The sequence below is a fragment of the Taudactylus pleione genome, unplaced genomic scaffold (assembly GCF_031769625.1).
Source record: "Taudactylus pleione unplaced genomic scaffold, aTauple2 ptg000485l, whole genome shotgun sequence".
In the NCBI taxonomy this organism is placed as follows: domain Eukaryota; kingdom Metazoa; phylum Chordata; class Amphibia; order Anura; family Myobatrachidae; genus Taudactylus; species Taudactylus pleione.
Genome location: NW_028284887.1, coordinates 2,776,377 through 3,929,809, shown reverse-complemented (window position 1 = coordinate 3,929,809; position 1,153,433 = coordinate 2,776,377). Strand labels below are relative to the sequence as shown.

Genomic DNA, 1,153,433 nt, shown 5'->3' with positions numbered 1-1,153,433 from the left:
ACTACAAATAGCCTCTACAGACAATGCACGCTGCGTTGAAAGGCCAATCATATTTGATGGAAAAGCTGACGAAGCAAAAAGGAACAACATGGAAAATCAGTGTTAATTTACAGAAACAACGGTTGTATAAATTACAGACTATTAGATGCGACTAAACTTAAAAGAAAAGTCTGAAGCAATTAGCATTAGTGAGGTAGTAAATAAGTCACTGTGGACAAGCTGCTAACCATTGTTAATACATCTGATGTGACAGTCCAATTTACAAGTTGCAGAACTCGGAAGCTTTTCTAGTTCATAATTATTTTTTGCCATTAAGACAATATTCAAATTCTCTGTAATGTCTTTTATGTTGGAGGCATGATTATAGCACATGGCATACAGCTCTTCTTATAGCAAGGTAGTCATTTTTATTACTGTCTATTCTGCAATATATCAAAGTCACATACTCATATTCAGGGGCGGATTGGGAATTTAAAGTGGGCCTGGAAAAAAGTCCAAAAGTGGCCCTATGTGCGCACCCGAAAAAGTGAGTGTGGCCACATGGCAAGGGGTGTGGCCTCATGTGAAATGCCCACAGGCCATTCCCCCCATTTTTGTCATGCTGGGGGCATGCCCACCGCTACATGAGCTGATGGATATGCCCCCAATTCCTCTCTGCTGTGACTGAGCACAACGAGCAAGTGAATGATGAGTTTTTCTTATCTATATGATTTCTCTGCAACGGGGATCCTCTGAAGAAATTGATCCTCCCTGGGCAGGCAGTAGTCACTATTCATGCAGGTGATTACATGGTCTGGAAGCCGCCTGTTTGTGTAGCAATTAACCCAATGTCATCATCATGCAACAGAGGTTCAACCAGAGTATACATAGTAACATAAGTTTTGGGTCAGGACAAAATGTGAGTTTCCCTTATCAAACAATTTTATTATAAATAATAAAATAAATTTGCTCATTTGGTACCATTTGCATCAATAATATGGTTTTATTAGAATTGTTGGTTTACTGAGGTTTACTGTCCCCCAGTCTTTTCTTCTAATAGTACCAGGAGGCCTACTCTCCTATTTGTGTGTCTCCTGCACCATCGCCTTGGTGTGCCTCGAGCCCATCCCCACTATGGACCTCATTCAGAGTCGGTCATTGCGGCCGCACGGTCGTACGCCACCGATGTTCGCTAATCTGCGCATGCGTAAAATTCGCAATGCGCGTCCGCAAACTAGCTATTACGATCAGAAATTTCTCTCTCCTTCAACTTGGCCAGATCGTTAGCTTGAGTGACAGGATGAGGCGTTTGTGGGTGGTAACAGGAGAAGGTGCTTGTGAACGAGGGAGTGAAGATCCGAACGCAGGCGTGCCTGACTATGCAAACGGCGTTTTATGGGAGTGCATAATTAACTAAGTAGTGTCATGGCACATGTGACATGGGAGGTTTTTACACTGACTTGATCGTAGTGCTTAAGAGAGGGTATGGTCAACCTTAAGCTCTACGACCAGCTCCGATGGTTCCCGATGGTCTGGATTAACCCTTATATGCCCGGAGCTGACATGTAATGGGAATGAGAAGGGGGCATATTTTTAGTCTTACGGCCGCATCCTCCCCTCGCTCGTCCAGCTAACGATCACATCTTAACGACGCAACTTGCGAATGCTTCATTTGCATATCCAGCCCCTTTTACCTTACGACCGTGCAGCCGCAACGACCGACTCTGAATGAGGTCCTATGTGCTTCTCCAGTGCTGTCCCCTTTGCCTCTCCACCGCCAAACCCATGCGCCTCTCCAGCGCCATGATCCTGCATCTCCCCAGTGCCATCCTCCTGCCCTAGCACATAATAGACCCCTCCCTAGATAGATCATCAACTCCCCTTAGCACTAAATAACCCCCTCTCCCCCAGACAGTAATCCATCTCCCCCTACCAGCCAGTGCAGCTCTGCATGCTGCAGGACATTTTTTTTTAAAGACTGACAGACCAGATGCAGCAGGTAGTGACAGAGCCGAAGCAAGACCCCACAGGGCCAAAGGTAAGATACAGATCCGCGGCCCCCTATTAATGTGAAGAGAGGAAATACATAGGGCAGTGTCGACACTGCATACATGGAAACTAGGTTCCCAGCACCAGTATGCTGGCAATATTAAAATGCAACTTTAACAATTTTAACGGTATCAGTCACTACTAAACACTGCTGCAAGCCTGCACCACCAGGATTGATACATATGAAAAGGGGGAATAAATAATAAAAAAATGAAATAAAAAACATAACAAACATCCTGCATTCCTAATGGGAGCTGCACTGCTGCATCCCGGCACAGACTGAATGGGAGACTCTGGGCGGAGGCAGAGCTGGATTAAGGCTTTGGGGGGGCCTGGGGCACTTAAGACTGGGGGGGCCCTAGAGGGCAACATTTGAGAAATGGGGATCAAGTCGCACTATTGTACACATAGCCACACTTATACACATACATATACACACTTACATACGCACTGTTGTACACGTAGCCACACTTATACACATACATATAGTCACACACATATACACTTACATACGTACTGTTGTACACATAGCCACACTTATACACATACATGTAGTCACGCACATATACACTTACATATGCACTGTTGTACACATAGCCATACTTATACACATACATATAGTCACACACATATACACTTACATATGCACTGTTGTACACATAGACACCCTTATACACATACATATAGTCACACACATATACACTTACATACGCACTGTTGTACACATAGCCACACTTATACACATACATATAGTCACACAGATATACACTTACATACGTACTGTTGTACACATAGCCACACTTATACATATAGTCACACACATATACTTACATATGCACTGTTGTACACATAGCCACACATAGCCACACTTATACACATACATATAGTCACACAGATATACACTTATATACGTACTGTTGTACACATAGCCACACTTATACACATACATATAGTCACACAAATATACACTTATATACGTACTGTTGTACACATAGCCACACTTATACACATACAAGTGTATGTGGGGGGCAGCTGGGGCTGTTTGGCAGCTGGGGTTAAAAGCACCGTGTTAAAGGCACAAAGTGTGATAACATAACAGTTAATCAAACAGTTGAACATTGACCAACATCTAAGGTAATTTCAGATTTAGATACATTTTAAGGAAATCAGTTTTTTAAAGTAACAAACCTAATACTCACCATGTACTACACATTTTTTTTCATCAAAACTATTCTTTATATTTTCTCTAAGGACATATCCTTAACTCTCCCTGCATCTCACTTCTCTGTTCTCATTGCAGCTTTATTGTTTCACTCCCCTCCTCTTAAAACTCATGAGCTTTCTTTTCATCATACATTGACTATTACAACCTCATTGTGTCACTATAAAAAAACTTTTTCACACCTCCTACAACTATATCTATTTCTCTATCCTTCTGCTCTTATTATCACCAAATCCAAGCCCAACACAAACAATGACCACCTCTGTTTACCCAGCAATGCCCACCACCTGTTTGCCCAGCAATGCCCATCTATTCCCCAGCAATGTCCACTGTCTAGCTATAGTTTACCCAGCAATGCCCACCCCTGTTTGCCCAGCAATGCCCATCTATTCCTCAGCACATTGTGATACTGAATTGGATTTATCCCCCACCCCATAGACAATTATATGCATCTCAAAGAAATTACACTCCAACTTTATTAATAACAAAACAACAATTTCAACAAAAGTGTTCAATACACCATTTTGGGGGCTCCACTTACACATTTTAATGGCCACCCCCACTGTTGGGGGTGGCCAGAATATAAGTCCACTTGGGGGCCCCATTTACTCAGTTCAATGGCCACCCCCACTGTTGAGGGTGGCCAGAATATGTCCACTTGGGGGCCCTATTTACACAGTTCAATGCCCATCTATTCCTCAGCACATTGTGATACTGAATTGGATTTATCCCCCACCCCATAGACAATTATATGCATCTCAAAGAAATTACACTCCAACTTTATTAATAACAAAACAACAATTTCAACAAAAGTGTTCAATACACCATTTTGGGGGCTCCACTTACACATTTTAATGGCCACCCCCACTGTTGGGGGTGGCCAGAATATAAGTCCACTTGGGGGCCCCATTTACTCAGTTCAATGGCCACCCCCACTGTTGAGGGTGGCCAGAATATGTCCACTTGGGGGCCCTATTTACACAGTTCAATGGCCACCCCCACTGTTGGGGGTGGCCAGAATATAAGTCCACTTGGGGGCCCCATTTACACAGGTCAATGGCCACCCCCACTGTTGGGGTGGCCATTGAGTTTTTTTTCCCCATAGGAATGTCTTTGGATCGTGAACCAGAATTCATAACTGGCTTTCTCGAGCTATACAGGCACCATGACTGTCTTTGGCGTACCAGGTCCAAAATGTACAGCAACATACAGAAGCGTGACCAGGCCTTAAATAAGTTGCCAGAGTATAGTATGCCATATCACGAAGATGCAAAGTCCCTAGTGTGGGTGCGCATAAGATACTGAATCTGCATACTACCTTCATCAAACAGCAGAAGAAGGTGGAGGATTCTAAATGTTCTGGAGCCGGGGCCGATAGCATATTCAAACCCAAACTATGGTATTAGGACCTGATGTTGTTCCTGGTGCAGCAGGATCCCGTGAGATCTTCTGTACAGAGGATGGCTGAGTCAGAGAAGTACAGCCTGCTGGAAGAGGATTTCCTGGAATCTGCAGAGACATCAGCGGTAAGTTCCAAATTTTTCAGATCATATCCTCTTGACACGGCACTGCACCATCTCCATTAAAATAGGTCATATATTCCTCTCTGACCTTTTTGGCCAGAGAAGTCCCTGGTTCCCTAACTGCGGGTGGTGCCACTGAGGGAAATGGAGCAACTTTCTTCAGGATTTTCGGGGGTCTTCAACTGCAGGTGTTCCCAATAACCTTTGCTGGGTGGCTTTCTTGCACAGGAAGTTGTGCAGGATACAGCAAGCCATGACCACCCAGTCAATCTTCTCAACCTTTAAATTTATAGGGGTATACAAAATCCGGAATCGGTTGCTCAAAATCCCAAAGGCGTTCTCCACAATACGCCTTGCACGAGATAGGCGGTAATTGAACACTCACTTTTCATGAGTCAAGGCCCTCTGAGGGAATGACATTTTCTTGAAGGGTGAAAGCCTCGTCAGCCACGAAAACAAAATTCAGCCCATGTTTCATTGACTCTCTGGACGGCAAATGAAGGGTGTTAGTGGTGAGCCTCTCGTAGAATGCCGTCTTCTGAAAGAAGCCACCATCGGAAGAACGGCCGTTCTTCCCCACATCTACAAACAATGCCATCAGCTCTCAAACTCATCCCCAATGCCTATCCCACTCTTCCGTGCTAGTAGGGAACTGTGAAAGAAATTGAAAACAATTAAAAAATTAAATTTTAAAAAATGTTCTCTATTTACAGACTTCAGATATCCCCAGCAACCTGGACCTACACAGTGGAGAAGAGAGTGTTGCGACTCCAAACCCCACTCCACCAATTTCTAAAAAGCAAAGGTGGAAAAACAAAAATAAAGAAAATGAAGAAGTCCCACTACTTCGCCAGGCCAAAGAGGCCTTATTGAAACCACCGAATGAATATGACAACTTTGCAGCCTATGTCAGTGCAGCGGTGCGAGGAATGGTCCAGGACCAAAGAATACAATTTGAAAGACTGATGTCTTACATCATATTTAAAGCAAAGCAATGTCTACTGACATCAGACACTACTATTATTATCCCACCAGTAGTTCCAACCCCCCCTACACTCAACACGGCAAGACCCACCTACTATTCATCCCAAACATACCATCTACCAACTTCAAACTACCCACACTACCCTCCTGATACCCCACCCACCTCCACCTTCCAAACTCAGCCCCCACCCACCTCCTCTTATCAACCTCATCCCCCACCCACCTCCTCCTACCAACCTCATCCCCCACCCACCTCCACCTACCATCCTGCTCCAATAGCCACATCCTCCAGCCAAACAACTCACCCAACCACGTCCTCCTACCAACCTCTCCCCCCACCCACCTCCACCTACCATCAGACTCCCCCAACCACCTCCTCCATCCAAACAACTGCCCCCCACCTCCTCCTACAAACCTCTTCCCCCACCCACCTCCACCTACTATCAGACTCCCCCAACCACCTCCTCCCTCCAAACAACTGCCCCCCCTCCTCCTCCTACCAACCTCTTCCCACATCCACCTCCACCTACTATCAGACTCCCCCAACCACCTCTTCCTTCCAAACAACTGGCCCCCCCACCTCCTCCTACCAACCTCTTCCCCCACCCACTTCCACCTACCATCCTGCCCCCCCAGCCACCTCCTCCTATGAAAATATAACTCCATCCGCCGCGTCCTACCAAAACTACTTCTACACCTTCACCAACCAATTTTTTCACACTATTATGCGAAGTAAATGAGGAAAATGAGGATTTCTCTTAATTGTTATGTGTTTCCCAAATAATTTTACACACTTTTTTGGGATTAAAGAAGATTCATACTCCCTGGTAAGTATGGTGCTGAATGCAGCATGGTGTTTGTGTTCCAGACTGTCAGGCGGCTAGGAACACATGCTGGAACTGCATGTCAGTGGGGCCGGGCCCACTGAATTTGCACTTTCTGCATGTGTTTGCGCCCCTGAAATCTGGGCCGCAAACACCAAAGCTCATGCCGCACCATATGTAACAGGGATTGGGTAACTTGGTGATACTTTTAACATTTTATGGACATGTGTTTTGGAGCCAAAAAGAGCCATGTTGGCCTATTTTTGCACTGTGATAAGGAAGTTTCATACTCCCTTTTAAGTATGGTGCTGAATGCAGCATGGTGTTTGTGTTCCAGACTCTCAGGCGGCTAGGAACACATGCTGGAAGTGCATATCAGTGGGGCCGGGCCCACTGAATTTGCACTTTCTGCATGTGTTTGCGCCCCTGAAATCTGGGCCACAAACACCAAAGCTTATACCGCACCATACTTAACAGGGATTGGGTAACTTGGTGATACTTTTAACATTTTTGCCATCTTTATATCTAAATATATATAATTTTCACATAAGTATTTAAGTTTCACATAAGTATTATTTTTTAATCTAATTTTTCACATAACTAGCAAACTACAGAAACTTGAAGTAAAAAATTTCTCTGGTTTGACAATAAATAAAGTGTGGTGTATATTTTATCTTACCTTAAAATAACGGAACTGCAGCACCTTCACGATAGCCTTGCATGTCTCCGGGATAATGTGTCCCAAAGCTTGAGGCAAGATGCGGGTCCCAAACTTTAGATCCTCAAAGGAGCGTCCCATAGCCAGGTACCTCAGCATAGCCACGAGCCTCTCCTCGGCGGTGATGGCCATCCGAAATTTGGTGTCCTGCTTCCGGATATAGGGTGTCACCAGACGCAGCAATTCCTGAAAGGTGGTGTCATCCATCCGCAGAAAGTTGCAGTAGTCATCAAGATTGTTCTCCCTCATCTCCGTCAGCATGGGCATATAAGATTGACTCTCCCTCTCCAGCAGCCAATCCTTGGTCCAGCAGGACCTCATCCTCCTCCTATACTGGGCCCACTCCAGCTTGAGCACAGCATAGGACAGCAGTGCCCTATAACAGCAGGGATCCATCACCACAAAAAAGCAGAAAATAGACCACAGGAAATAGAGCAAGAAGCACTTTGCAAAGCCAGGCAATACAAAGCAATGCACAGTAGCTAGCAATGTGGAGCGTTCAGCAGGGTAAAAACCAAGCCTAACTAATCACAGAGCAAACAGGAGTGCACAGAGCTGAAGAGGCAGGGTTTTTTTATACCCCCAGGGAAGGCCAGCCCTCAATTTAAATTTGGGGCCAATCTACCGCATGATCGCATGTTTTTGGTGAGGCACACGATCAACCGTTTACACGATCCATCGTATAGTGACGCGCGTTCGTACGACTGATCTAATGGAAATTGTGTGAGATAAAAAACACAAAATCATGTGGTCAGGACTGTCGGGGAGCTCCGGGGAATTGAAGAGAAATCGTATGATGAATCGGATCTTATGCTGGTCGTGCAGGTGTATGGCCAGCACTAGAGTTCTCATTAGATCCAACTCTTGCATTCCCATTGTAATCAATTAAACGGCTTGGAAAAGCAATACTTGTATCAAAGTATACATTTATACTGCACCTCTGTCAGCTTAGAGAGAGCACAGGCCTGTATGATTACAAAAGTGAATTAACGAATTGTCAACAGAAAGAAAAATCACAAACCTCGAGATTCATCAATTAAATATAATAACTTAAAGTCCATTAACTAAAGATTTCCTGATGAGCAAAATATTGGACTGTACTAGTGAATAAATAATTCATATTATTAAGACCAGTCTGACACATTACTACCAAAAATCTAACTCAGAAATTAAATTTATTTAGGAAATAAATAATTTATTCACAGAGTATAATGTTAATATTCATGCATATCATCTACAACAGAACAGAATCTGCAGGGACACAGAAATGTAACAATGTGAATCTTCTAGCAGCCCAAGGCACTAAAATCTATCAGAGCATATTTTTAAAATGGGTGTAAAGTTATACAGATAATGTTTTGTTTTTTATAGTGTAGTTTTAGAAAAGACAATGAGGTTGGCATCACCACCTCACAATTTTTTTAAGAGGGAAGGACTCTCTAAGTTGCCTCTTCCTCTGTCTGTCACAGGGTCCGAGACTCCGATTCTCTGTGACTGAGTAGTGCTGATGTCAGTCTGGTGCACTTAAATGGCCCTCAGGCCTCCCCCATGCCCCTTTTATGTTATTGGTCCCCACCAGATGCCCCTTACGTGCCATCAGACCCATACACATGCCCCTTATGTGCTATCAGACCCCTCCACATGCTTTTTTTTGTGCCATTACACCTAGCCACATGCCCTTACATGCCATAAAACCCTTCACTTGTTCCTTACATGTCTTCATACCACTCAACATTGCCTTTATATACCATCATACCTCTTGACATGCACCTTATATGCCATTAGACTCCTCCACATGTCCTTAATGTGCCACCAGACCACTTCAGATGTTCCTTATATACCTTTGGTCCCATCCACATGCCCCTTTAGAAATAGTTTCCCTTCAATGATATCCCCTGTAATAATGTCCTAGTATTTGTGACAGTCTGAGCATTAGTACAGAATGTTGAAAAAAAAATGATTTCACCATACATTGAGTATTCTCTCAACCTGGGTGCTTATTTTTTTTATTATTATTATTATTAGCCTTAATATATAAGTGTCACAACCAGGGCTATGAGGGGTCAGGGTCAGCGGCACTTACTTGTCCGGACGCTCTGGCGGGGTCCTTCTGGCAGGGGTGCAGACACATGGAGGTCCGCGCTGCATGTAATAGGGGCATGGAGGCATAGTGCCCTGGCTACTAGTGTGAGTATTGCACACCTTGGCAGTGCTGCAGCATGACATGGGTGCCGCCATCTTGGATGTGGTCAGGTGACTCTTTTCGGCCAATCCAGTCAGAGCATTCCTAGAAGTCCCTAGCAACCAATCCTGCACTTCCTCCGGGTATTTAAGGGCTGATCAGCAGTGTTTTCATTGCCGGTGCAACGTTGTTCCCAGCCTAGCTGAGTGTTAGTTCTCTGAGCTCCCTACTATTCCTTGTTCCTGCTGAGTCTCACATATAAGTATACTGCTACAGGTTCCAGCCTCCCAGACACTCTGCATACCAGCAGTGCTACTCCCTACTACCACCCCCAGAGGGAGCCCTGCTTAAGCTATCCTGACAGCCTGTGATCCTCCTGGACATCCCAGTTACCTGTTGGGTGTATCCGCAGTCCGCTCTGGGTGTATCTCTTCTCCAGCATCTATTCTTCAACAGTGGGCCATTCATGAGCAACACACATCTCAAACCAGCGTCCTTTCAATATCAGATGTCTGCTCCTATAAACTCCCCTGAATCCACCCCGGGTTCATCTCCACAAGTACTTAACCCTCTTGTGATAATAAGGCACTGCAAATGTATGCTGTGCCATACAGAGCAAGATACAAAACTGGGACTGGGCAAACAGAGTAAAATATATATATATATATTATACACACATAATAGAAGTTGTCATATAACCAACATATACCAGTTGGCTGAGATAGTGGATCTAGGGAGAGGAAAGAAACACCAGGAGGGAGAGTCCTGCTCCCAAGAGCTTGCATTCTATTTGTGAAGAGATAGAGTGGGGGTTTTGGGTGGTTGACCTTAACACGATGGTGGAGTGTGTACAAAAGGCTGACCTCAAAGGAGGAGAATGAAAGGGTGGGTTCAGGTACTAATGTATGGAAGATGCAGCTGGAGTAAAGAAGGAAGCCCACACAACCACCTGGTTAATCACTTTGCCTAGTACAGTGGGTGAAAAAGAGGGCCCCATAGGGGAGATTAGAGGGAGAGGTGGTGTCAGAGGAAGAGGGTCAGGAGGTTAAAAGAGTAACAGATAAAAGTGTTGGGATGGGCGCTAATTTATTACAAACAGATATGGCGTTCCAGAGGGCACAGGAGAAAGGGAGGGAGGGAGGGGAGTGGGGAGATGTGGATTAGGTTGGTAGGGATGGTGGTACATGGAGAAGGGCATGAACTTGGGCAAGGAGTTGGGGGTGGTTAATGGTTACTGCTCTGTGTCTATCTATAGTGTTTCTATGTTGGATTGTCTGACTCATGACTCTGAGCCAATATAGATAAATGACAATGGCAGCTTTGTTTGTGATACCATTAACGCACTGAGGCTCTCAGCAAAAGCTAAATGATCAGTTTGTTTCAGTTCCTCCACGCAATGATCAATGGCAGGGCTGTATTGCAAATACAGAAGTACTGGAACATTTCCAGATTTAATGCAGGTAAGTTGCTAGGAACCTCAATGGCATCACTATGACATCACTGGGATCCTCCACATGTGGATGGTCCTCTAGAGATGAAGGGATGCTCCAAATCGGATCTTACCTGATGCTAACACAATTAGATTTAGTGGTATCTATATCCACCTGCAGCTTACATTAAATCTTGCCATTATATCTTCTTAACACTAGATCTACAGTAATGATGTTAGTGTTCATATGAGATCCACCAAACTGTCCTATAACTGTAAAGGTTAATCCATAGTATGGAATAAAATCTAAAACAATAAATTAAAAATGAATACAAAAAAAGTAAAAAAAAATGGATTGTCATTCAAAAGCAATTATTTGTGACACGCACACATTCTGCATGCAAAAATGCTTGAGTGTCACACAGAGTGATGGTCATTTGAAAACTTCTCAGATGGTGCGCACAACAGTTCTCAAATAACTGTCCTCGCAGCCCCAACTGTATTGATACATACTTTTACTCCAACACATTTGTTTATAGGTATATATATATTGTGATAGGAACACTGGTAAAGTGATCAGTGGTAGATACATTTGTCCTAGGTTTTTGACCAATGTGTTCTAAAAACCCCAGGAGAAAGTCTGCAGTGAAGCAGATTTGAGTGTCGGCTTTTTGAAAAGCCGGTTTGGGACCTGGGGGTGTAGATGTGAGGAGAGAGAGGGTTCCATCCACAGGCCACTCCAGGTTTTGGCCTTTTTGGCCTGTTAGAAGGCTCATTAGGGGCTGCACCTGTAACTGGCTGATATAGGCTGTGTGTGATTGTAAGCTAGGTGTCTCATACCTGGGAGAGCAAGCTGACTGGCTGGCTCAGAGACACTTGGTGAAAACTACCTATAAGTTTTGTGCATACGCTTGTGTAGATGGTGGAGGCAGTAGGCCCCACTATTGCTTTGGAGAGGCAGTAGGCCCCACTATTGCTCTTGTATAGTTAGAGTCCAGATGGACTAGCGTTTACTTTTCTGTTTAATTTTCCTTTTATGTTGTACAATAAAGACTGGTACCGACCAGCTAGTACGAGACCCCAGACTGGTGTACTATTTTCCCGGCTGCTGTGTGTGTGAAGAGGGAGTCCATCTACCCAGGAGTGGGACCCCTAATCTGGTTGTGTTACAATTGGTGGAGAATGCGGGAAGACACACACTGAAAAGTGCAGCAAGGAAAAATTTGTCCTTTAAAATTTAAAAGGGACAGACATGTGATTATTGAATCTCTGAAGGTGGCGTCAGCCAATGCTCAGAGAGGCAAGGTTCAGCTTCCAACCAACACCTGGAGGTAAAATGGAGGATGTTGTAAAAGCCCTGCTTCAGGCTACGGCAGCTCAGCAGAAGACTAATAAAATACAGCAGGAACTATCCGGGCTCAGCAGGAAGCTACCAATGTGCAACTGATGGCCTTGGAGGCAGCCCAGAGGCAGCAACAAGTCATCCTCGAGGTAACCTGCCATGCTATTAAGGAGGTGGTACAGCACCTGGTTGCCAGGCCTGGAGATGCTACTACTGGTCCTCCCACCACCACTCACTCCATACGAGCCAGTCACTTCCTACAAAAGATGACTTTGGGCGATGATGTGGAGGCATATCTCATAGCATTTGAGAGAACAGCCGAAAGGTAGAGTTGGCACAAGGAGCAATGGGCAAGTCTGGTGGCACCTTTCCTGTCTGGGGATCCACAAAAGGCCTATTACAATTTATGCCTGGCCGATGCTAAGGACTATGTGAATTGAAATGGGAGATCCTAACTCACTTGGGAGTCACCACCTTTGTTCGTGCCCAATGAGTTCACCGCTGGGAGTTCCAAATAGACAGACCTCCATGCTCATAGATGCACGACCTCGTCCATCTATCCACCAAGTGGCTACAGCCCGAGATGCTGACAGGACCACATATCATTGAACGAGTCGTAATGGACCGGTATCTGCGATCCCTACCTGCATCCTTGCGCAAGTGGGTGAGCATTGCCGACCCTAAGTCCGCAGACCAGTTAGTCGGCGGCTGAGGAGCTGATGAGTCTGCCCCACTGAGCCCTGATGGTGCACCGGCGAACTCCCATCAACAATGGTAAGACTGTTCCTGGGGAGAAGGGTGCTGGGTGGTGTAATGTGCCTAAGATTGCGGGTGGGGGAACCTGAAAACAGGCCTGCCAGGCCAGGAAGGTTCCTACCCCACAAAAGACTAGACATTAATGTTTCCATTGTGGTGGCTTCCGCCATATAGCAACTAATTGTTCACTTACCTCTGAGCCCATGCAATGTGATACTGCTTCTGTCAACCGCAGGGGTCTTTCTTTGCACAGCCAGCCTGTACTGCTGACCAGCAGGCTGAGACAGATAAACACGTGTGTACTCACTGTGGACGGCAACTGAGTAGAGGCTCTGTTAAACTCAGGTAGCCTGGTTACACTTTTGAGAACTGAGCTGGTGAACCCTTTGAAGCATAAAGGATAAACTGTTGATGTGACATGCATACATGGGGATATTCGTTATTATATTACTGCCGAAGTGAACATCGAGACACCATGTGGTTCCGCGGTAGTCTCTGTGGGTTTGGTTCAGGGCTTAATGTATGATGTGATTTAGAGAAGAGACTTTGCTCACTTCTGGATGCTGTGGGAAAGCCGGTTTTGCACAGAGGTAAATCACCCTGCCTCGTCTGAAAGGGTTACTGATGTAGTGACAGTCAGAGATGTTCCCATTTTCTAGTATGATTGGCGAACTAGAGAATGTGGAGCGTGATGGTGGCTCGCCAAGTGTTGTAGAGCCCGTTGATCATCTGCCTGATTTAGAGGTCAGAAGAGAGGTCTTTGCCGTAGAGCAGTTAAATGACCCTACTCTGGTGAAAGCCAGGGAGAATGTCAAGGTGGTTAATGGTAAACCCGTAGATCCTGATAGTCCCTTGACGTATCTTCACATGGTAATAAGTCAGGATCTATTGTATCAGATGACTAAGAAAGGCGAGGAGATTGTGGAATAATTAATAGTCCCCAAAGCTTACAGGAGAACGATGTTAGATCTGGCCCATGGTCATATAACAGCAGGCCACCTAGGGGTAGAGAAAACCACTGAGCAAATCATGCAGAGGTTTTTTTGGCCCGGTGTTCATAAAGAGGTATCTGACTTTTGCGCCTCCTGCCCAGAATGCCAGTATCATGCTCCCAGACCACATTTCAAAAGTCCTCCAGTCCCACTACCAATTATAGAGGTACCATTTGAAAGTATAGCTATGGACTTGGTTGGACCCTTGTTGAAGTCTGCCCGGGGGACATCAATATATTCTGGTAATTCTGGGCTACGCTACCCGATACCCAGAAGCGATACCGCTACGCAATACGTCAACCGTCCATTGCTAGAGAGCTGGTCCATGTTTTTAGCAGGTTGGGATTACCTAAAGAGAACCTAACTGACCAGGGTACCCCATTCATGTCAAAAGTTATGAAGGAGTTGTGCCGCCTGTTTAAGATTAACCAGTTAAGGACCTCGGTTTATCACCCCCAAACCGATTGTTTGGTCGAGAGGTTTAACAAGACCTTAAAACATATGTTAAGGAAAGTAGTCGACAAAGATGGTAAAGATTGGGATTATTTGTTGCCTTATCTGCTGTTGGCCATAAGAGAGGTTCCCCAATCCTCCACCGGGTTTTCACCTTTCAACTTGTTATATGGGAGACATCCAAGAGGGTTGCTAGACATTGCCAAGGAGACGTGGGAAGGGTCCAATCCTTATAAAACAGTAATTGAACATGTTTCCCAGATGCAAAAAAGAATTGCGGCTGTAGGCCCGATAGATAAGGAGCACTTAGAACAGGCCCAACTACCACAGCAGAGGGTATATAACCGCAATGAACGGTTAAGAAACTTTGCTCCTGGGGACAGAGTGTTGGTGTTGGTTCCCACAGTAGAAAGTAAACTGTTGGCTAAGTGGCAAGGGCCCTTTGAATCTTAGAAAAATCTTAGAAAAAGTGGGACAGGTCAACTATAAAGTTTACCAGCCGGGGAAAAGAAAACCAGAACAGATATATCATGTGAACCTGATAAAACCCTGGAAGGATAGAGCAGCAGTGTCAACCGTCCAAGCCCCTCCAGTAAACCCAGGTCCCGTGGTACCCGAAGTGACACTGGCAAAAACCCTGTCAACCAGTCAACAGCAGGAGGTGAAAGAATTTTTGATCAGAAATAAAGTACTGTTTTCTGACCTATCAGGAAAAACCACGGTCAACAAACATGACATAGTCACTGTCCGGGGGGTTAAAGTTAACCTAAAGCCCATTAGGTTACTCGAAGCCCAAAGAGAGTCTGGACCTTATTCAGAGTCGGTCACGAGTGCTGAGCGCTCACAACTGACTCGATGTTGGTCCACAGGTCTCCGTCGTGCGCATGCATGAACCCCCGCTAATGACGGATCACCCGTCGTTAACGGGCTCGAAGCAGATGGAGCGAGCTGTCGATGTTGATTGACAGCTTGCTCCGTTTGCTGGGCGGGCAGGGGGCGTGCCCGGCCAAACAGAGCAGGAAGCTCCCTGGGGCTTATGGTTGACGAGACCCTACCCTAGGGTCTCGTCGTAAGCCCCGATGGTCACGACCATCGCAACCATCTCCCTTAGCGGTCGTTAGAGCTGTGGATGTTAATGACCGACATGGAGGCGACCTATCAGGATGCAAGCATCCGCCCTGTTTCTGAGCGACCGCTTGCATCCTACGACCGCCTCTGAATGAGGCCCTCTGTGTCAAAGGAAATTAATAAAATGTTAGAATTGGGGGTAATTGAAGAATCACATAGTGAATGGTCAAGTCCCATTGTGCTGATTCCAAAGCCCGATGGGAGTGTGCTTTTTATGTAATGACTTCCGAAATCTGAACAGTGTTTCAAAATTCGATGCCTACCCAATGCCAAGGGTGGATGAACTAATTGAAAGGCTGGGGACAGCAAGATATTTAACCACTCTGGACCTAACCAAAGGGTTTTGGCAAGTGCCATTAATCGAAAATGCCAAAGAAAAAACAGTCTTTCTGCACCAGAAGCTTGTGTTATTATAAGATGTTACCCTTTGGGCTACATGGGGTGCCTGCTACCTTTCAAAGAATGATGGATAGGATTCTAAGACCCCATAAACGATATGCTGTGGCTTATCTGGATGATGTGGTCATACATAGTCCTGATTGGCAGTCTCACTTACCCAGGGTACAAGCAGTGTTACACTCCATCTTTAAGGCAAGTTTGACAGCCAACCCAAAAAGTGTTGTCTCGGGATGGAGAAAGTAAAATATCTGGGATACACCATTGGCAGAGGTTTGGTAAAACCACAGCTCAATAAGATTGAGGCAGTACAGAACTGGCCAAGACCCCTCAATAAGAAGCAGGTGAGAGCCTTCTTAGGGATCACTGGATATAGGAGGTTCATACCCAGTTTTGCCACCATTGCGGTCCCACTTACTGACCCTACCAAGGGCAAAAACAAAATTATGGTGGAATGGGGTCCTGAAGCGGAGAAAGCTTTCCAAGAATTAAAAATAGCCTTATGTACCCAACGTATTCTGGTGACCCCTGATTTTGACAGAGTTTGTGGTACAAACCGATACATCCGGCGTAGGCATCGGAGCAGTCCTGTCCCAAAGCAAAGAGGGTTAGGAACACCCTATTTTTTACCTAAGCAGGAAATTGAATATACATGATAGAAACTATGCCAAACTATGGAGAAGGAAGCTTTGGCCATAAAATGGGCATTAGAGACTCTCAGGTAGTATTTGGTGGGAAGAAAGTACAAACTAATTACTGACCATGCCCCTCCGAAGTGGATGTCAGAAAACAAGGACAGTAACGCAAGAATAACGAGATGGTTCTTGGCGCCACAAACCTTTAAATTTTCAGTAGAACACAGGCCAGGAAGCCAGCTGGCCAATACAGATGTGTTGTCACGCGTTCATTGCTTGGGGACTTCAGTTGTTCCGCCCCACAGGTCGAAACAAAGGGGGGATATGTGATAGGAACACTGGTAAAGTTGTCAGTGGTAGATACATTTGTCCTAGGTTTTTGACCTATGTGTTCTAAAAAACCCCAGGAGAAAGTCTGCAGTAAAGCAGATTTGAGTATCAGCTTTTTGAAAAGCTGGTTTGGGACCTGGGGGTGTGGATGTGAGGAGACGGAGGGCTCCATCCATGGGTCACTCCAGGTTTTGGCCTTTTTGGCCTGTTAGCAGGCTCATTAGGGGCTGCTCCTGGAACTGGCTGATATAGGCTGTGTGTGATTGTAAGCTAGGTGTCTCATACCTGGGAGAGCAAGCTGACTGGCTGGCTCAGAGACACTTGGTGAAAACTACCTGTAAGTCTTGTGCATATGCTTGTCTTGATGGTGGAGGCAGTAGCCCCCACTATTGCTTTAGAGAGGGAACCTCTTGTCTAGTTTGCACCCAGACGGGCTAGCGTTTACTTTGATGTTTTATTATCCTATTATATTGCACAATGAAGACTGGTACCAACCAGCTAGTACGAGACCCCAGACTGGTGTACTATTTTCCCGGCTGCTGTGTGTGTGAAGAGGGAGTCCATCTACCCAGGAGAGGGACCCTAATCCGGTCATGTTACAATATATATATATATATATATATATATAAGTCCACAGAACAAATGCGCACACTCCTATCATCCAAAAAATCAGGTGCATGGTTCAATAAATATAGGAAACTTCTCTGCATCCACAGAACAAAACAGGCACACCAAATATTCCCAAAAAATTTTTCTTTAGTATAGTAATTCTCAGCAGCATAAAGAGGTATAATCACATGTTGAAGCAATGGTGATGTACATAGCAGCAGTATACAATCAATAGGCTCCTTTAAGCTATTCAAGCAATTGAGACAAACAGCGAGGTTCCAACATCAAAATAAGGACAGCTGCAGTATAAGCATGCATAGTCACCGCCGTGGAACAAGCGTGCTGTTGTCCTTTAGGAGCCAGCGTGTCACAGCCCGACAGCTGTTTCAGTGCTTCCTCGCACCTTCATCACGGGGCACAGAATGATAACACTGCAGCAAACTTGACAATAAATGTGCACCACAATAATAATTACACCTGTGTAGAGAGTCCACACCATTACTCACCTGGCGCATATCAACCCCCGGCTCATAGAATGGTAATCCGGTTTCCATCTAAATGGCAACCTGAGGTGCCGGAAATGACGTATGCGGTTCATTTACACAACCCAGAACTCATACTTGCGTTCCACTTAAGGTTAAATCAGCATGTAATGCTTACCCAATACCAACACTATAGAGCTTGTTGCTATGGTAACCAGGACGCTCATCTAGCGTCTAGGTGAAAAAATAGCCAGGTGTAGAGCAATTAATGTGTGGACTCACTTACAGGAGTTGCATATACAATCATAAATACCCATCACACACAAAAAAAAACAATTACAAAATATCATAAATGAGATAAAGCAGAAAAATACTTGAAGAGAGAGATACCATTAATCTAAAGAAAACAGGACAGATTAAATTCTTCATTCAAACCATTTGGTGACATGGATTTGAATTCATATATCCATTTGGATTCCCGTTGCAGAAGTAATTTCTTCCTATTTCCCCCTCTTTTTAAGGGCGGAATATGATCAATGGGTATGACTCGAAAGTCCATAATGCTATGTTTCATTTGGACAAAATGTCTCGCCACTGGAGGAATGTTTGTATCAAGACTCTCAAAAGCCTCTTTAATCGATGATCTGTGAAGTGCTATGCATTCCTTAAGCATTCTTATGGTTTTTCCAATATATAAATGTTTGCAAGGACACACAATTATGTAAATAACATATCTGCTTTCACAGTTCAAACAATGTCGAATTTTGACTACTCTACCAGAGTTGTCATCTTTAAATTCTGTACCAGTGAGCATAAATCGACAGTTAATACAACCAGAACATCGGAATGCCCCATGTTTTAAGGATAGCCAACCAGCTTGTTTCCTCAATCCAATGTCTGAAGCAGTTATAGCATCTTTAATGTTGTTACTGCGTCTATAACAGAACAAAGGTGGTTCTTGGCACACTCTACCCAATATAGGATCTGACTGAATAATATGCCAGTGTTTCATGACCGCTCTTTTGACTATATGTGATCCGATGGAAAAAGTAGTCAAAAAAATTATACGCTCAGATTGTACTATATTTTTCGGTTTAGCAAGCAACTCTTTTCAGTCCAGTTTCATACACTTCTCAGTGGCTTCTCTAATCTCTCTATCATCATAACCCCTTTGTAAAAAAATTTCACCCGTATGTTTCAATGCTAACGGAAGCTTATCTCTGTCTGAGGTAATTCTCACTGTTCTCATCATTTGGGAGAAAGGTAATCCCCTCTTGAGTGGCATAGGATGAAAACTATCGGCAGATAACAGTGTGTCATTTTTGTAAATACAGTGGTCTCATACTGACCAATAGATATATCAATATTGACATCCAGGTAACTTATAACCTTATCGCTAAAATTTAATGTGAATTTGATATCATCACTGATAGTATTGAGACCCTCAAAAAATGTGAACAACTCCATCTGACTACCTGTCCAAACTATGAAAATATCGTCAATAAACCGAACATAAAATTGGATATAATTAGCCAAATGATGTTGTAAAATTGATTTCTTCTCAAATTCATACATGAAGAGATTGGCATATGATGGGGCCATGTTTGACCCCATCGCAGTCCCTCGTACTTGTAAATAAAAAGTATTATCAAACATAAAATAATTTTTATGTAATATAATATTGATAAGCAAAAGCAAATAATCAATAGGCGGCCCAAAATAATGTGGATTATCCGTAGTGATGTTTCTGATAGCCTCCATACCTAAATTATGAGGGATATTAGTATATAAATTGACTATATCTAGCGTAACTAGAATAGTACCATCACTAGGTGTCGGTAAGTTTGTTAATTTATTTAAAAAAATGGGTTGTGTCTCTCAAATAGAATTCAGTATTTTGAACTAACGGCTGTAAAATGAAATCAACATACTGGGACAGAGTCTGACATAATGACCCACGTGAGGAGATTATAGGTCTCCCAGGTGGGTCATGTAGGGTTTTGTGGACTTTTAGTAGAATGTACAGAAGAGGTACAACAGGATACTCTTGTGTCAAAAAGGCTGCTGTTTATTCATTTAACCTTAAGTTAACTAGACCCATATTTATCACATTATCTAACTCTTCTTGAACCGCATACGTCATTTCCGGCACCTCGGGTTGCCATTTAGACGGAAGCCGGATTACCATTCTATGAGCCGGGGTTGATATGCGCCAGGTGAGTAATGGTGTGGACTCTCTACACAGGTGTAATTATTATTGTGGTGCACATTTATTGCCGGGTTTGCTGCAGTGTTATCATTCTGTGCCCCGTGATGAAGGTGCGAGGAAGCACCGAAACAGCTGTCGGGCTGTGACACGCTGGCTCCTGAAGGACAACAGCACGCTTGTTCCACGGTGGTGACTATGCATGCTTATACTGCAGCTGCCCTTATTTTGATGTTGGAACCTCGCTGTTTGTCTCAATTGCTTGAATAGCTTAAAGGAGCCTATTGATTGTATACTGCTGCTATGTACATCATCATTGCTTCAACATGTGATTGTACCTCTTTATGCTGCTGAGAATTACTATACTAAAGAAAACATTTTTTGGAATATTTGGTGTGCTGCTTTTGTTCTGTGGATGCAGAGAAGTTTTCCTATATTTATTGAACCATGCACCCGATTTTTTCGATGATAGGAGTGTGTGCATTTGTTCTGTGGACTTTATGACATTATTTATGAAGTGACTGCACCTCAAGGATTTTAATATCTTTATATTGATTTTTTTTTATATTATTGGATATACTATTTTACCACTGGCAATTTATCTACTTGAGTTATCATGGAAGCGCAATTTTCTGAAATTGGAGATATCACTGGAACCTAAATATTTTGTGAGAAAGACATTACTCAGATTCTTTTTGCCAACACAGAATCTCTTTAATTTGATGTGGACAGTCTGAGTGAGATATTTAATGATTTATTGAAACTTAAGAAGAGACATGTGGAGTTAACACTACATGGTTTAACTTTATCACAGTACCATAAGGAGAACTTTATCCCACAAGGTTTCAGAATCAAAAATCAACCCACATTAGGAAGGAACAACAAAGATTTTTGTTGCGAGTGGTGCATGAGTTTAAACCAGTTCGTTTGATCTGATGATTCTGGTGATACAACAAGTTAATACAGAAATTGTGTCTTTGGAGAGAGAGATTAAGTTATGGGAAGATACTGGTTTAAATGTATTATCTTTAGATACAGAAGCTGAGTGGTTAAAAAAATTAGATACAGCTGTGAACAACTTTAAATCAGATTTACTAATGTTCAAGAAGAATAAATACAAGCGTGTCCGTGAGGACTATAAAGATCATAAGGTCTATCAATGGTTAACTGGTAATGAAGTCAGATGTCCCTGGAGGATGACTGCTGGGTTTAAGAAAAATCATAATCAGAGATCCTTTACGGATCTAGATTCACAGACATCTCAGAGTGACTCTGATAATTCACATTCTAAAAAATCTTTTTTAAGGGAAGCTGTTGGGACTCGGAGCAAACTACAAAAAAACGTAGGTGTAGAAGGGGAGGGACACGATCCAAGTCCCAAAGAAGGGCTAAACAGGAACAAAAACCGAAACAAGAAGAATTAGTTATTTTTAATCTCTCTAAATATATTCCAACATATGTTGAAATATCAGTGCTATCTAAAGGTTTAACGTATGTTAAAACATTTAAGCAAAAACCATTTGATTTAGAGATAGATTTATATAAATTTCAGAGACAGTTGAGATTAAGACACTTCTTTGATTCTAAAGCAACTAGTAAAGTGCAACATGATTTCAAACCAAAAAGCACATTTGACCCCATAGTCAACAATCCACATATAGATACTTTCATCAATCTAGTTAAGAGAGATACCATACCCATTATTAAGCAACAGAAGACCTCATTTTCAAATTTGTCAAAATCACAAGTTGATGCGATTAAAGACCTTAAGGATAATAATGACATAGTAATTTGCCCTGCCAATAAAGGCAGGGGCATAGTAATCCTTGACAGAGAGAAGTATATACATGAGGTCTATATACAACTAGCAGATGTGGGATGTTACAAAAAATTATTAAGTGATCCCACTATTAATTATAAAAAATAGATAGATAATGTGATCAATATGGGTCTAGTTAACTCATGGTTAAATGAACAAACAGCAGCCTTTTTGACACAAGAGTATCCTGTTGTACCTCTTCTGTACATTCTACTAAAAGTCCACAAAACCCTACATGACCCACCTGGGAGACCTATAATCTCCTCATGTGGGTCATTATGTCAGACTCTGTCCCAGTATGTTGATTTCATTTTACAGCGGTTAGTTCAAAATACTGAATTCTATTTGAGAGATACAACCCATTTTTTGAATAAATTAACAAACTTACCAACACCTAGTGATGGTACTATTCTAGTTACACTAGATATAGTAAATGTATATACTAATATCCCTCATAATTTAGGTATGGAGGCTATCAGAAACATCACTACGGATAATCCACATTATTTTGGGCCGCCTATTGATTATTTGCTTATCAATATTATATTACATAAAAATTATTTTATGTTTGATAATAGTTTTTATTTACAAGTACGAGGTACTGCGATGGGGTCAAACATGGCCCAATCATATGCCAATCTCTTCATGTATGAATTTGAGAAGAAATCAATTTTACATCATTTGGCTAATTATATCCAATTTTATGTTCAGTTTATTGACAATATTTTCATAGTTTGGACAGGTAGTCAGATGGAGTTGTTCACATTTTTTGAGGGTCTCAATACTATCAGTGATATCAAATTCACAAATTTTAGCGATAAGGTTATAAGTTACCTGGATGTCAATATTGATATATCTACTGCTCAGTATGAGACCACTGTATTTACAAAATGACGGATAGGAACACTGTTATCTGCCGATAGTTTTCATCCTATGCCACTCAAGAGGGGATTACCTTTCTCCCAAATGGTGAGAACAGTGAGAATTACCTCGGACAGAGATAAGCTTCCATTAGCATTGAAACATATGGGTGAAAATTTTTTACAAATGGGTTATGATGATAGAAAGATTAGAGAAGCCACTGAGAAGTGTATGAAACTGGACTGAAAAGAGTTACATGCTAAACTGAAAAATATAGTACAATCTGAGCGTATAGTTTTTTCGACTACTTTTTCCATCGGATCACATATAGTCAAAAGAGCGGTCATGAAACACTGGCATATTATTCAGTCAGATCCTATATTGGGTAGAGTGTGCCAAGAATCGCCTTTGTTCTGTTATAGATGCAGTAACAACATTAAAGATGCTATAACTGCTTCAGACATTGGATTGAGGAAACAAGCTGGTTGGCTATCCTTAAAACATGGGGCATTCCGATGTTCTGGTTGTATTCACTGTCGATTTATGCTCACTGGTACAGAATTTAAAGATGACAACTCTGGTAGAGTAGTCAAAATTCGACATTGTTTGAACTGTGAAAGCAGGTATGTTATTTACATCATTGTGTGTCCTTGCAAACATTTATATATTGGAAAAACCATAACAATGCTTAAGGAACGCATAGCACTTCAAAGATCATCGATTAAAAAGGCTTTTGAGTGTCTTGATACAAACACTCCTCCAGTGGCGAGACATTTTGTCCAAATGAAACACAGCATTATGAACTTTCGCGTCATACCCATTGATCATATTCAGCCCTTAAAAAGAGGGGGAAATAGGAAGAAATTACTTCTGCAACGGGAATCCAAATGGATATATGAATTCAAATCCATGTCACCAAATGGTTTGAATGAAGAATTTAATCTGTCCTGTTTTCTTTAGATTAATGGTATCTCTCTCTTCAAGTATTTTTCTGCTTTATCTCATTTATGATATTTTGTAATTGTTTTTTTGTTTTTTTTTGTGATGGGCATGTATGATTGTATATGCAACACTTGTAAGTGAGTCCACACATTAATTGCTCTACACCTGGCTATTTTTTCACCTAGACGCTAGATGAGCGTCCTGGTTACCATAGCAACAAGTTCTATAGTGTTGGTATTGGGTAAGCATTACACCCTGATTTAATCTTAAGTGGAACGCAAGTATGAGTTCCGGGTTGCGTAAATGAACTGCATACGTCATTTCCGGCACCTCGGGTTGCCATTTAGATGGAAGCCGGATTACCATTCTATGAGCCGGGGGTTGATATGCGCCAGGTGAGTAATGGTGTGGACTCTCTACACAGGTGTAATTATTATTGTGGTGCACATTTATTGTTGGGTTTTCTGCAGTGTTATCATTCTGTGCCCCGTGATGAAGGTGCGAGGAAGCACCGAAACAGCTGTCGGGCTGTGACACGCTGGCTCCTAAAGGACAACAGCACGCTTGTTCCACGGCGGTGACTATGCATGCTTATACTGCAGCTGCCCTTATTTTGATGTTGGAACCTCGCTGTTTGTCTCAATTGCTTGAATAGCTTAAAGGAGCCCATTGATTGTATACTGCTGCTATGTACATCACCATTGCTTCAACATGTGATTGTACCTCTTTATGCTGCTGAGAATTACTATACTAAAGGAAATTTTTTGGGGAATATTTGGTGTGCTGTTTTTTTTCTGTGGATGTAGAGAAGTTTTCCTATATATATATATAAAATATATAAAGTCCAATTTTATTCCATCATCAACGCTTCGGGACCTCTCGTCCCTTCCTCAGGATGCGACATATAACATAGACACCATACAAAGTTATCAAACAGCTTTATATAGCTTACCATATAGGACGCCCGCTGCTCCACATGTGTGACGCGCCCGGGATCAGACCGCGACATGGGCCACCAGATCCGCCGGAAACACGGTGCGTGTCAAGCACTGGAAATGCACAGCGTTCCAGAGGCTCATGTGATCCCCTCAGGCATAGCGTCTACCGGAAGCAGCCCGGAGCCAAAAGGTTGCCATAACAACATATTAAATAACAACAAATACATAATGCATAAAAACAGACACATTAAAAAAATTTATATGTACAATGATCAAGGGAAAAATGTACCATTACCAAAGTAACTACTCCAATAAACTGTACATAAATTATGGCCCCATACAGACTTAAACCGCTAAATCACCAAAAAAAAATTTTTATATACTAATGAACGTGTGTATAGTGAAGGTATCTATTGTACTTAAATTAAATTGTGTAGTGAAAAAATATTGAAAAAATTACACATGTGGTCAGAATATAACAATTAAAAGTGAAGTTCCGTCCAACAGAAAACCGGAAAAGTGAAAAAATTGTGAGAGTGAAAAAAATCCATGTAAGAATATATGAACAAAAATATATATATACCTGTGTACAAAATATACTAAAATATGTGTGTAAATGGAGTGTCAAAGCGACTGTAAATAACAAGCACCCTGCTTCAGTCCAATCCCTTCCGATATTCTTAATCAAATAATCAAAAATGTGAAAAGATGGTGATCTAGCTATTATATCAGCAAAAAACAAAATACATATATAAACATGTAACAAATACAAGTTAAAAACTAATGTGTTTTCATGTGACCGATGAAAAAAGTAACAGCGCTTACAACATTACTTAAACAATCAAAAAGATATCGCAATCTGCAAGTATATTGTATCTACAGTTAAACCGACAATCACTTAAGTATACATCATATGTAAGACCTGCGTATTTTTATCTATATATTGTAAAAAGTGTACCACCATCTGGTCATTACTGAACAAACTGTTATTTTATTATTAACCCATGATTTAAAGAAAGCAATTTAACCCCAAGGTCTCGTTGAGTCCTCGCGGTGAAAGGGTATCCAATCTGTGAATCCATGCTGATTCCAACTGGAGCAGTTTTTTGGCTCGATTACCTCCTCGTAACGACTCTGGTACATGGTCAATAACCTTGTATCGAACTGTGGCCAAGCTATGTCTCAAAAGGGCGAAGTGCCTCGCCACAGGTTGTTCGCTCTGTCCAGAGACTATAGCGGCACGAATGGCTGCCCGGTGTTGCGCCATTCGCTCTTTGAATTGGTGCTCTGTCTTGCCCACGTAGTATAAACCGCATGGGCAAGACAGAGTATACACCACAAACCGGGAGCTGCAAGTTAACGGCCAGTTGATGTTAAATTTTCTACCCAAATATGGGTGTGACACAAAGGTGCCAACCTGCATATAACTGCACGTGGTGCACCCTAAGCATCTAAAGCATCCTCTTTTACGACTAAGAAAATTAGAAGTACCAGACTTAAATGATGAAATATCAGATTTTACAACCACATCCTTAATGTTGGCGCTACGTGTGTAGCTAGGCATTATGACAGAATTCTGTAACAGTTTAATATCAGGATCGTTAGCTACAATGGGCCACAATTTCTTAACCTTTGGTATTAATCTTTGACTTTTTACATTAAATTCATTAACCCAAATTACTCTCCCATTAAGCCCTTTCTTTTCAGTCTGCTGTAATAACTGAGTCCTGTCATGTGCCAAAGCTTTGGCTTTGGCTTTTTTAAGGATTTTCCATGGATAACCTCGATCTAAAAATGTATCAGTCATTTTCTCCAATTGCTTACAAGTCTTACATAACTGGTGATCCTGCAAACTCTTAAATATTGTGAGTATGGAAGACCATATACCGTATTTCGGGGGTGAAAACTATCATACCTCAACAGGTTGTTCCTGTCAGTTGGTTTGACATATAAAGAAGTAGAGATCCGTGAATTTTCAATTTTAATAGAAATATCCAACAAGTTGATTTCCTTATCACTGTGTTGAATAGTTAGCTTAATCTGACAAATTGATGCATTCTGTGTCTCAATGATATTCAACAATCTGCCGATGTCACCCCGCCAAAAAATCAACAGATCGTCGATATATAACGATAGTACAAATAAATGCACTCAGACACACTAGCATCAGCAAAAAACAAGTCATGTTCAACCTCTCCCATGTAGGCATTGGCAAAGGACGGAGCTGCCGCCGACCCCATGGCGCATCCCGTCCTTTGCCTGTAAAATGCCCCATCAAAGAGAAAATAGTTGAAATTCAACGTACACTCTAGAAGACTAAGGAAAAAACTCAAATCAGGACCCTCATAATTAGGATTGTTAATCAGAAGCCTCTCTACCGCACGAATACCTGACTCGTGGGGGATACACATGTATAGACTGGTCACATCACAGGTGACCAGCACAATATCAGGTGGAAGAGTGTCAATCAACGAAAACCGTCTCAATAACGCTGTGGAATCCTTCAAGTATGAAGGCATATTTTGGATACACGGCTGTAGAAATGCATCAATATAAATTGCCAAAGACTCACACAGAGACCCCCTGGCTGAGATAATTGGTCTGCCCGGGGGCCTCTGTGGGTTCTTATGTACCTTTGGGATAATATAAAAAAGTGGTACCACAGGATGATCCGTTACCAACTTATTATGTATTGACTTTAAGATGATACAGTTTCCAAAGCTTGATCTAACAAACAGTCGATATACCTTTTAAATTCAACAGTAGGATCACCAGAAAGAAGACAATACGTGTCACTGTCTCCTAATAATCTCAAACACTCTTCCCTATAGAAAGCTACATCCATCACCACGATGGAGCCCCCCTTATCAGCCCCTCTTATGACTATGTCCTGTCTGTTCCTGTGGTACCACTTTTTTATATTATCCCAAAGGTACATAATAACCCACAGAGGCCCCCAGGCAGACCAATTATGTCAGCCAGGGGGTCTCTGTGTAAGTCTTTGGCAATTTATATTGATGCATCTCTGTTGGAGAAATTGACTGATAAATTTTTAGATCGAGGTTATCCATGGAAAATCCTTAAAAAAGCCAAAGCCAAAGCTTTGGCACATGACAGGACTCAGTTATTACAGCAGACTGAAAAGAAAGGGCTTAATGGGAGAGTACCTTGGGTTAATGAATTTAATGTAAAAAGCCAAAGATTAATACCAAAGGTTAAGAAATTGTGGCCCATTGTAGCTAACGATCCTGATATTAAACTGTTACAGAATTCTGTCATAATGCCTAGCTACACACGTAGCGCCAACATTAAGGATATGGTTGTAAAATCTGATATTTCATCATTTAAGTCTGGTACTTCTAATTTTCTTAGTCGTAAAAGAGGATGCTTTAGATGCTTAGGGTGCACCACGTGCAGTTATATGCAGGTTGGCACCTTTGTGTCACAACCATATTCGGGTAGAAAATTTAACATCAACTGGCCGTTAACTTGCAGCTCCCGGTTTGTGGTGTATACTCTGTCTTGCCCATGCGGTTTATACTATGTGGGCAAGACAGAGCGCCAATTCAAAGAGCGAATGGCGTAACACCGGGCAGCCATTCGTGCCGCTATAGTCTCTGGACAGAGCGAACAACCTGTGGCGAGGCACTTCACCCTTTTGAGACATAGCTTGGCCACAGTTCGATACAAGGTTATTGACCATGTACCAGAGACGTTACGAGGAGGTAATCGAGCCAAAAAACTGCTCCAGTTGGAATCAGCATGGATTCACAGATTGGATACCCTTTCACCGCGAGGGCTCAACGAGTCCTTGGGGTTAAATTGCTTTCTTTAAATCATGGGTTAATAATAAAATAACAGTTTGTTCAGTAATGACCAGATGGTGGTACACTTTTTACAATATATAGATAAAAATACGCAGGTCTTACATATGATGTATACTTAAGTGATTGTCGGTTTAACTGTAGATACAATATACTTGCAGATTGCGATATCTTTTTGATTGTTTAAGTAATGTTGTAAGCGCTGTTACTTTTTTCATCGGTCACATGAACACATTCGTTTTTAACTTGTATTTGTTACATGTTTATATATGTATTTTGTTTTTTGCTGATATAATAGCTTGATCACCATCTTTTCACATTTTTGATTATTTGATTAAGAATATCGGAAGGGATTGGACTGAAGCAGGGTGCTTGTTATTTACAGTCGCTTTGTCACTCCTTTTACACACATATTTTAGTATATTTTGTACACAGGTATATATATATTTTTGTTCATATATTCTTACATGGATTTTTTTCGCTCTCACAATTTTTTTCACTTTCCCGGTTTTCTGTTGGACGGAACTTCACTTTTAATTGTTATATTCCGACCACATGTGTAATTTTTTCAATATTTTTTTCACTACACAATTTAATTTAAGTACAATAGATACCTTCACTATACACACGTTCATTAGTATATAAAAAAAATTTTTGGGTGATTTAGCGGTTTAAGTCTGTATGGGGCCATAATGTATGTACAGTTTATTGGAGTAGTTACTTTGGTCATGGTACATTTTTCCCTTGATCATTGTACATATAAATTTTTTTAATGTGTCTGTTTTTATGCATTATGTATTTGTTGTTATTTAATATGTTGTTATGGCAACCATTTGGCTCCGGGCTGCTTCCGGTAGACGCTATGACTGAGGGGATCACATGAGCCTCTGGAACGCTGTGCATTTCCGGTGCTTGACACGCACCGTGCTTCCGGCGGATCTGGTGGCCCATGTCACTGTCTGATCCCGGGCGCGTCACACGTATGGAGCAGCGGGCGTCCTATATGGTAAGCTATATAAAGCTGTTTGATAACTTTGTATGGTGTCTATGTTATATGTCGCATCCTGAGGAAGGGACGAGAGGTCCCGAAGCGTTGATGATGGAATAAAATTGGACTTTATATATTTGATGTTCCGAGTTCTCTGAGTGCCGCCTCTGTGGTCCATATATTGCGGGGATAGTATCCCTGGTAAGGAGGGCACCGGAGCAAGCAAATCGATATATTATTATTATTATTATTTATCCTTTATTTATATGGCGCCACAAGGGTTCCGCAGCGCCTTACAATGTACATAAACAAATGAGCACACAAGAAAACAGTTATTAACAGTACAAACAATGCAGGACAGATACAGGATTAATACATTGCTGCATAACACTTAGATAAGCAGCATGGTGTCAGCAACCAAGGGTGTGGTACGGTTGTATATTAAAGTATAATCAAGTGAAGGAGAAGCACATGAGGGAAGAGGGCCCTGCTCGTGAGAGCTTACATTCTAAGGGGAGGTGGCAGACAGACTGGGGTGACACAGATGGGCTGGATACAAGGGTGACAGTATTATAACATTTATGTAAAGGTTAGTTTAAACTTAAGAGGAAAGGACAATGAGTTGATCCAAATTTCACCAAGCCTCAAGATTTAGGGCCACAACCAAGGTCCATTAGAGGGGTCAATTTGGTGCGTCGTTCGGTATGGCATAGTTGGGGTGGATAAGCAGATTTCATGAGGAGGTCAGGGTGGATGTGAGCAGCATTGGGAATCCAGGTACAGGCACAATCCATATGCATGGTGGTAGTGTGGTGGTTTTTAAAAACCAGTCCTAGCAATTTTAAAGGCTGTGTAAAAGGAACACCAGGCAGGAAGATATGCTGGGAGCAGTAGTTAGATTACCTAGCAATTTTAAAGGCTGTGTAAAAGAAACACCAAGCAGGAAGATATGCTGGGAGCAGTAGTAAGATTACCTAGCAATTTTAAAGGCTGTGTAAAAGAAACACCAAGCAGGAAGATATGCTGGGAGCAGTAGTTAGATTACCTAGCAATTTTAAAGGCTGTGTAAAAGAAACACCAAGCAGGAAGATATGCTGGGAGCAGTAGTTAGATTACCTAGCAATTTTAAAGGCTGTGTAAAAGAAACACCAAGTAGGAAGATATGCTGGGAGCAGTAGTTAGATTACCTAGCAATTTTAAAGGCTGTGTAAAAGAAACACCAAGCAGGAAGATATGCTGGGAGCAGTAGTTAGATTACCTAGCAATTTTAAAGGCTGTGTAAAAGAAACACCAAGCAGGAAGATATGCTGGGAGCAGTAGTTAGATTACCTAGCAATTTTAAAGGCTGTGTAAAAGAAACACCAAACAGGAAGATATGCTGGGAGCAGTAGTTAGATTACCTAGCAATTTTAAAGGCTGTGTAAAAGGAACACCAAGCAGGAAGATATGCTGGGAGCAGTAGTTAGATTACCTAGCAATTTTAAAGGCTGTGTAAAAGAAACACCAAGCAGGAAGATATGCTGGGAGCAGTAGTTAGATTACCTAGCAATTTTAAAGGCTGTGTAAAAGAAACACCAAGCAGGAAGATATGCTGGGAGCAGTAGTTAGATTACCTAGCAATTTTAAAGGCTGTGTAAAAGAAACACCAAGCAGGAAGATATGCTGGGAGCAGTAGTTAGATTACCTGTGGATGATAAGAAATGAAAAATCACATCAGTCTTTCCCAGGTCGAAGTATAGTTAGTAATAACTCCTGAATAACTCCGGCTTCAATTTAAAAATTCTAGTTTACACTTTAAATGAAGCACTTAAAATATAAGCACTCTTTCAAACGCAGCCCTGGCTTAGCAGCCCAAAATGAGAGTGCCGGATCATCTGTGTGTTCTATATATATATATATACATATATATATATATATATATATATACACACAGTATATATATATATATATATATATGTGTATACACACAGTATATATGTATATGTATATATTGTGATAGGATCATTGGTAAAGTGGTCTGTGGCAGGTACATTTGTCCCAGATTCCTGTCTTATGTGTTTTAAACCCCCAGGAGAAAGTCTGCAGTGTAGCAGGCTTGAGTTTCGGCTTTTTGAAATGCCGGTTTGGGACCTGGGGGTTGTGGGTGAGAGGAGAGGGAGGGCTCCACCCACGGCCACTCCAGGTTTTGGTACTCGCAGCCTGGTAACAGGTTGTTAGGGTTTCCACCTGAGAGTGGCCAATATAAGCCTAGTGTGTTGAGGGCTGATTGTCTCACCTGGGAGAGCAGGCAGGGAGTTTGCTCAGAGACACTTGAAAAACCTATTTGTGAGTACTGTGCTGTGCTTTGTTGCTGGCGAGGGCATTAGGCCCTGCCAGGTTCTGGTAGTGAGGGAACTACCTGTGAAGTTAGTGCCACGACAGGGCTAGGATTTATATTTATGTTTTCTTTATATTTCTGTCATTGTACAATAAAGACTGGCGCCGACCAGCTTGTACTTGCATCCAGACTGGTGTGCTGCTTCCCTGCTGCTGTGTGTGTGTGTAAGGAAGGAGTCCTCTACCCAGGAGAGGGACCCCCTAACCTAACTGTGTCACAATATGGTGCAGAATGCGGGCAACCACACACACTGAAGGTGCAGCAAGAGGAAAACTTTCCAATTAAAAATTAAAGGGACAGACACCCAATTTGTGAGTGTGGAAATAACACTGTGTCCTTGGAGTCCCATAGAGGAGGCGTCAGCCAATGCTCAGAGAGTCAAGGTTCAGCTTTCAACCTACACCCCAGGACAAAATGGAGGACATTATTAAGGCCTTGCTCCAAGCTACCAGGGCTCAGCAGGAAGCTACAGCAGCTCAGCAAGAGACTAACAGACTTCAACAGGTCTCCATTGAGGAAAACAGCCAGGCCATAAGAGAGGTTGTACAGCACCTGGTCGCCCGGCCCAGAGAGGTTACTACTGGTCCTCCCACCCCCACTCACTCCGTACAAGCCAGTCACTTCCTCCAAAAGATGACTTCAGGCGATGATGTGGAGGCCTATCTCACCGCATTTGAAAGAACGGCCGAAAGGGAGAGTTGGCCCAAGCAGCAGTGGGCAAGTCTGGTGGCACCTTTTTTGTCTGGGGAGCCACAAAAACCATATTTCGACTTATGCCTGGCTGATGCCAAGGACTATAAAAAACTAAAACAGGAGATCCTAACTCGCTTGGGAGTCACCACCTTTGTTCGTGCCCAACGGGTCCACCGCTGGGAGTTCCATAAGGACAAGCCTCCACGTTCACAGATTCATGACCTCGTCCATCTGTCCTCAAAATGGCTACAGCCCGAGACGCTGACGGGACCACAGATCGTGGAAAGGGTCGTGATGGACCGGTACCTGCGATCATTACCTGTGACTCTGCGCAAGTGGGTGAGCCATGCAGGCCCTAAGTCCACGGACCAGTTGGTCGAGCTGGTGGAGAGGTACGTGGCGGCTGAGGAGCTGATGAGTATGCCCCACCGAGCCCCGATGGCGCATCGGCGAACTCCCACAGACACTGGTAAGACTGTTCCAAGGGAGAGGGGTGCTGGGCGGTGGAATGTACCTAAGACTGAGGGTGTAGAACCTGGAGACAGGCCTGCCAGGCCGGGAAGGTTCTTGCCCCGTAAACGACTAGACATTAATATGACTCAGTGTTTCCGATGTGATGGCTTCGGCCATATTGCCGCTAATTGTGCACTTACAACTGAACCTATGCAATGTGATACTGCTCATGTCTACCACAGGGGGTCTTTCTTTGCACAGATAACCTGTACGGCTGACCGGCAGGCTGTGACTGATAAGCACATGTGTGTACTCACTGTAGATGGCAACCGAGTAGAGGCACTGTTAGACTCTGGTAGCTTGGTGACACTTATAAAAGCTGAGCTGGTGAACCCCTTGCGGCGTGAGGGTAAAACTGTTGGTTTGACCTGCATACATGGGGAAACTCGATATTATGTTACTGCCGAGGGGAACATCGAGACACCATGTGTTTCTGCTATAGTTTCTGTAGGTTTGGTACATGGTCTGATGTACGATGCAATATTGGGGAGAGACTTTGCTCACTTCTGGAAGTTGTGGGAAAGCCGTTTTGTTCCAGAGGTGAACAACCCCGATCCATTTGAGAAGGTTGTCGATGTAGTGGAGGAGGGAGTTTCTTCTGAGTCAGAGTTATTCCCCTTTTCTACTATGATTGGCGAACTAGAGAATGCGGAGCGTGACGGTGGCCCGCCAACTTGTGTGCCTCCCATTGAGATGGGAAGTGTTGTTGGGCCAGGTGATCGTCTGCCTGATTTAGAGGTCAGAAGAGAGGTCTTTGCCGTGGAGCAGTTGAATGACCCTACTTTGGTAAAAGCCAGGGAGAATGTGAAAGTAGTTGATGGTAAAGCCGTAGACCCTGATAGTCCTTTGTCCTATCCCCACATGGCAATGTGGCAGGATTTGTTATATCAGGTGACTAAGAAGGGGGAAGATGTTGTGGAACAACTAATAGTTCCCAAAGCCTACAGAAGAACAGTGTTGGATCTGGCCCATGGTCATATAACGGCAGGCCATCTAGGGGTAGAGAAAACCACTGAGCGAATAATGCAGAGGTTTTTCTGGCCCGGGCTTCATAAAGAGGTATCTGACTTTTGCGCATCCTGCCCTGAGTGTCAGTATCATGCTCCCAGGAGACATTTTAAGGGTCCATTAGTTCCATTGCCTATCATAGAGGTGCCGTTTGAAAGAATAGCGATGGATTTGGTGGGACCCTTAATGAAGTCTGCCAGGGGACACCAGTATATTCTGGTCATAATGGATTACGCTACCAGGTACCCAGAAGCGATCCCGTTGCGCAATACGTCAACCAAGACCATTGCCAGAGAGCTAATTCATGTCTTTAGCAGGCTGGGTATACCTAAGGAGATACTAACTGACCAGGGTACACCGTTTATGTCCAAAGTCATGAAAGAGTTATGCCGCCTGTTCAAAATCGAACAGTAAAGAACTTTGGTTTATCACCCCCAAACCGATGGGCTGGTCGAGAGGTTTAACAAGACGTTAAAACACATGCTTAGGAAAGTGGTCGACAAGGATGGTAGGGATTGGGATTACTTATTGCCGTATTTATTGTTGGCCATAAGAGAAGTTCCCCAGTCCTCCACCGGGTTTTCACCCTTCGACTTGTTGTATGGGAGACACCCAAGGGGGTTACTAGACATTGCCAAAGAGACATGGGAGGGGCAGTCTAGTCGTTACAAAACGGTGATTGAGTATGTTTCTCAAATGCAGGAGAGAATTGCTGCGGTAGTGCCGATAGTGAGAGAGCACCTGGAACAGGCTCAACAGGCACAGCAGAGGGTATACAACCGCAATGCTCGGTTACGCAGCTTTGCTCCTGGGGACAGAGTGTTAGTATTGGTTCCCACTGTGGAAAATAAACTTTTGGCTAAATGGCAAGGGCCCTTTGAAATCTTAGAAAGAGTGGGGCAGGTCAATTACAAAGTTTACCAGCCGGGGAAAAGAAAGCCGGAACAGATATACCATTTAAATCTGTTAAAGCCCTGGAAAGATAGAACGGTACTGTCGGCCGTCCGAGACCCTCCAGTAAGTCCAGGGCCCTTAGTTCCCGAAGTGACAGTGGCAAAAACCCTGTTGGCAATTCAACAACAAGAGGTCAAGGAGTTTCTGATTAGAAATAGGGTGCTGTTCTCTGACGTCCCTGGGAAAACCTCGGTCATTAAACATGACATCATCACTGACCCAGGGGTTAAAGTTAATCTAAAGCCCTATAGGTTACCAGAAGCACAAAGAGAATCAGTGTCGAAAGAAATTAAAAATATGCTAGAGTTAGGGGTTATTGAAGAATCACATAGTGAATGGTCAAGTCCCATTGTGTTGATTCCAAAGCCCGACGGGAGTGTGCGTTTCTGCAATGACTTCCGAAAGTTGAACAGTGTTTCAAAATTCGATGCCTACCCGATGCCAAGAGTGGATGAACTGATTGAGAGACTAGGGACGGCAAGGTATTTAACCACTCTTGACCTAACCAAAGGGTATTGGCAAGTACCGTTAACCGAGAGCGCCAAACAAAAGACAGCTTTTTCAGCGCCAGAGGGCTTGTTTCAGTACAAGATGTTGCCCTTCGGGCTACATGGGGCACCTGCTACCTTCCAAAGAATGATGGACAGGATTCTAAGGCCCCATAGATGGTATGCGGCTGCTTATCTGGATGACGTGGTCGTTCATAGTCCTGATTGGCAGTCTCACTTACCCAGGGTACAAGCAGTGTTGGACTCCATCTATAAGGCAGGTTTGACAGCCAACCCAAAAAAGTGTTGTCTAGGCATGGAGGAAGTAAAATATCTGGGATACACCATTGGCAGAGGCCTGATAAAGCCTCAGCTCAATAAAGTTGATGCCATACAAAACTGGCCACGGCCTCTGAATAAGAAGCAGGTGAGAGCCTTCTTGGGAATTACGGGGTACTACAGGAGGTTTATACCCAACTTTGCCACCATGGCAGTCCCACTGACTGACCTGACCAAAGGCAAACAAAAAGTCATGGTAGAATGGAGTCCTGAGGCAGAGAAAGCTTTTCAGGAGTTGAAAGTAGCGTTGTGTTCCCAACCAGTCCTGATGACTTCTATTTTTGAAAGGGAATTCATAGTACAAACCGATGCATCAGAAGTAGGTATAGGAGCGGTCCTGTCACAGAACAAGGAGGGTGAGGAACACCCTATTTTCTATCTAATTAGAAAGTTGAATGTACATGAGAGAAACTATGCCACAGTGGAGAAGGAGGCGTTGGCCATAAAGTGGGCATTAGAGGCTCTCAGGTACTACTTGGTTGGAAGAAAGTTCAAATTGATCACTGACCATGCCCCTTTGAAGTGGATGTCCGAAAATAAGGACAGTAATGCGAGAATGACGAGATGGTTCTTGGCGTTACAAACTTTTAAATTTTCAGTGGAACACAGGCCAGGAAGCCAGCTGGCCAATGCTGACGCGTTGTCATGCGTTCATTGTTTGGGGGCTTCAGTTGTTCCACCCCACAGGTCGAAACAAAGGGGGGGGATATGTGATAGGATCATTGGTAAAGTGGTCTGTGGCAGGTACATTTGTCCCAGATTCCTGTCTTATGTGTTTTAAACCCCCAGGAGAAAGTCTGCAGTGTAGCAGGCTTGAGTTTCGGCTTTTTGAAAAGCCGGTTTGGGACCTGAGGGTTGTGGGTGAGAGGAGAGGGAGGGCTCCACCCACGGCCACTCCAGGTTTTGGTTCTCGCAGCCTGGTTACAGGTTGTTAGGGTTTCCACCTGAGAGTGGCCAATATAAGCCTAGTGTGTTGAGGGCTGATTGTCTCACCTGGGAGAGCAGGCAGGGAGTTTGCTCAGAGACACTTGAAAAACCTATTTGTGAGTACTGTGCTGTGCTTTGTTGCTGGCGAGGGCATTAGGCCCTGCCAGGTTCTGGTAGTGAGGGAACTACCTGTGAAGTTAGTGCCCCGACAGGGCTAGGATTTATATTTATGTTTTCTTTATATTTCTGTCATTGTACAATAAAGACTGGCGTCGACCAGCTTGTACTTGCATCCAGACTGGTGTGCTGCTTCCCTGCTGCTGTGTGTGTGTGTAAGGAAGGAGTCCTCTACCCAGGAGAGGGACCCCCTAACCTATCTGTGTCACAATATATATAATATTATTAAAGGCATACATTTCTCCCTGAATCTATAACAATGTCAGACCTTATCATTGTTTAGTTGTAGAGTGTTACAAACCTCTGCAGCCAAGACAGTTATTATTACAAAACATATAGTTTCCATAAAAACAGAACAAGTACAAACTATTGTGAAGAGCTGGGTTTGAGAGCTTGAAAGATTGATTATTGGTCAAGTGGGGTATGAAGTTCCATAAGAGGGGAGCAGCAGTGGTGGCACAAACCGGGTGCAAGCTTCTGGGTGACACCATCCAAGGGGGTGACACCAACTTTTTTTCTTATTAATATTTATATTTTGGAATCATTCCCTTGAATGGTGCCACGGTACCACCAAGCAGCGGTGATAGACGATGCGTGCACTGTACCTGGAGAGGCTGGGGGCTGCCTAGGAGGTCCTGGAGCGCTGGGCAAGGCCCCAGCAAGACAATATTGGGGGGAAGTTGCACGTTTGTGTCCCCAAAATGTCATCATACAACTGGGATCGTGACCTTGCATGCATGAGGCCATGCCCCCTTCAGCAGGTGCATGTGCAGAGGGGTACATAGACAGGGGTATCAGGGTGACTAGGCCCACTGGGTGACACTAACCCCAGTGATGCCACTGAGGAGTAGCATGAGAAGTAGAAACATGTGGTTGCAAGAGAGGATGTGATCCATGGGTCAGAGACAAATCTGAGAGACTGAATATCTCATGACAAGGTCAGAGATGTAAGAAAGGGAGGTGGTGGTTAGGACATTGACTTGCATTGGATTCTGAAGGTTATGGAGAGCCAGTGTAGAAATATGGAGATGTAAAACACAAAACAGGTGAACAAAAGTAATAAGAACTCAAAGAAGGGTTGGTTGTACTTTGGGGTAGGGGGGGCACGCTGTTTTTTTTACATTTGACACATTCAGTTTTTAACATGGATGCAAGGAAGGATCTCTCTGGCATAGTTAGGGGGGACAGAGCCATGTGGATGGGGAGTGCAGTTTGGCATGGACACGGGAAGACAGAGCAGCGCAAATGAGTAAAGACAGATTGATGCGAATGAGGGAATACAGACTAGCACTAATGAGAGAATACACAACAGTAGGGATTGGGGAAGACAGAGTGGTGCGGGTGGGGGAGGAAAACAGAGTGGCATGGTTGTGCAGGACAGAGTGGTGCAGATTGAGGAAGAAAGAGTGGCACAGATGAGGGGAAGACAGAGGTGTGGCTGGAAGGAAGGCAGTGGTGCAGATGGAAGGAAACAGAGTGGGAGGGATGAGGGAATACAGACTAGCACAGTTGGGAGACCACACAGCAGTAGGCATTGGGGAAAATTGAGCAGCATGGAGGCCAGGGACATTTTAAGAGAGGAGGGGGCCCATGTGAAGTCTCCGTTTGGGCCCCTTCCTCTCTGTCAGCACACTGAACGCTGTAGTTTCTGGGTTCATGACAGAATCAACTGCGCATGCATGGGTCACCAGGAAAATGGCACTCGCACCTATGTTCCTGGGGGCATCTTTTCTGCACATGTGCAGGTCACCGGGAAAATGTCCACCGTCATATTCCCAGTGATGTTTTTGCTGCGCTGCAGTGTTGGTTTTGCGCTGCAGAACCAGGGGCGTATCTATAATGGGTGCAGGATGTGTGGGGAACACGGACCCCTGGGTCCAGGGGGGCCCTGCACCGCACACCCTGCACCCATAATATTACTTACCTCTCCAGAGTCTCACGTTGGCACGGGCATCCGCGCTGTAAAACGACTGGGGAATGGCCGCGGCGGCCATTTTCCAGTCATTTGCGCATGCGCAGTACAGGGAAAATGGCTGCTGCGGCCATTTTCCCGGTGACCTGTGCATACACTATAGACTCTGGGCACATTCTAGTGCCCAGAGTCTATAACTCCGGCGCTGGCTGCGCACAGCTCAGTGCGCTGCCAGCCGCCGGGTGGAGAGAAGGGGGCCCGTGTTGGAGACTGCACACGGGTCCTCTCCTCTCCAGAAACGCCCTTGTGCAGAACAGCACATCGGAATCTGTGGAGAGGTAAGTATTTATTAATTATGGGTGCAGGATGTGCGATGTGGGCCCCCTTGGACCCAGGGGCCCTTGTGCACTGCACACTCTGCACCCATTATAAAGACGCCTATGATGGAGGCATATAGGGGAAGAAAGTGTACATGCACAGACAGAGTATGATAGTTTTAACAATTAGAATACACATTAGCAGGAGCTGAATGTGTATTCTGAATGAGAAGGATGTGTGGAGTGAGACGGATGTTGGAACCCAGTAGGAATGTTGTGGGCCCTGAGTGGGATGTGTGTGCCACATAACTGCTCAGAGCTCAGTTGCATAGACTGCATGTGCGTATTCCAATGAGCACACAATTCTGTGAATTAGCAGTTCCACCATTTTGTGAGTGACAATAATCGCACTCTGTGAGAATGCTGGATCTGCAGTTAACCACAGGATGTGATGGCATACCCAAGGCCAGTAACAGAAATCTCAGGGCCCGGTACACTGATGTCTCTGAGGGCCCCACCTTCTCACCACCACCCCTGATCCCGCACATCCCTCCCCTGCATGTGTGATATGTGAAGCATGAGAATGATAACTAAAAGATATGCAAGCCTTTAAATAAAGTAAAAATACACTATGACTTACCACACTGTCTCTCTGTCACTGATAATGCAGGCTGTAGTTCTTGTCTGCCGTCTCTTGCAAGGTCTTCTTGATGACAGTGCTGAGGATGCCTCAGGAATAGGAGGGGTGGTGTCTGCAGCCAGCCATCCACAGTACTCATCACCTTTAAATTCAGCCTCTCATCACCAACCTCAGCCCAGAAGCTCCCATCATTTTTCTGTCCCCAAACTCCATCACCTATTGTCCCAGCCCCATCAACCTTCCTCTGCACCCTTCACCTTCCTCCATCCCTAGCCCCATCACCTTTCTCTTCCCCCATAATCTTCCTCTGCCCCTTCACCTTTCTCTGTCCAAAGCTCCATCACATTCCTCTGCCCCCAGCCCGTGTCACCTTCTACCCCAAGCGCCTTCCTCTTCCCCTTCATCTTCCTCTATCCCCACCCCCATCACCTTCCTCTGCCCCCAGCCCATGTCACCTTCTGCCCCCAGCCCCATCACCTTCCTCTTCCCCAGCCCATCTCGCCTTCCTCTGCTCCCAGCCCATGTCACCTTCTGTCCCAGCACCTTCCTATGCCCCTTCATCTTTCTCTATCCCCAGCTCCCATCATCTTCAGCTGCCCCCAGCCCCTATCAGCTTCCTGTGCCCCCTTTACCTTCTTCCGTCTCCAGCACCTATTCCTCTACCATCCGGGGATCTATCCACTTCCACTTCTATCGGTAATGTCTAAATCCCCTTCACGGAGAGGCCCCTCAATACCACAGCGGCGCTGCCTGCCTGACACACGGCGACATGAATAATGATGTCATGCTGCCACGTTGCTCACCAAAAGGTCAGGGTGGCCCGGGCCTGAGCTGAGCCACCCGGAAGAGCCGAGCACTGCCCGAGCCAGGCTACAGGGGACTCGGAGCTGGGCAGCTGCTATGGGTCCCGGCGGCTGTGGCCAGCCAGCTGGAACCTCGGGGCCCAGTACGGGTGTCCCCTTAGTCCCCCCCTGTCGCCGGGCCTTGGCATACCATATCTGTATTGCGCAAGGAACACGTGTATACATCTCATATAGGAAAATTAGCTATAGGACCAACAGTATGAAAAAATGTTGACCAATAGGAAAACATGGAGCATAAGAAGTATGAGCCATACATGTAAAAAAAGAAATGTATACAAAAGTGAACAAAAAATATATGTATATATACCAAATGATATGTATGCCACATGGGCAATCTGAACCAAAAAATAAGTGAATTAAATTTTTTTTAAAAAATTTAAAAAAATAAAACTGAAAAAAGGGAAAAAAAAGGATTGAAAATACAAAAATGTCAAAGAACAACAAAACAATAGAATAGATAAGGCGCCAATGTTGGATTTCTTCGTGAGCTCACAAAAAACAGGAAAAAGATAGAGGACCTCATTCAGAGCCGGTCGCACAGAGCGTGCGGTCGGTCTGAATGAGGGGAGGACCTCTTGAATTTTCAAGACGTCCTCCTTTGCGGTGGTAAGGCTGTGGGTTAACACCCACAGCCTTACGACCGCCTAAGGTGATGGACCATCGGGGCTTACGACGAGACCCTAGGGTAGGGTCTCCCTTGTCGTAAGACCCGGAGAGCTTTCGGCTGTCTGAGCCGGAAGCTCTCCACTGACATCACTAGTGATGTCAGTGGGGCCGCCCCCAAACGGTAGGCATTCCCATGGGAACGCCCCCGTTTGGGCTGCCACCCCCCCGGCCCGCCTTCCAAACGGGGCGAGCTGTCAATCAACATCGACAGCTCGCCCCCTTTGGATCGAGACCCGCTATGACCAGTGCTGTCGGTCGTAGCGGGTCTCACGCATGCGCACGATGGCGACGGCACCGTCGTGCGCATGCTCTGTGGGGGGCCATCGACCCGGTCCGAGTGCATCGGCGCTAACGACCGGGTCTGAATGACCCCCAGAGTCTCATTTAGTCCAAAAGGAATGACTGTATTCAATTTGTGAATCCATTGAGTTTCTAATTGTAATAAACGCTTCTCACGGTCTCCTCCTCTCTTGTTCAATGGCACAAAGTCAATGATTTTGTAAGATAAGGTTGCCAAAGAATGCCTGTTCTGCTTGAAATGACGAGCAACCGGCTGGTCAACTTTTTTTCCAGATAAAGCTTGTTGTATAGCTGTACGGTGTTGAGCCATTCTTTCCTTGAATAGCCTGGTGGTTTTCCCAATATACACCAGACTGCATGGGCATTTGATCATGTATACCATGTATTAACTCGTGCAAGTCAAAATGTGTCTGATAGGGAACCGTTTGCCGGAATGAGGATCTGTGAGTGCCGCCTTTCTTTTTCTGCGATTTCCTTCGATTGTATGTGTATATATAATATATATAAAAAACGGAGAATCAGGCGGCACGCAAGCAGGCTTGTATAATAAATCCTTTATTCAGACGTTTCGGGGACTGCCCCCGTCTTCAGGGATACATATGACAAACAATACATCAATACAAAATATATATAACATTAAAACATCTTACCTAATCACACTATGATTCCCAGCGGCTGCTGATCCCCGCCATCTGCCGCACTGCACACCACACTGACCTCCGCGTTGCCCACAGTGACGTCATCCGGCGGAGACCACAGCACCAAACTTGCCGGGAGTCATAACACGGTTGCTAAGCAACCCGTGTAACAACAGCCTAATGATAAACAGACAGATAAAAAATCATAACGGACACTGGAGATTAATACTCTTAATGCATTACTATATGCAAAATAAATCGTGTCAAAAAAAGACAGATATAAATATAAACCTGCAGTCATCCATATGATCATAATAAAAATACACCACTGCAAACAAGATTACACATAGCAACAACTTAAGAATTCAATTATGTAGCAATTGTAGATACCCATGATCAATATAACATCCTCTATAGGAAACATTGCAGCCCCAATGACTCATTTAACCCCTTAGGGGACAGAGTGTTACGCCTATAGATCCATCTACTTTCTTTTTGTAGTAGAATTCTCTTTATTTTCCTGCCTCTTTTATTGAGCGGTACATGATCTATAATAATGGCACGGATAGTGGCCACCTCTTGTTTAGCCAAAACACAGTGCCTGGCCACTGGCTGGTCACTGTGGCCAGTTTCCAAAGCAGATCTGATGGCACTGCGATGCAGAGCCATGTGTTCCCTAAATTGGCGCTGTCTTTCCTACATAGGCCATACCACACGGACATGTCAACATGTATATGACATATGTAGTTGTACATGTAACTGCAATAGGAATAACAAATCTCTTACCCGTATGGGGATGGCCAAATGTACTACCCACAATCAGAGAGCGACACGTGATGCACCCTAAGCATCTATAACATCCTGTTTTTTGTGACAAAAAATGTCGGTGCTCCAACCTCTTTATATGTATATATATATTGTAGTGGTGCATCCCAAATCACATAGCTATCCAGTTATATGTGTGAACTTCATAAAATCCAAAAGAAGGAGCACACACCAAGTTCACCATTCCAATAAAAACAATTTAATAGCCAACGATTAGGACACTTTACAATATCCGCATTCAGACAATCATATCACAGTGGTATCTTAGTACAGGCATTTACAGCAATAATAACTTTCAAATAGCCATACTTAGCAATTCCATCAATTATGTCCATGCTTTAGATCCATGCTGATTAATGTGTAGATGTATGTGTTTTGATTATAAGTAAAGTTGAACTTACTATTATATTTCTCATGAGTGTGCACTCCTTGCTTTTGTGTCAATCATACAGTCTAGCCTTCTGGGGAAGGTAAACTTGGATGGTGCTGCACTACAACGTTCTGCAATCTGCATTCAACTCTATACTAAAAAGGAATACATGAACTGTTATGTGCACTTTCTTATGAATATATCTATATATAAATACACTTAATTTTAGCACATGGGGCCCACAGAGCCTTAATCTGGCCCTGCTCTGTGCTGTCCTAAATATACACCTGCTGCCTTGCAGAAATAACCAGCTCCTGCAGACTCCAGTACCACCTATACTCTGATGACCCACTTCTCTTCCAGTGATCTCTCCACTTCTCTCCAATCTCAAATATCCAGCTGACTCTCTTCCTCTGCTCATGGTTGTCCCATTGGTGCCAAAGCTCAACTTATCAATAACTGAGCTCATGATCCTGCTGAAGTCTGTACCCATATTTCCCTACACCATTGGAAACCAAAGCAGCCAGTTTTGTGTGTGCTTGAGCACCCCAATATTTCTGACACTAGTCATGCCTATGCATGGCATATTTAAGTAATATGTGGGAAAGGGGTAGGGGTAACTTCAGCAGCCCCATCATTTAAAAAACATGGTTTATATGTTGTCTCTCTCTCAGGGGCATTTCTAGAGAGAGTTTCCGTCACGGGCCCCCTGATCTCCATCCAGGAGCCGACTGAGTGGTGTGTGGCCAGTGGTGCACTTATAGACTCTGGGCACTAGAGTGTGCCCAGAGTCTATATCGCATGTGCAGGTCACCAGGCAAATGGCCATGGTTGCCATTTTCCCTGTACTGCGCATGTGCAAATGACCGGAAAATGGGCGCGTGGCCATTTTCCAGCAATTTTTTACAGCGTGGACACCGGCACCGATGTGGGACTCCGGAGAGGTAAGTATAATACGGGTGCAGGGTGTGCGGTGCAGGCCAGTGGCGGGCTGGGCCGGGGGGCAGGGTGCCATGTGACCCCCAGGCTGCAGCGTCATGCACCGTGTCACTGCACCGCGTGTGTAGCGCTGACCGGACAGAGTCCGGTCAGCGCTACACAGCACAAACACACAGCCGCCGGAGCCGGCAGCTGTGTGTTTGCTGTAATCAGCAGCCGCTGAGTCTGTCAGCGGCTGCTGCTCCCACTGCGGGAGCCATCTTCCGGCTCCCGCAGTGGGTAATGGGAGAGCCGTCGTCATGACGACGTCTCTCCCATAATGCAAAGCGGCCAGAGGAGCCGGTGGAAGCGTCGGGACCAGGAGCCAGAGTTTCAGGTAAGTGTTTTTTTTTTATTTTTTTATTAAGTCTCTCTCTACTAGGGGGGGATTACTATGGGGGCACTACCAAGGGGGGGGATTACTATGGGGGCACTACCAAGGGGGGGGATTACTATGGGGCACTACCAGGGGGGGATTACTATGGGGGCACTACCAAGGGGGGGGGATTACTATGGGGGCACTACCAAGGGGGAGGATTACTATGGGGGCACTACCAGGGGGGGATTACTATGGGGGTACTACCAGGGGGGATTTCTATGGTGGCACTACCAGGGGGGGATTACTACTGGGGGCACTACCAGGGGGGTGGATTACTATGGGGGCACTACAAGGGGGGGGACTACTACTACTGGGGGCACTACAAGGGGGTCACTACTACTACTGGGGGAACTACAAGGGGGGACTACTACTACTACTGGGGGCACTACAAGGGGAGGGGACTACTACTAGGGGCACTGCATAGGGGGGAGGGGACTACTACTAGGGGCACTACATAGGGGGAGGGGACTACCACTGGGGGCATTGCGAGGGACCACTGCTGGGGGCTCTATATAAAGGGCAATACTGGGGGTACTGCATAGGGGGGAGACTACACCTGGGGCCACTATTTAAGGGACATTGCATAAGGGTTACCACTATTGGGGGCACTGCATGGGGGGGTGGACTGCTACTGGGGGCACTGCATAGGGGGTACCACTATTGGGGGCACTATATAAGGGGCCTACTACTGGGGGCACAAGGGGCACTGAACAGGGGGGACCACTACTGGGGGCACAAGGGGCACTGCATAGGGGGGATCACTACTGGGGGCACTACTGGAGGCCTGCATAAGGGTGTTATCTCCTGTGGCACACGGGGGCACTGCATATGGGCACTACGACAGGGGGCTGCCCCATATCTTTATTTTTACCTTACATTAATCCCATATGGACCCGCCTCCTCCCTGAATCACTTGAGGGGGGGCGGCGCCGTAGCACGCACGTTCTTCGGGCACCGTGGCTACACGCTACTCCTCTGCCTGGGCCGCCTGCATGCATTTGCCCCCCAGGCAAAAAGTTGCCAGCCAGCCCCTGGTGCAGGCCCCCCTGGACCCAGGGGCCCGTGTGCCCCACACACCCTGCACCCATTATAATTATGCTGCTGTCTCCTCTCCTCCTTTACTCAGTATGCTGCCTCTTTGTAACCCTAAATTCTGCCCTCACAGTCACTCATTAAATCCAATTCATTTACAGTAAGTTGCTTTCATCTCCACAATCCAGGATATGACCCTAGAGACAAGCAAAATGCTTATCCATCCTCTCTTTCTCATCTGTTTCAACTACAGTAACCTACTCCTGACTGGGGTTCCGCTCATACACATTTCCCCACTTCAATCCATTCTCAATATCTTAGCAGGAATTTTTCTCTTACAGATCTCCTTTCGCTTCCTACTCTGCTAATACCTACACTGACTCCCTAAACTTTATAGCAGTGTTTCCCAAACTCATTCCTCAAGCACTAACAGCACATGTTTTTCAGGTCCCCTCACAGAATCACAGGTGAAAAACGAGGATATAAGGAACCGTGCCCTGTTAGTGCTCCCTGAGGTTTGGGAAACACTGCTCTATAGAATCAATTTATGATGGGGCACTGTATAGAAGGCACTACATTGCTCCACAACTCCCCCGCACCCTGCATTGACACACCCATACAGTTATGGGGTGCAGGGGCTCGAGTGTTGGGTTTAAGATGCACTTTCAGCATCAGGGGTTCAGACGCATGCACAGTGTGTCTGGGTTCAGGGGCTCAAAGAGGTCTCAGATGCACCTATAGCATTTTGGGATAGAGGGGCTCAGACAGCGATCAGATGCATGCACAGCTTTCAGTGAGATGAATTATCCCTAAACCATAACCCAAGCCCTATAGAAAATAATTTAAAAAAAAAATATATATATATATATACTGGGTCGACCATTTTTATGTCGACCATTTTTGTGGCGGCATTTTGACCAAACCTTAACCATAATTTTTTTTTATATCAACCTGGAAAAAAATAACGTGTCAACCATTTTTGTGTCGACATTCTGGCCAAACACTAACTGTAAAAAATACTAATAAAATAATCATGTGTTGACCAATTATGTGTCGACCCTTTGTCCAAAATAATTAAAGAAAAAATGTTGACCATTTTTGTCGGCATTTTGACCAATCCCTAACCGAATAAAAAGAATTTTTAAAAATGTATAATGTGTTGGCCATTTTTTGTGTCGACCATATTGATGACAACTATTTTTGTGTTTACATTTTTAACAACCCCTAATCAAATAAAAATATATAAAAAAAATAAAACTAAAGTGGCGACCATTTTAGTGTTGACCATTTGACCAAACCCTAACACTTAAAAAAAAAATCATAATTACAAAAAAATTATTAAAAATCATGTGTCGACCAAGAGAGTACTCCTGCACCAAGTTATTGAATAGATAATAACATTAGAATGAGGATACCACATATCATATTTACAATAATTTAGGTATTGATTATATTTAAATATTATTGGTGCTACCTACTTATTCGAATATACAGACCAAAATTTACAAAGAAAAGGAGAATTAGTTTAGTTAGGTGCACTCAGATCCTCAAATGATACTATATATAAAAACTCTTTTTATTGGGTATAACTTAAAAAGACCAGTATCTTCTGGTCTAAATATAGTAATAAGAGTACTAATGTTCTACTCTATTATATATGAAAAGGAATATTTTTATACAAATTGTATGTCCTTAAATAAGGTCATAAAGTGAAATATAATATTCAAAATTATATAGAAGTATAGAGTGATAAAGAAAAATAAAATTTATAAATGAATAAAGAGATATTTAAAACCAAGGCTGTGTGCTATCTTCATTTATAGGTCTATTACAATCTTGTCATTGTGTGTTTCAAAGATGTAACTATTATTTAAATTTGATACATTTACTACAGGGATGTTTAGAGATACAAATGTGTCAAAAAAAAAAAAATTCATTCTGTCAGCCAGAAATGTAATCATCCAGTCCTGGCTGTTCTTATTCAATCCAGGCTACACGCTTGCATATTATGCTATATAAAAAAAACATATGTTCAAGGGCTTATAGTAATTATGATATGTTGTTATATATATATGATATGGTTATGTTGCTAAACACTTTTATTTCATATTCAATCATAAAAATAAATAATCCTTTATCGACATAATATATGGTCACAAGCTGCGGCTTTGCATGAGAGCTGTTTTCATAAGTTTACTTGACGTTTGTTCTGTCAATTATTCACATGTGTTTAACATAGACAGTTGAGGGTTGAACTCAAGGGGCCTATCCATTACACGACTTTTAGAATGATCCGACCAAAACCAGGAGGTTTTGGTCGCATTGTTCAAAAAGTCGTGTAATGGCTAGCCGGCAAGGACCAGCGATGGGCGTGCACGCTGGGTCCTTGCCAACCCCGACTATCTACGGAATATGCCTGTCAACCTGACGACAATCGTCAAGTTTGGCATGTTCAGAGATAGGAGGTCGGACTCCTGCACTGAATGACGTTCAGTGAACGCCGTTCAGTGTGGGCACCGCACCTCGGTGACCTGAAGGTCTGAATAGTAGTCGTTCAGTCTTTTCAGGTCGCCTAGTGGATAGGCTTCTTAATTCTGAGTTACTTGGTCATTTATTTAGCACACAAACGTTAGGGCTATAAAGATAGCAATTCTCCGTAGCAGACGCTAAACGTCTAATTTTATGTGTGCATACAACCTCTTATCCCGTTATCAGGAAAGTGATATTGATATAGCTCCGTCTAAATAAGTTGAAATCACTTTGTTATTTTAACTTAGCCTGGAATGGCTATGAGTCAGTAGAAATCTGCCACATACACACTAATGAATTTAGTATTAAAAGGCATAAAGATCACGCTAGTATCTCAATCTCTTTTTCCTAATATATTATTCTTTCACTGTCCCCCAGTTCTGCGTGCACACATTTCTTGGGGCTATTCTATTCTGGCTAGCACATTGTTATGCTTGTACAAATATCCTCCAGCTATCCCCATGATCTCTGTGCTGGCTGTTACTGAGTCACAGCGTGTGAGTGTACTGTATCCTGCACGATCTCCCTGCATAGGTTGTATTTTCTATTTGAGATTCAGTCTATATCATGGATGGAATTTCCACAGAGAAATGCTATTCCACACACACACACATATATAGACTTTTTTGTATCAACCATTTTTCTGTTGACCTTTTGACCATGTCGGACATTTGTACCCGTCAATCCATACTGTAGAAGCGGATGGATATCCCTGACAAGCTGCCCAATCATGTTCGCACAACCAATATTTTTAATAATAGTGCAGAAGCTCATTGAATGGGATGCAAATCTGCACACATACAGCACTGGACAGTAGTGTAATTGCCATGGTGTTATGACGATATAACAGATACATTAGCAGCTGAGTTCACAATAGTGCGTCACAACTGCAAAATGCCGATTCATTTACAGGCGTGTACGTACAGTGTACTATAGTACTGTAACTTGCTGTAAAAGGGATGCAAATAGTTTTTTTTAAATAAAAGTAGGTACGTTTTTTTACCTTCCCCCACCCTCCCCCAAGGCGCTTCTCATATCCATGTACAATAGGCTACGTAACTTGTAACTTCAGGGCTGGTATGCACCTCCCCCACCACACAAATAAAATGCATGATTACAGTGTACGTCACTGTATTTACCTTGTCCCATCATCTGTAGGTATCTTGGAACCCAGCGCCGCCCCGTGCTCCCCCTCCAGCCCTTCCCTCACTGCACCCTTCCCCTAAGCTTAAAAGAATAACAGCAGACAAAAATATAAGAAAATATTTTTTAAAGAAAAGTGCAGGACTCACACACATACTGTACTGTAATGACTTAAAACTTTATTACACATTTTTCTACAGCTCTGATTCCATGACAAAAACACTGTACCAGTCACAGGTTCTGTCAGCCAATCATCGGGCGGTGATACAGAAAATGCATTGGATATCTGACGCATGCGCAGCGCAGTTTAGAAAAAGCGACACCTGGTGGACAAAAGTGCTATTACATGTTATGACTTTTTCCAGTGCAACGGTACATTCCGTTGCGATCAATACTGAAAAGCGCAACTCAAGGCGTACCGCATGGCACGAGATGCAGGGAGCACTACATGGCGTATGGATCAACAAACTAACTGGGCCCATCTGTATAACGTCACAAAACTATTTGTTCTGTGGGTCAATATTTTTCAGTTTTATAAATGTCTTTAGCGATCCTTGCCTAAATCTCACTTATAAGAACCTGAGGGCCCCATTTATTAACAAAGGTAAACACCAGCGGCATTTAGTATCACTGTGATACAAAGGAAAAAGCCACTGGCTTTTACCAATACTTACCTGTTCGGCGAGATCCAGCTATGTCCTCCTCATTGGGGAGGTACTCCGCTGGGCTGCTGACAGCCTAACGCTACCAGTAAAGGCGGTCTTCCGTAACGGTCCGTCTGCGCATGTGCATGACACGGGGACCCGGCAGTGCCTGGAAGGCTTCGCTGAAGCCGGAAAGGCAGCGCCGGGTCCCCATTGCCATTAATGGGGACCCCATTGCTCTCGCCATCTAATGATGGAGAGAATGATGCAGTGACAAACAGAGGTAAGCTTAGATTACCGCTGTTTGTTAAATCCAGAAAGGATGACATAACCCCTTCAGCAAGCCCTAAAGGGGTTATGCTTTGTTAATAAATGGGACCCTGAGTGTAAAACAAGCTCACGTATATAACAGGCTGAAGCTCATAAACTGCTCAGTAAAACAACGTTGATATGTTAACTTTAATCTTATAATGCTCAGTACTGTAAATTAAGTCTAAACAATCCTTTACTTGTTTACTTAATTACTTGTCTATTAATGTATTAATAATAATATATTATTATGGAATCGGTATGTTTGACCGCCGGACATGAGCCCGGCAGTTGAAATCCCAACGCTGGCAGCCTGATGCAGAAGATCCCAACAGCGGAGGTAAGTTAACTATTCCCAACCCTCCCCCTCCCTAACCCTCCTTTATGGATGCCTAACCCTAACCCACCCTTCCCGCACCCTAACCCTCCTGGGGGGTGCCTAACCCTAACCGCCCCCAGTTAGTGCCTAACCCTAACCCACCCTTCCCGCACCCTAACCCTCTTGGGGGGTGCCTAACCCTAACCTCTCTAGTGCTTAAACTTAACCCCCCCCTTCCCCTAGCCTAACCCTCCCTAGGGGGGTGTCTAACCCTAAGTCCCCCCGGGGGGTCCCTAACCCTCCCATCCCTGGCTACATGTATACTTACCCCGGCGTTGGACGATTGGTACGGCGTCCTGTCGGGGTCCCGGTGTTGGGATTAACATAGGCATCAGCATTTGGACGCCTATGTTAGATCCCTTTCTGGGATTATACTGTCGTATTGAGACCGGCGGCCATGCGGCCGTCGGTCTCTTAACTACATATCATTATTGTTATTATTATTATTATTATTATTATTATAATAAAGAGTTCCACTTTAATTTATAGTACTTAGTGACATTGATCGCTTGAGATATTTCTGTTATATTATGACATGCTAATGTTTTCTTCAAGCCGGCCATACACAGTGCGATTTTCTGTTGTTAAGATGTGTTGTACGATTGCCCTTGAAATTCTACATACGATGTGGTCAAAATGGTGTACGATTGATCGTTACGATCATACGATCCCCATATTCATATGTATCACATTGTACATGATAGATCACAATCTTACGGTTTTCCGTAAGATCTACGATCCAGCGCTATGACAGCATCGTAAACCTACATAGACACATGATGTGCATGATTGATTGTTAAGATCGATCGAAATCATACACATCCTGCAAAACAACGTACCGTGTATGGGCACCTTTACTTGAAAAAAGCAACTGGATGTAAAATAAAAAGTAAATGTGTGAAACACTTCTGGCTGCACAGGCAAATATACGCTATTTTTACTTTTTAAGACAATAATAAAATTTTACACAGTATGTCTACTGTATGAATTATCCATCAGTAACACCTTACACAGGAGGCAAACGTTTAGCATATGTCATATAAGCTTTTATTTTAACCTTTTAAGCATTAATTGAATTTATTATTTTCCTTTAATGTAAACTCTTTAGAAAATTCGCCATTCACAAGAATTAAACCAGTCCAGTACTACTGTACACAAGCAGTACTACATAGGATACTACTGGAGTATGTTTATATTATTGTGGGCTCAATGAATGTATGGTTCGTCTCATGTGACTCGGGTAACACCCACATTACGTCACATCAGAGCAAAAGACTAACCCGTCCCATCTAGGAGATAACATCCCCGTGCCGGTGATACACAGGAACAATAAAGAGAAAAACTATGTTTAGTGGCGCCGCCGCCGCCGCCGCCAGCTCAGAGAGCGATGCTGCAGCACTGGGAGACATGGACGGCGCCTCTGTCGCTGGGCTGGATGAGCGGCCGGCATGTCAGGAGAATAATAACAGTGGGGGAGACGGGTTCTCCGACATCAGTGACTCTGAGCTGCTGCAGCTCCATGACGGAACTGCCCGTGGTGAGTGACGCAGCGACAGGGCGCGATTACTGCTTCAGCAATTATATTGATGATGATACACATTGCAACACGCAGAGCACATTGGATTGGAGGCCGTTTTTTTCATACTGTATGTGTAATATTGTGCTTCTGTATTGCACTTATATATTCTGTAGTCCTATTATTAAGGTCTGGTTAGACCCAGACCCTCCAACATGACCCATTCAGTGGCAGATTAAGGTCCACATGGCCTGGAGCATACATACCTACTTTCTGGCAGCCCCTTCCGGGACCCTCCAGCAGGTAGGGTGAGGGCGGCTGTAATGGGTAGAGCGGGGGCGTGTCCGCACGTTTGCATCATCGTGGCCCCGCCCCCTGCTTTATAATGCAGATATTACCGGCATTACAAAGCAGGGGGCGGAGTTACGACTATGCGATTTAGCACGAAACGCGTCATCGTCACCTGAACAGCCGACTTTTACATGCGGTCGCAGGGGGCGGCGGACGATGCGGGAGACTTGCCTCCTCTTGCGGGGTGTTAGGAGTGGCACCCGATTTTCGGGAGAGTAGGTAAGTATGGCCTGGAGCTCAAATTTACAAAGCGCCTATTGTGTGTGCTGCCTCAGGGGGTGTGACTAGTGATGTGGTGGGGCGTGACCAGTGCTGTGGGGGTGTGGTCTGCATCACAGGATGTGGCTAGCACTTTCCTTTAATCACCTCAATTGCACTCCCCACTGCTTATATCAACAGTGTAATGTGAAAGTATACAAATTAAAGGAGATACCCCTTGTTAAAGTGACAAAAAAGAATAATGGCACTTAATGATCACATAAACCTGAAACTTCCCTACTAAAGAGCATGTGGGTCACTTTGTGATCACATGAATATGAAACCTTCCTACTAAAGCTCCTGTTGGAACTGTGACTGTGCAGACCAATCATGTCTCTGCAGTTTCCTATCTCTGTCTGGCAGACATCTTACGCTTATTGACATAAAGGTCTCGCATATCGCCACAAAAGGGCTGTTTATGATAAATTGGCCCCATACTTTTAAAGTGAAAATGAAGCCTAGTAGGTTACTGGTAACTTTTTCTGTAATACATAGCAGGAAGCATCACAAAGATCAGTCTGTGGTATTTCTGACTGGAACCCACTGTCTAAAATTTAAATAAAATGCTGTTTTAAATGCTTCTCTATTCTGATAAATACTGTCAGCAATACAGTCTAATCTCCAAAATGTATTCTCTCTTATAAATTATTAATTTTAACCACTTGCCTGGCATAGTCGTATCAGATACGACCAGTCAGAAATGCCCACTGGGCAGCTGCGGGAAGCTAATCTTCCCGCAGTCGCCTATATAAGAGGGACCTCTTGGTCCCTCTACACCATCGGCTCCCCCTCCTTTGTGTCCCGACCACTACTGGCCACAGTGATCGGGCGCCCGGCATCATCCCCTTCCCAGCTTCGCTGCAAAGACAGCTGTGTCTGAAGCAGCAGCAGCAGCCGCATGTCCTGATCAGTGTGGCCAGCAGTGATCGGGAAGCTGGCTTCACCCCTCCCGGCCCATTCAAAGGCAGTAGCCGTGACTCCTTGTAGTCGCCACCGCTGCTGCACTATGTCCAGCTGGTGGGACACGCTCCTCCCAGCGTGGCTGCCTTCCGCAGCCCAGCTCCTAACATCCGCCGCGTCTGCTGAAGTTCCTGCCGCCGGGACCTCCCTCCCCTTCCGCCGGTACACACTTCCGAATGTCAGCACACGGTTGGAGCATTAGCGCCACCTCTGCTGTCTGTCCCCATGGCATGTGCCTGATCAATGCTGGCAACAGTGATCTGGCAGTGTCTACAGTGTGTGTGTGTGTGTGTGTATATATATATATATATAAAAAAAAAAAATTGTTTTAAAAAATAACCCCAAAATTGTACATTTTATTATCACATTCTGTAATAAATAGCTATTTTTACAGTTTTTGGTAAAAAATATATATTGAATCAAGTTTAAATAGCTATTATTTACATAATTTGCTGATAAAAACAAAACAACAATTTTGGGGGCATTGTGTGAAAAAAAAATTCAGTTAAGTGGTTAATGTCTTAATATGAGCACAAGTACATTTTAGATATATCTTTTACTGTTTACAGTTTGGCCAGGATTAAACTTACATATACATCAACTGCCATAATGTATGTGCTTTAGGACTAAGCTCCACTGCACACTGCAGTTGCTTGTGACATCACTGTGCGGTTCTGAATTTGTTGTGGACCCGGGGTGGTGATAGGAGCAGACACAGAAGCAGACTTAAATGAAAAAGTGGTGTTTTTAATAAGTGACTTGGAAGACATGGGAATGGCAAATGAAAAAGTCCAGGTTTATCACTAAAGTGCACTTGATAACTGTAGTGAGGGTTAATGAAGAAATGTCCAGATAGTGACGGGCAGGAACACTCCAGTATACAATTATGGTGAGCTGAAACTGAATGCAAGTATGATGAGCTGTACCTGAATACAGGTATGATGAGCTGTACCTGAATACAGGTATGATGAGCTGTACCTGAATACAGGTATGATGAGCTGTACCTGAATACAGGTATGATGAGCTGTACCTGAATACAGGTATGATGAGCTGTAACTGAATACAGGTATGATGAGCTGTAACTGATGCAGGCAGAGGTAGTGAAGTCCAGCTGGAAGTGAAATGAAGCAAGGTGCAGGGAAACAGCAGGTTCAGGTACTCAGGCAGGTGAAAAGGTATATGGAGGGTGCAGGGAAAATCCAGCAGGTTGGAGCAGGCAAGGTTCAGGCTAGTAGCGTAACAGACAGGGAGGCAGGTAAGGCACAGGTACTCTCTCTCAGCTGCAGCTGAGGAACACGTTGCACTGGCAAAGAAGGAAGGCTCTGGACTTTCCTAAATACTCAGTGCTGCGCTGTGACTGGCTGGAATGAGCACATGACCTACCGGGATTGGACAGCTGGAATCACATGGCCGCAGGCAAGATGGCGGCGCCCATGCCAACGGAACGGAAACACTGCCAGACCTCACCAGGCCTGGCAGTGTTGACAATGTGCCCGCACAGAACCACACGCAGCCAATGCCCCTCACCAAACACCAGCACCGCTGCCAGAGACCCTACGGCATAACTACCTCACAGGTAATACCTGGTGAATACCATGCCGAGAAACCCTGGCCGTGACAATTACAATTATTGATGACATCACAGAACTACTTGTACAGCTGTTGAAACATTTGAAGCTCTGTGTTCAGAAACTCCAAACTGCGCAGTCACATCTTGTGATATTGCAAGTTTGCTTCATTCTCTAAGAGCCCTATTGTTGTCTTCTGCCATAACATGGGAACAATTAAGAGAAAAAAACCTCCAGACAAAGCAGGGAGACGGAAAAATCGAGGAAAACAGTCCAAAAAAGCAGAGAGACACAGAGGAAAGCAGGCAGGCCAGGCAAAAGCAGCTAAGAGAGAGGTGAGAATAAACAATGCATTTGTAGCAGGTGTACAAAGAGGCTGGGACAGGTTTGCTGGATTTCTAAAAAAAGGCAAGAGATCAGTTCAAGAGCATGCAGCAGATGTCCCAGATTTTGGCGAGTGAGACACAGAAGAAACTTTGACATTGCTAAAGATCCAGGGGAGGGATGCAGCCATTGGGTAGGCCAGACAAACCTTTCCATAAAAGAGATGACCAAAAAGAAACCAGGCAATACAGCTATACAGAGACACTGGGACATGTTTGCTGGATTTGTAAAAAAGAAGAAAAATCAATTCATAACAGCAATTAGCAGAGGCCAACCAGGCATCCCAATGGTTCAGAAAACTGCAGAAGAGAGCTGCACTCTGCCCACCAGCCACCAAAACACAGAAACTGTACCTTTTACAGTGGAACAATTTACTTTCCACTCCTGAAGGAATGCCTGCCGTTTGTAGGCGGCCCTACTGACATCACCAGTGATGTCAATAGGGAGCTTCCTGATCTGTTGGAGCAGGTAGCTGCCTGGGGCTTGTCGACGAGACCCTACTGCAAGGGTCTCGTCGCAAGCCCCGATGGTTGCGATGGTCTCGACAATCGCGACCATCACCTAGTCGCTCGCTAAAGCTGTGGGTGGTAACCCACAGCTTAGCGAGCGGCCAGGAGGCACCTTTCAAAAGAAAAGTGCCCACCCTCATTCAGAGCGAGCGCTCGCATTTTGCGAGCAGCTCTGAATGAGGTCCAATATCCCTACTCACACGGGTGGGGGTCACTCACACACTCAGACTTGCTCTGGATGTGCAGGAGTCCCCCTAATTGGGAATGGGTTTGAAGTCCCGCCTGTTCATATCCCGACGCCAGCAGCCTGAAGTGAGAAGATCCTGACAGTGTAGATAAGTACCCTACCCCTCTTTCCCCCTAACCCCCTCTTAGTGGTGCCTAACCCTAACCTGCCGCCCTAGGGCCTAACCCTATCCTTACCAGACCCTAATCCTCCTGGGGGGGTGACTATCCATACCCCCCCCCCGGGGGGTGCCTAACCCTTCCCCTAGGGGTGGCTAAAACCCCCAACCCTCCGGACTTACCTCGTTCCGGCTGGCGTCCTTCAGGCCGACGTTCACAGACATTGGCCCTGATTCAGAGCCGCTCGTAAGCGGCCGCTCGTTCATTCTGACCGATGTTCGCAATTCTGCGCATGCGTACGGATTTTAATACGCATGCGCGAACCAGTCAGTGCGGACGAAAATCGTTTGTTCGCTATATAGCGAATGCCTGCTATTTTGAGTGACAGAGGAAGGCGTATGTGGGTGGTAACAGGGGAAGGTGCTTGAAAACGGGGGTGTGGAATTAGATCGCAGGCGTGCTTAAAGGTCAAAACGGGCGTTTTAAGGGAGTGCATAATTAATACAGCAGTGTCATTGACCATGTCACGTTTTTTTTTTACTGTGAACTGCTCGCAAAATAGCGGTTGAAAAAACCAGCCACAAGAATAGCGAGCAGTTCATACGTTGTTCGATGTACTCGATTAATAAATAGCGTACATGACGTAGGATGCGAGCGGCCAGGGGGCGTATTTTTCAAAATTACAACTGCAAGTTTTGCTCGCTCGTTCAGACTTAGAGGCGTGAACAGACCGCAGTTAGCGAACGGTTCATTTGAATAGCCACCCCTTGTTTTAGAACGAACGACCGCAAATAGCGAGCGGCTCTGAATGAGGGCCATAGTGCGTTGTCTGTGCTGCACAGCGGTACACACTGACTGACATACACACGATATATTGGGTGATTAATTGATCGGCCAATATTATCTGTCAGTGTGTACCCAGCACTAAGGTGCATACACCCTAGACGTTTTTTTAAACGATATTGCCGATAACAACACATCATTACGATAATTTTGTTTTATCTTCTAGTGTGTACGCACTAGATCATTAATGATGCGCGCTCCTGTGGGTCGTTAACGATATTCCCAGTCATCTGTATTTGCAGTACAATCTGGGGATATCATTAGCGATGCCATGCTGTAACTGACTGACTGAGTGACACAGTGGGTGTCTGTGCTTGCTGGCAAATTTGCGTTGTTGACATTATAATTATCACTGTTGACATGGTCACCATCATCCTTATATACTAAACCTATTTGAGCATGCATTTGGCTTCAGTGTGTTTGCGCTGCATGCTCCAAAGAACAATAGTGTACATCTTGGGCTACCCAGACCTGTCTCCAGTAGCGCTAATAGGGGTACAACAGGCACAAAGTACCAGAGCTTGTCAGAGAAGCACAGCATGCATGGGTTGGGCCCCAAATTCCCAACATTATATGCCTACCTTCCCCTTCATGCCAGGGCCCAACATTTATCTAATTATCCATGAAAATGATGCAGAAACACCATGTAGTGTTCCAATGCATGGCCCAGGTCATTGAGCATTGATGGTGTATGGATCACTACTTCAAACCGGTCAAGAGTTCACTATTGGACAAAATTATCGGGACGTCTCCGCATGCAACTTAAAGCCAGTATCAGGCGCTACACTACATCCTCCTCTCCCTTATACACATTCCAAACACTCCACATTCTGCCACAGCTGATGGCTAATATGAAATTTAAACCGACACCTCCTTTGATTGCTCACAATAAACTTTATGTATTTATTAACATTTATATAATGCACACATATTTCACAGAGCTTTACAGAGAATATTAGTCATTCACACTAGTTCATTCCCCAGTAGAACTTAGTCTATATTCCTTGCCACATGTACACTATAGTATTTTTATTTTATTTTTTTCTAAGAATCCAATTAACCTACCTTGGAGTGTGGGAAGAAACCGAAGAGAACATACACATAAACAGGGGGAGAACATAAAAACTTCACACACATAGGGCCTTGATGTGAATCCATCCCAATACCTTAGTATTCTGAGGGAGTAGTGCTAACCATTACACCAACCATGCTTCCACACTTGCAGTTTCAAGGTTTAGAGTATATTACAAACTTGCCAATAAAAATTATTCTAAACCTTAGGAGGAAATTCAATTGTACACAAATGTGCTGTTCTGGAACCGCATGTCTTGCCCGCCAGCATCGTAAGATTTCCCTCGCACTCCACATTGGTGCGAGGAGAAAACTGCTAAGTTGGCACTACTCACAGAAAAAAGAAAATTGCCCCCCAGCACACTGCAGATAAATCAAAAATACTTGAATCCTACATGATAATAGAAATTCAGAGGTATTGGTTTACATACATTTGCAAATATATGAATAAGTGCTGGGCCGACGTCAAGGCTCCTCTATACCAGCGTCCCTAACATTAAGGGGTTCACGTCCGAGAAGCATTGCACCCCAAAAAATTCCAGCCAAGGACCATCCCCAGGGCATCACACGAAAAGGGGAAAAAAGGTGATAGTGAAGTGTAAAAGGACGTCGGCCCAGCGCTTATTCATATATTTGCAAATGTATGTAAACCAATACCTCTGAATTTCTATTATCATGTAGGATTCAAGTATTTTTTATTTATCTGCAGTGTGCTGGGGGGCAATTTTCTTTTTTCTGTGTTCAGTGTAAACCCCGCCCTTTACAAGCACCTGTAGTATATCATTAAGCTAATTGAGCAACTACCATATTTTTTGCTTGCAAGTTGGCACTACTGCTACTGGCTGATATTTCCCACCCGGCGGCACATCATGGTTGTTATTATTGCAAATATATGTATCTTTATTTCAATTTCCTTCCGTGACCAGTTTCTTCACTCACAATTGTGATTTCCTTAGGTATTAAACACGTGTGTACACTATTTAGGGTGCTGAGAGACTGCTGCAGTCCCTCTCCTCTGCCCCCTGGACTTGTTTTTATTTTTTCTAAGGGGGCGTGGGCAGGACTCCCGCAATTAGGTCATGCCTCCGATAGTAATGGGGCCCGGGCCAGCTCTACGGCCCTGTATACAGCCACAGTAGGCAGTAGCATTGGTTTTCAACTGTTTGCAGTTACTCCAAAATGCCCTTACTGTACTCTAGACCATACCTTCTTTTCTTTGTCCCTTCTTCCCAGGCAGGCCCGCTGAGAGCTGCGGCGGGCCCGGGTAATAGGGGGTGCGGCCTAATCGCGGGAGGCGTGGCCACGCCCCCTTCCCGGGAAAAAAAAAAGATATGCAGCGCCGCGAAGCGGCGCTGGGGAGAGGGGGCGCTTTGAGCCCCCTTAGCCCGGCGCAAAGCCAGGGGGGGTGCGATCAGTGTGATCGCTCCCCCCACAGGCTTAGGAGACTGCTGTGGCTGCTGCTCAGCAGCCACGAGCAGTCTCCACTGCAGCTCAGCACACGCTGTGTGCTGGGCTGCTGTGAGGGAGGGGGAGCGGCGCCGGTCCCGGGCCCCCGCCGGGCCCCTCAGGAAGCCCGGGCCCGGGGATTTTTGTACCCGCTCCCCCCCCTCTCGGCACCCCTGTTCCAAGGTGTGACACAATTATAAGATACTAGTAAAGGTACTTAATGGATAATTTTCTTTTTTCTTTGTGGTGGGGGGCAGGGGTGCATGCACAGCACAAATGTGGATTTTATACTACGCAAACAGGCATATGCCCAACTCAGCATCCAGCGATAATGTTTCTTCTTTTTCCTTACTAGTGCTAACATGGTTCTTCACCCACATTGATTTCCTCAAAGGAATTTTTATCTTTCATATCCCAAAAATTATTACTGCTGACAGGTATGGTAATAAAGAAGTGTTATTGGTTCTGAGATTACAGAAATTTGTGACCACTTCTGTAATAGTTAGTTTTATATCCCTACGTTTATAGAACGGGAAGTAGTTATAATCTTCCCCTGTCGGGATGCCGGCGATCAGAATGCCAGTGCCGGAATCCCAATGCCAGACCGAATCCTGGCGCTGGCATCTCGATGGTAAGTAGTGGGGTTAGGGGGAGGGTTAGGGTTAGACACTAGTGGGGGAGGGTTAGGGTTGGGCACTAGGGGGGAAGGGTTAGGGATAGGCATTTGTGGGGAAGGGTTAGGTTTAGGGTGCGGGGAGGGTTAGAGTTAGAGACTAGTGGGGGAGGGTTAGGGTTAGGCACTAGGGGAGAAGGGTTAGGTTTAGGGTGCGGGGATGGAGGGGTAGGGTTAGGGTACTTACCAATAGGTTTCGGTATCCTAACCCTGTCTGGATTCTAACCGACAGGATCCCAAGAACCGGCTTCCCAACCCTTATAGAACATATAATATATTTGAAAATCTGTATAGAAGAAAGAATAAAATGTTTCTAATCCAATCAGAATGTTCCTTCTTTTAGTCTGATTCATGGTTTAAAACAAAGTGTTTTTATTTTTAGGGGACGAAGAGAAAAGAGACAAACAAATGGAACATGAAATGACAAGCCCTGGAAAAATGTGTGTGTAATGGCAATTTAATTTATTATACTTGCCAGCTGTCTTCATATTCACATTTTATCACTGCAAGTCACTCAAACTTATATGATGTTAATTATCCTTTATAGCTATTGTTATGTGGACATTGTTGCATACAACAATCATGGAATCATTGAGAGGTTTTCTTTATGAATGTTCACTATGTTGATAAGTTATATGGCTGTAGGGATTTTATTGTTACATCAATTCTACCTGACACAGATCCTGGGTTTGATTCAATTTAATACATTTTTATTGTTTTATGTATGAAATGAATATTACATGTCACAGCCCTGATCTTTCTTTTTGTTGGTACATTATATATTATGGGGCAGAATTAATTTAGAGAAGTCATATAGGAGCCTCACACAATGCCTTTGCTACTTGGACAAAAATAAGCAGTGTAACCCTAATACCCGCAGGGGCACATTGGAGACTAGCGCTTCATTGAATGTGCCTCTAAATTGAACCTATATGATGTGTTTATATTTAATGGATGCTTATTTGGACCTTTTTGTCATGCATTGAGAATATGGAGTGAGTGTGTCTGGGGGATTGTTGACTAGAGATATCCCAGATCTAATTTTGGGTACCCCTACTCTTCCTCCCCATTGTAGCACACAGTTGTATTTGCTATTCCACCAAAGCTAAAACGTAAAGGAATTGATAGCATATACATCTCTCTTTACAAAGGTCTCTACTGTACAAGAGCAGACTATTTTCTTACGCTGTGCACAGTAACTATATTGCTGGGTTTGCCATCCATGTTGGAGATCCAATGGTTCTCTTGTTTTTTTGGAGGGGATTTTGCTCCTACCTCAGCATCAGGGACACGGAGCTTAGCGCTGCCCCTCTAAGCCCTGTCTCTTCCCTGATTGGCTCACTGCCAAAGATGTGTATGTGATTGCTGTGAAGCACCTGTGGCACCATTGATGGTGACCATCACTGGTTAACTTACCGATGGATATCCCTAACTTTGGGAGTAGTTGTGTGATTTTGTTTTTACTGCATACGTGTCCCGATTTTGTTCATACAGATTCACAGTTGCAAATTTAGACGCACGCATTGAGAATAACTTTGAATATGCATTGGGCGCTCCTGGATGGTGACTGGGAGGTGGCTGCTCAGACACATGGGGGTGGTCTGTCTTATGGGTTTGTTATGTCATTGTCATCGGTGTGTCCTTGCACATTTGGATGCACGGCTGTACAACAGCGAAGGGCCTTATAGTCACATTTGCATAAAGTCGCAGACAGGCGACCAGCAAAAGAGGCAACACAGACCCGTGAAGTCTCCTGGGCTATGAAAGGTCTCTACATTTTAGCTACCGTATGTTCCCGGTCTTGCAATTCAGGATTACTCAGAGTCAACCCCTATATGTGGTAATGAAGACAAATCTGTTAAGGGAGGTAATTGACACTTTCAGTTTTGGTTTGTTTTGCCCTCTCCTCTGCATTCAACACAGGAGATTAGAACCTTTTTATTTGGTCCAATGAGAGCACTTGAAACAGAATGATCTAGTTACCATTAAAAATGCTCTTTTCGAACATTTAGTAAATTACCTGCTCTTAACCCCTGAATGGGCGCTCTCTGGTATTTCTCCAAGAGGTCAAAATATCTCCAGAGGTGGTAAAAAATTGCTGCTTGCAATTAGTGCAGCAGCCCGTAAGTCTATTTTACAAATTTAGATAAACCCTGAATCACTATCTTTGTCGTTGTTCAAGGCTAAACTCTTTTATCTTTTCCGGATGGAATGTGTGGGTGTGATGTAGGAGAGCGACAGGAAAGTGGAACAATTTTTTGGTGTATGGGAGAGCTATATTACAATGTTATCTAGTGCTGTTAGAGCTCAACTTCACGGTTCATTATCCAATACTGTTGGTATATGACACGTATGGTAGAGGGTGATCCACCCATTGTCCTCTAATCTTTCAGCCATGGATATGGGGTTGGGGGAGAGAGGACGAGCACAATTCTTTTTCTTTTTATTTGTTTTGATGATTACTTGTTACACTTTTTATCTTAATTCATATGTCATTTGATATTATGATTGTTATATTTTCTTGTACCATTCATTGCTTCAAAAATAAAGATAATAAAAAAAATGCTCTTTTCCAAATGATGTAATACAGCCAATTTGATTTTGTTTCTCATGCTCTCTCTTGAAGTGATGTGAGTGCAGAGACTGCAGATAATCTGCTTCAGTATGGGATGGGAGAAAACAGTCTGTTAGACAATGTGCAAAGAAAAAGGAAGCAAGAGCCTGAAGTACCACTGGAGAAATATCACCTGAAGTATGTGACTGTGACTGACGTGTGTTCCCAAATCTGGTGTGAGCAGCAAATGGTGTACACCATGGAACAGCCGAAACCTGTACGGCCAGAGAAAACAGCAGCAATGAATGAAGGATCTAGTATACATTTGGCCAGAGGTTAGCCGCATCCTGTATTTGGATAAATAACCATTTGTCTTCTAACCCTTAATATACTGTGCAAATCTACTCATTTCTCTCATGGATTACTTTCCAGAGCTGGAGGTACATGATCTTGTATCAGTGGCAGCACAGACCCGTGAAGACTCCTGGGCTATAAAATGTCTCAACATTTTAGCTATGATCCCGGTTTTGCAGTCAGGTATGTAAAATAGTATATTTGCAATTCAGGATTACTTCAGTTATTCAGTATTTCGCACATCTATCTATTGCATGAATATCATTGAATATAAATAAGGATTCTGATGAACTAGGAATACATGGCATTAAAAAATGATTGTCCATTGCTGTCTATGTTGGCCAATTTAGGGACCCAGAGTTTAAATTATTAAGCTTAAATTTATATATAAGTGAATTATTATTATAAATATTTAGATTCATTATTTTATTTCTAGATTCAATTTTAAACCTGTAGTAAATCTGCTGGCTGTCATTTGGAAGCCATATACATGTGTTTCTGGTGAGTTTGGCTAAATGCTGTCATTTTGGATGTCCACATCTTAGTATAATGCAACCTGACCAACAGACCCTTAGGAAGAAAATAATGGAGAAGAACTGGAGTCTGTATTCAAGATTTAGGGCTGGATCCAATTAGACGCAAAAACTTTAATGTGCAAACATTTCACACTCTTCGCCCACTTGTCACTGTTGGCACATAAGTGTGTGTCCACTATACGCCCAATCCTATTGTAAAAGACGCGCAGCGGCATTCGCCCTATAATTATTCATTGTGTAATGTGCGAAAAATACAACTGAAAGTGGGGAAATCAGCCTGTACCCCCAAAAAAGTAAAACTAACACTGAGTAACAGTATAGAAGTCTGTTAGGGGTTTCTTAATTTGTGTGAAAAGGATATCCCACTACTTTAAACCCATTTCCCAACACTTTTTACTTTTTCATCCCAAAAATAAGATGTCATTATTAAGAGAATGAAGCTAATTAAAAATTATTTTTGCCCAATTAGTCATTGGGGAGGCGGGTTTGGCTGCCGAGGGGTTCTGAACGAAGTCCCGACATTTTGGGGCAAAAATAGGGGTTTTCACAACATTTCACATGCTCTGAGATGGTGAAGTCTTTTTGGTGCTTTTGTCTATGAAGAATTCGCACGTGCAAAAAGGCGTGCCTAATGGTATAGCGTAATACGCATTTGGGGCAAAAAGTTGACACAGTGTAAACTTTTCGCACAATTGCGGTTTATTCGTGGCTAAATGAATCTGGCCCTATGTAGTTTGGGAGATTCTGGAATTGTGCTGTTACCCGTTACAGATGCTACGTAGAATGGCTGCCATTGTCTCCAAAACAAATGTAGATACAGCTATTTTCTTAGTGAATTTGCTTGATAAGAAAATTGTGTTGTCCTCTTGAGCTACAAGATTTGTACTACTAGCACCAGGGCCGATTCTAAACCTTGTAGAGCTTTCAATGAAAATAAAAAATAATAAATCAAAGAGGGTGTTCTCCAGAAAAGGGTGTGTGGCTTCGTGACACGCCCCTTGTTCATCACTCTGGGGGGCATGCCCAGCAGAATGTGGATGCATTGCTGCTCTATCCTCTTCCGTGGCCGCTTCCAGAATGCCATGCATGACGACGTGACACCCAGCACCACCGACTTACTGGGAGGGATTGGGAACAGCAGCACAGTTTGTGAATATGGCACTGCGGGAGTTTGTACGTTATGCCACACAGAGCCCAATCACGTTATGCCACACAGAGCCCATTCATGTTATGCCACACATGACGTGACACCCAGCACCACCGACTTACTGGGAGGGATTGGGAACAGCAGCACAGTTTGTGAATATGGCACTGCGGGAGTTTGTACGTTATGCCACACAGAGCCCAATCACGTTATGCCACACAGAGCCCATTCATGTTATGCCACACAGTAGTACTCCTTATAAACATTATGCCACACTGTAGTAGTGTCCCTTATAATATATTGTAATGCCCATTACACATTACGCCACACACAGTAATGCCCTTTATAACACATTATGCCACACACAGTAATGCCACTTACACATTATGCCACACACAGTAATGCCCTTTATAACACATTATGCCACACACAGTAATGCCACTTACACATTATGCCACACTCTAATGCCCCCTCCTCCCTCAGTGACACACCTCCTTCTGCCTTCTCAGAGTTAGGCAGGCCGAGGATGCACACTGCTCCTCCGTGACACACTCCTCTCTTCCCTGCGGCTTCTCCCAGTCTTAGAATGCCATGAGCAACTGCGTCACATGGCACAGGCATTCTGGGAGACGAAGGGACTGAACCTCATGGCAGCGCCATCACATTTCTGCCTGTAATGGTGGCGCAGCGGCGGACAAGAGCGGGCGCCATCAGATTGGACTACGCCGGCGGGATGACTGCAGCCGCAGCACCCCGGGCAAAAGCCCTGCTTGCCCGCCTCCTAGAACCGCCACTGACCAGCACTTATACACATCTGGTGGGAGCAGGCTATTATGTGGCTGAACCTCAAACCACTCTATACTGTTATGAAAGCACACTAAAGATGGCTGATGGTGAGTTGGACCTATGTCTGTTTAGCTTAAAGTATGAGTTCCCATTCTGCACATACATATTAAAAAAAATGCGTACACACATGTCCATACAAAGATTTGGATGTATCTTTACACTTATGACTTGTTTTACATAGAAAAGTAGAATCGGGGAGGGAAGAGGTGGTTAAGCGCAGGACAAGTACAGTAAGGCATGTAAATGTGTCTGAACTGGACATAAATGCATACATATACCTGTCGGTAGCCGTGTCTCCTTTTTTTTTTTTTTTTCTGAAAAATATTTTATTGTTAGGAAAAACAACATAATATGATACAAATATATCATTGAATTATCCTCAGCATAATAAACACATTGCAGAGAAATATCCAACAGAATAATTAAAATATTTGCAGTATATAAATCTAGATATAAATTATAATTGCACACACAAAAAACAACTACATATATTGTTACATATATAGTTACAGTTACATTTACTATTGTCAATACCATTAACGGGCCAGCTACATTTATGGTATGAATCAAAATCATAATCAAAGTCAAAAGGGAGGGCCATTATCAAGTACTTCCAAGTTATACCAAGACGTTAGTTGGAAGCATCTCCGTAAAGAATCTTTAAGTGATGGGGATAAATTATGAATATAAGGTAACCATGTGCCAAAAAAACTTTTCAGTAAGATTTTCTTTATCGGTGGACATCTCTGTCCAGTCCATGGTAAACAGAAATATCATTCTCGGATGTAACAATGTAAGAGTAGGTGGGTTAGGTTCAATCCATTGTGAAAGAATGGTCTTTTTTGCAGCTGCTGTCAGTTTGGTCATAAGTAGTTTATTTCCTATTGTCAAACCCTGTGAATGTGTGTTTGTGGATATATTCCAGAAAACCCAATCTTTAGAGATCATAAAATCGATTTTTAGGACCTCTTTAATTTAACTATTAAGTTTACCCCAGAAAACCTGTATATGTGGACAGTCCCACAGGCAGTGTACTATATCGGCGTCAGGAGCTGAACATTTATAACAATTGGCGTTAGGTGCATCGCCTATAATATATTTCAGTTTGGGATTGTAATATGCTCTTTGCAAAATTTTAAGATGCATTTCATTATAAGTGACTGATCCCAATTGTTTGTTCATTTTAAGACATGAAAGAGCAATGGTCTCTATGGGGATTTGCGGGAAAACTTCCTTCCATTTTGCAAGACCTGTGGTACTTAATTCTAAATTAATCAGAGGTCGGGCACTAGAATATATAAAGTAAGTAGAGAACGGTCCCTGTGGTTTGCGACGTAACGCACCATCTAGACCCCAATTTAGATCAGCTGCTAAAAGTCCACGCAACATGGTCTGAATATAACTCATTGCCTGTAAATAAGGAAATAGATTGATAATAATGGAGGGAAATTTCTCCTGCATTTGAGAGCGAGTGAGAGGTTGGAGTGTTTGGTCGTGTAAGAATTGATAAGTATATCGAAGACCACTGGCATGCCAGCATTGAAATTGAGCTAAATTGCCAGGTGAAAAAGATGGGTTACCCCATAATGGCAAAAATAATGAGGACAATTTGGATAAGTGGGATTGTGATCTAATAACTCGCCATGCTATGCATGTCGTATTTATTAACATAGTTTCTTTAGCTGCAGGAGGTAAACTAAGAGGATGGGTGTGTAAAAGGGACACCAAGTTATGGTGTGGAGTAAATGCCTGCTCCATAGAGTACGTGGTATAAATGTTATGCCTTCCAATCCAATCCATTGCTATACGATAATTAGCAGCTAGGGCATATTGTCTGAGACATGGTAGGTTTATCCCTCCTAAATGTGTCTGTTGTTGCAACTTAAACAGTGAAATTCTGGGGCGTTTTCCTGCCCATATGAATTTTTGTGAAGCCTGATTAAAAAGTCTAAGGTCTCTCTTATCTGGGATAATTGGTAACATTTGGAGAATGTAAAGAAACCTGGGGAAACTGATCATTTTATAAAGATGGCATCTGCCTATATAGGACAATGGAAGATGGGCCCATTTATTAAAATCTGTGTATGTTTTTAACAATAGTGGGGTGTAATTAACAGCATATAATTGAGAAGGGCGTGAAGAAACATTGACACCTAAATAAGTCATGTATTTATCTGCCCATTTAAAGAGAAAGGAGTTTCCCCATCCCGCCCTAGCCTCCCCAAAAAAGGCCAATGCCTCAGTTTTAGCATAATTAATTTTAAAACCCGCTATTTCCTCGAACACTTGTAAAATTTGCAGAAGGAGCAGTATAGCCTCCTTGGGGTGAGCGAAATATAATAAAAGGTCATCAGCAAAGACCGAAAATTTTATCTCATGCTTTGCCAAAAAAATGCCCCGCCAGCCCCCTTCCTTTTCAAAATGACGTAATAGGGGATCTAGGGCCAAATTAAAAAGTAGTGGTGAGAGCGGACAACCCTGTCTCGTACCTTGAGACAAACAGAATGGTCGGGTGTTTAATGAATTTATTGTCAAAAAGGCTTTCGGATCTTGATATAGTGTTTTAAATATGTGAATGAAATCAGGGCCAAATCTTTGGTAATTAAATATACGTATTAAGTGACACCAAGATAGTCTATTGAATGCTTTGTCCGCGTCACAACTCACCACAATATTTTTTCTCCCTTTCTCCGCATGTGACTGGTACATTGTCGCTATGACAGTGCGGATATTGTGAGTAGAGTGACGTCCTTTAATAAAACCTGTTTGAGCCGGATGTAATAATTTAGGGAGCAGTAACTGTAGACGTTGGGCCATAATCTTGGAAAACAATTTCAGGTCCTGATTGAGCAGAGAAATTGGGCGATATGAGGAGACCAGGGCAGGATCTTTATTAGGTTTTGGAAGAACTATGATGCGTGCCGTATTAAATGTAGGTGGTGCCGGGTTCCCTTTAAGTATTGAATTATATAACACTGAAAGATGAGGAGTGACCTGTGGTGTGAACATTTTATAATATTCCGCTGACAGCCCATCAGGGCCCGGAGTTTTGCCAGTGGGTAACGATTTTATAGTAGAGGTAATCTCTTGTTCTGATATAGGCAAAAAGAGACTCTCCCTATCTAATGATGTGAGTTTAGTTAATCCTGCCTGATTTAAGAACTCCACTCCCCTTTCTGGGTCGTCTATAGGTGTCTGGTATAACGTTTCGTAGTACTGTAAGAATGCGTCTGCTATTTTATCGGGCATCCTAATGGGTTCAGAAGGGGTTAAATTAAGTAAAGAAATAGGTTTAGATGATTTATGGGATTTTACCATTCTTGCTAAGCGCTTTCCAGAACGGTTCCCCCAACAAAAATATTTGTTCCTTTGAAAATTAAGATTAGTTTGGGCTTGTTCCAAACATAACAGGTCGTATAATGCCTTAGCATCCCTATATATTTTGGAGTGAGAATCAGGAGGATCCTGCAACAGTTTAGTATAAGCTGTGGCTACCGAAGCACTAGCCTGCTGGAACCTTTGCTTAAGAGATTTTCTTTTATATGAGACATAGGCTATCACATGGCCCCTCATGACTGGTTTAGAGGCTTGCCAGTAAAGATGTAGCCGTGTCTCCTGCGTCTGCTAGGGGGCTAGTGCAACGTTCTGTGATGATGATCAACATACAAACTAGTTCACAGATACATTGTATCAATGTACATTGCAGCCTGCTGCTAACCAATCAGAGTGACTCTCTCATGCTCTAATCACAGCAAAGCTGCTCTGTATTGGTTAGTTAGTGACGGGCTGGGGAGCTTGTGATTTGTGATGGGGTTCGTGGAGGAGCAGCATATGTGAGCTGCAGTTGTTTTCTTATATTCATTTTCCCATTGAATTACAGTCTGTAAGAAAGGATATTGTTTCACTGTTTTTATTTAACAGTATTTATTTCCTGTGGCACTAGAAGTCTCATTGGGCACTGGATATGATGCTTGTTACAAGTGGCAGCCATGGATATGCTGGCACTTGTAGTTCATGATTTTTGTATCTAATTCTAAAGTAACTTTTTCTTCACAATAAATTTTAAATGGTTATTAACATTGGCAGAAAACTCTATAAAGTATTCATGGAACTTGGAATGATATGACTTATTGGGTACATTGGTAAATGTATTTGACTTTTACACAACCTAATTGTTACCCTGTTTCTGATGTTAGGTGGCTGTGTTCGAGAGTTTCCAGTTTTTAGGGAGCTTGATGGTATATATGTGGTGGGGGTGATTGATGAATTGGGTTACTCCTCCAAAGGCGATCTGGAACTGAGAGAGCTGAAAACACGAGTGAGCCCATCACTACCACGACCTGCTCAGAAGAAAGGTCACGCGTTCCAGGTAAACTTAGCACTGAAATGTTATTAAGTTTGCAACACCCTCCAGTTCTCATCTTGAATTCTTTTTGTTTTCTAGACATTTCTAGAGTTATGGCTGGAGGAAAAAGGGACAAGGCTATCAAAACAATATATAAAACTATAGCAAAAATGAACTATGTATTGGTGAAGTAGGTAACAGTAAGGACCTGTTCACCATTTGGCATGTGTGTGCAGTGTGGTGTAGTTTGAAGTCACTCGCATACACGACACAGAATATAGAGCACAGCACACATATCAGGAGTTCTGCAGTTTTGCCAGAGCCGTAACTAGACATTCTGGTACCTTGTGCCAGAAAGAGAATTGGTGCCCCCCCCCCCTCTTTATGCTAATGCCGATACAGAGCCGTTCCCTGATGTACATCCATGTGCAAAGCCTGAGACGCCCTCTCGCAGCGTATGTAGATGCTGCATTACCATCTGGTTCATCCTTAGACACCATCATTGGTCGCACCGTTGAAACTTGCACATGCCCTATGGCAGGTGCAGCTCCTCCGTCTGTGTGTGGCTTCCTACTGTATGTGACCAGTTCAGCGTAATTGTATGTTACCGATTGCAGCGACACACCTGTGACACTCCCAAGACACAAATTCTCTGCATCTTTTTAGCGAACCCTGTTACCTCCTAGTCACCGTCCAGAAATGCCCCTTACACTTCTGTTACCTTGTGTTCAAACCTGTACTGCTACTTTGTACATACAAAATCTGGAAGCATGCATGGTAAAACTCGGACGCAGGCATATATACGAAAACCATCGCTCCGCTGCATCCAAATCAGAATCCGTCCCTGTGGCTCTTATCACCAGGGGTGCCGAGAGGGGGGGGAGCAGGTACAGATTACCCGGGCCCGGGCTTCCTGAGGGGCCCGGGTCCGGCGCCGCTCCCCCTCCCTCACAGCAGCCCAGCACACAGCGTGTGCTGAGCTGCAGTGGAGACTGCTCGTGGCTGCTGAGCAGCAGCCACAGCAGTCTCCTACTGATCGCGCCCCCTCTGGCTTTGCGCCGGGCTGAGGGGGCTCAGAGCGCCGCCTCTCCCCAGCGCGCAGCACCGCTTCGCGGCGCTGCATATATATTTTTTTTCCGGGAAGGGGGCATGGCCACGCCTCCCGCGATTAGGCCATGCCCCCTATTACCCGGGCCCGCCGCAGCTCTCAGCGTGCCTGCTTATCACTGCTGCATGTGCACAGTGATAATGACTAGTAGCAAACCAAGTGTAAAGATAGGGGCACACCACATGTACATCTCCTGCATATGGGCTAATATAGGCATGTTTTTTTCTTTGCATGAAATGTGGGAGCACTTATGGCTGATTTATGTTAAAATCTGCATCAGGCCCAGGTTGTGCACAGAAAATTGCTTCTGTTTATCACTATTGGGCTTACCCAGGCATTCCAGCGCACTTAAAGGTGTATGCTGCTCACACAGTGCAGTTAGTGTTGCGATATGACCATCCTGAACACAGGGCTGATCATGGGAATTAGCCCTAAAAAGTAAAGCTCAACAAATTTTGTAGGGGGATATTCATTGATCGCAGCAATGATATTTCTCTATTAAACAGATAAGTTATGTGAGTATATTTAAGTCTTAATTGAAATGATATAGAATAGTCTTTTTCTATTAATCATAGATCTTGTTGTAAATGTAGGCTTATTTTTTATATAATGGGGATGTTAATGATAGCTTGATATCAATCTGTCATGGGGAAGGGAAGAAACCAGTTGTTTATTCATTTATACATGATAATGTGTCTCTCAGATGTCTCTCTACAAGCTGCTATTCGATGGTATGGTAACGGGAGCTCTGCAGCCCGACATTTTCATTCAGCACTTGAAGCTGAGGCCAGAGCAGGAGCTGGGATCTCAAGTGAAGGAGCATGCTACTAAATCCGGCCTGATGGTGTCTACCTTCAAGGATGTCTTGGAGTTGACTTGTCTGAACCTCACATTTTCTGATTTGCCCATGATTGATAGCTTGAAACTCGAATATTGCTATCAAAGGGATGGCTCCTTGTTAGGATATGATGTGGTGAGCTTTGAAAAGGAGAATGTTGTGGAGCAATTAAAGTTCTACTTATCCTTTTGGAAGGGACTAAGAGAAGTCCAGGGAGTGGACATAGAAGATGCTTGGAAGTGCAGAATGTGTGACTATGCTAGTACCTGTGAGTGGAGGACAAAGAAATCTAGAAACTTGCTTTCCAGGACCCAAAACAAGAAATGTAAATGATGATTGTGACATTTTTCCGTTCACAAGAAAATAACGTAACACTATGGGCACGATTCTATTCAACGCGATGTAAATAGCGCCGGGAGATAGCTCCCGGAGCTATTCAATTCATCGCGATGTTAGGTCGGGGAAGGCTTGTTCTCGCGTATTAAACAGGGCATTCACCGACCTAACGTCCCGGCGCGAGGCTGTTTTCCAGGCGCGAAGGGCAGAAAACAGCCTCACGCCGGGACTTTTGTCGGATTTCTTGTCTCATCCGCGGAGGGATGAGAGAAGAAATCATTAGTTGGACTTGGCAGCGCGGTGTATTGAATAGCTGCGGGAGCTCACTCCCGGCGCTATTTACATCGCGTTGAATAGAATCGTGCCCAATGCTTTTATCTTATTCCACAAAGCATCTCCGATTTATTGGCATGCTAATTTCATGGGCCTGAGGTGCTATGTATATATAGTACATATTTTGTATTCATTAACCAATGTTCTCATAAGTACCCGAATCTTACATATCTACTGTCTCTAGTGTATCCATTTGATATTTGTGTTTTTAACTAAAATATATATATATTTATATGTCTCCAATAATATCAATATATTTTTTTTAAATAATAAATATAATCTCTGATGTATTATTTGTCATTTGTGATGAAGGAATGATATTTCCAGTGTCCTCTGCATTGTACAGATGTGTCCTCATACAACTATCCTTCTTGCGGCACAATGCACGACTCCGACACTCCACCATGGATAGCGATTCCTGGACTTTCATACTACTTTCTGAATGTTTCATCTTATTCACGTTGTAGCTGCAATGTCACTTATAGTGACCTAGGGCTCCATTTACTAACGCATTTGTCCTGCTGTGTTATTTTACGTTACCACTCTCCTCGTTTTTGTTTTTTTTAACTTGTATTTATTAATAGTTTTCTCACCAGTGAGCGATAATGATAAAATATCTCGTCAGCACTGTTTCTTCTCCCCAAACAGCGCTGACGAATGGAAGTTTTTTTTTCTTACTGTAGTGGGTGCATGTGCCGTATGTTAGCACTCCCGGCACATGCACCGTGAGACGGAGCTCTGCTCCCCGCCAGCACCAGCAACAACCTCCCTTCGTGTTGTTTGCTGGGTGGAAAGAGAGGTTGTTTCTGCTGTCTCGCAAGTAAGGGGAGGTCATCTGTGCTGGGGTTCTGCGGGCGAGTGGAAGGGTTGGCCACCGGCTGCTGTGGGAGGGAGGGAGGGAGGAAGGGGTCCGCTGTCTGCTACGGGGGAGAGGGTGGAAGGGAGGAAGAGGGGCTTCCCGCTGCTGAGGGATGGAGGAAGGGGTCCGCTGTCTGCTACGGGGGAGAGGGAGGAAGAGGGGCTTCCGACTGCTGTGAGAGGGAGGGAGGAAGGGAAATGTCAGCTGCTGAGACCTGGATACTATCCGACAAGGGGTGTGATATGTATTACCGCTGGCTGCATGGTTCAATTCCCGACAGCGGCTGCCCGACAAAGGAGGAAATCCCAATCGTCGTAAAGGTAAGTATTTATTAACCTAACCTAACTCCCCTAACCCTCCTTAGGGGTGCCTAACCCTAATCTTCCCCTCTGTGCCTATCCCTAACCCCCCCTCTGAGTGCCTAAACCTAACCCCCCCCTTTCCCACTGCCTAAACCTAAGTCCCCCTGGGGGGTGCCTAACCCTCCCTCCCCCTAGCCTAACCCTAACCTCCCGGGGGATGCCTGACCCTAAGTCCCCCCCAGGAGCCCTAAACCTAACCACCCGCCCCCGCGGCTGTCCGCTGCGGCGCCCAGCATCCGCTCGATCAGGATGCCGGGCGCCGGTCTCCCGACATCGGGCTAATGACAGGCGTCTAGATTTAGACTTCCGTCATTCGTCCCTAGTTGGGATAAAGCAGTCTGGAAGCCGGCAGTCGGCATTTAGAACGTGGGCTTCCACATTACATTCCCCGACAAGACCATAGCACTTGTGAACACAGTTTAACAGAAGCATGGGGCTGGAGAGTTCAAAATAAAGCAACAAACGGTAAGTTATAAATACCTTTATTTGCATGTTAAAACATAAAGAAAATAGTGCTGCATTACATTGCCACTAACAGGCTTTAATAAATATCAGAAACAGTAGAATTCACACGCAACGCGTTTTGAACTCCTAAAGCTCGTTAGAAAATGGAGCCCCTAGTATTTTTGTTTGACTTTTTTTAACCAAGTTAGCATACAAGTCAGTCGCAGCACCTGCATGCAATGTCAGCGCCAATGTACATATGCATTGTACATTATACTTGTGCAAAGGGAGGATGCATGGCGCAGGGTAGTCATATAGGGTTCTATGTATTAAGCCTTGGAGAGAGAAAAACTGGATGGAAATAAAGTACCAACCAATCTGCTCCTAACTGCCATTTTTTTAAACACAGCCTGTAAAGTAAGTTAGGAGCTGATTGGTTGGTACTTAATCTCTTATTCTCTATACGTTGTTATTTTATACGTTTTTTGCAGACACTCAAACATGGATGTAATGTATGTCCAAATCCAGAACAGGGCTGCTGTTGAACTTGGTTTGGATATGAAATCCCGGCTGTCGGGATGCCACTGGTCAGAATACCGACAGCGGCATCCTGACAGCCAGAATCCTGACACCCATAGAGAACAGTGGTGAGTGTTTTTTTAAAACCCTATCCTAACCCTAACCTCCCCTCCTGGTGCCTAACCCTAACCTGCCCCTCCCCGCATCCTAAACCTATATATATATATATATATATATATATTAGGGGTGAGCGGGTTCGGATTTCTGAAATCCGAACCCCCCCGATCCGAGTCAGGCTCGACTTTTCCCGCCTGACTCGGATCTGAAATCGAGGCAAATCGTCATCATCCCGCCTTCCGGGTCTCGCGGATTTTGGATTTTATATAAGGTACCCGCGTTGTCGTCATTTTCTCACTCGGCTGTGGACAGTGAAGAGGGAGGGTGGGAGTTAGGGCTGGCTGGGCTGTGTAGTGTAGTGTTGTGCTGCTGTTGTCCATAGGGGCTGTGTCCACTCCTCCAAAGTCCATAGGGGCTGGCTGGACTGTGTTGTGCAGTCAATTGTCCATAGGGGCTGTATCCAATCCAAAGTCCTGTTCAGTGTCCCAGTCCTAAAGGGGTGCTGTAGTGTTGTCCAGGGGGTGCTCTGTATCAGGCAATTTGGAGGCCCCTGAACAAACTGGCTATATTTTACCTGAGTTGCCCCCCCTCCAGTGTGTACTCCGAAAGAGTGTTTAGTGCAGCCGGGAACCTTGTCAGCGAAAGGCGTAGGAGGTTGCTTCCACAAAATGTGGAGAAGATGATGTTCATAAAAATGAATTATCAACTCTTCCAGGGAGACCAGCCTCCATAACGTACAGAGGGACCTGTGGTGGTGGATTCCAGCGGGGATGAATTAATACTCTGTGAGGATGAGGATGTACACAACACTGAAGAGGGTGAGGAATCGGTAAATGAGGAGGATGAGGACGACATCTTGCCTCCGTAGAGCCAGTTTGTGCAGGGACAGATTAATTGCCATCTTGTTTTGTGAGGGCCCAAACGAACCAATCATTTCAGCCACAGTCGTGTGGCAGACCCTGGCGCTGAAATGATTGGTTTGTTAAAGTGTGCATGTCCTGTTTATACAACATAAGGGTGGCTGGGAGGGCCCAAGGACAATTCCATCTTGAACCTCTTTTTTTTTCTTTGCATTATGTACTGTTTGCGGCCTAGTTTTTCAAACTGCCATCCTGTCTGCCACTGCAGTGTCACTCCTAGATGGGCCACGTGTTTGCGCCGCCCACTCATGTCGCTTAACATAGTCATCCAGCTACCTCGGTGCAACCTTTTGGACATAAAAACACTATTGTGAGGTGTGAGGTGTTCAGAATAGACTGGAAATGAGTGGAAATTAAGGTTATTGAGGTTAATAATAGCATAGGAGCAGAAAAACCCACAAATTCTGTGATTTTAGCTGTTTTTATGCTTTTTTTTTCAAAAAAATACAGATCCAAAAACAAAACCCAGAACCCAAAACACGGAAGGGTGGTTTTGGCAAAACCAATCCAGATCCAAATCACGAAGAAAGATCCAGATCCAAAACACAAAACACGAAAAGTGGCCGGTGCACACTCCTAAAATATATATATACATATATATATATATATGATATTGTATGTGTAATGCAATGGAAGTTCATATATGTTCATGTTGATATGGTAATGTAAGAGGGGATGTAGCAATGTAATAGCACCTATAGCCCAGTGCCCTTTTGTCCTGCTGGCCTCCCCCATCAGTGAGTGATGGACTTTTCTAAAACAGTCCCAGCACGGACTTCACCATTAACTGCAGGGGGGACTTGTGCTGTACACTGCAGTGAGGGCTAGGAGAGGTTATAGAGACCTGACAGTTGGGAGGAGTGTGCCTGAGGCAGTTAAGTGGAAAAGGAGCTCCTACATTAAGTGTCCCTTACCTCAGGAACATCTGAGGTGGTGTCCAGGGAGCGACATCCGATCCATGTTGGCTGGAGGGCAGGACGGGTCCTGAGTGAGCTGCCTGAGGGGACAAGAGAGCAGGCCTCATCGATGCTGTGTGAGAGGGTCCGCAGCCGTGAGGGAAGCGCAGGAACTGGAGCCGACAGGAATCTGCCAGGTACATAGAGGGAAGTAGCATCCACAGGACTGCCCTAAATCCTTCCCCCTCCAGAGTGACTGACAGCCAGGAGCCAGAGAGGAGGGGAGATTGCTGTTCCAGGTGCTGAAGCTGTACTACAGGGAGCAGGTCTTTCAGCTAAATACATATCACACCTCAGTACGGCTCGCTGCAGACATAATAGACAGTTATACAGCTATAATATGGTCCTGATCAGCATTAGTATCTTCTGTTATTAGAAGACTCTACTGAACTGATAAATCTAGCTAAACGGCTCAAGTTAAACATTTCACCAGTAGTAGCTACATTAAGGCCAACTCCTCTCCTTACCCTATCTGCTAAGAAGGAACAGAGGGCCTGATTCAGAGCCGGACGCTCTGACAGAGCGCTCGCTCTGAATCAGGGCTGGCCTTCTGTTTTTTTAGAGCGGCCTGGCCGCTCGCATAGCTGTGGGTGACCACCCACAGCTATAGCGAGTGGCCAGGAAGATGGTCGCGATGGTCAAGACCATCGCGACCATCGGGCTTGCAACGAGACCCTTGTGGTAGGGTCTCGCTGCCGCAAACCCTAGAGTGCTTTCGGCTCTAACAGCTGAAAGCACTCCCACTGACATCACTTGTGATGTCAGTGGGGCCGGCTCCAGACGGTAGGCATTCCCATGGGAACGCCTCCGTCTGGACAGTCACGCCCCCGGCCCGCCCACCAAATGGGGCATGCTGTCACTCAACATCGACAGCACGCCCCCTTTGGTACGAGACATGGAGCGACGGAGTGCCCGTCGCTAGCCGGCTCCGTCGTGCGCATGCGCACTGGTCTGAATCAGGCCCAGAGGTTGAACAGATCCACTGATAAATGAGCTTGACCTGAGGTAAATCGAACTGTCAGGAGAGTATAACAGGATCCCTCAGTGGGTAAAACCTAACAGCTTACTGCTGATGTAATACACCTTTGTTTTATATATATATATATATATATAACCTGAGAGACTGTGACAGGATAGGGAGACTCAGATTCTAAATAATTAAAAAACTGCATCTACAATATGGAGGATCTGACAAGATTCAGCATGAAATAAAAAGAACCATGAGTGAGGTCAGGATTTTACGCCGATGATGGGCAGAGTCAACTACTGTATGTACATTCAGTGACAATTAAAAGAGAATATCCATCCTAGGGAGTGACAGTCATCTTCAGGGACAGCATCAGTCCACCTAAAGTAATCTACAGGCCCGAGCTTGCAACATACAAGAGCCAGAGTCAGAGTCAGTACAAATGTCAGAGCAGCGTTACCAACCATCATTAGTTATCAGGGAACTATAGTAATAAAGTAACCTTGTATTCAAAAATGCACCAACGAAAGGGGTATTGGCCAGACTTTGAGGGACTTGTGAGCTCACTAAATCTTGAAACCTGTTTGTCCATAATCTGCTAATCTGAGTTATTCCGTTATATGCATGTACAGCAGTTTGTAAGCATAAGACTAATCCATTTTCCCACAGTACATGATCAGAAGCGTTCCTTATTAATAAACTTCAAATCCAAAGTATGTGAACCATTGTTAAAGGTGTTATTAGTGTACTTAATGCTATTATTAGTGTAAGTTTTTACTATTGGCTGTAGACTTGAAAGATTATTGTTAATTGTAAATATGTATTACAAATTGCTGTATTATTAAATTAAACTGCAGAAAATTCATTCATTTCACTATCCAAGTCTGCGTGAGTGTAAATCCTACAACTATCTGACTGAAGAACTCCGGGAAAGCCTCTCTTGATACCACTTAATCCGGTGGGGGTGTTACACCCCCACCCCCTAGTGCCTAAACCTAACCTCCCCATCTCCGCACCCTAATCCTAACACTCCCTCCCCGGTGCCTAACCCTCCCCCCTAATGCCTAACCCCACTACCTAACCTCCCCCTAACACCACGATACTTACCTTCGGGATGCCGACGGTCAGGATACTGGTGCCAGAATCTGTCAGGATTTTGATGCCGGTATTCAGACCGTCGGCATCCTGCATGCTGACAAGAAGACTACAACCCGTTGAACTCATATTGGATATGACAGAGATGACATTTTGGTGTTGGGTGGTATCCCATAATATGGATTCTCTACTCCCCCACCCCTTATAGGAATGCTCCTATTGCTGGCCACTTTTTGTGCAATCATTTGCAGTGCTGTAGACCATGATAGGACGGCACATGTCAGGAAAAGTAAAAACTTCATGGTAAAGTGTTACTATTACTTTTGGGACACCCCATTAACTAAAATATTTCTTCTAAAATGCTGCTCATATCAACTTGCTTTGTGGCCCAAATGTAATAGCCCACGATTTGTGTGCACCAGCATGATTCCAACGAAGAAACCATTGGATTTAAAGCAGCAGTTAGTTTGGATTTTGCCTTAAAACTGATCAACATTCTAAATATAGCAGCTATCTGTAATTGCGCCAGTGTCTGCAAATCGCGGGTTTTTACATTGGACATGTCTTAAATAACATGTTTGTTTAAGATGTATCTGGAGCTAACAAAGTCATCCCAATTAAAGTAAAGGTTGATGTTAATCTGGCATCTCAGAAGATGTGCTGATACCTTCAGCTGCCCACAAAACCGGAAACACACGTATATGTGTGTAGTTCCTCCCTTAAAGTCTGGCCTCTTCCTACAACACAATATTATTTTTTGCTTTTGTTCACGGTATCTACTAAAGTACTTCAGCCATCCTGCATTCAGAAAATAACAACCGATACTGGCTTCTCCAATTTGATGGAACATTTGGCACCTCTTCACCTGTCGCCATCTTGACACCCAATTTGTGGTTCCCAGTCCACATTTAGTTATGAACTTCCTAATACTGTACAGATGTATCCTCATATATCTAGCCTAAATACGCCTCGCAGCTCGACTTGCTAGCGTGAGTGAGCCGCCAGGTCCCGTGCCGCTCTGCTAGCTTCGGGCATCTTCTGCTGATTAATATGCAACACTTGTATATCTGTGTGCATCCGAGTCAGTATATGAACGGAACTTGGAATGAAAAATACTGCGGCCGCTACATTGTAGTATTTTGCATACAGATTCAGAGACTCCGTCACTCACAGATATACAAGTGTCATATATCAAACTAATCAGCACAATCTGCTGCGTCCTAGTCGCACCACAATGTGACTTCACATTTTCGGCAAAAAAGACACCTGGCGCTAGCAGAGTCTCACGGGACCTGGCGCACCAAGAGGGTCTTTTTAGCGTGACTGCAGCAATAATGTATAAGGACACATCTGTACATCCAGCTCCTCATCGGTGGATGCTAGCTGCCATGTTGATCTGCAGATCCATGCGCTTCCTTTCTAAATGAGTGCAATTGCGCAAACCTGATAGCTTGACTTTACAAGTATAGGTGCGTACATACATAACGATTTTTTGAGCGATTTAACGACGTCGTTATCGTTAAATAGTTTAAAAAATCGTTAATTTTTTTGGGGTGAACGATGAACGAAAATCATCCACGCGCGCTCCCGATTGTAGTTTGTAGTTCATCGTCTATTCTGATTGTCCAACATGACTATTTTTGTTCAGAAAATCATTCATGTTGTACAGAATGAACGATGAACGATGTCCATTCACTGTATGCATGATTAAAAAATTGTTCATCGTTCATGAAAATCGTTGACAAAATCGTTCATTAATTTAGTGACCAACGATTTTCGTTCACTTTTTCAAGGGAAAATCTAAACGAAAATCATTGGTTACTAAAATCTGTATGTGTGTACGCACCTTAATGCACATTCACAAATGACTATTAGAATCTGTCCATGTAGAACTGCTTTTTGCGCTCGCCTCCTCCCGAATCCTGTCAGCAGAGCCTTCCATCTCAGAGTATGTTCCTGCTGTACTTGTCCATAATACATTGTACTGTACTTTATTGGACAGCACTTTAGTATATGTTGAAGTTTAAAGAAAAGATGACAATCAAAATGAGACACTGTCCATTTACCTGTCCATATTCCAGCCAGTAATAAATACACCTGTGCACCAAGTAGGAGATCTGGAAAACATGCACTGTTGGGGGAGCCCTGCTATAGAACATCAATTGGGTTAATTATTAATACTCCATAATAATATACTAGTCAGTGCATAAGGAAACCAATATGTACATATATGTCCAGGGCAGTGCTAAGTCCTTCTGCTGCTTCCCCAAATTCACAAACTTGCTCAAATGATCTGGAATGGAGCCCACATCTGAAATAAAAACATTAATCTCAGGCAGGATGGCCCTACTGCCACATTTAATGGCTTACTGTGATCGCTGGTCCTGTATATGCTGCAACTATGACACACAATACACTTTGTATGATGCATATTAAAGCTGGATAAATGCTAATTATGCCCTTTTCATAGACTGGCCACACTCACTCTAAACATTTGGAAACCCCTCTCTAGAAATCCTGCGTTTGCATTGTATGAGTATACTCAGCAGCCTCCTGCAGAATATATCAGCGCTGCACTTCAGAACAGCAGTGAATGAGTTAATCTTCTACAGCCCAGGCAACGCCCATCTTTGCTTAACATGTTCTCTAAAACGAAAGTAAAAGCAACATACAGTAATGAGAGGAAGACAGAAACTGCAATGGACTCCTCCAGCCTTATTGTATCCATTATCCTATGTACACTACTACTAATATCTGGTAAATATTGTCAGTCTGTTCACATGGATGGAGGTAGACTGTATAAAATCACTGTATTCGTCTTCATGTTCTTCTATAGTATCCATTAACTTGTTTTACTTTATGCACCTACATATACATTGCAGAATGGCTTTTTCGTAACTTCTGTAAAGACCTGCAGGCTGCAGAACATTGTCCTAGTTGCCAACTATCCCTAAATTGATAGGATATGCCGAGGTTTTATTAAAGATTTGTCCCTGGAAACCTCCCCTGTTTTTTATTCTGACCAAGTGCTTGGTACAGCTTCTCTTATTTTGTTTATTTAGTGCAATATATTTTTATTATTATTTGAGCAATATAAGATAATATTTTTGAACATTTAATAATCAGTATCTGTAAATAATGTACATCTTGCACACCTAGTTGTACAGTAGAAGTTAGACTTAATGGCTGCTATTTAGTTACTTGGTCTTTGAATAATAGATTGCAAGAACAAAATACCAGTAGATAAATACTAGCCTTTTTTGTATTTTCAGTAAAAATATGTAAATATTCTAACATAAGTCCCTTTTTCTTTTGCAGGAAACAGGTCCATCAAAGAGGGGGTATTAAAACTTCCATGTTTGTATGAAAAATCTGGTGATCAATGGCTTGTGGATGCTACTCTTCCCTCAAACCAAGCTTTACTTGTACTAAGTAGTCAAGAAGACGATGTGGAGTCTCTTGATTTTGAAGGTGTTAAATTTATTTTTAAAGGTGAGACCACAAGATTCTTATGTAGTTATATTATAATTTAAAAAGAAAAAGTGATGGGAACTTGGAAAAAAAAAATGATGTTACCCCAACGTTTGCAGAGGAGAAAAACACTTTATAGATTGCTAGCATTTTCCTGCAGCTTCACTTGCGTGGATGTCTGTTATTGCTTAGCGGAACTCATTTTACAAAGAGTGTAGTGGCATCTAATATTGTGATATATATTTTATATTGTAGACATTGATCACAAAATGTATTTATAAACAATATTTGCTGTTTTTCCTTCAGGGATTAACACAAAAAGATGCTTGGGGCTACTAACTCTGGAGTAAGCCACTTAACCTACAGCAACACTGAAAGGTTGCAAGTAACGTGTGAAGCAACTCTGATATGTAGTATTTGTCTTGTTGCGCCATCTACTGGATTGACATACAGTATACTGCAACTTATATATAACATGTAATCGGTAAGATGCAGCACTCGTAGGACTTGTGAGAAGTATTTATTCCAAAAGTTAGACAATCATTTATATATATGATATATATTATATAAAATCCATAGTTATTTTGAACTTGAGGAGCTTGTGCAAATTCCAATAAAAAATATTTTTGTCTCCATAGTTCATAAACAGTTACTAAAAGTATATTTGTCCCAAAAATATTTTAATATACATCTAGTCAATTTTGGCTTGATGAGCCTGCACACTGCACACGCCGAGTGTCAATCATCTGTTTTTTCCTTTACTGCTCCTCTCCCTTATGTGACATTGAGATAATACATACCTCAGTTTCTTTCTAGGTGACTAAGCTATACAATATTGAAAATGGAATCCAAATTCATCCCGTAGTTTTAGCGTGATTGCCACGACCTGCCGGCCGATTCTCCAGATACCTCAATCTGAGAATCGCCAACTGTGACTTATGGTTACCTCAGCACATGCGGTTACTATAACACGGTTCTGCCACCACCAACGAAGTTAACGGGAGTCGTTAGGTTCTCCGCTCAAATCTCAATATGCACACTCACTTACATATAGATACGTAGCTTTGACCTCACAGGCTCGTGAATTCGACAAGAACACGGAGAATACACTGGATTAAGAATGTTTAATCCGAAAAATATTTCCAAGGTTATTGATTACAGAAAAAGGTAGTACTCAACAAATATGGACAATACAAATATATCACAAATAGGTTTCAGAAAATAAAAGGAATTAAAAATGAAAAAGAACCCAGAGTCTTTACATCTAGACTCCGTCGTGAAGGAGACACAGGAGCATTGGATTCTGGCCAGTCGTCAGGACTCTACTTGGGCACAAGAACACTTATCACTGAGGGAGATGCATAGTTATACTCTCACAGCTGCACTAGCCCCCACCTTTGGGTTTTTCACTCTTTCATTGCTGTACACTGGGCATTAAGAAATCGGCCACACCCTTCCATATTGTCTATAGGAAGTGGGGGTCTTGAAACAGTGTGAAGGGGTCTTTAGAAACCAATAAGCAGGTAACATACCCTACATCTCTGTCATCTCCCTCCTAAAGGATTTTATATCCCATGACCTGGCTTGACTAGGGGCCTGATTCAGACCCACTCGCGAGCGGCTGTCCGCTCGCAAGTGGGTCGATGTTATGGACTGAGCATGCGCACGACGGAGGGAGCTCCGTCGTGCGCATGCGCCAGACGCGACGAGCGAAGGAAAGTCCTTCGCTCGTGTCCGATCAAAGGGGGCGTGCTGTCAATGTTGATTGACAGCACGCCCCCTTTGGTGGGCGTGCCGGGGGCGTGCCTCCCTGACGGGGGCGTTCCCACGGGAACGCCTCCCATCAGAAGCCGGCCCACTGACATCACTAGTGATGTCAGTGGGAGTGATTTTGGCTCTGATAGAGCCAAAATCACTCCGGAGCTTGCAGTTGAAAACCTCAACCGCAGGCTCCGGCTCGCAAATTCGATGGTCGCGATGGTCTCGACCATCGCGACCATCACAATGCACGCTCGTATAGCCTGTGGGTGGTGACCCACAGCTATACGAGCGTCCAGGAGGACACTCCATGAAAATGGAGCCCGGCCCTCATTCAGAGCGTGCGCTCTGCTCAGAGCGTACGGCTCTGAATGAGGGCCTAGGTCTGACCATCTGCATTAAGGATGTATCTCTCCCCAAACTTTATGGCCTGCAGAGATAAGAGATGGTTATCTAGATGCCTGGTTCCAGGAAGACAAATCTCCTCCAAGCTTTGTATTCCTACAGGTTAAATACAGGACACTGCCTAGAATCCATGTTGATACACACATTTATATATATATATATTTACATGACATCATTCCTGGCGATTATTCTCGGGAATAAACGCCACAATGATGCTGGAATGAACAGACAGACAGACAAACAAATATTTTGAAAAAAAAATAAAAAATTGTCTCCATAGTACATACACAGTCCCAAGAAGTACATTTCTCCCAAAAAAATTCTATGTACAGACACAACCATTACAACTTTATTATAAGTATATATTCTTAAGTGGCTATGAACTAACAACAATGTGTGGGGTTCTCAGTTCAAATATTTAAGAGCAAAGCATAACTACTGTGGGTGCGGGGGGTGCATTTGTTACACGGCTTGCATTGCCTCCTGGACCAACCTTCCCCCTGCACTAAGTCAATTTGCTGGACAGAACACAGCTTCCATTCCTGACTGTGATGTCCAACTCCCAGTGTTCCTTTTGTGCAGCCCAGGGGGGCAGAGAGGCATGCGCCCCCAGTTGAATGTTATGAGCCACCTTTTTGTACTTCGAGGCAACTCGGACAGCAACTAATAGGGCATTTAGTCTAGGCTGTGGCCTCTTTCAGAACCAGGTTAATGCTCTAATCTGAAGACAGTGCAGCCTTCCTCCCCAGCAGTGCCTGATGGCCTCACAGATAACACGCAGTCCCCTTCTCTGTGCTGCTGGCAGCTGGCTAGTACCCATCAGCCACATTTCTTCTCCACTGCTCTTGTGAGGCCTGCCTCCAAAGTCCAGACCTCCACAGGTGGTCAAGCATTCTCGAGGACTATCCCACCGACTCACTGACCAGCTCTCCAGTAGCCTATAATCTCAGGCACTGTCCCTACCTTCTAAAGTCCACGGGCAGCCCAGTGTTCATGGGGCCTATCAGGTTAAGCATAAATAAACTGACAAATAGGAAAACCAGGAGAAACAAATAATAAAAGAAACAGAAGAAAAAGTTATTACAATTTTGTCTTGGAAAGTACTTTAATATATTTTATTTATGTATTATATGTAATTACTAACTGTTGTCCCCTGCTGCCTGGTTTTCTCTCTCTTTCCTCCTGTCTTTCAGTCCTCTTCAACTCTTTCATCTTTACATACGCCTGGTTTTATCTTCTTATCCTTTTGTCTTAGCACTCATATAATAGCATGCCTTACCAATTTTATACTTTCCTCATTAATCCCAGTAACTTTTACCTCCCTTATTTGCCTCTTAAAAACTTCTTCGATACCCTCTCTTAGTGTTCCTGCTAGGCTGTTTCAGCGTGGCGCCGGGCTCTGCCAGATTTTAAAGTGCACCCTGCCCTAATGGAAGCTCCCTGCCAATCACAGACTGACGCTGGCGGGCCCACGGCGCCTGCCTCCTGCTGTGCTGCTGCGCCCGCCATCTCCGCAGCTGGCAGGGTCCCACAACGGGAAAAGTTGGGGGGAGCACTGAGCAGAGGGTAAATAGATGTGGGGAGAGCTTGGGGGCAACCCAGCATCTCAGTGAGTGCAGGGCACTCCACATAGAGTGATGGAAAGGGGGGCACGCCCCTCCCCTTTTTGGCCGCGCACAGATATGCCCTCTTTTATGATCGTCACCCTGCCCGATCAAGAAGCTAACACTATAGGTGCGCACACACTTGGCGATTCTACTGAGCAACTGCACGATTACGACATCGTAATCGTGCAATAGCTCAGTAATCGTGCACAAATCGTACACTTTTATGTCAGAAACGACCAGCGATGCGCACTCCCGCTGGTCGTTTCCGACATTGTCCACGTCTGAACATGCAGCACAATCTGACAGATTGGCATGTTCAGGAATGATGGACAGTGCCTGCACTGAACGACTGATCGTTCAGTGCAGACACTACAGGGGATCAGGAACGACGGTATGATTACAATGTCGTAATCGTACTGTCTTTCCTGATTGCCTAGTGTGTACGCACCTTATCCCTCATATCCTTATCTTTCCTCCCTCACTGCTCCATTGATTCACTGTCCTCCTTGGTCACTCTCTTTCTTGTGTTCCGGACTTTTGAATGTCTACGTTCAGCTTTGTCCAGGTAATATCAGCTTTCCAGCCATTAGCGTGAAGTCAGCTTTGTTAACTATAAGCAGGTCAAAACAGTTTAGCTACTTTTTGATTAGCTGTTGTGGTGATGCTGACACTGGCCAAATAGTGTTCTATTGCCTGTTTATTTACTAACGCTCAGCAACAGGTGCGCACCAATGTCTCAGTTTTTATCACTGCTTCATTTTATTATATAAACTATGTTCAGTATTTTAACATATTCTATTTATTTTTTACTATTGAAACCTTATAATTTCAGCTCCAAAATATTCAACTTAAATTAAATTCATTAAATAAAGTTTTTTTCCTTTGGCACTTAGTAAGCCTAGGCACTAGGCATGCCCACGCTGGTGTAATGCTGCAAAGAGAGATTCCACCTTAAAATGTATACATTCTGCACTGCAACTAGCTCAGATGGATGCTGCTTGTCTGCAGTTGTTACTGTGCATGTACTATAAATTAAAGTAGTATCATGAGTCCATTTTAAAATATCTGAACTGGAAGACCTTGGTGCTCTACTTGGAGGTTATCATATTAAGTGCACATGCTTTCACTATAGTGTAATATCTGCATCATATCAATTACAATCTTGGTTATTGACATACTGCTGCTATCCACTTTTTATACCATCAGCAAAAAGAACGTTAGCAGACTTTCTGTGTTATTTCAATATGCCATTCCCAAAGCAATGAGTTACTAGTTCATCTGTCTTCAATAAAACCGCTTTAAAAAATAGGAGAGAGCTATTGTCTAGTTTACAGTTGTATACATAAGGATTGCTTTAGTTGTACATCCAGCAGATGGCAGAATAACACCATGCATCAATTTAATTACTGTCATTTTATTGTACATTGCAACTTGTTTTTTTTTGTTTGTTTGTTTTTTTTTGGGGGGGGGGTTGGTCGTTTAAGTTAGTTCAGAGCATCTCACTGCATTTGATAAAGGCCATTGCTTTCTATTGAATGAATTGGCCATATTAATGAGTATGGGCCATTAAAATGGATGGAGTTGCACAGTAATGGTAGTAGTTTTTTCCCCATATTAAATATCACTAGCATGGGAAACAGAAAGAACAGGGGGAGACAGAAGTAAAGGGGGAAGAATATGGGATGGACAGGAGGGACAAGAAAGAACGGGGGGTGGGGGATGGAAAGGACAGGGGCAGATGGGATGGACAGTTGGGAAACTAGAGGAACCAGAAAAGATAGGAGGAAACTAGGAAGAAGAAGGGGAGTCAGAATGAAATTGGGGTGAACAGAGAGAGAGAGGAAAGGGGGAAGAACATGGGGATACGTTAGGGATGGGAAACACAGGGAGACTGGAGTAATGAGGGAAGAACATGCAGGAAGGACAGCGAGACATAGGACTAACGGGGAGATAGTAGAGAAGAGAGAGAAAGATCTCTGTACAATAGTTAGCGACCTGGAGAATGACGGGTTCAAAATACTAGTTAACAATAATAGTTTATTGAACAGTCTAACCAGTTTTATTTACATTGTATTTTTTATTCTAATGCACGGACCCCTTACCATTATACTAGGATCCCTTAGGTGCCAAATTGCTAACCCAAGTGTGATTCTTTGAATAGTTGGTAACAGTCAGACAAAAATACAGATATTGGGATCTAGTAATAGAAATATATATTAAAAGTATTGATCAAAAACTTGCTGGCAGTGTGAGATGAAACGTGAATGGCTAGAAATATGCAAAGATCTCAGCGCATGCCTTGTTAGACTTAAGAAAAATGACCACATTTTTAAAAAATCTTATGTTTGTAGTTTTTCTTAAATATAACCAGGCATGCGCTGAGATTGTTGCACAATTCTAGCCATTCACATAAATGGAGTTCTGTAGTACATCTACCTTCTTGGCAGCAACTTGTTACCCTTAATTGCGTATTAGCGCAGTCCCAACTTTTTTATTTTTGAGATGAAACATGGACTGGTCATTTTAGTAATTGTAGAAATCTTAAACTGTTGCCTGAAACCATGGCTGTCCTTCACCATTCATCTTAACTCCTGTCCAGGAGATCCGGCGGTACATATTACCTGGCCCTCTGTGCGATGTCGTGACCACAACTCCACATTGCACGCTCCATAGGATTCTGTGCCACTACCGCGTGTAGCTGTGCCACCTCCAGTGGCCACACCGCCAGCTCCCGAGCCCACCCTATGTTTTGGAGCTTCTGCTCCTGCCTCTTCTGGTTCTAGAGAAGGACGTTGCTTTTGTACTGCATGAGCACAGTTGTGGTTATCTGCCAGCTTGTAGTAGCTGTGTTCTGTTCGAGGGGAAGATGTAACCTTTGAGAGAGATAAAGTGTAGAAGTTGAACATAGCAGCCAATCGGCTTCTAACTTTCATTTCCTAGACTGTGCTAGATAAATGTATAGACTGCTAGATAAATGTATAGACTGTGCTAGATAAATATATAGACTGCTAGATAAATGTATAGACTGCTAGATAAATGTATAGACTGTGCTAGATAAATGATAGCTAGAAGCTGATTTGTTGTTATTGGCAACTTCTCCACGGTTTGATACATCTCCTAGTCTGACTGAAAGTCACGCTATCATCATCATATGGTAAATGCTGTCAGAGGATTACTGTACTGTGTGGTCTTTATCTGATTACCCTGACATGCCTCAGTCATGCTGTAAGTGATCCAGCCTTGTGGTCTGATAGGACTTGACTTGGCAAAACCATGTATAGCTTGTGTGTTGCCAGTTTTAGTGTAGATGATTAGTGGGCACATTCAGAGCTGGACGGAAACGCAAGAGGTGGCTTTTTAGGCAGCAATGTGCTTTTGTTTTAGTGCGCATGCACGTCTTGATATTGTGAATCTCCTTTTCCAGGTAACTTGCACTTGCAACTGCCTACAACAGCAATGACTGATGGGGGAATGTGGATGCAGCTAAAGAGTAGTAAGGATGTGTGATTACACAAATTGCAGCACGAATGGCTGCTGATAAATCGTGACCATTTGAAGGGACTAGACTTCAAGGAACTTAAATCCTGGTGCAAGCTGATGATGATGATGACTGCTGCAGGCGATGTCTGATAGGTCTAATGCCTCTTAGCAGCTCCCAACTGTTATTTAAAAGATTACATTCTGGGGAATACTCATTACAACATGAATTATGTTTGCTACTCTGCTTTATAACAGGGAAGCTGCCCGTTTATTTATTAGTGAAGACTTAAAACTTAATGGGGTCTCTTTACTAAGCAGTGTTAGGAGACAGAGTAAAAAGTAATAAGGTGCCAGCCAATCCGCTCCCAACTGCCATCTCACAGGCTGTGTTTGAAAAATGACATTTGGTAGCTGATTGGCTGGCACCTTATCACTTTTCACTCTGTCTCCTAACACTGCTTAGTAAATAGACCCCTATGTCTGTGTCTTCTTCAACTAGAAGCTCGCAGTTTTGGGGGATGTAGAATTGAATTGGCACTTTCCTTTTCCTTTTCAGATTTCTATTTGTGAATAAGATAAGTCTTATTTCCCAACATATCCTATTAAAAACAGCAATTTGTATGCTAACTTCAAAATAGTGTAAGGGCTAAATCATTCACTATACTGGATATATAAGTGAAGATATATGAATGGTGCTCTGAATTAAGGAATTGTCTAATAAATGCGGTTGTTTATGTGTTATTATGCGTAATAATTACAATCAGCAAATGGTAATATATAGTATATGCATTATATAGCATAGCCATGATCAACACCTCATTCTTACATTTGCAGAACAGAGGCAGAATAAAGCATTGGCTTCCCTCATAAGACCTGCCTACACTCATACATGCATTTGTATCCTCACTCTTTGTAGTAGAGATGGGCAACATTTTGCGCAAATTGAGTTACACAGTGGAGCCGGCCTTTTCGCAGAAGGCGCTGTTCAGAAATACAGACTTCAGTTTATCTGCTGTTTGATGAGCAGGTCATACCTACCAACATTGGCAGTGGGCTAGGAGAAATACACTAACTGTTCTCTTAAAATCAGGGATGTCCCTCCTAAGTCAGAAAAGTGGGGAGCAATGAGATAGATAACACAATATGTGGTACAATTATTAAACAAGAGGCAGCATTCCACCTCTGCCCAGGCATATGTACTGTAGCATTTACAAATGTAAGCTTTAATCACTTAACTGACGTGGTCCCATGGGATGCGGCATCAGCCAGCTGTGCTTCAGCTGACAAGGTCGCATTCCATGCAACCGAGCCGCCTCTCTGGTGTCCATTGCCTTTTTAAAAAGGAGATCCGTTCTGCACATGTGGACACCAGGCAGTGATGCAGTAGTCCATGACCACCGATATCACTGCCAGAATCGCGCCCCAGAATGCCGTGCATCCTTGAGCACAGGTGCCAGGGACAAAAGTACGAGGAGAACTTAGTTTCTCTCCAAGCACTATTTGGCTGCAGCAGGGAGGACTGATCATTAGTTTCCCATGACACACACTCACGCTCGCTCCGCTCTGCATGTGGGGGTGGAGTAAGACCCCATGGGGGTGGGGAGTAACCCCTGGGAAGGAGTCTACTTGCACTGGGGATGTGGGGTGGGTGGTAATGCCCCAATAAAGTCATTTGGGGAGGGGAGGTAAAAGAGGGTGGATAGGATAGGAATAGTGAAAAAAAAATACACGGGTCACAGGGGAGGAAGGAGGGGGTAAAACAAGGGATGTATTACACAGAGGGTGGGGAGGTTAAACAACAGGGTCTCTTTAACCAGTAAGGGGGTGGGGGTAATGCTAATGGAATCTATTGTCACTGCAGGGTCTATTGTCAATGAAGGGTGGGAGGTAAGTTTACAATTGGGGCCTATGGACATGAGGGGTTGCGAGATACCCCATAGCTAATTTTTTCCTTTTTCAATAAAATATTTAAATACATATTGTGATTACTTGGGGTAATTTAGCTCTGTAGAGGGGTCAGTGATGCAGTGCCTAGGTGCATAATAAAGGTCCTGCAGGTATGGACACTGGCCCCCTGCCTGGCTTGGCTGCCACAACTTCACACAGTCTTAGATATTTGTGGTCCTCCCTGCTTCTTGCAAGTCTAGACACTGGCATCCTGGCCTCACTGTACTCCAGGCACACTGGTCTTTGTAGCTGCCACAGTCCCACTTGGACTGTCTCTTTAGGCAACCTGACTGGTCTGCCTTGTTAGCCTCACTCTGTACATGCGGCAGCCTCCTATTTTTACCCTGTGTGGGAAGATCCCTGCAGCTCCACACAGAAACCATGGCTCACTATCACCATCTAGCTTGGTCTTGCCACAATATTTAAAATACTTTTTAAACTTTAATAAACAAAAAAAGCAACAACAATTTCTGAGCGGTTTTGGAGGAAAATATCAGTGGTTAAGGCAGCCGTTTAAAGGCCTATATATCAAAATATTTTTAACATAAAATTATGCAGAAAGTGCAGTTTATCCATAATTTTATGTATTGTTCCTATGTACTAAAAGCACAATGCAGGCGATTTCACAGAAATCTCCGGCATAGTGCTAATTAGCACTGCAGATCGCAGTCCCCATTATTATTAATGGGGACTACAATCTGACCACTATGTACTGAACTCCAATAAGCAAAGCTTTTCAGAGTTTAGCCCTGGTAGTTTACACTTCAGTTGGTGTAAACTAGTATAAACCTATGAAAGCTCTCCCCTGCAGCCCCCCGGCCAGCTCTGGAATCTGATACAGTGTCAGCTTGCCCCGGAGAAGTCTTTCACTTCTGTGAAGACTTCTCCTGAATGATCGGAATATAACTTGCAGGGACAGCGGTTACCGCAACCGCTGTCCCTGCGAGTTCCCCTTTGTACATAGCTGGGATGTTTTCATTAAAAATTAAAATATCCCTTACGAGGTTGGATACATAATAGTCATGGCAGTAACATGATTATTAGTACAAATACCCTTTAATCTGCTGAACAACTCATGAGACTGCAGATTATCAAATTACTAGGAACCAGTGACATCACTGTGATCCTTTTCCTTTTCAAAATATCAGGAAAATTCTATATTCCACAGTGAATAAAGAATGTTACAGTAATTAGTAAGGTGATCCATCAAGTTCAGCCTAGTATACTGTATATACAAATTTTGTGGATCCACAAATCAATCAACCATGACTCAAAATACGACTTATTTTATAAAAGGAACATAATTAATTTACATTTCTGTTCTGAATTTGCAATTGCCACCTCCTGTGTTGAGTAATTAATTACACAATTTATCACCTTGCCGCAAAGAAGCTTTCCTATACTGATGGGGAGATCCTTTCCTATACTGATGGGGAGAACCTTTCCTATACTGATGGGGAGAACCTTTCCTATACTTATGGGAAGAACCTTTCCTATACTGATGGGAAGAACCTTTCCTATACTGATGAACCTTTCCTATACTGATGGGGAGGATGGGAAGAACCTTTCCTATACTGATGGGGAGAACCTTTCCTATACTGATGGGAAGAACTTTTCCTATACTGATGGGAAGAACCTTTCCTATTCTGATGGAGAGAACCTTTCCTATACTGATGGGGTGAACCTTTCCTATACTGGTGGGAAGAACCTTTCCTATACTGATGGGAAGAACCTTTCCTATACTGATGGGGAGACCCTTTCCTATACTGATGGGAGAACCTTCATTATATGGATCTTAGACACAAATCATTTAAGTCATATAACTGCTTTTTTTTGCAATTAAGAAATATATATTTTAAAACATCACATTATGGGGCTGAATCAGAGGTGGGATGCAGACAGCCGCGGGTTCATCATTTGGCGGCCGTGAGCTCTGCAACGTTATGCAAATGCAGCAACAAATCTCTTCCCTGGTGTACATCCAGGTGTGTGAATATGCAAGGACTGAGACACCCACTTTCAGCATACGGACACAATGTAATGCCGCCTGGTGCGTCTCCAACATCGGTTGCAGCATCGAAACTTGTACCAGCCCTATGGCAGGTGCAGATTTACTGTCTGACTATGGCTTCCAAAGTGAGTGATTTAATATCTCTCTATGTAACCATTTCAGTGACACGACTGTGACACTCCCATAACACGCCATAAGACAGAGTGCGTCTGTTTAGTCACCGGCAAGGAGGAATCAGTATGATTTACCACCGGCCGCATGGCCAGTGGTTCAAATCTTGACAGCGGAAGCCCGGCAGGGATGAACATCCCGAAGCTACAAAATGTAAGTATTAACTAACCTTTTTTTACCCCCTAACCCTCCCTTAGGGGTGCCTAACCCTAACCTCCCTCCCAAGTGTCTAACCCTAATCCCCTTCTAAGTACCTAAACCTAACCCACCCTTCCCGGCAGCCTAAACCTAAGTCTCCCGGGGGGGTGCCTAACCCTAACCTTCCCCCGGGGGTGCCTAACCATAAGCCCCCCTTCCCCTAGCCTAACCCTAACCTCCCGGGGGGGTGCCTAACTCTAAGTCCCCCCTGGGAGCCCTTAACCTAAGCCTGTCCACCCCCCCGCGCGGCTGTCCGCCCCTTCAAACGGTAAGCCGGGTGTCGGGCTCCCGGCATAGGTCTAATGACTGGCGTCAGGATTTTGATGCCCGCCATTAGTACCTTGCCGGGATTAGACAGTCTAATAGAAACAAAAAAGGTTTTCACATTCCAAATGTAATGCAATAGGTTTTGTTACAGTATGCAAAATATAAGATATTGACTATTAAATTAATATTTTGTACAAAGGGAAGTGTCGGAGATAGTACAGGTATATTTGTGTTCTGTACATAACGACATTTTTCTCAAATTTAAAACTATCCCAAATGACATGGTTATACGTTTGTGAGAACACTGGTAATCAGAAGCTGAAGCACGCTGTGAACCCTTGCACCAAAGAGTGATAAAGGTTTCTTTCAAATAACTGGATGAATGAATCCATTATACAATAGAAAGGTATCTACTGCCACCATGTGACTGATACTGGAATTGCTTATTGAAAAGATTGAAAGCATAACTCCAGCTGAGACAGCATCTGTCAGAAGACCCTACCCAGACCAGCACTCCAGAGTTTCTTACCTCTTTGTTGATAACCAGAAGAAGAGTAGGGTTGAAGCAGCACCATGTTAGTTTCTAACATAAAAATAAAAAGCAAACTGCAGAAATAAAACAGCCCAGCTTCAGTGTAAACTGTTCCCAGTTATCAAAAATCGAACACTATAGCCTATACTCTTCTAGTGGGGATAGGTTATTCCAAACTGCGAGGGTCTCTGACTTTGGTTACCCCTGTACGAATTAATGAGTTATTAAGAACAATATATTTTTTAGTTGGGATTTACTTTAGGAAAACAATACAAAACTAGTCATTTATTGCACCAAAGTAAAAAGCAGTTAATCTCAATTCTGAATATTAATTAATGACAAGATGGTGTTTGAATAAAATAAATAAAATATATCAGTATGTACTTAGCTAAACCTGTAAAGCATGCTATCAGCTGCAAATGCATAGGACATGACTACACTAGTGAAAGTGGCAACAATTCCTTAAGCTGCATACACATGTAACGATTTTGTTACCAACGATTTTATGAACGATTTTCTGTCAGATTATCTGTCAGATTTTTTAAAGTGTAATGAACTAATTTTTTAACTACAAACGATTTTTGTAACTTCCCTTACAGAATATTGTTCAGTTGGTCAGTCAGAATGAACTACAAACTACAAACGGGAACGTGCATGAACGATAATCGTCCAACGTTATAACTCAGAAACTGAACGATTTTTTCAACGATTGAACAATAACGACGTCGTTATAGTTAAATCGTTCAAAAAATCGGTATATGTGTATGCACCTTTAAGGTGCATACACACACAACGATTTAGTAAATGAACAAATTTAGTAAACAATTTTCGTTCATTTTTTCAAGGGAAAAATGAACGAAAATCGTTTACTAAAATCCTTCATTTACTAAATGTAATGAATGATTTTTTTTGAACTACAAACGATTTTTGCACATTCCCTTACTGAAAATCGTTGAGTTGGTCAGTCTGACTGAACTACAAACTACAAACGTGAATGCGTATGAACGATAATCGTTCATTGTTTTAACTGAGAAAGTGAACGATGTTTTCAACAATTGAAAGATAAACGATATCGTTAACGATAATCTTTCAAAAAATTGCTGTGTATGTATGCACCTTTAGAATTAGACACATAGGGTCCAATGCAGAATTAAAGCTAAGATGGACACAATTGCTCCCCCATTGCGTTCATGGATGACGTGTATATTTGCCCTTATGTAGAGATGTACACATCTCTGCAACCGATTCACTGTTAACTGGATGCTTAGGGAGAGATGTATCAAGTCTTCTACAGAAGGAGAAATTGCCCATAGCAACCAATAAGCTCATATCTTTCATTTTATAGAATGTAATAAATGCTAGTTGGAAGTTGATTGGTTGCTATGGGTACATTTTCCAGTTGTCCACTCTTTAGAACACCTGATACATCACCCTTAGTTTGATAGCCATCATCAGTGCACACAGGCACCAATTCTACTCTTGGTTCAATATATGCATCTGAAAACAGTTGCAGAACTCTGTAGAACCCGCACCTGTAGAATTACACTCAACTCTGTAGAACCCGCAATTCCGCAGACACTCACTCACTGAACTTATCCCTCACTCACTGAAATTCCCAAACACAGCATTGTTTTGCCTACTCGTGCAAATGGAGCTGCAACTGAAATGCAAATAACTTTGTATTACTTGGGCCGTAATTGTGTACACTTGGTTTCAAAGCAAGCAATGTACAAAAACAAGCAAGACACGCTCTGCAAAAGGACTTTGCATCAGCCCGATATTGTGCAACAAATTTAACTCGACATATAACAAATCATCAGGCGAAATGTTCCTGGAGACTTCTCTACTGCGCATGCGCAAATCATAGGGAATATGCCCACTGCATCATTTTCTGTTTGCGCCACCGGCTGATGCGGGACTCCAGATGGGTAAGTATAATTAAATATAGGTGCAGGGTGCACCCATTATAGATTGGCCCTAGTGTCAGCCATACAATAGATAGAGGACCTCATTCAGAGGCGGTCGCTAAGGCACGGTCGATCGCAACGAGCAATTTTTTGTCATGTGCACATGCATGTAGTTGGCACTGCGCGTGTGCAAGCCAGTTCTTGCGAGCTAAATGGAGTCTGTCATCAGTCACTACTTGGTCGTAGCTCTGATTGACAGATAGTTCCGTTGTGGGTAGTAACAGGGGAAGGTGCATGTGAACGGGGGCGTGGCGCAGCGAACGCAAGCATGTCTGTCGTAAAAAGAGAGATTTCAGGGCGTGCATAAATTACTGAGCGGGTCATCGCACACGTCATACCGCAGCCTTTAAGATGCTACTTCTTGTAGTGCTTGAGTGAGCCCAGGGTCTACCTCAAGCACTGCGACTGCAGGCGATGGTTTCTGCATCTGCCAATGTCTGGAGTCAATTAGCAAAGTAACAGGTGTTTGTCGTTGCAATGTATATTAGCAAAGTGGTTGCGTTAATTGGCTTTTTTTTCTTTTTAAAAGGACATTACATTTGGTTGGTCTCGGTATGTGATATTTGGCCCTCATTCAGAGCCGGATTCTCTGAGCAGAGCGCTCGATCTGAATGAGCGCCGTCCTCCATAAAAATGGAGCGTCCTCCTGGACGCTCGTATAGCTGTGGGCCACCACCCACAGCACATACGAGCGTGCAGGATGATGGTCGCGATGGTCTTGACCATCGCGACCATCGCCAGTGCGACCAGAAGCCTGTGGTCGGGTTTTTCGACCACAAGCCCTGGAGTGATTTTGGCTCTATCAGAGCCAAAATCACTCCCACTGACATCACTAGTGATGTCAGTGGGGCCGGCTTCTGACGGTAGGCGTTCCCTTGGGAACGCCTCCGTCTGGCAGGCACGCCCCCGGCACGCCCACCAAAGGGGGCGTGCTGTCAATCAACATCGACAGCACGCCCCCTTTGATCAGACACAATGAGCGAAGGAAAGTCCTTCGCTCGTCGCGTCTGGCGCATGCGCATGACGGAGCTCCCTCCGTCGTGCGCATGCGCAGTGCACACCATCGACCCACTTGCGAGCGGACAGCCGCTTGCGAGTGGGTCTGAATGAGGCCCTTTATATTACATTTGTTTGCAAAACCATTTAAAATACATTTAATAATCATAGGCCCTCATTCAGAGCCGTACGCTATTTGCGGTCGTTCGTTTAAAAACAAGGGGTGGCTATTCAAATGATCCGTACGCACATTGCAGTCTGTTCACACCTCTAAGTCTGAACGAACGAGCAAAACATACGCTCGTTTATTTGTTAAAAACGCCCCCTGGCCGCACGCATCCTACGTCATGTCCGCTATTTATTAGATTAATCGAGTACATCGACCAGCGTATGAACTGCTCGCTATTCTTGTGGTTGGTGTTTGCTACCACAAATTTGCGTGCAGTTCTGGCTATAAAATAACCCAGTGACGTGGTCAATGACGCTGCTGTTTTAAATATACACACCCATAAAACGCCCGCTTTGACCTTTAAGCACGCCTGCGTTCGGATCTCCACTCCCCATTTTCAAGCACCTTCCCCTGTTACCACCCACATACGCCTCATTCTGTCACTCAAAGTAGCAGGCACTCGCTATATAGCGAACAAACGATTTTCGGCCTCACTGACTGGTTCGCGCATGCGTACTAAAAAGCGTACGCATGCGCAGATGTGCAAACATCGCTCGGAACGAGCGTACTGCCGCTAACGAGCGGCTCTGAATGAGGGCCATAATTCCCATTTTTTGGTTCAAATGCTAAATACATGTTTTTGTAGATGGTTTTTTTATATTTTTTTAGGTTTGTGGTACTGCACATCCCAGCATGCTTTGTTTTTTTTGTTTTTTTTTAATAATAAAGCCCATAGCCAGATTTCTTAAACCAAACATCAAAAAACACATGCTAAGTTTACATTAGAAGAATAGACAAAAAAAACAAAGCAATTGCATGCCGCTTGCATCCGCATCGAAATAGGCAAAAGAACCATCGAAAGTGCAGATGTGGAAACTTGACTCTGCCAAAAAACCACGATAGCTTGGCGCCAGCGACCGAAAAAAATTCTGTGACTGTAGTCCTCGCTCGCCCCTTTACGAGACTCAGGAGGAGTGTTTTCATTGTGATGGGAGTTTCCTCGCCCACGATGTGCGCTGCGATTTTGCGCATGATTTGCATTTTCTCGCTCTTTCATGATACGATCGATCGCGCCCTAGCGACCGCCTCTGAATGAAGGCCAGAGTGTGCTTGTGATGCAATACAATACAGTGCGTAATGTTCCCATTCCACATTATATGCCACATCATTGTGCCCTTATTTCACATTATATGCCACATAACCGTGCCCAGATTCACATTACATGCCACATCATTGTGCCCCTATTTCACATTACATGCCACATAACCGTGCCCAAATTCACATTTTATGCCATATAACCATGTCCAAATTCACATTATATGCCACATAACCATGTCCAAATTCATTATATGCCACATAACCATGTCCAAATTCGCAATATATGCCACATAACCATGTCCAAATTCATTATATGACACATAACCATGTCCAAATTCATTATATGCCACATAACTATGTCCAAATTCATTTAATGCCACATAACCATGTCCAAATTCATTATATGCCACATAACCATGTCCAAATTCATTATATGCCACATAACTATGTCCAAATTCACATTATATGCCACATCATTATGCCCCTATTTCACATTATATGCCACATAACCGTGCCCAAATTCACATTTTATGCCACATAACCATGTCCAAATTCACATTATATGCCGCATAACTGTTTCAAAATCTTTTTTATTTGCCCCATCACTGTGCCCAAATTCACATTATATGCCACTTTAATCATAAATAATTTTTAAGTGTATGCCCTCCCCAGGCTATGCTATGCAGAATTATGAGCCATTACATACATACATAAATATACATTCCCACTCTGTTTAATACATCCCTATTGCCACAGTCACTGAATATTTCTGACTAGAAGGGTTTCATTATATAATGCACATTCTTTTTGTTCTGTTTGTGTGAGTCTGTATACTCACCTTGCAGCAGCACAGCAGCATGGTGATGGCATCAATGAATCTGATAGGGCTTGCTCCTTGATGGTGACCTGGGCGGGACCCAGGGAAGAAGCGCCAATGCATCATCCCGTATTCTGCGTCGCTGTGTCATGGAGGTTAAGATTTGCGCAGTGTAGTTTCCCCTGGTACAGTAAACTAGTTTACTTTGTTTCTGACTGCAGCCGCAATGCCTATACACCTTCTATAGACACCTGGTCTATAACAGCTGCTGGTGGCTCCTGAGTGGCCAGGGCTCCTCGGAACACGAGTCCTATACGTGTCCCTGTTGTATGTCCTTATAGCCAAGCCTGTGTTTCAGCTGTCGAAGCCGGATAATTGGCTGAGAGAGGATCAGTTTAAAATTAAATCTGCGCGACACCATTTTGCGAATGGCAATAAGACTCCATTTTGCGACTGGTCATCCAGCATCATTTTAGTGAATCTCGCCCATTATAAGTACATACGGCGATGCTATTATTTAGTGTCATGCGATTCCCACGCAATAGAAAGAAGTTAAAAGTCCTCACCATATAAATATAGACAGTCACTAAAACATATAAAATGATTAAACCTACAAAACGCGTGCCATGGTGTACTCCACAAACACGTAGTCGCACACCGCTAACTAGTGTCTTTTCCCAAAACCCCAATACTTACAAACTGCACACTTACATAAAAGGTTCCCTAGTATTAAAGTTGAATATTCAAGTTTTATTCAGTATTATTAATGTTGTGAAATAAATGTAATTTGATATCTAAGGTTTAGTACATGGCATGCAGACCATGTTTGGTGTTGTACTGATCCATTGTGTCTTTGCAGATTTCTGGTACCATCGGTGAGAAAATCACAACATGTGTCTGCAAACTATGGACTATAGAGAGTTACACATTAAAATGTACTCTGTAATGTAACCAGCTTAGATTTAGTATGCAGCAGGAAAAAGGACACAAAGGGCTGTTGGAGGCTGGTTTGTGTCCATTCGAATTGACCTATGACCGATACTGTAACAGAAGAACCAGGAAGAAGAACCAATGGAATCATGCTAAACTGTTCTATTGTATTGCCTATCCCTGTAAGAGTATATATGTGGGCTTTCTAAACTTAGATGCCAGTCTTCTTGCCTTGCTGTTGACGGAGGTTTCTATATTGATGCCGGTATCTGGGTCCAGAGCGCGTGCGTATATAACAACTGTACCTTGGGTCTGTATGATTTATTTGCGCTAATTGTATTTAGATCACAGTGTGTAACCATCTGTTTTTATATTGAATAATAACTTTTTGTGCTTTGGAACCACACTCTAAGTCTGAAAGCATTTATTTCTTGTGCTACTCATTACGCTAAATAGCAACAATTTTAGAAGGTATAGGTAGGTAGGAATCAATAGGTAGGAATCCATACAGCAAGTTTGCACAAATGAATACCTAGTAGGAGTGCACATGTCTAGGATTATGTGTGAACACATCAAGTGATTTTCATGTTCACAAATGTGTAATGAAAGTGAACCAGTGAAAGAGAAAGAAAAGTGCATCAGCACATGTGCATAAGTTAAAATTAAGATGTTATCACAGAGTACTCAAAATTCCTAATCAAAATCAGCTTTGTTGCTAGAAACTACTTGGGTTTAGATGTATCAACTTACATTGACTGGTTGACCTAGCCTTCCAGATCCAGATCATAGGCACCACTGCACCATTTAACTTTCAAGGTATCTTTGCTAAGTCAGTTCCAACTCTAAAGCAATTAAAGTAACCAATGCATTGGAGTGATCTCTTCTACAGTCTATAAAAATTGTACCTCGGTGGGTCTGGGCACAGTGGAGCCAAGAGGTGGCTAGTTTTCCAGACCCAGACTTGTCTGGGGGACCCGAGCCAATATTAGAAGCAGTGGAACATGCCCTCACCATGGAGTGTGCCCCCGCTTCACGGTTTGGCAAACAATCTTCGCAGGAAATAATTTTCAAGTGGGAATGACAACACCCCTGTGCTTGGTGCCTCCTCTTCTATAGAATCAGGGCCCATGAGATGATTCTTGTCTGGGGGCCCGAGCAAGTAACAATGGCAGAGGAACACCCTCTCAACTCAATTGGCACAAAATAATTTTTCAAGCGGCAAGGCCACGCTCCCATGCTTTGCAACACCACTCTATAGTATTGGGGCTAAGAGATGTCACGGTATCTTTATCTGTCTGTATGATTGATGGAGAGCATACTTTATAGAGGTAATTCCTAGGCTGCCAAAATACTATACAAAAAAAAGTTCCAACACTAAACTACCAGAGAGAAAATAGACCTTCAAAACCTAACCTCATGTACTCAGAGACGCAGTGTAAGAAATAGCAATCTTATGTATACAGTAAACAATGCAATTGAGGTATCTTATTAGCTCAAATGTTATATTATACTTTGGGCCGTCTCAGCCTTTCCAAAACATGGGCTATTATCAGCTTCAGCCATTAGGTTGTCAATTACCTATTGTTAGAATCCTTGTTGTGGTACTGAGGCCTTGATTCAAAGTTGTACGCTATTGCCACCGGAGCTGCGATCCTATACGCAGCTGCTGTCTGCAAATATTCAAATGTCGCAGCTGCCGGGATATGTATTGAGATGCCCACCATGGTTCTTGTAAATCCAAGCTTCTGCGTACAAAGATGCAGCATCACTTGCAGGTCAGTTCTGAGCAACTCTACGGTCGCGTAGAAGGTCCGCAGGAACTGAGATGCTGGAGCCATACATTTTGCATATGGAATCATAGGCGCAGGATCTAACACTCCCCCAAAATGGTGGCGACATGCCTGCCTTTTAAGCTGGTACTCCACGTTGCCTCCCCCAAACGCTCCCTGACTGTCAATCACACTACAAATAAAAAGTCACTGTGAGCGACTACGGTAATTTACCTTGACACATGCGCAGAGCAAATTAGATGTATGTGCAGATGGCCGATAATCGTTCAACTGCGAAAACATTGGCACAGTGTACATCTCTGAATCAGGCCCATAGTGTGGTAAGTAAAATCCCAAAACTTGGCAAATACAAGGTAAGTATTGTGTACTTCAATAAAGAACCAATAGGCTTATCTGAACCAGTGAAACTTGTGAAGTAAATCTTTTTCAGAAATTCTGATCCACTACATTTGATGATTACAGATTGACAGATACAGATAGCATATCACAATGGAATGGATAGATCACCCAAGTTCTTTGGAAGAATGTCCGCTACTGGCTGTGTTCAGAAAGACAGGAACTGACAATGTTGCAGGTTCTTACTAAGTGAGCGTGTACAGGATCACCCAATGTGTTTCGTTTGAAGACAAACTTCCCTAGGGATAAATTACTGAGTATTAACCCTAACCCACCCCTCCCGCAGACTACCCCTAACCCACCCCTCCCGCAGACTTCAAAACATACTTCAAAAAAGAGATATCGGGGAAATGTATGAAACCTTCTAGAGCAGAGGTTCTCAAACTCGGTCCTACGGGGATGCAGTCGGCATCCCGACTGTCTAATCCTGGCAAGTGTCTAATAACCAGCGTCGAAATCCCAACACCTGTCATTAGACCTACACCAGGAGCCCGACACCCTGCTTACCGATCGAACGTAAGCTGGGGCGCCGACAGCCGCAGGGGGGAGGAGGGTTAGGTTAGGGGCTCCGGGGGGGACATAGGGTTAGGCACCCCCCCGGGAGGTTAGGGTTAGGTTATTGAAAGGGGGGGTTAGGGTTAGGGTTAGGCACCTTCCAGGGGGGGTTAGAGCTAGGCACCCCCCGGGAGACTTAGGGTTAGGCAACAGGGAAGGGGGGGTTAGGTTTAGGCACTTAGAGGGAGGTTAGGGTTAGGCACCTGGGAGGGAGGTTAGGGTTAGGCACCCCTAAGGGAGGGCTAGGGTTAGGGGGTGGAGGTTAGGTTAGTAAATAGAAAAAATACTTACCTGTAGGGATCTTCACTGTCGGGCTTCCGCTGTCGGGATTTGAACCGCCGGCCATGCGGCCGTCGGTAAATCATACTGGTTCCGTCCTCAGGACCCCACACAGGTCACATTTTCCAGGTCACCCAGCAGATGCACAGTTGTATTCATTACTCACTGACACATTCTAAATGATCCACAGGTGGAGCTAATTATTTCACTTGTGGTTCTGTGAGGAGACCTGGAAAACATGCACTGTTTGAGGACCGAGTTTGCGAAGTTGCCCATTACAACCAATCAGCTTCTACCTGTCATTTTGTACTTAATAAATTATAGCTAGAGGTTGATTAGTTGCTATAACCAACTTTTCCTCTTGTCTACTTTTTCCACTCTTAAGAAGGTCTGATAGATTTCCCCCATGGTGTTTTATTAGGAAAGTCCCAGAGAAGACATCACAGAGTTTTCAAGGATAGGTAGAAGGGGGGATATAGTTTGTGTGTACAGTGTATTATATGATTCATTACATAGAGACCAGTTTCAATCAGCGACAAGCAAGGCCAGACTGCCCATCTGGTAGTTCTGGCAAATACCAGAAAGGGCAGCAGTGTGAATTTGGTGCCGGCCGCCAGCTGATTACAGCTGGTGCTCCAGTATGAAGCCGCAGCAGCGGCAGTCGTTAAGAGGCAGCACTGCCGTAATTCTTAATCTGGCACTGGTCTCGAGCTTGCGGACAGGCAGCCAATCAGCAACAGCTACCGGTCTGCAAGCTCAAAATTCATCTGCTGCAGGCAGCTGATGGCAAACAGGGGGAGCGAAGGTAAGAAGTTACTGGTGGGGGGTGTCATAATGTGTAAGCAGTGTTACTGCGTGTGGCATAATGTGTTTTAAGGGGCATTACTGTGTGGCATAATGTGTTTTAAGGGGAATTACTGTGTGGCATACTGTTTTTTTAAGGGGCATTACTGCATGGCATAATGTGTTTTAAGGGGCATTACTGTGTGGCATAATGTGTTTTAAGGGGCATTACTGCATGGCATAATGTGTTTTAAGGGACATTAGTGCGTGGCATAATGTGTTTTAAGGGGCATTTTAAGGGAGATTACTGCATTAATGCATGGCATTATGTATAAGCGGCATTACTACCATGTGCCATATTATGAATGGGCTCTTTGTGGCATAAAATGAATGGGCTCTGTGTTGCGTAACGTGAATGGGCTCTGTGTGGTGTAACATGAATAAGGGACATTACTGTGTGGCGTAATGTGAATAAGGGACACTACTGTGTGACATAATGTATAAGGGGAATTACTGTGTGGCATTATGTATAAGGGGCACTACTACTGTGTGGCATAATGTTTATAAGGAGTACTACTGTGTGCCATAATGTGAATGGGCTCTCTGAGGCATAACGTGAATAGGCTATGTGTGGCATAATGTGAATGGGCTCTGTGTGGTGTAACGTGACTAAGGGACACTACTGTGTGATGTAATGTGAATAAGGGACACTACAGTGCAGTGTAATGTGACTAAGGTGCAATACTGTGTAGCATAATTTGAATTGGGCATACTGTTGTGTGTTCACGCCCCTTCCCAACGAGACCACACCTGTTTTTTCAGCGCTTGATCTCCCTGCTTCAATTGTGAATGGCGGCACCAATGCTCTTTATGTACACAGGGCACCAAAATATGTACTTACGGTTCTGCTTTGGTGTGCACAGATGTGTCCTCCTCTGTGTTCAGCACCCCTGCCCTAAAAAAATCCTACAGTGACACTATCTTATGCTAAACAAGTGCTAAGATAGGGCTTGGTGAATTGGAAAACTGCCTTCCCTTTTCTTTGTGTGTGACCTACACCAATGTAGTGCCAGCATTACCTAACAGCATCAACCAAATGCCAAATATCTGACTATGGCACATGTTTAAATCCCCTGTAGGATGAGCTCTTTGTGTGTATTTTAATACAGAGAATTATGTATAACTTGAATGTTTTTCTAATATTTATTATGGGCCTGATTGAGATCCGCTTGCGAGTACATAGCTCTTGCAAGCGGGGTGATGGTGGGCCAGTGCGCACGCATGGCGTGCGCAATGCGCATGCACAAGCCCCGTAGCGAGTGAGAAATCACTTGCTCCGGGGCTCGCAACAAAACGGGGCGGCTGTCGATGTTGATCGACAGATCGCCCCGTTTTGTAGGCGGAGAGGGGGAGTGGCTGAACAAATGGAGGCGTTCCCAAAGGAACGCCTGCTGTTTGTGGACGGGCCTACTGACATCATGAGTGATGTCAGTAGTGGACTTCCTGCTCTATTAGAGCAGGAAGTCCACTTGGGCTTGCGAGACCTGAGACCCTACCACAGGGTCTACTCGCAAGCCCGATGGTCACGATAATCGCGACCAGCTCCTGCCTGCTCACACTAGCTGTGGGTGGGCACCCACAGCTTTGCGAGTGGACAGGAAAAAAAAAAAATTCCTCCCCGTCCTGATTCAGAGCGTGTGCTCGCAAATAGCGAGCGCCTCTGAATCAGGCCCTATATTTGTAAGAACATAGACTAAGAAGTGGAAAGTGAGGTGGGCCTGTGCGGTTTAAATGCCAGGGAATATTTTTAGTCCCAGTCCGGCCCTGGTGACAAGACATACTGTACCTATTCTGCTTGGTGCACCAAAGCAATTCACAGTGGAACAATTACAGTACTTCCTGCTGCATGAAGGGTTTTTTTAAGCAAGAAAAAATGTGTTTTACTTTGCTGCAAATTCGGAAGCCAAATGCACAGTCTACAGTGTTAGCTGCAATGTATTCTGCCTTAATGCAACTTTGCATGCAATGTATTTTTCTCCATAACATTCAAAAGATGTCAGGTCCATTATATGAAACAACATTGTAAACAGTGTCGGACTGGGGGATTAAGAGCCCACCAGGGAAATGCAGAGGCAGGGGCCCGCTGAAGGGGTGTGACCAACCATTGGGTAAGTATGGTCTTTAACGGGAGGTGCGTGACCATCCCACAAAAGAGACAACATAATATTATGCATTCTCAGACAGCGTAGTGACCAATTTGATCTAATACATTTTACTGTATCTGTACCGACTTTAGTCTAATAATAAAAACATGATTGTGTATGCGTTCATCCACACCACTTTTCTGATTGTCAGCCTTTTGCTATGTGGAGAAGGCGAGGATGTGATGGGACAGAGGCACAGATGGAAAATAGGGCAGAGGCACAAATGCCAGTGGGGCAGAGGCACAGGAGTGGAAGGTTTAGAGGGACAGCAGGGTAAAATGCAGAAGGACAGCTGGGGAAAATGCAGAGGGACAGTTGGGGAAGGTACAGAGGGACAGTTGGGGAAGGTACAGAGGGACAGTTGGGGAAGGTACAGAGGGACAGTTGGGTAAGGTGTAGAGGGATAGCTGGGTAAGGTGTAGAGGGATAGCTGGGTAAGGTGTAGAGGGATAGCTGGGTAAGATGTAGAGGGACAGCTGGGTAAGGTGTAGAGGGACAGCTGGGTAAGGTGCAGATGGACAAAGTGGCAGAGAGACAGATGGGGAAAGTGCCAGAAGGACAGGTGGGGAAAGTGACAGAGGGACAACTGTGGAATCTTTGCAGAGGGACAGCCGAGGAAGGTGGCAAAATGACAGCCATCGAAGGCTGGTAGAGAGACAACCATGGAAGGGTGGTAGAAGGACAGCTGTGGAAGGTGGAAAAAGGGACAGCTGTGGATGGTTGCAGGACAGCCATGGAAGGTGGAGGGGGACAGCCGTAAAAGGTGGCAGAGGGACAGCTGTGGAAGGTGGCAGAGGGACAGCCATGGAGGGTACAGCCATGGAAGGTGGCAAAAGGACAGCCATGGAAGGTAACAGAGGTACAGCTGAGGAAGCTGACAGAGTGACAGATGTGGAAGGTGGCAGAGGGAAATCCATGGAGGGTGGCAGAGGGACAGCTGTGGGGGGGACAGCCATGGAAAGTGGCAGTGGGATAGCCGTGGAAGGTGGCAGAGAGACAGCCATGGAAGGTGGCATCGGGATAGCCATGGAAGGTGGCAGACGGACAGCCATGGAAGGTGACAGAGGGACAGCCATGGGAGATGACCATCTTCATGTTTTAGTTTTGGTTTTGCAAAACCACCCTCAAATATTTTGGTTTGGTTTCAATGGCGTTGCAGGTGTGTGCATAAATTATCCAATGCGATACCATATGCAGCCTGAAGCATGCGCCGAAGTAAGCAATTCCTGAGTAAGGTCTGATCTGCCTTAACTGTGCGTGAGGCTTCGATGGTACCCGATTGTACCAATGTTTTGCAGTCTTGCTATACATTACGGATGTGTGTATAGGTGAAGTGGGCGTCCTTATGTAGTGCTGGGGCAGCATTGTGATCGCCTTTGATTAGCATAAATTCGTAGTAAAACTGCGTGCGTACGCTATAATGCGATCCGTAGTGAATCAGGACCTAAAATCTGAATTCCAAACCACGTGAAGTTCAGAACCATGACTCAGATCTGTCCGGCTCTCCTTGGGAGATTAGAACTGCGACTTGGATCTGTCCGGATTCACGAAATTGGAGTGGATTCAGATTTCTGGGGAACCGATCCGCACATCTCTACAGCATTGTGTTTTGGGAAATAAAATAGGTGCATTTTGCATTGTTAATATCATATTTTACTGAATCCTAACTTAACAGTTTTTTACTAAACAAAATGGTCCCTGTCCTGATTCTTTATGTCATTCAATATTCTTTTGTCATCTAAAACTTAAAAGCAGCACCAGAGGCCAAAAAAAAATGAAAATCCAATGCTCATAGTTTTCCATATGCTGAACAATCAGCTATTGGGCCAAATTCAATAAACCGACTGAGTAGCATCTGACAGTTTTAATGCTGTTCAAAGCAGTAATTAAGGCTAAAGCATGGTCCATACATCAGCAAACTACAAATAGCCTCTACAGACAATGCACGCTGCGTTGAAAGGCCAATCATATTTGATGGAAAAGCTGACGAAGCAAAAAGGAACAACATGGAAAATCAGTGTTAATTTACAGAAACAACGGTTGTATAAATTACAGACTATTAGATGCGACTAAACTTAAAAGAAAAGTCTGAAGCAATTAGCATTAGTGAGGTAGTAAATAAGTCACTGTGGACAAGCTGCTAACCATTGTTAATACATCTGATGTGACAGTCCAATTTACAAGTTGCAGAACTCGGAAGCTTTTCTAGTTCATAATTATTTTTTGCCATTAAGACAATATTCAAATTCTCTGTAATGTCTTTTATGTTGGAGGCATGATTATAGCACATGGCATACAGCTCTTCTTATAGCAAGGTAGTCATTTTTATTACTGTCTATTCTGCAATATATCAAAGTCACATACTCATATTCAGGGGCGGATTGGGAATTTAAAGTGGGCCTGGAAAAAAGTCCAAAAGTGGCCCTATGTGCGCACCCGAAAAAGTGAGTGTGGCCACATGGCAAGGGGTGTGGCCTCATGTGAAATGCCCACAGGCCATTCCCCCCATTTTTGTCATGCTGGGGGCATGCCCACCGCTACATTAGCTGATGGATATGCCCCCAATTCCTCTCTGCTGTGACTGAGCACAACGAGCAAGTGAATGATGAGTTTTTCTTATCTATATGATTTCTCTGCAACGGGGATCCTCTGAAGAAATTGATCCTCCCTGGGCAGGCAGTAGTCACTATTCATGCAGGTGATTACATGGTCTGGAAGCCGCCTGTTTGTGTAGCAATAAAGCCAATGTCATCATCATGCAACAGAGGTTCAACCAGAGTATACATAGTAACATAAGTTTTGGGTCAGGACAAAATGTGAGTTTCCCTTATCAAACAATTTTATTATAAATAATAAAATAAATTTGCTCATTTGGTACCATTTGCATCAATAATATGGTTTTATTAGAATTGTTGGTTTACTGAGGTTTACTGTCCCCCAGTCTTTTCTTCTAATAGTACCAGGAGGCCTACTCTCCTATTTGTGTGTCTCCTGCACCATCGCCTTGGTGTGCCTCGAGCCCATCCCCACTATGGACCTCATTCAGAGTCGGTCGTTGCGGCCGCACGGTCGTACGCCACCGATGTTCGCTAATCTGCGCATGCGTAAAATTCGCAATGCGCGTCCGCAAACTAGCTATTACGATCAGAAATTTCTCTCTCCTTCAACTTGGCCAGATCGTTAGCTTGAGTGACAGGATGAGGCGTTTGTGGGTGGTAACAGGAGAAGGTGCTTGTGAACGAGGGAGTGAAGATCCGAACGCAGGCGTGCCTGACTATGCAAACGGCGTTTTATGGGAGTGCATAATTAACTAAGTAGTGTCATGGCACATGTGACATGGGAGGTTTTTACACTGACTTGATCGTAGTGCTTAAGAGAGGGTATGGTCAACCTTAAGCTCTACGACCAGCTCCGATGGTTCCCGATGGTCTGGATTAACCCTTATATGCCCGGAGCTGACATGTAATGGGAATGAGAAGGGGGCATATTTTTAGTCTTACGGCCGCATCCTCCCCTCGCTCGTCCAGCTAACGATCACATCTTAACGACGCAACTTGCGAATGCTTCATTTGCATATCCAGCCCCTTTTACCTTACGACCGTGCAGCCGCAACGACCGACTCTGAATGAGGTCCTATGTGCTTCTCCAGTGCTGTCCCCTTTGCCTCTCCACCGCCAAACCCCTGCGCCTCTCCAGCGCCATCATCCTGCATCTCCCCAGTGCCATCCTCCTGCCCTAGCACATAATAGACCCCTCCCTAGATAGATCATCAACTCCCCTTAGCACTAAATAACCCCCTCTCCCCCAGACAGTAATCCATCTCCCCCTACCAGCCAGTGCAGCTCTGCATGCTGCAGGACATTTTTTTTTAAAGACTGACAGACCAGATGCAGCAGGTAGTGACAGAGCCGAAGCAAGACCCCACAGGGCCAAAGGTAAGATACAGATCCGCGGCCCCCTATTAATGTGAAGAGAGGAAATACATAGGGCAGTGTCGACACTGCATACATGGAAACTAGGTTCCCAGCACCAGTATGCTGGCAATATTAAAATGCAACTTTAACAATTTTAACGGTATCAGTCACTACTAAACACTGCTGCAAGCCTGCACCACCAGGATTGATACATATGAAAAGGGGGAATAAATAATAAAAAAATGAAATAAAAAACATAACAAACATCCTGCATTCCTAATGGGAGCTGCACTGCTGCATCCCGGCACAGACTGAATGGGAGACTCTGGGCGGAGGCAGAGCTGGATTAAGGCTTTGGGGGGGCCTGGGGCACTTAAGACTGGGGGGGCCCTAGAGGGCAACATTTGAGAAATGGGGATCAAGTCGCACTATTGTACACATAGCCACACTTATACACATACATATACACACTTACATACGCACTGTTGTACACGTAGTCACACTTATACACATACATATAGTCACACACATATACACTTACATACGTACTGTTGTACACATAGCCACACTTATACACATACATGTAGTCACGCACATATACACTTACATATGCACTGTTGTACACATAGCCACACTTATACACATACATATAGTCACACACATATACACTTACATATGCACTGTTGTACACATAGACACCCTTATACACATACATATAGTCACACACATATACACTTACATACGCACTGTTGTACACATAGCCACACTTATACACATACATATAGTCACACAGATATACACTTACATACGTACTGTTGTACACATAGCCACACTTATACATATAGTCACACACATATACTTACATATGCACTGTTGTACACATAGCCACACATAGCCACACTTATACACATACATATAGTCACACAGATATACACTTATATACGTACTGTTGTACACATAGCCACACTTATACACATACATATAGTCACACAAATATACACTTATATACGTACTGTTGTACACATAGCCACACTTATACACATACAAGTGTATGTGGGGGGCAGCTGGGGCTGTTTGGCAGCTGGGGTTAAAAGCACCGTGTTAAAGGCACAAAGTGTGATAACATAACAGTTAATCAAACAGTTGAACATTGACCAACATCTAAGGTAATTTCAGATTTAGATACATTTTAAGGAAATCAGTTTTTTAAAGTAACAAACCTAATACTCACCATGTACTACACATTTTTTTTCATCAAAACTATTCTTTATATTTTCTCTAAGGACATATCCTTAACTCTCCCTGCATCTCACTTCTCTGTTCTCATTGCAGCTTTATTGTTTCACTCCCCTCCTCTTAAAACTCATGAGCTTTCTTTTCATCATACATTGACTATTACAACCTCATTGTGTCACTATAAAAAAACTTTTTCACACCTCCTACAACTATATCTATTTCTCTATCCTTCTGCTCTTATTATCACCAAATCCAAGCCCAACACAAACAATGACCACCTCTGTTTACCCAGCAATGCCCACCACCTGTTTGCCCAGCAATGCCCATCTATTCCCCAGCAATGTCCACTGTCTAGCTATAGTTTACCCAGCAATGCCCACCCCTGTTTGCCCAGCAATGCCCATCTATTCCTCAGCACATTGTGATACTGAATTGGATTTATCCCCCACCCCATAGACAATTATATGCATCTCAAAGAAATTACACTCCAACTTTATTAATAACAAAACAACAATTTCAACAAAAGTGTTCAATACACCATTTTGGGGGCTCCACTTACACATTTTAATGGCCACCCCCACTGTTGGGGGTGGCCAGAATATAAGTCCACTTGGGGGCCCCATTTACTCAGTTCAATGGCCACCCCCACTGTTGAGGGTGGCCAGAATATGTCCACTTGGGGGCCCTATTTACACAGTTCAATGGCCACCCCCACTGTTGGGGGTGGCCAGAATATAAGTCCACTTGGGGGCCCCATTTACACAGGTCAATGGCCACCCCCACTGTTGGGGTGGCCATTGAGTTTTTTTTCCCCATAGGAATGTCTTTGGATCGTGAACCAGAATTCATAACTGGCTTTCTCGAGCTATACAGGCACCATGACTGTCTTTGGCGTACCAGGTCCAAAATGTACAGCAACATACAGAAGCGTGACCAGGCCTTAAATAAGTTGCCAGAGTATAGTATGCCATATCACGAAGATGCAAAGTCCCTAGTGTGGGTGCGCATAAGATACTGAATCTGCATACTACCTTCATCAAACAGCAGAAGAAGGTGGAGGATTCTAAATGTTCTGGAGCCGGGGCCGATAGCATATTCAAACCCAAACTATGGTATTAGGACCTGATGTTGTTCCTGGTGCAGCAGGATCCCGTGAGATCTTCTGTACAGAGGATGGCTGAGTCAGAGAAGTACAGCCTGCTTGAAGAGGATTTCCTGGAATCTGCAGAGACATCAGCGGTAAGTTCCAAATTTTTCAGATCATATCCTCTTGACACGGCACTGCACCATCTCCATTAAAATAGGTCATATATTCCTCTCTGACCTTTTTGGCCAGAGAAGTCCCTGGTTCCCTAACTGCGGGTGGTGCCACTGAGGGAAATGGAGCAACTTTCTTCAGGATTTTCGGGGGTCTTCAACTGCAGGTGTTCCCAATAACCTTTGCTGGGTGGCTTTCTTACACAGGAAGTTGTGCAGGATACAGCAAGCCATGACCACCCAGTCAATCTTCTCAACCTTTAAATTTATAGGGGTATACAAAATCCGGAATCGGTTGCTCAAAATCCCAAAGGCGTTCTCCACAATACGCCTTGCACGAGATAGGCGGTAATTGAACACTCACTTTTCATGAGTCAAGGCCCTCTGAGGGAATGACATTTTCATGAAGGGTGAAAGCCTCGTCAGCCACGAAAACAAAATTCAGCCCATGTTTCATTGACTCTCTGGACGGCAAATGAAGGGTGTTAGTGGTGAGCCTCTCGTAGAATGCCGTCTTCTGAAAGGAGCCACCATCGGAAGAACGGCCGTTCTTCCCCACATCTACAAACAATGCCATCAGCTCTCAAACTCATCCCCAATGCCTATCCCACTCTTCCGTGCTAGTAGGGAACTGTGAAAGAAATTGAAAACAATTAAAAAATTAAATTTTAAAAAATGTTCTCTATTTACAGACTTCAGATATCCCCAGCAACCTGGACCTACACAGTGGAGAAGAGAGTGTTGCGACTCCAAACCCCACTCCACCAATTTCTAAAAAGCAAAGGTGGAAAAACAAAAATAAAGAAAATGAAGAAGTCCCACTACTTCGCCAGGCCAAAGAGGCCTTATTGAAACCACCGAATGAATATGACAACTTTGCAGCCTATGTCAGTGCAGCGGTGCGAGGAATGGTCCAGGACCAAAGAATACAATTTGAAAGACTGATGTCTTACATCATATTTAAAGCAAAGCAATGTCTACTGACATCAGACACTACTATTATTATCCCACCAGTAGTTCCAACCCCCCCTACACTCAACACGGCAAGACCCACCTACTATTCATCCCAAACATACCATCTACCAACTTCAAACTACCCACACTACCCTCCTGATACCCCACCCACCTCCACCTTCCAAACTCAGCCCCCACCCACCTCCTCTTATCAACCTCATCCCCCACCCACCTCCTCCTACCAACCTCATCCCCCACCCACCTCCACCTACCATCCTGCTCCAATAGCCACATCCTCCAGCCAAACAACTCACCCAACCACGTCCTCCTACCAACCTCTCCCCCCACCCACCTCCACCTACCATCAGACTCCCCCAACCACCTCCTCCATCCAAACAACTGCCCCCCACCTCCTCCTACAAACCTCTTCCCCCACCCACCTCCACCTACTATCAGACTCCCCCAACCACCTCCTCCCTCCAAACAACTGCCCCCCCTCCTCCTCCTACCAACCTCTTCCCACATCCACCTCCACCTACTATCAGACTCCCCCAACCACCTCTTCCTTCCAAACAACTGGCCCCCCCACCTCCTCCTACCAACCTCTTCCCCCACCCACTTCCACCTACCATCCTGCCCCCCCAGCCACCTCCTCCTATGAAAATATAACTCCATCCGCCGCGTCCTACCAAAACTACTTCTACACCTTCACCAACCAATTTTTTCACACTATTATGCGAAGTAAATGAGGAAAATGAGGATTTCTCTTAATTGTTATGTGTTTCCCAAATAATTTTACACACTTTTTTGGGATTAAAGAAGATTCATACTCCCTGGTAAGTATGGTGCTGAATGCAGCATGGTGTTTTGTGTTCCAGACTGTCAGGTGGCTAGGAACACATGCTGGAACTGCATGTCAGTGGGGCCGGGCCCACTGAATTTGCACTTTCTGCATGTGTTTGCGCCCCTGAAATCTGGGCCGCAAACACCAAAGCTCATGCCGCACCATATGTAACAGGGATTGGGTAACTTGGTGATACTTTTAACATTTTATGGACATGTGTTTTGGAGCCAAAAAGAGCCATGTTGGCCTATTTTTGCACTGTGATAAGGAAGTTTCATACTCCCTTTTAAGTATGGTGCTGAATGCAGCATGGTGTTTGTGTTCCAGACTCTCAGGCGGCTAGGAACACATGCTGGAAGTGCATATCAGTGGGGCCGGGCCCACTGAATTTGCACTTTCTGCATGTGTTTGCGCCCCTGAAATCTGGGCCACAAACACCAAAGCTTATACCGCACCATACTTAACAGGGATTGGGTAACTTGGTGATACTTTTAACATTTTTGCCATCTTTATATCTAAATATATATAATTTTCACATAAGTATTTAAGTTTCACATAAGTATTATTTTTTAATCTAATTTTTCACATAACTAGCAAACTACAGAAACTTGAAGTAAAACATTTCTCTGGTTTGACAATAAATAAAGTGTGGTGTATATTTTATCTTACCTTAAAATAACGGAACTGCAGCACCTTCACGATAGCCTTGCATGTCTCCGGGATAATGTGTCCCAAAGCTTGAGGCAAGATGCGGGTCCCAAACTTTAGATCCTCAAAGGAGCGTCCCATAGCCAGGTACCTCAGCATAGCCACGAGCCTCTCCTCGGCGGTGATGGCCATCCGAAATTTGGTGTCCTGCTTCCGGATATAGGGTGTCACCAGACGCAGCAATTCCTGAAAGGTGGTGTCATCCATCCGCAGAAAGTTGCAGTAGTCATCAAGATTGTTCTCCCTCATCTCCGTCAGCATGGGCATATAAGATTGACTCTCCCTCTCCAGCAGCCAATCCTTGGTCCAGCAGGACCTCATCCTCCTCCTATACTGGGCCCACTCCAGCTTGAGCACAGCATAGGACAGCAGTGCCCTATAACAGCAGGGATCCATCACCACAAAAAAGCAGAAAATAGACCACAGGAAATAGAGCAAGAAGCACTTTGCAAAGCCAGGCAATACAAAGCAATGCACAGTAGCTAGCAATGTGGAGCGTTCAGCAGGGTAAAAACCAAGCCTAACTAATCACAGAGCAAACAGGAGTGCACAGAGCTGAAGAGGCAGGGTTTTTTTATACCCCCAGGGAAGGCCAGCCCTCAATTTAAATTTGGGGCCAATCTACCGCATGATCGCATGTTTTTGGTGAGGCACACGATCAACCGTTTACACGATCCATCGTATAGTGACGCGCGTTCGTACGACTGATCTAATGGAAATTGTGTGAGATAAAAAACACAAAATCATGTGGTCAGGACTGTCGGGGAGCTCCGGGGAATTGAAGAGAAATCGTATGATGAATCGGATCTTATGCTGGTCGTGCAGGTGTATGGCCAGCACTAGAGTTCTCATTAGATCCAACTCTTGCATTCCCATTGTAATCAATTAAACGGCTTGGAAAAGCAATACTTGTATCAAAGTATACATTTATACTGCACCTCTGTCAGCTTAGAGAGAGCACAGGCCTGTATGATTACAAAAGTGAATTAACGAATTGTCAACAGAAAGAAAAATCACAAACCTCGAGATTCATCAATTAAATATAATAACTTAAAGTCCATTAACTAAAGATTTCCTGATGAGCAAAATATTGGACTGTACTAGTGAATAAATAATTCATATTATTAAGACCAGTCTGACACATTACTACCAAAAATCTAACTCAGAAATTAAATTTATTTAGGAAATAAATAATTTATTCACAGAGTATAATGTTAATATTCATGCATATCATCTACAACAGAACAGAATCTGCAGGGACACAGAAATGTAACAATGTGAATCTTCTAGCAGCCCAAGGCACTAAAATCTATCAGAGCATATTTTTAAAATGGGTGTAAAGTTATACAGATAATGTTTTGTTTTTTATAGTGTAGTTTTAGAAAAGACAATGAGGTTGGCATCACCACCTCACAATTTTTTTAAGAGGGAAGGACTCTCTAAGTTGCCTCTTCCTCTGTCTGTCACAGGGTCCGAGACTCCGATTCTCTGTGACTGAGTAGTGCTGATGTCAGTCTGGTGCACTTAAATGGCCCTCAGGCCTCCCCCATGCCCCTTTTATGTTATTGGTCCCCACCAGATGCCCCTTACGTGCCATCAGACCCATACACATGCCCCTTATGTGCTATCAGACCCCTCCACATGCTTTTTTTTGTGCCATTACACCTAGCCACATGCCCTTACATGCCATAAAACCCTTCACTTGTTCCTTACATGTCTTCATACCACTCAACATTGCCTTTATATACCATCATACCTCTTGACATGCACCTTATATGCCATTAGACTCCTCCACATGTCCTTAATGTGCCACCAGACCACTTCAGATGTTCCTTATATACCTTTGGTCCCATCCACATGCCCCTTTAGAAATAGTTTCCCTTCAATGATATCCCCTGTAATAATGTCCTAGTATTTGTGACAGTCTGAGCATTAGTACAGAATGTTGAAAAAAAAATGATTTCACCATACATTGAGTATTCTCTCAACCTGGGTGCTTATTTTTTTTATTATTATTATTATTAGCCTTAATATATAAGTGTCACAACCAGGGCTATGAGGGGTCAGGGTCAGCGGCACTTACTTGTCCGGACGCTCTGGCGGGGTCCTTCTGGCAGGGGTGCAGACACATGGAGGTCCGCGCTGCATGTAATAGGGGCATGGAGGCATAGTGCCCTGGCTACTAGTGTGAGTATTGCACACCTTGGCAGTGCTGCAGCATGACATGGGTGCCGCCATCTTGGATGTGGTCAGGTGACTCCTTTCGGCCAATCCAGTCAGAGCATTCCTAGAAGTCCCTAGCAACCAATCCTGCACTTCCTCCGGGTATTTAAGGGCTGATCAGCAGTGTTTTCATTGCCGGTGCAACGTTGTTCCCAGCCTAGCTGAGTGTTAGTTCTCTGAGCTCCCTACTATTCCTTGTTCCTGCTGAGTCTCACATATAAGTATACTGCTACAGGTTCCAGCCTCCCAGACACTCTGCATACCAGCAGTGCTACTCCCTACTACCACCCCCAGAGGGAGCCCTGCTTAAGCTATCCTGACAGCCTGTGATCCTCCTGGACGTCCCAGTTACCTGTTGGGTGTATCCGCAGTCCGCTCTGGGTGTATCTCTTCTCCAGCATCTATTCTTCAACAGTGGGCCATTCATGAGCAACACACATCTCAAACCAGCGTCCTTTCAATATCAGATGTCTGCTCCTATAAACTCCCCTGAATCCACCCCGGGTTCATCTCCACAAGTACTTAACCCTCTTGTGATAATAAGGCACTGCAAATGTATGCTGTGCCATACAGAGCAAGATACAAAACTGGGACTGGGCAAACAGAGTAAAATATATATATATATATTATACACACATAATAGAAGTTGTCATATAACCAACATATACCAGTTGGCTGAGATAGTGGATCTAGGGAGAGGAAAGAAACACCAGGAGGGAGAGTCCTGCTCCCAAGAGCTTGCATTCTATTTGTGAAGAGATAGAGTGGGGGTTTTGGGTGGTTGACCTTAACACGATGGTGGAGTGTGTACAAAAGGCTGACCTCAAAGGAGGAGAATGAAAGGGTGGGTTCAGGTACTAATGTATGGAAGATGCAGCTGGAGTAAAGAAGGAAGCCCACACAACCACCTGGTTAATCACTTTGCCTAGTACAGTGGGTGAAAAAGAGGGCCCCATAGGGGAGATTAGAGGGAGAGGTGGTGTCAGAGGAAGAGGGTCAGGAGGTTAAAAGAGTAACAGATAAAAGTGTTGGGATGGGCGCTAATTTATTACAAACAGATATGGCGTTCCAGAGGGCACAGGAGAAAGGGAGGGAGGGGAGTGGGGAGATGTGGATTAGGTTGGTAGGGATGGTGGTACATGGAGAAGGGCATGAACTTGGGCAAGGAGTTGGGGGTGGTTAATGGTTACTGCTCTGTGTCTATCTATAGTGTTTCTATGTTGGATTGTCTGACTCATGACTCTGAGCCAATATAGATAAATGACAATGGCAGCTTTGTTTGTGATACCATTAACGCACTGAGGCTCTCAGCAAAAGCTAAATGATCAGTTTGTTTCAGTTCCTCCACGCAATGATCAATGGCAGGGCTGTATTGCAAATACAGAAGTACTGGAACATTTCCAGATTTAATGCAGGTAAGTTGCTAGGAACCTCAATGGCATCACTATGACATCACTGGGATCCTCCACATGTGGATGGTCCTCTAGAGATGAAGGGATGCTCCAAATCGGATCTTACCTGATGCTAACACAATTAGATTTAGTGGTATCTATATCCACCTGCAGCTTACATTAAATCTTGCCATTATATCTTCTTAACACTAGATCTACAGTAATGATGTTAGTGTTCATATGAGATCCACCAAACTGTCCTATAACTGTAAAGGTTAATCCATAGTATGGAATAAAATCTAAAACAATAAATTAAAAATGAATACAAAAAAAGTAAAAAAAAATGGATTGTCATTCAAAAGCAATTATTTGTGACACGCACACATTCTGCATGCAAAAATGCTTGAGTGTCACACAGAGTGATGGTCATTTGAAAACTTCTCAGATGGTGCGCACAACAGTTCTCAAATAACTGTCCTCGCAGCCCCAACTGTATTGATACATACTTTTACTCCAACACATTTGTTTATAGGTATATATATATTGTGATAGGAACACTGGTAAAGTGATCAGTGGTAGATACATTTGTCCTAGGTTTTTGACCAATGTGTTCTAAAAACCCCAGGAGAAAGTCTGCAGTGAAGCAGATTTGAGTGTCGGCTTTTTGAAAAGCCGGTTTGGGACCTGGGGGTGTAGATGTGAGGAGAGAGAGGGCTCCATCCACAGGCCACTCCAGGTTTTGGCCTTTTTGGCCTGTTAGAAGGCTCATTAGGGGCTGCACCTGTAACTGGCTGATATAGGCTGTGTGTGATTGTAAGCTAGGTGTCTCATACCTGGGAGAGCAAGCTGACTGGCTGGCTCAGAGACACTTGGTGAAAACTACCTATAAGTTTTGTGCATACGCTTGTGTAGATGGTGGAGGCAGTAGGCCCCACTATTGCTTTGGAGAGGCAGTAGGCCCCACTATTGCTCTTGTATAGTTAGAGTCCAGACGGACTAGCGTTTACTTTTCTGTTTAATTTTCCTTTTATGTTGTACAATAAAGACTGGTACCGACCAGCTAGTACGAGACCCCAGACTGGTGTACTATTTTCCCGGCTGCTGTGTGTGTGAAGAGGGAGTCCATCTACCCAGGAGTGGGACCCCTAATCTGGTTGTGTTACAATTGGTGGAGAATGCGGGAAGACACACACTGAAAAGTGCAGCAAGGAAAAATTTGTCCTTTAAAATTTAAAAGGGACAGACATGTGATTATTGAATCTCTGAAGGTGGCGTCAGCCAATGCTCAGAGAGGCAAGGTTCAGCTTCCAACCAACACCTGGAGGTAAAATGGAGGATGTTGTAAAAGCCCTGCTTCAGGCTACGGCAGCTCAGCAGAAGACTAATAAAATACAGCAGGAACTATCCGGGCTCAGCAGGAAGCTACCAATGTGCAACTGATGGCCTTGGAGGCAGCCCAGAGGCAGCAACAAGTCATCCTCGAGGTAACCTGCCATGCTATTAAGGAGGTGGTACAGCACCTGGTCGCCAGGCCTGGAGATGCTACTACTGGTCCTCCCACCACCACTCACTCCATACGAGCCAGTCACTTCCTACAAAAGATGACTTTGGGCAATGATGTGGAGGCATATCTCATAGCATTTGAGAGAACAGCCAAAAGGTAGAGTTGGCACAAGGAGCAATGGGCAAGTCTGGTGGCACCTTTCCTGTCTGGGGATCCACAAAAGGCCTATTACAATTTATGCCTGGCCGATGCTAAGGACTATGTGAATTGAAATGGGAGATCCTAACTCACTTGGGAGTCACCACCTTTGTTCGTGCCCAATGAGTTCACCGCTGGGAGTTCCAAATAGACAGACCTCCATGCTCATAGATGCACGACCTCGTCCATCTATCCACCAAGTGGCTACAGCCCGAGATGCTGACAGGACCACATATCATTGAACGAGTCGTAATGGACCGGTATCTGCGATCCCTACCTGCATCCTTGCGCAAGTGGGTGAGCATTGCCGACCCTAAGTCCGCAGACCAGTTAGTCGGCGGCTGAGGAGCTGATGAGTCTGCCCCACTGAGCCCTGATGGTGCACCGGCGAACTCCCATCAACAATGGTAAGACTGTTCCTGGGGAGAAGGGTGCTGGGTGGTGTAATGTGCCTAAGATTGCGGGTGGGGGAACCTGAAAACAGGCCTGCCAGGCCAGGAAGGTTCCTACCCCACAAAAGACTAGACATTAATGTTTCCATTGTGGTGGCTTCCGCCATATAGCAACTAATTGTTCACTTACCTCTGAGCCCATGCAATGTGATACTGCTTCTGTCAACCGCAGGGGTCTTTCTTTGCACAGCCAGCCTGTACTGCTGACCAGCAGGCTGAGACAGATAAACACGTGTGTACTCACTGTGGACGGCAACTGAGTAGAGGCTCTGTTAAACTCAGGTAGCCTGGTTACACTTTTGAGAACTGAGCTGGTGAACCCTTTGAAGCATAAAGGATAAACTGTTGATGTGACATGCATACATGGGGATATTCGTTATTATATTACTGCCGAAGTGAACATCGAGACACCATGTGGTTCCGCGGTAGTCTCTGTGGGTTTGGTTCAGGGCTTAATGTATGATGTGATTTAGAGAAGAGACTTTGCTCACTTCTGGATGCTGTGGGAAAGCCGGTTTTGCACAGAGGTAAATCACCCTGCCTCGTCTGAAAGGGTTACTGATGTAGTGACAGTCAGAGATGTTCCCATTTTCTAGTATGATTGGCGAACTAGAGAATGTGGAGCGTGATGGTGGCTCGCCAAGTGTTGTAGAGCCCGTTGATCATCTGCCTGATTTAGAGGTCAGAAGAGAGGTCTTTGCCGTAGAGAAGTTAAATGACCCTACTCTGGTGAAAGCCAGGGAGAATGTCAAGGTGGTTAATGGTAAACCCGTAGATCCTGATAGTCCCTTGACGTATCTTCACATGGTAATAAGTCAGGATCTATTGTATCAGATGACTAAGAAAGGCGAGGAGATTGTGGAATAATTAATAGTCCCCAAAGCTTACAGGAGAACGATGTTAGATCTGGCCCATGGTCATATAACAGCAGGCCACCTAGGGGTAGAGAAAACCACTGAGCAAATCATGCAGAGGTTTTTTTGGCCCGGTGTTCATAAAGAGGTATCTGACTTTTGCGCCTCCTGCCCTGAATGCCAGTATCATGCTCCCAGACCACATTTCAAAAGTCCTCCAGTCCCACTACCAATTATAGAGGTACCATTTGAAAGTATAGCTATGGACTTGGTTGGACCCTTGTTGAAGTCTGCCCGGGGGACATCAATATATTCTGGTAATTCTGGGCTACGCTACCCGATACCCAGAAGCGATACCGCTATGCAATACGTCAACCGTCCATTGCTAGAGAGCTGGTCCATGTTTTTAGCAGGTTGGGATTACCTAAAGAGAACCTAACTGACCAGGGTACCCCATTCATGTCAAAAGTTATGAAGGAGTTGTGCCGCCTGTTTAAGATTAACCAGTTAAGGACCTCGGTTTATCACCCCCAAACCGATTGTTTGGTCGAGAGGTTTAACAAGACCTTAAAACATATGTTAAGGAAAGTAGTCGACAAAGATGGTAAAGATTGGGATTATTTGTTGCCTTATCTGCTGTTGGCCATAAGAGAGGTTCCCCAATCCTCCACCGGGTTTTCACCTTTCAACTTGTTATATGGGAGACATCCAAGAGGGTTGCTAGACATTGCCAAGGAGACGTGGGAAGGGTCCAATCCTTATAAAACAGTAATTGAACATGTTTCCCAGATGCAAAAAAGAATTGCGGCTGTAGGCCCGATAGATAAGGAGCACTTAGAACAGGCCCAACTACCACAGCAGAGGGTATATAACCGCAATGAACGGTTAAGAAACTTTGCTCCTGGGGACAGAGTGTTGGTGTTGGTTCCCACAGTAGAAAGTAAACTGTTGGCTAAGTGGCAAGGGCCCTTTGAATCTTAGAAAAATCTTAGAAAAAGTGGGACAGGTCAACTATAAAGTTTACCAGCCGGGGAAAAGAAAACCAGAACAGATATATCATGTGAACCTGATAAAACCCTGGAAGGATAGAGCAGCAGTGTCAACCGTCCAAGCCCCTCCAGTAAACCCAGGTCCCGTGGTACCCGAAGTGACACTGGCAAAAACCCTGTCAACCAGTCAACAGCAGGAGGTGAAAGAATTTTTGATCAGAAATAAAGTACTGTTTTCTGACCTATCAGGAAAAACCACGGTCAACAAACATGACATAGTCACTGTCCGGGGGGTTAAAGTTAACCTAAAGCCCATTAGGTTACTCGAAGCCCAAAGAGAGTCTGGACCTTATTCAGAGTCGGTCACGAGTGCTGAGCGCTCACAACTGACTCGATGTTGGTCCACAGGTCTCCGTCGTGCGCATGCATGAACCCCCGCTAACGACGGATCACCCGTCGTTAACGGGCTCGAAGCAGATGGAGCGAGCTGTCGATGTTGATTGACAGCTTGCTCCGTTTGCTGGGCGGGCAGGGGGCGTGCCCGGCCAAACAGAGCAGGAAGCTCCCTGGGGCTTATGGTTGACGAGACCCTACCCTAGGGTCTCGTCGTAAGCCCCGATGGTCACGACCATCGCAACCATCTCCCTTAGCGGTCGTTAGAGCTGTGGATGTTAATGACCGACATGGAGGCGACCTATCAGGATGCAAGCATCCGCCCTGTTTCTGAGCGACCGCTTGCATCCTACGACCGCCTCTGAATGAGGCCCTCTGTGTCAAAGGAAATTAATAAAATGTTAGAATTGGGGGTAATTGAAGAATCACATAGTGAATGGTCAAGTCCCATTGTGCTGATTCCAAAGCCCGATGGGAGTGTGCTTTTTATGTAATGACTTCCGAAATCTGAACAGTGTTTCAAAATTCGATGCCTACCCAATGCCAAGGGTGGATGAACTAATTGAAAGGCTGGGGACAGCAAGATATTTAACCACTCTGGACCTAACCAAAGGGTTTTGGCAAGTGCCATTAATCGAAAATGCCAAAGAAAAAACAGTCTTTCTGCACCAGAAGCTTGTGTTATTATAAGATGTTACCCTTTGGGCTACATGGGGTGCCTGCTACCTTTCAAAGAATGATGGATAGGATTCTAAGACCCCATAAACGATATGCTGTGGCTTATCTGGATGATGTGGTCATACATAGTCCTGATTGGCAGTCTCACTTACCCAGGGTACAAGCAGTGTTACACTCCATCTTTAAGGCAAGTTTGACAGCCAACCCAAAAAGTGTTGTCTCGGGATGGAGAAAGTAAAATATCTGGGATACACCATTGGCAGAGGTTTGGTAAAACCACAGCTCAATAAGATTGAGGCAGTACAGAACTGGCCAAGACCCCTCAATAAGAAGCAGGTGAGAGCCTTCTTAGGGATCACTGGATATAGGAGGTTCATACCCAGTTTTGCCACCATTGCGGTCCCACTTACTGACCCTACCAAGGGCAAAAAAAAAATTATGGTGGAATGGGGTCCTGAAGCGGAGAAAGCTTTCCAAGAATTAAAAATAGCCTTATGTACCCAACATATTCTGGTGACCCCTGATTTTGACAGAGTTTGTGGTACAAACCGATACATCCGGCGTAGGCATCGGAGCAGTCCTGTCCCAAAGCAAAGAGGGTTAGGAACACCCTATTTTTTACCTAAGCAGGAAATTGAATATACATGATAGAAACTATGCCAAACTATGGAGAAGGAAGCTTTGGCCATAAAATGGGCATTAGAGACTCTCAGGTAGTATTTGGTGGGAAGAAAGTACAAACTAATTACTGACCATGCCCCTCCGAAGTGGATGTCAGAAAACAAGGACAGTAACGCAAGAATAACGAGATGGTTCTTGGCGCCACAAACCTTTAAATTTTCAGTAGAACACAGGCCAGGAAGCCAGCTGGCCAATACAGATGTGTTGTCACGCGTTCATTGCTTGGGGACTTCAGTTGTTCCGCCCCACAGGTCGAAACAAAGGGGGGATATGTGATAGGAACACTGGTAAAGTTGTCAGTGGTAGATACATTTGTCCTAGGTTTTTGACCTATGTGTTCTAAAAAACCCCAGGAGAAAGTCTGCAGTAAAGCAGATTTGAGTATCAGCTTTTTGAAAAGCTGGTTTGGGACCTGGGGGTGTGGATGTGAGGAGACGGAGGGCTCCATCCATGGGTCACTCCAGGTTTTGGCCTTTTTGGCCTGTTAGTAGGCTCATTAGGGGCTGCTCCTGGAACTGGCTGATATAGGCTGTGTGTGATTGTAAGCTAGGTGTCTCATACCTGGGAGAGCAAGCTGACTGGCTGGCTCAGAGACACTTGGTGAAAACTACCTGTAAGTCTTGTGCATATGCTTGTCTTGATGGTGGAGGCAGTAGCCCCCACTATTGCTTTAGAGAGGGAACCTCTTGTCTAGTTTGCACCCAGACGGGCTAGCGTTTACTTTGATGTTTTATTATCCTATTATATTGCACAATGAAGACTGGTACCAACCAGCTAGTACGAGACCCCAGACTGGTGTACTATTTTCCCGGCTGCTGTGTGTGTGAAGAGGGAGTCCATCTACCCAGGAGAGGGACCCTAATCCGGTCATGTTACAATATATATATATATATAAGTCCACAGAACAAATGCGCACACTCCTATCATCCAAAAAATCAGGTGCATGGTTCAATAAATATAGGAAACTTCTCTGCATCCACAGAACAAAACAGGCACACCAAATATTCCCAAAAAATTTTTCTTTAGTATAGTAATTCTCAGCAGCATAAAGAGGTATAATCACATGTTGAAGCAATGGTGATGTACATAGCAGCAGTATACAATCAATAGGCTCCTTTAAGCTATTCAAGCAATTGAGACAAACAGCGAGGTTCCAACATCAAAATAAGGACAGCTGCAGTATAAGCATGCATAGTCACCGCCGTGGAACAAGCGTGCTGTTGTCCTTTAGGAGCCAGCGTGTCACAGCCCGACAGCTGTTTCAGTGCTTCCTCGCACCTTCATCACGGGGCACAGAATGATAACACTGCAGCAAACTCGACAATAAATGTGCACCACAATAATAATTACACCTGTGTAGAGAGTCCACACCATTACTCACCTGGCGCATATCAACCCCCGGCTCATAGAATGGTAATCCGGTTTCCATCTAAATGGCAACCTGAGGTGCCGGAAATGACGTATGCGGTTCATTTACACAACCCAGAACTCATACTTGCGTTCCACTTAAGGTTAAATCAGCATGTAATGCTTACCCAATACCAACACTATAGAGCTTGTTGCTATGGTAACCAGGACGCTCATCTAGCATCTAGGTGAAAAAATAGCCAGGTGTAGAGCAATTAATGTGTGGACTCACTTACAGGAGTTGCATATACAATCATAAATACCCATCACACACAAAAAAAAACAATTACAAAATATCATAAATGAGATAAAGCAGAAAAATACTTGAAGAGAGAGATACCATTAATCTAAAGAAAACAGGACAGATTAAATTCTTCATTCAAACCATTTGGTGACATGGATTTGAATTCATATATCCATTTGGATTCCCGTTGCAGAAGTAATTTCTTCCTATTTCCCCCTCTTTTTAAGGGCGGAATATGATCAATGGGTATGACTCGAAAGTCCATAATGCTATGTTTCATTTGGACAAAATGTCTCGCCACTGGAGGAATGTTTGTATCAAGACTCTCAAAAGCCTCTTTAATCGATGATCTGTGAAGTGCTATGCATTCCTTAAGCATTCTTATGGTTTTTCCAATATATAAATGTTTGCAAGGACACACAATGATGTAAATAACATATCTGCTTTCACAGTTCAAACAATGTCGAATTTTGACTACTCTACCAGAGTTGTCATCTTTAAATTCTGTACCAGTGAGCATAAATCGACAGTTAATACAACCAGAACATCGGAATGCCCCATGTTTTAAGGATAGCCAACCAGCTTGTTTCCTCAATCCAATGTCTGAAGCAGTTATAGCATCTTTAATGTTGTTACTGCGTCTATAACAGAACAAAGGTGGTTCTTGGCACACTCTACCCAATATAGGATCTGACTGAATAATATGCCAGTGTTTCATGACCGCTCTTTTGACTATATGTGATCCGATGGAAAAAGTAGTCAAAAAAATTATACGCTCAGATTGTACTATATTTTTCGGTTTAGCAAGCAACTCTTTTCAGTCCAGTTTCATACACTTCTCAGTGGCTTCTCTAATCTCTCTATCATCATAACCCGTTTGTAAAAAATTTTCACCCGTATGTTTCAATGCTAACGGAAGCTTATCTCTGTCTGAGGTAATTCTCACTGTTCTCATCATTTGGGAGAAAGGTAATCCCCTCTTGAGTGGCATAGGATGAAAACTATCGGCAGATAACAGTGTGTCATTTTTGTAAATACAGTGGTCTCATACTGACCAATAGATATATCAATATTGACATCCAGGTAACTTATAACCTTATCGCTAAAATTCAATGTGAATTCGATATCATCACTGATAGTATTGAGACCCTCAAAAAATGTGAACAACTCCATCTGACTACCTGTCCAAACTATGAAAATATCGTCAATAAACCGAACATAAAATTGGATATAATTAGCCAAATGATGTTGTAAAATTGATTTCTTCTCAAATTCATACATGAAGAGATTGGCATATGATGGGGCCATGTTTGACCCCATCGCAGTCCCTCGTACTTGTAAATAAAAAGTATTATCAAACATAAAATAATTTTTATGTAATATAATATTGATAAGCAAAAGCAAATAATCAATAGGCGGCCCAAAATAATGTGGATTATCCGTAGTGATGTTTCTGATAGCCTCCATACCTAAATTATGAGTGATATTAGTATATAAATTGACTATATCTAGCGTAACTAGAATAGTACCATCACTAGGTGTCGGTAAGTTTGTTAATTTATTTAAAAAAATGGGTTGTGTCTCTCAAATAGAATTCAGTATTTTGAACTAACGGCTGTAAAATGAAATCAACATACTGGGACAGAGTCTGACATAATGACCCACGTGAGGAGATTATAGGTCTCCCAGGTGGGTCATGTAGGGTTTTGTGGACTTTTAGTAGAATGTACAGAAGAGGTACAACAGGATACTCTTGTGTCAAAAAGGCTGCTGTTTATTCATTTAACCTTAAGTTAACTAGACCCATATTTATCACATTATCTAACTCTTCTTGAACCGCATACGTCATTTCCGGCACCTCGGGTTGCCATTTAGACGGAAGCCGGATTACCGTTCTATGAGCCGGGGTTGATATGCGCCAGGTGAGTAATGGTGTGGACTCTCTACACAGGTGTAATTATTATTGTGGTGCACATTTATTGCCGGGTTTGCTGCAGTGTTATCATTCTGTGCCCCGTGATGAAGGTGCGAGGAAGCACCGAAACAGCTGTCGGGCTGTGACACGCTGGCTCCTGAAGGACAACAGCACGCTTGTTCCACGGTGGTGACTATGCATGCTTATACTGCAGCTGCCCTTATTTTGATGTTGGAACCTCGCTGTTTGTCTCAATTGCTTGAATAGCTTAAAGGAGCCTATTGATTGTATACTGCTGCTATGTACATCATCATTGCTTCAACATGTGATTGTACCTCTTTATGCTGCTGAGAATTACTATACTAAAGAAAACATTTTTTGGAATATTTGGTGTGCTGCTTTTGTTCTGTGGATGCAGAGAAGTTTTCCTATATTTATTGAACCATGCACCCGATTTTTTCGATGATAGGAGTGTGTGCATTTGTTCTGTGGACTTTATGACATTATTTATGAAGTGACTGCACCTCAAGGATTTTAATATCTTTATATTGATTTTTTTTTATATTATTGGATATACTATTTTACCACTGGCAATTTATCTACTTGAGTTATCATGGAAGCGCAATTTTCTGAAATTGGAGATATCACTGGAACCTAAATATTTTGTGAGAAAGACATTACTCAGATTCTTTTTGCCAACACAGAATCTCTTTAATTTGATATGGACAGTCTGAGTGAGATATTTAATGATTTATTGAAACTTAAGAAGAGACATGTGGAGTTAACACTACATGGTTTAACTTTATCACAGTACCATAAGGAGAACTTTATCCCACAAGGTTTCAGAATCAAAAATCAACCCACATTAGGAAGGAACAACAAAGATTTTTGTTGCGAGTGGTGCATGAGTTTAAACCAATGTTCGTTTGATCTGATGATTCTGGTGATCCAACAAGTTAATACAGAAATTGTGTCTTTGGAGAGAGAGATTAAGTTATGGGAAGATACTGGTTTAAATGTATTATCTTTAGATACAGAAGCTGAGTGGTTAAAAAAATTAGATACAGCTGTGAACAACTTTAAATCAGATTTACTAATGTTCAAGAAGAATAAATACAAGCGTGTCCGTGAGGACTATAAAGATCATAAGGTCTATCAATGGTTAACTGGTAATGAAGTCAGATGTCCCTGGAGGATGACTGCTGGGTTTAAGAAAAATCATAATCAGAGATCCTTTACGGATCTAGATTCACAGACATCTCAGAGTGACTCTGATAATTCACATTCTAAAAAATCTTTTTTAAGGGAAGCTGTTGGGACTCGGAGCAAACTACAAAAAAACGTAGGTGTAGAAGGGGAGGGACACGATCCAAGTCCCAAAGAAGGGCTAAACAGGAACAAAAACCGAAACAAGAAGAATTAGTTATTTTTAATCTCTCTAAATATATTCCAACATATGTTGAAATATCAGTGCTATCTAAAGGTTTAACGTATGTTAAAACATTTAAGCAAAAACCATTTGATTTAGAGATAGATTTATATAAATTTCAGAGACAGTTGAGATTAAGACACTTCTTTGATTCTAAAGCAACTAGTAAAGTGCAACATGATTTCAAACCAAAAAGCACATTTGACCCCATAGTCAACAATCCACATATAGATACTTTCATCAATCTAGTTAAGAGAGATACCATACCCATTATTAAGCAACAGAAGACCTCATTTTCAAATTTGTCAAAATCACAAGTTGATGCGATTAAAGACCTTAAGGATAATAATGACATAGTAATTTGCCCTGCCAATAAAGGCAGGGGCATAGTAATCCTTGACAGAGAGAAGTATATACATGAGGTCTATATACAACTAGCAGATGTGGGATGTTACAAAAAATTATTAAGTGATCCCACTATTAATTATAAAAAATAGATAGATAATGTGATCAATATGGGTCTAGTTAACTCATGGTTAAATGAACAAACAGCAGCCTTTTTGACACAAGAGTATCCTGTTGTACCTCTTCTGTACATTCTACTAAAAGTCCACAAAACCCTACATGACCCACCTGGGAGACCTATAATCTCCTCATGTGGGTCATTATGTCAGACTCTGTCCCAGTATGTTGATTTCATTTTACAGCGGTTAGTTCAAAATACTGAATTCTATTTGAGAGATACAACCCATTTTTTGAATAAATTAACAAACTTACCAACACCTAGTGATGGTACTATTCTAGTTACACTAGATATAGTAAATGTATATACTAATATCCCTCATAATTTAGGTATGGAGGCTATCAGAAACATCACTACGGATAATCCACATTATTTTGGGCCGCCTATTGATTATTTGCTTATCAATATTATATTACATAAAAATTATTTTATGTTTGATTATAGTTTTTATTTACAAGTACGAGGTACTGCGATGGGGTCAAACATGGCCCAATCGTATGCCAATCTCTTCATGTATGAATTTGAGAAGAAATCAATTTTACATCATTTGGCTAATTATATCCAATTTTATGTTCAGTTTATTGACGATATTTTCATAGTTTGGACAGGTAGTCAGATGGAGTTGTTCACATTTTTTGAGGGTCTCAATACTATCAGTGATATCAAATTCACAAATTTTAGCGATAAGGTTATAAGTTACCTGGATGTCAATATTGATATATCTACTGCTCAGTATGAGACCACTGTATTTACAAAATGACGGATAGGAACACTGTTATCTGCCGATAGTTTTCATCCCATGCCACTCAAGAGGGGATTACCTTTCTCCCAAATGGTGAGAACAGTGAGAATTACCTCGGACAGAGATAAGCTTCCATTAGCATTGAAACATATGGGTGAAAATTTTTTACAAACGGGTTATGATGATAGAAAGATTAGAGAAGCCACTGAGAAGTGTATGAAACTGGACTGAAAAGAGTTACATGCTAAACTGAAAAATATAGTACAATCTGAGCGTATAGTTTTTTCGACTACTTTTTCCATCGGATCACATATAGTCAAAAGAGCGGTCATGAAACACTGGCATATTATTCAGTCAGATCCTATATTGGGTAGAGTGTGCCAAGAACCGCCTTTGTTCTGTTATAGATGCAGTAACAACATTAAAGATGCTATAACTGCTTCAGACATTGGATTGAGGAAACAAGCTGGTTGGCTATCCTTAAAACATGGGGCATTCCGATGTTCTGGTTGTATTCACTGTCGATTTATGCTCACTGGTACAGAATTTAAAGATGACAACTCTGGTAGAGTAGTCAAAATTCGACATTGTTTGAACTGTGAAAGCAGGTATGTTATTTACATCATTGTGTGTCCTTGCAAACATTTATATATTGGAAAAACCATAACAATGCTTAAGGAACGCATAGCACTTCAAAGATCATCGATTAAAAAGGCTTTTGAGTGTCTTGATACAAACACTCCTCCAGTGGCGAGACATTTTGTCCAAATGAAACACAGCATTATGAACTTTCGCGTCATACCCATTGATCATATTCAGCCCTTAAAAAGAGGGGGAAATAGGAAGAAATTACTTCTGCAACGGGAATCCAAATGGATATATGAATTCAAATCCATGTCACCAAATGGTTTGAATGAAGAATTTAATCTGTCCTGTTTTCTTTAGATTAATGGTATCTCTCTCTTCAAGTATTTTTCTGCTTTATCTCATTTATGATATTTTGTAATTGTTTTTTTGTTTTTTTTTGTGAAGGGCATGTATGATTGTATATGCAACACTTGTAAGTGAGTCCACACATTAATTGCTCTACACCTGGCTATTTTTTCACCTAGACGCTAGATGAGCGTCCTGGTTACCATAGCAACAAGTTCTATAGTGTTGGTATTGGGTAAGCATTACACCCTGATTTAATCTTAAGTGGAACGCAAGTATGAGTTCCGGGTTGCGTAAATGAACTGCATACGTCATTTCCGGCACCTCGGGTTGCCATTTAGATGGAAGCCGGATTACCATTCTATGAGCCGGGGGTTGATATGCGCCAGGTGAGTAATGGTGTGGACTCTCTACACAGGTGTAATTATTATTGTGGTGCACATTTATTGTTGGGTTTTCTGCAGTGTTATCATTCTGTGCCCCGTGATGAAGGTGCGAGGAAGCACCGAAACAGCTGTCGGGCTGTGACACACTGGCTCCTAAAGGACAACAGCACGCTTGTTCCACGGCAGTGACTATGCATGCTTATACTGCAGCTGCCCTTATTTTGATGTTGGAACCTCGCTGTTTGTCTCAATTGCTTGAATAGCTTAAAGGAGCCCATTGATTGTATACTGCTGCTATGTACATCACCATTGCTTCAACATGTGATTGTACCTCTTTATGCTGCTGAGAATTACTATACTAAAGGAAATTTTTTGGGGAATATTTGGTGTGCTGTTTTTTTTCTGTGGATGCAGAGAAGTTTTCCTATATATATATATAAAATATATAAAGTCCAATTTTATTCCATCATCAACGCTTCGGGACCTCTCGTCCCTTCCTCAGGATGCGACATATAACATAGACACCATACAAAGTTATCAAACAGCTTTATATAGCTTACCATATAGGACGCCCGCTGCTCCACATGTGTGACGCGCCCGGGATCAGACCGCGACATGGGCCACCAGATCCGCCGGAAACACGGTGCGTGTCAAGCACTGGAAATGCACAGCGTTCCAGAGGCTCATGTGATCCCCTCAGGCATAGCGTCTACTGGAAGCAGCCCGGAGCCAAAAGGTTGCCATAACAACATATTAAATAACAACAAATACATAATGCATAAAAACAGACACATTAAAAAAATGTATATGTACAATGATCAAGGGAAAAATGTACCATTACCAAAGTAACTACTCCAATAAACTGTACATAAATTATGGCCCCATACAGACTTAAACCGCTAAATCACCCAAAAAATTTTTTTATATACTAATGAACGTGTGTATAGTGAAGGTATCTATTGTACTTAAATTAAATTGTGTAGTGAAAAAATATTGAAAAAATTACACATGTGGTCAGAATATAACAATTAAAAGTGAAGTTCCGTCCAACAGAAAACCGGAAAAGTGAAAAAATTGTGAGAGTGAAAAAAATCCATGTAAGAATATATGAACAAAAATATATATATACCTGTGTACAAAATATACTAAAATATGTGTGTAAATGGAGTGTCAAAGCGACTGTAAATAACAAGCACCCTGCTTCAGTCCAATCCCTTCCGATATTCTTAATCAAATAATCAAAAATGTGAAAAGATGGTGATCTAGCTATTATATCAGCAAAAAACAAAATACATATATAAACATGTAACAAATACAAGTTAAAAACTAATGTGTTTTCATGTGACCGATGAAAAAAGTAACAGCGCTTACAACATTACTTAAACAATCAAAAAGATATCGCAATCTGCAAGTATATTGTATCTACAGTTAAACCGACAATCACTTAAGTATACATCATATGTAAGACCTGCGTATTTTTATCTATATATTGTAAAAAGTGTACCACCATCTGGTCATTACTGAACAAACTGTTATTTTATTATTAACCCATGATTTAAAGAAAGCAATTTAACCCCAAGGTCTCGTTGAGTCCTCGCAGTGAAAGGGTATCCAATCTGTGAATCCATGCTGATTCCAACTGGAGCAGTTTTTTGGCTCGATTACCTCCTCGTAACGACTCTGGTACATGGTCAATAACCTTGTATCGAACTGTGGCCAAGCTATGTCTCAAAAGGGCGAAGTGCCTCGCCACAGGTTGTTCGCTCTGTCCAGAGACTATAGCGGCACGAATGGCTGCCCGGTGTTGCGCCATTCGCTCTTTGAATTGGTGCTCTGTCTTGCCCACGTAGTATAAACCGCATGGGCAAGACAGAGTATACACCACAAACCGGGAGCTGCAAGTTAACGGCCAGTTGATGTTAAATTTTCTACCCAAATATGGGTGTGACACAAAGGTGCCAACCTGCATATAACTGCACGTGGTGCACCCTAAGCATCTAAAGCATCCTCTTTTATGACTAAGAAAATTAGAAGTACCAGACTTAAATGATGAAATATCAGATTTTACAACCACATCCTTAATGTTGGCGCTACGTGTGTAGCTAGGCATTATGACAGAATTCTGTAACAGTTTAATATCAGGATCGTTAGCTACAATGGGCCACAATTTCTTAACCTTTGGTATTAATCTTTGACTTTTTACATTAAATTCATTAACCCAAATTACTCTCCCATTAAGCCCTTTCTTTTCAGTCTGCTGTAATAACTGAGTCCTGTCATGTGCCAAAGCTTTGGCTTTGGCTTTTTTAAGGATTTTCCATGGATAACCTCGATCTAAAAATGTATCAGTCATTTTCTCCAATTGCTTACAAGTCTCAGCACGATAACTGGTGATCCTGCAAACTCTTAAATATTGTGAGTATGGAAGACCATATACCGTATTTCGGGGGTGAAAACTATCATACCTCAACAGGTTGTTCCTGTCAGTTGGTTTGACATATAAAGAAGTAGAGATCCGTGAATTTTCAATTTTAATAGAAATATCCAACAAGTTGATTTCCTTATCACTGTGTTGAATAGTTAGCTTAATCTGACAAATTGATGCATTCTGTGTCTCAATGATATTCAACAATCTGCCGATGTCACCCCGCCAAAAAATCAACAGATCGTCGATATATAACGATAGTACAAATAAATGCACTCAGACACACTAGCATCAGCAAAAAACAAGTCATGTTCAACCTCTCCCATGTAGGCATTGGCAAAGGACGGAGCTGCCGCCGACCCCATGGCGCATCCCATCCTTTGCCTGTAAAATGCCCCATCAAAGAGAAAATAGTTGAAATTCAACGTACACTCTAGAAGACTAAGGAAAAAACTCAAATCAGGACCCTCATAATTAGGATTGTTAATCAGAAGCCTCTCTACCGCACGAATACCTGACTCGTGGGGGATACACATGTATAGACTGGTCACATCACAGGTGACCAGCACAATATCAGGTGGAAGAGTGTCAATCAACGAAAACCGTCTCAATAACGCTGTGGAATCCTTCAAGTATGAAGGCATATTTTGGATACACGGCTGTAGAAATGCATCAATATAAATTGCCAAAGACTCACACAGAGACCCCCTGGCTGAGATAATTGGTCTGCCCGGGGGCCTCTGTGGGTTCTTATGTACCTTTGGGATAATATAAAAAAGTGGTACCACAGGATGATCCGTTACCAACTTATTATGTATTGACTTTAAGATGATACAGTTTCCAAAGCTTGATCTAACAAACAGTCGATATACCTTTTAAATTCAACAGTAGGATCACCAGAAAGAAGACAATACGTGTCACTGTCTCCTAATAATCTCAAACACTCTTCCCTATAGAAAGCTACATCCATCACCACGATGGAGCCCCCCTTATCAGCCCCTCTTATGACTATGTCCTGTCTGTTCCTGTGGTACCACTTTTTTATATTATCCCAAAGGTACATAATAACCCACAGAGGCCCCCAGGCAGACCAATTATGTCAGCCAGGGGGTCTCTGTGTAAGTCTTTGGCAATTTATATTGATGCATTTCTGTTGGAGAAATTGACTGATAAATTTTTAGATCGAGGTTATCCATGGAAAATCCTTAAAAAAGCCAAAGCCAAAGCTTTGGCACATGACAGGACTCAGTTATTACAGCAGACTGAAAAGAAAGGGCTTAATGGGAGAGTACCTTGGGTTAATGAATTTAATGTAAAAAGCCAAAGATTAATACCAAAGGTTAAGAAATTGTGGCCCATTGTAGCTAACGATCCTGATATTAAACTGTTACAGAATTCTGTCATAATGCCTAGCTACACACGTAGCGCCAACATTAAGGATATGGTTGTAAAATCTGATATTTCATCATTTAAGTCTGGTACTTCTAATTTTCTTAGTCGTAAAAGAGGATGCTTTAGATGCTTAGGGTGCACCACGTGCAGTTATATGCAGGTTGGCACCTTTGTGTCACAACCATATTCGGGTAGAAAATTTAACATCAACTGGCCGTTAACTTGCAGCTCCCGGTTTGTGGTGTATACTCTGTCTTGCCCATGCGGTTTATACTATGTGGGCAAGACAGAGCGCCAATTCAAAGAGCGAATGGCGTAACACCGGGCAGCCATTCGTGCCGCTATAGTCTCTGGACAGAGCGAACAACCTGTGGCGAGGCACTTCGCCCTTTTGAGACATAGCTTGGCCACAGTTCGATACAAGGTTATTGACCATGTACCAGAGACGTTACGAGGAGGTAATCGAGCCAAAAAACTGCTCCAGTTGGAATCAGCATGGATTCACAGATTGGATACCCTTTCACCGCGAGGGCTCAACGAGTCCTTGGGGTTAAATTGCTTTCTTTAAATCATGGGTTAATAATAAAATAACAGTTTGTTCAGTAATGACCAGATGGTGGTACACTTTTTACAATATATAGATAAAAATACGCAGGTCTTACATATGATGTATACTTAAGTGATTGTCGGTTTAACTGTAGATACAATATACTTGCAGATTGCGATATCTTTTTGATTGTTTAAGTAATGTTGTAAGCGCTGTTACTTTTTTCATCGGTCACATGAACACATTCGTTTTTAACTTGTATTTGTTACATGTTTATATATGTATTTTGTTTTTTGCTGATATAATAGCTTGATCACCATCTTTTCACATTTTTGATTATTTGATTAAGAATATCGGAAGGGATTGGACTGAAGCAGGGTGCTTGTTATTTACAGTCGCTTTGTCACTCCTTTTACACACATATTTTAGTATATTTTGTACACAGGTATATATATATTTTTGTTCATATATTCTTACATGGATTTTTTTCGCTCTCACAATTTTTTTCACTTTCCCGGTTTTCTGTTGGACGGAACTTCACTTTTAATTGTTATATTCCGACCACATGTGTAATTTTTTCAATATTTTTTTCACTACACAATTTAATTTAAGTACAATAGATACCTTCACTATACACACGTTCATTAGTATATAAAAAAAATTTTTGGGTGATTTAGCGGTTTAAGTCTGTATGGGGCCATAATGTATGTACAGTTTATTGGAGTAGTTACTTTGGTCATGGTACATTTTTCCCTTGATCATTGTACATATAAATTTTTTTAATGTGTCTGTTTTTATGCATTACGTATTTGTTGTTATTTAATATGTTGTTATGGCAACCATTTGGCTCCGGGCTGCTTCCGGTAGACGCTATGACTGAGGGGATCACATGAGCCTCTGGAACGCTGTGCATTTCCGGTGCTTGACACGCACCGTGCTTCCGGCGGATCTGGTGGCCCATGTCACTGTCTGATCCCGGGCGCGTCACACGTATGGAGCAGCGGGCGTCCTATATGGTAAGCTATATAAAGCTGTTTGATAACTTTGTATGGTGTCTATGTTATATGTCGCATCCTGAGGAAGGGACGAGAGGTCCCGAAGCGTTGATGATGGAATAAAATTGGACTTTATATATTTGATGTTCCGAGTTCTCTGAGTGCCGCCTCTGTGGTCCATATATTGCGGGGATAGTATCCCTGGTAAGGAGGGCACCGGAGCAAGCAAATCGATATATTATTATTATTATTATTTATCCTTTATTTATATGGCGCCACAAGGGTTCCGCAGCGCCTTACAATGTACATAAACAAATGAGCACACAAGAAAACAGTTATTAACAGTACAAACAATGCAGGACAGATACAGGATTAATACATTGCTGCATAACACTTAGATAAGCAGCATGGTGTCAGCAACCAAGGGTGTGGTACGGTTGTATATTAAAGTATAATCAAGTGAAGGAGAAGCACATGAGGGAAGAGGGCCCTGCTCGTGAGAGCTTACATTCTAAGGGGAGGTGGCAGACAGACTGGGGTGACACAGATGGGCTGGATACAAGGGTGACAGTATTATAACATTTATGTAAAGGTTAGTTTAAACTTAAGAGGAAAGGACAATGAGTTGATCCAAATTTCACCAAGCCTCAAGATTTAGGGCCACAACCAAGGTCCATTAGAGGGGTCAATTTGGTGCGTCGTTCGGTATGGCATAGTTGGGGTGGATAAGCAGATTTCATGAGGAGGTCAGGGTGGATGTGAGCAGCATTGGGAATCCAGGTACAGGCACAATCCATATGCATGGTGGTAGTGTGGTGGTTTTTAAAAACCAGTCCTAGCAATTTTAAAGGCTGTGTAAAAGGAACACCAGGCAGGAAGATATGCTGGGAGCAGTAGTTAGATTACCTAGCAATTTTAAAGGCTGTGTAAAAGAAACACCAAGCAGGAAGATATGCTGGGAGCAGTAGTAAGATTACCTAGCAATTTTAAAGGCTGTGTAAAAGAAACACCAAGCAGGAAGATATGCTGGGAGCAGTAGTTAGATTACCTAGCAATTTTAAAGGCTGTGTAAAAGAAACACCAAGCAGGAAGATATGCTGGGAGCAGTAGTTAGATTACCTAGCAATTTTAAAGGCTGTGTAAAAGAAACACCAAGTAGGAAGATATGCTGGGAGCAGTAGTTAGATTACCTAGCAATTTTAAAGGCTGTGTAAAAGAAACACCAAGCAGGAAGATATGCTGGGAGCAGTAGTTAGATTACCTAGCAATTTTAAAGGCTGTGTAAAAGAAACACCAAGCAGGAAGATATGCTGGGAGCAGTAGTTAGATTACCTAGCAATTTTAAAGGCTGTGTAAAAGAAACACCAAACAGGAAGATATGCTGGGAGCAGTAGTTAGATTACCTAGCAATTTTAAAGGCTGTGTAAAAGGAACACCAAGCAGGAAGATATGCTGGGAGCAGTAGTTAGATTACCTAGCAATTTTAAAGGCTGTGTAAAAGAAACACCAAGCAGGAAGATATGCTGGGAGCAGTAGTTAGATTACCTAGCAATTTTAAAGGCTGTGTAAAAGAAACACCAAGCAGGAAGATATGCTGGGAGCAGTAGTTAGATTACCTAGCAATTTTAAAGGCTGTGTAAAAGAAACACCAAGCAGGAAGATATGCTGGGAGCAGTAGTTAGATTACCTGTGGATGATAAGAAATGAAAAATCACATCAGTCTTTCCCAGGTCGAAGTATAGTTAGTAATAACTCCTGAATAACTCCGGCTTCAATTTAAAAATTCTAGTTTACACTTTAAATGAAGCACTTAAAATATAAGCACTCTTTCAAACGCAGCCCTGGCTTAGCAGCCCAAAATGAGAGTGCCGGATCATCTGTGTGTTCTATATATATATATATACATATATATATATATATATATATATACACACAGTATATATATATATATATATATATATGTGTATACACACAGTATATATGTATATGTATATATTGTGATAGGATCATTGGTAAAGTGGTCTGTGGCAGGTACATTTGTCCCAGATTCCTGTCTTATGTGTTTTAAACCCCCAGGAGAAAGTCTGCAGTGTAGCAGGCTTGAGTTTCGGCTTTTTGAAATGCCGGTTTGGGACCTGGGGGTTGTGGGTGAGAGGAGAGGGAGGGCTCCACCCACGGCCACTCCAGGTTTTGGTACTCGCAGCCTGGTAACAGGTTGTTAGGGTTTCCACCTGAGAGTGGCCAATATAAGCCTAGTGTGTTGAGGGCTGATTGTCTCACCTGGGAGAGCAGGCAGGGAGTTTGCTCAGAGACACTTGAAAAACCTATTTGTGAGTACTGTGCTGTGCTTTGTTGCTGGCGAGGGCATTAGGCCCTGCCAGGTTCTGGTAGTGAGGGAACTACCTGTGAAGTTAGTGCCACGACAGGGCTAGGATTTATATTTATGTTTTCTTTATATTTCTGTCATTGTACAATAAAGACTGGCGCCGACCAGCTTGTACTTGCATCCAGACTGGTGTGCTGCTTCCCTGCTGCTGTGTGTGTGTGTAAGGAAGGAGTCCTCTACCCAGGAGAGGGACCCCCTAACCTAACTGTGTCACAATATGGTGCAGAATGCGGGCAACCACACACACTGAAGGTGCAGCAAGAGGAAAACTTTCCAATTAAAAATTAAAGGGACAGACACCCAATTTGTGAGTGTGGAAATAACACTGTGTCCTTGGAGTCCCATAGAGGAGGCGTCAGCCAATGCTCAGAGAGTCAAGGTTCAGCTTTCAACCTACACCCCAGGACAAAATGGAGGACATTATTAAGGCCTTGCTCCAAGCTACCAGGGCTCAGCAGGAAGCTACAGCAGCTCAGCAAGAGACTAACAGACTTCAACAGGTCTCCATTGAGGAAAACAGCCAGGCCATAAGAGAGGTTGTACAGCACCTGGTCGCCCGGCCCAGAGAGGTTACTACTGGTCCTCCCACCCCCACTCACTCCGTACAAGCCAGTCACTTCCTCCAAAAGATGACTTCAGGCGATGATGTGGAGGCCTATCTCACCGCATTTGAAAGAACGGCCGAAAGGGAGAGTTGGCCCAAGCAGCAGTGGGCAAGTCTGGTGGCACCTTTTTTGTCTGGGGAGCCACAAAAACCATATTTCGACTTATGCCTGGCTGATGCCAAGGACTATAAAAAACTAAAACAGGAGATCCTAACTCGCTTGGGAGTCACCACCTTTGTTCGTGCCCAACGGGTCCACCGCTGGGAGTTCCATAAGGACAAGCCTCCACGTTCACAGATTCATGACCTCGTCCATCTGTCCTCAAAATGGCTACAGCCCGAGACGCTGACGGGACCACAGATCGTGGAAAGGGTCGTGATGGACCGGTACCTGCGATCATTACCTGTGACTCTGCGCAAGTGGGTGAGCCATGCAGGCCCTAAGTCCACGGACCAGTTGGTCGAGCTGGTGGAGAGGTACGTGGCGGCTGAGGAGCTGATGAGTATGCCCCACCGAGCCCCGATGGCGCATCGGCGAACTCCCACAGACACTGGTAAGACTGTTCCAAGGGAGAGGGGTGCTGGGCGGTGGAATGTACCTAAGACTGAGGGTGTAGAACCTGGAGACAGGCCTGCCAGGCCGGGAAGGTTCTTGCCCCGTAAACGACTAGACATTAATATGACTCAGTGTTTCCGATGTGATGGCTTCGGCCATATTGCCGCTAATTGTGCACTTACAACTGAACCTATGCAATGTGATACTGCTCATGTCTACCACAGGGGGTCTTTCTTTGCACAGATAACCTGTACGGCTGACCGGCAGGCTGTGACTGATAAGCACATGTGTGTACTCACTGTAGATGGCAACCGAGTAGAGGCACTGTTAGACTCTGGTAGCTTGGTGACACTTATAAAAGCTGAGCTGGTGAACCCCTTGCGGCGTGAGGGTAAAACTGTTGGTTTGACCTGCATACATGGGGAAACTCGATATTATGTTACTGCCGAGGGGAACATCGAGACACCATGTGTTTCTGCTATAGTTTCTGTAGGTTTGGTACATGGTCTGATGTACGATGCAATATTGGGGAGAGACTTTGCTCACTTCTGGAAGTTGTGGGAAAGCCGTTTTGTTCCAGAGGTGAACAACCCCGATCCATTTGAGAAGGTTGTCGATGTAGTGGAGGAGGGAGTTTCTTCTGAGTCAGAGTTATTCCCCTTTTCTACTATGATTGGCGAACTAGAGAATGCGGAGCGTGACGGTGGCCCGCCAACTTGTGTGCCTCCCATTGAGATGGGAAGTGTTGTTGGGCCAGGTGATCGTCTGCCTGATTTAGAGGTCAGAAGAGAGGTCTTTGCCGTGGAGCAGTTGAATGACCCTACTTTGGTAAAAGCCAGGGAGAATGTGAAAGTAGTTGATGGTAAAGCCGTAGACCCTGATAGTCCTTTGTCCTATCCCCACATGGCAATGTGGCAGGATTTGTTATATCAGGTGACTAAGAAGGGGGAAGATGTTGTGGAACAACTAATAGTTCCCAAAGCCTACAGAAGAACAGTGTTGGATCTGGCCCATGGTCATATAACGGCAGGCCATCTAGGGGTAGAGAAAACCACTGAGCGAATAATGCAGAGGTTTTTCTGGCCCGGGCTTCATAAAGAGGTATCTGACTTTTGCGCATCCTGCCCTGAGTGTCAGTATCATGCTCCCAGGAGACATTTTAAGGGTCCATTAGTTCCATTGCCTATCATAGAGGTGCCGTTTGAAAGAATAGCGATGGATTTGGTGGGACCCTTAATGAAGTCTGCCAGGGGACACCAGTATATTCTGGTCATAATGGATTACGCTACCAGGTACCCAGAAGCGATCCCGTTGCGCAATACGTCAACCAAGACCATTGCCAGAGAGCTAATTCATGTCTTTAGCAGGCTGGGTATACCTAAGGAGATACTAACTGACCAGGGTACACCGTTTATGTCCAAAGTCATGAAAGAGTTATGCCGCCTGTTCAAAATCGAACAGTAAAGAACTTTGGTTTATCACCCCCAAACCGATGGGCTGGTCGAGAGGTTTAACAAGACGTTAAAACACATGCTTAGGAAAGTGGTCGACAAGGATGGTAGGGATTGGGATTACTTATTGCCGTATTTATTGTTGGCCATAAGAGAAGTTCCCCAGTCCTCCACCGGGTTTTCACCCTTCGACTTGTTGTATGGGAGACACCCAAGGGGGTTACTAGACATTGCCAAAGAGACATGGGAGGGGCAGTCTAGTCGTTACAAAACGGTGATTGAGTATGTTTCTCAAATGCAGGAGAGAATTGCTGCGGTAGTGCCGATAGTGAGAGAGCACCTGGAACAGGCTCAACAGGCACAGCAGAGGGTATACAACCGCAATGCTCGGTTACGCAGCTTTGCTCCTGGGGACAGAGTGTTAGTATTGGTTCCCACTGTGGAAAATAAACTTTTGGCTAAATGGCAAGGGCCCTTTGAAATCTTAGAAAGAGTGGGGCAGGTCAATTACAAAGTTTACCAGCCGGGGAAAAGAAAGCCGGAACAGATATACCATTTAAATCTGTTAAAGCCCTGGAAAGATAGAACGGTACTGTCGGCCGTCCGAGACCCTCCAGTAAGTCCAGGGCCCTTAGTTCCCGAAGTGACAGTGGCAAAAACCCTGTTGGCAATTCAACAACAAGAGGTCAAGGAGTTTCTGATTAGAAATAGGGTGCTGTTCTCTGACGTCCCTGGGAAAACCTCGGTCATTAAACATGACATCATCACTGACCCAGGGGTTAAAGTTAATCTAAAGCCCTATAGGTTACCAGAAGCACAAAGAGAATCAGTGTCGAAAGAAATTAAAAATATGCTAGAGTTAGGGGTTATTGAAGAATCACATAGTGAATGGTCAAGTCCCATTGTGTTGATTCCAAAGCCCGACGGGAGTGTGCGTTTCTGCAATGACTTCCGAAAGTTGAACAGTGTTTCAAAATTCGATGCCTACCCGATGCCAAGAGTGGATGAACTGATTGAGAGACTAGGGACGGCAAGGTATTTAACCACTCTTGACCTAACCAAAGGGTATTGGCAAGTACCGTTAACCGAGAGCGCCAAACAAAAGACAGCTTTTTCAGCGCCAGAGGGCTTGTTTCAGTACAAGATGTTGCCCTTCGGGCTACATGGGGCACCTGCTACCTTCCAAAGAATGATGGACAGGATTCTAAGGCCCCATAGATGGTATGCGGCTGCTTATCTGGATGACGTGGTCGTTCATAGTCCTGATTGGCAGTCTCACTTACCCAGGGTACAAGCAGTGTTGGACTCCATCTATAAGGCAGGTTTGACAGCCAACCCAAAAAAGTGTTGTCTAGGCATGGAGGAAGTAAAATATCTGGGATACACCATTGGCAGAGGCCTGATAAAGCCTCAGCTCAATAAAGTTGATGCCATACAAAACTGGCCACGGCCTCTGAATAAGAAGCAGGTGAGAGCCTTCTTGGGAATTACGGGGTACTACAGGAGGTTTATACCCAACTTTGCCACCATGGCAGTCCCACTGACTGACCTGACCAAAGGCAAACAAAAAGTCATGGTAGAATGGAGTCCTGAGGCAGAGAAAGCTTTTCAGGAGTTGAAAGTAGCGTTGTGTTCCCAACCAGTCCTGATGACTTCTATTTTTGAAAGGGAATTCATAGTACAAACCGATGCATCAGAAGTAGGTATAGGAGCGGTCCTGTCACAGAACAAGGAGGGTGAGGAACACCCTATTTTCTATCTAATTAGAAAGTTGAATGTACATGAGAGAAACTATGCCACAGTGGAGAAGGAGGCGTTGGCCATAAAGTGGGCATTAGAGGCTCTCAGGTACTACTTGGTTGGAAGAAAGTTCAAATTGATCACTGACCATGCCCCTTTGAAGTGGATGTCCGAAAATAAGGACAGTAATGCGAGAATGACGAGATGGTTCTTGGCGTTACAAACTTTTAAATTTTCAGTGGAACACAGGCCAGGAAGCCAGCTGGCCAATGCTGACGCGTTGTCATGCGTTCATTGTTTGGGGGCTTCAGTTGTTCCACCCCACAGGTCGAAACAAAGGGGGGGGATATGTGATAGGATCATTGGTAAAGTGGTCTGTGGCAGGTACATTTGTCCCAGATTCCTGTCTTATGTGTTTTAAACCCCCAGGAGAAAGTCTGCAGTGTAGCAGGCTTGAGTTTCGGCTTTTTGAAAAGCCGGTTTGGGACCTGAGGGTTGTGGGTGAGAGGAGAGGGAGGGCTCCACCCACGGCCACTCCAGGTTTTGGTTCTCGCAGCCTGGTTACAGGTTGTTAGGGTTTCCACCTGAGAGTGGCCAATATAAGCCTAGTGTGTTGAGGGCTGATTGTCTCACCTGGGAGAGCAGGCAGGGAGTTTGCTCAGAGACACTTGAAAAACCTATTTGTGAGTACTGTGCTGTGCTTTGTTGCTGGCGAGGGCATTAGGCCCTGCCAGGTTCTGGTAGTGAGGGAACTACCTGTGAAGTTAGTGCCCCGACAGGGCTAGGATTTATATTTATGTTTTCTTTATATTTCTGTCATTGTACAATAAAGACTGGCGTCGACCAGCTTGTACTTGCATCCAGACTGGTGTGCTGCTTCCCTGCTGCTGTGTGTGTGTGTAAGGAAGGAGTCCTCTACCCAGGAGAGGGACCCCCTAACCTATCTGTGTCACAATATATATAATATTATTAAAGGCATACATTTCTCCCTGAATCTATAACAATGTCAGACCTTATCATTGTTTAGTTGTAGAGTGTTACAAACCTCTGCAGCCAAGACAGTTATTATTACAAAACATATAGTTTCCATAAAAACAGAACAAGTACAAACTATTGTGAAGAGCTGGGTTTGAGAGCTTGAAAGATTGATTATTGGTCAAGTGGGGTATGAAGTTCCATAAGAGGGGAGCAGCAGTGGTGGCACAAACCGGGTGCAAGCTTCTGGGTGACACCATCCAAGGGGGTGACACCAACTTTTTTTCTTATTAATATTTATATTTTGGAATCATTCCCTTGAATGGTGCCACGGTACCACCAAGCAGCGGTGATAGACGATGCGTGCACTGTACCTGGAGAGGCTGGGGGCTGCCTAGGAGGTCCTGGAGCGCTGGGCAAGGCCCCAGCAAGACAATATTGGGGGGAAGTTGCACGTTTGTGTCCCCAAAATGTCATCATACAACTGGGATCGTGACCTTGCATGCATGAGGCCATGCCCCCTTCAGCAGGTGCATGTGCAGAGGGGTACATAGACAGGGGTATCAGGGTGACTAGGCCCACTGGGTGACACTAACCCCAGTGATGCCACTGAGGAGTAGCATGAGAAGTAGAAACATGTGGTTGCAAGAGAGGATGTGATCCATGGGTCAGAGACAAATCTGAGAGACTGAATATCTCATGACAAGGTCAGAGATGTAAGAAAGGGAGGTGGTGGTTAGGACATTGACTTGCATTGGATTCTGAAGGTTATGGAGAGCCAGTGTAGAAATATGGAGATGTAAAACACAAAACAGGTGAACAAAAGTAATAAGAACTCAAAGAAGGGTTGGTTGTACTTTGGGGTAGGGGGGGCACGCTGTTTTTTTTACATTTGACACATTCAGTTTTTAACATGGATGCAAGGAAGGATCTCTCTGGCATAGTTAGGGGGGACAGAGCCATGTGGATGGGGAGTGCAGTTTGGCATGGACACGGGAAGACAGAGCAGCGCAAATGAGTAAAGACAGATTGATGCGAATGAGGGAATACAGACTAGCACTAATGAGAGAATACACAACAGTAGGGATTGGGGAAGACAGAGTGGTGCGGGTGGGGGAGGAAAACAGAGTGGCATGGTTGTGCAGGACAGAGTGGTGCAGATTGAGGAAGAAAGAGTGGCACAGATGAGGGGAAGACAGAGGTGTGGCTGGAAGGAAGGCAGTGGTGCAGATGGAAGGAAACAGAGTGGGAGGGATGAGGGAATACAGACTAGCACAGTTGGGAGACCACACAGCAGTAGGCATTGGGGAAAATTGAGCAGCATGGAGGCCAGGGACATTTTAAGAGAGGAGGGGGCCCATGTGAAGTCTCCGTTTGGGCCCCTTCCTCTCTGTCAGCACACTGAACGCTGTAGTTTCTGGGTTCATGACAGAATCAACTGCGCATGCATGGGTCACCAGGAAAATGGCACTCGCACCTATGTTCCTGGGGGCATCTTTTCTGCACATGTGCAGGTCACCGGGAAAATGTCCACCGTCATATTCCCAGTGATGTTTTTGCTGCGCTGCAGTGTTGGTTTTGCGCTGCAGAACCAGGGGCGTATCTATAATGGGTGCAGGATGTGTGGGGAACACGGACCCCTGGGTCCAGGGGGGCCCTGCACCGCACACCCTGCACCCATAATATTACTTACCTCTCCAGAGTCTCACGTTGGCACGGGCATCCGCGCTGTAAAACGACTGGGGAATGGCCGCGGCGGCCATTTTCCAGTCATTTGCGCATGCGCAGTACAGGGAAAATGGCTGCTGCGGCCATTTTCCCGGTGACCTGTGCATACACTATAGACTCTGGGCACATTCTAGTGCCCAGAGTCTATAACTCCGGCGCTGGCTGCGCACAGCTCAGTGCGCTGCCAGCCGCCGGGTGGAGAGAAGGGGGCCCGTGTTGGAGACTGCACACGGGTCCTCTCCTCTCCAGAAACGCCCTTGTGCAGAACAGCACATCGGAATCTGTGGAGAGGTAAGTATTTATTAATTATGGGTGCAGGATGTGCGATGTGGGCCCCCTTGGACCCAGGGGCCCTTGTGCACTGCACACTCTGCACCCATTATAAAGACGCCTATGATGGAGGCATATAGGGGAAGAAAGTGTACATGCACAGACAGAGTATGATAGTTTTAACAATTAGAATACACATTAGCAGGAGCTGAATGTGTATTCTGAATGAGAAGGATGTGTGGAGTGAGACGGATGTTGGAACCCAGTAGGAATGTTGTGGGCCCTGAGTGGGATGTGTGTGCCACATAACTGCTCAGAGCTCAGTTGCATAGACTGCATGTGCGTATTCCAATGAGCACACAATTCTGTGAATTAGCAGTTCCACCATTTTGTGAGTGACAATAATCGCACTCTGTGAGAATGCTGGATCTGCAGTTAACCACAGGATGTGATGGCATACCCAAGGCCAGTAACAGAAATCTCAGGGCCCGGTACACTGATGTCTCTGAGGGCCCCACCTTCTCACCACCACCCCTGATCCCGCACATCCCTCCCCTGCATGTGTGATATGTGAAGCATGAGAATGATAACTAAAAGATATGCAAGCCTTTAAATAAAGTAAAAATACACTATGACTTACCACACTGTCTCTCTGTCACTGATAATGCAGGCTGTAGTTCTTGTCTGCCGTCTCTTGCAAGGTCTTCTTGATGACAGTGCTGAGGATGCCTCAGGAATAGGAGGGGTGGTGTCTGCAGCCAGCCATCCACAGTACTCATCACCTTTAAATTCAGCCTCTCATCACCAACCTCAGCCCAGAAGCTCCCATCATTTTTCTGTCCCCAAACTCCATCACCTATTATCCCAGCCCCATCAACCTTCCTCTGCACCCTTCACCTTCCTCCATCCCTAGCCCCATCACCTTTCTCTTCCCCCATAATCTTCCTCTGCCCCTTCACCTTTCTCTGTCCAAAGCTCCATCACATTCCTCTGCCCCCAGCCCGTGTCACCTTCTACCCCAAGCGCCTTCCTCTTCCCCTTCATCTTCCTCTATCCCCACCCCCATCACCTTCCTCTGCCCCCAGCCCATGTCACCTTCTGCCCCCAGCCCCATCACCTTCCTCTTCCCCAGCCCATCTCGCCTTCCTCTGCTCCCAGCCCATGTCACCTTCTGTCCCAGCACCTTCCTATGCCCCTTCATCTTTCTCTATCCCCAGCTCCCATCATCTTCAGCTGCCCCCAGCCCCTATCAGCTTCCTGTGCCCCCTTTACCTTCTTCCGTCTCCAGCACCTATTCCTCTACCATCCGGGGATCTATCCACTTCCACTTCTATCGGTAATGTCTAAATCCCCTTCACGGAGAGGCCCCTCAATACCACAGCGGCGCTGCCTGCCTGACACACGGCGACATGAATAATGATGTCATGCTGCCACGTTGCTCACCAAAAGGTCAGGGTGGCCCGGGCCTGAGCTGAGCCACCCGGAAGAGCCGAGCACTGCCCGAGCCAGGCTACAGGGGACTCGGAGCTGGGCAGCTGCTATGGGTCCCGGCGGCTGTGGCCAGCCAGCTGGAACCTCGGGGCCCAGTACGGGTGTCCCCTTAGTCCCCCCCTGTCGCCGGGCCTTGGCATACCATATCTGTATTGCGCAAGGAACACGTGTATACATCTCATATAGGAAAATTAGCTATAGGACCAACAGTATGAAAAAATGTTGACCAATAGGAAAACATGGAGCATAAGAAGTATGAGCCATACATGTAAAAAAAGAAATGTATACAAAAGTGAACAAAAAATATATGTATATATACCAAATGATATGTATGCCACATGGGCAATCTGAACCAAAAAATAAGTGAATTAAATTTTTTTTAAAAAATTAAAAAAAATAAAACTGAAAAAAGGGAAAAAAAAGGATTGAAAATACAAAAATGTCAAAGAACAACAAAACAATAGAATAGATAAGGCGCCAATGTTGGATTTCTTCGTGAGCTCACAAAAAACAGGAAAAAGATAGAGGACCTCATTCAGAGCCGGTCGCACAGAGCGTGCGGTCGGTCTGAATGAGGGGAGGACCTCTTGAATTTTCAAGACGTCCTCCTTTGCGGTGGTAAGGCTGTGGGTTAACACCCACAGCCTTACGACCGCCTAAGGTGATGGACCATCGGGGCTTACGACGAGACCCTAGGGTAGGGTCTCCCTTGTCGTAAGACCCGGAGAGCTTTCGGCTCTGTCTGAGCCGGAAGCTCTCCACTGACATCACTAGTGATGTCAGTGGGGCCGCCCCCAAACGGTAGGCATTCCCATGGGAACGCCCCCGTTTGGGCTGCCACCCCCCCGGCCCGCCTTCCAAACGGGGCGAGCTGTCAATCAACATCGACAGCTCGCCCCCTTTGGATCGAGACCCGCTATGACCAGTGCTGTCGGTCGTAGCGGGTCTCACGCATGCGCACGATGGCGACGGCACCGTCGTGCGCATGCTCTGTGGGGGGCCATCGACCCGGTCCGAGTGCATCGGCGCTAACGACCGGGTCTGAATGACCCCCAGAGTCTCATTTAGTCCAAAAGGAATGACTGTATTCAATTTGTGAATCCATTGAGTTTCTAATTGTAATAAACGCTTCTCACGGTCTCCTCCTCTCTTGTTCAATGGCACAAAGTCAATGATTTTGTAAGATAAGGTTGCCAAAGAATGCCTGTTCTGCTTGAAATGACGAGCAACCGGCTGGTCAACTTTTTTTCCAGATAAAGCTTGTTGTATAGCTGTACGGTGTTGAGCCATTCTTTCCTTGAATAGCCTGGTGGTTTTCCCAATATACACCAGACTGCATGGGCATTTGATCATGTATACCATGTATTAACTCGTGCAAGTCAAAATGTGTCTGATAGGGAACCGTTTGCCGGAATGAGGATCTGTGAGTGCCGCCTTTCTTTTTCTGCGATTTCCTTCGATTGTATGTGTATATATAATATATATAAAAAACGGAGAATCAGGCGGCACGCAAGCAGGCTTGTATAATAAATCCTTTATTCAGACGTTTCGGGGACTGCCCCCGTCTTCAGGGATACATATGACAAACAATACATCAATACAAAATATATATAACATTAAAACATCTTACCTAATCACACTATGATTCCCAGCGGCTGCTGATCCCCGCCATCTGCCGCACTGCACACCACACTGACCTCCGCGTTGCCCACAGTGACGTCATCCGGCGGAGACCACAGCACCAAACTTGCCGGGAGTCATAACACGGTTGCTAAGCAACCCGTGTAACAACAGCCTAATGATAAACAGACAGATAAAAAATCATAACGGACACTGGAGATTAATACTCTTAATGCATTACTATATGCAAAATAAATCGTGTCAAAAAAAGACAGATATAAATATAAACCTGCAGTCATCCATATGATCATAATAAAAATACACCACTGCAAACAAGATTACACATAGCAACAACTTAAGAATTCAATTATGTAGCAATTGTAGATACCCATGATCAATATAACATCCTCTATAGGAAACATTGCAGCCCCAATGACTCATTTAACCCCTTAGGGGACAGAGTGTTACGCCTATAGATCCATCTACTTTCTTTTTGTAGTAGAATTCTCTTTATTTTCCTGCCTCTTTTATTGAGCGGTACATGATCTATAATAATGGCACGGATAGTGGCCACCTCTTGTTTAGCCAAAACACAGTGCCTGGCCACTGGCTGGTCACTGTGGCCAGTTTCCAAAGCAGATCTGATGGCACTGCGATGCAGAGCCATGTGTTCCCTAAATTGGCGCTGTCTTTCCTACATAGGCCATACCACACGGACATGTCAACATGTATATGACATATGTAGTTGTACATGTAACTGCAATAGGAATAACAAATCTCTTACCCGTATGGGGATGGCCAAATGTACTACCCACAATCAGAGAGCGACACGTGATGCACCCTAAGCATCTATAACATCCTGTTTTTTGTGACAAAAAATGTCGGTGCTCCAACCTCTTTATATGTATATATATATTGTAGTGGTGCATCCCAAATCACATAGCTATCCAGTTATATGTGTGAACTTCATAAAATCCAAAAGAAGGAGCACACACCAAGTTCACCATTCCAATAAAAACAATTTAATAGCCAACGATTAGGACACTTTACAATATCCGCATTCAGACAATCATATCACAGTGGTATCTTAGTACAGGCATTTACAGCAATAATAACTTTCAAATAGCCATACTTAGCAATTCCATCAATTATGTCCATGCTTTAGATCCATGCTGATTAATGTGTAGATGTATGTGTTTTGATTATAAGTAAAGTTGAACTTACTATTATATTTCTCATGAGTGTGCACTCCTTGCTTTTGTGTCAATCATACAGTCTAGCCTTCTGGGGAAGGTAAACTTGGATGGTGCTGCACTACAACGTTCTGCAATCTGCAGTCAACTCTATACTAAAAAGGAATACATGAACTGTTATGTGCACTTTCTTATGAATATATCTATATATAAATACACTTAATTTTAGCACATGGGGCCCACAGAGCCTTAATCTGGCCCTGCTCTGTGCTGTCCTAAATATACACCTGCTGCCTTGCAGAAATAACCAGCTCCTGCAGACTCCAGTACCACCTATACTCTGATGACCCACTTCTCTTCCAGTGATCTCTCCACTTCTCTCCAATCTCAAATATCCAGCTGACTCTCTTCCTCTGCTCATGGTTGTCCCATTGGTGCCAAAGCTCAACTTATCAATAACTGAGCTCATGATCCTGCTGAAGTCTGTACCCATATTTCCCTACACCATTGGAAACCAAAGCAGCCAGTTTTGTGTGTGCTTGAGCACCCCAATATTTCTGACACTAGTCATGCCTATGCATGGCATATTTAAGTAATATGTGGGAAAGGGGTAGGGGTAACTTCAGCAGCCCCATCATTTAAAAAACATGGTTTATATGTTGTCTCTCTCTCAGGGGCATTTCTAGAGAGAGTTTCCGTCACGGGCCCCCTGATCTCCATCCAGGAGCCGACTGAGTGGTGTGTGGCCAGTGGTGCACTTATAGACTCTGGGCACTAGAGTGTGCCCAGAGTCTATATCGCATGTGCAGGTCACCAGGCAAATGGCCATGGTTGCCATTTTCCCTGTACTGCGCATGTGCAAATGACCGGAAAATGGGCGCGTGGCCATTTTCCAGCAATTTTTTACAGCGTGGACACCGGCACCGATGTGGGACTCCGGAGAGGTAAGTATAATACGGGTGCAGGGTGTGCGGTGCAGGCCAGTGGCGGGCTGGGCCGGGGGGCAGGGTGCCATGTGACCCCCAGGCTGCAGCGTCATGCACCGTGTCACTGCACCGCGTGTGTAGCGCTGACCGGACGGAGTCCGGTCAGCGCTACACAGCACAAACACACAGCCGCCGGAGCCGGCAGCTGTGTGTTTGCTGTAATCAGCAGCCGCTGAGTCTGTCAGCGGCTGCTGCTCCCACTGCGGGAGCCATCTTCCGTCTCCCGCAGTGGGTAATGGGAGAGCCGTCGTCATGACGACGTCTCTCCCATAATGCAAAGCGGCCAGAGGAGCCGGTGGAAGCGTCGGGACCAGGAGCCAGAGTTTCAGGTAAGTGTTTTTTTTTTATTTTTTTATTAAGTCTCTCTCTACTAGGGGGGGATTACTATGGGGGCACTACCAAGGGGGGGGATTACTATGGGGGCACTACCAAGGGGGGGGATTACTATGGGGCACTACCAGGGGGGGATTACTATGGGGGCACTACCAAGGGGGGGGGATTACTATGGGGGCACTACCAAGGGGGAGGATTACTATGGGGGCACTACCAGGGGGGGATTACTATGGGGGTACTACCAGGGGGGATTTCTATGGTGGCACTACCAGGGGGGGATTACTACTGGGGGCACTACCAGGGGGGTGGATTACTATGGGGGCACTACAAGGGGGGGGACTACTACTACTGGGGGCACTACAAGGGGGTCACTACTACTACTGGGGGAACTACAAGGGGGGACTACTACTACTACTGGGGGCACTACAAGGGGAGGGGACTACTACTAGGGGCACTGCATAGGGGGGAGGGGACTACTACTAGGGGCACTACATAGGGGGAGGGGACTACCACTGGGGGCATTGCGAGGGACCACTGCTGGGGGCTCTATATAAAGGGCAATACTGGGGGTACTGCATAGGGGGGAGACTACACCTGGGGCCACTATTTAAGGGACATTGCATAAGGGTTACCACTATTGGGGGCACTGCATGGGGGGGTGGACTGCTACTGGGGGCACTGCATAGGGGGTACCACTATTGGGGGCACTATATAAGGGGCCTACTACTGGGGGCACAAGGGGCACTGAACAGGGGGGACCACTACTGGGGGCACAAGGGGCACTGCATAGGGGGGATCACTACTGGGGGCACTACTGGAGGCCTGCATAAGGGTGTTATCTCCTGTGGCACACGGGGGCACTGCATATGGGCACTACGACAGGGGGCTGCCCCATATCTTTATTTTTACCTTACATTAATCCCATATGGACCCGCCTCCTCCCTGAATCACTTGAGGGGGGGCGGCGCCGTAGCACGCACGTTCTTCGGGCACCGTGGCTACACGCTACTCCTCTGCCTGGGCCGCCTGCATGCATTTGCCCCCCAGGCAAAAAGTTGCCAGCCAGCCCCTGGTGCAGGCCCCCCTGGACCCAGGGGCCCGTGTGCCCCACACACCCTGCACCCATTATAATTATGCTGCTGTCTCCTCTCCTCCTTTACTCAGTATGCTGCCTCTTTGTAACCCTAAATTCTGCCCTCACAGTCACTCATTAAATCCAATTCATTTACAGTAAGTTGCTTTCATCTCCACAATCCAGGATATGACCCTAGAGACAAGCAAAATGCTTATCCATCCTCTCTTTCTCATCTGTTTCAACTACAGTAACCTACTCCTGACTGGGGTTCCGCTCATACACATTTCCCCACTTCAATCCATTCTCAATATCTTAGCAGGAATTTTTCTCTTACAGATCTCCTTTCGCTTCCTACTCTGCTAATACCTACACTGACTCCCTAAACTTTATAGCAGTGTTTCCCAAACTCATTCCTCAAGCACTAACAGCACATGTTTTTCAGGTCCCCTCACAGAATCACAGGTGAAAAACGAGGATATAAGGAACCGTGCCCTGTTAGTGCTCCCTGAGGTTTGGGAAACACTGCTCTATAGAATCAATTTATGATGGGGCACTGTATAGAAGGCACTACATTGCTCCACAACTCCCCCGCACCCTGCATTGACACACCCATACAGTTATGGGGTGCAGGGGCTCGAGTGTTGGGTTTAAGATGCACTTTCAGCATCAGGGGTTCAGACGCATGCACAGTGTGTCTGGGTTCAGGGGCTCAAAGAGGTCTCAGATGCACCTATAGCATTTTGGGATAGAGGGGCTCAGACAGCGATCAGATGCATGCACAGCTTTCAGTGAGATGAATTATCCCTAAACCATAACCCAAGCCCTATAGAAAATAATTTAAAAAATATATATATATATATATATACTGGGTCGACCATTTTTATGTCGACCATTTTTGTGGCGGCATTTTGACCAAACCTTAACCATAATTTTTTTTTATATCAACCTGGAAAAAAATAACGTGTCAACCATTTTTGTGTCGACATTCTGGCCAAACACTAACTGTAAAAAATACTAATAAAATAATCATGTGTTGACCAATTATGTGTCGACCCTTTGTCCAAAATAATTAAAGAAAAAATGTTGACCATTTTTGTCGGCATTTTGACCAATCCCTAACCGAATAAAAAGAATTTTTAAAAATGTATAATGTGTTGGCCATTTTTTGTGTCGACCATATTGATGACAACTATTTTTGTGTTTACATTTTTAACAACCCCTAATCAAATAAAAATATATAAAAAAAATAAAACTAAAGTGGCGACCATTTTAGTGTTGACCATTTGACCAAACCCTAACACTTAAAAAAAAAATCATAATTACAAAAAAATTATTAAAAATCATGTGTCGACCAAGAGAGTACTCCTGCACCAAGTTATTGAATAGATAATAACATTAGAATGAGGATACCACATATCATATTTACAATAATTTAGGTATTGATTATATTTAAATATTATTGGTGCTACCTACTTATTCGAATATACAGACCAAAATTTACAAAGAAAAGGAGAATTAGTTTAGTTAGGTGCACTCAGATCCTCAAATGATACTATATATAAAAACTCTTTTTATTGGGTATAACTTAAAAAGACCAGTATCTTCTGGTCTAAATATAGTAATAAGAGTACTAATGTTCTACTCTATTATATATGAAAAGGAATATTTTTATACAAATTGTATGTCCTTAAATAAGGTCATAAAGTGAAATATAATATTCAAAATTATATAGAAGTATAGAGTGATAAAGAAAAATAAAATTTATAAATGAATAAAGAGATATTTAAAACCAAGGCTGTGTGCTATCTTCATTTATAGGTCTATTACAATCTTGTCATTGTGTGTTTCAAAGATGTAACTATTATTTAAATTTGATACATTTACTACAGGGATGTTTAGAGATACAAATGTGTCAAAAAAAAAAAAATTCATTCTGTCAGCCAGAAATGTAATCATCCAGTCCTGGCTGTTCTTATTCAATCCAGGCTACACGCTTGCATATTATGCTATATAAAAAAAACATATGTTCAAGGGCTTATAGTAATTATGATATGTTGTTATATATATATGATATGGTTATGTTGCTAAACACTTTTATTTCATATTCAATCATAAAAATAAATAATCCTTTATCGACATAATATATGGTCACAAGCTGCGGCTTTGCATGAGAGCTGTTTTCATAAGTTTACTTGACGTTTGTTCTGTCAATTATTCACATGTGTTTAACATAGACAGTTGAGGGTTGAACTCAAGGGGCCTATCCATTACACGACTTTTAGAATGATCCGACCAAAACCAGGAGGTTTTGGTCGCATTGTTCAAAAAGTCGTGTAATGGCTAGCCGGCAAGGACCAGCGATGGGCGTGCACGCTGGGTCCTTGCCAACCCCGACTATCTACGGAATATGCCTGTCAACCTGACGACAATCGTCAAGTTTGGCATGTTCAGAGATAGGAGGTCGGACTCCTGCACTGAATGACGTTCAGTGAACGCCGTTCAGTGTGGGCACCGCACCTCGGTGACCTGAAGGTCTGAATAGTAGTCGTTCAGTCTTTTCAGGTCGCCTAGTGGATAGGCTTCTTAATTCTGAGTTACTTGGTCATTTATTTAGCACACAAACGTTAGGGCTATAAAGATAGCAATTCTCCGTAGCAGACGCTAAACGTCTAATTTTATGTGTGCATACAACCTCTTATCCCGTTATCAGGAAAGTGATATTGATATAGCTCCGTCTAAATAAGTTGAAATCACTTTGTTATTTTAACTTAGCCTGGAATGGCTATGAGTCAGTAGAAATCTGCCACATACACACTAATGAATTTAGTATTAAAAGGCATAAAGATCACGCTAGTATCTCAATCTCTTTTTCCTAATATATTATTCTTTCACTGTCCCCCAGTTCTGCGTGCACACATTTCTTGGGGCTATTCTATTCTGGCTAGCACATTGTTATGCTTGTACAAATATCCTCCAGCTATCCCCATGATCTCTGTGCTGGCTGTTACTGAGTCACAGCGTGTGAGTGTACTGTATCCTGCACGATCTCCCTGCATAGGTTGTATTTTCTATTTGAGATTCAGTCTATATCATGGATGGAATTTCCACAGAGAAATGCTATTCCACACACACACACATATATAGACTTTTTTGTATCAACCATTTTTCTGTTGACCTTTTGACCATGTCGGACATTTGTACCCGTCAATCCATACTGTAGAAGCGGATGGATATCCCTGACAAGCTGCCCAATCATGTTCGCACAACCAATATTTTTAATAATAGTGCAGAAGCTCATTGAATGGGATGCAAATCTGCACACATACAGCACTGGACAGTAGTGTAATTGCCATGGTGTTATGACGATATAACAGATACATTAGCAGCTAATGAGTTCACAATAGTGCGTCACAACTGCAAAATGCCGATTCATTTACAGGCGTGTACGTACAGTGTACTATAGTACTGTAACTTGCTGTAAAAGGGATGCAAATAGTTTTTTTTAAATAAAAGTAGGTACGTTTTTTTACCTTCCCCCACCCTCCCCCAAGGCGCTTCTCATATCCATGTACAATAGGCTACGTAACTTGTAACTTCAGGGCTGGTATGCACCTCCCCCACCACACAAATAAAATGCATGATTACAGTGTACGTCACTGTATTTACCTTGTCCCATCATCTGTAGGTATCTTGGAACCCAGCGCCGCCCCGTGCTCCCCCTCCAGCCCTTCCCTCACTGCACCCTTCCCCTAAGCTTAAAAGAATAACAGCAGACAAAAATATAAAAAAATATTTTTTAAAGAAAAGTGCAGGACTCACACACATACTGTACTGTAATGACTTAAAACTTTATTACACATTTTTCTACAGCTCTGATTCCATGACAAAAACACTGTACCAGTCACAGGTTCTGTCAGCCAATCATCGGGCGGTGATACAGAAAATGCATTGGATATCTGACGCATGCGCAGCGCAGTTTAGAAAAAGCGACACCTGGTGGACAAAAGTGCTATTACATGTTATGACTTTTTCCAGTGCAACGGTACATTCCGTTGCGATCAATACTGAAAAGCGCAACTCAAGGCGTACCGCATGGCACGAGATGCAGGGAGCACTACATGGCGTATGGATCAACAAACTAACTGGGCCCATCTGTATAACGTCACAAAACTATTTGTTCTGTGGGTCAATATTTTGCAGTTTTATAAATGTCTTTAGCGATCCTTGCCTAAATCTCACTTATAAGAACCTGAGGGCCCCATTTATTAACAAAGGTAAACACCAGCGGCATTTAGTATCACTGTGATACAAAGGAAAAAGCCACTGGCTTTTACCAATACTTACCTGTTCGGCGAGATCCAGCTATGTCCTCCTCATTGGGGAGGTACTCCGCTGGGCTGCTGACAGCCTAACGCTACCAGTAAAGGCGGTCTTCCGTAACGGTCCGTCTGCGCATGTGCATGACACGGGGACCCGGCAGTGCCTGGAAGGCTTCGCTGAAGCCGGAAAGGCAGCGCCGGGTCCCCATTGCCATTAATGGGGACCCCATTGCTCTCGCCATCTAATGATGGAGAGAATGATGCAGTGACAAACAGAGGTAAGCTTAGATTACCGCTGTTTGTTAAATCCAGAAAGGATGACATAACCCCTTCAGCAAGCCCTAAAGGGGTTATGCTTTGTTAATAAATGGGACCCTGAGTGTAAAACAAGCTCACGTATATAACAGGCTGAAGCTCATAAACTGCTCAGTAAAACAACGTTGATATGTTAACTTTAATCTTATAATGCTCAGTACTGTAAATTAAGTCTAAACAATCCTTTACTTGTTTACTTAATTACTTGTCTATTAATGTATTAATAATAATATATTATTATGGAATCGGTATGTTTGACCGCCGGACATGAGCCCGGCAGTTGAAATCCCAACGCTGGCAGCCTGATGCAGAAGATCCCAACAGCGGAGGTAAGTTAACTATTCCCAACCCTCCCCCTCCCTAACCCTCCTTTATGGATGCCTAACCCTAACCCACCCTTCCCGCACCCTAACCCTCCTGGGGGGTGCCTAACCCTAACCGCCCCCAGTTAGTGCCTAACCCTAACCCACCCTTCCCGCACCCTAACCCTCTTGGGGGGTGCCTAACCCTAACCTCTCTAGTGCTTAAACTTAACCCCCCCCTTCCCCTAGCCTAACCCTCCCTAGGGGGGTGTCTAACCCTAAGTCCCCCCGGGGGGTCCCTAACCCTCCCATCCCTGGCTACATGTATACTTACCCCGGCGTTGGACGATTGGTACGGCGTCCTGTCGGGGTCCCGGTGTTGGGATTAACATAGGCATCAGCATTTGGACGCCTATGTTAGATCCCTTTCTGGGATTATACTGTCGTATTGAGACCGGCGGCCATGCGGCCGTCGGTCTCTTAACTACATATCATTATTGTTATTATTATTATTATTATTATTATTATAATAAAGAGTTCCACTTTAATTTATAGTACTTAGTGACATTGATCGCTTGAGATATTTCTGTTATATTATGACATGCTAATGTTTTCTTCAAGCCGGCCATACACAGTGCGATTTTCTGTTGTTAAGATGTGTTGTACGATTGCCCTTGAAATTCTACATACGATGTGGTCAAAATGGTGTACGATTGATCGTTACGATCATACGATCCCCATATTCATATGTATCACATTGTACATGATAGATCACAATCTTACGGTTTTCCGTAAGATCTACGATCCAGCGCTATGACAGCATCGTAAACCTACATAGACACATGATGTGCATGATTGATTGTTAAGATCGATCGAAATCATACACATCCTGCAAAACAACGTACCGTGTATGGGCACCTTTACTTGAAAAAAGCAACTGGATGTAAAATAAAAAGTAAATGTGTGAAACACTTCTGGCTGCACAGGCAAATATACGCTATTTTTACTTTTTAAGACAATAATAAAATTTTACACAGTATGTCTACTGTATGAATTATCCATCAGTAACACCTTACACAGGAGGCAAACGTTTAGCATATGTCATATAAGCTTTTATTTTAACCTTTTAAGCATTAATTGAATTTATTATTTTCCTTTAATGTAAACTCTTTAGAAAATTCGCCATTCACAAGAATTAAACCAGTCCAGTACTACTGTACACAAGCAGTACTACATAGGATACTACTGGAGTATGTTTATATTATTGTGGGCTCAATGAATGTATGGTTCGTCTCATGTGACTCGGGTAACACCCACATTACGTCACATCAGAGCAAAAGACTAACCCGTCCCATCTAGGAGATAACATCCCCGTGCCGGTGATACACAGGAACAATAAAGAGAAAAACTATGTTTAGTGGCGCCGCCGCCGCCGCCGCCAGCTCAGAGAGCGATGCTGCAGCACTGGGAGACATGGACGGCGCCTCTGTCGCTGGGCTGGATGAGCGGCCGGCATGTCAGGAGAATAATAACAGTGGGGGAGACGGGTTCTCCGACATCAGTGACTCTGAGCTGCTGCAGCTCCATGACGGAACTGCCCGTGGTGAGTGACGCAGCGACAGGGCGCGATTACTGCTTCAGCAATTATATTGATGATGATACACATTGCAACACGCAGAGCACATTGGATTGGAGGCCGTTTTTTTCATACTGTATGTGTAATATTGTGCTTCTGTATTGCACTTATATATTCTGTAGTCCTATTATTAAGGTCTGGTTAGACCCAGACCCTCCAACATGACCCATTCAGTGGCAGATTAAGGTCCACATGGCCTGGAGCATACATACCTACTTTCTGGCAGCCCCTTCCGGGACCCTCCAGCAGGTAGGGTGAGGGCGGCTGTAATGGGTAGAGCGGGGGCGTGTCCGCACGTTTGCATCATCGTGGCCCCGCCCCCTGCTTTATAATGCAGATATTACCGGCATTACAAAGCAGGGGGCGGAGTTACGACTATGCGATTTAGCACGAAACGCGTCATCGTCACCTGAACAGCCGACTTTTACATGCGGTCGCAGGGGGCGGCGGACGATGCGGGAGACTTGCCTCCTCTTGCGGGGTGTTAGGAGTGGCACCCGATTTTCGGGAGAGTAGGTAAGTATGGCCTGGAGCTCAAATTTACAAAGCGCCTATTGTGTGTGCTGCCTCAGGGGGTGTGACTAGTGATGTGGTGGGGCGTGACCAGTGCTGTGGGGGTGTGGTCTGCATCACGGGATGTGGCTAGCACTTTCCTTTAATCACCTCAATTGCACCCCCCACTGCTTATATCAACAGTGTAATGTGAAAGTATACAAATTAAAGGAGATACCCCTTGTTAAAGTGACAAAAAAGAATAATGGCACTTAATGATCACATAAACCTGAAACTTCCCTACTAAAGAGCATGTGGGTCACTTTGTGATCACATGAATATGAAACCTTCCTACTAAAGCTCCTGTTGGAACTGTGACTGTGCAGACCAATCATGTCTCTGCAGTTTCCTATCTCTGTCTGGCAGACATCTTACGCTTATTGACATAAAGGTCTCGCATATCGCCACAAAAGGGCTGTTTATGATAAATTGGCCCCATACTTTTAAAGTGAAAATGAAGCCTAGTAGGTTACTGGTAACTTTTTCTGTAATACATAGCAGGAAGCATCACAAAGATCAGTCTGTGGTATTTCTGACTGGAACCCACTGTCTAAAATTTAAATAAAATGCTGTTTTAAATGCTTCTCTATTCTGATAAATACTGTCAGCAATACAGTCTAATCTCCAAAATGTATTCTCTCTTATAAATTATTAATTTTAACCACTTGCCTGGCATAGTCGTATCAGATACGACCAGTCAGAAATGCCCACTGGGCAGCTGCGGGAAGCTAATCTTCCCGCAGTCGCCTATATAAGAGGGACCTCTTGGTCCCTCTACACCATCGGCTCCCCCTCCTTTGTGTCCCGACCACTACTGGCCACAGTGATCGGGCGCCCGGCATCATCCCCTTCCCAGCTTCGCTGCAAAGACAGCTGTGTCTGAAGCAGCAGCAGCAGCCGCATGTCCTGATCAGTGTGGCCAGCAGTGATCGGGAAGCTGGCTTCACCCCTCCCGGCCCATTCAAAGGCAGTAGCCGTGACTCCTTGTAGTCGCCACCGCTGCTGCACTATGTCCAGCTGGTGGGACACGCTCCTCCCAGCGTGGCTGCCTTCCGCAGCCCAGCTCCTAACATCCGCCGCGTCTGCTGAAGTTCCTGCCGCCGGGACCTCCCTCCCCTTCCGCCGGTACACACTTCCGAATGTCAGCACACGGTTGGAGCATTAGCGCCACCTCTGCTGTCTGTCCCCATGGCATGTGCCTGATCAATGCTGGCAACAGTGATCTGGCAGTGTCTACAGTGTGTGTATATATATATATATATATATATATATATATAAAATTGTTTTAAAAAATAACCCCAAAATTGTACATTTTATTATCACATTCTGTAATAAATAGCTATTTTTACAGTTTTTGGTAAAAAATATATATTGAATCAAGTTTAAATAGCTATTATTTACATAATTTGCTGATAAAAACAAAACAACAATTTTGGGGGCATTGTGTGAAAAAAAAATTCAGTTAAGTGGTTAATGTCTTAATATGAGCACAAGTACATTTTAGATATATCTTTTACTGTTTACAGTTTGGCCAGGATTAAACTTACATATACATCAACTGCCATAATGTATGTGCTTTAGGACTAAGCTCCACTGCACACTGCAGTTGCTTGTGACATCACTGTGCGGTTCTGAATTTGTTGTGGACCCGGGGTGGTGATAGGAGCAGACACAGAAGCAGACTTAAATGAAAAAGTGGTGTTTTTAATAAGTGACTTGGAAGACATGGGAATGGCAAATGAAAAAGTCCAGGTTTATCACTAAAGTGCACTTGATAACTGTAGTGAGGGTTAATGAAGAAATGTCCAGATAGTGACGGGCAGGAACACTCCAGTATACAATTATGGTGAGCTGAAACTGAATGCAAGTATGATGAGCTGTACCTGAATACAGGTATGATGAGCTGTACCTGAATACAGGTATGATGAGCTGTACCTGAATACAGGTATGATGAGCTGTAACTGAATACAGGTATGATGAGCTGTAACTGATGCAGGCAGAGGTAGTGAAGTCCAGCTGGAAGTGAAATGAAGCAAGGTGCAGGGAAACAGCAGGTTCAGGTACTCAGGCAGGTGAAAAGGTATATGGAGGGTGCAGGGAAAATCCAGCAGGTTGGAGCAGGCAAGGTTCAGGCTAGTAGCGTAACAGACAGGGAGGCAGGTAAGGCACAGGTACTCTCTCTCAGCTGCAGCTGAGGAACACGTTGCACTGGCAAAGAAGGAAGGCTCTGGACTTTCCTAAATACTCAGTGCTGCGCTGTGACTGGCTGGAATGAGCACATGACCTACCGGGATTGGACAGCTGGAATCACATGGCCGCAGGCAAGATGGCGGCGCCCATGCCAACGGAACGGAAACACTGCCAGACCTCACCAGGCCTGGCAGTGTTGACAATGTGCCCGCACAGAACCACACGCAGCCAATGCCCCTCACCAAACACCAGCACCGCTGCCAGAGACCCTACGGCATAACTACCTCACAGGTAATACCTGGTGAATACCATGCCGAGAAACCCTGGCCGTGACAATTACAATTATTGATGACATCACAGAACTACTTGTACAGCTGTTGAAACATTTGAAGCTCTGTTTTCAGAAACTCCAAACTGCGCAGTCACATCTTGTGATATTGCAAGTTTGCTTCATTCTCTAAGAGCCCTATTGTTGTCTTCTGCCATAACATGGGAACAATTAAGAGAAAAAAACCTCCAGACAAAGCAGGGAGACGGAAAAATCGAGGAAAACAGTCCAAAAAAGCAGAGAGACACAGAGGAAAGCAGGCAGGCCAGGCAAAAGCAGCTAAGAGAGAGGTGAGAATAAACAATGCATTTGTAGCAGGTGTACAAAGAGGCTGGGACAGGTTTGCTGGATTTCTAAAAAAAGGCAAGAGATCAGTTCAAGAGCATGCAGCAGACGTCCCAGATTTTGGCGAGTGAGACACAGAAGAAACTTTGACGTTGCTAAAGATCCAGGGGAGGGATGCAGCCATTGGGTAGGCCAGACAAACCTTTCCATAAAAGAGATGACCAAAAAGAAACCAGGCAATACAGCTATACAGAGACACTGGGACATGTTTGCTGGATTTGTAAAAAAGAAGAAAAATCAATTCATAACAGCAATTAGCAGAGGCCAACCAGGCATCCCAATGGTTCAGAAAACTGCAGAAGAGAGCTGTCCTCTGCCCACCAGCCACCAAAACACAGAAACTGTACCTTTTACAGTGGAACAATTTACTTTCCACTCCTGAAGGAATGCCTGCCGTTTGTAGGCGGCCCTACTGACATCACCAGTGATGTCAATAGGGAGCTTCCTGATCTGTTGGAGCAGGTAGCTGCCTGGGGCTTGTCGACGAGACCCTACTGCAAGGGTCTCGTCGCAAGCCCCGATGGTTGCGATGGTCTCGACAATCGCGACCATCACCTAGTCGCTCGCTAAAGCTGTGGGTGGTAACCCACAGCTTAGCGAGCGGCCAGGAGGCACCTTTCAAAAGAAAAGTGCCCACCCTCATTCAGAGCGAGCGCTCGCATTTTGCGAGCAGCTCTGAATGAGGTCCAATATCCCTACTCACACGGGTGGGGGTCACTCACACACTCAGACTTGCTCTGGATGTGCAGGAGTCCCCCTAATTGGGAATGGGTTTGAAGTCCCGCCTGTTCATATCCCGACGCCAGCAGCCTGAAGTGAGAAGATCCTGACAGTGTAGATAAGTACCCTACCCCTCTTTCCCCCTAACCCCCTCTTAGTGGTGCCTAACCCTAACCTGCCGCCCTAGGGCCTAACCCTATCCTTACCAGACCCTAATCCTCCTGGGGGGGTGACTATCCATACCCCCCCCCCGGGGGGTGCCTAACCCTTCCCCTAGGGGTGGCTAAAACCCCCAACCCTCCGGACTTACCTCGTTCCGGCTGGCGTCCTTCAGGCCGACGTTCACAGACATTGGCCCTGATTCAGAGCCGCTCGTAAGCGGCCGCTCGTTCATTCTGACCGATGTTCGCAATTCTGCGCATGCGTACGGATTTTAATACGCATGCGCGAACCAGTCAGTGCGGACAAAAATCGTTTGTTCGCTATATAGCGAATGCCTGCTATTTTGAGTGACAGAGGAAGGCGTATGTGGGTGGTAACAGGGGAAGGTGCTTGAAAACGGGGGTGTGGAATTAGATCGCAGGCGTGCTTAAAGGTCAAAACGGGCGTTTTAAGGGAGTGCATAATTAATACAGCAGTGTCATTGACCATGTCACTTTTTTTTACTGTGAACTGCTCGCAAAATAGCGGTTGAAAAAACCAGCCACAAGAATAGCGAGCAGTTCATACGTTGTTCGATGTACTCGATTAATAAATAGCGTACATGACGTAGGATGCGAGCGGCCAGGGGGCGTATTTTTCAAAATTACAACTGCAAGTTTTGCTCGCTCGTTCAGACTTAGAGGCGTGAACAGACCGCAGTTAGCGAACGGTTCATTTGAATAGCCACCCCTTGTTTTAGAACGAACGACCGCAAATAGCGAGTGGCTCTGAATGAGGGCCATAGTGCGTTGTCTGTGCTGCACAGCGGTACACACTGACTGACATACACACGATATATTGGGTGATTAATTGATCGGCCAATATTATCTGCCAGTGTGTACCCAGCACTAAGGTGCATACACCCTAGATGTTTTTTTAAACGATATTGCCGATAACAACACATCATTACGATAATTTTGTTTTATCTTCTAGTGTGTACGCACTAGATCATTAATGATGCGCGCTCCTGTGGGTCGTTAACGATATTCCCAGTCATCTGTATTTGCAGTACAATCTGGGGATATCATTAGCGATGCCATGCTGTAACTGACTGACTGAGTGACACAGTGGGTGTCTGTGCTTGCTGGCAAATTTGCGTTGTTGACATTATAATTATCACTGTTGACATGGTCACCATCATCCTTATATACTAAACCTATTTGAGCATGCATTTGGCTTCAGTGTGTTTGCGCTGCATGCTCCAAAGAACAATAGTGTACATCTTGGGCTACCCAGACCTGTCTCCAGTAGCGCTAATAGGGGTACAACAGGCACAAAGTACCAGAGCTTGTCAGAGAAGCACAGCATGCATGGGTTGGGCCCCAAATTCCCAACATTATATGCCTACCTTCCCCTTCATGCCAGGGCCCAACATTTATCTAATTATCCATGAAAATGATGCAGAAACACCATGTAGTGTTCCAATGCATGGCCCAGGTCATTGAGCATTGATGGTGTATGGATCACTACTTCAAACCGGTCAAGAGTTCACTATTGGACAAAATTATCGGGACGTCTCCGCATGCAACTTAAAGCCAGTATCAGGCGCTACACTACATCCTCCTCTCCCTTATACACATTCCAAACACTCCACATTCTGCCACAGCTGATGGCTAATATGAAATTTAAACCGACACCTCCTTTGATTGCTCACAATAAACTTTATGTATTTATTAACATTTATATAATGCACACATATTTCACAGAGCTTTACAGAGAATATTAGTCATTCACACTAGTTCATTCCCCAGTAGAACTTAGTCTATATTCCTTGCCACATGTACACTATAGTATTTTTATTTTATTTTTTTCTAAGAATCCAATTAACCTACCTTGGAGTGTGGGAAGAAACCGAAGAGAACATACACATAAACAGGGGGAGAACATAAAAACTTCACACACATAGGGCCTTGATGTGAATCCATCCCAATACCTTAGTATTCTGAGGGAGTAGTGCTAACCATTACACCAACCATGCTTCCACACTTGCAGTTTCAAGGTTTAGAGTATATTACAAACTTGCCAATAAAAATTATTCTAAACCTTAGGAGGAAATTCAATTGTACACAAATGTGCTGTTCTGGAACCGCATGTCTTGCCCGCCAGCATCGTAAGATTTCCCTCGCACTCCACATTGGTGCGAGGAGAAAACTGCTAAGTTGGCACTACTCACAGAAAAAAGAAAATTGCCCCCCAGCACACTGCAGATAAATCAAAAATACTTGAATCCTACATGATAATAGAAATTCAGAGGTATTGGTTTACATACATTTGCAAATATATGAATAAGTGCTGGGCCGACGTCAAGGCTCCTCTATACCAGCGTCCCTAACATTAAGGGGTTCACGTCCGAGAAGCATTGCACCCCAAAAAATTCCAGCCAAGGACCATCCCCAGGGCATCACACGAAAAGGGGAAAAAAGGTGATAGTGAAGTGTAAAAGGACGTCGGCCCAGCGCTTATTCATATATTTGCAAATGTATGTAAACCAATACCTCTGAATTTCTATTATCATGTAGGATTCAAGTATTTTTGATTTATCTGCAGTGTGCTGGGGGGCAATTTTCTTTTTTCTGTGTTCAGTGTAAACCCCGCCCTTTACAAGCACCTGTAGTATATCATTAAGCTAATTGAGCAACTACCATATTTTTTGCTTGCAAGTTGGCACTACTGCTACTGGCTGATATTTCCCACCCGGCGGCACATCATGGTTGTTATTATTGCAAATATATGTATCTTTATTTCAATTTCCTTCCGTGACCAGTTTCTTCACTCACAATTGTGATTTCCTTAGGTATTAAACACGTGTGTACACTATTTAGGGTGCTGAGAGACTGCTGCAGTCCCTCTCCTCTGCCCCCTGGACTTGTTTTTATTTTTTCTAAGGGGGCGTGGGCAGGACTCCCGCAATTAGGTCATGCCTCCGATAGTAATGGGGCCCGGGCCAGCTCTACGGCCCTGTATACAGCCACAGTAGGCAGTAGCATTGGTTTTCAACTGTTTGCAGTTACTCCAAAATGCCCTTACTGTACTCTAGACCATACCTTCTTTTCTTTGTCCCTTCTTCCCAGGCAGGCCCGCTGAGAGCTGCGGCGGGCCCGGGTAATAGGGGGCGTGGCCTAATCGCGGGAGGCGTGGCCACGCCCCCTTCCCGGGAAAAAAAAAAGATATGCAGCGCCGCGAAGCGGCGCTGGGGAGAGGGGGCGCTTTGAGCCCCCTTAGCCCGGCGCAAAGCCAGGGGGGGTGCGATCAGTGTGATCGCTCCCCCCACAGGCTTAGGAGACTGCTGTGGCTGCTGCTCAGCAGCCACGAGCAGTCTCCACTGCAGCTCAGCACACGCTGTGTGCTGGGCTGCTGTGAGGGAGGGGGAGCGGCGCCGGTCCCGGGCCCCCGCCGGGCCCCTCAGGAAGCCCGGGCCCGGGGATTTTTGTACCCGCTCCCCCCCCTCTCGGCACCCCTGTTCCAAGGTGTGACACAATTATAAGATACTAGTAAAGGTACTTAATGGATAATTTTCTTTTTTCTTTGTGGTGGGGGGCAGGGGTGCATGCACAGCACAAATGTGGATTTTATACTACGCAAACAGGCATATGCCCAACTCAGCATCCAGCGATAATGTTTCTTCTTTTTCCTTACTAGTGCTAACATGGTTCTTCACCCACATTGATTTCCTCAAAGGAATTTTTATCTTTCATATCCCAAAAATCATTACTGCTGACAGGTATGGTAATAAAGAAGTGTTATTGGTTCTGAGATTACAGAAATTTGTGACCACTTCTGTAATAGTTAGTTTTATATCCCTACGTTTATAGAACGGGAAGTAGTTATAATCTTCCCCTGTCGGGATGCCGGCGATCAGAATGCCAGTGCCGGAATCCCAATGCCAGACCGAATCCTGGCGCTGGCATCTCGATGGTAAGTAGTGGGGTTAGGGGGAGGGTTAGGGTTAGACACTAGTGGGGGAGGGTTAGGGTTGGGCACTAGGGGGGAAGGGTTAGGGATAGGCATTTGTGGGGAAGGGTTAGGTTTAGGGTGCGGGGAGGGTTAGAGTTAGAGACTAGTGGGGGAGGGTTAGGGTTAGGCACTAGGGGAGAAGGGTTAGGTTTAGGGTGCGGGGATGGAGGGGTAGGGTTAGGGTACTTACCAATAGGTTTCGGTATCCTAACCCTGTCTGGATTCTAACCGACAGGATCCCAAGAACCGGCTTCCCAACCCTTATAGAACATATAATATATTTGAAAATCTGTATAGAAGAAAGAATAAAATGTTTCTAATCCAATCAGAATGTTCCTTCTTTTAGTCTGATTCATGGTTTAAAACAAAGTGTTTTTATTTTTAGGGGACGAAGAGAAAAGAGACAAACAAATGGAACATGAAATGACAAGCCCTGGAAAAATGTGTGTGTAATGGCAATTTAATTTATTATACTTGCCAGCTGTCTTCATATTCACATTTTATCACTGCAAGTCACTCAAACTTATATGATGTTAATTATCCTTTATAGCTATTGTTATGTGGACATTGTTGCATACAACAATCATGGAATCATTGAGAGGTTTTCTTTATGAATGTTCAATATGTTGATAAGTTATATGGCTGTAGGGATTTTATTGTTACATCAATTCTACCTGACACAGATCCTGGGTTTGATTCAATTTAATACATTTTTATTGTTTTATGTATGAAATGAATATTACATGTCACAGCCCTGATCTTTCTTTTTGTTGGTACATTATATATTATGGGGCAGAATTAATTTAGAGAAGTCATATAGGAGCCTCACACAATGCCTTTGCTACTTGGACAAAAATAAGCAGTGTAACCCTAATACCCGCAGGGGCACATTGGAGACTAGCGCTTCATTGAATGTGCCTCTAAATTGAACCTATATGATGTGTTTATATTTACTGGATGCTTATTTGGACCTTTTTGTCATGCATTGAGAATATGGAGTGAGTGTGTCTGGGGGATTGTTGACTAGAGATATCCCAGATCTAATTTTGGGTACCCCTACTCTTCCTCCCCATTGTAGCACACAGTTGTATTTGCTATTCCACCAAAGCTAAAACGTAAAGGAATTGATAGCATATACATCTCTCTTTACAAAGGTCTCTACTGTACAAGAGCAGACTATTTTCTTACGCTGTGCACAGTAACTATATTGCTGGGTTTGCCATCCATGTTGGAGATCCAATGGTTCTCTTGTTTTTTGGAGGGGATTTTGCTCCTACCTCAGCATCAGGGACACGGAGCTTAGCGCTGCCCCTCTAAGCCCTGTCTCTTCCCTGATTGGCTCACTGCCAAAGATGTGTATGTGATTGCTGTGAAGCACCTGTGGCACCATTGATGGTGACCATCACTGGTTAACTTACCGATGGATATCCCTAACTTTGGGAGTAGTTGTGTGATTTTGTTTTTACTGCATACGTGTCCCGATTTTGTTCATACAGATTCACAGTTGCAAATTTAGACGCACGCATTGAGAATAACTTTGAAAATGCATTGGGCGCTCCTGGATGGTGACTGGGAGGTGGCTGCTCAGACACATGGGGGTGGTCTGTCTTATGGGTTTGTTATGTCATTGTCATCGGTGTGTCCTTGCACATTTGGATGCACGGCTGTACAACAGCGAAGGGCCTTATAGTCACATTTGCATAAAGTCGCAGACAGGCGACCAGCAAAAGAGGCAACACAGACCCGTGAAGTCTCCTGGGCTATGAAAGGTCTCTACATTTTAGCTACCGTATGTTCCCGGTCTTGCAATTCAGGATTACTCAGAGTCAACCCCTATATGTGGTAATGAAGACAAATCTGTTAAGGGAGGTGATTGACACTTTCAGTTTTGGTTTGTTTTGCCCTCTCCTCTGCATTCAACACAGGAGATTAGAACCTTTTTATTTGGTCCAATGAGAGCACTTGAAACAGAATGATCTAGTTACCATTAAAAATGCTCTTTTCGAACATTTAGTAAATTACCTGCTCTTAACCCCTGAATGGGCGCTCTCTGGTATTTCTCCAAGAGGTCAAAATATCTCCAGAGGTGGTAAAAAATTGCTGCTTGCAATTAGTGCAGCAGCCCGTAAGTCTATTTTACAAATTTAGATAAACCCTGAATCACTATCTTTGTCGTTGTTCAAGGCTAAACTCTTTTATCTTTTCCGGATGGAATGTGTGGGTGTGATGTAGGAGAGCGACAGGAAAGTGGAACAATTTTTTGGTGTATGGGAGAGCTATATTACAATGTTATCTAGTGCTGTTAGAGCTCAACTTCACGGTTCATTATCCAATACTGTTGGTATATGACACGTATGGTAGAGGGTGATCCACCCATTGTCCTCTAATCTTTCAGCCATGGATATGGGGTTGGGGGAGAGAGGACGAGCACAATTCTTTTTCTTTTTATTTGTTTTGATGATTACTTGTTACACTTTTTATCTTAATTCATATGTCATTTGATATTATGATTGTTATATTTTCTTGTACCATTCATTGCTTCAAAAATAAAGATAATAAAAAAAATGCTCTTTTCCAAATGATGTAATACAGCCAATTTGATTTTGTTTCTCATGCTCTCTCTTGAAGTGATGTGAGTGCAGAGACTGCAGATAATCTGCTTCAGTATGGGATGGGAGAAAACAGTCTGTTAGACAATGTGCAAAGAAAAAGGAAGCAAGAGCCTGAAGTACCACTGGAGAAATATCACCTGAAGTATGTGACTGTGACTGACGTGTGTTCCCAAATCTGGTGTGAGCAGCAAATGGTGTACACCATGGAACAGCCGAAACCTGTACGGCCAGAGAAAACGGCAGCAATGAATGAAGGATCTAGTATACATTTGGCCAGAGGTTAGCCGCATCCTGTATTTGGATAAATAACCATTTGTCTTCTAACCCTTAATATACTGTGCAAATCTACTCATTTCTCTCATGGATTACTTTCCAGAGCTGGAGGTACATGATCTTGTATCAGTGGCAGCACAGACCCGTGAAGACTCCTGGGCTATAAAATGTCTCAACATTTTAGCTATGATCCCGGTTTTGCAGTCAGGTATGTAAAATAGTATATTTGCAATTCAGGATTACTTCAGTTATTCAGTATTTCGCACATCTATCTATTGCATGAATATCATTGAATATAAATAAGGATTCTGATGAACTAGGAATACATGGCATTAAAAAATGATTGTCCATTGCTGTCTATGTTGGCCAATTTAGGGACCCAGAGTTTAAATTATTAAGCTTAAATTTATATATAAGTGAATTATTATTATAAATATTTAGATTCATTATTTTATTTCTAGATTCAATTTTAAACCTGTAGTAAATCTGCTGGCTGTCATTTGGAAGCCATATACATGTGTTTCTGGTGAGTTTGGCTAAATGCTGTCATTTTGGATGTCCACATCTTAGTATAATGCAACCTGACCAACAGACCCTTAGGAAGAAAATAATGGAGAAGAACTGGAGTCTGTATTCAAGATTTAGGGCTGGATCCAATTAGACGCAAAAACTTTAATGTGCAAACATTTCACACTCTTCGCCCACTTGTCACTGTTGGCACATAAGTGTGTGTCCACTATACGCCCAATCCTATTGTAAAAGACGCGCAGCGGCATTCGCCCTATAATTATTCATTGTGTAATGTGCGAAAAATACAACTGAAAGTGGGGAAATCAGCCTGTACCCCCAAAAAAGTAAAACTAACACTGAGTAACAGTATAGAAGTCTGTTAGGGGTTTCTTAATTTGTGTGAAAAGGATATCCCACTACTTTAAACCCATTTCCCAACACTTTTTACTTTTTCATCCCAAAAATAAGATGTCATTATTAAGAGAATGAAGCTAATTAAAAATTATTTTTGCCCAATTAGTCATTGGGGAGGCGGGTTTGGCTGCCGAGGGGTTCTGAACGAAGTCCCGACATTTTGGGGCAAAAATAGGGGTTTTCACAACATTTCACATGCTCTGAGATGGTGAAGTCTTTTTGGTGCTTTTGTCTATGAAGAATTCGCACGTGCAAAAAGGCGTGCCTAATGGTATAGCGTAATACGCATTTGGGGCAAAAAGTTGACACAGTGTAAACTTTTCGCACAATTGCGGTTTATTCGTGGCTAAATGAATCTGGCCCTATGTAGTTTGGGAGATTCTGGAATTGTGCTGTTACCCGTTACAGATGCTACGTAGAATGGCTGCCATTGTCTCCAAAACAAATGTAGATACAGCTATTTTCTTAGTGAATTTGCTTGATAAGAAAATTGTGTTGTCCTCTTGAGCTACAAGATTTGTACTACTAGCACCAGGGCCGATTCTAAACCTTGTAGAGCTTTCAATGAAAATAAAAAATAATAAATCAAAGAGGGTGTTCTCCAGAAAAGGGTGTGTGGCTTCGTGACACGCCCCTTGTTCATCACTCTGGGGGGCATGCCCAGCAGAATGTGGATGCATTGCTGCTCTATCCTCTTCCGTGGCCGCTTCCAGAATGCCATGCATGACGACGTGACACCCAGCACCACCGACTTACTGGGAGGGATTGGGAACAGCAGCACAGTTTGTGAATATGGCACTGCGGGAGTTTGTACGTTATGCCACACAGAGCCCAATCACGTTATGCCACACAGAGCCCATTCATGTTATGCCACACATGACGTGACACCCAGCACCACCGACTTACTGGGAGGGATTGGGAACAGCAGCACAGTTTGTGAATATGGCACTGCGGGAGTTTGTACGTTATGCCACACAGAGCCCAATCACGTTATGCCACACAGAGCCCATTCATGTTATGCCACACAGTAGTACTCCTTATAAACATTATGCCACACTGTAGTAGTGTCCCTTATAATATATTGTAATGCCCATTACACATTACGCCACACACAGTAATGCCCTTTATAACACATTATGCCACACACAGTAATGCCACTTACACATTATGCCACACACAGTAATGCCCTTTATAACACATTATGCCACACACAGTAATGCCACTTACACATTATGCCACACTCTAATGCCCCCTCCTCCCTCAGTGACACACCTCCTTCTGCCTTCTCAGAGTTAGGCAGGCCGAGGATGCACACTGCTCCTCCGTGACACACTCCTCTCTTCCCTGCGGCTTCTCCCAGTCTTAGAATGCCATGAGCAACTGCGTCACATGGCACAGGCATTCTGGGAGACGAAGGGACTGAACCTCATGGCAGCGCCATCACATTTCTGCCTGTAATGGTGGCGCAGCGGCGGACAAGAGCGGGCGCCATCAGATTGGACTACGCCGGCGGGATGACTGCAGCCGCAGCACCCCGGGCAAAAGCCCTGCTTGCCCGCCTCCTAGAACCGCCACTGACCAGCACTTATACACATCTGGTGGGAGCAGGCTATTATGTGGCTGAACCTCAAACCACTCTATACTGTTATGAAAGCACACTAAAGATGGCTGATGGTGAGTTGGACCTATGTCTGTTTAGCTTAAAGTATGAGTTCCCATTCTGCACATACATATTAAAAAAAATGCGTACACACATGTCCATACAAAGATTTGGATGTATCTTTACACTTATGACTTGTTTTACATAGAAAAGTAGAATCGGGGAGGGAAGAGGTGGTTAAGCGCAGGACAAGTACAGTAAGGCATGTAAATGTGTCTGAACTGGACATAAATGCATACATATACCTGTCGGTAGCCGTGTCTCCTTTTTTTTTTTTTTTTTCTGAAAAATATTTTATTGTTAGGAAAAACAACATAATATGATACAAATATATCATTGAATTATCCTCAGCATAATAAACACATTGCAGAGAAATATCCAACAGAATAATTAAAATATTTGCAGTATATAAATCTAGATATAAATTATAATTGCACACACAAAAAACAACTACATATATTGTTACATATATAGTTACAGTTACATTTACTATTGTCAATACCATTAACGGGCCAGCTACATTTATGGTATGAATCAAAATCATAATCAAAGTCAAAAGGGAGGGCCATTATCAAGTACTTCCAAGTTATACCAAGACGTTAGTTGGAAGCATCTCCGTAAAGAATCTTTAAGTGATGGGGATAAATTATGAATATAAGGTAACCATGTGCCAAAAAAACTTTTCAGTAAGATTTTCTTTATCGGTGGACATCTCTGTCCAGTCCATGGTAAACAGAAATATCATTCTCGGATGTAACAATGTAAGAGTAGGTGGGTTAGGTTCAATCCATTGTGAAAGAATGGTCTTTTTTGCAGCTGCTGTCAGTTTGGTCATAAGTAGTTTATTTCCTATTGTCAAACCCTGTGAATGTGTGTTTGTGGATATATTCCAGAAAACCCAATCTTTAGAGATCATAAAATCGATTTTTAGGACCTCTTTAATTTAACTATTAAGTTTACCCCAGAAAACCTGTATATGTGGACAGTCCCACAGGCAGTGTACTATATCGGCGTCAGGAGCTGAACATTTATAACAATTGGCGTTAGGTGCATCGCCTATAATATATTTCAGTTTGGGATTGTAATATGCTCTTTGCAAAATTTTAAGATGCATTTCATTATAAGTGACTGATCCCAATTGTTTGTTCATTTTAAGACATGAAAGAGCAATGGTCTCTATGGGGATTTGCGGGAAAACTTCCTTCCATTTTGCAAGACCTGTGGTACTTAATTCTAAATTAATCAGAGGTCGGGCACTAGAATATATAAAGTAAGTAGAGAACGGTCCCTGTGGTTTGCGACGTAACGCACCATCTAGACCCCAATTTAGATCAGCTGCTAAAAGTCCACGCAACATGGTCTGAATATAACTCATTGCCTGTAAATAAGGAAATAGATTGATAATAATGGAGGGAAATTTCTCCTGCATTTGAGAGCGAGTGAGAGGTTGGAGTGTTTGGTCGTGTAAGAATTGATAAGTATATCGAAGACCACTGGCATGCCAGCATTGAAATTGAGCTAAATTGCCAGGTGAAAAAGATGGGTTACCCCATAATGGCAAAAATAATGAGGACAATTTGGATAAGTGGGATTGTGATCTAATAACTCGCCATGCTATGCATGTCGTATTTATTAACATAGTTTCTTTAGCTGCAGGAGGTAAACTAAGAGGATGGGTGTGTAAAAGGGACACCAAGTTATGGTGTGGAGTAAATGCCTGCTCCATAGAGTACGTGGTATAAATGTTATGCCTTCCAATCCAATCCATTGCTGTACGATAATTAGCAGCTAGGGCATATTGTCTGAGACATGGTAGGTTTATCCCTCCTAAATGTGTCTGTTGTTGCAACTTAAACAGTGAAATTCTGGGGCGTTTTCCTGCCCATATGAATTTTTGTGAAGCCTGATTAAAAAGTCTAAGGTCTCTCTTATCTGGGATAATTGGTAACATTTGGAGAATGTAAAGAAACCTGGGGAAACTGATCATTTTATAAAGATGGCATCTGCCTATATAGGACAATGGAAGATGGGCCCATTTATTAAAATCTGTGTATGTTTTTAACAATAGTGGGGTGTAATTAACAGCATATAATTGAGAAGGGCGTGAAGAAACATTGACACCTAAATAAGTCATGTATTTATCTGCCCATTTAAAGAGAAAGGAGTTTCCCCATCCCGCCCTAGCCTCCCCAAAAAAGGCCAATGCCTCAGTTTTAGCATAATTAATTTTAAAACCCGCTATTTCCTCGAACACTTGTAAAATTTGCAGAAGGAGCAGTATAGCCTCCTTGGGGTGAGCGAAATATAATAAAAGGTCATCAGCAAAGACCGAAAATTTTATCTCATGCTTTGCCAAAAAAATGCCCCGCCAGCCCCCTTCCTTTTCAAAATGACGTAATAGGGGATCTAGGGCCAAATTAAAAAGTAGTGGTGAGAGCGGACAACCCTGTCTCGTACCTTGAGACAAACAGAATGGTCGGGTGTTTAATGAATTTATTGTCAAAAAGGCTTTCGGATCTTGATATAGTGTTTTAAATATGTGAATGAAATCAGGGCCAAATCTTTGGTAATTAAATATACGTATTAAGTGACACCAAGATAGTCTATTGAATGCTTTGTCCGCGTCACAACTCACCACAATATTTTTTCTCCCTTTCTCCGCATGTGACTGGTACATTGTCGCTATGACAGTGCGGATATTGTGAGTAGAGTGACGTCCTTTAATAAAACCTGTTTGAGCCGGATGTAATAATTTAGGGAGCAGTAACTGTAGACGTTGGGCCATAATCTTGGAAAACAATTTCAGGTCCTGATTGAGCAGAGAAATTGGGCGATATGAGGAGACCAGGGCAGGATCTTTATTAGGTTTTGGAAGAACTATGATGCGTGCCGTATTAAATGTAGGTGGTGCCGGGTTCCCTTTAAGTATTGAATTATATAACACTGAAAGATGAGGAGTGACCTGTGGTGTGAACATTTTATAATATTCCGCTGACAGCCCATCAGGGCCCGGAGTTTTGCCAGTGGGTAACGATTTTATAGTAGAGGTAATCTCTTGTTCTGATATAGGCAAAAAGAGACTCTCCCTATCTAATGATGTGAGTTTAGTTAATCCTGCCTGATTTAAGAACTCCACTCCCCTTTCTGGGTCGTCTATAGGTGTCTGGTATAACGTTTCGTAGTACTGTAAGAATGCGTCTGCTATTTTATCGGGCATCCTAATGGGTTCAGAAGGGGTTAAATTAAGTAAAGAAATAGGTTTAGATGATTTATGGGATTTTACCATTCTTGCTAAGCGCTTTCCAGAACGGTTCCCCCAACAAAAATATTTGTTCCTTTGAAAATTAAGATTAGTTTGGGCTTGTTCCAAACATAACAGGTCGTATAATGCCTTAGCATCCCTATATATTTTGGAGTGAGAATCAGGAGGATCCTGCAACAGTTTAGTATAAGCTGTGGCTACCGAAGCACTAGCCTGCTGGAACCTTTGCTTAAGAGATTTTCTTTTATATGAGACATAGGCTATCACATGGCCCCTCATGACTGGTTTAGAGGCTTGCCAGTAAAGATGTAGCCGTGTCTCCTGCGTCTGCTAGGGGGCTAGTGCAACGTTCTGTGATGATGATCAACATACAAACTAGTTCACAGATACATTGTATCAATGTACATTGCAGCCTGCTGCTAACCAATCAGAGTGACTCTCTCATGCTCTAATCACAGCAAAGCTGCTCTGTATTGGTTAGTTAGTGACGGGCTGGGGAGCTTGTGATTTGTGATGGGGTTCGTGGAGGAGCAGCATATGTGAGCTGCAGTTGTTTTCTTATATTCATTTTCCCATTGAATTACAGTCTGTAAGAAAGGATATTGTTTCACTGTTTTTATTTAACAGTATTTATTTCCTGTGGCACTAGAAGTCTCATTGGGCACTGGATATGATGCTTGTTACAAGTGGCAGCCATGGATATGCTGGCACTTGTAGTTCATGATTTTTGTATCTAATTCTAAAGTAACTTTTTCTTCACAATAAATTTTAAATGGTTATTAACATTGGCAGAAAACTCTATAAAGTATTCATGGAACTTGGAATGATATGACTTATTGGGTACATTGGTAAATGTATTTGACTTTTACACAACCTAATTGTTACCCTGTTTCTGATGTTAGGTGGCTGTGTTCGAGAGTTTCCAGTTTTTAGGGAGCTTGATGGTATATATGTGGTGGGGGTGATTGATGAATTGGGTTACTCCTCCAAAGGCGATCTGGAACTGAGAGAGCTGAAAACACGAGTGAGCCCATCACTACCACGACCTGCTCAGAAGAAAGGTCACGCGTTCCAGGTAAACTTAGCACTGAAATGTTATTAAGTTTGCAACACCCTCCAGTTCTCATCTTGAATTCTTTTTGTTTTCTAGACATTTCTAGAGTTATGGCTGGAGGAAAAAGGGACAAGGCTATCAAAACAATATATAAAACTATAGCAAAAATGAACTATGTATTGGTGAAGTAGGTAACAGTAAGGACCTGTTCACCATTTGGCATGTGTGTGCAGTGTGGTGTAGTTTGAAGTCACTCGCATACACGACACAGAATATAGAGCACAGCACACATATCAGGAGTTCTGCAGTTTTGCCAGAGCCGTAACTAGACATTCTGGTACCTTGTGCCAGAAAGAGAATTGGTGCCCCCCCCCCCTCTTTATGCTAATGCCGATACAGAGCCGTTCCCTGATGTACATCCATGTGCAAAGCCTGAGACGCCCTCTCGCAGCGTATGTAGATGCTGCATTACCATCTGGTTCATCCTTAGACACCATCATTGGTCGCACCGTTGAAACTTGCACATGCCCTATGGCAGGTGCAGCTCCTCCGTCTGTGTGTGGCTTCCTACTGTATGTGACCAGTTCAGCGTAATTGTATGTTACCGATTGCAGCGACACACCTGTGACACTCCCAAGACACAAATTCTCTGCATCTTTTTAGCGAACCCTGTTACCTCCTAGTCACCGTCCAGAAATGCCCCTTACACTTCTGTTACCTTGTGTTCAAACCTGTACTGCTACTTTGTACATACAAAATCTGGAAGCATGCATGGTAAAACTCGGACGCAGGCATATATACGAAAACCATCGCTCCGCTGCATCCAAATCAGAATCCGTCCCTGTGGCTCTTATCACCAGGGGTGCCGAGAGGGGGGGGAGCAGGTACAGATTACCCGGGCCCGGGCTTCCTGAGGGGCCCGGGTCCGGCGCCGCTCCCCCTCCCTCACAGCAGCCCAGCACACAGCGTGTGCTGAGCTGCAGTGGAGACTGCTCGTGGCTGCTGAGCAGCAGCCACAGCAGTCTCCTACTGATCGCGCCCCCTCTGGCTTTGCGCCGGGCTGAGGGGGCTCAGAGCGCCGCCTCTCCCCAGCGCGCAGCACCGCTTCGCGGCGCTGCATATATATTTTTTTTCCGGGAAGGGGGCATGGCCACGCCTCCCGCGATTAGGCCATGCCCCCTATTACCCGGGCCCGCCGCAGCTCTCAGCGTGCCTGCTTATCACTGCTGCATGTGCACAGTGATAATGACTAGTAGCAAACCAAGTGTAAAGATAGGGGCACACCACATGTACATCTCCTGCATATGGGCTAATATAGGCATGTTTTTTTCTTTGCATGAAATGTGGGAGCACTTATGGCTGATTTATGTTAAAATCTGCATCAGGCCCAGGTTGTGCACAGAAAATTGCTTCTGTTTATCACTATTGGGCTTACCCAGGCATTCCAGCGCACTTAAAGGTGTATGCTGCTCACACAGTGCAGTTAGTGTTGCGATATGACCATCCTGAACACAGGGCTGATCATGGGAATTAGCCCTAAAAAGTAAAGCTCAACAAATTTTGTAGGGGGATATTCATTGATCGCAGCAATGATATTTCTCTATTAAACAGATAAGTTATGTGAGTATATTTAAGTCTTAATTGAAATGATATAGAATAGTCTTTTTCTATTAATCATAGATCTTGTTGTAAATGTAGGCTTATTTTTTATATAATGGGGATGTTAATGATAGCTTGATATCAATCTGTCATGGGGAAGGGAAGAAACCAGTTGTTTATTCATTTATACATGATAATGTGTCTCTCAGATGTCTCTCTACAAGCTGCTATTCGATGGTATGGTAACGGGAGCTCTGCAGCCCGACATTTTCATTCAGCACTTGAAGCTGAGGCCAGAGCAGGAGCTGGGATCTCAAGTGAAGGAGCATGCTACTAAATCCGGCCTGATGGTGTCTACCTTCAAGGATGTCTTGGAGTTGACTTGTCTGAACCTCACATTTTCTGATTTGCCCATGATTGATAGCTTGAAACTCGAATATTGCTATCAAAGGGATGGCTCCTTGTTAGGATATGATGTGGTGAGCTTTGAAAAGGAGAATGTTGTGGAGCAATTAAAGTTCTACTTATCCTTTTGGAAGGGACTAAGAGAAGTCCAGGGAGTGGACATAGAAGATGCTTGGAAGTGCAGAATGTGTGACTATGCTAGTACCTGTGAGTGGAGGACAAAGAAATCTAGAAACTTGCTTTCCAGGACCCAAAACAAGAAATGTAAATGATGATTGTGACATTTTTCCGTTCACAAGAAAATAACGTAACACTATGGGCACGATTCTATTCAACGCGATGTAAATAGCGCCGGGAGATAGCTCCCGGAGCTATTCAATTCATCGCGATGTTAGGTCGGGGAAGGCTTGTTCTCGCGTATTAAACAGGGCATTCACCGACCTAACGTCCCGGCGCGAGGCTGTTTTCCAGGCGCGAAGGGCAGAAAACAGCCTCACGCCGGGACTTTTGTCGGATTTCTTGTCTCATCCGCGGAGGGATGAGAGAAGAAATCATTAGTTGGACTTGGCAGCGCGGTGTATTGAATAGCTGCGGGAGCTCACTCCCGGCGCTATTTACATCGCGTTGAATAGAATCGTGCCCAATGCTTTTATCTTATTCCACAAAGCATCTCCGATTTATTGGCATGCTAATTTCATGGGCCTGAGGTGCTATGTATATATAGTACATATTTTGTATTCATTAACCAATGTTCTCATAAGTACCCGAATCTTACATATCTACTGTCTCTAGTGTATCCATTTGATATTTGTGTTTTTAACTAAAATATATATATATTTATATGTCTCCAATAATATCAATATATTTTTTTTAAATAATAAATATAATCTCTGATGTATTATTTGTCATTTGTGATGAAGGAATGATATTTCCAGTGTCCTCTGCATTGTACAGATGTGTCCTCATACAACTATCCTTCTTGCGGCACAATGCACGACTCCGACACTCCACCATGGATAGCGATTCCTGGACTTTCATACTACTTTCTGAATGTTTCATCTTATTCACGTTGTAGCTGCAATGTCACTTATAGTGACCTAGGGCTCCATTTACTAACGCATTTGTCCTGCTGTGTTATTTTACGTTACCACTCTCCTCGTTTTTGTTTTTTTTAACTTGTATTTATTAATAGTTTTCTCACCAGTGAGCGATAATGATAAAATATCTCGTCAGCACTGTTTCTTCTCCCCAAACAGCGCTGACGAATGGAAGTTTTTTTTTCTTACTGTAGTGGGTGCATGTGCCGTATGTTAGCACTCCCGGCACATGCACCGTGAGACGGAGCTCTGCTCCCCGCCAGCACCAGCAACAACCTCCCTTCGTGTTGTTTGCTGGGTGGAAAGAGAGGTTGTTTCTGCTGTCTCGCAAGTAAGGGGAGGTCATCTGTGCTGGGGTTCTGCGGGCGAGTGGAAGGGTTGGCCACCGGCTGCTGTGGGAGGGAGGGAGGAAGGGGTCCGCTGTCTGCTACGGGGGAGAGGGTGGAAGGGAGGAAGAGGGGCTTCCCGCTGCTGAGGGATGGAGGAAGGGGTCCGCTGTCTGCTACGGGGGAGAGGGAGGAAGAGGGGCTTCCGACTGCTGTGAGAGGGAGGGAGGAAGGGAAATGTCAGCTGCTGAGACCTGGATACTATCCGACAAGGGGTGTGATATGTATTACCGCTGGCTGCATGGTTCAATTCCCGACAGCGGCTGCCCGACAAAGGAGGAAATCCCAATCGTCGTAAAGGTAAGTATTTATTAACCTAACCTAACTCCCCTAACCCTCCTTAGGGGTGCCTAACCCTAATCTTCCCCTCTGTGCCTATCCCTAACCCCCCCTCTGAGTGCCTAAACCTAACCCCCCCTTTCCCACTGCCTAAACCTAAGTCCCCCTGGGGGGTGCCTAACCCTCCCTCCCCCTAGCCTAACCCTAACCTCCCGGGGGATGCCTGACCCTAAGTCCCCCCCAGGAGCCCTAAACCTAACCACCCGCCCCCGCGGCTGTCCGCTGCGGCGCCCAGCATCCGCTCGATCAGGATGCCGGGCGCCGGTCTCCCGACATCGGGCTAATGACAGGCGTCTAGATTTAGACTTCCGTCATTCGTCCCTAGTTGGGATAAAGCAGTCTGGAAGCCGGCAGTCGGCATTTAGAACGTCGGCTTCCACATTACATTCCCCGACAAGACCATAGCACTTGTGAACACAGTTTAACAGAAGCATGGGGCTGGAGAGTTCAAAATAAAGCAACAAACGGTAAGTTATAAATACCTTTATTTGCATGTTAAAACATAAAGAAAATAGTGCTGCATTACATTGCCACTAACAGGCTTTAATAAATATCAGAAACAGTAGAATTCACACGCAACGCGTTTTGAACTCCTAAAACTCGTTAGAAAATGGAGCCCCTAGTATTTTTGTTTGACTTTTTTTAACCAAGTTAGCATACAAGTCAGTCGCAGCACCTGCATGCAATGTCAGCGCCAATGTACATATGCATTGTACATTATACTTGTGCAAAGGGAGGATGCATGGCGCAGGGTAGTCATATAGGGTTCTATGTATTAAGCCTTGGAGAGAGAAAAACTGGATGGAAATAAAGTACCAACCAATCTGCTCCTAACTGCCATTTTTTTAAACACAGCCTGTAAAGTAAGTTAGGAGCTGATTGGTTGGTACTTAATCTCTTATTCTCTATACGTTGTTATTTTATACGTTTTTTGCAGACACTCAAACATGGATGTAATGTATGTCCAAATCCAGAACAGGGCTGCTGTTGAACTTGGTTTGGATATGAAATCCCGGCTGTCGGGATGCCACTGGTCAGAATACCGACAGCGGCATCCTGACAGCCAGAATCCTGACACCCATAGAGAACAGTGGTGAGTGTTTTTTTAAAACCCTATCCTAACCCTAACCTCCCCTCCTGGTGCCTAACCCTAACCTGCCCCTCCCCGCATCCTAAACCTATATATATATATATATATATTAGGGGTGAGCGGGTTCGGATTTCTGAAATCCGAACCCCCCCGATCCGAGTCAGGCTCGACTTTTCCCGCCTGACTCGGATCTGAAATCGAGGCAAATCGTCATCATCCCGCCTTCCGGGTCTCGCGGATTTTGGATTCTATATAAGGTACCCGCGTTGTCGTCATTTTCTCACTCGGCTGTGGACAGTGAAGAGGGAGGGTGGGAGTTAGGGCTGGCTGGGCTGTGTAGTGTAGTGTTGTGCTGCTGTTGTCCATAGGGGCTGTGTCCACTCCTCCAAAGTCCATAGGGGCTGGCTGGACTGTGTTGTGCAGTCAATTGTCCATAGGGGCTGTATCCAATCCAAAGTCCTGTGCAGTGTCCCAGTCCTAAAGGGGTGCTGTAGTGTTGTCCAGGGGGTGCTCTGTATCAGGCAATTTGGAGGCCCCTGAACAAACTGGCTATATTTTACCTGAGTTGCCCCCCCTCCAGTGTGTACTCCGAAAGAGTGTTTAGTGCAGCCGGGAACCTTGTCAGCGAAAGGCGTAGGAGGTTGCTTCCACAAAATGTGGAGAAGATGATGTTCATAAAAATGAATTATCAACTCTTCCAGGGAGACCAGCCTCCATAACGTACAGAGGGACCTGTGGTGGTGGATTCCAGCGGGGATGAATTAATACTCTGTGAGGATGAGGATGTACACAACACTGAAGAGGGTGAGGAATCGGTAAATGAGGAGGATGAGGACGACATCTTGCCTCCGTAGAGCCAGTTTGTGCAGGGACAGATTAATTGCCATCTTGTTTTGTGAGGGCCCAAACGAACCAATCATTTCAGCCACAGTCGTGTGGCAGACCCTGGCGCTGAAATGATTGGTTTGTTAAAGTGTGCATGTCCTGTTTATACAACATAAGGGTGGCTGGGAGGGCCCAAGGACAATTCCATCTTGAACCTCTTTTTTTTTCTTTGCATTATGTACTGTTTGCGGCCTAGTTTTTCAAACTGCCATCCTGTCTGCCACTGCAGTGTCACTCCTAGATGGGCCACGTGTTTGCGCCGCCCACTCATGTCGCTTAACATAGTCATCCAGCTACCTCGGTGCAACCTTTTGGACATAAAAACACTATTGTGAGGTGTGAGGTGTTCAGAATAGACTGGAAATGAGTGGAAATTAAGGTTATTGAGGTTAATAATAGCATAGGAGCAGAAAAACCCACAAATTCTGTGATTTTAGCTGTTTTTATGCTTTTTTTTTCAAAAAAATACAGATCCAAAAACAAAACCCAGAACCCAAAACACGGAAGGGTGGTTTTGGCAAAACCAATCCAGATCCAAATCACGAAGAAAGATCCAGATCCAAAACACGAAAAGTGGCCGGTGCACACTCCTAAAATATATATATACATATATATATATATATATGATATTGTATGTGTAATGCAATGGAAGTTCATATATGTTCATGTTGATATGGTAATGTAAGAGGGGATGTAGCAATGTAATAGCACCTATAGCCCAGTGCCCTTTTGTCCTGCTGGCCTCCCCCATCAGTGAGTGATGGACTTTTCTAAAACAGTCCCAGCACGGACTTCACCATTAACTGCAGGGGGGACTTGTGCTGTACACTGCAGTGAGGGCTAGGAGAGGTTATAGAGACCTGACAGTTGGGAGGAGTGTGCCTGAGGCAGTTAAGTGGAAAAGGAGCTCCTACATTAAGTGTCCCTTACCTCAGGAACATCTGAGGTGGTGTCCAGGGAGCGACATCCGATCCATGTTGGCTGGAGGGCAGGACGGGTCCTGAGTGAGCTGCCTGAGGGGACAAGAGAGCAGGCCTCATCGATGCTGTGTGAGAGGGTCCGCAGCCGTGAGGGAAGCGCAGGAACTGGAGCCGACAGGAAGCTGCCAGGTACATAGAGGGAAGTAGCATCCACAGGACTGCCCTAAATCCTTCCCCCTCCAGAGTGACTGACAGCCAGGAGCCAGAGAGGAGGGGAGATTGCTGTTCCAGGTGCTGAAGCTGTACTACAGGGAGCAGGTCTTTCAGCTAAATACATATCACACCTCAGTACGGCTCGCTGCAGACATAATAGACAGTTATACAGCTATAATATGGTCCTGATCAGCATTAGTATCTTCTGTTATTAGAAGACTCTACTGAACTGATAAATCTAGCTAAACGGCTCAAGTTAAACATTTCACCAGTAGTAGCTACATTAAGGCCAACTCCTCTCCTTACCCTATCTGCTAAGAAGGAACAGAGGGCCTGAGTCAGAGCCGGACGCTCTGACAGAGCGCTCGCTCTGAATCAGGGCCGGCCTTCTGTTTTTTTAGAGCGGCCTGGCCGCTCGCATAGCTGTGGGTGACCACCCACAGCTATAGCGAGTGGCCAGGAAGATGGTCGCGATGGTCAAGACCATCGCGACCATCGGGCTTGCAACGAGACCCTTGTGGTAGGGTCTCGCTGCCGCAAACCCTAGAGTGCTTTCGGCTCTAACAGCTGAAAGCACTCCCACTGACATCACTTGTGATGTCAGTGGGGCCGGCTCCAGACGGTAGGCATTCCCATGGGAACGCCTCCGTCTGGACAGTCACGCCCCCGGCCCGCCCACCCAATGGGGCATGCTGTCACTCAACATCGACAGCACGCCCCCTTTGGTACGAGACATGGAGCGACGGAGTGCCCGTCGCTAGCCGGCTCCGTCGTGCGCATGCGCACTGGTCTGAATCAGGCCCAGAGGTTGAACAGATCCACTGATAAATGAGCTTGACCTGAGGTAAATCGAACTGTCAGGAGAGTATAACAGGATCCCTCAGTGGGTAAAACCTAACAGCTTACTGCTGATGTAATACACCTTTGTTTTATATATATATATATATATATATATATATATATATATATATAACCTGAGAGACTGTGACAGGATAGGGAGACTCAGATTCTAAATAATTAAAAAACTGCATCTACAATATGGAGGATCTGACAAGATTCAGCATGAAATAAAAAGAACCATGAGTGAGGTCAGGATTTTACGCCGATGATGGGCAGAGTCAGCTACTGTATGTACATTCAGTGACAATTACAAGAGAATATCCATCCTAGGGAGTGACAGTCATCTTCAGGGACAGCATCAGTCCACCTAAAGTAATCTACAGGCCCGAGCTTGCAACATACAAGAGCCAGAGTCAGAGTCAGTACAAGTGTCAGAGCAGCGTTACCAACCATCATTAGTTATCAGGGAACTATAGTAATAAAGTAACCTTGTATTCAAAAATGCACCAACGAAAGGGGTATTGGCCAGACTTTGAGGGACTTGTGAGCTCACTAAATCTTGAAACCTGTTTGTCCATAATCTGCTAATCTGAGTTATTCCGTTATATGCATGTACAGCAGTTTGTAAGCATAAGACTAATCCATTTTCCCACAGTACATGATCAGAAGCGTTCCTTATTAATAAACTTCAAATCCAAAGTATGTGAACCATTGTTAAAGGTGTTATTAGTGTACTTAATGCTATTATTAGTGTAAGTTTTTACTATTGGCTGTAGACTTGAAAGATTATTGTTAATTGTAAATATGTGTTACAAATTGCTGTATTATTAAATTAAACTGCAGAAAATTCATTCATTTCACTATCCAAGTCTGCGTGAGTGTAAATCCTACAACTATCTGACTGAAGAACTCCGGGAAAGCCTCTCTTGATACCACTTAATCCGGTGGGGGTGTTACACCCCCACCCCCTAGTGCCTAAACCTAACCTCCCCATCTCCGCACCCTAATCCTAACACTCCCTCCCCGGTGCCTAACCCTCCCCCCTAATGCCTAACCCCACTACCTAACCTCCCCCTAACACCACGATACTTACCTTCGGGATGCCGACGGTCAGGATACTGGTGCCAGAATCTGTCAGGATTTTGATGCCGGTATTCAGACCGTCGGCATCCTGCATGCTGACAAGAAGACTACAACCCGTTGAACTCATATTGGATATGACAGAGATGACATTTTGGTGTTGGGTGGTATCCCATAATATGGATTCTCTACTCCCCCACCCCTTATAGGAATGCTCCTATTGCTGGCCACTTTTTGTGCAATCATTTGCAGTGCTGTAGACCATGATAGGACGGCACATGTCAGGAAAAGTAAAAACTTCATGGTAAAGTGTTACTATTACTTTTGGGACACCCCATTAACTAAAATATTTCTTCTAAAATGCTGCTCATATCAACTTGCTTTGTGGCCCAAATGTAATAGCCCACGATTTGTGTGCACCAGCATGATTCCAACGAAGAAACCATTGGATTTAAAGCAGCAGTTAGTTTGGATTTTGCCTTAAAACTGATCAACATTCTAAATATAGCAGCTATCTGTAATTGCGCCAGTGTCTGCAAATCGCGGGTTTTTACATTGGACATGTCTTAAATAACATGTTTGTTTAAGATGTATCTGGAGCTAACAAAGTCATCCCAATTAAAGTAAAGGTTGATGTTAATCTGGCATCTCAGAAGATGTGCTGATACCTTCAGCTGCCCACAAAACCGGAAACACACGTATATGTGTGTAGTTCCTCCCTTAAAGTCTGGCCTCTTCCTACAACACAATATTATTTTTTGCTTTTGTTCACGGTATCTACTAAAGTACTTCAGCCATCCTGCATTCAGAAAATAACAACCGATACTGGCTTCTCCAATTTGATGGAACATTTGGCACCTCTTCACCTGTCGCCATCTTGACACCCAATTTGTGGTTCCCAGTCCACATTTAGTTATGAACTTCCTAATACTGTACAGATGTATCCTCATATATCTAGCCTAAATACGCCTCGCAGCTCGACTTGCTAGCGTGAGTGAGCCGCCAGGTCCCGTGCCGCTCTGCTAGCTTCGGGCATCTTCTGCTGATTAATATGCAACACTTGTATATCTGTGTGCATCCGAGTCAGTATATGAACGGAACTTGGAATGAAAAATACTGCGGCCGCTACATTGTAGTATTTTGCATACAGATTCAGAGACTCCGTCACTCACAGATATACAAGTGTCATATATCAAACTAATCAGCACAATCTGCTGCGTCCTAGTCGCACCACAATGTGACTTCACATTTTCGGCAAAAAAGACACCTGGCGCTAGCAGAGTCTCACGGGACCTGGCGCACCAAGAGGGTCTTTTTAGCGTGACTGCAGCAATAATGTATAAGGACACATCTGTACATCCAGCTCCTCATCGGTGGATGCTAGCTGCCATGTTGATCTGCAGATCCATGCGCTTCCTTTCTAAATGAGTGCAATTGCGCAAACCTGATAGCTTGACTTTACAAGTATAGGTGCGTACATACATAACGATTTTTTGAGCGATTTAACGACGTCGTTATCGTTAAATAGTTTAAAAAATCGTTAATTTTTTTGGGGTGAACGATGAACGAAAATCATCCACGCGCGCTCCCGATTGTAGTTTGTAGTTCATCGTCTATTCTGATTGTCCAACATGACTATTTTTGTTCAGAAAATCATTCATGTTGTACAGAATGAACGATGAACGATGTCCATTCACTGTATGCATGATTAAAAAATTGTTCATCGTTCATGAAAATCGTTGACAAAATCGTTCATTAATTTAGTGACCAACGATTTTCGTTCACTTTTTCAAGGGAAAATCTAAACGAAAATCATTGGTTACTAAAATCTGTACGTGTGTACGCACCTTAATGCACATTCACAAATGACTATTAGAATCTGTCCATGTAGAACTGCTTTTTGCGCTCGCCTCCTCCCGAATCCTGTCAGCAGAGCCTTCCATCTCAGAGTATGTTCCTGCTGTACTTGTCCATAATACATTGTACTGTACTTTATTGGACAGCACTTTAGTATATGTTGAAGTTTAAAGAAAAGATGACAATCAAAATGAGACACTGTCCATTTACCTGTCCATATTCCAGCCAGTAATAAATACACCTGTGCACCAAGTAGGAGATCTGGAAAACATGCACTGTTGGGGGAGCCCTGCTATAGAACATCAATTGGGTTAATTATTAATACTCCATAATAATATACTAGTCAGTGCATAAGGAAACCAATATGTACATATATGTCCAGGGCAGTGCTAAGTCCTTCTGCTGCTTCCCCAAATTCACAAACTTGCTCAAATGATCTGGAATGGAGCCCACATCTGAAATAAAAACATTAATCTCAGGCAGGATGGCCCTACTGCCACATTTAATGGCTTACTGTGATCGCTGGTCCTGTATATGCTGCAACTATGACACACAATACACTTTGTATGATGCATATTAAAGCTGGATAAATGCTAATTATGCCCTTTTCATAGACTGGCCACACTCACTCTAAACATTTGGAAACCCCTCTCTAGAAATCCTGCGTTTGCATTGTATGAGTATACTCAGCAGCCTCCTGCAGAATATATCAGCGCTGCACTTCAGAACAGCAGTGAATGAGTTAATCTTCTACAGCCCAGGCAACGCCCATCTTTGCTTAACATGTTCTCTAAAACGAAAGTAAAAGCAACATACAGTAATGAGAGGAAGACAGAAACTGCAATGGACTCCTCCAGCCTTATTGTATCCATTATCCTATGTACACTACTACTAATATCTGGTAAATATTGTCAGTCTGTTCACATGGATGGAGGTAGACTGTATAAAATCACTGTATTCGTCTTCATGTTCTTCTATAGTATCCATTAACTTGTTTTACTTTATGCACCTACATATACATTGCAGAATGGCTTTTTCGTAACTTCTGTAAAGACCTGCAGGCTGCAGAACATTGTCCTAGTTGCCAACTATCCCTAAATTGATAGGATATGCCGAGGTTTTATTAAAGATTTGTCCCTGGAAACCTCCCCTGTTTTTTATTCTGACCAAGTGCTTGGTACAGCTTCTCTTATTTTGTTTATTTAGTGCAATATATTTTTATTATTATTTGAGCAATATAAGATAATATTTTTGAACATTTAATAATCAGTATCTGTAAATAATGTACATCTTGCACACCTAGTTGTACAGTAGAAGTTAGACTTAATGGCTGCTATTTAGTTACTTGGTCTTTGAATAATAGATTGCAAGAACAAAATACCAGTAGATAAATACTAGCCTTTTTTGTATTTTCAGTAAAAATATGTAAATATTCTAACATAAGTCCCTTTTTCTTTTGCAGGAAACAGGTCCATCAAAGAGGGGGTATTAAAACTTCCATGTTTGTATGAAAAATCTGGTGATCAATGGCTTGTGGATGCTACTCTTCCCTCAAACCAAGCTTTACTTGTACTAAGTAGTCAAGAAGACGATGTGGAGTCTCTTGATTTTGAAGGTGTTAAATTTATTTTTAAAGGTGAGACCACAAGATTCTTATGTAGTTATATTATAATTTAAAAAGAAAAAGTGATGGGAACTTGGAAAAAAAAAATGATGTTACCCCAACGTTTGCAGAGGAGAAAAACACTTTATAGATTGCTAGCATTTTCCTGCAGCTTCACTTGCGTGGATGTCTGTTATTGCTTAGCGGAACTCATTTTACAAAGAGTGTAGTGGCATCTAATATTGTGATATATATTTTATATTGTAGACATTGATCACAAAATGTATTTATAAACAATATTTGCTGTTTTTCCTTCAGGGATTAACACAAAAAGATGCTTGGGGCTACTAACTCTGGAGTAAGCCACTTAACCTACAGCAACACTGAAAGGTTGCAAGTAACGTGTGAAGCAACTCTGATATGTAGTATTTGTCTTGATGCGCCATCTACTGGATTGACATACAGTATACTGCAACTTATATATAACATGTAATCGGTAAGATGCAGCACTCGTAGGACTTGTGAGAAGTATTTATTCCAAAAGTTAGACAATCATTTATATATATGATATATATTATATAAAATCCATAGTTATTTTGAACTTGAGGAGCTTGTGCAAATTCCAATAAAAAATATTTTTGTCTCCATAGTTCATAAACAGTTACTAAAAGTATATTTGTCCCAAAAATATTTTAATATACATCTAGTCAATTTTGGCTTGATGAGCCTGCACACTGCACACGCCGAGTGTCAATCATCTGTTTTTTCCTTTACTGCTCCTCTCCCTTATGTGACATTGAGATAATACATACCTCAGTTTCTTTCTAGGTGACTAAGCTATACAATATTGAAAATGGAATCCAAATTCATCCCGTAGTTTTAGCGTGATTGCCACGACCTGCCGGCCGATTCTCCAGATACCTCAATCTGAGAATCGCCAACTGTGACTTATGGTTACCTCAGCACATGCGGTTACTATAACACGGTTCTGCCACCACCAACGAAGTTAACGGGAGTCGTTAGGTTCTCCGCTCAAATCTCAATATGCACACTCACTTACATATAGATACGTAGCTTTGACCTCACAGGCTCGTGAATTCGACAAGAACACGGAGAATACACTGGATTAAGAATGTTTAATCCGAAAAATATTTCCAAGGTTATTGATTACAGAAAAAGGTAGTACTCAACAAATATGGACAATACAAATATATCACAAATAGGTTTCAGAAAATAAAAGGAATTAAAAATGAAAAAGAACCCAGAGTCTTTACATCTAGACTCCGTCGTGAAGGAGACACAGGAGCATTGGATTCTGGCCAGTCGTCAGGACTCTACTTGGGCACAAGAACACTTATCACTGAGGGAGATGCATAGTTATACTCTCACAGCTGCACTAGCCCCCACCTTTGGGTTTTTCACTCTTTCATTGCTGTACACTGGGCATTAAGAAATCGGCCACACCCTTCCATATTGTCTATAGGAAGTGGGGGTCTTGAAACAGTGTGAAGGGGTCTTTAGAAACCAATAAGCAGGTAACATACCCTACATCTCTGTCATCTCCCTCCTAAAGGATTTTATATCCCATGACCTGGCTTGACTAGGGGCCTGATTCAGACCCACTCGCGAGCGGCTGTCCGCTCGCAAGTGGGTCGATGTTATGGACTGAGCATGCGCACGACGGAGGGAGCTCCGTCGTGCGCATGCGCCAGACGCGACGAGCGAAGGAAAGTCCTTCGCTCGTGTCCGATCAAAGGGGGCGTGCTGTCAATGTTGATTGACAGCACGCCCCCTTTGGTGGGCGTGCCGGGGGCGTGCCTCCCTGACGGGGGCGTTCCCACGGGAACGCCTCCCATCAGAAGCCGGCCCACTGACATCACTAGTGATGTCAGTGGGAGTGATTTTGGCTCTGATAGAGCCAAAATCACTCCGGAGCTTGCAGTTGAAAACCTCAACCGCAGGCTCCGGCTCGCAAATTCGATGGTCGCGATGGTCTCGACCATCGCGACCATCACAATGCACGCTCGTATAGCCTGTGGGTGGTGACCCACAGCTATACGAGCGTCCAGGAGGACACTCCATGAAAATGGAGCCCGGCCCTCATTCAGAGCGTGCGCTCTGCTCAGAGCGTACGGCTCTGAATGAGGGCCTAGGTCTGACCATCTGCATTAAGGATGTATCTCTCCCCAAACTTTATGGCCTGCAGAGATAAGAGATGGTTATCTAGATGCCTGGTTCCAGGAAGACAAATCTCCTCCAAGCTTTGTATTCCTACAGGTTAAATACAGGACACTGCCTAGAATCCATGTTGATACACACATTTATATATATATATATTTACATGACATCATTCCTGGCGATTATTCTCGGGAATAAACGCCACAATGATGCTGGAATGAACAGACAGACAGACAAACAAATATTTTGAAAAAAAAATAAAAAATTGTCTCCATAGTACATACACAGTCCCAAGAAGTACATTTCTCCCAAAAAAATTCTATGTACAGACACAACCATTACAACTTTATTATAAGTATATATTCTTAAGTGGCTATGAACTAACAACAATGTGTGGGGTTCTCAGTTCAAATATTTAAGAGCAAAGCATAACTACTGTGGGTGCGGGGGGTGCATTTGTTACACGGCTTGCATTGCCTCCTGGACCAACCTTCCCCCTGCACTAAGTCAATTTGCTGGACAGAACACAGCTTCCATTCCTGACTGTGATGTCCAACTCCCAGTGTTCCTTTTGTGCAGCCCAGGGGGGCAGAGAGGCATGCGCCCCCAGTTGAATGTTATGAGCCACCTTTTTGTACTTCGAGGCAACTCGGACAGCAACTAATAGGGCATTTAGTCTAGGCTGTGGCCTCTTTCAGAACCAGGTTAATGCTCTAATCTGAAGACAGTGCAGCCTTCCTCCCCAGCAGTGCCTGATGGCCTCACAGATAACACGCAGTCCCCTTCTCTGTGCTGCTGGCAGCTGGCTAGTACCCATCAGCCACATTTCTTCTCCACTGCTCTTGTGAGGCCTGCCTCCAAAGTCCAGACCTCCACAGGTGGTCAAGCATTCTCGAGGACTATCCCACCGACTCACTGACCAGCTCTCCAGTAGCCTATAATCTCAGGCACTGTCCCTACCTTCTAAAGTCCACGGGCAGCCCAGTGTTCATGGGGCCTATCAGGTTAAGCATAAATAAACTGACAAATAGGAAAACCAGGAGAAACAAATAATAAAAGAAACAGAAGAAAAAGTTATTACAATTTTGTCTTGGAAAGTACTTTAATATATTTTATTTATGTATTATATGTAATTACTAACTGTTGTCCCCTGCTGCCTGGTTTTCTCTCTCTTTCCTCCTGTCTTTCAGTCCTCTTCAACTCTTTCATCTTTACATACGCCTGGTTTTATCTTCTTATCCTTTTGTCTTAGCACTCATATAATAGCATGCCTTACCAATTTTATACTTTCCTCATTAATCCCAGTAACTTTTACCTCCCTTATTTTCCTCTTAAAAACTTCTTCGATACCCTCTCTTAGTGTTCCTGCTAGGCTGTTTCAGCGTGGCGCCGGGCTCTGCCAGATTTTAAAGTGCACCCTGCCCTAATGGAAGCTCCCTGCCAATCACAGACTGACGCTGGCGGGCCCACGGCGCCTGCCTCCTGCTGTGCTGCTGCGCCCGCCATCTCCGCAGCTGGCAGGGTCCCACAACGGGAAAAGTTGGGGGGAGCACTGAGCAGAGGGTAAATAGATGTGGGGAGAGCTTGGGGGCAACCCAGCATCTCAGTGAGTGCAGGGCACTCCACATAGAGTGATGGAAAGGGGGGCACGCCCCTCCCCTTTTTGGCCGCGCACAGATATGCCCTCTTTTATGATCGTCACCCTGCCCGATCAAGAAGCTAACACTATAGGTGCGCACACACTTGGCGATTCTACTGAGCAACTGCACGATTACGACATCGTAATCGTGCAATAGCTCAGTAATCGTGCACAAATCGTACACTTTTATGTCAGAAACGACCAGCGATGCGCACTCCCGCTGGTCGTTTCCGACATTGTCCACGTCTGAACATGCAGCACAATCTGACAGATTGGCATGTTCAGGAATGATGGACAGTGCCTGCACTGAACGACTGATCGTTCAGTGCAGACACTACAGGGGATCAGGAACGACGGTATGATTACAATGTCGTAATCGTACTGTCTTTCCTGATTGCCTAGTGTGTACGCACCTTATCCCTCATATCCTTATCTTTCCTCCCTCACTGCTCCATTGATTCACTGTCCTCCTTGGTCACTCTCTTTCTTGTGTTCCGGACTTTTGAATGTCTACGTTCAGCTTTGTCCAGGTAATATCAGCTTTCCAGCCATTAGCGTGAAGTCAGCTTTGTTAACTATAAGCAGGTCAAAACAGTTTAGCTACTTTTTGATTAGCTGTTGTGGTGATGCTGACACTGGCCAAATAGTGTTCTATTGCCTGTTTATTTACTAACGCTCAGCAACAGGTGCGCACCAATGTCTCAGTTTTTATCACTGCTTCATTTTATTATATAAACTATGTTCAGTATTTTAACATATTCTATTTATTTTTTACTATTGAAACCTTATAATTTCAGCTCCAAAATATTCAACTTAAATTAAATTCATTAAATAAAGTTTTTTTCCTTTGGCACTTAGTAAGCCTAGGCACTAGGCATGCCCACGCTGGTGTAATGCTGCAAAGAGAGATTCCACCTTAAAATGTATACATTCTGCACTGCAACTAGCTCAGATGGATGCTGCTTGTCTGCAGTTGTTACTGTGCATGTACTATAAATTAAAGTAGTATCATGAGTCCATTTTAAAATATCTGAACTGGAAGACCTTGGTGCTCTACTTGGAGGTTATCATATTAAGTGCACATGCTTTCACTATAGTGTAATATCTGCATCATATCAATTACAATCTTGGTTATTGACATACTGCTGCTATCCACTTTTTATACCATCAGCAAAAAGAACGTTAGCAGACTTTCTGTGTTATTTCAATATGCCATTCCCAAAGCAATGAGTTACTAGTTCATCTGTCTTCAATAAAACCGCTTTAAAAAATAGGAGAGAGCTATTGTCTAGTTTACAGTTGTATACATAAGGATTGCTTTAGTTGTACATCCAGCAGATGGCAGAATAACACCATGCATCAATTTAATTACTGTCATTTTATTGTACATTGCAACTTGTTTTTTTTTGTTTGTTTGTTTGTTTTTGGGGGGGGGGTTGGTCGTTTAAGTTAGTTCAGAGCATCTCACTGCATTTGATAAAGGCCATTGCTTTCTATTGAATGAATTGGCCATATTAATGAGTATGGGCCATTAAAATGGATGGAGTTGCACAGTAATGGTAGTAGTTTTTTCCCCATATTAAATATCACTAGCATGGGAAACAGAAAGAACAGGGGGAGACAGAAGTAAAGGGGGAAGAATATGGGATGGACAGGAGGGACAAGAAAGAACGGGGGGTGGGGGATGGAAAGGACAGGGGCAGATGGGATGGACAGTTGGGAAACTAGAGGAACCAGAAAAGATAGGAGGAAACTAGGAAGAAGAAGGGGAGTCAGAATGAAATTGGGGTGAACAGAGAGAGAGAGGAAAGGGGGAAGAACATGGGGATACGTTAGGGATGGGAAACACAGGGAGACTGGAGTAATGAGGGAAGAACATGCAGGAAGGACAGCGAGACATAGGACTAACGGGGAGATAGTAGAGAAGAGAGAGAAAGATCTCTGTACAATAGTTAGCGACCTGGAGAATGACGGGTTCAAAATACTAGTTAACAATAATAGTTTATTGAACAGTCTAACCAGTTTTATTTACATTGTATTTTTTATTCTAATGCACGGACCCCTTACCATTATACTAGGATCCCTTAGGTGCCAAATTGCTAACCCAAGTGTGATTCTTTGAATAGTTGGTAACAGTCAGACAAAAATACAGATATTGGGATCTAGTAATAGAAATATATATTAAAAGTATTGATCAAAAACTTGCTGGCAGTGTGAGATGAAACGTGAATGGCTAGAAATATGCAAAGATCTCAGCGCATGCCTTGTTAGACTTAAGAAAAATGACCACATTTTTAAAAAATCTTATGTTTGTAGTTTTTCTTAAATATAACCAGGCATGCGCTGAGATTGTTGCACAATTCTAGCCATTCACATAAATGGAGTTCTGTAGTACATCTACCTTCTTGGCAGCAACTTGTTACCCTTAATTGCGTATTAGCGCAGTCCCAACTTTTTTATTTTTGAGATGAAACATGGACTGGTCATTTTAGTAATTGTAGAAATCTTAAACTGTTGCCTGAAACCATGGCTGTCCTTCACCATTCATCTTAACTCCTGTCCAGGAGATCCGGCGGTACATATTACCTGGCCCTCTGTGCGATGTCGTGACCACAACTCCACATTGCACGCTCCATAGGATTCTGTGCCACTACCGCGTGTAGCTGTGCCACCTCCAGTGGCCACACCGCCAGCTCCCGAGCCCACCCTATGTTTTGGAGCTTCTGCTCCTGCCTCTTCTGGTTCTAGAGAAGGACGTTGCTTTTGTACTGCATGAGCACAGTTGTGGTTATCTGCCAGCTTGTAGTAGCTGTGTTCTGTTCGAGGGGAAGATGTAACCTTTGAGAGAGATAAAGTGTAGAAGTTGAACATAGCAGCCAATCGGCTTCTAACTTTCATTTCCTAGACTGTGCTAGATAAATGACAGTTCTTGCGGTCCCTGCAGCAAGTGTACTGGTGGTCGGCAGGTCGCCCATACACACAGCAAGATATGCCGATATACAGTATCTGCAGATATATCGGGCATTGGCTATACTGCAGGGCCATTGCGATATGTCTGTGAACGACGTCGTTTACAGACATATCATCTGTACACATCCGCCGATCCGCAAATATATTATCTATATTATCCGTTCGATAGAGCGGATAATATATCATCCAGTGTATACACAGCATTAGAAGCTGATTGGTCGCTATTGTATGTTCAACTTTAAATCTCTGGAAGGTTTGATTTATCTCCCCCTAGTGTTTTTCTTTAGCATCATGCTCAGACCACTGTGCTATTAAAGTAAGATTATGTGATAAAACATTGCTCATAAAAGAAATGTATCTTTCTATTTATATATCTGTTTAAAGATTTTTGAGGATATATTTACTAGGAAGCTGCCGCTTGTTTGCAGTTCTGTTCTCTGTATTAAAAATGTCAATAATATTAAATGCACTACGCTTCTGGTTTTAAATCCCATGTCTGAGACCATGGACAAGGGGCTGCTTTGAAAAACCATCGATTATTATTATCATTTATTTATATGGCGCCACGAGTGTTCCGCAGCGCCTTATAAAGTACATAAACAAATAGGTGACCAGTGAGTTACAGAACAATACAATACAGGACAAGGACATGGATAATATACATAGCTACATTAGCAACCATAACACCCACATAAGCAGCCGAGCATAAGCAAACAAGTGTTAGGTCTTCGTAAATATACCCCCAGATGTTGTTTAACATCAATTCAGAAGTGGTCTGTGAGTTACAAGGTTATAAAAAAGACTTACACTTGTGTGATCTTTCTGACAACCTCTCCTGCCTATACTGTATGTAGTGGGGTCCCTCCCCGCGGTGTCACCCAGTGCGAGGAGGGACATTTTCGCCCGAAAAGGGGGCATGGCCTGTTAAGAAGGGGTGTGGCCTCGAGGGATGGGCGTGGCCTCGCGGCCAGATCCCCCGTGGTCCCATTATTAATATTACTGGGGAGGGGAGGTGCTCACTGCTTGAGATGCAGTGCTGTCTCCCTCACAGTGTCAGGAGCCGGGTGCTGCACTTAATACTACAGTGCAGCACCCGGCTCCTGTCACTGTGGGAGAGTGTCAGTCTGCACCTTGGTGTCACCCCTCGGCGGGTGACACCCGGGTGCGTCTCGCACTCCCCTTCTAATGCCACTGACTGTATGCCTCTAATTATAACTAATTGTTGGTCAAGCAGATATGAAGGTGCACACCCCCTTCCTGCGTGCTGGGCCGGCGGGCCCCATAGCAAGTGCACCCCTTGCACCCTTTATAGTTACGCCACTGAGTGCACCCCTTTATTTTATGCGGGGGGATTTAGGAGCGTGACATCACTAAAGTGCCTTTGTCAAGCAAATTTTCAAGTCCATAAGAAGCCTCCATCAATGTACCCATCAGTTTATGGAAACTGTGTTAATTCCTGTCTCAATATTCTGTATGTTATGCAGCATTGCTTAAAGCCATATTTATATTTGCTAAATTTTTACTATTGATGTAACATGTTGTTTTTTTTGTTTGTTTTTGTTTTTTTAAGACTCGCCAGTGAATTTGATGCCATTTTTAAAGGAGGATTCTGATGATCTACATTGTGAAATCAAATCCTATTTCACAGACAACACACAGATTCTTTGGCCTGGGGTTCCAAACACGGGCAACACCCTGGACTCTTGGTACATAGGAAGAGTGCAGCACAGTGGTGGCAAGTTTCACATCACATTTTTCACAAGACTTTCTGAGTCACCACCAGCAGAAAAGAGAGAAGATGACAAACGCCCTGTGCTAGGTAATAAGTAAAAACATTTTTAAAAAGTATGATGAAGGTCAAATAACTAAAAGGTGTTTAAACTTTGTGGGAAAGGGGTATTTTTGAAACTCTTTACAGGCTGTTATGTCAGTGAGGCCTATGCATACATGCCAATGAGTGGATGGTTGTGGTATAGTCACAAGCCATTTCTGATTTCTAGCAATGTGTCAGATCTTGACACGGTCTCCAGCAGTGCCGCCTACAGCTCTTTCTACCTCATATAGTGCAAAAAGGCACCGAATTCCAGAAGAGTTGGGGATCTCGCTAGTGGAAGAGACTGTAAACTCCCCCTCCATCTACATGAGAAAATTATCTGTGTTACTGATTAGCATCATGCTCAACTTGAAACAACAATTGTAGCCCTTTCAGCTGCAATACCAGTCATGTCTGATTCCAAATAAGTATCTGCTCTACTGTATCAATGTGGCTTTTGATCATAATTGTTCTACAGTCCGCAAGTATTGGCACAGATTATGTTTTACTTGGGCCACTAATTTTCTTTCATCTTAATGAGCCATTCCATTCTCTAGTGTTTTATAATCTGAGCTTCTTATGATTATTGTCTGAACACCAAATGTTTTTGGCAAAGAGAAACAAAAGATGTTCATTGGGTATTTGACTGTACCATGCTCTCTCACCATATTCAATTAGCCGCGTTAATCAGTTTTACAAGTTAACACAGGTAGGCGCTCGTTTTTTGCTATCTAATTAGCCGCGCAAGTTAACTTTTTCCTCGCAGCCCCTGAGCAAGTGAAAACTTTGGGAAAATTGCTATTTTACGGTAATAACATCCGGGCTACCTTCAGAACCCTTGGGACACTGGAAATCACATGTATATAAGTATTCACAGCCTTTGTCATGAAGCTCAAAATTTTGCTCAGGTGCATCCTGTTTCCACTGATCATCCTTGAGATGTTCCTACAGCTTCATTGGAGTCTACCTGTGGTAAATTCAGTTGTTTGGACATGATTTTAAAAGGCTTACACCTGTCTATATAAGGTCCCACACTTGACAGTGCATGTCAGAGCACAAACCAAGCATGAAGTCCAAGGAATTGTCTGTAGACCTCCGAGACAGGATTGTCTCGAGGAACAAATCTGGGGAAGGAGACAGAAAAATATCTGCTGCTTTGAAGGTCCCAATGAGCACAGTGGCCTCCATCATCCGTAAATGGAAGAAGTTCAGGACCACCAGGACTCTTTCAAGAGTTGGCCGGCCGTCTAAACTGAGCGATCGTGGGAGAAGGGCACTAGTCAGGGAGGTGACCAATACCCCGGTGGACACTCTGTCAGAGCTATAGTATTCCTCTGTGGAGAGAGGAGAACCTTCCAGAAGGACTACCATTTCTGCAGCAATCCACCAATCAGGCCTGTATGGTAGAGTGGGCACAGAAACATACAGATCACAGGTGCACAACTCGAAATTACTAATTATATATAAATACATTTGCAATCAAATTTTGCAATCAATAGAGGTTTTTAGCATAATCATGGCCAGGGGCGGATTGGGAATTTAAAGTGGCCCTGGAAAATATTTTGAAAGTGGCCCCATGTGCGCGCCGAAGGTGCGTGCCCGAAAAAGTAGGTGTGGCCAAGTGGCAAGGGGTGTGGCCTTATGTGAAATTCCTGAAGGCTGCTCCCCCCCATTTTTGTTATGCTGGGGGCATGCCCACCGCTACATGAGCTGATGGATATTCCCCCTATATGCAGGCACACATACATAATGTCACACACATATGTGGTCACACGCATAAACATACATACTGTCACACACATACATACTGTCACACACATATGCACACATAAACATACATACTGTCACACACATAAACATACATACTGTCACACACATATGCAGTCACACACAAAAATATACATACTGTCACACACATAGATACTGTCACACACATATGCAGTCACACACATAAACATACATACTGTCACACACAAAAACATACATACTGTCACACACATAGATACTGTCACACCCAAACATACATACTGTCACACACATAGATACTGTCACACACATAAACATACATACTGTCACACATATACTATCACACACATAGATACTGTAACACAAATATGCAGTCACACGCATAAACATACATACTGTCACACACATATGAGGTCACACACATATGCAGTCGCACACATAAACATACATACTGTCACACACAAAAACATACCTACTGTCACACACAAAAACATACATACTGTCACACACATAAATATACATAATACATACTGTCACACACAGATACTGTCACACACATATGCAGTCACACACAAACATTCATACTGTCACAGAAAAAAACATACATACTGTCACACACAGATACTGTCACACACATATGCAGTCACACACAAACATACATACTGTCACACACAAAAACATGCATACTGTCACACACATAAACATACATACTGTCATACACTTAAACATACATACTGTCACACACATAAACATACATACTGTCACACACATACTATCACACACATATGCAGTCACACATATACTCATACATATAAACAGACACATAGTCACACTTATACACATCTATATAGTCACACACATACATACATACTGTCACACACAAAAACATGCATACTGTCACACACATAAACATACATACTGTCACACACAAAAACATACATACTGTCACACACATACTGTCACCCACATATGCAGTCACACATACATACTGTCACACACATACACATACTGTCACCCACATACATGCTGTCACCCACATATACATACTGTCACCCACATATGCAGTCTCACACATACTGTCACCCACAAATGCAGTCACACATACATACTGTCACCCACATACACATACTGTCATACACATACTGTCACCCACATACATACTGTCACACACATACACATACTGTCACCCACATATGCAGTTACACATACATACTGTCACACACATACACATACTGTCACCCACATATGCAGTCACACATACATACTGTCACACACATACTGTCACACACATACTATCACCCACATACACATACTGTCACACACATACACACAAACATACATACTGTCACACACATATGCAATCACACACATAAACATAGATACTGTCACACACATAAACATACATACTGTCACACATAGATACTGTCACACACATAGACATACATACTGTCACACACATAGATACTGTCACACACATAATATGACACACATAAACATACATTCTGTCACACACATAAACATACATACTATCACAAACATAGATACTGTCACACAAATATGCAGTCACACACATAAACATACATACTGTCACACACAAAAACATACATACTGTCACACACATAGATACTGTCACACACATATGCAGTCACACACATAAACATACATATTGTCACACACATAGATACTGTCACACACATATGCAGTCACACACAAAAATATACATACTGTCACAAATAGATACTGTCACACACATATGCAGTCACACACATAAACATACATACTGTCACACACAAACATACTGTCACACACAAAAACATACATACTGTCACACACATAAACATACATAATACATACTGTCACACACATAGATACTGTCACACACATATGCAGTCACACACAAACATTCATACTGTCACAGAAAAAAACATACATACTGTCACACACAGATACTGTCACACACATATGCAGTCACAGACAAACATACATACTGTCACACACATAAACATACATACTGTCACACACATACACATACATACTGTCACACACATATGCAGTTACACATACAGACTGTCACACACATACACATACTGACACCCACATATGCAGTCACACATACATACTATCACCCACATACACATACTGTCACCCACATACATACTGTCACACACATACTGTCACCCACATATGCAGTTATACATACATACTGTCACACACATACACATACTGTCACCCACATATGCAGTCACACATACATACTGTCACACACATACTGTCACCCACATACATACTGTCACACACATACACATACTGTCACACACATACTGTCACACACATACATACTGTCATACACATACTGTCACACACATATGCAGTCACACATACATACTGTCACACACATATGCAGTCACACATACATACAGTCACACACATACACATACTGTCACCCACATATGCAGTCACACATACATACTGTCACACACATATACTCATACATACATATATACAGACACACAGTCACATACACATACATACTGTCACACACATACACATACTGTCACCCACATATGCAGTCACACATACATACTGTCACACACATACACATACTGTCACCCACATACATACTGTCACACACATACTGTCACACACATACATACTGTCACACACATATGCAGTCACACATACATACTGTCACACACATATGCAGTCACACATACATACTGTCACACACATACACATACTGTCACCCACATATGCAGTCACACATACATACTGTCACACACATATACTGTACATACTGTCACACACATACACATACTGTCACCCACATATGCAGTCACACATACATACTGTCACACACATATACTCATACATACATATATACAGACACACAGTCACATACACATACATACTGTCTGTCACACACATGTCACAAATACACTTAGACAATACTATAGTGTCCCAGTTACCTTACACTCTGCAGCTGCTCCTCCTCCTCTCAGTGCTCCCAATCATGCTGCTCCTGGCCCTGACTTCAGGCAGTGCTGTGTAGCTCCGCCCCCTACTCTGACTCCGCCTCCACCATTCTTCTCAATTAATTTCAGATCGCAGCTGCTGTAGCTGCGATCAAAGACTGGGGGGCCCTTCAGAGAGAGGAGGGGGGGGGACACACAGGGGCACTTGAGCAGCCTCCCGATGTCTTGCTGCTCCTGCTGGCCTTATGTTTGCACAATGCACGAGGAGGGAAGGAGGGCGGGGCAATGTACCGAACCTGTGCTGCTGCTGCTGCTTAACTTACCTTTCCTGTCGGTCCTGGGGCCTCTCCACTTCTTACACTTTCAGCAGCCCGGGCCTCAGCACTGCTAGTTGTGACAGGCAGCCGGCGGGCTGCCTGTCAAGAAAGAGACTGCTAAGCTTTGGGCGGGTGATGTGTATAGGGGGCGGGGCCACAGGTGACAAGCGGCCACACAACCCAATCGGCCCACCGGGAATCTTCCCGCTGTAGGTAACGGCCAATCCGCCCCTGATCATGGCCAAGGTTATGGGCCTACCCACCATATCCAGGTAACCTCTGTCGGGTAGGTCCCTAACATACTAGGGTTCAAATCCAGAGCGCAGGACACCCCCAAACTAGCCCAGCTGAGGCACCCCAGGGCACCGCAATAATAGGAAAAGTGAAGTGTTAAAGAGATAGTTAAGAGCAGCAACTGCTGCATATAAAGCAATGAAAATAAAAAGGTGAAGTACATGTATAATAAACAGTGAAGTGTTAAAATGTGTTATAAAAGAAAAATGTGTTATAATGCGGTGCCCTGAAACAGATCATCCAAAGCAATCCAGGGGGACCCATGCCCCAAAAATGAGCCAAAGTTGCACTACAGTATACAGGCCCGCCAAGAGCCGTGGCGGGCCAGGGTAATGGGGCGTGGCCTAATTGTGGGAGGTGTGACCACGCCCCCTTCGGGGTAAAAACGATTTTTGCGCACTGGCAAGGGGGGCGCTCTGAGCCCCCTCAGCCTGGCGCGAACAGTGTGATCGCTCCCCCCCACAGGCATAGGAGACTGCTGTGGCTGCTGCTCAGCAGCCATGAGCAGTCTCCCACTGCAGCTCAGCACACGCTGTGTGCTGGGCCGCTGTGAGGGATGGGGGGGGGGCGGCGTTGGACCCGGGACCCTGCCGGGACCCTCAGGATGCCCAGGTAATTTGTACCCGCTCCCCCCCCTCTCGGCGCCCCTGACAGTATATAACTCGTAGGACTTACCTAGAATTGTGCCTAATAGTAGTGTGCATATACATTACCAGACTCCATGCTTTTAAACCAATAAGGGAGGGATGCTAGTCCAGACTGAAGACGTCTCCTTTCCTTCAGGTGTGCAATAAAGCACATTAAATGGAGTATATAGGAAAGATTCCTGGACTGCACACCCTGAATATATATAACCTTCCATTATATATATTCAGGGTCTGCAGTCCAGGAATCTTTCCTATATATTGTATGGTAGAGTAGCCAGACGGAAGCCACTCCTTAGTAAAAAGCACATGGCAGCCTGCCCGGAGTTTGCCAAAATGCACCTGAAGGACTCTGACCATGAGAAACAATATTCTTTGGTCTGATGAGACAAAGATTGAACTCTTTGGCGTCAATGCCAGGCGTTATGTTTGGAGGAAACCGGGTGTCTACACTACGGCGGAGCAAGTGACTCCCGCCCTGCCAGAAAATCACACAGCAGCCCTGCCTATATCATTTGCTCCTCTACTGCACGTACCTTGGAGCCGGTAATTGTGAAATGTGCCTGTACATAAAATTTTATTTACAAACTACAACAATATCGCTGTAATAATTAAATGCATTTTTATTTTCTATGAAACAATTTTTTTTCATTAAATTATCTTCAATTGTTCGGTTATTAGCCAGATTTTTTTTTTCTACAATTTTAGTAGCTCTTCAGGAGGTTTCATTTTTCTAAAGTAGCTCACACCTCAATTAACGTTGGAGACCACTGTCTTAAACCATGTTGTCTTTTATACAGCATCTCTTTAAAGTAATATGCATCAGCTTACAACAATAACAATCTTCCACCTGGGTGTGACATTGTTACTGTTATTCCAATTAGGGCACTGTACTATTTTTAAGTAACAATTTACAAATAAGTGACAAGTTGAAAATATATGGATACAGAATAGATAACCACAGGCACCTTAAAATCCCATTTATATTGTAAATTAAAACAGTATGACAATATCCAATACATATCACTGTATATATTTATTTAATGGTTGCGTTGTGCTCTTATTTTTGCTGTGATCATTATAAAAGCATGTGTGAGAAAAAAAACTTAAATACAGTAAGGTGCATAAATATTGGGACATTGACAGAATTTTCATATTTTGGCCTCTATTCACCACCACAATGGCTTTGAAATTAAACAAACAAGATGTGCTTTAACTGCAGACTTTCAGATTCCATTTGAGGGTAATTACATCCAAATCAGGTGAACGGTGTAGGAATTACAACGGTTTCTATATGTGCCTCCCACTTTTTAAGGGGCCAAAAGTAATGGGACAAACTAAACAATCCTAAATCTAACTTTCACTTTTTAATACTTTGTTGCAAATCCTTTGCAGGCAATTACAGCCTGAAGTCTGGAATGCATAGACATCACCAGACGCTGGGTTTCATCCCTGGTGATGGTCTGCCAGGCCTCTACTGGAAATGTCTTCAGTTCCTATTTGTTCTTGGGGCATTTTCCCTTCAGTTTTGTCTTCATCAAGTGAAATGCATGCTCAATCGACCAGGTTAGCCTGTTTACTATAGAGACCCGCGATTGTTAATCGCGGGTTGTTATAATTGAAAGGGGCTTGCAGCATGTATTGGATGTTCGATAACGATCATCCAACACATGCAGGACGATCAGATAATGATTGCTATCGTTATCTGATCATCCCTCCATCGTACCGTGTGTACGCACCATAAGGAGTCTTTAAAACTCTATTGGATGTGTAGTGCAAAATATCGTACAGTGTATTACTCTTAGGAAATAAAATAGAACCTAGTTGGCCATAGAAAATACTGTAATAATTTTCAAGAATTTGTTGAATAAATAAACATCTAAAATGAATAACCTTAATTTTCTCTTCAGCTACTTTTATGGTCAGTACCAAGACTCCTACAGTCTATGGAAGGTTGATGCAGAATGTGTTGCTGGACTGTACATTCACTGTGGACCATCAGGCGGATGTGTCCGTCACTTGGAGTTACCAGGGTAAAGGAAGGAGAGATGTAAAACTAGTGTCTTACAATACGTCCACAAAAAAGCTACAATACAACAGTAAACAAGTTCTGCTGCAGATGGACGAACTACACAATGGAAATGCAGCTCTTCTTGTTAACAATTTAGCTATGGAAAATGAAGGACTGTTCACCTGCACTATATCTGTGGCCTCTCTCTTTGCCGACCAACAGATTCGTCTAAAAATCAGAGGTATTTACATTGCTGTAATCAGTGTTTGTATTGGTCTTTAATAAGTTAAAAGTTGATATGATTTTATAGCAAATTAAATTCTGAGGGGTCCCGTGTGCAGTGGCGTATCTATAATGGGTGCGCGGGGCACACGGGCTCCTGGGTCCAGGGGGGCCCCGCACCAGAAACACCCTGCACCCATATTATTTTAAACTATCCTGTCCGTGGTCCCGCGGCGGGTATCAGCGCTGCTCAGAACACCGGAAAATGGCTGCCGCTGACAGTTTTCTGGTGTTCTGCGCATGCGCAGTAGACTCCTGGCACACACTAGTGCCCAGAGTCTACTAATGCTCCGGTGGCTGTCCAGCTGCGTCAGTCGGCTGCCGGCCACCGGGGAGAGAGGAAGGGGCCTAGCACGGGCAGTGCACACGGGCCCCCTCCTCTCCTAAGACGCACCTGGGCCCACTCCTCAATGCTGTGTCCCCCACCGTCTGCAGCTGGTGCCATATTTGCAGTGATATTTGTGAAGTTGGTGAATGTGCACAGTGCCAGAGTGTTTGCTGTCTCTGAGAGGCTCCATCTTTCTGAAGATATCACTTGAAAGATGGTGCTGCCGTCACACTACATACAGGGGCCCATGTATACCACACGGGATGCGGTCAATATCCCAGCACATGGGATGCCGGCGCTTAGAATACTGGCACCGGGATTTCGACACCTGTCAGAATCCCGGCGCCGGCATCCAGACGGTAAGTAACAGGGTTGGGAGGAGGTTAGATTTAGGCACCGGGGAGGGGGAGGGTTAGGATACCTACCGACAGGTATCGGTATCCTAACCCTGTCAGGATGCTGGCATTGGAATTTTGACTGTTGGGATTCTAAGCACCGGTATCCCATACCCAGCCCGTACCACACACCCTACACCTATTATAGAAATGCCTTTGTCTGGTAGCTTCTATACCCTGGAAAATAATTAAGGTGCTTATTTTATTCATTTCTGAGATGATCTCACAGTTTTTTTTTTTCTGTTTCCTATTTATAGGAATAAAAACTATACCCAAAACAAAATAGTGCCAGTACTATGTACCGCTGAGCACCATCCAAAATAAAGCACTGGCTGTAATGTATATTTGTGAAAATGAGTCTCATAACTTTCAGAAATGTCATCTATTGCATTGCCATAATCTGAATTTAGACCAATTGTCCACAATATTGCATGAGTCCAAGCCCCATCATTCTATGAATATCGGAATTCAGTGCCGCACAGTGGAAACTAGGCCTATGGTGTGAAGTCTTGCTTTGTGTAGAGTTGTGAAGGGGTAAATTAACTAAAGTGAGAGTTTTTAGAAGTGAGTTTTAAAAGTGATGTTGCCCATCGCAACCAATCAGATTCTAGCTATTATCTTCTAGAAGGTGCTAGTGAAATGTTAAGTAGAATCTGATTGGTTGCCATGGGCAACAACACTTTTAGAACTCACTTCTAAAAACTCTCACTTTAGTAAATTTACCCCTAAGTGTCACATTGTTTTCAAAGGATGTTTCTGCACAGACATTCATGGCATAAACTGCTTATTGATGCCTAAATAAAGTTCTAATTGATTCCTATACTGTACACAGGGCCACTGGACTTAAGGGGGTGATGAGGAGAGGCTGCCAAGGTGGGGCGGCCCCAGGTAGTTGCACGTGTGGGTTTGGGCCGCACGCCGGGACCTGCAGGCAGCAGCCTGGCCTTGAGAGACACAGCGCAGCCATCAGTCTAATGTGACGCCAGTCGCAAGCCAATCAGAGCTTGCAGACTGGCAGCCAATCAGCAGTGGCTGCCTATCCACGAGCTCCAATCGGTTTGCGGCTTTGGCCACATTAGAATGACAGTGGCACTGATCGATCCCCGGCATGTGGCATCTCCGTCCCGTCCCACGCCACCCGAGCTCACCCACCACGCAGCCCCAACAGGTAAAAGGAGGGAGCTGGCTTACTGGGAGATCCCATTTTAATGTGAAAGTCCAATTTGAATAGTGTTTCATCTGTCAGTTCTGGGGGCATTACTGTGGCATAATGTGCAAGTGGCCTTATTGTGACATAATGTGTAGTAAGGGGACTTACTGTGACATAATGTGTACCCTTTAGGGGCATTACTGTGCCATAATGTGTTATAAAGAGCATTACTGTGGCATATTGTGTTGTAAGGGGAATTACTGTGTCAGAAAACCACACACCTTTTTTGTGCTGTTTTGTTTTTTTTTTCTTTATGTGGGGGGGGGGGGCGCGCCAAATTACTGTCTTGCCCCGGGTGACAGAAGTCCTGGTTTCGGACCTGCTGTACATGAGCTAAAAGTTCCTCTGCGTGACAAATGTCACAAAACTTTAAAGGTTTACCCACATGTGCACAGTGTTATATTAGCGAGACCCAAACAAGATTACAAAGGTACAGTACTGTAAGTCATAGTCACTCTATGTAGTGTATAGCAGCCTTATCTCTTCTTAAGATAGAATTCACAATACAAATTTAAATACTCTCCTCTTAGCTGACAGAACATCTTTTGTGTCAAGAGTAGGAAAATAATCAGCTCTCGGTCATATTTTTAGCTGTTTTTAAGATGTTTGACACAAACAAGTGTTACTTTGCACTCTAGGAAGAGTAGAATGGACTGGCTTTGTATGTCTGTATTCTGTATACATATATCAGAGACTGAGTAACAAAGCAGAACTGACTCATATCTTTCCCTACAGAAAGTCCCAGGGTCACTATAAATGTGGATTCAGTGACACTAGAAGAAGGGCAAGAACATAAGTTTGTATGTGATGCCTCCATTTACTATCCATTGGATGTCAACATTGAATGGCTGCGAGAGGACCAGTATAGCAGACTTTTGCCAACCTTAGTGACGCATGTCATCTACACCACCCACAAGAGCTACCGTGACGGCACCTACAGCCTGTCTGGTTTCTTCCTGTACAGAGCCTCTCTCCAGGACAATGGTATAACTTTCACCTGTCGTGTGGAACATGAAAGTCTCAGGCAACCACTAAAGAAGAGTGTGAGAGTTACCGTTTTAGGTAATACTGACATATTAATGTTATTTATTCAAACAGAATACTGTACAGTACACACATATTATTAAATGATGTTATCAAACAATATGGAGTAGAAGTTGGCCAAGGTATGAAAATGATATCTATACTGAATATGCTGGACTCTTCCTATTGTTTTATTTCACAAAATCGGTTAATTATAGGTTAATCATCCCAAATATATAAATCCAATTGTGCTGTGAATTGTCCAGCAGGTACTAAGAGCCGTAATACTGAAATATGTAGGTGCTAACTCCTTTACATAACGCATTTCTTCACGATCGTATTATCATCAGAGGTACAGTATGCTAGTGTCAACCTGGTGCAGATATAACTGTCCTCTCCTGGCATAAACCTAGCACATGTAGTCCTGTTTTTTTCCTGGCAATGAACGTGGTGCATATACTAACATTGGAAAGCTATGCGCATGACCATATTACGCAAATGCTTCCTTTATTAACGTAAAATGTGCCCAACTCTTCATTAAGCCTATAGTCCCTACTTTATAAAACTGAGATCAAATGCAGCAATCATGTCCGATCACAAGCTCCTTAAGAACATTCACCGTTGCTGATTTATAGCCTAATTGATAAATTTGCCCTGTGTAAAATCATCACCTCTTCCATATGAAATAAACTCACTAAATAAATATTGCACCACTTCAGATATTACCCATGTTAATGTGTACAGAGCAAAGGAAAATTCTTTTTTTTTTTTCTATTCTTGATTTAAGTGAATGAAGCAGTTATTTAACATTGTAAATTGCTCCTGATAACTCTCATTTTACCCAGCAACTGACTCACAGAAATCTGTTTACAGAGTTTACAAATCACTGATAACATTAAAGCGATGTTTCTTAACAGAATCCACAGCATGGAACTTGGATGTAACTGATTGTCTGACCAAATTCCTGATCCTGATCCTTCCCATTATCTTTGCTGGGATACTGCTATACCTGGTGAAAATATATTGCACAGGTAATTCATCTACTCGAGCTTCACAAAAGGTGAAAGGTTTACATTGTGAGCACTTCATGGTGACTAGCACAGACTGATCTTCTATCAATCCTACATTAATTTAGTAAACATTTTAAAATTTGGATATCATTTTCAGATGTTTTTAATAGGATTAATCTATTTATATGAATCCTAAACTATAGATTTTGGTGTATCCCTTATACATACCATTACCTGATCCATCATGGTCACACACAGTTTTACATCTGATGGCGGAACGAAGGCAGATGCCAAGGGTTTTATGTGTAGAAACCATGCACGCAGGTGTCCTAGGAGGTATTCCCCCAGCTTAAGCACTGTCTCACCCCTCTTCTACTCTGTGTGGAGCAATGGGAGACTGTATTTTTTGTGACATCATAGCCCAATGCCAAACTCACTGCCTTTAACCAAAGCGGGGGAACAGTAGCCAGCTACTTTATTGGTAAGAGGCAGGGGTGGATTAAGAGAGGAGGAGTCCGGTGTGCAATCTGCTCCCCCCTTCTCTAATCAGCACATGTCCCATGTAGGCTCTTGGCACTGGGCATAAGTAGATCTCTGGTTACATGGTGCAGGTGTAGTTTTCCTTGTGATCTGTGGCTGCACCCATTATAGATACACCCACGGTAAGAAGCTGCCAACTGAGGCCCTTCCATGCCAGGGAGCCATTTAGTAATTTAGATGCTACCAACTGTGGCACCCTTGGTAGTGCCTTCTATACATTGATATTGCTGAAAAAGAACAGAGTATTTGTGGAAAAATAGTCCCAAACATGTGCACTGCAAGTTCTGCTCTCGTTATTCACTTACATTAAGGGCACTAAACTAGGTGCAAAGAAATACAGTAAGGGTAATGTATACATTTAGAAAAATGCACTCCCACAGTACAGTCATACAGTATATGTGTAATTTATATGGGAAATAGATGGTCTAGTAGGAGAAGCTAGATCCATCAGAGTGTTCCTAGTTGATGCATAGTAAATGCAATTAATGTGCAGTGAATTTGTACCCACACAAGAACACTTTCTGTGGGAAAAAATTTTTTAAATTGTATTCAGGGTGGAAAAGTCACATTTAAGGGGAATTATCTGGTTAGTGAGTGGGCACAAGGCCTGTTTCTCTCCACAAATGGGTTGGCATTTGATTGGTGCTCAGGAGGTACCAGTAAGGTACCAGTACATCAGCAGTCACAAAAGAACGACTTACAGATTGCAAAATTTTTTTTTTGCCCAATGGACAGTTTCCCCCTATCCACCAATCTGCGCCCATACAGTACAGTACAGATATTTTTAAATGATTTGTAGATCATTTTCAGGAATGACAGATCTGACAATAGTGAAGGTTCATAATTTCACTAGTAATGGTCGTCAAATCAGCTGATCATCACCATACACCAGCAATCTACAGCCCTGATTAGTCTGAAATCCAGTATGTTGGGCTACCTGATTTAACAATTCGGATCACTTATTGGTAGGATTCGGCAATTGGTGTACCCCATACATTGGTGATTTTTTTTTCCACCACTTATCTGCAAAACGGTGAATTGCCCCAATCCATCGCAGATGTATGTATGGGGGCCTGTATTCTGGGGTTGCAACATTCTTTCAATGAGGTGGGATTTTTTTTTTACCATTCAGGCAAATTTGATGTACATGTGTATATTACTAAGGACGCAAATACACTTGTAGTAAAAATATTAAAACACACAAAGTAACACGTAATGAATATGGTCTCCATCCATAAATGAGGCTGGAACATGCAGTATTTTAAGAGGTTAGATTCAAAGAAGTGAAGAGGGTGGGAGTGGGGGGGGTAAACTAATTAAACCGTGTCATGCTTGTATGGATTGAAAATCTGTCTCTCTTGTGCATATATATATAGTGTATTTGTAAATATATTATCAGCCTAAGTTCAGGCATCATATTTCTGCATGTTAAATATAAAGCATTTTAAATTTTAAAATTTCATTGCTATTTTTTTTTCGTTTGTTTTTTTTTTTAAACAGCGAGAAGCTACAACAAGGTGAGTTTCCACATTTCTCTAAGGGGTATATTTATTAAAGGTTGATTTGAATCTAATTAAAATTGATGAGAAATTGATCAACATCGATGTTTTGTTTGTGGAGCTAAATCACACATTTACAAACAGACAAATTTTTAGTTTTTTTATTAGTAAATGTGTTGATTGATTTTCATTGATTTTAAATTGATTAAAATCGACATTTATTAAATATACTCCTGTGGTCTCCTTTTATATAGATCAGATTATTTAAGACTGGAGCCCTGTGTGCATTCTATGTATGTATATCGTGTGCAACACCTGGATTGGCCCCTGAACTTTGGGAAATGAAAAAACAGAAACCCATTTACAATTGGTTCATGCTATATAATACAACCCATGCTGTACTTACCTATAGGTTTCAAATAAGATAAAATGGATAACTCCCAATAATCCTGATTTTGGAGGCATGGTCACGATTTTGTAGCCCCAAAGTAGTTTGGCTAATAAGGATGTGGGCGTGCCTACATGACAGTGTGGGTGTGGCTGGGCAGGCCTTATCGGGTTATGGATAGTGCGCCTACTGGATTCTCCCCCAAGTTTTATTATTAGCTGGTAAGTCCCTTAAACAGTTCCCACTTTGTACATAATGAGCCATTATTATATATATAGATCTACATAGAGATTTATATAGTATTTGAATAAAGTCATAACTTGTAAAAGTTGGCAAAAGGGTTATATGATAAAATAAATAGTTAAGCTGAAAAGTATTTCCTTTGTGTTTCTGTTTAGACAAAGCCATACTAAGAAGTGCCCAAAATAAAATATTTAAGGTAAGTGGCTTTGTATCATTTGTGGAGGAATTCAGACTTGTTGCTCTTTATGATTATAAAACAGAAGTCAAAGTGCAGTTTAAGTGTCACAGCTGTGTGTGCCTGTATCACGTGTATAGCCAGCACACAGAATAGGTATTTCATCCTCATGTGGCCCAGATGCTTTGCACAAACCTTTCCATATTTGTTTGCATGTTAAAAGAAGTGTAAAGGTCTGTTCAAAACGGGATGTAGTTGGCCTCCCGGCGTGCAGGATTCCGACGGTCTGATTACCGGCGCCGAAATCCCGACAGGTCGGGATCCCGGCACCAGTATCCTGAAGGTAAGTATCGGGGTGTTAGGTACTAGGGGCAGGGTTAGGCACTGGGTAGGGAGTGTTAGGATTAGGGTGCAGGGAGGGGGAGGTTAGGCTTAAGCAGTGGGGGGGGTTAGGGTAGGGGTTAGAAAAATACTTGCGTTACTTCCTATGGCTGTCGGGATGCCACTGTCGGTAGTCTGACCAGCGGCATCCCGACAGCCGGGATTTCATACCCAACCCGTTCAAAACATTTCCTAGCATCACATTTGGAACAATCCTGCACTATTTTCACATTGTTTCCCAATAAACTGCTTGTTAGACTCTTATTTAGCCTTCATTTAACTAGAAAGTATACATATATCCTGACTGTCTTAGTGTTTCATTTATTTATTATTATATTTAATTACGTTGGTTTACATGTGACTACCAAATAAAATGAGAGTATACTTCTGCTGTGACTCAGTTGCTTCATACCATATTTCAGGCCAGGGACTCTAAACTGCAATCCTTGAGTACCCCCAACAGGTCATGTTTTCAGGATTTCATGCACAGGTGAAGTTATCTATTTTACTTTGTCAGAAATAATCGCACCTGTTTCTGCAGACAGAAATCCTGAAAACAAGACCCGTTGTGGGTATTTCAATATTGAACCACTGTTTTAGACAAATAAATAATATCCCATTGAGAGTACTGGATAACTCGGCTTCAAGTTTGGTGGTTAAGGCACTCCCCACCCTCTATAAACACAGGGAAGCTATTAAGCTGACAGGATGTCCGCCTCTTTGTAGCTCATATACACTTCATGGCTCATTTAGCTTTGTGCTTTATCTGTCACAATTCCAGCGTTAAATGAGCAGCCTTCAGTGGACGCCTTTTTCCACACAAAAACATTCACCGCAGCAGGAAAAACACATGCAGGGTCCAGGAATAGTAGTGACGCGATGCCCCAATTGCTCCATTGGTTTGGAACATGATCGCCTGTATTTTTTATGTTCTCCTAAAGTACAACTGCTCCAGCAAAGTACAGCACAACTGAAAATTTTAGACACAGCAATGCTAAACCTTAACTGACAGTCTAAGGCCTTCCTGTCACCTACACATTGCACAGAAATCCGAACTCACCACAATAACCATACCTCTCTGTAGTGACCTTATAGATATACGCATAGCAAGTCCTAACGGGATGTAGTCAGTGAGTCGACTACATCATTCATAATGCCAACCATTATGATGTTGACATATGTTAAAATATGAAATGTTGACATTGTCGGAATGTTGACAATTAGTGTGTTAGGCACTAGGGGGAGGTTAATGTTAGGCGACAGAGGGAGAAGGGGGGTTGGATTTAGCCACTAGAGGAAGGAGTAGGTATAGGGGAGTAACACTTACCGAAATACTGGAGCATCAGAGATCTGACCCGGAAGTAAGTCACATGATCGCCAGGACCCAGAAGCCGCAATAGGAGCCACTGCAGCCGTCAGGAACAGGTAAGTCACCGCTGGGCCACTAGAGACGATATGACGACATTCTAACATGTCTACAGCTCATCAGTGTCTACATGGCCAATGTTGTCATTATGACCATATTGACAGTCTCATGTGGACATTATGATTGTCAACATATATCATACCACACCTGAACATAATATATGAGTTATGACAGCAGTTCAGTATAGTCTACATGTGTAACACTAGATACCCTTTAATAAGACACTTAGCTGAATATACTCCTGGGTTTTGTTGTATTTGTAACAGGTAAATCATAAAGAAATAGCAAATACAATTGTTTAACACAGAGCTTCCAAAATGTTGCCATTACAGTCAAGGTTTATAGCCATGCTTGATTTCAGGTGACTTAAAATCTCAGTCAATTTGATTGAACTAACTATCTGGACTCAAGCATGGATAACCTTAAAACTTGGACTGTAATGGCAGTTTAGGGAACTCTAACTTAAGCAAAGCAATGACACTGTTTACGGTTAGTTTACTCTGACTGTAGAACGTTTAGAACACAATTTAAACTATGCAGATCAAAAGCAGCTCATTGACGCACATTAATGGACAAAGTACAGTGCTGCGGAGACTTTGTGGCACGGTATAAATAAAAGATAACTATTTAATATGGTAGGCAGAGCATTGGGAAATGGAATATACCTCCCCCACTGCCGGGCATCCTCCAGATCATAAAGGTCGGACACGGCCTTTAAATCGGGACGGTCTTGCCAAAAATTGATACAATTGAAAGATTTGCCTCACCCCCCCAAAGCATGACATGGCCAAGGGGGAGTGCGCAATTCTATTGTGATGCTGTGCCCATTCATGTGAGTAGGTGCATCTAAATTTCCCCCAATGTGCGTCCATTTGCTGATTATGGTGGCAGTCTGTGCAAAGGAGCACTCTGTTACATCATGGCAACGGGAGGAGTCCCAGCATACCTTACAGACTATATGCGGAGCAGTGTAAAACCAGATTTCCCTTAAGCAAAGTGTGATTATTGATTCAGTTAAAGGGTTGGAAATGGCACATTTTTTGGGGGTGCTCCTCGCTGTGTGTGCCATTTCTAATGCACAAAAGTACTTTAATTTCTCTTCATCGCTGCACTAAAAAGATCATATCTTGTCCTATACTATTAACAAGACATATGTTAAGCGTTGCGGAATTACATTTTTAATGCACTTTTCCAGACATAAAAAAAAATAAAAAATAAATCTGCAGTCTTCATGTCCCTTTTCTCATGAATAATGTAAGCCACACATGAAGCTAGTGTGAGAGGTTAGGTTAGGAGTAAAACTGACCAGTTTAATTTGATGAAGGGTTTGGCTGTAACATGGTGGGAAGGACTCTGGTCATGATATTTATACATTTGCACAGATTTTTCTGCCTCTCTGCATACGTTTAGGTTGTGGAGGCGTTTCCCATGAGTGGAGCAATATTCGAGGGTCCCTATTGGTTCATATCTAAGTTTTTTGTGCTGTGCATCCAATGCTCTTCAGAAATACTGTAAATTTTAAAACCTTCCGCTTAATGTTAGAGTACATACATCAAAAAGACAAATCAATATATTTTGTGGACATAAAATAGTTCATTTATTGTGAATTTTGCAAAGACACATTTAAGCAACAAAATATACATTTGTGAACTTTAGATTTAATTCTATGTATTACTGGACCAGAGCAATAAATTAAATGTACACTATTTACAGACAGAGGTCACCGGCGACTTACAACAATTTACATCTATCTAAAAAGAATGCAATAGATGTATAGTTTCCTCTTCAATCAACCCACAAAATTATTTATACTCTAAAATTAGAAATCAATTCTGCTTATTTGTTTGCATTTTGTCTAGTGCTACATTTAGGTAGAAATTATGTATATATATATATATATTTATCAGCATGCTCTTTATGTACACAATTCTCTTTTTAGATTTGTATATGCACGTGACATGAAACAGATCTGATAATAAGTTTTAAATAAATTAACCATTAAACAGAATCCTACGGAACTGATACACATCAATATCTTGTTTACAGACAACTTTTTTGGAGAACATCAATTGCAGGATTATAAAATGGCCACGGACAATCAGATTGGATGTATAAAATGACTGCTGACATTAGAATGGAATGGAACATATAACCTGATTCACAAGCTGTTGAAAAGCCATTTCAGGTGATGTCCCTAAGAAGAAGAAGAATCCTATGTATCAATACACAATTGTCCTAAATCCATTGACAAAAAAAAAAGAATTCCTCCATGGAGCTTACGTAACAACACAGTGTAATGTGTACATATGTGCTGTAATCCGCAGCAACCATCCAATGTCACACTCTACCCTACTAGTAAAAAAAAATACCTAGAATTTGATTGGTTGCTATTAGTTACAGAACATTACTAAACGTTACACCATGTTATTAAACGGTTGATATGTTTAACACAAATTAAAATCAATTGGTTTCCATTCAGTTTTATTTCTTTAGTACTTACAAAACAAAGTTTCCCTTTCCTACATAACCCTGTTGATTTCATCCTTTGGCAAATGAATATGACTTTATGAGTATGAGTATGACTTTATCAGAAATATAGCTGCAGAAGAGAAACTGCTTTTAAAATAAATGTTCAGTTCTCTGTAACCTTTGGTTAGAGCATCTTGATAATCAAATTACTGTTTGAAATGCTGAATAACATATTGTAAGTAATTGGGGTTATCTGCATAATCCACATACGTGCAGTATCCAATGTCCGCTGCCCACGGTACAGAGGATTTTGGTTTATTTTTTGACCCTGGAAACTTTGCTGCTTATGCTGTAAATACTTTGGAAACAGTGATAATTAAGGCATTTTAAATAAACAGTTTGATGACTTTTCTAGTTTTACATGTAATTGTTTTACCATTGTAGTATAAAGTACTAATTAGCAAATTATTGAAGAAAAGCATCATATACAGTGCCTACATTCTGGCCCATATGGAATAGCACTGCAGGTTACAGGCACGGGAGTTATCCCAGTGATTTAACCTTTCGATTTTTAGGGGTTATCTCGATGAGAACACGTCAGTGACGGCAACTCGCAGGTTACTACATTTGGGCCTCTGTATCAAACTTGGTACAATTTTACATAAAGGAAATGCCCTATATATGCAACTTCATCTTAAGCTGGCCACACATCTAAAGATTATCTGTCCAACCAGCCAACTAGTAGATTGGTTGGAATGAAAATCTGGTAAGGAATACAATCAGCAACTTTCTCCCAGACGCTGAAAAATGGACCAAAACTGTTGTATGAACAAATAGTTTAAACATTTAACAAACTTGTCTGAACGACCATTTTCATCTGTTTTCTGGCATTTAGGAGTAAATTGCTGATCATCATTTACTCCCATTCCTTACCAGATTTTCATTCCAACCAATCAACAAGTTGGCTGGTTGGATGTAAGTTGTTCTAGTGTGTGGCCAGCTTAAGATAAGAGACACTAATGGTAACAACTATATTTTTCTAAGAGATTTTTAAAAAATGTACAAAACAAATAAACTCACAAGTGAATGAGTCCACTCCGTACCAATACATATATGTACCGTCCAAAGACATGGAGAATAAGTGTATCCAACATAATATAACTCATTTGTTAGTGGATTAAATTATATATTTATAACTTTGTGCAATTTAATAAAATCTTAAGTGATATTTGTCTGTTTGCTATACCGGTGTGTGTTGAATACAGAAAGGGTAATATACAGTAAGGGCAATAATGATGTTGTTTTCCCCTCACCCTGGGCCACAATAAGATAACTATGGGGGTGCGGAATTTGATGAATTTATTTGTTACTCACATATTGGGCTTTATGTAATAGCCTACAAGGTGCAGCCACAACCATGGCTCTGGTGAGTTAGCCCATACTTTTTAGTTAACATTAGGGATGTGCAGGCTCGGATAGGTTCGAGTTTGCACGTGGAGTTCGGATTTTTCCCTCCAAAAAAACGGAACTCAGAACGAGGCAAAACGTCATCTTACATGGACGAACATCATCATTCCTGGTCTTTTGTCCAGGAATGATGATGTTCGTCCATGTAAGATGACGTTTTGCCTCGTTCTGAGTTCCGTTTTTTTGGAGGGAAAAATCCGAACTCCACGTGCAAACTCGAACCTATCCGAGCCTGCACATCCCTAGTTAACATTAAAGGATTAAATAACTGCTGATTAACATATTGTAAGTATTAGAAATTAAAAAATATATAATGTTTTCATTTTTTTTAAGTGTCTCCCTAATTGTAATGGTATATGATTTATACTAACACTAATGTTTATTTAGTTATTCATTGATTCATATTACCTCTTCCCACATGTTGGATAGCTACTTGTGTCTGCTATCTGACACGTTTGGGAAGCTCTGATGCTCTGGGGATTGTGGCTTTGCCCTATCTCACAGGTTCTCAAACTCGGTCCTCAGGACCCCAAACAGTGCATGTTTTCAATGTCTCCTCACAGAATCACAAGTGAGATAATTAGATCCACCTGTGGATCTTTTAAAATGTGTCAGTGAGTAATGAATACACCTGTGCACCTGCTGGGTGACCTGGAAAAAGTGAACTGTGTGGGGTCCTGAGGACCGAGTTTGAGAACCACTGCCCTACATCACTGGCTTGAGCTATGGCTTCTATAGTGGTTGTAGGAGATTTTTCCACATAACCAAGTTGTGCATCTTCAGGCCTGGAGTGATACAGTTTTGGCCTGGAATTACACAGAGGGAGCCTAGAGTGACCAATATAATTTTCTTTACTATATGCATTTAGTAATATCAGTAGATGCTTGCTGCATGTTCTGCCATAGAAAAATAAATTGAACAGTGAAAAGTGCAAAGCCAACCAGTGGTCCTAATGCATGCAAATTCTGGTAAATTGCTTTCTAAAAAAATATTTTGAATTAAACAAAGTATCTGACGTATCAGTTTTCCTTCCCAATGACTGTTGTGCAATGTATCTGATTTCTGGGACAGCTAATATTCCAGATCATGAAATAAAGAACAGACTATAGGGTGATAGTAAAGACTTGTCATGTAATGTATTTAATGATTCTCTGTTACATTTTTCACATATGACAACACTGTATAAGTAACATGGTGTAGTGCAATTCAATGGAGAGGGTCTATTTGTTACCCCTTCTATGGCAAAGGAATAAAGGATGATGAAACTTTGGGGTAAATTTACTAAAGTGAGAGATTTTAGAAGTGGAGATGTTGCCCATAGCAACCAGATTCTAGATATTATCTTCTAGAAGGTGCTAGATAAATGTAAAGTATAATCTGAGTGGTTGCTATGGGCAACACCACCACTTCTAAAATCTCTCACTTTAGTAAATATACACCTTAGATTCTAGGACTACTCTAGATCAGCAATAAATGTTGTATCTGCAGGTTCTAGTCCAGCCGGTGAAACCAGAGCGGACAAGTGCAGCTTTTATGTTTTAGTTTCAGAGCTCACCTACATTTCAGAAGCACTTTACACAGAGCTCTCGAGTCAAGCAAAAAGGCTGCACCATGGTCTCTTGTTCTCAAGGTGTCAATGATATACAGTATGACATGCTTTCTTATAAGCAGTTTGCTTCATAAGTTTTATATATTTTCTGTAAAGAAGAAGACCTGATGACTGTTGCTATTATTATTATTTCTACTACATACCACACTATGGGGCCTATTCATCATACCTTAAAATTCGATGGAGGTAATTAGGTTTAGAACTTGCATGGAGTTCTACCTAATTACAGGAGGAATTCATCATTCCTCCTCTCCATAACTATTTTGTGATGACAGCTTTCCGGGAAATAGATAGTTTTCCCTCTCTACACTAACTTACCGCAGCTGGAATTCTTGCTGCGCATGCGCTGTTACATTGGGAAACCCAGCGCATGCGCAGCACTACTTACAGCTGCGGTAATTTTGTGTGCCCCCAACCCCCTCTCCGCTCACCCCCTCCCCCGCCCGCACTTACCTGCATGCGCAGTAGCCTCCGGCTCCGTCCTGCTGGTCTGACACGTGGTCTCCCAGCAGACCACCGTACAGTATAAAAAAAAAAAAAAAGTTTTTTTTTTTTCTAAACTTTATTGTGTTCTGCTTGGAAAACACAGTTGTCCGATGAACCACCGGAGCCAGAGGAGGGAACAGAGCGCCAAAGGGCCTATCCACCTGGAAGCAGGTAAGTGTCACCTGCTATTCACCACCTCACAATGGTGAATAGTAACACCATCAAATTCCGAAAATACATAATTTTCGGAATTTGATGAATACCATAATTTCAACATCACCGTACTAATGTATGGGAAGTGTGGAAATTAGCGCAGGGGGACTTAACCAGGAGATATCAGTGATATCTCCTGTCCTAAGGGGGTCATTCAGACCCGCTCGCGAGGGAAGTTCGCTCGCAAGCGGGTCGATGTGCGAATGCGCACGACGGAGGGAGCTCCGTCGCGCGCATGCACGAGACCCTGCGAGCGACGAGAAATACGTTGCTCGGGGTCTCGCACCAAAGGGGGCGTGCTGTCGATGGTGGGCGTGCCAGGGGCGTGGCTGCCAGACGGAGGCGTTCCCATGGGAACGCCTACCGTCTGAGTCCGGCCCCACTGACATCAGTAATGATGTCAGTGGGAGTGACTTTGGCTCTGATAGAGCCAAAATCACTCCTGGGCTTGCGGCAGCGAGACCCTACCGCAGGGTCTCGTCGCAAGCCCGATGGTCTTTGACCATCGCGACCATCATCATGGACGCTCGCATAAGCTGTGGGTGGTAACCCACAGCTATGCGAGCGTCCAAGTGGCCGCTCCACATTTAAATAGGACGTCCCTGATTCAGAGCGAGCGTTCTGCTCAGAGCGTTCAGCTCTGAATCAGGCCCTAAGTCTCTTCATGAATATTAAAATAACGTTAATTAAGGAAAATGTCCTTAAAAACGTTATTTTAGTATTGATGAATAGGCCCCTATATTACACCCATCCACTTGGTAAAAACTTGTCTGCCTCTGATCTCGCAACTTATGTGTTCAGGAATTTAGGATGAATCAATTAATGTTACAAAAATATTCTTATGATAATCCCTCTGTGGAGCCTACAATCTCCCTATCACAGGCAGACAAATGTACACGCACAAACACACGCATCGCCATGTGTGTATATCGCAATAGACACATACTAGTGCCAGTCTAGTCAGAAGTATGAGTTTTTAGTATGTGGAAGGAAACCAGGGTACCTGGATAAGATACAGGGAGAACATACATTAAAAGTAAAGGGTAATCAAATATTAACATTTATTCTCCTGTATGCAATATATGTATGTAACTTACATCCAGGACAGCATTGCCCTTGCATAGCTTTCAGTGTTTCTCTATTCCTTTTTTCAGACTGAGCATATACCCTTTATAAAAAAAGAAATCCCTGTATCTTCAAATCTGACAAGCTCCTGTAACTTTTTGAAAAATATTTTTAGAACTTTGATACAGATGTGTCCTCATACATCTAGCCTCAATACGCCATGCAGCGCGATATCTCTGGCGTGAGTGAGCCATCAGGTCCCGTGCAACTCTGTTAGTCTTGGGCACATTTTTTATTCCAAAATGTGTCCAAGTTGCAATGTGATACGTTAGGACGCGCCAGGACACTGTGCTGATTAGTTTTATATGTGATATGTACTGTGTGCAACTGAGGGCCTGATTCAGAGCCGGACGCTATTTGCGCTCGCTCGTTCAGAAAAAGCTGCCGGCTATTTAAATTGAGCGCTCGCTCTTTGCGGTTTGGTGACGCCTCTATGTCTGAGCGAGCGAACGAAACATGCGCTCGCTATTTTGTAAAGACGCCTCCTCGCCGCTCGCATCATACATCATCTCCGCTATTTATTTGATTAATCGAGTACATCGAAAAGGCGTCTGAACTGCTCGCAGTGCTTGTGGTTGGATTTTCCTCCCACAATCATGCGAACAGTTCAGGCTAAGAGACAACCAAGTGACGTGGTCGATGACTCTGCTTTGTTAATTATGCACACCCTTAAAACGCCCATTTTGACCGTTTGGCACGCCTGCGTTCGGATCTCCACTCCCCGTTTTCAAGCACCTTCCCCTGTTACCACCCACAAACGCCTCATCCTGTCACTCAAATTAGCAGGCACTCGCTATTTTGCGAGCGCTCGATTTCCGACCGCAATGACTGGTTGGCGCATGTGCATTACGACCCATACGCATGCGCAGTTGTGCGAACATCACTCGGAGCGAACGAGCGGCTGCTTACGAGCGGCTCTGAATCAGGCCCTGAGTCTGTAAAGAGAACTTGGTATAGAAAAAAGCTGTGGCCGCTGCATTGTAATCAGCACTGCATGCTCACTGAGATACATGCCTATATTCTGTGTGCAACTGCGGGTGTATCTGCATGGGAAATGCTATGTTAGAGCATCACAGCCACCACTGTAACGTTGAATTTTGCATGCAGATACACCCGCAGTCACGCACAGAATATAGGTATCACTTTGCGAATAAGATGCATTTTAAGGGAAAAAGTTGCACGAAAAGACGCTCGCCGCTACTGAGTCGCATGGTGCTCAGACGTTGTGTAACGTGACGTGTAGCGCACGGACAATAGATGTATGTGGACACATCTGTAGTTTTATACATGTCAAATTACTGTATATGAACAAACTGATTATGCAAACTAAACTAGGTCCAATTAGCTTGAATAATCGTCGATCTACTGTAGTTAATTACCTTAATGTTTTGGGTTATTAGAATACGAAAACAACGATACATCAAACAGGCTATGCTTGCTTCCATTTAATGATGTTATTGTACATATATACATAGGACATACAAGTCTTTGGTACTGGATTTTTAAGCCAAATAAAAAGGGTGAGAAAACAGTATATTCTGATAGCCTAATAATCTGATGACAGATATAAGGATTTATTTGCCAGATGAAAATACAGTGTAGCCACTTCTGTAATATAAATATTAATAACATATCACACAGATAAATAGAGTAATTGCACAGACTCATACCATACATGACAACTGAGACACAGACACTGCACCATTCAACTCTATAAGACGTATATGAAATGTAAATGTAAAAACAGGTAGAATCAGATTGTCACATTAGCTGGCAGTAGACGCATGGAATTAATGCCATATTTTCAGTAGAAGAATAAACAATCATTATGAAATTACGCACTTGCTACTATAAATTTTCTGGGTATTAGACACTAGTTCTCTGACCATATGAAAGTGTGATAGTTGTAACTGGATGCAACATCAGAGGTGACTTCTTATATCCCATAAAATGTACAATAAGAGGTGCATTATCCATTATAAATATACAGGTTTTCTAATGTACACTGAAGTGATGACATCAAAACTCGCTGTTTATACATATATTATTTACAGGAGTTTATACATATATTAACATCACTTGTGCATTTTTAAAGTATAAAAAAAAATCAAATATGTATTACAGCGTTCCACTTCTTCCCACCACCAGAAGAGGGCGCCCAACTACAACAAAATATATCCCTTTCCTGCTTAAGTATTTGCAAGTGAGTAACTTGGCTTTATAAAGAGATTGCATTGTTAATGCGAACTATCAGAGCAGCAAGATGTATGTTCATTAGAATCCAGCAGTGACAGTTATCGTTTAATACTAATGGGTTATATTATCCATGTACAGAGATTAATTTTAAATAATTTAGTACCAGAAAAGGAACAGTGCGTCACTGTCTAGGAGAACAGGGTAGCTCCTTATTTCTTCAGAAGAGCTGTAAATCAGAATAACTGTCAGCTTAGGTACATGCTGTATCGTTCATCCCATATTACTGCAGTGCTAAAAGTACATAAACTATTTCAGAACTGATAGAAGAAACCATTTGGGTCACGTTACAAACACACTGTATTCTGTGGGAGGGGGAAATAACACCACATCACTTGCCCAAACTGAGCATCTTTAAAGGTTATCTCTAGCAGTTAGGCAGAGTCCTGGGTCAATTTGAGCTTGGAATTACCCCCTATCATTGCTGAAGCCGGGCAGAGTAGACCATACTTGCCACCTTCACCTGCATTGGTAAAACTACCAAACCAAAGAGCCTATTCACCAATGCCATGTGTTGTATAGTGGCTGCTTTGCAGAGCACTTACTAAGTTTTATTTACCAAGTGAAGAAAAAAAAGGTGAAGGGAAATGAATAATATAGAGGAAAGTGTATAAGGAGGGTACAGACCTGCAAAGAGATAAAACGCTTATATTAAGCATGTACAGTATTTATAGTAGTCAAGTTACTTATGTTAACTGGCAGAAACATCACTGTTACAATGGGTTTTTTTTGCATTGCATTAATGTGACATTGGGTGGAGTTCACTACATTAGGATGAAATAAGATTCTACTCACCTGGAATGTACCATTCACCTGATCTGCTGGGGACAATTAATGTAAATCTGAAGTTTAAAGCAAAAGTATTGACAATGAAACCGGCTAGTATAAAGTAGAGATGCACTGGACAATCAATGACTTAGGGAACATCCAGTGATCAGAGAAGTGGAACTGTCCAGGTAAGTAGAACTCAGCATTTCATCTTGGCATAGTAAACACCACCCAAAACTAGACTCTAACTTTTCTGTAAAATGCAAAACTCATTAAGAAGTCTATACTTATAATAGATGTTACAGTAAAATCTTTGAGAAGTCACAATGACTTAAATTATACTATAGTTTCACTCTTTACCAAAAGGTGATTCCAGTTTGTAGTAAACAGACCGCCTACCTGAACAGTGTGGCAACCAGGCTATAAGTCAGAGCTGCTTATAGTAAGTCTGGTAGAGGTAGAAAAAGTGCTGTACCATATGTTTGCTCTCATGCCTTTATATCTGCTCACTATGTATTCACCACCTAATGGGCTTTCCCTATTCTATCTGTCTGGCCCTAATCTTCATAAACAGGATCTTCTCACTGTTATAACATCTTAAGGCCCCCACACACGGAGCGATATAGCAGCCGATCCGAGCAGCTATATTGTTCCAAGTGTGGGCATGATATTGTCCGCTGCACGCTCCCGTGGGGTCGTCCGTCGCTCCTCCAGATCTTCCTGCAAGCACAAGAAAGCTGGAGAATTGACATACAAATCCATGCTGGTCTATGCAGGGGTGGAGGGCATATTGGGCGGTCGGCATTGTGTGTTGGAACACAAATGGAGACAGTAAAGCAGATTTAATTCTCCATATATATGATATTAGCAGCATGTTGTACAAAAGTGAAGTGTAACTGGTAGACTCAACTATATTGATAAGTATTAACGTACGCAAATAATTTATACACATTCAAGGAGATTGTTCAACAGAGCATGTACAGGGCATTATGTATTGATAGCTGATAACTTCTTATGTCAGATTACAAAGAACAAAGGATATTGGTGTATGGTATTATTTCACAAAGCTGTGTTGACTTTTCAAACTAATACAACATTCAGTTACATTGAGTGTATACATTGCATAAAATGACATACATGCAGCCATGTTGTGAGTGGAACCCATGACTTTCACATGTCTATCAGCATGATGGTACGGCAGACATGAGAGGGATGTTTTGTGCAACGGGAAGATGTCCAGATACAATCTGGGGGGATGGAACAGCAGCATTTGGTCATATCACTGTATGAAACGGTAAGCACCACCTAGGTAGAATGCCCAGAATTGTGGTAAGATTTCCATTGAAGTTCAATCATAATTACAACAAACTTGGCACTCGGTGATCAGGTGCTGTAGAAAGACCGTGCAGGCAAGATGTCTCAGGTAAAAAAAAAAATCTCTTTGCTTTTGACAAACTAAAGAGATGGTGGGGGAAAGTTAATTCCACTATCAGACAAGACCAGCATAAGATGAACTCAGTTCACGAGACAAGTGTCACAGGACACAGGGAGTGCACTAAGATCGCAATTCTTTTGTTGATTCGTGGGGAACAGCTTGAGAATTAAACATTTCCATGAATGCATTGTGGCAACTATTTGTGGAGTGAATAAACCCTCACAGGCCAGTTTTTCAGTTGGTTCCACTTCAATGGGACATCAGCTCACTGCAAAACAAATCAAAAAGCCATCAGTTTAGAAATGATGAAAGTGATGGCAGGTTCTGTCTGCAAAATCATGCTGCAGCATAGCATTGAGGGAAAAGCCCAGTATGTTGTCAATCATAATAAGAACATGCTCCAAGGCACATACAGAATTCCTACATGAGAAAAAGTCATTTACAACCTGCAAAAGGGGACTACTGCCACACACAAGCTTTTCTGTGATGCCATGTGTGCTAGTTTTGTGCAAGTGCTCCTAATTGTCCACAGAAGCGCAGAGATCTGTGAGCCAATATGGTGGCGTACGATAGGAAGCATATGTGGTATTGACTGCTTGGCGAGGAATGTCATCAATGAATCTTATTCCTCCCATCAGAGAGAGTTTTGACTTTTGCACCGGAGTGCTGAAACAAGATGTTATTTTGCAGGACAGTATTATTTATATGAGATAAAGCAGTGGAGGAGGCACATTCACAGAGTTATAAAATGTAATTTTCCACCACCTCAGAGATAGGGTCTCATTCCCAGACTTATAAGGGATGCACTTTCTGCAGAACACATTTCTATACTGTATGTAATGTAATAACAATCATCAATCACGTACAAGTGTCACATATAATTCAGACAGTGCTGATGTCCCCTCGTTCTTATCATTCATTTGAGAGATAAGTAAGTTTGCACAGAGCAGTACTTTATTTTAAGGTAGGTTTATATACCAACACAGGTAAACAGGTGCAAACATGAAGTGAGCGTGAAACTTGAAATACGCTTTTTGGATAAGAAAACGTACTTGACACCTAAAGAAACATTGCAGAGTATGCAGTTTGTAAATGACTTTTAGAAACATGAATAGGCAGTAACAATCTGGTGCACACAGCAAGCAGCTGGGAACAAATGCAGCATAATAGTAATTCTGTATTATTTTACAAGCAGTTTACCTGTATTGTTTGCAAGCCCATTAGAACACATCATTTCCTGATACAGAAATGCATTCAACCCTTCTTACTAAGTGCAATAAGACAGTAAGTACGCTTTGGTTATGATTTCACTCTTGAAAGCAGTGATAGACAGCCTGATACACATCATAAGCCAATTGGTCCTCTTAATTATCAGGGCTGTATATTATTCATAATTTCAATAGGAAGTTAAATTAATACATTTAGGAGCCTCATTATTATTTATCTTGGTTTTCCCCAATAAATAACAATTACATTTGCATAATTTAGCTCAACTCAGAAACAAAAGACTTTGCCTCTTCATTACGTATTCACACATGGTAAATCTCAGTATTGCCGAGGCAATACCAATGGAGCACTGTAGCTAACACCAAATGAATATGGCATTTACTACTTGGGACAAGCTCTGACAATCTAAGCTTCAGAAATCGGACAATTTTGCCATTCACAGGGGCCTATTTATTAATGATTGAAATTCAATCTGGGCAAGATATTAGCTCCCTTGATCGCATTGCAGGATGCGATCATATTGGCCAAATGTAATACAGAGCACTCGCAGGGACAGGGCACTAAAAGGAGCCCGTCCCTACAATGTTCTGGGGGTGAAGTGACCGCATCTGAGTTCTCTTCACTTATGTGCCAGGACTCCAGCACATGCGCGGTCTTCAGATCACACATGCGTGTCGGCCATCCCTATAGTACCATCTCCCAGCTAGTTATGAGATTTGTAGCCCATAGGTGATGGTGGTAGCAGCGGAGGACAATCTCTAAAATGCATCGCATTCTGGAAGTTGGTAAATATGGCAGCATCGCATCTCCTATGGAAACCTATGGGGGCTGCGTCGGCCGATGGGAATGGAGGGATCACAGCAGGTATGGGAGATATCTGCTGTAGTCCCTCTGTCATTCAATTGGGGGATACTAAATATTTGCGGTTACCACCAATATTGATCAATAGGCCACCTATAGAGATACTGTATATGGGGACAAAGGTTTCCACTGTTAACTATTTAAATGTTGGAGAAATCTGTGATTTCTACAGTGTTAAGTGGTAAATAAATAGCCCTGATCTTAAAATGATCTTTTTAATGAGCTATGGTTTGACAAATAGGTTACTAAATCATCAATAGAGACACTGATCTGTAATAACACATCGACAGGCGCTACAGTGTGCTAGAACTAGCAAACATGACAATAAAGCAGGAAGGAGCTGCAAGCGAAGGCTCAGCTGCCTATCTGTTGCCCATCACAGCCATAAAGTAACACAATACCATACCCAAAGCCCAATCCATATATCACTATTTATCCCATGAATTGTTACTGAAGGCAGCAGTGATCTTCCATTATTATGTCACAACAGCCCCTCTACTCTTTAGATTGTAAGTTCTTGTGAACAGAACAATGCAAACTGTTCATTTTTCAACTTAATAAATTGCTAATTTCACTTTTTTTAAGTCCATAATTTCCTATTTCCAAATTATGAAGCCAAACAACTCCATGCATATTTACATCCTCACTCTCCAAAAGCATTTGCTGTTGATGCTGATACCCCAGAACACAGTCAGCTAGCCATGCCCATTATTACAAGAACAAGGAGGTTTATTACCGTTATAACACTACTTACTGAACACTAGCTCAGCTTTGTCTGGCTGCAGATATGAAAGTGAGTTTGTGTCAACACAACAAATCAGAAAGCTGGAATTCATGACCTCTAAACCCTTTAATGTGTTGAAAAGCTCTCAGGCACTGGATCAATGGCTCATATTTCCATTTCCATGCACAAGAAAGATGGCACCATATGACACAATGAGTAAAGTGTAAGGTTAATATTATTTTTGCTAAAGAGCTCAGTAGCTTCTAGTCATATGGTGGAAATGTTTTGGTATTCACTGCTTCAAATACAAAGTACTAAAATGATAATGATAGTAGCAAAACCACATTGTAAAAATTTTTAACAAGTTAACCTTAGTATTGACATAGCACAGAAATGTAGTTATTTATAAAAAGTTTATGATGTTTATCCTTTTCAGTATATTTAATTCAGCATTTAATTATTGTGTATATAGAGGTGTTTGTCCAACTGCCAAATACATTCCAGAGATAACTAAGCAGATAACACTCCAACATTTGTTGATTATGTTATTACCTCTGTAAAATTGCAACTCATTTTTACATTTTATTTACTTAAAAAGAAAAAACACTTTGGAAAACCCATTCTCTTTCTTCAGTGACTCCCATTACAGCATTAATGAGCCCCAGTTTGGACCTACACTCTAACGCAATGATTCCCAACCTCGGTCCTCAAGGCACACTAACAGTCCTGGTTTTACTTATAGCCATGATTGTGCACAGATGGTTAAATCAAAATAACTGAGGTACTAATTAAGTCACTTGTGCTCAAGTATGGCTATACTGTACCTACAACCTGGACTGTTCTGTGTGCCTCGAGGACCGTGGTTGGGAACCCCTGCTCTAACGTGTTTGCAGTCACATCCACGGGATAAGGCGCTGACCACACTTCTAGTGCTGAAGTACCATAGAAGTCCATAGCCATAGCACTGTTGTCCAAATGTGGTATGTAACTAATGTTTTTCCTGTTTGGGTAGGCTGTAGACCCTGTCCATTAAGGTGCTGCATTAGTTATACACGTTTAGTCTGAGTAGATTTTAAATACCAGCCACACTTGGCTGCCATTAGTAATTGTTCCATGCAATAGTTAATAAGAAGGGATTATCCAGAAGTTTGAATTACTTTAAAATAAAGCAATTTAGCCAAAAATTTTAGGTGGTACAGAATATACCATACAAAATTGTGAAAATTTTCTTAATTTCAGTCTCATAAATGATAGATATATATATATATATATATAATATATATATATATATTAATGAATTGATTGGTGAAGTATTTTACTTATATTCTAGCTTTTGTATATTCCCAATTTAGTTAAAAAAAAATAGAAAATGAAAACTAAATAATTAAATATCAATCTTTCAAAAAATGCATGCTTCTTTACAAAACAAATCAAACTGCCATGAATTAAAAAAAAATATTGTCTGATAGATGGGAGAAGTCAAATAAATTAATGTGATTGTAATGCATTAATCACACTTAACACATAATAATCATAAATATATGTCCAAACTGTACTAATACCACAATATTTTGCTGCACAAAACTCCTAAAATGAGGGGATGTAGCAACAATATCGGCATTTACAATGTGCATGTGCAGAATATTGACATGTGAAACGCTGACATTCTGAATGTACTTGCAACGGATTGATAGGGATATTTGCAGGAGGGGAAATTAGGATTAGGCACTAGGGAGAGGTTTAGGGGTTAGGCATAATCACCACAGGAAGCAATGTAGAATGCGCCTGAGGTCACCGTCCACTGACCGGTGTACCAGGTAAGTCTCTGCTAGACCACCAAGGTCTGATCATGTTGACATTTCATCAGTGTTGACTTGATGCATGTTGACGTGGCCAGTATCGACATTGTGACCATGTCGATATTATGTCAATATGAATATTGACATTATGAATGTTGACAAAATATACCACATCCCTACCTAGGACTGACTTGGACACCTGCAGACAAAGCTACTTACTGTACTTGAGCCGGAACTTGACTGGCTGAGTTTATCAAAACGAAATTTGAGGTTGGATCTTGGGGAATTTCTACTCTTTATATCTGCGAGAAGGAAAAATGATCAGATGTGCACTTGATTGGGTACTTTAATCATTGAGCTTCTTAAAAATAGCATAAGGCAGATGAAAGGGCCACTAAGCCATCTTATTTTACTCAAAATTATATGTTTAATTATTTCTACACTATAAATGGTTCTGATTATATATCAAATCTACTAGTCTTTAGTAAAAAATACATGTATGGCTCTGGGTGACTTCCTGCTATAACCCAAAAGGGTATGCAAAATACAGAGCCAGAGGTATGTTGTACTAGGAGCACCCACCTGTATTTCTATTTTGTTACCTTAAGCATGATGATCTTCTGGTATATAAGTAAAAACAATAATTTCATTACTAAATCATGATAATGATGCACTAAACAGACACACAGAAGGCAGCTTCCCCAAAAAACAAAATAGTACCACTAAGCCAGGGGTTCCCAACCACGGTCCTCAAGGCACACTAACAGTCCAGGTTTTGAGGATAGCCATACTGGAGCACAGGTGACTTAATTAGTACCTCAGTTATTTTGGTTTAACCATCTGTGCACAAGCCTGGATATCACCAAAACCAGGACTGTTAGTGTGCCTTGAAGACCGAGGTTGGGAATCACTGCACTAAGCAGTGGCCCTGAGACAGTGCCCACTGCCAACCTGAGAGGTGCATTTTTATCAAGATGCACAAATAAAAGAATTCTTTTAGATTACTGGCAGATCGTCATGTCTCCTCTACCAAAAGCTGAGCTGCCAAAAAAGATTTATTTGACAAATATGGGTGAATTCTAGAGTTTAAGGCCTTTAATGGTGGTAGGCCTGCATATGGCAGCCTTGGTAGTGATATATTCATGAAGCCAGGTATTATGGGAAGGTATAAACTATTTATATCCATGTATCATTATGCTGGGTATATAACAGGACTGTACACTCCCACTGATGTACTCATGATATATATCGTTCGTTGATCAAACTATCGATATATTGACAATTGTATACTCAGCATTCGGCTTCAAGAACAAATTATAATAATTTTAGGGGTCGTGCAAAGAAGTACTGTAACTTGACAATGGTTCTTATTTGTGCTGAAATTTCATATCATACCATATTCTTTGGTGTCAATCCTGCCCAAAGTTTTGAAATACTGTCCTGTTTCCATAAATGTGAAAGAATGTAGGAAACAGTGCACTAGATACATTCTGTTCTCTAGTACTCAGTGTCATAGACATAGTTTAATAAGGGAAGCACCTGTGGGACTCCTGCTCATGATTACAGGGGTAGTGGAAGTATGGTTCTCGATCGTAGGCGACGGACTGTAGACAAAAACTTCCTGTTTGTAGGGTGATGCGGTCAGTGGTTGGCTGCCCTGTGGAAAATGTTCGTAAAAATACATTTAGAGCCTTGTTAAATACTACTACACTTAGCTTGTGCAGACATAAACAAGTGGCCGTAGTTAAATACATGAGGTTGGGGGAACCCTCCCAATTTCAGGGGACTGGCGTGCGGTGAAGACATTCATACCGAGTATTTGTAGTTTGGGACATATTTCCCTAAAAAAACAATATAAAACTTATTTTCATGTGAAAAAACATAGACTAAGGGCATGACTATAACCAGTCACACCCCACCATGTGGTAGCCACACCCTCACCCCCCGTCGAAGATGAAAAAATCTTTTGTGATGTCCTGATGCTTATATCGGTTATATACACTTAGAGGGGTATTCAATATGAAGCGTTAACTTTACTGTCGAAGTTAACGTTTCATATCGGAGTTTTTACCTGCGTTAAAGTATCGGGCGCGCGCCCGCTTATCCCCATATTCAATATAAAATTAACGAAAACGGGAGCATCCGAAGTTGGATTTGCGTAAAGTTACGAATTTTTCCTTAAAAAAATTGTAAGACCCCCCTAAAGTTGTAAAAACATGGGGGATCACTATGGGTACCCCCGTTTTAGCCTTTAAATAAAAGTCGGGGATTTAAATAGCCGCAGCAGGTGTTTTTTCCCGACATTGAAGAAGTGATGCAGAGGAGCACTTAGGTTATTTTTTTAGTTTTTTTAAGTGGTCCCATCAAATTTGGGGTACATGAAGATGGGTACTAGCATATTTTTAAGTCCCTAAATTAAGTTTTTATAAATTCTGCAATTTTGCACCTGCCGCTATAAATCTATTCTAGAAAACATCTGCCGCATACTTGCAGAATAGCCCTGAACCTATTTCCCTATTTTTAAACAATTTTTTCCCATTTTTTTTTTAGACCCCAATTTTTAAATAAATTTTTTGGGGTGTCCCTATTTTTTTTTAAACTTTTTTTGACACAGTTATTTTTTTAAATGTCATTCCCAGGGGTGCAGGCTATTTTTTTTAAGCCTGCACCCCTAAACCCCAATTCTGCGCTTTTTTTCGACACCTTTTCAATGGTGAAAAGTTATCCCCGTTTTTTATCAAAGACTTTTCGAACCTGCGATAAGTCTTTGAAATTGAATACGGTGTAAAAGTAAAACCTGCTCCAATATTGAATACCCCTAAAAATTATTCTTAAAAGACAGGCTTTGTCCAGGTAAACTATTTTGGCAGTGTTTGTAAAAAAGCACCTGACAGATTTTTGTTGATGCATTACACACCTACAGTACATGTGAGGATGTCAGCAGATGTTTTAATTAGAACAGCTCATTTGTCATATGGTACCATAGAACAGAACCATAACTTGCCACGAGACTATTGCCACTTGAGTTCCATATAAACAATATTTTATATATGCATCATAAAAATCCCAGTGCCGTGGGAGTTTCCAACACATTTAAACATCTCTTTAAATAATACATTTTATTGCAATTAGTCTGACTTAAATACAATGCTTTTCATCCTATATAGCTCTACTGTGTTTATTGTAATAGATTAGTTACAGTAGGTAGATTGTTACTATGGAAACAGATGCAGCTATCCTGACTGGACTTTCACCCACTATATATTGAAGAAATAAGACAAGGTATGTGATTCTCTAACATAAAGCACTTATGTTACTGATCTATGAAATGATTTAGCTTCATAAAGGTCAAAAACTGAATACCATGTTTCACATTCTCTGGCCAGATTATAGTTACCGGCGATGTGATGAGCATGACCAACTAAAGAGGAAATTTATACTATTACCAGCAATAGGGACAGTGTTTTTTTCAGTTAAACTTCTTTTACTCAACCCAGTTACACTTCTGCCTTTGAGAAAAAGATACCTAAGATGTAACAAGAATGTACAGTATATGGAGTATATAAAGGCCCAGTCAAAAGCATGGAGGACATAAATCGGGAATGCCGTACAAATCATTATTTCAAAGTGAATCAAACTGTGCTGTATTATTTACTACTGATTACACATGCCATTGGTTCTATCAGTGCTGAAAATAGTGGAGACCTACTGTAGTATCAAGTGACTCCAATATCTTCCATGTTTAAAAAAAATTTAAAATATGTCAAGGGAATAGTGCAATAAACACAATTGTTCATGGAACTATAAAATTATACATACTGTGTGTGTATATATATATATATATATATATATATATATATATATATATATATATATATACATACATACATACATACATATACACTACTATTCGAAAGTTTGGGGCCACTTAGAAATTTCCTTATTTTTGGGAGCAAAGCACTGTTATTTTCAATGAAGATAACATTAAATTAATCAGAAATACACTCTATGCATTGTTAATGTGGTAAATGACTATACTAGCTGCAAACATCTGGTTTTTAAAGGAATATCTACATAGGTGTACAGAGGCCCATTTCCAGCAACCATCACTCCAGTGTTCTAATGGTACATTGTGTTTGCTAAGCGCATTAGAAGACTAATCGATGATTAGAAAACCCTTCAAAACCCTTGTGCAATTATGTTAGCACAGCTGAAAATGGGTTTGCTCGATAGAGAAGCTATAAAACTGGCCTTCCTTTGAGCTAGTTGAGTATCTGGAGCATCACATTTGTGTGTTCGAGTATAGTCTCCAAATGGCCAGAAAAAGAAAACTTTCATGTGAAACTCGACAGTCTATTCTTGTTCTTAGAAATGAAGGCTATTCCATGCGAGAAACTGCCAAGAAACTGAACATTTCCTACAACGTTGTGTACTACTCCCTTCAGAGAACAGCACAAACAGGTTCTAACCAGAGTGCAAGAAGACAAGTACATTAGAGTCTCTAGTTTGAGAAATAGACGCCTCACAAGTCCTCAACTGGTAGCTTCATTAAATAGTACCCGCAAAACGCTAGTGTCAATGTCTACAGTGAGGAGGCGACTCCGGGATGCTGGCCTTCTAGGCAGAGTGGCAAAGAAAAAGCTATATCTGAGACTGGCAAATAAAAGGAAAAGATTAATATGGGCAAAAGAATACAGATACTGGACAGAGGAATATTGGAAAAAAGTGTTATGGACAGACGAATCGAAGTTTGAGGTGTTTGGATCACACAGAAGAACATTTGTGAGATGCAGAACAAGTGAAAAGATGCTGGAAGAGTGGCTGCCACCATCTGTCAACCATGGTGGAGGTAATGTGGTGGTTTGGGGCTGCTTTGGTTCTGGTAAAGTGGGAGATTTGTACAAGGTAAAAGAGATTTTGAATAAGGAAAGCTATCACTCCATTTTGCAACGCCATGCCATACCCTGTGGACAGCGCTTGATTGGAGCCAAATTCCTCCTCCAACAGGACAATGACCCAAAGCACACCTCCAAATTATGCAAGAACAATTTAGGGAAGAAGCAGGCAGCTGCTATTCTGTCTGAATGGAGTGGCGAGCGCAGTCACCAGACCTCAATCCCTTTGAGCTGTTGTGGGAGCAGCTTGACTGTATGGTACGCCAGCAGTGCCCATCAAGCCAATCCAAATTGTGGGAGGTGCTTCAGGAAGCATGGGGTGAAATTTCTTCAGATTACCTCAACAAATTAACAGCTAGAATGCCACAGGTCTGCAATGCTGTAGTTGCTGCAAAAGGAGCATTCTTTGACGAAAGCAAAGTTTGAAGGACAAAATTATTATTTAAAATAAAAATCATTATTTCTAACCTTGCCAATGTCTTGACTATATGTTCTATTCATTTTGCAACTCATTTGATAAATAAAAGTCAGTTTTCATGTAAAACACAAAATTGTCTGGGTGACCCCAAACTTTTGAATGGCAGTGTATATATAATATATATACAAATATTTTGGACCATAGATGAAAGTAATAGGTTGACCCAGCTTTAACCCCTTGGGCTGCCTAGAAATCTTGCAGGTCTTTTTGCTATTGAGTGGGAGTGATAAAGCACAGTAGTGTGGAGTGGCTGCATAGTGGCGGTGTGCACTGAGAGGGGGTGGGGGTTGTGTCCTATTCTCAATTGTTGGTCCAAGGCAACCCAAAGAGTAGTTCTCACAATTCACATTAATAATGTGAATTGTGGGAACTGCTCGCCAAATTCACAACTTCCCTCCACAAGCAAGAGAGTCCCGAGCCGGCACAACACCCACAACCGCTGGGGTGTTAATGTCACACAGCTGTCAGCACGGTACATACAAAATTCCTCCCATTCACCACAACAGTCACGCTCTTGCTCCACCTACACACATGGCTGCTGACACAGCAGGATAGGAGTTTCTGATTTCCAGCCACTCACTTTAATTAGAGACATAAAAGAACCCTATACACAAGATGCTAGAGTGGCGTCTCTGAGCACAGGTTCTAATTCCCCATCGTCTAACCTCCATGCAGCAAGTTCCCACCCCCTGCCTGGCAGCCTCATCTGTGGGGTGTTGTAACCGAAGTTACCTCCGTGCATTTACTACACTCCTGCTCTGCTTGTGTGACAGACTAAGAGGGGCCTGAGATACATGGACTTAGCAGAGAGCGAGCCACCTTGTGACTGGAGGAGGATCATGGCGCTGTCGCCATGATTGCTATGGTGAAGGCGGGGGTGAAGACAGGAAGAGAGAGAATAGGGAGAGAGAGACATTTGGGGGAGAGACATGGAGGAAAGAGATGTGGTGAGAGAGTGATGTGGGAGAGAGCTATATGGGGGTGAGAAAGACATGGGTGTAAGAGATTCGCGGAAGTGCGAGAGAAGGGGAGAGAGTGAGACGTGAGGGGACAGCAAGACGTGGGGGGTGGGAGCAAGAGCGAGACGTGGGAGAGAGTGAAACGTGGGAGGAGAGATTACATATATATTTAAACATATCTACATACACACATATATAGATTTAGATTTCTGCAGCATCACATCTTGACTGTCATTATGATGTCACTGATATTAGCAGTAAGCAGTGCTTCTTCCTCTTCTCCTGGCACAGGCAGCTGTCGCATTGGGTCTCTCCACTGACTGTGTAACTCACTCAGTCTATTCTGCGTCCTGATGATTTAAATGAGCGCTGCTCCTCAGCTGTTCTTCGGAGGCACATACACACCTAATCCGTGTAATTACTGAAAAGCAGCTGATTTAGGCAGACTGGGGCTGGGCCGGCAGTGGCACTGACTGGGGGAGATGGCCTCTCTGGGCTGCCACTTTGTTCCTCTCTGACCTGCCACCTTGTCCCCTCTCTCTCGGGACCCTTCCTCTCTGACCTGCCACCTTGTCCCCTCTCTCTCTCGGGACCCTTCCTCTCTGACCTGCAACCTTGTCCCCTCTCTCTCTCGGGACCCTTCCTCTCTGACCTGCCACCTTGTCCCCTCTCTCTCTCGGGACCCTACCTCTCTGACCTGCCACCTTGTCCCCTCTCTCTCTCGGGACCCTTCCTCTCTGACCTGCCACCTTGTCCCCTCTCTCTCTCTATCCTGGGACCCCTCCTCTCTGATCTGCCACCTTGTCCCCTCTCCTCTCTCTCCAGGGACCCCTCTTCTCTTTGTCCCCTCTCCTCTGTCTCCTGGGACCCCACCTCTCTGACCTGCCACCTTGTCTCTTTTCTCTATCTCCTGGGACCCCTCCTCTCTGACCTGCAACCTTGTCCCCTCTCTCTCTCTCCTGGGACCCCTCCTCTCTGACCTGCCACCTTGTCCCCTCTCTCTCTCTCTCCTGGGACCCCTCCTCTCTGACCTGCCACCTTGTCCCCTCTCTCTCTCATGGGACCCCTCCTCTCTGACCTGCCACCTTGTCCCCTCTCTCTCTCCTGGGACCCCTCCTCTCTGTCCTGCCACCTTGTCCCCCCTCTCTCTCTCTCTCTCCTGGGACCACTCCTCTCTGTCCTGCCACCTTGTCCCCTCTCTCTCTCTAGGGACCCCTCCTCTCTGTCCTGCCACCTTGTGTGTCCCCCCCCTCTCTCTCTCTCTCTCTCTCTCTCTCTCCTGGGATCCCTTCTCTCTGACCTGCCACATTGTGCCCCCTCTCTCTCTCCTGGGACCCCTCCTCTCTGACCTGCCACCTTTTTCCCTCTCTCTCTCGGGACCCTTCCTCTCTAACCTGCCACCTTGTCCCCTCTCTCTCTCGGGACCCTTCCTCTCTGACCTGCCACCTTGTCCCCTCTCTCTCTCCTGGGACCCCTCCTCTCTGATCGGCCACCTTGTCCCCTCTCCTCTCTCTCCAGGGACCTCTCCTCTCTTTGTCCCCTCTCCTCTGTCTCCTGGATTCCCTCCTCTCTGACCTGCCACCTTGACCCCTCTCTATCTCTCTCCTGGGACCCCCTCCTCTCTGACCTGCCACCTTGTCCCCTCTGTCTCTCTCCTGGGACCCCTCCTCTCTGACCTGCCACCTTGTCCCCTCTCTCTCTCTCCTGGGACCCCTCCTCTCTGACCTGCCACCTTGTCCCCTCTCTTTCTCTCTCCTGGGACCCCTCCTCTCTGACAAGCCACCTTGTCCCCTCTCTCTCTCCTGGGACCCCTCCTCTCTGACCGGCCACATTGTCCCCTCTCTCTCTCCTGGGACCCCTCCTCTCTGTCCTGCCACCTTGTCCCCTCTCTCTCTCTCTCTCTCTCTCTCTCCTGGGACCCCTCCTCTCTGTCCTGCCACCTTGTCCCCTCTCTCTCCTGGGACCCCTCCTCTCTGACCTGCCACCTTGTCCCCTCTCTCTCTCCTGGGACCCCTCCTCTCTGGCCTGCCACCTTATCCCCTCTCTCTCCTGGGACCCCCTCCTCTATGACCTGTCACCTTGTTCCCTCACCTCTCCTGGGACCGCTCCTCTCTGACCTGCCACCTTGTCCCCTCTCTCTCTCCTGGGACCCCTCCTCTCTGACCTGCCACCTTGTCCCCTCTCTCTCTCCTGGGACCCCTCCTCTCTGTCCTGCCACCTTGTCCCCTCTCTCTCTCTCTCTCTCTCTCTCCTAGGACCCCTCCTCTCTGTCCTGCCACCTTGTCCCCTCTCTTTCTCTCCTGGGACCCCTCCTCTCTGTCCTGCCACCTTGTCCCCTCTCTCTCTCATGGGACCCCTCCTCTCTGTCCTGCCACCTTGTCCCCTCTCTCTCTCCTGGGACCCCTCCTCTGTTCTGCCACCTTGTCCTCTCTCTCTCTCTCTCCTGGGACCCCTCCTTTCTGTCCTGCCACCTTGTCCCCACTCTCTCTCTCTCTCTCTCTCCTGGGAACCCTCCTCTCTGACCTGTCACCTTTTTCCCTCTCTCACTCCTGGGACCCCTCCTCTCTGTTCTGCCACCTTGTCCCCTCTCTCTCTCCTGGGACCCCTCCTCTCTGTCGTGCCACCTTGTCCCCTCTCTCTCTCTCTCTCTCTCTCTCTCCTGGGACCCCTCTGTCCTGCCACCTTGTCCCCTCTCTCTATCTCTCCTGGGACCCCTCCTCTCTGTCCTGCCACTTTGTCCCCCCTCTCTCTCTCTCCTAGGATCCCTTCTCTCTGACCTGCCACATTGTCCCCTCTCTCTCTCTCCTGGGATCCCTCCTCTCTGACCTGCCACATTGTCCCCTCTCTCTCCTGGGATCCCTCCTCTCTGACCTGCCAACATGTTCCCTCTCATCTCTCTCTCTCCTAGGACCTTTGACCTCTGCCATGGCATGTTGTCCCCTGTCCTCTCTCTATCCTGGAACCCCTCCTCTCTGACCTGCCAATTTGTCCCCTCTCCTCTCTTTCTCCTGGGACCCCTCCTCTCTGATCTGCCACCATTTTCCCTCTCATCTCTCTCTCTCCTAGGACCTTTACTCTCTTCCATGGCACCTTGTCCCCTGTCCTCTCTCTCTCCAGGGACCCCTCCTCTCTGCCCTCCTTTTGTCCCTAGCAGCCCCTGAGCGCTGTAAGGGTGGGCAGGGTGGCGGGTGGTTCCTCCCCTCAGCTAGTATGCAGCTGCTAGAGACATTAAAGAATTGAAGGGGGAAATGTAATTGAAAGTGATGTGCCACCGCTGCGTACATATCAGACAGTTACAGTAGTGCTGACTTCACAAGTGTTCCCTTGCATGAGATAAATGTATGAGACGAGTAAGATTGCTGAGCACTGTAGGAATGAAGCCATCCAGTCCTATTCACCAGCACCAAAGAATGTTTTTGTAGATTAAAGTGAACAATTGTTCACCTCTCTTCTTCTACCTCCACATACAGAAGGATTTGGTGCAGTGTGAAAGTTTATCCGGTTTGTGTATATTGATGTTCACATCATTGGTTATGCTCATTCATAGAATAATACAGTGAACACCAATGCTTTATAATAATAGCAAGCATTCTGTTATCATGGAAACAGCTCCAATCTTTGCAAAGTTACTCTACAGCAACAGGACTGATCACTCTTTTCCGGATTCTCATGGACATTCATATCCACATATAACTGTGTGAGTGTTTTATCCTTTAACACATGGATGTAATTATCAAGCTGTACTTTATAACAATTTATTTTGCCATTTAATTTATTTTTTCTTTTAAGGAACTTTTATTCCATACTCCACTACAGGAAATCATTAAATTCCATTCAACTTTTTTCATAATAATAGAATCATTTCCACACAACATAAATACTATAATGACAAAGAGAGCAAGATGTTAAACAATATGCTCAGATACATAGAGGTATATTTACTAAAGTGAGAGTTTTTAGAAGTGGAGATGTTGCTCATAGCAACCAATTAGATTCTACTTAACATTTATCTAGCACCTTCTAGAAGACAATAACTAGAATGTGATTGTTTCTATGGGCAACATCTCCACTGCTAAAAACCCGCACTGTAGTAAATATACCCCACACAGTTTTAAATCGGAAAAAAAAACGATAGTATCCATATATTAAATTAGGGGACAACACAACTATTACAATTAAAGATATACAGATGTATCCTTTCTTACAGTTTCAGTCATGCCAAGTAGCCCCTCTCGGCGCCCTCCAGGTCACGTGCGTCTCGACCACTACTTAAATTGCGGGTCTTATTTTCATAATTAAAACACATAGTGATAAAACTACGTTGCTAGCTTACACTGATCTGCTGTGTGACATTTGTACATCTGTGTGCGGCGGAGTCTGAATCTGTGTAAAAAAGGCTCTTATGTGAGTGCCTTCGGCTTTTCCTCACGCAAAGTTCCAATACTCAAGACAATGGCGAGGTAAACATATAACACTACATCAAACTGAATAATGTATGGATGCAGAAAAGGACAAGCCATCTAAAGATACATACACAGTATGGTAAAACATATTTACGACAATGACACCACATCCCTCACTATCTTCTTTACACTACCCCAGTGATTTGACCTTCCCAGCCAAGATGTCAAATGTCTTCAGATGAGGCTCTGTTCTTATTTCCCTTTGATCAGCAATACATCACCTATTGTCCAAAGTTCAACCTATACCCAGCTGATTGTGAAAATCTACTAAATATGCATTAATACACTTTGTTTTCACCCAAACCACCAACTACATGGACCTAAGAAATAGAGATCTGCTACTTCTTAGTAGAATAAGTCTAAACATGCAATACTTGTATGAGATGGAAAGCATCACTTAATTACTTTATCACTACAATCTCGCACACGTAAGTCTTGGGAACTATGGATTTAACTTCAGGGTACTTTCTGAGACTTAAACTGGGTACACACTGGGCCTGATTCAGAGATGTACGTAAACCTGATGGTTAGCGCACACCTCTGCTGTTTAGGAGTGTGCACTTGCGCTGGACCTGTTCTGCACATGTGCAGAACGGGTCCTGCGATCTCGCACACAGTTCCCTCAAGCCTCTGCCTTATTGACAAGCAGAGGCTTGAGGCTGATTGACAGGCAGAAGCAATTGTGGAGCAGAGACGGCCTGCGTTCCGTGTCTCCCCTGTTTTCTGGGAGTGATGCGTCCATGGGACTTTCGGGCCTCGCAAGCGGCCAGAAGCTGGCCAGCCTGCGTAAGCTTACTCAGCTGGCCGAGACTTCCTCAGCTGCTGATGCCGGGGAACATCACGACTATCGGTTGCAATGATGATTCCAGGATGCGACCCCTGTGCAGTGCTGGGATCGTAGATGTTGCCTCCTGCAGCATTAGCATTTTAGATGGACAGTATGTATCTAGGAGAGTTTTCTTTGGTAGCTTTCAAATTGGCGCACATCACTGCTAATTAGCACCTCCAAACCCTAAAGCTCATGCACTTGGTTTTATTTCCTTGGTACTCACCAGTGTGCAAAACAACTGCATGATTCAACTCCAACTCTGTACGGCTAAAAGTCAGGGTGGCAACTTTGAAAACATTGGATTTTACCAAAAAGTTTTGATCATCTCAAAATATATTAACAGTGACACTGTTTAATGTTCATGATGTTTAGCATACGCACCACACTCTCATATTCCTCTATGGCTTCACTCTCTCCGGCTGTGCTGCTGAAACTGCTCGTACTGGATGAAGAGCGAGAAATATTGGATCGCCCATTTTCTTTTAGTTTGATGTACGGCCTGGAAGACACAGCGGTGAAACGACAGTTTTTTAGAAAGTAGAAATCCCGACATAACAATTAACGTTCGAATTGTTCAGGTCTCCGTCAGCCAAACTGCACATTGTAAAAATGTATCTCAAAATTACATCACAATTAAAATGAACTCCTGCTATTGTTATGATTTTGGCAAACCTATAAATAAATATAAAATAACAGATATGCAGTGATAGGATCTATTATTTTTTTTAAAAATGCGTTGTTTTACTTTTGGCTTTTTGGCATTTTCTGTGTTTATCCGAGTGCAAAGGTATTACCGTTATCAGCCAGTATGTTAATGGCCAGGAGGTGTGGTTTCACAGTGGTAGTAGTAAGTGCTACAATTACATTACAGTGCACAATTCATACTGTACTTACTGTACTTTGGCCACACATGCATGCCCTGCCGACCTAGGTACTGCGCCTCTAAGCGTGAGAGATAAGGGCGGAATGCATCATTATCAGAATGGCTCAGCGTCAATGAAAACTTTCTGTGCACATGGGCAGTTGGAAAAAAAAGAGCAATTTCTGGGAGAAATGGGGCAAATTTAGTTTTTGTTTAACTCTATACGAGCCCCAGTATGGCCACTTTTGGTAAGGTCATATAGCTTGTAAGCTGCATACACACACAACGATTTTGTTAATGAACGATTTTAGTAAATGATTTTCATTCATTTTTTCAAGGGAAAAATGAACGAAAATCGTTTACTAAAATCGTTAATTTACTAAATGTAATGAACGATTTTTTTTAACTAAACACGATTTTTGCATATTCCCTTACTGAAAAACGTTGTGTTGGTCAGTCTGACTGAACTACAAACGTGAACGCGCATGAACGATAATCGTTCATCGTTTTAACTCAGAAAGTGAACGATAAACGATATCGTTATCGATAATCGTTCAAAGAATCGTTGTGTGTGTATGCACCTTTACATATATAGGAGTGAATTGTATTAGTAGTTCTATTACAAAACCCCAAATGCATTTTAGGTTTAGCAGTCCTTAAATAAGGAGAGGATACCCAGTTGCAGAGTATATTTTAGTAGTTCATTATTACAGCTCGGTAAGTATGGGTAAAGAACATATAGATGGAGGACAAATCACTCTAAAAATAGCAGAATCCAGGACCCCTACAGTAGGTGTGGAAGGTTCTCTGGTTCGCACTGCTAGAACCCCAACTCTCGTTGTTATATAATTATTAGAAGGTCACAGCTGGCAAGAATGTGAGACTTGCACTTGATCTTCCCATTTATTCCAGCGGATTGTCCTCCACCAGTAAATAAATATAAGTTGGATAATGAACTCCCTAATATTAAATATAAAGATATTATAAACTTCTGGGGAGTCCCGTGACCACATAGATGGAAGTGATTTCACTTTTTGTTTTGCCATAATGAGGATCATTACTTATTATAATATACAAGCTTCAAAATAAAACAAACAAAACTGCTTGAGGTCATTGTTTTCTGATGTGATTTACAGTAACTGATTGTATGTGTTCCATTATGGAATGCTTTCAAAATCTAATGATACATAAATTATATCATTTAGGGGATTGATAAATGCTGACATTTCAGTCACATATTTGAGTCATATCTGTACAGTATTTGATCTCTATATTTTATTTTCTTTTAGAGTATATTGTATTTGATTTTTAATGACAGAAAATCACTTATCAGTATGACCTTCAGGGGCATATTTACTAATTTATCGGGTTCTAAACCCAATCATTTTAAGAAGGAGACAGGGGCCCTTTAGGACCCCAGCACGCTACTGTGCATGCACGGGGAGCCATTGCTGGGGTGGGATCCTGCGGATCCCTCTCGTGATAAATGGTTCGGGAAGTAGCCCATACGCTACGATGGCCGCCGCCATCTAAAAATGGCATTAACGAACGGAACTAAGCTCCAGAATGGGGGTTTTGGTTGAAAACGGTCCCTTGTACATACATTTGGGGGATAACCCGTAAATATTAACAATTAACAAATAGGCTCCTTAGTCGTGATTCCAGGCAATCCTATACGTGATACATGTACATGATTCTCTGACTATGTTTGCGTTTTTATATGCGGTTCTAGAAATCAATATTTTTTTAAGATAAAAATTATATGCAACAAAACCTCCTGTAAATCACAGGAAATATCAAGCAATATTTATTGTTGGTGTCAAATAACTAGAACTTGATGGATAATTCTGAACACCTAATCAATATTTATATATGCAAACGATGAAAGCCAAATTTGTCATATTATAGCTGTTAAAACCAAAGACTTTGAACTATATATTCTGCTTGCTCTATTCAATTTATCTATTTTATTTACATTTTTAAGTATATTCAATCTGTATATTCTGTAACTGAATAAATCGTAAAACATATTAATTACAATCACACCTGACAATGTAAATGTTTCAAGTATTAAACGCGACATGCAGGTCACTATGGCATTCAATTTCTGCGATTACAAAGCAGATACTATGGGGGGTATCCAATTAGCCCCGAACATTATTTGGGCGTTAATGGATTCCCCGGGGCTATCCAATTAGCCCTGAAGTCAGCCCGACTCCGGCACTTATCTTGGCTTTTGTTTTGGGACCTGATGTGTCCCGAAAAATAATCCACAATAAATGCCGTTTTATCACCCTAAAAAAGGCGATAACACATAGGTCTGCGAGCTTATCGCAGACGCTATGTGTTTTCGAGAGATATACCCTATTATTTAGTTCGAAATAATAGGATAGGGTGAAAAAAAAACATTGGCGAAAAAAGGGGATAATCGGCAAAAAATCCCTGTTTTTCGCGGATCGCAAGGATCAATTAGCGTCCGAACAATGTTCGGGGCTAATTGGATACCACTCTATGGGCCTGATTCAGAGCCGGACGCAATTAGCGCTCGCTCGTCCAGAAAATAGGGGTGGCTATTCATATCAACCGTTCGCTCTTTGCGGTCTGTTCACGCCTCTAGGTCTGAACGAGCGAACCAAACTTGCAGTCGTTTTTTGAAAAAATACGCCCCCTGGCCGCTCGCATCCTACGTCATGTCCGCTATTTATTAGATTAATCGAGTACATCGACCAGGGTATGAACTGCTCGCTATTCTTGGGGTTGGTTTTTCCTACCACAATTTCGCGAGCAGTTCTGACTATAAAATAACCCAGTGACGTGGTCAATGACGCTGCTGTTTTAATTATGCACACCCATAAAACGCCCGTTTTGACCTTTAAGCACGCCTGCGTTCGGATCTCCACTCCCCGTTTTCAAGCACCTTCCCCTGTTACCACCCACATACGCCTCTTTCTGTCACTCAAATTATCAGGCATTCGCTATTTTGCGAGCACATGAATTTCGACCGCACTGACTGGTTCGCGCATGCGTATAACGATCCGTACGCATGCGCAGTTGGGCAAACATCGCTCTGAGCGAACGAGCGGCCGCTTACGAGCGGCTCTGAATCAGGCCCTATGTCTCAGAGCTTTTAAGAGGGTCTCAATATCTGCAATAACTTGTAGCTTAACCTTATTATGTTATGTGACACAATGTAATTTACTGTAAAGCATTGTAATTGCTGAATACTGATGTAATTACATCACTACAAAGTATATTGCTTACCGTAGATAATAACAGTATTAACATTACTCATGTATTATAATGAAATACTGTGCAGAAATTATCATTTGTACGTTTGTTTGTGAATCTTAGTCTGTGCAGTCAGTGTAATCCATGAACCACCCAGAAGGACAATAAGACAACATTGGCAGGTATGAAACATAAATCCGATTTTCTTCTGCTACATGAGGTGCAGAATTCATCATTACCTCTCTTTGTTAGGACAGATCTCTGGGGAACTGGGATTTGATGAGGTTTCAGATTTTACATCCTGTGACGAATGTCCACAATCTGGGATTTTCTGCATGGAGGACATGCTATCACTTCAAATCAGAAAACAATTGTTAATATTATTAGAGAGAGTTGATAAACAAATTAATAACCAAGTCATATAACTTTTTAGCTAGCAGAATGGTTGCAGAGTATTTATCAATGTTTGTGGCTGGAGCCGCCATTTCGGGTTTGGAACTCCTGCACTTCGCCAGCAGATTGAAGCACCAATCCAATGACTTTACTATTCATCTATTTTATGGAGTTTTGCAAACAGCCGTCGTTGTTCATCTGTTTTACAGCTGCTTTATGGTGCTTTTTTCTGAAATTTTGACCAAACCACAAAACTGCTGTAAAACCATGGCACCAATCTGACCAATCAGAAAGAGAGGAATCATAATACACTTATAATAAGGACAATCATTTTACACTGAATAAGGTGGCAAATAATATTGATAATTGTCTTATGGGGGCAATATTATTTTATAATAATTGTTGTTTACTTTTATTAAAAGAGCAATATTTATTAATTTTATTAAAGGGGTAATACTAACTACAGATGTGTCCTCGCACACCTTTGCTGCAGTCGCACCAAATAGCCACCCTGGGGGTGCCGGGTCCCTGGAGACTCTGCCAGCACCAGGCATATTTTTTGCATTTCTTTTTTTTTCTGAAAATACATCTAAAGGCCCCCATACATCAGCAATCTGATAACCACAATTGAACATTTGGAAGATTTATTACCCAATTTTAGGATTTCCCAATCTAGCAATCTGCGCACATACATTACAGATCTTTTTCAGTGATTTGCAGATCGATTGCAGCAAACACAGATCTGCCAATCTTGAAAGGCCCTTCCTAGAACTAGTAACGGTCTGCAAATCTGCTGATCATGTCCATACACTAGCAATCTACAGCCCCAATCCATCTGTGAAATCTAACGTGTTGGACAATCTGATTTAACAATTCCAATCCCTTTTTAGCTGCAATCTGCGATCTGTGAAGCCCATACATTGCAGATTTTTATACACAATCATCTGCAAATTGCAGAATTGCCACAATCGATTGCTGATGTATGGGGGCCTTTAGGCTCGGAATCAGCATGGGAAACACTATGATGCAATGACTGCAGCTTTTTCCACACCAAGTTCCTTGCCAATGTCGTCAGTTATGTGGACAGCATAATTCTGATGGCATAATGTCGCAGTGTACTAATGTGTACTAATGCCAATTAAAGCAATTCAAACTTGTCGGCATTATAGCTTTAAACAGGATGGTAGTGCTGACATGCACCCATATATGTGCGTTCTCCACACCTTAAAGATCACTAAGCACAGTATCTATGTATTTTATTGTCATTTGAGTGCAATTTGAAGTACATGGTTGTATCCAATCTGTATTAAAGGCCAGAGTCAGAGACGTGTGGCTAATGCTGTCATAGCTGCAAATTTGTATGCAACCGCCGGGATTTGTATTGAGGCGTCCACTGGCGGCTTCGCAGATCCAAGCGACTGCATGCAAAGATGCAGCTCAGTCACAGATCAGTTGATTATCAGTCTTCTGAATAATCCTATGGTCGTGCAGAATGGCTGCGGAAACTAGATGTCGGAGTCACTTTAACTGTGTACGGAATCGCAGCTGCAGGCAGAGACATGGGTCGAAAAATAGTTGCAACACATCTGCATTTGAACAGCAACCCCCCCATTGCCATCTGCAAATGGTCCCTGTCTCTCAATCATTTTGCAAATAAATACTCAGTGTAAGTAACGGAACTTAGCGCATGCACAAGACAACTCTAAATGCATGAGCAGACCACCGATAATCGCTCAACAGCGTAAGCATTGCGTCCATCTCTAAATCAGGCCCTAAGTTGGAAATTGCCCAACCCACTCAGCTCCTCTGAAACCAGCATGTGAAATATTTCATCTCTCACAATCATGACATACAGACCCATGCATATCAGATACAACAAAACTCATTACACCAATATGACATATTCACTGAGGGGGGGGATGCACATTTATGAATGTCTGTAAATGACCCTTAATGAATTATAGCTGTACTTCTAACAAGGTAATACTTTCCCTTTAATACACTATTATGCCATGTACAACTTTCAGCCTCTGCCCTGGGATGCTCCCCGTTGGGGTGACGTTTTTGTCGTAACAGGCGTTATGGAGTTTTGTGACAGAACAATAAGCTTTTAAAGTTTGAAAAATGTATCTTTTTGAAAAATTTAACATTTGAAAATGTCAATGAAAAGAGCAGCATTGAGTACACACCAGTAGACAATGATACAAAGTGTACTGGCATTCTCTTGTCTTTTTATTCAACGTGATCAATTTAAAAACATGCAGGTTAGTGCAGTGTGTCAGATCAAATAGTATTTCTTTCTTTTGCACACAGAGGAGCTGACACAGAGTAGAAACAAGTCAGTCGTAATTGCTCCCACGTTGAGTGCACGGATCTAAATGTATATATTCACCCATATGCAGAGCGCACTATCCATACGATTGGTCTGATGCCCGTCATCAGTGCGCACCGGACCTATCCTTGTTATATAAGATACATCTGAAAACAGATGTATTAATGACTTCGGCCTACCGTGCATAGCATGCAATTCCGTCAACACATCGTCAATGAGCACTATCTACATGAGTACACCCACTTACAGCCCAGTTATGCTCTCTTCAGTTACAAGTAGAGATGTAACTGAAATCCGTGCAATTCTGCACCACCCATAGTTGCAAATGCTTGGTCCAGGAGCATGTACAGTAGAAAACACTCATAACGCGCCCCGCAATTCCATTCAACTGTGCAACAGCCCCAGATTATATAACACGAAAAAGCCCATGTTTTGCCAAAGGAGGGAAGACCTTATTCGCTGAGTGTATGCATCTGTAATTTGTATGTACTCAAAAAAACAGGCCAATCTGCTTTTAAAATAGCTCCACTAAAATATGCATATAACCAAATATTAGAATGAACTCATATCCACATTTAATGGATTCATGCAGAGTTGTCAGTAAAGCTGGTGCAGACTGAGAGACTTTAGTGTTTTCTGCAAGTGTTATGCAATTTCTTACAATACAGGCATTGTAATAGGATTCCTAATGAATACCAAAGGGATGACATTGCATCTTCCCCGCTATACTATGTTGATGGTAATGTAGTTTATATGGATATTAGAAGTCACTGAGAAGTTCATATTTTGTTTATACAGTGTAATGTCCTTATAAACTACATTAAGGATATATATTTTTTAATACATTACTAATACTGAATTGTTATACATTTTCCTTTATTTTTTACCCCAGCCTTTGTTGTTAATGTGCAAAATAAATGTATGAAAAATAAATTTAGGCTGCAACTATGCATTAATTTGCATCGAAAATGATATAGAGGAAAATGTACTATAATTTATATATGGACATTAAAAGTCCTGCAGATATTACCTGATTATATGCAGGTACAAGGCTACAGACCTCCTACTTTTATAAAGGTCAGGGAACTTTGTGGTGATTTTTAATATCCTAATATTGATGTACTTTATTTTTGTTAATATGCACATTTCAATATGGAACATGATGACATGCAATGTATATACTGTAAGATGCCTATATCCAGGTAAGTCTTTCTTACACGGAGTTACTGTATTTATTGCATCATGGAAACTTGCAGCAGACGTCTTGTGACATCACTAAGCACCAATTACAATTGAAGAAACCACTGCTCACTAAATATAAATAAAAATATAAACTACAATACAAATTATATAGATTACCAAAACCCCTACATTAATTCTGTATATACACTGAGATACAGTAATGGAGAGGTCGCCCTGCCGAGGAAAATGATTACGTTTCTGATCTTGCAGACATGAGTTTCCCCTTCTCGTATGCTCATTTCTGCGCACTCTTTTTGGCACAGCCACAATACGTAAAGCTGGTTCCAGCCTTGGCCTCAATGGCCATTTGGTGAAATTAATGAAACAAAAGACATGCAATGTAATAATACATTTCTATAGAAATATATGATTTTTACCAGCGCGTCCGCCCGTCCGGCTGGGTTTCGGTTCCTGTGTGCAGTCGAGGGAAGAGACCAGATCTCCGCTTTATAGGGCTCTTAGACTGTGTCTTGGTTACTACTGCAGGAGGCTGTGATGTACAGTTAAAATAATAAGGCATATTAGCTTAAGACAATGAGAATTATATTAAAATCTTTACATTTCTAGGAGCATTTTGACCACTGTAAAAGAAACATTCAAACAGAAATGTGACACATGTAATAAGGGCAGTCCTGATATCCCCTCGCTCTCATGATTAACCTAAGTCATAAATAAAGCTAAACCTAAACTAGCATTTTTGAAGAAAAACTGAAAATTGTATGTTAATAAGAGTAGTGGAGCTAAAGTGCTAAGTGGTTGGACTTCAACGTGATGTTTACAGTCTGGGCATCTCCTGCTCCAGCTCTTTACATGTCCAGCTGCTCTTCTAGATTGCAAAGGTTACTACCGAGAGTAGAGGGTAAGCGTGAACTTTGATTTTGAAATACTGTAAGGCTCACGTCTATCAGGTTCAGTCTTTCTAAGGTTTTTGTGGATCTAACAAAATGGAAAACCAAACTCCAAGGATGCATTTACAAAAATAAGGTCATAGAGGTGGAAGGAGGGATTCTTCCTGAGCTTAACACATGGCAGATTACCAGGGTCAGTGACACTAATAATATTATTAATTTACTGGCTACAACTAACAATACAATAGTGCGATAGGCAACCCATCCATTCTTAAAGCCATCAATAATTAATCTGCCATCACCACCTGCTTCAGTAAGGAATCCACATACTGACAATCCTTAGGAATAGTCCTTTACATTCATTTGAACCATTCTTTCCTTCAGTCACAGTCATGTCCACATATAATCCAAATATAAAATGAGTGTGATATGGCAGAGGTGCAGGTGTAATTATTCACCACCAAAGCATCCGTCATGTGCACCAGCCGTGCAATGAGCAGCACATGGGAACATCAACAGTTCTTACAGAGAACGTGGTCTTTGTGATCTCCGCACTTGTATGCACAATTCCCCCACTCAGGCTCCCAGATATCCCTCCTGGTTGATGCTTTTTCTGGCTTCCCACCATGGTTTCCATTGAATGGCTGCGCACTCGGATTGCTCTCTTAGGAAAAAGAGACAGAGGAGAACAAATACATTTTATTGGCGGATATCTTTGTTTTGTGTCACCTGAAAATATCTGCAGATAAAGGACATTCTTTCCCACCATTATGTCTATATCTATTACATAAAAGCCCACCTATTTGATTCCAGACCAGTATGTATTAGAATAATAAAATAAGAACTACAAAATAAAGAAACCAATAATTGCATGCAGTATATTTTATATCTGTTGTATATCTATTGTAAATCGGTTTTAAAATACAATCCCCGTGATATCTTCTTGAATATGACACCTGCGCAGACTTGCTATCTGAGCCGGTGCCATATTTCGGAAGTCATAGCAACAGCAGCAGCCCAATGACATGGAAGTGTCTGTTTTTGGTGCAGGGCTCCTCTTCGCTCATAGGCACATGTGGTTCCGATCACTGAAGCTGTAAGGTTCTCTCAGGCAGGCATAAAGCAGATTATTGAGAAACGCACCATGCATACTTTGTTTTCTTAATTGTCTCATTAGATATGAAGCAATCACGGATGTCTAAAACCATTGTTTTATGATTTTCACAGCACTTCACTATGACCATACTTTTTGAGAAATGCAAAAGTTTGGTATTCCTGCGCACTGGAGTTTAGTGGCCGGGGTACGCAGCACTTAGATAAGAGGGTGCCAGTCCTCTTGGGGGATAATAGTAATAGTGTAGTATCTATTGCGCTTCCCCTTGTGGTGTAGTAATGGTGTCTACTGGTTAATGGATACTCAACCCCTGGTGGTGTATGGATATATTCTTACCATAAATTGAATGAGGTGCTATATAAATTGAGCTGCACTGAGCGATATGACAAATGTTTAATAGGGTATAAACATAAATGTAAATCAGCTTCACAATACACACAATGGTATGCTGTGATGTGGTTTTAACAGCACAAACACTATGGATGGTTACACACAGTGGGATACAGTACAATCTAAAAAATAGTTGTATGAAAGAGTTCAGACACTGATAAGAAGTGACAGGTGGCGTCCCAACCTGTGTTAGTCCTTCTTGGTGGCTTCCTGTTCAAAAAACAAGTCTTGTACAGTGGATGCTGGCACTTGGTGATGTGGGTCACAAGTGCAGAGTACCGGGTATGTGGGGACTTCTGTTTGCTGGCCGTTTGGAGTAGTTCGGGCTTCTCACCAGGGATGTAGCAAATAGCTCACCTGGTCCTGGTGGTCAGTTGGGCGTCTACCTGAAACGTGGGTCTGTGGTCGGTGCAGCAGGGTTGGCGGTGTTCCCGGCAGGGGTATGCCGCGTGGTGGCTGCACCTTCCATTTGCTACGTCCCTGGCGAGAAGTGTCTGAACTCTTTCATACAACTATTTTTTAGATTGTACTGTATCCCACTGTGTGTAACCATCCATAGTGTTTGTACTGTTAAAACCACATCGCAGCATACCATTGTGTGTATTGTGAAGCTGATTTACATTTATACTAGGGATGTGCAGGCTCGGATAGGTTCGAGTTTGCACGTGGAGTTCGGATTTTTCCCTCCAAAAAAACGGAACTCAGAACGAGGCAAAACGTCATCTTACATGGACGAACATCATCATTCCTGGACAAAAGACCAGGAATGATGATGTTCGTCCATGTAAGATGACGTTTTGCCTCGTTCTGAGTTCCGTTTTTTTGGAGGGAAAAATCCGAACTCCACGTGCAAACTCGAACCTATCCGAGCCTGCACATCCCTAATTTATACCCTATTAAACATTTGTCATATCGCTCAGTGCAGCTCAATCTATATAGTACCTCATTCAACTTATGGTAAGAATATATCCATACACCACCAGGGGTTGAATATCCAATAACCACTAGACAACAGTACTACACCACAAGGGGAAGCGCAATAGATACTACACTATTATTATTGAGAAATTCTGTAGGTGATAGCTTTGATTTTGCAATGTCTCATGATTTTACCGTATTGGAGAGTCTGCAAAATTGGCGATCTACCATATAGGACTGTTTCTCTATTTGGTGACTAGTAAAACAGCATGTAATTCATTGCCATATTATGATTTTTACCACTGATTATGCAAATTAATCGTATAGTAAATACAACCTCACACCACCCTCTAAACTCATGACATCATGAAGTCATGGCTAGGGCGGGGCCACCAGTTCTGGGAAGAAAAGCACTGCCCGCAGTGTCGTAGCTGTACAGGCTGCCTGCACGTACAGTAGCTCCGCACAGCTTTGTAGTAACGCTACTGGCTGCAGGGTGCCATTCTAGGCACTCTGCAGGCCACATGCAGGTGCAGTGTGGAAGTTACAGTGCCGCCCCCAAGGCCGTACACCCTGTGCAACGGCACAGGTCGCACACCCCTAGTTATGGCACTGCAGCCTCACCACCTCCACTATTATACACACACTTTGGACCCGATTCAGAGTTACACGTTATGCCGATATTCATGCAAGCGGGCAATGTTTTGTGCCCCGATTTTGTAGGTAAAGAGTTGAAGTACATATTTAGACACACAGTATTAGAAATTTAAGGGGCATTCCAGGAGGCGGACTCTGAGGTAACAGGGGTGTGGCAAAAAAGATGCACAGAGATAATGCGTACAAGGATGATGAACCACTCACACAGGCGGACAGACTCATATGGAAAAACTGCACCTACCATGGGCCTGGGGCAAGTTTCAATGGTGCCTTTTTGTAAAGAGTGCATTACTGTAACACTGGCACAACAATAGTGGTGGACTAGGCAGGGGAGGGGGACATGTTCCCCCCCACCCCTATAGTTGTATCTCAGTAATAAGATTGGTCCAACAGGGAGTCCTGCCATAGGATATACCCACATGTATCATTAAATTTTTTTAGGTCTTACTCATCAGAAAAGAGTGGGCTAACAAGTAGCGTTTGAGAAGGTGCATGCCTGCCAACCAGAACTGACCAGAAGCTGGGCAAATTGCTACACTTTCCCTGTATACATACGGTAGCTCAGGAGACATCAAGGGGTAGGGGAAACCTACTGTTAGACATAAATCATGTATAGTAACACATTTGTATTGCTAAACTAAAGCTGTATATTACATAACTACGTATTATTGTGTTGCCCTGAAATGAGGAGATTGTTGTAGCGAAGGCATTAAGGAATGAAATCATGCATGAAGATTTTAGTGATTTGTACAAAAAATGTTGGGAATTTTTACAAAAACAAATATTAAAGGTGTTGACCATAGAACCTCTAGATAACTTACTAAGGGGTCAAATTGCAAAATGAAGCTCTTCTTTACAGTAATTTAATAGAAAAAAAGTCTCTGGGGCAGCTGAGTGGAGCTCAGGTCCCTGGCAACACGGGCAGGCAACGGGAATATTAGTCTTAAGGCTTATCTGACCAGTTTGGTGAGGTCTTCCATTTCCATATGCAGAATGTAAAAAAGCAAAAACAAAATAGAAAAGAACTACTTAAAAAAATTATAAAAAAAAGGAAAGGAAAAAAATGCATCATTTTAATAAGAAGCATTTTTTCCTGAAGGGACCACCAACTAACGGAGGATGGATAGCTGAGGCAGTGCCTGCAGCATGATATTATACAAATCTGGGCCACTTGCTTGTGTTTGTTTGACCCACAGAATAAAAGTTGTCAGTTAGTCCCTGCATAACAGGTAAGGAGGAACAGAACACAAAAAAAAATCTATTTTATTTTTTCTTACTTGGGAATTTTGTAATGCTGGTAATTGTACTGTAGCGTATTTCTTGCTACACCTCTACATAGTATATCATTTAATAATTTGCTGAATATTAATTTACTTAAATGCAAATGTCAATGCTATTTGTTCCTAATGGAAGTCATGCATTGGTTAACTGGTCTGTATCACTTAGTGTGCAGAGGTAACAGTACTTCACTGATAACATATTGCTTCTTAAGACCCTATTTGTCCCAAATTAGAAAATAATTGAAAGTGCCCTTGTAATACGGACTGCAATCCTAAGCAATTAAAAACATCTACTATATTATTACAAGTCAAATGCCATACCAGACGGCAATGCCAGCCATAATCTGCCAAAGTGACTCAGCTACCAGGGGTTTAAATGCTGATCAAACTGAGAGATTGAGTTTTGAAATCCAAATACTGCTAAAATCAGAGCAATACTCTTTAATTAACTATTCTACAGCTGTTTGTAGCCAAAGTGAATATCAGTACTGGCAGTAATCCCAGTATCTGAACATACCATCTGGTCATAACATGGCATGTTCAATTAGAGAGAGCACTCATATATATATATATATATATATATATATATATATATATATATATATATATATGTATATACACACACACATACATACACACACATATAGAGAGAGGGGGCACGTCTTCATAAACATTTTTTACTGAATACAAATGCACATCTACATAAAGAACTCTAAATCTGCCATATAGTAAGTCTGATGTTTACAGCGCGGGTGTTTCGGTTGGATGGCAGCGTCGGAATGCCGTTCCGAATGTGGAAAAGAGCTTCAGGACCAGTTTTGGTCAGAATGATGTCATCATATACATTACTTTGTAAGCTCCACCCAGCCTATGTTCCCCAACAAGCACTTTTAGCTTAGGCAAATGTGCCCCAGAGTGCCGTTCGCACGGCATTCTGGGGCGCGATTTTGGGAGTGATGTCGGCGGTTATAGACCACAGCATTACTCCCAAGGATCCGGAGCAGGAGATCCTTCTGCACATGTGCAGAATGAACTTCCTACATACAAACAGGGGAAGCAGAGGGGCGGCACTAACGCATGGGATGTGTCGTGGTCAGGAAAAGCACTCCTGGCTGCGTTCGAGCCAAGCAAGTAGTTAAAGGTTATTAAGACAACAGTTAATATTAAAACATATTGACAATGGCCATTTTTATGGTTATTACATCGGCATTAACTAAATACAAAACTATAAATATACTGTAGTAGCAGCAGGCATTTTTATAGGCAATCTGTTTGTAATACCGACAGTCGGGCTCCAGGCGGTCAGAATCCCGATGCCTGGATCCCGACAGGGTTGACATACCGACACTTGGTGGTCGGCATGCTAACCCTCCCCCTCTCCCTACCCTAACCCTCCCTCCTTGGTGCCTGAACCTAACCTCCCCCCTAGTGCCTAAACCTAACCTCCCTCTCCCCACACCCTAAACCTAACCCTACCCCCTTAGTGCCTAATCCTAACCCTTCCCATAGTGTAGGGGTGGGCAATAAGTGGCCCTCCAGCTGTGGTAGAACTATAGAACTACACATCCCAGCATGCCCTACTACAGTTTTGCTATTTGGCCATGCTAAAACTGTTGCAAGGCAAGCATGGATCAGTATTCTGGCGCCGGTAAAGTAAGGATCAGCATCCAGACCGCCGGGATGCAGAACGCATACCTTTTATAGTTATCAGGCTGCTGGCGATATACTCCTAAAGATGCTGATAATCATTTTCATTCCACATAAATAATATAATATATATAATCATTTCTAAAAGTGCATTACACAAAGTAACATATAGATAGATATAAAAATACCAAAAAGTTATTAGTGTATTGAAAGCATATATCCAAAATGTTTCATGCTTCGCTAACTTATCCAAAAGGTAATTTCTCCTTTCATCTAATGTGATGTGCTCAATGGCTTTAAATGTCAAATCAGTTAGCAAAGAGTTCTGACATTCAACAAAGTGTCTTGGAACACTATGGTTAGTGACTTTCTTCAAAATATTTCTAGTGTGCTCTCGTTATGCTGAAATATGTCTTTCCGCAGTGGCACTCAATCATATAAATAACACAAACAGTCTGACAATTAACGAGGCTCTCAATTCTCCTAAATTACGAATGATCATATCTTGCTAAATTATTTATAATCGTATAACAATATTTGCAAATTAAGCGATGTCCACAAGGAAAATACCCTTTAGAATTTTGCATTTACCCATATACTTCTTTCCCTACAGATAAATGACTAGGAGCTAGTCTTTTTTTCAGTGTTGGTGCCTTCTTTTGAAGGTACAGGTTGAGTCTCCCATATCAAAAATGCTTGGGACCAGGGGTATTTTGGATATCGGAATATTCCGTATCTTGGAATATTTGCATAAAATGATGAAATATCTTTGGAATGGGACACTAATCTAAACACAGAATGAATTTATGTTTTATATACACCTTATATACACAGCCTAAAGGTAATTTTATACTATATTTTTAATAATTTTGTGCATCAGAAAAAGTTTGTGTACATACATGAAATTAATTTATGTTTCATAATCATATACACCTTATACACACAGCTTGAAGGTTATTTTATACAATAGTTTTAATAATTCGTGCCTTAAACAAAGTTTGTGTACATTGGACCATCAGAAAGCAAAGGTTTCACTTTCTCAGTCATGCTAAAAATATTCCGTATTTTGGAATATTTGGATATGGGAGACTCAACCTGTAATACCATCTTCAACATGGGATCTAAGAAAAGAACATCCCAGTTTTGAGTGAGGATTGACCTTATCAGTTTCTCTCTAGTATTGTAAGTAGTCACAAAAGTGGCAAAAAAAACCTTTCCTTATTACCTGCTTTGTTTTCAAAATGAATAAGTTTGCTGTGTTGGTAATTTTTGGCTCTCAATTAAATTTAAGGGATACATTTTTCTAATAACCTCAATCTATATATATATATATATATATATATATATATATATATATATATATATATATATATATATATATATATATATATATATATATATATATATATATAAAAATAGCAGAAAGCTTGGCACTCCTCCGACAATAATCCCGGGTGCCCTCCGCAAGTCACAAAAATGCAAGGCAGGAAGTATGGCAGCGGCACTCCACAAAAATAAGTATATAGACAAATGAAGTCCTTTACTTCAACGTTTCAATCTGTGCAATTTTCGTCTTGCTGACGAAAATCGCACAGATTGAACCGTTGAAGTAAAGGACTTCATTTGTCTATATACTTATTTTTGTGGAATGCCGCTGCCATACTTCCTGCCTTATATATATATATATATATATACACGAGTATATCAGCCCATTCATCATATTATTGAGGCAATTTTCATCTAACCCTGATAAATTGTGAGTAAGGGATATTTGACTTCCATTTACTGTACGTAGGTGACAGCTGTCAAAATCGACATTTTTGACATGGGTATAGGTATCAGCCTTCTTCCTGTCTTCCAACATGAAATGTCCAAAGCTAAATCTAGGAACTCTATTTTCTGTTCTTGAAAGCTATAAGTAAATTTTGAGGTGAGATCATATTACCTCTTTACTTCAGAGTTCATTGTATCATTACTTACATGAGCCATAAATTCCCAAAAAATCATTATAAGATATCTCCTACACAATTATAACTTCTTCTATATAACGCTTATACAGGTTAATATTATTAAAAAATGGTTTGGTGGTTTTGCTCTCTATGTATCTACTCTCCCATTCAACAAGATACAAGTTAGCAACACTTGGTGCAAATAGGGTTCCCATTGCCATCCTGCAATTAATAATAAATAATGTTTTTTTTTCTAACTTCTGGACCATTTTCAAAATATCATTCTGTTGTCTCTAATCTCTTCTTGTGCAAAATGCAAGTATAAAGTGCCTCAATATCAAGAGTACACCATTTATAATGGGGAGACTATTTGACATTACATAAAACTTTTGTATGATCTTTTATATAAGAATTGAGTTCAAATACATATTTTTTTATATAAATATCTATAAAAAAATCAGATATACGCAAGGCTGCCGGATTATGCCCAGACACAATCAGCCAAGATTGTCTAATCTTTTGTGAATCTTCATCAAAAAGTAGAATATAGGTATCCTGGGATTCTTAAAATACAGATACCTATATTATTCTGTTGATAAACAGTTTTCAAAGTGTAAAGACATAGACAAAAGTGAATATAAAATAAATTGGTGAGTCTCCCTTGGTCTCTGATTAAAATTCCTTTATTTATGTTGCAGATTGTTACACATTGTTGCAGATTGACTCCAGCAACTTCCTATTCATGGGCTAATACGATTGTATTCAGGCTGTTTAGGGCACATTATATGGGTACATTTTAACCTCAGCCCTTAACTAGCAGATTTTGTATTGCTCCAATTTACCATCTTTTACATGTTCTATTACAACACAATAAAGGTATACATCATTTATTATTCAGGATATACTGTAGGTCACACCAAAATCAACCATAAATAAATAAATTTTGATCAGAGACCAAGGGAGACTCGCCGATTTATTTTATATTCACTTTTGTCTGTCATTACACTTTTAATGTATTGTCTGATTATATAATTGTAAGGAATTATTTTTAACTATTTTGCTCCCTATTAATTACCTAATTATCAATAAAAGTTAAGTTTTATATTTATGTCTACCTTCTTTTAGTGCACTGCATTGAGATCAACATGTTTCCTTCTTTGTGTGCTTCTAGATCAGATATTGCTGTCAGTAGTAGCACCCTCGTGAGGATTTAATTACAATACAACAGTATATATATATATATATATATATATATATATATATATATATATATATATAGAGAGAGAGAGAGAGAGAGAGAGAGAGAGAGAGGTTTTCAGAAATATTATTATTAATATTTTTTCCAAATACCTGTGCAGTTTATCACTATGGTCATCTTTTATTTTTTTCTTTCAATATCCTCCATGTCAGTTCAATATTACTACCCTTCCTCACTTTTTATCACTACATCTTGATATTTTTAAAAATATTAGGAATAGCATCCTGTTCATTTTTAAATATAATGAAAAATAATCAATGCTTGCGATCCACGCTACAACTGGCAGCTGACACCTTGAAAAAGACCATATACTGGTTGAAACGCATTGGTGTTGTATACTGGGTTGTTGCCAACCAGAGCCTAAACTGTGGGAAGGTATTGCTTAATAGGGGGAGCAGAAAACCACTATATGTCTAAAACTGTGCCTTTCATGAAAAGGTCCCTGATGGTACGCAACCATTTTTACTTATATTTTGTTTGAAATAAATGTTAATGGTTTTACACTATATGTTTTCCCCACTTTTGTCTTTTATGGCTTACTTACACTGAGGGGTGATTGTGTGAGAACCAAGTGGAGAGACCAGGTTTTAAACTTTGCAGAAGAATCAGGATTGGAATATATGTGACAATTGAACTGCAGAAAAGTGACTATTGGAATATAAGACTGTTGAATCTTCGTTGCCCACTTATTGGACAAATAGGACACATTGCACCTGCACCTTAACCAGAGCGCTTTTAACCACTTTTTATTTTATGCATTTTTAAATATATTTTATATCCTTTTTTTATAATTTTTACAAGTATCCTCAAAGTCTTTTTTAATTAGATTATAAAAAAATGTTTTTACATGGTAGCCTCTCAATTCGATAGGGTAAAAAGTAGATTTTTGTTTTAGTTCGGTGTAATTAGATGATTCATTCACATTTTTTAATATGGCTACTGTTTTTCATTTATTGTTAAAAAATTTTTTTTTTTACAATAAGATTTAGAATGATTCACAGCATCTAAAAATAATATGAAACAGTTAAGTGCCCTACTGGGAGCAAAAAATAGTCCCATTTTAAGCAAATGTATTTCCTTCGTTTTAAGTTGATATTTGGATAAATTTGTTAGTGGTAATTAGTCATTCCGTATTTGTTGTCTTTTTCCCTCTCTCTGACCTTTTTTTAGTTCATTTTGTTTTCTCTTCCTGCTCAGATTTAGACTCTCTCATAGGAAAATGCAGGGGGGGTTCCACCTGTGGATCTTTTAACATGTGTCAGCCAGTAATAAATACACCTGTGCACCAACTAGGAGATCTGGAAAACATGCACTGTTAGGGGTGCACTGCTATAGACCATCAATAGGGTTGCTTATTAGGGTGTGGTAAGTATTACCGCTGGACGCATGGCCGGTAGTTCAAATCCCGGCAACGGCTGCCCGGCAAGGGTGAAAATCCTGATCGTCCTAAGGTAAGTATCGCTAACCTAATTCCCTACCCTAAACCTAACCCTCCCTTAGGGGTGCCTAACCCTAACCTCCACCCCAAGTGCCTAACCCTAATCCCCCCTCTAAGTGCCTATACCTAACCCCCCTTCCCCGCTGCCTAAACCTAAGTCTCCCGGTGGGGTGCCTAACCCTAACCTCCCCCCGGGGGTGCCTAACCCTAACCCTCCCTTCCCCTAGCCTAACCCTAGTCCCCCCGGGAGCCCTAAACCTAAAAGCAGCTGCCCGCGCCTGGCGCCCGGCTTACCTTCGTTTGGTATGCCGGGCGTCGGTCTTCCGGCGTCTGGTTAATGACAGGGGTTGAGTTATCGACGCCTGTCATTAGTATCACGCTGGGATTACAGTGTCTGGAAGCCAGCAGTCGGGATTTAGACCGTCGGCTTCCGGACTACATCCCACTTATTAATATCATATAATAATACACTATCCAGTGCATGATGAGATCAATATGTACATATATGTCCAGGGGAGTGCTAGGTTCTTCTGCTGCTCCCCCAGAATTGCTCCAGTGCTCTAGAATGGTGCCCAGATCTAAAATAAAAACATTCAGCTCAGGCAGGATGGCTCTACTGCCGTATTTAATGGCTTACTGCGATCACTGGTCCTGTATATGCTGGAATTATGACACACAATACACTTTGTATGACACATATTAAAGCTGGTTAAGTGATATCTGTGCCCTCTTCATGAACTGGCCACACTCGCTCTAAAATCAAGCATTTGGAAACCCCCTTCTAGAAATCCTGCATTTGCCACGGTCTCTGATAATGAATTGACTCCTCTGGCCTGGCTATTCTGTACTCTAAAATAAGGTTTTGATTACCCTTCACAATGGGACAATTCTAGAGGTTGGAATCTATTGGAAAAAGGTAAATGGTCTTTACAAGATGTATACTTAGGCCGGTGCCAATTGTTTCTATAAAGTACTCTGGTCCATACCCGGTCACTATCCTTATCTCTCCGCTATGGTCGTTTTTATGAGACCAATTTCTGACCTTATCAAATTTATAGTCTATTAGGTCTCTTTTAAATGTTTTTTTTAGTATCTATGATTCCTTCCTCTAATTTCTTTACTCTTAGTTTGACATTATTTTTTATTTCATTAAACTCTTCCATTCCTTTGATAGGTTCTATCTGACCAGTAATAATAATCAATCTATCTTTCTTTCTTTCTTTCATTTAAAATCTTCATCAACTCAAAAGATAAGGAGACTAAAATTTTGTGGGATATATATATCAAGATGACGGTAGAGGAGATCGGAAAGGGAAACAATGGAGGTGATACCCTATTAGTGAATCAAGCTACCACTGACTGCGTCATTCACACAGCATTTGGCCTAGAGGACTCCCTTTGTCTATGGGATTTCTGTATGAACAATACTTTTTTAATGAATGATGGCCACATCAAGGACTACAAGTGGCCTGTAAGGTTATTTTTTAAAACAGGTAAAACAGATAATTGAAAAGTACTTTTCTTACGACATTAGAAAAAATGCTTTATTCTCCAAATAAAGCAAGTTTTAAATACATCAGTTCAGTTAACACAATCTGAGAATAGCACTAGACTACCAGTGTGAATTAGGTCAATGGAATCTCCTTTAACTTATATAGTGATGTGAAAAACAAGCCCTTTTGTCAGTGGAAACACGTGTTTTCTCCAGAAAAAGGGATTTTCACTCTTTGATAAATCCACCCGTTTGTTCTATAACTGAACTAAAACACTTCTAAAGGATGGGTCACTGCTTAAGGGGCCAGTGTTATGTTCTTTTCCCCAGGGTAAAATTTGCCTCCCAGCCCTTGGTCTTGATCCACTTCTCTGAGCAAAAGGGATCGCAAGTGGAAAATACATGCAACTTTATATATGGTTTAAAGTTTTTGCCATGTCCAATATGTAAATTTAGGAGCAAGATACTTTATGTTGAGAAAATGCACTCACGCATACATCCTTCAGTGCGTTATGTATCACATGGAGCATAGTAAAAGAGGAAACACTTGGGACATGGGAAAAACGATACAGTGCTTAACGTCTGTAGTTAAGTATTTACTTAGTGCAACTGCCTGCCAAAACAATACTTATCATGCATAGTAATAACATGTCAATGTTCACTTTACTAGTTCTTACCATGTTACTGATTGCAGTTTTGCCATCTCTAGAACAGAAAATGTCTAAATGTTTTTATATGTTACTCTACTCAAGTAAATGTAATATTGTTCCTGTCTCGTATCTAGGACCATTAGGGCTGTCCTACTGTAAAACAGTGAAGTAAATATATTAATCCTATATTTTATTTACTTACATTATGCAGAATATTTAATAAAGTGTTCTTGCAGAAAATTCTCCCAAAAATGATTTATTTATTTATTTATTTATTATTTTGACAGCCGTTTATTGGAGGAGGTAATGATAAATCATGCTTGTCTACTCTCAAGGAATGCCCGGGAGACTCACAAATATTGGAAGAGTTCTCCAGACACTGGAAGAGTAGGTGGTCTCCTTCCCACTTCATAGTGAAATGGACTGGGAAAAGTAAAAAGTCAGCAAGTATGTAAGAAATAGTCCCAAAACCTATGCCGAAATTTCAGAGAATAGTGACAACAAGGAACATTAGGTTTTGGGGCATTTATCTCATTGTTGATAAAAAGGTCACTTATTACACTGTTGGTATTCACAGTTAAACTAGAAAAGTATCTCCAAAAATATAATAAACACCAAATCATTTAGGTTAATAATATTTTTAAACATTCCAAATGTTTCTTTTTCTATATACAGTATTATACAGTGGTCGAAGTGCGAAATTTGAAGTAGGGGTATGGAGGCACTCACAAAAAAATGGGCGTGGCCACATGTCACAAGGGGTGTGGCCTCACATCATAAGGGGAGTGGCCACTCAAAATGGGGGTGTTAGCCTCCATCTATAACCATTTTCAACCTATCACTCCCTCCCCTCTCCTTGTAACCTTGTGCATCAACTTCTTCTCTCATGCTGAAACCATGACTTTTTGACGGGTTTAGCTGCGCATCCAGTGCTTATGGGCGCTTCAAAAGTAATGGGTGCCCGAACAATTGAATTGCTCAGACAGGTGCCTGTTACTTTAAACGCCACCCAGAAAAATTTAATTTCCCCCAATAGGCTTTGCATGAAAAAAAAATGCACACATTGGCACCGATAGGATAATTTAGAAATACATAGGTCCCCACAGGAAAAAAAATAAAACACATGGGGGCATATTCAATTACAGTCAGGTGCATAAATATTGGGACATTGACAGAATTCTCATATTTTGGCCTCTATTCACCACCACAATGGCTATGAAATGAAACAAACAAGATGTGGTTTAACTGCAGACTTTCAGATTTAATCTGAGGGTAATTACATCCAAATCAGGTGAACGGTGTAGGAATTACAACGGTTTCTATATGTGCCTCCCACTTTTTAAGGGGCCAAAAGTAATGGGACTATCAACTTAAAAGGTATTTCATGGACAGGTGTGGGCTATTCCCTCGTTATTTCATTATCAATTAAGCAGGTAAAAGGTCTGGAGTTGATTCTAGGTGTGACATTTGCATTTGGAATCAGTTACTGTCAACTCTCAATATGAGATCCAAAGAGCTGTCACTATCAGTGAAGCAAGCCATCATTAGTCTGAAAAATCAAAACAAACCCATCAGAGAGATAGCAAAAACATTATGTGTGGCCAAATCAACTGTTTGGAACATTCTTAAAAAGAAAGAATGCACCGGAGAGCTCAGCAACACCAAAAGACCCGGAAGACCACGGAAAACAACTGTGGTGGATGACAGAAGAATTATTTCCCTGGTGAAAAAAAATCCCATCACAACAGTTGGCCAAATCAAGAACACTCTCCAGGAGGTAGGTGTATATGTGTCAAAGTCAACAATCAAGAGAATACTTCACAAGAGTGAATATAGAGGGTCCACCACAAGATGTAAACCATTGGTGAGCCACAAAAACAGGAAGACCAGATTAGAGTTTGCCAAACAACATCTAAAAAAGCCATTACAGTTCTGGAACAACATCCTATGGACAGATGAGACAAAGATCAACTTGTACTAGAGTGATGGGAAGAGAAGAGTATGGAGAAGGAAAGGAACTGCTCATGATCCAAAACATACCACCTCATCAGTGAAGCATAGTGGTGGTAGTGTCATGGCATGGGCATGTATGGCTGCCAATGGAACTGGTTCCCTTGTATTGATTGATGATGTGACTGCTGACAAAAGCAGCAGAATGAATTCTGAAGTGTTTCGGGCAATATTATATGCCCTTATTCAGTCAAATGCTTCAGAACTCATCACAGTACACATGGACAATGACCCGAAGCATACTGCAAAAGCAACCAAAGAGTTTTTTAAGGCTAAAAAGTGGAATGTTATGCAATGGCCAAGTCAATCCCTTGACCTGAATCCAATTGAGTATGCATTTTACTTGATGAAGACAAAACTGAAGGGAAAATGCCCCAAGAACAAGCAGGAACTGAAGACATTTGCAGTAGAGGCCTGGCAGAGCATCACCAGGGATGAAACCCAGCGTCTGGTGATGTCTATGCGTTCCAGACTTCAGGCTGTAATTGCCTGCAAAAGATTTGCAACAAAGTATTAAAAAGTGAAAGTTAGATTTAGAATTGTTTAGTTTGTCCCATTACTTTTGGCCCCTTAAAAAGTGGGAGGCACATATAGAAACCGTTGTAATTCCTACACCGTTCACCTGATTTGGATGTAATTACCCTCAAATTAAATCTGAAAGTCTGCAGTTAAAGCACATCTTGTTTGTTTCATTTCAAAGCCATTGTGGTGGTGAATAGAGGCCAAAATATGAAAATTCTGTCAATGTCCCAATATTTCTGCACCTGACTGTATTATAATACTTTCTGTTTGCTTTATAACCATGGCAACCTCACAGCTCTGTAAACCAAACTTTCTGTTACAATATTTTCGGAGCTTGACTGTAGGAACATTCGCCATCTTAAGACGGGTTTGCTCCCGCTCCTTCCCTATCGGTAGGAGTCCCGGGTTGCGAAGAGGGATCCTTTCGGATTCCTCCGCCCGGACGGGACGCCTGTGTAGCCCCGACAAATAACATAATGAATATGCCACTATATGAGGATGCATAGGAAAACATTTAACAATTATCCACAACAGGGAAACCAATGACTTAACTAAAAATATATTAATGATTAACCATATAAATCCCCCTGACAATAGCTGTGTTTCTGCAGTATGCAAAGGATAAAAACAGTGCAGCAGGAAGCGGTTTGTGCCTTGCATACACTGTTTATACACAATACATAAAAGTGCAATTGAACTGAATGCTTTTCAGGTTGTTTTGTCTCTGAGCAGGATTATAAATGCAGCTGACAGCACTTACATTTATAGGATGCCTGGAATATTGCTCCTTTCACACAATGGTCTACTATATTTTAAAGGGTTCAGTATATTAGGTCGACAGCCATGATCTAGACATTATTAATGTCCACATGAGAATGCCGACGCAGTGATGACGACATTGAACACGTCAGCATGTCAATGTCGATATGGGCAGAATGCGGACACTGTGTTTTTTAAGTAAATGTATCTCTAACCCTAATGCTAACCCTAACAATAACACTTACGCTTACCCTAATGGTAATGTCGACATTTTGACAAAGTCAGCATTTAATTTCAGGGTCGTAACAGGGCTCAACAGCGCCCTGTGCTGTCCCCTGTGCGCAAGACGTCATGACATCGCGCATTAGAGAACATGGCCACCAGCACCCAGAAGTGCAGCAGTGAACAGAGCGTCTTCAAGAGGCTCCTGATAGCTGTACACATGGCAGGCTGCCTGTCTGTAGCGTCCACTGCCGCAGCTATACTGGCTAGCAGGGTGCTGTTCCAGGCACCCTGCTAGCCAGAAGCAAGGGCCGTGTGGCAGTGACGGTGGCACCCACATAGCCCTGCACTCTGTGCGGTGGCACCAGTCGCACCTCCCTAGTTACGGCCCTGTTTCATAAGTCTACATTCTATTCATGTCAACATTTTCAGGGGTCGACTGATGTCAGCATCGTAACTGTCAACATTTTGAATCATGACATTGTCAATTTCGACATTTTGACTTCCTGCCGAACAGCCTAGAAAGTATACCCTACTACAGGAAGGCAAGACTGTGTAGTCTTCAGTAGCCATATGATGAGATTATTGCAATATATGGAATGAAAATACATGTCGATGTATGTCAGGGGAACAGGAACTCTGAGACAATGGATAAACCACCTGCAGTTAAGCTGGAAAGCTGACCACTTCCAAAGAGCTGGGTTCAGTTCTAAGGTAACTCCCCTAAACTTACTTTAAAGGACTCTAGGAATCCTCCATGAGCTCCATTCTCAAGCCTGTCTTCATCTGGGCCCAGGCCAAGCATAGCTTGCGTGTGCACATGAAGGTCATCATGAAGATTGTCCAAGAGAGCAGCCCTTGTCCGGTCCTCAAGCTTTGCAAACTTGTCAGACTTGCAGCAAGCATGTTCAGCATTGATGAGTTTGGTCAGTAAAAATTCACAGAACTCTGCATTCTAGAAAGAAAATAGCAAAGTGACATGAACAGCCTATTAAGCTTAATGCAGAAATGTCTGCAAATAGCACACTTATCGATGATATAGATTAACAAGCTGGCTTTCTATAAGAAAAATACAAATTGGTATTCCAAAATCATGGGATGTCATTGAGATTTGGCCACATAATTACATAGTACACAACATTATAGATTATAAGCTATAATTTGCACCAAAATTTCAATGGTCATTACTATTTTCTAATTATATTCAGCTGCACATGAATAAACAAAAAGTAATATACAACAGTTTAATGTTCTACTATAGATAAAATCCCTTCAACCGTAAGTAAAGTCACATTTGACATACAGTATATCAAAGGTTGTGTATTACTGAGCAGAATAATATCCATTAACTACCGTAAATAACATAATTGTTTATGCTCTCTCTATCTCTTGTCTGCAGCAGGTTGCAACGTGCTTCTCTAGCAGAGCATATATATAATCATAAGCATTCTTGCTGTAGACTGGTTCTGCAGAAGTGCGCTCTGTGGGATGGTGGATTCATACACATGGGCAGGGCTAATGGTGGCAGGGCCGTAACTAGGAGTGTGGGAGAGGTGCCGCCGGAAATAGAGCAGGACCCTGTGGGAGACACCATCGCATTTGGCTTGCAGGGTGCCTGGAATAGCACCCTGCAGCCACTAGTGCTACTGCAGAGCCACCTGGAGAGTCTAAGGAACGCTTTGAGCATGCACCCTGCAGCCAGCGGCGAAGCTGATGGCCCTGCCTCTAGGCATGACATCATGATATCACATGTTTAGGGGTTGGGGCCGGCACAGGGCGGCATAAAGCCCTATTAAGCAGATTAATATACCATCTTCAAGTTCCGCTTTCTTTTTGGCATTTTGAGCAGTTGCTATGTCACACTGTATCTGTAAACTCCTATATTATGGAATAAATTGTAAAGTACATAAACAGAGTTGTAACTACAATGGTCAATCCATTCTGCTGTGTTATGTGATTGGATAAGTACTGTGATTACCGCCGTGCGTAACGAAAATCACAGAGGGAATTCCACCTAGGACAAATTCTGCTCCCAAAATGTGTGTCATTTTGCGGCCTAATGTGGCTGAGGGCAAATGCTCTGCAGGACAGTTTTGGAAATTAGGCCATTCTTATTATCATGTTTTAAGTTAACTGTTTTCAACAGACACAGAATACAACAGTGCAATTTTGCACTGTGCAAATCAACATGGGATAAGCACTTTTTTCAACATTGCAGTAGTGTGCATGCATCTATCATAGGGAAAAAGATTGCAGCATTTTGATTGATAGTAATTATATCAATATACATTTATGATGAATAATCAAAGCAAATTTCAATTGAAAGGGGGAAACGGAAGAAAATGGATTTAAAGTGGATATAATGAAACGAGGTAAGGGTATTGTTGTGATTTTAGAAACCCCAACACATTAATTTTGAGATTCTGAGATTGAGGTCGAAGGTACCAGTTTAACGATATGCATTATAAGGAGGTGGAGAGCCAGTTCTGTTCTTCACTATACTGTAGGTCTAAGGGGTTTAGGGCCTGATTCAGAGCTGAACGCTCTGACCAGAGCGCTCGCTCTGAATCAGGGCCCTCCTACCTTTTTTTGGAGCGTCCTCATGGACGCTCGCATAGCTGTGGGTTACCACCCACAGCTATAGCGAGCGTCCATGATGATGGTCGCGATGGTCTTGACCATCGTGACCATCGGGCTTGCGACGGAGACCCTGCGGTACGGTCTCACTGCCGCAAGCCCTGGAGTGATTTTGGCTCTATCAGAGCCAAAATCACTCCCACTGACATCACTAGTGATGTCAGTGGGGCCGGCTTGAGACGGTAGGCGTTCCCATGGGAATGCCTCCGTCTGGCAGGCACGCCCCCGGTACGCCCACCAAAGGGGGCGTGCTGTCAATCAACATTGACAGCACGCCCCCTTTGGTGCGAGACCCAGAGCGATGGAGAGCCCGTCGCTCGCCGGGTATCGCGCATGCGCACGACGGAGCTCCCTCCGTCGTGCGCATGCGCAGTGGGGGAACATCGACCCGCTTGCGAGCGTACTGCCGCTCACGAGCGGGTCTGAATGACCCCCTTAGATCTGAATGAAAAGATTGGAACAGCCAATGAGTCACTTTTTGCATATGCTTGCGCAACTTTGAACACAATTTTTAAGTGATGAAACTAGGGGAGGGTCTACTTGTTTCCAGTGGGCAGCTTTAGCTGATTTGGTCTTTCCTTTAAGCTTAGTTTGTGCAACTTACACATACTGTATGTACAATAGACAATTTTGCATAACGTGGTCTCATAGGTGCCTACAGTACTCTCCCAGAACTTCCTGAATTTTGGGGAAGTTCTCTCAGATCCAGGAGCGTATTCAACCCTCCTGGATCCCACCCATTACTTGCGTGAACATGGGCGGAGGCATGATGACATGATTTGCCATCATCATGGCCCAGCAACATAGTGCAGCAAAATGTGGCATTATATCATGGGGCGGGGCCGAAGATGACCCCTCTTAGATCACCGGGAGGAGAAGTAGGCAAGTGGTTCTCATCTATGTTTTACTTTCACCCACTCACACTGCAAGCTTAAAGCAGAGGTAATGCAGATGTTGTTGTCTGCGGTGAAAAAAAGAGGTTCCATAACAAGTCATATCAGTATTAAGGCCTACTACATGTTATGAAACTTTTAAGTGTCTCAGATACAGTTTTGGACTTAATAAAACAATGTGAGAAAGGAATACTGCAATACAGAGAACATCAGACGGGCACAGCGTTATGAAGTAATAAAGTGTGAATAATAAAGGACACATTTGGTATTCAGATTTCCAAGCATCTCTTTCATCTCACCAAGGCCAGCAGGGACTCAGAGGGATTGTAGCTGACATGCTGACTCATTTATGACAGCTAAGGGAAAATCATGACTAATATTTTGACTGCAAAAAGCTGCCACTCATTTTCTTTCCAACTTATGGTCTGCTCCCTGCTGAGTACCCAGAAATGGGCTGAGAGGATAAATTTGTTAATTTTACTGAGTCATGCCCTGCTGGGCTTTCTGAGTCACTCGGTACCTGCAGGGAGCCTATGACAGGTGTCGCCGCTGGAAAGCATTACACAAATTGATGTACTTCTAGTTAGGAAACGAACACAGCACACCTCACTTGCAGCACAAGGTTCAAATGTATGGTAAGAGCTGATCAGTTTACTCCCTGGGCTGTCTCACACACATTTGTTTTATGTTTTATTGCAGGAAACCTTATCCTTTAAGCAAGAGTTGTTAACATGTATTTATTAATCTCAAATTTATGTTCTGATCAAGAACAAAATATATAATAGAAAACAAACAGATGTAAAACATATACATGTACATTTTTACGAGTATGGTTAGAATGGATGTAATGATGGACATCTAGACCACCCAGAGATGCAGTTGCTACAGGCAGAGAGGTGGTACTTGGTTAGAAGGAAGCCAATCATATGACCTGGCTCAGATTGGGAACTTAAAGTTGACCTGAAAAATAACTTATGAAAGTGGCCTCATATAGTCAGGAACAAATCAACTGTAGGCAAAGCCAACGCAAAAGTAGGTGGGGCAAAAATACATTTTTCTTAGCAGTGCAATAGATAAATCATGTTGCCTTTGCCTACCTGTACCAATACATTACAGAGAGGCTCCTAGTGATCTATATACAATACAGCAAGCATCCTTGTGACCAATATACAATACAGAGAGCATCCCTGTACCCACATTACAATACAGAGAGCATTTTAGGGACTAGTGGTCACCGATATAAAATTCAGAACATCCTAGTTATTGCATTACAATGCAGAAAGTATTATAGGTACCGTCATTCAATAAACAGAGAATTCTAATGATCATCATACAATATAGAAAGCATCATAGTGACCGCCATACAGTACAGAAATCATCCTAATGATGATAATACAATACCGTCAGCAACTCGTGTATTCAAGTTATCACCATATAATACAAAGAGCATCCAAGAGACAGCCATGCAATACAGGGGACATGCCAGTGATGACCACACAATACAGAGAGAATCTTTTGATCGCTGTACAATCCAAATGCTCTTTGTTTCTGCTTCAATTGCATGTCATCTCCTCCTTTATCCTTCACATACAATGTATCTGTCTGCAGGTTCACCATTCATGCCATGGAAGCAGAGAGCCATCTTCCTCCTACTTACACCTCTTATTCCTTCCTTTCATTCTTCACAAGCATCCTCCTCCATCTTCTTTTCCCTTTTTCATCCTTCTCTATTCCACAGACCTGCCCAGCAGTGACAGCTATCAGCAGGCTGCGCTGCCTCTGCTTGTCACAATATCACGATTGCATCACTGCCTGCTCAGGCTACACCCCCTTCCAAAAGAGGGCAGGGCTGGCCGGTACAAATCAGATACCTCCAGAGTCCGGACAGGCGAAAATAAATGGGGTTGATGCCAGCCCCTACCTCAGCCCCATCTCCCACACCACAACTCTCCACTCATGACCCTAGCTTAGCGTTAGGGGTTAGATACTAAGGGGTGAGGGCTGGTTTAGGCACTAGGGGGGGGAGGGTTAGGGTAGGGATAGGGGAAGGGTTAGAATACTGACTGACAAGTGTCAGTATTCTAACCATGTTTGGCGGTGTCAGGATTCTGACTGCCGGGATCCCGAGCGCTGGCATCCCGTACCCATCCCTGTTAGGTAAGCACTGCATGTAGGAGCAACAAACTCTTACAGACCCACTACTTGCAAAATATGTCTTTCAGGAGTATACATTGCAAATATGTTTGGATGAGGAAAAAGGACAAAGACTATTTATTGTAACCAGCACTGTAAACAACCAGTTTTAAACCTTCAATTACCCTTTTTTAAATCAATTGGGCTTTTCATCCATTTATTCGCTTATAGGATGTATTTTATCACAATGTTTTATGCATACCAATCTGAATAGTTGACTTTGATGGAATCCACTGTTATATGCAACGTTATTTCTCAAGCAACTGTTTTATTTAATTTATTTGACAGAATATGCATCTGATCAATGTCTGTTTAGGAAACTTACAATGTTAAGGGAATATAACAACTGTTCCAGTCTTTTAGTAGCATTTTGTGTTCAGCTGTTTGTCTGCCTTTACCATATGTGCTCTAAGGGCCTTACTCGAGTGCACGCGAGTGCGCTGCTGATGGCAGAATCCAGATTACCGCAGATTCCTGACCTTGCATGCCAGCCAGCTTGCATGATCTGTGGCTTACTCAGCTGCAGTCGCTGTGCAGGGATTGCAGATGCAGCAGGAGGTGTTAGACACCTCCTGTTGCATTTGCATTTTAGCAAATATGGAGTTGCAAAGCTGCTTGTGTGCAGCTTTGCAATTCCGATGCTCTCTGTATGTTGACTTGACTACAATTGCATACAGTACTTTTAACCTGCCTCACACCTATTGCCATAAAACCCTCCCCAGCACAGAATTTGCACCCTTAGGGATATCTCAGTAGCATATCTTTGCACTGGGCATGTCTACAAATACTTGCTATCCCATTCGCAAATGATGGCAAGTTTTTAAAAAAGCTTTGTTCAGATGCATACTGTAGGGTGAATGTACTGTAGAACCTTACTGTGTTATCTTTGTTTGCTGCGGCATGGATAAACTTCACTATACTGAGAAACATACAGCAACAAGGCATTGAACCTGGACTGAGAATGCCGTGATGGGACATCCTAGAATGCTGTGCAGATCCCCCTGACTCCTCAGTGGCTGGATTATTCAACTGAAATCTTGCAAAAATGTATAATTCAAAAAGAAATCTAGCAAAACCTGTAACCCCAAAGTAAGTATGACAATCTTCATAGTCCAAATGAAAATCTTGTAAATTTTGTAGTCCAAAGGGAAATTTTGCAAACGTTGTGATCACAAAAGGAATATTTTGCACATTTTGTAACCTAAAAGGAAATCTTGCAACATTTGTAATCCAAAGGGAAGCACTGCAGATTTTGTAAAACAGAGGTCAATCTTCAAAGGTTTGTAATCCGAAGAGAAATTTTACAAACCAAGCAATCCAGAGGGAATTCTCTAATTCAAATAATCCAGAGGGAATTCTCATATATACAGTAATCCAAAGAGAGATCTTGAAAACTTTGCAAACCAAAAAGGAAAATCTTGGAAGTTTTACAATCTCAGGAGGAAAGTAGCGGTAGGCTCCTGCTCCTGGATAGATTTATCAAAAATCTACAATAGCCACTAATCAAGAAAATGTCCTGTATAATTGTCAAAGTGTATTAACATGTTGTGCACTGGTGGGGAGTGGGGAGAATCTAGTATTGGTGGGAGAAGGGGGGCACTATTAGTATCATTAAAACAACTTTTAATTATCATAGCACAAATCATAGACCAACAAATATATATACAGTGGCAGTTTTTACCCAGGGGCTACTGGGCTGCAGCCCCCCCCAGTAAAATTTGCCACCCACAGGGACTGCCTAGCAGTGACTTCCTATTGGAAGCGCCAATCACAGCTGGACAGGTGTTTTCTCCCCCTGGGACTGCCATTCCTGACTACAATTAGCGGAGAGAGTACCTCCCATGGGTAGCCACTCCCCTGCTATTATGGCAGCCCTGAAGGGCTTCTTGGGGATGCTGCAGATGCAGTGCCTAGAGGCAGAGTTCTGTGCACTTGTGTTTTTTTTTCTCTTTTTCCCTGCTAGACTTTTTTGCACATGTGCAATGCATACCAGGTCCCTGGCCGAAGCTGACCGCAAATGCCTCCCAATTACCTGAACTGCCGCACAGACAGACAGCCCCCCTCCTGGTAGGAGCAGCCACTGTATTATATATATATTATATATATATATATATACACACACATATACAAAGCACACCACCATCTACCTGAATGTTAACATTATGTCCATTAAGTGGTAATTTTGGTGATAACGAACGAAGGGGTAAACTTGCAAATGTACCATTTTTAGACCCACTGCTTCATACAATCTCTTTTTAAAACTGCATCCAACACCTGTTGTCGGACTTTACCTCCAGTCAGTCTTCTGAAACAAAGGACTCCATTTATCAAATAGTCTGGAAAAATTGTATTTTCTATCACCACTCATCACAACAATTTTAAAACAAATATTTTTCGGCATTAGTGATAAACAAAAAAATAGCATGGGCAGCATAGTGACTCTCAGCCCTCCAATCATAATAGCCAGCAGCAGTAAGCAGAAAGGTTTTGCACCATCAGTCTGTAGGGATCTAAGGCTGGAGCCTGGTTTTAGGCTTCTAGGTGCAGATTCATGCATAATCTATATAATAAGCGAGAGAGCGTTTCTGTCTGTCCTGTATGCACAGCCGGAGTTTTGGACCTACTGTAGCTCCACAAAATTTGTAGTTTGACCAGAATTAAGTTTTTGTCTAGGTGTAGTTTGACCAGAATTAGGTTTTTGCCTAGGTTTGAACTTCGTCAGGGCCACACACTGTCACACAATCCCTAAAAATGGGGACACCCTTAAATTACACATGTTCCACGGCTGGCTCAAGTGGAAATTGGCAGTCTGCCAGAATAATGTGTGAAAACTACAAAAGTATAATTTTAACCTCAATTAACATGAACTTACATTTGACTCATGCAAGTTCATGTTAAATCCAGAGTTAAGGCCCCCATACACGGTGCAATTGCACCGTGCAAGGCAATAGGGGATCCTTCGTCCGACATATTGGGCAGTCCGCACACATGGTGCGATTGGGTGACCGACCACCTGATATGCCGGCTCCCCCGTCTAACCCGCATAGCAATCCATGGGATCGCACATCGCATCCCCTAATCTCATGGTCCTGCAGACATATCAGGGGGTGCGATGTACGACCCTGCGGGAGTGCGCTCGGCCCGATATCAGGGCCATACATGGTGCGATATAGCATGCAAATCACACCAATCAGTCGGATCGCCTGCTAAATCGCCCCGTGTATGGGGGCCTTTAGTCATTTTTAAAGTGACCACATATATTAGTCAGCCCTGGTTGTTTGCATGCAAGGGCGTAACTAGAACTTTGGGGGCCACATAGCAAGATCTTAAAAGGGCCCCACCCAGAGTTAAAAAACACATACATTTGCCCCCACACTGAGCCCATTCAGGTTATGCCACACAGTAGAATCCCTTATACACATTATGCTACACAGTATTAGTGCCGCTTATACATTATGCCACACAGTAATGCCTCTTACACTACACAGTAATGCCCCTTACACATTATACCACACAGTAATGCTCTTTACAGATTAATGCATATAGTAGTGTGCCATATGACACTTTGGGCCTGATTCAGAGATGAACGCAACTGCAAATCGCACGCAGATTGAGCGATTGTTTGCCATTGCCCATGCATATGCAGTGCGCGTGTGCGAAGACAGCAGTGCAATCGCCATGCGTTCATGCAGACCACGGAGGCCCATTGCAGATTGATTGACAGGAAGTGACCGTTTGGGGGCGTTGATAGGGAGTGGTTAGCGAAATGCAGGCGTGCCTGGCCGTTTGAACGCGGTTACGTGGGCGTGCATAAATTAGCCACTACAACTGCATACGCAGCTCTGCGTGGCAGAAGAGGTCCCTGGCCTGTGGCAGGTCAGACCTGCCACAAGGGTAAAATGGCCGCCGATGAACTTCGATGTTACCGATGTTTACGCAGGTATGCGTAGTCGCACACAGGTGAGAAGGCTGTAGTAGACATCTTTATGCTCGGGTGATCTTTGCTAACATTAGCATATTTTTGCAACTGCATTGTGTACGGAAACGCAGTTGCGATCGCATTAGCGTCCATCTCTGAATCAGGCCCTTTATTCCACACAATACTAGTGCCCCTTACACATTATGCCACACAGTAATGCCCCTTATAACACTAAGCCACACAGAATTGCCCATTACACATTATGCCCCCACCCAGAAACTCATCTTCCCGTGTCCCTCCTGCAGCCTCTCCCCCTGTTGTCATCAGCAGCCAGCAGGTGTGAATTTGTGGCCGGGCTGCCAGCTAATTACAGTAACGGAAGGCAGCAGCAGACATGGACAGACAGCGCCAGCGCAATTTGAATCTGGCGCCGGGCATGAGCCAATCAGAGCTTGCAGACCACCAGCCAATCAGGAGCTGCCACTGCTGATTGGCTGCCCGTCTGCAAGCTCTGATTTCCACGCGACCATTGGCGCTGTCTCTCCATGTCAGCCTGCCGGCGCACCAGCTGTAATCAGACTGGACCGGCCCACCTTATGTGCGTGATTGGGTGCAGGGGGAGCGGCAGGCCACAGAGGCAGCTCGGGCACCATAGCAGCCACATCCCCTGCACCCACGGTAGTTACACCACTGTTTGCATGCATCTTAGCAATCAGTGGGGTTCTTTTCAGGATCAATGGAATGGGGTTATAGATGAGGACAATGTAAACAAATAAATGCTGCAGAGCTGTACTTCAGGATCCAGTCTTCAACCTGGGCAACGCCGGGTATCTCAGCTAGTATGGAATATATAGGGTAATCCCTAAAAAGTGGTGTGGCATACCCAAGCTAAAAAAAAAAAATAACCAATAGTCACAATTGCAACACTTAAATACTGTTTATTGTCAGTGCATCCGGAAAGTATTCACAATGCTTTATTTTTTCCACATTTTGTTATGTTAAAGCCTTATTCTAAAATGGAATAAATTAATTTTTGTCCCCAAAATTCTACACACAATACCCCATAATGACAAATTGTAAAAAAAATTTTTGCGTTTTTTGCAAATTTTATAAAAAAAAAAACCTAAGAAGTCACACGTACATAAGTTTTCACAGCCTTTGCTCAATACTTTGTTGATGCACCTTTGACAGCAATTACAGCCTCAAGTCTTTTTGAATATGATGCCACAAGCTTGGCACACCTATCTTTAGGCAGTTTCGCCCATTCCTCTTTGCAGCACCTCTCAAGCTCCATCAGGTTGGATGGGAAGAGTCAGTGCACAGCCATTTTCAGATCTCTCCAGAGATGTTCAATTGGATTCAAGTCTGGGCTCTGGCTGGGCCACTCAAGGACATTCACAGAGTTGTCCGGAAGCCACTCCTTTGATATCTTAGCTGTGTGTTTAGGGTCGTTGTCCTGCTGAAAGATGAACCGTCGCCCCAGTCTGAGGTCAAGAGCGCTCTTCAGCAAGTTTTCATCCAGGATGTCTCTGTTCATTGCTGCATTCATCTTTCCCTCTATCCTGACTAGTCTCCCAGTTCCTGCCGCTGAAAAACATCCCCACAGCATGATGCTGCCACCACCACCATCACTGTAGGGATGGTATTGGCCTGGTGATGAGTGTTGCCTGGTTTCCTCCAAACATAACGCCTGGCATTCACGCCAAAGAGTTCAATCTTTGTCCCTCATGGTCTGAGAGTCCTTCAGGTGCATTTTGGCAAACTCCAGGTGGGCTGCCATGTGCTTTTTACTAAGGAGTGGCTTCCGTCTGGACACTCTACCATACAAGCCTGATTGGTGGATTGCTGCAGAGATGGTTGTCCTTCTGAAAGGTTCTCCTCTCTCCACAGAAGAATGCTGTAGCTCTGACATAGTGACCATCGGGTTCTTGGTCACCACCCTGACTAGGGCCCTTCTCCCTCCGATTGCTCAGTTTAGACGGCCGGCCAACTCTAGGAAGGGTCGTGCTGTTTCCGAACTTCTTCCTTTTACGGATGATGGAGGCCACTGTGCTCATTGGGACCTTCAAACCAGCAGATATTTTTCTGTACCCTTCCCCAGATTTGTGCCTCGAAACGATCCTGTCTTGGAGGTCTACAGACAATTCCTTGGACTTCATGCTTGGTTTTTTGCTCTGACATGCACTGTCAAGTGTGGGACCTTATATGGACAGGTGTAAGCCTTTCAAAATCATGTCCAAACAACTGAATTTACCACAGATGGCCTCCAATTAAGCTGTAGGAACATCTCAAGGATGATCAGTGGAAACAGGATGCACCTGAGCTCAATTTTGAGCTTCATGGCAAAGGCTGTGAATACTTATGTACATGTGATTTCTTAGTGTTTGTTTTTAAATTAAATTTGCAAAAATCTCAAAAAAACTTTTTACACGTTGACATTATGGGCTATTGTGTGTAAAATTTTGAGGACAAAAATGAATTTATTCTATTTTGGAATAAGGCTGTAACATAACAAAATGTGGAAAAAGTGAAGCGTTGTGAATACTTTCCGGATGCACTGTATAAGGAGATTTTGGATTACGTAGCTTGCATATCTGGTCTTGAATGTTTTTGTACACAAAGGAAATTGTTAATCACAATAAAAATAACGTAGACCTTGAATGTTGAATGCCGTCTTCTGTATGTCTGATTGCGCAGCACCTATAATTTTACATTTGGAACCTACTTACTTTTTGAAACACTGGAGGATTTGGAAGAGGAGGCCCAAAGGATGGCACATCTTCTCGTGCAGTCACAGAGACCTTAATAAAAACAGGAATAAAAAATCAGATGCTGTGAAATAAAATACCACATTAGTGTCCTAGGTCCTTCGCAGATATGAGACAATACTGAAAACAGAACACCATGGCTGTAGTTTATCTGTACAGCATGCAGGAGGCTACAACTAGGCCTAACTAAGGACCACAAATATCTTAGTGCTGAGAACCAGGCTCACACCCCTTTCACAGGATTTTGTGACACATCTCCCGCTCAGACACAAGGCAGACATGACTGGAGGATCAGAGGTAAGTATACTGATCTTATTTTATATCTCTTATATGATTAATCCTACATAGCTCCCACTGAAACCACAAAAAAACATAGGTTGGGCTTAGTTATTATTTAAATCTTGAGCTCTAGAAATGCTACAAAGATTACAAAAAATCAATTGCGGTCTCTGCTACAGCATGTAAGGCAATTCTCTCTCCTATCTTAACATTGTTTAGAAAAACGAGTATACTTATTTATCATGGACTGTATGGAGGTAAGACTACAAAAAGAGACACAAATTGAATTTGTGATTATGGTATGGGGAAGTTTCATAACTATTCTCCTCAAACATGTTACAATTAAGAGTTGTTTTTTAGAGATGTTTTCATAGGGTGGAAGAAGAACTGGAATTATAAACAGAATATACATAAAATATGAGATATGGTAAGAACTTACCTTTGTTATCTCTATTTCTACGAAGTCCATAGGGTTCCACAGGATTCCTTGGGGTATAGGTGATGACATCAGGCATCGGGCACCATAGAGTTAAGTTTTCAGCCTCCCAGGATGCACTAGGGTCCCCCTCCTATACCCCGCCCTCGAGCCAAGGCATCTCAGTTACGTACCAAGCCATAGGCCGGAGGAGGAGAAGGAAGAGAGAGAAAAAAGATCTGGACACACACAAAAATCACATTCTCACCAGAGGGAGACGGAAAAGCCGGTGACCAGAGCAAAGCCCATCTGCAGCACAGGTGCGACAGGGCGGGAGTCCTGTGGAACCCTATGGACTTCGTAGAAATAGATATAACAAAGGTAAGTTCTTACCATCTCTCATATTTTCTACATCAGGGTCCATAGGGTATCCACAGGATACCTTGGGGATGTCCCAAAGCAGTATCCTTCAAGGGTGGGGACGCTCCTGTGCTGAAAGGAGAATCCGCCGCCCGAAGGAAGCATCCTGAGAGGCAAAGGTGTCAAACGCGTAATACCTCACAGAGGTATGGACAGAGGACCACGTGGCAGCCTTGCAGATCTGGATGGCAGAGGCACCACGTCGAGCTGCCCACGAAGGACCCACAGAACTAGTGGAATGAGCCCTCACAGAGGATGGAACCAGAAGGCCCTCATGAAGATAAGCTTCTGAAATTGCCATCCGAATCCAACCTGCCAAAGTTTGCTTTGAAGCAGGCCAACCCTTTTTACGGAAGCCATAGAGGACAAACAAGGCGTCCGACTTCCGAAACGAGGAAGTGCTGTCAACATAAATTCTTAAGGCCCGCACAACTTCCAAAGTGTCCTCACCCACTGACAGGTCGGGTGAGTTAAAAGCCGGCACAACGATTTCCTCGTTGATATGGAAACGTGAAACAACTTTGGGAAGAAAATCAGGACGAGTGCGCAGCACTGCCCTGTTCCCATGAAAAATCAGATACAGGATAGAGCCCTAAGTTAGAAACACGTCTGGCCGAAGCGATGGCCAGAAGGAAAATTGTTTTAGCTGTCAGCCATTTAAGGTCCACTGAGCCCAGTGGTTCAAACGGCGGTCCCTGGAGAGCCCTCAGGACCACAGCTAAATCCCAAGGCGCCACCGGTGGAACAAATGACGGCTGAATTCGAAGAAGTCCTTGCATAAAGGTGCGCACATCAGGGATTGTAGCAATCCTACGATGGAACCAGACGGACAGGGCAGACACCTGCACCTTCAGAGAAGCAAGATGCCCATGGTCTAGTCACGCCTGTAGGAAAGCCAACACTCTAGACAGACGGAACTACCGAGGTGCATAACCTCTCGGCCGACACCACTGGAAGAACGTATGCCACACACGATGGTATATTCTTGCAGAAGAAGGCTTCCGAGTTCTTAGCATAGTTCGTACTACAGAGCTGGAAAACCCCCTGGACCTTAACATGGCCGTCTCAACAGCCACGCCATCAAAGACAGCCGAGTCAGGTCCGGGTGAAGACAAGGACCCTGAGACAGTAGGTCCGGTCGCAGCGGCAACCGCAGAGGACTGTCCACGGACAGACCCTGAAGGTCTGAGAACCAGTGCCTCCTGGGCCAAGTGGGAGCTATCAACAGGAGCATTCCTCCTTCCTGTTTGAATTTCTGGATTACCCGAGGAAGAAGGGAAAACGGAGGAAATAGATAAGCAAACCGAAACGTCCACTGGACGGACAGAGCATCCACCAGAGACGCCTTTTTGTCTCTTGAGCGAGACCCGTACACCGGCAACTTGTTGTTGTGCCGAGACGCCATGAGGTCGATCTCTGGAAGACACCACCTGTCCACCAGAAGTTGAAAGATGTCCTGGTGCAGGGACCACTCCCCCGGATGAACGTCCTGGCGACTGAGAAAGTCCGCCTCCCAGTTGAGAACTCCCGGGATGAATACTGCTGATATGGCCGGGAGATTGCGCTCCGCCCAGACTAGAATGCGGGACACCTCTACGAGTGCCGCCCGACTTCGGGTTCCTCCTTGATGATTTATGTAGGCCACGGTGGTGGCGTTGTCCAACTGGACCTGCACGGGGTGACCTTGGAGAACCTGCTGTGCCTGTTGGAGAGCATTGAAAACGGCACGGAGTTCCAAGATGTTTATTGGAAGCTCCGTTTCCGTCTGAGTCCATCTGCCCTGGAACAAGTGTGGACCCGTGACCACTCCCCAGCCCCGAAGGCTGGCGTCCGTTGTCAATAGGACCCAGTTCTCCACCCAAAACGGACGACCCTTGTTGAGATGGGTCATCTACAACCACCAGGCAAGGGACAGGCGAACCTCCGGAGTGAGCAGCATCGTCTGGGATTTTAGACTCTGAGGCAGTCCATTCCATTTGGACAGGATCAATTGCTGCAGAGGTCTGGAGTGAAACTGTGCATATTCCACCATGTCGAATACTGACACCATGGAGCCCAGTAACCTCATCGAGACACACGGTGACTCTGCTGCAAGGCAGAGATCTTTTCCCCCGTCACAAAGATCCTCTGCTGACTGGAGTCCAATAAGGCTCCGAGGTGCAGAATTCTCTGAGACGGGATCAGGATGGACTTTTGCCAGTTTATCAACCAGCCGTGGCGTTGCAGTACTGCAATCGTCAGATCCAAGCGGCGTAGAAGGAGCTCTGGAGACCCTGCTACCAACAAAAGGTCGTCTAGGTACGGCAACAAGCGGACTCCCTGCAGCCGCAGGGACGCCACCATGACCGCCATAACCTTGGTGAATACACATGGTGCTGTCGCCAGGCCAAAAGGTAACGCCCGGAACTGAAAGTGATCGTTGCAGATTGCAAACCTGAGGAACTGTTGGTGACACAAAGTAATAGGGACATGCAGGTAAGCGTCCTGTATGTCCAACGCCACCATGTAATCCCCAGGTTCCAGCGCCAGAATAATGGACCGTAGGGTCTCCATCCGAAATCGCGGCACCCGCAAGGACTTGTTGAGGGCCTTGAGGTTGAGAATCGGATGGTACGACCCATTGGGTTTCTGCACCAAAAATAGATTGGATTATAAACCCTGGCCCCTCTGGGAGAATGGAACAGGCACTATAACTCCAGCCTGGAGCATAGTGTGCAAAACCTTCTGCAGTTCCATGGCTTTGGTCTGGTCTAAGGATACTGGGCAAACTGCAGCAGGCGGCCTCCCACTTTGGGATCCCCCAAAGGGAGGCCCAGACTGTCAGGCCGCAGGCTTGTCATCAGACTTAGGGGCCGGACGTCTGGTACTCCAGGCCTGTTTCCTGGGCTTGGCCAATTTCTTGGGCCCAGCCTGTCTGGGAAAGGACTGTGCCTTAGGCCTACCCTGGGCCCTATGAGGCCGAAAGGACGACGTACCCGAACTGGAAGGGACCGCAGCAGACGGGAGACATGCAGACTTGGCTGCCGCCAGCGTGGCCACAATTTTGTCCAGATCCGGACCAAAGAGGACTTCTCCATTAAATGGCAAAGCTTCCAATCCCTTTTTGGAATCAGCGTCCGCCTTCCAGGATCGTAACCATAAGGTGCGACGAGTAGCCAAAGCTGCCGAGGAAATGCGAGAAGTGAGGGTACTAATATCCAAGGCCGCTTCATTGATGTAAGTGGCCAAATCCCGGAGATTGCCTATCAACTCGGACTGTTCAGCCAAACAGTCGGAATCCAAAGACACCTCCAAACTATCGGCCCAGCGCTCCATAGCTCTGGCTTCCCAACATATGGCCATAGCCGGTCTGGATGCCCCCCCCGCAAGGGAATAAATGGACTTCAGGCAGATCTCCACCTTACGGTCCGTAGCATCCTTCAAGGAGGACATGGAGGGCATGGGCAATGTGGCACTTCGGACTAGGCGTGTCACATGAGAATCCACCTGAGGAGGGGATTCCCACTTAGAGAAATAATTGTCCGCAAACTGATAAGCCACCGCTAAACGTCTTTGAGGCTGATACCGTTTGCCAGGATGTTTCCATGCCTCCTCTAAATGGTCTAGTAACTGACCCGAAAGAGGAAACACTGTGGCGTCACCCTTAATATCCTTGAAAAAGGCATATTTGGACTTTGACACGGAGGATCATCATCCTCAATAACTAAAGCTGTGCGGACTGCACGAATAAGGCCAGGAATATAAACCTTAGACTTAGCGTCCGACTCTTTAGTACGGGGAGGTTCTTGGTCAGAAAGATCCAGAATCTCCCCATCATCGGACGTCCCGTCGTCATCCTCATAAAGAGCAGACAGAGACGCCACCGGCAGCTTGTGAGGCCGCAACACAGACTCCCCTTGTAACACGTCCGACAAATGCTATACAGAGCTTGTCAGCAAATTAACCCATGCAGGCTCCTGAGAGACCTGAGGAGGGGAAATATGGAGACTGTGGGGTACCATCAGTTGTCTTGGGAACCCCTGCATGGGTGACGACACCACTGACTACTGGGACAATCCCATCTGAGAGAACGCAGGTTGCGGAGCTAACTGACCCACTAGGGTTGTAAGCGCTTTGGTGAAACAAGCCCAGGGCGGCTCCTGTACCGGAGCCGTGACAGTAATTCGTCGCGCCAATAAAAAAACACTGCCGACATAGTCCCTCCGCGCTACCCTCCCCCTCCGCTATAGGTACCTTGCACGTAGTACACAGAAGCTGGAGAGGAAAATCACTCTCAGACATGATGGCAAGTATGTGACCCCTCTCACTGATACTCGTTAGTATAGTGGGAGAACCGCCCTGCAATCACCGCGCCGCAAGGGCTTTAGCAGAAGAAGAGCAGGGACAGTGAAAAGGCTGACAGTAGAAAGTGAAAGTACAGGCAGCAGACACTAGCAGCAGTCACATACAATGCAAAGAAATTAATCCCTGCACTATCAGCGCTGATCCTCAACTACGCAGACACAGAGCCTGGTAGGACACAGCGCTGCATACACAGACCTGTTCCAACGGAGGAGAGGTATGCCAGGGGACCCAGACCACGATGCCACCGATCAGCAGCTTCCAGCAGCGTTCACCATGCTTCTGTAAAGATGGCCACCGAGGAGCAGAGAGGAGGCCAGCCTGGGGAGGAGCGCTGCTACAGGGCCAATCGGCAGGTGCAGAGAGGGCTGTGTGAAGCGGGGGAGGCGCCGGCTGTGTACAGGGAAGGCACGCTCCCCTGGCATACAATTAACCCCTGGGACGCCGCAGCGCTACCGCTCAGCTGCGGTCCACTGTCCCAGGGGGTAGTGGAAGCGCAAGTTTGTTACCTGGCTCCACGCTGCAGCCAGTCCCCAGGGAACCCCCTGCCTGGGGACTCAGGACCATGTTTCAGCGGGGACCCACCGCGGGACCCCGCTGCTTACCTGCTGCCCCCCTTGAATCCGGCCATGGTCCAAAACATCTGGGGTCACCGCTAGCTGTGACCCCAGATGCTTACCAGCATCCCCGGATCAGTACCGGCGTTCTGGTACCGGCGGGGGTGTAGGGAAGACAGCATGGACGTCAGTAGTGACTGTCCATGCTGTACTTCCAGATGGGCAGCCACAGCTGCCTTGAAGAAAACTTCAGGGGCTAATCCTTAGCCCCCCTCTAAACAGGTGCTCAGACTCCGAGCCGGGCACCAACGAAACTAGGATGCCTTGGCTCGGGAGCGGGGTATAGGAGGGGGACCCTAGTGCATCCTGGGAGGCTGAAAACTTAACTCTATGGTGCCCGATGCCTGACGTCATCACCTATACCCCAAGGTATCCTGTGATACCCTATGGACCCTGATGTAGAAAAGGAAATTAGTTTCATACCACCAAAGAAATGGGGGCTTTGTTTGTTTTTTATTTGTTTGTTTGTTCTGATTGTTTCTGTTTTTATAGTTTTATTTTTCTACAAAGAAATAAAACGTAATAAAATATTAAAAGAATACAGAATTAACATACAACGCATTATCTCACGGGCACTACTAAGAGAGTATCATTGCTTTTATTAGTACTTTCTGATAGTCAGTTCTGATTTTCATGGGGGAAAACCGAAGGATGGCACAGTCAGTGTCACATGTACAATGCAAGGAAAAAACAAAATTGCTATGCACTACCTACAATATAAATATTCATTGAGATTAACAAAAATATATATTATCTGCAGTTGCGGAATATGCTATCCATGGTACTTTAGAGTTTTAGCGTAGTTCTTGACTGTTATGCCATTTTTAGATCCACCTCACTTGTGAATGAGGGTTTACAGGCACAAGAATTACATTATGAGCGGCATCCAATTAGCCCCAAACATTGGTCGAGCGCTAATTGTCCCCACAATCAGCAATAAACTGGGATTTTTCAACAATTATCCCCGATTTTCGCTGATGTTTATTTGCACCCTATCTTATTATTTCAGTCGAAATAATAGCATAGTTCTCCCCAAAACACATAGGTGTCGCGATAAGCTCGTGGACCTATGTGTTTTTGCCTTTTTTTCAGGTGAAAAAATGGCAGTTATCGTGGATTATTTTTCGGGACACATTAGGTGCCAATAAGTGCCGGTGTCTGGCCGACTTCGGGGTTAATTGGATAGCCCTGGGTGAGGTAATTAGCAGCGGTAAATTACCACGGCTAATTGGATACCACTCTATGTCTGAAAGGTTGTTGATATCCCGTCTGTTGGAATGCCGGCGCTCAGAATGCCGGCGTCAGTATCCTGACACCAGTCAGAATCCTGGCGCCGGCATCCAGATGGTAAGTAGTGGGTTAGGGGGAGGGTCAGGGTTAGGCAATAAGGGGAGGGTTAGGGTTAGGCACTGGGGGAGGGTTAAGCATTAGGGGGAGGTTAGGTTTAGGGTGCGGGGAGGGAGGGTTAGGGGTAGGGTTAGGATACTTACCAACAGGCGTCAGAATTCTGAATGCCGGGAACCCAATTGCAAAAACCTTGTGGGTTTTTAATTGCTTTAAGCTTTTGCACATTAAGGCCCTAAATGAGAGGTGCACGCTAAATCGATGCTGCCGGCTACTGGCCAATGTCCTCAGTCTGTGTATGCGTCCAAGCCACACTGAGCATCACGATGATTACCGCCGAAAGCCAGAGAACTAATTAGGACACAGAAAGAGGTAATTTCAGTGGGTGTTTCTGGGTAGTGACAGGTGGATGGCTAGTCATTTGTGGGCGTGTCACAATCAGTGACTGCGTCTTTTGCTGCAGTTGCCCGGATTTCGGCAGCTATGTTCAGACAGATTATCTCCGCCTCCATAGGGCTAGTGCAATGTTCGATGGTTTGACTGATGTGCGGATGATGGTGCATCTTAATATGCACAGCAGCGGATTACCGCCACCACCAGTGGGCCTCTCTGTACAAATCCTATCGGCTGCGGACAGCATAAAGGTGCAGTCTCGCTGTGGCAAAGACGCAGTCAGGCTGCATTAGCGCGCACCTCTGAATCAGGTCCTAAATGTCAAAGCTTTTAGTTATCCATGACATATTGCTTTTAAGGATTATACTATGGAAGCAGATATAATGATAAAGTATTTAACGATTCATATATTCATGTAGGTACAGATTATATTTCAGTATTTTTTGTGATCCTCTAAATCATTACAGTAAGTCAGTAAAAGTAAGGCTGGCATATGGTTTTCCAATTCACAAGTCACTCTGCTCTGGCTGGGTACACCACATCCTTATAAAGCAATGATTCTTACTAATCTCTGTAATAAGTATATGTGAGTTTCTGCCTAGTAACCATCCTAATGGGGGAAGTTCCTGTCCTCAGATAATATTTGCACTAGAATATTGTCTGGATAAAGCCAGCTGCTTCTTGGAAACAATTAACAGCTCTACACAAGCCAATCTGTTCAATTAAAGGACAACTCACCAAATAGCACATTCTGTAACGCTCCATATAAACTGACTATTTACTGAAACAACTCTGTCCCAGATACGTGTTTCTGGAGTTCTCAGCAGAGTTCCCTCTAGTAAGTTGGACTTCATTGTTTTATAGCTGTAAAGTCTATGTACCAAACACAAACTCCGGCTGTCAGTGCTTAGCTGTGTCCCCTCTCAAATGACATTTGCAAGAACCAAATATGTACTCTAATAATACTGCCATATTACCAGGTTTTATATAATATGCCATTGTGAGCAGTCTATGACCTCAAAGAGCCCACTAAAGTTTACCTATGCCTTGCTAATTCCAGAAATAAATTTATCTAATGTAATGAGTTAACGGTTTTCAAAATGGCAAATTAATTTAGTCCAAATAAATGTCACTGCCACCTTACTCCTTTACTGAAAGACTTTACAGTATCAAGCTGGGTACACACTTGAGTGATGGACATTCGATCCGACATTGGAACAAATGCCCTTGAACTGGGATTGCCCATACAGACTGGAACAAGTTAATTAACGACTGAGTGATCATCCTTCATTAATTTGCTACAGGTCGCTAGCGATATCGCTAAGTTTCATGTGCAGCACATCAAACCCTGAGACAATTGCTAGCAACCGCGGGAGCATGCAAACACTGGTACGAACTGAGCAATGTAGACGATTTGTCATTACAAAACTGCAAATCGGCCCAACATCGCTCCAGTGTGTACCCAGCTTTAGACCATTCAAAGTGCTGAATCCTTGCTGTGGGTTACTTGGACTATATAGACTTTTACGTTAGTAAATAACCCCCACTGTTGACATTTCAAGACATAGGGGCCCTTTTTTAATAATTATAATTGCAATGCAATCTGGGCGGGATATTAGTGCCCATGATCGCATTTGCAGGGTGCAATCATAACACTTGACTGTACCAAAATGCGCTCGCAGAGACAGAGGCTCCGAAAGGAGCTCGTACCCTGTGATGTGTTGGGAGTAAAGTGACAGCGTGCCAGGACTCCTGCACATGTGTGGTACACAGACCACACATGGCAGCGGCTCTTGCTGGGCGAGGTCCCTATGAAATGCACTCCCGGTATTTTTTGCGATGTGTAGCCCATAGGCTACAGCGGCTTATGCCATCTCCAGATGGCGTAAGCTGCGGGCACCAAGTTCCAGATATGGAAGTTGGTAAAGCTGACAGCATCGCATGGGGGTTGTGGATGCTGGTGGAAATGAAGGGCAGAAATCAGAGATATCTACTGCAATCCCTCCATAATGTGCATAATATCAGCATGCCGCATATCATTGTAATCAGCATAAGTTGCTTGTGCATCCCATTCATATTACTTTGCGAATAAGATGCATTTTAAGGGAAAAGGTTGCACGAAAATACACTCTGCACTACCGAGTCGCACGGCACTCACGTGTTATGTGTAACGCGACTTGTAGCACACAAAGAATAGATGTATGTGGACACATCTGTATGCTGAAAACAAACAATATGAGCTTTTACATGTGGTAATGTACTATTACATTTTTACAAAAATTACTACACTATATCAAGTTTCTTTTATACTTCTGGGAGTTATATCAACGCCATCCATGTTTTAAGAAGCAAGGAAAAGAAACCTTTATATGTGTCAGCTCACTCATCTCAAAGTATGCCTTTGTGTGAGCATCCCATATTTTGCTGTTGTTGTTGTGGGTAAAGAAACCTTGATGTGTTCCACCCCCACTGTTTACAAGTAGCATCAATGTGAGCATTTGTTGCTATATTCTGACACGTTGTGGGGTGATTAAAATGTCTGCTTGATACATCAGAACCATTGTTGGAGGGTTTCCCTAATGGTTTCCTTTCTTGGTCTATTCTGTACGTCAATCGGTTTATACCACATCCTAATACAGTATTTTATATATTTTCACTTTCATGTTTCTGTGGAGCTTCATTGACATTCTTGAGAGGATTTCACCATCCAAAAGTATTCCAGCTCAACTGACTATAGTTTACTTTATTGGAGAACTGCAGATGCGAGGATTGTTTGTCATATTGTTTGTTTCAGCATACAGATGTGTCCACATACGTCTATTCTTTGTGTGCTACAAGTCGCGTTATACATAACACGTGAGTGCCGTGCGTCTCAGTAGTGCAGAGTGTATTTTCGTGCAACTTTTTCCTTAAAATGCATCTTATTCGCAAAGTAATATGAATGGGATGCACAAGCAACTTATGCTGATTACAATGATATGCGGCATGCTGATATTATGCACATTATGGAGGGATTGCAGTAGATATCTCTAATTTCTGCCCTCCATTTCCACCAGCATCCACAACCCCCATGCGATGCTGTCAGCTTTACCAACATCCATATCTGGAACTTGGTCCCCGCAGCTTACGCCATCTGGAGATGGCATAAGCCGCTGTAGCCTATGGGCTACACATCGCAAAAAATACAGGGAGTGCATTTAATAGGGACCTCCCCCAGCAAGAGCCGTCGCGCATGTGTGGTCTGTGTACCACACATGTGCAGGAGTCCTGGCACGCTGCCACTTCACTCCCAACACATGACAGGGTGCGAGCTCCTTTCACCATCCAAAAGTATTCCATCTCAACTGAATATAGTTTACTTTATTGGTTATAACGCAGGTTAAAGATCACCTGTGTATCACAGTCCACATGCATCTGACTGAGGAAGTGACATTTTCTTTATTCTAATCACTTTATACACACTTATTTATATCTACTATTTATATATCTGTATGTTTGGTATTAGCATTTTTGCATAACTATTTTCGCTGCAAGACAGACACTTCAGCTACTAGTCAGGTTTTCCACCTTAGCCTGTTAGCCTGATCGTTATGAGCTTCATCTAACCCAAACACTCCCCCCTCCTATGACTCACTCCCTCCTGTTGCTGTGGACCAATAGAGGGAGTTAACACTTGGACCTATTGACAAGGGTATTGCATCTGCAACACACAGCAGCTGCTCTCCCATTGGTCATAACGCAGGTTAAAGATCACCTGTGTATCACAGTCCACATGCATCTGACTGAGGAGGTGACATTTTCTTTATTCTAATCACTTTATACACACTTATTTATATCTACTATTTATATATCTGTATGTTTGGTATTAGCATTTTTGCATAACTATTTTTGCTGCAAGACAGACACTTTAGCTACTAGTCAGATTTTCCACCTTAGCCTGTTAGCCTGATCGTTATGAGCTTCATCTAACCCAAACACTCCCCCCTCCTATGACTCACTCCCTCCTGTTGCTGTGGACCAATAGAGGGAGTTAACACTTGGACCTATTGACAAGGGTATTGCATCTGCAACACACAGCACCTGCTCTCCCATTGGTCACAATGCAGGTTAAAGATCACCTGTGTATCACAGTCGACATGCATCTGACTGAGGAAGCGACAGTGAAACGCGCGTCTCAGACCCGTGAATCCGGCTGTGTACAGGCGGGATTCGTCATGGCAGCATACTGACAGGCTCTTCTAGTGGCAGATTTTCTATACTACACACCGGCTCCCTGGAGGTGAGCGCTCAGGTACTTTTCATACTACACTTTCTTTAGCGCACTGAGTGGCTTTATTTAACAGAGACAAGTTTGTGACCCTGCAATACCTTTAGGGCAACAGAGCTCCACTTGTCCTGTACTAGCCATAGTGCAGCTACCCTCATACTCTTTCTTCCTATCACTGCATATGCGATCTGGGTTTCCCACCACTCACCACTACCTTTGGTATATGACTGGCAGCAGCACAGATCGCAAACCTATGCTGTGTTATTTCATTACGATAACTATTGTCTCTATGAGTACTCTCATTGGGGTGTGCCTATTAGAGGTTCCTGCAATGTTTACACCAGGACCTTCTTTTTAACGCAGTCCAACAGCAGATACTCATTGTACTTATTCCCTACCCTGGGAGTACCTTTATAGTACGCTCACATGCCATTCAATGGTTATACAATGGCATGCAGCAGCTGCTATTTTGTAAACTCCACATAAAGGAGTAGCTTTACTTTTTCCTATAACCTTACTGTCTACAAGTACCTGGGTGGCATCACAGGCGACCTACGTGTGATCTGCCTCTCATTACAACCTGTGATTTACTTATATTCATTTTGATATTTGCAGGGTCAGCTATTATTTCATCTGACCCCCTTATCATTGTATTTCTCTGATTACTGTTCAGTGTTATTGTGCTGTGATATCTCACGTAACCTATATTGAATATTGTATGGTTATTATCACATTCTTTTCTAGAAGATTTCCTTGTATGCTTCTGCCGTAATTCTGATTAGCCATTGTGCTATGACGACATTATGAGGTCATTGAACTAGTATATGTTTTATATAGGTCTCAATATTGTATGAGACAGAGAATTATAGACCTATTTGTAATATTTCACTTAGCTTCACATAATTGTGATAAGTATTGTATTATATGTTGTCTTATGTGCTATGTATGTTCGTGTTCTGCTTGTGATAATTTATAGCTGTTATTCCAACAGTAATGCCAATAAGTAACAGGCTCAGACTTGTTTTTGGTATTTTAAAATATATCTAATAAAAGTTATTTTTTATATATTATTCTTATTATAACCTTTACATTCGAGTGCCCCCAACAAGAGAGTTTTCTTCTTCTCCCCCATACTACGTTTATTGGAGAACTGCAGGCGCAAGGATTGTTTGTCATATTGTTTGTTTTCATATATATCCTACAAGTTAGGGTGACTTGTTTTTTGTGATATTTCCATGCTGCCAGGCAAAGTTGCGCTTTGGTAGAATCGTTTGATTATTTTGTCATTAACATCTGTATGCTATTGTAAAGTACGGTATACAAGCTTTATTATAATGATGATATAATCAAAAGTGTCTTCTTGTCTTATCTAGTGGTCATCATTGGTACTGCAGTATTTTTTATAGATTAGTTTTAATCCTCGAAACCTTGGGGCTATATAAGCAGCCCAGTGCCCAACCCCAACCTGTGTACGTACTTGAGTCATCTACAGTATATAATGGTTCGGCTACATGCCGAATTGAACAAGACTACATGAATTTATATAAATGTAAGAAGTTCTTCCCTTACCTTGTAAGTGGTATAGTCTGTCTCTGGATTCTCCACTTGCACCACGATATATGCATGCAGAAAGTTTGACGCGATCATATCAGGGACAAACGGAGTATTCTCTTCTTGAAAGACAATAGCCACTATGTCATTACCAATGTGTCTTTTCCTCTGCAGCTGAAATGAGAGGAGTGACTCTGTAATACCGTTATATGGCACTCATAAGGCCTGATTCTCTGAGTCGCACGCAATGCCAATATCTGCACAAATGGCCCACGCTTTGCAACTATTCATGGCTCTAAGGTCATGATTCAGACCCGCCTGCTAGGATACGTTCGCACGTAGCCAGCTGATGTTTGCAATATGCGCATGCGTACGCATCGCAGTGCGCGTGAGCGAACCAGTCCATGCGATCGTGAGGTGATCGCCCCTTGTGCATAGACGCCTCGCTAGCTTGAGTGACGGGGTGCTGTTTGTGGGTGGTGACGGGTTGGTCGATGGAATTGGGGGAGTGGTGGTGTGAACGCAGGCATGTCTGAGCATCTTAACACTGTTTCAGAGGCATGCATAATTAAGACGCAGCATCATAATACACTTCACATGGTTGAATCGCACAGTGAAGCACTCGCAGTGCTTGCGGTAGGGTATGGTCAGCCACAAGTGCTGCGTACGCTTCCGATGGTACTCGATGTTACCGATTGTTGCATACACTTCCTGGAGGTGACGTGTATAAGTGGGCATCTTAAGACAGGCTGGTGGGCATCTAAATACACACCGCGATCGCACGGCAAGACATAGTGGGCATGCTAATGCCTTGCCGTGCGATCACGGGATTTGCATAATTTGGCTGCGTGCAAACGCATCTAGCGAGCGGATCTGAATCGGGCCCTAAGTCGCTAAAAAGTAATACGCTGCATGTGTCCCGCGGTGTTTACGTAAAGAAGCGCAGTTGCAATAGAGACACACAGTATCCAAAGTATCTTGGTGGTGACAAAGATGTAGGGAGATGGTCCATCTTATGGGCATGTTATGGGAGTGTCGCAGATATGTCACTGAACTGGTAGAGATGGTTAGCGCACATCTAAGATTGTTGAAGGACTGCACATGTGCAGGATGTGTATGTGCAGCCCTCCATCTGAGAGTCCGTCTCCCCGCCGCAGTCTGATCGACAGGCTGCAATCAAGCAGGGGCGTTCCTGGCCACAATTTCTGGAAAAGAGGGTGTGTCATTTTCTGTGAGGGACGAGGCCAAGATCTGCATCAGTGGATGCAGATTTCCTGGCCTTGTTAGTGCCAGGTACCAACCAGGCTGTGGTAAGCCTCACCTTCCCAAGCCTGGCCAAAGGGGCAAGAATTGCAACGGTGCACTCGGATCTCAGAGATGCAGCAAGAGGATCAGCTACATAAAATCAACAGTTGAATACAATGTAGATGGTGCAGGTATATGAAAACAAACAACATACTGTACACATCAGGCACGGCACTCTCTCATACTCATCAGACACGCCAATGTCACATACTGTACACATCAGGCACGCCGTCCTTCTACACGCACGCTATGTAACTGGAAGGAGCCAAAATAGTGTAGTGTGGTACATTCCATTTACTCAATCATGCTCATGGTCATCCCATTTGTATCAGTTTAGTTCCATTTGCCACACATATTGCCTTATTGCCAAGTTAAGAGTTGGCCATACACACACAAAGAAAACACATTGAATTACTTGGTAAAAGTTCTATTCCTATTGGATGATGGCCCCACAATTATGCATTGATAGCGAATGCTCTTACAGTAAAGCTCCGAAAATATTGTATTTTCGGAGCTTGATGAATACTGTCCGCCATTCCGGGAGAGAAAGGTAAGCAGGAGACATCTGTGATACTAGTGTATGGGGACAGCGACCATTCTGGGAGAGGAAGGTAAGCAGGAGACATCTGTGATATTAGTGTATGGGGACAGCGGCTATTCCGGGAGAGAAAGGTAAGCAGGAGATATCTGTGATACTAGTGTATGGGGACAGTGGCCATTCCGGGAGAGGAAGGTAAGCAGGAGACATCTGTGATACTAGTGTATGGGGACAGCGGCCATTCCGGGAGAGGAAGGTAAGCAGGAGACATCTGTGAAACTAGTGTATGGGGACAGCGGCCATTCCGGGAGAGGAAGGTAAGCAGGAGATATCTGTGATACTAGTGTATGGGGACAGCGGCCATTCCGAGAGAGGAAGGTAAGCAGGAGACATCTGTGATACTAGTGTATGGGGACAGTGGCCATTCCCGGAGAGGAAGGTAAGCAGGAGACATCTGTGATACTAGTGTATGGGGACAGCGGCCATTCCGGGAGAGAAAGGTAAGCAGGAGACATCTGTGATACTAGTGTTTGGGGACAGTGGCCATTCCGGGAGAGGAAGGTAAGCAGGAGACATCTGTGATACTAGTGTATGGGGACAGCGGCCATTCCAGGAGAGGAAGGTAAGCAGGAGACATCTGTGATACTAGTGTATGGGGACAGCGGCCATTCCAGGAGAGGAAGATAAGCAGGAGACATCTGTGATATCTCCTGCTTTACGTTTTTGAAGAATGGCCCGAAAACTTAAGTTCTACAATTGCAGGTGAAATGTTACTTTTCACCTGCTTTTGTAGAAATTAAGTGATGATGAATAGAGCCCTTTTTGTCAGTATGATATCGTTGAGTGTTAGTGCCACTATTTAACTATTATGTAACTTACTGACATTTAAAGTGATCTAAATAAGCTGCCTATTTGCATAATATTCTCAGCAGACACATTTAATTTTGTAATGAATGAAATGCTGCTCCTGTTTTTGGTTACAAATATGATAACAATGATAACACTGCAAGTATTACAGCGGAAGAAGAGAGCAAATATTTAATGTAATGCATTACTTTCAATTATTATTTTGCTGAAAGGAATATGCAAATGTGAATTAATGTTCTCTTGTGTATAAATAATTATCCGTTCACACAGTTATTTCAGAGACATGTTGATCACAGCAGATTATTGTACAGAATGTTAATGATCATGTTCAGGGATTTCGTTTTGTGAGAAAAACAGAATTGTTGCAATGACAATATTTTTTTTGTTTGCAGCAATATTTATGATTTGAATATTATCATATACATTTCTTTATATATCAAAAGCCCCAAATGCTAATGTAAAGTTGGTGATGTGTGCCATAAAATAACACAGGATGATGATCACCATCAGTATAAATCCTTGTTCCAGGGATTGAGCCCCTGCAACTAATTAGTGTCCACGGCTGTGGCCACCTCTAACTATATAGCAATTTCATTATCATGCCTTTGCTGTTCTTGGCCTACATGTGCAAAAACATTAATTCATGCACTCATTAGGCTCAATCCAATTAATTCACCCCCGCAAGCAAAGGGGGGCGAGGAGCTGTTGCAATGGCGTGTAAGAGCCGGCAACGGCATTGGAATCCACCCCATTCGTGGCCCTATCTTGCCCCAGATTCATGAAACAAAAACCCACAAATCTGGTGGTATCGAAAGTGTGGTATATGGTAAATCTTGGGTAATTGGTTTGAGCCCATGATCTCCCACATTGATTATTACAACAGTCTCTTTACTTCACTCCTACAATTTAATTTGAATGCAGTAGCTAGACTGATCTTCCTCGCAAAATGCTCTTCTTCTAATGCCCCGCTCTTTAAGTCACTATGTTAGTTGCCTGTATTTTACTGATTTGAATATAAACTACTTCTGCTTACATACAGTATAAGGCTACCAACTCTACCAACGTACATCTCTTCACTAATCTCAAAATATCTCCCATCTTAATCCCTCTGCTCTGCGCATGAACACCATTTCTCTTCCACTCCCATTCATGCTTACAATACTTTTTTCTGGCCACACCCACTCTGTGGAATGCCCTCCCTCCCACAACAAGACTTTCATCTGGTCTCCAAACATTCAGGTGTTCCCTGAATACTCTTCAGGCATCTTATCATATTCCAGAACCACTCACATAACCTCCATAAGATATCCTACCCAATTACATCCACTCTATACAGTCCACACATAACTTTACATATGATCTCTTTCCACACTCACATAACCAGTGACACCAAGCCAACACTGTATGGCTGGATCATACAGCCCGCCAAGAATCTTTGCAATGTAGATGGACTAATCTGCAATATGTATCACTTATCCTCATGTATCAAATTCCTATTTACCTATAAATTGAAAGTTTGGCAGGGCCCTCTTATCACTTTGTCTGTCTGTTAATACAATTTAGTTTTATTACCGTTTTGTTCCAAATTGTAAAGAGCAACTATATATGCTGCCACTATAAAATAAATGTTGATAATAATAATAATAATAATAATAATACAGGTTGAGTCTCCCATATCCAAATATTCCGAAATACGGAATATTCCGAAATACGGAATATTTTTGGCTTGACTGAGAAAATGAAACCTTTGATTTTTGATGGTTCAATGTACACAAACTTTGTCTAAGGCACAAATTATTACAAATATTGTATAAAATTACCTTCAGGTTGTGTGTATAGGGTGTATATGAAACATACCTGAATTTTATGAATGTACACAACCAAGTTTGAGCCACAAAATTATTGAAAATATTGTATAAAATTACCTGCAGGCTGTGTGTATAAGGTGTATATAACACATAAATGCATTCTGTGTGTATATTGGGGTCCCATTCCCAATATATTTCATTATGATATGCAAATATTCCAAAATACGGAATATTCCGTTATCCAAAATGCCCCTTGTCCCAAGCATTTTGGATATCGGAGACTCAACCTGTAATAGTAATAGTGCCCCTTTTGAAATAAACATACAAATAGTGCCCTCCTTTAAAAAAAAAAAAAATCATATAGTACCGCCTTATTCATGAAATAAGAAAAATTGTGAACCTATGGTAACAATGTAAAAAAAATATGCCCCCGGGGAAAAAAAATAATTCCCTAACTTAATACCTGTTCCCAGCTTGATCCTACATAGTTCAATATGAATTGAAATAGAAAAAACCCACATGTCCGGTATGCTACTTGCTGCAAAAATTTCCGGCTGTGCAATGATTTAAAATTATGCTGTCTGGCTATTTATCAAAAAGCACCGAAAAGTTCTGTTTTCTTTTTACTACTCTGTGCGGTGATAGTAAATATTTTTCCAGGTTTTAAAAAACATAAACTCGCAGGGGCACCAGGGCAATGCCCAGCTCTCCGATGCTAATGGCTGGCAGTAATGAGCACTAAATTACCGCATTGGCGACTAATTGAGGTCCATACTACATGCGTGACCTGGCATGACCTGGAAAAGAACTACTGTTTTTCTGCATGCCAATGAGTAAATTGTTCAGAATACCTTCTACTGTTTTCCAAAGTCACTTTTTAAATTCATCTGTATTGTGTATTATAATTAGGGATGAGCGGGTTCGGTTTTACTCGGATTTACTCGGATCTTTAAACGGCATTTTATTGGCTATCGCCTATCGTGTTTTGGATAGCCAATATAATAAATCCGAATTTGCGGTAAAGTGGCGATAAGAACCGAGTAAATCCGAGTAAAACCGAACCCGCTCACCCCTAATTATAATTGAGAGTTGGGATTGATATCTCTAGCTAGACATTATTTGATATATAGAGCACAATGATTAAATGACCTATTATCTATAGCAAACCAATGAATTTGTTGTTTCTATCTAAGCCACAAATGATCATGCAGTGCACGGATGTAGCCGCCAGTGGTTTCTACGGCCTGGGTTGGTGTAATGGTTCAATTTTCTCCATAGATTTAAGTTATTTGGGCTGCTTACAGTATAAAGCAACGAATTTACAGCAAATGATAGATATGAAATGTATACATCAAACTGTAGGCTCCTTCTGATCTATTCATTGGTGATGTGCTAGTAAAGGGAGTTATAACAGTAGGGGTAGCATTATCTTTTATCTTTTGTTTAGTCATGAACACAAACTGTACTTGTAAGAGACTTTTAAACTATATAGTATTATTCTTGCATTAAGTTTATAACCCAACGCTTATCTGTTCTTCATTTTGATGTTGGTGGCATATGGAGCTTTATTGCAGACATGTGATAAAGAAATAACAGAGTAAACCAAACTGCCATTTGCAAACATACAAACAATGACTCATTTGTCAAGATAAACTCAAAGCACCAAAATGAACTAATTTATTATCAAAGAGCATGGTTAGTGAGCAGGTTGAGCAGCATTACAGGGTAATCAGGCATGTCACGGTTTTATCTAATCACATTCATGCTTTATGATTTTATCCCACGTTACCATAATGTAACTCCCAAAATCAGTAATTATTTTTACTTGCAATACCAGTACTGGCCCCTTGGGGGAGTCTTACTGCAACATCCATAAGTCATTCAAGGATCAGATAAAACATATAGACAGAGCCGGCCCAAGGCATAGACAAACTAAGCAAATGCCTAGGGCACCCAAGTCCGCCTAGGGCTGACGGAGGTTTGGGGCAGGCATAGCCAGGGCACCTGCTGCTGGCTCTGCAGGGACTATGGCAGCTGCTACTGTCACTGTGCAGCATCCATGAACAGAGCTCAGCTGACAGCTCCGATCAGGCCTGGCAGCAGCAAACAGTGAGTGGACACCGGCAGTTTGCAGAGATGGGGCACCTGGACGATGGCTAGTGGTTAGCGCAGGTGCTGTGCTGGGAGTGGGGTGCTGTGCTGGGTGAGGGGTGCTGTGCTGGGACAGGGGTGTTGGGTGAGAGCTACTGTGCTGTGATCTGTGCTGGGAGAAGGGTGCTATGTTGTGATCTGTGCGGGTGATGGTGCTGGGAGTGCAGCACAATGGGGGAAGGGGTCACAGCACACTGACACTGCCTTCTGTGAGGCCACACGCTTTTTCGGGATCCCATGGGGGTAGCACCACCCAAAATCTTTCCTGGGCACTAATTTGGCTTGGCTCTGCATATAGACACATCATCCAGTGCAATAGAACGAGCACCGTTACCAGCTTCCACGGTACAACTGTTTGAATATATGTTGGTTTATAGTGGTTATGAAAAGAGAGTATTATGCCAGTATCTCACGTGAATTCACACTGTGCTGGCACAATATCAGTGGGCACGCCCATGCAGATTTGTAGGATAAAAGTGAAGTGAGCAAGAGCTGATAATAAGTTCTCACCTGCTGGGTATCCCCTTCTGTAAACGGTAACTTAGTGGATACATGAAACATGATCTCCTTGTCCCTGAATACAGTGTATATGGACTCTGTCCCCGTCTGACCGTGTGCTACATCCAATCCTCCTCGGAACCTGTATAACAGTGAAGGAAAACTGTATGAGGAGTCTTATATCATTAAACACGTACATTTCAATGGATTTACAGTCTTCTTCACCTGTTTTATTATGTTTTTCTGAACTTTTCTTCAATTCCTAGGAAACGTATGTCTCCATTGTTGTGGACGTGTATATATTTATATAGTATCTTAATTGTACCGTGTAGATTACACAACTATAATTTTCAAGTGTGAATCATTAGGTGTAAATACCTCATGTTGTACAGCCCAATGGCACTCACTTTACCTGTACGAAAGAGTGATTCCTCCTCAGAGGAGGCTTATATAAGGAGCTGCTGCAAAGCAGTCACAAATCTCTCTTTACTGGGGAGGGAGACAAAACCGTAAATGTGGCATGTGAAATAGTTTGGGCACCTAGTCAGTCAGTACTTGGGCACCCTGTCAGTCAGTGCTTGGGCACCTAGTCAGTCAGTACTTGGGCACCCAGTCAGTCAGTACTTGGTAACACCTCCTTTGGCAGAAATCACATCTTCTATTACTTGTTGCTTCCTGGGAGTCTTTCTGGTATTACTGTAGGAATTCTCTTCCAATCTTCCTTACAGGACTCTTCTGGATCAGAAGTTAGTTTGTATGCACTGCAGGTCTGACATCTCACAGATTTTCCATTCAATTCTTATTGTTCATTGTGATGTCTGTAAATGTGACACTTGACGCTTCAATAATAATTTGTTTAAAAAAATAATAATTCTAGACTGGGTACTATGACCATTTCAAAACTATTAACTAATCTTTCATTTGTGTAATTAGCTTATACTTGATTTTGAAGGTAGGATTTTGCTGTATGTTTTAGATCGCTGTCTTGCTGAAATACAACACTGTTATGATTATTTATATAACAATAATAATTATTATTATTATTAACTCTATTATTTATATAATTAATGTTATATTACATGATTATACTGGCTGTCCATTTCTTCAGATGCATCATCTGTTGTTTTCATTTTTCAAATGTATCTTTTTTCTAGTTATGGCCAATTTAAATATTTAGTTTAGTCAGTCCTTGGACATTTTATTCCAGAAATGTTCTAGTACAGGCCAGGCCACCCTGTGGCTCTCCGGCTGTTGTGAAACTACAAGTCCCAGCATGCTTTACCAGCTGATCGATGGGAGGGTATGCTGGGACTTGTAGTTTCACATCAGATGGAGAGCCACAGGTTGGCCAGGTCTGTACTAGTGTATCTCAGGATTGTTTTGCATAATTTAGTCATTCATTATTGTAGGTTTCCTTATGTTAACTCTACCATGCAGATCATTTTTCTGTAAGCAACATCTGGTACTGTACCCTGGTGTTGGCTAAACCTGCAGTGATATTTTGGTTTTGCTTTGCATATCTGACTAGCTTACAAGTTAGAGATTCGTCTGAGTCTTCTAGATTGTGCCTTTAACTCAACAGATTCTTTTAATTCTGAAACAGTCATTTATCTTTATTTTTAAGTCTTTAGTCAGCTGCATAGAAGAGCTTATGGTTGTTGAGAGTAGACACCAAGGTCCTGAGAGTGTCAGAGAAATTTCTCAATTCCAGAATGGTCCCCACCAGTCTTAATTTATGGCCTAACATGTCAATTATATGTCACAGCTTTAAGGGGAAAAAAAAGTACATGATTGTCCAAGATATATGCACATGCCACGTTCAGTGTTTTATTTACAATCTGTCAAATTCAGCACATAAATAGTATCTGTACACTGAATTGAATATCATAAATATTATATACATTATTGTATGTTCAGAATTGGTTACTGTGCTGTATTTGCTTCTAGACAACAGTAGCGGTATTCATATAACGCCTTCTGTGTCTCTTCCTGTAAGAAGATTTAGGTTAGTCCAGTGGTTCCCAAACTGGGAGCGCCATGGCACTCTGCGGTGCCGTGGGGTATTACAGGGGTGCCATGGGTTGTGGTCCAGGACCAAACCAAATTATTTATGGTACATTTGATAGGCGAAAACAGTGGTGATGGTGGTGGACAATATGTAGACAAACAGAAGCACAGCCCTGTCCACCCCCACATAACTGAACATAAGGATACTATTTTCTTAATTTAATATTTTTTTGCTGAATTTCTGAATTAGAAATTTTTTAGCCAACGAGTACCATGAAAAAAAGCTAAAACTCTAGGACATCGTGATTTAAGTAAGTTTGGTAAGTCTCTTCCTTGTCTATGCCAATGGACTTTTAGCTTTGTAGTGCAGGAAGTATGGGATGCATATTTGGTAAAGTCATTAAGAGTTTGTAAATAAGTAAAACATCATAGATTTAGGGTGGTTACACACTACAGCGGTGTTGGCACGATATGTCGTTTTGCAGCAAATTGAAATGACATATTGTGTCCGGATCGCAGTGTGTACGCACAATTGCACGTGGTGGCATCAGGGTCGTTCCATCTGACGTGCTGCACATCAGATGTAACCACCCGGGTGACAACACCATGCATGTGAGTGTAGCTGGGGAACAATATATCAGGCGATACCACATCATGCAGTGTGTACGGCCAACTGTTACATCGTTACATTGGGCAGTGGGTCACTTACGACACACATCGTTTTGATGTGTACCCACCCTATGATTTAGTGTTATTGTAAAATAAAACCCCAAAATGTCAGAGCTATGGAAAAGTTTAGAACATGGTGTTGCTGGTTGATGTCATAGACTCTTGAGTATGAATCATGCCTATTGTTTCTCTATCATCAAACTGACAAACATTAAATGGGCAATCACATCAAAGGCCAAAAAACCATGAGAATGTCAAGATACATAATATTGATTTTCAACACATTATAAATGACTTTGGATAAAAAATTCACTGAAAACAATCAGTAGCATTGCTTTAATCAAGGTGATGGTTTTTGTTTTTAAATATCGAAATCATTACTTTCCACTCCATCCCTTGTATTTGTCATAAATATAGCTTCCTAACCAACCCTTTAAAATCCTGGAGTAAGACGGTGTCTCCAAGTAAACTCAGGAACTCTTTAAATGCCGCACTTTCTTCATTATTTCCAAATAATTCTTCCTCTAATGTCTGCAAAGAAGAATTGTAATGATACATGTATTAGTTTATTGAAAGAAGTAGGAATAAATGTTAGCCTATAAAACAAATGTAAAACAGTGTTGCAGAAAAGAGCAGATTATTGCTTCGACCAAAAAAATGGATCCATTCAATATTGATAGATGATAAGAACACCTTAGTCTTGCACCCTAATGCAGTGGGCATGTTGAAAAGTAATTTTGGATAAAATTAACTCATAACTCATAGCTGACTTAATCTACCCTACTATACGGTTTTGATCAGAAGTTATATTTTAAACTTATTACACAATTTAAAGCTCAAGGACATTTCTGAAAAAATTTTCATGATAGATTAAATTTCTATTTTTGTGTTGAAACTCAGATATCAATGGAGAGAAACAATTAATTATATTATTTGCGCCTGCAATTAGTTAATATATTATATCAAAATGTATTGATCCTTTCAACAGCCCCACACTCACTCGGCTACAGTGGCATAGATATAATGTACACTTTGTAAAACAAAAATTGCAAAGTATGTTAATTCTAAAATCCCTGTCACTACTGATGACATTGACAGTGAAGACGTTAATGGATCTTTGAACATACACAACACACATGGACTCTCTAGTGTGAGTGATAACATCTGTCTTTATCACATCAGCTGTCGGACGTCCCAAACAATTAATTGGGACTCGTGACATGGAAACAAGTAACCAATTAAATTGCTGGACAAGGATATCCTGCTTTAATAATTCCAAGTCCCAAATAGAGTAAACAAGAGTTAGGCCGGCCATATACTTGGGCATATTTATAATTATTAATTGCGGGCAGCCACCGATACTGCATATGCAATACTTCTTGCTTCGACCCGGACCCCCGCTGTACTACTACGCATGTGTAGACATCTGTTGGTGCACATGCAAGCAGACATCACCAAGGAGGGATCCTCAGGATCCCTCTACCAAATAAATTTGCTGTAAGTAGCATATAGGCTGCATTGGTTACCGGCACCAGATTCCGGAATGCTTGCGAAGATCAACAACCTAAGGGGGCTGTTTTTATGAATGAAAATGGGGGAGCGCAGCAAATATCTCTGATGTCTGCCACAGTCCCCCATAGATACATTTAGAGAATACATAATATTTTCCATTTGATAAATAGGCCCCACTATGAAATGAAACTCACAATCAGGCAGACCAATGATCTGACATAGACAGACCATATATCTGATAGTGTATGGCAATCTGTCAGATGGTGGGTATATCCACTGTCAGATCAGAACACAAACTATTGCCTCTGTCAGGGATGCTGGGCGATTTCTCATTCCTGAATCCTGAGAGTATTGCTGCCTTTAGGAAGAGGCTCACTAGGGGTTAAGGAACACTTGGGAATGTGCCCAATGACAGTATATATTGCATACTAACAGCCCAAAGTTTGATCTGCCAAACATCAGTAAATTTACTGGCAGCCTATAAAAATTTGCCACTACTTCTACATACTATGGGGGTTTATTTACTAAGCCTTGGATGGAGATAAAGTCGGCGGAGATAAGGTACCAACCAATCAGCTCCTAATTGTCATTTTTCAAAAAGCCTGTGACATGGCATTCAGGAGCTGGTTGGCTGGTACTTTATCGTGTTCATTTTATCTCCATCCAAGTCTTAGTAAATAGACCCCATATCACAAGCACCTCTGAATCAGGCCTATTGTTAATAAGGAAAACTAAAACAGGAATCAGACAGGAATTAAACTGTCTCACACACACGTACACACACGCACACGCGCACACACACACAAATGAATCTGCAGATAAAAATGTAAATTGAGCGCTTATTCACAAATTTATATTCTAATCCCTTCTGCCATTCTGAATCGTCAGATCATAATATTCCAACACCATAACAATTTGCAGTTACACAGCGTTGGCACCACAGAGATGTACACAATATGAGAAGTTAATTAGGATGCCTGCCAGAATTTTCTGTGACAAATTAGTGGATTCAATTCTTTCTGCTTTTCATGTTCTGAGCCCCTTCCCTGATTACAGCATTTCCATTACACACATGGTTTCATAATCGAATGTTTCAATAGAGGAAATCATTTCATTGTTAGTGACTTGGTGATTGCCAGGAAACACTGCTTTCTAAACGTCAGCTTCTAACAATGGAGGACACTGTAAATGGAGAATCTAGTTTAATCATCAAAATCTACAGAATTTGTTTCTGTTTTTGTTTAAAAGGTACTGAATAAATAATGCTTATCTGACAGTAATAGGACGTTCAAGTTTTCAGTATTAAGTTTTCTGCTGACTTCTGGCTGACTTAAATCTAAACAAACAAAAAATCCATTTAACTTATTTCTAAGCTGCGAGCTGTAAAATTGAACTAACCTGTAATAAGTTAGTTTGAAGAGTTAGTACTCTAAGCTCTAACATCCCCCTTACTTTCCTAGCCTTATTTAGAGTGTTACAGTTGAATGCACATGGAAATATGACCATGGAAAAGTTTGTCTTAGATAATGTTGCTCTTTATAATTAACTAGCAACCCGCCCTGGCTTCGCATGGGAACCAATTAATTCGCCAAAGGCCCCTTTATCTCATAACAACCTATGCCATGTTACCACAGTCCCCTGCATCTCCCCATAACCCCATGATTCTCACTCCTGCCCCCTGCATCTCACTACAACCCCCACTGCTGCTGTCCTGCCCAGCCACTGGGATGTACTGGGAAGGGCAGGAGGAGCCTGGATGAATGGATGAGAGATTTGTATTGCAGCTACCATAAGCATTATCAGCAGCATGTCCCCGGGGATGGGGCACCTGTAAGGATTTCCACAGCCTCCATGCGCACCCCTCCCCAGCTACCGAACATGGTGATGAGCAATGTCCTCTTTGCACAATGTTCCCTGTATTTCCTGAGCGTCCCTGCCCTGGTGCCCCTGTTCGAGAACAGCGCTGACTTCCATGAGAGGTGCCTCCTGTTCACCAAGGATGTGTGGATGAGCAGGAACATCACGCTGGAGAGGGAGCACTTCACGGTGGAGGAGTGGTGGCCAGAGTCTGCCTGCAGATTCAGCATAGGGCTGGACATCAAAATCCGCTGGTTACTAATCATCAATGTTTTTGTTCCGATGGTAGTTTTTTACCATATGATGGTGGCTGTGCCACTGTTGAATATAAATAATTTGATGGTGTTCCAATGTTTGTTTTTTATTAAATTCCTGATAGCTATGCCACCCCTGGCTACTGTGTCCTCATCTTCAAGTGTTTGTTGGAGGCTGTCTCTCACTCTGGGCGGTATTCAATTGTTGTGACCCTGAACATGCCCAACAGGAGCTATTCAATTGTTTCTCCTGTCGGGCGCGATCAGCTGCCGGCGCACTAATTCAACTCGCAGCCCCAGCGGGGTGCGAGCTGAAATGGGCAAAAAGTGGCATTTTTGGGTGCCCAAACATCACTTTTCGCGGTCGCGCCCAGCACTTTGGTTGGCGGTAGCTGCTTTATGTGGCTAAACCCGACCACTTTGGGTGCGATCAGCGTAAAAAACTGCAACAATTGAATAGCACCCCGCGATCTCCCGTCACTTTAGACGGGAGATCGGGCGCTCTATAACAATCGAATACCGCCCTCTCTGTCTGACTCAGACATGATCCTGCTCAGTCCCTGACTCTCTCCCTTCTCTAGACTGTTGCTAAGCAGCAGAGCACATTGCTATTTCAGATTGGCTCAGTTTCAGATGCTCTCTTGCCGCTTCAGCACCATGGCCTGCTCCTATACAGCAGCTTGATGCAAAAAACAATTTCCATGACTTACTTCACTAAAATTGTCACTTCTCTGCTCCCTTTTGTCACAGACAAATGGTTCATACATCTAAACCTTCCTCCGCCAATGCTGCATAGAATAGTGAAAACCCCATCAAAATCCGTCTGGTGGTTCAAAAGATTAGCCTGAATGAATATATATATATAGTCCAGTATTAAAAGTATAAAAACCCAAATGAGGGCACTCCCCCACTATCAGAAGTAAAAAGCCAAACATCATCAAAGTCGACGTTTCGGCCCCGGAGGGTCTGTGTCAAGACAGGTCACGCAGTAACATCAATCCAGCTTGGTAACACAGATCATATAAATAAATGTCACTCAAGTCAGAGTATTAACAGCAACATTTCAGCGATATTTATTAGGCGTTTTCATCAGGCACAGCAGTACATGTTTTGGAGTGCTGCCTTGTTGCAAATTCTATTGTTATCCAGCATACCACTGGTAATTTATGGAGGGCACCCAGCCAAGTATATCTTATTTGCAAAACACTTGAGTCAGATTTTTTTCTCTTTATACATATATATATATATATACATATATAGGCAAACATAGATGGGCACTCACCAATCAGTAGAAAGTATTTTAAGTACTCACAGATTACATAGCATAAGATTTCTGCTATGTAATCTGTGAGTAGTTAAAATACTCTCTACTGATTGGTGAGTGCCCATCTATGTTTGCCTGTACTCTGGACTTTACTGACTCTAATGGTGCACCCTGGATTGTACATTCTGACATGTGAGTGCAGCCTATTGGATTGAATATATATATATATATATATATTGATATATTGATATATTTGTATATATATATTGACATACTATAATTGTTTATTACTATAATTGTATCTCATTACATAGACTTGAAATTGCAAACATTTGTCAGTAAACAAAAATCTTATTTAAAAGATTCAACAAGCCTTGTACAAGAGTTAGAATTGTTTAATTGGTCCCCCACATTTCATTGGATTACTATTGATGTACAGTCCTTGTACACCTCAACTCCCCACAATAAGGGTATAGAGGCAGTAGAAGATATTTAAAAAACAGATTGTAATATCAAAGAAGACGAGAGTTTTTTGCTAAATAGCATTTGTTTTATTTTAGAACATAATTATTTTGAATTTAACGATGTATTTTACCTTCAAAAAAATGGGACGGCGATGGGGACAAAATTTGCCCCATCGTACGCAAACATTTTTATGGCGAGGTGGGAGGAGGAATACATATATGGTAATGAAAATTTTAGAGAGAAAATTATATTTTATCGTAGGTACATTGACAATCTTATTTTAGTGTGGGAAGGTGATTATACTAGTATAGAAACCTTTATAGCACAAATACACATCAATTCTTACAATTTGAAGTTTACGTTTAAATCAGACCCTGTATCTATTGACTATTTAGATCTTTGTTTAGAAGCTAAGATGGAAAACATAGTTAATAAAACTTTTTTTAAAGAAACAGATGCCAATAGTTTTATCCCTTCTAATAGTTGTCATCTAACATCTTGGAAGAATAATGTTCCCTATACACAGTTTCTCAGATTAAGAAAAAATTGCAGTAGTTTAGATATATATTGGTCACAATAACAAATTTTTAAAGATATGTTTATTGATAGAGGCTATGGAGAAGATTTAATTAATAAGGCTATGTATGAAGCTTCAGTCAAAGATAGAGGAGAAATTATTAGGAGAAAAGAGGTTAAGACTAATAAGAGTTTTTTTTTGTAGACCATTCATTACTCAAGAAGTAAATGCCAGCGACGATCCAGGATCTTCTTTATTTTAACATTCTCATTGTTATTTATTAAGGATCCTATATTGGGTCCACATCTTCCTAATAGGCCTAATGTAGTGTTCAGGAGAGCTACGAATATGAAGAACATATTAGCCCCTAGTAGAATGAAACCCCCCAAAAATGCATCCGATTATGATAACAAGAAAATGTCCCCCATTCCTATTTTTAAGAAACCTGGATGTTATCCCTATAATAAATGTATATGTTGCAAGTTTATGGAAAAAAATCAACTTTACGCATCGAAGTGAGAATGGGGGGGAAGTATACATTGCAAGAAGTTGTCACCTGTTTAACTAATTTTGTAGTCTATAGAATTACCCGTGAATGCGGGTTAGTGTATATAGGGAAGACTAAGAGGAGTTTGAAACTACGCAAACAGGAACATCTACGTAACATCAAAAACAATGTCAAGAATCACAGTCTGCCTAGACAAATTTCTGAAGTACATAAATCAGAAACAAAAGGGTTAACGGTTCTAGAACATATAGTGGAGGATTCAAGAGGGGGTAATAGAGAATTAACGTTGTCCAAGAGAGAAACTTATTGGATATATACACTGAATACTCTTTTTCCGAAGGGTTTGAATGAAGGGATTGATATAGTTTCTTTTTTATAAATTTATTGGTATCTATAAAGTTTATATAATAATCCTGTAATTAAGCTATGAAATGTATAATATATGTTATGGAGATCATTTAATGTGAAACTGGAAAAATGTTTTGGGTAATTAATTAAGCATATAGTTATGTGGGTATAAGTGCTCCCTCCACAAGGGTTTAATTAATGGGTTTCATTGGGATATTAACACGATTATAATTAAATAAATAAAATAGTATATTATTAATAATTATTAAAGTATTATTAAAATAATAACACAAAAGGGGTATAATATTAATATTAGGGGTATTGTATACATAGGGTATGCATCTTAATATAGATTAGATAGGTAAACATAGACACATTATTAATTAGAAGTCGGTTTCACTTATTCTTTAATGAGGTGTATAATCACTTAATATTCTGTAATTTGTTCACTTTTTATATAAGATCATCCAAAGGAATAATGTTTCAACTTATAATAGATATAGGGGTGTTAAAAAGTAGTTATGGTGAGCGGGAGTAAAGATTATGGTATGTATATCAATAAAGATAGCAGTCATCAATATAGTAATTGTAATTGAATAAAAACAAAAAACCAGGATTAAATACATTTTAATATTGTTGCCTACCTTTATTTAAGCAGTTAAAATATCCAAAAATATGTATTAGTGTGGACGATTATATCTTCCCATAAGGCTAGTAATCATTACCCTATGATAAAATGTTTAGTTTAAATAGCATTAATATTATTGCTTCTGTTGCTAAGGTTACTATAAACAAAACTAACATATGATAGACATTTAAAATGCCGCCGGTTTCCAAGGAAATGGACGCTACATTTTCTGTTACCACTGAAGCGGCACAAACATGCTCAGTGTAAGGAGCATGTGTTCGCCCCATTACAATCCAGCAGAGATGTTGCGCACGGGGTGATAGCCCTAAGACAGGTAGGGACACCGATCACTACAAGCCGGGTAGTGATTTATGGATAAACCGCGTGATCATATGACAATTAGTAAAATCTTGTTTATGTCTGTCACTATGGAGATGTAAGCCGGACATAGAGCACTGATGGATCACATGGGCTGCGTTAAGCCAATTAGAAGAGAACTACAAAAACGAGGGGAAAGCTGGGATTGATTTTTTAAATTACTTTATTATATCAATTTGATTACAATAAGGCTTTAAATAGATAAGCGCTTTATTAGTAGAACGGTTTAGCTATTTAGTTTGGGTAATTGGATTCATTAGAACCTTATTTAAAGGATGGTATTTAATGTTTGTTCTACATTCCAATAGGATATGAGAGGAAGTGATGTCACAGTCTTAAGGGTTTATAAGGTAGAATAATTAAATTAATTAATTGTGGCAGTGGAACTGAGTTTAAGAAGGACCTAAAAAGTGAGTAGTGGATTGATTAACTAAAGGAATGTTCCAGTTATGTTCTGGGTTGGAATTTTATTTTATTTTTGTAATATGATGTTATATGCAGTCTCGTTGTGTTGATAAATCTAAGAGGAATACTATAAATGAGGTTATGGCATTGAACTGTGCATATTTGGACAAGATATTAATTATTTGAATTATGGAAGTTGTAATATTGTATTAAGTATATTAATTATTTAAACAACAGAGGTCATGTGTGTAAAGTTTATAAATGAAGGTAATTATTGAAGGTTTATTATTAATGTAGTGAAAACATTGAGAAATTATAGGGTTAATTGAGACATACAATTTAGAACCTATATCTTTTAATATTTACAGGTGTTGTATAGTCTAATGTTGATGATCTAAAGATCTGATTTATCCCAATATATATAACAAGTGTGAGGTATGTAATTTAAGTTAAATATTGATTAAAGCCGAACAAGTATGTTGATATGTTACAATTGTGACCAGGTGGAATTTTTATTTTATATTTTAAATAGGTTAGTTATTGATTGATTCTGAGAGCCGTCTAGATCACTGTCATGCCATATCTTTAAGCATATTTACTTTGAGGTATGTTTCCTGTGATATAAGCACTGAGTTATAATTATTATTTTGTGTTTATCTAATTTTTGTACCAGAAACACCTAGTATATATGTATAAATATGTATTTTATAGATCTGCCCCTGATGAAGTCTTGATGTAAGACGAAACGCGTAGGGTTTATACAAATGGTGGACATTGTGCTGTAAACCTTCACTCATTTGTAAGGTGTGGAGAAATCTATTTTTATCTGTATAAAGGATGTTGACATATTAACATATTCATGTAAAAACATTTGTCCATCTGAATTTTCAAATTTTTTAATAAAAAGTGTATTAATATTGGCCTTTGGGCTTATCTTGGGTGTTTTTCTGGTGTGAGGGTATATTTTAGAACCTCAAGGATGACGACAAAACAAGTTCTATCATATGAACTTTTCAATCAGCTCTGAAAAGCGAGCACGAAAATTGATATCTACATCCATAAAAAAGGAAAGAATTGGAACCTATAAGCCCTGACGGGATTGTTATATACAAAGAATATAAGGATTGTCCGTTTTATTGAGTGTGTTGAAGTGTCCTTGAAGTGATTGTATTGTGTGTGTGTGTATATATATATATATATATATATATATTGACATACTATAATTGTTTATTACTATAATTGTATCTATTTGCAAAGATATACTATGAGTTGTCAAAATTGCATACTCCTATATATATATATAAATAATATAGGAGTATGCAATTTTGATAACTCTTAGTACACTTTTGCAAATAGATACAATTGTAGTAATAAACAATTGTAGTATGTCAATTGCATTTACATTTTTACAATATAATTAATTGTGAATTAATACCTATCACAGTAGAATTGATATAAATCCTCAATGTTTATTTTTATACTATCCAATAGAGAACTGTTTTGCAATTTCGTTTTTAGAGGAAAGTATTTCATACAAATATATTTCATCACAGAGCAATGCAGATGAAATATAATTACAAAATAATACAATGCAATGTGTTAAAAAGTATTAGCATTATTAAAAGGTGAAACCTACAATCCATCTTTTGATGACAAAGTGTTACAAGCACTCGTGACTATATTTGTCCTACTTTAACAATAATATGTATCTGTGTCAGTAGATTGAGCAGATTGTTACTAGGACTGAGAATAAAGAGGGGGAGGGTACTGATACCATATGTCACCTATTAAGTAGCGACAAGCACCCTCTTGCCGTCTTGTTTGTAGATTAGTTTATAGCACTTGCTGCTTCTGTTAGCAGTAATTTGTTGCAAATACTTGTTCTGTAGGCAGAGTCCCACTGCATATTGATCTTTGGGTTATATATCTTGCATGACCAACCTTTGTCAAATGTACTTACCATAACCGGATCTGAAAAACATTTATAAAGCAATAATGTTTATATATTACGCTGTATTTAGTGGTGTGAATATTTACTATTGATCTTATTGCTGTAATGATGAGTAGGTTTGTACAGCCAAATATAAAGCATTTACCTACAGGTAATATGTGATACATTAGAAGCAAAAACAGAACTAATAATTACACAGTTATAAATATTAGTATCAATAAGCACATAATTTCTAATAAAAGATAAGTCTAATGCAGAGTATATCCCAGAATTCAGAGATCTCTTTACTCACTTGCTTATATTTTTGATATATGACGCCAAACTTGAAAGTATTATTGATTTCATGTTCATCATAGGTAACAATCATTTGTGAAGCCTGAAATACATAGAAATACACCAGAGTTCAACTATTTGTGAGAATGTACAAATATATGGAGAGAAAAATCAGCTGTGGATGTGAAAGATTAAGGGCCTCATTCTGAGTCCCACGGAGCCACAGCGCTGCAGCCACATCCGCGTCTTATGCTAATGCCATGGACAATGTCTTTTAAACTAAGATACCCACTTGCAACGCCTTACGCTCAGGTGAGCCGAGAGGGAGAAAGTGGGTACTCTTTACCTGGGCCCGGGCCTTTTGGAGGGATGCGGTACTTAATGCAGTGAGAGAGTGGACCCCCTGCTGCACCAGTCTCTCTCCCCAGCCCAGCACACAAGCTGTCAATCCTATCTCTCCCTGCGTGATGTGTGAGGGGAGCGATCACACTTACCTTCTGTCCCTCCTACCCCGGGATACCGGTGCCAAAGGATCTGGCCACACCACCTCCAAGTACAGGGCCCGGCAGAGCTGACAGCAGCACTGCTTGCGCCCGTGGGTGCAGATATAGTGAGTGCAGGGAGTGTCATTGCTATGGGGCCCAGAGGCTTAGAGGGCACACCTCTGTGGCCTGACTCGACTGTACCAGGTCATAAAGTTGTCTACCAGGTTTCCGGAATTGCCAGCTAAGCACTGTGTGGCATAATGTGAATTTTAGGGAACTGTGTGGCATGTGTACTGGAGGCAGTACAATGTGGCATATTGTTGACTTGGGCACTACAATGGGCACTACAATGTGAAATAATATGAACTGGGGGCACTGTGTAGTTTAATGCAAACTAAGGGCATAACATTAACTAGGGCACCACTATACTCTAGGTTCATAAATGAGTAGGGCACTACTTGGCACATAAAATGAACAACTACAGCTGAGAGAGGGATCTCTCAATAAGGGGGAAGGGGCCCCTTCAAAATGTTGCCATGGAGCCCAATATGTTCTGGCTATGCCCCTGCTTTCACCTACTGAAATCCATCTCAGTGCGTCTTTAGATGGTTGCACCATCGAAACTTGCACCAGCCTTATGGCAGGTGCAGTTTCTCCACCTGAACATGGACTCCAGCGTGAGCGGATTTGAGTCTTTGGGCACAGCCCGTATTTGCAGCATCTTTGGACCCAGCCCGCGCCACGTCCCCGTTACCTCCCAGGTACACTCACTAAAATCCACACTTCCTGCACCCAAATTCGTTCTGCATCTCTGTGCGGTAACAATAGGGATAAAGTGTGACTCAGATGCATGTGTAGTACTTACAACACTGGCCAACTACATGAACATCGGCATTGCGTGTGACTCAGAACCAGGCCCGTAATGTTCTCTGTTAAGCAATGTGTGGCCTACCTTGGGATACAGAACAGGATTGAATTTGAGTCCAGTGGCATCATCACATAAGGCCTGAAATAATATGATAAAACAATATTCATGAGTTCTCAGATATATTTTTTTTCAGAATGTGTCTAAAATATAATCAATTGCACTTAAAAGTTTCCCTGTCTTCTCCCACTCTACTCTTGGCATTCCTGGCATTCCCCTTGTCCGAGGCATCACGGGCTACAGATCAAAAAAAAGAGTCCAGGAGGCAGCAATGTAACAGGGCTTTATTGCTCCCTGTGCCGACCACGCCCCCGGAGCACATGACATAATGATGCCATGCAGAGGGGGACAGGCCACCAGCGCCGGTAGTTACAACACTGCCCAGTGCATCTTTTGAGGGGCTGCAGTGTGCATGTTTGGAGCGTCCAAAGGATGCTCCGTGCGGTACTACAGCAGCGATTCTGTCTGCAGGGTGTCATTTCAGGCATTTCAGGGGCCGTGGGGCAGCAACGGTGCCGTCTCACAGGGCCCTGCGGTCTGTGTGGTGGCACCGCTTGCACACTTCTAGTTGTGGCCCTGTTTTCAATAATATGACAAAATTACATTAACTTACATTTGCTCATTCTAGATGCACTGAAATGTACATATGAAGAATGCTAAATGTTGTGATAGTCATCAGGGGCGTAGAGAGCCACGCGGGGCCCCGGTAAAGAGGGGACGTGGCCCAATCGCTGGAGGTGTGGCCACACTCCCTTGAAAAAAAAAATATTGTTTTGCAGCGCCGCGAAGCTGCGCGCCAGGGAGGGGGCGCTGTGAGCCCCTCAGCCCGGCGCAAAGCCAGAGGGGGGTGCGATCAGTGTGATCGCTCCCCCCTTCATGCATAGGAGATTGCTGTGGCTGCTGCTTAGCAGCCGCAACCAATCTCCCACTGCAGCCCAGCACACGCTGTGTGCTGGGCTGCTGTAGAGCGAGGGAGGAAGTAAGGGAGGGGCGGCGCCGGACCCGGGCCCCCGCCGGGCCCCTCTGGAAGCCCGGGCCCGGGTAAAATGTACCCGCTCCACCCCCCTCTCGGGGCCCCTGATAGTCATCAACTAAAGTATGACAATACAGAAGGGGGGTGCACACTTGTATATGCACTCTGCACTAACATAAGCTGCACGGGACCTAATAAAACTCTCCCCAACTCATTGTTATATTGCATAAATGATCCCCCAAGTCTTATTAGAAGGGATAGGGGTGTATTTACTAAAGTGCAGGTTTACAAAAGTGGAGATGTCGCCCATAGCAACCAATCAGATTCTAGCTATTATCTTCTAGAAGGTGCTAGATAAATGATAAGTAGCATCTGATTGGTTGCTATGAGCACCTTAGTAAATATACCACAGATTATAGAAACATAGCAAATAAAACAGAGAAGAGACATTTACATGTAGAGGGGGAAACTGCACAGTATTTAATAAGTGAAAATAAACAGTAACAAGAGTAAGGATCGAAAGAGAGATTATGAAATTTAGTAGAGAATAGTGTCATAGTGATGACATCAGTGCTTACCTTTGCAATCTGAGGAATGCTGGGAAGTTTATTAAACCCAGCCAATGGTATTCGCTCGTGTAGAGTTTTTGCTTTTGACCTAAAAAAGCCCAGGCATTAAAAGAAAATGAATATACAAAAATATTAAACAAGAAGATGGTAAAGGCAAATTTTTTCTACAAAATTTAGGGCTCACACACGCACTGGCGTTCTCCTAGTGCTGTCTAAGGGCCTAATTCAGACCCGCTCTCTAAGCCGCGGATGCACGCATTGGGTGATAGTCGCCGGTTTGCGCAGGAGTATGCGTCAATATGCGCATGCTTGCGCCACTCAGTGCGATCGGGAATCGTGCGTTCGCAGAACACAGACTGGATGCTATTTTGAGTGACAGATAGCGCCGTTTGTGGGTGGTAACAGGCAGGGTCGGCTCTAGGGGTGTTCGACCAGTGCGGTCGCACAAGGGCGCCACCCCTAGACGGCGGCACCCTTCCCCAGCATCCCGCAGATGGTCTAATTGGGAGGGTGGGGACCCCCACAGCCACAGCTGTGCGGCGGTGCCGGACCCCCGGAGTGTGAATGGATGCCGCGCGCATGCACGCGCCATCCACTGACGGAAGAGGGCTGGGGGAAGCCCAGCCAGTGGCGGATTGCTGGGCTTTACCCCCAGCCTGACGTTATTTGGAGAATAACGTCACATAGGGGGTGTGGCCTATGGTAATTAGGACACGTCCCCCAAATTCTTCGCCGCGCTCGATAAGAGGGCGCCATATGATGGGCTGGCACAGGGTGCTCTGACCCCTGGAGCCGGCCCTGGTAACGGGAAGGTGCTTGTGAACGGGGGAGTGGTGCTGTGAACGCAGGCGTGTCTGGGCGACAAAATGGCGTTTTATGGGTGTGCATAATTAGCATGGAAGCGTCATTGTACATGTCACTTGGTTGTATTTCAGACTGCAGTGATCGCAGCGCTTGCAGCGGGGTAAGATCTACCTCAAGCGCTGCGTGCAGCTCCGATGGCTCTCGATGGTTCCGATTGTTCCTACACTTCCTGGAGATGACGTGTGTTAAGAGAGATAAGTGGGCGTCTTTATACCGCAGTGCGTTCACTCTGCCGTCGCTCTCTAAGACATAGAGGGCGTCCTTATACCAAAAAGTGTGATCGCGGCATTTGCATACCCGGCCCCTTTTAGCTACATGAGAGCGCAGCTTAGCGTCCGGGTCTGAATGAGCTCCTAAGTGCGAACTGTGTGGCAAGTGCAACTGTGTTTATCTTTTGGTGTTTAAGCAGAAGCTGTTTATTGCGTACATATGACATAACAGAATTGTCTCTCATGTTGGATCTGCGTTAAGCAAGAGATAATTAATAATTGGTAGATTAGTTAGAAATTATGCATATATTTTGAATACCTGAGTATAATTCTTAAATATTCTATGCTGTCGGCCTCTTCACATTTTATTGAAAGGATCAAGTTCCCCAGGCTGCTTCCAGTGCAGTAAAAATTTAAATGGTCCTGAAAAAGCAAAGACGCAATTTATGTTAGTAGTGTACAACCAACTTATATACCTACAAGCATTGCACACGGTTTATCTTACTGTATATACCTACAAGCATTGCACACGGTCTCTCTTACTGTATATACCTACAAGCATTGCACACGGTCTCTGTTACTGTATATACCTACAAGCATTGCACACGGCCTCTCTTACTGTATATACCTACAAGCATTGCACACGGTCTCTCTTACTGTATATACCTACAAGCATTGCACACGGTCTCTCTTACTGTATATACCTACAAGCATTGCACACGGTTTCTCTTACTGTATATTTTGCTGTTGCTTTTTTGCCAGATTAGGAAAATTGATTAACTGAAGAAAATAATAGACTTTTTTATTTTAATAAAGTTATGAATATCTGTAAGCATTTGCAATTATAGTGTTTACTGCCTTCAGAAAACTTTTATTTCTAGATTTTCAAATGCCCACTTGCAACTTAAGCCGGGTACACTCTGGGCCTGATTCAGAGCCGGATGCTCTTTCAGAGCGCTCGCTCTGAATCAGGGCGGCTTTTTTTTTTTTTTGGAGCCGGCATCCTGGCCGCTCACTAAGCTGTGGGTGACCACCCACAGCTTTCCAACAGATTTTGCGAGCGGCCAGGTGATGGTCGCGATGGTCACGACCATTGCGACCATCGGGCTTGCAACAAGACCTTTGTGGTAGGGTCTCGTCCGTCGCAAGCCCCAGTGAGCTTCCGGCTCTAATAGAGCCGGAAGCTCACTACTGACACCACTCGTGATGTCAGTAGGGCCGCCCCCAAACGACAGGAGTTCCTTACGGGAACGCTTCCGTTTGGCCAGCCACCCCCCCCCCCCGTCCCAATCCGCCTACCAAACAGGGCGAGCTGTCAACATCGACAGCCGCCCCTTTTGGATGCGAGCGCCGGAGCGAGTGATTTCTCGCCCGCTCCGGGGCGAGTGCGCACTGCCCAGCAATCGACCCGCTTGTGAGCACTAAGCGCTCACGAGCAGGTCTGAATCAGGCCCACTGGACTATGGGCCTGATTCAGAGCCGGACGCTATTTGCGGTTGTTCGTCCAGAAAATAGGGGTGGCTATTAAAATGAACCGTTCGCTCTTTGCGGTCTGTTCACGCCTCTATGTCTGAACGAGCGAACAAAACTTGCGGTCGTTTTTTGAAAAAATACGCCCCCTGGCCGCTCGCATCCTACGTCATGTCCGCTATTTATTAGATTAATCGAGTACATCGACCAGCGTATGAACTGCTCGCTATTCTTGTGGTTGGTTTTTGCTACCACAATCTTGCGAGCAGTTCTGGCTATAAAATAACCCAGTGACGTTTTTCAATGACGCTGCTGTATTAATTATGCACACCCTTAGAACGCCCGTTTTGACCTTTAAGCACGCCTGCGTTCTGATCTCCACTCCCCGTTTTCAAGCACCTTCCCCTGTTACCACCCACATACGCCTCATTCTGTCACTCAGAATAGCAGGTATTCGCTATTTAGCGAACAAACGATTTTCGGCCGCACTGACTGGTTCGCGCATGCATATTACGATCCGTACGCATGCGCAGTTGGGTAAACATCGCTCGGAGCGAACGAGCGGCCGCTTACGAGCGGCTCTGAATCAGGCCCTATGTGTACTGGGACTATATGTCTGAGCATTGTTATGAACTACGGAACAATCACTTGTTCCACCCTTCATTAACAAGAATGGGGCCGCTTGCGATATCGTCAGGTTTGATGTGCAGCACATCAAACCTGACTAAGTTGCATGCGACCGCGGGAGCGCACATATCGTGTATACACACTGCACGATAGGTCGTTACGATTTGGACAAATTATAATGACATCGGCCAAGTGTGTATCCGGCTGTATACTAAACCATTCCTTTATTTTCCTCCAATGGTATTCACCCCGAGATTGTATACTATTTTGGGATGCTTACTGTTTTACTTGGCTACAAGACAAAACTGCAGTAATCCCAATATATAGATGATCCATTGTCATACTTGCCTACTTTTTGTCCCTTCCCTACAAGAGGCCCAAGGGCCAAGTGTTGGGGGAAGCCCTTTTACATTGTCAGGCCCCTCCCACTGCTGCATGATAACTGCGTCATTGTCCAGCAAAGGCGGTGCTAGATGACACAAATTACAGGGTATTAAAGAGTGTTGACCAAAAGTAGTCGATCCCTATAAGTGTGCTGTGATGCAAAATGGTGCAAAGCACACTTAACCACTTGCCTGGCATGGTCGTATCAGATACGATCATACCAGACTGGGCTATCCCTGACATGGTCGTATCTGATACGACATGTCAGGAAAGCTCTGTGGGCGGCTGCTGGAAAATAAGTTTCTAGCAGCCACCAATCACAGAGGGACCTCCTGGTCCCTCTGCACACTGTCCCTCCCCGTGGGCCGGCCGATCACTTCTAGCAGTGATCGGATAGCCCAGCGCCGGCACACCCACCCCCGACAGCAGCCCGGCGGCTGCTGACAGGGCAGAGAAGGCAGCGCTGAGAGCGCTGTCCTTCTCTCCCTCATCCGGAGCTAGCAGCAGCATGGCGGCTGATGGCGGAGCAGAGCAGGCGCCGGGCAGAGAAGGACAGCGCCATCAGCGCTGTCCTTCTCTCTCTCTCCACCCCCGCTAGCAGCAGCCCGGCGGCTGCAAACTAGACAGAGCAGCCGCCGGGCAAATAGAAGGTAGCGCTTTCAGCACTGACCTTTTCTTTGCCCCTTCCCTGTCCCAACGCCCTGTTAACAGCGGCACCCCAGCGGCTGCAAACAATAGAGGGAGCAGCCGCTGGCCAAAGAGCCAACCCCTCCTCTCCCCCCCATTTTTGCAAGCCCCACCCCATGTATAAACAGCAAACCCCTATATATATATATATATATATATATATATATATATATAGTGTGTGTGTGTGTGGAGCCCCCCTACCGATGTCAAACAATCGATTGTTTCTATCGATGGCTGAACCAATCGTCCGTCGATGGTACAGCTGTCAATGACCAGAACTACAGTATACCATAAAATTTAAATTTTTATGGTATATGGTGTTTAAAAAAAAAATGAGTTGAAATAGTTTTAAAAAGATGTTCTTGACCTAATTCAATCATAAAAAAAACGACAATTTCGGAGCGGTTTTTGGAAAAAAATTTTGCCAGTTAAGTGGTTAAACAACCCTCGTCACCGGACAAGTATATAATTATAATATAAATGTACACTTAATATATATATTGCAACACATTTTTTAGGTATTGACTTTTCCCTTCTGTTGTATGATTCTCAAGTAAAAAGGGTTATAATATGAGTACATAAATAATAATATATAAACCGCATATAGAAAACAGTTCATAGCGATGTAATCACCTACTGTAAAGTCAGTGAAGTGTCACATTAGTATTTAGTAGAACAGCGATACAGTAAGTAAAATTCATAAAAGTCTCACTAATGTAGACTAAGCAATAAGTAGATATGATAAACCCAAGTGTTCTGTATAGCGGCACTTGACAGGCTTTCTTACTTCATAAAATCATTCTTGGAACTCTACAGTGGCTTCTAACATCATTATAATGATCTCTGTAAAAGGAAGTGCTGTTGTTGAAGAGCACTAATGGCGAGGCAAATACGTTAATGACCCCTTAATTACCAATTTTATTAATTAACAACTCACAAAGGTAGTTTCCAGTTTACCCATGTAATATTATTTATTTCCTGCTTTCTAAATTAAACTGTTTGCTTTAGACTTACAGGTTGAATCGCTCAGGGGCAAATTCAGGTTTTCTAGAGGGGGGGTCAAAATGCTTGATTTTAGAGCTGGTGTGGCTATCCCATGAAACATTAAGTAGCACATAACATGCTATAGTCTGCCCCATGCAAAGTGCAGTGTAATATTTCAAACATATATAGAGGCCTGTGATCTTTGTAAGCAGTTAGATGGGGCAGTACGGCTAGCCCGCCAGAGCTGTATTTGGGTTTTTTTTGTATGTGGGCACCATTCCACAATCTAAGTCTCTTACTCTGCAGAGTATTGGTTCAAGTCCATGAGTCTTGGGGAGTGACAGAAGAACCTAGCACCGGCGCTGGACATACTTGTACACATTAATCTACTTACATACTGGATAGTGTATGTCATACAGTATTAATATTTAATACCATAGATGGTCTATATCAGTGTTTCCCACATTCAGTCCTCAGAGAACCCAAATAGTGCATGTTTTCCAGGTCTCCCAGAAGGTGCTCCAGTGTATTAATTACTGGCTGACACATTTTAAAAGCTCCACAGGTGATGCTAATTATTTAAGTTTTGATATTGAGGAGATCTGTAGAACATGCACTGTTATGGGTCCCAGAAGACCAAGTTTGGGAATCACAAGCCTATAGGCTGAATGATAGAATGTAAAAAAATACCTATCTTTATCAAACATATTTAACTCATTTAAATAACAGAAGTGGTCAGGAAAAGGTTAAACATCTCATAATAAATATACATATCAACTATAACCAGTTGGAGCCAGAACCAAGTATCTGAGCACACATTCTCCCACCTCATGTTAAGATGCCTGTCTCTTCTTGCTGGCATCTGCTCTCTGGTCCGGTGCGCTGATTGAGCGCTCAGATCAGCACACACTGCAGACTTGGGGGTTGATGTATCAAGCGAAGACAGTGGAGAAGTGGACCAGTGGAGAAGTTGCCCATAGCAACCAGTCAGCTTCTACCTATCATTTTATAGAATGTGCTTGATAAATGCTACCTTGATTCTGATTCACTTCTCCGCTCTTTTCACTGCTTGATGCATCAATCTTTTGGTAGGAGAAGATGCTGCAACTGGGCATGTTCAGCAGCTCTGTCCCTTCACTTACATTGTATGGTGTGGCTGCTGGCTTGGCTATATGCCACTATATATTATTCAGTCATTCTTTAACATGTATCCTAGACATCTGACTTACAATAATACTCACAATGTTTACACTTTCCTTCCAGCCACTTACACAAGTGCTATATAGTCACAGTGTAAATAAACGCCAGTACACATAACACATTACAGTTACAATTATGCTTATATAAGGAAGCAATGTATGCAGATGTATATCTGTCCCATACTTGGAGAAGCCCAGGGAGAAGTAGGTGGGAGGTGTTGGGGGCGTGGCCGAATGGGTCACATCATTAAGCCCCACCCCTCTCTGCAATTTGCCTCGAACGGCGCATATTTAAATAAGGGGCAGGGGCAAAATGATGGGATTCTTATAGAATCGCATCATTAGGTCCACAAGAACATTCTCCTTATTCTGCCCACTTCATTAGGAAGTGGGCAGAATGTGGGAGAAATGTCTACCCTTCCGGGGGTGCGGGTGGTTACCCGAAAACTCGGGAACCTCCTTTAAATATTATATTTTCCCACTAACAAAACAATCTTCACATGTCCCCCTTTGCCGTGTGCATTGCCTTGTATCCCCCCTCCCCCGTAAGGGGCATGGCCATGCCTCCTGATTTGACCATGCCCTCCAGTACCCAGGCCCAGCTAATTATCAGCATCAGTGCAGACTTATACCAGCCTATACTTGGTGCAAATAATACGCATGGAAACAGGCGCATTTAAGCTTACATCCAATTATGCATAGCACTCAATTCCATCGACACACCACCACTAGACTTTTGGGCCTGATTCAGCATGGATCACAACTGTGATCGCAGCTGCTTAATCACACGCAATGAAGCTGCGCAAATATGCTAATGTCTGCTACTGCTCAGCCAGCACGGAAACGCCCACTACTACTTTCTCACATCCGTAATACCTCGCAGTCCTGACTATAAATCGGTAACATCGGAGACCATTGGCCCCTCACGCACAATTACAGCAGGTCTGACCTGTCTCAGAATTTGCAAGTACAGTCACACGCAGTAAGTACTCAGGCTGTGTAGGCAATCGTAGTGGCTAATTTATGCACACCCATGCAACGACGTTCAAACAGACAGGCACAGCTTTGTTTCTCCAACCACTCCCCCATCACCACCCCCAAACACTCACGGCCTGTCACTCACTCTGTGATGGATTCCACAGTGACTCCATAATCGCAGTGCGATCACCGCACATGCACAGTACGCAATATGGGTTGTCATCTTTGTGATGGAATGAACATGAGCAATAACAACTAAGTTGTAATCATTGTACAACATTGTGATCACCTGTGCCATTCTGAAGCGTCACGCCTTAGATCACACAGGTAGCGAGATCAGACACGCGCTGCGGGGCCTCATTCAGCAACTAGCAGCCTCACGGTTCAGTGTCTGTTGCTTTCCACTGACAGGACCATTCCCGCACGCTCCCACCGCTCATCATGCCCCCTTCATCACCCCAACCACTCCACCACCATGCACAAAAAAAAAAATATTTAAATTGAAGAAAATTACACTGGGCGGCCTTATTGGGCCACCTGCTGCTGAGGCACCTTGGAGAGAGCACTGCGGCACCCCAAAAGAGCCGTGGCGCACAATTTGGGAACCACTGGAATAGTCTGTTGTTGCTATAGCTAATATGGTGCTGTGATCTTATGCATATGAATTTATGAGATTAAACTTGCATTTATATGTGATTTATGTTTATGACCATCATTATAGAGTGCTGTGTTTTGTTCTATTTTTTCTTGTTGTAGCTAAAGGGTCTATGTACTAAGCCTTGGAAAGAGATAAAGTGGACAGAGATAAAGTACCAACCAATCAGCTCCTAACTTTTACAGACTGGTGGCCTGATTCACTACGGATCGCAATACTGCGTATGCACGCAGTTCAACTGTTATAGCAATCTAATCCACTGCAATCGCAATGCAAACTCAGCACAACATAAGGATGCCCACTTTACCTTACACACATCCATAATGTTTAGTAGAATAGTGAAACCATCGGTACAATCGAGTACCATCACATCCTCGCGCACCCTTGCACAAGCCCTGACCTTAGAAATTGCTAACTTCCACACACGCTATGAGACCTCACACTGCGTATGGCATCGCAGTGGATAATTTCTGCACGCCCCAGCAATGGCATGTGAACGCGCTGGTACGCCTACGTCTCCCCGGCCAACCCCCCGTCACCACCCACAAACGTTGCTTCCTGTCAATCACTCTGCGAGGGATCTGCGTAGCCTTTGTGATAGCAGTCCCGATCGCAATAGCTAGTTCGCACATGCGCACTGCGATGCATACGCATGTGCAGAAAGCAACAATCGGCCGATTGTGTGCATATTAGCAACTGCGATCCATGCTAAATTAGGCCCTGTGTTTGAAAAATGACGGGAGCTAATTGGTTGGTTCTTTATCTCCGTCCACATAAACTCTCCAAAAAAAAAAAAAATTACAAGTCAAGTGTATAGGTCTCAGTGCATCTGTCATTGTATCATTTTATCCCAATGTGTAATAATAAATCAACAAACCTTTCCCAAAAAATGCTTTCTGTAGGCCCGGGCTGAGCTTTTATATTCTAGTTTATATCCGTACGTGCTGGGACTCATCGGCTCTTCCTCCTCATCACAAATACTGCTGTCTGAAGATGTTGGGGTGCTTATATTTTCTGGATCTTCTATCCAGTAACCCCCAAACTGAGGCAGGATAATCAGTGGAAAGATGGTCTCCTTCTCCAAAATCTACAACATGGAACGACAGTTAGGTCAAGTTACTAGCATGGCAAAAGCTGAGCAACCATATTACATTCTAGTGGCACACACTTCACCAGTATAGTGACGCTGCATGAAAGCGCATTAAATGTTTATTTAGTAACAGGAGAATTAGATAAACAGATTGTACCTTGTAGAAATTAGTCAAAAAAAAGTTGTCAGGTTAATCAGTTAAAAGCAGAATGTATTCATATTAAGACTTAGGGGGTGATACTGAGTCAGTGGCAGGGAAGGCATCGAGCACTTTGCTCTGCGCATGCATCCGAGATGCATTGCACCTACGTCCTGATAGTTACCACCTAGGGGACGCAGAAGGGAATTGCATTGAGAACCTTTCAATATTGATGAGCATTTCTGGTTGGTAACTGGGGGGTGCCTCACAGGCGGGGGCGTGTCACAGGGATGTCAGCATCTAAACACGCAGTTCCACTGACATCAGTAGCCATGGTCCCTTGGATATTCTGCGCCTGCCATAGGCAGGTGCAATGTCTGATGATCGGCCGATAGTTCACCTTTGTACACACATCAGCAAATTTTTGCAGCTGCTGGTGGGCATCTCAATAGGATGCCAATCGGCCATGGCATTAAAATAAAGCAGCTACTGCAACTGCGTCCACCTCTGAATCACCCCCTTGGTTTATATTGAATTATATACCTATGCCTATTATACTTGCCGACATTCAGCTCCCTCATTCCGGGAGGGAGCTGAATGCTGAGGGTCTGTTTTGTGAGCGGGACCAGTGGCGGGGCCGCATGGTCGCATCATCGTGGCCCTGCCCCTTCCTCACAATGACGAAAATAAAGGCATTGTGAAGCAGTCATCGGGCCCCCCGCAGTGGGGGTTTCTAGTAGGTAGTCGGGAGGGCAGGTGGCAGCCGGGAGGCTTGCCTGCCTTTACGGGGGGTCGGGAGCGGCACCAGATATTCGGGAGGCTCCCGACCAAATCGGGAGAGTAGGCAAGCCTGTTGCATCTGTCTTATTCTATCATTAACCCTTGTTTTCTAATTGATGTTTTCGGCCTCACATTAATATAGATTTCATTATACTCAGTTTCCCTAACAAACATCTGTTTGCCTTTTAGGCTCACTATCCTACCTATGGAGACATCTCAGGTCAGCCCTCTGCTGTTTATCTCTTACCTCTTCTGTTTTTTTTGTTTTTTTCCGCACATTTTTTTAAATCGTTTATTAGTTTTATAGGACTAGATATATAAAGCAGTATTACATCTCAATGGACATAGAATCTAGAGATAAACAGTAAATCTCTAATACATAACAATTGTACATATCAACAAATATAATAAACAAAAAAAAGAAAAGTTCTTCTATGTTATAGTAATTGAAAAAAAACAACCTAAAATATTGCAATAAAACTATAGTAGAATAACTATTATATAGTAAAAGAAAAAGGTAAAGAGATAAAGCAGAAAAATAGTGTGACTAAAAAAAAGGAAAAAGGTGGGGAAGGGAGAAAAATATAAGTATAAATATAAGCGAGCCAGGGGGACAGAATAATAACGGAAAAAAAGTAAATGAATCAAATAAAAAATAATGAATAAATAAAGAGAAAATAATGAAACCGGGTCGGAAATATGAATCATAGTTCACATGAGGCCAGGAAGGGTAACCGCCTGAGAGGAGTACCAGAAGGACCAAACACAGTGAAACTTCTCCACTGAGTTATTCAAAAGACTGGTAGTGTACTCCATTTTTGATATAAAACAAATTCTGTTCAAGAGTTGTTGACGTGTTGGAGTATCAGGTTTTTTCCAGTTACATGCTATTTGGTATTTAGCTGTGAAGAATCAATTTGTTCGTATTTTTATAAACCTGGTCTACTGGAGCACACAGTAACAGGTTGGCAGGTGATAGAGAGAAAGGTATATTTACAACTGATGATATAAGGGTACGGACCATGTTCCAGAATGGAATAATTTTTGGACATGTCTACCAAGTATGATAAAATGTGCCAATTTGGCCGCATTGTCTCCAACACAGGTCAGAAGTGTTAGGAAACATTTGATGAAGGCGCTCCGGGACTAGATACCATCTGGTAAAAACTTTATATGAGTTTTCTTTGATAGCTACACTAAGAGAACATTTGGAGAGAGTGAGACGTATTATTTCCCAGGTATCGTCTCCCAGTGGTTGTCACAGGTCTGCTTCCCATGTGAGTTCGTGTATAGAGAGTGAGGGGGACTCCAATGTCAAAACAGAATGGTAGAGAAAGGATATAGTGCCCCTATCAGTAGGTCGGTATATGCACAGTTTTTCTATTGGGGACGGTGTATGAAGCTGGAGGGTAGAAAGTGTTGACGTAGCAAAGTGTCGGAGTTGTAGATATTGGTAGTGAGAGGAGTCAGGGATGTTATATGTCTGCTGAAAATCACCAAAGTTTTGTGGAGCAAATTGTCCCACAATATGACAGATACGTGTGATATCTGCTGCAGACCAGATAGATGCTACAGCAGACAAGAGCCCTGGTGTAAAGGAAGGATTGTGCCACAGGGGGGTCTGAGGAGAAGGGTACTTGGAAAGAGCAAATTTTTTGTTAAGAGTGTCCCATGTAGAGAGTGTTAAAGCTACTGCCGGGGCTGAAAGTACGGACCTAGGTCAGTGTTTACGTGGTAGCCAGGGTAAGTATGAAATTAAGTCCACCCCCACCAGAGCTCCCTCTAGGTCTACCCATCGTTTAGTGAAAATAGGGGCATGCCAAGCCACCATTTGGCTCAAATGAGAGGTGTTATAGTACCGTAGGAGCATTGGTAATCCTAGTCCCCCGTTCGATGATCGTCTAGCTATGATTTCCCTTCTCATTAGAGGTTTTTTATAATTCCAGACGAAATTACAGTACAAAGATAAAGAACTCTGGTCGGTACTGCGACCGGGAGCGTCTGAAACAAATACAACAACTTAGGTAAAACGTTCATTTTAATAGCGTTTATACGGCCAATCCATGATATAAAGTGGGACTTCCACTGTAGTAAGTCATGTTCAATAGACTTAAACAGTGGAGGATAATTAGCTTGATACAGACAGTCATATGTTTTTAGTAATATTAACCCCAAGATATGACAAGGAGTCTTTTCTCCAATTGAATTCAAAATTCAGCCGTAGCAGTTGTCTCAGATCTCTCGAGAGATGAAGAGGAAGAGCTTCCGATTTGCTATTATTAATTTTGTAGCCTGATAAATCTCCATAGATAGATAGTTCACAAAACAAATTTGGTAATGAGATAAGCGGTTTAGTCATGGTAAGAAGGACATCGTCCGCAAATAATGAGAGTGTATATTGAGAGGTCCCAACAGACACACCAGTAATATCGGGATTTATACGTATACTTCTAGCAAGTGGCTCTATGATCAGCGCAAAAATAAGAGGTGACAATGGGCACCCTTGTCGTGTTCCATTGGTTATATTGAATTGGTCTGAAAGCAGTCCCCCAGCAAGAATAGAAGCCGTAGGATTATAATATAGGGCTTTAATAGCTTGTAAGAATTTACCTCTAAAACCAAAGGCGGAGAGCGTGTGCATCATAAATGGCCAGGCGACCTTATCAAAGGCTTTCTCCACGTCCAGAGCAAGCACAAGAGAGTGAAGTTGATGTGTATTAATATAGTGAATAATATCCACTGTTCGTCTGGTGTTGTCAAGTGCTTGCCTAGACGGGACAAAGCCCACCTGATCAGGGTGAATAAGGTCGGGTAATATGGGATTAAGCCTAGTTGCAAGTATTTTCGCAAACATTTTTAAGTCGGCATTAAGTAGTGATATGGGTCGGTAATTAGAAGCGATGAGAGGATCCTTATTTGGTTTGGGAATAACTGTGATGGAAGCTTTAGTAGTAGATGGGTGCAAGGTTTCACCATCTAAAATTTGATTAAACATCTTAGTTAGGTGTGGGACTAAGGAGTCTTGGAATTTTTTATAGTAGGATATGGGATAGCCATCAGGGCCAGGTGCCTTTTGAAGGTTTTTGGGTTTTAAGAGCAAGGCGTGTTTCTTCCTCGGTAATATGAAGTCCCAGCGTTTCTGCCCTTTGCGCGTCAATACCAGGAAGACCACAGGAGGAAAGGTAGTCAATGGTTCGTGAATGAATGTTAGGATCCGCATTGGTTGCATCTGCAAGATTATATAATTGGTCATAGTATGTCCGAAAGATGCCATTTATTGTAGCTGGATTATATTGAGGGATGCCATTCCTATCTTGTATGGCCTGTATGGCTGTTCTAGCCTTCCGGGATTTTAATCTATTGGCCAATAACGTGTCTGCTTTATTACTTTTTTCATAAAAGCGTTGATTGAGCCAGCGGAGGGATTTTTTGGTCATTTCAGATAAAATGGCATTAAGGTCATTTCTGGCAGATATGAGTTTTTTATAAATAAGGGGGGACGGATTTTGTTTGTTTATGGAAGGTTTCTAATTGTTTGACTTCGTCAGTCAGAAGAGTCAGTTTAATTTTATGCTCCTTATTCCTAAAAGAGGCATAGCTAATAATGTGTCCGCAGATTACAGATTTGTGGGCCTCCCAAACCAAGGGTGAGCAAGGAGATTCCACCGAGTTAGTAGAGAAATAGTCAGCTAATGCGGATCTAATGGATCTAATCTTAGTCTGAAATTGTGGGATCTTCAGGAGGTTTTCATTTAATCGCCAAGATGGCCTAGATGCAGGCGTATCAAGAAGATCGTAAGAGGTTGTGAGGATAGAATGGTCCGACCATGAATTAGGTGTGATAGTTGAGTCTAGGAGATGTTTGGATGCTTGAGTACAACAGAGAAACAAATCAATCCTAGAATATGTATGATGGGGGGGAGGAGAAAAAGCTGTTGTCTCAAGAAGATGGATTGAGTGCACACCAGGCGTCAAAGAGTCCCAAGTCCCGAATATGCTTATTAAGGGATTTAGCAAGCCGATTTATATGGGTACTATTCGAAGAATGTGACTTATCTAGGTCTGGATTAAGAACAGCGTTGAAGTTTCCACCCACTATGATATATCCCGCTCTCCGTTTATTTAAAACCGAAAAAAAGGAGTTAAAAAACTAAATCTGACCTGTGTTGGGAGCATAAACATTAGCTATTGTCACCTCTAAGTGCCAGAGTTTTCCAGTTAAAATAATGAATCTACCGTCTGAGTCTGTAAAACAGAGTGTTGAGTGAAAGGAAGTTTATTATTAATTAGAATTGCTACACCATTATGTTTGCTTGGGCTTGAAGAATATAACACAGTGGAGAAGTTCTTAGATCGGAGAGCCGGGTGGCAGGGAGCGTGGAAATGGGTTTCTTGTAGCAATATTATTCCGGCTTTAAGGCCACGAACAGTACGGAAAAACAATGAACGTGTTTGAGGGGTATTAAGACCCTTAACATTCATGGAGACAACAGTGAAGGGCATCTTGAAAATTTCAATGGACCAAATGAAAAGGGAATGAAATAAAATTAAACAGTAACCGAAAAGGAAAAAGAAAAAAAAAAAACTAAGATCCCGACTCGCTCAGGAGGAGAGGAGAAGGAGAGATAAACAAGAAAAAGAGAAAGGAGGAGGAGGGGGGGAAGAGACCAGAAAAAATAAAAAGGAAAAATAAGAATGGAGTCTGAATGCGGAATCCACGAATCCAGTGTAGGTTAACCCATTCAGATAATAGGACTAAGAGTCCAAAGAGGTAAACAGGACTTGGTCTACCTAACCTCTAGTAAAATAGAAAATAGTATCTATAATTAAACAAAAAAAGTAAAAAAAAAAAGAAAAATATATAGCTAAGTTATTGTGTATTAAATAAATCTGAGATAGAGCATAAAAAAAGACAAAAAAGAGACCAATCAGAACTAGGTAAAGCAAAATAGGTGTGTACCAACATTTTAAACATTGCAAGGCCTATAATAGTAGAAAAATACACATATCAAGAATAAAAAATAATGCTAGTAAAAATGGTGATATCAACATAAGATATAACGCAATAGTTACAATTAGTGATATTGGATAAACCTAATAAATGAAACATGAAATAAAGGTAAGCAAGTGGTGTATTACCTATGAATAAATAATAATTTGTATTCCTAGTCTACATCCCACTTGTCTGATTATAAACAAGAAACAGTTAAATATATAAATTCCACAAGTGATGTCAACAATCAACATATATAGGAAAAATATTACAAATATAAAATTTCCGTAGTAGTACAATACTATCAGTAAAACCTGCAAGAAATAATCAATAATAACAGGTGGTATTGTATTTATGCCAATGAAAGTAACAAGGCCCTTAGGGTAGGTATAAGGTCTCCATCAATAAAGAGTAGGGAGATTCAAGGATTATCTCTAGAGGAATGGGCAGGGGGACCTGATTCTTCTAAATGTGTCAAAAGGTCCTTCCTCTCTCTAGGGTCCCGTATAATGATATTTTTGCCATGAAGATCAACTATAAGCTTGAATGGAAACCCCCAACAGTAACGTATTCCGAGGTCACGTAAGGCCTCTGTCAAATCCCGAAGTTCTCTTCATTTAATAATTGTCGTGGGTGCTAGATCTTGATAAAATTGAAGCTTAGTGTTTTCGTAGAGAATATGAGGCTTGCCACGGGTCGTAGCTAGGACAGCTTCTCTATCTTTGAAGCTAAGGAATCTCATGATGACATCTTTGGGGGGATCACCTTCCCGAGGTTTGGGCCGAAAAGCCCGATGTGCCCGCTCCAATGGCAGTTGACGAGACCCCAGGTCAGGGAGAAGAAAGGAAAACAATCTGTGTAAATAGGGTTCTAGAGAGTCCGGTGTAATGGATTCAGGAACATTGCGAATTCGAAGGTTATTTCTTCTCTCTCAATTTTCAAGATCTTCATTTTTCGTGCGGAGATCAGAGAGTTCCTGAGCAATATGATCTAGATCCCTATGGGTATCTGAGCTTTGTGGAGAATGTCCTGACGGGATTCCAGTTTAGTTGTCCTAGAGGCTAGGGAGGAGACATCGGACCTAATAGATGTGACGACCTTATCAAGTTTAGTCTCCAGGGATTCCTTAAAGTCAGTAATTAGTGATTGCAGGGCTAGTATGTCTTCCTTAGTGTAAGGGGCAGGAGAGGAAGGGCCGTCCTCATCTGAGGCTGGTAGTGACGGAGAGGGGGGATTTAGCGATTGAGACATTTTGTCATTTCTTGAGAAATGTTGAATGATGTCACCACCCACCGATTTTGTGGCTCTTGCGTTAGTTTTACTCATGGTTGATAGAAAAAAATCACCAATAGTATAAGATAAACAAGAAGGTAGGATAAAATAAAGGGCCCAGTTAATTGACTCCCAGAGGGTAAAAGGCCAAATAACTAGGGAGCCATATAAAAGGCGGTAAAGTATCAAAAATATACAATTAAATGAGGATTGGTTGTGGCATCGGAGGGACAGCCAATATTAGCTTATCAGTAAGCTATGTGATTACGGCTTCACAAGGACATATATACTATATTATAGAGAACTATGTCAAGCAACCACTAGAGGGAGCCAGAGCCTAGAAAATAAAAGTAATTACTTTCAACACTATGAACCACCTGATACAAAATATTTTAATAAGATGATCAGGCTTATCAGGGAGGAGTGTTAGGTAATAGGGCTCAAATGGAGTAGTAAGCAGTATTGGTGCTGGTATCATACACTGAGAGTGTGAGGCAGGCAATGGAAAACAATGCTAAATGAAGCAGAGACAATAGTGTCCCCAAGTGCTCACCACTGCCAGCCAGGCAGAGTAGGAGGAACCCAGCAGGTAGCAGAAAATATATTCCAAGCAGAGGCCCCTGGGAGTGGACCAGCCGACCACCCAGGTGCCACTGGTAACAGGGAAGCTGCTGGAGCAATGGCCACCTCGGTAACAACAGCCGGAGATCTCTCCTCACCAAGGGAGATGATCGTCAGGCAGCAGGAGCAGGCGACCAGGTAACTCCGGTGGGGGAGAGCAGCTGCACAAGTACCCGCAGGGCGGAAGTGCGTCCCGAGTCAAAGACGCCTCCGTCAGCTTGCGGGTCTAAATTGAGTCCCCGGCTTGGATGGGGCGGGAAGGCTGCAATCCGCAGGGATACCTAGTACTCCCCGATTCCGCAGCGCAAACCCCCAGATGTGATGCAGGCAAGCTGGGGTAAGGAAACTGCACAGGCGGGCTGTATTAGAGGCAGGTTTCCGCTAAAACAGGGGGTTTTTAGCGGGAGCTCCGGCCAAGCACGTCTGCTTCTCTTGTGCGCCAAGCCATGCCCCCTCTTCTGTTTTTTTTAACTTGTATTTTATATTGATGTCATGTATCAACTAAGAGGGTCATATGCTGTAGTTATAACACAACAAGCAGATACATTGCTTGACCTCAAAAAGTATTCTTACTGGAGTACAAGTTTTCCACTAGTAGCACCCAGTTAACTTGATAGTGAGAGGGGTAAAGTTAAACACATACAGGCTGTGTCTCCCATATCCAAAATGCTTGGGATCAGCTGTATTTTGGATATCGGAATATTCTGTATTTTGGAATATTTGTATACTATAACGAGATATCTTGGGAGTGCAGTGGTGTCCAAATTTGTGTCTGTTGCGTATCATTGTGCATATTTTGTCATTTCCTGCGTCCCATTCACTGTTTTTTTGCGGTCGCGCTTCAGTCTTCACCATTAGCATCAGCACAGATGGTGTAATGGTTAGTATTACTGCATCACAGCACTAAAGTTGTGGGTTAAATTCCCACTACCGCTCTAACTGTTTGGAGTTTACATATTCTCCCTGTGCCTGCGTGGGTACTCCGGTTTCCCACAATATAGAAATATACTGGTAGGTTAATTGACTCCCAACAAAAAAATATACTTTAGTCTGTATATACATTATTTCCCAGCCAAACACAGGATCCCAGTTTATTCCCAGGAGACAAGTTATCTTTACCTTTGCATTGAATATCCACTTCTAAAGGAGTCTCACACTGGGATTTTCACACCTATACAATAGAAATGGCTGCTAACCCCTTTCCTCTAGCCTGCTTTGTTCTGGAATAATATGCGTGATTCTAAATCAGCAACTGAAAAGAAAAGTTAGCTTATTTAGATACTCCTTGCTTACAATATACCGTTGTATAAGAGAGAAGCAACTGGACATAGCAATAACCAAATTAAATTAGACTCTGTTCATGAATCCCATTATAACTTCTGGATCACACACAGAATTGAGAAAAAAAAAAAGTTTCATCTTCTCTCATCATCAAATCCAATTCATACTTATGCTCTCATTGATGACCCAATGTATTTGTACATATCCAGCTTTATACTTTCACTCCGCCCACCAGGGGCGGCAGTTCCCATTAATCCAGCACAGACTTCCATTCTTAAATCCCTTGGCATTTTCAAAAAAATTCAGCGGGGCAGTTGTGGTAAGCGAGGTTGAAAATCTCTTATTCGCTGTAACCACCTAAGTCCCTTTCCACCAGGCTCAACAGTTTCATATATGAGACAAATAGAAGATTTACCTAACAAACGGCCCTGTGCTTGGAAGAACAGATCTGTAAATTCTCGCTGTTTGACTGACATCCCCAGAGCCCCCACACTCAATATAAAGAAAACTAAAGGTCCTCTGGTATGCCCAATCAGGTCAATCCTTTGCAATGCCAGATCTATAAGAAACAAGACTGCTACAATTGCTGACCTTATTGAATCTTCATATCTTGCCTGTAATACAGGGACTTATCTTGCCTGTAATACAGGCACTTGACTAGATGAAAATGCAGCTCCTATCTTGGAAGTTGCAGTTCCAACAAATTATTCTGTAATTCACAACCCAAGACTGAACCGCAGGGGAGGCGGAGTTGCCATCTGCTTTAAAAAAGCACTTAAAAAGTTAGGGTCCACCCAATGGAAATTACTGAATTTGGATTCAGAGTACTTCTCATTTACCACACCCTGGAGATGGAAAGATATTTCTACAAGAATTTGCAGATATTGTTGCAGGACTAGCTCTGGAGCATCAAAGATGGCTGATCCTTGGGGATTTCAATGCATGGGTTGATGATGAGCTCTCACACCTTGGCCAAGACCTCATGTGCACAATGAATGCTCTGTGCTCTGGGCCTCACACAAGCCATTCCTTCTGCTACACATAAAAGTGATCTCACCTAAAAATAAACCAAGTCACCTGGTCTGACCACCACTCAATTTGGTTCTCAGTCGCAACCCCTCAAAATAGAACTTTACCCATGGAGTTGACCAGGTATCGTCCAAGGAGGGGTATGGCCCCAGGCTCTTGCAACAAGCATGAACCTCTCTGCAGTAATGGGGGTCTGTGAAGACCCTAGTTCTCTAGTCCTTTACTATAACATGGACCTGACATCTGCAATGGATATTATCGCCCCTGTGTGCAAATACCATCCCGCATACCACACCTTTAAGCCCCTAGGTTTGACAACAGTGTTGGTGAACTCAAGATAGGGGGTCGTGAAAGTCGATGGGGGAAGACAAACCTGGTAGAGGATAAGTTAAAACTAATCAAACATAATGGAGAATACCAATTAACAATTACCTGTAAGAAAAGAGAGTTCCTTTCAAATGAGAACATGAGAGCAAACAATACGCAGGCTCAGCTTTTCCATACAGTGGAGATGCTTTGCAAACCAGCATGCCTGTCCCAGTCAAGATGAAATGATTTTTGCTAAATTATTTGCAGATAAAGTATCTTTCATCCAGGCTAGAATCTCTACAGTGCCATCGAAGGAGTTCCAAACTACCAAGCCGCCAAGGTAAGCCACCTGCCTCCATGGAACAGCTTTGAAAAAATGTATGTAAAAGACATTGCTAACATTACTATTACCATGTTGCGTTCCACCACCTGTGATCTGAACCCTGCCTCAACCAAGCTTCTAATAGGGTGTATTTGCAAAAATAGTTCAATGCTCTTTGCAGACAGGCATTTTTTCTGAACCACTTAAAGAAGCAGTTGTCAGACCACTTCTTCAAAAACCTAATTTAGACCTAGACTGCATGACCAACTATAGACCGGTATCAAACCTTCCTTTTCCAGGAAAGGTTATTGAGAAAGTGGTGGCAAGTCAACTAGAAACCCGCCTGTCAACCCATAATATTTATGATCCACTCCAGTTAGGATTTAGGAGAAGACATACAGTAGAACTGAAATAGCCCTGGGATGTATACTTAATGATCTTCTGATGGCAAGAGACAGAGGTCACTGTTCAGTCTTAATCCTTCTGGATCTCTCTGCAGTATTTGATACAGTGGACCACGGGATTCTAATTGAGGGCCTGAAAATGATCTGTAGACTGGATGGCACAGTCCTTAGCTGGTTCAAGTCATTTCTCACCGGCAGGTCACAGAGAGTTTCTTCTGGAGTATACTCATCATCACCAGTACCGCTGCCATGTGGTGTCCCTCAGGGTTCTATATAATCTACCATGCTTTTTGCAGTATACCTGCTACCACTGGGTTAAATAATCAGATGTCATGGCCTGGACAACCACTGCTATGCAGATGATACACAATTGTATCTGTCCTTTGCTCCAGGTACTGAAAACCCAATACCAACCCCTAAATGGCTGTCTAGCTGAGATCCAGGAGTGGATGAGTGCCAGTTGGCTGTGACTGAACCCTGATAAAACAGAGATCCTTATGATAGGTCACAGGACAAGGCTGCAGCATAGCCAATCAACAGGACTTACTCTTGGGGGATCAGAACTAAAAAACACTGAACATGTGTGGATTCTTGGTGTTGTCCTAGATAGTGGCTTGACACTTAAACATCAGGTATCAGCCACAATCCCATTGCAGCTGTATTCACCTCTGGGTGGTAGGATTCGGTCCTCCTCATGGCTAGAGCCCGGAATGCGGATGGTAGTTAGTGCTCTGGGCCAAGCCTCCGTTGCCGGCTCTTTCCTTCCTCGATATGTTCTTTCCTTAGGTGCCTGCTCTGCTTTGTCCTCCGTCCTTCCGGGTTTGCGCGTCAAATAACGGGCGCATCAGCTGATTACGGGTGCTGGCACTGAACTTCTCAGACAAGGTAGTAACAATAATGGTAATGGTCTGTGGGGCATTTTAGTTAATAATAGGCTGAGCGCAACACCAACTTACTTATATTCTTGGAACAATTATTAATGGGCTTAGGGTAGCCTATGAGTGTTAGCAGCTTGCCGAAACCTACTGGCTCAGTGTGCAGGAAACTACTTTATATATAAGAGAGAAAGAGGCCTGTGTGCATCCTCCAGGCGGGGCCTCTCTTTACTGCGCATGCGCAAATCTCTGGGAAAATGCATTTTTTCCTGTAATTTCTGTCTGCAGTAGCAGCTGACGCGGGCCTCAGGAGAGGTAAGTATAATTATATGGGTGCGGTGTATATCGGGTGCACCCAATATACGCCAATGTTCGCCACCCAGAAACGCCTACTTCACGTTGCGACACGGACGAACCTACTTTATCATTTAGACGAATCATGCAGCCCATGCACACACCATTTTTCTGATTCAGATGCATGCTCACTTTGTTCAAAACCGGGAGATGCGTCCATTTTAACAGATGCATCCAACTCAAAATCACCCCCTAAACCTGCAAAGAAAACAACTATTGGATGATATGACTAATGTACACATCCAACACATCCAATAGCAGTGATGTATGTCACATTAAATAGGTTTTATTCAGTTCTATTGTCTGTATAATTGGTACATTAATCAGTTTAATCTTAAAGGTTTACCTCATCAATGCTGGGATATGGTATGTAGTCCTCCTGTCAGAAGAAAGAGATACCATGTCAAATGCAATGTAATATATTCCACAGTGATATTCCCAAAGCTGTTGTTGGCAAAACACAGCATAAAATAGCACAAAAATCATCTCTTTTTTTTCTCTGTATTTTCCATTAAAAGAACAAAATGACAAAAGCATAATTAACATCAGGACATACAATTTACAGCAGAACCTATCAACTACTGTTTTTGTAAAAGATCATTCTTACTTGAATTTCCCCTAAAGCAGCTTCTTTACCCTTGAAATATAGTGGTCAATTTGAATTTTATACTATAAAGTAAGGCAAAACTATTTATTGGGGTATTAAAAAGGATAGATACAATATTTAAATCATAACAGACTAGCATATAAGGAATAGGATATAATAAAATGTACAGTTTATACAATTTATGTTTCATTAGAATGTTCCTTAAAACACTGCAGTAAAAGATCAGCTTATTCTTTCTTTCACTATCCATGGTAAACAGCATATGGAGCAGCAGATAAGACAGGATGTATGTGCATGACGGGTAATACGTTAAACTAAACACATTTTGTGAGCTCTCTCAAAACATGTTCTTCCCTCTTAGACACTAGACCAGCCATAGTTCGGCAGAGCCTCGGAAAGATGCAACGCTTTACCATCTCTTTACCCTACAGCAGTGATGAGAACAGTAGAGCAAAGACAATTCCATTGTGCACAATACAGCATATACTATGAACGTACAACAGCACATTGTAAAAACAAACCTGAGGTTTTATTAAGCCAGATGGTGAAAGAAACGACTATAAGCCCAATAAAGTTGATTTTGTAAGTAAATGAAGAAACACAGGCTGGGAATTCATATTATTGTCTTTCTTGTTGTTGTTTTTTTATTTACTGCACTATAGCTATTACTTATTACTCATAAGGCTGACTAGGCTGAAGTCTAGGGGCCCCGCAGACATCAGCCTAGGGGCACCGCACACTCGTCATTTGAAGTAAGCTTTGAGACAATGGGTGGGTGGGGGTGTAGAGAGTGGACCAATTTGGTGCCCTAGGCAAGATTTTGGCTGGTGCCCCCCCAGCATATAATTCCACCACCTATCTTAGTGTTTATACGCGGACCCCAAAAGATATAACTATATATATATATATATGTGGGTCCACATACATCTAGCCTTGTTGCGCGTTAAACAGCCCTTCTAGTCGTGCCACGCCGTGCCTCGGTAGCGTCAAGTGTCTTTTTACCTTCAAATGCGTTTTATTTGCACAACTATGTGACTGGATAGCACAAGCAGCTTCTGCTGATTAAAATGATATGCAGCATGCTTATGTTCTGTGTGCGAGTGCGGGTGTACGGTGTTATAGAACTACAACAAGTATCTGTAAAAAAAAAAAAGATGCCCTGTTTCAGAGCGAGCGCTCTGTCAGAGCGTCCGGCACTGAATCAGGGCCACTGGGCCTGATTCAGACCCACTCGCGAGCGCTATGCGCTCACAAGTGGGTTGATGGTGGCCCAGTGCGCATGCGTACGATGGAGCCGGCTCCATCGTGCGCATGTGCGAGACCCGGATAGCGATGGGCAAACCGTCGCTCCGGGTCTCGTACCAAAGTGGGCGTGCTGTCGATGTTGAGTGACAGCACGCCCCCTTTGGTGGGCGGGTCGGGGGTGTGGCTGCCCAGACAGAGGTGTTCCCATGGGAACGGCTACCGTCTGGGGCCGGCCCCACTGACATCACAAGTAATGGACGTGGGAGTGCTTTCGGCTCTGTTAGAGCCGAAAGCACTCTTGGGCTTGCGGCAACGAGACCCTACCACAAGGGTCTCGTCGCAAGCCCGATGGTCGCGATGGTCTTGACCATCGCGACCATCATCATGGCCGCTCGCTATAGCTGTGGGTGGTCACCCACAGCTATGCAAGCGGCCAGGAGGCCGTTCTGAAAAACCAGAGAGCCGGCCCTCATTCAGAGCGAGCGCTCTGTCAGAGCGTCCGGCTCTGAATCAGGCCCACTGTGATATCACACAGCGCAGGGGTTGTACTGTATACTATCCAGGAAGGGCTTGTGAAGCCTTCCATATCACTCGCCGTACCTTCCACTCTCAGCTCTGGTCCCCTCGGTCACACCGTGTGTGTACATATATATATATATATATATATATATATATAGTACTATACACACACAGTAGGTGAAGATTGGCACTCTGAAGTTAATAAATTAAGATGTAAGGGTGTCTTCCCAAATGATAGAAAATATACAATAATCCTCCAGGAGCTGTGACACTCCTGCAAATACACCTACTATGTGATGTATTTGCATTAATACAAACACCAATTTGATTACTTTATATATACAGAGACATACATTACACCCACCTCTGATTATCTAGACTAGTGCCCGTCTGCTGCAGTGTTGATGGAGGGGGTGACTGAGGTGAGGGGGCCCAGGTGAATGGCTGAAGATTCAGGCATCCCGGGTAATACAGATTTGGGGGCGGAGCTTAGTGTGAATTGGAGGTGGAGCTTAGCGCACTTCGGGGGCAGAGCTTAGCGTGAATCATGAATGACCGACGGGGGAGTTTCAAGCAGGCCTGACTCGATAGGCGGGGCTTCGGCACTCTCTGCACTGCAGTTGGTCTCAGGTAGCCATAATGAGCTTCTGTGCAGAAGCTCATTCTGAATGGGCTCTCACCATAGGCTCACCATAGGCTCTCCCAGCATAGGGGTGGAGCCAACTGGAATTAAGATCCGGAGTGCACACACCAGGATGGATGCTGCAGCCTACTGGTATCTGCATAGTGCGGGATGCCGCTACGACACACACACAAGGACATCTAAAACCCTGACAACCACCTTCAGGGTCCAAAATATCTGAAAGCCTTGAAGCCTGCCCATGGGTTAATACGGCCATTTGCTATAGTGCATTCAAGCAAAAGATTCTTATACAAAAACTATACAAATACCATAAGTAATTGATACATTTAAGTGAGATAACATCTAACCTAAGAACAGTTCAACATTTTCCACAGTCCTTCTTGTGCATTATTGGTCTTGAAGTGTTGTGCTGAAAATAGGGATAAGGTAATATGAAATAAGGTACAGTAAGTCATGCCTGGTGCACCCTCTCATAAGAGAGTTGAAGACGGCTCTTTCATGGGTTTTAATTGAAATTTTCCAAATAAATAAAAGTAGTAGGTTGTATCATTGTAATAGTTTACATGTGTCCAAAAGGCTAAAACCACTCTGGAATAATAATGACATTTTCCATAAAAAATAACATTGCCGCATATTGCGGTATTTGAACCCAGCTGAGCTAATGATCATGTGCGTTCGGCGAAGGATCCCTCTCTGAAAAAAAATAATAATGCTGAAACCTAAACCCTGTGCTACAATGGGCAGACACCATCTAAAGATGGCATTAGCTAACCGGGCTACAGGGCTGAGAAGGTAAGCTTACCAGAAAATGGGAAATGGGGCATTTCACAGTCCCCATAGAAATCTACAGGAACTGCATTTGCAAAAAGAGGGGGACCTCAGCAGAGTTCAGCGATACGGTACTCCTATATTAAAGCCGACGGAAGCCAAAAAATGCAGCTTTCATAAAAAAAACAGTTTCTGTAAAATAAAAGTCAAATAAATGCAGGTTGAGTTTCCCATATCTTAAATGCTCGTGTTCAACCCTGCTCGTTATCCAGGTTGAAATGCCAGATTGCTTGACCCAGGTTATTTCAACTGTGCCCTTTACATACAATAACCCGGGGTATTGCTGCAGTGTGAAAGGGGTATTATTCGCTCCGTAGATGCAGCCAACACCACTCAATCCATACTTGCCGACATTTAAATGGAGCTTCCCGGGAGAAGGCTCCTTCACTAGATGAAGGTGGGCAGTTATGGTGGCGGGGCCCGACGATCGTGTCATTAGGCCCTGCCGCCTTATCACAATGGAATGGTACGGACAGTTAGATGATGCGATTATCATAAACGCGTCATTAAGCGCCGCCGTCTCCTGCCGGACCGTGGATTCACGGTAAGATTCTCCCCATTCTGCCCACTTCACTAGGAATTGGGTGGGATGAGGGAGAAGTGCCTAATCATCTTGGGTTGTAGGGGGGGAGGGGGGGTGGTACCCAAAAAATCCCTCCCGCAAGATCTGGGAGAGTGGGCAACTATGACTCAATCTGTGTCAGACGCCGGGAATTAGTTTTAAATATGTGGAAAGTCACTGATGAAGTAAAACGGAACATGGCATGAAGGAAAAGCTACGGCCGCTGCATCATAACACTTTGTATACAGATTCAGACTCATTTGCACACAGATGTACAAGTGTTGCATATCAAATTGATCAGTGCAGTCTCGTTAAGCGGTTTTGTCACTTCCGAATGTTTCATTTGCATGACTAAGATCAACATTCAAGCTAAAAAGACTGTTGGCGCAAGCCAAGTCCAACAGGACTGTTTGGCGCAATTGCAGCAATAGAGTATGATGATACACCTACGCATCAGGATACCGGCGTCAGAATCCCGACAGCCGGCATCCCGATCGTAAGACACCAGACGTAGGTAACTATTAGCCGCGGAGGGTGGGGTTAGACACCCCTGGGGGGAACTTAGGGTAAGGCACCCCCCCAGAGTGTTAGGGTTAGGCTGCGGGGAGGGGGGTTAGGGTTAGGCTGCCCCCACCCGGGATACTTAGGTTTAGGGTGCAGTGAAGGGAGGTTACGGTTAGGCACAACCGGGGGTTTGATAGGATTAGGCACCCCCCAGGGAGGTTAGGGTTAGGCACCACAAAAGGAGCGCTAGGGTTTGGGGGGGCCAGTCGGGATTCTGTCCTAGCCGGGCTTCCAGGGTCGGGATTTCATACCCATTCCACTAGATATGTGTGTATGTGTTTGTGTGTATATATCTATCTATATATATATATATATATATATATATACATATACACACACACACAGTATATATATATATATATATATTATAGAGAGAGATAGATTTTAGAGATGAGCAGGTTCGGTTATACCCACCTGAACTTAAGAGTTCCGAGCAGATACGAGTCCTGCCCTTAGTGCCCAACCTTAACCCTCCCCCTAATCCCAGTACTTACCGTCAGGATGCCGGCGGTCAGGATGCCGGAGCCAGGATTCCGACAAGTGTCGGGATATTGAATGTATCCCCCTAATAGTTCCTGTTGCCTGTTAGTGCAGCATTAGTGCGGCATTCTAAGCGCCGACATCCCGACTGTCAGTATCATAAGAGAAGTTAGCATAACATGGTCACAATTAAAAAAAATTGCGGTCAGAATATACCTCTCTACATACCAGTTAAATGCACCACAGACCATCCCATGTACCACTTGTGGCCAACCAGTCAGAGGCAAAGAGCCCAGAAATATCTGTAGGCATGTCCAAGAGCCGAGATCATGCGCACGCAGAAGGCACACGTGCAAAAATGGGACGTGACCAGCTAGGCCACGCCCCTGTATGATGTTTGTAGGAGCATGTAAAAGCACATGCACATAATCACCGTGGAGGTAACTATTACAGGGCACGAAAAAGGCAGAAGAATATAAAAAACATTGAAGATAACAGATCCACATAAAATACACTGAATAAGCCACATACACAAATAATACACTGAAAAAGCCATATCCAAATAAAATACACTGAAAAAGCCATACACACAAAAAATACATTGAAGTAAAACAAAAAAACAAAACCATTCACATAATACAATCCAACCCTCCCGGGTGTCAATCCCGCCCTCCATGTGTCACTCCAGTCCACCTCATGTGTCACTCCAGTCCACCTCATGTGTCACTCCAGTCCACCTCATGTGTCACTTCAGCAGCCTCACATGTGTCACTTCAGCAACCCCCCTCTCTCCCCGGGCCACCTTCCCCCACACTCCCTCCCACTCCATGGGCCGCTCCTGCCCTCCATGTCACAAATAAAATAAAAAATCAAATACCCCCCACCCCACAGCTCTTACCCTGTTGTAACTGTCTGTTTCACGTAGGTAGGATCCGGCATCTGCGACCGCATCCTCCTTGTGGCTGCAGGTTCAGTCACAAGGCGAGATACGCCTCCTGTTTGCGGCGTGACATCACCACATCGCCCATACATGCCTCTGAAGCGGAGCATACTGCTGCAACAAAGGACGAGCCTCCTTTGAACAGCTGCACGCCTATCAGAGGAGGCAATCAGTGTCAGTCAGGGGAGCCGGATCAGAACAATGGAAGCATGTGCCTCAAGAGCCAAAGGTTGTCCACTGCTGCATTAGACCCCTCCACATGCTCTTATATGCCATCATCCCTCTCCACATGCCCCTTTTGTGCCATCCACATGCCATTATGTGCCATCAGTCCTTTCCACATGCCCCCTTTGAACCGTCTACATGCCCTTACGTGCCATCAGTCCTTTCCACACGCCCCTTATGTGCTGTGCACAAGCAGAATTACTAACAGCTATAACAGGATTTATCTGTGGAGACTGACACTTTGTTAACTTGCTACTAATGCATAAACTTGCTGATTAATTTGCTTTACTAATGAGGAACAACCTGTCTGCCACTTCTAACTTGGTCTGATGGAATATTGAAGACGTGTATTATTGTTTGAGCACTACTAAGATTCAAACATATCTATTAAGAATGTTTAGAAAAATATTGGATGTTATGTACTAATATTAGAAGCATCCTTAGTGTATTGTTGAGAGATAAACTGTTTTTATAAATTACTAATAAGAATTTTTAAGTAATTGTATGTATTAATAAATTAGATATTTTCCTGCAAGGAAGAAAGTGCTTCTCTGTTTTTGTTTTGCCATCCCCTGGCGCTGTGTGACAGTCGGGCACCCTCACACCGATGTCACAGACAGACGTGCCACTGTTCATAAGTTATATGAATCATAGCCTAAGCCCTGCCAAGCAGTTCCACCTCCTGTGTTTTGGTGAAAAAAATATTGTAAGATGGTCAAAATAGACTGGAAATTAATGTTATTAAGGTTAATACTACTGTAGGAACAAAAACAGGCCCAAAATATGTGATTTTAGCTGTTTTTTGTATTTAAAAAAAAAAAAATACAGATCCAAAACCAAAACCCGTAAGAGCAGTTTTGACAAAATCAAAACACAAAGTTAATATAGATCTAAAACCAAAACACAGGGGTCGGCGCACATCTCTGTTATATATATACACTCATTATACTTCTGTATCTCATCATATTTCAGCCCAGATTAAAGCGAATGCAGAGAAGTGACTTTTCCCCTGGAGGAGGATGTATGAAGTTACTGTATTTATTATCAGTCTGCAAAGTGCAGCTGGGATAGCTTCCTGTGAACACTGATATTTTGAATATTGAGAGATTCATTTGTATTTCTTAAATAGAAATTTAGGCTTGCCATGAACATCTCTCTTTAATGATCTGATGTGGAGTCTGTCATTTTTTGGTACTGCACTTTGAGAAGTATGATGAACTGAAATGTAACTGCTGGTATCCTGGATGTAATGAAGATAAAGATTTACTGCCTTTATGCTGCTTCTGCTTGTTAATGTCTATGAGAAAGAATCACTGTCTGCCTGCTTTGTTACTACCCTGAGAATAGTACGAAAATAACATTCACCGTTCCCAATTCAGAAGATCAAACATATTGCTAAGGGGGGAGGACATTTTGAAACTGTACTACCAAGTCTTCAAGACCAACTAGATTTTGCAAACATTATAATAACATGTTCATGCCCCCAGAAGTGAGAACTGCTAACTGTCTCATTGAATAATATTTTTTGGTCGTACTAGTGAACAACAAATGGCTGAGAAATTTTACCTGTATAATTTGAAAACAGTAAATATTTTAAGAAAGATTACTATGGGCAATATTCCAATATGACCTGAAAAGGAGAGACTGGGTCACCAAGTAACAATTGAATAGTTACTGCACACAACAAATGGAAGGAAGAATGCAATGATTACATATGTAACTGTTTGGACAGGTCTGAGGTTAGGCAGAATAGACAGCTGAGCTGGGCATATGGGGGACAGCAGGACAAAGCACCGGAGATTTCTGGGCAGGTGGATATACATCTATAACTGGCTCCCGGTATGGCCAGGATCACTGACTAAAATGAGCTGTACTCTGGCTATATCTGCAGAAGTTATAGCAAAGACATATAAATGTCCTTACACGCTGCCGGAGGAATCCTGACATGGAAACAACTTACCATAGATATTTAATGGAGTTCATGATGTGATGCATGATGTGGAGCCTGTGGCTTGATCAGAAAACATTTGTTTTGAGAGGGAGGGAGAATTATATCTTTCACTGCGGTAGCGTTATATCTGTCGCTTCTTGTACATGGCAAAAAATATTGGACTCACCTTTCTTTCCTAATAAATTGAACCCATCGTGTTTAGAACCTCTAGCACCTCTGTCATCTTCACTACGATTGCAACATCTCAGCCTCCCTGTCCCACACTTCTCCAACACTAATCCATTACCTTCCACCTAATCCCCTTTTCTATGGTGCCTCTCCAACCACTTCTTTACCCAAAATTATTTTTTGTTTTCTAAACCCATTTACTGTTCTATACTCACATAACCATTTTTTAAATGTACAATGGTATTTGTATTTAATTCCATATTGGGAGAAAAATGTAATACCTGTGAAGACATTATACTCTGATGTGTATATGACACTTATTTACAAATATGCGTTTTTTATTGTATATTTTTTCTATGTACATTCGGAGTACATTCATCTCTAAATAAGACCCAGACCAAGAAAAGTTCTAAGAGCTTTTATTACAGGAATCCAAGAGTCTCAATGCTTTCTGAGTAATAAAACAAACTGCAAACATTAAATTCTACTAATGACAGTTACAGACGGTGCTGTAAATGGTATGAATCTCTCCTTTGGCAGTGGCGTCACTAGGGGGTTCAGGGGCAGTGAACCACATTGGGTTTCACCCTTTGAGGGGGTGACACCAAAATGTCAGCTCCTCCTCAGTGACCAAGAGCCGGGCGCTGCACTGTGATATTATTTTGCAGTAAATATATTTAAAGGGAATTTTGCGCTAATTATCTCAATGGACTGATATGTGAATTCACCACACAAAACAAGTTTCTATAATTATATATATATTAGGGGTGAGCGGGTTCGGATTTCTGAAATCCGAACCCCCCCGAGCCCCCCCGATCCGAGTCCGATCCGAATCAGGCTCGACTTTTCCCGCCTGACTCGGATCTGAAATCGAGGCAAAACGTCATCAACCCGCCTTCCGAGTCTCGCGGGTTTTGGATCCTATATAAGGTACCCGCGTCGGCGCCATTTTCTCACTCGGCTGTGGACAGTGAAGAGGGAGGGTGGGAGTTAGGGCTGTGTAGTGTAGTGTAGTGTAGTGCTGCTGTTGTCCACTACTTCAAAGTCCATAGGGGCTGGCTGTGTTGTGCTGTGCTGCTGTTGTTAATAGGGGCTGTGTCCACTACTTCAAAGTCCATAGGGGCTGGCTGGACTGTGTTGTGCAGTCAGTTCTCCATAGGGGCTGTGTCCACTCCAAAGTCCTGTGCAGTGTCCCAGTCCTAAAGGGGTGCTGTAGTGTTGTCCAGGGGGTGCTCTGTCCATCAGGGGTGCTCCCCCCAAGTGCTAAAAAAATAATATATTTTCTGTGTTTGTGAATTGTGTGCGCAGTAGCCGCACGTGCATCAACAAAGTAGTGCCAAGCGTGCGCCTTTGTCATAAGTAAAGGGCCGGCTGGCTTGACCGTTAAAGGGTGCTGTAACCCCCAAAGTACACTCCAGTCCAAACCAAAAAAAAAATTATTTTCTGTGTTTGTGAATTGTGTGCGCAGTAGCCGCATGTGCATCAACAAAGTAGTGCCAAGCGTGCGCCTGTGTCATAAGTAAAGGGCCGGCTGGCTTGACCGTTAAAGGGTGCTGTAACCCCCAAAGTACACTCCAGTCCAAACCAAAAAAAAAATTATTTTCTGTGTTTGTGAATTGTGTGCGCAGTAGCTGCACGTGCATCAACAAAGTAGTGCCAAGCGTGCGCCTGTGTCATAAGTAAAGGGCCGGCTGGCTTGACCATTAAAGGGTGCTGTAACCCCCGAAAGTACACTCCAGTCCAAACCAAAAAAAAAATTATTTTCTGTGTTTGTGAATTGTGTGCGCAGTAGCCGCATGTGCATCAACAAAGTAGTGCCAAGCGTGCGCCTGTGTCATAAGTAAAGGGCCGGCTGGCTTGACCGTTAAAGGGTGCTGTAACCCCCAAAGTACACTCCAGTCCAAACCAAAAAAAAAATTATTTTCTGTGTTTGTGAATTGTGTGCGCAGTAGCCGCACGTGCATCAACAAAGTAGTGCCAAGCGTGCGCCTGTGTCATAAGTAAAGGGCCGGCTGGCTTGACCGTTAAAGGGTGCTGTAACCCCCGAAAGTACACTCCAGTCCAAACCAAAAAAAAAATTATTTTCTGTGTTTGTGAATTGTGTGCGCAGTAGCCGCACGTGCATCAACAAAGTAGTGCCAAGCGTGCGCCTGTGTCATAAGTAAAGGGCCGGCTGGCTTGACCGTTAAAGGGTGCTGTAACCCCCAAAGTACACTCCAGTCCAAACCCAGAAAAAAATTATTTTCTGTGTTTGTGAATTGTGTGCGCAGTAGCCGCACGTGCATCAACAAAGTAGTGCCAAACGTGCGCCTGTGTCATAAGTAAAGGGCCGGCTGGCTTGACCGTTAAAGGGTGCTGTAACCCCCAAAGTACACTCCAGTCCAAACCAAAAAAAAAATTATCTTCTGCGTTTGTGAATTGTGTGCGCAGTAGCCGCACGTGCATCAACAAAGTAGTGCCAAGCGTGCGCCTGTGTCATAAGTAAAGGGCCGGCTGGCTAGACCGTTAAAGGGTGCTGTAACCCCTGAAAGTACACTCCAGTCCAAACCAAAAAAAAAATTATTTTCTGTGTTTGTGAATTGTGTGCGCAGTAGCCGCACGTGCATCAACAAAGTAGTGCCAAGCGTGCGCCTGTGTCATAAGTAAAGGGCCGGCTGGCTTGACCGTTAAAGGGTTCTGTAACCCCCAAAGTACACTCCAAACCAAAAAAATATATATTTTCTGTGTTTGTGAATTGTGTGCGCAGTAGCCGCACGTGCATCAACAAAGTAGTGCCAAGCGTGCGCCTGTGTCATAAGTAAAGGGCCGGCTGGCTTGACCGTTAAAGGGTGCTGTAACCCCCGAAAGTACACTCCAGTCCAAACCAAAAAAAAAATTATTTTCTGTGTTTGTGAATTGTGTGCGCAGTAGCCGCACGTGCATCAACAAAGTAGTGCCAAGCGTGCGCCTGTGTCATAAGTAAAGGGCCGGCTGGCTTGACCGTTAAAGGGTGCTGTAACCCCCAAAGTACACTCCAGTCCAAACCCAGAAAAAAAATATTTTCTGTGTTTGTGAATTGTGTGCGCAGTAGCCGCACGTGCATCAACAAAGTAGTGCCAAACGTGCGCCTGTGTCATAAGTAAAGGGCCGGCTGGCTTGACCGTTAAAGGGTGCTGTAACCCCCAAAGTACACTCCAGTCCAAACCAAAAAAAAAATTATCTTCTGCGTTTGTGAATTGTGTGCGCAGTAGCCGCACGTGCATCAACAAAGTAGTGCCAAGCGTGCGCCTGTGTCATAAGTAAAGGGCCGGCTGGCTAGACCGTTAAAGGGTGCTGTAACCCCCGAAAGTACACTCCAGTCCAAACCAAAAAAAAAATTATTTTCTGTGTTTGTGAATTGTGTGCGCAGTAGCCGCACGTGCATCAACAAAGTAGTGCCAAGCGTGCGCCTGTGTCATAAGTAAAGGGCCGGCTGGCTTGACCGTTAAAGGGTTCTGTAACCCCCAAAGTACACTCCAAACCAAAAAAATATATATTTTCTGTGTTTGTGACTTGTGTGCACTGTGGCTGCACGTGCATCAACAAAGGAGCAGCGCCAAGCGTGCGCCTGTGTCCCATAAGTAAAGAGCCGGCTGGCTCATTTCTTAAAGGGTGGTGTAACCCACAAAGTGCACTACTCTCCAGCAAAAATAAAAAAATATTTTCTGTGTTTGTGTGCGCTTTAGCCGCACGTGTATATATATCAATATAACATAAATGGAGGACCAAACTTTCTCCGATAAAAATAAAATAGGGAAAGATCAAGAACCACTTCCTCCTAGTGCTGTTGCTGCTGCTGGGAGTTGTTCATCATCCCAGAGAGGAAGTAGGAACATCACTACTTTTACTAAACAATTGACCCTCCAACAGTCCCTAGCGATGAGGATGAAGTACGACAGCAGTCATCCTGAAGCAAAACGTATAACTGAGGCCTTGACTGCTATGTTGGTGTTAGACGTGCGTCCGGTATCCGACATTAGTGCAGTGGGATTTAGACAATTGATGGAGGTAGTGTGTCCTCGGTTCCAAATCCCGTCTAGATTCCATCTGCATCCTCAAAGCAGCAGCGACAAGCGTGCGTCTGTCTGTTAAAGGGTGGTGACACCCTCAAAGTGTGCTACACAAACAATAAAAATATTCTTCTTCTTTTTTCTGTCTTTGTGAATTGTGTGGGCTGTAGCCGCACCTGCATCCTTAAAGCAGCAGCGACAAGCGTGCGTCTGTCTGTTAAAGGGTGGTGTAACTCTCAAAGTGCTCCAAAAAATAAAAAACTATTTTTTTAATGTGTTTGTGACTTGTGTGCGATGTAGCCGCACTTGCATCCTCAAAGCAGCAGCGACAAGCGTGCGTCTGTCTGTTAAAGGGTGGTGACACCCTCAAAGTGTGCTACACAAACAATAAAAATATTCTTCTTCTTTTTTCTGTCTTTGTGAATTGTGTGGGCTGTAGCCGCACCTGCATCCTTAAAGCAGCAGCGACAAGCGTGCGTCTGTCTGTTAAAGGGTGGTGACACCCTCAAAGTGTGCTACACAAACAATTAAAATATTGTTCTTTTTTTTTCGGTCTTTGTGAAATGTGTGGGCTGTAGCCGCACCTGCATCCTTAAAGCAGCAGCGACAAGCGTGCGTCTGTCTGTTAAAGGGTGGTGACACCCTCAAAGTGTGCTACACAAACAATAAAAATATTCTTCTTCTTTTTTCTGTCTTTGTGAATTGTGTGGGCTGTAGCCGCACCTGCATCCTTAAAGCAGCAGCGACAAGCATGCGTCTGTCTGTTAAAGGGTGGTGACACCCTCAAAGTGTGCTACACAAACAATTAAAATATTGTTCTTTTTTCTGTCTTTGTGAATTGTGTGGGCTGTAGCCGCACCTGCATCCTTAAAGCAGCAGCGACAAGCGTGCCTCTGTCTGTTAAAGGGTGGTGACACCCTCAAAGTGTGCTACACAAACAATAAAAATATTCTTCTTCTTTTTTATGTCTTTGTGAATTGTGTGGGCTGTAGCCGCACCTGCATCCTTAAAGCAGCAGCGACAAGCGTGCGTCTGTCTGTTAAAGGGTGGTGACACCCTCAAAGTGTGCTACACAAACAATTAAAATATTGTTCTTTTTTTTTCGGTCTTTGTGAAATGTGTGGGCTGTAGCCGCACCTGCATCCTTAAAGCAGCAGCGACAAGTGTGCGTCTGTCTGTTAAAGGGTGGTGACACCCTCAAAGTGTGCTACACAAACAATTAAAATATTGTTCTTTTTTTTTCGGTCTTTGTGAAATGTGTGGGCTGTAGCCGCACCTGCATCCTTAAAGCAGCAGCGACAAGCGTGCGTCTGTCTGTTAAAGGGTGGTGACACCCTCAAAGTGTGCTACACAAACAATAAAAATATTCTTCTTTTTTCTGTCTTTGTGAATTGTGTGGGCTGTAGCCGCACCTGCATCCTTAAAGCAGCAGCGACAAGCGTGCGTCTGTCTGTTAAAGGGTGGTGACACCCTCAAAGTGTGCTACACAAACAATTAAAATATTGTTCTTTTTTTTTTGGTCTTTGTGAAATGTGTGGGCTGTAGCCGCACCTGCATCCTTAAAGCAGCAGCGACAAGCGTGCGTCTGTCTGTTAAAGGATTACATCGGTGACAGCATCCAAGTAGGCATGTCAGACAGTCCGTACCTGTACTGGCAGGAAAAAGAAGCAATTTGGAGGTCCCTGTACAAACTGGCTCTATTTTACCTGAGTTGCCCCCCCTCCAGTGTGTACTCCGAAAGAGTGTTTAGTGCAGCCGGGAACCTTGTCAGCGAAAGGCGTAGGAGGTTGCTTCCACAAAATGTGGAGAAGATGATGTTCATAAAATGAATTATCAACTCTTCCAGGGAGACCAGCCTCCAGAACGTACAGAGGGACCTGTGGTTCCAGCAGTGACGAATTAATACTTTGTGAGGATGAGGATGTACACACTGAAGAGGGTGAGGAATCGGTGGATGAGGAGGATGAGGATGACATCTTGCCTCCGTAGAGCCAGTTTGTGCAGGGACAGATAAATTGCCAGCTTGTTTTGTGGGGGCCCAAACGAACCAATCATTTCAGCCACAGTTGTGTGGCAGACCCTGGCGCTGAAATGATTGGTTTGTTAAAGTGTGCATGTCCTGTTTATACAACATAAGGGTGGGTGGGAGGGCCCAAGGACAATTCCATCTTGCACCTCTTTTTTTTCTTTGCATTATGTACAGTTTGGGGCCTAGTTTTTCAATGCCATCCTGTCTGCCACTGCAGTTTCACGCCTAGATGGGTCACGTGTTTGTGCCGCCCACTCGTGTCGCTTAGCATAGTCATCCAGCTACCTCGGTGCAACCTTTTGGACATAAAAACACTATTGTGAGGTGTGAGGTATTCAAAATAGACTGGAAATGAGTGGAAATTAAGGTTATTGAGGTTAATAATAGCATAGGAGCAGAAAAACCTACAAATTCTGTGATTTTAGCTGTTTTTATGCTTTTTTTCAAAAAAATACAGATCCAAAACACAAAACCCAGAACCCAAAACACGGAAAGTGGCCGGTGCACACCCCTAATATATATATATATATATATATATATATATATATATATATATATATATATATATATATATATATACACACACATACAATTTTTATTTTTACACGACAAGTTGCTGGTTATATCTATATAAAACAATCTTTTGTTAATAAGTACTAGGTTTTATTAGCTGAAAAAAAAAGTCCCAAAGCAATCATTTCGGAATCCCGGGACCGGGCAATTCACTTGTCCCTCAAGACAATTAGCAATATAATTAATCTTTACTCCGTGTGTCTCCATAACATCATTAGCATGTTATAAGACTCACAACTTTAATCCTTAATATCACCGGATAAATAAGATGGAGTAATATTCCTCCAAAACAATGAATCTGTAGTCTTGTGTTTAGAGGACGCTTTTAGCAGAAATCCATAACCTGCACTGCTAGCAGCAGCTTTTCTGTATATTCACAGACATCTTTTTCAGCAGCGGCTCCATACGCCAGGGGCAGGGCCGGATTAACAATGGGGCGGTTGGAGCTACAGCTCCAGGCCTCCCATTGAAAATAGGCCCACAGGATACACTGACTGCAGTGCAGACAGGAAAATTTTTTTTTTCTTTTCCTGTCACCACCGACAGCCCAGCTGACTCACTGATCAGCTCACTCACCTCCCAGCACACTCACTTACTGTCCGCCCGAAGCTGCTGAGCCCATTGTCACCCCCACCCCCTCCTCTCGGCTGCTCGGTCTAAGCCCCGCCCACCACTGCCCGCCGAAGCTCCGCCCCTATGTGACTTAAGCTCCGCCTCCTGTACATCCTACTGCAAAGCTGTGTCCTGTGCACCTGACTAGACCAATCGCTTAGTTCAGGAGGGAAGGCACTGCAGCCCAGCATGTAACATTCCACAGGTCAGTGTAAAGTTTGGCCCCTGTGTATTATTTATGTATGTTTTGTATATATATTTATTTATATATATATATATATATATATATATAGCTATGTGTGTGTCAAATTAGGTGGGTACAGGAGCATATAATATATATATATATATATATATATATATATACATACACTGTGTGTATATATATATATATATATATATATATATATATATATATATATTACAGTAGGTGCTTGTTCAATCCTAGGAAAGACAGAGGGGGCACTCCGGTACTTGAATGCGCAAAGTATTTACTTGAAAATGACCGACGTTTCAGAGCCGACCTTAATAAGAGAGCCGGGTTGGCTCTGAAACGTCGGTCATTTTCAAGTACATACTTTGTGCATTTAAGTTCCAGAGTGCCCCCTCTGTGTTTCCTAGGATTGAACAAGCACCTACAGTATGAATATTCCTTGGGAGGGCATCTGGGTACCTTGCATTTACTTTGGACTGCTTTTACCGAATCATTTTGTGTGATATACTGTGTGTGTGTATGTGTATGTGTGTGTGTGTGTATATATATATATATATATATATATATATTTATATATATATATATATATATATACACACACACATTGGTAAATAGGGAGGGTACAGGAGCTTGAGGCACACTTATGGGGACTAAAGCGGGTGTAGTATTACATTTCGGCATTCCATCATTCATCATGTAGACAGTGATGGAACGCCGGCATATCATCCCTGTTGGCCCACTAACATGCTCCTGATGGCTGTAGCAGCTCCAGCGCGGCTCCCGGGTCCCAGCAGTCATGACCTCTGCTGCTCCTGCCTTCCGGGGGATATTACCCCATCCCTAAACCTAATCCCTACTCCCTCCCTGTAGTGCCTAACCCATTCCTCCCCCTGCAGCCTAACCCTAACCTTCCCCTAGTGCCTAATGCCCCTGCACAGCCTAACCCTAATCCCTACCCCTAACCCTCCCTGTAGGGCCTAACCTTAGCCCCGCCCCATCTAACTGTAACCTCCCCTAGTGCCTAACCCTCCGTGCAGCGCCTAAACCTATCCTCCTCCCCCGCAGCCTAGCCTTAACCTTCCCCTAGTGCCTAACCCTCCGTGCAGTGCCTAAACCTATCCTCCTCCCCCGCAGCCTAGCCTTAACCTTCCCTTAGTGCCTAACCCTCCGTGCAGTGCCTAAACCTATCCTCCTCCCCCGCAGCCTAGCCTTAACCTTCCCCTAGTGCCTAACCCTCCGTGCAGTGCCTAAACCTATCCTCCTCCCCCGCAGCCTAGCCTTAACCTTCCCCTAGGGCAGGGATGGGGAACCTCAGGCCCGGGGGCCGTATAAGGCCCGCGGAGTGATTTGGTCTGGCCCTCTGAACTTTTTTCTGCTAACCTCATTTGGCTACCAGGGTGCCTGGAATATTACCCTGCAGCCAGAATCTATGCACCAGTGCCTCCAGGACCCCTTACAGCTCCACGGAAAATCCTCAGGATGCTTCGGGCATTGTTGTAATTGCCGGGGATTGTGGCCCCGACTCATGTGATGTCACATGGAGGGAGCGTGGCCTGCACCGGGCCCACGAATAATGTTATAAAATGGCCCTCGGCAGAAAAAAGGTTCCCCTGCCCTAGGGCCTAACCCCCCCCCCCCCCCCTCCCACCAAAAACACACACACACAGTAATTTTTTTATTAACTCTTATGTCAACATAATGAACTTCGGCTTGTATAAAACACACTAAAATCCAGTTACGTAATCAGCGTCTCAGAACTTGTATTCATTCTTTCGTCAGGATTACCAAAATGACAAAAGTTCTGAAACATTGCTTACATAAACGGGTCAGTGTGTTTTATACAAGCCATCCAGAGTGTCACACAAACACAATCAGCTGGCTCCAGAGTGCAACACACACACACACACACACACACACACTCAGCTGGCTCCAGAGCGCCCTGTGCCGGGACTGCCCCTTAAGCGCATGACGTCATGCTGTAGCATAGAGGGGCCTGGGCCACCGGCACCTGGAAGTGCAACACTGCCCGGAGCATCCGGAGGAGGCTGCAAAGACTGCAGGTGTCTTTCTGGGCAGTACTGCAGGAGTGATACTGGCTGCAGGGTGCAAGCACCCTGCTAGCCAGTAACAAAGGCCATGGGGCTGCGACGGTGCTGCAAACAGAACCCTGCGCTCTGTGCAGCATTACCGGTCGCATACCTGCAGTTATGGCACTGTATACAGTCAAAACACACCCACAACACAGGCCACACCCCTATGTAAATCACAGCTACACCACACTAGTCACAACCCCACATCACCAGTCACACTGCTGCAGCGCTGGTCACACCCCCTGCTGCGGCACTCAATAGGCCCTTCATAAATTTCAGCTCCAGGCCCATGTGGACATTAATCTGGCACTGGCCAGGGGGGTTCATCAAAGTGGAGTACTCTTTGAAAAAGCTCACAGAAATAGGAGCGAAACCGGTTAGAGGTACCCCCACTTTGATGAACCGCAGGAAATTGTGCAATATCCGTGTGAGAGCTGCTTTTCACAATTATTGGTATTGGAGCCGTTCATTCTTAAGATCCAGAGCAGTGAGACACTTATCCGGCAATACACCAGCGCTGTATCAAGGGACAACAGTCAGCAGCGTGGTGTGGGCTAAAAGCCAGCCGGGGGATGCGGCTGCTTGCAAGTGCATGCGGCCAGAACGCGACATATAAGCCGCAGACGAGTGGAGCCGCTCACGCTGAATGGCAATAGCAGAAAAAAATGAAAGGAAATAATGCCTTATTATTTAATATTACTTAGATAAAGCTTTTTCCCAATGAGCTAGATTTTAAAGTTTTTTATATTATATATATATATATATATATATATATATATTATATACACACTTATATATATATATATATATATACACACACAGAGTGATATATGCAAATAAATTTGCTACTGTAAGGTCACCTGTACTAGTGTGTTTTGAAATGGGGTGTAGCCAGAATACTTCTAGCGAGAACCTCTCTCCACAGCAGTTGTTCATTTTATGAACCATAGCAGTTCACAATAGGTCACATTGCAGTGCTGCCAGTACACATTATGCCACAGAGTGCCCTCTATTCACATTATGCTGTACAGTATCCCCAAAACATATGCCACAATTAAGTGCCCCAGTTCATAATATGCCACATTGTAGTGCCCCAGTTCATACTATGCCACACTGTAGTGCCCCCAGTACATATTATGCCCCAGTTTATATTATGCTACATTGTAGTGCACCCTGTTCATATTATGCCACACTGTAGTTCTCACAGTTCAGACTGTACAACATTACAGTGCAACCAGTACATATTATGTAACATTACAATGCCCCCTTACTATTATAACACACAGTACACACACCACTCACTGAAAATGGTATGTCATCTCTTTCAAGCCAGGCAACAGGCCAGACCCAATTGCTTATGAGGCACTTCTGGTAACCTGGTAGACAACAATATGCCCTGTTCCAGTGTCCTCTACACTCCTCTCCACCCCATCAAAATGGCACCCACCACCCACTATGTCCATGCCTGGGCTCTTGTATAGTGCTGAACCACACACTATTTATTACAATATGAAACTGAGCTCATATATGTCACTTCTTGGGGATAGCAAATTGAATTAGCCTCAGTATATCTCAATGTGCCACAATAGTTTATGTTCGTTGACCACACACATACCTTATTTTTATGGCTGCTAGATTTCTGCTCTTCCAATTTCGGAGCCTAAATGATCATAAAAGAAAATAAGACAGTGTTCACAAAACATTAATATTTTTTTTATTTTCATGGAATTAAATGATTATTTGTATTAGCTATTTCAGAAAACCATGAGTACGGGATGCTGGCGGGTACAGAATGCCGGCGCTGAGAATCCCGGCGGTAAGAATCCTGACGCCGGCATCCCGCCGCCTGTTCCTACCCTAACCCTCCCTCCCCAGTGCCTGAACCTAACCCACCCCCCTAGTGCCTAAACCTAACCTACTGCTCCCCGCACCCTAACCCTCCACCCGCAACTTACCTTCGGGATTCCGGCGGTGGGGATGCTGGCGCCAGGATTCTGACAGGTGTCGGGATTCCGGCGCCAGAATTCTGAGAACCGGAATCCCCGCGGTCGGGATTATGACTGCATCCCCTCTAAACACAGTGGCACCATATTTACAGATTTAGCACTTTCTAAATCCGTTTGCCCTGTACCCTGATGACAGCGATTTCATTTCTTCTACACGATAAAGCTTTATGTGTGGTCCATTTGGTATAGTGAGGAAAAGATACAGACTTCAGGACTAAAGCACTATTTCAGTACCTTTACACCAATAATAAAGCCAACGTGCTGATAATGAGTTATACAGTATGCAGGTGTGTTATATTACAGTGTATGTAAAGTCTGGACTTTTTAAAGGCGGAATTTAATTGTTTCCTTGTACCAAATATCCCATCTAAAGTGACAGGGTGATATGCAATTGTTTGTGCCGGCGGGTGCAAGTTAATGGTTGTCTATTACTTATCGAGCATGTTGTGCCCAAATGCACCAGGTTAAGATGTGTAAAGCAGCAAAACCTGGGCAAAGTACTGGATGTGCTGCGTTTAGGTGCATAAAAGCCGGAGTGTTCGCGGATTTCAGCTTGCCACCTCAGGAGGGTGCAAGCAGAAACAATGGGCGCAGGCAGCATTCGCGTCCATCGACACCAATAACACTGGTTAACAAAGACTTTGGACCTGATTCAGACCCGTTCGCTAGATGCGGCCGCTCACTCCCAGCGTATGCAAATTCAGCTAAGAGACGTCAAGGCAGGCGATTGCATGGCAAGGCATAAGCACACCCACTATGTCTTGGCGAGCGATCACTTTGTGTTTATAGACACCAACCAGTCTGGCTTTAGCCGCCCACTAGTGCACATCATCTCCGGGAAGTATATACAACCATCGGTACATCGGATCTGACCGCAGCGCTTGCGGTTGCCTTTACCCTACCGCAAGCACTGCGAGCATTTCAGTGTAAAAACCAGCCAGGTGACATGTACTCTGATGCTGCCTGTTCATTATGCATGTCTCTGAAACACTCAGGATCGCCTGCGTTCGCAATTCCACTCATACCGAACCTACTGGTCTTCCCCTGTTACCACCCAGAAAAGGCCTCTACTGTCCCTCACTTCACTGGGCTGTCTTTGCTGGGCGAGCGAGCGCTTCCCAATCGCTCAAACTAGTTTGCGCACTCGCACTGCGATGCATACGCGTGCGCAAATGCATAAAAGCAGCCGCGTACGAGCGAGTGGCCGCTTGCGAGAGGGTCTGAATCAGGCCCCTTGTCCCACACAAAAAAATACTTGATTCTGTGTGAAAAATACTTTTTCACACTGAATTCAAATATGGTTTCAGAATTATTCGATCACCCATAGATTTTTTGTTCCCGCATAAGCTCTTTCGATCATTTGGAACCAAAATAGTAGCACACATAGCTATTTATACTATTTATATAATATATATTTATGCTATTATACTCCTCTTGTTGATCCGGAGAAAATGTATCTGCTTCCATTGCACATTAAGCTTGGGCTGATACCCCAGTCGTGGATTCACCTATGTGAGCAATGAATTCCCCAAGGAGGGTATTTTTGTAGGACAACAAATCAGGGAACTGCTTCGAGATGAAAGAAGCAGAGCTTAATGAACATGAAAAATCTGCATGGTTGTCATTTAAGAGAATTTGCAAGGAATTTTTGGGAAACGACAAATCAGAAAACTACCGTGACATTGTAAACGACCTTCTGACCTCATTTAGAGCTCTTGGGTGTAATAGGAGTCTAAAAATTCAGTTTTTGGACTTTAACTTTGACTTTTTCCCCTGAAAATCTTGGGGCAATCAGTGACTAACACAGCAAGCGATTTCATCAGGATATCTTCGACATGGAAAAGCGGTACCAAGGAAAGTGGAGCCCGTCTATGGTGGCAGACTATTGCTGGACACTGAAAAGAGATGTTCCTGCTGTGAAATGTAGCCGACAATCGTACGCTTCTTCAATTTAAAGGTACATTTATACATATTTTCCATAATAATAGCCATATTTGTGAAAAAAGTGTACACTGATTGTAAAAGTGAATTCATTTATTTCTCAAAAACAATGCCTGATAGAAAAATTCTATCCAAACCAGATTTTAATTCAGCATCCAAAATACTGTAAGTTTCACCAATTTTACTTTATGGGACAGAAAATTATTAACATTTTGTTAACTTGTATGATCTAGTTACAGGAGCTGTGGGCAGCGCTAAACGATTGACTGTACAGTACATCTGCAAGACTGTAAGCTACACTAGAGCAAAGACTGACTATTACTATTATTATCTTTTATTTATAAGTCACCACACAAGAGGATTAATATAAAAACATAATATCAGAGCATAAGTTCTATCCACAATAGGTAATCACAGTTTAAGCACAAAGATTAGGTAAAAAAACATATAACTTCACAGGTAAGTAAGAGGAATCGGTATGGAATCCCGGCTGCCGCATTGCCCGGCAGTTCCCGACAGATCAGGAGAGCCCGGCAGCGGAAGCGTGACAGCGCTGGAAATACCGATCGTCCCTAAGGTAAGTATAAACTAACCTAACCCCCTAACCCTAACCCTCCTTAGGGGTGCCTAACCCTAACCTCCCCCCAAGTGCCTAACCCTAATCCCCTAACCCCCCCTTCCCCGCTGCCTGAAACTAAGTCCCCCGGGAGGGTGCCTAACCCTAATCCCCCTTCCCCTAGCCTAACCCTCCCAGGGGGGTGCCTAATCCTAAGTCCCTCCAGGTGCCCTAAACCTAACCCTCCCCCCCCCCCCCCGCGGCTGTCCACTCACGGCGCCCGGCATCCCTTCGATTGGGATGCCGGGCGCCGGTCTCCCGGCGTCGGGTAAATGACAGACGTCTAGATATAGATGCCAGTCATTTATCCCACGCCAGGATAAAGCAGGGAGGGAGCCGGCTGTCAGTATTAAGGCAGCCGGTTTTCCGACTGCATAAGTAAGAGGGGCGTACAAGGCGGCAAACTGATAGTGTACAGTATACATGACAATTACAAACAGACTGAATAAAAATAAATGGAGGCAATTTCATGCAAATCACATGGCTGAAAGAAGAATTTGGCTTAGGCCATGGAAGACGGGCACAGCAGATACAGTAACTGTTGCAGATTAAGATGAAAGGATGCAGCTGGACCAAAACTCATACAGAATCAATTCAGTATAAGACGTAATAAGAATATGAAAGGAAAATGGGAGAGTGGACAGACATGAGACATAAGATAGAGGACCCTGACCGTGAGAGCTTACATTCTAAAGGGAGGAGGTAATACGGGACAACAGGAACCAGAGAGATGTGCCTACTTAGGGAATTGGTATATAATGCCGGCTGTCGGGATGCCTACTGTCAAAACACCGATAGCGGCATCCCGATAGTTGGTATCCTGACAGGGGTCAGGTAAGTATACTCACCATCCCCCCTTCTCCCCATAACCCTCCCTTCTTGTAGCCTAACCCTAACCCTCCCCACCCCGTACCCTATCCCTCCCCATTAGTGCCTAAACCTAAGTCTCCTTCCTTAGTGCCTATCCCTAACCCCCCACAATGGTGCCTAACCCAAACCTACCCACCTAGGAGTGCCTAACCCTAACCTCCCCCCAAAAAACCTAATGCTAACCCCACTATGCTACCTAAACCTAACCCTCCCCCCCCTTTGGCTTATGGTAAGGGTGCCCGGACTTACCTCATTTGGACAGCTGTCCTTCTGGATTGTGGTGTCGGAATTAAGATAGGCATCGGTATTTCAACACCTATGTTGAGTCCCTTGTCGGGCTTCCCCCATTGGGATTTAGACCACCGGTCTTATAACTACATCCCTTACTTAGGCCTGTGTTGTGCTGAAGATTAAATGGTGCGGAGGCCTGGATGGTGTAGAAGTCAGGGCAGTGTGGAGGCATGGGTGGTGTTAGAACCTGGGTGATGCAAAGGTCTGTGTGGCCCAGGGGTTAGACTAATATGGGATTGGGGCCTTGGTGGTCTGGAGTTGGAGTCCAGAGACTGCAAGGTCCTGAAATACATTAAAGTGGGCAGAGAATGGATGGGACGCCCATCCACTGAGGATGACAGCAACTGAGACCAGAGAGAGCTGGTAGGATGGTGAAGTCAGGGGCAAGGTGAGGTGGCAGCAGTATGAAACACCTCAACCTATGGTGACCACATAGGTGTTTGCAGCCCCAGATTGATTCCAAAAATAAGAAAATTGGGAGATATATGCATAGACACAACTGCTGTAGTGAAAACTAAAGCTTGCCACACACTAGACCAACTTTCATCCAACCAGCCAACTAGTTGATTGGTTGGAATGAAAATCTGGTAATGTATGGGAGTAACTGATGATCAGCAATTTGCTCCTAAATGCCAGAAAACAGATGAAAATGGTCGTTAGACAAGTTTGTGAAATGTTTGATCAAAACAATTTGTTCAAACAACAGTTTTTAGTCCATTTTCCGGCGTTTGGGAGCAAATTGCTGATAGTCATTTGCTTTCATCCCTTACCAGATTTTCATTCCAACCAATCAACTAGTTGGATAGTTGGGTGTAAGTTGGTCTAGTGTGTCGCCAGCATAAGTCTGAACAAGCTTTGCTCATCATATTAAAATAGCATGCTCAGTCCTGCAAATGAACTTAACTACAAATTACTGGTCTAAAATGTTTGTCAAATTCTAATTAAAATTTCTGATTTCTCAGCAAGGCACCTGAATGCTGAACAAAATGCCGTCCCCTCTAGCAATAATACATGCATGGGTAATCACAAAAACAAAGATCATACAGATAAGTGACAAACTTTGTATACAACATAGTATACACATGACATAACACATGACAGCTCATTAAACATCTAAATAGTGTGAATGATTTTCTTTATCGTACAGCAATTATTCCCAGTGTTCTAGCCAAGCTGAAAAAAAGGTGAGTTAAAATGAATGAAATGTGTGTTTGTATATTTAGTAACAATTTAACTTTATACAAATGGAATAGCAAAGGGCCTGATTCAGAGATGGATGCAACACCGATATTTACAGAGTTGAGCGATTATCGGTAAACTGCGCGTGCATCTAAGTCGCACTGCGCATGCGTCAAGGTAAACTACCGAAGGCACTCACAGTGACGTTTTACTCACAGTATCTTTTTACTTGATTGTCAGGCAGGGAAAATCTGTGGGAAATAACTAGAGATGAGCGTGTCCGGTTTCCTGAGAACCGGACCCACCCGAACTTCGGGGATCCGAGGCAGATACAAGTTGGCTCAGGTTTTTCCGCCTAACTTGGATCTGAAAATGAAGCAAAACGTCATCATCCTGCTCTCGGATTCTCGCGGGTTTTGGATTCTATAAAGGTAACGCGATTCGCCACCATTTTTCATTCCGGCTGTGGAGAGTGAAGAGAGAGGGAGCTGGGCTGTGCTGTGGTTATATTGTCAATACTTAATACTTGTTACTGGCTGGCTGTTGTCTATAGAGGTGCTGGCTGGCTATTGTCGTGTCCATAGGGGCTGGTTGTTGTTGTCCTGTCCATAGAGGCTGTCTGGCTGTCATTGTCCTGTCCATAGGGGCTGGCTGTTGTACTTGTCCTGTCCATAGGGGCTGACTGACTGTAGTGCTGTGTTGTCCAGGGGGTGCTATGTCCTTCAGGGGTGCTCCTCACCCACCCCCAGTTATTAAAATAAATAAATTAATTGTTAGCCACACTTGTCATCAGTGCTGCAGTGCTGTGCTGCTGTCTGTTAAGGGGCTGATGCCTCCTTTCATGGGTTCACCCCAGTGATAAAAAAAATAAAATAAATTTGTGTGGCGTGTAAGCCACACCTGTCATCGCGTAGGTGCACAGGGGTGCTGTGCTGCTGTCTGTCAAGGGGCTGCTGGTCAAAAATAACAAAAAAACATTTTTTTTGTGTGCATGTCAGCCACACCTGGCTGTCACTGTCATCGGTGAAGGTGCTGTTCTCCTGTCTGTAGAGGGGCTGCTGCATAAAATAATAAATAAAATCAACAATTTTGTATGGAGGACAGTCACATGACCAGAGAGCAGGACCCACATACCAGTCTTGTAGCTGCACGTCATGATGACGATGCAAGGCCGTCAACGTCATCTATGAAGGCAGATGTACCAGGGCTTAAGTCAGGCCAAAAAGTCAGGCTAAAAAAATCAACTTTTACCCTGTTAAAGCAAAAAAAATTTAAAGCTAAGTCAGCTTTAGAGAAACAAAAAATTGGCAATATGCCATTCACTACACAAAGTGGCAAGGAAAGGATAAGGCACTGGCCTGTATTTATGACTGATGGTTCTAGTGATAATTTAAGCCCCTCTGCTTGTAGGAGAGGTACAAAAAAAATTTAAATTGTTAAGACGAGTAAGACACCGGAATCAACTGTGTGCTCGGAAAAATCAGAAATCCCAGAGGAGAGTCCAAGTGTGTCTGCGGTTGCCATGTGTGAGCCTGACCTTTCTAATACTGTATTTGAAGAGGATCCTCCTTTTACCATTTGTGTGTCTTCTGACGTAGAAATCGAGGATGCTTCTGTGGAATTGCACGAGGAGGATGAGGAGGATATTTATGTAGTTGGCGATAACAACAAGGATGATGAGGATGTTAATGAGGATGTTGATGGCGAGGATGTTTGTGTAAAAACTGTAAATCAGGCAACAGTTGTTGTTGCCCATGGTGGGAAAAATCCCATTGTTGCCATGCCTGGGCAAAGGACCAAAAAATCCACTTCTCATGTGTGGAATTATTTCCACCCAAATCCGGACAACCATTGCCAAGCCATTTGTAACAATTGCCAAGTAACAGTGAGTAGAGGTAAAAATCTTAACAATCTTAAAACCTCCTCCCTGTTACATCACATGCAGCGCATTCATCAAATTGGAAAGGGTATTTCAAATTCTAAAACTTTGGGGACAAAAAACGAACAATAATCAGTCCAATGTCACCTAGCTACTCCCTTCTATCTGGATCCAAGCGCCTACAATCTCCACCACCAACACCTGCATCATCATCAACATCCTCATTTGTGATTGGAAGTAGTCCTGCATCCAATTTCATAAGCATCACTGACTACTCACTGATTCCTCCGAAGGATCCTTGAGTACTACGCCTGTTGCTGCTGCTGGGGATGGATCTTCATCCCAGAAAGGGACCAAGAAGACTACTACTAGTAGTAGTTTAAAAAAACAATTGACTATTAAACAGTCCTTTGATAGAGGAAGTAAGTATAACAGCTGTCACCCAGTTGCACAGTGGGTCACTGACGCCATGATGGCTGTGCTAGTATTAGATGGTGAAATAATAAAAAATGAGGATTATAGTGTGGAGGAAGTGCAAAAGGAGGATGAGGGGGGAAATTTGTGTCCTACCTGATGCCAAAGTGGAAGATGAGGATGTGGTTTGCGTAAATCAACCACCAGTGGCAGCAGTTCTTACTAATGGTAAAAAGAAAGCCAGAAAAGCAACATCTTGGGTGTGGAATTATTTTAATCTAAATTCTGACAACAGTTGTGAATGCAGCCTTGATGCTGGCCTGGCACTTATTCATATATTTGTAAATGTACGTAACTAATACCTCTGAATTTCTATTATTATTTAGGATTCAAGTATTTTTGTTGATATTTCTGCAGTGTGCTGGAGGGCAAATCCCTTTTTTTTCTGTAGTTCAGTGTAAACCCCGCCCTTTACAAGCACCTGTGCAAAGTCATTAAGCTGATGTGAGCGACCACCATACTTTTTGTTAACAGTTGTGAAGGCATCTGTTCCATTTGTAAAGGAAAAATTAGCAGAGGAAGGGACATTAACAATCTAGGCACCTCCTCCCTGTTACATCATTTGCAGCGAGTTCATGCAATTTGTTTAACAAAATTATAATTTGCAAATTAATAACAAGCAGTCCAGTATCAGCTACCTGCAGATTGGACCAGCACATGCAATCTCCACCACCAACACCCTCATCATCAACCTCCTCCTAATTAATTGAAGGTAGTCCTTCCAAAAAATGTTTTGTGGGGGCCCAAACAAATTAAGGAGTTCAGCCATGAAAGTGTCAGTCCTAGTGGCTAAAGTGTTTGGTTTGTTAAACTGTGCATGTCCTTTTTAATATCCCACATAAGAGTGGGTGGGAGGGACAACTCCATCTTGCTCCTCTTTCCTTTACATTTGGCACAATTTGGGGCATTGCCGACTGACATTATTATAGTTTATTAAACTGCCATCCTGTCTGCCACTGCTGTGTGGCAATGTTTCATAGATGTCCTATATTTTTAAACTGCCGTGAGTTTGTGCTGCTGCTCCATTGCTTACTTTAGCCAGCCAGCTCGCTGCAGCCTTTGGCCTGTATTGGTGAAAAATAGTGAAATCAATATTGTGAGCTGTGAGGTGGTTAAAAATACCTAGAAATGCCTGAAAATTATTATTATTAAGGTTAATAATACTGTAGGAACAAAAACAGGCCCAAATTATGTGGTTTTAGCTGTGTATATCATTTTTTGGAGAAAATACAGGTCCAAAACCAAAACCGAAAAACAAAACAAGGAAAAAAATCCAAAACCAGATCCAGATCCAAAATCAGGGGAGATCCAGATCCAAAATTAAAACCAAAACACGGGCACACCAAGATTTGGTTTATTGCTAATATGGAGAAAATCATCTTTGCTCTTAGGGATCAGTCAGATAAATTTAATAAGATATGGGACCCATGGTTTAATTACTCAACTACTACTATCTCTAGGATTTGATGCCTTGTCTGTCCAAATATGATATTTTAGAAATGTTATGGTGGTACTATTTATATAGGATGAGTTCTAATATGATATTATTATATGTTGCCCCCCCCTCCACCCCTATTTTTGTTTTCTTCTGGGTTTTTTTTTTCTCTTTTTGTGTGTTTTTTGTTTTGTTTTGTTTTATTTTATTCATTTAAAAATTTATATGAAAATGTAAGGTGAATGTTTATGTTGTCTTATACGATATGGATATGACTTCAATTTTATTGATGTTCTTATATATTTCACAATTTGTTGTGAATGTCATTGTATTCTCCTTTTCTTTGAATAAAGACTATGGTTAAAAAAAAAACAAAAAAAACGGAGGTTGGCGCATATCTCTAGAAATAAGTGGGAGTGACGGCAAAGAAAGCAGGCGTGTCGCAGCCATTTCCGGGGCATGTCACAGTCTGCGCCTGCGATTACGTATACTGTGAGAGTGGCTCCAGTGTCCATTCCGAGTAGCCATAGGGATATTCGGAACTATAATAATCAAATGATTTGCGGCTGATGCTGCGTCTTTGTACGCAGATGATTGGATGTGCAAAGCTGCAGGTGGGCGTCTCAATACAATCCTCCACATCTGCATGTTTTCGCACAGCAGCTGCGGACGGGATCGCAGCTGCGATGGCATTAGTGTACATCTCTGAATGTTTATTATGGGGGGATTCACTCAAATCAGTGTGGCTTATTTTACAGTTCTTTTTTGTAGGGTCATTCTATACAGAAAAAAATTGAACTATTAATCAAGGCGCTTATTTAATGTAACATATCTTACTATGATCTCAATATGTATTATTGTTGGTATATAATATATATTGTATTAAAGCCAAATGTCCTCAAAATGGGATTTATGAATACCCAATATCTAAACCTCAAAAAGAAATATATATATCAGGAGGACTGCGCTAATAAAAAATCTAACAATTGTGAGATGACAGAAAGATAAGACTTAGCAATCACAGCTCCGTTATTCACAGGTACATTGTTTTATTTACTCGCAATTATTAGATGTAACATAGAAATCTCTCATGCTGTATACACATAAATAATCGATACACAATAATTACCAGAATATAAAAATAAAAAAAATACTTAATAAAAATAGATAATAAAAATATATATATGGTGTGTCTATGAATCCATACAAGAATAAATGTTCAATAGCTACACGTATACTGCAATGATAATTATAAAAAAATGTCTTTTGTGTGTGCACATATCATTTGTATTGCAATATTAAGTGAATATTGCTAAAATGGTGATAATTAAACCAGTTAAAAGTTCCACACTTGATATCCTATTAGGCTGCTTATTGAGTGAATAAGCTGAGATGTGACTGAGGAAATATCCAAAGTACCTGCGGTATTGTGTCGTAGCAAATGTCTCAGGACACTAATACGAGCTGAAGGTGGATCTGGCTCTAATATCTCCAGAGGCAGCCGCCAGAGCCGGGTTAACGCTGCATCAGTAAGTCCTCCCTCTCCCGTGCTAACCAGCTAGGCTTGCCGTGCTGTTTGGAACGGAGCCTAATTTTAAGGTCCAGTAGGCTGATAAAGTGCTCACTTCTAATTAATCCGCTTGGTAAAGGATAATCCGGTATCAAAGCTTGTCACATCCAAAGGTACTGACAACCAGGGGGTCACTGTCGCGTTTCGCCCCTATAGAATGGGGGCTTTATCAAAGAGATATGTGCACACACAAAATACATTTTTTTATAATTATCATCATTGCACTATACGTGTAGCTATTGAACATTTATTCTTGTATGGATTCATAGACACACCATATATATATTTTTATTATCTATTTTTATTAAGTATTTTTTATTTTGATATTCTGGTAATTATTGTGTATCGATTATTTATATGTATACAGCATGAGAGATTTCTATGTTACATCTAATAATTGCGAGTAAATAAAACAGTGTATCTGTGAATAACGGAGCTGTGATTGCTAAGTCTTATCTTTCTGTCATCTCACAATTGTTAGATTTTATTAGCGCAGTCCTCCTGATATATATCATTCTATACAGAGTATTTATTTCTATGCCTACAGTATGTAATATGTAATAAAGTAGATATGAGCTGCCAAGCAGATGAATTACAACTCAAGCATACCAATGACGACCTGGACAAATTGTTATGCAATATGGTAGAATTTTAGCTTCACCAAAGCAACAATACTTAAGGCTATACCAACCTAATACCATATAGGAGTGTGGTCTTTTATGTCGACATTCAGAATGTCCGCAAGGTCATAACATCAACTTTATGCATAAATGACAGTCAGCACCATAACAAGGAGGCAGTGCGCCCACCCTCTAAACCCATGACATCACGCCTAATGCTCTGGGAAGTACAGCACTGCCCAGTAGCGTCGCTTGGACTCTCCAGATGGCTCTGCAGTAGTGCTACTCTAGGCACCCTGCAAGCCACATACAGGTGCCATGGAGCCGCAACGGTGCTGTCCCTAGGGCCTGCACGACGACACTGTTCACACCCCCCTAGTTATGGCCCAGCATTTTTCTAGTGTTAGAGCACTATCCATACCGTAACTCCAAACCTGTACTGTCATATTTGTGCCTGTCGACCAGAGCCGTCTTAAGAGCATTGTAGGCCCTGGACAAAGCAATACACTGGGGCCCCTTCCCACCCTTTCACAGGAGTACAAATGTAAACGGTCAATAAAATTAAACCTTTTAGATTTATTGGTACTTTCAACAAAATCAATGTTTAAACAAAAAAAACATGATGTAAAGCGAGGATCATGAATTCCACATTCCTCTTCTCTTCTCCAGCTCGCAGTGCAGTTCCTGCTTTTCACTGCTGCTGTGTTTAAAGTATGAAGCCCTCTGAGAGAGGGGGGCTGGAAAATTGTGCCTCCTGTGCACCCACCATCCTAAATCTGGCTCTGTGGCTGCAGGTTGGAGGCAGGTAGAGAATTCTGTCTGGCAGCTCTGATTGTGTAATTCACAATCACAGCAGCCAGGGATCATCTGTCTCTGCCTGCCCCTCAGCTAGCTGTCCTATACACAGAGCGAGCATCTGCACAATTCATGTAGATGCCCCTCCAGCTCAGCCTGACTCTGCTTGAAGGCCCCTAGAATCGTGCGGCCCTGGGTGGCTGCCCAGTGTGCCTATATGTTAAGATGGCTCTGATGTCGACATAATGGACATGTCGACATTATGCCAATGGTGACATTGGAAATGTCGACATGTTTACTTTTGACCATGACGATATTCTGAATGACTACATAGTACATACTCCTTATAGAATTCATAATGCAGGTAGAAAATAAAACAGATAATAACATTCAAAAAACAAAACGCACCAGTTAACCATGGTTCCATGGTTAAAGTAAACAACAGTTTTATTACTGTATACAGAATAGCCAATTATGAACAGCTTGTTTATTGACTTTGAAGTTATTATATATAAAAGACAGTTGAAATACAAAGATATATATTGTTTTAAATACTTATCTACTTTTATTACCTCCCCACCGAGAGCTCCCACAGATGAGGCTCAAGTGGCAAATGCAAGGGAATGGTAACGCGATTGGTATCATTATGGCCCTGCCCCCTACTGAACAGCAAATCAATCATCAAGACACATCCTGACCAGAAGTGGATTTACCGCTAGGCACCCCAGGCTGCTGCTTAGGGAACGGTGGGACCCAGTGTGCCCCTGTGTGTGTGACCCATCATAATGCACGTGCCTATGACGTCACACGCACAGGGAGAGGAGCTGGGGTGCACGCAGAGGAGTGAGCCGCTGCCTGCTGAGGTATGTATTTCTGGTGCCTACTTCTGCCTGCAGTGTTTAGTGTAAAGTACTAGCCGTGGGGGGCACAGATGGAGTGGGGAGGGGCCTGGGGGCACACTGTTTGAGCTTGGCCCCTGAGGATTGCTACAATAGGAGGGGGGCACTCATGGTCACTGTTTGAGTCTGGGACTGATTGCTACAAAAAGGGGGGGGGGACAAACACTGCCCGAGCCTTGCCCTGATTGCTACAAAGAGGGGGGCACAAATTGTCACTGTCTTATGGTGCGTACACACTAGACGATAGAGGAACGACTGTACGATCACGACATTGTAATCATACAATCGTTCATCTTTCTGTGCAGTGGGATTATGCGCCTACACTGAACGATATGTCGTGCAGTGCAGGCACCCTCCCACATGCCCAATCTGTCGCTATCGGCAGGTTGGCCTGCATGTTCAGACGATGATTGTTGTCGAAAACGACCAGCGAGAGCGCGCATTGCTGGCCGTTTTTCTTCCGGCAAAAGAGAAATTTCACAGCCGTGTGATAAATGTGGCTATTTTTTTGCAAAAAAAGTTATAAAAAATGTGTTAGGAAGCATATTGATGTGCCTTACCTGCATTCTTTCCAGCATCTCAAAGAACTCTGCCGACTGAGAAGACAAAAAGAAGATAAAAATATTTCGTTAAATGTATAGGTATATTAGGAGATTATATATATATATGTGTATATATATATATATATATATATATATATATGGCGTTTTCTCAGAGGGTGCTATAGCAAACCAAAAGAAATTTATTGCAAAAACGATGTGGAGTCATATCCAATTAGCAGTGATAATATTAAGTTTTCCCCAGAGAAAACTTTTTGGACCATTCGCCCGAATTTGCCGATTTTCGCATGTTTGTCGGGAAATCTTATTGTAAAAGCTGCAATAACACATTCGCCCGATAATTCGTGCATTGAAGACCGTTGGAAAGTGCAGTCGAAAATGGGGAAATCAGCCTGTATCCCAAAAACTGCTAAACTAAGATAGGGGAATAGTATATAAGTGTTAGTGGACATAATTAAAGGGTTTGGGGTTCTTAAATTGTGTTAAATGGCTGTTATATGCATTTTTCTATAACAGTGAACAAATGATAGAAACAGGGGAGCATCTATAATGGGCGCAGGGTATGCGGTGCACTGCACACCCTGAACCCATATTATCTAAAACTTACCTCTCGGAGGTCCCGCGTTGGGGATCTCAGCGCTGCTCAAAATGCTGGAAAATGCCCGCCACTGCCATTTTCCGGCGTTTTGCACATTCGCAGTGAGGAAATTGCAGAGAAAATGGCAGCTGCACCATTTTCCCTGTGATCTGCGCATGCGCAGTAGACTCTGGGCACACTCTAGTGCCCAGAGTCTACTGATGCTGTGGTGGCCAGCCAGCCGCGTCAGTCGGCCACCGGGGAGAGAGGAGGGGGCCCCGGACGGGGAATGTACACGGGCCCCCTCCTCTCCTAAGGCGTCCCTGGATAGAAAGCAAGTTTTTTTGTCCAAAATAAATTCTGCAGTTAAATTAGGGGTACATTAAAATGCGTGCAAGTATATTTTTGTGGGATTTTAGGGCACTTTAATAAAATTTAAACAATACACCTGTCACGTGCACCTGCAATGTTTAAAACACATATCCCATCCATACAGCCCCCCAAAATACACGACCCACTACTTTAAACCCATTTTCCAACACTTTTTATTTTTTCTCCCCAAAATGACGTCATTATTGGCCAAATTAAGCTAAGTTAAATTATTTTTGGCTATTTAGTCATTAAGGGCTCTATTTATTAACATTATTTTTACTAAAACAAAGTGAAAAAGGGTGTTTTCACACCCTTTTCACATTATTTTAGTATCGCCTATAGTTATTACAGGGCAATTGGAGTAGAATTCGTAAAATTCTATTCCAACCCCTAAGTATCACTTATTTTTAGTAAGCAGATCGCATTTCCCATAATTGTAATGGGAAATGTGATCCGACCAAAGTTACTAAAAATAAATTGTTAAACAATACCGGGGAAAGCCCTGTGATAATATCGCCACCTGGAAGTGGCGTTATCCAGGGTCTCCCCTGGTTACCGGACTCCTGCCCTGCTCTAAAGGGGAGAGCAGAGCCCGGAGCCGGTCCCAGTGATCAGCTGTGTGGTCTAAACAGACCGCAAGCTGATACACTGCAAAACAAAAACAAAATAAATTTACTTACCTGACTCCAGGGACCGGTGGTCGGGGCTCCGGTGATGTTTTCCCTCTGGTCAGCTGGTCTTCCATGCTGCACTGCGGCCCGGTCATCAGATGATCAGGTCCCAGTGCAGTATGGGATGTCAGCTGACCGGAGGCATGGAAGACATCACCGGAGCACTGATGACAGCAGGTTTTTGTGAAAATATTGTGACTAGAGTGCGGAGGGGATTCGCAGGGACAGAGCTTTCTCGCAAGCTCTGTCCCTGCAAGGGATTTGTAGTAAGTCCCTGTGATATTGCCTGAATTCACAATGCGAATTCAGTCGATAATATCACACTACAATCTGCATTACAAATGCGGGTTGTAGTAAATAGGGCCCTAAGGGTGGTGTCCAAGGGGTTCTGCACCAAGTCCTGTAATTTTGTATCCAATAAAAAGGTTTTGCACAACTAATCACCTACCCTGAGATGGTGAAAAGTAATTTGCGATAATTCCTATACAGTTTTCTCATTTGCAAAAACCACAGTGAATAGGAGTTTGCAATAACCATTTTTCCCAAAAAGTTCTCAGAAATGAAAACTTATGGGGGAAAAAGCCGTTATCGCGGCTAATTGGATATGGACCGTAGTCTTTATTAAGATAATAAGGTAACAAACAATGCAACAATTGTTCTCTCTTTTAAAACATAACTTTTATTTCTTAATTTAAAACAAATATTACTGATGTAACCCCCACATATATTAACACAGAGTTAGGAAAATATAGGTTTCAAATCTAGAATATGCCATGACGAGGAATATTAGAAAATTGTGATTAAAAATGACTGCTGTCTTCTCGGTACCTGTTTTTTCTCTCTTTTGCGAAATAAATTAATGTGTAGTCAGTATCCTTCCCCTTTTTTACATATGAATTACTCATGGGCATCAGAATGGGGGGGGGAAGCAAGGGGGTGGCCTGCACACCCCCAAACATGTTAAAAGAGCAGCGGCCGCGGTGCGGTGGCTGTGCAGCCTATTACTATAAAGCACAGCCCCAGCCTGAGTCTGACCATCCGCGGCTGCCGCTTAGCGGCACAGGTAAGAAGGAGGGAGGGGAAGGGGGAGAAGAGAGGAGGAAGGAGAGGAGGGCAGGCACCGGAACGATTTTATGTTGCCCCCCCCTGATTTTATGATGCACCTGATATTACAGGAGTAGTATCATACTTACCTACCTTTAATAATCTCTTCCCGGGAGAAGCCCGGTTAAGAGAAGCAGCAGGGGGCCGATGGGGCGGAGCCTAATGATTCGCGTCATTAAGCCCCGCCCCCTCGTGGCAAAACTGCCGCGATTGGGTAAAATTTACATATGGGGCGGGGTCAAATGCTGTGATTCATGCAGAATCACATATTAAGCCCCGCCCCCTTCACGGAGACCCGCAATCGCCGCGGGTATTCACCTCATTCTGCCCACTTCACTAGGAAGTGGGCAGAATGCGAGAGAAATGCCTACCCTTCCGGGGGTGCGGGGGGGTTACCCGAAAAATCGTGAGCCTCCCGCGAAAACCGGGAGGGTAGGCATGTATGAGTAGTATTCTCCTAAAAGATTAATAGGGGGAGTACACAAGTTTTACTAGCGCGCTGTGACATCCCGGAATTGTATAAATACAATCTTAATGTGATTTATATCTTGGTTTTTAGATGGCTTTTTTTGCGCTACATGTATGAACAGTCCTTCTTTATTATAATAATGGTGTGTGTAAATAGATCTGTGTTAATAGTACGTATAGCTATCACTGTGCGGATATGTCTTATTGCAATTCAAATTTTTTGTAGAGAAATGTGCAGACCCTCGTGTTTAGGTTTTGGTAAAACCACCCTCAAATGCTTTGGTTTTCATTTTGTTTTGGTTTTGGATTTCTTTAAAAAAAATTTATTTCATTGTAATTTCCAGTAGTTTTTAGTTAATTTTGACCACCTCACAGCACCTGAAATCACGAAAAATAGGAGATCCGGTTTTTAGATTAAATTACGAACTTAGCAAGAAGACCAGAGTTGTCACTCTGCTCTACTCGGAACCCCAAAGTGAACCGAGCCAATACTCGGTTTGACTCGGACCGCAAAGTTCGGGTGTGTTCGGTTTTCGGCAAAACCAAACTGTTCATCTCTACTTTTTAGTTTGTCTTGTATTCCTTAAATTTAAATGTAAATTGCATTGTTTTTTTTTTATAGACGTACCCTAAGTGACTGCAATTCGTACCTTAGAGTTCACATAATACCAGAATGTTGACTTTGGTATTTAAATCACAACATTCATTCTTTCTTTTCTGTTGGAAATTGAATCAAACTATAAAAGTAATTTTTATTGCATGCAGGGTAAATACTGGCTGTTTTTGCATGTAGCCCACAAATACTGGTCAGTTTAATTTTTTTTCATTTTTCACACAGGCTCTCAGAACCCACTACTTCATCAAAGCCTTCCAGCTCTCTTCCTAACCCGCTGTTACATGCTCCTTCCTCTCTGTCTAACCCATCTGTGTAATGCCCAGTGGTGGCTCCAGAGGTGGGGCTGTAACATAGTCCAAACTTCAAATAGGGGAGCCACACCAACTGCCACCCCAAAATCTGCCAAGCGTTGCCGGCCGGGACTCACTGGCGGTTGGTGTAGCTCCCCTATTTGAATTTTGGACTGCGCTGCAGCCCCACCTCTGAAGCCGCCATTGATAACACCTGTTTAGCTGCCCCGCACCCTTTAGAATGTAAGTTCTCACAAGCAGGGCCCTCTACCCTCTTGTGCTTCTTCTTACTTATACTTTCATCTACTGCTCATTCGGGGACCTAACACCTGGTTGCTTACGCCCTGTTGCTTATTTGAGTGTTAAGATTGCTAATGCAGCAATGTGTATAAACCATGCTTGCCGACATTTATCTCCCTCCTTCCGGGAGGGAGCTGTCAGGCTTTCAGAGAAGGAGGCGTGGCCCGAAAGATGATGCATCATTGGGGGTGGGGCATGGGGGGGTGACAGCACGATCACATCGTGTCCCCGCCCCCACTTCACAATGCCGATATAAATGGCATTGTGAAGCAGGGGGCGGGGCCACAATCACACGATTCAGCGCGGCTCGCATCACCGGCCCCCCTGCTGCCGGAATTTATATTGTAACTGTGGGAGGGGGGTGGACAGGCCGGTGGGGGCCAGGAGGCTTGCCTGCCTTTCCGGGGGGCCGGGAGCGGCACTCGATTTTCGGGAGGCTCCCATCCGAATCGGAAGGGTAGGCAAGTGTGGTATAAACCAGTCCCTGTCCTGCATTGTACTGTACTGTAAGTTACTGGTTTCTTGTTCACTTATTTGTACTTTGTAATGTGTTGCGTAACACTTATGCACATAAATTTGCATTAGCCTTTTACACACAATCTATAAATGTGGCACATTAGTTATATAGCAGAAGATAGCACAGCTACCCTTCACAATTCACTTCTACCATACTTATGTCAGTTGATCTTTATAATTCCCTCATTTAATTTTGCTTGCAGATGGAAAAATAATAATAATTTTGACACGCATGCTGTGCAAGGAGCATGCAGCCTCTCAACCTCTGACAAGCGCAGGCTTGCCTTGTCTATTGTTTTCCGAGTCCCTGCCTTACACATCTAATAGTGATGGTACTCTCAGTGTGACTGATTTTATGGTAGGTGCTAATGAATACATTTATAACAATTCAAAGTGTGAAAGATATGTTCCCGGGCACAGATATACAGACAGCACAATACATTTTGCAGCACAAGATTCTCAACCTCCTGTATCAGCCAAAGTATTACTTACATTTATTTTTGCTTAGTTCTTATGTAAATAATAGATTAACATACCCAATAAAAAAAAAAAGAAATTAATTTTTTGAACTGTAAACTGATGTTAATATTATTTTTTGCGAGTCAAGCATGAATCAACATATGAAACTATGGAAATTGGCAAGTACAGTATTAAGCCGCTGCAATTCAGGATGATCAAATCAAACATTCAATCCAAATCGGAGAAATGGTTATCTCAAAAGCGCCAATCAGGGGAAGGGTATAAGGAAATTTATGCTGTTTTCTAAATTCTGAAAAATGTTAAAATGGTCGAATGCTTTTTATACTTAATATAGGTGATACTATATGGTCAAGAATAGGGATATTTATTATGTATGCCTCTGTTCAGCAACCAGCAAATCGCTATTTTGGTTGGTTTAAACTTGTGGAAATAACTTATTTTACCGTTACAGCAGAATATTTTGTTACAAAATTAATTTTGTGCTACGAAACACAAATTTATTTTTATCCAGCATCAGTTTATTTTTCTAACTGATTTTATGACTAAAAAAAGTGTTGCTGTTTTTTTCTTTTTTATAAAATTATAATTTTTGCGGCTGAATTTTTTTTTTTTTGTGGGGGGGAAGGTTTTCTTTTGTTGTTGTTGTTAAAATAGTTATTTTTGTTGCAAAATCAGTTATTTTCTTAATATTATCTATCGCGTTTGTTTGACAAACTAATGTGCTTTCGAGACCAACATACTGTTCACCCAACACCAAGATTATTTGTGAGAGTGTAGAAAATAAATTGCATCAGATGTCACAAAACGTTTTATGGATATACCAGATTTTGTACACAAAATAGTGTTGACAAATGGCGCTTTATAGAATCTAGGGTACTAGCCAGAGAAGTTGTTCAACAGTACTATGATGGTAGATTAGTTATTGGCCACTGTCAAATAATTGTCATTTTATTTACTTTATTTTGTAGCTCAGTTCATAATGTACAATTTATTATTCATTTTTAGTTTTAACGGATGTCAGATTTTGTAAAATAATTGCAGAAATCTACATTACAGGACATTTGCAAGGAATTACGTTTTTACTTCTTTTCAAACTTATGATAGGGAGCAAACCAAAAATAATGACTAACAATAATCTCTCTCTGGGGCTGATTCAGAGACGCACACAAAAGTGAATGCAGGAGCGTGTATTGGCAGATGCCTGTCTGTGAGTTTATGCAAATGGAATACAAACACCTTCCCTTGTGTACATCAATGCGGCCGCATGTGCAAGGACTGAGACGCTCAGTTAGCGCTAACGCACGCTGTAATACCGATTGGTTCACCCTTATATGCCACCATCAGTTGCACTATCAAAAACTGGCAGGTGCAGTTTCTCCATCTGACCATGGTTTCCTAGGCTTGCGGTTGTGCGTCTGGGAACACTGATGCTTGCATTGACACGCCCGCGACACTCACATAGTACGCCCACTGAACAGACCGTTTTTGCAAGCCACCTACCAGCCACCGCCCTGGAACACCCATCTCTTTTCAGACACCTTTCTGATACCGTATGTCATGAACACAACAGAACTGGTGAGTGTATACTCTGTGTAACACATGCGTTGTAGGGGTTTTCAGAACTTTGCGCACATGCACAGTTAAGAGTATTTGATGAACTACGTGAACATGCAGAATGCATGCGAATCAGTCTCTCTCTCTCTCTTTATATATATATATACACACGAGAGAGAGAGAGAGAGAGAGAGAGAGAGAGAGAGAGAAACTGTGGAATTGTAGATATTCTGTATGTATGTCCAAAGTTTCTGTATTTCTGTTTTTTGTTAAACTTCAGCGTAATTGTTTAGTTAGATGAAAGACCAAAGGCTTGGCTCTAATAGGAGCTGCTATAAGGGTTCCCTGAGTGAATGGAGAGGCTAGGCTCCAGTCCTGTGACATTCTCCTGCAGCACTCGGCTAGAGATAGACATTGGAAGCCGAAGTTTAGCAACTATAGATTTGTCCCATTCAGTGGAAGTACTTTTTACATTGAATACCGTAAATTCCATGGTTGCCAGCCATCGGATGCAGCTTTCCGATGCCCATCCGATGACTGACTGTAGAGGGGGAGCACACAGCTGCTTTGCATAGCTCTGTTGTGTTCATGCATAGCAGAGCAGTGGGTGAGCAGCAGGAAAATAGAGGCATCTATTCTCAGTGTAGGGGGAGCCTGGAGGCAGCCCAGCATCTCGGAGAGTGCTAGGTATGCCCCCACAGCGACGTGGATGGGGAGTGCCATGAGGCTCACCCCCCTTTCCGGACGGTAGTATAACCATCCCGATGGTTATACTATTGAATTGTTGTGATGGCTAGTAGCCATCGCATCACATGATTTGATGTTGGAAGCCCAGCAACCATTCGATGCTGAGCTTTCGATGTCCAGCCCTACACTCTGCTCCTGTCACAGAGGAGGAGCCGACAGTGCAGCTAGGAACTTGTCTTCTGGGACAGGAACTAATCTCTCTTGGGATTTCCCACAAGGCCACGGCCCTTTTGTTAGGACACACCCGTTTTTAGGGCTAGCGTGGCTCCGCCACACGAGGGAGATACAGAGTGTGTACTGGGTGTCACCAGACCCGGTGATGCCTCTGGTCAGTCTGCAGTGTCTCTATCACCACGTGGGACACGAGTCAGGAAGCCAATGCAGAGAGAGATTCATCTGTGCTTCTACCAAGTCACAAAAACCTACCTGTTGTGCCAAATACAATGGAGAAGAACTATATGGTAATATAAGCTAGATAGGCTAGGATTTAGGCATCACCTCCACTGCACCTGGTTCCTGATAGTATCCTGGACACACACGGTTGGTGAGAGCAGCTGTACACCACTACAGCAGCTGCTGATCACCTTTGAGAAGCCGGTTTTCACCTCCTGCCACTATCCCGTGGCAGGGAAGCGGCATCTGTATTACGCACCTCTGAGTGGCCACAATACCTTGAGGTGCTGAATATTCCTTATTAAAAGACTGAGGTAACATATATCTTGACAGCAGAGTATGCAAGCAGACTAGTGAATTGCTTAGACGCCAGTGTTCATGATTGTATCCACACACCATTCAGCTATTAGCGACAGGCTTGCTGGCTAATCTGTGAGGCTGCTAAAGTGGAAACAAATTGCCACATATTTTCAAATGGATACTTATTTATGAACCGAAGTGTTACAAAGCAACAAATGCTGTTTGGACTTTAGTATTCTAAGGATCTTATGAAAACCTTTTATTTTTAGAAGTTTTTATTTTTATTTTTGAAGTTATCTGTGTTTTTTTCACATACACATATATATGTCAAGAGGTCGCAATAGGCGTGACTATTTACCTTTTTAATATCGTAAATGTTGTAAGTACAAATGTTATATGTTTTGTGCTAATGTTTTATAATTAAATATTTATTTGTGACATTCAAACAAGCCTTTTTTGTCTACATAATAGAGAGCAATATTGAATATTTAATATATATTGAGAACAACTGTACATCTAGCGCAGTAATATATTTTTATTAATCTGTTTAGAAGTATATCCTGGGGTCCAAACTAGTCCTTTATTACTTGCAGCAGGTGTATAGTGTAACCACATTTTAGCGCCAGGTATTGCAGTTATTAACTGCTTAGTTTGTTTGTTTTGCAGCCAGGAACTAGTCTCCCTGGAGGGATTTCCCACGAGGCCACAGCTCCTTTTGTTAGAACACACCAGTTTTTAGGGCTAGCGTGGATACGCCACACGAGGGAGATTCAGAGTGTGTACTGGGTGTCACCAGACCCGGTGGTGCCTCTGGTCAGTCTGCAGTGTCTCTATCACCACACGGGAAAAGAGTCAGGAAACCAATGCAGAGAGAGCTTCATCTGTGCTTCTGCCAAGTCACACGAACCTACCTGTTGTGCCAAATACAATGGAGAAGAGCTATATGGTAATAGAAGCTAGATAGGCTAGGATTTAGGCAGTGGCGTCACTAGGGGGTGCTGGCTGCATCAGATGACACCATCCGAGGTGTTGACACCAAAATAGAAGAGCTGCCCTGCTACAGTATTTTAGTGTCACTCTCTCAGATGTCACCGAGCAGCAATGATGGATGACGCAAGTCATACACTGTTCCAGGACAGTTCCTAGCATGATGGGAAGAGGGGAGTGACTCATGGTCACGCCCAGGGCCGGCGCTAGGCTGTGTTGCGCTCAGCGCCATATTGAGTTGCCACCCCTTCCCTCCTCCGCTCCCTCCCCATGAGCTTACATATGACCTCTACCGCCGGGAGGGTGCATGGGTGTTTCCTGAGCCCTCCGGATACAGTGACGCTCCAGGCGACGGACCGGCTTGCCCGTGCCTGGAGCCGCTACTGGTCATGCCTCCAAAATAGCACAAACCAGGGGGCATGGCTTCACTGACACCCTCTTTGGTGCACGCAGACTCTTTTCCAGGCCGCACTGGGAGTCAGTACATAATGATACCACTGGATTTAGAGCTCTATTTAAAAGGGAAAAAGAAAAGTGGAATAAAAATATCTCCACTCTTCGCTTAGCATTTATCTCAGTATTTACATTCTTTGCGTGTCGGGACAGAGCCAACAGTAAAGGTCTGTCCCGGAGATGAGATAAAGGAACCCAGTGCCATCTTTCGCATGCGCCCTATGCCATCTTCGCTTCTCTCATTTAATTAAATACAGTCTGTGTGCAGCTGCCATTGAAACCTATGGTGGCTGCAACATTGTTATTAGAGAACAGTAAAGGCTGAGAAATCAGTGATTTTTGCAGCGCTTTTCTCTATTCTAAACTAGTGGGAAATAAAATTAGAGGCTTTCTCCAGCAAAAAAATTGTTTACTAAATTGGACCTTTATTTTGATATTCTTGTTATTTTACTCAAACAAAACTACTGTAGCTAGTTGCACCCTGCTGGACTTTTGTGTCACATACTGACCCCTGCTGTACATAATGCTGCCATCCACCCAGGCTACCTGTTCTAGTGACTGTGGGCCCGATTTAGAGGTGATTGGTAAAGCAGCCGTGCTCGCATCCTCTCCCGCAATAGCGGTTGTGGGAATATGCAAATGCTAATCTCAGCCAGAGCTTACGTGCGGTAAGATGTCAACTTTCAGGCTACGTGGTCTGTGCACTTGTGAGTTTGTAAACACACTAACATCGACACAACATCGGTTGCACCATCGACATTGTCTAGCTAAGAGTCTACTGTAGTTACTCTCCTCAAATCCAACAAAACATGGCTTCCCGTAGCATTGTATTTCATATTGAAAATGCAGCAGCATCCCGAGACACGCCGTGACACTCCCCAAACACGCCCATAAAATGGCCCCTTTTTGCGATCACTTTAGGTCACCTTCCAGGCTCCACTATGATACTCTCAGGACAGGGGTGTTTCTGGAGAGGAGGGGGCCCGTGTGCAGTGTCCGACACAGGCCCCCTCCACTCTGTTCGATGGCCGGTAGTGCACTGAGCTGTGCGGGGTGGCGCCGGAGTTATAGAGTATGTGCAGGTCACCGGGAAAATGGCCGCAGCCATTTTCCAGTCGTTTTTACAGTGCCGGACTCCCGCGCCAACATGGGACTCCGGAGAGGTAAGTAATACTATGGGTGCAGGGTGTGTGGTGCAGGCCCTGCACACCCTGCACCCATTATAGATACGCCCCTGGCCCAGGAATCGCAAACCTTCTCAAGTGTTAGTGATGCCATATACAATTACAAACAGCATGGGACACTTGGGTTTGTGCATGAACAGTATGGCATTTTGGACTTTTCGCGCGTTCGTTAACAGAACATTGCTCAACTGCAGGAGTACGTATCTGAATTAGGCTGTGTGTGTGTGTGTGTGTGTGTGTGTGAGTGTCTGTGTGTGTGATATTGTTGCGGTAGTATGAATAAATTCCTGCTTTATTTTTCTCTACTGCTGTGGTGATACTGATGCCAGAGATAAGTTTAAGGGGGAGTCACTTTTTTTGTTGTAAAGTTGTATATATATCACACTGAACAAAACTATTATTTGCAAATGTTTAGGTGTACGGTATATCTACCATGGTGTGTTTCAGGATATTGCACTTTGAAAGTATTCTCTACCTTGACCATGTCAAGCCCTTTTTTACTAAGTAAAGTTTAACATGAGAATTTTCTGCAGTAAAGAAATCATCTCAAACATCCGATATGGAAATAAATATTTGCACAGCAGTGATTGGTGTGTAAACGGTAACAGTCAGGTAGTAGCATGTGGCACCAACCTTTACCAGGAAATACAACTTTGTTGAAATTTTCTATTCTGATTCTATCAAAATATAGGACGTGTTTATTTTGAAATAGAAATACATCTGTGATGTCTATTCCCACAAATCATATTGATCAGCAAAGATAGAATCTGCAATACATCCCAGCTTGCACTACTGTATTTCATGGCTGATGAAGAAAAAGAAGCAATTATGCGACTTAGCAATTTTGCATTATTCAAAAGATCAGCATAAACATTTGTTGTTTTGGGCATTTTAATACCACTTTTGTTTGGCATTTAAATTAGGCAAAGTAGTTATAAATGAAACACAACATGTTCTCACTTTGAAGAGACACTAGGAAATAATATAGAAAGATTGGATTTCTCCTAAACCAAGTGTGAGTTGGCTAATACACTGCTGCGATATGAGCTGGGTCCATACTTGCCTGCTCCGATGTCTGTGAAACTACCAAATGTTATGGAGCTTCTCGGTGTCCGTCCCTGTTGCACAATGCTGCAATATGTGCCATTGTATAGCTCACAGGGCCTCGGAGATATACAGCTGGGAGGTGAAAAATACTATGTAACCACAGTGGGGGGCAATTTTTCTCCACCACAGATGGGCGTGGTCACTTAGACAATCCTAAGTAATTAGCACCCACTCCTCCCCCTCTTGGTGCCACTGCCTGCACTTCTTGTCTCAGCCTCACCCACCAGCATCTTCCTGGGTTCCAGGGTAACAATTTGGCAAGCAGACTGGGGCATTCATTTCTATTTGACTGGTGTATCTCATGCTTGCTAAAATTCTGGCTTCCCCCACCAGGGGAGACCAGCCAGGTCGGCATTGCAGAGGGACGTGGCTGGAATAGGGGGTGGGGCCGGACATATTACCCGGCAATTGAGCAGGGGCGAGGCCACTCAGTGGCATCATTTTGGCCCCGCCACCACTACACAATGCCGATATTACCGGCATTGTGAAGCAGGGGGCTGGGTCATGATGACGAGATTCAGCGTGAATTGCATCATTGGCTGCGCGGGTTTCTATTGTAATTGTGGGGGGGTCCAGAGGGGTTGGTAGCCTCCGGGAGGCTTGCCTATCTTTCCGGGGGGCCGGGAGCGGCACCTGATTTTCGGGAGGCTCCCGGCCAAATCGAGAGGGTAGGCAGGTATGATTTTATATGTATGTATATATATAGAGAGAGAGAGAGAGAGAGAAAATTACCATGGAGATTGATAAAATAAGATTGCCAGATTCTAAAAAAGGGTTCAATATTTTCTCTCCCTGACAACACTCACTTGCACAGAAACGTTCTACTTCCTCAGCAATGTTCTGCTCTGTATAGTGAAATACTGACGCTCTAGGCTCCAAATCAGTAAGGAGGGAATCATATAAGCACTATCTATAGCAGAGCACTTAAACACAACAAGCTGCATTCTTCCTTCCATTTACTGTTTATATGCACATACACAAAGCAGCCAAATGTAGGATGCTGAGCTGTGGGTGTATGATGGAAGTAGGAGAATGAAATACAGACAAAGAAGTGATAGCCAGTGGGAAAACATATGTCTATTCAACTGCCGTATGACATTTCTTTTTTACGAGACATAATGGTTTCCTGCACAGTTAATAAATGCATATCCTGTGGTTTTGATGGACAGAGTGCTTTAATGTTAGTGGTGGCTGGATTGGGCCATTATTGCTGTAGAAAGAAAGAGAGCAGCAGCATTAGCGCACTCAGGGGAGCTTCACAAATATAGTCCAAAGAATAGACATGTGCTAAGATGATATAAGTATCCATTTTGGAAAGAAGATATAAAAAAGAAACAGAAAAAAATGTATAGCAAATAGTTTTCTATATGATAAGAGCTTAAAAGCAACATTCTATGTATAGAACATCATGTAACCAATTAGAATTAAGCAGGACGGTTATACTATCTCCTACTCAGTACACAGAGCTTTGTCCAGCTTTATAGATTGGTACCTTATGCATTATATAAATTCATAATACTCAATAATATAGTGCAAAGAGGATTTGACTAAAGAAATGTCTACCCATATCATAGAAGCTTTAGGGGTACTGTGTATTTACTAAAGAATGGGTTTTTAGACGTGGAGATGTTGCCTATAGCAACCAGATTCTAGCTATTATCTTCTAGAACAGGCATGCTGGGATGTGTACAGATGCTTATTGCCCACCTCTATTCTAGAAGAGATATGAGAGGCCAGGAGATGCTGGGGATGAAATAAGAGGAAGCTACAAGCAAGAATTATAATAAACAGAAATTTGACAGGCCCAAACAGTGCCCCCTGACCTGTGGTGCCCTGTGTGATGGCCCCGGCCACACTACCCTAGCTACGGCCCTGGGCATGGATACAAGGGTTACAGTAATATAACATCTATGGAGAGGTTAGTCTAAACTTAAGAGGAAAAAACAATGAGTTCAGCAAAATTACACCAAGCCTCATGATTTGGGGGCCACAACCAAGGACCATATGAGAGGTCATTTTGCTGCGTCGTTCGGTATGGCCTAGTTGGAGTGGATAAGCAGCTTGCATGTGGGGATCAGGAGGGATGCAGGCAGCATTGGAGATCCAGGTGCACGCACAATCCATAGGCATGATGGAAATGTGGTGATAGATAAAAGCAGTCTTTAATAGCAGAAATTGCTGATTTGTTAAATTCTCCTTCAGTTCTCCTCCTGCTTAACTCCTGAATAACTCCGGCTTCAATTTCATGGACGGAGATTGTTCCCGAGCGCATGACTGAGCATGTGCAAAGGAACAAACAGAAGGGATTGTTTTCAGAATCCCGAAACCAATGACTTCTGTGACATCGCAGGGACAGCGTGTTACCGCAACCACTGTCCCTGCTCAAAATATTGATGAATAGCAGCCATATTTTCTCATAATTGATAAAAAGTTGTGACGATGTTGCCCGATAATATTCTGGGCAACATCGTCACTCTTGCTGAATAGACCCCTAAATGTTAACTGCAGTGATATAATTAATGCAACACAATAAAGGATCATTCATTACAGTTTAGTCTTGTTATTCATTTATCTGTTCATTTTCACACTGTGGTAACTTCTACTTGAGGTCTCGTTCATATCTGTATCACTGTGACATTGTCTATAAACTACTTAACTGCTCTGCTAATATTTAACAATTGCTGGGTAAAATCATACACTGAACTCAGGCCTGTCAGTTATAATGATAGAGGGAAGCCAGCAGTGGGCGCCGTGTTGATGGATAAAGCAGTGTTTATGAAGCATTCTAGCTGGGAGCTGCTTTTTAAATGTAATAATACACGCTGCAGTAACTGATCTTCATAGACAACAATTCACTTTTGTTACCTGAGATTTTACCAACAACATTTAAAAAATACAGCCTGTTACTGATTTGTTATGGCTGTAAATAAGGCATGTGAGATAAACACTACACCTTTCAGGGAAAATAATAAATGCTAAAAAGCAGAAATTGAGAGACACGTGCTTCAGATGTTATGTGTTGTTTTATAAAGCAAAAAAGAAAAAAGCAACAACAAAAGATTAGATGACAGCATAAGGACGGGTTTGTACTGTATTGTTTAATGATTATATTGAGTGTAGGAGGTTGTAGAAAACATTGAAATATCTTCAGCCACAGTGCATACTCACAAAATGTTTACAGAGGTTTGTATTATATTGCATTGAGCCTTTACAATGCATTATGGGATTACTAGTATTTTAGACCCATGGAGCAGGATGCATTACGCCATCTCACCACTCATTGAAACAGGGCCAAACTGGGACTAAAAATACGCCCTGGCATTTAAAGCACACAGGCCCACTTCACGTCAGCATCTGGCTCCTGGCATCGATTCCTCCCCTTAGTATTCATGACTCCTCCCACTTCTTAGTCTATGCTCTTACAAATATAATTAATATTAGAACAGCATACAAGTTATACATCATTCTCCATATTATAATATACGCACACTATAGAGCTCTTCCCGCAGCAGATTCAAACATGTGCCATAGTCAGATATTTGGTTGGTTCTGTTAGGTAAACCTGGAACTTCATTGGTGGAGGTCACACACAGAGAAAAGGGATGGCATTACCCAATTGCCCAATAAGCTCTAGCTTAGCAGTTGTAGAGGATTAGATAGTGTTCACTGTAGGAATTTTTTAGGGCAGGGGTGCTGAACGCAGAGGAGGACACATCTGTGCACTAAAGCAGAGCCATAACTACACATTTTGGTGTCTTGTTTTATGTTCACTTTAAGATTGTGTAAGGGCATTAGTGATCACAGATGGATGGCACACCTACACGCACACCAGGAAAGGGGCGTAATCTCATGGCACGCCAACCCCCCCTTTCCATCACTCATACAAGAGAAAAGGAGACATCTGATGGTTGAATGAGTATAAACATTGAATCATAAACACCCAATCCACAGCATAATGTGTGCCCAGTGTGACTTACACAAGAAGAACACAGGAAACAGACATTTGGATAGAAAATAATAAAATACAAAATTAAGCTCACATTTCCTACTGTATTACCTGCTCAGCAACATGAGGGAAAGAACCGCACTCACACTCCTCACCGGGCAGCGGACCTGACTGCACTCATGTGAGAGGGGCTGCAGAGTGTAACACTGAGCCGGGATTCACACAGAGACAGCAGGCCTGATGCTGGAGCCTGCAGTGATATCACTGCCCACCCCCCCCCCAAACAGGTCTATACTACACAGCAGGGCCCCCCGATTCAAAGCATGGCACATAGCAGGGCCCCCAATTCATAGTAAGACAAACAATAGGGCCCCCATTCATAGTATGCCACACATTAGGGCTCCTCATTCATAGTATACTACACAGTAGTAGTTCCCCCATTCACATTATGCCACACAGTAGTAGTGTCTCTTATAACAAATTATTTTACACAGTAGTAATGCCCCACACAGAGATGCCCCTTATAATACATTATGCCACACACAGTAATGCCCCTTATAAAGTCACACAACGTAGGCCCTCATTCAGAGCCGTACGCTCTGAGCAGAGCGCACGCTCTGAATGAGGGCCGTCCTCCATAATTATGGAGCGTGCTCCTGTACGCTCGTATAGCTGTGGGTCACCACCCACAGCCTATACGAGCGTGCAGGTTGATGGCCGCGATGGTCTTGACCATCGCGACCATCGCCACTGCGAGCCGGAGCCTGCGGTTGAGTTTCTCAACCGCAAGGCCCGGAGTGATTTTGGCTCTATCAGAGCCAAAATCACTCCCACTGACATCACTAGTGATGTCAGTGGGCCGGCTTCTGACGGTAGGCGTTCCCTTGGGGACGCCCCCGTCAGGGAGGCACGACCCCGGCACGCCCACCAAAGGGGGCGTGCTGTCAATCAACATCGACAGCACGCCCCCTTTGATCAGACACAACGAGCGAAGGAAAGTCCTTCGCTCGTCGCGTCTGGCGCATGCGCACTATCGACCCACTTGCGAGCGGACAGCCACTTGCGAGTGGGTCTGAATCAGGCCCTTAGTTCAGTCCCTCCATTGACTGAGATGGATAGAGAGAAGGACTGGTCCCAGTACTAGATTGGGGGTAATAATTGGTTATGTAAGTGAAATTCCTATCAATCAATATTCATATGGATAGGTGCACCCAGAAGTAAATGGTACAGTGAAAACGAAAAAGAGGAGGAGTACGTCTCTAGGGGGCACACTAAGAATTAGGGGCCCATTTATCATTCTATATTTGCGGCTATATCCCCAAAAACATCATCGGAGGTTAACTGCAAATATTAAGTTTCCCCTGCATGAAGGAGGGACTGCAGCAGTTATCCCTCCATTCCCGCTGGCAGCCGTATCCCCGATAGGTTTCTATGGGGGATGCGATGCTGCCAAATTTACCAACATCCGAAGTGCGATGCATTCCGGAGATTGGCCCCCGCAGCTAACGCCATCTGAAGATAGTGTTGCCCGATGTAGCCTATGGGCTACACTGCACTTAATCAATAGGCGGTGGGTTCCTCCAGATCCCTCTCTGGCACTGGCGGCCGTGCATGTGCAGTTAGTGGGACTGCGCATTCACAGCAGCGCCGGCAGCTCTATAGGCACATCGCAGGGACAGGTTCCTTTCAGAGCCCCTGTCCCTGCATGTGCTGGATGATACGTACAGGCACTATGATCACATTTTGCAATGCAATCATAGGTGGTACTGTCATGCCCAGATCGCATTGCAATTGCGATCATTGATAAATGGGAGCATAAATGTAGTATTGCTAAAAACAATTAATTTTATGTTTGGACTAACCTCAATGAACATATATATAACAAATATAGGCATAATGAAATATCTGGGCTGAATGTAATTAAGCCTGTGGATCAGGAGTCCAGTATATTTATAGCCAATTAAAAATATGAGATATGGTAAGAACTTACCTTTGTTATCTCTATTTCTATGAAGTCCATAGGGTTCCACAGGATACCTTTGGGTATAGGTGATGACGTCAGGCATCAGGCACCATAGAGTTAAGTTTTCAGCCTCCCAGGATGCACTAGGGTCCCACTCCTATACCCCGCCCCCAGCCAAGGCATCTCAGTTACATACCAAGCCATAGGCCGGAGGAGGAGAAGCAAGAGAGAGAAAAAAGATCTGGACACACACAAGAATCACATTCTCACCAGAGGGAGATGGACAAACCGGTGACCAGAGTAAAGCCCATCTGGAGCACAGGTGCGACAGGGAGGGAGTCCTGTGGAACCCTATGGACTTCGTACAAATAGAGATAACAAAGGTAAGTTCTTACCATATCTCATATTTTCTACATCAGGGTCCATAGGGTATCCACAGGATACTTTGGGGATGTCCCAAAGCAGCATCCTTCAAGGGTGGGGACGCTCCTGTGCTGAAAGGAGAATCCGCCGCCCGAAGGAAGCATCCTGAGAGGCAAAGGTGTCAAGCGCATAATACCTCACAAAGGTATGGACAGAGGACCACGTGGCAGCCTTGCAGATCTGGACTGCAGAGGCCTCACGTCGAGCTGCCCACGAAGGACCCACAGACCTAGTGGAATGAGCCGTCACAGAGGATGGAACCGGAAGGCGTTCATGAAGATAAGCGTCTGAAATTGCCATCCGAATCCAACCTGCCAAAGTTTGCTTTGAAGCAGGCCAACCCTTTTTACGGAAGCCATAGAGGACAAACAAGGCGTCCGACTTCCTAAATGAAGAAGTGCGGTCAACATAAATCCTTAAGGCCCGCACAACGTCCAAAGTGGCCTCACCCACTGAATGGTCGGGTGAGTGAAAAGCTGGCACAACAATTTCCTCGTTGATAAGGAAACGTGAAACAACTTTGGGAAGAAATTCAGGACGAGTGCGCAGCACTGCCCTGTTCCCATGAAAAATCAGGAAAGAGGGTCTACAGGATAGAGCCCCTAAGTCAGAAACACGTCTGGCCGAAGCGATGGCCAGAAGGAAAATTGTTTTAGCTGTCAGCCATTTAAGGTCCACTGAGCCCAGTGGTTCAAACGGCGGTCCCTGGAGAGCCCTCAGGACCACAGCTAAATCCCAAGGCGCCACCGGTGGAACAAAAGGTGGCTGAATTCGAAGAACACCTTGCATAAAGGTGCGCACATCAGGGATTGTAGCAATCCTACAATGGAACCAGACGGACAGGGCAGACACCTGCACCGTCAGAGAAGCAAGGCGAAGCCCATGGTCTAGTCCCGCCTGTAGGAAAGCCAACACCCTAGACAGACAGACCTCCCGAGGTGCATAACCTCTCGGCCGACACCACTGGAAGAACATATGCCACACACGATGGTATATTTTTGCAGAAGAAGGCTTCCGAGCTCTTAGCATAGTTCGTACTACAGAGCTGGAAAACTCCCTGGACCTTAACATGGCCGTCTGAACAGCCACGCCGTCAAAGACAACCGCGTCAGGTCCGGGTGAAGACAAGGACCCTGAGACAGTAGGTCCGGTCACAGCGGCAACCGCAGAGGACTGTCCACGGACAGACCCTGAAGGTCTGAGAACCAGTGCCTCCTGGGCCACGTGGGAGCTATCAACAGGAGCGTTCCTTCTTCCTGTTTGAATTTCCGGATTAACCGAAGAAGGGAAAACGGAGGAAATAGATAAGCAAACAGGAACGTCCACTGGACGGACAGAGCATCCACCAGAGACGCCTTTTCGTCTTGTGCGAGACCCGTACACCGGCAACTTGTTGACCCCAGAAGTTGAAAGACGTCCTGGTGCAGGGACCACTCTCCCGGATGAACGTTCTGGCGACTGAGAAAGTCTGCCTCCCAGTTGAGAACTCCCGGGATGAATACTGCTGATATGGCTGGGAGATTGCGCTCCGCCCAGACCAGAATGCGGGACATCTCTACGAGTGCCGCCCGACTTCGGGTTCCTCCTTGACGATTTATGTAGGCCACGGTGGTGGCGTTGTCTGACTGGACCTGCACGGGGTGACCTTGGAGAACCCGCTGTGCCTGCTGAAGAGCACTGAAAACGGCTCGGAGTTCCTGATGTTTATTGGAAGCTCCGTTTCCGCCTGAGTCCATCTGCCCTGGAACAAGTGTGGACCCGTGACTGCTCCGCAGCCCTGAAGGCTGGCGTCCATTGTCAATAGGACCCAGTTCTCCACCCAAAACGGACGACCCTTGTTGAGATGGGTCGTCTGCAACCACCAGGCAAGGGACAGGCGAACCTCCGGAGTGAGCAGCATCATCTGGGATTTTAGACTCTGAGGCAGTCCATTCCATTTGGACAGGATCAATTGCTGCAGAGGTCTGGAGTGAAAGTGGGCATATTCCACCATGTCGAATACTGACACCATGGAGCCCAGTAACCTCATCGTCGAGTGTAGAGACACACGGCAACTCTGCAGACAAGTGCGCACCCTCAACTGCAAGGCAGAGATCTTTTCCCCCGTCACAAAGATCCTCTGCTGACTGGAGTCCAATAAGGCTCCGAGGTGCAGAATCATCTGAGACGGGATCAGGGTGGATCTTTGCCAGTTTATCAACCAGCCGTGGCGTTGCCGTACTGCAATCGTCAGCTCCAAGTGGCATAGAAGGAGCTCTGGAGACCCTGCTACCAACAAAAGGTCATATAGGTACGGCAACAAGCGGACTCCCTGCAGTCGCATGGACGCCGCCATGACCGCCATAACCTTGGTGAATACACGTGGTGCTGTCGCCAGGCCAAAAGGTAACACGCGGAACTGAAAGTGATCATTGCGGATTGCAAACCTGAGGAACTGTTGGTGACGCAAAAGAATAGGGACATGCAGGTAAGCATCCTGTATTTCCAACGACACCATGTAATCCCCAGGTTCCAGCGCCAGAATAATGGACCGTAGGCACCCGCAAGGACTTGTTGAGGGCCTTGAGGTTGAGAATCGGATGGTACGACCCATTGGGATTCTGCACCAAAAATAGATTGGAATGGAAACCCTGGCCCCTCTGGGAGAATAGAACAGGCACTATAACTCCAGCCTGGAGCATAGTGTACAAAACCTTCCGCAGTTCCATGGTTTTGGTCTGGTCTAAGGGAAGACCCGTGGTGAAGAATCGGGATGGGGCCTGTGCCGAAAGGAGAGAGCGTACCCGTGAGAAACCACCTCGTGAACCCAAGTGTCTGTCGTAGTTGCCGACCAATACTGGGCGAACTGCAGCAGGCGGCCTCCCACTTTGGGATCCCTCAAAGGGAGGCCCGGACCATCAGGCCGCAGGCTTGTCATTAGCCTTAGGGGCCGGACGTCTGGTACTCCAGGCCTGTTTCCTGGGCTTGTCCGATTTCTTGGGCCCAGCCTGTCTGGGAAAGGACTGTGCCTTAGGCCTACCCTGGGCCCTATAAGGCCGAAAGGATGACGTACCCGAACGGGAAGGGACCGCAGCAGACGGGAGACATGCAGATTTGGCTGCCGCCAGCGTGGCCACAATTTTGTCCAGATCCAGACCAAAGAGGACTTCTCCATTAAATGGCAAAGCTTCCAATCCCTTTTTGGAATCAGCGTCCGCCTTCCAGGATCGCAACCATAAGATGCGACGAGCAGCCACAGCTGCCGAGGAAATGAGGGTACTAATATCCAAGGCCGCTTCATTGATGTAAGTGGCCAAATCCCGGAGATTGCCTATCAACTCGGACTGTTCAGCCGAACCGTCGGAATCTAAAGACGCCTCCAAACTATCGGCCCAGCGCTCCATAGCTGTGGCTACCCAACATACGGCCATAGCCAGTCTGGATGCCCCCCCCCCCGCAAGGGAATAAATGGACTTCAGACAGATCTCCACCTTACGGTCCGTAGCATCCTTCAAGGAGGACATGGAGGGCATGGGCAATGCTCGGCTGAACAGGCCCATCTGGCCATTGGCCCTTCTGGCATATGCCAGAAATGCCAGATGGCCAGTCCAGCCCTGCACTGAAAGCATACAGGCATTTACTAATACTGTATGCTTGAAGAAGATCACAAAGGACAGCTCTCCCGGTAAGAATTGTCCTTTGTGACAGAAGCATTTCCAGGTTTAGGACCCGGGAGCCCTTCTGCACATGCGTCGAGTGAGGCAAGTGTGTAAGGGGGGTGCTGGGAGGGATCCAATTGGAGGTCACAATCCCAATAGAAGCCCATAGGCGTTGCTCACCGCTTCCAAACTCCAGAGTGTATCACATTCTGGAGCTTAGTGCATAAGCGGTAAGGGTCCAAGGGGTCTATTTACTAAGCTGTGTTAGGAGATAAAGTGAACGGTGTGATAAGGTACCAGCCAATCAGCTCCTAACTGCCATGTCACAGGCTTTGTTTGAAAAATGTCAGTTAGGAGCTGATTGGCTGGTACCTTATCACCGTTCACGTTATCTCCTAAAACAGCTTAGTAATTAGACTCCCAAGCCTCCGAAAACATCATTTTCTGAAGTTTGACCACAAAATAGGCTTTGATGCATCCTGCCCATAGTCTGTTGGGTCACTAGCTAGCATTGCAGGAGTCACCTCCCTCCTGTTCTCACTCTCCTTCCCCACCCTCAGTTCTCTGTCTGCCCCCCCTTTCTCTCTCTTACTCCACCCACCATTCTATGTCTCCTCCCCCTTTCCTCTGCTCTCTCTTACATCCCCCTGTTCTCACACTCTCTTAATCCCCATTCCCTCGCTCTCCTGCCCACGTTCTCTATCTCACTCCCCCCGTGTTACAGTGTTAATGAGGATATATGCACAGACACAAGTATAGAATTTTCTTGCTAACGGCATGGTCTTCCCCTCCCCCCCCCCCTTTCTCTGTAATGTCAGGACCACTAAATTATATCGCCTTGTATACCACAAAATATGTTAGGATCAAAGTCATATATTGAGTGTGGGACCTAATATTACCTCTACAATTTATTACCCCACTGTTTAATAATACGCACTGCGCATGCGTCCAGATGGTTACCACATGGAGACACAGAATTAATTTTGATGCAGGGGGTGTGGATTTTAGTAGGCATTCCTGGTAGGTAACAGCGCTGGGCTAGGCCATATAATACAGACAGCTTTAGTGACTGCAATATACTATAGCATCAGTGGCTACCATATACTACAGAGAATTAGTGAACACCATATAAAAAAAGACAGCATTAAACTCCTAATTACATCCCTTAGTCTCATAGAAATCCTAATTAACTATTAAATAATTAATCCCTTACTCCCCTTTTTCAAAACTACCTTCCTGTACCAATTTGTGTCATGCCCTTTACCCCATGCTTCTGCCCACAAACTGATGGATCATTGCAACCCCTATAACTCCAATTTCCCTAATTGATAAGCTGACTCTGTGGGTGGTACAGTATTAATATTGTACTGTTGTCTGTGCTTTGTCTGGTGTAATATTAAATTGCAGCCCAGAACTCAGCATATAAAGGGATATAATGGGGCACTGATGGCCTATAAAATGGCATGGGGAGAAGATGGCATATAAAGGGGCATGTGGCATATTAGGGGTACGTGGTGGAGTGTAATGACATACAAAAGGTCAAGTAGGTCTCTGATGGCCATAAGGCGCATGATGAGGCTCTGACAAATACAATAATGTAACACTACTGCAGTTTTCGCAATGACCAACCATGTCCTCGGTCTCCAAATCTGAAAATAAAAAGGTGGTAACCCACCCTAGGCAGCATCCCATCCCTATTCAACGGAGCATTGCTCCCCTAGCTGGAAGATCAGCAGCTTCACATGGAAGAAGACGCTTGCTGTTTCTCCTCAATGTCAGTGGCCAGTCCTCAATGTGACTGAGTGTCTTAACCCTAACCATCGGCAACCTAGGCAACTGCCAAGGCTTGCCTAACAATAATATCTACAGTACCTTAATACTAGACCAATTATTAAAATAAAAAATAGAAATAAGTAGGACAGAACAATATGGGAACAAAGTTGCAAACTTGAACACTGGATTTTGTCAAATGGAAAAACTGTCTTTGCTGTTCAGCTATAGTTATCAAGTGTGCTATAGTTTCTTTACTATATAAAGATTTGAAATTCATCATTTAGGCAATATAAACAATGTCTTCTGCTGTGCAGGCTTCACTCTTTGTTCACTGTCCTTATCTAATTTTTATTGTACGAAGATGCCACACCTACAACATTAGGACTTGTCAGAGCCTTTTCAGCAGGATTCATAATTAGAGTTATAACCGTATTGCCAAAATTAGTAAAAACGAATAGGCAAACTAGCTTACTCGTCACTGCTGTGATGTTTGGATACAATCACTAGCTCATATATGGAGGACACACAGCTGAGAAGGTTATCCAGGGATGACAGATGATAACACTACAAAGGAAATGTACTTCTACAAGTTAGCCAGAGTCTGCATTTGTCCTGAGGCTGAAAGTCAACATCCAGCCTGTCCCAATCAATGCTCTGTGAATGAATAAGCCACACAGATGTATTCTAGACTGCAAAATTCAGACAATAATTTAGACCTGATGAGTCATATAAGAGCCCTTTTTCATATGTAAATATAATGGATTTACCTTGACACCATCTCACAGAAATCTGCAATCTCTCTCTTTGTGCATTCTCTACACTCTGTACTGTCATTGTGCTGTGCACTACGATGCGACCATTGGGGAACGTTTCTATGGAATACCTTGACATTGTTTTGCTGCATACAACAAAGCGCTCATCATTTTCCTTTATGTAGGTTATAGTTCCTATGTTTCCCTACTGTATAGTTCACTTCAGGTAAGAAGTTGTTCTCCATGTCATGCCGATCGCAGCTGAGTGTGAGAGGGTATCACACAATATTGCTGTCACATAAGACAATGAAGTGCTTTGCTACTGTGCTGCTTCTATAACCGCTATGTAATACAGATCATGGGACCACCTGAAATGGGATATGCTCTATTCAACTTCTAAGGTTTTATTTGTTGTATGTTTTACTTGTGATGCTAGTGTTTAACATATGTTTCTTATTTACGCTAGCAAATATTGGTAAGAGTTACAACAAACACTACAGCTGTCTGAAGGGTCTATTTAAGAACCTTTGCAATTCTGCCCCAATAACTAACATCTCTTATTGACGGTATTCGCTATCGCCTGGGGTGAGAAACTGTAGCCTACAGGCCTCAGTGGTTAACCCCATCTGATGATGGTGTTAGATATTGGGGCCATGCTCCCAAAGCTAAGCTTTTTAGAGCTTGGTAAATTAGCCAAGACCGCAGTCCCCATTTGGCATAGTGGGGACTGCTTTCAGCAGCACACATTTCTCTAATGCAGATATCTCTGATATTTCCTGCATTATGCATTTCTTAGTTGATAGACCCCAAAGATTTAAGTTGGCCATAATTGTACTGACGTTGCCGAGTTCTTACCAACACCAAAATGATAAGGATGCCCTCCTAGAGCCACCTGGCTGATTTTCAGGCATTCTTTAGCCAGGGCCGTAGCTAGGGTAGTGCGGCCGGTGCCATCGCACAGGGCATCACAGGTCAGGGGGCGCTGTTTGGGCCTGTCAAATTTCTGTTTATTATCATTCTTGCTTGTAGCTTCCTCTTATTTCATCCCCAGCATCTCCTGGCCTCCCCTATCTCTTCCCTGGCCCTTCCCCATGAAGCCATGGCCCTTTTTTGGGTGCATTATGTCCCTTTGAAAAATGAGGGGGGCACCAATGCTCTTTCTGGCACAGGGCACCAAAAAGTCTAGTTACGGCTCTGTCTATAGCCATTCAGCAGAGGACCCCTGTTGGTTTCTGTTTGCAGTCAGCAGCCAACAGTCCTCAGGATATTCATTAATCTGGTCACACTAGCTGGTTACTCTGAGTGAACCGAGCTAAGGTCCATGTTGCCTAAAATAAACTGTAATATTGCAGCATGAATGGCCAGAATTATTTGATCACTTAAGCTTGTGTTCTAATAGGAACTAGTTTGGCACTTGAGTATGAGACCAGATTAATCTGTGGCTGTTAGTGCATGTGCATATATAATGAATTATAACGACTGTCACATCACATTGCATTACTACAGTTGTCTGGCATGCAGGAACCATGGACAGTTTACTATTTTGCCAATAATGCCAAAATATCATAATTGGTGTACAAGAGACCGACTGTATGTATTATATAACATGGTTCATCACAGTCACTCTATGGGGTCTTTTCAGGGTACAGTGGGGGCTATGTATTAATAATCGCAGATCTGCCGCGATTATTAAGAATCCGTTTTGCGGCGGATATTTTAATTTCTAATGACAATATCCCTGCTATATACTATGGGAACTCACTTTTCAGAGTTTGGTACATAGGGGTCAGATCGTAGTCCCCATTGATAATAATGGAGACTGAGATCTGCAGTACTAATTAGCACTCTGCCAGAGATGTATGTGAAATCTGCATTGTGCTATTAGTACATAGCAAGAAACAAACTGCAGTTTCTACATCATTTTATGAAAATAAAAGCTTCATATATAGGATAATGCTGACGTTTTTTTATGTCTAGTACTTTCATATTATTATTACTATTAATAATAGTATAATAATAATAATAATATTAATGTACTAAACAAAACAATAAACATCATCATTATCCTTAAAAAGGAACACTATTTAAGCATTGTCATTTATTTTTATTTTGAAAATGTGCCATTTACTTTTACAGCTCAGCCTTCACCAAGGTCAGGGTATCACATAAAAAGGTTCTAAAAATGGTACTCTTGTATTTTTAGAGAAAGACTAGACTACAATAACAAACAAAAATATCCAGCCACATCATAAAATATACAAAAGTGGGACCACTAATACATTTGACAACATGACCAGTCTTTTACAATTTTTTTTAAAACATTAGCAATGTACTTCTTCATTGGAAATAATACAGGGGAGTTGTGACATACTGATGCTCACACAGGCTGAAGGTTGTCCTAAGCTTCATGCTGATAGAACCTGTATTTAGAAGCAGCAGACTGTCACATGCTGATCCCAGTCTCTCTCTATAGATGGTTTTTTATGGGAACAAGATTAAGAAAAAAAAAACAAATTTGTAAACTGGATAATTGTGTTGTGCTGTGTTAATGATCTTTAACCAAGAAAAATGACTGCGTTGTATAATATTGTGAAGTTACCATATAGTGTAAATAGTTTTCATTTATTTTAGAAGATCAGTTAACAAGTAACAGATTTTCATTTCTTGTTAGTTCATTAACACAAAATAACCTGCAACATTGTCTTGTTCCTCTAGTGTGAAATTCAACATGTAGGTGGAAAAATATTAACTTAGAAAGTTGCATTTGTTATGCATTGCAAATTCACTGATTAGTCTCAAATATAAATGTTTACTTGTACACTGGTGCACTGTTACCAAATGACCATGCCTGATGTTATCCAAGGCTATCAGTCAGCATGAGAGGTCCACTGAAGTTATAGTGGAATTGATCACATATTGGGCCTGATGCAATGCCCATCAGAAAAGGTTGGGCTGCCATCAGAAAAGGTGGGGCCCAGGACTGTCAAATAGGCAGGCAGGCAGGCAGCCCCCACCCCAAAGCCCCCTACACAAAACATTTTTAGTAAAATGTTTGACACCTCTACCCCCTCCTGTCTCTCCAGCCCAGCCTTGCTGTCCGACTCCAGTCCACAGCCACAGCCAGCCAGCAGCCCTAGACAGCTACAGCCCCACACATACCTGCTACTTCTCGTAGCTCCTCTCACGCCGCGGCTCCTCTTTCTATCAGCGGCGTGACATCATGAAGTAACGCGCACCGGTTTCCAAAGGAAAAAAAATAGCTGCAGGCTTTGGCGTAGGAGCCGGAGGCAGTCCGGTAGCAAGATTGCGGGCCAGTGGCAGGCGGGCACCCCTCTCTGTCTGGGCCCGGGTGTCCAGTCTCAGCAGTTCCCCCCAATTGTGGCCCTGGCGGTGTCTATGTCTTTATGCTAATGCCGCCACAGATTCTGTTGGTACTGAGAAGTCCACTTGCAGCAGCGCTAAGCCCTTGCGTCCAAAATCATTCTGCATCTCCCTGCAGTAACCATTGGGACCCATGCGCAGTGCGACTAGGATGCAAGCGAAGACTTACAACATCAGCCAACTGTGTGTGGCATAGGCTCTGCGTCCAACTCTGAATCAGGCCCTTTGAGTTTTCCGCTGGAGCTAATTATTACGCAGAAGTGAAAATGTCCAGTAATGTAATTTCTGGGTTCTGCTTTTGGGGGAGATGTATCAAGCAGTGCTAATAGTGAACAAGTGGAGAAGTTGCCTATAGCAACCTATCAGCTTCTACCTTTCATTTTATAGAAAGCACTTAATAAATGCCACCTCAAAGCTGATTGGTTGCTATGTGCAACTTCTCCACTATTTACATTGTTTGATATGTTTCCCCCCATATTTGTAGATTCCCATTTTACTGAATTTATAGCATACAAATGTGTCCACATACATCTATCCTCCGTGCGCTAAAAGTCGCACCACACTTAACATGTAAGTGCAGTGTGACTTTGTAGTGCTGAGCGTCTTTTACCTTCAAATACGTCTTATTTCCACAGTGAAACAAATAGAACAAGCAGCTTCTGCTGATTAAAATGATATGCAGCATGTCTATGTTCTGTGTGTGACTGCGGGTGTATGTGTATGCGAAATGCTGCGTTACAGTGTCAGCGGCTGTGACACTGTAACATAGCGTTTCACATGCAGATACACCCGCAGTCACATACAGAACATAGACATGCTGCATATCATTTTAATCAGCAGAAGCTGCTTATGTGCGAATAAGATGCATTGAAAGTAAAAAGTTGCATGAAAAGACGCTCAGCGCTACTGAGTCACTCCACAGCATTGCACGACTAGGTCTGTTTAATGCGCAAACAAACAAAAATGGCAGCTGCTCAATCAATCTAGCAGTACTAATCAGGTGCATGAAAGGGAGGGGTCATACTAAGTAGAAAAAGGAGGGGGATTTAACCCCCTATTGTACCTCAGCACACTGAATAATACCTGCAACAATATATGAAGACTATATGGTCATAGAAATTCAGAGATATTAGTTGCATGCATTTGCAAATACATGGGAGGCTGCTGGGCGACGTCACAGCTTCTCTGTTACCAGCAGTCCCTAACACTAAGGGGTTCACGTCCGGGGCGCAGTGCACCCCAAAAAACGTCCAGCCCAGGACCCCCCCAGGGCATCACACGAAAATGGAAAAAGAGTGACAGTGCAGTGTAAAGTATAGCTGTGTGTGAGTAATCATTAAGTGTGGAATGAGAGGTTAAAATATATGTGAAAAAATACAGTAGATGAGCTTGCAGACGGATGGTAGCGTGGAAGCTACTTGTTGTGGCTTGGGAAGCCGTGGGTAGACGTGGTAGCGTGGAAGCTACTTGGAGCGGCCTGGGAGCCGTGGGCGAGAGGTGGTAGCGTGGAAGCTACTTGGTGCGGCCTGGGAGCCGTGTGGAGAAGCTGGTAGCTGGGTAGCCACTTGGAGAAGCTGGTAGCGTGGAAGCTACTTGGAGTGGCCTGGGAGCCGTAGGCGAGAAGTGGTAGCGTGGAAGCTACTTGGTGCGGCCTGGGAGCCGTGTGGAGAAGCGGGTAGCGTGGATAGTCACTTGGAGAAGCTGGTAGCGTGGAAGCTACTTGGAGCGGCCTGGGAGCCGTAGGTGAGAAGTGGTAGCGTGGAAGCTACTTTGTGCGGCCTGGGAGCCGAGTGGAGAAGCGGGTAGCGTGGATAGTCACTTGGAGCGGCCTGGGAGCCGTAGGCGAGAAGTGGTAGCGTGGAAGCTACTTTGTGCGGCCTGGGAGCCGTGTGGGGAAGCGGGTAGCGTGGATAGTCACTTTGAGCGGCCTGGGAGCTGTGTGGATAACTGAACGTAGCAACCTTTACAGATAGCACGGGTCTAGTAACCAGCAGGAGCCTGGGACACACTGGAACTCAGGTACAGCTACAGCACAAGTTGTACACCACGGAACGTAACGAGATGTTCAAGCACTGAGTGCTATTAGAGGAGGATCTATATACCAAGAGTCTGGCAGAGATTGGTGGATGCAGACAGGTGGTCTGGCAGTGGCATTCAGAGTGGAGCAAGACACAGCATGCAAAAGGAGTATTCATCTCTGCAGCTCTGAGAATCAGGACCACACCTGTGATTCCAATTAAGACTAGCAATGCTCACAGACAGAGCAGGGTCAAGGTGACTAATCAGTTTGGCTAGGAGAGCAGTCTGCACACACAGATATCACAGCCAGCATGATTCAGCCAGAGCAGATGTCCCAAGAGAATTGCAAACACAGATCCATGGAGCAGCTGACAGAGGGAAGTCTCAAGGCAAAAAGGTGACAACTAGACGGGATCGTGACAGTACCCCCCTCTTATGGGTGGACTCCGGACACCAAAACAAAAACTTCTAAAAACTTGGCTGAGCCTGTCCGATATCTTCAAGAACTTGAAACTTTGAGAACTCTAGAAGGTGTTTGGAAAACTGTTTCCTGAGGTAATTTGCTCAAAAAAATCTTTCCTTGGAGAGCATAATGTCAATCAACTTAAACAAGCCATCTTCCTTAATAACCTTGACCCCAAGACTCTTTGCTTTCTCTCGCTTGGTTTTTCCACCAAAACGACCCATAACGAGATAATCGATTTTACTGCATATCTTCTCGGAAATTTTGCCTCCATAACTCTCAATTAACAACTTGGCTTCCTCCTTTTCTATGGACTCCAAATATCCCACGATCACAAAGGTTAATCCCTTCAAGCATCTCTCTGTCCCTAGAGGAATTTGCATAGTGTTAAGAAGAGTAGCTGAAGAATTTTCCTTTTTCAGCAAAGTAGTTTTTACTGGTAATTCTTGGGAGAACGTATGACTAGGAAGAGCATGGTCTGATACCAAATGGTTGTCGAGGAAAGGAGTATTGTCATGCACTGGATCGAATTCAGAATCAGAATCCATGTCCAAAGGAAGATCAGAGGAGTTAACCTGACTTGAAAACCTAGAGGACTCTGGAGATGGGCAGAGGGAAACACAACCAACTCTCATGGTATCATGTTGTTGGTCTCTAAAAGTTCTTTGAGTCTTCTTCTCTCGGACTGATTGATCCTGTACCATATGATTTTGAGAAGGGAGTACAGCGGTGTATGCAAATTTAATATCTGAAGGTGCTGAATAACTGTAGAATATTTATCAGAACAGGTATCTGGAGACGGACACATAGGAGCAAATTCTTTAAGCAGAGCTGTACTGAAGGCTATTATGTCTTGTAGAATTGGATCCTTGGACTCAATGAGTGGGTTGGCCCACTCCAAGGCTTTTCCTTTAAAGTGTATAAAAAGAAACATGACGATGTTGGTGGGAGTAATACCACAAGCTGGATTGGTTCTCATTAGGGCATCATAATGCTTAAGCAATATGGTGTACTGGGACACATCATCATCGAAGGTCATGGACACTATATCATCCTGATTTACAGCATTCTTTTCAGGAACTGAGAAGGAACCACTTAAAGATTCTTTAACGCAATGATTGGATGATTCAGCCAAAGTTGATTGATGTTCTTTCTTAGACAGGACAGTAGAAACTTCCACCAAGAGTGTGGTACTTGAAATCTGCTCCTGGGGAACGGGACTTGAAACCACCTCCTGGGCTATGAGACTTGGAAGCCCCTCTTGGGGCATGAGATTTGGGACCCCCTCCTGGGGTGCGAGACTTGGGACCCCCTCCTGGGGTGCGAGACGTGGGACCCCCTCCTGGGGTGCGAGACTTGGGACCCCCTCCTGGGGTGTGAGACTTGGGACCCCTCCTGGGGTGCGAGACTTGGGACCCCCTCCTGGGGTGCGAGACTTGGGACCCCTCCTGGGGTGCGAGACTTGGGACCCCCTCCTGGGGTGCGAGACTTGGGACCCCCTCCTGGGGTGCGAGACTTGGGACCCCCTCCTGGGGTGCGAGACTTGGGACCCCCTCCTGGGGTGCGAGACTTGAGACCCCCTCCTGGGGCATAATTCTTGTAACCCTCTCCCGGGGTGAGAGACTTAAGGTCCCCACCTGGAGTACAGAGCTTGACTCTCCCTGTTGGAGTATGGGACCCAAAATCCCCTTCTGGGGAAGCTGACTCGACTTTTCCTCTTGGGGTATGGAACATGAACCCCCCTTTTGGGATGCGCGGACAGAGACTTCCTCCTGGGGTGAGTGACTCAAAACCCCTTCTTGGGTTACGAGACTTAAGGACCATCCTGGGGTTGAGACTCTGGAGACCCCTCCTGGGGTTGCCAACTGGAGTTCCCTACCGGAACAGGCAGAATCCGGGACGGGACCGGAACAGGCAGAATCCGGGACGGGACCGGAACAGGCAGAATCCGGGACGGGACCGGAACAGGCAGAATCCGGGACAGGACCGGAACAGGCAGAATCCGGGATGGGACCGGAACAGGCACTGAGACGTTGACACCTGGAACCACTGCTGGAATTGCAAAGGGAACAGGATGGGACCGGAACAGGCAGAATCCGGGACGGGACCGGAACCGGCAGAATCCGGGACGGGACCGGAACAGGCAGAATCCGGGACGGGACCGGAACAGGCAGAATCCGGGACGGGACAGGAACAGGCAGAATCCGGGACGGGACCGGAACAGGCAGAATCCGGGACGGGACCGGAACAGGCAGAATCCGGGATGGGACCGGAACAGGCAGAATCCGGGACGGGACCGGAACAGGTAGAATCCAGGACGGGACCTGAACAGGCAGAATCCGGGACGGGACCGGAACAGGCACTGAGACGTTGACACCTGGAACCACTGCTGGAATTGCAAAGGGAACAGTCCTTGATAAAGTGGTCAGAAGCTCCACAATAACGACAGAGATGTGAATATTTACGCCGCTGGCGTTCAGCCACAGAGAGCTTGGAGCGTGGGTAACTTCGATGTCTCACTTCACTTGGCATGGAAGAATATTTGGTTCTTAGAGATTCCAAGACAGAGTTTTTAGTTGAGACAGAGGTAGCTCTAAGAAATTCAGGAATGAGCTGAAAGATTTTGCTGAGTAGAGCCTGTAGCTGTTCCAGCAGTTGATGGAAATTAGTTAGGGGTTCAGGTAAGATTTGGGTATCATCTAGCCGGTTAGTCAGAATTTGCAGAAGTTGTAGTACTTGATGCTGTACCGCCTCCTGTGAATCCAAACGATTGATTAGGTTACGGAAAGCACTTGATCCAGGATTAGGTGCTTGATCTGCCACCATCGTTTGGCTTCAACATACTGTCACAGTTGGTGCTAGCAAGTTACCTGTATCAGGTGATGAGCTGGAATCACTGGAAGCGGGCTGGACTGGAACCATGGTTAACATGAATAGCTCTTTATTATAAGAAGTGGGTAGCAGTGAGAACTGCCTTTGGTGATGAGTGACTGGAACTGGAAACTTGAGAGGTTGGAATGATACCAGAAGGAACTTGGAGGGACCGGACTGGGACCGGCAGGTAGGCAGACTGAGCTGGTCGGGGTACCAGTAGATGAGCTTGCAGACGGATGGTAGCGTGGAAGCTACTTGTTGTGGCTTGGGAAGCCGTGGGTAGACGTGGTAGCGTGGAAGCTACTTGGAGCGGCCTGGGAGCCGTGGGCGAGAGGTGGTAGCGTGGAAGCTACTTGGTGCGGTCTGGGAGCCGTGTGGAGAAGCTGGTAGCTGGGTAGCCACTTGGAGAAGCTGGTAGCGTGGAAGCTACTTGGAGCGGGCTGGGAGCCGTAGGCGAGAAGTGGTAGCGTGGAAGCTACTTGGTGCGGCCTGGGAGCCGTGTGGAGAAGCGGGTAGCGTGGATAGTCACTTGGAGAAGCTGGTAGCGTGGAAGCTACTTGGAGCGGCCTGGGAGCCGTAGGCAAGAAGTGGTAGCGTGGAAGCTACTTTGTGCGGCCTGGGAGCCGTGTGGAGAAGCGGGTAGCATGGATAGTCACTTGGAGCGGCCTGGGAGCCGTAGGCGAGAAGTGGTAGCGTGGAAGCTACTTTGTGCGGCCTGGGAGCCGTGTGGGGAAGCGGGTAGCGTGGATAGTCACTTTGAGCGGCCTGGGAGCCGTGTGGATAACTGAACGTAGCAGGCTTTACAGATAGCACTGGTCTAGGAACCAGCAGGAGCCTGGGACACACTGGAACTCAGGTACAGCTACAGCACAAGTTGTACACCATGGAACGTAACGAGATGTTCAAGCACTGAGTGCTATTAGAGGAGGATCTATATACCAAGAGTCTGGCAGCGATTGGTGGATGCAGACAGGTGGTCTGGCAGTGACATTCAGAGTGGAGCAAGACAGCATGCAAAAGGAGTATTCATCTCTGCAGCTCTGAGAATCAGGACAACACCTGTGATTCCAATTAAGACTAGCAATGCTCACAGACAGAGCAGGGTCCAGGTGATTAATCAGTTTGGCTAGGAGAGCAGTCTGCACACACAGATATCACAGCCAGCATGATTCAGCCAGAGCTGATGTCCCAGGAGAATTGCAAACACAGATCCATGGAGCAGCTGACAGAGGTAAGTCTCAAGGCAAAAAGGTGACAACTAGACAGGATCGTGACACAGAGTTTGTTTGGGCCCCGCTACTAGGAGGCATGGCCAAGTGTAGAGGAGTGGCCATGGACACCACAGCAAGGTATATGGTGACAGAATTAGGGCGGGATGTACTAAAATTAAAATGCTGTCAAAACTATGATTCATTTTTCGTAGTTTTGTCTGCATTCCCCATATGTACAAAGCTCTGGAAAGCAAAACTTAAGCTTACTCAGACTTGGCAACAGAACTACTCTACCAGGGTCAGGGAGTCTGCACCAGAAGACGCAGACCCTGGCTCCTGCATTGCCAGAAAACAGGGGCGACGCACTCCCGTTTCCGGGGGCGCAGGCCGGCTACACCCACTACCCACCCCCAAATGGCCACAGCTTGTTAATCAGGCAGCGCGCTTTGGGGAACAGGGAGAGATCTCGCGGTAGAAGACTGGCACTTGCGCAGTACAGATCCTGCACAGAATGCGTACATCCATGAATATGGCCCCATAGTGAGCATACATGTGAAGGTTTTACATAAAGTTAGTAATTATACAAAGAGCAGGTATTATACTAAGAATTATTTATTTTGAATGTTATAGAAATGCCTTATAAATTGTAAAAGGTGATAAAGCTCATCACACCACCTATAATTTGAATAAAAGATAAATAATAAGACCACATTCCACAAACCTCAGAAACTCAGGACTTAGTAAGTGTCACTCACCTAGAATGTCTGATGGAGGATGCTTGACAAATTAGACAATATATTCCTGTATGACTTTGAGTATGTAGGTGAAACCTTATCATAGTTTTATGGTGTGCAGATAAAATATTTACTTTGAACACTGCATATAAATGTCACCACATTATTAAAGGCATCCTGAATCTACGTTTTTCATTGCATCTGTCAGTGGAGAAGATAAGGGATCTCGGCCCCCCGTGCAGAATCTGAACAGGGGCCCCTGAACATGTGGATGTACCAGTACAGCTTGCTTATTAGCTAAAGAAGACATTTCAAGCTCTGAGTTCTCGCAGTAGTGCTGTGCAATGTTAGAACAGCCTTCTATAATTGCTAAAGATGCCATGTTGCCTGATAAGTACATTTTCAATATTTGACAAAGGTGGGTCATGCAAGATATATAACCCAAAGATCAATATGCAGTGGGACTCTGCCTACAGAACAAGTATTTGCAACAAATGACTGCTAACAGAAGCAGCAAGTGCTATAAACTAATCTACAAACAAGACGGCAAGAGGGTGTTTGGCGCTACTTAATAGGTGACATATGCTATCAGTCCCCTCCCCCTCTTTATTCTCAGTCCTAGGAACAATCTGCTCTATCCAGGGCCGGATTAAAGGGGGGACGACAGGGGCGATCGTCCCGGGGGCCCCCACACACAAAGGGGCCCCCACCACTAGTGCACGCAGCCCTACGCCGGGCGAAGTAGGGGTGTGGCCTACTGCACTGTTCCTATGGTAGGTGCAGTGCAGCAGCTTGCCGGGCAGTTATCAAGGCTGTGACTGACCTGGCCGGCAGCTACACGCAAGGGACTGGACAGAGCACAGTGCACTCAGGCTCAGCACTGCAGTGCACTACTGGATAGTAACTCCCAGTAGTCTCTGCAATGGGGTCAGAGGAGCATGTGCTGAGCTCTGATTGGAGAAGCCCATCACATGCTCCTCTGACCCAGCAGCAGCGCAGCTTCATTCATGGGTGTGACAGTGTGACTCGTGAGGACAGTTGCAGCTAGATCCTAGCTGAAGAAAGGACCTCTCTGACGTTGCAACCATGTGACTGCTTTGGCAGCGCCGGACTGCTCCTGTGTTACCATCCACGTGGACATAGAGGGGGAATATATTTTTGTGGCGAGCATAGCGAGACACCGTGCCCGAAGCAGAGCGAAGCGAGCCCACGATGGGTCACTTTTGGCCCCCCATTCGGATCCTTGCCCCTCCCATTTTGGTTGCGGGTCATGTGGGTGTGACATCACAGGTCCGTTGCAGCATCCAATTCTATACCTAAAGGTGCATACACACGTAACGATTTTGTAACCAACGATTTTCTGTCAGATTTTCTGTCAGGTTTTCCCTTGAAAAAGTAACGATTTTTGAAGTGTAATGAACAATTTTTACAACGATGAACGAAAAATGTTCCTTCCCTTAATTAAAATCGTTATGTTAGACAGTCTGAAATGGACGATGTACGATAACTACAAACGGGAGCGCGCTTGAACGATTATCGTTCATCATTATAACTCAGAAACTGAACGACAAATCGTAAAAAAAATCGTTATGTGTGTACGCACCTTAACCCTGTGAGGACTGCTGCTCTGACTGCTGCTGCTGGTGAGTACACTGTGGGGGGATAATGTGGGGTCTCTACAGGTGCCATAATGTGCGGGCTCTACAGGTGCCATAATGTGTCTGCACTACAGGTGGCATGATGTGTGGGATCTACAGGTGGCATGATGTGTGGGCACTACAGGTGGCATAGTGTGGGCACTACAGGTGGCATAGTGTGGGCACTACAGGTGGCATGTGTGGGAGTACAGTGTAGTATAAGGTGTGGGGACTACAGTGGCATACTGTGTGGGTACCACAGGTGGCATAATGTGTGGGCACTACAGGTGGCATGCGTGGGCACTACAGGTGGCAACACTTTTGTGTCCAGGATTCATTATTGGTAGTCTCGTGAGTGCCGCTGCTTGTTCTTTATATACTTAGGTTTCAACACCTCCGGATGGCACCAGGGCAAGTAACCCCTATTATACTGTGGAGTGCCAGCTTACATTGACTATATATATATATATATATATATATATATATATATATTTGGAATGCAGAAGTTGAACGCCGGCTTAGGCGGAAGTATTGTGTCCACCTCCAGTGGACATCCGGCTGTAAGCCCACGGTACACACTGCATCTTGTTGTGTGCACCGGAGCACCTGGCAGTTAGCAGCCGCACATAGTAGTAGCGACCAGGAATGTAGTTGGACAGCTGATTACTGCGATTTATTATCTTGTGTGAGTGGTGTGGGTACACTTTATTTATATGTGAAGATGGTGCATTTGGGCAAATGATGGGTTACTGCCCCAGTGATGAGGTCACATGAGATAGTCATTAATTGTTGCTAATTGGATATTGTGTGGTATATATTTAACCAAGGGGATGGGTTTATTTTGCTGCTGGGTTTGGTGTGGTGTGAGCTGACCAATTGTACAGATGCTGTGCATCCTGATGATGGCCTGTGTGTATCCGTGTCTATATATAGACACAGATACACATATACATTACTGCTACTCCTGGTTTCAGAGGCAGCAGAAGTTGGACCAGTGCGCTTTGTGGGTCTTTGAAGAGGGGCAGAGCCAAATTATGGGAAGGGCGGGGCTGAATCGCGGGCAGCGGCAGGCAGCTCCGTTAAAAGAAAAAAAAAAGTTCATCATGGGGATTTGGCCGGGGGCCAGAGACAGTGTGTGGGGCCCCCTATGTGTGGAGGCTCGGGGATGACCATCCCTGTCGCCCTGCCTATAATCCAGCCCTACGTGTCGGGATCCCGGCGCCAGCATTGTAGAGATAATGATTGTCGCCGCTCCATTTTCTCTGTGATTTGTGTTGCTGCTGCAGCACCGACGCAGGACTCGAGAGGTAAGTATTAAACATGGGTGTAGGGTGTGCGTTGTGGGCACTGCACACCCTGCACCCATTATAGATACGCCAATGCATCTCCCCTGCAAATCAGGACTAATGTTCCAATCGCAAGATGATGGGACAGTCCCTTCAAATAATGACTATCTCGCCGAAATTGGGATGGGTGAGAAGGCGTGCTTTCATACAAAAGTGACTTTACTCAGATTTATATTATTGGGAGCATTATTCTTTATAAAACATGATTTTATGACAACTAAATTAAAATTGTATTATTTGTATTACCTTTGCAATAAATGATGGTTGATTTTATATATTTTTTTGTTTCATTTTCTTTTTTAAATGAGAAGCAGTAAAGATGTCTGACTGTCATGCAGCTGTGCTAAAAAAAAATGATTATTTGACAGGTTGCAGCATGCAGGATGGGCAGCGCTGGGTGCAGAGATGGCACTTAGGGTACGATATTGTCTATGGTGACTAGTGATGTCATAAAGTGATAAAGGCAAGGATAAGTTTTAACGCTTATTTATACTCATATTTGCACTACTTATGTACTATAATATACTAGGTTTAGATTTTATATGGGTTCTGTAAGATTTTAAGGCACTATTGTCTTTTTGTCCATGTACCTGTTCCATAATCCTTTTGTCTCCTCCCATAAAGATTCTGTCAAGACATAGTAGGATATTAATTATTATGTATAGCAGGTTATGACAAAACCCTTGGATCATGGTAGGCATTAGGAGACATCATCACTTCTGCCAAGAGAGTCTTTTTATATACTGTACAGGCTAGACAACATCTAGCCTGTACATTATATACAGTACATACGGTAAAACCAAGCTCAGTTTTTCTTATCAGCAAAAAAAAACATCAAAGGATGCATGGAATTTGGTGGATTGGCCGACTCCAGGTAAGTATTATTCTGCATTTATGTTTAATTTATGGACTGCATCTTTGCAATTCGGACCTCTCGTGTGGCAAAATTGTTGACAAATCTACTAACTTTCCAATAATCCAACCAAATTATAATGCATGTTGTCAGATTTTTTAGTGAGTGATAATGCCCCTACAATACAATGGCTTTTGAAGTGGCCTAAAATTACATTATGTACAAACGTTACAGGTTAGGTGGTTCAAGAAGAGAGAAAAAAAAGGAGACAAGGGGTCAAATTAATTTACAGCCTTAATGAAGCAATCACTGTAAATGTGTTACTAAGTGAATATTGACTAAAACCCTGTATAGAACCTTAATTATGTATATTGTTACATTAGAATCTGTTATGTAAAATCTCTGACAGCGTACTTGTAACTCTAACATATTGGTACATGTGTGCCACTGAGCAGTTCTTGGTTCTTTTTCTTTCAAAATGTTTAGTCATATAATCAGTTGCTATTCACTTAATGCTAGTGCTTCTATAATAAAATCTATGTATAGAATACTGCCAGTTGTGTTTCTGTGTGAGCTAAATTACAGTATTATATATTTTTTATTCATTCTCCATTATTTGATATTTCTTTGTGGCATAAATAATCGGAGCTTACAATTGTGTACTGTTGTATGGTGATAAGTTATTGTTAGTGATTTATTTCTTCCACTTTGGATATTTTAGCCATATAAATGATTGAGTGGGTTTGTACCTGATTAGCATGCCAAAGTAATGCAAATATTAGTATACTGTGTTAGAAAGTCCACCAATCTGTAGGCTGTATTATTAGAATTATATGAGTGTGTGTACAAAACGAAGGGGTCTTTTTAAAAAATGCAGCTGCGATAAGCAACAATGGAAAATCTTTTATCGCCACAATTACATGTTAAGAGTTTGGTGGGTCTGCTGGGTGATGCTTAGCTCCACAGCTATGCTGGCCTGACAACAGTAGAGCTGAACTTACCTCTTGGCCAGGTAAGTGTGGATGCAAAAGTACATGAATGACATGGATTCCTAGCTCATGCATGCGCACTGACCTGGAAGCCTGGACTAAAGCTTCAAAAAATAAGAAAAGATAATCAGAATAAAAGCAGTGGAGGTAATGGGAATCTTGTTGTTTTGGCCATGCCAAGTGTGGCTTGCAGCAGCCTGGGAAATATCCTTGGAACAACCAAAGCAATTGCCACCCCGCAGTGGCATAACTAGAGCAGGACCGCCGGGGCACGTGCCCTGGGCGCAGAGGGGGACGCCGCCGGCCTTGGTACTGGCTGTCCTAGATAGCCAGTGTAGTGCCGACCGCAGTGAGTGTAGTCAGTGATACACATTTACTCAGGACCGGCGCTAGGCTTCCCTGCGCCGGTCCTGTGCTGCACACACAGCCGAGCCCCTTCCCTCCCCCTGAGCGCTTACCCAATAGTGCTAGACGGAGGGTGGGAGGCGGGCTCCGGCAGGTGTATTCACACACACATCGCCGCCAGCGCGGCGGCGATGTGTTTTAACCAGCAGCCAATGAGAGTCAGCCAGACTCTCATTTGCTGCTGCTGCACACACATCGATGTGTGTGTTAATCAGTAGCCAATGAGAGTCAGACAGACTCTTATTGGCTGCTGCGCCCACTGCAAGAGCCGGACTGGAGCTCACTCATGAGCTTCATCTTCCAGCTCCTGCAGTGGGTAATGGGAGATACGTCATGACGTCTCTTCCATAATTCAGAGCGTGCCAGCCCGGTAGGACTGCGGCGGGCGCAGGAGCCGGAATTAAGGTAAGCAGTATTTTTAATATTCTTTTTTACTCGTGTGTTTGTCTGTTGGGGGCACTGCATCGAGGGTGAGGGACCACTCCTCAGGGCACTACTGGGGAGGGAGCCACTATTATTATTATTATTATTATTATCGTTTATTTATATGGCGCCACAAGTGTTCCGCAGCGCCTTACAAGGTACATATCCAAAAAGTGACTTACAGTAAAATACAATACAATGAAGGACAAGGACATGGATAATATACATTGATACATAGGTGGCCATAACACCCACATAAGCAGCAAAGCATAGGCACCAAGTGTTAGGTGTCCTAGTGGTGAGTAAGAGGTAGATGAACATATAGTAAGGAGAAGCACAAGAGGGTAGAGGGCCCTGCTCGCAAGAGCTTACATTCTCAAGGGCACTAGGGCACTGCATCGGGGGGGACCTCTACTGAGGGCTACTACTGGGGGCACTGCATCGGGGGGACCACTACTGGGGGCCCTACTGGAGAGGGGGCCACTACTGGGGCACTGCATCAGGTGGGGACCTCTACTGGGGGCTACTACTGGGGGCACTGCATTGGGGGGGACCACTACTGGGGTCACTAGTGGGGAGGTGGCTACTACTGGGGCACTTCATCGGGGGGGACCACTATGGGGGCACTACTGGGGAGTGGGCTACTACTGGGGCACTGTATCGGGGTCCACTACTGGGGGCAATGCATGGGGGGACTATTGGGGGCTCTGAAAAGGAAGGACCACTACAGGGGCACTGTATAAGGGGCACAGGATAGGGGGGTCACTACTGGGGGCCTGCATAAGGGAGAAGACTACTGGGGGCACTGTATAACGGGCACTACTGGGGGCCTGGACATGGGGGACCACTACTGGGGGCACTGTATAAGGGGCACTACTGGGGGCACTGTATAAGGGGAACTAATGGGGGGGGCTGCATAAGGGGGACCACTACTGGGGATACTGTATAAGGGGCACATGGAATGGAAAGGAATGTTGATGAGATAGGGGTGTGTGTCATGTTGTCACACCCCTTGTGACCACACTCATTTTTCGGCACGCGCACATAGGGGGGGGCTTCATTTTGAAATTTGCACTGGGCTCCTTATACCCCAGTTATGCCACTGCCACCCCGAGTGGATAAGCTAACACAAGGTCTAAGGTGCCATGCAAATCCAGAGATGCTCATTTTGATTCACTTGGAAAAGTAGCCTTCATCACTATCAGAATGCTTTTCCTCGAACCCTACTGTATCTTTAGTGCAAGATATTTATCTGAAATCTGAGGAAGCTCGGCATATGCACAATTTTGAATAGCCAGAAATTCTAACTACATAAATATTTACTTGCATTACAACTGGCATTGGAGCTATGGGATCACACTGCTTTTGGACATTGCTTAGGTACATCCGATTGGTTAAAGCTGCCTGGGAGACTGTCTAGGAAAGTGGTAAATCGTGATGATAATTTATTTCCTCAAGGACTTCATGGCAGCCCGATATTTCCACTCCTTTGTGCTATAATGTTTAAATAAAGCTTGTAACTTTACTCAGAGACACCTACAAGAGGAAGGAGAAATAATATATACACTAGTCTCTGAATGTTTTGTTCCTGTCTCTGTTTGGCTAACCAAGAATTAACCCAATAATTAGAGTTGCCATGGAGTCCTTGAAGAACAGAAAGGCATTATTTACCGTTCTTCACTTTCCTCTTCAAGCCTAAAGCCACGTATCCACTTGCAGATAAAAATGAGCGATTGAACGATAATGACATCGTTATCGTTCAATTGCTCATTAATCGTGCATAAATCGTGCATAAATCGGGCAGTTTAATGTCAGAAATGACCAGCGATGCACGCTCCCGCTGGTCGTTTCCGACATCAATCATTGCCTGAACATGACGGTCAATCTGCCGATAATGACAGATTGGCCATGTTCAGGGATGAGGGAGGGTGTCTGCACTGAGCGACATAGGCCCTGATTCAGAGCCGGACGCTCTGACCAGAGCGCTCGCTCTGAATCAGGGCCCACCTCCATAAATATGGAGCATCCTCCTGGACGCTCGTATAGCTGTGGGTCACCACCCACAGCATATACGAGCGTGCAGGATGATGGTCACTGCGAGCAGAAGCCTGCGGTTGAGTTTCTCAACCGCAAGGCCTGGAGTGATTTTGGCTCTGTCAGAGCCAAAATCACTCCCACTGACATCACTAGTGATGTCAGTGGGGGTGGAGCCGGCTTCTGACGGTAGGCGTTCCCTTGGGAACGCCTCCGTCTGGGAGGCACGCCCCCGGCACGCCTACCAAAGGGGGCGTGCTGTCAATCGACAGCACGCCCCCTTTGATCAGACACTACGAGCGAAGGAAAGTCGTTCGCTCGTCGTGTCTCGCGCATGCGCACGACGGAGCTCCCTCCGTTGTGCACATGCGCAGTGCAGACTATCGACTCACTTGCTAGCGGACAGCCGCTCGCGAGTGGGTCTGAATCAGGGCAATAGTTCAATGTAGGCACTGCAGGGGATATGGAACGACTGTACGATTACAATGTTGTAATCGTACTGTCGTTCCACTATCTGCTAGTGGATATGCGGCTTAACACTGGCATTCAGATCTAGAAGTATAGCTATATTTTGGCTCATATTGTCTGAACTATTTAGAGCCTCTCACATAATATGAAAACATTGGGCCTCATTCAGACCCACTCGCAAGCGACTGTCCGCTCGCAAGTGGGTCGATGGTGTGCACTGCGCATGCGCACGACGGAGGGAGCTCCGTCGTGCGCATGCGCCAGACGCGACGAGCGAAGGACTGTCCTTCGCTCATTGTGTCTGATCAAAGGGAGCATGCTGTCGATGTTGATTGACAGCACGCCCCCTTTGGTGGGCGTGCCGGGGGCGTGCCTCCCAGATGGGGGCGTTCCCAAGGGAACGCCTACCGTCAGAAGCCGGCCCCACTGACATCACTAGTGATGTCAGTGGGAGTGATTTTGGCTCTGATAGAGCCAAAATCACTCCAGGGCTTGTGGTCGAAAACCCCGACCACAGGCTTCTGGTCGCACTGGCGATGGTCGCGATGGTCAAGACCATCGCGACCATCATCCTGCACGCTCGTATGTGCTGTGGGTGGTGACCCACAGCTATACGAGCGTCCAGGAGGACACTCCATTTTTATGGAGGACGGCCCTCATTCAGAGCGAGCGCTCTGCTCAGAGCGTCCGGCTCTGAATGAGGGCCATTGTCTCTTCTCACATATTACAATGTCAGTAAAACATACTTGTCTGCGCTCCCAGAAGGTCCCCGAACCTCCTATGAGAGTAAATCACCTTCCCTAATGCCGCCTCTGCTTTTGTAAGGATGAAAGGTCCTGATGAGGTGAATCATGTCAGCATGCCCCACGCACAATGGCATAATCAACTCATTGCGCGGCAAGGGACGGGGTGCCCACACTACAACAATTCCTCTTTGGACCTCTCACCTTCAGGATCTCCTGGTGGGGATGTCCAAAAAGTAAGGATTTACTGTATACAGTAAACCCACTTGATTGTACAGTACAAGCAATGCATCTATAGTTATTCCAGCAGTGCCCCCAAACATTGCAAAATCTAACTACGTAGACCCATTTGCCAGCCATGTTGCCCATACTCAATTTGATATTGTGTGTATATATATCTCATATCTATTATTTCAATAATTATTTTAACCTTCCAGTCATATCGCACATACTATTTTACAAAGACCCACTTGCGAGCACATTGCACAGACCCAATCTCTAAACACACCTTTCAAACACAATTGCTCACCACAGTTTTCAAACCACATTCCAATTACATTGTACACAACCTAGTAGTCAGATTGTATAGTTTCAGTTGCTGTCCCATCAAACAGTCTTTGATTAATTGTACAGCTCATGAAGTGACCTCCTAAAGTGATGGATGATGACTTTAGTTATTGGTATCAAGCTTTGAAAAGTGAGTCTTTTGGGACTGCAAACCAATGAAAATTATGGGGACTTGTCTAACATATGGTTTTAGGCTTGATAAATGGACCCTAAATCAGTTTTAGGTTTCTTAATAGTTGTTTTTTTTACAAATCCCTCTTCCTCTCCCTCTTTCTCTGGCTTGATAGAATATTGTTATATGTGTGTAGCAATGCTAGTAAGCAGGGCCAGATTAACAATGGGGCGGATGGAGCTACAGCTCCAGGCCTCCACATAAAAATAGGCCCATCAACATGACAGAATGACTACCAGGTGCCTAACTGGCCATAAATTTTAAGTATTCAAATCGTTTTTCTAGTTCCCCCCGCCCCCCCCAAAAAATAATGCAATTTTTCTATTTCTATGTAGTTAGGGAGACATTGGGCCTGATTCAGACCCACTCGCGAGCGGCTGTCCGCTCGCAAGTGGGTCGATGTTATGCACTGAGCATGCGCACGACGGAGGGAGCTCCGTCGTGCGCATGCGCCAGATGCGATGAGCGAAGGAAAGTCCTTCGCTCGTTGTGTCCGATCAAAGGGGGCGTGCTGTCAATGTTGATTGACAGCACGCCCCCTTTGGTGGGCGTGCCGGGGGCGTGCCTCCCTGCCGGGGGCGTTCCCACGGGAACGCCTCCCGTCAGAAGCCGGCCCACTGACATCACTAGTGATGTCAGTGGGAGTGATTTTGGCTCTGATAGAGCCAAAATCACTCCGGAGCTTGCGGTTGAAAACCTCAACCGCAGGCTCCGGCTCGCAAATTCGATGGTCGCGATGGTCTCGACCATCGCGGCCATCACAAAGCACGCTCGTATAGCCTGTGGGTGGTGACCCACAGCTATACGAGCGTCCAGGAGGACGCTCCATGAAAATGGAGCCCGGCCCTCATTCAGAGCGTGCGCTCTGCTCAGAGCGTACGGCTCTGAATGAGGGCCATTGTGTTCATACTGTAGGGGGTGTACACACCAAGGTGACAGACCACACCCACACAGCACCGGTCACAGCTCTTCCCCTTCTCAATATAGGCCCTTGAACATTTTCAGCTCCAGGCCCATGTGGGCCTTAATCCGGCCCTGCTAGTAAGGGACACGTTGTTATACAGTACACATTTATCTATGGTGCATTCAATCATGTCAACAAACAGCACTTTTGCTAAGCAACTATTTAAACAATTTAAAGTGGTAGTTACAGGTGAAATATAATTAGAACATGCACTAAATGAGTACTCATCTGTAGCCTAAAGTATACTGACAATGCAGAAAATACATACAGGAGCCATTAATCCTCTGCGCTGGAGATATACTTATAACAAGGTCAAGTCTTCGCAACAATTATAGACATTATGGAATTACATAATTATACCTTTTTCATGAGCAAATGTCAACTGTGTGAGATAAACGCCTTGTAATATTTAAGACATTTCATGTTACACCACTAATTCACATTGACATTAATGGCCTTTTACAGAGATGGACGTAAAAGCAAATTGTGGCATTTTTACTGTACAGCTGCAACTTCCTGTTTGTTTGTGTTTTTATTGCGCTTGTGTGTCCTTTTACAATGCCTGTCTTCTTCTACATGCAAGTTGGCATTGCAACTCCCACAGGCCCCAAGTCAATGAAGAGGAGCTGGTATTTTGGTGTCACCCCCGCATCCCCCCCCCCTAGTGACGCCACTTGTATATGGCTATTTGCTGTAATGTATATGCACTGTGAAGTGTAATTTGAAGCATCTTTTGTCAAACCACACTTCCTATCATATTACTGGCCCATCTGACCATGGAATGTATAAGGGTAGGGAACTGCAATTGTTATCTCTTACAATTCACCCAATTTAGAATAGGTGATAAAAATGCCACTTTTTTCCAGATGCATTTTGCGATTACATTTGGGTCCAATAATGCCCTAAGTGAGTAGGACTCAAGGCTGCCTTCACATCTACGTGACATTTCACAGTAATATAATACAGATAATACAGATTTTATATGTTTATTGAAGTGGAAATCTGTTAATGCCACAATTTATACTGTCTGGCAATGGATCTGTGCATTCATGTCCCGGCATACCAGCTCACACATGTGCAGTGGTAACAATAGTCCTAACCTGGGGGCATATTTATCACAATCCACATTTTTAATACAGATGTGATAAATATTTTTTACGAAAATTTGTAACATGAAAATGAATATTGTCACATGAATGTACTATTTTTCTCTTGCCAGGAGACAGCTCAGATAATAATAGCCCGTCCTGGCAAAGAGCTGGAAGCAGTGTGATATTGTAACACTATCACACTGCTTCTGGTTCGGGACCCTCACAATCAATGCGCATATGCACCCATCACAAGCACACGCGCCACCAGGGTCTGACAGTGTGATCTGGAAAAAGAATTCCCTCTTCTGAAAATTTGCAAAACAGTAGCCATAGACTACTATAGGGTAACGCTGTCTGGAGGCTCATATTGTCTGATCTCTTTAGTGCCTCTCACATTTCAGAGCTTGGAAAATCCGACTGCATAGCAGCCCTCATAGAAGTCGGAAATTTAGATCCTGTGGAAGATATTGGAGATATATGCTGCAACCCCTCCATGGTATAGCTGGGAGATTCTTAATATTTCAAATACTGAATGAGAAATAGGCTCATTGGCCTTTCAGTTTCACTTGTTAAAGTATATACAGGGCTGTTAAAATTAAAGTATCTCTACTTAGAGCACTCTGGAGCGAGTTTTAAAGTTCTAAGACTTGTGATGAAGAGAAATTTGGACAAGAGGTAAAATAAAATTAAGTTACAATTTTTTTGTCATCAGGGGGCGATTTGTCAATACAAATCACTTGAATAAAGCTACAATTGTTCAATGTGTCCTCCATTGTGGTCAACCACAGTTTCCATTCGAAGAACAGCATTCTCTAAAGCAGAATCTAACATGTCAGGTAGAATACATATCACATGACGTCTAATGCTGACTTTCAGATCCACAGAGTACTGTATGATATCTTTCACAATACACCTGGCTCTTCAAAAAACCCTACAACCAAAACTCGTATGGGGTGACCAGAGGCGCTTTAAGAGAGGAGTGTGCAGGCTCTGATTGGGCCCCCTCCTCTCCGGCAGTGCAGTAGACTCTAGCTTTGTGCAGGTCTCCGGGAACATGGCACCTGCGCTGCGTTCCCAGGACATATCTACTGTGAATGCGCGAATCACCAGGTAAATGGCTGCGGTGGCCAATTTACTGGAGATTTCCGCAGTGCTGCAGCCAGTGCTGGGCTGACAGAGAGGTAAGTATATTTAATTGGGCGCAGGGTGTGCGGTGTGTGGGCCCCCCTGGACCCACAGGCCCATGTGCACCGCATACCTTGCACCCATTATAAATACGCCCCTCGGGGTGACATCAGCCTGCATACATCAGTCAGCATAAACGCCAGATACCTGTCTCACTAGTGCTGATGTGTTCTGTGAACTGTCGCTTACAATGTTCAAAGAAAATGTTCCATGTTCGCTGTAACAGAAACCCAGCCTTTATATTCTCTTCTGTGTGTAGGCAGAGGAAGTAGAGGAATACTAGCTCCTGTGGCTGATATATGCTGTGCCCTGATTCTGACAATGATGTAGTTTTAATGTATATATTGTCTCATTGGTCTCTTTAAAAAGGAACCAGTAGTAGTCCCCCATTATTGCAGAGTCCCAGCATCCTTGGTAGCGATTGTGAATTTTAAGTGACATCCTACAACCCATATTCTTCTAGTTGTCAAAAAGTTCATTCACGTTGGCCTCTTCTGTTCCCTAAGACTCTACACACAGCAGCCTTGAAGGAGGACCAAGCAGCAGACTCAATTACCTTCAATTTGGCGTTACATATTTCATGCGTACAAAGTTTCCTTCTTTGGGTTCCAACAAATATGCCTACTTTTAGCTTTCATTCGCTTAACTTCAGAAACTTTTCCTTCAGATACCTGAAAGCTGGCCTCCTGTATCCAGAGCTTTCACAAAATTCTTCATTAGTCCCAAGTTAATGTGTCTCTGTTGTCCCATGAAAACAGCAGTACCAGTGATCAGAGCCGTAACTAGACTTTTTGGTGCCCTGTGTCAGAAAGAGCATTGGCGCCTCCCTCATTATTTAAAGGGACATAATGCACCCAAAAAAGGGGAATGGCCTCATGGGGAAGGGCCAGGGAAGAGATAGGAGAGGCCAGGAGATGCTGGGGATGAAATAAGAGGAAGCTACAAGTGAGAATGATAATAAACAGAAATTTGACAGGCCCAAACAGCACCCCCTGACCTGTGGTGCCCTGTGCGATGGCACTGGCCGCACTACCCTAGCTACGGCCCTGCCAGTGCTAACAGGAGGGTTCTGCCCCAAGACCAGCACATGGAGAATGAGGAAGATGAGGAGGGGGATTCTGATGACATAAAGGATGAGGAGGATGGACAGGATGCGTATCCCATAGCGCAGGCAGAAGAGAGTCTTGCCGAGCACTTACTGTGATTAACTACTTCATTTTCTAATTTACATTTTTCAAAATATCTCAAAAACCTTATGTGATATTACATTTCTGATGGCATATTTGGTTTCTACGCACAAAATAATATATTACAAATGAATATATACCAAGTCAGATGCAAAATGGCTGTTGATTAGTGTTATTATACTTGCCTCTCCGGAGTACCGCATTAGCCAGTGATGCAGCCTGAAATCACAGGTGATTTGTGCATATGCTCTGGAGATATCACCAGGAGCATAGCATGTGCGCCATGTTTTCAGAGACCTGCACATGCACAGTAGGCTTTGAAACAAAGCCAGAGTCTACTACACTGCTGGAAAGCAGGGGGCCGACACGGAGGCTGCACACGTGCCCCCTCCTCTCTTAAACCAACCCTGGTATACTTACAGTATAAGGTTGGAGCCCCTCCTTTGATCCTTGCCTAGGGTCTCTTATAGTCTAGGACTAGTACTGTCAGGATGCAAGTCAGTCATATGAAACAAAACAGCTTGGTAGTTTCCATTTATTAAACAGTGGCAATAGGAATGGTTTTCTATTGCGATTTTGGCAGTGACACTTACATTCCTCCCAACATTTGAAAAGGCAAATTCGCATCTTGGGGACGTGGCATCGTATCACACCCTTGTTTCATGTCATGCTGGGGGGGTGCCCATTACTTCCCGATCTCTGAATCAGGATCCATATACAGAAATACATAGATGGCCATAAAGCTTAATCTTACACTATTTCTCCATTGGTATCATGTGGGCAAGCCTTTCACGTGGGATAGGTATCAGCAATTGTTTCCAAAAATCTGTGTGAATGCTGCATTTTGTACTTTGTACAGTATGTTTGGCTTATGCATGCATAGTAGACCATACTAATTGTTGATAGTAGTCCATTACCATGTAACTTTGATATACTGCAAGCCTGTCCCAACTTAACTGATTTTGTTATGTTGGTTTTAACCAATGGAGCTAAGCTTTCCAGAGCTTGATATATTGGGCATGTTTGCAGACTTTGTAGTAAGCTATGGGGACAGCTTCTGGAATTGTAAACAGAGAGATCCAGGGCTGTAACTAGGGATGTGTGAGCAGTGCCACCACACAGAGGCCCTCATTCAGACATTCAGAGGCGCTCGCAAAATGCGAGCCTCCTGGTCACTAGCTAAGCTGTGGGTTACCACCCACTGCTTTAGCGGCCTACCAGGTTGATGGTCGCGATGTTCAAGACCATTGGGGCTTGCGACGAGACCCTAAAGTTGGGTCTCAGCAACCGCAAGCCCCAGGGGGCTTCCTGCTCTGATCAAGCAGGAAGCTCCCCACTGACACCACTGCTGATGTCAGTGCGGCAGCCCACAAAACGGCAGGCGTTTGTGAAACCACCCCCCCGCCATGCCTACAATACGGGTCGAGCTGTCGATCAACATCGACAGCCGCCCCTTTTGTAGTGAGCTCCGGAGCGAGAGAATTTCTCTCTCTCTCCGGGGCTTGCACACGCACAGTGTGTCCGCTGCGCTTGTTCAGGGCCTAAACATCGACCCGCTTGCGAGCACTCAGCGCTTGCGAGTGGGTCTGAATGTGGTCCAGAGTGCTAGGCTCTGTTGACAGCACTGTCGCTGCCCCACGTTCCTTGCTTCTGGCTAGCAGGAAGCCTGGAATAGTGCCCTACAGCCAGGGTCGCTGCTGCAGTGCCATCCTTTGAATGCTCCAGACAGGAACCCTGAAGCCTGAACATATCTTTCAAACATATCGTTAGATATCCTTACAAAATCTATTTTACTCATTTAAAAAGCATCACAGCAAACTCTTGTTGTTATAAACAACAGTAACGTGCTGTGAGGTACAGATGTATAAAAACACAGTGTTTATATCAAAAAGTTTCTTGCGCATGACAGGGAGTATGATAGAGGAGGGAGTATGACAGGGAGTATGATAGAGGAGGGAGTATGACAGGGAGTATGATAGAGGAGGGAGTATGACAGGGAGTATGATAGAGGAGGGAGTATGACAGGGAGTATGATAGGGGATGGAGTATGACAGGGAGTATGATAGAGGAGAGAGTATGACAGGGAGTATGATAGAGGAGAGAGTATGACAGGGAGTATGATAGGGGAGGGAGTATGACAGGGAGCATGATAGAGGAGGGAGTATAACGGAGTATGATAGAGGAGGGAGTATGACAGGGAGTATGATAGAGGAGGGAGTATGACAGGGAGTATGATAGAGGAGGGAGTATGATAGGGGAGGGAGTATGACGGAGTATGATAGAGGGGGGAGTATGATAGAGGAGCGAGCATGACAGGGAGTATGATAGGGGAAGGAGTATGACAGGGAGTATGATAGAGGAGGGAGTATGACAGGGAGTATGATAGGGGAAGGAGTATGACAGGGAGTATGATAGAGGAGGGAGTATGACAGGGAATATGATAGAAGATGGAGCATGACAGGGAGTATGATAGAGGAGGGAGTATGACAGGGAGTATGATAGAGGAGGGAGTATGACAGGGAATATGATAGAAGATGGAGCATGACAGGGAGTATGATAGAGGAGGGAGTATGACAGGGAGTATGATAGAGGAGGGAGTATGACAGGGAGTATGATAGAGGAGGGAGTATGACAGGGAGTATGATAGAGGAGGGAGTATGACAGGGAGTATGATGGAGGAGGGAGTATGACAGGGAGTATGATAGAGGAGGGAGTATGACAGGGAGTATGATAGGGGAGGGAGGATGACAGGGAGCATGATAGGGGAAGGAATATGACAGGGAGTATGATAGGGAGGGAGTATGATAGGGGAGGGAATATGACAGGGAGTATGATAGGGGAGGGAGTATGACAGGGAGTATGATGGAGGAGGGAGTATGACAGGGAGTATGATAGAGGAGGGAGTATGACAGGGAGTATGATAGAGGAGGGAGTATGACAGGGAGTATGATAGAGGAGGGAGTATGACAGGGAGTATGATAGAGGAGGGAATATGACAGGGAGTATGATAGGGGAGGGAGTATGACAGGGAGCATGATAGGGGAAGGAGTATGACAGGGAGTATGATAGGGAGGGAGTATGACAGGGAGCATGATAGGGGAAGGAGTATGACAGGGAGTATGATAGGGAGGGAGTATGACAGGGGAGGCTCTGCTTCAACAGTTCTTTTATCATGCCGTAAACCAAACCTCCCAAGCATCCCACTTTTGGCAGGCAATCCCGACTTTGGAGGATTATCTCGTTGTCTCACGATAAGCACGTTTCCCACAATAACCGCAAATATTAAGTATCACCCAAATGTATAAAGGAGGGACCACATATCTGACAGCAGCCACAGCCCCAATAGGTTTTGTTGGGGCTGCAAAGCTGTTAGATTTACCAAGTTCTGCGCTGCCGAGTCCTGATATAGAAGTGAAATTATCTCATTAGCGTTCCCTTCTTACACATCATAGGGATGGGCTACTTCTGGAGCCCTAGTCCCTGCATGTGGTTTTTTTATTCATCTTGGTGGGGACGTAATTGGCATCCTGGCGCACAGAATGCCAGCGCTCGCAATCCCGATGCCGGAATCCTGACATGGGTCAGAATCACGGCGGCTGCAATCCTGAAGGTATTAGGGTTAGGTTTAGGGTTAGGCACTAAGGGAAGGGTTAGGGTGAGGCTGCGGATGGGGAAGAATTAGGGTTAGGCTGCAAGGGGGGGAAGGTTAGGGTTAGGCTGCGAGTGAGGGAGGGTTAGGCTGCAGGAAATTACAGTCGGGATTCCACGCCAGGATTGTGTACCCAACCCTCCCAGTGGATGTTAATAGGAAATTACAATTATTCAGTTTAAGACCCGATAAGTGATACATATGTACACAATAAGAGTTAAAATAGCTAAAACACGCATATAAAAGTATAATATGTGCCCGAGTGCCAAAACTTCACTAATTAGCAAACAGCCAATCACAAGTCTTTTGCTTGACGCTATGCAAACTGGCAGAGTACTCTGACCTCACATGTTCCCCATGTTTAGCACTATTCCTTATGCAGATGTGGACATGCAGTTGCAAGTAATATTATAAATGGGAAATCACTTACTTTACTTAATAATTAGAAAACAATATTTAATAAGCTTTAAACAATCCCTAGCACCCGGACCTGCAGGTTTCAAGGATCTTACAGTGTATTGAGTACAGCAGCTCTCTGTACTTAATACAGCTCTCCAGTGCTTCAGCAACATGATGCAATATCTGTTGTCACTTCATTTAGCTGCCAATATTAAAAACCTGTTTTAAAAAAACTTCTAGGAACATATATTTAATTCTAGGATTTGCCAGTAAATTAATCAAAGTTAGATATAAAGAAACTGTGGAGCCTAAAGATAAATGTGCTGGTAATGATTTCTTATCACGACCTATCCTGGTGACAAAAATCTTTTATCAGCACAATTTATCAATAGTACCTGGCACAGGCAGTTGAGTGATACTGAGCTGTCTCAGTGATACTGGCCCGGAGTAGTAAGGTTACATTTTTGTGCTTCGTTGCCTGAGCTATATACTTCGATTTTCAGTTCCACTAGATAATAAAATAAGAAATGTTCCAAAAATATAAAATATTTGTTTTCCTTTTTCACCATCACAAGAAGGTGATAACAGGAGAAGTATTGCGATGCTTGTTACATAGACTTCCCCATCAAAAGACCATAAGGAAGCTCTTAGTATTCATTCTAACACTCTACACCTGTCACAACCCGTGCAGTTCCTCTTTCCTACCTGGGGTGTCTCTTTCTGCTCTGGTGCTTCTAGCACACTTAGCTGATGCAACAAACTGCTGAGACACATATCAGGGGGCCTGATTCACTATGGACCGCAATTGCAACAGCGTACGCAGATCGGCCGATGGTGCGTATTGCGCATGCGTGCAATCATGCACACAGAAAGAAAGCCATTGCAGACTGAGTGACAGGACGTCAGCATTTGAGGTATGCAGTCGGGAAGCGATAGCAGTAACCAGCTGATTTAGAGGGAAAAATCCTACCACTGGCGAAGAACCCACTGTGCCCTTTCATAAATATGCCCTTAAATGAAATACTTGACTACCCAAGTAGGAAAAAGTAGAGAGAGATTAAGAAATATATATTTGGTATAAAAACAACAAAAACAAAGACAAACACAGTACAGCATACATGCCGACATTTCACTCCCTCCTTCCGGGAGGGAGCTGTCGGGCTTTCTTGGCGGGGGGCGGTTCGCGGCAAAAAGGGGGTGTGGCCCGGCGGTGACGAGCCTTTTTGGGCAGAGCATGGGGGCGTGGCATAGCGATCGCGTTATCGCGGCTCCGCACCCTCTTCACAATGCAGTTTTTAAAGGCATTGTGAGGCAGGGGGCGGGGCCGTGATGACGCGTCACTGGCCCCTCCGCTGCCGGGATGTTTATAGTAAGTGCAGGAGGGGGCGGACGGGTCGCTGGTGCCCGGGAGGCTTGCCTGCCTTCCCGGGAGGTCGGGAGCGGCACCGGATTTTCGGGACCAAATCGGGAGGGTAGGCAAGTATGCAGTACAGTAAACGTAATATACAAAAGCGCAGATGGGGGAGATGTACTAAGTATAACATGGAGAGTGATAAAGTACCAACCAATCAGCTTCTGTCATTTTACAGTCTGAGTTTGAAAAATGGAGCTGATTGGTAGGTACTTTATCACTGTCCAAGGCTTAGTGCATCTCCCCAATTTATCTTGTTGGAACTATTGGAAGCATTACATGATAGTCCTTTCTACTAGCACTATAGAGGGCTACTCCCTTCTATTTTTCTGCTAAAATATTGTCCTTTTCAGTTAGTTATCTTACTATACATGTCAATATTATGTGTTTCAATATTTCTATTACGTGTGTGTGTCAGTACATGTAGATGCATGGCAGAAAACCAGTTATATTCAAAGTATACAAAGTATCCTAACTACTGGCACCACCTCCTGGAGAATCAAATCCTTTTGTGGAGAGGCTCCGCCACCCACTTTTCAGTGAATTCACCCCAGTGGCAGTTCTAGTGGTGGGCAAGCAGGGCTATTGCCCGGGTGCTGCAGCTGCAGTCACCCTGCCGGCCCCTGTCCATTCTAGCCCACCTCCACTGCTATATTTACAAACTGATGTTCCCAATCTCCCAGAATGCCGATGCTGGGTGTGAAGAGGTCACGCATGGCATTTTGGGAGCGGCCACGATGAGAAGGGAACGGACTCGGAGCAGCAGCAGCTCATCTCTAAGGAGGGACTTGCTTGTCTTTACAAGGTAAGAGTTAGGGAAATGGCTCTAGGCAAACGCCCCAAGGTAAATGGCACCCTGAAATTAGTATTTTCTTTCTTTCTGTTTTTTCTTTTGCAGGCATGGCCACGCCCCAATCAGGCCACAGCCCCTGAGCTCAACTAGCTAAAGGAAACTTTCGCCCTGAGCTCCGCAAAGTCTATAACCGGTAAATGTACCCTCCAAACCATAGTTGCCTGCTCTGTGGATCTTTCCTGCAAATTACGTTGCAATTCACATCATCACAGCAGGGTTGCAGACATTTTGGGAGGGAGCAGCTGAATCGGCATAGCAGGGGGGCGTGGCCGGCATTGAGGGACACGGCCGGACAGCTTACCCGGCATTTGTGGGTGGAGCGGGGGCCATGGCCACATTATTACATAATTTTGGCCTAGCCCCCGCTACACAATGCCGAGATTACCGGCACTGTGAAGCAGGGGGCGGAGCCAAAATGGAGTCACTCAGCGTGAATCGCGTCATCAGCCTCCCATGCTGCGGGGATTTCTCTTGTAACTGCGGGGAGTGGCCAGAGGCCGCCAGGAGGCTTGCCTACCTTTCTGGGGCCAGGGGCGGCACCTGATTTTCGGGAGGCTCCTAGCCAGATCGGGAGGGTAGGCAAGTATGCATCACAGCCCAGCCCCCAACTGCACAATGAACATAGCTAGGGACTGCAACTATCAGTTCATTCTGCTTTGTAGTGTAATGAGGTAGAGCTGGAAACACATAAGGCTAAAAACCCCTGGAAAAACATGACATTTCATGGCCGAGAGTCCAATTTTATTAATATTGTGATAAACGCCCTGAGATCTTTTGTTCCTTATCAATGCTATTCGTGGACATTTTGTAATGGGTTTCGGGGCAATTATAAGTTGCTCCAGACCAGCTGGTTTGAAAAGCAGCTGTCTCGCCTAAGCCTAAGAGCTACACTTTGATCACTTATATCAACTGAGAAAGTTTACACTGCCAGGTACCATCCCAGCAATGTTGCTGTTCGTGCACCAATGTATGTTGTACATGCACACTATGGGAGGTGGAGGGATCTAAATGGATCCCTGTGCACACTACAAACCATCTTCCAATAGGTAGGAGTGAGCAAACAGCATCTGAAGATAAAGATGGTCTTAGTTACTGGCATCAAGCTCAAAAAAAATTCATCTTTCAGAGATTGACAAATCATACTTGCCAATCCTCCCTTATTGTCAGAGAGACTCCCTGAAATAGTAGCAATCTCCCTAACTCCCTGAAGAGTCCAGCAATCTCCCTGATTGCACCTTACCCCCATTATGAATATATTATAAAACAGTGATATATACATTCAAATGGGATCATTAGTATCATTTTCCTGCATTAGTTATAAGGCACAATGGCCCTCATTCAGAGCCGGACGCTCTGAGCAGAGCGCACGCTCTGAATGAGGGCCGTCCTCCATAATTATGGAGCGTCCTCCTGGACGCTCGTATAGCTGTAGGTCACCACCCACAGCCTATACGAGCGTGCAGGTTGATGGCCGCGATGGTCTTGACCATCGCGACCATCGCCACTGCAAGCCGGAGCCTGCGGTTGAGTTTCTCAACCGCAAGGCCCGGAGTGATTTTGGCTCTATCAGAGCCAAAATCACTCCCACTGACATCACTAGTGATGTCAGTGGGCCGGCTTCTGACGGTAGGCGTTCCCTTGGGAACGCCCCTGTCTGGGAGGCACGCCCCCGGCACGCCCACCAAAGGGGGCGTGCTGTCAATCAACATCGACAGCACGCCCCCTTTGATCAGACACAACGAGCGAAGGAAAGTCCTTCGCTCGTCGCGTCTGGCGCATGCGCACGACGGAGCTCCCGCCGTCGTGCGCATGCGCAGTGCACACCATCGACCCACTTGCGAGCGGACAGCCATTTGCGAGTGGGTCTGAATGAGGCCCTATGATCCCTACGGCTACATGTATTTTCTGTAAAGTATCAGTGTGGTTTCATCAACAAAAAGATCTTACTAACTGCTTTGGGGCTCATTTACATTTGGATGTAAGTCAGTATTATGACACACCTTTCAGATGTAGCAGTACACGCCCACTTTACCGCCGCACTCATATGTGTTACTTTCACAATCTCCCTGAAAAGCTTTTTCAAATGTAGGCAAGTATGTGATAAATAATACAATCGCAGTGTCCCTATACATATTATACATACGTCCCCATATATAGTATGGGGGACTACAGTGTGCTTGGATATGGACTGTAATGCAGAAAATATAATTAATATATCCTGATATACTGCGCTATAGCCTTAATAAATAGCCTTTTCACTCAGACTTGTGGTAATTGTGCAGAAAATGCAGTTTTTCCACATGATTACTGGGTGCAAACGGTGTGATAAATAGGTCCCTAAAGGCAAAATAAAGCAAATATTTCATGGAACAATTTAGAAATTCCACTCATCACTAGTCTCCATCATCAGTAGATGCTAAATTGTGCACCTCCAAGGACTCTACAAGCAGATCCTTGTTTTTTCCATAAATACTGATGCTTTTCATCAAAAATTAGTGACTATGGTCCAAACATGGCAAATGTGTCCATTATTCTTCATGCACAACTGAGGAAAGCAATGGAAAGCCGTCATTCCCTCTTACATCTGCCCACTGGCTGAAGCGGAGCTTTTGAAAACATCTAAAACGGTACAAGATGTCCAGACAAATATACTGTACAATCATTTCACCTAAGCACAACACAATGCATCAGAGATTCTCTTACAAATACAGCATGCAGTAGCAAGTCCGGAGCTTTCAAGTACTGCTGTCAACATTGTGTTATGATAAGGAAAGCAAATACCAATATATTGTAAATAAGTTCTAAATCATTTCTACAAATTGATTTCTAAACTTTTGTTTAAAGTTGTTTAAGAGTCACAATAAAGGCAGCATTGCATGCAAAACAGAAAAGCAGCTACTGGGGACATCAAGAACAAACACAAAGTCAACATGTTCTTTACAACTGCCATTCAGTGGATTTAGTACTGAAAACATATGCTATTGGCTAGCACATACTGTAGAAGGGCATGCCCTGGGTTTTATAGCTACTAAAAATCTGTATTTAATTAGACTCTAGTGTATCTAGATTAACAGGATTATTGGGAATAGATTCCTGTTACTGTACAGTACTGTAACTAACACCAAAAGGGTGAGTTTTATGCACTGACTAAACTGCATGTCACATACAGTATGTGTACTAATTCACATCTGTGAAGCCATGTGAGACTTAATAGGGCTCTCATGCATCTGATTTTCAAGGGGAGTACCTCTAGTTTTTCCGCACCCAAAATACAGTATTAAACCTACAATATTTATTTTTCAATTATTCGGCTCCAGAAGCATCCAAATGTACAGCATACATGGCGAAAGGGACCTATATAAAGTTTACATCATTTGTTTTTCTTCATTACTTTTTTATTATTTAGCACCCAAAAGGAAGTATGGGGTGGGTTTTATTCCTCCCCCACAAAAAAAGAAATTGCTGATACACTTAAGTGTCACAATTTTTTGTTCCAAAATAATGGGGGAGATGTATGAACCGCCCTAGTGGAATCAGCGCACGTTATGTGCTGCTATAACGCTTCCTGCTTCACCTCTTTACCGAGGCGAAGCAGGAAGCACTAACGATGAGATGCATTAACATCTCATTGGCCAGAGCGGGGGAGTGATAACCCCCTCCTCCAGCGATCCCCGCTAGAGCCCACAGCGCATCAGCCTAGTGCTGATGCGCTGTGTCTCATTCACGGTCGGCTCCACTGAGCATGGGCGGGAACTCGCAAGTATCTCAAGATCCAGCGTGCAGCCCTGGAGCCGGCAGCCGCCGCAACAGGGACAGCGCTATCCCTGCTGTGGGGATAGGGCATCGCCAAGCTGCAGCTGTCGATATCGATAGCTGCAGTGTGTGGAATGGTCATACATAGCCCAGGCTATCAGCGCTGCTATCTTGTAGATAGCAGCGATGATGACAGGGGCGCTATGCGCTCCCGTCATTATCAGCGCTGCTATCGCACAGAGGCATAACGAGCGCTGATGCCGCTTCGGCGGTTCATACATCTCCCCTATGTGAGCCAGACAGCAAACCAGCTTCTTTCAGCCAATCAGAACAGACTTCTCTTTCACAATTATCTTGCAGGCATGCTATGTGTCATTAACACTTGTCAAAGAATGCTACATATGCACATAGTTGTAATTGTTAATAAATATAACAGTCACACAATCTCTAATAAACATACTAATTTCTTCACTATATACGATACAGTATATTGTCATAGCTAGTATTCCCTTGAAGCTGACAGTGATATGTAATCCAAATAAATTTTATTATAAAATACAGGATACTAGAACAATTTGTCTTAGAGAATTGATATAAAAACATTTGATCGAACAAACCTACTGTATAACTATAAAGCACTCCAATTCATATTGTCAGGCTTTTCAAGATAACCCTAATTACTGTATGACTACTTGCTTGTCAGGAATCAGAATACATTCTTAGAGAATAAATCATAATGAAATAGTATAACAAAAGTCACATCAAGGCTAAAATGGAAAATACATGATAGAGCGTACGGTACTTTCTCTCTAGTAGGGCCTTTCATTTTGGCCCCTCAAGGAACGAGATAGTTACGTGTGATGTTTACATAGCCTGGAGAAAGATAAATACAACTACTGTACCGTATAATGGAAAAAAAATATATATCCTCCTCCTACAAAGACTGACTAGTCTCAAAAATGAGCAAATTCATAACTCACCAGTATGTTCCTAAAGAAATCCATCATGATTCCTGCCAGGATTCCTGAACTAAAAGTAGAGGGAATCCCGCCTCCAGGGCCAGCAGACGGAGTACTGACAGGTCTAGCACACACCTGTCGGCTCTACCTGCTCCTGCTGAGCTTCCCATGAAATGACTGATGCTGGAAGGGTTAAAAATGGGTGGGGCGACTGCTTAGGCTGATCACAAGAAACTGGTTGTGCAGGAAATAGGGTTTAAGGCAGTAAGAATGGAAATAAAAACTCACATGTATTTGGCGTGGGGTCTAGATTCATTTTAATATGTTAAAAAAAAGAGCACAATGCACCTGTAAGGCAAAAAATACAGGCAGCCAGTTCCTTCTGTTGGCATTTAGTATTGATTATAATATAAATGTCTTGGCAGTCTCAACAGAATAAAGTGACAAGTAAACTGTACCTACTGTAAATGTCTTTTAGAGTGTTGGTTTTTCTTATATGAAAAGTAAAACGGTGGTGTTTAGCTTTAGATGTGTTGAATCCTTCTACCTTCCATCATAAATGAATGATGCAATAAAGTGATGGGTACTTCTTTACCTCTCACATAATGTGAAAAATGTAAAACCAGATAATTGATACATGTATTAAGATCAGTGATGAGCAGTTCCCCATTTATTTTATTTATTTTGTTATTGCCATAGTGGAATTCCCTTGTATATTGTATCAATGAGAGATGCTGACAATGCTTTCCTAATAACTGTGACCCCGGCTGACAGCTAGCGCTAATCACTCTCGGCTGTAACATGTTATACTTACAGCTGTTGATGGAGTTCTTGCGCTCTGGTTTCCCCATAGTGGCCTCCCATGTATAAATGATTTTATTGTACTGTACTATAAATAAAACCTTTCTATTTGTTTATGAGTAGTTACGGACCCCCATGGAAGCCACAACCTAGGAGCTCCATCAAAGGCTATAAGTATAGCATGTTACAGTAATGACTCAACCTGCATATAGCACTCAAGTCATGCCAAATATGTATAAGTGCCTGTAAATTATATTTGTATACACAGTGAGTTCTGATGTTAATAATTCAGTGTTTGTTATTAAAACTACAGTGTTATAAGTGATAATGCAACCAATTTTGTAAATTAGTATAAATACTTAGAAGTCACCCAGAGATTAAAGACCTATAAAAAAGAATCAATACAAAAGATCTTGTGCCCTTATATTGTCACGGAACTGCTCAGATGCTTATAATGTCCTTAGCTTTTATAGCCACCAGACAGGGTGTGGCCAACCGCCACAGAGGGTCTTGGCTAGCCATTAGAAAGGACATACTCAGCCGACAAAGATCAGGGCCCATTTATAAAGAAGGGGACAGGAATGTGTCAGGACCACACACTTTGATCGGCAGGATTGCTAATCTTGATATAGGTTCCATAGAAACAAACCAAGCACCCAAGTACATCCACTGTCATTGACCCACAAGCAGAGTAACAATATATCATTTGAGTGCACAGTCTGGAACCTGACCACTAGAGGAGATGATGGGGCCCTCAGGCAGCGGAGCACACTGGGAACTTCACCTGTACACCTGTGTACCAGTCTGACCCTGTCCATCTGTATGTAGGCAAAAATAGAGAACTGCCCCAGCAAACCTTGAAAAGTTGACAAATTGTGTTACAGACAGGTTTCCTTTAACATGTTTTATGTTGAACTGATTCAAACCAATTGTTAGCAGGGATGTGGTCAGCATGTTGACGGTCACAATGTCAAAATTCATAATGATATCAGTACAATGTCGACAGTTATGTCGGCATCTGCAAAATGTACACAATGTCAACATCATAAATATCTACAAGTGAAATTCCGACATTATGTTTAGGGTTAGGGATAAGGACATATTTATCACCGCAACCACAGGTACAGGTTGCGGCTAATATTGCAAAACTGAGATTAAAGCTGCAACCGGTGGAACATTAGCTGCAGACACAGGGTTTGGGTTAGGCTTTAGTGTACTTACCACCAGAATAGTTGCATTGATGCACCGCCAATTGTCAACATTGTTAGCATGCCAACATTTCCTCATTATTGACGTGTGCTTAACATGTCGACATTATGGCAATGCTGACATGTTCATGTTGATATGATAATTGTTGACACAATAACCATAGGCGTCTTTATAATGGGTGCAAGGTGTGCGGTGCACAAGGGCCCCTGGTTCAGGGGGGGCCCACACTGCACACCCTGCATTCATAGTTAATAATACTCACCTTTACGCTGATTCCGGTGTGCTGCTCTGCAGAGCCAAGCCGAACCGTAGTTTACTATAATGCGGATTATAGTAAATAGAGCCCCAAGAGAGATAAAGTGGAGAAGCTGCCCATTGAAACCAATTAGCTTTTAGCTATCACTTATCTAGTACAGTTTATACAATGACAGAAGCCGTTTGGTTGCTAGGCCAAGCTCTCTCTCTCAGATTTGATACATCTCCCCCTAAATGTTAAAACTGTGAACAAACTCTCAGAGGAATACATCATGGCTATTATGAGAATCAGTTACATTGATGCAATAATGTTACGTCAGTGAACAGGTAACTCAGAGACTGTGCAATGTTATCATTTAACGTTCCTGAACAGAAACGGGTATGGATGATTACAATAGCACTAAAGCCAGACTCAACCGCCCTGCGTGTAACAAAAATAAATATAAATAAATATGGAACAAATTACGTCCTTACAAATAAAAAATATTTGTACAAGGATATCGGCAACTACTTTTGAAAGTAAAATAATGGAGTCTTTCATGGTGTGGTTGCATGGAGGGGGTGGAAGGAATATTATTTTAGCAGCACTCTATAAATACAGATCAGCCATATTGCACTGTAGGTTCCCACTTTCAGTACTGTCTCAGCTAGTAGCGTCTCCATTAAGCAGTGAGACACCACGGGGAAGTAAGCACATGTGCAGGGGATGGGACAAGTTGCATTTTTGCTATTAGTTAGGTCAGGCAAATACAGAATTTGCAAATCAACATGACAGGTTCTATGTATCAATTACTTAGATAGAGAGGGGGAAGAAATGTAAACTAAAATACAAATTACAAAATGTGTGTCTTTTTTAAATGTACATCAGACAACTACCAAAACAAATATTAACTTATGAGACAGTTATAAAGACTCTCACAAGTTTATTGTATCACTAAGTATGATGCAAGACGTCTATACATGGAACAGTTCGATATGTCATCTATTGTGAACAAAAATGTGCACACACCCATTTTATTAGACACAGACACTGCAATGTAAATACGACATATTTACTGAACAATGGTCAACAATAATGTACATCACTATCCATGATACAATCCAAACCACATTTAGAAGGTGCACGCTATAAACTGGAAGTACAATAACATATTGCTCCACATAGCACAGGAGAGGTACCAGCATTTCACCCAATCACAGGGCTGCTATGACTGACTACTAACATCTGTTACTGACATATCATGTTATATGAAAGTCTGCCAGAAGCAGCATCTACAATACAACACAATTTTGGTCAGGGATTGCCACTGACAATCACAGTAACATTGGTGTGACAAGCTATCATTATGTTTCTTGTGTTTGGATGAGGGGTAACTATAAATTTACTGATGTTCTCAATCTTGGAAATGACTTGATGGAAATATATACAAGTTGTCACGGCCAGGGTATTTCAGCATGGCGCTAGGTGGGTGTTACCTGTGAGGTCGTTGTGGCGCGGGCTGTATGGTGGCGGAGCTGGTGTCTGGCGGGGGGCTTTGGCTGCGCGTGTTGTTGTGCGGCCCTGTTGTCACTCTGCGCTGGTGAGGCCTGGCGGCGTCTCCGTTCCGTTTGGCATGGGCGCCGCCATCTTGCCTTCTGGCCATGTGATGTGGCTGGCCAATCCTGGTGAGTCACATGTTCCCTCCGGCCAGTAACAGCACGGCATGGGGTATTTAGGAAGGGTCAGTGCCTTCCTTCTTTGCCAGTGCAACGTGTATCTCAGCCTAGCTGTCTGCCAGTCTGCCTGTCAGCTCCTAGCTCCCACTGGACTACCCCGCTTCCTCCATCACCCTTGCCATACCTGAGTGCCTGAGCCTGCTGACATCCTGCGCTTCAGTTCACTACCTGCATACCTGGCTTGTTTATTTTCAGTTCACTCCCTGCAAACCTGGTTTGATTATTTTCAGTTTCACTACCTGCACACCTGGACAGCTCTAATTGTTTCTACTTGGACATTAACCCTTTTACTCCCACCACAGAACTCTTGTGCACATTTATATATTCCTGGACTTTTATTTACTGCCACATTATATGTCTGCTCAAGCACTTATTAAAAATCCTAGTTTTATTTTCAAATCTGCTTCTGTGATCGCTCCTGCTACCCCCCCCGGGTCCACAAACAACCCAGAACACAACAGTTTGCACTGGCCCCATGGAGCCGGCCACGGATCAGGAGTCAGGAGTGGATTTGTTCTGATGCATTTCTGGTCGTTTAGAAAATCTGGAAAACATGCAGCATCAGATGGCTCAATTTCTGCAAGAGATGTCCAAGCGACAGGATAGTTTGCAAACTTCCTTTTCTACCCCTGAAGTACCAGCATCTACATCCGCATCAGCGTCTGGGAATACAGGAGGCAGATCATCTCCCCGCTTACATCTTCCTTTACCAAGTAAATTTGACGGCAATCCTAAACTCTGCCGAGGATTCCTAAATCAGTGTGACATACATTTTACCCTGCAGCCTGACAACTTTCTAACTGCAAGAACTAAAGTGGCTTATATAGTCTCTCTGTTATCCGGCCAGGTCTTGGAATGGGCTTCCCCAATCTGAGAGCGCTCAGATCCGCTGCTGGATAATTATGCAGGCTTTGTGTCATCCTTCAGGAGAATTTTTGATGAACCTGGGCGTACTGTATCAGCATCATCAAAACATCATGATACTGAGACAAGGGGTCCGTCCTGTCAGTCAATATGCCGTGCAATTTCAAATTTTAGCATCAGAGCTCAAATGGAATGAGGAAGCCCTCACCTCGTCCTTCTGGCATGGGTTGTCAGACCGACTAAAGGATGATCTAGTCACTCGAGAGCTTCCTACTAATCTGAACGACATGATTTCGTTGTGTATCAAAGTTGACCTACGTTTCAGGGAACGTCAGGCTGAAAAAATCAGAACTGACCGGCAAAGGTCATTTACCCCCTCCATTTCTACCCGACCCATTCCTTCTCCTACTGAAGAGGAGCCTATGCAGGTGAATCATACACACCTCTCCAAAGAAGAGCGTCAGAGAAGAATGCAAAAGAACCTCTGTCTGTACTGTGGAGAGTCCGGTCACCTGCTGATCTCCTGCCCCCGTAAACCGGGAAATGCCAAATCCTAACTGACCCTGGAGACATCAAGTTAGGAGTTATGAACCCGTCTCCAAAAATTAAAGATTTCACGATTACCCTAGCCTTTGATCTTAAACCCAAACCTGTCTTTGCTACTGCTCTACTTGACTCAGGAGCAGCCGGAAATTTCATAACGTCTAGTTTCATAGACAAATTTCAGATTCCTTGTTTGTCTCTCAACCATGCCATCTCTCTGACCTCTATAGACGGACGCCCACTAACTAACGGGATAGTCACCAAAGAGACTCAACCAGTATTGGTCCGAATTGGGGCACTTCATTCTGAGTCCTTAAAATTCCTGGTGATATCAGAGGCCTCTCAAGAAATTGTTCTTGGTCTACCCTGGTTACGTCAACATAATCCCAGGATTGATTGGAGTTCTATGCAGATTCTGTCATGGGGTATGGACTGTCAGAAATACTGTCTTCCAAAAATTCGACCTGTGAGAAAGACAGTTCCATTAGTTTCTTCTGCCATTCCCAAGGAATATCAGATGTTCGTTGACATGTTCTCTGAGCAACAAGCAAATATCTTACCCCCTCATAGGGAATGGGACTGTCCAATTGAATTGATACCTGATAAGATACCACCTTGTGGTCGTACCTATCCGCTGTCCTTGCCTGAGACTCAAGCCATGACCGAGTACATCCGGGACAACCTGGCAAAGGGGTTCATTCGCCCCTCTACTTCACCTGCCGGAGCTGGGTTTTTCTTTGTTGGCAAGAAAGACGGTGGTCTAAGACCATGTATCGATTATCGAGGCCTTAATGACATTACTGTAAAGAATCGATACCCTCTTCCCCTGATTACTGAGTTGTTTGATAGGGTCAAGGGCTCTGTCATTTTTTCTAAATTAGATCTGAGAGGGGCTTACAACCTCATTCGTATCCGAGCTGGCGATGAATGGAAGACCGCTTTTAATACCAGAGATGGACATTTCGAGTATTTAGTAATGCCTTTTGGATTGTGTAACGCCCCTGCTGTCTTTCAAAGTTTCGTTAATGAGATCTTCCGGGATCTGTTATATGTTTCGGTTGTTGTCTATCTGGATGACATACTGATTTTTTCACCCTCTGTGGCTAAACATCAAGAACATGTTAAAGAAGTTCTGACCCGTTTGAGAGAAAACCACCTTTACTGCAAACTGGAGAAGTGCGTCTTTGGAGTGCCCAGTGTACCTTTTCTCGGCTATGTAATATCTGGCTCCAGTTTAGAAATGGACCCCAAGAAGGTACAAGCAATTCTGGATTGGACCCGACCTCAGACACTGAAAGCCATCCAGAGATTGTTGGGCTTCACCAATTATTATAGACGCTTCATTAAGGGATTTTCTACACTGCTGGCTCCCATTACAGCCTTGAACCGCAAAGGTGCTAATCCTGCCCAATGGTCACCTGAGGCAGAGTCTGCCTTTCATCTTCTAAAACAGGCCTTTATCTCAGCACCAGTTCTTCGACAACCAGATCTGGACAGGCCGTTTTTGTTGGAAGTGGACGCATCATCTGAAGCTGTGGGAGCAGTCTTGTCTCAACATTATGAGGACAACCGAGTCCATCCGTGTGGGTTCTTTTCTAAAAAATTCTCACCTGCCGAAAGGAACTACGCCATAGGTGAGCAAGAACTACTAGCTGTAAAGTTGGCGTTGAAGGAATGGAGATATTTGCTAGAAGGCGCCAAGTTTCCATTTACTGTATTTACGGACCATAGAAATCTCCTATTTCTCAAAAACCTCCAATGTGTGAGTCCTCGTTTGGCCCGCTGGGCAATATACTTTGCCAGGTTTCAGTTCACCCTGACCTTCCGGTCTGGAGCACTTAATCAGAAGGCTGATGCCCTATCGAGATCTCTCCTCTGTGATGATCAATCTGAAAATCAAAGCAATACCCCTGTCTTGGAATCAAGAGTTTTCGCCGCATTACAAGTTCAGCCTCCTACGGGAAAATCGTTTGTGGCCCCAGAATTAAGGAAGCAGCTTCTCACTTGGGCACATTCCTCTCGCTTCGCAGGGCTGTCAGGCACTCGGAAGACCTTGGAGTTCCTGAAAGGACACTATTGGTGGCCTTCTATGAAGGCAGATATAATGGAGTTCATCTCTTCCTGCTCCTCCTGTGCCCAGCATAAATCATCACGACAAGCTCCAGCTGGGGAATTGCTTCCATTACCTACTCCATCACGTCCATGGACTCATCTCTCCATGGATTTCGTCACAGACCTGCCAGTCTCTCAAGGTTTCAACACTATCTGGGTTGTAATAGACCGATTTTCTAAGATGGTCCACTATATACCGTTGAAGAAGTTACCTTCTGCCCCTGACCTGGCACAGTTGTTTGTCCAACACATATTTCGTCTACATGGCCTTCCCGCTGAAATTGTCTCTGACCTTGGTGTGCAGTTTACTGCAAAATTCTGGAGGGCTTTGTGTTCTGTTCTTCAAGTGAAGTTAAACTTTTCCACGGCCTACCATCCGCAAAGCAATGGCTCCACCGAGAGAGTTAATCAAGACCTAGAGACTTTCTTAAGAATTTTTATGTCATCTTCCCAGGACAATTGGGCTGCCTTGCTGCCGTGGGCTGAGTTTGCACATAATGCTTCCTACCAAACGTCAACTAACCAAACGCCATTTCAGGTTGTATATGGCCTTCATCCTCGTGTTCCCGAATTTCGAAGCCTGCCTATTTTCCGGCCGTGGAGGACACGGTGCGGAATTTTGCTGCCATCTGGGCTCAAGTACGGTCTGATTTGTTGAAGGCATCCTCTCGCTATAAGACCCAGGCCGATAGAAAGCGTAGAATAGTTCCACGCATGCAAGTAGGAAACCAGGTCTGGTTGTCTACTCGGAACCTTCATCTAAGAGCTCCGTCTATGAAATTCGCACCCCGCTTCATCGGGCCCTTCACCATAACAGAAGTGGCCTACCGTTTACAGTTACCCCCATACCTAAAAATTCCCAATTCCTTCCATGTTTCCTTATTAAAGCCCCTAGTCCGGAATAAGTTCCATATTGCTCTACCTGCTTCTCCTCGAGTCCAGACGGAGAGAGGAGTTGAGTTTGAAGTCGCCCAGATCTTGGACTCTCGTCTGCGCAGAGGTTATCTTCAGTATTTGTTGGACTGGAAAGGTTACGGTCCAGAGGAATGTTGCTGGACCGATGCTCGTGATGTCCACACTCCCACACTCATCAGGAGATTCCATTCTGCCCATCCGGAGAAGCCTGGAGAGTGTCCTGAGGCCACCCCAAAAGGGGGGGTACTGTCACGGCCAGGGTATTTCAGCATGGTGCTAGGCGGGTGTTACCTGTGAGGTCGTTTTGGCGCGGGCTGTCTGGTGGCGGAGCTGGTGTCTGGCGGGGGGCTTTGGCTACGCGCGTTGTTGTGCGGCCCTGTTGTCACTCTGCGCTGGTGAGGCCTGGCGGCGTCTCCGTTCCGTTTGGCATGGGCGCCGCCATCTTGCCTTCTGGCCATGTGATGCGGCTGGCCAATCCTGGTGAGTCACATGTTCCCTCCGGCCAGTAACAGCACGGCATAGGGTATTTAGGAAGGGTCAGTGCCTTCCTTCTTTGCCAGTGCAACGTGTATCTCAGCCTAGCTGAGAGGGAGTTCTCTGTGCTTATCCTGTTCCTGTGAATTCGCTGTCTGCCAGTCTGCCTGTCAGCTCCTAGCTCCCACTGGACTACCCCGCTTCCTCCATCACCCTTGCCCATACCTGAGCCTGCTGACATCCTGCACTTCAGTTCACTACCTGCATACCTGGCTTGTTTATTTTCAGTTCACTCCCTGCATACCTGGTTTGATTATTTTCAGTTTCACTACCTGCACACCTGGACAGCTCTAATTGTTTCTACTTGGACATTAACCCTTTTACTCCCACCACAGAACTCTTGTGCACATTTATATATTCCTGGACTTTTATTTACTGCCACATTATATGTCTGCTCAAGCACTTATTAAAAATCCTAGTTTTATTTTCAAATCTGCTTCTGTGATCACTCCTGCTACCCCCCCCCGGGTCCACAAACAACCCAGAACATAACACAAGTATTCAATATGTACACCTCTTCCCATTACTAATGACTAAACATGGTAGCCAGCCAGGCAAATTGTTCCTATGCAATGCCCTGTTCCTCCATACCAATACCATGATAGCCAGAACTAGCATGAAAAGTGAGAGCAGGACTATAAATGGCTCTTATTGCTTCCAGATATGCTGAATCTCATACCCACTTCCCACCAATTATATAAATGGTAAATGGGAAGTTTGATTTGACCAATATTCAGTTTATCTGATTGGCTGTTTAATCCAAACGATCAGCAGAATGTGTCACATTTTGTATTGAATCATCATTATTATCTTTGTGTCTAAGTGGTCTAATTATGATGCTGTGGATCAGCCAAAAATAAAGAAAAAACTAATATTTTCCTCAGAAATTGGCTATAGCAAAACTTCATACAATTCATTGAAGAGTTAATGCCAGATAAATTAGAGATTTCTACAAAATGAACCTAGTTACCTGTGCTTACCGCCATTCTACAGACCTCTGTTAGGATGGCAAAATGACTTATTTCCCACGCTGTAACTCAGGAGAGCATTACTTACCTTAAACATGAGGTCCAGGGCTGCAGGAGATGCTTCACTGGATCTCTCAGCGGGTCACATCGCGCTGCTCATGCACTAATGTTCACCACACATGTGCATAGTTGAAATAAGGAAGTGAAGACTCACAGGAGTGAGGTTGTTCACTGGGGCTAGTAGAGCAGACCTGACATGGTAAATAGTACATTATTTATTTATTCATTACCAGTTATTTATATAGTGCACACATATTCCGCAACGCTTTACAGAGAATATTTGGCCATTCACATCAGTCCCTGCCCCAGTGTAGCTTACAATCTATATTCCCTATCACATGCGCACACACATACACACTAGGGTTAATTTTTGTTGGGAGCCAATTAACCTATCTGTATATTTTTGGAGCGTGGGAGGAAACTGGAGCACACGGAGGAAACTCACACAAGCACAGGGAGAATATACAAACTCCACACGGGTATGACTTGCTGTGATATGCAGCGATATATAGAATGATAGTACTGCCACCACTAGCCTCCAATGATTACAATACCCTATAGTTTTTTCTGTTTTTGTATGGAATTAAATACCGTTGGATCAAGAAATGGAAAATGAGCTCAATCAGCTTAATTTTTGGGGTTTAGTTCGCTCTGTGCTTCAAGGGGTCTCTTTATTAAAGGACTGAAAATTAAGATTTTCTGTTGCCAATTCTGGAGGTAATAGAAAATAGTTTTAAGTCCAATTTATCAATAAAAAAATCATTGCTGCCTAGTGATACTGGCTGCTAGTGACAAGACCACTCTTATCGCTCGCCAGGCCAGCACACAGGACATCATATGTGTGTATTGCAATGGCAGGCCAGACATACATATATATATATATATATATATATATAATTATTTAAAGTAACAATGTATTTTAATTTCATTAAAATATAATTTCATTAATTCCTTCATCACTCCCCATGATCATCATCCTGAGATGGTGACAGTGATTGGAGGATAGTCTCTGACCTTGTTAAATTTGTGATATCTAGCTTCAGGGCCATAAGTAGTGTAGTGCAACCAGTGCCATGTCACAGTGCACCGCAGGGCAGGTGGCGCTGTTTGGGCCTGTCAGTATTCCGGTTTATTATCATTCTCACTTGTAGCTTCCTCTTCTTTTATCCCCAGCATCTCCTAACCGCCACTATCTCTTCCCTGGCCCTTCCCCATGAGGCCATGGCCCTTTATCAGGTGCACTATCTTATGTCCCTATAAAAATGAGGGGGGGGGGGGTGCCAATGCGCTCTCTGGCACAGGGCACCAAAAAATCTAGTTACGACTCTGTCTAGCTTTCCCATGCAAAGTATGAGGAAGCATACCTTGCTCTCACAGTAACTGCAGAACCACTGGTTGCCTACCTCTAGCTTACAGTGTCAACCAGGCAAAAAGGAGAGTTATTGTACACTTTTATTGATCTCCTTAGTATCTACTGATTTCCAGTTGATAAAGAAAATCCCTTCAAAGTCTATTGAATGCTACATATATATCACACTGTTTACAGAAGAAGAAATCATACCACATATTTAATTTATTCCTTTAGTGTTCCAACTTTGCAGCGTCCCCAGGTTTCTAAACTTTCTTATCATCCAACACCACAACTTACCCTCTTGACCTCAGTCTAATCCTGCTCCTCTCTATCAATCCTTGCTCCAGTTACACTAAACCTCAGGATTAAATGTAAACACACAGTTCTTAAAGAAAAATCCCTAATGATATGGGATAGATGATTGCTGCAGCCATAATTTGTTTTAATACATCATATACGCCCCTTCCTCTTCTCCAGTTACTGGCTATGGAATTACTGAACACATTATTCCTCCTAACTAAAGCATCTTTATTCTAAACTGGGTACACGCTGACAGATACATTGGGTGAACAATTGATCAGCCAATGTATCTGCTGCCCGTCAGGCAGTGTGTACCCGCGATATGTCGATGAACATCGGCGTTCACCGACATATCGCATTGGCTGTGCTGCATAGCCGATGGACAGATATGTCTGCAGACATATCTGTCCCATCGACAGGTGTGTGTATGGATGGTCGGCAGACCGCCCGTACACACACAGTGGCAGCCGCGAGGAGGGGGTCGGGACACTCCCCCCACCCACTGGGACATACCCCCTGGTCACCGGGACCTGCGGGCAGGCACAGATGATGGTTGTTCAGTGTGTACAAACAACCATTATCTGCAGATCTATCTGTATAGTGTGTACTCACCTTAAGGAAGTCTAGTAGATAACAAGCCTTTGAGGTCTTTTTACCTCTGCCCTATAAGAGCTATATCACCTCAAGTAAGCTTTTCTGCTGAAAAGATTTAATATTTTGGAAACAATTTTCAGACATAAGGACAAAATAGTACATCCACTATTAAACAAGGGTTACAATAACATTAAAAATACTTAATAATATTTTATTTTATGTAAATAAAGCATTTTTTTCCATTAGGAAGTTTCACTGCACATGCGTGATTCGGCTAGCCAGGTCACGCATACATACTATACATTCCCGGAAGGTAGCCTTGCTGCTCTCAGCCACATTTTGTTGATAAATGGCGGTGATAACATTATAATCAACACTATTTAGGGTCCAAATCATATTGTGAAAGCAACACCTATGAGTGTGGTGGTAAAGTGGGCGTGTACTGCTACATCTGAGAGGCGTGTCATAAACCTGACTTATATCCAAATGTAAATGAGTCCCAAAGTAATTATCTACTTGTTGATGAAAACACACTTATACTTTTCAGAAAATGCATGTAGCCATAGGAATCATTGTCAGAATAGAATGTTTGCGAGTCTGCGCTATAAATTTGTCAGATGTTGCAAAAATTAAATCTGATATCCCATGAATTTATATGTAAAATTACATTTATTCATGACAAATAACATATAATTCATCAATACTGACTGCAGTCAATGAAAAATAACAAAATGTTACCATACAATATCACAACAATCTTGACAGTGTAATTTCACTATGTAGCAGTTGATAAAGATACTCCTTACTTGGAAGAATACATAGAGATTCATTTGTGTATACACCTATATTATCATAAAAACAAGAGTCCAAATTATCACACGTGATAAAATTGGGTATATATAACCATTGTGATAGAAAGTCTCATATATAAATAACATGAACCGCCAGTGTTGATGTACAGTATAAGCTGATTAGTAATTCTGTTACCTAGTAAAAGAGGATATGTGTATGTTATGTGGACTTTAGGCTCTCACAGCGCAGAGGGAGCCAATGCTGTTACAAGCGCCGCTCCACACTCCCAAATGCCGCATGAATAAATATATATTTTCATTTTTCATATAAGTCCATGGGATACATTTTTTAACATCTGTCAATTTTATAGCACAGACTCACTCTTTTCTGTTGTTGTTCAAACAGGGCAATAATTGCAGAGCCCCCTTTGAGTCAGCTGCTCTAGATTGGATGGAGCCACTACGCACCTGTGTTTTTTTGTGCATAGTGATCATTGTGCCTTATAACCAATACAGGGAAATTATATTAATGATCCCATGTGAATGTATATACACTATGTAGACAAAAGTGATAATATACCCCCGTGCAAGAGAAATGCATACCATTGCACACAAGTTCCAAATGCCCACTAACGTGGCAGTTTCAACAAGAACACTTCGTAGGGATGCCCATGCACTTGCAGTTCTATGGAAACAACAAATGTTTTTATCAGGGCGACAATGCCACCTGTGACGTTTCCAGGGCGATGCAGAATTGGTAAACAAAAAAAATCGGTAGAATGGATTGACCAGCTCATTGAGAACCTCTGGGATGAATTGGAGCGACGGGTGCGTTCTAGGCTGACTCGACCTTCTTCAGTGTCACCGTTGGTCACTGTACTTAAGGCGGAATGGCAAAACACACCGTCTGCTGTTGTCTAGGAACTTGTGGCAGTTTGCCAAGAAGAGTGTCTGCAGTAATCCCTGCACGTGGTGGACCTAGAAAGTACTGACATCAATAACATTTTGTTGATCTACCTGCTATCAGTGTCCAATCACTTTTGTCTACATAGTGTATCTCTGGGGGAAGGGGGGGGTTATATAACAGCTACATAATGGGGGTAAGGTGCAATCAGGAAGATTACGTGAATCTTCATGGAGTCAGGGAGATTGCTGCTATTTCAAGGAGTCTCCCTGACACCCAGGGAGGATTGGCAAGTATGGTCCAACTGTCAGTAATTACTCTCATGGTACATGTTTTAGTATCACATCTAATTTCTTTCTGTAATCAACTGCACATTGTTGTGACTGGAAGCATTGAGGGGCACCCTCTGTGTCGGAGTAGCAGAGGATGTGGATGGCAGCATTAAAGTGTTGCTTCAGGCTCTAAAAGCATGTGCAGTGTGGCACAGTTATTAGCAATGCTTACATCAATAGGTATCTTATATGTGTGGAGTTTGTACGCTATTCCTGTGTATGAACAAATTTGCTCCAGGTGCTACTGTCTCCTCTCACACTCCAAAAACCTACTGAAAGGTATATGAGGACTGATGTAAATGAATAAATTATCTCTGGAAAGAACAGCATAGTGTGCTCCAGGTTTCTGCATAGCTCCTAGTAGGGAAAGCCCTAGTGCAAAACTATGCTGCATTAAAAAAAATAGATATCAATAAAAATAACTTTTTATTTTACTGCAGATATTTAGTAAACAGTAAGACATTGCTAGTAAACACTAAACTGAATTATTATTATTATTATTTTTTAGCTAACTTGCAAAGCATGCAAAAGTCACTATTAGATGTCAAAAACTAGCCCATATTATCATAAAAGCATATTCTTCTTCTCATACACTAATAAAGTATTCATATTGCTGAGTCCATATGCAAATACAGTATCTCTTTGTTACAAAGCATTTGGGATTTGTCATGGTTAGGGCTCCTGTTGTCTGTAATATAATGACATTCCTGATCAGTGCACATAAATAGAGATAATTGGATGCAATAAATAATTTTCTAAAGAACACTGATATTATGCACACAAATAATTTTGCAGGTGAGTAGATAGAGGTACATCTCAGCACACAATTATACCTTACTTCATTCATGATTGCAGTTTCAAAGCTATACTTAGGAAAGACATTCTCTGCCAATAGAAAGCAGTCGATAGAAGTCAGCTGGCAGGTGCCTGCAGCGGGGATCATGTTGTGGGCTTGGGAAATCTAATTGGTTAAGGTGAAGGAAGGCGAGATTTCTCCTATAGTGGGAAATGGGGGAACATATACAGTAAGTCTTAGAATCCTGGCATAGGTAGGACAAGGAAAGTAGGCCAAAGGAGAGTGAGCAACGTTACATTAGAGACTACTGTAACACACAGAAGTAACAAGTGCTCTCATCCCTCCACATCAAAATACGCTGAAGTTGCCCCACTATACCCACCTAGTGTGCGTTTAGATAGGGTTACGAGATCATATTGTGCATTGTTATCTTTCATTAAAAAAAGGGTAAATATGAAATAAGATACATCTAATTTAATCCCTGAGAACCATACAGAGAGTGGTGGTCTTGAACGTTCCATGGTATGGGTTGTTGTTGCACCAATATTTTGGGTTCATCATTGGAACAGAGGGCCAGGAGGTCATCTGGAGTGGGCATGGCTTACATGACCCTTTGGCAACTCATCAGCAAGTACTGTGCTCAAGCTGTGTCCCTTTTGTGAGCACTTAGATGCCTGTTTGCGCCGTTCCCTCTAAGGACATGTGAATGATAAATAAAGAGCTATGGCTATATTTAAAAAGTGCTGTGTCAATTATTATGGGTGTAATTCATACTGGCCAACTATATGTATCTCCTCTCTAGGAGAACCAGCTGACCACTTGGTGGGCAGGGCCGTGCTCTGACATCATTAAGCGGTTTGCGTTATTTTTGCCCCACCCCCTCCATACGGGTCTGTGATTCCCAGTATTATCTCCCCATCCTGCCCACTTCACTAGAAAGAGGGCGAGATGTGAGAAACCATCCATTCTTCCGGGGGACTATCCAAAAAAATAGTGTCTCCTGCACTTTCCGAACGAGTAGGTAAGTATGGAATATTTATGGTGCATACAGCTTCCCATTAGTTGCCAACATTTCGGCTGCTTCCATGGAAAGGGGACAGCTAGGTTGGAGGAGCTAGATGAGAGGTGCCGCGGGCGACAACACAATTGTATCATTCTGCTGCATCCTTAACTATACAAAGCTGTGATTCCCGATATGGTATACCTGGGAGTGGGGGGAGGAGTAGGCACGATGACATGATCTGAACTGAATTGCGTCATCAAGTCACCTGGACCACCTCAGGATGTGGGAGGCAGCGAGGGGCTTGTGGAAGACTTGCCTACGTATGAGCTTCCCTAACAAAGGTCTTGAATAAAACAATAGGTTATTATTAATATTCCATGGCAGGTTTGAGTTCAGAACTTGTGACAACTAAGAGACAAACTGAGCAGTCAAAAGAGCTTAGTGTAAATGGGGTTACAGACATAATTAGGAGACATTTTTAAAGGGCTTAAATTGTAAAAATGCACCTATCAATTACATACAGATTTTATTTACAAAGTCTTTCCTGCTCTAGGTAATAGGTAATACCAGATGCTGCAGTATGCAACTGTATATATAGTGTATATACTTATATGTACAATATGAGTGTGGCCTCGCTATAGGGGTGTGGTCTCTCAGGTAGGGGGCGTGTTTTAGTCACTCCGGGGGTGCTGGAGTTGCGGACTTCCCCCGGGGACCAGTCTATTTGCAGTGCCGGCTCCTTCACTGTGTCAGGATCCAAGTGCTGCATGTAATGCTACAGTGCAGTACCCAGCTCCTGTCACTGAGGAGGAGTCTGCACTTTGGTGGCACCCCTCGGCGACTGACACCCGGGTGCGCCCCGCAACCCCCTTGTGATGCCACTGGGAGGGAGCAATATGAATTTAATGCTGACAAGTGTTGGGAAGTGCTATATATATATATATATAGTGGACATATAAATGTATACACTATATGCACTGTATATGCTGTACGGAGATGAGGCATGCACAGAGCAGAACAGTCTTTTCGGATAACCAAAAAGGCTGCCTGTGGGGACTTTGCAGGAAAAACGTGTTAACCTGCATAGTAGGGAAAACTTTTGAGAAAATGAAAATAATCGAGTTGATGTTGACCGAAGATCAAGATTGCTGACAATCTGGCTGCTAGGTTGGCACAGCGTGAGGTGTGGTAAGGGGTGTAACACACGTTTGGGGGTGAAGCAGAGGGAAGCGTGACTGTGCAAATGCTTCATCACAGTTCCGCTACACAATGCCAAGATTACCACCATTGTGCACCAGGGGGCGGGTCCACCATGACGCGATTCAGCAAAAATCATGCCATTGGCTCCCCTCAGACCAGCCACTTGTATTGTAAAAGTGGGTGGGTGTGGGGGAAAAGGAGACACCATCGAGCGGTGCGGGGGAATGCGGGCAGGTTGCAGCAGGCTGTTTGACTTGACTTGTCCATCTTCCCGGGTGGCCGGGAGCACCCCCTAATTTTCAGGAGCCTCCCTGCCGTTCCGGTGGGGGGGGGGGGGGGGGAGTCTCGGTTAGGCAAGTTTGCTGAAACATTTGTGCCAATATCGACTTTATTGCTGAATAGACCCTTTAATGCGAATCTAGTCACCCTTATTATCAACACTGACAGCGATTCAGCTACAGCTTGGTGTCTATTTTGAAAATTAACAGCTCCTGTATTATAGCCTTTTGCTGTAATTGGCCAAGCAATCTGCAGCTATTGCGCATATTACCTTTACAGGCCAGACCTCATCACTATAAACTGTCTCTGGCTTCTGGAGTAATGAAACAGTCTCCTGCTCTTAGCAGAAAAGGGTTGCAGTTGAAATAATAATCCCTTTGCAAACAGCTGTATAAATGGTATGTAGTTATGTGACCGGCGTCCGCAAGGAGTTGCTGTAAACGCATGCTTTTATCAATATGGAACATTTATCAAGTTTATTGTTTATTGGGGATGTTAACCACTTTGCTGATTGAAGAGCAAAATCCACAATGTACTGCGACATTCTGATCTTCTTCCACTGAAAAATGGTTAATATTCTAACAATGGTTACATCCATGTGATAGAAGTTTATTAGCCCATTTGTTGTCATAGAGATTGAATGACAATTATGCTTGTGGCTGTGCCGTATTGTTTTTGTTACAAAGGTTTTTGCTTTTAATATCAGATATCAAATATATAGCTGTTAGCTTTATTACACAATATTAATAAAAAAACATCAACAAAATATCAGATAATGGCCTAAATGGGTTGGACCAGCCACATATTATAACAAATTGGAAGAATGAACTTCAGTTCATGTAGAGATGCATTATCGTCACCCACGTCAATACTGAAGACATTACAGAGAGGGAGTTGAGGACTGAACACAATAAGATGCTCAGAACAGAGTAAAAAGTACTTTAGAAATGAATAGCAATCAATAGCTCCTCATCTGTAACAAGCTTTCTCATTAGTGCATGCACACACCAGTAGTGCAGTTTTCATGGCTCAGCCATCAAGTCGTTTACAAATGATAATTACATGCATGTAACAATGGTGGCAAAATGTATCAACACAATGACCTTACCTTCCCTACTGGCAACAAAATAAACTTATTGGTCAGCAAATAGTAACAACATAAGAAAGATAGTTCAGTATATCAAATAATACTTCAACTGTCTAAAAGATCATATTACCCAGACAATAGCATATCGAGCAGTACCACATTTGGCCAGCATATTAAATAGGGCCTAATTCTGAGTCGCACTGAGACACACCTGTGGCTGCATCATTTTCCATACCCGCGCCGGCTTCTTATGCTAATGCAGATGATTAGAATCCCACTTGCAGCACCTTACACCTGTGGAAATCTGTCTCGGATGCACTATGGCAGGTGCAATCTACTGTCTGAACATGGACTCCTGTGTGAACGGCTTTGCATTTATGCACACAGCCACTGTCAGCGACACGGCCGTGTCTGCTAAACACCCCGTTACGCCCACTAAAATCCACACTCCCTGTGTCCAAATTTGTTCTGTGTCTCGGTGCAGTAACAATCTCGGGGCTCATGCACAGTTCGCCTCAGATGCATACGTAGTACTTAAAACATCGGCCAATTGCACTCATATCGGTATAGTGGGCACCTCTGAATCAGGTCCATAATGCAATAGTTCAGCCTATTGCACAGAATTATTGGTCCCTAGGACCAGAAAATCTACTTGTTGTTGCTGCCACTTACTACCAACGGGAATTGAACTACTCACTCTGTATACAATAGCAGAACCCATAGGCAAACGCAGGGGGGGTTTCCGTCTGCCTGGAAACCCCTCTCCCCAGCACACACCATGGCCACAATAGAAATAGTAATATAATACAATGTTACTAGTGCTGCATGTTCTTCTCAGTATCACATATGAAATGATTAGTACCAACTGTGGATCTTTTAAAATGTGTCAGCCAGTAATAAATATACCTGTGTACCAACTAGGAGATGAGGAAAACATGCACTGTTAGGGGTGCACTGCTATAAACCATCAATAGGGTTAATAATTAATACTGCATAATAATACACTATCCAGTACATAAGGAGACCAATATCTACATATATGACCAGTGCAGTGCTAGGTTCTTCTGCTGCTACCTCAGACTCCCAGACTTGCTCCGATGCTCAGGAATGGTGCCCACATCTGAAAAAAAAATTCTGCTCAGACAGGATGGAACGACTGCCGCATCTGATGACTTACTGTGATCGCTGGTCCTGTATATGCTGGAATTATGCAACACAATATACTTTGTATTAAACATATTAAAGCTGGATAAGTGCTAATTATTCCCTCTTCATTGACAGGCCACACTCACTCTAAAATCAAGCATTTGGAAACCCCCCTCAAGAAATCCTGCGTTTGCCACTGGAACCTCTTCCACTTCTTGGATAATATTGATAATCAAGCTGTGGCTACTTTTCGTGGTGTTCACTAAAACAGAATCAGCTTCATCGTAGACCAGTTTATGCCCAATATGATATACTAGTCTGTGAACAACAAAATATATTATCCCAGGTCCAATATACTGGAAATATCTGTGGCAAAAAAATATATTATAACAGTTTAAACAAATGACCACACTAAACCTACTTGTGCTCCACCACGATAAGCTGGTCTGTTCCCCTATATTAAAACAGTCTGTGCCACCAAGTGTCTCATGTAATAAATATACAGTACTGAAGTCCCCTCACTCTCAAAAATAATTAATGAGACTAAACTGAACAACTTTTGGGACAAAACAAATAAAAATATTTAGTGGAAAGGGTGGAGCTAATGCAGGTAGATGGACAATGTGACATGTATACTTTACACACCTATATACAGTATCTCACCTCTCCACAAACATACTGTAACTGCACTTTTTATGTGTGAAGACATCTCTAAAGAGTAAAGAGGAGGCATGAACCTTAAATGGAGATGGATTGACCACCTAGCAGCACCAAAGCAAAGCCCAGATAATTTCCAGTGTGATCCCAGTGAGCTTTGTAATGAGGTCTACAATGTGCAACAAAACAAAGGACCAATTATTTTACTGTTTGGATGAATTACTATAAAGGGAAAAGTTTTCAGTGAGAGTGAAAGAAATGTACTTTATAATTCAGCGTTTTTCAACCACTGTGACGTGGCACATTAGAGTGCAGCAAGCGGTTGTCAAGTGTGCCACAAGGTCAGTGCAGTCAGAGTTGACTTTACTTGTACTGCTGGCCCGGGCAGTGCTGGGCTCTTCAGGGAGGCTCAGGCGCACCCGGGCTGTGCACTAATAGAGACGCGGCAGTGTGTCATAGGTCACGTATGCTGCGTTGCACACCTGCCTGCACACTGCTCCCAGCTCAGTCACTGAGTGTGATTGAGCAACCCCAGTCAATGGGGGACAGGACAGGGACAATAGTGAGCCTTCTCAGCTGGTTATTTTATTTTTTCTGTGGGGGCCAAAGTGATTTTTTTTCCCTGTGAGGAACAATGTGATTGTTTTTTTGTTTTTTTCTGTGAGGGCCAGGCAACGTGATTGTTATTTTTCTGTGGGGGCCAATGTGTGTGTTTGTTTTCTTTCTTTGGGGACAATTTTCTTTTATATTTTTCTCTGACCAGTGTGTTTTATTTTTTATTCTGTGGGGCCCAATGTGTTTGTTTTTGTTCTGTGGGGACCATTGTGTTTTATTTTTTATTCTGTGGGGGGCAAAGCGTATGTTTGTTTTTCTGTGGGGGCCAATGTCTGTTATTTTTCCTGTGGGGGGCCAATTTGTGAGTGTTTTTTTCCCATGGGGCAATGTGTGTGTTTTTTGCCTGTGAAGAACTGATAGTGTGCCTTAGCAACTTTTAAATATTGTTTGGTGTGCCGCGAGTTGAAAAAGGCTGAAAATCATTGTTAGAATTCTTCGGAAAAAAAATCCATCTACGTGCTGTAGTTTTCATGAGCTTTGGAGGAGACGAGTTAATAAAATAGGTTGTTAAATATTTGCAGGAAGACTTTGTTTAAGTAGCATGCAGAATTAGAATGGAGACTTGCTCTGTGGATATAGACTAAAAACTGGTACTTTACAGTTGATACATATTTTAAACAATGGCAGGAACTAGGGGTGAGCGGGTTCGGATTTCTGAAATCCGAACCCCCCCGAGCCCCCCCGATCCGAGTCCGATCCGAGTCAGGCTCGACTTTTCCCGCCTGACTCGGATTCAGAAATCGAGGCAAAACGTCATCATCCCGCCTTCCGAGTCTCGCGGGTTTTGGATCCTATATAAGGTACCCGCGTCGGCGCCATTTTCTCACTCGGCTGTGGACAGTGAAGGGGGAGGGTGGGAGTAAGGGCTGGCTGGGCTGTGTAGTGTAGTGTAGTGTAGTGCAGAGTAGTGTTGTGCTCTGCTGTGCTGCGCTGTGCTGCTGTTGTCCATAGGGGCTGTGTCCACTACTTCAAAGTCCATAGGGGCTGGCTGTGTTGTGCTGTGCTGCTGTTGTTAATAGGGGCTGTGTCCACTACTTCAAAGTCCATAGGGGCTGGCTGGACTGTGTTGTGCAGTCAGTTGTCCATAGGGGCTGTGTCCACTCCAAAGTCCTGTGCAGTGTCCCAGTCCTAAAGGGGTGCTGTAGTGTTGTCCAGGGGGTGCTCTGTTCGTCAGGGGTGCTCCCCCCAAGTGCTAAAAAAAAAAAAAAAATTCTGTGTTTGTGAATTGTGTGCGCAGTAGCCGCACGTGCATCAACAAAGTAGTGCCAAGCGTGCGCCTGTGTCATAAGTAAAGGGCCGGCTGGCTTGACCGTTAAAGGGTGCTGTAACCCCCAAAGTACACTCCAAACCAAATAAAAAATTTTTTTCTGTGTTTGTGAATTGTGTGCGCAGTAGCCGCACGTGCATCAACAAAGTAGTACCAAGCGTGCGCCTGTGTCATAAGTAAAGGGCCGCCTGGCTTGACCGTTAAAGGGTGCTGTAACCCCCAAAGTACACTCCAGTAGAAACCAAATAAAAAAATATTTTCTGTGTTTGTGAATTGTGTGCGCAGTAGCCGCACGTGCATCAACAAAGTAGTGCCAAGCGTGCGCCTGTGTCATAAGTAAAGGGCCGCCTGGCTTGACCGTTAAAGGGTGCTGTAACCCCCAAAGTACACTCCAAACCAAATAAAAAAATATTTTCTGTGTTTGTGAATTGTGTGCGCAGTATCCGCACGTGCATCAACAAAGTAGTGCCAAGCGTGCGCCTGTGTCATAAGTAAAGGGTCGGCTGGCTTGACCGTTAAAGGGTGCTGTAACCCCCAAAGTACACTCCAAACCAAATAAAAAATTTTTTTCTGTGTTTGTGAATTGTGTGCGCAGTAGCCGCACGTGCATCATCAAAGTAGTGCCAAGTGTGCGCCTGTGTCATAAGTAAAGAGCCGGCTGTCTTGACCGTTAAAGGGTGCTGTAACCCCCAAAGTACACTCCAAACCAAATAAAAAAATATTTTCTGTATTTGTGAATTGTGTGCGCAGTAGCCGCACGTGCATCAACAAAGTAGTGCCAAGCGTGCGCCTGTGTCATAAGTAAAGGGCCGGCTGGCTTGACCGTTAAAGGGTGCTGTAACCCCCAAAGTACACTCCAAACCAAATAAAAATTTTTTTTCTGTGTTTGTGAATTGTGTGCGCAGTAGCCGCACGTGCATCAACAAAGTAGTGCCAAGCGTGCGCCTGTGTCATAAGTAAAGGGCCGCCTGGCTTGACAGTTAAAGGGTGCTGTAAACCCCAAAGTACACTCCAAACCAAATAAAAATTTTTTTTCTGTGTTTGTGAATTGTGTGCGCAGTAGCCGTACGTGCATCAACAAAGTAGTGCCAAGCGTGCGCCTGTGTCATAAGTAAAGGGCCGGCTGGCTTGACCGTTAAATGGTGCTGTAACCCCCAAAGTACACTCCAAACCAAATAAAAAAATATTTTCTGTGTTTGTGAATTGTGTGCGCAGTATCCGCACGTGCATCAACAAAGTAGTGCCAAGCGTGCGCCTGTGTCATAAGGAAAGGGCCGGCTGGCTTGACCGTTAAAGGGTGCTGTAACCCCCAAAGTACACTCCAAACCAAATAAAAAATTTTTTTCTGTGTTTGTGAATTGTGTGCGCAGTAGCCGCACGTGCATCAACAAAGTAGTGCCAAGCATGCGCCTGTGTCATAAGTAAAGGGCCGCCTGGCTTGACCGTTAAAGGGTGCTGTAACCCCCAAAGTACACTCCAGTCCAAACCAAATAAAAATATATTTTCTGTGTTTGTGAATTGTGTGCGCAGTAGCCGCACGTGCATTAACAAAGTAGTGCCAAGCGTGCGCCTGTGTCATAAGTAAAGGGCCGGCTGGCTTGACCGTTAAAGGGTGCTGTAACCCCCAAAGTACACTCCAGTCCAAACCAAATAAAAAAATATTTTCTGTGTTTGTGAATTGTGTGCGCAGTAGCCGCACGTGCATCAACAAAGTAGTGCCAAGCGTGCGCCTGTGTCATAAGTAAAGGGCCGGCTGGCTTGACCGTTAAAGGGTGCTGTAACCCCCAAAGTACACTCCAAACCAAATAAAAAATTTTTTTCTGTGTTTGTGAATTGTGTGCGCAGTAGCCGCACGTGCATCATCAAAGTAGTGCCAAGCGTGCGCCTGTGTCATAAGTAAAGGGCCGGCTGTCTTGACCGTTAAAGGGTGCTGTAACCCCCAAAGTACACTCCAAACCAAATAAAAAAATATTTTCTGTGTTTGTGAATTGTGTGCGCAGTAGCCGCACGTGCATCAACAAAGTAGTGCCAAGCGTGCGCCTGTGTCATAAGTAAAGGGCCGCCTGGCTTGACAGTTAAAGGGTGCTGTAAACCCCAAAGTACACTCCAAACCAAATAAAAAATTTTTTTCTGTGTTTGTGAATTGTGTGCGCAGTAGCCGTACGTGCATCAACAAAGTAGTGCCAAGCGTGCGCCTGTGTCATAAGTAAAGGGCCGGCTGGCTTGACCGTTAAATGGTGCTGTAACCCCCAAAGTACACTCCAAACCAAATAAAAAAATATTTTCTGTGTTTGTGAATTGTGTGCGCAGTATCCGCACGTGCATCAACAAAGTAGTGCCAAGCGTGCGCCTGTGTCATAAGGAAAGGGCCGGCTGGCTTGACCGTTAAAGGGTGCTGTAACCCCCAAAGTACACTCCAAACCAAATAAAAAATTTTTTTCTGTGTTTGTGAATTGTGTGCGCAGTAGCCGCACGTGCATCAACAAAGTAGTGCCAAGCATGCGCCTGTGTCATAAGTAAAGGGCCGCCTGGCTTGACCGTTAAAGGGTGCTGTAACCCCCAAAGTACACTCCAGTCCAAACCAAATAAAAATATATTTTCTGTGTTTGTGAATTGTGTGCGCAGTAGCCGCACGTGCATTAACAAAGTAGTGCCAAGCGTGCGCCTGTGTCATAAGTAAAGGGCCGGCTGGCTTGACCGTTAAAGGGTGCTGTAACCCCCAAAGTACACTCCAGTCCAAACCAAATAAAAAAATATTTTCTGTGTTTGTGAATTGTGTGCGCAGTAGCCGCACGTGCATCAACAAAGTAGTGCCAAGCGTGCGCCTGTGTCATAAGTAAAGGGCCGGCTGGCTTGACCGTTAAAGGGTGCTGTAACCCCCAAAGTACACTCCAAACCAAATAAAAATTTTTTTTCTGTGTTTGTGAATTGTGTGCGCAGTAGCCGCACGTGCATCATCAAAGTAGTGCCAAGCGTGCGCCTGTGTCATAAGTAAAGGGCCGGCTGTCTTGACCGTTAAAGGGTGCTGTAACCCCCAAAGTACACTCCAAACCAAATAAAAAAATATTTTCTGTATTTGTGAATTGTGTGCGCAGTAGCCGCACGTGCATCAACAAAGTAGTGCCAAACGTGCGCCTGTGTCATAAGTAAAGGGCCGGCTGGCTTGACCGTTAAAGGGTGCTGTAACCCCCAAAGTACACTCCAAACCAAATAAAAAATTTTTTTCTGTGTTTGTGAATTGTGTGCGCAGTAGCCGTACGTGCATCAACAAAGTAGTGCCAAGCGTGCGCCTGTGTCATAAGTAAAGGGCCGCCTGGCTTGACCGTTAAAGGGTGCTGTAACCCCCAAAGTACACTCCAGTCCAAACCAAATAAAAATATATTTTCTGTGTTTGTGAATTGTGTGCGTAGTAGCCGCACGTGCATCAACAAAGTAGTGCCAAGCGTGCGCCTGTGTCCCATAAGTAAAGGGCCGGCTGGCTCATTTCTTAAAGGGTGGTGTAACCCACAAAGTGCACTAGTCTCCAACAAAAAAAATTAATTATTTTCTGTGTTTGTGTGCGCCTTAGCCGCACGTATATATCAATATAACATAAATGGAGGACCAAACTTTCTCCGATAAAAATAAAATAGGGAAAGATCAAGAACCACTTCCTCCTAGTGCTGAAGCTGCTGCCACTAGTCATGACATAGACGATAACATGCCATCAACGTCGTCTGCCAAGGCCGATGCCCAATGTCATTGTAGAGGGCACATACAATCCCAAATGACAAAGTTCAGGAAAATGACCTTGAAAAAAACATTTAAATCATCTGAAGAGAAACGTAAACTTGCCAATAAGCCATTTACGACACGGAGTGGCAAGGAACGGCTAAGGTCTTTCCCTATGTTCATGACTAGTGGTTCAGCTTCACATGACGATGGAAGCCCTCCTCCCGCTAAAAAAATCAAACGAGTTAAGCTGGCAAAAGCACAGCGAAGAACTGTGCGTTCTAAGAAGATATCACAAATCCCCAAGGAGAGTCCAAGTGTGGTGGCGGTTGCGATGCCTGACCTTCCCAGCACTGGACGGGAAGAGGTGGCTCTTTCCACCATTTGCACGCCCCCTGCAAGTGCTGAAAGGAGCACCCACAGTCCACTTGCTGATATGCAAATTGAAGATGTCACTGTTGAAGTACAACAGGATGAGGATACTGGTGTAGCTGGCACTGAGGAGGAAGTTGGCGAGGAGGATTCTGATGGTGATGTGGTTTGTTTAAATCAGGCTCTGGGGGAGACAGTTGTTGTCCGTGGGATGAAAAAGCCCATCACGGTCATGCCTGGGCAGAAGACCAAACATTCCACCTCTTTGGTCTGGCAATATTTCTATCCAAATCCGGACAACAACTGTCTTGCCATATGTACCATATGTAAAGGTGAAATAAGTAGGGCTAGGGACGTTAACCACCTAGGAACATCCTCCCTTATACGGCACCTGCAGCGCGTTCATAAAAAGTTACTGTCAAGTTCAGAAACTTTGGCTCAGACCGTAAGCAGTCCAGGGTCACCTAAATCCCTTTTTCCTGTTTTATCCAAGGAATCGGTGGATGAGGAGGATGAGGACGACATCTTGCCTCCGTAGAACCAGTTTGTGCAGGGACACATTAATTGCCAGCTTGTTTTGTGGGGGCCCAAACGAACCAATCATTTCAGCCACAGTCGTGTGGCAGACCCTGGCGCTGAAATGTTTGGTTTGTTAAAGTGTGCATGTCCTGTTTATACAACATAAGGGTGGGTGGGAGGGCCCAAGGACAATTCCATCTTGCACCTCTTTTTTTTCTTTGCAGTATGTACTGTTTGGGGCCTAGTTTTGCAAACTGCCATCCTGTCTGCCACTGCAATGTCACTCCTAGATGGGCCACGTGTTTGTGCCGCCCACTCGTGTCGCTTAGCATAGTCATCCAGCTACCTCGGTGCAACCTTTTGGCCATAAAAACAATATTGTGAGGTGTGAGGTGTTCAGAATAGACTGGAAATGAGTGGAAATGAAGGTTATTGAGGTTAATAATAGCATAGGAGCAGGAAAACCCACAAATTCTGTGATTTTAGCTGTTTTTATGGTTTTTTTCAAAAAAATACAGATCCAAAACACAAAACCCAGAACCCAAAACACGGAAGGGTGGTTTTGGCAAAACCAATCCAGATCCAAAACACGAAGAAAGATCCAGATCCAAAACCAAAACACAAAACACGAAAAGTGGCCGGTGCACACCCCTAGCAGGAACAAACATTTACAAACACTTGTTTGGAAAATAATGGACTATTTTCACATAATGCAGGTAATCATATTGCCAGAGTTGACCATGAATAATGCTTAAAGTAGAAACTGCACCCAAAACAAATTTGCCCAAATAAAACCCAATCCAAAATAAATTCAAGCCTCTACTAGTTCTGAAATCTCTGGAGAAGTGTCAGCAGCTAGCCCCAGTCAGACTTGGACAGGACAGGTTTTGGATTGTGGACCCATCAATCTTTAGTCAAGGAGCATTTATGATAATGAAAGTAATCTTATGTATTGGAAATATTTTCAGGCTGTTCCTCCCTTACATTAACAAAAGTGACATTGCATTGCGATATTATTTATGCCCTGCCCCAGTTTGCTATATAAAATCACTACAGGTCAAACCAGTTTTTATATTTAGAAACAATGGTAATTAACAATGTTTCATATACATTTTCAGTGATGTCACACATTTAAAGTACAGTGCTGTCACAACACATTCAGCAAAATCTTTAATCAGTGCAATTTAATTAAGATCTTGTATTTTGAAATTAGAGTTATTAAATGTATTGTTTAGTTACCTTGAGCAAAATATGATATTGGGGTTATTCCAGGTGACTGATATAAATGGATCTCAAACTTCAAAGACTAAAACACTAGTGAGGTCATTCACCCTTTGGCACAAGTAACCTACAACCTTAATCTCTTAATTGTTCAAATAGTCCATCAGTATACATTACACTGTATGCATCACATATTTGTCTTATGGAGCCTGCTTATAGAATATAGCTATTCATCTTTGATATATATATATATATATATATATATATATATATACTGACTGAAGTACCCGGGTTTAGTTCTTCAAGTTATTATGTGATGTTGTACAAATCTATCCAGTGGAAGGCCCAGAACAGACTCCCTGGGTCAAAGTTCTGCCAAGTGTACACCAACAGGAGGTCCGACCAGAACACTAACCCCCCTAAAACCTTGCCAGTATCCAACTAGACCAGCTGCGTTGGTTTCATGCCAATCGGTGCAGGGATGTCCGAATTCATAACCAAACGAACAAACCAATGAATTTAATATATAAATTCTCACTCACCGACTTTTCACAAATCCTTTCCGGGAGCAGCCCAGAGAGGAGATGCTGCTCTCATCTTCGGGGGGCGAGCCAGACTATAACTGCCATTAGGCCCCGTCCCCTTTACAGGAAAAGTCCACGAAGCACGTGTCCACGAGGAGGGGGTGGGGCTAAATGATGCAAATCGCATCATTTAACCCCGCCACCTCCTTACGAACTAGCAGATTTCTCGTAAAATCTCCCCATCCTGCCCACTTCACTAGGAAGAGGGCTGAATGCGGGAGATCTGCCTACTCTTTTGGAGGTTTGGGGGGTTACCCAAAAAATCGTGAGCCTCCCGTGACTCCCGGGAGAGTAGGCATATATATATTTCATCTCCATTTACGCTTAATTTTTTTATATGTTCAAGGCAGTGAATTCAAACGAGCTGAGACCAAGGACACAGGGGCGTATCTATAATGGGTGCAGGGTGTGCCGGGCACACGGGACCCCGGTTCCAGGGGGCCCTGCATCGCACGCCCTGCACCCATATTATTTTAAACTCACCTGTCCGTGGTCTCGTGTTGGGTGTCAGTGCTGCACAGAACACCGGAAAATAGCCGCTGCTGCCATTTTCCCGGCGTTCTGCACATGCGCAGTAGACTCTGGTCACACTCTAGTGCCCAGAGTCTACTGATTCTGCGGTGGCTGGTCAGCCACATCAGTCGGCTGCCGGCCAACGAGGAAAGAGGAAGGGGCCTCGCACGAGGAGTGCACACGGGCCCCCTCCTCTCTTAAGACACCCCTGGAAGGACACACTGCTAGTAGTGTGTTCTAATCCAAAAAAAATGTATAACACAAAACAAATCTGCTTGTTGAAGTTCATTTATTTCATTTTAGGGGTACATACGAAATATGCAGAAATCATCATTTCCAGATTTTTTATGTAAATCCACTATTCAGCAATGGGTTAATGGAGAAGATAACACAAATATCTTCTCTATTCATTCCCTGCTCACAGAGTACCGCATTGTAGTGATCAGCCATCGATCTCTACAGTGCTTTGACTCTTTTTGCTACTTTATATATCGCCATCTCAGAATGGCGTTGTATGAAGAAACTACATTCAATTACCTGAAAACTGCAGAGACAGAAGGAAATGTTCCCATAAGTCCCTGAAGCATCGTGTAACTCTGCCCAGTCTCTGTCTCTGCTTTGCCGTGACCGCCGAGGGTAATAGTACATCTCCAGCCTATCAAACCTGCCTTAATAGATTGACTTGTGTACACAGGCTTTATATTAGCCTGTATACATGTATATTTATGTGCGATTATATTTAACATTTACAGTCAGGTCCATAAATATTGGGACATTGACAGAATTTTCAGATTTTGGCCTCTATTCACCACCACAATGGCTTTGAAATGAAACAAACAAGATGTGCTTTAACTGCAGACTTTCAGATTTAATTTGAGGGTAATTACATCCAAATCGGGTGAACGGTGCAGAAATTACAACAGTTTCAATATGTGCCTCCCACTTTTTAAGGGGCCAAAAGTAATGGGACTATCAACTCAAAAGCTATTTCATGGACAGGTGTGGGCTATTCCCTCGTTATTTCATTATCAATTAAGCAGGTAAAAGGTCTGGAGTTGATTCTAGGTGTGACATTTGCATTTGGAATCAGTTGCTGTCAACTCTCAATATGAGATCCAAAGAGCTGTCACTATCAGTGAAGCAAGCCATCATTAGGCTGAAAAATCAAAACAAACCCATCAGAGAGATAGCAAAAACATTAGGTGTGGCCAAATCAACTGTTTGGAACATTCTTAAAAAAAAAGAACGCACCGGAGAGCTCAGCAACACCAAAAGACCCGGAAGACCACAGAAAACAACTGTGGTGGATGACAAAAGAATTATTTGCCTGGTGAAGAATAAACCCCTTCACAACAGTTGGCCAAATGAAGAACACTCTCCAGGAGGTAGATGTATATGTGTCAAAGTCAACAATCAAGAGAAGACTTCACAAGAGTGAATATAGAGGTTTCCCCACAAGATGCAAACCATTGGTGAGCCACAAAAACAGGAAGACCAGATTAGAGTTTGCCAAACAACATCTAAAAAAGCCATTACAGTTCTGGAACAACATCCTATGGACAGATGAGACAAAGATCAACTTGTACCAGAGTGATGGGAAGAGAAGAGAAGGAAAGGAACTGCTCATGATCCAAAACATACCACCTCATCAGTGAAGCATGGTGGTGGTAGTGTCATGGCGTGGGCATGTATGGCTGCCAATGGAACTGGTTCCCTTGTATTTATTGATGATGTGACTGCTGACAAAAGCAGCAGAATGAATTCTGAAGTGTTTCGGGCAATATTATATGCTCATATTCAGTCAAATGCTTCAGAACTCATTGGACAGCGCTTCACAGTACAGATGGACAATGACCCGAAGCATACTGCAAAAGCAACCAAAGAGTTTTTTAAGGCTAAAAAGTGGAATGTTATGCAATGGCCAATTCAATTCCCTGACCTGAATCCGATTGAGCATGCATTTCACTTGATGAAGACAAAACTGAAGGGAAAATGCCCCAAGAACAAGCAGGAACTGAAGACATTTGCAGTGGAGGCCTGGCAGAGCATCACCAGGGATGAAACCCAGCGTCTGGTGATGTCTATGCGTTCCAGACTTCAGGCTCTAATTGCCTGCAAAGGATTTGCTACAAAGTATTAAAAAGTGAAAGTTAGATTTAGGATTGTTTAGTTTGTCCCATTACTTTTGGCCCCTTAAAAAGTGGGAGGCACATATAGAAACCGTTGTAATTCCTACACCGTTCACCTGATTTGGATGTAATTACCCTCAAATTAAATCTGAAAGTCTGCAGTTAAATCACATCTTGTTTGTTTCAGTTCAAAGCCATTGTGGTGGTGAATAGAGGCCAAAATATGAAAATTCTGTCAATGTCCCAATATTTATGGACCTGACTGTATGTATAAATATATATACTAATATAAAGCCTGTGTACACATGTCAATCAATTTGGACAGGCTGTATTTGGACTTACCCGTTGGCAGTCACCGCAAAGCAGGGACGGAGACTGTTCGGAAGCGCATGACTGAGCATGTGCAGAAGCAGAAACAGAAGGTATTGTTTTCAGAAACCAATAACAATGCCTTTTGTAACATCACAGGGACAGCGTGTTATCGCAACCGCTGTGCCTGCTCAACATATTGCTGAATAGCTTACTTAAATTTTAATAATTGATAAAAATCGTGACGATGTTGCCGATAATATTCTGAGCCCCTTATGTTACATAGTTGTTAAGCTGAATAAAGAAGACACACGTTTATAGAGTTCAACCTTTAAAAATGACAGTTGGTTTGTCGGAAAGTACAGAACCTTTATAGGGCACAGTCTGATTTCCCTTACAGGTGTAAAATAATCCTCCCAGTGCTCTCCTCCCTGGCGATCTGGACTGCCAGCAGTGAGCAGAGACTTATTGCATAACTAGGTAGTCTGAGTCTCTTCTGGACATGCATGACCTGCCAGGTCACACATGCTCACAGCATCTGGAGCACGGTCTTCTTATCACCACAGATTTGCAAATACACTCGTTAATCACTAATATATAAGTTGCAGGAACAAATACATAGACATCAAAATAGCACGTTGCGTTACAAATTATCAATCATTTTTCAATATGGCTTCAAATGTTGTTTGTGGCATTTTACAATATCTCTGCATAATGTATGCTCTTGTGTAGCTTCCAAAATAATAATAATAATCATCATCATCCTAACAACAAAACACTTTCTGAGGATAAACAATTTTCAAGGACTAATCACATGTAGAATCCTTTTTAAGAAATAAACAGTGTGACATATGTGCCCATGTACCCAATATGGGAATGAAGAGAGTAAAGATTTCATTTACTTTATTTTTTATTATGCAAAACTATATTTTGACTATATTTGACCAGCAGCTTTGTTATAACAGATAAAGTTTCAATACACACTGACCCTGCTGAGACATAATCTAAGACATAATTTCCGAACAGTTGCAGTGGGCATGGGCCCAAACAGGCCACGGATCCTCCTGATTGGGATGTTGGTTGGGAGAGATGGATGGGAAATTAAGTCAGACTATTACAGATGGATGAAATGCCAATAGCAACCAATCAGATTATGTCTATTATTTTCTAGAACATACTAAATAACTGATGGACAGAATCTGATTGGTTGTTATGGGTAATACATCAACTTTTCTTTTTAGACATTTTGGTAACTCTAATCTATGACTTTTATGACTATTACTTAGGCTAATGGTCATACAGCCGTTCTACGCTCAGGATTTGACCACACATGTTGATACTGGACCACTGGGAGGTCACATCAAACTGTGCAGCATCCATATCTGTACATACTCCTATTTCTGTAAACTCATCACTCAGATTTAGTAATGGGTTTCCAAATAATATCACATCACTAAAAATTTCACCAAGGGGCATATTCAATTAAACCACAACTGCTAATTGACAACCCAGACTTATTTAATGAGGTCCTGCATTCCTTTGTGGAATGTCTCAGGAGCTGTGAGGAAATATCTGTGTTAAATGCAGCCTCTGGGGCAGGGGCATAGCCAGAACTATGTGGGTCCCATAGCAAAAATTTGAAGAGGCCCCTGTCCCAATGTTTCCAGAGAGACACCTCTCTCCATGTAGTTGTTAATTTTATGTCCCATGATATTGCCCTACTGTTATATTTTTAACCATAGTGGCTCCCTAGTTAATGTTATACCCCACAGTAGTGCCTTAGTTTATTTTATGAACCATAGTAGTGCCTTAGTTCACATTATGTCAGTGCCGCATTACAGTGCCCCAGTTCATATTATGTAGCATTATACCACCCTCCAGTCATATTATACCACACTATAATGAGCAGGTCAGATTATGCCTCATTAATATGGCATAATCTGAACTAGTGGGCACTGCAATGTGGCATAATCTGATCTGAGGGCACTGTAGAGTGCCCAGTTCAGATTATATCACACTACAGTGCCCTGTTATCATTATAACATCGACTACATACACCTCTCACTGAAAATGGAATGTCACCCCATTCAGGCTGGGCAACGGGTCGTAGAAAATTGCTAGAAGGCAAATCCGGGAAATTGATATGGAACTATATAACCTGGGTCTTGGCTCCAATTATAGCTACGCCCATGCTCGGGGGTTCTCTATGTGGCGAAAACCCATAGATTTTATCATTGTATGTGGAATTTATGGGTTACCACGCGTTACCCCAGGGTTTACCACACGGGGAAGAGGCTGAATAATTCCAGCTTGTATCTAGTGATATCATTCAAGTTTCAAAAAGAAAAGATTTATAAAAAGCTAAACTTTGTACTGTACTTCTTACGAATACAATATAATATAGAACCTAATCTGTCAATTTAACAACACTCTTAAATGATTGTCTCAGAAAGCAGCCATTCATCCTGCACCTACAATGAATGAACAGTGGCATCTCATCTGATTTGGCTGCAACAATATAAGCATAACTTTCTCTTAGGTCAAGTTGCAGCATTAGCTTGTGTGATTTCGCAACACAAATGCATACAACAGTATACTACTGTATATAATTATTAGGGATGTGCAGGCTCGGATAGGTTCGAGTTTGCACGTGGAGTTCGGATTTTTCCCTCCAAAAAAACGGAACTCAGAACGAGGCAAAACGTCATCTTACATGGACGAACATCAGCATTCCTGGACAAAAGACCAGGAATGATGATGTTCGTCCATGTAAGATGACGTTTTGCCTCGTTCTGAGTTCCGTTTTTTTGGAGGGAAAAATCCGAACTCCACGTGCAAACTCGAACCTATCCGAGCCTGCACATCCCTAATAATTATACACATATTACATATATGTGTGTATACATGTATTCTTTCACATAATAGTTCAGGCCATAAAATAGCTAGGGTCATAGTATGTACAGTAGGCGACACGTGTGTAATTTAATGTGTCACTATTGAAGCTGCTGTCACAAGATCTACTTGACTACAGTCTGTATAAAAGGGAACTGCAGCAGTAGTAGTCTAGGAAGAAATGGCACAGAATCAGATTGCAGTCAAAGTACCGCACCAAACCTGAATCAAGAAAAAAGACCGCAGACACAGAAGCATAAAACTAGTTTCATTATGTACTAGCAGCTTTCTACAGATGTACACACAATTCATGGTTTTTCAAAAATCTAATGCAAAAAACAGCACTGGAAAGACAATATCTGGGGAAATACAATGTATCCTCCCTTAGATTTATTCAAGGCCATTGTCAGACAGTAATTGCTTTCATTGTCTAATGTGTAGGCTAATGTAGTCAAAGTTGTCTATTCACAAGTAATAACAAAGATGGTGAGAATTTCATTCTTGTAAAAATAAAAGTGGATTTCTAAAGACAGTTTCAGAATGGTTTATCCATCAAATATTGCTTTGTTTTTATGATCTTACTTAAGGCGTACATCCACTAGCAGATATTAATGGACGACTGAATGATAACGACATTATTCTCGTTCAGTCGTTCATTAATCGTACATGAGTCAGGCACTAAAATGTCGGAAACGACCAGCGATGCGCTCTCTTGTTGGTCGTTTCTGACATCAATCATCGCCCGAACATGCAGGTCAATCTGCTGATAACGACGGAGGGTGCCTACACTGAACGATCTAATCGCTCAGTGTAGGCACTCCATAGGATGGGGAACGACGGTACGCTTACGATGTCGTAATCGTACTGTCTTCCCTGGGTCGTGTAGTGGATACGCACCTTTACACATCTACAGTGCAAAAAGTAAACAGAAGGGGCTTGCAGTCACATCTACAGTATGCACACCTTTTTTAGTTATACATATGTGCCCTCATATCCCAACTTGAAATCGTGGCAAATAGACCCGTTTATCGTGCCATGGACTTTGCGACTAAGCTGCGCCACCTGTCCCGCCACACATTTTTTTAAACAAACATGCACTCATTTTTGTATCAGTAATGCAACAAAAGTACAATGCACGGGTACCCTGCACACTGGTGCTGCCATTACATGTAGACTCTGTGTGCAACCCAGACGCTAACCTGCGTAAAGCGACGAGAGACTGAGGACCGGTACATGCATCACACCACACATTGTTGTGCTTCATCAGCTATTTTAAACTAAATCCTTTGCGACAGAATACAAAGTTCCTAGTACACTATCAGGGGTACTCAATATGAAACGTTAACTTCACTGTCGAAGTTAATATTTCATATCAGAGTTTTTACCTGGGTTAAAGTATCGGGCGCGCTCCCGCTTATACCCGTATTCAATATAAAATTAACGAAAACGGGAAACTCCGAAGTTGGATTTGCGTAAAGTTACGAATTTTTCCTTAAAAAATTGTAAGACCCCCCTAAAGTAGTAAAAACATGGGGGAACACTATGGGTACCCCCTTTTAGCCTTTAATTGAAAGTCGGGGATTTAAATAGCCGCAGCAGGTGCTTTTTTCCCGACATCGAAGAAGTGATGCAGAAGAGCACTTAGGTTATTTTTTTAGTTTTTTTAAGTGGTCCCATCAAATTTGGGGTACATGAAAATGGGTACTAGCATATTTTTATGTTCCTAAAGTAAGTTTATAAAAATTCTGCATTTGTGCACCTGCCGCTATAATTCTACTCTAGAAAACACCTGCCGCATACTTGCAGAATAGCCCTGAACCTATTTCCCTATTGTTAAAAATTTTTTTCCCATTTTTTTTTCACCCCAATTTGTACATTAATTAAAAACTTTTTTTGACACAGTTCTTTTTTAAATGTCATTCCCAGGGGTGCAGGCTATTTTTTTTTAAGCCTGCACCCCTAAACCCCAATTCTGCACTTTTTTTCGACACCTATTCAATGGTGAAAAGTTATCCCCGTTTTTTATCAAAGACTTTTCAAAACTGTGATAAGTCTTTGAAATTGAATACGGTGTAAAAGTCAAACCTACGATAATGACGTTAAAAGTGCGATAACGCAATAACGATGTTATCACTCCCATATTGAATACCCCTGTATAAGTGACTTTGGATGCATCTGCAATGCGAAAAAGAGCCTAAATTCAGAAAGAAGTATGAAAGTCTGGGACTTGCGACCCTTGGCAAAGCGTCTCGCTACATATGGTGCAAATATGACTACATCTGTATGGAGGAATAATTGAAAGCAACCCTGCAAAATTTTTAAAAAGTGTCTCCCATGCCAGTGGCACTGTATGCAAATGTGAGGAGACAAATTATTAGTATGTAGAAGTGTTCAATCATGTGTATTTGTAGAATGTGTGGTTACTTCTAATTGATTCTGGATTATACACACAGAATGGCCATAAAAATAAAGCATAGGGATTGGTTATCTCTACATACATACATAATTCCATACATACATACATACACGTGATCAGACGCTATGTTTTTACGATTTTGATTTGTCCAAGCTCTCTGTGCGACATGTAAAATGGAGCAGGTAAGCCAATGTAGACTGGATCTGAATAGTTTAGATAGAAAATGATCCGTGTCTATGTTCTGTAGCAGAAAATGATATGTGTCTATGTACTGTAGCAGGAAATGATCTGTGTCTATGTACTGTAGCAGGAAATGATCCGTGTCTATGTACTGTAGCAGAAAATGATCCGTGTCTATGTACTGTAGCAGAAAATGATCCGTGTCTATGTACTGTAGTAGAAAATGATCCGTGTCTATGTACTGTAGCAGAAAATGATCCGTGTCTATGTACTGTAGAAGAAAATGATCCGTGTCTATGTACTGTAGTAGAAAATGATCCGTGTCTATGTACTGTAGCAGAAAATGATCCGTGTCTAATGTCTATGTACTGTAGCTGGAATAAAGGGGTGACTTTATTTAATAAAGCAATCCTGCCTAACATAGGGTGTTCCTGCGTTACTGCCCACTCTGCCTCCTGCCAGCAGCACTGAGGGGCATTTGCTGTCCTTTTACTTTTGCTGATGTTTACAAGGCTGATCCATTTCTTATTTCGGGCTAGGATAGCTCTCCTGGCCCCTCCTTGTATTATTGGACATTGGTGTCTCGTTACCTTTTCCAGTTCTTTCCACAGGTTTTTCACATCCATTTGCGAAAGCTCATAGTAAGAGATAAACTTTTTTACTGTGGTTATTGCCCTCACAAGTGCTTCATGTTCACAAATATCTTTAGGCTTTCCACAGCCTGGAATAAGAGTTTCTTCATGCGCTGCCTCCTTGCCAGGGTGTAATATATGACCTCCTGATATTTTGGGTCACTGCACTCCAATGCCATCCATAGTCCAAGGCAGTAGTGCAGAGAGATGGCTGCGGCATTGGATAATTGCAGGTCATCGATGAGCAGTGACACAAGCAACTGTTCTTTAATAACTGTCCAGACATAGGGGCCTATTCATCATACCTTAAAACTCTCTGGAGATATTTAGGTTTAGAACTCGCATGAAGTTCTACCTAATTACAGGAGGAATTCATCATTCCTCCTCCCCATAACTATCTATTTAGAAAAGCTGTCATTTTTGCGATGACAGCTTTTCGGGAAATAGATAAGTTATCTCTATCTACACTAACTTCCCGCAGCTTACCGCAACGGAATCCGTTCTGCGCATGCACTGTTACGTTCGTAAACCCAGTGCATGCGCAGCACTGCCTACAGTGGCGGAAAGTTTGTGTACCCCTCAACCCCCTCCCCCCCCGCTCACCTCCTCCCCGTCCCCGCACTTACCTGCCCGCTGCAGCGCCTCTGGCTCCGGTGGCTGTGCTGTCACGTGTTCTCCCAGCAGCCCACAGTACAGTTTAGAAAAAAAAAAAACTTTTTTATTTTCCTATACTTTATTGTGTTCTGCTGGGAGAACACAGTGTCCGAGCAGCCGCAGGAGCAAGAGGACGGACCAGAGTGCCGGAGGGAGGCGCCGGGGGACCTCACCAGCTGGAAGCAGGTAAGTGTCACCTGCTATTCGCCACCTCACAGTGGCGAATAGTAACTCCATCAAATTCCGAAGATACATAATTTTCAGAATTTAATGAATACCATAATTTCCATATCCCCATACTAATTAATGGGGAGTGTGGAAATTAACGCAGGGGGACTTAACCAGGAGATATCAGTGATATCTCCTGTGCCAAGTGTGTTCATGAATACTAAAATAACGTTAATTAAGGCAAATGTTCTTAAAGACGTTATTTTAGTGTTGGTGAATAGGCCCCAGAGTCATACCTACTTTTTTTTTGAGAAGCAGGTGTGCACCGATGGGGGGGTGGGGCCTGATGTTTTGCATCATTAAACCCCGCCCACCCCGCCACAATTAGTGCATATTTAGTCAGGGACAGGGCTAAATGGCGCGATTCATGTAGAATTGCGTCATTAAGCCCCACCCCCTACTTGGAGACCCCCGATCGCCATGGAAATTCTCCCCATTCTGCCCACTTCACTAGTAAGTGGGCAGGAATGCAGGAGAAGTGCCTGCTCTACCAAGGTGCGGGGGGTTACCCTGAAAAATCGTGAGCCTCCCGCGACTTCCGGGAGAGTAGACATGTATGGATATATCAGCCTGGAAACTATCAGTATCCAAATAAGCTAATGGCAGAGAGCTGCACTTTTCCACCTGGAAAATTCAGGTATTTCAGAATGTGATGCAGTATCACATAATATGTGTGGTAACTTCAGGGGCGTATCTATAATGGGTGCAGGAAGGCCCCGCACCGCACACCCATAGTATTACATACCTCTCCGAAGTCCCACGTCGGCGCGGGGCTCCGGCACTGTAAAGACGACTGGAAAATGGCAGCCGCAGCCATTTTCCCGGGGTTTGCATATGCGCAGTACAGAAAAAATGGCCGCCGTGGCCATTTTCACAGTGACCTGCGCATACTCTATAGACTCTGGGTGCACTCTAGTGCCCAGAGTCTATAACTCCGGTGCTGGCTGCGCACAGGGTCTCATTCAGACCCGCTTGCGAGCGCAGGATGCTCGCAAGCAGGTTGATGTTACCCAAATGCGCACGACGGAGGGAGCTCCGTCGTGCGCATGCGCGAGACCCGGACAGCGACAGCCAAGCTGTCGCTCCGGGTCTCACACCAAAGGGGGCGTGCTGTCGATGTTGATTGACAGCACGCTCCCTTTGGTGGGCGTGCCGGGGGCGTTGCCAGACGGAGGCGTTCCCATGGGAACGCCTACCGTCTGAAGCCGGCCCCACTGACATCAGTAGTGATGTCAGTGGGAGTGATTTTGGCTCTGATAGAGCCAAAATCACTCCAGGGCTTGCGGCAGCGAGACCCTACCGCAAGGTCTCCGTCGCAAGCCCGATGGTCGCCATGGTCTTGACCATCGCGACCATCATCATGGACGCTCGCATAAGCTGTGGGTGGTAACACACAGCTATGCGAGCGTCCATAAGGCCGCTCCAAGTTGAGGTAGGAGGGCCCTGATTCAGAGCGAGCGCTCTGGTCAGAGCGTCCGGCTCTGAATCAGGCCCACAGCTCAGTGCAAACAGAAGGTTATTGAATGTCATTTAATACTTATACAGTATATGTTAACATCTTAAAACCTTCTCATTTTATCTCTCTATTAACTGCTGATTATCTCAGGTTTAGTAATTCTCTCATCGCAGGTCCAATGCTAAATTATTAAGACCTTCAACAGCAGAAATGAACAGCTGAGCAACATCACTGTTACACTGTTGTTTCTAGGGGCAACCTAATGATCACTCACTCCTCATAGATGAGCTTAGGCCCAGGTGAGGAGTAGCAGCATCAGAAATAGCAGCTTCTTTACCCTGACCATCCTTATACCTTTTTTTTCTTAAAAAGGATAATATCATGGAGGCAAATTGAAGTCTAGGGATACTAGCAATATTATTATGATATTCATTTACCATACAACTGTGTGATATTTCACCATTAATATATAGGCAAGGGGGATTTATATCTCCTATATGCACTTTTACGGTTTCTCTCTATCCTTTTACTGATATCACTAAAGTAAAGGTCACATCTGTTTTTGGGAGATGTCTGGGTTGGAGATGACCATCCTCCCGAGCGCTAACCTTCATACAGATTTCTTCCTAACCGTAACAGTGGAATATAAAGTGAGTAAATGGAAATGTGTTTAACAAATCAGATTTAGCTTAAAATTGCCATGGCCATAGGTACAATATCAATATTGCAATATTATTAACTGAAATGGTAGGCTGTGGTGTGTATATTATGTTATGCGTGTTTGACACACAAGAGTGTGACTCTGCTAAACAGATACAATCCTGGCCGGGAAGTGAAGCACAGTGCGAACATATAACGAATAACAGAACAGAGTGGGAGGGGGAAAGACGGGAAGACTAGTGCAAGGAAAAGGGGAAACTAGCGGGGAGAGGATCCAGCAGATGGGAAGAAAAGGGGGGTTATTGTAGTCCAAGTTTTTATAAATCCAGGGGATGGTGTGTAGCAGTCTGTGATTTGGCTGCTGTATATGGACTGGCTGCGCCCAGCTCGAAGTGTTAATTTCCACTGAGGATGTGGAGACCCGGCTGGTGGGGTGTGGACACTTTTGTCGCGTATTCACTAGATGATATATTGGATGTTTTGAACAATAACGAGATTATTGTTAATCGTCCCAATATCGTCCAGTGGATATGCCATCAACTACCAGATGCGCTCTCCTGCGGGTCGTTGACAACATCTTTCATCGCCCGTACTTGCAGGGCAACCTGACAATGTTGTCAGGTTCTGCAAGTACGGGGATGAGGGAGGGTGCCGTCACTGAACGATATCATGAACGATATCGTTCAGTGTGGTGCTCAATGTTGTTAACGACATTGAGCACATCCACTGCTGGGGAAACACTAGACAATATCGCTCATGGAGCATATCGTCCAGTGGATACGCGGCATTACAGTTAGGATGCAGTCTGGCTCCCCCTGCGGTCTGTCTCTGACTACAGCTGCTGTGGTGTGACTGCTGCTGCATTCAGTGTGTGGATCTCTATTTGTCTGTGTTCGGTTGAGCCCTCTCTGTCTTTCAATTTTGGTTGGCTACCTTTTAACAGCAGCGTGGAACCATAATTTTATTTTTGTGTATAGTAGATATCCCATTTTTCAGTGCCTGCTGCTATAATCTTTTTTCTTTCTTAGAGAATACATCCTGGCTGCTCTGAGTGTGTGTAATTTATCAGTACGGCAGAAGAGCATCTTTCTCTAACTGTCTCTCAGCTGGATGCCCTTTGCACGGAGAGAGGCCACATTCCACGTAGATCCCCCACGTTTAGCCCGCCCCTGCTGGAAGGCCCCTAGAATTGTAGGGCCCTGGGCAGTTGCCCAGTGTGCATATACATTAAGGTGCCCTTGGGCCCAACGCGTTTCAGACTTATGTCTGGGTTTTCAACACTCGAGTTTTAACACCTAGTGCTATTCAATTATCAGCCCATGCTAACACGTGTTACCCCATAGATTCCGGGTTAAGTGCCTGGAGCTATGGGTTAAAGTGTTTGCGGCAGAAAGCCCTACTTAACATGGATTTCTGTTAGCACCTCAGGACGGTGCAAACAGAAATCCGATGTAAGTGCAGGCTGCAACTGAATGGGCACTACAAGCACTGTGGCTAATTGAATCTGTACCATAGTCCATAGGCTGCATATTTATGCTAAATGGGATATAGTCAATATCCCGACCGTGGGGATTCCAGCGATAATAATGCCGATGCTGGAATCCGGCACCAGCATCCTGACCGCTGGAATCCCGAAGGTAAGTAGCAGGGTTGGGGGGAGAATTAGCGTTAGGAGTTAGGCACTAGGGAGAGGGTTAGGGTTAGGCACTAAGGGGGCAGGGTTAGATTTAGGGTGTGGCGAGGGGAAGGTTAGGTGTAGGCACTAGGGGGGGAGGTTAGAGTTAGGGTATCGGGAGGGGGAGGGTTAGGATACGGACCGACAAGTCGGTATTCTAACCCTGTTGGGATGCCGGTGCCAGCATTCTGATCACCAGGATCCCGAGTGATCACCCCCGCTACCTCAGTACCTGCAATGTTTTGTGAGCAAAGAGCCTGATTATATGGCACACACATATTCTGAGTTTTCTACAATGCGGTTTTTTAACGAATGTCTTGATTAGTATAAATCTTTTAATCTATATAATAATCAGGTACTCTACTGCTCCCTTCATCACTGCTCCCTCCCTTCATCACTGAACATAGTCTACAGGGATAATGATGACAAAATTACTACATTGTCTTCTTTGATTGTCTGTGAAATGATTAATCCATCACTACAATGTGGAGATACTGAAGATTAAAAAAAAAAAGAAGAATTGTTCAAACAGCTGTTATGATGGTTCTTCTAGATGAATCAAAACGAGCATGCTGAGGTTCTGTTAAACACAAACACTTCTGCACGCTGCAATAAAGATATCTCTTGCTGAGGACAATTTGGCTGAAGGTCAGTGTAGAGAGACAGGCATTACAGCGTGTCTTTGTCACCAATGAAAGTTAGCATATTTCAATAACATAAATGAGTAAAATTTAAGTCCACTTAAATCTGCGGGACCATATAGAATGCAAAATCCTTAATTCAATTATAAAATGTCATATCTTTGTATATGATCTTTGTCCCCCCAACTAGCTGTAATTTTAAATAAATATATGTCAACATATTCTATTGAGAAGATCAATCAATCAATGCCATCCACCCTTATTAAGGTTAGTTATAGAACCTATTCCAGTATTTAGGGATTACAAAATAAAATATAACAAATCGAAATTTGTTACATTGCTCTTTAAGTTGGACCTAGAGAGATCAACTTGATTCTACATCAATGGCCAATGGGAAAGTGCACTATTGACTTTTTAGATTGGTAGAAATTATTGGAATAATATGTGTACCCACACAAATTATGCCACCCCCGCCCGACCCACCCCTGCTACATTTTCTCATGTAGTAGACTATATGCCACTCTGCATACCAGCCGTATTGGCCAAATATGGTAGCTCAATGCCTTATTAAGTGACTTCATACTGTCTTCAACTACCTCAAAAAGTAAGTATACCACAAAAACACAACTACATGGTCATTAACATATAACATGTTCAACCATCTTCAGGTGACTACAACTTCTATTCCTATCCATGCAATGCTTACTCTGAAATAGACATGTTACTGGGTTGTAACCTTGTCCCCAGGAATTACTGATTTACACAATACAGACAAACTCCTGGTACAATAATGGGACAGTTAATCTTCTAGAGGGCCTATCAGCTAGATCCCCTTAGGGTGGTGGAAAGCATTGCTAAATATTTCTCAAACAACTTGCAAATAGAGCTTGCTCCCCTCTAGTGTGGGAAGCACACAAAGCTGTTAATAGAGAAGCTATAATTAGTTTTGCACCTCACCAGTAAAAATAACTGAAAGGAAAAATAGAAAATCTGGCATCCAAAGTCACTTGAAAATGTGCATAACTAAAATCCTGTAAGAAGAAATAATCAAAAATTCCTGTAAGACAATAATGTCCGAAAATAAATCTCTCTACTGATTTCATCAGTGCTTTTATGGGGATGTAGTCAGCATCCCGATGGTCAGGATGCCGATGGTCACAATACCGACAGCGGCATACCAATTGTCAGACTCCTGACAGATTGCAGAGCAGTGACATGCAGTGAGGTCAATAGCTGGGGAGGCACACATGGAGATGTGTCTGAGTGCTGGGTGCCTGTCTCACCCACCTTCACTTTAACTCTCACCTTACTACACTAAGTTTCAGTGTATATTGATTCTCCTACCTACATCACTGTGTCTTCTCTTGCTGCTGAGCACCGATCTCTAAACCATGCAGTGCACATCCTGGTCACATGACACTCTCCTACCTGCATCACTGTGTCTTCTCTTGCTGCTGAGCTCCGATCTCTAAACACTTCAGTGCAATACCTGACACATCCACATCCACTACCTGACACATCCAAGGTGACCATCAGTGCTCAAGGCACGCCCCCTATACTCAGAGGCATGCCTCTATTAGCTCTTCTGTGCAGCTTACTGCCTGTGGTGTGGCCCTGCCCCCAGCTCTGCAAGCAGTGTCTGACTATACAGAAGCGAGGCTAAGCTGTTGCTCTCGTATCCCTGCAGTCCCAGGGAGCTCCACAAAGCTGGTGAGTGCTAACTATAAGAATGATTACAATAAACAAAGAAGATGTTTATAAGTTATAAATATCTTCTTTGTATTACTCTAATAATTTTTATATCAAATCTCAGGAGTATGACAGGGGATGTACTGCCTCCCCTGCCTACCCTGACTGCACATCCCTGTTGCAGAGGTAAGTATTAAAGTTAGGGGGAGGCTTTGGGTTAGGGGGAGGTTTAGAGTTAGGCACTAGGGGGAGGGTTAGGGTTAGACCATGGGAGATGAGGGCTAGGGTTAGGCTGCAGGTTGGGAGGGTTAGGCTGCAGGAGGGGAGGGTTATAATACTTACATAAATCTGTTGGGATTCTGACTGTTGGGATGCCACTATCGGTATTCTGACCATCGGCATCCTGCCTGTCGGGATCCTGTACCCAACCCCTTTTATGTGGAGATTAATAAAGCATACTGTACTCCACATTAGCAAAGGCACTAAAAAGCTCAAAAAGAACCACACAAAATTCTGTCAATTAAAGATGCAGAGAATAATACACAAGTTTTAAATACAAGTTTTAAAATAAATACAAGTTTTAAAACACATTATAATAATATACACAAGAGTGATTTGCTGGTAGAGAACTCACTAACTACTATCCAAGTGGAGTAAGCTGACTAATATTGATACCACTACCTCACATAGGTTACCTGAGACATCACAGAGAAAGAAATATTAAGCATTACAAAAATGCAAAAACCCTCTAACCAGGGGCGTATCTAAAATGGGTGTAGGGTGTGCAGTGCACACGGGCCCCTGGGTCCAGGGGGCCCACACCGCACACCCTGCACCCATAGAGTCTTATACTTACCTGTCCATAGTGCTGCTCTGCAGCGCCGAGCCGACACTGCAGAGCAGCAAAAATCACTGGGAAAATGGCGACGGCCATTTTCCCGGAGACCCGCGCATTCGCAGTAGATTCTCAGCACTAAGCCAGAATCTACTGCCAATGCTGTGCCGTGGGACCGCTGGAGAGAGGAGGGGGCCTGCACTGAGTCTGCACATGGGCCCCCTCCTGAAACGCCCCTACCTCGAATGCTTGTGCCCCGATGGGTACCCTATGAAACCTAATCCCTCCTAGAAAAATGTTTTTTAACATCATCCCGATGGGAGAATTCTCTGCCCTCACACAGCTACGGCAAAGATAAGTGTAGTTGTTTATTAACATTTATTTGTATAGTGCCAGCATATTCCTTAGTGCTTCACAATTAGGAACAAACAGAGTTCTAAAATGAGACAGTGTATGCATATACGGTTAGGTCAGTATATATTTGGACACTGAGACAATTTTTGTTATTTTAGCTGTTTGCCGAAACATATTCAAGTTACAGTTATTTAATGAATGTGGTTATAAATTGCAGCTTTAATTTGAGCTTTTAATTTAATTTAACATTTAAATTGGAGTAAGGGTTTAGGAATGGCAGCAGTTTAATATGTACCCCCCCTCTTTTTCAAGGGGCCAAAAGTAATTGTACGATTAACTCAAAACCTATTTCATATTCCTTCATTATTTCTTTATCATTAGGAAGGCAAAAGCTGTTGCTATAAATTCATTATTAACCTTGTGGTTACATCAATGATACAATGTAGCGGCTCCCAGCATAGACTTCAATGGAGATTTCTCACCATTGAAGTCTATGGGGAGACACGCTGACCACATACAGCCAATCAGTGAGCTGCTCCGACGGAGATGCCCGCTGATTGGCTGGCGTCTCCTTCAATGACGGGGAACACGTGTGCCCCGGTCATTTGCGCCAAGTAAAGGTATGTTTCAGAAAAAGTGGAGCGCTAATATAAAACAACAGGGATTCAGCAGTGAATTACTGGCAGCTGACACAAGGGGAGATCTGCCTAGGATTCCCCAAAACAACCAGAACGAAAATAAAACCACACACATACCTTTGCTCAGTCCGCTTGGAATCGGGTACTCGTTTTATTATTTTAACCCTTTGGATGCCTACTTGGAGAAGAGGATGTGACCTACGCATAGGAGAGGTGAGTATGGATTTTTTTTATAGGTACCCCTATGGATTACTTTGGATACTAGGTGAGTACGTGTGATAGTGAGTGTGATAGTGAGTGTGAGTGTGCATGTATGTTATAATAAAATTTTACTTTCACGGTGTATGTTGTGTTAATTTACGTATTGCTTTGGTTGTGGAACTACAAATGCCAGCGGGCCCGTAATGCCCCGCATGCTGGTATTTGTGGTTCTTCAAATACCAGAATGCCGGGGAGGCTTGCTGGGACATGTAGTTCCACAACTAAAAACAATATTTAACCATTTATTTTACACACACTAACACTATCAACCTGGCACCCACCGCCCAGGGGTGTCAGGGATCATCCCAGGACAGGGGTGCCCTGGAGAGCGGGACCCCTTTATTGGATCCCTGGGCTGACTAGCGGTCAGGGCTGATGCTGCGGCTGGGGGGCCCGGTGAAAGGGCTCCCCTGGCTGCAGTATCAGTCCCCCGCTAGAAAGGGTCTGGAGCTGGTTCTAAATATAGGGTGAACCTCACACAATTTTTTTTAACCCTATATTTAAAACCAGGTCTGGCCCTGCTGCCTGGTGCTGGTTCTTAAATTATGGTGGAACCATATTCATTTTGATCCCCATAATTTTAGAAACCAGGACTGGCTGGCAAGTCTGGGGCTGGCTATGTCATATATTTTTTTTATATATATAAAAACACTTTATATTAGGTATACAGGCAGAAACATACATAAATCACACTGATCTGTGTATGTTTCTGCCAAACTCGCAGCTCAGGAGGTGGTCTATTTGAAACTTCTATTTCACAGTGAGTTTGCTACAATCTCACAAGACATTGGAAACTCGAATCTTAGTAAATTTGCAAGTTGCCTCTTTTTCATCTATAGTACTTCCTATTTTGTCCAATGGTGAGCTTTTTCGAGTTTGCAAACTCACATGAGTTTTAACAGTGAAAAGAGAAACTCACTTCAAACTCACTAGAGTTTGTCTTTAGTGAATTTGACAGATGAAAAAAATGCCTAAACTCACGTGAGAATGCACTCTCACCAAAACTCACACAAACTCGATTCTTAGTAAATTTACCCCCTGGCATCACTTCCTGCACAGGATTCTACACAAAGTATTAAAAACATTCAACATTTTATTTAGTATGTTAATTCGTCCAATTACATTTGAGCCCCTGAAAATAGGGAACTCTATATAAAAATGGTTGCAATTCCTAAACATTTCATACAATATTTTTGTACTCCTTGAACAAAAGCTGAAATCGCATTACCATTATTTAATTTAAAATCCATTGTGGTGGCGTACAGAGCCAAAATTATGAATATCGTGGTAGTGTTTAAATATGTATGGACCTAACTGTGCATTTAAAAAATAAATAAACTAAAAAAGTAAATGATGTTACAATTGTCAGAGTTGTCAGAGCTTACCTACCAGAACCGGCAGTGCTGGTCTCCCCGGGCTTCGAGGTTTCCACATGCTGGCAGCCAGTTCTTCTTCCTGTGCTGTTCCTAGGAGCGCGCAAGCAGACCTGCTTGGTATTTAAAGTGAAAGTACCACATTTGGCGCCAAATTCAAATGTCCCCCCTATAAAAGGGAGACTCTGAAAAAACCATTGCCAGAGTATTAAGTCACATCCCTAGCTCCAGCGTTCCTGATTCTTATTGTTCCTAATAACCTGTTCCAGACTATTCCTGCATCAGTTACTGTTATTTTATATTCCTGCCTGTCCCTGCATGTCTCCAAACGCATTCAGCCTTCAACCAATGCCTACTACTGTAGCTCCATACGGAGAACCCAAACAGAGAACTGCAACATGCGTATTGGGCGCCACAATGTCCAAAATTCCTTGCAGGAATCCCTGGTGAATAATCAGCACCTTAGACCTCGTGCCTCTGTTCTGGGTATTAGACAGTCCACTAGAACTGGCCAGCATCCACACTAACTAACCATGAGTACGGGACAGCAATGTGACGAGTGCACAAAATGGGCTTATTACAAGTGTGAGAAAACCCTCAGCAGTGAAAGGGTTACAGAGACAAAGAGGTAAGAGGGCCCTGCTTGCAAGCTTACAATCGATAAGATTAAAGGAGTTTAATATGTCAGGTTAAGAGCCACAAGAATTTCCATAAAGTAAGGGATCCCTGGTAATTATATCACAATCCACACTACCAGGTGAACCATATAATTATTTTAACTGGACTATCTACCATCTTGTCCCCCCCCTCATTCTTACCTTAACTTCTCTTATCCCCCTCCCTCCTCACATATCCTCTCCCCCAAACCTTCCCTTCACCGCCCTCTACAATTAATGCTATAAACTATTAATGCAGAATACAATCATTACACAGACAAAAAGTTGCATTTGTTTCTAAAAGTGAATTGAACTGGTTTCAAAAGATTGCAATGTTCATAGCTAAGGATATAAAACATAATGTATTGCTTTGTTTTATACACATTTGCCTTATATTAATGTTGTTAACCGTAATTTTATTGGGCTGAACTTTCGAAACTATTGAAAAAAAAATTACATTTACAAAAAGATTTTTAAAATACTAACATGTTTTATTTTGTTGTCAAAATCTATTAATCATGTTTATAAGAAAAGGGAAACTTAAGAGCCTGCAGCCTTGTACTCTTTAGTGACTTCTAATATTTCACAGAAGGGAACGCCATCTCCCTTATAACATTCCGACATGCGTCCAGTTAGAGCACCGCCTGAACAAGTTATACATTCCCTTTAAACTTATGCTTTCACATATGTAACCAATTCAATTTATATACTGTATTTAGATATTACATGTTTCATTGTTTTACCATATATGTTTTGCCGTTGAATATAATGATGCTTAACCAGTCAATTTTATTTATAAAAATAAATAAATAATGCTTGACTTATAAGAAATGTTCTCAAAACAATTTATGGCAGTGCTCTAAGCAAATGTAACATTATAACCCACTTGTATTATTAGGCAACAATGAAACATGATAATATCACCTTGAGTAAAGAGGGAAAAAAAACCTACTGAAGCCTTTTGAATGACACAGTGGATATATCTATTTAATTATAGGGCACCATTATTGAACGTGAACATGAATGAATCTGTGATGTTTAAGTCTGAATTACGGAACATACATCTATGTTGTGAATTAAGCTTTGCTTGGTCCAGGACACAGCAATGGTTCATAGTGAAATAAATAGCAAGTTCCTTTTGCTTTAGTTAATAATATAAGCATTTCATGTATTAATTGCAGCCAGAAAAAACGTAATTCACACCAATGATAATGTCATTGATCAGTCATGTCTTGGAATAAAAACTGCCATGTCGTCTTTAAAATACAGAATGTTATAATCAGGGTCATTCCATGAAATTGATGAGTCAGTTACAAAAAAAAATAAATTATGAATTTCTAATATTTAACATATTATGGCATTAAATAAGAGTAACCTTATTGTGTTAAATAATTTTTATCTGCACTGTTCATGGAAATAGTAAAATGCATTTTATAGTAAAACTAATATCTGAAATAATAAACAAATAGACCAGTGACTATACTTTCTCATTTATGTAGTAGATTATAATCCATATGAATGCAGTTTGCAAGGCTGTGTTTTGTAATTTTATAATACACTAGTAATGTTAATATATTTTTTAACTAATGCAAATGATATCTGTATAAACAGTGAGTTGTAATCACTTATATTTAATCAGGTCTCATATCATCACTTTAGCTCAGTTTTAGGGTATTATAAAGAGTAAAACATCTACTGTAATGTATGTTTGTTTTAAGTATGCGATTTGAATTATATATATATATATATATATATATATATATATACACACAAGTATAAATATCTATACACACCCTAGGGTACATTATCATCACTAGCCACTTACCCTACCAATAGGTTTTGTAGTGTGATGGAAAACACAGGGAAACATATAAACACCATATAAACACCACACAGATAGGGCCCTAAATAAGATATTAACTCATGACACCAATGCTGTGAAATAGCAATGCTGACCACAGTGCCACTATGTCACCACCCATACAATTTACAGTAAGCAGCGTACTAACCTGTATACATCTATTTTGTGTACAGTCAGTTTCCAATCATATAATGTATTCTATTATAGGAATCACAGCTCATAAGTGTGACTAATCTAGTATATTCTCAGAAATGTGTAACTTTTTCTATGTACTTAAATTCATTGTCCAATATTGAATAACTCCTCCCTTTAGGTGATGCCCCTTTTTATACTATTTGCTATGTATGTACCCCTTGAAGTGAATGCAGTATTTGTCACCATGCCAGAGTCTGCTCTGCATGCATATGACTCCAGTCTGGTGCAGGTGCCATTTTTCTGATGGTTTCTCTACTGTGCATGCACAGTTCTTCAGGATAATGGTGCCTAGACCATTTTCCATGTGATTACAAAGGAGACGGCAGAGACGTAAGTACATAGGCTATGTACTTTTGGAATTTAGGCAGCTTTTACTTTCTTTCTTTCTTCCCATCTAGGATCATGCAGAAAATGTAATCCACAGCTTTCCATTGCACTAAGCCAGAATCTACTGCACCCGCCGGCTGCCACGGCATTGCTAGAGAGAGGAGGGGGCCCGCACTATTTCTGCACATGGACATTTTAAGAGAGGAGAGGACCCGTGTGCAGACTCACTGAAGGCCCCCTCCTCCTCCTCTCTGGCAGTGTAGTAGATTATTGCTTGATGCAATAATCTACTGCGCATGTGCAGGTCTCTGGGAAAATAGCAGCTGCTCCTTATTTTCGGGGACATCTCTACTGCGCATGTGTAAGTCACCAGGAAAATGTCAGACACCATCTTCCCTGCGATTTTTGCTACTCTGCAGCGCTGACACAGCAATGTAGAGCAGCACTTTGGAGACTGCGAAGTTAAGTGTAACTGCTGTATATATGGGTGATGGGTGTGCGGTGTGGGCCCCCCTGGACCCAGGGGCCCATGTGCACCACACACCCTGCACCCATTACAGATACGCCATTGAGGCTATGACTGCAGTGTATGCAATATGGCACGCCCTGCACTCATTATAGATATGCCTATGCATTGGATGGATGACACTATATGAACACATGTTGTCCAGGAGACTCGGGGTAGAGTAGGTCACTGTCATGAATCCCGTTTCTGTTTGTTATATATAACTATATACATCATACACAAGTAACCTGGCCTAATTACATTGAAACTATATTATATATTTTCATGAAATTTTCTTCAAATTTTTACTTCTTTGCTCTTCCTTTCTTGTCCTCCATGTCCATGTCTTTTCCTCCATGTTCAGACAGGATTTCATTCAGTAACAAAACAACTTTTAGCATTTTTCTTTTGACACCTGACCAACGCTGGCAACTTACACCCACTAGACATAATGCAAGATCAGCTCTTAGTGAACTGGCTAAAGCCTCCACTTTATTAAACCGTCATGCATTTAATGCCAACATTATTATTTATCATTGTCTAAATGTTACAAAGTGACATTGAACAGCACTTACAACTCATCGGTATGATTCACCATCTATGCCCTTGCAACATTTTGCAGACAGCTTCTTTGTTGCTAATGGCCCTATTAATCTTTCTTGATTTATACCATAAACTATAACATGTATTAATCTGAAAAATGGACATAATCACACGTTTATAGGAAACGTGTGAGGTTTCATCCTGTTCTGTTGCAACCCATTTCTTGGATGGTAGGTTTGCAGTGGCCCAGAAAATAGCATGATATTGTAACTCCTGTACTGAGGATATGAGCAGTATATGACTGGTAAAAAAAAAAAGAAAAAAAATCTGCTCCCGCTGTTTTAAAATTAATCCCAATAAGAAGCCTTTATCTTTATTTATTTTTATTAAACCTGATTTAATTAGAAACTTTGTGTGTCTCTTAGCCAATCGGTAATGTTGTAAAGGAGTACACAATACACACATTAATGAAGCTTGTCTAGAGGAGCAAATACTCACATATCTGAGCAAATCCTATTAACTGAATTTAGCATTGATCATGCTTAGCAACTATGGAACTAGCACAGTCATTGAGACAGATAAGGAACACGTACAACTTAAACATAAAGGGAAACATAACACTTATATATAATATGTACTTATATACTATCTATGTAATATTCACCAAAAATGGTCTTTGAACTGTATTGTGAAAGTACACTCATACATTTAGCTACAGTCAAATAATTCACTGCAGCATTGAGCCTTGAGATGGTGACATCAGGTCAGAAAGCAATGGAAAGTAGGAATCTGAGCTACAGTATAGAAGTCTGGCTTCCATGCAACAGCCCATCTCTTACCATTGTATATAGAGCATGAGTGTACTGAATCAACAGGCAGATTATATATGTCTAATCAAAAAGCTCAGTCTAGCGAAACTGTATTGGAATAAACTAACTCTAGTCCATGTGTATTCAAAACAATCAAATAGTTAGTAGACTGTAGGATGGATCCCAAATTTCTATCTCTGTTAGTCTTTAATTGTTCCAATCTGAAAATGTCACTTTTGGAATTTAGGCAGCTTTTACTTTCTTTCTTCCCTTCTAGGATCATACAGAAAATGTAATCCACAGCTTTCCATTGCACTAAGCCAGAATCTACTGCACCCGCCGGCTGCCACGACATTGCAAGAGATAGGAGGGGGCCGTACTAGTTCTGCACATGGGTCCCCTCCTCTCTTAAAATGTCCCTGACTTGTGCTAATCTGTAATCATATTCCGGCACTGCAGTACATCAGCACGTGCACATATGTGCAAGATGGCGGTTTAGGCAGCACAGCGGGATCCAGAAAGGTCTTCTTATTAGGGAAGGACATAGGAAGCCCAGTATGGAATGGTTGCTGGGCTTCTGACATCAAATCCAGTGACGTGATGGGAACTAGCCATCGCATCGCAACCATTCAATGGCATAACCATCTAAATGGTTATATTTTGTGCATACACCTAAGCAGTCATAGCTTCACAAATGTGAACTTCTGCCTGTTGTCCGCAGCTGATAAAAACAGCCAGCCATCGGATGGGCATCGGAAAGCTGCATCTAATGGCTGGCAACCATTGAAATCCCATTATTCGATGGAAAAAGTACTTCCATGGAATCAGAAACATTGATGAATGATAACCATCGGCTTCTTATGTCCATCCCTACTTTCTATGTTCCGGGAGAGAAGGTAACTATTATATGAAAGCTCTACTGAAAATTTAGCATACATCGATGTCTGCAAGTTTAAACTTGTGCATAGAGAGAGAAAATGTAGCAACTAAACTGCTCTGTAGCTGCTAACAACCTTTTATATTTGCGCTGTGGAAGGTTATCTTTTAAAACGGAAATAGGGCTATATACAGTAACACACTGCAAGGACGCAGAGGTGTAGCTATAGTTGCCATGGTGCCCGGATCAAGGGTATGTTTCGGCGCCCCTCCCCTGTACTGAATTGTGGGCCTGATTCAGACCCGCTCGCAAGTGCTATGCGCTCGCAAGCGGGTCGATTGTTAGGCAGTGCGCACACGCGGCGTGCGCGAGCCCCGGAGCGAGCGCAAAAAGCACTCGCTCCGGCGCTCGCATCCAAAAGGGGCAGCTGTCGATGTTGATCGACAGCTCGCCCCGTTTGGAAGGCGGGGCGGGGGGGTGGCTGGGCAAACGGAGGCGTTCCTGCAGGAACGCCTGCCATTTGTGGGCGGCCCTACTGACATCACTCGTGATGTCAGTAGGTGGACTTCCTGCTCCTGATCCGGGCACCATGGCTCGGCATCTGGAGCTTACGCTCCACCAGAGCTATCCTCCCTACACCCCTACATGGACGCGCTCCTTTCGGAGCCCATGGCCCTGTGTGTTACATCCAGGCAATCTGTAATTTTTTGTTGCCGCGAATAGCGGCGATAAGAAATTATAATTATCGGGTCTAGAACCCAATACTTAATAAGTATGACCCTCAATGAGAATACATGATCTGGTACATTACACATAACAAGCATGGGTTACTTTTTATATATGCTGAGTTATATTCACCAAGATGTGACGCGGAAGTACCATGGGGTATAGCTGATAGCGGGTACATCCTTATATCACATATAGGCAAAAAGTACCACCAATGATTGTTGTTTTTAGTATTACAGTACCAATGGGCCCAGAAGCACAGTGCATCATGTGTATATGCTGTAAAGTCTATAATGTCAATAAATAGGAAGTAGTCTAATCTGTAATATGCAGATATGGGTATAGAATGGATTACATTGGATTTTTCAATCAATATCATAAAGCAATCTAGGTAATCAGTAAAAGACAGCTAGTATACATACCATTCTGGGTTTTTTTATGATCTGTGATGTATTGTGATATACAGTAATACAGTTCCATTAAAAAACTATAAAATTACTCAATTTGAAATCTTAATTAGTACTTATGTTTCTGCTTTTATTTTGACATTGTTTATACAACCTTTGTCTTTCTTATTATTATTCTGTGTACTTTTCTAAATGAACACAGTTTAGCTTCATGTCTTCATGAATGATATACTGTAGAAATTAACGGTCTTGATAACTGGGTTGCTAAGGGACAGCGAGTAATGTAATGAAATTCCGTGAGCAGCATGACATGTGTTATAAAATAGAATGATTATTTCCTAGATCTGAGACGCTCTTTGTATATAATTGCACATCATCATTTGTCGCTGTTAACAAGTGACATATTCAAAGCAGAAAGTGTCTGTGCAGAACTAGCACAGATAGACAATTTACTATCCAAGATATCCAGTTTCAGTTATCCACACACACAACTACTGTATGCCACTGACTATACTGGCAAACTGGCACCCCAACTGGGCTTTGCATGGTCGTAATACACAGTCGAGTCACATTATTATGACCACCTCCTACATTTGACGTCGGCAGCGTGTAGCCAATGAAGTACATCACATGCCATGTGCTGGTTTGGTAGGTATATAAGGTGTGCGATAGGCTGTCTGCACACATATCACTATCATGGGTAAAAGAAGCAATTTATCAGAGTTGCAATAAGGGATAATTATTGGCTTTCAGGCCAAGGGTGGCAGTATATCTGAAACAGCACAGTTTGTGAACTGTTCGCATGCTGCTGTGGTGAAGGTGTATTGTGACTGGACAAATGGCACCATTGCGAATAACCAACGTGGAAACTGCGGAGTACCTCGTGTCATTGATGTGAGAGGTGAACGTCGGCTAAAGTGCCAACTGACATGCTACAGTGGAGCAGTTCACCGTCATAATGAACCTGGGGGCCACCAGACGTGTCTCTAGAACGACAGTTCAGCGAAACCTGCTGAATATGGGGCTCCGAAGCAAACGGATTCAACTATCACACCTGTATTGTAATTGGACCTCTGCTGATTGGCGAAGGGTTGCCTTCTCCGATGAGTCACGTTATCTGCTTCTGCTGTCGAGAAACATTGGAGAATAAACACCTTGCAACCATTGCTGGAAGAACACAAGCTGGTGGTGGAAGCGCTATGGTCTAGGGAATGTTTTTATGGCATTCTCTGGGCCCACTCATCCATGTGGAAGGCACCCTAAACCGATTTGGTTATGAATCCATACTTGCAGAGCACGTACACCCATACATGTTTATAGCCTTCCCTGAGGCGGATGGGATCTTCCAGCAAGACAATACGACATGTCACATGGCTAGAAATGTCCGACAGCAGATGGACGAGCACTACCAAGACTTGCAAGTACTTCCCTGGCCCCCTAATTCCCGAGACTTGAACCTAATTGAGCATCTGTGGGACCACCTCGATCGTTGTGTTCACTCTATGGATACTCCGTCACGCACACACTCCAGCAGCTGTGGAATGCACTGCAATCAGCATGGCTCCAGATTAGGGATGAGCGGTTTCAGATTTCTAAAATCTGAACCCGCCCGATCCCCCCCGACTCGAGCCGGATCAGAGTCAGGTTCGAGTTTTTCCGCCTGACTCAGATCTAAAATTGAGGCAAAACGTCATCATCCCGCTGCCGGATTCTCGCTTGTTTTGGATTCAATAAAAGGTCTGCGCCATTTTTCACTCCGGCTGAGGACAGTGAAACGGGAGGGTGGGAGTTGTGCTGCTGTTGTAGTCCATAGGGGCTGTGTCCACTCCAAAGTCCATAGGGGCTGGCTGGGCTGTATTGTGCAGTCTGCTGTCCATAGGGGCTGTGTCCACTCCAAAGTCCATAGGGGCTGGCTGGGCTGTGTTGTGCAGTGTCCCATAAAGGCTATAGTCCTAAAGGGGTGCTGTAGTGTTGTCCAGGGGGTGCTCTGTCCATCAGGGGTGCTCCCCCAAGTGCAAAAAATATATATTTTGCTGTTTGTGTGCGCTGTAGCCACATGTGCATCAACAAAGTAGCGTCTAGCGTGCACCTGTGTCATAAGTAAAGGGCTGGCTGGCTCGTCTCTTGAAGGGTGGTGTAACCCCCAAAGTGCGCTCCAACAAAAATAAAATAAACCTTTTTCTGTGTTTGTGACTTGTGTGAGCTGTAGCCGCACGTACATCAAAAAAGTAATGCCAAGCGTGTGCCTGTGTCATAAGTAAAGGACCGGCTGGCTCGTCTGATGAAGGGTGGTGTGAACCCCAAAGTGCGCTCCAAAAAAAAATAAAACAATATTTTTCTGTGTTTGTGACTTGGGTGCGCTATAGCCGCATGTGCATCAACAATGTAGCACCAAGCGTGCGCCTGTGTCATAAGTTAAGAGCCGGCTGGCTCGTCTGTTGAAGGGCGGTGTAACCCCCAAAGTGCTCTCCAAAAAAAATATATATATTTTTCTGTGTTTGTGTGCGCCTTAGCCGCACATGCATCAATATCACATAAATGGAGGACAAAAATTTGTCTGATAAAAATAAAATAGGGAAAGGTCAAGAACCACTTCCTCCTAGTGCTGAAGCTGCTGCCACTAGTCATGAGATAGACGATGAAATGCCATCATCGTTGTCTGCCAAGGCCGATGCCCAATGTCATAGTAGAGGGCATATACAATCCCAAATGGCAAAGTTCAGGAAAATGACCTTAAAAAATAAGGAACATCCTCCCTCATACGTCACCTGCAGCGCGTTCATAAAAAGTTACTGTCAAGTTCAGAAACTGTGGCTAAGACCGCAAGCAGTCCAGGGACACCTAAATCCCTTTGTCCTGTTGTACCTGCAAATCACACCGTCAACTCCCTCCTCGTCAATTTCCTCCTCAGTCAGGATTGGAAATAGTCCTGCAGGCCATGTCACTGGCATTACTGACTCTCCTATCTGGGATTCCTCGGGAGGATCCTGCTTTGCTGTGCCAACTGATGCCGCTGATGCTGTTGCTGGGAGTCATTTATCATCCCAGAGAGGAAGTAGGAACACCGCTACTTCTTTTACTAAGCAACTGACCCTCCAACAGTCCTTAGCGAGGAGGATGAAGTATGACAGCAGTCATCCTGAAGCAAAGCGGATAACTGAGGCCTTGACAGCTATGTTGGTGTTAGACGTGCATCCGGTATCCACCATTAGTGCAGTGGGATTTAGACAATTGAAGGAGGTAGTGTATCCCCGATACCAAATCTCATCTAGATTTCACTTCACTAGGCAGGCGATACCAAGAATGTACAGAGACGTCAGAAAAAGTGTGCTCAGTGTCCTAAAAAATGCGGTTGTACCCATTGTCCACTTAACCATGGACATGTGAAACAGGGCAGACTAAGGACTATATGACTGTGACAGCCCACTGGGTAGATGTATCGCCTTATGCAGCAACAACAGCAGTGTCACCAGTAGCAGCATCTCAGAAACGCCAGCTCGTTCCAAGGCAGGCTATGCTGTGTATCACCAGTTTCAGTAAGAGGCACACCGCCGACAACCTCTTAGAGAAACTGAGGGAAATAATCGCCCAATGGCTTACCCCACTTAGACTCTCCTGGGGATTTGTGATATCTGACAATGCCACCAATATTGTGTGGGCATTACAACTCGGCAAATTCAAGCACGTCCCATGTTTTGCTCACACAATAAATTTGGTGGTGCAGAATTTTCTGAAAAACGACAGGGGCGTGCAGGAGATGCTTTGGGTGGCCCGAAAAATTTCTGTCCACTTTCGCCATTCAGCGACTGCGTGCCGAAGACTGGAGCGCCAGCAAACAGTGTTGAACCTGCCCTGCTGTCACCTGAAGCAAGAGGTTGTGACACAGAGAAACTCAACCCTCTATATGCTTCACAGGATGGAGGAGCAGCAAAAGGCAATTCAAGCCTATACATCCACCTATGACATAGGCAAAGGAGGGGGTATGCACCTGACGCAAGCACAGTGAAGAATGATTTCCGTGTTGTGCAAGGTTTGTCCAGCCCTTCGGACTTGCCACAGGTGAAGTCAGTTCAGACACTGCCAGCTTGAGTCAGGTCATTCCCCTTGTCAGTCTTTTACAGAAGCAGCTGGAGAAAGTGAAGGAGGAACTAAGATGGAGCGATTCCGCTCGGTATGTGGATGAAGCCCTTCATTCGCTTTGCCAGGATTCGAGGGTGGTTCAATATGTTGAAATCAGACCACTACATTTTGGTCACCATGCTCGATCCTAGGTTTAAAGCCTATGTGGTGTCTCTCTTTCAGGCCGACACAAGCCTGCAGAGGTGCAAAGACCTGCTGGTGAAAACACTGTCAGCTGAAGCGGAACGTGACACGTCACAGCTCCTTCTTCATTTGCTCCCGCAACTGGGACTGCCAGGAAACAACTTAGGTATCCTAAGCAGCCTGCTGGTGGTGATGCAGGGCAGACAGGACCAAGTTTGGATATCTGGTCCGGACCGATGGACCTGGCAACTATTTCTGACATGTCTACTATCACTGCATATGATACTGTCACCATTGACAGAATGGTGGAGGATTACATCGGTGACAGCATCCAAGTAGGCATGTCAGAAAGTCCGTACCTGTACTGGCAGGAAAAAGAGGCAATTTGGAGGCCCCTGTACAAACTTGCTCTATTTTACCTAAGTTGCCCCCCCTCCAGTGTGTACTCCGAAAGAGTGTTTAGTGCAGCCGGGAACCTTGTCAGCAAAAGGCGTAGGAGGTCGCTTCCACAATATGTGGAGAAGATGATGTTCATCAAAATGAATTATCAATTCTTCCAGGGAGACCAGCCTCCAGAAGTACAGAGGGACCTGTGGTGGTGGATTCCAGCAGGGACAAATTAATACTCTGTTAGGATGAGGATGTACACAACACTGAAGAGGGTGAGGAATCGGTGGATGAGGAGGATGAGGACAACATCTTGCCTCCGTAGGGCCAGTTTGTGCAGGGACAGATTAATTGCCAGCTTGTTTTGTAGGGGCCCAAACGAACCAATCATTTCAGCCACAGTCATGTGGCAGACCCTGGCACTGAAATGATTGATTTGTTAAAGTGTGCATGTCCTGTTTATACAACATAAGGGTGGGTGGGAGGGCCCAAGGACATATCCATCTTGCACCTCTTTTTTTCTTTACATTATGTACTGTTTGAGGCCTAGTTTTTCAAACTGCCATCCTGTCTGCCACTGCAGTGCCACTCCTAGATGGGCCGCGTGTTTGTGCCGCCCACTTGTGTCGCTTAGCATAGTCATCCAGCTACCTCGGTGCAACCTTTTGGCCTAAAAACAATATTGTGAGGTATGAGGTGTTCAGAATAGACTGGAAATGAGTGGAAATTAATGTTATTGAGGTTAATAATAGCGTAGGAACAAAGAAAAAAATCACAAATTCTGTGATTTTAGCCGTTTTTATGCTTTTTTCCAGAAAATACAGATCCAAAACACAAAACCCAGAACCCAAAACACGGAAGGGTGGTTTTGGCAAAACCAATCCAGATCCAAAACACGAAGAAAGATCCAGATCCAAAACCAAAACACGAAAAATGTCCGGTGCACATCCCTACTCCAGATACCTGTGCCAACCTACTAGGACCTTATTGAGTCACTCTCAGCCCTGTCTAGCTGCTGTCTTTGCTGAACATGCCGGTTACTCTGGCTAGTAGCTGGTGGTCATAATAATGTGACTCGACTGTGTATTACCAGAATTGCTCAAATAATCCAATTAAACATTTGTGTCTTTTTTCATGTATCAAAATTACGTCCTTTAGATAAAGCGCAACACCGAACGTCTGCTGCATAGTGATGGCCATTCTCTTTGCCTCTCATCTGATTGCACATTATTATGTTATTGAACTGGGCTAGGGTAATGTGTTCTGCACATTTTTGTTATTTGAAGGTCTAAAATTAAATTTTTGGATTCTACCCAGATAAATAATTCATATCACATTATTTAGTTATGATTTTCTCCAAACTATATAATAAACACTGCTTGCTGGGACAGTACAACTGAAAAGATGCTGTCTCAGTGAAACAATGTCTCAGGTCATGATAAAGATGTACTACTGTATGTCTTTCTCTGCTAGCTTAATTCAGCGGCAAAAGACTTCATTTTCCTGTTTATCCACACAAGGCATTAGGTAGGCATCAAATTTAGACACACTGTTCAATTTCCAGAAATCATTGTAGAAGTGTCTGCTCCCATCGAGTTTCGGAATGAGGGCTTTAGGTTAACCTTAACCCCTGGTTTAGTGATTGTCATGTTTAATGACTGTTGTTTTACCAGCTATGTCAGAAAACAAATCTCTATTTCTTATGAGAAATTCTTTATCCTCGTGCTGTTGAATAGTTGAGAAGGTTTTGGCTATTGTTACTTCAGGAATCAAAGGTATTGTTGTTACTGAAGGGACTGTGGTGGCTGATAGAGCTACTCTATTTTTCCAAAGTTTTATAAGATTTTCATGGTAGATCTGTACTGGCTTTCTTATCCCAAGCTGGTATAATTAACTTCACCCACTTTTGTCTATGATTTCAAATAGTCCTTGACACTTGGCCAAAATTGTACTTTCTACAATGGGAAGCAAAATAAGCACTCTGGCCTTCATTCAGAGGTGGTCGCAAGAAGCGTGCGCTCGCTCTAAATGAGGGCGGCCGCTTGAATTTTCAAGTGCGGCCTCCTGGTCGCTAGCTAAGCTGTTGGTTACCACCCACAGCTTTAGCGACCGACCAGGTTGATGGTCGCGATGGTCAAGACCATCGCGACCATCGGGGCTTGTGACGAGACCCTAAGGTTGGTGTCAGTGCGGCCGCCCACAAAACGGCAGGCACCCCTTTTGTAGTGAGCTCCGGAGCGAGAGAACTTCTCTCTCGCTCCGTGGCTTGCGACCGGCTCTGAATGAGGTCCTCTGTCCCCAGGAGAAATGGTGCGTAATTAGGCATTAAGATTGTACACCCTTTGTTATGCCTGTTCCAAGTGCTTTCTCACTATCTGCACTACTGCAGCTATTCTTTCCTGCACCTGAGAAACATGCTCAATAATCGTCTTATAAGGCCTAGGTTGCCCCATGTTTCTTTTGAAAACTTCAGCAATCCCCTTGGGTGTCTACCATACAGCAAATCAAAATGTGAGAAGCCCATGGAATAAATGGGGTGACAATCCCAATCTTTACCATCTTTATCCACCACTTTATTCAATGTTATGTTAAACCTCTCCTTTAAACCATCATTCTGAGGGTGATACACCCTGAGTAACCTTCAACAGGCTGCACATCTCTTTTATGATTCTTGACATAAATGGAGGACCCTGATCAGTCAGAATTTCCTAGACATGTAATAGTTTCCTAGCAATTGTCTTTGTTGACGTATTGTGCAGTGATATTTACCTGCACATGTCAGGTTCTGACTGTTGGGATGCCACTGTCAGTATTCTGACTGCCAGGATCCCATACCCAACCCATCTTGACGTACTGTCATGTGACTGTATGACAACCTACCATCAGACTCTACTGGGTTTCTGTCAACCACAGTTACATTCTGTCTAGCATTTGCCAGAGTAGAGTCTTTTAACTGTTCTGAGGAAAAAAATATCTATTTTCTTACTTCAAGATCATGCATACAGTCAACTGGTTCAACAAAATTTGCTACTTCAGCAAGAGGTAATTCATTCTGTGCTCCACTGCTGCTCTTGTTATTTTCCGACTCCCCAATCATGGAAAAGGGAACAATTCAGACTAGGGAACATTCCCACTGCCACTGCCTCGGTAACAGTATCTCTTGCCTTGCCTTCTACAGTAATTATAAATATTTGTTTATCTGGCTCAACTTGCACAAAGATATTCTGCGATTTACATAAGCAGTATCACATTGCATAGGTTTGTTGGTAAGTGGGCATGTAGCAGCATCATGGCCCAAGCCACCACATCTAAAACATCTGATGATATTTTTAGATTGTCTTACACATGGCGGGAACCTTCCTATTACAGATTACCAATCTACATGCTAGTTATATCGACAATTTAGCGCAAAGGAATTATACAGACCCAAGTACAGTTATACATACGCAGCGCTCTGGACCAGATGTAGGCATCAGCAAGAAACCCCTCGTCAATCAGCATTCAGCACGAAGACTAGAAACCCAGGGTCAGAGCACACATATTTATACCCCAGAGAAATAGAGAACACAATAGAGAAGTTTGTTGCTAATACCATTGGTCCTAAATGAGAGGACATATGTTACAAGGCATCTAACAGGTTGGTTCAAATAGACACAGTCCAGCCTCTAACAACTGGTGGTCTCTGGTTTCCCGCCTCATGCAAAACTAACAGTTGGTCATATAATGTACATTTTGTTGCTTGAAGTCTCTGCGGTCCATAAGTTGAGAATGCATGTTGCGATCTCTACATCGATGTTACCGGAATACTGTTGAGAGAGTACGCATCAGTACAATACCAAACATGGCTTATTTATCACGTATAAAACCTTAGTTACGAAATAATCTTTATTTCATAGCTTTTATAGTAAATGTGCATACTTGAATCTTATACCTTAAAGCTTATGGAACCCTGTATGTGGATATGTAATGTGTGCGTATGTGGGGTTTGATGTAAAGACGCTAGTTAACTTGGGGAAGATGCGTGTGCATGAAGCTAATATTCGGCGTTTTCATATAGGATCTTATGCATTCGCTAATATGCGACTAGTTAACTGCGCAATTGTGCGTATTAATGTGTGTATGAGAAATTGTGTAAGATGCAATCGCATGATGTTAATAGTAATATCGCCACATGTACTAAAGTGTGATTTTATCTAAAATGGCGCTTGGGTGGCCATTCGCAAAATGGCGTCTTGCGGCCAGTCACGAGATGGCGTCGCTGCGATTAAATTTTAAACTGATCTTGTCTCAGCCAATAATCCAACTTCGACATTCCCCTGACAGGAAGGGTGCCAAAAGGCCTGACCACAGATTTTTAGGCCAACTCTTCCACTCAGCTATTCTTTCAAAATGTTGTTAAATAGGTTTCCAAGTTATCACTCTTTGTCATCTTTTGCAGAAAGTGACTAGCTCATATGGAGCCGGAGCTACAGTATTTGTGACATCCATTGAAGTATTTCCAGGCAGGACTGCTAGATGCTGCACCACCTTTTTGAAGGCCTTGCAGTCTTGGTGCTGGCATTCCAGATCTCCTCAACATCCAACTGTTGTTGCCTCCGGGCAGGGTCTGTAACTTTAAATTTTCCACATAGATTTTTATGACTACAATTTAAGTCCAATGCTCGTATTCTCCACCTAACGTTCCTCTCAAAAAACAGAAGTCTTTAGCACAGCACTTACATTCAGTAATCACTGTGTCTCGTCTAAACAGGCCTTAGGGCCTGATTCAGAGCCGCTCGTAAGCGGCTGCTCGTTCGCTCCGAGCGATCATCTGCGCATGCGTATGGGTCGTAATGCGCATGCACCAACCAGTCAGTGCGGTCGGAAATCGAGCGCTCGCAAAATAGCGAGTGCCTGCTAATTTGAGTGACCGGATGAGGCATTTGTGGGTGGTAACAGGGGAAGGTGCTTGAAAACGGGGAGTGGAGATCCGAACGCAGGCGTGCCAAACGGTCAAAACGGGCGTTTTAAGGGTGTGCACAATTAACAAAGCAGCGTCATCGACCACGTCACTTGGTTGTTTCTTAGCCTGAGCTGTTCGCATGATTGCGGTAGGAAAATCCTACCACAAGCACTGCGAGCAGTTCAGACGCCTTTCGATGTACTCAATTAATCAAATAAATAGCGGAGATGACGTAGGATGCAAGCGGCCAGTGGGCGTCTTTACAAAATAGCTTGCTCATGTTTCGTTCGCTCGCTCATAGAGGCGTCAACAGACTGCAAAGAGCGAGCACTCAATTTAAATATCTGGCCCCTTTTTTCTGAACGAGCGAGTGCAAATAGCGTCCGACTCTGAATCAGGCCCTCTGACCTGTTTCCCAGGCAGTGAGAGACTGACTACAGAGACTGACATCTCTCACAGGTGGCCTGGCAATCAAGGTAGTAAATCAGTGACAGAAGCTGAAAACCTGCGGTATACTGTATACATTTTCCCTTGACAACTCATACAGTGTTTTTGTCACACAGTGTTTACTGCAATGCCTTATTAAGGATGACTGGTAAGTACTGAAAATTACATTTGACAGTTAAACCTACACTGAATATTTGTCTTCTACTGGATATGCAGGTAGATGATGGAAATGTAAGTACAGACAACTCTGTAGCAGAACAGGTCAGTATAGGCTAAGATTTGACACTGGCACCAGTAATGATCTATTTCTATACATATTGTCTAAACATAAAAAGCTCTCACATCTACAGCACAGTGACATTCTGGTACATTTTAATGAGGACCAAAACGTTGAAGAATTTAACCAAGAAATAATAAGATTTATTTTTACATACAGGACATACTTAACCTAACAAGACACATTCAAATGATATGTAAAATTGATACTTTAAAGACTTTTATAATGTTATTTTATAAATGTAACTTAAACAATATGTTCTTCAAAACTGCGACTTGGTGATGTGCATAGTTCGGGATGCAGTCATAATCCCTGCTGCTGGGATTCCGGCATTCAGAATGCTGATGCCGGAATCCTACACTTAGCAGAACACCGGCGCTGGCATCACGACCGCCAGGATCCCGAAGGTGTACTGGGGTTAGTGGGAGGATTAGGGGTTAGGGTTAGGCACTAGGGGAAGGGTTAGGTTTAGGCTGTGGGGGGGCGGTTAGGTTTAGGCTGCAGGGAGGGAGGGTTACTGGTCAAGTTAGGCTTACTTACCTGGAGGGGTCGGGACTATAACCTGGACGGGATTCTGGCATTGGGATTCTTACCGCCGGGATCCCGAGTGCCTGCATCCCGTACCCATCTCCTGTGTGGTCTGTAATGCTGGCCAAACATGCTGCAATACTATATTAAAATTACATTTTATAATATTGAGATGATGGTGTTATTTGTTATGTCTACTATATACATCCTATACGATAAGATTACCTTTATCTATATGGCTAATTTGTCTTTCAATATTTATATTATACGGTAATGTGATATGAATGACGATCTTATTGTAATATCTGGATGTTCTTGGATTATGTGCATCATTGTCATCTTAATGTCATATGTATTTTGATATTACTATGATTGTTATATCTTGTTGTATCATTTATTGCTTCAAAAAATAAAGATAAAAAAAAATATATGACATTTTATTTTATAACTAGCACTGATGATGTTGCATATGTGCCCCCAAACGGATCATTATCAGGTATGTTGGTAAATGTAGTCCGTAGATGAATGCTATTGGCCTGGGTGTGCTGTCACTACTGACCACACTAGCAGGCACCAGTGATGCCAGAAGTGACCCGGCATCTCAGCCCGTGCACCTCATGGATAGATTTATTTAATTTAGACACCTTTAGCCAAAGCAGACTGTGATCCTTTCGCAATGAGCTCAGGCAGCAGGAGTAAGCAACATGTGTAACCAGCTTAAATAACTATTTTAACTGACCAATATGCTATCAGATGTTTATCCAGAAGACACTAAATCTGGTTAGCAAATGGCCAGATTTGGTTCTCATTTACAAATTGCACTTGAAGCAAATGGCAAAATGCCTTGGCTTTGCAGTGGTGCAACTGGATGGCTCACCCATGACACATGCACATGCACCTGCAATCAATAAAGCTACTGACAAGCGTATATGCATCTCCATTCAATTACACGGGCACACCCTTACTGTACTCAGCTTACATTACACTCGGCAGTCAGTCGCAAACAGGTACAAGTGCTACAGGAGCTGCGAGCAAATCTGCATATCATATTCATTTGCCTTTTTAACTCTTCTCTGAGAGAAGCCAGAAGAGAAGTTGAAGCTGGCAACTGAGGAATAGGGCCAGGCTCTTTGTATCAGGGCCTTAACTAGGGTGGAACAGGGCACGGCAGGGCAGGGGGCGCTGTTTGGGCCTGTCAATTTTCCTGTTGATTATCATTCTCATTTGTAGCTTCCTCTTATTTTATCCTCAGCATCTCCTGACCTCCCCTATCTCTTCCTTGGCCCTTTTTCAGGTGCACCACCTTATGTTCCTATTTAAAAAATGGGAGAAGCTCTCTCTGGCACAGGGCACCAAAAAGTCTACTTACGGCTCTGCTTTGTATCATTAAGCCCTGCCCCTATTGTGGCATAATTCCGCAAATTGCAGATCCAATAAGAGAAGGCGGGGCCGAAATGACACGATTAGTTTTATATTGGCTATACCTCATCTATGTGGATCCACAATTCCCAGTATTACTCTCCCCATTCTGCCCAGTAGGAAGTGGGTGGAATAGGATTCCAGTTATTAGATAGACAGTAAAATGGATGATAATGTCTAGATACACAACAGATGTCAGACAGGCAATAAGTCGACAGGAACAAAAGGTTGACACAGAAAAAGGTTGACATATATGAAGGTCAACAGATAAAAAAGGTCAACAGGGTCAAAAAGTTGATACAAAAATAGTCTAAATAAAATGGTTGACGCAGTTTTTTTGTTGGGGGGGGTTTAGGGTTAGGAAGTTACCGGAGGGTTAGGGTTAAGCACTAGAAGGGATGGTTAGGGTTAGGCACCAGGAGGGAGGGTAAAGGTTAGGCACCAAGGGGAGGGTTAGAGTTAAGTTGAAGATTAAGGTTAGAAAAAAAACAGGTGGTCCAGGGGACTACCCGAAAAACAGGAGTCTCCTGGACGTTCCGGGAGAGTAGGTAAATGTGATGTACTTTAAATGCATGCAGATCATTTTGTGAGCATGCTCAGAACATATTTGTGTATTTTTTGCTATGCAAATGAGCATAAATCCAACACAACATTGGGCCCACTGTATATGGTTGTCTCCATTGCCACAAAGGCACTCTAAAAATCCACAACACATTCAGTTTTAGTTCAAATGTTTTTCGACATTACAAATATATTTAGTGTCAAAAATTAAATTAAACACAACTATATTACTTAATCAATAACATGCAATGCAAATATTTACATTTCAATCTGATTGATTAAACATCGAAACAGGACTTGGCCTACTCTGAGCTGGAAGTTTCCTCCAAAATATCACTGAAATATACCTGCATACAACATACTTGCAGATATTTGAATTCTCCCCACTGGGAGATGAAAGATGGGAGGTGCTAATGGATGTTGCAGGGAAGAGGTGGCACAATTTGAATCATCATGACTGCCCTCTACTGCTCAATGCAACCATTTGTGCAATTAAGCAGTGTGCAGTGGCAGACCCTAGGAGGGCGATCGCCTCACATAATATACACACATTCTCCTTTGGCGACCGTGAACTCCATCTCCTCCTTGGGTTTGAGCTCTCAAAAAATAGGCCTCACAAAGGAGGTGGTGTGTGTGTGTTAAGGGGGGTGATCACCCTGATCAACCCCCCATCACTCCCTCCCATATACCCCACTGGCAGCGCGTGGTGAGGGCCACATTGATTGAATTTGATCGCATCACAAAAGTCCCCAGATCCACAACGCTGGTATACTGTCCTGGGAGCACTCCCCAAAATCTGTGAGTCACCCGGACATTCTGGGACAGTAGATAGGTATGAATGAAGGAAGCAATTATGTGGGCTGAACCATTCAGCTTTTCAATTTACAAGAAACTAGAATCAATGGCCTGCGAGGCACTTATGTGGCATTCTCATTATACCAATTCCGCAATGAATTCTACCAGAGGGGAAGTCCAAGTGGCAGGTGTCATTTATGAAAGGTTGCGATTTGCATCATTACTACATGCCCCACAGTGCGCAATAACGTGATTTGTGTCATCATGCAGTGAAGTTGGGTACAGGAGGATACAATCTACAGTACATAATTCTGCCATGCCCACCGCGGCACAAAAATCATGTGTGTATAGTGATCTGAAGCTACCACCTGTGGGATGTACTCACCATCCCGCGCAGATACTCTCAGTCAGTCTTCCTGCATCTCTAGTAGTACACAGGGTCGGACTTGCCCACAGGGCTACAGGGGAAACCCACGGTGTGCCCCACTGCCTGAGGGCACACCTCCTCCTCTAGGGATCAGGTTCCAGACTGTGCACTTGAATTATACTGAACAGGACTATTGTGTATTTTTAATGCACTACTGTTATTAATCTGGTACATTACAATACATTCACTAGCAGTATTTACTATATATATGTATATATTTAAAGAGTCCCAGACCCACTCTGGAGGCTGGCTACACCCATAAGTATGGGCCCCTATCACTGCATTCCCCAGGTGGGCCCTTCATGCCCCAGTCCGACATGGGTAGTACAAGTACTTTGTCAGCATCACATGACTCTAATTGTTTCCATGTTAAATGAAATGATAAGAAACCAGAGGAGAGCTCACAGACAGACATCTCACAGTTGGCTACAAACCTGCGCTGAACATTGATTTGTTGGTAATCAATCTACCAACTCTTTCCATTTAATTTGCTAAACATAACTTATACAAGCCTGGAAGCTACAGTGTTATAATGAGGCTGTAACTGGAAGTTTTCTGACTTAAAAGGACTTTAAACTAAGAATACAAGTTAACTTCCAAACAAAGAACTTTTAGTATCATTCACAAATATAAATGTAGTAAAGGTGAGCTCTGGAGATAGATGAAGTAAGGAGAAGTTTCCCCCTATACACAGCAGATTTTCTGCCTTATGATTTGTTTATGGCCACTTATAATGAGCTTCGGCAAAGGTGTTATATGATACAATATTGATGAGCAATTACGATATTTTACACCGGATTAGTTTTAAATTGCCGGGTGATTGTGTGTAATACACCTGATGGATTAAATCAGGAATGTTTACGTTTATAGGAGCTGGCAGAAAATGCAGATTGATAATGGATTGTAAATCTGTATTATCATCATCGGACCACACCTGACAACTGCTGATTATTTTATATATTTTAATAAATAAATAAATAAAATGTTTCAGTGTAGTACCTTTTGCTAGTCTGTAGATGTCATCGTTGAAATTGCTGTCTAATGTAAGTATTTATGCCACAGCATGCTATATATGAAAACAGCAAATCACAGGTTGTAACGTGAAAAACATTAGATAAAAGAATATTGTTACAATACTGTTTGTAACTTTGGATGATGCAATGCAAGTCTCACATATATACAGGTCTTATAAAATGATGATGCCTAGAGTTGCTTTAGGTGAAGTAACTAATGACCATTACACCATAAATACAAAAGTAGTAGGAATTTACAGTATTGAAGGATAATTCCAGTCTCCAATATAAAGGTTTCCAACCTTGTGGGAATAGTACTTCCAAAGGGACCCCTACCTTTTGCTCAATACTCACCCCTGGCACCCCATCCTTTATCCATCCTCTAAGCCTAGAAAAAAGTAACTGATCGATCTTAGCTTGTCATGGGAGGTTCAATCAGCTGAGTCATTATACATGCTGTCAGTGTAGGTTATAGCAGGTTGTGACTAATTGGACAAGTCAGTCAGTCAAGATAAGTATTTAGCATAGTTTAGAATTAATGTCTTAACCAAACAAAAAAAGAGAGTTAAACAAAAACTATCTATAAACGATGATTTGTTTGAAAAGAAAAGGTAAGAAGAAAGCTTCCTGTGACATTTTAGAAACATATGATATTACATTTACAGTAGTGTTTAATTGTGAACAGGCTAGTGTAAGCAGTTGCCTTTAGTACTCTACTTCCAGAGAATATTAATAGCTGTCCCCTAGTACAGTAGCAGACATAATTAGGTACATTTGTATAAATGCCATCCATACCTTTGCTGTGGTGAAGGGGAACCTAACCTTACCATTATTTTTATTACGTCACACATGATGTCCTAAGCACTGGTCCGGAGGGCCGGCATTCAGGGTCTTGCTGTACATTCCAACAGTCCCAGGTTACCGGAATAGTCATGATTTTCCGAAATTGGATGTGGCCTCTTATGGATTGGTCATATCAGGACATGGTATGGGATAGTCAAGGGTATAGCTTAATTTGTGAAAGTAATAGTGAACATAATCATGTCTGTCAGTGCATGACAAGTAACAGTGTCTTTTATAGTATAACAAAAGACAGTTATTTATAGGGGTGTGCATTTTTTGGGGGGGTTATTTTAAGATTTGGTTACTGCAATTTAAATTGAAAAACAGATAAAGGCCACATACTTGGTGAGGTGAGTCATTGGAAGGTATGTATATAATAATATATCCAGCGCCTTTAAGTGCTCTGCTGGGCCATGATGCTAGGGGTGTATAGTTATGCCCCATCAGATGCGCTGTGTAAAAGCAGCCAGCTGCCACTAGGCAGCTGTATGCGCAGAGGAGGTGTTGCTGTGCCATCTTAGGGGCGCGGTTACACCTCCCAATCCCCCATCCCCTTGCACTCCTGGTCAAGCTGTGGGCGGGATGTACTAAGCATCACATCCGCGACACGGTACTTCCCATTTAACACCCAGAAGTCCCTCTGGCATCCTTCTGCACATGCGCAGAAGGACACGCATACCGCGGGGAGAGATGGGAGGGATCCGATTGGATCCCTCTCAGGGGGCTTCCCGATAAGAAGCCCATAGGCTTCTATTTGGTGGGAAGCAATCGGGCAGCCGACTGCTTATATACCGGCAGCCGGCTTCCCGACTGTCTTATCCCGGCAAGGGTGAAATGCCGGGCGTCTAGATGTAGACGCCCACATTTCCCCGACGCCGGGAGACAGGCGCCCGGCATCACGATCGTAGTGATGCCGGGCACTGCGAGCGGACAGCCGCGGGGGGGGAGGGTGAGGTTTAGGGCTCCCGGGGACTGAGGTTTAGGCAGCGGGGAAGGGGGTGGTTAGGGTTAGGCACTTAGAGGGGGGATTAGGGTTAGGCACTTGGGGGGGAAGTTAGGGTTAGGCACCCCTAAGGAGGGTTAGGATTAGGGGGGTTAGGTTAGTGGATACTTACCTATCCACGATCGGGATTTCCAGCGCTGTCGGGCTTCCGCTGCGTCGCACTCTGCTCCTGTCGGGCTAACGCTGACGGGAATCGAACCGCCGGCCATGCCCATTCCCTATTTGGTAACGCCATCTGAAGATGGTATCACCCACCGGGACGAAGCACCAGAATGTATCGCATTCTAATACTTAGTACATATGGGAAATGCTGCAAAACCCCCGAAAACAGCATTTTCAAGGGTTTTACCGCACTTTTCTGTTTAGTACATCCTGCTCTGTATCTCTTCATAAGTGCAAGGCGTTCCCCCTGGACATGCCATGCCCCTGAAGCTGATGACCCCATGTCCTCTGGAGGCATGGCTCAGCAGAAACTGTCCCAAATAGCAAAACTGTGATGTTGGGAAGTATGTGCTACTACTTTGATAATTCATACAATAATAATAACAAATGAATAATACAAATGGTTAAAAAGAGATGTTTGTATTTGTTTTAAATGTGGTTGTATTTTAATATGTAATTGATTAAGCAAGGGGAAAAGCATCTGACAGCTATTTGCCATTGAAATTGTGGTGAAGAAATACAAAACAGAAGAGAAGTGACGTGGACTGATGCTGCTAATAGCCAATTAGTCAGAGCAAGGAGATCGATTCGCAGACACGCTGTGTCATTAGTACGGCTTGGTCGGCTCAGTTATTGATCTGACATACTGTGTATCACAGGATATTAGCTATTTCTAGCGCTGGTTGTTTCGGTAAAGCCCTGGAGGCTTTTCAAATGTTTCATAAATTTAAAATATAAAAGTTATAAGAAAGTGTGTACAGGAAACATTCTGCAATATATTAGACTGAAAACAAGTTGGGCTTTTTAAGAAGGTATCGGGCTATTTAAGAAGAGCTTAATGCAGAAAATATCTCCTGCATTAGACTAAGTAACACTGCAGACTGCAGTCTCTCTGGGAGCTTAGCTTTTCAGAACTTAACAATGAAGACATTATCACAGGAGAGGGATCCGATCCCTCTCCAGTAGCATCCTTCCTCCTCCCCGTCCATTTTTGGAAATATTGTACAGTGCATGCTAGTGGTGGATTTTAGAGAACCTCCAGAAGCATACAGAACAGGCTGGAATTAGTTCAGGGACATTTTAAGAAGCAAGGCCCACTAGCACCCCTTTCCCTCAAGCACCTGTGCCCCAACCTGTCTATAAATCATCAAGATCAAGTCCTGGGGTGAAAGGAGAAAGCTCAGTGTGTCACTTTACAGGTTGTGCAATCTATATACTGAGCCTTGGAGAGAGATAAAGTGGACAAAGATAAAGTACCAACCAATCAGCTCCTGTCACTTTATATGCTGTGTTTGAAAACTGACAGTTAGAAGCTGATTGGTTGGTAATTTATCTCTGTCCACTTTATCTCTCTCAAAGGCTTAGTACATATACCTTTCAGTTTCATAAATGACTGTTAAGCTGGGTACACAGGTAAAGATTTATCTGTCCATTCTGTCTGTTTGGAATGAAAATCTAATAATTTATGGGAGCAAATGACAATCAACCATTTGCTCTCAAATGCTGGAAAACTGACAAAACGATTGTTTGGATAAATTGGTTAAATCAAACTGATTAAACCAATTTGTCAGAATGACCATTGTCGGTCTTTCAGTGTTTGGGAGCAAATGGTCTATTGTCATTTGCTCGCATATATTACCATATTTTAATTCCAACCAAACAGACTGGATAGATAGAGGCAGATGTATGAAGCTCTGGAAAGTGATAAAGTGCAGAGTGATAAACAACCAGCCAATAAGCTCCCAACTGTCATGTTACAGGCTGTGTTTGAAAAATGACAGTTGGGAGCTGATTCGTTGGTTGTTTATCACTCTGCACTTTATCACTTCCCAGAGCTTCATACAACTGCCCCATAAATCTTTAGAAGTGTACCCAGCTTAACTGTCATTTTTCAAACTCCAGGGTCTATGTACTAAGCCTTGAAGACAGATAAAGTAGACTGACATAAAGTACCAACCAATCAGCTCCTGTAATTTTTGAAACGCAGCCTGTAAAGTGATAGTTAGGAGCCAATTAGTTGGTACTTTATCTCCATCCATTTTATCTCTTTCCAAGGCTTAGTACATAGACCGCACAACCTGTAAAGTGACAGTTATGAGCTGATTGGTTGATACTTCATCGCTCTCCAAGGCTTAGTACATAGACCCCTTCGTTACTCAACACCCTATAGATTTATCCCAAATGAATAACTTCAATAGTTGGAAGATATGGATTCTATCTACTATAAATCTGACAAATCATCTATTTCTCATTCATTGCAATAGCACATTCATTTCCATTGTGTGCAATACATTTAGAAATCCCACTAAAATGAATGGGCCCATTGAAATCAGGAAAGCTCAGAGTTTTTTCAAAACATAATTTTCAAAATCACATTATCTTCTAAATCTATGGAAATTACTACAATATAGAGAAAAATGTAAAAGAACTGCAGATACAGTAATTAATTCACAGTTTGGTTTTGTGTTTTCAATTGATTTTAAGAATTAAATGGGCAAATCTATCCTTACTAAATTTCCCCCTCATTTTACTGGACATACACATTATGTAAAAAAATCACCTGAAAATCCTGTATACCATCAAGACCACATCCTTTATTCGTTTCTTTCTGTTGATCGCCTAATATAGTGCTTGTTTTAGGCTCATTTAGGTCCTAAATGAATCATGAGAGTTAGGGGACATTTAGGAATGTCTTCATTAAATGTGTCATTATCATACATTTTTGTTATTAACATGTTTTTATTACATTGGACAAAATGTGAGTTTTCCCAAAGTACAGCTGAAGGCATAGGGCCTGATTCAGAGCCGTTCGCTAGATGCGGACGCTCGCTCCCTGCGTATGCAAATTCAGCTGAGTGTCGTCAAGGCAGGCGATCACACGGCAAGGCATAAGCATGCCCAATATGTCTTGGTGAGCAATCACTTTGTGTTTATAGACGCCCACCAGCCTGTCTTTAGCCGCCCACTAGTGCACGTCATCTCAAGGAAGTATATACAACTATCGGTACATCGAGTTCCATCGGATCTGACTGCAGCACTTGCAGTTGCCTTTACACTACTGCAAGCACTGCAAGCTTTTCAGTGTAAAAACCAGCCAGGTGACGTGTACTCTGACGCTGCATGTTCATTATGCATGCCTCTGAAACGGTGTTGAAACACTCGGGCACGCCTGCGTTCGCAACTCCACTCCCCCGTTACTACAACCCTGCCCGTTATCACCCACAAACGGCCCTCCTGTCACTCATTCCACTGTGCTGTCTTCGCTGGGCGAGTGAGCGCTTCCCGATCGCTCAAACTAGTTTGCTCACTGCGATGCATACGCATGCGCAAATGCATAACATTGTCCGCGTACGAGTGAGCGCCCACTTGCGAGCGGGTCTGAATAGTCTCCATAGTCTCCACTACCTGTAAGAATCAAGCAGTGGGTAGATGTACTAAAGGTTCTAAAACAGACAAGTGGAGGTGTTGCCTATAGCAACCAATCAGATTATGTCTGTCATTATCTAGAAAGCAATAGAAAAATGTTAGCTACAATCTGATTGGTTGCTATAGGCAACACCATCACTTTTAATTCTTAGAGACTTTAGTGAATCTACCCCCAAGGTCTTTTGCAGTGAAAAAATGCTCTGTAAATGACTGAGCAACAATAGGTAATGCTTACATACAGTAAATGCACCTTATTTTCTCTAAATATCCTGTCTTCCAAAATGTAATCTTGTTTTTAGAAGTAGGCAAATACAAGTAACAGGTGTGCACCTACACCACATGCAGCAAGGATTGTCCTAATCCATACAGCATCTCTTATTAAAAGGTACCATATTTTATGCCCATCTGTATACTGTGGTGTTGGTGCAGATTTCAATGTAAGACAGCTTTGCTGATGAATCTTTTAATTTGTAGCACTGTACATACTCTATAATGGAGTGAGAAAAGTAATTGGCGCTACGAAGTCATAAGCAACACATTCGCATCTCCACCTAAATGGGTGCAACTGTCTGGGAATGGTGTGTTTGCACAAACACTAGTGAACGGGTATGCCGCCGTGGGCATATAGGTGAACTGCTGGCTATTCCGAATTGAGCGAACGAAAAGATTAGTCTGAAGTTAGATGGATTTCTTGCACCAGGGATAGGGCCTGTGCAGGTGTGCACTGATAAGGACGACAGCCGCCTTCACAAGCAGATGGACAGGGGTGGTGCGGTCACATAGATGCGTGCATTTGGGCAATATCCACATTTAATTCTGTGTACACAACGTGGATGACTTGCAAGCAACTCTAGGCCCCTGTATATGCACTTTTCTGCTCCTTGAACAAAAGATAATAATGCAAGATTTAGCCCGGCAGACAACCTCCTGCTGGGTATTCTGTATAATAACCCACTGTGATACTTTCAACCTGATCCTGCAACAGACAGGCTGCAGGGAGAAACAAGAGACCATTGATCCTGAACCCTTCAGGTGAGCAGAAGTGAAAAGATATTTTTCCATATTAAAATTCCCGTATCAGCTTTCTGTTTAGTGCAGTATTGCTCATCAGTAAAAGCCACATTTTCTTCTTTTAAATCCTACACTAAAATACTAAACCCATTATTTACTCCTTTCAAAGCTGCAATTAATTCCCCTTTACAAATTTCCTTAGCCATGTGTTAATCTGTGACTGCGAGGTCATCAATCTCATTTGTCTGGTCAACAGTTAGAAGATTACGGATCTTGACAGTTTCATTTGACTTCCCTACATTGCTTCACCCCATCACAAAATGTCAGCTCCATCTGGCTGTGCACACACCATAAAGTCAGCGGAGCGCTTTAACGTGTGATTGAGTTGTACCCAGGAACATCACTAGCACTACAAAGTCATCATCGCCCACCGATTTATCAATGGAACGTATGAAATTGTTATGAGAACTTTTTGTGCTAATCAAAGCTGTTGAGAACATCAAACATGAATGTTTATCTGTGTAGATTAAATGCTCCAGGTCACCATTGTTAGTTGTATTAATCTCTGTCCTACTAGAATGTTTATTGTTTGATTTTGTTTCCCATCAAGTAGTGTTCTGCCTTTTCAATGCTGTACTTATATATGGACAAAAAACTATAACCTATGAGTAATAATGCTGCCCACTAAACATAGCCTGACCATGTCACCTTTTTTGTATTGTCCCGATATGCCTTAGGACTATACATTTTCTATTTATTTTGACTGTATGTATTGTGAGGCATTTACCATCATGAGACTACCTACATTTGCAATGTTTTGTCTAATTTATGAGTTTGAGAACTCACGAGTGCACACTTCCCAATCCCTTTACAACTAATCTGATATTTGGCAAAAAAAAAAAAAAAATAAGGAATACATGCTACCTCCAACTATTAGAGGGTGTGGTACAACAAGTGGATATTCTGAATGTTGACATAGGGCAGTATTCTATTAGTTTCGCACCCGCAATAAAGTGTTGGCTGCGTAAACTTAACGTGCGCGTACCCGCTATTCGCCCTATTCAATTCCAAAAGATGCGAAAACGGGGAGATGCGAAGTCAGAACAGGCGGAAAGTGGAGTCAGAATCGTGGAAATTAGTCTGAACCCCCCAAAACATGCAGAAACATTGGGGATCAATGTAGTATTGCCCGATTAGCCCTAATAATACTGTTTGGGGTACTTAAGTTGGTACAATTGCCTCTAATTAGCGTATTTGCACTAGTGGTGAAGAATGGCATAAAGCTGTATTTTTTGGTGAAAATAAGTAGTCCTGACAAATTTGGGGTACCTGAAAATGGGCGCTAGCATATTTTAATGTCTCTAAAGGGCAGTTTAATAAAAGTGACATTCTTCCCTCATAGAAGCACGTGCAATACCAAAAACACTTGACCCCTTCTTAGAGCACCCCCTGAACCTTTTTTAGCTAGTTTGCGAAGTTGTCCCCCCACTTTGTGCTTTTTTGCCCCTAAATTTAAAGTACTTTTTTGGCGTGTTCTTAACATTTTCCATGGAATTTTTTGACGCAGTTGTCCTTTGGGAGGGCTGTCGCCATGGTTCTGAGTGGTTTCCCCACCTTTGCGCCCCAAAATAAAAATTTTGCACTTCTTTTCTCCTGCTATTCAGAGGCGAATCTGTTCGACCTATTACATTGCATTGACTTTCCGCGCACGCGAAAAGCGGATGGAATTGAATACGGAGATAAGTTTCCGACAGGCGGAAAGACGCAATCGACGATACTTTTTCACGGATCTCTGCTTTTCGCTTCCAATTGAATACGGCCCATAGTCAGAAAGTTGACATTCAGAATGTCAATATGGACGGGATGTTGACAATGTCAATTCACAATTTCGACATGGCCAGAATGTTGACATTGTAAGCATATCGACAATTCAGTTTTCAATACACTAACCCAGAGGTTCCCAAACGCGGTCCTCAAGACTCCCCAACAGTTCAGGTTTTAGAGATATCCATGTTTGAGCACAGGTGGTTAAATCTAATTGACTGAGGTACTAATTACGTCACCTGTGTTCAGCCATGGATATCTCCAAAACCTGAACTGTTGGGGAGCCTCGAGGACTAAGGGTCTCATTCAGACCAGGTCGCAAGCGCCAATGTGCTCGCAACCAGGTCGATGGTCCCCACAGAGCATGCGCACAACAGAGCTGGCTCCGTCGGGCGCTCCGTCGCTAGGGGTCTCGTAGCAGACGGGGCGAGCTGATGATGTTGAGTGACAGCTCACCCCGTTTGCTGGGCGGGCCGGTGGCGTGCCCGGCCTAATGGAGGCGTTCCAGTCGGAACGCTTGCCGTTTGGGGGCAGCCCCACTGACATCATTGATGATGTCAGTGGGGAACTTCCTGCTCAAACAGAGCAGGAAGTTCCCTGGGGCTTATGAGAGCCCAGACCCAACCTTAGGGTCTGGTCGTAAGCCCCGATGGTCGCGATGGTGATGACCATCGCGACCATCACCCTAGTCGGTCGCTAGAGCTGTGGGTGGTAACCCACAGCCTAGCGATCGACCAGAAGGCGGCACTTTAAAAAGTAAGTGGCCGCCCTCATTCAGAGCGATCGCTTGTCTCCCTGCAAAAACTGGAGCATTCCCTCTAATGCTCCTTCTTTACTCATTGGATCTCATTGAAATTATTTTGACCAACAAGATAAAATCTTAGTTTTGCATGTGGGTGTATAAGTAGGTGCATTTAAGCAAGTAGCCCATACTCAGCAAGTAATGCCCCCAATACACTTTTGGAAATTAGATGGACTTTATAAACTTGGGGAGACCAAATTTAACATGGGGACATTTCACTTACATCAGGATGTAACTTTAAAAGTTTTGCTCAACCCCTTATCATTGTTTGTTGGACTATTAATTGACTAATGATATCATACCTAAACATAAATAACAGAATACCAGTCACCCATACTAATTGTTGATGGTCAAAAAGGAGTCATCTTCCAGAGACGACATAGTTTGTTCTAGGATGTGACCGAATTTGTCCTGAAAGTACTGGCAGATGTGAAAGCTAATCATCAGGACACAGTACAGACAACTTGAGATACAGGTCATTTTACATTTGGTAGTGTTACTAGTATAAAACTGGGTACACATTATATGATTTTCGGGCCAATTTGGCTATATTTGGCAGGTCGCCCCGAGAATAGCTTTTCGTTATTGGATCGGCTCCCAACATAGCGCGTACTACTATGCTATGTCGTCATCTTTGGCACCACTCAGAAAGTGGAGTGTGTACGGAGATCCGTTCAGAGACTACCGGCGAGACTATTTGGAATCGAGAGGACCTTTGGGGATAAACGATTCTTGTGCAGTGTTGTGTACGCTGTACACCGCCCATTTTCGCGATCGGTCTAGTGGTTAGAATCGTTTGGCAAAGTCGTATAGTGTGTACCCAGTTTTAGTTAGAGTTTCCCTTAACAATATGTAGTACTATACAGTAAATCTTGTGTTTGTGGAGGCTCTTTGTTTATTTTACTAATTGAAACTCACTGTTTACCTTTGCAAAAAAAAAATCTGATAAGATGCAGTTTTAGAAGTCTACTGTGGGTTCAGTGGAAAAATCTACTCATGTTTACTTAGGAGTCTAGTAAAGATACCAGACTTAAATTTTAACTATCAAATTGCCATTGTACATTGAGGTTATAGTTTTAATTCCTATTTATAAAAGCCTGATGGTCAGCTACAACTTAAAATCATCTGCAATGTAAAAAATAATGCTTTAGATAATATTAAGTAATCCTTTTTTATATAATAATTTTGTATATACCCAACCCATTGTTTCTTAATATACTATATGAAATTAAAAAACAAACAAATGTTTTAAATGAGACAAACTTAAAAGTAACACAAAGAGATATATGATTTAATTTAAAACAGTTTCTCAAACAAGTTTGTCAAGTCAGTGCAATAATTTTCTAGTTATAGTAAATTCATGCAATGTAAAAAACTGGAAAGTGTCCAAGCCGGTTGACATCAGATCTACCTGGTATGCACATATTTAAGCTTAGAAGAATACAATTTAATGTAAACAGCTACTCATCAATCTACAAAAGCAGTACTGTTTGCGGTTTGAATCAAATACATGTTAAACTACTATAAGATGCAGTAATTTAATAGCAATAGGAATACCTGAAAGTTATTCTAATATTTTAAATGTAAATGGCAAATCTCGACCAGAGCCACAAATTTCAAACTGCTAAATGTAATGTACATACTGAATACATATACTGAAAAATGCACTATGAACATATTTGAGACACATAAGCTAATGGAGCTTAATCAAGTTTGAAATTTTGCATGGTAGCAGTTTGTTTTTGCAAACTTTTAAATGTTTATGTTTTGGTTGAGGGATTAATATGTGACTTCTAATTTCCTTACTGTCAAGCTACTGGTGGCAAAACCTGGTCTACAAGTCCTAATAAAATGTTGAGTTGAAAATACACTGAACGAAAACTTGGCTAGCAGACCAGGATACAGGGTTGGCAAACAGTGTGAAAGGTAATACTGTGCTTCCGCACTTAAAGCACAGCGTTCCACTACTATAAAACATGGACACTATTTTATTTGCTCTCTGCAAAGCAAACGAACTGTGGGCCTGATTCAGAGCCGCTCGCAAAAAGCGAGCGCTCGCTCTGAATCAGGGCGGCCGCATGTTTTTTTTGTTTGGCCTCCTGGCCGCTCGCTAAGCTGTGGGTGACCACCCATAGCTTTAGCGAGCGGTCAGATGATGGTCGCGATGGCTTGCAACGAGACCCTTGTGGTAGGGTCTAGTCCGTCGCAAGCCCCAGTGAGCTTCCGGCTCTAATAGAGGAGGAAGCTCACCACTGACGTCACTCGTGAGGTCAGTGGGGCCGCCCCCAAACGGCACTTGTTCCTTCGGGAATGCCTCCGTTTGGCCAGCCATCCCTCCCTGACACGCTTACCACATGGGGCGAGCTGTCAATCAACATCGACAGCCGCCCCTTCTGGATGCGAGCACCGGAGCAAGTGATTTCTTGCTCGCTCCAGGCCTCGCGCGTGCGGACTGCCCGGCCATCGACCCACTTGCGAGCAGGTCTGAATCAGGCCCTGTGAGCTTATATCCACAGAAATATGGTTTTCTATTCAGAACTACGAAGAAGGGTATTATGTTTGTATAAAAATAAATGACAAACAGTCCTACCTGTAGCTAGAATGTTTCCCCAGCTAGAAACATTTTCTAAAAGTACCAATGGATGGAAAGTAACACATAAGGAGGGTGATGTCGTGCTGGGTACACATCACTTAGTGTGTGTCCATCATTAGTACATCGTCGGGACCCGACGTACGGCAGGTGCATACACACTTGCTGATGCCGGGTCCGACGGAGGTGAGGTATGTGTCATGCTGCATTCAGCATTGACGCTGGCAATCCGTGGGAGCGTGCATATCATGGGTACACACAAGAAGATATACCTGATATGTCACTCCAATCCGTGGGACCAGTTGACCGATCATCTAGTGTGAACCCAGCTTTAGCCCTGGAGAGAGATAAAGTATCAACCAATCAGTTCCTAACTGTCACTTAACAGGCTGTGTTTGAAAAAGGTTGTGTCTAGGTCCACTTCAGCTAATGAACCTGGACGGGTTGTCGAGTGAGGATGGAAATGCGGTTCCATGCAGTTCCACTGTTATATTGTTTCAAATGTAGGATCTGGCCACGTGGGCTTGCTTGGCTCGTCCCGCATGGGGCATGGTGGCTCACTCCGCTACACTTACAATCGTACTGGCAATGTGTCTGCACAGTTAGCGATGATGTCACAACTGGATGGGCATTTAAATTTGCACACCAAGTTGAGCTATCACTCACCGCCAGGTCCCTGCGTAATATGTACGGGCGATCGGCAGGTCACCCATACACATCAGCAGATGAAACGACAGATTGGATATGTCTGTGAATGACGTCGTTCACAGACATATCCACTGTACAAATGTACTGTAGGTTGGTGGCCCATTCATTTACTACACTCTGTAGGTTGTCCTATCTGTCTTTGGCTAGCTCTGCAGCACTTGTCCCACTGTACTCTCCTGCTACTTGTTGGCTCAGTGCACGTGGCTGTGATGCTTTCTGTCTCCCATTGGCACATCAGGTTATGGCAATGGTCCCAACAAAGGTTATGCCTATCTCCTCTATGCTGCACGCATATGCTTATTTTCTCTTGTCTCTTTGGTGCCAAGTTCTCTACCAAGCTCTATCACTACTTCCTCTGTCCACCTGCTGGTGGTTGCTAGGACATGTGGTTTCCAGCATACAAGGAAGCTCTGAATGGCCCCATACTGGTGGCTCCTCCTTCTCTGTCACATAACTGCCGGGACAGACTGATGAGTACTACGTTCAAAGATGGGCCATAACTAGCGTGCATGGAATGGCCCCCAGCAGCTTGTGGGGCCACCTCAGAGCCACCCGTAGAGTACAAAATAAGGCTTGCATAAGCTCTAATGGCCATACAAAATATTTAACTGATAGTGTAAAGTGTACCCTCAGAAGAAGACAAATGCACAGCCAGGGTCGGATTAACAATGGGGTGGGTGGAGCTGCAGCTCCAGGCCGCCCATCAAAATAGGCCCACTGCATTTACTGTACTGCTGTAGACAGGTATTTTTATTCTTGTTACAGCAGTGGCCACCTGAGGTAACGCACCCACTCAACCACGGGCCGCGAACCCCCCTTCATGACCGCAGGGGATCATCAAACACAGGCATTTCTTCCTATTGCACTGACACCGCGGTGGTGCAGTGGAAGGCTTCTCTAGCCCTCCCTGCACCGCATTTAGAGTAGCAGCTACTGGGTCTTTCTGCTAATGCCGCAGCCGATGGGCATCCTATTGAGATGGCCAACGGCTATGCCGCGAATCTGCAGATGTACGTACAAAGAAGCACCATCGGCGGGTCATTCAGCCACACCATCGAACATTGCACCTGCTTATGGCTGGTGCCTGACACCGTCATGCCCGCTGTCTAAAGCTACTTCCCTAATCACCGACCAGGAACGACCATCAAAATTGTATGCATCTACATGCAATTTCAATCTTTTTGAGGTGGTCGAAGGTAGGTGGGTAACTATGCCTTCAATGTTCCTAGCCACACCCAATGGCACAGACCACACCCCCTGTGCGAACAACACCCCCACATCACTGGTCACACCCTCTCATTAGTAGTCACACCCCCGCTGAGCTGGCCACACCTCCTGCGGCAGCACACAATAGGCCCTTCATAAATTTCAACTCCAGGCCCATGTGGACCTTAATCTGGTACTGTGCACAGTGCTTAGTATATTGCATATAATATATATATAGCGATAATGATACACATAGTACACGGGGCCCTGCTCACAGAGCTGCATAATTATTCCTGTTTCTTTAACTAAAACAGGTACTGTATGTGCTCTGAATCAAGGAATCTCACTTTACAGTGCACTTACACTGTGTGTCCATTTCTGCCACTCTTAGGCCTACTCCACAGAACAATAACAGAAAGCAATTAATAACAAAAGAAAACAGCCCAAATTATAACAGAGATATGCAACAGCCACAGTACGTGTATAACAAAGGAACAGCTGCCCTTCCCCTGCCCTTCCCCAGAACGTTATGCCCTATAGAGCAATAACACAGGAAGCACTGTAAAAAATTCAATTAGCAAGGCTGCTGTGTTTGCAGATGGGAAGCTGGGGCTGGACATTTAACTTGCTGTCTGCTGGAACAGTCTGTATCCCTGGTAACAAATGAATACTTGCCCATCATTAAATGGCCATCATTAATGCTGATCAGAAATCTGCTGTAGGGAAATCATTTAGAAGCTCTCGGATGGAGAATGGCTAACCAAATGTTCTGTCACACGGATAGAGGGCCTGCTTCATGTACAGTAGCAACACAAAGGTGTATGTAGATTAATTTGGTACTGTTAGTCAGATGTGACTCAGGGGCCTATTCATCAACACTAAAATAATGGTTTTAAGGACATTTTTCTTAATTACCGTTTTTTTAATATTCATTAACACACTTAACACTGATATCTCCTGGTTAAGTCCGTTTGAGTTAATTTCCAGGGGCCGGATTATAGGTGGGGCGTTAGGGGCGGTCGTACTGGGGCCCCCACGCATATGGGGCCCCCACACATATGGGGCCCCCACACACTGTCCCCAGACAAACATTAAACAGGACAACCAGACACTGCTACAACGGAGAACAGCATTTAGCTGTCTCCGATTTGGTCCTCTTCGGCGGCTCAGCTGTTCCCTAAACAGCGGCCGCCGAGGAGCTTCACGTCAGTCACTTGAGCCACTGAGATTATTCTCTATTTTGCAGAGGCCTCGGCTCTGACAGTCAAAGTCTCGCGAGATGATGTCAAGTCTCGCGAGAGTTTGACTGGCAGAAGCAGAGGCTGCAAGCACACAGAAGATTCCCAATGGTTCTTTCGGCCTCAACTTTCCCCCCGCGATGCAGCTAACAGGCAGGTAGCCCACATATGTACACACAATTTGTACATTATATCACAGAGGGCATCCAGGCACTTACCTATATGGTTGAGGAGTGCCAGCCAATCTGTTTTATATATACACACAGTATATATAGCAGTATAATATATATATATATATACACATATATATATATATATATATATATATATGTTTATTAATAAAATGTTGAATAGCTGGAATATCAAGTTCATATATATATCTATAATATATATATATACTGTATATATATATATATATATATATATATATATATATAAATATATATACTGTGTGTTTATATATACATACACACAGTATATGTATGTATGTATATATACACACACACACATATATATATATATACATATATACTGTATATATAGCTTATATATGTGTGTATACTTTGTGTGTATATATATATACTGTGTGTATACTGTGTGTTTACTATATATATATATATATATATACTGGGTGTATACTATGTATATATATGTATATATATATTATATATATATATATATACACACACACTATGTGTGTGTGTGTGTGTATATATATAATATATATATATATATTATACAGTATACACACAAAAATACCTGCCTATTTTATTACACTTTCGATGTCCGAGTGCCGCCGGTTTGTGGATATATCTATATACTGTGTGTATATAAATTTGACCCACCGTCTACCAATGCCTCTATAAAAACCTTTACTAGGCTTTTTGATGATTCTATGTCCAAATACACAAAAGCTTCCACTAAAAATCATTTTAATTTATCACGTGCAGAACATCAAGCTTTAAAACAATTAAGCAACGATCATAGCATCATTATACGACCTGCGGGCAAGGGAGGGGGCATAGTCCTTCAGGATCTGCAGGATTATAGTAATGAAATTATGTGTCAACTAAGGGATCCACAAGTTTACGAGAAACTTCAAGCTAATCCTACAGGTGAATTCCAGACTGAGCTGTTTCAAATTCTTAAGGCAGCTTTTGAGAACACCATGTTGGATCAAAAAACATATGATGCCTTACAACAACTACACCCAATTACGCCAATCCTTTACACGGTGCAAAAAAACTACAAAAACATGACAAATCCCCCGGGGTGGCCAATAATTTCCGCCCGGGGATCATTATACCAACCAATTTCCATATTCCTGGATGGTCTAATTCAACCATTTGTCACCAGCATGCCCACGTATTTGAAAGACACTACCTCTTTCCTGACACTAATAGGAAATATGACCAACATTACGGATAACACCACACTTTTTGCATTGGATGTCAAGGATCTCTACACTTGTATACCTCACGGTTTGGGGCTGCTGGCCATGAGAGAGTTTTTGGACCGTCTAGGAGATCAATTTACGTTTAATCAGGATCTCTTTATCCTATTGTTAGAAAAGATTCTAACACGTAACTATTTTCTGTTTGACGGGGCGCATTACATCCAGAAATCAGGATGCGCAATGGGATCAGCGGTATCACCTTCTTATGCAAACGTCTTCATGTTTCAGCAAGAAAGACAGTTGTTCTTTGAGTCTGACATTGTTATCCGAAACATGAAATTATACATTCGATATATAGATGATATATTTATTTTGTGGGAAGGTGAGGCATCTATATTGGAGAACATTATACAGCAAATTAACAACTCTGATTCTGTAGTCAAATTTACCTCTAGGTGGAGCAAAAGTAGTATTGACTTCTTGGATGTTATGGTTAATATTGAAGATAAACAGATTTCTACATCTGTTTTCTACAAACCAACAGATCGAAACACACTACTGAAGTCAAACAGCCATCATCCGGCTCCCCTTAAACGCGGTTTGCCGTACTCTAAAATGCTTCGTATAGCACGTATTACCAGTGACTGTAACCAACTTCCCACAGAATTGGATAAAGTTATTTCTAAATTTAGGGAGAGGGGTTATAAAAACAAAGATCTTATGGCTACTAAGACAAAAGTACTAGCCATGAATAGAACTACCCTACTTAAACCTAAGGGTCAAGAAAATTCTGAATCATCTGTGTTTCTTTGGAGCACTAAGTATGACACCAGTAGTGCAATTATCCCTCAAGCTAGTAGAGCACTATGGCCCATCATTACAAGTGATAAAGATCTTGTAGGTCTACATAACAGCAAACCTATGACTTGTTACAAACGGGGACAAAACTTAAGGGATCTGTTAGTACGTACCGATATTACTAATTTGAAGCCACAGAAATTTGATTTAGTGTAAGAGAAACAGCCAGGTTGTTACCGTTGTCCATCTTGTGTAACATGTAGCTATTTACAGATTGGAGCTACCTTTCAACATCCGCATACAGGAACGATTTTTCATATAAAGCATATATTAACATGTAATTCATCTTTTGTTATCTATATGATAACTTGTCCATGTGGTCCCTGCTATATAGGGATGACTTCCCGTAAATTCAAGGAGAGGATGGCTTTACATAGGTCAGCAATAAGAGCAGCTCTCAATCATAAACCTATGGACCAACCTGTTGCTGTTCACTTCAAAAATTATCAACATCAATTGGCCTCACTTAGGTATAAAATAATTGATCACGTCCCTGCGAGAATAAGAGGCGGTTATCGTCTTAAAGAACTGTTACGATTGGAAGCATCATGGATTTTCAAGTTGGACACTGTGGCTCCTAGGGGGTTAAATGAACGCATTTCTTGGAACTCTCTGGATTATTCGATTTTTTAGCTTATGATTCATCATTTGTCTTTGTATTTATGTTTGTGGACGGTTCATGTGTGTTATGTGTTTGGTGTTTTTCCTCTAGATATGGCATTTTTTTCCCCTAACTATTAAGCAGTCTAAAAATTTTTGGGCATTTATATGCCACATTACATTTCTGCATTTATATATATGCTTTGATTTTATGTACATATCTTTATCGTTGCCTTTTTCATTCATTTTTTTCTTCTTCTGTTTGTTTACACTTGCACACTGTTATGCAGTCAGAGATCGGGGTAGCGTGTATGGTTCCTATGACAACCGCCGGGGAACACACGGATGACGTCATGCAGGCGCGACAGTTTCCCCGGTCGTGTGCACCCGCTCCGGCTGTAGAATCTTTCTGTCACTCTCCCGGTGGGGATATAAGGTAAGTTTTTGTTATCATTCTGTATTGTATATCTTCCTGAGGACGAGGCATCCGTGCCTCGAAACGTCGAAGTAAAGAACCTATGATTATACTGCAGTGCCGTCTGTTGTTTTGCCATAATAGGCATTTCTTAAGTTTCATATATATATATATATATATATATATCAGTTTTATTGGGACCCCCAGAAGCTTATAGCCCAGGGGCCCCCGCAGACCTTAATCCGGCCCTGGGGATATAGAAATTAGGCTATACATCAAATTCCAAAAATTATGTATTTTCAGAATTTGATGATGTTACTACACGCCACTTTGAGGTGGCGTATAGCGAGTTACACTTACCTGCTTTCAGCTGGGCAGGTCCTCCTCCGGCTCGCTCCGTCGCTCTCTGGTCCCTCCTCGAGCACCGGCTTCTGCACTGACTGTGTTCTCCCGGCAAAACACAGTAAAGTTTAAAAAAAATAAAACAAAAAAGTTTTAAAAAATCTTCAGCAAGCCAGGCGGGAAGGTGGTCCAGGCTGCTAGGTGGGTGGGGGAGGGGAGCGGAGGGGGGGCGGATGGACACAGAGCTACCGCAGCTGTAATCAGTACTGTGCATGTGCCGCTTTTGTGAACGTAACGGCGCATGCGCAGCACTGATTACAGCTGCGGTAGTTTAGAGTAGACAGATACTTTTCCCTATTTCCTGAAAAGCTGTCATCGCAAAAATGACAGATTTTTGGAATAGATACTTATGGAGAGGAGGAATGATGAATTCCTCCGGGAATTAGATAGAACTCCATGTGAGTTTTAAACCTAATTACTTGCATTGATATTTTAGTGTTTATGAATAGGCCCCTCAATTTGTTAGGAGAGAAAGAATGTGCTCCGGTTATTAGAAGGGGCTGCTTACATTTTGCTGAGCAGTATTGGGTATGGCTGTAAGCTAGAACACATCGGTGACTTTAGTGACATACAGTAATTTGAAAGAGCCCTGTAGGGTCTTCTCCTTCATAATATTGCATTATTTAATTACCATATGAGGGGAGTAAACTAAATTTGATGTAAGCCCCATTTTAATTTTTTCAGAGCACATTTCCATGTCCAAAGATGTTGTGACATTGGTTTTTTTATGCAGTTTATGAAAATAACATTGGTTCAATGTTTAAAATGTTTAGAAACACTCTCTGGCTTTAAAGCCAACATCAAGGGGCAAATTTATCACATATTACATGCGGTTGTGATGTGAAATAAATATCGCAGATAATCGCAAACCTTAATTTATATTTTGGCTTGCAGCTACTGTAGCAGTCTTCCTGTGCCAGAACTAGGCTTGCAAGAAAACATGCATCAGTACGAGCTGGCAGGAAGGGATCTGAGGATGAGGTAAGCTACAGGGGCCAAGCTAGCATTCCAGAGCTTGGTGATTTTCATAGTTTAGCAGCTCCTACAGAACCTATGGGGACTACTTTTGAAATTGAAAATGGGGGGGGCCACAGCAGATATCTCCAATATCCGATGCTGTCTCCTGTACATACATCTGGGGTTGCTTAGTATTTGCAGATAACCCACAATTTCTTCTTGATAAATGTGCCCCTAAAACTGCTGCCTTTCACAGCAATTGGGAAACCCTTGGAAGGAGCTGGAGGGGAGATTAACCAATCGGACATCAGTCACTGCTAACATATCAGTTAGAAATTTTGTTCCTCAGTGTGCTCAGCTGAGAGAACTTTGACTGTGTCTTGGGGGGTACTGCGACCGTTATCGCAGCCAAAGATCTGCACATTGCAGTACAGATCCAGCAGATGAGCAGATCGACAAACATTAGGTTTGTGAACATCTCTGAATTGGTCCCCATGTCCGATCTGATACTGATCAAAATATTTGCAATGAAGTTATTAGAAAACTGTATCATCACTGGTCCTGTATCTATGTATGTATTGATAACTCCACACAGTGTATTTCTGAAAAAACTATCAGTCACTCTAGACTTACTTTACAAAGCAAACTGTCAGCAAAGTGCTAGGCTTGCAGAGAGGTGCATATTATCAGTGGCGTATCTAGGGGGGGTCGAGTAGGGCTCGTGCCCTGGGCGCCATCGGATCTGTGGCACGCGGGGGTGCGTATGTGTGTGTGTGGTTTGGGGTGTGGGGGAGCCCCGCCGGCCGAGGTCCAGGACGCTGGTCAGTGTAGCACGGTCCGCACTACATAGTAACAAAAACCGCTGTCGGCTAGTACACTCGTACTACCCGGCGGCAGTGTTTGTTTTGGCAGCCAAAGAGAGTCAGACAGACTCTCATTGACTGCTGCGCCCATTACCGGAGCCGGGCTGGAGCTCACTCATGAGCTCCATCTTTCGGCTTCCACAGTGGGAGAGCGGGCTGGCCTGGGAGGACGGAGAAGCAGACGGTGTATTGTTTTTGTTTCTTGTGTGTGTGTGTGTCTTTGTCCTTATAAATGTAAGGGGCACTGGCACTGCTGGGGGGAGGGGACACCGCATAGGGGAGACTACTACTAGGGGCACTATATAAGGGGCACTGCATAGGGGGGACCACTACTGGGGGCACTGTATAGGGGGGCTACAACTGGGGCACTGTATAAGGGGCACTGCATAAGGGGGACCACTACTGGGGGCACTGTATAAGGGGCACTACTGGAAGCACTGCATAAAGGGACTACTACTGGTGGCACTGCATAAGGGGGGCCACTACTGGGGCACTGAATAAGGGGCATTAAAGGGAGCATTGCATAGGGGGGATCACTACTGGGGTACTGCATAGGGGGACCACTACTAGTGGCACTGTATAAGGGTCTTGACCATCGCGACCATCATTTTGGCCGCTCGCTATAGCTGTGGGTGGTCACCACAGCTATACGAGCGGCCAGGAGGCCGCTCTTAAATTCAGAGGGACGGCCCTGATTCAGAGCAAGCGCTCTGTCAGAGCGTCAGGCTCTGAATCAGGGCCTCTGTGCAGTATATCAGAACAATGCATTTCACAATGGTTGGGTATGATATGCCAACAGTCATAATGTCGACATGGTAGACAGTGATGAAATGTCAAATGTTAGAGGGTGTGATGTGCTATAGTGAGAAATGCGGCAAAACCCCCAAAAATTCAGTTTTCAGTGGTTTTACTGCATTTCTCAGATGTACTAAGCGATACATTCCGATGCTTAGTTCCTGTGGGTGTACCCAATAGAAGCCTATGGGCTTCTTAACGGGATGCCTCCCCTGAGAGGGATCCAATTGGATCCCTCCCATCTCCACCCGCGGCGCATGTCCTTCTGCGCATGTGCAGAAGGACGCCAGAATGGCTTCTGGGTGTTAAATCTGGAAGTCCTTGTATCTGGTGGCATTGCAAAGGATAGCTATTATCAAGAGAGAGCTGTCCTTTGCGATGTACATTGCATTTCTGAGTACATACCGTGGTAATCAACACAGTATGTACCCAATAAGAGGTGGGATGTACGTCATCACGGATGCAATGCTTAGTACAACCCGCCCAGAAAGTTAACATATTGTCCGTGATGACCCATCAGTGACTTACCTGTCCTGACCGCTGCGGTGGCTCCAGCGGCGTTTTCTGGGTCCCAACGGTCATGTGACTTCTGGGTCAGACCTCTGATCCTTCGGTGTCCGGGTGAGTATTTCTCCCCTATCCCTAATCCCTCCCCCTCCCTCTAGTGCCTAACCCGAACTCCCTTTGCGCAACATAAACCTAACCACCCCGCAGCCTAACCTTAATATTGACTTTCTGACAATGTCTACATGTTGCCTGTCGACATTCTATCAACATCAAAATCATAACTGACGAAAAATGTGGTGTAGAAGATTGTGAACCTTTTAACTATATCCCTTACACACACAGGTATTGCTGATGCAAAGTGAGGGAGATAACACTGCCACTGCTTAATGAATCTGCGAGGCGTGTTGTCCTTGCAAAAGTACAGTCTTGTACTCACACAAAAGCTGTTGCTATGTAACTGATCGTAGTAGGTACAGAAATTATGAATGTGTTTTGTTTTGTTTTAATCAAAAAGTATGGCTCTGAAACCCGAGCCACGTCTACCTTGCTGGTGTGGTAAGTCCTATCAGCCACCCATTTGCTAGTTATGAATTTAATTTGTCTAAACTTCAACATAATTTTCATTAGTTGTGTGATCTGCTCTATTTGTATAATTAAAAGACAAATCTAAAACACTCATTGGCCCTGACCGGACACAATACTTAAGTTTACATACGTTGGTGATTTTTGCAACTACGCATGGGTAGGAACCCCTAAAGAGTTGCACGGTGAATGCGTCTCACAATGTGTGCGCACAGAGTAGCTGGACTGAGCCGCATTGACTCTGGAATATATTGGGCATTCCTGGGTGGTTACTGTGAGGTGGCTAAACAAAGGCGCAAAGATCTTCCTTCTGATGGGTGTATTATGTGAGTGTCTCGGGCGTGTTGCAGGAGTGGTTTCAGATTTAGGGCCGTATTCAATTAGTGGCGAAAATGGTGATAGCTTTGCCAAACAAAACGGCAACAACGGCAACAGGCGAAAAAAAACTGGAGAAAAGTTTTCTCCATCCTAAACCAGGCGAGAGAAAATTCCAAATTCCCTATTTTTGGCAAAAAATTTTGGGATTTCTTTCAGAACCCTTTGGACATCCCCCCTAATGATAAATTACCAGGAAAAAAATTGCACTTGGCGATAAACAGCCATGCAAATTTAGGGCAAAAAATTAGTTGAAAATGTTTTTAACGTATTGGGTCTGATTTTTCTATTGGCAGTATGGATGCGTCGGGTTTTAAACATTGCACGCGATTGCAGCAGGCGGTTTTTTAACGGTTTTTAAAATTGTATTTTTATGACACAAAAATATACTTGCACCCATTTTAACATACCCCAAATTTACGTGGAACAGTAATTTCCTTGCTTTATATCTTCTTTTCAAATTTTATTTTTATTTTTTCCCAAAATTTGAGCAGACGTTTTTCGCCAAAGTACGCAACTTACGATTTTTTTCTCCGGCAATTTATCAATGGAGGGGTGTCCAAAGGGTTCTGAAAGAAATCCCCAAATTTTTTGCCAAAAATAGGGATTTTGCATTTTCTTCGCCTGGTCTGGGATGGAGAAAACTGTTCCAGTTTCTGGCCTGTTGCCGTTTTCGCCTGTTTTTTTGCAAAAACGTCAGTTTTTGCCGCTAATTGAATACGGCCCTTAGATGCTTAATCACGTACATTGGAGGTCATACTCTGACGGAGATTCTGCATGGTGCTGGTGCAAATCTCAGTAGTGCTTCCTATGGTTGCAACTGCAGCCGCTCAAAGTGGGCGTCCCTGCCTTTGCTCACTTAGACGCGCAGTTGTACACCATGGGAAGGGCTTGTACTAGCATTAGCATAAAGTCACACAAGCAACTACAGCAAAAGACGCTAACAGATGCAAATGCGGTCCCAGCAGTGTGCAACTCAGAATCAGGAGCTCATTCAGACGGATGCTAAGCTGCGCTCTCAGCTAAAAGGGGCTGGGTATGCAAATGCTGCAATTGCGCTGTCTGGTGAAAGGACATCCTCTATGCCTTAGAGAGCAACGGCAGTGAGCGCACGCCGGAGTATAAAGACTCCCACCTTTCTTTCATAGCACACGTCATCTCCAGGAAGTGTGTGATTAATCGGTGACATCGAGAGCCATCGGAGCTGCAGGCAGCGCTTGAGGTAGACCCTACCCCACCGCAAGCACTGCGATCATTGCAGGTTGAAATACAACCAAGTGACGTGTACAATGACGCTTCTTTGCTAATTATGCACACCCATAAGATGCCGTTTTGACGGCCAGACACGCCTGCTTTCATAGCCCCACTCCCCAGTTCATAGGCACCTTCCCGTTACCACTCACAAAGGGCACTGTCACTCAAAGTAGCGTCCAGTCTGTGTACTACGAGCACATGATTCCCGGTCGCAGTGACTGGTTCGCGCATGCGTACTTTGACGCATACAAATGCGTAAATGTGCGATAATCGCCCATAGCGTATGTTTGCAGCTTAGCGAATGGATCTGAATCAGGCCCTCAGTCCCATACAGAGCTAAATACTGCAGCATTTATGTCTTTACCGCATAGTTGGCGACTCTCCCTGAGTCTCAGGGTGACTCCCTAAAGTAGTGGTGATCTCCCCGACTCCCTGGAGATCCCTGAGGGCAGGCCAAGTTGGTGCAACACAGTGATGACATCATCTTTCTCCACCCAACATGGTGAGAGGAATAAGGAAGACGTGTGCTACAAGAAAATTAACGTGTGATGAACTACGGGGGATATGACAAATTGCGTGAAGAGAGTTGGAGGGGGTCATTAAGGTGCTAGAAAATAGTACTGTACAGTAGAATGCTCCATAATTTTAACGCACAGTCACACCTATGGTAAAACATCTCACATCAGTGGGTTCATGAGCTAATGAGCAGACTTACAGTATATATATATATATATATATATATATATATGTATATATATGAACACATACACAGTATATATATATATATATATATATACACATACATACATTTATACATACAGTATATCGACACACATTTACATATATTTCATATGTACCGAACTATGTAACTGATGTGGGGCTTACTTTCATTTGGACGTGAATCAACTTTTTGACACGCCTCTTAGACGGTCCAGTATACATCCTCTTCAGCGCCGCACACAACTGTTGCTTTCACAATCTCCCTGAAATACTTTTTCAAACGTAGGTATCTTACATTCTACATTATAGATGGAGAGCATGTAATTTCTCAGAATTCTAAAGTGTTGTTATGTCTATCTGTCAGCTGTATTAAGTTACTATGAGCAACTATTCCTGATATACCTGTACTCCTGCAAAGTCCAGTCCTGTTCCTGTCGTCTCAAACAGTCAGAATGTGGGTGTCATTCATAAAATGAAAATAAGCACAAGTCATTGTTTAAAAAGTAAGTGCATGTAGGATTTCTGAAATTCTACATAAACAATAGAAATCACCATCAGACACATCAACATTCCGATTTATCTGTAGTATAGAATACAAAAGAAAAACGCAGAATAACTACATGGGCAACCCGCCAAACAATAGAAGTGGGTATGACTGACAAGATATAAATGATCTGGATGGCCACATGTCACTCAAGTCCTGCTGATGTGTATCTCTTGCCTGTTTTGAAGAATGAGAATAGGTTCTATGACCCTAGTCATACACATGTCAAAAAACATTTCCTTTGCTATGGTGGGTGGAACCTAGTTTTACAGGTAATCAACCATGGAGACTTTAACAAGACAAATTGTGGGGGAGATTTATCAAAGCTTGGAGAGAGATAAAGTGTCAACCAGTCAGCTCCTAACTGTCATTTTTCAAACAATGATCCCCGTAATCAATTAGGAATGGGCAAAAACGGGACCCGGCGGAAAGGTAAGTATCAAAAAGTCCTGTCACTTTTGGGGGAAATCAGCCTGTCACCCCCCAAAAGATGGTCTGATATGGGGGATCACTATGGGTAGCCCCGATTGGCCTGATTAAGATAATTGCGGTTTTTAAACAGCCGCGGCAGGTGCATTAATGCGTCTTTGAAGAAGTGGTGAAGAATAGCATTTAGCTTTATTTTTTTTTTAAATAACTACACCCATCAAATTTGGGGTACATGAAAATGGGTGCAAGCATATTTTTAAGTCCCAAAAATTAATTAAAAAAATTCTTAAAACATCCACCTGCCACAACCACCCGCATTCTAGAAAATACCTGCACATACTTGGGAACCCCTCCTGAGTCAATTTCGATAGTTTTTAAGTTTATCCCCAAACTTTTTTTTTTTGCCCCCAAATGAAACCACTTATGCTTATTTTTTTTTTACAATTTTTGACACAGATTACTAAAAGGGGACGTTACAAAGGCTGCAGGGTACTTTTTTTAAATTCTACACCCCAAAACCCCAATTCTGCACTTTTTTTCGCCACCTATGCAATGGTGAAAACTTATCCCCGTTTTTTTGCAAAGACTTTTCGTACAGTAATGCCCCTTACACATTATGCCACAGTAATGCCCCTTACACATTATACACCACTAATTAATGCCCTTTACACATTATGCCACAGTAATGCCTCTTACACATTACAGTATGCCACACAGTAATGCCCCTTACACATTACAGTATGCCACACAGTAATGCCCCTTACACATTATGCCCCTCCCCTCCAGCAGCCTCTCCCCCTTCCCCTCTAGCAGCTTCTTACCTTTCCCCTCTTCCCCTCCATGAGCCTCTTATCTTGCCTGCATAAGCAGGTGTTGATTTGGTGCTGCATTGGCAGACAGCCGTCCGCAGTCCTTGAGAGAGCGACACAGTGCTGCAGTCATTCTAATGTGGCGCTGGTCGCGATCCAATCAGAGATCATGGTCCGGCAGCCGCTGCTGATTAGTTGCCGGTTTGTGAGCTCCTATTGGTTCATGACCGGTGCCACCTTAGAATGCAGCAGCGCTGTGTCACGCTCTCAAGGGTTGCTGTGGGCGGCTCCAATTCAACAACTGCAGCCACCCATCTCCTCCTTGGCACACGCACACACAGACACACCTTCAAGTCCGGTGCCCTCCTCGTCCTCCCCCTCCTCCCCAAGTTGCAGCCCTGTAGAGAGTATATTTGTACAATACAGAGAAACAACAACAGTGACCTCTTAAGACACAGCACCGCCTATTGTCCCTCCAACAGTATTCAGTCTGAGAGGTACAGCTCTTGCTGTACTCTGACATTGACTATAGTTCTACCTATGTCCAGTTATTATTGGCTCTACTGATAAAGATTTTCTGTAGGTAATGGTACGTATCATACGTATGGCTTTGTGGTGATAATTAAAAAATGTTTCTTTAGTAATTGGAATCCAATGTATGTTGTATCCTTAACCCCTGGCAAACATCCGAAAAGCCTTCTGTAGAGCTTTTCATCACACATGCCTAGTCAAATTATGGAGAGCATTAGCCCCTTGTTTGCACTGGTACTGTATATGTCTTCATGTATAATACTAGGTGTACAATTAGTTCATAAACAATGTTATAATAGTCAAGATTGAACAAAGAAACAGGTCCATCAAGTTTAGTCTCTTCCCAATTGTTGATTCACGAGGAGTCAAACACAATAACATCTTTGAAGCTATTTCCACTTTGTAAAAGTGGCAGACAATACTCTTCAGACTCCCAAGAAAAACAATCAGACTTTTCTGTGGCTCATCATTGATACATTCATTGAACACTTAAGGCCCCCACACATGGAGCGATATAGCGACCGATCCGACGGTTTTGAACGATATCGCCGCTATATCGTTCCTTGTGTGGGCATGATATTGTCTGCTGCGCGCTCCTGTGGGGTCGTCCGTCGCTCCTACAGATCTTTCTGCATGTTCAATTGATCTGGAGTATCAACGAACGATCCCATGCAGTGCTATGCGGGTGGGGGAGTGGGGTGCCGGCATATCGGGCGGTTGACCACCGGATCGCTCCATGTGTGGGGACCGCCCGATATATCAGCCGTCAAATCGCAAGGTGCATATCGCACTGTGTATGGATGCCCTTTAGGGTATAGTATCCAATGCTTTTCTTTGCTATAAAACATTTCTGGAAAGTACAGTAATCACCAACTATACATATATCCTTGTTTGAGATTAGGGTCCGTATTCAATTTGGAGCGAAAAGTCCGTTATCAGCGATAATTTATCGCTGATGACGTAATTTTCACCATTTTGCAGCATAACGCCCCCAGACCGCCCCATGTAGTGTCGAACCTGGCTGCCCACACCCTGAGGGAAGCACGGTGCAAATGCTCTAAAATGTATGATTATACGTGTTCTGACAATATCCGATCGGTTTTTGGAAAAATATTAGCCAGTTAAGTTGTTAATAATGGTGCATACGCACGGTCAGATTTGTCTTCAGATCTGAACGATAACGACTTTAGAAATCGTTCAGTCGTTCATATCTGAAGTAAAATCTGACTTATCTGTTCATGTCAGATGAATGATGAACGATGCGCGTTTCCACTTGTCAGATAACGATATCTGACATCTGATGTGTTTGCAGTCAGATTTGGACGATTCCATTCATTTTAATGTAGTCAAAAATCGTTCGTAGTTCAAATCGTTAAAATCGTTGGTCAAATCGTTCATCAAATCGTTCATCTGACAAATCTGACCGTGTGTATGCACCTTAAGAGCTGACGTAATATCCTTACAAGTAAGCAGAGATGTTACAGACCCACTTTATGAGGTTCACCTTGACGTGGTAGGTGGGCATACATTTTTTGGCAAACGTAAAAAGAATCTTATTTATACTCCATGTTATTTCTTAGCATTTATTATAAATGTTTTGATTATCAGTATTCTTAGTGCTTAAAGTGTGCACCTGCATTTTATTTAATTTTTTTCTGCACGGCACTTCAAGTCTCAGAATGGTAGCACATCTTAAGTTTAAAATTAAAATGTGCAGTCCAGCATGGTAGCTACTGTCATTATGTTTAAAATTGGGGTGTGTAGCTGGTGAGGAGATGGACGATGCAGTAATTGGGTCCCTGATACTCCTCAGACACCTGCATATAATTTTCCCCTTCGGTGGTGTACCCAATTTAAATATCTTGGTATACAGATTTCACACTCTCTGGCTGACTTTATATTTTTAAATCTTATCCCCCAAATTGATTATTTAAAGTCTCAAGTTTGGCAGAGACTCCCTCTCTCAGTCACCGGCCCTGTGAATCTCGTCAAGATGGTCATTCAACCAAAATTTTTATATATATTAGAAAATTCCCCTGTGAATATTCCTCTATCCCAGTTTAACGCAATTTCCAGCTGTTAAACTTGAGGGGAGGGGGGTCTGGCTTTGTCTGATCTGCATCTTTATTATCTCGCTGCTCAGCTGACTCAGGCCCTGATTCAGAGCCGGACGCTCTTTCAGAGCGCTCGCTCTGAATCAGGGCCGTCCCTTCTCCTTTTTGGAGTGGCCTCCTGGCCGCTCGCATAGCTGTGGGTGACCACCCACAGCTATAGCGAGCGGCCAAAATGATGGTCGCGATGGTCAAGACCAGCAGAAGGGGTAGTACACTTAGGACAAGAATCTGTAGTAGATCCACCAAACTCACAAGCTTAAGTGGTGCTCAGTATACACTATTCCAGAGGTTCCCAAACGCGGTCCTCAAGGCTCCCTAACAGTTTAGGTTTTAGAGATATCCATGGTTGAGCACAGGTGACTTAATTAGTACCTCAGTCAATTTGATTTAACCACCTGTGTTCAACCATGGATATCTCTAAAACCTGAACTGATAGGGAGCCTTGAGGACCGCGTTTGGGAACCTCTGCACTATGCAATGTATATAATTGAATTTGCTGAAACCTGGCATAAACCATGGCATCCCGAGGAGAACCTATAAAGATTTTCCAGTTATCATCAGATATAGTGCCTGATTCAGGTTGGATTGCAACTGCGATTACGCACACTATCAACCAATTGTTGCGTTCTGTGCATGCGTATGCATCGCAGTGTGTGTGCGTGAACCAGCCACTGCGATCGGGACTGCGATTGCAGTGACTATGCAGACCCATCGTAGAGTGATTGACAGGAAGTACCATTTGTGGGAGGTGACGAAGGGGTGGTCTGCGAAATGCAGGTGTGCCAGTGCTTTTGAACATCGTTGCATGGGTGGCAATAAATATCCACTGCGATAACCTACACATCTTGAGCTCTCACTGCGTACTGGAATGTTAGCAATTTCTGCTAACATTCACACATTTGTGCCCAAACATGTACATACTAAGAACCTTATTTAAAATCAATTTTAATTGTTAGTTTATGATAAATGTTTTGATTATCAGTATTCTTAGTGCTTTTTTTCTGCACAACACTGCAAGTCTCAGCATGGTAGCCCATGTTATTATGTTTAAAATTGGGGTGTACAGGTCAGCATTCCCCACCCCCTTTTCTTAAGTATGCAGAGACTGTAGAGAAAATCACACGGATGCTTTAATATATCTTGATGATTGATACAAGTGTCAAATTGCGCTGGATCTAGTTAACATATATCACAGAGGATACAGCTCCTCCTATGTAGAAAAATATTCATGTCTTCAAACACATTGCTGTGCTTAGCAGAGCTCCTCACAGTACAAGCAGATGAAGTTCTTGTGTTTGTTTGTAGGTCATTGTGTTTTACTTTTGCTCTTTGCTATTTCAGAACTCTCTGGATAGCAGGTTTCTGGATATTAGATCCCATACATGTATTTTACAAAAGCAATTTAAATATTGATCTCTCTATAGTTATATGACTGCGGTATTAAAACAGCATAACAGTACAGCTTCAAAATGTTTTATCACAAATCTACATCAATAGAACCAGTGATTTTGGGTCAAACTGGCTCTCACACCTTCCAGACACAGCAGCAACGCAATACTAGTACAATACTAGTACAGACCATAAAGATCTGTAGCTCAAACATCATATTTTGGTTACATTTTTTAAATAAAACATTTCTATTTGGCTATACCTCTTTAATCCAAATAGACCTATTGTTGTATTCACCATACAGTTATAAATTGTATACCTGGGGGCTTATTTACTAAATGGGGCATTAACAAATTACAGATTTTCAGCACATTAACGTCAGTTTTGTCGTGGAATTCAACTGTTTAAAAAGACAAGAAAACCCCTGATGTATAACAAGTTAACTAAGGAAGAAATCCACTTTAATGTGTTCATTTAAACCTTGTGTCATACGTTATGCCATGCTAATTCTATTATTATATGTTATGCAATGTATTACAGTACTGAGTTATATAAAGTAACGCTAGGAAAACATTTGTATCAGCCATACATGATCAAACTGCAAGCCAACCATTTAGTGTTAGGCACTAGAGGTAGGGGTAGGGATTAGGGATAGGGGAGAAATACTTACCCGAACGCCGGAGGATCAGAGGTCTGACCCAGAAGTCACATGACCACCGGAACCTGGAAGAAGCCACTGGAGCCTCTGCAGCCATCAGGGCAGGTAAGTCACTGCTGGGCCACAGGGACAATATGTCGACATTCTAACATGTTGATCTACATGATGAATGTCGGCATGGTCAACGTAGACATTATGCCCATGTCAACATTCTCATATCAACATTATGACGGTCAACATATCATTCCCAACCTCATTATCTATATGCAAATCAGTTAAATATTATACAAACTGCAAGGGTTACATTAACAGGCAAAGTCAACATAAATGTTCAGTCACAAACTAAGTTTTACTCACGAGTCCCTTATCCCTCAGATAGCAGAACTGTAAAACTCCCATAACTGTAATCTTAGCAGTTCGTGAATATTCTGCATGCTGGAACCGCACACGGAGTGACACAGTGCGGTGTTCATTTCTAGACCAGGCGCTGATAGCATGAAGATTCAGCACTGCCCAATCAGCACCTGTCTTAGAGGGAGATTTAATCTTTGAGAGAGCTACAGTGGAGAAGTTGCCCATAGCAACCAATCAGCTTCTAAGAGTCATTTTATAGACTGTGCTAGATAAATGATAGCTTGAAGCTGATTGGTTGCTATGGACAACTTATCTCTCGAAGGTTTGATACATCCCGCCATGTTTTGATGACATGGTGAGAGTATATAGTACAGCATGGCTGGACAGATACTTTCACTCTTATCCCTTGGCAAACTATCAACAAGTACATCTTCTGCTGTGTCACTATTGCTACAGAAATGTTCTACAATGTATACACTTTAAGGATATCATTAAACCATTGTCTCATCAATGACTATGAACAGTAAACATGAAACATATCCTGAAAAATATATCTACATTTACTGTAAAGTGACGTCTCATTTTTGTTTCATGAGAAAAACTCATGCATTCAGGACAGACAGAATGAGATTCACTCTAGTCTGTTTAGTCACTGACCATAAACCCTGTACCGTAAATGGAGAATCTTAATCTGATTACAAGCCTGGGCTGTTATATAATCCACAGATCTGTCAGTGAACCGTTAAGAAGGCAAGTGCTTAAAGAACGCTATCGATAACAATTCTGTAGAAATATAATAAATATGAATACAATATAGTTTTCCAAGCAGTCATCATTACCTTCATAGTTGGAGGAGCTGTGGCTGGCGGTGAGAGGGGACGATCTGGCATAGCTTCTGACGAGTTAGAAAGCTCCTGTTTCCTGTAGATACAAATGGTTACTTATTACCAACAATATTTAATACATATACAATTAATAGATCCCTATTATTGTCTTGACCCCTTCTTTAAATGTCAATGAATCATATATGACCAAAGCATTCAGTTTTTTGGATTTTGACAAACGGCCTGCTTAATTTTCATCACAATCAATTTGCATTATTTTTCTAATTACAAAAAGTCAAATGGTTTTGTGTCCTCTTACCACAACTTCATGACGACTTCACGAAGATCAGAAAATACTGAGCGGTGCAACCTGTGATGAAGCAAGGAACTAAGTGCTTCACCCACTCTAGGTGATTGTAGGTAACATTTATTTCAGGTGCTTTTTACTCAGGGAAAGACAGATAGATAGATTTGTGTTCTCATGACAACCTCATTACGCCAAATTTCCCTCAGCCCTCCCTCCTCCAATCTCCCATCTGGCATTAGCTTGTTATGGACTATATTCTGTTTGTTTCTGGCTTTCCTCTTTGTAGTATAAAGGATTACACAGAGGGCACATGATATGGGAGATGCAGGGAAACATTTAAATACAGGGATAATTAAACCGGATGTTCTTTTGTATCTTTGTGCAAGGAGAATGGAAAACTGAACCCAGGGATTTGGAAAATATTAAATATATTTTTGTATGGTCCAGTGATTATTATGATTTCCAGGTACATGTACTGTAGTGCTTAGAAACCCCCCCCCCACTACATTTATAAATGAGGGAAATAGCTTCCTTTTCCAGTACATCCAGTCTAAGATAAAATGAACATTATAGCATACCTCCCAACATTTTGAAGTTTAGAAGTGGGACCTCTATGCGCACTCCTGAAAATGGGTGTGGTATATTGGGAAAGGGGCGTGGTCTTTTGACACGCCTTTATTTACAACACTCAGGGAACAAGCCCGACACTCTCAGAGATGCTGCTGGGCTGCCCCCAGGCCTTCCTCCCACAGTGAAAAGATGTCGTGGTCATGCGCATGGGATCTATTCACCCACTGCAATGCTATGCTGCCAGGGAGATCAGAGCCGTAACTAGACTTTTTGGTGCCCTGTGCCAGAAAGAGCTTTGGCGCCCCCCCATTTTTAGGGACAGAACACACCCACAAAAGGGAAATGGCCTCATGGGGAAGGGCCAGGGACGAGATAGGGGAGGCCAGGAGATGCTGGGGATGAAATAAGAGGGAGCTACAAGTGAGAATAATAATAAACAGGAAATTGGCAGGTCCAAACAGCGCCCCCTGCCCTGCGGTGCCCTGTGGCCAAGGCACAGGCCGTACTACCCTAGTTATGGCCCTGAGGGGATCTCCCCCAACTTCCCACCACCACGGGACACTACTATGTCTGTCTGTTTTGCCCAGTTTTATTCTATTAATGTCGCTTCCAATTGTAAAGCGGAATATGCTGCACTATATAAGAAACAGTTAATAAATAAATAAGTACAAATAAACATTACTTCAAATGAGAACAGCACCCACAGTCTAACTCATACCGTACCTGTAATGTTTCCATTTTTGAGAAGCCTGTCCATTGTAGTACTCTAGTGGGGCCATACCACCTTAAGGCAGTGGTTCCCAAACTCGGTCCTCAAGGCACCCTAACTGGTCCCAGGTTTTAAGGATATCCATGCTTAAGCACAGGTGACGTATGGCCCAGATTTATCAACCAGTGATATTCTTGTTATCACTAGTTACTAATCTTAAAACAAACCTCCCAACATGACCCTAACCAGGAAGGACACAATGCTCTGGTCCAGGACTTCCCTGGTAAGATGTGGGGCTGCAGCGCAGTTCAAAATTCAAATAGGGGAGTCACACCAACTGTCATTTCAAACGCTGCCAATCATCACTGGCTGGGACTCACTGGCAGTTGGTGTGACTCCCCCATTTGAATTTTGGACTGTACTGCAGCCCTACCTCTGGAGCCGCCACCAATCATAAATTACCAGGGAAGTCCAGGACCAGAGCATTGTGACCCTCCTGGAGAGGGTCATGTTGGGAGGTATGCTTAAAAGGTGCTCCAACCAATCAGCTCCTAACTGTCATGTGTTTGAAAAATTACAGTTATAAGCTGACTGGTTGAAGCACCACTAATGATTAGTAACAAGTGATAACAAGAATATCACTCATTGATAAATCTGGGCCTTAATTAGTGCCTATAGTCAGTTTGATTATACCATCTGTACACAGGCATAAATCTTCTTAAAACCTGGACTGTTAGGCAGGCCCATATAGAGTTGGTTTGGGCCCTGGTAATTTTTTTGGGGTGTGACCTAATTGTGGGAGACGTGGCCACGCCTTCCTTAGGGAAAAAATATATGCACTTGGCAAACCCAATTTAAAAAGCCTGCATTTGAAACCATAGCTAAATCTCATGAGAAAATGTGTTAAATGTAATATTAATACATAGTTCCCTTACATTTAGATTGTAACTTACAATCATTATGACTATGGACAGAATAATAATACACAATTTATCATTGTTAAGTCCAGTAACAGCTAGGCCTTAACTTACAGCTCTATATAACTTTTATAACACAGGCTGGGTTGCTACGGCAACAGGCCCCATGGTTCCTTAGCACCACTGAGCACAGTTGACCGATGTACCCAGGAGGATGTGGGTAATTAAAAACCAAAGGAAACTGCACAATGAACCACACAACTCTTAACCTATGAAAACTATTAACGTCTCATAGATAAAAAAGATTGGTGATTTTTAAATCAATATACACAGCTGGCATTTCATGTAGTAATGCACCTTACCTATGAATTTAATCTCAGTAAAATCACAAAGCACTATTCATATTGCTAAGAACAAATGGGGTAGTTTTAATCTGTTAATACTTTACTAAACTTGGTGGTAAATTTACTATGCAGCGCTTTTCAATGCTGCTGCGTCTTCTTCAGTTTCGCCCACCGGATTTAAAGGAGCAATAATATTAAATACCAAACACCTGGTTTTGTAGATCATGTTATTGCCGTTTCAAAAATCCTGTAGCCAAAACTGCCAAGACTTGGCGACTTTGCTGAATTTATTCCTCACACACATTTACTAATATGCATTGCAAACAGAAAATATTAATCTAAATGAATGGTGAGCAATAAAGCAATGGGTTAATTTTCCTTGCGGAGGAAGCATACACTAGATGTCCTTCAAAGCAATCACGTCCAGTCAGCCATACCAATAAGGGCATCCAGGACATGTCACCTCACTGTCATACACATTGCATGATTCATACATGAATGTTTTATTCCACCTATGTAAGCAAAAAGTCTCAGCACCCAGTTTCAGTAGAACGTCAATTGTGCTTTTTGTGTCGTACTGCATGTGCCTATCCAGTCCATCGGTCTGTATTACAGAGAGAGGATACACCTGCTTGCATTACATTATCAGGAGATAAATATAAAAAAATATAGGACACTTTTTATAATATCCCTTTTATAATCATGTTCTCATTTACCATCGGGATTTTCTCTGCACAAAAGTGCATTCAAATGTATGAATTCCATATGTTCCATCCTCTATATAAACAAAACCTTGCTATAAAGCCTTGGCCTACGGCGTTATAAAGAGGGGGTACTATATTATTTTGTAAATAGACAAATAGAGACAATCATTAATCAATTGCAATACAACCAATGAGCATTGAAATACCAGCTTTAATCCCACAGAGCTAAATGTTGGTGTGGAAGTTCACACTGGTGGGCAGTGCTCTACCAACCATTAGGCTGATTAGGCTGCACCCTAGGATGCCAGGATTTGGGGGGCACCATGCAGGTGGAAGCCAGGTAATAAAACGAAGACTTAACCAGTTTCAAGGTGGAGGCGGCCGCAGAGCTTAATTAAAGAAGATTGATAGCTATCCAGCCACCCGAGGCGGTGTGAGAGGAAAGTTCTTAATAGGACTACCAGATGGCTGTGCTTATGTGACTATGGGGGAGATGTATCAAATCTCTGAGCAGACGGTGCATGCGCAGGCACACGCTCAGTGTATTTTTGGTGAAAACTGAAAAGTGCAGGGAGAGGATTCGCAGGGACAGAGCTTTCTCACAAACTCTGTCCCTGCATGTGATATTTCATACATCCTTGTGATGCATTCAAATATCGCATTGCAAATTTGGGCAATATTATCACATCCCATCTACATCTGAAATGCGGATTGTGATAAATATGCCCCTATGGGGCCTATTCATTATGTTAATTATCGAGGGCCGGGTGACCCCTGACAAATTAACATTCTATCTCGCCATGAGCACCGAGGCAATTTATTATTGCTCCGGTGCGGAGACAGCTGATCCGAAGATCAGCTGTCCGAGCGAATTTCTTTTCATCTGTTTTTGTATAAATTAAGCGATGATGAATAGACTCCTAAGGCTTGATACATCTCCCTTTATGTTACTGCAAAACCTTCACTCTATGTACATTATGTAGACCGAAGAGCTGCATGCGATTATCTTTACAGTCTTCCTTGCATTCCCCAGAAGCCAAAGGGTCCTATTTATCATTAAATATGCGGCATATTCCCCGAAAACATCCATACTCTGATTACCTGCAAACATTAAGTATCTCCTGAATGTACCATGGAGGGACCACAGGAGATATCTCCGATATCTGCTGCAGTCTGTCACGACCTGGCCCTTGAGATCTTCAGGCAGAGGACTGAGAGCAGGGGCTACCGGGTATGGAGGGAGCAACAAACGAGGAGGAAGAGTGTAGGTCTTCCTCAGCTAATTCCAGGTGTTGGCGAGACCTGACCAGAGGTGCGAGGTGTAACTTGTTGGTGGTTTTCACCAGTGACGCCTCCAATTGAGATATGGTCTTCACAGTGCCCAACCAAGCAGGTCGCTGCCCCCTGGTCAGGTACCTGGGAACTAGCAAAGCAGATGGTAACTGAGAGGCTAGAATGAAACCCAATACCGTAGTATCACACAGGGTAATCGATGGGAACCGATGTAAGATGTTACTGGTGAGATAGCGGTAGCAAGTGATGTAGGGTTACTGGAGAATAGCAGTAAGGGCCAAAGTGAAGTATCACAGGACAATATCGGTTGGGGCCGATGTTGGTTATCACAGGACAATATCGGTTGAGACTGATGTTGGTTATCACTGGAGAATATCGGTTGAGACCGATGGTTTTTACTGGGGAATATCGGTTGTGACCGATGTCGAATATCACTGGAGAATATCAGCTGAGACTGATGAGAAGTACACTAGAGAATATCAGTTGAGACTGATAAGAAACACACTAGAGCAGAGGTTCCCAAACGCGGTCCTCAAGACTCCCCAACAGTACAGGTTTTAGAGATAACCATGGTTTAGTACAGTTGACTTAATTAGTACCTCAGTCAATTTGATTTAACACCTGTGCTCAACCATGGATATCTCTAAAACCTGTACTGTTGGGGAGCCTTGAGGACCGCATTTGGGAACCTCTGCACTAGAGAATATCAGCTGAAACTGATGAGAAGCACACCAGAGATATATAGCAGAGTCTAGTGAAAGAGCACTGGAGATAAGAACAGTGTGGAGCCTTGAACAGCTTAGCAGCAACTGGAAATAGAGAAGTTGTTCAGGCAACTTCCTGTTCCTGGAGAAAATTGGGTGCCGCTCCTGACCTCCTGGGAAGGCAGGCAAATCTCCCGGCTGCCGCCCACCCCTCCTGTCCCCCCGCAACTCCATGTAAAACCCCCGCAGCGGGGGGGAGCAGTGACGCGATTCACGCGGAATCGCGTCATTTTGGTCCCGCCCCCTGCTTCACACTGCCTGTAATATCGGCAGTGTGTAGCGGGGGCGGGGCCAAAATGACGTGATCGCGTGGCTCTGCCCCCGCTCCGCCCGCAAACCCTTGTCATCTGGCAGGCCCCACCCCCCCTTTGCTGGCCATGCCCCCCAGTTATGCCGATCTGGCTGCTCCCTCCCGGAGGCACGTATGCTTTATACCCTTAGGTAGCTGGTCATTGGACGAGAGAGTCAGCTGAGAGCCCGCAAGGCTACCATTGAAGGAAGGTCTGGTCAGGTGAGAAAGACAACATGGCTGCGCTCATGACTGCAGCCATGGGAACTCTGCAATGGAGAATCATATGGATGTCTTCACCGGGCCCCGGGGAGAATACTCAGTGCGTCACGCGCCGCTAAACCTGGCATCTGACCACATGGCAGATTGTAGCGACCCCTGCTAAACACAGAGCACAGTGCTTATACACGCTCAGGAAATTACCATTCGTACTACGTTTGTGCAGGTGACCAAGGTTATTCAACGGACACTGATCTTGGCACCTAATGGTCTAATGATGTTTGTGGAGACTTTGAGGCCCATTTATCAATAATCCCATACTCCAGGCGATCTGGGTGCAATATTAGTGCCCAAAATAACATTCCAGTATGCGATTATACTTTTGGAATGTATCCAATACCACCTGCAGGGACAGGGGCTCCTTTTGGAGCTCGTCCCCTGTAATGTGCTTGGTGTGAAGTGACTGCACCAGCAGTCTCTTCACTCCTCTATTGGTACTCCTGCCCGGTCTGCTGACTATGCGTGTGCGACGGCCATTGCCGGGGACATTCCAGAGCTCGGTAAGTCCAACAGTATTGCAACCCTCATAGAAACCTATGGGGGTTGCAGCTCCTATCGGAAATGGAGGGACTGTATCAGGATTCAGCTTGGGACCGGCCATTACTCACCGCAGCGCAGGCTTGCCCTGAGTTTATTAGCCTAGGGCATCTTAGGACCTGCAGGCGGAGGAGAGTAGTTGGTAGATCTATGAAAGCACTCCTAGGCACTAATTTATCATTTTCCTTTGCATCACAATTCTTTAACTGTTTATTATGTGTAAAAGGATAACGTGGGAGGTACAGTAAGACGCAGAGCTAATCTAAAGTGCAGCCGACTATAACTTACCGCATGCTATCTTTCCCTGTGAAACAAAACACCTGCTCTCCGGCTTTCAAAATTCCTAGCATAGTTTTGCAACCAGCCTCTATTCCATGTTGTAAACTTAATACATTCAGCATGCTGAGTTTATACATAAACCAGAACCAGGTATTACCTCCAGCACTACTTTACAGTAGGTATTCACTTTTTTCAAGAAGAGTTATGACACATAAAAACATGCTGAAGCTAATATTCTCAGGACATAAAATACAGCCCTTCCATGCTTGTTGTGTAGGAGGACTTGCTCTTATCAGAGTCTGATCTGTAACATTAGATATCCCCTGTACACAAAAGTAATACAAGTGAACTCACTTAGGGGTATATTTACTAAAGTGAGAGTTTTTAGAAGTGGAGATGTTGCCCATAGGTAATGTGGATGCAATGGTGCGCCAATGGTGAAGTGTTCAGAAGCATCGGCGGAGTTGCAACATCCACGGGCACTGAAAGTGGGTACCTCAAGGCTTGCACAGTCCGGCACACACTAGTGCACAAGGGGAAGGCTGACACTAGCATTTGCATATTACTACTGGAGTGACTCTGCAAAAATCACAACTGCATCTACAGTAGCACTGAGTCAGGCCCATACAGTTCAAACACTAAGGTCATCACACCGCAAGAGCGTATAATATCCACACAGATCATGCCAGTAACTGAAATAACTCACTGGTGTATAGGAGAAGCCAGTCTGGTACCTAAGGCAATGATGACATGCTGGGCCAGGTATCCAGGGCATACATGCCGACATTCAGTTCCCTCCTTCCGGGAGGGAGCTGAATGTCTGTGCACAGCGGGAGGCATGGCCGGGTAATGACGCAATTTTAGGGGTGGAGCTGGGGGTGGAGCCACGCAATCGCGTCATCGTGGCTCCGCCCCCTCTCCACAATGGCGAAAATATTGGCATTGTGAAGCAGGGGGTGGAGCCACGATGACGCAATTCAGCAGGGGTTTCTTGTAGTAGTTGGGGGGGGAGTCAGGTGGCAGCCGGGAGGCTTGCCTGCCTTTCCGGGGAGTCGGGAGCGGCAACCGATATTCGGGAGGCTCCCAACCAAATTGGGAGGGTAGGCAAGCCTGATCCAGGGGTGACCCTAATTATTCTGATTACTGGAAGGTAACTGAAATTTGCTACTTAGTCATCCCCCATTTATACTGTATAATAGTTTTAGCACTTTAAATTATACATATTTTAAGCAACATTAGATCTCCCAACAAGGGAGGTACAGTACCCTTAATTCAGACTTTTGTAGTAATAAAGCTTACATGTTTTATAAATGTTCTTAAATTTTTTGGCATCTCAAAACTTACTGCCTGAGACATCTGCTTGAGGTTATAAGGATACCCCCACATCATACTTGCCAACTCTCCCTGATTGTCAGGGAGACTCCCTGAAATAGTAGCAATCTCCCTGAAGAGTCCAGCAATCTCCCTGATTGCATCTTAGCCAAAATTATGAATATGTTATATACAAAAAAAAGAGAGATATGTACATTCAAATAGGATCATTAGTATAATTTCCCTGCATTGGTTATAAGGCACAATGATCCCTATGGCTACATGCATTTTCTGAAAAGCATCTGTGTGTTTTCATCAACACGTAGATCTTACTAACTGCTTTGGGGCTCATTTACATTTGGATGTAAATAAATGTTATGATACGCCTCTCAGATGTAGCAGTACACGCCCACTTTACCGCCGCGCTCATAGGTGCTGCTTTCACAATCTCCCTGAAATGCTTTTTCAAAAGTAGGCAAGTATGCCCTACATTCGCTTTAGTTCCAACACAAAAGCAGAGGGCACTCTCTGCTTAACAGTCCTTCTATGGGGGGGTATTCAATTAGGCTCAGAACATAAATTATCCCCGTATTCAATTTCAAAGACTTTTCGCAAGTTCGAAAAGTCTTTGAAAAAAAACGGGCATAACTTTTCACCATGTTTCACATGGCGAAAAAAAGTACAGGTTTGGGGTTTAGGGATGCAGGCTTATAACAAATACCCTGCACCCCTGGGAATAGCCTCTAAAAACGAAATGTGTAAAAAAAAGTAGGGACACCCCAAAAAAAATATTTTATTTTTGGGGTAAAAATAACACAAAGTGGGGAACAGTGTTTAAAAATAGCACAATAGGTTCAGGGGTATTCTGTAAGTATGCGGCAGGTGTTTTCTAGAATAGGCTATTAGCGGCAGGTGCATTTTTGCAGAATTTAAAAAAAAATAGTTTAGGGACTTAAAAATATGCTAGTACCCATTTTCATGTACCCCAAATTTCATGGGACCACTTAAAAAAAACTAAAAAAAAAAACCTAAGTGCTCTTCTTTATCACTTGTTCTAATGACGGGAAAAAATCACCTGCCGCGGCTATTTAAAAATGCAGAACATATTCTGCAGGGCTAAACGGGGGTACCCAGAGTGAACCCCTATATCTGGACATCTTTAGGGGGGTCCTAGGAACAAAACCCAAAAATTCACGAATTTTTAGCGATACTTACCCTTCCGCAGGCTCACGCTTTCGCTGCTTCCTAATTGAATACGGGCCTATATGTTGTGATGAATCACAACACATAGGCCCGTGTTGTGGCAATTCTGCAATCTGCAATCGACTGAAAAAGGGAAAGAGTTTGTACACAATCGATTGCAGATTGCACGATTGCTGCAATCAATCTCTGATGTATGGGAGCCTTAACATGGTAAGGTAAATTTATGATTCCCTGACTTTGATGGTGGTAAGGTTCAGACACAGTTCTCCTGACGATACTCTGAAGCATAAAATCTATTTAATTCGGGGCCTTCGTCCTCAAACTTTGTGACACCGTGACCTACCCATCATCCTGACCCGAGCTGACCATAACACCTTACTGACAACGTTATGTGCTTAATTAGTGAGGCTCAGAGTCTAGCATTGGCAGCAACTGACAAGCCACTGGGACCTAGCGTAAATGTTATAGCGAGAACAGAAATGGCTCTCCAATTAATGGACATATTTTTAGCAAAAATAACTGTAAAAATTATGATTTCTGTGCACAATTATGGCTTTCTTAGGGGCCTATGTATTAAAGCTGGGAGAGAGTTAAAATTGTGAGAGAGAAAGTACTAACCAATCAGCTTCCAATTTACATTTTGCAGGCTGTGTTTAAAAAAATATGGTTAGGAGCTGATTGGGTGGTAATTTATTTGTTACAATTTTATCTCTCTCCCAGCTTTGATGCCCCTTAAAAACTTATTTAAATGCAAAATTTGCAACACACAGCATTAACAGTAGATGATATTTTTCCTTTAAAAGACAACGTAGTGGATGGCAAATGTATTAGCACTTCTAGTATTACAATCTAACTGGTCCCACATTATCATCTGAAATAATCATAATAGGGACATACGACTCGAAAACCATACTTCTAGAGCATGCTTACATAGCCTGTGACTCTCCAGCTGCGGTAGAACTACAAGTCTCAGAATTCCTGGCTAGCAGGGCAAATTTGTATTTCCATAATAGTCTGTGAGCAATTTGCTTGAGTCTGTTTTAGAGAGTTGTTGAGCTTTATCTTCCATTTTAAATAGGACTGTCTATGTGTAGTGACAACAATGAACCGGTCAGATACCACAAGCCCTATGTTCTATGAGAGAATTGAAAGTGGCATAGGTGATGGGCATTATGACATCTATGGATACAGTAAAGTTGTGACGCAGCATACTGAAAAACTATCTGCGTCATGGCTCCCCCACCGTCATCAAGGCAATGTCCAACTCATGCAAAGTAACAGACCTATATGAACATGTGCTTGTGATTGCCTCCCCCTCCCACCCCTGTAATGACAGCCTTTATTCCCTATGGATCATTTACTTTCTGAAACACATAATCAGTTGTTCATCCCTATCTCACAGCTTGCTGAAAATAACTTTAATACAAAGTAATTGATTTTGTGAGAGGGTCTTTCTCTAAATTTTCTCTGTCCCCCATCTGACACCAAAAAACATTATGTGTGCCGTTATAATTTCCTCCATTCTTTCCTCCCCTCTCTAATTTAATTTACAGAGGAACACAAAAAACCCCCCACACTAATTTTATTTTGTAATGTATTAGGTACCTATTCATCCATGCAAAAGTGACAAATAAGTTATTTTATGCTGAATTAAATCAATTTTACAATCCTAGTCTCACCTCTCTGGAGATGTAAGACTGAGTTATCTGGAAGTGTACAGTGGTGTTTCTTATATACTCCTTCCTTCCTGCCAACAATCACATATTTCATGCGACTGTGCTGATTACCGATGGCCAGCTTTAGGGTGATTTGAAATAATATTGCAGAGTATTGCTTGCAAATGAATCCTATATTTTGTTCACTTTACAACTCGCAGTAGCAATAGATCGTGACACACATGCAAAACATTGGAAATATGGTTAGCTCAGGGTAATTTATCCATCGGACATACAATATTATTATTACAAATGAAACTTGTTCTTACACGCCCCCTTGTGGACATGAAGTCATTTATTTGAATCACCTGTTAAATCTGTGAAATATTTAATTGTGCATTATTAACAAACTTTTATTTTATGAAAAGATGTAATGCAATGTTTTCATTGTGAACAATCACTGAAATGTTATACAGACCTTGTCTTCATATTATAAGTTAAAGACGACTATTTAAAATAATTTGTACTGTTAGTAGGTATATCAAAACGGCAATGCTAATTCAGACAGGTAATACATACTTTCCTGGTCGCTAACATGTTGCACACATATGATTGCTACTAAGCAAGCATTTTATATACATGTGCACATTTTAAGAGAAAGCCATGCTACTGTATATGCTTGAATCATATATCTAGATTTACAGTAAATAATCGCTGTAATGTATATAATCAGGGCCCACGAGAGCCACGTTGGGCCCAGGTGACAGGGGGTGTGACCTAATCGCAGGAGGCGTGGCCACGCCCCCTTAGAAAAAATGGGAAAAATGCCCCCCCCCCTCGCGCTAGGGAGGTGGGCGCTGTGTTCCCCTTAGCCCGGCGCACAGCCAATGGGGGACGCGATCAGCGTGATCGCTCCCCCCATAGGCATAGGAGACTGCTCCGGCTGCTGCTTTAGCAGCCACGAGCAGTCTCACAGTGCAGCCAAGCACACAGCATCGTGTGCTGGGCTGCTGTGACTTAAGAGGGAAGGGGAACGGTGTCGGACCCGGGCCCCTGCAACAAGTCCGGGCCTGGGTAATTTGTACCCACTCCCCCCCCTCTCGACATACCTGTATATAATGTATGGATAACATGTGAACTGTTCTTCTGATATACTTTAATTCTACACATAAAAAAGAAACACAGGTAGCGCTGCTAAATGTGCAATAAAGAACTTAAAATATTCAATTACTAAATACAAAGTGTAATTATAATAAAATGTACACAATGAATACTCCTGGGAGTAAATAAAATAACATATACTAAATACAGTAGTACACACGAGACATAAAAATAAATCTAGGGTTAAGACCCCCATACATCTAATCGAGGATCTCGCGTTCCTGCGATCAGATGGGAAATGCCGATCCGCCGGTCGGAAATGACGACCGGGGACCATCGAGGTTCAGCGATCCATCGCAGGATCGCTGAAATTTCGCATGTTAAATTTCTCCGATTTGACAATCGCAATAATTTTTTGATCGTGTTTGTCATATCTGTGAAATCCAACATGTTGGATTTCTGCGATCCTACTCTGCCAGGTTGCAGCATTGCAGGATCGCGGCTATCCATCGCAGATGGATGGGGTCCTTTAGATATAATCTTCCACTGTACAAGTAAATGGTGAATGATACTTAAAAAAAAAATAGTCAAGTCTCTTTTTAAAAAACACTGTTGCCAGATAGTAACGTTTGATGAACAAGTCAGTGTTAACCAATGCTCTCAGATAAATGTTCAATGTATTTAGTCACAACAATAGAGAGTATATACCGTGCAGACTCTATATGCGGTCCTCATTAGTCTCTAGACCAGGCCTGGCCAACCTGTGGCTTTCCAGCTGTTGTGAAACTACAAGTCCCAGCATGCCCTGCCACAGTTTTGCTATTAGGGAATGCTAAAACGGTGCCAGGGCATGCTGGGATTCGTAGTTTCACAACAGCTGGAGAGCCACAGGTTGGCCAGGGGTGCTCTAGACGGTTAAATAGCAGCAGTAGGAAATATATACCGTGGAGACTCTCGTTGCAGTCCTCATCAGTCTCTACACAGTAAGTAATACACTCCAGGTAGTGTTTTGCTAACAGTAGTGTTAATTGTTATAGTTACCGTCAGGAAACTTGAATAAGTCATAAATAGGGGGTGTCCTGGAACAAGAGCCCACCAGGACCAATGTTGCAGACGCCAAATGGCAGCCCCCAGCCAGGGTTGCTGTGCGGTGCTTACACCTCCTGTTATCTGCACTGTGGGAGACCAGACTGTAATAAGCAGTCAGCACCGATGTGGTCTTCTGAGAGCAAGTGGTAAGGTCTGTAGATCAAAGCCGGCTAGTGTATTGGAGTCGGCTAATGTAACAGCCAGCTTGACAGAGTGTCCAGTGTATAGCGGGAATCCGTGGACTTCAACGCGTTTCTCTGCACAAGGCAGCTTTTTCAAAAAGCAGAGTACTACTAGTGTGTACGACTGTATATAATATATGTTATTTTATTTACTCCTGAGAGTATTCATTGAGTCCATTTTATTTGAGGATTGGCACTCCTCTTTTCAGGAAGGCAGATGTTTTTATTTTGTGTGTATTAAATATCACTACCTAGCTCCAGGATTATATATCCTTATTAATTCTACATATGTACAAATATGTCCTCACACACTGTGGCTTCATTCGTGCCAAACACCCACTCTCTGTGCACCAGGTCTCATGTGACTCGGTGGAGAATCTTGTTTGCACAAAATGTGCTTATTATTCGCATACATAAAACTACTGGGAGCGACAATACTACTTTGCTAGCTTGCACTGATCAATATGATCTACGACATGTGTACATATGTGTGCGACTAGGTCCAAATCTGTACACAGAGTGCCACAATGCAGCGGCCACGGCTTGTTCTCACGCCAAGTTCTGATGTGCTTCATCTACATTGTATGTGTTTAAAACTAATTTCTGTGTGGTTAAAGCTGCAGCCCAGTGTCTATAGTACACGTTCAGTAGTGATTCGCTCTGCCTGCAATGCAAATAAGAAAGACGTAAAGAGAAGTACTCTACTCCTCTCAGAGGGTCTCAGTTGCGCCGGGCGTCTCGTGCCCTATGGCGTATAAATGCTAGATCACGGGTTCTCAACCACGGTCCTCAAGGCACACAAAAGCTGGCCACACACTAGACCAACTTACATCCATCCATCCAACTAGTTGATTGGTTGGAATTAAAATCTGGTAAGGTATGAAAGCAAATGACAATCAGCAATTTGCTCCCAAACACCAGAAAATGGACAAAAAACTGTTGTTTGAACAAATTGTTTAGATCAAACATTTAACAAACTTGTCTGACTTCCATTTTCATCTGTTTTCTGACATTTAGGAGCAAATTGCTGATCATCATTTACTCCCATACGTTACCAGATTTTCATTCCAACCAATCAACTAGTTTGCTGGTTGGATGAAAGTTGGTCTAGTGTGTGGCCAGCTTAACAGTCTTGGTTCTAAGGTTAGCCATACTTGAGCACAGGTGACTTAATTAGTACCTCAGTTATTTTGATTTAACCATCTGTGCTTAAGCATGGATATCACTAAAACCAGGACTGTTAAGCTGGCCACACATCTAAAGATTATCTGTCCAACCAGCCAACTAGTTGATTGGTTGGAATGAAAATCTGGTAAAGTATGAAAGCAAATGACAATCAGCAATTTGGTCCCAAACGCCGGAAAAAGGACAAAAACTGTTGTTTGAACAAATTGTTTAGATCAAACATTTAACAAACTTGTCTGACGACCATTTTCATCTGTTTTCTGGCATTTAGGAGCAAATTGCTGATCATCAGTTACTCCCATACGTTACCAGATTTTCATTTCAACCAATCAACTAGTTGGCTGGTTGGACAGATAATCTTTAGATGTGTGGCCAGCTTTAGTGTGCCTTGAGGACCGAAGTTGGGAATCACTGCTCTAGATGTATGAGGACACATCTGTAATAGAACATAGGGCTCTATTTATTAACATTATTTTGACTAAAATAAAGTGAGAAAGGGTGTTTTCACACCCTTTTCACATTATTTTAGTATCACCTATAGTTATTACAGGGCAATTGGAGTGGAATTCGTAAAATTCTACTCCAACCACTAAGTATCACTTATTTTTAGTAAAGCAGATCACATTTCCCATAATTGTAATGGGAAATGTGATCCGACCAGAGTTACTAAAAATAAAATGTGAAAAAATATCGGGGAAAGCCCTGTGATAATAACGCCACCTGGAGGTGGCGTTATCCAGGGTCTCCCCCGGTTACCGGACCCCTCCTCCGCTCTGACGGGGAGAGCAGAGCCGGGAGTCGGTCCCAGTAATCAGCTGTGTGGTCTAAACAGACCGCAAGCTGATTACTGTAAAAAAAAAGAAAAAAAAATAGTAAAAAAAAAAATTTACTTACCTGACTCCAGGGACCGGTGATCGGGCCTCTGGTGATGTTCTCCCTCTGGTCAGCTGGTCTCCCATAGTACACTGCTGCCCGGTCATCAGGTGATCGGGTCCCAGTGCAGTTTGGGAGATCACCTGACCAGAGGAATGGAGAACAATCACCGGAGACCCGGAGCATGCAGGTAAGTGTAATTAAGGGAGAGGGGGGTCGCGGGGGGTTCCGCGATCGTGGGGGGTGGGGCTTAGCACCAGGGGCAGGGCTTAGCGCCCGGGGAGGTTGCAGCGGCGACCGGTCGGCGCATGCGTGGGCACTTAGTCACGGTATTTTTTGCAAAAATACCATCATAGGGCTCCGAAGGGGATTCGCAGGGACAGAGCTTTATCGCAAACTCTGTCCCTGCAAGGGATTTGTAGTAAATCCCTGTGATATCGCCTGAATTCGCAATGCAATGCACACTACAATCTGCATTCAATATGCGGATTGTAGTAAATAGAGCCCATAGTCACATTTACTTCTAGTCCAAAATGTCAGTATTTCCACACATTTTTATCAGTAAAACTTGTTACATTTTTTTAGTTTGAGTAGAGTTGATTCTGCTACAATAACATTTATAGTGCTAATAAACCTCTAAAACATGTTACAATATAAACATTTGTTGCTGTAATCCCACTGTTTACACTGTTAACAAATCAGCCCTAGAAGCATGAATATTTTACGTTTCACATCAGACAAGAACCAATCACTACTACAGTTTTTATTATTTTGTACATAGACAAGTCCACTGACCCCTGTGCTTCTGCTGATTATCACTCTCCTGACTCCCGTGAGGCTTTCTCCTGCCCAATCATCTGTAATCAACATACTGTGTTAAGTGTTGATTACATTTTTCTATTTTCTTGGCTGTCAGAACAGAAAAAGGCAGAAAGTGGTGGTTCCACTCTCACTGTTGTTGTTGTATGTATGACATTTCACAGTTTTGCTTTCATGAAGCTTAAAAATTACTAATCGTAAACATGTAAATTTGGATCATTTCACATTTAAAAATGTCAGAAAAGTCTCAGATTTAGGGTGCTATTCACTTAGCCCTGATAACTTAATGGGGGTAAAAAAGGGAGGTAGCCTTGAGCTTTATCGCCCGAGGGTATTCAATCAGGTTCCTCTTTTCACCAGATTTCTTTTTTAACGCCCGTCAAATTGACCTGTTAACACACAGGGGTTGTAGCACCTGTTAACTTCTGGGCTGATTGAATAGCACCGGGAGATCAATTAGCCCACGATCAACTACTGCGGCTACTTGAATTCCCCCCCCCCGCGCGCGCTTTATCCGAAGAAATGAACCATTTGATTCTAGAGATGAGCAAAAAGTGAAAAAACTTTTCTGCCAGTTTTGGGCACAGACTTTCATAGATTTTTACAGCAGAAATTCGGTTGTGTTCTTCACAGAATTATGCCTATAATTTGTGTTTGCCTGGATAATTTTTTTCTATTCTTTTACTATACCCCAACTACACAATAGACAAGAAAAAATTGACTGTTGTTGGTTTAGCTATATTCATAGACTATTTATACTATACTTATAGACTAGAAATTCCATGAAATGCAGAATTGAATCACTGAGTGCGCAATGTCACCCCACAGAAAGGATGACGAAACAATGGAACGCAAAGACAGACGGGTTTATTTTTGAAGATAAGCCACCACTTCCCCGCGTGTTTAGTGTGTATTTTGCTATTTAAACATTGCCCTTTTAAATTTCGGGCTTAAACACACCGGAAATTGGCGGCTTTTACAAACGTAAACTTAATAAACCCCAGAACGTTTTAACTACAAAACTGACAATTCCACCAGGAAATTAAATTTTGATATGATTCCAACTTTGAACATTTTAATTGATTTGGAAAATAAACTGTAAAGAATATATGCCAGAAACAAAGAAGCTGTAAATTACAAATACAATGCAGATTGGCCATTCCAAGAACTAGAAGATTATACCAGTGGAACATTGCATCCTGTTCTGCCATGAAACAGAACAAGCACAAAATTAAAAATTCTGCCTAAACCTATAACCCCCACATGCCTTGTGCTATGTAATGAGTAGTATAAAAGGCAACTGCATTGGGCACATTATGGTTTTGAGTTGCAGATCCAGCATTGATGCTACTCCGCTTCCCTACTGTCAGGAGGAGAGGAACATTTCCTAATTTCTTATGGCTTGTCAGACTCCCATACAAATGCTGATTGGTTGAGTGAAGAGAATTTAGACAGAAAGGGCTGCTAACTCCTCTCTACTCAGCCAATCAGTGTTCAGGGCAGAATTATCAAGGAAATGCTATTTTTGCAGATACTCTGAGGCTACAAGCAAGTTGGCTACAATTACACTCAAACTGTGTGCATATCATTAAATGCAGATATTCACCCATATGCTGTGTTGTATGAATCTATGCTGCTGAACCACCATACGTGTACCAGCTCTATACCGGATGCAAGAGATCCTTATGAAATCACACACAACTCAGCATAGCCTGTAATTCCAAATATATGCCCTAACCAATCTATGTGACTTAGACAAATATCCTGTAGATGCATATACCCGGCTAAGGAACATGCACTGTGCTGAAAATCGCAAGTTTCCCTGCCAAATGCACATGTATACAGTCTTGCATCATCCCCTTTGTCTCCTTGGGACCAGAAACTCCTCATCATCCTCTACCTAGTACCCAAACCTCCCTTAGGCACTCAGTAGTGGTGATGATGCTGTGGGCAAATGGGATTTCTGCCCCATTGCCCATTCACTTCCCATCTGAGTTACATTGTGAGTGGGGGAAAGGAACTGTCTAGACCCATAGTTTGTTGTCGGTCTGAAAAGCCATGTATCATCCTAGGCTACAGCCTAGGATGATCAATTTTTGCCAAGACTGCACCATAAAGGGGCCAAAGTAGTGGCTACACTCTTGAGTGATGGTGCTCTTGGTTGTCCTTTAATTGACCAATGCTGTAAACCTATGGTTACATAAAATATAAAACATTTCAGCCACAAAAAGCAGAGATTAATGGAAAACAAAATTGACATAAAATATTGGTTTGGGTACAGGATAACGGCAGTCAGTATCCCAACAGTCACAATGCCAGCTCCGGAAACCTGACAGTCAATATCTCGACGCATGTCGGTGAGTATTCTGACCCTTACCCTAATCTTTCCTCTAACCCTATCCCTCCTGCAGCCTAACCCTAACCGTTCCCTCCCACAGCCTAACCTTCCCCCTAGTGCCCAACTCTAATCCTAACCCTAATACACAACATCAGGATTGTGACCGTTGGCCTTCCAGAGCCTGTATTCTGATGACCGTCAGGATTCCGCAACCGGTATACTGACTGTCTGGATCCTGACTACATCCCCAAATATTTGTAATAAGATGTGGATGCATTCAACACTGCAAAGTATTCTTATCCAAATGTCACTTACTCACAGTGACAGTGCTCCAGCTCTCTGAACCAATATCAGACCCTCCAACATGACCCGTTCCATTAGGTACAAAATGCTCTACTCCTGGACTTCCCTCTTAATTTATGATTGCAGACACCTGTGGTGAAACACCTGCCTCATCTATTACCTAGTTCAACACAGGTGATTGCCATCATACGTTAGGTGGGAAGTCCTGGAGCACAGTGTTTTGTACCTAATGGAACAGGTCATGTTGGAGGGTAGGCAATATTAATTATTGCACAAGCCCACAGAATAACTGCCTAGTGCCTACACTTTGCGTAGGCTACAAATACACTTTAATACTTAGTCCAGACAAAGCAAATAAAGTGGAGCCAAAACCAAATTTGTTTTAAAGTTAAAAGGCAGCCATGACCTTTCTAACTTAATTGTGACTTGCCTGGAGGAGTAATGTTATTACGCTTTTATGTTAAACAACATGGCTAGTTTAGCTTAATGTTCAAATGAATGACTTTGTTTTGGTATTAATGCAGGCTACAGCAGTTAATAGTTGATCTATACATATGGGAACATTTTGTGATAGCACTAGCTGAATTCTTGATTTAATTCTAGAGTAGAATATATTAGCCACATGTTTTGGAAGAAATGCTTTTGTAAGGCAATCTGCACAGTCAATACACTGGATCCCCTTATCTAGAAGGTATAACAGTGCTAGCTAATGATTGTCTGTTTAAAAAAGCTTTCTACGTGGCTGAACCTGGTTTGACAAAACAACAGCAATAACAGTAGCTGCATTCCAGAACATTACTAGATTATTTTCCACTTAAGACCCCCACAGCCAGTCTACTGTCAGTCGTGGACATATGTTGTTCACCAATGGCTTTTGCATGGCAGGCCTAGGCCAGCAACAGGCAGTTCAAAGAGTGGGGGTCAGCCACAGCAACAAGAAACAGCAGCAATGTGGTTTGCATATTTGCAGCCTCTCCAAAACAATTCAAAGTGGTATCTGAGACGTGGTACTCACCATTTCCTTAAACTTGTCACATTGTTTGCGCTGTTAATCCAGATTTATAACAGAGTTATTTTGGTTATTCCAATTGAAATGTATAATAAATGTACATTTAAAAGCAGAAAATAAGTGCTATCGACTACACAGGTAACAGTGTAAGTATTTATTTTCGAGGTGGGTGAGTTGAACTGTAGTCCGGGCCATTGCCATTGTAGTCCGGGCTGCCTATCTACTGATAAATGATAGTAGAGCCCCAGCCAGGTACATGGTAGTGATGGGGAGGGGCAAAATCTATTACATGGTGATTATAAAGGACCATGGACTAGCAGGTCCGCAACTGGGGGGGCACGTGCCCCGGGAGCTGGGCTTGAGGGGGGAGCTGAGAAGGCAGGGGCCCAGGTGGCCGCAGGTGTTGATTTGGTGCCGCCTGCAGCAGCCCTTGACAGAGTGACACAGCGCTGCAATCATTCTAAGGTGGAGCGGGTTGCAAGCCAGTAGGAGCTTGCGGATCAGCAGCGGCTGCCATTCCGCAAGCTCTGATTGGTTCGCAACTGGTGCCATATTAGAATGACAACGGCGCTGTGTTTCTCTAGGGAAGTGGATAGACCCCCTTCAGTTTTTGTACCCTGACGCTATTAGCTACTGTCCAACATCATTCCCTACCATCCACGTGGGCATAGAGGGGAAATATAATCTTGTGGCCAGCGTAGCGCAGTACATTCTGGCACCAAGTCAGAATCTACTGCTGCACCCGCCGGCAGCCTCGGCAGTCTGCACCTGGGCCCCCTCCTCTCTTAAAACACCTTGGCTGTATGTGTTTCTAACAGAAAAATACACCAGTGCGGACTATAACATATGTATGTTTTCATTCCAAATTGTTTCATTAGCTACAGCTTCCGTAGCTTGTAAAAATGTAGTCTGATATATTTATATCACACAACTGCCCCAGTTTAGGCAGGACAGTGCCGGTGTTTTAAACAAGGTGGTCAGTATCAATTTTTCTCAACGATTAGGACTTTTCTTTTGGAAATGTACTTCACTAATGTCACGCACCCACCATGCTGGATTAACATCAGGGTGGCAGGGGCGGTCACCCAGGTGCCCCCCACACCTAGCTACATCACCAGTGTAAGGGCACTATAGCTTTTGTGAATTGGGTTTTTTGGATGGCATAATGTGAACTGGGGGCACTAGAGTGTGTTTAACACATTTGTTGTGCTGGGAGTGTTCACACATTGGCCCCGATTCAGAGGTGGCTGCAGATGCGTCTGTCTGCGACTTTATGCAAATGATGCTACAAAGCCCTTCCCTGGTGCAAAGACTGAGACACACCTTTACACACAAACACGTCAGTGACACGCCAGTGACACACCCATAAAATGAACAATCTCCGTGTGTCTGTTTTGCCACTTCCGTGCAGTAGCAAAAATACATTCAACTATGGGAACATCAGCATTGTGTGTGCGACTCTAAATCAGGCCCATTAAGCATTTTAAAAACACTGCCAGCATATCATATTGACAGTGTATTGGTAGGTGCTCCTACAAGATAGTTGTAGGCTCCTACCAGATAAGATAGGCTCCTACAAACCGTAATCCAGCCCTGCGCATCTGTGTGTTGTTAGGGGAGTTGAAGTTCTGGCTACGCCTGCTGAGCCAGTGGCACATACCAATGTGATGTGACCAAGTCTCCTCTGTGTATGCATGCAGATTTTGTATGTGTGTACACACCTAGGCCTCCATACACATGACAAAGACCAATGGAGAGAGGGGACATCCATGACGTGTTCCGATAGTAATTTAAATTTTATAAAATAAAATCTAATTTATCCGGACCTGCTACGATGGGGAGGGGTGGGACGATAATGGGAGAGGATTCTATGATATAAATCATCACCCAAACCCCTCAGTACCACTGTCATGACACTCCAGTTCACTTGTTCAAAGGCCTTCTTGATCTTTGAAAGGAGTATCATGGGAGTGTTAGTACAGACAGCAATGGGTATTAAATCAGTGACTTTAGGCATGTATGACCTTCAACCCAATGTGCTTTGCCATGTATTCTTCTTCCTCTGTCCTCCATAGGAGTAGGATTTGCCAGTAAGTGTCCTGTCTGTCACAGAGCTTTACAGACTTGGCATTTCCACCACTGATCATCGTGTCACCACCACTTGTGGAACTAAAAGTGCCACTGCAACCAGTGCATGTATATTACCCTGTGAAAAGCCCAGACAACACATGTTACCTCTCCTAGCTGGATCTGTATCACACCACATGTACCAGAGTTGTGCTGCATTAACCCTGTGTTGTCTCACATCTTGTTGTTCTACTTGGTTAATAAACCAAAGACCTGGTCAAAATATTCAATGTGTGGACGGACCTCCATCACACACCGCTGCCACCTATATCAACAGCTATAGGCTTTGCCAATAAAAGTATAACCCATACTTGCCTACCTTGTAAATCTCCTCCCCGGGATCACCCGGGGAGGAGAAACAGCTGGGTCCCGATGGGGGCGGGGCCAAATGATTCACGGCATTAAGCCCCGCCCCCTCCACTGTAAATTGCCGCGATTGGCACATATTTAAATAAGGGGCAGGGCTAAATGACGCAATTCATGAAGAATCGTGTCTTTAAGCCCCGCCCTGTACGCAGGGACCCGCGATTGCAGCGGAAGTTCTCCCCATTCTGCCCACTCATTAGGAAGTGGACAGAATGCAGGAGAAGTGCCTACCCTTCCGGGTGTGCGGGGGGTTACCCGAAAAATCGTGAGCCTCCCGCGAAAACCGGGAGGGTAGGCAGGTATGGTATAACCTAATGTGGTCGTCTGTTACTGTGGTCTATGCACTTAAAGTTTTGACTGCTGTGCTTTCTATACCTTATGCATACCAGTTTTGTAACACAAGGTTATTTGAGTTACTGTCACTTTGCAGTCAGCTTGAACCATCTGTCCATTCTCCTCTGACCTTTTTCATTAACAAGGCTTTGCCACTCACTGGGGGGCCGAATGGTACAGGGACAGCTGCTCCGAAAAACAGCTGTCCACGCGATTAGTAGCACTGCTACAAAAGTAGCAGTGTTACTTACCTGTCCCCATCGCCGTCTTCTGCGCATGTGTGACCTGAGGTTAGGCATGCGCAAAGCCACTGGGGAGGCAGTGAGGAGGCGGCAGAGGGATCTGCTCGGATCCCTCTTTGCATCCCTAGAACTGCTTCCCCTATAATGGAGCAGAGCTCCGACAACAAGAGCCAACTGAAGATGGCGTTTGTTCTCACAGGCAGGTTTCCGCATGGTTATCGAGCCATTTTAGTATTGATGAATAGGCCCCTGGATGCTTTTTGTTTTATGCACCATTCTCTGTAAATCCTAGAGACAATTATGCATGAAAGTCCCAGGAGATTAGCTGTTTCTCAGATACTCAAACCACTTTAATAAAATAGTGAATTCATTTTCTAAACTCTGATTCTCACATCAAAAGAATAGTTGTGATTTTGAGTGATTTTTTTGCAAGTCATATCCAAGTATGGTCCTGGGTATTACATGCTGAGCATGTCTACTTTAAATATAGGGAGATTTAACTGAAGGCGCACATATCTTCTGTACAGGCGCAGTAGCCAAATCAAATGAGCCTGTCTGCCCGCACCTCCAAAATAAATCAGTAGAACATCGCCATTTTAGAGATCGAAATTTCCACCTCAGAAAAATAAATCAATCTGTCAGTGGGGTTTGTGGGTACACAGCACAACCTGCGCCCACTGTAAATGTGCTTTTGTGTTTACTTTATTGGATTAGAACAACCCGCTGCCCCTTTCCAAGCTTTCCTCAAAAGGGCACAGAAAAGATTTGGGAATTTAACACTGAAAAAGCTTTAGAGACTGACAAAGAACTCATAACCAACAATAGTAAACTTCACAGATATAAAGAAGACCTATGGTTTAAGTCAAGGGTCAGGGAACTTTTTTACCTTTTACCTCAAAATATATTTAGATACGCCGATGTTACCCCCTTGATTTGAAAGGAAGGAAATCATGTAGTAGTGCCCCTATATAATGCCCCTATAGTAGTGCCCCCATAGTTATGCCCCTGTAAGTAGTGCCCCCATATAATGCCCCTGTAGTAGTGCCCCCATAGTTATGCCCCTGTAGTAGTGCCCCCATATAATGCCCCTGTAGTAGCGCCCCCATATAATGCTCCTGTAGTAGTGCCCCTGTAGTGCCGCTTGTACAAAGAAAAACCCACTTACCTTAATCCCCGCTCCTGCATCCACCGCTGTCCTGTCCGTCCGGCTGCTCCTCAGAACTATGGGAGAGACGTCATGACGTCTCTCCCATAGTGCGCATGGAGAGAGGCAGAAGCTGGAGATCAGAAGAGAACTCCAGCCTCCGGCTAACGCGGCACTGCAGGGAAGGAGTCGGGCACCCGCTGGTAATAACATCTCAGCGGGCGTCCGGCTTAGAGCCTCCCTGCGGCACAGCTGGGAATGCATATGAATCATTCTTTATTATAGAATGATTCATATGCATGCCCGGCTGTCCATCCATTACCCCCAGGAATTTCATTTTTACCCCATGTGGGGTAATTTACCCCTGTTCCCTGACCACTGGCTGCTCCTCAGAACTATGGGAGAGACGTCATGACGTCTCTCCCATAGTGCGCATGGAGAGAGGCGGAAGCTGGTGTTCAGAAGAGAACTCCAGCCTCCGGCTAACGCGGCACTGCAGGGAAGGAGTCGGGCACCCGCTGGTAATAACATCTCAGCGGGTGTCCGGCTTAGAGCCTCCCTGCGGCACAGCTGGGCATGCATATGAATCATTCTATATTATAGAATGATTCATATGCATACCGGCTGTCCATCCATTACTCCCAGGAATTTCATTTTTACCCCATGTGGGGTAATTTACCCCTGTTCCCTGACCACTGGTTTAAGTGGTTGCATAGAAAAACAAGACTGGGTACAAATGCACAAACTTAATTTTGTGTTGGAACAGGCCATTTGAAAGTGGTAGAATCTTTGTTGCAGGTTTTCCTCACTATTCCATGGAAATTTGTTTTTCTAAAATTTTCTTTTTCACAAAATGTATACTTCATAAATAGAGCTGGGACAACAACAATGCCAATTAATTCTGCTCTATGGTTGGGATATAATAAGAGAGAAGTCCAGACGGAACAAAAATAATAAGGGAATACCGTAAAGAACAAAAATCATAGGTAGGGTAACCACCAGTCCAGGATTACTCCGGACAATCCGTAAATCCGCCAGACTATCTGGAGTTTACTTGGTGGTAATCCTGGACAGCACATGTCCAGGAATCAGTACATCCAACGTGGCAGGCCAGCAAAAGCAGTTGCATCTATGAGTTCACAAGACTCTAGCCATCACTGCCACACTATCTAGCGGGCACATTTCTCCCTGTTCCAACCAATCCTGAGAGAGTGAGGCAAACAGGGAGACAGAAAACAGGCCAAAATCTGGGGGGAAAAAGTTTGTAACCCTATTGCGGTTGTATTCATGCTCCTGACCACAACCCTGTCCAGGAAACTGAAAACAAAAAGGTGGTAAACCTGATTATATTATCACTAATGGGCCAAGTGGAGCCACATTGGAGAAACACCAAAAATTGCACATCAAATTGCCCAATGAGATGAATATTTCATGGAGCAGTAGTGAAAATGTTGCTCATTTCCAAACTACAGTGTGTCTTAAAGACAGCTATTAACAGCTGTTCGGGTCTATTTTCTAAGCTGTGTTGGAAATAAAGTGAACGGTGATAAGGTAGCAGCCAATCAGCTCCTAACTGCCATCTCACAGGCTGTGTTTGAAAAATGGCAGTTAGGAGCTGATTGGCTGGTACCTTATCACCATTCACTTTATCTACAAACACAGCTTAGTAAATAGACTCATTAGTCCTCAAGTACCTGCAATAGATCATATTGGCAACTACATTCAGAATCTCGATCGCCGGGATGCCGAAGGTAATTAACAGGTTTGGGGGGAGGGTTAGGTTTAGGGGTTAGACACTAGGGGGAGAGTTAGGGACTAAGGGGGGAGGATTAGGTTGAGGGTGCGGGGAGGGGGAGGTTAGGTTCAGGCACTAGGGGGGAGGTTAGGATTAGGCACCTAAGAAAGAGAGTTAGGGTAGGGTATGTCGGTATGTTAACCCTGTCGGGATCCCGGGGTTGGGATTCTGACCGCCAGGATCCCAACTGTTGGTATTTCATACTGATTCCATGGGGAATATAGTAGTGGTATTTAGCGGCTTGCCCCTGACAACTAGGTATCCAACTCGCAATTTGCAGCGTTGGATACGTAATTACTGGACCAGTTCAGTATAGTAGCAGGGAGTAGTATAGTAGCACTGGAGTTCAGAAGAGAACTCCAGCCTCTGGCTAACGCGGCACTGCAGGGAAGGAGTCGGGCACTTACCACCTCCGTCCCGGCCTTGTGCACATGCATGAGGCGCACAGCTGCAGAGCATTTACTGCAGAGGTGGTGGAGGGGTCCCCTTGGATCACTTTTTACAACCCTGGACCTCCTTCCCATAGGAAAGACTGGGGCTCCGGAATCAATGCCATCTGAATGCATTTTCAGTTTTCGGAGTTTGCTGATTACTAGGCAGCTCTATCGGGCCCCTAATAATGCATTGGCGCGTTACATTTACCATGCAGAAACTAACATTCCGCACGAGTAACAGGCCCATTAGTGATGAACATTTGAATCTATGGTGACAGGTGTACTTTAATAGTCCCTGACTTGCTAGTTTATCTGAACCAAGTCTCACTCTTTCCTAACCTTTACGTCAAATGTAACTTAATTTGTTGAAGCCACAAATGGAATAGCAGAAAGCCATTCAAACTAACAGATAGACAATTTTTATTTGTCTGCTTTCATTCAGTCAGTTGAACTTATTTCATGGATCTTAGCTAGAGGTCAGCAGCAGAGTACAACAAAGCACTCTCAGGGGCATAGTCATCATCACGTATATTTCACATTAACATTTTGAACAACTTTTGTAAAAATAAGTGTCAGGGCCATTCAACAAGTTTCGAAAAAGCATTTTTTCCGGAACTTGATGGTGCTACTGTACGCCATTCTGAGATGGCGTTCAGCCCCCGATAACCTTCACAGGCTGCTGTTTACACAGCAGCCTGTGAAGAAATACCTCCCAGCCACAGCTCAGGGATCTATTAAGATCCTTTCCTGCTGTATCTGCACTGCCGAGGCATGTGGCCACACTCACTTGCCAAAGACACCGATGGAAGAGGTGAGAGGGGATGCTGCGGGGGAGGGGGTCATCGGACACCTGCGGGGGGGTCACCAGACACCCCCATGGGGGGTGTACAGTGGACACCTGGGTAGGTAGGAGGGGTCCGGATCAGGCCCTGGAGGTGCCGCGGGAGAGGAGGTGGTGAAAGAGTGGGGAAACAGAGAGTGAGGGAGGGGTGAGAGCCATGCAGCAGTGAGGAAATCCTTGTGGATACCTCAGCTGCATGGGGAAAATTATCACTTTTACAAATGCTGACTCTGCAAAAAGAGCAGCTTTTCGGAAGTGATACTTGTGTTAGTGAGGCATGATGAATGCCTCCAAAACTTTTAAACTCGCAGCGAGTTTAAAACATAATTATCACTAGTGATTATGTCATGATTAATAGGCCTCTCAGTCACCCTGTATGTTCTCACAGATAGTGGTGAGTTATGGGTCTTGTGACTACAACAGCCTGAATCTCATTTCCACTAACATTTTACCCTTAGACAGAGAAGTCTCTTTATTTTCCATCTATCATGCTGTCATTTGAAAACTTTATTTCGTGCTACCATCATCTACTGATCTTTCAGTTTGGACGAATTAATTTGTCAAATTTGTGTAAGGACATAAGACTTACATTATTTACAACATACATGTAGTATAACGCTAATTGAAAAATGCATAATTCTATATTTTGCATAGAATTTATCAGTCACTTGCTCCCTAAAGTCTATTCAACATCATTTAAGGGGTCTATTTACTAAGCTGTGTTAGGAGACAAAGCGAAATGAGATACGGTACCAGCCAATCAGCTCCCAACTGTCATGTCACAGGCTGTGTGTGAAATTGGGAGCCGATTGGCCGGTACCTTATCTCCTTTCACTTTGTCTCCTAACACAGCTTAGTAAATATACCCCCTAATCTATACAAGAGCAGGTGAAAATTAAAATTTTTACCTACTTCTGTATAAATTAAGTGTCAGGGCCATTCATTATAAAGGTAACGTAGGAAATATCACTGATATCTCCCATTTACCTTTTAGTCCCGATCTGGCCCGCTATCCCCATATACTAGTATGGGGACCTAAATTCATAAAGCTCCAAAGATACATTTGTGAATCTTGACTATGGGAACATTCGCCATTTTCAGATAGCATTAGTTTCTGCACCCTGCTCCTTTCCTATGAGCAGGAGGCCCGAGTTGCGAAGAGGGATCTGTGATGTCATCCATGGCTCCTGTCAGATGACATCCCATACTGCACTGGGACCCGGTCACCTGATGACCGGGCCGCAGTGCAGAATGGGAGACCAGCTGACCGGAGGGAGGACATCACCGGAGCCCCGAACTCCGGTCCCTGGACTCAGGTAAGTAAAAAAATTTTTTACTATATATACTATATATATATTATATATTATATTTACTATATATACTATATATATATATATATATATATATATATAGAGTAGCACAGGCCCGGCACTCAAATTCCAAATACAAAGTAGGTGCCCTCCGCAATGGTATCAAGATAAAGTCATGAGGGAGCGGCGGCACTCAGCAAAAACAAGCACAATAAAGAAGGGTTACATAAACCTCTGTATTCACTTCAACGTTTCAATCGTCAAGATTTTCATCAGGAAGTACAGAAACCACATACAACACTTACCTATATGCACAATACACACCACGAGTGCAGCTGATCGCGTCCATCAGGATCACAATCTGACGTCATCACCCCGCACTATGCAGCGGGCGCGACGTCTGACGTGTCCGTCACTATGGAGACCAGAATAAACACCTAAGACAAACCGTGCCTTCACCAACATAGAAAATAAATACATAGACAAAACAATAAGGTAATCTACTGTAGGTGAAGACCGTAAAAGTAGAATGTGAGCATCATTAGAACATAGTAATAAAGAGACAGAAATAGTAGAAGGAAGATACGGTAGCAGAGATGTACAGTCTAATGGGACCTACATGTAGGCAAATCAAGATTTAGCTGAAGCATGTTAGCGACAATGTTTCATTGAGCCCATTAGGTTGTAACGTATTAAGACGGTGTATCCAACCTGCCTCAATCTGCAGCAAACGTCTAGCTCTATCTCCCCCTCTCACACTGACAGGGACATGATCAATCATTTTGTAACGCAGAGTCGACAAACTGTGTCGATGAAGTTTAAAATGGCGTGCCACAGGCTGATCAGTGTCACTGCCACCAAGGGCTTGGCGGATGGCCGATCTGTGCAATGCCATCCTCTCAGGCAACTGGCGAGTGGTCTTGCCAATATACAAGAGACCACAGGGACACCTGATAAAGTATACAACGAATTGACTGGTGCAGGTGAGTATGAAATTAATTTTGTAACGATGGCCTGTATGAGGGTGTACAAAACTATCACCTGTTTCCAGGAAACCACAAGTTGTACAGCCTAAGCATTTATAGTTGCCAGGTTTCTTGGTCAGGAAATGAGACTTACTGGAATTTTCAAAATTAGTGATGTCATTATGCACAAGCCAATCGCGGATATTCTTGCCACGTTTATAGCAGGGTAATAGAGTTGTATTTTTTAATGCAGGAAGATTAACATCAGTGCTAATTAATGGCCAGTATTTTTTGGCAGTTTTAATAATAGGACCACTGCTAGCACTAAAGCTATTGACCCAAACTAATTTATCACTCACATTTTTAGTATTGCACTGAGACTGTGTCACTGATTTAGGTGCCAAAAGGGCCTTTTGCCTAGCCAAATTAAGAGTACTGAGCGGATATCCCCTGTGACGAAAACTCTCAGTCATTTTATCCATTTGTAATGCTTCGTCAGTAGGATCACTGCAAATTCTATGAATTCTCAGAAACTGAGAATAGGGTAATCCCTTGATCAAACTTTTGGGGTGGTGACTTGAAGCAAGCAACAAATTATTACGGTCTGTGGGTTTCTTATAAATAGACGTACTGAGTTTACCATTAGATAGTGTGACCAATACGTCTAAAAAATGAATGCTATCAGCACTAATGTCATAGGTAAACTTAATATCGGGGTCCAGGTCATTAACCTCACACATCATCTGTAGGAACTCATTCCTACTACCCAGCCAGATAACAAATACGTCATCTATGTACCGCGTAAAAAACCTAATTTTGTCTGCATAGGCTCTGTTGGTAAAGAACAAATCTTGTTCCACGCGGTACATAAATGCGTTGGCATAAGCCGGGGCCGCACAAGACCCCATGGCACAGCCCAGGGTCTGCAAATAATAGGACCCATCAAATATAAAGTAGTTTCTCGTAAGTGTAAGAGACAAAAGATGTAAAAACAAAGACAAATCTGGACCATTAAACTTGGAATTGTTACATAACAATTGTTCCACTGCTGCTAGTCCTCTGGTATTCGGAATACTAGTATATAGGCTCACTATATCAATAGTGCAAAGCCAACAATCAACAGGTAAATCAATTAAATCATGTAATTTTTGTAGAAATGAAGAGGTGTCCTTTAAATAGTTGTCTTCAGCTTGTATCACAGGCTGTAAGTAGAAATCAATGTATCTGGATACCTCATAATATAGCGAGTCTCTCGCCGCTATAATGGGCCTCCCCGGCGGATTTAGCAAGTCTTTATGTAGCTTAGGCAGAGTATAGAAGACCGGAACTTTCGGATGACAGGGCATTAATGCATCCATAGTAGATTTGGAAATCAGGTGATCATCCACAGCAGACTTCAAAATTTCAGTAAGTTCATCCTGGTATATCTTAGTGGGATTCGCTGATAATTTGCAGTAGACGCTTGTGTCGGAGAGTTGTCGTAACACATCAGATCGATATGCTGAGATGTCCTGTATCACAATACCGCCCCCTTTATCAGCAGGGCGGATTGTTATACTGGTATCTTTACTCAGGCTTTTTAAAGCATCAATTTCTTTTTTAGATAAATTGAGATGAGCACGATGTTTAGCACCACAGCTGGTGATGCTATTGTCTACCATGTTGGTAAAGCTCCTGATGGAAACATTCTGGGAGACTGGTTCAAACGTAGACTTAGATTTGCATGGTAAAAACTCAGTATGTGTATTCATTCTTTCTGGTATTTCACCAAAATATTCTCTCAGTCGCAATTGGCGATTAAGCCTATGCAGATCAATTTTACTGTTCAATTGATTAAACTGTACCGTAGGTACAAAACTCAGTCCTTTACGCATTACTGAGAGCTCATCTACAGTCAGAACCTTGGTAGATAAATTATAAACTATCTCCTTTTCTTGGGTGCTTGTTTTGCCTTGCCTCTCACATTGGCCCCCACGTCAGGTAAAGAGCCTGGCTGTAAATCCTTTTTGGCTCTGGTAGTTACCCCTAAAGGGGGTCTGCGTGATGATGTGTTGCCACTAGTACCAGCACATTCTGGGTCACTAGAGGGACCACCGCTGGAGGTATCGGTTTCTAGGGGAAACTTTTTATATCGATTGTAATATCCAGTTTTAACCAATCTTCTCCCTGTAGCAGGATAATTAGCCCAAGAGTATACCTTCTTTTCCTCGTAATCCCTGTTAACGAGATTGATCTTATTTTGTTTGAACTTGATCAGATCTTTTTTATATTTATCTATTTGAGTCTTGAGTTTAGCAATCCAATCAATTGTAGTATCTTCTGTCAATTTGATTAGATGGCCACTTTCGAATGTTTTAATCTTCTCTTTTATGCTATTCAGTTCTATGCCAGATTCTTTGATAACTAATAGGATTAGATCAAAGGAGGCCTTGTTGAGGATGGCAGCCCACTTGCGGCAAAACTCAGGGTTAAACCGTCTTATGGTGGGTGTATTGCGGATACGAAATCCTCGTGGTATTTTTTTGGTTCTATAGTAGTCACTGAGAGTGACACCGTGTAAAAAATAGTCTGTCTCTTTTCTTTTTAGTCTGTATAATTGAGTATAATAGAAATCAATTGATTCAGCCCCTGCAGTAGTAGAGAGGTTGTCTTTGAACAGGATGCTCTCTGCATCTGTATCTGAGAATGCAAACACATCACCCACAGGTAAATCAATACAGCTCAGTCCAGATTGTTCAATAGAATCCACTGGCTGAGACATACTCTGTATCAATGGAATACAGAGGTTTATGTAACCCTTCTTTATTGTGCTTGTTTTTGCTGAGTGCCGCCGCTCCCTCATGACTTTATCTTGATACCATTGCGGAGGGCACCTACTTTGTATTTGGAATTTGAGTGCCGGGCCTGTGCTACTCTACATTTGTTTGAGGTGGTGACACCTTTTTCTTTGCTTAGGCACCATACCATATATTCTTTTTTCGATTCTCCATCAGTGTTGCTGATTTTTTCCTGGTCCATTGATACAGAGTATGTCTCAGCCAGTGGATTCTATTGAACAATCTGGACTGAGCTGTATTGATTTACCTGTGGGTGATGTGTTTGCATTCTCAGATACAGATGCAGAGAGCATCCTGTTCAAAGACAACCTTTCTACTACTGCAGGAGCTGAATCAATTGATTTCTATTATACTCAATTATACAGACTAAAAAGAAAAGAGACAGACTATTTTTTACACGGTGTCACTCTCAGTGACTACTATAGAACCAAAAAAATACCACGAGGATTTCGTATCCGCAATACACCCACCATAGGACGGTTTAACCCTGAGTTTTGCCGCAAGTGGGCTGCCATCCTCAACAAGGCCTCCTTTGATCTAATCCTATTAGTTATCGAAGAATCTGGCAGAGAACTGAATATCATAAAAGAGAAGATTAAAACATTCGAAAGTGACCATCTAATCAAATTGACAGAAGATACTACAATTGATTGGATTGCTAAACTCCAGACTCAAATAGATAAATATAAAAAAGATCTGATCAAGTTCAAACAAAATAAGATCAATCTCGTTAACAGGGATTACGAGGAAAAGAAGGTATACTCTTGGACTAATTATCCTGCTACAGGGAGAAGATTGGTTAAAACTGGATATTACAATCGATATAAAAAGTTTCCCCTAGAAACCGATACCTCCAGCGGTGGTCCCTCTAGTGACCCAGAATGTGCTGGTACCAGTGGCAACACATCATTACGCAGACCCCCTTTAGGGGTAACTACCAGAGCCAAAAAGGATTTACAGCCAGGCTCTTTACCAGACGTGGGGGCCAATGTGAGAGGCAAGGCAAAACAAGCACCCAAGAAAAGGAGATAGTTTATAATTTATCTACCAAGGTTCTGACTGTAGATGAGCTCTCAGTATTGCGTAAAGGACTGAGTTTTGTACCTACGGTACAGTTTAATCAATTGAACAGTAAAATTGATCTTCATATGCTTAATCGCCAATTGCGACTGAGAGAATATTTTGGTGAAATACCAGAAAGAATGAATACACATACTGAGTTTTTACCATGCAAATCTAAGTCTACGTTTTAACCAGTCTCCCAGAATGTTTCCATCAGGAGCTTTACCAATATGGTAGACAATAGCATCACCAGCTGTGGTGCTAAACATTGTGCTCATCTCAATTTATCTAAAAAAGAAATTGATGCTTTAAAAAGCCTGAGTAAAGATACCAATATAACAATCCGCCCTGCTGATAAAGGGGGCGGTATTGTGATACAGGACATCTCAGCATATCGATCTGAGGCGTTACGACAACTCTCCGACACAAGCGTCTACTGCAAATTATCAGCGAATCCCACTAAGATATACCAGGATAAACTTACTGAAATTTTGAAGTCTGCTGTGGATGATCACCTGATTTCCAAATCTACTATGGATGCATTAATGCCCTGTCATCCGAAAGTTCCGGTCTTCTATACTCTGCCTAAGCTACATAAAGACTTGCTAAATCCGCCGGGGAGGCCCATTATAGCGGCGAGAGGCTCGCTATATTATGAGGTATCCAGATACATTGATTTCTACTTACAGCCTGTGATACAAGCTGAAGACACCTATTTAAAGGACACCTCTTCATTTCTACAAAAATTACATGATTTAATTGATTTACCTGTTGATTGTTGGCTTTGCACTATTGATATAGTGAGCCTATATACTAGTATTCCGAATACCAGAGGACTAGCAGCAGTGGAACAATTGTTATGTAACAATTCCAAGTTTAATGGTCCAGATTTGTCTTTGTTTTTACATCTTTTGTCTCTTACACTTACGAGAAACTACTTTATATTTGATGGGTCCTATTATTTGCAGACCCTGGGCTGTGCCATGGGGTCTTGTGCGGCCCCGGCTTATGCCAACGCATTTATGTACCGCGTGGAACAATATTTGTTCTTTACCAACAGAGCCTATGCGGACAAAATTAGTTTTTTTACGCGGTACATAGATGACGTATTTGTTATCTGGCTGGGTAGTAGGAATGAGTTCCTACAGATGATGTGTGAGGTTAATGACCTGGACCCCGATATTAAGTTTACCTATGACATTAGTGCTGATAGCATTCATTTTTTAGACGTATTGGTCACACTATCTAATGGTAAACTCAGTACGTCTATTTATAAGAAACCCACAGACCGTAATAATTTGTTGCTTGCTTCACCCCAAAAGTTTGATCAAGGGATTACCCTATTCTCAGTTTCTGAGAATTCATAGAATTTGCAGTGATCCTACTGACGAAGCATTACAAATGGATAAAATGACTGAGAGTTTTCGTCACAGGGGATATCCGCTCAGTACTCTTAATTTGGCTAGGCAAAAGGCCCTTTTGGCACCTAAATCAGTGACACAGTCTCAGTGCAATACTAAAAATGTGAGTGATAAATTAGTTTGGGTCAATAGCTTTAGTGCTAGCAGTGGTCCTATTATTAAAACTGCCAAAAAATACTGGCCATTAATTAGCACTGATGTTAATCTTCCTGCATTAAAAAATACAACTCTATTACCCTGCTATAAACGTGGCAAGAATATCCGCGATTGGCTTGTGCATAATGACATCACTAATTTTGAAAATTCCAGTAAGTCTCATTTCCTGACCAAGAAACCTGGCAACTATAAATGCTTAGGCTGTACAACTTGTGGTTTCCTGGAAACAGGTGATAGTTTTGTACACCCTCATACAGGCCATCGTTACAAAATTAATTTCATACTCACCTGCACCAGTCAATTCGTTGTATACTTTATCAGGTGTCCCTGTGGTCTCTTGTATATTGGCAAGACCACTCGCCAGTTGCCTGAGAGGATGGCATTGCACAGATCGGCCATCCGCCAAGCCTTGGTGGCAGTGACACTGATCAGCCAGTGGCACGCCATTTTAAACTTCATCGACACAGTTTGTCGACTCTGCGTTACAAAATGATTGATCATGTCCCTGTCAGTGTGAGAGGGGGAGATAGAGCTAGACGTTTGCTGCAGATTGAGGCAGGTTGGATACACCGTCTTAATACGTTACAACCTAATGGGCTCAATGAAACATTGTCGCTAACATGCTTCAGCTAAATCTTGATTTGCCTACATGTAGGTCCCATTAGACTGTACATCTCTGCTACCGTATCTTCCTTCTACTATTTCTGTCTCTTTATTACTATGTTCTAATGATGCTCACATTCTACTTTTACGGTCTTCACCTACAGTAGATTACCTTATTGTTTTGTCTATGTATTTATTTTCTATGTTGGTGAAGGCACGGTTTGTCTTAGGTGTTTATTCTGGTCTCCATAGTGACGGACATGTCAGACGTCGCGCCCGCTGCATAGTGCGGGGTGATGACGTCAGATGGTGATCCTGATGGACGCGATCAGCTGCACTCGTGGTGTGTATTGTGCATATAGGTAAGTGTTGTATGTGGTTTCTGTACTTCCTGATGAAAATCTTGACGATTGAAACGTTGAAGTGAATACAGAAGTTTATGTAACCCTTCTTTATTGTGCTTGTTTTTGCTGAGTGCCGCCGCTCCCTCATGACTTTATATATATATATATATATATATATATATATATACACAGTCAGGTGCATAAATATTGGGACATTGACAGAATTTTCATCTTGTGGCCTCTATTCACCACCACAATGGCTTTGGAATTAAACAAACAAGATGTGCTTTTACTGCAGACTTTCAGATTTAATTTCAGAGTAATTACATCCAAATCAGGTGAATGGTGTAGGAATTACAACGGTTTCTATATGTGCCTCCCACTTTTTAAGGGGCCAAAAGTAATGGGACATACTAAACAATCCTAAATCTAACTTTCAGTTTTTAATACTTTGTTTCAAATCCTATGCAGGTAATTACAGCCCGAAGTCTGGAATGCATAGACATCACCAGACGCTGGGTTTCATCCTTGGTGATGCTCTGCCAGGCCTCTACTGCAAATGTCTTCACTTCCTGCTTGTTCTTGGGGCATTTTCCCTTCAATTTTGTCTTCATCAAGTGAAATGCATGCTCAATCGGATGCAGGTCAGGGGTTTAACTTGGCCATTGCATAACATTCCACTTTTTAGCCTTAAAAAACTCTTTGGTTGCTGTTGCAGTACGCTTCGGGTCATTGTCCATCGGCACTGTGAAGTGTCGTCCAATGAGTTCTGAAACATTTGACTGAATATGAGCATATGATATTGCCCGAAACACTTCCGAATTCATTCTGCTGCTTTTGTCAGCAGTCACATCATCAATAAATACAAGGGAACCAGTTCCATTGGCAGCCATACATGCCCACACCCTGACACTACCACCACTATGCTTCATTGATGAGGTCTTATGTTTTGGATCATGAGCAGTTCCTTTCCTTCTCCATACTCTTCTCTTACCATCACTCTGGTACAAGTTGATCTTTGTCTCATCTGTCCATAGGATGTTGTTCCAGAACTGTAATGGCTTTTTTAGATGTTGTTTGGCAAACTCTAATCTGGTCTTCCTGTTTTTGAGGCTCACCAATGGTTTACATCTTGTGGTGAACCCACTATATTCACTCTTGTGAAGTCTTCTCTTGATTGTTGACTTTGACACATATACACCTACCTCCTGGAGAGTGTTCTTGATTGGCCAACTGTTGTGAAGGGGTTTTTCTTCACCAGGGAAATAATTCTTCTGTCATCCACCACAGTTGTTTTCCGTGGTCTTCTGGGTCTTTTGGTGTTGCTGAGCTCTCCGGTGCGTTCTTTCTTTTTAAGAATGTTCCAAACAGTTGATTTGGCCACACCTAATGTTTTTGCTATCTCTCTGATGGGTTTGTTTTGATTTTTCAGCCTAATGATGGCTTGCATCACTGATAGTGACAGCTCTTTGGATCTCATATTGAGAGTCGACAGCAACTGATTCCAAATGCAAATGTCACACCTAGAATCAACTCCTGACCTTTTACCTGCTTAATTGATAATGAAATAACGAGGGAATAGCCCACACCTGTCCATGAAATAGCTTTTGAGTTGATAGTCCCATTACTTTTGGCCCCTTAAAAAGTGGGAGGCACATATAGAAACCGTTGTAATTCCTACACCGTTCACCTGATTTGGTTGTAATTACCCTGAAATTAAATCTGAAAGTCTGCAGTAAAAGCACATCTTGTTTGTTTCATTTCAAAGCCATTGTGTTGGCGAATAGAGGCCAAAATATGAAAATTCTGTCAATGTCCCAATATTTATGCACCTGACTGTATATATATATATATATATATATATATATATATTTTTTTTAGTGTATCAGCATGTGGTCTGTTTAGAGTTTAGACCACACAGCTGATCACTGGGGCCGGTTCCCGACTCTGCTCTGCATGTTAGAGCGGAGTAGGAGTCCGGTAACCGGGGGAGACCCTGGATAACGCCACCTCCAGGTGCCTTTATTATCACAGGGCCTCCCCAGGTATTTTTTTCACAATTTATTTTTAGTAACTTGCACACAGATCGCATTTCCCATTACAATTATGGGAAATGCGATCTGATTACTAAAAATAAGTGATACTTAGGAGTTGGAGTAGAATTTTACGAATTCTACTCCAATTGCCCTGTAGTAACTTTAGGTGAAACTAAAATAATGTGAAAAGGGTGTGAAAACACCCTTTTTCACTTTATTTTAGTAAAAATAATGATAATAAATAGAGCCCTTAGCAACACAAATTCATAATGTAGTATTAGAGAAATTACACATAAAGTGGCTGAAAGAACAGGGACTTGGGTCATGAAAGAGGGAAAGTCAGAACTGTGACGACAGTGCAGAGTGAGGATCGCTGGCAGAAGGATCATTAGTAATACAATGGGCTGTGAGGAGAGACAGGATGATGGAGTGAGTGACAGACAGCGCAGGTAAATTAATTTGTATTTGTTTGAGGTACATGTGCTTAGCAATTTAGGGATCTATTTACTAAGCAGTGTTAGGAGACAGAGTGAAAAGTGATAAGGTGCCAGCCAATCCGCTCCTAACTGCCATCTCACAGGCTGTGTTTGAAAAATAACAGTTGGGCGCTGATTGGCTGGCACCTCTCCTAACACTGCTTAGTAAATAGACCACTTAAAGAGAAAATCTCAGTCATTTACATCTACATACAATCAGGGGAGTATAGAGGCAGGCCGGGCTCGGTGAAGGGGGCGTGGCCTAATAACGGACTGCATGGACACGACCTCTTAGGAGCGCCGTGTAGTGTCGCTGCGCACTGGGGAGAGGGTGCTGTGAGCCCCTCAGCCCGGCGCTCCCCCCCCCCTCTTAGCAGCCTTGAGCAGTCTCCTACTCAGTGGCATCCCTCCCCGTGGTGACACCCCGGTGCGGGGAGGGTCACCATGTGCGCAGCTCCTAGCGCTGCCAAAAAGGGCTGTGGCCTTGGGGAAGGGGCGCAGCCACACGTCCCGAACCCCGGCCGCGGTTATCACTGTGACTGGAGCCGAGTGCTGCACTTAATGCTATTCAGTGCAGCATCCGGCTCCTGTCACTGAGGGGGAGCCTGCACGTTGGTGTCACCCCTCAACGGGTGATACCCAGGTGTGGTCCACACCCCCCTTGTGACGCCACTGCTCCCACTGCAGCTCAGCACACAGCAGTGTGTGCTGGGCTGATGTGTGCTGGGCTGATGATGATGTAAGAGGGAGGGGTGGGGCGTCGCCGGGCCCCCCCAGTGGCCTGGGTAATAAGTACCCGCTCCCCACCCCTCTCGGTGTCTCTGCATACAATCTATGGGGTCTGTATGTACTAAGCCTTGGAGAGAAATAAAGTGGACGGAGATAAAGTACCAACCAATCAGCTCTTATCACTTTATAGGCTGTGTTAGAAAAATGACAGCTATGAGCTGATTGGTTGGTACTTTATCTCCATTATAGTTCACTATGTTCCTTACAACATGTACATGCACATACACACTAATGGTAATTTTCTTTGTCAGGAGACAATTTAACCTATCAGTATATTTTTGGATTGTGGGAGGAAACTGGAGTACCTAGTGGAAACTCACATAAGCACAGGGAGAACATACAAACTGTAATCTACTATAATCTAGATATTCCTATCGTTTACATTTTCCCTTCACTTATATGTTAGGGCACTCACTGTACAACATTGCCATAGTTCATGTAAATCCAGTAACAATTGATGTATAAAATGTATATGTATAATATGTACAATAGCAGCATTGCTATGGTTGCTGTGACATCATACACCTATCCTGTGACATCACAGTGTTCCATCTTGTAACATTCTATCTACAGTTGCTGCAGTTTCCAGTTACCGGCCTGGAAGGAGGAAGGTAAGTTATACATAGCAGGGTATGGTGGAGATGGGTAAGGAAAGCAGAGTGTGGTAAATTAAGGTGAAAGACAGGACTAGATAGATAGAACAAGTAACATACTGTATGTACAAGGACACATAATTAGGGGAAGTATAGGAAGGAATGATACACTTAGGAACAAACATTCATAATGTAGTAATAGAGAAATTACACGAAGTGGCTGAAAGAACAGAGACTTAGGTCATGGAAGAGGGAAAGTCCGAACTGTCCATGTGAGAAATGATTAGAGGTCAGTGCAGAGTGAGGAGGACTGGCAGAGGGATCATTAGTAATACAATAGGCTGTGAGGAGAGACAGGATGATGGAGTGAGACAGACGGGGCAGTTAAATTAATTTGTATTAGTTTGAGGTAAATGTGCTTAGCATGTGATAACAATGACTGTACATATAGAAGTTTAAGAGCTTATTTATCAACTAAGCACCGACTGCAATGATTGTTTTATCACCACAAGTGCTGAGAGCAAGATACATACCCCCCATATTTTTTACCCACCTACCCCCCAATTGTCAAATATGACCCCGATCTGTCCAAACTGCTCATATTAAAGCTGGGTACACACTGGATGATATATATTAGCCGTTCAATCAAACAGCTGATATATCGCAAGCATCGTCCACAGACATATCGGAAGTGCAGTACAGCAGATGGCTGACCTATCTGCAGATAGATCTATGCATCTGTTGGTGTGTACAGGCAACCTACTGATCGCCCATACACATGCTGCAAGGGACCCGGCGATGAGTGTCAGCTCAACTGTGTGGGCAAATTTAAATGCCCGCCAAGTTGTAACTTCAGGCCCGACACACGGGCGGATGATTGGTAAGTAGAGATGCACTTACCAATCGTCAGATAGGTCAGCGGGTCGACCCGTCAATGTAGTGTGTACCCAGCATAACATGATGAGATGTAGTCAGCATTCCGACAGTCAGGATGCCGACGGTCACAACACCAACTGCGGCATCCGGACTGTAAGGGGTATATTTACTAAGATGGGAGTTCTATTAAGACGTGATGTTGTCCATAGCAACCAATCAGATTCCAGGTATTATCTTCTAGAAGGTGCTAGATAAATGAGAAGTAGAATCTGATTGGTTGCTATGGGCAACATCACTTCTTAAATAGAACTCCCATCTTAGTAAATTTACCCCTAAGAATCCTGACAGATTGCGGTGGTAAGTATTAGGGTTAGGGGTAGGATTATGGTCAGGCTGCATGAGGGGAGGGAGTGGGTTAGGCTGCGGGACGAGATATTTAGGTTTGGGGTAAGAATTATAATACTTAATACAGGAGTCTGACTACAAGGATGCCGCTGCCAGTATTCCGACCATCAGCATCCTGATCCAACCCATCATGATTGTAACCTGCGTAATATGGGTATTGTATGGTACTAACATGGTCATAACACTAGGGAATATAAAACCTTGAGCAGATAACTTGGGTTTCTATGAAGCAAAATCTTGGTTCTGGATGAAAGAGTCAACAAAACGATAAATGGAAAATTGATCAAATTAAAAGTACCTAACAAAATGTAGTACATTTATACAAATAGTATGTCTAACCAAGAAATTCTTATTATTAGATCATCATCTGACGGGTTCTGGCAAAGAGATTTGTACACTTCTGGAGCAGCGGCGTAGTCAGGACGGTAAACGACTGGAGGGAACCAAGGAACGGAGCAAGGCAGGTTGTGCCGTGTGTCTTTTCTCACATGTAGGACATTGGATGCTTCTGGAACAGCGGCGTAGTCAGGACGGCAGACGACTGGAGGGAGCCAAGGAATGGAGGAAGGCAGGATCTTCAGTGTGTCTTTTCCCACATGTAGGACCTCGGACGCTTTGGGGCAGTGGCGTAGTCAGGATGGCAGACTGGAGGGAGCCGCAGAGTAGAGGAAGACAGGATCTTCAGTGTCTTTTCTCACATGTAGGACATCGGACGCTTCTGGAGCACTGGCGTAGTCAGGATGGCAGACGACTTGAGGGAACCGCAGAGTAGAGGAAGGCAGGATCTTCAGTGTGTCTTTTCTCACATGTAGGACTTTGGACGCTTCTGGAGCACTGGTGTAGTCAGGATGGCAGATGACTGGAAGGAGCCAAGGAATGGAAGAAGACAGGATCTTCAGTGTGTCTTTTCTCACATGTAGGATGTCGGACGCTTCTAGAGCACTGGCATAGTCAGGACGACAGATGACTGGAGGGAGCCGCAGAGTGGAGGAAGGCAGGATCTTCAGTGTCTTTTCTCACATGTAGGATGTTGGACGCTTCTAGAGCAGCCATCGTATTTAGGACGGCAGACGACTGGAGGGAACTAAGGAATGGAAGACGACAAGATCTTCAGTGTGTTTTTTCTAACATGTAGGATGTCGGACGCTTCTGTAGCAGTGGCATATTCAGGACGGCAGATGACTGGAGGAAGCCGCAGAGTGGAGGAAGGCAGGATCTTCAGTGTGTCTTTTCTCACATGTAGGACGTTGGATGCTTCTGGAGCAGCGGCGTAGTCAGGATGGCAGACTACTGGAGGGAGCTGCAGAGCGGAGGAAGACAGGATCTTCAGTGTGTTTTTTCTCACATGCAGGACGTCGGATGCTTCTGGAGCACTGGCGTAGTCAGGATGGCAGAGTAGAGGAAGGCAGGATCTTCAGTGTGTTTTTTCTCACATGTAGGACGTTGGATGCTTCTGGAGCAGCGGCGTATTTAGGATGGCAGATTACTGGAAGGAGCCAAGGAATGGAAGAAGACAAGATCCTCAGTGTGTTTTTTCTCACATGTAGGACATCGGACACTTCTGAAACAGTGGCATATTCAGCACGGCAGATGACTGGAGGGAGCCGCAGAGTGGAGGAAGGCAGGATCTTCAGTGTCTTTTCTCACATGTAGGACGTTGGATGCTTCTGGAGCAGCAGCGTATTTAGGACAGCAGACAACTGGAAGGAGCCAAGGAATGGAAGAAGACAGGATCTTCAGTGTGTTTTTTCTCACATGTAGGACGTTGGATGCTTCTGGAGCAGCGGCATAGTCAGGACGGCCGACCACTGGAGGGAACCAAGGAATGGAGGAAGGCAGAATCTTCAGTGTGTCTTTTCTCACATGTAGGACCTCGGACGCTTTGGGGCAGTGGCATAGTCAGGATGGCAGACTAGAGGGAGCCGCAGAGTGGCGGAAGACAGGATCTTCAGTGTCTTTTCTCACATGTAGGATGATAAACACTTCTGGAGCAGCGGCGTAGTGAAAATGGCAGATGACTGGAGGGAGTCGCAGAGCACAGGAAGGTTGGATCTGCAGTGTGTCTTTTCTCACATGTAGGACCTCGGACGCTTTGGGGCAGTGGCGTAGTCAGGATGGCAGACTAGAGGGAGCCGCAGAGTGGAGGAAGACAGGATCTTCAGTGTCTTTTCTCACATGTAGGATGATAAACACCTTCTGGAGCAGCGGCGTAGTGAAAATGGCAGATTACTGGAGGGAGTCGCAGAGCACAGGAAGGTTGGATCTGCAGTGTGTCTTTTCCCACATGTAGAACATCGGATGCTTCAGGATCAGTGACATAGTTAAGACGGCAGACGACTGGAGGGAGCCGCGGATCAGAGGAAGGCCAGATCTGCAGTGTGTCTTTTCCCACATGTAGGATTTTAGATGCTTCTGGAGCTGTGGCATAGTCAGGACTGCAAATTACTGGAGGGAGCCATGGAGGAAGGCAGGACTGGAGGATAGCATGCATGAGATGAGTTGTTAACGTACTTGTTAATGAGTGTGTGTGTGGGGGAGGTGTTGAGAAAAAACAGAGGCTGCAAAAATGGCAGCTCAGTATAAGACATACAGACAGGGTCACAAATGATGGGTAGGGGGTGGGGCCTAGTGCCCTGGGCGCGGCTGTTGGGAATCCCAGTTTCCCAGAATTCCAGTGCTGAGTGTGATGATGTCACGCCTTGTGACTTCGTTGCGGATGGCATTCTAGGAACGGCCGCGGAGGAGTGGTCAAGGAGCAGCAGCAACCCTCAAACACCCATGCGCTGCAGCCTCAGCCAGCCTGCCTGAGTCCTGCTGCTGGAGGAACACAAGGGGAGATGAGTTGTGGGGGGCATAATGTGTAAAGGGCATTACTATGGCAGGAGCATTGCTGTGGCATAATGGCTTCTAAAGGGTCATTACTGTGTGGCATAATGTCTACGGGGCATTACCGTGTGGCAATGTTTTAAGGGGCATAATTGTGTGGCATAATGTGTAAATGGAATTACTGCGTCATGAAACCACACAACCTTTTCAGAAGCACGCCAGAAAAATGCCCACTTTGGGGTTTTCTGTATTTTTTTTTTTTTTTTTTTATCAAACAAGGAAGGTCGGGAAAGCACAACACACAGGACATACATGTTTTTGGGGTGGGGATATAAGATAAGATACAGATCAAACAGGTAAGGTGGGAAAAGCACAATACAGGAAATACAGATCAGGGGGAGAACAATATAGATCAGGTGGCACAATATTGGACATATAAGGTTAGTGGTTCATAAAACGTACAGATCGGGGCATGTAAGTGGCCTGATGGGCCTATTAAAGGGTATGTGGGAAACACCTACAGCTGCAGAGGTGGCTAAGCCACGCTTCTGGAGATATTGAATGCTGACCTATTTTTAAATGAACAATGCACTGTATATCCAAATAATGAAATGGGACAAATTACTATAGGCTAAAAATGTGTGATACAGAGCTGTAACAAGTGACTATTTCTATCTTTGCCTATGCCATACATGCCTACCTTCATGGTTTTCGCAGGAGCCTCCCGATTTTCCGGGTAACCCCCCGCACCCCCAAAAAGGTAGTCACTTCTCCCGCATTCTGCCCACTTCCTAGTGAAATGGTCAGAATTACGAGAATTTCAAAGGCGATCGCGGGTGTCCGTGCAGGGGGTGGGGCTTAATGATGCGACTCTACATGATTTGTGCCATTTGGCTCCGCCCCTATTTAAATTTAAGCCAATCGCTGGCATTTTTACTGTGGGGGTAGGGCTTAATGATGGAAATAGTCAGGCCCCGCCCCCGTCACCACCCACCTGCTTCTCCTCCCAGGGATTCTCCTGGGGAAGAGACAACCAAGGTAGGCAACTATGGCCTATGCAAATGTTAGGTGTGAAATAGCCCTTTCCCAGGGTCCTGTTATTTATCGCAAAAAATGGCACCAGTACATTTGACAATTTTATCACATTTAACACATAAATGTTAGTAATTTACTGTATAGCTTTTATTTACTGGGCAAATTTATTTTCAGGGTACCCACTTGTTACTATAAGAAAACTTATTTATATAATACACACATTAGGGGGAATAAAAATGGCCCTTTGGGTCAATTGTTCTTATTTTATGCATTTTCAATGTCCTCAATATTCAGATTAACCTATTTATATAGAGAGGTTTTTCCCTCTTCACAACTGCACCAAGGTTACAGTTTGTCACTCTGCCTGTTCATACACTAACAACGACTTTTCCTTTTTTTTCCTTGGTCTTCACAGCAGCTGCCGATCTTTGGTAAGTATTGGTAATTATTTAACCCCTCCCTGTACCTATTAGTACACCCAGGGCCGGATTATAGAGGGACTACAGGGGCGGTCGTCCTGGGGCCCCCACACATAGAGGGCAGCCACAACCAGCACAAAAAAACAGCAGAGAGTTTAGCTGTCTGCGCTCTCCGGTCCCTTACTGAAGCTCCTGTTAGGGAACAGCTTAGCAGCCGCCGAGGAGCTTCAGTGTTGTACTTTGACTGCAGAAGGACCAGAGCAGCGGCCGCGGCTTGCGAGAGAGAGGTATATATATATATATATATATATACCTTGCAAGTGACGGGACCGGGCGGGATGCCAGCATCGGCAAGTGCATACACACTTGCCGATGCCGCCAGCGACGAGGCGACGGCAGGGGCCATTCTCCATTATACAGCATGGCCTTCGCTAGCAATGTCACCCTTTGGACATGCATGCATGCATCGGAGCGCACATCGTCAGCGGGTACACACTGGCCGGTGTGCCTCATATGTTGCTCCAATACGCCTGATCGGACAACATACCTCTTAGTGTGTACCTGGCATAACTCTTTTATAACATTGCCAATATATCATTTTAATAATGTTATTGATAGGGGCCCCCACAAGTTTGTTGCCCAGGGGCTGCCACAGACCTTAATCCTGAGTACACCTCTTAATGCCCAGAGGGAAGGGCGATCCTGAAGCCATGGTTCCCCAGAGGTTTCCCCCACAGGGGGTTTTTCCTCTCCTGAGTGCTGAAGGATGATTCTTCGTGAGTCAAGAGGTTGCCCAAATATATGGCTGTTATGCCATTATGTTCACCTATCAATGACATGCATGAACAGAGGCTCTGACTGCAGCCCGTCCCTGAGGTATGTAAGAAGTAAAAATAAAATGACTGCTAATTCGAACACTTTACATCTGTGCACATGCGCAGTCATCAGTGTATGAGAGAGCGGACAGTAACGGGGAAGAATCCTGACTCCTGGAAAGTTTGGCATCATGTAGCCCATAGTCTACAATAGCTAACGTCATTTATACATGTCATTAGCTGCTGAGGCCAAGCTCAGGAATACTTAATATTCCGGAACTTGGTAAATTTATAGAACCCTATGGTGACTGCTTTTGTGATCAAAGTAATATCTGTTGCTTTCCCCAGTACATACATTCAGAGGACGCCTAATATTTGCGGGTAGGCTTTGAAAATGACTTTTTAGGGATAATTCACAAATATTAGTTGTTAAATATTCTGCATAATAAAAATATTTTATATTTTAACATATAATAAAAATGTTTTATGTATTCATTGTCAGAGTCTCCATTCCTTACTGACTGCTACGTTCACAGGGTCCACAAATTATTACTGATATGACTGTTACTGTCCTGCTGGTGCTGTATAGCAACTAGACATAGTCATATATTGTATACAGCAGCCTTGGAGAGAGAGAAAGTTGATCAAAGCCGCCAATCAGCTTCTAACTGTCATTTATGTACAGTAGCACAGTATGTGAAATTACAGTTAGAAGCTGATTGGTTGCTTTGGGCAACTACTCAACTTTATCTCTCTCTGTGAGGCCTATTCATAATCGAAGGCCTTATGGCCTCCGATGATGAAGTATTGAACTCGCTGCGAAGGATACTTAAGTATCCAACTCGCAGCGGGGAATAGATTACAGCGGAGCAATTCATCGTTGCTCCGGTGAGGGAACAACTGCTCCGAAAAGCAGCTGTCCCCTCAGTTAGTATCGCATCTACAGCTGCATTACTTACCTCCTCCATGGTGATCCGAGCCTGCGACCTTCGGTCACAGTGCTGAGGGCCTGATTCAGAGCCGCTCGCAAGCGGCCGCTCGTTCGTTCCGAGCGATGTTCGCACATTTGCGCATGCGGATGGGTTGTAATACGCATGCCCGAACCAGTCAGTGCGGTCAGAAATCGTGTGCTCGCAAAATAGCGAATGCCTGCTAATTTGAGTGACAGGATGAGGCGTTTATGGGTGGTAACAGGGGAAGGTGCTTGAAAACGGGGAGTGGAGATCAGAACGCAGGAGTGCCAAACGGTCAAAACGGGCGTTATAAGGGTGTGCATAATTAACAAAGAAGCGTCATTGACCACGTCACTTGGTTGTCTTTTAGTCTGAACTGCTCGCATGATTGCGGTAGGAAAATCCAGCCACAAGAATAGCGAGCAGTTTATACGCCGTTCGATGTACTCGATTAATCTAATAAATAGCGGAGATGACGTATGATGCGAGCGGCCAGGGGGCATTTTTTTCAAAATAACGACCGCATGTTTTATTCGCTCGTTCAGACATAGAGGCGTCGACAGACCGCAAAGAGCGAGCGCTCAATTTAAATAGCCAGCCCCTTTTTCTGAACGAGCAAGCACAAATAGCGTCCGGCTCTGAATCAGGCCCTGAGTTCGCAAATGCAGCAGGGGGGTGTCATACACCTCCTGCTGCATTTGCAGATTAGCAAGGACGGAATTACAGAGCTGCCTGCAAGCAGCTTTGCAATTGCGTCCTAAGCTGAATCAGGCCCTCAGTGCTTAGCAGAATACCCATTTAAACTGTATGTGATCGTAAAATAAGATGTGATGTAAAGGAGAGGGAAGTGTTGTCTTATATCATCATAGTTTAGACATTTAGGTGTCCTCTTCAATTAAGTCTTTGCATTATACTAATTATACATGTTCCGGCTTATTAGCCTTTTCCTATTCTGGCTAAATGTTATGCACCTGCAGTAAGAATTGCCTGGTAACCTTGGCATGTGTAAAACAAACAATGCAAATCTCTCTTCATCTGGGTGAGAACATACAAATAAGAGTGTGATGTGTACCTATTACCTTGTGCTCACTCCCAGGCATCTTCCACCCAATTTTATGGGCCTGACTCAGAGCCGCACTTAATGCCGATTGTCACGTAGTTGAGCGATTATTTGCAACTACGCATACGCAAAAGATTCAGAAAGCCTCTATGGCACATGTGTTACAGGCTTCTCAGTGTCAGATAGAGAAAGTGCACCTGCTATGGGGCTGGCGCAAGTGTTGATGGTGCACGCGATAGTGCGCCGATGGTGGCGTGTAAAGAATCACTGGTGGTATTACAGCATGCAGAGTCACAGAAATGCAGAGACACAGAAATGCAGAGACACAGAAATACAGAGATACAGAAATGCAGAGTCACAGAAATGCAGAGACATTTGGTGGTGGGGAGAGGTAACTGCAAGGCAGTGTTACTGGCAGCCCTGAGAGACCGTGCTGTCTGCATTGCCCAGCCACATGACATCTTCGGCTTCTCCACCTCCGCCGCTTCTAACATGCGCGGCCACAGCAGTGAAAGCCCTGACGGGGCTGCTAATGACAGAGATGTCCGGCCCAGCGGGAAGTACCCCGGTTTCCCGGCGGCCCAATCCGCCTCTGCTTGGGTATCTTAAATCTAATCTACATCCCTTGTTTTTTTACATTCTTCCTTCTGAATAAATAAATGTTGCATCAACTCGCTACTTTCCTATTCTGCTCCATCTCCACTACAAACTCTCCCTGTCTCACAATTCAGCCTGGTATCCCTGATTATATCACTCTTCCCCATTCTGTCACTGCTCCCTGATGACATCACTCTCTCCCCCTCCTGTTTCTGATGACATCACTCTCTCCCACATCCTGTCCCTGCTCCCTGATGACATCACTCTCTCCCCCAGTCTGTCCCTGCTCTCTGATGACATCACTCTCTCCCCCAATCTGTCCCTGCCCCCTGATGACTTCACTCTCTCTCCCATCCTGCCCCTGCTCCCTGATGAAATCACTCTCCCCTATCCTGTCCCTGCTCCCTGATGACATCACTCTCTCCCCCAGTCTGTCCCTGCTCCCTGATGACATCACTCTCTCCCACAGTCTGTCCATGCTCCCTGATGACATCACTCTCACCCCCAGTCTGTCCCTGCTCCCTGATGACATCACTCTCTCCCCCAGTCTGTCCCTGCTCCCTGATGACATCACTCTCTCCCCCAGTCTGTCCCTGCTCCCTGATGACATCACTCTCTCCCCCAGTCTGTCCCTGCTCCCTGATGACATCACTCTCTCCCCCAGTCTGTCCCTGCTCCCTGAATACATCAAACTCCTATTCTGACCTGTCTTTTTCCCATCTACCTTTTCTATCCCTTCACAAGTCCATTGTGACTTCTCTCTGTTTGCCCCATCCTGCTCCCCTTTCCTAATAACCTCTCCGCTTCCTCCACTTTTCCGAACTACGTCTCGCTCTGTTCATCCCTTTTATCCCCTCCCCCTATACCTTCTCCCTGTCTCTCCCATACTGCACCCTTTTCCTGACTCCACCTCTACTAACCTCTCTCCTAGGTGACTGCTCCTTGTCTGCCAGATAGTGCCCTTTTCCTGACAACTTTGCTCTGTTGCCTCTATTCCTGATTATCCCTTTGTTTGTGCCCCTGAAGAGGAGGCGGTACGGAGATGAAAAGAGGGGACGGAGCATGGGAGCCGGGGGCAGGGATTGAGTCAGCATGGAGAAATAGGAGACTGGGCAAAAGAGGAGGGATGGAGCATAGGACTGGAGCTGGGAGAAAATCAGCACTCAGAACGGAGAATAGGAGGGGGCATAAGAGGCAGGATGAAGCAGAGACGGCCAGCCCCAGCTGAAGGCCTAGACGGGGCCAACCCTGGTGCGCACGCTGCATCCGGGCATGGATTTGGCTGGCTGCAGGAAGGAAGGCCGAGAATGCCGCCTGGCTGCTCCCACAGTGTTAGAGCACAGAGTGACCGGGGAGCATCCTCTGCCTGTCTGCCGTAACCAGCTATGTACTGTATATGCAGAGCGCGGCTGCGGGCGGCCCTGGACCACTAAAATTGTACAAGCCCGGGGGGGGCAAATGGCACCCTGTCCCCCAGCCCACCCATGCCTGTGCATCCTGTTAGTTGCTTGCATACTTCATCTTACTAGTCATTGGCACATTAATTGTGATGAAAACAATTTTGGCAGCACAGACGGTGTAATGGTTAGCTTTACTGCCTCACAGCACTGAGTTCCGGAGTTCAATTCCCACCACGGCCCTAACTGTGTGGAGTTTATATATTCTATCTGTGCTTGCGTAGGTTTCCTCTGGCTTCCTCCTACACTCCAAAAATGTACTGGTGGTTGATTGGCCCCCAACAAAAAATAGAACCCTATTGTGTATGTGTGTGTGAGCATGTGGTAGGGAATATAGATTGTAAACTCCACTGGGGCAGAGACTGATGTGTATAATCTCTGTAAAGCGCTGTGGAATATGTGTGTGCTATATAAATAACTGGTAATAAATAAATAAAGAGCCAATGAGTTCATTTGTTTAGATTTATCTGATTTGCGAATTCAAATCAAATATGTTCATTCCTTGTGGGATAAGCAAAGTTTAAATTGAAAAACCTAAAAACTAAAAAAGGAAGAGATGTCACATAATATAGTATAATGCCATAAGGAAATGTGACAACACCATAAACAATTCAGTGCACAGACAGAGAAACGTCACCACCCAGAATCTCTGCTACTACCATTGACATTCACCTCTCCTAATCTATTAGACCACCTGCTTGTTTCCTAACAATTGCACTGACGGCTTCCAGAAAAATGCAGCAGATTTAAATCACCGTTGTTGGTTTTGTTACTTTTCAGGATCCGGACACACTTTTAGATAGGTATACATCCAGAATGTGGACATTCAACACGTCAACAATGTCAGAATGTCGACATGACATGTCAATATTGCGAATTTTGAAGTTTCATAAATAGACTGTTGACAGACTTTTTTTTTTCACAAATCGATGTTTCATTTATCAAAAAATTTTTTTTTACATTATTTACATTGACAGACTACATTGGGTTTGGGCTACCCATCAGCGGTACCTGCCTCTCCCCCTTACTGTGGGCTCTCTGTCTGTCAGTTAGGGGTCATGGCCACAACTTAGGGATCGGCGGCAGATTGGGCCGCCAGGACGGATCCCACTGGGCCAGCAGCCGCCTGGCCCGCCCTTCACTGACTCATAGTCACCTAATCCCAGACCTCCGCTCCCCCTTCCCGCTACCGCGATCATGCAGCTGTACAGTTTCAGCACATGCGCTGAAGCTTAGTGAAGTAAAAAAAGTAGCTGACGGGGGAGCTGCAGCAGCTCCTCCCAACAGCCTTTGGGGAGTGTGGGGCCATCAGTCGCGACTGATGGCTCCGCCTCCAGACCCTCCGCGGCCCGCCTCCAGCACTGATAAGTCAGTGTCACACCACATACAAGGAGCAGTCGGCCAGCCGCAGCACACACACACAGTTCCAGCGGCAGAGAGCAGCCAGCCCAATACACAGGAGGCAGTGGCAGCCTGTAAAATATAAACTGGCTCACCAGAAATAAATATATATACTTACAACATATTAAGTAAAGTAAGTCTACAACTCACTGAATTATTATTAATATCTGCCTCCCTGTCTGAATTGTTAAAATAATAATCAATATATCATAGGCTTAGATATATACAGTATGTGTGTATATGTATGTATGTATGTATATATATATATATATATATATATACTGTATATATATATAGGGTTTTGTAGGCCGGCACTCAAATCCACGTACAAACAGGTTGCCCAGGGGGATCGGTATGATATACTGCTGGAACTATGTCCGGCGGTTCAAATCCCGACGCCGGAAGACCGACAGCAGTGAAGATTCCGACAGCTCCAAAGGTAAGTATTTACTAACCCTACTCCCCCCAAACCCTCCTTTAGGGGTGCCTAACCCTAACCTCCTCCTTATAGGGGAATTCAATATGGGTGCGATAACTTAATATCGCAACTATTACGTCATTAACGCAGGTTTTAGTTTTACACTGTATTCAATTTCAAAGACTTTTCGCAGGTTCGAAAAGTCTTTGAAAAAAAACGGGGATAACTTTTCACCACTGAATAGGTGGCGTAAAAAAGTGCAGAATTGGGGTTTAGGGGTGCAGGCTTAAAAAAAATAGCCTGCACCCCTGGGAATGACTTTTTAAAAATAACTGTGTCAAAAAAAAAAAAAAAATAAGGACACCCCAAAAAATTTATTTAAAAATTGGGGTGAAAAAAAAAAATGGGAAAAAAGTGTTTAAAAATAAGGAAATAGGTTCAGGGCTATTCTGCAAGTATGCGGCAGGTGTATTCTAGAATAGGCTATTAGCGGCAGGTGCACAAATGCAGAATTTTTTAAAACTTACTTTAGGGACATCAAAATATGCTAGTACCCATTTTCATGTACCCCAAATTTGATGGGACCACTTAAAAAAACGAAAAAAAATAACCCAAGTGCTCTTCTGCAACACTTCTTCAATGTCGATAAATAAACACCTGCTGCGGCTATTTAAATCCCCGACTTTCATTTACAGGCTAAAACGGGGGTACCCATAGTGATCCAACCATGTTTTTACAACTTTAGGAGGATCCTACAATTTTTTTAAGGAAAATTTTGTAACTTTATGCAAATCCCACTTCACCAGGTCCCGTTTTCGTTACTGTCATATTGAATACGGGGATAAGCGGGCGCGCGCACGATACTTTATCCCAGGTAAAATCTCCGATATGAAACGTTAACTTCGACAGCGAAGTTTACGTTTCATATTGAATTCCCCTCTAAGTGCCTAAACCTAACCCCCTCTCCCCACAGCCTAAACCAGATGCAACATACACAGGTAAAGATTTTCTGTCCAACCATCCAACCAGTTGATTGGTTGGAATGAAAATCTGGTAAGGGATGAAAGCAAATGACAATCAGCAATTTTCTCCCAAACGCCGGAAAATGGACAAAAACTGTTGTTTGAGCAAATTGTTTAGATCAAACATTTAACAAACTTGTCTGACGACCATTTTCATCTGTTTTCTGCCATTTAGGAACAAATTGCTGATCATCATTTACTCCCATAAATTACCAGATTTTCATTCCAACCAATCAACTAGTTGGAAGGTTGGACAGAAAATCTTTACGTTTGTACCCAGCTTAAGTCTCCCGAGGGGGGGTGTCTAACCCTAACCTCCCCCCGGGGGTGCCTAACCGTAATCCCCCCCTTCCCCTAGCCTAAACCTAACTTTCCTGGGGGGAGTGCCTAACCCTAAGTCCCCTTGGGAGCTCTAAAACCTAACCCCCTCCCCGCGGCTGCCAGTGCCCGGCTTACCTTTGTTCGGTACGCCAGGCGTCGGGCTCCCAGCGTAGGTCTAATGACAGGTGTCGGGATTTCGAAGCCTGTCATTATTAGCAGCTTTATAAGTACATCACCGAGCCCAAAAGTCTGGCCACCCCAGGGGCTTTACAATATCATTCCCTCATCAATAATTAACCCTTCCTCATAAACTATTAACTACTTCAGCATATTCTTGACAACCTCATTCAACATAATTAATATAATTAGCCTGCTTGATCATAACGTCCATATCCCCCATTACTAATGACCCCCAATCTAATCAAATAATTCCATTCATATACATTAACCAAGAGGTTTCCAAACGCGGTCCTCAAGGCTCCCCAACAGTTCAGGTTTTAAAGGTATCCATGGGTGAGCACAGGTGGTTAAATCAAATTGACTGAGGTACTAATTAAGTTACCTGTGCTCAACCATGGAAATCTCTAAAACCTGAACTGTCGAGGAGATTTGAGGGCCGTGTTTGGGAACCTCTGCCCCAGCGTATACCCAATATACACTGTCCAGTATTTGTTCGCTACATGCCAAAGAAGTCAGTATTTTCCCTACATGCAGAAACCTCTTGCACTGTACCTTGGTCTGACTCTGTTCTAGAAACAATTTGCTCCTTGTTTGCTCCTTTGTTATTTGCTCCTTGTTTGCTCCTTTGTTATTTGCTCCTTACCTTACTCTTGATCAGGCCCTATTTTTGCTAGAATCAGCATATGTTTATGAAGTTATTGCACCATAAAAATAAACCAGGTGAAGCCAGCAGGATTTGCTTTTTATTTTCCTTAGTGCTATGAATATAATCTAACCAGCAGAGGGAGGATAAGACAGAACAGAACAGCACAATTTGACAGGGAACTCCTTAGAAATTAACATCAGTATATCCTGTGGGAGGCAATCTGCCTGCAGCGTCATTTGAAATGATGTTGCAACTTTACACTGTGATCCTCAGGGACTATCTAAATGTGTTTTACACTTACTGATAAATTAGGATTTTAACTGAAGCACACTTTTGTTCAATAGTAGGATATAATGGAACATTATAATATGTTTTACGTGACAACACTTATTAAATTATTTTCAATAATATTAGAGACAACAAAACTATTTAATCTACAGTACCCAATACAATACAGTACCCAATACAATACAGTACCCAATACAATACAGTACCCAATACAATACAGTACCCAATTACAAATGTATTTACAGTCTAAGGGGCATATGTATCAAGCTGATTTTTACATAAAATTATGCAGAAACTAGTTTCTGCATAATTTTATTTATTGCTCCTATGTACTAATAGCACAATGCAGGAGATTTCACAGAACGTGCTGATAAACATTTCAAATCGTAGTGTCAGCTTCCCACGGGGAAGTCTTTCACTTCTGTGAAAGACTTCTCCCAAATGCCGGGGATATAACTCGCAGGGATAACAGTTACCGCTACCGCTGTCCCTGCGAGTTCCCCTTGGTACATAGCGTGGATATTTTCCTTAAAAATTTAAATATTCTCAGCAAGATGGATATATAATTGCACTAATGCCGCGATTATTAGTACATAGACCCTATGTATACTAAAACTGTATGAAACTGATCTAATTTAGAAGACATGACAACTTTTAATCCATATATATTAATAGGTACCTGTATTCTAACCAGTCTTTCCATTTAATGTACCTATTGTACAGTGCTGCAGACGATTTCCACAAAAACCATGGATAACTTGTATTGCTTATATATTTTAATATTCACAGATTAGCCATAACATTAAAACCACCTGCTCAGGGGTGTATCTATAATGGGTGCAGGGTGACCGGTGCACATGGGCCCCTGGGTCCAAGGGGGGGCCCGCACCGTTCACACTGCACCCATATTATTTAATACTTACCTCTCCGAGGTCCCGCGTCGGGTGTCTCAGCCCTGCACAAAACAATGGAAAATGGCTGCTGTGCCCATATTTCCAGCGTTTTGCTCATGCGCAGTGAGGAAATTGCTAGGGAACTGGCGCGGCCACCATTTTCCTGGCGACATGCGCAGTAGACTCTGGGCACACACTAGTGCCCAGAGTCTACTGATGCTGCAGTCGCCGGACAGCTGCTGCATCAGTCTGGTGCCGGCCAGAGAGGAGGGGGCCCTGTACGGGGAATGCACACAGGCCCCCTCCTCTCTTAATACGCCCCTGCACCGGCTTAAAGTTGTGTAGGTCCCCCTTATTCAGCCAAAACAGCTCTGACCTGTGGAGGTAAGAACTATGTCCACCAAGACATTAGCAGCATGTTTTTTAAGTCCTGCAAGTGGTGCCTCCATGGCTCGGAGTTATTTTTCTAACACACTCCACAGATGCTCGATCAGATAGAAATCTGGGGAATTTGGAGATAAAGTCAACACTCTGATCTCTTTGTCATGTTCCTTACACCATACCCGAGCAATTTTTACAGTGTGGCATGGCACATTATCCTGCTGAAAGAGGCCACTGCCATCAGGGAATACCGCTGTCATGAAGGGGTGTACTTAGTCTACAACAATGTTTAGGTAGGTGGTAAGTGACAAAGGGCTCTATTTACTACAATCCGCATATTGAATGCGGATTGTAGTGTGATATTACCGAGTGAATTCGCATTGCGAATTCAGGTAATATCACAGGGATTTACTATAAATCCCTTGCAGGGACAGAGCTTGCGATAAAGCTCTGTCCCTGCGGATCCCATCCGCACTCTAGTCGCGGTATTTTCGGAAAAAATACCGCGACTAAGAGCACGCGCATGCGCCGACCGACCACCGCTACTACCCCCCCACCGACGCTAAGCCCCGCCCCCCGGTGCTAAGCCCCGCCCTCCGCGATCGCGGACCCCCGCGACCCCCCCTCCCCCCCCCCCCTCCCTTCATTACACTTACCTGCATCCTCCTGGCCTCCGATGGTCTTCTCCGGGCTTCCCGATCAGGTGATCTCCCATACTGCACTAGGGCCCGATCACCTGATGACCGGGCCCCAGTGTACTGTGGGAGACCAGCTGACCGGAGAGGAGCCATCACCGGAGGCCCGATCACCGGTCCCTGGATTCAGGTAAGTGAAAAAAAAAATGTTTCATTTTTTTTTTCTTTTTTTTACAGCAATCAGCTTGCGGTCTCTTTAGACCACATAGCTGATTACTGGTACCGGCTCCTGCCTCTGCTCTCCCCGTTAGAGCAGAGTGGGAGCCCGGTAACCGGGGGAGACCCTGGATAACGCCACCTCCAGGTGGCGTTATCACAGGGCTTCCCCCGGTATTTTTTTACAATTTATTTTTAGTAACTTGCACACAGATCACATTTCCCATTACAATTATGGGAAATGCGATCTGCTTTACTAAAAATAAGTGATACTGGGGGTTGGAGTAGAATTTTACTAATTCTACTCCAATTGCCCTGTAATAAATACAGGTGAAACTAAAATAATGTGAAAAGGGTGTGAAAACACCCTTTTTCACTTTATTTTAGTAAAAATAATGTTAATAAATAGAGCCCAAAGTAACATTCATATGAATGCCAGGAACCAAGGTTTCCCAGCAGAACATTGCCCACAGCATCTCACTGCCTCCGCTGGCTTGCCATCATCCTATAGTGCAAAACCAGGCCACCTTTTTCCATTGCTCTATGATCCAGTTCTGACGCTCCCATGCACATTTGTATGCGCTTTCATCAGTGAACAGGGGTCAGCCTGGTCAGTCAGATGGGTCTGAGGCTATGCAGTCCCATATGCAGCAAGCTGTGATGCTCTGTGTGTTCTGACACCTTTCTGTATAACTTTTCAAGCAATTTGTGCTACAATAGCTCTTCCGTGGGATCACACCAGATATGATGACCCTCAAGTGCCTTATGTACCTAGTGGGAAAATAATATACCCTTGTTATGTCCTTCATGAGCAATCTTAGTTGACTTCAGTCTATTTCTAAACATACTTCAGGTTTTATGTTCTACTATATCCATTATCCACTATTACAATTTTTGGTACTGTAGAGACAGGCATTTTTTTCATCCCACATTTATCAGTTCAAACAGCCCATGACAAGTGGACGGATGTGGGGAAAGTTCCAAAAATTATGACTATATAGTTGACGACAAGACCCCTTTATCTTTCTAACAAGTTTCACAAACCCTGGAGGATGAAGACAAGAAATACAATGATATATGTCAGAGCAGAAGGTAGCTCAGCTATTAAGAAAAGTGTCTGGAGAATAGATATTGATAGACAAGTCAGCTCATTTTTAGCAGGTTAGGATTTAGACAAAATTGTAATTTCATTGTATAAAATGAGTAAGAAACCATAGCAAGGATTTGATGTTTTACTTATTTAGAATTCTGCTTTTTTATTTGAAAAATATTGTAATATAAATCTATAATTCTGTAGTCTGTGAAATTACATTAAGGGCCATATTCAATATGGGGCGAAAAGTCCGTTATCGGCGATAATTTATCGCCGATGACGTAATTATCACCTATTTCCAATATCCCCATATTCAATTTCATTGACTTTTCGCCGGTGCGAAAAGTCAATGTAAAAAAACGTGGATAATTTTTCGCTTGCCTTTAGCAGGTGAGAAAAGTGCAGAATTGGGGTTTAGGGGTGCAGGCTTAAAAAAAATAGCCTGCACCCCTGGGAATGGTCCCTAAAAATAATCTGTTAAAAAAAAAGCAAAAAAAAAAATATATAGGGACACCCCAAAAAATGTATTTAAATTTTGGGTTTAAAAAAAATAAATAAAAAAAATAGTGATCACACTTCTAAATTAGTGGAATGGAGTCCAGAGGGGTTCCCTTATATGCGGCAGGTGTTTTCTTCATTGCACCCATTTTCAGGTACCCCAAATTTGAAGGTGCATAGTTATTTTTCCCCAAAAAAACTTCTAAATGCTCTTCTGCATCACCTTATTCCAAGACGCATTTATGCACCTGCCGCAGCTATTTAAAAACCCGATTTTCTTCTGCAGGCAAAAACGGGAGTACCCATAGTGATCCCTCATGTCTGGACATCTTTAGGGGGGTTCCTAGGATTATTTTCCAAAAATTCCCATTTTTTTTCGCGGATCCAAGTTTCGCCGGTTCCCGATTTCGCCTACTTTGCAATTGAATACGGGGAATAGTGGGCACGCGTACAATACTTTTCCGCCTGGAAAACAGGCGAAGGAGGTGAAAAGTCTAGCAGGAGAAAAGTCTGGACTTTTCGCCTCAAATTGAATACAGGCCTTAATGTAGATTATAATAATATGGGATAGTGTCTTCTCTATTGCAGTTTTAAATGTGATAACATACTGGTGAGTAGTTAATTACACAAACATAGGTATTATTATGAAGGTAAAGGGTTTTTTTAATAATGAAAATAATCAATCTAAACAGTTATGACCAAGCCTGCAATCTGTGTTTCTTTCCATCCTTCTTATACCATATATTGTTTAATTACCAGATGCTTCTGTAGTTTGTGAGGGACACGAAAGTAAAATGCTATCACTAGTTATTATCAGTGATAGTAAATTCTGGTTCCCCTGCGTGTATATTGCATTTTATTAGTAACAATTGTTGCATGTGACACTGTATGTCTTGAGATCAATGATGACAAAAGTTGGGTGGTTGCTATGCAAAGTTGTGTATAGCAATCCGACTGCTAGTATAAGATACTGTAGTAATCAGGGGCCGGAGGAATAGCGTCAAAATATGGGGGCAGATAAGCTAGTATAAGATCAGGGGCCGGAGGAATAGCGTCAAAATATGGGGCAGGGACAGCTGAAAGGAATATTGCTAACAAGGAGCCCACATAAATAAAAAAAACTAAAAATGCAATAGCGCAAAAAAAGAAAAACACAGTATACGTGAGGGACATGTGTGGGATATTTTGGAATGAGAGAGATGTTGGGTGTCGTAGTATTTTTGGGGCTGTTTTTTGTCTTTAGTACTTAAGGTAATGTGTGACCCTTAGGAAGGCTAGAGGGCCACACATGGCGACAACTGAAGTACAGTATGTCAATTTAACAATCACTGTTGTTACAGCCTTGGAAAATAATGAGTTCAATTGGAGGAGCGAAGAAAGCATTGACGTCAGCATGTTATTGAAATCTGTACTTGGGCCTTAATGAAATATATGCCTGAGTGCAGTACACAAATATAGAAGACTCGGTCCTCAGGACCCCCAACAGTTCATGTTTTCCAGGTCACCTGCGGATCATTATATTCTGACAGACCTGGAAAACGTGAATTGTTTGGAGTCCTGAGGGCCAAGTTTTAGAACCACTGTGACATAGATGATCGGCTCACTAGTATTGTTTTTTTTATTTTCAGTTAAAAGAATTGAAACCCCAGATTCACTATGTGTCGAGTTTAGAATCTGCCGCAAAGTCGAAGGCAAACCCGCCAAAAGAATAGACCTACCTATGGCAAATTTATGTGAAGCACTGCACAGATCACTATCATCTGTGCAGCCTTCGTTTAATTAATTTTGTAAAAAATGGTTAAACATTTTTTTTTAAAAAAGGCATGTGGTTCCTCCACCCCCAAATGATTAACTAGCCCCAGACTTCTGAGCCTAGGCTAGTATTGGAAAATAGTGGGAAAACCAACATAGCCCCTGCCTCTCCCCGCTATTTTCCCAATGACTAGCATTAGGCTGAACCAGCTGGGGCAGCGAATGCTATAGCAGGAGGACACACAGAGTGTGGTCCCCCTGCCATAACAGCAACCAGCCCTAAACTGGTCAGCCCAGGGCTGGAATCACTAGGAGATCCCCATGCACCTCCCCTGGCCGGTTCGGCCTGGTGCTGGTTACTGGAAAGTAGAGTTAACCCCACACCGTTTTTGCCCCTATTTTCCAATACCTTTCCTAGGCTCAGAGGCCAGGGCGGTTTATGAATTTGGGATGGGGTACCCCATACCCAGGGGTGGATAAATAAAGAGGCTGATGGGACTAAAGTTCCAGATACACACATCAAAATATGCTCATTGCCATGTTAACATTTGAGAGGTCAGAGCTAGTTCCAGCTCTACAGAAATGAGTCCAGCAGCAGTGTGTGTGGCAGGGATTGAAGTTAAACAGATCTATTGTATTGTGAGGCGGAACTAGTTCAGCCACTGGCACTACCCTGAACATTGACAGTGCCTACCTGGCCTGCCCATCAACAGGATTGCTCTCAGTCACAGTGTGGAGTCTGTAACTGCAAAGCATCATCAGGCACATCGGTAGCATCATCAAACATTGCACCAGCCCTATGAAGCAGGGGCGTATCTATAATGGGTGCAGGGTGTGCAGTGCACATTGGCCCCTGCGTTCAGGAGGGACCTGTACTGCATACCCTGCACCCATATTATCTAATACTTAGCTCTCCGAGGTCCCGTGTCGGATGCCTCAGCCCTGCACAAACGCTGGAAAATGGCCGCCGCGGCCCATCGCAGGGTGATTGGCAGGAAGTACAAACAATTACAAAGAACCAGAGCTATTCAAATGTTAATTGATAAATATGTCTGAGAAATGGATTTGTCAATTAAAACAGTAATTTATTAAATAAGTGGACCGCTAAACAGCCCCAGGAATTTACGCAGGACACGCTAAGAGGACTGTTATCACTTCAATCCACTGCCTGGTAACTATTGCTCTGTTCAGATATTCAGTCATTTGGGAGCAAGTCCTAATACCATTAACTATACAGGAGAGACATTTACCACCTACAGGATGTTTGATTCAATTAGTATTTTATAACTCTTAACAGCTTTTATAATTCCATAAAGGTTTAATAAATTACTGTTTTTATTGACACATCCGTTTCTCAGACATATTTATCAATTAACATTTGAATAGCGCTGGTTCTTTGTAATTGTTTGTACTTTTGTTTTAGGGATTGACAATCCACTACCGGCTGCTTTATGGTAGCGCACTGTAACACCAATTTATTGATTCTGATTGTCAGGAAGTATCGTTTGGGAGTGGTGACAGGGGGGGTGTTCGGCAAAACGCAGGCGTGCCAGGGCATTTGAACGCCATTGGAGGGCCATGTATAAATTATCCACTGCAATGCCGTACGCAGCAACCTGCTGGTTTTGGGTTTGCGAATGCGCAGGATCTATTCTGTGCATGCGCAGTACAGGCTCCACATGATCGCTCGCAGTCCTCCCTTAGCTGCAGCATGATTGACATGTTGCAGCATTTGGGCGGCGGAGAGGGGGCAGCGACCAGGACCATTGAACAAAACGGGGGAGTGTTGCCCACATTTTGTAGGCATGGCAAGCCCAGGGTTTGCAACCTCAGACTTCCTGGACCTGGTAGAGGGGCTGCGACAGCCAGGCTTTGAAAAGCTTTGGCTTACGCAGACTGGCCTAGGGCAGCGACCATAGCGACCGGGCACAGACTTCCTGGACCTGGCAGATGGGTTCCGACGGCCAGGCTGAGTAAGCTTCGGCTTATAGAGACTGGCTGGTGGTCGTGATGGTGATCCTAGGCAGCATCTACGGACAATTGCAGATATCAGCAGGAGGTGTCTATTTTCTACAAACACCTCCTGCTGCATTTGCATTTTATCTGTATTGTATTGTACAGTCGCTTCCCTGCCGCTGTGCAATACCACCCACATAGAAATCAGACTCTAATAAGCCAAGTAGAAAACATAGGAAAAGCAGTAACAGTAATAATACAGTAGAAAAAACTCTAAAAATCCACAGACTCTAAGAAAATAGATGGTCATGGATGGCGTCTAACACACATCTTTGTTAGCTGAAGGTCAGAATCAGTAAATAATGCCCAGTCCACAACCAGAGAGCAGCATTAAGCCGGGTACACAGAACGATATGCACCATGAGCGATATTGTTCAGTGCTGTCCCCTCACCTGCCGGCCTCATTGTCCTTCTTGACACTGAGCATACACACTGATCGATATTGTTAAGGTTATCGTTCAGTGACGTCACCGGCTGCATCCCCAAACTTGCAGGATCCCCAAACTTGCAGGATATGACTATGTCGTCAGATTGGCCTGCAAGTACGGCCGATGAAAGCGCATAGTTAACGATGTTTTGCACACACACGTAACGATATTGAACTGTATGAACAATAACGATATTGTTCATACAGTTTGAGAGTTCAATGGGGCCCTGGTACTGGAGGCATGTCCAAATCGGGGGAGGTGTGGTCATACTCCCGCTGCTTTGTTTTCCTTGAAAAAAAAAATGCCGCGCGCTGCAAAGGGGGACATTTGTAATCAGTACCCAAGCCCCCCTCCCCCTCGGCACCCCTATGTACAAGTCATGCAGTGTTATGGATTACCAGTGTGTAATGCTCATTGTTCCACAGCTGAAGAAGTAATGACAGATTTTATTCACAATCTGGATGAGAGTCAGTTTGGCAACATTCTCAGTTCAGGTTGTTACATGGAAGCAGAGGAGCGCTGCATAGCACTAGTACACCTGGTTTACCTCCTGATGGATCATTGGCATAATGAGGACTCAGCTGAATGCAATGGATGATTCATATCTATTAATTGTGTTACAAAATACCATGAGAATACTTTGTCTACCAAAAATAATGTTGTTTTATTTAAGTTGCAACATGTCATAAATATAGTTAGTTATGTGTAGCTTACTCTATTGCTATTTATTCATGTGTTTTAATTTATTGAAGTATGAGAATAATCAAAATAATGTTGAAAGTGAAGGGGCCTATCCATTAGCAGATATAATGAACGATTGAACGCCTATCCATTAGCAGATAAAATGAACGATTGAACGATATATCGTTCAATCGTTCATTATATCTGCTAATGGATAGGACCTGAACGATGACAGATGCGCACTCCCACGGCCGATAAATCGCATCTATCATCTCTCCAACATGTTGGTCAATTATCGCATATAGCTGTACGATATTAGCAATATCGTGCAGTTTATATGCGGTAAACGACGAAAGATATTAGCAGCAGCTACAGAGCGCTGCAGAGAAAAAAATCCACTCCCTGAATGATGTCATGCGATATCGTTCATCGTTCGTTGTTTGCCAAAATCTGTCATGTACATGACAGATATCGTTCAGCACAGCCACCGGAATTTTCAAGGGATATCTTTTGTCTTTCATCGCTCAGAAATACATCTGCTAATGGATAGGCCCCTTTATATAGATAGATAGATAGATAGATAGATAGATAGATAGATAGATAGATAGATAGATAGATAGAAGTTTTATAAAAGCAGACTGTCAAATTTTAAGTGTGACTTAAACAAATAATTATACGTTATTTATGCAGCACACGCATATTATGCAGCGCTTTACGAACAATGTTTAGTCATTCACATTAGTCCCTGTCCCAGTGGAGCTACAGTCTATGGGTCTGTTTCAGAGATGTAAACCCGATGGTATGGCTGGATAAAATGTGCGTGCACAGGACGCCTCCTGCAGCGCTGTCAAGAGGCGTCTTTTGTCCTCAGTCGCCTCTTACTGCATATTTTAGCATCACTGCTTCGTCTTTGCTATTGGCATCCACACAAACAAATGGGAGAATATGCAAATTCTGCAAAGATAGGGCCTTTGTTGTAATTGAACTCAAGACCTCAGCACTGTGAGACAGCATCTACTTGAGAATGGTGTCACAGCATTTTTTCTGTTATTTTTGTGGTTCCAGCGTAGAGGTAAGTGCAGCCTATGGGTGCATGGTGTGTGGTGTGGACTCCCCTGGACTCATGTGCACTGCACACCCTGCACCCATAATAGATATGCCCCCCCATGGGTGACCACTATCTCAAGGCAATTGCCATGAATTTTGAAAATTAAACTTGCATTTCATAAACAGTTCACAGCCCTTATTATCCATTGATTAGGAGGTTACTGCATTTTATCAAAACCTATTTACAGAAACGTGAAAAGACTTAACTTGTGCTTAATTCAGCAACAATAAACTAATAAACTTGTCAACACTGGAATTTTCTGCTATGACAGTATCAAAATATTTTCGTGTTGTCCTTGTCACTACTTAAGATAATGTGACAGCAAACTGTCCAGATACTTATGCAATGTCTCACTCATGTAAGCGGTATTTCACTTTTGAAGTGACAATACTTTTATGACTGTAAACCAATCTGCTCTGAGCGATGCAGGATGTCTTGTAACGCTGATAAAAGGGCAATGTTATGGAAAATGTTGTTGTGCAATCATGTCTGAAGTTGTAAAATGCTTTAAATTCCATTATTTTTTATGTCGGCATTCTGGGTTTGACCTCACAGTGTCCCCGTTGTGAGTGTTGATATTTCTACTGTTAAACTCACGTACCCAAGGCAGAATTGCTAACCACTTCGCCATCCGTGCTGCCCACTACGCCACCTGTGCTGCCAATATTAGATCAATAGCTGTGATGATTGGTGATTTTGGAAAAGTTTTGGAATTTGGTGTTTTTTAGATTGATAAATAACAAATTTATTAAAGATGATCAAACAAACCTGTAAATTAGTAAAACATAGCGGCTTTTGTCACCCCCTCTTGGGTTTTTAAAGAATTGTTACTTTTTTCATTTTTATTAACAAACATAACTGTATATTCCTGAGTGTGAATTGAGGCAGGGGCAGAACTATGGGAGAAAATGGAGGCGCCTGCCGCCGGGCTCCAGGTTTGAAGGGGCACCTCCTCCATTGTCCACAACATATTCACCCCACTTAGGGCTGTATCTATGTACCTGGAGTGTACCGTCACGGCCGCCCAAAACATGGCACCCCTTCTCGGCACCTGAGAAGCCACCATACACTAGTGGAGATCTACATGTCAGACCATCAGCTGATGCCTACATCAGTCTTTAGCCTGTCTGCATGCAAATTGCTACATTACAGTGGCTGTGACGGTTTGGGGGGGGGGGCGCTTTGGTCTGGACACCAAATTATACCATGCCTCCGGGCATCTGGGATGAATTTACGCCACTGAATTGAGGGTATCCAAGTTAGTTTAGTTGCTGTTTTTCTTGACTACATAAAGCATTGCTGGAGGTGAAGTGCTTCATTTATTTATGTCAGGCCACTTCGGAATGTCATTTACACTTGCAATCTAGTGTGAAAACAAAGCCCCCAGTATACCATAAAAATAAAATATGCAAATAAAAGTAATTTGTGCTTCAATAAGCAGCAAAAATCGCCATAGAGTATAATAACCTTCAGACACATTAACCGGCTAGGCTGTGTGTTACAGAGTACACATTGGGTAAACTTCTGATTAGTGTTGTTAGTTGTGTACCACAAAGGTAATGATTTAATGTTAATTAGATATATAATGAAATGCTCCCAGCTGTTTTATGGATTGAATAAGTGTTTGCTAAATAGTACAAAAAAAATTGAGTTGGGTTTGAGGTTAGATAATGTGAGAATTACACTTTAAAAAAAAAAAGAAATAATAATATTCTTATTTTTTATTGATAAGTACTGAAGCAATACTATCGTCCTTAGATTTCTTTAGTGCCCACAATCTTAGTTTATCTGTAATGTTCCTTAGGAAGTCAGAGCTGACAAAATGTGTTGGCTGGTCCTTCAGTTTCAGGAGCTCCCACTTTTCTGAAAGTGTCTTAATTAAATAATGTTCAATTAATTTCTCCAGGGGTTTTTTTTGTAAAATTTGTGATACGCTCTGGTTACATTTTATTGAAGTACCGATTTTTAATCTTGTATACCCTACCTACATATTTTTGGAACATACTACACTATTATTATTCTATCTTGTGCATTTGGTAATGGGCTCTCATTATAGATAATTTAGATGAATCATCCAATTTAACCTAACAATTGAAGACCATGGATTTAAAGACCACCAGATAAGTCTAATTTATTCTACAGTATTTTAAAGTATGCAGATTAGTCATTTAAATTCCATTGGAATCTCAAAATGAGGTACAGTACACTATGAGCACCTTCCTGTTTTGCTAGATACACTGAAGTGCCAAAAGTCATGGGATAGATGCCTAGTATCATGTAGGACCCCCGCTAGCCCAGCAAAGTGCAGCAACTCAATCTGGCATCGATTCCACAAGTGGACTGAAGCCATTTGGAGAGCTGTTGACCCATTCCATCTTGATAGCTTCCCACAGCTCCATGATATTTGTAGATGCAGGAACTTGGGTATGAATGGACCTCTCCACCACATCCAATGAATGCTCGATTGGGTTCATGTCAGACGAATGTGGTGGCCACACCATGCTCCTCGAACAAATTCTGGACAACTTGAGACTGATGACATTGCATTATCCTGCTGGAATATTCCATTACAGTGGGGGTACAGAAGGGCCGCAAATGATCATCAAGCAATGCAAAGTAGCAGTTACCGGTCAATGACATGTTCAGGCGGACAAGCGGATCCAACCCATGCCACGTGAACACACTCCACACCATTATGGGACCACCACCGGCCTGCGTAGTGCCTTGTTGACAACTGGGGTCCATGGCCTCATTGGGTCTGCACCACACCCGAACCCTACCATCAGCCAATAAATGCTCGATTGGGTTCATGTTGGGTGAATATGGTGGCCACACCATTCGTCTGAACTCTCCAGAATGCTCCTCAAACAAATTCTGGATTACTTGGGACCGATGACATGATGCATTATCCTGCTGGAATTTTCCATTATAGTGGGGGTACATGAAGAGGACGCAAATTGTCATCAAGCAATACAAAGTAGTGGTAACCGGACAATGACATGTTCAGATCTACCAGCGGATCAAACCCATACCATATGAACACACCATTATGGGTCCATCACCAGTCTGCACAGTGCCTTGTTGACAACTGGGGTCCATGGCCTCATTGGGTCTGCACCACATCCGAACCCTACCATTAGCCTGAAAAAATTGGAGCTGTGACTCATCGGACCACACCACATGTTGCCAGTCCTCCAGGGTCCAATTAGTAACTTCACAAGCCCAGGTGAGGCATTGTGTCTGGTGTCGTAGTGTTAACAGGCGCACTCTGGTAGGTTTTACGCTCCCATATCCCATGGAACCTAAAGAACGCTGCACTGACCTCCTGAAAGTGTGTCTGGTACCTCCTGCATTGAATGTGGATGTGATTTGAGCCAGTGTTGCTTCTCTGTTACCACAAACAATTCTGGCCAGACACAGCTGATCACAATCATTAAGCATGTTCGGCCACTATGCTGTCCACAGTGGGTGGTAGTGAATTCCATGAGGTATTCCCATACACAACACCATAGATCAGGGGCGCTTTAAGAGAGGAGGGGGTCCGTGTGCAGCCTCTGTGCAGGCCCCATCCTCTCCACCAACGCAGTAGACTCTGGCTTTGTTCTAGATCTATTGCGCAAGCACAGTTCTCCAGGAATATTGCGGCCGTGCTATATTTTTGGAGACACTTCTAGTGTGCATACAGAAATCACCGGGAAAATGGCCGCCATGCCATTTTCCCATTTTACCAGTGATTTCAGTCTGCTGAACCAGCCAACGCGGGACTCCGGAGAGGTAAGTATACTAATTATATGGGTGCAGGGTGTGCGATGTGGACTCCTAAGCACCGCACACTCTGCACCCATTATAGATACGCCAGTGCCGTAGATCAAGGAAAGTTGATTGTCTACACAGCATTGGAAATAGAATGTCCCATCAGTCGGGTACCCACTATTATGCCCCATTCGAACTCCGATAATTAATGTCACCTTGGCATGAGCAATCTAACTGACTCACGACTTGTCAGATTACAACTGATGCAGGTCTGGCCATTTTGTTTTCATTTTTTTCTCATTTTCAAGATGTCACAGTGCAGTGACGCCACTCACCATTACCTTTACATACTGCTATCCCATAACTTAATACCATTTTCAACATAGAGCCTCCCCTCTTGCATTCACTAGCTTCGCCCACTCGTTGGACTACAACCTGGACACAGTTGCTATCAACAATTATATTCAGAAACGGTGCTTGGCTCCAACTACTGTTTAATTCCTATCCACTTCTGAATTGGCCAGTTGCACCGTGCATTTGTCTTTCACTTGTCCAACTTTCACATGTTGCCGTTCCTGGAAACAAGTTCTCACAGGAACTGTAATTTCTTTATAATGATAGAAACATATACTTTAGTGTCACAGTTGGCGACAATCTGACTGCTCCCTTCGGGAGGAGTCAGCCAGGCCAGCACAGTGGGTGGCTTGGTGAGGGGCATGATGCACGTTTGGGGGCGGAGCGTGGGTGTGTGATTGTGGGATCGCATCATCACGGCAACGCCCCTGCTAAACAATGCCGAGATTACCGGCATTGTGCAGCAGGGGGCTGGGCCACGATTACGCATTTCGGCGCAAATTGCATCATCGGCTCCCCCGAGACCACCCACTTGTATTGTATAAGTAGAGGGGGGAAAGTGGACTTCAGCTGGGGGGGGGGGGTGCAGGCAGGTGGCGGGTGGCCGGGAGACTTGCCCACTTTCCCGGGCAGCTGGGAGCCTCCCGGCCATTCTAGGAGAGTAGGCAAGTATGTGTTATATGGTTATATGCCACAATACCAGTACCCTCCACCATGTACTCTGATGATTGCTTTCCCTTATGCAAGGTTACTTTACATTCTAATGCAATATGTGGTTTCATCCCACTATGTTTTTAAGTCTCTATTTTTGTGGTGTAGTCTGTGCACTGTTCTGATTGGTTACTGCTTAACTGCATATGTGACATCATTAATTGATTCAGCTCTATTTTGGCCCCAATTTAGCCACCCTGTAACCTATTTAAACCATTTGCTTTCACTTGTACAATTGCTTGATAAAGAGCCGAGCTATGCCCGAAATGATGCCACTATCTACGGCTATGCTTTAAGCCTAATAAACACATTGGTGTTTTTATACAAAAGTTGGAGTTTGTAGGCCCGTAAAGTAATGAATGAGTCAACTTTTGTTTTTTTTTTCCACCCGGCCAAAAACTGAGCAAATGACTGTATAATGTGTGGTGACAATTCTGTGGGAGACAAACAAGAATTACACAATCTAAATAATTTATTCTTTGTTAGATCTCATGCATAATTCTGTCCTTCACCTGCAGCTAAATGAAATTTCAGCCAATCGGAGCCCAGGGTGCTATCTTTAGATGTAATGTGTGAGGTGCTTTTTATCTCCAGTGAAGTACAACCCTGGATGACACAGGGTCCCTGACCTACTTTGCCATAGCTGCAGCTTGTTTAGCATGTGAGCTATAAGAATTACCTTGGTTATTGCCAGCAGTTTATTACAATATAATACTCAAGTCATATTAATATATGTATTAACTCCTGAAAATAATATTTTTACATTAATAAATAAGTTCTTGTGTAATTCCTTATAATCAGGGTTTTGTATGTTATCACTGCAGTGTTTATTACAGTGGTAACTACTACAAGACACCTCAGATTTCCGTCATCTTTATCAAACACCCGCACACCTGTAAATAATCATGATATTACGTGGTGACTTGAAATATCCTTATAATATTAAATTAGGGGACAACAAATTCTTGACAAGCCGAAAAAAATCCAGAGATTCAGTAAACGCAGTGAACACATAGCCCAGTGCTTAATTTCAGAAATACGTTTAGTCAATATATTTGATGAGACCTGTATCTATAATAAGAAATCAGCAGGCATTTTATATCAGTTCCAACATGCTGATCGTCATCGTCATTTCAGCAGTTTCTTACATGTACCCAATTCTGCTCATTTTCACTGTGGAAATATGACACTACTGAGTTCACCCGACACTTCACCTGTGTCGTCTTATTTTGTGGCTCGATTTATAGAAAGGGTAACTTCACTCAAAACTTATTTTGCCTAGCTAAAATCATTATAATATATGTACGATAGATTAATCATCCTGAGGCTCCTGATATGCAGGACTTCTTCCTTAAGTTGCCTGTTGAAATCTCAGAAACAGACTGTTGCTGCCATTTAGCAGATAAGCTGTGAGAACCGATCTTGATTAGCAAAATATACTGTATAACCATGAAATAATCAGTGTGTTTCCTTGGTTACATGTGGAAAGTATTTTCTTCACAACAGTGTTTTGCTGTGTTGTTTTTTTAACAAGCCATCATAAAGATTTTAATGAAGCAGCATTTTTTTTTCTCTTTATTTCTGTTTTTACAGAGATACAAAAACAGAAATAGTATTGGTTACATAGGGCCCGATTCAGAGATGCCTTTATTTACGCAGATTGAGCGATTATTTCATAAGTTATGCCAATGCCGCAGCCACTGTAATTTTTGCAATGACTCCAACCCGTTGTGTCTGTAACCCACCGCGCTTGTGTACAAAGAAGCACATTGGTCGCGCCATCGAACTTCTGGGCAATACTATGGCTACTTAGAATGTACGTCAGGCCAGTGAATCTGGATACAGAGACACAATTGCTGGCTGCGTCACGCTCACAAAATACTCGTGACAGGTCTGCATTTGACTAACCACACACATGTTTCCTCCAATAAACACACACTGACTGTCAATCACTATGGCTCTAAGTAACTCATGATAACAGTCGTCAGTAAACCATTGTGACACATTTGCGACGCATTCATTAAAATGGGCTTTCTGTATGCAGCTCTTATGCTGGAAATTCCATTGAAATGAGTGGGCCATTTAAATGAATGAAAAAAGTGTCACGATTTGTAAAGCAACATTAAATTCCAGGTTTCATATTGTTCAAAATTTGCTAGACTTATCAAAAGTTACTAGATACAGGGTTTATATGACAATATTAAGACATTTTAAGCTGCTGAACAAAAAGCACCCTTTACTAGACACCAGAGCCGTTACTAGACTTTTGGTGCCCTGTGCCAGAGAGAGCATAAGCGCCTCCTCCCCCAATTTTTAAATAGGAACATAAGATCGTGCACCTGATAAAGGGCCATGGCCTCATAGGGAAGGACCAGGGAAGAGATAGGGGAGGCCAGGAGATGCTGGGGATTAAAGAAGAGGAAGCTACAAGTGAGAATGATAATAAACAGGAAAATTGACAGGCCCAAATAGTGCACCCTGCCCTGCGATGCCTTGTGCATGGCACAGGTTGCACTATCCTAGTTACGGCCCTGCTAGACACCACCCAACATCTGCGTCAGAACTGTTTCTTTGTATTGTCTCTGGATACAACAGTTTAGTTCATATCTATGCATGGTACACCTGAACTAAAGGCCCCCATACATCTGCGACGGATTGCCGCGATGTAGCGATCCTGCAACCCGGCATCGCAGGGTCGGTGAAATCCAACATGTTGGATTTCACAGATATGCCGATCACGATCAAAAAATAATCGTGATTGGCACATCGGTGAAATTTAACATGTAACATAACATAGATCGGCATTTCCATTCCTAGCACAACATCGCGACGATCCGTCGCAGATGTACTGTATGGGAACCTTTACACAGTCTATCTGCTATACATTCAAGAGCAAAAAAAAAATCCGCCTTAACATTAACATTTTCAGAAATAAATGCCTGTTTAAATATTATTTTAAGGCGGGATTACGTCAGCACTTTCCTAGAACTATATTACCTTCAGGATACTTAGAAACAGTATGTTACTGCAAGGTCAAGCTGTTTTGTTTAATGGTTATGGCACCACAAGTGGAGAAATAAAATAATATGAAAAGATTATTAATTGAACATTGTGCAGCTAATTACTAATTAGGAAAAAAAAAACACAGTCCCAAAGTACAAATGTCCGCAAAGTGTGAATGGCACTATTTTCAGATATGTGTCCAAGACTGTACAGGTCTCTCAATGATTTGGATTTTAATATATTTTATAGCTCTGTGCATTTTGAAATTTTCGATTGATTTCCAGCTGCCATCGAGTAATTGTGACAGCGGAGGTTTATTGCATTTTAATGGTGGGGGAAAACAGTGTTAGGTACAGTAGTTTAACTACTATTGAAGTTTCAGTTCAATTGTCTTATACAATTGAAGGCACTCTGGGGGAGATGTATCAAGCCTTGAAGAGGTATAAAGTGGAGAAGCTGCCCAAAGCGACCAATCAGGTTTTAACTGTCATTTCAAAGACTGTGGGCAACTTCTCCACTTTATCAGTCTCCAAGGTTTGATACAGCTCCCCCTAAATCTTATTACACAGTGTTGCACATTGCTATGATCAGTGCAGCAAAACATGACCGCGTAAGAAAGTTTTGACGCACATCGATACGCTCTGTGGAATGATGAAGCACTTGATGTTGTTACTCCATTCAGGAAAGATGAGCATATTGTAAATATGCAGGAGCAGTGGTTCTTAAACTCAGTCCTCAGGACCCCAAACGGTGCATGTGTTCCAAGTGTCCTCACAGAGGGGCCTATTCATCAACACTAAAATAAAGTTTTAAGGACATTTTCCTTAAGTGCTGTTATTTTAGTATTCATGAAGACACTTAATACAGGAGATATCACTGATATCTCCTGGTTAAGTCCGCCTGCGTTAATCACCACACTCCCCATACATTAGAGCATGTAAGTCAGGGACGGGGGGGAGGTCAGCGGAGGGGAGAGGGGTTCACACAGAATTACCGCAGCTGTAGGTAGTGCTGTGCATGCGCTGCTTTTAAGGATGTAACGGCGCATGCGCAGCACTGATTACAGCTGCGGTAAGTTAGAGTAGATAGAGATAAAAATAAATATTTTAAAAAATATGACAACTGAACTTAGTTAACATATAAAATTCTGACACAAGAAAGATCTAATAATGTATCCAAAAGAAGTCCAGAATTATTGAAGTAAGATATTTGTTAATATCTGTAAATCCGGATAAGAAACAAACCCCCAAGTTCCCAATCAAATATTGTTAAGTTCAACCATATCATTTAAACCCTGCGGTGTTAAAGTAAAGGAGGAGTATGTCCATAATATATATGTATTGACTCATTATTGGATTGAAGCAAATACAGCGCAAATAAGCGTTAGCTACATTGAAACAATTTACAGATATTCACTATCAGTCCATTGCAACAAACTATCTAAGGTGTTTACACTTCGGATATTTTGTTTTCTTTACTTATCCGGATTTACAGATATTAACAAATATCTTACTTCAATAATTCTGGACTTCTTTTGGATACATTATTTGATCTTTCATCTGTCAGAATTTTATATGTTAACTGAGTTCAGTTGTCATATTTTTTAAAATATTTATTTTTATTATGTTCAGTCTAACTAATATCCATTTGGATTCTAAGTTAGGATTTATCTAGAGGAGGCAATTTTTCCCATTGTGACATTTTTATTTTATATATATATATATATATATATATATATATATATATATACAATTTTATATGAATATTAATAAATATTTGATATCGAGATCGCGCTTCATTGTTCTATTAGTATTAGTTGTTGTCCATATCGACAGGTAAAGTACAGCCTGTCATGATATTTGAAGCTGCAGTCTTGTGGTCTTTTTAAAAAACAGCTGTGTGTTTCATTTTATATTAATTTCAGCGCTAGACTGCTTGTTTTTGTTTTAGATAGAGATAACTATCTATTTCCTGAGAAGCTGTCATCGCAAAAATTACAGCTTTTCTAAACAGATAGTTATGGAGAGGAGGAATTTTAGTTATGATGAATAGGCCACAGAATCACAAGTGAAATAATTAGCTCCACCTGTGGATCTTTTAAAATGTGTCAGTGAGTAATGAATACACCTGTGCATCTGCTGGGTGACCTGAAAAATGTGAACTGTCTGGGGTCCTGAGGACACAGTTTGGGAAGTACTGTGTTAAGCTGGCCACACATCTAAAGATTATCTGTCCAACCAGCCAACTAGTTGATTGGTTGGAATGAAAATCTGGTAAGGATTACAATCAGCAATTTGCTCCCAAACGCTGGAAAATGAACCAAAACTGTTGTTTGAACAATAGTTTAGATCAAACATTTAACAAACTTGTCTGAACGACCATTTTCATCTTTTCTCGCATTTAGGAGCAAATTGCTGATCATCATTTACTCCCATACGTTACCAGATTTTCATTCCAAACAATCAACAAGTTGGCTGGTTGGATGTAAGTTGGTCTAGTGTGTGGCCAGCTTTAGAGTATGAATGATTGGTAAAGATCTTAGAGTTATAAGATAGTTCCTGCAATGTAAGCTAGTCACATACGGGCAGAATGTACTGCCACTCACAAACACGTGACAACAAGATCACTGTCCAACTTGGCAACAAAAACAGCTGCCAGATCACTTCCAGCATGGCTGGGGCCATGTTCTACATTCATCTTCCCAGTCCATTAATAACATACCTGGTAACTATCGGAATACCACAGGGTATCGCTATGGGTCTCGCTCCCTGTAATATCAGTCCAATTGTTCAACATTTGCTGACAAATTGTACTGCAGTGTTTGTGGCCAGCATTAGAACACACTAGACTTAAGGTGCGTACACACCGTACGATATCTGTAAACGATATGAATGATATATCGTTCAGATTGTTCATTTTTATGCAGTGAACGACCAATGATGCGAGTTCCTGCATGAACGATAACGATATCTTTGGTCGTCCGTACATGCAAGCCAATCTGGACAATTTCGTCAACTTTGCCTGTTCAGAGATGTGGCAGGATGACTTCACTGAAAGATATCTTTCAAGTCATTGGTGGTACAGATCATACCGTGTGTACCCAGCATTAAATGTGACATACATGTAACAAGTCATGCTGTGTCAAATCAGTGTGTAATCACTGATTTGACACAGCATCAGTGAAGAATGAATAGGAGAACTTAGGGACAAGTGACGAGTGAGTTATCTACAGTAAACCAAATGATGAGTGGTGAAAAATAACGAATTAGAGGTGACAAATTAGTATTGTGTGATGAGTGATGAGGGAAAGTGGTAAATGAGTAGGAGAAACAATGAATGATGAGTACTAACAAGAAGTGAGTGTGATTAAATGTCATCATGTCATTTTTGCTATTTACTGTAGTTGACTTTTAAAAAGAAGCACAAGAATCACCGGGGGACGCCTCTTGCTGTTGCCGTTTCCACCATGTAAACTGCACAACCAATTCTTTATACTCCAGCCAATCAAAAAGCAGCGTGACAGGTGGCAGTTGTGCCTACACATATGCCACCTGTCACGTATATAGGAATATTGAAAAAAAAAGATATAACAGATGGGGGCTAGGGGAGGGTGAAATGGAATACTTTAAACCAGGAATCCAGGATCACTACTAAACTGGACTGTACCGTATTTTCCACAAAACTACAAACCTGAATTACCAACATCTAGCTTCATTTCTCTGCTTTCACATTCTAAAGTAATTATCCATTTAAAAAGAGCCACAAAGTTCTCCCTCAGTGTATTTGCATAGACCTTCCCCCATCCAATGTCAAAGCAGAGCAGTGTGCCACCCGTACCATATGCTACCACAATGCTGAGGGACACATGATGCCATACTTGTATTAGTATTTATCATCACTAATTTTTTTAAGTAATTTAAAATGGGGCTTCCACATTGAATGACCCAATTTGCAGAGCTGAACTCGAATAACAATCCTGCGCTCTTTATTTGTTCTACTGTAGCTTCAGTCAGACATCATAGCCATGTTTGACAGTCTCAGGGGGCGATGCATCAAACCTAAAGAGTACAATCTGAGAAGTTGCCCACAGCAACCAATAAACTTCTAGCTTTCACTTACCTAATACTCTATAATCTATAAAATGATAGCTAGAATCTGATTGGTTCAGGGGTTAAAGCGAGCAGGAACGGAGTGGAAAGTCACCTCTAATGTTAGGTGGAACTAGTTCCACCTCCACCAAGTCCCTGCACAGAAGTCCCACAGACAGAGAGCCACTCACTGTCTGCCTAGGGAGTCTCAATTTCTTCAGAGGTCTCTCATTTCAGAGAAACCAGCATGTAGGTAAGGAAAGAATCAAGCGAAGGCAATACATAGGGGTTGCAAAAAAACATTAGGCATCCAAGTGACACAGACTAGTTTGTGGGGACCCCTAAAAAACTCAGAGGCACGGCAGAAAAATAACACTGATGATACAGAACTTTTCTTTTTCTTTTTAAAGTGATCTAACATTATAGTCTCAGCTGATGGCAGGAGTGCTAAAAAAGCATCTAAAATGTATTTCACTCTGTCATAGCCCCAAATACTTCTGGGGCCTAGGCGGCCCCCAGGCCCCCCGCCAATCACTTTACCGTTTCCTATACACAATAGAGTGTGCAGGGCCGGCTCTAGGGGTGTTCGACCAGTGTGGTCGCACAGAGGCGCCACCCATAGAGGGCGCACCCCTCCCCAACATCCCGATTTCAGCGGGACAGTACTGTCCTGCTGTTCCACCTGTGGGCCGAAGTGGCCCGCGGGTGGTCAAATTGGGAGTTTGGGGACTCCCACCGCCGCAGCTGTGTGGCGTTGCCGGACCCCGGAGTCTGAATGGATGCTGCGTGCATGCGCGCAGCATCCATTCAGTGAAGGGAGAGGGCTTATGGAAGCCCAGCTAGTGAGGCTGCCCCCAGCCCGGCGTTATTTGGAGGTGTGCCATGCAGGCACGCCTCCAAATAACATCACATACGGGGCATGGTCTATGGTAATTAGGCCACGCCTCCATTTTCGCTCGCGTGCAGGGTGCTCTGACCCCTGGAGCCGGCTCTGAGTGTGGGTGCCTATCAGACTAGTGGGGAGGGGGAGCTAATTTTGAGGACAGGTCATTTCTTTCTAATTTATTACTGTAAAGTATATTTTACTGGATTCAGGACCTGATTCAGAGCTGGATGCTATTTGCGAACCGTTGTTCAGAAAAAGGGGCCGGCTATTTAAATTGAGCGCTCGCTCTTTGCGGTCTGTTGACGCCTCTATGTCTGAGCGAGCGAGCGAACGAAACATGCGCTCGCTATTTTGTAAAGACGCCCCCTGGCTGTTCGCATCATACGTCATCTCAGCTATTTATTAGATTAATCGAGTACATCGAAAGGCATCTGAACTGCTCGCAGTGCTTGTGGTAGGTTTTACTTCCCACAATCACTGCGAGCAGTTCAGGCTAAAAGACAACCAAGTGACGTGGTCGATGACACTGCTTTGTTAATTATGCATACCCATTAAACGCCCGTTTTGACCGTTTGGCATGCCTGCGTTCGGATCTCCACTCCCCGTTTTCAAGCACCTTCCCCTGTTACCACCCACAAACGCCTCATTCTGTCACTCAAATTAGCAGTCCCTCGCTGTTTTGCGAGCGCACGATTTCCGACCGCAATGACTGGTTGGCGCATGCGCATTATGACCCATACGCATGCGCAGATGTGCGAACATCGCTCGGAGCGAACGAGCGGCCGCTTATGAGCGGCTCTGAATCAGGCCCTCAGTATGAAGCTTACAGTATTTTAATAAATATGAATGTTATAGGGAAATAAAAATTATGTTTTTATTAACTTATTCTGTATAATTACTCTGACATGTATTGTACAAGGTATAGATGACAGCGAGAAGTCACCATAACTGTGTAATAGAGATGAGCAACAATTTCAGAAAAAACGTTTTGTGGATAATTCATCCGATTCCACATTTGGCAGCATAAAGTTTGTAAGTTTAGCGAATATTGGATCTAAATCAGAGACGTACGCTAATGCCGCTGCGTCTTTCTATGCAGTTGCTGTGCGAAAATATGCAAATGTTGCAGATGAAAAGGAATGTAATGAGACGCCCACCTGCGGCTTCACAAATCCAAGTAAAAAGTCAAAGCACCTGCATACAAACTCGCAGCATCGCTCACAGATCTTCAATAATCGGCCTCTAAGTAACCCTGTGGTCGCCCAGAATGGCCGCATATACTGAGATGCCGGGGGCAATTTTTCTTGCGTACAGGATCTCAAATGCAGGATGTAACGCGCCCCCCAAAACGGTTGCAACACGTCTGCATTCTTTGCCGCCACTCCCTAATTACTTCTCCCAAACGCTCCCTGACTGTCACTCACACTGCGAGTAGAAAGTTGCTGCGCCCGAATATGGTAATTTACCTAGCCACATACGCAGTGCAACTCAGATGCATGTGCAGTTTAACGATAATCGCTGAACTCCGTAACATATCGGCTTTGCGTACAGCTCAGAATCAGGCACTTTGGCCTGAAGTGTTCCAACTCCTAACCATAACCACACCACACAGCAAACTGAAATGACCATTATACCAGCTCTATTAATTAAAGAGAATGTGAATTTACAATAACTTGCTGTAGAGTGAGTACTAGCATATAGTGTAGATTGCAGGATAGCACGGTGCGATACTCAGAAGGTGAATGTACAGTAGGCATATGTGCCTATGCAGACACACACTAACATCAGACCTTATGAACATTGAGGCGTTACAGGATTGGCAAGGGATGTTTTCACAAAGGTAAGGTCAGTATGCCCGTATTCATGTAAATGCTACTTATGCACACCAGGACCGGATCAGAGCCCAGAGCTGGTTGCGCAGAATACGGGGGACCCCTACGTCGTTTGTCCCCCGTATTTTGGAAACCAGCGCTGGTTCTGACTAGCCCGGTGCTGGTTGTGCTTAAGTACAGGGGACCCCTACGTCATTTGTCCCCTGTATTTAAGCACACTCAGCACTGGGTCACTCATGCCCAGGGCTGGTTGATTTTTTTTGGGGGGGGGGCACGCCATTTTTTTCTTTTTTTACACAGGTTTTGTTTTTGTTTTTTTTACCACAGCAGCACAGACGGATTTCACGGACCCGTCAGTGCTCTGTGTCAATGACACAGATGCAAGTAGCACGGATCTCCCGGGTCCGTGCTAGATGCAAATGGGCACCATGACGCTGATTGGCTTCCTGTCTGCCACTGCAGTGCCACTCCTAGATGGGCCACGTGTTTGTGCCGCCCACTTGTGTCGCTTAGCATAGTCATCCAGCTACCTCGGTGCAACCTTTTGGCCTAAAAACAATATTGTGAGGTGTGAGGTGTTCAGAATAGAGTGGAAATGAGTGGAAATTAATGTTATTGGGGTTATTAATAGCGTAGGAACAAAAAAAAATCCCATTTTATGTGATTTTAGTATTTTTTTTTTTTAAGAAAAAATCAAGATCCAAAACACAAAACCCAGAACCCAGAACACGGAAGGGTGATTTTGGCAAAACCAATCCAGATCCAAAACACGAAGAAAGATCCAGATCCAAAACCAAAACACGAAAAGTGGCCGGTGCACACCCCTAGTTCAAAACCATATGATCAACTGTCATTTGTGGATCTTGGCCCTTAAATTCCTCTTCCTATATACAGGTATGACAAAAGACACACTAAAGTGATGCATTTTCATTACTCTGTAATCTTTTCCAATTTGATCGCTATTTGACACCTATGTATCCAAAATGTATTTTCAATCAAGGTAACCTATAATTAAGACAGTTCCCTAAATTAAGGTATATAAAGTCTTGTGTTAAAGGTGAATTATAGATCTGCTGAGAAAAGCTATGTTTTAAAGCATACAGATGAAACATGGCAATGTCAATATTAATTTGTAGCAGAATGGCAATATCAATTCCCACAAAGCAAAATTGTAGGTTCTATATACATTAAAAGTGTATGTGGACCCCCGTGTTTTGGTTATGGCAAAACTACCGTCAAATGTTATGGTTTTGGCAAAAGTGTTTTGGTTCGGATTAGGTTTTGATTTTCTTTAAAAATCAATAAAACAACTAAAATCGTGTAATTTGGACCTGTTTACATGCAATCCAAAACCCGAGATTTGGTTTTTAAAACAGAGTTCTGAACTCACAGCAGACCCGAGCCGGGACTCAAGCCCTGATTCTGAGCCGGACGCTCTGACAGAGCGCTCGCTCTGAATCAGGGCCATCCCTGCTCCTTTTTGGAGTGGCCTCCTGGCCGCTCGCATAGCTGTGGGTGACCACCCACAGCTATAGCAAGCGGCCAAAATGATGGTCGCGATGGTCAAGACCATCGCGACCATTGGGCTTGCGACGAGACCCTTGCGGTAGGGTCTCGCTGCCGCAAGCCCTGGAGTGCTTTCGGCTCTATCAGAGCCGAAAGCACTCCCACTGACATCACTTGTGATGTCAGTGGGGCCGGCCCCAGACGGTAGGCGTCTGGGCAGCCACGCCCCCGGCACGCCCACCAAAGGGGGCGTGCTGTCAATCACCATCAACAGCACGCCCCCTTTGGTTTGAGACCCATAACGACGGCTTGGACGTCGTTATTCGGGTCTCGCGCATGCACACGACGGACCCGCCACCGTCGTGCGCATGCGCACTTGCGCAACATCGACCAGCTTGCGAGCGCTCAGCGCTCGCGAGCGGGTCTGAATTAGGCCCTCTGTTCTACTTGGAATCCCAAAGTGATCTGAGCTGGGACTTGATTCCACTCAGAACCCCAAAGTTCGGATGTGTTCGGTTTTCAGAAATAGCAACAACAATGCCAGTATCGATTTTCAGACGAACAATACCTATTACCACAGGGTAAATCTCTTGGTCATTTTAGACTGTAGTGTACATATGCATACAGATAGTATCAAATAGCATATATTCATATGCATACAAATACAGTAGTTGGTGTCAGGGGGGCGTGGCCTGGAGTAGCATGGCGTATGTCGCATTCAGCCAGCTCTTCTGTGGAAAATCTTGCTTTTTATCCTGTTCCTTTGGAAGTTCCTCCCCGGGTGTGCTGCTTTTGTGGCGTGATCCTCTCCTGTGTCCCTGGTTTCCAGCGCTGGGTCATTTGTGAGCTGTCTCCCCATTGTTTCCCCATCTGACTGTGTTGCTGGGTCCTCTGCCTCTTAGCTCTGTGATGTTCCCGCCTCCTCCCCCCAGCTATGTGCTGAAGTGCTCTTACCTGCAGTTCCTCACTGGGTTACCAGCTGTATTCTCCATTGTCCTGGGCATAAGTTTTGCTGCCTGCTCGCTCTTCAACTCCTGCTGGTAAGCTCCGGTAGCTGGGGTGAGTGATGTGCTAGCCGCCGCCATCTTGCTGCTGGGCTCCTTCTGGTATCCTGTTACAGTCCCCCTGCCATGCTGGATTTCTTGGGCTGCGGAGTTCGGTTATTACCTCCTGTGGTGATCCTGTCAGTGCTGGTATTTTCTCCTAATGCAGGCGACTATCTAGATGAGGTGACATGTGGTGCATTTCGGCTCCCTGTCCTCTCTGGCTCCTGCGGTGTGCTGCTGCATTGTCCTTCCACTTGCACAGCTTCCCATTTCTGTGAGATTTTCATCTCTGGATATCCATTACCATCATGACTCCTTTTCAACAGATCATTCTGGCTATTGGTGCCTCTACCCAGAGGCTTGTGGACAGATGGATTATTTTCCTCCCTGTCAAGTGGAGGAGCCTCTGCTCCCTGACTCCGAAGTCCTTGCTTCTCTTGTTCAAGTCAAGTGCTCTGTTCCAGTGGTCCTGATACTATCCAAGATTGACTACCATTTTGTTTCCAGCCACTGAGATTCTGCTCTAGCGTGCCTAAACATCCCTTTTTCGGACCTGACATTTATGGTGAAGCTTTGGGATATCTTTTGCATATGTTTTCTACCTTTTTGTGTATACTCTCAGACGGGATGTGGCAGGACAATTTCTTTTGTATTTTCCCTGCAGGAGGCTGAGGCCTGGCCCAACTGAACCTCTGGAACCTAAATATTTGTCTCACTGTCTTGTTGATTTATATGCAATTTAATTTGTTATCTAAACTGATGTGATTTTATATATCCTGTTTAATGTAAACTATGTGTTGGTTTATTTATATTTCGTGGACTTTGAAGTTTATAAATTGATTTTACTGTTCTGAGACTGTCTCTTTTATATCATTTTATTATTATTTATTTTCATTTGCTTTTATACTGCTGGATTTTTAGTATATCCTGTTGTATTTCATTTCTTTTTTCATTTTATGAGTTTTTTTTTATTTTGGATAGGTCTACCTATAGATCTATATTCATATGTGGGTGGAGCTCCATATTCTTTTTGCACGGGGGAGCTGGGCTGAGCCATGTTTTTGGCCACTTAGTAAGTAGCCCCAGTCATTTATCCAATGTTTAGATCCTATATTTGAGTGAGGTGTATGGGGGGTTGTTAGGTAAGATATATGTAGTGTAGTTAGGATGGGATTAATATGGGGATCCAGGTATACCTAAGTTGGTGATAGACTATACAGGGTGAGGGGGGTTTAGGGAGGTTTGTTTTGGGTGTGATTACTATTTTTGTAGGTTAGGGATAGGTCATGTAGGTGGGAGATCTATGTTTTAATATTATGGCTGATGTGTATTTTTCCTTGTTTTTCATATTTTCAATTATTGTATGTCATTTATGTCCCTTTTTATTATTTTTTTATTTTGATGTATGCCCAAATGGCGCCTTCGGGTGTTGCCTTCATTATGTGTGACTATTGTGGAGTATTTTGCTTATTTTTATATCCTTATATTGTAGTTTTCATATCTGCCTTCATATTCATATGCCTGTTTCCATATGTGGGTATATTTTTCTCTTAAAATTTTCAACAAAAATTACATGATTAAAAAAAAAAATAGTTGGTGTCAGATAGAAACAGCTGTATCATGATCAATTTATTTAGGAGACTTGATATAATTTTTTAATTTTAATATTAATAATATTAATAAAAAGTTATATTTTATACAACTTATTACACAGTGCCTCACCCAAGAGTATACTTTTACCTCAGTTGTACTGCATATCTCCATTAGTAAGTAACCACAACTGTGTTTTATTAAACAGTTATGAAATGAGAACTTTTGGCCTTCACTGTTTATGATAATATTCAGGAACCAATAATGAAGCTTTTAGGCATAAAGACCTTTGTCTTGAGTAGATGATTGAAATTCTCTTTTATCACTGTAAGATCTCCTTTCACATGTATCTGGGGGATAGGGAAATTCTAAAGATAGCTAAAAAATATTTTAAACTCCCTAAGAAAAATAAATTTGGCCTCCACTCTAAATATGGAAAATGTGCTGCGAATAATATAATCTAAGTATAACTTACATATGTCACCTTCCTCGAGTAATATGCAGACTGTGCTTTAAAGTGTCTCAGTCAATTTGCAGTCAAAAGTTTCTGTGCAGGTAAATTATACAGGCAACCCATTATTTTTGTAATCATAAAATTTTATTGGGAGATCAATAATAAACAAACAAAAATAACAGAAAATCAATCCCCGAGTGAAATTAGAGGGTGAAATAAGAAGTAGATAGTCTACTTACAAATATAGATAACATAATTATCTAAATAACAAAACATAAAACAGTTTAATAACTATAATAAGTTTTCCACAGTAAAAATGAAAATATAAGAAAAAAAAGGGAGGGATGGGATGAGGACAGTGAGTAAATTAGAACTCATAGAAAAAAAAAATAAGAGAAAACAAGGGAGGAATGACTACAAAAGAATAATATGTAGTAGAAAGAAAAAAAAATACATAAATAAATATAATAGAGAATATATATTAAGAAAAGGGGTAGTGAGGAAAGAGGGAGCTGGGGAGAGATGGAGGATGTGGGAGGAAGCTATAGAAATGGAGGAGAGAGGAAGAGGAACAGAGGGAGAAATAAATGAGAATGGAAGGCAGGTAATTAGGAAAGGCCAGGAGTGGGTCACACCCTGGGTTCTGTACCAAGAAGATCAAACTATAGTACATTAAACTTGTCCACAGTGATGATTTGGAGACTTGTTATATATTCCATTTTGGCCACAAACCAGATGCGGTTAAGAAGCTGTTGATGAGTCCGGGGAGTAGTTGCTTCCAAGATCTAGAAATTTCATATTTAGCAGTGCAAGAGGTGTGTAGAACCAATTTAATTTCATGTTTGGATAGTTGGTAGGATAGGGCACACAGAAGCAATGAGGCAGGGGTAAGGGAGGTATCAAGGGAAACCAATGAGGATATAATAGATCGGACTATCGACCAAAAAGGGATGTTGTGTGGATAAAACCACCAGATATGGAATAAAGAACAGATTTGTCCACATTGTCTCCAGCAGAGATTTGAAGTGTTAGGATATATTTGATGAAGATGCTCTGGTACAAGGTACCATCGAATATATACCTTATAAGGGTTTTCCTTAATAGAAACGCGAATCGAACATTTTGATATGTTAAGACGAATTGTCTCCCATGTGTCTTCACCTAGAGAGGTATTCAAGTCTGACTCCCAACAGCGTTCATGAGTCTCTAGAAGTGGAGTATCCTGAACCAGGATAGAATGGTAAATTTGAGAAATGATGCCCTTGTCCAAGGGTCTATAGATACAAAGGCGTTCCATAGCCGTGGGGTTTCGTAAAGAATCTGGAGAAGAAAGGGATGAAGTAAAGTGGAGGATCTGGAGATACTGATAGAAACAGGACTGTGGTAGAGAGTGTTTCTCCTGTAATTCTGTGAAAGATTGTGGGGTGAAACCACCCAAGATGTGGTGAAAATGAGTAATGCCAGCCGCCGATCATGTAGAGACCATGTGGGGTGAGTGACCAGGGAGAAAAGAGGGATGAAACCATAGAGGTGTTTGAAGCGATGGGTGGGTAGACAAAGTGAACTTGGTGTTGAGAGAGTCCCATACAGAAAGAGTGAGAGTAACTGAGGGGACCGACAAAATGGAGAGAGGCCTGAGTTTCCTGGGAAGCCACGGGAGGTTTGAGGCTGAGGAGACTTTACTGAGTGCAGATTCAAGATCAACCCATCTTTTGGTACCTTTGGGAGAGTGCCAGGCAACTAGTTGACTGAGTCTAGAGGATTGAAAATTGATGGATAATGTGGGGAGACCTAGACTACTCTCCGAAGTGCTCTTGATAACTCTACATATCCGAGGTCTTCTATCATTCCAAATAAACTTACCAAAAATTGACTGTATAGAAGAATGAACATGGGGGGGACGGGGGACTGCCACAGGGAGAGTCTGGAAGAAGAGGTAGAGAAGTTTGGGAGGAACATTCATTTTAATTGTGTTAATACAGTCAATCCAAGAGATGAACAACTTCTGCCAATGAGAGAGGTCTTGTTCTATAGCTCTGAACAGGGGGGGGGCAGTTTGCCTTGTACAGGCCGTGATAAGATTTTGTAACGTGGATGCCTAAAAATGTAATGGATTCCGAACGCCAAGTGAAATTGAAGTTAAGATGGAGGAGGTCTAGGGACAGCTTCGTGATATGAAGGGGTGAGGCTTCAGATTTTTCATTGTTAACTTTATAACCAGATAATTTCCCATAGAGGGAAAGTTCTTGAAATAGGTTTGGGAGGGAAATCAGTGGGTTGGTAAGGGTTAGAAGGAAATCGTCGGCAAAGAGAGAGTTTATAAGAAGAGTCACCAACAGGAATGCCAGAGATGTCCGGGCTCTCTCGGATTCTGCAGGCCAGGGGTTCAATGATTAGAGCACAGATCGGTGGGGAGAGAGGACACCCCTGCCTGGTGCCATTAGAGATGGGGAAGGATTCAGAGAGAAGTCCCCCTGCAAGAACTGAGGTGGTACATTTAAAGATAAAAACGGAGGAGAGTTTTAATCACGAAAGGCCAGGAGTCCCTATCAAAGGTCTTCTCGGCATCAAGGGCAAGAAGAATGGAGGGAAGCTTGATAGAATTTGCATGGTGGATAAGGTCTATTGTATGCCTAGTATTATCAAGGGCTTGGTGGGCAGGTACAAAGCCCACCTGGTTCGGGTGGATAATAGAGGATGAGGCAACCCATTAATTATAGAAGGGCAAAATTTTTTGTTTAAAGTATTTGATTTTGAATAATTAAGCTTTGTATTTACTAGCTTGCACATTTGGCAGCAAAAATACAAAATCACTTTATATTACTAAAGGGTATAACAGATACAGTACATTACAATATTTCCTAGAACTCACAAGGTTTTTTTTTCTTGTCCAACACAATCTGTTTATTTTTCTCAAAAAGGCATGTGACAAATGACAGCATTACAGAATAAACGGAATAAACTTGTTCATTATTTAAAGACGCAATCTCTGATTTTTATATTGTTTTCATCAGACGTGTTCTTTTAGTAGATACACTAAGATCATGTATTTATTTCTGTGGAATAATCAGAGAACTCAGTAATGCAGGGTACACACTTGGCGATATATATCGCTCCTTCTATGGAGGAGCGATATATATCGCCAGTGCATTGGCGCGTGAGTGCATAGGATGTGTCTGTGAACGATGTAGTTCATGACCACATCAGGTCGGTCTTGCAGCACAGCCGATGCCTATATATCTGAAAGATACTGTATATATCGGTGCTTCTGGCTGTGTATAAGGCCTACCCACCGACCGCCCGTACACACAGCCAGCCGACATTGTCATCTCAACTGGATGGGCCAATTTAAATTAGCCTGCCCAGTTATGATGTCAGCCCTGACACATCGAGCGGCCGATTGGTCAGTGTATATAGCTTACCTATCGACTGCTATGATATGTCGTTCTAGCGTGTACTCAGCATAAGAGCCATTTATAAATTGTAACAACTTCCATCACATATTTCAATGTCATGGTAATTTTTTGGGGCTGAAAATTTGTGTTGGTGCTTTGTGGGACTGTAGTGATAGGACTGCGCATATGGGCAAAATAAAAAACCCGAAGTGAAGAGATTTTAGGCTTGATTCGGAGTCGGATGCAGCTGTGCGTCTATTGCCGCATTTGCGTCTTCGACTTTATGCAAATGCCCTTACAAAGCCCTTCCCTGGTGTACATCCGTGTGTCTGAATGTGCAAGAACTGAGACGCCCATTTTCAGCGTCTGTAGACGCACCATCCAAACTTGCACCAGTCCTTTGGCAAGTGCAGATTGTCAGTGTGAATATGGCCCTGCTATGTGACCAGTTCTACATCTATGAACGTAACCACTATCAGCAACACACCCACAACACTCGCATGAAACAAAACATCTCTGTGATGTCTATCTCCTCCACACTTGTTACCTCCCAGTCATCACCCAGGAACGCCCCACACATTTCTGTTACCATGCATCTAAATTTGTACTGCGACTCTGTATGAACAAAATTAGGATGCATGCACGGTGTGACTCATACAAGCAACATTGCTCCATTGCATCTAACTCAGAATCAGGCTCTTTATGCCTCATATCAATCTGAGGTTTAGTAGTAATCTTATATTTAATTGAATTTGTGCTTGTATGCACAGAAATGTGCGTCCGGATAGTACAAAGTTGTCCCACTAACAATCAAGGCATCTGCAGGTCTTAACTGGCTCTGTGGCGACCTCCTATACCAGTAACACCCCCATACAAGATCAGTCTCCATTTTAAGGTCTGAACCCACAAAACAAAATTTCATATCCCTCTAAACTATCCTAACTACAACGATATGCTATGCCTTTCTATAACATAGCATGAAGCTGTGCATACATTACCGATAGATACAACTTTATGCAAAAAATGATTATGCTGACCACACACATGCAGATCATATCAGTCACTCTGGCAATGGGCAGCAACTTTCTAAGCAATTTAACTTGAATCCGATTGCACTTCACAGGACAGTATGGAAAATATGCCGGTCTGTTGACCTGTGTTGGAGCATGTGGTCATCAGTTGATCCTTGAACATACATTCCAGCTGCCCTGACAGGACATTTGACCCATCCACTGGGAATATTGTGAGGTATGTCACACTACGGGTGGGTTAGGGTTAGGCTACGGATGGGGGGGAGATTAGGGTTAGGCTACGGACAAGGGGGGTTAGGTCTTGGCACCACTGGGGGGGTTAGGCACTAAGGGGGGAGGGTTAGGTTCAGACACCAAGGGCAAGGGTTAGGTTTAGGTACTAACGGGGAGGATTAGGGTTAGGAAGCGGGGTGGGGAGGGTTAGGGTGCAGGAAAGGAGGGTTAGGGTTAGAGGCAGAAGGGTTAGCATACTAATGTACCCCTGTCGAGATAATGAGCATCGGGATGACGCTGTCGGTATTTTGAAAGCTGGCATCCTGACTGCCGGTATTTCATACCCAACCCCCCGCGACTAAGGTGTATTCACTACAGTGCATTGCTGTTATCAATATGGTACATTATCATGTACAGTACAGTATACCTATACTGTATATCGCCATTCTAGTTAAGTACTTTATTGTATATCACCATTTTAATGCAAACAAAGCATGTTAAACTTGCAGCAAACATAAAAAGGTTGTTTCTAAAAAGTCATGTTTCAGTAGAAAGCTTCTTGTTTTTTCAGCTTTGTTCTGAATTTCTAATGCACTCTCTTTAGTGTGGTGCCAGATAGTGAGCATTAGTGCTGTGCATCCGAGGGCAATTCTAATCAAACACTACTCTGGTCCCTTCATGTGATTTAATAGCATGTGGCCGGCACCCTGAGGTGACAGACTGGGCTATTTTCAATCAACTACAGAGGTCCGGCCGGTAGCTGATAAAGGCACTCTAAGTTAAAAAAATGTATTTACTATCTTGCGTCTAGTACAGGGGGATACATATGATACAGTTTCATGCTATGTTCCTATACACGCTAAAAGCACACATGGATTATTGGCTACCAACCCTGTTCATGTTAGACTCCTCCAGATTTTGTCACAACCCTATGGCTTTAATTGATGCCTTCAATTTCATCGTACCCATCTAGTGCCACCAGACCTCATCCCTGGTCTTTGTACTATGAGAGTATTAACATTTTGTAAAAAGTAGTAAGGGAGGGTTTGGGAAGGAGCTAACGTATCAAAGAATAAAAATACTAAATCCGTGGGCATGCTTAACTATGTAAGCAGAGCAGTAATTCCTTTATAAAAGCTAGGAACACTCCTGCAACATGGTTATTATTATATGTATGTGTATATTAATATATATCCCGCTGCCTCTGACCGGCTCCCGAATCTGACACTGTGCCCACGCGATGTGCCGGGGATGTAACTTGCAGGGACAGCGATTAGCGCTACCGCTGTTGTCACTGGCAGTTGCAGTTAGTACATAGTGAGGCTATTTGAATGTAATGAAATACACACAATGATACAGACTGTTAATAGTTGCTGCAGTGCGACTGCGTCAATTTACCACAGCGCGAGTGCCTCTTTATGCTAATGCCACAGTCGATAGTATTTATACAGAGCCGGCTATGGCGCAAAATCCTCAGCTGCACGTTTTAAGGCACGCCAACGAACATTGCACCAGCACTTATGGAAGCGCAGATTATCCATTTCAATATGGGCGCGTGCGTCAGTGCAACAGCCTTTTAAGACGCAGTCGATAACTGCAACACATCGAAGAGACGTCCATGTCTTGATAGCCACCCCCCTGTTAACACCCAGAAACACCATCCAAAATGGCCTCTCTCTTTGTTTGTATCATGATACCCTAAATGTACAGCATAATTACATAAGTTCCTGCTTTAAAAATAAAAAGATAATAATGATAATAAGCTGGCTCTTCAAGTAACATGGGGGTTTTCTGGGGTGGGGTTCATTGTAAATCCTATAAGGGGACATGAAGTGTGGACCTGTTTTGAATTGACATTTATGGGGAAGAAACATTGGATAGTCTGTGGGGCTTTATCTCCATGAGAACAGGAGAAATGTTAAAGTTCTATGAAGGGATGCATGATGCATCCCTCCACACTTTGCATGTATGCCGACGCTAGCAACGGCAGTATGCATGATGAACACCACAAAGAACCATTCTCTCGGTAAGTGCGTCCCTTTGTGATGGAGGGACTTCCAGGTCTATAACCCAGAATCCCATCTGTCATGACGCACGCACCGTTGGGTGCTGGGATTGGATCCCTCTCAAAGCACTCTCCCGATAGAAGCCCATAGGCTTCTATAGGGTAATGCCAATCAGGAGATGGAGTTATTAACCGCAACCAAGCCCCGGAGTGCATCACATTCTGGGGATTGGTACATATGAGAAATGCGGTCAACCCAGCATTTTCGGGGTTTGACCGCATTTGTACCTTTGCTGCATCCTGTCCCTAGATGCAGTAGAGATGAAGTGTACTGATGTGTCCTCATACATCTAGCCTCCTTGCTCATTAAACAGCCCTCCTAGTCGTGCCATGCCGCGGCGTGACTCTGTAGCGTCAAGCGTCTTTTTCGCACAAACAGCTTCTGCTGATTAACATGATATAATTTTAATCAGCAGAAGCAAATTGTGCATCCTAATCGCATTAGTGTGTGAATAAGATAAAAAGACACTTGGCGATACCAAGTCACATGGTGCTCACACATTGTGTAACGCGACTTGTAGTGCACAGAGGATAGATGTATGTGGATACTTCTGTATATAACATTTATAGGCTACACCTATGTAATCTATTGAAGGATATGAACAGACCTGGGTGTCTAATAGACATACTTCTACAAACAAATACTCCTGTCTTTAGGTGCATTCCATACATAACAAGATCCTCAGCTTAATATATGTCCACATCTATATAAAAGTTGTTTGATATTTTTTTTCAACCACAATACAACAGTACATGAGAGGAGGGACCCCGTGTGCAGTCTCCGACACGGGCCCCCTCCTCTTTGTCCGGCGGCCGGCAGCGCACTGAGCACTAGAGTGCACCCAGAGTCTATAGAGGATGCACTGGTCACCGGGAAAATGGCCTCGGTGGCCATTTCCCTGTGCTGCACATGTGCAAACGATGGGAAAATGGCAGTGGCGGCCATTTTCCAGTCGTCTTTACAGTGCCGGACCCCCGTGCCGACGTGGGACTCCAGAAAGGTAAGTAATTGTATGGGTGCAGGGTGCGCGGTGCGGGGCCCCCCTGGACCCAGGGGCCCGTGTTCCCCGCACACCCTGCACCCATTATAGATACGCCCCTGAGTACATACAGTTTGTATTTTTAGCACTTGCTTTAGAAAAAGTTTACTTTTTTTTTCTAGACATGTCTTTATTATGTTTGAATAACTATTTGTTTAATTTGTTTTGGGTTTTCCATTACAATGCGATAACCTTTATCAATTATTAACAACCAAGGCAAAAGAACAAGGGTTATCGATTGCAATTGACCTTTACATTTTAGTGAATATGATTTATAGATGCAAACAAGAGGCAAGCTTCACTGCAATGTTAGGTACAAATTAAACTAATACATAAAAATTAACAAAGCTGTTAAAATGGCTCCGCATAGTTTTGCATTCAGATGTGACAATTGCATTTTGTACCAAATATAAGGGGAGTGATTGATAGATGTCCTATTTCTATTTGACGAACAAAAATAAATATAAATCTAATTTGGTTTCTTAAAAAAAAGCATACTTATTCTAGCATACTGAGATATATATATATATATATATATATATATATATATACATACATACATACACACACACATATATATAATAAATATTATATATATATATATATATATATATATATTATATACACACACACACCAGTATAGCAAGCCCAAAGACATGAATGAGAGGTGGATGCAGTCAGGGGTATGGACCAGTGGTTCTCAAACTGGGTGCCTCGGGGCACTTGCTGGGGTGCATTGGCTTGATGATCCAGGACCAAATAAAATTATTTACAGTCAATGTGATAGGCATAACCAGAGCTGGAGGCTGCCAAACATAAAATATGTGGTCAAACAGAAGCACATTCCTTCCACCACCACATAACTGACACTAAGCATATAAGCACAATTTACTTCATTTATAAATGTTTGCAGAATCTTTTGGCCATGGGGTGCCATAAAAAAAAATGTTGTGACATTTGCATATTTTCTTGCAACCGATGTGTGTGGGATTGCAGCCGCGATGGGATTTGCATCTACCTATGAATCAGGCCCTAAGTACTAACACCTTTTTATCTCCCCAGAAATAGGTAGTTCTTCCATAATTGCTGGTATATTTTAACAGTCCTACCTCATTCCAACAACTTTATAGACCAGGGAGAGACTAAAGTGGTCACAGGACCTTCTGCAGTTTAGGCGACTACTGGGTCATTCTATGTCAAAAGGACCAGGGTCACCCACTTGACAATCTCAGTGATTTTTTAAATCAGCATCAAAAGTTGTATAAGCCTGTGCACTTTTGCTCTCATAGATCTGCCACAGCAATTACTTGAACATTGCTGATTGTGCACCGCGTAGTCGGTGACAGGTTCACCTACCTCCACTACCATGGCCACAACTCCACTACTATTGCATACTGTGAACTGAAACTTTACCAAAGTTAATTCTACGTATATACCAACCTTCGTGCAAAATGTCATCAAAATCGGAGATGGTCAAGTGGGGACGATTTTCAAAATTGGTCAACTTGACACGGAATAATCCTACTGATAACATTTTCATAGGATAAAAAAAGCATTGAGCATGAGTGGTGACATTTCTTTGGGTTTTGGAGCCACCTTCCTCTTTATTTCAATTACTCACTTTATAAAGTGTTTGGTTTTTCCAAGAATCCTTTTGTAACTTACGTTCTGCAGATACATGCCACCCAACACTGTCCCGGTGCAACACGTGGGTATGTGGCTAGACTCAACCCTTTTTGCATCATCGTTTAGTGGAGGGGACCGGATCATGAAGACCCATTATCACATTATAAATCCCTGTCCAGCACAGGCAACTTCATAAGTAAGACATATGGGATCCTGGAGGATTATGGATCCTGAAGAAATTTGTGAATCTCCCAGACATACAGAGAGAGTTGGTAAGTATGCTTTACTATGGCCATTTTTTTTCCATTAGAAATATCCCACCTAACTGTTATATATTTAAGTCAAGCAGGAACATTTTAGGGGAGATGCGCCAAGCCTTGGAGAGTGATGAAGTGGAGAGTGATAAAGTACCAACCAATCAGCTCCTAACTGTCATTCTTCAAACACAGCCTGTAACATGACAGTTAGAAGCTGATTGATTATCACTCTCCACATTATTACTCTCCAAGGCTTAGTGCTTCTCCCCCTTAAGCATTTCATATGTGATGCATCTAGGGGGTCCTTCATACTTACACCCCCATCATACAGATACAGTATGTTCAGTAAACAAGAGATGAGAAAATAGTTAACTATTACTCTAAATATTTGCCTTATGCCACCTCTACCTCTGTAAATTCCTCAAGCGGACTTTGAAGTTAATGTTCCATATGAATTCTCCCTATCATTTTGGTTTTGCCCATAATCCAAGTCCCAACCCAACCACACAAAACGAATACTGCCACCTCCACAGCTCTGCACAAAGCAGAATTTACAGTAACACGGCAAAGCAAAAGCAATACTCAGATAGGTGTGCCAGAATTCAAAATGTGGATGCAACTACACAAATATTTGCATACTGCAGTCTGGGACAACCAATCACAAGTTTTAAAACAGGTTAGGCTGTTGCAGGCGCCTAGTGTTACATGTAGCATGACTATATAGAAGTTAGCTATGGGGGGTTATCCATTAAACTTTATGGAATATCACACAATTCCCCAATGTTCACAGACATACTGGCAATGCTTTACACAGCGTTAGCAGGTCCCATGCCTGGCCATTGATGCACCTTCCCAACAGCTGTGTCCCTGGAAATTGTAGTTAAATGTTGGCAACTGCATATGTCAACCCATTAGTGATTGTTTTCAGTCTGCAGGCACATTCAGCAGAAATCCAGTCATCCAGACTCTAAAAGAAGGAGTTAATAAGGTTAGGGAGGGGGGAGTGGGATGAAACAGAGATGATGGGGAGTTGATGGAAAACGGCCTTTTGTCTTTTCCTCTATCTGTGCATTTGCAAATTGAGAGTTGGTATCTCCATGTGCTGCCATCTCACAGACATAAATCACTGAAGGAAGAAAGCACGGCAAGCTGGGGATGGCACTTAACTGAAAATAGGTTTTGCTGATGGATCCATATCAGTAGAGAGGATGTAGGTACACATGAAGGTACACATGTAACTCTCTAGTGTAAACCTAAGGAGACTAAAAGCTGTTTGCGGCTGTTGACAGAGTGTGACATGGAAGCATTGTCAATGCATCAGGCGCGGTAATATTTTGCATAATATGACAATAATAGCCCTTTATCTAGGCAGCATGCTGAACTGATCACTCGCTTTATATCAATGAGTGCGAAAAAACTGAAATGAATGAGGTTGTTTAAAAAGCATTTTCACATGTACTTTAAAAACAAATTGCTTGACTATTTAAATCTTAGAATATACAGGAAATGCTTCTTAAAGCAAAATATTTACAGGTCACCTATAAAATATCAATACCTGACAAAACCAAATAAAACAAAGGATTGAGGGGCATATTCATCAAACGATAAATGGCCTGGTAACCAACCGCTGGTTTTCGCATATTTAAGTTACCGGGACATTCATCATTAGGGGTCCCTTTGGTATTCAGCAAACTCCGAAAAAAAATATCTGCTGCTTATAAGGTCCCAATGAGCACAGTGGCCTCCATCGTAAATGGAAGAAGTTCGGAACCACCAGGACTCTACCTAGAGTTGGCCGGCTGTCTAAACTGAGCGATCGGGAGAGAAGGGCCCTAGTCAGGGAGGTGACCAAGAATCCGATGGTCACTCTGTCAGATTTACAGCATTCCTCTGTGGAGATAGAACCTTCCAGAAGAACAACCATCTCTGCAGCAATCCACCAATCAGGCCTGTATGGTAGAGTGGCCAGACGGAAACCACTCCTTAGTAAAAAGCACATGGCAGCCCATCTGGAGTCTGCCAAAATGCACCTGAAGGACTTTCAGACCATGGGAAACAAAGTTCTCTGGTCTGATGAGACAAAGATTGAACTCTTTGGCGTCAATGCCAGGCGTTATGTTTGGAGGAAACCAGGCACCGCTCATCACCAGGCCAATACCATCCCTACAGTGAAGCATGGTGGTGGCAGCATCATGCTGTGGGGATGTTTTTCAGCGGCAGGAACTGGGAGACTAGTCAGGATAGAGGGAAAGTTGAAAGCAGCAATGTACAGAAACATCCTGGATGAAAACTTGCTCCAGAGCGCTCTTGACCTCAGACTGGGGCGACGGTTCATCTTTCAGCAGGACAACAAGCCTAAGCACACAGCCAAGATATCAAAGGAGTGGCTTCAGTACAACACTGTGAAAGTCCTTGAGTGGCCCAGCCAGATCCCAGACTTGAATCCGATTAAACATCTCTGGAGAGATCTGAAAATGGCTGTGCACTGACGCTTCCCATCCAACCTGATGGAGCTCGAAAGGTGCTGCAAAGAGGAATGGGCGAAACGCTTGCGGCATCATATTCAAAAAGCCTTGAGGCTGTAATTGCTGCCAAAGGTGCATCAACAAAGTATTGAGCAAAGGTTGTGAATACTTATGTACATGTGATTTCTTAGGTTTTTTTTTCATAAAATTTGCACAAATCTCCAAAAAACTTTTTACACGTTGTCATTATGGGGTATTGTGTGTAGAATATTGAGGACAAAAATTAATTTATTCTATTTTGGAATAAGGCTGTAACATAACAAAATGTGGAAAAAGTGAAGCGCTGTGAATACTTTCTGGATGCACTGTATGTATATAATATTAATTTAAATAAATCTATGCAAACTGTGGCCATTGCTCAGTAACAGAGATAACCAGACATATATTCCCTTTTATAGTTATGTTTCTGTATTTGCAAATACACCACTGTTGCTACATACATCCCATTATTAATAGTTAGGGAATCAGTACACTGAGGACATGCCCCTGAAGAGGATGTGTTGTCATGTCACACTTGCTGCATCAGTGCAGAGTTTGCTACATTCCCCAGGAACAACCTAGCTTTTCAGAAGCACAAGACTGCCCCAAGCCATCCTCCTCCTCTCAATTACCCCTGCATTGCCGCACACACCTTTGACAGATATATACAGAACCTCAGAGGTGGATTTAGGGATCTGACCACCCCTAGGCAAAACATTATTGCTCTCTCGTCCCTCCCCCCTCCAACTTTATGATTCTCATCATTAAGTTATGAGGACCTTACCTGATACTTAGAAAATGCACCCAGAAGCAGGAAAATTAACTCTGGACCATGCATTACAGCCGTTTGCATGGACCAGATTGCACAAGCTGTAGGACCAATGCTGGGTTAAGCCACATGGGTGGCCACATTAGTTACAATGCCAAAATGAGTGCAGTGTGAAACAGTGTGTGACAGTCGCACAGACTGTGCTTAGACAGCCACTGTATAAAGATTAATAAGAATTCCAGATGTGGGCAAACAAACAGGGAGGGGCATGAGAGGGCCATCCTTTCCCTATTAGTCTCTACCCCTGTACGGCCCTTGCCCCTCCTCTGCAATGGTTAGGATTCCACGCCTGCCTCTTCGTCCCAAATACATCTTCTCTGCTGAGCAGTCACAGTTTCTGACTTTTCCGACAAGTTGGCAGCAGGGATCTGAAGCAGGTGGTTGCCGTGCTACCCCAGAAAGTGCCTCACATGCCTCGTGGGAAATCCACACCAGCAGTACCTGCACCATATTTGCATACTTTGCAGCACTCCTCCCTAGAAGAAGCCCGGAGAGGAGATTCTGCAAACATCTACAGGGAGTGGGGCCGGACTGTAGACGTCATTCGGAAGCATTGTGCATCATTTTAGCCCTGCCCCCTCCCAACGCACCCGTAAATTCCTAGGAAAATCTCCCCATCCTGCCCACTTCATTGGGAAGTGGGTGGAATGCGGGAGATCTGCCTATACTTTTGTGGGTGCGGGGGACTACTCGAAAAATCGGGAGACTTCTGGGAGTGTAGGTAAGTATGACCTGCACATCGACGCAAGGGTAACACATCCCAGTAGTTGTGACAAAACTCCTGCCTGTAAAGGTAGTGGACAGTCGCCTAGAATTAGAGATGAGCAGTTCGGGTTTGGCTCGGATCTTCCCACCAAGTTCGGATCTCAGAACAAAGGAAAACGTCATTATGGACAAAACTGTTAACACCATTTTTGTCTATGAAAGATAGCGGTTGGCTTTTTTTGAGATCTGAACTTGCTGGGAAGATCTGAGCGAAAATCGAACCGCTCATCTTTACCTAGAATTGGGACAGTTGGGATGGATTTTGAACCCAAGATGGCAAAGTGCAAAAAGAGCAGTTAGCAAAGTCTGAGAACACAACTTACCTCACACTCTTAAAAGCATACCTTTGTTTTTTGTTTTTTTTGTGCATGCATAAAGTTATGGTTATCATGAATTTGTGTGGTATGTCCAAAAGAACTAAATATTACATACAATTTATATTTTATGTCTTCTGCCATAGCTGTGTAACTTTTGTTATAATCAATGTGTGAATATCAAAGTATTTCTAGTAAAGGGATACTACGGAGGTATGAAGTTGATATTCTCACCACTTCTCCACACCCACAGAAAGCATTAGAATTTCTGCAAACAGACTATAAAATACAAACAATCACTATTAGTATTGTAATTTAAAAAATAAAAAATAAATCAGAAAGGAACTGCAAGAAATATTAAAGGTTCTCCAGTCATTTTCTGCCCAATAAATGCCTCAGTTTATCTAGTGGTGAATAGCTATGAACAACGGGCCAGATTCAGAGCTGGACGCAAAGGCGATTACTTACGCAGATCGAGCGATTGTTTGTCTTTGCACATGCGTATAAGCAGCACAGCGTGTACACAGCAATCACATTGCGATTTCCGGACGCACAGAGCAATCCATCGCAGAGCGAGTGACAGGTTGTCAGTGTTTGGAGGTGGTGACGGGGGTGGTTTGAAAAACACAGGCGTTTCTGTCCGTTTGAACATCATTTCATGGGCATGCATAAATTAGCCACTGCGATTGCATACGCAGCTCTTCATGTCGGAACAGCTCCTAAGGCTGCGGATGGTCAGACCTGCAACAAGGACAAGATGGCTGCTCGATGTGCGTCGATGTTACAGATGTTTACGCAGGTACGGGTCATCGTACGCATATGAGAAGGCAGCATTGGGCGTCCTTATGCTCGGGTAAGCTTTGCAACCATTAGCATATTTTCGTAGCTGCGATGCATAGAAAAATCATAGCTGCGATCTCAATCGTGTGCATAACGGAATCAGGCCCAATGTGATGCTGCACTCAATAATAATAATAATAATAATAATATTTGTATAACACCATCATATTCTGCAGAGCTGTACAACCAGAGGAAAAATACAGACAGTGATTAACAAATGCAGTAAGCAACAATTGGACTGAGAATGAGGAGGTCCTGGGAATGAGGAGGTCCTGGGAATGAGGAGGTCCTGCTTGTTACGGCTTACAGGTAAGGTTTTGTAATGCAGACCAAATATGAGCGATTACATATATGTAGTTTGCATTAAAGAGGAATAAATCAGTCACCCAGCTAGAACATGGATAAGAGGCCACAGTGTGAATGCTGTACAAGTAGGGTAGATCATATGTGGCATGTGCAGGAGATAGGGATACTGTTACCTATGATGCTGAATAGCAGGTATTTAGAATATTTGATAATCCTTTATGAAAATATGTAATTTTAAGGGTTAGCTGTTAATCTAATTGACCATGTTAACTGGCCTCATTTATCAACAAGTTTTAGCATTCACAACGAGTGATAAAACTCGTTGCGTATGGTAAATGGTGCTCCAGCCAATCAGCTTCCAACATTCATTTTTCAGACAGATAACAGTTGGAGCTGATTGGCTGGAGCACCATTATCATGCTCAACGAGTTTTATCACGTGTTGTGATTCTGTAGATGATAAAACGTGTTTATAAATGAGGCCCCCAGTGTCATGGTCATTGGCAAATCAGAGGTTAAATTGCATACTTATAGTAACAGGCGGCCAGTACAGTAAGTGGCAAAGAGTGCCAACATTACTAAAGTGTAAAGGTGCGTACACACAGTACGATCAGTCAGCGATAACCAGGGGCGGATTGGGCATTACTTTTTGCGGGGAAAATCCCGGTGGGCCGATTGGTTGTGGGGCCGCTTGTTATTTGAGGCCCCGCCCCCCGATTCGCGTCACCCAGCCGGCTCCTGTATGTTTTACACAAGCTGCCTGGCTGCCTATCAGTACTGCCTGGCCGTGCCTTAGCCTCTCTCGCGAGAAGAGAGGCCAGCGGCCAGCATCCTATCAAGGCTCCACCCAGCGTACAGTCGGAGTGAGGTGAAGTGGCGCTGGACCGCGGGTGACAGCGTGGCCGCGGTGAGGGTAAGTTGCGGCGGGGATGGGGGGCCGCCGGCCGGTCAGAGCAGTCTTTCAGCCTGATCACATCCTCTCCACTCTCCCCTCCCCAGGCTGTGAAGTGTCATGTTTAAGTTTCATTTCACAGCCTGGGGAGGGGGCAGAGTGGAGAGGAGACAATCGGGTCTGGCTGCAGTCTAGGGGGTAGTGATCTGTCTGTTGGGGGAGGGGGGGTCTGATATACTAGGGGTGGTGCTGGAGAGATGATGATCTGTCTGTGGGGGAGGGGGTCTGATATATTAGGGGCGGGGGAGATGATCTGTCTGGGGGAGGGGGGGTCTGCTATATTAGGGGCGGGGGAGATGATCTGTCTGTGGGGAGGGGGTGCTCTGCTATACTATGGGTGGGGGAGATGATGATCTGTCTGGGGGAGGGGAGGTCTGCTATACTAAGGGCGGGGGAGATGATCTGTCTGGGAAGGGGGGTCTGCTATACTAGGGGTGGGGGAGATGATCTGTCTGGGAAGGGTGGTCTGCAATACTAGGGGTGGGGGAGATGATGATCTATCTGGGGCAGGGGGGGTCTGCTATACTAAGGGCGGGGGAGATGATCTGTCTGTGAGGAGGGGGTCTGCTATACTAGGGGCTGGGGAGATGATGATCTGTCTGGGGATGGGGGTCTGCTACCTTAGGGGTGGGGAAGATGATCTGTCTGGGGGACGGGGGGTCTGCTATACTAAGGGCGGGGGAGATGATGATCTGTCTGGGGATGGGGGTCTGCTACACTAGGGGTGGGGGAGATGATCTGTCTGGGGAGGGGGGTCTGCTATACTAAGGGCGGGGGAGATGATGATCTGTCTGGGGATAGGGGTCTGCTATACTAGGGGTGGGGGAGATGATCTGTTTGGGGGAGGGGGGGTCTGCTATACTAAGGGTGGGGGAAATGATGATCTGTCTGTGGGGACGGGGGGGTTGATCTGTCTGTGGGGAGGGGGGTATTCTGTGCTAAGGGGAGATGATCTGTGTGTGAGAAAGAAGGGCTATTCTGTGCTAGGGCAGGAGGACGCCACTGAGGAGACGCAGGAGGATGACGCTCGGGAGACGCAGGAGGATGGCACGGTGGGTGGATGGTGCCGGAGAGAATTGGGGGTGGCACTGGAGAGGCGCAGGGAGATAGCGCTGAAGAAACACACGAGGGGATAGGTTGGAGACACACCAAGACGCTGGTGCTGGAGACACACATATAGGACGGTAGGAACGCTGATACTATTAGAAGAAACACTGGGGCACAGTCATCTTCAGTAAGATAACAATTCTAATGAAACCATATTACTGATGCAAATGGTACCAAAAGAGCAAATATATTTTATTAATATAAAATTGTTTGATATGGGAAACCCACATTTATTATCTGGTTGAACCTCTGTTGCATGATAATGACGTTGGTTTTATTGGGACACATACAGGCGGCTTCCAGACCATGGGATCTCGTGCGTGAATAGCAAATACCAACTCAAGACACTGCCTGTCCAGGGAAGATCAATTTCTTCAGAGATTCCCCGTTGCAGAGTGATCATATAGGTAAGAAAATGCTCATTCACATGCTCGCTGTGCTTATTCACTGGAGAGAGGGACTGTGGGCATGGCTATCAGCTCCTGGAGCGGTAGGCATGCCCCCAGTATGACTATGACTGAAACAGGGGGAGTGGCTTGCAGGTATGGTGTTTCGCATTAGGCCACACCCCTTTCCACAAGGCCACACCCACTTTTTCGGCGCGCACCTTCAGCGCGCACACCGAGGGCCGCTTTCACGTTTTTTTCCAGGGCCACTTTCATTTCCCAATCCGCCCCTGGCGATAACGATATCGCTGACTGATTGTCCTGCACCTTCCCGGTGTGCTGGATGATCATTCACAGGTCCCTATGTAGCCTGGTCAATATTGACCAGGTTGGCCTGCATGCACAGGCGATGGTCGATATCATTATCGTCCATATGTGCCCGCGCATCACTGGTCGATTGAGGGTTGGTAGGCACCAAATATTTAATGATCTGAATGATAACGATATGGTCGAGATCGTTCATATTGTGCATTTTTATTGTGCAGTGTGTATGCACCATAAGGAAGATCAGGTTGTCAGTCACATACAACATAGTCTGAAGCTGAACCAGTTTGGTAATGGAAGGTCCACTACTAGCAGGTAACAGTAGTCACAAAAACTGTTGCCTGTATAGCATACTTGCCTACTTTTGGACCCTGCCTCTGGACGTCTATGTGGCAAGTATGGTGGGCGTGATAATGGGAATTTGCATTATTATGGCCTCAACCGTCATAAAGTAAAGATGCAATTCATCATGCAGCAAGGATTGGGACTATGGTGATGCGGTTGGGTACGGGATCCGGACAGTCAGGATACCGATGGTCAGAATACCAACAGTGGCATCCCAACAGTCAGAATCCCAACAGATTTCTGTGAGTATTATATAACCCTTATCCTAAACCAGTGTTGGCTAACCTTGACACTCCAGCTGTTGTGGAACTATATATCCCAGCATGCCCTGCCACAGTTTTAGCATGCCCTAATAGCAAAACTGTAGCAGTGCATGCTGGGTTATGTAGTTCCATAACAGCTGGAGTGTCAAGGTTAGCCTGCACTGTCCTAAACACACATACAACGGTTGACTGCATTAATGGAGCCATAGGATCTAGCAACCTAACTAGTTTGCTAAACTGCTATCTGACTACCAGTGTACAGTATATAAACTGTGCTGTAACTTTAATCATAAAAATACAGATATGCCCCAACCCTTCCTCCGATTTGTCCACATACATGGACACAGGATCCAACTTTTAAAAATGATTGGGGGTGCTTTAAATATGACTGAACAAATGCATAGACATGGCTAATGGCAGCACAAATATTGGGGGAGCTGAAGTTATGCACATGGTACTATTCACCGGACATCAAATTTGGATATCGCCAGCTGTCTGGCAGGTGGGATCTACACACACATGGCAGAATGCCCTCCCATTACTAGTCACCTGATGACCATGCATACAGGAAGATATGGTAAGCTGAATAAACAATTCTTACCAGTAGATTTTCATTGACAAAAATGTGGTAATTTCAGATCAAATTGGCAGATTACAAATATCTGTGTAGAGGTCAGACATGAAGATGTTTAACAAGTTGTATTCTATATAGAACGGCAGAATTAACATGGTTATTGCTAAAACTACTGGGTTATACAGTAAAAAAAAATATATATATACGGTATATATATATATTTATAAATTTTATATAAATATATAATTGTGTATATGTGTTCTTTTATAAAATCAAATGTAATGTGACGATGTGAAGTTATATAGCTCATAAAAATGGATGTCTTCTCCCAGAATGTCTTGCAGAGAGACGGATACTGGTGAATTATTAGATCCTCAGCAGTTTGACATCTAATTTTCTGCCCTCTTTTTAAAGATTTGTCTCTATTATGTTATACTGTATGTCACAGACAAGAGTCTTGGTTTTATTATTTACTGCTGCACAAGAGCAGTCATGCAGAGAGCGGGCAGGCAGCTTTTTTACCATTATTCTGCCAGTGTGAGGTCCCAGTACAGTGAAGTGTGGGAGCCACAGAAGCACTGTGGTCTCGTAGGCAGGGACGAGGGCCCCAGCAGAATCAATGCATTATCATTTCACTTGTTGTTCACCAGTCCAGTTGCTTTTATTCAACTGACCCATTAGTGTCCGGAGATAAGCTCTTTTTTACAGGGCAACTTTTATTAAACACATACTTTAAGGGAGAGACCTATCCCACATTCTAAAGAGAGGAGATGTGGCTGAATAGAGAAGTTACCCATAGCAACCAATCAACTTCTTGTTTGCATTTATGAAGTACATGAAATGATAGGCAGAAGTTGATTGGTTGCTATGGGCAACTTCTCCACTCTGTAGAACGCTTAATACAACTCCCTTGTGTCACATATTGACAGAAGAATGGTGGGATTCCCTTCATTTACCCACAATAATATACAAGCTACCGAGAAGGTGCACACTAATGCAGCAGCGATTGCGTCTTTTGCCGCAGGTGTCTTTATGTTATTGACGCAGCTGATGATATTCGTATAGAGACGGCCACCGTCTGGAACAACTGCAGCAAAAGCGTCTGGCTAGCTAGCCCCGTTACTACCCAAAAACGCTCACTGAAATTGCCTTACTATGTGCCTGATTCAGAACTTGAAGTGGACGGAATTAAAACACTGACGCATACACCTAATGTTTTAACTATCCGCATGTGTCCTGATGGTTGACACTTGGAGATGCATATCGAAATTGGAGATTTAGGTCATTTTGAAGGGCGTTCCTGGGTGGTAAATGGGAGGATGGCTATTGGCAGCAGGCGGGGTGTATGCCGGTGCTGGCATCGACCACCATGTACCGTCTGACAGTCTGAGCAATAATAGGGTCGCTCTAATGTCTGATGGTGGAGCCAATGTAAAGTCAATAATGCATCTTTGGGCGCACATCAGCGGATTCACACCACAGCCGACTCAATAGGATGCCAATCAGCCATGGCATTACCATACAGCCGTAGCAGTGCATGAAACAAAAGTCGTAGCCACTACTCCATCCACCTCTCAGTCAGGCCCCTTGCATTCAAATTAATTTAGCAGCTTTCAGAAGTGACCATTGGGAGGCATGCGCAGTGCAGTTTCATAGGCAAATGCAGGGGGGTTTCCGTCTGCCTGGAAACCCCTCTCCCCAGCCCACACCATGACCACAATAGAAATAGTAATATAATGGAATTTTACTAGCGCTGCATGTTCTTCTCAGTATCATAAATGAAATAAATAGCACCACCTGTGGATCTTTTAACATGTATCAGCCAGTAATAAATACACCTGTGCACCAATTAGGGGATTTGGAAAACATGCACCGCTAGGGATGCACTGCTATAGAGTCCAATATTTACATACTGTATATGTCCAGGGCAGTGCTAGGTTCTTCTGCTGTTCCCCCAGACTCCCGGACTTGCTCCCATGCCCTGGAATGGTGCCCACATCTAAAATAAAAACATTCAGCTCAGGCAGGACGGCCCTACTGCCGCATCTAATGGCTTACTGTGATCTCTGGTGCTCTATATGCTGGAATTATGACACACAATACACTTTGTATGATGCATATTAAAGCTGGATAAGTGGTAATTATACCCTCTTCATGGACTGGCCACACTAACTGTAAAATTTGGAACCCCCCCTCTAGAAATCCTGCGTTTGCCACTGAGTTTGGACGCATGCGTTGACTGATAACATTGGTCGCTTGTCTGCAGCATCGACATAAAGTGCATCTCTTATTCAGGCCCAATGTGTTCTTCAGCATTTGGAAAATATTAAAAGAGGGGGAACTCTGGGCTTCATTCATAGAGGTACACAATGGTGATATTTACGCAGCTGAGTGCTTTTCATTCGATTGCGCAAAAATATATCGGTGCATCTGGCTGTGTGTAAGGGCTACCCGCCGACTGCCCGCAAACTTACTGCAGGGACCACCGACACTGAAATCTCAACTGGGTGGGCAAATTTAGATGCCCGTCCAGTTGTGAGGTCAGCCCAGACATTGAGCAGCCGATTGGTACGTGTATATACTTACCAATCGGCCGCTCTGATGGAGAACCGCTGTAATCTGTACCCAGAATTACTTTCATATTTCTCTTTGTTTTTGCTTTTTAAATTGAACTACAATAGTTATTACATACAGTAGTATAATCTAATAGGCTATACTGTCCTTCCTCTACATTAGTACTGTTTCAAGATATATGTTTTTACTGTACAAATACATCTTTTTCAGCAGAGTTGTGAAATCACTCTTCTCAACAGAAATATATCCGGTTTCAAAACAATCTCTGAGGCATTGGAGGTTCGCACTCCAGGAATAATGTCTCACAACACGGAACATGATAAAGCATTCATTCATACAAAATGTAATTAATCTCTGCAATGGAATGTCCCTGTGTCAGACCCCTACAAGACTCAGCATCCAGATATTGTTAGTTCACATTATGGAAACAGACTACAAACACAGAAATACTGTATTTCTAGGATCCACATGAAAAAGGGCTACTAATAGTTTATTAAGGTGGTAAAGGACTCATAAAAGAAGAATTATGGCTTTGTATGTAAAGTTCAATGCATCTCGTGCCCTTTGTGTTCAAGGACTTAGGATAATAGTCACTATCAATGCATCATGCCAACTTCTGTAGATGTCACTCAAAGCAAGGACATTAGGAAGATACAATGTAAGCTATAACCTACAATACATTTATGCAGAGCCGAATCAGCCTTTAGACAATGCAGGTGTCTATCTGGGGCTCAGGGCCTAATTCAGACCCGCTTGCGAGCGCAGAACGCTCGCAAGCGGGTCGATGGTGCCCTAATGCGCATGCGCATGACGGATGGAGCTCCGTCGTGCGCATGCGCGAGACCCGGCGAGCGACGGGGTAGCCGTCACTCGGGGTCTCGCACCAAAGGGGGCGTGCTGTCGATGGTGACTGACAGCACGCCCCCTTTGGTGGGCGTGCCGGGGGCGTGGCTTCCAGACTGAGGCGTTCCCATGGGAACGCCTACCGTCTGGGTCCGGCCCCACTGACATCAGTAGTGATGTCAGTGGGAGTGATTTTGGCTCTGATAGAGCCTAACCCCAAGTCCCCCCCTGGAGCCCCTAACCTAACCCCCCCTCCCCCCGCAGCTGTCCGCCCCCGGCACCCGGCACACCTTCGATCGGTATGCCGGGTGTCGGGCTCCCGTCGTAGGTCTAATGACAGGCGTCGGGATTTCGACGCCTGTCATTAGTACCTTGCCGGGATTAGACAATCGGGAAGCTGGCGGTCAGGATTTCATCCGTCGGCTTCCCGACTGCAGACCCATCGCAGTGTGATTGACAGGAAGTGCCATTTGTGGGTGGTGACGAGGTGTGGTCAGGCGAAATCAGGCATAGCAGTGCGTTTCAATGTCGTTGCAGGGGCGTGCATAAATTAGCCACTGCGATGCCCTACGCAGCCTGAGGCCTCATAGCGTGCGTGGTTGTTAGCAATTTTAGAGTAAGGTCAGAGCTTGTGCGTAATTTCGCAGTCTTGCTGAACATTACGGATGTGTGCAAGGTAAAGTGGGCATCCTTATGTTGTGCTGAGATTGCATTGCGATCGCAATGGATTGGCATACTATTGCAGTGTTGCGTTCTGTAGTGAATCGGCCCTCTGTTGGTTAATGTATGAAATAAAGTCATAGCTCAAATAAAGAAAGGTGCAATTCTGTATAAATCTCTTCAGATATGATTTACAATGATTAGTCATATAAAGTGTATATGTCTATATAGATCTATATATATATATATATATATATATATATATATAAAATCAAGTGGCTAATTATTTTATACCACAACATGTATACACTGAGTAATAATAAAAATATACATTTAATATATCCTAGAGTTACTACTTAACAAATGTGGGGGATGGTCACAATTAATTTGTGCCAGGAAATATGAATCAAAAGGCGCAGACCCTGGCCTTGGCGCACCTTTAGAACAGGGCCGCTGGCCATCACCGCATCCAAACAGCTGCAGCATATCAATCATGCTACAGCATAGGGGAAACTGCGATTGCCAACACAGTCGGTGATTGGTACGCGACGACCATTAAACATCAGAGTTGTGCGTAAACCATCGGGTTAGTAGCTGATTGATTGGTACCTTATCTTACTCCAAGGGGGAAATTCAATTGTTTTCTCGCTCCCATTACTAATGAAGTAGTGGGCGCCCAACAGGCAATATTGTATTGTTTTGCTGATGGGTCCAGCAGACGACCATTATTTATAGCGCATGACGTGCCCAAATGCAAAAGGTTTAGACGCGTAAAGCTACTAAACCTGCACAAAGTAATAGGCGAGCGCTGACCAAACCCAAAATTCCAACTTTTTGTGGATTTCTGCTTGTCCCCTCAGGAATGTGCACCTGCAGCACTCAAGCCCATTATCACAAACAATTGAATAGCTCTCGGTCTTTTTGGACAGAAGATCAGGTGCCCAAAAACAATTCCCTCAAGAGAGGTAGCGCAGCATAGACTTCTCTAGTTTAGAATATCTTCAAAACGTTGTGGATACACTAACTTATGATTTAGGCAGCGGTGGGCAGTAAACGGCCCTCCAGCTGTTGTTGAACTACATATCCCAGCATGCCTTGTAACAGTTTTAGCATAATCAAATAGCAAAACCATGGCAGGGCATGCTGGGATGTTAGTTCTACACAGAGACGGACTGGCCCACAGGGTCACAGGGGAAGTCCCCAGTGGGCCCCACTGCCTGAGGGATCCACCTCTTCTACTAATGTCAAGTTTTCGACAGTGCACTTGAATTATACACTGTTTTTCTATTACAGGGTCAGTTGCCTGGCAGAGCAGGAACATAGATGAACAGACCATGTATTGTAGTATCTATGTTGTCTCCAGGCTATGGTTGGCCAAGCCTCTGTGGTGGCTGGACACAACCTTAAGCATGGGCCCCTACCACTGCCTTCCCCCGGTGGGCCCTTCATACCCCAATCTGACACTGGTTCTACAACAGCTTGGGGCCACTTTTTGCCCACCCCTAATTTAAGGGCTGATTCAGAGTTGCACATAAGCCCAGTTTGAGCACAGCACATGCTCTGCAGCCAAGCACATGCAACTTTGAGAAACTATGGGCAGTTCAGAGTCATGCTCATCTCCATCTGTGGCAGTGTAGGTGTAACTGGGCATTATTTGCATACATTATTTGTTCTGTAGGGTGTCAGGGGTATGCAGGCTATTCGACGATGAGCGTACGCAGCGGTCAGTCTGATTTCAGTTGGATCTCTTGCAGCACGATAGGGCTGGTGCAAATGCTTACTGACTGAGATGATGGCACAAGTGGATGGATTGGGCTGGTTCAGTTGCACAGATGCAGCCAACTCTGCGTGCAGACATTTACTTCCGAGCACGCATCTGCGGCAGTCTTGAGTGCGACGTCGAATCAGCCCCTTATACTGCATCTGAGATAACCCCTACTTAGTGCGCCAGTTGAGACGTGTTGTACGGATCACTGATTATGCATTGCAAGAATAACAGGAGCTCTCTAGGTGACACCAGTAGCAGCAATGTATATTAATATAATTATACTATTTCTGCCTCAACACTTTAATTCTCATCACTTGTCTTTTGGCAGCTATGATCCTTACAAGTAAGTCTGCAATTGACAAGCTGTTATTAAATCTGTACTATGAAAAGTATGTTAAACATTCTACAGGCCTAGAACCAAGAATGTATTTACTTTGGTGCCAATGTAAGAAAAGGAAACTGGTTATCACTCAGATATTGCTGATGTCTCACCTAAGGAAACCTGCAGGATATTTTTTAATAATATATATTTAAAGGGGAAATGTTTTAAAGAGATAAATGTTCCCAAGTTTTTGTGTAGATCAGTGGTTCCCAAACTGTACGCCATGGCACCCTGGGGTGCATCAAGACACTTGCAGCAGTGCCTCAGGTTGGTGGTCCAGGACCAAATAAAATTATTTACGGTCAATGTAATGTAAGTATGTGGACAAACAGAAGCGCAAACCTGTCCAACACCACATAAATGAGCCTAAGGATGACAGATAAGCACAATTTACTTCACTTTATTACTTTACTACATTTTTTTTTCAATTTCTCAATAACAAACTTAGGGGTGCCATAAAAACAAGGCTGATACTCTAGGGCGCTGTGATTCAAAAAGGTTTGGGAACCACTGGTGTAGATTATAAAGGGTGATGTTCTATTGGGCTTATCCATGTGACTGGTTAACTGGTTAGTTATACACTAACTTACTACCACGACATTGTGTCATTTTGTCGTCTGCAGGGAATGAGAGAGTCTTGCCATTAACTTAAGGCTCCCATGTGTCCTGGTTTTTCCAGGACAGTCCCCTTCTATCATCCAAAATAATTAACTAAAACAATGGGCCTGATTCAGACCCACTCGCGAGCGGCTGTCCGCTCGCAAGTGGGTCGATGTTATGGACTGAGCATGCGCATGACGGAGGGAGCTCCGTCGTGCGCATGCGCCAGACGCGACGAGCAAAGGAAAGTCCTTCGCTCGTTGTGTCCGATCAAAGGGGGCGTGCTGTCAATGTTGATTGACAGCACGCCCCCTTTGGTGGGCGTGCCGGGGGCGTGCCTCCCTGACGGGGGCGTTCCCACGGGAACGCCTCCCGTCAGAAGCCGGCCCACTGACATCACTAGTGATGTCAGTGGGAGTGATTTTGGCTCTGATAGAGCCAAAATCACTCCGGAGCTTGCGGTTGAAAACCTCAACCGCAGGCTCCGGCTCGCAATTTCGATGGTCGCGATGGTCTCGACCATCGCGGCCATCACAAAGCACGCTCGTATAGCCTGTGGGTGGTGACCCACAGCTATACGAGCGTCCAGGAGGACGCTCCATGAAAATGGAGCCCGGCCCTCATTCAGAGCGTGCGCTCTGCTCAGAGCGTACGGCTCTGAATGAGGGCCAATGTCTCATATTTTAAACTATGAATGAAACAAATGACCTGAATAAAGAGGAATGGATATATTTACCTGCTTTCCTAATTTTGGACATAAAAATAAAATAATGTAATGTTGGTGGCACATGGGTGTCATCAAGTTTTTCATCCAAAAATAATGGGAGCTATGGCCCTCATTCAGAGCCGTACGCTCTGAGCAGAGCGCACGCTCTGAATGAGGGCCGTCCTCCATAATTATGGAGCATCCTCCTGGACGCTCGTATAGCTGTGGGTCACCACCCACAGCCTATACGAGCGTGCAGTTTGATAGCCGCGATGGTCTTGACCATCGCGACCATCGCCACTGCGAGCCGGAGCCTGCGGTTGAGTTTCTCAACCGCAAGGCCCGGAGTGATTTTGGCTCTATCAGAGCCAAAATCACTCCCACTGACATCACTCGTGATGTCAGTGGGCCGGCTTCTGACGGGAGGCGTTCCCTTGGGAACGCCCCCGTCAGGGAGGCACGCCCCCGGCACGCCCACCAAAGGGGGCGTGCTGTCAATCAACATCGACAGCACGCCCCCTTTGATCAGACACAACGAGCGAAGGAAAGTCCTTCGCTCGTCACGTCTGGCGCATGCGCACGACGGAGCTCCCGCCGTCGTGCGCATGCGCAGTGCACACCATCGACCCACTTGCGAGCGGACAGCCGCTTGCGAGTGGGTCTGAATCAGGCCCCATATACCTTAACTCACAGGCTGGAGAGCTTCTTTAAAGAATTGTTTGAGAAAAGTGTGATAACACAAAATTGCAAAAAGATCTTCCCAATAAAACTCTGTATTCATGTTGGCATATTGGACCCTACTTTGTATCTGTTCCACACTGCACTTTCCAAAAACTAGAATGTGAATTGAAAATGGATTAATGGTAATTCCCACAATACGCTCATGCAACCATCAGCAGAATATTATTATTGCAGCAATAGTTTCCACCCAAAAAAATAAAACAAAACAGTAAAAATAAAACAAATAACTTATTTAACAAAAAAAATCTCTACGGTATTGCCATCCTGAGATAGCAATAGTAATGGTGGACAGGGACTTATTATAGAGGCAACATTCAGCTTCCCTATGCTTTGCTGATGCCAGGGAACCCCGGCGATGGCTACTACTGGCTACACTGTGATATGTAAGTAGGGCTTCCTGTCTTTAACGAGGTTGCATTAATCCATAGCTCTGGGCATTTAATCCAGACTTGACGCGCAAAGAAAAGGGCTTGTAGTTGAATAGTTCCAAGCATTAGTCCAAGGCTACAAGTCTGCGAAAAAGTATTGTAGCTAATTGAATCTGTTTCTAGGCTGTAAACTCCATTGGTGCAGGGACTGGTGGGAATTGTTATTAGACATTCCCTGCAGGTTGTTGCTAGATCCAAGTTGGAGAAAGGACCTCTGACATCACAACCATGTGACCACTATGGCAGGGCCGGTTAGTTACCAGTGTTACTACCTACATGGGCATAGAGGGAGAATACAAACCTGAAGCGAGCCACCGTGCCCGAAGCATGGTGAGCGAAGCGAGGAGACACTCTCGGCCCCCCGTTCTAAACATTGCCCGTCCCCCTTTGGTCGTGGGTCACGTGGTTGTAATGTCAGTGGTCCTGTGAAGTATCTCCATCTAAACCTAACTATTCTCTGCATAGTTGTCGACCTTTTGGCTGGGGGGGGGGTGTCTGGGGGCAGCAATGGATGGCGAGATTTAACGTGCCCCAGCCCCCAGGAGACTTGTCTACCTTTTTGGGTGGCCTGGAGTGCCACAATTTTGGGAGGGTAGGCAAGTATTATTCACTAAGAGGCATTGGGTAATATGTTGGTGCTATAGAAAGTGAAATAATTATCAGACTGCTATTATCTACTAGCATGCTGCTTATAACACTCCTACTGGGGGAGAAAAATATCTTACGGAACCTGTACAGAATGAACTAGCAGTTTGCAACGGTTTGTGCACAAATGCAAATTGTTACAATGATCAATGTTACCTTATGTTTATGGTTCTCTCTATTCATCAGGTTAACTTTTTAATGGAAAGGTATTTTATATATAATGTTGCTGTGCCATAGCCATAAACAGAACAGCTTCAGGCTTTAATGTTGAAAATGCTAAGACCCTATGTAAACAGGGGTATCACAGCATGCTTATTATATGTGTTAAGATGTAAACCAGGGTATCACAGCATGCTTATTATATGTGCTAAGATGTAAACCAGGGTATCACAGCATGCATATTATATGTGCTAAGATGTAAACCAGGGTATCACAGCATGCTTATTATATGTGCTAAGATGTAAACCAGGGTATCACAGCATGCTTATTATATGTGCTAAGATGTAAACCAGGGTATCACAGCATGCTTATTATATGTGCTAAGATGTAAACAGGGGTATCATAGCATGCTTATTATATGGGCTAAGATGTAAACAGGGGTATCACAGCATGCTTATTATATGGGCTAAGATGTAAACAGAGGTATCACAGCATGCTTATTATATGGGCTAAGATGTAAACAGGGTATCACAGCATGCTTATTATATGTGCTAAGATGTAAACAGGGGTATCACAGCATGCTTATTATATGTGCTAAGATGTAAACAAGGGTATCACAGCATGCTTATTATATGTGCTAAGATGTAAACCAGGGTATCACAGCATGCATATTATAATGTGCTAAGATGTAAACAGGGGTATCACAGCATGCTTATTATATGTGCTCAAATTTAAACAAGGTTATCACAGCATGCTTATTATATGTGCTAAGATGTAAACAGGGGTATCATAGCATGCTTATTATATGGGCTAAGATGTAAACAGGGGTATCACAGCATGCTTATTATATGGGCTAAGATGTAAACAGAGGTATCACAGCATGCTTATTATATGTGCTAAGATGTAAACAGGGGTATCACAGCATGCTTATTATATGTGCTAAGATGTAAACAAGGGTATCACAGCATGCTTATTATATGTGCTAAGATGTAAACAAGGGTATCACAGCATGCTTATTATATGTGCTAAGATGGAAACAGGGGTATCACAGCATGCTTATTATATGTGCTAAGATGTAAACAGGGGTATCACAGCATGCTTATTATATGGGCTAAGATGTAAACAGAGGTATCACAGCATGCTTATTATATGTGCTAAGATGTAAACAAGGGTATCACAGCATGCTTGTTATATGTGCTAAGATGTAAACAGAGGTTTCATAGCATGCTTATTATATGGGCTAAGATGTAAACAGGGGTATCACAGCATGCTTATTATATGGGCTAAGATGTAAACAGGGGTATCACAGCATGCTTATTATATGGGCTAAGATGTAAACAGGGGTATCACAGCATATTTATTATATGGGCTAAGATGTAAACAGGGGTATCACAGCATATTTATTATATGGGCTAAGATGTAAACAGGGGTATCACAGTATGCTTATTATATGTACTAAGCTTTTCCCGGTTTTGTCCCAGACAACAGGACTCTTATGTCAAGAAAGGCTCAGTTGTTCTGCAACAGGTAAATATTGAACTTTCCTCAGATCTTTATGTACTGATTGAACTAAACATGTGTAAGTAGGATGTGTCTTCCTCAACATTTTAATACTGGGTTCTATGTCTGGCGCTATAAAAAGGGTAATAAAGGAAATATAATTGTAGACACATGCATTAAAGCAATTTTTACGAAACAGAAGCACTCTCAATTTTGTATACTACAAATACAATACTGCTGGGTTTATACTGTATCACACCAACACACACATGTACATACACAATCACACGCTTGATTAAGCACTTTGGTTTTGTCACTTCCATCCTAGGTGCACTGAACGGGAAAGTATATTTTCCTTAGCCTAAACAATTACCTTTGTGTAAGGCATTGAAGTCCTGCTTTGATTAATATATCTGTATAATCTGCTTGAATATAATTTTATTCCAACTTCTCAAATGGTTTTTAACTCATTAACCATTGCACTCTCTGCCAATGTGGGTTGATCATCATGTATGCTCCTGTGACACCTTTGTTACACTGATCACAAGATTACTTTGTCTGTGCCCCCTCCATGAATCCTCCACACACTGCTGTTACTAATGACATATTGTTATCCTGCTGCCTCTTTACATATTCTGCCCCAGCAGGTCTCAGCTTTTGTTTATCACAGGATGCTGGTGCTTCCCACTCTTGTTTTCACTACCTTCAGCAAAACCCACAGTCATCCATTCTTCCTAACACAATAAGTCATTGCAACTCTTTCTGCTGCACAGTATGAATGGGCCACACAGAGAGAGCACAAGGTGAGCCCAGCACTGTACATCTCCAGATGAGTTAACACTATAAATACAGTCTTGTCATTATTATCTGTTATCCATAAGGTGCCACAAGGCTTCGGTAGCCCCGTACAAGTGAATACCAGATTACACTAATAACTACAGCAATAAGGAACAAATGGTGGGTGTGATTACCTCCTCTCTCTAATCTGTCTCCGTGATTTGTGTAACAATCCAATTAAAACCACGGCTGCCCGAATGCCTGCTTTTTTCGAATGTATCCTCTCCGTTGGCTGAGACATAATTATTAGATCCGAGGCCACCGTTTCCAAGGTATGAAAACTTAATCGCTTCGGCAATAATGATCCTCCCCAGTCTTGCGGAGTCGTTTCTGTGCTTTAGATGGATGCAAAGGGATTCCCAAGACAGGTGACTTTTCCACTAGTGACCTTCAGGACCCCGTCACCCTCTCCCACTCCAGACTCTTCCAGGTTCCGCTTCTCTCCTGTCTCCTTTGCTGTCAGTTTTTGTACAAGTCACTTTCCAAAGTGCTGCAGCTACTGCCTCAGTGGGAAGCTCATATCAGCTGTGGCTCCACCTGAGGACCAAGACCTGAGTGGCTTTTCCCTCCGTCTCCTTCTCAGAAATATTCCAACACAAGTTTCAAGTCACAGATCACAGGTAGAGGAGTGTGTGACTCTGCTTCCCAGATCCATAATTTGCTAGGAGACGCACACACACAACCAGAGCTGTACAGGGACGTCATGAAATCAAAGCCCATGAGAGAGGGGGAGAAGAACAAACACTTTCACACACACAAAAAGCCAGTGACTTGGAATTGGCTCTGCACCTGCTGGTTAAAATATTAACTTTCACTAGGAAGAGGATGCTGAGTGCGTGCGAAGTGGACGGTGGATGGAGCATCTTTGCCTGCACCGGCTGGGAATACCAGGATCTGCAAGGTGGGTGTTACCAACAGACGGCTTATTTCCTCCTCTCTCCTCATTCTTTCCCTGCTCGCTGCAGAATGCTGTGGATGAATTTGGTCACAGGGAGCAGCTAAGTCTGTGTAGAGTTCTATGGAACTGGCAAGGGTGTCTGCACAAACAGCAGAAGAGTTGGTGTGTCAGTAGCAGAGTCATTCAGTGGAGAAGGGGCGGATGTTATATTTAACCCTATCCTTTGTTTGCTATAAGGATATGTGTAGACACATATGTACATCATTTAAGTAGTCAGACACTGGATAATAGCATCATTATAGAAATCCTATTGATGTTAAATGGGCAAACTTGGAGAATATTTATTACTGTGACATGTGACTGTGTGTAGAGATATATTACTTATTTTGGCTATAATGTTGATTAAAGTTGGTTTAAGACTAGTGCTAGATCAGAGCTACTATATTATAAGTCCGGGAGGTCTATAAACACTTATTTTCCACCTTGTCTCCTCCAGACCCAGCGCTGTACTGTAATTGTTATTATTTTAAATATTTTTTATAGACACTGGCTGCTATTAAACCCAAATATGTGTCTGATTCCTAAATTCATCATAATTGTATCCACCCAGGTGTGCATAATAAACTGAGTTCATCTTTTATGTAAGTACAACCATGCTACTGCAACACATACACATATATAGGGCCTACTTCAGTGGTGGGCGCAGTTAGACTCAGTCACAACTGTCTTGGTACAGCGGTCGCAGAGGGAAATAGGACACGGTGATTGACAGACAGCTAACATTTGGGGGAGGTAACAGTGGAGTGTCAACAAAAACGCAGACATGTTGCAGCCATGTGGTATGTCGCAGCCAGCGACTGCGTATTCAGACGCAGTATCACTGGCTCCGGCATCTTACTTGCGATGGGCAATCTGAGAGGTCTAATGGTGCGACTGATGTTTCCGATGTTCATCTGATGCTGCGTCTTCAGATGCAATCAGCAGATCTGAGAAGCCGGCAATGGGTGTCTTCTTACAAAAGATGGCAGCTGCTATATTTGCATACATTCTCAGATGCACTGCATAGGAAGACGCATCATTGACGGGCTTTACGTCCACCTCTAAATCAGACCCATAGGGGTATTTTTACTAAGGTGCAGGTTTTTAGAAGTGGAGATGTTGCCCATAGCAACCAATCAGATTATACTGAACATTTATCTAGCACCTTCTAGAAGGTAATAGCTAGAATCTGATTGGTTGCTATGGGCAACATCTCCACTTCTAAAAACCCGCACTTTAGTAAATATACCCCATAGAGAGAGTAAAGGTGCATATGCACTAGGAGACTGTGAAACAACTGCACGATTACGACATTGTAATCGTGCAGTCGTTTCACAGTCTGTGCTGTAACTACACTGAACAATCAGTAGGCACCCTCCCTCATCCCTGAACATATCCAATCTGTCATTATCGGCAGATTGACCAGCATGTTCGGGCGATGATAGATGACAAAAAACGACCAGCGGGAGCGCGCATTGCTGATCGTTTTTTGTCATTAAGCTGCCCCATTATCAAGCGATTGAATGATAACGATGTCATTATCATTCAATCGCTCTGTTTAATCGGGTAGTGGATACCCGCCTTAAGAGATCTAATAGGTCCCGCAATGCTGCTGCTGTTGTGTAAATATATTCCAGGGATGCCGTCTGATTATTTTCCTTATTACCGTGTTGATGCTAGCACCCGTGATTGTTAGCTTAAGGGAGTAATATAAAGCTAATGTTTGTTTTCTGAAGTGACAAGTTACCAGATATTGTATGCTGAATCTGAACTCACCAATAAAGATGGGGGAGGTCATTTATACTGTGCAGCTCAGCACAAGAGTTGAAATACTCAGCACGAGATATGTAGCACCTGCCTTTGCACACATAACAGGTTGCCTTTTTAAAGGTACAGTACATAGGAAAATGCAAGATATGTGTTAAGAGTTTAAATAACGCACAGACAAAAAAAATAATTTGTATATAAATGACTTTAAAGGGTGGTGACCGGACAATAAATATAACTGGTCATCTCCATATTGGACTACTGCTACCTCCTCATATCTGGCCTCCCCAACTCCCATCTTTCTCCTCTACAGTCTGTCCTCAATGCTGCCGCTCGACTCATCTGCCTCCCCTCTCCTACAAGCCCTCCACTGGCTCCCCTTCCCCTTCAGAACCCAATTCAAGGTCCTCACACCCGCTTACAAAGCCCTCACACACTCTTCTCCCATTTACATCTCTGGCCTCATCTCCCTTCACTCTCCTGTCCGCCCTCTACATTCAACAAAAGCACACCGCCTCTCATGCCAACTGATTACTTCCTCCCACTCCTGCCTCCAAGACTTTACCCGTGCTGCTCCCCACCTTTGGAATTCTCTCCCTCTTCCCATCAGACTCTCCACCTCTCTACAATCCTTCAAACGGGCTCTCAAGACCCACTACTTCATCAATGCCTTCCAACTTTCATCCTAACTTTCTGCTACATGCTCCCCCCACCCCGTCTACCCAATCTGTGTCACGCCTGTCTGTCTGCCCTTCCCCTTTAGAATGTAAGCTCTTGCGAGCAGGACCTTCTACCCTCTTGTGCTTCTCCTTACTTTATTTATATCTACTTCTTACTCCCCACTAGGTCACCTAACAATTGGTTGCTTATGCTCTGTTGCTTATTTGGGTGTTATGGTCACCAATGTATCAATGTATATTATCCTTGTCCTACATTGTATTGTACTGTAAGTAACTTTTTTGGTTACTGTATGTACTTTGTAAGGCGCTGCGGAACACTTGTGGCGCCATATAAATAAACTATAATAATGGTCATTATTCATTAATTTATTCATTCATTTCATGTTGAGCACCTACTTCTTAGCATAGCAACATGCTACAAAGGAGAGAAAAGAAGCATGTTGGATATATTTTGTTAGGTATAAACACTCCAGTTATTTCATATATATTACTGAAGTCATCAATACACAACATTGAATACTACACGTTAATGTCAAATAGTACTCTTTAATTTACTCCAATAATATATTCTTTCATGTGAACAGTTGACTTTCTGTGTATGATATCAGTGGGTCTGCATACGTGTGTTTACTGCTTAAATAGTGTTTGGTAATGAGAGTGAATGCAACCTTTATATCTCTGATAAACCTCTTCCTTTTTAACACTGACAAAGCCACCTGCTTAAAACGACCATGCCTAATTTCACAGACCTGTTGGAAGTGCTATTTCCATGCCTGCCTGCTATGAACTGAAAGCTAGTTCAGTGTAAGCTACGGGGATCTCTACTGGAACGTGATCTATTTTAGATTGTGTAAACTTTTGTCACCCTGACTGACCTGCTTCTCTAATGTAGCCCAGCCTGAATGCTCAGAAGATGACGGATCAGGATGAGATAGTCCCAAAGGTGTAAATCCTGCTTTAAATTAGCAAAATTCACACATGCCCTCATTGCTAGACCATCATTTCATTCTACATAAAAGGAAAGATTTATAATGAACACTTTTGAAAGGAACTCCAGCTTTTAGACTATTTGGTCCACCTATTGCAGTTCATGTAAATAATCAATTTTAAGGGGCACCAGGGCCAATGTATATGGAGTCTGCGTTCGGCCCTTTATGACATAACTAGCGTCCTGCCCCATCTTCGCACGGGAGCAATTTTGAATTTATGACGATAATCTTTTTTTTAAACAAAGTCTTATAAGATTTGCTTGTAGGCAACATTAGTCGTTTTTCATCCCGATGTCAACATGAAAAGATTTAGTTTTCGCGTTACACGCGAAAGGGCCACATGATGTTGTCTACGAGAAAAACAGTCTCCACTTAGGTCAACTCCAGCCGTGTTAAGTGACTGTCCCTGTGCTTTATTTATTGTCATGTCAAAGCAGACTCTTACCGGGAATTGGAAGCCAAGGAAGAGCTCGGACGGCCATTTTTTCATTGACTTGCTTCACTAAAATCGTCACTGCTCAGCCCTTTTGTCATACATTAATGTTTCATACACATAAACCTTCCTCAACAAATGCTCTATAGTATAGTGAAAACTGCATCAAAATCTGTCCAGTGTTTTTCAAGATTAGCCTTTATTTTATACTATGTGTAGATAAGATTTGTATTTGATACAGATGTTTTAAGTCAGTTGCTTAATGGTGGATAAAAAAATATGCATACCTCCTAACATTCTCACAGTTGAGATCGGGATCCTTGTGATTGCCCGAAAAAAGGGCACGGCCTCACTGCAAAGGCGTGTCTTTGTAGAAAATGTGGAACCCGTGAGCCACATCCCCCATTTTCGTCACGCTTGGGGCATGCCCAGTGCTCCGGGAGCTGCTGTGCATGCCCCAGTCTCTCTCTCCAATGAATAGACGGCACACGCATGTACACAATATCTATTCATTGCTTGCTCTGCTAGGCAGAGCAACGGGTAAGAGGGGGCCATACCACCTTCCCCCTACCTACAGGACATTGCGGTCGATGGGTGGGATGGCGGGACAGTGCGCCAAAAGCAGGACTGCCCCGCCAAGATAGGGATGGTTGGGAGTTATGAGTATACATGCTTTAAATAAAATAAATATAAATAACTCTACAATAGAATAAAATGTACAATTTTTGTGGTAAACTTCATCGTAAAGGGGAAAGTTGCTTCATTTTCACATGTGAATGGAGTAGATACCAATGATAACATAAAGATCATTAATCTCCATGAAGGCATGCACAGGCTGTTTACACAGATCAGAGAGGATCTTCTATAGGTTTCTGTAGGACAAGGTGGTGTTAACCATTGCTGCTACTCTGAAGTTTGCTTTCATTTTCTAAAATACACTAGAAAAATAACAACTAGCACCACATTTTAGAAAAATGTCCCTGATAAAGCAACACAGACAGAAGAAGGTGCAAAGAGTAATGGATTACAATGGTGTCTGATGGTGTTGAAGAATAGCAATAGCTGCAGGCTAAGTATTGCTTGCAGCACTGTAATAGGGCTGACTTGCACTCTGTGCTGGCCACACCAACTGAGGGCATGGCGTCATGACATCATAATGTGAAAGGAGTGGGACCGCTAGTGCCAGTAAGAACACCACTGCCTGGATCATCATTATGATGCTCCGGGGGGCTGTATATGCTGCATGTCTAGAGCGTCCAAAGGATGCTCCGTGTGGGACTGCAGAAGCGATTCTGGCTGCATGGTGCCGGTCCAGGCACCCTGCCAGCCAGATGGAAGTGCTGTAGGGTAGGGACGGTGCCATCCTCTGTGCAGCAGAACCACTCACACACCTCTAATTACAGTCCTGGGAGGGACAGTAGATGGTGATGTATCATAAGTTATCACTGTGCAGTCTGTTATTGTGATAGTGTACCCTTTACATACCTTCTTCCTGTATATCCTTCATGTTATGTACTAGTCACAAGATCAAAACAATTTTTCCATGTGTGTTTGATTTGTATTCAAAGAAGCCCATCTCTACTGCCCCTAGAGATGGGCAGTACTGGTATAGTAATAATAAACAATGGTTTGAGGGCCACCAAACAATAGTTTAGGCTTCCAAAATCCTCTCTCCTCCCACCCCTATTCAGGCAATGACTGAATGACACTTGATTACATTTCTCTTCTTCACCCTGATATCTCCCTTCTTTCCCTTTTGGTGCTGTTTTCTCCTTACATATTGCTCTTTTCTTCTAGACAGGGGAAGCAGACATATCTGCGAAATGTGTTGCAATGTCATATACTGTAAGACTTTTTTATACTTTATTTTATGATTTATTTTTGTACTTTAAAATGTTGTCTGCTCCAACTATTTTTATTTTATTTTGCACTCTTAGGGCTCTATTTATTAACATTATTTTTACTAAAATAAAGTGAAAAAGGGTGTTTTCACACGCTTTTCACATTATTTTAGTTTCACCAGTAGTTATTACAGGGCAATTGGAGTAGAATTAGTAAAATTCTACTCCAACCCCCAGTATCACTTATTTTTAGTAAAGCAGATCGCATTTCCCATAATTGTAATGGGAAATGTGATCTGTGTGCAAGTTACTAAAAATAAATTGTAAAAAAATACCGGGGGAAGCCCTGTGATAATAACGCCACCTGGAGGTGGCGTTATCCAGGGTCTCCCCCGGTTACCGGGCTCCCACTCTGCTCTAACGGAGAGAGCAGAGGCGGGAGCCGGTACCAGTAATCAGCTATGTGGTCTAAGTAGACCACAAGCTGATTACTGTAAAAAAAAGAAAAAAAAATTAAACATTTTTTTTTTTCCTTACCTGAATCCAGGGACCGGTGATCGGGCCTCCGGTGATGGCTCCTCTCCGGTCAGCTGGTCTCCCACAGTGCACTGGGGCCCGGTCATCAGGTGATCGGGTCCCAGTGCAGTATGGGAGATCACCTGATCGGGAAGCCCGGAGAAGATCACCGGAGGCCAGGAGGATGCAGGTGTGATGAAGGGAGGGGGGGTCGCGGGGGGGGGAGGGGGGGTCGCGGGGGTCCGTGATCGCGGGGGGCAGGGCTTAGCATCGGTGGGGGGGGGGTAGTAGCGGTGGTCGGTTGGCGCATGCGCGGGCTCTTAGTCGCGGTATTTTTTCCGAAAATACCGCGACTAGAGTGCGGATGGGATCCGCAGGGACAGAGCTTTATCGCAAGCTCTGTCCCTGCAGGGGATTTATAGTAAATCCCTGTGATATTGCCTGAATTCGCAATGCGAATTCACTCGGTAATATCACACTACAATCCGCATTCAATATGCGGATTGTAGTAAATAGAGCCCTATAATGCCATAATTTGTTACCATTTTTGAATTGTAAATTACTATGTGTCTACAATCAAGAGTACCAATAACTCCAGGGCACTGAAAATGCTATACTTTGATATATTCCAATGAAAACACTAATATTTTTATGAATTCTACAAAATTGACATTCTCTTATTTTCGGGATGGGCATCCCGACCAGGTTACAATCCCGATGCCTAGCGGTTGGTAAGCCTAACCCTCCCCCTCTAACTACCCCTAACCCTCTCCGTAGCTTAAACCTAACCTCCCCCCTAGTGCCTAAACCTAACCTCCCCCTAGTGCCTAAACCTAACCTCCCCCTAGTGCCTAAACCTACCCTCCCTCCCTGCAGTCTAAACCTAACGCTCCCCCTAGTGCGTAACCCTAACCCTCCCGCTAACCCCAGTACTTAATTTCGGGATCTCGGCGGTCAGGATGCTAGCGCCTGTATTCCGATAAGTCGTCTGGATTCTGACCGAATCCCCTTATTTTCATTATTGAGTAAGGAAGATTGCACCATCGGATTCACTGTATTACGGTTCTAAGTGATATTTATACTCATATATCTGATGACTTGTCCGCATCGTAGAAGAAATGTGTTGTAGGTAGTCCGGTAATTGCAACACAATTAGAGTTCTATTTATTCCGGGGGCTGGTGCAATGAAGATGAAGACCATTAGCACATACTTGCCTACCTTTATATTTCTGTTCCCGGGAGACAAGCAGTAGGGTTTGCGACGGGGGGGGGGGGACAGATGATACACTTCATTAAGCCCCGCCCCTTGTGGCAAAGTGCCACGATTGGCTCAAATTTAAATAGGGGGTGGGGCCAAATGACACAAATCATGAAGAATCGCATAATTAAGCCCAGCCCTCTGCAGGGAGACCCGTGATTGCCGCGGAAATTGTCCCCGTTCTGCCCACTTCACTAGGAAGTGGGCAGAATGCGGGAGAAGTGCCTACCCTTCCGGAGGTGCAAGGATTACCCAGAAAATCGGGAGCCTCCCGCGAATTCCGGGAGGGTAGACATGTATGCATTAGCAGATTCCAGCTGAAGTCATTAGAAATTTAGAATATACATTGTTCTATTTTCAATACTGTATTGACATTTCCATTTGGATAACTACAGAAAAAAAAATATTCCCATTTCATTTGTTCATTTGTAAATGGGAAAACATATGTTTTTCTTTATCTCATAACATTTTATATGAAAAGATGACTTTCTTATTAAATGTTATGAATTCTCTCTTGTATATATGAAACTTCATTACTTTATTATATTGTTCACAAATAGGGTAATGTGACTAACATTTATTATTAACAATGACTGTACAAACTCTGTTTGTGAGCTGGAGGCACCTTTGATATGAGAGCACCCTGGGAAGTTTCAATCAGTGAATATTGCATAATACCTTACAGAAAATTTCAAATTTCAAGTAGGGTTACACATTACTCTTAAATAATTGGATCTAAAAAAACGGCATCGCTTGTTAATTTGCTGGCAAACTTGGTTCAGGTTACACAGCTGGCTCTTTCTCCTTGAACCCAAGATCACTTAAAATAATATGCTCTGCAATGCTGGCGGGGGTGGGTATTCTCAGACTATGGGAATCCCTGACAAGGGAGGGGAGTTGGTAACTATAATCAAACTTACAGGTGGAAATCAGTACTGATGTTTCCTACAGTCAATACCATGGTTCCTAATAACATTTAAGTTAAATTTCTGCCCACAGCATGCTTCAAGAGGTGACCTACTGGGTGCCATGACTGTAAATTGTTGTATAAGCTATATTTATACTAGATTTTATTAACAATAGCATTTAGTAATGTTAGTATAAATCTCCCTCACTGTGCTATTAAAACTTTCAGCCCAGCATTCATTCTCCTTTTAGTTGTGATGAACTGAATCCAAGGAGACTGACTTATGCATTAGTCACTCTTTAACTAAAGGACATAACAAAATGGTTGTAGAACATTTTTAAAGTGGATCCCTGTAAGCTGTGCACAACTGTGTAAACAAGACTTGGCAGCCAAGGAGTTACACTGGCAGTCACAGTGGCATACTACCTCCTTCTGACCTTAGTTTAAGTGGTCCGCAAGGCATTTGCTGTTACAATTAATGCCTTGTAAATTAAATAAGACTACAGCCAGCTGAGAGAGTGACACAGCTCGAAAAAAGGTCCCCTCTTGCCAAATGTTCAGCTACGTTCTGATCAAAATGCTGCAGCTGTTCCCATTCCATTACAGAATGGGAACAGAAGAATTATGCTTTTTTCCCTTACCAGCTTGACTTTATAGCACTGTTAACCCAGTAAATACCAAATCAAATAAATAATATCTGAAACTGTCATATTTTTCTATGTCACACTACGTACAGCGACGCACAAATGGTATATTCCAAAAGTGCAGGACTCACACATTCTGTAATAAACACAGAGCATAAAACATCTTGCCTGAGGTTACATGTACTTGTCCCTATTCGTCAGATTCCCGTTATGAGGCCAGGGCAGCACCATGCTCCTCCCCATGTCAGTATGACATCAGCCAGTTACAGGAGTTTACAATAGATACTAATTCTCTCATTCTCTGCATTGCAGTCACATACTTTACCCAGCAACTTTGCCTCCAGATATTTGAAAGAATTTCAAAAGAAGCACTCCAAAATATAACTGCAAATATTGCAATAACTCATCGCTCGTGCCAGTAATCAAACAATGACCCCCTTATGCCGCGCAGAATCAATTTATCACATAGAGTAACTTTATTTTTATTCAAAAAAACAAACTATCCCTTTATTACATTTTGGGATTGCTGTAATATGATGTGCTGCACTATGTACATATAAACTGCTATATGTTAGAAAACTATCATAAAAATATATAAAGTATTGTGCTCAGCACATAATCTGACTAGATGACGTACTGCTGCCTGACAGTGATTAAGCTCAGTCCTCTTGGAGCATTGCAATAAGGGCCAGCAATAATCAACTGAATTTTGTGTCATATAATAGCCCGGTGGTAGAATAAAACATTGCCCCTAATTTGACCTTCTCTGGGTTTACCTCCATTACTAACTCCCCAGTGCTTTCACTGCATAGAGGTCACTGCATAGAGGTCTGACTTTTTCACCATTGGCTGTCAGAAACAAAAACCAAGTACTGGGCAACACGTAACCAGATGTAAGGTGTTGCTCCGTGGTGAGTGACAAATGCAAATCAAATATAAGCTCATTATAAAAAGTTATCAATTAAGTTTATGGCAGGGTGGTGTACCAAGGGACTCAGAATAGCAAGTATTTCGCCAAGTTACAAAAGCATACAGAAGCATGGAAAAGGTTACAATTTGTCAACCTCTCTTGTACTTTTCAGTCAAGTTGTGGATCTCTCGATCTCTCTCTCTCTCAGGTAAATGTACTAAGATGGGAGTTCTATTTAAGAAGTGATGTTGTCCATAGCAACCAATCAGATTCTACTTCTCATTTATCTAGCACCTTCTAGAAGATAATACCTGGAATCTGATTGGTTGTTATGGGCAACATCACTTCTTGATAGAACTCCCATCTTAGTAAATGTACCCATCGCTCTCTCTCCTGTAAAAGCGTAAAGAACATACCACAACCTCTGCAGGTTGCAACTTGACATATATCTGCACATATTAATGCACAATTCCTGTTTATTTGTGAATTTAACAGATTGAAAAAAAAATGTGGGGCTCATGTGAAGTTAGATGCAGGTGGTACATAATTGCACTCGCATTAAGGGGCCTATGTATCAAGCTGTGAGAGATAAAGTACTAACCAATCAACTTCCAATTTTCATTTTGCAGGCTGTGTTTTAAAAATGATAGTTAGGAGCTGATTGGTTGGTGATTTATTTGTTACAATGTTATCTCTCTCCCAGCTTTGATACATAGGCACCTAAATGCACAAAGATAACTACATATATTTGTCTGTATGCATGAGCTTTACACATCTCTGCAGCCAGACTGCCCCTATGCGTACGTTTGGCTTTATCACCATCATCAGGAAACACCTGCACCATCACTATGCATCATGCAAAAGATCTGTCTGAAAACAGACACAATTCCGCGTATGCACAACTCTCACTGAACTGAGCATATGTGAGAAGACCCTGTTACAACCAAGTTATGCCCCTTCAGTAGTAAGTGGAGATGTGCTCGGTTTGCATACGACTTGGTTCCGGAGCATAGGCATGCAATATACGCTCCGCAAATGGCTTATGTTCTGCATCAGCCTCTGAATACGGCATGTGTAAAAGTTTGGGCAACCTGTCAGCAGTATTTAGTGACTTTGGCAGAAATCACAGTTTAGCCCATTGATACTGAAGGTTATTTAATAAAAGATGTGTTTTACAAAAGCAATGGCTCTCAATTATTGCTTTTCAGCTCATTTTAGCCCACCTCTACATGACTTAAGGGGAGATGTACTAAACCTTGGAGTGTGATAAAGTGGAGAAAGATAAAGTACCAGTCAATCAGTTCCTAACTGCCATGTTACAGGTTGTATTTGAAAAATGACAGTTAGGAGCTGATTAGTTGGTATCTCTTTCCACTTGATCACTCTCCAAGGTTTAGTACATCTGCCCCCTAATGGTAATTCTGTGTAATTCTGTGTTGTGGAATGAGAACCTGACTAGATATGTGGGATTATCTGGTAAGAGACATGAAAATTATGGCTTACAAAGACATGCCCACCTACATCTTCTCATGAGAACTCTGTCATTGCCTTGTGCTTTGTCACAAATGTGCTGTGTAAAATAATAGAAGAAATTACATATTTTTTCAGTAATTCCATCCGGAGCTGTTCTCCTAATATCCCATGCAAGTGTCTGGCATTTAACTCTGATCTATCTGATAGCCGTCTGTTTCTTTTTAATGAAGATAAAATATAATACACTTTAAAGTTTATGCCTCCTGTGAGACTGTCTATGAAGGCCATGGTGTCCTGTGTGCAGTACACATGCTGAATTCTGCCTGCAAGATTATTGCACCTCCGAGAGGAGTACAAACAAGGTATCTGTCGGCATACAAATTGCTCTGCACAAGTAATTTTCCATAAGCTCTTACTCTGATCAGGGTTCTTAAAGCAGGACACAAAAAAAGGAAAGCACTTGTTTTAAATCTCCATCTATCTATCCATCCATGTGAAAGTTATAAATGCTTAGTTCACAGTGGCTTACAAAATGCAATCCCACATTCACATGGTTACACCAGTTTGTGCTGTCAGGCTACTGGTAGGCTGTACATCTCTCGTGTAGACAGATGCTGGTTATTGCCACTGTTATATATACTGTAGAATGCATTATGGCAGGTGTTGTTTTCTACCACAGTCATTGCATACAGTGCTGTGATATTACTGTAGGTGCTTTTTTCGCACCAGCAGGGCCAGATTAACATTGGGATGGCTGGGACTACAGCACCAGAGGCAGGATGCATCCCGCCACTCTTCGCATGCATGCCGGCATTAATTACGCCGCTATGCATGATGGAAAAGCTCTCTTGGTAAGAGCAGTCCTTTGCGGGTGAGGGACTTCCGGGTCTATGATCCAGAAGTCCCTCTAGCGACATGGGAGCTGCTGGGAAGGATCTGTTTGGATCTTTCTCTTGGGGGCATAGTGAATAGAAGCCCATAGGTTTTATCTGAAGATGGCGCTGCCCACCGCATCAAAGCCCTTGAATATATCAAATTCCGGAGCTTGATGCATATGAGAAACCCGGTCAGACCCCCGAAAACAGCATTTTCGAAGGTTTGACCGCATTTCTTGATTTGCTACATCCCGCCCCTTTCATCATGACAGCAGTACAATGAGCAGTTGCCCAGATGGCCACACAATCGGTCATAAATCATAAGTATAAAAAATTTATTTCCATTTTTCTCCACAAAATTATGCAATTTCTCTACATTTTTGTGTTTATGCGACATTGGGGCTGATCATGTAGGGGGTATACGGGCCCACATGGCACCGGCCAAACCCACACTGCACTGGTCACACCTCCTTGGCTTCTCACAATAGGCCGTTGATCATTTTCAGCTCCAGGCCCATGTGCTATGATCACAAGGTCTGCATTTGGGAAAGTTACAAAGCAAGAAAGCAGGGCCAGCAAACAATTTGTAGAAGATGCATGATACACACTGAAGGTGGTATGGCCATGTCATCTCATGCAGGCCCTGGTACTTTGTAATGCCTCCCCCCTTGACACATCTGTAAATAAGTTATGTAGAGGGCATACTCACCTACTCACCCGGAACCTACAGTAGACACAAATTTTCGGAAACACTCCTGGAAGTGTTGGTGTTTCTCTCACATCCTGCCCATGAAGTGGGCATGATATGGAGAATAATGCAGGGAATCTCGGCCCATGGAGAGGAGGTGATGCCAATTTGACATGCGTCTATGATAATTGCTTTATTTGGCCCTGCCCCTTTTTCATAGAAGTGCATTTCACGGGGCCTAATGATGCAATTAGCCGGACCCATCCCCACTTGCATTTCCTTCTCGGGCCTCTCCTGGAGAGGAGATAATCATAGTATGCAGGGGCAGAACTATGGGAGACAATGGAGGCACCTGCCGCCGGGCTCCAGCTCTGAAGAGTATACCGTCACGGCCGCCCAATACATGACACTCCTTCTCGGCACCTGAGAAGCCACCATACACTAGTGGAGAGCTCCATGTCAGACCATCAGCTGCTGTCTATCTATAGCCTGTCTGCATGTGAATTGCTACAATACAGCATCAGCGGCTGTGACGGGGGGAGGGCACCAAATTATAACTTGCCTCCGGGCATCTGGGATGAATTTACGCCGCTGATAGTAGGCAAATATGCTGTGGGGTCTCAGAATTTAAAAAACATAGACCCAGTTTTGGTTGAACTATTAGTTTATTGTAGATGTTATTTAAATATAGAATTACTGTACAGTTAATGTGTTAGAAAATACTATGGCAAACTATGTGGCACTTTCATACAATTGTTATAACCAGAAACTACTCTGACTGTAGCATAGTTTTGTAAACTGATCAAGAGGGCTCAGCACATGTACAGGAGTACCACCTATTAGAAATACCTTTGGAAAATCATTGACAACCATTGTGCACTGGTACCCTGCTTATATGCAGGATAAAGTTTTGCTTCAGGAGTGTTGTTATATGTGCACTACCATTTTTGGTTACTTCAAAGAATTTCAATACATTATAATAGTATCATATTCATATTAATTATATTAGACATTTTAGTTTATCCATAATTGCTAAGATAATGACACTTTCAACCAAGGCTAATAAAGAGTATAAAATAATAACTTAAAAATAGTCAGGCGTGAAAATTAGACAATGTATCAGTAATGTGTAAAGAATTATTTCTGGGGCTAATGAATGAAGGATCTGTTGTCTGTTCCAGATGGCTAGCATAATGGTTTAAATCCCCAAGCCATTCATTAGAAACCTGTCAGGAGAGACAAATTCTTGTCCTTCGATATCATGTTTATAAAGAAATCATCAAGGCACTCAGAGGAACCAGCGCACAGGAACTTTCTGAGCATCCATCTTTATTGTGCCATTTTTTTCTCTGATACAAAAGAACAGGATGTACAGGGAAATGTTCTGCTAATAGTCACCATAAATCTGAGAGCAGTCAATGGACAAAATGGCCGACATGTCTTTTCATCTTCTACCTCTTAACCTTTCTGATAGAACACTGCTCTCTGATACACTCATTGAAAGCTTAAGTTTGTCTGACACAAAAACGTAAATTAAATAAGCGTTTTGGAGTATAAATGGATGATGGTTGCGAAGATACCTTAAAATGTCCAATATTCCAATGAACATTTTCTGTATATTAATCTTTGTTTACAGGAAACAGAAAAAGAAATCAAAAGATATGGCAGTATTATGTTCCATCTGCATAAGATGGGAAAAAAAAAACCTTAAGAATAAAATAGTAATGTTTTAAGTTAAAACCTTGTTATTAAAGAACTGTTAAAGAAAATAGCATATAAAAGATGTATATATATATATATATATATATATATATATATATGCTGTTTGATATACAGTAAACTATATACCACCTTCTTTTTGGATATTACAAGGGCCTATTTGTCATTAAATATTTGTGGGATATTTGGGAAATATCCCACAAATATTTAATGATAAATAGGCCCCAAAGTAGTAAAACCATAACTAAGAACATGATTTTGTTGCATTTTCCCTGTAATATCCAAAAAGAACACAAGTTGTCCCGAAAAAAGTTTGCTTTAAGGTAGACTACAAAATAATCAGGTTATTCCTGGCTCAGACAACTTACTGTACAGATGAACTGTGACAATTGGCCTGGTCAATTCAGCCAAAGTACATACTGTATGATCCCGAAGTGGTTAGATACTTTAATTCATACATGCCTACCCTCCTGGAATTCGCGGTAGGCTCACAATTTTTCAGGTAACCCCCTGCACCCCCGAAAGGGTAGGCACTTCTCCCGCATTCTGCCTACTTCCTAGTGAAGTGGGGAGAATGGGGAGAATATTAGCGGGGATCGGCGGGTCCGTGTGTTGGGGGGAACACAATGATACGATTCTATGAGAAACGCAACCCGGCCTGCCCCGCCTCAAACTCTGCCCACCTGCTTATCCTCCCCAGGCTTCTCCCGGGGAGGAGAATTCATTAGTCAGCAAGTATGCTTTAATTGTGACAGTGAAATCACAACAAAGACAATTTAGCCACGTCTGCTCCATATGGACGCTAGGAAGTGGACATATGGAGTGCAATACCAGGGATTCCTAGCACCCTATGTCGCCTCCTAAGCGCATGACATTGCATTGAGAAGTGCAGCACGTAATCAGTATGTAATGCCGCCGGATGTATTGCCGGCCGACTAAATACTGATGCTGGAATCCCGAACCGTCAGGATCCCCACTGGGGCTGGAAAAGAACCCTAACCCACCCCTCTAACCCTCCCTTAGTGGTGCCTAACCCTAACCTCCCCACGGTGATGCCTAAACCTAACCCCCCCTCCCCGCACCCTAAACCCAACCCTCCCTGGGTAGTGCCTAATCCTAAATCCCCCCGTGGGTTCCCTAACTTAACCCACCCCTCCGTGGCTAAGCGCTAACACTGCCGGGCTTACCATTTGTTCGGGAAGCCTACTGTTTAGATTCTGGCGTTGGGATCTAGATGGGCATCGGGAACTCAACGGCTGTCTTTAGACGCTGGGATTTAGTCAGACGGCTTCCCGGCCATCTGCATTTTGACCACATCCCGTGCAGCACTGCCCACAGCGTCCTTAGTATGCTCAGAATGGCTGTACTTACAGACTGTAGTGTGCATGGCATGCTCGAAGCATCCAAAGGACGCAGTGACACTGGCTGCAGGGTGCCATTCTAGGCACCATGCTAGCCAGATGCACTCACTGTGGGCAGTGGCAGTGCCAGCCACAGAGCTCTGTACTTTGGCATTGGTTGCACCCCCTTAATTACAGCCCTGGATCCACACAATCTTCCAGAAGTGTGGGGACATACCCGAAAAATCATGAGTTTCCCACAACTCACGGAAGAGTAGGTAATTATGCATTATAATCAGTGCGCATATGCACCCATATATACTATATTAAGTGCAAATGATACACTTGGTGTATTTATGCTTCCATCCAACTTTACACACTCTGCAATTCCTGCTGCATGCCACCTCTGGTTTGTCTATATGAGAAGGCCCTATTACATGATGAAAGGTGTAAGACTCAGCATCACTCGTACTTGTGTACATTCAGTTCTGTGCAGTGCATAACATGCAAGATCCACTTTTGCAAGTACTCATATGTTCAACCGCATACACATGCAAGATACATCAGCTTGGAAATAATAGGCAGCACCATAGCAGCATGGCAGGGCACCCTGTGCCTGCCCCGCCCCCTAAACATATGATATCACAGCTAGGGGGCAGGACCGCTGGCTCTGAAATGTAGAGCACTGTCCGGAGAGTCCTAAGGGTGCTTCGGGCAGCTCTGCAGACTGCAGGGTGTCTGCCTGGAGTGTCCCTTGGTTGCTCTTGGTGCCTCTGCAGTAGCGCTACTGGCTGCAGGGTGCCATTCCAGGCACCCTGCAAGCCAAATTCAGGTGACGTGGGGGCAGTGACAGTGCCACCCACAGGGCCCTGTGTCATGTGTGACGGCACAGGTTGCACACCCCTAGTTACGACCATGATAGCTGGAACCAACATTTGCATCAGAAAATATCAGGATATGTACTGCATTAGTTCATACCATTAGTGGTGATCTCTTCCCTGCAGTTCATAAAACTTATTATCCCCCCGACCCCCTGAAATGGTTTGTGAGGAAAAGTATATGTAGCTTTCATAGGACCCTGTCCATGGTGCTGGCACAGGTAGGTAATAATCCTGTGTCACACTATAAGTAAAGGGTGTGGCTGGGGAATCTGGATCTCAAAAACAGAATGGGTTTGGATGGAGCAACCCACATCAAGCTGACAGTTGTGCGTTGGGGTGATACTAGTTAAATAAAAGTAGATACCTCTTTAAAATCTATTTGCCGTTTTCCAAACCATGCCATTTGGGGATTTTATATTACAATGATCACCTTTTTGCAAGTAGATTGAAAACATAATTTTTAACTTGCTTCAATTTGAAAACAAATGTTGACGATAATACAACAAAACATGGTGAATTATTTGTGTTGTTCAGCATCTACAATCTTTCCAAGAGGAGCACATGTTGCTATGGAAGTGCAGCTAGTCCATCAGGTTCCGTGTGCACTCCATGGGGATCGGTATGAAAGACTGTCGGACCTATGTCCGACGGTTTAAATCCTGACAGCGGAAGGCCGGCAGCCATGAAAATCCCGAAGGTAAGTATTTTAACTATTGCTAACCCGTAACGCTAACCCTCCTTTAGGTGTGCCTAACCCTAACCTCCCCCCTAGTGCCTAACCCCAACCCCCCCTGTAAGTGCCTAAACCTAACCCCCCTTCCCCACACCCTAAACCTAAGACTCCTGGGGGGTGCCTAACCCTAACCTGTCCCCAGGGATGCCTAACGCTAACCCCCCCTTCCCCTACCCTAACTCTCCCGGGGGTTGCCTAGTCCCTCCAGGAGCCCTGAAACCTAACCCTCCCCCCCTGCGGCTGTCCGCGCCCGGCACCCGGCTTACCTTCGTTCGGTATGCCAGGCGTCGGGCTCTCTGCATAGGTCTAAAGACTGGCATCAGGATTTCGACGTCTGTCATTACTACGCTGCCGGGATTTGACAGCCGGGAAGCCGGTGGTCGGCATTTCGACCGTCAGCATCCATACTGCATACCACTCCATGGGGCCATCATCATCACATACATAAAAAATCCTTCATCTAATTAGAATTAAATGCAGCAGGTAGCAATCTTGGTGAATATGGTGGACTATATGTGTGCTAATAGCAAATGGAAGATAAACTGGAGTTCAACTTTAAGAACATCATGAAGATTAAAGCACTTGTTTACCAAGAAGAAGCTCATTAGAGATACATGAAGAGCCATTTTGGAATGTCACTCCTTATCTTGGTTCTCACTATCTTCAGTGTGCTTGAGACTAATTAGCAGATTGCTTCTTGACAGCCAAACTTTCTTAGCAGCTTGTAAAAGAGAAGTGGCATTGAGAGCCCTCAAGGAAGAGCAAGAAACCAATCCAAAATTAAAATTACTTTTTGTTTCTTCACATCTATACTGTGGTTCATTTTATATACCAAACCTAGGTCCTCATTCAGTGGTGGACGCTAATGCCGACACAACTTCATCATTTTACACAACATGATTGCATCTTTATGTTAATGTCATGGCTGATGGAATTAATGCACATTGGCTGTGACGCTAATTCCCCGCTATGTGTAAAAAGTCACTCTATCAGTTGCACATCAATCGAACATTGCACTAGTCCTATGGAGGCACAGAATTTCCATCTGAACATGGCCGCTGGAATCGGTGCAATTGCGGAAAAAGTCGCTGACTGCATCATGCCCGTGACACGCCCGATTCTGGCCAGCCACCCCACTTTTATCGTCCAGAAATGCCCACTGAAATTCCACCTCTTTGCATCGAAATTCGCTCTGCGTCGCCTGGTGGTAGCCATTGGGACGTCTTTGCAGTATGACTCGGGTGCATGCAAAAACTGGAAACATCGGCCCCTTGCGTCTGATTTTCAACACTGCATCCACCTCTGAATCAGAAACTGTTGCTGGGAGCTGGGTCCTCTCTACAGTAGTCGCTGGCCTCTGAACATTGGTCCCTGACCTGTGTGCTGGCCAGCACCTCCCTCCTAAGGGAAGGCGTCACTCTCTCAATGCTTTGTTCTTCCAGTCATATGACCAACAGACACTCCTTGGCGCCAGATCTATAAAATTCAGCTCTCTGCACAAACCTGTTCCACAGTATTAGGTAAATATCCCCAGCTTTAGCACCTGTTACTTTTGGGCCTGATTCAGAGAAGTATGCTATGCGGATGTTTTTGCAGTTGAGCGATTATCAGTAAACTGCACATGCATTAAATTACTTTACCGCAGTTGCTTGCTGTGACTTTTTACTCACAGTGTGATTGACAGGCCGTCAGCGTTTGGGGGAGGTAACGGGAAGTGGCAGCAAAAAATGCAGTTGTGTCAGGACCATTTTCAGGGCCTGCAGGGAACATAGGGCCTGATTCAGACCCACTCGCGAGCGGCTGTCCGCTCGCAAGTGGGTCGATGTTATGGACTGAGCATGCGCACGACGGAGGGAGCTCCGTCGTGCGCATGCGCCAGACGCGACGAGCGAAGGAAAGTCCTTCGCTCGTTGTGTCCGATCAAAGGGGGCGTGCTGTCAATGTTGATTGACAGCACGCCCCCTTTGGTGGGCGTGCCGGGGGCGTGCCTCCCTGCCGGGGGCGTTCCCACGGGAACGCCTCCCGTCAGAAGCCAGCCCACTGACATCACTAGTGATGTCAGTGGGAGTGATTTTGGCTCTGATAGAGCCAAAATCACTCCGGAGCTTGCGGTTGAAAACCTCAACCGCAGGCTCCGGCTCGCAAATTCGATGGTCGCGATGGTCTCGACCATCGCGACCATCACAATGCACGCTCGTATAGCCTGTGGGTGGTGACCCACAGCTATACGAGCGTCCAGGAGGACGCTCCATGAAAATGGAGGCCGGCCCTCATTCAGAGCGTGCGCTCTGCTCAGAGCGTACGGCTCTGAATGAGGGCCATAGCTCCGATGTCTCACTTCCCCCTGCCATTCTGCAGGACCACTGACTTACTCAGGACTGCGACAATCGAATGATCTACAATCGATGCTGCATCTGTGTATGCAGATGCTGTGGCTTTTTAAGCAGTTATTTGGAATTGCAAAGCCGCAGGTTGGCGTCTCAGTACATCTCCCAGTGGCTGCGACATTTGCATATTTTCACATAGAAGCTGCGTATACAGACGCAGCTGCAATGCCATTAGCGTACAGCTCTGGATGAGGTCCTGTGTAACAGACTCCTGCTTGCCTCTGCCCCTGATACTATGCTACTGCACCTGACTCCAGCTACAGTATCTTGCCTGTGTTTGTGTCCCTTACCTTTTGCTTGTAATCCATTTCTGAACCTGAGCCTGTGTCCCTGTACCCCACATCAGTATCTTACCACAGTACCTCCCAGCTTGTCACCTTAAAGGTAATGAGAATTATGCTACTGGAAAACCCACTGAGAAAGTAAATCTTGAAAGTAGTCTCATACATACATGCAGTGGCGTCCCTCCCCGCTGTGCTGCAATTAATGCTACAGTGCAGCACCCGGCTCCTGTCACTGAGGGGGAGCCAGCACCTTGGTGTCACCCCTCGGCGGGTGACACCTGGGAGTGGCCGCACCCTCCTTGTGACGCCACTGCATACATGCCTAATCTCCTAGATCGTGTGGAGGACACCCGAATTTTGGGGAGTTCCACGGACTCCGAAAAGAGGTTACCTTCACATCCTGCCTACTTTCAAGTGAAATCATCATAGAGACATGGTATACGATGACACAATTCTCATCCGCTCTACCCTCTTAATGATACTGCAATTTGCAGTCTGAGTGGGGGGTGAGGGCATTCTGGGGAAGTGTGGAGTTAGGTCCCAGAGATTTGAATTGCCTGCCCTACCATGATTATGTCAGGGTTCAGCATGGGATCGGCTGTTACTCACCATGGCACCCGCTTCCCCTGACTAGCAGTGCGGTCAGACACCTGGTGCGGCAGCGGGTGACATGCTGATTATTCTGCCCGGGGCCCAGGTAACTTCCTCACAATCCTCTTGTCAGGAGTTGCTGCGGTCATGGGCGCAGCCATGTTTGTTTGTATCACCTGACAGCCTCTCATCCAATGGTAGCCTTGGCAGCTCAGCTGACTCTCTCCTCCAATGGACAGCTACCTAAAGGTATATAGACGGACTCCAGGGAGATGAAGTTGCCTGAACAACTTCGCTACTTCCAGTGACGGTTTGTTGTTGCATTGTTACAGGCTCCATGCTGTATCTACCAGCGATATTCACTAGTGTTTACTCCCATGTCTTTACCTAAGTACTTTCTCTAGTGTTACTCTGACACTATTCTGCATCTGATTCTTCACTGCATACTTCAATACATCCTCCGAGTGTTGATTCCTAGTGTTAAACTCCAACACTATCCTGCGTCTGGTTCATCAGTGTACAGCCATGGCCAAAAGTTTTCAGAATGCCACAAGTATTGGTTTTCACAAAGTTTTCTGCTTCAGTGTTTTTAGACTTCTTTGTCAGATGTTATTATGGTATACTAGTAAAAAGTAAAATTACAAGCATTTCATAAGTGTCAAAGGCTTTTGTTGACAATTACAGTACATTAAGTTTATGCAAAGAGTCAATATTTGCAGTGTTGACCCTTCTCTTTCAAGGCCTCTGCAATTCGCCCTGGCATGCTGTCAATCATCCTCTGGGCCACATACTGACTGATGGCAGCCCATTCTTGCCTAATAAATGCTTGGAGTTTGTCAGAATTTGTGGGTTTTTGTTTGTCCACCCACCTCTTGAGGATTGACCACAAGTTCTCAATGGGATTAAGGTCTGAGGAGTTTCCTGGCCATGGACCCAAAATTTTGATGTTTTGTTCCCCGAGCCACTTAGTTATCACTTTTGCCTTATGGCAAGGTGCTCCATCATGCTGGAAAAGGCATTGTTCATCACCAAACTGTTCTTGGATCATTGGGAGAAGTTGCTCTTGGAGGATGTTTCGGTACCACTCTTTATTCATGGCTGTGTTCTTATGTAAAATTGTGAGTGAGCGCACTCCCTTGGCTGAGAAGCAACCCCACACATGAATGGTCTCAGGATGCTTTACTGTTGGCATGACACAATTACTGATGGTAGCGCTCACCTTTCCTTCTCCGGATAAGCGTTTTTCTAGATCCCCCAAACAATCTGAAAGGGGATTCATCAGAGAAAATAACTTTACCCCAGTCCTTACTAGTCCAATCCCTGTACCTTTTGCAGAATATCAGTCTGTCCCTGATGTTTTTTTCTGGAGAGAAGTGGCTTCCTTGCTGTCCTTCTTGACACCAGGCCATCCTCCAAAAGTCTTCGCCTCACTGTGCGTGAAGATGCACTCACACCTGCCTGCTGCCATTCTTGAGCAAGCTCTGCACTGGTGGTGCCCCGAAGCTGCAGCTGAAGACCCCCAGAGTGTGATCCTGACAGATTACCTGTATCACTCCAACCCCGTTCCCCTCTACCACAAATTCCCAGAAGAGGAATTTGAAAAGTTGCCAAGTATGAATTTATATACGGTAGGTACTTAATTGCTTACAATTATTCATAACAATTATAATCATGTATGCAGATTTACATCTATGCAGATACATTGCTATTAAAATGTGCAGATATTTGCTTCAATAGCTTTTACTATAGTTTTTTTAGTTACTTTTAGTTGCATTAATAACACGTGCATCTAACCTGTATTTTTACATGGTATTTTAAAGGGAAGGAGTGATTTGCTGTTGGGAAAAGTTAAGCAGGGTCGTGTCAGTCAGCTCATAGGATTAGTGGATGGGGAAACCAAGTTAGAATAGCCCTGGGCTTATTATTAAATGTCAGTACACTGTAACAATGTTTGGTTCATGTATCTTGTGCAATGGAAAATAATAGTTTGTTGCCAATAAAACTATTTGTAAAATGGAAGTATAAAAATACAACAAGATTGTATATATGTGCGCATCAATGTGAATGAGTGGAGTTTTCTGTCTGATGATCACATACGCCATAAGATAATTCACCATACATGTTATGGTCTGCTGAGAAAATGTCACAGCTGTGTATTTATGGAAATAAAGTTACTTTCATGTGGGGCAACATTAGCAATATTTGCACTCAGTGATAATAATAACAGCACACCGCTATGTACCAGCTGAAACGGGTCATGTTGGAAGAAGGTATGTACACTCACATCATGTACCCTGTGGTTTTACTGTATGTGCAGCCTCATGCCCATTGCATGCACTTATGTTTATCTACAAACATGCAATTTTATAAAATATACAGCAAAATCAACAGAAGACCTATAGCAATCACACATCATCAGCATCTAATGTGAAAAAAAGAACCAAAAATAATCAGTTCTGTCTGAGTTGCACCTGGTCCGCATATGCGCATAATTTACAAGCCATATTAAATTAAGAACAGGCATTTTAAGTATATTTCCAATTAGATGCAAATACAAGGCAGGTGCCATGTAATGGGTGCCTGCACATGTTAATGCGATCTAAATAGATTAGTCATTAGACACACCTACACTCTGCTGGGTTATAAATGTAAAGCGTAGTGCTGCATTTATTTCTTAATGGCTGTATAATGTTATCACACTAAGCACATAGCTGCTACTGTATCAAAGCAGCAAGCTTAATGTTTGGCCCCACCAGACTTAGCCAATGATGTGTACTAACACTAAATCATCTTTGCGTTTACAGTACTTACTTAAAAAGGTTGAAAACTTCTGTTTACATTTTTTTTTTAAATAAATAAAAAAGGTTAATTTTAATAATAAACAAGTTTCTTGGTTTACAACCTATATTCATATCTCCTGTCTCAATTTAGATGGGACAGTAGTAGTACAGATTTAAGAGGACTGTCTGTCCTAATCGGGTCAGTATGCAGGCAGGGCCGTTTCTAGGGGCGGGCGACCCGTGCAATCGCACGGGGCGCTCCGCCCTCAATGCACAGTACGCCGGGTCCGACTCCTGCATCAGCGCTGTCTCCCTCAACCAATCGGGCGGCTACAGTAACTTCGCGCGCCTTCCCTCTTCTCCTCCTGGGTGTCACATGACAGGAAGGGAGCAGCGCACACATCAGCTGCACTGAAAAGTCCGGACACAGGCTGAGAGTGACCTCCGTTCTGCTGCTGGTTGCCCTCGACTGTCTCGGTTTTTTTCCTGGGTGTCCTCACTCTATTGGTTGGAGGCGGCGCCCACACTCCGGTCTGGGCATAGGATGGGGCAAGCGCGCTGCGCGCAGCAGCTTCACAAGGTAACTAAACTGCACCTCTGCGGGGGGGGGGGAGTGCCACCTATGTATGTCACTGCATGCCTGTGCTATCACTAGCTGCCCTCCTTTACACTGCACCTATGTATGTCACTGCCCTGTGCTGTCACTAGCTGCCCTCCTTTACACTGCACCTATGTATGTCACTGCCCTGTGCTGTCACTAGCTGCCCTCATTTACACTGCACCTATGTACAGTATGTCACTGCCCTGTGCTGTCACTAGCTGCAGGGCCATTTCTAGGGGCAGTCAGGGATCACATTCATCTATTATTAGGAGGAAACCCCTCCCCCTCACAAAGCCCAGATGACACTTTTCCCGATTTGGGTCACAACTCCTCACTGACTGCACATAGAATACATCTTCTACACGGCTCTAATCTGAGGAGTCCTCAGATTGGAGCCGTGTAGAAGATGTAATCTATGTGCACTCCTAATCAAAGGGAAAATGTCGCAATGTCGCGTTGTTTCAAAACTGTGTTAAAGCGATAAACAGCCTGTAATTTGTGCCTGTTGAATTTTTTATCCTAATGATGCCTGGCTGTATGTTTAATTATAGTGACATAATCTGCTCATATTCCCATCCAGCTCAGATTAATCCCCCGATTTGTAACCTCCAGGTGTTATTTACTAAGCGCTCTCTGCTGGTGAGACGTCTGCCCAGTCTCCATGTTGAATCATCTTTACATTGTGTAACTCTAAACCAGGTCCAAAGTGTTTCCAGCATCTCACCGTATCATACGTTGCCCGTGGGGCACTGCATAAGGGGCACAAATACAGGAGACACTGCATATGGGGACAACTACAGGGGGCACTGCATAATGGGCACTTTTGCCTGAGAGCCAGTGGGGGGGAAGCCTAAAGGTGCCTACACACATAGCGATGTGCTCACGATCCGACCTGCACGATTTCCCCTGAACTCTCCCCAGGCAGCTCCCCAGCAGTCGTGGTCAGGATTTGGAGTAAAAAATATCCAGGTGGATGTGGTTTTAAAACGTAGTTTATGTGGCTCTGGCTTTTCCAATATATTTTATGTGGAAGTGGTTTGTTGCAGTGTAATCCTAAATGGCTTTTTCAGTGTACTTTATGTGGACGTGGCTTATTTCAATGTATTTTATGTGGATCTGGTTTGTATTTTCAATGTACTGGGTTCGCCCCCAACGTGACTAAAAACGGGTGTGATACATGGTTATACTCCTGCAAATGTCACACCAAAGGCATGCACACACAAATGCGGCGTGGGCATGTGACAGCTAGGCAACACCCCATTTTTTGAGCGCGCGCCTCCGGCGCGCGCATGCTGACCGTCTTTCATTCAACTACATATATTTTTCAGCACTTTGCCTCTGACAGGTTAGCCACCCCTGGACTCAGTAGTCACAGCAGCTGACATTCTGTGGTATTTTGAGACCACGCTCCCTTACTGTGATACCACACCTCCTCACAATGAGGCCACGCCCACTCCGCAATATTACTGCTTCTTGAGGGGGGGGGGGCGCATTTTGACTGCTCGCACTGGGAGCCTCAGACCCTAGAAACTGCCCTGTATGCAGGTGTACCCTCTCTAGCATGCACCTTCAGTACAAGGTGTCCCTGTGGCAAGTGCGAAATGCTGTGCACAGACCCTGGGGAACATGGATATGAAACATGACCACGCCCCCTTCACATGCACGTCTTGGCAATGGTATGCATACACTGGGCCTGATTCAGAGCCGGACGCTATTTGCGCTCGCTCGTTCAGAAAAAGGGGCCGGCTATTTAAATTGAGCGCTCGCTCTTTGCGGTCTGTTGACGCCTCTATGTCTGAGCGAGCGAACGAAACATGCGCTCGCTATTTTGTAAAGACGCCCCCTGGCAGCTCACATCCTACGTCATCTCCGCTATTTATTTGATTAATCGAGTACATCGAAAGGCGTCTGAACTGCTCGCAGTGCTTGTGGTAGGATTTTCCTACCGCAATCATGCGAACAGTTCAGGCTAAGAGACAACCAAGTGACGTGGCCGATGATGCTGCTTTGTTAATTATGCACACCCTTAAAACGCCCGTTTTGACCGTTTGGCACGCCTGCGTTCGGATCTCCACTCCCCGTTTTCAAGCACCTTCCCCTGTTACCACCCACAAACGCCTCATCCTGTCACTCAAATTAGCAGGCACTCACAATTTTGCGAACACACGTTTTCCGACCGCACTTACTGGTTGGTGCATGCGCGTTACGACCCATATGCATGCGCAGATGTGCGAACATCGCTCGGAGCGAATGAGCGGCCACTTACGAGCGGCTCAGAATCAGGCCCACTGTCCCAAATGACACACAGACGGTGTAATGGTTATCATTACTGCCTCACAGCACAAAGGTAGTGGGTTCGATTTCCACTACGGCCTAACTGTCTGGAGTTTGTACATTCTCTCCTTGCGTGGGTTTCCTCCACGTGCTCCGGTTTCCTCCCACACTACAAAAATATACTGGTAGGTTAATTGGCTCCCAAAAAAATTAACCCTAGTGTGTGTGTGTGCGTAGGGCAGGGACTGATGTGAATGTACAAATATTCTAGTGCTGTGGAATATGTCTGCGCTATATAAATAACTGGTAATAAATATAATAATAATGTTGGGAAATATGTTAAATTACATGGGTGTTACATAGCCTAGGACTAACCTATTCAGCATTGCTAGGTTTGCTCCCCAAAAATGCTCAAGAGGATTTGTCAATTGCAGTGTTTTAGGTTTGTTATGTAACTTGAATGTTATAATTACCTGTGTAAAGGCCCCCATACATCAGCAATCGTGCAATTTGCAATCGATTGTGTATAAAAATCTTTCCATTTTTCAATCGATTGTGACAATTCTGCAACCTGCAATCGATTGAAAAAGGGAAAGATTTTTATACACAATCGATTGCAAATTGCACGATTGCTGCAATCAATTGCTGATGTATGGGGGCCTTACCACACACTGAGCAACACAAGATCAAATGCAGAAGCAGCTACTTGATGGGGTGACTAATGTTCACCCACTTCTATGCAGACATTTTCCATGATAATTTGTAATGTGCATGTTCTTAAAGGTAGTTTTGGACCAACGCCTTACAGTGATTACAACTTGTATGTTCTATTGAAAGTATTGGCTAATGCTTAGAGGGGTATTCAATATGAAACGTAAACTTCGCTGTCGAAGTTTACGTTTAATATCGGAGCTTTTACCTGGGATAAAGTATCGGGCGCGCGCCCGCTTATCCCCGTATTCAATATGAAACCTACAAAAACGGGAGCCTGCGAAGTGGGATTTGCGTTAAATTACGAAATTTTCCTTAAAAAAATTGTAGGACCCCCCTAAAGTTGTAAAAATATGGGGGATCACTATGGGTACCCCCGTTTTTAGCCTGCAAATGAAAGTCGGGGATTTAAATAGCTGCGGCAGGTGTTTTTTTCCCGACATTGAAGAAGTGATGCAGAAGAGCACTTAGGTTTTTCTTTTCGTTTTTTTAAGTGGTCCCATCAAATTTGGGTACTAGCATATTTTTATGTCCCTAAAGTAATATTTTTAAAATTCTGCAACTGTGCACCTGCCGCTATAATTCTATTCTAGAATACACCTGCCGCATATTTGCAGAATAGCCCTGAACCTATTTCCCTATTGCTAAACAATTTTTTCCCATTTTTTTTTTCACCCTATTTTTTAAATTCATTTTTTGGGGTGTCCCTATTTTTTTTAAATTTTTCTTTGACACAGTTATTTTTAAAATGTCATTCCCAGGGGTGCAGGCTATTTTTTTTAAGCCTGCACCCCTAAACCCCAATTCTGCACTTTTTTTCGCCACCTATTCAGTGGTGAAAAGTTATCCCCATTTTTTTTCAAAGACTTTTCGAACCTGCGAAAAGTCTTTGAAATTGAATACAGTGTAAAACTAAAACATGCGATAATGACGTCATAGGTGCGATATTAACGCAAAAAACGGACTTATCGCTCCATATTGAATTCCCCTATTAATCTCAGGGACATGGAAGAGGAAAGTAACTTTGTTGGAGCAAAAAGTCTCCGCAGTGGTAAAAGCCTGGAACACACCCTGTAAATGTGCAATCTCTACTATTAAAAGCTCATTAAATTATCTTGTCCCAAGATCTAATTTTTGCATATGGGAACAATACCAGGTGCGTTCCTGGGCCTATTCTGCATTCAGTAAGAAGTATCTTCAAGAAATGAGCAAAATTTAGCTCCATCTTGGCATCCCGTGCCATGCGCTGCCCCATGCTCCAGGTAACTAGCAATAGCATAACTAAAGATGCAGGACATCACAAAATGCCATTTACACTACTGACCCACATTTTTTTACAGCTATTCAAATTACCCTATAATGTCACCATGAATATATTATTATTATTATTATTATTATTATTATTACATTGCAGAACTAGGATTATAAAAATTGCTGCATCAGCAGTCATATGACCCAAATCAGCAGCAGCACGGCCGAACCCAAAGGTTTTGGTGGCGGTGTTGGCAGTGAGAAGATGAGAGTATCACATGTGGTAGAATTTGTCGACATTTTACATTCAGAATGTTGACTATACAATTTCGACATGTCAAATGTTAACATTGACATGTCGATATCATGTCATTATTGTCAAAATTCATTTATTGGATGTTGACATTCTGCATGCCGACATTCAAACCACGACAGCATTATTCTGTCAACATTCTGAATGTCTCCATTATGAACATATACCAAAATCACACACAGACCTACCATAAACATATTATTATTAACACTACATTTCCTTAATTGTTTTATCTAAAAAAATGAAACCTATACAAATATTTCCCTTTCATAATGGCTACCAAGAAAAAAAGTATCCTTCCTCTGCATGCGAAATGCTACGTTACAGAGTCAGCGACAGTGATACTGTAACATTGCCTTTCGCATGCAGATACACCCGCAGGTGCACACAGAATATAGGAATGCCGTATATAATTTAATCAGCATAAGCTGCTTGTGCTTCCTATTCACATCGCTGTGCGAATAATACGCATTTGGAGATAAAAAGTTGCACAAAAAGAAGCTTGAGTCACAACACGGCGCTGCACGACTAGAAGGACTGTTTAATGCACAAGGAGGCTAGATATATGAGGACACATCTGTATACTGTATATATATATATATATGGGATATAAAAGGGATACTAGATTAGAAGGGGCCTATTTACAGTATAAAAATAGGGCGTGGATCATTAGGTCTACATTGTTTAGATAGACAATGTTTAGGTAGGCAATGGAAGATAGACAGGCAATAGATAGACAGGGGCTGAAGGTCGACAGGGTCGGAAGGTCGACACACTAAAGGTCGACTGGTAACAAGGTCGACAGGTACTGAAGGTCGACAGGCAATAGGTCGACAGGCACAGAAGGTCGACAGGCAATAGGTTGACAGGTACAGAAGGTCGTCAGGCAATAGGTCGACAGGTATGAAGGTTGACAGGCAGTAGGTCAACAGGGACTGAAGGTCGACAGGGTCAGAAGGTCGACACACTAAAGGTCGACTGGTAATAAGGTTAGCAGGTATGAAGGTCGACAGACATTAGGTCGACACTCGTATAGTCAAATGGTCGACACATTTTTTTTTCTATAGGGTTAGTGTCAGGGTTAGGGTTAGGCACTTACTCCGACGGTTAGGGTTAGGCATTTACTCCAATGGTTAGGCTCTTACTCCGACGGTTAGGGACTTACTCCGATGGGTTGACTAGTAACAAGGTCGACAGGCAGTAGGTTGACACTCATATAGTCAAATGGTCGACACATTTTTTTTTCTATAGGGTTAGTGTCAGGGTTAGGGTTAGGCACTTACTCCGACGGTTAGGGTTAGGCATTTACTCCAATGGTTAGGCTCTTACTCCGACGGTTAGGGACTTACTCCGACGGGTTGACTAGTAACAAGGTCGACAGGCAGTAGGTCGACACTCATATAGTCAAATGGTCGACACATTTTTTCATAGGGTTAGTTTCAGGGTTAGGCACTTACTCCGACGATTAGGCTCTTACTCTGACGGTTATTGTTAGGCACTTACTCGGACGGTTAGGGAATTACTCTGATGGGTCGACTAGTAACAAGGTCGACAGGCAGTAGGTCGACACTCATATAGTCAAATGGTCAACACTTTTTCTTAGGGTTAGAGCTAGTGTCAGGGTTAGGCACTTACTCTCACGGTTAGGGTTAGGCTCTTACTCCGACGGTTAGGGTTAGGCACTTACCCCGACGGTTAGGGTTAGGCACTTACCCTGATGGCTAGGGTTAGGCACTTACTCCGACAGTTAGGGTTAGGCACCCGGGGGGTTAGGGTTAGGCACCAAGAGGAGGGTTAGGGTAAAGATTAGGGCTAAAAACAAAACAAACCATGTGTCGACCATTTGCCTGTCGACCATATGAGTGTTGACCTAATGACCATGTCGACCTTCAGTACATGTCGACCTTGTTAACAGTTAACCTTTAGCGTGTCGACCTTCTGACCCTGTCGACCTTCAGTCCCTGTCAACCTACTGCCTGTCGACCTTCATACCTGTCGACCTTGTTACCAGTCGATCTTTAGTGTGTTGACCTTCTGACCCTGTCGACCTTCAGTCTGTCAACCTTCATACCTGTTGACCTTGTTACCAGTCAACCTTTAGTGTGTCAACCTTCTGACCCTGTTGACCTTCAGTTCCTGTCGACCTACTGCATGTTGACCTTCAGTACCTGTCGACCTTGTTACTAGTCAACCTTCAGTGTGTCGACCTTCAGACCCTGTCGACCTTCAGTCCCTGTCTATCTATTGCCTGTCTATCTTCCATTGTCTACCCAAACATTGTCTATATAGACAATGTAGACCTAATGACCGGATACCAAAAAAATATTGGAAAAGGCAATGGCAGCATAACTCTGATGGGTATAATTAGTTTTCATACAGAAAAAAAAGGCCAATGGTCAGAGGTAGGCACGGAGAGATGGGGCATGTTTTTCACAACCCGCATTTTTAACGCAGTTGTGATAAATATATTCACCCAAATTCTCAATTTGTAAATAAATATTTTCATGCAAACTTACTAAATTGGTTTAGCCAGTAGTCAGGCTCAGATAAGAGCCCGTCCTGGTGAAGAGCTATAGGGAGTGTCAAGCGTTACACTACGACACTGTTTCCTGGTTCGGGTCCCCAACAGCCAATGCGCATGCACGGCTGTGGATGAGGAGGCTTCCTCTCAGAAAAGGTAAAACAATTCAGAGAATCTGGCAGCACAGCAGCCCCCATAGAAACCTATGGGGGCTGCATTTGCAGGCAAAAATGGAGGGACTGCGGCAGATATCGGATATATTTACCGCAATCCCTCCATAGTACATCTGGGGTTCCTTAATATTTGCACATATACCGCAAATATTTAATGATAAATAGGCTCCTTAATCTGGCTCTGACCTAGATACTGTAGGATGTGCCAAACTTTATGCAAACTCTATTGAAGTAAGATTTCATTTTGTGGAACAAGATAGTTAAATGAGCTGGCAGAAGTGTAGATTATATATGTATGACAGCTTTCCTGATGTTAGCAAGCCCATAGGGCTTTAAAGGCATGAGCAATGGACAGAATAAAAAAGAATTAAAATAAAAAATGTGAGACAAATGTGACAATGGGTTGTCTCAGTTGTGAAAGAAATACCCAGTAGAGTCCACCTTCAAAACCAAAATGACCATACGGATGGATAGATGGACGTGACCATACGTGTGCATATACTGTGTGCATATAGTGTTCAATGACCCATAAACAGTGGCCAGAAAGTGTATTATAGGAAATGTGTTTTTATCTGTACAAAAGTGACATTGTCTACACTATTAAACTGTGATTTTAAGTAATTTGTTGTACGACATTAGGATATTCATTACACTGACCAATAACACCTGCTTAAGGGCTCATGCCAAGGCCATTTGCTTAGTGTAAAATATTTACACCTACATCTACTGTATATTAGAGATGTGAGGTTCGGTTTTCCTAAAAAATGAACACACCCGAACTCAGGGATTCCGCGTCTAATCGAGTCCCAGTTCGGAATTACTTCGGGGTTTCAAGTGGAACCAAATCCGTGCTCGGGTCTGCTGTAGGTTCGGAACTCAGATTTCAAAACTGAACGGTACACGAAATCTTAACCAACCACTTGAGGGTGTTTTGGCAAAACCAAAACATGGGGATCCGCGCACATCTCAAATTTATAAGCAGATGTGACACTTACCCCTCATTACGCTTATAGAGGTGGAATGGCGAAGGGGAGAGCACACACAGACCAAGGGCCTGATTCAGATTTGGGAATAGAGCAAGATAGAGCAAGTTACTGTGTAACTGAACAAACTAAGGCCCTCATTCAGAGCCACTCGCAAACAGCAGTACGCTCGTTGCGTTCCGATGTTGACTAACCACGCATGCGTCGGTGTTACACTGCGCATGTGCGTACGGCAGATTGCGAGCTTTTTATCTGTCGTTCCTAAAATAGCGTACAGGAAGTGACATGTCAAATGTGATTGACAGAACAGGGCGTTTTTGGGTGTTGACGGGGGTGGAGATGGAAAAACGCAGGCGTGGCGAGGCGTTTTTGGGGCGTACATACATTAGCAGATGCGAACGTCAAATGTGTTACGTCACTGGAACATCCTCTTTCCCTTCAAAATGCTCGCACAGTTTCGGGTCTGGATTACTCGACCACATTGGCGATGGCCTTCTCCTCCGTCCCGGGACTCCACGATGTTGCAGCGATTAATCGCGGGTGATCACAAAAGCAATTAGTGTTGTATTGAAAACCGGCTTGGTATGTGTTTGGAAAGCAGTTTATTGGGATAGCACAAAACCGTACGCAGGTGGAAATCATACCTGCTAATGTCAGGATTACACAATCAATTGGCGTACATTTTTTTGGGGTTTTTTTGGCCTCAATATGTTGTTTATGGCCTATTGTGACAATAATGTCATCATGTTTTAATTAGCTCCCCTTTTTTTTTTTAATGTGCAATTTGCATCGTTATGTGTTTTTTTAAACATTCCTTCAAGAGGCCTTTTTTTTATACAAATGAAATTGGTTTTGGTGTCCTTTTTTGCCTTTAGGGCCAGGATTAAATGTAACCCATTTGTCCAATAATGTCACAATACAATGTCAGATTTTTTTCATAAATTTATTGTTTAAACACAAACCAATTGGCATAATATTTTTTTTTTGTTTTTCTGCCAAAGATACTTTTTTTCAAAAATAAATAATCAATAACTGATAACATAAACGTACAAAAATAACTTAAAAACATTTCACAAGAAAGGAGAGGGAAGTTTTGACCAGAAAGGAATATGAGCCAAGCACAGAAGGAGTGTGGGAAAAGTCGCCATTGCTGTCACCGTTTTTTCGCCCGTTTGGATGGGGGAGGGTGGGCGCCAGACCGGGTCCGGGATGCCATCGGGCTGGCCTGTCCAGAGGCAGATGTTGTGGCCTCTGGACTAGGCACAGGGCTAGGCACATTTGGAGGATTGGCTGATGTTGTGCCAGAGGTGGAGGATCCTGATGTTCCGGCAGGAAGGGAGGTCGGCTCCACCATGTGCTGGCGAACGAGCTGCTCCAGGGCATCGGCGATGCGGATGTTGGCCCTGGTATTTTCCGCCAGGGCCTGACCAATGGTCACGTTGGCCGCAGCATTTTGCTCCAGGGCCTCAGCCACCCGTAGCAGACTGGCGTCCATCCTCTGCAGAATCTCCGTATGGAAATCCGATTTGAAATTGAGTTCTGTGAGGAGGCCCACTGCCTGCGAGGGGGCACGCCCTGGACTGGCTTCTGCAGGGTCCTCAGCCGGATGTACTGGTTCCTCCCCTGCAGAGCCAGCAGAAATTCTGCGGCCAAGGCTTCCCTCTGGAGCAGACTCATCCGCCTGTGTCTCTGTTGGAAAAATGAGAAAAGACTCACATTAGAATCTACATATTGGCACAATAGCATTTCAGAGTTGGTGACATCACAATACTTACCTGGGCCAACATGAGGAGCCGCAAAGTCTGGCATGTCCGTATCCATGTTGGACACGCCAAACACCTCCACAGGCTGCACACACCCCTGTGCCAGCTCTTCTAAATCCGTCAACTCCAATGACACAGGGGTGGGACCCCCACCTGTCCCCCTTGCATGCCTAGCCCTGTCCGCGAGTTTTTGCTTTAGGCGATATTTGAAGTCGCCCCATCTGTGGGGAAAAATGGAAGCCATTATCCTTTGGTTTAAAATGGGGTTTGTTTTTAGGGGGGGCAAGGGTTTACTTACCGCCATTTGACATCCCGGGCTAGACGGACATAATCACCCACCGTATTGACAGCAACGGCTACCTCTTCCCACATTCTCCACTTCTGGCTTAGACTCATATTCCTGTCTGCCTGTGGCAGGATGTCCACACACTTCTGGATCAAAACCTCCATCTCCTTTCTTGTGAAATGTGGCTGCCTTTTTTTTTTGGCTGCTTTGGCCGGAATACTGGGCCCAGCAGCCTCTTCCATGTCATCCTCCTCACCTATTTGTGTAAATTTACAGAATTCACAAAATCACAACTTGCCTCATCTTATGTTTCAAATTAATCGTTGATAGAAAATGCATGAAAGACTTACCGCCTGACTCTTGGGCATTTTTTCACTGGTCTGTCGCCATGTCTGAGGTCCAAACAAGAAATACACCAGAATTTGAATGTGTTTTCGTGACGTATTTATACATGCGTCCTTATTTTGCGGCCGCATCATTGATTGTGCGGCCCTATGATCCCTCCTTAATTTGTGCGGGAAACGAAACACTATTTATGGCTTGGTGTGTCTCAAGTCGAGGTGGCGTTTTTGGATTGTTGGAGGTTATCTTGGCTGGAGTTTATTGATTGTGTAGAAAGGAGTTGGAGGTTGGAGAATCGTTTGTTGGTTAGATTTGCGTTTTTTTTTCCGTTATCTTTGTTGGTTTATATTTTTGGGACATCGTTTGTTGATTTGGTAAGTTTTGTGAAGTCTAACTTTTGTTCAATTGTTGTTTCATTGTGTTTCGTATATTTTGTAATTTTTGGAGACCTAATTTATTCTATTTTAGATTTTGTTTATTTTCGACCCCAAAGACCTTTTGATTTTGCATCTTAGATATTTGCTCTTGGTAAGTCCATTTTTTATCTTGTATTAGCGAACTAATTAGCGCATTTTTAGTAGTTACTCTTGTGACTTGTATTAGCGAACTAATTAGCGCATTTTAAACAGCTTAATAATCATTCTAACTTTTTGATGGTTTAGCTTTCGCTTTTTGAGCCAACATTTCGACCCGTTTTGATGTACTGTTTTAAATGTCGCTTTGCGGTTTTGCTAAATGGGTGTTTTGCATATTTGAACTTTGGTCTAGCACAAAATGTATCCACAAAAATGCACAGAGTGAAATGTGTCAAGTAATTTTGTTGTTTATTTTCAGTTTGGACGTATCATGACAATACCCCGGCATGTAAGCAGCAATGGATGGTATCATCAAGCTAAGTTGTTTTAATATAGTTTTGGGGTGGGTCAAAAGCCTTACTTTGAATTTTTGGAATTTCAGGTTGATCTGGGGAGGATTGTTCTGGCCATGCTCCCGGAAGCCGACCAACCTCAATCTCATCCCAGGCGTAGGCATCGTAGGCATGCAAGGCCCCAGATATTTCGAACACGTGTCACCCTTTTTGGAATGCCCGATGATGAGGTTTTAAGACGCTACCGTCTACCTCCCAAAATCATCATAGACACTCTCTCATTAATAGAAAGTGATCTTGAGCGGCAAATTGACAGTCCAACAGCAATACCACCACTGACGCAATTTATGGCGGTGTTACATTTCTGTGCCTCAGGATCGTTTCAAACAACGGTGGGAATAGTGGCAGGCATCTCCCAATCCTCCTTTTCCCGGATCCTGAGGGCAGTGATGGAGGCACTTTTCAAGCACCTCCATCATTTTATTAAAATGCCTTTGGATATGGGTGCCCTTAGTGTGGCCAAGGCCAATTTTTACCAAATAGCTGGCTTCCCACACATCATAGGGGTTGTGGATGGTACTCACATACCACTTCAGCCTCCAGCACGGCTGGAGGCAATATTTCGAAACAGGAAACTCTATCACTCCCTGAATGTAATGGTGGTATGTGATGCCTCCCTCCAGATCCTGTCCCTGAATGCTAAGTTACCAGGAAGTGCACATGACTCCTTCGTCATCCGGCAATCAGGGATATGGCAGAAATTAACCAACCTACAAGCTGGTGATGCGTGGCTTCTGGGTAAGTGGAGACCTTTAGTACATAACAATGTTAAGCTTGATACACAGTGTTCCTGATGTTGTCTCTTATTTTTCACAGGAGACAGTGGATACCCTTGCATGTCCTGGCTGCTCACTCCTTATTTGGCTCCCACACCAGGCCCACAAAGTGAGTATAATTCCGCACTTACAGCCACCAGGCAAGTGGTGGAGCGCTGTATCGGCCTTTTAAAAGGCCGATTCAGATGCCTCCACCGCTCTGGTGGCGAGCTCATGTATTTGCCGGATATGGTGTCGAAAATTGTGGTCCTGTGTGGGATATTTCACAACATCGCCATAAGGAGTGGTGTCCCAATGCAGCCAGAGGATGCCTTACCTGAGGATGGCCCCCCCGAGGTTGGTCGGAGGTCAGTATGTGGGGGGGCCATACGCGATGATGTGGTGGCCAGCTTTTTAGGTAAGTTTGACCCAAACTACAGTGTTTATACCTAATGTGTTTGTGTTTGTTTGCGAACATCTAATTTTTTTTTTTTTTTCACCATCTTCTGTTTGTTCACATCATTTTTGCCACTCCAACGCTCACTACTTCCTTCTACCCTTACCAAACCTGGATCTGGTGATTTTGTCCATATATTCTGGAACCCATATCGCAACGCCATGTTTGTGGAATCATGTTGGCATGGTCCTTCGTCAACCAGTTCTTGATTGTTTTATTTAATTAAATATTTTATTTGTATGTGTTGTATTTGAGATTATCACTGTTTTTTTGTTTTTTTGTTTTGGGACTGACCACTTTGATTTCTCATCTATGTTGTGAATAAATGTTTGGAGAGTGAAATGGTCTTCCTTTTTTTGGACGTTAACAGCAAGTGTAACCAGGTTAACACACCTTACAATTGACTAAGGGGTAATCCAGTACTGACACCAGTTGATGTAAACTGAAATATGTTTGCAGGTTCCCAACCCACACCAAAAGGAAGCCTGTCCAAATCTTTGGATTTTGAAGATTGGCCTAAGCAGCTTGCACACCAACTAGGAACCTGTAAAATGGCGAAATATCTAATTGACACTACACCCAAAAAGGGAAATGACATTGTTACTGTTATGTGTTTCTTGTGGCTGTTTAACATACAAATACAAAATACAATCTAACTTTTAAAAAAGGGAAATCCTTGCAGGAACAGTCTACTTATGTCAGGGAAAACTATTTGTGTTTTAGAAAAAAAGAATGAGCCAGAACGTATATTAGAACTACAAAATTTATTTACAAAACGAAAATAAACAAAAAAAACTACTGGCGAAGGATGCCAGACAGCCGGTCAAGGGCCACAAGAAGGCCAATGACATGTTGGCGCATCTGGCCAACACAATCCTCCACCTCTTGACGACGCCTCTGTTCCTCTGTGGGTGAGAAAAGTGTGTGGATTAATAAAACAATAGGGAATCCACATTAAAAAAACAAAAACACAACGAAATCACTCTTAAACCGAAAAAAGAAAAACCAAAACAAAAAGGGGGTGCTGGCAAAAATACAAGGCCTATGTACAAATTCACACAGGTGTGATATGTGTATGTTGAAATCAGCAGGAAGAGGTAAAGGCAAACTGCTAAATCACCAAAAGTAAACCAAACAAGCACGAATAAAGGCACGACACATGATTACATACAAACAGTTTGTGGTTAAAAAAAAAGAGAAATAAAAACATACCGGGAGCCAAAACGGGAGCTCCGGAAGTCCCTCCATGTTCCTCCTCGGAGGAGCCTTCATTCCCCAAAGAACGGGGAGGGGTAATGATGGACTCCGGGGAGGGGGTAATTGGAAGAGGGGTGGGTGGAGGAGAGGGGGAAGTGGGACGGAGGGGAAGGAGGCCCGACAGTTCCGGGAGAGGGTCTGGGAAGGCTGGGGAGGAGTGGGGTATAGGGGAAATATTTGGGGTGGAGTGTTGGCTGGGGGTTGGGGATAGTGGCCGGGAACGCCGTCTGGCCGGACGGTGACGGCGTAGTCTTGGCTGTCCTCCTAAAATATGTCAAACAAATTGAGGTTAGTTTCTGGGCAAATCCGGGGCCCAAATAAAAAAAAAAAAACCAGCAACAAAAAACATGCAAAAAGGAGTAGAATGAAAAAAACAGAAATAGAGGGAAAACAAGCACACGCTGATATGAGGACAAATAATTAATAGGACAGACAGGAAAACATGCACACGCAGATATGAGGACAAATAATTAATAGGACAGACAGGAAAACATGCACACGCAGATATGAGGACAAATAATTAATGGACAGACAGGAAAACATGCACACGCAGATATGAGGACAAATAATTAATAGGACAGACAGGAAAACATGCACACGCAGATATGAGGACAAATAATTAATAGGACAGACAGGAAAACATGCACACGCAGTTTGCCCCACAAACACAAACATGAAAACCACAATACATAACACTTACTTTCAACGATCTGCATGCGAAAGCATGCCAGCAAGCGGGGCGTTCGCCGTTGCAGGTCTGACCACCTGCGCTCAAGCTGCCCGATGTTGCGGCGTGAACCCAACGACCGCAGGCGGGACCGTGCCTCCGCATACGCGGAGCGCTTCTGCCGGTTGGTGATGGGTGGAGGCTGGCTGGTGATCCGCCTATCCATCACCTCCGTAAGCACCAGCAGCTCGCGCCTGGTGAATGCGGAGGCTCTCATGATGGCAATGGAGTTTTTCATACAAAACATTTTTGATAAAGTGTGGCCAAAATTTCTGATTGGCTAATGTATTTTGGAAATTAACAGGAGCAATTTTATTGGTTAGTGTATGAGTCATGTGTTCAACAGGGCCAGAAATCTCTGGAGAGTTATGATAGGCTTGATGCAGTGACATGCGTTTGCAAATTTAAATAAAGAAATGAACCCCGGAAAATATGCGGGGATCCACAGCAATAGAACAATTGTTTAATTGTGGTTCACATGTTTTTTGAACAATAAAAGCGAATGTTCCATCCGTACGTATTCTGCGGGTAAACACAAACACGGACAAGAGTAAAGTTTCTTGCATTGTGTTGAAAAAAAAAAACAATTAAGCTAATTGATACATTGATTGGCATGATACGATTGAGGGAGGTAGGCAGAATAAAGGAGCAGGTAATCGACATCTGACAAGGCCACTTCCGGTTTCACTTGTGCGTGCGTTCCCTTCAAGCCATTTCGGGGATGTACGCTCGCTATTTCGCACGCTCGTTAGTTAGAGGAGGGGTCGCCTGAGTTTAGGGAGGAATTTTAGATGCGAACGAAAATACGAGCGAGCCATTGAATTTAAATATTTTTGTACGTACGCCTAACGTACGTGCGCCCGCTTGCGAGTGGGTCTGAATGAGGGCCTAAGTTGCCATGCAAGGGAGGCAAATACATACATACATACATTTTTTTTTGCATGTGGGGTAAATGCTGGCTGCTTTTCCATGTAAAGGAAAAAGGGGGGGGAGGGCTGGGCTGCACATCCTAATTTAAACATAATAAGAGGTGCTACCATGCTGAGACCTGTAGTTCTAATGCAGAAAAAGGGGGGATGCAGATGCACACTCTAAGCACTAAGAATACTAAATATCAAATATACGGTGACCTCCCTAATACTGGCACATTAAATACATTTATCTAGGACTTACCTATAATAGTGACCATTACATGTGTGTACTGCAATGCACAGGACCCATACTTATGGGTCAACGTAACGTGGTACTGTAGGTGGGCAAACATCTCTGTTAAAACGTACTAATAACCTCAATAGAAAACCATGTTAATTGATAGTTTGTTATTAGTATTCTTAGTGCTTAGAGTGTGCATCTGCATCCCCTCCTTTTTATGCTTTTGCATGTAGTCCACAAATGCTGGTCAGTTTTATTTTTTTTACACTGCAATTTAGATGTCAGTTAGGACACACCCCTCCCAAATGTAAATCTCTCTGCACATTATAAATCTGCCCACCTGGCCTGCAGCATGGTTTTGCCCGGGTTCACAATTACTGGCAATTACTGGGGGAGGGGCGTGTCTGAAAGGGGATGGTGATGATGCTCCATTGGGGGCGGAGCATGGGTTATGACCGTGCGATTGCGTCATCGTGACCCTGCCCCATCATCACAATGCTGAAATTAACAGCATTGTGAAGCAGGGGTTGGGGCCACGATGATGCAATTCAGTGCCCCCCCCTGCTGTGGCGGTTTCTATTGTTCCCGCTGGGTGGGCCGGTTGGGCAGGGCAGGTCGGCGTCCTACCTTTCCGGGGGGCCAGGAGCAGCACCCGATTTTCGCGAGGCTCCCAGCTGAATCAGGAGGGTAGGCAAGTCTGCAGTAAGGCAATGGTTTTGTACTGATGAACTGAGGAAGATTTTCCACGGAAACTGATAGGCGCTTTCTTCATTGATCGTGTCTATATTATATCATTCATTTTATGGGTATATCTCTGAATTACTTTTTTGCTTTCATTTATACACAATTAGGAAGTGTATAATGGCAGTATTATAAAGAATAATTTAAAAAAAGAATTCAATCAAACCTAATGCTGAGTGTGTTTTTCGCTACCAAAAAATTTTTTAACAAAGTTTTCTTATGTGTATGACCTGGTTTGGTGGAAATGCATCTGATGTATGCCTGACTTACATCCTATTCATTATTATTTATCGGGGGCTGAGTGGCCTTCTATACTTGACATTCTATCTCGTACGAGCGCCAGATCAATTCATTATTGCTCCAGCACGGACACAGCTGATCCAAAGCTCAGCTGTCCCCATGAATGTCTTCGCTGCTACTTTAGTAACTGTAAAAATTAGCACTGCCGAATCTGTCTCAGCAGTGTTAGTGCACCTGCCTGGACTCGGGTTTGGTGGAGGGGCCAGGCAGTGGCGGAGCGTTCCAAATGTATCCCTAATCGCAACCCGAGACTTCTTCTCATAGGTAAGAAGCACGGTGCGGGAACAAATGCCATCTGAAAATGGCGAATATTCCCGCAGTCAAGCGCAGAAAATTTTGTATTTTCGGAGCTTGATGAATTTGGTACCAATACTAGTGTATGGGGACAGCAGGCCAGATCGGGGCATTACTTTTATATTAAATGACCCTGATACTTACTTTCTACAAAAGTAGATGAAAATTGCACCTAAATCAACCATTTATCGGATCATCAAGAACTTCAAGGAGAGATGTTCAATAGTTATGAAGAAGGCTTCAGGATGCCCAAGAACGTCTAGCAAGCGCCAGGACCATCTCCTAAAGTTGATTCAGCTGCGGGATCGGGGCACCACCAGTGCAGAGCTTGCTCAGGAATGGCAGCAGGCAGGTGTGAGTGCATCTTCACGTACAGTGAGGCGAAGACTTTTGGAGGATGGCCTGGTGTCAAGAAGGGCAGCAAAGAAGCCACTTCTCTCCAGGAAAAACTTCAGGGACAGAATGATATTCTGCAGAAGGTACAGGGATTGGACTGCTGAGGACTGGGGTAAAGTTAATTTCTCTGATGAATCCCCTTTCAGATTGTTTGGGGCATCTGGAAAAATGCTTGTCCGGAGAAGGAAAGGTGAGCGCTACCATCAGTCTTCTGACATGCCAACAGTAAGGTATCCTGAGACCATTCATGTGTGGGGTTGCTTCTCAGCCAAGGGAGTGGGTTTACTCACAATTTTGCCTAATAACACAGCCATGAATAAAGAATGGTACCAAAACATCCTCCAAGAGAAACTTCTCCCAACCATCCAAGAACAGTTTGGTGACGAACAATGCCTTTTCCAGCATCGCGACCATCACCCTAGCGGTCGTTAGAGCTGTGGGTGTAAGCCCACAGCCTAACGACCGAAACAGAGGCGGCCGGTCAGGATGCAAGCGGCCGCCCAGTTTCTGAGCGACCACTTGCATCCTCCGACTGCCTCTGAATGAGGGCCTATGTCTCTTTCCTAATGTTGCAAAACTTTTTTGTAGTTCCAGACCTTCACAGAACTTGTAGTAATCAGGAAGCAATCAATGCTTAGTTCATCCACAAGGAGGTGCCGTGGCATTGACACTAGAGTTCAGCATACTACACATATTTCAACAAGTGGAACATGTGGAGCTTGATTAGAAAGTAATCCAAATGGCAGATGGTACTTTGCACAGTACAGACAGAAGACATAATTAAACAGACAAGATATCAGATTGCAGAGTAATAGAAGTAGATTCAAATGGACAAATGTTAGTTTGCAACAAAGAGGTCAGGAGGTTAACCAGGTCGGTACACAGTGACTGCAGGAGGCAGGGCAGGTACATAGGCCAATCACCTAGTACCGACTGTTAGATGGAACCTCACTCTAAATAACCTCTTCCATGGTGTTCTCATGAGCAACACATTTGCAGATAATTTAACCACACCCCGAGAACAAAGAGTCCCCTTTAGCCTACTTACAATACTGCTGAAACTTTGCAAATCATAACGCTGAGCCCAATCTGTCAAAGGGAGCATCACAAGTCCTAAATGACTGCCCAGAATGGGCAACATATATCGCAGACTGTGACACCGAGAGACTCTTAGAAGAGTTGTCTAGTCCTAAATGACGATTCCGAACTGGGACTTGATTCGACTCGGAACCCCTAAGTTTGGATGTGTTTGTTATTCAGGAAAACTGAATCGCACATCTCTAATATAGATGTAGGTGTAAATATTTTACACTAAGAGAATGGCCTTACACTCAACTTAGCATGAGCCCTTAAGCAGGTGTTATTGGCCAGTGCAATGAATATCCTAATGTCTTACAACAAATTACTTAAAATCACAGTTTAATAGTATAGACAATGTCACTTCTGTACAGATAAAAACACATTTTCTACAAGACACTTTTGGGCCACAATTGAAAGTCATGCAGACAGGTATCCTTAACAAAAAACATATAACACAAAAACATTGAAACATTGTGCCAGATTGTCTCAGTAATATACTATTTTATGATTTGTTGTATTCAATAACCAACCCAGCTTATGAGGATGTTTACAGCTGCTCTTTAGCATAGGAAGATAGGACATCGAAAACCATTGTCTAGATAACATCTCCTGATAATGTATTAGACGTCCCACTCAACTTTTCTGCTGCAATTTCATAGAAATTGTCTACAATTTAAATAAAACACTGGGATACATTAAAATGAGAATTATGTTCACTGCCAGAGGAACACATTTTTTAAGGTTGTACTACCAGAAACTCTTTAGAGTAAGAGATTATAATGATATTTGTGTTAAGACCTTCTGAAATAATACAGTATGTGAGAGTATAATTTTCTCCGTTATGTAGCAGAGCTTGACAAACAGCTATAGTTTTGTATGGTACATTTGCATCAAGGGTAACCCTTTTTTAAAACATTTTTTATTTCCATTTTCAGCAGATATTAGAGGCTTGGTGGGGGTTGCAGAAAAGAATGAGGGGAGAGGGATGAACAGTTGACACAGAACAACTATATCTGCAAATACAATACAGTCTGTTGGGTATACTATTCAAGGGGAGAACTAAAGTGGAAAATTGAGCAAACTAAAAAGTAAACTGAGAGACATATTGATGTCTTGGTAAGAGATGAACAATGTTACATTTACAATAACACTATTCTCTCTCTGGGGTGCCTTGCTCATACATCACAGTTACCGTACCTCACCAGTGCTGTCAGACAGAGGAGCTGTAGGAGGCTGGTAGCCCTCCTTTATGAGTAAATGATACAATTGCCTTGGGATTTCATGCTGATTTGGCTGTTAACCATGGTTATCATATGTTCTCTTTATTTGTCTGGATTACCATGATACTGTTTTTGTAAAGGTTGGAGACCGCATAGCACACTACACTACTTGATACGGAAGTAAAGTGAGCTATTTACATAGCAGATGGGCTACATTACAAGCTCTCTTGGGTCAAATGAGGTTATGTCTGGACACAGTGCACAAGACAATGCAATTTATAACTATCTAAAAATAATGTCAATAAAAAACGTATTGGCAGGTTCTCTTTAAACTGAATGTGAACTGCTATACTATATGAACCCAGGGATGTTATGAAATGTCAACATTATTATGTTGACATGGTATGAATTTTGACATTCAGGGTGTTGACATGCTCAGAATGTAGACAACTAAATTGTCCTGGCTGCAAGTATGCTTCCAGTGGGATGCCACTCCCTGCCTTTTGGGAAACCCTACCCGGCTTCTAGGGGCTGCAGCCGATGCAGTTCCTAGACATTAGGGTACAATATTGCGCTTTGTACCTGATGTTGAATGTAAATAATAATTCAAGGCTATATTCCTGTCTGTGTTATATTTATTTTCAGTAAAATATATCCAATGTACTATAACAATTGACAATGATACCGCTGTAGGTAATATGTTTGTCACAATGCACAAATTACAAACAGTCTGACATACATTCTGCAAGTTTCTGCTAGAAATCTACTGTTGGTAGCCAATTATGTATACATACAGCAGTGTATATGACAATATTGACCATATGGGTTAAATGCAATCGTGTTGATTGTGCATGACATAGTCCAGTATCAAGTACTGGGGGTGGTAGATCCAGTGGTGATTCCTGTTTGGTTAATATGCCCGTATTCTGACCTGTAATTATCCATGCCTGAAGGTAGCGTTATTAATTAGGGTGACCTCTGCTGTGCATGTGCAATCCGGTACTGATCATTGTAAATCGACACTTGGCAGTCTGTCTCTAGAAGCCTGTGTTTTACACCCGTAGTCCCACTGCCGCTTGTGCACATGTGCCAGTCCTGGCTCCTGCCAGATTCATTACACAGGCGCTGGGACTGTCTCCTCCTCCCCGGAATAGTGCAGTGCAGGCACTGAGGGTAGGAATCAGTAGGAACACTGCTTTACTAACCTAACTCTAAATGCAACCTTACCCTATCCCTAATTGCAGCCTAATCCTATCCCTAATTCTAGCCAAACCGTATTCCTAATTGCAGCCTAACCCTTTCCCTAATTGCAACCTTACACTATCCCTAATTGCAGCCTAATCCTATCCCTAATTCTAGCCAAACCGTATTCCTAATTGCAGCCTAACCCTATCCCTAATTGCAGACTAACCCTATCCCTAATTGGAGCCTAACCCTATCCCCAAATGAAGCCTAACCCTATCCCCAATTGCAGCCTAATCCTATCCCTAATTGCAGCCTAACCCTATCCCTAATTGCAGCCTAACCTTATCCCTAATTGCAGCCTAACCCTGTTCCTAATTGCAACCAAACCCTATCCCTAATTGCAGCCTGACCCTATCCCTAATTGCAGACTAACCCTATCCCTAATTGCAGCCTAACTTTATCCCTAATTGCAGACTAACCCTATCCCTAATTGCAGCCTAACCTTTTCCCTAATTGCAGACTAACCCTATCCCTAATTGCAGACTAACCCTATCCTTAATTGCAGACTAACCCTATCCCTTATTGCAGCCTAAACCTAATTTTATGTTTCAAAATTCATAATGTTGACATTTTGACAATGTAGACATTGTCAGTTTACACATTATAAATGTCGACCTGATAAATGTTGACATTCTAAACATGTCGACATCCTGAATGTCAACATTCTGATTACCTGTGGCTGTGCATTACCGTACAACTCTGAATCAGGCCCATAGTCTCAGCAAGTCTTGGCATATACTGCATTGAAGTACTAATTCTAATGCTATTCCTACTGACCGGGACCCCGGGTAGTCTGTCCACACTGATCCCAGTACTGTGTTCATAATCAGAGCTGTTCCCATAGTTGCTGGCCAATATAGGGGTATATATAATAGGCTGCGGACTTCAAGCATCGGCAAGTCCTGTGCGAAACCAGGTTGATTTTGCCTTTTAAATGACTGCTACTTTAAAACATTGGGTAGTCTTGCACGGGACTCGCCGATGCTTGAAGTTCACAGTCTATTACTTATACCCCATTGTAACGGACCCTCCAAATAAGCCAATCTGAGAATCAACGCCCATGACTTTTACAGGTTACCTCAGCACGTGTGGTTAACTAAACCTGGTAACTGCCACCAGCAGAAGAATATAATGCTAAAGCATAAGGTGAGCTTCTGCTCCTACCTGCATACATAATTATCGATACTTATAAATATAGGTAACATGAGCCATCCTGCATACATAATTAACGATACTTGGGTCATAAAAACACAAATCCAGATATTTAATTAATGTTTAATTCAAGAATGTCTTCAAAAGCTTATGTACAAAAAGATACAAAGAATATAATAATGTTTAAGAATAACACAGCTACTCACACTTTCCAGAAAATCAAATCAAATAATAAAAAGTAAGAAACAAACCATTCGGATCACGTTGGATTAAATGGTTCTGGGATGAGGCCTTCCCAGTGACGAATTATGGATCATCTGTATCCTTCGATAGCCTCATGCAGAATGAACAGTGTTTCATATCAAACACACATTTTTATTCCCTTTCACAGGCTGCTCTGGTTCACTCCACCCCCTTGGGATGGTTTAACCCTTCCAGTGTTTAGGTGACTGTAACACAGGGTATCCTGGTTACCTGAGCAGGTCTTAGGTAATTGCTCACTCTATCCTGTTTGAAGCTCAGCTGGCTAGGAGAAGTATTTGACACCTTGCTGGTTATTCTGTCTCTCGTTGGCCTGTAAGCCTGTCCCTTGTGGGGTTATAAACAGACCCCTGTCTTTGATCCGTGCTTCAAGTGAGAAAACCACAGACAACACGTTGTACACTGAGCCTAGGGCAATAAGTAAACACTAGCCAGTCAATTACCTCTCAGCTATACAATTTAAAATACATTTTTCCTACAGAAAATAGATAGATATAACATACAACGTAAACAGTACAATTTGTTAATACGCCCATTCCAAGACGCAGGGCTGGCCCTAGGCATAAACAAACTAGGCAAATGACTAGGGCATTTGGAATGCCTAGGGGCATGCTTAAGGCCGGAGCCAGCGGAGGTTTGGGATACCTGCTGGTTGCGGGTGGCAGGGAGATTCTCTGCTCTGGCAGGTGTGGCTAACTAACCTGTGGCTACCATGATCGATCCAATCGGGCAGCTCAAACAGGCCAGGTAGCAGAGACAGTCAGTGGGGGCAGCAGGTAATAACAAATATGGGTGCTGCAGGAGGGCTGCTGCGCACGACCAGCCGCAGCAACTCCTCCTCCCATGGGCCTTTGCGGAGTCCAGCAGGCAGGGCTCCTGCACTGACTCCTCTCCTTGCAGCCTACTAGTGCCAGGCACCCCCACAAAGTGCAGCTCTGGGTGGACCCGCCAGACCAGACACATTGCACAGCCAGCCAGGTGATGGGTGCTGTGCTGGGAGAGGGGTGTTGTGCTGGGTGCTTTTCTGGGAGAGTGTTGCTGGATAAGGGGTGTTATGCTGGGTGAGGGATGGTGAGTAATGTGCTGGGAGAGGGCTAATGGCTGAACGGTCCTGTGCTAGGAGAGATGTGTTGGATAAAGGGTGCTGTGCTGGGGATGGGTGCTGTGCTGGGAGAGGGGTGCTGGATAAAGGGTGATGAGCTGGGTGATGGGTGCTGTTCTGGCAGAGGAGTGCTGTGCCAGGAGAGCAGTGCTGGATGAGGGGTGCTAGATGAGGGGTGCTGGGTGAAGGGGTGATGGGGACTTTGCAGTGAGGGGAGAGAGGTGCTGTGAGGAGAGAGGCTGGTGTGCTGTGAGGGGAGAACAGTAATGTTAATCTACATTAAATGAATTTATATTCAAATTGGTTGGGTTTGAAAGGAAATAATAAGAAATTCATATTGTGCAAATTTTCATATTGAATGCAACATTAAAATTGGTGGTGAGACTATCTCTTAGGGGTCACCAGCCAAATTTTGCCTATTGCACCAAATTGGTTAGGGCCAGCTTTGCCAAGACGAAATGGGCTTCCCCGCTACACCTCCCCCCTTAGATAGCCACTAGAGTAGCGGCATCTAACAGGCGCAATTCTGGTGGCGTTATAGGCTGCTGTTGTCCCCCTGTCTAGACAGACCGTTGCAGTTCCCATGTTGTGAGCCCCTTCGGTGCTGACTGGTGAAGTTATACTGCTGTGATAACAAACTCCACCGGAGCAACATTCCGTTGTCACCAGAGACGCGGTGTAACCATCTTAATGGATTATGGTCCGTTATTACAATGAAATCGTGTCCATACAGATAGGTCTGTAATATCTGGATGGCCCAGACTATAGCAAGACACTCCTTTTCAATGGTTGCATATGCTACCTCGCGAGGGAGCAGCTTCTGGCTTAGAAACATAATGGGGTGTTCCCCTCCCTTGGTCATCAACCTGACAGAGCACGGCCCCCAGACCAAAGTTAGATGTGTCCATCTGTACTATGAACCTTTGTCTCAAGTCAGGTGCTTGCAGCACTGGGGCTTCAGGCAGGGTGGACTTCAGAGTGCAGAAGGCCCGTTCACAAGCCTCAGTCCAGTGTACCAACTGGGGAAGCTTCTTTTTTGTGAGATCTGTCAGGGGCTTCGCAATTGTGCTGTAATGGGGTACAAAATTGCTAAATAATACCCTGCAGTTCCCAAAAAAGGCATGACCTGTTTCTTGGTTCGGGGGATAGGCAAACAGCAACAGCTTCTACCTTCCCTGGCTCTGGATGGAGTTTACTGCCTCCTACTCTGTGCCCTAGGTACTGTACCTCACACATGCCCAGCTGCCACTTTTCTATTTTAATGGTCAGGCCGGCCCCAGTGATCTGTTTTAATACATCATCCAAATGGATCAAATGTTCCTCCCAGGTCTGACTGAACACTGCAATGTTATCCAGGTACGCAACTGCGTGCCCCTCCCGGCCCTCCAGCAGGTCATTAACTAGGTGCTGGAATGAGTCTGGTGCATTTTTCATCCCAAAGGGCATAACTAAGAATTCATACAACCCAAATGGGATGATAAAGGTAGACCGCTAATGGCCCTCGGTTGACAAAGGGATCTGCCAGAACCCTCGGCTGAGATCAATGATGGTGACATATCGTGCCGAGGCCAGCTGACTTAACAGGTCATCCATCCTGGGCATGGGCTATGCGTCAAATACCGTGGCCTTGTTTAACCTTCGGTAGTCCACACAAAACCGAGTGCCCCCACCATTCTTTGGACCAGCACAAGGGGCTCAGCCCATGATAGGACTTCTGTATTACCCCTAATCTCAGCATCTCATCCAGCTCCTGCCTCATTGCCTGTAACACCTCCAAGTTACTTCTGTATGATGGCTGTCTAAGGGGGGTTTGGTTGCCTGTTTCTAACTTGTTTTTGTGACTAGGTGCGTTCTCCCTGGCTTTCCTGTGAAATAGGCCTGGTAGGGGTGCATGGTGTAAGATAGCTGACTTCACTGCACCTCTGTTAACTCTTTCCCATACTGGGCATCTGCAGATGCAGCCGCTACAGCGAGGTCCAGCAGTGGGTCTGGTTCCTATTCCTCTTCCGGGAGGCGGCAAACTGCTAGCACGCATGTGTCCTTGTCCTGGGAGGCCTTGAGAATATTCACATAATAGACTCGATGTCTCTTTCTGCCCTCCTCTCTGGCAATGACATAGTTCACATCCTTTATGAGCTGGACTACCGTGTATGGGCCTTCCCATGCAGCCTGCAGTTTGTTCTGCCTCATTGGAATCAGTACCAGGACATTTTGCCCCACTTCAAATATGCACTTATATCAGAGTTTCTTTCTTGTTTGAGCAGCCTTATGGTTGCTCTGGGCCAACCCCATCATGGTCTGCATCTTTTCCCTAAACTGCATGACATAATGCCCAACAGATGTCTCGGGGGTGGCTAGTTTCCCTTCCCAGCCCTTTCGGATCAAATCCAAGGGACCGTGCACCTTGCGTCCATACAAGAGTTCGAAGGGTGAGAAGCCAGTGGATTCCTGCGGTACCTCGCGGTATGCAAAGAGGAAGTGCGGCAGGAATCACTCCCAGTCTCTTTCCTGGGACTCCAAAAATTTATGGAGCATTTGCTTCAGGGTGCTATTAAACCTTTCCTCGAGTCCATTTCCAGCCAGGTAATAAGGAGAGGTGATCAGGTGTTCCATCTACATCCTTTTGCAGAGGCTCTGCATGAGGCTGGACATGAACTGCGGGCCCTGGTCGGTCATCTCCTTGGGGAACCCTACACGAGAGAAGATGGTGATAAGGGAGACGCTACCTTGTCTGACATAATTGAGGAGAGTCCCACAGCCTCTGAGTACTGGGTGGTGTAATCTACCACAGACAGGATGCATTCTTTCCCTGAGCTACTGGGAATCGCAAGGGGCCCTACAATGTCTACGGCCACTCGCTCAAATGGTTATGAATTAAAGGGGAGGGGAATAAAGGGGACCTTCCCTACATCCCCGGATTTCCCCGCTAACTGGCAGGTATGGCATGACCGACAGTACTTTGGCATGTTCGTCAGCATGCCTGGCCAGTAGAAATTTTGCTCCAGGCATGCCTTGGTCCTGTTAATGCCAAGGTGCCCTGCCAGGGGTATTTCATGTGCTACCCTAAGCAGACTCTCCCGATAAGTTCGGTGTACTACAAGCTGCCGCTCAGTAACTTGCCCTGGTGTAGTACCAGATTTAGAGCATTCCCTATATGAGCAACCATTTTCCCAGTACACTCTGTGGGCGTGTTTTGATTGTCATCTCATCAGCTGCTGCCCTGAGGGTGAGTAGGGAGGGGTCTGTCCTTTGCTCGGCTTGGAATGCCAAGCTCTCTAATGTAATCTCAGTGTGTGGGTGGAGTTTTTCTTGTGTGTGTGCACTGTTCTCACAAGGGGGGTCAATGGGGAGTGACACTGCAGCATGTCTCAGCTCTCCACTGGACTGCGCTTTCTGTGAGCATGTAGTGGCAGCACACACGTATGGCTCCATCCTCAACAGACATATTAGTAACACATACAGGTTCCCCCTGGTCTCTCCCACACATAGGCACATTATCCCCAGCAGTGATGCATGCATTGGCAGAATTACTGGCTACAATGGCACAAGACAATACATTATTAGCATTAACCACATTAACCCGACCTGGTGTATTCTCTCTGGGTACCTGCAAATAAACATGATCATTTTCATCACTATATGGAATCATTGCCCCCCTCTTACACATAGACAATGGTACTTTATCGGGATCACTTGCCACCTGGGGAGGAATGAGGTTAGTGGGAGAAACTGGCAACATGGTATTAGAGACATCAGGTCCTGTCACATAGGTGGCCCTCAAACTAGCTAAGTTGGTACCAAGTAACACATTTGTGGGTAAATGGGGCAACACACCCACCTCCCGGAAACCTCTGCCCACCTACCAGTCCAGGTATACCCGGGACATGGCTACTTCAGAGTGGATTCCCTTGATACCGCGTACGGCAATTGACTTTCCGGGAATAAAGTTCTCCGTGACCACTAATGTGGGATGCAGTAATGTCAAATCTGCCCCACTGTCACGTAGCTGCACAGTACCTGCTTTCCTATGACCACGGCTTGCAGGTTCTCGCTGGCACCCTCCTGGGACCCTCTTGTGTACGAAACTGTGTGCACGGGTTTCACTGGTGAGGCCCCTGCAGGAGAGAGTGTAATCTTCTTCTTTACCAGACAACTAGCACTGAGGTGCCCGGGATCATCACATACAAAACACTTCGGTCTGTGGCCCAAACCAGTTTTTCCCCCACCCGCTTCACTGGACCTGAAACAGGAGTAGCAGCTGCAAGGGAAGGCAATGGAACGGCTCCTCCAGGTCACTTCCCTTTCCAGGAGGGTTACCCTGACGGTCCCCAGCTTTTCTTTGCTGTGGTGGACCGGGTAGCAGCGTACTTGTCTGCCAGGCTGGCAGCTTCTTTCGTTGTTTTGGGTTCACTATCCAGGACCCACTCCTTGACTTCTGCTGGGCACAAGGAGATAAATTGCTTCTGTAGAATGAGATCCTTTAATGCCTCAAAGTCTGACACCTGTACTTCATCCAGCCATTGCTGCAGGAAGGTTGTTAGTTGTGCGGACAGTCCTGCATAAGTATCAGAGGCACTGTGGGTTAGACCTCTGAACTTCTGCCTGTAAGCTTCCGGGGTAATGTTAAATCGCGCCAACAACGCCTTTTTGATTTCAGCATAAATCCCATCCATCTCCCGTGGAAGGTGGGCAAACGCATCCAGCGCTCTCCCTCTTAGGCCAGGGGTTAAATAACTGGCCCATAAATTATAGTCCAATTGAAATTGGCAGCAAGTCTTTTCAAAAGTCCTTAAAAAGGTGTCCAGTTCACCGTCCATTTCTATCACTGGAAATTGATCTCGACGTGGTCGATGGGTATTCGCATCGCTGGGCACAGGCTGGTGGGCGAGTTTAGCTAACTCCAGCTGGGGCCTGCGATCAGCCTTTTCTCTAGGTCCATAGCAGCTCTGTCTTTAGCCATGGCAGCCGCTTTCATGTCCATAGCTGCCTTATGCTCCGCAGCCTCCTTAGCATTGAACTGCTCCATTAGCTGCAGCCCCATAGCCGGGTCCGGCTCTTTCAAATACTTAAGAGCCGACCATAGGTACAGATCCATGGTGGAGTCCTCGCTGGGAGTATTGGAGGATCCTGATCCGCGATGGGTGGGCCCATAACCTCCAGTGCCAACTGGTCCTCAACAACAGACCTGGAATCTAATTGGTCTCCTCCAGCTCCTTGCTGCTGGTCTGTGTCCATTGGGGATTTGATCATCTGTTGCCTGGTTTGGTCCTCACTGACCAGACCCTTCTGCCTGCACCACGCCTCAAGCTCTTCCTTCCTCTTTGTAGTTTACGGCCATCATTCGCCAAAATAAGAATAAGAGAACATGGGTGGGGGAACAGAAATTGCTTTCACAGTGTGACCTTTTACTAATCATCACAGAAAAAGGGGGTCTATAATCGCACAGGTCAACATCAAATAATGAAGTAGAATTGAATTGGGCTGTAACTATAAAACTAGTAGTATTATATTCAAAAGTAATGGACTAAATAAATCCCTATATGTCATCTTTAAAGGATAGGGAAATTTTAGCCTACTAGTGGTGCACCCCAGAGTCAAATTTAGTAGTCAAAATTATCCAGAAGGAGAAAAATACTCTGTTTGGGGGCATGCTTGATAATAGAGACTGCAGCAAAAAAGATCAATGAAGAAAGTAGGATTTATACATATGCAGCCCCAGTGTAACTTATCTTAGTATCTAGGTACTCACAGTTATGGATATATAAAACTTAACTTTTAATAAAGATGCTTGTAAAATAAATTATATGATTACTGGCAACATAATTGACACACAGACAGTAAGAAGACACACATGAATAATAGAACATTAATTAAGGTTGGTAACAAACTGTTTATATTTAATTATATAAAACAGGAGAATAATTCTTGTTAATCTTTAACTATGTATGACCCCATGAGGACCACCACTGATGTTGATGGCAGGTTATGAAATGTGGCTATACTGTATGATGAAATTGTGTTTTTTTATGACAACCACCTGGGATATTTATTCATCTATGATGTTAATCACTAGGAAATGTCTGATGGTTATTAGATGAAAAGACAAATATTGAATCTATTTGCCACCTGAAATGTCTATAATACTTATTGAATGCTCATATGAACATAGATGTGTGCAATAAGTAACTTATTTGTGAGCAATGCAAGACATCAGCCTTAATTAATGTTTTATTATTCATGAGTGTCTTTTTACTGTCTGTGTGTCATTTATGTTGTCAGTAAAAATATAGTATATTTTACATCATCTTTATTAAAAGTTAAGTTTTATATATACATAACTGTGAGTACCTAGATACTAAGAGAAGTTACATTAGGGCTGCATATGTATGAATCCTACTTCCTTCATTGATCTTTTTTGCTGATGTCTCTATTATCAAGCGTGCCCCCAAACAGAGTCCTTTTGTCTCCTTCTGGATAATTTTTGACCTATTACTAATATAAGCTTTTAGCTCTGGTATCTGGTGAAATTGGGTTCCTCTCTCGGAGAACTCCCTCCTTCACTTAAGTTTTTACTACAAAAAAACAATTATTATCCCACTGCTGCCACCAATTGTCATGGTCCTACAGGCCGACCCTCCAGATATGCCAATCTGAGAATTGCCACCTGTAACTTTTACAGGTTACCTCAGAACGTGTGGTTAACTAAACATGGTGACTGCCACCAGCAAAAGAAGAATATAATGTTAAAACATAAGATAGGCTTATTATCAATACTTAGAAAAATAGGTAACATGAGCCATATGAGGCCTTGGGTTATAAAAACACAGATCCAGAACTAGAATTAATGTTAAATTCAAGAATGTCTTCAAAGCTTATGTACAAAAAGTTACAAAGAATATAATAATGTTAAAGAATCACATAGTTACTTACACTTTCCAGAAAATCAAATCAAATAATAAAAAGTGAGAAACAAACCATTCGGATCACGTTGGATTAAATGGTGCTGGGATGAGGCCTTCCCAGTGACAAATTAGTGATCATCTGTATCCTTCGAAGGCCTCATGCAGAATGAACAGTGTTTCATATCAAACACACATTTGTATTCCCTTTCACAGGCTGCTCTGGGTCACTCCACCCCCTTGGGATAGTTTAACCCTTCCAGTGTTTAGGTGACTAACACAGGGTCTCCTGGTCATCTGAGCAGAGGTTAGGTAATTGATAACTCCATCCTGTTTGAAGCTCAGTTGGCTAGGAGAAAGATTTGACACCTTGCTGGTTGGTCTGTCTCTCATTGGCCTGTAAGCCTGACCCCCTGTGGGGTTATTAACAGACCCCTGTCTTTGATCCGTGCTTCAAGTGAGAAAACCACAGACATTAACAACTTGCACACTTAGCTTAGGGCAATAAGTAAACACTATCCAGTCAATTACCTCTCAGCTATACAATTTAAAAGACATTTTCCTACAGAAAATAGATATAATATACAATGTAAACAGTACAATTTGTTAATACACCTATTCCAAGATTAAATGGGCTTCCCCGCTAAACCCATAGTGTTTGCTCTGGTTGAATTTGCTGACCTGCTGAAACCATTGATGTCATGTGTTCCTCCTGATCCAGTAACTGGTCTTTGTCCTTTGATCATACTTACCTACTTTTGAAAATGCATTTCAGGGAGATTGTGACAACAACACCTATGAGCGCGCATTAAAGTGGGCGTATACTGCTACATCTGAGAGGCGTGTCATAAAATTGACTTACATCCAAATGTAAACAAGCCAAAAAGCAGTCAGTAAGATCTGTTTGTTGATGAAAATACACTGATACTTTCCAGAAAATGCATGTAGCCATAGGGATCATTGTGCCTTATAACCAATACAGGGAAATTATACTAATGATCCCATTTGAATGTATATATCTCTTGTTTTCTTAAATATAACAGCTTCATAATGGGGGTAAGGTGCAATCAGGGAGATTGCTAGACTCTTCAGGGAGTCAGGTAGATTGCTACTATTTCAGGGAGGCTCCCTGACAATGAGGGAGAGTTGGCAAGTATGCCTAGGATAGCTGTACCATAACTCCCATGTGCATTTTTATTACTGTAGGTTGCTTGGCTTCTGAGGTTAACAGCATTCAATATTTTTTCATGCTGTTCAAAGTGACATGGGTCACTTGGCTAGCAGGGAGAACAGAGCAGGTGGTCCCTTAATTCTCTGTATTGGGTTTGGATTGTGTCTTCTCTACCTGCGAGGACACAATCTCCCATTCCAAAAGGGCCAGAATCAGTCCAGTTTGTGCATCCTGACCTCATTTATCTCCCAGAGCTGACATAAGCCGTATAAATCTTCAACGATGGACTGTGTACAATAAAGAGCTAACATGCAACATTTATCTATTGCAATATCAGTAGTAAAGAAGGGAAATGAATGGAGAGATTAAAACAACCAAACAAAAATTGTGTGTATATATATAAAAAATTTTTTTTTACGAGATCTGCTTATTATTAACACTAATCCCAGTAGCCTGTTTTCTAATGATTATATTGCAGTGTCACACACTGTATAATCATGGTTGATGTTACTAATGAAAAAAAATCAAGACATTAAAAAGCCTCATCTGCAGAGTTTACTTAATCCAATCACTGCACATCTGGTGAGTAAAAATGAGCTGTTCCACTGACTATTTTCTGTGATAAGATTGATTGTTAAAGTCCCTCATGGGAGAAGCGATAATATGCTGGGCAAACATCCCACCTGCAGATGTTCTCAGCTTGGAGGGCCATGCTTTACAAATTCTTGCCATGGCAGGATTGTTCTGCTGAGCATTGGCCATAGTACAACACCACGTACATCTACCATACAACCTCTGGTGCACAAGGGTTAGCAATGTTATTGTATAAGAGCAATATAATGTAAGGAGTTTATTACATTCTCAGTAAATCATGGTGTTTCAAATACTATTTACAACATATTTGTTTTCAGTTTTGACACAGTCTGTTATTATGCCTTAAGTATATAAGGGAGACAGGGAGCTAAAGTACATCATAAAGGAGGATGTAGGCGTCAGCCCTGGAACGCATTACCTATGAATCACGCATATTGTAGTAAATGTGCTTATCTAGGAGTTAAGCAGTAAATGGAGCATGCCAATTTTTGGTTGGCAAACAACAAATACATGCAGTGAGTTGCCAATATTACTATAGACAAGCAGAACGAGCAAATATATATATATGGAAAAATCTGTTCTGATAAAAAAAATAACATATATATTCTAAACAGCAAGCAATTATCCACGTGATGAATCATTTATCTCAGGGCCTGATTCAGCAAGGAACGCAGTTGTTTATACGCATGTAATCGGTCGATTAATTAGCACTGCACATGCGTATGCATCGGAGTCCATGTGCGTTACCTAGGCGCTGCGTTAGGAATTGAGAATGCAGTGACTACGCAGACCTATGGCAGAGTGATTGACAGGAAGTGTCATTTGTAGGTGATGACGGGGAGGTGGTCGGGCAAACGCAGGCATCCCAGTGCATTTCAACGCCTATGCAGGGGCATGCATAAATTATCCACTGCGATACCAGATGCCGCCTCAGGCGTCATAGTTTGCACATAAGTAAGCAATTCCTGAGTAAGGTCGGGGCTGCTCTAACTGTCCGATGTTACCGATTGTTTCATGTTGGTCAAGTATACGGATGTGAGTAAGGGGAAGTGGGTGTCCTTATGTCATTCTGCGATCACACAGCGAATGCAAACATTTACATATCACTGCTGATATTAGCAACACAGTTTTTATGCACAACCATGCAAACGGACAAGCATGCCTGCATTTCTCCGACTACTCCCCCAGCACCAGCCCCAACCACTAACTTCCCGTTTCTCTGTCTGCGATGGCTTTGTATCTGCGTGAGCGATCGAAATGCTAACTTGCGCACGTGCATTGCAGTACGCACCATCGACCGATCTGCGTTCATGGTTGCAATTGTGATCCATGATGAATCATGCCCAATGTGTCCATATCCTAAGCCCACAGCAAGTTCAGATATCTACTAGAACGTTTGCTAAATGTGTCTGTCGTATCATTGTTCTGTTGCTCTACAAGAGAAGGCCTTTTGCTTTTATCTGGTACGGACTAGAGACGCTGAGACCAGCCCCAGCTGCTTATCATATTGCCAACAGGTTAGTCAAATTGGTATGAAAATGTGAACATCACCGGAATTTCTAAATATTTAGATCAATTACAATTAAAAGCAAGTTCAATTTGATTAAATCAAACAGGTTTGACCATGTTTTGAGCTGGTTTGACCATGGTCGTATCTGTTCGCACATTGTGAACCAGGCTTAACCAACCCAAACACTCTTGAGCTTCAATTGATACATGTTAATCATTTTTAATTATGAATCACAAATGGATACTAAACATAGAACACAGTAGTAGGTTTTAGTAAAAAAAAAATAACAAATTCTAAAATAATTTTTTGTTCATTTTTTAAAAAAGATTTTATTATTTAAATAATGTTAAAAATATAAAATACGGACAGCCACAGTGCCAAATTGGTCGGTCCTGGGTGCAAGGTGTGCATCATATTTCTGTGTTGTGATGTGTAATAATAATCTTAGAAGTTAGTTTGCAAGGTAGTCTCTTTATGCAAGTCATTCTGAAATGCATTCATGCAAAATAACATCTGTTCCTGTTTTGGTTAATGCAGATGGTTCCCTCTGATTATTCTATATAATGTAGAGTTTGAAGAAACCCCTTATTGGCGAAAATAGTGACTTTATATAAACAGGTTTATGTACCTATTTTTATAATGGGACTTTTTAATGACATGCTATTAACAGCTCACAAAGAAAATGCTCCTATTTTATTTATTTTCTTACTGGCCACACAGGATCCCATTTCCAATTAGACTCTGGGGTCTATTCATTATGTTAATTATCGGGGTCCGAGTGGATCGCGATAATTAACATATTAACTCGCGGCGAGCACCCTAGCAATTCACCATTGCTCTGGCGTGGAGACAGCTGATCCGAAAATCATCTGTCCTTGATGCGGCTTCACTGCTTCTTTCAGGGCAGTAGAACTTAGCAATGAGTGCCGATTGCGGGAGCAAACGACTGCGTGAACTAGAGTTTTCACACCAGCGCACAAAGCCCCGGCTTCCAGCGGACAGGGGCGGAGGGATCCAAAAGGATCCCTCTTTGCAACCCGGAACTGCTTTCCATAGTGAAGGATCAGGTTGCGAGCTGAGTGCAGGAGCAAATGCCATCTGAAGATGGTGAATGCTCCCGCAGTCAGGCTCCAAAAATCAGGGGCATAACTAGGGTAGTGCGACCAGTGCCATCGCACAGGGCACCGCAGGGCAGGGGGCGCTGTTTCGACCTGTCAGTTTTCCTGTTTATTATCATTCTCACTTGTAGCTTCCTCTTCTTTTATCCCCAGCATCTCCTGGCCCCCCTATCTCTTCCCTGGCCCTTCCCCATGAGGGCAAATACAGAAAGATTCTTAGCTCCAGAGGACAGCAGATGCGGCAACTGAACTGGCCGATTTTACTCTGGGCCCTGATTTGGACAGAATTTAGAACTTGTTCTAAAAATCTATGCTTCTGCTGCACTCTCTGCTGTGTATTAATGACAAGAGGATGTAATCTCAGACATATCATCAGGGAAAGCGAGTGCATGAGTGTGTATGCTCCACCTGTGATACCTGTATTTTGTGCATATTCTACTCCTTGGACCAGCCTTCTCCTTTCCCAATTCATCAGTGTTGTAACTGCCAGCTATAGTGAATATCAGGCCAGACCAAATCATTTTTCACATTTTTAAAGATTAAAAAAAAAACTATTTCTGTTCTGAAATGTATTAAATAGTCGGCAAATATAAAACAGTCAAGTACCATTTCACCTTCTAAACATTATAAATGATATTAATAAATTTATGTATTAGATCATTTTATAATACTTATAGGTAGAGGGTACAGAACAGGCCATGGTAGCAGGATGTGTCTGCTGCTATCAGCATACATCTGAGAGGGCAGGGCCTCCATTACAGCTCCATGTGAATACGTGTTTGTTCACCCTTTTATCGATATATGGCGGCCTGTACAAATTTTGCTATGGGGCCCAAAATGTCTGGTTAGACTCCTAATACAAGGAGTTATGGTTTTATGATATGTTAAATACCAAATTCCATTTATGATGATTAGATTAGATTAGTTTTGATTATTAGAACTTAAAATAAACCATAGCATACTGTACCATTTTTTTTACACATGCAGAATATAAATACATAAGTATAAGTATATAAGTGTAGCACTTAAACATAGAGGAACTATAAACTTAATTTTAAATAATATATATTGTCACTATAATAAAATAGAACATTATAGCAATGTATGAGGGTTTGGTATATGAAGGTTAGATACACTTCTTCTTTGCATCAAGCAGAATATAATATAACATTCTTTTAAATGTATTGAGATTGCTGCATTTCCACACATGATGGAAGTCCTGTTATTCCAATTTTTGCTCAGCAACCTGATAACTTTACAGATTTCTGTTCCATGGGCATCTCTTTGCAAGAAGTGAGTATAAAACCACTGTGATAAAATATATTAATTGTTTCTACCAAACATCAGCGACATACATTTTTTTGAATGATAGAATTTTATTAAATATTGAATTATAGAATTTTATTAAAATAAATACTAAAAAAGCATATTGCAACATTTACAAATACAAATTTAAAAGTTACCTTGTTGAGACAAATGGAAACTTGATTTTTTTTATTCTACTTTCAAAAATAAACTTTAATAATTTATATTTGGTTTTTATTTTTTTCTTAACAGACTTCCCGTTTATGTCCCCGATGCGGGAGATGGTGGTTCCAGCACAAGAGGAACAGGTGGACGACCACAGCCTGTCTACCTCCTCATGCAGCCTTGACACGTCATAGAAGGTTGACTAATAGAGTACTCCCATTGGAGATGGATGTGGTGGAAGTGAGAATAGATTGCGAGAAAGAAAAGAGGGAGAGAGAAAAAAAAGGGTGTTGAGATAGAATAGAGGAGGAGAGATAAAAGAGAGGTAGAGAAAAATGGGGGGTGGGTGCAAGGGGGAGACGTGGGAAAAACACAAAAAGATAGAATTTTGTGTGCTCTTGACCCAGCAAAATGCTAGTTATTCATATGTGGGAAAACACTCTCATGGACCATGTACATTACATTTATTAATTAAAATATTAAAGATAAGAATTATATATATTTTTTTTCCCTAACTGCTAAAAGGTTGCTACTACAGCATCTCCAGCAAAAACTTTCCCTTTCCAATGCTTTGGCCTACTAAGGAAGGATTGCAGTGGTACATGTACTCTCGCATTCCTATTATTATTACTATTATTATTATGATTATTATAATTATTATTATTAGGAAATTACCTTTATTATTTTTTTATTTAAATAAACTTTATTTTTTTCTAGGATAATAAAAGAGGAAAATGGAATTTTCACCAAGTTGTATGTTGCACATCATTGTTTCCACAGTTACGTTAATTACATATTAATGAAATTGATGAGATCACTACCAACTTTTCCTTACAGTTGTCTGTACTTTATTAGGCTGTCAAGAGATCTCTTCTAGAAAATGAATTAAGCATCAGCACAGTTCAGCTACTTCGGTGCATCACAATTATGCTAAATTAAATAAGAATGTCGGCTAAACACTAAATAATGACTTTCATTAGGATCACGTTCAGGCTAGGCTCTCCTCTAATTACCTCAGTTAAAGACTTGATTGTACACAAATTACTGTTAACTGGCCTACTTTAAGGTATACCTGTTTTAAAGCAGAAAAAAGTAGAGACAATAAAAGCAAGATTTCATTATTATCTAATAGTTCCCTTCAACCTATTGATAAGAGATGATGCCCTGACATTTAGTATCGCTTTTGGAGACAATTGATCTTAGGTATAACAAATATTCACAAAAGACAGGGAGATGGGGATTTGGTTAATATGTCTGCATAGTCATATTTTACTCTTTACGTAGTATGTAGATTTTGGCCTTTTCTTCTGAATGGCAATGCTGTCTTCAATTTATAAAGGCATGGAAAGTGCCAATACGAAATTACCCTAGCAGTAATAAAGTATTTAGCAGTCCCATTAAGAACATCCCCGACTGAGCCATTTGAAATCACTCTTGTTTTAACTGGATACTCAATTAAAGAAAGGTGAAATTTAGCCTTTTTTTTGTTTGCTGGGAGTAAAGAAATTAATGTTATAAAATAAATTAATCAGCAAATTTACAACGTAAAAATAATGAAAATGTAGAAGTGTAAAGCACTTTGCTTACACCTTAACAGTCTTCTTTGCACTGAAGATCTAAAGCTTTGTGCAAAATTTGATAGCTTGTTAATAAAAGAAAATAATTTCAAACAGCTGTAAACATGTGTGTACCTTTGCGACTTTGAGCTGCTACATTGTTATCCTCCCCCAAAATTATATAAGCCAATAAGGTGTACTCTTATAAATGACACAAATCTGTAGCATGCATAATATAATATAAAAAAATATATATATTAAATATAGCGTTGTAAAACACAGGAAACACCATCAAATAATAGCGAACAAAAGCAATACTTTTGGAAAACGAGAAAGAAATAAAACAAGGGGCTATACCAGTGGTTCCCAAACTTTTTGGAATCACGGTGCTTTAGAGTATCAGCATTTTATCCATGGCACCCCTGGGGCAGAAAGTTTCTTATTGAGGAATTCAGCAAAATAAATGAAGTAAATTGTGCTTATATGTCACCCATAGGTTCAGTTATGTGGTGGTTGACAAGGATGCACTTCTTTTTGTCCTCATATTTTTTGATTGGCAGCAGCCAGCACTAGTTTTACTTATGACACTGACTAAAAATTATTTAAATTGTACAAGACCACCAACCCGAGGCACCCCTGCAAGTGCCCTGAGGCATCCCAGGGTGCCACGGCACCCAGTTTGGGAACCACTGGACTATACAATGCACATTTTTACACCATACCATCTTTTGAATATTCAATAAAGTGTTACCTTTATAAGAATATGATGAGTATAATGTAAATATATAGTCCCATCTCACTTATCTAACCATTTCAATTCCTATCTCTCATAGAAAAAAGTATTCTCACCAGATATAGGGTTTATTCATATATACAATGCCTTGCTAAAGTATTCACCCCCCTTGGCTTTCTACCTTTTTTGTTACATTACAACCTGTAATTTAATTGTTTCTTTTTTTATCTGAATTTTATGTGATGGACCTGCACAAAATAGTCTAATTTGGTGAAGTGAAATGAGAAAAATATATAAAAAAATGAGTCTTTATAAATAAAAATCTTAAAATTGGCATGTGCATATGTCATAACCCCCTTTGCTATGAAGCCCCTCAAAAGTTCTGGTGCAACCACTTACCTCCAGAAGTCACATAATTATAGAAATTAAGTCCACCTGTGTGAAATCTAAGTGTCACATGATCTGTCAGTATAAACACACCTTTTCTGAAAGGCCCCAGAGGCTGCAACACCACTAAGCAAGAGGCATCACACCATGAAGACCAAGGAGCTCCCCAAACAAGTCAGGGACAAAGTTGTTGAGAAGTACAATTCTGGGTTGGGTTATAAAAAAATATCCAAATCTTTGCTGATCCCCCGGAGCACCATCAAATCCATCATCATCAAATGGAAAGAACATGGCACCACAACAAACCTGCCAAGAGAGTGTCGCCCACTAAAACTCACAGACCGGGCAAGGAGGGCATTTAATCAGAGAGGCAGCACAGAGACCAAAGGTGACCCTGAAGGAGCTGCAGAGTTCCACAGCAGAGACTGGTGTATCTGTGCATGTGACCACAATAAGCCGTACACTCCATAGAGCTGGGCTTAATGGAAGAGTGGGCAGAAAAAAGCCATTACTTAGTGATAAAAATAAGAAGACACAACTTGAGTTTGCCAAAAGGCATGTGGGCGATTCCCCAAATGCATGGGACAGGTGCTCTGGTCAGATGAGACTAAAATTGCACTTTTCGGCCACAGAGGACAACGCTATGTCTGGCGCAAACCCAACACATCCCATCACTCCAAGAACACCATCCCCACAGTGAAACATGGTGGTGGCAGCATCATTCTGTGGGGATGTTTTTCAGCAGCAGGGACTGGGAAACTGATTTGAGTCGAGGGAAAGTTGGATGGTGCTAAATACAGGGATATTCTTGAGCAAAACCTGTTTCACCCTGCCTGTGATTTGAGACTGGGACGGAGGTTCACCTTCCAGCAGGACAATGACCCGTAGCATACTGCTAATGCAACACTCAAGTGGTTTAAGGGGAAACATTTAAATGTGTTGGAATGGCCTAGTCAAAGCCCAGCTCTCAATCCAATTGAGAATCTGTGGTCAGACTTGAAGATTGCTGTTCACAAGCAGAAACCATCCAAAGTGAAGGAGCTGGAGCAGTTTTGCCTTGAGGAATGGGCAAAAATCCCAGGGGCAAGATGTGGCAAGCTCATAGAGATTTATCTAAAGCGATTTGCAGCTGTAATTGCCGCAAAAGGTGGCTCAACAAAGTACTGACTTTAGGGGGGTGAATAGTTATGCACGCTGAAGTTTTCTGTTATGTTGTCCTAAATGTTGTTTGATTCACAATATTAAAAAAAACACAACTTCACAGGTGTAGGCATGTTCTGTGATTGAAATGATTCACACCTTCAAACAATCCATTTTAATTTCATGTTGTGAGGCAACAAAACATGAAAAATGCAAAGGGGGGTGAATAATTTTGCAAGACACTGTATATTAAAGGCTACCTCTGGCCATGGCTATCACTGAGTATTCCAGTGGCCGCCATCAGGAATCGGTATGATTTACCAGCGGACCAATGCCCGGCGGTTGGAATCCCGACAGCGGCATCCCGGCAGAGGAGGAAATCCCGATCGTCTAAGGTAAGTATATACTAACCTATTTCTACCCCCTAACCCTAACCCTCCCTTAGGGGTGCCTAACCCCAACCTCCCCCCCAGTGCCTAACCCTTATCCCCCCTCTAAGTGCCTAAAAGTAACCCCCCCTTCCCCACCACCTAAACCTAAGTCCCCCCCGGTGTTCCTAATGCTAACCCCCCCTTCCCCTAGCCTAAACCTAACCTCCTGGGGGAGTCCATAACCCTAAGTCCCCCCCAGGAACGCTAAACCTAACCCTCCCAATCCGCGGCTATCCGCGCTCGGCGCCCGGGGTCGCTTCGATCGGGATGCCGAGCGTCGGGATCCCAGCGTATGTCTAATGACAGACGGCGGCATATCGACGCCTGCCTTTAGACCCTTGCTGGGATATGACAGTCGGGAAGCCGGCTGTTGGGATTAGGTCCGCTGGCTTCCCGACTGCATGCCCCACCATCAATGGGACACGTATCGCCACTGTCATCCAAACACTTTAGTTGTCTAAAGATAGCCATGGGCAGGGTTAGATTATAGGCGGGACGGCAGGGGCGGTTGTTCCGGGGCCCCCACACACTGTCCCCAGACTTGTTAACACTGCCAACATAAAACCAAAGTACATCATACCACTGTCTCCGCTCTGGTTATCTTCGGCGGCTCAGCTGTTCCCTAACAGCGGCCGCCGAGGAGCTTCACTACTGTCAGAGTCTCGCGAGATGATGATGTCAAATCTCGCGAGACTCTGTCATTCTGCATTCTGCAACATAAAGAAGAATCCTGGGTGGCTCATCCTCCTCAGCGTTCCCCCATGGTGCAGCACAGTGGTGAGCAGAGCAGTGAGCGGAGAGGCAGGTAACCACTGTCCTGCTGTTCCTCACAAATTTGAGGCTATATATATATATATATATATATATATACATATATATATATACACATGGCTTAAAGTGGTGACGGAACTCATATATATATATATATTTATATATTTATATATATATATATATATATACATACACAGTATGGGATCGGTATGATTTACAAGTATATTTGAATTGGATAGGAGTGCCAGACCCTTGCCTGTGATGTGTGTGTGTATATATATATATATATACAACCAGAACAAACCGGCACTCCGTGTAAACTAGCTATATACCTTGCCTGGGTGCCCTCTCCGGGGGTTAATGTCCTCCGTACTAGATAAATACGAGCAGAGATGGTGGCACTAACAGGTCTTCCAATTCAATTAAAACATAGGACTCTTTAAGACTTTAATTCCGACGTTTCAATCTCAATTATTCGAGATTTTCCTCAGGGAAATATATATATTTAATTATTATATATAGATATATATTAAGTGTTTGTGTGTACAGGGGCCCCAACAAGTTTGTTGCCCAGGGGCCTCCACAGACCTTAATCAGGCCCTGGCCATGGGTCAGAACATGAAAAAGAATATTTATTATTAAAAATAAGACCTTTTTCCTTAGATAAATATTATCAAATATATATTTTTTCCTTTTTTATTTTTTACCTACTAGATTTTCTTTTTTTTCTTTTAATCTGCTAGTGGAAGCCCAAGTCCAGGTTTCCAGTGCAGTGTTCATGTGTGAAATGGCAAACTTGTTTAATGCATTGGAACCAGGGAAATAGTCCTCTCACCACTGGGGAGCAGAGTATCACTCAGCTGTAGTGCTGATATTTTTAATGTAAGTTGGGCAGAAAAGGTTTTTCTATTGCTGCGGTAAGAGGCAACAGAAAATCTTTCTCATTGACCAGTATTGATACATAGGCCCCTATGTATTATACATTAGTACCACAAAGTGTTTTAGTGCCTCACCATTTAACAGCAGATGTCGATAGGAGAAGGGGAGGAAGCTTATCTGGCTCCTGCTAATCTACCTGAAAATTCCAGATAACTTTGAATGTCTTCTCTTTCCTTTTCTTTGTTAAAAGGTGAGTAGACACCTGACAGATATATCTGCAGATCAAGTAATCTGCAGATATATCTGTAGATGATGGTCATTCATACACACTGAACGGTCATCATCTATCTGGCAGTCACGGGTCCCACTGGCCGGGGCGGGGGCGTGTCCGCCCCCCTCCCCATGGCTGCCGCTGCATGTGTCTGCAGGCCACCCGTACACGCTTGCGATGGACAGATATGTCTGCAGCACAGTGTGCAGCACAGCTAATATATCTCTCACAGACATATCATCTGTACTCACTGGCCGACAGGCAGCAGATATTTTTGCCTATCAGGAACTTAAGAAGATGAGGGAACAAAATCATAAAAAAACCCTACAATGTTCTCCTCTGTAGAAGATCCTGGCATGTATGAGCCACTATTGTCTACGTTTTCCCTTCCTTCCACCATGGTAGAATTACTCTACGGCACAAGACAAATACCTTCCAATTTATTGTTTCTCATAAGAAATGCCTGGCGCTGTTTAATTCTCCCAAACATATTGTTAGATATTTCACTGTGAAATGCGTCTCAAATAAGTGTTCAGTTAAAATGATCACACAATTTATTTGCAGTACAGTGGCCGATTATAACTGGAAATGGCATGAACACTTTGCACTTCTTTTTCAAATGATGTCTTTTATTCTCCCTGACTATCAGATAGACTGTGTCATTGATGTCACAATCAGTGATGAATTTGCTTGTATTTTCCCCTTCAATTTTCAGAGTCTGGGCCAGAAATGCTACTGTGATGCATTTATCAGGAGATTGATTCCTTTCCCACTTCCCTCCATTTTTATTCTTAGCTGAGCACACACTGGAGGGAAGCTTTTATTAGCCTTCATTTCAGGCAATAAGTCAAGTGCCTAAAAACACATTTACAGATCCTATTGCTCTATAATCTGTTAACCCATTCTTTTTTTTTTTACGGCATGGGTGCTTAATTTTCTTCATAAAAGGGCACTAGAAGATAAGCATGTCTGCCTTCTTGCCCACTCAGAAATAACTAAGCCTACTGATGGAGCAGCATTTATTGTAGTGATTGACACACTAATGTTCTCCATGTAATCTTTTGCCAAGATGCACTGTTTACTGCAAGGATTTCTACTTCACCTGTGCATGAGTTATTCTAACACAAATGGCGGGTACATTTGGCAACATACATTGATGAACACAAGGTTATCTTATTTACTTTTCACCAAAATTATACAAAGATAGTATTGCAATGCTGGGTACACACTGGCCGATCAATTGATCGACCAAAAGATCAGTTTGGATAAACATGGTTTAACGATGGTTCTTTCAGGATGCCTCCTTCCTCTAGAGTCTGCATCCAGGCTCTGTGCCTCTCATTGACTCTTCTATCACCTACTTCTTTATCAGTTCTCCCTAACTACACAATTTCACTATGGAGCTGTAACTATATTCATTCATACATGCTGACAATTATGACCTTCCCTTCGATAGATCCTGAAATGTCCAGGGGGCAAGCATAGGGGGTATTGTGGTGTGATTTGCATCATCATGGCCCTGAGATGATGAAAACTGTGCAATGAGTCTACTTGTGTCATAATAAAAATTTAAATTTTCAGTCCCAATATCTTAATTTTGGGTAACTTCCAAAAGTGTTGCTAACTTAGAGAAAGGCTTCACTCAGCCTACGATGCTGTATTCTAGGAAAGGGATGTAGTTATAATACCGCCATGCGGCATCCCGGCTGAAGAAAACCTGGTGCTGGAATGCCACTACCTGGCCAGAAGACTGGTGCCGGAATCCCGACAGGAGGCGATATCCCAATGCCGGAATCCCGACAGCCAGGATACCGAAAGTAAGTATAATGGGGCTGGTTGGGACTTAGCCGCGGGGGATGGGGGGGTAGGTTTAGGTGTCACGGGTGGGGGGGTCAGGGTTAGGTACCCCCGGGAGTGGGTTAGGGTTAGGTACCACTCTGGGGGTAAGGTTTAGGCAGTAAGGGGGGAGGGTTAGGTTTAGGCACTAATGGGGAGGGTTAGGATAGGGTGGGGGGAGAGTTAGTGTTAGGATGTACAAACAGAGGGTTAGGGGGAGAAGGGATCCTGAGCATCGGGATGCTGCTGTCGTTATATTGACAGCAGGCATCCCGACTGCCGGGACTACATACCCATTCCTTTGGAAAAGTGAGCCGCACACAATTGTAAGGTGTATTCACTTTTTATATAATAAAAGTATTCAATTACATACCATCAAAATTAAAAACAATATGTGTGCCACCTGTGTCCAGGGACCCGTCATATAATATTAGTGGGACAGTGCTTCCTGGGGACGCCGGCTAGTGAAGGTTTCCCTGGCACAGATCTTCCTGGAACAGACAGCTTGTGGAGTACTGCTGCTCCTAACTTCGGAACCAGGCTAGTCAGCACGTGCATTCCAAGCCTGGTTACTAGAGCTGATGACGTTACTGCGTATCCATACAGTTACCACAGTATTACGTTTCTGTCATTCCGGACTTCGAAGTTCCGTTGTGCTTCAGATTCAGACTCAGGTGCACACAGATATACAAGTGTCACATATCAAATTAATCAGCACAGTCTGATTGTGGTGCATCCTAGTCGCATTATACTATAGCATGAGCTTTCTCTGGGCGCCAGGGCTCATTGGAACTTTGCGTCCAACAGGTCGGGGTGTGGGAGGATAAGGTGAGCCCTGCCTGTTACATGTACACTGGGCCCCATCATTTCTGATGGCAGCTCTAAACACAGCCACCAATTCCTGACCCAGTTGTTACCAGCACACCTTGAGAAACCAGTGAGTTCAGCTGCTGGCGCAGGATACATACACCGACTTCAGTCTTATGATTAATGCTATGTGTAAACATTATTGGGCAGCAAGTCACACCAAAAAATAGTACTAAGAATCAACAAAATCAATAGATAGATGGAGTTACTTGCCCCCTCTAGCTGCTGCACGGTCCCACTTACAAGAGCACCAAATCTTGAATAACATACATATACAAAAAAACAGAAAGTAATCCACAAGCGCTGCTAGAACCCAATGCAGATGTCTTGATAAAGGCATCCAATCTCTTTAAAAGATAAAGAACAACAAGGGGATTGTATTATCCAGCAGAAAAACTTGTTTTTTTCACTTTGTTTTTCAATAGAAACCTCTACACTCACCCTACTTAAGTGAGATGCATTCACATAAAGGTTTCTTTGGTAGCCCCTTGTTCTTCCTTCCAGAGAAGAGAAGTATTCACACTCTTATAGGATAGCACTCACCTGGGCATATAGGGATTTATATCCCAGGTGAGTGCTATTCTATAAGAGTGTGAATACTTGTCTTCTCTGGAAGAACAAGGGGCTACCAAAGAAACCTTTATGTGAACGCATGATTTTGTTGATTCTTAGCGCTATTTTTTGGTGTGACTTGCTGCCCAATAATGTTTACACATAGAGTCAATCGTAAGACTCAGATGAATGATGTGTTTAAAAATGAAGATATTAGTCTTGTAGATGAAAATTTGGAAAGTGCTATGCACAAATTAGAAAAATTATTAATAAAAGAGGGAAAGGTGTGGTGGGAGGTTGTCTCCCTGGAGAAGATTTGTTTAGATAAAATTATTCCCCGAGGTCTGAGGATTAATAGTCCCTTCTTTTCAGAATGAGCCTAGTGAATTTAAGGAGGATTGGGATAGAATTTTAGAATCTTGTTCTTTTTCGCTTATACAATTAATCATTAAAGAAAAAAACAAGGAATTACTTAAATTGGAAAATGAGATAGAAATATTTAGAACTTTAATAGAACTTTTTTCTGGATTGAAGGAATACGAGGCTATGGAAGAAGTTGTATCTAATAAAATAGAGAAAAATTAAAGAGAAATAAAAACAAAGAAACAAGAAATATATGAGGGATAAAAATGATTATAATATAGGACTGCGGTTATCTTCTGAACAACAGGAAATAAATAACCACAAAGAAGAGAAAAAAACCTCTCCAAATTGGAGGAAGGGAGAAAGAAGATATAGAGAAAAATATTCCTGGGGACCAAAAAGGAGAATATAATTTAGAGAAGAAAGAGCTAATAATATCTATAATCCACCAAGGAGCCACACCACCATGTTATCATCTCCAGCAAATAGATGGATGAGGGATAGAAACATGGATACAGTATAAATCATATACATATTATACATATAACAGATCGGAAAGAAATATACCTGTGTGGAGACAGAAACAGAAATATGGAAGGAATAGATGGGAACAACAGAATAAGGAGGATGACTATTCCAGGCGAAATAGATATAATAGATACCAGGTCTTAGAATCCCAGGACCATTTTTTAGAGTAACTAACCCCGTAACTTCATCAACTGCTTCTAATTCTCATCCTACTAAATGGGGAAAAAGGGGAGGTAAGAAGCAGAAACTGAATAAAAGAAGGAGGGGTATAGTAAAAGAAAAAAACATGATGAGTGGAGAAAAGAGTAATACCACTAATAATCATTCTGAAGAGATGGAATCCAATAAGGACGATTCCATTTCAGAAGACAAGCAGACTACAAAAAATTATAATTTAAGTAGTTATATACTAACGGAACAGGAAAAAAGGATTTTTGAAAAGGGTTTGAAATTTGCCCCATCTAATAAATGTGATCATTTGATGTCTTTGTAGATATAGAAAGGTTTATAAGAAGGTTAACCATGAAAAGATTCTTTGAGGAAATTCCCAAAGATAATGATATAGATACAGAACCTCAGATTCCTATATTCCAAAGGAAATCTACATTTTACCCTCGGCAAAAGAAGGGTTGTTTTATTGAGGTGTTGACAAATTAATAAAGGAAGACCTTGAACGTATTCAATTTAAGCCAAATAGAAAAAATTATTTAACTAAAGATGGGGAAAAAGCAGTAAAAAGTCTTAGTGAGAATAAGGAGATTGTCATTAAACAAGCAGATAAGGGGGGAAGTGTGGTGGTCATGAACTTACATGATTATAATGAAGAAGTCATTAGACAATTGATGGAAAACAAACTTATAAAAAGTTAAGAGGGAATCCAAGTAATAGTATTACTAAGAAATTTGAAACCTTCCTGGCATTATATACAGCGAAACGTGTTATAAATGAGGAAGAAAGTCTATTTATGACTATTGAGAATCCATCAATTCCAGTTATCTATAAGCTGATGTACAACTTACTCCGGATACCGGATGTGGAAAAATGAATCCCGGGGGATGAGAGACTTTTGAGGCATTATGGGGAAGAAAGTTGTTTAGCGATTATGGACTGATAATCCGGTGAATGGGATCTGTGCATTATGATGGCATGTGACGTGCTATTCCGGTAATCCGGGCTGGATTTTCATTCTTATCAATTATGTGTTTTTAAACAGTTTATTAGATTTTGGAACTTGTTTGTTTAACATATTTTAAATATATGTATTAATATAATAAGGATTTATATTTTAATACTATTAAAACTGCCATAAATATGTATACAAGGAGCATAAGGAGTTAGTGAGCTAGGATTGGATGAAATATCACATGACTATGTATTATGGGTATATAAGGCCGACATGGTGTGCTTATCTCTACACCCTGAGGAAGGAAGTTGTTACGAAACGCGTTGGTGTTTAGAGGACCCCTGAGGTGTTGATTTAATCTTGAGGACCTTCCAGCCTTACTGACAGTGTGGTGACTTTTCAGATTTTTTCCTCTGTTTGAGCCTTAAGGAATAGAGTGGAGCATTCCATAACGACCCACAGGGGGATTTTATTGTTATTTCTTGTATATTTTTTATATATTTTTATCGTTTGGTGTTTTTTATCGTTTGTATGCGAATAAAACTTGTATGGAAACTTGATTGGAAACTTATGGACTATCAGTGGTTTGGATTTCATACCTTGGAATACCTGGGGATAAAAGAAACCTTTATATAGGGATTTATATCCCAGGTGAGTGCTATACTATAAGAGTGTGAATACTTCTCTTCTCTGGAAGGTAGAACAAGGGGCTACCAAAGAAACCTTTATGTGAACGCATTTCACCTAAGTAGGGTGAGTGTAGAGGTTTCTATTGAAAAACAGTGAAAAAAAACAAGTTTTTCTGCTGGATAATACAATCCCCTTGTTGTTCTTTATCTTTTAAAGAGATAGGACGCCTTTATCAAGACATCCGCCATGGGTTCTAGCAGCGCTTGTGGACTTCTTTCTCTTTTTTTGTATAAGTATGCTATTCAAGATTTGGTGCTCTTGTAAGTGGGACCATGCAGCAGCTAGAGGGTGTGAGTTACTCCATCTATCTATTGATTTTGTTGATTCTTAGCTCAATTTGTAATATGCCACACAGCAGTGTCCCAAATGCAAAATGTACTATATAAAAATGACCCAACTAATATGCCACACAGCAGATCCCCAAAATCATACTGTGCCTCATAACACTGCCTCCAATTCATAAATTGCCACACATCTGTGCCACAAACTATATGCCACACAGCTGTATCCGCAATTCATAATTATGGTACACATAAATGCCTCGAATACATATGCCACACATTTGTGCCCCAAATAAATAATATGCAATACATATGTGTTCTCAATACATAACATGCCACACATTTGTGCCCACAATACATATGCCACACAGCTGTGCACCAAATTTAATGTATTCCACATAGCCATGAATTATGCCACACAATGCCCCAACACATATGCCACACGTGCCCCCAATTTTTTATATGCCTTACAGCAGTGTCCCCAATATATTATACCACACATCCGTGCCCCACTACATATTTGTCACACATCTGTGCCCCAATATGTCAGCTCCCATTAACCCCCCCACACACACCCACTGACAGCACTCATTAACACCCTCACACACTAACTCTTTCAGCACTCATTAACATACATACATACACATACAGTCACCATGCCAGAACCCATTAACCCACACACACATACACACACCCTGCCAGCACTTATTAACCCACACACATTAGGAAGGAGAACCTGCCACTATCACAAACAGCAGGGATCCAACTATCATCTGCAAACACCGCTGTAAACCAACTACACAGCCACTTATTTTGGGTGACTGTGGCTACAGCCTCTCATCTCTCCTGGGATATCTTAAACTGTACAATTGCTTTTCTCTGCATTTAAAGCTCCTCACACATCATAGACGCCGGCCTTGCTGTGTTGACACAGCGTGAGCGAGGTTACAGCGGCAGATAGCCGACGGTCTGAGGACTCATATTGGACATAGCAAGAACCTTCCGCGTGACCAGCTACAGACTGCCTAACTCCTGTCCCCCCCTGCACCCACAGCCTCACGTACGGCAGAGATGTCGGTCTCGCTGTGCAGACAAAGCGTGAGCGCAGGGACTGCTGTTGGAAGCCGAGGGTCCGGTGACCATGATCGGACACTACCATCCGGATAAGCTTCCTTGTCTGCATGTCCCATCCTCTGCTACTAAAGGATTACAGCGGAAGTACTGTGCAGACATCAGGGTGAGAAACTGTATCTTTACATATTTATAATACGGACATTGCTACAATTCATCAGCAGACTGTTACATTATTATAAGTTGGAATAACAGCAGTGTTTCTCAGCAGAGAATTGGATATTTAAAGGCTTCATTTTATTATTGCAGTCATTGCAAAATATGTACTTTCTTTTAATTGTGTATTATTTTTTATTTATTTTTGCTGGGACCCATGCTACATTATATGTGTATATTTTAATAAATTATGTCAATTGTGATTTAAATTGTCTGTATATGGGATGATTTAAATATCTACTAATTGGTTAAGCGCAGTTCCTATACAAATCCTTTCACACAATTCCCCAACATATATGCCACACGTGCCCCAAATTTTTTATATGCTTTACAGCTGTGTCCCCAATATATTATGCCACACATCCGTGCCCCAGTACATATTTATGTTGCACATCTGTTCCCCAATATGTCAGCTCCCATTAACCCCCCACACACAACCACTGACAGCACTCATTAACACCCTCATACTCTAACTCTTTCAGTACTCATTAACATACATACATACACACACAGTCACCATGCCAGAACCCATTAACGCACACACACATACACTCACCCTACCAGCACTCATTAACACACACACATTGCCAGCACTCATTAACATACACACATACACACACAGTCACCATGCCAGAACCCATTAACCCACACACACATACACTCACTCTGCCAGCACTCATTAACACACACACATTGCCAGCACTCATTAAACTCCCCCTACACACACATACACACTGACTCTCCCACCACTCATTAAACCCCATACACACACTCACGCTGCAAGCACTCAATAAAATCAACCACCACAAACACAAACCTGTCTGAATTTATCAACCTTCCCACCCCCCCACACACACACACTCACCCTGCCAACATCAAACCCATGCACACACTCAAACTGAGTGAAAGGCTTGCACTCGGAGGATTGGAGATTACTGGAGGAAAGCCTAATGTGCACACAGGGCCGGTGGAAGGGTTTCTGGGCACCCTAGGCAACATTTCATCCACTGCCCATGCTCCCTCTAATTCATAATATGCCACACATTAGTGACCCCAATTTATAATATGCCTCACAGCAGTGTCCTAAATTCATAATGTACAATATAAAAATATCCCAACTAATATGCCATACAGCAGATCCTAAAAAAATCATACTGTGCCTCATAACACTGCCCCAATTCATAAATTGCCACACATCTGTGCCACAAACTATATGTCACACAGCTGTATCTGCAATTCATAATTATGCTACACATCAATGCCTCAAATTATGCTACATATCAATGCCTCAAATACATATGCCACACATTTGTGACCCAAATAAATAATATGCCATACATATGTGCTCTCAATACATAATATGCCACACATTTGTGCCCACAATACATATGCCACACAGCTGTGCACCAAATTTATTGTATGCCACATAGCCATGAATTATGCCACACAATGCCCCAACACATATGCCACACGTGCCCCAAATTTTTATATGCCTTACAGCTGTGTCCCCAATATTTTATGCCACACATCCGTGCCCCACTACATATTTATGTGACACGTCTGTGCCCCAATATATGTCAGCTCCCATTAACCCCCCCATACACACTGACAGCACTCATTAACATCTTCACACACTAACTCTCTCAGCACTCATTAACATACATACACAGTCACCATGCCAGAACCGATTAGCCCACACACACATACACTCACCCTACCAGCACTCATTAACACACACACACATTGCCAGCACTCATTAATCCCCCCCAACACACAAATACACACTCACTCTCCCACCACTCATTAATCTCCATACACACACTCACCCTGCCAGCACTCATTAACACACACACATTGCCAGCACTCATTAATCCCCCCCCAGCACACACATACACACTCACTCTCCCACCTCTCATTAATCTCCATACACACACTCACCCTGCCAGCACTCATTAACACACACATTGCCAGTGCTCATTAATCCCCCCCAGCACACACACACACACTCACTCTCCCACCTCTCATTAATCTCCATACACACACTCACCCTGCCAGCACTCACTAACACACACATTGCCAGCACTCATTAATCCCCCCAGCACACACATACACACTCACTCTCCCACCTCTCATTAATCTCCATACACACACTCACCCTGCCAGCACTCATTAACACACACACATTGCCAGTGCTCATTAAACCCCCCCTACACAAACATGCACACTCACTCTCCCACCACTCATTAAACCCCACACACACACTCACCCTGCTAGAATTCAATAAAAACAACCACCCCACACACTAACCCTGCCTGCATTTATCAGCCTTTCCACCCCGACACACGCACACTCACCCTGCCAAAACTCATCAAACCCACACACACACTCAAACTGAGTGAAAGGCTTGCACCCGGAGGATTGGAGATTACTGGAGGAAGATGGAAGGGGCCACCACCACTGCTGCTGATTCTACCACACTAACAAGTGAGAGCGCAGTTCCGGGGGCTGGAGGAGTTCCTGTGTCAGATTTGGTCATCAGTAGTATTCCTTGCCGGGACTGAAAGAGATATTTTTTTTTTGTGAACTCAGTGGCGCCCTCCAGTGGCTGGCAGTTGCCTAAAGCTGCCTAATGGTAGCACCGGCCCTGTGTGCACAATAATCAATGCAGTTACAGTCAATACCATTTTCATCACAACAAAGATCATTAAACATTTCCTATGTTGGCAAATGCAAATTAAATGTCCATATTAGAAGATATTATAGAGAAGTATCACTGAGTTCATACAAAGCCCAAGGCCCATTGGGTACCTAATCAAATAAAAATGCATGTGAAACATTATAAGAAACTGATTTAGCTTTTGAGCATGTTATTAGATTCCACATTCCAGAACCCATAAAATGCTTGATTTATACTGTATGATTAAGCCTTGGGAGAGAAAATTACAACATGAAAAGAGTTGAAATGTGCTGCCAAGCTAAGTTCTAACACAATTTCTTCTAGGTGATTGCTCAGGGACCACATTTGTCCTGTGTGTATAGGTTTTGTAATTGCCTGCAATCTACTCAATAAAAGATCTGGAGTTTTGTCTTTAGGCTCGCCGGTCCCCTGCGTACAGCACATTTATGTGAGTCTTAAGAAAAGGCCATCAGGAATTTGAGGCCATCAGATCAACATTTTTAGCTAAATTGAGGCCTACTTTGCATCTCTCCTGAGAATCAGGTTCTGCCTTAGTTTATACCTCTGTTCTATTAACAAGTGATACATTCAGTCATGTTTCTCAAATGAAGCTTTAATCTCCTGCAGGGAATTCACTGTTCAGAAGTTATAGATGCAGGTACAAGTGTTATAGCTTACGTTGTCATTTGTGTACTATCTTCACTTAGTATGTAAAGTTTAATTAATATCTGTTAAAAGTACAGAACTACTGTAAAAAAATAAAAGTTAGTTAGCATGACCTTCACATAGCATAGATGATGTAGACAGAAAGGTGGCTAGCTGTAGGGATCTACTTACCACAATTTGGGGTAGTGGACAGCTTTTATCCCACCGTCATACATTACTTAATTATTTATTAACAGTATTTTTCTTTATAGTACACAAATAATTAGGAAGCGCTGTGTAGAGAATATTTCAGTAAGATAGAAAACACGGTAGAATATACAAACTCCACACAGATAGTGCCTTTGTCAGGAATTGAGAAATGAAAAGAGCTAGACCTATAACTCCCAACTGTCCTGATTTTAACTCTGTATCGCTTTTCTGATAGGGATAGCTTTGTCCCAGTTAGGCCGGAGGGTGTATTCTGTTCAACTCTGCTCTGCCAAGGTGCACGCAGCATTAAAAAGGTGGAACATGGGAGGGGAAAGGGACAAGACTAAAAGTATACAACCATCTCAATGTGTAAAATAATATGCAGCAAACGTTCCACTAACAATCACTAGTGCTATATGTATATATACATCCCTGAAGGGAATGTAGTCGGCATCCATGCGGTCAGGATGCTGATGATCAGAATCCCGACGCCGGAATCCCAACAGCAGTCTGAATCACGATTACAGAATCCCAACCTCTGACATCCTGACGGTGAATATTAAGGTTAGGTTTAGGGTTAGGCACTAGGGGAAGGGTCAGGGTTAGTCTGCATGAGGTGAGAGTTAGGGTTAGTCTGCAGGGGGGAGAGGGTTAGGGTTAGGCTGCGGGAGGGGAGAGTTAGGCTTAGGCTGCAGGAAAGGTGGGTTAGGGTAGGGAGAGGGTTAGGGTAAGGGTTATTATACTTACCAAATTCTGTATATCAGGATGCTGTTGTCAGTATTATTTCTTAAACGCTGCGCTCAGTGCGCGATCAGCCGCTGGGGATAGAGGAGGGGGCCCAGGACGGAGACTACACATGGGCCCCCTCTCCCTCCTCTCTTAATACGCCCCTGATTATAGTTGCTGGCTTATATATATATATCTTGTAATAGGATCGGGATAGGAGGTCCCTTTCCTGGGGTAGTTGGACACCTCCTAAAGGCCCCCATACATCAGCAATTGATTACAGCAATCGTGCAATTTGCAATCGATTGTGTATAAAAATCTTTCCCTTTTTCAATCGATTGCAGATTGCAGAATTGCCACAATCGATTGAAAAAGGGAAAGATTTTTATACACAAACGATTGCAAATTGCACGATTGCTGCAATCAATTGCTGATGTATGGGGGCCTTAACACACAGCAGCCAGGAAAACAGCACATCAGTCCAGAGTTTTCGTGTTAACTAGCCGGAGCTAGTTTTTATTGTGCGGTAATAAAAATGAAAAACATAAATCCTAGCCCATCTGGGCATTAACTAGACAATAACTTTCCTCTCTCAAAAAGTAGTAGGGCCTACTGCCCTCACCACACACATAGGCATATGCAGATTACTTACAAGAAGGCCCTAAGTCTGAAATTATTTTTCAAAAGTAGGACAGTATGGTGCCGACCTCTAGCCTGCTTGATTTTCCTGCATGTCCACCTCTCTCGTACAGGCATGCAGGATGTATCCGATTAGTGTGCACATAATGCAACATGATGACATGCACCTCATATCTTGTCAGCTATAAATATAGAGTCCTAAGTGCCCCACACCCCCCATAGCCTAAATCCAACACTGTGGTCCATGTAAAGAGTGTATTTCCGGAATGGCTTTTGTGAGACACGACCGTCACCTCTTCACATTTAAAAGAGTTGTTGAAGAGTTGTTGAATCCGTTCTATGGGGCTGATTCAGCATTACATGTATGTGCAATGCTGAACACAGATTCCCAATTATTGGGACTCTTCTCGTGAGCAGGACCCGTTCTACGCATATACAGAATGGGTCCTGTGTGATCGCAAGCAGCCCCTGCTATGCCACTCCCTGATTGAGAGGCAGAGGCATTTGAAGGGCTGAAACGTCCGGCATTCCTGGAAACGGGGTCATGTTGCCCCCGTTTTCCATGAGTGTCAAGGCCAGGATTTGCGTCCGCATATGCAGTTTCCTTGCCAGGCAAGCTGGCCAGCATGTAAGCCCAGGCTTACTCAGCTGGCCTGCGCCGTCTATTATCGTGACCGATGGTTTAGAAGGTTATCCCAGCCGGCGACCTCGGTTGCAGTGCTGGGATAGCAAATGCAACAGTGTCAGACACCTCCTTCTGCATTTGCATATCAGCAAGGACGCAATTGCAAAGCTGCTCGGGTGCAGCTTTGCAATTCCGTCCTATGCTGAATCACCCCCTTAGTTCAGATCACAGATAGAATAGTGGATGTATGATTAACAAGTACCAAAAATAACTCCAAATAATTATTTTTAAAAAAGTAGACAGACAATAATTGATTACAAGAGTATCTTTTACTAAGATATGACAAAAGAAACACTGGTTCAATCAGTTGTCTTTGAAGGTCACACGGAGGCCAGCTATCTACAGTTAAAGTGTGTTTCAACTGATTTTAAAATAAATCCATCCATCTGTGTGAAGTACTGTAGATGGTTAGTACATTTCAAACAAGAGCTTTACCATGTAGATCAAATACCATTTATTATTATTATTATTATTATTAGCAAGTTCTTATATAGTGCAGCATATTCCGTTGCGCTTTATAATTGAAGCAATTGCGAGGAAAGTTTATTGAAAAGTACCAGAGAAGTGAAAGAAACAAAACGATCCCAAAGATTTAGGGGTATATTTACTAAAGCGGGAGTTTTTAGAAGTGGAGATGTTGCCCATAGCAACCAATCAGATTCTAGCTATTATCTTCTAGAAGGTGCTAGGAAAATGTTAAGTAGAATCTGGTTGCTATGGGCAACATCTCCATTTCTAAAAGCTCTCACTTTAGAAAACACTTCCCTTAATATCCACTGGAGCACTGCCAAGATCAACATAAAGAATTTGTTTAGAATAGACAATATTTTAAAACTTGTCATCTGTATGAAAAGGGCACGTGTAAGGGATGTCACCAAGAAGCCTATACCATCCTTGGTACGGCAGACGTGATAGCTGTACACAGGACAGCAATAGCTCAGACACTTCCCAATCTGCACTTTATGGAAGAATGGTAATAAATCCCAAATCCATTGTTTTTTTGTAAACTCACATGACATCCCATCTAGGGGTTTATTTATTAATTGCAATAAATGCGGTATTCCACAGCAACCAAAGGACTGACACAGTTTTTGTCATTGGGGGTATTTAACAAGTGTGTAAAGCAGTGCTAGCCAAGATCAACTCTAGATGGTGTTAGCTCTTTATAGCCTATGTGCTACATTGACACATTCTTTAACAGAGAAGGTTCCTTCGTGTCCAGGCATCTGGGACATATACGTTTCCCTGAAAAGTCATATCAAATTGCAGCGATATGCGGCAGTGAGGAATGTAACTCTTCAGGAACTTTACAGATATATTAATGTTTAGACCTCTTAGTGATTTGTAATGTGAGCTCCACATACCTAATTAAAGAAGATTCTATGGTCTGCTAATGCCAATAGTGAACTCTGGGCCTGAATCAGCAGCGTATGTAATTGCAACTACGTGCGCAGATCGATCGATTGTTGAGCACTGCGCATGCACACTGTGCATGTGTGCTGCAATCGCACTGCGATTACGCATGCAGATAGGAATCCATCGCAGAGTGTGTGACAGGCCGTGAGCGTTTGGGGGTGGTGATGGGGGAGTGGTTGGAGAAATGTAGGCGTGTCTGTCCGTTTAAAAGCCGTTGCATGGGCGTGCATAAATTAGCCACTGCAGCTTGAGTACTCACTGCATGCGACGAGATTTGCAATTTCTGTGACAGGTCAGACCTGCTGTAATTGTGCGTGACGGGCCGATATACTTCGATGGTACCACTGTATGTGCAGGACTGCGAGGTATTACAGATGTGAGAAACCAGCAGTAGTGAGCGTCTCTAACCTTGCTGAGCTGTATAAGGCATTAGCATATTTTCCAATTTCATTGCATGCGATTACACAGTTGCGATCGCACTGAATCAGGCCCTCTGGCCTCAACCCGATGCTCTAAGTTTAGCATTTGCCAAACGCAGTGCATCTTCACAGTAATATTGTCCCTTGTGTAAAGCATACTTGCCAACTATCCCTGATTGTCAAGGAGACTCCCTGAAAAAGCAGCAATCTCCCTGACTCCCTGAAGAGTCTAGCAATCTCCCTGATTGCACCTTACCCACATTATGTAGCTTTTAAATAAAAAAAAACACAGATATATACATTCAAATAGGATCATTAGTATAATTTCCCTATATTGGTTATAAGGCAAAATGATCCCTGTGGCTATATGAAAAGTATCAGTGTGTTTTCACAAACAAGTTAGATCTTACTAACTGCTTTGGGGCTCATTTACATTTGGATGTAAGTCAATTTTATGACACACCTCTCAGATGTAGCAGCATACGCCCACATTACCACCGCGCTCATAGGTGCTGCTTTCACAATCTCACTGAAATGCTTTTTCAAAAGTTGGCAAGTATGGTGTAAAGCATGTCAACAGCCAGGGGAAGAACTACGGGAGACAATGGAGGCGCCTACTGCGGAGCGCCAGCTCTGAAGGGGCACCTCCTCCATTGTCCACAACATATTCACCCACTTAGGGCTGTAACTATGTACCCGGAGTGTACCGTCACGGCCGCCCAATACATGGCACCCCTTCCCGGCACCTGAGAAGCCACCATACACTAGTGGAGATCTACATGTCAGACCATCAGCTGCTGCCTTCGTCTATCTATAGCCTGTCTGCATTCGCATTGCTACATTACAGTGTCAGCGGCTGTGCTAATGGGGGGTGCACCAAATTATAACTTGTCTCCGGGGCATCTGGGATGAATTTACGCCACTGTCAACAGCTGCATAGATGCTTCTTCTGTATAAACTAGAAATATATATATACTGTATTCCATACACTAGTAGATAAGACATGGGTATTGTGAATCACGGGGGAGTTAAGTGAATAGAATGAAAGCTTCATGTTTTTCATGGTCATAAATGGGATAAGTGACTTTAGCATTGTTTTATAGTGCTTTATACAGTATATGTCATTTCACAGAGAATAAATACAAACAAAAGAAGATAACACTTCAGTGGGGGCTCCAGGGCTTACAGTAAGAAAATAATACACATCCACCTGTTTCATATCCAAATGTAAAGGGAATAAAATCGGGACACATAATAATTTAATAGGTAAATTATTCTGCGTATTTATTATCGGGCATAAACAACACTTAAATTGCATGATTTTATAACCACTTAGAAAGAGACCCCATTATTATAAAAGGACATTATTGCCAAAAACACATATTTACATGTTTTACAAGCAATTTTTTGTCACCCTTTAAATGGAACAATATTACATAATTTCAGATGTGACTTCTCAATCAAGCTGAAAGAATCAGCACATAATTAAATCTGGAGTCCCCTTGTCAAATCTGTTTTGTTATTTTAGAGCCAAGAATGTGTGAACACTTTGTTATTCCATCATTCAGTAATTGCAACTTCTGCTTAGGGAACAAACCCTGCCACTTTCAATGTGTTATTCTCAAGAGATTCTCACAAATCAAGATTCCATCCTAAGAGTATTGTGCTATTTATGTACTGCGTTCTCTCACATGCATTCCCAGGTGTCATCATAGGTGACAAGAGAAGGTAAACACTCTTCCACATATTTTACATATCCAATGAATATTAATCATGACCTGTAGAGTTATAGTAAAGGAATAATACTGTATAGTCCTGCTTTCAATTATGCTTTTACAAAATGTACTGTAGGCAGAATTAACATCAATAAAATATTAATTGTATGCTTACAGTTGGCATTAACTGTATACTGCAAGAGTGCCATTTTTGTTGTACCACTATGCATCTGAGCAATGAAAACATTTACCATACTGTATATATGTTGCATGCGATCAGACATACAGTATTAGCCGGTAACCCTGCATTAGCAAATTTTTGGAGGGCAAGGGAAAAAAATATTTGCTTCACTTATTGGTTTTGCACAAACTACTATCACCCTATTAATGTTATGTTATGTCACCGGGGGGAACAGCGGTAGGATATACAGGTTCTCATGTCTGCAAGACGGTATACAGTATCTTTCTCAGTGCAAACAACAATTGAATCAAAATCCATGTGTGTCTCTGCCCCCATCATTATGTGTGCTTCTGCCCTGTCTCCATGTATGCTTCTGCCCCATCTCTATGTATGCCTCTGCCCCCATCCTCGTGTGTGCTTCTGCCTCATCTCTCCATGTGTGTCTCTGCCCCGATCCTCATGTATGCTTCTGCCCCATCTCTATGTATGCCTCTGCCCCATCTCTATGTATGCTTCTGCCCTGTCTCCATGTATGCTTCTGCCCCATCTCTATGTATGCCTCTGCCCCCATCCTCGTGTGTGCTTCTGCCCCATCTCTCCATGTGTGTCTCTGCCCCGATCCTCATGTGTGCTTCTGCCCTGTCTCCATGTATGCTTCTGCCCCATCTCTGTGTATGCCTCTGCCCCATCCTCATGTGTGCTTCTGCCCCATCTCTATGTATGCTTCTGACCTGTCTCCATGTATGCCTCTGCCCCCATCCTCATGTATGCCTCTTCCCCCCTCTTCTTGTGTGCCTTTGCCTTCCCCTCTCCATGTGTGCCTCTTTCCTCCCTCTACATGCATGTCTCTGTCTCCCTCTCCCCATATGTGTCACTGCCTCTCTATGTCATACTTACTGACTCTCTCTCTGGGGGCAGCCAGGTCGGTGCAACAGGGTGCATGGCGGCAGCATAAATGGGCGATTTGAGGGTGTGGTGGTGCAATTGCATCCAAGTCCCCCGCATTACAATATCTATATTACCAGCATTGTAAGGCAGATGGCGGGGCTACGATGGCGCGATTCAGTGTGAATTGCATCATCGCCCCCCTTGACCACCCACTTTCAGTCAATATTGGGGCTGGGAGCGCCACCCAATTTTCTGGGGGCTCCTGGCAATTCTGGGAGAGTAGGCAACCATGCTCTATGTGTGCTTTTGTCCTACATCCCCATGTGTGCCTCTGCCCTACCTTCTCATGTGTGCCTCTGCCCTGCCTCCCCATGTGTGCCTCTGCCCTTCCTCCCCATGTGTGCTTCTGTCCTTCCTCCCCATGTGTGCCTCTGCCCTTCCTCCCCATGTGTGCCTCTGCCCTTCCTCCCCATGTGTGCTTCTGTCCTGTGCCTCTGCCCTTCCTCCCCATGTGTGCCTCTGACCTTCCATCCCCATGTGTGTCTGTGCCCTTCCTTCTCATGTACACCTCTTCCCTTCCTTTGTTGGCCCCATAGCAACATTTCTAAGGGGCCCCCCGAGTCAGGTATCCACAGTCGTAATGCCTATTGCTGGTATAGAGTGTATAGGAGACTGCCTGGGGCTGTGCTATTAGTGAGTAGTGTACGAGATTAAATACTGCTGGTATAGAGAAGAGTGACTGTATACCAGCAGTATACAATCCACTACACTACTCCTATACACTCTATACCAACATTGTATCTCATACGCCCTGCTGCTGTCTACCGGAACCGCTCCCCACATCAGTGACCTGACCAAGCAACCCCCACGTGGCCTGCCCGCTGCTGCCTACCGGTAGTACTGGAACGGCTCCCCAGCCTCCCCTCCCGCCGGGTCATTTCAGCCTATCGATGTAAGTGAGTGATGGCGGGACCGGGACACCACCTGCGCAGTGAGGACGCAGCAGCCACCGCTGCCACGTCTTACCTGAATGCTGGGCGGCGGACGCAATCCACAAACAAGAGATTTGAGTCAGAGGTCCAAAGGTATTAGCCCGCGATTTGTGGAGCCGAAGCGATTCCGGCGAGATAAACATTAGATTTAAAGCGGCAAATTGTTTAAAGGCTGGTCTTGCTTTTAAATAAATTGCTGATTAAAATCTAGTGAGTATCTCACCGGAATCACTAATACCCCTGCAAATCGCAGGCTATTAGATTTGAGCAGTGCCCTTTTGAATGCCTTCTTTTCTAAATACTATACATATGTACATTGGCGGACTGGAGCATGAAGGGCCCACAGGGGATTGCAATAGTAGAGTCACTGGAGGGGGTGTGGCCAACTATAAAGGGAGAAAGTATTGAGGAGGGGCCAGGGGGATAGTACAAATGGAAACGTTTGTCCCCAGCTAAGTATTTCCTAACCTAACCTAACCCCCTAACCCTCCTTAGGGGTGCCTAACCCTAACCTTCCCCCCAGTGCCTAACCCTAATCCCTCCTCTAAATGCCTAAACCTAACCCCCCCTTCCCCGCTGCCTAAACCTAAGTCCCCCGGGGGGGGGTGCCTAACCCTAAGTCCACCCCGGGGGTGCCTAACCCTAACCCTCCCTTCCCCTAGCCTAACCCTAACCTCTCGAGGGGGTGCCTAACCCTAAGTCCCCCCCGGAAGCCCTAAAACTAACCCTCCCCCCGGCGGCTGTCCGCAGCGGCGCCCGGTATCACTTGGATCGGGATGCCGGGCGCCGGTCTCCTGATGTCGGTAAAATGACAGGCGTCTAGATTTAGACGCCTGTCATTTAACCCTCGCCGGAGTAAAGCAGTCGGGAAGCCGGCCATTGGGATTACGTCCGCCGGCTTCCCGACTGCATACCGTACAAACAACAGAGAGGCAGTGGTGAGCTGCCCAGTTACCCTTGCAATGCTGGTCATTTGTGGGTAAATTAGACCATTATACATGTGCTAACATTATGCCACACTGTTGTGCCCACTCATATTATACCAAAATGTAATGTATCTACATTATGCCACACTGTAGTGTCCCCACATTATGCCACACTGTAGTGCCACCACATTATACCACATTGTAATGCCCCCCACATTATGCCACACCCCAGTGCCCACACATTATGACACCTGTAGTGCCCACACATTATGCTACACTGTATTGCATCCACATTAAACCACACTGTAGAGCCCACATTATGCCACACTATAGTGCCCCAACATTATACCACACCAGTGCCCACACATTATGCCACATCGTAGTGCCCACACATTATGCTACACTGTATTGCATCCACATTAAACCACACTGTAGAGCCCACATTATGCCACACTATAGTGCCCCAACATTATACCACACCGCAGTGCCCACACATTATGCCACAATGTAGTGCCCACACATTATGCCACACTATAATGCCCCAACATCATACCACAGAGTAGTGTCCACATATTATGCCACACCCCAGTGCCCACACATTATACCACATTGTAGTGCCCACACATTATTCTACACTGTAGTGCATCCACATTATACCACACTGTAGTGTCCACACATTGCCACACTATAGTGCCTCCACATCATCATACGACACTGTAGTGCCCACATATTATGCCACCTGTAGTATCCACATTATGCCACATTGTAGAGCCCACCCATTATGCCACCTGTAGTGCCCACACATTAAGCTACACTCTAGTGCATCCACATTAAACCACACTGTAGAGCCCACATTATGCCACACTATAGTGCCCCAACATTATACCACACCACAGTGCCCACACATTATGCCACATCGTAGTGCCCACACATTATGCTACACTGTATTGCATCCACATTAAACCACACTGTAGAGCCCACATTATGCCACACTATAGTGCCCCAACATTATACCACACTGCAGTGCCCACACATTATGCCACAATGTAGTGCCCACACATTATGCCACACTATAATGCCCCAACATCATACCACAGAGTAGTGTCCACATATTATGCCACACCCCAGTGCCCACACATTATACCACATTGTAGTGCCCACACATTATTCTACACTGTAGTGCATCCACATTATACCACACTGTAGTGTCCACACATTGCCACACTATAGTGCCTCCACATCATCATACGACACTGTAGTGCCCACATATTATGCCACCTGTAGTATCCACATTATGCCACATTGTAGAGCCCACCCATTATGCCACCTGTAGTGCCCACACATTAAGCTACACTCTAGTGCATCCACATTATCCCACACATTATACCACACTATAGTCCCCCCACATTTGACCACACTGTAGTGCCCCTCACATTATGCCACTCTGTAGTACACATTATGCCACACTGTAGTGCCCACAGTGTACTCACCAGAAGCCACACCAGCCCCAGGCAGCCAGCATAGCAGCAGTCACAACCTCAGAATGTCACTCCGATGATGTTGTGCAGCTGCTGATCTTCATGGGTCAGAGGAGTATGTGATGGGCTCCTCCAATCAGAGCCCAGCACAAGTTCCTCTGACCACTTTGCAGAGATTACTGGGATTTATTACCCAGTAGTGCACTGCAGTGCTGAATCTGACAGCACTGTGCTCCGGCCCCCTGCTTGTAGCTGCCGGCCGGTTCAGTCACAACCCTGTTGACTGCCCAGCAAGCAGCTACACTGCAGCCTGCTACTAAAGAATGGTGCCATAGGCCACACCCTCCCACAATAGAGGACATGGCTACAAATCACAAGGGGCCGACTGGGAATTTCACCGAATCCCCGGTGGTCCAGTCCAACCCTGCATATGTATCAATGACTTGCAGTGAAGTCGGTCAATGGCTGGGGAGGCACACATTGAGATCGATCTGAGTGCTGGTAGTCTGTGTCACCCTCTACTCATTGTAACTCTCCCCTCAATACACTAATCTTCACTGTCCATTGTTTCTCCTTCCTGCATCATTGTGATGCTGCTGACTGAGCGCCGATCTCTAAACACTGTAGTGCACTGCCTGGTCACATGACACAGTCAAGGTGCCCATCAGTGCTCAAGGAACGCCCCCCTTACTCAGAGGCATGCCTCTATTAGCTCTCTTTCTGTGCAGTTTACTGCCCGTGGTGTGGATCCCGCCTCCATCTCTGCAAGCAGTGTCTGACTATACAGAAGCGAGGCTGAGCTGTTGCTGCCTCATCTCTCATCTCCCTGCAGTCCCAGGGAGCTCCACAAAGCTGGTGAATGTTAACTATAAAAAGGATTACAATAAATAAAGATGTTTATACTTTATAAATATCTTTTTTGCATTATTCTAATAATTTTATAAAATTTTTAAATCAAACCCCAGGAGTATGACAGGGGAGGCTCTGCCTGCCCTGGGTGCATGTCCCTTTTATGTATGTACTGTACATACATATATATATATATATGCAATGTAGGGGTCGGCACTCACGTATACTGGTAATAATACTTGAAACAAATCCAGGGTGCACAAATTCCTAAAAGAGCCTGACTCAGGGGCAGACACTGGATGCAGAAATTTGGTGTGGGCAGCACTCCACAAATATAAACCACGAGCAACAGCTACTTGATAGCAACGTTTCAGATGTTTAATTACATCTTTCTTCAAGGCATATCCCTTGAACAAAGATGTAATTAAAGATCTTAAACGTTGCTATCAAGTAGCTGTTGCTCGTGGTTTATTTGTGGAGTGCTGCCCACACCAAGTTTATATATATATATTTCCAAAGCAGTGGCACTCCCGAATAATTATTTTTATATAGCTCCACCCCAAGTAGCTCCACTCACAGTTGCTGAACCTATTTTTCCAGAAAAATAGCCCTGGATTTGTGCCAGAATATATATATTTTTTTTTGGATGATTGAACTGTCACTAACAAAATCTATTTAAACTAAAACCATATAAACTGATGGCATAGTGCCACTTGGTTGCATAATTGTCACTGCATACTGTAGCTTACAGGTTCACATAAAATCAATATCAATCTGAAAGAAAAAGTAAAAATACAGTGACTAACTAGAAGTGAAGTGGTATAAAATTGCAACAATTTACATGATATTAGACTGAACAAGAGAGATAATTTTTACATCAAATGTTACATATTTTTCCTGCTGAAGTAGCCAGTTGTAAATGCAGGTAATAGCCGCCGAAAGAAACAAACGTAGCAGGTGGTATTGTAAGTGAAAATACATCAAAGCAAATTGGCTTTTAGACTATTTTATACGCTTTTCATGTTCCATTTAATTGAGTTTTGAAAATGAGATAAATGTGGCTAGTAAAACTAATGTATGTCTGTAAGCCAAGCACACAATTTGCGCATTACGGGAGATGGTACTCTATAATTTACACTTTATAATCTTTGGTTTGGCAGTTGTGAAAATATTCTAAGGTCATGCTGCATAAGGATATTCAGAGCCTCCTATAACAGTACAGGTATTGTAATAAAACATTAAATAAAACATTCCAGTTGACCTGCGGTGGAGGTAGCAATTTTGTATCTCAAAGGAAAACATACATTCGGCCTGATTCTAAGTTGCACGCAAGTCCAAAAGCATAAGCATCTACACATTATGTGCAGACTGTGCAAACTCTGCAGCAAACATACTGTAGGCATGCCTACGCACCTTGATGGAGGCTACGTACGTGGTCAGGTCTCTCCGTTCGTGATATGGGCATATCTGGGCGGCAACTAGGAGGCGAAGGCACACAAGAGTCTGTTTTGTGGGAGTGTCATTGAGAGGGTCATGGGTGCAGCCAGAGTTCTGTGTTATTTATGGGCATGCATACAGTGATGGGATCCGGTTCCTGTTTCTGACAGAGCTCTTGCACCCAACTGTGCGCCATTACTAATGATAACAGGGGTGGCTGCAGGCGTAAGAAATAGTGAGCATTATTTGTGGCATTGGCATAAAGTAGTAAAAGGGGTGCTGCAGCCATCAGGCCAATTATTGGGCACAATCCTTTTTGAAATGGCGACCTTAAGAATGTATGTTAAAAAGATATCTGAACACACATGTACTGTAGGATGTGCAGAACGGGGAAAAGGCATGGATAAACGTTCCTAGAATCTCAACTGTAGTGCGAACTAAACATGGCTATGACCATTGTATTTGTAACTATATACTCAGGGATGGGACCATTGTCACATTGTCCTTAAAGTATGGCTAGGATATCTGGTACATGTTAAATATGATGACACCTGGTGCGGGGAGGGTCGCAGTGCGCGCGGCGAAGTCACGCGCCGGTAAGAAGGGGCGTGGCCTTTCAGGTAGGGGGCATGGCCTTGTATGCCAAACCCCCGTTTTAGTCACTCTTGGGGTCCCAGAGATGCGAACTGTCCCCTGGGACCACTCTGTGCAGTTCCGGCTCCCTCCATGTGTCCAGAGCAGAGTGCTGCATGTAATACTACTGATGTGGAGTCTGCACCTTGGTGTCAACCCTCAGCGGGTGACACCCGAGTGCGGCCCGCACCCCCTTTATGATGCCACTACCCTTTCAGCAGAGTTTGTAACACCCTAAAGCTGACTCGGTCGCTCAGCCTTACCATGGAGGTGCTTGATCTCTGTCTAATTTGCCCACATCCATAAGCTAACATGACCCATTGCAGCACAACAGAGGAGTCTAGGGGTATATTTACTAAAATGCAGGTTTTTAGAAGTGGAGATGTTGCCCATAGCAACCAATCAGATGCTACTTAACATTTATCTAGCACCTTCTAGAAGATAATAGCTAGAATCTGATTGGTAGGTATGGGCAACATAACCTCTTCTAAAACCCCACACTTTAGTAAATACACCCCTAGGAGACTTGTCCGCCCATAGACTAAATTTAAAGGAAATTATCCTTTAAAGGGTATTTATTTAAAGGATAATCCACAATTAGATATAATAATTGCAGAAGAATTACATTAAAACAATGATAAAGGTATAAAAACGGAGGATTAAGGACCTGATTCAGATGCGTTCGTACACTAGATGCGTATGCAAATTCTGTAAGGCAGGCGATCGCACGGCAAGACATTAGCACGCCCACTATGTCTTAGCGTGCGATTGCATTGTGTATGCAGACGCCCACCAGCCTGTCTTAAAACGCCCACTTACGCATGCCATATCCAGGAAGTGTATGCAACCGTCAGTAACATTGAGTAACATCGGATCAGCACTTGTGGTTGACCATACCCTGCTGCAAGCACTGCGAGTGAATACTACCAAGTGACGTATACAGTGAAGCTGCCTTTTAATTATGCACGGCCGTTTCTAGTGGCCAGCCCCTGTCACCACCCACAAACGGCTTCTCCTGTCACTCATTCTGCCGGGCTGTCTATGCACAGCGAGTGAACGCTTCCCGATTGCTCACACTGGTTTGCGCACGAGCATTGCGATGTGTACTCATGCACAGAATGCAAAAAAACAGCTGGCTGCGTGAGAACGCAACCCAACGAGCGGGTCTGAATCAGGTCCTAAGTTCTATAATCAGAAAGCACTTCTATCGGTATTGTTACAAACAAAACAATGATGCAAATACAGAGGCCCATTACATATTGCTATCCTTAGTCACGTGACATTTCTGCTGAAATTGCGGACATGAGAAAGTCATTGTGATAACAACATCTCTAGGATTTCTTAAGTATGAGGAACAATTTGTGTGTAGCCAGGGGCATATTTATAATGGGTGCAGGGTGTGCGGTACACATGGGTGCAAGGTGGACATGGGCCCGTATTATACTTACCTCTCCAGAGCATCACGTCGGCGCCGGTGTCAGCGCTGTAAAAACGTCTGGAAAATGTTGCCATAGTTTTGCGCATGCGTAGTACAGGGAAAATGGCCACCGCTGCCATTTTCCCAGTTCCCTGCGCATGCGATAGACTGTGGGCACACTCTAGTGCGCTGCTGGCCGCTGGACAGAGAGGAGGGGATCCATGATGGGCTCCCTCCTCTCTAGAAACGCCTTTGGGCCTGATTCAGAGCTGAACACTCTGACCAGAGCGCTCGCTCTGAATCAGGGCCCTCCTACCTTTTTTTGGAGCGTCCTCATGGACGCTCGCATAGCTGTGGGTTACCACCCACAGCTATAGCGAGCGTCCATGATGATGGTCACGATGGTCTTGACCATCGTGACCATCGGGCTTGCGACGGAGACCCAGCGGTAGGGTCTCGCTGCTGCAAGCCCTGGAGTGATTTTGGCTCTATCACAGCCAAAATCACTCCCACTGACATCACTAGTGATGTCAGTGGGGCCGGCTTGAGACGGGAGTCGTTCCCATGGGAACGCCTCCGTCTGGCAGGCACGCCCCCGGCACGCCCACCAAAGGGGGCATGCTGTCAATCAACATCGACAGCACCCCCACTTTAGTGCGAGACCCGGAGCGATGGTGAGCCTGTCGCTCGCCGGGTCTCGCGCATGCGCACGACGGAGCTCCCTCCATCTTGCGCATGCGCAGTGGGGAACATCGACCCGCTTGCGAGTGTCCTGCCGCTCGCGAGCGGGTCTGAATGACCCCCTTTGTGTGTAGCTGAGTAGCTGATTACCTTTAACATACTCTGTGTCTATTCAAGTATTTCTCAGACTCCTGTAAAATAATCTATTTACTCCAAGTGCAGTACAGTCCAACATCTGTGATTATCTATGTTGTGCTGCATGATTTATACATTCAGTTGTATTTATTTGTTAATCTTGTTCCTGGCAGGTGACTACAATTGCAATGTGTGTGCAGTCATCAACAGTTACTGTACACTAATATGGCTACTTGAGATCCAGCTGCTCTCTTTGCTCAAATTTGATACTGATCCAGATGTCTAGTGATCATGCCACTGGCTGAAATGTATTTTCTGCTCAAAGTTAAACAAATAGCATGAATGCCATATTGTTTGCAATAATGATAATAATACTAAGGACACCCCAAAACCAGACAGATTCGGTTTGGGTCATGGTCAAATCCTAAAGAATTTTATCCAGGTTCAGCTACATCATTAGAATTAAATAAATATCCTGATTTAGTGGAGATTTTGCCATGCAGAATACAGAATTATTACTTAAAATAATGACTAATTTAGGCTCTTCTATATATATATTTTTGTACATAAAATAATGTTTGGATTTGGTTCAGTACTAAACCAAAGCCTATCCATACTTAAAACTTACACTACATTGTCAAAAGTATGTGGACACCCGTATAATTACTGTCTTTGGCCAAGTCAGGCACAATAATTGCTAACAGGGGCATAAAATCAAGCATACAGCCATGCAATCTCCATACTATAACATAAGCATTAGAATGGGTTGTACTGAGGAGCTCAGTGGCTTTCAGCTTGGCACTGCCACTAGATGCCACCTGTCTAGCAAGTCAGTTCACAAATTTCTGCCATGCTAGAGCTGCGAGCTGCCCAGTCAACTGTAAGTGCTGTTAATGTGCAGTGAAAACATTGTGGTGCAACAACAGTCCAGCCACAGCGCCGTAGACAACACAAGCTCGCAGAACTGGACCACTGTGTGTGAAGCTAGTAAGAAGTAGGGATGTGCACCGGACCATTTTTGCCGGATTTGGATTTGGTTGTAATTCGTCGTCCGGCTTTGGATTTGGATTTGCCAAACTGTGGTGACTGGCTTTGGAATTGGATTTTTTTACAAAAATTGACAAAAAACGCTAAAATCACATAAATTGGTCTTTTTTTTTTCTTCCTAGAGTATCATTAACCTCAATAACATAAATTTCCAGTCAATTTAGACCACCTCACAGCTTCAACATTATTGGCCAAAGGTTGCAGTGAGCTGACTGGTTACTAAGCGACAAAGCAGCGGCACAACGACACAGACACCAAAGTATAAAGCACATCTATGACACATTGCCACACAGCAGTGGCAGAAATGAAAAGTAGTGCACCCACCCAGTGGAGTACGGCCAGCAGAATCACAGTACTTGTTTACAAAGTGGGTTACGGCCCAAGGAGTCACAGTGCACAATCTTATTCACATTACACCGCACATAGTGCCCCTGATTCACATTACACCATAAAGTAGTGTCTCTTATTTATGCTACGATGCACAGTAGTGCCCCTGTTACACAATGCCCACAGCAGTGCCCCTTTTACACAAATCCCACAGTAGTGACCCTTTTACACAATGCCCACAGTAGTGACCCTTATACACAAACCCCACAGTAGTAATGCCCCTTATACAATGCCCACAGTAGTAGTGCCACTTATACAATGCCCACAGCAATAGTGTCCCTTAAACAATGCCCCCAGCAGTGGTGTCCCTTACACAATGCCCCCAGCAGTGGTGTCCCTTACACAATGCCCCCAGCAGTGGTGTCCCTTACACAATGCCCCCAGTAGTGGTGCCCCCTATGCAGTCCCCTTAGTAGTAGGGCCCCCTATGCAGTGCCCCCAGTAGTAGTATGCCCCCCAGTAGTATGCATCCCAGTAGTATGCCCCCCATTAGCAGGCTCCCCCAGTAATATGCCCCCCATTAGCAGGCCCCCAGTAGTATGCCCCCCATTAGCAGGCCCCAAGTAGTATGCCCCCATAAGCAGGCCCCCAGTAGTGTGCCCCCCAGTATTATGCTCCCCCATTAGCAGGCCCCCCCAGTAGTATGCCCCCCATTAGCAGGCTCCCAGTAGTATGCGCCCATAAGCAGGCCCACCAGTAGTATGCTCCCCAGTAGTATGCCCCCCCAGTAGTATGCCCCCCATTAGCAGGCACCCCAGTAGTATGCCCCTCCAGTAGTATGCCCCCCCAGTAGTAGGCCCCCCATTAGCAGGCTCCTCCATTAGCAGGCCCCCATACACACATAAAAAAAAAAAAACTTACCTGTATCCTCGATCCAGCCGCCGTCCGCTCTGCTGCCACGCGACGAGGAGGGAGCCGGAAGACGGAGCTCCTGAGTGAGCTCCAGCCGGCTCCCTCCATGCAGCAGCCAATGAGAGTCTGTCTGGCGGCTGTGTGTTTGTTCTGTGTAGAGCAGACCGCTATCACAGCGGTCTGCCCTACACTCGAGGAGCCCTGATGTCGAATTCTCTAGCGAGAATCCGACATCAGGCGGCCGCTGTTCGGCCCCGAACGGGGATCCGAGTCAGGCGGGGAACACCCAAACAGGGTTCGGGTGTACTCGGATCCCCTATGTTCGGAGCAGTTCGGATTCCACAGAATCCGAACCGCTCATCTCTAGCAAGAAGTGCATAAAAATGATCTGTCCTTGGTATATATACTCACTACTGAGTTCCAAACTGACTCTGTAAGTGTTAGCACAATAAAGCTGGCCATACACCTGCACGATTTCGGGACGATTGCCCGATTTTCAATGAGTCATAAGATGGATCTTGTGAAAATCGTGTATTATTTTAGTAAGATAAGATCCGATGCACGCTCCTGCAGCTCCTATAATTGGATCTTATGATCAGACGTGCAGCACATCTTCTCCATCGTATCTTGTGCAGATCGTGCTGTTTATTTTATTCATGTGATCCATCGTGCAGCGATTCAAGTAATTTCAATGACTGTTTCCCTTAAGAGCCTGTGAGACACAGGATCGATTTTACGACAGATCGTTTGCTAAGAAAAACAACAAACATTCTGCCGGGACTGCCAGGGAGCTCCGGGGAATCGTAGGGAAATCGTATGATGAAACTGATCTTATGCTGGTCGTGTAGGTGTATGGCCAGCATTACTGTTTGTCGTGGACTTCATGGATTAGGTTTCAATCGCCAAGCAGCTGTGCACAAGCCTCAGATCATCTTGCACCATGCCAAATGTTAGCTGCAGTGGTAAAGCATGCCACCCTTGGACTGTGGAGCAGTGAAAGCATGTTTTTTAGACCAATCGAGGATGCCTTCCTACACAAATGAATACTGCAGACTGTAAAGTTTGGAGGAGGTAGACTAATGGTATGGGGGATAATTTTCATGGTTTGGCATGTGCCCTAAGTTCCAGTGTAGGGAAATTTTAATACTACAGCACACAGTGACATTCTAGAGCAGGGATGGGGAACCTCAGGCCCGGGGGCCGTATAAGGCCCTCGGAGTCATTTGGTTTGGCCCTCTGAGCTTTTCTCTGCAAGCCTCATATGGGCACCCTGCATCCAGAATCTATGCAGCAGTGCTGCCAGGAGCGTCCTTAGGACCCTTTTGCCGGTATACTGCTGCCCTTACAGCTCCCCGGAGCATCCTCAGGATGCCCCGGGTATTGCTGTAATCACCGGTGATTGTGGCCCCCATCCCCGTGTGACATCACACAGAGTGGGCGTGGCCTGCACCGGGCCCGCTAATGATGTATACAGTCAGGTCCATAAATATTGGGACATTGACAGAATTTTCAGATGTTGGCCTCTATTCACCACCACAATGGTTATGAAATGAAACAAACAAGATGCGCTTTAATTGCAGACTTTCAGATTTAATTTGAGGGTAATTACATCCAAATCGGGTGAACGGTGCAGGAATTACAACAGTTTCAATATGTGCCTCCCACTTTTTAAGGGGCCAAAAGTAATGGGACTATCAACTCAAAAGCTATTTCATGGACAGGTGTGGGCTATTCCCTCGTTATTTCATTATCAATTAAGCAGGTAAAAGGTCTGGAGTTGATTCTAGGTGAGACATTTGCATTTGGAATCAGTTGCTGTCAACTTTCAATATGAGATCCAAAGAGCTGTCACTATCAGTGAAGCAAGCCATCATTAGGCTGAGAAATCAAAACAAACTCATCAGAGAGATAGCAAAAACATTAGGTGTGGCCAAATAAACTGTTTGGAACATTCTTATAAAGAAAGAACGCACCGGAGAGCTCAGCAACACCAAAAGACCCAGAAGACCACGGAAAACAACTGTGGTGGATGACAGAAGAATTATTTCCCTGGTGAAGAAAAACCCCTTCACAACAGTTGGCCAAATCAAGAACACTCTCCAGGAGGTAGATGTATATGTGTCAAAGTCAACAATCAAGAGAAGACTTCACAAGAGTGAATATAGAGGGTTCACCACAAGAGCAAACCATTGGTGAGCCACAAAAACAGGAAGACCAGAATAGAGTTTGCCAAACAACATCTAAAAAAGCCATTACAGTTCTGGAACAACATCCTATGGACAGATGAGACAAAGATCAACTTGTTCCAGAGTGATGGGAAGAGAAGAGAAGGAAAGGAACTGCTCATGATCCAAAACATACCACCTCATCAGTGAAGCATGGTGGTGGTAGTGTCATTGCGTGGGCATGTATGGCTGCCAATGGAACTGGTTCCCTTGTATTTATTGATGATGTGACTGCTGACAAAAGCAGCAGAATGAATTCTGAAGTGTTTCGGGCAATATTATATGCTCATATTCAGTCAAATGCTTCAGAACTCATTGGACGGCGCTTCACAGTGCAGATGGACAATGACCCGAAGCATACTGCAAAAGCAACCAAAGAGTTTTTTAAGGCTAAAAAGTGGAATGTTATGCAATGGCCAAGTCAATCCCCTGATCTGAATCCGATTGAGCATGCATTTCACTTGATGAAGACAAAACTGAAGGGAAAATGCCCCAAGAACAAGCAGGAACTGAAGACATTTGCAATAGAGGCCTGGCAGAGCATCACCAGGGATGAAACCCAGAGTCTGGTGATGTCTATGTGTTCCAGACTTCAGGCTGTAATTGCCTGCAAAGGATTTGCAACAAAGAATTAAAAGGGAAAGTTAGATTTAGGATTGTTTAGTTTGTCCCATTACTTTTGGCCCCTTAAAAAGTTGGAGGCACATATAGAAACCGTTGTAATTCCTACACCGTTCACCTGATTTGGATGTAATTGCCCTCAAATTAAATCTGAAAGTCTGCAGTTAAATCACATCTTGTTTGTTTCATTTCAAAGCCATTGTGGTGGTGAATAGAGGCCAAAATATGAAAATTCTGTCAATGTCCCAATATTTATGAACCTGACTGTATATATCAAAATGGCCCTCGGCAGAAAAAAGGTTCCCCACCCCTGTTCTAGAGAATCATGTGCTCCCAATTGTGTGGCATCAGTTTGGGGAATGCCCCTTCCTGTTTCAGCATGACAATGAACCCATGAACAAACAGAGACCCAGCAGAAATGGTTTGCCAAGTCTGGTGTGGAAGAGCTTTGATTGCTTGCATAGAGCCTTACATCAGCCCCATGAACATTGCCTGAGAAACAGGCCTTATTGCCCAATATTAATGTTCAATCTCATTAATGCTCTTGTGACTGACTGGTTGCAGATCCCCAAAGTCATGTTCCAGAATCTAGTGGAAAGCCTCCCCAGAGGAGTGGAAAAGGGGGAACCAACTCCATATTAATGCCCATGGTTTTGGAATGATATTTTCCAAATCACCTATGGTGTGATGTCTGTTTGTCCTTATACTTTGGTCAAATAGTGTATAGGGCTAGTGCATTTTTATATTAATGGGTTTCACGAGTAATTATAGCTTCTTGTGCTGAAGCTTCCCATATGGCAATGCTGTACCCCAGAGCAGTTTCTCTTGTTCTCGTCAGCGTGTGCCAACCTTCCATGTCAGTCTCTAACCCATTCAGTGTCCTGCGTATGTATTACTCTCACAAAGACATTCAGGACGAATCCAGATCATACACATAAAACACAATATTATGTGCACAAAGGGGCAGATGTCTGGCGGAGGGATCCCAATGGATCCCTCTTCACAACCCAGGACTCCTTCCTATAGGTAGGAGCAGGCACTGAGAATGGATGACACCTCTGAAGGAGGCGCCGTTATTGCAATCAAATTCCAAAGATTATGTATTTTTGAAGTTTGATGAATTGGGAAATAAGCAGGTCCCCATACTAGTGTTAAGAACAGCAGCAACATAGATACTGTAAGTGTTTCTACATTGTGTACTTGGCAAATGTGTATCATATAACTGACCTCAATACTAATATGTGAAAGCAATTTTCTTGGTGTACTGAATCATCGCTTCATTTCTCCTAATACAAAACTAAATGCATCACTTTCACTTGTCACTTTTTTTAAATTGAAAAATGAAACCAATTCTTCAGTCTCCTACAATGGAACCAAAGACTCTGTCTTGTCCTTCCCATTGTCCTGGTGCACCTGTCATAAGTCATAAGCAACATACATGAAGACACCACAAATAAAGACATGCTAAAGGAACCTGCTGTCACCTAAACCGGAATAAAGAAACTAAAATGAATGCAAATAACATAAAGTGGTACATTTACTAAAATGTGGTTTTACAAACGTCTCCTTTCAGCCTGTACATTAAAAAAAAAAAAGAAAGTTACAGTGTTGCTGGTTGCTACGAGCTACAGCTCCACTTTTGTAATCTAAAACCGAAATGTAGTAAATTTACCATAAAGACTCATTAGAATTAGAGTTTGAGCCCCATCCACCCCATGTATACTTCCCAACATGTTTATGTTAAAGTTTGTCAAACTGTAGGAGATTAATGTAAATTTTGGATTATTTTGTAAGGCAGGTACAGCATGATTCTCTTCTACCCCCTCCTGCTACCAAACAGATATTCACAAATTCTGTTATTAGTGTTGAGTAGAAACTTCAGCATTTCTAAAGCAGAATGGATCTGCAGATTTGTGACATTGTTGTACTTGTATGGTTCAATGCCAGATTAAATAAATAAATAAATATTATTCAGCATCTTTCTCCCCATGCTGCAGATGGGTGTGGTATGATATGTCCGCAATCGTTATGTCGACGCCAGTGTTGTCATAGCTTTAATGTCGACATTCTATTTGGGATGTCGACATGTTCAGAATATAAACAGATGACAGTGGCACAATGTTGACATTAACCCTAATGTTGACTTTACCCTAAACCTAATAGCAGCCTAAGACTAATTGCTGCTTAATCCTAACCCTAATAGCAGTCTAACCCTAATTGCTGTCTAACCCTAACCATGATTGTAGCCTAAACCTAACACTAATTGCATATGTTAACATTGTCACTCACAATGTCGACATTGTGCCACTGTCGACCAGTGCTGTAACAGGGCTGTACTGGCCCGTGCCGGCCTCACCCCCATTGCACATTATGTCGCACATAGGGGGCTGGGCCAGGCAGCACTCAAAAACTCAGCAGTGCATGGAGCATCTCGATTGTGAGCCCATATGAGCAGACTCTCTCCACCTTCCTCTTTACATATTTATGCTAAATGCTTACTTTAATTATGTATCCATGTTAATTTATATACTATGTATTAGTCTTTACGGCTCTACAGAACCTTTGTAGCTTTATAAATAAAAGATAATCATATTAGCATACACTAGCAACATGAACATTTGTTGGACGTGTACGTTGCATATATACCTTTTTTTCATATTTATTTCTCATTTACATCATACCTAAGTTATTTTCTTAACCCTCTAACAACATTCCTGGTATATGTATATATATATATATATATATATATATATATATATATATATATATAGTCAGGTCCATAAATATTGGGACATTGACAGAATTTTCATATTTTGGCCTCTATTCACCACCACAATGGCTTTGAAATGAAACAAACAAGATGTGATTTAACTGCAGACTTTCATATTTAATTTGAGGGTAATTACATCCAAATCAGGTGAACGGTGTAGGAATTGCAACGGTTTCTATATGTGCCTCCCACTTTTTAAGGGGCCAAAAGTAATTGGACAAACTAAACAATCCTAAATCTAACTTTCACTTTTTAATACTTTGTTGCAAATCCTTTGCAGGCAATTACAGCCTGAAGTCTGGAACACATAGACATCACCAGACGCTGGGTTTCATCCCTGGTGATGCTCTGCCAGGCCTCTACTGCAAATGTCTTCAGTTCCTGCTTGTTCTTGGGGCATTTTCCCTTCAGTTTTGTCTTCATCAAGTGAAATGCATCCTCAATCGGATTTAGGTCAGGGGACTTGGCCATTGCATAACATTCCACTTTTTAGCCTTAAAAAACTCTTTGGTTGCTTTTGCAGTATGCTTCGGGTCATTGTCCATCTGCACTGAAGCATTTGACTGAATATGAGCATATAATATTACAAGGGAACCAGTTCCATTGGCAGCCATACATGCCCACGCAATGACACTACCACCACCATGCTTCACTGATGAGGTGGTATGTTTTGGATCATGAGCAGTTCCTTTCCTTCTCTTCTCTTCCCATCACTCTGGTACAAGTTGATCATTGTCTCATCTGTCCATAGGATGTTGTTCCAGAACTGTAATGGCTTTTTTAGATGTTGTTTGGCAAACTCTATTTTGGTCTTCCTGTTTTTGTGGCTCATCAATGGTTTGCATCTTGTGGTGAACCCTCTATATTCACTCTTGTGAAGTCTTCTCTTGATTGTTGACTTTGACACATATGCATCTACCTCCAGGAGAGTGTTCTTGATTTGGCCAACTGTTGTGAAGGGGTTTTTCTTCACCAGGGAAATAATTCTTCTGTCATCCACCACAGTTGTTTTCTGTGGTCTTCTGGGTCTTTTGGTGTTGCTGAGCTCTCCGGTGCGTTCTTTCTTTTTAAGAATGTTCCAAACAGTTGATTTGGCCACACCTAATGTTTTTGCTATCTCTCTGATGAGTTTGTTTTGATTTTTCAGCCTAATGATGGCTTGCTTCACTGATAGTGACAGCTCTTTGGATCTCATATTGAGAGTTGACAGCAACTGATTCCAAATGCAAATTTCACACCTAGAATCAACTCCAGACCTTTTACCTGCTTAATTGATAATGAAATAACGAGGGAATAGCCCACACCTGTCCATGAAATAGCTTTTGAGTTGATAGTCCCATTACTTTTGGCCCCTTAAAAAGTGGGAGGCACATATTGAAACTGTTGTAATTCCCGCACCGTTCACCCGATTTGGATGTAATTACCCTCAAATTAAATCTGAAAGTCTGCAATTAAAGCACATCTTGTTTGTTTCATTTCAAAACCATTGTGGTGGTGAATAGAGGCCAAAACCTGAAAATTCTGTCAATGTTCCAATAATTATGGACCTGACTGTATATATATATATATATACATATATATATATATATATATATATATATATGTATATGGTATAGTGTCTCATCAACATTAAGGTTCCAATTGAAAGGTTATCTGTATATATTGTACAGAGATAGCGAACATGAATACCCACAGTGATTGGACAAGAAAGTCAAGAAAGTAGAATCATTTACTTTCAATTGTTTGCCTGTTGTAGCTGTCATGTGGTTATAGACGTGTCTTTCCATGACAACTCAAGAACTGTCCTCACCATTGGACGCACCCTGAGCACTGACTTGGAAACTAAACCACCTGTTTAGTCCCCTAAGACCTTTATTCAGAGTTCACCATCTGTCACTATTTACAGCTCAAAGGAATCATCCTTTCCTTGTAGACTTAGGATTTCTCAGTATAATGTATAAGGCTATAAGCACTACAAACTAAGATCTTAACGTTTAAAGGGGTCCTAAATAAACCAAGAAAACAAAAATACAAATCTTTATTATTCCTTAAAGAAAAAAATTACAATTAGAGTTCATTTTCACATCATTTTTCTGCAAGTATAGTTATATAACACATTGTACTGTGATGTTTAACTTCATTACTGTCCATTAGCATAAGTGTGCATTGTTTTTTTCCCCTTGGTGTGCAGAGGGGTGGAAGCATCTTCAAAGGCGAATTGTACAAAATTGCAAAACTTACATTAATATAATTAATTTCAACCTGACATCACTTTAAAATCCCAATGACGAGTACTCACCTCAGTCCCAGTTTCACTTCATCTGCTGGCTTCAGACTAGTCAGACAGGGGACCTCATTCAGAGTCGGTCGAAGCGGCCGCTCGGTCGTACGGGAAAAGGGGCCGGATATGCAAATGATTCCCTCGCAAGTTGCGTCCCTAAGTTCGGATCGGTAGCTGGCCGACCAAGGGGAGGAAGCGGCCGGAAGACGAAAAAATACGCCCCCTTCTCGTACACATTACACGTCATCTCCGGGCATATAAGGATTAATCGAGACCATCGGGAACCATCGGAACTGGTTGTAGAGCTTAAGGTTGACCATACCCTCTCTTAAGCTCTACGATCATGTCAGTGTAAAAACCTCCCATATCACATGTGCCATGATGCTACTTTGTTAATTATGCACTCCCATAAACCGAATGCACTCCCATAAAACGCCGTTCGCATAATTAGGCACGCCTGCGTTCGGATCTCCACTCCCCTGTTTTCAAGCACCTTCCCCTGTTACCACCCACAAACGCCTCAATATGTCACTCAAACTACCGACCTGGCTGTGTTCAAGGAGAGAGAAATTTCTGATCGTAGCGGCTAGTTTGCGCACGCGCATTGCGAACTTTACGCATGCGCAGTATAGCGAACATCGGTGGCGTACGACCGTGCGGCCGCTTCGACTGACTCTGAATGAGGTCCAGAGTCTCTCTGCATGTGTGGGAGGTCTGATGGGCATGCAGGAGGGTTTAATTTTATTGACCGTTTAAACTTTTTTACCTTGAATGGGAGAGGAGGGGCCCCAGTGCATTGCTTTGCCCAGGGCCCACACTGCTGTTAAGACAACCCTGGCGATAACATGAAAAAAAAATAATTAAACCATTATTTGAGCAATATATATATTTTTTAAAAACATTTAATTAGTAGTAGAACTGAAAGTTACACACATGCATGTATCCCTTGAAAACGGCCGGGCACAATGGTAAATTACAAACCAAAAAAATTGGGCAACCCTAAAACTCTGCCCACTCGTTATAAAGTAGCACACATCATACAGCAAAGAAACCGATACAACACTATAAATATAGTCTTACTGCCCAAAGGAAATGTTCAATGTGTTGGATGCAGTTGTAGTTCTTCTTGTATGGAGTCTTGCCGAAAATGGAAAAAAAGAGAACAAACAAGAAGAAAATAATATAGTGTAGTAATTTGTAACGAAAAAAGTCTCTCAAATAACACAAATAAGTGGTGATTTCTTCCTCTGAATGTGAACAGAAAGGATGATCGTACCTCACTCACGTTCAAATACTATGAATTCCACATATAAAGGTATATTTAAGTCAGATGGCCTCGTCACCACTGTGCAGCATACCAATAGTGAAGTTCACCCATGCAAATGGTGTAGTATAAAAAGGCGGGCGTACCCCAACTCACACTGATCATAAATTCATAAGCCAATAAAGGTATCTTTGAGCTTCGACACTTCTGTTCGTTATGGTTGATAACTTATCCTCTTACCCCAAACGAATGGATATGGAATGGGATAAAGTGGAAACCAACCATCAGAAGTCAGTTTAGAAAGTTTAACAGTTCTTCATACAATACAAGTTAAAAAACGGGTAACCAAGTGAAAATGGTTACCCGTTTTCCTCTCCGGGAAAAGCCTGTAGAGGAGATGCAGGTGGGCGGTAACGGGTGCTGGGCCATACTATCCGAGTCATTAGGCCCCGTGCCCTTGTGGTAAAATGCAGTGAATTATGCATATTTAAATGGGGGTGGGGTAAAATGATGCAATTATCATAGAATCACATCATTAGGCTAAGCCCCCTACTCTAGGAAGTAGGCGGGATGGGGGAGAAGTGCCTACTCTTCTGCAGGTGCGGGGGGTTACCCGAAAAATTGGGACCTCGCACGTATGATTTAAATGTATAAGCATTATGCTGTATTTTGAGTAAACAGTCTAAAAATACTGCAAGGGTTACTTGGTAGACATTCACATTGCACTATTAAATAGGGATACAAAGACTATGTTCTATCGTATCAACCACATTGTATTTTCTACAGTGAGCAGTATTTTGTAAGTAATTTACATAATGCATTTTTATTTATTCATAAAGTATTTTACCAATATATTAGCAATATTTCAGCAAAAGGTTGTGATACAGAAACAAAATCACAAAAAGTAGAGAATTAGGGAAGAAAAGCTGCATTTTCTCTTTTTCACCATGAACACTAGTTAAACCCCAGTGCCAGTTTAAGTACAATTCATTGGCTGCTGTGGCCCTCTGCATGCACTTGACTGTGCTGTGCCTTAGATTTACAGCACTGGAAAAGCTAATAATTTCTGAGGTCAAGTGCACATGTCCACAGGTCTTACCTCCCGCAGTGAGCGTTTTCTATGGAACTTGAATTGGCCAGATAACACTTCCCTGTGACTCCAGCTGTCATTCAAGGAACTGTCATACTTCCTGCTACCATGGATATTTCAGTCTAATGACTTAAAGCAATATTTTCTCAAACTCAAAAAAATACATAAAATGTAATTTTACATATAATATATATATATATATATATATATATATATATATATATATATATAAAATATATATTTATTATGATGTCTTGGGGTTAATTAGCTCGGCAGAGGGTGAATGGGTGCAGTGTTTAGGTGCTTAATGAGGGTCCAGCTTTCAGGTGAAATAAATGGGGTGTTGCTTTACTTCCAGCATATGAAATCAGGAAACAGAAAATAACAAACAAACCTAGCCCTTGTTTAGGGCACTAGCTCACTTCTTCAACCCTCTCTATAAGTGAGCAGCTAGTCTGACAACACAGTCTCTGAGATTGTGGACCTTCCTGCCACATGCAGGACTGGACCTGGCCTCAAGGCCTGGTATAGCTACCTCAGCTTTACAAACACACTCTCTGTATCCTTCCCTGTATCCTCCAGGTATACAGAGGCCCTGGCTTCCTCAGCCTGCAGCTTCACTGCTTTATTGTCACAGTCTGAGAGTTCATGGTCCCCCCTTGCCTCCTGCGAGGTTCAGATACAGGCCTCCTGGCCTCCCAATGGCTCGCTCAGCTTCACTGGGCTCTCTGACTGCTCTGCGTCATCAGCCCACACCTGAGCTCTCTCCACAAGGCAGCCCTTACACAACTTCCCAGAATCCTTTTCTTCTCTGTGTGGGTGGATCTCTCCAGCCCCACACAGAATCTGCTGCTCACCAGTGCCATCTTTGGTGATACTGCCACATATCCCCCTCCCCAGCTTGAAACCCCTGGGTTCAGCAACATGGGATGAGGCACTCTCATGACGAAGTCCCTCTTCATTATTCTCCGAACCATCCACCGAATCCAAGATCATCCCGACCGTAATTTCTGGGGGTCGCATTCTCCAAGTTCCAAAGGTAATTTTTCTCCTTACTTTTTTCCTAACTTTATGGTACCAATGGTGGTACTTGCTTTCTTTATGCAGTACTTGAGGCTCACCCTTGGGTACTGCAACAGGCATTAAGAACTTGAAGTAACTTTTTCCAAAGCGACATACTTCATCTTTACTCTTGCCACTTAAACCTATTAAAGGCACATCTTTAACCTTCAGCCTTAAAGCCTGTATTGGCTACTGGCATATTTCACCGATGGCCCCTTGGAAGAAGAGGAGCGTACATTATCCTGAGAGTCACCAGCATCACAACTTCTGGACCTTGGCTTTATGTCAACCGACAACGTACTGGAACAGTCAACCTCAGATTCTGGACTCCCGTGTCCACGTAGGATATTTGACTATTTACTCCATTGATCCACATAATTTATCTCACGCCTTTGATGGCTATCTGCCACTTCATTAAGGCATAGATCTCTTGGATTTTCTTGTGCTACCAATTTTTGAGCCTTGAAAATATAATGAACAATTTCAACATGTTCCACCAGCACAGGTTGAAGTTCACTCTTCACAGAGGTCTTTATTTTCCAATTCACTTTAGCTGGACTACTTGCTTCAAGCTTTATCATGTGAGACCACTCCACTTCCTCATAGACAAATCCAGCAGCACTGCAAATTACATCCTGCTTGCATGAAGGCATTGTTTCACATACATGAGTATGATTCTTTACGAGACTCCCAGAATTAACTTTCTCCAAGGTTCTGCTTTGCCCTGCAAAACTGTGTGATTGAGTCACTTTCTCACCACACTGAACACTCGGCAACAAGAGAGTCTCATCCTTTGAAGCCATCACTATCTCCATAGACTTCTGTACATCCTGTACAGGTCATGCGATCACAATCTGTATACGTCAGTTCTTTATTAACAACATTGGACACAGTTTTACAATCTGGACCTGTGCCGCTTTTGGAGGACTTCAAACCCTCAGCTATCACTGCAAGCTGAAAGTCACTGCAAGGAATCTCATCCACTTTTTCAAGACGGACCTTTAGGGAATATCCCAACTCCGATACTTCTGTCCCTTCTTGTACACTGGTATCGTTAATGAGGACATCTCTTTGGTCCCATTGCTGCTGAAAGACATCATTCTGGAACATCTTACTTAGTTCCCGCAATTAATTGTTTGTCCGTTGATCATCACACAAGACACCCGGCACCGGTAGCATATCACTCTGCGTGCGAGCCTTTTCAGGATCAATCTGTAACAATTGCTGCTTGTGTTTATGCACTTCTGCCACACTGGGTTCAGCGAAGACATCGGACGCCATTTTAGGTCCAGAATCCAACTTCAGAATGTTATTTAACTTCTTTTCCTCTTCTGATTTTCCCACTACCATGTGGAACTTTATTTGAGCCGTAGACAGCTGCTTTTCCAGCTGGGCAATTCATGGCGCTTTCCAACTTGTTCTCTGATTGCCGCAGACTGCGCTCCACAACTTCATGTTCAGCAAGTCTCAACTTTTGTACAATTATTTCAGACTCTGCCACGTCCAATTCACTCTGCAACTCCAGTTCTTTGGTATTCCTCTCCACTTGGAATCTTTGCAACTGGTTCTGTGTACTTAGTAAACACTTCTCCAGGTTCTCACTCTGTTCTTGCAACTTCCAAGCCCTGCCATGGGCAAGGTTAAGTTCTCTCTCCAAAGATTCACTTTGTGATGGGGCTGAATCAGGGCCTGAGTCTCTGGCTGGATTGGGCCTGTAATTGCGCTAAAGTGGGCGTGAAGGCGAATGCAGTGAGTGTTCAGTCACAATGAGTACAGTAAGGGCGTGTTCTTGGCGTGTAGTTAAGATAAACATGGCCACTGAAAAGTCTAAAACGTAATCTCCTTGAAGGATCTAGCGACGTCAGCTCTGACCCTGGTGTGACGTAGATAGGGATGACTGCAACAGCAAAGCCTAAATTTGCAGATGTTACTGACTCTGAATAGGTCGCAATGTGCAATTTTATTATAACAAATGTGCAAATTGCGATTAAGTTTCAGACTGAACAAGGCCTGAAGTGAGCATGTCAGTACAAGTAAAAATTAAATGTCAAATTACCACCTAATATACCTTTTGGACCAACCCCTTGTGTAATTAGATCTTTTCTCCTAAAATAACTTTAGTAATGACTCAGTAATGTGTTTAATAAGTCCTAAGAGCTAGACATCATAGCTGACTTGTTTCATATGTCATATTTGTTCATTTTAACTGGACTGACCTTTATTAAATATGAAATCTTGAAGGGGAAAAAAGGGCAATATTTCATTTTGCATTTGGGCACAGAAACATTACTGTATTAGCCCATTAGACAGTATTATAGGGAATAAGAAACAGCCTGATGTATGGTAGATAATAAGAGAAATGTTGCTGTACAGAGCTGTGTCCTATGTAAGAGCACTTGGCTTGCAGCACTGTGCGTGTATTATATGCCCGTATGTTTTCAGCAGAACCCTCTTGGAACAGAATTTGGGCCAGGTGACGACTTAATCACAACACACTTTGAAATGGCATTTCCTATCAAAAGTGAGCACAATTTATGATCTGCATCTGCTTAACCATTTTGTTCAACTCCTTCCTACAAGCTTATGTCAACTTTCCAGAGGAGATAGATTGCTTTGATGCCTAAACAGATGAATGCCTATCAATAATAGATTACCTGCGTAAACGTTACATTATTTAGCTCTCCTAATAAAACCAATGTCCCCTCTAAATTTTGCAGTCAAAAAAGAAGGTCAATTAATAAGGACTCCTCCCAGATGGATTTAATTTACAGTCTGCTGTATGTTTTCAACAAGTAAAATGTTTTAACACTATGATTTCCAGATCACTTAGCTTAAAGGAATAATGACTTCAACTCCTACTATAAATCATTAGAGTTAACAGCAATGCTTTCTTGGGGAAACATTTTCATGTACTTTATTATTATTATTATTTATTTCCTTCTCTCAAAAATATGTTCTACAGTCAGCAATAATTTAATAACACAACAAATTTTACAAATAAAGTGAGTGGAGTTGCATATCAAATTAACTTTGTCTTCAGAGTCTTACTTAGGGGGTTATGTAAAAGGTTCCAAGTTTACGGAACAAATGGACTAGAATACTCAGCCCATTGGTTCCGTAATGTCTCCCCCGTTTTCCGGGAGGGACGAGGCCAGGGCCTGCATCGGTGGATGCAGATTTCCTGGCCTTGCAAGCTGCCCAGACTCGGTAAGCTTCAGCTACTGCACCTTAGCCAAAAGGGCGACCGATGGTCGGGATGGTGATCCCAGGCTGTGACCTCTGTCGCAGCGCTGGAATCGCAGATGCAGCAAGGAAGTGTGTTTCCAACAGACACCTCCTGCTGTATTTGTATTTTAGATGGACGGAATTGCACAGTCGCTTGTAGAGATAATGGGCTGTTATTATTGTTGCACCCCATATGTCACTGGCATATCTGTGTCAAAGTGTCCTATCTTTCACAGAGAGTACAGCTCTTTCTCTCTGCTAGCCATTTCTTCCTGGGCTGGTTGTATGATGCTGTGGTCTGGAACTCCAAATTTGTATTCTTTTTGCTAAGACGGCTTGTATCAAACCGCTTGTGTGCTCAGTCCCATTATATGCACATAGTATCTTTGGCATGCTGCCACACATGTTGTTTACTAGAGCAAAGTACTTCTAGTTTCTCCGGGACTTCATCCTTGCTGTGAAGCAGATAGGCTTTTGTGTATCTTGTTGTACATCATTGATGAACATGAAAAAATATTTCTATCTTCAATGTCAATAGTCAGCGCAGCTATTGCTGTTTATTTTTTCATTGTTCCATTGAAGAAGCTAGTGAAGTGTTTCTACTGGCTGCACTCTAAAGTTTGATACATACTTGCCAACTTTTTTTCATGGTGATATGGGAGGGGGAGGGTTGTGGGCATGGTGCTGATAATCATATTTACGTTATCATAGCAAATCCTGTCATAACACCCCTGGCTACTTAAAGGGAGTGGTGAGCGGGATGCGGGAATTTTGACTACTCTCCCAGGAGATCCCTCATCACATGACTCTGGGCTCTGTATACATGCTTTGATAACTCGCCCACTCTAGTGTTATGAATAGTCTCAATACCTGAAGTGCTATCATTCTCTTTTACAGCAGATTTAGGCTTTCTGGCTTTTTTTCTTTAGTTGATTTTCTCCAAATTATATACTGGCTATGTTATTAAAAAGTATAAGGTATAGACACTCCCAGCACAACATGCATGTAGAACACACTGTAGTGCCTCCCCAGTTCACATTATGCCACGCAGATCCCCTAGATCAGATTATGCCACAGTGCCCACATGCTGATGATGAAGCTATGTGTGGCGGCCACTGGGTGACTGCCCTAGCTGCCCTGTTGTTAATTCGGCACTGGATTTTATCTTTCCAAACTCAGCAGTTGACATTTAAGTTGTAGGTGTGGGTGTAGAACGACGGGAGCGACAACTTCAGGAGTGAAACAATGTGTTTACTCAGCATGACAAACATAACTAGACTGACTTTAGGGAAACAGGAAGCTCCCAGCATGCATGGCAAAAGACATCACTTCCTGCCGGGTCCTGGTAGGTCATACATTTACGCTGGTAACCATTTTTTGCATACAAAACACTCAGGTGTTTCATATTGCTAACTATAGTTTTAACTCCAATATTGTGTTTTTAATGTTGAGCCTACTATGGGCACATAGTCATTATTTATCATTGTTTATGCTGCCCCCAATGTACCATTGAATGACAGTTCATCGATGTAAGTAGCCACTGTAGGTGGGTTCCTGCTCTCTGCTCATCCTAATTTGCTGTTGCCTTTCTGAACCTGATTTTGGTTTCTGTCTGACCTTGGTTTTCTGACCCCTGCTCTATTCAGCGTCTGTATCTACCATAGCTTATCTGTTAGTTATGAACCTATCTGTATGCTATCTGTCCTGGCTTTGGACAAAGGATACTTTGAGCAGACACATATTGTTTTTTAAATTGAATGAAAATACATTTTAATTAGTATAAATATTATATACAGTACTAGGGTAACCCAGAAAGTAAAGACCGTTTGTGCATTCCTGCCGAGCCGGTCATTCACCTTCCCCGATTCATGGTTGGGAGGTCTCCCTAATCTGTTTTGCTCTGTGAGTGGTATGCTGTTATGGTTGTTTTTGGCAATGTTGTGCATTGTTAAATAAAAGCTACAATACAAAATCCCTCTGACTGTGAAGTGAGGAGTGTTATTCGATTCTTGAATGCGCAAAAATACCTGCTGAAATTTATTATCAACTAAAGCAGGTCTACGATGATGCTAGAAAGTGGTGGGAAATGTCCAATAATGGATGAACAAACATGCACGACGAATATCGACTGGGACGCCCATCATTTGTCACTGTTTTGGGTGGGAGGTTTTCAATCATCCACCCTATAGTCCGGACCTTGCTCCAAGCGGTTTTCATCTTTACATTAAGCTCAAAGAGTTTCTAAACAGAAAATGTTTTGGAAGTGATGATGAGTTGAGGCTTGCAGTCAACAACAGGTTAAATGGACTGGAGCTATTAGCAGAGTTGATAGTGTACTAGTGTACTGGGTGCCACAACCTGTTAGGGTTAATGTGACTATTAATATGACTATTAATATGAAATGGGAATGGACGTGCTTTGAGCAGTAGTAGCTATAATGCACTTTGGTCAAGGTACATATGGTGTTGAATATGTAACGCCATTTGTCCACACATGGTACAGCTTAACTAGTTCTTGGATTTGTTGAATCAGGTAGAACAACAAGTAGCATATAACACATGTGTAATAGTGGTATGCAGATGTTATATATATATATATATATATATATATATATATATATAAATAACATCAGCCTAGAGCTTAGGATGTTGCTGGGCGTTGTAGTGCACTGGGCATGAATGAGGTAAATACACCGGCAGATGGTAGCACTGGTGTCCTATACACTAGCAGTGGGGAAACAGTGTACTTACTGTTTGGTATTGTGGCTCTGTTTGGCACTGTATGCTGTGAGTATCCTGGGTGCGACCATTCCCATGGAATGCCAGGGGGCTCAGCCCATGCGCAGTAGAGCATGTCATAGGTCAGGACTGTCTTACTGAATCTGCCAGGTCCTAGTGACTGCCGAGTCAGCCTACCTTGTCAGAGTACTGGAAGGAGGAAGTGCAGGAGCGCTCTCCTTCCATCAAAGGCTGCCAAGTACAATAAGAGGATTCTAAAGCTCGTGGACAGATATGAAACATTTTTAGTGATTATGTGGAGAAATAAATGAACACATTTATTTTTTATTTTTTATTACTGGTAAACTGTCACTACTTAATGGATTACCCATGTAAACTAAACTATTAAAAAGCACTAATTGCAACATGAATTTGACCGTGAACAATAAATCTCCACTACCATCTACAAATTTCAAACATCAAATTCAGATCAGGGTTTATTAATGATTGTGCCTTGAACATATTTGTGGCCATTGTGCCAGAGTAACATGACTGACCTGTCAGGCTATCGTTCTGTCACCCTTCTACGATTCTGCCTTTATGTAAGCAGCCAATATTCACCTCTGATACAGCACCCTACACTATACTACCCATGAAGATTACTTTATTTTCACTCTTATATTTGACTTAATGTTGCAAAAAATATATATATAAAAATATATTATTATCTTTTATTTTTATAGCACCATTAGGTTTCTGTAGCACTGTACATAGTTGATAGAACATACAGTAAAATGACATAGTACATGAGTAATCAGACAGGAAAGTTACAGACAAGTTACCAACTTTACAATTATAATCTACAGATTACATAATTACATAAAGAGGGAGACAGGGCCCTGCTCGCAAGAGCTTACATTCTAAAGGGCTATGAGTGGACACCAGAGTGAGAGGGGAGCGGATTTCAGTAACGCAGAGGCTGGATACATATAGTATACATACAGTATAAATTGTAAATAATTTACTAATCATAAATTAGTGGTTGAGCATCTGGTAAATATAGCCCTGGTAGTATTTACATTTATGGCATACATAACTTAGTACTGAGAACTAGTTTATTTCCTGTGTTTGTTCTGTCCAGCAATTGTGTGTCTTTTTTCCGAAGAAAGAGGGAAAACATAAATTACCTCTGCCCCCCAAGTGGACTTGTTATGTTCTAGGACACATACTGTTCCATACAAATTATTGTTTCTCACTAATAATCAAAAGGACGTTTGGAAAAACACCTTTGTGAGGGGAGCATTATGCGCAGTGATGGAAAAATGAGAACGTGTTGCTTTTAATGGAAATGCAAAAATAAAAAAATTAAAGAAATCACATGAATTAAATCTCTTTGCTTTTCCTTCTTCCAAATTAATGCACAGCTAAATGTAATACCGTACATGGCGCGAGATCCATTGTACAAGTCAAACTCTAAAGACCAAAAAACATTAAATAGCACAGAAAAGGTAAAAAACTAAATATAATTTAATTTGGAGAAAAAAAAATCAATAACATTTAATTGATAATTTTTCTTTGTCATTCCAGTTCAATATGTTGGATCCTGTCATCTTATCACCACCAGTACATTCAGCACTATTTCTACAGTTAAGGGTGTATCGATACAGAGGCAAGGAGGTATCATTGCCCCAGATGGCCTGATGAGGGAAGATGTAGGGGCAATGGGTGCAGGCACTTAAATTGTAAGCTCTTAAAACTCCAACACCATGAAACTTGGCATGTAAGAATCTCTGTTACCTCTAATGATGGGTTGTCCATTGCTTACTTTTAATTGGCTTCCTGTCACTAGCCAAATAGAAGTAAGTGCCAAACACCATGCAGAGAACTTCCGAGGGCAGGTGTTAGGACTAGGATATGTCAAAGTGGCAGTATCAGAACAAAATGTCACTAGTTACAAAGTTGAGAATTAAAATTCAGAAAAGTGGGAAATCCTATCCTGATGCTACATTACCATTATTAACCAAATATAACAAAATATAGATCACATTTCCAATTAGAAAAATCAAGTACAATAAGAAGTTGGATACAGGATTCCGATGCTCGGGATCCCGGCGGTCAGAATCCCCAAGCCGGCATCCCGACAGGGTTAGGATACTGCGCCTGCTGGTCAGTATCCTAACTTTTCCCTTCTACCTCCCTCCCCGCAGGCTAACCATAACCATACACCACTAGTGCCTAAACCTAACGACCCCCCCATGGCACCCTAAACCTCCCCCCTTAGTGCCTAACCCTAACTCTTCTTACTGCCTAACCCTAACCCCTAATCGTAACCCTAACTCTCTCCTTAACCCCAGAATTTACCGTTGGGATGCCAGTGCAGGGATTCTGACAGGTGTTGGGATTCCGGCGCCAGCATTCTAAGCGGGATTATAGCTACATCCCCAGTAAGATATCACATATTTCTCTGAATGATTGTTTGATTTCTTTCTTCTTTACTCCATGGTTCAAACAATTCTCCAATGGGCATGAAAGAACCCCCTTAAATAAAATATAATATAATGTAGTATGTTAAATATACTTGAAACTCACCAGGACCATGCAGCATAAATGGCGTTATGTAGATCGTACCCTACCCATGGAAATATACCACCGTGTGGGGCGATCATTCACAGTGCCATCTCCCTATGGGTATAGACCCACAAGAAGACCAACTTTTCAGGCAAATCTCATTACCATTAGATTACAGTTCCATTTCACGAGGATCTGGTTTCAATAATCAATCACAGCGACTTTGCGGTGACAATATGTTGCCAAAAATGGAGAACACTCAACAGTGTAACATTGCTTTTATTCCATGTGAAGTAATGTGAATCACAAGACATATAATACATAAAATCCAAATCAGGTGAATTAAACTAATTACACATCTAACCGGCTTCCAGGATCAAACTTAGGAACATCAAACAGTTGCCTGTCTACGCTGAGGATCAGTGCTGCTCTACATTTTACTGGATGTATAAGTAACACTGATGGCAGATAATTTAGTGGCCATATCAGTTCCTGAGCATATCTGCTGAGTCTGACGGCATATTATTGGCCACACTGGTGGCACATAGCTGGGAATTAATATTATTGGCACATTAATAGCATATCTACTGCTGGTATATTACTAAAATTCAATTCAACACAAAATGAATAGCAACTAAGTGCCTACGCCTCCCTTTTAACACATACAGTGCATCCGGAAAGTATTCACAGTGTTTCACTTTTTCCACATTTTGTTATTTTACAGCCTTATTCCAAAATTGAATAAATTCATTTTTGTCCTCAAAATTCTATACACAATACCGCATAATGAAACGTGTTAACGTTTTTTTGAGATTTTTGCAAATGTAATTAAAAAAAACTAAGAAATCACATGTACATAAGTATTCACAGCCTTTGCCATGAAGCTCAAACTTGAGCTCAGGTGCATCCTGTTTCCACTGATCGTCCTTGAGATGTTCCTACAACTTAATTGGAGTCCACCTGTGGTAAAATGAGTTGATTGGACATGATTTTGAAAGGCATACAACTGTCTATATAAGGTCCCACACTTGACAGTGCATGTCAGAGCACAAACCAAGCATGAAGTCCAAGGAATTATCTGTAGACCTCCGAGACAGGATTGTCTCGAGGCTCAAATCTGGGGAAGGGCACAGAAAAATATCTGCTGCTTTGAAGGTCCCAAAGAGCACAGTGGCCTCCATCATCCGTAAATGGAAGAAGTTCGGCACCACAAGGACTCTTCCTAGAGTTGGCCAGCCATCTAAACTGAGCGATCGGGGGAGAAGGACCCTTGTCAGGGAGGTGACCAAAGACCCGATGGTCACTCTGTCAGAGCTACAGCATTCTTCTGTGGAGAGAGGTGAACCTTCCAGAAGGACAACCATCTCTGCAGCAATCCACCAATCAGGCCTGTATGGTAGAGTGGCCAGACGGAAGCCACTCCTTAGTAAAAATCACATGGCAGCCCGCCTGGAGTTTGCCAAAATGCACCAGAAGGACTCTCAGACCATCAGAAACAAAATTCTCTGGTCTGATGAAACAAAAATTGAACTCTTTGGCGTGAATGCCAGGCGTTATATTTGGAGGAAACCAGGCACCGCTCATCACCAGGCCAATACCATCCCCACAGTGAAACATGGTGGTGGCAGCATCATGCTGTGGGGATGTTTTTCAGTGGCAGGAACTGGGAAACTAGTCAGGATAGAGGGAAAGATGAATGCAGCAATGTACATCCTGGATGAAAACCTGCTCCAGAGCACTCTTTACCACAGACTAGGGCGACGGTTCATCTTTCAGCAGGACAACTAAGCACATATCTGGAGAGATCTGAAAATGGCTGTGCACCGATGCTTCCCAACCAACCTGATGGAGCTTGAGAGCTGTTGCAAAGAGGAATGGGCGAAATTGCCCAAAGATAGGTGTGTCACGCTTCTGGCATCATATTCAAAAAGACTTGAGGCTGTAATTGCTCCCAAAGGTGCATCAACAAAGTATTGAGCAAAGGCTGTGAATACATGGACAAACTTCATCATTCCTGGACAAAAGTCCATTGAGGATGATGTTTGTCCATGAAAGATGACGTTTTGCCTCTTTCTGAGACCCGATTTTTGGAGGCAAAAATCCGAACTTGGCGTGCAAATTCGAACCTATCCGAGCTTGCACATCCCTAATACTAATGTACATGTGATCTTATTTTTTTTTTTAATGACATTTTCAAAAATCTAAAAAAAAATTTTTACACGTTGTCATTAAGGGGTATTGTGTGTGGAATTTTGAGGACAAAAATTTATTTATTCCATTTTGGAATAAGGCTGTAACATAACAAAATGTGGAAAAAGTGAAGCGTTGTGAATACTTTCCGGATGCACTGTATAGTGACAACCTGGTACACCTGGGAATGTTGTTATTAATGAACTCCCAACTGTGTTTCAACCAACAGCGCTGTCAGGTAAATGGGTACCCTGTATGTTGTCACCTTCCACTGCAATAATGAATATTCCAATAACCCAGTAGTATGTCCACATCAATCAGTTCTGGGTTGGGTGTTAGTCTGTCCTTGCTAATGGGCGACTTACCATATGCTTAGCTACAGCATACATGCTATACTCATCAGTGTCAGTGGGTATTTCTCGCGTACGGTGTCAGAAGCAGCGTCCCGCACTTCTTACTTTACCATTCTGGCGTCTCCTATTCCTCCGTGCACTCTAATGTCTCTACTTCCGTCTATCAGTCTTAAGCAATTTTAGTGTTGATCTTGTTGCTGTCTTTTCTGTCTCCATCCACTTGTACACGCTTGATATAGAGTGCCGCAGAGCCGTAACTAGACTTTTTGGTGCCCTGCGTCAGAAAGAGCAATGGCTTTACCCCTTCCCATTTTTCAAATAGGGACATAAGATGTGTGCCTGAAAAAGGGGTGCGGCCTCAAGAGGAAGAGACATAAGAAATCTGATTTGTCCTGTATGATGATGAAGGACTACTAATCCCTTTGTACCACTGTTATACAGGTATTACTGCTAAATACAATGTGAATCCAATGGCTCCAGTGATGATACAGGTGTAAGGTGTCTGACTGCCATGTGAGAGGTGATAGGTTTGAGTCATGGGTATTATAGAATTTTGAAATGTGTGTGTTAAATAAAAGAGGATGTGACTGAAGGTGCTTGGGGAGGTGACCAATGGAGGGGGAGTTGGCCAGGGAGGAGATAGAGGCGGCCAGGAGATGCTGGGGATAAAAAAAAAAAAATTGTAAACAGAAAATTGAAAACTGACAGGCTCGAGCAGCGCCCCCTGTCCTGCAGTGCCCTGTGCCATAGCACATGTCGCACCCCCCTGGATCGGCCGGATGAAGATATAAGACTAAAGTGTGCATGTTGAACTGTGGGGACTGGTTACAACTAAAGCAGAGGTGGGGGTGGGGTCATGTTTAATTGCAGGTCCAAAATCCCTAGGAAAATCCACTCTCTGCTGACCAAGCTGCACCTAGCTACACATTGGGTCAGCCATGCTGAGGGTCTTGTTATAGAGAGGCCAGACTGGTGACAGTTTCTGCTTTCAGATGTCCCCCTGCTTTAGTAATAACCAGCTCGGGCTCTAGCACTAGAGTAGGATACTCACTTTTGATGAGGGTGGTGTTTTCTCTTCTTCTTTCATTACATAATTCATAATCTTTGAACGTGCTGTTAGTATCACCATCCCCAGAATGTCCCCATTGGTGGGCTCTTCAGGGACCATGTTACACTTACGTGTGCGCCCACTTACTGTAATAAACCTGAGATTATACAGCCTCAGGGGCCTATTCATCATACCTAAACTTTCTCTGGAGGTAATTAGGTTTAGAACTCGCATGGAGTTCTACCTAATTACTGGAGGAATTAATCATTCCTCCTCTCCATAGCTATCTATTCCGAAAAGCTGTCATTTTTGTGATGACAGCTTTTCAGGAAATAGATAGTTTTCCCTATCTGCTCTACCTTCCCGCCTCGTAATCATTCGTAAAACCAGCGCATGCGCAGCACTACCTACAGCTGCGGTAATTTTGTGTGTCCCCCAACCCTCCGCTCACCTCCCCCCATCCCCGCACTTACCTGCCCGCTGCAGTCGCCTCCGGCTCCGGTGGCTGGGGACGGTGAAGGTCAGTGTTACAGAAAAAGGAGCATGTTGGCCCTGTGTTCTGGGCGTGCCTAAGCCAGTGTCTGTGTCCTTGGATGCAGCTTCTCTGGCCTAGGCAGCGTGATTACACCGAATTTCCTGGATAACCAGAGGACCCAGCAGAGAAGCCAGCAGGATGCGACTATTTATGCAAGACACCCCCAGCTGCATTTACATATTGTCGCACAGCCGCTGCGCACAAAGACGCAGCGGCTGCCACAATAACGTCTGTCTCTGAATCAGCCTGATAGCTTTATCTACATCACACCCATACAGGAAAAGAGCTACAGTAAGACTTTGAAGCTGAAGATAGGGCGGATATTTATTGATATCACTGAATTACTGCATCACTTTGACTCACCTGGGACTTTTCGAGCCTAATTTAGTTATAGATTTAATTTGGTTTTAATTAACATGACCCAGTGGTTCTCTGCAGTCCATTGTTATTGCTCTTTGCTCTCTATGGAATAGCCACAATGTGCTACTATTGCTATGAAAAAAATGTAATCCATATATAAGTAAAAAAGGTCAAACAAATAATTACACAGATTTATGGTCAGAAGGCACTGCGTAAATCGTATTCAGCCACTAACTGCTAATTACTGATATTCATTGTCCTTCATTTGTATTACAGGAATTATATATACAGGTTGAGTCTCCCATATCCAAAATGCTTGGGACCAGGGGTATTTTGGATAACGGAATATTCCGTATTTTGGAATAATTGCATATCATAATGAAATATCTTGGGAATGGGACCCCAATATACACACAGAATGCATATATGTGTTATATGCACCTTATACACATAGCCTGCAGCTCATTTTATACAATATTTTCAATAATTTTGTGGCTCAAGCAAAGTTTGTGTACATACATGAAATAAATTTATGTTTCATTTACACCCTATACACACAGCCTGAAGGTAATTTTATACTATATTTTTTATAATTTGTGCCTTAGACAAAGTTTGTGTACATTGAACCATCAAAAATCAAAGGTTTTATTAACTCAGTCATGCCAAAATTATTCCGTAATTCGGAATATTCCGTATTTCGGAATATTTGGATATGGGAGACTCAACCTGTATATATATATTTCTGACATTCAGAAAAGTTATAATTATTACGGACTAGCTGGGATACCCAGCGCTGCCCGGGTTAAAAAATGGACCTTGAAGTACATCTGCAGCCTTCATATTTTACATTGCAGACCGACATTGGAGACCGTGGCATATGAATGTATGCTTGGAGGAAATTAGTAACTGTCAATGTGTTTCAGGCTCGGACTGGCCCAGTGGTGAATCGAGGAGATCCCCGGTAGGTCCCTCTGATTTGTAACCATGCCCACTATTGCAGGAGGGTGGGGCCTAGCCTGTTTCCGAGGGCGCCGTTTATATATCAGTCTGCACTGTAGCTGCTTTCCGAGCAGTCATGTGAACTGCCGGCATCCTTTCCATCAGCCAAAGGACCTTCTGCAGGGCCTGCTGGGAAACATAGTTCCTTCCACCTCTGTGACCAGTGATAATTAACAGGACTATATTGCAGGGGGGATACGTTCAGTATCCTGACACAAGGGATGCCAGGACTTAGAATACCGGCGCCAGACTCACGACACCTGTCAGAATCCTGTCGCTGGCATTCTGACCACTGGCATCGCAAAGGTAAGTAGCGGGATTGGGGGGATGGTTAGACACTAGGGGGAGGGTTAGGGTTAGGCACTAGTGGGGGAGGGCTAGGTTTAGGGTGCGGGGAGGTTAGGATTAAGCAGTAGGGGGGGATATTATGTTCAGGAACTGGGGAGGGAAGGTTAGGGTAGGGAGAGGGGGAGGGTTAGGATACATACCAACAAGTGTCAGTATCCTAACCCTGTTGGGATTTTGACCGCCGGGATCTTGAGCTCCGGGATCCCATACCCATACCGTTGCTAGTATATGGTGAAGATGACACACTCCATAACAGAACCATCCCTCCCCTTCACAAGTGACATCTACTCAAAATCGTGAGTCTCCTAGAAATCCTAGGAAAAGTAGGCAAGAATGTCTCCACGTCCCTGGAAGCCTCAATGTCATCTACATTCAGGTCCCAGTCCATCTGACAGAGAACATAGAACAGCATTGAAGGCCAGGTGGGAGATTAATGAATCAATCCAATCAGCTGCTACATACAATGACAACCCCTTCCTAGCTAGTTTAGGGATGCCCACCACAAGATGGCCATCGAATATCAGCAGTGTTGCCACCATAGCAGCATGCCTTTGTGACAAGTCGGTGGCTTACACATTGATGTTCGTTTACTGCGCATGCACAGTAGGAGATGGAAATTCATTCATGCACAGAGGGACTGTGCTGCGGACAATACTTCTGGATGTCTGCACCTGAATTGACATAATTACACATCAGATGAGCATCAGAACAAAGCATGCGTGTTAAGATGCTTTTGAATAATTTATATAAGACCCCTAGAGTCATGCTAGTTAGGGCTTCTGCCTATGAAAACCGCCCTTAAAGTTAGATACACTCACCAGTACTTAGGATGCCGCCAGGTCTTAACCTTTCGGATAGCAGGGGCTTATACAATAATCAGAAGTTTGCAGGATAGGCTGGAAAAGGTGTACACAGGACAATTACTGAGGCAGGACTGGGACCTCAGATTTACCTCTGGGACCCAAGGTAGTAGGGCCACAGAGGTAAATCACAGGGTTGGACAGAAGCAACAAGACAATTAGTACTGTAACAGACACAGGACTAATGCAGGAGAAGCCTGCAGGTGGTATATGCAGCAGGGGTGAATGGACTTGAACTTGCTCAGAGACTGAACAGCTATAAAAAATGCAGCGAAGACAGGGTTATAACAAACCTAGAACAGGCTAGAATGATCAGGAGCACTTCGCATCTGTGAGACGCAGGCAGTAGAAGATTTAAAGACACAGTGACAGGAACAGGACTAGCTGGATACACAAAAGCATAAACTATCACTGGCAGGGCACAGTGGGGCTACCTGCCTTTTAACTGAACATGGGCCAATCAGAAGTCTCATTAGAGACCAGCCCTCTAAATTAATTGACCTAATGCAGCTGAGTGCTGCACGTACACAGTAGCCTGTGCAGCCAGCCTGATGCAGCGTCCCGGTCACCTAGTAATGGCGGGGACCTGAAGGACGTATAAGCTGCGGCAGTGGCTCATAACAATGCGATAGTTGAAGCCATTGTAATCCCTGCAGCATGAATGGAAAAAAAAATTCCATTTAGTTGGGAACATCGATGGTTGCTAACCACCAGTTTCCGAAATATTAGTAACTATGTGAACAATGTGCAGTAAAAAGCAGCATATTACCTTTTCCTAACTAAATCCAGATACAGAATCAGAATAATGCTTTTTTTTACACAGTATTAAATAATTACACTTTGAGTTTCTGCATATATTAAACGGAACCCAGAATGGCATTACATGTAAAGCAGTCTAAGAAAATGTGTTTAATTTATTATACATTCATCCAATTCTGTTGAGTATAGGAACTGTTATCCAATCTATACATAAGCTTCCTGACATTATGTACCAGCCTAATATTACCAGGGATGTGCGCCGACCCCTGTGTTTTGGTTTGGATCTGTATCTCCTCGTGTTTTGGGTCTGGATTTAGTTTTGGATCAGGATTTTTATTTTAAAAATCATAAAAACATTTAAAATCACATAATTTGGACATGTTTTTGTTCCTACAGTATTATCAACCTCAATAACATTTATTTCCAGTAATTTCCAGTCAATTTTGACCACCTCACAGCTCACAATATTGATTTCATCTAGTTTAGGCCAAAAGGTTACATCCAGCTAGCTGGCTGACTAAGCTAAGCGACAGCAGTGGGCGGCACTAACATTTGGCAGTTCAGCTTCCAACATGGCACAGAGTGGCGTTGCAGTGGTAGACAGGATGGTAGTTTAATAAACTATACGACCCCAAGGAAGTTTAAAGAATGTTTTCCTTAACTAGGTCAGAGGCCTGACGGAGTTGGAATATGTTTATGGACTAAAGATGGAAAGGATGGAAGGATTGACTAGTTTTTTATTTATTTATTTTAATGTTTTGATTCTTAAAAAAATTTATGAGGGAAGATCAATCTAGGATCAAGTTCTTCAGTTCCTTAAAGACATCTTTGATCTGGAGGAGGTTTTTTAATTTTTATACATCTAATAGAAATGAGATGGCCTTGCTTGTGGAGGTGCTGCTAGAACATTCTGTAAACAGACGTTTACTTTGCACTCAGGGAGGTTGTTAGGGATAATGGGACAAAGACTTGCTTGGGATAATGGGACCGAGACTTTTTTTTTTTTTTTCGTGGATTGATGGATATTCATTTTATTTCACTTTTATTTATTTTTTTTACACTGGGGAAGAGCACCCCCTTGATGAACAACACAGACAGCACGCCTTCTTTATGCACAAAAAGTACCCCTGCCGAGTGCGGACAGACCACCTGCAGTACAGAGTCACAAATATGTGGACGATAAACTGCGACCTGCCCGGAGGTGTCACCAAACAATAATAATGTAACTACTGCTACCTAGCACATACACACAAAAAAAAAAGATTTTATTTGATACATTTTCTAAAAATTTTTTTTACACTGGGGAAGAACACCCCTGGATTGATAGAGCACCCCCGGACGACACAGCACCCCTTTATGATCTGCAGCCCTAGCCCCTTGATGGACAGGACAAGACAGCAGCAGCCCTTTATGTACTGCAACCCCTGCACCTTGATTGACAGAACAACAGTGAGTGACACAGCAGCACCCCCCACTTTATGTACTGCAGCCCCAGCCCGACAACACTGCACCCTTGAACAAATAGTGACAATGACAAGTCATTGACAATGATTGATGACTGACATAATGGCAACTACACTAACTTTACCAAGAGCACATCTGCTCTATACACTGTCCCCAGCCGGAGTGAAAATGGCAACGATCACCGGGACCTTTATAGAATCCAAAACCCGCGAGAATCCGACAGCGGGATGGTGACGTTTTGCCTTGTTTTGAGATCTGAGTCACACGTGAAAACCCGAGCCGACTCGGATCTCGCCTCGGAACACGAAGTTCGGGTGGGTCCGGTTCTCGGAGAACCGGACCCGCTCATCTCTAAATATTACATTAATTCTGGCTACACACTAGACGATGTGTTGTCCGATCCGGCGGATTGGACCGACATATCGGGCATATCGTCTAGTGTGTACCCACTATGTTGCTCCTGTACGTCGTCAGTGCCATCCTCCTTTGGCCCTACATGCCGCTCCGACGCTGCCCGCATCGGCAAGAGCACATGCAATTGCCGATGCCAGCTCCCCTACAGGGTCTGTCACTGCTGAGAGCGGGCTGGGTACACATCGTCTAGTGTGTACTCAGCTAAGAGTATTTGCTTAGAACAGCAACAACAGGGTTTTCCTCTACCACAATTTCTGTTTACCTCTAGCACTGAGTCATTTGAACTAAAATGTTTTAGAATCTTAATTTTGTTACAGATTTATAATCTGACAAATATTTATTCAGTTTTTAAGCAATAACAGGATTTCCCATGAAGGGGTATAATTAGCATGTAACAAGCTATAGTTGTCTCATACAAAGTGCAGTGTACAGCTGTGTCCTTTCTCATATAGTCCCAATACACAATGCAGTGTGTTATGGCGTGAGTGAGCCACCAGGTCCCGTGGAATTCTGATAACGCTGGGCATCTTTTATTGGCGACAATGCGTTTAGGCTGCAATGGGATGTGACGGAGTCTGTGCTGATTAATTTGAGATTGAAAACAGAACTTGGTGTGGAAAAAAGTTGCAGCCATTGCATCATAGCACTATATGCTGATTGAGAGACTTAGTCACAAACAGATATACAAGTGTCACATAAATTAATCAGCATAGTCTCCTGGTGCGTCCTAGTCACATCGCATTACGACTTAGATGCAAAAAAAACCCTCGATGCTAGCAGAGTATCGCGGGACCAGGGGCACCAAGAGGGTCTGTTTTGAGCAACTACAGCAAAGACGAGTGAGGACCCATCTGTATGTAATACAGATCAGACATATAAAGGACCAGCTATCACAGTAAAGCGTTAGATGCAGCAGAAGGGCCAGTCCACCTGGACTGAATGTGTTTTGTTTCTGGATATGGTCACCATTACAGTCATCTGCTCTGCGGGGCAATGGAACAAGTTTGGGAGTCTTGAGGAACCGCAGAAGAGCTTACCACAGGCCCGGGACATACTGTATATATACACATTAGTCTCCCTATACAATGGATAATGTATGTAATATTGTAACAATGAATAATTAACCTTATAGTAACAGGCTGTAGGGATGAGAGTCTAAAACTTTTTGTATTTTTATATATATATATATATATATATATATATATATATATATATATATAATGTAAATGGATCCTGCACTCCCTGCACAGAACAATAGCTTTACCCCGTTGCCAGCAACAGCATGTTTGAATGCTATGATAAACAAAGAAGATAGATGCGGCACTCAATGGTTTCAATATATCACGCAATACCTAATTCCTGGGGTCAACGTTTCAATGGGTCATTAAAACATTGACCCCAGGAAATTGGTATTGCGTGATTTATTGATACTACTAAGTGCCACATCTATCTTTTTTGTTTATATATATATATATATATATATATATATATATATTGTGACAGGGTCAGCATAATTCCACACTGTCAGGACCCGGACTATCAGACTGCGACTGAGTCCCAGGGCGTCTGTGCCTCACATGCCCAGATTCAAATGCCTACTCTGGTGCATTCGCCCTGGTCGCGGTGATGTGCGGGGACGGGAGTGATGTCCGCCTCTCTGTGTCTTCCATTTGCTGGCATGTCCTGTGGTTTCAATAATGTGAAAAAGAAAACAGCGCTAGTGGATCTGACACACTATGGACTGACTGTAAATAACCATATAGAAAAATGCAGCTTGGTTTCACATAAAATAATATGTTTATTGTATTGATATAAAATATGAATAAAAAGATATCTCAAATTGTCACGTGCTAAAATATGCACAAATAAAAATCATCTGATTCAAATTCTGAAAAACGTTAAACCATACTGACCCAAGGAATGGGACTCAAGGACACTGGGTATAAAAGTTCAACACAGACACTCAGTCAGTGTCTGTGCAATGTCTCCTCTAGGTCTCCTTTTGGCTCCTGCCACATCTCCGTTCTATACTGTTCCTGTTGTTGCTATACTGGGCTCTGCTCAGCCTCTGCTCTGGAACTTTGCTACACTGAGTGCTGCTCAGCCCCTGCTCTGGAACTTGGCTATACTGAGCGGAGCTCAGCACCCCTTTGTTTTGAACTCTTGCTGTGTATCACGTTTTCCATAAAGACTCTCCCTGCTCTCAGCACTTGTATTCAGCTCATCACTGGGTTTAGCCCAGCACCTGTACTCAGTTCATCACTGGGCGCTGTCCAGCACCTGTATTCAGCTCATCACTGGGTTCAACCCAGCACCTGTACGCAGTTCTTCAGTAGGCGCTGTCCAGCACCTGTATTCAAATCATCTCAGGGCTCAACCCTACACCTTTCTACAGACGCATCTCAAGGCTCAACCCTGCACCTATCCACAGACGCATCTCAGGGCTCAACCGTGCACCTATCTACAGACGCATCTCAGAGCTCAACCCTGCACCTGTATACAGACGCATCTCTGGACTTTACCCAGTTAAGTCTCTGGGTTGAGCCCAGCAACGGAATTTGTACAGTACTAGACTTTATTATTTCTTCCAGTGTCTTTTGGACTTTCCCAGTAATTCCTCAAGATATCAATAAATACTTTTCCTTTATTCATACAACTTGGGTCAGTCCTCATTTCCAACATTTCCTGTCACTGTTACTCTATGCGGAAAACTTACCTAAAGCCTCCACTGTTTGTGTTCTCAGAATCTTCTCCAGTTAAGCCTGATCCTCAGAGGTCCAATTTTCTACAGTTGTGGCACACATGAAGTAAATGTGGAATATCCAGATCTCCCAGGTTTGGCAGAGCAAAGGCATTAGGAATGTGTAATGTTCAGTTCAGGTGTTGCCTCAATCAGAGTCTGGAAAGGCAGCTGATTAGACACCAGTGTGAGGCTTATTTAAGAGATGCAGAGACACTGGGGAAACTGAGCCTGATGGTGAGCTAGTGGCCCATCGTATAGGCCTGGGGGTGACTAGTATTAAGGGTCCTGGACCTGCGAGTCCACTGAAGAAATATTGCTGCTTGGAAGACTTTGTGTAACATCTTGCCTGTGAAACTGCCATATCCTGTATACCTGCCTGTGGTGAGCAATAAAGCTACTGATGGACTTTACCCAGTCTATGTGATTCTTGTCACAATATATATAGGATGTAATTAATTTCCCGGCGCTCGGAATCCCGAACGGGGATTAAAGATATGCGTCAAAATTCTGATGAAATCCCGACAGCCAGCGTCCTAAACGAAGGTACGCTTTGCCCTGCAATTGGTTAGCCGCGGGGGGGGGGGACAAAGGTTAGTTTTAGGGGCCCCAGGGGGAAATTAGGGTTAGGCACCCCCCAGTAGGGTTAGGCTACAGGGGCAGGGGGGTTAAGCTTAGGCACCACATGGCAAGGTTAGGTTTAGGCACCCCTTGGGAGGATTAGGTTTAGGGTGCGAGAAGGGGAGGTTAGGGTTAGGCACCCCTAAGGGAGGGTTAGGGTTAGATGGGGGAGAGAGGTAGGGTTAGCATACATCCCACCCCTTTCAGTATCTACATCATTCTGGCTTCCGACGTCGAGACTTCATACCCATTCCATATATATATATATATATATATATATATATATATATATATATATATATATAAAAACTGGTTTTATTGTTTTTCATGAACAAGACAAAGATACAGCGTCAGATTGTATAAAAAGAGTGAGTCATGTACTGTACAGCAGGGCAAGCCTTTAGTCAACAGGGAACAACTGCAAAGAGGATGTAAGGCATCTCAAGGGAACAAATAATAAACTGAGAAGCTGTATTCTTATGGAAGAACAGAGGATGAACAAGAGAAGGCGGGGAAGAAAATAGAAACAGGCGGGAAAAGTGTGGAGAAAGAAAAGAGAAGAAGACAGAGGGAAGTAGAGGAAGAGAGAAATAGGGGATATGTTAGTAAGGTAAGACGGGGCAAAGGGCTAAAGTGTAGAGAAAATAAAGAGGGTGGGAAGTAGTTGCTGGTAAGTCAAGAGCTTAGGAGTGACAAAGTGTCTAAAAATCAGCTGCAAGGTGAGGTGGAAGAGGTGGAAGTGGTCTTGTTGTGAGAAAGCCAGGGAGTCCAAATAGTGGCAAATGCAGAATGCTGGATATGTACTTAAGGTGATAAGTGTTCTAGATGGAGTTGAATGGGGCAGAAAGTGGGGGAGTACCCAGATGTTTCCGGTGGGCAGCATGTTGCAATGGGCTACACTAAGGGCGTGATTGAATAGCTGTTGTATAGGATTGTATAGGATTGTGCAAGAGGGAAAAATAAGGGCACTGTTGCATGGTAATACCAGGGGGAGAGGCAATAAGGCAGTGACTCTCTACCCAAAATCTCTTAATTACCTGGCAGAACCACCATATATGACCAAGAGTACCCTCAACCCCACAGTCCCTCCTGCATGTGTTGGAGGATAGAGGCAAAGTAGCACGTAGATGGGAAGGCACTCGGTACTAACGAAGCATAAGTTTGTAGGGGTTAACTTTAATTCTCACACATATAGACGCTCTGACGGCTTCTGGCCTAATGTTATCCCAGTCCTCCGGCATCTAATCTACCCCCAGCTCTCTCCCAGGCTAGTTCAAGGGGCTCTTTAAGGGGTTAGTTATTAGAGGCCATAGAGAGACCATGGGGTCTATTCATGTAGAACATGAAGTAGCTACTGAAAAATATCACTGTACAGTACATCGCAGCACATCGATGCAATATAAAGTGACGTTTAGTAGCCATTCATGTACACTTACCTGTTTTCATGTGCTATACGGCCCCTCTGCAATCCTGATATGTCTGTTTCACTGGGGATGGAGCCAGTGCTGGGCAGACAGCAGGGAAGTATGCAACTTCACTGCTCGGTTCGGTGCGCTGTACAGATTACACTATCCTGAGATGGCAAATCTGTACGCATGAGCTTTCCATTCCTTTATGAATTGCAATCACCATACAAATATATGGTGATGCGATTCATCCACTAAACAGGGGTGCTGCTGGAAAAGGTATAACCTTCTCCACGTAACCCCTCTGTGTTTGGCCAAAAGCAGTGAAAAGTCTGGTTTTCAGCTAAACAGCACTTTATGCATATATTTATCTCATATAAGTAACATCAGTGGTCAGGAAAAGGCTAAACATCCCACAATAAATATGCATACATAATATATCCAGTAGAACAGAACAGAGCTTTCTAAGTACACATTTCTCCACCTCATGTTAAGACACCTTGGTCCAGTACTATGAGTGAGCGCTCAGGTCCACACACAGCAGCCCTGTTCTGTCCCTTATACTGCATGTTTTGGCTGCATGCACCCCTAGTAAAATCATACTATATACTACTGCTATTGTGGTCATGAATTGGGGGGTTTGGGGCAACTGGATATTTCCTTCCCCACCTGTATTTGCATATCCATGGTCACTGTAGTAATATGCAAATGATAAATTCTGTTTCAGTGCTAGGACATTTAAATGTAAATACATATTAAATAAATGGATCCAGGATCTGCTGAATCACCACTGGCGCTCTGCCCACCTCAGCCGCTCCACTCTTCTCTCCCCTGTCCCATCCCATCCCATTATACTTACCCCACTTGTTCCTGCTGCCTCTTCATTCCCATTGCTGCAACACATGCGTGTACATCACACCAAGGGGTATATTTCCTAAAGTGAAAGTTTTTAGAAGTAGATATGTTGCCCATAGCAACCAATCAGTTTCTACTTAACATGTAACTAGCACCTTCTAGAAGATAATAGCTAGAATCTGATTGGTAAATTTACCTGTAGTAATGGAAGAAATGACTGCGTACATATCACCTTTGCAGAGAATAGCTAGACTCTGATTGGTTGCTATGGGCAACATTTATACTTCTAAAAACTCTCACTTTAGTAAATATACCCCCTAGTGTGCATGGTGGGTGCAGTGGGTGCGTGCCATGTACGTTAGGTGTGACATACATGTGCCATAGCTGCAAAATGTACATTAAGGTCCATTTTCATAATAATAGATTTATACAATGTATTAATTGACTGTAATAAAAGTACACTATTATAACTATTAATATACCGTACAATACAGATGGTACCGTTGTTTTATCATGCGTAGGAGGGTAATATCAACATGGTTAACCTAAGGCTAGTCTCACAAATATTGAAGCTTTAAAATTTTAAAAATGACCGAGGCAATCCATTGAAAAGCTTAAAAACAACTCTAATATATAAACTAACAAATATCAAAAGTACAGTAGTAGTTTGTTTAAAAGCAAATCATAGCATGGATAATAATACAGGTTCAATCTGTGGCTTGTCTTTCATTAACTCACAGTTTGGCATAAGTTTCGGTTACAATATACAGATTTGCCCTTACATTTCTTTGCTGCAGTTGCGCCAATAAGCCCCTCTTGGCGCGCCAGGTCCCTTGAGACTCAGTTGGCGACGGTCGTCTTTTTTTGCCTATTTTTCTGCCGAAAAATGCGTCTAGGCCGCATTGCGGTGCAACTAGGACGCACTAGCAGACTGTGTTGACTAACTTGATATGCAGTGTGGCTGAGTCTCTAAATCTGTATACGAAGTGTTACAATGTAGCAGCTGCAGCATTTTTCATTCCAAGTTCCATTGTACTTCATATACAGACTCAGGTGCACACAGATATGCAATTGACGCATATTAAATTAATCAGCACAGTCTGCAAAAAGGACGCCAGATGCTAGCAGAGTTGCAAATAAAAACCTGACGCTAGCAGAGTAGTACGGGACCTGGCGGCTCACTCACACCAGACAAGTCACACTGCGTGGTGTACTGAGGCTAAATGTGTGAGGACAAGTGTTAGCTCTACCTTTAAAGAGATTGATACAGTAAGTGCTACTTATATGTAGTAGTCATCACATCGGGTGTAATCATAAAACTGAAATACAGGCTATATTTTTTTAAGCAATTTCAAGGATTTCTGTAGAGAATATATTTAGAAAAATAAAATAAATGGTAGGTTAAGGTTATGGATGTTACTGCTGTCATGGAGAGTAGCAATATGATTTTGCAGACTATAGTTCCTGTGTGGTTAATAAGCTCTGGTAACTGGCATCTTGCTCTTTGAAAGTGTAAAAGTCCTGGAATTCAATGCCTTGTTATCGCATTGCCTAACTGAAGCTTACGTACATTTGCAGAGAGTTACGGTTGTGACAGAAGAGCAAAGCTGACCTTTTCAAGGGCAAAGCGCGCTTTCTGCATCTCACAGAGTGAAATAATTATATAGATGGATTTTGACAAGGTGACCAGGCAACCACACAGCATAAGACCTGTCCCTAGAATTCTTCGTACGGCGGCATAAGACGTTGTCTGGTAGAACTCCCAGTCTCTCAGCGCGAACTGAGAAAGAAAAGGTGGTTTTTGTTTTGCTTTTTTGCTCTGCTGGAGGAGAGTGCATTCACAGAGCAGACCTAGGCCCTGATTCACACCCACAGGCAGCTCACAGGGTCTGTGGGCGTGCGTTGTTTTTTTTTTTGTCTGGCCACTCGCAAAGGTCTACCACAGCTTGTGCGAGCATCCAGGAGGCCGTCGCGATAATCGCGACCATCGGCCTTGCGACGAGACCCTGTGGTAGGGTCTTGGCTACCGCGAAGCCGAGTGGACTTCCTGCTCTAATAGAGCAGGAAGTCCACTACTGACATCAGTAAGGATTGGGAACGCCTCCATTTGTGCAGCCACCCCCCTTCCCCGCCTACAAAACAGGGCGAGCTGTCACTGACCATCGAAAGCCGCCTCATCTTGTAGCGAGACCCGTAGCAACTGAGCTGCAGTCACTGGACGTGGCTCGCGCATGCGCACGCCGGACGTGGCGCATGCACAGTGGGGTAACATTGAGCTGCTTGCGAGGGGGGTGGCTGCACAAATGCAGGCGCTTGCGAGGGGGTGGCTTGCGAGGGGGGTGGCTGCACAAATGCAGGCGTTCCCTTAGGAATGCCTGGCGTTTGAGGGAGGCCCTACTGACATCCTTACTGATGTCAGTAGTGGACTTCCTGCTCTATTAGAGCAGGAAGTCCACTCGGCCTTGCGGTAGCCAAGACCCTACAACACGCGAGCGGCTCTGAATCGGGCCCCTGGTTATAGGGTTCTGCATTGTACATAGTAGAAATGTGCTGGCATCTGATGCCTGGAACATATTAGGAAAACACCAAATCATTAAAAGAGTTTATTTGAAAAGTATCTGTAGACAGTGGTGCAGTTTATAGTCGTAATAAAAATCAGGAGTACAGTACAGACTAAAGTATAAATACAAGGCATAATTTATAAATAGAGGTTAAACTGTAGGACCGCATTTAGAGATGCCTTGCTAACAAAATATCCATGCTGGTTTTTCCTACTTTAAAATTACATCCACCCCAACGCTTGACACTCTCTATATTAATCCCAATACCTTGATAAGCATTAAAGCATGTTTATCAAGAGAACTGGATTTTCATGGTTATTGGCAGAGCCAGATTACTGACAAGGCGGTACAGGTGGACACCTAGGGCCCTGTGCTCCTGGGGGTCCGGCATCCATCTGCAACCACCATAATGCAGGTCTATGTACAGCTCATATTGGGCGGGATGTACTAAAGGAAAAATGCGGTAAAAAAAACATTTTCAGCGTTTTTACCGCATTTCCATATGTACTAAGCCCCGGCCACCCTATTATCGGTGCGGAGGGTAATGCCAGAAAAACCTGTCGTTACTCTATAGAAGCCTATGGGCTCCTTACCACATCCCGCACCCAATGCTTCGCTGCTACCTCGCCGCCGCCTCGCAGTCGGCCTGCACTGCCCTCACCTGAGTCTACTGGTCACTGGCCCATGTTACTCCTGGGTCCTCCGCCTCCTCCTAATCTTGCGGGTGCAGGGAGGAGCCCGGTGCTTCCTGCACAGTTCACCAGCAGGAAGCTCCCGAGGCTCGGAGTGAGTGGGGTCCCACAGAGACCCCCTCACCCGGTGTCGACTGCTTTGCAAAGGGCAGCCCTTATCGCAAGAGCTGTACTTTGCGATAATAAGCGCATATGTTAGCACATATGCAATTTGTAAGGTTGCGATGATTGATGGAATGTTCACCGCGAGCTTAGTACATCCCGCCAATTGCATCTCTGACAGTGACTCCTACTGTTGTTGGAAAACACACTGGTGCTATGGACAGCTGGGGACAACCATAGACTAGGTATAGAACAAGCAGTTTTAGTCCCATTGGAGTTTATGGAAGCATTGCCCTGGTGACAACCTATTGCTGCGCCCACGCTGTGTACACGAAACACTAACAGCCACGGGGAGCAGAGGGGTCGTGCATGGTGACCTTCAGCCTTGGTGCACTATGGGTCAGGCACACACCCTGGGCAGAGACCAGCATGTGCGCATTCTGCCCCAGGTTACCGCTGGGGGCAGGGCGGCCGGTGACTGATGGCTACAGTGAGAGCTGCACATGGGAAATGACAGGGAATAGTGTAGCTGAAAGGTTATCTGTATTGCTCAGTGTTGGGCAGCAGCCCAGTATATCCTTCCCCCTGCTGGGTGTGGTCATGTTCACTGCAGCTCAGCACCGGAGGGGGCAGCCAGAATGTCGGCAAGCATGGCCTAGGGCTCCATAGAGTCTTAATCTCACTTTGTTATCGGCCATTACATGGTCCAAAAGCAAAATTAATCAAACCAAAATCTTGCACAGTTCTGCCATATGACATTAAATACAGTATGGAAATTATTACGGCACACCCGGATCTTGTTGAAGCGGCCGGCGGTTTAAATCCCGACAGCGGAAGCCCGGCAGGGGTGAAGATCTCGATCGCTAATAAGGTAAGTATAACTAACCCTATGTTCCCCCCTAACCCTAACCCTCCCTTAGGGGTGCCTAACCCCTAAGGGAGGGTTAGGGTTAGGGGGGAACATAGAGTTAACCTCCCCCCAAGTGACTAACTCTAACCCCCCCTTCCCCTAGCCTAATCCTAACCCTCCTTGGTGGGTGCCTAACCCTAAATCCCCCCAGGAGCCCTAAAACTTAACCCCCCCTGCACGCGGATAACCGCGCCTGTCCTTACCTTTGTTTGGTATGCCGGGTGTCGGGCTCCCAGAATAGGTCTAATGACAGGCGTTGGGTTTTTGACACCTGTCGTTGGTACCTTGACGGTATTATACAGTCAGGAAGGCGGCGGTCGATGTTTACACCGTCGGCTTCCTGACTACATCCCGATTAAAGATGTGTAATTTAATCTTTGCCGTCATGTGTAAAAGTGGAAATAAATACAATAATGTATACTGCGAGAATAGTCCACACTGCGAGAAGATCATTTTTGTGAGATCCAGTCTATTTCACAATCATGCCGCTTTCACTCTGCCAATATCTCTAGACTCAGACCCTTTGATACCATGGACACCATCAAATGTTTCATCCACGCGCTTGTCACCATCTGTCTTTCCTCTCACCACTTCAATCTGTCGTTATTGCAGTCGCCTATCTAATTTATGACTAGTGACAATCTGCTTTAATCCAGCTCGGAATGCAATTCAAATTCCTCCCCGTCACATATAATTCCACTCCCTCACACCCACTCCACTCCCCCACCGTCCACTGCCAAATATCCGCTCTGGTCAAGTCCTGCAATAAAGTGTCTGAGATGAAGCAGAAAATCTGAGCTGCTAAAATGTTAGCTCTTGGGTTGAGTGATATAGTGGAACGGTAACCGTTCAAAGCTAAGGGGTCTATGTACTAAGCTTTGGAGAGAGATCAAGTGGATGGTGATAAAATATCAACCAACCAACTCCTGTCATTTTTTAAACACAGTCTGTTAAGTGACAGGAGATGATTGGTTGGTACTTTATCTTCATCCACTTTATCTCTCTCCAAGGCTTAGTACATAGACTCCAAAATATGAAATGTTTACAGTAACTCTGGGGATTTATTGAGCGGTAGCCAACTTATCAATGCTGCTCCAATAAGCATCTGTCCTGGTAACATCCCAAATCTCCTACATTTGAGGCCAAATAAAAAGCCTGGTTACTTATGATAGTGCTTCTATTGCTGCAACTGGTAACCAGGTAAAAGGACTTCATAAATAAGCCCCTGAGAGAGAGGAGCATAGACTAAGATCAGCCATTCGCATTATCTATATATGCTGTTATTTGTGGTTTGGTTTTAGACCCTGCTTTCATTTATATAGCACTTGTATCTACCTTCTTGTTATTATAGACTGAGGGGTCTATTTACTAAGCAGTTTTAAGAGACAGAGTGAAAAGTCATAAGAAAGTGATAAGGTGCCAGCCAATCAGCTCCCAACTGCCATCTCACAGGCTGTGTTTGAAAAATGACAGTTGGGAGCTGATTGGCTGGCACCTTACCACTTTTCACTCAGGCCCTGATTCAGAGCCGGACGCTCTGACCAGAGCGCTCGCTCTGAATCAGGGCCGTCCTATTTAAATGTGGAGCGGCCTTTTGGACGCTCGCATAGCTGTGGGTTACCACCCACAGCTTATGCGAGCGTCCATGACGATGGTCGCGATGGTCAAGACCATTGCGACCATCGGGCTTGCGACGAAACCATGCGGTAGGGTCTCGTGGCCGCAAGCCCTGGAGTGATTTTGGCTCTATCAGAGCCAAAATCACTCCCACTGACATCACTAGTGATGTCAGTGGGGCCGGACCCAGACGGTAGGCGTTCCCATGTCCGGGTCTTGCGCATGCGCACGACGAGCTCCCTCCGTCGTGCGCATGCGCATTGGGGTAACATCGACCCACTTGCGAGCGTCCTGCGCTCACGAGCGGGTCTGAATGAGACCCTCTGTCTCCTAACACTGCTTAGTAAATAGACCCCTTGGGATTAATAGTATCATCTTCAGCTACATCGGACGTTTTCAGTTTCTTAGATTTAAATATTGTTATTTTTATTCATATTTTGCTGTGCATCCCAGATCTTGGCAACTGTGTGACATCGCTGAAATCATAGCCTGTGAAAGACTGTGAATAATAAAATTACAGAAAACGTTTACGTTATTTCTATGATAGACATTGTGCATATTTCCATGGCTTCCAGTACTTTTGTGAAAGCTTGTTATTTCCAAATGAATGGAAGAGGTTTGTGTACTGCAGAGCTGTAGAGCTAAACACTGGAAGCAGCCGCTTCATCAATCAAACAAAGAACTTTTTATGATGTATGCGGCATATCTGTCTATTTGAAAAGATGTAACCATGTACTCACAGTATGTCCTGGAGTAATAGAGAAGGCAGAAGCCATTTGCAGGAACACAGAACAGGGCACATTTAAAGCATAGCTGAATGCTTAAAGAAAAACTGTACCACTGAGAGTGTGTAAGACTTTAGGGCTTTAGAATCTTAACATTTGTTCTAGCAGTGCTATTAGTTATATGAAACAGTGGCAGGGGCATTGATTAGTCTGGGCACCGAGGTCTTCAGTTCAAAGTTCGGAGCAGTGTCTCGGGTCATGTTTGTTATTTTTATACCTTTAAACGTTTTCATCATGGCTCCTATTTATCTGGTAAGTATTTGCCTTAAATCATGAACAGCTGTTGCCGCATGATTAAGGCAAATATTCGTATAAGGGAAATGTAATAATACGTTAAAGCAGGAGATGTAGCATATATATCCTACTGTAACCAAATTATTGCTCAGTACCGCCGCATCCATAAGAGCTTGGCCCCGATATTTAATGCCATCTTCAGATGTTGTTAGCCATTGTAACCTATAGGCAGGCCCAGGGACAGGGGGGTACCAAGGGTACACCCATCCCGGGCCCCGAGGCTCAGAGGCCCCGAAGTTCAGAGGGCCAAAAATGGGCCTGCACCTCCTAATTGTAATATATAAACTGACAGGCGACTAGCACAGTTGCCAACCCATTCTCGTCTACCTTCCCTTCCTCCCACCATTACTCCTGTCACCTGGCCTGGACAATTTGCATATGAATGAAATTGCAACGTCATTACACCATACTTACCTACTCTCCCGATTCTGCAGGCAAGCCTCCTGGCACCTCTGGACACCCCACAATTACAACACAAATCCCTGCACGGGAAGGGGGGGCACAATAATGCAATTCGCGCTGAATCACATCATCATGGCCCCGCCCCATGCTTCACTATGCCAGTAATCTTGGCATTGTGTAGCGGGGGCACAATGACCACGCCCCTTGTCTCGCTCTTAACTCCGGGTAATATGCCCAGCCACGCCCCCTCCCCCCGCTATGCCGACCTGGCTCCTCCCTCCCGGAGGGGGCAGCCAGAATGTCAGCAAGCAAGCATTACACCGATGCTGCGCCCTCCGCTGTTCTGTTCCTGCCTTCATCCCTGCAATCACAGTCCACCTTTAGAGGCTGCTGAGGAGCAGAAAGTTGGAACAGGAAGTCTGCAGAACCGCCAGGCAGATGGCAGGCAGCACTGCACATACTGTACAAGCATTAACAAAAACACTGTCAGCTCAGCTCCCTGCAGACACCCATGAGACAGCTGCAGCAGCGTTTGGTAAGTGACCGTGTATTTTTACTGCATTTCATTCTCTCTCTCTCTTGGGCCATTATTTGGACTATATGATTTTCACAGTAAGGTCACCCAGGTGGCTGCTGTTTATTCATAGGAGTACAAATTTGTGGAATTATATATATATATATATATATATATATATATATAATATATATATTCTGTTTCCTATAGTCATCATACGGGGGGCAGAAGGATCAATATACCGGGCCCCAAGATTTCTGTTGCCGGCCCTGCCAATAGACTACATTTTCACCGGAGAGGGATCTTTGGATCTATACTATGTGCATGTACGACCCTCAAGCGCAGTAGTTGAGCTGGTTCCGAACCCGCCAGCAAAGTGATAGCAAATGCTTTCACTCTTCTCCAAGACGGTCTCAGAGCTGCTGTACCGGCAAGAGGTTTTTCTTTAGCAGCACCGAAAGTCATTGCTATATGAGCGATAAGCAATTACACTTATTGTGGCTAGAATATGACAGGTCATAAATAAACTGTTAAACTGTTGAATGACTGCAACACAAGAAAAAAATCTAATATTGGGGGGGATTCAATTCCCAACATCAACGTGATGTGCCTTTCCAGAACGGCACATTGCATCCTGCCGCCACTGCAAGGGGTGCAAGGGAAAACTGGCAAAGTCAGCACTACCATAAGTGCCTGCCCGATATGTACGCAGTCATTTCTTCCATTACTACAGGTAAATTTACCAATCAGATTCTAGCTATTATCTTCTAGAAGGTGCTAGTTACATGTTAAGTAGAGTCTGATTGGTTGCTATAGGCAACATCTCCACTTCTAAATAATCTCACTTTAGTAAATATACCCCCTAGTGTCAATTGTAGCTGCATACTATGCATGGGTGACTACACATGTGAAAAAGCTCAGTGATGGGGTTGGTACTTTTCATAAGTTTGCTAACTGGCCAAAACTAAATAATGAGATATCTTGCAAAATACCTACCAGAGCCGCTGTTAGTTCAATATTCCTGTGATAAGGGTAACATAAAAACAATCTGATTGTGAAATATTTTGAAAGTTCTGTCATAAAGATGCAAAACTAAACAATCCACACATTTGCTGTCATTACAATAATGCAGGTAGATGTCAGGAGTGATAACAATTGCACAAAAAATGCAAACTGTCAATATTACATATGTACAGTAATGTCATATCTTGTAGCAGATATTGATTCATTTGCAGCTGTACTTTATATCATTACATACTGACAGGCAATCTTTCAGTACTAACAGGCACACACATGTTTTTGAGGTCGTATATGACAACACACCACGGAACCTGGATGGATTTCATGTTCTGTCTGATTGATTGAGCAGTTTGTTATCCTTGATGAGTGCATCCGTTTTACGGCAAAATCACTGTCAGCCCTATTTATGTAGTCCCTGGGTGAGTACTTTCACTGTCATACTGACTTTATTCCAAGCTCCTATTAATATGTGTGACTAAGTCCAGATATTGAGATGATTAGAAAGGATTTATGAAAGCGGATCACAAGCCTCTAGAAAGCTGTCTTCTGTTTGTATATTGGAATATTGTGTTTGTGATGTGCTGACCTTCAGCTGTATATAGCAATAATCTCATTCTGTGCTTTGCTCAACCTTTTATTATAAATTCATAATTATTATAATATTAGTGTCACTATTATGAATATTAGAGGGTCATATTAAGGGAAAATGGCAACTTTACTTGCTTAAAAATACATACAGTATATACTAAACCTAAAACAAAAACTCTTAATGACCGTTCAATGAGTAGGAGGTTGGAGACACTTCCCTCTGCAGGACAAGGTATGGGGAGCCTTCAGTGGTGGTGGGGAGAGGATTAGGGGGTCTATGTAGTAAACTTTGGAGAGAGCTAAAGTGGACGGAGATAAAGTACAAACCAACCAGCTCCTAACTGTCACTTTACAGGCTGTGTTTGAAAAATGACAGTTAGGAGCTGATTGGTTGGTACTTTATCTCCATCTACTTTATTTCTCTCTAAGGCTTAGTACATAGACCCCTGAGTTCCACCAATAGTTAAAATGTAAATTTTGCATGAAATAAAACTTTTTTCAGCATTCCAATTTCTATAAATATCTCCCAGAGCCTCAAAGATGTCACACAGATCCAAGAGGAAAATAGAAAAAATATGCCAATCTTATATAAAGAAAATGAACTGCTCTTTGTAAGCTTCCACAAATTATTACAGTAGCTATCATTGCACATTGCAGTCAATGATTATCCTTGCGGGTATTACAAAATAATGCACCTGGCAATTGTACAATAGAATTATGGTACGTACACACGTAGCGATCTGTCAGCGATACAATATCGCTGGCAGATCGTTATGCACCCTCCCTGGTATGCTGGATGATCAATATCGATCATCCAGCACACCACCAATTTACCGACGACTATAGCAACTTGCTCAATATCGAGCAAGCTGACCGGCATGCACGGCCGATGGATGTGGCCGCGCATCGTTGGTTGCTGGTAAGTTGGTAGGGACCTTTTAAATGAGCGATTTCAACAGTAACGATATCATTATCGTTCAAATCGCTCTTTAAAATCGCTACGTGTGTACGCACCTTTACTGTATTACTGGGTATACTGTGATTCTATAATATGTATATTTAATTGGTGCCTAGATATCCTGGCACCGGCAATATATAAATCTATATAGACTCATATCTGTTTCCTCACATACAGATTAAAGAGGCACATTTTAAACAATGAGTCATTGTCATGTCTCTCAATTATCACAGGATCCGTTTTCTTAATCTATTGCTAGGAAACAAGTCCCTGGGGATGTCATTTCAGTTCTTTGGATGTATAATATTAAAGTGTGAATTTGATTATTAAAATCCTCAGCAATCCATTTTCAAGCTAAAGTAAAAAAATGAGAATGGTGATAGAAGTGGTTATTTTTTGCTTATCAGTAATTTGAAGAAACAAGTGTCAATGGGGGCAGGAAGGCAGATAGACAATTGGCCCCCAGGCCACTAATCTTTCTATACAGTACATGGGGGGGCACGCCCCCATTGGAGAACGGTTCCGGTCACTGCGCCCACTCCACTCCCCAAATGTCAATCATGCTGCGGTTAAGGGTGAGAGAGCATGCAGGAACGGGTCCTGCGCAGACCCAGGACCATCGGCGATGTATGCAAAGTGAAGCCATCGGGTTTACGTACATCTTTGAATCAGGCCCCAAGTTCCAGCTTTTACTTTTTTTCTGAACTTTTTTTTATTATACTGTAACTCGTATCAAGTTTGCAATTCAGACTTGTCTGTGATTTTATATTTACATACTGTAACTGTTTGTGTCAAGTTGATGACATGGCTGAAACTTTAAGGCATAATCTGTTGCAGAATATTAGTTTGTTATAATTCTATTTCCATAGTTCACCCAAACATTCTAATGATAGGTATACAGTACATATCACATTTTAATGATATTTGTGGATTCTTTGCCAAATAGTATATAAAGACTAGTCACACAGCTGATTCTCAAAAACATTACCCAAGAAATTTGTAAGACTATTTTCTATTTACAGGAACTTAAAGTAATGACAGGTGAACACAATACCGTGCAGAGCCTCAAAGATCCTATTGGGCAGTGTGTGTCCCTTTTTTTTGTATTAGTCATTTTATTTATTTATTACCAGTTATTTATATAGCGCACACATATTCCGCAGCGCTTTACAGAGAATATCTTACCATTCACATCTATCCCTGCCCCAGTGAAGCTTACAATCTATATTCCCTACCACATGCTCACAAACATACACACTCTGGTCAATTTTGTGGTGAGCCAATTAACCTACCAGTATATTTTTGGAGTCTGGGAGGAAACCGGAGTACCCGGAGGAAACCCATGCAAGCACAGGGAGAATATACAAACTCCACACAGTTAGGGCCTTAGTGGGAATCAAACTCATGGTTATATAGAATTAAAGAGCCAGTTAGACTAACCTAGAACCAAGTACTGTATGATTCCTTAAGGAGTCATTTAAAAAGTCCACTCAAATAATAATAATAATAATAATAATACTAAATTCACAAATACTGTATCTGCAATCAATTGGCTCAAACTTACTGAAGTTAAGAATATATATTGTACAGCTCCTATGAGCCAACCAACTATCACCTATACATTTTTCCCCATCACTTATCATTGCTGCAGTCATGTCAAACAGCCCCTCTTGGCGCACCAGGTCCTGTGCTACTCTTCTAGCTTTGGGCATGTTTTTTTTTTACCGAAAAAGCATCTTAGTTGTAATGCGATGCAGCCAGAATGCACCAGGAGACTGTGCAATTAGTTTGATATGTGTATATCAGCGTGCGACTGTCTCTGAATTTATATCCGAATTGAGACGATGCAACAGCCGCTGCTTTTTTTCCATGCCAACTGCCATTGTGCTTTGTATACAGACTCAGGGCCTGATTCAGCCAGGGACGCATGTGAGAGATCGCACGGACCAGCTGCTGCGAGTATATGCTAATCAATGTATACGCACGGCATCCACAGCACAAGGATGCCCAGCAATACATAGTGCCGCCCATCTCCCTTTACTTAATGCTCAATCAGTACGCGGGATAGCACAAACATCGGTAACATCGAGAACCATCAGTCCCAGGCGCACAATAGAGGGTGACCTGATGTCGTGCAGGATTTTGGCCACTTTCTGCATGCATCGGGTCACCTGGCTGCCTATGCCACCGCACTGCTTTAATTATGCACGCCCCTATAACGGCGTCCCAACACACAGGCACGCCTGCGTTTGCACAACTTCCCCCCCGTCACCACCCACAAACTGCACTTCCTGTCAATCAATATCGGAAGGGTCTGTGTACACACTGTGTGTAGTCTGTATACCCTAACCCGATCGCACTGGCTAGTTCGCGCACGCACAGTGCAATGCACACGCATGCTCAGTACAAAAACATTGGCTGAGTGCGTGCGTTCTCTCACTTGCGTTCCTTGCTGAATCAGGCCCTCAGTCATGTACAGATCTACAAATGTTGTAAGTCAAATTAATCAGCACAGTCTCCTGCTGCACCCTAGGTGCATCACATTGTGACTAAGGCTCGCATTCAATTAGACGCAAAAGTCTGAAAATGTTTGCCTATAGTACTTTCTGATGCATTTGCCTGTTTGGGATGCAAATTTGCGGCATACACGTCCCCGCAATTCGCCGTTTTCAATTGCAGAGCAGGGAAAAACGCAAATAGGCGAATGCATAACAGACCGAAAGTACTGAATAGATTGGGGGAATCAGTCTGTACCCAAAAATAAGACGCACTGTCACTGGAAATCATTACAGATGTGTACTATTAGCCCTAATAAAAGTACTTTGTGTCCTTAAGTTGTGCTAAAAGCTTTCTAGAATCATATTTGTAAAAGTGGTGAAGAATAATAGAAAACAGTATTTCTTGTGGAAAATATATAGTCCAGTCAAATTTGGGGTACTTGAAAATGGGTGCTAGCATAATTTTGTGTCTCTAAAGTGCACTTTTGAAAGATTTGAGATATCCACCTGCAATCCTAAAAACACCCCATCCATACAACCCCCCAAGAAACCTATTTCACTACTTTTTATCCTTGTCCCCCCACTTTTTTAATTTTCGACACAAAAAATGACATGTCTTTTTTAGGGATGTTCTGAGGTAATATTTTTTTGCTGATTTGTCCTTTGGGGGGATGTCCAAAGGGTTCTGAATCAATTCCCCACATTTGCACCCCAAAATAGAGATTTTGCACTTTTTTGCATGCCATTCATTGGAGAAACTTATCCGCCAGTTTCAGTGCATTGAGTTTCGCTTAGGCGAATTGGTCCCGGAATTGGATTTGGAGATAAGACACAAACAGGTAAAAAGCGGAAATTGGTGAAACTTTTTCGCCGATCACGGCTTTTCACCTCAAATCGAATCCAGCCCTAAGTTGCATTTTCGTCAAAAAATGGTGCAAAAAAGATGCCTCACTGGTGCCAGGCTTCTCACGCTACGTGGCGTATTGAGGCTAGGTGCATGAGGACACATCTGTACCTGGGATTTTTCCAAATTTCCAGTCTATGCAAAAACATTATGTGTGCAAGGTTACATGGAAAACAGAAACACACTGTAATGTGACCGCCTACTTAGTGAATGGCCAGCATCACTGAGCTGTGGAGACCAATATCTGGAGAAAATCAGGTGTCCGTTAATTACCACTCCTGGTACTTGTGATAGGTAGGTACCACCAACTACTGTAAGATAGCGTCTATGTACAGTTTATTAGTACAGTTTGTCTGCACCTTAATATGTTTATATGTAACTGCTCAAAATCACTCAGTAGGTCCATTCAAGGAAATTCTGTGTGACTTTGTGATTATTCTAATTAACGTTTGATAAATTAGTAAACTCTTAAAATAATCTAGTGTCATCATTAATCGGGATAATTTCAAGAACCGATCCTGTCCTGAGAGTATCAGGACACGTAGGAGCAGTAGACAAGTGTTCATTTAGAAATAAATTTACAAATGAACAGGACAAAAACACTCATAATTCTTACTGTAAATAGCGCTCTGACAGTTCTTGTAATAAATGACCCCTGGAAAGACGCTCACACTTGTTCTTTGCTTGTTTGAGTACCATCTTCTTTTGCAACAATTGTTACCTAAATTAAGCTTTGCACCTTACAGGTAAGCTGTGCCTTTTTCACATTTAGTTTTGGGGGCCACAGGAAATTATACAATTGTTAATTCCATTCAAATATGCCACCTAAATAACCTTTATTCTGCTAATAATTGTGCATTTTAAGAAGTAAAAAAACAAAATAAAAACAATAACATTTTAGATTACTTAAGGGACATTACATACAAAATACAAGTGGTGTTATATAAAAGAGCTAATAATAGCATTAAAAAAATAAATGGGTAATTTCAGTATAAGAGCAATTCACTGAGTTTTAGGAACATTCCATATGCTAGAGCGTACCGTACAGTAAATCTTATCTCTAATGCTTAGACGTCACCATTAGCTTCTGCAGGTTTTCATTGCCATATGTTAGCACGCATAATCTAATCAATCATTATACAATGATGAGGTAAATTATACCACTATACTTGTGTGGTCAGCTGCCTGGGCGCAGGTCCAAGGTGATTCAAATGAGATGTCTCCTGATAGCAGCAGAGCAGAGGTGACCAGGTATCCATTTAATCACATAGTAACGCTAACAGCGTTCTAGTTTAGTGTTGAATAAATGGTTTACTGGAGCATAAATAATTGTTATGGTGTTAATATGAGGTAAAGTAATTATTATGATAGCTTTACCAACATCAGTAAAGATGTGGAGCGACGGGAGCTATAAAATATATCATTAGTAATTAGTTACAACAAGATAAAGATGTATTTTCCATGATTTTTGCCTTTTTGCCACCCTCCTATCGCTCACGAATCCGCTTCATTCATCAGATTTATCAGTCCTTTTATTTATAGACTGAACAATGGTAACAATAGGTCAACTAGCTTAGTGATAGTGTCATAGCTCATTCTGTGACAAGGGTCTGCAAGAAGAAAGGTCTGCTTAAATACAAAAAGAAGCAATGGATGGCACAGTGGATAGCACTACTGCCTCACAGCACTGAGGTCATGAGTTCAATTCCTAGTTATGACCTAACTCTGTTGAGTTTGTATGCTCTCCCGATGCTTGTGTTGATTTTGCTCTGGGTGCTCCCATTTCCTCCCACACTTCAAAAAAATACTGGTAGGTAATTGGCTGCCGACAAAAAATTAATAATAACCCTGGTGTGTACATGTGGTAGGGAATATAGAATGTAAGCTCCACTGGGGCAGGGATTGATGCAAAAGACTGAAATATTCTCTGTAAAGTGCTGTGTAATATGTGTTCACTATATAAAATAACTGGTAATAATAATGCAGTCGAAACTCAAAAAAATTCAGTTTTCGGAGGTTTGCCACAGTCCCCATATTTAGCCGATAGGATTCCTCTCTGGCCAGCAGGCTTGCAAACACTAACAGCCGTACAAGGGCAGTAGGACTCCTGTGTCATAAACCTGTAAGTCCTAACAACGCAACAACTCTTATCGGAAAAGCTTCAATGCATGGTACATCAGGCACTATTTGTGAAATTCCTCCCACACCACAGATCTGCCTCTTCGGTCAGATGCAATTGAAATGACAACACTACATAGCTGTATTTCAATGTGCTCATATTTTGCATGTACACTGTGCCAATTTACACAAGATACACGCTGCAAACAGGAGTCCAGCTTCTGGAATACCACAAGTCAAGTTGGAACCTATAGTCTTATAGAGAGCCGAATCAATAAAGTATATAATAATAGACTATTTATTTCAGTTATTTGTATTGCTTTTGCTAATATGTTTAGGAAAATGCATGGCTTTAGGTCACTTTAGGTTATGCCCATCGGACGGGGCTGATGGGGTTTTAAAGATGTCTGCAAATATGCATATTGGTTTCTATGACACAAAAAACGAAAAGCCTGATTCTGAACTGCACTAAAGCCGCAGATGTAGCCGCATTGCATGCTCAGCAATAATTGCAGATCTTCATTTGTAGTTAAAGTTGGTTGCATCTGCGGCCGCACCAGCCCTATCCATCTGCTTGTGACTTAATCACTATCAATACGTATTTGCATTAGCTCTGTAACCAGTGAAAGAGATGCATCTAAAATCAGGCAAATCTCTGCAAATGCTGACCTCTGAATAAGCCACAAATTTGTACACACGCCATGTTTCAGGGCTTAAGCTGCCCATTCACTAACAGACCTCAAAACGACTGCACGATTACGACATTGTAATCGTACAGTCGTTTCAAAGTCTGTGATGTGCCTACACTGAACAAGCAGTCATTCAGTGTAGGCACATCAATCATCTGCAAACATGCTGAACCTGTTTGCCCGATGATAGATGTCTAAAATGACCAGCGGGAGTGCACATCACTGGTCGATTTAGAAATTTTCTAAACGATTTGCAAACGATTAAAGAACGATTTCACGATAACTATATCGTTATCGATCAACCGCTCAATTTAATTGCCTAGTGGATGGGCACCATAAGTTGTGAAGGTTCATAATCCCATTATTTTTTAGCAAAACAACCAAAGACATGCACATTTTTGCTTAACTATATAAGAAAAATTACTAAAAAACAGAAACCTATATTCAAGAACATAGAAAAGGTAAAGCATCTGCAATGCTCCCCTACATGGGGGCGTAGCTATAGTGGGTTCAGGGAGTGCCACTGGTGTGGGGCTTAGGGGGCCCACCTCTGGGGCCTGACTCAAATGCACCCAGGTCATAAAGTTGTTTAGCAAGTTCCTGAACTTGCCAGCTAAGCGAGGTGTGGCATTATGTGAACTGGGGGAACAGTGTGGAATGAGTACTGGAGGCAGTACAATGTGACATATTGTTGCCTTGGGGCATGACAGTGTGACATAATATGAACTGGGGCCCCTGCCCGTTATAATGTGAACTAGGGCACTACTATGGGGCATAGCATTAACTATGACACCACTATAATTCATAAAATGAAGTAGGGCACTACTTTGGGGCATAAAATTAACTAGGGCACTACTATGATGCATAAAATGAACAACTGCTGTGAAGAAAGGTGTCTCCCTATAAGGGGTCCCTTCAAAATGTTGCTATGGGGTCCCCAAAGTTCCGGCTGCGCCCCTGCAAGTCCTCTACATTTTGTAGCATTTGTAAATATCCACAATTGGCTGTATTTGCTATTTCTGTTTTGTACGTTAGCTAGTGGTGTTTGTATGATGAAAAGAAACTGATCATTTGTCTCCAATAATACATGGCATCTTATTTCAGCATTGGATGTAACACTGAAGGATCTTCTCAATTTAATGAATATATGAAGATATAACATTCTTTAGATAACTATGAAAGTTTCCTCTAATTGTTTGCAAAGTGTCAACTGAATAGTTTGGAACTAATCACATTGCCCTGTATTGTCTAGGTGTTCTATTGAGAAGGAGAGAGTACTTTGTTCTCAAACAACAAAAGCTCTGTGAACTACACTTGTTTCATACTTATTTTGACCCAATACAGGATATCCTTGTAATCTGCAGAATCTCACACAGTTGCCATGGCAGTGATGCCACAAATTATCACATGTCAGAACACAACACACAAGTGTGTAATAGCAAGTGGTGTGAAGTCTGTTTGCCTCAGGCTTCTAAGTAAAATCTGAAAGGAAATGTAAGGTCTTTAGCAGTTCAAGGACTAAGGGCAGTTACTACGGTGTTACAATCTATTATTTTGGATTTCCCACACAATATTTTCTGATGCTAAAGTTATTTATCTCAACCGTGTTAAATATTTTATATACTCATCCTTTACTGTTATATGTGCAGTACATCCTGTGCTTTAAATACTAAACAAGCTAGAGACTGATAAATCCCTGCTCAAATGGTGAATCAGCCTCGCACCAATGTGTAAGAAATGAACAGGCTTATATGGTAATTTCTGAGGGGTCCGACGACAACTAATTCAAGATGAAAGCAATAGCCTGATATAGCTTCAAACGTATGCCAGGAAAATAAAAGGGGGCAGATACAGGACCTCATGGTCTGAATGAGGGGAGGACCTCTTGAATTTTCAAGACGTCCTCCTTTGTGGTGGTAAGGCTGTGGGTTAACACCCACAGCCTTACGACCGCCTAAGGTGATGGTCGCGATGGTCAAGACCATCGCGACCATCGGGGCTTACGACGAGACCCTAGGGTAGGGTCTCCCTTGTCGTAAGCCCCGGAGAGCTTTCGGCTCTGTCTGAGCCGGAAGCTCTCCACTGACATCACTAGTGATGTCAGTGGGGCTGCCCCCAAATGGTAGGCGTTCCCATGGGAACGCCCCCGTTTGGGCTGCCACCCCCCCGGCCCGCTTTCCAAACAGGGCGAGCTGTCAATCAACATCGACAGCTCGCCCCCTTTGGATCGAGACCCGCTACGACCGGCGCTGTCGGTTGTAGCGGGTCTCACGCATGCGCACGACGGCGCCGGCGCTGTCGTGCGCATGCTCTGTGGGGGGCCATCGACCCGGTCCGAGCGCATCGGCGTTAACGACCGGGTCTGAATGACCCCCATAGTGTAATACTTCACAAACAGGGCCTGGTGATGAGTAACACACAATTTGGTCACATCTATAGCCGCAGTGCATGCTTGGAAAGAAATGCAGATCTGTGACTGTATTCAGAGCCGGCCGCACTGCCCCAATACATCTGCTTGTAAATGTATCACTATAAGGGCGTTTTTTTACCAGCCCTATCTATGGATCAAAAGATATTTGCATACGTACATTTCTGAACAACCCACATTCTGTCTACACACCCACGGCACACTTAAGGCCCCCATACACGGTGCGAGGGGTCAGGGGATCCGTCGTCCGACATATTGAGCGATCCGCACACACATTGCTATCGGGAGGCCGACTGCCCGATATGCCGGCTCCCCTGTCTCACCCGCATAGCAAACAATGGGAGCGCACATCACATCCCCTGATCTCTTGGTCCCGCAGACAGATCAGGGGATGCGATGTAGGACCCCGCGGGAGCGCGCTTGGCCCGATAGCAGGGCCATACACGGTGCGATATAGCAGGCAGATCGCTCCATTCAGTCGGATTGCCTGCTTTATCGCCCCGTGTATGGGGGCCTTGAGCCTACGTGTGCATGCTCAGTCGCTGCCCAGCAACACACACGCAGCCACAAGTGCAGATGCGGCAGATATGTGCATGACTCAAATAAGTCTGAATAGTTTGTAGTTCCTCAAACTTGCAATGCAGGCTTCAACATGCACAGTTGCTGAAAACAATCCATCTGCAAAGTGGACATGTGTGCAACCTCTGACCTTGTGTCAAAAAGAGGTTTGACTGGTTGCTATGGGCAATATCACTTCTTAAATAGAACTCCCATCTTACTAAATTTACCCCTTGGAGTGGATTTCCCAAACTAAAGACTATTGAGCAGTGAGAGCTTTTATTTCAAGGAACTGCGGCAAAAGGCATGGTGTGATATTACTTTTAAACTGTTGCACAAGTTTTTAATCTTGAAGTATAATCTTTATTCATACATGCCTACCCTCCCGGTTTTCGCGGGAGGCTCCCGATTTTTTGGGTAACCCCCCGCACCCCCGGAAGGGTAGGCATTTCTCCCGCATTCTGCCCACTTCCTAGTGAAGTGGGCAGAGTGAGGATAATACCCGCGGCGATCGCGGGTCTCCGTGAAGGGGGCGGGGCTTAATGACGCAATTCTTTAGGCCCCGCCCCCATCGCCCCCCTGCTGCTTCTCTTGCCCGGGCTTCTCCCGGGAAGAGATTCTGAAAGGTAGGTAAGTATGTCTTTATTTTGACTATTTGTGTCCCTTTGTTTCTTCTTTTGTACTCCACATAAGCATATCCCATGAGGAAGGGTGATAGGGCAGCAGCATCTACATATATAGATGAACATTCTATTTATCTACTGTACAAACAAGTGGTTGCGTGTGTGTCTGTGTTTTATCCATGTCACTGATTCAATGCACATTTACCTACTTTTATAGTCTCCTCTCTGGGAGAAGTCCAGAGAGGAGATGCAGGTGGCCGCTGATGGGGGCAGGCTGGACCATACTTGCCTACATTCAGCTCCCTCCTTCCGGGAGGGAGCTGAATGCCTGAGCACAGCGGGGGGGGGGGGCGTGACCGGGTTATGATGCGGCATTGGGGGCGGAGCCTCGCGATTGCGTCATCGTGGCTCCGCCCCCTCACCACAATGCCGAAAATATGAGCATTGTGAAACAGTAGGCGGGGCCACGATGACGCGATTCAGCGCGAATCGTTTCACTGGCCCCCTCCGCTGCAGGGGCTTCTTTAAGTAATGTGGGGGTCAGGTGGCAGCCGTGAGGCTTGCCTGTTTTTCTGGGAGGTCGGGAGCAGCACCCGATATTCGGGAGGCTCCCGACCAAATCGGGAGGGTAGGCAAGCAAATGATGCGATTATTACAGAATCACATCATATTGGCCCGTCCCCTCCTCGCGGATGCGCAAGTCCTTGGGGTCTATTTACTAAGCAGTGTTAGGAAACAGAGTGAAAAGTGTGCCAGCCAATCAGCTCCCAACTGTCATTTTTCAAACACAGCCTGTGAGATGGCAGTTAGGCAGTGGCGTCACAAGGGGGGTACGGGCCGCACCCAGCTGTCACCCGCCGAGTGGTGACACCAACGTGCAGTCTTCCCCTCAGTGACAGGAGCCAGGTGCTGCACTGTATCATTAAGTGCAGCACTCGGCTCCTGTCATAGTTAGGGAGCCTGCACTCCGGCACCCCCCACCACTCTCCACAATCTACACGGGCCGGGCACCAGGTTCGGGCTCCTCACCCGAGCCACGCACCCTTTTCGGGGCGTGCGCGGCTTAACCGCGCACAAGGCATCCCTCCCCGCACCAAGTGTCACCGCGGGGAGGGACGCCACTGCAGTTAGGAGCTGATTGGCTGGCACCTTATCACTTTTCACTCTGTCTCCTAACACTGCTTAGTAAATAGACCCCCTGGTATTATTCTCTCCTTCCTAGAGAAGTGGGTAGGTTGCAAGAGGACAGCACACTCTTCTGAGAGTCTGGAGCCTCCCGGAGGTTTCAGGAGAGTAGGCAAGTATGACTCAGTGTGTTTTTGTGGGGCAAGAGGACCTACTCAGTACTAGAATGGTGTACCTAACAAAATTGCTATGATTTTGTACATATTTAAATATAGTGTCCAAGAGTACACCACTTGAGTTATTACGCAACTTACATAATCAGGTCCTACCCACTGCTGCTTGATGTTACACGTTAAATTCTTGCACACTGGAAAAGGGGCCTAATGATGCAATTCACGTCATCAAGTATCAAGGCCTTACCCTCTTTTTCAATAAAGAGACGGGCAGGACCAGAGAAGTTAATCTTATATATATATATATATATATATATATATATATATATATATATCCAAGGGGGAACGGGAGGCACTCAATGAGACTTCACAACTTGAAAAGAATCACAGCAAAACTGTTGCTAGTTGTCAACGTTTCAGTGACATTCACTTTTATCAAGACATGAATGAATGTCACTGAAACGTTGACAACTAGCAACAGTTTTGCTGTGATTCTTTTCAAGTTGTGAAGTCTCATTGAGTGCCTCCCGTTCCCCCTTGGATATTTCTTGCTTATTGCATTAGGGGACGGCACCGGAGCTATACCCATTTCAGTGCGAGTGCCGGGTCTCATTGGATACTATATATATATATATATATATATATATTCCACCCGATGTTTCCCTCTGCTGTGACAGGCGGAACAAGCTAGCAGCTGGGGAGAGTCGAGCTGCAGTCACACTTCCTAGCGACCTTCCCAAAAAAATGACGGTTAAAAATACTAGTATATGAGTGTTTGTGTGAGTTGCTGGTCACTTCACTCAGCAGGTGCATCAATTTAGGGTGCCAGAGAAGTCAATACTATATTGTATAAAGTAGGGGTGTGCACCGGCCACTTTTCGTGTTTTGTGTTTTGGTTTTGGATCTGGATCTTTCTTCGTGTTTTGGATCTGGATTGGTTTTGCCAAAACCACCCTTCCGTGTTTTGGGTTCTGGGTTTTGTGTTTTGGATCTGGATTTTTTCTTAAAAAATAAAAAAAAGCTAAAATCCCATAAAATGGGCCTTTTTTTGTTCCTACGCTATTAATAACCCCAATAACATTAATTTCCACTCATTTCCACTCTATTCTGAACACCTCACACCTCACAATATTGTTTTTAGGCCAAAAGGTTGCACCGAGGTAGCTGGATGACTATGCTAAGCGACACAAGTGGGCGGCACAAACACGTGGCCCATCTAGGAGTGGCACTGCAGTGGCAGACAGGAAGCCAATCAGCGTTATGGTGCCCATTTGCATGTAGCACGAACCTGGGAGATCCGTGCTACATGCATCTGTGTGATTGGCACAGAGCAATGACAGGTCCGTGAGACCCGTCTGTGCTGCTGTGGTAAAAAGAAAAAAAAAAAACCTGTGTAAAAAAGAAAAAAATGGCGTGCACCCCCCCAAAAAAGAGCAACCAGCCCCCGGGCATTAGTAACCCAGTGCTGGGTGTGCTTAAATACAGGGGACAAACGACGTAGGGGTCCCCTGTACTTAAGTACAACCAGCACCGGGCTAGTCAGAACCAGCGCTGGTTGCCAAAATACGGGGGACAAACGATGTAGGGGTCCCCCGTATTCTGCGCAACCAGCTCTGGGCTCTGATCCGGTCCTGGTTCTGGAAATACAGGGGAAAAAAATTAGTAGGGTTCCCCTGTATGTTCCAGAACCAGCACTGGACTTTTTCTAGCGGGGGGCTGATGCCACAGCCAGGGGAGCCCTTTCACCGGGCCCCCCAGCCGCAGCATCCGCCCTGACCACTAGTCAGCCCAGGCCGGGGATCCCTGGAGAGCTGGGGACCCCCCCAATAAAGGGGTCACCCTCTCCAGGGCACCCCAGGCCCAGGCTGATAGCCCGGGGCTATCCCCGCCACCCCTGGTGGCGGTGGGTGGCGGGTTGATTGTGTGGTGTGGTGTAAATAAAGAATATCAAACATTGTCTTTACAAGTAGAACTGCAAGTCCCAGCTAGCCTGCCCCGCATGCTGGTACTTGGAGAACCACAAGTACCAGCATGCAGGGCATTAAGGGCCCACTAGTACCTGTAGTTCACCTGTAAAAAAAATGTTTAAAAAAACACAGGACACACACACCGTGACAGTATAAGTTTATTAAACATACATACACACACACACACATGTACACATACTCACCTATGTAACATCGTCCACTTGTCCGGTAAAGTATCCATAGGGGACCTGTGAAAAAAAACATACTCACCATCTCCTATGCGAGGTTCTGTCCTCTTCGTTCCAAAGTAGGCATCCCCGGACTTGGCAAAAAAACAAAACGAAAACGCGATCCACGAACTTAGTACCGTTCTATAGAACGGTACTTCCCGAATGAGAGCTTAGCGGCGGGGTATCACCATGGAAACCCCGCTGCTAAGCGTTCATTGGCTGAGAGAGGTCATCTCCCGTCTCTCAGCCAATGAACGACTCCCTCCATTGTAGTCAATGGTGGGAACCGCAGGGTAAACTTTAATAACCTTGCGGCTCCCACCATTGACTACAATGGAGGGATCCGTTCATTGGCTGAGAGACGGGAGATGACCTCTCTTAGCCAATGAACGCTTAGCAGCGGGGTTTCCATGGTGATACCCCGCCGCTAAGCTCTCATTCGGGAAGTACCGTTCTATAGAACGGTACTAAGTTCGTGGATCGCGTTTTCGTTTTGTTTTTTTGCCAAGTCCGGGGATGCCTACTTTGGAACGAAGAGGACAGAACCTCGCATAGGAGATGGTGAGTATGTTTTTTTTCACAGGTCCCCTATGGATACTTTACCGGACAAGTGGATGATGTTACATAGGTGAGTATGTGTACATGTGTGTGTGTGTGTATGTATGTTTAATAAACTTATACTGTCACGGTGTGTGTGTCCTGTGTTTTTTTAAACATTTTTTTTACAGGTGAACTACAGGTACTAGTGGGCCCTTAATGCCCTGCATGCTGGTACTTGTGGTTCTCCAAGTACCAGCATGCGGGGCAGGCTAGCTGGGACTTGCAGTTCTACTTGTAAAGACAATGTTTGATATTCTTTATTTACACCACACCACACAATCAACCCGCCACCCACCGCCACCAGGGGTGGCGGGGATAGCCCCGGGCTATCAGCCTGGGCCTGGGGTGCCCTGGAGAGGGTGACCCCTTTATTGGGGGGGTCCCCAGCTCTCCAGGGATCCCCGGCCTGGGCTGACTAGCGGTCAGGGCTGATGCTGCGGCTGGGGGGCCCGGTGAAAGGGCTCCCCTGTCTGTGGCATCAGCCCCCCGCTAGAAAAAGTCCAGTGCTGGTTCTGGAACATACAGGGGAACCCTACTAATTTTTTTCCCCTGTATTTCCAGAACCAGGACCGGATCAGAGCCCAGAGCTGGTTGCGCAGAATACGGGGGACCCCTATGTCGTTTGTCCCCCGTATTTTGGCAACCAGCGCTGGTTCTGACTAGCCCGGTGCTGGTTGTGCTTAAGTACAGGGGACCCCTACGTCATTTGTCCCCTGTATTTAAGCACACCCAGCACTGGGTCACTAATGCCCGGGGCTGGTTGCTCTTTTTTGGGGGGGGGCACGCCATTTTTTTCTTTTTTTACACAGGTTTTTTTTTTTTTTTTTTTTACCACAGCAGCACAGACAGGTCTCACGGACCCGTCAGTGCTCTGTGTCAATGACACAGATGCAAGTAGCACGGATCTCCTGGTCCGTGCGTGCATCTGTGTCATTGAAATACACAGCAGCACAGATGGGTCTCACTGACCCATCTGTGCTCTGTGTCACTGTCAATCACACAGATGCATGTAGCACGGATCTCACGAGTCCGTGCTACATGCAAATGAGCACCATAATGCTGATTGGCTGAGAGCCGTGACAGACGGCTCTGTCAGCCAATCAGCACTTTGCCCATTAAAAGCAAAGGCATTTTTTTTAAATGGGCGCTCGAGGCAAAACCTCGAGATCCGACAGCAGATCTCGAGGTTTTGCCTCGGGAGAGGGATCCGGGGCAGACAGGGAGATCCGAGCTTGGGCTCGGATCGCCCCGGATCCCCGAAGTTCGGGTGGGTTCGGTTCTCAGGGAACCGAACCCGCTCATCCCTAGTATAAAGATGCATGGCAGTTCAATGTTTGTAGAAAAACTCCAATGTGTTTATTAGACTTAAAGCATAGCCAAAGATATCTGCTGTTTTGGGCATAGCTCTGCCCTTTATCAAGCCTTGATACACACAGAGAAACAGACAGACACATATATGTTCTCTATGAAAAAAATTTATCAATAGAAAAACTTGTGTCATAAACTGACGTTTCAGTGGCACTTAGTCAACTTTCTTCAGGGTGCATACAGTAATTCGAAAGTAAGTTTCCATTTATGTTTTTCTATGCTCCAGAAGCAAGTAGACATCATTAGTTCCAATGTACATGTTAATTCACTTCTGCTAAGAAACACATTTTAGTGGAGTAAAAGGTATTTATTAAAAGTAGATATTAATTACCATGTCTGACTAATGGGAATACTCTAAATATATGCTCTCACGACACCTTGAAGTCCTTTCATATATATTCTCCAAGATCCACTTCAGAACTGCCTTTCATAAGAAACATTTGCTTACACAATAAAAACAGGCGTAACAGTGAAAATACAGGTACAAGCAGGAAGACTTTTCCTCTGTCATTCGCTTTCATAAATTATTATTATGTATTACCAGTTATTTATATAGCGCAAACATATTACGCAGCGCTTTACAGAGGATGTTTTGGCCATTCACATCAGTCCCTGCCCCAGTGAAGCTTACAATCTATGTTTCCTACCATACTAGGGTTAATTTTGTTGGGAGCCAATTAATCTACCAGTATAGTTTTGGAGTGTGGGAGGAAACTAGAGTACCCGTAGGAAACCCACGCAGGTACAGGGAGAATATACAAACTCTACACAGTTATGGCTGTAGTGGGAATGGAACTCTCAACCTCAGGGCTATGAGGCAGTAATGCGAACCATTACACCGTAAATGAGTCCAATCTGTTTATATACAAGGTGGCTCATAAACAATGACATTATCTCTATTTAAATAGATTCTACTTAAGCTCTTTTTTATTTTTTTTATGGTGGAAATGATACAAGCATTTTATAACACAAAGATCCTACTTTAAACCATTCTAAAGTACAGTAGCTGTTTTAGGTGTTCCTTATATTTATGTCTGTCTTGTTTCTGGAGAACAGACAGATGGATGGATCAAGCGAGTAACACACATTTAAAAGGTTTTCCACCTGCAGATGACTTATTTACAACTGCATTCTCTCCTGTGACTTTTATGAAATGCATTAAGTTACCATTACTCTGTCAACAGGCAGAGTTGTTTTTTTGTTGTTGTCCTTGCCCTAGTGGCACTTAGCTGTTTCCTGCATCCGGATGTATCATGTTGCCAGATATCTGACATATTGTTGAGCAATGGAAATAAGCAAAGATTGGATATATCAATACAAGTCTGAAAAGCACAGAAGGAATCCAGAAAGACAAAGCAATGTACTGATTCAGAGATGTACGCTAACCCGATTGTTAGAGGACTGCACATGTGTAGGATGTGTACTGTGCATGTGCAGCCCTTCATCTGCGAATCCACTCGCAGTGCCTGACAGGCTGCGGCGTTTGGGAGGCGGAGCGGGGGCGTTACTAAGAAGTGTCACCCCTGTTTTCCGGGACTGACGAAGTCAGGGTCTGCGGCAGTGGATGCAGATTTCCTGTCCTCACAAGCTGCCAGGACCCGGTCAGGGTGCGGTAAGCTTTAGCTACTGCAACCTGACCAGAGGGGCAACCATCGCGACCGACGGTAGCGAAGGTGATCCCAGGCTGTGACCTCAGTCGTAACGCTGGGATCGCAGATGCAGCTATCGGTGTCTGTTTCCTACAGACACCTCCTGCTGCATTTGCATTTTAGATGGATGGAATAGCACAGCCGCTTGTGTGCAGCTCTGCAATCCTGTCCATCTCTGACTCAGGCTCATAGAGCATAGATCAGACAAATGTTCAATCTTATTTAAAATAATGTTAAAGGAGAATCCCAACATTAATTTCTAACAAACGCTGAACAGTTTGTGTTTTATTCAAACCTACAGAGAGTTATGTGTTCAATGTACTCAACACTGGCCAGGATGGAACAGCCATTTCGACCTAGGAGGACAGAACATCCAAGACCTAGGGGGTCACCTATGTTTTGGGGGCACCTACAACAATGTGTGACTGATATAATCTAACTCATCCGGTGTTTTTAATTTCCTACTGGTGCCACCATATAAAGTGCCAGCCGCTGACATGGTGCTCCTCCATGTCAGTGACAGGCTGAGAGATTAGTGCTGGGTTATGATGACACTGCCCAGTGCCACACTATCAGGCTGAGATTGGCAGTCTGACAGTGCCCTGCATGCTTAAATGTTTTGATCAAAATATAAACTAATTCCTCATGCTGACAATTGCTAGATACACACAGATTTGTGGTGACAAGTGCACAATTGTTTTTCTGTTTTGTATTTCCATATGCATTATTGTCATGCAGCTGGTACTATGCAGAACAGGTAAAACTGAACGCTGGAATATTTATTTTACACTTTTATTTCAAAATGTTGCTAAATGTTATCCTGGATGCTGTCTATCAGACCTATATAAGGCCTGTATGGATATGGTTTCAAGCAGGACTTAACGTGGTCCTGGAGTGGTGGTGGAACTCATCTCCCCCACTGCTTACTCCCCCTCCCATGCTAGCTAGAGGGAGGCAAGTTCTGGGGGCTATGACAGTGTGAAATATATTTTAGATGCTTTCTTAGCACTCCTGCCATTAGCTGAGTCTACAATGTTAGGTCACTTAAAAAGAAATAAAAATAATCATCAGTCAGTCATCATCAGTGCCGTGCCTCTGAGTTTTTTTATGGGGTCCCCACAAACAATTCTATGTTACTTGGGTCTTCATACAAGAGGTTTACCAAATAATACATAGTAATATACTGTACATTTTCAGGTAAAGCAAAATGTCAGCTTCTCTGATCAAACATTCGGGAGAGACAACATCCCCCTACGTCTCTCCTACCAATAGAGGTGACAGAACCCTTTTCCACCCCATTCCTGCCCACTTTAACCCCTGGCTTCAAGTAAGCTTAAGGGCCTGATTCTGGGTTGGATGCTAGTGTCTATGTATGTGTCATTTGTCGGTCTTGCATCTGCGACTTTATGCTAATGCTGCTACAAAGCCCTTTCCTGGGGTACATCCCTGTGTCTGAATGTACAAGGACTGAGACGCCCACTCACAGAGTCTATAGATGTTGCATTACCGTCTGGTGCACTTATAGACAGACCATTGGTTGCACCATCAATACTTGTAACAGCCGACTGGTGCCGATTCTCCTTCTGAGTATGGCCTCCCATGTGAGCAGCTGCATGTCTTTGTACGCAACCGCTTTCAGCGAAATACCTGAGACACTCCCATAAGACTCAACATCTCTATTCAAGTTTTAGACCCCCCCATTACCTCCCAGTCACAGCCAGGGATGCCCCTTTATATTTCTGATACCAGGCATCTAAAATTGTTCTGCAAAATCAGAACACATGCGCAGTGCAACTCAGACGCCAACGCAGACGAACAAAGAAAATCACCAATTTGCGTGAATAGCGTCCAAGTCAGAATCAGGTCCTAAATGTGTTGCTTTCATTCTGCTAGATACACACAGATTTGTAGTGATGATAAACGCTGGCAATAATTGCTTTTGTGGAGATAGCAGGAGATGTTACAACACCCTATCACCCCCCTTCTTCATGCTCTCTATCGTTGGCCATTGAATGTCACCACAGATGGTGCCATCTGAAATTTACATTGATGAAGAGAAACCATTAATGGACATCCCTTCTTATGCGACTGGGGGGGCAAGATATGCGTCATTCTCTCTGCACCAATTCCCCCCCCCCACACAAAAATAAAACCAGAAGCAAACCAATTGTCGATATTGAAGTTGAAGTTAAAGGCCCAAGATGACCATTAAGTGGCAGAGCCAACTCATCCATTTAGTTATTATGAGCAGCTAAACTCTGGAACCAGCGCCGCAGAGGATATGATGGGGGTCCTGACCAGTTCCGTTGCTGGGCCATCCATTTATAGTGTCAAACCAACTCTTCCATACATGCGGAGGCCTCGCCAAGCTTGGCGGGAAGTTGACCATAATCTGGGAGATGACCATAAAATACCCATACCATCGGGGCTAGCTGGGAAAGGAGACGCGAGGGAGGAGCTGCACGCGCAGGAAGTGAGTGACCCTTGGAAATGCCTCCTCATCGCTGCTGTTTGGGTATTAGTATAGGGCAGTGTAGGGCATGCCCCCTTAATCTGGCACTGTCGGTGCCCACAAGCCACTGCAGGGTCTATGGGGACCATTGCAACGCAACTGTGTACTGATAAACTATATTCCATGTAGCAGAGAAAGCAGAACTTTGGCATATGTCAATCAGGTGTGTGCATAAGTCTGGCTCGTTGGTATGAATGAGGTAAGTGGTTGTCAGTAATACAGCAAAAGTTAGATTTAGGATTGAATTTTGTTACAAGAATAAGACTTGTTTAATAATATTATAAATCCCTTATTATTAGAGTGAATATAAACACATTTAGGTTATAAACATTATGTAATATGGAGCAAACAACAATAGCAATTTTGATCTCCAGCAACTGATATATCATCAGTGTTTTTCCTTTAGCTTCATCCCCTACTCCCACTATGCAGCGCAGAAGAGGTCAAATGGATACACAATGTTCTAATGCATTTAAAACATTTTGTACTGAGGATTATCAACAAGGTAAATGTTAGATATGTATATGCAATGGTTGAGATTTCGTAAAATAAAACCGTTAAAGCCTATTCACATTAATGCAAAGCGATACACCCAGAGCAACACACTGAGATAAATACAGTCCACTGACTACATTAATAACTGCTGTCGCTCTTGGTTTTTTTTCTATAAATAGGTAATTATGGACTACAGAGAGATCACAAGATCACAACATGTTCTCAAGACTGTACACTTAATGTCTAATGTAATACATTTGGAATTTGCTCCTTATGTTTTACAAACATTTAATCAAGCACTTACTTACTGTATATTTAATCCAACACTTACTCTATATTTTGTAAGAAATTTTCTTAAGCTACTGTGAGACAAGCAAGTTTTCCATCAGTATTTTGAAATATATTGCAAACACGCTGGACCATATGGAGGGGTGCAAAAGTTAAAACACCCCCATTTCTTGGAATGCAGGCCGTCCCCCGCACCGCCCCGCAAGCGACTCTGCCTGTCAATCAGGCAGAGGCATAGGGGGGCCTGTGTGCGAAATCGCAGCAACCGTTCTGCACATGCGTAGAATGAGTCCTGCACATGCAGATTCCTGATAGGTATGTAGGGGACTGGCCATGAAGCAGGAGTTTACCGGGTAAAAAAAAGAGAAAGAAGTAGACAGGGCACGGTACCTGCTCTACTCCGCTGTCATAGTCCACTGATGTATAATATGTTTTTGTTTATATTTTGTCATGGGTGACAATGTGACATCTACGAAACTAGAAAAAAAGAAAAGGCCTTAATATGATAAACCATACCACCAGACTGGTTAGATGGCTTTAACACCATGATACAGTACTACTCAACTTCAAATTGCTCCAGACTCTGAAGCCTATAGAATGTAATGCACCAGAAAATGCTGATGGAGAACATATCATCAGAATGTTTTTTTGTTTTTTTATTTCGTGGCATGCAAGGCATTGAATGAGACAAGGCTACACCCCGCCAGGCCCTCAGTACTTTGTACCCGAACCTCTCATAGTGCTCCTGGGTGCAGGTGATCACTTATAAATATCCATCTTTGGTTATCTGAAATCTTCAGAGTTATGGTAAAATGAGCCAGGTGCTATTGTCAAACTTTTCACACTTGGCTCTAGTACAAAAAAATGTGCCAAACTCAAACTACAAACATCACCCAGTTAATCATTAACAGATAAGACAGATTTACATTATGTTGCACTGAATAAGAACCATATTGTTATTTTTTTTCACATGGTCTGAGAAGGATGTTTCCCTGGTTCTCAGCAATATAGGAGCCTACCACCTCTCCCCCTACCCTTCCCGTTTGTCCCCTGCACAGTAACCCAACCTCTCTCGGTCATCCATGTCTGACTACCCAGTTCTTAAAGAACATCACATTTATTAACTAGTGTCCTTTAAAAAACTAGTAAACATGCATTTTATTTATTTTTATATAAATCACCTGTTACTAAAAAAAAATATACCCCCTACTTGTTCTGCAGTGTAGTCAAAGATGTTCTAATTTGTGTTTGCTGGTCATTGAAGGGCACACATAGGCGCTGATTCAGCGCCGGACGCTCTGACCAGAGCGCTCGCTCTGAATCAGGGCCCACCTCCATTAATAAGGAGCGTCCTCCTGGACGCTCGTATAGCTGTGGGTCACTACCCACAGCATATACGAGCGTGCAGGATGATGGTCGCGATGGTCTTGACCATCGCGATCATCGAAACTGCGAGCAGAAGCCTGCGGTTGAGTTTTTCAACCGCAAGGCCAGGAGTGATTTTGGCTCTATCAGAGCCAAAATCACTCCCACTGACATCACTAGTGATGTCAGTGGGGCCAGCTTCAGATGGTAGGCGTTCCCATGGGAACGCCTCCGTCTGGGCGGCACGCCCCCGGTACGCCCACCAAAGGGGGCGTGCTGTCAGTCAACATCGACAGCACGCCCCCTTTGATGAGACACTCCGAGCGAAGGAAAGTCCTTCGCTCGTAGGGTCTCGCGCATGCGCATGACGGAGCTCCCTCCGTCGTGCGCATGCGCAGTGCGGACCATCGACCCACTTGCGAGCGGACAGCCGCTCGCGAGTGGTTCTGAATGAGGGCCATAAAGTCCAATAATACTCAATATACGGGATTGTATTTCTGCATAAAGTCCGTGTAATCTCGTGGACTAGCAGCATCAAGTTAGCTCGACCTAAAGATACATTTCACAAATACTAATAGTGCTGCAGTTTTATTGATCTTTTTTTTTTTCAGGATCATCCCTAATCTTCACAAAGTCTGATTAATTATATAGGTATGTGCCCATTTGATAAAAATAAGCATATACCTAGAACAGCACTGATAAGGTGGTAAGTCATAGTGTATTTTTACTTTATTTAAAGGCTGGCATATCTTTCAGTTAACATTATCATGCTTCACATATCACACATGCAGGGGAGGGATGTGCGGGATTGGGGGTGGTGAGAAGGGGCTCCCAGAGACATCAGTGTACCGGGCTCCGAGATTTCTGTTGCCAGCCCTGGCTGGAACAGTGAGTCTGCCGTCTGCGGCCCTGTTTTGTGCCCGTCTGGACCTTGGGGCCCGGTACGGGTGTACCATTAGTCCCCCCTGTCACCGGGCCTAAAGACAATACATATACAATTAATACAGAAGATAAATTAGAACTTCCAAAGAGTAGTAAACTAGATGTATATAAAATGGTTCTTGGAGAAACACATGAGGGACTCTCGGCTACAGACCAGTTGGCAAGGAGGAGAGGACAGAGTGGTATAGGACCACTGCAGGCATCAGTGATCTTGGAAGAGGAACCTATATCCAATACAGGTATCCTTTTTTTCTCACTTAACTCTTTGAACTACAACATAAACTTTTTTTTTTTGGAGTACGCCTCTCCCATCTAATGGAAAATTCCTGTCAGGTTCTCTGTAGTACACAGAAAACAGGTGAGTGCAGGTTTCTGAAGGAATGATCAAAAAAAGCTAAAGTGGAATAACTTCTGTTACTGTAGGCAATCAATTTTTGAGGTTGTCATTTCACATTTATTTTTGATACATGCACATCATTCATGAAATATTCCCCTTTACGAACACTTTTGGTTTATAATCTCTCTTATCCTGGTTTAGTCTACAAACTAAAGATGTGGGCCGACACCTGTGTTTTGGTTTTGATTCTAATTCATTGTTGTGTTTTTGTTTTGGCTAAACCACCCTCATGTATTTTGGTTTTGGATCTGTATTTTTTCCAAAATTTGATAAAAACAGATAAAATCATGTAAGGGCCTGTTTTTGTTCCTACAGTATTATTAACCTCAATAAAATTAATTTCCAGTTACTTTTGACCACCTCACCGTTCACAATATTGTTAACCAATATTGGCCAAAGGCTGGCTGGCTAAACTAAGCAAAACTAAGCAACTGAACAGTGGCACAAACACAAGGCAGCAGACAGAATGGTAGTTTAATAAACTATGCGACCGCATAGAAACCAAGAATGTTTCATTAATCAAGAACTAGGTCAGGGGCCGGGGGCAGTACAGGGAAATGGAGGTAGAGTATGTATGCAGTTGAAGGCAGGTAAAAGAAGGATCAATTAGTTAATTTAATTGTTTGATTGACTAAGAACATTTATGAGGGAGGAGGGTGGCTAGTATGGCCAGCAGGTCAGCCTCCTAATATTTGTTAGTGTAATAGACTGAATTGGAGTTTGCAGCTCGAGAGTGCAACTATTAATTTTCTCGGCTTCTTGTTTTAACCCTTGTCAGGAATCCTTGGCTATTAACATTGTATTATTTTCTGGCTAAACATGTGTTGCAAATTAATAATGTATTAGAGCAATAACCAATAAAAATGTTGCCTATGCAAAAAAAAACTGTCCCCAATGCCCCTGAAAAATACAGCCCATAATGAAAAGCGGTGTAAGATGGAACTGTCCTTGGGCCCTCCCACCATTATGTTGTATATTAAAAAGGACATGTACAGTTTGGCAAGATAACATCACTATGATCCTCATCCTCCTTACCTTCATCAGCGTTACCATGATCAACACACAATATTAATTCATCTACTAAGTCTCTGTACTTTTGACATAATTGGCTGGAAAGGTCTTCCTCATGGAATTTGTAGTTAATTTTTATGACGTTTCCACATTTTGAGGAAGTAGCCTCCTACGCCAGTCACTCACAAGCTCTGATGAGCTGAGTTCACTCATCCTTATCCTAATCCTTATCACCAGTGGGTGTATTGGGAAAGATAATTTTTTTCCTGGCAGCAGCAGTTGCAGGAGAAACTGAAAGAGATGGCATCATGTCATGTGCCACTTGAGCTGACATCTTGCTCACAAGGTGCTTTTTGCATGGCTGCCAAAGTATAGCGATCCAATTTCAAGATGTTGATAACCCTTTGATCCTGTAGAAGCAAATAAAGAAATTGATCTACAACTCCAACATACTTAGCGGAATTGCTTTATTTAATCTTCTTCTTCAGTTTCTCGAGCTGCTCTTCCAGTAGTCTAATTAAGGGAATCACCTGACTCAAGTTGGCAGTGTCTGAACTAACTTCATAGGTTACTACAAGTATTCTCCACTGTGCTGGGCTAAGGTACAGTACATTCTCCCTCCTCTCCCTATGTCATGGCTTGTTGTGTATGTTTGGATGGCATGTTGCTGTTCTTCCATTCGCTGAAGCATATAAAGAGTGGAATTCCACCTTGTTACTACCTCTGGCTTCATTTGTTGGCATGGCAAATTGAACTGTTCTTGCAGGTGCTGCAATCTTCTACATGCAGCTGCTGAATGCTGAAAATGTCCAGAAATGTTTTGGCCCAAGACAGCATCTCCTACATGCACCTGTCATTTTAAAAAAAATTCTGCACCATCAAGTTGATTGTGTGCGCAAAACATGGGACGTGTTCAAATTCACTCAGTTTTCATGCTCTCACAATATTTGCTGCGTAATCTGAAATGACAAATCCTGAGGAGAGTCCTAGCAAGGTAAGCCATTTTGCTTTGACATCCCTTAGTTTTTCTAACAGGTTGAAACCGGTATGCCTCTTAGTAAGGTTGGTGATACAAAGAGTAGCTTGAAGGTAAATTTAAACAAAAGCAATCCACATTAAATAGGGCAGCACTCAAAAACAATGGTGATTATCACTAGATCACCCTAATAACAGTATACAGATAAAACGAAAAAGTTTCAGTGCGCTCCTAATGGGATTTGGATAAACTTTTACAATTGTCCACAATAATCGATATCCGTAATGATGTTGCTACTCCATAAATCCACTTAGGTTATTTTAACCACTAAGTCCTTGTGGCAATCCTTATACTTGTAGTATCTTAAAGGACGTGATGATTTCACCATTCAATTTCATCAACAAGGGTGGCTATAATATACCACTGTGCATGTGGGTGTGAGAAACCAATCCTTATTCAAAATTATGTCCTAAAGTCCAAAGAAAGTAAATAAAATGTTTATAACCAGTTCACTGCAGATTCACCATTCAAATAAATTTTCAGTTGTATTCCTCTTTTAGGTGCGGCTCTTCATTTGTGCAGTTTTCTTATGGTATATGCACATGAAAAACACAAAGAGAGGTAGCCACCATAGCATAAAATCTTTTACACTTTATTAGGAATATATTTAGAAACATAAAAATGGAAGCGTACCGAATATAACCTTTTGAGAAAGGCACACTTAAACACATATAGGGGTATTATTGCTCCCCCTATAGAGTGTTACCTTCCCCGTCTGGGTATGCATCCTAATAAAGTGTAAAAGATTTTATGCTATGGTGGCTACCTCTCTTTGTGTTTTTCATGTGCATATACCATAAGAAAACTGCACAAATGAAGAGCCGCATCTAAAAGAGGAATACAACTGAAAATGTATTTGAATGGTGAATCTGCAGTGAACTGGTTATAAACATTTTATTTACTTTCTTTGGACTTTCGGACATAATTTTGAATAAGGATTGGTTTCTCACACCCACTTGCACAGTGGTATATTATAGCCACCCTTGTTGATGAAATTGAATGGTGAAATCATCACGTCCTTTAAGATATAACAAGTATAAGGATTGCCACAAGGACATAGTGGTAAAATAACCTAAGTGGATTTATGGAGTAGCAACATCATTACGGATATCGATTATTGTGGACATATCAATTGTAAAAGTTTATCCAAATCCCATTAGGAGCGCACTGAAACTTTTTCGTTTTATCTGTATACAAAGAGTAGCTTGCCTGGGAATGACTTGGCATTGTGTGTTAGATGCTGCTGCTGTTCCTGCTGCTGAAGGCAACCAACCCAGTGGGCTGTCACAAACATGTGATCTTTAGTTTGACCAGTACCACTTTTTCACATATCTGTGGTTCAGTGGATAGTGGGAACAATGGCATTTTGTAGACCAAGAATTCATTTTTTTTTTAATATCCTGATAAAGGCGAGGTATTGCTTTTCTGGTAAGTTATAATTGAGATGGAATTTGGTAGCAGGGACACAGGACCTCAATTAACTGTTGCATATATAATATTAACAGTGCTCTGCTGTGCAATTGGATGGCAACTTTCATACTTGCTTCTTCTTGCAGTGGATTGTTTCAACTGTCAATTGTTGTTTAAACCTACTAGTAGTCTTCTTGGTTCCCTTCTGGGAGGAAGATTCACCCCCAGCAGCAGCAGGGCTAGTGCTCCAGGATTCTTCTAAGGAATCCTGGATAGGGGAGGAATCAGTTAGCCTTTGCAAATTGGATGGACTACCTCTTATTAAGGAGGAGAATGATGATAAAGGTGTGTGGTGGAGATTGCATGTGCTGGGCTCTAGCTGAGAGATGAGAGCTAGCGCATCATCAACATCCTCATTAATGCCATCAGCTACACAAATATCCCCCTTATCCTGTTGCACTTCCACAGTAGCATCCTCAATTTATATGTCACCATCTTTACTTTGCTGGTCATCCCCACATTTGCAGAAGGTGCAGAAATGGTGGAAGAAGGCTTCTCTACGAGTACAGTATTGGAAATCTGAGACTCACACATAGCACTCATAGACACCCTTAGACTCCCCTCAGGAATTTGGGATGTTTCAGTTTGTTCTTCAGCCTTAGTGTTTTTTTCTGCACTGATTTGCCTGTTTTACATTTGACACCTCTTCTAGACTCTGAGTGAGAAGGTGTTGCATCATCATGTGAGGTTACAGAAGAAGATGCTGACTGACAGCAATTCTAGAACCACCACTTGCAAATAAAGGCCCAGGCCTGCATGTGGTGTATGACATGTCGGCAATATTGTTTTTATTTCAGGTGCCCTGTCTTAAACCTGCTATGCCCTTGGGCACTGGCTTTAGTAGATGTTTAAGTACTAATATCATCCATCATGCCTGGTAGCAGCTGCAGCACTAGTACTTGGTTGCTGCTCCTGCTCTTCTATCAACTGATCATGATTCATATCAACTCACAGCTCTTTTAGTAACGGTGGCTCTGAACCTACTGAACATTTTTGTTTAATACAGTACACTGCCTGAACACACACAAGTTTTAAAACAAAAAAGATTTTTTTTTTAGCAAATGACACAAGTTCACACTGCAACTCACAGCGCTTATATTAACTGTGGCATGATACCTATTGAACGTTATTATTTTACAACATAATTCCTGTCCTGAACAACACACATAAGTTTTTTTTCTTTTTTTTACACACTGCTGTGACTCACTTCGCTTCTAGTAATGGTGGCACACTGGCACCTAATGAATGTTATTATTTGACAGTTTTATTTAAGTGGTGCCTGCACTGAACACAGTTCTTCACAGTGCTGCACCCCACAGCCCTTCACAGTCTGACACAGCCACAGTACTGCTTGCAGCCCACAGCCCTTCACTGTCACAGTGCTTAGTGCTGCACCCCACTGCCCTTCACAGTCTGACACAGCCACAGCAATAGTGCTGACAGTCTTATTTCTGCAGGCAGTCCACAGCCTTCGCAGTCTGCCACAGCAGTGTTTAGTTGCACCCCACAGCCCTTCTCTGACACTGACTTAGTGCTGCAGCCCACAGCCCACTCTAACCCACCGGGATACATACGATTTACTGCCGGCCGCATGGCCAGCGGTTCTAATCCCGACAGCGGCATCCTGGCAGAGGAGGAAATCCCGATCATCAAAGGTAAGTATTTACTAACCTAATTCTAGCCCCTAACCCTCCCTTAGGAGTGCCTAACTGTAACCTCCCCAAGTGCCTAACCCTAATCCCCCCTCTAAGTGCCTAAACCTAAACCCCCCTTCCCCGCCGCCTAAACCTAAGTCTCCCGGGGGGGGTGCCTAACCCTAACCTCCCCCCAGGGGTGTCTAACCCTAACCCCCCCTTCCCCTAACCTAACCCTAACCTCCTGGGGGGATGCCTAACCCTAAGTCCCCCCTGGGAACCCTAAACTTAACCCTCCCCCCCACGGCTGTCCGCGCCCAGCGCCCGGCTTACCTTCGATCGGTAAGCCGGGTGTTGGGCTCCCAGCGTAGATAAAATGACAGGCGTCGGGATTTTGACACGTGTCATTTAGCCCTTGCCGGGATTAGACAGCCGGCGGTCGAGATTCTGTCTATTGGCTTCCTGACTGCTTCCCAACCCTCCAGCTTCCTGTGTGAAATGGCACCCACGATAAAGAGGAAGGCACTTTTACCAACTTTATCGATTTGTTTTGGATTCCGAATCTGGCGGGAAAACCCAAGCCCGGGCTCAGAAGTACTTGGATATGTAAAATTCGGGTGGGTTTGGTTTTCAGAAAATTTAACCTGCTCACACCTACTACAAACAACATTGGGCCTGATTCAGAGCCGTTCGCTATTTGTGGTCGTTCGTTCAAAAACAAGGGGTGGCTATTCAAATGATCCGTTCGCAAATTGCAGTCTGTTCCCACCTCTAAGTCTGAACGAGCGAGCAAAACATACGCTCGTTTATTTGATAAAAACGCCCCCTGGCCGCACGCACCATACGTCATGTCCGCTATTTATTAGATTAATCGAGTACATCGTACAGCGTATGAACTGCTCGCTATTCTTGTGGTTGGTGTTTTCAACCGCTATTTTGCGAGCAGTTCTGAGTTAAAAAAAACCAAGTGACGTGGTCAATGACGCTGCTGTATTAATTATGCACTCCCTTAAAACGCCCGTTTTGACCTTTAAGCACGCCTGCGTTCGGATCTCCACTCCCCGTTTTCAAGCACCTTCCCCTGTTACCACCCACATACGCCTCATTCTGTCACTCAAAATAGCAGGCCCTCGCTATATTGCGTACCAACGATTTTCGGCCGCACTGACTGGTTCGCGCATGCGTACTAAAAACCGTACGCATGCGCAGATGTGCGAACATCGCTCGGAACGAGCGTACTGCCGCTAGCGAGTGGCTCTGAATGAGGGCCATTGTACGGTATAATATCACCAGATGAGCTACAAGTTAAAGCAAAACAGACAGCATAAAATACTGGGGGTCATTCAGATCTGCTCGCGAGCGCAGGACGCTCGCAAGCAGGTCGATGTTACCCCACTGCGCATGCGCATGACAGAGGGAGCTCCGTCGTGCGCATGCACGAGACCCGGCTAGCGACGGGGTATCCGTCGCTCCGGGTCTCGCACCAAAGGGGGCGTGCTGTCGATGTTGATTGACAGCACGCCCCCTTTGGTGGGCGTGACGGGGGCGTGGCTGCCAGATGGAGGCGTTCCCATGGGTTAGAGCCAAAATCACTCCAGGGCTTGCGGCAGCGAGAACCTACCGCAGGGTCTCCGTCGCAAGCCCGATGGTTGCGATGGTCTTGACCATAGCAACCAATCAGCTTTAAAGTAGCATTTAACAAGTACAGTCTATAAAATAATAGGTCATTGGTTGTTATGGGCAACTTCTCCACTGGTCCACTTCCCCATGCTTTTCACTGCTTGATACATAAACCCCACTTGGAAACCCACAGCACCACCAAATACAAGTATCATGTGGGTATATGTAATAGGTTATGATTTGCAAGTACCTGTGTGAATTGGCAATATAGCTGCCAAATATAAAGTAGCAATTTGTTTAGCAGCTGTATCGCCAAAATCACGCTGACCCCTGCAAATCGAAACCTATTATATATACCCTACGGGGTCATTAGAGTCTTGTTTTCTTGCATTGTGCTAAGGTTAAAACTCTAGTACAATACACGAAATTGATGCAAGTGGGTATGAGACTAAAAAGTAATATTGACAATTTTCATCAACACTCTCATGTGTCCTATACACTAGTATACAATTATATTTCCAAATACTTCTATTTATTTAACTATTTTGTAGAATTTATACATAAACAATGTACTGCAAAAACCCAGATGGTTATTTTCACTTTTGCATTATAATAATATAGCGAAGATCCCTGAAGAGACCAAAAGAAATTGATTTTGAGATGAGAGTTTAATACTTCTACTTAAGAACAAATACAAGAGACTCTAAAGGGATTACTGTGAATATGCTACTTTCGGTCTGTTCCTTACATACAACAGATTGTAATAAACCTGTTATCTATTTCTTATGAGGTTCATTATCAAAAGACAAACTGTACGTCTATGGAATACTAAGCATTTAACCCTTACTTACAAAGGAGAATATTACTCTCTATATTTTACTAAATTAAAAAGCTTAAAGGAAATTGTGAGGATTTGCAGATAAACATGCTTGAGCTGATAGCAAGGATGAATGTCAGCCAGTTTTGCGGATGTACCCTGCTGATCATACTCTGGAGCGGAGTACTAACTACTGCAACCAGGCCTAACTTGGGTACCTGACAGTGCCTACTGGGACTCCCACCCAATTTTCCAACCCACAGCCCTGCGCAGATGAATAGCTCCCTATTGGTCTGGCCAGTCACTCCCCTCCTAGGTAGCACCTTTTTTTTCTATAGCTGTCTAAGGTAGGAATGGAGTCCAAGCTGACACTCCCCTTCCCCTGGCTGCATGCAGGCCCTGAGATTCATCTCAACAGCCCTGAATATGGATCAATAACATCAAAGCTTAAAAAGCAAATAATAGCAGATTGCAGATGTCTAATGGCACCAGACATTTTTAAGAGTACGAATCCACTGATTAAGATCATTCCTTTTAACCCTTGAAACTACACGCTGATTACTGCTGGGCAAACATACTGCAATATTGGATCACACAAGGCTCAAAACCAACCTGATGAATCGATCATCTTCCGACCACATTCACAGGTCCAAATAGTGTCGGAGTTACCTGTGGAGCTGAACAACTGTATCTGTCCCTGAGTTCAAGATACATCCAAGACTGTATAGTGTGTTACTAGACCTTATCCATGAATACAACAGAGTTTATGATAATAATTATTATTACAAGTGGCAGATTTTACCTAGAGGGTACATGGCTACAGTAGAATCTGCTACCACCATTGAGCTTCTAGTAAGCGCACTGACTTCATATTTCCGCTGCTAATTTTGTGGCAGATTAGGCAAGGGGAGGTGTGTTCTCCCTCTGAGTCTGCCAGTCTTATACGAGTGGATGTTATGGTCACCTTAGAATGCTGAGTAGCAAGAACAGTGTCCGGTTGGAAAAGAGAGGGAACTGCGCTCCTTGGGTAGAGCATGGGGACAGTGTGGAGGGTGGGTGCCTATCACTGGGGGGGATCATTACTTACACTATGTGTATTAGTATCAATTATATACATTCCCTGAATTACTCCTTGCCATGCTCACAGCCAACAGGTACAGGTACAAGTACAAGCGGCACACCATCACCCACAGCTGCTGGCTGTCCGGACCTGGGGAAGGAGGAAACCGCCTAGTCGAAAGTGGAGCAGCAAAGACAGGTAGTTCCTTTGTTACTGTCTCTTAGGAATCACTATGTAAGACCCTTAGAACCACTCTGGCGAGGTCTTCTGCCAATAGCAAACACCTGCTGTTCCCTAAGAACACGACACGTTCACCTATACTTAGGTGGCCCCTTGGTCTTAAAACTCGGGATAGTAGGGGCTTACATGGTTATCCTAAGGCCACAGGATGTTATGCAACTGGTAGTGAATGGAGAAGGTGAGGTAACTTCAATGAAGTCTTCAAGGAAGAACTTAAAGAAGTAGAGGTGTGGCTTGGACAGCCGAGATGCGGCCAGATAGCCATGGCGTAGACAGGCTGAGATGCGGCATAAATAGCCGATGTATGGCTAATGAGCCGGTAGGTATTCGGACTGAGATGTGGCCTTGAGGGCCGAGGTGTGACTATGACAGACGAGATGCGGCTTTGAGAGCCAAGGTGTTAACAGGCTGGGATGTGGCCTCGCGGGCCGAGGTACGGCAATACAGCCGGGATGCGGCTTTGAGAGCCTAGGTGTTGACAAACTGTGATACGGCCTTGCGGGCCGAGGTGCGGTTATACAGCTGGGATGCGGCTTTGAGAGCTGAGATGTTAACAGCCTGTGATGCGGCCTTGCGGACATCTAGCCAACTTGCACGCTAAACAGCCCTTCTATTCACACCATGCCGTGGCGTGACTCTGTAGCGCTAAGCGTCTTTTCGTGCGACTTTTTACCTTCAAATGCGTCTTATTTGCACAGTTATGCGAATATTTAGCACAAGCAGCTTCTGATTACATTACAGTGTCAGCTGTAACACTGTAACTTAGCGTTTCGTATGCAGATACACCCGCAGTCGTACACAGAACATAGGTATGCTGCATATCATTTTAATCAGCAGAAGCTGCTTGTGCTAAATATTCGCATAACTGTGCGAATAAGACGCATTTGAAGGTAAAAAGTTTCACAAAAAGACACTTAGGGTTACAGAGTCACACAGAGCTCCCGCGTTATGTGTAGCATGATTTGTAGCATACGGGGCTTAGATATATGTGGACATAGATGGGGGATAGATACTGTATATGTGGCCACATCTGTAATGAATAGATCTCTAATTCACGCACATCCTAATCACTAGCCATGAATACAGTTCACATTTTACCTAATTTAAGAAGCGAGTTCTATAAGTCACAAATGGATTTCCTTGGGTCCTCTGCAAATTAGAGTTACAGCTATCACTGTTTGTCACTGCTTTTCTATGGTAAGAAATGTAATGTTTCAGTGTTATAAATAATTCATATAGTATTTTTGCATAGCTGATCAGACTCCATTTACTTCATTACATCAGATTTGGACATTACTTGCAGATGACATGTTGGCTTTGCCAAGGCTTAGGGCACCAATGCAAGGTCACTATTAAACCAGCAACAAGAACTGTGATGGTGGAATATAGAAGCAGGGTCATATAGTCCATTTGTGTATGTTTTTACTTGTAACTTTTGCTATTGTATTATACAGTACTACAGTATGTAAGGCGTGATTGGTGAATACTGCATGAAAATAATTAATTTTAAGACTCCTACCACCCTCCCCTCCCACCCACTGTTATACAGTCAGGTGCATAAATATTGGGACATTGACAGAATTTTTATATTTTGGCCTCTATTCACCACCACAATGGCTTTGAAAAGAAACAAACAAGATGTGCTTTAACTGCAGACTTTCAGATTTAATTTGAGGGTAATTACATCCAAATCAGGTGAACGATGTAGGAATTACAACGGTTTCTATATGTGCCTCCCACTTTTTAAGGGGCCAAAAGTAATGGGACAAACTAAACAATCCTAAATCTAACTTTCACTTTTTAATACTTTGTTGCAAATCCTTTGCAGGCAATTACAGCGTGAAATCTGGAACGCATAGACATCACCAGACGCTGGGTTTCATCCCTGGTGATGCTCTGCCAGGCCTCTACTGCAAATGTCTTCAGTTCCTGCTTGTTCTTGGGGCATTTTCCCTTCAGTTTTGTCTTCATCAAGTGAAATGCATGCTCAATCGGATTCAGGTCAGGGGATTGACTTGGCCATTGCATAACATTCCACTTTTTAGCCTTAAAAAACTCTTTGGTTGCTTTTGCAGTATGCTTCGAGTCATTGTCCATCTGCACTGTGAAGCGCCGTCCAATGAGTTCTGAAGCATTTGACTGCATATGAGCATATAATATTGCCCGAAACACTTCAGAATTCATTCTGCTGCTTTTTTCAGCAGTCACATCATCAATAAATACAAGGGAACCAGTTCCATTGGCAGCCATACATGCCCACACCATGACACTACCACCACCATGCTTCACTGATGAGCTGGCATGTTTTGGATCATGAGCAGTTCCTTTCCTTCTCCATATTCTTCTCTTCCCATCACTCTGGTACAAGTTGATCTTTGTCTTATCTGTCCATAGGATGTTGTTCCAGAACTGTAATGGCTTTTTTAGATGTTGTTTGGCAAACTCTAATCTGGTCTTCCTGTTTTTGTGACTCACCAATGGTTTACATCTTGTGGTGAACACTCTATATTCAGTCTTCTCTTGATTGTTGACTTTGACACATATACACCTACCTCCTGGAGAGTGTTCTTGATTTGGCCAACTGTTGTGAAGGGGTTTTTCTTCACCAGGGAAATAATTATTCTGTCATCCACCACAGTTGTTTTCCGTGGTCTTCTGGGTCTTTTGGTGTTGCTGAGCTCTCCGGTTCTTTCATTTTAAGAATGTTCCAAACAGTTGATTTGGCCACACCTAATGTTTTTGCTATGTCTCTGATGGGTTTGTTTTGATTTTTCAGCCTAATGATGGCTTACTTCACTGATAGTGACAGCTCTTTGGATCTCATATTGAGAGTCGACAGCAACTGATTCCAAATGCAAATGTCACACCTAGAATCAACTCCAGACCTTTTACTTGGTTAATTGATAATGAAATAATGAGGGAATAGTCCACACCTGTCCATGAAATAGCTTTTGAGTTGATAGTCCCATTACTTTTGGCCCCTTAAAAAGTGGGAGGCACATATAGAAACCGTTGTAATTCCTACACGTTCACCTGATTTGGATGTAATTACCCTCAAATTAAATCTGAAAGTCTGCAGTTAAAGCACATCTTGTTTGTTTCATTTCAAAGCCATTGTGGTGGTGAATAGAGGCCAAAATATGAAAATTCTGTCAATGTCCCAATATTTATGCACCTGACTGTATATATTAATCAGAATCAGAACTAGCGGGGGCGCAAACATGTGAAAGAAAGGGGCGGGCAGGCGGGGACGGTCAGGAGCTGTGCTGTATAGGAATAGTATGCACGGCTCCTGCACCGCACAGAGGAGGAGGTGTAATGTGCAGTCTTTAAGTTAAATCACCGGCCGAAACATCTCCTCCTCCGTGTGGTGCAGGGGCTGTGCAGCCTATTGCTATAAAGCACAGCCCGACCGTCCCCGCCGGCCGGCCACCACTCAATCAGGTGAGAGAGGGCAGGGGAGGGAGGGAGGAAGAGGGGAGAAGAAGGGGGGCCCCTATCTGTAATGCAAGAATGTCCATCAACGGTTTCCCATTGATGCAATAAACCTTCAACAAAAAGCCATCTATAATTAACACCATCAGCTGCCATTATTTTGTTTGTTATATAAATCACACAGCAGCGGGAAAGGGACATGCAGAGGCTGCAGGCAGTGAGCTGAGAGCGGAGTGTCACACTATATCATCTGTAGGACCTATAAGGATGAGGAATATTGACTATTCCTCATTCTTATTGGAGCCTTTGGGGGATATTTATTATTATTTGGTCTATTATTGGGGGGGAGGGTGCGCCGAAACGATTTTATGTTGCCCCCCCAACATAAAATCGTTCCGACGCCCCTGATCAGAATATAGGGGGTCATTCAGACCCACTCGCGAGCGGCAGTACGCTCGCAAGTGGGTCGATGGTCCCCACTGCGCATGCGCACGACGGAGGGAGCTCCGTCATGCGCATACGCGAGACCCGGCGAGCAAAGGACTTTCCATCGCTCCGGATCTCGCACCAAAGGGGGCGTGCTGTCGATGTTGATTGACAGCACGTCCCCTTTGGTGGGCGTGCCTGCCAGACGGAGGCGTTCCCATGGGAACGCCTGCCGTCTGAAGCCGGCCCCACTGACATCACTAGTGATGTCAGTGGGAGTGATTTTGGCTCTGATAGAGCCAAAATCACTCCTGGCCTTGCGGCTGGGAAACCCGACCGCAGGTTTTCCCTCGCAAGTCCGATGGTCGCGATGGTAAAGACCATCGCGACCATCTTTTTGCACGCTCGTATATGCTGTGGGTGGTGACCCACAGCTATACGAGCGTCCAGGAGGACGCTCCATATTAATGGAGGAGGACCCTGATTCAGAGCGAGCGCTCTGGTCAGAGCGTCCGGCTCTGAATCAGGGCCATCATTTTTATAACAAGAATATTCAGACAAATATAAACTAATCTATTAAAATTGATCTATTGCAAAAGAGAATTATGGAGCTCATTCAGACCAGGACGCTAAGCTGCACTCTCTCGCTACTGTCAGGGGCCGGGTATGCAAATTCCGCGATCGCACTGTCTGGTGTAAGGACGCCCTCTATGTTTTAGAAGGCGACGACAGAGTGAGCGCACCCCGGTATAATGATGCCTACTTTTCTTAGCACACGTCATCTCCAGGAAGTGTATGATTAATCTGTAACATCGAGATCCATCAGAGCTGCAGCGCTTGAGGTAGACCCTACCCCACCGCAAGCGCTGCGATCACTGCAGGCTGAAATACAACCAAGTGATGTGTACAATGATGCCTCCATGCTAATTATGGACGCCCATTAAACGCCGCTTTGATGCCCAGAGACGCCTGAGTTCGCACCACCACTCCCCCGGTCACAAGCACCTTCTCCTGTTACCACCCACAAACGGCACTATCTGTCACTCAAAGTAGCACTCAGTCTTTGTACTACGAGCACACGATTCCCAGACGCGGTGACTGGTTCGCGCATGCATATTTTGACGCATATGCATGCGAAGATTGGCGACAAACGCCCATAGCGAGAGTTCGCGGCTTAGCGTCCGGGTCTGAATCGGGCCCTATGTTTAAATATATATATATAGCTTTTCAAAAAAATTTTTTTAAATAGAACTGAGTTGATTATTTTTTCCAGCTCTCCTCCAACGACATACAAATATACACAGTGAAATCAATCCTATATAGACTTAAAGAATAAAGTTATATAGATCATTAGTAGCATCATATATTAGGTTACCTGAATATTCCATCTCACAGGTCAATGAAAAGGGGGTTGGCATTCATAACCAGTGATAACCAATAAATGTTATCTGGGTATGGATTAATAACTCTACAATAAAAAGGTAGACAGTCAATAGGTTGACACCAGATGTTCAAAAGGGTCAATAAATCGACAGGGACATTAGGTAGACAGGTAATTGGTCGACAGTGACTTAGGTTCACAGGGTTAAAAGGTCGACAGGGCTAAAAGGTCGACATTCGTATGGTCGCCACGCATAAGGTCCACACATTTTTTTTTTTGCTATTTTAAGACTAAAGCTAACCCCTAAACCTAAAAATCATTAATAACCATGTGTCAACCTTTTTTTGTGTTAACCATTTGAAAGTTGACCTTTTAATCCTGTCGACCTAAATCACTGTCAACCAATTACCTGTCGACCTAATATCCCTGTCAACCTATTGACTGTCGACCTATTTATGGACTACCTTTTTATTGTAGACCTATCATCCGGATTCCATGTAATCAGTGTCAGAGAAGAACATGCATACAGATGAAGCAGCTATGCAATGTATGGGTGTGAATAACATACAGTATGCAGAGACATACACAAGACGTGTCTGAATCTGCATGGGTAGAGTATGGGCCTAGTGTGTGACAAGTTATCTTCATCAGCGTTTATTTGCACTTGCCCTACAACAGATGAAAAGAAATGTGCCTCATAACTGGCATGTACATAATCGCTGATCGGAATAACCATTTACACATACTTACCAACTTTTCAGGAATCCTTTCCGGGAGCAGCCAGAAAGGAGCTGCTCTCAGCTTCGGGGAGCAAGGCCAGACTATAGCTGTCATTAGGCCCCGATTTGCGATTCGCGTCATTTAGCCCAGTCACTCCCTACAGGACCGTACATTACTCGGAGAATCTCCCCAACCTGCCCACTTCACTAGGAAGAGTTAGGGATGTGGGAGATCTGCCTACTCTTTCAGGGGTGCAGGGGGTTACCCAAGAAATCGGGAGCCACCCGTAGCTCCTGGGAGAGTAAGCAAGTATGTATTTACATGAATGTCCACACTGAGCTTTGGCAAGCGAGAACACCCCTCCACGCCCCTCTGCGCTTGTAAGGCTTGCTGCATCTATAATGCATTGCATTTTGCAATCGCGCATTTCAGCCTGCTCACATTCTGGCAATGCACTGTGGGAAAATATGTGAACCCTGTCATAGTGACCACTCTGCATCAGCCCCATCATCTATAAGTCACATCCATGTTCAGAGCACTTACTGAGCATGGATAATTGTACTACTCACAGTAATCGGGCTTAGCTAGAGGATAGCTTAGGGGCATATTTATCACAGTCCGGATCTCAGATGCAGATGGGATGGGATAAAGTGATATTTCAATACATCACAAGGAGGATGTATGACATACCGCAGGCGGGGACAGGTCTTGCGAGAAAGCTCTTACCCTGAGAATCCCCTCCAATCACCTCCCAGGAGACTTACACTAAGAATGTGCCTGCACATGTGCTTCTGGGAAAGTCCCAGGTTGTAAAGGATTTATCTGCTGAATGGTTAGTCCATGGACATGTCCTTCTTCTGTACTGAACCACACTGAAAAAACAATATTTTTTTGCATATAAGATGAAATTAACTCATTCTCTGGGATGTATAAGCTAATATTATTGAGTATGAGTATTTAGGATACACAATAGTACATTATAATAACATAAGAGGTATGGCAGAGCCCCAAGATGCACTGTTGCGGTATCTGCAACCTGCGCTCCAATTTAACGGCTCAGAAGCGGTGTCCCTGGAAACTATTTTAAAAATAGAAACAATTAATCTCTCCATGTACAACTGAAGCCATTAATTACTATGTAATTATACTAATTCACAGGTTTATATTGGACTGATATTTGTATGCTGTTGGATTATATATTAAACTTCATGGTACCAAGTGTGGGTTTTGGATCACGATCCACCCATCAGCTTTATTTATTTATTTATTTTTTAAAGGGCCGCCTGACTCTCTCATTGGGCTAAGTGTCACAGCTCTGTTCTTGCTCAGAACATTGGGCCTGATTCAGCACGGATCGCTATTGTGATCGCAGCTACGGATTACGAACGCAGTTCTGCTGCGAAAATATGCTAATGTATGCAACTGCTCAGCCAGCATAGAGATGCCCACTATCGCTATCTCACATCTGTCAGACCTGCGTATACTACGGTACCATCGAGAAATATCGACTCCTCACACAGAATTACAGCAGCGTTCAAACAGACGGGCACGCCTGTGTTTTTCTGACCACTCCCGTCACCACCCCCAAACGCTGACCTCCCATCACTCTCTGTGATGGCTTTGTATCTGCATATGTGATCACTGTGTGATCGCAATACTGGCCTGCGCACTGCGGTGCATACGCATGAGCAGTATGCACCATCAGACAATCTGCATTCGCTGTTACAATTGCGATCCGTGATGAATTAGGCCAATTGTTCTTTATCCAAGTTTGAGCTTTTGTTTCTGCATACTCTGGACAATTGATATACACTGACGTTTCAGAAGTCCTGCCTAGTATTGTGTAGTACCCCCTCTAGCCCGGCGAAGTGCAGTAACTTAACGTGGCATCGATTCCACAAGTGGATAGAAGACCTCTGAGAAGATGATGACCTATGCTGTCTAGATAGCATCCCACAGCTCCCTGATATTTGTAAGTGCAGTACTTTGTATTTATCCATTATCTCATTCTACCGCCATATATTTTTGTTTATTTTATTTATTACCAGTTATTTATATAGCGCACACATATTCCGCAGCGCTTTACAGAGAATATCTTACCATTCACACCTGTCCCTGCTCCAGTGGAGCTTACAATCTATATTCCCTATGACATGCACAAGCACATACACACTATGGTAAATTTTTTGTGGGGAGCCAATTAACCTACCAGTATATTTTTGGAGCGTGGGAGGAAACCGGAGTACCCGTAGGAAACTCATGCAAGCACATACAAACTCTGCACAAAACCCACGGAAGCACATACAAACTCCGCACAGTTAGAGCCGTAGAGGGAATCGAACCCATGACCTCAGTGCTGTGAGGCAGTAACGCTAACCATTACACCGTCTGTGTTTATAAAATTTATATTATTCTAATTCCTTTATGCAACAATTGTTACTTATCATTGTTGTTTTTTTTTGCATTGCTTGAACTGAATAAAAACTGTCATTTAAAAAACAAAAAAGTTAGTCTTGGGACCGATAAGGTTGACACTATATATTTAAGGGTAGTTTTTGGGCCATGTCTAAATATCTGCACTGTACTGTAGTTGGAAAAATGTGCCAAACGTAATACAAAAAAAAAAAGTATTTTTCACATTTGTTGATAACTTTGGTGACACCATTCTTTTAATCAGTGTGGGCAGCTGACATCATTACCATAATGCCATGGTACAATATGCATAAATCTTGTGTAACTTATTAAACCATTATTCAAGTTACAAGTTATTCTAGCTACAGGAATTTGGTGTATTATATTTTATTATGGCAGGTTCTTTTTTAATCCATTCCCTAGTGTTGCTTTAAAAAAAAATAATCAGGTTGCATGTGGTAGATTTTCCCTCTTTAGAATGATAAATCATTTTAGTCATTAGCAGCTTGACATGCAATGAGTTACAAGGTACATGATGTAACCGTTTGTACTTGCAGTATTTTATCCATGCCTGTATTGATTTTTGTACGTTGCTGCCACCTTGTGGTATCCTTTTGCGGTGTAACCGTCATTCTCAACTAGGTTCAACTGAATGAGGTGGAGGATTTCATACTATGGCCCGTATTCAATTACAGGCGAAAAATTGGCAAAGTTTCGCCTGTCCGACTTCTGCCTCATTCGCCTGTTTCAGAGGCAAAATCTTTCCGTGTCCGCTTTTCGTCTAATTCAATTCCAAAACAGGCGAAAACGGAAAGCGGCGAATGTGGAATAGGCGGAAAGTAATGAAAGAATTGGGGAAATCAGGCTGTACCCCAAAAAATGATGCACTAACATAAGAAATCAATATAGATGTGTACTAATAGCCCTAATATAACTATTTTGGGTACTTAAGTTGTGTAAATAGCTTGCTATTAGCGTCTTGTAAAAGTGATGAAGAATAGCATAAAGCTGCATTTTTTTGGTGAAAATAAGTACTCCTGTCAAATTTGAGGTACTTGAAAATGGGTGCTAGCATATTTTTATGTATCTGAAGTGAACTTATAAAAAACGTGAAAAATCTACCTGATACATGCACCTGCAATCCCAAAAACACTTGAGCCATTCTTGCAGCCCCACAAGAAGTCTATTTAGCTAGTTTTTATGTTTGTCCCCCCACTTTTTTTTTTGTCCCAAAAGTTACATCTTTTTTGGGGTGTTCTGCGGTAATTTTTTGGCTGATTTGTCCTCTGGGGGGCTGTCCCATGGGTTCTGAATCTTTTTCCCATGTTTGAACTTCAAAATAAAGATTTTGCACTTTTTTTCACCTCCTATTCATCTTTCGCCTATTACCATGCATTGAGTTTCCGCTTAGGCGAAATCGTCCTGGAATTGAATATAGAGATACTTTGAAAACAGGCAAAAAGTATAAATCTGCGAAAACTTTTCTACAAACAGCACTTTTTGCCTCTAATTGAATCCGGCCCTATGCTGTTTTATAATTGTGTTGAGTAATTTGTGTTTTATTGTGGAGGATGAAAAACACAGATCAGAGGGAGATAATAGTTAACTCTTATCTGTAGAAAATCACACTTAGGATGTGAAATAAATGTTAGATGCTCTTATTAGCACTCCTGACAGCTGAGACTACAATGTTAGATCACTTAGAAATAAAATAAAAAGTTCTATATCATCAGTGTTATATTTCTGCTGTGCCTCTAAGTTTTTTAATGGGGTCCCCACAAACTAGTCTATGTCACTTGGATGCCTAATGTTTTTGCATCCCCTATGTATTGCCTTCGCTTGATTCTTTCCTACTTATATGCTGGTTTCTCTGAATTGAGAGACCTCTGAAGAAATTCACTCCCTAGGCAGACAGAGAGTGGCTCTCTGTCTGTGGGACTTCTGTGCAGGGACTTGGAGGAAAAATTAGAGGTGACGGAACTCAGTACCACCCCGTTCCTGCCCACTTTAACCCCTGGTGGGGAGGTGTATGCTAACACAGACCGAGTACAAAAAGGGCGCATTCGCATATTTTCATACTGAGGCAGAAGCACTTTTTGGTCTGTAAAGCTTTAACGCTCCACATGGCCTCCCCTCCCCAATGCAACTGGTACCCGATTTGAAAAAAAAAATTTGGTGAGATTTTGCAAGTTGGGAAATTACTAAAGCAGGGGCGTCTTTAGAGAGGAGGGGGTCCGTGTGCAGCCCCCGTCACGGGCCCCATCCTCTCACCCCGGTGGCCGGCAGCCGTCTGATGCAGCTGGCCGGCCACCACAGAATCAGTAAACTCTGGGCACTAGAGTGTGCCCAGAGTCTACTGCGCATGCGCAGATCACGGGGGAAATGGCTCGGCCGCCATTTTTCAGGCGATTTCCTCACAGCGCATGCGCAAAATGCCAGAAAAATGGCTGGGGCGGCCATTTTCCAGTGTTTTGAGCAGTGCTGAGAGACCAAATCAGTAGCATGTTTGGATGTGGAAAGTTTTTCTATTCATCTAGCCTTAATCATGATGCTTATAAAGGGAGACAAACACATCACTGTCTGTGATTTATACATGGCAGAAACAGGCTATTTTGCTGTGTTTGGGCAAAGCTTTCCCTATTTTGTATTCCACCCAGGGGCAATAGGCATATTTGTGAAAACATGTTGGAATTACAACCATCTTGGTCTGTTTTTGCTTGCACACACAAATCCAACAATTTGCGATTCAGTTGTGAATTGAATTGGTTTCAGGAAACTTGCTGATTTGCGAGTGTGCAACAAAAAAAAGACCAAAACGATTCAAATCGCAGCATACACCACAAATAGCTGAGGATCACCATAGAAGAAACTTCACCTGATTTCAAATCGACACCAAACATGATTCTTAGTAAATTTACCCCGAGGGATAAAACTGAGAGCGGGCACATTTCTTTTCTGTATCTCAGCCAACATGGCTGCCCCAGTCTCCATTTACTAAATTGCTCAACTTAATGACCCCACTATGCCTTTTGCCTCACTGGCTCCAACTGTCTCTTTATTACCCCCACCTTTAGAATGTAAGCTCTCTCTGGCAGGGTCATCTGCCTACATCTCACATCTGTCTTCCTCTTATGCCCCTGTTATGTCCTATGCTGAATTGGTTCTGTATGCGCTTTGGTCAGGCTGCATCCTTTTATCTTATTCTGTCTAAGTGTTATGTTCTTGTCTGGTTATGCCGGTCTTCCATGTCTTGTGCCGAATTATTCTGTCTTCCATGTGATTTGGTTGAAAACGCATCCATTCAATTTTATTCTGCCTACTTGCAATTGCCATGTACAGTATGTTCATTTGACATCTTGTCCGCCCATTAGTCATCTACCCTGAGATCTTATAGTAATACTAATAATAATGACAATAATAAGGATCAGCACAAAGACACAAATAGGGGCGTCAGTAGTCATATAAATTGCAGATGCCTGAGGTCTTGTACAAATACAAACTAATGGTGATACTTGCCAGCAATGCTAGCCACTTCTGATTGGCTGATTGTGGATTCACCTCTGAAGTTGATCTTTCATCGCTCATGCCCATAGTATATGATTTTGTGGGTATATTTTAGAATTCATTTTTGATACTTTTATACATACGCAATAGGGAAGATTGCACTTGTATTATAGCTTTTTAGCATTTTTCGCCATCAGACAAAGTTTTCTTATGACCTGGTTGGGTATAAGTGTATCTGGGTGACAACCTGTTTTCACACTTTGTATGTTCTGAAATTATGGGCCTCATTCAGATGTGGATGCAATGGCGATATTTATGCAGATTGAGTGATTGCCAATGAACATGCGTGTAAGCCGCACTGTGCATGTGCCGTGATTAAATTGCTATTACGCTCACACAGAGGATTCACTGGGAAAGTGAGTGACAGGTAGTCAGCGTTTGGGGGAGGTAACGGGGGATGGCTAGAGACACACAGGCGTGTCTGACCATTTAGACACTGTGTCCTGGGCATCCATGAATTAGCCACTGGGTCCTTGCTCTCAGTAGGAGAGCTCTATGCGTGTCTGGAGACCCGCTATGGCTGCAACAGCTTATAGAGTTACTTAGAAGGATGATGGCCACCTGATCTGCTTTCGATGTTTCCGGTTTTGTGCGTGATGGGTGGATGTGAGATGCTTTCAGTGGTTGTCTCTATGCACTGGGTGGCGAGTGAGTCATTAGCATATTTTGCGAATCCGTAATAGATCACAGCTGCGATGGTATTTGCATCCACATCTGCATTAGGCCCTATGTGCACACAAGTACAGGCAAACCTCCACTTGTGGCTGAAGGGGCGTAACTGGGCTGTAATGGGGCATGCACAGGTAGGCAAATTTCAGTGTGGATGTGTCAACGGAATTACGGGATATGCAGATTTCTGCACATGTGTAATTACATCTGTTTACTGCAGCCAGGTGCATATGGAAAAAGGAAAGAAACACAACATTTTTAGCCTCATAAATTGCCCTTCCTATCTTCGTTTTATATGTTAGGAGGATCTCACCCTCATGCTAAACTAAACTATTTAATTATATGAATTTTATGTTATCCATTTTTTTTATTCTGTATTTGTATTAATAATTTGGCAACCAATGATACATATGTAGGGCAGCACAGATGGTGTAATGGTAGCATTACTGCCTCACAGCACTGAGGTCGTTGGTTCGATACCCACTACGGCCCTAACTGTGTGGAGTTTGTATATTCTCCTTGTGCTTGCGTGGGTTTCCTCCGGGTACTCTGGTTTCCTCCCACACTCCAAAAATATACTGGTAGGTTAATTGGCTCCTAACAAAAATTACCCCTAGTGTGTGTATGTGCGTGTGCATGTGGTAGGGAATATAGATTGTAAGCTCCACTGGGGCAGGGACTGATGTGAATGGCCGAATATTCTCTGTAAAAGCGCTACGGAATATGTGTGCGCTATATAAATAACTTGTAATAAATAATAATAAATAAATAATATGTATAATACTGTTTAGTTCTAATATATACAAATTGGTAGTGAAAAGCCAGGGTGATTTATGTGATTTTAGCACCATCTAGTGGTTTATTTTTAAAATACAATCTACAAACTTTGTGATGGTAAAATTAAGCCAGAAAAGATTGTTTACAAACATTGATCAAAGCCCGAGGTGCCCTCCCCCCTTCTGCCAGGTGATGATGTGCTTGTTACCCCCATGCTGGGATGTTCACTACAGGTGTAAAAGGAAAGACACGTAGGGCCTGATTCTGACTCGGACGCATCGGTGATGGACGCAGTGGAGCTATTTTTTTTCTTCTGACCATGCTTCCATGCCGCACTGCGCATGCATCCAGCTAGTGTGCGCGAATGAGGCACATAAGAGACGCATGGCCCCAGAACTGTTATGAAAATGTATTGGTTGTTCCTGGGCAGTGACAGGGAGGTGGCTTAGCAGATGCACAGAGATGGTCCGTCTTATGGGCGGGTTATTGGAGTGACGCTGACAGTGTTGCACATGCAGATGCTCACACATGAGACCATACTCGGACAGATAAGTTGCACCTGCCATAGGGCAGGTGCAAGTGTCGATGGTGCGACCGATGGTATGTCTAAAGACGCTCCAATCATTATTTCAGAGTCTATGGGCACTGACACTGGGGGTCTCAGTCCTCGCACATTCGGAAACCCGGATGTACACCAGGGAAGGGCTTGGTAGCGTTATTTGCATTTGTTGCAGATGGGTGACAGCCAATAGAAGCAGACACGGAAGCAGCTGCATCCAGTCAGAATCAGGCCTATAGGCAGGAGATAGAGCACAGAGGAAGAATACTTACTACATTTAATATTTCATTTTTGTGAGACTGTCAATTGGCAATAACATTTATTGTGATGCAAGGTGATTGCAGCAATTATTTGGGATATTTTAGAGAGACTGTGCAAATGTGATTTCTTCACATAACTATGCATTTCAATGATTTAATAACAAAGAAGTCATAATAAAGAGGTTTTTTGTATCATTGTGTTTAGTTACATTGATTAAGAGTTCCACGTCTAACATCACAGTGCAGCGGCCGGCTCCTGGTCACTGAGGAAGCGGCAGTGCAGGGAGATTCCCGGGGGGAGCCCAGCATTTACGGGAGTGGGAACTCCTCCGGAGTGTTGAAACCAGGGGTGTGCCCCGAGACCACATCCCCCTCAGCAAAGCCACTCCCCTTTTTGGACAAACGCGCCAAAGGCACGCGCAGGGGGTTTCATGGCCGTACTCTAGGTGTCACCGACCCGAGTGCACTCTTCACTCCCACTCGTCCATCGATGGCTAAGAACCATTGGTTCTCTGCCATCAATGGCAAAAGCATTCAACATTGGTCATAAACCAGGAGTCATCAACCTTTAAGACAGTGTGGGCCACATTCAAAAATTCAACGAAGCCCAAGGGCCAATAAGCTATACTGTAGTATTTAGACTACTTCGAATTTTAGAGGATTATAAGACATTTTCCAGACTCATAAAGCCATAATGAAGACTTCAAAAGATAATTTTAGTATATTAATGAATTAAACATGGTCTGTTTACCATTTTTCTTATACCGAAACTGACTGATGACAAATTAAACATACTGGCTTATCGTCAATCGCCACAAAAAAGTACAAATTGGTCCACTGTTCAATAAAAACCTGGGAAGAATCACTTGATTTATGCTTTGGCATGGCAAAGCAAGATGAACCAAAACAATGACCTCACTTTCCACGACTGAGTGACTGTAGATGAGATCTGCTTCTATTTATAGCCAACTATAGAACAAATAACTAATAAAAACTCACTGTTGTATACACTCCAGCATGTGTGCTTATAGGACAGGTTGTTTCTATGAGAAGTGCCCGCTGGACCTTAAGGTTGTATCTGGCTTCCGTGATCAGTGCAGCCCAGCAAGAGAAACGCGATGTGTGGCTGCACTGCGCTGTCCAACAATGGAGCTTACTGGATGGCTGCGCTCTGCATTGATGGAGACCCACATGCTGCTGACATGGAGGACACATCAGAGCTTCTCCCCGCCTCCTTCCTGGCAGCGCGTCCTCTCACTTCCTGGCAGCGCGTCCTCTCACTTCCTGGCAGCGCGTCCTCTCACTTCCTCCAGGGAGTTATGACACTGTGTGCGCAGAGCAACTTTACGATAACTGGAACTTGGAATATCAATCTGCTCCTAGCTTTACAGGTTTGTAGAAACAAATGTGCCTGATGTAATGTGTAATGTGCCTGATGTAAATGTGCCTGATGTGCTTCTAATGTGCCTGATGTAATGTGTAATGGGCCTGATTTAAATGTGCCTGATGTAAATAGTAGAATTCCAATGTCCAAACAGCTAATACTATTAATCCTCTCCATTCAGTAAAATCTTTCAGTTGTTCTCCTAAGAATATTGCTGTGTTTTATCTCGTTTATGTTATTTTCTTATATTTATTACAATAAGAGCTTCCCCTGGCATACTCCCTCCCCTGTCATGCTCCAGAGATTTGATATAAAAACTGAGGTTTAATACATGTGTGCCTCCCCAGCCATTGACCTCACCACATGTCACCTAATTTAATTTTCACCTGCAATTGTAGAAATTAAGGGCCTGATTCAGACCCGTACGCTAAGCCGTGAAGGCACGCTAAGGCCGATAATCGCACGTTTGTGCATGCGTATGCGCGAGTCACTCACTGCGCTCCAGAATTGTGCGCTCGTAGTACACAGACTGAGCGCTATTTTGAGTGACAGATGGTGCCGTTTGTGAGTGGTAACAGGGGAAGGTGCTTGTGAACGGGGGAGTGGATGTGCAAACCCAGGCGTGTCTGGGCGTCTTAACGGCGTTCCATGGATGTGCATAATTAGCAAAGAAGCGTCATTGTACACGGCAGTTGGTTGTATTTTACACAGCACTGATTGCAGTGCTTGCGGTGGGGTAGGGTCTACCTCAAGCGCTGCGTGCAGCTCCAATGGCTCTCGTTGTATCCGATTAATCACAACTTCCTGGAGATGACGTGTGCTAAGAAAGAAAGGTGGGCGTCTTTATACTGGCATACGTTCGCTCTGCTGTCGCTCTCTAAGACATAGAGGGCGTCCTTACACCAGACAGTGCGATCGCGGTATTTGCATACCCAGCACCTCTTGGCTGCGTGAGATCGCAGCTTAGCGTCCAGGTCTGAATTGACCCCATAAGTGTCCGGCCCATTCATCAAGAAGGTAAAGCAGGAGATATCACAGATATCTCCTGATTAACTTTCTCTCCCAGAATGGCCATACACTAGTGCACTATAGGAAGGAGTCCCGGGTTGCACTCTACACCAGTCTGGCTCCTAATGCCGGACGCCGGAGCTTTTGTGCACATGCGTGACCTGTAGGACATGCATGCGCACTAGTGTATCTGCTCCGAAAGGAGCAATGAAGCGCTTCAGGGAGACAGCGGATTTTCGGATCAGCTGTCTCCGCGCAGGAGCAATGATGAATTTCTCCGGCGCTCGCATCGAGTTAGTATGTTAATTATCGGGGACCCCGATAATAAACATAATGAATAGACACCTTAGAAAGAATATTGTCATCACATTATTTCCTCAGTGGAGTTTACATACCTCCCACCATTTGGAAGGGGGGGAATGAGCCTTTGTGTGCACATTGCAGATGATAGAAACTCCACATCCCTGTTTACCAATTTTAGGGCAGGATTCAGTTAGCGGTGAAAAGCCACGATTGGCAATAAGTGCGATGTTTTCGCCTCATTCACCTATTTTGATGCAAAGTTTTTGCCTTCTTACACAAAGGGCCTGATTCAGACCCGCTCGCTAGATGCGTACGCTCGCTGGCAAAAAGGGGCCGAATATTTAAATTAAATGCTCGAACTGCGTGGCGTAAGGACGCCCTCTATGTCTTAGCAAGCTACGGCACTGAGCGCTCGCAAGTGTATTAAGACGCCCCCTTTCCCCTCACAACACACGTCATCTCCTGGAATTGTTTGATTAATCGGTAACATCGAGAGGCATCGGAGGTGCTCGCAGCCCTTGAGGTAGCCTTACCCCGCCGCTAGCACTGCGATCAGCGCTGGCTGAAATACATGCAGGTGACGTGTACAATGATGCTACTTTGCTAATTATGCACACCACCAGTGAAAAAAATAAAAACAATTTTTTTGTGTGTGCGCGTTAGCCACATTTATCAGCAATGTAGGTGCGCAGGGGTGCTGTGCTGCCTGTGTCATTTATCAAGAGGCTGCTGCCTCTTTCGGGTGCTCTCCCTCCCAAGTGCCCCCTAAAAAATAATTAATCAATCAATCTATGTGTTTTTTTTTCTGTGTGTGTGTGCGTTAGCCATGACATCACAAACGCCTCTGCTGAGATTTGCATAAACATTTTCAAAGGTTAAAATAGAGGATATGGTTTAAAAAATGGAATAAAGCAGCTAAAACTGCGTTCTCTGATTATAGTGTCCCTACACCAGTGGCCCCTCTACCTGACTATCAGTGAGTCATAGGGGCAACTCCATGCAACCGTATTCCAGAGTGCATCTGCTCCTCCTGTAGCCCAGGTCAGAAGATGTGTAGGGGGTGTGGTGATGATATCGTCTAAAATGGAGCTCACATCTACTAAAGTGGACAATGAATCCCCAATCTAACAGGGAGCGCAGCTGTAATTTATACACAACACAGTATGGGATGACGATATAGGCTTGGGTGATGGTATAATCTGGGGTATACATCATCTTCTTCACACAATATTAATTTGTTCCCACTGGAATACACCATTACAGGTGCCTCTGTAATTTTTGCACGTAATTGACTGTAAAGGTCTTTCTCATAGAATTTGTAGTTCATTTTGATGGACATCATCTTTTCCACATTTTGGGGAAGTAGTCTCAGGCCGATCACTGACAAGGTTCCCGGTTGTGCTGAAAGCTCTTTCTGAGCGAGTACACACTGGAAGGATGGGCAGCTCAGGTAAAGCAAAGACAGTTAATGTTCTTCATGTTACCCATAGCAAGTGGCAACATGAACACTTTAATTTTTAGAAAGTTAAATATATCCCCAAATTGCCTCTTTTTCCTGCCAGTAGTTATTTACATGTATCTCTTTCTCTTCAGATCTGTGAACGTTGGGAAGAATAAACAATCTCTTCATCCCTTCTGGGATGAAAATCCACTCCCAGCAAGCAGGCATAGGGCTCAAGAATTCCCAAGAAAGACACAACGTAAGACTTAAACCTTACATCTGAAATGTTGCATTTAATGCTCTGTTCCACTTGCTCACATACCTGATCTGTTTAAGTGGACAGTGGGAACAACGGCAGTTTGAAAGCCACTAACTAAAAGGTGCATACACACGGTACGATCTGAACCACCAACGACTTGAAAGATATCTTTCAAAGATATCTTTCAGTGAGTCATCCTGCCACATCTCTGAACAGGGAAAATTGACAATATCATCCAAGTTGGCCTGCATGCATGGACGATGAAAGATATCTTTATTGTCCATGCGGGAACGCGCATTGTTGGTTGTTGGTCGATCGTTACCTGCCTAAAAATTAACGATATGAACGATATATCGTTCAACGATGTCATTATTGTTCATTTCATTCAGGAAAATCATCCCGTGTGTATGCAGCATTACTCTGCTTATTTTAATGTCCCTGTACACGTTGGGAAATGCCTTTACAGAATGTTTGCAAAGGATTATTTAAGTAAATTGTTTTTGGAAAACACTCTTCCCGGTCCCCTTCTGGGATGAAAATCCACTCCTAGCCGCAGAAGCAGGCACAGGATTCTCAAGAAAGACACAACGTAAGGCCTTAAATCAGGGGTAGCCAACCTCGGTCCTCGAAAGCTACTAACAGTTCACGTTTTCCACACCACCTAGCAGGCGCACAGGTGTATTCATTACTCAGCACCACATTTGAAAAGATCCACAGGTGGAGTTAATTATTTCATCAGTTGTGATTCTCTGAGACCTGGAAAACATACACTGTTGGTAGCTCTTGAGGACCAGGGTTGGCTACTCCTGCCTTAAATCATAGATCTTATGCTTGTCCACATATCTGTGCTGGTTAAGTGGCACTTTGAGGCTACTAACTATGTTTTTTTTATGTCCCTGTACAGATTGGGAAATGCCTTTACAGAAGGTTTGTAAAGGATTATTTAAATCAATTGTTTATTTGTTTTTGGAAAGCACTCTTCCTGGTCCCCTTCTGGGATGAAAATCCACTCCTAGCCGCAGAAGCAGGCGCAGGATTCTCAAGAAAGACACAACGTAAGGCCTTAAATCAGGGGTAGCCAACCTCGGTCCTCAAGAGCTCACGTTTTCCAGACGACCCAGCTGGTGCACAGGTGTATTCATTACTATCCAACACATTTAGAAAGATCCACAGGTGGAGTTAATTATTACACTTGTGATTCTGTGAGGAGATCTGGAAAACATACACTGTTGGTAGCTCTCGAGGACCAGGGTTGACTACCCCTGCCTTAAATCATAGATCTTATGCTTGAGGCCACTAACTAACTATGGCCATGATTCAAACCCGCTCGCTGCAGCAGGGTCTGTGGGCGTTTTTTTTTCTCCTGTAGCTCACAAAGCTGTGGGAGACCTCCCACAGCTTGTGCGAGCTGCCTGGAGACCGTCGCGATTATCGCGCCCATCGGCCTTGCGACAAGACCCTGTGGCAGGGTCTAGGCTGCCGCAAGGCAGAGTGGACTTCCTGCTCTAATAGAGCAGGAAGTCCACTACTGACCTCAGTAGTGATGTCAGTAGGTCCTCCTACAAACGCCAGGCGTGCCTAAGGGAACGCCTGCGTTTGTGCAGCCACCCCCCCTACGGCCTACAAAACGGGGCGAGCTGTCACTGACCATTGACAGCCGCCCCATCTTGTAGCGAGCCCCGTAGCGACTGAACTGCAGTCGCTCGGCGGGGCTCGCAGTGCATGCGCAGTGGCCAAACATCGAGCCGCTTGCAAGCGGCTTTAAATCAGGCCCTATGTTTTTTTTATGTCCCTGTACAGGTTGGGAAATACTTTTTCATGTGGAAAACCACTGCTAGAAGTCTTCCTGGTCCCCTTCTGGGATGAGAAAATCAACTCCCAGCAGCAGCAGTCATGCTCAAGGATTCTTCTATGGCAAGGACTGATGTGAATGTATCACATTTTTTTGTAAATGCCTCCTCCCCTCCCCTTCTCCCTCATAAATTTTCTTCGGAATCAAAAAACAAAATAAAATTTACTACCAATCAACCCTTCCTGTCCCTGCCCTGCCTTCAACTACATACATACTCCAACTCCCTCAGGCCTCTCTTGAATAATAAAAGTGTTTCCTGATGTGTTTGTGCCGCCCACTGCTGCAACTTAGCTTAGTCAGCTAGCTAGCTTGGTATAAATTTTAGGCTTAAACTGGATGAAAACAATATAGTGAGCTGTGAGGTGGTCAAAATTGACTGGAAACGAGTGGAAATAAATGTTATTGTGGTTAATAATACTGTAGGAACAAAAAAAGGCCCATTTTCTGTTATTTTAGCTGTTTTTATGATTTTTTTAAGAAAAATCCAGATCCGAAGCCAAAACCAAAAAACAAAACACGAGGTGAGATTTTGGTAAAACCAATCCAGATCCAAAACCAGTGGAGATCCAGATAGAAAACCAAAACACGGGGGTCAGTGCACATCTCTAGTTAGGGTTAGGCACCACTAAGGGAGTGTTAGGGTTAGGGGAGGGACAGGAGAGGGTTAGCATACTTACCAGCCCCAATCGGGATGTTCAGCTGCCGGTATTTCATACCCATTCCTTACATCTACCTTGTTGTCTTGAAATGCTTGTGACATTTTGGGAAATGTGAGTGACACAATATCTTGTCATTTTTTGTTGTCTTGGTAAACTATTCTGCATACCGAGGGGCCTATTATTATCACTAATATTTTTTAGTCAGGGCTCGTTCATTATTGGGGGCCCGATGGGGCTGCCTAATTTTCAGCAAACTCTGAAAACTGAAAGTTTTTGAAGTTTGGCTGCAGGAATCTACAATCATCTTCAGATAGTGTTGATTCCTGTGGGAAGGAGGTCTGGGTTGTGATGAGGGAGCAATTGGATCCCTCCTTCCATGCTGGCCCGCTCCATATGCATATGTGATCTCACTTAACGCACGCGCACTAACATTGCCGAAGCAGATCCTAGCTATAATTTTTTTAAATGAGCATGATAAAATCAACAGATACATGAATCTGATTGGCTGTTATGGGCAACACCCCAACAAGATTTGATAAATCTCCCCCAAAAAGTAAAAGTCATCTTAATCTGCACACAAGTGTATTTGCACACATTGTTGACGTGCACAGTATTAAACTGTTAATTTTACAAACACTTATGGAATTGTGAATTAGCACTCCATTTTGTTTCATTATATATATATATATATATATATATATATATATATAATATATATACACACAGTAATGCTAATATTTTATGCCTTTCTGTTAACAATAGAGCATTAAAACGGGGGCATATCCAATTAGTTGTGGGATTTGTCGCATGGGAAAAAGCTCTGGGTTTCACGCTTGGAGCTATTCAATAAAACTGCCTTTCCCCCTCATGGTAAACCCGAGGTTAATGGGATGTGCAGATTCTCTGTCAGAGCATGGCCTCCAATGTGAGCGATGGTGCATCTGAGTTTGCAACTACTACAGCGACACATTTGCGATATTCCCAAATAAGGTGGACTGGCCCTCAGGGGAACAGGGGAAATCCTCGGTAGGCCCCACTGCCTCAGGGCCTCACACCCTTATATAGCGGTCAGGTTCCAGACTGTTGGGTGACCACACCCTTTAAGTATGGACCCCCACCACTGCATTCCACCCTGTGGACCTTCATTCCCCAGTCCGACACTGTTCCCAAAACAGGCAAATAAGACCGGCCATCTTCGTGTGTCTGAAAAACCACCTCCCAGTCACTTCCCAGGAACGCCCAGCACTTCTCCAGAACATTTCTGATTCCTCATTTCTCAATTGCAACTGCAACTTTGTGCACACGGACTCTGGGCCTGATTCAGACCCGCTTACGAGCGCATAGTGCTCGCAAGCGGGTCGATGGTGGGCCATTGTGCACGCGTGGCGTGCACACAGCGTGTGCGCGAGCCCTGGAGCGGGTGAGAAATCACTCGCTCCAGGACTCGCTACAAGACGGGGCGGCTGTCGATGTTGATTGACAGCTTGCCCCGTTTTGTAGGTGGGGTGGTGGGGTGGCTGCACAAACTGAGGCATTCCCGAAGGAACGCCTGCCATTTGTGGGTGGCCCTACTGACATCACTAGTGATGTCAGTAGTGGACTTCCTGCTCTATTAGAGCAGGAAGTTCACTCGGGCTTGCGAGACCTGAGACCCTACCATAGCGTCTCCTCGCAGGCCCAATGGTCATCATAATCGCGACCATCGCCAGGCCGCACGCACACGATGTGGGTGGTCACCCACAGCTGTGCAAAAGGCCTGGAGGCCGGTCAAAAAAAATAAATAGGGACGCCCTGATTCAGAGCAAGCGCACGTAAATAGCGTGTGCCTCTGAATCAGGCCCTCTGAATGCATGAGCAGAAGAGAAAAATAATAGCTCAACTGAGTCTTGCGATTCAGCCCTATTGTTTTTTTTTAGGCAAAATGCAGTAACTGATTACTATCACTGTGATACAGTAAGTGGCAATAAGGGATCTATTAATAAATAGGCCTCTTGGGGTGAGAAGAAAGGACTGAACACCACATTGGTCCTGATTCAGAGGTGGATGCAGTGTCAATGTTTGTGTAGTTGAAATATTATTTGGTACTAAGTATGCGCAAATAGTTCTGGAAACCCTTGCGGAACATGCGTACCAATGAGCGTACGCAGCGATCTCTGTTGCGTACGCGATCGCTCCAATTTGATCTGGCCATGGAAAGCCATGGGCATTTCTGGGAGATGACTGGGAGGCAGCTTGACATTGGCCTCTAGAAGATTCCAGCTGTCAGGGGAACACTGAGGAGTAAGCCCAACAACAGGGAGGGACAAGGGCATTTAGATAAATCCATCTATAACTGTTGCCTTCACCCTGCTGATCATTGCAGTGGTGCAGGCAGCGGTTATAGAAGGATTTACCCGTGGGGTCTGGGGAGCCACTCTCTCGTCTTCAGGCACCACCGGGGGCTGGCGCAATAAAGTTTTTGTGGCTTACTGTGAGTGACAATAAACAAAAATAACCTTATACAGGCGGTGCCTGAAGATTTGATACATCATGGCGTCACGTGCACCACTAAAAGGCAGAGGAGCCACGGCATGAAGAGGAGCAGCCAGAAGACCCAGAAGAAGGTAAGTGTCCGTGGGATGTGGGGGCTGGAGCTGGAGAAACACTGCAGAGATGGCTGGAAAGAGACACTGGGGAAGGCTGAAAAGACACAAGGGAGCTGGTTGGAGCTGGAGAGACACTGGGGGGGCTGGAGAGATAGAAGTATATTTGGCACCAATTATTACTCTTTACATTGGTAGTGGTGCCAAATATGACTTTGTCTATGAGTTGTGGTGCCATATATACTGTAGCTCTATTTCACTATGAGTTGTTGTGAAAGATATGGCTCTCCCTATGAGCTGTGGTGCCAGATATGGATATGTCTATGAGTTATGGTGCCATATATGACTCTGTCTATGAATTGTGGCACCAGATAAGGCTCTGTCTATAAGTTGTGGTGCCAGAAATGGTTCTGCCAGAAGTTTTGGCTTCAGATATGGCTCGGTCTATGATTTGTGGTGCCAGAAATTGCTCTGCCTATGAGTTCTGGCTACAGATATGGCTTTCAAGATTCATCTTGGCAATAGCATCTGATGATCAGTTAATTTTAATGCAGCAGTGTTTCTCCACCCCAGCTTTGGAGGACACAATATATGTGTGTAGTAATTAAATGGTAAAGGTCCAGCATTTGGGGAACCCATCAAGATTTCTGCCCAGAGACCGAATTCAAGTCTGTCCATCAGCACTCACAAAATTGCTCCTTCCACAACAGATGACATTTTATACACAATTCAGTCCTCTGTTCCATAAAAAATAGGTCTACAATCTGCAAACATAACTTTGTGTTTTGACACCACTTGCATATCTCTTCCATTGTGCCAATGGTTCATTAATTACCCAAATACTTAAATATTCACAAAAGTCCAGACCATTTGTCTATTTCTTTTTGTTATGACTTAAATAATTAATTAGAAAGCTGGAAAGATCTGATGAAATCTACTTACAGCCTATAAAATAAAAGCAGCTGAATCTCCAGATTAATAAACTGCACACAATAATGTATGTCTGAGCTGTATCACATTTAATAGCATAGGAAGTAACTTCACAGTCTATGTAACTGTAAGTCCATTTACCAAACACACTTATCATCATGTGCAGCGGAACTGCTCAAATAATGTTTTTTTTTTTTTCCTCAATGTTTATTTCCTTTTCAGCTATATCTGTTTATGCATCTTGTTTGCATTTGTTATTAATATCCCTGCTCAGTGTTATATTTTTTTCATCACAGCTTTATCTACTTCTCTCACATTTAAACTTTCCTAAACTCTACTGTGTATACTTCTGCCAACAAAAACATGAGGACATGGGTCTACTGTAGGCAACCTGTGGCTCTTCAGCTGTTGAGGAACTACTATTCACATCATGTTCTGTCATGGCATGCTGGCACTTACAGATCCATAACTGGCGAAAGTCGCAGGTTGCTGATCAGTAATGCTTCCCAAAGAGCAGAAGTACAGAGAGGGGTGGGTACAAATTACCAGCAAAGACCACGTCCCCCTCTGGTTTCATTGGAAGCATGTAGCTTCTGCAGAGGGCTCCAAATGAGCTAAGGACCTCATTCAGAGTCGGTCGAAGCGGCCGCATGGTCGTACGGAAAAAGGGTCCGGATATGCAAATCATTCCCTCGCAAGTTACGTCCCTAAGTTCGGATCGGTAGTTGGCCGACCAAGGGGAGGAAGCGGTCGGAAGACAAAAAAATACGCCCCCTTCTCGTACGCATTGCACGTCATCTCCGGGCATATAAGGATTAATCGAGACCATCGGGAACTGGTCGTAGAGTTTAAGGTTGACCATACCCTCTCTTAAGCTCTACGATCATGTCAGTGTAAAAACATCCCATGTCACATGTGCCATGACACTACTTTGTTAATTATGCACTCCCATAATCCGTATGCACTCCCATAAAATGCTGTTCGCATAATGAGGCACGCCTGCGTTCGGATCTCCACTCCCCCGTTTTCAAGCACCTTCCCCTGTTACCACCCACAAACGCCTCCATCTGTCACTCAAACTACCGACCTGGCTGTGTTCAAGGAGAGAGAAATTTCTGATCGTAGCGGCTAGTTTGCGCACGCGCATTGCGAACTTTACGCATGCGCAGTATAGCGAACATCGGTGGCGTACGATCGTGCGGCCGCAACGACCGACTCTGAATGAGGTCCTTTGTCCCTCCCCTTAGTATTGGGGCTCAACTACTGTTCTAGAGCCCCTGCCAATGGCATTTATTAAATTTCTCTGGTCGTAGCAGAAAGCCTAGGTTTTTTAATTGCAGTTGATCAATTATTGTTACAATTTTGCACCAGAATTAAAGTCTTTGTAATGACAGAAAATCTTCTTTTTGCCTATTTATAGAAAAAAAAAAGCAAAAGAGAGCAGCAAAGCGATGTTTAGTACAATGTCTTACCCCTATCCAAGCAAGTAAATTATCTGTTAGCACATGCAAGAACCAGTTTACAGGCTCCCACACGCAAACTGGAACTGGAAGCCTATCTCTGGCTTCCAGATTAGTTTAATAAAAAAACGTTTGTAAAAAATTATTTAAAAAAAATCATAATTGTTTTTTATAGCACTTTTTTTCCCCTGTGAGCACCCCCAGCTACGATTACCACCGCTATAAATACTTGTACTGGTGAAAGCCGGCAAAACTTATTATAAACAATGACTGTGACTTTGGGTGAAGAAAAAATAAAAAGCTCCTATTTTCCCAGCATTATGGCTTTTCGTCCATTCATAGAAAGTTTCCTTAATCCGCTTTGTGTGCAGTTTCACAGAACAACCGCCGACACAGCAAGGCAGCGCCTCGATGTGATGTCAGGCATACTGCAACAAGATCAACTCTGTTTATTCTATTTTGCTTGTTACTTTAATTTTGCCAGTTAATGGAAATGTTTGCACTTATAATTTAGATTGTTTTACATTGTTAATTCATATCAGATCAAAATATTAGTTACGAGGGCGTACCTGTGCCATTTATGATGTACTCCGAAATAAAGGCTCTAGAGTGAGGTATTATCTCAGAAATATCTGGGCACTACACAACCAAACATACACAAATATATCAGTCTAACAAACATAGCCTGTAACTTACCACAGTCACCGGTAGATTCTCAGAGTATACTGAGTGGATATCTCCCGACTGAAGACCTTAGTTTATCCCAGACCAGAAACTTTAAAAACCGTTCGATTCTGCTTTAGAGTCCTATACAATGTGAGCCGTACGACCCAATTAATAGAAGCAGGGCTGTTATTTCATCAGCAAGGCTTATCAGTCCTCTGTATGCGATTCCATGCTGTAACATCAACTTATTTTCTCCTGTTTCAATTCCCTCAACAGGCATTTTCACAGGTTGTCATAGTAACTAATGAAAACTGATTTATGAGGAAAGAAAAAAAAGCATTTACGCTCAACGCCACCTGTGTGACTTAATTTATTAATAACTGGATCGGTTGGCAGCATAAACAGGACAGGCCGAGCTTTATGCTGCCTGGCTAAGGCCTAGCTTTCATGCAACCTGTATTTATTAATGGCCACATGTTGCCCCATTAATTAGGATATATGTTATTGCTGCTATAACAGATGATAAATGAACTGTAACTGGATATTTGAAGGCCTCATACAGTAGCAAAAATTTGTAAGGACCACTTTGAACCACCCAATGGTGAAAAATATATATAACACATGTAACCTTGCCAAGGAAGATGGGCCCACTCAGCTCTGGGCCCAATAGCAGCTGAATCCCTTGCACCTATGGTAGTTATGCCCATGATGCAGTTATACCAGGATAGCGCATCCGATGGGAAGCGTTTCCAGCAATGAATTTGCACCATTAACAGTTCCTGGAGGTGACTGTACTGCACATGCGTTCCCTTTGGCCCACATACGGGAACAGTCCAGCCTGCTTGGGAGGGATCCGATCTGAAGATCCCTTTCAAAGCTCTATGATAGTCTACATTTGAATATTACATTAGCTATCATGGTAAAGCTCCAGAAAGGTGGAGGCACTGTGTCCGGCATCCGCAGGATTATACAGTAGTGAAGAAGACATCCAGTGATTGTAAGACAACCAGCATCCATCTCCGTGTGTCAGGAGGACTGACATGACCCAGAGACCCATCACGGTGCCTCCACCTCACTCTCTAACACATGAGAGAAACAAAGAACAGAAGATCTTGGAACTCACCAACAAGATCATTTGTGCATTTTTAATATTTTTTATTTAATTATTTTTATCTATTCATATGCATTAAATGTGATATTAATGAACACACATCCGTATCTGAGTTTTAAATACAACAACTGTGTATAGCGCTTGTATCAATTATTTGCATATTTTATATTCTTGGGGACTGACAACCCCTAACTGCACATTGGATTTCTTTTTACATATCAGGGATACACATCCGCCGATGCACTAGTGGTATATCGCCCAGTGTGTACCCAACTTAAGGGTAATCTACTCCAAGTGATTTTCTCACTCCTCATTCAATACTTATTAGTATGATGAGGTGCTTACCCTGACCACTCTCATACTTTCTACTAACTCAGCAATTGTGCAATACCTGATGGTCATAAATCTGTTTTTATTGTACATTTATATGTCATTTATGTATTTTGTTTATATTTTGCTTATTTGTGGGGATTAAGGGACCTTGTATCCCATATGTCTTCCCCATCTCGAGCACTAACACCTTACCCCCCCTCATTTATTTACATTTTCTTTGTGTCTTTTGTAAGTCTACTTTATTACTAATTAAAATAAAAGTTATGCTTTAGATGTACATACTATAATGAGTGCTCACATTGCAGAGTCTTTCTCCCTCCTTTGAAATATAGTTATGAATATACGGAATACATATGATTTACCTGACAGCGGCATCCCGGCGGAGGAGGAAATCCCGATCATCAAAGGTAAGTATTTACTAACCTAATTCTAGCCCCTAACCCTAACCCTTCCTTAGGGTTGCCTAACCCTAACCTTCCCCTTCAAGTGCCTAACCCTAATCCCCCCTCTAAGTGCCTAAACCTACCCCCCCTTCCCCGCCACTTAAACCCTCCCTTCCCCGCCACCTAAACCTAAGTCCCCCAGGGGGGTGCCCAACCCTAACCTCCCCCGGGGGTGCCAAACCCTAACCCCCCTTCTCCTAACCTAAACCTAACCTCACGGGGGGGGTGCCTAACCCTAAATCTCCCCCCCCGGGAACACTAAACCTAACCCACCCACCTCCCACGGCTGTCCGCGTCCGGCTTACCTTCGATCGGTAAGCCGGGTGTCGGGCTCCCGGCATAGGTAAAATGACAGGTGTCGGAATATTGACGCCTGTCATTTAACTCCTTGCCGGGATTAGACAGTCGGGAAGCCGACGGTCGGGATTCCGTACATCGGCTTCCCGAATATACTCCTAGGGAGCACCACCACTACCATTTACATGGGCATCTAACTATTATCCCTTAATCATAGGAATAGTGGTCCAATAATACTTACCCGTTCGACGATACCCAATTGCCCTATTCCCTTTTACTAGCTAAGTCACCCATCAACACAGACAGATAGAAAAATGGCATGAAGATCTAGATTCCCACCAGTACAGGGATGGAAGATCTGCAGTATCTAGATAGAGAGTCAATAGGTCGACACTAAATGATTGACAGGCATTAGGTAGATAAGGTCAAAAGGTTGACAGGGTCAAATGATCAACATGGACTAAGGTCGACTGGGTCAAGTGGTCAACAGGTTGAAAATGTCGACACACAAAATATTGGCACTTGTTTATTTTAGTTATTGTAACCATAAACCTAACCTTAAGTCTTAGTTCTTGTCTACCTTTTAGCTGTCAACTATTTGACCCTAGTATATTAAAATAGGGGTTTACAGCGCTCTCAATCCTGTCTTGAAATCGTTCCTAGCTGCTCCACTAGTAGAGGTATCCCAACCTCTCAAAATAATTGATTAAATAAATAATAGTGGTGCGCTCTGGGGCAATTATAATGTGTTGATGGAAAACAAAATAAATAAAGAAGTCACTTTCTTGATGTTTTAAACTGCAAAATGTCCTGCTAATGTCTTAAACATAAAGTCCCGACTTGAATCTGTAGGTAGGGTGTTCTTAAAGATAATTAGACAACTGCAAAGATGACTGGTAAAAACGCCCCTTACCTACAGGATTTTTCATGATAGAACTTTTCTTGCATGTTATGCAATTTAGAGACTTTATCCACAGTTTTATGACTCCTGTGTATAGGATGTTGATTTAGAGACTCTCCTGAGTCATAGATTATACTTGAATAAATTAGTTTTTACCAGACTGAAGTCTGTAGTATATTTCATACCATATCACAAAGAGTGCAGCAGCATATCCCACATATCCAGTACCCTCATAAGCATCTGAAAGAGCACCGGGACAAGGAGAACCAGCAGGAGCGACACAACATATTGGGTAAGTACAAGCCATTTCTTACCTACCTGCATCATCGTGTTCACCATGATCCCTGATACTGTGCCAATATATTGTATTTGAGGTGGAATGCGAATAAGGAGGCTTATGGTACCATCAAGCACATATAAGAACACCCATCCTACAGACATCACGAAATAAACTTTTTGGGAGCTACGTATTCCCTGGGACTATACAAAGATCCTCCTCCATAAGAGACAGCAGGATTTTTGATTGCACACATTCCCGTTTAGGGATAAGGAATGCACGTCATCTTTGCAGTTGCCTAATTATCTTTAAGAACACCCTACCTACAGATTCAAGTCGGGACTTTATGTTTAAGACATTAGCAGGACATTTTGCAGTTTAAAACATCAAGAAAGTGACTTCATTATTTATTTTATGTTTTCCATCAACACATTATAATTGCCCCAGAGCGCACCACTATTATTTATTAACTATTTGACCCTGTTGACCTTTTGATCCTGTCGACCATCTAACTACTGTAGATCTTTCAATCCACATCCTTTCTCACCATCTGATGTTCCTCTAGGCAGAACACAATAATCCCTTAGCAAAGCAGTTGTAGAGCACCAGGTCCAATAATGTTTGTGGTGTGCGCACGTCACATAGAGGAAGTGATACTATGTAGTAGACATTAGACACGTACTCTGTGTACAATATAAATACGTTTTAACTATGAACTTCAGCAATTTATACATGCAAATTGTTTAGCGTGATATAGATAAAACTGTGAAGCAGGCAAATGATTTATTCCAGTGTCATGCCACAAAATATTTCTTTCCACCTATCAATCTATTGCTATTTTCTATTGATAATGAAATAACACATAGGGGCTTTGTTTTTATTTTTTGTTTTTTATATTTGCACAAAATATGTATTAGTGTTCTGCACATCCATACCGAAAACAGTATGAATAAGTCCTTATAAAGACTGTGATGTACTTTCCTCTTATAATTTCTTATGTAAGAAGAGGAGGTACGGGGAGGTATGGCGCGAGCAAATACAGGCAGAGTACAGGCTCATTTACATAACTGTGAATCAATAAAACGCAGGTACGCCTGGCAGGAGGCATATGATCGGGTGTGGAGGACTGGTGCAGTGACAATGATGATGTACAGATGTGTCCTCATACATTTAGCCTCCTTGTGCGTTAAACAGCCCTTCTAGTCGCGCTATGCCGTAGCTTGACTCGGTAGCGCCGAGCGTTTTTTTGTGCAACTTTTTACCTTTAAATGTGTCTTATTCACACAGTGAATAGTTAGCACAAGCAGCTTCTCCTGATTAAAATGATATGCAGCATGCCTATGTTCTGTGTGCGTCTGTGGGTGTATCTGTATGCGTAATGCACCGTTACAGTGTTAAGACCACTGACACTGTAACGTAGCATTTCACATGCAGATACACCTGCAGATGAACAGAGAACATAGGCATGCTGCATTGCATTTTAATCAGCAGAAGCTGCTTATGCTAGCTATTCGCATTACTGTGTGAATAAGACGCATTTGAAGGTAAAAAGTCGCACGAAAGATGCTCGGCACCACTGAGGCATATGGAGCTCCCACATTATGTGTGGCGCGACTTGTAGCGCATGAAGGATAGATGTACCATGTTTCCCCGATAATAAGACCTACCCTGAAAATAAGCCCTACCTTTTCTTTTGAAAAACGGTCCAAAATAAGCCCTACCCTGAAAATAAGCCATAACAAAATCCCCATTTTATCAGGTCCCTGCGCTAAACTAAAATGCCCCCAGCTCCGCCTCCCGCATGAAATGGATGCCGCTGTTAAAGATTTAACAGTGGCATCCAATCACAGCTGCAGCGCTCACTCTCTCACAGTGAGCGTGCGGCAGCTGGCGTGCGTGGCAGCGTCATTTACAGCAGCGCTGCGGAGGAGAGTAGAGAAGATTGGGTCCACTTCTTCTGCAGGAAATGGAGGTGCAAGAAATCCAGGCCGGAATTCGGGGTATGGACACTTATGATGATGTTGTTGAAGAAGATGACATGACCATTTTTGAATAAAGGTAGATTTTTTTTGTTCACACTTACCTGTTTATTGAAATTGCTGTCAATGTTAATTAAAATAAGCCCTACCCCGAAAATAAGCCCTATGGAGTTTTTCTTACCAAAAAAAAATGACAGTGTCTTATTATCGGGGAAACACGGTATGTGGACACATTTGTATGTTGATGATGACTTTTAACAGTACAATGTAACCACTTCTGATTGGGTGATTGTGGACTGATCACTCCAGCAATGAAATCACTAGCATTGCTGCTATTTTATATGAAGCTGCAGCTGTCTATCTGCATTACTTCAGTGCCATTTCTATACATACTACTGCAAGAAAGTTTATTCCCACTTCATTCTGAAAGGGATACCCAATGGATGTGTTGCATTTAATTTAATTATTTTTAATACTGTGATATTACCCACCAGCTGTATATGTGTTTCACTGTGTCTCCGGATGTTTCTATGTGACATTGTTAATTGATTTTCTTTTCTGTTTTATTTATTTCCCCTTTTTTATTTTTTTTTTTATTTTCTTTCTCTTTTCTTTTTCTATATATAAAAAAGATGTATTTGAATATTATGGATTTTTGTATTTGAACAATTTTCTTAATAAATATTATTGATGTTAAATTATTTTTAATATTGTAAATGCAACTTTTCTTGTATATCTGACCATATAGTTTTATTCGTACACCATATAATATTATGTATTAAAACTTAAAGGGCCGTATTCAATTAGGCGCGAAAAGCCATTTTCTGCGATAAAGTATCGCGAGTGACGGAATTTCGCAATGCGAAAAGTTTCCTCCGTATTCAATTCCGGAGAATTTTCACCGATGTGGAAACTCAATGCAATGGAAAAAGTTTCGCCTATGAATAGGTGCCGAAAAAAAGTGCATAATCGGGGTTTTGGGTTGCAAACATCAGGAAAACCCCCCTGCACCCTTGGGACAGTACCCTAAAGGTAAACTGCATCAAAAAAATACTTTCGATCACCCCAAAAAATTATTTTTATTTTGGGGGCAAAAAAGTCCAAAGTTGGGGGCCAAATTTAAAAACTAGCGAAATAAGACTCCAGGGGGGGTCCCAAGTATGCCCCAGGTGTTTTTAAGTTTTTTAAAACTTCACTATAGCAACTTTAAAATATGCTTGACCTATTTTCGTGTATCCCAAATTTGCTGGGACTACTTATTTTTGGTAAAAAAAACTTCTAAATGCTATTCTTCACCACTGAAGTTGCTAATTAGCAGCTATTGAGAACATTTAAGTACCCCAAATACCTTCAGCAGGCCTATTCGGGGGTATCTATAGTGATCCCCAATGTCAGTGCAACTTTTGGGGGGTGTCAGGCTGATTTCCCCAAATCTGAGAGCACTTTTCGCCTGTTTGCACTTTGACGGGTCCCTTTTTTTGCCGAGTTCTAATTGAATACGGGGATAAGCGGGGGCGAGCGCGATACTTTTTGCATGGAAAACCAGCGATATCGGCGAAAAGTCCGACATGCGAAAAGTACGGGACTTTTAGCACCTAATTGAATATGTCCCAGAATGTGTGTTTATTACATTATTAGATTGTGTACAAATAGTGCAAGGTTGTTTCTACAGGAGTACATACACCTAACACTTGCATATTCTATGTGGCGTACAAACACATAAGGCAAGTATTTTATCTTGCGCATCTCACCTACATATGCCAATTACCTATATGCATCCACCACTAAATGTGCCCTATAATGTTCATGAATTCAGATCATGAAAGAGTTGTGAAACTTTGATATCCTTAATTGTTATCAAGAAATAAAAAAAACAAGTGGCCTCTAGAAGTCACACGGAGTAGGTAGCAATTCTTTGAATCACCGTTCCTTGATACAATTCTGTTATTACTCTGCTAAAAAAAAAATATATATATATATATATATTCAGTATTCAGTATACAGGTTGGAGAGAATCTTTCATTCAGAGGAACTACAGCAACGACCAAAGATTCACTTAACAGTTGGAAGTGCAAGTAGTACTAAATTTATATATCCCCATGCAATGTATCGGTCTAATTATTATTATAGTAATGAATCATTACTATTCAGCTAAAAAAAGTAAATAAATCCTGAAATAAGCAGTCCCACGAAAAATTGCCACTGAGTTAGCTAGCCATGTTGGTTACCATAAACATGGTGGAAACCAACCCCTAATGACAACCGTTGTAAAAGATACTCAATGTATTGAAACGCGTCCAGGGTTATGAGGTTTTGACAAGAACTGGTGAACCATCCAGGAACTGAGGAATTGGAGGATTGATTTGTTGAGACTTGCAATATGCCTCATCAAACTTCTGGTATGAATCCCATTGGAAAATATGAGTGTTAGCACTCTTTGCTATATGCCAGTTTTATATTGGAAATATGAGTGGATTAATTAAATATTTATCCTTTTTGTAATATACTGCCGTTTTAGCAATAGTGTTTTTTATTTCTTTGTTCTTTGTTACATGCTTGGAATATATATATATATATATATATATATATATATTAGTGGTTGATAGGAGGAAACTTGGAGGACCAAAGTTTATTTTGAAAGGCATCTATAACATTTAGATCAAGTAAGGGTTAAGAAGTCAATTGGTGGTTGTGAACATGCATTTTTCTTTCCTTGGAGATGGAAAATTCAACACCTTTTCATCCTTAACTAGTTACACAGAAGGGAGGACTTGTGTATAGGGAAGCCAATCCCGGGATTTGGGATTGAAAACGCTACCCTGGGACAATACCCCGGGATTGAGTTGGTCAATGGGTGCGCGGGCGTGGCTGAAAGGATAGACCGGCGTGGGGCTGCGCAGCGTGACCTCTGATGTCACGTCACGCACAGCTGGGGCAGCGCTGAGTGAATGATGCAGGTGCTCAGCACTGTCCGGCATAAAACAAATAAACTGCGCAAAAAAACCTAAACTGCGCATGCGCTCACAAATCCCCCCCCCCCGATCCCGATCCCAGGATTGGCCTCCCTACTTGTGTAGTATAACAATACACTATTATGTTGTTTTTTTGTATTTTTGAATGGTATATAATATAATATATAATAATATAATAGTTTATAATGTATATAATAATATAAAGTCTGTGGTTATAATGGTTACAGCACTAATAGAAAATGATTATCTACTGTACAATATTTATTTATATTATAACCACAAGGTGTGAAGAAAAACCTATCAATATTCACTTAAGCTGCAACAAAATGTCAATTAATAAAAAAAAAACATTATAGAGTGGATTTACAATGTTTTTGTCTTACTGAGATCAAATTTTGAATGATAATTTCCCAATTTATCATTCATTTAAAACAAGAAGCGTAGTCTTAGTTTCTTCCTTTTTTATGACATAGTGCACCTAAGCAAAAAATATGTTTTGTTCTCTGTTGTTTCAGCAAGCAAGATTTCTCACAGTCAGATAATTGGAGATTGGAGACAGTGAAGGGAAACGAGTCAGGTCTTCACACGTTTATCTCTACTTTGGCTGAACTAGCAAAGAGAAAATGTTTACTGTGTAGTGTTTCTGCTTCCTATTACTCTGGTGCGAGTTACACTTTACAATTACAGCATCCCTGCTGGTTTATCTGTAGTCTGCAACAACAAAAACACAAAAAAAAACAATTGCAGATTTATTTACAGCCAGTGTCTCATCTGTACCTTACTGAGGGTAAGGCTACTATGCAGGCGATCCAAAATTATTAAAATATTTAAAAAAAATAAAAAGATGTTCCATTCCAAAATAAAGCAAAACTAAAGAAAAATTCAGCATATTTGGCTACAATTCTTTTTAACGTGTACAGTACATCTGCAAAGGGTTTTTTTGTATTTATTCAATGTAGTTTGATTTATATGTACTACAGCATTTTTCTGATTTCAGGCTATGGTTGAAGACACTTTTGCTGCTTTTGATTTTTTTTTTAGAATATTTTAAAATATACAGTATACACTAGACAAATGCAGCTACAGTAATCATATCAAATAAAATGCAGGCAGGAGAAATGATATGGTATTTAAAAGGAACAAAGTCTTGTTTCGTTAGATGTAGTCATGCTTTAATTAAAACCAAAGTCCAGGCTTAAAAAAGGCTTCAGTGTCCATCTTCCTATTCTACTAACAGTTGGGTAGCCCCCAAGTTGTAATATTCACCAGCAGTGGTTCTTGGTGCTTACTTTGAGAAATAATAATTATACTAGGAATGGCTGAATGAAAGGCTGCATCTATTGGACTACTGCACCTGATGTGAAGGCTGCAGTAATCCATCCAATCAGGTAAAGCCTTTCATCATGCACCTCCCTAATCCCAAATGATAAGAAATAATAGTGTATAACTATGCTATATAGAGATATATGATTTGAATATTGCATACACATACAATAACAAAATTTTTATTAGGTATTGAATTATGTATTTACTGTTAATAATTTGATAATCTAGCTGATATTACTGACACTTGTTTGTTGGAAATCAGAGGATATCTGAAATCCAATAATTTATCAATGACATGAAAATGTAAAAAGTGTTTATACACTGGCAGGGATTAGAGACAGCAATATGAATTGAGAATAGAGAGGCTTCTATCAAGAATTATTAAATGGTGCACAGTGTGTTTATTCCATGACAACATACATATACAGTATATGCTGAAGAGTGTTGTGATATGACACATATTTAATGGTATCTACAGTACATTCAATGGCATACTTCCCAATCTCTAGACATGCAATAGCAGGACAAAATAATCTCCACACCCAATCAACCAAAAGAGTTGCGTTAATCTGGCCTAAAACTCTGCCCACTTTCGTGTAAACAGGGAAAGTTGGGACGTATTGAACATTTATTGAATATATGTTACATGAAAGTTTATCTGAAATACGCTAGCAGCAGTGTAATAAATAGTTATGTTTTGAATTTCAGATTTTTGTCTATACCATTCCTCTATTTTAGGTCTTCTACTTGTAATGTGTAATGTTAGCTTCCTTGAACTATTTTGTATGGTTTATTATAGGTCTACAGATTGATCAGATCTATCCCACTTAGCCCTTTTATCATTTCAAGAAACCAGTTGATACGTCTACTGATGCAACCCAAAAATAGCTGTTTACCATTCGCTTGCAAAATGTGCATGAAACATCTGCCAAAACTAATTTTTGATGCTGACAGCACAGACCAAAAGCAGCCAAGGTTATTTCTTCCCACCAAGTGTATCAGACATTTTCTGATGTAAATTGATGCAGAGCAAACACAATTTAATCGCTGCATTATACAATATTTCATGCACACAGTAGAATGCTGAAAAACAATCAGCAATAGTAGTTTGTCCATAACAAATGGCTCACAAAATTAATTTTAAGTTACTTAAAGAACAATTCTGTCATAGATGTCTTTGTAATGAATATTCCCTCTTTCTCGAACTATAAGTATTGTGGAGCTACCAAACCATTGCCCTCTTCCCCCATATTTGGGAGAAATCACTACCGGCTAGCTTTAAATACCTCCCCCATTGTTGACCACCAAAGGGAAAGTATAAAACTGAACTGAATGTCTATCTTTGGCAATGACTGCACAAAGCCTTGTGTATTGTAACAGAATGTCACAGCACTGAAGTCAACATGCTAATAAGCAGCTGGTGCTCTGCTGGCAAAGAAGCACGCCACAGAATTGGTGGGCAGTGATCATGCCAAAGATAAAGTAATAACATTATTGATAGGATCCCATTTAGTAGTTTTATCACCAAAACTAGTGATAAATGTCACTGTGTATGATAAATGGTGCTCCAGCCAATCAGCTCCCAACTGTCAACTGTTAGAAAAATGACAGTTGGGAGCTGATTGGCTGGAGCACCATTTGTCATACACAGTGAAATTTGTCACTCTTTTTGGTGATAAAACTCCTTAGTAAATGGGGGCTACAGTACGCTAAACTATTTGCAATTGATATTTGCCTTTTTAGTGTGTTGTATTATTATTTCCTAATTTATCCCCCCCAAAAAAACAACAGTAGGTTTTTATGGGCAAGAAGACTTTTAGGAAAACTGGGTCAAATAAATAAGTGGATGTAACTTTTATCGAGTGAAAATTTTCTAATTCTGAGTTTTCTATAAGAGCTAGAAAATAAAAGCCAAATATCAGATGGATTGCTAAGCCCTCGAGGATCAGACCGAATAGCCATACTGCGCTAGGGTGCCCGATGTGGGTTAAACAGTTGGACAAAAATGGTATGCAGCTGATTTTCTTGGTGTAAATTCTGGATGGGTTCACGGCCCAGAATTTTGGTTGAAATACCCAGATTTATTTATCACCAAGATAGGAAGCAGTGAGTGGTCAGTGGATGAGCCCTGTTACCGTTACCCTTGGATTGTGAATAAATTGTTATAATCAGAGATTTGAAAATAAAAGGCTGTGGCCATTTTCTCTCCTCTGCATGGCGGTGTGTCTAGTATTGCGTGAGTGATTATTACCTGTGTATGCGGAAACAGAGAGGCAGATATTATCCCTGTATAATGTCATTAGTTTCTGCTCCATTTTCTTTCAGAAAAGTTCCCAAGCACTACTTAACAGCGTGGATCCGGTGGAATGTAATGAGTAAATTGTATGCCGTACAATGTAAGGGTAAAACTAAAATCAGTAAGACAGAAAACACAGGGCACTATTTTATTTCATGTGATTGATCTCATAACTGAAAAACACTCTTGTTTCTCTTCACCTGATTACTTTCTTTATAGAAGCTGCTGAAAATGTGTTTTTTTCCTTTCAAAATGCCCAGATTGCTGCCATATTACAATATTCCATCAAAAATCCTGAGGTAAGAACACTCTCCAAACCAACCAGTAGTAATTACAGTCACCAGCTGGAATGCTACATGAAAAGACATGAGTCGTTATCAATAGGGACAGGAGAAGAGCTTTTATCTCCCATGCAGCATAGATCAGATGAACATTATATGACATTCAAAGGTTTACTGCTGCAAAGCCCTCGTGCCCCATGTGCAGAGCCTGATTGTTGAAACTGCAAAGAAATAAACCTTCAGAGTTTGGAAGCTGGATGCAATTTTAATTGTATGTACGTACTTGGCCAAGTACTAGTGTAATGGACATTTGGAGCACCAAACCAAAAGAGCCTGAGCAATCAGTTAGAAAACACCTCTACACAGGACACCTGGCGGTGAATTAGGGGACTAGCGTGTTTCACAACAGTATTATATTTTCATCTTTATAGCTGCATAAATCATTATAAAAATCTTTTCCATTTTCTAAATGGATTATTTTATTTACTGCATATATAATAAAATATAGCATATCAATTAAGTTTCTTTGCTGTCATTTTATATAATTGTGTTGGTTTCCATTTAACAAATGACTGCAATAGCTACTACTGTACATTCTAAAAAAAAGTATGAAAGCCAAAAGCTGAAACACAACTTTGTCTATTTGTTAAAGTCCAAAACACTGCAGTATATCAAAGCATTTTGTCTTGTACTATATAATTTACTAAAACATGTGAAATCAGAGAAACAGTTTAGAAAATAGAAAGTGAACCAATAGACTTACTTGACTTTCAGGCTGGCCAGCATCGCTTTATCAATCCTGCAGGAATAAAATCAATAGACCAGTTCGTTATTCAGATTTCATTTGCTGCACACAAAGCTATGAGAACATTAGAATTGACATTTAACTTAAACGGGGTGATTACTTCTAAAAACAGAATAACATTATCAGCAGAAGTATAATGAGCTGCTGGACTTATACCATCACTTATAACTTATTTGAGTAAGATAGTTTTTTAGACCTTAAATGGATATTGGGCCTCATTTAGCTTGGATCGCAAATTTGCGGAAGCACGCACCCGATCGATGTTTGCAGTCTGCGCATCTGTATGTACCGCAGTGCGCTTACCGGCCGATGCAATCGCGAAAGCAAACGCAGCGGATAGGCATAGCCATCGCAGAGCGATTGACAGGAAGCACGGTTTGGGGGTGGAGAGGGGGGTGGTCGAAGGAACACAGGCATGCCTGTGCGTTTGAATGCCATTACAGGGGCGTGAATAATTAAGCCCCTGCGAGGGCATACGCAGCCAGAGATCTAGATGGTGATAGGAAGTTTTGCAGTTGTGGGTCAGGGTCAGCTCAACTACAACTGTGCGTATGGGTCCGATGTTACTCGATGTTACTGATGTTTTTGCTAACTTGCGGATTTACTGTATGTAATGGGAAGTGGGCGGCTTTATACAGTGGTGGGTGTCTTGGTATAATGCTGCGATGGCATTCATTTGCATAATTTCGCAGCGAGCGGGTGCGTGTGATTGCAGACTTGCGATCCGTGCTGAATGATGCCCAGTATCAACTTCAATACATATCTAAAACAAAAACAGTACATCAAAACATAAGAAAAATATAGAAACAAGCGTACTGTAACAATGTATCCTATCCGCACTAGGAACAGGGAATGGAGATAAATTCAAATATTCACTATAGACAGTTACAACCAATTATCTGCACTATTTCTCGATTCAGAGTACCCACACACTATGGATTTCTTGTGTTTTCATAGGGATGCAGTGATATTGCCAGCGGACGGCATGCTGGACGTCGATATACCGACGCCGGAATCCCACCGCCCGGCATAATGCCAACTACGATATCCCTAATGAGATACCGCTGGAATACCGGACGTCAACGGCCGGGTAAGTATGCTCATGTCCCCGGGGAAAGGGGGGCTAGGTTTAGGCAACCCCGGGGGGAAATTAGGGTTAGGCACCCCCACGGGAGCGTTATCGTTAGGCTGTGGAGAGGGCGGGTTAGGGTTAGGCACCCCCACGGGAGTGTTAGGGTTAGGCTGTGGAGAGGGCGGGTTAAGGTTAGGCACCACCCGGGGGGGAGGTTAGGGTCGGGCACCCCCTCAGGAGACTTGGGTTTAGGGTGCCGGGAGGGGGGGGTTAGGGTTATGCACCACCGGAGGGCATTACGGTTAGGCCCCCCCCGCGGGGAGGTTAGGGTGAGGCACCACTAAGGGAGGGTTAGGGTTAGGGGGGAGAGGGGAGGGTTAGGGTGCTTACCTTCCCCCATCGGGATCTCCTCCCGTCGGGCTTCCGCGGTCAGGATTTGAACATTATTTTACATTATTATTATTACTATGCACCTAAGTACGCAGTTTCCCTACTGAAATAACAAATTAAGGCTGGGATGTACTAAGGTTGCGGTGACCATTCCGCCAATCACCGCAACCTTACTAATCACATATGTACTAACAAATGCAATTAGTATCGCAAAGGACTGCTTTTGCGATAAGAGCTGCCCTCTGCGAAGCAGCCAACGCCGGGTGACGGGGTCTCAGTGGGACCCTGCCCCCTCCGAGCCCTGGGAGCTTCCTGCTGATCACCTGTGCAGGAAGCCCCGGGCTCCTCCTCCTCCTCCCTGCATCTGGAAGAAGATTAGGAGGAGGAGGAGGCGGAGGACCCAGGAGGAGCGCGGGCCGGCGACCATGGAGAGCAGGTGAGTGGGGGCCAGCGCTGGGTGACGGTGAAGCGCTGGGAGCGGGGTGCGGTAAGAAGCCCATAGGCTTCTATAAGGTAACACCAGGTTTTTCTAGTGTTACGCTCTGCACCGATAAAAGTGCGGCCGAGGCTTAGTACATATGGAAATGGGGTAAAAACCCAGACAAGAGGGTTTTTACCGCATTTTTACTTTAGTACATCCCAGACTAAGAATATTTTTTGTTCTTCTTCACTTTATCAGTTACTTATACAGCACAGATATATTCTGAAGCACCTTACAGAGAATACTTCAGTCATCCACATCAGTCCCTGCCCCAGTGGAGCTTGCAGTCTATGGGCCTGATTCAGAGTTTACTCTAATAGCATTGCTGCTACATCTTAGACACAGCGGCAAAGCTAAAATATGATAATGCCGCTGGAGGCGCTCCAAGAAGAAAAAAAGACACCTTCTGTCATCGCAGATCCGAGTGCTGCGACCGTAGATACAGCATCGAATCATCATCGCCCACCTGAGTAAGACTAAGCTTACTTAGAGTGGCCAGCGGATCTGCTCAGCCAGGGCCAGGAAATCTGCATCAGAAGACATAGACCCTGGCCTCTGCACTCCTCCGTTTAGGGAACGGTCCCCATCACCGCCTATTTCCCAGTCCCTGTCTGCGCCTGGGGTCACAGTGAGATCACAGAACATGTGCACTGCAGCCCGGGACATGCGCAGTCCCCAAAACATCGGTCAATTGGGACCGATAGGGGACTGCGTACAACCCTGAATCAGGCCCTATGTTCTCTATCATATGGATACAAACAGGTTCATTTTGTAGGAATTGCCAATTAACATACCAGTATGCTGTTGAAGTGTGGAAGGAAACCAGAGTACGCTGAGTAAACCCACACAGGCACGAGGAGAACATATAAACACCACACAGATTAACCATGGCTGAGAATTAAACTCATGACCTCAGTACGGTGAGGCAGTAATGCTAACCATTACGCCATTCGTGCTGCCCATAATGCAAGTTGTTGTGAATTTCGTCATCTTGGACCAGAGGCATATTAACAGAGGAGGGGGCCCCTGTGCAGCCTCCTGTCTCTCTGGCAGCCGACAGCGCACTGAGCACAGCGCCGCATTAGTAGACTATGGACACTAGTCTGTGCCCAGAGTCTATTGCACATGCGCAGGTCACCGGACAAATGGCACGGCAGCCACTTTCTCTGCGTTTTTCCTACTGCGCATATGCAAAACGCCGGGAAAATGGCTGCGGTGGCCATTTTCCAGGTGATTTTTACAGCGTTTATAGCACCAACGTGGGACTCTGGAGAGGTAAGTATTAAAAATATGGGTGCAGGGTGTGTGGTGTGGGTGCCCTGGACCTATTATATATATGCCTCTGTCTTGGACCCTTATCACACTGTAATATACCACAAATCATTGCATTTTTCAGTGGGGGAAAAGCCGTGATGAGTCAGCAACTATATCTATTGTACAACATAGTTTTATGCGCTTTTGCAGTCATTGCCGATATCAGGGAAGGTGAACCTTGTTGCAAAAACTCAAAAGCAGGATTAATTTTTGATCTTGTGTTGCAGCATAATTATCCTTTTTTTGGTAAATGACTCCTATTGTTACTACTCTGATGCAACCATTAAACCTCCTATCGTCTGAGGATTGACCCTTGTGTGAATCAGCAACAATAAAACCTACTCAATTGAAATAAAGAAACAGAGACTTGTATTTGGAAGAATTTGTTAGCTATTTTATTTAAATAACAGATAATTAAATTAGTTACTAAAATTAATTAAATGAATTTAAATATAGTGGCAAAAAAAGAACGGCTAACAGCAGCCCAAGCCCAACACTATTAACACTCTAACTAAAACACATAAACAGTCAACGAAGGTGAGCGAAACAAAGAGTAAACCAATATTCACAGCGCTAATAGGTAACCTGTCGTTATTTCCCGCCTAAAATAGCCAACGAAGAAATCACCCAAACCAAAGAGAGCAAATAAAGTAAAATTTAGGGAGGGAAGGTGGGATTACAGGAACAAAAGAGGCTGAGCCCGCCTCCAACAAACTCTAATATCCCTGCCAAAACCTACAACCCTAAAACCCATAGGACCCTTATTATCACATGATTCCCCACACAGGTCCGCCCTCAGCCTATGAGGTTTAACCCACTCCACTCCTATACAGTAATTTCGTTTATCAACTCATGCACATGTAGCAGAGTGCATGGGACAGTGGAACAAATATATCTGAAATGGCCATGTAATGCACAATTTCCACCATTCATCAAAACTGCCCGGCTATTGTTATCATTATCCGGCTAAGCTTGCCATTTTCTAGCGTTAGCTACAATCTCGCACTGTGTAGAAGTACTGCAGTAAAGGAAAATTAAGCAGCACTAAAATAAATATTTTCCTGCTCTTTTCAATAACACACACTGTCATTAAGACAAATTACTTAATCTATCGACCCACAATGTCATAGTGCTTATAATCTGGGGTTTACATGAGTTGGTTAATTGGACATAAACAAAAGATAATTATATCCTGTTGGTCAAGAGGCTTCCAGTTTCTATATGAAGAAGGAGCTAATTAGCATTGAGCACAAGCTGAAATAACAGTAAATCACTATAAGAACTAACTCTACAGCTCATATTGGGCACTATTTACTACAATCCGCATACTGAATGCAGATTGTAGTGTGATATTAACGACTGAATTCGCATTGCGAATTCAGGCAATATCACAGGGATTTACTACAAATCCCTTGCAGGGATAGAGCTTGCGATAAAGCTCTGTCCCTGCAAATCCCCTTCGGAGCCTTATCACAGTATTTTTGCAAAAACTAGTGTGACTAAGTTCACGCGCATGCACCGACCGACCGCCGCTGCTACGCCCCCCCCCCAGCGCTAAGCCCCGCCCTTGTGATAAACCCCACCCCCTGCGATACCCCCTCCCCCCCCACAAACCCCCTCTCCCTTAATTACACTTACCTGCATGCTCCAGGCCTCCGGTGTTGTTCTCCATTCCTCCAGTCAGGTGATCTCCCATACTGCACTGGGACCCGATCACCTGATGACCGGGCAGCAGTGCACTATGGGAGACCAGCTGACCGGAGGGGAGTCATCACCGGAGGCCCGATCACCGGTCCCTGGAGTCAGGTAAGTAAATTTTTTTTTTTACCAATTTTTTTTTTTGCAGTGATCAGCTTGCGGTCTGTTTAGACCACACAGCTGATCACTGGGACCGACTCCCGGCTCTGCTCTCTCCATTAGAGCAGGGCAGGAGTCCGGTAACCGGGGGTGTCCCTGGCTAACACCACCTCCAGGTGGCGTTATTATCACAGGGCTTTCCCCGTTATTTTTTTACAATTTATTTTTGGAACCTTTTGGCAGATCAGATTTCCCATTGCAATTATGGGAAATGCGATCTGCTTTACTAAAAATAAGTGATACTTAGGGGTTGGAGTAGAATTTTACGAATTCTACTCCAATTGCCCTGTAATAACTATAGGTGATACTAAAATAATGTGAATAGGATGTGAAAACACCCCTTTTCACTTTATTTTAGTCAAAATAATGTTGATAAATAGAGCCCATTTTCACATAAGTAAATCATCATGTTTAGAATAATGTATTTTTTTAAATAAATGGGCAAATGGGCATTTGACGTTGGCCCACCAAGATACGGGACCCATCATTATACTTCCCAGTAGTGGAGCCTGAATAGGTGAGGCTCTAAAATAGATTATAATCTAGCCCACTGGTTTAATAGAAAAACGAGAGACGTGTTGTTTGACAAAGGTATTCATCCTATTCAAAAGAATTGATCAAAGTTATCTTGTAAGTTCCCTGGGTCAAATTAAAGTAAGTAAAAAATCTGCAAAAAAACAAAAACAAAGGTAACGCTCAGAGAGGTGTGGGAAAGTCATGAAACCTTCAGGATCTGTATGTAAGTTTTGCAGTAAGTATAAAGGTGGGACTCGTCTGCACGGTTAGACTCACTTCATGGAATTAATTGATCATTGTGACTTATGTTCCCCATTTCAGTGTGAGCACATGCTTTTTGATGGTCGCGTGTAGGCAGGGGCGTCATTAGAGAGGAGGAGGCCTGTGTGCATCCCCCATCACGGGCCCCCTCCTCTCACTCCGGTGTTCGGCAGCCGACTGACGCGGCTGGCCGGGCACTGCAGAATCAATAGACTCTGGGCACTAAAGTGTGCCCAGGGTCTATTGTGCATGCGTAGATCGCCGCCATTTTCCTGGCGATCTTCTCACAGCGCATGCGCAAAACGGCGGAAAAATGTCCTCGGCGGCCTTTTTCCGGTGTTTGAACAGTGCTGGGAGACCTGATGCGTCTGATGAGTTGGTTAATTGGACATAAACAAAAGATAATTATATCCTGTTGGTCAAGAGGCTTCCAGTTTCTATATGAAGAAGGAGCTAATTAGCAATTAGCACAAGCTGAAATAACAGTAAATCACTATAAGAACTAGCTCTACAGCTCATATTGGGCACTATTTACTACAATCCGCATACTGAATGCAGATTGTAGAGTGATATTAACGACTGAATTCGCATTGCGAATTCAGGCAATATCACAGGGATTTACTACAAATCCCTTGCAGGGATAGAGCTTGCGATAAAGCTCTGTCCCTGCAAATCCCCTTCGGAGCCTTATCACAGTATTTTTGCAAAAACTAGTGTGACTAAGTTCACGCGCATGCACCGACCGACCGCCGCTGCTACGCCCCCCCCAGCGCTAAGCCCCGCCCTTGTGATAAACCCCACCCCCTGCGATACCCCCTCCCCCCCCACAAACCCCCTCTCCCTTAATTACACTTACCTGCATGCTCCAGGCCTCCGGTGTTGTTCTCCATTCCTCCAGTCAGGTGATCTCCCATACTGCACTGGGACCCGATCACCTGATGACCGGGCAGCAGTGCACTATGGGAGACCAGCTGACCGGAGGGGAGTCATCACCGGAGGCCCGATCACCGGTCCCTGGAGTCAGGTAAGTAAATTTTTTTTTTTACCAATTTTTTTTTTTTGCAGTGATCAGCTTGCGGTCTGTTTAGACCACACAGCTGATCACTGGGACCGACTCCCGGCTCTGCTCTCTCCATTAGAGCAGGGCAGGAGTCCGGTAACCGGGGGTGTCCCTGGCTAACACCACCTCCAGGTGGCGTTATTATCACAGGGCTTTCCCCGTTATTTTTTTACAATTTATTTTTGGAACCTTTTGGCAGATCAGATTTCCCATTGCAATTATGGGAAATGCGATCTGCTTTACTAAAAATAAGTGATACTTAGGGGTTGGAGTAGAATTTTACGAATTCTACTCCAATTGCCCTGTAATAACTATAGGTGATACTAAAATAATGTGAATAGGATGTGAAAACACCCCTTTTCACTTTATTTTAGTCAAAATAATGTTGATAAATAGAGCCCATTTTCACATAAGTAAATCATCATGTTTAGAATAATGTATTTTTTTAAATAAATGGGCAAATGGGCATTTGACGTTGGCCCACCAAGATACGGGACCCATCATTATACTTCCCAGTAGTGGAGCCTGAATAGGTGAGGCTCTAAAATAGATTATAATCTAGCCCACTGGTTTAATAGAAAAACGAGAGACGTGTTGTTTGACAAAGGTATTCATCCTATTCAAAAGAATTGATCAAAGTTATCTTGTAAGTTCCCTGGGTCAAATTAAAGTAAGTAAAAAATCTGCAAAAAAACAAAAACAAAGGTAATGCTCAGAGAGGTGTGGGAAAGTCATGAAACCTTCAGGATCTGTATGTAAGTTTTGCAGTAAGTATAAAGGTGGGACTCGTCTGCACGGTTAGACTCACTTCATGGAATTAATTGATCATTGTGACTTATGTTCCCCATTTCAGTGTGAGCACATGCTTTTTGATGGTCGCGTGTAGGCAGGGGCGTCATTAGAGAGGAGGAGGCCTGTGTGCATCCCCCATCACGGGCCCCCTCCTCTCACTCTGGTGTCCGGCAGCCGACTGACGCGGCTGGCCGGGCACTGCAGAATCAATAGACTCTGGGCACTAAAGTGTGCCCAGGGTCTATTGTGCATGCGCAGATCGCCGCCATTTTCCTGGCGATCTTCTCACAGCGCATGCGCAAAATGGCGGAAAAATGTCCTCGGCGGCCTTTTTCCGGTGTTTGAACAGTGCTGGGAGACCTGATGCGGGATTTTGGAGTATGGGTGCAGGGTGTGCGGTGCAGGCCCCCCTGGACCCGGGGGCCCGTGTGTACCACACACCTTGCACCCTTTATAGATACTCCCCTGGGTGTAGATTTGGGAGATGAGGCCTAACCTGCATGCGAGTTTAGTGGTCAGTGTGCTGGGGTTTGCCCAGAGCAGTTGGGATGACTGAAATGCTACATTTATATGTACCCTAAGTGCAATAGAGAGAGTCAGAAATAGAAAGAGCAAGATAATGTCAGTCTCATCATGAGAAAGGATCACTTAATTTATAGACTGCAAGCTGTGATATACTTAATCCCTTTTAACCATCTGGCCTCCTGAAGATCTGAGGGGGAGATCCAAATGTGAGGGGTGTGTATGTGGCACTGCACATTGCTACAACATGGTCCCACCCCCCACAACATGATGAGGTTTACATCATTATATCATGGTGGGAGGGGCCAAGATGATGAGATTCATAGCGAGGGGGTTGCCCAAGTCCCCCAAATTCGTGAGTCTCATGGACATTTCTGGGAAAGTAGGTGAGTATACTGGAAATACCTGGGAAAGTAGGTGAGTCAGACGGAAATTCCTGGGAAAGTAGGTGAGTCAGACGGAAATTCCTGGGAAAGTAGGTGAGTCTCATGGACATTTCTGGGAAAGTAGGTGAGTCTACTGGAAATACCTGGGAAAGTAGGTGAGTCAGACGGAAATTCTTGGGAAAGTAGGTGAGTCAGACGGAAATTCCTGGGAAAGTAGGTGAGTCTCATGGACATTTCTGGGAAAGTAGGTGAGTCTACTGGAAATACCTGGGAAAGTAGGTGAGTCAGACGGCAATTCCTGGGAAAGAAGGTGTATGTGTTGTGATGAGACATGCATTGAGAGAATAGACAATTTAACTGCATAATAACTTACTGCAACTAAGTGATTTGTGTGTATGAGGAGAAAAATAAAATACTGTAACTAAAACTAAACACATTTTTATATCATTTCATTTTCCAATTTTAAATAACTCGGCATCCATTCTATTCCCCAATGGTAACTGTACATCGTTTTCCTGCTGCATCTGTGTGACATCTGTTCTCCTACATGTGCCAGGTCAGAAAATTCCTAACTTTGACCATCAGGATCCAGACGTGTGAGAGACTGAGCTGCAATCAAGCCAGTAATGTAAAGGCTGATTTTACACTGGATTCAAACACTATATCTGACCTTTGTAAACAAATGCAATGCATACAAATTCATCTAAAAATAAAACCCATTCTATTCTATGTGTCTATATCCATTTGCATTCATACCAGCATTTCGGAGTGTTTGACTAACAACATGGTCATTTTGAGCTCTTCTTGTTCCATTTCATTGCTTACAAAGCATTTCTCACTGCCCTTGAAAAACTCCACTGAACTCTATGGTAGCACATTGTGTACATTACCACTAGAGGTTGTCATGAGTGTTTTAATCAGCATTGTGCAGTATTTTTGATATAATTCTGTGGCCCATTAAGTTCAGTGGCGTTGTGTGCTACATGTACTCCATTGAAATGAATGGGCCATACAAAAATCGTCCATACATATCAATTGAGCCAAATAGCACTAGTAAATTGTTTTTCATACACAAACATAGAGAGTCATTTAATCTATGTTGATCTGTAATGAAAGTAGGGAGTCTCTTTGTATTACAAATGGAAGCATTTTGTTTTTGGATTACATAATAATGAAATTTTACTTTGGATTAATATTTTTCCATTTGAACTCAAATAAGATCTACCTTGGATTTTCTTACAGACATTTATAATTGGATTACAATTCTTACTTTTGGATAAAAAGAAGGTAATCTGGTTTGAAAATCATTTTGGATCAAAATATATATAATATTATTGTCTTTTTATTTAAAATACAAATTAAGACTTTTTCCATTTGGATTACAAATTTTAAAATAATATTATTCATATATTTCCTTAAAGCAGAGGTGGGGAACCTCAGGCCTGGGGGCCATATAAGGCCCGCAGAATCATTTGGCCTTGCCCTCAGAGCTTTTTTCTGCTAGCCTCATCTGGGTAGCAGGGTGCCTAAAATGACACCCTGCCCCCAGAATCTATGCAGCAGTGCCGCCTGGAGCATCCTCAGGACGCTACAGACGGTCACGCCACTGCCCTTAAAGCTTACTGGAGCATCCTCAGGATGCTCCAGCCATCGCTGTAATCACCGGTGATTGTGACCCTGCCCCCCGTGTGACATCATACTGAGGGGTCATGGCTTTTACTGGGCCCACGAATAATGTTATATATATCAAAATGGCCTTCGGCAGAAAAAAGGTTCCCCACCCCTGCCTTAAAGCAGCAATCATGTAGATATTTTTCTCTTCTTTAAAAATCAAATTTAGTACCTTATAAGCAAGCATTAATTAGAAATGAATTAGCAACTAAGCAAGATCAAGAATGATAAAGCACTTTGCTCAGGTGGCTTGTAGTGAGAGACCTATGCTCAGTTATAGATAAACAATTATTTCCTACATTTATAAACTCCTAAAGCTCATATTTACCAAACTGTTTTTGCCAGAAATTACCTGAAAACAGCTGTTTTCTGGGGCAACCAGCAAAAAGTAAGTAACCCCTGGATGCAAGAAGGAGGGTATGCAAGAGATATCCACGTGTCCAGACATTTTTGTCCCCAGAAGTCATCATACCTCCCAACTTTTGGGAGGCTGAGGCCGGGACAATTGCGCTCTCCAGAACTAGGGGGCATGGCTTAGCGGCAAGGGGGCGTGACCTTGTAGGAAATGGCGTACCCGTAAGCTATGCCCCAATTTTTGTCATACTGGGGGTTTGTCCAGCACTCCGGGATCTCACAGAGCCAACACAGTGTGTGTAGATGACATGGGCATGCGCATCGCGGTATCCACCCAACCTCCCCTCTGCCCGCAGGACACAGCCATCCACTGGTAAAAAAGCGTGACTCTGATATCGGGACAGTTGGGAGTTATGCATAAGTATTTTGGCATTCCAAAACTTGGCCCCAGTAGCCAACACCATCATCAGATGGCATTAGCCCAGTAATGATGCATGCACAGCCCAAAGATACTCTCATTTTGCTTGCAACACTTTGATGGGACAGGGATTTCTCAGAAGCTCTGTACCAACACCTGAGGCATGATGAATATATGCGGTAATTTGCATTACCACATTGCGATTACTGGCAAATATTACACCACAACTAACTTTAAATGTGGATTGTGGTAAAAATGACCAAAATATTATGATGCCATCAGACTGACTTACCCCTAATCCTTAATATTTAAAAGAAGAGCAAAATCAAACCCTGTATTGAACCTTTCATTAGTGTAAATTCTAAGAGATAACTTGCAGAAATATACACTACAGCTCATTCATTTCAAAACACCACCATGATCTTTGATTTCTCTATAAAGGATGAACTTTATACGTGTGTTTGGCACAGAAATGAAGCCACATGCTTTAACTCATGGGTGCGGCATTCCCGCAAAGCCGTGCCCCCTAACTGCAAGGCCATACCCCCTAATTTCACACATACAGCTGCACCATGCGCAAAGGTCCCTTCTCCTGAGGTAAAGAAGTTGGGAGGTCACAAAGTGCTCGTAGTGATATCAGATACATACCCAATGCTGTTTTGAAACCGATTTATCAACACATACAGTACAAAGTGGAAGAATTTCGGTGTTCGCCTCATATTATGATTCTGTGAACACTTGTAAAAACATGTAAAATGGTCTCCTAAATGGCTCACAGGAAGGAGTTCTCAATCAAAAAGTGATCTGCCATAGTTGCTTTGAGAAATGCAGGGCATAGTTTGTGTGAAATTGCCCGTCTGGGGAAGGTTTCTCTTGGTGGCATGCAATGTACCCTCAAGAGATACTCCGTAAACAATAGCGTACGTGATCGTCCACAACCTGGACAACCTCCAGTGACCACAAAATAGGAGGAAACATTTATGAGTGCTTTCCAAATGGGACAAATTCCAAACAGCTCATCATATCCGTGCTGCTCTGATGGAAACGAGCAAGAAAAGCGCATCAATCGTGACCATCAAACCCTGCCTTGTAGCCATTGGCTAGAAGGGATGTGTTGCAGCCAAAAAAAACATTGCTTAGGCCCATAAAAGAAAAGAAGAGGCTATTATGGGCAAAAAAGTACAGGAGCTAGTAAGTAGAAGAAGGTTTTTTTTCACAGACAAATCAAAGTTTGAGGTGTTTGGGAGGCACAAGTTTGTTTGTCGTGCCACAGACGAGCACGTGCTTCCTGCTTGCATTCAGCCTACAGTCAAGCATGGAGGAGGTTTCATTATGGTCTGGGGATGTCCTGGAGGGGGTGTGATTGGTGATTTCGTAAAAATCGAAGTAATCATGGACTCCAAACGCTACCACAACATCCTGGTGTGCCATGCCATCTCCTCCGGCACCTGCCTTATTAGTCGTGGTTTCACACTACAGCAAGATAATGACCCAAAACATACCTTCAGTCTTTACAAAACGTATTTTCACTTAGAACAACGACAACAGGTGCTGAAGAATATGGTTTGGCCACCCCAGAGTCCTGATCGCAATCCTATTGAAATCCTTTGGGATCATCTGATCAGGTGTAATGAGCCAAAATCACCTTTTTGAGTTGCTACAAGAAAGTGGGCTGCAATCAGAGCTGAAACTTTAGACAAATTGACCAACATAATGCCCCACGTTTGTACTGCTGTGATCGCTGCTGGGTGGACACTTTAAGGAGGCAAAAGTTTAAGGAAATCAAAACTCAATTTATTTGTAAACAATGTGTATGAGTACAAAACATGTTTATTTGCCAAAATCAATATATATTCATCCAACTGGCTTCTTTTGTTCATTACTTTCTGAAAATTCTATGATTTGGGTGATGTATTGCAATTAATGAGCTGTAGAGTACTCCCGCATATAAATTCATAACAACCAGCCAACATAGTTTTTTTTTTTTTGAAGGCAGCAATCATGCCAAACTAATCTGATCACTTTCTATGCAAAAGTTTGGCAATGCCTAGTAGGCTCACAGTCAGAATAACTTAGCCGCAGACATTTAGTGCCAGGCAGCACACGCCAATAGTGGGCTTGTCATTACTTTAATGTAACAAAAAGTTTATATCGTTCCCCGGAGAAGTAGTTCCTGTAAATATGGGAATGGAGGGTGACACTTTATTTTCAGGTCAGTGTGAGAGGATTTGCATTAGGATCACATTGGTCAGGCTATGATTTTGTATACACTCTTTTTTAAAGTATATATGTATGTACATTATAGGGCTGATTCAGAGTTGGCGGCGGCTGCATCAATTATTGGTCATCCATCTGCGACTGTATGCAAATGCTGCTAGATAGTTTTTCCGTGTGAGGACTGAGACGCCCACTGTCAGCGTTGGTCAGTGCTGAAATATCGATTAATCTGTTTTGTGATGGGCTGCACTGGGAGACTGCTCATGGCTGCTAAGAAGCAGCCGCAGCAGTCTCCTATGCCTGGGGGGGGAGCGATCAAGCTAATGAGATTTTCCAGGAATTGGCCAAAATGTTGTGAAACTATAATGCCCATTGGAGAATCTGTCCAATCACACTGCATGGAATTTAAAAGCATATGTCACATGACTGTTGTCTGATAAAGGCGTTTACAGCTACTGAGTCACTCATTCTTATACTAGGGGAAAACATTTGTGGATGCTTTCTGTAACTGATTATTATTAGCCCATACTAATGTACACACACTGCATTTCCTGCATAGTTGTGTAAGCATTGCAGCCCTAACTGCACCACACTGACTGCCGCAATACCCAGTTGTTTTCCATACTTGTCTTTGGCACCATTAGCAAGATGTAGAAATACAGGATACAGGAAATACATTTTGGCCTCTACAGATGAATGTCCAATGCTTGTGGAATATGGCAACTTTTTTTGCTGCATGGAGGATCAATGTGGGGAATTCAACAATAAACGTAATGTGGCATTCCGAAACTGCACATCGCAGCGCAAAGTCGACACTACTGTAACTGGCCTATATGTGCGCAGCCGAAAATGTGTCAGTGTGTTCACGATTATGTTATGTCAGTGATAATTAACACTATAATAAAACTCCACAAACTGTCATCATAATACTTTCCAAAGATAAGAGAAATTCTTTACACAATCATCATAAAACGTCTATTTTGATGGCAGTGATGAAAAGGTTGTTTGGCACAGCTGCACCCCCTTTCCTCGAGGTTCCAAATCCCCCAAGCAATTTTGTATGGACATTATCGTAGCACATTCAATTTGATACATATCTAATTTGAAACAAGGCCCAGTCCTCAATCCTGTCATACTGTGAAGGTGCCGAGCGTCTCTTCGGGCAAATTTTTTTCCTTCAAATGCATCTTATGCTGGCCATACATGGTGCGATTTGTAATCGTATCTGGTGTCCCATACGATTTCCCTTGAGAATTCTTCCCTTCAGATTCTGTACAATTTGTGTTTAAAATGCAACGATTCCACATAAGACCATATGATTTGATCTATCGTACACGATTTGAAATGGCGGCGGGGAGTGGCCAGGGACATTGCAGGTCCTACATTGGATCGCAGATGAACAAAAGTACATACGATGTGTGTCACATCGTAAACGATCGGTTGGGATCTCTCTGCAAAACCATCTGATCTGTGATCCACCTAGCAGAGGGCGGGGATACGCATCGGGGTCGCAGAACACACAAAAAACACCTATTTTCATACAATTGGTCTGTTCAACCCATCGAAACTGTCCATATCGGGTAAAGAAATCGTACCGTGTATGGGCACCATTATTCGCAAAGCGATGAAAATAGGAGGCACAAGTAGCTTCTGTTGATTAAAATGATATGCAGCATGCCTATATTCTGTGTGTGACTACCGATGCATCTGCATGCGAAACACTACGTTACAGTGTCACAGCCGCTGACCCGGTAACGTAGTATTTCACATGCAGATACACCCACAGTTGCACACAGAATATAGGCATGCCGCAAATGATTTATTCAGCAGAATCTGCTTGCGCATTCGCGAATAAGATGCGTTTGAAGGTAAAAAGTTGCAAGAAAAATGCTCAGTGCTACCAAGTCGCAGGCGTTCATGTGTTATGTTTAAGGCGCACAGAGGTAAGATGTACACATCTGTAGTCACATCCATCAATGCTGTCCTTATGTAATTACATGCTCCCCTAGCTGATTGAGATTTAGGGGCGCTAAGAGGGTAGGATGGAATGGGTACAAATTACATGGGTTTCTCTGTGGCCCTGAGCTTGCTGGGAGGAGTAATCACCATAGATGGTGCAGCCAAGGCCGACTCAGTCAGAGTGGCCTCACATACTCTACAAATGGCAACTGACATGGAGTGGCAACACACTCCCTCATTTGGCTATGTCCCCCCAGCATGTAAAGCACCTAATATGGGCTGTGAAAGTCCCCACTGATGACGATGATAACGAGTAGCAATCCAACACTACAGATAGCGGCATGTGTATTGCAATTATGCATTCATCTTAGCATACAGGAGAATATACGCATTTATTTCTGTGCACGCTTCTACGGCTCAGTTGTATTCAACTGTACATCAGGCCCATTATAAACAAGATGCCAACAAAATACTTGCATAAAGGTATGTAAATCCAAACAATGGGGCATACTAAAAACACATATACAAAAACACAAACTGTAATGTATGCTATAATATTTTTCAATTTTATAGTTAATTAAAGAGTAGCTTTACTATTTGAAAAAAGAAAAAAAAAACTAATTGTTCTATTTACACCTATGTATAAATTCTGATTCTAGTCCTGACTCGTGAGATTTACTATAGCTAAACTAATATTTCCTGATAAAATAGAGGAAAGTGGAAATATGTTTGCAGCTATAGTTCTCTGTCACGCTACAATACACTCAATATACAGTGTTGGTTGTTTATCAGATTTTAAAGGCACCAAGTCATCAAAGCTGTTCCTGATAAGACTTTTAAATTGCTACCATACTTACTTTGTCAGGCCCTAGGCATTAGATGATGAGCGCTCTTTGGAACTGACCCACTTTTTCTCCAGATGGAAAAGCCTCTTGGTGCGGTTCCAGACTATCATACACTGTTTTCATAAACATTATGACGGATAAAGCTCTAAATTCTTTTCCCCAACACACATTCAGGAGATCCACAAAAAAGCATAAAGGGGAGAGTGGGGTTGGGTGATTAAATTATCCACAATGTGCAGCGAAAATGTATCTCTGCTCGTCTTCCCTCGCACCCCATGGAAGGCAGCAAGAAAATGAGCAACCGCATCATTACCATGTTAAGAGGTAATATGCGCAGCTGGACATCACATTGATGTTTAGCGGCACATCGTGGAGAATTGAAATCCTCATAAAGGTGCGTGCAGACTAATCAATAGATTGGACGATATAGCATTCCAACGCGGATTGGCATGATAAATCGACCACATCGGTCAGTGTATAGGGGTGTTTGCATGCTCCCGTGTCGCATTTTCTGATCAAAAGATCTGGCGGCCGACCCCATGCCTCTGGATGCGGCAGGGGAACAATATATTGGACTGTCGTACACCAAATCGTGCAGTGTGTACGGACTGCTCGATATATTGTGCCGTCGCTGCGTACAAACAGTCTAGTCTAGTGTGTACCCAGCACAACTGTGCTAAGTAAAAATATTATACCATGATAGGTGTAGCATTACACTGATTTGGAACAATGAAACATTCCCCGACAAACAGAAGCAATATTCATAAAGATATTAAGGGCCTTATCTAGAGTTAGGCGTAAGAGCAAAAAAGGCGCAACTTGCTCCTGACATAAAGTTACAAGTGGTGCAAATCTATTTATTTTTTTTGTGCCTGCAAGGAAATCCCTGTCTGCTTTTGCATGTACAGTAGCGTCTGATTCAGCAAGGATCGTAATTGCAAAGCTGCACACAGGCAGCTTTGCAATGCGATCTTTGCAATCATGCAAATGCAGCAGGAGGTGTGTGACACCCCCTGCTGCATTTGCGATCCCAGCACTGCAACGAGATCACCATCACGCCCATCGATGGTGGGCGGCGCCGGGCGTCCGGCAGCTCAGTAAACCGAGTAAGCTTCAGCTTACTCAGGCTGGCCGGCTTGCGAGCGCAGCAGACTGCGGACGTCTCTGGGCTGACCACTCCCGGAAAACGGGTGGACACGCCCCATTTACGGGAACGCGGGCCAACAACGCCCCCGCAGCCCCTTAAATGCCTCTGCCTGTCAATTAGGCAGAGGCATTCAAGGTAGAGATGAGCGGGTTCGGATATCAGAGATCCGAACCCACCCGAACTTAGTGATCCGAGCCAAGATCCAAGTCAGCTCGGGTTTTCCGGCCTGACTCGGATCTCATAGCGAGGCAAAACGTCATCATCACGCTGTCGGATTCTCGCGGGTTTTGGATTGTGTAAAGGTTCCCCGCGTTCTACGCCATTTTCATTCCGGCTGTGGAGACTGAGTGAAGAGGACGCAAGCGAGGGGCTGTGCTGCTGATGTGCATGGGGCTGGCTGCTGTGCATAGGGGTTGTCATTGGGGCTGGCTGGCTTTTGTCCAATGTCCATAGGGGCTAGCTGCTTTGCTGGGCTGTGCTGTGCCTGTTGTCCATGAGGGCTGTGTTGACTATATCTATACTAGGAGCTGTGCTGCAGACAGAAGAGGGGGGCTTCAGTGGCTCCTGTGTCACTGCAGCCCATAAAGGGGTGCTGCTGTGTTGTCCAGGGGGTGCTCTGTCCATCAGGGTTGCTCTTCACTCCCAGTGTAAAAAAACCCAAACAAATTAATAAGTGTTTTTTTTTCTGTGTGTGTGTGCGCGTTAGCCACACTTATCAGCAACGTATCTGCGCAGGGGTGCTGCCTGTATAGTTTATCATGGGGCTGCTGCCTCGTTCAGGGGTGCTCTCCCCGCCAGTGTAAAAAAACCCAACAAATTAATGTGTTTTATTTCCTGTGTGTATGTGCGCGTTAGCCACACTTATCAGCAACGTAGCTGCGCAGGGGTGCTGCATGTGTTGTTTATCTAGTGGCTGCTGCCTCGTTCAGGGGTGCTCTCCGTCCCAGTGTAAAAAAACAAAAACAAATTAATAAGTGTTTTTTTTTTCTGTGTGTGTGAGCGCGTTAGCCACACTTATCAGCAACGTAGCTCTGCAGGGTTGCTGCATATGTTGTTTATCAAAGGGTTGCTACCTCGTTCAGGGGTGCTCTCCCCACAGTGTAAAAAAAAATTATAATAAATTAATAAAAGTGTTTTATTTTCTGTGTGTGTGCGCGCATTAGCCACACTTAACAGCAACGTAGCTGCACAGGGGTGCTGTCTGTGTCGTTTAACAAGGGGCTGCTGCATCGGTCAGGAGTGCTCTTCCTCAATTTTAATATTTTTTTTTTGTGTGGTTGTGTGTGTTAGCCGCATCTTAGCTGTGCTATATTTGCTTGGTGACACTGCTACAAGACCGGAGTGACAGTCACATGACAGGAGAGCAGGATCCTCTTGTAGCTGCCGGCAGCAGTCATGATGACGATGCAAGACCGTTAACATCATCTATGAAGGCCGATGCACCAAGGCTTAAGTCAGGCCATGTAAAATCAATTTTTACCCTGTTAAAGAAAAAAAATCTAAAGCTAAGTTAGCGTTAGAGAAACAAAAAATTGGAAATATGCCATTCACTACATGAAGTGGCAAGGAAAGGATAAATAATTTATGACTGGTGGTTTTAGTTGTGATGATTTAAGCCCTTCTGCTTGTAGGAGAGGTACAAAACATTTTGAAATTGTTAAGACGAGTAAGACACCGGAACCAACTGTGTGCTCCGAAAAGTCACAGATCCCCGAGGAGAGTCCAAGTGGGTCCGTGGTTGCCATGTGTGAGCCTGACCTTTCTAATACTGTACTTGAAGAGGATCCTCCTTCCACCATTTGTGTGCCCTCTGCAAATGTGGGGATGAGCAGCACAAGTCAATATGCTGACGTAGAAATTGAGGATGCTTCTGTGGAATTGCACCATGAGGATGAGGAGGATATTTACGTAGTTGGCTATAACAACAAGGATGATGAGGATGTTGATGAGGATGTTGATGGTGAATATGTTTGTGTAAAAACTGTAAATCAGGCAACAGTTGTTGTCCTTGGTGGGAAAAATCCCATTGTTGCCATGCCTGGGCAAAGGACCAAAACATCTACTTCTCATGTGTGGAATTATTTCCACCCAAATCCAGACAACCTTTGCCAAGCCATTTGTAATCATTGCCATGTAACAGTGAGTAGAGGTAAGGACCTTAACCATCTACGAACCTCCTCCCTGTTACGTCACTTGCAGCGCATTCATCAAATTGGAAAGGGTATTTAAAATTCTGAAACTTTGGGGACAAAAAAAACGAATAACAATGGACTGCAGTGTCACCTAGCTGCTCCCTTCTATCTGGATCCAAGCGCCTGTAATCTCCAGAAAACAACACCTGCATCATCATCAACATCCTCATTCGTGATCGGAAGTAGTCTTGCATCCAATTCCATAAGAATGAGTGACTCCTCTCCTATCCATGGTTCCTCAGAAGGATCCTTGAGTACTACACCTGCTGCTGCTGTGCTGTCAGTGAATCTTCATCCCAGAAGGGGACCAGGAAAAAGACTACTTTTAGTTTAACCAAACAATTCACTGTCAAACAATCCTTTGCAATGGTGAACAAGTATGACAGCAGACACCCAACCTCATAGAGGGCTATGGGTACAGCAGAAAGTGCAGGTAAATAGGTTAAGTCCAGAGAAATCTCTGATATCTCCAGCATTAACCCTTTGTTAAATGGAATGAAGCTGTAATGGAGTATGTTTGCAGTAGTTTCAGTACTTGATAAATAGAGCCCTAAAAAGTTAATCATCTTATTTCCAGAAACTTCCTCTTCGAACTAAATGAATAGCCCATATTAAAGTCTTACTGCTTAGCATTGCCTGGCTGAGGAGATAGCTGATTCCATACCATTCATACATTGAGCCATTTACAGACAGCACTGACAGTGACACATGCTGTGTTAATGGCATCATTTGCAGATCCAATGTGTTGGAATGGCTTTACCAACATGTATTTATAAACATGTTTTCATTCTAAAGCGGTTTATCATTTCAAACTTCTTGCAGATGTGCTCCATCAAATTACTCTTATCCATTTATCAGAGTGAACAGAGATATTATAACATTTCTAAACTTGCCAGTTTTTCCACGTAATGCATTAGAATTACTCTTCTGCCAGCATTACAAATTGAAGACCGTTTCTACCTTTCATCCGCACACTATTCACAAATGTCAGACTTTCTGGGAAGAAGGGATTCTGATACGGAATAGATCTATTGAAGTACACCAGTTCTGTGCATTGAACCAACTTTCCCAGAAATGAATGACATCACTGAGGAATGAAACACTCATGTGCCAGTCATATCACTAGTTACTAGTGAATCAACACAAGTTATATTTATAAGAATAAGAATATTGGTTCAGATCACAAACTAGATGCCTCTATTGCTAGTAGAGGGCAAGTACATTTTAAAAGATAATTTCCAACAAATAAAATACTATAGCCCAACGTACCTGCACTCCCCGAGGTCCTGTGATGTTTCTCGCAGCTCTTTTTCCCCCGACACTGCTGCTGCATTGTCAAAAACATTGACCCCTCCCACCAGCACTGTGCAGACCTAGGGGTCTATTTACTAAGCAGTCTTAGGAGACAGAGTGAAAAGTGATAAGAAAGTAATAAGGTGCCAGCCAATCAGTTCCCAACTGTCATCTCACAGGCTGTGTTTGAAAAATGACAGTTGGGAGCTGATTGGCTGGCACCTTATCACTTTCTTATCACTTTTCACTCTGTCTCCTAACACTGCTTAATAAATAGACCCCTATGTCACAGAACTGGACCTGACCAATGTGGTACCCTAGGCAAGATTTTAGCTTAAATTGCAGCCAGTCCCACCACAGTGCCTGACGGACACCCCCCTGTAGTAATGGCATCCTAGGCATTTGCCTATACGGCCAGTGCCCAGGTCTGACATAGTTTCCGACATTTATTTACACCCCTCAGAGAGAGTGCACGAGGGGGGAGATGCAGTATGATCATGGTTGGGGGCTAGGATGGTACTTCTTATCATTAGGCCCCATCATCTCATGGCATAATGCTATGAACTACAGGTCTGTGAAGAGGAGTGGAACCAAAATGACACGATTCTCATAGAATAGTGTCATATTAGTCCCTTTTCCTGGACCCACAATTTGCAGTATTATGCTCGCCATCCTTTTCCTTTGATGGGTTGCGATATAGTCACCTAGACTTCTTGACATTCCTGGAAATATTGTAATTGTACACTCAGGACCTGATTCAGAGACGGACGCTAATGCATCCACAACTGTGATCTCTTACGGATCGCAGTTGCTAAAATATGCTAATGCCTTCCAAAGCTTAACCAAGCATAGGGATGCTCACTGCTGCCTTCTCCTATCTGTCCGTCTACTTTCAACAACATCGGTAACATTGACACACATCAGGCAACCACGCAGCATGCAAGACACGGCTGACCAGCCACAAACACTGCAGCTCTCCTGACACACAGAGAGCGTAGGAGAACACAATGGATCATTTCTGCACGGCCAGGCAATAGTGTTTAAACTAGGGATGAGCGGGTTCGGATTTATGGAATCCGTACCCCCCCGATCGAGTTCTCTCGCCTGACTCGGATCTGAAATCGAGGCAAAACGCCATCATCCCGCTGTCGGATCTCGCAGGTTTTGGATTCCATAAGAGGTCCCCGTGTTGGCGCCATTTTTCACTCCGGCTGTGGACAGTGAAGAGGGAGGGTGGGAGTTAGGGCTGGCTGGGCTGTGTTGTGCTGTGCTGCTGTTGTCCATAGGGGCTGGTTGGGCTGTGTTGTGCAGTCAGTTGTCCATAGGGGCTGGCTGGGCTGTGTTGTGCAGTGTCCCATAAAGGCTGTAGTCCTAAAGGGGTGCTGTAGTGTTGTCCAGGCGGTGATCTGTCCATCAGGGGTGCTCCCCCAAGTGCAAAAAAAACAATTATTTTGTTCTGTTTGTGAATCGTGTGCGCTGTAGCCGCACGTGCATCAACAAACAAGCATGCGCCTGCGTCATAAATCAAGGGCCGGCTGGCTCGTCTGTTAAAGGGTGCTGTAACCCCCAAAGTGCATTCCAAAAAAAAATGTATTCTTTTTTTCTGTGTTTGTGAATTGTGGGCTTCATTCAGACCCGCTCGCAAGCGCTGAGCGCTCGCAAGCGAGTCGATGTTGAGGCCCTGCGCACCTGCAGCGGTCGCACTGTGCGTGCGCAAGCCCCGTAGCGAGAGAGAAATTATCTCGCAACGGGGCTCACTACAAAAGGGGCGGCTGTCAATGGTGATCGACAGCTCGCACCGTTTTCTAGGTGGGGTGGGGGGGTGTCTGGCCAAACGGAGGTGTTCCCGAAGGAACGCCTGCCATTTGGGGGCGACCTCACTGACTCGTGATGTCAGTGGTGACCTACCGGCTCTATTAGAGCCGAAAGCTCACTGGGGCTTGCGCAGACAAAACCCTACCACAAGGGTCTCGTCGCAAGCCCCGATGGTCACGATGGTCTTGACCATCGCGTTCATCAACCTGGCCGCTCGCTAAAGCTGTGGGTGGTCACCCACAGCTTAGCGAGCGGCCAGAAGGCCGGCTCTTTACAGAGAAGTGGCCGCCCTCATTCAGAGCGACAGTGGCGTAACTTCATCCCAGGTGCCCGGAGGCAAGATAAATGTTGGTGCTCCCCCCAATTAAAATTAACCACCCCCCCAGCACCTATGCCAGCCCCAGCTTCTGCCGCTTCCCCTATGCAGTTACCCCAGTAGTGGTCCCCCTGTGCAGTGCCCGCCTATGTAGTGCCCCCCCAGTAATGGTCCCCCTATGCAGTACCTCCAGTAGTTGTACACCTATGCAGTGCCCCCGGTAGTAAGGGCCCCTGTAGTGCCCCCAGTTGTAATGCCCTTGTAGTGACCCCAGTAGTAATGCTCCCTGCAGTGCCCCAGTAGTAAAGCCCCTTGAAGTGCCCCCAGTAGTAAGGCCCCTGCATTGCCCCCAGTAGTAAGCCCCTTGTAATGCCCTCAGCAGTAAGCCCCCTGTAATGCCCCCAGTAGTAAGCCCACTGTAGTGCCCCAGTAATAAGCCCCTGTAGTGACCCCAGTAGTAAGCCCCTGTAATGCCCCCAGTAGTAAGCCCCCTGTAATGCCCCCAGTAGTAAGCCCCCTGTAGTGCCCCCAGTAGTAAGCCCCCTGTAGTGACCCCAGTAATGCCCCCTGTAGTAAGCCCCCTGTAGGCCCCCAGTAGTAAGCCCCCTGTAGTGACCCCAGGAATGCCCCCTGTAGGCCCCCAGTAGTAAGCCCCCTGTAGTGACCCCAGTAATGCCCCCTGTAGTAAGCCCCCTGTAGTGACAACCGTAATGCCCCCAGTAGTGAACACCCCCCGCGCGCGTGCACACACACAAAAGAAAATAGAAACAAAATACTTACCTTAATCCCCGCTCCAGTGCTGCTGCCGTCCTCCCCGGCGCCTGCTCCTCGGAACTATGGGAGTGACGTCATGATGTCACTCCCATAGTGCATTGCGGGGCCCGGAAGCCGGAGCTCAGGAGTGAGCTTCGGCTGCCGTTGGCGCCGGGGGGAGGGAGGGAAGAAGGAGCGGGCGCCCGCTGGTAACACACTCAGCAGGCGCCCGGCAAATGGAGGGTGCAGGGGGTGCAACCGCACTCCCTGCACCGCCCGTAGTTATGCCACTGGAGGTGGAGCGCCGATCAGCGGCGCTCCTTCTCCATGCAGTGCCCGGAACAGCCGGGGGACAATGGAGCCAGGTGCCCCCTACAGGGCTGGCGCCTGGTGGCAAATTACACCATTGTCTCCGGGAGTTCTGCCACTGTAGAGCGAGCGCTCGCCTCTGTAGCCACAAGTGCATCAACAAAGTAGCGCCAAGCATGCGTCTGTGTCATAAATCAAGGGCCAGCTGGCTCTTCTGTTAAAGGATGCTGTAACCCCCAAAGTGCACTCCAAAACAAAAAAAATATATTTTTTTTTCTGTGTTTGTGAATTGTGTGCGCTGTAACCGCACGTGCATCAACAAAGTAGTGCCAAGCGTGCGCCTGTGTCATAAATCAATTGCCGGCTGGCTCTTCTGTTAAAGGGTGCTGTAACCCCCAAAGTGCACTCCAAAAAAAATAAAAAAAATATTTTTTTCTGTGTTTGTGAATTGTGTGCGCTGTAGCCACACGTGCATCAACAAAGTAGCGCCAAGCATGCGCCTGTGTCATAAATCAAGGGCCGGCTGGCTCGTCTGTTAAAGGGTACTGTAACACCCAAAGTGCACTCCAAAAAAATAAACATTTTTTTTTCTGTGTTTGTGAATTGTGTGCGCTGTAGCCGCATGTGCATCAACAAAGTAGCACCAAGCGTGCGCCTGTGTCATAAATCAAGGGCCGGCTGGCTCGTCTGTTAAAAGGTGCTGTAACCCCCAAAGTGGAACCCACCAACTGCAATCCTTGCTGAATCAGGCCCTGAATCCACTGTAGCTGAGTTCTTGTTCCCCAAGTTTGTCCATCTGTCCTTATTTACCAAGAAGCTGAGCTTACAGATCAGAATTCCAAAATTAATAATCAGAGGCTTTTTGCCCATTGACTACGTAGGCTGAGAGAAACTTTAAAGACTTGTTATGGGGTTTATTGGAAGGTTATGCCTAGGTCACAGCACAGAGAGTAACTTAGAACTGGTAGCTGAGTTGAAGGGGAAATTCTGAAAATAAAGAGAAACAAGCCAAGGGTAAGGCAGATGACAAGGAGAAGGATGTCGTCTCAGGATGGTCAGGAAACAGAGGGCCTGATTCCAAGATTTACGCTAATGCAATCACAACTGCATACACTCACGGATCGTTTTTGCTAAAATATGCTAATGCCTTCCACAGCACAGCCGAGCATAGGGACACCCACTGCTCAGGGGCAGAAGTATGGGAGACAATGGAGGTGCCTGCCGCCGGGTGCCAGCACTGAAGGGTCACCTCCTCCATTGCCCAGGGCCAGATTAACAATGGAGCGGGTGGAGTTGCAGCTCCAGGTCCCCCATCGAAAATAGGCCCACAGGAGACTTTCACCTCATACTGCTGACGCCGAACACTTAAGTAATTCGGTCAATTCAGTATATGATGCTCTGGTGCCTTCCAAAACCAACCCATAAATATCTACAGGGACTGGCACAATGTAGAAATTGTCACCACATATTTTTTCTACATTGTGCCAGTCCCTGGTGTGCTGCCTCTCTCTGCTTTTACATACATAATGTATGTGTGTGTACATATACTGTATATGTATACAGGTATAAGCTTCGCTGAGTTGCTTTTTTTTTGTTCTCACTATGGGATATAGATTGACTATCTTCTTGGTATAACTAGTAATAAGATTAGGTCCTTTTTTATATAGAGAGATGTCACATTCATGACATCACTAATTGACCCACATGCTCTTTTGTAGAGATGGTTCAAATTCATGTGATCATTTTTCTTTTTTTGTTTGTAGACTTTCACATCACACTGTTGATATAAGCAGAGTGGAGGTGATTAAAGGAAGGCGCTAGCCACAGCCTGTGATGCATACCACACTCCCTGTGCAGACCACACCCCCACAGCACTGGTCATGCCCCACTAGTCACACCCCCTGAGGCGGCACACAACAGGCCCTTTGCAAATTTCAGCTCCAGGCCCATGTGGACCTTAATCTGTCCACAGCCAGGAATCCAGTCTCGCATGTGGATCACTGAGCTGTGAGTTCAGGTTCTTCTGTCTCAGATGTCCAGCCCCAGATATTCCATGTGCACGATGTATTGATGATTTTACTGCATAGTGCATATACTGTAAATGTATACATACCCATTCATATTTTCATGACCTATTTGACCAGATGTCTTGCATGGTATTTTATAGATTTGTGGTCAGGGTGCGCATACCAGTTAAAGTAAAAAGGCATTTGTACATGTAGTTTACTGTTGCCAGGTCTGACTGTGTTAATCCTCAGGAGGGGGACCCTAATTTATTTATATGCACAAACTTAAAACATAGGCTGCTTGTGTGTGGCATCAACATTAAGTGTCCCTCTCAATCTGGCCGTCTATGTTTTCCAATAGAATATATAATATACACAATTTCTAAACTCATCTCTGTTGACCTTTTAGAAATAAAGCTTCTTTTAGCCCTACTATGCCTTGCCCTTATTCCTCACACAGTTCCTGTTAAGCAAGACACCTTTATTTTTTAAACGTTATTTTATTAATTGAACAATATAGAAAAATCAATAGTGCATTTCCTGGGATGTAGCCAATGTCGGAGCAGGCGGCAGACAGTGCATCTCCTGGGATGTAGCCGAGGTCAAAGCAGGCGGCAGACAGTGCATCTCCAGGGACGTAGCTGAAATCGGGGCAGGCGGCAGACAGTGCATCTCCTGGGACGTAGCCGAGGTCGGGGCAGGCAGCATACAGTGCATCTCCTGGGATGCAGCCGAGGTCGAACAGTGGCAGACAGTGCATCTCCAGGGACGTAGCCGAGGTTGAACAGGCAGCAGACAGTGCATCTCCAGGGAGGTAGCCAAGGTCAAGGCAGGCGGCAGACAGTGTATCTCCAGGGACGCAGCAGAGGTCTGGGCAGGCGGCAGACTACATCTCCAGGGCTGTAACTGAGGTCAGGGCAGGCGGCAGACAGTGCATCTCCTGGGACATACCTGAGGTCGAGGCAGGCGGCACACAGTATATCTCCAGGGACATAGTCGAGGTTGAGCAAGCGGCAGACAGTGCATCTCCAGGGACATAGTCGAGGTCAGGACAGGCGACAGACAGTGCATCTCCTGGGACGTAGCCGTGGTTGAACAGGCGGCAGACAGTGCATCTCCAGGGACGTAGCAGAGGTCAGGGCAGGCGGCAGACAGTGCATCTCCAGGGACGTAGAAGAGGTCGGGGCAGGCGGCAGACAGTGCATCTCCTGGGATGTAGCAGAGGTTGAACAAGCGGTAGACAGTGCATCTTCAGGGACGTAGCAGAGGTCTGGGCAGGCGGCAGACAGTGCATCTCCTGGGATGTAGCCGAGGTTGAACAGGTGGCAGACAGTGCATCTCCAGGGATGTAGAAGAGGTCGGGGCAGGCGGCAGACAGTGCATCTCCTGGGATGTAGCAGAGGTTGAACAAGCGGCAGACAGTGCATCTCCAGGGACATAGTCGAGGTCAGGGCAGGCGGCAGACAGTGTATCTCCTGGGACGTAGCCATGGTTGAACAGGCGGCAGACAGTGCATCTCCAGGGACGTAGCAGAGGTCAGGGCAGGCGGCAGACAGTGCATCTCCAGGGACATAGCCGAGGTCAGGGCAGTTGGCAGACAGTGCATCTCCTGGGATGTAGCCAAGATCGAACAGGCGGCGGACAGTGCATCTCCAGGGATGTAGCCGAGATTGAGCAGGCGGCAGACAGTGCATCTCCAGGGACGTAAAAGAGGTCAGGGCATGTGGCAGACAATGCATCTCCTGGGATGTAGCCGAGGTTGAACAGGAGGCAGACAGTGCATCTCCAGGGACATAGCCGAGGTTGAGCAGGTGGCAGACAGTGCATCTCCAGGGACATAGCCAAGGTCAGGGCTGGCGGCAGACAGTGCATCTCCTGGGATGTAGCCAAGATCAGGGCAGGCGGCAGATTGTGCATCTCCAGGGACGTAGCCGAGTTTGGGGAAGGCAGCAGACAACGCAGGAACAAGATATTTTTAGGACTGCAGATTTTTCTACTGCTTGTAAGTCCAGGTCTTCCTTTGATGGCATAGGGTCTGCTTCCATTGGCATGTTGTGATAAGTATCACCCCATTTAGGTATAAGAGGTGTGTTTTAAGGAAACACAATTTACTAGTCTACGAGAAGAAAGACCTGCCGTTTGCATATCCATTAGTTATAACATGGGAATATTTACCCTTTGTGACTAATCTGTGTGAAAGTAGATTTTATATTTTCACAGTACTTAATAGTTTGGAAGCAATGATTGGTAGTGTTTGTTGTTTTCTTAGACACGTTAACACTTGTATTTTATAAGTAACATATTACTGTGCACTACATATCATAAAGAAAGTCATTTGTTATTGAACCAATTTTATCACAATTTGTAATGCTATTTTGGGGCCAATTTATCATAAACGGCTCTTTTGTGGTGATATGTGAGACGTTTATGTCAATAACCGTAACATATCTGCCAAACAGAGATAGGAAGCTGCGGAGACATGATTGGTCTGCACAGTCACAGTTCCAACGGGACCTTTAGTAGGAAGGTTTCATATTCATGTGATCACTAAGTGACCCACATGCTCTTTAGTAGGGAAGTTTCAGGTTCATGTGATCATTAAGTGCCATTATTCTTTTTTTTTTTCACTTTTAACAAGGGGTGTCTCCTTTTATTTGTAGACTTTCACATTACACTGTTGATATAAGCAGAGTGGGGGGTGCAATTGAGGTGAGTAAAGGAAGGCACTAGCCACAGCCCATGATGCAGACCACACACCCACAGCACTAGTCATGCCCCACCACATCACTAGTCACACCCCCTGAGGCAGCACACAATAGGCCCTTTGTAAATTTAAGCTCCAGGGCTGTAAATATGTACTAGGATAGATAGCTAGCTAGCTAGCTAGCTAGCTAGCTAGCTAGCTAGATAGATAGATAGATAGATAGATAGATAGATAGATAGATAGATAGATAGATATGCAACATATTTATTATTTTCCTTTTTTTGGGGGGGTGCACCAAATTATAAGTTGCCTCCGGGCACCTGGCATGAAATTATGCCACTGCCACTGCTGCCTTCTCATATCTGCCCGACAACATACAGCTGCGTAAAAATCGGTACTATCGATGCAGATCGTGTAGCCACGCAGCATTTAAGTCAAATTTGACCAGCTTCAAACACTGCAGCTCTCATGACACGCAGAGAGCTCTCATGCTGCGAGGGAGATGGTAATGGCAAATTTTTGCATGCCCGGAAAACGGCGTTTAAACGGTCAGACACGCCTGCGTTTTTCTAACCAACCCCCCGTTACCAAGCACTCGATCTGCAAAAATATCAGCTTTGCGTGAATCTCTGAATCAGACCCCGAGTTTAGTAAATAACTAAATTTAGTGAATAACACAGAAGTCAGATATGAAACACTAACTGGGAAGTCAGATCATCAGGTAAACTGCTAAATACCCATATGTGTATTTGCTGGTTTAGACCAATTACTCCTGTGACATCACCGGTCACGCTATTAGTTTTATTCCATGTTATTTGCATGGCTTCACACATATGCACCTATAACTAGCAGCAAATAGCCTGCGTGAAAAGATGTCTCTGAAATGTGGCACCAAGAAAGTGGCGCTGGCACCTATGAAATAAGAACGTTGATATCAGAAGCGTAGGTCCATTTGTAAACTTTGAAGGTCATTGACGCGTTTGAATAGTAGAACAAAAAAATGTGTACCTTCAGGTTTTACCCTTTACCACTTACTTTATGTTATTAGATTTGCTTTAAATAATGTTTGTGACATAACTATACAGAGAAGTATGAGAAGGACGCAATATGTCAAAAGACCTCACAATGACATCTGACACAGTTTACTGTAAACACTAATTTGTGCATTGTTAACACTTTTTGAGACTGAATAATGTTCATAATATTTACATGGCATGAGATTCTGGTCTCACATTACAATCACGGTTTAGATGACACAAATTTTTCATGGTTGTTTCTTTGTATTCATAATATGAGTGTAAGCGACATTTGGGTGACAAAGTGCCAAAAACAAACATTTACAGATACTATGATATTAATTGGTTGGTGCAAAATGTCCAAATATATTATTAGGCACAGTACATACAGCCAGCCTATAGTACCGTATCTCCAATCTATTTCCTGCAGGAAATCTAACAACAACTTCTCTCATCCCTACATGTTAGCTACAAGAAATGAGCTAAAATAGATCATAGAAATAGTGAAAATAGGGCTGGATGGTGAAGGTCAGCTCATGCTACCGTTCATTGCAGTTTGGGAAATACAGAGAACACTTAAAGCCAAACTGCGTCTGCAAAATGTGTTACATTTTGGGGCAAAATGTGGACAAAGGGTAATATTTTGCTAATGTCTTGAAAATTTAACTCATTATTATTAGTTATGGGCCCGATTCAGAGACAGACGGTAAAGCAAACGCTACTGCATACTCTCATGGGTCGCAGTTGATAAAATATGCTAATGCCTCCCAAAGCATAGCCGAGCATAGGGACGCTCACTGCTGCTTTCTCATATCTGTATTACAATGTGCAAAAGTGTAAACATCGGTACCATCAACGCATCATCGGGCAGTCACGTATGAAAGTCAAGTCTGACCAGCTGCAAACACTGCAGCTCTCCTGACACGCAGAGCGCTCTCATGCTGCGCAGGAGATAGCAATGGCTAATTTATGCACGCCCACAAAACTGCATTTAAATGGTCAGACATGCCTGCGTTTTTATAAACCCCCTCCCGTGACCACCCCCAAATGCTGACTACATGTCACTCACTTTGCGAGAGGGTCCTCTGTGCGTGTGTCATTGCAATGTAACTGCTGCACATGAGCAGTGTGGCGTTTGCGCATTAGCAAACAATCCCTCAATCTGCGTAAAAATCGTCATTGCCTCCATCTCTAAACCAGGCCCAATGTTATTCCATTTTCTATTGAGCATGTATGTAAAACTAGAGTACAGTTAAATATATGAAAAGAGCTTGTGACAAACAAAACTATAACAAAGAATTGTCTATTTCACTGAATATAGGGTTAGGCTGCAATTAGGTTTAGGCTAAAATATGAGAGTTTACATTCACAATGTCGACATTTTTAACATGTTGACATGTCACTGTCAACACGTTAAATGTTGACATTCAGACCATGTCAACATTATGGTGTCAACATAATGAATATCGCCATACCAAACACTGAAGTGGTAAAAGTCATGTGATAGATGCCTAGTAACGCATTCGACCCTGTCTAGCCTGGCGAAGTGCAGCAACTCGAGGTGGCATCCATTCCAAAAGTGGACAGAAGACCTCTGTTGAGATGTTGACCCGTGCGGTCTGGATAGCTTCCCACAGCTCCCATAAATGCTCGATTGGGCCCATGTCGGGTGAACATGGTGGCCACACCATTCGTCAGAATTCTCCAGGATGCTCCTTGAACCAATTCTTAATAACTTGGGATTGATGACACTGTACATTATCCTGCTGGAATATACCATAGTTGTGGGGGTACACGAAGTCCATGAAGGGCTACAAATGGTCATCAAGCAATGATGAGGTTACCGGTCAAAGATGTTCTCAGGTGGACCAGCGGACACAACCCATGCTATGTGAACACACCCCACACCACTATGGAACCACCACCAACCTGCACAGTGCCTTGTTGACAACTGGGGTCCATGGCCTCCTGAGGTCTGCGCCACTCTAGAACCCTACCATCAGCCCAATACAACTGGAACCATGACTCATCGAACCATGCCACATGTTGCCAGTCCTCCAGGGTCCAATTTGTGATGTCACGAGCCCAGATGAGGTGCTGTGTCTTGTGTCGTAGTGCTAACAGGGGCACTCTGGTGGATCTTCTGATCTCATATCCCATTGAAGCTAAGGAACACTGCATTGACCTGCTGAATATGCATCTGGTATGTCCTGCATTGAATGTGGATGTGATTTGAGCCAGTGTCGCTTGTCTGTTACCACTGACAATTTTGGCCAGAGGCCGCAGGTCACGATCATTTAGCACCCATGGTCAGCCACTGTTCTATCCAGAGAGGGTGGTAATGCCTTCCATGAGGTATTCCCGTGACACACACATGACATTGTAGATCAAGTTCGCACAACAGAAATGGAATGTCCCATCCATCGGGCACACACTATTATACCCAGTTCAAACTACGATAATTCACTTCGCCTTGCCATGAGCAGCCTTGCCGGTGTTTAAACTGACTCACGAGCTGTCATATTATTACAACTGATGCAGGTCTGGTCATTTCCAAGACATCACAGTATGGTGAAGTCACTTACCATTACCTTTACATACTGCTATACCATGACTTTTGGTACTTCAGTGTATGTGTGTGTGTGTGTGTGTGTGTGTGTGTGTGTGTGTGTGTGTGTGTGTGTGTGTGTGTGTGTGTGTGTGTGTACGCGTCTGTGTGTGTGTTAGATAGATATAAAGGAATGCGATTTCATCAAGAGATGATCAGCCAGTCTAACCAATCTGAGCTTTGTACAGTGCCACTTTTCCTGTGCCATCTCAACTACTGAACCAGCTATTAAACTTACATGCACAGCAGCCCTTCTAAATTTACTGTAACCCCATGAGAGCCCGAAAGAAAAGAAGACTGAGCAAACCTAAGAGAAACCAGAGCAAGCCATATGTGAGAAGCATATATTATTACTATTATTCTCTATCCCTTACCTTAAAAAGTACATAGACAAATAAGTGAACAAGCAACAAGTGACTCAAGGCACCCATACACGGTGCGATTGCACCGTGCGAGGCGATAGGGGATCCGTCGTCCGACATACTGGGCGGTCTGCACAGATGGTGCGATCGGGTGGCCGACCACCCGATATGCCGGCTCCCCCTGTCTCACCCACATAGCAATCCATGGGATCGCACATCACATCCCCTGAACTCATGGTCCTGCAGACAGATCAGGGGGTGCGATGTACGACCCCGTGGGAGCGCGCTTGGCCCGATATCAGGGCCATACACGGTGCAATATAGCAGGCAAGTTGCACCAATCAGTCGGATAGCCTGCTATACCGCCCCATGTATGGGGGCCTTAACAGTACAATACAATGCAGGACAGGGTTTATACACATTGCTGCATTAGTTATCATAACACTTGAATAAGCAACAGGGCGTAAGCAACTACGTGTTAGGCGGTGGAGTGTGGAGTAGATGACAGTATAAAGAGTAGCACTAGAGGGTAGAGGGCCCTGCTTGTGAGAGCTTACATTCTAAAGGGACGGGGCAGACAAACAGGTGTGACCACAGATGGGGTAAACAGGGAGGAAGGAGCAAGTAGCAGTGGGTTAGGATGAGAGCTGGAAGGCTTTGATGAAGTAGTGGGTCTTGAGAGCCCGTTTGAAGATTTGAAGAGAGGTGGAGAGTCTGATAGGAAGAGGGAGAGAGTTCCAGAGGTAGGGAGCAGCACGTGCAAAATCTTGGAGGTGGGAGTGGGAGAAAGTAATCAGGTGGCAGGAGAGGCAACGTGCATTTGTTAAGTGAAGAAGGTTAACGGGAGAGTGAAGTGAGATGAGGTCAGAGACGTAAATAGGAGAGGAATGGGTGAGGGCTTTGTAAGTGAGTGTACTAGGGATGGCCATAGGAAGGAGCATGACTTTGGATGGCATGTAGCCTTCACCTGTGAACCATAAGATGGCACGCTACTGTGCATACCCAGCAGACAGAAGGTAATCTGCTAAGGATACAAAGATTCTCCTTCCTGGGGTACGCAGCATGAGCCATTGGAAAGGAGCAACCAATGGTGGCAACTATAGCAATCCCAGCATTCAATGGAGAAAGCATCTTCATCAGATCACACACATTGATGGTTGCCAACCATCAGTTTCCGATGGCCATCTATAGCATGTACACCAAACACCACAAGTATAAAAGGGTTACTTGTTAAATTATGTACTGTAGAAATGGTCTAAACTTCCTAGAAAAAAACAGTTATCCAGAGTAATAAATTGGTTACATACAGTATATAAATTGTGCTGCACAAATCACTCCTCAGTGGCAGCACATCATGCACAAACAGCTATTTGTTGCTACAACAAGTGATCACTTAGACGTCTCTTAAATTACCCCAGGAGTTACTAACCATGGCCCTCATTCAGAGCCGCACGCAAGCGGGCGCACGTACGTTAGGCGTACGTACAAAAATATTTAAATTCAATGGCTCGCTCGTATTTTCGTTCGCATCTAAAATTCCTCCCTAAACTCTGACGACCCCTCCTCTAACTAACGAGCGTACGAAATAGCGAGCGTACATCCCCGAAATGGCTTGAAAGGAACGCACGCACACGTATAAACAGGAAGTGTCCTTGTCAGATGTCGATTACCTGCTCCTTTATTCTGCCTACCTCCATCAATCGTATCATGCCAATCAATGTATCAATTAGCTTAATTGTTTGTTTTTTTTCAACACAATGCAAGAAACTTTACTCTTGTCTGTGTTTGTGTTTACCCGCAGAATACGTACGGATGAAACATTCGCTTGTATTGTTTAAAAAACATGTGAACCACAATTAAACAATTGTACTATTGCTGTGTATCCCCGCATATTTCCCTGGGTTCATTTCTTTATTTAAATTTGCTTACGCATGTCACTGCATCAAGCCTATCCTAACTCTCCAGAGATTTCTGGCCCTGTCGAACACATGACTCATACACTAACCAATAAAATTGCTCCTGTTAATTTCCAAAATACATTAGCCAATCAGAAAATTTTTACACACTTTATCAAAAATGATTTTTAAGAAAAACACCATTGCCATCATGAGAGCCTCCGCATTCACCAGACGTGAGCTGCTGGTGCTTACGGAGGTAATGGATCGCCGGATCACCAGCCAGCCAGAACCCATGACCAACCGGCAGAAGCGCTCCGCGTATGCGGAGGTACGGTCCCGCCTGCGGTCCTTTGGATCACGCCGCAACATCGGGCAGCTGGAGCGCAGGTGGTCCGACCTGCAACGGCGAACGCCCCGCTTGCTGGCATGCTTTCGCATGCAGATCCTGGCAAGTAAGTGTTATGTATTGTGGTTTTAATGTTTGTGTTTGTGGGGCAAACTGCGTGTGCATGTTTTCCTGTCTGTTCTATTTATTTTTTGTACTCATATCTGCGTGTGCATGTTTTCCTGTCTGTTCTATTTATTATTTGTACTCATATCTGCGTCTGCATGTTTTCCTGTCTGTTCTATTTATTATTTGTACTCATATCTGCGTCTGCATGTTTTCCTGTCTGTTCTATTTATTATTTGTACTCATATCTGCGTCTGCATGTTTTCCTGTCTGTTCTATTTATTATTTGTACTCATATCTGTGTCTGCATGTTTCCCCTCTTTTTCTGAATTTTTAATTCTACTGCTATTTTTTTTTGTTTGTTTGTTTTTTTTTTTTTTTTTGTTTGTTTGGCCGGATTTGTCCATAAACTAAACGCAATTTATTTGACATATTTTAGGGGGACAGCCAAGACTCCGCCGTCAACGTCGGCGTTCCCGCCCACTCTCCCCAACCCCCAGCCAACACTCCACCCCAAATCTTTCCCCTATTCCCCACTCCTCCCCATCCTTCCCAGACCCTCTCCCGGAAATGTCGGGACTCCTTCCCCTCCGTCCCACTTCCCCCTCTCCTCCACCCACCCCTCTTCCAATTACCCCCTCCCCGGAGTCCAGCATAACTCCGCCCCATTCTTTGGGGAATGACGGATCCTCCGAGGAGGATCATGGAGGTTTTGCCGGAGCTCACGATTTTTTTCCCGGTATGTTTTGTATTATTTTTTTTTAAAGCACAAACTGTTTGTATGTAATCATGTGTCGTGCCTTTCTTCGTGTTTTTGTGGCTTGACTTTTGTTGATTGTGAAGGTTTGCCTTTACCTCTTCCTGGTGATTTAAGCATACACATATCATACCTGTGGGAATTTCTACCTAGGCCTTGTATTTTTGCCAGCCCACCCTTTTTATTTATGTTTTTGGGTTTAGGAGTGATTTGTTTTTTAATTAATGTTTTTCTGTGGAGTCCCTATTGTTGTATTAACCCACACACTTTTCTCACCCACAGAGGAACAGAGGCGTCGGCAAGAGGTGGCGGATGTTGTGGGGCAGATGCGCCACCATGTAATCGGCCTTCTGGTGGCCCTCGACCGGCTGTCTGGCCTCCTTCGGCATTAGTTTTTTTTTTTTTGTTGTATTTTCCCAATAAAATTTTAAAGACAAATATACGTTGTGGCTCATTTTTAAAAACCAAAACCAAGATAGTTTAGCCTGACATAAGTTCCTGCAAGGATTTCCCTTTTGTAAAAGTTAGATTGTGTTTTGTCTTTGTATGTCAAACAGACACCAGAAACACATAACAGTAACAATGTAATTTCCCTTTTTGGGTTTAGTGTCAATTTCAGATTTCTACATTTTCCAGGTTCCTACTTGGTGCGCAAGCTGCTTAGGCCAATCTTACAAATCCCAAGGTTGGGCCAGGCTTCCTTTTGGTGTGGATTGGAAAGCTGAAAACATATTTCAGTTTTGCTCATCTGGCGTCAGTACTGGTTTACCCCTTAGTCAAATGTAACTTGTGTTAACCTGGTTACACTTGCTGTTAACGTCCCAAAAAAGGAAGACCATTTCACTCTTCAAACATTTATTCACCACATAACAGAGAAAACAAAGTGGTCACTCCCAAAAAAAATACACAGTGATAAATTCAAATACAACACATACCAAGAAAAAAATAAATAAAAACACAAAATCAAGAACTGGTTGACGAAGGACCATGCCAACATGATTCCACAAACATGGCGTTGCGATATGGGTTCCAGAATATATGCCCAAAAGGACCAGATCCAGGTTTGGTAAGGGTAGCAGGAAGTAGTGAGCGTTGGAGTGCCAAAGATTATGTGAACAAACAGAAGATGGTGAGAAAAATAAAAATAAATTAGATGTTTGCCAAAAAAAAAAAAAACATTAGGTATAAACACTGGAGTTTTGAACAAACTTACCTAAAAAATCTGGCCACCACATCATCGCGTATGGCCCCCCCACATACTGACCTTCGACCAACCTCGGGGGGGCCATCCTCAGGTAAGGCATCCTCTGGCTGCATTGGGACACCACTCCTTATGGCAATGTTGTAAAATATCCCGCACAGGACCACAATTTTAGACACCATATCCGGCACATACATGAGCTCGCCACCAGAGCGGTGGAGGCATCTGAATCGGCCTTTTAAAAGGCCGATACAGCGCTCCACCACTTGCCTGGTGGCTGTAAGTGCGGAATTATACGCACTTTGTGGCCCTGGTGTGGGAGCCAAATAAGGAGTGAGCAGCCAGGACATGCAAGGGTATCCACTGTCTCCTGTGAACAAAAATAGACCACATCAGGAACACTGTGTATCAAGCTTAACATTGTTATGTACTAAAGGTCTCCACTTACCCAGAAGCCACGCATCACCAGCTTGTAGGTTGGTTAATTTCTGCCATATCCCTGATTGCCGGATGACGAAGGAGTCATGAGCACTTCCGGGTAATTTAGCATTCAGGGACAGGATCTGGAGGGAGGCATCACATACCACCATTACATTCAGGGAGTGATAGTGTTTCCTGTTTCTAAATATGGCCTCCAGCCGTGCTGGAGGCTGAAGTGGTATGTGAGTACCATCCACAACCCCTATGATGTGTGGGAAGCCAGCTATTTGGTAAAAATTGGCCTTGGCCACACTAAGGGCACCCATATCCAAAGGCATTTTAATAAAATGATGGAGGTGCTTGAAAAGTGCCTCCATCACTGCCCTCAGGATCCGGGAAAAGGAGGATTGGGAGATGCCCGCCACTATTCCGACCGTTGTTTGAAACGATCCTGAGGCACAGAAATGTAACACCGCCATAAATTGCGTCAGTGGTGGTATTGCTGTTGGACTGTCAATTTGCCGCTCAAGATCACTTTCTATTAATGAGAGAGTGTCTATGATGATTTTGGGAGGTAGACGGTAGCGTCTTAAAACCTCATCATCGGGCATTCCAAAAAGGGTGACACGTGTTCGAAATATCTGGGGCCTTGCATGCCTACGATGCCTACGCCTGGGACGAGTTTGAGGTTGGTCGTATTCCGGGAGCAGGGCCAGAGCAATTCGCCCCAGATCTATCTGAAATTCAAAGTTTACAATGTAAGGCTTTTGAACCACCCCAAAAGTAAGAAAAAACAACTTAGCTTTCTGATACCATCCATAGCTGCTTACATGCCGGGGTATTGTCATGATATGTATAAACTGTAAAAAAGGCAACAATGAGACGTCAAAAATTTAAAGGGTTTTTTTTTTAGGAAAAAAATTGTTGCAAGCCAACACAGAAAATAACGGAAAAACACATTTGGCCATCGATGAAAACTACATTGCACACCGTACGTCAAATAGGGTTCAAATGGACCCAAAAAATGGAAAAGGGAAAAGCAAAACTGGATTATATGATGAATAAGCCGTCCAAAATGCGGTAAATTATTCGCAAATGCAAGTCACTACACCAACAGTCAAAAATGCGGTAAATTATTCGCAAATGCAAGTCACTACACCAACAGTCAAAAATGCGGTAATTCATTCGCAAATGCAAGACCAAAAATGGACTTACCCAACTCGAATATATAAGATGTCCTCAAAAAACTTCTTTGGGTCCGAAAACAAAAAAAAACTAAAAAATATGAAATGAGTGTTAAACAAATTAACTAACCACAAAACAGAAGAATACAACAATTGGCCACAAATTTGAATGCACAAAACTTACAAAATCAGGAAAGGATGTTGAAAAAATGAAAAAAATGCGAACGGAAAAACCAAAGAAATGTAGCAAAAACAAACAAAAAAACAACTCTCCAAAATCCTCCAAACGCAACCAACCAACCAAATCCAAACCACTTCACCGACAACACTCCAACAACCCCACCTCGAATCCACACACACCAAGCCATAAATAGTGTTTATTTTCCCGCACAAATTAAGGATGAATCATAGGGACGCACAATCAATGATGCGGCCGCAAACTAACGACGCATGTATAAATACGTCACGAAATCACATAGAATTTCTGGATGATTTCATGCTGGAAGCAGAGACATGGCTTCAAACCAGGGAAACAATGGTCAAAATTGCGGCGGTAAGTCCTTCATGCATTTTGTGTCAATGAGTATTTTAAAACATAATATTGTGCAAGTTGTGAAGTGGCTAAATCTGCATATTTACCCAAATAGGTGAGGAGGATGACATGGAAGAGACTGCTGGCCCCAGTCAACCCGCCAAAGCTGCAAAAAAAAAAAGGCAGCCACATTTCACAAGCAAGGAGATGGAGGTTTTGATCCAGAAGTGCGTTGACATACTGCCCCAGGCAGCCAGGAATATGAGCCAAAGCCAGAAGTGGAGAATGTGGGAGGAGGTCGCCGTTGCTGTCAATAGGGTGGGTGATTATGTCCGTCTAGCCCGGGATGTCAAACGGCGGTAAGTAAACACTTTCCCATCCTATAAACAAACCCCATTGTTAAAAAAAGGATAATGGTTCCAAATTCATTCCACAGATGGGCAGACTTCAAATATCGTCTAAAGCAAAAACTTGCCGACAGGGCTAGGCATGCAAGGGGGACAGGTGGGGGTCCCACCCCTGTGTCATTGGAGTTGACAGACTTAGAAGAGATGGCACAGGGGTGTGTGCAGGCTGTGGAGGTGTTTGGCGTGTCCAACATGGATACGGACATGCCAGACTTTGCGGCTCCTCATGTTGGCCAAGGTAAGTCTTGTGATGTCAACATCTCAGAAATGCTATTGTGCCAATATGTAGATTCTAATGTGAGTCTTTTCTCCAATTTCCTAACAGAGACAGAGGCGGATGAGTCTGCTCCAGAGGGGAGCCTTGGCCGCAGAATTTCTGCTGACTCTGCAGGGGAGGAACCAGTACATCCGGCTGAGGACCCTGCAGAAGCCAGTCCAGGGCGTGCCCCCTCGCAGGCAGTGGGCCTCCTCACAGAACTCAATTTTAAATCGGATTGCCATACGGAGATTCTGCAGAGGATGGACGCCAGTCTGCTACGGGTGGCTGAGGCCCTGGAGCAAAATGCTGCGGCCAACGTGACCATTGCTCAGGCCCTGGCGGAAAATACCAGGGCCAACATCCGCATCGCCGATGCCCTGGAGCAGCTCGTTCGCCAGCACATGGTGGAGCCGACCTCCCTTCCTGCCGGAACATCCAGATCCTCCACCTCTGGCACAACATCAGGCAATCCTCCAAATGTGCCTAGCCCTGTGCCTAGTCCAGAGGCCACAACATCTGCCTCTGGACAGGCCAGCCCGATGGCATCCCGGACCCGGTCTGGCGCCCACCCTCACCCATCCAAACGGCCGAGAAAACGGTGACAGCAATGGCGACTTTTCCCACTTTCCTTCTGTGCTTGGCTCATATTCCTTTCTGGTCAAAACTTCCCTCTCCTTTCTTGTGAAATGTTTTTAAATTTTGTATTTACGATTATGTTAGTAGTTATGTTTTTTTTGTTTTAAAATCAAATATCTTGGCCACAAAAAAAGGCAATACAATATTATGCAAATTTGTTTGTGTGTAAACAATAAATTTTACAAAAAAAACAGACATTGTATTGTGACATTATTGTACAAATGGGTTACATTTAATCCTGGCCTTAAACGCAAAAACTGACCCTCTTTTGTTAAAAAAAAGTCCTCTTTAAGGAACGTTTAAAAAAACACATAGCGATGCAAATTCCACAGTAAACCAAAAAAAAGGGGAGCTAATTAAAAGATGATGACATTATTTTTACAATAGGCCATAACCACCAAATTGTGGCCAAAATAAAAGCCCAAAAATGTACGCTAATTGATTATGTAATCATGACATTAGCAGCTCTGATTTCCACCTGCGTACGCTTTTGTGCTATCCCAAAAAACTGCTTTCCAAACACATACCAAGCCGGATTTCAATCCAACACTAATTACTTTACTGACCAGCCGCGATTAATCGCTGCACCATCGTGGAGTCCCGGGACGGAGGAGAAGGCCATCGCCAATGTGGTCGAGTAATCCTGACCCTAAGCTGTGCGAGCATTTTGAAGGGAAAGCGGATGTTTCAGTGACGTATGAGACGGTCCGAACACATTTGACGTTCGCATCTGCTAATGTATGTACGCCCCAAAAACGCTTCGCCACGCCTGCGTTTTTTCATCTCCACCCCCGTCAACACCCAAAAACGCCCTGTTCTGTCAATCACATTTGACATGTCACTTCCTGTACGCTATTTTAGGAACGAGAGAAAAAAAGCTCGCAATCTGCCGTACGCGCATGCGCGGTGTAACACCGACGCATGCGCGGTTAGTCAACATCGGAACGCAACGAGCGTACTGTTGTTAACGTGCGGCTCTGAATGAGGGCCCATGTTCAATAATACTTATGAAACATTCACTTCCATGTGCAACTTGTGCTGTTTAAGCTGTATCCCCTAGCCGTCTATATTGAACCCAGACAGATATTTCAGTTTAATGTCCTACCCAAAGGCTGAAAACCAGTATATATACTAGCAGATTTTCATGATAATGTTTACGCTACATTTAACATCCTGCTGAAGTTGATAATGCCATGTCACAATTGAGTTTTGGCCAGATCCAGAGGAAAATTAATTCTGCCCTTGAAAAAAAGGTAATTTGACTCTGTTGAGCTACAGATAGAAGCTGTGCAACTAAGCTAATTATTATCAGCACTGCACAAAATGCTCAGGTCACATAAAATAGATGAAAGCATCTGATAAAAACAAATAAAAATATATCCCAATAGTGTTGAAATTGGAAATGTGATTGCACATTTGCCATAAGCTAGGATGTGTCACGGCCAGGGTATTTCAGCATGGCGCTAGGCGAGTGTTACCTGTGAGGTAATTGTGGCGCGGGCTGTCTGGTGGCGGAGCTGGTGTCTGGCGGGGGGCTTTGGCTGCACGCGTTGTTGTGCAGGCCTGTTGTCACTCTGCGCTGGTAAGGCCTGGCGGCGTCTCCATTCCGTTTGGCATGGGCGCTGCCATCTTGCCTTCTGGCCATGTGATGCGGCTGGCCAGTCCTGGTGAGTCACATGTTCCCTCCAGCCAGTAACAGCACGGCATGGGGTATTTAGGAAGGGTCAGTGCCTTCCTTCTTTGCCAGTGCAACGTGTATCTCAGCCTAGCTGAGAGGGAGTTCTCTGTGCTTTCCTGTTCCTGTGAATCCGCTGTCTGCCAGTCTGCCTGTCAGCTCCTAGTTCCCACTGGACTACCCCGCTACCTCCATCACCCTTGCCCATACCTGAGTGCCTGAGCCTGCTGACATCCTGCACTTCAGTTCACTATCTGCAAACCTGGCTTGTTTATTTTCAGTTTCACTATCTGCAAACCTGGCTTGTTTATTTTCAGTTTCACTACCTGCACACCTGGACTGCTCTAATTGTTTCTACCTGGACATTAACCCTTTTGCTCCCACCACAGAACTCTTGTGCACATTTATATTTTCCTGGACTTTTATTTACTGCCACATTATATGTCCACTCGAGCACTTATTAAAAATCCTAGTTTTATTTACAAATCTGCTTCTGTGATCGCTCCTGCTACCACCCCGGGTCCACAAATAACCCAGAACGTAACAGTTTGCACTGGCCCCATGGAGCCGGCCACGGATCAGGAGTCAGGAGTGGATTTGTTCAGGTGCATTTCTGGTCGATTAGAAAATCTGGAAAACATGCAGCATCAGATGGCTAAATTTCTGCAAGAGATGTCCAAGCGACAGGATAGTTTGCAAACTTCCTTTTCTACCCCTGAAATACCAGCAACTACATCCGCATCAGCGTCTGGGAATACAGGAGGCAGATCATCTCCCCGCTTACGTCTTCCTTTACCAAATAAATTTGACGGCAATCCTAAACTCTGCAGAGGATTCCTAAATCAGTGTGACATACATTTTACCCTGCAGCCTGACAACTTTCCAACTGCAAGAACTAAAGTGGCTTATATAGTCTCTCTGTTAACCGGCCAGGCCTTGGAATGGGCTTCCCCACTCTGGGAGCGCTCAGATCCACTGCTGGATAATTACGCAGGCTTTGTGTCATCCTTCAGGAGGATTTTCGATGAACCTGGGCGTACTGTATCAGCATCATCAAACATCATGACACTGAGGCAAGGGGTCCGTCCTGTCAGTCAATATGCCGTGCAATTTCAAATTTTAGCATCAGAGCTCAAATGGAATGAGGAAGCCCTCACCTTGGCCTTCTGGCATGGGTTGTCAGACCGACTAAAGGATGATCTAGTCACTCGAGAGCTTCCTACTAATCTGAACGACATGATTTCATTGTGTATCAAAGTTGACCTACGCTTCAGGGAACGTCAGGCTGAAAAAAACAGAACTGACCGGCAAAGGTCATTTACCCCCTCCATTTCTACCCGTCCGATTCCTTCTCCCACTGAAGAGGAGCCTATGCAGGTGAATCATACACACCTCTCCAAAGAAGAACGGCAGAGAAGAATGCAAAAGAACCTCTGTCTGTACTGCGGAGAGTCTGGTCACCTGCTGATCTCCTGTCCCCGTAAACCGGGAAATGCCAAATCCTAACTGACCCTGGAGACATCAAGTTAGGAGTTATGAACCCGTCTCCAAAAATTTAAGATTTCACGATTACCCTAGCCTTGGATCTTAAACCCAAACCTGTCTTTGCTACTGCTCTAATCGACTCAGGAGCAGCCGGAAATTTCATAACGTCTAGTTTCATTGATAAATTTCAGATACCTTGTTTGACTCTCAACCATGCCATCTCTCTGACCTCTATAGACGGACGCCCACTAACTAACGGGATAGTCACCAAAGAGACTCAACCTGTATTGGTCCGAATTGGGGCACTTCATTCTGAGTCCTTAAAATTCCTGGTGATATCAGAGGCCTCTCAAGAAATTGTTCTTGGTCTACCCTGGTTACGTCAACATAATCCCAGGATTGATTGGAGTTCTATGCAGATTCTGTCATGGGGTATGGACTGTCAGAAATCCTGTCTTCCAAAAATTCAACCTGTGAGAAAGACAGTTTCATTAGTTTCTTCTGCCATTCCCAAGGAATATCAGATGTTTGCCGACGTTTTTTCTGAACAACAAGCAAATATCTTACCCCCTCATAGGGAGTGGGACTGTCCAATTGAATTGATACCTGATAAGATGCCACCTCGTGGTCGTACCTATCCGCTGTCCTTGCCTGAGACTCAAGCCATGACTGAGTACATCCGGGACAACCTGGCAAAGGGGTTCATCCGCCCCTCTACTTCACCTGCCGGAGCTGGGTTTTTCTTCGTTGGCAAGAAGGACGGTGGTCTAAGACCATGTATCGATTATCGAGGCCTTAATGACATTACTGTAAAAAATCAATACCCTCTTCCCCTGATTACTGAGTTGTTTGATAGGGTCAAGGGCTCTGTCATTTTTTCTAAATTAGATCTAAGAGGGGCTTACAACCTCATTCGTATCAGAGCTGGCGATGAATGGAAGACCGCTTTTAATACCAGAGATGGACATTTCGAGTATTTAGTAATGCCCTTTGGATTATGTAACGCCCCTGCTGTCTTTCAAAGTTTCGTTAATGAGATTTTCTGGCATCTGTTATATGTTTCGGTTGTTGTCTATCTGGATGACATACTGATTTTTTCACCCTCTGTGGCTAAACATCAAGAACATGTTAAGGAGGTCCTGACCCGTTTGAGAGAAAACCACCTTTACTGCAAACTGGAGAAGTGCGTCTTTGGAGTGCCCAGTGTACCTTTTCTCGGCTATGTAATATCTGGCTCCAGTTTAGAAATGGACCCCAAGAAGGTACAAGCAATTCTAGATTGGACCCGACCTCAGACACTGAAGGCCATCCAGAGATTGTTGGGCTTCGCCAATTATTATAGACGCTTCATTAAGGGATTTTCTACACTGCTGGCTCCCATTACAGCCTTGACCCGCAAAGGTGCTAATCCTGCCCAATGGTCACCTGAGGCAGAGTCTGCCTTTCATCTTCTAAAACAGGCCTTCATCTCAGCACCAGTCCTTCGACAACCAGATCTGGACAGGCCTTTTTTGTTGGAAGTAGATGCATCATCTGAAGCTGTGGGAGCAGTCTTGTCTCAATGTTATGAGGACAACCGAGTCCATCCGTGTGGGTTCTTTTCTAAAAAATTCTCTCCTGCCGAAAGGAACTACGCCATAGGTGAGCAAGAACTACTAGCTGTAAAGTTGGCGTTGAAAGAATGGAGATATTTGCTAGAAGGCGCCAAGTTTCCATTTACTGTATTTACGGACCATAGAAATCTTCTATTTCTCAAAAACCTCCAATGTGTGAGTCCTCGTTTGGCCCGCTGGGCAATATTCTTTGCCAGGTTTCAGTTCACCCTGACCTTTCGGTCTGGAGCACTTAATCAGAAGGCTGATGCCCTATCGAGATCTCTCCTCTGTGATGATCAATCTGAAAATCAAAGCAATACCCCTGTCTTGGAATCAAGAGTTTTCACCGCATTACAACTTCAGCCTCCTACGGGAAAATCATTTGTGGCCCCGGAATTAAGGAAGCAGCTTCTCACTTGGGCACATTCCTCTCGCTTCGCAGGGCACTCAGGCACTCGGAATACCTTGGAGTTCCTGAAAAGACACTATTGGTAGCCTTCTATGAAGGCAGACATAATGGAGTTTATCTCTTCCTGCTCCTCCTGTGCCCAGCATAAATCATCACGACAAGCTCCAGCTGGGGAATTGCTTCCATTACCTACTCCATCACGTCCATGGACGCATCTCTCCATAGATTTCGTCACAGACCTGCCAGTCTCTCAAGGTTTCAACACTATCTGGGTTGTAATAGACCGATTTTCTAAGATGGTCCACTATATACCGTTGAAGAAGTTACCTTCTGCCCCTAACCTGGCACAGTTGTTTGTCCAACACATATTTCGTCTACACGGCCTTCCTGCTGAAATTGTCTCTGACCGTGGTGTGCAGTTTACTGCAAAATTCTGGAGGGCTTTGTGTTCTGTTCTTCAAGTGAAGTTAAACTTTTCCACGGCCTACCATACGCAAAGCAACGGCTCCACCGAGAGAGTTAATCAAGATCTAGAGACTTTCTTAAGAATTTTTATGTCATCTTCCCAGGACAATTGGGCTGCCTTGCTGCCGTGGGCTGAGTTTGCACATAATGCTTCCTACCACTCGTCAACTAACCAAACGCCATTTCAGGTTGTATATGGCCTTCATCCTCGTGTTCCCGAATTCCGAAGCCTGCCTGTTTTCGATGTTCCGGCCGTGGAGGACACGGTGCGGAATTTTGCTGCCATCTGGACTCAAGTACGGTCTGATTTGTTGAAGGCATCCTCTCGCTATAAGACCCAGGCCGATAAGAAGCGTAGAATAGTTCCACGCATGCAAGTTGGAAGCCAGGTCTGGTTATCCACCCGGAATCTTCATCTGAGGGTTCCTTCTATGAAATTTGCACCACGCTTCATCGGTCCCTTCTCCATAACAGAAGTCATTAATCCAGTGGCCTATCGTCTACAGTTACCCCCATACCTAAAAATCCCTAATTCCTTCCATATTTCCTTATTGAAGCCCCTGGTCCTGAATAAATTCCATAGTGCTCTACCTGCTTCTCCTCGAGTCCAGACGGAGAGAGGAGTTCAGTTTGAGGTCGCCCAGATCTTGGACTCTCGTCTATGCAGAGGTCATCTACAGTATTTGCTGGACTGGAAAGGTTACGGTCCAGAGGAAAGTTGCTGGACCGATGCTCGTGATGTCCACGCTCCCACGCTCATCAGGAGATTCCATTCTGCCCATCCGGAGAAGCCTGGTGAGTGCCCTGAGGCCACCCCAAAAGGGGGGGTACTGTCACGGCCAGGGTATTTCAGCATGGCGCTAGGCGAGTGTTACCTGTGAGGTCATTGTGGCGCGGGCTGTCTGGTGGCGGAGCTGGTGTCTGGCGGGGGGCTTTGGCTGCACGCGTTGTTGTGCGGGCCTGTTGTCACTCTGCGCTGGTAAGGCCTGGCGGCGTCTCCATTCCGTTTGGCATGGGCGCTGCCATCTTGCCTTCTGGCCATGTGATGCGGCTGGCCAATCCTGGTGAGTCACGTTCCCTCCAGCCAGTAACAGCATGGCATGGGGTATTTAGGAAGGGTCAGTGCCTTCCTTCTTTGCCAGTGCAACGTGTATCTCAGCCTAGCTGAGAGGGAGTTCTCTGTGCTTTCCTGTTCCTGTGAATCCGCTGTCTGCCAGTCTGCCTGTCAGCTCCTAGTTCCCACTGGACTACCCCGCTACCTCCATCACCCTTGCCCATACCTGAGTGCTTGAGCCTGCTGACATCCTGCACTTCAGTTCACTATCTGCAAACCTGGCTTGTTTATTTTCAGTTTCACTATCTGCAAACCTGGCTTGTTTATTTTCAGTTTCACTACCTGCACACCTGGACTGCTCTAATTGTTTCTACCTGGACATTAACCCTTTTGCTCCCACCACAGAACTCTTGTGCACATTTATATTTTCCTGGACTTTTATTTACTGCCATTATATGTCTACTCGAGCACTTATTAAAAATCCTAGTTTTATTTACAAATCTGCTTCTGTGATCGCTCCTGCTACCACCCCGGGTCCACAAATAACCCAGAACGTAACAGGATGACTTCCAAATTCACCATACAACATGCATCTTCTTATATAAATCTGCAGTTACTTATTTTTGGAAGCTTGTAATTCGGTACTTTCATCCAGTTTAGTGCACAACCCTTCAGTGCACTAACATTCTCTTCAGGCCCTTTGGCAAAGATAAAAGGGTATATTTACTAAAGTGCGGGTTTTTAGAAGTGGAGATGTTGCCCAACGCAACCAATCAGATTCTAGCTATTATCTTCTAGAAGGTGCTAGACAAATGTTAAGTAGAATCTGATTGGTTGCTATGGGCAACATCTCCACTTCTAAAAACCAACACTTTAGTAAATATACCCCAAAGGGTTGCTTTGCTCCATGACCCCAGAACCAGAAGGATTAAAACCCAGTGCATGTGTCATCGATTTACATGTCGTAAAGTTTTCCACAAATCGTATTATTTTGTTTATTTGCATATTGAGAAGTATTGCCTGAAATAATCCCTATGACTACTCATTGTTCTAAAGAGCTATTCTGAAATTAATGGAAAATGAAGATGCTGCAGCCCACTCTTCCCTACTATATAGTGAATGGCCATTGAGCTTTAATTATTTAATGCACCAATGATTCAGAACTGCTTATTCCCTATATGTTCTGTTTAACAACGATATGGAACAAATAACACCATCCTAGTTGTTGTTTTTTTGCTATTGATTAGAGAACACAAGTCCTTGGGGAAACATGCAGGGAGGGTTTCTGTTGTTCCAGCATCCTCATTTATGTGATGAGACCGTTTATGCACTGTTATAGTCAATCATCAACCACTTACAGTTTTTAAGAGCTTACATAATGCAAGAACTCACATCCACTGCACAAATAGCCTTCCCTGGAAGTGTATCTGAGATCATGTTCCCATCTAATGTTGTGTATACAACAAGCTGTGGTGGCGGTGATCACATTACCTCATATTTACTATAACAAATTCTGTGCATTTTAGGATAGACATGACTCCTTATCGCTAAGCAAATTATTGGAACCAGCAGGATTCAAGGAAACTTTTATAGTGGAAACAAACTTTAAAAATGGATTTATTTATTCAGAATTCTGTGAAACCCATATTTCTAGCCATTAAAACCAATACAGAATTGTCCACATTGACACTTAGCCGCAGCAAGCTTTCTGCCTGAGTCTTTTTCACAAAATATGCTTCTTATTCGTATCACCAATGCAACATACTGTAAGTACAATGCAGGGGTATTATTATTATTATCATTTATTTATATGGCACCACAAGGGGACCACAGCAAGGTACATAGAAAGAAACAGAAAAACAGTGACTTACTGTACAGAACAGTGCAGGACATAGACATGGTCTAAACACTGCTGCATCAGTGGTCAAACTACTCAAATAGGCAACAGGGCGGCAGAACCCAAGGGTTGGGTGCCGTCGTAGGCAGTAGATGACGGCATAAGTAGTGGAAGGAAAACCACATGAGGGAAGAGGGCCCTGCTCATGAGAGCTTACATTATAATACTGGTGCTGGCTTCTGTGTGGCTAATATGGGTAAAAAGACTAAAGGCAGGGGTCCAACAAGAGTGACTCGCGCCATGTCTCATGCCGCACATCATTGTGCTTAATCTGTGACTTTGTACCAATTTCTTTGCAACAAAAGTAATAATCTACTATGCCAAGCATATTATGGGGTAAATTTACTAGAAGTCGATTTAGACGCTTAGGGGCCTATTCATGATGTTAATTATCGGGGTCCGGACGGACCCCAATAATTAACATTCTGACTCGCCACGGGTACCGGAGCAATTCATCATTGCCTTGGCGCAGTGACAGCTGATGCGATTGCAGCTGTCCCCGCGAGCCGCTTCACTGCTCCTTTTCAGAGCAGTGACTCTTTTCACTGCTGCTATAGGAGCAGTGACGGGACTGCGCATGTGTGACCTACAGGTCACGCATGCGCACAAGTGCCCCGTGGTCCGGCGGAAGGAGCCGGACAGGTGCTGAGGGATCCGAAAGAATCCCTCATTGCAACCCGGACCTCCTTCCCATAGGGAATGCTCCCGCAGTCAAGCTCCGAAATATTATATTTTCTGAGCTTGATGAATTCTGTCCCCATACTAGTGTATGGGGACAGCGGGCCATTCTGCAAGAGGAAGGTAAGTAGGAGATGTCTGTGATATCTCCTATTTTACCTTCTTGATGAATGGCCCGATAATTGAATTTTCTCAAAAGCTGGTGAAAATGCTAATGCTTTTGTGAAAATTAAGTGATGCTGAATAAGCCCTAAAGTCTGCTAATTTATCATCCGTATGATAAATATGCAGATTTTGTTTTCGGAAAGCCCATTGATGTTGATCGATTTAGATTGATTTTAAATCAATCTTTAGTAAATTTACCCCTATGAGTGACTTTGTAAGCAGCTTTTATGCGAATAAGATACAAAATATAAGTAAGAAAACTAAGGAAATCGCTACCTGTGGCAGCGGATCTAAGTCGCGTCAAGTGACAGCACCATATGGCACAAAAACGCTAGGCAATTGAGGACACATCTGTAATAAACTGAAAAAAGAAACAGAAAAAAAGTGACTTACTGTACAGCACAGTGCAGAACATGGACATGGTATAAACACTGCTGCATCAGCGGTCAAACTACTCAAATAGGCAACAGGGCGGCAGAACCCAAGGGCCAATGTAGCGACAATGTATTTTGTGTAACAATTTGTTTACACCCTTTATTTGTTCACATTTAAAAATAAGCACAAAGGTTTTTTTGTATTGTGTTGGAATAGGTAGGTCACCTTAACAAATGATAATATCACCCATGGTTCTTAGAAAGCTGAGATTCTTGAACAAATATAAGGGGTATATGTTTAGGAAGAAATAAATAGATATATCAGGTTTATAGACTTATGATGAGTACACACTTGCCTGACAGGTCTGCTGAATGGCCTGACCCGCCGACCTACACACTTACCAATCATTCTGGCGATGTGACTGCGTTGTCAGCGCTGACATCACAACTGGGCGGGCATTTTCCCGCCTAGTTGAGATGTCAATTTCCCCTGGGTCCCTGCAGCTAATGTACGGGCGTTTGGCAGGTTGCCAGGACACACAGCCGGATATGCCGATATATCTGTATTAGCTGGCGTTGCAGGGCCGATGCGATATGTCTGTGAGTGCCATTGTTCATGGTCATATCTTCTGTACACACCCGCCAATGCACTACAGATATATCAGCCGTTCAATGGAACAGGCAATATATTTGTCATTGTGTACCCAACTTTAGGCTTTTTGTGACATTGTTTGTTTCTTTGGGATGACTGTACATTTTGTGCGTCTGTTTGCATCATCACATGCTTCGTGATAATGTTAAGTTCAATACTTGGAGTAAAGTTTGCAAAAGATAATACCCAGAACCAAACATCAATTTATTTTGAATAAACATTTTATGTTTACACTTTTGCATAAGACTGATTAATTCGGTTGCCGTTTTATTTTCTAAAGAACCATTCGCATACTGCTTTCCTAATTACCTTTGAGTTAATCTGTCCCAGGAGCGCTAACCTTGAAGAGAGCACTGTGACTTTGGATGCTCAGATTACAACCACACGACAGCATGTGGACGGGTCCTCATGATGTCAGGCTCAACAAACAGATGCTTCAGGCGTTTAGCAGAAGTCTTTGCAAATGATTTTCAACATAAAGGAAATGTATCTTTTTTAGCACCAATGTAATGCTTCTGAACTGTACTTATGTACTTGTTATATGAAATGAATAAAGCAGACGCTCCCATATGACCCATGCCGCCCAGCATAAGATGCTCTGCTTCCAAACTTCCAATCTAGGGGATGATTCCAAGTTGCACGCAGCGGTGTCTATCTTTTGCCAGTTGTGTCTGAGAATTTATGCAAATGCCGTTACAAATCCCTTCCCTGGTGTACAGCCGTGCGTCTGAATATACAAGGACTGAGGCGACTTTAGACGTTGAAACACCACTTGGTACCAGCTTATGTAGACACAAGCATCAGTCACACCGTAGAAACTTTCACCAGCCCTGTGCTAGGTGCAGATTTTCCATCTGAGTACAGCCTCCAATGTGAATGATTGTGCGTCTGAGTTCGCAACCACTACAGCAACACTCCCATAAGACAGACGTCTGCTTAGCCACCTCTGTCACCTCTCATAAATGCCCAAAACATTTTCAAGACACATGCACAGTATGACTTAGATGCATGCGCAAAAGAAAACAATAGCTCAACTGCGTCCAACATTAGCAGTGCGTCCAACTCAGAACCAGTCCCTTTATGTGCTACTGCAGGTACCTGGACCGAATTAACTGATGAAAAGATTTTATTTTTTAAACATCCATTACCTAATTCTGCCCCATTAACCACTTGCCTGGCATGGTTGTATCAGATACGACCATACCAGACTGGGCTTTCCCTGACATGGTTGTATCTGATACGACCAGTCAGGAAAGCTCTGTGGGCGGCTGCTGGAAAATAAGTTTCTAGCAGCCGCCAATCACAGAGGGACCTCCAGGTCCCTCTGCACACTGTCCCTCCCCGCAGGCCGGCTGATCACTTCTAGCAGTGATCGGACAGCCCAGCGCCGGCACACCAACCCCCGACAGCAGCCTTGCGGCTGCTGACAGGGCAGAGAGGGCAGCGCTGAGAGCGCTGTCCTTCTCTCCCTCCTCCGGAGCTAGCAGCAGCCCGGCGGCTGATGGCAGAGCAGAGCAGGCGCCGGGCAGAAAAGGACAGCACCATCAGCGCTGTCCTTCTCTCTCTCTCCACCCCTGCTAGCAGCAGCCTCGCGGCTGCAAACTAGACAGAGCAGCCGCCGGGCAAATATAAGGTAGCGCATTCAGCGCTGACCTTTTCTCTGTCCCCTCCCTGTCCCAACGCCCTGTTAGCGGCTCCCCAGCGGCTGCAAACAGTAGAGGGAGCAGCCGCTGGCCAAAGAGCCAACCCCTCCTCTCCCCCCCATTTTTGCAAGCCCCACTCCATGTATAAACAGCAAAACCCTATATGTGTATGTATATATATATATATATATATATATATATATACTGTGTATATATACTGTGTGTGTATATATATATATATATATATATACATACATACACTATATATGTGTATATATATATATATATATATATAAAATGTGTGTATATATATATATATATATATACAGTCAGGTCCATAAATATTGGGACATTGACAGAATTTTAATATTTTGGCCTCTATTCACCACCACAATGGCTTTGAAATCAAACAAACAAGATGTGATTTAACTGCAGACTTTCAGATTTAATTTGAGGGTAATTACATCCTAATCAGGTGAACGGTGTAGGAATTACAACGGTTTCTATATGTGCCTCCCACTTTTTAAGGGGCCAAAAGTAATGGGACAAACTAAACAATCCTAAATCTAACTTTCACTTTTTAATACTGTGTTGCAAATCCTTTTCAGGCAATTACAGCCTGAAGTCTGGAATGCATAGACATCACCAGACGCTGGGTTTCATCCCTGGTGATGCTCTGCCAGGCCTCCACTGCAAATGTCTTCAGTTCCTGCTTGTTCTTGGGGCATTTTCCCTTCAGTTTTGTCTTCATCAAGTGAAATGCATGCTCAATCGGATTCAGGTCAGGGGATTGACTTGGCCATTGCATAACATTCCACTTTGTAGCCTTAAAAAACTCTTTGGTTGCTTTTGCAGTATGCTTCGGGTCATTGTCCATCTGCACTGTGAAGCACCGTCCAATGAGTTCTGAAGCATTTGACTGAATATGAGCATATAATATTGCCCGAAACACTTAGGAATTCATTCTGCTGCTTTTGTCAGCAGTCACATCATCAATAAATACAAGAGAACCAGTTACATTGGCAGCCATACATGCCCACGCCATGACACTACCACCAATTGTAAAGCGCAACGGAATATGCTGCGCTATATAAGAAACTGTTAATAAATAAATAAATAAATAATGATGGCTTGCTTCACTGATAGTGACAGCTCTTTGGATCTCATATTGAGAGTTGACAGCAACTGATTCCAAATACAAATGTCTCACCTAGAATCAACTCCAGACCTTTTACCTGCTTAATTGATAATGAAATAATGAGGGAATAGCCCACACCTGTCCATGAAATAGCTTTTGAGTTGATAGTCCCATTACTTTTGGCCCCTTAAAAAGTGGGAGGCACATATAGAAACCGTTGTAATTCCTACACCGTTCACCCGATTTGGATGTAATTACCCTCAAATTAAATCTGAAAGTCTGCAGTTAAAGCACATCTTGTTTGTTTCATTTCAAAACCATTGTGGTGGTGAATAGAGGCCAAAATCTGCAAATTCTGTCAATGTCCCAATATTTATGGACCTGACTGTATATATATATATATATATATATATATATATATACACACACACACACGTGTGATCTATACACAAGGATTTATACATATACTGTGTATATACAGTATATACATATGTATGCGCTCAGCTCATATATACCATATATATATATATATATATACATATATATATATATATATAGTGTGTGTGTGTGGAGCCCCCCCAACCGATGTCAAACAATCGATTGTTTCTATCGATGGCTGAACCAATCAGCCGTCGATGGTACAGCTGTCAATGACCAGAACTACAGTATACCATAAAAATTTTAATTTTTATGGTATATGGTGTTTAAAAAAAAAAAATGAGTTGAAATAGTTTTAAAAAGATGTTCCCGACAATTTCGGAGCGGTTTTTGGGAAAAAAAATTGTCAGTTAAGTGGTTAATAATGCCCAGTACAAACATAAGAGAGGTTACCATAACACAAACCAAGTGTTTCTCAACCCCAGTTCTCAGGTCCTAACAGTTCACATTTTACAGACCACCCAGCAGGTGCACATTTTACAGACCACCCAGTAGGTGCACATTTTACAGACCACCCAGCAGGTGCACATTTTACAGACCAATCAGCAGGTGCACAGGTGTATTGCCAACTGTCACAGCTTGAAGATCCACAGGTGACCTGGAAAACAGCTTGGGGTCCTGAGCAGTCGTGGCTCCTACTCTTCTATATGAGGGGTGGTGGTCCGTGCTGCAGTTCAGTCAGCGTCCCGGCCCCCCATTCTCTTTCGCGCCTGCCGGACACATTGCCATCTGGCAGGGCCTGCAACCAGCACATGTGCACAAGCACAGGGATGCAGCTCATAGAAACCGGCTGATGGAAAGGCAGGGAGTGGCTTCCAATTAGTATTCTCTTTGCTTATCGCAGTCCGGGTGGCAGTCCCAGATGGAGAAAACACTTCCCCTGGGATTGCCTTTCTGGTGTTTGATTAGCAGATACCGCTTCTAATAGGAAGCTACTGCCACTACCAGGGAAGACTCACTGGGGTTGGCGGTTTTTACTGGGGGGCTGCAGCTCCTAGGTAAAATCTGCCACTAGTCCTGAGGAATGAGCTTGAAAACCACTGCCCTATACCATTTCATACCATGTATATTTGTTTGCACTGACTTTCTGACTGAAATAACAGAACTTGGAGAGAGAAAAAGCCATGGCCGCTGCATAGTAACGCTTTGTATACAGACAGGCTCGTTCACGCACAGATGTACAAATGTCACACACCAAACTGATTTGTGCAACCCAGCAAAGTAGTTTTGATGCTTCCAGTTGTTTTATTTGTGCAAATAAATAAAACACACATTATGAGTGAAAAAGACACTTGTCGTGGATTACAGTCGCACAGGCCCTGGCGCACAGAGACTAGCTGTCGGGACTGAAGCCACAGGATCTAATTCAAAGATGGATGCAGTATCTATGTTTGCACAGATAAGCGATAATTTGCTACTGCGTATGCCCAAAAATTCCTGGAAACACCTACGGTGTATGTGTACCACTGAGTACATAGAGCTCTGTTTTACATACGTGATCGCTCCCATTTGAGTTGGCGGTGGAAAGCCATGGGTGTTCCTTGGAGGTGACTAAGAGGCAGCTGAAGGGCTCATAAAATAAGTCTGTCTCATGGGTGGGTTATGGAAGTGTCACAGGGGAATCAGTGAATGATTTACCTTGTCAAACGCAGAGCCGCAGCCGCAGAGGCCATATTGATATAGGGTGTCTGTGGTGATCGCGGTTGTGCGCTGATGGTGGTCTATTGGAGTCCACCAGCAGATTTGCACTGTCCACCAACATTGAAAGTGGGCATCTCAGGGCTTGCACTGTCCAGCGCTCGCAAGTACACAAGGGGAAGGCTGAGACTAGTATTTGCAAAAAAAATTGCTGCCACGCAAGCATTAGCGCCTACCTCTGATCCAGAACCACAGCGTATGAGGACACATCTATATAGTTGCCAATCATCCTATATTTTCATGCATGGTTCTAGTTATCAAAGCTTTAGTAGAACAAGCCTCTTATTCTGTATTTTAGGTGCAATTCTTACCATCTGTTCTTATTTTCCAAGCTTAATATTTAAGCAAGTAAACATTTATGATGCAAAGTGTACATTGAAATGAAATTCAGCAAATATGACATGATGGGGATTATAGGTCTGCTAAGTCAGTATTGTGTCAGTATAACCGAAGACCCTACAGCATAACCCCTTCCACCTGGAACAAAGCGCCCTGCTGAGCTTCCCAATGCATTTACTGTTAACAGCTACTGGTGCTGAATTAATTAAGCCATGAGAACAATGTTTTATTCAATGTGATTAATGAATTCAGCCCAGGTAATTGTAAAATTAAATTATGTGGTAAGTTCAGGAGCAGGTTGTTCTGAACAAGGTGGAAAGGATATTGTTGGAGGGTCTGTCATGGGTATTAAAATAATTAGTATTTTGGATGATTTTCTCAACCTTGTGCTTTAGTAAGAAAGGGCTAAAAGATGAGTAACTGTGTAATTATAATCAGTTTAGCAAAAGTAGCAGAGATTTGCATGTGTATATCATATTCTGATACTAAGGGGCGTATTTGTTATGCCCAGCACTTTACCCCTGAAAACTATAATTTCTTTTATTCACAAATTGTGGCAATAAGAAACATTCTTTTGTGGGAATGTATTAAAAATGTCTTGCAGGGCTACGGTCTCCGATAGGAGCTACGCTATTACTTTACTTCCGGGTTTGGACACGGGGCTCGATTCAGACCCACTCGCTAGATGCGAATCACACGCTAGATGTGTATGCAAATTTCGGCAAGGCAGGCGATCGCACGGCAAGGCATTTGCACGCCCACTATGTCTTAGCGTGCGATCGCACGTATGCAGACGGCCACCAAGCAGTCTTAAGATACCCACTTGCGGACGTCATCTCCAGAAAGTGTATGCAACCATTGGGAACATAGAGTACCATCGGATGCGAACGCAGCACTTATGGTTGACAACCAGGTGACGTGTACTATGACGCTGCCTCTTAATTATGCATGCCTCTGAAACGGCGTTAAGAAGCTCAGATATACCTGCGTTTGCACCTCGACTCTACCATTTCTAGCGGCCAGTCCCTGTCACCACCCACAAACGGCTTCTCCTGTCACTTAGTCACCCGGGCAGTCTATGCGCAGCGAGCGTATATATGTGCAGATTGCAAAAATCATCTGGCTGCATGCAAACGCAGCCTAGCAAGCGGGTCTGAATCAGACCCACGGTTCTTTCCTGTACATGCAAAATCATCCATCAGCCTATGTGCAAGTGGCAACTAAAGCTGCGTACACACGGACAGATATATCTTTACAATATGAACGATAACGATATCGTTCAACGATATATTGTCCATATCGCACCATTTCTTTGCAAACAAAGTTGAGCGATGCGCACTCCCGCGGACGATTCCTGATATCTTTTGTCGTCCGTGCTGCAAGGCCAATTTGGGCGATATCGTTATCGTTCATATCGTTCTATAATGAACGTAATGAACGATGAACGATATAGATATAATGCCACACCCAGGGAAACTCCCAGACGCCATTTTGAGAGGCTATGAGAGCAGCACTGACGGCCAGCACTCAGCCCTCTGAAGCAGGTGAAGCAGGATTCATTTTAAAAAATGTAGGTAGGCTTCACCACTTCCCACCAATGTGCCCTGTGCATACAATGTAGCCACTGCCATGTGCATGTAATGTAACCACTGCCAACCAATGTGCCCTGTGCATGCAATGTAACCACTGCCCACCAATGTGCCCTGTGCATGCAATGTAGCCACTGCCCACCAACGTGCCCTGTGCATGCAATGTAACCACTGCCCACCAATGTGCCCTGTGCATGCAATGTAGCCACTGCCCACCACCGTGCCCTGTACATGCAATGTAACCACTGCCCTGTGCATGCAATGTAGCCACTGCCCACCAATGCACCCTGTGCATGCAATGTAACCACTGCCCACCAATGTGCCCTGTGCATGCAATGTAGCCACTGCCCACCAATGTGCCCTGTGCATGCAATGTAACCACTGCCCTGTGCATGCAATGTAGCCACTGCCCACCAATGTGCCTCGTGCATGCAATGTAACCACTGCCCACCAATGTGTCCTGTGCATGCAATGTAACCACTGCCCTGTGCATGCAATGTAGCCACTGCCCACCAATGCACCCTGTGCATGCAATGTAACCACTGCCCACCAATGTGCCCTGTGCATGCAATGTAACCACTGCCCTGTGCATGCAATGTAGCCACTGCCCACCAATGCGCCCTGTGCATGCAATGTAACCACTGCCCACCAATGTGCCCTGTGCATGCAATGTACCCACTGCCCACCAATGTGCCCTGTGCATGCAATGTAACCAATGCCCTGTGCATGCAATGTAGCCACTGCCCACCAATGCGCCCTGTGCATGCAATGTAACCACTGCCCACCAATGTGCCCTGTGCATACAATTTAGCCACTGCCCACCAATGTGCCCTGTGCATGCAATGTAACCACTGCCCACCAATATGCCCTGAACATGCAATGTAACACACACTGGGCCTGATTCAGACCCGGTCGCTAGCGAGCATCCACTTGCTGTTGCCGATGGTCAGTAATCTGCGCATGCGTATGCATTGCAGTGCGCATGTGTAAACCACTCATAGCGATCGGGAAGCGAGCGGCCGCAACTGCAACCGAGTCTGAATGAGCTTCACTGTTCATTAATGTTTAAATATGTTTATGTCATATGTGTTTAGGTTCATATGCACCAACCCCCCCAGGTTAATGGGGCCACTCAGTTAATATGCTGCCCCCCCCCTGTATAGGTGCATGTATTTAGGTTTATGATTTTTTTCCCCCCTTTTTTCATTAGAAATGTCTCAACACTCGGAATTCTGGACAGGTTTTATAGAGCTATATCAGGGTAATGAATGCCTATGGAATATGAGGAGTAAGGAATACTCTGACTGTAATCTGAAAAATAAGGCATATGAGAAAATGGTCCTGTATAGCAAAAGCCACAAGAGAGATGCTGACGTACGGTGGGTCAAAAACAAGATACAGAACTTCTGTACGGTTTTCCATAAGGAGCACACTGGTCAACGATCAGGAGCAGGGGCCGACGATGTCGTCAAACCAAGTCTTTGGTATAATGACCTCCTTACCTTTGTGTTGGAAAAAGATCCTGAGAGACAATCAAGGAGCACCCTGGATCCTGATGAATTGGACGACAGTATAGAGGCTGATCCTGAGAGTAAAGATCGGGTATGTATATATATTTTTTTTTTATTATTATCACTTTACAAATCTGTACTTTCGTAGTGGTAGATTTTGTTTGGGGGGGTTTTAAATAAATTCTGCTATACTTTTTTGGTTTTATTTCTTAAATGTATCTTACATTTTGTATTGGCAACAAACTAAAATTTTTTCCATTCCTAGTCTCTTAACTTGGACGTTGATGTTGGCTCTCCCGCAAGTGAGCACGCAGTGGTAGCAGTGAGGGAGCTAGAGCCACCATCGGCTGCAAAGAAGCGGAGGACGGCGTCAAAGGTTTCATCTTCTAGTTCTGCACCATCTAGGTCTGAGCAATTTATGAAACGAGCAGAGGAAATATACAAACTCCCACAGATCAATTTGTTGCCTTTGGGCTAAATATAGCAAATGAAATGCGAACTATGCAGCCAACCCAACAGCTCCATTGCAGGCGTGTGATATATGAGGCGTTAGGACGTGGTATGATTGGAAATATGGATGATACCACGGCCATAAAACCATATATCCCACCGCAACCCACCCCACCGACAACAAGCACTTATCTACCTCCTCCATCATATCCCACATTTCCTCCACAACATTCCTATTCCTATGTTCCACCGCGTACCCCTGCGCCTACTTCCTACCAGCCTCCCACATCTGCAAGTAGCATGCCCTCAGGTTGGCTCAGCACTCTTCAGGGCGAAGAAGAGTTCCATAACGATTATTGTGTTTTTATAAAGTTTTTCATGCTCGTTTAAACTGCAGTTAGTTTACAATGATGATCATGAGTGCGTCATCTTAGCATATTGTTGCCTTTTTCACTTGTACACACCCTCTTCTTGTTTTTTTTGGTTTTCTATTTTTTGGGGTTGACTCTTGTGGATACTGTATGGTCCAGTCTAGGTCTGCCTTTGGCTGCCTTTGGCTGGTTATTAAAGCCACTTATTAAAAAAAAAAATATATGGGAAATTTTGCCTTATAAAAATATGCAAATTATTTTAAAAAGTTGTCTGTGTGATTTTTTTGCAAAATAGAAACATGAACTAAGTAACGGTATAAGTTTATAGTTATAGATGTTGATATTTTTTACAAATAATGTAATGTAATGTATGAATTATTAATACCTGCCTTTGGATTGAGGACTAACAGATTTCCAATGTTTAGTACCAGGTAAGTATAAAAAATATACATGTCCAAGTGGCCCTGCACCGCACACCCTGCACCCATAATAAACTTACCTTTCTGGAGTCCAACCAAATCTGTACAATTAGCGTAGCATCAATGTTTCCGTTTCCGTTTGTGCAGTACAGGACAAATGGCCGCCACAGCCATTTTCCCAAATGACCTTTGCATGCGCTATACACTCTGCATTCACTCTAGTGAGCAGAGGCCCTGATTCAGAGCCGGACGCTCTGAATCAGGGCCGTCCCTCCTTCATTTTGGAGCGGCATCCTGGCCGCTCGCATTGCTGTGGGTGACCACCCACAGCTATAGCGAGCGGCCAAAATGATGGCCGCGATGGTCAAGACCATCGCGACCATCGGGCTTGCGACGAGACCCTGCGGTAGGGTCTCGCTGCCGCAAGCCCTGGAGTGCTTTTGCCTCTATCAGAGCCAAAAGCACTCCCACTGACATCACTAGTGATCAAATTACATAAAATATAATGAATAATGACAATGGTGGATGGTTAAATAACAAATATTTATTAAACGTACAACATTTTGAAATGCTTGGAATTAGAAAGTAAAAGCATCTTTATATTTAATGAAATATTATGGCCTTGAAGCAAGTAGATAACTTACATCTTTCATTTTATTACACACAGGCATCCTGCCATGGCACACAGACTTCTTCGTTAAAATAGGCCATGTATTGGTCCCTGACCTCTTGTGGCTACCTCTGGAATAGGTGGTCCCGAGATAGAGGCCCACAGATCCGTTTCCGGAATAAAGCCTGGACACTCCACTGGTATTGAGGTGGGTGGCATTTGTGAAGTACTCCGCTGTCGAAGCATGTTGTGTATTGCACACGATGCCAGCACGACCCCAATGGATTTTGTCAAGTCGCAAATTTATTGGCGTGTGGAAAACGCGGAACCTGTTGCTTAAAATGCCGAAAGCATTTTCCACTGTTCTCCTAGCTCTCGATAGGCAATAATTAAAGATCCGCCGTTCGGGGTTTAATGCCCTTTGTAGAAAAGGCTTCATTATATGTTCTTGGAGGGCAAAAGCCTCATCCGCAACAAACACGAAAGGTAGTCCATGTTTACATTCGGCGGATGGTGGTAGATTAAGGCCATTTGCTTACAGCAGCTCATAAAAGGTGTTTTTTTTTTAAAGTACCACCATCGGATGCCTGGCTATTTTTGCCGACATCGATATACATAAACTCCAAGTTTGCATTTACTATAGCCATCAATACTATTGAGAAATAGCCTTTATAGTTATAATATAAGTACCCAGATTTGGCAGACGGTGTGATCCTTATATGTTTGCCATCTATCGATCCACCACAATTGGGAAAATTCCACCTATGCTCAAAAATGTCTGCTATTCGTTTCCAATCTTCCTTTGACGCTGGAAACTAGGGAAATAAAAAAAAAATATATATATATATTAGAGATGTATAGTTTAAAAAAATATGTTATTCAAATTTAAACATTTTAAAAGATTATACAGGCATATTACATTTGGGTTGGATATGTCACTGCAATCTACTGCTCAGGTCTAAACAATTTTAATACATCATATTATTTATGCTGCTTGCTTCACATTGGTTATCTGGTGAGGCAGGAGGCTTATCAGCTATAATACATGACCCACCCTGAGAGAGAGCAGCATATATCAAAGGTCATACATAACACAATATAGATTACCTTGAAGAAGCATGGCTTGAGAGCGGTGTATATAGCCTTTCAGGTCTCCGGTATAATTATTCCCAATGCCTGTGGTGATATTAGGGTACCAAATTTAAGGTCCGCCAAAGATCTGCCAGTTGCTAGATAACGCAAGGTAGCCACCAGCCTCTCCTCAGCAGTAATGGCCGTCCTCATACTCGTATCTTGCCTCCAGATATATGGGGACACCAGGCAAAGCTACTCTTGGAAAGTTGTGTCATCCATCCTTAAGAAGTTCCGGTAGTTGTCCGGGTTATTCTCACGGATGTGCGGAAGTAGTGGCATGTGGGAAAGTGAATCACGCAGCAACAGCCAATCCTTCGTCCAGCACGAACGAGCCCTTCTCCTCTTCTGGGCACCCTCTCTATCCGCTATTATAACTGCTCCAGCATAAACCAGCAAGACTTGCTGACGAACGGGATCCATCACAATAGAAAACTAGAAACACTTTGTTCAAAACAAGGCCAAAACAAAGGCAAGCAAATTACCAGTGTTAAGTGTTCAGCAGGTAAACCTCACCAAACAAGTCACAAAGGATAAATGCAATGGATTAAAATGGCCGATATATTTATTTTTATTTTATCAACCACCCCCGCTTTGAACAGACAGCCCATGTTTTGTTATAAAACCATATTTTTTTAAACTATATCGTTGATCGTTAGATATGAACGATATGTCGTTCATCTGTCTGCATATCGTTCATGCTTTTTTTAACGATTTGCCTTCAAAGAACGATAACCGATATCGTTGAACGATATCGGTGAACGATGAAATCGCTACGTGTGTATGCACCTTAATGGAGAGGGATTCTTCAGAACCCCTTCCCCAAAAATTGTGGTAATGTAGCCTATAGATGTAGTTAACCATCAGCTTGGTACAGGATCATTTCCAGAGAAGAGGAAGCCCGTGTGCAGTCTCTGTCTGGGGCCCTCTCCTCTCTCTACGGCGGCCGGCTGAGCACTGAGCGCAGTGCCGCACCGGTAGACTCTGGGCACTAGAGTGTGCCCAGAGTCTACAGCGCATGCGCGGGTCACCAGGAAATGGCGCTCCTGCCATTTTCCCACTGTTTTCCCTACTGCGCACACACAAAACGCGGTAGCCATTCTGCAGCCGATTTTGACAGCACTGATCACGGTGCAGACGTGAAACTCCGGCGGTGGACTGGTTTAGTATTAAAAATATGTGTGCAGGGTCTGTGGGCCCCCCCTGGCGCTTGTGCCCTGCCCACCCTGCACCCATTATAGAAACGCCCCTGGCTTGGTACAATTCCCATTTAAGCAGCCCCCATAGAAACCTATGAGGGTTGCTTTTGTGACTGATACTGGAGGTAACTAACTTAAGGGATACTGAATTAGTGTGGGTATCCTCCGAAAATAGCTATTTTTATAGAATTTCCTGCAAATTAGTGCTAATAAATATACCCCTAAGAAATACCGTTATATGAAACACAAAATTGCAAAATACAAGCACATTACTATGCCCCAGGAATCCAGATATAACAGGAAATGGTTGTTGCTTAGAGTCCACAATAGTAATAAACCTGTTACTTATTACAATAACACCCTTACCACAAAGCTCACAGCACCAACCCTGTGAAAGGTCATGTAAGTGTAATCACTTCTGTATCAGTGTTTGCAGGTCTGGTCGCTGTTGGGGAAGGTAAGGCGAGATCTTATAACACTGCTGTATAATAAGCAATATATAATAATAAATAAGCAAATCATTGATTTCATTTTAGGGTTCACACACACTGGATTATAAGCCCCTGTCTGTCTCATGTTCCGTTCATTATGTAGTTATTACATTATCAATGAATTATACAAAACACTTGTCAAGTAAGGTGACTTTTTTCATTCTAAAATGGGCATAATATCCAGTACCCTGCAAGGTAAGCTAATTCAGTAAATCTAAGAACTGGTTAAGCTGTACCATGTGTGGAATAATTGCCATCAGCACCAACAATTGTGGTACATATTCAACACCACATGTACCTTGCAAAGTATATTGTATCTTGACATTGCAATCCGTTCGCATTCCATACTCCGCTGCAGGGCCGGATTAAGGTCTGTGGGGGCCCCTGGGCAACAAACATGTGGGGGCCCCTATCAATAAGAGATATATTTATATATATATATATATATATATATATATATACAGGGGCGCCGAGTGGGGGGGGGAGCGGGTACAGATTACCTGGGCCCGGTCTTCCAGAGGGGCCCGGTCGGGGCCTGGGTCAGGCGCCGCCCCCCCCCCTCACTTCTTCCCTCTCTTTGCAGCGTGTGCTGGGCTGCAGTGGGAGATTGCGTGCGGCTGCTAAGCAGGAGCCACAGCAATCTCCTATGCCTGAAGGGGGGAGCGATCACACTTATCACCCCCCCTCTGGCTTTGCGCCGGGCTGAGGGGCTCACAGCACCCCCTCCCCGGTGCTGCGAAACAATGTTTTGTTTTCAAGGGGGTGTGGCCACACCTCACGCGATTAGGCCACGCCCCCCTCTTTACCGGGCCCGGCGTGGCTCTCTACGCCCCTGTATATATATATATATATATATATATATATATATATATATATATATATATATATATATACATACTTACATACATACACACACCGGTCTATCTGCCTGATGTCCAATGCCCCCTGTGGTTGTGCCTCTTCTGGAATGCCCCCTGTAGTTGTGCTCCTTCTGCAATGCTCCAAGTATTTGTGCCTTTCCTCCAATGCCCCCAGTATTTGTGCCCCTTCTTTTATGCCCCCTGTAGTTGAGCCCCTTCTCCAATGCCTCCAGTAGTTGTGCCCACTGCAATGCCCCTAGTAGTTGTGCCTCTTCTTAAATGCCCCCTGTAGACGTGCCCCATAAAGTAGTGCCCCCAGTAGCTCAACCTCCCCACCCACGCCCCTGTTAAAAAACTTACCTGACGCGGGTGACGTCATGACGTCACCCGGGCAATGCATCACTGGGAACAATGGCCTCTGAAGCGATCAGTATTCAGAGGCCAACGTTCCCATTTACCTAAGTTGATCACGATCTACGGGCGGGAGCTCCGCGAGCTTCCAGTAGATCGCAATCAACCTTTTCGCCGGGCATGTGGCCAGGGGTCAGGGACAGTGTGTGGGGGCCCCCTATGTGTGGGGGCCTCGGGACGACTGCCCCTGTCGCCCTGCCCTTAATCCGGCCCTGCTCTGCTGACAGATCATAGATCAGTACCCAATAGGTTATGGGGCAACAGTGTTGTCACAAATTTCTCTGCTAATAAATAGACCAAGGGGTAAATGTAATAGGCTGCATGATGCCAGGTTTACAGCGAGTTTATATACAGTACCTCCTTTTTCTCTTCTAACTATAGAGGCTATAGGCATCTCTAATCTACCTGCAGCACACCCCGAAACATAGGAGAATATCCAGTGCGCAAGGACACCAACAAATTTTAGTTTCCAGCGAGTTTGCCCGATATTATCAAGTGAAAATCACCTTAAGAAAACACTCGCAGCTGCCCAGAAGAGTGGGCAAGTCTCCCGGCTGGCCTCCCCACAACCACCCGCCGGCATCCACTTTCTCCCCACAGCCGCCCACTTATACAATACAAGTGGGTGGTCCGGGGGGAGCCGATGACGGGATTCGTGCTGAATCGCATCATCGTAGCCCCGCCTCCTGCTGCACAATGCCGGTAATCTCGGAGTTGTGTAGCAGGGACGGGGCCACGATAACTAAATCATGCAGTCACACCCCTGCTCCGCCCCTAAACGTGTGTCACACCCCTCACTACGCCCCCACACTGTGCCGACCTGGCTGCCTCCTCCTGGAGGGAGCAACCAGATTGTCGGCAACTAAGCCCTTATTTCTCTCTATGCCTTGCCCTGACCTGTACTGCTGCTCTTCATCAAGGCAGCTTCCTCCTGTTCAATGTTTTATATACTTTTATACTGTATACTGTACACACTGTGTATTTCCATGAGGCAGTATGCCTGTCTATATGCTCATAAAGGTAATTCCATAGCTACAGTAAGGGGTAATTGTGTGAACAGCTCCAAAACTACAAACATATGTGCATTATGACATACATATCATTTGCTGACATGTATATAAGGTGAAAAGGGAATCACAAAGTCAATTATCTGCAACAGCTCTGGCTATATCAACGCCATCATAATACACAGTAGATGTGACGCGGATCATAACTCTTTACACAATGAGGCACTTATTGTTGCAGCTGGAAGCCTCAAAACTTATCGGCATGTCCTGGCGTAGTTATCATGCGTCCCTTTGTGAAATCGCAAAGCCTATATTCCAGTGGCGGAAGGTCGCATACGCTGGCTGACTCGTGTAATTGCTGCCAGGTAGGTCATTTTAACGCATGCACTATTTGCCATTAAACCTGCAGGGCTACAGAACTGGCTAGAATCTCGGAAGAGGTGAATTTACACTGTCCCTTTTCAACAAATGTTTTTTTTTAACACAGTTTACAAATATATTGGTTCCTGCTTCGCCTCAGTAATGGACGAAGCAGTAATTGCATTTAATAATTGTTATTTGCCATGTTAATACATTTACCCATAAGAACCACCCTATGACACGTGGGGGGGGGGGTATTACTTGAATGTGGAGGGGCTTAGGGGTTTTACTGGAATGTGGAGAGGGGTTGAGGGGTATTCTTGGATTGCAGTGAGGCTGAGGTGTATTATACCCCTTTTACACCAGAGCTAAAACCTGGGTTATTGTAGGGTTAACCCGGGTAGCTCCTTGGTATAATAGGGGACAGGGTTAGCTTTCCGGGTCGAGTGACTCAGCAATCCAACCCAGGTAATTTGCAGGGTTTAACATAGAAGGAATAACCCGTGAAACCCTGAAATGTAAACGGCGCGATCCGGGTCACGATGACCTGGAGCGTGCCGCATCCTGGCTTCAGTACCGCTTGGAGGTGACGTCATCTCCAAGCATCCACTTCCACGCCGGAAGAGCCGGCTCCGGTGTGAATGGCGCCGACTCGGGAATCTTCTGGGTTGGCGCCGGCTAAATTCCGAGTATGATCCGGTTTGGAATCCTGTTCCAACCTCCGGGTCAGACCCGGAATTTAGGTATAAAAGCAGTATGACTGGAATGCGTTGGGGCTGAGGGGTATTACTGGAATGTAGTGGGGCTGAGGGGTAGTACTGTAATAATCATTCCCATCACCAGACTAACTGGATTCTGCTCTCCACTTAATTGAATGCTTCCCTCTTATCCTGCTCCTTCCCTAGGCCACAGTTTGGGCCTAGTCACAAGCCCGTCTTCTCCCGCTGGCCAGGACACCAGCCATTCACTCCAAATTTCCATTAAAAAAAAGTGTTTGTGTGCACACAATATTCATTGTTTCCATATTGATATGTTGCCTTTCTTCTCACCATAATTTGTGTTTCTAGTGTGTGTTTGAGTTACCAACATAAGAATTCAGTCAGAATTTTAAATAAGTTTAGTTGCACCATTATCCCCATTTACGCCCCTACCCCCAAATATAACTCCTACTGTACCCTTTATCATTGGTTATATACTCATGTTATGAGCTTCATTCTCCCTGATGTCAAGCTGTTGATGCGGCAGTGGGGAATGGCGTATGCGGTGGACTGCACATGTTCTGTCCATAGGCAAACACAGGGGGGTTTCAGATTGCCTAGAAACCCCCCTTCCCAGCCTACCCCATGAACCACAATAGAAAAAGTAATATAATAGAATTTTACTAGTGCTGCATGATCTTCTCAGTATCGCAAATGAAATAATTAGCACCACCTGTGGATCTTTTAACGGGTGTCAGCCAGTAATAAATACACATGTGCACCAACTAGGAGATAGAAAACATGCACTGTTAGGGGTGCATTGCTATAGACCATCAATATGGTTAATTATTAATACCCTATCCAGTGCATAAGGAGAGCAATATGTACATATATGTCCAGGGCAGTACTAGGTTCTTCTACTGCTCCCCCAGAGTCCCAGACTTGCTCCAATGCTCTGGAATGGTGCCCATATCTGAAATAAAAACTTTCAGCTCAGGTAGGATGGCCCCAGTCTGCACCATATAATGGCATACTATGATCACTGGTCCCGTATATGCTGGAATTATGACACACAATACACTTTATATGATGCATATTAAAGCTGGATAAGTGCTAATTATGCTCTCTTCATGGACTGGCTCTAAAATCAAGCATTTGGAAATCCCCTCCTAGAAATCCTACATTTGCCACTGCTTTCCATAAAGAAAATAGATTTCATAAAAGGCAATGCTATATGTTTTCATTTTGATAGTGAATCAAACCGGCAGGGAAACACAAGATAGGGAATATAGGTACAAAATTGACTCGTGGACTATATTATACAGATTTTATGGAAAAGTTTACATAGGGGCAGTTATCCTTTAAAACTGAATGCTAAACGGTTGGAGATAACAAATCAAGGGTTATTTAATAACATTGCTCAATGTTGCAAATGTGCACGGAGCCATAGCAATTAATCAGAGATTTGCCTTTAGTAAGGTCCATCAGGAAATAGCAGTCATTCATCTCCCACAGTGCAAATGCAGCTTATTCCTGTTTACGTTTTTATAAAAGAATTTAATACATGAAAATGGTGACGTTTAAAGAGGTGAGAAATCTACTGATGGGGAAAGATGGGCGGATTAGGGCAGGTGCTTCAATCTGTCTAGTTATGCACCCAGATGCAAAAATGCATGCACTTTTGCAGGATATAATTAGGGTAGAGAAAGTCACTTTTGGGGGCATTCCCTGTTAATGGCAGAAAAGACGTGTGATGTATACAAAGGCCTATAGATGTAAGTTAGACTTTTGACTATTTAGACTATATTTACTTCACGGCAGTTGTGAGCTGAAACTTTAAAGATTCACTAACTGTAGGTGCAAAGCCTGTCGTGGTTTACACTTCATGTTAATGTCGCATACGATATTCCCCTCAAACCTGCTGAGTAGAGCCGGCTTGTAAAAGCTGCCGCTGTGTAAATATAGCCCTTTGACTATTTCCACCATGCACAACTCCAGTTAGATCCACAAACCCAGACAGTATAGAGCAGAGCACTTTTACAGGCGCACTTATAAATACCGCATTTAATTATGCTCTTTGTTATGTGAAACATGGACAATTAGGCACATTTTCCCAAATAGAAACATAAGCACTCATACATTGTAAATTGTAACAGACCTTTATTGTTTAAATTGCACTAGATAGATAATTGCTGATTAGTTGCTATGTTAGAAAATAATCCTCACTGATTTTATTAAGACAGAACCAGACACAGATTCCAACTACTTTTTCTAGTCTCCACAATACTCTCTTATTAAAGTCTATGGACCTCATTAAAATTTGGATGCAGGTCAGTTTCTTTGTTTAAAAAATGCATTTTTGTTCACCAAAAAGGTGTGCACATTTCCATATTAAGATTTTTTTGTATCCCTGACTTGTGTATGCTTATTCCTGGAGATGTTATCTATTATGCCACATTTTAGTGCCCTCATTTCACGCTATGCCATATGGTAGTGCCTGCAGTTCACATTATGCCACACAGTGCCCCCAAGTTCACATCAAACCACACAGTTCATATTATGCCACATTGTAGCTCCCACAGTTCACATTATGTCACACAGTGATTCAGACCTGCTCGCGAATGCCTAGCGCTCGCAAGCGGGTCGATGGTGGGGTACTGCGCACGCCGCGCGCATGTGCAAGCCCCGGAGTAAGAGATAAATTCTCTCGCTCTGGGACTCACTACAAAAGGGGAGGCTGTTAATGTTGATCGACAGCTCGCCCCGTTTTGTAGGCGGGGAGGGGGGGTGGCTACACAAACTGAGGCGTTCCCAGAGGAATGCCTGCCGTTTGTGGGAGGCACCACTGACATCACCAGTGATGTCATTGGAGAGCTTCCTGCTCTGTTAGAGCAGGAAGCTCTCTGGGGCTTGCGCCAGACGAGAACCCACCACAAGGGTCTTGTCGTGACCATCGCGACCATCACCTGGCCGCTCGCAAAAGCTGTGGGTGGTCACCCACAGCTTAGCGAGCAGCCAGGAGGCCACAACAACAACAACAAAAAACGCCCTGATTCAGAGCGAGCGCTCTTCAAGAGCGTCTGGCTCTGAATCAGGCTCAGTGTCCTAATTTCTATTATGTCACATTTTAGTGCCCCCAGTTCACACTATGCCATATGGTAGTGCCCACAGTTCACATTATGCCACACAGTGCCCACAGTTTACATTATGGTACACAGTGCCCCCAGTTCACAGCAAAACCACACAGTTCATATTATGCCACATTGTAGCTCCCACAGTTCACATTGTGTCACACAGTGTCCTAGTTTCTATTTTGCCACATTTTAGTGCCCTCATTTCACACTATGCCATATGGTAGTGCCTGCAGTTCACATTATGCCACACAGTGCCCCCAATTCACATTATACCACAGTTCCTAGGGTTCACATTGGCAGGTTTTTGCTTACCATGCTTGACCTCAGATGCTTTCTTCTTCTCCTTGGGCTTTGTGCACCACATCTGCTGCACAAAATCCAATGTGAAACAATTGTTTGGTAGAAAGGAACAGTCTACAAACTACTTACCGTGAACTAGTGTATTTAATAGTATAGTGGCGAGTAGATTGTAGACTGTCCCTTTGTGTATTCAATACAGTGGACCTCATTCAGAGTCTCTCGCAAGCGGCCGCTCGCTCGCATCCAGCGTATGCAAATTTTTCAAAGTGACGCCATGGGAAGCTCGCCAAGGCATAAGCACACCCACTTTGGCTGTGTGAGCGATCGCTCTGTGTATGCTAACACCCATTCGTCTATGTTGAGACGCGCACTTGCACACGTCATCTCCAGGAAGTGTATTAAAACATTGGTACATCGAGCACCATCGGTAACGATCGCAGCGCTTGTGGTTGCCTTACCCTGCCGCAAGCACTGCGAGGACTTCAGTGTAAAAAACAAGCACGTGACGTGTACTATGACGCTGCCTGTTAATTATGCACGCCATAAAAATGGCGTTGAAACACTCAGGCATGCCTGCGTTCGCACCTCCACTCCCCCGTTAATAGTGTCCTGCCCCTGTTACCACTCACAAACGGCCTCTCCTGTCACTCATTTCACTGGGCTGTCTTTGCTGGGCGAGCGAGCGGGCTGCGCTCGCACAGAGTAGTTCGCGCACACGCAGAACGAAGTGTGCGCATGCGTGATCGCAAGCCATCGGGCTGTTGTTATAACATATTTCTGCACTGATGTGAGCTGGGTGCAGGGGAAGTGGGACCCCTAAGCCTAGCAATGGCACCTACTGCACCCACTATAGTTATGCCCCTGACAAGGTATACACCTTCCTATTCTTTAAAAACTTCCAATTTTTTTATGCACATGTTAACATTATGTGAGTACAGCCTGCCACTAGCAACTACATGAATAAATCAAGTTGTAGATTTGATATTGTCCTATTTTTAATAACTGCCATTATTATTTATTATGCATTACTTCTACCATACCTTTTGCAGTGTTTAAAGAACAGAAATGAATTCATGCAGACATAGGCAGTCCCTAGAGGTAATAATTCCTTCAGCATTAGGGAAAATATCTGCTAAGAACATTGGCCCTCATTCAGAGCCACTCGCTAGCGGCAGTACGCTCGTTCCGAGCGATGTTCGCACATCTGCGCATGTGTACGGATCGTTATACGCATGCGCGAACCAGTCAGTGCGGCCGAAATTCATGTGCTCGCAAAATAGCGAATGCCTGATAATTTGAGTGACAGGATGAGGCGTATGTGGGTGGTAACAGGGGAAGGTGCTTGAAAACGGGGAGTGGAAATCAGAACGCAGGCGTGCTTAAAGGTCAAAACGGGCGTTTTATGGGTGTGCATATTTAAAACAGCAGCGTCATTGACCACGTCACTGGGTTTTTTTTAAGCCAGAACTGTTCGCAAAATTGTGGTAGCAAAAACCAACCACAAGAATAGCGAGCAGTTCATACGCTGGTCGATGTACTCGATTAATCTAATAAATAGCGGACATGACGTATGGTGCGAGCGGCCAGGGGGCGTTTTTAACAAATAAACGAGCGTATGTTTTGCTCGCTCGTTCAGACTTAGAGGTGTGAACAGACTGCAATTTGCGAATGGATCATTTGAATAGCCACCCCTTGTTTTTGAACGAACGACCGCAAATAGCGAACGGCTCTGAATCAGGCCCATTGTTCACAATTTTTACAGATTATTCATGCAGACTCAAAAGTTTTGTTCACATACAGAAGCTAACAGCAGGATAACATACAGTAGTAGCTTCTCTATTTATTAAATAGTTCTGATAACAAAGCTATTCTATTGACGCTTCATATGGCGATAGAAAATACTTCTTCTAGTGATGCATCTGATTTCAAACGGACTTTGTGCACCAAACATACAGTAGGGCTGGTGCAAGTGCCCACTGATCATGATGACGGCTACTCTCACAAGAGGAAGGATGGGGGCAGAGTCGCTTTAAGCGAGGAGGGGGCCCGTGTGCAGACACCGATCGGCCCCTTCCTCTCCAGTGCTGACGTAGACTCTGGCATTGTGCCAGAGTCTACTGAGCATACGCAGGTCTCCGAGAACATGGCGCCGCGCCATGTACCCGGTACATATCTACTGCGCATGCGCGAATCATCGGGGAAATGGCCACGGTGGCCATTTTCCTGATGATTTCTTCAGCTCTAAAGCCAGCAGCGGGCCGACGGAGTAAGTATATGATACTGGGTGCAGGGTGTACGGTGTGTGGGCCCCCCTTGTGTGCACTGCACACCTTGCACCCATTATAAATATGCCCCTGGATGGGGGTGATTATCGCTCAGCTGATCCGATGCTATTGGCTGTCAGCGGGAAGCAGAGACTCAGGGGCAGATTTAATGGTGCACATTTGCACCTACATTCCGTGCACTTAAGTAAATGCGTATTTTCACCCGTATTCAGGGGTGACTGCATTTCCCATCCATCCGCTTGTGAAAGCAGCAATCATCACTATCAGTAGGCACTTACACCCAAGTTACAGCCGCAAGTTGTGAGTCTTTGGAGATGCATACGACTCTGAGTAACTTGTTGAACATTAAAGTTCTTCTATTCTATTACAGACCTGTGGTCAACCCTTGAGCAGCGCTATTGAGTACTCTTAGGCAATGGGGCTGTTATGGTATCATTGGACCATACAGACGAAATACAACAATATATGATCACACCGTGAGGCTGGTATATAGGGGTCGTACTTTAGCATTCAGCATTCAGGCTGATTTGGCATAATACTATATAAATTGGATGAGATGTATAGCTAGCGAAGTTGTTTGACCCCTGTTCAAAATGTAACTTGGCGCTCATATATGATACAATGAAAAAGTTATTTCACAGAAATCCTTATACACAGAGACCAACACCACTACAGAGACACTTGCTTACAGCACAGAAACTTTCCCTTCAGTACCGTTGCTGAAGGGAAAGTAATAACAATAGTTATGATAGCAATAGATATGCACATGCTATGATGCTTGCCAGGGGTGTAACTAGATATTCAAAGGCTCCATAGCAAAAGTTTGCAAGGGCCCCTATGTACCACCCAATGGTGAAATATGATATAACACATGTAACTTTGACAAGAAAAATAAGCCCCCTTAAATTATGGGCCCCATAACAGCTCCCCTCCCTTGTTATGCCCATGATGGCTGCAGTGAACATTGCTCCGATGATGGTGTTCCAAGCACAATGGAGACTTCCCAATCTGCCCTTCTGTGTATAAGCAGCGCCTTCACTGTGCTGCCCTGTACATGTGCAGTCCCCTTTACACGCACAGATGAGCAGAGTCCAAGGCACCATAAACATGGTAGCGATTGAGTGTTATGCCCCTAATTCCCTTCCCTGACTGCACAGTAGGGATAGACCCTGACTATTGATAAATCATCTACAATAGAAATTAAGGGTCTGATCTTGGTCCAACTTCAAATTGATACAGCCATGAGATATATTACCTGGATCGCTAATTTAATGTTGACAGTAATTTTGTCATATTAGTTCGCTAGTAACAATCCCATATCGATCCAAAAGATCGATACGGAACCTCTGATTGTCCATGTCTACTGCACTGAGTCCTTTCTCTCCCATTGTAGGCACCTCCATTGTACATAAACCCACCTGTACTGCACAGACAACTCTCCTCATCCATTGCAGAAGGATCCCCCTCTCCCACTTTACAGACTCCCTCACCCCAATACACAGAAATCCCACATTGCAGAGCCACCACCTCTCTTCCCAATACACAGATGTTACCAGTCCATCTATTTCTGCCCAATTCAGAAATATGTCTTTGATTATAGATAACAGATTCACAGCGCTATTATGTTATCAGTGACACTCGCAGCCATGAACATCTATAAACACTCCTCTGCACCATAGCAGTCAGGTAGACCAGAGAGGCCCGGGTACCAAGAGGTTGGTGAGTGACAGCAGAGGTGGCTAGAAAGTACGGGATGTAGTTAAAATACTGACGGTCAGGACACCACATCTACTGTCACAGAATATGTAGATGGGGTCACAGTCCAGGACCTTTCATCCTATAGGGCTTGCCAGCAATGCAACACTGCCACAAGTGCTACAACGGAATACATACGATTTACCGCCGGACTTGTTCAAATCCCGACAGCGGCAGGCCGACACGGCTGAAAATACTGATCATCCCCAGGTAAGTATGAACTAACCTAACCTAACCCCCTTAGCCCTCCTTAGGGTGCCTAACCCTAACCTTCCCCCCAGTGCCTAACCCTAATCCCCCCTCTAAGTGCCTAAACCTAAGTCCCCCGGGAGGTGCCTAACCCTAAGTCCCTCCCGGGGGTGCCTAGCCCTCCCTCCCCCTAGCCTAACCCTCCCTCCCCCTAGCCTAACCCTAACCTCCCGGGGGGGTGCCTAACCCTAAGTCCCCCCCAGGAGCCCTAAACCTAGCCCTCCCTCCCCCCGCGGTTGTCCGCAGCGGCACCCGGCATCACTTCGATCAGGATGTACCGGCGCTGATCTCCCGGCGTCGGTAAAATGACCGACGTCTACATCTAGACGCCGGTCATTTCACCCTCGCCGGGATATGACAGTCGGGAAGCCGGCTGTCAGTATAATGTCAGCCGGCTTCCCAATTGCATACCGCTACAACACTCTGCTGAACTGTATAAGATGGACAGCTAGCGATTGAGCATGTTTATATAAACAATGGCATGCTGTAGCACATAATACCAGGGAGAAATGTGTCACACTGCACGCTTGTCTTTAAAACCACATTATCTCCATCTATGTGTTCAACAGCGTTAACATTTTTTTACCATCAAGTGCATGTTAAATATTAACATTTTTGTTCCACTGTATGCTATTGCATAACCCAGTAAGTATATCTTTATTCACCAAACAACTCTTGCTGTGGTTTTTAGATATATATTGTTTTTTTTGCAATGCATTTTCACGTTGACAGAACCGTAGCTATAAAATTCCTTATTTTTTGTTTACCTGTCTATGTGTACATTTATAGCGGCATATTGATCAATTGTTTCTGCATGATTTTGATATCCTGGCTGTTTAACAAATGCCTGAGGAGATATAATAGATCTCCTGCTTTAGGCAAACTACCACTGCAGACGGCAGCAGTTCCTATTCTCATTGGGGACTGCCCTTATCCAGTGTACAAAGTTCCAAAAAACCTACGCTTGGCTCCTTTTTAAACATATTTAAAAAAACAACAACATTTTTTTTAACACATTTGTACCCTATACTGTAGGTAACACTTTTGAGATTACTTTAGCCACCCTAAGCCTATGGTGAGAGCATCAATGGAGAGGGATCTTCTGATCCCACCCCAGCAGGCTCGATGCTCCCTCTGGCCTGGCGATCACAAAATGATATTGTGGTTGGTTGCATAGTGTCAGAACAGGGGGTAAAGTGATAGCAATAGCTATCACCTTACTGCAAACCTCTCCTCTGGTATGGGCTCCTCAGCAATAATGTTTTTGGTAAATAGACCTGAAAAATCATTTTCCGGGCTACACTGCCACCAATGATAAAAATGTCCCTCCATTACAACTTTTTATTTTACCCTTTGAAAATTTCAAACCTAAGTCCAACTGTAAACTTCAAAACAAGTACACTAAAAATAAGTTAAAAAATAAATACAATAAAAAATCTAGATAAACCTGCTGGGACTTCTACTTTATTGAAGGGCCTACAATGGCATCTTAGTGCACACTACAGTATACAGTACATGTATACAAGGAAATGCAGACTCACCTGCATACAGTATTGTATACTATTTTGTGTAATGCAAGAAACAGCATTTTAAACACAATACTGACAATCAAACATCTGTGTAGACAGAGTACAGTACATGCTGCTTGTGAGACTATAGTATAACAGTACATACTTTATACATTAATTCCTAATATATTTTTTCCCCCACCAGAAATAGAGGTTAAAAAAAACACAGTGATTCTGTATTTGGCTTCATTCAACAGAGGGGATACACGCGTTATGTCAGCGGACAACATATCGACATACAGTATGTCGACTACATTATGCCGACATGTACTGTATCTTGACAACGTACATGTCAACATGCTCATCATGCCAACATAAACAATGTTGACTTGTAAACATGTCAACACTGCCACAATGTCTACACCTAACACTAAGGCTAAACCTAATGTTGACATTTTAACCATGCCAACATCATAACATTTAACATTTTGGTGTCAACATTATGAATGGCCATATAGTGCATGTCGACTTCTTGACTGAATACCTTGTAGGGAACAATCCTGTACAACAGACTCTACCTAAACACAGCTATTTAACACTTTCATTGTCAGAGTTCAAGCATAACAGGGAGCACAGATATTACACTCTCCCATGAGAAGCAAATTGTTTAATTTAACCCATTAGAAAATTGATAAATAGTAGTTAACCTGGTATCTTACAAACGTAGAACTAAATGTTGCCATGTTCCAAGGATAATAAAAAAAAACCATCCACAGAAGTAATGAGAATGTAAGAACCCACCAGCCATAACCCCCGAAAGAGACGCTGCGCTTCCTCCTGAACATCGCTGTGGTGTAATGGTCCCTCCCGGCGTCTCTGCGCTTATACAATACACAGGCACAGGCAGGTGAGGAGAGTGGAGCGTGGAGCTCTGTAGTGAGTGCTGCTGCTACTGCTGCGCCCGGAGGCTGTGCCAGGCAATAACTACAGTAGGAAAGTCACCAGTATTCAGCTTCCTGTGCTGTGCTCAGCTTGCTCTCAGTATTCCACACCGGCTCACTGCCCAACTCAGATATGCTAATATTGTACACTATCACTAGTATGCTGCTAAACATTGAGGCAGAATAGCCAGTTTTTGTTCCATTTCCCTTTTTTTTACACTTGGATAATGCCTTCAAATTTATTCTGAGATTAGATAGATAGATAGATAGATAGATAGATAGATAGATAGATAGATAGATAGATAGATAGATAGATAGATAGATAGATAGATTTATATAGATCTATATACAGTATATCTATGATACATGTATGTATATATATATATATATATATATACATACATATATATAGATCTACACAGATATAGATAGATATATTCATAGATGTATATATATATATATATATATATATATAAATATATATATCTGTCTATCTTAGATATATACATATATCTATATATGTATACATCTGTCTATATATCTATATATACCCATACATATATATATATATATATATATATATACAGCAAGCTGGATGGCACTCCAGAATCAATCAGCAAATGAAAGACACTGACAGCGCAGCTCTATGGATCAACGTTTCGGAGAACCTACTCCTTTATCAAGACACGTGTCTTGGAGTAGGTTCTCCGAAACGTTGATCCATAGAGCTGCATTGTCAGTGTCTTTCATTTGCTGATTGATTCTCGAGTGCCATGCAGCTTGCTGCCTATATATATATATATTTCCGTTTTAGGAAAGGTACCAGAACAAGTTGTTCACATAACTGAGAGCCGGACTCCAGTGACTATTATATATATATATCTCTATATATAGAGATATATATAGACAGGGGTTAAAGTGGGCCGGAACAGGGCGGAACTGCGTTCTGTCACTTCTATTTGGAGACAAAACCAGTTCCGCCTCCTCCGACCCACCTTAGCCCAGCGCCGCAGGGAGGCTCCATTTGCCGGGCTCACACTGAGATTTTGTTACCAGCGGGCGCCCGGCTCCCTACCCACACCTGAGCTGCGGCTTCCGGCTCCCGCAGTGCACTATGGGAGAGACGTCATGACGTCTCTCCCGTAGTTACGAGGAGCGGCCAGACGGACGGTCGAGGATGCAGGAGCGGGGCTTAAGGTAAGTATCGGGGTTTTTTGTGTGTAAGCGGCTTCCACATTGGGGGCATAACTTCTGGGGCACTACTACTGGGGCATTTACTTGGGGGCACTACTGTTGGGGGCATTTACTTGGGGGCACTACTACTGGGGGCATTTACTCAGGGGCATTACTACTGGGGGCATTTACTCGGGGGCATTACTATTGGGGGGCACTACTACTGGGGGCATTTACTCAGGGGCATTACTACTGGAGGAATTTACTCGGGGGCATTACTATTGGCACTACTACAGGGAACAATACTACAGGGGGCATTACTAGTGGGGGCATTACTTCTACAGGGGGAACCACTCCTGGGGGCACTGCATAAGGAGCACCACTACTGAGGGCACTAAATAAGGGGCACCATTACTGGGGTCACTGAATAAGGGGCACTACCACTGTGGGCACTGCATAAGGGGAACTACCACTATTGGGGGCACTGCATAAGGGGCACCACTACTGGGGTCACTGCATAAGAGGCACTATCACTACTGTGGGCACTGAATAAGGGGCACTACCACCACTGGGGGCACTGCATAAGGGGCATTACCACTGTGGGCACTGCATAAGGGACACTACCACTACTGGGAACTGCATAGTGAACACCACTACTGGGGTCACAGCATAAGGGGCACCACTACTGGGGTCATTGTATAAGGGGCACTACCACTACTGGAGGAACTGCATAAGGGGCACCACTATTGGGGGCACTGCATAAGGGGCACTACCACCACTGGGGGAACTGCATAAGGGGCACTACCACTACTGTGGACACTGAATAAGGGGCACTACCACTACTGGGGGAACTGCATAAGGGGCACTACTACTACTGTGGGCACTGGATAAGGGACACTATTGCTGTGGGCATTATGTGTAAGGGGCACTACTGCTGTGGGCACTGCATAAAGGGCACTATCACTACTGGGGCAACTGCATAAGGGGCACCACTACTGGGGACACTACCACTACCACTACTGTGGGCACTGAATAAGGGGCACTACTACTACTGTGAGCACCGCTACAATGGGTTCTCTGTCATACATGAATAAGGGACACTATTATGTGGTGTAATGTGAATCAGGGGTGAATCAAGATTGTGCTACTGTGTGGCGTAATTTGAATTGGGAATACTATTGTATGACCACGCCCCTTTTTAAAAGACCATATCCATTTTTTCGGTGCGCGCTGTCCCTTTTCTTAAAAAAATGCAGAGGGCGGGGGGTGGTGAGTTCCACCACTTCTCTTGCACCACTTTAAGAACTGTATATAGAGATAAATCAGAGTACTGTGCATGCTTATAGCAGAGGTAAGCAGCCTGTAGCTCCTAAACTAGTGGAACTACAGTACGTATAGTAGTAACTGCTGTCAGAGCACAGATCACGATGGCACTTTTTATATACATATAGGACAGTGGTGCAGAGGACACCTGTGCCACCCACCCTGCACCCAGAACTGTGACAGTTGGGGGTGGTGAGGGGACTCACACCAGTTCATCTGGTTTTCTCCCGATGGTGAATGGGTTTACCATCGATGTTGGAAGTCCGAGGTTCAAAGGTGATGCAGCAATGTTTTTTTATTTTCAGTCACTTAGCTCCACCCTCCTGTCACCCATCTTCTCTAATTGGCCTGCTGCTGACATGTGTGGCCACTAGTGTTGCCAATTGATGGCTTAAATCGCCATTGGTTTTCCACCTATGGTTTGCTGCCATCAATCGAAATTTCCAATGGCACCATTGATGGAGGAGACCATCTATGAGGAGCCATTTGATGGCCATTCCTACCTCTGACCACATCCAAATAGAGCATTATATATTGCACCATTACATGCACATGAGTTAGCAAAGATTCTGGCTCAGTGTGCTAAATACTTTGTTATACTCTGTGGAGATGCCAGTGCTTTAGTTACAGGTGGTGGGGAAAGCTGTAAAAAGCTTGAACACCAGCTCATACAGTTTTAAACCGCCTGTTATACCAATTTCAGATTGCAATGCCGAGTCACACCTGTCCGTCCCGGGTGGGACATGGCTGAGCCCCTTTCAGACTGGCAGCCCGATCCGGCTTATTGCCAGTTTGATGATGTCATCACATGCTGAGCCTACGCTTGGAGATGAGATCATTTCCAGGCGGGGCTCTTCCTAGGCAGTGAACGGGACCCGGATCAAATCGACCCGGGTTACCCATTCACACTGCATCGCGAGCCGGGTTGAACTGAAGGGTCGACCCGGCTTATTTCAACCTCGTCCTTTCACATTGCACCGTAACTCGGGTTGCTGCACGTTCATGTGCAATAACCGGGGTAACTGCAGCAAGTGTGAAAGGGGTATGTTATATGTATTGATAATCTCTCACTCTTTCAATGTTGTTAGAGTGCAACTTCCAAAATGCTTTCCCAAAGAGTAAAATCATCGGTGTCGATCCAATTAGATGTGGAGGAAGTGAGTTGCCATAGTAACGGCATACAATTCACCCCCCTCACAGCCTGATCTCAGCCCTATAGGTGTCGGAACAAAAATGTGCCAGTCCGGCTGTACTGAAAGACAGAAAAAAACCTCTGGCGCTTCCTGTAGTACCCAAATATTGAATTATAAAGCAAGTCAGTGGTAATATAAATAAAGTGTATTTATTGTAAAATAAGATACAGTAAATGTACCATAAAATGGCTAATACCGGTATATAAATAAAACATACATACTGACAACATAAAACAAAAAACAGCAACTAAAGGGAAACTAATTCCTTGATCAATCTGCATGGAGGGGGAGGCAGACACTCTTCTGAGCATTTTAATCTGTCTCTTCTGGGTGAAAAGGTGACAAAATATATATCCAGTATGTGGAATAATTGGACTTCAATCAATCCTCTTCACAGATATAATATGAGCCAGTGGTTGAAGTACAGAACATATGTTCAGATCTCACCATTTCTGGAGGGATTCCTATATTAGGATCCAGTGGTGCGATCGTTAGAAGTGGTTTGCTGGCAAAACTTGAGGGTACCTGACATACCGCAAGGCGTCCAATGGTGCTCTCTCACTTTCATCAACGCGTTTCACCTACTAAGTAGGCTTCCCCAGGATGACGTGTACATCCCACTGCTACCGCCTTTTATACTTCCTCCACTTCCGCATCTGTCATTCCCGCCCAAAAATGTTATGATCACTTCCACTCGGCAGAGCACAGTCTATTTCCGGTGAGGGCAAGCCAGGAGATATGATGGCCGCATGGTTCCCCTTCCCCTCCGTCTGCTCAAGCTGCTTCCGCTCGGTAGAGTCCGTCCACTTCCGGTGAGGGCATGCCAGGAGATGTGATGGCCACCAGATCTCAAGTCCTCTCCGTGTGTCAGGGTCACTTCCGCTTGTCATAATCTGAGCACCCCCATCTAGTTCCGGAGGAGGTTGACACGTGGCGGCACATAGCGGCCACGCGGTAACGTGTTGTACCCATCTGTTGGACTGGAGTCCTTTGGAGAAAAGTCACATAAATCAACATACGAGGGCATGGCTGCTGGAATATCTTTCTATGTCAATATAACGTGGAGTATAGATAATCGATTTATTCCTCCTTCTATTGTTTCCGTACAATCTTGCTGGTTATCAATAAAGTCTTAAATGTTATACAGGATCCATTTGTCATCATTTGTTTATACACATAAAGTCTGTTGGATTAGCTGGTTTAATATAATATATATCGAAAGAGCATAGCACAGGTGGTGTAGATATACATACTAGCCATACAACATAGAACATGGGTTCAGAGAATATATGTAAAAAAGAGATAGTGTTAACACAATGTGTATGACTCCAAATGGAAAGATCTTTTAGGTTTTAAGGAAAGGTGTTAGTTTCGAAGTCAATATTGAGGCTCTTCGGTTGTTGTGTACCTAATTCAAAAATCATTTTTGTTTCCTCCTTGAGCAGGTTGTCGTTGAGATCTCCTCCTCTCCAAGACACAATTACTTGTTTCAGGCCTACAAAGAATAACTTTGAAGGGTCGCCTTTATGTTTCTCCTGGAAATGTTTAGATACACTATGATTCTCTTTGCAGTTCTTTATATTATTTAGATGTTCATTGATACGTATATATAGTTTACGTATTTTCTATCTGTGAAGAGGATTGAATGAAGTCCAATTATTCCACATACTGGATATATTTTTTGTCACCTTTTCACCCAGGAGAGACAGAGTAAAACGCTCAGTAGCGTGCCTGCCTCCCCTTCCATACGGATTGATCAAGGAATTAGTTTCCCTTTAGTTGCTGTTTTTTGTTTTATGTTGTCTGTATGTATGTTTTATGTATATACCGGTATTAGCCATTTTATGGTACATATTTTATTACACACTGTATCTTATTTTACAATAAATACACTTTATTTATATTACCACTGACTTGCTTTATAATTCAATATTTGGGCACTACAGGAAGCGCCAGAGGTTCTTTCTGTCTTACATAGTTATCTAGGGAAGGTGAGCCCCTATTCTGTCCTCGCAGGCAGCATCCTGATAAGGTCTACAGGTACAAGCACTCCCCTCAGCAATCTTCTGTTTACGGTTGTACTGTAAGTGTGGCATACAACCGCACTTATTTGCCATTTGAGGAACTCACCCCTCATTGGATCAAGACCATCCTTTTGCCTCCCAAGGCCATGTCTGCTAGAGTGCTGTCAAACCTCCAAAATATTTATTTGCTTTTTTTTAAATCAAGTTTTGAGTGCATTATTGTAGTGTCAGAAAGGGTTACTTTTGCCATGCCTGATTTTTTCTTACATCAATTTCTCACCCAATCCCCACCAACTTCTCAAATGACCTCCAATTTAAACAATGTCTCAACTGCATGAAATAAATACATTTGTTCAACTTCTGCCAGCAATTAAAAATGATCACACACTGATGATGCTGGAATGTGTAAGTGGCATAATTTAGCTGGCTGCCTGTCACCTATGTTAGCCTGTGCTATTGTAGGGGGTAAATTTACTAAGATTCGTGTTGGTGAAAATATCGTTTTTTACCAACACGGGAATTTACTATTGTTAAAATCTACAAACAACAAGAAATGTTCCTATGCGCTCCAAATGGGAATTTCTTTTCTTTCGCTGTTATAAAGTATTACAAATGTCCATAACAATTGAGTCCAAAAAATAATATCACTGTTCCAAAGATCCACCGATAAATATAGGTGGCTGAGAAATCCAACTGTAAAAGTATGTATATCCAAAATCCTCAAAATGAAAGAGTTATAGTTCACCGTAGGTCTTTACTCCAGTTATTTTCCTATATATTCCTTAGACGTGGCTTCTCTTTAACGTAGTTGCATGTAAAATAAGAAGGAGAATTGCCACCATAGCATAAAATCATTTACACTTTATTGGAATATTAAAATAGACAAATGGATGCGTACCTGTTATGACCTTTTCAGAAAGGTACACTTTGACACATATAGGGGTATTATAGTGCTCCCCCTATAGAGCATTACCTTCCCGGTCAGAGTGCGCTCCCAGAATATAATCACCAACGCGTTTCAACCACTGTATGGGTCTTTATCAAGGTGTAAATAACTCTGGAGTGACTAGGTATATATAGGATGAGAAAGCCCGCCTTTAATTATATGTTAATTGTAATTTATTAATTTTACCTTAGCAGTATCTGGAGCTGTCTATCATCTCGTGGGTGCTGACCAGCGGTAGTCCCCGCTGCGTGGAGCGTTCCACGTGACTATAACTACTATGCGGAAACACACTTGTTCCGGCGCTAGTATGTCACGTGATGTGTTCCACGTGCTCTCTCTTCTGCATCATGTGGTGCGGCTATGTGTTCCACCCGTGATAGAATGCTGTTAAGTCGTATTAATTATTGTTAAAATCTGTTTTTGTTTTCATTTAGGGGGGGTGAAATTTAGAAGTTTTAACTAGACCACCTGAGCTGCGAGTTTCCCTGAAACATACACAGATCAGTGTGATTTGTGTATGTTTCAGCATGGAAACAGTGTGTAAATGGTTAATTTTGTAAAAAAATTGATGTAGTGTCCCCCCCAAAAGGCATAACCAGCCCCGGGCTGCTCAGCGAGTCCTGTTTTCTAAAAATACAGGGGGGGGGAGTGAGTAGGGTCCCCCCCGTATTTTAGGAACCAGCACCTGGCTGCTGGCCAGTCCTGGTTTTAAAAATAGGGGGGTAACATTTGTGTAGGGGTCCCCTATATATAAAACCTGCACCGGACAAAAACCGACCGGGGTGTAATACCACAGCCAGGGGACCCTATCACCGGGTTTCCCTTGCCAAAGCATTATCACCCCAAGCTGGTCAGCCCAAGCCGGGAATCTCAGGGGAGGTGGGAACTCCCAATAAAGGGATCCCCCTCTCCCGAACACCCCAGGCTTATTCTGAAGCCCGGGGCTCTACCCGCACCCCTGGGCTGTGGGTACGGGGGTAATAATGGTGTTAAAATAGTGAAACAATTATATTTTACAATGGAACTACAGGTGCCAGCATGAATGCCCTTTGGCACTTGTGGAACTACTTCAGCCTGCAATTCACTTCAGCCTGCAATTCACTTCAGCCTGCCATTCACTTCAGCCTGCAACTCACTTCAGCCTGCAATTCACTTCAGCCTGCAACTCACTTCAGCCTGCAACTCACTTCAGCGTGCAATTCTTTTCAGCCTGGAATATTGGACTAGCTTCTGTTATCACTACCTGGACTTTTTCCCATTGCTTCACTACAGTTTCCCAAGTGCACTTTAGTGCTATACCCAGACTTTTTGTTTTTCCACATTCAATTCTGTTAAACTACTCATTAAAAACTCCATGTTTATTTTTAAATCTGCTTCAGTGTCTGCTCCTTTTACCACCCTGGGCCCACAACAAAACCAGAACCTCACAGTTTGCAATGGCCCCATGGACCCGACCACGGGACAGGAGTCTGGAGCGGATTTATTCTGATGTATTGCAGACCGCTTGGAAAACCTGGAAGCTATGCAACATCAAACGGCTCAGTTTCTACAAGAAATGTCCAAACGACAGGATAATCTGCAAACCTCCTTGTCTACCTCTAATGTAACTATAGTTACCTCTACTACTCCGCCTGATAATACCAGTTACAGGGCATCCCCTCGACTACACCTTCTTATGTCAAGTAAATTTGACGGCAACCCCAAGCTCTGCCGCGGATTCCTGAATCAGTGCGATATACATTTTACCCTACAGCCTGACAGCTTTCCCACTGCTAGAACCAAAGTGGCCTACCTGGTGTCTCTATTGTCTGGTCCCGCCTTGGATTGGGCTTCCCCACTCTGGGAGCATTCAGATTCTCTACTGGACAACTATACAGACTTCGTAACATCATACAGGAGGATTTTTGATGAACCTGGGCAAGCTGTATCAGCCTCATCTAGCATTATATCACTGAAACAAGGAACCCGTCGCCAATATGTAGTACAGTTCCAGATTTTGGCATTAAAGCTCAAGTGGAATGAGGAAGCCCTCACCTCAGCTTTCTGGCATGGGCTTTCCGACCGTCTGAAGGATGACTTGGTCACCCGCGACCTTTCTATTAAACTCAATGATCTGATTTCTCTCCGTAACAAGGTTGATCTCTGCTTTAGAGAACGTCAGGCCGAGAACAAAGAACTGACCGTACTAAGTCCGTCACTCTTCCTTCCTCTACCCGTCCATCTCCTCCTCCTACAGATGAAGAGCCAATGCAGGTGAATCATACCCACCTCTCCAGAGAAGAACGCCAGAGAAGAATATCAAAAAACCTAGGAGAATCGGGTCACCTGGTGGCCTCCTGTACCCGCAAACTGGGAAACGCCCATTCCTAACTGACCCTGCGGACATCAAGTTAGGAGTAATCTGTCCGTCTCCAACTTCCAAAGACTTTGTCCTGATCTTGGGCCATAGATGTCAAGCCTAAACCTGCCTTTGTCTCTGCTCTACTAGATTCTGGAGCAGCCGGAAACTTTATGACCTCTAGTCTCGTTGATAAATTGCGAATTCCCTGTTCTACCCTGGATCATTCAATCTCTCTGACTGCTGTAGACAGATGTCCTCTGGCTAATGGAGTTGTCACCAAGGAGACTTAACCAGTGCTAGTCCGCATGGGAGCACTCCATTTTGAGTATCTAATATTTCTTTTGATCCCTGAGGCTTCCCAAGAAGTCGTTCTAGGGTTACCCTGGTTGCGTCTGCAGAATCCCAGGATAGACCGGTGCTCTATGCAAATTCTTTCATGGGGAGTTGAGTGTCAGATATCCTGTCTTCCCAAGATACGACCTATGAGGAAAACAGTCTTGTTAGTACCTCCAGCTATTCCCCAAGAGTATCAACTGTTTGCTGACATTTTTTCTGAACAACAAGCTAATATCAAAACTCCTCACAGGGAATGGGATTGCCCCATAGAATTGCTGCCTGATAAGATGCCTCCTCGAGGTCGCACCTATCCTCTATCCTTGCAAGAGACCAAAGCAATGTCCGAGTACATCTGGGAGAATTTAGAGAAAGGGTTAATTCATCCCTCTACGTCTGGATTCTTTTTCGTCGGGAAGAAGGATGGTGGGTTAAGACCATGTATAGATTATCGAGGCCTTAATGACATAACAGTCAAGAATCAATACCCTCCTCCGTTGATTACAGAGCTATTCGACAGAGTCAAGGGATCCATCATTTTTTCTAAATTAGACCTACGAGGGGCTTATAACCTTATTCGTATCAGTGCGGGAGATGAGTGGAAAACCGCTTTTAATAGCAGAGATGGACACTTTGAATATCTCGTGATGCCCTTCGGCTTATGCAATGCTCCTGCTGTCTTTCAAGGCTTCGTCAACAAGATTTTCCGGGATTTGTTGTATGTCTCCGTAGTTGTTTATCTGGAAGATATACTCATTTTTTCCTCCTCTCTAGAGGAGCACCATAAACATGTGAAGGAAGTGCCGTCTTGTTTAAGAAAAAAACATCTCTATTGTAAACTAGAGAAATGTGTCTTCAGTATACCCAGTGTGCCATTCCTTGGTTATGTCATCTCCGGTTCCAGTCTGGAAGTGGACCCCAAAAAGGTTCAGGCAATTCTAGATTAGTCCCGACTCCAGACATTGAAAGCCATCCAGAGACTGCTCGGATTTGCCAATTACTATAGACTCTTTATTAAAGGATTTTCGTCCCTGTTGGCTCCCATCACAGCATTGACTCGTAAAGGCGCTAATCCTACTCTATGGACTCCTGAAGCTGAGACAGCCTTCCAGCTTTTGAAACAAGCTTTTATCACTGCTCCAGTGTTAAGACAACCAGACGTGGAGGTAGATGCATCTTCGGAGGCAGTGGGAGCAGTTCTATCTCAACGGTATGAGGATAACCGAGTTCACCCTTGTGGCTTCTTCTCCAAGAAGTTTTCTCCTGCTGAAAAAAATTACACTATTGGCAAACAAGAACTTTTGTCAGTTAAGCTGGCACTTAAAGAGTGGCAATACTTGTTGGAAGGAGCTAAATTCCCTTTTACTGTCTTCACCGACCATAGAAACCTCCTCTTCCCCAAAAATATCCAGTGTGTAAGTCCTCATCTGACCCGATGGGCAATATTCTTTGCTCGATTCCATTTTACTCTGACCTTTCGCTCTGGAGCCCTCAATCAGAAAGCAGATGCTCTGTCTAGATCATTTCCCTGTGACAACAATACTGAAACCTCACGCAGTACCCCCATGCTGGAATCAAGGGTGTTTGCTACCACATAGCTACAGCCTCCTACTGGGAAAACCTTTGTGGCCCCGGAGTTAAGGAAGCAGCTGCTCACATGGGCTCACTCCTCACACTTTGCAGGTCATTCTGGTACTCGGAAGACCCTGCAATTTTTGAAAAGATCCTACTGGTGGCCCTTGATGAAGACTGATGTATTAGAGTTTGTCTCTTCATGTACTCCATGTGCCCAGCACAAATCCTCCCGTCAAGCCCCAGCGGGTGAGTTGTTGCCTCTACCCATTCCATCATGTCCATGGATGCACCTCTCCATGGACTTTGTAACGGACTTACCAAGTTCAGAGGGCTACACCACCACCCGGGTCGTTGTGGATCGATTTTCAAAGATGGTCTATTACGTCCCTCTAAAGAAATTACCCACAGCTCCTGATTTGGCTCATTTGTTTGTCCAGCACATATTCTGCCTGCATGGACTTCTTGCGGAAATAGTCTCAGATCATGGCGTTCAATTTGTGGCAAAGTTTTGTAGAGCCTTATGTTCCATTCTGCAAGTAAAACTACATTTTTCCACAGCCTACCACCCACAGAGTAATGGATCCACAGAAAGAGTCTACCAGGACCTTGAGACTTTTCTAAGAATATTCAAGTCATCATCCCAAGACAATTGGTCCGAGTTATTGCCCTGGGCTGAATTCGCGCACAATGCCTCATATCATTCCTCTACGAATCAAACTCCATTCCAGGTGGTTTACGGTCTTCACCCTTGAGTACCTGAATTCCGGAGCCTGCCGGCTTTTGATGTTCCAGCCGTAGAGGATGCTGTACAGAGATTTGCGTCCATATGTGCTCGAGTGCGCACTGATTTGGAGTAGACGTCCTCTCGATACAAACTACAAGCAGACAGGAGGCGAAGGAAGGTACCTTGCATGAAAGTTGGAGACCAGGTTTGGTTGTCCACCTGGAACCTACGCCTCAGAGTCCTTTCCATGAAGTTTGCCCCATGTTACATTGGACCCTTCTCCATCACAGAAATCATCAATCCTGTGGCTTATCACCTTCAGCTTCCCTCTTACTTAAGAATTCCAAACTCCTTCCACATTTCCTTATTTAAGCCATTAATCCTAAACAAGTTCCTCAACGTTCTCCCTGTTCCCCCTCATATCCAGACTGCTAGAGGTGTAAAGTTCGAGGTCTCCCAGGTTCTGGATTCTTGTGTCCGCAGGGGTCGATTACAGTACCTTCTGGATTGGAAGGGTTATGGCCCGGAAGAATGCTGTTGGACTAATGCCCGGGATATCCATGCTCCCGCAATCGTCAGGAAATTCCATGCTGTCCATCCTGAAAAGCCTTTCATGAGGCCACCCATAAGGGGGGGTACTGTCATGACAAGGGTTTCCCGGCATGCCGGCCGGCAGGTACTACCTGTGAGGACGCTATGGCGAGGGGCGTCTGGTGGTGGTGCTGGTATCTGGCAGAGTGCATTGGCTGTGTGTAGTCCTGTGCGGACATACTGTCACTCTGGTCTGTTTAGGCCTGGTGGTGCTTCCGTTCCACTCTGGCATGGGTGCCGCCATCTTGCCTCCGGACATGTGACCTAGTCGCCCTATCCTGGTGTGTCACATGCTCTCTCTGGCCTGTCACAGTGCAGCACTGGGTATTTAAGGGAGTGCTGAGCTTCCTCTCATTGCCAGTGCAACATGTTTCTCAGCGTGAGCTGAGAGAGAGAGTTCCTGTGCTCATTCACCTGTCTGTTGAGATCATTAACTAGCCTGCTTCATCCTGCCTGTTCTAGCCCCGCTGGCTCCTGCCTCCTCCTTTGCCTCTCCCTTGCCTGAGTACCTGTGTCAGCTGTTACCCTGCACCTTGCCTCCACTTGCAGTTTTCCTGGACATTATTTCTCAGCCTGCAATTCACTTCAGCCTGCCATTCACTTCAGCCTGCAACTCACTTCAGCCTGCAACTCACTTCAGCCTGCAATTCACTTCAGTCTGCAATTCACTTGAGTCTGCAACTCATTTCAGCCTGCAATTCCTTTCAGCCTCACAAACCCTGGAATACTGGACTACCTTCTGTTATCACTACCTGGACTTTTTCCCATTGCTTCACTACAGTTTCCCAAGTGCACTTTAGTGCTATACCCAGACTTTTTGTTTTTCCACATTCATGTCTGTTAAGCCACTCATTAAAAACTCCACATTTATTTTTAAATCTGCTTCAGTGTCTGCTCCTTTTACCACCCTGGGCCCTCAACAAAACCAGAACCTCACACTTATTATCTGACATAAATAAAGTGACATCCAAATAATCTATCGATACTAAACTATATTGTGACGTAAAGTGTAAATTTATAGTGTTCTGGTTAAGACATCTTGTGAATTCAGTGGCTGAACTGTGATCCCCATCCCAAATCATAATTAAATCATCAATATAATGGCCATAGAACACCAGACTCACTCCAGCTGGACCATTCCATACATATTGATCTTCAAATTGACCCATATAAATATTAGCATAGCTAGGAGCGAATCTGGTGCCCATGGCCATGCCTTGAATTTGTAAATAATGGGTGGAGTTAAATATAAAATTATTATGTGTCAAAATAACTCTAATAGAATCAGTAATAAAAACATTCTGTTTCTCAGAGATATACACATCATTGGCAAGGGTGTTTTGTATGGCTAGAATGCCAGTTTCATGAGGGATATTCGTATATAGTGCCTGCACATCCAAGGTAAGAGAACCATACCCTGTACGCCAGGTGATATTCTTTAATTTCTCTAATAAATGTATGGTGTCCCGGATGTGGGACCTCTGAGAAACAACGTGCTTCTGCAAAAAGTGATCTACATAAAATGATAAATTAGAAGTGAGTGACCCTATTCCCGAAATAATAGGTTGCCCTGGTGGAGAAATTAAGGATTTGTGAATTTTCGGTAAATAATAAAAAAACGGAATAACTGGGTGATTCGTGAATAAAAAAAACAAATTCATGTTTAGTAATAACCCCAGTGGAAGGCTTAACAAGCTGAAATGCGTTGGGTACACCATTATTAACCCATTCACCCTATCAACAATAGAGACCTAGGCAGAGACAAGGGCCAGCTTCACAGGAGTCACGTGACTGGTACAACTAGGAAGCAGAAGGAGGAAAGAGATGCCGCTGCCAGCAGTGTGACCGGACCCTGGTACGGAGAGACAGACAGCGCAGGGATTATCAGGTAAGTCTCCGAGTGGCAGGGACACCTGGTGACAGGTCTCTCTAAACCCGAACCAGTGACCTCCCTTCTCCAGATAGTAGCACCTCAGCGACCGCCGGGCCCCGGGCACATCTCTCCGAAAGACGGACTCAAGCACCTGGCAGTCAGGTAAGGCAACACAGTCCAGAGAACCCCGACTCAACCCTGTGCAAGTTCACCTCATCCACCAGCAATACACCGCTCCTGCAACACATTGATCGTCCATCAAACTCATCACCTATCAATATCAGCGGGACGCCGCTGAAACCATTAAATTAAACTTTTTTCCTGGATCTACATCTACCCTAACAGATTATTCCAAATACATTTGGACACTTCATAACCTGACTAATTATCACGAGAGGAAAGGCAAACTCTCTTTCTTTACCAGCAGCACTCCCAAACAACTAGAGTTTTACGATACAAGTCCAGTGCGCAGGTATCCAATATATTACTATCTGTACAAAATTTAACAAATATATTTCATTAGATACACACATATATAAAATAATAAATAAAAATTAAACAGACAATTTGATGTAAATTGGAATAGCGAGCATAGAATAAATGAGAATATAGATAACATATGTTTTCATGAGATTTTAAATAGGTTATACTGTATATACATAAACTATATTTTTTAAAAGCGTGTATCTAATGAAAAGTGTGTATCTAATGAAATTGGTCTATGAAAATGTTTACAATAAATGTATGTTTTTAACTATAGCAGCCATTATTTTAGTGTAATTTATTATTTAAGCACAGGCACTCAGCACTTTATTTAGCAAACACTTGACACTTTGTATTTTTCTTGAATCTAATTTGGTACTTTTTATGCTATTTGTGATATTTATTTACTTATTTGTATACTTATACCCCTTTTACCCCGACTTAAAAATCCTGGGTTGATGCACATGAACGCGCATCAAAATGGGATTTTTGTAGGTGTAAATGGATCAACTCGGGTCCAGTGACTCGGGGATCTGACCCGGCTGGATTGCAGGATTGAGCACGGGTCATTCCCGTGTCACCCTGCAGTGTAAATGGCGCGACCCAGGGCACGATGACCCAGGTCGCTCCGCATGCTGACTGATTGGCCGCCTTCAGTGGCGCTTGGAGATGACATCATATTCAAGCATCCACTGCCGGGCCGACCAGAACAGAGCAGCACACCCCACCCGCCCTCCGTGCCTCCAGACCACTTCGGGGTAAGGTAAGGGGGTCGTGGAGGGGGAGGGAGGTTAAGAAGCGCTGCTCACCTGCGCTGGAGAGCTGGGTGAGTGCTGACCCAGCTCCGGTACGAACGGTACCGACCCAGGCATAGACCGGGTCGGTGCCGCAGTGTAAAAGGGGGTAGTCGTTTATCTTACATATAGTCTTTTGTGCTGAGTGCAGACTATTTATATTGTTAGAGCTGTTTTGCTCTTTATTTTTTACAGTTGCTGGAAATGATTGATGGAATAGATAGAGGTTCTAATATAAATAGTAATTTTGTATAGTCTATGCTGCTGAATAGAAGACGGTAGATTTAGGCCGGGTACACATTAAATGACCGGGCAATCTTTCTGATGGTTGGGGTGATTACTCTATGCCTCGGAACATGCAAGATTGCCGGATTGCTGGTACACACTAGAAGATTTAACGAAAGATGGAGCATCTGACAACACGCGGGAGCGCGCAATAGTGTGTACACACTATACGATGTGGACGATTTGTCGTTCCAATTCGTCTAAAATCGCCAAATTGTCCAATTTATTGTCTAGAGTGTACCCAGCTGTTTTGGTAATAGCATTAATTAGTCATCTGCAGACACGTAGTATTTCTTGCAATGACGACATTCTTCTACTGTGCTGTTAAATGTATATGAATGTCTCTCCTAGATCTTTTTATAAGGTACTGAGGGGTCTATTTACTAAGGAGTGTTAGGAGACAGAGTGAAAAGTAATAAGGTGCCAGCCAATCAGCTCCCAACTGTCATTTTTCAAACACAGTCTGTGAGATGACAGTTGGGAGCTGATTGGCTGGCACCTTATCACTTTCTTATCACTTTTCACTCTGTCTCCTAACACTGCTTAGTAAATAGACCCCTGAGCTCTGAATGTATCCCTTATAGGCTTGTTTGGATGCTTATAAACAGACTTATACTTAAATGTGGATTGTCTGTCTTCCAATAGTATGCCTCTTACACCAATCACTGAGCTAGCAGTTAGCTGTCTTTCTCATAATACTGTTGAAAGCTTCACAGGGGTTTGTGAAGTGATAACCTCCCTGCATTAATTAATTTGTCTTGTGTAGTATTTCAGTGATGAATGAGGGGAAAGATTACTCACATTGTGTATGCCTCTTCTCTCATAACCTCAACTCATGGACAGCGCTAGCAGGCCGCTCCCCCGTATTCTCTCTCCAGGCTTAACTGATCTATGAGTCTCTCGCTCCTCCTTTCATCAACTGCTCTGCCCCATCTGTGGTGAATCCTGGTAATTGCCTTTGCACATACACTTCTCATCCTAACTGCCACTCTCCCTTTTTTATACTGGTCAGCGTCTCATGCTCCCCCTCTCCTCAGCATTGCGCAGACCTTTCCCTAGCTTGCAAGCTGCTGTATAGCTTCTTCAGAATTCACTGCCACCGGAATCGGTATGTAATGCCGGCAGTCAGGATGCCTCCTGTCAAAATACCGACAGCGACACCCCACTTACCCTCCCCCTTCTCCTCTGTCTGTATGTGTTCTGGGGTTGGGATTAAGATAGTCCGTGTTGGACTTCCAGAGTTGGGATTCAGACCAGCGGCATCCTGTCCGCCGGTCTGCTAACTACATCCCCCGCCACCAATGTTTGTTTTAAATGTTTATGTCTGATAAAATTACAACGCGGCAGGGAAATGCATTAAGTGGCTACTTCTGGACACTGGGTTACTTTACAGTTTCATTTGGAACATTATCCATATTGGAAACACCAGCACCTTGTATCACCGGTACCACAGGCCAAGGATTCAAGTATTTGCGTTGGACTCCCAAGCAGACTGGAACCATCACTAATTAGGATCCTCAACATCACTGCCTAAAGCCGGTAAAAACATTACAATTTGCTGGACAATTATTCCCCACCAGACCCTACTAATTTACCAGAACTATACATGACCATGTTAGCTACAAATACGTACATATATGTATGTTTACTATTGCTAGTTTTGCATATCATCTGTCCCTATATATTTTTAAATGTACTCAATTTTGTGTGTTTTTGATTTGATATTAAATGTCTATTATTGATTTTTAATATTATTATAATATTATATTATTATATTAATATATTTATGTCTATATAACGTAATTAATAACATTATGTAATGTAAGGGGTCACATTAGTGCTTGTCTTATCAGCTGTATAATATCTGCTTTTTGCATTTGGTGCTCAGTTAATCTCTTTCTAGAGTATAATACAGTATGCTGAAACATACAAATGTATAGATATATTTTGGCAAATTTTAGGAGTGACATTACTGCATACTTGGCAACTTTTCAATGGTTCAATCCAAGAAAACCCAGTAGAGCAGAGGTATGGCAGCATGAATAATGTTGAGCTTGTCTGCCCGCTGTACAATGCAGCAATTTGAGGCAATATGTAATGGGGGGTGGGTTTACAATGATTCACCATCAAGCAGCCAGACCGGGAGGCTGGTCTACTCTTCTGGGATTCTTAAAGAACTGCCCAAAAATTTGGAACTCATCTGTACATTACAGAAGAGTAGGTGAGTACACATTACTGAGTATACATGAAGTACAGTACTTTGATGATTCCCATAAGCCCCTTAAATGCCCCTCAATTGGAATTTAGAAAAAAAAAAGCTTCTGAGAAATTTTTATGATCATTTTTGTTTTACTACATGCCAGATAAAGAAGTTGAAATGAATTAGTCCACCATCGGCTATAGCATGAAGGGAAAAAATAAATAAATAAAATGTAATTTTTTTCACTTAAATATAATGGGAGTTGAAAACAATTATTATTTTGTACTGAAGCTAATGGAACAGTTTATATACTGTACTTTGTAGTTTTAGAGCCTCTTAAGTAACTATCATGTTCTCTAAAGCCTTCAAAGCAACTGGCTATTTGCCTGCTGTGAAATGCAGAATGAATACATCTCTCTGGGGAGCCAGGAAGCTGACATTTGTACACTGTGATGCCACTGATGTTACTGCAGGTCATATAAATACACTGAAATCTATAATTCTTCATTCTGGTTTCATAGCTACGGTATGGATAAGTTTATCTATATATGCAGGAAGCCCCACCCAGTACTACACCTTATGGCTGTGGTTTCACCTACACGTTTACCGCACAAATACCAGGATGCAGCTCAGTTTTAGGGAAATTAATTTGGTTTTCAGTATCACAAAGCACTTAGCTAATAGCACGTACTAAGCACCAGGCAGGAAATATGTATGCCTCTTTTCTCACAGACCCACACACTAAGGCTCACTGCTGCAAGGATTGCTGAAATACCACAAGCTACGTTATCAGACTGAAAAACAATCAGAGTTTATTTAAAAGGGAACAGATGCTAAAATGAAAGAGGAAATTGTGACATACAGAATAATAATTAAAAACATCACCACACTTTACATATCTAAAATACCTAACCTTATGTTCCACTGCAGCAAGATCTTTAATGGAGGCCCAAATTTACTGGGCGACCACCAGGTAAAGAGGTACCAAGAGAAAGACTCCTTAAGATATTAACATATATACATGGAGCTAGGTAAAACCACGTTTTATGAGGTGGAATTGTCCTGTAAGAACATCCTTTTCAACAATTTACTTATTTAGTCCAGGCAACTGCAACAAAAAAGTAAGGGAGCAAAGCATTATGGGCCTGATTCAGAGGTGGATGCTAAGCAGCGTCTACTGCATACCTCCCAACTGTCCCGCATTCAGCGGGACAGTCCCATTTTTCTGGGACTGTCCCACCGGCGGGCATCTAATCACAGTGCGGGGGGGAAGCCCAGCATGTTGAAGAGTGCTGGACACGCCCCTGAGTGATGTAAACAGTGGGAGTGCCATAAGGCCACACCCCCTTTACTGACAGGCCATGCCTCCTTTTTGGTCACACGCCCCTCTGGCACACGGAAGTCCCAAATCAGAAGATGCAAATGTTGGGAGGTATGCTACTGCATTTTTTTGCAAAGCGCTACCCCGCTTTTATGCTAATGACGAAGATGATGGGATTTATATATAGGCGCCCACCAGACAAATGCATCGCAAAATCAACCCCTTAGAGGGTTGCACATGCACATGCGTCAGATCATTGAACAACAGAGCAGCCCTATAGCTGTTCAGAATGTCCGTTGGAACATGGCCATCAGTACTAGTGCAACTGTGAAAAAAGACGCAGTAGCTGGCCGCAACATGCCCACGACGTGCCCGCTTCTAGGTAGCCAACCCCTTGTTACCACCCTGGATCGTCCAGTGAAATTGTCTCTCTCTGTATCAAAGTTTGATCTGTGTCCTCCAATGGTAACCATTGGGACGCATACGCAGCGCGACTCGGACACATGCGTAGACTGTAGACATCAGTCTCTTGCGACCGATGTATTTACACAGTATATAATATAACTTAAAGGAGATAGAACTGAGCTCTTTGCTTTTTAAGCACACTGTCTCCCATCTCATGGTAAGATGCCTTTCTTTTCTTGCTGGCAGCTGCTTTCTGGTCTGGTGCACTGATTGCCACTCAAGTCCAGACACAGCAGACCTGGTAGGAGAATCCGCTGCCATTGGGCATGTGCTGTAGCTCCATTCTGTTCCTTATACTGCATGTTCTTGCCAAAGCTTTAGTAAAATTATATTATATTCTACTGCTCTTGTCATGATTTCAGCTGCTGGTTGGGGGAGGAGGGGGGGAGTAGCAGCAGTGGTGCTTAGTGTCGTGCTTATTATCCATCCTGCTGTATACATATCAAACTTCACACATTTTGTAGAGTTGATTCGGAATGACTTGCACGCCTTTGTCATGCGTGTCCAAAAATGGGCATGACCTCAAAGGAAGGGCATGGCCTCACAAAATGCCCTACTGTCCATCGCTGTGGGGGCATGCCCAGAAGTTCTGGAGATGCTGGGCTACCCACAGGCTCTTCCCAGACTGTGAACAGAGTATGCGCATAGTATCTATTCATCCCCAGTGACAGTGCTCCTTCCCACTTTACCTCCAGCAGGACACTGCAGCCCGGAGGTGGGATGGTGGGACAGTCCCTTCTATTTACAGTCTAAGTCACACACAGATATACAAGTGTCACATATCAAATTAATCAGCCTCCTGGTGCGTCCAATTTGCATAGTGACTTAGTCGCATTGTTGGCAAAAAAAGACGCTGGATGCTAGCAGAGTTGTACGGGACCTGGCGGTTTTCTAACGCCAGGTATAACGCGCTGCATGGCGTATTGAGGCTAGATGAGCAAGGACACATCTTATTATGCAGACAAAGATGAAAGGCTGTGTTTATCAATGTCCTGTCCAGGTAATTGCTTTATACTCCTCACAGGATACTATACAGTAGTTATTATACATACTAATGAAACTACACCAGGCCATCTCAGGCTTCCTGAATGTAATTAAAACTCCTATTGATGTGTGTGGGATGAGTTATAACAGTACATCAAAAGAACATAATAAAAGGCATTCAGATTAACTGCCCTCAAGGACCTCACATTTACATAAAAACAGTTCATATATACAGTTATCATTTGAACAATAGTTGAATTATTATTAAGGGAAGATATTTTCCCCTCTACAATGCTATAACATGCCTATAATCTCTACAACCACCTCCTTTGAACAGTGAATTCCCAGGTGGGTCTATTTTTGAACTGTACAACCTATCTTTCCTACAGTGTCAATGGATGCTCTCTTGCCAACTGCACAAGCCTATGTATCATCCTTGCCTACCTTCCCGATTTGGTCGGGAGCCTCCCGAAAATTGGGTGCCGCTTTCGACCTCCAGGGAAGGCAGGCAAGCCTCCCGGCTGCCGGCGACCCCACCTACGCCCCCGCAATTACATGCAAAACCCCCGCAGCGGGGAGGGCGGTGACGCGATTCACGCGGAATTGAGTCATTTTGGCCCCGCCCCCTGCTTCACACTGCCTGTAATATCGGCAGTGCATAGCCGGGGGTGGGGTCAAAATTACGCAATCACGTGGCTCCGCCCCCTGCCCCACCCGCAAACACTTGTCATGTGTCCGGACCCGCCCCGTTTGCTGGCCTCGCCCCCTTCCCAGTTATGCAGATCTGGCTGCTCCCTCCCAGAAGGGGCAGCCAGATAAACGGCAAGTATGCTGTGTATAAGCTCCTCTATAAAGGTATATACTTGTCAGTAACTGTACATCTGCCTGTTATGACTTGTATTTGCTGCATTCACCAACAACGTCTACGATTTATCCAGAATTTATTAAAGTATATGAATGCTTGTCTTATGATTGGAGATGTGGGAAAAGTTACACGGTTACAGGAAACAAATTTTGGTACAGAATGTCTTCTTCCATAGAGGTTAAAGGGTCTATTTATCAAGCAGTGAAAAGTGTGGAGAGGTGGACCAGTGGAGAATGTGTCCAGAGCAACCAATCAGTTTTGAAGTAGCATTTATCAAGTACAGTCTATAAAATAATAGGTAGGAGTTGATTGGTTGCTACGGGCAACTTCTCCACTGGTTCACTTCTCCACACTTTTCACTGTTTGATATATTGACCCCTAAGCCAGGGGTTCCCAAACATTTTTGAATCACAGAGCCCTAGTGTATCAGCATTGTTATCATGGCACCCCTAAGCCAAAAGTTTGTTATTGAGAAATTCAGAAAAAAATGTAGTGAAGTGAAGTAAATTGTGCTTACCTGTCATCCTTAGGTTCAGTTTTGTGATGGGGACAGGTTTGCGCTTCTGTTTGTCCACAAATTTACATTACATTGACCATAAAGAATTTGATTTGGTGCTGGACCACCAACTTGAGGCACCTCTGCAAATGTCCCGGGGCACCCCAGGGTGCCGCGGCGCACAGTTTGGAAACCACTGCCCTAAGCCATTTATGTTGATTTTTAAAATGTGGCTTTGGAATATTTTGTAATAAATTGAGAGTGTTCCATAATTCCATACTACTCACTCCACCACACATTAATATGGCTGAATGCAGACACCTGCGGGGCCCATGTACTGAAGGAGGCATGGCCAAATCCAGGAGGCATGATCACGCCCTTCCAGAAAAATAATACTGGGAAAAAAAAAAATTTGTCCCCATCAGCAGATGAACAAGGTCCCCACTGAGCCCCTTCAACAGTCCTGGCCACGGGTAATCAGTGCCCCCCACCCCCTGGCTGAATGTGCCCTATATAAATTGCACACTAAAGAGAGGGCGACAATTATGACATTGTATGCAGATGTTGTTATTAGGGCCGTAGGGAGGTGGTGCGGCTGGTGTCTCCGCACAGGGCACAATCCTGCAAGGTCACCGGCCGCTACCTGGCCGGCTCCGGAGGTCTGCAGGAAGAGACCTTCTGCAGGGCAACAAAGCAATGCTAAACGAATCTCCGCCATCCACCGGTCGAGCGGGTGTAAAGGTAATCGCTTACGTAGAGGAGGGGGGGAGGGGAGGGGGAGGCGAGAGGGGCGGCAGTGCTGTACAGAGCGCACTGCCATCCTGCTATGGTGCTGGTTGTTATATACAGTATTAAGGACACAATGAAAATACAAATTTGGCTAGTATTATATTTACTGTATCTTGCTGGCGATTTACTTTAGCAATATTCACACGCGCATTGCGATGCATCCACATGCGCAGAACGCCACTATTGGCTGATTGCGTGTGTAATCGCAGTTGCGATCGGTAATGCATCAGGTCATAGAGCCACAGCCTGTGAGCATCTTGGTAGGAAGCCCATTGGCTGATGTGTTAGCATGAATTTGCAGCCACTACTGCACCTCAGTCCACCTCTGAATCAGGCTGTATGTTCTCGGGAATTTTTATTTTCCCTTTCCATTTATTTTGTTATTAAAAAAAAAAGATTTTGCAAAAAACTTTTGGCCAGATGTACTAAGCTCTGAAAAGTGATAAACTGGAGAGTGATATCAGCTCTCAATTGTCATGTTACAGGGAGTGTTTGAAAAATGACAGCAGCTGATTGGCATGTCGTTTATCACTCTCCAGTTTATCACTTTTCAGAGCTTAGTACATCTGGTATTCTTATATGTAAAGTTAATTAACAAATATATTAACAATTAACAACAAAAACTATTATTCAGTTGCATAGTTAGCATAGTGGTGAGCATTACTACCTCACATCCTTGAGGTCATGAGTTACATTACTGACCAAGGCACTATGGACCTCATTCAGAGTCGGTCGAAGCGGCCGCACGGTCGTACACCACCGATGTTCGCTATACTGCGCATGCGTAAATTTCGCAATGTGCGTGCGCAAACTAGCCGCTATGATCAGAAATTTCTCCCTCCTTGAACACAGCCAGGTCGGTAGTTTGAGTGACAGATTGAGGCGTTTGTGGGTGGTAACAGGGGAAGGTGCTTGAAAACGGGGAGTGGTGATCCGAATGCAGGCGTGCCTAATTATGCAGACGGCGTTTTGTGGGAGTGCATACGGTTTATGGGAGTGCATAATTAACAAAGTAGCATCATGGCACATGTGATATGGAAGCTTTTTACACTGACATGATCGTAGTGCTTAAGAGAGGGTATGGTCAACCTTAAGCTCTACGACCAGTTTCGATGGTTGCTGATGGTCTCGATTAATCCTTATATGCCCGGAGATGACGTGCAATGCGTATGAGAAGGGGGCGTATTTTTTTGTATTCCGACCGCTTCCTCGGTCGGCCAACTACCGATCCGAACTTAGGGATGCAACTTGTGAGGAAATCATTTGCATATACGGCCCCTTTTCGCGTACGACCGTGCGGCCGCTTCGACCGGCTCTGAATGAGGTCCAATATGTCTAGAGTTTGTATGTTATCCCTGTGTTTGTGTGGGTTTCCTCCAGGTGGTCTAGTTTGCTCCTATACGCCAAACAGATTCTGGGTGAATTCAGAGATTTCTGGAATGCCGATCTTTTAGCAGATTGAGCGATTGTTTGCCATTGTGTTTGTGTATAAGCTGCACTGTGCATGCGCAGCGATTGTTTTGCGATCGCACAGAAGATTAATTTGCAAAGTGAGTGACAGGTAGCCAACATTGGGGGAGGTAACAAGGGGGTGGTTAGGCAAACACAATCGTGTTTGACCGTTTCAATGATACATATCTTCACAGTGAGACTGCGTGGGTTATCGCTATTGCAATAGCAGTTGCGTTCCTTACTGAATCAGGCCTTATGGCCCTTATTTACTACAATCTGCATTTTTAAATGTGGTTGTAGTGAGATCATTTGAACTAAGGAGTTGATTCAGAGCTGACTGATAGTCGCTTTCTGCGCATGCGTACGCATCGCAATGCGCGTGCGCGAACCAGTGCAAGAGATTGGGATGCGCATAGACTGCCCAGCAGAGTGAGTGACAGTAGAAGCCATTTGTGGGTGGTGACAGGGGCTGGCCACTGGAAACGGGGGAGTGAAGATGTGAACACAGGCATGCCTGAGTGTTTCAATGCCATTTCAGAGGCGTGCATAATTAAAAGGCAGTGTCATAGTACATGTCACTTGTGGAATTTCACTCTGAAGTGAGCGCAGTGCTTGCGGAAGGGTATAGTCAACCTCAAGCGCTGTGATCGCATCCGATGGTGTACGATGTACCAATGTTTTCATGCACTGCTAGGAGATGACGTGAGCAAGTGGGCGTCTTAAGAATGGCTGGTGGGCTTATGCGTACACTAAGTGATCGCACGCCAAGACATAGTGGGCATGCTAATGCCTTGCGATCGCCTGCTTGTTGCATATGCAGGGTGCGAGCGAACACATCTAGTGAGCGGGTCTGAATGAGCTCCTACTCGCATTGCAAATTTAGGAAATATCACTTGTATGTACTAACATCTGCATGCAGGGACAGCGCTTGCGGTAAAGCCATGTCCCTGCGAATCTCCTACTCACACTGCTCACTATATTTTCCAAACAAAATACTGAGAGAATATGTCTGCACATGCGCTGCCGGCTTTTTTTTTAATAAAAAATAATTTTTTTGTGGAAAAGTTAAACGCATAGACAAAATGTGCATTACAGACGTCTAGAAAACAAAATCAGCACATGAAAGTAAACATAAATGGCACAAAAATGGCTTGGCAAATAAAACAGGTCCACATTTTCAACGTTCTGTTGCTGTCTCGTCAGTGAGGATAACTGTCTACTCTTCAATTGATTGTTAGCGCCCTGGTGGCTCTCAGCTCAGTGCTGAGCACCCAATGGAGCAATTCAATTGTTGTTCCGTTCGGACGTGAACAGCCACCGGCGTTGGTATTTCTACTTGCACCGTCCTGAGGAGGCAACCAGAAATGTATGTAGTTTGGGCGCCCTAACCAGGACTTCAGATGGGTTAGCTGTTTTACGCTGCTAAACCTGGTCATATGTCGCAACAAACGTAATAATTAATGGGCGCCCACAAACCATTGAATTGCAACATTGGGTGACATTAATTAGCACTTCCTGTTGCACATGCATGGCTGTCTGCTAAATATAGAAACTACACTCTGCACCCAGTGGAGCTGCTGCAAAGCCACATGGAACGTCTAAAAGGCGCTCCGGCCATGCACTCTGCAGCCTGTAGAGCCACCCATAGTGTCCTAAAGATTCTCCAGGCAGTGCTCTTCTTCCTGGGGCCGGCAGCTTCTCAGCATCACATCTTCTGCACTGTAAGAACTAGCAGTACACTAGCTTAAAGTTCTTTTGATCAATTTGATCACAAGACAATAATTTTTTACAGAGCATGAAAAGGAGTCCAGATTTGGGGGAAGATTTCCCCTATACTGGCTTCAATTAATTCAGGGGTGTGCCCCTTTAGGAGGTATTGTTTTGTAATTAATAAATGATAGGCACACATCCACATTGTCACTTGTAGTACCACAAGTTTGTAAATTAATTGGTGCCTCTAGCATTAATTAATTAATATGACCCCAATTAACATGAAAATATTACTGACCACATAAATGAAAATTTTATTTTTAAACATTATTGACCCAATAATAAATTAATCAAATAATTATGATAATAATACTTGAATGTGAATAGCCCAAAAGTGATAAAATAGGTACAGCATGGGGGTTGAGAAACAGTGGCAAAGGGTTTAATATAGGCTACCACTGTTCTCCAATTCCTCCTCCCTGCTCAGTGATCAAGGTGCCACCATCAGCACTCTAAAGTAGTGAACAAGATGTTGTTATGGCAGCAGGTCAAACTCAGGGGTCTATTTAATAAGCTGTGTTAAGAGATAAAGTGAACGGTGATAAGGTACCAGCCAATCTGCTCCTAACTGCCATGTCACAGGCTGTGTTTGAAAAATGGCAGTTAGGCACTGATTGGCTGGCACCTTATCACCGTTCACTTTATCGCCTAACACAGCTTTGTAAATAGACCCATCAGTCTGACAAATGCTCACTGAACCCATAGCAGCAGTTAGAACTCCATAGTATATTTAACGTGAGTGTCTAATGCTTCAGAATGCTGTATGCATTTTAATAATTCACACTTTGAAAGCTCTAAAAACCCTACCTGTGTGACACCAACCCTTGCACTGGCAGAGAAATAAATGAGTTTCAATTTGGTTATAATATTACACATTCAATACGCTTTTGGGAACATGCTTTAAATTGATTGCAGCCTGTGTTTATGAAGCTTTATTACTGTTGCAAATGATCAGTTTTCTTGTGCTGTACTCAGTTAATTGTTCTGCAGAGAGCTGCAACATTGGTGTAACAATGTAAGAAGTATAGTAACAGTAAACTTGGTGGTGGAGACAATGTGTGACTTCAGAAAAATGATGTGTGTGGGTGATGAGAGAAGACAGATTACCATCCTCTCCAACTAAATGGAGATATATCTCCTCAAATCTCAAGCCCACCATTGATAGGTTAGAAACAACTTAATACATACCTATTTTTAACCAGAAAAGGTAATAAAAATAATTTTAGTAACATTGAAAAACATAATGGGACAATCAGCTTCATATCCCTTGGATGTACTTACTGTTGTATTCAAATTAATAGACTTTATCACTTTTGGACAATCTTGTTTATAAATCTTGCTCCACCCTCATCAGTACCTGAAACCAGACCTTATAAAGGTTGTGTTTGGCTTATGTTTGTAGCTTCACACTTGCAAATTTCAGAACAGCTACTCACTTATCACCATTCATTCAGCCTTCTTCAGTAGAGCTTTACTGAATACTGTAGACCTGGACATGTTGAATCCCCCAAAAATGTGAGCTGCAGAGCAATCAGTATCCCAGCTAGTTTCAGGTAAGGAAACACTCTATAGGGAACACCTCAATTTATTACGGGTTGAGTACGGGATGCCGGCGCTCAGGATCCCAAAGCCAGCATCCTGATAGGGTTAGGATACCGACACTTGTCAGCAGGCTTGGACTGGGCTGCCGGGGATTCGGGGTATTCCCTGGTGGGCCCCGGTGATTTATAGACATGCCCACTATTGCAGGAGGGCGTGGCTTAGCTCCGGTAACCGGCGCTGTATTTTTTAAACTGTGTAAAGTGATTGGCGGGTGTTCGGGGGGGAGGACAGCGGCCCGCGGGTGATGTGCTGCTGTGGGCTGTGTGCAGCAGGCAGCGGGCGGTACGTGGTGAACTGCAGGGCTTCTAACACCACTGATTCCATTTCCATTTCCTTTATTCGGAATCAGTGGTGACGTCGTCACAGGGGTGGAGCTTATCACAGGCTCCTTCTCCCTCCTAAGCTCCGCTGCCTGTGACTGTCCAGTCTGTATGCGGCGGCGTGAGGAGGGGAAGGGAGGGGATCTTGCTTACCACTTGCTGCTCATGCTCTCCTGGATACACTGACGCCAGCAGTGGTGACGTCGGGGGAGGGGGGGCAGGAGGAGGTGGGAAGAGGCGGGCTGATCCATTTGTGAAGCCTGTGATTGACAGCAGCTGCACACTGCTTCCATCGATGACATCAGCAGGGGGAGGAGCGCAGACACAGAGAGGAGCCTGGGACACAGCATCCATGGACCACAGTCACACACCCAGCAGACTGGAAGACATCTTATTATTAAGCCAATAAGGTTGGTAGTGATTGGAATTAATGGATTTATATTTACTTGGCTGGTTATAAAAAATGCAAGCAGCCAGTGTCACATACAGCCTGGCAGCATCAGATCATACTCTGTCTATGCTTGCTGACATGCAGTTTAAGTGTGTCTCCCCAAAATATAATATAAAGGATTAAAAAGCAATGAAATAATTTGCGTCAGCAAGCATAGACAGGGCCGAATTAGGGCTTGTGGTGGGCCCTGGGGCAACTAGGTTGTGGGGGCCCCCACCAACAAAATTGATTATGCAAACTTATTTTACAGATGTATTATAAATACAAGTGGACCAGTGGGTGTATTATTAAGTTGTGCACAGGGTATTGCAAACAGTCAATGTGTTATGCTGGGCATACACGGCAAGATAAAATGTCTGTCAGACCGACAGACATTTTATCTGGCCGGCTGCCAGCCGCAGATGTCCGCGGCATACACTGTGAGAGAAATCTCACAGTGTATAGCCCGACATCTGCGCTCCGTCCCCGGGGGGAGGAGACATTTCCCTGTTCCTTCCGTAGGAAGGAACACAGGAAATGTCTGTCTGTCGGCCGCGCTGGGCATACACTGCCCGATGCGGCCGACAGTTACCGGGTAAATATCGCATCGGACGGGCATGCTGGACAATCCAGCATGCCCGACTGAGCAATATTTAACCCTCGGTCGCCCCCCCATGCTACAATTATCGCGGCGATCCGCCGATATCGGGCGGATTGTTCCGATAATTGCAGCGTGTATTAGCGATAATATTTATTTATTATTTATATAGCGCACACAGAGAATATTTGGCCATTCACGTCAGTCATTGCTCCAGTGGATCTTGCAATATATATTCCCTACCACATGCACATGCACACTAGGGTTAATTTTTTGGATTGCAGGAGGAAACCGGAGCGCCTGGAAGACACACACACAAGCAAGGGGAGAACATGTAAACTCTACCAGTTAGCGACATAGTCGGGAGTGAGGCAGTAATGCTAACCATTACACCAACCATGCTGCCCCTATCTAATACATGGCAAAAGAAAAGGTCACATAAAAGTGTGATTGGAGTGGTGAGATGTTGCAACAAGCGGCATCTTGCAACTCTGCTGCACAATGTTGTTACCTGATGATATTTTAAACCAGGAGTCTCTATGATGAGCTTTCAGGGTAGCAGCATTATTTCTCACCCGGTACCCAGGAGTGCAGATACAGTCATCAGGCTTTGAGCCGTATTCAATTTGAGCCAAGCCGCAATACTTTTTTGAATCCCGGACTTTCCGCCTTCTTCGCCTGTTTTGTAGGCGGAAAAGTATCGCGCTCGTGCCCGCTTTACCCCGTATTCAATTTGAAAGTACGCGAAAACGTGAAACCGGCAAAACTTAAACAGGCGGAAAGTACTGTCAGATTTGGGGAAATCAGCCTGACACCCCCCAAAAGATGCTCTAACATAGGGGTTAGCTATGGTATCCCCCGATTTGGCTTGCTGAAGGTATTTGGTGTTCAATAGCTGCTAAATAGCGTTTTCCTATACGTGATGCAGCATAGTATTCAGGAGTATTTTTTGCATAAAATAACTTATCCCCGCAAATTTGGGGTACTTGAAAATGGGGGTCAGCATATATAAAAGTTGCTAAAGTGAATTTGGAAAAATCATGAAAAATCCACCTGCGCAAGCACCTGCAATGAAAAAAACAATTGGGGCATACTTGGGGACCCCCCCAGAGTCAAGTTCGCTAGTTTTTAACTTTGTCCTTTTACCGACCATTGGGATGCCGCTGTCGGTTTCCCGACTGCCAGTATTTCATACCCATTCCATGTACAAATGCTGGCCTCTAGGGACTACATCAGCTGCAGCCACTAGAAGCTGGGTAGGGCTGGCCAAAAAGCAGAGGAGTGGCTTCCCATTATAGGCACTCTCTGCTAATTGTGGTCAGGATTGGCAGTCCCAGTGGGAGAAAGCACCCCCCGCCCCCTGGGGCTGCCTGTCTGTCCGTGATTAGCAGATAGCAGTTCTAATAGGGAGCCACTGCCAGTAAACTCTCTTTCTCACTGGGGTGCCAGATTTTATGGGGGGGTGGGAACTGCAGCCACTTAGTAAAAGGGTCACAGATTATTGATATTGTAATAGTCTGGGATGACCACACCCCTCTAATTGATGGCCACACCTACCCAAGACTGGCCACGCCCCTTCAGTGGGCCCCTGCCATTGCATTCCCCTGTGGGCCCTTCATGACCCAGTCCGACACTGCTTGTCAGTCAGTATCCTAACGCTCCACCTCTCCCTACCTCTAAACCTCCCTGGTGCCTAAACCTAACCTTCCCCTACCCGCTCCCTAAACCTAATCCTCCCCACTAAGTGCCTAACCCTCCAACTAGTGCCTACCCTAACCACTAAATCAGAGCCGTAACTGGGCATTTTGGTGTACCTGTGCCAGAAAGAGCATTAGTGCTCCCCCCCCCCCATTATTTAAACAGGGATAGTGCACAGCTAAGGCAGGTGCCAAAAATAAAGAGGTGTCGCCTCACGGGGAAGGGACGTGGCCACAGAAAATTAACAATTCTCATTACGCTGCACAGTAGTGCCGTTATTCAAATTATATCACAAAGTAGTACCCCAAACCCCTTCTACACGTTAAGTCACACAGTAGTACTCATTATACTCTTAATGCCGTACAATAGAGCACCTTATACACATTATTCTACATAGTACACATAGACATGACACATAGAAACATAGAATTCGACGGCAGCGAGAGGGGCGGTAGGCACACTGCCGTCCAGATACGGTGCTGGCCAACATCCCGACTGTTGTTATATTGACTGGATCCCATTTATTACACAATGATGGCTTAGGGCAGAGGTATTGAACATGCTGACTGGCCCTCCAGCTGCTGCAGAAACACACATCCCAGAATGCCCTGCCACAGTTTTAGCATGACCTACAGTAATAGCAAAATGCTGGGATGTGTAGTTCAACAGCAGCTGGAAGACTGCATGTTGAATAACTCTGGCTTAGGGGATTTGTCCAAAAGTGGACAACTTTTTTAAGTATAGTTTTTTTTAAACTTTTTTAACAATTATATTGTTGACCTACATTTTATTTATAAATTAGTGCTATGCAAACAAACTTGCAGAAAGAGGATCAACATGATAGTATGTTTGGGGTCTTGACCGAAGATTGAGAGCCCTTGATCCAGATTTATAAAAGACCTATACATATTAATACACTGTGGTTTCTTTGAGTCACAATTGGATGGATAATTTAGGAAAGAGGCATCAGATGCAAAACCTGTCCTGAGACTGATTGCTGTATTACTTACAATACCCTTATGCCTCATTCTCAGTCTCTTCTAACTTGTACATCAAGGGCAGTGTAAGATTCAATTAATTCCTGCACGGTCGCCTGCAGAAGAGCAAGAAAGTATTCATGTATTATAAATAGCTACAAAAGATCTTGATACCCTTTAGATGATCATGTTAAACGCAATATCTATTTTTATGTAAACGCAAACCTTTTTGTTACAATTACGTACATGCGGAAGTATTACCATTACAACTGGGCAATGAAATAAAAACTCAGTATTCAGCAGAGATGAGCAAATCTGCAGCAAATTTAGGGCCTGATTCAGACCTTCTCGCTAGCAAGCGGGCGCTCGTTGCAGACGATGTTCACTAATGTGCGCATGCGTGTAATTCGCAGTGCACATGTGCAAATTAGCACAAGCGATCGGATTTTGCTCGCTCGCCCTGCAAAGACAGCCCTGTGGAATGAGTGACAGGAGAGGCCATTTGCGGATGGTAACAGGGGCAGGGCAGTAGTAACGGGGGAGTGGAATTGCGGACGCAGGCGTGCCAGAGTGTTTTCACGCCATTTCTGGGGCATGCATAATTAACAGGCAGTGTCATAGTACACGTCACCTGGTTGAAAAATACTCTGAAGTGCTCGCAGTGCTTGCGGTAGGGTACAGTCAACCGCAAGCGCTGTGGTCAGATCCGATGTAACCCGATGTACCGATGGTTCCTGGAGATGACAAACGCTATTGGGGCGGCTAAAGACAGGCTGGTGGGCATCTGTAAACACAAAGTGATCGCTCGCCAAGACATAGTGGGAGTACTTATGCCTTGCCGAGCGAGCGGCTGCCTTGACGTCACTTAGCAAAATTTCCATACGCTGGGAGCGAGCAGCCGCATCTAGCGAGCAGGTCTGAATCAGGTTCTTAGTCAAACCATATTTGGTGGTGGAACTGGCTGTTTTGCAGAGGTGTGACATATCGATGATTAAATCCTCATGTTCTTCCTTTCTTGTTGTACGTGTTCAGTTTTTGTGTCACAGAATGGCCATGTAATTTACACCTAAAACATAAGTGTAAATTGCATTCATATTTTAACAACAATTATCCTTGGTGCATTACAGGTACCAGTTTGTAGATCCTCAAGCTCCAGTATGCTGTGTTTGCAACGACTCAGTATGCTTTAGTAAGCTTGTAACTAATAGTACCTGCATGCAGACTGTTTAAGGCAGCCTGGCTTGCTGATAACTATCAGCATGCCCATTATATGACATTTATTTCTATTTTTACAGACATTAACACACACCTACCGCCCAGGGGTTTAGGAATAGCCATGTTAGCACAAGGCAGTTTTTCATAGGGGGGATCGCTTTATTTGGGGACTTGATCTCCCTAGCAGTGGTGTAACTAGGGCAGGGCAAGCGGGGCACGTGCCATGGGTGCCGTGGGACTGGTAGCTCAGGGGGGCACCACTGACCACGGTACCAGCCTGCTCTAGATAGCCAGTATAGCGCTGACCGCAGTGAGCGCGGTCAGTGCTACACATTTACTCAGGACCGGAACTAGGCTTTCCTGCCCCAGCGCCGGTGTTGTGCTGCACACACAGCCGAGCACCTTCCCTTCCCCTGAGCGCTTACCCACTAGCACCAGACGGAGGGTGGGAGGCAGGCTTCGGCTGGTGTATATACACACACATCGCCGCCAGTGTGGCAGCGATGTGTGTGTTAACCAGCCAGCAGCCAATGAGAGTCAGACCAGTGGCGTAACAAGGGCAGGGCAAGCGTGGCACGTGCCCTGAGCACCGTGGGACCGGTGGTGCCGCCGACCACGGTACCGGCCTGCCCTAGATAGCCAGTGTAGCAATGACCGCAGTGAGTGCGGTCAGCGCTACACATTTACTCAGGACCGGCGCTAGGCTTCCCTGCACCCAGTACCCAGCACTGGTCCTGTGCTGCACACACAGCCGAGCCCCTTCCCTCCCCCTGAGCACTTACCCAACAGCGACAGGTGGAGGGTGGGAGGCGGGCTCCGGCTGATGTATATACACACACATCGCCACCAGCTCGGCGGCAATGTGTGTGTTAACCAGCCAGCATCCAATGAGAGTCAGACAGACTCTCATTGGCTGCTGCTGCACACACATCGCCGCCGCCCGGCGACTATGTGTGTGTTAATCAGTAGCCAATGAGAGTCAGACAGACTCTCATTGGCTGCTGCGCCCATTGCAAGAGCCGGGCTGGAGCTCACTCATGAGCTCCGTCTTCCGGCTCCTGCAGTGGGTAATGGGAGAGATGTCAAGAAGTCATGACATCTGTCCCACAATGCAGAGCGCGCCAGCCCTGGAGGACTATGGTGGTGCGGACGGCGGCGGGAGCATGAGCCGGAACGGGGATTGAGTTTAGTGGGACTTTTATTTTTTTAAACTTGTGTGTTGTCTATTGGGAGCACTGCATCATGGGGGGGGAGGGAGACCACTACTGGAGTCACTACTGGGGAGGAAACTACTACTGGGGTACTGCATCGGGGGGGACCCACTACTGGGGAGGGGGCTACTACTGGGTGCACTGCATGGGGGGGAACTATTTGGGACACTGAATAGGGAGGACCACTACAGGGGGCACTGTATAAGGGGCACTGGATGGGGGGATCACTACTGGGGGCCTGCATAAGGGGGACCACTACTGGGGCACTACTGGGGACACTGCATAGGGGGGACCACTACATGGGGCACTGCATAAGGGGGATCACTACTTGCATACATAAGGGGGATCACTACTGGGGGCACTGTATAAGGGGCACTACTGGGGGCATGCATATGGGGGACCACTACTGGGGGCTCTGTATAAGGGGAACTAATGGGGGCTGTCTAAGGGGGACCACTACTGAGGGTACTGTATAAGGGGCACTACTGAGGGGCTGCATAAGAGGGATCACTACTGGGGACATTGCATACTGGGTGTACTGTATTAGGGGCACTACTGGGGGCCAGCATAAGGGGTACCACTACTGGGGGCACTGCATTAAGGTGCATAAGGAAAGGAATGTTCAGAGTGATGAGAGAAAGGTGTGTGTCATGTTGACATGCACCATTTTTAAGTGGCCACGCCCCCTGAAACCACACCCATTTTTCACCGCGCACACATGGGGAGGGCCTCCATTTTGAAATTTGCCCTGGGCTCCATATACCCTAGTTACACCACTGCTCCCTAGGCAATACAGATTAGATGGCAATAACTCAAGGAACCCTGTATGTCTCCCTGCTATTGTTCCTCTTGATTTGCCTGGCATAGCCAAGTGCTGGTAGTAGGAAAATCAGCGGAACAACTTTTTGTAAAAAGAACAAAAGAACATATAGCTTGTCAGTAATCTAAAAGCTAATTATCCTTGTGCCTCTTAGTTTTTAATTTAGTTTATTTTTTTGTAACACCGTATATGCTGCTAGTCCAAATTGGCCAGTAACCAGCTGGCACAATAAAACCACACCACTATACACAATGACAAGAAAATTGACTGGGCTTCTGGTGAAATAATATATATTGGTAGTAAAATATAAATATTGAAATATAACCAACAAATCAAGGCTTCTCTCAATTAAAACATTATGCAAACACACATAACAAAAATAAAATACAAACAACATGGAATTCAAAAATAAACTAAAAATAAAAGTAAGAATCTGTATTTAAAATATCCACTTAGGCTGCATTAATAGTTAATTATATTGTATACAGGTTGAGTCTCCCATATCCAAAATGCTTGGGACCAGGGGTATTTTGGATAACGGAATATTCCGTATTTTGGAATATTTGCATAGCTTCATGAAATATCTTGGGAATAGGACCCAAACATACACACAGAATGCATTTATGTGTTATATACACCTTATATAGACAACCTGCAGGTAATTTTATACAATATTTTCAATAATTTTGTGGCTCAAGCAAAGTTTGTTTACAGAAATTAAATTCATTTATGTTTCATATATACTTTTTACACACATCCTGAAGGTAATTTTATAGAATATTTTTAATAATTTGCGCCTTAGACAAAGTTTGTGAACGTTGAACCATCAAAAATCAAAAGTTTCATTATTTCAGTCAAGCCAAAACAATTCCGTATTTCGGAATATTTGGATATGGGAGACTCAACCTGTATATATTGGAAATTCCCCAATTGAGTACAAGATATCCTTTGTGATTACGAATATTGAGGGCAAAAAGTTTCTGTATACAGTATCTGAGAATATATGCAAGGTAATAGTATGCTCACCTATTTGATGGAACAAGGAATACATATGAATTACGCAAGTCCGGCGGTTCAAATCCCGACAACGGCATGCCGACACGGCTGAAAATCCTGATCGTTCCCAGGTAAGTATCAACTAACCTAACCCCCTAACCCTCCTTAGGGGTGCCTAACCCTAATATTCCCCCCAGTGCCTAACCCTAATCCCCCCTCTAAGTGCCTAAACCTAACCCCGCCTTTCCCGCCGCCAAAACTAAATCCCCCGGGGGGGTGCCTAACCCTAAGTCCCCCCCCGGGGGGGCATAACCCTAACCCTCCCTCCCCCTAGCCTAACCCAAACCTCCCGGGGGGATGCCTAACCCTAAGTCCCCCCCGGGAGCCATAAACCTAACCCTCCCCCCCCCCGCGGCTGTCCGCAGCGGCGCCCGGCATCCCTTCGATCGGGATGCCGGGCGCCGGTCTCCTGGCGTCAGTAAAATGAAAGGCGTCTAGAATTAGACGCCTGTCATTTAACCCTCGCCGGGATAAAGCAGTCGCGAAGCCGGCTGCCGGGCTTTAGTCACAGATAAGATAGTGACCTTTATAGTGCAATTAGCATGAGGCTCAGAGTTGTCCTGATGGAGGCAAAAGCCACCTGATGTGGGGTGGGGAGCCCGCCTGATACCCCTGATGGAGGAGGGGAAAACCACCTGATCTGGGGGCTTTGAGAACTGAGTTTGAGTCAAGATACTGTAAGACTGCCATTGTGGTGGGACTACAAATTACAAAATACCCAGTATACTGCCACCTGCTTCACATGCTGGGAAGTTGCTCCACCAAAGATCTGCCCCCAGACTCAGTCGCTGGTGCCCCAGGCCCCCACCTCCCATGCCCTCTTATTCGAAGCTCCGTCTGGTGCATACTTGTTGACATCCAGCTCCTTATAGATCTGAAGCCGTGCTTATTCTCGGGCCTGCCACGCATGTTCATGGCTAGAGCTGCCGTCTGGGAGGAGTGGGACAGGGAATTGTGATGGAGGGGAGGCGCTGAGACTGCTGCATGGGCCCGTGGTTAGGGCTGCCGCCAGTGAGAAGTGGGAACGGGAGTTGAGGGTGAGGGTGGGGCGTGGACATGTCACACTGGTATAAGAAGCTTCTGAGGAGCAACAACACCAATGAGCTTGGACTGGCTATAGATAGACGGAAGCGGCAGCTGATTGTTAGACACAAAGTCCTCCACTAGTATATGGTCATGATAGCTTCTCAGGTGCCAGGAAGAGGTGAAATATAAATTTTCTGGCCGTGACGGTGCACATTTACAGCCATAAGTGGAGTAAATATTTTGTGGGTAAAGGAGGAGGTGCCCCTTCAGTGCTGGCGCCCGGTGGCAGTCACCTCCATTGTCTCCCATAGTGCCGCCCCTGCATGGCGTGGACTTTTAAACAGTGGCCACTGCGGTGTGTATAACACCTCCTTCCACCAGGTTCCACTTGGACTCTCAAAGGCAGCCTGTGGTTAAATTCCATTGATGCGTTTCACTCTGTACTTGGAGCTTTTTGTCCCCACAATTTTTGCCAATCTAGCATGAACACTAGGGCTGGATGCACTTTTTTAGAGGGGCCTGCTAATTTTTTACACATTATTTATTCTGCACGAAGCTCGCGCCATGGGAGAGGCCGCCACAAATATAATACGCCTCCTAAAAAGCGTAAATGCAAATATTTCCCCTCGACAGCATAATGGGGAGATACAGTATGTTGCAGTCTACATACAAACAGAGATGTACTCAAGTTTACTGCACATGTGCAATACTGAAAAACTAATTTTGACCTTCTAAAATGCATTTGCTTTCAACTCTACAAGAGCCACAGCATCTGTAAATTCTGCATTCTTTTTTGTTGTAATAAAATAAAATCTGTGAAGTATCAATTCACTATACAGTGCTCTGTGGTGTGGTTTGATTTCTGGGCAGAATGAAAAAGGAAGAAATGCTTCTGGAGAAATGTGCAAAATTGCATAAGTTGAAAGAACAGTTTTGAAAATGTTTTACTCATCTGTAGTATTGAGAAAAAAAAATAAAAAAATATATATACAGTATATGTATAGTCAAAGAATAGGCTGGCATATAATTGTGTCAAGACCAATTGCCTGGGGTGACAGCTCAATGAGCCCCAATTAGGGCAGCATATCCATAATCCAAATGATACTAAAGTAGAGAGCACTGTGAGTGCCGCCAACATCCGCTACAACATTTGAAATTTCTATATCTTGTAGTTTATTGTGAAGTGCCAGTAATATTGATATATAAGTGTGTACATATATATATATATATATATATATATATATATATATATATATATATATATATATATATTAGGGATGTGCAGGCTCGGATAGGTTCGAGTTTGCACGTGGAGTTCGGATTTTTCCCTCCAAAAAAACGGAACTCAGAACGAGGCAAAACGTCATCTTACATGGACGAACATCATCATTCCTGGTCTTTTGACCAGGAATGATGATGTTCGTCCATGTAAGATGACGTTTTGCCTCGTTCTGGGTTCCGTTTTTTTGGAGGGAAAAATCCGAACTCCACGTGCAAACTCGAACCTATCCGAGCCTGCACATCCCTAATATATATATATATTAGTCACACAGCCCGGCACTCTCGTAAGTAGTGGTTGACACCCAACACATAGTCCAAAGAAAATAGGTGGAATTTCCTTTGGAACATATATGTGTATATATATATATATATATATATATACACACACATATGTTATATAATTATATATACATATATGTATATATATACTGTATATATATTAGGGGTGAGCGGGTTCGGATTTCTGAAATCCGAACCCCCCCGAGCCCCCCCGATCCGAGGCCGGTCCGAGTCAGGCTCGACTTTTCCCGCCTGACTCGGATCTGAAATCGAGGCAAAACGTCATCATCCCGCCTTCTGGGTCTCGCGGGTTTTGGATCCTATATAAGGTACCCGCGTCGGCGCCATTTTCTCACTCGGCTGTGTCCAGTGAAGAGGGAGGGTAGGAGTTAGGGCTGGCTGGGCTGTGTAGTGTAGTGTAGTGTAGTGCAGTTTAGTGTTGTGCTGCGCTGTGCTGCTTTTGTCCATAGGGGCTTTGTCCACTCCTCCAAAGTCCATAGGGGCTGGCTGGACTGTGTTGTGCAGTCAGTTGTCCATAGGGGCTGTGTCCACTCCAAAGTCCTGTGCAGTGTCCCAGTCCTAAAGGGGTGCTGTAGTGTTGTCCAGGGGGTGCTCCCCCAAGTGCAAAAAAAATTAATATTTTTTCCTGTGTTTGTGAAGTGTGTGCGCAGTAGCCGCACGTGCATCAACAAAGTAGTGCCAAGCGTGCGCCTGTGTCATAAGTAAAGGACTGGCTGGCTTGACCGTTAAAGGGTGCTGTAACCCCCAAAGTGCACTCCAAACAAAATAAAAAAATATTTTCTGTGTTTGTGAATTGTGTGCACTGTGGCTGCACGTGCATCAACAAAGGAGCAGCGCCAAGCGTGCGCCTGTGTCCCATAGGTAAAGGGCCGGCTGACTTGACTGTTAAAGGGTGCTGTAACCCCCAAAGGGCACTCCAAACAAAATAAAAAAATATATTTTTTTGTGTTTGTGAATTGTGTGCGCAGTAGCCGCACGTGCATCAACAAAGTAATTGCCAAGCGTGCGCCTGTGTCATAGGTAAAGGGCCGGCTGGCTTGACTGTTAAAGGGTGCTGTAACCCCCAAAGGGCACTCCAAACAAAATAAAAAAATATATTTTTTTGTGTTTGTGAATTGTGTGTGCAGTAGCCGCACATGCATCAACAAAGTAGTGCCAAGCGTGCGCCTGGGTCATAGGTAAAGGGCCGGCTGGCTTGACCGTTAAAGGGTGCTGTAACCCCCAAAGGGCACTCCAAACAAAATAAAAAAATATATTTTTTTGTGTTTGTGAATTGTGTGCGTAGTAGCCGCACATGCATCAACAAAGTAGTGCCAAGCGTGCGCCTGTGTCATAGGTAAAGGGCCGGCTGGCTTGACTGTTAAAGGGTGCTGTAACCCCCAAAGGGCACTCCAAACAAAATAAAAAAATATATTTTTTTGTGTTTGTGAATTGTGTGCGTAGTAGCCGCACATGCATCAACAAAGTAGTGCCAAGCGTGCGCCTGTGTCATAGGTAAAGGGCTGGCTGGCTTGACCGTTAAAGGGTGCTGTAACCCCCAAAGTGCACTCCAAACAAAATAAAAAAATATTTTCTGTGTTTGTGAATTGTGTGCACTGTGGCTGAACGTGCATCAACAAAGGAGCAGCGCCAAGCGTGCGCCTGTGTCCCATAAGTAAAGGGCTGGCTGGCTTGTCTGTTAAAGGGTGCTGTAACCCCCAAAGTGCACTCCAAACAAAATAAAAAAATATTTTCTGTGCTTGTGAATTGTGTGCAGTGTGGTGCATGTGCATCAACAAAGGAGCAGCGCCAAGCGTGCGCCTGTGTCCCATAAGTGAAGGGCCGGCTGGCTTGTCAGTTAAAGGGTGCTGTAACCCCCAAAGGGCACTCCAAATAAAATAAAAAAATATTTTCTGTGTTTGTGAATTGTGTGCACTGTGGCTGCACGTGCATCAACAAAGGAGCAGCGCCAAGCGTGCGTCTGTCTGTTAAAGGGTGGTGTAACCCCCAAAGTGCGCTCCAAGAAAAATAAAACATTTTCTTCTGTGTTTGTGAATTGTCTGCACTGTATGTGCATCCTCAAAGCAGCAGCACCAAGCGTGCGTCTGTCTGTTAAAGGGTGGTGTAACCCCCAAAGTGCGCTCCACAAAGAATAAAAAAATTTTCTTTTTTTTTTCTGTCTTTGTGAATTGTGTGGGCTGTAGCTGCACGTGCATCAACAAAGGAGCAGCGCCAAGCGTGCGCCTGTGTCCCATAAGTAAAGGGCCGGCTGGCTCATTTCTTATAGGGTGGCGTAACCCACAAAGTGCACTAGTCTCCAACAAAAATAAAAAATTATTTTCTGTGTTTGTGTGCGCCTTAGCTGCACGTATATATCAATATAACATAATTGGAGGACCAAACTTTCTCCGAAAAAAATAAAATAGGGAAAGATCAAGAACCACTTCCTCCTAGTGCTGAAGCTGCTGCCACTAGTCATGACATAAACGATAACATGCCATCAACGTCGTCTGCCAAGGCCGATGCCCAATGTCATAGTAGAGGGCACATACAATCCCAAATGACAAAGTTCAGGAAAATGTCCTTGAAAAATACATTTAAATCATCTGAAGAGAAACGTAAACTTGCCAATATGCCATTTACGACATGGAGTGGCAAGGAACGGCTAAGGTCTTTCCCTATGTTCATGACTAGTGGTTCAGCTTCACATGACGATGGAAGCCCTCCTCCCGCTAAAAAAATCAAACGAGTTAAGCTGGCAAAAGCACAGCGAAGAACTGTGCGTTCTAAGAACATATCACAAATCGCCAAGGAGAGTCCAAGTGTGGTGGTGGTTGTGATGCCTGACCTTCCCAGCACTGGACGGGAAGAGGTGGCTCTTTCCACCATTTGCACGCCCCCTGCAAGTGCTGAAAGGAGCACCCACAGTCCACTTGCTGATATGCAAATTGTATGTCACTGTTGAAGTACAACAGGAGGATACTGGTGTAGCTGGCACTGAGGAGGAAGTTGGCGAGGAGGATTCTGATGGGGATGTGGTTTGTTTAAATCAGGCTCCGGGGGAGACAGTTGTTGTCCGTGGGATGAATCACGGTCATGCCTGGGCAGAAGACCAAACATTCCACCTCTTTGGTCTGGCAATAGTTCTATCCAAATCCGGACAACAACTATCTTGCCATATGTACCATATGTAAAGGTGAAATAAGTAGGGGTAGGGACGTTAACCACCTAGGAACAACCTCCCTTATACGTCACCTACAGCGCGTTCATAAAAAGTTACTGTCAAGTTCAGAAACTTTGGCTAAGACCGTAAGCAGTCCAGGGACACCTAAATCCCGTTGTCCTGTTGTATCCAAGCACCTGCAAACCACACCGTCAACTCCCTCCTCGTCAATTTCCTCCTTAGTCAGGATCGGAAGTAGTCCTGCGGGCCATGTCACTGGCATGACTGACTCTCCTATCCGGGATTCCGCCGGAGGATCCTGCATTGCTACGCCTCCTGCTGCCGCTGCTGCTGTTGCTGCTGCTGCTGCTGGGAGTCGTTCATCATCCCAGAGAGGAAGTCGGAACACCACTACTTTTACTAAACAACTGACCCTCCAACAGTCCTTAGCGAGGAGGATGAAGTACGACAGCAGCCATCCTGAAGCAAAACGTATAACTGAGGCCTTGACTGCTATGTTGGTGTTAGACGTGCGTCTGGTATCCGCCATTAGTGCAGTGGGATTTAGACAATTGATGGAGGTAGTGTGTCAACGGTTCCAAATCCCGTCTAGATTCCACTAGGCAGGCAATACTGAGACTGTACAGAAACGTCAGAAAAAGTGTCCTCAGTTTCCTGAAAAATGCGGTTGTACCCAATGTCCACTTAACCACGGACATGTGGACAAGTGGAACAGGGCAGACTAAGGACTATATGACTGTGACAGCCCACTGGGTAGATGTATCACCTTACGCAGTAACAACAGCAGCGTCACCAGTAGCAGCATCTCAGAAACGCCAGCTCGTTCCAAGGCAGGCTACGCTGTGTATCACCGGTTTCAGTAAGAGGCACACCGCCGACAACCTCTTAGAGAAACTGAGGGAAATCATCGCCCAGTGGCTTACCCCACTTAGACTCTCCTGGGGATTTGTGATATCTGACAACGCCACCAATATTGTGCGGGCATTACATCTGGGCAAATTCCAGCACGTCCCATGTTTTGCTCACACAATAAACTTGGTGGTGCAGAATTTTCTGAAAAGCGACAGGGGCGTGCAGGAGACGCTTTGGGTGCCCGAAAAATTTCTGCCCACTTTCGCCATTGAGCGACTGCGTGCCGAAGACTGGAGCACCAGCAAACACTCTTGAACCTTCAGAGGATGGAAGAGCAGCAAAAGGCCATTCAAGCCTATACATCCACCTATGATATAGGCAAAGGAGGGGGTATGCACCTGACTCAAGCGCAGTGGAGAATGATATCCGTGTTGTGCAAGGTTCTCCAGCCCTTCGAACTTGCCACACATGAAGTCAGTTCAGACACTGCCAGCTTGAGTCAGGTCATTCCCCTCATCAGGCTTTTGCAGAAGCTGGAGAAAGTGAAGGAGGAGCTAAGACTGAGCGATTCCGCTCGGCATGTGGGACTTGTGGATGAAGCCCTTCATTCGCTTTGGCAGGATTCCAGGGTGGTCAATCTGTTGAAATCAGACCACTACATTTTGCCCACCGTGCTCAATCCTAGGTTTAAAGCCTATGTGGTGTCTCTCTTTCCGGCCGACACAAGCCTGCAGAGGTGCAAAGACCTGCTGGTGAAAACACTGTCAGCTGAAGTGGAACATGACACATCAACAGCTCCTTCTTCATTTTCTCCCGCAACTGGGGCTGCCAGGAAAAAACTTAGCTATCCTAAGCAACCCGCTGGCGGTGATGCAGGGCAGGCAGGACCAAGTTTGGACATCTGGTCTGGACTGAAGGACCTGGCAACAATTTCTGACATGTCTACTGTCACTGCATATGATACTGTCACCATTGACAGAATGGTGGAGGATTACATCGGTGACAGCATCCAAGTAGGGATGTCAGACAGTACGTACCTGTACTGGCAGGAAAAAGAGGCAATTTGGAGGCCCCTGTACAAACTGGCTCTATTTTACCTGAGTTGCCCCCCCTCCAGTGTGTACTCCGAAAGAGTGTTTAGTGCAGCCGGGAACCTTGTTAGCGAAAGGCGTAGGAGGTTGCTTCCACAAAATGTGGAGAAGATGATGTTCATAAAAATCAATTATCAACTCTTCCAGGGAGACCAGCCTTCAGAACGTACAGAGGGACCTGTGGTGGTGTATTCCAGCGGGGACGAGTTAATACTCTGTGAGGATGAGGATGTACACAACACTGAAGAGGGTGAGGAATTGGTGGATGAGGAGGATGAGGACGACATCTTGCCTCCGTAGAGCCAGTTTGTGCAGGGACACATTAATTGCCAGCTTGTTTTGTGGGGGCCCAAACGAACCAATCATTTCAGCCACAGTCGTGTGGCAGACCCTGGCGCTGAAATGATTGGTTTGTTAAAGTGTGCATGTCCTGTTTATACAACATAAGGGTGGGTGGGAGGGCCCAAGGACATATCCATCTTGCACCTCTTTTTTTTCTTTGCATTATGTACTGTTTGGGGCCTAGTTTTTCAAACTGCCATCCTGTCTGCCACTGCAGTGTCACTCCTAGATGGGCCACGTGTTTGTGCCGCCCAGTCGTATCTCTTAGCATAGTCATCCAGCTACCTCGGTGCAACCTTTTGGACATAAAAACACTATTGTGAGGTGTGAGGTGTTCAGAATAGACTGGAAATGAGTGGAAATTAAGGTTATTGAGATTAATCATAGCATAGGAGCAGAAAAACCCACAAATTCTGTGATTTTAGCTGTTTTTATGCTTTTTAAAAAAAAAATACAGATCCAAAACACAAAACCCAGAACCCAAAACACGGAAGGGTGGTTTTGGCAAAACCAATCCAGATCCAAAACACAAAGAAAGATCCAGATCCAAAACCAAAACACGAAAAGTGGCCGGTGCACACCCCTAATATATATATATATATATATATATATATATATATATTTATATATGTATGTATATATATATATATATATATTTATATGTGTATATATATATATATATATATATATTCCAAATAAATAGGCGGCATCCAGGAGATTTTCTTTTTATTGCATTTTGGCGTTTCGGGGAGTACAGTGTACACAGGAACAGTGTATATATATATATATGATCCAAATGAAACTAAAGTAGAGAGCACTCACCAGGGACTTTTTAGTAGAGTAGTAGTTTATTCTTTTTGTAGAAAAGATATCAGTGCACAGTCAATGACTATGTTGTAAATATAGGTACCAGTAAAATGTTTTGGTGTAACTATATTTGAGCCAGCGAGATGGGAATAGTCACTTCTAATAACGGATTAAGCACAGGATACGCAACAAAAATATCCACAAGCTTCTTGGCTGATGAGTAACTCTGCGATGGTGCAGCTCTCACCCTCTTGTGATGTGTTGCCCTCGCCATAGTGTGGCTGTAGAGAGCAATACTGGCATTCACAGGTGCAGCGTCTGAAATGAATCTGAGATCACTGAGCTCCTAAATGGAATGTTCCCTGTGATATATTCGTGCTGGGAACACAATTGGCGTTGTAATATGCCACCAATAGATAAACATATAAATAGTTCCTCACAGAATCAGTCCTTATTGTGAAGTATACACAACTCTTGACATGCAGCTGTACAGGTTACTTCAGAGGATACGGAACCAAACCGTATTCAAACCGCCACCGCTCTCTTCAATAACAAATGATCTTCTCTTAGCATAGAGGAATTATGTGTTTGTTTTCTATTTATGGTTGGTTTACCCTTTTCTAGCAATACATTGCAAAACTGGTGAACTCTTCATCCTCTTTTTCAAAAAAATTCTGCATCAGGCCCATAACATGGATTTTTCTTTAAATTGCTCATAGAGTTTCTTTTTTTCTCTAAAGGAGTTTTGATGACAGTTTGCTGATTGATGTGATAAATGGTGCATACAGACGGTCAGATTTTTCTTCAGATCTGAACGATAACGATTTAAAAAATCGTTCAATCGTTCATATCTGAAGGAAAATCTGATATATCTGACATGTCTGAACGATGAACGATGCGCGATAACGATATCTGACATCTGATGTGTTTGCAGTCAGTTTTGGATGATTTCAGTCATTTTAATGCAGTCAAAAATTGTTCATAGTTCAATCGTTCATATCGTTCATCTGACACATCTGACCGTGTGTATACTCCATGAGTTCATACTGTATTACCACTGACACGTGTTTTCCTGAACACAATGATCTTTTTTTCCTCTGACATATCTCCATTTTTTTGCACAAGTCTGTGTAAGTATTTCTCAGTAATGCACAACCATTGGGTCGTTCAATCAGGTGTGGCCAAAAAGTCCAATTTTTAAACAAATACCGTAAACTGTGTGAACTTGAGGATATTTTTTTTTATTAAAAAATAACAAAGATACTTCTTTATACACTCAGGTTTTAGCATGGGTATAAATGATCATTAAGGAAAATTAGATATTAATTGGTTCATTTAGTTGATCATCAAAATAATGAGAGGAATGTAATCGCCTGCAATATTTTTTGTAAAAGTGACACATTTCCGACAAGTTGGAATCCGCCAGAAATAAAAGACTGCAACTTGCCACAAAATTTTCCATATTCCATAACACCTTACAGCAAACTGCTATCCTGATTTTTCCTGTGTTAAAGGCCAAAGTCATCTAATGTAATAGGATGCAACTTTTAAAGTCACTGTCAGTCTTCTTTTTGTGTATGCTACACATGTTTGTTATGTTTATATGTGCACATTCAGTTATGTCTGAAATGCTAGTAACAACACATGTGAAACGTGTATAAGACACTTTGCCGTATGATATGCGATTTGCCAGCTTTTTTTACTTGTGCATCTCACATGACCAGAGGAGTAGCGTGGAACCATGGCGCCCGGAGAAAGTGCATGTCATAGTGCCCCCTTCCTGTACTCAACTGTGCCAGTGGGGTATGGCCAGCCTTCGGGAGAATACTGAAATGAAGAGAAGAACAGCAAACAGTGGCAGTATCAGGCTGGGCATTGAGATCCCATAGGGGGAACAGAATTCTTCGGTGATACACTATCTGACATTAAGGGGTAGCTGCTTTATTTATGTATAGCACCTAGGATCTGACTGTGATCTCATTTGAATCATTGTTATTAGTCAATAGAGCAGATTGTATTATATATTCTGATCATTTAACTTAAATTGACAGAATACATGTGCTACAGTGAGATATCACAGGGTACACAGCTTATTACTGCAATTACTGCTCAAAGCAGCTACCACTGGAGTGGGAACACCTATGGGAAGCGCCATTCTCAGCTCTGCTCCTACTTCACAAATATACATTGCACCTATATTAATGTGAGCACTACTAATCATGTTCTGTCTACCGCCATTATTTCAGGTCTCCTAATACAGTATTTTTTAAAATACCTTCAAATAACACTGTGTGGTCATGCCTAGGAACACCATACCTGCCAATTAGAAAAGGAGAGTAGAGGGGTGGTGAAAGAAGCCAATTAAGAAAGGATACGGGAGGGACAAAGAGTTGATAAGAGAGGGGTGGTGACAGAAGCCAATAAGAAAGGAGAGGGGAGGGACAAAGTGTTGATCAGAGAGGGGTGGTGACAGAAGCCAAAAAGAAAGGAGAGGGGAGGGGCAAAGAGCCGATCCCATGGTAGACAGGGGAGGGAATTAAAGAGATGAGAAGTGAATGTAATCAATCTGACAGGAAAGGGGAGGTGACAGAAGATGATCACAGAGGAGGGAGGGCCGGAGGGGAGACAATCTGGGCAGCTTGAGGGAGCATGAAATGTAGAAACAGATCTCAGATCCGTAACTTATTTAGGATATAGAGCAAATGAGCCAAGATAAAACTTACAGGTGGCTGTCATACTGTGCAGCGCCCCTTGAATTCCGGAGAGCTGAATGGCGCCCTCTGTCCATTTTGGCGCCCGTAGCTCATGCTCCACTGGAACCACCCTCGCTACTCCCCTGCAAGTGTAGCGTTATAGTGAGAAGGGTTTTGTAAGCCAGCTTTAGTGTTTACTGAGGTGGAGTAAAGTAGTTGTAGTATCATATTAGCTTTTGTGGAGGTTTTGTGCTTCTACTGAATATTCACACATTTCTAGAAATTTTGCTATGGGGCCTTCATTGGACTAGCTACACCCATAGACACAGGGATATCACAGGTGTAACAGAGGTAGGCAATCTGTGTGGAGTATAGCAGCCTGAATCTTAGGATAATGCTGGCCATTGCAAAGCTGGGCAAATGCACCAGTGGATGGTAGTCCTGGTATCCTACTATGTAATGGTTATAGTACAGGGCACCTGCAGTTATATTTGGGAACTGAAATTGCTCTGGCTGTGGTGAGAGTCACAGAGTCTGTCCTGTCCTCATGGACACAATGGAGTAGAGGTGCATGGAGACGCAATAGCAGATGTCAGAGGTTGGACCCCTTCTTACTCTTTCCTTTTTGTGCCTCAGAAGGGGGGATTCTATTTTATTTTTGGGGTCCTGATATTCTGAGGTATTCCAGACCTGGGATGACCAGTTTGGGGCTGGATGCCATTATGGCTGGGGAAACCCATGCAGTGTGTCTCCCTGCTATAGCGTCAGACCCCCCGACTGGTTCGGCCTGGTGCTGGTTATTCTAGAATAGGGGGGACACACATTATTTTTTAAGTTAACCATTTATTCTGTGTTATTCTGACGTGCGGTGAGGTAAATGTCTGGGGAGGCACTGCTACTATCAGAGCCAGATTTACACTTACATATATGAACCCAAGGGTTCATGTGGGCGTTATACAAAGGTGCAACAGCATGGCAGTAACTAGGGTAGTGTGACCTGTGCCATGGCACAGGGCACCGAAGGGCAGGGGGCGATGTTTGGGCCTGTCAATTTTCTGTTAATTATCATTCTCACTTGTAGCTTCCTGTTATTTGATTCCCAGCATCTCCTGCCCTTCCACCATGAGGCCATGGTCCATTTTTGGGTGTGTTATTAGTTACCCTATTTATAAAAATAGGTGGGGGGGCGCCAATGCTCTTTCTGGCACAGGGCACCAAAAAGTCTAGTTACGGCTCTGTGCAACAGTATATAGTTCTGGAAGTTTGGTGTGTTTTGATTATGCCTCACTTGCCATTCACTTTTTACTCCAGAGTTTTGACGACAAAAACCATCAGAACAATACAAGGAAGACATTTATAATATTTTCTTTAAATTATTCCTATAACCTCTACAGTAAAAACTGTGGATATACCTAAGTATGACAGGAAAGGCTCTGCCTCACCTCACCGCATATCACAGCTTTCAGCCCACCCACAAATGTGGAGCTGCTTCAAGGGGGAATAAGAACTATGATGTAGAGAGGGAGGGACTTACAGTGCCTTGCAAAAGTATTCACACCCATTGGCTTTTTACCTTTTTTGTTACATTACAACCTGGTATTTATTTATTTTTTTAATCTGAATTTTATGTGATGGATCTGCACAAAATGGTCTAATTTGGTGAAGTGAAATGAGAAAAAAATATATAATAAAAGAATCTTTATAAATAAAATTCTGACAATTAGCATGTGTATATGTAATCATCCCCTTTGCTATGAAGCCCCTCAAAAGTTCTAGTGCAACCAATTACCTTCAGAAGTCACAGAATTAGTGAAATGAAGTCCACCTGTGTGAAATCTAAGTGTCACATGATCTGTCAGTATAAACACACCTTTTCTGAAAGGCCCCAGAGGCTGCAACACCACTAAGCAAGAGGCATCACACCATGAAGACCAAGGAGCTCTCCAAACAAGTCAGGGACAAAGTTGTTGAGAAGTACAATTCTAGGCTGGGTTATAAAAAAATATCCAAATCTTTTATGATCCCCCGGAGCACCATCAAATCCATCATTATCAAATGGAAAGAACATGGTGCCACAACAAACCTGCCAAGAGAGGGCCGCCCACCAAAACTCACAGACTGCGCAAGGAGGGCATTAATCAGAGAGGCAGCACAGAGACCAAAGGTAACCCTGAAAGAGCTGCAGAGTTCCCCAGCAGAGACTGGTGTATCTGTGCATGTGACCACATTAAGCCGTACACTCCATAGAGCTGGGCTTTATGGAAGTGTGGCCAGAAAAAAGTAATTACTTAGTGATAAAAATAAGAAGACACGATTTGAGTTTGCCAAAAGGCATGTGGGCGATTCCCCAAATGTATGGAGGAAGGCGCTCTGGTCAGATGAGACTAAAATTGAACTATTCGGCCACCAAGGAAAACATTATGTCTGGCGCAAACCAAACACATCCCATCACCCCAAGAACACCATCTCCACAGTGAAACATGGTGGTGGCAGCATCATGCTGTGGGGATGTTTTTCAACAGCAGGGACTGGGAAACTTATTTGAGTCGAGGGAAAGATGGATGGTGCTAAATACAGGGATATTCTCGAGCAAAACCTGTTTCAGTCTGCCTGTGATTTGAGACTGGGACGGAGGTTCACCTTCCAGCAGGACAATGACCCGTAGCATACTGCTAAAGCAACACTCGAGTGGTTTAAGGGGAAACATTTAAATGTGCTGGAATGGCCTAGTCAAAGCCCAAATCTCAATCCAATTGAGAATCTGTGGTCAGACTTGAAGATTGCTGTTCACAAGCAGAAACCTTCCAACATGAAGGAGCTGGAGCAGTTTTGCCTTGAGGAATGGGCAAAAATCCCAGGAGCAAGATGTGGCAAGCTCATAGAGACTTATCCAAAGGGACTTGCAGCTGTAATTGCTGCAAAAGGTGACTCGACAAAGTACTGACTTTAGGGGGGTGAATAGTTATGCACGCTGAAGTTTTCTGCTATGTTGTCCTAAATGTTGTTTGATTCACAATATTAAAAAAATACACAACTTTACAGTTGTAGACATGTTCTGTGCATGAAATGATGCACATCTTCAAATAATCCATTTTAATTCCAGGTTGTGAGGCAACAAAACATGAAAAATGCAAAACGGGGGTGAATACTTTTGCAAGGCACTGTATATGCAATCCAAAACACACTAGATCTGGCATTCCCATGATTATGAAGTTTTGCCTCGATTTGAGTCCTGGATTTGGATGGGGGAACCGAGGCACACCTCGGTTCGACACTGTACCCCCAAGTTTGAGTGTGTTTGGTTTTCAACCAAACCAAGCTGCTTATCTTTACTTAAAACTGCAAAATATTTAAAGTATTCCCCAAAAATTGTATTAATTAATAGTAGTTATTATTCATTTGCCTTACTATTAATGTAATTTTTCACAGCCCCCAGGAGACTTGTCCGCTTTTCCGGGTGGCTGAGAGCACCACCTGATTTTCAGAAGCCTCCCGATCATTCCATGAGGGTAGGCAAGTGTGGCTGGAGGAAAGTTAGGGTTGCAAGGTCAAGCGTTATCCTCAGGAAGCTCTGGGCATTGCTGTAATCACCGGCGATTGTGGTCCCGCCCCATGTGACATCACATGGAGGGGGCGTGGCCTGCATCGGGCCCGCGAATAATGTTATATATATTAAAATGGCCCTAGGACGAAAAAAGGTTCCCCACCCCTGATCTAAAGTCACAAAGCTTTGAATATTATTTAGTTACTATTAGGGATGTGCGCCGGACCATTTTTGCCGGATTTGGATTTGGATTTGGTTCTAATTCGTCGTCCGGCTTTGGCTTTGGATTTGGATTTGCCAAACTGCGGTGACTGGCTTTGGATTTGGATTTGGATTTTTTTACAAAAATTGACAAAAAAAGCTAAAATCACATAAATTGGTCTTTTTTTTCTTCCTAGAGTATTATTAACCTCAATAACATTAATTTCCAGTCAATTTAGACCATATCACAGCTTATAATATTGTTTTCAACATTATTGGCCAAAGGTTGCAGTGAGCTGACTGGTTACTAAGCGACAAAGCAGCGGCACAACGACACAGACACCACAGTATAAAGCACATCTATGACACATTGCCACACAGCAGTGGCAGAAATGAAAAGTAGTGCACCCACCCAGTGGGGTATGGCCAGCAGAGTCACAGTACTTGTTTACAAAGTGGGCTACGGCCCTAGGAGTCACAGTGCACAATCTTATTAGCATTACACCGCACATAGGGCCTGATTCACATTACACCATAAAGTAGTGTCTCTTATTTATGTTACGACACACAGTAGTGCCCCTTTTACACAATGCCCACAGTAGTGACCCTTTTACACAATGCCCACAGTAGCGGTGTCCCTTACACAATGTCCCCCAGCAGTGGTGCCCCCTATGCAGTCCCCTTAGTAGTAGGGTCCACTATGCAGTGCCCCCAGTAGAATGCCCCCCAGTAGTATGCCCCCCATTAGCAGGCCCCCCCCAGTAGTATGCCCCCCATTAGCAGGCCCCCCCAGTAGTATGCCCCAGATTAGCATGCCACCCAGTAGTATGCCCCCCCAGTAGTATGGCTCCCCCAGTAGTAGGCTGCCCCAGTAGCAGGCCCCCCCAGTAGTAGGCTGCCCCAGTAGTAGCCCCCCCTGTAGTATGGGCCCCCCCTGTAGTATGGCCCCCCCTGTAGTAGGCTGCCCCAGTAGCAGCCCCCCCCAGTAGTAGTTAGCCCCCCCAGTAGTATGGCCCCCCCAGTAGCAGGCCCCTCAGTAGTATGGCCCCCCCAGTAGCAGACCCCCCCAGTAGTATAGCACCCCAGTAGCAGGCCCCTCTGTAGTATGGCCCCCCAATAGTGCAGATACCCCCCCAGTAGCAGGCCCCCCAGTAGTATAGCCCCGCCCAGTAGCAGACCCCCCCCAGTAGTGCAGACCCCCCCAGTAGTATAGCCCCCCCCCAGTAGCAGGTCCCTCTGTAGTATGGCCCCCCAATAGTGCAGATCCCCCCCAGTAGTATGGCCCCCCCAGTAGCAGACCCCCCCCCAGTAGTATAGCCCCCCCCAGTAGCAGGCCCCTCTGTAGTATGGCCCTCCCAGTAGTATTGCCCCCCCCAGTAGCAGACCCCCCCAGTAGTGCAGACCCCCCCAGTAGTATAGCCCCCCCCAGTAGCAGGCCCCTCTGTAGTATGGCCCCCCCAGTAGTATAGCCCCCCCAGTAGCAGACCCCCCCAGTAGTGCAGACCCCCCCCAGTAGCGCCCCCGGACCTTTGACAAGTAAAAAAATAAAAAAAATAAAACTTACCTGATTCCCCGCTCCCGCTCCGTCCGCTCTGTCACACGCTGAGGAGGGAGCCGGAAGACGGAGCTCATGTGTGAGCTCCAGCCGGCTCCCTCCGTGCAGCAGCCAATGAGAGTCTGTGTGACTCTCATTGGCTGCTGTAACAAACACACAGCTGCCGCTGGCGGCTGTGTGTCTGTGTCTGTGTAGGGCAGAGCGCTATCACTGCGCTCTGCTCTACACGCGAGGAGACCTGATGTCGGATTCTCTAGTGAGAATCCGACATCAGGCGGCCGCCGTTCGGCCCCGAACGGGGATCCGAGTCAGGCGGTGAACACCCGAACAGGGTTCGGGTGGACTCGGATCCCCAATGTTCGGAGCGGTTCGGATTCCACAGAATCCGAACCGCTCATCTCTAGTTACTATTTAGTTCAACATTTTGTTTAGCTTAGAGGAAATAAATCAAAGTACATTTGAAAGAGAACCTTTTACCGGGTTCTATATTAGCTTTTTATTTGCTAACAACAGTGCCTTGTTTCTCCATGTTACCGTATGCCTGAGAGAGAACACATTATGTTTAGGACTCTTTTTTTTTTTTTTACAATAGTTTTTATTGAAAGTTTAATACAAAGAAATGGGAATACAGAAAAAAAAGAAGGGAAGAGGGGGAAACCAGACATATTGCAAATCACAAAATAAACCAATCTTGGTCAGTTTACATATAATGTGTTTAGGACTCAAGCTGAAACATATGGCTGAGAAACATGACATCCTATCGAAAGCAAGTAGCTTAATAACAAAAAAGTTCTATTCAATATCAAACTGTTGTTTTGTCTTTTAGTTTAGCTCTCCCAGGCAAACAATTAAATAGTGACATTTATTGCCACCTAAAGGATTCTAGAAAGAACTGCATCTGATATAAACTACATAAACTCATATCGCTTTTAACAGCCCAATAAAACTTTACTGCATGCTGGTAAATCAATATACTGTATGACACATTATAGCCATGGTGTCTCCAGCACCTGCCACATCTCTGAAGGCACACTGTACAATGGGAAGCACCAGCCATGAGTGGTCAGGAAGACAACAAGTTAAGCCATGTCCACACATAGGGCCTGATTCAAATACGGACGCAATGGAGATTTTTATGCAGATCGAGCGATTGTCTGCTAATGTGCATGCGCGAGAGCCACACTGCGCACACGCAGAAATTGCATTGCGATCACACATACACAAAGGATCCACTCGCAAAGTGAAAGACAGGTAGCCAGCATTTGGGGGTGATAACGGGGTGTGGTTAGAAAAATTAAGGCATGTCTGACCGTTTAAACGCTGTTTCATGGGCGTGCATATATTAGCCATTGTGCTCTCCTGTGCGGCATGAGAGCTGTCTGCTTGTCAGGGGAGCTGCAGTGTCTGTGGCTGGTCAGAATTGACTTACATGCTGCGTGACTGGTTGATGTGTGTCGATAATGTGCAGGCTCGGTTCTACTCGGTTCCGTTCGGTTTTTTTACCGAATCTTATTGGCTATCCAAAACTCGTGACAGCTGAAACCCAATAAGATTCGGGAAAAAAAAACGAACGGAACCGAGTAGAACCGAGCCTGCACATCCCTAGGATAGTACCGATGTTTACGCTCTTGTACGTCGTCGTACGGATATGAGAAAGCAGCAGTGGGCGTCCCTATGCTCGGCTATACTTTGGGAAGCATTAGCATATTTTAACAACTCCGATCCGTGAGTGTCTGCAGTTGCGTATGCATTACTGTCTGTCTCTGAATCAGGCCCATAGAGCATAATCTTCGCTAGACACACTTCTGTCAACTTCTTCAAAGGCAGAAATATAACCCACATATCACTCTACCACCCATAGTCCAAAAATGACAATTTTCAGATATGAACGTGAACCACCCAGGTACCAGATATTATTCAGTGTTACCCTGACACTCCTCTGGAATTCTGTTAAAAGTAAAACCTTCCACTAACCTACACTGCTCATCTGCCATCTTTACTATACTGTCCTGATGGAATCTCATGCTGGTTCTGCGTAAATATCGGCACCATCGACGCACATTGGCGGCCGTCTTGCCCTTGCGGAAGGTCTGACCAGCCGCAGACTCGGGAGCTCTCTATCACTCAGAGAGCTTTCATGCTGCGTATGCACTCACAGTGGCTAATTTATGCATACCCATGTAACGGCGTTTAAACGGACAGGCACACCTGCGTTTTCTGTCCCACCCCCATCACTACCCCCAAACTCTGACAACCTGTCAATCACTGTGCAATGTATTCTGAAGTGTGTCCGTAATCGCAATGTGAACGCAGCACACACACACGGCGTGGCTTATACGTAAGCACAATGGTAAACAATCGCTAGATGTGTGTACATAATCGCCATTGCGTTCATCTCTGAATTAGGCCTTATGGCTGCATTGAACATATAATGGAGCAGAGCCCATTATATGAAAAAAAAAAAAAAGGCTTTCCCCGACTCATGGGCCAATATATACTGCACTCCCTGTACCCACTATAGATACACCACTGGTTATGTATGTACTGGATGTATGTATGTATGTGTGTGTGTATGTGTGTGTGTGTATGTATGTATGTATGTATGTATGTATGTATATAATGTAAAAGAGGAACTCACCCAATAGAATTCTAATAAATGAAGATTATATTGCCAACTCCAATATAATGTAGGGAGAACAAAAAATATACAGCTTCAGAAAGGAGTAATTTGTGCCTGAAAAACATTTGCTGACTTGCACAATAAACACACCTTGTATAGTGCAACTGTTCCAGAGTGCCGTCTATTTGTGCTCTCGCTCTCATAGATAGATAGATAGATAAATATATAGATAGATAGATATTTCATCTTTATTGTTCAGGACAGTAATTAAAATCCCAATGGGGTCCTAGACAATACACAGCATTGGGTCCTTACCCACCTCCATCCATGCAAAATGACTTTTATAGACAAACTGACAAAATATCTACATATACAGTAGATTGAATAAATACCCATCAGTCACACAGGCTGTACAATGTAGACATTTTCCTGTTTGAACAAATCAGGAACAGCACACTTCGTAAATATTAGAACTATTCCATGTACCCACACCCACAGACAGTTAGACAGTTATGGACAGTGTCTGGGAAAGGAGGGATGGGGGTGCAATTGGGGGGCTAGGTTACATAATTGATGCAAACAGTGGTTTTCATTTCTATTTACATGGCAGAAATACGTAAATCCCATGGAATAACTGGACTCTCCACTGGGTTGGAGCATCCCTTCCTTGAGAAGAGCTACAGGAGAGTGTGACCATTCAGGAAGCAGGAAATATGCTGTATTTTAATTATATCATTTAATTGAATTCATTTTAAACACATGCTCAGAGATTTGAAACAGTGACATTCTTGCACTCTAGCTTTCTGCAGTACTAAACTACATAAATAATTAATTTGATTTAAAGCAAAGAGTAGAAGACAGGAAGATTTGATAAGACTTGCAGAGAGGCAATATGGGAATAACATATTCCTACAGTAAAATAGAAGGATGGGAGGTTTGCTAACCTTTCAAAACATTATGCATTTGGCTGTACGTATGCAGTTTGGTGGAATTTTGACTACTACTGTAACCAAACCATGCAGCTGAATTAAACAGTTTTACAGATGTACTTTGTGTGTTTCTGCACTAAGCATGCTCCAAAGCCAAACAGCTGTAACTGGGGACATGCTAAGCAACTCAGCCTCTTCTCCATTTGCAGCTGAAGGAGCGTAACTTGGTGGTAACGGAGGGTTAGCTCATAAGCTAAATTAGCGAGGGCGCGCCAACAGAAATGCGGGTTATGCTGAGTTGTGTGTACAAGTAAATAAATTGATCGTTTGCACCAAGGATAGAGCTGGTGTAAGTGCACACTAATAATGATGACTACTATGCAAACAAGCATACAGTTGGGGCAGTCCAATCGCAGAGATGTGTACAACACTGAATACGGACGACTATCCACATATAGGGCCTCATTCAGAGGCGGTCGGAGGATGCAAGCGGTCGCTCAGAAACTGGGCGGCCGCTTGCATCCTGACCGCCCGCCTCTGTTTCGGTCGTTAGGCTGTGGGTTAAAGCTCTAACGACCGCTAGGGTGATGGTCGCGATGGTCATCGACCATCGCGACCATCGGGGCTTACGACGAGGCCCTAGGGTAGGGTCTCACTTGTCATAAGCCCCGGAGAGCTTCTGGCTCTGTCAGAGCCAGAAGCTCTCCACTGACATCACTAGTGATGTCAGTGGGGCCTCCCCCAAATGGCAGGTGTTCCCATGGGAACTCCTCCGTTTGGGCTGCCACCCCCCCAGCCCGCCTTCCAAACGGGGCGAGCTGTCAATCAACATCGACAGCTCGCCCCCTTTGGAAAGAGACCCGCTACGACCGGCGCTGTCGGTCGTAGCGGGTCTCATGCATGCGCACGAAGGAGTCGGCTCCCTCGTGCGCATGCGCACTAGACAAACATCGAGGCGGCCATGCGGTCGTAGACCATACGGCCGCCTCTGAATAAAGCCCATAGTTCTGTGCAGTCCTTATACCAGCTCAGTACTCTGAGGTCTATTCATAAAGCAGCTAAAAGTCCTGTATAGCTGAAAACAGGGCTTTCCACTGCTTTCGGTAATTCACAGAGAGGGTTACCGTGGAGAAGGGTATTCCTTCTCTAGCGCCACCCCGGCTTCGTGTATGAATCGCATCACCGTACTTTTGTATGGTGAGTGCAATTCAGATTCCATTTAGCTTTCCGTTCCTCTCCTGTGGTACAGATTCGCCATCTCAGGATGGCATAGTCTGTTGCGCAAGCTGAACAGAGCAGGGAAGTTGCATACTTCCCTGCTGTCTGCCTGGCACCCAGCGCTGTCTTCGCCCCCTTTTCCCAGCATCCATTGCAGCAGGTCTGACCTCACCTGCTGCTTTTGGTCGCTGGCACCTGCGCAGTAAAAATACAGGCATTTCGGGCTCCTAATATGTCTATATTCTCACTGCATCCAGGGATCGCGGAGGGGCCGGACAGCATCCGAAGATGTCAGACAGGTAAGTGTACATGAATGGCTACTAAACATCACTATCTCATCGATGTGATTACGATATATAGTGATGTTTATCGTGAGCCACTTCAAGTTCTTTATGAATAGACCCCTCTGTTGCTTTCACGGTGAAAACCATCTACACTGGGCAGTCACCTAGTTCCTGAGTAAAGTCCATATTCTCTTTCAAGGATCCTTGGTGAAGTCTGGTGCAGGTCTTAAGGCTATATTACTATGGTGCAGGTTTTTAGAAATGGAGATGTTGCCCATAGCAACCCATCAGATTTAACTTAACATTTATCCAGCACCTTATAGAAGATGATACCTAGAATCTGATTGGTTGCTATGAGCAACATATCCTCTTCTAAAAACCTGCACTTTAGTAAATATACCCCTTAGACTCCATCAGACCATGTGATGGCGCTGTTCCCACAGTGCCAACACATCTGTGCCTCTCACTGCATGCTATGTGCTGTTCCCACAGAGTCAAAACATCCATTCCTCTCACTAAATGCTCTGCGCTGTTCCCACAGTGGCAACACATCTGTGCCTCTCATTGCAGACTATTCACTGTTACCCCAGTGCCAGCATGTGTCTCTCATTGTATGCTACACACTGTGCAAACAGTGCCAACACCTCAGTGTACCTTATTGCTGTACAAAACAGTGCCAATACCTCCATCTACCTTATTGCATGCTACGCGTTGTGCAAACAGTAACAACACCTATTAATGAGCGCTAAGCGCTGTACAGTGCCAACGTATCCATTTACCAAACTCACTCACTTTGGGTAGTCAGCTGTACCTACATCACTTACTCATCTAGTGTTATCCAGCGCTGACCTGGTCTGGGTGGATCAAGGATGGTAATAAGGGGTTTAATCTGTTTGCGAATACTTTGGCAAAAATCTTTAATTCTGTTTTAAGATTGGGGCGGTAGTTAGAACAAATCGATGGGTCTCTATTTAGTTTGAGGATGACTGTGAACTTTGATTTGATCATGTCTGGGTGATAAAATTGTCCATCAAGGATGGAGCTGAACATTTCAGTGATGGGTGCCAGAAAAACGAGTGGAATGTCTTATAGTAAGACATCAGAAACCCATTGTGGCCAGGGGATTTGGATGACATCTGGGTTTTGATAGCAGCCAGAACTTCTTTGTGGGTAACTGGAAGGGAGAGAGAGGAAGGTATCGCTAGAGTGAACCAGAGAAGGTAGTAACTAACAGGCAGGGAGTCGCCAGGGTCTGGAGGGAAGTATATTAAATTTACAGCTGCACCCGGAACTTCTCTAAATTGCGTCCACCATCATGGACAGCCAGGCCACGCAGCCAATCTACCCTTATGTTTATAGAGGCAATCACTTAAAAGGCTAAATCAGATTGGAGTTGTCTTTTAAATTATTGCCACTTTAAAAATAGCAGACTCGCTGGATTAGTGCCTGTGCCTGTGTCTGCCTCATTACATAAGGCACTACAAGTCCCCATGGAGATCTGTGGCCATATAAAAACCAGGTCCAGTTATTTTATTCAGATCAATAATTACAAGGAGACATCTGTTATCTATTTTATTTCATAGAAGAAGGCACATTACTCCTTATAATATATAAGTTTCCATTTGAAGATGTTAATATATGGTGATCATATAAAGGTTTGTTTTTTTACCTTTACAGAGAGTTGTGTTTTCTACCATATCTTTATTCAAAACTAGTTTTGTGGCACTTGTGACATCACCGCTCCTCAGATAGAATATATATTTTATAGGTATGATATCCAAAACTAAATAATGGCAACAATACTTACAGTACTAACCAAGTATATATTTTATAGAACATTTTACACATATTAATGTAACTTGTGTGAGGGATAATGAATGGTAGTGGTTAAATAAAACATGTTTTTTTACATGTTTTTTTATATACTTGGGAATATATACATATAAGTATATATAATGTGTAAAATGATGAAGTCACTGCATTATACAGTAGATGGGCGTTGACTCTCTAGAAAACAGATATGTTATCTATACAAAATATGTCATACTAAATATTCTGCCAAGTGTTGGTTTTATGTGAGAGGTACATAGTAATCTAATCTGTTTTTTCTTTTTTTTATCGACATTTCTTTGCATTTACTGTGCAGGCTAATCTTCTTATGACAATGTAGGCTATACTTCACAAATCCATATTTATTTTTAAAGATATATAACCCCTTGATAATAAGCTCATGGGGAGAGGTATCTTAAGACATTATGGGGTCCCTATGTCAGATTGCTTTATTAAGGTTTCATTCGCACTTTGCTTTTAATAAAGGAATCTCTGATCACTCAACATTGTGAATTACTGAAGAGGCTATTTCTTAAAATAACAGGGATATTTTACATCTGAATACCTAGAAATCAAGTCAGACCAATTATTATATTATATCATGTAACCCTCTGAAATCATCAATGTATCACATCTCTCTTGCTGAAGATCTAAGATTCCTAACTAGGAATGACTTCAGCAGATAATTCTGCTTAGACGGCAATGTTCTCCTGGGTTTCAAAAAATAACATACATAGGGGTATATTTGCTAAAGTGTAGGTTTTTAGAAGTGGAGATGTTGCCCATAGCAAACGAATCAGATTCTAGCTATTATCTTCTAGAATGTGCTAGATAAATGATAAGTAGAATCTGATTGGTTGCTATGGGCAACATCTCCACTTCTAAAAACCTGCACTTTAGTAAGTATACCCCATCCTCTGTTTGCAGTACAGGGCAATTCTAATCTAGCTACTGTAGAAGATCTTTCTACAGTACATACGAAATTGAAACCCCTGAATTTTAAGGGGACACATGTACATGGTGATCTGTAAATTGTACCTTGCAAACTGTAAAGCTTCTGTAAATCACCTGAGTGCTGCAAAGTTCTTAGTCCTGCACATGTGAGATAATAAGGAACAATTTCTTCTGGAAATGAGGATTGGTTTGGCCCAAGATTCACAGCCATTGTTGCCCAATTGTATTGTTACAGGATGGGCTTTTTATACCACCCTGTCTGCAGTCATCAGTTAAACTGTGGCCTTAGGGATTCCATACCATCAGTTTACTGCCATTACTGACCACTCTTATGGATGGTACTCCATCACCAGACACTCACCAACATTAACTAGCCCAGCATCGCCGCACCCCACATACAGTACTTACATTTATCATCTAATACAATAAAGTTCAACCACTGTAAATATTGTGCATCTGGCACACAGCATTGCTATGAAATCACTTTGGTGATCAGCACTGGGCATCAATCCTTTCAGTGCAGCATTACTACATGTGAGGGATGAGGGAATCCCACTCACAAGTACTTGTTCTATACATTATTGCACACCATCAATATTATTAACTTTTAAAAAGTACAACAAGCTACTGTATACAGGCCCAGTACTTGGGTTCGTTTGTAAATGTGCAAATGAATTTAATCTAAATTAGAAAGTGCTGAAGCTTGAATATTCTTTGGTAATTATTTGCATTCACTCAGGATGGGTTGAGGCCAAATCAGATCATGCCACAGTCAGCAAAAAGTTACATCGGAGTTTATCCATAAGTTTTGCATACGATTAGGGGTCAACATATATAATTTTAATTTGCTTATCATCTCTGGATCTTTCATATTCTCTATTGGCAAGTGATACTGAATGCGTCTCTGTCATTTCATCTTAGATGTACTATTGCCCTCTCAAATTCAACATTTCTAAAATTGAGTTAATAATATTCTCACAGAAGTTAACTACATCATCTCTGTCTCTGTTGTCAACACAACAATCAACCCTTCCCCTCAAGCCGGCTGACTAGGTGTCATCCATAACTTGGAAGTGTCCTTTGCTCCTTATATTCCATCTGTCTCTATGGGATCCATTCATTATCATTTAATTTTTATAAAAGCAGGTAAAATTAACATTTTCACCTACTTTGTATTAATTGTCTGGGTCATTGATTATAAATGTAACCCTCCTCTACCTCTATAAAGGGAATATGGGTTACTAATTACCTTGGTGCCTAATATATATCCACCTTTAATTTTTATACTGGTGGTGTACCCTAATATCAGTGCCTCCACCCAAGTATTGGTAGTAGTTATGGGCCTACTTGGGAAAACCCACCAATATCAGTAATATCTTACTACCTCCAAATGTACGGTGAACATATATAATTTAAACGTATTGTACCACTTACACAAACCTCTGAGTGTATCTCATATGATACTAGTTTATTTCCTTCTTCGATCTTCAGTATAATTCATATAGGAATTTATACAAAGAGTAAAAGAAAATACAACAATAACAATCTATCCATCTACAATGGTAACAAACATGTATATTGTATATGAGCTCATATAACTACGATATTGAATAGTCTTTCATCAGTGTTCATATGCTGTATGTAGATATTTTATACTGGGTATATATATGCATATATATCTATTGAGTTAGATGAAGCCTCCGTGCAGGTAATATTTCAGTTTATTTCATGAGCCGAGCCTGAACATTAAAGTCACGGACTTAGTGAAACTTTGTATCCTTCCCGTAGCCTTTTTTCAGTTCTTTAGCTATATTCCTTTGTAAGATATGTTCATTAAAAGTTAGTTAGATGTTATACCACTTTTGGTCACTAGATGGCGCTCTTAGTCTAGATATGAATTTTACAGTCCAGGGCTATATGGAGGGGCAGTGTAACAGTAACGTTTGGTATAGTCACCAAGCTCTGGATTACTAGCACAAGCAGGCAGTTATATGGTAGCTATTATGTAGCTATAAGCCTTAGTGTTCTCTCCTGCACTATCTCAGCCCCTGTCTCCTGTGTTCTGTATATGTGGTGCTGGTGTCATTAATATTCACTCTCACCACTCGATGAGGCAGCTTTGTGATTGGCTGAGTGGGACACTCCCTTCTGCTGCTGCTGCTGAGTTTGTACACTCCCCCAACTCATCACTGTGATGCTGTGATTGGTGGTCAGTGGGAAACTGGGAGGAGCTTAGCCTGTCACTGCTGGCTTCCTACTGCACTGCTCCTCCGAGGCTGCCGGGATCCTGCACAGCGGACCACCCGACGCTGCTGTCACACACACTGGCCACCTAATAAGGTGAGACCCGGACTCCCACTCCAGCCACACACTCCCTGTGCACGGCTGCTGCTGATTATAGCTGTGTGATTATAGCTGCAGCACCTGCACTGAGGGGGTGACCTCTGAGGGAGCGAACTGCTAAAGCTCCTGGTGCTGTGACAGCTCTCCCTCTTATACCCCTATCACAGAGGCACGAGACAGCCAGAGAGGAGCTCGTGTCCCTCATTTCCCGCCTACAGCACGAGCCCTTACAGTGCTAATTGACAGTTAACAAGGCTCGAGGGCTACTAGAACCTTCCTCCCCCACACAGCTGTCCAGGCCATGTGTTCCTCTACTCCTGCAGCACATCTCCTGCAGCATATCTCCTGCAGCATATCTCTCCCTCCCATGCTATTCCAGTCACATTATGACAACAATATACATAACCAATGAACACTGTAAATAAATTAAATAGCATATTAAACATAGATATATATTTGTCTTATTCTTTTTATTTATTTTCTTTAAGACAGATAGAATTTTACCAGATAAATATATGTAAATTATTAGTGTACATATACGTATTGAACTTACAGTTAGTTATAACTTATAGCAGTCCCTATATTTTATACATAGTGTTACATAAAGGTAACGCAGGAGATATTATGTAACCCATGCGCAGTAGACTCAGCAGAGCTAAGTTTCAGATACACGGGGACCTTCAGATCAGCTGTCTCCGCATCGGAGCAATGTGGAATTCCTCCAGTGCTTGCAGCAAATTATATACTCGCATCCTGTCCCCGATAATTAACATAATAAATGGGCCCCTAAATCTTGTTACATATATCTAAGAAACATATCCATAATACTTTATTTTGTATAAAACTATCTACATATATAGCACAATAGACAGGCTTTAAAGAGACAACTACCAACTGTAAAACAATGACAGTAAGAAATTTCATGGAGGCCTGGTTAAAATCTGAAAAATCTGGTTACCATGACTTACTCAAAGGGGAAATACAGATTCATGTTGCGCCATAATTTACCAATCCAGGGCGCCTTTCGGATTCCCAGCTAAAATCCCATGCCTCTTCCAGGGTTATCTCCTAATAGGTAACCCAGCTCTGTTGGTGAATGGTCTCAGTAAAATGCGCATGTATAGCAAGATCCCATTGCTGGGTAAATGGTAACTCCACCTCAAAGTGTAATTAGCCAGCGACGAACAGCAAAGCTTATCGGCACTTATTAAATTGTGTTAAGCATCCGTCTCCACAGAGGTGTATAGGAACATAGGTAATCAGGGCACACTTAGAGGCTGATTCATACGGGGATGCAGATGAAGCCGTAGCTGCGTCTTTTCCCGCAGCCGCGTCAATGTCTTTATGCTAACGCCGCGGCTGATTTTATTCACAGTGAGACACTGCACTTGCAGCTGTACAAATCCATCTTGGTGCGTCTTTAGACTCAACATCAGTACACCATCGGAAGCACCATTGAAACTTGCACCAGCCTTACGGCAGGCACAGTTTCTCTGTCGGAACATGGCGTCTTGTGTCAGCAGTTCTGCATCTTTAGGCGCAGTCACTGTCAGCGATATGCACAAGTCTTTCTAGCCATCCCCCTGTAACCTCCACGGAGCGCCAACTAAAAATCCACACTCCCTGTGTCCAAATTGGTACTGATTCTCCTTGGGGTAACCATCGGGACACATGTGCAGTGCTACTTGGGCGAATGCTCAGCCTTAAAACATCAGCCAACTGCCTGCAGTATGGACATATGTGTGTCGTCCTAATCAGGCCCTTAGTGAGCACCAGAGAAATCTGATTTCTCCGGTGTGAACCTATAAATCAATTGAGCTCTTTCTACAGCGAAACAACTTAGAAAGGACTTTTCCCAACTCAATCAATAGACCTCTTTGTCTTCCAAATATCAAAATTAAATGACTGTATAACCTTGGCTGGACAGGAAAACTGCCTGAACATGAGTAGATGCACAGCTATATAGGCGGGATGTAGTTACGAGACTGGTGGCCATAATGCCGTCGGTCTCAATACCGATTCTGACATGGGACTTAAGATAGGCATCAAAATACCGAATCGAATCCAGAAGGGCGGCAGCCTGAACAAGGTAAGTGTGGGGCGCCCTTAGTGTTAGCTGTGGGGGGAAGGGTTAGGTTTAGGTACCACTGAGTGAGGTTAGGGTTAGGCATTAAGGGGAGAGGGTTAGGTTTAGGCACTACCAGGGAGGGTTAGGGTGCGGGGTGGGGAGGGTTAGGGTTAGGCTACAAGAAGGGAGAGTTAGGGGGAGAAGGGGGGAGGCTAGTATACTTACCCGACCCCTGTCGGGATACCAACCATCGGGATGCCGCTGTCTATATTTTGACAGTAGGCATCCCGACAGCCGGCTTTACATACCCGTTCCATATAAACAGTACAATCATTTGTTTGGTATAATTATTACACACCAAAATATTTAATTTGATCTAATAGTTCAAAGCAATAAGTAGCGCAATATTGTCCCATTTCAATATGCGGCCTTATTTGCTGTAGACCTTTGCTTAATCATTTGTACTGGGAGAAGCCCCAGATGTCAGATGTCTAGGACTATAAAAATGCAGTGCGCACATTTCCTTTTCATCATTACAATAACAAGGATATAACAAGGAAAGACTGTAGGTATAAGGTCTGAGCTGACCTGGTATTCCGATCAATGTACAAGGAAAGGAAGCTGTCACATCAGAATTTTACTGAACTGTTACACAGCTGTCAGTATGCATATGTGTAACCATTTGCATTAATCTACTATAAATATTATAATGTACAGGTTTCAGATCTACATTATCAGACATGGGAAAACAACCCCTCTCTAAATAAAATGTCTCTCAATTCTATCAGACTAATGCTCAGACAATTGGTTTACTAGGCTCTAGTCTACAGTAACAATCAAACCTTTAACAGAAATCGATTTTCACCTGATGGATGTCACGGAATCTCATGTAATTCTTCATAGTGTCATATTTGAATTATGACCCCAATTGAAACCATAATGATCACAAGCCTGAGGCCCTGATTCAGAGCTGGACGCTCTGACAGAGCGCTCACTCTGAATCAGGGCCGTCCTTCATTGTTAGAGCGGCCTCCTGGCCGCTCATATAGCTGTGGGTGACCACCCACAGCTATAGCGAGCGGCCAGGAAGATGGTCACGATGGTCAAGACCATCGCGACCATCGGGCTTGCGACTAGGCCCTTGTGGTAGGGTCTCGTTGCCACAAGCCCTGGAGTGCTTTCGGCTCTAACAGAGCCGAGGGCACTCCCACTGACATCACTTGTGATGTCAGTGGGGCCGGCCCCAGACGGTAAGCGTTCCCATGGGAACGCCTCCATCTGGGCAGCCACGCCCCCGGCACGCCCACCAAAGGGGGCGTGCTGTCACTCACCATCGACAGCACGCCCCCTTTGTAGCGAGACCCATAGCAACGGCTTGCCCATTGCTATCTGGGTCTCGTGCATGCGCACGACGGAGCCGGGTCCGTTGTGTGCGTGCGCACTGGGCCAACATGAATTAGGCCCTGAGAACCCTGGTCTATAGCATTCTGGGAATGCGATTGTGGTACTTCTCTTAAAAAAGAAAACAGTCTCCAAGCCTGTTCAAGATACACCGATTACCCCAACCTAGCCCTCAAAATAATTAACCCCTTCATGTCATACTTACCTACTCTCCCAGAATCGGGAAGCTTATGATTTTTCAGGTAGCCCCCCGCACCCCCTGGAAAAGTAGACACTTCTCCCGCATCACACCCACTTCCTAGTGCAGTGAGCAGAATGGGGAGAATCTTATTGTGAATCCGCTGTCCATTGGGAGGGGGCAGGGCTTAATGACACGATTTCATGATAATCATAGCATTTTGCATCGCCCCCTATTCAAATGTACACGATTTGTGGCATTTCGTCATGAAGGGGTGGGGTGGGGCCTAATGACGTGATAGCTCGGCCAGCCCCCATCACTGCCCACCTGATGGAGTCTTCTCTTGGGGAGCACCATTGAAATCACGGTAAGTATACTTCATGTGGCAATGCCTATATTCTGTGTGCAATTACGGTTGTATCTGCATGTGAAATGCTACATCACAGCTGCTGACACTGTAACAGGGAAGCCTGCGAACGAAATCCCGACCACCAGCTTCCCGACTGTCTAATCCTGGCAAGGTACAAATGACAGGCATCGAAATCCAGACGCCTGTCATTAGACCTAAGCCGGGAGCCCGACACCCGGTTTACCGATCGAAGTTAAGCCGGGCGCCAGGCGCGGACAGCCGCGGAAGGGTTAGGTTAGGGTTTCCTGGGGGGGACTTAGGCTTAGTCACCCCCCCGGGATGTTAGAGTTAGGCAAGGGGAAGGGGGTTTAGGGTTAGGCACCCCCGGGGGGAGGTTAGGGTTAGGCACCCTCTCGGGAGACTAAGGTTTAGGCTGCGGGGAAGGGGGGGGTTAGGTTTAGGCATTTAGAGGGGGGTTAGGGTTAGGCACTTGGGAGGGAGGCTAGGGTTAGGCACCCCTAAAGGAGGGTTAGGGGTAAAAAAAGGTTAGTTATACTTACCTTTTTTTTGTAGCCTCAGGATTTTCACTCCTGCAGGCCATCCGGCCGGCGGTAAATCATACTGATTCCCTGTAATGTAGCATTTCACATGCATATATAACCGCAGTCGCACACAGAATCTAGGCATGCCGCATATCATTGTAATCAGCAGAAGCTTGTGCATCCTATTCGTATCGCTTTGCGAAGAAGACGTATTTTAAGGGAAAAAGTCGCACAAACAGACGCTTGGCACTACCGAGTCACGCATCGCTCATAAAGTATGTGTAACACGACTTGGAGGACAGATGTATGTGGACACATCTGTATATTTGTCAAGTTGGAAATCAACGCCAGAGTGTATAACGTTGTTAAGGGTGTTGGTGTTGCTGGTGATTAGTCCACATGTGGTAAAGCTCTGTAATAATGGGAGTCTTGGCGGGCACGACCATCAACAGAGCGCATGTGCACAGTAGTAAATGTTGGAGGTCAGGTCTCCTGCTGATCTCCGGCAAGTCCTAGCGCTTGCCAGATCAGTTACCTGAATGCAGTGTGGATGGAGGCAGCTCAGGAGCTCTCCTCATCCAGCAATACTGTACATATGTTTGTGCCGATGCTGCACTGCACCAGCAACGCCCCATCAGTGTGGAACTAGATTCTGCGCAGAGCTCACAGCAGGGGGGCTTATGTGATTTAAATGCCAGGGACAAGATAAGTCTCAGTTCAGCTCTGGTTGAGATACAGCTTTTATAGAATGTTCTTTAATGAAAACATAATCAAAATACAGTATGGTATGACTCCTAGGAGACCAGAGAAGCTTCTCCAGTCCTATTATAATGCATGTAGCTGTGAAAGCCCTCTGTAATAATTGTTGCTGCATCTGCAGTGACGTCATCCATAGATCCGCCATTGAGATGCCTGTGCATAACACAATTTCCCTTTAGATAATGCAGTAAATATTTGATTAAAAGCAGAAATTTAATATGTATGTTCCTGCAACGGTTTGTTAATCTTACATTTAAAGTCTGCACTGGGCTAGATTTTCATTAGGCATAGTGGACTTGTAATTAGATGCGGCAGCAGCCTGAGGTTGTCTACAAGAAAGATAGCACACAGCTCTAAGAACAGGACATTTCAGTTTACAATAGACTGAAAAGAGAGTCACACGAATTGAGGACCTGTTGCAGCAGTTAATGTGTTTTCCTGTAGAGTACTACCTACATTGCAAAGATCTGTGCTAGGTTTTCACATACATGGACTGATTGAGTTAGGAGCAAAGCAATAAAGCAAGTAACATATAGGGGTCTATTCATTATCACTTAATTTCTACAAAAATAGGTGAAAATTAAGATTTTCACCTATTTTTGTAGAAATTAAGTGCCAGGGTAATTAATTATTCTTATAACGCAGGAGATATCACTGATATCTCCTGGTTACAATTGCCCTCCGATAATTTCCACAGTCCCCATACTATAGTATGGGGATGGAAATTCATCAAGTTCCGAACAAGCATTTTTTTCGGAACTTAACAGTGATACTGTACGCCATCCTGATACACCTGATACAGCACAGGGATCTGAAAAGATCCCTCCCTGCTTTGTCCTATTACCTTGTTGAAGCTGCCTCCCGGCTCCCCGAGCTCTCCTCTAGACAGCCGGGGCAGGAGAGGACACAGCAGCGGCGGCGGGGGACTGGTGCTGCGGGGCTGCATGGTCTCAGTGGGAGTCACAGACTCCCTCGGCGGCTGCAGCTCTGCGGCAGGCGGGGGGGTCAGGGGACACCAAAGGCGTGGTTGGCTGGTAGGTACTCCGGAGCGAGCGGGGGAGGGACCAGGCCGGAGAGGTGTAACTGGACTCCTCTGGCTTCTCCCCTGCTGCTTCACTGTTTCTTCACAGCCTGTCTTCAAGACAGGCTGCAAAGAGACAGTGAAGCAGGAGAAAAGTTCCCTTTTTCCGAAAAACTGTCTCCGCAAAAGGAGCAGCTTTTCGGAAGTGATAATTAAGTATTAAAGGCATGATGAATGCCTCTAATACAAGGATTGAACTCGCAGTGAGATCAATCCTTAATTATCACAGGGGATACTTTTCCCTCATGAAGTAGGATGGAGTGCATTTCATATGCATGGAGGTAATTAAACACCTGAGCCTGTCCAACGGGTGCTGCTCCCGACCTCCTGGGAAGGCAGGCAATCCTCCCGGCTGCCGCCCACCCCTCCTATCCCCCCCACAATTACCTTTGAAACCCCTGCAGCGGGGGGGCGGTGACGTGATTCACACTGAATCGCGTCATTTTGGCCCCGCTCCCTGCTTCACAATGCCTGTGTATAGTCATAAAACTAAAGTAGTATACACAGTGTATATTTGTAACACTGAGGTGTACACACTGCTCTGTATAATAGTACTGAGTATACACAGTTCACTGCTGTGTATGACAATACTGAGTATACAGTGTATAGTTATAACACTAAGGTGAACCCACTGCTCTGCATAATAACACTATGCACAGTTTATAGTTATAACACTGATGATGAACACACTGCTTTGTAGTAGTGCCATGGATACTGCTGTGGCACCGTTGTTAACAGTAGCCCAAGTGGCGCCAGTGATGGGGCATCTGCGCAGACTATTGATTCACAGCAGCTGGGGGCTCAGATGGCCCCCTTTGACTTCAATTTTTTCCGATTTTGGTGTTGGTTTTGGGAGCTCCAGGGTCCTCCAGCTGGCGCGGTTGGGATGGTCCATGAAGGGGGCCCTAATACTGCTACGATTGCGGCCAATATGTCTTACGCTCCTTTGTAGGATAGTGCAAGGCCTACAGTGGCTGGTCCTGTTTTTCTTTTGGTTTCTGTTTCTCTTTCAGAAGCTGCGGTTCCAGAGAATGGTGCTCCTACAGGGGATGAAGATATGACTGCAGTTTCAGGACATGGCGAACAGATGGTCAGCTCTGATGAGTCAACTTTCGCGCTTTATGCAGATTGGGTAGCGTACTTGGTCAAAGTGACAGTGAAGGCTTAAGCCTAGCAGCCATAGGTCTTCTGAATTTGAGTACTCGGATGAAGCCGTACATTGTGCTAACATTCTACTTCAGGCCAGGCATGCCCCTGGTGTTAGAACGTGCTTGCGTATGCCTTGTTGCATTTTGATTAGCTTTGTGTTTGCAATTTGGCTCTGCTAGCCTGTCACATCTGTGTTTTTTGCTTTTCTCCTGTACAGCATGTTATCGAGCCGGCATGGAGGGCCTAGCGTATTGGTCCTTAGCTCCCAGGACCCTGCAATTTATCAGGTTGCTTGGGTGGCATGGCATTGATTTTAAGCTCATGGAGGGAACCAACTAAGACCAGTAGAAAGCTTTTTCTTGCTTTTGCATTTGTTGCATTGGGACAGGTCCAGAGCTATCATGGTAAAGATGTTAGCAGGCCTGTCCCAAGGTTTTCCCGTCTCTTGGGCCTAGAGGACCTTTCAAAGTGTTTCTTGGTCAAGAGAGCTTTTAAGGGGTGGGCCAAGTTGGTACCTGCTCCTCCTGTTGGTCAGCGCCCAATCTATTTGCATCTTCCTGTGTGGTTCTGACAAGTTTTTTCGGCAATTTTTTAGTTTTTAGACTCTGGATCGGTGCAGCTGTGTTGAATGTAGTGTTGTTTTTTTTTTCCATTGATCACAGTAAGGCCATGGGCCGATGGAGTCTAGTGCTTAGAAACGTACCTTAGACTTCTGCAAAATTTTGCTTTGTATCCTAACTTGAGGACTAGCTACTCGTAATATTTGGGGGTCCTGAGGAATTTTGCTTTACCACTAGTTTTTAATTTAGGCTGCATGCCTGCTGGTGGACGTTTTTTGTTTTACCTCAGGTCAAGTTAGGATCCCCCCTACCTGCCCCCTCTCTCTCCCTGTATTAGGCTTCTGTCTTTGTTACTCTTTTCTTTTCTTTTTGTGGTTTTGTTGTATATTTAATATACAGGATTTATTCCCAGTTTTGGCGAGGGTTAGATGGTTTAGGGGTTTTGGGATGCTCCATTTCAGCTTATTTGGAGACAACCATTGCCATGTGCCCCCTATTGTTTCGTTTTGTGATTTTATAACATTTCACAACGGGTCTGGAAAGCTGTTTTTTTTCTCCTGGGGTCCTGGAGGTGGTCAAAAGATGGATAAACTTGGTTGTGAGTTGCAGTGTCCTGGGTTTTGGAGGAGTGGTCCTTTTACATCCTTTGATTAGGTCCAGAGATGTTCATCTTTAAAGGATGGATGGTGCACTGGAATGTCAAAGGGTTTTTTTGTAGAGTTATTGAGGAGTTAGTTGGATGAAGTCAAGGTGTGGTAGATTAGGGTATGGTGGTAGTGTGGTTCTTAGCTGGCAACTGCTGTTGGCGGGAAAGAAAGGTAGCAGTCGCCATCTGTTTTCAGAGCTTGAGGTGCTCTCCCTTCTAATACATGGTAATGGCTGATTCTACTCTACTGGGGTCAGCGGCAACCACCCAACCAGGTAGGCCTCACGTTGTGTCATTGGTGTGGGAGGTGGATACCTTGGGCGTGGTAATGGGCTGGCTGCTCGCCTCCCATTTAGAAGATCGGTGTGAGTATGCAGTTGGTGATCTTGCATTGTGGGGCTGTTCTTTCTGCACCACCATACTTTGTCTGTCTTTCTTTCTTATTCTATTAGTTCATTTATGTATTAAATATTTTAATTAGTTTAAAAAACAAATAAAGCTGGCCTTCCTTTCCCCTTATACAAGTCTTTGTGCCGTTATTTCATTATGATTATATTTGATGGTTTACCCTGCACTGTTAGGAGGGAACACTCATCAGTGAATAGACCCCTTAATCGGGAACAAACCATATTGCAATGCAAGTGGTGCAAATACATTTATTTTATTGTGCAGGGCAAATACTGGATTCATCTCCATGTAGCGGACAAATACTAGGTACAGACATTTAGAATTAAGCTATTACACAGCCCTTCCTAATTGTAAATCTCTTTGCACATTTTATACTTTAACATGGTTTTGCCGAGGTGCAAATTATTCCTTTTTGTTCTCGTAACTGAAGCACATATTATATGACCATGACAAAATTATGAGGCACACCACATCCATGTCTCTCAACTTCAGCGGAGCAGTCCCGTTTTTCTGGGACTGTCCCGTTGTCCCATCCGAGGGCCGCAGTCTCTCGTGGGGGGGGGGGGAGTTGGAGGAAGCACAGAACGGGTTACAGCGGGTAAGCAGCAGGAGCAAGGATGCTATTCACAGTATAGAGGGAACCCTGGGGGCAGCCCAGCACCTTGGAATGTGCTGTGCACGCCCCAACAGTGATGTGAACAGGGGTGCCACGAGACTCTGCCACAGAGGCTCCACCCCCTTTATGCAAGCCAAAGTGTGCAAGATGTTTAAGCCAGTATGGCCATTTAGCAGTACATAGGGTATGTAGAATAATGTCAGGTTCAGATATTAACTCAGTTGACAGGGCAATACAGTATATACTGCCCATGTCCTCGATGATGTGCTACAGATGTTTCTTTTATGCTGTGGCTCAAGTCACATCAAATAGTGTCAGGTCCCTTTTTCGCTCAAAATGTGCATCTTATTCACATAACTAAAACAACTCTAACAAATCTGCATTGCTAGCGTACACTGACCACTGGGGCCTATGACATTTGTACATCTGTATGCTACTGAGTCTGAATCTGTGTTACAAGTAGGGATGTGCGCCGGACCATTTTTGCCGGATTTGGATTTGGTTCTAATTCGTCTTCCGGCTTTGGATTTGGATTTGGATTTTCCAAACTGCGGTGACTGGCTTTGGATTTGGATTTGGATTTTTTTACAAAAATTGACAAAAAAAGCTAAAATAACATCAATTGGTCTTTTTCTCTTCCTAGAGTATTATTAACCTCAATAACATTAATTTCCAGTCAATTTAGGACACCTCACAGCTTATAATATTGTTTCAACATTATTGGCCAAAGCTGGCAGTGAGCTGACTGGTTACTAAGCGACAAAGCAGCAGCGCAGCGGCACAGACACCACAATTTAAAGCAGATCTATGACACATTGCCACACAGCAGTGGTAGAAATGAAAAGTAGTGCACCCACCCAGTGGGGTACGGCCAGCAGAATCACAGTACTTGTTTACAAAGTGGGCTACGGCCCAAGGAGTCAAAGTGCACAATCTTATTCACATTACACCACACAGTGTCCCTGATTCACATTACACCATAAAGTAGTGTCTCTTATTTATGTTACAACACACAGTAGTGCCCCTTTTACACAATGCCCACAGTAGTGACCTTTTTACACAATGCCCACAGTAGTGAACCTTTTACACAATGCCCACAGTAGTAATGCCCCTTATACAATACCCACAGTAGTAGTGCCACTTATACAATGCCCACAGCAATAGTGTCCCTTACACAATGCCCCCAGCAGTGGTGTCCCTTACACAATGCCCCCAGCAGTGGTGTCCCTTACACAATGCCCCCAGTAGTGGTGCCCCCTATGCAATCCCCTTAGTAGTAGGCCCCCCTGTGCAGTGCCCCCAGTAGTAGTATGCCCCCCAGTAGTATCCCCCCCAGTAGTATGCCCCCCATTAGCAGGCCCCCCCAGTAGTATGCCCCCATTAGCAGGCCCCCCCAGTAGTATGCCCCCCATTAGCAGGCCCCCAGTAGTATGCCCCCAAGTAGTATGCCCCCATAAGCAGGCCCCCAGTAGTAGGCCCCCCCAGTAGTATGCCCCCCATTAGCAGGCCCCCCAGTAGTATGCCCCCCATAAGCAGGCCCCCAGTAGTATGCCCCCCCAGTAGTATGCCCCCCATTAGCAGGCCCCCAGTATTATGCCCCCCCAGTAGTAGCCCCCCCCCAGTAGTAGCCCCCCCCCAGTAGCAGGCCCCCATTCACACACAAAAAAACCCAAAAAACTTACCTGTATCCCCGCTCCAGCCGCCATCCGCTCTAGTGCCACGCGACGAGGAGGGAGCCGGAAGACGGAGCTCCTGAGTGAGCTCCAGCCGGCTCTCTCCATGCAGCAGCCAATGAGAGTCTGTGTGACTCTCATTGGCTGCTGTAACAAACACACAGCTGCCACTGGCGGCTGTGTGTTTGTTCTGTGTAGGGCAGACCGCTATCACAGCGTTCTGCCCTACACTCGAGGAGCCCTGATGTCGGATTCTCTAGCGAGAATCCGACATCAGGAGGCCGCCGTTCGGCCCCGAACGGGGATCCGAGTCAGGCGGGGAACACCCAAACAGGGTTCGGGTGGACTCGGATCCCCTATGTTCGGAGCGGTTCGGATTCCACAGAATCCGAACTGCTCATCTCTAGTTACAAGGGCTCTGATGCGAGCTGTCGTGGCTTTTCCTCACACCAAGTTCCAAGTTCCATTGTGCTTCATCTGCCTATTTATTTGTATGTGTTATACCAATTCCTGTGCAGATAAAGTCGCAATCGAACACCTGTAGTACACTGTGAGTGGCATTAAAAAAATAAGGTACGCTCAGGGACGTATTAAGTGAGGAGGGGGCCTGTGGGTATGGAAGCCCGGGGGTATGGCAGCGGGACAGTACCAAAAAAATGGGGCTGTCCCGCTGGAATCGGGACAGTTTGCAGGTATGTGTCCCAATTACAGCCCCATTGCCCACACCTTTTGAAGAAGTCACATGGTTGTGACGAAACGCGTTAAGGATACCATACCGATTCATTTCCATCACGGCAAGAGCTAAGCAGCACTACCTTTTCCTTGTGTTTCCACCCAGCCAAGGACCAGCAAGAGTCTATTAGGAGGACCTCTCCCTGCAGACTCAGAGGACGCTCGGACGGAGGGTCCAGACATTCCAAGGCCGCAGTAACGTGAGTTGGCACACGGCTAACACCAGGCTGTGCACGCTTGCTTATATTTTCTGTTAGTATTGGAAGCAGGCACACTCACCAAGCGGTATTTACTGCAGATGGGACCGTTTACATAAATCTATGTATGCTGGCATGCTCATATTGGATATTCAAGTCCCCGTTACCGACTGTTTGGAATTTCCCAGTTCAGCAAGTCCCACCTACATAACCTATTTTTGTGCACGTACTGCATGTTTTCAGGATTACCCTGGCCACACTCTAGGACTCTATATGTTGACTGCCAAATTGCTACAGTGATTCCCTCATCATTGGGACCATGTTAATACTTTTAAACAAAAGGTTTTTTTCTCAGAACTGACTGTTACAAATCGCAACATCTTGATTTGTTTTTAATTGTTTACAGTAGAAAGCCTTCTATCTGGTAATAGTTGCTACATATTGCAACATTGTCCTTATCAACATTTTATCATTTTATATGTTATTTCATTGTTTTTTTTATGTACTGTATGCTCTTTCTATCCATTCTTTCCCTCCTACCTTTTTCACTATAAAGGCAATATAAATAGAATACGTTGATACTGTGCAATTTATTGTGTGGTATTTTTGGATAATAAATATATGTGACCTCATAAATATGGCTCTTTAATATATTATAGTTGTATTATATTTATGCCATCCCTATAGACATCCAGCGCAGATCATATTCATTTTTTATTATGTGCTGCCCATAGCAGCCAATCAGATTCTGTGTATCATTTCTCTATTGCATTCTAGAAAATGATAGACATAATTTGATTGGTTGCAATGGGCACCTTCACTTGTCTGTATTAGAAGCTTTAGTAAATCTACCTCTGGACTCCTAATCAAAAATTAACACAATTCCTTCACTATGACATAATAACCAAACTGCTGTAGAACTGCAGTAATGGATCAGATATTCCAACTATCAACGACTGAGCCACTGTAGATTCAGTAGATGAATTGTATTTTCCATATTCCATGACAGCTTTATTTATATTTTGTACACTTAGATGTTAACTAATATTATTGGATGTAAATTATTTCATGTAATGCTTTGCAGCTTTTTTATGTGTTTTTTTATATTTTAGTCATATGAAATATATATATATATATATTTCGGCTTATATCCTGAATTAACAAGCTTATACCACTTGCACCGACTTTATGTGTGGTATTTTAGCTGAAATAGCATAACCCCCTACAATTGAAAATAAAAGGTAATTTAAAGGGACAACAATATTGCAGAAACAATAGATTTATAAATTGTACTATTTCAGTTCTGTTTCCCATCACTTTGCTTTTTTTTATAGCAGCACAAATGAGGAGAAACACTTTAATCTTGTGCAATTAGAGCAAATCCTTGGAAAATAACTCCCTACCTGTTAGCAGGAGATAATGTTCATATCCCAAAAATAATTGATTTGTTTCATAATGTGGACAAAAAAAAGGCACACTGATTGTGAGTAAACAATAATGTTGAAATACCACATTTAATGTGGGCATGCTGAGCCATTCATCAGAAATCAGACTGGTAAAAATAAGATTTATATTGTATAATTTATAATTTATTACTAAAACTTATGTGTCTGAATACCAATATGTTTCAGTATACTCCGCTAACATATGATCAATATACATATTTGTAGCAGCTGGCTGTGTTGGCTACTACAAAGATTAAGATAAACTGAAGATACAGTAAAAGGCCTGATCTAGAGTCGGATGCATTTTAAGAAATGGGCGCATTTCCTGATTTCCATTGACTGCGCATGCATCTAAATCTGAAAACATGGTGTGCTAATGTGCCGCATGATGCGCCCAATGTACTGTAGCAAGTAGTTGTGACTGTCCTGGATCTCAAGCGAACTAGGGGGGTCATTCAGACCCGCTCATGAGCGGCAGTACGCTCACAAGCGGGTCGATGTTCCCCCACTGCGCATGCGCACGACGAAGGGAGCTCCGTCGTGCGCATGCGCGAGATCCGGTTAGCGACGGGCTCTCCATCGCTCCGGGTCTCGCACCAAAGGGGGCGTGCTGTCGATGTTGATTGACAGCACGCCCCCTTTGGTGGGCATGCCGGGGGTGTGCCTACCAGACGGAGGCGTTCCCATGGGAACGCCTACCGTCTCAAGCCGGCCCCACTGACATCAGTAATGATGTCAGTGGGAGTGATTTTGGCTCTGATAGAGCCAAAATCACTCCTGGGCTTGCGGAAGCGAGACCCTACCACAGGGTCTCGTCGCAAGCCCGATGGTCAAAGACCATCGCGACCATCAACATGGACGCTCGCTATAGCTGTGGGTGGTAACCCACAGCTATACGAGCGTCCATGAGGCCGCTCCAAAAACAGGTAGGAGGGCCCTGATTCAGAGCGAGTGCTCTGGTCAGAGCGTCCGTCTCTGAATCAGGCCCTAAGGTCAAGTAGGTGTTTCTGATTTTGAAGTTCAGGTGCAGTTGGAGTGCCTACTGTATTTCAGATGGATCTTTTGCACCTAGCAGATACTGATGATAACGGCTGAATCATGGAAGCAAAAAAACACTGGGCAGTGCTACCAGGACACATGTACTCAAACAAATACACACATAGAAGGACATATAGCTTAATTAGCATATGTAAGTCTGTAGGCTGACGCGGCCGGATGCGAGTTAGGACGTGACTGCTTACAACTTAGAATCACCCCCAAAAAGGAGGTCACTATACAATGTGATTATTATAGACCAGAGATTCCCAAACTCTGCCATTACAGTCCAGGTTTTAAGGATATCCATGCTTTAGTCCAGATGGTTGAATCAGACTGACTGAGGTACTAATTAAGTCACCTGTGCTGAAGCATAGATATCCTTAAAACCTGGACTTTAATGGTGGAGTTTGAAAACTCTGTTATAGACTGTATCAAGTGCAAGATAAAGAAAGTGAAGAAAGTGTAACGTGGCCAGAATGGGGGTGATAATATAGAACATTTGTTGGTACACCATAAATGGCCAAGACAGACAATCAGTACCACCCCATACTAGACACCCCTGAAAAGTCCAACCAAAGGTTTACATCATACACAAATTCCATCCAGTGCCCCAAGGCAATCTAAGTATTATCTTCACTAGTCTTATTAAGTGGAGGAAATCGCAAACAGTACTTCACATAAGCAACGGCCTATCCCACTCCGATCCCTGAATGGTGGGCTCATTCCTCTTATCTGGAATCTATCCTCACTAGTGCAGTACTGCTGCTTGTGTATTGCTTCTGCTTTTACCAATACAGCCACCTATAATCATATGCATTGAGTGTCAGTAAGAATAAGAACTATGAAATTATTGGTCACCACTTTTAGTTGAGGGCAGTATGGAGTAGTAGTAGTGACCAGAATTGGTTCTCTAACCCATCTACCGCTGTGCTGACTCCAAAGGGCCTGACTTCAGACCTCCAGGAAAAGGGTGTTCATAATCAAGAAATCAATTTGGTCATATATCAAGGTGTATTCTGTCCTTTCGCTTTAAACCTTCATCGTTCTGGACTGTAGTTAAATTTTTATACTTTAGAGTCAATTTGTGATATTTAAAACAAGTATTTCTTAATCTTTAATTTATGTTTTTCATTTTTAAAAAACAGTATTTATTGAATGTGGCTGTTTTTTCTTCTATCCCATCTACCCATCTATTGTCTGATAGGTGGAAGTCATTATATTTTAATTTATGTAATTGAGAATTTTGATTTGATAGGACATATATATTCAATTATCTGCGGGCTTTACCCTCCAGCTTTAGACCTCGGATTAAGTGGCTGGAAGTATTCAATTATTGATAAGCCCACAAGTTTCCCCCAGGGTACATTTAATGCTTTTTTTTCCTTCGCAGAACCTTGATCTGATAGGACAAATCTGCATTGAGTGAACACTCTGGCCTAGTTGTGGGCATACTAAGGTCAGTACTTGAATACCTCCTGGCACTTATCCCAAGGTCTAAAGCAATTTTTTGTGGCTAGCCATGGGCTAACCATGAGGAATAATTAAATAGCTCCGGGCACTAAACCCAGAAGCACATGCACACGGCATCTACACAGTGCGGAGAGAGTCTCTTGGGGGAGCTCATCATCTTCGGGAGTGCTGGGCATGCCCCCAGAGTGACAAAATGCTGGTGTGAGGCAAGGCCATGCCCCTACCACAAGGCCATGCTTCCTTTCCTTTTTTGGGCTCGTGTCTTTGGTACATGCAAAGCCCAAACGGGTTGCCGAAATCTATCTTCGCTTACCAAAATATTAAGGCTTGGGCCGAACCATAGTAACACTGGTGCTGTTATAGCAACTATGAATGACATTCAAATCACCATTCCAATGAGGTTCTGGTCCAGCTCCTGTTATGGAATAAACGTTACCTGCTGCCATCCTCAGTAACAGCACTTACACGTCTGGTGACACCCGGTGTGCACTCCACATCCCCCTCATGCCCCCTTTGCACACCCAAAAAGGGGTGTGACCTCACAAAAGGGGTGTGGGCTATCGGGAAATTCCTCCAGGGGCATGCCCAGCATCCCTGGTGATGCTGGGCTGCCCCTGGAGACTAATTCCTGCACTGTCGGCTCCTCCTCTGTGACCGAGTGCTGCAGGAGAATGTCACACTGCAGCACCTGGCTCCTGTCAATGATATTGAGCTGGCATTTTGGTGTCACCCCCCTATGAGGGTGACACCCAGTGCGGCTCGCACCCCCATAATGCCGCCACTGCTTGTGCTGACAATGCTAAATCTGGTTTAATGGATGCTTGTTATACTATTCTCAGCTGTCCAACGTGTCCAAGACTTTTCCACCAGCGGCGTAACTACAACTTTGCAGTCCCATAGCAGCATTTTGATTGGGCCCCCAATGCTTCTAGAGACACACCTCTCTATGCTATGGTTGTACATTTGGGGCCTGATTGTGAGTTGCACACAAAAGCAGACACAGCAGCGTTTATTGCCGGTCGCCCATCTGTGACTTTATGCAAATGCCGCAACAAACTCATTCCCTTGTGTAAATCCATTAACCTGAATGTTGAAGGGCTGTGACACCCACTTTTAGCATCTGTGCACATTGTACTACTGATTGGTGCGTCCTTATCCGCCATTATCGGTCGCACAATCAAAACTTGTACCTGCCCTGTGGCAGGCCTCCTATGGGTATGCAGTTATGAGACCAGCGAATGCATGCCCGCAGGTCTCACTACCGACAGCATAATCCCGCAAGGGATCTAACATAGGCGTCGGAATGCTGACGCCTATGTTAATCCCGATGTCGGGACCCAGACAGGGATGGAGGGGTTAGGTTTAGAGCACCACCCGGGGGGACTTAGGGTTAGGCACCCCCCCCCCGGAGGGTTAGGCTAGGGGAAAGGGGGGTCAGATTTAGGCACTAGGGGGGTAGGGTTAGATGCCCCCCGAGAGGGTTAGGAATAGGGTGCGGGGAGGGGGGTTAGGTTTAGGCACTTATGAGGGTGGGTTAGGGTTAGGCACCCCTAAAGGAGGGTTAGGGGGGGAGAGGGATAGGAATACTTATCTTGCCTCCGCTGTCGGGATCTTGTGCATCAGGCTACCGGCATCGGGATTTGAACTACCGGGCTAACGTCCGGCGGTCAAACATACCCATTCCCTCCTATGCACTGTCATCCCTGAGACATTCGCAAAACACACCCACTGACCATTTTTGTGTGCACTGATAGCCACCTCCCAGTCACCGCCCATTACTTTACTACCACATTTCTGATATCATGTGACCCGATCACAACCTCACCTTTTTAGTGTAATGTGTATCATGGTGAGTACTTTGCAGACTGTTCCTTTCTGTGGTCAAAACCATGTAATTTATTCTCACCACACCAAATGGGCCATTGTAAGCCAGTGAGCCCCATAGGAATGGCACCTTGTGGCTGGAGCCCGACCACACGTGGCGAAAAATGGCCACCATCTTTAAAGGGACAATGTAGGTGCAGGGCGCCATGCACTGTTGTATTTAAAGTGCTGAGTGCAGTTTTGAAATTGGGGAAACATGTTTGAATGTACAGAGTATGCACTTATGAGGAATGTGTAAGGTATTTTGTTTTAAAAGGTAGACAATTTACTCTTTAGACATCCTCACAAAGGAAGTGATACGGTGATTGCCCATGCTTAGCAGTGGGGGTTTGGTGACTGAATAAGCCTTTTCTTTGAAATGCAGTCTCTATGTAAAATGCAGCTTTGGGGGAAACAAAAACAATTTGTTTGTTTTTAAGAATTTCCTTATTGTGGTACTTTCTAAGAACTGAAGGTGTTAAGACTGGGAAAGCCAAACTGATTTGATGCATAGATACTTGTATTTGAAAGGCTGAATGCAATTTATCAGTTCTTGTGAAATTTTATATTTGCATTTTAATAGACACTTATACTACAGTATATGCTAAATCAGTTTGTGTGTTAGGAAGCCAAGTAAATTAGAAAGGAGTAAATTGGTTAGCTCCTTTTGAAATGTAAGATATATTTATCTTTTGTGAGGTAGTTTGATTGATTAAGGAACATAGGGTCTGCGAAGCCAGTCTGTGAGATTGGGAATTGTTTGCTAGTATCCCGCAGACGGAGCACTACTTTGAGTGACAGATAGTGCCGTGTGTGTGTGAATGCAGGCGTGTCTGTGCGTCAAAACGCCATTCTTTGGGTGTGCATAATTAACATGGAAGCATCATAGTACACGTCACCTGGTTGTATTTCAGCCTGCAGTGATAGCAGTGCTTGCGGCGGGGTAGGATCTACCTCAAGGGCTGCGAGCAGCTCCGATGGCTCTCAATGTTACTAATTAATCATACACTTCCTGGAGATGACGTGTGCTTAGAATGAAAAGTGGGCGTCATTACACCGGCTTGCAATCACTCTGCCGTCGCTCTCTAAGACAGAGGGCGTCCTTAAGCCTGGCCGTGCGATCGCGGAATTTGCATATCCGCCCCCTGACGGCTGCAAGAGAGCACAGCATAGCGAGAGGGTCTGAATGAGCTCCATAGGATTTACCCCCCGTGGTAATGAGGGAGATGTATGAAGCGTCAAAGCCCCTGTCATTATCAGCCCTGTACAAGATAGCAGCACCGATAGCCTGGGCAATGTATAAACGGTCAGTTTGCCTGACCGTTCTGGCCGCTGCAGCTGTCGCTATCGACAGCTACAGCCTGGCAATGCCCAATCCCCACAGCAGGGACAGCGCTGTCCCTGCTGCAGGAGCTGCCGGCTCCATGGGTGCACGCGGGACCTGGCGATATTTGCAAGATCCCGCGCATGCTCAGTGGAGCCAGCCGGGACAGAGACAGTGCATCAGCACTAGGCTGAAGCGCTGTGTACTCAGGCAGGGATCACCGGAGGGGGACCCCGCTCCGGCAGATGAGATGTTCATACATCTCATCGTTACTGCTTCCTTCTTCATCTCGGTAAAGAGGCAAAGCAGAAAGCGATATAGCGGTAATTAACATGCCACTATAATACATCTCCCCCATTGTGTGTTAAGAATGGGATATAAAGAGGGCATGTGAGCCCTGTGTATGTGTATCTTTTTGAACATCAAGAAGGATTGTACTAATGTGAAACATCTGCATGCTGACACCCTTAAGCTAAGGGAAGAGTAATTTTTAAGACTATTTGAGTAATAAACATCTTGCCTTTACAAATGACTACATCTGAATCTGCAGCAACATCCGTTCTTCGGCTGCTCCTGATTGAGCCCAGTGTCTCCAAGCTCAAACCCTCTGCCATTTACCGTGCAAAGCCTGGTCCATTGAGGGATCAGTGGGTATCAGCCGACAGCAATCAGGAGGTGTGGTCAAGCTTTTCTAAGCATACACAGCAGCAAGTGGTTCCAGGGCCGGTAGTAGGACCTGGGGGTGGCAGCAACATATCTGCCCACTGTGCTGTGGGTGGAGTCAGTAACAGACGGTGCCTGATGGTAAGAGGAAATCTCCGATACCCCAAGATCCAGGGAGATAAAAACTAATCAGTGATCGGGTGGCAAGGCGAGGTCATCTGGTCACACTCTCCACCCTGTTGATACCGTGTGCCAGAAAATTAGTACTAAGAGTTGGCCAGATTTTTTTAATTAATTTTACACCCTATACATGTGTTAGGATCTGCGGTTAGCAGATCATATTGTTTGCAGTTTCCAGTCTTAGTTGCTACTGAGACTCTGCACTAATTACTGCCTGTCTGTGTGCAGTATCAGCTGCACACTAATTGATTCTCCTGTCTGTGCACAGCCCAGGTGCCCACTAGTCTGTCATTAGGGAGGCTTGCTAGGCTTGCTCTGATTGGGCCCTGTATCTGTTAAATTCCAGCCAGCCCTTCACTCCATGCCGGTGATAGCGTTCCAAGTATTTCCGGTTCTGGCATAGTCTCCTGTATTCAGTCGAGTTCCCAGTCGAATTCCCAGTATAAAGTCAGCTTTATTGTTCCAGCCATTTGTGTCATCTAGGTGGCATGGTCTGCATTACCACCTTCTGCCGTTTGTGTCATTCAGGCAGCACAGACCATACTCAGTGTACGCGATTGTGTGTACTACCGCTAGTGTCATCCCGGCGGCACTTAGTGCACCTCAGCATCCTGAGTATGAAATCTTGTGTACTGCCGCTAGTGTCATCCTGGCGGCACTTAGGGCACCTCAGCATCCTGTGTACATAATCTTGTGTACTGCCGCTAGTGTCAACTCGGCGGCACTTAGCGCACCTCAGCATCACCATGACAGGTCTATAAGCCCAGAGGCTACTCCTTGGCCCAAAGGCCACATCAAGCCAAGGTTTCCAGCCCTCAAGGCTGCTAAACAGCCTAAAGGCTACTACTCAGCCCAAAGGCTGCCACACTACTCTTAGACTTACATCTCTGCCCTTGAGACTGTGCAGGACTAGGCTCTTGGGTAATCATCCCTACAAATTCTAACAACCTGTCTATTGTTCACCTGTATAGCTAACACACAAATTGCTGGTTTATGCACCTATTCCACATGCGGCCACATGATCTATTCCCATTACCTCCTTAAATAGACTCTTGCCTAGATGCCACTTACTTATGACAGTTTATGTATGTTACCTGATTTTCTGTTCCGGTGTACTTGCTATTGTTGACAGATATCTTATTGTGGCCTTGACTTGTTTTCTTGACTAATCTGGATGTAATTCTGTGTATGGAACTTTGGCCCTGATTCAGAGCCGGAAGCTCTTTCAGAGCGCTCGCTCTGAACCAGGGTGTTTTTTTTTTTTTATCTAGTCGGCTTCCTGGCCACTCGCTAAGCTGTGCGAGCGCCCAGGTGCTGGTCACGATGGTCATGACCATCGCGACCATTGGGGCTTGCGACGAGACCCTTGTGGTAGGGTCTCTTTTCCGCAAGCCCCAGTGAGCTTCCTGCTCTAAATAGAGCAGGAAGCTCACCACTGACATCACTGGTGATGTTAGTGGTGCCTCCCACAAATGGCAGGTGTTCCTTCGGGAACGCCTCCATTTGTGTAGCCACCCCCCCTGCCCGCCTCCAAAATGGAGTGAGCTGTCAATCACAATCGACAGCCACCTCGTTTTGGTGCGAGACCCGTAGCGACGCATGTGCATGCCAGAGGTGGCGCAGGGGGCAAACATCAACCCACTTGCAAGCACATAGCGCTTGCGAGCGGGTCTGAATCAGCCCCTTAGTTTACCCAGATGCTGGGGATAAAAGAAAAGGAAGCCACAAGTGAGAGTGATTATAAATGGAAAATTGACAGGCCTGAGTAGCGCCCCCTGCCCTGTGGTGCCCTGTGCCATGGCACACGTCGCACCACCCTAATTACGGCCCTGTTTACCTTATCAGCTATTACACAGCCTAATCCCTTTACTTGTCTCTGCACTGCAGTATTACTAAAGCTGAGTACAAACTTCTCCATACTGACACCTCTCCATGTTCAAGTATCTGAGCTGCTATTATCATTACTTGTCACCTCTTTTTATATTGATAACAGCTCCGTGTTCAAGTTTATGGGCTGCAATTACACAAACTCACCTGTGTCAAGTGGAACACTAGACCCCAGCTGTGTTTCAGTCCATATTGGCATCTCAGGTATTGCATTCAGCTGGATGTTTCTAGTTCTGCTGTTTATTATTCTTGCATATGTTTGAACTGCTCCCACACATCATCTGAATCCTATATTAATACAGCTACACTGTTTCCAGTCATTTTTGTCTCATCGTTCCAGTTCTTTATACCTCAACATATCTGTGTCTGTACTAGGGATGTTTACCGACCCCCGTGTTTTGGTTTTGGATCTGTATCTCCTACAAGGTTTTGGATCTGGATTTGGTTTTGCAAACCACCCTCAAGTGTTTTGGTTTTGGATCTGGATTTTTTAAATATAAAATAGATAAAAAGTTTTAAAAAACAGCTAAAATCATGTAAGTTATGCAATCCAAAGCCCGAAATTCTGAAACCGCAAAAAGATCAGAACCGCGACTCGGATTTACCCGGATTCACGAAATTCGGAATTCTGGAGAATCGAACAGCACCTCTCTAGTCTGTACCTCATCTATAACGTACCTCATTGTGGGGTCTATTCATTATCACTTAATTTCTACAAAAGCACGTGAAAATTAACATTTTCACCTGCTTTTGAGTGTCCGGGCCATTCATCAAAGAGGTAATGCAGGAGATATCTCCTGCTTACCTTTCACTTCCGATGTGGCCCGCTGTCCCCATACACTAGTATGGGGACAGAAATTCATCAAGCTCAAAAAATGCAATATTTTCGGAGCTTGACTGCGGGAGCATTCATCATCTTCAGATGGCGTTTGCTCCCGCTAGCAGAGCACATCCCGCTCCATCCCTATGGAAAGGAGTCCTGGGTTGCATAGAGGAATCCCGCTCCTGTCTGGCTCATTCCGCCGGACGTCGGGGCTTTGTGCACCTACGTGAACTCTAGGTCATGCAGGCGCACTAGCACTGCTGAGTCGACTCGGCAGTGCTAAGTTTCAATGCTCCAGTGAAGCCGTTCGGAGAGACAGCTGATTTTCGGATCAGCTATCTGAGCGCCGATGCAATGATAATTAACATAATGAATAGACCTTATACCACAGTCTCTAACACTAAACTAAAGCAGTCCCTCAGAATAAGGACTTTTGCCTTGTCTGCGTGCAATATCTATCAATCAATCTATCTATCTATATATGTGTAAGTGTATAGGGTCTTTTAGCGACTGGCATATTAACACTGTGAAAAATGTAATATATACAGTAAAGTGTCTAGTGCAGAGAGTTACCATAAACATAAAAACCGTAGTAATTTTATCTAATTTAATTGAAAAGTTGACAAAACAAACATATAATATAAAATACAAATATTTGACTTTCAAATGCTCAAACAAGCTCTGTTAATGACCCACAGGTCTCACTGGTCCCTTGTGCAAAATATGCGTGTAATAAAGTGCAGAATTCGTAAACAATGCAGTATGCCCCTTATACATATGATAAAATGTGGGGTATTGACAAAGGGATATAGAAATAAATAGACAGAGAATAAAAAATTAGATATCAATATATAAATAAAACGATGTCTGGTAAAAAGTAGGCACAGGAGAAACAATACTTTTTAAAAATGTATAAATAACATTTAAAAGGTAAAAGCAAGAGTCTAAAAACGATATGTTGTTATCAGGTGCTTATCTTAATAGTTCATTGAGGCAAGAGGCAGCTTCCCAACGCGTTTCATCCACAGGGGACTTCTTCAAGGGGTGCTGCTGACATGTTGTAAATGCTTTTTATACCCCTTTCAATCAGAACAGGGTTCCATCTTGTTCCGCCCACCCATGACATCACTTCCTATTTCCATTTGTGCATTATTACACACTGTGTATAACAGATACTTTAGGGTGGGTATAACATTCTCTTAGGGAAGTATCCCAATTTCAATGATAGTTCTCAGTTTCGCCCGCTTGCACAGGCTTCCACCAGGTTATAGTTTTAAGTCTGTACTTCTACCCGGCTCCATGTTACTGCACTTCCGCCCGGCTCTGTCCAGCGACTTCCGCCCATCCAGTCGTCACTTCCGCCCTGGGTTGTATCGTCACGTCCACACATGGCTCTAAACATCACCTCTCTTCTCTCACTGCTGTGTCCTCTGCTTGTGAATGCGTAGATGAACGTCCTCCCTTCCATCTGGTCATTGCGCTTGTGTTTCAAGGTTGCTGTGGTTACATAGTTGCCATTATTCCACGATCCATCATAGTCCCACTGTCTCCTCTTTATTTACAAAGGTTATATTCAACTGTGATAGAAAGGGAATATCATTAATAAATTGATACTTGGATATAAACATTCATGTTCCTGTAAGGTTTAATATATATATCGCTAGTATAGATCCTGCTAACATTTTGCAGACCGCTTCTAAGTCGATATGTATCACATTATTAATTTAAAAAAGGGGGGATTTGGCAAAAGTGGTGACAAATATTAAAAAATATAAAAATTATAAAAATAATTTGTAAAGAATGGAAGGGGAATGTTTTAAGATGCAATGTTTCAGTTTTTCAATGTTCCCAATTTAAAGTGTCATCATTCCAGTTCCAAGGAGAAGGGAGGGTAGGCTATAAACTGTTGTTATAGTTTTTCAATGATGATATCCTGGATATTAGTATGAAAAGATGACTTTCACTAGATATTCCTTAATCCCTTGCATGGACTGAGTGGCTAACTGCGCCCTTTCTAAATATGTACAGGTATCTACAGCACTGGGTATTCCCAGGAAGTCTCCCATCCAAGTACTGACCCAGCCCAATTATGCTTAGCTTCCAAGATCAGGCAAGATTGGGCGCAGACATATTGGTATGGTTGTAGGTAACACTGTGCACATATAATTACCAACTCATCCATCAAAGGAATGGAGCAATCTTGTAGCTTTCATTGAAGCCATTCGGAGCCAGAGTATTCAGCTGAAAAATCCAAAACATTTCATGTCTTGATAGTTAATTGCCTAAATCTCCTCCTCTTTCTCCTAGAGTAACATGTTCTATAGCTTTAAAAGTGATGTCTTCAGGATTGGATCCGTGATGTGTAATTAAATGTTTGGAAACAGCTTGTCCCTCTAATTTATTCTTAATATTCCGGATATGTTCTTGTATCCTCAGCTTCAAAGGTCTTTTCATTTTTCCGATATATTTCAAGCCACATTTACATTCCAAAAGGTATATAATGGATGTTGAATTGCAGTTCATAAAGTTCTTTATTTTTAATTCTTTGGAGTCGTTGAATTTATAAAATACCTTTCTTCTTGGATGTAGGTACCTGCATATATTGCATCGGCCACATTTATAGCACCCTACGCATGGAGGGAGAGTGTCATTTCTCATCTGGTTTGTTTCTTTAATCATGCTTGGTGCTAGAGCATCTTTCAGATTCCTTCCTCTCTTAAAGAGAATTGTTGGTTTCGGGGGCAGTATATCTTTTAATATGGGATCCATAAGAAGAAGGTGCCAGTGATTCCATAGAGAATCCTTAATTCTATTCTCATGTCCATTAAAGGTTGTAACAAACAGAATGAAGTCCTTTTTAGAGGGGATTTTTGTTGTATACTTTAACAGGTCTTCTCTCTTCAGGTTCCTTGTTTTCTCTGCTGTCTGTGTCAGGAGTTCCTTAGGATATTCTTTTTTGAGAACCTTTCTGTATACATCTGGATCTGGTCTTCACAATCAACCTGTAAAACCAAGAGTAAGGGATGTTCTGTTTCCATCTCTTGAGGTGTCCACTTTTATAGTGCATGTAGCTGTTGGTATCAACCTTCTTTATATAGTTTTTGGTAACAATTCTCCCCTCATCATTTGTTAATACCAAGTCTAAAAATTCCAAACTGGTGTCGCTAAAATGGGATGTAAACTTAAGATTCATATTGTTACTTTCAATATGTATTAAACATTCTTCAAAAAGTGCCTCTGATCCATTCCAGATAATTAAAATATATCTTTTGTATATAATGAAATTCTCCTTGAACGGGTTATTATCATAGATATATTTCTTCTCCCAGGCCCCTATAAATATATTAGTGAAGCTGGGAGAAAAAATAGTGCCCATTGCTGTCCCACATATTTGACGATAAAAGACATCCAGAAATTTTAAATAGTTGTGCGTTAATATAAAAAACATAAGATCACATAAAAATTCATGATGAGCCAAGCTGATTGAATCATCCTCTTCTAGAACATCTCTGCATGCATTAATGCCTTTAGTGTGTTCTATGCAGGTGTACAGTGCCTGTATGTCAATGGTAACCCATCTATATGTATCTTTCCATTCAATGTCCTTTGTGCATTGTAGTACGTTTGTTGTATCCTTCAGATATGATTCCAATTTTATAACATACTTCTGTAGGAACATATCCACATATTCGGAGAGGTGCAAGGTCAGTGAATCAATTCCCGCTACTATAGGTCGTCCTGGTGGATCTATCAATGACTTATGTATTTTCGGGAGAAAATAAAATATGGGGGTAATGGGATTGGTTGTCATTAGATGCTGGTATTCTTCTTTACATAAAATTCCATTACGTAGACCATAGAGAAGTAGTATTCTTAGTTCTTCTATGTATTCTTCTATGGGATCTTTCTCAAGTTGGATATATGAGTTTAGGTCCCCCAGTAATCTATTGGCTTATTTAAGATAAATATATATATATATACATCACATTTCCTATTGTTTATAGAGTATATTGGATTTTGGAAATTGCTACAGCCAGTATTAAGAAGACAATACAGAGATAATATAATTATAGGTAATACTGGCTTTTCTGTATATCAAATATGTTCATATTTGGCCACATATTGTCCTATCCAACTGCATGAAGGAACTTGTTTCTATATGATCACTCACACATTAGGGTGCCAAATTAGATATGCGAGGGCCACATGTGATAAGGGCATCATCTATGCTACAATGTCCGTGTAATGTGCATTACAAACACTGTAATTCTCCACCTAGATGAACTACAATAAGTAGAAATGTGCAGGGAGCCCCGTGTTTTTGTTTTTGTTGTAATTCATCATCGTGTTTTGGTTTTGGCAAAACCACCCTCAAGTGTTTTGGTTCAGATTGGGTTTTGGATTCTTAAAAATCCTTGAAAATCGATAGAAAATCAATTAAACAACTATTTTGGCCCCGTTTACATGCAATCCAAAACTTGAGTTCGTTTTTTAAATCTGAGTTTCCAACTGGCTACAGAATCTAACTGGGACTCAGTTTGACCCGGAACCCCAACGTGATTTCGAACTAGGACTCGATTCGACTCGGAACCCCTAAGTTCAGATGTGTTCACAGTTCAGGAAAACCGAGCAGCACATCTCTAACAATAACTGATAATCAGTTGTTAGTTGCTGTTTAGCTCTTGGTGGACTCTGAAACAAGTGATTTCTTTGTTGCAAAAACTGGAGATGTGTATGTGGAGTTGCATATATTTCAAGATTTGTCCAACTGAAAAATACAGTACAACCATATGTCTAGGTCAGCGGTATGCCAGGCACATACATTCATATACCTATGCCCAGCAATAGTATAGAGATGCAGGCTAACAGTGTAATACCCCTTTAGTACTCTAATAGCGAGTCGCACCCGGGATTTGTGCACGCGTCGATCCCGGGTGCGACTCGCCAGAGACTTCTTTCAAACTGGCAGCCTGACCCGGCAATAATGCTGGGTCGATGACATCACCGCCATCATGTGGTGAGCCGGCGCTTGGAGATGATCTCATCTCCAAGCGCCGGCTCTCCCTATGCAGTGAACGGGACCCGGGTCGCCTCGACCCAGGTTACCCGTTCACACCGCACTGCGAGCCGGGTTGAACTCGTGTTCAACCCTGCTCGCAACCCGAGTTGAAATGTCAGGTCGCTTGACCCAGGTTACTTCAACTGGCCCCTTTTACACTGCACAGTAACCCGGGTTATTTGATGGCAGTGTGAAAGGGGTATTAGTGATAAGTGAGAAAGTAGCTGATATTCATACTCAATATAAAGTAATGAAGTGTAAAATACACATTAGAGTGTCTTGACAGTGTTACTAATACATGTGAAGGTCACATTTTCTATATATAATGTAAACACAAACACCCACAAATCCGTTAAGAACGCTTTATAAATCTCTCCTGCAGTAGTCCAAATGGAAATGACAAATAATATCTTTAAATATAAGAAGTGCATTTGGGGATGCATCCAAGAATCATTAGATCAAACCTCCAGGCATGGGCATATCTATAATGGATGCACATGGGCCCCTGGGTCTAGGGGACCCAGACTCCACATCCTGCACCCATTCACAATTCTTACCTCTCCGTCAGTGCCCTGGAAATCGATGTTGTCACATACATACTGTTGTACTAAAGTTAGCCGGAAAATAGTGCCTGCACCATTTTCCTGGAGATCAACTCCTCTGGCACTGGGGAGATAGGAGGGTGCCCGCAGGTAGGATGCACATGGGTCCCCTCCTCTCTTAAACCGCCCCTGCCTCCAGGGGGTGTACTACACTCATGTGCCGAGCCGTATAGAGCACTTCTGCCTCCCATCACCATGTGACACCATGACATAACAGAGGAAGAGGCTGGGAGCAGTAAGCTGTGGACCTCTCTAGGCAGTGGTATGGCCCTGCTTCTGTAAAGCACACGTGCTTAACCAGCTGGATCTCAATATGGAGAATAGCTGGAAACTGGAGAATGAACCATGTACACATTGCAGTGAAACTAAACTTAAGTAAAAAATGTAGACCGAGACTGAATACATGCATTGTAGGAAACCCTTTCTACCATGGGGGCAGCGCAGCTCTCATGTGTGAATGGGCACACGGAATCCTGTTTTTAATAGAACTACTGTGGATTTTGGATATATGAGTCATAAAGCCATCATGTATTGACAGGCAACTGTAATCATATACACAGCAAATATAAACAAGCTATTATGGAACTACATGTACATACTGGGACGGAATGGGTATGATTATCCGCCAGTTCATATCCCGACGCAGGCAGCCCGAAGAGAGAATATCCCGACAGGGCAGGTGAGTACCCTATCTCTCTCCCTCTCCCCCCTAACCCTCCCTTAGCGGTGCCTAACCCTAACCTTCCCCCTCTAATCTTCCCCCCTAGTGCCTAACCCTAACCTTCCCCCAGGGGGTGCCTAACCATGACCCCCCGTACAGCCCCCAAAACCTAACTCCGCTATGCTACGCTACCTAAACCTAACCCTCCCCTCCGCGGCTAACACTAAGGCCGCCCCAGACTTATCTCGTTTGGTCTGGCGTCCTTCGGCGTTCTGACATCGGGATTAAGATAGACATCGGTATTTCAACGCCTATCTTAAGTCCCTTGCCGAGATTCGGATGTCGGTATCGAGACCTGGACATGTGAATTAAAGGCTAGCATGACATTTTTACATTCCTTTAACTGATTTCATGCATACAATTACTGTGACAAAAGCTTTGATGCCATTCATGCTGTATCTCATCAGTTTGGCCCCTGCCCCTCCTGCCACTTTATAGTAACGGGTTTTGTGGCTTTGTATAGTGGGGGTGGGGCCAGAATGACGTAATCATGGCACCAGGCCCCCAGCACCTCCCACCAGGAATTATATATAAATCAGGAAAGAAACAAAATCATATTATTTAAACAATGTATCTATTGCTGTCAGTAATGTCAGTGTAACACCACTCCCTAAGAGCAGTTAAGTATTACCCCGCCACTGTGTGACCTGGCTATAACTCCTTCAAAGGATGTCTATATTATCTTCAGCAGAAGCATATACTATACAGGGCACCTACAGTACCATTGATTTCATATTACTCCCCTTATGTCTAAGTGCATTACTGCGCATGAATATTCATAGCACCCCAGAAGATGGATAACTTCATGCTGTAATAAACTACTGTATACAGCTGTAAAATGCAAAGCCAATTTAAACATTGGTTTTGTTACATGTTGTCTCTTTAGACAAATGTGTGTAATGTGCAAATGTGTGTAATGTAATAAACTATATAGCTGTAAAATGCACAGTCAGTTTAATCATGTGTCTACCTTCGGCTTGCAAACTCTATGTGTGGGTAGTTTTCAGCTCCATAGTAAGGTGGAAGCCATATTTCTGTTTTTTCCAGGTCTTTGTTCTTTTGACATGGGTGGTCTTACTTAACTTTTTCTATACTTCAGGACAGCTCTGCTGCTGAAAACAAATCTTGTTGGTATATACAATAGATCTCAAAAGATAAAAAGGGTATCACAAAATGATGTGTGTACTGTAGCAAATAAAAAACATTAACAATATGATGGTTAAAAAATATATAATAATTATAACCAGTAGGGATAATGGTATTATGACTTCTGCCCTACAATCATCAGTTTTGTGTATGTACTTGTAGTTATAGCAAAATATTTTGCTCTAAAATGTTTTTGTTCAAATATGTGCAGGTAGTCACATGCACAAACAAGTTGTTATTGAGCTTAACAAAATATGCTGAATAAGGTCATTCCCATAATTATAATACACCCCCTGGTTTCATGTAGGTGGAATCGTTATGACATACCGCCGGACATGAGCCCTGCACCCTAAACCTAACCCTCCTGGGGGGGGGCGTGGTGTCCAACTCTAACCTCCCCCGGGGGTGCCTAACCTAACCCCCCCTTCCCCTAGCCTAACCCCTCCCCCAGGGGGGGTGCCTAACCCTAAGTCCCCCCAGGAGCCCCTAAACCTAAAATAAATAGATTGATCTGTTGCGCACTGGACTGGGTACTATAAGATAAATAGGTGGGCGGGGTAGGCTGCACTTATATAGAAGGGTGTCTGTCCTTCTAACAATAATATAAGACAAGATGATAAATGTGCTAGAGAAAAACCCCTGCAGTATGTTGGTATATGAAATGGAATGCAAGGATATTTAATAACAAAAATTTGGTATTTACTTCAGGATATCAAATAAAAGAATAGAGAAATTATAGAAATCAAGTTAATGTCTCTTGAACAGAGAGGTGAAATTCCACTGTATAGTGGTAGTGTAATCCACCTTGATGTAATAAGTCTATGTGGTATTACAAAGCTGGATATGCACAGGTTAACCTCTAATCCTTCACTGTGGGCACTGACGATGAGTGATGTAAGTGAATAAGTCCATTTGTTGTTGTGTCTTAAGGTATTGGGGGTCACATGTGGCATCCCACTAGTGTTGTGTGCCCAGGATGAGGTATGATGTGCATGATTGATGCCCGGGGAGGTCTTCTTGGGACAGAGAGCACGGCCCTGGAGTGAAGGGGCCGCGTCCTCCTGACAGGGGGACCCGCGCCTAGCGCATGCACCGGCTGGCCGCCTGATTGAACAGACTGCCTCTGTGTGCACGCGCTGGTACAGGTCACTGTAGTTTATGGGAAAGAGGTGCGGATTAAGGTATCAGGGAACCAGAGACCTCTCACCCTGTCCCGTGTGGGGAGACTCACCTTGCCCTCACTGGCGCAGTATGCCGCTTCTGCCCCTAGCCGGCTCATGTTGATCGCGGTCTTCTTCCCATTGTCCTGGGTGTTTCCAGATCCGGTGGTCTGATGTCAGCTGGTGTCCGGGTAAACAGTGAAACTCGGCAGTGGGGAGACAATGATTCTCCGAGGTTATGGAGAGAGTTTCTTAATATTGCAGACGTCAGTAAGGTGCCCCTAAACCTAACCCTCCCCCCTGCGGCTCTCCGCTTCCGATGCCCGGCTTACCTTCGTTTGGTATGCCGGATGTCGGGATTTCGATGGGTGGATAATGATAGGTGGTGGCATTTCGACCGCTGGCTTCCTGACCGCATATCCACGTAGATAAACATGAAAATGAATATGGATTTTTCAAATTAAAGTAATACTGCCCCCTGCTGCTCATAAAACTATAGAATTAATGTACTATATGTATTCTGGGGAGACACCTCCCCTAATTTCAATGGGATAAAAGGTGAATTCATGTAACACATGTTGGCCTTTATGACTGGAGCCAATATAGAGGGATGGTGTCTAGTATTCATGTTCTTCAATATGGGTGTCTGATTAAGATAAAGGGGATTCCCCAAGGAATCTATCCTTAGCTAAGTATATTTTATATTTATATAATCTGAGTACATAAACCAGGACTTTGCGGTGGAGCACCAACATGGACGGTCCAGCAGGGGTATAAAGGTGAGTTACCGTTTTTTATAACCCTGACGAAAATGTTTACATAAACATTCAATATATAATAACATATATAAATTTGTAAATATATTTATATATCTTATACATTTTTAATTATTATATTTATCAATAAACTGCTGTTTGTTTATATAATCATATAAACATGATTCTGTGTGTTTGTGCTGTCATGACACATTTTCACAGTGATAACTGTGTAGTAACCCTGTGTATAAAACTCACAACCGACCACAACAACATACTGTTATATATTAATTTCAATTTAAATATTCCTAAAATCATATTTTTTATTAATTTGTACGTAAAACAGTTAAAGTATTAAAAATAATCTCTTTACCTTTGACTATAATTAATATGAAATATTGGACCTGAACTTTACATAATGTAATTCAGACATTTCAAGCAATATGAAGAGTTCTTCCATTTAGACATTGTGAATATATTAATATATTATAATCTTCAAAATGCATACCATATGTAACCGCTCAATAAAAAGTTGCTTTGAAAAAACATAAGCCCATTTTGCTACAAACAGTAATTTCTGGAAACTGGAAAACCCATGTAGGTACTTCCCCAGGTGGAAATGACAGCATACTGTATCAAAATCATTAATAATATACAAATAATGTAATTGTATAATGCTTTATTTGTTATATGCAATTCTTCACCTTTAATTGATTACAAATAAGTGATGTAATAGTAAGTAGGATGCTTGTTATTCACATAGGATTTATAAAGGTCTGCATACAAAGTTATTTAAAGATTAATCATGTGGTTCAGTATTATAAAGGTGTGCATAGAAAATTACTCTGGGATTAATCATATGGGATTATAAAGGTAGGCATATGAAGTTAATCTAAGGTTAATCATGTTGGATTATAAAAGTGTGCATACAAAGTTACTCTAGGGTTAATCATAAGGGATTGTAAAGGTATGCATACAAAGTTACTCTAGGGTTAACCATATGGGATTGTAAATGTATACATACAAAGTTACTCTAGGGTTTATCAAATGGGATTGTAAAGGTATGCATACAAAATTACTGTAGGGTTAATCATTTGGGATTGTAAAGGTATGCATAAAAAATTACTTTAAAGTTAATCATGTGGGATTATAAAGGGGTTGGGTATGAAATCCCGGTTGTCGGGATGCCGCTGGTCAGAATAGCATCCCAACTGCCAGAATCCCGACACCCATAGGAACGCATGGTATTTCCCCAACCCCTACTCTAACCCCTACACTAACCCTCCCTCCCTGGTGCCTAACCCTTACCTCCTGCCCCTAGTGCCTAAACTTAACCTCCACCTCCCCGCACCCTAAACCTAACATCACCTTTCTGGTGCCTAAACCTATCCTCCCCCTAGTGCCTAAACCTAACCTCCAACTAACACCCCGATACTTATCTTCGAGATGCCGATGGTCCGGATACTGGTACCGGGACCCTGATCTGTCGAGATTTCGGCACCGGTATTTAGTCCGCCGGCATCCCGAACGCCGGGATGCCGACTACATCCCATTATAAAGGTATGCATACAAAGTTACTCTAGGGTTAATCATATGGGATTATAAAGGTATGCATTACATACAAATTTACTCTAGGGGTAATCATATGGGATTATAAAGGTATGCATTACATACAAATTTACTCTAGGGGTAATCATATGGGATTATAAAGGTATGCATTACATACAAAATTACTCTAGGGTTAATCATATGGGATTATAAAGTTATGCATTACATACAAATTTACTCTAGGGTTAATCATATGGGATTAACCTTACATTAACCCCTGTATGCATTACATACAAAGTTACTCTAGGATTAGTCATATGGGATTATAAAGGTATGCATTACATACAAAATTACTCTAGGGGTAATCACATGGGATTATAAAGGTATGCATTACATACAAAATTGCTCTAGGGTTAATCATATGGGATTATAAAGGTATGCATTACATACAAAATTACTCTAGGGATAATCATATGGGATTATAAAGTATGCATACAAATTTACTCATGGGGTAATCATATGGGATTATAAAGGTATGCATACATAGTTACTCTAGGGTTAATCATATGGGATTATAAATCTTTGCATATAAAGGTACAGTATGCATACAAATTTACTCTAGGGTTAATCATATGGGATTGTAAAGGTATGCATTACATACAAAATTACTCTAGGGTTAATCATATGGGATTATAAAGGTATGCATTACATACAAAGTTAATCTAGGGTTAATCATATGGGATTATAATAAAGGTATGCATTACATACAAAATTACTCTAGGGTTAATCATATGGGATTATAAAGGTACTGTATGTATACAAAATTACTCAGGGGTTATAGAGGTCCTTCAGGGACTGAAAGAACTCTGCAATTTGGTGATTAAGATCCTATTCGCCGATATCGAAATGATAGTGTTGCCTCTCCTCAAAATCATATTGGTTGATTTTGGGGTATACAGTATATATAACCACAATCATATACACACGGGATTTCAGTATTTTGTGTGCTGTGGGACTTGAACCTTAATATTGTAGAACATTCTTAGATCTTTAACTCTGCACTAGTAATACAATCATACGGTACTCTTCAAACGACCCTAAGCAATATTCTCATGACAGGTTTGGAAAGTATAGATCATGATCCGTCGCTATCACAACCATATAGACAATTATAATCATCCATTTATGTAACAAACACCTACTTATTGATCTGTTCTACTAAATCTAATACAATGAATTCCCATGCATGACGTTGCCTGACTCACAGAGGAGCTATAATCAGAACACAACATTTACTTTGTATTCTGTAAATGTGACTGTATGAAGTAGAAGTAATTCAGGATTCCAGTAATTTTCATGTGTTGAAAAGGAATCATTGTCACTGGAGAAGTGTAATGTAAGCGGGCATTGCTTGGCTTATCAGCAGGTTGTGGAAGGTAAGATTTATGTCTTACAGGGTATGAGATATTTGACAGACCTGCGGGAAGAAGTCTGTGATTAATAGTTATTCACATGGTAGTCACTTGCTCCCTGCTAAATGAATAACACTATTTCACACAACATTAAATTGAAGGATTTAAACATAATTGTGTGATTTGTGGATGGAAACATGCAATCCGCTTTTCATGAATTGTCTCCAGCTATGAATGCAGAAAAGCTGATTTAATAACAATGCTGGAGCAGAGTCATAAATTCAATTCAAACTGAATATCTATATAATAATAATAATAGTATTAATAATTGTATTATGCATGATACAGAAGCAAAATAGTAGGACGCACGACACAACATGTTATCATTAAATAGGAAAACTAATTATGTAATGTTGTAGCCATTTGGGGGATACTTATGGTTTATGTATTATATGTGAATAATATTTGTCTAATATTAGAGCTATGTGTGTGGGATGGGGGGAGGGTTAAATTAATTTGTTGTGAATACTATATCCTGGCACCTGGGTTGGGATTGCCCTGAGGTTCATGTGTTTTGGAGTAAGGTATTACAGGCTATCTCTGGCACTGGTATCTCCTTGTCCAGCCTCTTGACTGCGGTGCATTTAATAAGGGTTTTAAGTGGAGATATGTTAGATAAATACTGCACTCAATATGTGATTAGATTGTGTACCATTGCCAAAGTTTGCATCTCACGCTCTTGGGTGGCATCCACAGATCCTGTATTTACTGCCTGGGTTTCTTTAGTCAATGCCACTGTGACCCATGAAAAATACTTGTACACAGTATTGGACTGGAGCATAAAGGGCCCACGTGGGAATGCACTGGTAGGTGCCCAAGCTTAAGGGGTGTGGCCAGCAATCAAAGATGGTGTGGCCAGCCACCACAGAGGGACTTGGCCAACTATAAAAGAGGACATGCAAAGAGCAGGGCCTCTTTATAAAGGCAGGAACAGAGGTGTGTCAGGACCACTCACTTTGATTGGCATAAGGCTAATATTGGTGTCGTTTTCATAGACACAAACAAAGCACCCAAGTTCATCCATGATCCTGTTCCACCACGTTACTGATCACTAGATGAAGAGGTGGGGCCCCTCAGGCAGTGGGGCCCCCCGGGGATTTCCTCTGTACACCCTGTTACACAATTACACAATTGTTTGGGTTTTTGTTTCTTTTGTGTTTCTAACTGTAAAACCAATAAAGATCACTTAATTAAAAAAATAATGTGAATACTAGAAAATATTAGGCCTGATTAAAGGGAAATAGTCTATTTATTAAACGTGAAAGTTATTAATTTTATGTCATTGTAGGAAAAAGGACAAAATATTACATTTGAGGGCTAATAATGTAGCATCAAGGCTGATTGAGGGGAGGGAAGTCTAAGGTTATCGCTAATTGCTAGGCTTTCTATATTTCACGTATCACCCTTTTTCCAAATGTCCCCAACATTCCAGAATCCAGACAGCCAGCTATTGAGCTTAATTACAGCGTCATCGGCAAACAGTGAATCTGCAAGAACAGTTTGTAGATTGTATGGATTGCTTCCGGTGATGCTCTCCTGCTTTTTGGATAACTTGTATATCAGGAAGGGTATGTCTGCGTCACATTACTCCACTTGTGAGGGGAAAATTGAATGCATCAAACAGGTCTACATTTTAGTGGCATAAGATAAACCTTTATAATCAGTTATTTATAAACAACTATTGGGTGAGCTTACACTTTATGTACATCAGTACTAAATCTAACCTGTAGAAAAACAGTGCATTAGAAGCTTCCCAGTAGAACTAGGACAACCTGTCCCCAGCTAGAGCCTTGACATTTTAAGAGGGATAGATCAATAAAACATTCACAGGGCTAAATCCATCTGTAGTCAAAGCATTTAGAGATATTCGCAATACAAGTTAATTGTCATACACCAACAACTGTCTTAGCTATTCTCATTGCAATCACATTATGCAGGTGCAGAGATTTCATCCTGTTGCTCTTAATGGATTAGTATAGTCACTTATGTTACTGGTAATTCCCAATTGTAGCATCTTACAGCGAGAGGTGCTGAGCTGGAAGTCTTGAATCATAGACTGAGTTTGAATCTGTACAACAGACCTTGTCATGAAAAAAAGCAGCGGCCGTTGCAACATCCCACTTATACAGATATACAGATTTAGGCACTGATTCAGAGCCGGACGCTCTGACAGAGCGCTCGCTCTGAATCAGGGCCGTCCCTCTTCCTTTTTGGAGCGGCCTCCTGGCCGCTCGCATAGCTGTGGGTTACCACCCACAGCTATAGCGAGCGCCCAAAATGATGGTCGCGATGGTCAAGACCATCGCGACCATCGGGCTTGTGACGAGACCCTTGCGGTAGGGTCTATCAGAGCCAAAAGCACTCCCACTGACATCACTAGTGATGTCAGTGGGGCCGGCCCCAGATGGTAGGCATTCCCATGGGAACGCCTCCGTCTGGGTAGCCACGCCCCCGGCACGCCCACCTAAGGGGGCGTGCTGTCAATCACCATCGACAGCATGCCCCCTTTGGTGCGAGACCCATAACAACGGCTTGGCCGTCGTTATTTGGGTCTCGCGCATGCGCACAACAGAGCCGCCACCATCATGCACATGTGCACTTGGGCAACATCGACCCACTTGCGAGCGCTCAGCGTTCGCGAGTGGGTCTGAATTAGGCCCTTAGACTCTGGGTCCGATTCAGCACGGAACGCAAGTCTGCATACGCACGCACCCGGCCGCTGCGAAAATATGCTGATGAACCCAATCGCAATGACACCGCAGCACAAGAACCAGACGACCACCACTACATAATGCCGCCCACTTCCCTTTACTCGCATCCACAATACCTCGCTAGACAGCAAAAACATCGGTAACATTGAGAACCATCAAATCCATTAGCATATTAGCGGTTGCCCTTACCTAACTCAGGATTTGGGCCGCTTCATGTGTGCATCTAGAGCTCTGGCTGCATCTTCCGTCACAGGGACTTAAATATGCATGCCCCTGTATCGGCGTTCAAACGCACTGGCATGCCTGCGGTTCACTGACCACCCCCCGTTACCACCCCCAAATGGTCAATTTCTGTCAATCAATGTGTGCTGAGACTGCATGCTCCCTGGAATTGCATACCGATCGCAGCGGCCAGTTTGGGCACTGCGATGCATGCACAGAATGCAAACATCGGTCGAGTGCGTGCAAATTCGCGGCTGTGTTCCTTGCTGAATCAGGCCCTCAGTCTCACACAGATATACAAGTGTCACATATCAATTTCATCAGTGCAGTCTTGTGAAGCAGTTTTGTCATATTGTGTTGCGACTCAGGCACATATTTGAGTGAAAAAAAGCTTGGTGCCAGGGACGGACTGGGGCTGTTGATCAGCCCTGGCAGTCCCCTCTGTGCACGCGCCGTCAGTGCGTTCTCACAAAATGGACGTGTCTAAGTTTCACGGGGGTGTGCCCCAAGTCACGGGGGCTTGGCCAAGCAGAGTGCCGGGAGATGGTGCTGCTTAGCAAGGATTACTGACCCATGATGTGCACCGCGTGCTGTACTGCCGCCACCCCTTTCTTCCCCCTGAGCTCATACCATGAACTCCGGAGTCGGGAAGGTGACTTCTACCCTGTGCAGTGGCAGCCGCACTTCATCGGCCCTTCTGGCATGTACCAGATGGCCAGTCTGGCCCTGATTGGTGCAAGCTAAGTCGCACAGGTCCTGGCATGCCGAGAACATACTATTGTATGGGGATGGTGTACCAAATTGGGACTGAAGAGTAAGCAGGAGATATCTGTGATATCTCCTGCGTTACCTTTATAATGAATGGCTTCATTACTTAATTTCTACAAAAGTGGTGATGACTAGGGCCCTCATTCAGAGCCGTACGCTCTGAGCAGAGCGCACGCTCTGAATGAGGGCTGCCCTCCATAAAAATGGAGCGTCCTCCTGGACGCTCGTATAGCTGTGGGTCACCACCCACAGCCTATAACGAGCATGCAGTTTGATGGCCGCGATGGTCGTGACCATCGCGACAATCGAAACTGCGAGCCGGAGCCTGCGGTTGAGGTTTTCAACCGCAAGGCCCGGAGTGATTTTGGCTCTATCAGAGCCAAAATCACTCCCACTGACATCACTAGTGATGTCAGTGGGCCGGCTTCTGACGGTAGGCGTTCCCTTGGGAACGCCCCCGTCAGGGAGGCACGCCCCCGGCACGCCCACCAAAGGGGGCGTGCTGTCAATCAACATCGACAGCACATCCCCTTTGATCAGACACAACGAGTGAAGGACTTTCCTTCGCTCGTCGCGTCTGGCGCATGCGCACGACGGAGCTCCCTCCGTCGTGCGCATGCTCAGTGCAGACCATCGACCCACTTGTGAGCGGACAGCCGCTTGCGAGTGGGTCTGAATCAGGGCCTAGGTTCCTTAGAGGCATTTCTTGCACTACCTGTAATTATATTTTGAGAAGAGATTCATTCCAGCATCCTCAGCTAAAGAGATTAAAACACAGACTGCACTTACATAATTATATTTCCGTGCAGCTTTTATGTGTAGGGAAGCCTGAAATAACAATGAGAGAAAGGCTATTGGATCACCGGAGCTCTATTACAGCACTGCTGCAGTCTGGCAAAAGAGACCAATCTGTAGCAAATCATCACATGCTACCATTCTATACCGCTGCCTGAGAGCGTGTCTGCTGGCTTGTGTCTGATCATCCTTGTCTCTGCTGTTTGGTGTTCTGATCATTCCTTACTGGACAGGCCTCTATTCTGGCAATCTTTACTGTTACCCATCCCTTTGGACTGTATCATTATCTGGAACCTTTACTCAGGGTCATAACAACTTAGGTAGCCAAGATGGCACTTGCCAGGGGTGCCATCCGGCAAAGCCATCCACAAATTTGAACCTCTGGAGGGCCTACGGCCACACAACGCTGGGGAAGGTTCTATGCATATTACCCCATCCTTGCATTTGCTTTGAGTTCCTGGCTCTGGGCGCCGTCATGAAGCATCCATGGCCCAGAAATGCAGCACTTGCAATTGCTGAATAGAAGTTTTAGTCAAGTCCTTCACTATGCAAAGTGGATCCCTACAAACAGTAGAGTCTTTGCTGTCCATCCAGATCTCTCAGGCCTGTCCTCAACTAGATCTGTGTCTGATCGCATTGAGAGCTCATTTGCTGCAGATCAGTGCTAGCCTTGGCACCTCTATGGTGGGGACCTGTTATGAGTACAATCTTCTTGGGGGTCTGCATGGTATGGATCTGTCACCCATTAGAGTCCATACAGCCAAAGTCAGCCACTAATATAACAATGGGTCCACAGCTTCTCACTGACATCATTCACAGGCTTACACAATATTCTTGTGAATGACAAAAGTAAAAGATACTGATAACAAGAGATAACCAGTATAGAACAGCTCCAATTTATGGTTTGATTTTTTTGAACCACAATAGATACCACAACTATGAAAACCACATAGGCAGAGTAAATATTAGGTATATAGTGAAGCTGGAAGACTCTTATGAATATGTTCAGACTTTGGCCATCACCAGTTAGACAAAATCTTGAGAGCCATTTACATTTTCACTGCAAATATAATCCATTTGGCTGGTGTACAATGCTGTATGATTTGTCCATAAATAGTCCCCATTTGACCAACACACAATGCTGTGCACATCTGTCTAGTAAATTGTCTACAAAACACCAAAGGATACAATTCGGACCCATTTTACCAGCAAACAGCACATCCACAATAACTCACCCTATTCATCTCACTGCTACCACTCCCATCATGAAGAAGAACCTGCATTCATCAGAGCCACCAAAACAACCAACAGCATCATTGGCGATTCTCTCTGCCTTTCTTGCAGTGAACTCCCAATAGCCTGTAGGATTCATTAAATCCAGTTAGTTTTGGGATACAGCAGACTAAAGCAGCAAGCATTTCTACCGATAACAGTGCTGACCAATCACTAGAACAGTGCAGACATGAAAGTTCCTCTGTGGTCGCACTGTAAAACTGAAAATACAAGTGGCCAAAGCAAAATCTCAGAGCTGCAGCACTTGCTACCACTGCTGTACAGACTCAGATCTTTTCTATCTAGCAACCATTTTGCCAACATAATCAGTCTGACGTGGTCTGCCACTGAAATATACTCTTTCCATTACCCAATGGAATTCACCAATGAAGAACTGTCATTCTACGTACATACTGTACTATATATACTCCATAATTATATCTGTAGAGCAGGGATGGGGAACCTCAGGCCTGGGGGCCGTATAAGGCCCCCGACATCATTTGGTCTGGCCCTCTGAGCTTATTTTCTGCTAGCCTCATCTGGCTAGCAGGGTGCCTAGAATGGCACCCTGCAGCCAGAATCTATGCAGAAGTGCCATCTGGAGCATCCTTAGGATGCTTCAGACAGTCACACAGCTGCCCTTACAGCTCCCTGGAGCATTCTCTGGATGCTCCGGGCATTGCTGTAATCACCAGCGATTGTGGCCCCATCCCGTGTGACATCACACGGAGGGGCGTGGCCTGCACCAGGCCTGCGAATGATGTTATATATATTAAAATGGCCCTCAGCAGAAATAAAGTTCCCCACCCCTGCTGTAAAGGGACAAGTAGCCTATAAAAATAACTTACAGTCCATCTATTACGTATCTGCATATAAGGCCTTGCTCAGTCATTTGAACTTTTTTTTTTTACATTTATTTATTACACCAATGTCTGTCAGCTAATAAGCAGCATTTCTGATACAAAGTAGTCCTCAGCCTCATGAATTAGATTAAACATGCAGCCGGTGCAGCTATTTAACCTTGTAGGATTTGACAGCACCCCATGAGAAATAACATAATAATACATGCACTGATGTTTTCACAGGATTCCACTGTGGCCAAACTGCATTTCATTTCAAGGCAGTCTAGTGTTATAATGCTGACAAGCTGTAGAACTGTGATAGCCTTGAAAATATTCTGGACTCAACTTATTCCATTAAGTGAGTCCTAACAAAGAATAATACATTTTAGAAGATGTTATTAAACACTATGTAGGGAAAGACCAAAATACAGATCTGTCAGCTAATTTCTGGTAATTTACTTTCCTTTCTGTCTTGAAAAAGATGAGGACAGGATTATCTGTCACATTTTCACCGTGTTCATGGTAACAAATACATGGTAACAAATACATGTGCTGTTTGTAACCACTGAAAACATAATTTCAAGTAGAGATGAGTGGTTTGTATTCTGTGAAATCCAAAAACATCCAAACTTGGGGTTTCTGAGTAGAACTAAGTCCAGGCTCAGGTCATACCTCCAAGTTCGGTTCTTAAAACAAGACAAAATACCAATTTCCCATAAAAGTTAAATCTTGCGGGTTTCAGAGGGAAGTTTCACACAGGACAAGGTGATATTACAAACAATAGATAGCAACTGCAAACAGGCTACTATCACTATGTAGAAATCACATATACAAAGAAGAAAAGTAAGTAGCTTTAATGGGTGCACTGGGACCCACGTTGGTAATTTAAAATTTAATATTTTTAATAGGTATGCACTAAAATCTCACTATATTAAATTTGCTAAGATGGTGAAATATAAAAAGATAGAATTGTGAAAAAGAGATGAAAATGAATGTGTACAATAAAACGTTGTCAATTTGTCATTGTTTCAATATGATCAGTGTTTAGTAGCACAGTGGTTCTTCACTTATTATAGTTTATTCTGTTACTTATGTTGCAAATAATTATTTCTTAAGGTTAAATGCCTTCATCAGCTCCTAGAAGGAAGTAGCAAATTGTATCAAACAATGCAGTGATTAATATTATGTATAGTCAGTTTTCCAAACTGATACAATGTCTTCTCTACTTATACTTACATGCCTTATCCTTATATATTACCATACAATGCTTATAGTGAATATTTGTTAGCTATACTGTATACACAAATATATGTTGTAGTTCTGAGTCTCTTAGCTGTAAGGTTAAATCCCACACAGCAGGTATATGTTAGTATATAATTGGTCAACACACTTAGTATTAATGGGTCTCCACTACATTTGATATATAATGGTAGTAGTTCCCATTATATCATGTGTGTGTGAATCACATACCATAAAAAAGGATTTTAAAGGTAAAAATGTTAACCTTTGCAGCTCTGGGTATTCATGTATACAATAGTGCAGCTGAACCTTTAGGCAATTGCAATCATTCCCAGCACTGCGTATAGTAGATGTATCCTTTTATATATCAGTAGCTGGAGCATAGGCCCCATATATTTAGCATAGCTTTCACTAATTGTAGGCAATAGCAGTTAGTCTCAGCACTATGTATAGTGCATATATCATTTTACTTTGACATAAATGGCTGGGATTTATATGCATTTAGCAACATATTTAACATTGAATTTTAGTTACATGACTGACAGTCGGTTACAGATAGCCTACGGCCGTTTCACCAGTCAGGCTTTCTCAAGGCATCACCTGTCATGTCATTTCCTTTTCCTTAAATCCCCTGCCCTAAGTTCTGATTGGTTGTCAGCAAATCAATCATGTTTAACATTATTAGAATGGTAGTATAGACTTAATAGTAATCCACCAACGTCCACTTCTTAAAATATAAATATGAACAATTTATTTCATTACATTAAGTATAATGTTAAAACACATCCTCTGATGTTTTTATTTGTAATTTCTCAGACAGATATCCTATATAAAATTTGATTTTGAGTTTATCCATTATATACATATAAATTATTCCTTTATGTCAGATCTTCTATATCTTTCCATTTGATGTCCAATTTAATCAGATATTTTGATATATCTCTCTCATAGAGGGTGATGATATTTCTATCATGATGGAAAGAAGTATGCATAGTGATAGTGATTTATGTATAAATCACTGTCACTATGCAAACTTCTTTCCATCATGATAGAAATATCATCACCCACTATGAGAGAGATATATAAAAATATACTGCATAGCTAACAAATATTCACTATAAGCATTGCATGGCAATACATACGGATAAGGCATCTAAGTACAGGAAGAGAAGACATTGTATCAGTTTGGAAAACTGACTAATATTGTGTATAGTCACTGCATTGTTTGATACAATTTGCTACTTTCTTCTAGGAGATGAAGGCATTTAACCTTAAGAAATAATTATTTGCAACATAAATAACAGAATAAACTATAATATGTAATGAACCACTGTGCTACTAAACACTGATCATATTGAAACAATGACAAATTGACAACGGTTTTGTTTTGCATATTTTATTGTACACATTCATTTTCATCTCTTTTACACAATTCTATCTTTTTATATTTCACCATCTTAGCAAATTCAATATAGTGAGATTTTAATGCATACATATTAAAAATGTTACATTTTAAATGACCAATGTGGGTCCCAGTGCACCCATTAAAGCTACTTACTTTTCTTCTTTGTATATGTGATTTCTATAATGTTGTGGGTAGCACCTCAGCAAGCTTTATATTTACTCTGTCGATACAGTAAATTGATTAATAGCTAATTGGAGAGAGGACAAACGAAACTGTAAACTATTAATTACAAAATAGATGGCTGGTGCAGGATTGGTGCTCTATTTGTAACTACTATCACTGTGTGTTTGTTTGTCAGACACTAGCGACTAAAATCTGCAAACAGACTCTTCTGTTTGTTGTTAGAGAACTTGTAGTGAGCTGCAGTTAATTAGAATTGTTTTTCACAAAGACATCTATCTGCAGTACATTGCACTATATATTGTGTATGAGGGCAGAGTCACTTAGGGGCATATTCAATTGGGCACGAGGTTTAGCGAGGTAAAAAACCTTGTGCCCAATTTTGGATTACCGCGGGTATGCATACTCCTGATACCCGCGGTATCCAATAAAAAAAAAGTGGTTGCGGGGTTTTCAACTCTGAAAACCCTGCGCCGCATAAAAAAACCCCCAAAACTGCACTTACCTGCCTGGGGGTCTCCGGTGGTCTCCGCGCGGTACCGGTGGCTTCTCTATCTTCACACTGGAGAGGGAGCTGCTTGGAGTCCCGGGGACTGCTGGGAGGCTCCAGGGGCTGGTGGGAGGGGCATGGGCTGCTGGGAGATGTAGTTCTCCAAGCGCCCATTCCAGGGGGGCATACAGACACTGGGGGGGCCACACATGCTGGGGTTCACATACACAACACTCATACACACACACTCACTCATACACACTAACAAACACACACACACACACACTGACATACTCACCCTGCAGCAGAAGACCCGGCTTCCGACGCTGGATACAGAAGAAGATGCAGAAGACAGCGCTGCAGAAGGTAAGTAATTAAGGACTAATTAAGCAAATTGGTAACTTCCAATTGCTTAATTAGTCCTCAGGGGGGTGGTGCTGGGGTCCCAGAACAAGTCCCACTGATTTTTCCTAAAATTCACGATTTTAGAAAAAATCTGACTTGCTCTGGAGGTGTGAGAATAAAAACCTCGCGGGGCTCAAAATGAAAAAGAAACACGAAACTGAATAGAAAAAATCCAGCACCTGCAGGAAAAACCTCGCAGGTGCGGGATTTTTGCTATTCTCGCACCCAGTTGAATATGCCCCTATTTGTGGTGGCAGTTACAAGTTCAAGTACAGTAGCTTTACTCTTATCCTGGTGTAAATCAATCATGAATCAGTCAATAGAAGAACATCAGAAATCCAGTAGTAGTGCTGGCACTCATAGTACAATCTATTAGAAAGCATCACCTCTTACTATGAAGGGTAAAGGTACTGCTGATAAATGGCAAATTGTTAACATGCTATACACCACACACAGTGGCAAGGAAAGGCTCAGCCTCAGACCATGGCCTTACTTTGTGAATTATGGTCCTGCTACTAGTTTTTCGCAAGTGAAAGACTTTTTCCCTGATCTTGGTCAGTTTTCACTGCCTGACAGGCTGGAGACTTCACTGCCAATTGGTGTACGATCTGGCCCCCCACCCACCTCGCAGGTGTACAATCCGCCCCCCCCACGGATGTACGATACAAGCAGGTGTCCAACCCCCACCACCGCAGATGTCCAACCCCCCTCCTTCCGGCCGCCGCATCTCGTTAGCCTAGCTCACCTTTCTTTGGGTGAGTCCGGGCCACATGCCTGCAGTGCCCTGGAGCTGAGCTCTGGGTCTCGGTAGTGCAGACACAGCAGGGAGGGATCTGAATAGATACCTCTGCTGTGGCTGCCATGTAAACATTATCTTATATTTCCCCTTACCTCGACTGTTATATTTTCCTGAGCCTTTTGTAATGTATATAATTTTGTTTGTCATAAGTACAGAGCCTTTAATGGCATTTTACACATTATATTTTTAGCTGTTTACTATGTCTATGGTAATGGGTCCTGCACTGATGACACATCGTGATTGATGAGGTCATCATATATGTGCCACCAGGTGGGGTGAGCGTTTCTGGTCCTGGAGCTGGCATTCACTTGGTGGTGTTGTTGAACTGTATAAGGTAAGATGCATTTTGTTACATCTTTCAGCCTGATGACAGTGCCAGTGTAGCACTGAAACATTGCTGTTTGCATTTGCCATTAAATTCTATAATTTCATGTATGGAGTGCCGCATCATTGGACTTATTTGTACATTTTTCTATGTGGGCACCTGTTCCAGTATCTGCAGGTTGGGGAGAGACCGGCCTACAGTGCAGGGCTGCCATCAGAAACTGCTGGGCCCGGGACTAAAAAAATAGACAGGGCCCCCCTCACCCTGCCGGCTGGTAGCAGCCATAATGGGGGCGGGTCTGCTGAGTGGCGGTGTCTGTGGAGGGAGTGGGATACTACCTCGCCCACCCACCTGGCAACCGCAGGGTGATTAATCCTGTATATATATATATACCAGGACAAACATCACTCTTAGGACTTATTCACATCAATAAATCACGCTATAAGTGGCTCCTTTCCTCCAACAAGGATAAAGCTTTGGAGGAAAACTGACATAGCAAAGGAGCCACTAGTACCGAGATTCATTGATCTGTCCTCAGAGAACCGACGGTCCTGGTTTATACATTCACAAGTTTGTCGTGTGGAGGGTGAAGGGCACCTCGGCATATGTTCCTGCGAGCCAATGTGGTTTAGTATATATATATATATATATATTTATATACACAGGGCCGGCAACAGAAATTTCAGTGCCCAGCACACTGATGTCTCTGGGGGCCCCACCTTCTCACCACCATCCCGATCCCACACATCCCTCCCCTGTATGTGTGATATGTAAAGCGTGAGGGTATGCAGTCGGGAAGCTGGAGGGGAATGTTAACTAAAAGATATGCCAGCCTTTAAATAAAGTAAAAATAGACTAGGACTTAACACACTCTCTCTGTGTCACTGATGATGCAGGGTGTAGTTCATGTCTGCCGTGGATACCTCAGGGGTAGGAGAGATGATGACTGCAGCCAGCCATCCTCAGTCATCAGCTCCTCATCACCTTCCTCAAATTCAGCCTCTCATCACCATCCTCAGCCCAAAAGCACCCCATCACCTTTCTCCATCCCCTGCCCCCATCCTCAGTCCCCAGCCCCCATCACCTTCCTCCATCCCCTGCCCCCATCCTCAGTCCCCATCACCTTCCTCCATCCCCAGCCCTTCATCTTCCTCAGTCCCCAGCCCCCATCACCTTCCTCCATCCCCAGCCCTTCACCTTTCTCCGCCCCCAGGCACCATCACCTTCCTCTGCGTCCAGCCCGTCACCTTCTACCCCCAGCCCCTATCACCTTCCTCTACCCCCAACCTCCTTCATCTTCCTCTCCCCCTTCACCTTCCTTCGTCCCCAGGCACCATCACCTTCCTCTGCATCCAGCCCCTGTCAACTTCTGCCCCCAGCCTCTATCACCTTCCTCTGCCCCAAACCTCCTTCATCTTCCTCTGCATCCAGCCCATCACCTTCTGTCCCAGCCCCCATCACCTTCCTCTGCCCCCAGCCTCCTTCACTTACCTCTGTCACCAGGCACCATCACCTTCCTCTGCGTCCAGCCCACCAACTTCTGCCCCCAGCCCGTCACCTTCCTCTTCCCCCTTCACTTTCTTCCATCCCCAGCCCCTAATCCTTATCCTCTATCCCCTAACGGCAGCCTCAACTCCTTACCACATGACGGCCGGCCGGGGATCTATCCACTTCCACCCGGGCAGGGAAGATGTGGACCTATGATGTCACGCCGCCACGTTGCAGATTTAAAGGTCATGCACGGCCCAGGCTGCAGCTGAGCCACCTGGGAGAGCCCAGCTCTGCCCGGGCCAGGCTACAAGGGAGCCGGGGCTGGGCGGCGGCTATGGATCTTGGCGGCCATGGCTGGAACAGTGAGTCCGCCGCCCCGTTTTGTGCCCGTCTGGACCTTGGGGCCCGGTACCGGTGTCCCCTTAGTCCCCCATCGCCGGGCCTGGCCACGCAAGCTGGCTGCTGCAGATGCTAAAAAGAGTCCATGAAATCTCTGTCAGCCAACGGAAATCCTGGCCTCGTCACTCCCCCACATGCCTCTGTTTTGGGAAATGGAGGCTGTCACCGCCCCCTCCCCACCCCAAAAAGGCAGCAAACTGTCAATCACTGACATTGGGAATCTGCATCCAAAAATTAGAAGTGTCCTTTGCTGAATCAGGCCCACTGTGTAATTCTAACCTACACTGATGCTGCTGGCTGCTGCTACCCTGTGGCAGCAATAATCTGAGACTGTGTCAGAGCCCAGTGCACACTCCTAGCCTATCGCTGGCATGGAGAAGCAGCATCCATAGGACTCTATGTGGAAATCCTTTAAGCCATGATGCAAAATATTGGGGAAAGCCTTCCCAGAATTTGAGGCTTACAGCAACAAAGGTGTTCTTAACTCCATGTTAGTGCAGATGGTTTTGGAATGAGATGTTCAACAAATATATATTGTTGTGGGGCAGTTGTCCTCACAAATTTGGCACTATAATGTATGTGTAATATCAATAGGGATGAGTGCAGTGAAATAACAGGTTCAAGTACTGTAATTGTCCAAGGTTTAAGAGGCGTAAAAAAGACAAACAATTGTCTTTACCGAAGTGGACAAAACAGATTTGATAAATAGCCACATGCTCAGGGGGAGAGAGACTGGTAAGGCATACTGTACTGTACTTGCCTACTTTGGAAAAATAATTTGAGGGAGATGGTGAAAGCAACACCTGAGCGCAGCGTTAGAATGGACATGTACTGTGAAGAAGCATGTCATAAAGTTGACTTACATCCAAATGTAAATGTAACCAGAGCCGTAACTAGACTTTTTGGTGCCCTGTGCCAGAAAGAGCATTGGCGCCCCCCTCATTTGTCAAAGGGACATAATGCACAAGAAAAAGGGCCATGGCTTCATGGGGAAGGGCCAGGGAAGAGATGGAGGAGGCCAGGAGATGCTGGGTATGAAATAAGAGGAAGCTACAAGCAAGAATGATAATAAACAGAATTTTGAGAGGCCCTTACAGCGCCCCCTGCCCTGTGGTGCCCTGTGCGATGGCACCGGCCACACTACCCTAGCTACAGCCCTGAATGTAACCCCCTTAAAGAAGTAGTTACCTTTATGTGTGGTAATAGTAAAATCATATGTGATATTAACCTATATGTACACAGTTTTTGTTATCATTGGTGTTACAGTATGTTGATATGTAGAGGGAAAATACATGGGGAAGCAGGACTGTATTATAGTATTATAGTATAGTATTAATAGTATTCAACATTGTGGACTTATTCTGGGGAGTCGTTCACTATAAGAAATTACAGTTTCCAGCCCTTCTATAGACTTCTGGAATCCCCATGCTCAAGCACTGAAGAGGGGGCGCATGCACAAATCGGGGCGCTGGACTGTAAATAAATATAAGCACCATGCTCCCTTGCCTGGAGACTTGCCAGTCTTCGGCCATTTCGGGAGAGTAGGCAAGCATGGGCCGCAGTACCTGTCAGTGAGGAGACTCCGCAGAGACATAGCAGCAGCTAGATCTGCACAGCGTGGAGGATGGAGAGGATACAGTAGCAGTGTAGATATCGATGTGAAGCCAGCAGCTGATTTCCTGTGTAAAAAGGAGCAGGGAGCTGAGAGCTGTCCAATGTAGTGATGTGCTGAACGGCTGGAAGGTAATGAATCTCCCACATACAGTACCAGCAGTCTTTTATCAGTACAGGCAGAGATTAAAGGAATTAACTCTAATATAGTAAAGAAATATAAAAAAAAACCACACGTATTGTATGTAGCCTGCACCCTGTGACTATAAGGGGCAACTCTCCACGAACTAATAATATATTTGGCAGCAGTGTAGACAGATCATCCATTACCCAGATAGACCTGTCACCATCCTCCTGTTGCATTGACTAGATTTTGAAAATAAAATAGACATTTGTGATTTTCTAAACTACTCCCATTTAAGCTAAGGACTTGTATGATAGAAAAGGGAGGACCGAGTTTATGTTACATGTTCATGGTTCTGCAAAAACTATCTCTGACACTCTCCAATTATCCTAATCTTACCCTAAGTAAGTCTGAACTTTCTATATCTAGTGAAGACAAAATAAAAAAAATGCAGCCTTTTATTTGGGAGCCTGATCAGTTGCTGAACTAAAGCTGCTAGAACAAGTAAAAGCCACAGTTATTTCATCACACTACCTTAAAGAAGTAGCATCACTACTGGACAACCCATCGGCTTAAGGCGCACATCCACATGCCGACTAGGGAAGGACAGTAAAATTACGCCGTCGCTCCCCATCCCCTGCAGTGCCTACACTGAATGATCAGTCATTCAGTGTAGGTACCCTCCATCATCCCCGAACATGGTCAATCTGTCGTTATCGGCAGATTGACTGGCATGTTCGAGCGATGACTGATGTTGGAATCGACCAGTGGGAGTGCGCATCACTGGTCGTTTCCGACATTTGCATGTCCAATTTGTGCCCGATTAACAAGCGATTGAACAATAGTGATGTCGTTATCATTCAATTGCTCTGTTTAATCGGGTAGTGGATACCTGCCTTTAGACAATAGTCTAGTAGATGCCCTGCTTTTTGCCGGCGTACGCACGGAACGATCTGTACCACCAACGACTTGAAATATATCTTTCAAAGATATCTTTCAGTGAAGTACTCCTGCCACATCTCTGAACAGGAAAAGTTGACAATATCGTCCATTGGCTTGCATGGTCGAACGATCATAGATATCGTTATCGTTCATGCGGGAACGTGCATTGTTGGTCGTTCACTGCATAAAAATGAACTATATGAATGATATATTGTTGAATGTTATCGTTCATATCGTTCATAGATATCGTACCGTGTGTACGCACCTTTAGATCAAGTTGTCATCGAAGCAGAAGGGAGCTATTAATTAGCCTGCATCAAAGATTGAAATTAGATGCTTCAGATATCAAATTGAAGCTAACTGAACCTAGGTTTTAAGAGAGACTAATGTGCACCACCGAAAGATTGGCCACAAAATACTAAGGGTTAAAGTTATAAAGTGTCATATTACTATTCATTGTGAAGCATGTTTGAATAACTGTGGTGGTAGTGTAACAAGTTTTGGGGTTTAACTGGTGTGGTAAATTATCATCACTGAGGTAAACTCAGCAAAGGTATCCCAAGACAAAAGGATTCTCTGTGTGCCCGAGTTAGATTTTGTTTTTCTCCTTTTAAAATCCAAGGTCACTCTATGGCAGCGGTTTTCAACAGCTGTGCTTCGGCACTATGGTGTGCCGTGGGGCAGCTATGAGGTGTGCCGCAGTGCTGACGGAAACGGCGGTCAGGGCAATCCAGTCACATTGCAGATCTGTGAACCGGGCAGCGCTGACGCTGAGCTATTCTGGGAGACTCAGGCGCGCCCGGGCTGTGACCTGCATGGATGCGGCGGCGTGACATCACAGGTCACGCATGACACATTTTCAGCCCACCCGCCATACCCGATCCGCAAGCCAGCCCAGCCACTGACTCACCTGCCCACCATGCCCGCTCCGCAGGACAGACAGCCTGCTCTCCTGCCCGCCTTCATGCTTACACGCTCTCACACTGCTGACCGCTCTGCACTAACAGGTATGTGGATTATATTTTCTGTGAGGTCAGACAATGTTTTCATTTATTTGTGTGAATGTGTTTTAGATTAATTCTGTGGGGCCTATCGATGTGATTGTTTTTTCCTGAGAGGAGCAAGGTGGGTTTTTTTGTTTGTTTCTGTGGGGAACAATGGGCCTGATTCAGACCCACTCGCGAGCGGCTGTCCGCTCGCAAGTGGGTCGATGTTATGGACTGAGCATGCGCACGACGGAGGGAGCTCCGTCGTGCGCATGCGCCAGACGCGACGAGCGAAGGAAAGTCCTTCGCTCGTTGTGTCCGATCAAAGGGGGCGTGCTGTCAATGTTGATTGACAGCACGCCCCCTTTGGTGGGCGTGCCGGGGGCGTGCCTCCCTGACGGGGGCGTTCCTAAGGGAACGCCTCCCGTCAGAAGCCGGCCCACTGACATCACTAGTGATGTCAGTGGGAGTGATTTTGGCTCGGATAGAGCCAAAATCACTCCGGAGCTTGCGGTTGAAAACCTCAACCGCAGGCTCCAGCTCGCAATTTCGATGGTCGCGATGGTCTCGACCATCGCGACCATCACAATGCACGCTCGTATAGCCTGTGGGTGGTGACCCACAGCTATACGAGCGTCCAGGAGGACGCTCCATGAAAATGGAGCCCGGCCCTCATTCAGAGCGTGCGCTCTGCTCAGAGCGTACGGCTCTGAATGAGGGCCAATGTATGCAATTTATTCCTGTCGTGGCCAATGTTATGTTTTATGTGGGGGCCAATGTTATTTTTTCTTTGGGGGCCAAGTATGTGCCTGTTGTACACAAACTACATCCTGTGGGTGCCAATGTTGTGTGTTTTATTCATGTGTAGGCCAATGTAGTGTGTTTTTTTATGTGGGAGCCAATGTGTATGTTTTTTCATGGGTCGCGCACGCCGTATTGCCGGATGGTGTGCCTTGGCAATTTTGAATCTTGCATAGTGTGCCAGGCGTTGAAAAAGGTTGAAAATCACTGCTCTATGGTTAACTATACTATAGGGCACAGGTTCTCAAACTCGGTCTTCAGGACCCCAAATAGTGCATGTTTTCCAGGTCTCCTCACAGAATCATAAGTGAAATAATTAGTTCCGCCTGTGGATCTTTTAAAATGTGTCAGTGAGTAATGAATACACCTGTGCACCTGCTGCGTGACCTGGGAAATGTGACCTGTGTGGGGTCATGAGGACCGAGTTTGAGAACCACTGCTATAGGGGACAACCTTCCCTAGTGCTGATATATACATTTTGTTACAATTATTAGAACTGTCTAAATCTGGTGTGTTCTAACTGTTGATCTAACTATTGTAATAAGACATTTATTTGTTATGTAGCAAGGCTGTTAAACAATACTTCATTCCCATTTGTGAAGAGGTCTGTTCCTAAAATCCATAGAGGAAAAGTGATACTGAATAATGAAAGTATTTTACCTTTAAAATTGTTGTCTATTTAAGTGTCCACTACAGCAACTAAGAAGGCCCAAGCACAGAGAAAACCCCAAAGGTAAAAAGGGTAATACTAGAATACTGAATACTTACCTGCTATCCATTACTACTTAGTCTCACACTTAAATTAGGATTTTCCCAAGTAGGTCCATTACCTCCTACCGATACTTGGATGGAGTAATTGATAATATAAAGGTGGGTACACCAGAGACGAGCAGTCAGGGTGGACAGGGGACTCCCCTATCGTACTCCCTGTCATGCTCCAGAGTTTTGATATCAAAACTGTGTTTTTTATAAATGTGTGCCTCCCCAGCCATTGACCTCACCACACGTCCCTGGGCAACACCCTAGACATGGGAGTTAGTAAGATAGGGTCCTTTTACAGAGGTAAAAGGGGGGTTACATAAACGAGATCCAAAGCATCAGTTGTTGCTTAGTAAGATCTATTTGTTGATGAAACACAATGATACATCATTGTGCCTTATAACCAATGCAGGGAAATGGCTAATCCCATTTGAATGTATGTATATCTTGTTTTTTTTTCAAGGATATAACAACTATGTAATGGGGGTAAGGTGCAATCAGGGAGATTGCTAGACTCTTCAGGGAGTCAGGGAGATTGCTACTATTTCAAGGAGTCTCCCTGACATTGGGGGAGAGTTGGCAAGTACTGTATGTGGTAAGCCCCGGCTACAAGCTACCAAAGTCCGAGACGGACTGTGGGCCCGAGCTTGCCAAACAGGTGCAAGTTTGTCCCCAACCTCCTGTGACCACAACACTTGCCACCGTGTATGCCTTGCAGGGGGCCTGTATGTGGACACTAACTGGGGAATATGTACAGAAACTGAGCAGCACCGTTCAAACTTCTAATCTGTTATTGTTACTGATTACATTTCCTAAGTTGCAGCTACATAAAAATAGCTGTAAGGATTTTTACTTGGACGTTTGTTATTCTGAACAAGTTACAGCATTGATTTCAAGTTTGCACAGATATCAATTTCTACTGCTGGGAGATGTGAATGTCCAAGGGCATTTAGTGTTTATTGGTGAGGATGATGAATGCTGTGTTTATTACCCTCCTTTGTACTGTATCTAGAAGGATTATGCATAAAGGCTATTTCACTCCTTTATATGTAGTACATGACTGGTTTACAGCCTGACTATTATACTGTGATTGAAAGAAAACCCTGATGCAAATGAAAAAAGTGTTGTTACCCATGGCAACCTGTCACACATTACCTTAAGGGTCATATTTCTTAGTTATCGGGTTCTAGACCAGATAATTAAAATTTCATATCCTCACTTATCGCTGCTATATGAACTTACTGTCTGCCCGAATGATCACATGCAGGGAAGTGATTGCTAATGCTATCACATCCTTTGATCTTCGGGACCCTGAGACGCTACTGTGCATGTGGCGTCTGTTGACTACGCGCAGGGCCAGGCTGGGTATAAAAAATAGGCCCTGGCACTTAATATTCCTGACTCCTCCCACTTTCTAGTTTATGCTCTTGCAAACATAATTAATATTAGAGCAACATGCAAGTGTACATTATTCTCTGTATTAAAATACACAAACTACAGAGCTTATCCTGTAGGGGATTCACACATGTGCCATAGTCAGACTTGGTATTTGGTTGGTTCTGTTAGGTAAAGCTGGCACTACATTGGTGTAGGTTACACACAAAGAAAATGGAAGGCATTTTCTCAATTGATGAAGCCCTATCTTAGGAGTTGTAGAAGATTAGATAGTGTTCACTGTAGGATTTTTTTTAGGGCAGGGGTACTGAACACAGAGGACATATCTGTGCACACCAAAGCAGAGCCATAACTACACATTTTGGTGCCCTGTGTACATAAAGAACATTGGTACCACCATCCAGAAGTGAAGCAGGCAAAGTGCCAAAAAAAGGTGTGTTCTCGCTGGGTAGGGGTGTGAACACACAATAATAACCCCAATTCAAATTATGCTACACAGCAGTGCCCCTTTGTCACGTTACACCGCACAATAGTGTTCCTTAGTCACATTACACTGCACATTAATGTCCCTTATTCACTTTACATCACACAGAGGTGTCCGTTAGTCAAGTTACATCACATAGTAGTGCCCATTCACGTTACACTACATAGAATCCATTCACATTATGCCACACAGAGCCCATTCACGTTATACCACACAGTAGTAGTGCCCCTTATAACACTTTATGCCATGCAGTAGTAGTGCCCCTTATACATTATGCCCCTTATAACACATTATGCCCCTTATAACACATTATGCCACACAGTAATGCCCCTTACACATTATGTCACACACAGTAATGCCCCTTATAACACATTATGCCACACACAGTAATGCCCCTTATAATACATTATGCCACACACACATTATGCCTCACACAGTAATGCCGTTTACACAATATGCCTCACACAGTAATGCCCCTTACAACACATGCCACACACAGTAATGCCCCTTATAGTACATTATGCCACACAGTAATGCCCCTTATAATACTTTATGCCACACACAGTAATGTCCCTTATACATTAAGCCTCACACAGTAATGCCCCATTATGCCACACATGGTAATACCCCTCATTACCCCTCCCCACTTCACCACTCACCTTGTTCCTCTATGTCTCCAGCAGCCAATCAGATCCGGCCAGGGTCATGGAGGGGGGCCCGAGTGGCAGCAGCTGTGAACTTATTGCAGGGCGCCCAGACATCTGCAGCAGCCATTGAGAATGACAGCGCCCCACCACACTCATTCTAATCTGTCATCCCTGGGAACCCATCCCAGCCGCCCAGCAGTCAGTGAGACAGGCGCTCTTGTCATTCAAATAGGTGCCAGATGTGAGCCAATCAGAGCTTGCGGACTTGCAGCCAATCAGCATCGGCTGCCGGTCTGCGAGCTCCCATTGGCTTGCGACCAGCGCTAGATTAGAATAAGAGCAGTGCTGTCATTTTCAAGGGCTGCTGTGGATGGCTGGGTGGCCGTGCGGAAACAAGTTCAAAGCTCCTGCCACCCAGGCCCCCCTCCGTGAAATTTGCAGGGCCGGCCCGGCCCAGCTGGCCATCGGCCCTTCTGGCATTTGCCAGAACTGCAAGATGGGCAGTCTGGCCTTAACCACGCGTATGCAGGCAGAAATTACCAGGGAGGCATGTGCCACAGAATGTAGTTTATAGGCCACAATGGATAACGCCATCTAAAGATGGTAAATTCTGCAATAAAGCTGCTCCTATAGATACCTATGGGGGCTGCTTTTGCAATTGAAAATGGGAGACTGCAACAGATATTTCCAATATCTGTTGCAATCTCCTGAACATAAATTTGGGGAAAACTGAATATTTGAGGATAACCCTCCCCCCTCCCCCAAAAAATTTTTTTGTGTTTTTGGGGGGATATAGCAAAAAATCAAACATAACGATGTTCATGCAGTAAGCGCTCAAACCTGCAAAGTCTTTGGGGGATATCCCACAAATATTAATTTCTAAATAGGCCCCTCAATGTTCTATACTGCACCATACTTGCTGATATGTTAAGCTGATCATCTGGGAGGTTAAAGAGAGGGACAGAGGAACGCAGGTGGGAGCCCCATACAAGGCTATTCTACTCCCTTGGGAGGGCAGGATTGCTCCCCAAAATTTGAGTATCCTCTGTATTGCAAGAGAGTAAGCTAAAATGAACTGCACTCGAAAAATCAGTTAGAATCTGATTGATTGCTAAGGGCAATACCAACTTTTTCATTTGCAGCAATGTTTTCATTGGAAAGAAAAGAAAATAGATGCTCCAGGTAATCACTCCTCAAAAAAGTAAACCCGGTATTCTCAATATTCTTTTACATAATTCTAAATTGGATACAAATGTCTCGCCTTTATGTCTACTCATTCTCCATATGTATACCTATTTGTAGATAACTCCCAATTAGTCAGATTGAATTTAATTGGAGGGAATGGATTTGAGGCATTTCCCAGTTGGCTGCTCCAAGAAGTTAGATTGGAATATAATAGCCTTCCATAGAGGCCTGCAAAAGGCCCTGGGTTTTTTCAGTGTATGATTGCTTGTCATTTATGGCACCAAGTATTTCAAGGCTTAACTGTCCATTGTTGTCAGTTGTCTTATATCTATTATATCCATTTACAGATCACTGCAGGTTGGCAGAAATAAAACTGTCACTACAAGGCCCTACAGTACATTATATTTTATTTGGACCAACTTAATTAAGGTAAATTCATCCCACACACCCGGAGGCAAGTTATAATTTGGTGCCCCCCCCATCACAGCCGCTGACACTGTAATGTAGCATTTTGCAAGCAGATACACCCACAGTTGCACACAGCATGCCATGGAGGAGTGAGACAGAGAGTTGTGGGTGAGGGGGCGCTGGACGTGTCACACTGACAACAGAAGCTGCTGAGGAGGAGTGACACCAATGAGTAGGGACAGGCTATAGATAGATGGAGGCGGCAGCTGATGGTCTGACACTGAGCTCTCCACTTGTGTATGGTGGCTTCTCAGGTGCCAGGAAGAGGTGCCATGTATTGGGCGACCGTGACGGTACACTCCGGGTACATAGTTACAGTCCTAAGTGGTGTGAATATATTGTGGACAATGACGGAGGTGCCCCTTCAGTGCTGGAGCCGGCGGCATCACTTCCATTGTCTCCCATAGTTCTACCCCTGATCTGGCGGGACCATTTTCAATATGTAGCACTTATCCTCATGTATAAAATTCCTATTTCCCAATAAATGGTATGCTTGCAAGCAGGGTCCTCTTAACTGTTCGGGCTCAATTCGATTAGTAAGGATTGCCATCGGTGGGTTGTCCATCGTTGATTACCGTTGATGGCAATAAACCATCTATGGTGAACCATCAATTGTTTGCACTCTAGAGGCACTGGTGCTGGGGGGCACAGTGGGCAAATCAGAATAGGGACAGAGTTTAGTAGGGCACCGGGGGTGGGACTAAACTCTGTGCTGGAAGAAATAGAAAATACCATTGCATCCTAGTCTGCCATCGATGGCAGAGAACCATTGAATCTCTGCCAATTATGGCAAAATTATCAGTCATCAGTAGTTAACTATCGATCGACCATCGATAGTTAACAACTCAAGGGTTGTTAACTATCGATGGTCGATGGCCATCTCTACCTATTAGCCAGTCCTCTCGTAGCGTGAGTAACTGCATAGAAATATTGCACTTATTACTGTTTTGTTCCTCATTGTAAAGCACAACAGAATATTATAACTGTTATTACATAAAATTAGGATTTCTGCATTTACCAAATGTACATTTCCCTTTGAATATATGCATTAATCTATTCATATATACATTCTTTACACTTATAAATAAACTTTGATTTCTTGCCAAACCCACGTGTTTGCTTTATGTGTGAAAATACTCACAATTCTTTCATTTACAGGTTGTCAGTATTAGCATAGTAATGCAGGGAGTCATCTAATTTGCAAAGTATGTAATTCAGAGGGCTGGTAATTGGAAACTGCTAGATAAAGATACACTCTATAAAATCTTAAACATTGTACATTCCATTCTGAGCTTAAGTGCTTCATTTATCTTCTCAATGTTGAATAGAATTATAGTCAGCATTAGTCTATACATGAAGAATTCTACAAGTTTTATGAGTTACACAGTACATCAACAATTACTACAAAATGGGAAAAGATGTAAAGGGGCACAGCCATCTAAAGTAGCTACAAATTTAATCGCTTTAAAATGTCTCAAAACAGGGAGGTGCATCGTCTGTGACTGTAGCTTCTCATTTGTCCACTTGTTCGAACCTTTATACAAAAAGTGACACAGCTTTATTTATTTATTTTCCTTTGCTGCCCTAGATGATGATGGTGAAGTTTTAAAATGTTGTAACAATAACACTAAGGGCTCTATTTACTACAATCTGCATTGGTAATGCAGATTGTAGTGTGATCTTACCGAGTGAATTCGCACTGCGAATTCAGGCAATATCACAGGGATTTACTACAAATCCCTTGCAGGGATAGAGCATGCAAGAAAGCTCTGTCCCTGCGAATCCCCTCCGCACACTAGTCACGGTATTTTTGCAAAAAAATACAGTGACAAGTGCCCCAAGCATGTGCCGACCGACCACCGCTGCTACCCACCCCAGTGCTAAGCCCTGCCCCCATTGCCAAGCCACGCCCCCCACGATCGAGGACCCCCCTCACCCCCCGCGACCCCCCTCTCCCTTAATTACACTTACCTTCATGATCCGAGCTACGGTGATGTCCTCCATGTCTTCCGGTCAGGTGACATCCCATACTGCACTGGGACCCGGTCACCTGATGAACGGGCCACAGTGCAGTATGGGAGACCAGCTGACCAGAAGGAGGACATCACCGGAGCCCCGAACTCCGGTCCCTGGAGTCAGGTAAGTTAATTTTTTTTTTTTACTATTTTTTTTTGCAGTGTATCAGCGTGTGGTCTGTTTAGACCACACAGCTGATTACTGGGGCCGGCTCCGGGGTCTGCTCTCCCCGTCAGAGCGGAGCAGGAGTCCGGTAACCAGGGGAGACCCTGGATAATGCCACCTCCAAGTGGCATTATTATCACAGGGCTTTCCCCGGTATTTTTTCACAATTTATTTTTAGTAACTTTGGCCAGATCACATTTCCCATTACAATTATGGGAAAATGCAATCTGATTACTAAAAATTAGTGATACTTAGGGGTTGGAGTAGAATTTTACGAATTCTACTCCAATTGCTCTTTAGTAACTGTAGGTGAAACTAAAATAATGTGAAAAGGGTGTGAAAACACCCTTTTTCACTTTATTTTAGTAAAAATAATGTTAATAAATAGAACCCTAAGTGGTCCATTTACCTTTAACTTGTAAGCCAGTACCACCATGGAGGTTTCCCTGGACCCCTTGCTGGGTCACATCACCATGCGCCGGCACTAGCCAAACATGCACATTGCACAAGCAAGGAAGTGACGAATAACGATCTCCTTTCACTGGCAGAAAAAGGGTCCAAGCAATAGGAAATTGTAATAAACGGTTTTATATAAATCACTTTGAAATATAAACCACTTCTTTGCAGACATTTTTTTCCTAGACAATACTTAATGAATCCAACTAATCTATCTTGTAAAGAGACAATTATCTTCCATAATAATGATTACGGTAACAATATATGTACTTATAGCAGGGATGGGCAATAAGCAGCCCTCCAGCTGTTGTTGAACTACAAATCCCAGCATGCCTTGCAACAGTTTTAGCATGGCCAAATGGCAAAACTGTTGCAGGGTTTGCTGGGTATGCTGGGATTTGTAGTTTTACAACAGCTGGGGGGCTGCTTATTGCCCACCCTTAGCTTATAGTGTTCATTACCTATAAAACAGATGTTTATCCAGTGGCAGAACTTTATCAGAGGCCCTGCATCTGTAACGCTACAGGCAGCCCAAGGCCAGTAATATAAAGACCGTCCACCTTAAGTCACAGGCGACCATTCCAAGAGCACCAACCACACTCTTCCACCAATATCTAGCATGCTTCCATCGACCTCTGGGGATATACAATCGGGAAGGCGGCTGCCTTAATACCGGCAGCCGGCTTCCCGACTGTCATATCCTGGAGAGGGTGAAGCGACTGGCATCCCGATCGAAGGGTTGCCGGGCGCCGCGAACGGACAGCAGCGGGGGGGGGAGGGTTAGGTTTAGGGCACCCGGGGGGGACTTAGGGTTAGGCACCCCCCCGGGGGACTTAGGTTTAGGCAGTGGGAAAGGGGGGGTTAGGGTTAGGCACTTAGAGGGGTGATTAGGGTTAGGCACCCCTAAGGAGGGTTAGGGTTAGGGGGTTAGGTTAGTCAATACTTACCTATCGACGATCGGGATTTCCAGCGCTGTCGGGCTTCTGCTGCCGGGAACTGTGCTTTGGTCGGCCAGGCGCTGCCGGGAATCATACCGATTCCCCTCTGGGAGTTACACCACTGTGTTTATTGTGGTTTGTCTAATGCTGGATAGACCCTACAAAATCTATCATTCGATATATTGTCTGTAAATCTGGACGATATATTGTACACATCATATAGTGTTTATGCCTAAGCTGTCATTCACTGCCGCCATTTATTGAATCATCCCATCTGGCGTGCAGCAAAGCCGACAATCCACGGCCGACACAGCGTTGTTACATGCAGCATATAACGATACATCGCCCCGTCGTACCCAGGATTGTGTAGTGTGTACAGCATCACAATATATTGTTACATCACAACGCTACTTCGCACCGTCATTTAGGTGTGTACCCAGCTTAATATTTTGGGGAAAATACAGAGAGATCACACTATCCAACTAAATATTGTACTGAGTCGCAAACACATTCCAGGATCTCCTATCTAGATGAATAAAGAAAGAACAGGAGGAATTTAGTACATATTTACACAGGTCACGACACAAAGAACATTTTAAAATACAGTGGACACATTTTAATATAAACCTTTTCAGTAGCTTTTTCCTTGTAATGTAAAATTATCATTTATTGCTTTCTCAAAATAAAATATAAAGGCATTCATATTTAACACTGAGCTAGCTCATCAATATTATCAATTATAAGATAAGTCCGTCAAATACCAGTTTTACTTGCCTAAGTTTTCGCCTTGTAATCTAAAAATATAAAAGCATAGATTTGTAGAGTATAAGGGGTAAATTTACTAAAGTGTGCATTTATAGAAGGGGAGGTGTGGCCCATATTAAGTAGCAACCAATCAGATTCTAGCTATTATCTTCTAGAAGGTGCTAGATTAATGGTAGAATCTGATTGGTTACTATGGACAACACCTCCACTTCTATAAACCTGCACTGTAGTAAATATACTCCTAAAATACCCCTTTACATACATTGGGCCTGATTCAAACCTGGTGTGCATGCGTCCTGATGGCATACTTGCCGAGTCCTGAAAATCGGTTGGTGCTCCTGGCCTTCCACAAGAAAAAGCAAGTCCCCTGCCACCTCCCAGCACCCCCCCCCCTTACCTGGCAAAAGCGGGCAGTATGGATGGGGACAATGACGCGATTCGTACTAAATTGTGTCATCTTAGCCCCACCCCCTGCTTTACAATGATAAAAATCTCAGCATTGTATAGCGAGGGGCTGGGCCATGATACTGCCACGCCCCCACACCGCCCACCATTGCCACCACCATTGCCACCACCATGCCCCCTGTAGCGCCGAACTAGCTGCCCACTCCTGGTGGGGGCAGCCAGAAAGTCGGCATGTATGCCCGATGGTCAGTCTCACATTTTAAAAAAACAAAACAAAAACAAAGGAAAGCGTTAAAAAAAAAAAACCTTTTTCTTGTAGCTTCCACAGTAATTAATGTTAAGAAAAACACCACCAGATGTTTATGGGATTGCTGCTTTAAGAGCAACAACATGTTAATGTAGTACGTCAATAACACAGTGCGCCTCTGACTGTAGCTTCTACACTCATACAGTATATTCAGCCTCTGCACTAGCTTGTAATGCTAATGTTATTAATGTGTTCCTATACTACTAATATTAGCTCTGTCAATAAGACTAAAAAGCCTCTTGACTTTTTGCACTGCTAACTTCACTGTTACATGTAAGAGCATGAACAGGAGCTGATGCAGCTGTAATAAAAGACAGTGTAGGGGATTCATAGGACAAAGCATAACCAAATACATAGAGTTAATTGTTATTTACATGGTCAAAGGTCAAAGTCCATTTAATAAAAGACCTGTAAAATTTTTCATGATCAACTAAAATATATAATTTTAACATTAATTAACTTTTGCTAACTAACATGATTGCTGATGCACATGACTATGCATGCCTATGTTGGTACTGTAGTTGCATCATATGTCACCAGGCTGGCTCTCATCACTTGGCATGCTCGGATGTCATTAGGTGTGATCACTTCTAGAAAAGGACCACACATTTCTTTTTAATAAACAGAATAGTTATTATTTTTCAAATAGACCATTGTGGCATATTTTATTTTACAATTACATTTTTGGGGATGCGGGGGGGCTCTGATATTAAATGAAATCTAAATACATGCAGTAAATTCATAAATCAAATTCTGTCAATGGTGTGTAAAGAGATTTCAAGTTACGTCATAGTGCAGGACGCTTTTAGGTTGGCATCATCGCATACTTGTTTTGCAGTCCAAGGCTTTAAAAATCTCTGGCAAATTGACACAGTTCTGAGCCAAGATGGTCCACATAAAAGCTACAGTATTTGTCAGTGCACTTTCTCCTGCATGCGATAGGGGAATATTTTTAGTTTGTATTAAAACACGTTGGAAAGTGTAGAGATGGAAAAGATACAATAAGCGCATAAGAAAAGAAGGATAGTAAGAGTGCCCCACTTTGACCTACAGTAGAATAATATTGGTTGCTAAGATCTTGTCGAATTCTTCATGTAAATGGAAATAAAGGAGTAACGATGAACCTTGACAGTCATATTAAAAATCTAAATGGACACAGATGGGGCATTGTTTATTACTGCGAATGGTGCAGTACAACCAGCTGCAAAAAGCTCAGGCTAGTCAATTCAATGGTGCATATATATTATATATATATACATATATATATATATAAGACATATATATATACACACACATACACACTAGCTGATGTACCTGTTTTCACCCTTAAGGTGGGTATCCACTAAACGATTTGCTCCATGAGCGATATTGTTTAGCGTGTCCCCAGCAGTGGTGTCCTCAATGTCGTTAACAACACTGAGAACACGTGCAACGATATCGTTAACGATATCGTTCAGTGCCGGCACCCTCCCTCATCCCTGAACCTGTATGATATCGTAAAGGTTGGACAGCAGGTTCGAGTGATGAGCACATCGCAGGTCATTGACGGAATATCCGCTCGACGATATTGCGGACGATGAACGATAATGGTAATGTTATTGTTCAAAACGTCCAATATATCGTCTAGTGGACATGCAGCTTTATTCCTTAGATATTTTCATTGTTTCCTTTATGCCATCTTAACTTAACTTATATGCATAGTTTGTTTTATGCCTCTGGTGTAAAGAAGTGTGGCGACTCCAGAGGTGCGGATGCAGCGCAGACCAATATACAGATAGGGAAGCCACGCCAACTGCCACCCCAAATGCTGCCAAACATCACTGGCAGTTGGCGTGGCTCCCTGAAGCCACCACTTAACCCAGACAATGAACTTACAGTCCCACAGCACTTGGGACGTGTTGCTTTGTCACCTATTCACCTCGGTCGAGAGGAAACATTTTACCACTTTTCACACCTTAAGGTGTTGAATCTCGAAAAATCCCTTCTTACAGGGTGCTTACTGTACATCGTGGAAGGAATATACTACCCGAACTACATGTTTCTAGGTCAAGGGTTTGGGCAGGGCGGTGATGAGTCAGTTAGTCAGGACATTTGTATATACTATATATATATATATATATGTTACATAGGGAGCTGTTTCTAGGAGTAAGAGCACCTTATATGGCTGTTTTGTACATTTTGGTAAACATTAAATATTATTCTTATAGTTTTTATATTTGTTATGGATATGATGTAATTTAAATTGATGCATATATATTTTTTTAGATATAGCTACTATGTTTTAATATTGTGAAATGGAATTATCCAATCTTTCAATTATTATGTGGAGGAGATAGGTATATAAGGATTCACAGTTTTGAGGTTAGCCACACCCCCTGATGAAGTCTTCAAGTGACGAAACATGTTGGGCATGGCTTACTGTTGTGGTAGTGTGACATCATCCGGTATTCCCAGAACCGGTGGTGGTCCGCTGAATTGCTGTCTGCAGCGTGGCCTGTCGATTACACCAGGATCCGGAGGACCGTCCATGGTGGAGTTTAATGTTTTAAACTTTGATGTACATGAGCAAATGTTATAAGTAAAATTGTTATTTTTCACATAATCACGAGTGCGCTCTCCTTTCAACTTGCTTACTTCTAGAATCTATCGCTCCGTGGCTTGGAGCTGGAATGCAGCTGCGCTACATATATACCTGAACAGATAATTTCTGGACAGGACATTTCAATCAAAAGACTTCATGCGCATTAGTAGGATTTCTTCTATATATATATATATATATATATATATATATATATATATATATATACATATTATTTACATAATCTAGAACTTGGGCATATACAGTACAAGCATCTTATTGGTAATAGTTACATTGTATAAAGGGCAGAAATTATTTTGGCAAGTAAAATGAGCGGTATCATTAGAAACTGAAAAATATAGGGCAATATGGCAACTGGGACTGTGTAACCTAGATTGTAAGCTGTATATATCTGTATGTAATATTGGGGAATACAGAGGATTCACCTATATTGCAGGATTCAACTGTATTGCAGGTGTCAGCAGAGACATAGGCTTGTAGCTAGACAGTCCTTTATCCATTACACATTGGTCAAGACAATGGCAGGCAAGGGTCAAACAAGCAGGCAATTAAAGTCTGATTCCCATGGTCTGGTGCACAGAGCTATTTAATTAAAGAGAGGGAAATGCTTAGGCTGGGTACACATTATGCTGATCGACCTACAGACCGAACGGATGATTTTGGTAAGCATCCACCCTTACCAATCAGTGCACGATATGTCTGCCCAGACATCACAACTGGACGGGCATTTAAATATGCCCGCCCAGTTGTGATGTCAGTGTCGGCAGTTCCTGCAGCCAGTGTACGGCATGCTTGCCGACATTCTGGCTGCCCTCTCTGGGAGGGAAGCATAGTGAGGGATCGTGGATCGGCATAGGGGGGCGTGGCCAGGGATATTACCCGGCATTAGGGGTGGAGCAGGGGTGTGTGACCACTCAATTGTGTTATTTTGGCTCCACCCCCACAACACAATGCTGAGATTATCGGCATTGTGAAGCAGGGGACGGGGTCATGATGACGCGATTCAGCTTTGGGGGTTTCAGTGGTAAATACAAGAGGTCTGTGCAGACCGGGAGACTTGCCTGCTTTTCCGGGGGCCAGGAGTGCCACCCGATTTTCGGGAGGCTCCCGACCGAATCGGGAGAGTAGGCAAGTATGGGTCAGTCGGCAGGTCGTCCATACACACAGGTAGATATTCCGATATATCTGCAAGATATATCATCATTTGCTGTGCTGCAGGGTGGACATGATATGTCTGTGAATCATTAAATATTGTATTGTAAACACATGGACAGATGCACTTAGAATATATATATATAGTTTGTCGGCTGTATGAACGATATATCGCTTAGTGTGTACCCAGCTTTGGTCTAATTATGGTGCTATGGTCTGCTAAATTTTTTAGAATGCAAATGAAAATAAAAAATATAGTGGTCGCTCACATCAGCTTAATGATATTGCACAGGTGCTTGTAAAGGGCGGGGTTTAGTCTGAACTACAGAAAAAAAAGGGCATTCCCTCCAGCATACTGCAACAATATCAGCAAAAATACTTGAACCCTACATGATAATAGAAATTCAGAGGTATTAGTTGCATACATTTGTAAATAAATGATTAAGCACCGGGCCCATGCTACGCTTTGTTTTTTTTATATCTGCATTCATTTTGTCTTAGCTGTATGTCCATTTTTTATGTGTGACTTGTTTCCAACAGTGCCCAGCGTGTCGGAAGCTTCAGAAGACAACGTATAAAGAGATAAGACTACAGAAGTAAAAACGACTTCACTGAAACAGTGAGACAGCTGAAGAAGAAAAGAACAATATAAAAGTGAAAATTGATGTGGAAAAATAGCATTTTCATATTGCATATTAAAGGTTCATTTCCAGGATACCAACAATAAACTGAAACTTAGCTAATCTGAACAGGAGGATTGCGTACTATAGTGACATAGCCTGTGTATAGAGGGGGTCATTCAGACCCGCTCGAGAGCGCAGGACGCTCGCAAGCGGGTCGATGGTGCGCTACTGCGCATGCACATGACGGAGGGAGCTCCGTCGTCTGCATGCGCGAGACCCGGCTAGCGACGGGATAGCCGTCGCTCCAGGTCTCGCACCAAAGGGGGCGTGCTGTCGATGTTGATTGACAGCACGCCCCCTTTGGTGGGCGTGCCGGGGGCGTGGCTGCCAGAAGGAGGCGTTCCCATGGGAACGCCTACCGTCTGAAGCCGGCCCCACTGACATCAGTAGTGATGTCAGTGGGAGTGATTTTGGCTCTGATAGAGAAAAAATCACTCCAGGGCTTGCGGCAGCGAGACCCTACCGCAGGGTCTCCGTCGCTAACCCGATGGTCGTGATGGTCTTGACCATCACGACCATCATCATGGACGCTCGCTATAGCTGTGGTTGGTCACCCACAGCTATGCGAGCGTCCAAGAGGCCGCTCCATTTTCATGTAGGAGGGCCCTGAATCAGAGCGAGCGCTCTGGTCAGAGCGTCCGGCTCTGAATCAGGCCCAGAGTGTCATTATTACGGTTATTTTTTCATAGCCCACTTAAGATCAAAGCTACTCATGGCTTCTGTTTTCCTCTATGTATTTACTAACATACACGTCAGAGAGTTTTGTCTCTTTTCCTTGCGCAAAAGAAGCCAGAGACAGCACACACTGTATAAAGCAACACAAGCTGAAAAGACTTTCCTGTGTAGGACAGTTCTGGAGAATTCTAATCCAATTAATGGGGAGAAAATCTTCAAATATCAGTGCTGAGATCTTTTGATCTCAAATGGTTTTTACAAGAGTAGGTCTACTGCGCATTATAGACATTTTGTATTGTATCTATTCCCTTATGTAATATGTTTGAAGTAGCATGTTATTATTATGGTCATACATTTCTCATCCTGTGTTCAAAGTTCTACATGACTATTTGTAGTTTTCCCCATGGAGGAGTAGTTATTAGGGGTAACTGATGAGATGATTGGCCATATTCAGTGTTCTACCCTACATTCTGGACATAGTAAAGACCCAGCGGAAAATGAAGCTTTGCAAGTCCCCATTGCTGGGTATAGGTTAATGTCATTAGTAAATTGCAGATAGCCTCCACTCCCATAGAGGTCTACAGGGATGAATGTAAGCAGGGCAAACTGGAGACTATGACTCATTACCGATCGCAACTGCGATTGCGCACGGTCGGTAGATAGTTGCATTCTGCGCATGCATCGCAGTGCGCGAAGGTCTCACTGCGATAGGACTGTGATCGCAGTGACTACGCAGACCCATTGCAGAGTGATGGACAGGAAGTGACCATTTGGGGATGGTGATGAGGGGGTGGTCGGCGAAAAGCAGGCGTGCCAGTGCGTTTGAACATCGTTACAGGGGAGTGCATGAATTAGCCATTGCAATGCCATACGCAGCTTGGGCTTTCACTGCGTGCGATGAGTTTAGCAATTTCTGAGAAAGGTCAGAGCTTGTGCAAGTGTGCGTGAGGCTCCGATGGTACTCAATATTACCGATGTTTTTGCAGACTTGCAAAGTATTATGGATGTGAGTAAGGGGAAGTGGGCGTCCTTATGTTAGGCTGCGACGACATTGTGGTTGCAAACATTAGCATATTTTCTCAGTGGGACTGCGTGCACAATCGCAGCTGCGATCGCAATAGCGGACCGTAAATAATCAGGCCCTATGTACTAAGCCTTGGAGAGAGTTAAAGTGGAAAGTGATAAAGTACCAGCCATTCAGCTCCTTACTGACATTTTTCAAACAGCCTGTAACGTGACAGGATCTGATTGGTTGGTACTAAATCACTCTCCACTGTATCACTTTTCAAGGCTTAATACATCTACCCATTGGTGAGCACCGGAGAAAGCTATGATTTATTCTGTGTTAACTTGTTAATAAATTAAAAAAGTTGAGTAAAAACAGCAGAGAAAGGGTTTTTTCTCAACTCAATAAATAGACCCTTAAGTGACATATGGAACTAAATTTAATGGGAAAATGCAGAATCAGGCAAATATTTGACTGAACACTTTAACAAATGACTCTCATCTCTTGCAATAGCATGACTCGAAGCAAAATGAGAGCCTGAGATTTGATACTGTAATTGTTGCCAGATAAAATTGGTGGGCAAATACTCACCATCTAGTAAAATAAACAGCAGAGATTTCGGTGGCAGAAATGTATCACTGCATTTGTGATGAGGTTATTATTATGGATGGGGACATTCAAGGTTATGCAAGAGCTGAATAATCACCATCAGGCTGATGAAACTGGCATCTCTTGTTCTGCAGGCAGCTAATGAAAGCTTATTATGCCCATGTTCTGCGTATGACACTTTGTGACAGGTCATTTTATTATGCATGATCAACCATTTAGTCTAGACAAAACAGGACAATTTTGTGCATTGTCAAATTTCCTTAGTAACTAAGATAATAAAGATAGAAAGATATGTTCTAGATTACCGAGGGTTACAACTACTACCTTAAATAACATTGAGATGTACAGAGCTTATGTTGCGCTTATATAGGGTTGTGAATTTTGTGTGTACTGTATAGTACTGTACCTTCCACAAAATGTCCTTGTCTAGATATTTCCAGCTGTGTATACATCAGGTCATTTGCTGTCCTAGGGGCTAATGCAATCAGCCATGAATTTAATGTACCCCAAAATACTCTATACACTTTAATTTGCTGAAATATGCTGGCTGGCTATAATTTCTCCATAATTTAAAACATTTGTAAAAATCAACCATTTGACACGATGGGGCCTTTTCATTGTTCATTATCAGGGGCCCGGCAACCCCGATAATTAAGCATCCAAATCGCTGCGAGTAGCAGCAGAGGATACAAAATCACTAGAGCAATTCAGCACTGGTCCGGTGAGGAGACAGCTGATCTGAAAAATCAGCTGCCTCCGTGATCCCCTTCACTGCTACCAGTGCTGCCATCAGAAATTTTGGGGCCCGGGACTGACAAAATAGGCAGGGCCCCCAGCAACAGACACAAAAATCAAACAAAAACACTGACTACATTTGACTCACTTTGCAAATGGTTCCTCTATATCAGCGTAGTCACAACACTGACGCTGCATGTGCACAGTGTGGAGTTTGCACATTACAAAATAATTGCTCGTTCTGTGTAAATATTGGCATTGCCAGTCTCTGAATCAGGCCCTTAGTGCTTGATGCTTCCTATATAGGAACTAATACAAAGCATTTTTGTATGTGGCAACTTAGGCTGTACCGTGGGTTAGAGAATGAAAAGAAAGCACAAATTAAGTTTGTTTTGTTCTATTAATCTAATTGGAAGTGATATACATTCTCTGGATGATTATAATGTTGTCTTCTGTTTAAGACAGGCAGCAGGAAACTTATATTCTAACTGTTTCCTAGGGGTCCATGCTGATTTGGAAACATACTGAGGAGGATTTGATATGAGGAGGATTTGATATATAAGGAAAGAACTATATTGGTTTTTTAATTAGAAAAAAACTGCAGAAACAGCATTATATTACAGATAGGTGGGGAGAATTCCATGGAGCACAATAAGAAGGGGATTATCCACAACCCAAGGAGCAGGGACAGTCTCCATCATGCTCTGTCTCGACTGTGAGAATAAACAATCAGTCAGTGGCCTGGCCCGGGGCTGGTAGTAAGGACACACACACACCTAGCTTACCTATCTCGCTGCTTCTTCTGTCTCAGCCTGTATGTTCCGGAGCGGACACCAGCTCTTCACACCACCCGCCCGCTGTGGCTCCTCTCTCTCATCCAACAGCGTGATGTCATGGCGTCACGCCGCACCAGTACTACAGTGTTGACAGGAAGAACTTTATTGAGGACAAAGGGGAGCAGTGGGCACGCTGGCCAATGAGGGAGGCGGAGCAGGAGGGCGGCATGGCTGTGTGAGTTAAGTACTTACTCACTGACTGTATTGAGCGGCTGGGGGGCCCGGCCGGGGAAATAGTTGTGAGCACGTTGCGCGGGCGACCGGGCCACCACCGCCGAGCTGTCACAGTTTGTCACTGTGGGCCAGGGGGATAGTAGCAGTTGGGTGTCAGTAGAAGGTGCCGGGCGGGCCCCTCGAGTACTTGGGCCCAGGACTCCAGTCCCGACAGTCCCCCCCCCCCCGATGGCCCTGACTGCTACTTCTGTTGCAGTGAAACTTTTCACTTCTGAGTCTGACTAATCAGTGCTAGTGCGCCTGTGTGAACTGGGCTTCATGCATACACACAAAGCACCTGGCGTCCAGAGGAAGGATCTGAACAGGGGCGCAGAGATTCAAAAGGAATCCTCTTAGCAATCCGGAACTCCTTAGGGAAGGAGCCGGTTGTGGGAACAAAAGCCATCTGAATATGGTGATGGTTCCCGCAGCAAGCTCCAAAAATCCACACTAGTATACGGGGACAGTGGGCCAGATAGGGGCTGAAAGGTACTGTAAGCAGGAGACATCCGTGATATCTCCTGTATTACCTTTATAATGAGTAGCCCTGATACTTCATTTCTACAAAAATAGATGAAACTTTCTCGAATACTTTACTTATGGCCACTAACATCCTTCAACACTGTCCTGCAGTATTATTTGCCACTTGTTGGGGGGCTCAGGATGATTTTCCCACTCTTTCATGTACTGAACCTACACTTCGCACACTGCAGGGTTAATGCCCAACATCCGCATCTTGCACTTTCTAATTGAATAGCTAGGGATTCAGGGCTGGCAGCATGAAAATATCCTGCGAAATGCAGGTAATGTTGAGTTGCGAGCACAGAGCATTGAAACTGCGGCTAATTGAATTGACCCCTTAATGAAGCTGTCTGAACTACGGAAAGTGACTAGCAGTAACACCAGTTCTACTTTACACATAAGTACTATTGCAGATTAAAAAAAAAAAAAAGAACTATAGTTAGGCGAGGATTAAAGATAACCACACATGGACAGATTCACTCCCATATCTGGTAGAATGGTTTTATTGGTAGATGAGCAAATCAATTAATTACAGCAGACAGTAAATGACCAAACTAACAAAACTAAATAAACTGAACTATTTTCATTTAAAAGAACACTGTATCATCATCATCAGCCTAAAAAAATCTGCCCTGACGGATCACTTTTCAGAGTGATGTACAGTTATTCACCCATCCACACATTTAGCTCATACGTGCTTACTACCAGAGGGGAGGAGAGGTGCATGAGGCGTGGCACTGCATCACAGCCCCTCCCTCCAAGGTGGAATTGCACAATCTGTGGCAGTGGGGGACGGGAGGGGGGGAGGCCATGATGATGTTACTCACTGCAAATCATTTCATCAAACCCCGTCTGCCCACTTCCAGGGATCCGGAAACCTGGGCTACTTTCCCGGGAGTATGGAGATGTACGCGGACCCCCTTGTTTTAGTTGTGGCAAAACCACCCTCAAATATTTTTGTTCTCTTCTGTTTTGGTTTTGGATTTATTTGAAATTGATAAAAACAGCTAAAATCATGTAATTTGGTCCTGTTTACAAGCAATCCAAAACCCAATGTTCGTTTTTTAAATCCAAATTCCGAGTTCACAGCTGACCCGAGCCAGGACTGGGTGTTACTAGGAACCCCAAAACTGATCCGAGTTGGGATTCAATTCAACTGAGAACTCCAAAGTTCGGGTGTGTTCGGTTTTCTAGGTCTGTTTAAGCCTTTCATAAATTGTGTTTTTGCTAGTAAGTAGGACTGTGTTGAGGTTTTTGGTTTTGATTTTGAGGGAAAGCTTGATAATGGTAGATAAGCCTTCATGGTGAAGGTCACAGTTTCCCCACTGGCCTATCTCTGGCTTAGCAGTACACTGGGATTTGTCACTGGCTTGCAGAGGACCTTTATTCCCAATACCAAATTTGAGAGAACGATTGACATTTTGTAACCTGTGTTCCTGTAAATGAGATAAGTTTCTGTAAATGAGGTCTTGTGCTCAATCTTCTACTAGGTGTTTAATTGGTGTTTTAAGCACACACTATAGATTAATGTGGGAGTAACGTGTGATTGGCATCACATTCCTTATATGAATTTTCTTAATTGTTGAATATATATATATATATATATATATATATATATATATATACAGTCAGGTCCATAAATATTGGGACATTGACAGAATTTTCATATTTTGGCCTCTGTTCACCACCACAATGGCTTTGAAATGAAACAAACAAGATGTGATTTAACTGCAGACTTTCAGATTTAATTTGAGGGTAATTACATCCAAATAAGGTGAACGGTGTAGGAATTACAACAGTTTCTGTATGTGCCTCCCACTTTTTAAGGGGCCTAAAGTAATGGGACAAATAAACAATCCTAAATCTAACTTTCACTTTTTAATACTTTGCTGCAAATCCTTTGCAGGCAATTACAGCCTGAAGTCTGGAATGCATAGACATCACCAGACGCTGGGTTTCATCCCTGGTGATGCTCTGCCAGGCCTCTACTGCAAATGTCTTCAGTTCCTGCTTGTTCTTGGGGCATTTTCCCTTCAGTTTTGTCTTCGTCAAGTGAAATGCATGCTCAATCGGATTCAGGTCAGGGGATTGACTTGGCCATTGCATAACATTCCACCTTTTAGCCTTAAAAAACTCTTTGGTTGCTTTTGCAGTATGCTTCGGGTCATTGTCCATCTGCACTGTGAAGCGCCATTCAATGAGTTCTGAAGCATTTGACTGAATATGAGCATATAATATTGCCCGAAACACTTCAGAATTCATTCTGCTGCTTTTGTCAGCAGTCACATCATCAATGAATACAAGGGAACCAGTTCCATTGGCAGCCATACATGCCCACGCCATGACACTACCACCACCATGCTTCACTGATGAGGTGGTATGTTTTGGGTCATGAGCAGTTCCTTTCCTTCTCTGTACGCTTCTCTTCCCATCACTATGGTACAAGTTGATCTTTGTCTCATCTGTCCATAGGATGTTGTTCCAGAACTGTAATGGCTTTTTTAGATTTTGTTTGGCAAACTCTAATCTGGTCTTCCTGTTTTTGTGGCTCACCAATGGTTTACATCTTGGGGTGAACCCTCTATATTCACTCTTGTGAAGTCTTCTCTTGATCGTTGACTTTGACACATATACATCTAAAAATGATTAGAATAATACAAAGTAGATATTTATTACTTATATAAATATCTTCTTTGGTTATTGTAATAATTTTTATGGTTAACACTCACAAGATTTGTGGAGCTCCTTGGGACTGCAGGGAGACAAGAGATGAGGTAGCAACAGCTCAGCCTCGCTTCTGTACTGTCAGACACTGTTTGCAGAGCTGGGGGCAGGGCCACACAACGAGTAGTTAACTGCACAGAAAGAGAGCTATAAGAAATAGAAATAGAGTCATGCCACTGAGCATGGGGGAGGGGGGTGTGTGCCTTGAACACTGATGGACATCTTGGATGTGTCATGTGACCAGAAAGTGCACTGCAATGTTTAGAGATCGGAGCTCAGTCAGTAGCAGCAAGATAAGACACAGTGATGCAGGTAGGAGAATCAATGGACACTGAAGCTTAGTGTGGTGAGGGGAGAGTTACAGTGAGTATCGGGTGAGACAGGCTCCCAGCACTCAGACCCATCTCCATGTGTGCTTCCCCAGCCATTGAACACACTGCACGTCACTGATTATATATATATATATATATATATATAGTTTTCCCCATAGGATTTCAAGCAGGCAGGGCGCATGGGTGCGGCAGCTGCAACGCGCGCGTCCGGTGAAGGAGGCACTGTCCCATCTACGTCACTGTTGGGAGTGTTGCGACTCCACTGATGTCACTAATGGGGGCGTGCCCAGTCGAAGGCGTGCCCAGCCGGCGGAATCACTAATGGGGGCTTCCCCCAAGCTCTCCCTTAATGTGAGTAGATGCCGTGTACATACGCACGTCATCTATTCACGAGGCGGCAGAACGGCAGCTGCCAGGCTGTTTTAGCAGGGCACCACTAAAAAGGGCAGGGCGCATTTTGCCCTTAAAAAAGGACGCAGCACCCTGCTAAAACAGCCTAGCATGGACACTATATATATATATATATATATATATATACACACACACACAGTATGTATATATATATATATATTATATATATATATATATATATATATAAAACTATTGAAGGACAAAGTTAAAAACAGCTTAGAAATGAGACATTGGGCCAAATCAGTTCTAGAAGTAAAGGAATGATGTAATCTACTTATTTTCCCTATGCCCATTACAAAGCCGAGAAGGCATTTCATCTGCTTGTAAAGCTTTTAAATGTAAATTGTTGGCAGGTATTCACTGTGCCCTCTACAAATCTTACTAGTGCAGTAACCAGTAGTATATAGGGTAGGGAAACATTGATGTATGTTGTGACTGCAATGCAGCAGACATCTGCACACCAGTTAAATGCTGAAGATGCTTCCTGTGACATACGTGTCTGTGTGCTGGGATATTTAGGATACAGACAATCCATGTGACAGAAATAAACAGCAGCATAACAAGCTGCAAGGGAGATAAAACAGTCTGGTGTATCAGCACAGCTGGAGCATCACAGGCTGTTGCACGTTGACACATTGATTAGCATTGTAATGTTCAGCAGTGGTACTGTGCGAAGAAATCCCATTTCTATTAAAACAAGCCTTCGCTGTAATCATCACTGTGTTAAAACAAATGGACACACAGGATAGTACATCCAGCTGCACATGTTACACTGGACAACAAGACATTGCAGACCATAATACAATAATCATTGACAGGTGCAACACTGCCATAGTCTGGCTGGCAACTTTTAGCCTGGGGGGTAAACACAAGCAAGTGGTACTGGCTTTTCTACCAGCACATTGAGGAGCTTGGCCAACTTTAACGTCTACAGACACTGCGGTACCGATTGGTCTTTCTTTAGACACCACTATCAGTCGCACCATCAAAACTTGCACCAGCCCTAGTATAGGTGCAGATCATCCGCCTGAGTATGGCTTCCAATGTGAGCTATTACGCATCTCCATATGCAACCACTTTCACCAACACATCTGTGTCACTCCGATAACACCCCCATACTACCCTGCATCCGATTAGCCAACACCCTGTAATCATCCAGAAACGCCCAACACATTTCTAATAAACACTCCATGTGTCTGTCTGTACTGCAACTCTGTATTAACACCATCAGGATTTATGTACGGTGGAACTCAGACGCATGCACAGATGAAAAACATCACTTCACATCATATGTCGCCTGTAATAGGACAAGCGCAGCCAATGCTCCTTTATACAAAAGCAGAACATATTTGTTCTAATAGGGTTGTAGGTTCCTCTGGGACCCTTTATGAGCTGCAGCACCAAAACAAAAAAGCAAACTTGGCTGACTTTTATCACATTTTTTCTGCACCCTTATCTTAAGGAAAAATAAATAAAAAAATCAGGAGTGTCAGAATGTGGACAGGACATAGCTGCTGGCCGACCACCCTGATGGTGGCCGGTAGGTATCTTCTGTCTGCCTCCTGGCTGCGGGCAGTGGTGTGCTTGTCTGTAGGAGTCAGTGACAGCAGCAAGGTATGTTAAGTAGTTAGAGCACACTTAAGCTGGGTACACACCTAAAGATTTTGGGCCTAATTCAGAGGTGGACGGTAATGCGTACGCAGCCGCGCATTCCCACCGTCGCAGCTGTGAAAATATGCTAATGCTAGCAAAGATCACCCGATCATAAATACACCCACTGCTGCCTTCGTACTTGCATGCGCGATCGCAAACATGCAGAAATATCGGTAACATCGAAGGACATCGGCGGCCGTTTTAGGTCAGACCTGACACAGCCTAGGGAGCTCTTCAGCCACGCAGGGCTGCGTATGCACTTGCAGTGGTAATTTATGCACGCCCATGAAATGGCGTTCAAACGCCCAGGCATGCCTGTGTTTCCTTAACCACCCTCTATCAGCACCCCCAAATGGTCACTTCCTATCAATCAATCTGTAATGGGCCTCTGTGGTCTGCGGACTCACACGGCGATCGCTGCGGGATCGCACAGGTGCCTTCGCACACGCGCACTGAGATGCATGCGCAATGGCAAACAATCGCTCAGTCTGCGTGTGCATTGCAATAGCGTCCACCTCTGAGTCAGGCCCTTTCTGTCCAACCAGCCAACTAGTTGATTGGTTGGAATGAAAATCTGGTAAGGTATGAAAGCTAATGACAATCAGCAATTTGTTCACAAATGCCGGAAAATGGACAAAAACTGTTGTTTGAACAAATTGTTTAGATCAAACATTTAACAAACTTGTCTGACGACCAATTTCATCTGTTTACTGGCATTTAGGAGCAAATTGCTGATCATCAGTTACTCCCATCCGTTACCAGATTTTCATTCCAACCAATCAACTAGTTGGATGGTTGGACAAAAAACCTTTATGTGTGTATGCAGCTTAACAGTCCAGGTAAGAATAGCCATACATGAGCACAGGTGTCTTAATTAGAAGTGGCTCTGTTATTTTGATTTACCCATCTATGTTCAAGCATGGATATAGCTAATACCTGGTTACCTTGAGGATCGAGGTTGGGAAACACTGAGTTAGAGGAAGTCCCTTTTTTCCTTCTTAATAATTAATTTTTTCTTATACCTTGCCCACAATGAAATGTTATTGCGAGTAAGTTATAAATTTAAATATGTTTCAAGTTTACCCTTGGAGAGAAATTAACTTTGCCCCCGATAAGTGGAAGACAATTACATTTCACACAAAGCATTCTTCTTTTATTTATATATCGCCACCAGCTTACCCAGGGCCTTATATATTTTATAACTATCATCTCCCATCCCTTATATATTTTATACCTATCATCTCCCATCCCTTATATATTTTATATCTATCATCTCCCATCCCTTATATATTTTATATCTATCATCTCCCATCCCTTCTATATTTTATACCTATTGTCTCCCATCCCTTATATATTTTATACCTATCATCTCCCATCCCTTATATATTTTATATCTATCATCTCCCATCCCTTCTATATTTTATATCTATCATCTCCCATCCCTTATATATTTTATACCTATCATCTCCCATCCCTTATATACCTATCACCTCCCATCCCTTATATATTTTATACCTATCATCTCCCATCCCTTATATATTTTATACCTATCATCTCCCTTCCCTTATATATTTTATACCTATCATCTCCCTTCCCTTATATATTTTATATCTATCATCTCCCTTCCCTTATATATTTTATATTTATCATCTCCCTTCCCTTATATATTTTATACCTATCATCTCCCTTCCCTTATATATTTTATATCTATCATCTCCCATCCCTTATATATTTTATACCTATCGTCTCCCTTCCCTTATATATTTTATACTTATCATCTCCCTTCCCTTATATATTTTATATCTATCATCTCCCATCCCTTATATATTTTATACCTATCATCTCCCTTCCCTTATATATTTTATATCTATCATCTCCCATCCCTTATATATTTTATACCTATCATCTCCCTTCCCTTATATATTTTATATCTATCATCTCCCTTCCCTTATATATTTTATACCTATCATCTCCCATCCCTTATATATTTTATACCTATCATCTCCCATCCCTTATATATTTTATACCTATCATCTCCCTTCCCTTATATATTTTATACCTATCATATCCCTTCCCTTATAGATTTTATACTGTCGAAGCTGGAATTTTGCGAATGGCCGCCTAAGCGCCATTTTAGATAAACTCACACTTTAGTATATGTGGCGATATTACTATTAGCATCATGCGATTGCATCTGTGACCATCGCCATAAGTTACGGCGATTCATCAAAAGCCCATTTCATGACTTTATGTAGTTTGGGTGCTCTGGATAAAGTGTGTATATTATTATAATTCCCCTAAAGGATATATTTCAGAAATTGCTGTACAGTATGTCAAAATTGGATTGCATTAGCTAAACAGAGCAAATGGCCATGTGACAACTAGCCTGTGTAGACAAGCTTCATAGACATAACGTCTGCTCTCACTCCAGGTGGCCCTGCTCGAATACAGCAAGAGGGTCGTTTGTAGCACCTTACATTAGCAGGCTTCCTACAATAAAATACCTTCAAAGCCAAGAGTGTTATCTGAGGTTTGGGTCTTGTAGCTGTGCTAATTTGCATCCACACAGGCCCTGGGAGAACAAAGACCAGTTTTTTTATAGCCTAAAAAGGGTGGGGGCTGCTGAGGCATGAGCAAGTCATGGAACTATAAGGCTCAGCATTCCACACTGCTAGGTGTTCAGTTAGTTTAAGTGAGATTTAAGTGCACCATTTCTCATACACACATTAATACGCACAATTACGCTGTTAACTAGTCGCATATTAGTGAATGCATAAGATCCTGTATGAAAACGCTGTTTATTAGCTTCATGCACATGCATCTGCCCCAAGTTAACTAGCATCTTTACATCATACCCCGCATACTTACACATTACATATTCACATAAAAGGTTTAATAAGCTTTAAAGTATAAGATTTAAGTGTGTTCATTTAGCATAAATGCTGTAAAATAAAGATTATTTGGTAACTAAGGTTTTATACATGATAAGTAAGCCGTGATTGGTATTGTACTGATGCGTACTCTTTCAACAATATTCCGGTACCATCGGTGTGGAGATCGCATCATGCAATCTCAACTTATGGACCGCAGAGACTTCAAGCAACAAAATGTACATTATATGAACAACTGTTAGGATGTTGCATGAGGCAGGAAACCAGAGACCCCCAGTTGTTAGAGGCTGGGTTGTGTCTATTTGAATCAACCTGTTAAATGCCTTGTAACATATGCCCTCTCCTTTAGGACCAATGGTATTAGCAACAAACTTCTCTATTGAGTTGTTTATTTCTGGGGGGTATAAATATGTGTGCTCTGACCCTGGGTTCCTAGTCTTTGTGCTGAATGCTGATTTACGAGGGGTTTCTTGCTGATGCCTAACATCTGGACCAGAGAGTGCTGCGTATGTATAATTGTACTTGGGTCTGTATAATCTCTTTGCGCTAAAATTATATGAGGATCATAGCATGTAACTGCTGTACTTTTGCTTGAATAATACTTTGTGCTTTGGAACCACAGATTCTAGGTCTGGAGGCTTTATTTACTGTATGACTGCGTACGCAAATTAGCATCATCCTTAGAGGTTTATAGAAAGGATATTAGAAGGTATAGGCAGGGGTATATAGAGGTTCAATGGCAGTATCCTTAGTTGGGGTCTCATCGTGAAGTCACTTACCTACTCACACGGCACATACGGTTATCGATATCTCAGGGTTACCTGCAACCACTTTGTGCTGATAGATCGCTATCCGTTTTCGTGTGAGCCAAAGGAAGCTGAATAGAATCCAGGGACAAGAGAGGAAAAAGTTTGTTTTCCTTTGTTGATAGAACCTAACGTTTAAAGGGGTGCCGCAGTATTGAGCACGTGGCTGAGTCACAGTTTTGCGCACAGTAAAGACTCACTTTTGCGTACGCAGCTAAAAAGTTGTCATACGGTTGTGTGGTAGTCGCATTATTGTGTATGTGACTGGTCGCACAATAGCGTATACGTACTTCCGGTTGTGCTGCCACATGTTTAAATAAAGCCGTTGAGGTTTACATTTTTCAGTTGTTATCAATATCTGGGTTAACGTGTATTTTTCTGTGCAGGAAAAAGTGTGTAACAGTGAGTATTTGTTGGTAGGGGTAACTTGTTCCATACAATTAGAGGTACCGTATGACCTTTAAGGGCTAAGTGCTAGTCGCTCGGTAAGCAGCTTACCGTTCTATACACAGTAGCAGGTGAACATGTTGTCTTTGTTGTAGAGAGGTGCGTGGAAGTAGCCGACTTAAACTTCCATAGGTGTGCAAGTTGCCTTACTAAATCTTATCCGGGTGTGTGGGCGCTGCCGTTGAAATCGTCCACAGGTAAGTGAAATTATCTTGATTGTCTTTCACCAGTTTAAATCTTTATTGAAAAACGTAGGATTTGTCTCAGAATGGGAGCTGCACAAACAATAGAGATGTTAGACAATGATGTGCTGCTAATGGAAGCACCGTTTGGATTGGCCCGTCGTATTATGCATACTAAGTATGGTACTTATGCAATAAGGTATTGTGATGTATGGTTTAAAATGACGATGAAGAGTGTTGGACCGTTTCCCAGAATTGGTAGTTTTGATAAAAATGTACTAGATAATGTCCGGGAATATATCAGTCTGATGCGCTCCCGAGAGAAAAACATCAAATATTATGAATGTTTAAAGTTGTGGCAGCATGAAGGGGATGCATGGCTTAAAAATGTGCAAGCGACGCAAACTAGAGTTGCGAGCGCATTGCCAGAAAATACATCCGCGACGCTAAAATGCAATATGGGCGAGCCGCAAAATGGTGCGCATGTGCAGCAAGGTAGCATTGTGGAGAGTATTGCCAGCAGTTCACGCTCCCCACCCCCACCTCATGTGGATGGAGGTGCAAGTACAGTTACCAAAAATACCCATAAAAATGTAACAAGCAATTTGTACCCTCTCCTAAGCAACCATAAAGAAAATGTTTATGATGTGGATGATGAGCCTATTGTAATGTCTGCCATTTCCCATGGTGTGCAAATGATAGATGCTGCATCACCACAATCACGAGTGATGCCGCCATCTTCATCGGTAACAGCAAGGGAATTGCTAACACCCTCTGCACCCGTAGAGGAAGTTGTTAATACCATACGTAGCAGCAGCAGATTAAACCCCCAGCCAGGTAACAAGGTCAAAGGTAGCAGCGCTGCCAGTCTGCATCCCATTCAGACAATAACTGTTCCAAATGAAAATGCAGATGCGAACGGTGTAGTGCCCACGAGGGAAGTAGTAATGCATTGTCCCTGGATAAGAGCAGAACTAAATTCGATCATAAATGATTTCCCCGATCCCAAAAAGAAACTAGCCAAATGTCAAAGATTTTTGAGAAATTTGGGTAGTTCTCATGAGCCAACTAATAAAGATTGGCGTGTGGTGTTAAGGGCCTGTCTACCACGCAATACTGACGTGACAAAATTTATCACGGATTGTGTATTGGATGGTGACGTTCCCTCAACAGACCAAGTAAACCAAGGTAACATTTCCCGCATTATAACTCAATTGGGTATATATTTTCCGGTAGTAGTTAACTGGAACAAAATTTTCACCATTAAGCAAAAGGACAGTGAATCTGCAGAAGATTATTGCGACCGGGCTCTAGAGGGTATCACCCAGTACACTGGGTTAGAAGATGTTAAAGATAGCACTCACAACAGGGGAATGATAGTCACGGTACTCATGGATAGTCTGAAAGAGAATTTAAAGACTCGGGTTCAGACCTCACAACCTGGCTGGAGGGGAGTCACAATAGATACCCTCATAGAATCTGCCATAGAACATGATAAAAACATCTCAAAGAAGAGAGAGACCCAGAGCGAAAAACTAATGGCTGTCAGTATACAAGCTCTGGAGGGAATGACGGTAACATCACAGCCAACAGACACACTCGCATCTGCACAAACACTTAAACCTGAACAGTTATATGCCCTCACTAACCCCACGCAACAACAAACACAGCTCTATTCCACAAACCCTATACAACAACAGGTCCCATACTACTCACAAACCTCATATCCCCCACAATACCCTTACCCACTCTATCCTTACCCATATCCACCACCATTACCCTCTGCTTAAACCTCACAACAACACGTGTCTTCACCCGATCCACGGACATGTTTTAATTGTAAACAAACAGGACACTTAAGTAGAAACTGTACAGTAAAGAGTAGGAACCCCAAATCAGGGAAGACCTGGACATCCCCATAAGGGATATGCACAGAGACCAGCAAATGTCCAGCAGGCACCAGCTCCAATTGTGGCCGTAAATGCTTTATTGGAGAATGGTAGCCAACGCTAGGGGTCAGGTCATACCTGTTGTCTACAGATAGTCAGGTTAACGGGAAGTACTAGTGAAGAACCGGTCATGATGGTTGATGTAGCTGGTACTGAATATCCTTTTCTTGTAGACACAGGGACGACCAGGTCAGTGATAAAATCTCCCATTAATTTACAGGTGACCAACAAGACAGTACCAACAATGGGTGTAACAGGTAAAGTGGAACATTATCCTTTAACAAAGTCCACAGAGGTTACTATTGGGCCATTGCATACCAGTCATTCTTACCTTTTGGCTGCTGCGACTCCTACTAACCTGCTGGGTAGAGACTTGTTATGTAAGATGGGATGTGTTATATATTGTACCCCTGATGGTGTATTTTTAGATATCCCAGAGAGAGTTGCACACGAGGTGCGGGATATATTGGACATTCCCCAAAGGATAATGTATCACTCTACAAGTTTAAATGAAAATCCATCTCAGGTAGATGAAATGTTGTCCCAAATTCCAGATTCTCTTTGGACTAAGGATGGACAGGACACTGGATTAATGGCAAACGTAAGCCCTGTAATGGTAAATTTAAAAAGCGGTAGGCGAGCTCAAAAAAAATTCCCCAGTACCCACTAAAACAGGAGGTAGAATTAGGGTTTTTTCCAATAATTGAGCAATTATTGCAACAGGGAATTTTCGTTGGTACAGCTAGTGTAGCCAACAGTCCCATCTTCCCGGTGAAGGAGAGTGGTGGGAGGAGTTATAGGCTGGTACAAGACCTTAGAGGTGTTAATAAGGTAGTAGAGAGACAATTCCCTGTAGTGCCAAACCCAGCTGCCATCCTGATGCAGATCCCACCAAATGCAACCCATTTCACTGTCATTGACCTCTGTTCTGCTTTCTTCTCTGTGTGTCTCCACCCTGACTGTCAGTATCTATTCGCATTTACATACAGAGGTGTACATTACACATGGACACGGTTACCCCAAGGTTTCATAGACAGCCCCAGTATCTTCTCCCAGGCATTGCACGACTGTTTACAATCTTTTCAACCTGCCAATGGATCTGTTCTAATTCAATATGTGGATGATTTATTGCTATGTTCTGACTCGTTTATGTCATGTTTGAATGATACTAAACTTTTGTTACTTCATCTCTCGCATACAGAACACAAGGTGGCTAAGGACAAACTACAGCTGTGCCAATCCAGAGTAAAATATTTGGGACACTGCCTAGCCCAGGGGTTACGACATCTTACAAATGACAGAATCCAGGTCATACAGAACATGACACTGCCGCAGAATCAACAGCAAATTCGTACCTTCTTGGGAATGTGTGGATACTGTAGAATGTGGATCCCAGGTTTTTCTATTTTAGCCTTGCCTTTACAGGAATTAGTCTCTTCCTCAAAGCCCGATCGTGTCATACACACAGAGGAAACAGAGCAGGCTTTTCTTAATCTTAAGGATAGTCTGACAAAAGCTCCTGCATTGGGAATACCTGATTATGAAAAACCTTTTGATTTGTATTGTACGGAAACCGATGGTTGTGCTGCAGGTGTCCTTACACAAAAACATGGTGATGCCAGTAGGCCCGTAGCATACTACAGTGCCCAATTGGACACTGTGGCAAGATCACTCCCCAATTGTTTGAGAAGTGTAGCAACTACCGCTTTATTGGTGAGTAAAAGTGAGGATGTAGTATTGGGTCATGATATGATTGTCTACACTCCCCATGCTGTATCTGCTCTGTTGAACTCAGCTCAAACCAGACACGTATCTTCGGCTAGGTTTACCAAATGGGAACTAGCTCTAATCACACCCGCAAACATCACTGTTAAACGTTGCAGCACTCTGAATCCAGCAACGTATTTATCATATGAACAACATGATGTACAAAGGGTGGAAGGAGGCGAGTTGCTTGCGGGAGGTGAGTTCAGTGGACATAATGATATGCACGATTGTATGGAATATCTGAATCAGACCTTTACTGCTAGACCTGACATACACGACACACCTTTAGAGAATGTGGATGTGACTTTTTATATGGATGGGAGTTGTCATAGACAAACAGACACAGGTGAATTATGTACAGGTTATGCTGTTGTAAATGACACAGACATCATAGAAGCTAAACCTCTTGGTCCTCCTCACTCAGCCCAGGTGGCAGAGTTAGTAGCACTAACTAGAGCGTGTGAACTGTCAGCAGGCAAATCTGCTAACATTTACACTGACTCGAGGTACACGTTCGGGGTGGTGCACGATTTTGGGGCTCTATGGCGTCTGAGAAATTTTATGACAGCAGCAGGCACACCAGTTGCACATTCCCGACACATAAAACATCTTTTAGAAGCAATCCAACTGCCCAAAGCGGTGGCAGTAATTAAAAGTAAAGCCCATACATGTGAGGATGATCCGGTGTCACTGGGCAACAACAGAGCCGATGAAGCTGCAAAATGGGCAGCAGGGTTAAAAATGTTTTCTCCCACTGAAAAAAAAATGTTTTTCCAAACAATTGATATGCTGAAATTAATTGAGATGCAAAATTTGTGTTCAATTCAGGAAAAATCCATTTGGAAGTCCAAGGGATGTGGGCAAGAGTCCTCCGGGCTTTGGAGGGACGGACAAGGTAAACCAGTAGCCCCCAAGGCATATTACCCCAGCCTGACTGAGGCAGCACACGGTCTGACTCATCTGGGAAAACAAGGTATGTGCAAGTTGGTGAGAGCATACTGGTGCGCACCAGGTTTTTCTTCACAAGCAGAAAATATAGCAATGTCCTGTCTGACCTGCTTGAAGAAGAACATAGGGAAAGCGATCCCTACCGAACCATCCCACATTCCACCAACTGATGGACCTTTCCAGGTGATACAAATTGATTTCATCCAAATACCACCCTGAAGGAATCTTAAGTATGTATTAGTGTGCACTGATGTATTTTCTAATTGGGTTGAGGCCTACCCAGCGGCCACTAATACTGCTGCATTTACTGCCAAGAAAATAGTACAGGAATTTGTATGCAGGTACGGTATCCCTAAAATCATTGAGAGTGACAGGGGTACTCATTTCACAGGTGATGTTTTTCAAAATATGTGTAAGCTGATGGGTATTAATAGCCGACTTCACACCCCCTACCGACCGCAAGCCAGTGCCAAGGTAGAGAGGATGAACGGGACTATTAAAAATAAGTTAAGTAAAATCATGGCAGAGACTGGACTAGGATGGCCAGAAGAGTTACCTTTGGCACTACATAGCATAAGGACCACTCCTAGACCCCCTCTAAATCCGTCCCCATTTGAAATACTGTTCGGTAGACAACCTCATTTGATTATAAGTCCACAGGAAGACTTGAAGGGTAACAACGAAGTAACTGTAAAGTATCTTATATCAATGAGTAAGCAGTTAAAGCAACAGCAGCAGAAACTGAAATTGTTGTCCCATGATATGCCTGAAACTAACTGTCATGATGTTGAACCAGGAGAATATGTTATGATCAGAAATTTCTAGCGTTCAGGTTGTTTGACTGATCGGTGGGAAGGTCCGTACCAGGTGCTGCTGACGAGTACTACATCTTTGAAGGTGGCTGAGAGAGATACCTGGGTCCATTCCACTCACTGCAAAAAGGTCAATCAACCAGTGGAGAAACAAGTCAGAGACAAGGCTGATAGCGTGGACCTGTCGCTCGCGAGCTTGTTCCGGGAGGATTGAAAAGGTCGTAGTGAGATACCTGAACTAAGAGAAGTTTGCAGTTCTTGTTGTGACAATGGACGGGCCTGCTGTGTTAATTTTCATATTCTCTTTTAGACTGTTCACCATCCTGGTCGGTTCGGGAATATCCAGTTTCTGTGATGGGAGACCGATTGAGGAAATGGGAGCTGATAGCATTGCTGATGAAGTGGAGTCAGGAGGAGTGCAATTCCAATCAGGGGAGTGTCTGACCAATCTTAGTACTGTTATTGTTAAGAGAACTGTCATTCCGGATACTCGGGGACAGTGTGGAGATTCCTGTATTTGTAAGCTTTGTGGGTCCCTAGTTGATGAGAACTGTATCCAATGGTGCCAACCTAAATATAACCCGTACTGGGGTGGGTATCCTTTAGAGGATTATCATAGCATGGTAGGCAAAGTGTTAAATCAAACTGATTGCTGGGTGTGTTCACATGTGCCACAGGGACAGCATAATGTAGGGTTGGTGCCATTTCCGCTGAATATCAAGGAAATTTTAGAATTACAAAAAGGGAAAACATTGGATGGAAAATTTCTCTCATCCAAACCACCTCATTTCAAACTATTTCAATCCCAAGTAGATAGATCACTTTTGTGTTTAAACACAACCAACCCCAATAAACCCGGGAGTTGGGTAGTGACTGGGAATAATCAGACGATGACCTTCTCACAAAGAGCTGATAATGAGTCCATAAACCATGATCTGTTACGCTCAATTAAATCTAGTGGGAAACATTTTAGGTATCGGTATACATTGAGCTCCACCAAAGAAATTATTGGTAAGGTGCCAGATGGTTATTGTGCTAAAATAACACTGCCAGAAACTTGCATGTACCAGATGGAAGACCCAAAAATAGGATTGTTTGCAAGGGAAATGTGCTTAATGATAATGATGCATACCATTCCTTATGTTCTCCCTGATAATGTATATTTTATATGTAGAAGAAAAGCGTATAAGTGGCTCTCCCCGAGTTCCGAAGGTTTGTGTTACCTGGGAAGAGTAGTCCCAGAAGTTATGACCCTCACACATGTTGAAATGCTTGGTATACATAAAAACACACCGTCACCATATCTTCACACACAATATGAACACAGAGGCAAACAAAATATGATACCTGGTGACGTGCACAAAGCCACTCAGTTAATTAGTGAGACAACTGGCTTTCAAGTTTTAGTCGCATTGGATCCCACAAGGATCGCTCAGGGTACATGAAACTTTAGATACATTCAGGAACTTGCTAAATTGATAGATAATATCATCGAGATGTATGATGACACATTCAGGTATACAGGGAGAGAATTGCAAGCGTACAAGAAAGAACTGGTGCAACACAGGCCAGTGTTAAATTATTTAACTGCTGTTACTGGAGGGTATTGCGTAACGTTGGCCACCCAATTTGGAGTAAAATGTTGCGCCTATGTCACCAATGATACCAGCGACCCCAAGGAGGTGATAGACTGGAAGATGGATGAAATTCTGCAGCTAAAATGGGAGTTTCATAAGAACCATAACGCTTCAGTGGCTGAAGTAGAGGAGAAGATAGAAGGATGGGTTTCATGGCTGAACCCAGTGAAATGGTTCTCAGGTCTAGGGGAATGGGTCCAGGAAATGATCGCCAGTATAGGCAAATTCTTAATCCTTATACTGATTGTCATCATAATAATTGGCATATGTGTCCGGTGTGTTCCTATTGTGTTGAAGTGTGGAAAATGTAAAAATAGAGTAAAACAAAAGAACGAAATTATGATGGTGGTCAGTTTGAATACCGAGGTAAATACAGAACTGCATTACAACCCTGAACTAGGAAATACCATCATTTAATGTATTATATTTAGACATGCATAGAATGTATTATTGAAATGTTATTTTTAAAAACACCTCAGATAATGTAAAGTTTCAATTCCCCTTCAAGACTGCCTTTATAGGACTGGTGTATCCCCACACCTTTCACATGATCTTCCAAGATCTGCGGTGTGCGTATAATAGTAGTATTATGTCCCCACTCAGAGACACATTATTGATGGATTAAGAACCACCTTGTGCCATCCCATAATAACACTAAATAGTATATAAATGTAAGCCTAAATTATATTTTAAAATCAGATTGTGATAGCATGTTGTTCGCTATCAAAGGGTGGACTGTCGAAGCTGGAATTTTGCGAATGGCCGCCTAAGTGCCATTTTAGATAAACTCACACTTTAGTACATGTGGCAATATTACTATTAGCATCATGCAATTGCATCTGTGACCATCGCCATAAGTTACGGCGATTCATCAAAAGCCCATTTCATGACTTTACGTAGTTTGGGTGCTCTGGATAAAGTGTGTATATTATTATAATTCCCCTAAAGGATATATTTCAGAAATGGCTGTACAGTATGTCAAAATTGGATTGCATTAGCTAAACAGAGCAAATGGCCACGTGACAACTAGCCTGTGTAGACAAGCTTCATAGACATAACATCTGCTCTCACTCCAGGTGGCCCTGCTCGAATACAGCAAGAGGGTCGTTTGTAGCACCTTACATTAGCAGGCTTCCTACAATAAAATACCTTCAAAGCCAAGAGTGTTATCTGAGGTTTGGGTCTTGTAGCTGTGCTAATTTGCATCCACACAGGCCCTGGGAGAACAAAGACCAGTATTTTGGAGCCTGAAAAGGGTGGGGGCTGCTGAGGCATGAGCAAGTCATGGAACTATAAGGCTCAGCATTCCACACTGCTAGGTGTTCAGTTAGTTTAAGTGAGATTTAAGTGCACCATTTCTCATACACACTTTAATACGCACAATTGCACTGTTAACTAGTCGCATATTAGCAAATGCATAAGATCTCATATGAAAACGCTGTTTATTAGCTTCATGCGCACGCATCTACCTCAAGTTAATTGGCGTCTTTACATCACACCCCGCATACTTATACATTACATATTCACATAAAAGGTTTAATAAGCTTTAAAGTATAAGATTTAAGTGTGTTCATTTAGCATAAATGCTGTGAAATAAAGATTATTTGGTAACTAAGGTTTTATACATGATAAGTAAGCCGTGATTGGTATTGTACTGATGCGTACTCTTTCAACAGTATTCCGGTACCATCGGTGTGGAGATAGCATCATGCATTCTCAACTTATGGACCGCAGAGACTTCAAGCAACAAAATGTACATTATATGAACAACTATTAGGATGTTGCATGAGGCAGGAAACCAGAGACCCCCAGTTGTTAGAGGCTGGGTTGTGTCTATTTGAATCAACCTGTTAAATGCCTTGTAACATATGCCCTCTCCTTTAGGACCAATGGTATTAGCAACAAACTTCTCTATTGTGTTGTTTATTTCTGGGGGGTATAAATATGTGTGCTCTGACCCTGGGTTCCTAGTCTTTGTGCTGAATGCTGATTGACGAGGGGTTGCTTGCTGATGCCTAACATCTGGACCATATGTATAATTGTACTTGGGTCTGTATAATCTCTTTGTCCTAAGATTATATAAGGATCGTAGCGTGTAACTGCTGTACTTTTACTTGAACAATACTGTGTGCTTTGGAACCACAGATTCTAGGTCTGGAGTCTTTATTTACTGTATGACTGCGTACGCAAATTAGCATCATCCTTAGAGGTTTATAGGAAGGATATTAGAAGGTATAGGCAGGGGTATATAGACGTTCAAAGGCAGTATCCTTAATACCTATCATATCCCTTCCCTTATATATTTTATACCTATCATCTCCCTTCCCTTATATATTTTATATCTATCATCTCCCTTCCCTTATATATTTTAGACTCGTCACCTCCCATCCCTTATATATTTTAGACTCGCCACCTCCCATATATGTTTTTTTCCCATCACCCCCCTATATATTTTAAGTTTTCTTTTAACTTACTTTTTGCTGAGCTAACTGTGGCTATGGGTGGATTGTAAAAGTTCCAGGGCAGCAGTCGCTCCTCTCTGCACATTTCTTCTTGTTGCACAGGCAGGACTCAGGATGCAGAGCAGTCAGGATCGATCAAGGGAGCCAGGGACTTGCGCGCCACCCTGACTCTCAGATAGGGGTCATAGAAAAAGGAGGAGATGGATGGGAAGGAGAACTTGGTTGGAGGGCTCACGTGTTGCCAGAGCTCTCAGTGCGGGGAAAAGGCCATGGAAGGAGCTGCTGCTGCAGCTAGACATGCACCAGCAGCAGTGTGAGCCGGCCCAGAGGGGGGCGCATGGGACTGGCCCAGCTGTCCCATACAGAGTGCAGTGGCGGCCCTAGTGCTGCACAATTGTACCAGCCCGGGGGGCAGGTAGCACCCTGCCCCCCGGCCCAGCCCGCCCCTGAATGCTGCTGTATGATAAAAGGGACTCTTACACTTAAAACCACATGATCAGATTCATTATTATAATGCCCTATTATTGTCCAATACACATTTCTGTCCACAGCAGTATGTGATGCACAAACACTTAATTTGCATTATAATCATACTTGCCGACATTCAGCTCCCTCCTTCCGGGAGGGAGCTGAATGTCTGCTTACAAAGGGGGTGTGGCCAGGCAATGATGAAGTATTGGGGGCATTGTGAAGCAGGGGGCGGGGCCATGATGATGCGATTCAGCACTAATCGCTTCACCGGTCCCCTGCTTCGGAGGTTTCTATCTTTACTCCGGGGGTGGGGGGCAGGAGGCTTGTCTGCTTTTCCGGCCACATGGTAGGCAAGCCTGACTATTATGTGCCAAGTTCCACTCACACAGGTGACTGGGGGGCCTATTAATCATCGGGGGATACTTATCACCGGAGCAATTCATCATTGGAACTCCCTCTCTTGCTGCTTGCACCCACACCAGAATCGCACATTTTTGCGCGCATGGGGCTCCAAACAAGAATCTGCAAGTCCAGAGATACAGTAGATGCGGCATAATTAAATTCCCCCCAAAGTGTTCTGAGACCGTGTCTTAGGACAAGCTAATTGTAAGCTATTCAGAACTGAGCATTTCAAGAAATCTGTCTGATGTCAGATGGATCAATGGCTGGGGGGCACACATTTATAAAAAGATGAGCGGGTTCGGTTCTCAGAGAACCAAACCCACCTGAATTTCGGGGCTCCGGGGTGATCTGAGCCAAGCTCGGATCTCCCTGCCTGCCCTGGATCCCTCACCCGAGGCAACACCTCTCGATCCCGCTGTCGGGTTGCGAGGTTTTGTATTGAGCGGGCTTAACGCTGATTGGCTGAGAGAGCCGTCTGTCACGGTTCTCAGCCAATCAGCATTAAGCCCATTTAATATGCACACAGGAAGCAAAAGAAGATGGTGCCCGCCATCCCCCGCTGCCTGACACCATGTACTGAGGACACCGTCAGCGACCCCCCCCCACACTGCCGACACTGCCAGCACTCCCACACTGAGGACACCACCAGCACCCTTGCATTGCCAACACTGTCAGCAAACCTGCCCTAAGGACACTGATGGTATCCCCGCACTTCCAACATCGCCGGCATCCTGCATTGAGAACACCCCTGCACTGCCGACACAGTCAGCAAACATGCACTGAGGACACCACTGGCAATCTGCACTACCGACATCGCCGGTACCCTTCACTGAGGACACTGCTATTCCGCGTACTGAGGACACCGTCAGCAACCACTTCACTGCCGACACAGCCAGCAAACCTGCACTGAAGACACCGCTGGCACCCCTGCTCTACTGACACCGCCGGTACCCTGCACTGAGGACACTGCCAGCACCGCAGCACTGTCATTCCATGTACTGAGGACACCGTCAGCAACCCCACTCTGCCCACACTGCTGTCACAGTAAGTGCACTATTGGTGTATCCAACCCACACTGTATTACACACTGTATCCATGTTGGAAATTGGAAGCTGAACTGAAATTGGAAGCTGAAAATGTTAGTGCCGCCCACTGTGTCACTTAGCTTAGTCAGCCAGCTAGCTGGATGCAACCTTTTGGCCTTAACTAGATGAAAAAAATAATATTGTGAGGTGGTCAAAATTGATTGAAAATGACTGGAAATAAATGTTATTGAGGTTATTAATACTGTAGGAACAAAAAAAGGCCCATTTTATGTGATTTTTGCTGTTTTTTTGATCTTTTAAGAAAAAATCCAAAACCCGAAAACAAAACACGGAGGTGAGGTTTTGGCAAAACCAATCCAGATCCAAAACCAGGGGAGAACCAGATCCAAAACCAAAACACGGGGGTCTGCGCACATCCCTAATAAAACACAGTTTTTATATCAAAATTCTGGAACATGACAGGGAGTACGATAGGGGAAGGAGTATGCCTCCCCCTTAGTGCCTAAACCTAATCATCCCCCCTTGGTGAATGTACCTAAGCCTCCCCCCCTTAGTGCCTAACCCTACCCTCCCACAAGTGGAGCCTAAAAATAACCCCCCCTGTCTGGAGCCTAACCCTAACCACCCCTCCTACCACACAGCCTAACCCTAACTCCCCAGGGGTGCCTAAACCTAACCCCCCACCCCCGGCTAACAGCTAACCCGACCCACTATACTCACATTTTGGATAACGTCGGTTCGGATTCCGGCGTCGGCATCTCAAATGGCATCTGGATTCGGGCCAAGGTGTTCTATCTGCAGGTCGGGATTCCGGCGCCGGGATTTCAACATCTCATGCGGAGGTATTGTAACCAAAGCCAGTTTTAGACTTCATGGGGCCCTAGGCAAGATACCGGTATGGGGACCCCCACCCTCAAACAAACCTGAGCATATATTACAGTAGGTGTCGCTGGAGCAAGATACACACATCAAATTATATACACACATCACAGTTATATTATAATTATAATATATATATATATATATAAGATGTGCTCTAATCAATGACACTACTGTAATATATTAAGTTATTATAGTAGGTGCAATCAAGTACACAGTGGAAGCACTAATTTAGAAAACATGAGCATAAAGGCCCCCATACACCTACTGCCGGATTGCCGGATCCTGCGCTGGGATCGGAAATACTCCGCCGGTCATCGATGTTTTGTGATCCATCGGAGAATTGGTGACATTATACATGTTAAATTTCACCGATTTGCAAATCATGATAATATTTTGATCGTGATTGGCAAATCAGTGAAATGCAACATGTTGGATTCACCGATCCTGAGATGCCGGGTTGCAGGATAGCAGTAACGCGGCGATCTGTTGGACAGACAGGGAGACAGGAGAAGGGGACAAACAGAGGGAGACAGGAGGAGAGGGGGACAAATAGAGTGAGACAGGAGGAGAGGGGGACAAACAGAGTGAGACAGGAGGAGAGGGGGACAAACAGAGGGAGACAGGAGGAGGGGGGGACAAATAGAGTGAGACGGGAGGAGAGGGGGACAAACAGAGGGAGACAGGAGGAGAGGGGGACAAATAGAGTGAGACGGAAGGAGAGGGGGACAAATAGAAGGAGACGGGAGGAAAAGAGGGAATGGAGGAAAAGTGGAAGAAGAACATGGCATGGTGGGACAGAAGCAAAGGAGGAAGAACTCAACGAATATATATATATATTGACAGTATATAGACACACATACAGTATATATACACAGACATTGTATAGATACACACATTATATATATATATATATAGTCAGAAATCCACTGCACTCGCCACTCCCAGATTTGGGGTGCAAACCTGCACTCGCCATTCCCAGGACTGGGGTGCATATATATAAACACAGGTAGGGAGAGCTATAAGGTTTTTAAGTTAATCTTACCAAAGTGCCATCTTTGTATCTTAGTTTGGAGGAATGGAAGTCTCCACGGTTCCCACAACCAGGGGAGGTAGAGTTGGCTGTTGCTTGCTACACTTCCTTCAGCAGGTGGTCAGAGCCGGATGATGTTGCTTACCACACTTAAGGGGGCAAGAGAGGTGTTCGGAGCAGGATGGGGAGACTGTTACACTGTGCGGTGGGGGTTTGGAGCTGGCGGATGCTGTTTGCTACCCTGCGGGAGGGGGGAAGGGGGCTGGAGGCTGTCAGAGTCTCTGAGTCAGAGGAAACTGCTCTCTACACTGCTGGTATGTGGTCGGAGCTGGAGGGAGGGGGCTGTAATGGAGAGGGAGGATTGTGGGTGGGGGTGCTGGCTGCTTGTGGATTCTCTGGAAGGGGCGCCGCTGGCTAGATGCTGCTGAGAGGGGGCACTGGCTACGCTACACTGCGGAGTGGGGGCTGCAGAGGAGATCGGCTACACTGGGTCACAGTGGTGTGAATGCAGCAGCTCACTCTGACTTTGCAGGCCTGGATTTCGAGGGATGAGGGGCCCGGCCACGGGCCCCTTAGTACCTGACGGCCCCTAGATGGATGCCTAGGTTGCATAATGGTAAATCCGGCCCTGATTGTAACTGCATCCCTTTTAAAGATACAGAAGTGTAGGCGAAAGGGTACAATTTTCTTCTAAAGAGCATTGAGATTAAACAGAGATGAGTAAGAAACTGTATATACAGTAGCATATGACAATATGCCGCTCAAAGCTTTCAGTGACATGACTGCTAGTTCCCTAATCCTACATAAGCTCAACACCAGTGACATGCGGTGAGGTCAAAAGCTGGGGAGGCACACATGGAGATGGGTCTGAGCGCTGAGAGCCTGTCTCACCCCCTACTCACTTTAACTCTCCCCTCACTACACTAAGCATCAGTGTCAATTGATTCTCCTACCTGAATGACTGTGTCTACTCTTGTTGCTACTGATTGACCTCTGATTTCTAAACACTGCAGTGCACTTCCTGGTCACATACTCAGAGGCATGTATTTATTAGCTCTCTTTCTGTGCAGCTTACCTCCCATGGTGTGGCCCCGCCCACAGCTCTGCAAGCAGTGTCTGACTATACAGAAGCGAGGCTGAGTTGTTGCTGCCTCATCCCTTCTCTCCCTGCAGTCCCAGGGAGCTCCACAAAGCTGGTGAGTGTTAACTATAAAAATTATTCCAATAAACATATATGTTTATAAGTTATAAATATCTTTGTTGTATTATTCTAATAATTTTTATATCAAATCTCAGGAGTCTAAAAGGGGAGGCTCTGCCTCCCCTCCATACCCTGAATACACGTCTCTCTGCTCAACACTGACCAAACTTCGAAACACTGCCAAGTGCCAACTAATATGAGGGATTTTCTGTACTTCATTTATGTATTATATGAACAAATTAGACTTCTGGGCGGATTTTATTTAAAGCCTCACAGATATTATCTTTAAGATTTTCACTTAATTAGTTTGTGCAAGTAGCTCTATGGGCATGTTAATATTATAAGCCTAAAATATTTTTAATCATAGAAAAGTATGATAACAGAAAAGCTATAGAAAGGGGGGGAGCAAAATAAAATATTTTCCAGCACATCAATTATGCACATCTTTGGCTTGTACTTTGATATACTGCCATATTTTATTTTAGTGTTGTCACTGATAAAATCTGCGCACATTTACAACCAACTGGCATTTTGTGAGGCATACCCCAGCCTACTCAAATCTATCCATTAAATAGTATCTCTGCAAAGTATGCTATCTTAGCTTGCAAATTCATGTCAGCCTTGGAACCATGCACAATGGGCACACAAGAACAAGAAGGCTTTTGTGGGTCTTCAGCTTACAAGTGACCCCATCAAAGTTTTACAAAATTATGCTGGTTTTATACTTCAGCAAACCTTAAATAACTGCCAGGTCATGTCCCGAGCTTCAAATCTCGCTTCCATTATTTGCCGTGATCTGCAGAGATAGGCAGGAACTATTTTTAGTGCATTCAGAAACATTCAGTACACATAAAAGAGACTAAGATGCCAGGGCAGAGCTGCATCACTCTGGTGTGGCATATGGATTGGTTACTATTAATAAAAGGTTGCTCTCGTGTCTTGATCTTAGCAAAAACTTGTGTAAAGAGGATTATGGGGCCTATTCATCTTCACTTCATTTTTATAAAAGCTGGTGAAAAAATACATATTTTCACCTTCAATTGTAAAAATGAAGTTATCGGGCCATTCATCACGAAGGCCATTCCTCTTGCGGAATGGCCCGCTGTCCCCATACACTAATATGGGGACAGAATTCATCAAGCTCCGAAAATATTATTTTTCCTGAGCTCGATTGCGGTAGCATTCACCATCTTCAGATGGCGTTTGCTACCGCTACCTTTCGGATCCCTCCGCCCCTGTCTGGCTCCTTCCGCCGGACGTCGGGGCTCTTGTGCGCGTGCGTGACATGTAGGTCACGCATGCGCACTGCTTTCACAAGCAGTGAAAAGATTGACTGCTCTGAAAGGAGCAGTGAAGCCGCTCCCTGGGGCAGCTGATTTTCGAATCAGCTGCCTCAGTGCTGGATCAATGACGAATTGCTCTGGCGTCCGCGGCAAGTCAGTGTGTTAATTATTGGAGTCCTATTCGGACCTCGATAATTAACATCTGGAATAGGCCCCTTAAGCATCCTTCTTAGAATTTTTTCTTTTATATTTGTTTTCAGATTAACATTAATTAATTGTACTCTATAACAAAGCTTAATGTAATGGAAATATTCAGATATATATATATATATATATATATAAAATTCTTTACAGATAAGCATTTTTGTATGTACATTTACAGTCAATTTATCAATGTATGTATTTTTGGGCCTGATTCAAAGTTGTGTGCTAAAACTCCCATAGCAGCAATTTTCGCAGCTGTGGATAATGCAACAGCCGCCGGGACTTGTACTGAGACATGCCACCAGAGCCATCGCAGATGTCTGCAACTGTGTACATAATATACACAGTATCGGATGCAGATCAGGCAAACATCGACTTCCTGAGTAAGTCTATGGTCACTAAAACTGAGACACCGGAGCCATATTTCTTGTATACGGGATTGAAGACAGAGGATGTGACCCCCTCGAAATGGTCTGGTCACACCTTGGATTTTAGCAGTACGACGCAGTGGCAAAAAAAATTGCTCCATTTACAAAAACATTGACAGGTGGCGTTACCCAATAGAAGCCTATGGGCTTATTTTCGGGACTCTCCCCCATGCGCAAAAGGACGCCAGAGGGGCTTCTGGCTGATAAACCCAGAAGTCCCTCTGCCTGTCAGCATCGCAAGGACAGCTCTTATTGGGAGAGCTACCCTTTGCGATATTCTTGATACATACGGGTAATGAACCGCAGTATGTACCCGAAGACAGGCGGAATTTACCACATAGCTAATGCAATGCTTAGTACATCCTGCCTTTAGGGAGCTATTTACTATACATAAACTTCTGCATACATAAATAACACCTGGTATCGCATTTTTGTTTTCCCCATATTTAAGAGAATTTTGCTGCAGGGACAGGCCAAGTGAAAATGACCTGTCCCAGCGAAGTCATCTGTGCTGTGATGCGATTTATATGTACCCAGTGTAAAAAAAAATAAAAGTACTTTTTTTCTCTTTTTTGTGTTGTGCGTTAGTAACTTAGCTGCGCTACTATTGTATGGTGACACTGCTGCAGTTTATCGTCCACGTATTTGTGACTCTGCAGGTGGTCTGTCTGCGCTCGGCAGGGGTGCTTTGTTGTCCAAAAAAAGGGGTGCTGTCTGTGTTGTTCATCAAGGGGCTGCTGCCTCATTCAGGGGTGCTCTTCCCCAGTGTCCAAATAATTAAAAGTGCTTTTTTTTGTGTGTGTGTGCATTATCAACTTAGCTGCGCTATTATTGTTTGGTGACACTGCCGGCCAGACCACAGTTTATCGTCCACGTATTGTGACACTATAAGTCGTAGCATAGTGTGTTATTCTTCATAAAAAATCTTGTGACACTAAGTGGTAGCGCAGTGTGTTATTCATAAATTTAAATAATTAATCTTGTGACACTGTAAGTGGTAGCGCAGTCTAATATTCAACTTTTCACTTCTTTCCTCAATTGTGAATAAATGATTAGTCTACACGCTGACTACAAGACCACAACAAAGTGCTAAATAACATGCGTTATATATAAAACATAATGACATCACTTTAAGTGGTAGCACAGTGTTATTATTATTCATAAATAATTCATCTTATGACACTGTAAGTGGTAGGGCAATGTGTTATTCTTTTTCATAAATAACACAGGTCTGCAAAATTTAAGGTATTGAAAGCTTTTTTAATAATACTTTTATATTTTTAATTATACTCCTGTGTACATCAAGAAATAGTATATAATAAAATTACCACATCACATTTACCTATAAGGGGGTTACATCAATTTTTAAGAAAAAAACAAGAAGTTTAATTGTTTTTGACATATTTATTGTGAAATACAAAGAAGTGTAGATGATATCACTGTGTTTTTGTCTTAATTACATAATAAAATAACAATAAACTCAAACAATAATAGAAGCAAAACCATAACAAAAATTGTTAATATCTTAATCTGGCACTGGGCGGGGGGAAGTTTTATGACGAGAACTGAATTGCAACATTCTATACTACTGACTGAATTCATTTAAGGCAATGTTTTATAATAAATGTAGGCAGAATACATTTATCACTTTAAAGAATATGAAAAAAATGACATTCATAAATACACATAAATTAGTTAAAAAAGCTTTTTCATCGCAGACCTGTGTAAGTAATCTTGTGACACTGTAAGTGGTAGCACAGTGTGTTATTCTTATTCATAAATAATTCATCTTGTGACACTGTAAGTGGTAGGGCAGTGTGTTATTCTTATTCATAAATAATTAATCTTGTGACACTGTAAGTGGCAGCGCAGGGTGTTATTCTTATTCATTAACAATGAAGCTTGTGACACTGTAAGTGGTAGTGCAGTGTTTTTCTTATTCATAAATAATTACTCTTGTGACACCATAAGTGGTAGTGCAGTGTTATTCTTATTCATAGATAATTACTCTTGTGACACTGTGATAGCGCAGTGTGTTATTCTTATTCATAAATAATCTTGTGACACTGTAAGTGGCAGTTCAGTGTGTTGTTCTTTTCTTATTCAGAAAATATCTTGTGTCACTGTAGGTCATTGATATCGCAGTGTAATATTTACAGCTGGTACAAATTGATGTGTGTGCTGTACCCCACTTCATTCTTTTTTGTTCATATGGAGAATGATCAGTTGAGACTTTAGAGGAGAGCAGGAACCACATACTAGTGCTGGAGTTACTGCCAGTGCCACTAGTCATGACAATACAAGTCCATCTACATTATCTACTAAAGCCAATGCCCAAGGGCATAGAGGGCTTAAGTCAGGGCATCTAAAATCAAGAACAAATCTTTTACAGTGGTAAAGAAGAAAACATCAAAGGGAAAGTTAGCTGCAGAAAGACATAAAATTGGCAATATGACAGTTTCACCACATGAAGTGGCAAGGAAGGCTAAGGCCTTGGCCTTTATTTAAGACGTGGTTCTGCCTCTTATGATGATGTAAGCATAAGTGAACATGCTGACATAGAAATTGAGAATGCTTCTATGGAAGTGCACCAGAATAAGCAGGATATTTGTGTAGCTGACACTAATAAGGATGTTGATGATGAGAATGTTGTTTGTGTAAATTTGGCACCAGTGGATGAAACAGTTGTTGTCCATGATAAGGAAAAGCCCATTGTCATGCCTGGGCACAAGACAAAAAAACTTGGTTGTGTTGACTCATCTGCATCACCAGTGTTTTTTTGGGAGGAAAGTTTAGTTTTTTCTCAGCAGAGGCACTTGCTGGAGAAACTGAAGGTGACGCCACCGCTGCATCACATGCCACTTGAGCTGACAATTTACTTACCAACAGCTCTTTGCATCTCTTCAGATCTGTGTCCATTGGGAAGAAAGACACAACGTCTTCATTCCTTCTGGGATGAAAATCCACTCCCAGCAGCATAGCATTCAAGGATTCTCATGAAAGGCACAATGTAAGACTTAAACCTTAAATCTTGCATTTGCTCTGTTAAGATTGTCCACATATCTGTGGTTAAGTGGACAGTGGGTACAACAGCATTTTGGAGGCCACTAATTAAGTTTTTTTTAATGTCCCTGTACAGGTTGGGAAATGCTTTTCTAGTGAAGTGGAATCTTTGCAAAGGATTGTTTAACAGCCAATTGTTATTTAAAGCACTACTAGAAGTCTTCCTGTTCTCCTTCTGGGAAAAAAAATCCATTCCCAGCAGCAGCAGCAGGCATAGCGCTCAAGGATTCTTCTGGGGCAAGGACTGATGTGAATGAGTAAAATATTTTTTGTAAATGCCTCCCCTCCTCCTCCCTCATAAATTTGCTTCAGAATAAAAAATGAAATTAAATTTACTGCTAATCAAATCTTTCTTTCCTTGTCTTCAACTACATATATACTCCAACTCCCTCAGGCCTCTTGAATAATAAAAGCGTTTGTTTCCTGATGTGCCATGTTGGAATTTGGACTGCCACGTGTTTGTGCCGCCCACTGCTGCTGCTTAGCTTAGTCAGCCAGCTAGCTTGGTGAAAATTTTGGGCCTTAACTGGAGTAAAACAAAATTGTGAGCTGTGAGGTGGTCAAAATTGACTGGAAACAAGTGGAAATTTATATTATTGAGGTTAATAATGCTGTAGGACCAAAAAAAAAAAAATACGTGATTTTTAGCAGATTTATAAATAAAAATAAAATACAGATCCAAAACCAAAACACACAATAAGCGGTTTTGGCAAAACCAAATCCAGATCCAAAACACAAGGAGATAGAGATCCAAAACCAAAACACGGTGGTTGGCGCACATCCCTAATTTAAACTACATGATTCAAGATCAAAGAATTTAAAAAAAGGACTTCTGCTTCTGTGGATTAGACAGTATGTTACTTACAATAAAGATGTCAATGCTGAAGGCTTGCTTAGTGACCTGGAAAGAAGTAAGGGTTGTGTTTTGGAGATATTTCAGAGGAGCTTTGCTTATATGCTTGTCCACATGTCACAGCTATTGATGCAAGAGTTCAGAATCAGATAAGCAAGTGGTTCTAAAAAGAAGTCACATATTCAGTAAAGGGCAGTCTCTAAAATCTCTGCACTCTCTCATCTCTTTCCGAGACAGACAGAACAAGTATAGTGTTCCGCTAATGTTGTACTGTTATTGTAAACAGAGATGCTCCTTCAAATTATGCTAATACTTGATTTGATTCAAGGACTTGATTAATGCTGCTTTGCATTCATTTATAGACTCTACTATTCACTTTAAGCATTTTATCAATTCCTGCAACTAAGTACAAAACAATTCCTAACCTAAGTGATAACTGATTTAATGAATCAATTAAACTAATGTAGAGGATTCTGTGATGACAAGGGTAATGTTTACTGGAATAAAGCAAAGAGGGCGCTGAGTAAAGCAAATATACAGTAGTACAGTACTTGCCAGGGTAGGCAAGTCCCAAATGGCAAGGGAAGACAGCCAAGAAGGGGAGGGGTGTGAGATTATGGGATGACAACTCATGGTTAACTCACAGACCCCTATTTACTGCAATCTGCATTTCAAATGCGGTTGTAGTATGTAGTAGCCTAAATTCACATTGCAAATTTAGCAATTATCACAAGAATTTATTAACATTCTCAAGCCGGGACAGCTTGCGAGAAAGCTCTGTCTCTGCAAATTATCATCGCACACTTCTCACTGTATTCTTTGCAAAAAATAGAGTGAGAGTGCTTCCGCGCATGAGTCGCTGCGACTAGCGCTATTTGATCAGATAATCACTCCGAGGATCAGTGTTTATGTAATCTGCAGAGACATCTATACAGTGTGTACCAGACTTTAGGGCTGCCACCCAAATAGGATTCCACCAGACAGAAGATCCATCCGGATGGCTGGTAATACACAGAGGCACCATCATTGCGGCCGCTGCACCCAAATTCAGCCTGTCTCCTCTGCAGGATCAGTTGCACACTATAGTGCAAAGGGTTCCCCATTGAGCCTATAATGAGGTGGCTGGTCCCTCCTACATAATGTCCCAAGTACTCTGCCCATTTCCAGGACCATGGCGTCCCTTCCCCTATACCCTGCCATTCTCTTCTACTCTCAAGTTCCACAGAGATCTGCCCCTTGCTATCCGGGAGGGGGGAAGCCAGATTGGTACAATGGGGGGTGGTACAGGAGGAGTGGCGTGCGGGGGGCATACAGTGGGGTGTCACAGCAATGGAGGCAGTGTGGCGGTGTGGCAGCACGATTGCATCATTGTAACCATGCCCCCCACTATACAATGCAGAGATTACCTGCACTATACAGTGGGGGTGTGGCTACGATGACGTGATTCAACTAGAATCGCTTCATATGCTGCCCGGATTACCCACTTCACAAGTAGGCGGTCAGCGGCGGGTGGCAACCGGTTCTGGGAGACTTGCCCACCTTTCCGGGCAGCCGGGAGTGCCACTAAATTTTTGGGAGCATCCCGGCCGTTGCAGGGTAGTAGGCAAGTATGATGTAGGAGCATATCGTATGGTTGGGAAATTGTGCTGTGTATATTGGAGTTAGTGAAGTAGTGCAGTGATGTAGTGTAAGGAGGTAGTGCAGGTCAGTGATGTAGCCCAGGGATTATATGGGTCAGTGATGAAGTGCAGTGTAGTGTTGCGTGTAGTAGAGGTCAGAAATATAGTAGCAGAATATAGAAATGTCAGCATGGTACTGCATGGATCTAGTGTGGGGATGTAGTTTAGAGTATAGAGAGTACAATGATGTAGTGCAGTGTAGAGAGGAGAGGGATGCATTGCAGAAAGTTGAGTGGTCAGGGATGTAGTGCAGTGATATAGCACAGGGTATAGATGAACAATTGATTTGCCACTCATTCGGCATGTAAAGGGGCATGAGGGAACTCTGAGACATATAAAGAGTTGTAGCCCTACTGTGGATTTGATCACACACCTTGTCACAACCACTGCTTGGAAATTTGGTAATGGAAGTGTGGCAATCCTATGGAATGTTGTCCCAAAAATTTGAAGGAGAGTTCAGTTGTTTTTCAACTGGTATTATAACTATACTTTCAGACATAAACCCACTTAATTTCCCTGGGCAGGCAAATTACAGCGGTTATGTGTGGTGCTGAGTTTATGCTTGTTAGAAGCTTAGGCCCTGATTCAGAGCTGCTCGTTAACAGCAGTACGCTCGTTGCGTTCCGATGTTGCCTAACCGCGGTGTTACACTCCGCATGTGCGTACAGCAGATTGCGAGCTTTTTTTGTCTTGTTCGTCAAATGTGATTGACAGAACAGGGCGTTTTTGGGTGTTGACGGGGGAGGAGATGGAAAAATGCAGGCGTGGCGAGGCGTTTTTTGGGCGTACATACCTTACCAAATGCGAACGTCAAATGTGTTCGTACCAACTCATACGTCACTGGATGATCCTCTTTCCCTTCAAAATGCTCGCACAGCTTAGGGTCTGGATAACTCGACCACATTGGCGATGGCCTTCTCCTCCGTCCCGGCACTCCACGATGTTGCATCGATTAATCACGGCTTGTCAGAAAATCAATTAGTGTTGGATTGAAAACCGGCTTGGTATGTGTTTGGAAAGCAGTTTTTTTGGATAGCACAAAACCGAACGCAGGTGGAAATCATAGCTGCTAATGTCTGGATTACACAATCAATTAGCATACATTTGTGGGGGTGTATTTTGGCCGCAATGTGTTCTTTTTGGACTATTGTAACAATAATGTCATCATGTTTAGGTTTGGTGCCTCATTTTGTGTTTGCAAGGTGATTTTTCCTCCTTAGGTAATGTTTTCAACGTTCCTTAACGAGCCCTTTTTTTCCAATGTGTAATTTTTTAGGTTGAACGTTGTTGGCTTGTGGGCCCGGATTAAATGTAACCCATTTTTACAATAATGTCAGAATACAAAGTCGTACATTTGTTGAAAATTTATTGGTATCCCACAAAAAATAAATGCACATATTTAACTAAAACATTTTTGACAGTGTTCATTCCACAATATTTATTAATTGTGCAAACAATAATTTTTGGGTAAACGTAAATGCAAAAATTAAAAACAATTCACAAGAAAGGAGAGGGAAGTTTTGGCCAGAAAGGAATATGAGGCAAGCACAGAAGGAGTGTGGGAAAAGTAGCCAATGGTGTCACCGTTTTTTCGGCCGTTTGGCTGGGGGAGGGAGGGCGCCAGACCGGGTCCGGGATGTCATCGGGCTGGCCTGTCCAGAGGCAGATGTTGTGGCCTCTGGACTAGGCACAGGGCTAGGCACATTTGGAGGATTGGCTGATGTTGTGCCAGAGGTGGAGGATCCTGATGTTCCGGTAGGAAGGGAGGTCGGCTCCACCATGTGCTGGCGAACGAGCTGCTCCAGGGCAGTGGCAATGTGAATGTTGGCCCTGGTATTTTCCGCCAGGGCCTGACCAATGGTCACGTTGGCCGCAGCATTTTGCTCCAGGGCCTCAGCCACCTGTACCAGACTGGCGTCCATCCTCTGCAGAATCTCCGTATGGAAATCCGATTTAAAATTGAGTTCTGTGAGGAGGGACACTGCCTGCGAGGGGGATTGCCCTGGACTGGCTTCTGCAGGGTCCTCAGCCGGATGTACTGGTTCCTCCCCTGCAGAGCCAGCAGAAATTCTGCGGCCAAGGCTCCCCTCTGGAGCAGACTCATCCGCCTGTGTCTCTGTTGGAAAAATGAGAAAAGACTCACATTAGAATCTACATATTGGCACAATAACATTTCAGAGTTGGTGACATCACAACATTTACCTGGGACAACATGAGGAGCCGCAAAGTCTGGCATGTCCGTATCCATGTTGGACACGCCAAACACCTCCACAGGCTGCACACACCCCTGTGCCAGCTCTTCTAAATCAGTCAACTCCAATGACACAGGGGTGGGACCCCCACCTGTCCCCCTTGCATGCCTAGCCCTGTCCGCCAGTTTTTGCTTCAGGCGATATTTGTAGTCGGCCCATCTGTGGGATGAAATTGGAACCATTATCCTTTTGTTTAAAATGGGTTTTGGTTTTAGGGGGAGCAAGTGTTTACTTACCGCCGTTTGACATCCCGGGCTAGAAGGACATAATCACCCACCCTATTGACATCCACGGCTACCTCTTCCCACATTCTCCACTTCTGGCTTGCACTCATATTCCTGTCTGCCTGTGGCAGGATGTCCACACACTTCTGAATCAAAACCTCCATCTCCTTTCTTGTGAATTGTGGCTGCCTTTTCTTTTTGGCAGCTATTCCCGGAATACTGGGCCCAGCAGTCTCTTCCATGTCATCCTCCTCACCTATTTGTGTCATTTTGGAGAATTGCCAACTTCACAACTTGCACAATATTATGTTTCTAATTAATCATTGAGTCAAAATGCCTAAAATACTTACCGCCAGACTGTTGTCCATTGTTTCCCTGGTCTGTAGCCATGTCTGAGCTCCAAACAAGAAATACACCAGAATGTTTGTTTTGGCTCGTGACGTATTTATACATGCGACCTTATTTTTCGGCCGCATCATTGAATGTGCGTTCCTATGATCCCTCCTTAATTTGTGCGGGAAACTAAACACTATTTATGGCTTGGTGCGTCTCGAGTCGAGGTGGCGTTTTTTGAATGTTGGAGGTTACGTTGGTTGGAGTTGATTGTTGGCTGGTGTAGGAGTTTTCGTGTTTGGAAGTTTTTTTTTTGGATATCTTCGTTTTTTTTAGTTCCGTTCGCTTTTTTTAGTTTCTCCTTTTTTTGGCGTTTTCCAGTTTGGGTAAGTTTTGGGAAGTCAAACTTTGGTTTAATTTGTGTCTCCTTCTGTTTATGATTTTTCTAAATTTGTTTTGGCGTCATTTCATCTCTCTTAGGTTTTATTTTGGCTCTGCCCCAAAGACCTTTTGATCCGGATTCTTATATATTATCTCTTGGTAAGTTCATTTGTTAAATTGTTTTGTAAATGTTCTTGTTTGTATTTACGCAACTTTGGTTGGCCTTACACATGTAACCTTTGATTTTCAAAATCCGAATTTTTTTTTTTTGTTTTAGTTTTTATGTGCGTTTTTCTAACTTGTATTTGCGAACTAATTAGCGCATTTTTACTATTTACTATTGTGACTTGTATTTGCGAACTAATTAGCGCATTTTTACTACTTACTATTGTGACTTGTATTTGCGAACTAATTAGCGCATTTTTACTACTTACTATTGTGACTTGTATTTGCGAACTAATTAGCGCATTTTTACTACTTACTATTGTGACTTGTATTTGCGAACTAATTAGCGCTTTGTGAAATGCTTATTCATCCCTTAAAATTGTTTGTGTTTTCTCTGTAGCATTTGTTGCTTACATTTGGCCTCAATTTGACGTAGTGTGCGCAACGTCGTTTTGCTCTTTGCCCAAATGTGTGTGTGTCCCCTTTTATGTTTTGTCTTGCTTAAATTTTTGAAACAGACATGGCCAGCATAAAATGATGTATATTTATGTTGTGATTATTTCCAGTTTCAACATATCATGACAATACCCCGGCATGTAAGCATCAATGGATGGTATCTTCAAGCTAAGTAAAAATGTTTATTTTTGGGTGGGGTAAAAAGCCTGATATTCCAATCTTGCCATTTCGGTTGATATGGATCGGATTGTTCTGGCCCTGCTCCCGGAAGCCGACCAACCTCAATCTCGTCCCAGGCGTAGGCATCGTAGGCGTGCAAGGCCCCAGATATTTCGAACATGTGTCACCCTTTTTGGAATGCCCGATGATGAGGTTTTAAGATGGTACCGTCTTCCTCCAAAAATCATCATAGACACTCTCTCATTAATAGAGAGTGATCTTGAGCGGCAAATTGACAGTCCTACAGCAATACCACCACTTACGCAATTTATTGCGGTGTTACATTTCTGTGCCTCAGGATCGTTCCAAACAACGGTGGGAATAGTGGCGGGCATCTCACAATCCTCCTTTTCCCGGATCCTGAGGGCAGTGATGGAGGCACTTTTCAAGCACCTCCATCATTTTATTCAAATGCCTTTGGATATGGGTGCCCTTAGTGTGGCCAAGGCCAATTTTTACCAAATAGCTGGCTTCCCACACATCATAGGGGTTGTGGATGGTACTCACATACCACTTCAGCCTCCAGCATGGCTGGAGGCCATATTTCGAAACTGGAAACACTATCACTCCCTCAATATAATGGTGGTATGTGATGCCTCCCTCCAGATCCTGTCCCTGAATGCAAAATTACCAGGAAGTGCACATGACTCCTTCGTCATCCGGCAATCAGGGATATGGCACAAATTAACCAACCTACAAGCTGGTGATGCGTGGCTTCTGGGTAAGTGGAGACCTTTAGTACATAACAATGTTAAGCTTCATACAGAGTGAGCCTGATGTTGACTATTCTTTTTCACAGGAGACAGTGGCTACCCTTGCACGCCCAGGCTGCTCACTCCTTATTTGGCTCCCACACCAGGGCCACAAAGTGAGTATAATTCCGCACTTACAGCCACCAGGAAAGTGGTGGAGCGCTGTATCGGCCTTTTAAAAGTCCGATTCAGATGCCTCCACCGCTCTGGTGGCAAGCTCATGTATTTGCCGGATATGGTTTCGAAAATTGTGGTCCTGTGTGGGATATTTCACAACATCGTCATAAGGAGTGGTGTCCCAATGCAGCCAGAGGATGCCTTACCTGAGGATGGCCCCCCCGAGGTTGGTCGGAGGTCAGTATGTGGGGGGGCCATACGCAATGATGTGGTGGCCAGATTTTTTAGGTAATTATTGACAAAACAACAGTGTTTATACCTAATGTGGTCGGGTTTGTTTGAGAACATCTAATTATTTTTTTTTATTTTCTCCATCTTCTGTTTTTTCACATAATCTTTGGCACTCCAACGATGACTACTTCCTGCTACCCTTACAAAACCTGTATGTGGACATTTTGGGGATATATTCTGGAACCCATATTGCATCGCCATATTTGTGGAATCATGTTGGCATGGTCCTTCGTCAACCAGTTCTTGATTTGTTGTTTTTTTATTTGGTTTTGTTGGTATGTGTTGTATTTGTGATTATCACTGTGTGTTTTGTTTGTGAGTGACCACTTTGATTTTTCAGTTATGTTGTGAATAAATGTTTTGAGAGTGAAATGTTGTACCTTTTTTGGAACGTTACAAGCAAGTGTAACCAGGTTCACACACGTCAAATTTGACTAAGGGGTAATCCAGTACTGACGCCAGTTGAGCTAAAATGTAATCTGTTTTCAGGGTCCAAACCAACACCCAAAGGAAGCCTGTACAATCATTTGGCTTCGTAAGATTGGCCTAAGCAGCTTGCACACCAACTAGGAACCTGTAAAATTTAGAAATATCTAATTGTGACTACACCAAAAAAGGGAAATGAGATTGTTACTGTTAGGTGTTTCTTGTGGCTGTTTTACATAAAAATACAACACACAATCTTAGTGTCAAAAATTGGAAATCCTTGCAGGAACAGTTTACTTATGTCAGGGTAAACAATCTGTGATTTTGAAAAAACGAATGAGCCAGAACGTTACTTCGAAAATAACACTTTATTTTGATAATGGGCCAAAAAAAAAAACAACTAATCCCTAAGGAGGACCGACATATGGTCAAGGACCACCAGCACCCCGATTATATTGTGGCGCATCCGGGCCACACAGGCGGATAATTCTGCCCGACGCCTCTGTTCCTCTGTGGGTGAGAAAAGTGTGGGGATTAATACAACAATACTGAAACCACATTAAAAAACCAGCCAAAACCAAACCCCAACAAAAAAATAAAAATAAATAAATAAATAAATACACCATTAAAACACATCAAACTAAAATGGTGTAGGCCAAAAATACAAGGCCAATGTACAAATTCCGACAGGTGTGATATGTGTATGTTGAAATCAGCAGTAACAGGTAAAGGCAATCGCCCAAATCCCCAAAAGTGTAGCCAAAATCCCCAAAAAAAGGAACCACACATGATTACATACAAACAGTTTGTGTCGATAAAAAACCGCAAAGAAAAACATACCGGAAGATCCAACGCCAGCTCCGGAAGGCCCTCCATCGTCCTCCTCGGAGGTGCCTCCATTCCCCAAAGATCGGGGCGGGGTAATGACTGACTCCGGGGAGGGGGTGATTCTAAGAGGGGTGGTTGGAGGAGAGGGGGAATTGGGACGGAGGGGAAGGAGGCCCGAAATTTCAGCCTGAGGGTCTAGGAAGGCTGGGGAGGAGTGGGGAATAGGGGAATTACTGTTGTTGGAGTGTTGGCTGGGGGTTGGGGAGAGTGGCCGTGAGCGCCGTCTGGCCGGACGATGAAGGTGTAGTCTTCGCTGGGCCCCTAAAAGATGTGAAACAAATTGTGGTTAGTTTCAACACAAATCCGCGCAAAAAAACATTTTCGAATCCCCCCCCCAAAAAAGAAACATGCAGATATGAGTACAATGAATAAATATGAAATACAGGGAAAACATGGCCATGCAGATATGAGTACAATGAATAAATATGAAATACAGGGAAAACATGGCCATGCAGATATGAGTACAATGAATAAATATGAAATACAGGGAAAACATGGCCATGCAGATATGAGGACAATGAATAAATATGAAATACAGGGAAAACATGGCCATGCAGATATGAGGACAATGAATAAATATGAAATACAGGGAAAACATGGCCATGCAGATATGAGGACAATGAATAAATATGAAATACAGGGAAAACATGGCCATGCAGATATGAGGACAATGAATAAATACGAAATACAGGGAAAACATGCACACGCAGTTAGGGCCACAAAGACAAACATGAAAACCACAATCCATAAAACTTACTTTCTGCGATCTGCATGCGAAAGCATGCCAGCAAGCGGGGCGTCCACCGTTGCAGGTCCGACCACCTGCGCTCCAGCTGCCCGATCTGGCGGCATGAGCCGAAGGAGCACAGGGCCCGTACCTCCGCATATGTGGAACGCTTCTCGTGGTTGGTGATGGGTGGAGGCTGGCTGGTGATCCGCCTATCCATGACCTCCGTTAGCACCAGCAGCTCGCGCCTGGTGAATGCGGAGGCTCTCATGATGGCAATGGTGTTTTTCTTAAAAATCATTTTTGATAAAGTGCCCCAAAATTTTATGATTGGCTAATGTATTTGGGTAATTAACAGGACCAATTCTATTGGTTAGTGTATGAGTCATGTGTTCGACAGGGCCAGAAATCTCTTGAGACTTATGATAGGCTTGATGCAGTGACATGCGTAAGCAAATTTAAATAAAGAAATGAACTCCGGGAAATATGCGGGTAGAAAAACAAATAGAACAATTATTTAATTGAGGCTAACATGTATTTTGACAATTAAAAGCGAATGTTTAAGCCGTACGTATTCTGCGGGTAAACACAAACACGGACATGAATAAAGTTTATTGCATTGTGTTAAAGAAAAAAAAAGAAAAAAAATAAAGCTAATTGATATATTGATTGGCATGATACGATTGAGGGAGGTAGGCAGAATAAACGAGCAGTTAATCGAAATCTGACAGTCCAACTTCCGGGTAGTACTAGTGCGTGCGTTCCCTTCAAGCCACTTCGGGGATGTACGCTCGCTATTTGGCACGCTCGTTAGTTAGAGGAGGGGTCGCTTGAGTTTGGGGAGGATGTTTGTCTGCGTGCGAAAATACGAGTGTGTGCTTGAATTTAAATATTTTTTTACGTACGCCGAACGTACGAACGGTCACTTGCGTCCGGGTCTGAATGAGGGCCTTAGTCCTGTAGGTGATAAATTGTGTATAAAAACTATATATGATGTGCTATGGCCTTGTGATACCACTGGCTTCCCATAGATGCCTATGGACCATGTAATACCAGAGGCCGACATTTGGTGGAGCTGTGGAGCATAAGGAAGGCATTGAGAGAGACATTGTGCAGACAGTATGGCAGCGCTGAGGACCAAGGAAGTCCATGGAGACTGAGTAAGTTGTGCTGACAAGGTAGATGGCCTTCTTGCAAGTGTAGTAAGCGCTCTCTCCATCAATAAAGCCCTAGGAATGTTTTATGTTCTCTTTGTATTTGAGTCAGTTTCTTCCAGGTGCTCCGCTTTACTCCAACTTTTCAAAAACATAATCGTAAGTCAGTTGGCTGCTGACTAACATGTACCGTAGTGTGTGTGTTTTAGACTGTAAGATTCAATAATCTCTTTTTTGTTATGTACTGGAAAGTATATGTTTTAAAAGATTGTCTGTTTTTATGTTTTAGCTTAGGCTAAAAACGTTTTGTGAATTTTTTGTTTAAATCAAACACAGCTATAAGCCATGATCGGCAGCAGTTGTCCCTTCTACTCCTACCCTCTAAATATAAATAAATTAAACCTCCCGTACGAAAGTGGAGTTGTAAGGATAATGAGACAGAATAAACATTATTTCCCACCCTTAAAACTAAACTCTGTAATGCAGTGGGCTCACTATGGGTGGTGCAGCACTTGTAATCCGAGACTAGACCCCCTGATGTGTGCCTTTTTGGGGTCATGACATTCTTGTCACCCTGGGGGCTTATAAAATTCCTCCGGGAGCTGCAGGGCAGCTCCCAGCCTCTCTCAGCACAGTGTGCAGCGCTGTTCGTTGACACTATCCAATGGGTTGCCAACAAATTGTTGGTGTCACCCCCTCTGGAGGTCACACCTGGATTCGGCCTGCACCCCCTAGTGAATGCACTGCTGTAATGAACTGTACTCAGGTGTTAAAGTAGGCTGGAACTGCGGTGGAACTAGTTCTGCATTTGTCATGGACCTGACTGCCCACGCTATGCCTGAGCCCAGCATTCTGTGCTCCACCTAGCAAAATAAATGATGTAAGCTGTGCTGTCTCTGTCTGCCTGCCTCCCTTTCCTCTGGTCCTGGTGGCTCCTTTTGTGGCACGGCATACGTGATGTCATGCCGCTGCAGTGAAGAGGGGCCGCAAGAGGAGCAGGCACTGTTGGCAGAAGAGAAGACAAAAAAGAAGGTGAGAGGGGCCTGGAGTAGAGTAACACAGGGTGTGAGCTGCTGGAGAGACATAAGGAGGTGAGCTGCTGGAGGGACACAGGTGGGGTGAGCTGGAGAGATATCAGTAGAGGGTGCTAAAGAGACATAGAGGGGTTGATGTTGAAGAGACGCATAGAGGGATGATGCTGGTGAGACGCATGGGAGATGCTGCCAGTAAGACACAGGAGGGCTGGAGAGCTGCAGTGGGGATGGACCTGGAGAGACAAAAGGGGGGTTTGGCACTGAAGAGATGCAAGGGGGGATAATACTGTAAAGATGCATGGCGGATGGAGCTGAAGAGACGTAGAAGGATGATGTCTCTCCAGGAAGTTCACATTTTGCCCTGTCCCAAAATGGGTTGGGTATACCAACAGTCGGCATACAGTACCTGCTGTCAAAATACAGACAGCATCATTCCGATGCTCAGTATTCCGACAGGGGTCAGGTAAGTATGCTAACCCTTCTCCCCCTAGCCCTCCCTTTTTGCACCCTAACCCTCCCCGTTAGTGCCAAAAACTAACTCTCTCCCTTGGTACCTAAACCTATCCCCCCCTCTTCCCCCCAAGTGGCTAACAGGTAAGGTGCCCCGCTATACTTACGATTGAGATGGCGGCTGTTGGGATTCCGGTTTCGGTATCTAAACTGGCATCTGGATTTTGACGCCTATGTTTAGTCCCGGGTCGGGATTCTGACTCCAGGATTTCAACAGCCAGCATCCTGTCCACCGGCAAACTGACTACATCCCCCCAAAAACTTCTATTAATATCTTTTATCTGGTTGAACCTCTGTTGTATGAAGAATACATATTATTCCTACCGTGGCAAACATGAATACCGGCTCAAGACACTCTGCCTAGGAAACCTCAATTGACAGACATACATGTCTGCGTTCGCACTACCACTCCCGCGTTCACAAGCACCTTCCCCTGTTACCACGCACAAACGGCACTATCTGTCACTCAAGGTAGCTCTCAGTCCTTGTACTACGAGCGCACGATTCCCGATCGCAGTGACTGGCTCGCGCACGCGCACTGCGATGCATGCGCAGATGGGCAACAATTGCCCATAGCTAGCGATCGCGGCTTAGTGTCCTGGTCTGAATCAGGCCCACAGTACATTAGCATTCCAGAAAATAAAAAAAAGGCATAATTTCAGAGCAGTTCCTCCTAACTTTAGGGAGAGGGGGGGGACAACATGGGGCGATGGGTACCACCACCTTTCCAGGATGACTTTAAGCCCTGATTGTATTTATTTAGATGTGTATATGGCAAGATTTACTTTTCATTGAAATAATAACATGTAATATTAATAACAACGGCAGCTATCTCCTCTCTCTAATAGTCTCCAACCACAATGTTCTCTGTACTGAAAGGATAATTCCACTTAAAAAAATATGTTGTCTAATTATGCTCTGCAACCTACAAGGATAACTTTTGATTCTTGGAATAGGTCCTGCCTAAAATTGACTCTTGAAAACTTAGAAACAGACTGAAATTTCACAGATAATTTGCGAAGAACTGCTGATCTACCTGAGCACTATAACCATGGAAACCTATAGACTGCTTTCATGGCCATAAATGTTGCTAAGGAAGTTCAGTTATTCACAATCTATGAACTGCCAACCAGAGACTGTGTTCCAGTGCTAATGTATGTGCTTTCTGGGAGGCTACCTGCTTGCCATATAGCCATAGTTATAGCTTTGCAAGAACATAGGTGAAATAAGATTTTGTACTGCTTAGAGTGACCACCATAAATACATCTATGCAGTCCAATAAAATACAGATGCTTGCATACTATAATTCTTTTTACTGACATCTTTACAACAAGAAAGGTACAAGAATCTAGTAAAAATAACAGGTTTATTCCCACGTTAAGTACTTGTATTTCTTACAAACATTTTTCATGATGATGAGCCTTGGATATAGACAATGTGCAGCATGTTATGAATATATAAATGAATTTATGAGAAACTGCATCCAAGAGATATAATTTGAAATTTGCAAAATCCCTGAGTTTCCACGCTTATTTTACAGCTCCCCTAATCCAGGAAATAGATATATGATCTGAAATATTTAGTATCTACCAATTTTATTCCACACTAAGGTTTACCTGCCCTAAAGCAAGATACATGAGATTAAAATGAATATGGAAATAAAAACAGAAATTGATTCTTTTTTGCATTGAAATTTTCATAAAATGCCAGGAAAAGAAGTCAGTTAGAAATACTGTACCATATAAACACTACTGCATGTATGTGTATATATATTGTGATATAGTCAGGGTAGGGGTCCCTCTCCTGCGGTAGATGGACACCTCCTTACACAAAGCAGCCAGGAAACAGCACACCAGTCCAGGGTTTTCGTGCAAGCTGGTCAGAACCAGTTTTATTATTCAATATAAACAACAAAATAAACAAACCATAAAAATAAATCCTAACCCGTCTGGGCACTAACTAGACAAGTTACTCCCTCTCTACAAGTGGCAGGGCCTACTGCCTTACAACAAACACAGCACTTTCAAATATCACAGTGTCTCTGAACAAACCTCAGTGTCTGTTCTCCCCAGGGTATGTGAACCACTGAACCAAAACTTTAACACAGCTACATGAACCACTTGCAAGTGCAACTACTAATCAGCCTGCTCTCAGACTGAAAGGCCCAACACCTGAAATGGCCTGTGGATGGAGCCCTCCCTTCTTTTCTCACATCCACACCCCTAGGACCCATTATCCGGCTTTTACCAAAAGTCGACACTTCTGTTCTGTTTGGCATAACAGACTTTTCCTGGGGATTTTAAAACACATATGATAGGAATCTGGGACACACATATATGCCATCCCAGACTTCTCCAGTGTTTCTACCACAATATATATATATATATATATATATATATAATTACAATCCAATAGGACCGGCACTCTCACCGTCTGAATGTAATATGGCTTGCTCAGAAGCCCTCCTTAGGGGCGACTCACCTCACATGCAGCAGTGGAAGATAGGTGGCACTCTGAGGGGTATATTTAGTAAAGTGAGAGTTTTTAGAAGTGGTGTTGCCCATAGCTTAACATTTAACTAGCACCTTCTAGAAGAAAATATCCAGAATCTGGGCAACATTTCCACTCTAAAAACTCTCACTAAATTTACCCCTGAGGGGCCTATTCATCATCACTTAATTTTCACAAAAGCAGGTGAAAATGCACATTTCAAAAACATGAATAATGTGACAATTGCATATGGTGATATAGCTAAACACCGTGCTTCTTATTGCATATAATGTAGAGAATGATCTGCAAGCAGTTGATACTGCCAGTTGATTTAGCTGGATAAAATGGGGAAAACCTGATATCTGCTGAGATGTTATTAACTTAAAGTGAGCAATCTCACCATGTATCATGCATAACTTCAGCCCTCAAGCAGCAGTCTCCGTGTTTTTGCTCATATAAATATGCTGACTCCTAAAAATGAAGAATGCCTTCAGCTGTTTTTTAACTTAATTGGAGATTGCAAATTGGAGTGATCCTCCTTATTAGGTATTCAACCCATTGCAGAGTAATTTAAAGAGTCTTTAGGCAAATGGAGTATATGATGAACATTCAACTAGATAAAATAAATGTCCCCAATCAGCTCATACTCAGGGCTATTAACTAGACGGCCAGACCGCATTTAAAACAGACATCTGTGGGTACTCACGGAGTATATGTGAGTTCCACCAGAACGTTGAAGAGACAAGTCCGTATACTCCAATCTTGTATTCCGTGCCACATGAGCAAGAGCGTAGATTTGAACAGAGCCACAATCAGCTACAGCTACAGGACGGCAACAGCGTAGCAATGCCAGGTGAGTTTAAAAGAGCGTCCCGCCTCAATCAGCTGTAGCTACAGGATGGCAACAGTGTAGCAATGCCAGGTAAGTTTAGAAGAGCGTCTCGACTAACGCGTTTTGTCACATGTCATGTGACTTTATCAAATATAATGGGGAGGTCTCTGTGATGCCCTCTATTAGGGATTGGGTTGGGACGTCGGGGCTCTTGTGCACATGCGTGACTTGTAGGTCATGATGAATTGCTCCGGCAGCCGCGGCGAGTTAGTATGTTAATTATCGGGGTCCGTTTGGACCCCAATAATTAACATGTTGAATAGGCCCCTGAGTCTCTCAATGCTGTGAAAAACTGTTTATTTTAATCAGCGTTTCGGGAAGGGACTCCTCCTTCTTCCCACCTGTTTTCTGGCTTTGTTCCTCTTCAAAATGCAGTGCCATTGGGGGAAAGGGTGGCTTCATGTAGTAACATATATATATATATATATATATATATGGGTCTGATTTAATTGGCAGTGATATGCTGCTGGATATCACCACATGCAATGTCTGGCTATACATATAATCGTTGAATACAATATAACATGTTTGGTCATTTTCCTGTGCACCTATGTAGGAAAATCAAGGATGGTGGACATTTGCACTCTGTGAGGCACTACGCTAACATCACCTGGAATTGAATCACCCCCTTAGAATTCATTGTATCCAAAAATAGCATTGAAACTGTCCATATCTACCTTTCCATGGCCTCAGAAACATCTTGCAGGCCTGAGTGATATAGAGCGAGTGTGACCAATCATGTGGGAGTAGCCACACCTGCTCAAAAAAACATTCCCTGTGAAGATTGTGCAGCACTGCTCTGCCTCCATGGCTGACTCAGGGCCCCATTGGGTCCACCCAGACAAGTCCGGGCCCAGGAATTAGTAACTGCCCCGCCCACATCCTCATGACACCCCTGTACCACCATCACCAAGCTGCCTACAGCATGGTTGCATCAGCTGGTGTTTGAGAGTTACATGCTGAAAGTCTGAAAGACTTCACTTCTGTCTGCATCTGTCCGCCATATTTGGTTTCCCACCAGAGATATTTTGAAAAGGAGATAATGGTTTGTCAATTATAATTAACAAAAATGCATCAAATATATACATGAAAGTTACTTTCTAATTAAAGAGGGCAAGAAATTATGTTGGATTGCTGTTTTAAGTTTTCGTGATAGTACTCATTTAGATTTGTAATAAAAGGACCTATGCCTTAAAAATCGCTACAGTGTTTTCTGTCTGTGGGCCTGATACAGCAAGGAACGCAAAGGAGAGAACACATGCACTTGGCCGATGCTTTTTGTAATGCGCGTGCATATGCATCGCACTGCGCATGCGCGATCCAGCCAGAGCGATAGTGTTATGGTACGCAGACTACATGCAGTTGTACGCAGACCCTTCCGATATTGATTGACAGGAAGTGCCATTTGTGGGTGGTGACGGGGGTTGGTCAGGCGAACGCAGGCTTTAGAACGCCGTTATAGGGTTGTGCATAATTAAGGCGGTGCAGCTGCATACGCAGCCATACCGTAAGCTTTACACAGTAAGCGGCCAAAATCCTGTGGCAGGTCAGGTCAACCACTATTGTGCGTATGGGTCCGATGGTTCTCGATGTTACCGATGTTTAAGCTATCTTGCGTGCTGATCAGGCTGTGATTAAAGGGAGATGGCCCACTTAATATGGGGCTGGGCGTCCGCATCTTGTGTTGCGGTCTCTGTACGTATGTATTGATTAGAATATTCTCGCAGCGGATGGGTGCATGCGCCTGCTTGTTGTGCGTTCCTTGCTGAATCAGGCCCTGTATCATGATGGACTTTTTTATTTTAAACTAAAGTATCCCGATATGTCTTAAACAGTAACATGTAGGAACATTGGTTGCGAGAATCGATGAAACTTCGAGTTACTTCCCTGGCATATTGCAGAAGTTTTTGACATTTTTGAAAGACTTCTCCTAAGATTCTGACACTGCGCATGTGCACTGTGTCAACTACCATAGATGCTTGGAGGCTGCAGTAGTCGGATCGTAAGATCCTGCTTCTGAGTGAATGTCTACATATGTGCTAATAACCAACGAGGCCAAATTCCAAAATGCAACAGTTTTTGGAGTTTGGTACATAGTGGTTAGACCATTGTCCCCATTGAAACAAATGAGGACTCTGGTCTGCAGCCCTAATTAGCCTTTTGTAGATTCATGTGAAATCTCCTGCATCAGGATATTATTATTATTACGTAGCCGGAATACATACAATTATGCTGAAGTTGTAATTTCTGCACAATTTTATAAGAAAGCTTGATAAATATGTGCCAAAATAACAAATGACTTTGAAACCATTTCTCTTTATTGAGATTTAAACAGAAGCATGATAGTAAAGGTGCGTACAATTTTTCAAACTTCCACAAAGTATTCTTCAAATTCTGTATTGGGGATCAAAATTGAGCATGTTTGGTCAAGGGTAATTTGGCTTTATGTGTTGTTAGTCCTGCTCCAACCAGAAAACTGAACACAACCGAGTCGAATCGAGTCCCAGTTCGGAATCACTTGCTAACTTGGGTCTTCTTGCAATTCGGAACTCGGATTTATAAACAGATCTGTGTGCTTTGGATTGCATTTAAGTCCCTCCCTGGTGATTTAAGATGCTATGCGGTGTTCAAAATTGACTGAAAATTATTAATTATTATTATTAATGTTAATAATACTAAACGAACAAAAACATGTGCAAGTCACGTGATTATAGCTGTTGTTATCAATTTTTAAAGAAATCCCAAACCGAATCTAAACCAAAACACGACGATTATTTAGAACTAAGACAAGGGGGTCAGCGCACATTTCTAGTAGTAGTAAGTAAACACAATCATAAAGCTATTTTTCTAATAAAATGAAGTAACATGTTAATAACAAAGGTTCACCTTGAGCACTGTGACTCTGCTTCTATGTTATTTACACCTGGTGTGAACTGTCATAATCAATGGCTGCAGCACTGAGATGTGTTGCTTTGTCTAACAATAATATACATCACTTTAAAGGACCTTGTGGACATGAGATTGTCACTCGTATTTCAGTTAAATCATTTGTAACAGGGTGGACAACTAAATGCGATAAATAATAACGTAATAGGTCTACATTATTATTTTATACCAGTCTATATTTGTATAGTAGTATACACAGCTCTGTACAAGGGAGAATCATTGAAATATATTATGATTAGAGGTGTGCACCGGCCACTTTTCGTGTTTTGGTTTTGGATCTGGATCTTTCTTCGTGTTTTGGATCTGGATTGGTTATGCCAAAACCACCCTTCCGTGTTTTGGGTTCTGGGTTTTGTGTTTTGGATCTGTATTTTTTTTAAAAAAAGCATAAAAACAGCTAAAATCACAGAATTTGTGGGTTTTTCTGCTCCTATGCTATTATTAACCTCAATAACCTTAATTTCCACTCATTTCCAGTCTATTCTGAACACCTCACACCTCACAATAGTGTATTGATGTCCAAAAGGTTGCACCGAGGTAGCTGGACGACTATGCTAAGCGACACGAGTGGGCGGCACAAACACGTGGCCCATCTAGGAGTGACACTGCAGTGGCAGACAGGATGTTGGTTTGAAAAACTAGGCCCCAAACAGTACATAATGCAAAGAAAAAAAAGAGGTGCAAGATGGAATTGTCCTTGGGCCCTCCCACCCACCCTTATGTTGTATAAACAGGACATGCACACTTTAACAAACAAATCATTTCAGCGCCAGGGTCTTCCCCCACAAAACAAGCTGGCAATTAATCTGTCCCTGCACAAACTGGCTCTACGGAGGCAAGATGTCGTCCTCATCCTCCCCATTCACCGATTCCTCACACTCTTCAGTGTTGTGTACATCCTCATCCTCACAGAGTATTAATTTGTCCCCGCTGGAATCCACCACCACAGGTCCCTCTGTACGTTCTGGAGGCTGGTCTCCCTGGAAGAGTTGATAATTCATTTTTATGAACATCGTCTCCACATTTTGTGGAAGCAACCTCCTACGCCTTTCGCTGACAAGGTTCCCGGCTGCACTAAACACTATTTCGGAGTACAGACTGGAGGGGGGGCAACTCAGGTAAAATAGAGCCAGTTTGTACAGGGGCCTCCAAATTGCCTCTTTTTCCTGCCAGTACAGGTACGGACTGTCTGACATGCCTACTTGGATGTTGTCACCGATGTAATCCTTTAACAGACAGACGCACGCTTGTCACTGCTGCTTAGAGGATGCAGGTACGGCTACTGCGCATATATTTCACACACAAACACAGAAAAAAAGAAGATGATTTTATTTTGGTTGGAGCGCACTTTGGGGGTTACACCATCCTTTAACAGACAGACGCACGCTTGTCGCTGCTGCTTTGAGGATGCAGGTGCAGCTATAGCCCACACATTTCACAAAGACAGAAAAAAAAAGAAGAATTATTAATTTTTTGTGGAGCGCACTTTGGGGGTTACACCACCCTTTAACAGACAGAAGCACGCTTGTCGCTGCGGCTTTGAGGATGCAGCTGCGGCTACTGCACATACATTTCACACACAAACAGAAAAAAAGAAGGTTATTTTATTTTGGTTGGAGTGCACTTTGGGGGTTACACCACCCTTTAACAGACAGAAGCACGCTTGTCGCTGCTGCTTTGAGGATGCAGGTGCGGCTACATCCCACAGAATTCACAAAGACAGAAAAAAAAGAAGAAATTTTTTATTTTTGTGGAGCGCACTTTGAGGGTTACACCACCCGTTAACGGACAAGCCAGCCGGCCCTTTACTTATGACACAGGCGCACGCTTGGCGCTGCTCCTTTGTTGATGCACATGCAGCCACAGTGCACACAATTCACAAACACAGAAAATAATTCCTCCACCATTCTGTCAGTGGTGACAGTATCATATGCAGTGACAGTAGACATGTCAGAAATTGTTGGCACGTCCTTCAGTCCGGACCAGATGTCCAAACCGGCCCTTGACTTATGACACAGGCGCACGCTTGGCGCTGCTGCTGTGTTGATGCACGTGTGGCTACTGCACATACATTTCGCACACAAACACAGAAAAAAAAGAATTGTTTATTTTTTGTGGAGTGCACTTTGGGGGTTACACCACCCTTTAACAGACTTATGGGACACAGGCGCATGCTTGGCGCTGCTCCTTTGTTGATGCACGTGCAACCACAGTGCACAATATTCACAAACACAGAAAATTATTTTTATTTTGTTTGGAGTGCACTTTAAGGGTTACAGCACCCTTTAACGGTCAAGCCAGCTGGCCTTTTACTTATAACATAGGCGCATGCTTGGCGCTAATTTGTTGATGCACATGTGGCTACTGAACACAATTCACAAACACAGAAAAAAAAATAATATTATTTGGAGTGCACTTTGGGAGTTACAGCACCCTTTAACGGATGAGCCAGCCGGCCCTTTACTTATGACACAGGCGCACGCTTGGCGCTACTTTGTTGATGCACGTGCGGCTACTGCGCACACAATTCACAAACACAGAAAAAAAAATTTTTTTGCACTTGGGGGTAGCACCCCTAGAGCACCCCCTGGACAACACTGCAGCACCCCTTTAGGATTGGGACACTGCACAGGACTTTGGAGTGGACAACTGACTGCACAACACAGTCCAACCAGCCCCTATGGACTTTGGAGGAGTGGACACAGCCCCTATGGACAAAAGCAGCACAGCGCAGCACAACACTACACTGCACTACACTACACAGCCCAGCCAGCCCTAACTCCCACCCTCCCTCTTCACTGTCCACAGCCGAGTGAGAAAATGGCGATGACGCGGGTACCTTACATTGAATCCAAAACCCGCGAGACCCGGAAGGCGGATGATGACGTTTTGCCTCGATTTCAGATCCGAGTCAGGCGGGAAAAGTCGAACCTGACTCAGATCGGCCCCGGGTCGGGGGGGCTCGGGGGGGTTCGGACTTCAGAAATCCGAACCCGCTCACCCCTAATTATGATCATACCTACAGTCTGCAAGATACAGAACAAAATCAATGTCCCAGCAAAGTACAGTAATATACGTTGCCTGTCAAACACACACAATAAAGGATGATACAGATGATGATACAACTCTGTATTATCTTTGCCATAAACGAGGCATATAGGCCTTGATGAGAAGCTGGTGATTGATGGTCTCAAAAGATACAGGAGAACACGAACACCCCAGTAAAGTACAGTAATATACAGTACACTGCCTGTCAAAAACACATAATCTTGGCAAACCCATAACAAAGAGTTGCGCATGACGAAATGTCCTTGGGAACTGTTGTAAAGCTAGTTTGTACAAGGGGCTCTTTTTCTTCTCAGTATTGAAAGGGACTGTGTGACATGCTAGTTTTTACATTATTATTAAAGTAATTCTTCACCCCTCTATTGATGCTGGTATGCAATCGGAAGCCTTCTGATATTTTACCGACAGCTGGCTTCCCGATTGTCATATCCTGGCGAGGGTGAAATGCCCGGCATCTAGATGTAGACGCCGCTCATTTTCCCCGACGCCCGGAGACCGGCACCCGGCATCCCGATTGAAGGGATGCCGGGCGCCGCGAGCAGACAGCCGGGAAGTTAGGGTTAGACTAGGGGGAGGGAGGGTTAGGCAACCCCGGGGGGGACTTAGGGTTAGGCACCCCCCCGGGTGGGGGACTTAGGTTTAGGCAGCGGGGAAGGGGGGGTTAGGTTTAGGCACTTAGAGGGGGGATTAAGCTTAGGCACTTGGGGGGAGGGTTAAGGGGGTAGGTTAGGTTAGTTAATACTTACCTAGGGACGAACGGGATTTCCAGCGCTGTCGGGCTGCCGCTGCCGGGATCTGTGCCAATGTCGAGCTGCCGCTGCCGGGAATTGCATCATGCGGCCGGCGGTATTTCATACCGATTCCATTGATGCTTACTGTATCAGGTTGAGTCATGGTAGAGGTGTCAATATATGTAGGCAATTCATTTAAGCCTGACTATTAATGTCATAATTTTTCACTCTAGTGCACTGAGTTGACATCGTCACCATCACAAGTGGGTCTCTTGGAAAAGGTCATTTTTTTCATGGCAACAGTATTTCAGGAGAAACTGAAGTAGGAGACGTTGTACCACTTGAGCTGATAACTTGTTTACAAGGAGCTCTTTGCATCTCTTAAGATCTGTGTCAGGGGGTTCTCCACTCAGCTGCTGGCAGCCTATCGTTGCCAGTAATGGATTTCTATGTCATGCGCAACAGTCAGTGATATATATCGGTAATTTTAGATTACCGCTGTTTGTTGAATACTGAGAGGATGACATAACCCCTTTAGCGAGTGCTAAAGGGGTTATTCATCGTTGTTAAATGAGGTTCTAAATTCAAAACCTTTGTACAGTCTCTATGCTGCTGTCATCCAATCATGTGCAATCTTCTCAGCAAACCCCTCCTCCTACAACACCAAAAAGTATCTGGTCTACAAAGTGTCTAGAGCACAGGTTCTCAAACTCTGCCCTCAGGACCCCAAAGAGTGCATGTTTTCCAGGTCTCCTCACAGAATCACAAGTGAAATAATAAGCTCCACCTGTGGATCTTTTAAAATGTCTCAGTGAGTAATGAATACACCTGTGCACCTGCTAGACCTGGAAAGTGTGAACTGTGTGGGGTCCTGAGGAACGAGTTTGAGAACCATTGGTCTAGAGAACTGAGGGCCTGACTCAGCTTTGGGAATAGAGGGCCTGATTCAGAGCCGAACGCTCTGACCAGAGCGCTCGCTCTGAATCAGTGCCCTCCTACCTGAAAATGGAGCGGCCTCCTGGCTGCTCGCATAGCTGTGGGTGACCAGCCACAGCATATGCGAGCAGCCAAAAAGATGGTCGTGATGGTCAAGACCATCGTGACCATCGGGCTTGCGATGAGACCCTGCGGTAGGGTCTCGCTGCCGCAAGCCCAGGAGTGGTTTTGGCTCTATCAGAGCCAAAATCACTCCCACTGACATCATTACTGATGTCAGTGGGACCGGCTTCAGACAGTAGGCGTTCCCATGGGAACGCCTCCGTCTGGCAGCCACGCCCCCGGCACGCACACCAAAGGGGGCGTGCTGTCACTCACCATCGACAGCACCCTTTTGGTGCGAGACCCCGAGCAACGTATTCCTCGTTGCTCGCCGGGTCTCGCGCATGCGCACAACATCGACCCGCTTGCGAGCGTCCTTTGCTCGCGAGCGGGTCTGAATGACCCCCAGAGTGATAAACACCACGTAACTGATCAACTTGATGAAACCATGCTGCACTGTAGGTAGGGTACATGTAAAATATGCAGAGAGATTTAGATTTGGGAGGAGTGTGTCCAAACTGACATCTAAATTGCAGTGTAAGAATAAAGCTGTGCAGTACTTGTGGGTTACATGCAAAAGCAGCCAGTATTTACCCTACAAACAAAATAAAATATATGTATTTGTACTCCTTGCATTGCAAATTGGTTTGCCCTGGCTCACAGTTACATGCTCTTTCTTAAGGCACACATCCACTAGACAATTAAATTGAGCAATTGAACGATAGCGATATCGTTATCGTTCAATTGTTCAATAATCGTTCGCAAATCGTTTGAAATCGTAAAGAAGAATGCGATGCGCGCTCCTGCTGGTCGTTTATCATCGTACAATTATGTTGTACAACCTTACAATATCGTCAGGGTCAGCATGTTTGCAGATGATTGATGTGCTTTCACTGACCGACTGCTCGTTCAGTGTAGACACATCACAGACAGACAAACGACTGCACGATTACAATGTCGTCTAGTGGATGTGTGCCTTCACTCTATTCCCAAAGCTGAATCAGGCCCTGAATGCTTTAGGGAGTTCTCAAAGATCCAGGCAAGAAAAATAGTACTGTAATTTAATGCTAGACATTTGTTCAATGTCTTTCTATTAATTTACTTAAACAAGAGAAATCACTTCATAATATACTGCACTGTAAATAAATCACTCAATGTACAATTTAATTCCTCTAGAGCTTCAGAATATCTGATTGGAGGACTGATGGAAAGAATTGAAATGGCGTCATTGCTGATAAAGCACTGAAGTCAGACATTGTCCTGCTATAGATCAAAGCCTAAGGATACTCCAAGTAAGAGGTTGCCCTATAATGCTATAAATTGCTCGGCATTAACTGCCGGTGGCACAGTATACAAGGAGTAATCTTTCTAAACACTCTTATCACAAAAGTCAGAATGATAAATCACACGAGCTCTGTGCAGAGAGCATCACCCAATTGTGATTTATGACTGAGAACTGAATTGATAATGGTGACCTTTACCTCTTGTTGCTCACTGCAAATGCCTATCAGGTATAACATAGAGTAATATTGATTCTTGCTGACTTACTTTAAATGTTTTGTTTATGACCCACCTAGGTTATACTACTGCTATGGTGCATCTATACTATATTGCTGCAGTTTTAATTAGAAAGAGAAATAGTGTATGTCACACATGTCAGCTGTTACTGTCACTTTTCATTCATTACAGTGGGGATCAGCTCAGCTGCATCTGATACTTAAACCACTGCATCAGATAGCTGGGAAATCTGTATGACTTGCCTATGCCATTTCCTGTACTGTGCAAATTGTAAAGCAGTGACATATACGTACTGTATGCTGGGTAACATCTCATGCAACATGTTTTTTTTTTTTTATCTCCACTGTTTAATATTCTGTGTAGACATTAGACGCTCAAGCCTGGCAGATGGAGCTGAGCTCTTGTCCTGTATAGTAGAAGAACTATAAATGTAAGACACCCGGAGGTCACAGACACAAACCACTGTCAACATGAGAATATGCATACTCACAGCAACGCACTGCAGGACGCTCGTACACAGGATGATATTTACCTCATGCAATTGAGGCACAAATAACATTCAGTTGTATAAAGCAATGATATTTTGTAACCCTAAATCAGCCCAGGGATGCCCGGTGATGGGGGCGGGGCTAGACTATTTGCATATTTTGGCTCCTCCCCACAGATGCGTGATTCCCAGTATTATTCTCCCATCCTGCCCACTTCACTAGAATGTGGACGGGATGTGGGGGGACAACCCAGTCTTCCAGGAGCTCAGGGGACTTCCTGAAAATTTGTGAGTCTCACGTAGGTTCTTACCATAATGGTCTGTCCACTATAGGCTTTTTCTACATACACTTCTTCTATAGTTTACATATTGCAAACTGGAAATTTTAATTGTGCGTGTTAACCTGTAACCTGTATATGACTTGGGTCTGTACATGTCAGAAGTTCTCTATTTTGTTGACATAAGATGGGACAGAAGGTGATCTTAATGGCATTTAATGGAAGGGTTCCGGTTAAAATATTGACAGTATAAAGCAATAGGTCGGCACCAGATGGTCAACAGTCAATATATCGACAGGGACAAAAGATTGACAGGTACACGTACAAAAGGTCAACACACAAAATGTCGACGTGGATGTAGGACGACACGTGCAATAGGTCGACAAGATCAAAAGGTAGCCATTGGAATAGTCGACACAAAAATAGTCTAAAAAATGTTTTAATTGTTTTTTAGGGTTAGGGTTCGGGCTAGGGTTAGGCACTAGGAAGTGTCATGCTCCGGACTATTAAAACCACAGTGCTGAGCTCCACTCGCGCTGTGCATCAGATAGCACAGAGGTCTGCTGACGCTGCACATTGCTCCCGGCTGGTGCTGAGGTCTGTATGTGCTGCTCCCACCCTGTCCGCTCACTGTCCTGTTACTGAGCATGGAGTTGGCTCTCTGCAGCCCCTTGCTCACAGCGTGTTTTCCCAGCATGATGGCACACAGGCTGCACGCTAAAGTACCCTCCTAAACAACAGTATGGGCGCAGCCATGTTGGACTCTGTCACCTGACCATCTTCCTCCACTCACAGCCCAGCTGATCACAACATCCAATCCCTGGGGATCTTCCCCTATAAATTCCATTTCCAGGCTGGCCTCTGTTGCCAGTACAACATCGCTTCTTGCTGAAGTTACAGCTCAGTGCTGTGCTCTCATGTACTCTGTATCTGAATGGTTCCAGTCCATTATATCCAGTTCCTAGATCTGGTAAACAAGTCTCCTATACCATCTTGCACACCAGTCAGGTTTTTACAACTGAGACTTGTTCTTACAGCCACCATCTGTTCCAGCCGATACCTTCAACCATCGATCTCATCTGATGCTTCCAACATTGCATTCATATTAATTAAATTCTTCAATTCATCAACATCGGTCCCAACAGATCAAATTCATCAATTCATCAGCATCAGACTCTTATCAATTACGTTCTTCAAATCTTCAACATCGGATTTCTAGAGGGGGGTTTCCAAATGCTTGAATTTAGAGCGAATGTGGCCAGTCCATGAAGAGGGCATAATTAGCACTTATCCAGCTTTAATATGCGTCATACAATGTGTATTGTGTGTCATAATTCCATACAGTAAGCCATCCTGCCTGAGCTGGATGTTTTTATTATAGATGTGGACACCATTCCAGAGCATTGGAGCAAGTCTAGGAGCCTGGAGGAGCAGCAGAAGAACCTAGCACTTCCCTGGACATATATGTACATATTGGGCTCTATAGCAGTGCATCTCTAACAGTGCATGTTTTCCATATCTCCTAGTTGGTGCACATGTTATTTATTACTGGCTGATACATGTTAAAAGATCCACAGGTGGGGCTAATTATTTAATTTGTGATACTGAGAAGAACATGTAGCACTAGTAAAATTCTATTATATTACTATTTCTACTGTGGTCATGGTATGTACTGGGGAGGGGGATTTCCAGGCAGACTGAAATCCCCCTGCGTTTGCCTGTGGGTCTCAAAGCAATCAAGTTTATCAATTCTTCAAAATCAGATTCAAAACCATCAAGATCTTCATATCAACAACATCGGTCTCAAACCGATCCAGCTCTCAATCCAGCATCATCAGTTCCAATCCCATTCAGCTCATTCATTCAGTATTATCATCTCCAGTTCTCATTCCAACCTGCTGTTTAATAAAGACATTCCATTTTTGTTCTCACCTTTGGGCCCATCATCCTCTGCAGCTCCTCTACCTCCTCACAGCAAGACATGAGGAAGTCCTGGCTCAAGCCACCCAGGTTTATTCACACCCCCCAAGTCTCCTCTTCAGCATCCCACGCCTTTTGCAGCCCAAACCAACCCTCAGGCATGACAGGAGGGATGGTTAGGGTTAGGCACTTACACCGATGGTAAGGGTTAGGCACTAGAAGGGACAGTTAGGGTTAGGCACTAGCCAGAGGGTTAGAGTTAGGCACTAGGAGGGACATTGAGGGTTAGGCACTTACACAGATGGTAAGGGTTAGACACTAGCCAGAAGGTTTGAGGTAGGCACTAGGAAGGATGGTGAGGGTTAGACACTTACCCCGACGGTTTGGGTTAGGCAATTTGAAGGACGATTAGGGTTAGGCATCAAGGGGAAGGTTAGGGTGAAGAGTAGGGAAAAAATGTTGACCGTTTTTGTGTCGACCTTTTGTACCTGTCAACCTACATCCATGTCGCCCTTTTGTGTGTCAACCTTTTGACCTATTTACTGTCTATCATTTGGTGTATATCTAGACATTGTCTACCTTTTTACTGTTGATCTAATGAACCACACCCTTAATGGAAATGGTACAAACACAGAATGCTTAGACACTAGTGAGAGATTTACTATACATCAGGTTTACAATGCTGCTGCTGATTTCTGGCTTTGACCAATGTTTTTCAAACATTAATAGTAATTAATGTTAAACCATGCTGATTTAGTATAAATTACAATTGCCATTTCAAAAACATCAGTCAAAGTCGCCGCTCATCATCCACGTCTTTGTAAACTCAACACTAAGCATAACTGTCAATAGGTTTATTTATCATGTGATTTTCTTAACCAAATTATACCAATAATGCACACTGCATATAATTTCAGAAGATTAGAATATAAATCAATGTATACATGAAGCAGCCTTTTCATGTTGCCTAACTGTAAGGTGCAACAAAATATGCTGGCGATATATGAGTAAATGTTAATAAATTGCTTTCCAAATAGTGTACATAGATTAATATCACAGCATTTCTATGGAAGAAAAATAGTTGCTGTCTGCACCATTTTAGGTTACTCCGTGAAGTTGAATGAGACACAGATTCTGCAATGAAGTCTACTCCATGTGTAATGAGATTGTAAGCTTAATTGGAAGTGAAACATTTTGATAGTCGAAACATATTAGGTATAGTTGCAAACAGGCACTACTGTATTTTCCTGCAATTATCACAGCGCCGGTTCTGTTCCTGCAGATGCACTCATAAAGTACCTGCTGAGAGTCACATGATAAGTTTTGATAGCTATGCACATCCCTTAAAGGCATATATCTCTGGGGAGCAATAGGTGCATGCATGTGCCCACTTCCATAGTTCTATAAAGATCCCTTGGATCCATTCCACATTTCCGCTATCAAATTACCTGAATCAAATGTCAGATAAAAAGATCTCCAACTTTAATGTCGTACAGTAAGTCATTGAGCAGCTGTGGACTAATCAGAGTGTGTTAATAAAAAAATCTTTAAATAAATTCAATAGTGCCAGCCATGGCACATGGGAACCCCTGTTATGGTTCTCCTGTATTGCTTGGTCACCTAGCTGAGCAGTCAAGCAAAGTCAGGCTACGTACATATGAGCATTGAAAAACAACACTCATTGAAGCTTAGGTAATATGACCTTACGTTAGGGGAGCTTTAAGATGCGTCCGGTGCTAAATGAGAATTTCCAAAGCATTAATGATTATGAACTCTGCTTTCAATGTCAAAGCTGATTGGATGCTATAACGATATAAACCAAGCAATTGTCAAAGTATGTGTGTACAGGGCCATTCATTTACATTATTTGCATGGAAACCTGGCATCAGATACAGTTTTCTTCTGGCATGTGAACATGATTTTGGGTGTTTCATTTTAGTGCCAATGGGTACAAGCCCTTAGAAAAGAGCTGTTTACCATTGGATAAAGGTAATCCCCATCAGCAGGTGTTTACAAATTTGTGATGGCTAGAATAGGTTATATATGTTACAGAGGTAGTATAGTATTGTTTTTCACTGGAACCCCTGGTCAATCTTTATGGCTGACTTACATAGAATAATAATAATAATAATAATAATAATAATAATACATCTACAGATAACTTCTGTTCACATATTAAGGTATCAGCAAAACAAAATATTCAGCAGCAATACTCAATTAAAAACACCAGCATAGAAAAGCATTATATATGATACTGTGGCATGTAGAGAATTAAAAATTCCATTCACAAGTCATTTAGTGATTGCGTTACACACAGACTCAGCGGAACATGTCACATCTAAACAAGATTTAAGTCTAGAGGAGGATTCCCCTTTTGTCTGCCCCTCTCAAGGGAAGCTCATGTAACAACGTATGGAAATGTCCTTACCTTTGTCGCTGTAATCCTGCTCTCCAAATAGTACTGCAAGGAAGGTTTATTCCGAGTCTTCTAGTTGAACAGGGCTGAGATCAAGCTGTTACTATGTGCAGCTATTAGGAGGCGATGTGCTCTTCTTTGCTAACCTGCAGTTTAAATGCTTCATGGGTCTCTGTTGGCATGCTCTCACACACATTCAGACATCCACCAGGGGGCCATAAAGGCTTATGCTCAGTAGTGCTACCTTGTGCTATTGGTGGAACAAACACAGAATCGCTGCTCGTACGTCCATGTGTTGTGTATGATGCAGTCAGAGGCACATCATCAAAATGCCTGCAGAATGTACACTTACAGCACATGTAGCAATAAAGCAAATCTCAATGTTTTAGTAATTATAGCTGGAGGAGAAAAAAGTTGAGACTTCAGTTATTGGGCAGGATGTTCTAAGAATCGCATCCGCTATACGGTACATCCCGCCTGTACCGCGGTTGATTACTGTGGTGTGTACCTAGAATATCGCAAAGGACAGCTCTCCCGATAAGAACTGACCTTTGTGATGGCTCCGGAGAAAGGAACTTCCGATTTAACACCCAGAAGTCCCGCTAACGTCCTTCTGCGCATGGATCCAATTGGATCTCTCTCAGTAGTGGCGTCCTGAAAAGAAGCCCATAGGTTTCTATTGAAGCACCGGAATGTATCTGCTTAGTACATATGGGGTATACGTTAAAACCCCCGAAAACTGCATTTTCAAGGGTTTTACCGCATTTTCCCCTTTGGTAAACATGCTGAGTAGGAAGCAAAGCAAAAATAAAAAAATGCATCTTGGCAAAACCATGCTGCACTGCAGGTGCGGTGAGATATGAAGTGTGAGAGGGGTGTATCCAAACTCAGATCTAAACTGCAGTGTAAAACTGTAGCTGTCTGGCATTTGTGGACAGGGATGCCAAGAGGGGGGGGAAGCAGGTACTAATTACCCAAGCCTGGGCTTGTTGGAGGAGCCCAGCAGGGGCCTGGATCCACTGCCGTGGCCCCCCATTTCTCTTACCTGTCGGCAGTCTTTCTCTCCAGCCCATCACATGCTGCTGTGTGCTGGGGACCGGGGAGGCTGCAGTGGGCCAATTAATTTTAACCCACCATGACACCCCCTAACCACTGACTCACTATGCAATAACCTAGTTACGTCTAATGGCAGCTCTGGCCCTGGAAATAGCAGCATTCTAAATCGATGATACGCTAGGTCAACATATCATGAAAGTGAATGAGAAATACTCTCTCCACTGTCAGAAATGCTGCATATAGTGGAATTGCTTTGGTGTGACAAGGGAAAAGTGTTTCCCATTCACTTTCATGATAAGCTGACAAAGCGTAACAGGAATAAGTCTTCAAAATAAATCTGCTTTAACCCTTTGAGTGCAGATATTTGAGAACACTTTAACATACTGGAGGTGAGGCCAAAAAAAATATGCCATACATTAATTTTAACCATGATGTCCATACAGCTATTTCACTTAATACATTACATGCACATTATTTTTTTTTAGGACAAGCTAAGCTATTATCATCATTATTATTATTATTATTATCGTTTATTTATATGGCGCCACAAGTGTGCTGCAGCGCCTTTCAAGGTACATAACCAAAAAAGTGACTTACAGTAAAATACAATACAATGAAGGGCAAGGACATGGATAATATACATTGATACATTGGTGGCCATGACACCCAATAAGACAACAGAGCATAAGCACCAAGTGTTAGGTGTCCTAGTGGTGAGTAAGAAGTAGATGAAAATAAAGTAAGGAGAAGCACAAGAGGGTAGAGGGCCCTGCTCGCAAGAGCTTACATTCTCAAGGGGAGGGGCAGACAGACGGGCATAATGCAGATGGGGAGGAAAAGGAGGAGGGAGCATGTAGTAGCAAGTTAGGATGAGAGTTGGAAAGCATTGATGAAGTAGAGGGTCTTGAGAACCCGTTTTAAGGATTGTAGAGAGGTGGAGAGTCTGATAGGGAGAGGGAGAGAGTTCCAAAGGTGGGGAGCAGCACGGGTAAAGTCTTGGAGGCGGGAGTAATCAGTTGGCATGAGAGGCGGCGTGCATTTGTTGAACGAAGAGGGCGGACAGGAGAGTGAAGGGAAATGAGGTCAGAGATGTAAATGGGAGAGGAGTGTGTGAGGGCTTTGTAAGCAAGTGTGAGAACCTTGAATTGGGTTCTGAAGGTGAAGGGGAGCCAGTGGAGGGCTTGTAAGAGAGGGGAGGCAGATGTAGAGCATTTGGAGAGAAAGATTAGTCGAGCGGCAGCATTGAGGACAGACTGGAGAGGAGAGAGGTGGGAGTTGGGGAGGCCAGATAGGAGAAGGTTACAGTAATCCAATCTGGAGATGACCAGTGAGTGTATTAGGGTCTTAGTAGCATCCTGGGTGAGAAAGGGTCTGATTCTGGAAATATTTTTAAGATGGAAATGACAGGACTGTGAGAGGTTCTGGATATGTGATTTGAAGGAGAGGGAGGAGTCCAGGATAACTCCAAGACACCGCACTCTGGGGCTAGAGGAGATAGTCGTGCCATCAATTGATAAAGAAATAGTGGGAAGTGAGGTTATGTGGGAGGGTGGGAAGAGGATCATCTCAGTCTTAGACATATTAAGTTTAAGAAATCACTGGGACATCCAGGAAGATATAGCAGAAAGACAGATGGAGATACAAGTGAGGAGAGAGGGAGAGATGTCATGGGAGGAAAGGTAGATCTGAGTGTCATCAGCATAGAGATGATAATGGAGGTCAAAAGAGCTGATGAGTTCACCTAGAGAGGACGTATAGAGGGAGAAAAGGAGTGGTCCAAGAACAGAACCTTGGGGAACACCTACTGTGAGAGGATGTGGGGGGGGAAAGATAAGCCATGAGAGGAGCAGAGAAGGATTGATCAGAGAGGTAGGAGGATAGCCAGGAGAGGGCATTGTCATGTAGACCAAGGGAGTGAAGGATTTGCAGCAGGAGAGGGTGGTCTACAGTGTCAAAAGCAGCAGAAAGGTCAAGGAGATTGAGCAGAGAGTAGTGGCCTTTGGTAGATTTGGTAGCAAGGAGGTCATTGCTGACTTTAGTGAGGGCAGTTTCTGTGGAGTGGAGAGAACAGAAGCCAGACTGAAAAGGGTCAAGGAGGGAGTGGGAGGAAAGAAAGGTGGTAAGGTGGTTGTAAACAATACACTCAAGGAATTTGGATGCAAAAGGAAGGAGAGAGATGGGTCAATAGTTGACAAGAGTGTTAGGACCAAGAGTAGGTTTTTTAGAGTGGGGGAGACAAGGGCATGTTTGAATGCAGAAGGGACAGTGCCAGGTGAGAGGGAGAGATTGAGGAGGTGGGCAAAATGGGAACAGGCACAGGGAGAGAGGTAGCGGAGGAGAAGTGAAGGGATAGGATCAAGGGGGGAGGTGGAAGGTGGGGAGGGCTGAATAATGGCCATGACTTCCTCTTCAGATACAGTGGAGAAGGATGTCAGTGTAGGTAAAATGGAAGGGGAGGGATGATCCAGAAAAGGAGGAGGTGTAGTGCTAGGGGACCGGTGAAATATGATATCCTGACGTATGGAGTCAATTTTAGATGTGAAGTAGGAAGCAAAGTCAAGGGCAGAGAGCAAGGAGGGAAGGCGAGGAGGGGGTGAGCAGAGGAGGGAGTTCAGGGTGGTGAAGAGATGCTGGGGATCTGAGGACTGGGAGGAGATGAGGTGCTTGAAATATGACTGTTTAGAGAGGGAAAGGGCAGCACTGTAGGATGAGAGCATAAATTTGAAATGGAGAAAACCTGCTTTACAGTGTGAACTTCTCCACTGTCGCTCGGTGGTGCATTTGGAATACCAGGGTTGAAGTGTGGATCTGCGAGGGTGAGTAGTGATTGCTGGAGCAACAGAGTCAAGAACAGAAGTAAGGGTGGCATTGTATAGGGAAGCAGCTTGTTCAGGGCAGGAGAGAGAGAGCAAAGGAGAGAAAAGCGAGTCGAGTAGGGAAGAAAAAGAGACGGTGTTGATAGCCTCAATGTTACGCCTAGTGATAGTGGCCTTAGGAGGTAGAGGAGGGGAAGGAGAGAGGAATAAGTTAAAAGAGAGAAGGTGATGGTCAGAGAGGGGGAAAGGGGAATTGGAATAATCAGAAATATCACAACGATGAGTGAAGACCAGATCAAGCGAATGCCCACTCACATGGGAGGGTGAGGAGGTCCATTGGGAGAGACCAAATGAGGATGTGAGTGTAAGCAGTTTGCAAGCAGAGGATTCAGTGGGGATATCAATTGGAATATTGAAGTCACCTAGGATAATGGAGGGAAGGTCTGAGGAGAGAAAGTGAGGGAGCCAGGAAGCAAAGTTGTCAAGGAATTTGGAGGGAGGGCCAGGGGGACGGTAAATGACAGCTTCTCGCAGGTGTACTGGCTAGAATAGACGTATGGCGTGAACCTCAAATGTAGAGAATGTAAGGGATGGTTCAGGGGGTATAAGTTGGTAGGTGTAACCAGGAGATAGAAGGACGCCAACACCACCACCATGGCGACCCCCAGGCTGAGGGGTGTGAGAGAAGGTGAGGTCCCCAGAGGAGAGAGCTGTAGCAGAAGTGGTGTCAGAAGGTGAAATCCAGGTTTCAGTAATGGCTAGGAGATGCAAGTTGTTAGAGATAAAAAGGTCATGGGTGGGAACCAGTTTATTACAGACCGATCTGGCATTCCAAAGGGCATAGCATAAAGGGACAGTGTTTGTGACAGAGATATATATGAGATTTTCAGGATTACGAGTATGCAAGATTAATTTTGGGGACCGAGATGAATAGGGTGGAGAGATTGTGCGGGCACCAATGCTGGGGAGGGAACCTTTAGGCGGTGAGTAGGGAGGGAGTTTAGCGAGATGTGGATGGAGGTGGGATGAGGTGGCATGGAGAGGAGGGTTGGAGGAAGGATAAGCAGTGGGGTAGTAGGACCATGGTTGGGTAAAAGAGAATACAAGTGTAGTAGTGGGAGAGGAGAGGGAGGAAGGCAGACAGAGGAGGGGAGATAAGGGAAGGAGAAGGTGAAGGAGGCAAGGGGAAAAGGATAAAGGTGGAAGAAGGGGGCAGTGCAGAGGATTAGGTAGACACTGAGTGAGGGTGGAAGTGTAAGAAAACATGGTCATGGTGTGGCAGAGGTTGTTTTGGGGAGTTAAACTGGAAGCAGGAATAAAGTATGAATGTGAGTGACAGTGCAGGAGATTTGCAGAAAAGCAAGTGAGAATACAGTGAATTTAAGGTGTCTGCGCAATAACAAAAGTTTATTATTGAGGGGAGTAAAAGTAGAGATTTAATAGGTGGAGAAAATGAATGTTAAAGTAGACTGTGTTAGAAGCTAGATTACATGTTGCAGGGCATAGGACTTAGGTAACAAGACATTTCTAAGATGAAAACAGAAAACAGTAAACTTTCAGGTCTTGTGTAATCAGAGAACTAGGACAAAGTTTAGCAAGTACGGTATAAGGGCCTGATTCAGAGCCGGACGCTATTTGCGCTCGCTCGTTCAGAAAATAGGGGTGGCTATTCAAATGAACTGTTCGCTCTTTGCGGTCTGTTCACGCCTCTATGTCTGAACGAGCGAACAAAACTTGCGGTCGTTTTTTGAAAAAATACGCCCCCTGGCCGCTCGCATCCTACGTCATGTCCGCTATTTATTAGATTAATTGAGTACATCGACCAGGGTATGAACTGCTCGCTATTCTTGTGGTTGGTTTTTGCTACCACAATTTTGCGAGCAGTTCTGGCTATAAAATAACCAAGTGACGTGGTCAATGACGCTGCTGTATTAATTATGCACACCCTTAAAACGCCCGTTTTGACCTTTAAGCACGCCTGCATTCGGATCTCCACTCCCCGTTTTCAAGCACCTTCCCCTGTTACCACCCACATACGCCTCTTTCTGTCACTCAAAATAGCAGGTATTCGCTATTTAGCGAACAAACGAATTTCGGCCGCACTGACTGGTTCGCACATGCGTATTACGATCCGTACGCATGCGCAGTTGGGCAAACATCGCTCGGAGCAAACGAGCGGCCGCTTACGAGCGGCTCTGAATCAGGCCCTAAGTTCTTACAATGAGCAAGCAGAATCCAGTGAATAATGTCCTGGAAATGCTGATATCCTGTGCTTGTATTGAATAAGTAGGATTTGAACTCTCACTTCATGATGCTACTTTGTCCAAATGTTGTTAAGTTTTCTGGTGGAGTTGGCGTGTTATCCTTCAGTTTGACTTCGGTTTAACGGCTGTATAACAGCAAAATTATGTTTAAATTGCACTTTTAATTTAGCACTTCTATATTAGCACAACAGCCAGGCTATCATCTTGCTTAAATATTCTGGCCATATACAGCAAATAGGCAGTGTCTCCGTTTTCATGTAGCCGAGAGCCAAATTGCTTAATATCTGGCTATATTTAGTAATTCTTTTTATTTTTAAATTTAATTATTTTTATCTGTAGTGACACCTTGTTGAACTTTGAAAAATCCCATTGGAAAAATGTTACCCGATGAGCTGTATGCATAACATAAAATTAAAAAATCCAAACAAGTTTTGAGGGATATATAGGGGCCTTTTCATCATCACTTAATTTTTACAAAAGCAGGTGAAAATACACATTTTCACCTGCAATTGTAAAAATTAAGTTATCGGGCCATTCATCACGAAGGTAAAACAGGAGATATCACAGATATCTCCTGCTTACCTTCCTCTTGCGGAATGGCCCACTGTCCCCATACACTAGTATGGGGACAGAATTCATCAAGCTCCAAAAATATTATTTTTATCGGAGCTTGATTGCGGTAGCATTCACCATCTTCAGATGGTGTTTGCTACCACTGGAAGGAGTCCTGGGTCACGAATAGGGATCCTTTCGGACCCCTCCGCCCATGTCCAGCTCCTTCTGCCGGACGTCGGGGCTCTTGTGCGCATGCGTGACCTGTAGGTCACACTTTCGCACTGCTCTTGCGAGCAGTGAAAAGATTCACTGCTCCGAAAGGAGCAGTGAAGCCGCTCGCTGGGGCAGCTGATTTTCGAATAAGCTGCCCCAGTGCCAGGGCAATGATGAATTGCTCCAGCGTCCGCGGCGAGTCAGTGTGTTAATAATCGGGGTCCATTCAGACCTCGATAATTAACATCTAGAATAGGCCTCATAATGTCTGCTGAGGTGTCCACTGGCCCTGCTTCTGGCATCCCTATCTCCACTTATGAAAAATGTCTCCTTGAGCACATCAATAGTGCCACTAAGGTGCTTTTAAATTCCAAACAGCTACAGTAGTTTCTTCCATCAACCTTGGAAATTGGAATACCACGAGTTCCTTCTTTTTCTTCTACAGACCCTCTTACCTCCTTCTTTTTTGTTCTGATTTCTTGGTTTCCCTTTTTGTTCTGTTCTTTTTTATTTATTTGAAGATTTTTAATATTCAGGTAACAGGTGAGCTACAAAAAGGAAGCAGGGGAGGGAGTATGCATTTAACAACAGGTTTTGCAAAATACAGGTTGAGTTTCCCATATCCAAAATGCTTGGGACCAGGGGTATTTTCGAATATTTGCATACTATAATGACCAGGGCCGAAACTAGGATTTTTGTTACCCGAGGCAAAACAGTAATTTATAGTAATGCCCCCTGGGGTAATGCCCCTATAGTAGTGCCCATATAGTATTGCCCCCATAGTAATGCCCCTGTAGTAGTGCCCATATAGTAATGCCCCTGTAGTAGTGCCCATATGGTAATGCCCCCATAGTAATGCCACTGTAGTAGTGCTCATATAGTAATGCCCCAATAATGCCCCTGTAGTAGTGTCCATGTAGTAATGCCCCCATTGTAATGCCCCTGTAGTAGTGCCCATATAGTAATGCCCCTGTAGTGCTCATATCATAATGGCCCTGTAGTAGTGCCCATATGGCAATTAACCCATAGTAATACCCCTGTAGTAGTGCCCATATAGTAATGCCCCCATAGTAATGCCCCGGTAGAAGTGCCCATATGGTAATGCCCCTATAGTAGTGTCTATATAGTAATGCCCTGGTAGTAGTGCCCATATGGTAATGCCCCCATAGTAATGCCCCTGTAGTGCCACTTACACTAAAAAAAACAATACTTACCTTAAACCCCGCTCCTATGTCTGCCGCCATCCGGTCAGCCCGGGTGCCCCTAGGAACTATAGGAACATCATGACTCCCATAGTGCCCGTGGGGAGAACCGGAAGCTGAAGTTCAGGAGAGCCGGGCACCCTCTGGTAATAAAATCTCAGCGGGCTACCAGGCTGGAGGTCACTGGCGGCGGGTGCAGCGGCGCACCTGGTGCACATGCACCTCCAGCCCCCCCTAGTTGCGACCTTGTAATGAGATATCTTGGGAATGAGACCAAAATATAAACACAGAATGCATTTCTGTATTATATACACCTTATACACACAGCCTTACAATAATTTTGTGGCTCAAACAAAGTTTGTGTACATACTTGAAATTCATTTCTGTTTCATATACACCTTGTACACACAACCTGAAGATAATTTTATACAAGATTTGTAATAATGTTGTGCCTTAAAAAAAAGTTTGTGTACATTGAACCATCAAAAAGCAAAAGCTTCACTATCTCAGTCATGCTAAAAAAATTATGTATTTCGGAATATTCCGTATTTTGGAATATTTGGATATTGTAAACTCAAACTGTAATCTATTATATATTGTATTATATATATCATAGAAATATTATTTAGATGACTTGATGTAGAGGGGGTGCCTCATAGTGGTTAGTCCAGGGAGTTCATGAGAACTGATTTGGAGTGTTGTGAATAATGCTAGTGATTCAGGGACATGCAGTAAGGGGAGACAAGGGAGGCAGAGCCTCACCTATCACAATGATTAAAATAATGCAAAGAAGATATTTATAACAGATTCTGTGTCATAAATATCTGCTTTGTATTATTCTAATAATTTCTACAGTAAAAAATCAGTCAGGGGGCAGTGAGAGTGCTTTAGCGATGGATGAGGCCATGCCATGGCCTGTAAAAGCCCATTAAAAAAAAGTGAAACCAGAACCTAAGAAACGCCTCAATGACAGGGATGTGCTTTCAGCCCACATGAAAGCATGCCCCTGTCAGTCTGGCAGATGTGATTGGACAGCGGATTCAGTGATGGATCCGCTGTCATCACTGGGTGGGTAGTGGACATATGCGGTGGGACACAGAGGGCGTTAGGGGCGGCAGGACCTGGTGAGGTGTGGGTGCTAGTGGCTGCAGAACCTGGTAGACTTAGCTGCCATGGCAGCTGACCTGGAAATGATCCAGTCCCTGCCAACCATTCTGCAGCAGTTCCAATTTCAAAAATGGCGCCTAAGTGGCATTTTTAAAATTCAAGATGGCTCCCGTGAACCAATCATGACTCGCTGCGTCATCGCCCCTCACCCCCTCTTGCTGGTGACGCAGCGGCTGGCAGTGCACCAGCGGGGAAGGAGCATGCAAGAGCTCCCCAAGACAAATGACTTCGGAAGCTCTGGGGAGGTGTTGGCCATGCAAAAGAGCTTAAAGGCTGCCGCCCCCAGGTGAAGAGCCAGAAGTCCTAGGGAGGAGGCGGCCATACAAATGAGCTTAAAGGCTGCTGCCCCCCAGATGAAGATGCCGTATAATAAACTTTAATTAAAGCATTAAGTGTTTTGTATTTATTTTAATATTTTCTTTACAGGTGGTCTACAAGTGCCAGCGGGCCCTTAATGTCCGGGCATGTAGGCAGTTGTGATTCTCCAAGTGCTAGCATGCTGGGGCACGTTTGCTGGGACCTGTAGGCCACATGTAAAAAAAAATATTATCATACCATGATCCCGCACCCACCGACACCAGGGGAGGCAGGGGCCAGGTTTAATTTTTTTTAGATCCCCACTTTCTGAGGAATTCCAGCCCTGGACTGACTTGTTTAGGCGTGGTTAATGTGATGGCAGGGGGACCTCACACTGAGTGAGAATGGGTATGAAGTCCTGGCGGCTGATTATCCTGACTCTGGCAGCCCGAAGGGAGAAGATCCCGACAGGGCAGGTGAGTACTCTGGACCTCATTCAGAGGCAGTCGCATGGAGCAATTGGACGTAGTGAACGATGTTTTTTTCAACTGCGCATGCGTACACATGGCAGTGCACGTGCACAAGCCTGTCTTTCCAACCGCAATCCTCTTGCTCGCTAGTCACTACGAGGTCATAGCTGTGATTGACATTTCATGCCATTTGTGGGTGGTTACAGGGGAAGGTGCTTGTGAATGGGGGTGTGGTGGCACGAACGCAGGCGTGGTTGACCTTAAAAAGGGTGTTTTTAGGGCGTGCATATATTACTAAGTGAGTCATCACACACGTCATCTCGTTGCAATAACGATGCTACTGCTCGCAGTGCTAAAGGTAGCCCAGGGTCTACCTTAAGCATTGTGAGTGCAGGCGATGATTTCTGCCTCAACCGATGTCTGTAGGCAATTAACAATGTAACAGGTGTTAATCGTGCTGATGTAGGTTGATGCCTGAAACTGACTCTGAATTAACCCATAGAGATAGGAGGTGTGCTTTCATTGTTGTGGGTGTTTCCGCGCTTACGATGTGCATTGCGATTGAGCGCTCGTTTTGCATATTTCCGATTACTTTGGGTGCGACCGGATCGCTCCCGAGCTACCGCCTCTGAATGAGGTCCATTATCCCTACCCCTCTGCCCCCTAACCCTAATTTAGTGGTGCCTAACCCTAACCTCCCCCCTAGTGCCCAACCCTAACCTCTCCCCAGGGGTGCCTAACTCTATCCCCCCCTTACCGCACCCTAAACCTAACCATCCCGGGGGGGTGCCTAATGCTAAACCTCTCCCCCAAAACCTAACCCTAACCAAGCTACATTCCCTAAACCTAACCCTCCCTCCCTCGGCTAAAGCTAAGGATGTCCCGGACTGACCTCATTCGGTCCGGCGTCCTTCGGCGTTCCGGCCTCAGGATTAACATAGACGTTGGTATTTCGATGCATATCTTAAGTCCCTTGCCGGGATTCTGATGTCGGTATTGACACTCATAACTACATCCCCACTGAGTGTGCCCCCTGGTATGGCATTATCCCTCTGGCTGGTTCAGCCAGGCGCTGGTTACTGTAAATAGGGTATGCTACACTGTTTTTTTAGGTGGTGGGATGTTAATCAGCCAGTGCCTCCCCAGCCATTGACCTCACTGCACGTCACTGTAGTGATGTGTTGTACATTGACCTGCCATCAGAGGTTTCATGATAGGGGGGATAAGTTGCTACTAACTTGAGCCTGGGTTTGTTTAATGGGCTTGTCAGCAGCCCTGGCAAGCTGTGCAGAAGGAAGAATGTCCTCCTATTAGGCAGTGTGCATAATAGTTTTCATTCACTTTTTTATGGTTGGGTGTGGCCACGACCCCATTATTTGTCCATGCATCAACCATTACTCAGGCCAGTCATTGCTCACTATAAATGCTAAAGGCAGAGAAAATCCTTGTACTTATCGCTTCCCAGTATGTACTAAAGGGATTTTCTCTGCCTTCAGCCTGCCAGTGCTAAGTGCAGGCTACAATATTGCACTGCATCTGGGGCATGTAGCGCTGCCATAGACACCTATGGCAGTGCTAAGTGTCCCAGGTATTACTATGGAGAGAGGGCACTGTCTTCTCCAGCGCATATACCGCCTCCTGTAGCTGCCGATATCTGCTTCTCCTCACTGGAGAAGCAGGACTTGAGCTGTGTCAGTTTGGAAATTTGTTAATAAAGTTTGTTCAAAACAAAACAAAAACTCTCTGCTTCCTGCTGTACAGGTCTCCGAAGACCTGGTGATGGTGAGTCCTGTGTCTCTTTACTATGCTGCTTACACCGCCGAGGGGATGACTTAACGTTCACCCTCCTTGGCGGGTCTATTATTAGTAATACCCACAATAACCAGCTCCTGCTTTGCAACGGTAGCAGGCGAAGCAGGAGTGGCATTAACTCCACAATATGTGGAGTCCTAGTAAATAGTACCCTATGACCCTCCCTGCCATCTTGGGCCGCCATTAGGGTGGGGGGGGACTTCCAGGACTGGAGTCCCGGGCCCAGACAGAGACGGCAGCAAGTGACACCATGATGTCCACTGATAGAGGAGCCTGCCGCAGCTCGAGGAGGGGCAGCCAGAAGACACAGGAGAAGGTAAGTGTCTCTTTGGGTGCAGGCAGGGGTGTAGCAGGGGTGGTTTCAATGGAGCATGAGCTCCGGGTGCCAAAATGGACAAAGGGTGCCATCCAGGGTTCCCGAATTCATGGGGCACTGTACAGTATGACAGCCGCCTGTTAGTTTTATCTCAGCATGTTTTTCTCTGTTTCCTAAATAAGTTACAGATCTGAGATTTGTTTCTTCATTTCATGCTCCCTCAAGCTGCCCAGATTGCCTCCCCTCTGGCCCTCCCTCCTCTGTGATCATCTTCTGTCACCTCCTATTTCTTGTCAGATTGATCACATTTAATTGTCACCTCTTTAATTCCCTTCCCTCTCTACCCTGTGATCGGCTCTTTGCCTCTGTTCAATCCTTTATTATTGGGCTCTGTCCAGGCTTGCCTCCCCTCCCGACTTGGCCGGGAGCCTCCTGAATATCGGGAGCTGCTCCCACCCCCCAGAAAGGCAGGCAAGCCACCTGCCAACCTGTCCGGGCCCCTCAGTATTAATAGAAACCCCCACAGCGGGGGGGAGGGGGGCGGTGACGTGATTAGCGCTGAATCGCATCATCATGGCCCCACCTCCTGCTTCACAATGCTGTTAATTTTGGCATTCTGAAATACCTTGCCCGGCCATGCCCCCCGATGTATGCAGACGGTTGAAGAATGTGTATATCATTAATACCACCATTTGTAGACTAATTATTAATCAGTATATATAAATGAATATTAAATTCCTATTCAAGTTATAGTCACATAACAAGATGACTATATCAAGCTCAGAACTAACTTGGTTGGTCCATTAGCATTTGAATACAGATGGAGCTAGCTCTCACACTACAACACAATTAACATTTCAATACATGTGGCCATGAGCTTCTCGGTGTTCACAGCCAGGATATCTGACACAATAAGGTTCAAACCATCCCCCAAGGGTTTCAGTTCACCAAGAAATAGGCACTGCTCACAGGTGATGGGAAAATAGCATCTCACTCAAGACTCAGGGAGCTGAGCACACTCTCTCACTCTGCTACAGTGACACCAGTGCAAGGATGGGATCTTAACACTCCCCAATGGAGAATCTGGCTCCTTTTTTCCCTGATGGATAAGTATCCCTCTCTCTCGCAACCCACACTTGGCTTACATGGACCTTGATTGATGGCATGGTTAATGATTTATTTAATAATGTAGTTATCTGTACAGTAGTTAGTTTATATGTGTAAGTCTGTAATGTATACTTTTTGTATTTGTAAAGAGAGCAGTGTTTTGTGGGCAGCGTGCAGGAAAGGAATTCATAGTGGAATCTTTGTTCGTATACGCAGCAAGGTTATCAAGCTGTAATGATTTGGTTAAGAGTGATGGTTATTCTGTGAAACAGCACTATGGTGGTTTGTGAATAAACCGATATGCTGTTTATTGTGATAATTAATATCGTGTGAATTGAAAGCTGCAGTTTGTTAATATGGTCGATTCCATGTGATTCTTCCCCCTCCCCCCATTGAACCATGTTCTTGGAACAATAGTATAGCCTGGGATACATAGGATGTGTTATATTATTGTGGTTTATCTGTAATATGGTGTGGTTAGAATTAAGATGGAACTGTTTGATAGTTTATACCTTCTAAAATCTTATAAATATAATGGAATGTGTAGAATGTGGATATTTCAGTTTGATGTCAGCTGGTGATTGTGGTTTGTTGAAGGAGAATAGCGACTGCCATGTGCTTTTCCCTTTGGTGATAAGACTTTGAACCATGTGCTTCATTCAATGAAGATTGTGAATTACTAATATTGTGAATATAGTTATAATCTTAGAATTTAATTAGTGTAATTGATTGGCTTCAGTTTGTAAATATGGCCACCACCATGTGGTTTAAACAAAGGTATTCATGCTATCCTCCTCTACACCCCCCCATTGACATTGAATCATGTGCTGAACAATAGCAGTGCCTATTGAATGCTGGCTGTATTCTGGAAGGATTTTGAAGTCTGTTTTAAGATGGTATTGTTAGACATTGGAATCAGCTTATGTTGTGCATTCTGGAATACTATATAATGCAATGTTTGCTTGAAAACATCACCCAGTTGTGGTGTGCGAGAATGGTGTCCCTTTTACCAAAAATTGCTTCAAGGTGAGATGAGTTCCACATTTCACTAATAGATATTGAATTTGCAAAAGAGCATTGAAGTTTATTTCCCCTATTATGTTTTGTTAGCAATTGGCATACAATATCCAATTTGCATATTTAGAATAGTATTGCAAGTAATGTCTGATGAAGTTGGTGTAATGAAGGAAGTGGATGGATAGGTATAATTACTGGATGCATTACATTGGTATTACAGAGCTATAGCATCATGGGAGTTTTCTCACATTCAAAATGGTGTTTATCTTTGAACCATGAGGTCTGGATAACGCCCATGTGCCACCCAATCCCCCACACATCCCACATCTCCATACTCTCTCTCTCTCTCTTTCTCTCTCATCATCTCTGTATATCTTATATTGTATTTTGACTAATATTGTAAAGTTTAAATACTGTTTTATGATATACTCTGTGTATGTGGACTTTATGAGCATCAATTTGATTATATGTAAATACACTTGTACTTAGTACATCTGGTGTGCAATGACTTATAGAAATGAAATTATCCTAATGACTTAGAGATTCCTGGGTAACACTTTGCGAGTTAAGATATTCATTTATTATAATCTGTTATTAAACAGTAAAAATAGAATATTTGCTTCAGGCATATGAGATTAAAACAGGCAATTGTAGGAACAAACAAACAAAGGGAAAATGGAACTACAACCTTTGACATACTCTTTTACACAGATATCCAGCTCCCTCCCAGAATGAAGGAGCTGAATGCCGGCAAGTATGCCTCTGTCACCACCCCTTTCTTCTCCTTTTCTTATTGGCTTCTGTCACCACCCCTCTCTGATCAACTCTTTGCCCCTCCTCTCTCCTTTCTTATTGGCTTCTGTCACTTTCCCTATCTGATCAGCACTTTCCTCTCCCCTCTCCTCTTTGATCCCCTCCCTCAGTCTCTCCTCATTCATTCATTGGGCTTCAATGGACTTAAAAGTGCCACATCTGAGATAAAATCCTAAATTTGAATTAGAAGGTATGAGTTAAAAAAAACTCACCGCTTTGCTATTTAAAGTAATGGAGGTGTTACCAGGCATGACCACAAAGTGTTATTTGAAAGGTTTTTTGAAAAATATTAGGTGACCTGAAATAATAATAATGGTGGTAGACAGAACATGACATGGTTAGTAGTACTCACATTAATATAGGTGCAATGTATATTTGTGAAGTAGGAGCATAGCTGAGAAGGGAACTTCCCATAGGTGTTCCCACTCCAGTGAAAGCTGCTTGGGGCTGTAATTTCAGTCATGAGCTGTGCACTCTGTGGGATTTCACTCTAGTTCATGTATTCTGTCAATTTAAGTTAAATGATCAGAATATATAATATAATCTCCTCTATTGACTAATAACAATGATTCAAGGAGATAAAAGTCAGATCCTAGGTGCTATGCATAGATAAAGCAGTGCCTTATGGCATTACCGAAGCATTCTATTCCACCAATAAGACTTCAATCCCATCGTGATACTGCCACTGTTTGCTGTTTTTCTCTTCACTTTAGTATTCCCCCTCAGGCTGGCCATACCCTAATGGCACAGTTCAGTACAGGGAGGAAGGGGGAAGGGGCGTTATGACATGCACTTTCTACAGGCGCCATGGTTCCACACTACTCCTCTGGCTGCAGGGGGCTGGATGTGGGGGCTGTCAGGGTACAACCAAGTACCAAGGTCTAGGAAAAACTGCCTCTTGGTTCTTACAGCTGGCCGACAGGCGAAAAGAGATGGACACAATACGTGGATCAAGTCTGCTCAGTCAGATCTGGG

General features: G+C 43.6%; 4 protein-coding genes and 1 pseudogene across 7 annotated transcripts; 3 read left to right on the top strand and 2 right to left on the bottom strand.

The window, feature by feature from the left end:
- The first annotated feature begins 52,247 nt into the window (after positions 1 to 52,247).
- Positions 52,248 to 73,617, top strand: LOC148502717 (exonuclease V-like). The gene is made up of 6 exons (XM_088449477.1): positions 52,248 to 52,548; positions 61,318 to 61,375; positions 63,562 to 63,824; positions 63,922 to 64,026; positions 70,566 to 70,738; positions 72,526 to 73,617. Exons 1-6 carry the CDS (start codon positions 52,356 to 52,358, stop codon positions 72,991 to 72,993), a joined length of 1,260 nt encoding a protein of 419 aa, XP_088305603.1. The 5' UTR covers positions 52,248 to 52,355; the 3' UTR covers positions 72,994 to 73,617.
- An 87,642-nt stretch (positions 73,618 to 161,259) lies between these two features.
- On the top strand, positions 161,260 to 182,568 carry LOC148502716 (exonuclease V-like). The gene is made up of 6 exons (XM_088449476.1): positions 161,260 to 161,560; positions 170,269 to 170,326; positions 172,512 to 172,774; positions 172,872 to 172,976; positions 179,517 to 179,689; positions 181,477 to 182,568. Exons 1-6 carry the CDS (start codon positions 161,368 to 161,370, stop codon positions 181,942 to 181,944), a joined length of 1,260 nt encoding a protein of 419 aa, XP_088305602.1. The 5' UTR covers positions 161,260 to 161,367; the 3' UTR covers positions 181,945 to 182,568.
- Positions 182,569 to 186,329: 3,761 nt separating this feature from the next.
- LOC148502715 (tapasin-related protein-like) lies at positions 186,330 to 220,860 on the top strand. 3 transcript variants are annotated; one of them, XM_088449474.1, is made up of 9 exons: positions 186,330 to 186,578; positions 191,842 to 192,015; positions 200,340 to 200,588; positions 208,466 to 208,807; positions 211,517 to 211,843; positions 212,722 to 212,835; positions 214,855 to 214,871; positions 215,640 to 215,680; positions 219,513 to 220,860. In XM_088449474.1, the coding sequence occupies exons 1-8, from the start codon at positions 186,512 to 186,514 to the stop codon at positions 215,652 to 215,654; spliced, it is 1,305 nt and encodes a 434-aa protein (XP_088305600.1). In that variant the 5' UTR covers positions 186,330 to 186,511; the 3' UTR covers positions 215,655 to 215,680; positions 219,513 to 220,860. The 3 variants fall into 3 exon arrangements, with proteins under 3 accessions (XP_088305600.1, XP_088305599.1, XP_088305601.1); XM_088449473.1 differs by lacking the exon at positions 186,330 to 186,578 and adding an exon at positions 189,919 to 191,280; XM_088449475.1 differs by lacking the exon at positions 186,330 to 186,578 and adding an exon at positions 192,301 to 192,478 and having other exon boundaries at positions 191,941 to 192,015.
- A 5,405-nt stretch (positions 220,861 to 226,265) lies between these two features.
- On the bottom strand, positions 226,266 to 1,137,426 carry RAP1GAP2 (RAP1 GTPase activating protein 2). Of its 2 annotated transcripts, XM_088449471.1 has the most exons (23): positions 1,137,366 to 1,137,426; positions 865,371 to 865,406; positions 537,660 to 537,741; positions 374,866 to 374,901; positions 361,346 to 361,390; positions 341,802 to 341,834; positions 328,864 to 329,073; positions 321,322 to 321,425; positions 319,939 to 320,017; positions 318,415 to 318,468; positions 316,997 to 317,080; positions 307,048 to 307,148; positions 303,954 to 304,083; positions 296,793 to 296,948; positions 283,109 to 283,180; positions 271,471 to 271,692; positions 254,958 to 255,095; positions 253,961 to 254,073; positions 249,856 to 249,969; positions 245,908 to 246,025; positions 235,442 to 235,559; positions 234,122 to 234,204; positions 226,266 to 229,559 (listed from the first exon to the last, which is right to left on the bottom strand). In XM_088449471.1, exons 2-23 carry the CDS (start codon positions 865,391 to 865,393, stop codon positions 229,557 to 229,559), a joined length of 2,118 nt encoding a protein of 705 aa, XP_088305597.1. In that variant the 5' UTR covers positions 865,394 to 865,406; positions 1,137,366 to 1,137,426; the 3' UTR covers positions 226,266 to 229,556. The 2 variants fall into 2 exon arrangements, with proteins under 2 accessions (XP_088305597.1, XP_088305598.1); XM_088449472.1 differs by lacking the exons at positions 537,660 to 537,741; positions 865,371 to 865,406; positions 1,137,366 to 1,137,426 and adding an exon at positions 435,271 to 435,339.
- On the bottom strand, positions 1,030,819 to 1,030,937 carry LOC148502714 (5S ribosomal RNA; annotated as a pseudogene).
- Positions 1,137,427 to 1,153,433: the final 16,007 nt, after the last annotated feature.

Coding starts and splice junctions, on each gene's coding strand:
- LOC148502717 (XM_088449477.1), top strand. CDS start 52,356: ATGTTTAGTGGCGCCGCCGCCGCCGCCGCCAGCTCAGAGAGCGATGCT. Junction 52,549..61,317: donor CCATGACGGAACTGCCCGTG/GTGAGTGACGCA, acceptor TTTTATTTTTAG/GGGACGAAGAGAAAAGAGAC. Junction 61,376..63,561: donor ATGACAAGCCCTGGAAAAAT/GTGTGTGTAATG, acceptor TCTCTCTTGAAG/TGATGTGAGTGCAGAGACTG.
- LOC148502716 (XM_088449476.1), top strand. CDS start 161,368: ATGTTTAGTGGCGCCGCCGCCGCCGCCGCCAGCTCAGAGAGCGATGCT. Junction 161,561..170,268: donor CCATGACGGAACTGCCCGTG/GTGAGTGACGCA, acceptor TTTTATTTTTAG/GGGACGAAGAGAAAAGAGAC. Junction 179,690..181,476: donor AGAAAGGTCACGCGTTCCAG/GTAAACTTAGCA, acceptor TGTGTCTCTCAG/ATGTCTCTCTACAAGCTGCT.
- LOC148502715 (XM_088449473.1), top strand. CDS start 191,163: ATGTTCTCTAAAACGAAAGTAAAAGCAACATACAGTAATGAGAGGAAG. Junction 191,281..191,841: donor TACACTACTACTAATATCTG/GTAAATATTGTC, acceptor TTTCTTTTGCAG/GAAACAGGTCCATCAAAGAG. Junction 192,016..200,339: donor TGTTAAATTTATTTTTAAAG/GTGAGACCACAA, acceptor TGTTTTTTTAAG/ACTCGCCAGTGAATTTGATG.
- RAP1GAP2 (XM_088449471.1), bottom strand. CDS start 865,393: ATGCTGGCCAGCCTGAAAGTCAA. Junction 329,074..341,801: donor CATATCCCAGCATTGATGAG/GTAAACCTTTAA, acceptor TCCATGTTGTAG/ATTTTGGAGAAGGAGACCAT. Junction 255,096..271,470: donor GATTCCTAGAGTCCTTTAAA/GTAAGTTTAGGG, acceptor CTTTTTCCTAAG/AGAGCAATCCGAGTGCGCAG.